At 29.1% G+C, this 1,059,830-nt stretch overlaps 46 protein-coding genes and 1 long non-coding RNA gene across 68 annotated transcripts; 29 read left to right on the top strand and 18 right to left on the bottom strand.

The window, feature by feature from the left end:
* Window positions 1-24,098: 24,098 nt before the first annotated feature.
* On the bottom strand, window positions 24,099-25,265 carry LOC123296422 (gastrula zinc finger protein XlCGF8.2DB-like). Its single transcript, XM_044877889.1, has one exon. The coding sequence runs from the start codon at window positions 25,175-25,177 to the stop codon at window positions 24,245-24,247; it is 933 nt and encodes a 310-aa protein (XP_044733824.1). The 5' UTR covers window positions 25,178-25,265; the 3' UTR covers window positions 24,099-24,244.
* Window positions 25,266-26,484: 1,219 nt separating this feature from the next.
* Window positions 26,485-29,080, top strand: LOC123295618 (26S proteasome non-ATPase regulatory subunit 10-like). The gene is made up of 5 exons (XM_044877029.1): window positions 26,485-26,663; window positions 26,721-26,966; window positions 27,030-27,202; window positions 28,628-28,777; window positions 28,842-29,080. Exons 1-5 carry the CDS (start codon window positions 26,559-26,561, stop codon window positions 28,894-28,896), a joined length of 729 nt encoding a protein of 242 aa, XP_044732964.1. The 5' UTR covers window positions 26,485-26,558; the 3' UTR covers window positions 28,897-29,080.
* A 2,109-nt stretch (window positions 29,081-31,189) lies between these two features.
* On the bottom strand, window positions 31,190-109,266 carry LOC123296549 (myosin heavy chain, non-muscle). 2 transcript variants are annotated; one of them, XM_044878066.1, is made up of 10 exons: window positions 108,607-109,266; window positions 57,379-57,535; window positions 49,532-49,653; window positions 42,822-42,842; window positions 41,568-41,570; window positions 40,420-40,512; window positions 40,021-40,183; window positions 36,406-39,711; window positions 34,391-35,915; window positions 31,190-31,641 (listed from the first exon to the last, which is right to left on the bottom strand). In XM_044878066.1, exons 1-10 carry the CDS (start codon window positions 108,961-108,963, stop codon window positions 31,506-31,508), a joined length of 5,883 nt encoding a protein of 1,960 aa, XP_044734001.1. In that variant the 5' UTR covers window positions 108,964-109,266; the 3' UTR covers window positions 31,190-31,505. The 2 variants fall into 2 exon arrangements, with proteins under 2 accessions (XP_044734001.1, XP_044734000.1); XM_044878065.1 differs by lacking the exon at window positions 41,568-41,570.
* A 1,823-nt stretch (window positions 109,267-111,089) lies between these two features.
* On the top strand, window positions 111,090-114,803 carry LOC123295259 (ribokinase-like). The gene is made up of 5 exons (XM_044876533.1): window positions 111,090-111,211; window positions 111,450-111,582; window positions 113,331-113,746; window positions 114,007-114,157; window positions 114,225-114,803. The coding sequence occupies exons 1-5, from the start codon at window positions 111,162-111,164 to the stop codon at window positions 114,396-114,398; spliced, it is 924 nt and encodes a 307-aa protein (XP_044732468.1). The 5' UTR covers window positions 111,090-111,161; the 3' UTR covers window positions 114,399-114,803.
* Window positions 114,804-119,335: 4,532 nt separating this feature from the next.
* Window positions 119,336-131,964, bottom strand: LOC123295125 (mitochondrial uncoupling protein 4-like). 2 transcript variants are annotated; one of them, XM_044876350.1, is made up of 6 exons: window positions 131,870-131,964; window positions 131,050-131,186; window positions 122,647-122,720; window positions 121,353-121,632; window positions 120,635-120,956; window positions 119,336-120,249 (listed from the first exon to the last, which is right to left on the bottom strand). In XM_044876350.1, exons 2-6 carry the CDS (start codon window positions 131,132-131,134, stop codon window positions 120,075-120,077), a joined length of 936 nt encoding a protein of 311 aa, XP_044732285.1. In that variant the 5' UTR covers window positions 131,135-131,186; window positions 131,870-131,964; the 3' UTR covers window positions 119,336-120,074. The 2 variants fall into 2 exon arrangements, with proteins under 2 accessions (XP_044732285.1, XP_044732287.1); XM_044876352.1 differs by lacking the exon at window positions 131,870-131,964 and adding an exon at window positions 131,476-131,521.
* A 341-nt stretch (window positions 131,965-132,305) lies between these two features.
* LOC123295407 (growth factor receptor-bound protein 2) lies at window positions 132,306-139,110 on the top strand. Its single transcript, XM_044876748.1, has 5 exons — window positions 132,306-132,693; window positions 134,325-134,422; window positions 135,365-135,484; window positions 135,569-135,734; window positions 138,808-139,110. Exons 1-5 carry the CDS (start codon window positions 132,616-132,618, stop codon window positions 138,979-138,981), a joined length of 636 nt encoding a protein of 211 aa, XP_044732683.1. The 5' UTR covers window positions 132,306-132,615; the 3' UTR covers window positions 138,982-139,110.
* A 9,569-nt stretch (window positions 139,111-148,679) lies between these two features.
* Window positions 148,680-160,815, top strand: LOC123294651 (tuberin). The gene is made up of 22 exons (XM_044875750.1): window positions 148,680-148,758; window positions 148,823-148,956; window positions 149,019-149,270; window positions 149,695-149,831; window positions 149,891-150,068; window positions 150,156-150,356; window positions 150,623-150,764; window positions 150,924-151,075; window positions 151,143-151,315; window positions 151,574-151,742; window positions 151,953-152,183; window positions 152,468-152,765; window positions 152,977-153,098; window positions 153,345-153,511; window positions 154,262-154,428; window positions 156,916-157,112; window positions 157,183-157,490; window positions 157,574-158,601; window positions 158,662-159,306; window positions 159,403-159,851; window positions 160,220-160,390; window positions 160,457-160,815. The coding sequence occupies exons 1-22, from the start codon at window positions 148,680-148,682 to the stop codon at window positions 160,685-160,687; spliced, it is 5,631 nt and encodes a 1,876-aa protein (XP_044731685.1). The 3' UTR covers window positions 160,688-160,815.
* A 1,135-nt stretch (window positions 160,816-161,950) lies between these two features.
* LOC123296893 (regulatory-associated protein of mTOR) lies at window positions 161,951-169,871 on the top strand. The gene is made up of 15 exons (XM_044878589.1): window positions 161,951-162,138; window positions 162,215-162,317; window positions 163,313-163,554; window positions 163,617-163,763; window positions 164,116-164,351; window positions 164,630-164,730; window positions 164,787-165,059; window positions 165,130-165,371; window positions 165,431-165,505; window positions 165,566-166,593; window positions 166,804-167,049; window positions 167,746-168,170; window positions 168,648-168,963; window positions 169,029-169,145; window positions 169,530-169,871. The coding sequence occupies exons 1-15, from the start codon at window positions 161,986-161,988 to the stop codon at window positions 169,723-169,725; spliced, it is 3,900 nt and encodes a 1,299-aa protein (XP_044734524.1). The 5' UTR covers window positions 161,951-161,985; the 3' UTR covers window positions 169,726-169,871.
* A 5,431-nt stretch (window positions 169,872-175,302) lies between these two features.
* LOC123294478 (ubiquitin carboxyl-terminal hydrolase) lies at window positions 175,303-178,485 on the bottom strand. The gene is made up of 2 exons (XM_044875524.1): window positions 178,384-178,485; window positions 175,303-176,356 (listed from the first exon to the last, which is right to left on the bottom strand). The coding sequence occupies exon 2, from the start codon at window positions 176,338-176,340 to the stop codon at window positions 175,663-175,665; it is 678 nt and encodes a 225-aa protein (XP_044731459.1). The 5' UTR covers window positions 176,341-176,356; window positions 178,384-178,485; the 3' UTR covers window positions 175,303-175,662.
* Window positions 177,766-178,311, bottom strand: LOC123295892 (EKC/KEOPS complex subunit TPRKB-like). The gene has a single exon (XM_044877353.1). It carries the CDS (start codon window positions 178,297-178,299, stop codon window positions 177,766-177,768), a length of 534 nt encoding a protein of 177 aa, XP_044733288.1. The 5' UTR covers window positions 178,300-178,311.
* Window positions 178,486-178,769: 284 nt separating the features above from the next.
* On the top strand, window positions 178,770-180,656 carry LOC123294970 (methylglutaconyl-CoA hydratase, mitochondrial). Its single transcript, XM_044876160.1, has 4 exons — window positions 178,770-179,071; window positions 179,634-179,805; window positions 180,132-180,295; window positions 180,354-180,656. The coding sequence occupies exons 1-4, from the start codon at window positions 178,816-178,818 to the stop codon at window positions 180,617-180,619; spliced, it is 858 nt and encodes a 285-aa protein (XP_044732095.1). The 5' UTR covers window positions 178,770-178,815; the 3' UTR covers window positions 180,620-180,656.
* A 1,268-nt stretch (window positions 180,657-181,924) lies between these two features.
* LOC123294971 (phosphomannomutase) lies at window positions 181,925-182,910 on the bottom strand. Its single transcript, XM_044876161.1, has one exon. It carries the CDS (start codon window positions 182,690-182,692, stop codon window positions 181,940-181,942), a length of 753 nt encoding a protein of 250 aa, XP_044732096.1. The 5' UTR covers window positions 182,693-182,910; the 3' UTR covers window positions 181,925-181,939.
* Window positions 182,740-185,786, top strand: LOC123295891 (N-sulphoglucosamine sulphohydrolase). The gene is made up of 9 exons (XM_044877352.1): window positions 182,740-182,749; window positions 182,817-182,846; window positions 183,200-183,329; window positions 183,441-183,577; window positions 183,648-183,798; window positions 184,117-184,355; window positions 184,714-185,007; window positions 185,112-185,284; window positions 185,484-185,786. The coding sequence occupies exons 1-9, from the start codon at window positions 182,740-182,742 to the stop codon at window positions 185,784-185,786; spliced, it is 1,467 nt and encodes a 488-aa protein (XP_044733287.1).
* Window positions 185,787-189,494: 3,708 nt separating this feature from the next.
* LOC123295054 (28S ribosomal protein S33, mitochondrial) lies at window positions 189,495-191,160 on the top strand. Its single transcript, XM_044876262.1, has 2 exons — window positions 189,495-189,645; window positions 190,804-191,160. The coding sequence occupies exons 1-2, from the start codon at window positions 189,638-189,640 to the stop codon at window positions 191,141-191,143; spliced, it is 348 nt and encodes a 115-aa protein (XP_044732197.1). The 5' UTR covers window positions 189,495-189,637; the 3' UTR covers window positions 191,144-191,160.
* Window positions 191,161-191,778: 618 nt separating this feature from the next.
* Window positions 191,779-193,960, bottom strand: LOC123295540 (protein canopy 4-like). The gene is made up of 3 exons (XM_044876924.1): window positions 193,764-193,960; window positions 193,347-193,693; window positions 191,779-192,221 (listed from the first exon to the last, which is right to left on the bottom strand). Exons 1-3 carry the CDS (start codon window positions 193,858-193,860, stop codon window positions 192,021-192,023), a joined length of 645 nt encoding a protein of 214 aa, XP_044732859.1. The 5' UTR covers window positions 193,861-193,960; the 3' UTR covers window positions 191,779-192,020.
* A 3,251-nt stretch (window positions 193,961-197,211) lies between these two features.
* On the top strand, window positions 197,212-202,031 carry LOC123295890 (sodium-independent sulfate anion transporter-like). Its single transcript, XM_044877351.1, has 11 exons — window positions 197,212-197,298; window positions 197,839-198,219; window positions 198,666-198,886; window positions 199,394-199,547; window positions 199,620-199,784; window positions 199,859-200,020; window positions 200,177-200,317; window positions 200,501-200,646; window positions 200,720-200,893; window positions 201,114-201,287; window positions 202,023-202,031. Coding segments are annotated over exons 1-11 (1,728 nt in total). The 5' UTR covers window positions 197,212-197,297.
* Window positions 201,777-206,268, bottom strand: LOC123294836 (lysophospholipid acyltransferase 7). Its single transcript, XM_044876009.1, has 7 exons — window positions 206,011-206,268; window positions 205,094-205,383; window positions 204,626-204,777; window positions 204,298-204,512; window positions 203,756-203,935; window positions 203,328-203,466; window positions 201,777-202,541 (listed from the first exon to the last, which is right to left on the bottom strand). The coding sequence occupies exons 1-7, from the start codon at window positions 206,220-206,222 to the stop codon at window positions 202,332-202,334; spliced, it is 1,398 nt and encodes a 465-aa protein (XP_044731944.1). The 5' UTR covers window positions 206,223-206,268; the 3' UTR covers window positions 201,777-202,331.
* A 1,943-nt stretch (window positions 206,269-208,211) lies between these two features.
* LOC123295889 (myrosinase 1-like) lies at window positions 208,212-212,120 on the top strand. Its single transcript, XM_044877350.1, has 7 exons — window positions 208,212-208,216; window positions 210,096-210,365; window positions 210,498-210,889; window positions 210,964-211,058; window positions 211,121-211,558; window positions 211,833-211,936; window positions 212,003-212,120. Exons 1-7 carry the CDS (start codon window positions 208,212-208,214, stop codon window positions 212,118-212,120), a joined length of 1,422 nt encoding a protein of 473 aa, XP_044733285.1.
* A 1,471-nt stretch (window positions 212,121-213,591) lies between these two features.
* Window positions 213,592-216,277, top strand: LOC123295024 (myrosinase 1-like). The gene is made up of 7 exons (XM_044876225.1): window positions 213,592-213,656; window positions 213,902-214,171; window positions 214,310-214,701; window positions 214,786-214,880; window positions 215,080-215,517; window positions 215,968-216,071; window positions 216,138-216,277. Exons 1-7 carry the CDS (start codon window positions 213,613-213,615, stop codon window positions 216,253-216,255), a joined length of 1,461 nt encoding a protein of 486 aa, XP_044732160.1. The 5' UTR covers window positions 213,592-213,612; the 3' UTR covers window positions 216,256-216,277.
* A 1,531-nt stretch (window positions 216,278-217,808) lies between these two features.
* Window positions 217,809-221,645, top strand: LOC123294980 (myrosinase 1-like). The gene is made up of 7 exons (XM_044876169.1): window positions 217,809-217,911; window positions 218,521-218,790; window positions 218,909-219,300; window positions 219,734-219,828; window positions 220,660-221,097; window positions 221,201-221,304; window positions 221,384-221,645. Exons 1-7 carry the CDS (start codon window positions 217,868-217,870, stop codon window positions 221,499-221,501), a joined length of 1,461 nt encoding a protein of 486 aa, XP_044732104.1. The 5' UTR covers window positions 217,809-217,867; the 3' UTR covers window positions 221,502-221,645.
* A 3,486-nt stretch (window positions 221,646-225,131) lies between these two features.
* On the top strand, window positions 225,132-227,271 carry LOC123295888 (protein canopy 4-like). The gene is made up of 4 exons (XM_044877349.1): window positions 225,132-225,281; window positions 225,361-225,564; window positions 226,227-226,294; window positions 227,008-227,271. Exons 1-4 carry the CDS (start codon window positions 225,194-225,196, stop codon window positions 227,269-227,271), a joined length of 624 nt encoding a protein of 207 aa, XP_044733284.1. The 5' UTR covers window positions 225,132-225,193.
* Window positions 227,272-237,280: 10,009 nt separating this feature from the next.
* On the bottom strand, window positions 237,281-237,595 carry LOC123295887 (acidic leucine-rich nuclear phosphoprotein 32 family member A-like). The gene has a single exon (XM_044877348.1). It carries the CDS (start codon window positions 237,593-237,595, stop codon window positions 237,281-237,283), a length of 315 nt encoding a protein of 104 aa, XP_044733283.1.
* A 9,036-nt stretch (window positions 237,596-246,631) lies between these two features.
* On the top strand, window positions 246,632-660,190 carry LOC123295783 (protein turtle). 8 transcript variants are annotated; one of them, XM_044877238.1, is made up of 10 exons: window positions 246,632-246,745; window positions 581,876-582,053; window positions 626,682-626,815; window positions 646,372-647,167; window positions 647,258-648,112; window positions 648,504-648,584; window positions 648,726-648,911; window positions 648,972-649,199; window positions 650,268-650,352; window positions 658,525-660,190. In XM_044877238.1, exons 2-10 carry the CDS (start codon window positions 581,927-581,929, stop codon window positions 659,969-659,971), a joined length of 3,939 nt encoding a protein of 1,312 aa, XP_044733173.1. In that variant the 5' UTR covers window positions 246,632-246,745; window positions 581,876-581,926; the 3' UTR covers window positions 659,972-660,190. The 8 variants fall into 8 exon arrangements, with proteins under 8 accessions (XP_044733173.1, XP_044733172.1, XP_044733171.1 ...); XM_044877237.1 differs by lacking the exon at window positions 246,632-246,745 and adding an exon at window positions 521,517-521,620 and having other exon boundaries at window positions 626,682-626,803; window positions 646,378-647,167; XM_044877236.1 differs by lacking the exon at window positions 246,632-246,745 and adding an exon at window positions 521,517-521,620 and having other exon boundaries at window positions 626,682-626,803.
* A 14,249-nt stretch (window positions 660,191-674,439) lies between these two features.
* LOC123295784 (protein borderless) lies at window positions 674,440-691,259 on the top strand. 2 transcript variants are annotated; one of them, XM_044877242.1, is made up of 6 exons: window positions 674,440-674,678; window positions 685,382-685,607; window positions 686,647-686,928; window positions 687,817-688,226; window positions 688,367-689,036; window positions 689,789-691,259. In XM_044877242.1, exons 1-6 carry the CDS (start codon window positions 674,445-674,447, stop codon window positions 690,037-690,039), a joined length of 2,073 nt encoding a protein of 690 aa, XP_044733177.1. In that variant the 5' UTR covers window positions 674,440-674,444; the 3' UTR covers window positions 690,040-691,259. The 2 variants fall into 2 exon arrangements, with proteins under 2 accessions (XP_044733177.1, XP_044733176.1); XM_044877241.1 differs by having other exon boundaries at window positions 685,382-685,623; window positions 686,642-686,928.
* A 35,717-nt stretch (window positions 691,260-726,976) lies between these two features.
* On the bottom strand, window positions 726,977-741,503 carry LOC123296774. Its single transcript, XR_006535196.1, has 3 exons — window positions 741,494-741,503; window positions 727,981-727,991; window positions 726,977-727,056 (listed from the first exon to the last, which is right to left on the bottom strand). It is a non-coding gene; the product is annotated as an uncharacterized LOC123296774 (long non-coding RNA).
* Window positions 741,504-744,542: 3,039 nt separating this feature from the next.
* On the top strand, window positions 744,543-752,315 carry LOC123294536 (ATP-binding cassette sub-family G member 4-like). 2 transcript variants are annotated; one of them, XM_044875595.1, is made up of 5 exons: window positions 744,543-745,272; window positions 748,129-748,392; window positions 750,133-750,707; window positions 750,840-751,552; window positions 751,971-752,315. In XM_044875595.1, the coding sequence occupies exons 1-5, from the start codon at window positions 744,914-744,916 to the stop codon at window positions 752,313-752,315; spliced, it is 2,256 nt and encodes a 751-aa protein (XP_044731530.1). In that variant the 5' UTR covers window positions 744,543-744,913. The 2 variants fall into 2 exon arrangements, with proteins under 2 accessions (XP_044731530.1, XP_044731531.1); XM_044875596.1 differs by lacking the exon at window positions 744,543-745,272 and adding an exon at window positions 747,882-748,057.
* Window positions 752,316-757,905: 5,590 nt separating this feature from the next.
* On the top strand, window positions 757,906-762,409 carry LOC123295079 (prion-like-(Q/N-rich) domain-bearing protein 25). Of its 2 annotated transcripts, none has more exons than XM_044876294.1 (13): window positions 757,906-758,023; window positions 758,457-758,600; window positions 758,748-759,035; window positions 759,104-759,253; window positions 759,499-759,621; window positions 759,994-760,119; window positions 760,240-760,392; window positions 760,610-760,759; window positions 760,826-760,942; window positions 761,333-761,455; window positions 761,690-761,851; window positions 762,143-762,277; window positions 762,342-762,409. In XM_044876294.1, the coding sequence occupies exons 1-13, from the start codon at window positions 757,969-757,971 to the stop codon at window positions 762,407-762,409; spliced, it is 1,794 nt and encodes a 597-aa protein (XP_044732229.1). In that variant the 5' UTR covers window positions 757,906-757,968. The 2 variants fall into 2 exon arrangements, with proteins under 2 accessions (XP_044732229.1, XP_044732228.1); XM_044876293.1 differs by having other exon boundaries at window positions 757,912-758,023; window positions 758,451-758,600.
* A 1,353-nt stretch (window positions 762,410-763,762) lies between these two features.
* LOC123295800 (piRNA biogenesis protein EXD1-like) lies at window positions 763,763-766,004 on the top strand. Its single transcript, XM_044877258.1, has 4 exons — window positions 763,763-764,265; window positions 765,025-765,162; window positions 765,223-765,366; window positions 765,663-766,004. Exons 1-4 carry the CDS (start codon window positions 763,837-763,839, stop codon window positions 765,879-765,881), a joined length of 930 nt encoding a protein of 309 aa, XP_044733193.1. The 5' UTR covers window positions 763,763-763,836; the 3' UTR covers window positions 765,882-766,004.
* A 1,452-nt stretch (window positions 766,005-767,456) lies between these two features.
* Window positions 767,457-778,787, bottom strand: LOC123295886 (trafficking protein particle complex subunit 11). Its single transcript, XM_044877347.1, has 14 exons — window positions 778,619-778,787; window positions 778,125-778,553; window positions 777,705-777,884; window positions 776,984-777,403; window positions 776,243-776,558; window positions 776,042-776,175; window positions 775,219-775,426; window positions 774,769-774,983; window positions 774,358-774,553; window positions 773,884-774,283; window positions 773,398-773,405; window positions 772,576-772,803; window positions 767,967-768,173; window positions 767,457-767,614 (listed from the first exon to the last, which is right to left on the bottom strand). Exons 2-14 carry the CDS (start codon window positions 778,526-778,528, stop codon window positions 767,579-767,581), a joined length of 2,952 nt encoding a protein of 983 aa, XP_044733282.1. The 5' UTR covers window positions 778,529-778,553; window positions 778,619-778,787; the 3' UTR covers window positions 767,457-767,578.
* Window positions 778,788-782,476: 3,689 nt separating this feature from the next.
* Window positions 782,477-787,024, top strand: LOC123295659 (tRNA pseudouridine(38/39) synthase; the record flags this gene model as incomplete). The annotated part of the gene is made up of 7 exons (XM_044877079.1): window positions 782,477-782,643; window positions 782,707-782,837; window positions 783,922-784,123; window positions 785,110-785,334; window positions 785,497-785,942; window positions 786,668-786,843; window positions 786,969-787,024. Coding segments are annotated over exons 1-7 (1,308 nt in total), but the record flags the coding sequence as incomplete, so codon positions are not given.
* Window positions 787,025-790,585: 3,561 nt separating this feature from the next.
* On the bottom strand, window positions 790,586-793,700 carry LOC123295517 (GTP-binding protein 1). Its single transcript, XM_044876897.1, has 3 exons — window positions 792,174-793,700; window positions 791,901-792,102; window positions 790,586-791,597 (listed from the first exon to the last, which is right to left on the bottom strand). The coding sequence occupies exons 1-3, from the start codon at window positions 793,458-793,460 to the stop codon at window positions 791,314-791,316; spliced, it is 1,773 nt and encodes a 590-aa protein (XP_044732832.1). The 5' UTR covers window positions 793,461-793,700; the 3' UTR covers window positions 790,586-791,313.
* A 1,498-nt stretch (window positions 793,701-795,198) lies between these two features.
* On the top strand, window positions 795,199-800,462 carry LOC123295158 (condensin complex subunit 2-like). 2 transcript variants are annotated; one of them, XM_044876391.1, is made up of 10 exons: window positions 795,199-795,457; window positions 795,526-795,672; window positions 796,378-796,850; window positions 797,149-797,340; window positions 797,667-798,013; window positions 798,439-798,655; window positions 799,182-799,353; window positions 799,737-799,886; window positions 800,011-800,127; window positions 800,250-800,462. In XM_044876391.1, the coding sequence occupies exons 1-10, from the start codon at window positions 795,320-795,322 to the stop codon at window positions 800,454-800,456; spliced, it is 2,160 nt and encodes a 719-aa protein (XP_044732326.1). In that variant the 5' UTR covers window positions 795,199-795,319; the 3' UTR covers window positions 800,457-800,462. The 2 variants fall into 2 exon arrangements, with proteins under 2 accessions (XP_044732326.1, XP_044732325.1); XM_044876390.1 differs by having other exon boundaries at window positions 795,201-795,457; window positions 800,011-800,136.
* Window positions 800,463-800,747: 285 nt separating this feature from the next.
* On the bottom strand, window positions 800,748-803,485 carry LOC123296395 (apolipoprotein D-like). Of its 2 annotated transcripts, none has more exons than XM_044877860.1 (3): window positions 803,097-803,152; window positions 801,490-801,835; window positions 800,748-801,159 (listed from the first exon to the last, which is right to left on the bottom strand). In XM_044877860.1, exons 2-3 carry the CDS (start codon window positions 801,791-801,793, stop codon window positions 801,026-801,028), a joined length of 438 nt encoding a protein of 145 aa, XP_044733795.1. In that variant the 5' UTR covers window positions 801,794-801,835; window positions 803,097-803,152; the 3' UTR covers window positions 800,748-801,025. The 2 variants fall into 2 exon arrangements, with proteins under 2 accessions (XP_044733795.1, XP_044733794.1); XM_044877859.1 differs by lacking the exon at window positions 803,097-803,152 and adding an exon at window positions 803,357-803,485 and having other exon boundaries at window positions 800,751-801,159.
* A 4,477-nt stretch (window positions 803,486-807,962) lies between these two features.
* Window positions 807,963-812,251, top strand: LOC123296393 (calcium release-activated calcium channel protein 1-like). Of its 3 annotated transcripts, XM_044877857.1 has the most exons (4): window positions 807,989-808,108; window positions 810,314-810,403; window positions 810,486-810,625; window positions 811,359-812,251. In XM_044877857.1, exons 3-4 carry the CDS (start codon window positions 810,497-810,499, stop codon window positions 812,100-812,102), a joined length of 873 nt encoding a protein of 290 aa, XP_044733792.1. In that variant the 5' UTR covers window positions 807,989-808,108; window positions 810,314-810,403; window positions 810,486-810,496; the 3' UTR covers window positions 812,103-812,251. The 3 variants fall into 3 exon arrangements, with proteins under 3 accessions (XP_044733791.1, XP_044733792.1, XP_044733793.1); XM_044877856.1 differs by lacking the exon at window positions 810,314-810,403 and having other exon boundaries at window positions 807,963-808,108; window positions 811,359-812,250; XM_044877858.1 differs by lacking the exons at window positions 807,989-808,108; window positions 810,314-810,403 and adding an exon at window positions 810,008-810,089.
* A 2,586-nt stretch (window positions 812,252-814,837) lies between these two features.
* On the bottom strand, window positions 814,838-816,716 carry LOC123295885 (MORN repeat-containing protein 3-like). The gene is made up of 4 exons (XM_044877345.1): window positions 816,572-816,716; window positions 816,152-816,481; window positions 815,753-815,940; window positions 814,838-814,903 (listed from the first exon to the last, which is right to left on the bottom strand). The coding sequence occupies exons 1-4, from the start codon at window positions 816,714-816,716 to the stop codon at window positions 814,838-814,840; spliced, it is 729 nt and encodes a 242-aa protein (XP_044733280.1).
* Window positions 816,717-818,000: 1,284 nt separating this feature from the next.
* On the top strand, window positions 818,001-821,960 carry LOC123296392 (zinc finger CCHC domain-containing protein 8 homolog). Its single transcript, XM_044877855.1, has 4 exons — window positions 818,001-819,136; window positions 820,340-820,615; window positions 821,344-821,702; window positions 821,796-821,960. Exons 1-3 carry the CDS (start codon window positions 818,066-818,068, stop codon window positions 821,692-821,694), a joined length of 1,698 nt encoding a protein of 565 aa, XP_044733790.1. The 5' UTR covers window positions 818,001-818,065; the 3' UTR covers window positions 821,695-821,702; window positions 821,796-821,960.
* Window positions 821,961-823,334: 1,374 nt separating this feature from the next.
* Window positions 823,335-825,468, bottom strand: LOC123296391 (mitochondrial intermediate peptidase; the record flags this gene model as incomplete). Its single annotated transcript, XM_044877854.1, has 1 exon — window positions 823,335-825,468. A coding segment is annotated over exon 1 (2,055 nt), but the record flags the coding sequence as incomplete, so codon positions are not given.
* A 106-nt stretch (window positions 825,469-825,574) lies between these two features.
* LOC123296396 (small integral membrane protein 14) lies at window positions 825,575-829,434 on the bottom strand. Its single transcript, XM_044877861.1, has 5 exons — window positions 829,293-829,434; window positions 828,087-828,195; window positions 827,898-827,943; window positions 827,596-827,768; window positions 825,575-825,706 (listed from the first exon to the last, which is right to left on the bottom strand). Exons 2-5 carry the CDS (start codon window positions 828,168-828,170, stop codon window positions 825,653-825,655), a joined length of 357 nt encoding a protein of 118 aa, XP_044733796.1. The 5' UTR covers window positions 828,171-828,195; window positions 829,293-829,434; the 3' UTR covers window positions 825,575-825,652.
* Window positions 829,435-831,978: 2,544 nt separating this feature from the next.
* Window positions 831,979-836,526, bottom strand: LOC123296390 (serine/arginine-rich splicing factor 7-like). The gene is made up of 4 exons (XM_044877853.1): window positions 836,423-836,526; window positions 836,161-836,360; window positions 835,614-835,815; window positions 831,979-832,281 (listed from the first exon to the last, which is right to left on the bottom strand). Exons 1-4 carry the CDS (start codon window positions 836,431-836,433, stop codon window positions 832,002-832,004), a joined length of 693 nt encoding a protein of 230 aa, XP_044733788.1. The 5' UTR covers window positions 836,434-836,526; the 3' UTR covers window positions 831,979-832,001.
* Window positions 836,527-838,182: 1,656 nt separating this feature from the next.
* Window positions 838,183-840,438, top strand: LOC123295623 (zinc finger BED domain-containing protein 4-like). The gene has a single exon (XM_044877036.1). The coding sequence runs from the start codon at window positions 838,232-838,234 to the stop codon at window positions 840,368-840,370; it is 2,139 nt and encodes a 712-aa protein (XP_044732971.1). The 5' UTR covers window positions 838,183-838,231; the 3' UTR covers window positions 840,371-840,438.
* A 1,312-nt stretch (window positions 840,439-841,750) lies between these two features.
* LOC123295238 (pre-mRNA-splicing factor ATP-dependent RNA helicase PRP16) lies at window positions 841,751-846,319 on the bottom strand. 4 transcript variants are annotated; one of them, XM_044876504.1, is made up of 5 exons: window positions 845,518-846,319; window positions 845,284-845,466; window positions 843,363-844,837; window positions 842,313-843,197; window positions 841,751-842,173 (listed from the first exon to the last, which is right to left on the bottom strand). In XM_044876504.1, exons 1-5 carry the CDS (start codon window positions 846,246-846,248, stop codon window positions 841,845-841,847), a joined length of 3,603 nt encoding a protein of 1,200 aa, XP_044732439.1. In that variant the 5' UTR covers window positions 846,249-846,319; the 3' UTR covers window positions 841,751-841,844. The 4 variants fall into 4 exon arrangements, with proteins under 4 accessions (XP_044732439.1, XP_044732440.1, XP_044732442.1 ...); XM_044876505.1 differs by having other exon boundaries at window positions 845,284-845,458; window positions 845,564-846,319; XM_044876507.1 differs by having other exon boundaries at window positions 845,578-846,319.
* A 2,691-nt stretch (window positions 846,320-849,010) lies between these two features.
* On the top strand, window positions 849,011-866,493 carry LOC123295283 (laccase-5-like). Of its 2 annotated transcripts, none has more exons than XM_044876565.1 (6): window positions 849,011-849,190; window positions 860,046-860,606; window positions 860,881-861,495; window positions 863,691-863,900; window positions 864,534-864,752; window positions 866,320-866,493. In XM_044876565.1, the coding sequence occupies exons 1-6, from the start codon at window positions 849,037-849,039 to the stop codon at window positions 866,469-866,471; spliced, it is 1,911 nt and encodes a 636-aa protein (XP_044732500.1). In that variant the 5' UTR covers window positions 849,011-849,036; the 3' UTR covers window positions 866,472-866,493. The 2 variants fall into 2 exon arrangements, with proteins under 2 accessions (XP_044732500.1, XP_044732502.1); XM_044876567.1 differs by lacking the exon at window positions 849,011-849,190 and adding an exon at window positions 849,564-849,704.
* Window positions 866,494-875,572: 9,079 nt separating this feature from the next.
* Window positions 875,573-884,918, top strand: LOC123294897 (sodium- and chloride-dependent GABA transporter 1-like). Its single transcript, XM_044876085.1, has 10 exons — window positions 875,573-875,942; window positions 880,555-880,818; window positions 881,442-881,586; window positions 881,709-881,841; window positions 881,901-882,139; window positions 882,670-882,886; window positions 883,184-883,336; window positions 883,897-884,100; window positions 884,551-884,718; window positions 884,790-884,918. The coding sequence occupies exons 1-10, from the start codon at window positions 875,684-875,686 to the stop codon at window positions 884,850-884,852; spliced, it is 1,845 nt and encodes a 614-aa protein (XP_044732020.1). The 5' UTR covers window positions 875,573-875,683; the 3' UTR covers window positions 884,853-884,918.
* A 3,767-nt stretch (window positions 884,919-888,685) lies between these two features.
* LOC123295656 (protein FAM151B) lies at window positions 888,686-891,875 on the top strand. 2 transcript variants are annotated; one of them, XM_044877075.1, is made up of 4 exons: window positions 888,686-888,853; window positions 890,890-891,012; window positions 891,082-891,326; window positions 891,393-891,875. In XM_044877075.1, the coding sequence occupies exons 1-4, from the start codon at window positions 888,775-888,777 to the stop codon at window positions 891,858-891,860; spliced, it is 915 nt and encodes a 304-aa protein (XP_044733010.1). In that variant the 5' UTR covers window positions 888,686-888,774; the 3' UTR covers window positions 891,861-891,875. The 2 variants fall into 2 exon arrangements, with proteins under 2 accessions (XP_044733010.1, XP_044733011.1); XM_044877076.1 differs by lacking the exon at window positions 888,686-888,853 and adding an exon at window positions 890,607-890,660.
* A 14,283-nt stretch (window positions 891,876-906,158) lies between these two features.
* Window positions 906,159-1,027,706, top strand: LOC123294839. The gene is made up of 6 exons (XM_044876012.1): window positions 906,159-906,691; window positions 977,505-977,718; window positions 990,228-990,457; window positions 1,026,496-1,026,674; window positions 1,027,162-1,027,287; window positions 1,027,493-1,027,706. The coding sequence occupies exons 1-6, from the start codon at window positions 906,230-906,232 to the stop codon at window positions 1,027,647-1,027,649; spliced, it is 1,368 nt and encodes a 455-aa protein (XP_044731947.1). The 5' UTR covers window positions 906,159-906,229; the 3' UTR covers window positions 1,027,650-1,027,706.
* A 6,525-nt stretch (window positions 1,027,707-1,034,231) lies between these two features.
* LOC123294887 (SH3 domain-binding protein 5 homolog) lies at window positions 1,034,232-1,048,284 on the top strand. The gene is made up of 5 exons (XM_044876073.1): window positions 1,034,232-1,034,494; window positions 1,034,588-1,034,650; window positions 1,034,799-1,034,976; window positions 1,036,775-1,036,893; window positions 1,046,466-1,048,284. The coding sequence occupies exons 1-5, from the start codon at window positions 1,034,441-1,034,443 to the stop codon at window positions 1,047,399-1,047,401; spliced, it is 1,350 nt and encodes a 449-aa protein (XP_044732008.1). The 5' UTR covers window positions 1,034,232-1,034,440; the 3' UTR covers window positions 1,047,402-1,048,284.
* A 4,229-nt stretch (window positions 1,048,285-1,052,513) lies between these two features.
* LOC123294701 (protein GPR107) lies at window positions 1,052,514-1,058,454 on the top strand. Its single transcript, XM_044875821.1, has 12 exons — window positions 1,052,514-1,052,655; window positions 1,052,727-1,052,837; window positions 1,052,901-1,053,046; window positions 1,054,343-1,054,482; window positions 1,054,550-1,054,644; window positions 1,055,025-1,055,126; window positions 1,055,220-1,055,365; window positions 1,055,831-1,055,980; window positions 1,056,045-1,056,162; window positions 1,056,298-1,056,570; window positions 1,056,644-1,056,804; window positions 1,057,179-1,058,454. Exons 1-12 carry the CDS (start codon window positions 1,052,578-1,052,580, stop codon window positions 1,057,315-1,057,317), a joined length of 1,659 nt encoding a protein of 552 aa, XP_044731756.1. The 5' UTR covers window positions 1,052,514-1,052,577; the 3' UTR covers window positions 1,057,318-1,058,454.
* The last annotated feature ends 1,376 nt before the right edge of the window (window positions 1,058,455-1,059,830 follow it).

The raw sequence follows: 1,059,830 nt of genomic DNA, 5'->3' as shown, positions 1-1,059,830 counted from the left end.
TACGTATAAGTTTTATTAGTCTCAGTCTCTATATTGGTCATGCAGTAAAAATTAGCAAATGTTACGGACCTGTTGACTCTTTCAAAAACAAAAAACAAATTTACCAAGTCCAAGACACATATACCAAAAAATAGAAACAGAAAACCGTAGTAACTATTCTTAGTTTTTCTATTGGAAGGATAAGCCACAAGACTTGAAACTCTCTCTTGGTATGACTAAAAATTGACTCAACTTTGTCTATTCTTTTTAATGAACAGAGTTTAGGCAGAAATTAACTGTACATTCCACGACTTAGCCTGAAAGGAACTGACAGTTTTTTGTGGTTCAGTTCGCACACGTACGCAGTCAAGTTCTGGTTCAGTTCGCACACGTACGCAGTCGACGCCCCTTAGTTTATTCCCGCTTCCTGATTCAAATGTTGTAAAAAACGTGAATACGTTTGTTTGAACAATCCTTGATTTTAGTAATGAAAAAATCGTTCCTTACAATGAATTTTTTTTTTTTTGCATAAGCCACGTAATCGATAACTCAATCAAAAGAAATTTTTTATGAGACAACTCGATATTATAATAATAATAATCAATATGGCGGTGACTGGGTACCGTGCGAGAGAAATTACCGAGAGTGAGAGAATGTCCTCACCCTACCCTTACCTGCGCAAGAACATACCTTGTTTAATTCTACCATGTTTTTTGGTAAGAGGTACAACAAAGTGCAACCGTAAAGACAGCCTTGTGCCAGTACTCAAACTACTAGGTATGGTATGTGAAATAATCCTAAAAACATTAGTTTTAATGTTTCTTAGGCTTTAAACTTAGGTTTTTAAGGCTATTTTGACTACTTACGTTTTTGCCATAGGTATAATTTTAGCTACTTTCAACATAAAAGAAGCGGTTGCAGATACAAAAGTACTAAAGATAAATGCCATGACCCTTTTATCTGTTCTAGAATGTACATTTTCAATGAAGATAATAGATTTAAAAATTTCATAATATATTAACAATACCCTGTTAATTTTTAATTAGAACAGAAATAAATTAATATTGACACCTGATAAATATTTAATATAAATAATGTGTGTTAAATATATAAAATTACTTTATAATTCTGATCTGAATAATAAAATCAATTTCACTTCCATGAGTTTAAACCATTTTAAACTGTCTACATCTCAAATATTCACAGTCAAATACCTATATTGAATATTATAAAAAAAAGTGAAAACAAACAATTGACTGAGTTAATTGTTAAATTACCATGCATAGTCAGTGTTGATTTCTTTATTACATTACACATACAAACATGTGACACATACGTAACTGATAATCAAGTATAGTACATTTTATAAAATTTCCGCTTAATTGGCACCCTCACGGGTAAACAGTGATGTTTACGAAAAAATGTTGTTCAATTTTTGATAAGGAACATTTTTTACATTTAAACTTTTGTTCTATCTCTAACGGTTTACAAGATAGGTCCTACGGACCCAAGACCCAATTGACCTATGATGCTCATTTACGAACTTGATCTAACTTTTTACGTCCTGAGTTCGCTGTAAAAATTTCAGGTCGATATCTTTTTTCGTTTTTGAGTTATCGTGTCCACAGACGGACGGACGGACAACCGGAAATGGACTAATTAGGTGATTTTATGAACACCTATGACAAAATTTTTTTCCTTGCATCATTATTTTTAAGCGTTACAAACTTGGGACTAAACTTAATATACTATGTATATTTCATATATACATGGTATAAAAAGTGATTTTTTCAATCACATACCTAATAAATCAAATTAATCTAGAAAACAGTCGGTATTACTCTTTATCGAAAATGTAATTGGCATTCCGAAAATATAATAGATACTTAAATTGAAGCTATGCAAAAGAAAAAAGTTTCCTACACTAGTTTCCCTGAATTATATTGTACTAAGTTACCAAGCAACATGGGAAGCCAGGTGCGGTTGGAATTGAGAAACAACCTATAATTCGTTTCGAGGCGTATTTAACCAACGAACTTAAAAAAAGGGATGTTATTAGTTTGACCGATATGTGTGTGTGTCTGTCTGTCTGTCTGTTTGTGGCATCGTAGCACCTAAACGGATGAACAGATATTTATTTTTTGGTTTCGTTTGAAAGGTAATTTAACGGGGAGTGTTCTTAGTTATGTTTCAAGTGAAAATTTAGGGTTCCGTACCCGAAAAAAATTGACGACGATCTTCAAAATACTTTAAGGAAAAGGCAATTTAATGGAGAGTGATTTTATATGTATATTATGCTCATGTGAAAACACAACCTTTTCGATAAATCGTAGAGGAATATTTGGTTGACTCGTAAAAGAACGAAATCTCTAGTATGCATATATCATTTAAAAAAACCGTGTGCCCACAGTCTACTATTAATGCATGTTATTAGTTATTTATTTAAGTCAAACATAATAAAATATATAAACAGCTTTATCTAATGATACACAGACAAATTTATTATTTTTTAAACTCAATACCTACTTAAAGTTTTATGAAACACAAAAATTATTTAAATCACTTTAAGTTGATTTATTCTAAATATCGTAAATGGTCATGAAAAAAAAAAGGTTTATACATAAAAAATTATCTATTAAATTAATGAATTATTAACGGATGAAAACACATGATGGAAGTATTATATGATTTATCATATGAATAAAATGCTTTTCTACCTCTATATGCACGTAAGAGATTTTTTACACCAGGAAGTTTAATTATGAGTTTTTCTTTACGTTTTAAGAATTAATGATTCTCACTATGTACGCCTGAAATGGATATCATCGAATTGGAATTATTATTATACCATGTATATGAAATATATCAAGGTATATTGAGTCCCAAGTTTGTAACGCTTGAAAATATTAATGCTACGAAAAAAATTTTGGTACAGGTGTTCATAAAATCACCTAATTAGTCCATTTCCGGTTGCCCGCCCGCCTGTCTGTCTGTTCATCTGTCATCACGATAATTAAAAAACGAAAAAAGTTGAAATTTTTACAGCGGGCTCAGGTCGTAAAAAGTGAGGTCAAGCTCGTAAATGAGCAACATAGGCCAATTGGATCTTGGATCCGTACGTCCCATCTTGTAAACCGTTAGAGATAGAACAAAAGTTTAAAAGTAAAAAATGTTCCTTATAAAAAAATAGACAATTTTTGATTTAAACATTTTTTCGTAAACATCACTATTTACCCACAAGGGCTTAAATTAGGTGCAAATTTTTTTGTATGCATTATTTGGGAATATCAGTTATATGTGTGTGGCTATCTAAGAGTGGATATCTTTCTTTATTTATATGAAAAAAACAAACGATTGGGTCATCAACACTGTCTATACATGGTATTTCAACAATTAACTCAGTCAATTGTTTGTTTTCACTTGATCGAGTTAAATAAAGTTAATTTTCTTGGACAATTTTTTATGTTATTTGATAATTTTAGTTATAAAATACAATTTATTAAAAGAATATTCCCATAAAAGACGTTTTCATCGGTAGATATCCTTTAGGGTGTTAAATTTTTAGAGTTGAGCTGTTAAATTTGCTTTTTTATGCCATGTAAATATGAAATAAATCAAGGTATTCAAAGTTTAGTCCCAAGTTTGTATGCACACGTTATACGCTATACTTCATACTTTAACTTATAACTTGGATACGTAATTAGTCGGATTACAAGATACTGTTTTTCAAAATGTTCCGATTTACAGGAGGTTTGTGACAGTACTCTATAGTCCAACAAATTCGATAATTCGACTCCGGTTTGCAAAACGTTTGTCGGATTACCGCGATTCCACGATATATAGAGGTTGTTAGGTGTTTAAACCAGATTTTTATATATTGTTTTCAAACATCCCCTATACCTTTATATATATGTATTGCTATATCCTTATTTCATCATTCATATCACATATATAAATAGTTCACAATTAATTAAAAAATGAATACACATAATAAAATAAATAATAATACAATATATAATATAAAGTAATTTTATTTAAAAGTAATTAAAATTTATATATGAATAAATAATAATTTTATAAAATAAAAAAAGGAAATAAGTGATCATTAATCATTGAGCTATTTTATATATATATATATTGTTAATAAATGAAAGATTACACACAGATATGCATGCATGAATTTTATTTATGTACAATTTATAATAATATTTTGTGTAGGTAGAGGTTGTTGTTGGTAGGTCGCTCGGTTTTCTGTACTAGCTGCTGCTGAACCTCAGTCCTCCAATATCATATAATATAGGGATTATATCTATCTACCTAGATGAAAAATACTTGTATAAATTCATAAACCATCATAAATATTATTTGTAATAGATTTTCTAATTTAGTGTATATTAAATGACATATTTTTCGATATTTATACATTGAATATTATTTATTGTACAGCGTGATCAATACTGCACGAAATTTCACGAAATTATTTTAGGTTCTCTAGCTCAAAATTAATAAACAAGTGAAATTTACAAAATTGAAAAAACCCCCCGACAAATGCGATTTATTCCTTGTAAATCGATTTTTGGAAACTTAGCTATATAAAATGTTCTCAATCGAGTCGGTTCGACCGTTTAGGGGTTACGATGGTACTGAGAAACACACAGGCGCACAGATAAACACTTTAAACTTATAACAGTCCTTCTTAAATCAATATCAAAGTGCTGGTCAAGGACATCAGATGAGATGAAAAGGATACTAAGAGAGCTATCATTTTTTGGGACAAATTTTACGAAATATTTTAATTGAAATTGAAATATTGGAGTTGACATTGTTCTTTTAAATTATTGTTTTGAATTACCTAATTATTTTACCATTTCACTTTTCAAAATGAATTGAGCCAGGTTTATTTGACCATTCATTTCCATAGTAATTATTTATATGTTAAAATTATATGTCATGCCTTTTCCAAAATAAATCGATTTTGAAGATCATCGCCAATTTTTTAGTTTTTTCAAGTACGGAATTCTAAGTTCACACTGGAAACAAAGCTAAAACTGTCCGTTAAATAACCTTTTAAACGAAACCAAAAAAAATTAAATCGGTTCATCCGTTTAGGCGCTAGTAACAGCGCTGCGGTCGATTTAACTGTCCCCTACATCTACTATGCTCCCTGCCAATACAGTTTGTCAATGTTTGTTTGTTCGGTAAAATTGAAAAATCTCCCATAGTTATATGAAGTATTAAACACTCACGGTGTTCACTTACACCAAGAACTAATAAAATTGGGATCTTACTCAAGCAGTGCTTATTAATAATTGACAAATTTTTCTCCAACAAGTAACAATATCCACTTATTGTTTAAAAACTTCTTAAACAACGCCTACATGATTCCGTGCTTATTTTTAACCTTTTGTAGCTCAGTAAAGAATTATTTTTGGGCATATGTTTAACTTTTAACGCACCCAAAATAGGGCCGTGCAGTTTTGAGACACTTCGTATTTATACCCACATTTAACTATAATGGAAATGGAAATGAACCTTAAAATAGAATAACTAAATATCAATATTTCTCAGTATTTTTAGCCAAAAAATATTATTTTCTTATTTGAAGTCTGCTATAAGCGCCCTATAACGAATACGAATAAAAGATTTGAGTTTTTGACGAATATTAAGTCAAATCCAAAATTGTACAACTTGGCATATTGAATTGTATAACTGGTAACGTTCCTGCAAAAACATTTATCTTTTCTCTCTTTGTGAGATATCGCATTTTCTCTCACTCCAATAGAAATATCTTATGTCAAAATTATTATTTAAGGTAGTACCAGCATGAAATCACTTTTCGACAGATTTGGCCGAATTTTTTTTCTCGGGTTTATAATAGCTTTATTTATGAATTCCTAAAATTTCATAATTTTTGACCGTTTAGATCGCGAGATATTTAAAGACAAAGTTCGCGATTTTGAGGTTCATGTCCCATTTAAAGCATGTAAAATGTCCGGTCTCTCCAACTATTTTTTATGATATTATTATATATTGAAGAAAAAGTAGAAAAAAATGTTTATACAATACAATTCTAAAAAAAAAATTTAGAAATTAATTTTCACTTTCGAGATATTAATTTTGACGTAAATTGATCGAAATTGGGACGTTGGCATAATTATTTCCCATTTTAAACGGTCAAAATTTCTGAAACTTTGGGAATTAATAGTAAGCATTATTAAATTCTTAAATTTAATTTTTCGTTAAATTCTGTCGAAAAAAAAATTGTACCATTGCTTTAACATAGAAACTGCAAATACCATGCTGGAACATCGTTAAGATCACCTTGGTCACCCTCCACAAATAATTCCACTTTATATGTAAAAAAACCTTTAATTATATAAATTTCAAAACCCGTTAACTCTAAACATTAATTTTTAGATAGATATATTATCCAAATTTGTTTTCATATTCATTGAGTGTATTCGCCATAAAGTTTTTTGCATCTTGTAAAGATTAATTTTACTGATATTCCTGTATATATATGTACGTACCCACGCATCCGTAGTAGATACATACATATATGTGTATATAATATATTATAAAATTTTCAATGTCACGCAAAAGCTGCGTAAAATCAGCGAAGTTCCTCTGAAGAATAATTAAAAATAAAATTATCATTTGTTAAGTAATTCTAAAAAATAGGTAATTAGTACAACTACCTTTAAATAAAATAACTTATTAATAAATTTGACATAATTATTTATTGAAATTTGATAAAAAATAGTATTAAATTTTCAATGTTAACTTTATTTCACAATTATCCACCGTTAATAACTCTTAACCTGATGTTAATTTTGTTTTTAATGAAAACATCTCGGTCTAGATTAAAAAGAGAAAGTAAAATGATACCTAGAGAAATTAAGGTTTCACCATGGAAACGTTCTTCCTTTGAAAACGCTTCAACATTCTCGTTATCAAACCTAACATTCTTAAGCCAAGAGCACCTGAGGTAACGAGGTAACAAATTTCATTCAAATAGGACAACAATTGGGACGTTAAATCCGCCTACCAGATAGAATGACTTACTTGACTTAATTCCTTTAATCCCTAGGGGGGAACAGGGCCGCAACAAAGGATCTCCAGCGAACACGATTGCTAGCCAGATTCTTGACTTCATTCCAGGTTTTGCCTTCCAGTTCTGCCTCTTTTTCTACGGTTCTTCGCCAGGTGATGCGAGGTCTTCTCGGTTTTCTCCTGCCTTGTGGATTCCAATCGAGTGTCTGGCGGCTGATGTCTTCAAGAGGTTTTCTTAGCGTATGGCCGATCCAGCCAAACTTCCTATGCTTGATGACGTCTGTTATGGGTGTTTGGTTTGTTTTCTTCCACAGGTCAACATTGTCTATCGTATTTGACCAAAAGATGTTTAGTATTTTTCTAAGACAGTTCTTAATGAATGTCTGTATTTTGCTAGACATGGTTTTAGTAACTCTCCATGTTTGGCAACCGTAGAATAGTACTGACTTTACATTTGTTTCAAAAATTCGAAAAAAAAAGTTTTGTCGTGAGCCTTAGGTCCTTACATGTCCAGATGTTTCTTAGTTGTACGAAGGCGCCTTTTGCTTTTTTAATTCTTTGAGCTACATCTACATTGGATCCCTCTTAGTTGTTAACGATGCTGCCGCAATATTGAAACTGGTCTACTTGTTCAATTTCTTCATTGTTAAGCATTATACTTGATGTTTGCCGTGAATTTATTCTGGACTTTAATGAAATTTTTGTTAATTTCCATCAAAAGTATTTACAAAACCATTTTCCTTGAAGCGGAAATTCTCAAATAGAAAAGGGTTATATTGCAAAGACTATAATGTAATATACAATAAATACATTCACTATTGTTATAGTAGAATGTTTTATTAACGCATATTATCGGTTTTTCATATTGTATACAACACATATACCTATATATCCCTTATATGATTATTATTATTATTATTATAAAACAAAAACATACTCTTCCTGTTTGTAAATAATAAAATTACAAAATATGAAATTTAAATGAAAATCATGCTTCATTTAATAAAATTTTCGTTAAATAAATAATTACTTATTAGGTATATTATATTCTATATATGTCGTACCTACATAAATTTATTTATGTGATAAATATACACTCTCATCTACCTGTAATCAAATATTTAATGTTTGGTTTGATTGTGATTAGGTAACATTATAGATATACGTGGTATTTACATTGTAGCGGGCTTAACGTAATCAAATTTGCGTAATGAAAAAATGAACTATCTTTACTCAAATACTTTTACGAATTTTTATTGTTAAGTTTTTTAACTACATACAAATACGATATAGTTCACAATAATTTTATTTTAATCTGACGGTATCGGACATTGTGCGCTGTTTATATAGTTACAATCAATTGTTACCGTACAGTCTAGCAAATTCTAGAACTGTCACGTATGTTCTATTGCATATATTTTACTTGTATATGTTTTCTATCTTTGTTTAAGTAATATAAAACGATTTTGTTTATTTCTTTTTAAATGTTATCTAGATTACATTTGTTTTTGAGATAGTACTGTATGTGTGTGAACCGTTGAATGAATATATCGTCGAGTTATTTATAACTGTTAACACCGCAACATTAATACAGGTTATATAGAAGCTAGTTACTTTTGTCCATAATGCATGAAATTACACGGGTTTACTTTTTTTATTTAAATAGATTCAGTATCACGTACTTAATGTAAATGCACAAAATCCTTATAAAAATAGGCGGGTGAAGTGCCTCCATTTTAAGGAAAACCGTTTGTGGCTATATTTCTATAACCGTGCACTTTAGACCAAAAATATTCAGAACCTTTAGTGTATATAATTAAAATACCTACCTTTTTTATAAGGATTTTTTTTTTTTTTTGTATCTCTAACCGTTTATGACTTATGACGATTTAATTTTTGACTATTTGACCGATAACTTTCTTATAATATTTGTTTTAACAAGAAAATGATAATAACTTAACTTTTATATCTACAAATTTCCTAAAACATTTATTTTTAACTTTTTTTTCTAAAATTAATATTTATGAAGTTATAGCACGTTTAATGTTGCAACCACCGGGTGCAAGATTAATAAAAAAGAAGTATACATAGTGTAATGATAAAAATTGAATAAATATATGAAAAATGTTAATGATAGTGACATAACTACCCCTTGAAATCTTTTTTAAGATTATTGATTAGTCGTTTTAAGTCAAAACAGTCTAATAAATTTTATGTTTATTATCTATCCTAGTACTAAAATAGATATTTAGCGTCATAGCGTTAAAAATTGTTAACACCATTCAGCTATTTTTATATAAATACTAGCGGACCCGACAGACGTTGTCCTGTACACACGTCCCGCTCACTCGTCCCGCTCACGTCCCGCTACACTCATCCCGCTAAACCCCAATTTAACTCCCATTTATTGAACCGGCCTGAGCTTCGACCTTTGGCCTGACCTTTGATAGTAGAGCTCGCTGCGCTCGCATATGGCTCTAATAAATGCCTATTGACAATACCTGAATACTATTAAAAATACATAGTACACATAGTAAGTTGTAAAATAATGTGATATGATTTATATGCGCTCCCACCATTTAATGAAATTTCATTTTTTTGGTACGGAGCCCTCAAAAACAGTTGTAGTGGACCGAATGGTAAATCTAAACCATTCTCCAATCCCCTTGAACTTACACAAAAAATTTCATCGAAATCGGTCCAGCCGTCTAGGAGGAGTTCAGTCACATACAGACACACACAAGAAATATATATATTAAGATTTGAAAACCGATATTAATTTACACTACGTTTTTCTAATTTAAGAATAGTATCTACATTTAATTATTATATCCATGGACCATGGTGTTGAAAAATAAAGCGATTTTATCAAACTCATCTTTAAAACAAACATACAATTAAAAAATTTTACTCCCTTGTACTAAGTGAAGAAAATATGGTAATCGTGACAAAATTTGATATCGAGTTGTTAACGAAAATATCAATATCGAAAATTTTCTAACAACGTTTTATTATTCGTCAAAACGAGATTGAATCTTCTTACGTAAGAAGGGGGAGGGGTTGGTTCGAGAAATATTATGTATGTATAAATTATCTTGAAGTGTCCGTATTCTAGAACGAAGGAATCTAGTAACCCCCTAAGAATATTTCAGTTTCTGCTCTTTGTATACTTTCGTACTTTCCTGATATATAGTTCAAAAATCATTAGTCGTTAAATGTTAAATTTCGAAATTATTTTTGACTTAATCTCAATACATTTTGACTGATTTAACTGCGTACTAGGCAGTCACGTGATGCTCGCATTCGATTTTTGTGTAATTAATGGTATCAATGTCTATTCGAAATTTATTATTATCTACATACATTTCGTAAAAATACAATCGAACGAGAGTTTTTTTTTTTATAGTTTTATTTTGCAAGCATAGATTTTTTCGATTCACCAAACTAAAATTGTTAAAAACAAAAAAAAATTTTGGTGACAATATAAAACATTGTTAAATTGAAAGCTTTCTAAAATACACAATGCATTTTCACGTATTTGTTAGGTGTGTACCAACCAATGGAACCGTCACACCACGCTCAAACAGACAAACACACACACATACACACATATTGTACAATATATAGTTAAAAAAGAAAACATTTATTTTTCGGGTAGGTGTTCCAAATTGAATCAAATCTTTATTTGTTTTCTGTAATAATTTATAATCTATGAAATTATGTATTTTTATTGCGAAATATGATCAATACAGGATGCTTTTATAACAAATGATCTTGAAAATAGACCTGGAAGTCAAATTTATTAACACTTACGATTGATCTATACAGGCCATGATATCTTAGGACCAAAGAACTTTCTTGTAGTCTAACATCTTTTTTTCGAATGAATTGAGAATGATTGATTTTTAGATAACATTTCTTCGAAAATTAATCGATTAAAAAATCTATTTATCAGGAACAACTTTCTAATTTAAAATGTTGTTCTATCTCATACTATTTATAGACTACAATTCCATAATTTTTCGGGTCAAATGACCCACCAAAAATCATGTTGAAAAAGATACTCCTATCCTGCAAAAGTAATTTTCAGCACCATGGTGTCAGTTTTGCGTGGTACAGGTGATAATATGAATGTCAGACCCCTTGGTTTCTTACCCCTGCCCCGGCAAATATGTGCAGCGTTGCTGGATTCATAAATATTCGAAGCGAATTACATAAATGCCGTACCGAAATAAATCCGGTAACTTCGGTACCGGAAGTTAACAAAAAATTTTTGTTCTCCCGTCTATTTTCGAAGCCCTACGTAATTTATTTCTATACGGCATTTATGTAATTCGCCTCGGATACTTTTGCAGAGTTAGTATCCAGCAACGCCGTACATACTTGCTGGTACAGGGGTGAGACACCAACGGATCTGACATCGTATTCTCACTTTTACCCACCTGTACCACGCAAAACTGACGTCATGGTGCTTAAACTTACTTATATATGAGCATCTTTTTCAACATGATTCCTATTCGGAGTTGATTATTAAATAAGATCAAATGCGATACCAGAATATGATATCCTCTTTCAATTTGAGTAATTTTTTAGCAAATTTTTACTGATGGTACAATTTAGGAAATTTTCGGTTCTCTCGATGAAAATGACGGACTATGTAGAGTGATTTTATATGTTTTCGAAATCAATGGTGACTATTTTCTGTACTATAACATTAAATAGCATCAGAATATTGTCTTTAATAATGCTAACATCGACAACGAACATAACATAAATGTCTGTAGGCAGCCTATATCTGCTAACAATGTAGCATAGCTAACGCTTGGTTAGACACTTATCATACCACACATTACATTATATACATAATGCCATGCCATCCATGCCACTTTACCACGTTCGAGTTCGTTCGTTTACCACAATCTACTACGGAAGCCTGAATGGCTCACTGTCAATTTATGAGAAAGTGGCGCTACACTAGTTAATTTTTTAAATGTGTACTACCCACAAGTATAAAACCAACTAGATCATTTTCAACAAATGCACTTGTGACTTATGGTATTATGGAAACAAACCTTTTTGAAGGTGTCAGTCGATGCTGACTATCCTTTAATTTGCCACTACCAAAACTGTCTGGAATTATTAATAATTGTATGTCCGGATTTAATAATATTAAATATGTTTTTAATTTGTCTTAGGTTGTTAGTTAAAAATTTTCATTAGTATTATTTAAAAAATATAATGCTTTAATAAGCCTTTTTCCTCAGTAGATTAAAAAAAGATGTAATAGGATCCGTGCAGTTGTTGAAAATGAACTAGCTGGTTTTATATTTGTGGGTGGTACACATTTAAAAAATAAGCTAGTTAAGCGCCACTTTCTCATAAATTGACAGTGAGGCATACAGGCTTCCGTACAGTTATATCTCACTGCTATATACATTGTTCGTTTACTTCTAGCTCATCGTAGTAGCTTTTTCCGACTCACCCAAATGTTACTACTATGCTGACTGACTTGACTTGTATTTTATTTTATAGTTTGAGTATGAAGCAATACTGATAATTTTGTGTACTTTTCTGTTAGTGCGTTTTTAACGTTACATATTTAGTTAACGTGACCATTTCTAAGTCGTTATTTATATTTTCAATTACACTAAATTTGTTTGTACAACTTGTTGAAAAATATTACTCAGAATAAAAATAAAAAATAAAATCGTAATTTTATAAGTAAATATCCGCATTCAATGTTTCCAAATTTTTCAATTTTTATCATATTCAGCTTTCTTTACATACTCTTTTTATTTGTCTTCCATTTTTATATGACAAATTGGAAAAAAAAATTGACTAGTTTTCTGTTCTTCTCTCAAAGTTGGAATGTATCTCAATGTCACAAAAAATGCTCGTTTTAAAACATTCTAAGTGTTACTATTATAACATAACATATGATGAGTACGCTTAGAATGTTTTAACTGTGGCACTTTTTTTGACAGTGAGTGTACGTGTATTCACGTACATGAAGTCAAAATGAGAACCTTGTGAAATATGAATTTGATTATTTTTACCGTAAAGCCATGTTCTGGGAAATCGCAAAAGAATACACTAGAACAGGGCTTCTTAAACTATGGGTCGCGACCCCATTTGGGGTCGCGTAGCAAAATTATGGGGTCGCGAGAGGTAAAAATACAATTTAACAGAAAATGTTTTTTAACTTGTAAAATTATTGTTATAAAGATAAAATAACAATTATCGTAGATAAATATATCATAAAATCTTCTAGTTCGGAAAGATTGTTTGTACCTGCATTTCTATTAAGAGTATTTTAATAACTTGAATAACATTTACTATGAATTATGAAATGTTATTGGAATTAATAAAAAATATAAATTTATTTTTGTCAATCTCTAAAAGCCGAAATAATACCGAGAAATAATTATCAACAAAATTTCTAGGTATTATTGCTGAAGAAACAGCTTTAACACATATTAAATCTCAATATCGTTCAGCGATAAAAAAATGTTGAAGAGGTCTTACGTCCAGCAGTTTCAAACATTCCACCAAGATTTGATTTGTTATGCAATAAATAACAGGCACATCCATCTCATTAAATTTTTAACTTATACTTTAATTTAATACTTACCACGCAACTACTTGAATATATTCGAGAGAATTAAGACGGTCAGAATCCACTTTTATTTTTGAAACTATAATAAATACAATTTTAGAATTTTTTTTGCATTTTTTAATTTTAGATTTTTGTATGTTTCAAAACGAATTCTAAACTTATATATTTTAATATGTATATGTATATTGTTACCTAATAAATAAATCATCAATTTTTCTTTTATATTTGTATGGGGTCGTCAAGAAACTCGCAATCATAAATGGGGTCGTGAATTACAAAAGTTTAAGAAGCCCTGCACTAGAAGAAAAGAATTGCTAAGATACGAGATTTTACGTTACAAATTACAATAAGCACTTATCTTGACTTATAATTAACAAAGGAAAATAAAACCTGTTATGTTTTAATTATAAGTAATATTATTTTAGATATTAGAAATAAGTATTCGATTTTTTCGTGTTATACAAAACCACCAATACCAAGACTAAAAATTTCTCATCTTTATGATTAGTCATGGTCTTACTTTTTTTTGAAATTTTTTTCGACCATTCTGACATTCTTTTAGTTACTAGAAAACTTTAAGATTAACGTTTTTTCGAATTTAGATGTGTATATCACAGTCAAAACTCTTAGCCGGTCAAAAGTTATTTCAACTGGAAAAAAAAAAACAGGCAAAAGTACTTTTGACTGCACAGGTTGGTCTATAGTAGTTTTACCTGAAAGGCATTGGTTAATAGTGCTTTTGACTGTAAATTTGCGATCAAAAGTGGTTTTGCAAATACTTCTGGTCAAAACTAGTTTTAATCCCTAGAGGGGAACCGTCATGAAAAGCCTGGTATTCAATAACTCTGATTAAAACAACTCGGTCATTACAAATCTGATAAAAACAACCTGATGCCAAAACAACCCCTATCAAATCAGCTCAGTACAGAAACTCGCATTTACCCTGACACTACATTCACTCACTGATCGGCGGACTGGTCATGATTTTCATGGGATCATGTTAGCAAGGGATCATGTATTTTCGAAAGTATTTTCTAGAATTTTTTTTTTTTCGAGAATGGACACCAAAGTTTTGTCCTAATTTGCGCTCTCACGGATAAACAGTGACGTTTACGAAAAAATGTTTCAAACAGAAGTTGTTAATTATTTTATAAGAAACATTTTTTACATTTAAACTTTTGTTCTATCTCAACGGCTTACAAGATGAGTCTTACAGTCCAAATTGACCTATGTTGCTAATTTACGAACTTAGTCTCACTTTTTACGTCCTAAGTACGCTATAAAAATTTCATCTTGATATCTCACTTCGTTTTTTAGTTACCGTGTATACATACAGACGGACGGACAACCAGAAATGGACTAATTAGGTGATTTTATGAACACCAATACCAAAAATTTAATCGTAGCATCAATATATTTAAGCGTTAAAAACTTGGGATTAAACTTAGTATACCTTGATATATATTACATATATACAGGGTATAAAAATTATCATTACAAATGATATATATTTTGTAAATGAAAAGGATCAGTTTTTAATTAAAAATTTAAATTGAAGTAACAAAAGTTTTTCGCAAGTTATCATTTTCATTATTATCATTATCTAAGTATAGTAATAGGTAGGTACTACATTGTTGTATTGTATTGCACGTACAATCGTATGAACAAAATAATACACATCACATATGTATGTGTCTTATTATATATAATCGTGGGCATGGAAAGATTCAAGCCAATAGTCTTTTAACCAGACACAAAATGGATCGTATTGCTTCAAAATTTTAAAGCCAATGGCGTACGGAACTGATCTGCTGAGGCATAAGGTCATGACAGATCTCAAAAAATTTTCATTACGATACATTTTAAGGTGATTGTAAACCTACAGTATTGTAAAAAAGTTTTGGTTTATTGCACGGTACATACATATAAACCAAATACATGCATTGTAGTCAAGTAATATGTTATTTTTCACTTTACAATACCAAGCAACTACAAAAATATATAAAATATTTTGTGCAAGGGCTACTTATAAATTTGATAATATAGATATCGATCTGCAATCATCAATACTCTAACTATAGTCGTCTCTGTTCATCAAATGATGGATCTTCGATGAACTAATAATTAAATTAAAATTTTGTTGTTATATCATCGACAACCTTATATTTTTTTGGTTTTATTATAAACTACAAGATTGTCTAAATATTTTAGATAGTTTTTTATCACAGTCTTTAGATTTTTTGATATAGAAATATCCAATTGACAAGAAACCTATATAATTCATCATTTTTTCAGCCAACTTGGAACTGAGATCAACATTTGTCAGGGGATAATTTTCAGTTGACTGTTTTTAAACTTTTGGCTAGTCAAATAACTATATGGCAAAATTATTTTATGGTTACGACATATATGTATATATTATATAAAATAATACAATAGCTTCCTTTAAATATGTGTATGTGTCGCGTCGTTCGGAGCTTTACTTCCGTTTGTTGAAGACATTCGTAACCCAAGGAGATAATAACATATCCGTAAAGATAAAGAGGCATCATCATCTGATTGTTCTCCATCTATATTACGATCTATATTTATACTATGTTACATATTATTATTTTGTAGTCGGATTCTTTATAAATAGCAATCACACTCATATAAATGATGTACTCTGAAAAAAAATTATAATAATGACAACCTCATCCCGAAGTTAGCCGTTTAAAATTGAGATAAAATAAAAATACTTTCAAACAATTGCCTAACGATTGGAACAAGTACAGCTAAATATTTGTATTTACAATATTATAGGATTGAATTTAAAATATGAATCCATTGATACAAAATCACTGAAGTTAAATAAACAAAAGCATTACTTCTATGAAACAGATTGATTTTAGTTTAAAGTCATGCATTTTATTCATAAAATTGTAATTGGTTGGAATATATAATAATATAAATAAAGCGAATCGATAAATTAAAAGAAAATTTCTTTACGTTTGCTTTAAATAGAGTATTTGGTTATGAAGATCGCATATCTATCAAGTCTAGTCCATATGTGATTGAGCCAAATACGTGAAGATTGTCATTACTAACTTACAGAAAGTTTGCAATAAACTTATTGATCAATTTTATAATATATACCATTTTTTGGTATATATGCAACAAGCATCAAATCAAATAGAATTTCTGAATGATGTTTAATACGAAAATTGATTTTTTTCTAAGATCATATCATATTTTAAGAATACTCCCCCATTTGTCGATGCTTTAACTTCGACGTTAGAATATTTTCAAGTCAAAATTTAGGAGAAACTTGTAAGCAAATTTTAAATAAAATTATATCAATGTATTTTGAGATAAAATTGTGGGTACACACATTTATGCGTACATATCCTGTGGTAAACTATCAACGTATCAAAATAGTAAATAACGGAATTTCATTAATTTTGCTAAATTTTTATTTTTATATGTACGTTAAATTTAGAAACTTTAATGAATCGCACATTTTTTTAATCAAACATGCCATTTTTAAGAAAACTTAAAATATAAGTTTCTGTGTTTCACGCGCACTCAAAATTGAAATTTCACACAATTCAATAAAATCATGTTTTGGTAGTATTTTTGTTAAATTTTGATTTTAATGTAAGAAAAATGAAAATCATTAAACAGTGTTTCTCTTTTAGCTCACCCAAATTATTTCTAGTTGAGTATTTTCCATTCGCATGAATCATTAGTTCAAATAATAGTAAAATGCATATGGCCAGAACCTTATATTTACTTCAACCTCCGTTTTTTTCAGTACTTAGATACTACTTTTGTAATATATAGGCCGTGAGGCCACAACAAAGGGAAATTATGATGATTTTTTTGTATGCCATTGGCAGGCTAAGAAGAGTTTAGGAAAAAAGAAAAATGAGCCTTTTCATGTTTCGATGATTGTTTGTCAGTCCTTTATGTTGAAAAAAAGTTCTTGGCAAAACAGTTCTTAGCTTTTATTTATTTTTTCCCAATGACTTTTTTAACATATACATAAGACAAACAAAACCGTCAATACAAGAAAATCGAAGAGACACGAGCGTTGATTAAACCCTAATTTTTCTTAATAACCAAACTTTCTTTTGTCAACCAAACAGATGGCAAAAGAGAATAACCAAACAAACAAAAATAATAGAAATTTCGCTTCATTATTAGCTCACGGTCTTATACACTTAGCATACATAAATATATTTGTAGACTAAAAATGTTATTGCGAAATAAAATGTTGGAACGGCAGACTTATACTACATATATGTACATTATACATATAGGAGACGTTATGGTTGGGTCGTATAAACGTGGGTATCGTTATATTATTGGGCGACTCTTTGATGAGTGCTACTGGTTCGAGTCAAATAAAAGTTGTCTCACTATCTACATCGCACACCGGGTGATTAGTTATAACACTCCACCCTTTTTTCTTTTTAAGGTGCGATTAATAATTATAGACGGTAAGAAATGTATGGCGTTTACTACAACGCTGGTATGGTACAGGGGCAGATACTATAGTATCTATATCAACATAAATAATATAACAGTGTTGAATTGGGCTATCCACCAGAAGTATTGTGATATCGTCAACCAATATGTGTGATGTGATATCGTCCGCAATAACTATTGCTGATGTTACTATTCCCTCAATGATCAAATCAGGACGGCGTTTACATCGATACTGACATAGTGATATCCACAAAAAATTTCTTATCGAAATATGAAATATACCTCTATATATCAAAGTATATTAATTTTAATCCCAAGTTTATAATGCTTAAAACTATTGATGCTACTAACAAAATTATGGATAGATTCATATAATAATTATTTAGTACAGTACAACTAAATCACTTACTTTTTACTAAAACCTAAATAATATAATTAGTAAGGAAATATTTATAAATAGGCAACTTGTATTACATTAATGTAATTGTTTGTCCAATAATGGATAAACTATTATACATGTATTACTTATACGTAGTACAGGTTGCCTATTTATTAATTTTTGTCAAATGAATAAATAATAAATTTTTGTTTGGTGTAAGTCAACTTGATAAATAGGCAACTTGTATTGCATTAATGTAAGTGTTTGTCCAATAATGGATAAACTATTATACATGAATTACTTATGCGTTGTAGGACTCACCCATCGTCTAAACCGTGAAAGATAGAACAAAAATATAATTTTTAAAAATAATGAAAATATGTCTCAAAAATGTGGCATCAATAGAAGATTACAACTACGAATAACTGATGCTTATTTAGATTTTTATGAGGTCGCAGTAAATGCTATTACAAATCGAGCGTGGGACTTAAAAAACAACAAAAAATATATAATGGTCTATTTAAAAATCCAAAGTTGGATGCTGTATCTACTAAGATGATGAACCAAAAAAAAACTTTATCACCTATTTTTTCAAAATTTCGCACTCAAAGGGAAATCGGGAGGCGGAACGTTTAAAAATGCACCCTGTACATGATTACAACTACTTATACATATATATGCATATACATACATAGTTTTAAATGGCAGTCACACTCCTTCGGGATATCACTATATAATTGCATTCGCAGTTTTATCAGTATTATTATCTTATGTCATACTTTTCAAGAAAAATATTTATATAAATATTTTCCTCTTATTGCACATATTTTCATATTTATTTGAATAATTTTTTGGTAATAAAATATACAATTTAGATAATAAGCAACCATCAACTTATAATAACATTAAATAATTTACATAATTTTCATTAAGGATATTAAAAATATATTTATTGTCCATAAATGAACTATTTTAAATGTAATGGTTTATAATTTAATATATTCGAGTGCTTATCAGAATGCTTTTTAAGGGCATTGGCGTATAAGTGTATTCCCTCTGAGCAACTTGACCGATTCAGTTCGCATTCATCCAATATATTTGTTTTGTCGATACGATATTTCATAGCTACGTCATTCAAAAAATACTTCTCGTCAAATTTTGCGCTTTAAAAGCCATTTCCCCCCCCCTCCTCCCGCCTTTTCCTTACGCTGCGTCACATTTTGGAACCATCTTTGCAAATAAAAGGTTTTTCATATAAAATGATAGAAATGTAGGTACATTTCGGAAACTCGAAAGTATAAAAGTCAATATCACGAAAAGGGAGGGAAAGGGGGTAGGGAAGGGTCACAAACTAATTTAAGGAGCTTCTTCTAAATGCAATTACGAACAAAATGAGCTGTGTTTAAAGTTTGTTTATCGTAAAGTGTTGTAAGTACATGAATTATTTTTGAAGAAATCATTCGGCAAAATGGGCGGCAAACTGCTAGTTATCAATAAAATCAAAAATAAAAAGCTTCTTGTAGACTTGACCACGTTTTTAAAAAAAAACAATGTAATACAAAATTTAATCAATTATATTAAATTTTTATAATTTCTGACTCAGTTTTATGATACAATCTTACTAAAAGCATATTTCGTAACATGTTATTTTACACCATTTCATAAAAGTTAATATTTTGTAACAAGCAATACACAATTTTATGACCATTGCAAAATAATGAAATTTATGAATTATAGAAGTAGAACGGAAAATAATAGATATTTTATTGTACGAAATGTAATAATAATGTCCATAAATATTAGTACTTCCATCACCATGATTAGTTTCTAATAAAATGTAGGCTGCATGGAAAATAGGTGAAAAAAGCACTATAAATAAAATGAAAATAGTATGGGAATAGTTCAATAAAATGAAGATTTAAACTACCATCGAAACGGAAGCCTGCATTTTTAAATATAAATTCGTTTTGACATAAATTTGAAGTATACATAGTTAAAAAATATTGAATTCTACTAAGGGGGTATAAAAACATTAAAAACTACCCCTCGCTAGAATCATTTTTTTGAAAATATCTCGAAAACATCCGAAAATATGGAAAAAATTTTAAATATAAAATGTGGATACCAAAATTTTCTATAAAATCATTTCAAATCTTTCATAAGATTTGACAGCCAGGGCCGGATTAACAAGTAGGCAGAATAGGCAGTTGCCTGGGGCCCCCGATTTTAGGGGGCCCCCGAAATCCCCGGGGCTTATCTGTCGATTCGACTCCTGATGTATCGCATGTTGATCAATTGTCTATTATTTTAAGATATGTTTCTCCGAACGATTTTCAACCAGTCGAAAGGCTTATAACTTTTCTTCAGTTGGAAGGTCATACTGGTGAAAGTCTAGCGAATCAAACTTTAAAGTTTCTTATTGAAGACTGTGGTTTAGATATTCAAAATTGTAGAGGACAATCATATGACAACGCATTAAACATGTCCGGAAAGTATAAAGGTGTGCAAGCAAGAATATTGAGTTTGAATGAGAATGCGATCTATGTTCCCTGTTCCGCGCATTCCCTTAATTTGGTTGGAGAGCATGCTGTGAAGTGCTGTTTTTATGCAGTAGATTTTTTCGCCATTATGCAGACATTATATAATTTTTTTTCCGCTTCCACCTATCGTTGGGGCGTATTAAAAAATAAAATAAACAATGAGAAAACTTTGAAGACATTGTCAACTACACGCTGGGAAGCACATTCGAATGCGACGAATGCAGTTTACGATTCATTTGATATCATATTAGAGGCTCTAGAAATCATTGCTGATGATGAATCACAAAATACTGATACTCGTTATGAGGCGACGTGTATCGCGAATAAAATGCAAAAATTCGAATTTGGTTTCATGTTGATTTTATGGAACTCTATTTTGACTGCTATGCGTTCAGTGAGTAAGTCATTGCAAAGTGAAAAAGCAGATTTGCAAACGTGTGCTTTTTTGTACGGATCGTTAGAAGAGAGTTTAGTTTCATTCCGTGAAAAGTTCAATGATTTCGAGGAAAAAACAAAACAATTATTACCTGGTGTAGGTTATACAGAAATCGTAAAACGTACTCGTCGTAGAAAAAAACAACCTAATGACGGAAATGCTCCAGAAGTAGAATTTTCGCCTCGCGATGATTTTAGGACAAAAGGTTTCCTCGAAATCATCGACAATCTTCACAGTGAAATCAAACGACGTGCAAAAGTGTATATGGAAGTTTCAGAGAGATTTGCATTTCTAATCAACTTTTCTCTAAGTGATGGAGACCTCCACGAAGCTATAAATAACTTAGTTCGTTTTTATTCTAGAGATTTGGAAGAATTTTTTATTGAAATGAAACAATTCCAAAGTTACGTGAACTCCAGATACACTGACGCACAAAAAACTCATAGTCATTTGTATAAGATTCTAATGGAAGATCAATTAGCCGATGTATTTCCTAACACAGAAATAGCTCTTCGGATTTTTTTAACATTAATGATCACAAATTGTTCTGCCGAACGATCCTTCTCGCAATTAAAAAGAATCAAAGCTGCTGAAAGAGCTACAACGCGACAAGAGCGACTCGAGATGTTAGGTATACTTTGCATTGAGTCAGATTTATTGAACAAAATCGATACTGATGATATAATTGATGAATTTGCCGAAAACAAATGTAGAAAACGACATGTTTAAAATGTAGATAGTAATTTTATTGATATTATTACATTGGGACCAGTGGCGGATTTACCAGCAGGCTGAGTAGGCTGGAGCCTAGGGCGGCAAATTTTAAGGGGCGGCAAATTTAGTTCATAAATTTTTTATTTCGATTGACAAAATTTAGAAAAAATTATAATACACACACAAAATAAGAATTTCAAAAATTATAGAGGAATTAAAATATTCAACAAAAACCGAAATATAGTCCTATATACAGTGCTAAATAATAAATATAGCGTGGCGATACCAACGAGAAATTCACGTCTCCTATTTAGTTCAAAAACAAGAGAAAAGTCACTTTTGATGTTTGCGAATTCAAAGTGTCGCAAAATAGTATTGTAATGCTTTTATAATTTGACTTGAATTATAATACTAATAAATAATTAAGAAAGGATATATTTATTGTGTTGTTTTGTAACTGTAAGTGTAATAATAAATATTTATCAACGTTCGCCAAATCTAGATTTTTTGTGTAAGCTTTATTCCTATTACATAAGTATTGTATAGTTTTAACACATACCTTAACTTACTTTAAAATTGGTACATGTTTGAGATATTTTTTGCATAAAATATTGTTTTTTGATAATTCTTTGCTGTAAAAATAATCAAGGATCTAACACGGTACCATAGTTCTCGATGATACTAACCATACGGGAAAAGTTGATGTAATGAGGATAATGGAGCACAAATCATAAAGTTGCAATTTTATTGATAGATAATTGATATGATTGTGAACTAAGATATCAAAATTTAGAGGCGGCAAAAATTGAATAGCCTACGGGCGGCAAATCTCTAAATCCGCCACTGATTGGGACAATAAAATTTTTATGAAAGATAAAAGTTTGTATTTTTTAATCGAAAAAAGAAGGGAACGGACGTGAAAAAAAAGGGCCCCCAAATTGATGGTTGCCTAGGGCCCCGTTGAGGGTTAATCCGGCCCTGTTGACAGCGAATTGTTCATTACCATAGAACTGAAAAACGTTATTTTTGGGACCTTTTTCGATTTTCCGAGGGGAAATATTTTCATATTTTATGTGGCGAAGTTATAAATTAGATTTGTTCATTGCAAACATTTCGGTTGATATCTACATTTTGATTTAAAAATCTTTTCCATATTTTCATATGTTTTCGAGATATTTTCAAAAAAGTAATTTTGGGGGTAGTTTTATTGGACTAGAAGGTCGTAAACATTGGTTATACTTTTGGCTTAATTTTTACTAAAATCTGATGAAATGTGTTTCTTCGGTATCAAATATCATTATTCACATTAAGTAAGGAAATATTTGTAAATAGGCAACTTGTATTACATAAATGTAAGTGTTTGTCCAATAATGGATAAACTATTATACATGTATAACTTATACGTAGTACAAGTTGCCTACTTATTAATTTTGGTCAAATTATTTATTTATTTTATTTAAGGTCGCTTTTAACGTCTAGGTCATTAACGACCGCAGAGATTTGGTCAAATTAATAAATAGTAAATTTTTATTTGTCTGTCTGTCCATCTCTTGAATAACTTTCCTTTTTTGAAAGAATTTGGAAAATCCAAGCACATTGTTACAAAAGTCTGAAGAAAGGCCAGTTTTAACGCTCCAGCCTCTTTTTTCTTCGGATGCGAAATTTTAATTAATTGTTACGGAGATTCTCAATTAAACTTCAAGATAGCGAACTAAAAAAAAAATAATTTTAAAAAGGGAAATAAAAAATCTTATTGACTTCTGATAAACTTCTTTATTAAAATAATCCGAACTTAAATTTATACATCAATTTCAACACTTAGGTACATTAAATAACCTTTTTTATTACAGAAAAGAGTTGCTAATTTCATTAGTTATCGTATTCGATCGCATTCGATGTCGGTATAAGATGTGCTCTTTTGAAACTAACATTTTTCGTTTAGACCATTTTCCTCGATTAAATTTATTTATCGATCTTTAAGTATATGTCAACTTAAAAAAAAAGGACACCCTGTAGTAATCTCGCAGCAGTATCTTGTACTATATACTATGTACTTTCTACAACGTATCTTTGCTATGAATTCTTAGTTTATGTGAAATTAATTCATATTTCCGTTTAAATGTTTTATCACAAAATCCACATGAAAAAGGTTTTTCATCAGTATGAACGAGTTTATGTTTAGTTAAATACTTTTTCAGATTAAAAGCTTTATGACAAACTTCACACGAGTGCGGTTTTCCGCCAGTATGAATCAGTTTATGTTCAATTAAGCTCCTTCGCTGAGTAAACGTTTTGTCACAGATATCACATGAATAAGGTTTTTCTCCAGTATGAGTTCGTTTATGTTCAATTAAACCGGTTTTATGATTGAATCTTTTATCACACTCATCACATGAAAAAGGTTTTTCTCCAGTGTGAGTTCGTTGGTGCACAATTAAAGTATATTGTTGAATAAATGTTTTATCACAAATATCACATGAAAACGGTTTTTCTCCAGTATGACTGAGTTTATGTTTAGCTAAACTCTGTTTCAGCGTAAATGGTTTATCACAAGTTTCACATGAAAAAGGCTTTTCTCCAGTGTGAATTCGTTTATGTCCAATTAAACTCCTTCGCTGTCTAAACTGTTTATCACAAACTTCACACGAAAAGGGTTTTTCTCCGGTATGAATTCGTTTATGTCGATTCAAATTCTTTTTCCAAGCAAAAGTTTTATGACCAACTTCACATGAAAACCGTTTGTCTCCGTTTTGAGAGTGCTGATCGCTTAAAACATTTTCATCTAATATTTCATCTTTAACTATTAATTCTGTATGCAGTTGTTCAAGTTTAATATTTTCATAAACACTGTCTTCTAGTATTTCTTCTTTAATTAGTTCTTGTTCTAGTTTCATTCCATCACTTTCTAGCTCTGTTTTTAGTTCTTCTTTAATGCGATATTCACTGATAAACAAGTGATTGCTCACGTCCTGAAAGGAACTATTTGCCATTTTCTTAACGTGTTGAATTCACAATTTCACAAATAAAGAATATACATTTGTCAAAAATTTATACTCCAGGTCGTGGTTATTTTTAACCTAATACAAGATTAAATTACAAGAATAACTTTTAATATGCTAGGTACCCTCCATACTATGCTTATAAGATAGGCCTCTGTATACGCAAGTAAGATCGTCCGCCATTTATATGCTTATGTCAGATAGACAAAATATGTTCTCAAATACTATTTTTAAGTAAAGGTAAATATTTTTAATTAATAATTTATTAATTATGCAAATTTTACACAAAAATGAATATAATTAATATTTTATGTCAATTTTTCAGAACTTTTGATACAATCACAGATTATAGATTATAAAATTAAAAATTATAATCTGTGGATACAATAAATAAATTATTAATTAATAAAACTTATCTTGTTAATACTATTTGAAAATATTTAGTATATTCTATTTTACAAAAGTAGGCCAGAAAAATAAAGGTTTTTCTGTTTAAAAATTCAAGTGAAGTTTTTTCTCCGGGATTATCTTTATTCGGATGCAAGAAATGGTCGCGAAAATGGGTTTTTTTCAAATATCTAGTAAACTATTAAGTTTATTGCAGTTTTTATCACAATTTTTGACTATACATTTGTCTTAGTAAAACAAATTTCCGACAATTTTTGTTTGAAACTTTTTTTCATAAGGTTAATGGTTTCCGATAAATCGTTTTTTTACATATATATGGCGTTAATTATCGCAACTCCGGAACTTTTGAGACTGCGAGTTGGTAGAGTCTTAAAGTAGATGCCGAAACCTTTCTTTTTTTAATTTATTCTTCTGCCTTTGAATAAATTTATGATATCGATATCGATATCTTTTTTCAATTATTTTGAGCGGCCTATTTTTAAAACAGGTCATTGGCTACGTAAATTTTTATAATATAGAGATAAGACGTAAGCAGGCGGGTTAATATTGATTTCACAAGTGAAATTTTTTATTATGATATCTTGCCGCAGTTTTTGAGCAATTAAATTATAGAGTATCAAATTGAAAAGTACATCTACAAATTTATAGATGTACAAATTTGTTTACTTCGCCAATTGTTTACATTTGACATGACTGAGAAATCATTTTCTGACTTCCTGTTCAAAATCGCTTTGGTAAAAGTTGTTTTTTAACAATAAATTATGAATAAAGTAAACATTTCGTTATTCTCCCACAGACATCACGAAATGAGTTACGAAAATTATTAGTCTATATTTAATATATGTTTATAATTGAAGCTTTACTGCGCAGAACCCACGATGACATTCAAAATTTCAAATTTTGTAAATTACAAAATTGACAGCCGTAGTAAATAAGAAAGAAGAAGATTAAATAATTTTTTGTAATGGCTTTTGAGAAAAGTATTTATGATTTAGCTTATAATGGTGACTTTCAATCGGTTATGTCAGCTTTGGATGAATCGCCAAAAGTTATTACCACTCCAGATAGTGTAAGTTTTTTAAAGTTTTTGTTAACCTCAAAGTAATGATTTTATTTTCTGCTGTAGAATGGAAGATTGTTAATTCATTGGTCTAGTTTGGGAGGACATGAAAATATTGTCAATTATTTGTTAGAACATAAATCGCCAGTAGATCCTTTAGATGATACCGAAATGACACCTTTAATTTTAGCAGCTTCCGCAGGTAAAGAAAACATCGTCCGAATTCTTATAGGAGCTGGAGCAGATATTAATCATCAAAACAACCAAGGGCATTCAGCCTTACAGTATGCTAGTTCTAAAGGATGGAAAGAAGTAAGGTTTCGTTCAAAATACTCAAAGATTTATATTTTTCTTACAAAATGAAATACTTTATAGATAACAGAAATGCTACTGAAAAATAATGGAAATGTAAATATTAGTGACGTTCGAGGAGCTACACCACTTCATCGAGCTGCTTCTAAAGGAAATACAAGCATTGTTAAACTGTTACTTGACCATCCTGGTGGTGTTAATGTGAACGCCAAAGATTGCTATGGAAACACACCTTTGTAAGTAGTGCCTTTCCAAGTTTTACCTTTTTTAACAGTTTGGTGTGGAACGCCTAACAAATCTTCAGTGCTCTACCAGTTACAGGAGAACTACTAATAAATCCGTTTAGCTAATTACTGTATATCAAACTTGCTCCGTTTTGGTGCAATACGGCATCATTTTAGATAAATTTAAACGAAATGGATATACTGACACTATCGGCGTTTAGCGTGCGTCTCAGGTTAAGATAATTTGGAGTAGTCAATTAGCGTGAACTGTCTAAGTTTATATAGTATCTAAGTTTTTTGAGAAAAAATTAACCGTTTTTCGCTGTGATTGCGTTCATTCACTGATCCAAGAATTGGTCATGTTTTTCATGGGATACACTTAGCTCAGGGCCGCGGATTCTTTGGTTATTCTGTGCACGCTTATCATCTACTCCAAAGTATGTTAATGTGAGACTCACGCTAAGCATACGATAGTGTTCATATAACCTTACCCAAATTTGAAAAAATTGGGGATATTGGTACTGTTTTACAGGAATAAAAATCCAGCTCAATAAGTGATAACAGGGGCGGATCTACTTAAGATCTTTTTGGCTTGCAATCCAGAGCCTCGTGGATACAAAAGACCTGCTTCCATTAAAAACAACAGACAATATTGTGGAAAAAATATCTGAAATTAAAAATTCATTAAATTCACAGTTAAAACAGTTATGCCATAGTCTTACAAGTCTTGCAATGAAATTTTTATCGTAATTTATGAAAAAAAACTTGTTGTTTTCACAAATTGCTTTACATACCATTTTTTTAACGTTGCCAATGACTGACTGTGAAAATGAGAGCTCTTTCTCCAGGATGTCGAATATAGAAAACAAATATACAATAAATGCCGAACTAACGATCATTTCTTTCCATAAATTGCGATTTAACAAGGGTGTTATAATTTGATGAGCAAATAATGGAATTTGCAGCAAAAATGTTTAAAGGTTGCTTTATAATTTATATATCATAATTGCACATAACTTGTCAATTTATTTTTCAAATAACTTCGTACAGTTTCAGTTTTTATATACAAGCACTAAGTCATGTTATATAAATAAAAAATTTGGTTATCCTATTTTTTGACAAAATGGCAATTAGTTGAGCATTTATCCGCCCCTGAATGTTAAGACCTTTTAAAAACACTTTGTATAATACAATAGGCTAGAGAGAAAGTAAATTTTAATGAGCTAAAAAGTAGAAAATACATTATTTTCTCATGACAACTAAATATAAAATGAGAATTTCAATTTCCTGAACATTTTGGTGTCAGATGGGAAATTTATTTTTTAGTTAACCAATTAAAATTTGCTTTTTAAATTCAGTTTTTTTAAAAAGCTTTCCTATAAAAAGTATTATTTAAATAAATAACTATTTTGTTACTAATATATTTTTAAATAATAGGCATTTAGCGTGTGAAGAAGAACGACTTGAAGATGCAAAAATGCTTATATCACATGGAGCAATACTTGATGTACAAAATAAAGAAAAAAAGACACCATTGGATTTGTGTAGTCCACAACTTGCAAGAGTTTTAAAGGAATTCGCTAATAAGTAACAAAATTTCTACACAATTAATTAATTGATTATTTTTTTTATTAATAAATAATTTTTTTAGTTTACGAACATATATCCCAAATCCTCCTTCTAATCCAAATATTGTCGAGCTATAGGTGCCTTAAAAAACCGCAATTTTAATAAAATGAAATGTGAATTTGTATTTCCCAATATGAATGCCCTTTGTCACCTAAAATCTTTAATTTATTAGTTATAATGCCATTACTTTGGATAATTTTGTACTGGTTGTTCTAATCATTAAATCGAATTATTAATAAATTTAAAGAAAATTAAAATAAACTATTAAACGTTCTTATTTATTTTTCTAGAAAAATTCGTACTCCAATTTAGATAGATCCTTATTTTATTTAAAAGGTATTTTCTCGATTTTATACCACCATTAAGTGGTACATAGTGCCATCTTTGAAATACAGCTGAAACTAATAAGATTTCATTAAATGGTATATAGTGCCATCTATGAAATACAGCTCAAACCAATAAGATTTCATTAAGTGGTATATAGTGCCATCTATGAAATACAGCTCAAACTACAAAGATTTCATTAAGTGGTATATAGTGCCATCTAGGAAATACAGCTCAAACTAATAAGATTTCATTAAGTGGTACATAGTGCCATCTATGAAACACAACTCAAACTAATAAGATTTCATTAAGTGGTATATGGTGCCATCTAGGAAATACAGCTCAAACTAATAATATTTCATACATGTTAGTTTGAGTTGTTATGCATAGATGGATTATACGCCACTTAATGAAATCTTATTAGTTTGAGCTGTATGTCATAGATGGCACCATATACCACTTCATGAAATCTTATTAGTTTGAGCTGTATTTCATAGATGGCGCTATATACCACTTAATGAAATCTTATTAGTTTGACGTGTTTTTCATAGATGGCACTATATACCACTTAATGAAATCTTATTAGTTTGAGCTGTGTTTTATAGATGGCACTATATAACACTTAATGAAATCTTATTAGTTTGAGTGAATATTCATGATGACATTACATACCACTAAAGTTGCAACTTTTTTTATCTCCTATTTCAATAAAACTCAGTATATAAGGTAATTTTCACCCAAAAAGTACAAAAATCGGATGCATTTGACGACTGATCGAATAGTTTTTGAGATATGGACTAAAATCTATCCAATATTGCGATATCTCATAAACTCTGCATCCAATCATACACTTTTATGAAATTTACTCAGCTTTTAAAAGCATGGATAAGAAAATAAAAAACAGAATTAAAAAAATAATACAAACAATAAGATTTTAATAAATTTTATTGAATCCTAATGCAAGTTATACAAATTGTTCTTAACCTTCCCCAGAAAAAAAATTGACAAAAAGAATATATAGATTTTTTTTAAATATATACAAATATTGGTACACTGATAAAAAAAAAAATATTTTATACAAAAAAAAGGTTTCTTACGAATACTACAAAATACATTACGAAAAAATCGCAGCAGAAAAAAAACGTTTTCTTTATATTTTTAAAAACAAAGTCTCATCTAATTCATTATTTTCTTACAAAAAGTAAGTTTTCATTTAAAACATAAATAATTTCGTAAAAACAATAATAATCCATAATTACGCGGAAAAACTCAGTAAAAATTACAGTGTCAAGCATGCTTTCTTTTATTTCTCAAAGAATATCTTCTAATTTTAATTATTATATTCTTTCTTTATTTACTTTTTTTTTTGGAATGTGGGGAAAATTCGAGAAAATGATAAAAAAACTTAAAATAATCAAAAAAATCTTATCATTTCCACAATACAAAAATGCTTAAATGCAGACGATAAATAATAAATCGTTATAAAAACACAAAAATGGTATAAATATGAAAAGAAAATTAATTTAAATAAAAAGAAAATTATTTAAATCAAAAAAATAATTGCTTGAAGCTTTTTTTCTCTCCTGTCTTCTTTTTCTTCGACATATAAAGCATACCCAGCATTTTTCTTTGAATTTTTTAATTTATATATCTAATATCTAATTTTAAAATATGAATTGTCGTATCAAAATATCTAAGATTACTGTTTTTCAGTAAAAAGAATTACCAAAATTGATTGAGTTTATAAAATATGTATTAAATGCACAAAATACATCTAAAATTGAAATAAGGCATCTTTTTGTATTAAAAATTATTATAAAATTTATTAAATTAAAATATAAGTTCATAATTATTGTTGATATTTCGTTTTTTTTTTAAACACCCTTCTTTATTAGTAATCTTTTTACCTATTTTTAGTTAGTATAAAATTATAGCCAAGGTTATCTTTTTATAATCACATTCGATATTAATGAAAACTACCCAAAAATGCTAAAAAAAATTATTTTAAAATAAAGCTTGTTGAATAAATTAAAATTCATCATTTCTAATAATTCATTAATATCGATTCTATTATTATAAAATTATGCTTTTGGCTTAATTGGTTTCCGTTAGCAAAATATATTAATATTATTATTATTATATGGCTAAGTACTATTTTTTTTAATTAAATAATACAAAATTGAGAAGCTAAATCCTCACATTCGTATAAATATTTTCAGCAAAAAATGTGAAGTATTTTCTATTTAATTTTTTGCTTTTTTTTTTTGCTAAAAAATACTCTTGTTTTTCTTTTTTTGTAGTATTTGTTTTAAAAGCGTTTCCTTTATGTACATTCATCAGTAAAATATTATATGAAGCACATTTAGTTGAGGCCATCTTCACCATCCATGGTATCATCTTGAGTTGTTGAATCATCCCCTGATCCGCCGCCACCACCACCAGAGGGGATTGAACTTCGAAGACGCGAAGAAGAAAGACCCATACTGGGACCTGTGCGTCTATATATATACAAATATTTATGGTTAATGTTTTATTTATTATCAAAATTTGTTTTTAAAAATGTTCTAATATAAAAAGTTGTTAGTAATGAACAAATTAATATGCTAATATAGAATATCCAAAAGTCATTGCACCAGTTTGATATAATGGATGCTTCTTTTTTATCTATGCCTGCTCAAGCCAACAGTCAGTCATATTGCCGCTGAGCGAGCAAAACACGACACCAACATTGATAAAAAAACATCCAATATATCAACCTTAAGTTATTTTATTTAAGTCATTAACTAAGTTCCATTTTTATTCAAACGAAGTTTTAAAATTCATTATTAAAAATACAACAAAATATAACGAAACGTAATCCAATGACTTTTGGAAATCCTATGCAATGCTGAATAGTAATATTTATATTTTTCGTTAAAAAGTTACATTAGTAAAATTCCCAAAAGCCTTGTTCACTCAGTTTGTATATTTTAGTACTAACAAGTTATTTATTACCAGACGTTATATTACCAGACTTTAAAAAATATTAAATATGAGTGAAAAAGACTAAAAGGCTTCATTTTAAGTTATTATCTAGTTTTTTGATACATTTTTTTATTGTTTTATTATAATAGTTTTAATACTTGTGTTAGGCATATCAAATTTTACTTAAAATAAAGATTTTTATTCAACACTGTACAATTTAAACAAAATAAAAGCAAATAAGCTTTAAAAATTTCCTAATCAAAATAAGCCAAACCTCATGCAAGTAAATTCTAAATTGATTTTTTTTAGTTACAAAATACATATTTGAAGGCGGACAAAAAACACGTACTTAAGAATAAATTATTATTAGACTGAAAGATGATTTTACTGGAAGATTTTTTTGTTTATGCTTCCGATAAAGAAAGATTTTTATTTATCTACGCTCGTAAGAAAAGAAGTACTTTTCATACTGAATATGCGTGGGAAAAATAGTTCATTACAGCCCTAGTTTGATTCTTTGCCCAAAGGCGAGAAGGGCTTCCATATTTTAGGGTACAATTGAGAATGAAATAATCGACATAGCCATGCACGGTTCCTCAAATTTTCCATTAATGATATTAGTAGTTTTTACATGTCTTTATCGGAGGCATCATAATTGAGAACACCGTCGAATAAGATATATCGCCATCTTTCAGTCCTTATTGATTGATAATTCAAAGCATACCACTAATTTAAATGAAGTTAACATATAGATATTAATAAATCGTCATTTCAAAAAGGTATGCAAAACAAATTCACCATTTACAATAATATTAGACAATTCATTAAATATTCCAATTAAAATTGAATACCCATACCCAGCTCAAACCTATTAATAAAAAGTTATTTTAATTTTCAATCAACACGCTAAAATTGTATAGTTATAGTATTTTCGTTTCTTTGCTTTCAATAATAGTAGGGGATCCCAAGAGGAGATTTTAGTAACTCGAGCGCGTCTGATAAACATATGAGGGATTTCTTGGACTTTCCTAAGTACCTTCACCAAATATTAGCTCTAAATATAGTGACGCACACGTAGAATAGACGATCAGATTGGTAAAATAATCGATAGGTGAATTAACTCGAGCGCGTCAGGTTAAGATATGGTGGGTTGTTAATTACATGCTAGAAAGTGTACATTTCAATAATGTGACGATTTAAGCATGGCGCAAGGAATTGGGAAGCAAAAAAAAAACGTTACTCGACCGCTGTCAATATTTTTTTATTTTGAAGGGAAAATTCAAGGAATACAAAAAACGTATAATATAACCTCAGATTAAAAGATTTCCGTTATCAGAGATACGTGGAAGTATTACAGTTTCAATATCTGACGCGCTCGAGTTACTCCATGGATCTATTTTTTTTTTAATTTTCTAAAGCCTGTAAGTACCCCGCCTATTGTATAGGATATACCCCCGCCTACTGTATAGGATATACCCCGCCTACTGTATAGGATATACCCCGCCTACTGTATAGGATCTTTTTTGTTAAAATCATCTACGCTACAAAATTCAATAGGGCTCGACAACGCTCGAGATACTACACATTTAGCATCGTAGGCTCCCCTTCCATAAACATTTCTACTACAAATCTTATAAAAGCTATTTGGTGATTTTACTACAACATAAATGATATTTTTAGTATAAAGCACATGCATTAAATAAGCTTTATTGTTATATGCAAGCCTATTTCAAGGAAAACTTCCCGAATTCGTAAACTTTTCAAAAAGGAATTAATGTTTTTTGTTAATTTTATTAATAAAAAGCAAAGTAAATTTTACTGATATTAACCGATCTAAAAAAAGGTTAAGTTCTCCGTTTTACTCTTAGATCCGAATGCGCGAAAATTTCGGTTCGAATTTCGCTGATGCACGCTCGCTCTTCATTTTAACCTTTTGCGATGTGTTAACTACTGTTAAAAGAAAGCTTGTTAAGAAAAACCCTAACGATGAGATATATTTTCTATAAAGCAAAGAATCGAATCTATTTAAAAAAAAACACACAAATTTCATTTATATATAATTTATAAGTATTACGTAAACTCTAAATAACCAACGACAACCTAAATTACCTACGTGTTTTGTCTAGATGACGACGAAGACTTCCTGTACGTATTAAAGCATGCAACAAAAAAAACAACACCACACACCATGTAAATAATAAAAGTGCACCACCCCAGTTATTAGTAAGTTATCAAAAATAATAAAAGTAATATAAAAAGATGTAAATATATTGAATTGTTTACCTCAATTTGCTTTTGAGATTATTGATTTCTCTAGACATAGATTCATGTGATTCAATCATTTCCTCGAATTCTCTTTGAACTTTTCGTTTGGCTGTTTTCTCTCTACTAATTTCATCCTCAGCCTCATCTAACTGTCTCTTTAATGTTTTCACTCGAGCATTCATCTTCTCAACTTGTTCTTTGTATTGATCAGCATGCCGTCTTTCATCTTCCACTTGTAACAATATTTCTTTTAATCGTTTATCTAATTTCCTAGTTGTCTTTTGTTGTGCGAATCGTTCTTTTGCTTCAACATCAAGTTGTTCTTCCAAATTACTTATTTTACTTTCTAATGCTGCAATTGTTGCTTTCGTACGTGTACGTTGTGCCGTTTCTAATTCTGCTAATTTAGCTTTTAATTCTTTATTTTGACGATCTAATAGTACCCGTGATGATTCCAATTTTTGTGTTTGAGAACGTTCTGCTGCTAAATCTGTGCTTAATTGATCAATTGTCAGTTGTGCTTTACGTGTTCTATCAAGTAATACTTCGTTATTGCTTTGTTCCTCTTCAATATCTTCTTCCAATGTTACAATTCGGGCTTCTAATCGGCGTTTTTCATCTATTAATAATGTTGTTTTACTAGTATTTGAATTGACTTCTTCTTGTAGTTCATCTCGTTCGCCTTCAGCAGCACGTCGATTTCTTTCTGATGCTGCAAGATCTTCTGTTACTTGTAATAATTCTGCTTCAAGTAATTTTAATCTACGTTCAGTTTCTTTACTAATTGCAGAGAGTTCATCACGACTTGCTCGCGCTTCTTCCGCATCTCTTTGAGCATCCTTACATTGAGCTTGTAAACGTTTCAATTGTTTTAGAGCATCTTCTTTTACTTTACTGTGCATTTCTAATTGAGCTTCCATTTCTTTTAAGTCGCCTTCTAATTTCTTACGTAAAGCCATCGCAGCAGTTCGTTGTTTACGTTCTTCATCGAGTTCTGATTCTAGATCGCGTAATTGTTTATTTAAACCACGTCGTTTTTCTTCAGCTTGCTCTTCTTTAGCTTGAATATCTCTCTCAAACTGTGCTCGTAATGCTTGCATATTCACTTCTAAGCGTAGTTTAGCATCTTCTGTTAATTGCAATTCATCTTCAAGCTCTTCATTCTGTGATCGTAATTCTGATAATTGACCTTCTAGTGCACGTTTAGTTTTTTCCAATTCATGAACATTTTTATCTGCTGTTCCTTGGCTATTGACTAAATCGTCTAGCTCACCTTGTAACTGTCTACGAACTCGTTCTAGTTCTTCAAGTTTTTCACTGGCTTCATCTAATTCACGTGTAAGTGACAATACTCTTGTTTCTTTTTCTCTAGCTTCTCTTTCTGCTGCGTCTCTTTCTTGAGCAATTTGTTCACTAACTGCTTTTTCTTCCGCTAAAACTTTATCGAATATTTTTTGTTTCTTTTCTAGTTCAACAAGTTTTGATCGTTGAACTTCCAGGTCAATGTTTGCATCTTCCAATTCAGCTTGAATCTTTTTCTTACCTAAAAACGAGTTAATGAGTTGATTATTATTATCAGGGTTATTTAATATTTGCTAACAAAAAATGCTACAGGGTGCATATTTATCGTGCCTGTTATAAAAAGATTAAAGCTTGGCGGGAACGAATTAAGGATATTTACTAGCCACTTTCGAAGTATGGGAAACCTGATATTGAATGTTTAAATTCAAAACAATGAGAGAAAGTTTTTATTTAGGTCTACAATAGCCTAAATTTCAGGTCGATTTTTAGATCAGATTTCAGTTCAAAGAAATTGGTCTAAGGGTCGCAATAAAGATTAACGATGAGCTTAGATTTTTTTCATGAAGAATGTTTCATTTAAAATTTAAAAGCTCAAAATGAGATGGACAAACTCATTTATGCAAAACTCATGCTTATTAAACTCAAAGAGTTAAAAATATTCACGTTTTGAATATATTTTATTTCGAGTGTTTGTATTTCCTTATTGATATTAAATTAAAATTTGTACTTACTTTTGTCTAATTTATCATTAGCAGCTTGTAATTCTTCAACTTGTCTCTGGAGAGCCTCTAAATCTTTTAATAATTTCTTTCTAATTTCTTCAAGAGCATTAACTTGTTCACTTTCTTCATCTGCACGCTTTTTAGCTTCAGCCAATTGCACAGTTAAAGCGGTTACTTGTTTTTCTAAATTACGCTTAGCTTCTTCTTCTTCCTCGATTTGTTCATGCAAAGCTTCTTTATCAGATTCTAACTGGCGTAAACGCGAACTTAAGGCTAATTTTTGTTGAGTTTCTTCTTCTAATGCCTGTTGCGCTTCAGCTAATTGTGCTTCAGCAGTTCCTTGAGTTTTTGATGCAGCTGCTGCTCGCAGTTCAGCTTTTTCAAGTTGTTGAGTTAATGATTCTGTTTCATTTTGTAATTTAACTAACCTTTCGGATAATTCGCTGCGTGATCTTTCAATTTCGGACAATTTTGCTTGTACTTCTGCCAATTGAGCTTCTGCTTGTTTACGACGCCGTTCACTTTCTTGTCTATTAGCACCTACACTTCGTAATTCAGTTGCTAAATCAGCATTCTCTGCTTCTAAGGTTTGTTTCGCCTTTTCTAAACCAACTTTAGCTTTACGCAGGGCTTCTAATTGCTCATTGACAGCAGCAAGCTCTTGTGTATGCTTATGCCGCATGTCTGCTAAGGTTACTTCATGCACTTGGGTTTCTTCTTCTAATGTTTTTTTCAAAGTTGCAAGTTCTTGTTCACGTTTGCTTCTTAATTCTTGTTGGGCGGCAGTTGTATCCAATGAATCTAGTAGTTCATTTTTAAGCGCTTCTAGTTCTTCATTTAAATCTCGTTTAAGTTTTTCAGCTTTACTACGAGCTGCCTTTTCTGCTTCCAAATCTTCTTGAAGTTCGGCTAGTTGCGATTCTAATTCACGAAGTGCTTTTTGAGCTTGAGATTTTGCAGCACCTTCTTCGTCTATTCGAACAAGTGCTTGAGTTAACTCTTCCTCACGTTTACCTAATGCCGTTTGCATTTCCTCAAGTTGTGCTCTACGTTCAGATAATTGTTCACGTAAATCGTTTACTTCTGTTTCTACTTTTCGCTTAGTACGGTCTGATTCTTGTCGTTGTTGGTGATCTTTACGAATTCGTTCTTCTAATTCAGCAATACTTGATTCATGTTTAGCCTTAAGTTTAGCAAGATGTTTTGCCTTTTCTTCTTCTTCTGCTAAAGTTTGTGATAAATCAGCAGCGCGTTCTTCTAATACTTTTTTCTCTTTGATCAATTTTTGGTTAGAATCTTCACTAAGAGCTAACTCTTCTTCAAGTTTCTTTAAACGTGCATCACATTGAACTTTTTCCAATTGAAGTTTTTGCCTAGCCGCTTCCTCCTCTTCCAATTGATCTTCTAAATCTTGGATGGTTGTTTGTAATTTTTTCTTATCACTCATTAATGCTGCGGCTCTTTCCTCTTCTTCTTCAACTCTTACCTCTAAATCATGAAGAATTTCTTCTAATTCTTGTTTCCTAGCAGCTAAACGTACTCTCATTTCCTCAGCTTCTGCACACAATTCAGTTTCGGCTTGTAATTGTTCAGAAAGTTGAATTTTTTCTTCCATTGCTTGTTGGTATTTCCGTTCATATTCTTGAGCTGTTTTTTCGTGAACTTCTAATTTTTCCTTTACATGTCGTAACTCATCTTCTTTTTGCATTAATTTTTCTTCATGTTTTGTTACTTGGAGCAAAGGTTTTACTTTAGTATATAATCGCCACCATTGCCAATTTCGTAATTTTAAGTACGCTGCACAATTTCTTTGAATAATACGAATAGCGTTTAATTGTTGGACACGTTTTTGATAATTTCTTCTAGCTAAAAATCCACGACAGAAAGCTTGGAAGTTAACAATCAAATCGGATATCTTGAAATCACGTTCTTCTTCCAAATGCGCCAATACTCCAGCTCGGAAGAATATTTTTGATTGACCAATTCTGTATAAATTAGAATCTAACTCTAAGGTTTCAATCATTTTTTGACAAGCCTTTTTACCATCCATAAAACCTTTTGATATTACATCTGGTGTTAATAGTTCGTATCGTTGACGGAATTCTTGGAAAGGTATTCGATTGGGGAAACCTTGACGACAAATACGAATACCTTCCAGTACACCATTACATCTTAATTGATCAAGAACTAAAGCAGCATCAATTTTTCCAGCACGTTTTTCATGATTAGGTATTATACAACGTACGAAATTTGGATTTGTATTACGCAATGTATCCATTAGATTCGCTAATTGACCTTTATATAATGCGGAAACAGTTCTGAACATACCCTTAGCTCTGCCTACAATTTCGGAATCTTTCCAAATATGTACGACAAATGGATCGGATGAGTTTTGTAACAATGATACAACATTTTCATTTAATGGATCCATATTTTTAACTAACCATTTTTCAGCAGAATAATCTACTTTACCAGCATAATGGATAATTGCAAAATCTGCATTTCCTCGAAAATCAGCTTTCATGAATTTAGGATGTACTGAATGGGCACAAAGTAATTTTTCTACAAATGTTTTATCGGTGGTTGTTGGCAATAGACATTCATCGTCTAATAAAGCCATAATTCCCATTGGTTTATCGATTAAATCGATTGTTGGTTGCAAATCTAGCCCGAAATCAATAAATTTCCATTCGATTCCTTCACGTTGATATTCTTCTTGTTCTAATATGAACATGGTATGATTAAATAGCTGTTGGAGTTTTTCATTAGTGTAATTGATACAAAGTTGTTCAAACGAATTCAATTCGAATATTTCAAAACCAGCAATATCCAAAATACCAATAAAACTGGCACCTTGACGTTTAGTTCTACCCAACGATCGATTTATTCTAGTTACGAGCCATCTAAACATACGTTCGTAACATGCTTTGGCAATGGCTTCAACAGCAAATTCAACTTGTTCTTTGGTTTGTGATTTTTTAACAAAATCACGACCAACTTTTATATTTGGTGTCAAGAATGCTGTTGTCATATGTGTCACAGACAATCCCAATAGATGTGCTATTTTTTGAGCTACAGTATTATCTGGTAAAATTGCTTGATCTGATTTTCTATCTTGTTTAAATTGCATCATACCAAATAACATTACAGCAGATACAATACGAAAGATGGCACTGAAATCTTCTTGTGTCATACCCATTATATTCATTGATTTTACAGTTGCTTGAAATTCGGCTTCATCGTCTACACCTGGTACTTGATGAGAATCCGGAGCCAAAAATGGATATGCCTTTAAATCTTCTAAGATGAATTCCTCTGTAATAAATGAATAGAAAAAATTAGTAAATATCCATAAGTTTAAAAAATAAAAATCAAACTTTAATGGAAGTCCTAACGAAAATGCTTTTCAAATAGACATTATCGAATTTTTAAATGAGAAAGTAATATATTACAAATAATTACTTCATTAAAAATACTTAATAGAATTTCGAAGTTAGAACTTTTTTTACTCGTGGTGCTGTCATCTTAACCTTAAAATTCCATAACTTTTAATTTAAAAATTCTTCAGACTATTATAATTTGATTTTCGGTGAAGCGTAAATTTATTATTAAAATATAACTTACTTCGTTGTTCGGGAGATGCGCCCGCTAATAGTTGATAGAAAATATGGAAGGTTCGTTCATTTCGTGCTTGTCGAATAGCACGTGACTTTTCAAGTAGATACGTTTCAATATTTGCTCCAGCAATATAACCAGAAGCATCGAAATTAATGCGAATAAATTTTCCCTAAAACAAATCGTTTTATTAAGATTAGAATGAAGAAATATTTTAAACTGCTCCAGTACATTATTGTTACGAGAAAATTAAAAAATTTTTCAAGTAATTTTCAAAAATCAGTTAAAGCCACAATATTTCAGCACTTTGAAAAATATCAATCAGTGCGCAAGGATAGTTTTTCATCATAAATGTGTTGAAGCTTAAATAGTTTTAAGGAGCAGTGTGAATAGAAGATTTATACTTACAAAACGAGATGAATTATCATTTTTAACAGTTTTAGCATTACCAAAAGCTTCAAGTATTGGATTTGCTTGAAGTAATTGTTGTTCTAATCCACCCTAAAAATTAAGAAAAAAATGTTAGTTAATGGCTAAAAAAAATTTGTTTATATTTGTACAAAATTATCAAACAAATTGCAGTTAATTTTCCTGTAGTAAAACGATTGATGTATTTCAATGAAATTAGGACATTGTGAAGAAGATGATTCACAACCAATTTTTCAAAACATTAAAACGTAGCATTCAAAAGCATTTTAAATGAATTCACACAAGCATTCTATAGAAACTCATTTTTTAAAAATTATCTAAACGATTGACATGATTTTGCGAAACTAAAAACAAACGAAATAAAAAACAATTCCTTTTTTCCTAAAATAATACTTACCGAGAATTGTCTGGTAGGGCTCTAAGCGATAGCGTGTAAACAAAATGAAGCCTAATGTTACTAATTTTATTGAAATGTGTACTATATTTTAAAATGAAATTATTTTGAGATCTAAGTACTGTTTTTAAGCGATTTTAGCGAAAGTTTCAGAAACCATTAAGAGGTTGTACCCAGTTGCGAGCACAATAAAGCACGTTTTTTTGGGAAGACCATTTATTTTACATAAATATAAAAAAGTATACATATAGGACATTTTTTTAATTTTAAGATCCCGTTGTCCGATTTCAAAATTTTGATATGGTACTGCTTCTGTAGTCGATTTCCTGTTTGATGGGGAACATGATGTTTTGAAATCAGGTTGGACCTAGTTTTCCGGGTTGTTATAATATTCAAATTAGATCTTAAAAGGAAATAGATATAATACTTAAAGTATAATACTCCATTTACCGAGTTTCAACAAAAATTTTTGCCCGATTTTCTCAATTTTTTTTAAAGAGGTACCCCTTAAAAAATTGCAAAAATTGCTCAGTATATAAGGTAATTTTGACCCAAAAAGAACAAAAATCGGGTGCATTTGTTGACTGGTCGAATAATTTTTGAGATACTGACTAAAATCGATCCAAATATTGCGTTATCTCAGAAACTCTGCATTCAATCATTAAAATAACCTGATTTTTATACTTTTTGGATCAAAATTAAATCGATTCACCTATATATTTGGTATATTAACAACCTGCTAATTAATTATATTGCATTTAATTATAATTTTATTGATAAGTAGATAATTAACAACTACTACTGAACTGAATTAGGCGAATAAAAAAGTATATGTTAAAATAATTATTAAGATATTATTTTAAAATAAAAAAACATACATAATTATTTTTAACATAAACATTGGAATAATTAATACGATTACACAACTTTTCTATTAATTAAACAAAACTAAAACTATTTCATTATTAAATATTTGCTTAAGTTTAATAAATATAAAAAAAATGAAACTAAACAGAAAACAAACAAAAAATGTTGTGTTTGCAAGTTTTAGCATTTTGAAATTTTAATGAAACGAAAAATTGAATAACACCACGATTAATACAGGAAACTGTTCTGAAATTTATATTTTTAAAAAGGACCAGGAAGCCACTGCAGAAAATAATAACGACGTGGTCAATTTAAATGCACGTTGAAAATTTAGTTAAAAGAATATTTTTCCGTTTTTTTTTTCATAAATTAACTTTTGGAAACGGTTGGAGAAAAATGACCATTTTTTCAAAGGATTGAGTTGTCGTCATCATCGAGAACGCTAGAACAACGTATATTCGAGTATGCTTGTTTTTTTTTTTTTTTTTTTTTTTTTCGAAGACACTAGACGGTGACTTCGTTACAGCGTGAGTTTTACCGGAGATTCAATATCAATCAAAATGAGTCTGTAAGTGATTGCGATACAATTTTATGTCAGCCGAATGGCCTTTCTTTGAACAGAAAGTTCAATAATGAAAAAAATCCAAGATTGAATCTCTAAAGGGAACAGGTTAATTTCGATTGATAGTGAATATCCGATTAATAGTGATGCATCCTGTAATTTTTTAACACCATTTTATAACCAAAGATAATTTGAAAATTCAAAAATTAAATCAAAAACTTTGGGACAGCCTTAGATCTCAATTTACTACAAAAACTGGCCCAGCTGATTTTTACTTTTTTATAAGATGTCACTATAATCAGAATGTCTATAATCAAGTTTTAGAAAATAACCGAAAAAACATCCAAATTTGACTACTAAATTATTACAATATGTTTGAGTAATTTTTTATGGGCTTAATAAATAAAATTTTTAGCGTGTACCTACTAATTACTTAAAATGTCTGATCAATTAAAATAATGATTGAAAAGTGTTTATCTTTTCAAAAACTTCTAAATTGATACCATTGACCTTATAAAGTAAATTAAGAAAATAAAAGTAATCTAAAAAAATACTTACGATTAATGCTGGATTTGGCGGCTACACATCACATGCAGAAAGAATATCAAAGTGTGCATATATAGATACAGAGCCACAACAATATAACAGATCATTCGTTAAATGAACCCAAATGGACCGCCACATAGAATAAATCGAAACAGAATAAAAATTTAAATCATTTACAATTATTCATTTAAAAAGATATAATGTATTACATATTTACAAAGTTCAAATTGTAGAATAGTACACTTTACACATGCTAATTTTTTATAACTCAAAAGCTTCAACTACGAAATAAGCAAAGAAATTTCTACTTATTTTCTAAGTAATCAACAAAAAAACCACTTTCTATAAAAATAAATAAGGGTAAAAGATGATTTCCATTTTTTCTAATTACTTAGTTTATTTTCACAATGGGGTATTATTTCAAATACAATATTCGGGAATAGTGATAGGGAAATGTATATAGCAGAAACAATCAACTTAACAGTGTTTGTATAAAATGTCTCAGGAATAACATGGAAAACGGCGGATGAATTAGAACAAAGGATTTTTTAATGTGTTGTATGATTTTCAAATGTCTAAATTTTCAAATGATATAAATTTAAAGTATTAGGAAAAGGTAAATATTTGTGGAAAATAGACTTTTTACCCCGACTACACAATAGGGCTTTGCATTTACAAAATGATTTTTTTTTTGTTTCGGACTGTTTTCAATCAAGTAAAGACATATCTTAAATCTTCTATCCTTGTCAAGAAGCGCTGTTTGATAAAGATAAAATATATTTAACTTTCTTAGGTTGAATAGTTTTTTGATAACTGTCCGAAACAAAAGCAAATCGATGAAAAGGTCTATGGCGAGGATTATGTGTTTGACCGATATGTATGTTCATCTGTTCTGACCTAGCTTCTAAACTACTTATCATAATTTGACAAATGAGGTATCGTTAGAAGCGTCTTGATCATCCGCTGGTTATAGGCTATGTACCGTCACATTAAATTTAATACGGCGCCCTCTAGGGAACATAAAGCTATGAAAGCTCTTTTCAAATATATATTGTGTAACATATTGTTGTTATACTTTCTCAAGAAATTATAACCCCAAATGGTTTAAATAACTAAAAGTTCGAAAACTAAAACCCCGACAATTACAGAATCGCGCTCTTAAAAGTATGAAAACAAGAAAATATTTTCTTCTGAAATTGTTATGATAAATCAAATCGTCATTCGGATCAGAGGTCAATACAATTATTGAGTTTTTAAAATAGTATAATCGAAGAATTGGCTTGGGATTTAGTAGACTAACAATAATAGGTATGTAAATTTTAACATACACTATCTAATCACACTTGATCTTGAAAAATAACAAAGTAAAAAACTGAATAAAATATGTTCTAAAAAAATTGTGACAATAAAAATTCTACTAAAAAATGTTAAATATTTACATAATGACATGCTGAGAAAAAAAAAACATTATAAAACAAATATATGAGGTAATGTCATGTACTTTTGTTGAATTTTTATAAAAATAATATTGCTTACATTTGAAATTCTTTTAATAGTCGTGTCATTTTAGCATTTCATAGACAATTTTTTTGTACCTCAACCTATCGGGAAAGTTTTTGTTTTTTTAAATGATCAGGAAGGTCCATATATCAAGATCTACACCTAACTTTTTCCGTTGGAAAATTTTGGTATTTGCTATGGGCCAAATGGGTCAAAAATTAAAATCCATTTCTGAGGTGATTTTTAAAAATTTTCAAACTTTGAAAATATGGGCCAGAAACTAATTATTCCGAAATCAGAATTTCGATATAATCCCCCCCCCCTCTTGGGGTAATTCACCTGTCTGGTCCAAAATTGCAATAATCTGTAAATTTTAGAAGCATACTTTTTGGTCAATTTTATTGAATATTTACAGAATATTGCAATTTTTGACCAGCGGGAAAAATTACTCCAAGAGAGGGGATTATATCGAAATTCTGACTCTGGAATAGTGATCAGTTACCTCGAAAACCTCCGAGTATACGTTTCTGGCCAATTTTGTTGCATATTTTCAAGGTTTTAAAATTTTCCAAAATCATCTCAGAAATGGATTATAACAATGGACTTATTTGGCCCATAGCAATGGTCAAACTTTCTAGCGGCAAAAAGTTTGATGCAGTTTTTGATATATGGACCTTTCTGAACATTTAAAAAAAAAACCGGCCCGATAGGTTGAGGTATATACAAATTCTTCATTTTAGGCTTTTTTTGATCTAAAATGATTCGTCTATAATACGTGACAATAAAAACACTAAATATAAAAATAATAAAATAAAAATCGTACAAATTATATTCATAAATCAAAATTTTAATTTTTGCTGGCAACAATCTATTTTGATTATTATTTTTGTAAAATTATATATCAGTTGTTCGATTAAATATTTACACATGAGTTCGCCAAAAATATTATTTTTTATTTAAAAACATTAAATGCTAATTTATTATGTCTATTGAAAGATTTAAACCAGAAATATGATTTGTTTTGTTCTCTTTTAACTAAAGAACAAAGCTTAAACAATAATATTGTGTAATGAAATGGAATGGATTCAGTTAATTATTTTTGAAACGATAAATATAAATCAGTTTCTTTAAAAATACAGTTGAACTTCGAAACTCGAATATTATAATTTCGCAAATTTAATTTTAGACTAAGGGTGCCCAAATCTATCACTTTTTTTTTGTTAGGCACAAAATTGGGCTTAGAGCAGCCCCAAACGCATTTTGATCAATATCTTCAGTTCTAGGTGATAAAATAAATCGGCCGGATACAAAAGTTCGACCGTAGCCTACTTTAATTACGTATAAAATTTGGCCAACCTAAAATAATTCTAACCTCACAAACTTACTACTTTTTCGAGGCCCAAATTTTTCAAAGATACCTCAAAAGTCAGGGTATTAGCCAAGACTGCAATGAATGATATTTTTAGGTTATATTGATCTAAATCTTCAAGACTTATTTTGATTTTTTTTCAATAACTGCATTTTTTGACTTAAACTTGACGATTTTCCGGGAAATGGTTGATTTAGAAGCCGAAATTTTTTCGAAATTCCATTATCAATACAAAAGCAATAGCTGCGATAAAAATGCGCCAAATTGGCACATCTTTTTTTTCCTCATTTTGGGCAGCAGAATGACTTAAAAATTCGTGATCAGCGCACAAAATAACCTCTTGGAAAAGTACTTTCAGATATTCGTAATCTTTTTCGAAATAGGCTCGATTTGGACTTGAAACCGGCCTGATGCTTGTGCGACATTTCATTTAGACTATTTTGATACTTTTTCTGGCAACCCCTTCGTAGAAGGACAACTCAGTTGCTTGATAGTACTCACACTGTATCTTTGCGTTCCATAAAGAAAAAAATTGCACGGAATAGATTAATTTTGTTAACTTGTCACATGAACATATTGGAATTTAAAAATACGATTATAGGGAAAAACTTATTCCATTTAAAGAGATTTGTCTCATTACGATAAACTTCTTCCATATTTATGAAATTTCCCACGGAAGATAGTTTATAAATAATATATATTTTGAATATTTGTCAACTAACTAAAAATAGGCAAACAGTTAATAATTACTTAATCTTAAATGCAAAATTAATGAAAAATAAAAAAAATATTCCATGTGCAATAAAAAGAATATTGTATTGAACTAAAAACCTATATTTTTAAATTTTACAAATAAGTCTAGTTGTTTGTGAGAAGTGGTCCATTATAAGTTAAACGAGCTGACCAGTAAAGTACATATTATAATATTGTTGCCAAGACCAAATACTATGTACTATACTTAAACTCTATGTCAAACAGGAGCGTAGCTGGGAGCTTGGAGGGAAGGGTTCTTTTTCGAAAACGTTTCGTTCAAGAGAATTCGACTTTCTGTTGGTAAAAGAACCGTAAAAATTTTTGTACCGACATAGTTTTTTTTATAGCTGTTCATTTTATTGGCGTTCTACTGTTTAACTGTTTTTGTGAGTATTCTTATGAATAACTCCAGATTTCGAATGTACTTATTCCGGTGAAATTAACCACTTGCCACCATCATTATTATTATATATTCTGATAAATTTTGAGATGGATTCTGGTTCGAGGGGTCCTTTAATCTATTCCGGTGAAAAACCACTTGCTTCCATTATTATTATACACTAACAGATCCGGCCACGCGTTGCTATGGCTAAGGTTCTGCTTATATTGCATTATAGTAAACTATTCAAGGGGAACAGTAGGAGTACATTAGTTATGAAGATATACCCCGATGCTTTTTTACATAGAAAGCTTATATGAAACGTTTGTATTTTTAATATAGTGCCATCTATTGAATACTTACTCAATCCAGTCAACAGATATCGCCATCTGTTAGAATCGTTTTGAGCTAACAGATAATTGTGACTGTCAAATAATTTGCAATAAAATAATATTACGCCTATAAATTGAGATGTAAGCTATCCTATCTTTCAAATTGGATCAAATTGCACACAATGTGCAAATCAAATTTAAAATCAGTTCAATAGTTTAGGAGTCCATCGCAGACAAACAACGTGACACGTAATTTGTATATATAAAGAAGATTATGATAGATTTTATGTTGTTGTTTGATTTGGAGAGGTCCTTAAATCATTACTATCTTTGATATGGCGGTAGCTACGCTCCTGATGTTAAGTAAACAAGATTGGTGCTTGTTATTAATATTATTACACCATAATATAATAAACACCAAATATGGTGATGACTATAAACGGATATCCAAGTCAAAGATAAATATGACGCCGTATATACTTTGAAAAATTACCTTTACATCCATCATATCCATATAAAACTGAATACTTCAACTTCAATCAAATAATATTCTTATTATATTTGAGTATAATTTTCAGATAATATTTTGACATAATTGGTGAAATTAGATCATAAATAATATGAAATGTTAATTAATGTTGTTTGGGTATTATTTATATAAAAACGTCATCATTTTTTGTTCTTGTACAATTAAAATTGTTATTAAAAATGTAATAAATTAATCAAGATATAAATTCATAAATTTTAACGGACTTTCTTTTTGGAAATTAAATGTCTGGCCTATCAACAAGTAATGAAATGAAATTATTGTATGTACAAAATTTCGATAGCTGTAAACGTGCATAAAATACAGGGTGTTCTTTTTGAGGCAAACATTAAAAATATTACTTAAGGGATTCCCAGCATGACTTGTCAAAAGATTGGCTATTTTTTTTCACAAGCTCAGAATAATAGCTGATGGATCCCATAGTTGCAACTTTGGACGTGTCGTTTTTCAATTTAATTTCTCGTTAAATTCTGTTGGAAAACATTTTGCCATAGTTTAAGCATGGGAACTGCAAATATCATGCTGGAAATAGTAGAGAGTGAGTTAGATTTATGGTCACTTATGATTTTCCCACTAACTAACTTTTTTGATAATGAACCAATTTCGATCTAACACGGCTCATTTTCTTTGTAATTAAGCTCTTTAAATTATTTTGTGACCCATCCCTACTCCCTTTTTTCAGAAATTTGACTTATATGCTCCCGAAACGTATTTAAAAAAATAAATAAGGATGAAAATACCATTCTGGAGGCTTTTGGGTTATTGAATTTGAATCTAACTATAAAATAAGAAAACGATGTTGATCTGGGGATTTGCGAGGTCGCTAAATCTAAATCAGGCTATAAAATGTGCAAATTTAAAATGGTGGCCGGAAAATTCAATTTTTTAGCTACTCGATTAAAACAAAGATATCAAGAAAACCTTTCATGGACGAATTCTAAAACAGCAAGGTTTTCGGATTAATTTAATAGAACGCTTTAATCTTATACGAGGTAAAATATGTATATACTACTAGCTGCGCCCCGCGGTGTTACTCGCGATTATAAGAGATTTTGAGAGTTTTTATCGTTACTATTTAAATTAATTAAGCCTTTGTGCTATTCTAGGCTATAATCTATCTCTGTGCCAAATTTCGTCCAGATACGTTCAACCGTTCTGACGTGATTGAGTAACAAACATCCATCTATCCATCCAAACTTGCACAATTATAATATCGTATATCAGATGCTCAATTATAATTTATGTACTATGTTACGGTATCCTGAATAAATTTACAAACAGAATTGAAAGTAATTGCAACTTTTCAAATAGACAACAAAAAACGTACAATTGATAGCAAACGTATTATTGGCAAGGCCTTTTGATTTGTAAAAAATACAATTCATCAATACGTTAAATTTATCATCAATCATTACCTAACAGAAAAATTAAAAATCTCAGCACAATAAACTCAAAAAAAAAATTTATAACGCCTACAGAAACATTTTTTTTTTGTAAACGGATAGATAGATCATTGAGTGAGGCGCCTAATACGGTTAAGACAAGTGTGTATGACAACCATTTATAGAACGTTACTGAATACAAAAATAATAGAGGCAAGTTATATCCATAATAGAAACATTTAATTAGAAAGTGGTTTTGAAATAAGTCTTTCTACAAGCAGCAGAATATTCTTTAAATAAAAAAATAAAAAATTTACCAAAAATAATATTCTTCGAAACACTTCATAAGAAAAGTCGTGCTTTTTGTTTCGAGTGGCATGCAATAAAATTTTACATGTATCAAAAGTGTACAACAGAAAAGAAATAAATTAAGAATAAGTTTTTTTTTTGGATTACTTACCGCTGCTGATCCTTTTGGTTTTGAGGCTGCTACGTATGCTAAATATTGAATGACTTTCTTTGTGTTTTCTGTTTTACCTGCACCAGATTCCCCTGTACAAAGTATTGATTGATCTTCTCGCTCTGAAACAAAAAATTACCTTATGTTAAAATACATTTTTAGGTCGGGGTACAATTTTTATATCCCAGACCTAGAAGGGTTCCGCACTGAGATAATTATGAATACCCTTAAAATATTTTGAAGTATTTTGAACGTTGATTACGAATTTCAAGACAGACTTGACAACAATTGATCAATATTTATTTTAATCAACCAAAAACTATTAAAGATATCAATATGCAGATTTTTTTTAAATGCTCACGCTCGAAGATAAAACTATTAATTTTTCGTTTCGTGTGCGTTAAAGGTTGAGATACACTTTTATTGTTACCTTTGTTTTAGTTCATTCATCATTTTAAGCTATATTCAGTGAAAATATTAGCAAAAAAAGTGTCCAAAATAATAGTTCTAAAACTGACCAGAATGGCGCTTGTGTAGCGATGTTTGATATAAACTTCTCTACTCTTCTCTAATAACTTGGTTATATTTTCATCTTACTCTTATTACTTTGTGTTTGATGTGAACTTCTCTATCCTTCTCTAATAACATGTTAAGATCTTTATCTTAATTTTATTACTTTCTTTTAAAACGTACACTTTTGCTATAGCAGCGTTACCAATTTTCTGTTTTTCGAGGATATTTTTATATACAGAGATGATTATCTTTATCTCTACCCTCCATACTCCATGCTCATAACTTTACAGGCTTGAAAATGTTTATCGAAACTCAATTATTTACAAAAATCCCAGAATGCGTTTAGCCAGCTATTTCGCTTATGCTCTCTTAAGTTTGAAATAGTGAAAATAGTGAATAGTCACTACAAAGTGATTTTTTATACTTCTCACTATTTCGTTTTTAGAGAGCTTCGAATAAATTAGCGAATAATCAGATTTAATGATTTGTCGCACATACTTTAATTCGCTTTGTGATCAATTAACACGTTTTGAACTTGAAATAAATCTATTTCTACAAAAAAATTTGTGGGAAATTGTGAAAAGGCACCAATGTGACAATTTTGCCGAGGACATAGGTATTTTTGAACAAACCAAAACATAATATTTTATCTGAAAATGCAAATAAAAATAATACTCTATTGGTAACATACAACACAAAATCAGTCATACAAAATAAATTTCAATTTAAAACATCAAATGAACAGCCAATACACAAACGATGTCCTTGAAAAATAATTTGAAGTGGATGATGATAAAATTTGTTTTAGTACTTGTTTGTATTTTAAAATATTTATAATTTCATTTAAAAAAAAACGTCTTTGCTATTTATTTATACGTTTGTGTCTTGCATTCAATTTTCACGCGTAGAAAAGATTCCGCTCTAATATTATGGGAATCGAATTTAGATCAAACGACCCTGTACTATCCTTACGGGATGTGGGAAATATTAGTTCTTGAAGAGTAGAAACAAAACTGACTATAAATCTCTAAGTTTGACAGAATTTTTCTAGATCTTTGTAGACTTGAAACTTTGTGAGTGGCTTCCTTTAGATGAGTCTATCAAACTTTTGTCTACGATTTGTTTAGAAAAGGCCGCGTTTTCAAATGAGCATGAAGACGTCCTATTTGAGTTATCGTTTTAAAAAACGCGGCAGGAAAATTGTTGAGCACTGTGGCCACTTGATAACATTAATCATTATTTAAAAATTCAGAAGTGAACCATGAACGTATTAAAAACAAAAATACTTAAGTAGGTACGGCTTGTTTGAGGTGGTATACAAGCTGATCGGAGGTAAAACTGAACGTATAAAATCATAGTAAATTAGAATTATATTGAAAACAATTAAAATTTGATATCGTGATATAAAATTAATTGAGTGATTAAAAATAAACACACAATTTAAAAATGTTAATATATTAGTATTTTCAAAATATTATTTTTGAATAATTTTAAAATAATATGTATTTGTATACATAAGGTAAAATGTTGTACCGTGGAAATACCAACTATACTAAGGCGAATTTTACTTACTAGAAAGCAAGCAATCGATTTAATGGTTGATCAATGTGCTTTTGTTTTCAAATAAAATAGAAATACAATTTTTAATGCAAAAAGTATTTTTGTGTGTGTTTAAAATAACATAACATAACCTACATCACAGCATATTGGTGGGTATTTTGTTATGCTATACTTTGATTTTAAATAAACTGTAAAATATTGAGGAGGTTAAGTTTGAAAAGACTGTAAGTAATATATTTAAGTTAAATATAATGCAGGTGCCGGAATTTTGTATTTAAAATTATTACGTCAAAATTTTATCAAATTCCTTTGTGCAGATCTCTTATGCAAGAGCTCTTTTACTCCGAGGTAATCCAAGGTATGACACTTTCCCATTTATAAACCTATGTATGTATATTATTAAGTTGTTTTAAATCTTGGTAGGTGCCAAAAATTTAAATACAATGGACATAATAAAATTTTAATTATTTTACATTTTCATAATCGTCATACTTACATCTTTTTCATCACCCAAAAGAAATGAAATATTTTTTTGGCGCCCAATAATGTAATGTATGTAGAATATAATAATTCATTCATTTTTAAATACCTGTCTGTTATTGACCTCTGATTCTTTTAGTGAAATCTATATTTATATCCGGCTCAAAGAGAATCATTACCAAAATAACAACATATGTGTGGAATTATGTTATTGATTTGCATTTTCTGAAAAGTATATTTTTTATGATTTTGTTTTTCTTTTTATGAAATACTAATGTTTTATCCGTTTTATGAAATTTTAACATTTTATCCAGTCGCGTACATTTATATAAGACCCAATTATAGTAAACTCAACCTAAATCCCTTTACTAAAATCTTCGTCCCGGAAATCTCTTTCCCAGGACTAATAGCTGAAAGAAGAGATCAATTTCGTGACCTCCCGATTGATATCGCTTTAAAAAAATATTAACGGAATATGATCCGAAAAGAATTTCATAACATTCGGTCGAGTCAGTGGAGTATTTTTTTAGTTTTTCCAGATCGATATTGCGCGAACAAAAATTTGATATCGACTTCGTTTCAGTGTCGATCGAAGCGTATTAATGGCAATATGACCCGAAAAGAATTTCATAACATTCGGTCGAATCGTTTCGAATCGGTGGAGTATTTTTTTTAGTTTTTCCAGATCGATATTGCACGAACAAAAATTTGATATCGACTTCGTTTAAGTATCGATCGAAACGTATTAATGGCAATATGATCCGATAAGAATTTCATAACTTTTAAGTCGTTTCGAGTCGGTCAAATTTAAGTTATTCTTATTCGGAAGTTATTCTTGTGGATCTCAAAGGTCGCACTAGACCCACCCCTCGGCTTGTTAAATTTATTTAATTTTAATTGATGCGTTAGGGTTGAGGCGGATTATCCATAAGTTAAACTAGGCACATGCTTACGGGCCCGAGGTTACAAAGGGGCGCGTGTGGAAGTTTTTAAACAAAAATATACTTATTGTATAAGTACTAGTTAAAATTTATAATATATGGTTGCTCGAGAGGCACCGACGGGGTGCTTGACTAGGATGCTTTCGACATTTAATTCGCTTCTGCGTTAAGGGTATTTTTAAACTTTGTATAACATGTAATGTTTGTCAACTTAATGATTGTCAACATTAGCACACAGTGTAATTTCCATACAGATAAAAAAGAGACAGATCGTTAAAATGGGGTTACAAATTTTTCTATTTTTTACGGTATAATAGCAAAGTCTAGACATTTGTCACCAACATTGTTACAAAAATGTTTGATCGTAAAAAATATACAGGAACCCTCTCTACTATGACATTAGAGTGTTCAAATAAGTAATAATTACAACAATTACTTAAAATGTAAAAATTTTTAAATATTCAACTTATAGAGATGGTAAACTAATTTAGTTTACATCACCTACACTGAGCTATTACATCGTTTTGTTAATTTAATCAATATTCCTAAAAATCTAGACGATGAAATAAAAAGCTTAAAATACCACTAAATAATTTGTATTACTAACTTTTCATAATGCAGACTTTATTTTAACTAACCGACAAAATATTTAAAATTTTTATTTCAGTTACGGATTCCTAACAATTCGAACAATCAATTTTATGTACTTGGCTGGAATTTATCTTTATGATGATAATATTTTTTACCAATTTTTGTAAAAATTACTTTCAAATAATATCATTATCTGTATTATGATATTTAAAGACAAAATGCACCTTTGTTTAATTTAGATTTTAAAAACTCAAATATTTTATTACTAATGATTCATAAATATTGGCAAGAACATGCGTAAGAACATTATGAATTATGATATCAAGTGTTAAATATTTGTTGGTAATTTTTAACAATAACTTTCAAAAATATTTAATTTTTTTCTAGACATATTAGTCATTGGGTTTTTTGATTTTACCTTTTATTGGAAAAAATACTTACAATGCATGTCAAAAAGTTAGAAAATGGTTAAAAGTGTAAAAATTTTAATCAAAAGGCTTTTAAATGGCGTATCTTAAATATGTAACGCTTCATGCCATACAAACCGAAATCGTAAATTAAAAGAAAAAATGTAATCGCATTCGCTGATAATTTTACTTCTCATGCGATTATTTTTATAATTTTATATGTTAGATAAGGTATTTCCTGCGTTTAATTTTTGTTTAATCATTTTGGATTGTTAATTATTTAAATTCAATTAGTAATTTGCAGCAAAAAAATTATAGGAACGCTATCTCTAACGGTTTACAAGATGGGTCCTACGGATCCAAAGCCCAATTGACCTATGTTGCTTATTTACGAACTCGACCTCACTTTTTATGTCCTAAGCAAGCTATAAAAAATCAGCTTGATATCTCTTTTCGTTTTTGAGTAATCGTGATGACAGACGGATAGACAGACGACAGACAGACAATCGGAAATGGACTAATTAGGCGATTTTATGAACACCTATACCAAAATTTTGTTCATAGTATTAATATTTTTAAGCGTTACAAACTTGGGACTAAACTTAGTACACCTTGATATATTTCATATACATGGTATAAAAATTGAATTAAACGCTTGCCTTTACAAAATAGAACAATCAAAATCTGTTAAATTGATTTGAAGTGAAATCCTTTACATTGTGTACTGTAGTCAAAGTCCTTTGTACATAATACTTTAAATAACTTTTGTTATATTAACACATGATACCACTGAACAAATGAGAATAAGACTGTACACTTCAATAGAAAACGCATATTACGTATTTTCATTTGAATAAATAGAAAGAAACGAAAAAATATTTACAGAAGTTGGGATACTATTCTGTTATTTTATCAATAAGTGGGAATTACATCGAAATTTTCCTAGCAAAACTGTTTCAAGGGTATTTATTAAATCACGTGTTTATTAATAAGTCGATATAATTTCTGCACTTTGTGACAAATTTAAAGATGATTCATTTTTGAAACACTTGAATAAATATTGTTATTGTTTATTTTGAAAAAGGCGTAAATATATCTTGACTAAAACTACTGCGCTTAACGACAAATGAGTATAAAGTAACACTTGAAATAGAATTTATAATTAATTGATAAATGTAATCATTTCCTGTACCGATAAAAAGTACCTATATTATGATGAACGATGAGCATCAATTACAATATTATATTTAATAAACATGCATATTAAATATCTTGATGGATTTAGTATAATTATATTATTATAATATTACTTATAACAAGGTTTTCCATTAAGAATGATAGATAGCACTTTAAACTTTGATTTAAGTAAACAACTTGTGTATGAGATATAATAAAAGATGTTCTCTTATGAAAAAAGTTGCAAAGTTTGATGGGGTTTTGACATGAGATTCGAGCTAGTTCTCAGAGTTGTTTTAATAGTCAAATTAAATCCTAATAAGAGATAGAATAACTCTTTAACTTAAAGAGTTAATCCTCACAAAAAAAAAAAATTTTTTATTTAAAACATTGTTCGAAAATCTTTAGCTTTCGGAGGAAATTTGATTTAAAATATATCCTTGTTGCAATTAATCGAAAGAAAATACGCTAACTTTGCAGCTAGAAAAACTTAGAATTAAAAAACTAGAATGCAGGTTTATATGGGTTTGGTGAAAATTAGTTGGAGTCAAGAGATAAAAGCCCATTTAAGTTATTGATAAAGAAAAATTCGACTTTAAATTTTTGTAAGCTCAGTCACAGACAACTAGTTGGAAATTATGATCATACCTTATGAAAATCTTAAAATAATTTTAAATTGATACATAATTACATTTTTTTTTATAACAATTTCAAACTTTATAGTCTTAATTATTATTTTTTGTGAACTGATATTCAATTATTGTGTTGATATTAAAAAACATTTTTAAACAAAACAATAATAGATACAGTTACTAAATAAAGTCTTAACTATACCGTGCAGTGGTTGGACTGCAAGCAATGCACATTTGTGTGTTCTACTTTAATTAATATCAAAATATTTTATCAATTAATTAAAAACAATTTTTGTTGTTGAAGTCAACATTGGAATGTTTAATTTTATGAACAAGCAATAATAAATATATTTACATTGACTGAAATTCATTTGTTGTAATTTTTTTTTATTGCTCAATCTTCGAACTGGAAATTATTATTCTAGCATGGATATTTATCTACCCATATCTAGACATGGATTTGGAAACGGGCAGTAATAATGGAAGAGCCATGCCAAAAGAAAATCGTTGAACAGTAGTTGTGTACACACACATACTGCGGTCAGTCAAGCAAACGATAGGACAGAGGTCAAATATACCAACTGTTTTTGTACCATCTAGGCATATACATGTCTGTAGTATGACTGAATACATCCGTTTAGTAATGCATCTAAGCGAGATGTATTATATACATGTATTTAACATTATTTGGGAGACGCTTGGAGAGTGGAAGTTTTTTAGATAATCTCGCTTAGATGCATTACTAAACGGATGTATTCAGTCATACTACAGACATGTATATGCCTAGATGGTACAAAAACAGTTGGTATATGCTATCGAAACGATTAAGTTTTACGTGGTACTAAAATGAATTTACTTAAGCTGAAAATTGTTATACATATTATATATTGCATATAAATAACAGTTATGATTGTCAGTCAGTTAGGTGTTGGAACAAGGCTGTTCAGTCAGCCCTTATTTATGAACAATAAATACACATCAGATTCATTTATGATTTCCTTGGTATTTAAATAAATTATTAAAGCTGAAAATTGTTATACAGCTTGTATTTTCTTTTGTCTAAAGTTAAAAAGTTAAATGTCTAAAGCTAAAACAAAATAATCTTGATATCTCATACTGTTTTGATTTTATTTCAAATTATAAATGTACAAATCCAACTTATATTTAAAAAAAACTTTCTTTAAATATTAACGAGATATTTTTATCGTTACCAGATAGATATCTACGCATCTCTTTATGTTCAATTTCATTGTTTACAATGAAAATTAATCGCTATCAAAACAATAACCGTTAAACATGTTGTTATTATTAAAAATTTTTGGCACAATAAAAATCAAAACAAAAATACTATCATAAAAAAAAAATAGTTTACATTTCAAATAAATAACGTATTCTTAAAGTCAATGGCTCGTTTCATACGTTCAACGTTGTTCATATGAAACATTTTCATGCTAAATTTAAAATTGAAATTAACGAAGATGTTTTTAAAACATAATTGATAATAATTTAAAGTATAAAATTAAAATTATGTTGGTATTGGTACCTACCTTGTAACATTGAACGATACGCTGTGTCTGTGATGGCAAATACATGTGGAGGTACTTCATGCCGTTTTATCCCCTTATATCTTTCCATTATCCTTTCTGTATAAATAGGTAACCTCTTATATGGATTTACTACCACACAAAACAGTCCAGAATATGTCTGAAAAAAAAAATTATAGGCGTTAGCTAAAAAGAAATTTTTAGTGATGTCGAGAAAAAAAATTAATAATTGTATTAGTAATGATTTACGACAATAATTAATGTATATGTGTTAGAGATTACTTTTCATACGTTAGCAAAAGCCATTCAGGCTAGTGTGATTATTATGGTTCACACCATCAAATTCTTAATTACTATTAAGACAGCTCTTCAAAGATATCGGGAAAAACTTTATAAATCTGATGACAATTTTCTAATTTGATGATTTCTATCTATGTAGTTTTGAAATTGAGCTGCCTTTTTTAATGAATTAAAGAATGAAATTCCTTGAAAGTTTCAAGGGATTTTGACCTTGAAAGTTTCAAGGGATTTTGACCTTGAAAGTTTCAAGGGATTTTGACCTTGAAAGTTTCTTTCATGTGCACTCCTACGAGCCCAACAACTGGCATTCAGGTTATTTTTTATGCGAAATTGTTGGGAGTGATAGATTAAAATGAGATACCCTGTATAACGGACATATTTTTGGTTATACCATTTTCATAGTTAAGAATCGAAATATTTTTGTTTTATCTTCCAAATTCTTGGATCTACAAAGGGGATGACTGCACTCTTTCCTGACATTATGATCATCGTAATTTTTACGATATACTGGCTCTTAGATCATATTGTTGTTCAAAATTCATCAAATATAAACTAAAATAATTTGAGTAGTAGTTGTTTTTGTATTTAGAAAATAATTTCGCAAATAGAAACTATTAATCAATTAGCAATGGCTGATTAAAGTCGTGTATGGTGTATGTAATAAGTAGGATAGTAATGCGGAAAAACATATTGCATTAACAAATAATTAATTAAAACATCTTCCATCCAATTAGAATATTCAACAAACTTAAAATAGCATTTGTAACTAGCATTCCATTTTAAATTATTTTTTACGAATATAAAATTTTCTTTTATAACATGTTATGAGAATGGTTATGTTATTTAGTGAATTTTTAATTAATAATTACTCTCCCAATTACTGGCGAGTGTTGGTCCTTAAAGCGCTAAGATTTGTTGAAAACTCATCGGATTTTCGAATGAAAAATATTTACTATGTATATATATGGTTTGAGTAGAATCGTTGGCGTTTCGAAGATCTCATATCAATTTCAAGCGCCTCTATTAGCAAAATTGTTGTGGCTATTACAGGACACTGGTTGAGCGGCAGGCATGCTGAACGCCTGGGCCTGGCAGTGTATCTCAACTCCTGCAGGAGCTGTCACAGTGGTGAGTAGGTGGAGACAATTATGTCTCATCTTCTCTGTCACTGCTCAGCTCTTGTCATGGGAAGATGGATTTACTTGAGCCAGCCTCTCTTTGACGATTTCTCCCACCTTAAGTCCGTCGACGTCAAAGCCCTCCTGCTGTTCTTGAAACAGTTCCAAATGGTTCATGGAGTAGTGGCCGGGAATGGGCCAACCCTTTTCGGTATCACAACGCATCCTATGGTCTAAGTGCGTTCCACCCAAGGATAGCCACTCTAACCTAACCTAACCTACAAGGTATATAGTTAACTTCTATTACTACACAAATAGAGATAAAAATTATCGTGTATATTTGAAGGGAAACCTTGAATAAATCAAGTCAAAGAATATTTACAACGAACAAATGTCATTTTTTGACAAAACATTTGATTTTGTTTTCAAAAATTACACAACATATACCAACAAATACATGTAAAATGTACACACGTTTTAAAAGATTAGATGAAGATATATTATTAAAACAGACATAAACATAAGAGAATAGAACAACTTTTATTTAAAATGAAACTTAAAATTATATTCTTCTTATAGTTGAAGCTGATACTCATAATATCAAGTAGGTATGATATTATTTGTTTGTTTGTTTTATTTGCTAATGCTTGTTGTAAGAAGTAATGTTCATTTCATGTTACTTTATTTGCATTCTAATTCTAATATGTTGGCGAGTTTACTCCTAAATATCAAATATACATGGTGGTCTTTCAAAAATCAATTCTTTAAACAAGTGAAAACAAACAATTGATTGAGTAAATTGTTGAAATACCATGTATAGACAGTGTTGATTACTCTGTCACATTACATATACATGCATGTCACACACATATAACTGATAAACCCATATAATATTGCGCTCACACGGCTAAACAGTGATGTTAACGAAAAAATGTTTCAAACAAAAGTTGTTTTTTTTTTTATAAGGAACATTTTTTACATTTAAACTTTTGTTCTATCTCTAGTGGTTTACAAGATGGGTCCTACGAACCCAAGACCCAGTTGATCTATGTTGCTCATTTACGAACTTGAACTCACTTTTTACGTCCTCAGCACGATATACAAATTTCAGCTTGATATCTTTTCGTTTTTGAGTAATCGTGATGACAGACGGACATACGATAGACGACAGACAGACAGACAACAGGAAATGGACTAATTAAGTGATTTTATGAACACCTATACGAAAATTTTGTTCATAGCATCAATATTTTTAAGCGTTACAAACTTGGGACTAAACTTAGTATACCTTGGTATATTTCATATACATGGTATGACAAACATAGAAGTAAAGAGAGAAATATTGAAACATTTTGGCAATGTGAAACTCTATCACCTTATTGGGCATGGGTCAACATCACTGTTGACCCGTGAGGGTAAGAAAATTATAGTTTTTATACAGGTATTGTATATATTTTAAATTTATACGTTACATATATTACGTATGTGTTCGTTTGTTTATAGCACATACTATATCTACTGAGGAAGTGACAAAAAAGATACTCTTATTACTTTGTGTGTAAGAATGGCAATCATTCTTTGCTTACATGACGTAAAAAAACAACAACTACGTAATCAACACTGCCTATACATGGTATTTCAAAAAGTTAGGGTTTAAAACATTTAAGCCCTTGAAATTGTGAACAAAATAGGACATAAGTGAGAGCAAGTGAAGGCTATAGCGCGGTAGTCTTTGTTTTGAATTTGTCCAGCGACGCGGGCGGATAACTGCCAGTATTATATAATTATATAATTTATTCAGAGGGTATGTGTGTTTTTTTGCGTCACAAAATCTGCACAGGTTTTACCATTCTAACTGATACAGCTATAACATATGATATAGTAATATCAGCAAATGGTAAAACATGTGCAGATTTTGTGGACGCAGTGTATATGTATTTATAGATTAAGTGTTTTTAAGTTATAGTGTATCATTTTTAGAGACCATTCTGTATACGAAATGTACTACAAAACATAATAAAAGTACTTTGACTATAAAGTGACTGACTATACCAATATAATAATATCATCCCGTAGGCAATGTTACTTCACTCAATATTATAACATATTTTATTTGTAACAAATAATACAAAATATAATCTTAATCTATCTTTGTGCACTCAAATATAATCATGAAAATAGAATCAAATCAAATTAGATGAACAAACAATACCAGTGCCATGTCATATTGCGAAACTTAATAATTTTGTTGTTGAAAATCATTATAAAAGACTTTAAACCAAGCAATGGATTTTTTTTACTTATGGAAATTTTCGGCTATAGCTATTTCCTTTTAATCTATCTAAGGTTGTGAATTGTGAGTATATAAAATTAATAATTAATGAGTGTCAAGTTGATAAGAACTCAATTGTGATTAGCTGAACCGAAAGTTGTCTTAATATAATTAATTAATTTTTCATTATATTATCAATTCTAATTTTTATGACTAATTGGTAATTTTAATAATATGTAATTATAATTACTTTTTAATACTTGATTTGGATAATTAAAACCTGAAAATCGCTTACAATTTTCAATTTTCATTTTGCATGTTTTGAAATGAATTTATACCACATATACTCTTGTATCTTTATAAGCGAGAAATTTGGTTTAGTGGAAAACCTATGTAAGTTGAAAAGAGATTGACACTACAGGGAAGACACGTTTTCAAAAAATGAAAATTTGCTATGATCAATCTTGAATATTCAACAAACAGTTTTTTTTTTATTTGATAATTTATTTATTTTTTTATGGAAGTGAGGAACAGATAGTATTTTTTTCAAATACATATTCATAATTTAATAACATATAAAAAAAATAGGACATATCGTATACGTTAAAAAGATTATCGTATAAAAATGTATGATAAACAGAATATGTAATAATTACAACGGAAACAACATATGCGATAAGGTACTGCACAAACTTGTATATGTTGAGACCGGATTTACATATATTAATTAATTATATTTATTTATTTGATTTTTAAATTAATTAATAAGATATAAATTTATAGAATTAAAATATATCTAACATGAAAAATACATTAAACAATAGTGTAGAGGGAAGGGTTAGTTTACTAAATTTTATACCACAAAAAAAATATAACCGCAAGTGAGTATATTGCATGAATAAACTTATTTTCCATTGTAATTAAATTTTGAACTTCAAAATATAATAGATAACAATTTACCTAAATTAATCAGATTCAATTTTTTCTTCAAAAGTTGTCTTGAGCTCTTCTATTAAAAATTTACTAGGAAATGTACGTCAAAGACAGACGCCAGAAGACTCGTGACAGAAAAACATCAATTTTTTACAGTCTATTATTATTCAATCTCTAATGAATTTGAAATTATTGTAACAAAAAAAAAGATTATATTTAAAAAGTATATTTAATTTAAAAAAATTTCTTTGAGAATTTTACTTATTTCTTCTAGGAAAACGGCGCACTTAACATCGTAAACAGAGGATGGTATATAACGAAGTATGGTATATCTCGAAAACGTTGTAAGTGTTCTGTATGTCCTTGCGGCCAGCGAAATATAGAAGGGTATCCTTTATCACGAAGTTCGGTAAATTTTTCCTTGTTTCCTCAAGCTTCAAATAGAACAGAAACATAAACGAATAACCAATGAAAAATCATTTTAACCGATCTGCAATATCATTTTACAACGCTCCACTATAGAGAATTTGTTAATGTAAGAACGCTGACGGCCAGAACATAATATGTGTACTATGTTTCAGTGTAATCAACAAGTTTTTTGGAGGGTGGACGTAAGGACCAAAAATGCATGTGAATAAAATTAAATTTCGATAATTAAATCGCTGAAAGCATACAAGCGTTAAAAATTTTCCAGTTCGATTAGTGTCTTTTCTAAGACACTAATGTGATCAATCAAACATAAAAATCCATTGCCAATAAATAAATGATAAACGTTTATTTCACGCTATTAAATGTTAAACTTACACACACACACACATAGCGATAGTCAGTCATACACATATAATGTGATGTTGGTTGTAGTATTATTATTGAAAAGGGAGAGTAAATAAACTAGACTGCAATATTATAACGTTTGGTGGTATTCAGCATAATATTATGGTAATACTATACTTAATATCACTATCACTTTTTATGTGTGTAATGAAATTTTATATTTGTTCCATTTAAAAAAAAAATTACACGTGAGCAGCAGAGCTATATCACTAAGCTCATATTTCTCCCTTATTAGATTAGATTTTGGTCATTTCATGTTTTCGAACATACGTTAATTCGAGCAATTCCACTGAAGCAACATGTAGCAGCATGCGGCATTGAAATATGCTCCACATAGTCTTTCAATAGAGATAGAAGGAACAAAAAGCGACAAAAAATTTGTCTCCTTGACGCATACAAGGAGACGCATTATAAGTCAATAACATTTGTACTTTGCCTCCATGAGATAATAAAATACAGTCTTATGATCGGGGCTGCTCATTATGCTTGTCAGGACTGTCTTTATGACATCAAAAGTGTGGAAGAAATATGCTCCGATTTTTTATCTCAGTTGCTTTGCAAACGAGCATCTTGCATTTTCAGATCGTTTCATTCAGTAAACGACCAAATTGTACCAGAGAATTTTTTTGCAATTGTATCATGTCCTTGTCTTCCTGGGTATGCCTGGGTATTTCATAAAATGCTCCTTATTTCTAATCCTGTTGACAATTTCAGCCCTTTATCTTGCAAAGCTTGAAGGTAATTCAAGAGTTGTCGATCTTTTTCAAGTTGGGTTAATGATACGCTAGATAAAGTTAGAGTCATCAGAATACCCGAAATCTCTAAATAGTATTGTAGGAGCTAGAAAACGCGTCTAAAACACCCACCAATGCCACCTCCTCCCATTGCCCTACGATACACTGAAAATATAGACATACTAAAAATGTATTAAATTGAAATTTTCATACTAATTAAATATATAAATGTCTTCATGAAAATAATGTATCGCAGACTCAATATATTTATCTATCATAATCCTTGATAGTCATCTTCATTTTCTAGTAGTTGATAGTAAAGAAAATTCTTATTGAATAATGCGAAAGCTAAAAATTATAATTATAGATTTGAATCGTCACAGTTTATTATTTTAGTTCAATACAATAATTCTACGTTTGCTTTGATACTGTTGCTCGTCAAATATAAATTATTACAGTAGAGTCTCGAATCAAAACCAGGGGTGTTTTTATTACTGAATTGGTTTTGATTATTGGGATTATATGGAAAAATTCATTCAAAATAAAATTAAGCATTGTAAAACGAGCATTGCAATGTATATGTTTGATAGACTATATGTACGGGTGGAAAAATATCCGGTTACTGAACGTTTCCGATTATCAAGACTCTACTGTGTTTGTAATAACAATAATGATATATTTAGCTTTTAACACTACTAAGTGAAAATTTCTAACATATATTTATTTTATTTATTTATGATTGCAAAAGTAATTCAACAACTATTATTTAAAATTAAAAAAAATAAAAATAGTTGGGAAATTAATTATATACTTTTTGAACTAAAAATGTTATTTTTGTATTCCACTGTATCCACTACAAAAACTGAAAACAAGTGGAAAGGATAGTCTTATATTATAAGCCTTCAATCTATTTTAGCCTATAAACAAAATAATCTTGGACAAAAAACTGTATAACAATTTTTAAGGTAAATGACAAAATGGAACCCTAATAGTTTTATTATGTTTCCTCATTTATCTGTACGATTCATAAGAAATATGGTTAAAATTGTGCGACTTTTTAAAATAATATATTATAGAAATAGATAATAAAATTGGAATTGTCCAACGAATTGAGTAGGTAACAGCTAGTCATATACATTTTTTTAAATTATACTTATGCACGACTTTATTTTAATTGAGTAACTGAACAAAGAATATTTTATTAAAATATAAATATTAAATATTTATAAATACCTAAATTTGATATAAATAATATTTTTTGTTTATTAACTCCGTTGCAAGCTAAACAAAATTTTGAATTAAATTGTATTAAGAATCTCTAAAATGAATAGTTAAATAAGTCTAGGAGCAAGCAAAGTATTTGATAGGCATTTTAGAACCGCTATGTGCCGGAAAAATTTCAACTACGTAGCAAGCTTGAGGACGGTATTCAAGTCATTTTGTCTCAAATTCAAGAAAGTAGAGTGGGCAGAGCAACGACAGACATCTCAGTATTTCGAGCGTCTGACAAAATTATTTTTAAACCCCGAACTAAAAAAAAAGGGGTGTTATAAGTTTGACCGCTATGTATGTATGTATGTATGTGTGTGTGTTTGTTTGTCTGCCTGTGGCATCGTAGCGCCTAATCGGATGAATCGATTTTAATTATTTTAATTTCATTTGAAAGGTAATTTAACGGAGAGTGTTCTTAGCTATGTTTGAAGTGCGAGCTTAGGTTTCAGCCGTTCTGAAAGGGTTATCAAATACTATGTTTGGCACTGGACCCGAAATTAAAACGAAATAAATATGTTAACATTGTTATTGAATTTGAAAAGAAGTTTGTTTATAAAATACTGACACTAAAAATGTATACATAACAATTATAATATAATATTGGCCCCATTATTAAATGAACAACACGTGGGTGAACAAGTGCTGCGCACCATTTCATAATCGCTAGATATGTTTATGTATAGCAAGCATAAACATTTAGCCATGACTATTATTGAAGGACACGTGTTGCATGCGTAATAATAAATATCCATGACAGTATCTATATGGTGTATTCATATTGCATTGTTAGGAGGCTTTGTTGTACTATTTTTATAATGCAATACGTGACCACACACATATGGTGTTGTGTTGAAGGACTTCAATCAAATCTATCAGCAGAAAAGATGATTGGTTACAGTTCGAATCATATTTATAATAATTGATTTGTATGTGAAAGAAAAAATCTAGTATTTATAGACGCGTATGACCTACTAATATTACTTAGTTCATAGATTAATTGAATCTTTATTCTTGATTTGAATCTTCTTTTAAATTTTTATATTTTCATTAATTTTATACATCATAAACAAGTGAAAACAAACAATTGACTGAGTAAATTGTTGAAATACCATGTATAGACAGTGATGATTACTCTGTCACATTATACATACATACATGTCACACATATATAACTGATATTCCCATATAATACATACATAAGAATTTACGCTCTCACGGGTTAACACAGTGATGCTTACAAAAAAAGTTTCAAACAAAAGCTGTTTATTTTTTAATAAGGAACATTTTTTACATTTAAATTTTTGTTCTATCTCTAACGGTTTACAACAGGATGGGTCCTACGGACCCAAGGCCTATTTGACCTATGTTGCTCATTTACGAACTTAACCTCACTTTTTACGTCCTCAGCACGCTATAAAAATTTCAGCTTGATATCTCTTTTCGTTTTTGAGTAATCGTGATGACAGACGGGCAAACAGACGACAGACAGACAGACTACAGACTACCGGAAATGGATTAATTAGGTGATTTTATGAGCACCTATACCAAAATTTTGTTCATAGTATAAATATTTTTAAGCGTTAAAAACCTGGGACTAAAGTTAGTATACTTTGGTAAATTTCAAATACATGGTATAACAATATTTTTAGACTACAGTCTTAAGAGTTTCTTATAAAAAAAATTTATTGAATGTTTTCTAGCTTACTTAGGGTCTTTTAAGAAGGTTTTAAGATTTCTACACACGACGTAGTTTGGATAGTGATGAGCAAAATCATCATGATGATTGTATCTTGGTATTAGTTTTGCATTACTAGCCTTAGTCTTGCAGATATGAGTCTTGGTCTTGATCAAATCGATTTTTGATTTTCCATCAACCATGTTTTAAACTTTTAATTGAGCCCTCAATCGAATTAATTTGATTTTATTTACATTTACTAAGATTTAGTGTTGTTATGAGTCTTAATCTTGCGCAAATAAGTCTTGATCTTGCAGAGTTGGGTCTTCGTCTTGATCTGAACTCATATAGATAGGGTCTTGATATTGGTCTTGTCGAAGTGAAATTATATTGAAACTAAATTTGCAAGACCATGAAAGCTTTCTACAGAACATGCGCCATGGTCGGGAAGACAGTACTTTCTGCTCGAGGATGAAGAAAAATAGATTTTTTTCCATACGAACAATAAGTAAATTACGCAGGGTTCGAGGATATATATCACTGGATATATATCATGATATATATCCGATATATATCACGTGAATTTTTATGATATATATCAATACAAAAATGATTTAAAAAAATTTATTTAGTAATTTTTGGCGTTTGTTACCGTATTTCTACTTCCCAAATTATGATGGCATTGGAGTAGAGTTAAAACCTACTAATACTAAGCTCAAATCGTGTCGTGTCAGAAAAAGTTCGTTACTAAAGAGTAAGTTTAAGTAAGATTCAGAATCGGAAGACGATCTAGCTTTATCTGCCTTGCAGTCAAACCGAGCACAATTATGAAACAACCTATTTTTTTTTTTATAATTAACAGTTTAATACGAATGACTGATGACTGATTTGATAATTAAAGGACTGATTATACTCTAGAGTTATTATTTGTAATGTTTATTGTTTTGTTGCCTAAGTGTAGGTATGACCATTGACTGATAATAATTTATAAAATTGATTTTTATTTATAAAAATTTTATTATTTATAATTGATTTTGCCTGATTTAGAAGAATTTTTTATGTTTTGGTTTCATTTGTCTGATTTGAAGTGCCTAAGTAAATAAAACCTTTAAAACATTTTAGTTTTTTTTTTAAATCAAACTTTTGATATATATCGGATATATATCGGATATATATCAAAAATATCCGATATTTTGATATTTATAATAAATATCGGATATTTTCGAACCCTGAAATTACGTAGATTGGGAGCATATAAATTAATCACTCTTTTTGTAAAATGTTATCTTCTGCGGTAGTAAATAGTTAAAGAACATTTAATTAAAACATAAATTTAAAAGCATGTTACCTACTAGTAATTAATTACATGCCTCAAAGAAACTAATATACTAAATGAAATAAAACTAAATAGTATTTATTCATATAAAACCGAATATTTTAATTACAAAAATAAATATAAAGAATTACATAATAATTCAAATAAAACAACATATTTGAAGCGGAAGAATAAATTGTTGGAAGAGACGTCTGCCTACAACCTTCAATAATGTTGTTCTTTGAATACACAGAACACATAACGCAGAGAGACTCTTCAGTGTTTTAATGCAAAACTGTATACTATACACATATTAACATAGTAGACAGGTGTTACAAACCCTTCGTATTGTAGCAGCCAGCATAAATTCTGAATAGTTGTTGTTATAGAAACGCAGTATATTCATTATTTCCTTTTCAATTCAATACGATTCAAATAAATTATTACAAATTGTTTCATTTTCTCTTTTAACGGTATACTTACTTTTTGTTTTAATAAAAAGTTACGGGATGTACCATAAACAAAAGATGTGACGTAAATATGAACTATACTTGTCGTTATCTTTTAGGAATTCCAGAAAAATTAAGCGAGAAGTTAAAAAAATTGATAAATATTTGTTTATTATAATATAATTATAGGACTCACTTTTTCCGGAAGTTTCCGCATTTTTAAACGAATTACATCTTAAACTATAGTATACAGAGTGTTTCAGGAGTAAACAGAAACACGCTACAGCTCAAAGACAGTGTGGGAAGAGGAGTAATACTAAGAAACTGCGAGAGTGAGACGCAACAGCATCAATATTACGCTGGAGTGTACGTATGTGAAAGTGTTGGAAGGCGAGGATTAAAAAATGGAGAGAACTTTTCGTCTTAGAATTTTATTTTCAACCTGTTGCAACGAGGGCGTCCGTTACTCTTGGGACACCCTGTATATACATTCTAGTTTTTGAGATATGAGGATTACAACATAATTTGTGTACTTATATTTAATAACACACAGTACTTATATTTTAAAAACAGGAAATTATGGATGCAGTCTAGTTAAAATAAAAATTATAACAGCATTGATAGGACCAACAATTATGGTCGTTTTAACCGATATTGGTTAAATATGGCCTCTGTTCTCGATACGTCGGCTTACAATTCCAATAAATATTGGTCGATGTAGTCGATATTTTGTTATAGCCGATGTTGGAATAGCAGATACACTCGAATATGTCTTTAGGAATTCGGTCGGTAACGTACTATTCCGTCGCTGCAATCGGTTTTTATTGTACATACAACTGTGAATTTATTCTTTATTCTAGCGAATTTAGTCCGCGGTCGGGTGCAACTTAATGAAAATTTTATCTTCTTACCTGTTTGATTAAATAAAATAGTGAAGTGTGGGAACAGCGACACATGGTTAATAGATTAGGGGGCCATATAAATTACATTATGCCAAATTTCTTGTGAATAGTACCCAATTACCTAGTATTGAATTACATTTGCAAATAAACAGAAGCTCTATAAAGTTTAAAATTAAATTTATTAAAATCCGTGGAATTAGTTGCATAATACCAATTAAAATTCGTGGAATTAAATTAATTGCATAATACTAATGTATTATGTTGGTGAAGGTTAGTCTGTCTCATTGTCAGACGAAAATTATTTATTACTAATGAATATGAAGCTTTAAAAATTTAACTGAATTCATTGAAATAGATTATTAACGTTAAATAAATAGCAATCACATTACATACATGTATAAAAGTTTGGTGTGGCCGTCAGACAACCTCAGACAAACAGACAAAATTACTTTCGTATTTATAATATAAGTAAGGATATATGATAATGGTATTAAATTAGATATTAATGCGGTTTGAATATGCTAGGTTTAGTTTTAAAAAAATTTTTTTAATCATTATACCACATTGATTGATAATTTAATCACAATTAATTCTAGGAAATTAAAATTGCTTAAGCAATACTACATATAATTAGCTATAATTAGTACTAATGTATTATTTATTTAATATAAATTTAGAAATAATATTAGACAAAATATTTATCGAAATTATTGAAATTAAAAGTCTAGTCTGAATATAATATCATCATATCGATTTATATGTAAGCATATGTACCATTAATTTCGTAGTAAATGGGACCATTTTAGCAGAAAAATGTATTGACGGAATAAATTCAAATATTTTGAATATTGAAAAGAGGCCATACTGGGGAGCCAATGGCGTGCTATCACTTTTATTTTGTAATAACCTTGGAGAACAGAAAAACTTGGAGAACTTAACCTTGGAGAACAGAATAACTGGCATTTGACCTGACCTTCGTCAGGTCAAATGCCTACTGTAAAACAACTGCAATGCCTACTGTAAATTTGTAAATATTTCGGTAAAGCGACATTAGGCAAACTTCAAAATGTAATTATAACGAATCGATGGATACTTAATATTTTATTTATGCATCACAAATATTACCCATCGCATAGTAATTTGAATATATACTATTCGAATTAGACAAATATTATTGATTATTATTATTGAATCTAAAAATATCCATAAAATAATTTGTAATAACAAATATACTGTTATAATATCTCACCATATTTTATTAAAGTTCAATAGTTCGATTCTAATAAATTTTATGATTTGTCAGCAGCATATATTACTGGGTTCAAGATGAGAAACGCAACAGCGCAACGAGGCGGTATACATCAATCAATAACAATGTCATAAATGTTTGATTTTATTTTCAATTATGTCATGTACTTAAATAACTTGTTATAGATATTTTTAGATAATAAAATCAAATAAAATAATCAATCGTTTTAATTCGAAGTACAAAATATGAAATTATAGTTCGTTTTTAAATTTCAAAAGTTTTGTTTTATGAATCCAAAGTACAAGAAAATATTGCAATCAAGGTGATTAAATGTTAGTGGACTTAAACTAAACTATTTTTTATAGTTTTGCAGAAAATTTTACGTCTTGAACATACTTTAAAGTTTTCAGCTCAATTAAGTCTGCTACTGAATCTTACGTTCTGGCCACCTGAGACCAAAAATATCACCTAGGCTTCGACACAAAATAGGCCGAAGTTTTAGCCAAAATCGGATGTTTCAAGCAAGCAAGAGGCCAACTTTTTTGGGGTACACACTTTGCGAAAACAGGAGATCGGTTCTTAATGGTATCAAAAACAAAAATTCAAAAAAAGTGCAGAAAAATTTGTCCCATAACGATTTTTTTTGGTGGGTTTTTTGATAAAGGCGGTTTGATTATTCTTTCTCTAAACGGTCTCTTGAGAAAATTTTCCAACTGTTTCGTCACCTCTCCTTTCATGTTATTGAAATTCTATTTAGTGATTAATTAAGTATTGTAGAACATCGTTATTAGTTTTAAAAACGGAAACAATTCTGATTTCCAAGGTATATAATCGAAAGTAATCAATGAATACTAATATAATATGTAAATATTTAATTATGAATAATTAAATAAATAATATTTTATTATTCAATAATCATCTGTATGGTTATGGTTATAATTATTATTAATAAATAACAGATTATTACTTTTACTAACTCATTATTCGAGATAATTTTATCATACTTAATGATTTTAATATCAAATAATAGTCAAATTTTCTTATATATGATATTTTTAATAGCTTTTGCTATATTAACACATTATAAACATAACATATGACGGTGAGACTGCAAATTTCAAATTTCACGCATATTAAGTATTTTTATTTAAACATATAGAAAGACGCGAAAAAATTAAACAAAAACCGGGAATCGGTTCTTTATATATCCGGTTTAGGAAGTACCCACTCCGTCACATTAATTATACGTTAGTGGCTCTTATATACAAACAGATTCACAATACTCATTTATAAATAATACAAAATTCTTTGTATTATGAAACCAAACGTTCATTTCTTTCAAATTTTTGTGGCTTCGGTGAAATTTGTTCGCTTTTTTTATTTGTTTAAATGAAAATGCGTAAAAGTGAGGTAAAGGTATCTTTCTTCTGTGGGTTTATTTTTGATTGAGAGTGGACGTATGAGATCAAATACACTTCGTTATGATACCATTGTCGTTACGATAAAAAAAATTGAGTAATCCCAGAAATGTCAACAAATTGATTTTTGATATTCTTGTTTACTTTGATACAAGAGAAAATTGACCGAAGGCAAATGCAAAAGTACTCGTTTTGATAATCTTCCCCACCTTCAAGATTTTTTATGTTGTTTATAAACGTTCAATACAATTAAACGAAATTTTTAAAAAATTTTTATAGGTTATGATTTCAAATATTGAAATGTAATTGATAATAAAAATTGATAGATAAATAAATAATAATGTCGCCAATTATCAATAAACATTTATGTTTATTTACAAGCTTTCAAGTACTTATTTCAAAAATATTAATGTTATTTGATTCGCATAGAAATATTTTATAATATTGATTGAATAATAACAGCATTAAACTCTCTTTTAATCGCGGGTAACACCGCGGAACGCAACTGTTATAAGTATTACTGATAATAAAATATCGGGCTAGCTGGAACACCAGTATATGCAATAGTCTAACCTGAGATTAACGTAGCTATTGTACTAAGGGAAAAATTATTGTACTTACAACTGAGTAAATAAACTCCATAGAAAAAATATTGACTTACCTAGAAAAAAGAAAAAATATAAATTAATTTTTACGCCAAAATGTATATTTTTTTTAGAAATATTTCAAATCAAGGGTTGTAATTTTCTTTACAGAAAATTTACTATTTTAGTGACTTTTGAAAAAAATGTTTTGAGTAAAAATTGCTAGTTTTGTTAAAGGTCTCAACCAAAAACGGATCTATTTTTAATTTTGTGAGTCAACTATTAACTAGAATATTAACAACAAAAATAAATAAAACAAAATAACAATTTTGACGCGCAATTATTAAATTACGCTACCGTGTAAATATATATAAATATAGAATATCATTTCTTCTAGTTAAATAAAATAGACCGTCTGTCAACAACGACAATGATTTATCAATTTTGGTCATCAGTTTAAACTAAACAAACAAACATTATAAAATTATTAGCACTATAATAATCGTGTCGTACAGGGTAATCCATTCTCATGCTAAATATTTAAATTTAAACTAACTCAACGTAACTGAAATTTTGTGAAAAATAAGTGTTATTAAACAGACAGCTTACAAACGACCTTGCAGTATCCTATGTAGGAAACGCAAGAAGGTTGACGCTGGAATTTACCCGACTTTGTCCAAGCCTTGGTCAAGGCTAATAAATCAATACTTGGTTTGCCGGAACTTGCCCAAGGTTTGGACATCATTGGATTGCCAGCCTTTGTCCAAACCTTGGTCATAGCTAATTTATTTATTTAAACGGACTTGGCAGTCCCATTACAATGAGATGAATCAAGATTGTTAATTTAGATTTATGTTATCTTGCTGTTACTTTCTCAATAGGGTCCATTCAGCATTGTAAGACATTTTACCAATGGCGAGCGTAATTATTCATTATTAAATGTTAAACCAAACAAATTGATTTCATGTATGGTATTGGGTGTCTCCTTACCAAAATCTATACTTTCGTGGTAATTTATGCAGGATAAAATAAAATTTGTAACCCTGTATATGGGATTATATGGATTTATATTTGAACATAATAAATAAAATACCATTAAAAATAAAAATTGAAATTTTAATTGAATTTAAATGACATACATAAATTATAAATATTGTTTTTATTTAAACTCATTATCAAATCATAAATAATCATTAATTGATTCAAATATTTTATTATCATAATAAAATTTTCATTAAAAATCAACTTTAATTTTTAAAGACTCGTATAATGAATGCCTTTTATTCTGTATAAAACTTTATCAGATTTGGTACTGGTCAAAACAAGTCGATGTAGCTGCACTTGCATTGGTACTAAGTTGCTTCCTTTGGGTAACTTGGTTACAAAATGACTGGGAAATAATAGGTGTAATCTGTGCAAGTTATAGTAATTACCTACAAGAAATGTTATTACGCAATAAATTAATTGTATCCTAGACACATTAATTTAATTTATATCAATATTAGGTTTACATTTACATTACTACATATTTGTTTGCACTCAGATTAATTTCTTTTAAATTATTTCATTAAAACTACTACAAATGTTAAGTAATTATGTTAAGAAAAGTAAAATCAGTGTGTAATTAAATAATTTCTACAATTATTTAGATTTTTTAATCATTATTATTATGATAATAGTAACTTACATATTGTTATTATTTTATTTTCAATTTATTTTTACTATTGGAAATAAAACACCAACTATTTGATGCGGGTCAATTAAAATATTATGTGAGGTTGTATATCATTGTTGATTTGGTAAAACATGTACAAAAAAAATTTATTATTTAACAAAACTATTGCAACATTGTGCTACAACACGGGAATAAATTTTATTAAATTTATATGACTTTTAACAATATAAAATAAAGTACGAAAACTAAAACCCCGACAATTACAGAATCACGCTCTTAAAAGTATGAAAACAAGAAAATATCTTCATCTGAAATTGTTATGATAAGTAAAATCGTCATTACAATCGGGGGACTTCCATTCGATCCTATAGTAAACTGTTTAATTTTAGAGGTCCTCGACTGTAATGACGATTTTATTTATCATAACTATTACAGATGAACATATTTTCTTGTTTTCATACCTTTAAGAGCGCGATTCTGTAAATGTCGGGGTTTTAGTTTTTAAACCATTTTGGAGTTATAATGTCGTGAGAAAGTGATACAATATAAATATATTTGAAAAGTTCCATCATAGTTTCATGTCTTTTAGAGAGTGCCGTATTCAATTTAATGTGAACAATTTAACGATACTTCATTTGTCAAATTATGATAAGTATTTTAGAAGCTCGGAGGGAACAGACGAAAATACATACATTTTAAACTATTTTGCGATTATAATTTCGTGATTAAGTATAACAAAATATATATTTTTGAAAAGTGACAATTACGCCCTTTAATTTGATACTAAACACGCTGTAATTAAATCGAAATTTGTTTTTCGATCATAACTTTATATCCTTTAGTGGGCGCTATGTTCAATTTAATGTGACGCCACATAGCTAGGTACGAAACGATGAACATACACACGTATCGGTCCAACTCATAACCCTCGCCATTGTATAGCCGGGGTAAAAAGAGATGAACAAAGCTTATTCCCAAATTTTCATTGAAATCGATGCGATAGGTCAAAAAGATTTAATCTTTTTTCTCATCGTTTATTGAAGTGCATACATTTAAGTAATAAAAATTCTTTATTGAAAAATTTATGGGGTTGGGATTTTGGTTTCACGATATGGAATGAAGTCAATTCATTAATATTTTTTTGTGGGCTGGATTCAGAAACATGAGAAAATAAAATCACTAAAACTTCATTATCTAGAGAACTAGTCGTCGAAATACATCAATATTTGACATACATATATCTTTTGATGGTTGATTTTAGTTTACATTCTAAGGATCATATGCATGCTATTAGAGGCTGCCTGTGTCAACCTTGAAAATTTTCGCCTGTTTCTTGTGTGGAAAATAGTGAAAACATTACAACAATATAAAAAACCAATCGAAGCAAAAGGCCTTTTATAGCAAGTTTGTACATAAAGATTAAAAAATACAGGCAGTGCTGCTGACAATAAAAGAAATAGCAGCACGTGAATGATAAAAGTGTGATGTTTTTAAAATAATAATTAATAAAAAATTAATACTCAATTAAGTAAAAATGCAACAATATTATTTTTACCTTCATCTATATAAAATAAAATAAAAACATAAGAATAATAAAACCTTGATACTAATAAATTAAAACATTTCATCCTCATTCTCAATACAATCAATTAATTTGAACTTTTTTTAGTGAAATATATTAAACAAGAATTGACGCTTAATATTGAACATCTGTAACAAGAAGGCATGCCATGCACAAATACAAATACAAATAGACACAAGCAAGCAAGATTTAAAAAAAAATGGTATTACTATTAACATTTGTTTAAAGAAATACATGACGTGCTTACAATATGGCTCACAAAAATATTGCATACAATAATATTGTTGGTAAACTATCAGAAACTTAAGGTAGTTGGGTCACGCAAGCAAAATGTTCAGAAGGTAATTAAAATCCTAATATACACGCTGGTAAAATTTAAAAACAATTTATCGCGCCTAACATGAGATAATTGCAATTAAAAATGACATAGCATAGGAAAAGCGTGTGATATGCAAGGATTGAATAATACTACGGATTTCAATAAAACTTTATAAATACATTTTTTTATTAACAAAGTTTCAAAAAATCACAAAAAATTCCTAGGTCACCAGACTTTTTATTATTATTTTATCGTTCAAAGTTGGCTGAAAAAATGATGAATCAAATAGGTTCATCCTTTTCAATTGGATATTTATATATTAAAAAATCTAGAGAGTGATAAAAACTATCTAAAATATTTTAAACAATCTTGTAGTTCATAATAATACCATAAAAATATAAGGTTGTCGATGATATAAAAACAAAATTTTAATTTAATTATGAGTTCATCGAAGATCCATCATTTGATGAACAGAGACGACTATAGTTAGATTATCGATGATTGAAGAGCGATATCTATATTATCAAATTTATAAGCAACACTTGCACACAATATATTATATATTTTTGTAGTTGTGTGGTAAAGTAAAGCCAAAAATAACTCATTACTTGACTACAAAGCATGCATGCAATTGGTTTATATGCGTGTACCGTGCAATAAACCAAAACTTTTTTACAATACTAGGTAGGTTTACAATCAACTTAAGAGTTTTAAGAGTATTTTTCATAAAATGTGAACCATTCAGTAAAGCTAAGATCAGTGATCTAATTATAATTATTATTGATATACTTGACATGGTTTGTTGATGCAAACCACAGAATAAATGAATATATCAATATAATCAATCTACAAATACAATCATAAAAATAGCTTGTGTATTCAATTTTCTTCAATACACACATATAAAAGTACAAAAGTACTATTGTATTGATCAATTCAATTATAAAATATCAGATTTACACAACACATACATGCAGTTTTTTCTATACTGAGATTTTTTTCTTAAATAAATATTCAATTTCTGATAATACGAGCAGGAAAACTTCAAATTGTAAAAAAATTTCTTCATGAAAGAACCAACAAATTTTAAAAACAGCATTGGAAAAATTTGTGAGCAAACCAGATTCGTGGCCAGATATTTAAAGAAAAAGTTTTGTTTTTATTTTATTCAAATACTAGAGTGATACCCACCCGCCTCGCTGGGTTTAAAAGAAAAGATTGAAGATTGCTCTCGCTTCTCCCCTTTCGAAGTAAAGGTAAGGATTGTTTTACACAAGTAAAATATATGTATGGTTTTCTATTTTTTTAAATGTATAATAGTCGTAATTATTCATTGAGTATATTAGAAAAGATGTCCGTGAAATATTTTATATCGACAATTTTTACAGAAATCTGTAATTTATGGTAACGTCAAATGACTACTTTTACAGAAATCTGTATTTTATGGTAATATCTAATTAAATTAATTTTTTTTTTTTATAAATATATCTTTATAAATTATATCTCATGTGTTATTCTGATATATCAGCTATATTGCTATACAGTTTCATTAAAAACCATTCGCTAGTTTTAGCGTGAAAGCGTAACAAATAAACAAACATGCTTACTTTCGAATTTATAATAGAGATTATACGAGGAATAAGTTAATTTTTATTTATACTCATTTTTTCCTTACATTGAAAAAGGTCAATGCTTTTGTGATAAATAAAATATTAAAGATTCCAAAAATCATTAAAAAAAATATTATTTACTAATTTTTATTATCAATAAAGGTGACAACAAAATTACCAATGAAAGCATACACGTATGGTACCCACACATCTATACTATACACATGAACACGACATCATATCATGTGTGGACACTGAACTGACTGTTGGTGCGATGGGATGACTCACTAAAAATATTATTGAATTTTTATACCAAAAAATATGATTCAATGCTCTTTAAGTTACTTTACAGCGCTTACTTTAGATTTTAATCGGGAAAATTCATGTTTAATCAGGAACTCAGAGCCTTTATTTTGATAACAAATATTATCTCAAATAAAACAGTATGTATAAGTTTTAAATGAATAGAAAATTAAAAATATTCCTGAAATTTAATGACGAAGTTATTTTTGAGAAATATCGATTTTTATTGTCCGTTCAATTTCATGTATAACCTTTTGTGCCACTTTTTAAACTTAATTAAGAACGAACGATCGCCAGGACAATTTTGGATAAAAGGCTTTATTTGTTTTTATATGAAGTAGTAGACTAGTAGACTAAGTCTTAATCAATTGTGAAAATTTTAGGCGGAGTTGCCCTATTATTTAAATAAATAAATGAGCATAAAAAGTCTCATAAATGTACGTCCTTAAAAAAAGTCTCCTTGTATCAAACAACATATAAATTGTATTTCCAAAATGTGTAAGATGGTTTGTTTTTCATTTTTATACTCATGCAAATATTTTAATTTTAAAGTAAATTTACTGATAAGAGACTAAGCGCGGTTCGTGTTTGAATTCAAAACAATAAACTTATTCAGCATTTAATAATTTATACCATAAAAATGACGTCACCTTTGAGCAGACATCCCAACATACAGTTAGGCAGCAGCTACTTTATAGATGACTAATAAATTTGAAAATATTTTTATCAACTTATTTCTAAGTACAGTACAGACTACAAAATAGTAGTACAAGATCCGGCTGCCACTTGTAAGTGTTAAAAATTTAAGTTTTATACTAGCAGTTACCCGCACGCGTCGCTGGACAATTTCAAAGCAAAGATTACCGCGTCACAGTCTTCTCTTCCTTTACCCTTACTTAATTTCCTTTTTGTTCGCCATTTAATGGGTTTTATTTTTTTGGTGCGGGACCCTAATTTTATCTTATATATTTAAACGAGCAATTCTTGTATATATATTTATATATATATATCAACGATCTTGGAAATGGCTCCAACGATTTTCATGAAAATGAGTATGCAGGGTTTTTTTGGGGCAAAAAGTCGATCTAGCAAGGTCATTTTTAAAAAATGTCGTTTTATCCGTCTTTTCATGAAAAACTGAAACCGGCAATGCAAATTATAACTCTTCCTGACATCTATTGGTGTATATCGTAGTTAATGAAATACAATGCAAATTATAACTCTTCCTGACATCTATTGGTGTATATCGTAGTTAATGAAATAAAATACATTACCGGGACATTCAAATTGGTATTTGTGTGGAGACATTTAAAACGGTCTTCTATTAGTGATAAAATTTGTGTCTTTTTAAGAATACCGAGCAAAGCTCGGTCATCCAGATATTATAAATAAAATACAGCCCATGTTACTTGCTGCCAATGTAGTATTCTATAGAAAACTGTCATCCCTTATTTAAAAGGGTAGAATTTCGGAATATCCTTTCTTATCGAGTGCCTAAGTTATACAAAGAACACCCTCCAAGTTTCAGGTCTCTACGATAAGCGGTTTAGGCTGTGCGCTGATTCGTCAGTCAGTAATTGTTTAAGAGAAAATTGTAAAAATATTTATTTTAAAATTATTTTTTACTATTTTACGTAAATGTCTTTTTTCCATTTTCAAAAAAGAATTTTTACCATTGTTTTTTGATATCCCCATTAATTAAAACTTTATATTTAAAATAAATGTCCCAACAATTGAAATGAAATACAAATAGAGAATGTTTGTTGTCGGTTGGTGTTAAGTCAGGTGAATATGAAAAGGATGTGTCAAAATCACTCAACCAAACTCCAATATTTTTTGACGAATCATTATTATTACAGTATTTCTTCTTCTTCAAATGCTACATATTTATTTATTTTTAAAAAACTTTCAATGGTCTAGTAAATAAATCATGACTAGAAAACGTAAACGATCATAATTCTCTGTTTTGACCTTTCAACTTTTGTATTGTACTTTTTTTCTTATATGTATTTTATCTTTATTTTATTTATCTTTATGCACATGAACTAAATTTTAAAATCCAGGTAACTTGAGATAATTTAAACAAAAATGGTCGTTATCACTTTTAACTCTAGGAAGGAAAACGAAATTACAAGGACTTTCAATCGTTATCCTAAATAAGTCGCGGCTTTAGCTTTATTAGTTGTCACCAACAATTTAATGATCATTATACGGAAGAATAAGACAATGAACACCAAATTGCGTGATAATAAATAAAACTAAACATATATATTTTTTTCTTCAAAAAAAAAAAAATGTATTTTATATGCGTCATCACGTTCTGGTAAATCTCCCGAACAACATACATACGGTATCGACGTGACTTGTTTCTAAAGAATTTTGTAACTGTTGTATATATTACACCGTCACATATGTGTATGTGTGAAAAAAAGATGATGCATACGTTAAAAAAAGAAAGTTTTATTCAAAATACATTGGTCTTTGTTAGATGTCTCTCTTATTACTTAATGACATTATAATCGGTTATGGAATGTTAATGGCAGTTAGTTCATTTATACTTCAAATAATTTTAAACTGTGTTCCGTAATTGTCGAAATCATTTTGGTGATATCCGATTAATTCAAGCTCTTTAACATTGAAGTATATTCACTCAAATATAAGATAGGACGCTTTAAAAGCACCGACTAAATATCTGAAACAAGCTACTTAAGAAAATGGCAGAACTCAACCCAACCCTATTGCTTTGATAATCCATAGAATGATAGATTAAATAGTGGATCAAATTTCTCAGAAACAGAATTATGTTAAGGAAAATGTATTTTCAAAACTTGATAAAAATTGACCGAGAATTAATTAAATTAATACAAATTTATTTATTTAATTTGATCATGTGATATTAATAAGATTTTAATGTTCTTAAATGTCTCGCACGCTACTCTTGAATACAGCCTCCCTAAAAATACTTGTAATTTAAGTACTTTGTCAGAGTGATTGAATGCGATGATGCATAGTTAAACTATGCATGGATATTATTTTTGATACGCTGCGATTGAAACAAAAATAAATAACTAGTATTTGCACTTAATTTTTGCATATATAACATTAAATTATTATTTATGTGCAGAAATGTTTATATGAATTCTATACAAGTTATTGTACTTGGCAATGAATGAAATCATTATCACCCAAAACATTTTTATTTTTAATGTCTTTTTTAAATTATACAGAGTATTCAAAAGTTGTGAGTCGTAGAAAAAAGTTAGTAGGGAGTAGAAAGCTAAGACTAAGAAAGAAATTGAAATTTTTATAATAATTTTTAAAATTAACAATTTTAATTAAGGAAGTCTTAAATCTTTTCGTCTTAGAATTCCATTCTCTATTTACTCCTTCTGTTATTCGCAATAATTTTTAGATATTCTGTATACAAAATAACAATGTTTCAAATTTATACACTTCAAAGGAATGATCCAAGTATATTATTTTTGCTTAAAATATATCAACTCAACTGATTCAACACAACCTCCAAATTTGACAGCTTCAGCAAGATTACCCATCTTTTAAAAATTCATTTTTTGTTAAAAACAAGTGCAAACAAACGATTGATTAAGTTAATTGTTAAAATACCCTGTATTGCAGAAAGTTTTCAATGCATTATTTTACATAAATTCTCCATTTAATGTTCTCCAAGGTAAAATAAGCATTTTAAGCATTTTTTATTACTAAGAGTTTATGAAAAATGATTATCAACAATTTAGAAAATCACGTTTTGTCGGGGGTGTATACACTAAGTAAGCTCGGAAAATTCCAACCGCTCTCAGATTCCAGTATTTACTTCATCTTTTTCATGACGTTGTTAACTCTTATACCATAAAAAACTCTATTTTAGGGTAATACGTCAAAACAAAGTTTTCAATCTATTGAATTCTATTAAAATTACTATTATTAAAAAATGTTTTTGTAATATGAAAAATTAAACATTGAAAAATTCGTTATTTAAGTAAAAAATTTATTATAAAGATGACTCATATTTATTTAAATATGCATAAAAAAATAAAAAATTATACACAAAACCTAGTGACTCATTTTATATTTAATGGTTTTTTATTAATTACATATGTTTATAATCATTTGTTTTTGGTTACGTTTTGTTTGTTTAAATCAACATTTTGTGCAGTCAAGAAATTAAAAGATTTTGCAAAGAATTAAAATATTGCAATAAATTAAAAGATTAAGAAAATTTTGCAGCTTAGGCCCTATTATTCATGTATTTAATTAAAAACATAGGAATAACAAGTGAAAACAAACAATTGACTGAGTTGATTGTTGAAATACCATGTATAGATAGTGTATACACATACATTTCGCATACATACATGTCACACATATATAACTGATATTTCCATACAATACATACTATAAAATTTGTAATACATACTATAAAATACGTCACAATATTTATAGCCCTAAGATTTCAATGGTTTTTTTATTAAATTTTCCATTTAAGAATGATTCACAAATGTTTATATATTTCGACGTATTTTTAATTATAAGATAATTTATTATAGGTAAAGCAGGTGCGCAAAGGAAGGGTTTTTGGGTAGTCAAAGCCCTCCCATTGAGAATCTCTCATAAATTTGAATTGACAATAAAGTCCTGTAAATGCACCCTTTTATGAAACATATTCCACTGACTAGTCAGATATCTATGCATATTTTGAGCTCGCTACATTCTTTGATTTTGTCTTTGAGTCGAATATGCACTTCAAACAGAAAACAAGGTCTGCGATAACAAGGCATAGAATTGTGAAAGCCAAGGTTCGCGTCATAATAGACTCAACGCTCAAATGTACAGACTGATTCAGTTGAAGATTATAAATCGATTTCTGAATGATCACAATATTTTCTCAAATTTCCTTATCTCTTTCTCAACAAATTGAAATATTTTGATGAATGTGGCATTTGGATTGACGAAGTTCAACTTTAGTGTTTTAATTGAGACCGCTCGCACAGAGCTCAAGATTCAAAATTTCCAGCACTAACTAACTATTACGGAATACTTTATAGAGTTGTAACTTTTAGTCTTTTAAAACGTTTGCAAAATTAAGTGTTGTTATTGTCCTTGAATTGCTTATATTGACAATCAGTCATTGTCATTAAATGTGTATATTTGTAATGTAAACAGAGTAAAGAACTGGTTATAATAATATTAAATATTATAACGATATCATAAATGATTATGAGTCATTTTTCATAAATACGTTAAGATATTTTTAATAACTAATCCTATATATTGTGAGTCTTTTAGAATTGAAACTCAGAGAAGCATCAGATACAACAAAATAAAAATTAGACTTATTAAGACTGAAGTTAATGTTAAGTAGAGAAAAAATAAAATTGTATAGTTTTTATTTTTCAAGACATGAATTTAGTATTTACTTAAAATATTAAACGAATACAAATTTGGCCCTCACAGTCACTCAAACTTTGTCAAGGTCATTTCATTATTTTATATTACAATACAAGAAATCAACATTCATAGCCACATGTCGCCTGTTTGTCTTCTATTATTTTATAATTTTTACAATAGCAGGGTATACTCTTGAATTTATTAAAAAACCTTATTAATATATTCAAATTTAGGTTAACAGGATACGTTTTATTGATAGCCTCTAAATCTTGATATATAAAAATTACGTGTCACGTTGTTTGTCCGCTATGAACTCCTAAACTACTGAATCGATTTTAAATTTGATTTGCACACCGTCTGCAATTTGATCCAACTTGGAAGGTAGGATAAGTATTCAATAGATGGCGATATGTTAAAAATACAAACATTTCATATAAGCTACAATTTAATAGCATATAGAAAATCAGTCATAGAGGTCGCCATGTTTTTTTACAAATGGCATCTATGTAAAAAAGCATTGGTGGTTTTCATGACTGATATACTCCCACGGTTCCTCTTGAATAGTTTACTACAATGTAATATAACACGAACCTTATCCACAGCAACGCGCAGCCGGGTCTGCTAGTAGTACTATAAAATATATAAAAATATTGTCCTTTTTCAAAAATATGTAAGTAAACATTCAAGCAAGTCCTAGTAAATAAAAAAATTTTAATATTATGCACGGTAATAGTACATGAGCTTGTAGTGAAATGAATGATAATGTTTGTGTAAAACTGTACCAGCGGAGGTTTCACGCACACAATACTCAGTGGGTGATCCTTTTAATTGCAGAAAAAAAATTTCGTCAATAATCGAAAGATAGTAAAAGGTGGTTATAATTTTGCAAAAATCGTGTGTTGAATAATCATATTAATTATGTATATTGTATACAGCGTGTCAACTTAAGTTGGCTCTATATGTAAAACTTTTTGATTAAAAGATTTATGAAAAAAGTTATTCTTTATAAAAATCTCTGTTTTCACTTTTAACATCGGTGTCTACAAATTGAAAAAGTTCGATAGGAATGTTAATGGTCGTTTAGAAATGTAGACCACTTAGGACAATTAATAAGGGAAACGTTTGAGGAAATCTCTCCCGAAATATGTAGGAATACATTTAAAGAACTTTGTTAAAGAACAGTTTACATGTAACTGTTAAGGAATGAATTGTTAACGAAAATGCTTTGATCGCTTTAGTTTTATAAAACCCATTATTTATTATCATAATTAACCAATCATCGTACTTCAAATGTTAATTTGCTTATTTCAAACATTTAATGAATTTTATGTAACAAAATAATGAATAAAAAACATTTTTCATACATTACATTACAAAAACAATTATTATTGTTGACGTAAATCAGTTAACAGTCAACAGTTATGTTCAATTCGTTTTTGCCTCAACAACTTTTTTATACCAAATTCTTAAAATACACTCCTACATATCTCGGAAGTGAACTGTTTTCTTGAAAATATAATTTAAAATTGAAGTTGTCAAAACATTGATATCAAACCTTTTCAATTTTTGATTGAATTTTTGAATGATTAATGAGAGTTTCTGAGATATCGCAATATTTGGATGGATTTTAGTCCGTATCTCAAAAACTATTCGACCAGTCAACAAATGCACCCGCTTTTTGTACTTTTTGGGTCAAAATTACCTTATATACTGAGTTTTATCGAAATTGGAGATTAAAAGTTTTTTCGATTTTTTGCAATTTTTTTTTAAGGGTACCCCTTTGAAAAAATCGAGAAAATCGGAAAAAAAAATTTTGTTTTGTAATTTGATGAAACTCAGTGGATTGGGTAATTTTGACACAAAAAGTATAAAAATCGGGTTAATTTAATGATTGGATGTAAACTTTCTGAGATATCGCAATATTTGGATCGATTTTAGCCCGTATCTCAAAAACTATTCGACCAGTCAACAAATGCACCCGATTTTTGTACTTATATACTGAGTTTTATCGAAATTGGAGATTAAAAATTTTTTCGATTTTTTGCAATTTTTTTTAAGGGGAAGGTTTTGAAAGGGAGGTAACACACATAAAAAAAAAACTACAGTCGAATTGATAACCTCCTCCTTTTTTGTTTGAAGTCGGTTAAAAAAGTTTTAATTATAAAGTCTTGATTATTATGAAACCAAATCATTATAATTAAACTATTCAACAATTAATTAATAAACATTTATTATTCATGAATTGTAATTATATGGATTTAAATATATAAATAAAATAATGTGAACAAATTGAATTAACACTTGGTATACAGTATAGTGTATACACTGACTATGATGAGCTAATAGAATATATAGAATTGATTTAAACATTGAAACCATAACATATTATTTAATTACTATGAATACCAAATATGGTTAAAAAAATCTTAAGTGGACACAAAATTACGCAATATATTCAATTAAAATACGTAAGAAATATGGTTATATAGTTGAAAATGTTGTTTTAAAAAAAAAAAAGTAATTTAAATATAAAATTTTATTTTATTGAAGAGAATAATATAAGTATTTGATTCAAGAACACACTAGTGATGTACCGAATATTCGCATATTTTATTGATTCGCAAAAAACGATTCGAATTTACTAATATGTCTGTACTTTGATCATATTTTTATACAACTTTTTAATCATAGTTGCAATAATGCAATTATCGCAAACTAACACCAAATCAAAACAAACTGAATTTTGCTTTTAATAGACTTATACGGTTTGGAGATATGGTTCGAAGTATATTCGAATATGTATAAAAAATCGTTATGTGCTCGATATTGGCTGAACTCCTTTTTTATCTAAGTTTTGATCTTTCTTCTACAGTTCTTGAACATTTAAGCGATATTTCTCACAATCTATTAAAGATAAAGCAAAACTTAAAACAGTTTTAAAGCTTCACAAAAAAATACCAACTCAAGTTAAAGAAAAACATCAAGGAACAAAAAATTCCATAGCACCAGTATCCTAAAGTGCACCATTTACGAAATATATCGTTTACAAGGAAGTTGGGTTGGGTTGGGTTAACCAAATATCCAGCCGAAATTGATTAATAACTCCAGTCCCTATGGTCCGATATAGTGGAAGTAGGTCAGTAAGTCCATTGTGTGAGTACCCCTCTCCAGAGATTAACATAATTGGAAATATGCCCATTTGACCTATGTTGCTCATTTACGAACTTAACCTCACTTTTTACGTCCTCAGCACGCTATAAAAATTTCAGCTTGATATCTCTTTTCGTTTTTGGGTAATCGTGATGACAGACGAACAGACGACAGTCAAACAACCGGAAATGGACTAATTAGGTGATTTTATAAATATCTATTCCAAAATTTTGTTCCTAGCATCAATATTCTTAAGCGTTACAAACTTGGGACTAAACTTAGTATACCTTGGTATATTTCATATACATGGTATAACACAAGACGTACAATCCGTAACTCTATTGGCCTATTAGGAGTATCATCGACTACTTTTTTTATGAAAAAAGAATGATTTCAACAAATGAGAAATAGTTGTTTTATACAGCCAATAAAATCGTAAACGATGTGGAAAAGAGATGGTTGTATAACAAATGTGCATTAGTGTGAAGTTGATAGAAGATTTATTGTCTATAAGAAATTATTAAAATTATACTAATTATAATCTTGAGTTAAAGTACACATAAAATTTTATAAGTTTGTGACAATAATAAAACACATCAACAACGCCATAAATAACAATTTAAAAATAACAACTTTAAACCACTAAATCGTTTGTAATTTTTAATTAAATTAATTCAGATTTTTTAAATTGTGCATTATTTTATTAAAAACCCACGCACGATTATTAATAATTCACAATTATGGATATAATATCAAATAAAATACATAAACAGGTTGCAAGGACAATGTTTTGTCTACTCATCAATTAGAAATACAGTAAAATCTCTTTCAACACGATATTATACTATGCATATATGTAATATGCAAGGTATACTAAGTTAAGTTGAGAAAATTTTGGTATAGTTGTTCATAAAATCACCTATATAGTCGATTATCGGTTGTACGTCCGTCCGTCCGTCTGTCTGTCAACTCGATAACTCAAAAACGAAAAAAGATATCAAGCTGAAATTTTTACAGCGTACTCAGGACGTAAAAAGTGAGGTCTACTTCGTAAATGAGCAACATAGGTTAATTGGGTCTAGGGTCCGTAGGATGCATCTTGTAAACCGTTAGAGATTGAACAAAAGTTTTAATGTAAAAAATATTCCTTATAAAAAAATAACCAACTTTTTTTGAAATATTTTATCGTAAACATCACTGTTTACCCGTGAGGGTGAAAATTAGGCGTAAATTGTATAGTATGTATTATATGGGAATATCAGTTATGTATGTGTGACATGTATGTATGTGTAATGTGACAGAGTAATCAACACTGTCTATACATGGTATTTCAACAATTAACTCAGTCAATTGTTCGTTTTCACTTGTTTTTTAATCATTTTTTCTTGACAATAATCATAATTGACATAAAATTTCAAATATGGATTCGTCTGTCAGTTTTAATACAGGTATGACTGTGTTATAAATTTACCTAAGCTTTATCTAATTAGAAATCTTATTGGATGACGTAATTAATTTTAAAAACCATTTATAATTATCGTAGAATAAAAGTGAATTAAAATACTTTTTAGACATGAAGTCAGAATTGTCAGTCAATTTAGTAATTTATTACAAATTTGTCATAGACTTACAAGTAGATTTATTAATATTTTAGCGAACACTTTAATGTTTTACGAGTATATTCCTTTTGTATAGATACAGGGTTCGCCAATTAAGGTGCAGGAAAGTAAACTTCAATTCAACTATAACACCTTTTTATTTTCTGATATCTATATAAAAGGGTGTATACAATCCAGTATCTGTACGGTATCCTTTTAGAAATCTCCGATTCCGATAAAACTCAGCATATAAGGTAATTTTGACCCAAAAAGTACAAAAATCGGGTGCATTTATTGACTGGTCTAATAGTTTTTGAGATACGGACTAAAATCGACCCAAATATAGCGATATCTCAGAAACTCTGCATCCAGCCATAAAATTAACCGGATTTTTATACTTTTTGGGTCAAAATTACCCCATCCACTGATTTTCATCAAATTCTATAGCAAAATTTTTTTCCCAATTTTCTCGATTTTTACAAAGGGGTACCCCTTCAAAAAATTGATTTTTTGTAATCTCCAATTTCGATAAAACTCAGTTTATAAGGTAATTTTGACCCAAAAAATACAAAAATCGGGTGCATTTGTTGACTGGTCTAATAGTTTTTGAGATACGGACTAAAATCGACCCAAATATTACGATATCTCAGAAACTCTGCATCCAATCATTAAATTATAATATATATATATAACGGAATATTCCAAACATATTACTATGCAAATATTGTTTACACTATCACACGAGACTAAATAAAACTGTACAGGTCAGGAAACTCCTAAATATGGTTACAATGTTTTAATATGCAATAATCTCAATTCGTGCAAAATAGCAAAAACACTGTATTTTATTATTTAAAATCATTTCAAGGTATATTTATTTTATTATAAACTTATATATGTATGAAGAAATATGTGTTAATAATATTTTTTAGTTTTAACTCTCAAGGAATTCATGTATTTAAAAAAAAAAGTCATATTCCATAAATGGAAACATTTAAATAAATAAGACAGTTAAAATCTTAAATCAGTCAGTCACATAAAAAATATTGAAAACAATATTATGTATTTTATATTAATATGAAATTATGTAATATTTTTTATGGTAACCATATGTTATTATCAAAAATGAACGATCGATAAAAATATTGAAAAGTAAAATTGATTAGTAATTTATTCGCACCGTGCGTGAGTTTTATTGGAGGCGTTTCCATAGTAACGATACACTACTTTAATTATAGAATTCTATGGATGCATATATAATTGTATGGATTGCATTTATGACTTACATTGAAAATTTAATATTATTCTCTCACAATTTTAAATAAATAATTATGATAATTTAAATTTGAAAAATAAAACATGTAAAGAACTGCAACAAAAACTAGCCAAATATTTGGAATAATAATAAATAATTATAACTAATTATTTATAATTTTAAAAGTGATATAAATATAATCAATTACTCAAAACCACACCTTTAAATCACTTTATCGAGGAAAAATTGTTATAAATGGAATCAGAATAATACATCAAGGTCTGTTTATTTTATAATAAATTTAAATATCAAAAGCTACATTATTTATTTACGAGTTGTAAGCGGTAACTTATGGTAAATTCATAGAAAAGTTACAATAAAAAGATAGACAACCCTGCCTCCATTACATCAGCTAAAAAGTATTTTAGAAAAAATGCATTAAATGTGACAATTTCTTTCAGGGAATTGTTATATAATTGTCTATTAAAAATTTTTCGCTGTTATATAATTGTCTATTAATAATTTACATTTGATAAATAATATTTGTGCAATTTGATTTCTTATTTTCATAACTCCTTTATCTCCAAAATTTTTCACTGGAAGCGCTGGCATCGATTTTATTGTCCCTACCATGACTACGCACACAACGAATAAGTTACATTTATTAGAGGTTATGTGGCTTACAAACAATTTTTTCTGTGTGATTCATGTAGATATTTTCTATTTAAATCCAAAATAGCAATAATATCCAATGGAATATACAAATTAGATTATATTTATTATTTGATTAATTATTATTTGTTTACTACGTTTATCATCGATCTTTATAAAACTATGAATTGTTTTACAAACTTATTCAAAGATAATTTTTAAATGTCCCAAACCGCCTTACGGTAGTGTATTGTATTAAGAAGAATCAAATATAATAATAAATATAGATGATTTAAATAAATTAATTGTGTAATAATATAATATGTGCTCATTAATTATTGAATATATTATAATTACTTATTTTAATTTTAGAAAATAAAAGTTATATGATCTTAACTAAAAAAGGAATTAAAAATTTATAATAATATTTATAAAGAATTCTTCCATTTTTGGTTTTTGAATTTGATTTGTAATAATTATTCAAAATACATTACTCAACTTAGATGTCATATTTTCAAAGAAATAATAACTGTCAATGTCTAATACTATTATTATTATTATTATACCATGATACAGTATGTCCAAGGATTCAGTTTAAAAATTTTTATTATGTGTTAAGTATGTTGAAATATGAATTTTCACGACTCCAATAACGACAATATAGCAAGGAAATAATATCATTGGTCTTGAATACGGATTCATTAAACGCGGAGATTTAGTATAAGAATGCACTGTTAAGATAGTTCATGCAACGTCTTCGTTAAACTCAATTACAGTACCGGTGCCGTGCTTAAAGAAATTTTGATTAACGTTTCCCGACGGACTTTAAACATTGGAATGGTTCCTTAATCGAACAAAGTCGGTAGAATGAATTGTTGATTGTTTGACTTTAGTGTGCAATCTAAGCCAACGCAAACCGGAAAACCCTAACAAAATTTTCCCTAACCACAATATACACTGTAGTACTAATATACACTGTGTTTAAAAAATAACGAGGCGATTCAAGAAGGTCAGTTTACCATTAAATGATCCAAGGAAGGTCCCACAAACATCAACTTTGAAATTTCAAATGGAAACCTTATCTTATTTTAAAAAATGGTTTGCCTGACAGAATATCCATCTGTTTCATTACTTTATAGGCATAATTGCAGTTAATTTCTATCGTAACTATTCGGCTGACTTTTTTTTTAAATTTTGAAGTTGACTTTCACGCTTGTATGCTCACTCAATAGACTATTTTAACCATTTCAACTTTTATTTGAAACATTTTTTTATGTTTCTCTGGAAAGTTCTTAGAAAGTCTCATTATCTTTGAAACACCCGATATAATCATCCTAACTAATATGTACTTTTCAAATGATGGGAATCAATATGAAAATCGATCGCTGTAGTAAGATGAGCAACTGAGAAAAATATAAGACTCTTGTTTGTTAAAAAGACAACTAAATGCTATCTGGTTAACCAAATAGTCGAACATTTACTGAATAATGTAAGTTTAAAGCATATCAGAAATTTTCTATATTCCTCACAAAAATGATATATGAGCTTAAAAGCAGCTCTGCCCGCGATTTCTGTGGAATTGAAAACTTGCATCTATTGAGTTTAAAATCCATTTCAAAATATCCTCGAATTAATCGGTCGCATTCTCTATGGTATACTAGTTCCCACGTAAAAAAAAACCAACATCTACCTAAATATCCAAAAATTTTAATAAATCACTTACTTCTGAATTCATGTTTTTGTATTTCCGCACAACAAGTTATAACTTATGCGTTGTATTAACGGTTTAAAAAAATTGATAAATTGAATAAACATGTTTTTGATTATTATTTCTGAAATATTGTATACAATAAACATAAAAAAAAAGCGTTGGCTGACTTGGCCAAATAATGTTTTGACCTTTTGTGTGAATGTATTGATATTTGTATGATGAAATTACAATTTATTGTGTTAATGATTTTTGAATGGCGTTGCCGTTGTGCTTGTGTTATGATTAATAAATAATAATTATTGATTTCTTATTTAATAAAATACTATATTATTATTTATTGTATCTGCAGAAACATATTTTATTTTAATTATTCTTGTGTATATGATTTTTAAATTTGTACCAAATGATGTTAACGACCTGTTTCTTTATATTATCAAATATTTGAATACAAAATTAAATTTAGTTAGTTTTAAATGATGTTATACGTCACAATAAAACTCAGTTTTATACTATTAAGAACGTTCCTCGAGAAGGGCTAAAAAATCACGTTTTCTTAGGATCATCTTTAAATCGTGTATATATGCATTCTCATTAATGTCCTTTTTAAGCTGATAAATTCAATCAACGCTGTCTATAGATGGTATTTAAACAATTAATCAATTGTTTGTTTTCCTTGTTAACTTGTAAAATATTTAAGTGTTTTTATAGGTATGTTTTATTATGTAACAAGGCTAATTTTCTTAAGGTATTTCTAAATTCTAGAAAATTCGACAGAAACCCATGGAACATTCCAGATTGTTCGAGAAAGTTTGATAAAATTCAATAAAAATCCATACAACATTCGAGAATATTCGAGAAAGTTCTAGAAAATTCGATAGAAATCCATAGAACATTCCAGAATGTTCGAGAAAATTCTAGAAAATTCGATAGAAATCCATGGAACATTCCAGAATTTTCGAGAAAAATCGAAAGACATTTGCGCCAGTAGCGCCATCTAGTGAAAATTTTACTATTGACAGTGGGGCCTATTGTACTATTAGAACTATTTTTTTAATCTATTTTCTATGAATTCCTAGATCATTTTTAATTCCACCCCCACCAAACTCCCTTATTCACAATGGGAGCCTAAGGGCTACCCAATGACATAATCCCCTACCGAAGGTCAATGGTTAGTTTTAGGGAAAATCGGTGACATACAAACAAACACTCTCTTTTTATATATATAGATTATAGAAGATTAACCAGTTAAATTTTTAGGGCCCTTCAGGAGAACTGAAAAAAAGATATTTTAAAGATAATTTTAACATTGATTCTTATGGGAAATCACAGATTTTATTTTATTTCACAAAACTGGACGTTCAAATTTTCAGTTCTCTGAAGGCCCCTAAAAATTTAACTGGTTAATTATGATATAATAATAGACAACTATGCAAAGTTTCATAAAATTCTGAATGCAAAGTCTATTACCGATAGTATACTACCTTAAGATTCATTTGGAAAACTATGCTGCATTTTTCCATAAAATACATTAAAAGTGTTCAAACCATTTGTGTTATTTCTTCTATTTGTAAATGATAAGTAACCTCGTGGTTTTAATTGGAACTACTGAAAAGCGGTCTACTTCTTGTTTTGATTAGTACGAGCCAGCTAGCATGTTGCAACTCCCAGTTATCAATAAATAATTTTGTCTAAATCTTTAGGCATCAATATTTCAAAAACTAAGGTATATATCGAAAAATTTTACTCTTAATTTTCGTTAAATTTTCCTAAGTTCTATCAGAATTCATCTTGGAAATTTGAAACGGAAGTCTCAAATAATGTCATTCTCAAGCAAGGTGATAATGTGAGTGCAACCAACTCTTATGATCTATACTCTATTTCACTTTCCAAAATTTTACCACAGAAAAGAAGGCTTTCTCGGAACCTGATGTTATATCTTGAACCATCCTGTATAACTTGCTCGAATTATCCTAGTTATTATTAATAATTGTCTACTTGAATTTCCGTTATATTTCAGCATAAATTCTATTTCCTTGAATATCTAAACATTTTTTAACCAACCACTTTTCATATTTGAAAGTCATATTTGAAAAATACATAGGTGGGTTTAAAGAATTTCAAATATTTTATATTCTATGGCAGAATAAATGAAAAACTGCGCACACTCTACCCGCTATGCATAATTTATATACACATTTTTTTATAGCATTCAAAATAAAAAAGAATAACGTATGTGTTTATATTATGAACAAATTAAAAGTGATGTCATATATTCCACACAGCAAGTTTATTGTTCGGCCATTGCGAGCTGAAGCATGTTGTTTGTTTATCTCTGAGAAGTCATCGTCTGTTTTTGATTTCAACTGTATATGGAAAGTTTAGATTTGTAAAAAAAATATACATTTAGTGTTAATTATAACACACAGGATGCGTTGAAATTTTATTTAGGTTTGTGGTTTGTTTGTATGTTGGTTGTTGGGTCGTTGTTCCTTTTTATTTAGAGGATACAATTTATTATTAACTGATTATGGAGAATTAATTACGTTAACATATAAAAATTAATTATTGGAAATGGATTTCGTCATTTGATCTGTTTATGTATGCGTGTGGTTTATGGACATGCGTCAGTGTTACATATTTAATTATGATATTAAAATAAATAAAGAAACGACATTTTAGGAATATGTTTTGGTGTTTATGTTTAAATCTTAACTAATATTCTTTAAGGTAGTACCAGCATGAAATCACTTTTCGACAGATTTGGCCGAATTTTTTTTCTCGGGTTTATAATAGCTTTATTTATGAATTCCTAAAATTTCATAATTTTTGACCGTTTAGATCGCGAGATATTTAAAGACAAAGTTCGCGATTTTGAGGGTCATGTCCCATTTAAAGCATGTAAAATGTCCGGTCTCTCCAACTATTTTTTATGATATTATTATATATTGAAGAAAAAGTAGAAAAAAATGTTTATACAATACAATTCTAAAAAAAAAATTTAGAAATTAATTTTCACTTTCGAGATATTAATTTTGACGTAAATTGATCGAAATTGGGACGTTGGCATAATTATTTCCCATTTTAAACGGTCAAAATTTCTGAAACTTTGGGAATTAATAGTAAGCATTATTAAATTCTTAAATTTAATTTTTCGTTAAATTCTGTCGAAAAAAAAATTGTACCATTGCTTTAACATAGAAACTGCAAATACCATGCTGGAAATACCTTAAGTCAAACATAATAAAATATATAAACAGCTTTATCTAATGATACACAGACAAATTTATTATTTTTTAAACACAATACCTACTTAAAGTTTTATGAAAAAAATTTTGACCGTTTAAAATGGGAAATAATTATGCCAACGTCCCAATTTCGATCAATTTACGTCAAAATTAATATCTCGAAAGTGAAAATTAATTTCTAAATTTTTTTTTTAGAATTGTATTGTATAAACATTTTTTTCTACTTTTTCTTCAATATATAATAATATCATAAAAAATAGTTGGAGAGACCGGACATTTTACATGCTTTAAATGGGACATGACCCTCAAAATCGCGAACTTTGTCTTTAAATATCTCGCGATCTAAACGGTCAAAAATTATGAAATTTTAGGAATTCATAAATAAAGCTATTATAAACCCGAGAAAAAAAATTCGGCCAAATCTGTCGAAAAGTGATTTCATGCTGGTACTACCTTAACATAAAAATGATTTATTTGTTTTTCTTACAGGTAGCTTTTTAAAATAAAAAGCGCTACTTGTTAAAAATATAACAAGTGAAAACAATTGATTGAATTAATTGTTGAAATACCCTGTACAATTATGATGGCAGCCTTTTGGTCGCCATTGTAGTTAAAAAAAACCAATACAATTATGATGGCAGCCTTTTGGTCGCCATTTACTTGGTTTTCGAAAATTTTCGAAGTATTTTCTATAATTTTTTTTCTTTTTTGAGAATGCTTCACAAGGCGAATAGTTGAAGCTACTTGAACATTTTCAAATCTCTATTTTTTATAGTTTTGGAGAAAATGGACATCTAAATTTAAGCTTAATTTGCACCCTCGCGGATAAACAGTGACGTTTATGGAAAAATGTTTCAAACAAAAGTTGTTTATTTTTTTATAAAGAACATTTTTTTACATTTAAACTTTTGTTCTATCTCTAACGGTTCAAAAGATGGGTCCTACGAGCCCAAGACCCAATTGACCTATGTAGCTCATTTACGAACTAAGTGTCACTTTTTATGTCCTGAGCACGCTATTAAAATTTCAACATGATATCTTTTTTCGTTTTTTAATTATCGTGTCCACAGACGGGCAGACAGATGGACAACCAAATATGGACTAACTAGATTATTTTATGAACACATACCAAAATTTTGTTCGTAGCCTCAATATTTTTTGGCGTTACAAACTTGGGACTAAACTTAGTATACCTTGATATATATTCCATATATACAGGGTATAAAAATAAAAATTAAACATATTAAAAACATAGGTAACTATCTCACCAAAAAACGAACTAAGTAAAAAAAACTTTTATTAGTTAATCTGTAAGTACGAAGCGAAGGGACACTCATTCACTCGCTGACTAAACCATAGAGATGATACCAAAGAACTGCAAAGTCGCCACCATACGATTGATCGCAGTAAAGAGATACCGATAAGTAGGCGCGTATAGCTGTAGCGAGACAGATAAAGTACGCGCGTATAGCTATTTTCGTCTCTTTCATACGCTTACAATTCCTGCCTCTTTCTACCTGTCTCACTGCGATCAAGAATCTACTTATTGCATTTCTTATGACTATATAGTTAGTTCTATGATTTTTTAACTAGAATATAGAATAGAGTTACAATTGTAACTCAAAGTCAAAAAAATAAAATAAAATAAAATTGTATAATAAATTGTAATTAAAAATTTAGTTGAAAATACAATCGATAATATAAATTTAAAATAGAAATGTGTGTCGCAATGACATTACACAAAAGATATTTACTAAATATCACATAAAGCTAGCATGTGTCACTGCGGGAGATGTTTGAAAGAGAGAAAGAGTTTAAATAACAAACCATGATAAATATGACTCCTCCTTAATATCAGATCTTAAATTGTATTTATTGATATTTTTGGTCCATCATTTTAGGAGATCAGAATTTCTGAAAAACTGAAACTTTTCTCTGTACGGTTTACAATAAATTAATTATTAAAAGCAGGCATTTATACATGGTGGTATATGAAGAAGTCGTAATAAATATTGGTTTTTTACTCATATAAGTAAGTGCTTTTAAAAATGTTACTACTTATTTACATAAAAACTTTTATCAAGTTTTAAGCTATACCATGCGTTTAACTTATATCTTGGCATAAGCATCTCACATGAGTATGACAGAGTACATGCGTTAAGCAATTCGTATAACAATGAGGTATTATAGGCGTTATACGTTTCTTGCAAGTGTTGTAGCTTCGGTTCTCTTTAAGGTAGTTCCTCCGCGACCGTCCAGTCAAAAAGTTTTGGACTAATACTATCATTCAGTGCATTATCTGTGCTATGACTATTATACATATACCATATATTATTTTCAAAAGACTGTAGTTACTCACAATTATATATTCTATACGTATACACACACATACTTTGATATCTATCTTTACCATTAGTTTTTATATGCTTTCCACAAAAATCATCGCTAAAACGAGTTATTTATTTAAGTTTTTTATCGAAACTATATGGTAAATAATTTTTATTTTTATTTATATATTTTCTAAATATAGTATTCTACATTATATTAGTTTTTCATAGAGATGGTGGACGTCATTCATTGGTAAATAAATATAATATTTGTAAATTTGTGTATTTTTATACACTTCTCCCATGTACACGTACAAATTGCGTCACTTTTAATTGCTAATATCTCATGTATGGCATGGTAAATCATCTTCTAATTTTAACAGCAAGTGTATTATGAATTAAATATTTTATATTCTGAGTTTTGAGAAATTCTTGGAATATCACTTTCGTGTAGGTACTACCTTAAACTGTACGATGGTTGTACTGCTGCTGTGTGCTGTGTACAACTAAACGGGTATCGAAGCTAAATTCAACTCACACCAAGAAAACATACATCTATAACACCTCTTTCTTGTACACATTGCTTAATGTATACATACTTACTCTCTCATACGAGTAGAATATGTACTATGCCAAGATGTAAATTAAACCAGTATAAACATAATAAAATTAAGAACTGTGCATAAAAAATTTTTGTTTGTAAAAACACTGTCTTTGATAGTTAATTTCACATAAAACGTATAAAGAATCGATATGAATTTTTCACAAAAGACGTATAAAAGGATGATTAATTTATAAATAAAATTTCGAATTTGTGGTAGGTATCATTTTCATTTTTACGATATCGAAATACCTTAAGGCGTAAAGACTTTTGGCGTTTTTATAGATTCGTTAATTATTTGTAATCACTTTGCTTGTTATAAAAACTTAAGAAGTTTTTCTAATATTAGTCGAGAAATTCTTAAAATTAAATGCAATTAATAACGAAACCTTAATTATTAACCTTGCGCCAGATCGAAAATCGCATAGGGCTTTTTGTCGTTTATAATTTCATGGGGAGTTCATAGTTTCTGATTGGTCCAATGATTTAAGAACACCTTGTACTATAACGAAATATAATACGTCACAGAAATGACAGACTATTTTATTTTAAGTGGGATAAAATAAAATTATTCCCATCAGATTAATGAAGTTTTTCAAGTACCTGTCTATATAATAAAATCGATACAAAGTTTTTTTATTTATTTATGCAGTTTACCATTATACAACGATCATGATGATGACGGACTCACAACAACTTGATACATACCACCAACTCCAAGAGTTGCTGGTTCGTTCATATTATGGAATGGAGTTTACGTGTAGAGCATAGTATACAGATACACATAACATTTGTAACAAATGTAGTTAGTCAGGTCTAGGCCGCCTGCATTCCCGTGTCTGTTTAATGGGTCGTAGCACTCGTCTCACAAACTGTCTACATTTACAGTATACATATATAGTACTGACGCTGGCAGATATTCTATGGATGCCTACTAAAAGCTACAGATATATAGGTCATTTCGTTTATTTTGTGAACATTAGAATCGATTTTTGATGGTTTTAAGTTCGTTCGGCAGATAAACACTAAAATTTTGCAAAAACAACTTTTGTGTGGTCGAGCCAAAACAGTTGTAAACACAATCTCTCTTACTAAAGTTACAAATTTCTTTAATGTAGCTTAATTGAATTTTACCGAATTCATGCCTGTCATAAATCTTCACAAGTTTTAATATTATTATCATTATTTCCAAAATGATTTTCTTGAACTGACCTAGTAGCCATATATCTCATTCCAAAATTTAAAAAAAATCACTTTGGCTTTTTAAGATTTAAGCTTTTTTTCTTACAAAATTTCTTTGATGAATTTGTTCTATTTTGTTCGGTAGTTGCTAAGCTACCAATTAGATTCTTGTTATTCTAAAATAATTTAGGGGCCCGATTGAATTTTAGAAACGACTCACTGCAAGAAGAAATAGTTTAGGAAACTTTCACCGAGCAAAGAACTGATTGACCAAAGTAGTTCGAAATAGGATGACTTATGTATCGAGTAAAAAACTCAATGTTCATAGAACCCCTGCCAGCGCCCGAACTAACAGCATACCTAAATAAAACCATCTTTTTGTACAATAAACCATTGCGTGCCAATCTAAATTATTCAATGTTTTAATAGATTACCTATATAATTTTTTTTATAATAATAATAATTCACTTGTTTAGACCGAAAAATTTAACATTTTATCATATCCGTGCGTTTGACAATGCGAAATTTACCAAACTTACTTCTTAAAAACTAGGAACAAACAAGCCGGTAAAAAGTTCATTGGACAGCATAAAAATAGTTATATCATGGAAAAATTCAAAAGTTAACAGTCATCAAACGTCTGTCCGCCTTCAAAATTAAAGCAATTACTTCTGCTTTGTCTTTTATATACTAAAAAAGTTGCAAATCTATGTCTTTTCTATAGAAGATAACATAGTTACCGGCGCAGAATGGCACAATTATTAAAAAAAAAAATGACTCAATTTCACACAGCTATGCTTCTATGAAAAACCATCTCAGGATAAATATTTAAAAGTTGTACTTATGCAATCAGCGCTTTGTTTTTTAAATAACGTACCCTCATGGAATCGTGAAAATAATATTATTTCCATCATGTATGTTATAGACTAAAGTGATACCCACCCGCTTCGCTGGGTTTAAAAGTAAAGATTGATAAAGATTGTTCTCACTTATCCCCTTTCTATAACATTCGAAGTAATGGTAAGTATTGTTTTACGCAGGTAAAATATATGTATAGTTTTCTATTTTTTTAAATGTTTAATAGTCGTAATTATTCATTGAGTATATCAGAAAAGATGGCCGTGAAATATTTACATATATACATGTATATAATACCTCTCGCTAAGATGCATTACTAAACGGATGTATTCTGTCATACTACAGATATGTATATGCCTAGATGGTACAAATACACATGGTATATATTTTTTTATTAATATATCTTTATAAATTATATCTCATGTGTTATTCTGAAGTATGAGCTATATTGCTGTACAATTTCATTAAAAACCATTCGCTAGTTTTAGCGTGAAAGCGTAACAAACAAACAAACAAAGATGCTTACTTTCGCATTTATAATATATAGAGTTCATTTGACTAACATTAACAGTCAGGTATGAAGGATTCGCGGAGGTAATTAAAATGATGAATCAGATAAGTTTATTGTAGAGTTTCGTCTCTCAGTATACACTAGATACGTCACCTTTCCTCTTTGTTTCAACAAAATGCACATTCTATTAACACGCACGTATATTCAATTATAAAATGACTAGATGCATACATTTATATACATGCTGCATTTTATATGAGTGGTAACATAATAATAGATGTTCTAAGAATTGTCTTTAATTAGCAAAAATTATATATATTGTGATTTGTTTTAATTATAAAAGGGGTGATTTTTTTTTTATATACGCTATAATTAACTATTGTCATGAAAGTCTTCAGATGCGTATTCAACCAGAGATAGTTAAATTGATAGAAATTTTAATAAACCAATTATGTAATCCTACTAATTTTGGGTCATACTTTTCAAAGTTTTGGTCAAATTTAACGTAACGTAAATATTTCTCGTATTAAGTCCAAAAGGACTTGTAAAAGAGAATAACTAGCATGAAAAATACCTTCCAAAATTAGCGGATTTAAGAAAAAATTGCATTCAAATTGAACAAAATTAGGCCAAGATATTTAAAAAAATGTTTTTTTGTACTGTATGACGTCATAAAATAAAAAAATTTGATTCTGCTCGACCATACCCAAATTTTATCCTATTTTAATACAAGAAATATGTAATCCCACTAATTTTGGATCATACTTTTCAATTTTTTAGTCAAATTTATCGAAACTGTAATATTTTGCAAATGTTCACTATCATAGTTTCCATATTTGGCCCAAGGACTAGTATACGCGAATAACTAACACGAGAAATGGAAAAATAGACCCAAAATTATTAAGTTTCAAATAAAATTTTATTCAAATCGATGAAAATTTGGCCGAGATATTATAAAAACTGATTTTTTGTACTCTATGACGACATTAAAATAACAAAAACTGATTTTGCCAACGTCATTTCTTCAAATATATATTTCGAAATAGAGGGAAAATTAAATTTGGAATTTTTCTGAATTTTAGCAAATTAAATAATTATGGTCAGCAGTGAAATTTTAACAATTTTATATTGTAATTTTTATTTCGTCGAAAAATAAACCCCGAATTTTTGTGAATTTAGATCCAAGCAAGAATGGGTTTTTTTTAATGACGTTTTTCAATTGTTATAACATATTTAATTAAATTATTTTATACTTATCTATTTCTTAATAATTCAGATTTTTATTTGAACTATTATGATATTTTTTTAAAGTATTAAATTCCATATTTGGCTGACGAATTATATTCATTTCTAATTTCTAAGAATTTTAAAATTCTAGGTACCATTATTTAATTTAAAAAATATATTAACATTCAAGCATACTCGGATTAACAATATCAGGTGATTAAATTGTTATCAGTTGGTTTAGTAATTCGAAAAGTCCTTTACACACATTTATGACAAAATTTAACATTCAGTCTGCCAGTTTAACTTAATCTGATAACTCCGACACTTCTCAAGGTCTGTTTTTAAGTAACTTGCAGATACTCGCCTGCTTTGCTGGGCAATTTCTCCTTTTTAAAACAAAGACTATCCTGTTATAGCCCTCACTTCATCCTTTCTTTTGTTCACAATTTTATGGATTTTAATTTTTCGGTAGGTAACTATAAGTTATTTGAAAATTTTCGCCCATGACACTGAAATTGTAACTTTCTATGGGTCCAATCATTAAATTAACTTGTTTTTTATGCCTTGGAACAAAGTTACCCCATAAACTGAGTTTCATCAATTCCAAAGCAAAATTTTTTTTCCGATTTTCTCGATTTTTTCAAAGGGGTACCCCTTAAAAAAATTGCAAAAAATCGAAAAATTTTTGCTATCTCCAATTTCGATAAAACTCAGTATATAAGGTAATTTTGACCCCAAAAGTGCAAAAATCGGGTGTATTTGTTGACTGGTCTAATAGTTTTTGAGATACGAACTAAAATCGATCCAAATATTGCGATATCTCAGAAACTCCGCAGCCAATCATTAAATTAACCTGATTTTTATACTTTTCGGACCAAAATTACCCCATCCGATTTTCATCAAATTCTATAACAAAAAATTTTTTCCGATTTTCTCGATTTTTTTAAAGGGGAACCCCTTAAAAAAATTGCAAAAAATCGAAAATTTTTTGCTATTTCCAATTTCCATAAAACTCAATATATAAGGTAATTTTGACCCAAAAAGTGCAAAAATCGGGTGCATTTGTTGACTAGTCGAATAGCTTTTGAGATACGGACTAAAATCGATCCAAAAATTGCCATATATCAGAAACTCTGCATCCAATCATTAAATTCACCTGATTTTTATACTTTTTGGATCAAAATTAATAAAGTTTCTCCAAAAATTATTTTTTACCACAATAATAAAATTTCTCCAAAATAACAATATATATTTGAAATATCAAAGTTTTCGGTTAGGAAATTAGAACATATTTACTGAATATGAGTGGCATTATATCAATAGTTATTATTAAATTTCTACGAAATTCTAAAATAGGTATGTATATCTTTTTAGATTAGATAACAAAGTCGATATATGGAATTGAATAACTTAATTTACAAAAGTCGCTTCTCATATTATGAATTCCAATAATGCAACCTTGCATTATTATTATTAATTAAATAATTATTATTATTTATAATGTATGTACTTGGAAATTATTCAAAATCTAAAAATTTAGGTATTATCTTTTCAGCTTCATAGACTTAAGATTCGATAAAATCCGTCATTGGGCGTAAATAATTTTCAAATGGAAAATTTTCCCAGAATCCCGTATAAAAATGTTCCTGAACGTAACAGTGCTAGCTGCCGGTGGGTAGCCCTAAGCCCTCCAGTTTTCGAAAAAAAAGTGCGTAAAATTTGAAAACACGCGATTTACGATTTTCGTCCCTCAAAAAGTGTATTAAAAACAGATTTTTAAGATGTATAAAATTATTATTTGTGGTGTAAAGCTTACTCAACAACATCCCGCAAAAATTTTGGTCTGATTGCATTTTAAGTGCTTGATTGTTAATTGTTAAGAGAGCGCACGAAAAACCACCCAAAACAAACGATTTTCTCTTCAATAGATGCTAGAAAGATGGGATTTTCTCCAATTGACTCGAAATAAAGATTTTATCATATAATTGTGGTTAAAATTAACAAAAAATGTTCTAAGACATTTGAATTTGTTTTCCAAAGCGATTTGGTCAATATTATTTATTTGTTTAGTTTAAACATTAAAAAATTAGTTAAAACAATACCCTACCGAGTAACCTACCGGAAACCTACACTCTTATGTTCAAAAGCATTTCTTAAACGGGTTCCTTCAAAAATTATCCATCCGAAAATTATTCATGCTCAATGGTGGATTTCTCCGGATCTACCTACCGAATGATCCAATGATCTGGTCAGCTTGTTGGCGATAATTTCTTGGCGTTGTTGTTTTAAAAAAATTGATTCAAAAACCAGTGCGTAATAGCTTTTTCGAAAACTTTGTACTTGTCTTAACTCCATCAGTAAGCACACTGCATTTTAATCCAAAAACTTGAAAACAAGTGTTGCAATTTTATTGTCCGCAATCTTATATATTTAAACGAGCAATTCTTGTATATATATATATATATATATATATATATATATATATATATATATATATATATATATATATATATATATCAACGATCTTGGAAATGGCTCCAACGATTTTCATGAAAATGAGTATGTAGGGGTTTTTTGGGGCGATAAGTCGATCTAGCTAGGTTTCATTTATCAGAAATGTCGTTTTATCCGTCTATTCATGAAAAATTCATCAGACATCTATTGGTGTATAACGTAGTTAATGAAATACAATGCAAATTATAACATAACAAAAAGGAGGCGTTTGAGTAGTCTAAAGTGAAAAATATGACTCTTGCTGACATCTATTGGCGAATAACCGAGCGAAGCTCGGTCATCCAGATATTATAAATTAAATAGAGATAATATTTGCAGTATCACAAGAAGGTTTGTCTATCTATCTCATATGGGCCACTATGTTTTGCTATGTTAGAAAACTTTATTAAGTTATATTGCTAAATTTTCCTGGCGCCAACTGTGTTTAGCATTTTGCTTGAAATGTTTTTGGAAAGATTTTATCAACAGACGAAAATGATGACCAGTCTATTAGATCTTAACTTCAAAAGGATTGAATGACACTGTATACTAGAATGAATAATAAATCTAAAAACCAACAGATAATAAATTATTCCCCCTCACATCATAAACAATTCAATAATCACATTATTATGTTATTATCTACCCCAGTAATTCGATAAGTACATCGATAAATTAAGATATATATATCTAACATCACATAAAAAAAACAATATAAGTATTCTCAAATAAATGTTTTTATAAATGCATAGTTTTAAAAATAGACTACATTGTGTTGTGTGATTATTCACACTTGTGAAACAAACGTACACTGTCACACGTATACCTTACCTACACAATGAAAATAGGTTAAAACTAAAATTTATAAATAGAAAAAATTCATTAAAGTGTTGTCAGGAATTCTGCAGCATAACACTTGAACTTGGCTTTGAATACAATAAATACACTCAAACGTAAATAGATATTAAAAATAAATTTACAAAAAAAAAATATATATAAATATACTCTCACTTTTTAAATCAACATGTTCTTCTTATTTGAATAGTAATTATCTAAATTTGTGCATGAAGTTGGTAATTAGAATCTTATTATACCCTGTATAAACAGGGTATTCAATTTTGATACCATGTATATGAAATATATACAAGGTATATTAAGTTTAGTCCCAAGTTTGTAACGCTTAAAAATATTGATGCTATGAACAAAATTTTGGTATAGGTGTTCATTAGTCCATTCCTAATTAGTCTATTCCCTGTTGTCTGTCTGTCTGTCTGTCCGTCTGTCATCACGATTACTCAAAAACGAAAAGAGATATCAAGCTGAAATTTTTATAGCTTGCTGAAGACGTAAAAAGTGAGGGCGAGTTCGTAAATGAGCAACATAGTTCAATTGGGTCTTGTAAACCGTTAGAGATAGAACAAAAGTTTAAATGTAAAAAATGTTCCTTATAAAAAAATAAACATCACTGCTTACCCATGAGAGCGCATATTATGCGCAAATTGTAGTATTATATGGGTATATCAGGTAAATGTGTGGTGACATGTATGTATGTGTAATGTGACAGAGTAATCAACACTGTCTATACATGGTATTTCAACAATTAACTCAATCAATCTCCTTTAGGATCCACAAGAAAAATATGTAGATAAATTAATAAAAATTATTATTTATTAGCTAGGCCGGTTTCATTGGCTTTGGTAATCCTCTTCAGTAGCATTAAGCCCTTAAAATTTTATTATAATATATATTTATATTTATATATTTATTTTATTTGATAATATAGATATTGCTCTTCAATCATCAACACTCTAACTATAGTCGTCTCTGTTCATCAAATGATGGATCTTCGATGAATTATCTATATCGATGAAGACAATCTATATGATTCATCATTTTTTCAGGCAACTTTAAAATAATAATAAAAAGCCCGGTAACTTAGGAAATTTTTGTGATTTTTTTAATCTTTGTTAATCAAAAAATGTATTTATAAAGTTTTATTGAAATCCCTAGTATTATTCAATCCTTGCATATCTTCTTAAATGTAAATCAAAAAAATGTAAACGTTTTTTTATTGTTATGATATAACTCAAACATGTGGTCATACTCCCCTCCCCTCTTCATCTATTCGTTATGAATAATTGATTTAAAGATCCTATTTAAAATAGACGTAAAATCTAAAGACAAAAGAATATGAATGTCAACCAAAAGCGGATATCAGTAATTTTAATATTGATTTATTTAAGGTGGAACTGAATTTAAAACTATATTTTTTTATTGTTTTATTTAATTAGCGAAGCATAATTTTTAAAATGTATAGTAAGTATAATCAATTTACAATGTATTTCAAGTCGTTGAACTCTTTTGAGATAAAAATTATCAAATCAAGTTCAACCTACTAGCATATCCACGGCCAGCCGTACTATTTTATTAATTTAAAACGACTGAAAATTCGAGCGATTGTTTTCAAGGTTACGTCTTACTTAATTTCACTTTCAAGAGAGCCAATAAAATTGCATGGTAAACTTGAAAGGGGAAAAGTTCATGGGAGACGATATTTAAATACGTACACTATTTGTGATAACAAAAGTGTAACTGTACATAATACTTATACATTGTATGTATACATGTACAAATTTTAATAATTTTACATATACAAATAATAAACCAAATCACATTGACTACATAATCTACAAAAACAGAAATTACCGACAGGTGGAGATTACGTATAGGCAGGATTACCGATTTTAAATTACAATAACAATTTGAGCTCGAAATTTTCTCATCCAAGTGAAACCTATGAATCACTTTCTCAGCCCACTTTGAGAATTAATTGTTTTTCAGCGCCTTTGAAGCGTGTTATATCAGTTCTAAGAAACAGTGGTCTCAGTTTAAAAAAGTTCCAGTCGAATTTAGACAATTTCCATAGGCTCTCCTTATGAGACCTAAATGAGAGTATACGTTCACATGGCCACGACCTACGATAGTAAATAGATTTTTAGCAATCAACGTTTGAAAATCGACAAGTGTCAAAATCTTCATTTTTCAAAATAAAATTTGATTAAAACTTACAAACTTAACAGATTTAATAGCCTTTATTTCGTCAAAAAGGTCGAAAACAAATGAAAAGCAGGAATATAACATGTGAAAATAAACAATTGACAGAGTTAATTGTTTAAATACCTTGCATAGACAGTATTAATCATAAATGTTTACATAATTTTTTATAAACTAGAAAAATTATAAAAACTAACCCATTTATGACAATCTTTCGGCCGCCATTTATTATAGTTTAAAAAAAAAATTTCCCGTTTTTCCAAAAGCCACCTACAAATTTTCATCTCTCATCATCATTTATAGTTTGGAAGAAAATGGACAGCAAAATTTTGCCCTAATTTGCGACCTCACGGAAAAACAATGACATTTACAAAAAAAAAAAATGTTTCAAACAAAAGTAGTTTTAAGGAAAATTTTAAACATTGTCTAACTTTTGTTGTATCCCTTACGGTTTGCAAATTGGGTCCTACGGATCCAAGATCTAATTGACCTATATAACTCATTTCTCACGAACACAAACTTTCTTTTTACGTCCTGCTGTAAAAATTTCAGATTGATATCTCTTTTCGTTTTTGAGTTATCCTAAGTGATTTTATGAACACCTATACCAAAATTTTCATCATCAATATTTCTAAGCGGGGCTGAAATTAATATTTCATATATACAGAGGGTATAAAAAGTAAAAACATGTGCGTAATAATTACATGCGTGATATGACCCACGTAATAATAAAAACAACCGGTATTTCGATCCATTATGTCAGTAATCATTAACTTTTAATTTAGTAAAACAACTTCAAACTAACTTCAATATTTATTTAACTCTGAACATTTAAATATTCTCGATTCGCAAGAATCTTCGATCTTAATTGTGGGAAAACTTAAACATAAATTTTTAAGTCAAAAATCTAATTTTTGGGAATCTTGAATGTCTTTTTTATAAATTATCTCATATTATTAACAGGTTTTTCCCAAAAATCATCTTCAAAAATATTAAAAGGTTATAGAAAAATGAAACATTTCTTATAAATGTTTTTATTTATTAGGATAATTATTACCACAGGCTTTCCAACTTCCAATACCTTAGTCTTATAATTTTCCGCAAGTGAAATGTTTCCACTTTTAAAAAAATGTTTGGAATATAAAATGACTTAAGAAAAAAAAAAACAAATAAAAGAAAAAATTTTGTTATAAAGAACTTTTCACTGAACTCACGCAACATCTAAAAATCTTTGTTAACTTACAACACCAGTACACAGGTTCTTTGACCTTAAAAAAATTAAGGATCAGTGTCTGTATGACATCAAGGTAGTGAAATCACATTTAAAAAATTCATTTGTATTTTGTTTTAAAAAAATTGGAAATCGCTAATAAAATTATTTACATAAAAAAAAAAACGTTAGGTAGGTAGGTACTTACGTATATAAGACCAGAATAATAACGATCCTTAAGGTTATGAAGTACTGATGCTTCATTTAAGCATGTTAATTCGGCCATATCCTCAACTTTGTCAAATTTTGGTGGATTCATTTTTTGTATATCATCTTTCGCAACAAATACCCGTTTACCGGTCTCAGCTATTTCCACTTCGACCTCATCCCCGCGTTCACCTTTGATACCAGCCGCCACGAAACCCTGTGTCTCATGTGGTACCCATACCAAACGTTTTTGTGTCCATTCAGCTTGGGTTGCTGGATCATTAAAATTATTCCTATCAACCGATAAATATTTTAATTCAGGATCATTACGATCTTTCAACTCATCCGTTGTCGCCATAGTAGTGTGTGCTATTGGGTGAATTGAGAAGTTGGAATTCTTTAAAAAAAGCACGTTCTTAAACTGAACACACAGTAAATGTAAAAAATTTTTTTAGTAACTATATTGTTTTATTTATTCTACACTTTGTTAAAATACACTTAAATCACATTAGGCACTTTTTTATTTAATAAAAGCATATAGAAATTTACAAAAAAAACATGAAAAAAATCGCGTTGGCCCGGCTTTGGTAGCCCGGTGGACTATTCTTTCTACTCTGACAGGTATTCTGTCTCTATAGATAGGTTGCGTTACAACCGTTGATGGCCGCACCCGACCAACTGAGTTATCGTCAAATTCATTACCTCATTGGTTCACTTCTTTGTACACAACATATATTAAGAGAAATAGTACTATTGCTTATACCAAACACACAACAGAGATACCTTATAACGTTCTTATACTGGCGGTTAGGTTTTAAATTCAAATTCTCTACATCAGTTTGTTAAATAAATATAATAATTTTATAATGATTAGAACTCTACTGCCAATTGAATTCATTTTATGATTAGTACAGATAAAAAATTTTATAACAATTTATGAACAAACCAACAGTCATTTTATTTTAAATATCATTATATTTTGGCGCCACTTTTTTTGCTCATAAAGAGTGAAAGTCTTTAGTCCTTACCGATGATTTCGTTTTAAAATTTAAAAATAAATTACAGCATTGATAAAAATTAAAAAAAAATTAAAAACATGATCAAAATAATCTAAATAAAACATATAAATTTTATGTTAGAATAGGATTAAACTAGTGTTAGTTAAGTATACATTTATATCAGTAACACTGGTGACACATATTGACCAAAATAAGAATTCATCAATATTAAGTATAACAAAAAACAAAATGTAGAATAATTTATCCTCTTTGTGTCTTTAAAAGGACTTAAATAATTCCAACTCTCTTACATTGTGATTCATTGATTAAAAAACATGACCCCAATTTTAATAACAAAAATTATTATTATTTTATTTTCACTTTCCCTTAATGAGTCATTTTTCATAATACAATTCCATTTATGGAATAAAACTAGATTTTTTTAATTTTGAAACCAGATGTTTAATTTTTTATTGAATTTCATGATTTTATGTAACTTATGTAAAATTTCGCATTGATTATATTAAATTCAGTTTATATAAAAAATTTTATTGAATGTAAAAATGAAGTTAATACCATTCATCATTTTGTAGCCTTGTTCCAATTTTTAACCCAAGTGCAATTCTTCTTCTTGTAAAATAATCAAACCGTGTACTTTTCGATACCGATAGTTCAAATTTACTTAATAATTCTGTAACTTTTCGATGACTTCTTTGACAGGATATTGAGGAGGGTGATATTTCTTCTGACATTGTTGAAATTATTAAAGGAATTTACGATTGTTGCTTGTTTTTATTTAATCATTTTTTTACTTGTTATTGTTTTATTTTTAGTTAAGTTTTTTATTCGTTTCATTTAAATTAAGTAATTGATAATTTATTTTATATACTGCGAATTTAAATTTGTTTTTAAAATCGGTTGACAAATAAAATTACAAACAATTTTTTGGTTTAGATCCTTGATTTGTCGAGTTTATTCATTGCCATAGAAATAGATAAGGGTTTAGCATAAAAAACAAAGATAGTCAAATGCATTAGACAGTAGCTTTTTCTTAAGAGTGAGATTTAAAGAAAAAGTTTCACATTTATTTTGAAGAAACTGATTCCTAATTTTACTGAAATACTACTTGTAAAATATAAATTAATAATTATATTTTGAAATAGAGATAATGATAGTACCATTTTAGATGGAAAATGACAAATGTGTGCCATTCCTGGTTTTTACCAATACCCTTTAGATAGTGAACATTCTTTTATTTTATTAAATGTCATTTTTGAAAATTTCAGAAAACTTTTTCGCAAATGATTGACAATTTAATAATTTTCTTAGATTTACACGTATACAAGAATTACTTGTGTAAAGCTTTCATTATGCACTTTTTTCCAGATTTTATCAATATTGAACTTAAAAGTTAACATGATAAGACTGTCCAATCAAATTTTTAGGTAGCAGTTAAAAAAATTTATAAAAATGTAATTAAATTTTTATCAAAGTTCAGTTAAAGTTCTGAATTCGAAACAAAAACATTAAATAAAGATTCTATTATTGGAATCCGACAATGTCTAGTCAAATTGTTGTACTCGGATCTTGTATGATCGATTTTGTAAGGTTTGTACGGTTAATTTTTCATAATTTTAAAAGATTACAGATAGTATTTTATAATATATTTATTAAACTTTAACCAGAAGACATTCTTAGTCGTAATTTATTCATTTTTTTATTATATACGATTAGTGGTGAACCCCTTTAAGTTATGCGATTAAAAGATGTAAATCCGTTAACAAAAATTTCTACACAACAGGATTTAATTTAATTAATTAAACTTAATATTTTTTTAATTACTTAGTTATTCTCCGCGATTACCTAAAAAAGGTGAAACGCTAAAAGGTACATCTTTCGTAACAAATCAAGGTGGAAAAGGGGCTAATCAATGTATGTCTGCAGCTAAATTAGGTGGAAATGTTGCGCTCATTGCTAGGGTAAGAATTATTGATCTTTTATTCTATAATTAATTAATTAAACTAAAAATTCCATACATAATCATTATAAATTAAACAAACAGAGTAAGAAGGAGATATATTTATAATAACTTTTCTTTGTCTATGATTTAACTATTTTACAATTAACATATCAACAAAATAGTTAAAAGTTGATAATTGGAACACATAAAACACAAAAATTAATTACGCTATCTTAAATATTTAAATATTTTTATTTAAGCTCGACCTTGAAAACTTACTTAATTTATCATTTTAATAACAGTAAATGCCTAAATTGATCTGCATTACATTAAAAAGGGTGAAACTTGTTGATAAATGTAATAAAATTTGTCTGTAGAGTTTTTTAGAAAAGAAAATCCACAAAAATATTTGGTAAAAAGTATTTAAAACGGATTCACAAAAAGTGAAAGTACTTAGGTATAGATCAGCATTATAATTGAATCGGATTGTTCATAGTAATGCACCGAACGAAACGCATTTAATCTATTGAGAAATTACAAAAATAAAGTAATTTTAGAAAAATTATTCTAGAACTCAAAGACTAATTTTAAATTCATTATCATTTTTGAGACTTCTAATAACTAAATAACCAATATTAGAGCATTGGTATTTTATTTAAAGTGTGTTTTTCAGGGGCATTTCATTAGAATTAAATCTTTTGATACTTAATCATTATTTTAATATTATCAACTGTTGGAATTTTGCTATCATATCACAAGTAATTTAAAGCTAGCTAATTATCATAAAAATTGCATTGTATTACTAAAAACATCTAATAATTTATTTCTCTGTAGCCTGTTTTTCTGTCACATGGCGATATGTTCCTTACTCCTTTATTAAATTCCAAAATAGACTCACGGTCTAAAAATGTACCGCTTCTCTTAAATTTGAGATTTAAATTTTCAAATTCGGCATATATACAAGTTAGTCACGAGTACCGCACTGCGGAATTATACGCACGGGTCGACTTAGTATATTTCAAATTGAATACTGAGTACTGGCATTCACAATTTTCTTCTCTAAAAATAATTTTTAAGCATAACAAGCCCAGTAGAGTCTCACAAATTCAATAATATTATAAACAGGGTATGTCAGATTACTGGAATTTTTGGGATTACTGGAGTTTTGTGTATTCCGAAAGGTTTGTATGTACAGTACATGCTAATTAAAATTTCTTATGGCGTACATAATAAAGATATTCCGTAGCCAAGTCGCTAAAAAATTTACTTTCATAGATTACTTTAAGGTAAATCTAAAACGCACTCGTGCGTAAGTCAGACTGGGACGCCAGTGATAAAAAAATAATTAATCATTTTTTATTGAATGTACTCTTACGCGTGTACGGAGTGATCAAAAAAATACGGGACTCTATTGTATTTCTTTTCTCTCTAATAAATGAGAAAAATAAATTATGCGAAAAGATATGAATCTGTGATTTAAAAAAATTAATTTTAATATTACTTAATAGATGAGTTGTATTATCAAATGTTTACTAAAAGTTATCATTGTTTACTTTATACTATGATAAACTTGGTAGTATTAACCGGTATTACTAAAAGAATAGATTCGTTTGCAATATTCATAATTTTTTCTTTAGATATTTTTAAACTATCCAATTAAAACTGAAAACATGCAAATTTAAGGTTTTGACGTTTGAGTTCATTGAAGGAATATTTATTATAAACTTTTATTTTATAATTTATATTTATACAAATTTTACATTACAGGTAGGCGACGACCATTTTGGCAAAGAATATATAGAAGTTCTTAAATCGTATTCTGTAGACGTGACACATACTCGACTTACACCGAATTATTCTTCAGGAATAGCTCAAATAATGGTTGATGAATCCGTAGGTGATAATTCAATAGTTATTGTACCTGGTGCAAACGATGCATTATCATTAGAAGATTTACATCAAGCGGAAGAATTACTTGCTAATGCCGGAATTTTAGTATGCCAACTTGAAACGCCATTAAATGTCACACTACAAGCTCTAAGACATTTTAAAGGAACCTCAATATTAAACGGTGCTCCAGCTATTCAAGATATTGACGTCGATTTTTTGAAGCTAGCTACAATATTTTGTGTTAATGAAACTGAAGCAGCTACAGTTACTGGATTAAACTGTGAAAATCTAGAGTAAGTTTATTTTCTTAGCCAAGTAAGGCAATTTGTTTTAATTTGATCTAAAAAAGTAAATTAATAATCGAGGAAATAAGGCATTTTACCCAGGAATCGACTCGCACCAGTATATAATACTTTATATTTATTATACTCCGACTAGTACTTTACTAGTAGCCGATTTTTGAGTGGCTGTAACCACAATCCTTTTTTCGGGCTGGATCCACACCTGTCGATATTTACATTATATTTAAACAACATTTTTATTTATTTTATAGTGAGGCTAAGATTGCTTTAAGAAAACTTCTAAGTATGGGTTGTAATACAGTAATTTTAACTCTTGGAGATAAAGGTGCAATCATTGGTTTTAAAGGTGACCAAAACATTACCCATGTTTCATGTGATAAAGTTACTCCAGTCGATACTACTGTATGTATACATCATATATTTAAATTATTTTCTTTAAATAAACATGTTTATTGTTGTCTATTTCTAGGGCGCTGGCGATTGTTTCATTGGTTCTCTAGCATTTTTAATGGCTAAATTTCCCGACTTAAATTTGGAAGATCATGTTAAAATTGCATGTGCTTTAGCTTCTTATTCAGTACAATTTATGGGTACCCATAAAGCTTTTCCAGATTCGAATATTTTAAGAAAATATTTACAATAAATTTGCGTAGCAAATATAAAATCTAATTTAAAACCTGTGTTTGGTAAACAACAATTCGGTAAAGAAATTTTATTTTACGCAGCCGAAAGCTGAATCACTTAATTAGAGAGATATGTCATTAATTTTCCATAGAGCATGAAATCTCGGTACTGCAATCGAGAATTTCAGTTTGCTGCCGAGCCTCCACGTTTCATGGAAAATTAACGGCTTAGCTCCTACACGCCCTGCAATCTGATCAAAGATTTTTGTATAGTAATATTTTAATACCCGCAAGCAGAGATTTTTATAAAGAATGACTTTTTATCGTATTAAAAAAAACAGTCTTTTGTTCTCTTGTTAACTTCGTCGGTGGTGCTTAGAATAATGTTTGCGAAGTATTCCTTTTTTACGAAGTAAATAGTTTTATTGATCTTATAATAAGAAAAATAAATAAATAAATATTTTGTATAAAATTTTTTTTACAACAACCTATTAGGAAAATATATATTGAAAATGAATGAAATGTATTACGCAATTTTAAAATAAATACGTTATTAAATCACGAAAGCGAAATTAATTTAAATAATTTTTAATAATATAGATGATGTTGACACAAGAATAAGAAAACTTCTGATAACTCGCATATGAGATGATTGAAATCATTTTTATGTCGTTACGTTTTCAAACAAGGAGTTGACAAAAAAAAATTGACTATTTATTCAAACTTAACAATTTTATTTAACATTTGTTAAAAATAAAATATTTATACATTACATAAACATTATTTCTCTGGAATAATTATATTATAGTTTTTTTTTTTTTTTTAAACAAATATAACAATATACATTTTATTACAAAAATTTTAAAGTAAACTTCCACAAAGTATTATTTGAAGCGGGGTAGTAGTAGTTAGCTAAGTGATCTCAGTGCCCAAAAAATTGAAAATAATTTTTTGGCCCTTAGATCATTTAGATAAGAGCGCTCATGAATGACAGTGATAGGCCGTGTCTAGTTTGCCGACTAATTACGATAATGAATCGTCATCATTTGCATGCTCTTATCGATAAGACTATAAATGATCCAAAATTTTTAAATTTTCAATATATTAATTGATAAATATACGTTAGGAAAAGTATATTCTTTCTAATTTTTCCAAAAACGCAATATTATCAGGATTTTCACGTTATCAGGATTTATTCTTTTTTGTTATACTATCCACGAAAGCTTTGTAACATAACTTAAAATTAACAGAATGAAATTTAGTTGTTGGGAGTTGAGATAAAGTAAGAACCGTAGGTAGAAAATAGAAGTAGTCCAGAAATTATAATCGTGTATAAAACATACGATATAGTCTTTGGTAAGGAATTAAAATATATTTTTGAGTTTTGTTCATGAAGGATGGCGGGTTTTGCATATATGTAACTTAATAAACGCTTACTCAACTGCGCTAACCTATTTTTTTCTTTTTATTTCGGCTTTTATTTATCAAAAAGCCGATTCTTTCATTTGCTTATTTTTGTAAGTTTGGCATTTTATATGTCTCTCTACAGCTATAATACTTTCATTAAATTTGTTAAAACTAAATAGTTTCACCGATGCGTTTCCCGGAACTAGTTCTAGAACTTTTGAGAGAAAGATTTCGAGCTCTGAATCGTTACATGTTCAATCCGAAATTTAGCCGGTAACTCCGGAAATTTAGTACGCAACTGTAATGATTTTATAATATGATTTTCAATGTCCGTTGTACCTTCATTTATTCGATAGACAGCGCAATAGGAGAATTTGAAAAGTACACAGCTAGCTCACAGACTTGAACAAGTTGGCACAAAATACACATTTCATACAATATTTTTCACATTATTAAATAAAATCTCATTTAAAAATAAAAGGAATTATTGTAAACCTTGTTTATTGTGTTGAAACTATACAATTTATTATCAATTAACAGATAATATGGTATTTAAAGCTATATTATGTATTGTCTTTAAATTATTACAAAGGTTAAGTTTTCTTGTCGCTTATTAAGGTAGTTGGACCCTAAAAACACATTTATTATGTACTATTTTAATCCCATTTTGTACTATTATATTCCCACAAAAAAATCAATTTGGCAGAAAAATGCTGTGTAGCAAAATTATTTTTTCTCTCGATATAGGGGAAGGTTCAAGGTTACTCTTATGTATAAATATAAGATATTGTTACTCGAAACTTGTACTAACTAGTGTGTATTAACTAAAAATTAATTGTAGGAAACAATAAAATACATTTTATTGTACTTTTGGGTTTTGAAACGAATAGTGATATACTTTTTTTTAATCGGATTCTTCCAGTTAATTAAATTTTTATACTCTGCCATTCTGAAATAAGTTTCCTGATGAGTGAGAACCGGCATATTTAGCGTTCGGGAAGTGGTAATAGCTAAACTATTACCACTGCGGACAATCTCATATCGACTATATTTTTTTGTCGATTTAATACGGCTCTAGATTTTCTGGAATCAGTCCAAACTTGAGATAGGCGGTATATCTTTGGTACTCTATTGCTGCCAAAGCCCTCCGCTTTAAACAAGGAAAATGCGTTGAGGACGCATTGCTGTCTAAAACACCTATGGAATTTTCAGCCTTTCTGAAATGAATCACTAAAACTACACTTGGTCGGAGACCTATTCAGATAAATAAAATAATTTTATGTTTTTATTACGTTCTATAAAAATAAACATAAAATGGAAAATATTTCATAAATAAAGATAAATTTTTTATTTGTCCCTATAAAAAACTATGCCGTGATATTGGTACGGTTTTGTTATCATCGACAGAAATTATATTGTTTGGCAAATTTACAAGTCTACCTTTTTAATTCTCAAAAAGAAGATTGTATAAATTCGGAATGCTGTTTTCAGTGTGGCTCAATTTTCTTAATTTAAAAATTTACATTTGTTTAATTTTATGTTTAAGTATTACCAAATTTATTTATTTGAATTTGTGTAGGTGGATTCATTAAAATATAATTTGTGTAAATTCTTTAGAGAATTTATAAGCTGCACTACGATTATTTTAACATTAACTCTGAGTTTCTTTAACTTTTATAATATACATTTAAGGGCCCTCAATACCTAAAAACAAATATTAAAAAGCGAGAACATTTTTGCTCCCTTAATTCGCCGAATTAATTAGTTCAAATAAAATAAAAATAATTGTTTAATTGGAAGCTTGTAACGTAATTTGAGTTCGATATTCGCATGAGAAAATTTTATAAATAGTTGTTAAACTCACGGGATTTTATGACAGCACTAAATTTTCTTGCAATTTGTTTTATTTTTTGATAATGCGATAATATATAAATTTATTTAAAATTTTAATTGTAATTTATGATATATTTCGTACAAATCTATATTACTGCTATCTTTTTTTTAATAAGAGAAACAAATATTTTATGTAAATTTTATTGGTGAATTGAGGAAGGAAAAATTTTTCGCTTTTGTCATTTGTCAAACCAATTGAGGAACCCTAAGAACATTTAATAAAAAAATAAAATTTTTTAAAACAACAATAATAAAAATTATATTAATCTATCTATTAATATAACATATTATATTAATTAACTAGTTAATCAATAAAATACATGTGCTTCAATTATTATTTACATCATATTAAATTATTTTTGAACGAGAAACACCTCATTTTTCTTCTATTAAGAATTTTGTCAATTTCAAAGTACCGCATTTTTTTTTAATTAAAAAGAAATTCATAGTACTACAGTCAAAGATGAAACAAATTAAGGAAAAAGAAATATAAAAACTAAATTCTTAATAAAATGAAACTTTTTCGATTATTTGACAAACACTCACATATACGTAATATAAGTTGCCTTTTTATTAATTTTTTTAAGTCAACTTTTACATGGACTGTTTCATTGAATTAACAATTTATTGTTTATTAACCAATAGAAATCTTTGCGCAACTAACTCATGGTTTACGATTATATTTTTCTTAACTAGCCGATTTTTGTAACATATTTTACTGTACGTTAAGAAAAAGATTCTTTTATTAAATACAAAGTTCGAATTGGTGATAGTTTCGTAAAATATTTGTGCTATTTTGTGTCTTGAATCAAACTTTCAATTCAAATTTCTTAAGCGTATCTCTTTACAATTTGATAAATTTAATCATTTTTAAAATCTAACAAATTCCTATAATTAAGTTACAGTAAACATTATTGTTGCATTATCTTTGCCGAAAAAATTGATTTAAATTATATTAACCTTTATAATTAGATCTTAAGGATAAGATTAATCGTAAATATTCGTGTCTCCAAGAAACTATATGTGAACCTTTGCAAGGATACTCAACTCAAATGAGAGAATCGGAAAAATTTGTGTATCGTGGACTGATCGCGAATATATTCTATTGGGAAAGTTGTTAATGACGTCAAACAGTCATAGCAGGCTTAAAATAAAATTTAAAAAAAATAAAAAACCAGCGGTGGTCTATGGAATGACTAGACCATTAAAAGAGTGTGCTATTTTTTATTGTACAGTTCGCTCATACTATGTTTACTGTAACTATGTACACTTTTCAATAATTTCGCTAAATACAATAATCAGTAACAACAATAATGTATACCCTGGTGGGAAAAATATTTAAAGAAAGAATAAGTCTTAAGAAACGCTGAAAGAGTCTTAGAAGGTCTTACAATCTCTGAAAAAGTATTAGAAACTCTGAATAACTCTGAATTTCTCAATGTTTTTGTACTAATCTAATTCAGAGTTATTCAAACTAGTCCAAAAACGTTGAGAAATCCAGAGTTATTCAGAGTTCTTAAGACTTTTTCAGAGTTTTCTAAGGTTTATTAAGACTTATTCTTTCTTCAAATATTTTTTCCATCAGGGTATTTCAACTAAAAATATAAAAATATATATCTAAATAACAATGTAACAATAAATATACATACCACCCCATCTTTGTGTATTACTAATACAAGTTCTACGTGATATCAATTTTTAAAACTAGATTTTCTCTACCTAGCTAAAAGCTATCAAATATTTACTTACAAAACACTCTAAATTTTTTAAACCTACATCGTTTACTTATATATAATTTATAAAATTATTTATTAATCATGTGGCACGTTTCAGTCATAACGACCATTTTCAAACCTGTCCAAAAGGTATTTTAAAATATAAATACTAAATAGACTTTACAATATGACTAGTTTGGACCATAAAATAGTCATCAATTTGACTTAGATAATTATAATAAATCTCCGATAAAGAGACATGTTTGTTTTAGTCACCGTTTAAAAATGAATTAACTGTGCTTTATTCAAGATATAATTCTTGTTATTGATTTCATTAGAAATCATATTCTGACTAAGACTTAAAAATGTGACTTAATGGAATTAGTAAATGAGCATATGCCACAAAGCAAAGCATTTGGATTACATATAAAAATATGTAATGAATATTTTGATTGGTCTTAAAAAAGTAGCATCACGATCAGTTGAATATTTGATAACTTTTAGTATTCTACTTTACAACTTACATTTAGAAGTTTGTATACAAACTTACAAATCATTTTTTTAAAATATAGGAACAATTAGCAAAGATACATTTATGATAGCTACACACTGACATGTGTTGATATTTCTTTGCAGATTGTTTATTTCTTCCAAAATTAAGTCTAATAAATAGTGGCAGTGTTAAAATTGTTCAGCACCAGATAATTTTCGAAGTCTTTCATAAGATAACCAAAATATAAGTGACCACGGTCCTAATCGTATCCACACGGGTAGAAATCCTTTATATAAGGAGAATACACTTTCATTTCTTATTGTCGTTTTAAGGCAGTCATATGTACTTTTGTAAATCAGTCCTCTGAAAAAAAAAATATACAAAATTTAATATAAAAATGAATTATTTTTATTATTATTCTTGTTTAAACAATGGACCTGAATATAATGGGACCAAAGTAATTTAAATAAATTTATTCTGGAATAAAAATAGAAACTTTTTGTTATATATACAGGGCTGTTCCAGGAGTAACAGACGCCCTTGTTGCATCAGGTAGAAAATAACTTACTACCCCTGCCCTACTGTCTTACAGTACAAGAAAAAACTTTTCTAAAACTCGTAAAAACCTTCAAGTCGTAAGTCGATTTTTTCACTATGATATTTTCAGAAATTTATGATCTATTGTCAAATATTTAAAGAAGTAAATTATTTTGAAACAAACGATGATAAAATATAAAAAATAAATTACCTTCCTTTTTCATCAGTGGGTTGATTCATAACACGAGATTTTATCACATCAGCAGGTGTTGCACATACAGCTCCAGCAAAACCAGCACATACACTTGATAAAAAGTGTACTACAACGTTATCTGGTAAACTTGTATGTTTTAATATTCTCTCTTTCGCCATATCATAAGTGGTTAAATCTCCTAAATTTACTAAAGCTGCTCTCCATACATTTGGCACTGCTCCTTTCCATAAGCCTCGAATTTTACCTTGTTTCCAAATAATAGCTAAAGCATCTGTGGCACCTTTAAATCGAGGCTGCTCTCCCATTAATTTTCGTTTACCTGAAATAAAAAAAAGATGAATCATACAAATGTTTTCTAGGCCATCTAATGTTTGTCAGTTATGAATCAGAATGAGGTTTTACTTGAATCTGGAAACTTAGATCGAATTCGAAGCCGGTATAAAGATATGTCCCTTTGAAACTAATATTTTTCGTTTGAAGCATTTTCCTCGATTAAATTTATTGATCGAGTTTCAGTGTATAAAAATCGACAAATATTATTTTTGCCCGGAGCGGCTAAATAGCTTCGAATGACACTCTGTATAGGTCAATCATTTAATAATACTCAGAGGAGGATTGGAAAATTTAGTGGAAGTTTATCAGTTAGTGGTTTTGGTGATTATTTCTCAGCCCTAAATTATCTTATCAAAACTAGAAGTTACCAACAATTATTTACCTTCCATCATCATTTGTACTTTAACAAGATCTGCGGGATTACCCAAAAATTGAGCCATAGCTCCCGACAACATTCCACAACATACTGATTTCCATAGTTTAAAGCTTCCATCAGCACTTTTACCAAACACTTTTTCTCTTAATTGTTCGTAAAATAACATTCTTGAGCCACTATAAATCATATGTCTCCATATTGCTGGTGTTATTCCTGACCATAATTTAAAAAAACCTTCTTCCTTTGCAATTCCAACACATGTTTTAACCATACCTCGATAAGGCATCTGCAAAATCCAAAAATTAATTAATTTTTTAGTGAACATTTGCTGAAATTGGACTTTGATAAAAATCTGAGCAGGACTCGAGAGATGGTCTAAATCGAGAAAGAATCTTTATGCTCAACTTCGTGAGTGGATTCTCTACGACTTTTTTCGATAGTGCTGCGTTTTCAAAAGAGCATGATAATACCTATTACTGCTATAGATACTGCTATTGGTCTGAAAAAACACACCAGGGAATTTGTCGGACATTATAACCATACTATGACACTATGACCGTTTCCATAGTGTCATAGTATCCCAAAAGGAATACAAATTATTTTTCATATGTTTGCGGTCGGAGGACGGACTTACATCTCTTCTTACAGAACTTTGTGTTTGTACCATGAGCTTTAAATCATAAATTGAAAAAGATTTGATTGTATCTATTATTAGTATTTCAATGTGAAATAAAATAAAGAACCATTGACCTATATTTAATTTTAATAAGAGGATTAAAACTTTTAAATGCTCCATCAACCTAAATAAAAAATACATTGCAATTCATTTAATTTTCTTTTCTTTAAAATTCTATTTTAAACTTTTCACTGTAGCATATGGCACAGAACAAAAAGTCAATATTATTGTGTACCAAGGTTAATTTCTATCTTTGTTAAATAGAAAATGCTTTCACTTTTACTGTATTCTGATACTTGGGATCAGTGGGGAGCATCTTTTAGACAGCTTGAATTTTAGGATTATCTAAAAGTCACATAGTGCTTGTTACTGTTAAGAGATAGAAAAGTTATTAGAAAGTTATCAAATATCTTTTAATCGAAGCGTATTCTCTTTATTTGTTTTATACATAAGAACGTCCATGAGAACTCTTCTTACTTCATCTATTTTAAATGCCTAACGGGATGATTTCCAGTATATCAGAAATACTGTTGACGTAATAATGTCAGGACATGCGCATGATACTATCGTGTAAGTGACTTTCTTCTCATGTAAAAAAATGATATTATTTTATTAACAACTTACAACTTTAGCAGATTTGGCAGCTATTTCACCTTGTATTTGTAATCTTGTTTTTGTAAGATCTAAAGGAAATGTAGCTGAAATATAAAGAAAGACTATTATAGTGATACTGGTTAATATTAAATGTAGGTATATTGGGAAAATTATTTCTGTCATTCGATAACCAGTATCTTTAAATAGAACTACTAAAACAAGCTTAAACTTGGTTTCAGTAGGGATTGAATTAATAGATGTATATTAAGAAATCAAGGTAATTTACAACAATACAGTTCAAATGTATGAACTGACTAATAAAAAATAGGACACTGATAAAGTAAGTTTGACCCAAATATTAAAAAAGTTGGAACCATTTGACTATTAGACGAATGGTTTCCGAGATATTGCATAAAATTTCTCTGTATTGGTTTTATCTCAGAAATTACACGTCCAATCGTCAAATGGACCCGATTTTTGTAATTTTTGGGTCAAAATTACATAATGTATTGAGTTTCATCAAATTCCGAAATACAAATTTTGATGTGATTTTTTCGATTTTTTCTAAGGGGTTCGCCTTAAGAAAATTGCGAAAAAATCGAAAACAAATTTTAGTATCCGATTTTGATGAAACTCTGTTTATAAGGTAATTTTGACCCAAATATTACAAAAATTGGATTCATTTGACTACTAGACGAATAGTTTCCGAGATAATGCAAAAAATTGCTCTAAAATTGGCTTTATCTCTGAAACTACACGTCCAATCGTCAAATGGATCCGATTTTTGTAATTTTTGGGTCTAAATTACCTTATGTATTGAGTTTTATCAAATTCCGAAATACAAAATTTGATGTGATTTTTTCGATTTTTTCTAAGGGGTACCCCTTAAGAAAATTGCGAAAAAATCGAAAAAAAATTTTAGTATCCGATCTTGATGAAACTCTGTTTATAAGGTAATTTTGACCCAAATATTACAAAAATAGGATCCGTTTGACTATTAGACGAATAGTTTCCGAGATATTGCCTAAAATTATTCTGAAGTTGGCTTTATCTCAGAAATTACACGTCCAATCGTCAAATGGACCCGATTTTTGTAATTTTTGGGTCGAAAATACCTTATGTATTGAGTTTCATCAAATTCCGAAACACAAATTTTGATGTGATTTTTTCGATTTTTTCTAAGGGGTAAAAAATTTTAGTTTTTTGGTAACATTTTCGTTTTGGTATCCAAACGCCTTAATATAGAGTATAACAATTAGAATTCCCTTTTTAAATATTTCTGATAAAATACCAATTAATTAGTAGAAGAAATCCTGTGCAGTATTTTAGTTGCAGGCCTGTGTATTTACCAGTGGAAAACAAAATATCTATCTACGCCACTGCGTTATTTACGGTATGAGCAAAATAAAGCACCTTATGACCTTTGGAAAAGTGATGTAGCATGTAGAAGTATTCAATGTCAGTTAAATAACGATTATCAATTATGGATTATTTTTATCATAGTAAATTAGTAAATATAATTCATTTCTTAATTAAATTTACGCTTAAGTCAATATTTACTTAATTTATAAAAATATGTGTAATATTATTATATCATAATACATATCTAGTCTACAAAGTCAACAAATATGTATCATCTAACACACCAATAAAGTTTTTTTTTTTGTGATAAAACAAAAAACAAACTTTGACCCTAGAATGATTATTGATAATAATGTAATTAAAGATTTAACAATATATCCAAGTAGATCTAAACGAATTCATAAGTGATTTTGATTCAAGAAAAGAACTTCCCAAACTTTTATAATAATTGGACCCGTTGTTTGTTGGTTTTCAAAATAAGATGCTGATAATTAATTTTGACCATTGTAATCCTTCTTTTTTTAGGGACGCCAGCAAGTATGTTGTCAAGGGGGGGGGGTCCTGGTCCCGGAATTATGCTCAAAAGTGATAGCTAGCGAAAAACTGACATCACAGTTGAAAAGAATGACCCAAAAAAATTTCAATCAGATCGGATCAAATTTGCCTATGTTATCAAAAAAATCGAATTTTTTAACTTGATGACGTCATCAGAATCCAAAAAGTTTAATTTTGCTCTATCACATCCAAATTTTATCCAATTTTGATAAACCAAGTATGTAATCCTACTAAATTTGGGTCATAAATTTCAAATTTGTGATTAAAATTACTCTAGCTCTAATGGGTTTTAAGAATGTGGAATCTTGGTCACGGAATTAGGCATATAAGTGATAGCTAGCGAAAAACTGACATCAAGTTGAAAAAAATGACCCAAAATGAGTGGGTTTCAAAAAAAATTCGAATAAGATCGGATCAAATTTGCCTGTGTTATCAAAAAAATCGAAATTTTACCAGATCATTTTTCTTTATTGACTCGGGTATTTCTCTACCATGTCAAATGTTCAATATTTCAATACAATTTAGTAAACTTTAATACTTTTTTGTTGAATCATAATTTTTCAGTGTGACAAAATGATAATCAAGGTTACATACAGGAAATAAAATAGGTTATTTCTCGATTACATAAAAACTAATTAATGTAAAAGTATGGTTTGCTAATGATTTTTAATATTTTTTTTGTACTATTCAAAAATAACTTCTTTGAATTTGTAAATGAATAACCTTGTAGTATTATGTTCTATTTTTACTAAATTCTTAACTTCCAGGTTGACTACACAAATCAATTAAATGCAATTTTCTTATTTTGTGGTCAATTCCAAGAAATATTTCATCTTCGGAAAAATAAAGTCAAATATTTACATAAAAAATTTAGGCTTTGTACTGTTTTGGATGCTAATTTTTATCTAAATAGACCTACTACAAAATTTGCTTAATCTCTTTTTTTATCGATAATCTAATCACAATTTACAATGAACAAATTTAAAAATACTTTGGCCAAAAATACAAAATATTGAATTTACGAAAATCAATCATGTGATAAAGGTCATCAGGCGATATAACTAGACTTCGTTGAGTTGGTTGAAAAGATTTTTGATTGAGTAAGAAAGAAATATAGTCCGGGCAATGGACAATTTAAATACAGGTAATTGGGAAGTCTGCTACTGTCCATAATGTACTAAATTACAGGAGTTATTTTTATTTTTAAGTAATTTCAGCAGCACGAACTTAATGTAAATTCACAAAATCCTTACAAATTTTGGAGGAGAGAAATTTCGCCATTTAGAGAAAAACCGTTTCGGCGTATATCTGCGTAATCGTATATTTTAGGCCAACAATGATAATAACCTTTATTGCAGATAATTAAATTTCCTATCATTTTTGTAGATTAATGTTTTTTGTATCACTTTCCGTTAACGACTTATATGACGATCGATTTCTGATCGATATACAGGGTGCTTTTTTAATTTGACATATGTGTGAAACTCGATAAAAAAAAAGTTTAATCGAAGAAAAAGCTTCAAACGAAAAATATTATTCGCAAATGATCCACAAAATCGAATCTTTGATAGTTTCAGACTAATCTGCTAACAATTAACATTTTTACGCGTTTTTTTTTATTGTAAAATGCAAATTGCGGAGCGGCAGAGTTTTAAATCATTCAAAATCGATTTTCCGTGACAAAAAAGCATAGAAAATGAGCTACATCTCAACTGCATCTTTTTGATTTTCAAAAATCCCTTACTAGCGCCTATACTATGAAATTAATAAAGAAAGTTCTTGAAACAATGAGAACCTTGACATTGTATTATAACAAAATAGTAATGTCATCATTTCGTAATAAACATTGAAAATAGATGCAAATAGTTAAATAGTTTACAGAATTACAGATGACTTTAAAATATGCCAAAATCTATTTATATTTGTGTTATATAATTATTTAAGGCATTATAACAATATAAAGATTTATATTATTATTTTTAATTAGACAGTTTTGAAGGTGACAAATGATCTATTGGCAGGGAGCATAGTAGGTGTAGGGGACAACCAAACCGACGCCAGCGCTTCAAATGGATTATTTTAGCGTTAAAAAAGGCAGTTATGTCCAATTTTCAATTAATAAAGTAATGTGTCGTTACTATGGTAACTAAACTCATGCATGGAGCAAATAATATTGGATTATTTTTGAAAATTATTTGAGAATTTATTTCTGAAACTGTTAAACAACAGCGATAAGGTATCGTTTTGACGGCAGTACACTTGATTTTCTAGGCGTCTAGCTTCAACAAAGGGGCGTTATTGCCCACATTGAGATAGACTGTGAGGCTTTAAGAAACTTAACTGCTGGGTTGCTTGACATTAATTTAAAAGCATTTCATTTTGTACATAAAGCAAATAAACCATATAAATTGTATATTTAATTTTTTAGCTTTCTTAATAAAAAAATAGTTTTATAAATAGCTTCGAACCATTCAAATTCCTACTTGGATATACAATTTTATTTTAAAATTGTATAGTGGCAATGAATAAAGAAGCAATTATTTTAATTATTAAACTTTCATTCATTAAACTCATTAATAAAATATAAGTATAACCAGTTAGAAATTGAGATTACAAAATATTTTAAAGCAATCGATTATAATTTTTTCAAATGTCATTATATCCGGTGTTACCTCATGTGGGGGATACCAAGATTTTAATTTAACACTTCTATCGACTGCAGATAATAATGAAAGATACTTTATTCAAGTAGAACAACTTAAGCCTGTTCATCTTTTTCAAAATATTTTAACGCCAGTAAAATTTTATATTACTTTGCTTTGAGCAAGGAAGTAAAAAATATAATGCTCAATGACCTCGAAAAATCTGGTTTTTTTCTCAATGTTTCGCTCTTTATTAACAATTGAATTTCCATAAATGTATGCTAAATTCTATTTCCCATTAACCTTATCACTTGTTGATCACTTGATTACTCAATTATACTTCATAATGTAAAACTAACTTAATAAAATGTTAATGTTCACAGGGCACGCTATATATAATATACAGAATGTACCACGCCCACGCCAGATATCATATTTTATAGAAGAAAATGTATCAAAAAGTACGATATTGCCAATTTTGATCAACCAAGTATGTTATCTTACTAAATTTGGGTCATACTTTTCAAATTTGTGATCAAAATTAACCTAGCTCTAATTGATTTCAAGAATGTAGAGTCCTGGTCCCGGAATTAAGCAAATAAGTGATAGCTAGCGAAAAATTGACATAACAGCTGAAAAGAATGACCCAAAATTAGTGGGTTTCAAAAAAAATTCCAATAAGATAGGATCAAATTTGCCTATGTTATCAAAAAAATTGAATTTTTTAACTTGATGACGTCATCAGAATCCAAAAAATTTAATTTTGCTCTATTGCATCCAAATTTTATCCAATTTTGATAAACCAAGTATGTAATCCTACTAAATTTGGGTCATATTTTTCAAATTTGTGATCAAAATTAACCTAGCTCTGATTGGTTTCAAGAATGTGTAGTCCTGGTCCCGGAATTAAGCAAATAAGTGATAGCTAGCGAAAAATTGACATCACAGCTGAAAAGAATGACCCAAAAGTAGTGGGTTTCAAAAAAAATTCCAATAAGATAGGATCAAATTTGCCTGTGTTATCAAAAAAATTGAATTTTTTAACTTTATGACGTCATCAGAATTCAAAAAATTTAATTTTGCTCTATCACATCGAAATTTTATCCAATTTTGATAAACCAAGTATGTAATCTTACTAAATTTGGGTCATACTTTTCAAATTTGTGATCAAAATTAACCTACCTCCAATAGGTTTCAAGAATGTGTAGTCCTGGTCCCGGAATTAAGCAAATAAGTGATAGCTAGCGAAAAATTGACATCACAGCTGAAAAGAATGACCCAAAAGTAGTGTGTTTCAAAAAAAATTCCAATAAGATAGGATCAAATTGGCCTGTGTTATCAAAAAAATCGATTTTTTTAACTTGATGACGTCATCAGAATCCAAAAAAATTTAATTTTGCTCTATCGCATCCAAATTTTATCCAATTTTGATAAACCAAGTATGTAATCCTACTAAATTTGGGTCATATTTTTCAAATTTGTGATCTAAATTATCCTAGCTCTGATTGGTTTCAAGAATGTGTAGTCCTGGTCCCGGAATTAAGCAGATATGTGATAGCTAGCGAAAAATTGACATCACAGCTGAAAAGAATGACCCAAAAGTAGTGGGTTTCAAAAAAAATTCCAATAAGATAGGATCAAATTTGCCTGTGTTATCAAAAAAATTGAATTTTTTAACTTTATGACGTCATCAGAATTCAAAAAATTTAATTTTGCTCTATCACATCGAAATTTTATCCAATTTTGATAAACCAAGTATATAATCCTAAAAAAATGATAGTTGGAGAACTATGTCAAATGAGATATCGATATCTCGGTGCCAAAAGTCGAGTGTAATTACACTAAAACGGGACAAACTGTATATAATATATGCATTTATATTTTTATTTTAGCAAACATAAACAAAACAATTTACAATTTCACTTAATTATTATCAATTATCACACAAAAATCATCATACAGAATTTAACTATTTAATGTTTATTATTTTCTAAATACATTGTTGCATGCAGACGTCTATATAGACATCACATGGTAATAAATATTTAGAAAAAAATTATATGTGAAATTAAAAATGTGAATATTAGAGCTACCGTATTCAATTACTTCAACAGTATGTCCTAGACGGAACATTCCAGGAAATTGTGAAGCCGACAAGCTTGTTAAAAATGACAGAAGGTTGTTAGAAAGTTGGAAAAACTGGTTTTCCGATTTTCCGGGGAATTCCGAAGTGGAAAATGAAGTTTTTCGAATTTTTCGACTTGTTTCGACTATTACAAGACAGACATGGTCTGAGTTTATATAGCCTCTAAAAGCAAAAGCGTTGCGTATATTATTAAGACACAGGTTAAGCGGCAGGCACGTTTATCGATTGGGCCTGCTAGTGCATCACGATTTCTGCAGGAGATCTCAGTGGGAAAGAGGAAGAAACTATATATCTTCTCTGTCACTATCCAGCTCTGCCATCTATGATGAGATGGACTCACTTGAGCCAGCTTTTCTTTCATGACCTCTGCAACTTGAAATTCGCCGACGTCAAAACACTCCTGTTGTTCTTAAACAGCTCAAAATGGTTCATGGAGTAATGGTCGGAAATTGACCAATCCTATATTTTCTGTATCTCAGGAAAGCCACTCCAACCTTATCTAACCATATCCCAGAAGACTTTAGTTAGCTATCCTCCCTATATTCAAATCTGTCCACTAAAATAAATCAGATTGGACCCTAACCAGCAAGGTCAGTTAAAGGTAAATTCGTTTTCGTTTTAGGTAAGAGATAGTACTGTCTGGTCACAGTAGACATTTCAATTAATATAATTTGCATGGAGCTGAAAATTGTTACAGATATTATGTACTCTATTACAAATAAAATCTGAAAAATTTTCATCGATCCTGCATCATGAAAATTTATTCAGGGTCAAACGTCGAAATTATCGAAAATTCTTATTTTTCTGAAAATCAAGAAAACCTAATTTTTGAATATTTATCTGAATTACATTCTGTTTTTGTAAATATTACTTAATTCATAAATTCCAACAATGTGTTATGGTTTGAGGTAAATTAGTAACGTAATATAAATACGTCAGCATTGAAACCACAAAATTCACGAAATTAAGATATTTTAATGAAAAAACAACAACTTTATTCTTCTATTGCTAGGGTATAAACACCAAGTTAATTATAAAAAATAATTTATTTGTATAAATAAGAAGGGGAAACTTATGATTTTCATTATACATTAATTATAACAAATTATAATTAATTAGATTGGTAAAACATTAATTATTTAATTTTTATCACAGTATAAGAAATATAGACCAAAATATGTACCATAAAAGATAGGAAATTTAATTATCTTCAATAATAGGCTAATCAAATTAAAAATTTTCGAAGAATTAATTTCCAACAAGATCGTTTTAATACGTTCAATTAGCCCTAAATGATGTAATCCGAGTTTTCCTAATCCCAGGAGGCGTGCATAACTTTTGGGAGCAAAATAATTGCGAAATTTGAAGAAGGTTTGCAGTTTTTTACAAATTACAAAAAAACTAGGCAATAAATAAATAAAAAAGTTTAAATAATTAAAGTTCTAGCTTGAAGTACCTAAATGGTTTTGGCTGTTATTGGTTGCTGAAATAAGTGATTTTCAATAGACCTTTTCATCGATTTGCTTTAGTTTCGGACAGATGTCAAAAAACTATTCAACCTAAGAAAATCTAATATATTTTATCTTTATCAAACAGCGCTTTTTGACTATGTTTCTATGGATATGAATGTAAAATAATAAATTTAAATTCAATATCTTGCTCTTTTCAGTAAAGAATATTTTTAAGTTTAATCAAGTAATAGCAGGTAGTTTGAATTTTTGTACTTACCAAACTCAGCTAGTGAAGCTGCAGCTACAGAAAAGGTGTAGGTGATAACACCATTATTTATATCCATTTTTACAAAGTGCGGCATTTTGGAAGAGCGGCCAAGAAAGTCCAAGTTATTTCAATATAAATATTGTCATCTAAAATGCCAAAGGAATATAAATATATTATTTATAAAATAATATTAAATAATACTTAAATATAATAATTAGCTTTAGGGTAAAATTTTGAAAAATATCGTTTAATCAAAATTGTATTCTAAAATTTAAAAAACTTGAAATAAAATTTCTTTTATTTTTACTAAATAGAAAGTTTTTTAAAATAAAAGAATATTAGAAAAACTAAAACGCTCCTAAGTATAACAATGATTTAAAAACGCACTATGCATGATTAATTTGAAAAAAAAAAATTAATTGTTAAGCTACTCACATGTAAGTTATAAGCTTTCACTAACTAAAAATTATTTCACTTTTAAGTACATATTCAAAATTCAATCATACGGAATTCCATAAACATTTTATGTAATTCCAAAGGTCAAAGTTTTTTTTGCTTTGTAACATACAAATTATTTACAAAACATATAAAACTTTTCAGCAGTTTCAAATTTACATTGCACAGCTGATTTTGACATGCATTGAAGATATTTGAAGGAAAAGATTGTAATTATACGTTTGAAAAACAAACAATAGGCAAGCTTAATTCTTTTCAAATGCAATTGAAAAGTTCTTAATTAATATTAATTGAAATACTATCAAAACCATGCAAAATCTGCTTTTATTCGATTCATTTATCAAAAAAAATTCCATTTGAAAGGAAAACTTACGTTTGTAATGTGTGCCCTCATTGTATACAAGTCGGTAAGGTTTGTTTTGTATGGGAACAACATTACAACTGCATGTGAAATGTGGAAAAACTACTGAGAAATTTTGTGTGTCATATTTCAACACATTTTTTTTAACTTTCTTTTGGTGGTACCGCTTATTATTCGAAAACTGTTTATTTCTCAAAAAGTAGTTCCACTGAAACTCAACAAAATAAATATTTTTATAAATTCATAATCCCCCAAAATGTTAATTTTATAAATATATAAAATAAACAGAATTCTTTAAAAGAATATTTAAGTAAATTAATAAATGTTTGAGCAATAAATATTTCATTCATTTCATTACAAATGTATTCACACGCGTCAACTTTTAATATGACGTTTCATTCTCGGATTGAACTCCATAGTGGGAGTGTTTTCTGAAGTAGAGTATTTTATTTTATATTTTAAGAGTTTTTATGCAATTATTTTTATTAAAATGTTATGTAATTGTATTTAAACGATTTAAGATTAATAAATCACATCTGTACCAAATATATTTTTTACTAAATAAGTGTGATTTGTTTTTCAAACCATTCATGGAAGGTTGTACATCACTGGCTTGAGATTCTTCTTCAGTGAATAATAATAGAGAAATTGAAGACAAAAGTGTATTGAGTGTGTTGTGTTGATTTTAGTTCGTTTTTTAAATATAGTTTCAAATTTTTAAGTGATATTTTATTGTGATTATTTTTAATTAGAAAATAATGGAAGCCATAGCGAAACACGATTTTAATGCTACAGCAGATGATGAACTTAGTTTTAGGAAATCACAAGTATTAAAAGTATGTATTCATGTTTCAAAATATTTCAAAAGTGATATGGTATCCTTGAATATGAGAAACAAGCAAAATTCATTTTGGTTTTTTTATCGAAATATTATAAAATTTACGTATATGGCATTGGTTTTCAAAATTTCGGTACACAAGGTCTTTTTAACATGAGTCATAGGGATTTACATACAATGTAATTCTTTTGAAAATGACCCATACAACAATTAAGTTTATTTATCTTGTAGACCTTGATAAATAGAATATCAGAATATAAACTGAAAAACAAAAACTTTGTAAACAATTTCAGAATATTATAATTTGAAGTTATCGAATACAGTAAATTTTTTTCCGAAAAATTTCGCCTAAATTCCAGTTTAGACCCAGTCCACAAGCTTGAGATTAACGATGCAAATAGGAATGAGATTAGCTAGATTTTAACCAGTTTCAAATCGATTTGATACGATTTTGTAATTTTTCTAGAAGTTTCATTCTGGTTGTAAAATAAGATTGGATTACAACAATGTTAACCTCTTTATTTTTAAATTTTATCAACATTTTTCAGCAGTAATGTAAATATCAATATGGATCATATTTTAATTATTATCGACGTATCAAAAACACAGAGCCGGTCTTAGCAAATTTTAAGGGCGCTGCGATACTTCATTGTGGCGCCCTGTTCCCCAACAAACAATGTCTCATTCGTAATAGAGGTCATTAGCGTCTTGATGTATATACAAAAATCAGCCCCTTTATTCACTATACTATACAGGTTGGGTCATTTTAAACTGTAATGACTAATAGCTCGTTTTGTAGTTAAACAATAAAAAAATAACTTAAACAAAAATTGTAGGGTTTGATAGGGGACATCATGTTCTGACATCAGATTCGACCTAGCTCTTCGGGTTCATTAAATTAGAAAGTTGATTCTCATAAAAAAGGAGACATTACGTTCTGACATCAGATTGGACCTAGTTCTTCGGGTTGCTCTAATAGCCAATTTAGATTCTTAATGGTAAGAGGTACACATTAAATTAGAAAGTCGATTCTCATAAAAAAAAACTAACAATTTTTGTTTAAAGGATTTTTTATGAGGATCAATTTTCTAATTCAAAGTGTTATTCTATCTCTTAAACGTTAGTAATGCATCACCTGGCTCAAATATATAATAAATGGCTCATCGGTTCCAAGCGATTCCAAGCAAAAACTCGATTTTTTTTTCCTAAAAAACTCTAACGAATGACAATTGGGTGAGGTAGAATGTGCTATAAATCCGTTTCATTACGCCCCTTACACAATGTGTAATCAGATATTTGGGCATCCCCACCGACCTTCTTCTATTCAAATTGGCTGAAAATTGGCCTGTCAGATTATTTACTAAGCAGATTAAAGTTATACAATCGATGGTATCATTTCAGCAATTTAAAGAGGATTCCTTTTGAAGTTACTTCCCAGTCCGCATATCACAAAATCATATATTTTATTGTGTATTGTACTCGTTTTGGAGTGCAAGAAAATTTTTACTCGAAAAAGCTTCAATAGCTTTAACTTAAAACATATTTCGTATGTTTCATTGCACTTATTAACACAAAAAATCCACTAATTTAATGGTTATTAAAATCAAAATTGTATTTTATACATTTCAGATATTGAATATGGAAGATGACATGAATTGGTACAGAGCAGAATTAGACGGAAAAGAAGGCCTAATACCCAGCAATTACATAGAAATGAAAAATCACGAGTAATTATATTTATTACTAAATTATAAAATAGTTCATAAGCAAAGATTTAATTTATTAATTAGTAATTATTACTAAACAACATTTGCTTCTACCCCTTACTAGTTACGGGAACAAGTTTGAATAACTCACTTCCGATCAAAGCTTAGTTGATAATATGTCCAGTCGATCTGCCATTGCCATGATAATTTACTAGCGAGAGGCTTCAAGTTTTACATTCCGGGACATACTTATGTTTGTAGAGGGGGTATCAGTGATCTAAAAACCCGGTATATGCATATTATAATTAAATTTTGCGTTTAAAAATTTTAACTCAATAATTTTATTTGCTTGAATTTTGCTGATAATATTTGCAAAAGAATATAGAATTAACGAGATATAAAGACGAAACAATTGTCTACTCTTTTTAGAGTGTTTTGAAATTATTATATTCTAATTTTGGATAAATATTTGTCAATATTATTTATCCATAATTAATAATATTGCTTATTGTAAAAGTACATTGACATTAACAAAAATATGTATTCCCCCTTGTATGGTTTAGGTGCTTCAGAAGCAGGTAAGTTGTCAAACTAGCTATGAGTATGTAAATAAGCTGAAAATTACTGTAAAATCTGGAAAAGTAGTGAAACAGCTGCAATTTTATAAATTCTTGTTTGTATGTGTTGCTTAGACCTCTGCATTACTACGAAAAATGAGAAAATTAGGGTAATTTTTCCACCGCCAAAGCATCCCGAATAGTAACATCGATAAAAACTAAAAAAATTGGAAATTTTATCCCGGAAATCTCTTTTGGAAATTTTAAGAGACGCTGATCTTGAATCCGTGATCAAAAAGCAACTTAAGATGACTGAAACCCCATTTAAACCACCCCTAGAAGACACAGAGATAAAAAATTTAAAATTTTTCAGAACAATGTCTAAACTCTTTATTTTTTATTTTAGTTGGTATTATGGACGAATAACAAGAGCAGATGCAGAAAAATTATTATTGAACAAACATGAAGGTGGATTTTTAATTCGAATAAGTGAATCCTCACCTGGTGATTTTTCGTTATCCGTCAAGTAATTATTAAATTAATTTTAAAATTATTATTATTTTGTAATAATAATTACAAAATTTATTGAATTGTTTAAATTTTATTTTAGATGTTCAGATGGTGTTCAACATTTCAAGGTTCTACGCGATGCTCAAGGGAAATTCTTTTTATGGGTGGTGAAATTTAATTCATTAAATGAACTTGTTGAATATCATCGTACAGCTTCAGTATCACGTTCACAAGATGTTAAATTACGAGATATGGTACCTGAAGAGGTAAAAACAAAAAAGAACAAAAACAAAACCAAGTAGAGAGGTAAAACAAAAACCAGCACATCTCAAATCACAACCCTCATAAATATATGAGGCGTGTTGCTAAGCATGAAAGTGTTGTCATGTATTAACAATAACGCATAGTGGATTTTAATTTTTAATTTTATCATCGTTGTTAGCCAACCATTTTACAAAATAGATTTATCTTTAACAAAATATTTATCTCTTAGATAATCCTGTGGTTCTTTACAAGTGATAGTTTAGTTAGTACAAGTATTAAAAAAACCACTGATTTTTATATGTGTATTTGTACCAAGCTGGCTGTATTAGCTTCATTGACTGTAATACTTCTTAAAAACAGTAATATTATTTAAAATTGAGTTTTTCTTCGAAGAAAGAGTATATCTATCTGTTAAAAAATGAAACGCTACTATATACTAGTAAAATATCTTTTTTAAAGAGGTATGCCATATCGTTTTTAGTCCGCTTTCCTTGCAACCTCATATCTTTTATAGTTTCGCCTGAAATAATCTTAAGTATCTGTCAAACCCTGTTACCTGTTACAAAATCATTCATTTTCAATTTAAAAACTCAATTTTATAATCAATTCTAAGTAAACTTCGCCTTGATTAACGGTAGCTGGAAATTATCTAAATAGCATTATATACAATATCCCCTAGGCAGTTTTTATTAGAAAATCACTGGTGACATCAAGCAGTCAAAAAGACAGTCACAGGCAGGCTTAAATTTTAAAAAGCGGCAGTGGTCTATGGAATAACTAGATCATTAAAAGAGTGGTCTATGAACGACAATTAAGGTAGTACCTACACGAAAGTGATATTCCAAGAATTTCTCAAAACTCAGAATATAAAATATTTAATTCATAATACACTTGCTGTTAAAATTAGAAGATGATTTACCATGCCATACATGAGATATTAGCAATTAAAAGTGACGCAATTTGTACGTGTACATGGGAGAAGTGTATAAAAATACACAAATTTACAAATATTATATTTATTTACCAATGAATGACGTCCACCATCTCTATGAAAAACTAATATAATGTAGAATACTATATTTAGAAAATATATAAATAAAAATAAAAATTATTTACCATATAGTTTCGATAAAAAACTTAAATAAATAACTCGTTTTAGCGATGATTTTTGTGGAAAAGATATGAAGACTAATGTTAAAGGCATATGTCATAGTGTGTGTGTTTATATGTATACTAGAAACAGTAGTGAGGAACTACAGTCTTGTGAAAATAATATATGGTATATGTATAATAGTCATAGCACAGTTAATGCACTGAATGATAGTATTAGTCCAAAACTTTTTGACTGGACGGTCGCGGAGGAACTACCTTAAGTTCATTCATTGTCGTTCTAAGAACGACATTACAGTTTTGTTCCAAATTACTATGATTATCTGTCTATTTATTCAACGACTGCTGAAACTGTTTAGGCCTGTTATCGTAGTTCTATTTTAACTCTCCGGTTGTCGCATTGCGAAATGATTTTCCTAGTAAAGCAATAACATTTAGTCGAAACAGAGAAAGTTATCACTTAAAATTGATTGAAGAAAGTTTATTAATTGTCCTTGTATACCTCCCCTCCATTTATGTTGACATCTAGTTTTTAATTAGTTTTCTTAGGAAAAAGGTCCATTGATTTTAAATACACGATTATTTACTAAACCTGTAAAACACATTACTTATATTCAAGGAAATATAAATATTTTTCCTTCCTACTAAATTTGTAAGTATCATTCATTTTTTTTATTCAGTTGAAAAGGTTAAATCGAAAATAGAAAAATTCACAAAATACAAACATATTAGTTTTTAATACAGAGTAATTAATTTAGCCAGTGAGATATGCTATTGCTTTTTTTATATAGTGCGATGTGCTATAATATATTACTGGTTTTTATTTTATCTCAATATTTTTATTTATTTTTAATAACCTCCCGCCAACATGCTTATTTACTAACTTTGATACTGTTGTACATGATATTAAATTATTTATTTATGAAAGATGTATCATAAGTCAAGCTGCATCCTTTTGGGAATGAATTTGAGAAGATTAAATTACTTGAAAATTATTCAGAAGTTTTACGATTAACGTGATAAGGCTTCGTTAATTATTGGTTTTAATTTTCTCGATTAATATTGAAAAAATTGTAATTTTTATAAGAAGCTCAGATGCGACCTAACTAATGATACATCCTGTATATAGATGTTCTGTTGACATATTCGAAAAAAGAGATAAATGATGACATTGAAAGAAATATTTCTTATACTCCTAATTATGTTGATGTCATTTATTAACAGAACATCTGTATAATATTTAACTCAATTAATAATCAATAGTTCAATTAAGTATATTATTATTTAATTTAAAATATAAAAACATGATGATGTTGTCCACTGGAGACCAAATACATTAGAAAAGTATTAGTTTATCGGCCAACGAAATTGTAAGTGTAAGGTGTGATCTACTTTTCGATATCGTTTTTCTGTTAAATTATCCACGCCTAATACAAAAACAAACTACTTGCGGAACATGGCTCTTTTAGGCGTAATCGAAAATTTAAAAACTTTCATTGAAATTTACTATAGCAAGAGTTTTATTTCTTATTATTTAAAAATTTCTTATTATTTCTTATTATTAAAAAAAAATTATTCTAATTATTTAAAGTATTATTCTCTTACCTTTTAGGATCTAAATTGGCTATTTTAGAAACCCGAAAAACTAGATCCAATCTGATATCAAAACATGATGTCCTCCATCAAACTCAGTAACTTTTGTTTATGTTAGTTTTTGATTGGTTAACCACAAAACGAGTTATTAGCCATAATATATTAAAATGACCCACTCTGAGATAGTTTGGAAATACCTTAAATATTTCGATAAATTATTCCATCGACTTTTGTTCGATAAAGCGCCCTACGAAGTTTTAAGTTTAGACAAATATTTATATGCTTCTCGGTGGACATTTTTATGTTTTTGAAACTAATTTTTTCTGTAATATCAATATAAATTAGAAATTTCTAACATATTATTATGTTTAGTGTTTGGTGCAAGCCCTCTACGATTTTACACCACAAGAACAGGGTGAATTGGAATTTCGACGCGGCGATGTGATTACAGTGACTGATCGATCAGATCAACATTGGTGGCATGGAGAAATTGGTCATCGACGTGGTTTATTTCCAGCTACATACGTAACTCCGTATCATTCGTAAGGATTTTATTTTGTCATACAGACAGAAAATTCTGGACGGTGCTCAGTTACTGATATCACATGCCTTTTCATTTTAAACAAATTTTGTGACTTTTATTATTGTTGTCCGTTTTAATTATTTTTAATTTTACTATTTTTAAAATAAAAAAAATTTATTTAATTAAAAAAAAATCATTTAATTTTTATTGGGCCAAAATTTTTATTATTAAAATGTCTTGAGTTAAATTAATGAAAAATTTTATTTCAATTTTTTTTTTTCTTGTTTAAAAAAAATTGTTCATCAAATATCGTTTTATTAAAAATGGTTTCTCCCTTCGGTAACCAAAAGAATTAAGTATAGATCTGATTGAAGGGATTTAGTAATATTTCGAACAATTAAACTTAAGATTATAAATAAAGTTGTATTTTTTATGCTTTTAAAATGTTTGTGCTTTTGTGTATTTGGTAATTTGAAAGCTTCATTGCTTAATTCATCAAGTTTGAGAGACGATCATTAATTATTGATCGTAAAAGGAAAAGTAACGATTTTTTTAAAATCATTTTGTAATAATATTTTTCTATTTTGAACATTTTGTTAATATCGAAAATGTGAAAATATGATATTAGTTCAAAAAGTATATTTAAAAAAAAAATGTAGTAGACAAAATATATGTAGCATTTTAGAATGTATATACATAAAACAATATTATTAATTATGTGATCGAAATTTTGAAACGACATAAATATGGAAAGTAGATTTAAATTTACGAAGGAGTAGGAAATATTTTGATAAATGCTGTAATCCTCAACAGAAATATAAAAAAAAAAAAAAAAAACAAAAACAAGTAAAAATTATATATCATTAAAATAATATTGTATATTATTAAAAATAGAATTTTCTAAAGTACAGATTTAGGAAAAAAAGTAGATGATAAAAGTATATATATTTTTAATATGAAAAGCTTCAAAATGGTAAACAAAATATGTCAAGACTTTTTTCATAAAAACATTATTAATCAAAAGTGTATCATTTAATTTGTTTTTAATTTAAAAATCAAATATACATAGTACATATTCTCCTCATATTCCTCTCATATCTTAAGTAAGAGACAAATATTTAAATAATATACTTATGTCACAAATTTAATTCGTTTGATAATGCCAGTTTAGATACATACTTATATCATCTGTATTCACAGACTTATATTAATTATAGATTGATAATATATTATAAATAATTACATCAGGCGTAGGCTGTACTTTGCAACCATTTACTATTTACGGATTGTAACCCATTGACATGGGTAGAGGATAGTCACAATGAACGGAAGCTTAATTGATCTTGTTGGTTTCTATGTTTAATATTAAGTCTGTGTCTACATCTTTTATTTTATCCACTTAAGTATTTAATGCATTTATAGTCTACAAAATAATAATTATTGATATTTTTTTTAAATAATCAATTTATAAAACGTAATGAACATTCAAAAAGATTCATTAAATCTTATTTTTAAACTTGGAACTCGTGTTCGATAAGCCTTCGCATTTTGCTATTCTAAATTCAAATAGCTAACTAAAGTCGAGTAAGATTTTGTTAGTTGTACAACATATAAAGAGAATAACCTAGTATTAAATATATCGGTATTTGATACACGGGGCAGTGCAACAGATCAAAATCGTGCGGAGAATTTCTCTAAGATTTAAGGGTTAACTCAATTTGGCTGACCTGTAGCTGAAGCTATAGCAAGCTTAAACTTCGAAATTTCGGTTTAAAAACATTTTTGTTTTATTTTTATATTAAACATAGTGTTCTTCAGAGTGTGTAAAACGTGGAACATTATTGAGTTAAGAGAGAGCATCGTTAATGGGGACCTAAAAACATTCAGGATATTTCACGTTCTTTTTAAATAAGAAAGTCGCAACTTTCAAGTGAACGTTCGGGCTATGTACTTGATCTACTTAAAACCGCCCTCATTGGACCTCACTTTGCGGCAGTTTCTACTATTCAATTTTAGTACATTCTTGTCGACCTGATCGTGAATCGGAAAGGGGAAGTTCGGAAAAATTTGTTGATACAATGAATGTAAATAGTTAATATTGTTGAAAGTAAGACGCTTACTGAATAATACTTACTCGTTAAGTAAATTTTTCTGGTGTTATAATTATTGAGTCAATTAAAATAAGAAAGAAATCATTTATAGCTTGAAAGAAATACAAAGAAATCATTGTATTTTTGACATGAATATAATTTTGGATAGGGTTGAGTAGTTACGCGAGACACACGGCATATAAGCTTTAATTATTGTGCCATCTTACGAATTTAGAAGGTGGATTTAATATTTGTAAAAATGTTTAGTCAACGAATCCTGAAAACCAATATATGCGATAAAAACATCGTAATCAATTAATTATTATTAAATGATAAAACGCGTAACGTAAAAAGAGAGAGAGAAATTCAGAACAATTGTTTAAGCCACCTACAATGAATTAAAAATACAGATTTATTTAATTGACTGTTGAATAATTTTGCAAGTTATCGAATAAAAAATTAATAAGAAAGTCTTTCATCCTGGGAATATTATTCTTCTTTTCTTCCTAGCAGGATGATTATGTTTAATGATAATTTTGTAGTACTGCCATGTAAAATATACGGATGTTACTGAATTTTCAGTCCCGATTTTTTTGTACGCGTTCCAAGTTGATTAAATTTAATTTAAAAAAAAAAAGAATAAAATCTAGTTAGATTCTGAACATGGATATATGAATTTTATTTTTCTGCAATACTAATAATTTATCATCGTCACTATTTTGTCAAGGAAGCTTCCAGTTGTTGGTATCAAAGACTAGACATCTTATGGCTCCCTTAATCTTGAAGGTGATTTAAAAGTAAAATCATGTTCATAATTGACAAGAAGTAGGAGCATCATTTAAATTAAGAAATTGAAAATTGAATAGATTCGGAACGAATTCAAGGTAACATTCTATTATGTAATCGAATAAATTCGCAAGAAATTCAAGGTAAAATTCCAACCTAATTACAACTTGATTTCTTCGAATTACAGATTAGTTTTTTTTTTTCAAGATTAAATTAATAATTTAAAATTTTCCTCAATGCCTTCGTTTGAACCTAAAAACATGGAAATCATTTCTTAATCGAATACTCTCCTGGCAAAGTATTGACTGTGATTATTATAGGTAGTATGAGACTGAAATGGCACCGAATAAGAGAGAGTGTAGATTTGAGTGCACATATTCGGTGTCATTTCAGTTTGAACGATCTATAAGTTCCAATTCGAACATTAAATTATTTATAATGATGTGATTCCATTAAAATTTTCTATTGATTAATACCATGAACAAAGTAAATTTGCAGTTCAAATTTTTACTTATATAATAAAACTTATATAAAATGATGGTCCACAATATAAGAATTATTCAAAATTTTGACCATTAATGTATCATTTACAACAACAAAATGTTTATATATAATCAAAGTATTCTAAATTCTACATAATTAAAAAACAAACATATTCTTATACCTTAATAGTAAGTATTTTTGCAATAATCAAACCTTATTACCTACATATTAAAATTAGTATGAAATTTCAATTAAAATTTTCGGATATAGTACAGTCATAGAAATAGTATATCGTGTAACAAGTGCGTTTATTTGTTAATTACACACGTAAGTGGAATTGGAATCACAAAAAAATAGTGCTTTTACTACTCAAATAAATAATAGGCCTTTCCATCGATTTGCCTTTGTTTCAGACAGTTGTCAAAAAACTATTCAACTAAAGAAAATTATATCTTTATCTTACACCGCTTTTTGGCAAAGATAGAACATAATGATATGTCTTTATTTGTTTGACATCTGTCCGAAACAAAAAAAGAATCATTTTTTAAACGAAAAGCCCCATTGGAAATACGCACGAGTTGCACATACACTATTTTTTTTTGTGAATGCGGATGAATACTTTAGATTTTCGGATATAGAACAGTCGCAGGCTTTCCCACACGAAAAAGAAAAAGTGTTTTTTTCCTCGAAAAATTCAGACATCACAAACAAACGCTTTTTTTAAATAATTTGTTTTTGTTGTACATGTTTATCATTTATTTAAAACTATCGGTTGACTAAAAAGTCAAGTCCGTAGTGTACGATGGGCACGTAGTGTACGATGGGCATGACAGTATACATGGAGTTAATAATTAATTAAAAATATACAATGACCATTATAAATGTACATAAAACTTAATTCTATTCTCATACAGTATTTTATAGCTATTCTTCATTTTAATTAAATATTTATTTTTTAAAAATAACGCACACATGTATTCAATTATTTTAATTTTTGGTCCTGGAGCCCGTTAATAAATTTTTTTAACATATTTGCGTATTTGAATATAAAAAAAGAGTATAAACGTTTCACCTCACCCTTACATCTTTAAAAAAAAAACGGTTTACAGAAAAGAAGTTAGAAGATTATTTTTTTATAATTTAAAACTGGCTTCAGCAATCGTTATACTACCATTAACAAAAGTACATGGTTAAGTTTAGAATCGATTTGTTCTCGGGCTCTCTGGTTATTTCATTTTTTTAAAACAATATTTACACTATTTTAACTTTTCATATTTAAATAACTACCTCTTTGAAAAATAAATTTTCAACAAATTCAATTAAAAAATGTATTTTTTTTTCTTGTATGTTTGTAATAAAAATCATAATTTTATTTTCAATTATTTTTTTTCATTTATTATGCGAATTTTTTGATTGATATTAATTTTATTTCTTGATACATTGATCATCATATTGGCTGTCTTCACCAAAAGTTATGACTGCTAATAAATTACTATAGTACGATTTTTTTGCCCGAGTAAGTGACACAAATTAATTTATTTTCAACAAAAAAGGATAAGAATTTAGAATTTGGATGTTTAGAGATATTATTTTTTTTATTTCACCCTTGATCTGTTATTATAAGGGCCCCCGTAGACTGCAGACTTTTTATCGGCCGATAGTTTGGTCGGCTTCTTAATCAGTATGGAGAGGAATGCATATGCGCACACTACAGCGATTCAGTATCGGCCGATAAAAAAGTTTGATGGGCTACCCGATTACATTCAAACAAATCTGTCGGCCAACTATCGGCCGACTGTTTAATCAGTGTTGGCGCATACACGCCTGCGCATACATGACGATTGTTTAGTCGGCCGATAGCTCAGTTCGCTCTGTGATTTGGCTCTTCCACAGGTATAGAAAGTCTTAAATTTGTATCCTCCTTCGCTATTGCTGGTCCAATTAGCTTGAAAAGTTCATTGAAGCTGGTAATGCTCATTCAATAATAGGCGGAAATTTTTTTCGGGTAATCAAGTAATTTGGAATGCATAGTGTAAAATTTTCCACTAACTAATCTATCACTGAGAATGGGATGCACCCGATACTCTCGGAATCTCTTGTTGATTTTCCTCCTCCGGAGTATGATGAGACCAATAATTTTCCTGGACAATATTTTCATTGTGCGACCGCTTCAACAGTCAGTTACAAACTAGTTCGAGAATAGTCGGCCGGCTGTTGAATAGTCTGCGCCCTGTTCACCAACCAAACTGTTTGGTTGGCTTGGTGTGCGCACTTTCAGCCCAACCCGACTAAACTATCGGCCGATAAAATGTCTGCAGTCTGCGGGGGCCCTAAAAAGATGAAATATTTCATGGCCTATTACATTTCCCAAATTGAAATCATTGGACCCAGCATCTCTTATTTATAACATGGTATAGTATGTTTGATAGGTAATTTAATTTTATTTCCGTTTGACTCGTCTGCAAACTTCATATCGTTTAAATATTTGATTTCATTTCAAGCGCTTTAATGTTACTCCAAGTGACAAATAAAAACTACGAAAAATCTACGCTAGATTTCGGGAGCGATCGCTAACATTAGAGTGTCCTCTGCAAGAGTGATTTTTCTCTGCCAGTATTAAAGCATATTTAATGTGCTAAACATCGCTCGCAAACGATACGAACAGTATGTTTAAGAAGTCGAACAATGACCTGTAAAATATTTCCTGTTCCTAATATGATAAACGAGTTAACTATTCTTAAAAATATTTGCATGGCTGTTAAATACACATAGAAATGTGTTCCCTTTGTTGCTCAATTAAATAAAGGAAATGTTAGTCCAGTGAATATGTTACTTTTGGTGAAATCAGTCAATTAGACATTATTTGTTTCTAAATATGACGTTATCAATAAAATATTGCACAGATAACCATTTAGAATTTGCCCAAAACAATTAATCGAAGCTAATTCACAAACTAAAAATAATTCAAAGCTACAAAGTACTTCGTAAGCTAAATCAGAGACGTGAAATAATTTATATATAGCAGTCCAATGCAGTCTTAAAGTCGATGCATGGTATTTCAAATGAGATACATATACTACATATAATCTGTCATAAAAAAACGCGCGTTATAGTATGCAAAACTAAAAGAAAAATTTGGATAGACATCTTTCAAAGACATTGATTGCGTAGAAAAATCAAGAAAATCATAAATTTTTGGTTATATTTTGCCATAATTTTATTTATGAAGACTTACGCAGTACAAGAAAGTGAGACAAGGAAAAGATATTCTAATATCAACGAAAAATGTAATTTAAAAAAAGACCCAAATTTTAACAAACCATACAAAAAACATTGAATATAGTTTTATTTTCTTGATTTGATTTGAATTTAATAGGCTTTGTAGTGCCTTCTTTTATGAAATGATGACGTACATAAATAAATTAAAAAGATAAAAAAATGAGAAAAAAATTCAGAAGTTTTTTATCTCTTAATTGTACAAAAAAAATATTTTAATATATATATCGATAAAAAATCGAATAAGGACGAAATTTGAATACAAAGAAGGAAAGGGAAAATTTATTGTCGAAGCTGATTGATTGGTTGTTGTTTTTCTGTATTAATTTTTAAGGAAAAAATACTTTATATATTATATATTTTTAATTATAATAATACTTATATAATAATCGTGTCTCCTTATATATAAAACCCTGTTCTATGATGTATTATATTTCTTTTTTACTAATAATAAATATAATAAATAAAATTTTCGATCATTTTTATACAGAAAAATCCTCACAATTATCCCAGGTGACCTAGTGATCCCAGTCAAATTAATTTTCTAAGTGTATTGTGCTTATTATCGCATCAATATAAAAGTCAATAGCAGATTTTCGCGAAAGGTTTTGGTTATATTGAGTTGGTAGAAATTTAGTAGGATTACATACTTGGTTTATCAAAATTGGATAAAATTTGGATGTGATAGACCAAAATTAAATTTTTTGGATTCTGATGACGTCATAAAGTTAAAAAATTCGATTTTTTTGATAACACAGGCAAATTTGATCCAATCTTATTGGAATTTTTGTTGAAACCCACTAATTTTGGGTCATTCTTTTCAGTTGTGATGTTTATTTTTCGTTAGCTATCACTTATGTGCTTAATTCCGGGGCCAGCATTCCACATTCTTGAAACCAATTAGAGCAGGGTTAATTTTGACCACAAATTTGAAAAGTATGACCCAAATTTAGTAGGATTACATACTTGGTTTATCAAAATTGAATAAAATTTCGATGAGATAGAGCAAAATTAAATTTTTTGGATTCTGATGACGTCATAAAGTTAAAAAATTCGATTTTTTTTATAACACAGGCAATTTGATCCAATCTTATTGGAATTTTTGTTGAAACCCACTAATTTTGGCTCATTCTTTTCAGCTGTGATGCCTATTTTTCGCTAGCTATCACTTATGTGCTAAATTCCAGGGACTAATTAAAGTAAAAATAATTTAATTTTTTTAAATTGTTTATTTCTTTGACCATTGCATTTATTTGCGCATATTATCGGTGTAAAAATGATAGCAGCACACAGACTTATATATTACTAATAAATAGACCGCTAATATTAGTTATATTTCTATAAAACTTAAAGTTTGTTTTAATCTTTTATTCAACCACATCTTTATTTTCTAATTTTGTAATAGCAATTAGTGATATAATTATGAGATTATAAATAGACAACATTATTTAAAATTGATCGGAAAATAAACTTAAAGTTCTCAACAGATCGGAAATCAAGTATTCGATTATATAAGTACCTACTTTATATTTATTTTCTGATCAAAATCAATTATTAATTGTGACACCTGATCGGCACGATGATTACCAATATTCTTATGTTTCTAAAGTGTATTCGTTTTGTATTACGCTCATAAAGTGCGCGTAGTTTTTATTTTGACGGTGACTCTTTGACTCTCACAAAGGGCGCTTAGAGGCTCGCTCAGGGCCGGATAAACCCTCAACGGGGCCCTAGGCAACCATCAATTTGGGGGCCCTTTTTTCACGTCCGTTCCCTTCTTTTTTCGATTAAAAAATACAAACTTATATCTTTCATAAAAATTTTATTTTCACAATCTAACAATATCAATAAAATTACTATCTACATTTTAAACATGTCGTTTTCTACATTTGTTTTCGGCAAATTCATCAATTATATCATCAATATCGATTTTGTTCAATAAATCTGACTCAGTGCAAAGTATACCTAACATCTCGAGTCGCTCTTGTCGCGTTGTAGCTCTTTCAGCAGCTTTGATTCTTTTTAATTGCGAGAAGGATCGATCGTTCGGCAGAACAATTTGTGATCATTAATGTTAAAAAATCCGAAGAGCTATTTCTATGTTAGGAAATACATCGGCTAATTGATCTTCCATTCAATGACTATGAGTTTTTTGTGCATCAGTGTATCTGGAATTCACGTAACTTTGGAATTGTTATCTTTCAATGAAAAATGCTTCCAAATCTCTAGAATAAAAAAAAACAAAGTTATTTATAGCTTCGTGGATGCCTCCATCACTAAGAAAAAAGTTGATGAGAAATGCAAATCTCTCTGAAACTTCCATAAACACTTTCGCACGTCGTTTGATTTCACTGTGAAGATTGTCGATGATTTCGAGGAAACCTTTTGTCCTAAAATCATCGCGAGGCAAAAATTCTACTTCTGGAGCATTTCCGTCATTAGGTTGTTTTTTTCTACGACGAGTACGTTTTACGATTTCTGTATAACCTACACCAGGTAATAATTGTTTTCTTGCCTTTTGAATGCGGTCAATTGAGTTTTATTTATTTGAGTAAAATTTTTTTTCAGTTCTGATTATATTTTTCTTTCACTCTCTAGAATTTTATGTTTGTAAGAAAATTTTAGAAGTCTTTTTCATTTTTCGGGGGCCTCTTAAATTCGGGGGCCCCAGGCAACTGCCTTTTCTGCCTACTTGTTAATCCGGCCCTGGGCTCGCTTAACTACCCGACATTATTTTCAGTGTCAAATTAAAAGCTAAAAGAATTACATAGGCTTTTCGGGATTGATATGTAGTATAACAGATAAGAAAATACCAAAAATTGTGCTCAGCTCATGTCAAAATCGTAAGCGTGAGCGCTCAAAACGAATACACATGAGTGGTTATAAGTCTGTGGTGGTAGTTGCTTTACCTTTTCTTAGGGTTTGTCTGTCACTTTTGTCTTTCTAAAAAATGAATAAATGAGTTTGACAGATCGAAGTAAAATAATTAATTTTCGTTATTTGTTACACGATTTGTTAGTAATTTAATAATATGAATATATTTTAGTAACGTTGTTCAATGTGTTTTTATTTAATTTAAAAAGAAAATGAGTTCGAGCAATAAAGAAAATAAAAGTTTTCAAGAAACCTTAAAACAATTTTTCAGGCTTATAAAAAGCAATCCAGGTATATAACTCGTATTTTGTATTTAAATTTAATAATTTATACCTAAATTGTTTTATTTTTTTAGGAGCCTTTAAAAGAAATGAATTAATTTTAACAGAAGATAGTATTAAAGACATCAGTCCCGGTACATCTTTACCTCAGAGAACGAAAGCGATTTATGAATTAAGTGAAAAATTAGTTAAAAATAAATTTGAAGAGGTAATTTGTTATTCAAACATTTTAATATAGTTTATAATTTAAAAAAATGATTAATATTACAGCTAGACATTTCAAAATTATATTCGTGTATCGAGGATTTATTAACTGATCAGCAAAATCGTGATAATCGTCATTTAGCGTATTCACTTTTATCATGTATTTGTCGACATCAAGCAGAACGTCTCGATATATTACGAGCACGGTTTTTTAAATTAATTCAAAACTCAGAATTTCCGGAAGATGTTGTTCCTCGTTTTGAATTATTAATAGCACTCACCAGTAATGGAAAAAATATTTTAAATTTTGAAGAAGAGGTAAGAATAAAATTTTTTAGAGTATAACGTATAGTTAGATATATTTTAGAATGGGAAATTATCACGGATATGGTAATTATAGGAGGGATGTAGTATAAGGTCCTACTTTAGACGAGGGGGGTGTATCACTCAGTAAAACATGTTTCCATGCTTACAAACGAATCAAAAACACTTAAAGAAGGCTTTGAGCATACCTTCAGCATACGCCTAGTTAACAGCCAATAGAAAGTAGGCACAATGATACCCTGCCTCTTCCCCCTGAGTGAGACTCATCCCACTCGGTTATACTCCATCCCTTTTAAAATATTCCTATATCCATGGAAGTTATACACTAATTATAGACATAACCCATCTTACTCTTTGATCAAATAGAAAATAAAAATGGGTGCAATACCTTATTCAGTACCCTGAATTATTCTTTCAGATTGGCCCATTTTTACTCCAGTGTATAACAGAAGTTACAGGTGCTGGCAAAACTTTAGAATATTTAACATTATTAGTAAATGTTATCAAATTTCATCCAGCTTATATCGATGAAGAAATTATAACAGGATTTGTAGCGTAAGTATTAAACCTTAATAAATACGGTAAAAGTTTTATTAATAATTCGTTTTTTTTAGGCATGTTACCACAATTTGTTGTAATTCAGCAAATCAACAAGCAATAGTTTTAGAATGCTTACAAGTATTGGATACTATAGTTTGTTACAGTATTCTACCAAATGAATCATTAGCTACTTTTATCGCAGCTTTATGTCGAACCGTGAATCATGAAGTGTATTGTCAAAGTAGTTGGAAGGTGTGTTATTCTTATTTACAAATTCACTACTCCAAAAGATAGGTCAGTAAGGAATTCGATGTAATACTGCACAATTTATTTTTTTAGATAATGCGAAATTTGTTAGGAACACATTTAGGACATGCTTCATTGCTTACAATGTGTCGTGTTCTTCAAGAGCCTGCCTTAGCAAATGATCCGGGATTATTACGTGGTGCGGTATTTCATGTAAACATGGGATTATGGGGACGTCATAGAATTACATCCTTACAGTGTTCACCAACTGCAGTACTGCCATCTTTTTTACAAGTAATGTATAAAAAATAATAGACCGTAAGAAGATGATGGGTTAAGGCGCCTCATTTTTTAGCTTTTGTGACAATTTTCTCTCTTTTAAAAGTGTTCTTCTAATCGAAAGTATGAATTCGATACTTTGAGACCAACAAAAAATATTTCTTATCAACACTGAATTACTTTTCCGGGGCAAAATTGAAAAAACATGACACCTAAAATTGCCACTCTCTTATAGACTACAATTATTAAGAAACAATGTTAATTATAATTTCTTTTTGCAGGCTTTAAAATGTAATCATCCTTTAGTAATGTATGAAGTAATGCTAAGTATTCAGATGTTAATCAACAAATTCGGATGTGAATTACAAGATCCGGTTTGGGATTGTATTCTTGACATCATTGAAGCTATCATACAATATATAGGTATATTTACAACTTTTAATTTGATGTTTTTTTACGTTTAATTTTAAAATTCCCGTTCTTATTAAATAATTTTGTTTAAAATACTACTCACTTCAACTTTCAGTTGAATCCGAAAATTCATGCGCTTATTGAATTTTAACAAAAATTTGTTATTTACAGAAACAAGTTCAAAATCAAATCCCAATTCACAAGTGGCTATTCATTTACATGAAACATTATGTAATATTGAACAATTAATGGAAATTGGTTCATATAAAGGTTCTATTAAACGAATCTTTGAATTAATTGAACGTTGTGCACCAATGCGTCCTGTTTGTATTCTAACTATAATTACTCAATAGTTACTGTCTAAGAATTAATTTCATAAAATTATTTTAGGAAGCATCTGTATTACGATTGATTACATATCTTGCCACCGCAATTGTGCCAACTAGACATTTATGGCTCAGTAAATTGAATCAATTGTTAGAACGTTATTTTAAACATGAAACTCGAACAAATGTTCGCCTTAAAGCATTAGATGTTTTGAGCAATGTTGTTAAACTTAACAGGTAATATGTTATTCAAATTAAGAAGAGAATTTCTGATCCTTCAGGACCCACAATAAAAATATTTAGCTAAATTTATAAAAATTCTTATTATTGAAGGCGATATATTTTAACAAAATGCAGATAAAAAAGTAATTGAAGAAAGCTCTGCCAGTCGTAAATTAATAATATTTTTTGAAAAATTTATGAATCTAAAAAACTAAACTTATTTTGTAATCTTCTACAACGAACTGAAATTTTAAAATTATTATTTAATTCTAGGACTATATATGAAGACGAATTGATGGAAAGAATTGTAGTTGTACATTTGCAAAACATAACAAGTGATACTGATGTAATAGTTCGCGAGGGTGCTGCAAATTTTTTGGCAAATTTATCCAAAGATTGTGAATCGAAACGTTGTTTAGAGCTACTCGATATACTGGATAAAGTAAGAAAATGTTCTTGTTTTTATTTTTTTAATTACAACAATTTATTGGGCTTTCATGGTCCATTTAAGCCGTGATATTTCTTTTGATTTAAATATCTTTGTTCATCTTAAAGGTGTTTTAAAATTATATCCCGTTCTTCAACTCTTTGCGTTTACCAATTAGCGACATGCATATGTTTCTTGCTTTTAAAATTAAATTTTCTAATATAGATTTTGAAACGTCCATTTGAAGTATATGGAGATTCTATGGTTCCTGCACCTGAAAGTGATTTAATAGACGTTAAAGCTGCAGTTGTTGGTTTAATAAATGCATTCGTTATTAAAATATATCGATTACCATTTTCTCATTGTCTTAAGATTTACGAAATATTAGTTAATCATTTACGAATGCATTACGCTAAGCCTCACGTATTCGAAAACACAAATTTTATTCGTTATAAGGTACGTATTCTAATCAAAGGTATAAAATTACTTTACAGAGATTACTTTTTAAAATGTTTGAATCAAATTTTACTTCAACGAGATTTTGTTAAAGCCTTACTTTTATTTTGATCATTATTGCCAGAACTTACCGTAAGGCCTGCTCCACACTCTCACAAAGTACCACGAAATCTCTGTAAAGTTAAAAAAAAGTCTTTAATGTTAAAAAATTAATCTCTGTAAAGAATAAATAAAAATTATAATTCATAAAAAATTTTATCTATTTTCTGTAAATATTTTTGAAGATTTTTGAAACATTTTTAAAAATTCGTGCAAATTCTGCATATCATATTGGATATCCTGAAAATTTTGGCACTGTTGTCATCACGAATCGTACTGGAATACGTTACAGTCCATATATTGTTGTTGATAATTCTCGAGTAAATACTTCAAATGCCGTTACAAATTCACCACCACCTGGTAGTCCAGCAAACTTGATAACTCAACAAAGTTTACCGCACAATACTGGATCAGTTTGTGTTACACATGTATCATTAAAAAGAGGATTTAAATGTTTCATTATGTGTCTGACACAAGATAAAGGTATTTTAATTTTAAGTTCTCTAACACACATTATTGGTTGATACATTCTTCATTTCTTGTATTTGAAATTTGAAATATTTGAAATAACCTGCCTTTGTAGCATAGTTTGAATGAAATGACGTTATTTATCAAATTTTTACGGCCCTTATTTGATGTTTGAATAGTTTAACATTTAGCTAAAATATATTTATTTATTTATATTTTATTGTAGATTGGGAAGTACTTCATCTAATTTTACAAGAATTGCCAAAAGTTATGCAAAATAAAACTTTAATTTTATCTCGGCAAGGTAATAATGATATCGATTTATTAGCAAATGCTTTATATGATATGGTAAGGAAATTTTATATTTTTTATATTTTTTTTCTAAAATAAATACGAAATTTCTCAAATGTCCGAAGATCTTCAATATTTCCAAAACTTATAATAACTACTTATATTAATAATATATATGTCGCTCTACCCCCCCCCCCCCGAAGGTTAAAAATAGATAAAAATAATCCTTGAAGCTGATTCTAGGTCTTGTCAATATTTGAGATAATCGATGCACAATTTAAATATGTTAAAATTTCTTCGTAGATTGCTGGCAAATCATTGGGGTTACCAGAAACTTTGAAAAACACACCATCAAAACTATCAAAACACGATTTTCATTCACATGTTTTACCAGTATTGGGGTGTTTAGCATCTTATCATGCTTATTTAGAGAGTAATATTCAAAAAAAGATTGTTTTGTCTCTTGTTAAGTATGTTGATAAGTTTTTTATTACTCTGTTTTTTTAATTTTCAGTGTACGTATATTTTCATTTTTTTAATGGGTAGATTCTAAATTATAGACAAGGTGAAATCGATCCTCTTAAATAACTCTTAGTGAGACAATAGAAAACTAAAAACGATTTGAGATCGATTTTTTTTTCGGACAAGACACAATGAGATGATGGGACCTTTTGCATTCGATTCAGGAAGTCAATTATAAAATTTGTGACTTATTTTGATTCTATACAAACCATGAAAATTTTTTTGATATATCCAAGTTGCATTATCGTATGTGCACTTTATGAAAAAAAAAATATATTACTGGGTAAATAATTAACGAAATCAGCTAAATTTGGTTACTCGAGTGTTTTTTGGTCCTAGATGCTCTTGGTGACATGTACAACCACTTAGTTGTATACTTCATCCCCAGTATTATATCCAAATTGATATAAAATACATCCAAAATAATTACGAATATGTTGTCTAAAGTACTCCTCGATATATTTGGGGATCAGGGTACACTGTTTGCACAACTCACCTCCAAGATTTTTTACAAAATTTGTATAATTATTGATTACTGCCATTGTTTTTCTTCTTCGTTCATTAATGAAATGAAAATTATCTAAAACGATACTTATTCAAATAATAAACTGCACTAAAATTAAATTAACAGAAATTAACACCATTAATAATAAATAAATATTACTTAATTAAATAATATAATTTTTTTTATTGTATAGATTTGGATTGCAATCAAGATGCTCACGTCAGTGTATAACAGCGTTAACTACATGTACGTTAGAAATGCGAGATGTTATGGTTAAACTTTTACCAGAAGTTTTACTTGATTTGTCAAAAATATCGGCCACCGTTCATATTGCTATACCAATATTAGAATTTTTATCTAGTAAGTATATCGACGCTTGGGGAAAAAAACGCGACACTTTTTCGTAAAAAAACACAATATACTTGCATGTAAATTTGTTTTTCTTGATTTTTTTAAGCTTTAGCTGGGCTCAATTTAAATTTAAAAAGTGAACTAGATTATGCGCTATTAAAATATCCTCTGAAACCGTAAGTGTTATCCTGGAAAAAGTTGAATGTTGTCCTTATTATGAATGGTAAAGCTAAGGTGAACCATCTTGTACGGGGGACAAATTATAAAAGTTTCAAGCGGTAAACAGCAAATTATAACTTAAAAATCCACCAAAATAGCGTTAGCGTAGCAAAAAGTGTTTGATGTGAACTTCTCTAACCTTCTCTAACAACATGCTTAAATCTTTATCTTAATCTTATTACTTTTAGCACTTCTTTTAAAACACATATACAATTACAATTTTTCTACAGAAAGCGCTATCCTTTTGCTGCTTTTCGATGGACACTTTATATACAGAGATGGTCCTCCTTATCCACTACCCTCTACAGTTCTGATGTACCGCGCGTGTCACTCTTTTAATGAACTCTTTAAAACAAGTGAAAATAAACAATTGACTGAATGAATTGTTAAAATATTCTGTATTTTTCCATAATTTCGAAGTATTTTCAAAAAGTATAACAGTTTTCTATAAAAAGGTGTCACAAGTCAGGAAAAACATTGAACTTTTCCATGCATCTTCAAGTTCAATTCTTTGCCTTTAAAATTAGCTCTGGTTGAGTCCAAAATAACCAAGGGCAACAAAAAAAATGCATGCAAATAATGGACATTTTTAACGAACAAAAAGTATCGCTTTTTTATGGTTTTTGAGTGTAAAATATGTCCAAAATTTATTGAATATATTAAATTCATCTACTTACAAACCGAGATGAGTAGTTTACAAATGCAATGCGCACTTTCAAAACTCATAAATCCAGAATTGCAAATTGAAGTTATTTAATAATACGTATTTTATTTTCAAACGACTATCAAGCCAACACCGCACAAGGTGAGTCATTTTAATCGATGGATCCCAATATCCTCTAAAATACGCTAGCTACAATAAAATTAATCAAACAAAAGATGTAGTGTGCAAAAGGGGACATCTTATGACCTTAATTTGCCCTCCAAATGTCTTAAAAATCAACTCATGATCAGTATTGGTATCAAATAGAAATTATTCTTTATATTCTTTGTCTTCTAAAATAACAAACAACTGTTTTTGAAAACTTAAAATTACAAAATCAGTCATTATAAAAAAAACTGACTTTTGTTGTTTTGTTGTGAAATTTTTCGAAAGTTGACTGGATCATATCGTACAAAATGAACACTAAAACTAGTGCAGATAAATTTTTCTATTTTCTTAGGTCAGTTGAAAAAATAATTTACTTTTTAAATTCAAAGTCCCCATAAAATGTCCCTTTCAAATCCAACAACTTTTGCCTGAATCATTTTAATGTATCTGGCGTATTTTAGGAGACATTTTTGTATCTGTCGATTATACATATAATACAGGTATACAGGGTGTTCTATACTTGACTGCAGATTTCTACATTTCCTAAATAAGCTTAGCAAAACGAACGAAAAAGCGTTTTACAAAATTTCGATCTGAGGCCTAATTGTTACTGGAAAAATAAAAAAATCCCTCCCATTCACAGAGCACTGAAATTCAGTAGACGTGGTAGGTGTGCATTAATACGAACAGGAATACCAAAAAAATTTTAAATGATTTAATTGTAAAGTGAAAACTGAAAACGTAAACAATTTGCTATCTTTATCGTCGCATTTAATTATGAAATAATCTGATTTTATTTTATTTATTTATATGTTATTGACAATTTTTACTATTTCTGAGAACACAAATACTATAAATAAAACACCTCCCTTCGATAGATTAATATTACGGACCCCCTCCCCCTTCGATAGAAACAGTCAAATGTCAAGTTTTTTAACCAAGCAAAGCTACCCTAGTTTTTTTGGGTTATTTCACGTAGGAAAAGCATCTTGTGATTTTTTCGTTAAGTTCACCGTTTTCAAGTTATTAGCAGTTTAACAGTTGGAAAAACACCAAATGATCATTTTTAAAAATTAAAAAGATCATTTTTAAAGTTGAAAAACAAAACAAGAAAATTAAATTTTTAAACTTATCAACATCCTAAAATTATGTTTGAAGATATTTTATGAAGTTCTGAAAAGTAATTCCCCCTTCCATAACACTCGAAATACTTTTTATTATGAATCCAAAATTTTAGTTTTTGCTTTTAAATTATAGGCTACGTGTTATTCTGATGATCTATATTATTGTAAAGCTTCATACAAATCCAATCAGTAGTTTTGTGTGAAAGCGTAACAAACAAACTAGCTCACTTTCCCACTTATAATATATAGGGAAAATTAAATAAAAATGTTTTCTTATTATTTATTTCCTTCTGTAATCTTTAATAAAGTATTTGTTTTATACTTATTGTATTAAATTTTTAGCTTTAACTCGACTGCCAGATATATTTTCGTCATTCGTTGGTGATCAATACATGTCAGTATTTGCAATTTCTTTACCATACACAAATCCGTTCAAATACAATCATTACACAGTATCGTTGGCTCATCACGTAATTGCAGTTTGGTTTCTAAAATGTCGATTACCGTTTCGACGAGATTTTGTTAAATTTATAACAACCGTAAGTTTAACTAAAAATTAATTTAGACCACCTACCCGAATGGATATTAAATTTTATATTATTTTTATAGGGATTAAAAACAAACGTAATAGTACCTTTTGAAGAAGGGCAATTGTTTAAGCCCGATTTAGTTTCAATGAATGAAGACTCTAGTAATCGCAAGCGCAGTTCAAGTTTGACAGAACAAGGATCACGTGGTCGAAGAGATCGCACTAGTGCCCCACCAGCACCGGTAACGAGACTTGATGCTAGAGCAGCACTTGATTTACGACCACCAATTGATGAGGCTTTAAACACTTTCCACACAGAATTGACTGAAACGTGTATTGACTTTATGGCACGGTATACTTTTTCACCATGTTCAGCATTACCTAAAAGGTGAGCTTGTTCTGCCTTCATTATTTCCCTGTAGAGGACGCAAAAAAAAAATTTGACTAACAAACTTTTGTAATTATTTTCAGATTGCCAACAGCAGATTTTCTATTATCTGGTGGCCAGTCAATGACGTGGCTGTTAGGTAACATGTTAATAACCGTAACCACGAGTGGTTGTTCAACAAAAGCTCTTAAAAATGGACTTTGTGACAAATGCTGGTCCATTTGTAAATCATTTTCAACAACTACACCAGATACGGAAAGATATGCAAAATCGAGTTTTAATCGCTCTACAAGTGGTGAAGATTCCCAAAGCAGTCGAATCACACGTCAAAGTTCCAGTGATATTCAAAAATCATCTCAAGAATCACCTGTTGATGAAAAACGAGAATTTATATCAACGAATACCCTTTCATCGATTCATAACACTGAAAATTTAGAACAACAATTACCAAATAAATTACATCAACTAATCAATGCAGATCAAACAAAGAGTACTGAAAAATTGATTTGTGCTTGTTGGTGTCAAGGATGGGCTGAAATATGTATTCGTAGGCCAACTGGTGATATTTCTTGGGTTATGAGAATTCAAAATCAAATTAGTAGCCAAAACTTACACAATGCAGAATTCCCATTAAGTGAATTATCAACATTATATTTACCATCATTAGATCGTCAACGAGAAGATCGTGAGACTCATAGAAGCTCATCGAATATAGAAATTGAAATTGAATCAAGTATTGAAAAAAGTGGCAATAGTATCAATAATATAAAAACAAACTCTGTGTCAGGCCCTATTAATATTCCCGGCTCTCCATTGAGACAATCACCTTCACGGCAAAATTCCCAAGAAAGTGTAGATGATGATTATGACGGTGATATATATGATGATAATTTAAAATCAAGAAATCCAGTTCGTCGATCAAATTCCAGTCCAGAAATGTCTGCAAGTTGGAAAAATCCATTTTTAACACAAGAAAAAATTGATAAAATGAATGTATTTAGTGGAGATAACGAAGGTACATCTGAAGTATCCCAAAAGAAGAATAAAAGTAATTATTGCAAAGATATGAGAGTATCTTGCGAAGCTATTCCGGAAGAAATGTCAGGTTTAGGTAAAATTATAATTATTGATTAAAATTAAATGTTTACTTACATTTTTCTGTACGTTTTAGGTACAACTCCTCCAACAAACGAAGCTATTGACACAACATCACAACACCATCTTCATAGTTACCATAGTTATCCTGGTACTGTTCCACAAGGAACTGACTCTGAAAATACTAAAGCCTCAGCAACGGTTCCATCATCACCAATTACATTAATTGGAACAGGACAAAATCAAAGCCAAGATTTATTTAAAAGTGTAATCAAATCAAATACTAAACCACACACAACTGAAAATGCAGACTCAAATGATAAAGCTACACATACGAGTAATAGACCTAAAAATCTTCCTGTTCTAAATCATCCATTAACAACTAAACCACCACAGTCTCCTACCCAAACATCTCCAAGATTACAAAGACATCTAGCAATTGATAATAGTCAACAAAAAAATATTAGCCCATTAATTCGTAGTAATACATTGGATAAACAATCAAAATTTGGTCATAGCACCGAAAATGTTAATAATGATTCTAGAAATGATTTGTCATCTATGCCAATTCGACGAGATCGTGGTCACACAATATCAGTTATGAGTCATGTACGCAAACCTAGAATACGGCGTACAAATTCTCCACGTACAAAAGAAGTTCCTAAATCAGGGATTAATCCTAGTTTTGTTTTTCTACAATTATATCACTCTGCTACTTTTGGTAAGTCTTTGAGCTGTAATTGAACCGCCAAGTCCGTTTAAATAAAATAAAATGATGAGCTATTTGTTATAAATCATAATAATTTTCAAAATTTAGGAATGAATGACAAACCATTATTAGTTGGACAAAGTCAAGCTGTACAACGAAGCCTTCAACTGTTAGATAAAATACCACCATATGAAATTCACAAAGTTGGTGTATTATATGTGGGACCAGGTCAATGTAATAATCAAGCAGCAATTTTACGTAATACATATGGATCATTACGTTATGTACAATTTTTACAAAAGCTGGGTACAATGATCCGATTACAAGATATAGATCCACAAGTATGGATTGGTGGTTTAGAACAAAATGGTAAAGATGGTAAATTTGCATATGTATGGCATGATGATGTCATGCATATGATGTTCCATGTGGCAACGTTAATGCCAAATCAAGATAATGATCCATCATGTAACGAGAAAATTAAACATATTGGTAATGATTTTGTTACTATTGTGTATAATGAAAGCGGTGATGATTACAACATGAACACCATAAAAGTGAGTACATTAATTAATAATCGGAATATACAAAAATTTACTTTTGCATTTGTATTATCCCAGGTTAAGAAAAACGATTTAAAGCAATTGAAAATTTCGTTTTCGAGATGTTTGAAAAGAATTAACTTTTAATCGTTTCGCATAGTTCAGTTATTAAAAACTATATATTACCGTTTAAAACAATTCACAAATTTCAAGCGTTCTATATCTATGAATTTCTAGTATCGCCGACGATTTAGATTTTCTTAACCTGGGATTAGAAATACTTTATAAATTATACATTCTATTCAAATCAAAATATTATAAGTATTTCGATTTTTCCAACGTTTTAATAATCCGAAATTTTATTTTTTTTTATTAATTTTCAGACCCACTTCAATTTTTCATGTATTGTAATCGAACCTTTAGATCATAATACAAATCGAGTTACAGTTAAGGCTCGTGAAGATTTAGCAGAGCATATTGGACACAGTGAACCAAAAATAATATCTGACCAAAATCTTTCAATTTTAACAAGACAATTGGCTTTACACGCTAATGTAAGTATGATTCATTAATATTATTTATTTCCATTTAACTATTTGTAATACTTAAATTTATTTTAGTTGGCATCTTTAATATCGAGTTCATTGAAATCATCGCATGGAAATGTAAATGTTTACGCCTCAAATTGGTTAGAACGTTTACGTCATATTAAACGATTACGTAGTAAAGTTTTGCAAGAATTAGTTGATGAGAAAAATTCAAATGGATCGGTGAATTCACCATCAGAGACAGAAACATCCACTAAACGGAATAATAAGCTTCATATGGATGATTTTACTGAATATACATAATGCTTTACACTTTCATTAACTGCCAATTATTATTATTATAAACTGTTTTTTAATCATTTAGATAATATATAATATTGTTTCATATATTATGTAAGACTGATGTTCTAATAAAAATTTTAAAAAATTTATTTGCGTAAATCACTCTTGATAAATGCCCAGTATTATTCCTTTAACCTTGTAAAATATGGTTTACAGCCGAAAATGGACTAATTAAGTGAGTTTATGAACACCTATGCCAAAATTTTGTTCGTAGCGTCAATATTTTTAAGCGTTATAAACTTGGGACTAAACTGAGTAAAGCTTGATATATTTCATATCCATGGTATAATGGTTCAAACATTGTTATTTCAACAATTAACTCGGTCAATTGTGTATTTCCAATAGGGAATATTCATGTATTTTTTTTAAAAATATTTTTAATTCATTGTTTATATCCTTATAACAAAGTAAAAAATATAAATACTGCTTAAATTTAAGCAGTATTTAAGTGTAAACAAATATTGAAAATACATTATAATTTTGAGATATTTAAACGGAGTTTTTTGGCGCTCTCTGTTGATGACGTATAAGTACGTGAACTGTCAATTTCTTGACAGTTCAATGTATAAATTACACTTTAAAAAAATGAATTTACAACACAGAATTTACACTCGTTATTATTAAGTTCTCTAATAAAAAGCCGTAGAATAGTATAATTTAATGAAATACCATTTACCATGTAAGTAATTAATATCATACAGTATGTCAACAAATTTGACAAGCCCGTACTATGATGTCACGTCCGTATAAAAATTTGAATTTCCGTTTTAGAAATTTTTAAATGCCCTCACTGAATTTGTACTTTTATTAATTAATATTAAGTAATTAAAAAGATATTAATTACTAAAATAATGGTTTAGTTGAAATGTCCAGTCATTAAAGTTACGAAAGAAAAATATTTGAAAGAAATTTAAATTTCATGAATATTCCCTATTGCTTCGACAATGACATACCACAGATCCATCTATGTGTACTAAAATTAATATTTTGGGTAAAGTAGAGATCTGTATTCAATTAATGTGAACACCACCAACGTGTATATAGCATTGCCTATAGATTGAAAAATGTATGCGATAAGTTCGGCTCCTATCTGTCGAAGTCGATAAGAATTGTTTTGCAGTGAAGTATGGTGTATAAATTTTTAGAAAATGTTCAGAATTTTTAATGAAGTGGATTATTTAGTTGAAATAAACAATATGAAATGATTTAATAAACATGATGTATATTTAAATATAAATATTTATATTGATAAGAAAAAAATGGTTGAAAATAAAGTTAATTGCGAATCGACAAATAAAAATGACACGGAACAATCTGACTGGGATTTACCCTTAGCCTTTTCAAAACCATATCATACGGAAAACATAGAGGGTATAAATTGTGTTGCACAAACATGGAGAATGAAAGAAAAGGTATTTTAAAACAATACAAAAACCAAAGCACACTGCGTAGTTGATTCATAACCTTGTATTTTACACAAATTTCCAGATGAAGACTGTGAGCGTAGCATTAGTTCTATGCTTGAATGTTGGTGTCGATCCACCAGATGTTGTCAAAACTCAACCAAGTGCTCGACTAGAATGTTGGATAGGTAACAAATTTCGATTTTATTTTTACAATTTTGATGTTTGAAACTAAGACATCTATGATTTTTACATTCAACTATTTGATATGATTTTAAACGAGATTTATCAAAAAATTTTCATTTTTTCTCAATTATAACAAAAGTTCTTATGTTTTTATTTATACTCTTAAAATTGTTTATTTTAATTATAATAGTATAATTTAAAAACTGTATCTAAGCATTTATTACACATGTCTGCGACTAAAAAACTGCATAGGATTTTTTTACATTTTCTTATAGATTTTGACCTCCCAAAAACAGGAAAACTATTCAAAACATTCTATCACATAGATTTTTATAGATATTAGTAACAACATAAACTAGTCTTTAAGAAGTATTTACAGGTATTTTATAATAATATTATATAAAACTAGTCTTAAAGTAGTATTATTGCACAATGAAAATAAATTAGCTTCGCTTCCAATGGGTTATTCTGTGCATATGAAAGAAAACTAACTATAACAATTGGTCATTATCCTGGAAAGAATCAAATATCAGGACCATCAATGGATGGTTTGTGGGGACTTCAAAATACTCACGATGCTTTTGGGTCAGCAGGCAGGCTATACTAAATACCCATGCTTCTTATACTTATGGGATAGTAGAGCCAGAAAAAAGCACTGGACTAAAAATGATTGGCCATTCCGAGAAACTTTAAAACCTGGGGAGAAAAATGGTATCAATACTACTTTGGTGTCGCCAGAAAAAGTTTTGTTTCCACCTCTCCATATCAAATTCTGGTTGATGAAACAATTTGTAAAATCTCCCAGCCAGTAGCCAAACGAGTAAAGTCGATTGCGCTTTAACTCACACGATTGAGCCGATTGACGTAAGAATCATCAAAATCGGCTCACGCGTTTGGTCTCTAATGTATCACAAAGGAATATACATACACACATACATACAAATATAGACTGATAAACACACAGAATTTAACTAATTATGGTATAATCCATTACCAGATCCATTATCAATGTCACCTGTAAAAGCTCTAGAAGCAGTTGGAAATAATTTACAAAAACAATATGAAAAATGGCAACCTCGTGCACGATACAAGCAATCCTTGGATCCAACAGTTGAAGAGGTGAAAAAATTATGTACTTCATTACGTAGAAATGCTAAAGAAGAAAGAGTTCTCTTTCATTATAACGGCCATGGTGTACCGAAACCTACGACAAATGGTGAAATCTGGGTGTTTAACAGGGTAATGACCGCTAGATGTATTTTAAATGATCATTTGTCTAACATGTTTTTCCCTTAATATAGACATATACGCAATATATTCCACTTTCGGTATATGATTTGCAAACTTGGATGGGTGCTCCATCGATTTATGTATACGACTGTTCTAATGCTGGAATTATTGTGGATTCTTTTAAACAATTTGCTGAGCAACATGAAAAAGAATATGAGGTAAAAATTTTATAAATCAGATTTGGGTCATTCAATATTGCAAAAAGCAGAGTTTTTATATATTAGTCCGATGTCTTCAGTATTTAAATTTCTCAGTTTTTTGTCTCGAGAAGTTGTCGCTTGCGCTACCGTGCTGGCAAATAAGGTTCGAAAATCATTTTTATAATCATGTAATCACCAGTGCACACTTTTCTGTTAGATTTCAGAAAAAGTTCTTCAATTTTTATTCCTCGGCATGGTAGTGCGATAGTGCAAGTGTCAATTCATCTCAATCAAAAACCGATTGCTTGATAAATATTAAGATAGAGAAATGTTGATTGGTCGAATTAATATATTTAATATTACCTTGAAGGTTAGTTCATCTGGTCGAGGTGCATCACCTGGTTCAACTCATACTGGCCCTTCATTTAAAAATTGTATACAGCTTGCTGCCTGTTCCGCTAATCAAACTTTACCTATGTCACCTGCAGTGCCTGCAGATTTATTCACTTCATGTTTAACCACGCCTATTAAAGTTGCACTTAGGTGGTATGTGATGCATGAAAATTCAAAGTTAGTCCCAAAAATTAATTTGGAATTGATTGATAAGTAAGTTTTGTCGTTCTTAAATTTCTTTAGAGATATACATGAACCGCATCCAAAGTCATTTATTTTAATTAAGTTAATACCATGTTTTTATGATTCCTTCCAAAACTTGAATACACGTTTCAAAAACAGATTTTTATTTTAGTCATTTTCAGAAATCTTTTAATGAATGCTTGGTGCTCAAAGAAATGCTTCTATGACTTTATGGCATATTCGATGCGGTTAATGTATACAACCGATTTTTTGTAAAAATCGTATAAATAAAAATTATTATTTTTTAGAATTCCAGGTCAATTAAATGACCGACGAACTATGTTAGGAGAATTAAATTGGATTTTCACTGCAATTACGGACACAATTGCGTGGAATACCCTACCTCGAGGTAAAGTAATGAAATAAAAATTTATATAGAGTGGACATGTATTTGTTTTTGTTTAGATTTATTTCAGAAGTTATTCCGGCAAGACTTGCTCGTTGCAAGTTTACTACGAAATTTTTTACTAGCGGAACGAGTTTTGCGTTCATATGACTGTGTACCAGTAAGCAGTCCTGCTCTACCTCCGACCCACCAGCATCCTTTATGGCAAGCGTGGGATTTAGCACTTGATTTAGCTTGTTGTCAGCTGCCAGCTGTTTTAAACGGAGAAGAATTTAAACATGCACCATTTTTTAAAGAACAATTAACAGCTTTTCAAGTTTGGCTTGACCTAGGTAATGAAAACTAGCAGACCAAAAGCTAATTTTAATAACAGTTTTTTACGATTTTAATAAATTGTTTCAGGAGGAGAAGAGAAATCACCACCAGAACAATTACCAATAGTTTTACAAGTTTTATTAAGTCAAGTTCATCGTATGCGTGCTTTAGAATTACTAGCCCGATTTTTAGATTTAGGACCATGGGCTGTAAATTTAGCATTATCCGTTGGCATTTTTCCATATGTTTTAAAGTTGTTACAATCTTCTGCTAAAGAACTTCGACCATTGCTTGTTTTTATCTGGGCTAAAATTTTAGCAGTTGATACAGTAAGTATAAAAGATATAATTTTAAATATTTTTTTAAATTAATTCGACGATGTTTTCAGTCTTGTCAAAGTGATTTAGTACGTGAAAATGGTCATAAATACTTTTTATCAGTGTTACAAGATCCGTCTACGAAGGTAACTATTAATGAACTAAAACTTTATCTACAAATTTTGTAAACTGATTTTTATTTTTAGTTTGAACATCGCACATTAGCCGCATTTAGTTTAGCATGTATTGTTTGGAATTATTCCGCTGGTCAACGGGCAACTTTACAAGACGGTTTAGTGAGTGTTTGCCTTGAACAGTTGAATGAACCAAGTTTATTTAATAACTCAAATTCTTGCTCACCTCGTTTTAAACAATGGTTAGCTTTATGTTTGGCTAGATTATGGGAAGGATACGAACAAGCTCGTTGGTGTGGTGTGCGTGATAGTGCACACGAAAAATTATATGCTTTATTAGATGATCCATCACCAGAAGTTCGTGCTGCTGCAGTTTATGCCTTAGGTACATTTATTAGTTCGGTTACAGAGCGATCTGAACATGCAAACACAATTGATCAACAAGTAGCTATGACATTACTTAATCGTTGTAAAGAAGATATGAGTTGGTTAGTACGACGTGAATTAGTTGCTGGAGCGTTACATTGGATGGTACGATTGTTTGAATCTGCATTTGTTAGTGTGGCAGCATTAGAAGAAGGAAAACGTGAATTGGCTGGATTTGAAATTGTTGGTGGCAATAACATTTCAAGTTTAAGTGGTGGTGGAATGCGACGAATTGGCTCCCGCGATAGATTACGCGTTTTGTCACCATCAAATCTTTTGGGAGCGGATCAAGTAGATTCGAATATCACAGAAAGATTGAAGCGAGTTGCAAGTAGTTCGTCAATTAGTAGTTTAGGTGGCGGCTCGGGAACTGGTGGCTCGACGTTAAACACACCTTTATCGTTAGCATATGGTAGTGTATACATGAAACTTTGGCATGGAATGCTATTCCTTGATAATGATCCACATCCACAAGTTGCACAAACATCATTGGTTATTACCAATTATGTCCGTAATCAAGTCAAAGAAACTGCTTCAAATAGAGATTTAAGTATAGATGGAAGATTAAATGCCAGCGTAAGTTTGCCACCAAGTCCGAATAGAGGAAGTTATTTAACGGGAAATTCTCCACCAACTATGCATTCTCCCAATGATTTACATCGCATTTCAAATAGGTAATTATAATTGAATCGGAAAATATTCCATATAACAATTTCAAAATGTCTGTTCGTCTGTTAAATATAATCGTTCGCTAACGAGTTTTGACTCGTTAGCGAACATCGATTGAGATAATAAAGAAAATTTAGGAAACAGGCCAATTACTCATGTTTTAATTTATTAGACTACTATTTAATTTTAAAAATTTCTGTTAATCCAAATTTTAGGGCCACTCAATTGGCGAATAGAGCCAGAAAAACAGTTCCAAATACAATAAGCGAAGAAGTAGCAGCTGTAAGTGATGAAAACGGGTCAATGGAACGTAGTAATGGATCCACAAATAAAGAACCATTGATTTCTACACAATACGTTGCGTGGGCTAGTAAATATTTTGCACAACCTGTTATTGAAACATCTGAAGAATCAGATCCAGAATCTCCTATATACCATGAACGAGAATGGAGATATCTTAGGTATAATCTTTAAAATTTATTATTTCACTCGTATTGAAGTTTTGAAATCCAATTCTCCCAAAGTTAGGTAAGGTTAGAATGGCTGTCTTGGAGTGAGACATACTTAGACCATAGGGTCCGTTGTGATACCGTTAATGGGTTGGCCTATCCCCGGCCACTACTCCATGAACCATTTGGAGCTGTTTAAGAACAGCAGGAGGGCTTTGACATCGACTGACTTTAGGTCGGAGAGGTCGTCAAAGAGAGGCTGGCTCAAGTAAGTTCACCGCCACATGACAAGAGCTGGGCAGTGACAGAGAAGATGAGACATTGTCTCCTCCTCGTCACCACTGTGACAGCTCCTGCAGTAGTCGTGGTACACTGCCAGACCTAAGCGTTCAGCATGCTTGCCGCCCAGCCAGTGTCCTCCCAAAAATAAAATAAAAGAACATTTAAAAACAAAAAAATTGAGGAATTATTAGATTAGAGTAAAGAAAAATTTTGGTAGACTCGCCAAAAAAAAAGTCACTCACAAAGTTTTAAGTGTGTTAAGTATTAATCATTTAACAAAAAGGGTGATGTCCCGCGATCTAATACTTTGTATTGAACTTTTACTACCGAACTCTTTCTCTTAATGATTTGAAAAAAAAAATTTCGTAATAAAATTGAGTATAAATTAAATAAATGTTGATACAACATTCATATTTTACAAAAAAGAAATGCCGCATTACGTAAAGAATCAAAAGAAGAACAAAAACGAGTAGCAACAGGAGCTGGTCGATTAGAATCGCAAGTTTTTACATCACGAAGTCCGCACGCCCCAACAACATTAAAATTTCATCCATATGATCAACAATTAGCTGTTGCAGGCAAAGATTGCTTTAGTATTTGGGATTGGGGTACTGGAGCAAAATTATGCTATTGTCAAAGTCGTGGTACACGATCACCGGTAACAAGAATTACGTCTTTGGAATTTTTAAATGGCCATGATGTTGCATTACTATTAGTAGCATCTGATGATGGAACTGTTAAACTTTGGCGGCCTTTGACTGTGGGATCAGCTTCTGTACATAGTCGAGAACCTGTTCTAGTCACCGCTTGGCAAGCGTTAACTGATCTTCAACCATCAACTCGATCAAATGGTAAATGATTTAATATTAATAAATATTCGTACTATCCCAGGAATCGACTCCGCGCCAGTAGATTTTTATGGGAGCTGGTGGAAAATGTTTGTCTGTGTATATTCCCCAAAATCATATTATGCGAACTTGTGATTTTTCTATTTACGTCCAGAAAGTGGGGCAGAAGTACCCTACTTCCGGACACCACATTATCTTTATTTAACATTTAACAAAACTATTTGATTTTATATTTTGAACGATTCAAAGCATTTTTTGACATTTTTTTCTTAACCTCACCCTTTTCGAGACATAAGCTTTAAAAAAAGCTAATTTTCTCCGAAAACTCGTTATTGACGATATGATATATATATTGTTGAGTACACTCAGACAACATTTTCCAATAGTTCCCATAAAAATTTACTGACTCGGAATCAATTCTTGGGTCAAATACTTTATTTCTTCGATTGGTAATTGAAATCGAATAATTACATTTTTTAGCATCTGTTGGAGTCGTAATGACATGGGAACAACAAACACAAAAAATTCTTGTAACCGGAGATGTTAGACTTATAAGAGTATGGGATGCTGAAACTGAACTTCGAGTTTGTGACATTCCAACGGGTGCTGATTGTAGCGCCACATGTATTGATAGTGATAATAGTAATTTAATCGTTGTGGGATGTGGAGATGGTTCTGTACGATTATTTGATCGGCGGTTATCTCCACAAGAAGCGCGTGTTATGACTTGGCGAGAACATACAGCTTGGGTCTTGGGAGTTTATTTACGTCATAATGAAAAATTAATTAGTGGAAGGTATATTTTTATTAATATAATAATTTTAATAAATATTTTTATTCTTAATCAAATTATTGTTATAGTTTGGGAGGTGATGTGAGAATATTCGATATTAGAAAAAACATGTCTTTAACTACATGCCAAACGACACAAGGAATGACTGCGATGTCTGTTCATAAAACAGCAGATACTTTCAGTTGGTAAGTTATATTTAAATATGGTGAGGCTGAATCACATGAGTGAAGTTTGACCTTATACCGTCTCTTGTACTGTATGTTCAAAGATCAACAATATAATTTAATTAATAACACAGGTCTGCAAAAAAAGTTTTTTTGTCAGCTGCATGAGATATTTTTACTAAAGACTAGTTTATGTTGTTACTTATATCTATGAAAACCTATGTGATAGAATATTTTGAATAGTTTTCCTGTTTTTGGGAGGTCAAAATCTATAAGAAAATGTAAACAAAATCCTCTGCAGTTTTTTAGTCGCAGACCTGTGTAATCACTCCTTAAATTTTACGACTTTTTAGAATGTCATGATAATAATTTAATAAATTTTAATAATAATTAAACCTTTTTTAGTGGTTCTGTGAATCAACATATTGGAGTATATCGATTAACTGGTGAAATAATGAACGTAATACGATTTCATGAAGGTTTCATGGGACCACGCATTGGACCAGTTAGTTGTTTAACGTATCATCCACATCGTGTCGCACTTGCTGCTGGATCAATGGATAGTTCTGTTAGTGTTTATTCAATTGAACCGAAGAGATGACATAGCGGGGCCCTCGGTCTATTGGCCGCGGCCGCTAATGTAGCTTATAATAGCCAGTCACATGCTTCCAGTAGTACTTGAACTATTCATATTGTAATTATATAGTGTATATAAATGTTTATAAATATTTGATCTTTTTATTCAAAGTTTTTGTTTAAAAAAAAGTTAAATTTATTTTTTTTCAGGGGTAGGGATCTGATGATTAAATCTTTCTTAACTTTAAATCTCTGAAATATAGTTTTCACGACGATGAGAACATACATTGCTCTAGCATGGATTGAATCGAAGTAGAATTATAACGTATTTGAATCGGTCATATGAACTCAAGATCGGAACCTATACTAACCTTGAACGATTTAATTGAAAGATGCCACTACTATATCTCTCTTTGAGTTAAACCTCAGAACGAATAGGCACTGTAGTTTACCTCAGGAGTTAAACAAGAGAAGTTTAAAAAAAGATTCTACTTGTTTTAAATTCATCTAGATTTTTTATAAATTATTATATATAACTTTTTACTAAAAGCTTTTTTTAAATTTACCAGAATTTTATAGAAAAAAATATTATAAAATATAATTAATTTTACAATAAATTTTTCAGTGTTATCTCCTTCATTTGAAGATTAGATTCTATGAAATCAATTGACCTTCAACTCAATAAGGACCCGCTTGTCTACTGATTTACTCAAGTAGAATTATGTTGGTAGTCTATACTGGACGAGACCGGCTTGCAGTATGATTTCAGGTAGGCGGCCAGTAAATTGAGGCATTACATGCAGGAGGAATAATAATAATTCCTATGAAGGATTCAATCCTCAAACGATTGAATCGTTCAAGAGTTCAAACATTTATAATTTCCTATCTTAAGTTTCTATGGATATCAATTTTGATCGTGAGTTATCCAAGAGTTAAATTAATTCGAAAATTCAATCCCTACCTCTGATTTTTATCAATACTTTTTTCATATTTTAGCATGAAAAGCATATGCACAGTGACAGAACACAAAATGTAAATAAATTTCATCTTAGATCAAACTGTAACTACATTATCCGAGACTAACCTAAAGCTTTTTAATATACTGTATCTGCACCTGTTCGTTCATAATTGACTGACGAGTAAATCAAAAACCACTATTCAATAATACAAAAATATCACACTTCAAATATCAATGCATTGTGGATATTTCTGACATACCCTTCTCCTTCATTTTAAAGGAAAAGAAAATAACAATAAACGGTTTAATATCAAAAATTATTACTGCGTTCGATACACGCCCGAAAAGAACCTGTACTCTGAACTTTTGGTTACAGCTCTGAAACTTTGCACACAGTTTCTTGTAACTATAAAGTAAAATTTCACCCAATGTATGTGAAGATATAAATATCTGCGCCGAATGTTCTTCTGTACATTTCCCAATATATATTTGATATAAAAACCTTCCAATCTTTTGTTATATTAAAATCTTAATTTCTTAATTATCGATGCAGAAAGTTTATAACGAAATATTCGATGAATATTATTAAATTAATAAACACGAAAGTTGTATGTTTAAAATAATTTTAAATTCAGTGTATAAAAGAAAGAATGAGCATGGAGGTACTGGATGGCAATTAATGATTGTAATGTTTTAATTGGAGTTTTTGAAATAAAATAATTAACTCTTTTTTTATTTAAAATTAATGTTTAAATAGCATTTTATTAATTGTTGCCATAAATTTAAGAAATTTTTTTAGGAAATTTTAGAATCCATTCTAATTACGGCGTTGATACGGCATTTTAGTAATTGCATTTCAGTTTATAAATTATTATATTTTCAATATTTGATATCCTATGCTCCAGTGCAAAGTGAATAAAAAAAAATGCATTAAATCCGACTAATGTAGAATTATCCTCTGTTAAAATTAAGGAAATAATTTCTAACTGAGAGACTCATTATTAAGAGAAGTTGGATTATTTTTATAACATTTTTTAATTTTTATAGAGAAAAGCGTTTGCTTTAGATTCTTTTGAATATTTTATGCATATTTTTTTTTAATAAAGGAGACCAAAAAAAAAGATATTTTTATTTTTCAATGAATTTATCGTTATTTACGATACAAGTGGGGTAAGAGTATTAACTTACGCATGCGAAACTTGCACAACGCGTGCGTAGCACGAGTAAAATTTAAACAACTGATGATGTTTAAATTTCTAACTTGTGATTTTGGAAAATTTAAGATGATTTCAGGCCAGAGCAATGGTTGAAATACGATTAGTGAAAGATTTTTCAATCATGATTCCACACAGTTCATCAGAATATCTGTGACTATTGTCTAAATTCTCGCATAGAAACAAAAATTCGCGTATCTGTGATTTCTTCAGCTATAAGATTATGGTTTTATATTTTTAAGTGAAGCTTTAATTAGTAAAAACTTATTTTAAAAGCATTTTTTACCATAAAATTATTAAGTATGATTCTTACCTCACTCACAGTAACGGTGCATTAGGGAAATAATTAAAAACGTAATTAATTCTCGAGAAATCAATCCCGTACTGAAAGGACATCAATTTTCAATTGTGTGAAATTATCATAAATTATCGATTACTTTAATGTAAAAAGTTAAGGTTTTTTTAAATAAAAAGGTCATATATTTATAAATTTACTCAAAATATAATAAGTGAAATTTGAAAATTGTAATCATTAAGATTTGCATTACACAAAATGAAATGATAATTTTTCACCCAAAAAAATGTATTAAAAAATTAATAAATTATGCAGGCTGTGTTCAGGTAGAAATGCGAAGTTCGTTGTAAATGTAATTGTTACTTTCATTTAACTCAATGTTACGATAAAATAAAAATATAAAATTATAGTAAAATTAGCTCGATCCGTGCAGAATTCCGCAGTAAGGTATCCGTGACTAAAAAAGGGCTAGAAAAATAACATATAAGTAATGAATATCAACACTTTTTATTTATAGACAATTTTATTATAGATATGATATACAAATTACATACTGAACAAAATAAATCTTAATATTATTTCTCTAGCCTATTTTTTCCTGAGCGGTACATTTTTAGACCGTGAGTCTATTTTTCGTCATTAGCCAGCTTGATAAGCTTTAAAATGATGGGTCCATAATGGAAATTGATAAAGGAATAAGAAAGATCTCGCGATGTGACAGAAATCAGGTTAGAGAAATAATTATACATAAAAGATAAGCAAGCGAAGTCATATATATATATTGTGTATAATCTAACTAAAAGAGTGCCTCTTTTAGACGTAATACTCCTTCAATGGTTGTTTTAAAACTAAACATTATTTAAGCCTTAACTTTTTTAAACAGGGAAAATAATTAATAACCTCTACCCAAAATATACCTTTCCAAAAGTCTCAATTTTATTTATGTATGTATCTATTAAGAAAAAAGTGTTGCATCTTTGATATTTGGCACAGTTTTTATTTGGTTTTTTTTTCTTTTCGGGAGGTAAAAAAAATCAGTTTTTTGCAAATTAAAAAATACTATGAAACCAATAAAAAAATTTAAATAAAAGGCTGAAGTCATTGTGCTCATTTTCGTTTTTTATTCTACTTTCTAGCTGCAAAATTGACCGAGATATGCCAGATATCATTACTATTTATACCTGAGTTAGAAATCTTAATCATTTTGTTTGAATATTTTTTGTCTCAAATTACATTATTGGTAGAAAATTATTTTTATATCAATACAAATACACATTAGGTCTTATTATATTTGCATTTGGCCTAAAAGTATAAAATTTATGACTTGTTATTGAATAAAAGTAATGGTATTTTGTTCCTTTTTCCCATTCATTTATTTTAATATAAGATTACAATTCAGTTAGAAAACGATCAAGTTTTGATAGTAGATACTAGCCTGCCTATCTGTCATTATTTTTCATTGAAAAATCTGTTTCATGGTTTATGTGTATCAAATAAAAGAAAGTACTCGTTTTATCACCTCACAGAGTATACAGGGTTTTTTCAACTTGGCGTGAAACTTGAAAAATAAGTTTAAGCGAGGAAAATGCTTCAGACGAAAAATGTTAATTTCAAAGGCGCACATTTTATACGGATATTGAATTCATTCTAAGTTTTCCAGTTTAGTTAAAAGCCCCCCCCTAATTAATAATTATCAAACATTAGACGAACACTTTAACAATATTCTTCTTTAAAATGTTCATCTATCTATTATCAAGTATGGAATAGAGTCTCAAAACCGGGGTTTTCATTGAGTCTAAAAACCGGGGTCAAGTTTAAAGTCTGCGAACCCGATTAGGTGCACATCTTACGCAGACTTTAAACTAAGAGCCAACATTTTTTGCTTGAAGCAATTTTATCGATAAAACTTATTATTCGAGTTTTCAAGTATATGTCAACTTAAAAAAGACAGCCTGTATATATCATTTTTTTTCTAAAAATTAATCATTAATATAAAACAAGGTTTAATAATAATTTTAATATATTTAAAATACTTTCCAAAACTCTACACCATTTTTTACAATATTTTAACGCAGGTCCAGGTTTATAACGAAATAAAATCATGAATAATTGGGAAAACGTATCTATAGACAAAAAAATAATCTGCTAAAATGAAAACTGAGTATATTTCCTAAAAATGTAATAATAAGTTGAAAAAGAAATTATATAAACAATTGTTACAAATATTTATATTTTGATCAAAAAATTTTAGAAATAAATGCTTATGCAAATTGTATACATAGTTTATAAAAAAAAAACGTAAAAAATCAAGTAGTTAGTTTATACTAGCGTACTTATTTTTAAAGATGAAATTTGAATAAATATAAATGCATAATACAAGTCGAAAGTTAAGTTTTTTTGCAATTTTTTCCCTTTTTGAAATTTCCCTTTGAAAAAATTGAGAAGAACACACAAACAAATTTGAAAACTATTAAGTGGTCTATAGTGCCATCTATGAATATCCACTCAAACTAACAATATTTCATTAAGAGGTCTACGGTGCCATCTATAATTATTCACTCAGACTAATAAACTTTCATCAAGTGGCATATAGTGCCATCTATGAATAACAACTCAAACTAACATGGGTAACACTTATTGAAATATTATTAGTTTAAGTGGATTTTCATAGATGGCACCATATACCAATTAATTAAATATTATTAGTTTGAGTGGATGTTCATAGATGACACTATATACCACTTAATAGTGTTATAAAATCGAGAAAATACCTTGTATAGAGTTTTATTGAAATTGGGGATTAAAAAATTGTTTCGATTTTTTTAATTATCGTTTATAATTTTTTAATTTCTTAATTAATATTAGTCAAATTGAAATTTTTATAATTAAGCTATTAATATTTACAGAGATATTTTAGAATTGTTGAACGCATGGAAATGATTTTTTACCACCAATCACCATAAAAAAAATTATTAAAATATCAATTTTCTTTGCAATTTCATTGGTTTATTGTTTCTAAATGTGGTACAAAGACAAGTACAAAAATTATGCATAGATTCATCAAATTATATATTCAATCAAACAGCATTGCATTGAATAAAAACTCTTTAAAGATCAGTCGCGAAAGAAATTAAAAAAAAAAATTTTGTTTTGGTTATGCATATCCTATATTAATTTATTGGAGGTATTATTCAATGCAATCCGTGAAAGCACATTTTAAACGACAAGTTTAAAAAGCGTCTAATTGTTACGTGCATTAAATTATAAGCACTCAAATTCGTTGTGCAAACATCGCCAATTTTAAAATTAATTCAAAAGTATAAATTAAATAAATTTTGCTTGTACAAATTAAACTTGAAAAAAAATTAAGAAGCTTAAAAATACAACAATTACATTAATTTCAAATGTATTTTAAAGCTACATGAATTAAAGAAAGCCTAATTGATTTGAAAAAGGCGAATCATAGAATTTTTAAGAATTTTCAAGTATCAGAGTTTAATCCTTGGCAGCTAAGGCAACAACAGTAAAGTGTACATCATTTGGATCTCGTTCGATATACTGTTTACACACTTTGGCCGCATCTTCAACAAATTTTTCTGGTGTTGTGGGCCCGTGATTAACAGGACCACTTCTACGTCCATCTAATTCATATAGATCTCCATCTACATGTACAAATGCAACAAAATGAAAGTTAATAGGCGTTGATGGTTCTGGGGCAGCAGTTTGCCCTTCTAATGCAATTTCAGCATGTGATTGAATGATCCCTTCTGCATTCTGTAATAATTCACCACGTTTAGATGCATCTAAGCCGTCAGCTTCGTCCAAAAATTTTTTTAATGGTCCATCGCCAATTTCTATTTTATCTCTATTATTGGCAATACTATGTATCAAGGCAATTGTTCCACATGCATTGTGAACGTACTGTTTTAAGTAGAGTACTTTTGGAGATATCTTTTGTTCGTCGGTTTTCTCTTCAGCATGACGTTGTTCAGATTGTTCGTTAACTGGATATAAAAGGATTAAGCCCAATGTTGGTCGTGGAATCCATTGCAAAGCCTCTTCTTCTAAACCAAAAACATCAACGATATTCCATTTTTCAGATACCCCCAAATTTTGGAGATATTTATTCATTACATCAGGATTTGATTCAAGTGGCAACCATGTTGCAGCCATCTTTTAAGTTTATATACTGTAATGAGAAGCTTTCGTTTAGATTTCAACAAGAAATAAGAATATCCAAACAAAATTAATAAAATAGAATACGTGTATCAAACGTTTTTTTCTTATTTTCAAATAATATGATTGGTTCAAAATGTTCTTTCAATGTGAGTATTTTGATCGTTTTGATACACGCAATGCGACATTAGAAACAAATATCAAGGATAAAAATTCGTTTGGATAACTTTCTAAATAATTAAAGTACAACAACAATGACGTCTAGAAAAATTATTAAATGAATCTAGAAATGTCTTACAAACTATTAATCCAAGGAAATGTACATTAACATTGAAAAATGTAAAATTCGTTAAAAAATATTCGATAAAAGATCCCCACAGTAAGCTGGCGATAAATCACAGTGTCTCATTAGCTCGATTTTGTTTAGAAGTGGTTAGAAAGTATTTCAATGTTGACCAAAATACGAAAAAATTTGAGAAAATGTGGAGTCTAATAATATGGAAAATTATTTTCAATGTTCACTAAATAAACTTTAAATAGTCTATGATAAACTTTCCAATGGCTTAATATCGGAATAGTAACATCCAATCATGATGGTTGTATGTGGCCAAAGGCATATAAAATCAAATGATCATATAAGTAAACATCTCCTCATAATTATGATTGGTAGGAACGCGGGTTGTATGGGAGTATTTATCCAAAACGACCGCACTGATATATGTCAGTGGTGGAGGAGACTGGTAACCACAACTATTCCAACTCTCATCTATGGTTCCAAGCTAAAACATCTCGGGAAACTGTATCGGTCTACAGGCAAAACTAGATGAGGGGGGCTGGAAAGGCCAGCCTGGGCAACCCGGATCCTGGACCTCTCAGCTTGGTTGGTAATCAGTGCGAGTTGCTGACCTAGGTTTGGTAACAAGACTCTCTTGCTAGCAGTCACACCCCCAGTCAGGCGGGGTATTGCACACACACACACAGGCAAGCTTGCAGGCCTTAAGGTGACAGCCCCACCAGCAAGATCGGGTAGCGGTGTGTTAATAGCTCGCCCTACCTTAAATTCCCAACCATTACTGAAACCTTATAAAAAGAGGCCCTATGTCCCCCTCGGGATCATACGACATAAATATAATATATAGGAACGCACAAATTATAATTGTTTCCTTAAAAGATCGCGAGCCTATGGTTTCGAAAAATGTACAGAATATCTCGAGTTCTCGACAAATTTTACTCGTACTTTTCGTCATACCTCACAAAGTTGTATTAGTATTCATCGTCAAAGAAAAAACCCCCAAAAATTGTAATTTGAAAGATGAATTGTAATTACAAAAACATTTCTAAAAACTTATTATTTTAACAAATTTGGATACTTAAGATTACCTAAATGAAAACTTCCCATTAACAGTACGAAAATATGAAGTTTCAACAAGAGACAAAATCTTTTGTAGCAATTCGACTCACAATAGAATCAATTAAACTACTAACTTTATTTTCATTGTCAGGAATTTTGTAAATTTTTTTAATATTACTTTCATCAGCAAATTTATTAGGAAACGAAGTAATTTGTTCACCTTGAATTTGATTCAAAATTTCAGAAACTATTTCATCATTTTTACCACTACAAAATATTACGACAATAATATTTGTGTCTTTATCATCAATTCCAAATCGTATTAAACTTTGGGTGATATTTTTTGATAAATTTAAATTAAACAATAGTTCTGTATAAATATTTTTGGTGGTCATATGACCGTATTTCTCAGAAACTAGAGTTTTGTTTGCAGCTACAATAATTTGCATTGAATCAAAAATTAAATTTGCCTTTAAAATACCACATTTTAAAGAGCCATTCAAAATTTTTTGCCGTATTTCATTAATGTTCGTGACATTGGTAAAAGTTGTCAGTACTAATTTTGTTGTTAAGTCGGGATCAAGTTCAAATTCTTGTAGTGTCATTTTAAAATAAATTTGAACAATCTAAATTATAAATTAAATATTGTAAGATTATGATTTAAAAAGTATAAATAAAGAAATATTTACCTCGAAATAAACTTGAATAAATATTGTAATTGAATACCGGTAAAATGACAGACAGGAATTTTAATTTAGATTTACAAGATGAGAAACTTTAAAATATTTAATACGGGAAATCATCTGAGTCATGTTTTTTATTAGCGCGAAATATAAATTTATATTCATTTAATCAGCTGTGTGTAATCAGAAGTGAGAAAAGATTATATTAATTAAATCTAAATAGATAAGTTTTTTTTTTTTAAATATGGTTATTCTTTGATTGTAATGAAAATATTAAGAAATTGTTATTAAATCCAAAGTTCAATTTGTAAAAAAGAGCAATTATTTATTTAAAACTTGCTTATCTTTATAAAACACAAAAACAACTATTAATTATACAAGTATTTTCAGTAGAAAGTAATTATTTATATAGTTAATAACATATTCGAAGGTTACAAAATGTTTAAACAATTTATACCGTTGCAAAAATCAATTCGAACATTTTCGAAACTTATTAATAATGATGTTCAATTAGAATATCGGAAAATTTTAGAAAATGAAGTTGCAATAATTGGTATTAATCGGCCAAAACAAAAAAATGCAATGAGTAAAAGTTTTGTAGAGGCTATGAATAATATTATTGATCAATTAAAATATAATAAAGATGTACGTGTTGCAATTGTTCGAAGTTTGGTACCGGGTATTTTTTGTGCAGGTAAATCTACAAGTCTACAATCTATACTTGGGTTGTTTTATTGAAGAACACAGTTTAGGTAATTTAAGTATTTCGATCTTTTAATACTGATTTAAAATAACTTATATTTAGCAAAACTACAAATTCGAATCGATTAAATTGTACCTACTATTAGACTCAAGCGAAAACACACTTTAAAGTTCAAAAAGTTGTCCTCGATAAAACAACTCAAGTATTGAGCATATAAAAACTTTACAGATAAAAGATATACCGTTAATTTTTCAACGGACTTTCAAAAGTACAAGAATCCCACATCATTGTGAATCGATAAAAATCATATTTCTTCATTGTATTTCATAGTAAAAGAAATTCTGTTTTTTTTTAATCTAGAACAAGTAACCTTATCCCACACAGGTAGGAGTCAAGGATTGGGACATTTTTTAATAATATCGAAGAAAAATTAAATTAAACTTCACCAATGTTCTATTTTTCAAAAGTTCCTTGACCTTGGTTGATACTTTCTTAAAAAGTTATTTCCATAGATCAATTAAAGTCCTGATTTTGCATGCTATGTTTATTAAAGGCGCTGATTTAAAAGAAAGAGCAACTATGACTGATAAGGAAGTTCAATCTTTTGTTTGTCAATTACGAGAAATGAATCAAGATATTGAAAGTTTACCAATGCCTGTTATTGCTGCGGTAGATGGACCTGCGTTGGGTGGTGGTATGGAATTAGCTTTAGCTTGTGACTTACGGTAAGGGTCGTTCAAGTATTACTTAAGCAAACTTTATATGATTTCCTACCCCCCTGTATCTAAGCAAAAATAAAAATAATAATTGCGAATATCCCCTTTCCTGCATATGATAAGACGTATAAGCATCAAAGAGTTTTGATCTGTACAAAACTTGGCGATTATTATTTTTTATGACATTATAAACTAAAATCGGCCCCTAAACAAATTATACGCTGTGTGCCAAAACTATCACTTTAGAAAAGCAGCACTTGTTTAATATTAGTCACCATGTATTTGAGTTAATTACAAGACACTTAAAAAAATTGAATCTGTAAAATTTATTGTAGAATTGTCGCAGATACTGCTAAATTAGGCTTGGTTGAAACAAAATTAGCAATAATACCTGGTTCTGGCGGAACTCAACGGTTACCACGACTTATTAATCCTGGGCTAGCTAAAGAACTTATATTTACCGGGCGTACTTTAAGTGGAATTGAAGCAGAAAAATATGGTAATTTCTTTGAAGTTTTAATACGGCTAAAATGTTTTAATAATTTTGCAAATTTTAGGAATTGTAAACCACCTGGTGAAACAAAACAGTACGTTAGATGCTGCATTCAATAAGGCTTTAAATATTGCTGAAGAAATCGCACCAAACGGACCAATAGGCGTACAAATGGCAAAAAAAGCAATTGATAAAGGTCTGCAAGTTGATTTAAGTACTGGTTTAGCAATTGAAGAAGCTTGTTATGCTCAAGTTATACCTACCAAAGATAGAACTGAAGGACTTCAGGCGTTTAAAGAAAAACGAAAACCTAATTATAAAGGAGAGTAACATTTTTAATTTTTTTGTATTATAAAATATGAATAAAATTTTCACCTAAAATACATAGTCTTTATTATTTTACATTCAATTTCCAACAAAATGTTCAGTTTTAATAATTTAAATCATATACATTTTCTAGGTGGCTACTGTTTTTTGCAAAATAAAATTCTCTGGTCAAATTATTGGTTTTGTAGTCAGGATCCTTAGTATTTCCCAAAAACTTTCGCACTACATCCTTGAACGATATACAAGCTTCTTTTTCCTTCTCAATCATACTTTCCTCAAAGAGGGTGTCAGTTAAAAGCCTTCTTATGTCGAGACCAGTGAAAACTCCCTCTTTCAACTTTTCTTCTGGCAGCTTCGGGAATTTTTTACATAGATATTTAAAAGTCACCATCCTTTTGCAGTGATTTTACAAATTGTTTCATCAACCCCAATTTGATATGGAGAGGTGGCAACAAAACTTTTTCTGGCGGCACCAAAGTAGTATTGATAACATTTTTCTCCCCAGGTTTTAAAGTTTCTCGGGGTGGCCAATCACTTTTAGTCCAGTGCTATTTTCTAGCTCTACTATCCCATAAGCATGAGAAGCATGGGTATTTAGTATAGCCTGCCTCCTGACCCAAAAGCATCGTGAGTATTTTGAAGTCCCCACAAACCATCCATTGATGGTCCTGATATTTGATTCTTTCCAGGGTAATGGCCAAATTGTTATAGTTATATTTCTTCCATATGCACAGAATAACCCATTGGAAGCGAAGCTAATTTACTTTTATTGTATAAATAATACTACTTAAAGACTAGTTTATGTTGTTACTAATATCTATGAAAACCTATGTGATAGAATGTTTTGAATAGTTTTCCTGTTTTTGGGAGGTCAAAATCTATAAGAAAATGTAAAAAAATCCTATGCAGTTTTTTAGTCGCAGACCTGTGTAATTTGTTGCCCAATATTAATAAAAATTGGACATTAGAAACATAGGCACCCCGGTTTATAAAATAAATTGTACTTTTAAATACTTTTTAAAATCTATACACATATATTTAAATTCTAGCTTAGATTAATTTTCATCAATGTTTGAAAAATGAAAAACTTCCCTAGTGGAAAAAATATTTGAAAAAAGAATAAGTCTTAATAAGTCTTAGAAAACTCTGAAAGTCTTAGAAACTTTAAAAAAGTATTAAGAACTCTGAATAACTCTGAATTAGACTAGCCCAAAAACGTTGAGAAATTCAAAGTTCCTAAGACTTTTTCAGAATTTATTCTTTCTTCAAATATTTTTTCCACCAGGGCTATGTATTTTTTATTAATTAATTAATTTATTATTATTAAAGTAAAAATAACTTTTCTAATTTTACTTTTGTATCATCTGGATTGATAACTTTATGTCCAATTACTCGACTATCATTGAATATTTCAAAATCATTTCCACCAAAGTCTGTTTTATCACCAAAAAAGTATATTTTATCAAATTTAGAATCACTAGTAACGTGTTTTAAACAATAAGTTTTATCCCATCCTATGGGAAATACATCAAAACTAATTTGTCCTCCAATACTATATTTCAAACCATAATCAGGAAATTCTTTTTGTAATGCATCAATCATCTTTTGACGAACTAAATGTTCACGGTCATAAATTTCAAAATCATTACGTTCTTGTCGACTACAAGAACGCCCTATTGGTGAAATATTCAACATTCCCGTTCGAAATTCAACGAAAGTACCTCGTTTACATGGTAGCCAAACATCTGATAAGTATTTTAAAACAAAATTAATAAATTTTTGTAACTTTTCTTCACCAAGAAATTTCTGTACACTTTGATTTTCAAGTTCAACACCATATTTATAAGCAATAACACCGTTTTCCGGGAAAACATAATCGTATTTATGGATTACATCGTCCCCATTCATTTGTTCAGCAATTTTATTAAAATCGGAACCACCAACAAGTCCAATATGAGCAAGTGGTTTCACTTTTTCGATCAGAAATTTTTCAAATTCTTTTTTTATAACGGATCTTGCTGCGGTTAATGTACCATCAACATCAAACAGAACCAATGTTTTATCTCTTGTTGCCATTATAACGAGAAATGTAACAGTTGTTGTTGATTGCTCCACTTGTTTTTATGAATTATTGTTTCTTCCAATATGATTTTATTTAAATTATGGTTTATATTGAATTTGTGTAATTTTTCTATTTCAATTAAAATAAAAAATGCACTTTTTATTCTCGGTAAGCACTGAATTTATCTTTAAATATATTTTTGATGATGTGTAATTTATTGTATGGTAATTATCCATTAGTTTATATTTTCTATGTAAATATTGATAAATATACCGGTGTGGTATCATAACATGCTTTTGATAACATATGATACAGTAGTCATTAAGGGGTAACGATATTTCTTGTTCATATGGGCGCGGCCATGTTTTTTTCCTATTGCTGACATCTGGCGTCGAGAAGAAAACATGTATATAAAACTACCTACATTTTGACATTTTTTTTTTTGTGTGGCAATTTAAAAAGTTCTAACAAAGACTGTAAAACTTTATAATTACTTTTAAACTACAAACATTTTATTTTAGCCGATGATGGAGGTTTTGAAATTGGAGCTTATTTAAATAAAATTTGTCAGACACCAAATCTTGACTTATTAGCAAAGAAAAGTTTGATTTTCAACAATGCATACACGTCTGTTAGTAGCTGTTCTCCTAGGTAAAATTTCTTTAAATGTTTCGCGTTCGATCGAAAATTTAAAGTCTCAAAGCTCGAATTGCTACTTGGTTCAATGAGAGTATTATGCTAACTAATATTTATTTATTTTAGTCGTTCAGCAATTTTAACTGGTCTCCCCAGTCATCAAAATGGAATGTATGGTTTACATCAAGGCATTCATCATTTTAATTCTTTTGACAATTTAAAAAGTTTACCAAGTATTTTAAAAACAAATGGAATTAGAACTGGTATAAATATATTCGTCATAATTATATGAGCACGAAGTTGATGACTATTTATAAGTTTAATTTATTCTAGGGATTATTGGTAAAAAACATGTTGGGCCGGATACACTTTATTCATTTGATTATTCACAAACTGAAGAAAATAATTCTATTCTTCAAGTTGGACGCAATATAACACACATTAAGCTACTAGTCCGTGAATTTTTATCGCAAGAAAAAGAGAAGTAATAATTTTATTGAATACATGCTTTAAATTACAAAAAATATGTATATCCACATATTTTGTTAACATTCAGTGACGAATTTGATGGTAATTCGGACTTAGGCCCATATCCAAGTGTCGCCTTTTTTGTACCAGACCATTCTTTCTCTAAAGCGAAACATGCATCGTATTGCAGGGTAGACCAACAAGTGCCTAAACCCTTTCTTTGTCACTGACTCTACAGTGTTCCGTCTACCATCCCCTATATCTTAGAGCCATTCGAGTAGGATGCCAGAAGTTGTGGGTTAAAAATGTTATAAGTTGCATATTTACATTTCAGACCCTTCTTTTTATATGTGGCTTTTCATGATCCACATCGTTGTGGTCATACACATCCTCAGTATGGACCATTTTGCGAAAAATTTGGAAATGGTGAACCAGGAATGGGACATATTCCTGATTGGATACCCGTCATTTATCAACCTGATGAAATTAATCTACCATACTTTATTCCCGATACTTTAGAAGCTAGAATTGATGTAGCTGCTCAATATACTACAATTTCTCGATTAGATCAAGGTAAATTTTATGAAAATGAATTATATTTATAAAAATGCCTTCGAGTTAAGGCCATAGTTAATGAAATAAAATTTTATATTAGTAAATTTTATAAAGAACATACAACAGACTTCTCGCTAAATATCGATATTTCGATTGCAATCATCGCCAGTAGCTAAATTTATTCGTCTAAATATAAACTATACTGATATGTATTTCGGAACACAATGTTATAAGTCGAACTTTGCGACTTTGGATATTTTTGATCCATAATCCGAAGATTTAAAAAATTACTCAATTTCATATAATTCTACGGGATGTCAGTATCTACAAACCAGAAATGCTTAATATAATTAATTTAAATAATGTTTACGAATAGGTATTGGATTAGTATTGAAAGAATTAAAAGCAGCTGGACATGAAGATGATACATTGATTGTATATACGTCCGATAATGGTATACCTTTTCCAAGTGGCCGTACAAATTTATATGATCCAGGTTTGGCTGAGCCGCTTCTTATTTCATCACCAGAACACACAGAACGAAGACATCAAGTAACATATTCTTTAACCAGTTTATTGGACATTATGCCAACGTTTTTAGATTGGTTTAACATTAAGTATCCAAAAAATGAATTAACAGGAAAAAGTTTACTCCCATTGTTAATTAAAGGTAATGTAATTTAGCAGGCACAGTCCAATTGGGAAATACTACGATTTTCCGTAAGGCAAAGTGGACATACAAAGATTTAATTGTTTGAATTAAATTTTTTTCAGAACCACCAAGTAATGCCAGCGACGTTGTATTTGCTAGTCAGACCCATCATGAAGTTACTATGTATTATCCAATGCGGGCGGTACGCACCAAAAGATATAAATTAATACACAATATAAACTATAAAATGCCATTCCCAATTGATCAAGATTTTTATTTATCACCAACATTTCAGGTATGTATTCATCTTTCGCCCGATTAATAGATAATATAGACTTTTGACAGGACGTAGTCGATGGAACTACCACTTTCATAACTTGATGACCTCCATACCTGTTATTTTTACCCATTTGTGGTACCACTCTTATGTATTATTCTTATTACGTAAGGATTAAATAATTCATAATTAATTTATCAAAAACATTTTTTTTAAGGATATTTTAAATCGAACACGTTCACATCAAGATATATATTGGTACAAGACATTAAATTCATATTATTATCGAGATGAATGGGAGTTGTACGATTTAAAATATGATCCGGAAGAACTAAATAATGTTGTTGGTAAGCAACAATATCAAGAAATATTGAAAGATTTAAAAATGAAATTATTAAATTGGCAAAAATTAACAAAGGATCCTTGGATATGTGCACCACATGGTGTTTTAGAACCAAGCAATAATGGTGATAGTTGTTTCAGTTTAGATAATTTAACAGAAAAAATTAAAAAACATTAAATTTTTGAATTTTAATAGACTTTAATTTGCATATATTCATATAAAAGCTATGTATAAATTCGTTTAGTGTTTGTAGATTTTCATATACATTAACTATCACAATATTTTAACAATTTGATGCTTTTGAAACAAACAAAAGTTGTAATTCTCAATAAATCAAAATATTTTACAATCAATTTAGTATTTATTTCAAGTGGAAGTGAATTAAAAAGTAAGAGGTACATTGAAATATGAAATAACTTATTTTAGAATTCGGGAAACATTTGTAACATATAAAAATAAAACCTTTGAAACATCAACATTTTTTATATGAGTCTAATTTTACATTATTTGAGGGTACGTTCCACTAATCATTCATAACGCTCAAAGTATTTCTGTCGGCATTATATCTGACAAATGACGTCAAGATTTTCGTTTACGCCAAGCTCATAACGACGATCAACGCTCAAAACGATCCACAATCCATTCCACTTAAGATTATGACTATAAAGCCCGCAAGCAAGTAGAACGGTAAACAGCGCTCGTGAGTTTGATTGTTGCGAGTGCTTAGTGGAACTCTCAATTAGAAGTATAAGGAATAAGAATGCCGCTAATTTATAGCATTGTGTAATTATGAAAGAGTAGTTTATTATTTGCCAAAAAAAATTTTTAATGAGAACCAAATTGTTTTAGTAAATTATTTCTAATAAATTTTAGAAATCAGATGAAAATTTAAAAATAATGTAAAATTTCATTGTTAGATTTCAGTTCGGATGGGGTACGCGTCTTAAACCTCATGACCTCGCTCAAAATTGTACTTGATATTAATCACATAAGGTAGAGAATCAGCTTACCAAAAAAAAATTTGGTAAAATTTAAATTTAAACTTAAGTAAGTCAAAACGAAAGGCCTAATGTAGAGTTTTCGCTTGATCCTTTTCAATCGAAGTGTAGGAGATGGTATAAGGTCGACCTTCACCCATCTGATAACCAGAGTAGACATATTTTTCATGAAATTTTTTATTGATTCATAAACAAGTTTCTAATAGCTTGTCAATAGGAAAGTCTATTGTCTATCGAAAAGTTTAGGATGTGAAAAAAGTTATTTAAAACAATTCAACAACAAATATTTTATGTGGCACAAAACATATTAATTTAAAATTTACAAGAAAACTTGATACATTTTGAAACAAAGTTCTCCTAATGTTTATTAGTTTTTATTTTTTGTATACTCATTAGTATAAACAATTAATTATTAAATTTTATTTTATAATTGGAAAAATATGTTAAATAAGTAATCTTTTATGAATAATTAATTTAAAGCTTTGAACGGTTGACACTTTTTCTAATTTAAAATATTTTAAATACAAATACATACTTATATCACTCATAAGTTGCAAAAAAATTTAATTAATGCTTTTATCGTTGGCATAACAAATTGGGGAGAATTAGACTCGCTTTCTTACTTTACAACAAAAGTATTTAATTAAACTGCTTTAAATCCTTTTGTAAAGAAATCAAATTTAATCGAGGAAATAAGGCATTTGTCCCAGAAATTTAGACATTTACGCCCATAAAGTGGGACAAAAATCTACGGGCGAGAAGTCCATTACTGAAGCTGTTTTTCGGTTTTATTTTCTCGATTAATTGTACACTAAAATAGTATGGATGTTCGTTTTCTTCAAAAAATGAAGATTTCAGATTGCACTGTTAAAGCCTTTAAAACCATATCAAAATTTAGGCCAAAGGAAATTAATAAATCTATTTCCCGGAACTTTGTGGTGACAACCCTAGTGCTTGTGTTAATAGTAATACATATTTCTTAGAATTTCTTTTCGGGCCAGATAAATGTTTTTAGTTCATAATTAAGATGTTTTACATAATGGGCGTGTTCAGAAAAACATAAAACTGAATAAGCTAAGTTAGAGATTCGAGACATCTAAATCATTACAATAGTTACAATTATTTACTTGACCAGCAAGCCTGTTTAGGACAAACGACGCTGTATTGGTAATCTAGTGCATCGTATCAACCACAACGCCGTAAGTAAGAACCAAAAGAAATGTCTAGTTTATATTTTTTGGAAAAATTGCGATCACTTTTATATTATTTAAACATAAACCTCAGACTGAGAAACGATAATCTAGTAGTTATAAACGTATATTAATGGACGGATCCATTTTAATGCGTGTGTTCTGAAATTCAATTCAATTTGCTGAAAGCATTTCTATGCTGGTTCGCGTGATCAATTGATTTCACAACACATCTAATGTTTACATAATTGTATAATTGTTAATTTTATAAGCCCATAATTAATATTACATATAAAGTTTACGTTATAAATATATATCAGCTTTTGTGATGACGATGTTTAATGTATTTACGATGACTATTTGAATACGTCTGTTGTATTTTTTCTCGTAGTTCATCCATTGAATTGTTCGTTCTATTTAGAACTGTATTTAAATGTGCAATAGTTTCCTCAACTTCGTTTACCTATAAAAATTACAACTCATTAAAACTATTTTAAAATTATACTTTTCAATAATGTTTCCCGATCTAGCTATTTTGATGCTCCGGGCAAAAATAATGTTTGTCGCTCTTCATACTAACACAATAAAGTCATGAGCTTATTATTACAAAGATGGGATGTTATAATTACAAATGATAATTTACAAAACCATATCACCTTATTTGTGTATCGAATTCAAAAACTGCAAGGGAATCTGTGAATTCTAATACCATAGTTTCGATACACACTCAAAGACCTTCAAGAAATTTAACATTATTACGAATAAAGTTTCAATAAATACCCGGGAGTTCCATTTGCGAACTGCAAGTTACTCCTGAAAGAGGATATCCTGAAAAAGGCCAATCTTAGATGGAGGGAAGAACGTACTTGTGGCACTACAAGACAGATATGGTCTGAGTACAATCGCAGGCGTTCCGAAGTTCTCATATCCATTCCAAGGGCCTCTGTTCGCAAAGTTGTTGCGGCTATCACAGGACACTGGCTGGGCGGCAAGCATGCTGAACGCTTAGGCCTGGCAGTGTATCACGACTACTGCATGAGCTGCCACAGTGGTGACGAGGAGAAGACAATGTCTCATTTTCTCTGTCACTGCCCAGCTCTTGTCATGAGGAGATGAACTTACTTAAACCAGCCTCTCTTTGACGACCTCTCCGACCTAAAGTCAGTCGACATCAAAGCCCTCCTGCTGTTCTTCAACAGCTCCAAATGGTTCATGGAGTAGTGGCCGGGGATAGGCCAACCCATTAACGGCATCACAACGGACCCTATGGTCTAAGTGTGTCTCACCCCAGGACAGCCACTCTAACCTAACGAATAAAGTTAAAGAGCGCCTGTTATAATGCGTGGCATTTCAAGATTACCAATTTGATTCGTACGTACAGGACTCGATCTAACTTCTATTTTCTATTTTTTCCGATCTATTTTTTAATAAATAATTAAACTTACATCTGTTGCATAGCTTACTAAACGGAAGTACTTTTGTCTCATTAAATAAATTTCATGTGCTCTGTGTACAAACCACAACAAAAACAACACACTACATGTGAACAATACACTTTTTACATTCAAAAATCTTTTGAGCAGCATAATATACGTAACAAAAGTTCTTCAAAACCATTTTACAACCAAATCTAAATCAAGATTCATAATAATTAATTAACAGTTAACTTTAAATTACCCGCTACTAAGTTTTACATTAGTGTTATCTATGGGAAGATTACGTAACTACAATTAATCAAAAGTAATAATTATTATAACCTAATAAATAAAAATTTAAATGTTTAACTTTTTGTAAAACGTAAATTATCAACGTAAATGTATATATTTAATTGAATTTTATAATGTCTGGGTATGATTATTTTAAATTTGAATTAATTTCCTTGACTTACTTACGTTTTATTATTAAATTTTGAAAAATTCACACAAGTATTTGAGATATGCATTCATGCAGTGATAACAAATTAATGCAGTTTTTTATTTTTTTTACTATTTCGTATATTCGAAATTAATTATCACATATATTTATGAAAAACTATAAAAGTTGCTAAATTTCACTGTTAATCGTAAATTTAATTAAGAAAAAGTTACATTTTCAAATAAAAACTATTTATAGTGCTTTCTCCTGGAAAGGGTTTTATTAGAAATATGCAATTTTTTAAAAGTTACATAATAACAAAAATAAAGTTTGTTGAGTAATTTTTGATGGTATTGCATATAAAATATAATATTAATTAAAGAAAATTGAAAAAAATACACTCGAACCAGGACACCAACCCGGATTTGAACTCCTGGTTCGAGTGTATTTTTTAACCGACTTCAAACAAAAAAAGAGGAGGTTATCAATTCGACTGTATTTTTTTTAATGTTTGTTACCCAGAACTTTTGACTGGGTTAACCGATTTTGATGATTCTTTATCTATTTGGAAGCTGATGCTTCCCGTGTGGTCTCACTTCATTTTAGTCCAGTTATGATAATACCATCCATAAGAAAACCATAAAAGTCTTAAATTTGCATTAAGTATGCACGACAAGAGGACGAATAACTCAATATCGCGCCAACCGATTTCCGTGATTCTTTTTTTAGTGACGAATTAGTTTGTGTACTTCTGATTCACTAAAAATCACAAAATAAAAAAACTTTCAAACAAAAAGAAAACTGTTCTGTCAGAGTTGTTTCCTTGGCTGACACCGACTCCAAAAATGACAATAATTTTAACTACATTATATTATCGTTATTTTTTACTTTTTAGTGAATATTAATTTGTTTTGGAAAAGTTTCTCTTTTGAAGTCGGTTTTGTTTTTGTTTATTTTTTTTTTCAATTCTCTTTAATTAAGATTACTAGACAAGATATTTGTCAATATTTAGTTTACGCCTGTATGTAGCATATTACATCAAAAATAATCGAATAGACCATGATTTAAATATCGTATGCATAATTATAAGTAAACAACAACAATAAGTAATATAATATTATTATTGTTTTATTAGAAACTTTTTTACTTTAGGATGTATAAATATGCTGATCTAATAAAAAATACAACAAATTATGCACGACGAATGAATCGATTGAGTAATCGAATATTCGGTGAAGTTGTTCGACCAACCAATGCAAAATCTATGAAAGTGGTTCAACTGTTTAGTGAAGAACCATTACATAAACGTCCAGATATTGTAGCTTATTATCCACGGCATGTTGAAACGCATGTATTGATAAGAAATCTTCGTGATTATGGACTATTTCGTGACGAACATCAAGATTTCAAAGAGGAAATGACACGATTGAGAGCTTTACGTGGTAAGGCACCGCCTAAGAAAGGGGAAGGAAAACGAGCGAAAAAGAAATAAACATTAATGTAAAATAAAAAAACCATTAAAACGTTTTTTATTTTGACTAGATATATTTATGTATTTGTGATTTTTGTTAATAAAATTATTGTTATTAATATTTCGAATGTTTTATTTAGATTTCTCCTTAAATGAATTAGGCTTAGGCATAAAAATAATGGACAATGAAGTCAATAGAGATTTGTAAGTTTTTTCTCTTGAATTCATTGGATGTATGTAGAAGTCTGTCTGAATAAATAAATCTATGCTTACGCCCGCAAAATTGGAACTCCCGGGTATTTATTGATGCTTGTATCCGGCAGCATTGTGCCATTTCTGGCAAGCACGTCGGCTTCACAATTTCCTGGAATGTCTCTGTGTTCCGGTACCCATATCAGGTTTACATTCATTTGTTCCGCCAACTCATTTAAGGACGTACGGCAGTTTTCGAGAACTAAGAAAGAGAAAAACGTTTCAGGCAAAATGTTTAAGTTCTCTAGGAGCTATTATAACTGAGACTTTGACTTTGACTCGGATACTCATTTCCAAGATTAATTTTATAATGAAATCCTTTTACGAAATAAAATCCATAGGTTTTGTTTGAAATTTTCTTTTGAAATCAACTTTAGGTTCTCATTGATTCAATAAAAAAAAAGTTATTTATAAAACAGTTTTATTAATAAAACTTCGGAATCATGTAATTACATAATTATGATAAAGTGATAATGCAATTTTTGAATTTATTTTACAGATTATGAGATCAAAGAAATGGTAGGAAAATTTTTTTTATTTTGTTTTTATAAATATATTAAAAAAAGTAACAATTATTTTTGTTGTGACTTTAAATGTAATCGAACTGTTTTAAAACTAAAATTATCAACCTAAATACAATTAATATTCACAGCTCAGTCTTTGCTGGAGTGTCTGTATCAATTTGCTTTGCTCCAGTGTCTCCTTTTAATTGTTCATTTAAACATTTTGTGTCTTGATTTTTTAACGCTCGTTCCTCACACAAATATTTTTTTAATAAAATATCACCTTGATGTTTGAAATACCATGTTTCGATATCATTTTCATGTTGTTCTAATAATGTTTCACACTATAAAACAAGCAAACAAAAATTAAGAAGTTGAAAGCCTACGTCGTTCTAGAATTGTACTTTTTATCCAGTTAAATTACACTTTGAAGGTGTAATCCCCATCAACCCCCCTTGTGCATAAAATTTTATTTAGGGGGGAAGTTTTCAAAAATAGGTTTTTCGCATTTTTCAGCAAAACGGTGAGTTTAACACCAAAAATCATTGTAGATCATTCAATTTGCTACAAAATATATCTCTGCACCTTTTTTCATAAGTGCTGCCATTTTCGTGATATAGCGATTCAAAGAATTGAAAAAATTATTTTATTTGTAATATGCACGTTTATATACATTTTTGAACCGTTATACGAGTAAAAAAATGAGCCCCTATATCTCATACATACAAATTTTAAAATTTTTAGAACATAAATCAACGTCAAGAACTCCGTCCCTATTTTTATTTAGTAGCATAGCCTGAGGAACATCTGTCTTCCATTCAATTGTCAGCGTGGTGATGCTCGTATGCCTGCCTCGTTTCAAAGGTCTCCTACTCAACAAAATAGTGTTAGTAGTAAGTATTGAAAGAGGTGGTGAATTTTCGGAGTACCTGAAAGATCAGATATCTGTAAAAATTCATGTGCAGTATCGAAAAAATTATACTGAAAAGAGTAGCATTGATGCTGTGAAAAGACAGCGCCAAGAAGAAGAAGCTGGTTCATCAAAAATAAGTCCTCTTATTTTTACTCGTACAACGGTTCAAAAATGTATTACGAAAAAAATTATTTATTCAATTCTTTGAACCGCTATATCACGAAAATGGCAATACTTATGAAAGAAGGTGTCGAAACACTTTTGGTAGAGAATCGGATTATCTATAATTTTTGTCTGGACTATTTTTGCTGTAAAACTCATAGTTTTGCTGAAAAACGCGAAAAGCCTATTTTTGCAAACTTCCCCCCTCAATAAAATTGTTTGCACAAGGGGGATTGATGGGAACTTTTCACAATTCATTTATAATAGTATTCTGAACATTCATACCAATTTTTACCTGTATGGGAATTTTCGTAACCTTACTTATATTTTATGGACTAATTTGACTGGATAATTATTGTACAGAAAACTATAATCATAACTTTTTTTTAAATACCTGTGATTTTAAATTTGTTACTTCAGCACTAGGTTTATCCCACAGATCATAAGGAATACCTAATTCAACTTTGACACCTTTATCAACAAGTCCATGTAATGTTTGAAATGTTTGACTCATTCCTTTTGCAAATCTCGTACTATCACTTCGTTCTTTATGAATGTTATATTCTAAAATTCGATCACAAACATTTTCTAATGATTCTAAAAGTCGTAATTCTGATTTTCTATATTCTTTTCGTTTCTTCGGTTTGACATCATCTACATGATATCCAATTTCTAGTACATCATGGGTTTTTCCCGTCTCATCTAAACGTGATTCTAATTCTATTGCTAATATTTTACAAACTACAACAAAAAATTCGAATTCAGTAATATTTATTTAAAAAATTTTAATATAACCTTAAAAATAACCAACCTTCACATTTGTTCGCATATTCTACTCCTTCAGGATTTTGATCACAGAAAATATAATTAATATTTAAAATAATTAAAAATATGTAGTAAATGTACATTTTGTAAATATTAATAATATATTTTGTGGCTAAAATATAAGCAATTAACTCAAGCAATTATGCATACTGTTTCTGGAATGATAGATTAAAAGCTAAAGATACATACAGAGAGGAAAAACTTATCAAAAATTAATTTTTAATCAACGTGTAAAAATTTAATTTGTTGTAGGGTCGCTTATTTAAAAAAAAAATGCTATAATATAATTGTACGAAATTAAAATCACTACAATTTATCATCTGATAAATTATTTAATTATATACTCTTTTGTTAAGAGTTAATAAATTCATATTCAAATTACACAGGTCTGCGACTAAAAAACTGCATAGGATTTTTTTACATTTTCTTATAGATTTTGAGCTCCCAAAAACAGGAAAACTATTCAAAACATTCTATCACATAGGTTTTTATAGATATTAGTAACAACATAAACTAGTCTTAAAGTAGTAATATTGCAAAATAAAAATAAATAAGCTTCGCTTCCAATGGGTTCTGTGCATATGGAAGAAAACTAACTATAACAATTTGGCCATTACCCTGGAAAGAATCAAATATCAGGACCATCAATAGATGGTTTGTGGGGACTTCAAAATACTCACGATGCTTTTTAGTCAGCAGGCAGACTATACTAAATACCCATGCTTCTTATGCTTATGGGATAGTAGAGCCAGAAAACAGCACTGGACTAGAAGTGATTAGCCACTTCGAGAAACTTTAAAACCTGGGAAAAAAATGTTATCAATACTACTTTGGTGCCGCCAGAAAAAGTTTTGTTGCCACCTCTCCATATCAAATTGGGATTGATGAAACAATCACTGCAAAAGGATGGAAACTGTTTTAAATATCTATGAACAAAATTCCCGAAGCTGTCAGAAGCAAAGTTGAAAGAGGGAGTTTCACTGGCCCCGACATAAGAAGGCTTTTAACTGACACCCTCTTTGTGGAAAGTATGATTGAGAAGGAAAAAGAAGCTTGGGTATCGTTCAAGGATGTAGTGCGAAAGTTTTTGGGAAATACTAAGGATCCTGACTAACAAACCATTGTTCAACTAGCAGCATACGAAGCTCAAGGCTGTAAGATAAGCCTGGAGGTCCATTTTACTTACAGTGAAGAATAGGTGGAGCGGTTTCACCAGGATGTCCTCGATATCGAGAGACGGTATCAAGGAAGATGGAATGCAACTATGCTCGCAGGCTACTGTATAATTTTTAATAAACGAGTGCTTTCACCAATTTTTTGTGTTTGAATTTGCAAAAAAATCTTACGTGATAGAAAAAAATGGCCATCACTTCTGAAATCAGCGCATTCTAAAACATATAATTTAATACTAAATCTCATGCAGCTGACAAAAAACTTTTTTTTTGTGCAGACCTGTGTCATTGAACATAATAGAGATTGCAGCCTAATTTAGTATAATAAAAAAATGCTGTACGTTTTACAAAGAAAATTCGCTAAGTTTACGCAGCAGCTTTCTGGTCAAGTGCTTTGTTTACGAAGGTTCTATGTGATAAACTTAATTATAGCACTTTGATATGAAAATTCCTGTTATTTAACAGAAAGTAATACAAAGGTAACTTATTTATGTTTTGTAGGAATGCCTTTTCCGTAGATATTGAAAAAGTTTATCGTATTTGTATGTTCGGCTAAATATTTATTTCCATTGCCTCATTGGAAATAATTGATATATAATAGCGTAACACGATCACAGCTACAGGTAACTTGTTACAAGATAACATCTTTAAACAATTAACTCAGTAACAGTTAATTGTTTAAATACTCGTATACTTCACTCGCGTATACTTCAAGTAATAAAGTAGTAGGTACTGTTTGAACATGTCTTACGATAATCAAAATCATGAATAATTTTTTTTTTTAAATCTACGAATTATGACGTGCTGGAAAATACCAAAAATAGATATATTTAATTGTACAAAAATCTTTCTAAAGAATTTGTTAAATTAAATAAATAGTTCATAATAATTTGAGACAAAATTTGTATATTTAATTTAAATACGGAATAAACCTTCTTAATAGTTTTCAAATATAATAAATTTTTTTAATCAAATATATGAAAGATATTAAACATAATAATATGATGATTAAAATTAATGTGGGAAATGGCCAGAATTTTTATTGTATATATAGCATGCATATAAAATTTTATTTTAAATTAAGGTATATGAATCAATAAAATCAAACTACAAAAATTATTTCTCCAGATTGTTATGATTAACACTCATGTGATATAGCGAATACCGGGTAAGTAAAATTAACGAGTATCAGCAAAACCAGCTGCTACTACCTACCTTACAACAAAATGGATTCAGATTCTATTACACCTAAACTATTGAAGCGATTTAAACGGAATTTAGAAATAATAATGAAGTTTATAGGCTCAAGGTTAACCCCGAACTGAAGGTGTATGTGATAATAATAATTATGTAATACACTATATCAATTAATTACTCTGCAATTTAGCAAAATAATTTGTTATGCAGGAGCTACGTAAAATAAGCGAATTCCTTCTTGAAAATAAATAAAAAGTCATTTACCAATGCCGAAAATTAATAATTATAACTCTTTTTAAATAAAAGAAGAAAAAGGAAAATTCTGATTTAAGCATTGACTAATATTTTGAAACTTAGAGAAAAATATAATGAAACAAATTTGAGTGGTTTGACTGATGATTGAATCGGACATACTATATAATTCTAACAAACATACATTTAAAGCAATGTGCATTAAAACCAAAGCTCTTATAACATTAGCTTTTACGAAAAATGATTTAAGCAATTTGACTATTATCACTGGAGAAATTCAAAAAATTGTGTTTCAATCCGATCCAACACTCTTTGTATACGCTCCTATTTTGATCGATAGCCTTTCTTGTATCAAAAACAGTATGATTGACGGGAATTAAAAAAAAATTTTGTGAATAATTGGTACAAAAGCAACAGCTCATTTTCCTTGAAGAGGAAATTCACTAACAAATGAAATTATAAATAAAATTTTAAATATAGATAATATAATTATTAAAATAGATAAGTGCTTTATACATTTACTCACTTATTAAGTTGAGTATGTAAACGGATTTCCCTTATACGACCAAAGTTTGTAACACATAAATATAATTTATTTATTTAATTCAAAATGTTCAATGATAAAACTGATAATGGTTTTATAAATAATAATGGTTTTTGTATATTCGAGTAAATTTTTTTATTTTGTGAATAAACAATGAACAAATTTATATTTATATAAAACCGTCAGCATTGAGTTTGAGATTATAAAGTATGTTCATTGTCCTGTAAATTTTTCAATTATATCTAGAAGTTCAACTGATAACTCTTTTGAAATTTATTATACTTTTTTTCTCTTAATGAATTCTAGTTTGTAGAATCTCAATTGATTGTGTGAATCTCTTATTTATTTATTTAAAAGTGAGTGTCTTTTTAAATTTTTTTATTTCATTTAAGGAGTAATACGATACTAAAGATGTAAATAGAAAATTTTTTAATACCTAATAATTTTTAGTAAAACAAACGGTATGAATATTAAACAATGTGATTTAGAAATAAATATCGTACTGCTTATAATTATACATGAAAGTAATACAAGTTGCTAGCTTTGAATTTATTAATATAGCGGATCCCTAAATTAAATTTTTTCCAAAAGTTGTCATGAGTAAAATACTTATTAATTATCAATATAAAAGATATTTATACATACTCACTTTGTTATAACTGAAAACGTTAAAATGGCGACGTATTTGTGTACGGGTGGGATTGCCTGTGTTAGTTTTTATGCATGCCCATGAAATGTGAATTTTTTTTATGTGGGCTATCATAGGGACCCGGGTTTTTTCCAAAAACTCTTTGTTTGAGAAATATTCTCTTGCGTCAAATATAATGTAAAACCATTTAACGAAATTAAATCAATATATTGATAAAGTATATATTGATATTTTGTATTTTTTATAGTGAACGACAAAAATAAATTGTGTAAACCATTCGCATGGTTTAAATCACATTTAGCAATTCTAAACTGGTTACCATATTATTCGAAAAATGATTTTTTGGCTGATACAATAGCTGGATTTACGTTAGGTTTAACAGTTCTACCACAAAGTATGGCTTACGCCGGTTTGGGTGGTTTAAAACCACAATTTGGTTTATATTCATCATTTATGGGATCCTTTATTTATGCATTTTTTGGAACAATAAAAGAAGTTTCTATTGGACCAACCAGTTTAATGGCAATTTTAGCTGTTGGATATACTAGAGATTTACCTGTTGAATTTATGATTCTACTTACATTCTTATGTGGATGTGTTCAATTTTTATGCGGCATATTTAAATTAAGTATGATATACATATACATATTTATTTTTACCCACACATTCATATAAATGTTACTTTCCATATATAAACATATATTTTAATCTACATTATCGATTAAAAATTCTGATAGCTTGTTAATTCACTAACAGATGCCGAAACTATAGTTCGCAATATGCCTTAAGTAATATGAAATTGGCAGCGATCACGTTCAACAATTATTGTAATTTGTATTAAGACAATTATTCATTATTTGAATAAACAAATTAATTTCTTACTAACAAAATACATTTTTTAAAAACTTTACTAGGTAACTAGACCTTGAAAATGAAAATTGTCATAAAATTTCCTTTTGTATGATTTTTTTTTTCATTTCCATGAAAGGAATCACACATTATTGCTTTTTCAATTTTTGTAAAATCTTTTATATAGGTGTAGTTAACTTAAATGAATTTGTATAATTTTTGCAGGTTTTTTGGTTGACTTTATATCATTACCAACTGTTTCGGGATTTCAGTCAGCAACGTCTGTTACAATCATTGTGTCACAACTAAAGTATATATTTGGTATAAAATTTAAGTCATCCAGTATTGCGAATGATTTGTATAATTTATATAATCAGTTTTCTGAATTAAAAGTAAACGATACAATTTTAGGAATTTTTTCTATAATTTTTTTGTTATCACTTAGAGTGAGTTTTATTTCTCATTACATTATTGTTTGGTATGAGTAAGAAAATTATTCAGACAAAATTTTCTTTAGAGTATAGTCATCGAAATATGCGAAAACGTTGAAATTCGATTGAATAAGTAGTATGTTTATCTTTACATTTTATCTCAATTCAAAGTTTTGATAAAGAATTTGCAAAAAAACACTTTTTACAATCTTCAAATCAGGTATCTCGGAAGCGTCCTGATTAAAAAATTACAACAGGAAGCGAACCCGTTTTAGGTAGTTCCAATTTTGACCACCAGATGGCAATATACAGGTATTTACCATTTATCCAATAACTGGGAGTTACAACCCTGCCAGCTGGCGATAATAATTCGTACTAATTAAAAAAGGGAGTATAACCGATAGAATAAATATAAAACATTTCCAACGGAATTCGAAATTTCGATTGCTGTTTTAATAAGTTTTTCCGATAGTTCTATCATTGTAATTATTCAGCTAATAATTTTTTTTAAATTATTATTAGAAGTTGGGCAATCTTAACATTAGTAAGGACAAACATAAACTAAAAAAAAGTTTGTGGCTAATATCAATTAGTCGAAATGCTTTGGTTGTTATAATATGTAGTCTATTAGCATTCTTCACTGAATCGAATGGGAAATTTTTATTTACAGTTACAGGTATTAAATTTTATGATTATAATATAATACGTTGATTTAAAAGGGCAAAGCAAACAATAATCGATCTTTTAGGAAATGTAACTCAAGGATTGCCAGCATTTACGGTTCCAAAATTTCACTTAAGTTATGAAAATCATGAATATTCATTTCTCGATATGTGCAAAAAATTGGATTTTGGTATTATAGTTGTTTCGCTTGTTGCAATATTAGGAAATGTGGCTATAGCAAAAGCATTTGGTATGATAAACTTTTAGTATTCAGTTTTAATGTTTCCAAAACTAATTTAATTAGTATTCATTATTGTAATTTAGCATCTGGAAAAATTGTGGATTCTAGTCAAGAAATGATTACTTTAGGAATGTGTAACATCTTTGGATCGTTTGTTCAATCAATGCCAACTTCTGGAGCGTTTACAAGATCTGCGGTTAGCAATGCAAGTGGCGTTAGAACTCCATTATCTGGCATATTTTCTGGTAAGGTTTCAAAATATACCAAAGTGTCATTTTTGTATTATTTTAAGTCTCATCTACAATGGATACAACCGCCGCTGTCTGACTGTTTTTATTAGTATATGGCTTGGGAAAATATGGCGAGAATATAAAGATTAATTTCACTTTTTTCTTTTTTAGGAACTTTAGTGGTATTAGCTTTAGTATATCTCACGCCATACTTCTTTTACATTACAAAGCCCACTTTGGCAGCAGTTTTAATAAGCGCCGTTATATTTATGATAGATTTTAATATTTTAAAACCCTTGTGGAAGACGAGCAGTAAGTAAATTGATATTAAAATTATTAATAATTTTTGTTTTTGTATTTATGTTAGGTATCTTACTACCTAACAATTTATTGAAAGGTCTTTATAATGTTCAACCGAGTATAGTAGTTTCATCTTATTTGAGATACGTAAACATAAACATAAGTTAATATTATAATTAAGATTTACTATTTCAGAACTAGATTTTTTTACGACAGTCATTACTTTTATTCTAAGTTTAATGTATGGTGTTGAAATTGGTTTACTCGTTGGAACTTTAATAAATATTGTAAATTTATTGCGATTATGGGCTCGTCCAAAAATTAATTATGATATTTATGAGGTATTAACAAAAGTATTCATTTATAATTTAATTCTATAGTAATTTATAATTTTAATTTAATATATTCTTATAGACTGATACTGGACGGAAATATATTAAAATTGTACCATCAATTGGATTGTTTTATCCAGCGGTTGATTATTTACAAACAGAAATTTCAAAAATTGCTTTACAAACAGATCATGAAGATTTAACAATTTTAATTGATTGTAGAAGTATTTTGTCAACAGATTATACAGCTGTTAAAGTAAATTATTTTTCAAATCCTGATGAATATGCAGGGCCGGTTTAACCATGTCGAGACCCTTAGGCAATGCAATACTCGCCGGAATGCGATTTTTTATTGTCTTTGTTATACTAATTAGTAGGGGTCCCTAGGCAGTTGCCTTCTCTGCCAAATAGTTAATGTGGCCCTGTGCATATGCTTGTAACAAAGAAGTTTATACTTATTTAATATTAAATTTTAGGGTATTCAAGCTATCATCAAAGATTTTGAAAATCGAAATCAGAAATTATTGTTTACAAATATAAATTCAACAGTCAAAGAAATTATTGAAAATTTGCACCAAGTGAAGAATTACGCAAGTACTGAATCGAAAATATACAATTTAATTGACGAGAATGAATTGATATCAGACGAAGTTTTGCCATTTATAACAGAAAATGAAATTAATATTAGAAATATGCAAAAAGATACAAATTTAAATATTCGAGTTATAGAAAACAACATGTCTATTGAGTCATTACATAAAATAAAAATAACAAAACCTTAACAGGAATATGCAGTATTATTTTTGAACTTTTCATTGATAATTTTTAAATATTAATAATAAGTTTTAAATATACCTACATACTTTTCATAATAAGCAAAACTTCTTATAAAGAATGACTTTTTTTCTTAAAATGCAAAATAAGAAAATTTACAAGTATAGTTACCTCTATCCGGGGATACACTGTATAATAGGCATGATTTAAAACTAAATTTTTTTAATATTCATCTATGAAAATAGCATTTATTCAACAAAATCATGTATAAAGACAAAAATTATTTATAAAATAAAGTTAAAAATTAATTTGTTCTGATAAAACTTTCGTAAATATAATTTGTATTTATTGAAATATTGGCATAGCCTTTTGGCAGATTTAAAAACAATTATCATTAATTAAAAAAAGGATGTCTCAAAATTAACGCAAGATTTGAATGTTGTCCACTTGATAGTTGGCAATTTAAGGTTTTTTTAAAATGGAAGACTCGACGAAAAAAGAACCCGTTTTAACTGTTAGATAAGATTTAAAAAGATTAAGCAGTCACACCTCGCAATTTTCGTATTCGTTATTCGTATTATTCGTTAAAAAATAAATTCTGAAAAATTCAGAGAGATTAGACAATGACAGCTCGCCCAAATCATGGGGTTTAGTATTATTGGATTCTTTTCTATGGAGTTATTTTGAAATCTGAGGTTTCTGACAACAAGTCTGCGACCAATCACTCTTTGAAGAATAGAATTTAAATCTGTATTATCACTATTTAGTAATATTCATGTAAAATGGCCAAGGAAAATTTCTTCATGCGTTAATTTTAGGATACCCATTATTTAAAATAAATGCTTAGTACCTTTTAATATTATGTAGTGCGTTTATTCTATATTTTCTCTTGAAATAGCTATTTATTTCAACTTCTAATTTTACGATGATTTGGTTTCCTTTTGCCGTTTTTGGGATTTAATGTACAGAACAATTAGGTATAATATTAATAGTAAAATTTCACCAGAATGATAAATTGAGTTGTAATATCTCATTACTCTTTGTACTGATAATAATTGAAAAGCAAATCCTAAATATGCAAAACCTTGCATTTTTGAAAAGTATAATATCCAATCCCAAATAACTGCTTTCTGCAATACACAAATTCTTTTATTAATTTCTGTTTTGTAAAAATAAGAATTGAAAGATTTAGTGTCGTATGTGCGGCGTATAATACCTCGATATTAAACAAATTAATCCGTCTTGTTTTTCAACGCGATAATTAGGAGAAAAATAGTGGTTTTTAAGAAAAAATGCTTTGAAACAAATCGGATAGGTGCGAAAAAGAAAAAGCATTTTGATAAAAAAACAAAAAATAGGGGGTTGTAGTGCTAAAAAAAACGACAAAAATGAGACTAGCTGATGTCAAATCCGTTCCTATTTACTTTCTTGGCTTATGGATGACTCGCAGAAAATCCGTTCTGGGCTCAAATTGTAGCTTTTAATGGTATCCTTTTGTAAACAAATTTTCGTCGCAAAATAATATAAAGTTTCCGCCCAATTTGAGAAATTACAAAAATAGGCGTTTCGAAAAAGCTGTGCACGATGGGTAATGAAGCATCTTACGACAATGTAAAAAAAAAATTTTCTTCGTTAAGAGTGGCCGTACAACCTTTGTATAGTTATTAATCTCGTAGATGCATGATGAAAAAAGTTTCGCAAGAAAATCAACAAAAGCACTAGAAAACTTGGTTAATTTTTCTTTAAAATGCCGTTATTAAAATGAAATTTTGATTTTTAGGGACATTAGACAAAAACCACAGCAAATTTTTATATCAATTGTCAAACAGCGGTTTAGTAAAAATTATAATGTAAAATGAAATAATCAAGTAACTTTTCTACTTTCTCGACAAAGATGTAAATTTTTAAATACTTACTCTTCCCGTCATGTCCTTACGCACAACTTTCATATAAGCATCTTCAACAATTAAATAAAATGGCACACCAGTAATACAAAAATAATATCCTATATAAACACCATGCCAAAGTGCTGATATAAAAGTGGTTGCAAACGTTCTAAAAGAAAACAAATTATGTTGTCAATAAATAATAATGTAATTTATTTAAAAATATTTATCACGTCCATAACGAAAAGTATATAAACAAATTGCATAACAGGGTAGTTGGGTTAGGCATATAATGTATGTTATCAGAGAAAATCGTTCCATATTTCTCGTTTGTTATCAGAGAAAATCGTTCCATCGTTCGATAACTTAGAGACTTAGTTTCAAATATCAGTTAAAGATTTGATTTTTGGAAATACTTGTTTTTTATTATTTTGAATATATAAAAAGTATAAACTAACCTGAGTTGTTTGCTGGGGAATCGTTTATAAATGTTTACAGCAAGCCAATATTGAATGCAGATATTCCAATGTTTCATACCTTCACGGAATGTTGTACAGAAGTCACTTCCATATGGATTAATATTGTAAATAGTTGTAAAATCATATTGATACTTTTTGGCTTCCTCTTTATTGTTCATCCTATAAAAACGAGTTTGACATGATATGAGTATTTTTACAGTTATGTTAAGCAGTTCCTTTTTCGAAAATTTAATACTAAAAAGCGTTTTAAATTTGTCACGTTCATAGGTTCAAAGGCAACTCATACATAAAGCTTACGAAGTAGAAATTGGCTTGAGACACCGAAAGAACGTCTTAAAATTAAATGTCATTAGAAACAGTAATGCTAAAGATCGAGTTCTCGAAAAATTTGCAAACTAAAAGTTCGTTTTTTCGAGATCTTTAACACCACGAGATAATATGCAATTTTTGGAACGTTTAAGAACGGCGACTGTGGATACAAATTTGTTAGTAAAAAAATAATAGATAATTTAAATTCATACAAATCTTTAAGTTTAGCGAATTCTTTAGTTGGTCCTTCACCAGGTTTTGTCTCCGTGAATGTAGGGTATGCTCCTAATCCTGCCATCGTACAAACACATTCTGACAATGTTAAACCAATGTAAATTCGCATTCTAAACCAACAAAATGTGGGAGTTATATACCACAAACGATACAGCCATGATCTGTTCTCATAAAACTCATCACCAAATGCATACTGAAAAATAATATTTCTCCTTCACTTTTGTGAATTTGTTATTTGATCATGCATTTATTTATTTTTTATTTGATTTGATTCATATAAGTTGATAGTTATTGGTTAAAATTTACCGAAATAGGCCAAATACTTGTGAGGAATAAAAACAAAACAGCATACAAAGGAACCCATTTTAATTTTTGTATGGTCGCTGAATTACAGTCTACAAATTTTGAAAATGGACTGTGCATTGAATCGTGAAATGTACTATACTTATAATACGGTCCTAAAATGTTATTAAATATTAATTATTATTAAATATTAATGGATATTGGGCAAAATCATGAATTCATCTATATTTGGACATCAAATATGTGGATCCCAGATGACGAAGTTATACTATTTTTAATTTCCAAACCAAAAAAAGAGTTGTTAAAAAATTGACCGCCATGTGTGTCTGCCTGTCTGTCTGTCTGTGACATCGAAGCTCGTATATAACACTTCTGTCGTTAAATAGAGCTCAATAAATATATTTTTTTCATTCAAAATGATTGTATTCATGATTCTGCATAATTATCATCATTCCATTTTGTAAAAATTACCTGTTAAAACACCAACATAATTGAAAGCGTAGTGCCAAATATCTACAAAAGTTGGTTGTTTTTGTAAATATTCGATTTTATCATCGCTTAATGTAACTTTTCCATCTTGTTTTGTATGTTTTGCGTTATAAGCCGTATTTAATTCGAATGCTAATCCTACTAGCTTTAATGTAAGCATCATTTGTACTAAATTAGTGTGTGCGGGTGGATATGGTATTCCAAAATAAATTGTTGTTCTGAAGAATAATAAATGTGCGAATGTGTATACGAAGCTGACAATATGACAGATCCTGAAAAAGATAATGCATTTTTAATTATAAACCCCGACATAAAATCAGGTCTGATTGATTTGTCTGTGTCATCGTAGCTTCAAAACTAATGTACCCATTTTGATTTTTTGCTTGTTTGAAATGTAATTTGAACGAGAGTGTTTTTAGCTATGTTTCAAAAGAATCTGCTCAGCCATTTGAAGATCATCACCTCTTCTCTAGTTGTTCGGGTGCGGAACTCTAAACTCGCACTTAAAACATAGCTAAGAATACTGACGATCAAATAACTTTTCAAACAAAACAAAAAAATCATAATCGGTTCACCCGTTTCGCTCGATACCACAGTTTGGGTGTTATAACACCTCTCTTTGTTAGGTGATGGTTAAAAATGGCATTCAAGAGATCTAAGACACAGATAAATGTGTTTCTGTATCAGTTTAAAGAAACCCAAATCGTTTGAGTAAACTAAACAACCTATTCCTAATGTTCCTAACTCCCTAATCTATTTACTACAACCGGTGAACAAATTTTTATTACATAAATCGATAGGTACGCTCAGATATAGAAATTTTTAATAATATGTTTTCTAGAACTCGAGAGAATTGATTTGGGTCCTTTAAACCGGCGCTTATTTTGTATTTATCGTACCGTTTAGAAATAAACAATATAATTAATGCATTTATAAAAACACATATTATTGGATGAAGTATATGGATTCCAGACACAAAGACAGCCATAATAAAACCCACACCAGTTCCTATCCATTTTTTTTGTTCTGGATTTTCGATATGTCTATAAAAATAACCAAATCCGATGGAAATAAACAACAATGATAAATACACAATATCATCCCATTCCATTTTAAAACTTTTACGTAAAAATAATAATACTAAATGCTATATCACAAAAAATATTGTAATGTTATTAAAAACATTTAGATTAAAGGTATTATAGATTAATTTAAAATTTAATAGTTGAACTCTTGAATAGGGGTCAAAGTTTAAATGTAAACATCTGATTACAATTGACAGTTCGTATTTAATGAGTGTTCTTATTCACATATACAAAATAATGGTAGCACTTATAAGTTGACGCCACTGGTAGCATATTTTCTAGCGGTTATTTGCAGAACTAGCTTATGATACGCAAATACAACAACGATTCTAATACAAATATGAATCTTTTCTATGAATGTTTTCTACTAATATGAAGTTTTTTCCAATTTTACTTACGTTTACTCACCGAAATTGAGCGTTGCCATATTGTAATCATATGGTATTAATATTATTTTGTTTTGGCGCGGTTTTTGTGTGTGTTTGAATTTCGTAATTTATCTTGGTCAATTTTGCAGAGGAAATTTTCGGACAAAAATATATATACCTTCCAAACTGTTACCTTTAACGGGAGAAAATTTCGATTTTTGCCCCAATTTCCTAGATCAATTTTTGTATTATATAAATACATATTTCGACTACCAAGAAGTCATTATCAGTATGAATTAGGTAATCGTTATTAGAGAAAAGTGCTATATAATGATCCCTCAGGTTAAAATGATCCCTCATTGTTTTAAGTGAACCACTAAAGCCATCTACTATATTTATCGATAGATTGCTTCAGCCTGATCAAGCAATTCAACTTTTGATATTTTTATTAAAAGTAGTTTTGACAATATTGTTTAAGTAATCCATTACAAGGACACTTAACATTTCATAAAAAATAACTTTCATTCGGTAAACAGAAGGTTGACCCTAATTCGGCTCTTGTACTAAAAGTAATAATTAATTAATTAAAAAAGCACATATAATACATATCTGTATTGTCGATAAAATATGTGTACGAAATTTGATTGAACATGTATTATGCTTAACTTATGTATGAAGTTTATTCTGTTTCGAACAAACTCGGCAACATCTAAATACACATCCATACCCATAATAATAGCTTAAATTTTTATTTTTATTTTTTTTAAATAAAGGGAGTTTATAATCGAATTTTCGGGCGGTAAACTTTTACATTGTACATTATTATACATGGGGTGTTAAATGTAATACATTTTAGGGAGGTTTTTTTTGTTGATTTGTTTGATACAAAGAGAAAAATTTACATAAAATGCGTCACGTCATGTCAACGTGTTCGATTAGTGGTTTTTTTTGAGATTTAAACAATTTGTTTGGTTTTATATTAGCCATTTAGTCCGCTAGTCGAGTCATTTGCATTATACCATTGTTTGATTTTGGTATTGTAAATTGGTTGATTTTACTATTAGTTATTTATTAGGGTTCGTAATTTTTTTGTTTGTTTAATATTTATATACGTTTAATTTATTTTATAATACTGTTCTAATTATTTTGTCATTTTCATTAATTTATTTTTATAATGCCTGTTTTTGATAAATAACCCAGCACAAAACCGGCGTTATATATTCTAAATAAAACTTACAGTTTGCTCAACAAACAATAATGACATTATTGTTGTGAAAAAGCAGACAATCACCATGATATCTCTACAAAAAATTTACAGTCATGAAATGTATATTGCCTATACGATTGTCAAATTTGGATAGTTTGTTTTTATTTTTCGCTGGTCCAATTTAAGTTTCATTTAGAATCACAAAACTTACCTTATAAAGAATTAACACGTCAATTGATAGTTCAATTAATCAAATTTCTAGTTTTTGGCTTTATAGTTTTCGGTAATAATTAGATTAGTTTTAGTATCTTCTGGCTTTTGGGAACATTGAAGTAGCAATCCTAGTCAAATCGAATTTTTTAAATATTGGATTTGCTTTTAAAGTAGATATGGATTGAGTTAATTTTACGATTAACTTGTTCCTCGTTCAAGGTTTGCTAATGGTGTAAGTATGGCTGCCAGATTTGACGGATTCCAGCTTGATTAGATAAGATAATTATTTAAAAATTAAATAAAGTGGTATTGATTATTGTATTAAATAATAATAAACATTTGTAATGATAAGAAGAAATAATAAATATCTATTTACCTATGTAGGTATAAAATACATAACATACTTGATAATTTAAAAAAAATAATTTATTTTTATCGATTTATCGCAAATCACTGTACGAATATTTACATGTATAACTAGCAGTTACTTGCTCGCTTTGCTGAAAAATTTCAACGTTAACAAAAACTACCACGTTATAAATTTGCATACCTTGTCCTCACGTACCCCCCCCTCCCTTCATAGCACTCGCAATATTGACAATGCCAACTTTAAAGCCAATCCATCAGTTGGACGGCCTTCTGGGTTGCTTCGACCTTTCTTATAGATACAATGGTTTAATAATATTTAAGTATTGTAAAAAAAATTTGGTTTATCGTTATATTTCCGGCCACCATTATCATAGCAAGATTATATAGATATAAGTTACTCTTTATAACATTAGTTATCTATCAGTGAAAGTCTCGTTCCAAAATCAATCCAGCCGTTCCGGAGATCAACTGGAACAAACAGACAGGCAGAAAAAAATTTTAAAAATCGTTTGGAATAAGTATCGTGTAAACATTTATATTGCACATACATCCTCTATATACAGGCATTATCGTAGTATACTTTATTTCCTACTTCCAGAATATATAAGGTACCTATATATCAAGGACCGGCAGCCTTTTTAAGCTATAGGTCAAAATCATACAAAATGTGAGTACTAAAGAGATTTTTAGGTCAAATTATTTTCCATTTTTTTTACTTTTTTAAGGGGTTTTATATTATATTGGATATCGGTCGAGGTAAAAGAAAAGAAAAGCCAGAATTTTGTCGGTTTCAGATTTGTACATTTTCAAAGATCGAATAATTATCGAAAATTAGGATTTGTCCCGTCTCTATTTTCTCGTCATTTACGGCATCACTACGGTTTGCAAACAGATCATGGCAAACAAATATCCTTGTTGTTACCTCTAAGAGGTGTTCATTTATAAGAAATTATTTTTAAATAAAAATGTCATGATTCAAAGTCTTAAATTAAAAGGAAATTTCATTGACAACTCATATCGCTTTTCTTTTATTTCAAATTAAAAATGTATAAGTTTAATTTGTTCACCTCATATTTAAAATGGATTGCACAATACCTCAATAACTTGTACATAGAGGTAATATGAATATATTAAATAAGAAAGTATAGTAAAAAGATAAAAAATTATTTGGACTTATTATAATGGAAGATTTGATTGGAATACTTTCATCAACGTTTTTCTTTAGTTTATCTTATCTTCCATCAATTGAATGAACACCTTTAATAAACTAAAAGATAGAAGAGAACAAAAATCAATAAAGTTAGCTAGTTTCTAGTAATAACAAATTAATGTACGATTAAAATTAGTAATTAGTAAAAATGTGGGAAAAAATTGTATTTTTATCATTATTCGGAATCTCACAGTAAGTTTTCACAAATCTTTCATTAAAAATTAAGGTACTGCTCAGTGGTAGGTACTGTTTAAGCATAGAGCTGAAAATTAAGGTACTGTTAAGGCATAGAGTTGAAAATAATATAAATATGAAATTTTAAAATAAAAAGTAAAAAAAATAATTGACTGAGTTAATTGTTGAACTACCATGTATAGACAGTGTTGATTACTTTATCAATTACACATACATACATGTCACACATAGCTAACTGATATTCCTATATAATACATACTATACAATTTGCGCCTAATTTGCGTAATGACTTCATTTTTTTATGTTTGAAAATAAGTTTTTCCTTAAAAATACACAGAGTATTTAGCGCCTATGTATTTCCGAAAGATTTCATATTTGGTGCTGCGACTGCTTCCTTTCAAATAGAAGGTGCATGGAATGAAAGTGGAAAATCTGAGAGTTGTTGGGATCATATAACTCATTTTACTGATAAGATTGATGATCATTCAAATGGTGACATAGCTTGTGATTCATACCATAAACTTGATGAAGACATTAAAGCTTTGAAGGAGCTAGGAGTTGATTCATATCGATTTTCAATATCTTGGCCACGAATACTGCCTGATGGGTAAGTTTTTTACCGAATATTAATGACTAATTTATTTAACATATTTAAAATACAGAATACCAGGGCTCGTTAACAAGTTCACGTTACAATATTCCCATGATGTAGTTTCGATTCCTTTTAATTTGTTTTTAGATTTTCAAACAATGTAAATCCAGATGGAATTCGATATTATAATGAATTGATTGATAAATTACTTGCAAATAATATAACTCCTTTGGTAACAATTTATCATTGGGATCATCCACAATCCTTACAATTATTGGGCGGTTGGACTAATCCAAGAATGGTTGAATATTTTGCTGATTACGCAAGAGTGGCTTTTGAACATTTTGGTGACCGTGTAAAACAATGGGCGACGTTCAATGAACCAGAAAAATTTTGCCGAGATACTATTTGGGGTGAAGGATTATCGTTAGGATCTGTTGCGTTAGATGCTGTGGCTCCATATTTATGTGCACATACAATATTAAGAGCGCATGCAAAAGCATATCATATCTACAAAAATGAATTTTCTAAACAAAATGGTAATTTTAATGATTTTAAAAATAGCCTATATACCTAAATGTTAAGAACATACAATCACGCTTTAAATTTTTAGGAAAGTTGGGAATTGTGTTGAATTTGACTTGGTATGAGCCGTTGACAAATACAACAAAAGATATTGATGCTTCAAATAGGAAGTTAGAGTTTGAGGTAAATACAACACTTTATAAACCTCGTAGTAATACTATACAGTCTTGCAAATTATTTTATAGTTTGGAATTTATGCCCATCCAATATTTACGAAAGACGGCGATTTCCCAAAAGTAGTTAAAGAACGTGTAGCAAATTTAAGTAAACTCCAATCTTTCACAAAATCACGTTTACCAGAATTCACAGAAGAAGACATAAACGAAATCCGTGATACTGCTGACTTTTTAGGGATCAATCATTATACTACAAGTTTAATAAGTGATGCGAGTGATGAAATTGATTTATTCACTCCATCGACTTTTAATGATATAGCAGTTAATTACACAATTGATCCAAGTTGGCCTGCAAGTGAAATATTTTGGTTATACGATGTTCCATGGGGATTATATAAAGCTTTAATGTATGTTAAAAATTACACAAATAATCATCCGGTTTATATCACAGAAAATGGATTTTGTGAGGAAGCTATTGATGATCAAGGAAGAGTTCACTATTATCAGGTAAATTAAGCTTTATAAGAATTAAATATTACAAACAAAGAGTCTCGAAGGGGCTCGTGTTGATACCCAATCGGAAACTTGATTGATTAATCTCTTTTAAGCCATTGTTTTGAAGAATTTCCAGGTGTAATCGTTAGTAAAATATGACCGCACGGTCCTACCGCATCCTAAATTTTAGGATGCTGACACATATTAGGAACTTTTGCTAGATTGAAAGTAATTTTAGTGTATGTTGTGTAACGTATAGATATGTTTTCAAATATTAACTTTTTAGGGCTACTTACAAAGTTTATCTAATGCTATTTCGGATGGGACAAACATTGTGGGCCATTATGCTTGGAGTTTATTAGACAATTTTGAATGGTATCGAGGCTACACGTAAGTAAAATTTGTACAAAAAGTTGAAAATTTTTATAATTATTTTTAATTTCTTGCTACTTTTAGAAAAAAATTTGGATTGTATTATGTTAATTTCACGGACCCATCCAGACCCAGAACAGCACGATCATCGGCTAAATGGTTGAAGAATTTCATCCATGACGTTAAATCTAACAATTTGTAGAAAAGTATTATAATTAGTTTGTAAATAAAAGTTGTAAATTATTAAAAAAATAGTATCAATTTGTTGCGGTTGTTAGAGTTTCCCAATAACAATTTACAATTACTTTTTTCCTAAAAGCCTTTTCCAAACTGAATCGATTTTGGAGATCATCACCAATTTTTAGTTTTTTCTGGTACGGAACCCTAAACTGGCACTTGAAACATGGCTAAGAACACTCTCCATTAAATAACCTTTCTAAGGTAACAAAAAATTAAAATCGGTGCATTCGCTTAGGCGCTACGATGCCACAGACAGACAGACAGACAGACACATATACATTGCGGTCAAACTTATGACACCCCTTTTTTTAGTTCGGGGGTTAAAAATGAATTAATTTGGCCATTTTAACCGTTTGAGTTTTGTTTTACTATCTTGAATTCTTGAGTAGGTAATGAGAGAACCAACCGTTTTGAAAGATTATATTTAATTAGATAATAATTAGATAAGTAGGTACATGTTTCGCTAAATAAACATACTTGAAAAATTATAAACAAATATTTTAAAAAAAATCGATTTATCGCAAATCAGTGTTTAGATATTTGAGAATCTAAGAGCCAAGAGTTCAATTTAAAAATGTATAAACCCAATGTGATCACTTCATAGTGCAAGAGACGGTATAACTATAAGGTCGAACTTCACCAGTCTGATAACCAGATGAGACATATTTTTTATGAAATTTTTTTGATTTATTAACACGCCTATCATAGTTTTTCAATACAAAAGTGTTCATGGCTATTTTTAATTAAATTAATTTCAATCAATTTTTTCCATGAACGGTTTTTTGTAGGCAAGGCTTATACCATTATTTTCGTAATTAAATTATCCTTCTTATGATACCAATTTCGATTGGTTAATAGATCGGTGAAGATCTGTTAACAGGTAAGCCCATATAGGTAAGTTACATCGATCTGTAAACCAATCGAATTTGGTATCAGAAGAAAGATGACATTTTTATTACGGAAATAATGGTATAGACTTGCCTGCATAACACCGTTATGAAAAAAAATTGATTAAAATTTACTTAATTATAAAAGACAGCCATGGACTTTTCGATAGAAAAACTATGATAGGCGTGTTTATAAATAATATTCGAAAAAATATGTCTCATCTGGTTATCAGATGAGTGAAGATCGACCTTATACCGTCTCTTACGCCATTATATTAGTTTGATTTGCATAATATCTAATAACTTGTACATAGACGTAATTTGAATATATTACATAAAGTATAATAGTATAGATATAAAATTGAATCACTTGAAATTAATTTTTATAAAAGAAGATTTGCTTGGAATTTTTTTTGATTAATGTTTTCCTTCAATTTATCTTATCTAACATCAATTGAATTAACTAAAAGATAGAAGACAAAAAAAATCAATAAATAAAGTTAGCTTTTTAATAGTAATAACAAATTAATTAACGTTACGATTAAAATTAGATAGTAATTAGTAAAGATGTGGGCAAAAATTATATTTGTGTCGATATTTGGAATCTCACAGTAAGTTTTTTTTGTCTTTTAATTTGAAATTAAGGTACATAAAGCGTGAGGTGCTCCGGTGCAACTGTCTTATATTTAATGAGGAATATTACAGCCTGAGCGCTATTTTGAAATAATCACGGGTCTTTCAGGACAAAATTAATTAAATTTTAGTACAAGAAAAGCACATGCCTTAAAAGTATTACTATTATGCTTTGAGCTCTTTTTTAAAAGTTTTAAAATAAGTTTTTCTTAAAAATGTACAGAGTACTCGGCGCCTATGTATTTCCAAAAGATTTCATATTTGGTGCTGCAACTGCTTCCTTTCAAATAGAAGGTGCATGGAATGAAAGTGGAAAATCTGAAAGTTGTTGGGATCATATAGCTCATTATACAAATGAAATTGATGATCATTCAAATGGTGATGTAGCTTGTGATTCATACCATAAACTTGATGAAGACATTAAAGTTTTGAAGGAGCTTGGAGTTGATTCATATCGATTTTCAATATCATGGCCACGAATACTGCCTGAAGGGTAAGTTTTTTTTTATAGTTTTTTATCCGAATATAAATGACGTTGGGCGAATTAACTTACAATGTTGAAAATACAATATTGTTATTTATTCTGTTTTTTTTTCGTTATACTGTTATTTTTATTTCAATTTGTTTTTAGATTTTCAAACAAAGTAAATCCAGATGGAATTCGATATTATAATGAATTGATTGATAAATTACTTGCAAATGATATAACTCCTTTGGTAACAATTTATCATTGGGATCATCCACAATCCTTACAATTATTGGGTGGCTGGACTAATCCCAGAATGGTTGAATATTTTGCTGACTATGCAAGAGTGGCATTTGAACATTTTGGTGACCGTGTAAAGCAATGGGCGACGTTTAATGAACCCCAACAATTTTGCCGAGAAAAGATTTGGGGCGAAGCACCATCTCTTGGATCTGTCGCTTTAGATGCTGTAGCTCCATATTTATGTGCACACACATTAATAAGAGCGCATGCAAAAGCGTACCATATCTACAAAAATGAATTTGCGAACCAAAAAGGTAATTTTAATGTAACATAACTAAATGTTAAGACGATATAACCACTGAAATTGGAAATTGAATGCTTGTGCTTTAAATTTTTAGGAAAGTTGGGAATAGTATTAAATTTACCTTGGACTGAGCCATTGACAAATACAACAAAAGATATTGTGGCTACAAACCGGGATTTAGAGTTTCAGGTAAATATTATATCAACACTTTATTAAACTATCTCGTGTTAATGCTACAGTCTGGAAGGGTCGAAGAATAACAACTTGATAAAAGGGGTTGAATTTAAAGAATTATCATCGAAAACCCTTTGCCCAACTGTAAAAAGTTCAATCTATGTTGTAAATTGCATAAAGAGGTAACAAATTAAATTTATAAATTATTTTACAGTTTGGAATTTATGCCCATCCGATATTTACGAAAGACGGCGATTTTCCAAAACTAGTTAAAGAACGTGTTGCAAACTTAAGTAAACTCCAATCTTTCAAAAAATCACGTTTACCAGAATTTACAGAAGAAGACGTAAAAGAAATTCGTGGTACTGCTGACTTTTTAGGGATCAATCATTATTCTACAAGTTTAACAAGTGATGCGAGTGATGAAATTGATCTATTCACTCCATCCATAAATAATGATAGAGCAGTTAAAAGCACAATTGATCCAAGTTGGCCTGCAAGTGAAATATTTTGGTTATACGATGTTCCATGGGGATTATATAAAGCTTTAATGTATGTTAAGAATTACACAAATAATCATCCCGTTTATATTACTGAAAATGGGTTTTGTGAGGAAGCTATTGATGATCAAGGGAGAGTTCACTATTATCAGGTAAACCAAACTTTATAAAAATTAAATATAACATGCTAAGAAGAATATCGAAAGGCTCCGTGCCGACAAGCTCAATCGGAAACTTGTGGGCTATTGAGCTGTACTATATTAATAAATTCATCATCCTCTTTTAAACCTTTGCTTTTCCAGCTTTAAACGAAGCTTATTATTCTTTAGATATTCGCAATTTGAAGCATTAGACCATTGTTCTTATCGTAATGAATGCAGTAGTTTTTTAGGTTGATCTTAACAGTACAGTTTCCTGTAATTAATTCTGGTGCAATTTATAGGTTCTTCTAATGATTCTTCGATATTGTACTGCGTAAAATATCTCCATACGGTTCCATTTTTGCAATAATGCATATTTTAGGAGTTTTTCTTAGATTCGAAGTATTTTTAGAGTATGTTGTGTAATATATAGTGATGTTTACAAATATTAAATTATTTTAGGGCTACTTACAAAGTTTATCTGATGCTATTTCGGACGGGGCTAATATTGTAGCCTATTATGCTTGGAGTTTATTGGATAATTTTGAATGGCATCGAGGATACACGTAAGTAAAATTCGTACAAAAAGTTGAAATTTTTTTTATTTATTTTTAATTTCTTGTTGCTTTTAGAAAAAGGTTTGGATTGTATCATGTAAATTTCACGGATCCATCCAGACCCAGAACAGCACGATCATCGGCTAAATGGTTGAAGAATTTCATCCATGACGTTAAATCTAACAATTTGTAGAAAAATATTATAAGTATGTAAATAAAAGTCAAAAATTTAAAAATAAAGAAGTTTTTATTAATATTTAAAGTCGCTAGGGTTAATTAATAACCATTTTTTCAGGAAATATGGGCTTAGCACGAAAAAACTGAATTTGCTTCGAATTAGTATCGATTAAAATTTTCTATTTTGAAGCATATATATTCAACCAATTAAGTTGAAAATTTGCATGCATATACAAATCGAATGACAATGTATTTTCAGGATAAACTATACCTGATTTTCCCATCGCTTCCCACTAAATTTGATATAATTAAATAAAACCACCATATTTGATATAAAAAATTAAATACATGCACAAAGTATAAAATAATTTTCATGATAATGAAAAATTCCATGTGAAAAGCAATATCCGTTAAATAGAATAATTATAAAATGCCCGGAGAGCATTTTATAATTATTCTATTTCCCCGGTATTTAATACAACAATATAATTTTTTATTAATTAACATAAAAGTTATTTTTGTTTTTTAGCCCACATGTTAATTAACGCCAGTTGAATTCTACATTTAAATCGCAAAACGCGATGTAAAGCTACTTTTTTGGTATGTTATTTTAACCCCTTAGGAAAGTGTGAAACTACGTTCTGTAAGTATAAAAAGAGGTTGTGCTACCTGCGATATAAAGCTAAAAAAGTAGCTTGACATCGCCTTCTAGCCATCATTTGCCCTTATTTTCTATCAAAATATCAGCTTTACGTCGCGTTTTGCGATTTTAGGTTGTTTTTGTAAGATTTTACGCGCGCATAAGTGTGTTTTTAGTTTTTAAAACTACATTTTTTAAATTAAAAATAAAGGAACACAATTTTTTATCCAGAAGTGGGTTTTCAATTTGGTAACGAGTATTTATACCTAATCGAAGTACCTATTCAAGACTAATTTGACCTTTTCTAACCGTTTGATTCTTATCATACTATTTTGAGTAATGAGACAGCCAATCATTTTAAAACAGGTGTTGGATTAGATAAGCCGAAATATGTAACTGCATAAATGTACTTGAAAAATAAGAAACAAATATTTTATTTTTATCGATTTATCACAAATCAGTGTAGAAATATTTATTATCTACCCGTTAATCCCCCGGGTTGGGGCAGGGATATACTACCAGAACAACTTTATATTTTTATCTTAGAACCGGTTTGTATAGATACTCGATTTTTGATAAAAATTTGTAATACTTAAAAATAAATATCTTATTGCAAACCTACAATGTTATAACACGTACCTGTAACGTATCTACAGTAAAACTTCTCAAGAACATTCATATTTAAGTCAGGAGGATTAAAGCAATTATTGTTTCTTTTCTATAAACCTTGAATTCTACCTTGCCTGTACTTTATAATAAATTATTAGCACAAATTATGTCTCAAATAAAATTATACAGACATTTTACTATAAACTCACTTCAACTTTTTATCTTATCTAATAAAATCAATTATTAATCATAACTTATTAATTACACCTCTAATTAATTAAAAGATAGAAGACTACAAAACCAATAAATAAAGTTAGCTTTTGATATTTCCTAATTACAAATTCATCAACGGTGCGATTAAAATTAGTTATTAGTGAAAATGTGGGAAAAAATTGTATTTTTATCATTATTCGGAATCTCACAGTAAGTTTTTATTTATAAAATTAATTTTTATTGCAATATTTTTTAAGCATTTTTCGGATGATGCTGATTTTTTTAATGGATGTAGACTGATATCTTGCCAGGAAAATGAGTTGCAGCTCTGACCTCTCATAACAATTGTTGAGATTTTCTCAAATAAACTTTAAAAACAAAATTCTAACCCATCTTCGACAATTTTCATTCACCCTTATCTAAAGATAAATGAATTTTTTTTTTTTTTTAAATTTTTTGCTAATTTTAATTTTTTGCTATTCTTTGAATTTGAAATGAATATTAAAAAAAGGTCCTGAATATTATGTGCATAGTACATTGTTTAATATTTTCCCGAGCCCATGTTTCGCCCTAAAATAAGTAGAATAGGTTAAGCTAGGTTATATTGGCTGTCCACGAGAGACACACTTATGCCATAGGGTTCATTGCGATAACATGTATATGTTTAACCACTTTTTCTAAAATTAGTTTCGAAAAGAATTATGAAATATGGATCTCGTTTTGTATTTTAAGATTCGATTTATTTTCGAAAAAAGATGAATCGTAATTTACTATTTTCTAAATTGTAGGTAAAACTAATTTTTTGTTTAAATTACGCAGAGTATTTGGTGGCTATGTATTTTCAAAAGACTTCGTATTCGGTGCTGCAACTGCTTCTTTTCAAATAGAAGGTGCATGGAATGAAAGTGGAAAATCTGAAGGTTGTTGGGATCATATAGCTCATTATACAAATGAAATTGATGATCATTCAAATGGTGACGTAGCTTGTGATTCATACCATAAAATTGATGAAGACATTAAAGTTTTAAAAGAGCTTGGAGTTGATTCATATCGATTTTCATTGTCTTGGCCGCGGATCCTACCTGAGGGGTAAGTTTCTTACAATTGTTTTGAAACCCTAAATATCTTCATTATATTTAGGGTTTTGGGCTTTTCTGTTAAAACAATTTCTTTTAATTATATGACTAATACAAAAATTTGCTTTCAGATTTTCAAACAAGGTAAATCCAGATGGAATTCGATATTATAATGAATTGATTGATAAATTACTTGCAAATAATATAACTCCTTTGGTAACAATTTATCATTGGGATCATCCACAATCCTTACAATTATTGGGTGGTTGGACTAATCCAAGAATGGTTGAATATTTTGCCGATTATGCAAGAGTGGCTTTTGAACATTTTGGTGATCGTGTAAAGCTTTGGGCAACACTCAATGAACCTAAACAATTTTGTAAAGAAATGATTTGGGGTGAAGGAAAATCTCTAGGATCTGTTGCTTTAGATGCTGTGGCTCCATATTTATGTGCACACACATTATTAAAAGCTCATGCAAAAGCATACCATGTCTATAAAAATGAATTTGCTAAACAAAATGGTAATTTTTTAAGATAATAACATATTTTTTTTTATAGAAGGTTTTTTCCATTAAATTCGAAATAAGAACGACAACGGTTACGAGGTACGGTGAAATTTTTAACTTTTACATACCTTTTTACTAAAAATGGAGTTCAAAAGCTATGGCGTCTTGGGCAGTTATGATCCGGCTAAGAAAGGAAAACTTCTTAGGGAGTAGCTTCTTCGATTATTAAATGCTAAAACGAGAATCTATCGAAATTTTGACTCATATGCATGCACTTGGGACCCGACTGTTAAATAATAATGGGCTATGATTGTTAAAGTCTCTATGTAAACTTCTGAACTTGTTTCTGTCCTTTCGAATTTTATTTAAAGCAGTCGGGATTTCTATTTTTTTGATTATTTACTTTTTTGTAACAAAAATAATGATGACAATATTTTAAAATTTTTAGGAAAGGTGGGACTTGTATTGGACATACCTTGGTCAGATCCTTTGACCAATACAACAAAAGATATTGAAGCAGCAAATCGCGATTTAGAGTTTATGGTAAATATTTGAACATTCTTTTCAAACGTGTAGTGTGAATGTCTTACAATTTAGCAAACCCGGTATTAACATAAAGTGGCTGCATAACAAAAGAAATTTTTTTTTGATCATATTTCCTCCGAAGATAGAGACGTATGTACGGAGAGCAGTGGGGGTGTGTTATAAATCCGTTTCTCGTTCCGTGACATGTTTTACTCGTACCTTTTGGGGGATGTCGACTTCGTAACATCTCCTCCCCTTTTTATGGGACGAAATATTATGGATTTCCCCGCCTTAGAGAATTTCGTACTTCCACACTTGGAGGTTGGAAACCTTTATGTAAGTTGACTTATTGTTCACGAAGTCTCTTTTGAGGGTCTTAGGGTACCAACTCCCTTATCCCCATTTATATTTTGAAAAATATCTGATTTTAGCAATTTTTAAGGCCTTGTGCATTTAAAAGCTGCCCTAAATTTAGCCAGAGGGTCGAAAATTTATCTAAAAATTGAATCTTTAAAAAGTTTATTTTGCTGGTGTCAATGCCTCGGCCCCCCTTCCAACTCTTTCGCATAAATATTTCATTTGTTCAAAAACATGAAAATACTAAAATAGTATTTCAAATGAGGGATCTAAAGAGGGGGAAATATGACCTTAATGATGATTAGCCCTCTTGCTTAATAAAAATTATGATTGATTGTCTATCTTGGTGTAAATTGTGTGACATCATCCATCATAAATTGATAGATCTAAATTGTTTTAACATTCAGAATGCGACTTAATTTTCGAAATTCTATGTTATTTTTCGAGTGTTAAAAGGTATATAACAATTTAATTGTTGAAATTATTTTACAGTTTGGAATATACGCTCATCCCATATTTGCGAAAGACGGTGACTTTCCAAAATTAGTAAAAGACCGTGTAGCAAATATGAGTAAACTCCAGTCTTTCAGACAATCACGTTTACCAGAATTTACAGAAGAAGAAATTAAAGAAATTCGAGGTACTGCAGACTTTTTAGGAATTAACCATTATTCTACAAATTATGTAAATGATGCGAGTGATGAAATTGATGTTCTGACTCCGTCGACGGATAATGATGTGGCAGTCAAGAAGACAGTTGATCCAAGTTGGCCTGCAAGTGATATTTTTTGGTTGTACGATGTTCCATGGGGTTTCTATAAAGCTTTAATGTACGTAAAGAATTATACAAATAATATACCAGTGTATATTACTGAAAATGGTTTTTGCGAGGAAGCTTTAGATGATCAAGGGAGAATTCACTATTTGAATGTAAGTTGAACCATAAAAATCAAACAATTTAATTACACTGCAAGTAATCTTGTTTAAAATAACGACGTTATTTTAACGCACTAAAATTACGAATTTAAATTAGGGTTACCTACAAAGTGTATCTGATGCCATTTCGGAGGGTGCCAATATTTTAGGTTATTATGCTTGGAGTTTATTAGACAATTTTGAATGGCATCGAGGCTACACGTAAGTAAAAAATTTATATAAGTTGATAAAATTTATCGCGTACATCATTTTTATTTGCATATTTCATTTTGGATTTTAGAAAAAGATTTGGAATGTTTCATATCAACTACACGGATCCATCCAGACCCAGAACAGCTCGATCATCTGTTAAGGTTTATAAGAATATTATTTATAATACCAAATTAAACAATTTATAGAAATATTTATTTTAATACTTAAGGACGTTTATTCACCAACCTGTTTTGCTATGTGCGTTTATAGGGAAACAGAATGTACCATATTGTACCAACGTTGCTTTTTTCACTTAAAATTTAACTTAAGATTAAACGAAATTAATTCGATAACAGTATTTTTTTTTCTTATATCATTCAAAATCATTTAAATTTTTATCCCTATCCTTATTCCTATCAATATATATTATAAATGTGAAAGTAAGGATGTTCGTTAATGAATAGTTCCAGTTCGTAAATGAATAATATAGGTCAATTGAGTCTTGGGTGCGTAGAACCAATTTAAACACCATCTAATTCATCCATCTTTTAAACAGTTAGAAGTAGAAGAAAAGTTTTAATGTAAAAACAGTTTTTTATAAAAAAATAAACAACTTTTGTTTGAAACATTTTTTCGTAAACATCACTGTTTACCTGTGAAAGCGCAAATTAGGTTAGAAACACAAACTGTTACACAAAGAAACTGACTTTCATAAATGGGTTTGAAGATAAAACGCAGGCAAAGCCAACGGCATCAAAATAATCAAATTTGAATAATTAGAACGCAAGATATGGGCCAAAACGTAAAAAAAGTCATTTTCCAAGATGGTGGTGAATGGGTTAATTTCCCGCATTCGCAAAATCAGAATTAATGTCTGCAAACAACCCAATATTGAATGAGTGAAAAAAAAATGGACTATCAAATTATTTGGATCACCCGGACCCTCTAAGATTAACGTAAGTCCACTGGACCAAAACAATAATACATAAATATTGACACCAAATCAATCTCATAGAGAATGATCTCTGCATATTTGGTCATAAAAAAGTGGAAACCGGAACACACATTGTATGTGAATCCGAAAGTCGAAAGACTCTCCAAAAAAGACTCTACTAGGGTGGAATCAGTAAAGTATCAGAAATATAGTAAAGTTTATTCAAACTGTAAGAATCTTGGAGCACCTTTGAAGTGAAGGATGTTTAAAAGATCAAACTCAGGTTTTTTGGTAAATCAAAAATAAATTAGCCGATTATCTGTTTGGGAGTTTTACACAGCCTGTGCTTTGATTTAATAATTTCCATATTCATCTTTTGTCTTTCAATATGTGGTTGCCTAATGAATAATCGTAGACGATAATAAGTTTCCGTTTATAATTTTTAAGCAATTATTTCTGTCCTTGATTCAGTCGCTTTAATGTTTACAAATATATATAGTTATTACAGTTATAAATACAGATGGCGCTAAAATAAGAGATAAAATGATATTAAAAAAACATTTACAATATATAATATAAAAACTACTTGTTAAACATAGAAACAAAATACGAGTTTACATAATAAAAACAAAATTTTATGTGAGTTTTTACGACTGTTACGTCGAGGAAAAAAATTGTAATTTTCATTCCATATAATTGTATTATATATATATTTTTTTAGCTTCATAGTTGTATTTTTCTTAAAGTATACAGTGTTTTGAAATTGGTGATGAAAGGGCTAACACTCGGAAATGAAATAAAATTAAAATAAAAGTTAACACTCGCTTATTTAGAATTTGTAAAATTTGACTCAAATTTAGTAGGATAACATACTTAGTTTATCAAAATTGGATAAAATTTGGATGCGATAGAGCAAAATTAAATTTTTTGGATTCTGATGACGTCATCAAGTTAAAAATTCGATTTTTTTGATAACACAGGCAAATTTGATCCGATCTTATTAGAATTTTTTTAAGCCCACTAATTTTGGGTCATTTTTTTCAGCTGTGATGTCAGTTTTTCGATAGCTATCATTTATATGGCTATTTCCGGGACCCTGACTCCACATTCTTGAAATATATTAGAGATATGTTAATTTTGATTACAAATTTGAAAAGTATGACCAAAATTTAGTAGGATTACATACTTGGTTTATCAAAATTGGATAAACTTTGGAAGTGATAGAGCAAAATTAAATTTTTTGGATACTGATGACGTCATCAGGTTAAAAAATTCGATTTTTTTGATAACACAGGCAAATTTGATCCGATCAAACTGAATTTTTTTTTAAAACCGGCTAATTTTGGGTCATTTTTTTCAGTGATGTCAGTTTTTCGCTAGCTATCACTTATCTGCTTAACTCCGAGACCAGGACCCCACATTTTTGAAATCAATTGGAGCTAGGTTAATTTTGATCACAAATTTGAAAAGTATGACCCAAATTTAGTAGGATTACATACTTGGTTTATCAAAATTGGATAAAATTTGAATGTAATAGAGCAAAATTAAAAAAGTTTTTGGTTTCTGATGACGTTTTAAAGTTAAAAAAATATCACAACACAATTACTTTATTTATTATCAACAAAATTTTTGGAGATTAATCAGTTCCAAATGCAAAATACCCCAGTATCATTTGGAAGAGTAATGAGTTCCTTAAAAATATGTTTTGCTCGCAAACGTAGAGAGAAATCAATACTTTAATTTGATACTCTCAAATTAAAAATGTTTATCAATTAAATATACAGATTCTTTAAGGTAAAAGACACAATTATGGTTATCTTCCCCAATTTTGACTTTAATATTATATTAAATACTATTAGTTTACGAATTTTCATCAAAATCCTTAGAGCCGATTCCGATATGAAAGGTTGTGGCTGGATGTAGCTCTTTTCAATCGAACTAGTATAAATCTCACTCTGTAGGTATAACTTACTACATTTTTTAAAGAAGTAAGCCAAGAATATGTGTATAAAACTGGTATAAAATATACCTATTGTATAATCTAAATAATGTCCTTGTGTACTGTTGTGAATAATTTTAAAATAAAAAAAGAAATTTAATAACTTATCGACCATGTTTACGTTATCTCAAACAAATTCCGTTTAACTTTTTTTTTAATCTGTTAAATGTAAAAAAGAGTCAGCTAATAAGAAACAACTTTTTCCAAGAGTTAATTTTCCTAAAAACGATTTCTTTTTCACAGAAAAATTAGAAAATAAATAAAATTTTTGTTCTCTCGCCCGTCTTACACATTAACATGGAGCTAAAATCATGCCTCGTATTATCGAAGAAGCGAAACATTTCAATGATATTGTCATCAAATTGAGCAACTCTATGAAATCAGCTCATGAGTAAAAAAAAAAATTTTAACCATATTTGTTAGACTCATTTGATTTTTCATTGAATGAAAAGACAAAAGATACCTACTTCATTTTACATTTTAATGTGCTGTACCGATTTGTTCCCCCAGTCAATCAATTTTGTACTTATAATTTCAAAGTTTTTCATGAAAATTTAGGATCTTTAATTTTTTGAAAGCCTGCACTTTTGCACAATTCAACGATATTTAAAAGACATATGACCCAAATTAAAATAAAATAATTATCTTATTGCTTTGTACAATTATCCTTAACAAAATTTGTGTTATCAAAAATTATTACATTAACCTTTTTTATATGTCTATGGTGTGCAATAAACAGAATTGTAAACAACATTTCCGTTAAATATTATATATCTATGTAAGCTAACATATGTTCTTTTTTCTATTGCTAGATAGAGTCTTTCTTAGCAACAAAATCCCATACTCATGTAAGTTAAGTCAATATAGAAGTAGGCCATGATAAACATAAAACATCGAGAGATTTTTTGACACTATAAATGGTCATATTTGTTCTTAATCGAAAATAACCAAAGTTAACGCCAAAAATGTACTTCAATAAAATATTTATGATATTTTTTATCTTAAGTTCAAGTTTTGGTAAAGCTCCGTATTACATTCCCTCATACTGTGAAGGTAAATAATTTGGCCAACAAATTTAAATATAAGTACTGCTGTATAGAATAAGCATTTAATTTTAAATCTGATTTGTTAGTGTGTAAATCATTGGTGGCGTTAATTGAACAACGTTTGCGTGAAACAGATCAACCGCATCATATGCTAGGACTTGGTTATTATACAGACAACTTAGTACCACGGAGGCAGCAACATTATATTACATCCGAATTACGACTGTTGGAAATATTGGAAGACGCTTGTTCAAAAATTTATGATATAAAATCAACAGCTGAGGCCTATAGTAAAATAAACTATCATTATTTTTGACAATCATTCGAGAGGCCCAACCACGGGACATTGAATAAAGTTGCATTGCTTTTGTATTTGCAAGTGGCGCCGAAGATTTTTTTCTCGAAACGAGGTGATGCACACTAAGATCTCTGCCGCATAAGTCTTAAGACATACGAAGAGTCCTTAACTCATTCTTTCAAATTGCCAATCTCTAAGCAACCGTCTGCACAGAATTTCAAGGCGCTATCTAAAAAAAAGGACGCATTCCGAGCTATTACAAGCTATTGGATAATTGTAAAGTATTTTAACGTTGCCAGTTAATGAAGTCCTTATATTATAACTTGGACCATAACTATATTCGTACTGTATGTTTGCTTGTAGAAAATATTATTAACCTAAAAGAATAGATAGTGACGGTATCATAACACTCTTAGCTTTTATTAAAATTGTATCATACCTATATTTCCAAACTATGTCAACAAATTTTTGATTTATCCAATCTTAATTGACCCGGCAACACTTGTTTCTTTTATTAATAAGGAAATTCTTAGCTTACCACCGTTCTTTGTTTCGCCGATTTTATTAATAAAATCATAAAATATTGCGAATACAAAAGCATGTCGAATATAAAATTAAAAATTTATTTTTAATGCATACAAATATATTTTTTAGATTCTAGAACACGACAAGTTGAAAAAAAGAAAGAATTCGATCTGAGTAAGAAAGATTTCACCCTTAGAGTATGCAATTTTATTTCTTTATTGTATTGTGTGTTTTAGGGTATTATCGTTAGTCAAAAATAAATCATGAAATTTGAAAAAAGTTAAAATTTATGTAAAAATATATTTAAATATTCTGATTTCGAGTCATAAAAGCACATTTTTCTTTTAAAATATTAAAATTAAAAATCGTCATTTTTAAACTGTATATCACGTGACCTGAAACGCGGGTAAGCCTTGCTGCGATGACATAGACCATCAGTTAGTTCAGTGTAGATAGCTGGGTATAATATATACATAGATAATAAGTATTTATGTACATATTATAATCAGATTTCTATGAATATATCTGTCAAACTTATTTGTGTTAAAATGTATAGTGATACCCATATTACGCCATCAAATTGAATGTCCGCGTTTTTGACAGTTTAAAAAAGGTTTAAAATTTAAGTTTTTGGCAAGAAAGCGTGTGTATTTTTCCGAAATAAATTTTTGGTGGCTTTTTATTAGCAAAATCAACATTTTGAAGTACTTTTTCAAAAATATTGGAATACCCTATTGTATAAAATCACCGAGGATTTTTGATAAGAGTGCGACTATAATCAAATAAAACATTGCCATTGGCTCAAATGCAAGTCAAACATTGAGATGATAAAGCAAAATACCATTTTATGTTAAAAACTAAAAATTTGATCATTATTAATTTAACTTGTAAAGTTTGTAATTGATTTTAGTGTGAAGCTTTAATAGAAAAACATGAAAAGGATATAGAAGCCTGGTATTTCAATTATCAAGACATACCAATGATCAAATATTTGTGTGAAGATCGTGCATTGCAACGAAGTAATCGTGAATGTTTAGAATATAAAGATGAAATATCGTATTACACTGAAAATAATAAAAACGCCTCAAATGAAAATTTGGGTGATTTAAATGTGGTTGAAATTCGTTCAGGCAAATACATGAAGGATGTTGATGTCAATAATGATGATACATGAATATCAACAATAATTGCTAAATTATTGTAAAATATCTAGGTGTTGTAAAAATATGTAATAATAAAAACAATAAAATTTATTCTGAATTATAAATTTAATAGCATAAATAAAACAAGTGCAAAAAAAGTATGCCAATAAAGTGAAATTCCATGGCTCCCACTCAAGAAAAGCTTGCGAGGATGCCATACCAAGAAGGTCTTAACAGATTAGCAGATAATCTGAAAAACCAACAATTAAAGGCATGGACCAGCTACGAGGGAGGGCGAATCGCCAAAAGCCTGTTGGGTGAAGGAAACTCGCTCGGTAACAGAGCCGAGGAGATCTTGAAACTAAACAGAGCTGATATAAGAGTCATCGTAGAGTTACTCACAGGGCATGATAACCTGAACAAGTTCTAACATCAGATTAGAAAAAGACAATCTCCCGCGTGTGATAGATGCGAAAAAAATTCAGAAGAAACATCGATCCACTTTCTCTGTTACTGCCCGGCGCTCATACAGCAACGAAGGAATTGGTTTGGTCCGGCCATAGTCGAACCAGAAGAAATTAGGAAACTCAGCGCTAGGCAGATCCTGGGTTTCAGTACATCAGTTGGTTATAATAGCCATTGAAGAGCATAGCGGGGATAAAGTACATGGGTCTATTTGGCTAGGTGCTCTGAACCATTGCTTCGAGGCCCGATGCTCGAGCATGGCCCGCTAACCTCCAACCCATACCCATACTCATACCCATATTTTTCCAAGTGAAATTCTTTGTCTATAAAGTGACCTATAAAAAGGTTCCAATTAAAATTGATAGAGTCTTCCTTAGCAGGATTGCCCAATTACTTAAGTTAATATTATCTTTGGCATGCCTGTACTTTATTCCTGGTACTTAAGCTTCTGTCTAATGCACCAATGGTTTAAAAACAAATAAGGAGCAAAAACATACCTCAAGACCTTGGCTTAGAATAGTCTGGTAAAGTAATTATTTGGCAAATCATATTTTCGACAGTTTTTCTAGGTAAATATTGTTTTATGAAAGCTGTTTTTTTACGTTTTAATGATATTTGACACCATAAAGGTTATTTTCTTCAGCTGGAAATTCTTCTAGCTAGAATTATCGACAACCGTGAATGTAGCTAGTAGAAAATCATAAACTACGAAATTTTAACAGCTACTAAATTCAAAGCAATTCTAACATATTGTGGATGCTTTGAGTAGTTAAGTATCAGTGGTACCTACTTAAATAACTCATTCAATTGATAAATTAATATCAATAGTAGATACTTAAGTTGAAATAGAAAGAAATTCACGTTTATAACAATTCTCATTTATTAGGCGACCTTGGTTTGATCCGACTTCAAATATTTCGCAACTTCCTCGATAAATTATTTGAATTATACTCGCATTTCGATTAGAGATAAGCCCAAATGCTTTTGGCTAATGATGGAAAAAGATACGTCGCAGAGATACGTTAATCATTGTTAATTTGGTGTATATATTACGAATATATCAGCGTCTGTTAATGTTGAGTTTATTAAATTCAATTCAATTCAATTCAAAAATTCGTTATTTTATTTTTATTTTTTTTAAGTTACAGAAGAATCTTCGAGCTAGAAGTGAAGAAAATGAGGGTAAAACCACTATATAGCACTTATATTCTTATACACTTAGGAATAAAAATAAAATTCATTTACACAATTTTATTCTTTTTGTAAAATGCAAAATCTTTATGATAAATGATAATAGTAATAAAAAACATATACTTTTACAGATAGTATTTGATGTTTATAATAAAATTAAACACTAAATCCAAACCTGTAGCCCACATTTCAACTGTCACATTATATAAGAGACTAAGAGAGTATGTAGATAGATTCGAGTAGGTGTAGTTTGGTAGGTAGGTAGGTAGATACTTTTTATTTCTTTTGTATAAAATATACATTTTATATCTGGAAGCATAATAGTGGTATCAAGCATGTTCGGCTTGGATGGATGGTGGTGATGTTAGAAACAGCGAAAATATAAAACATCATCTATCTTCTTTTGGTATAGTGAGTACTAACTTTAATACTAACCCACTAGAAATAGTAGAATCAGTTACATTATATGGATAGTGAATGCATAAATATCATAGATACCGAAAATATACCTACTCTTTTAACGCTTATAGAGAGCGGTAGATTAAGAGAAGACAAAATAGGCCAACGCGTGTAAAAAATATGACCTATATTCCGTCATATGATCTTTGAGAGGAACAAAAAAGTAATATTTAAATTGGATTTTTCTCCGGATATATAATAGAAAGAAGCATCATCACATTATATATCATTGAATTGGACCTTTCAATAAAAAGTTCCATATAATTTTTCGTCAGGTTAATATTTATCTTTCTAGTAAAATATAGAAAGGACTTAACGATTTAACGCGAAGTTCTTGTGTTTTTTTGTTGATGCGTTAGTATTCATTGGGTGCAATTGAATCGATCGCAGCGCTGTCATCTTATAAAATTACCATTAAATCATTCATTTCATTTAAAATATGGCTAATTTTCAATTGCTTACATGAAAATGATATAGTAAATGTCAAGTTAAAATTATTGAAAAATAACAATAAGGCTATGTCCTGATGTCGATTTCAATGTATTTTTCGTTAAAATGTGCGAGAATATATGAAAAGATCTGAAATCAAAATTAAAATCTATTAAAAAACAAAAAAGATATAAGCAATTAAATAATTTTTTCTATCTTGTTCTTGTAAAACAACTTTTGACATGTAGTCTCCTTTATGCTCGATAACGAACGTCTTTTGAAAAAATAAATAATTTTTGTGCAAAGGCCCATTATTTAAACATGTTGCATAAAATTTGTTACAAAATAGTATTAAATTTTCAATATAAACCATATATACAAACCATAGACTTATATGTCCATCCATAAAATTATATAAATAAAGCAGTGTATGGTTACCATGGAAACACTTGAAATAATACTCATGCACGGCGCGAATACCGGTCTTATGAAAATGTAACTACAACTTTTCTTGCTGTATATGTCTGTTTTTGTTTTTGATTTCTTTGATTCAATCATTTATAATTTTATAAGTCAATGATTGAAATAACTTTGGAATGAAAGGAAAAACTATATATATAGTTGCTAGTTGATATCATATAACTATGCAATTATACATACATCTATGAGTACTGTAGGAAAGCTGTAGTACCCTTAATCAAAATTGTCATTTAGTTTATAGCTCTTGTCTCCTGCTTATAGAGCTCTGTTATTTCTCAACACTATATATTTTTTGCCAATTTAAATATTTCACAGCTCTCGATAAATACATGTGAACCATGATTCAACATCGTGTGTAACTTAGATCATTCAAAGTATGAAGGTACATTTTCACTTCGCATATTTGAAACTTACGACGTCAAAATTTAACGTTATTTTTAAAAATGGAATACAACTTACTTACCAATTGGATTGTTGAATAAACAATAAATATCAATTTTTGTATTTTATCTCACTCAATTCTTTATCATAAATAATATATAACTTCGCCAAGAAAACTTTTTTTAATTTTGAAAAGCTATGTATAGTTAAATATAAATTAATTAAAGCCACATTGACAACTAGTCTTCAGACTACCTGTATTCTGATAAAATAGCATTTGAATTTAGGTACTACATCTTACCTTACTATACAAGAACAACTAGATGTTCTATTTACAGAAAATTGGATATTATTATTGTTGAGTGATATCACTTAAAACAGTCATAGAAAACATATTTTATATTCAGTCATTGTATGTTGTTGCAACCATACTGCAACTGTTGATAATTTGATATTCGTTATGCTTTATACTTTTGAATTGACCAAAACTCGAAAACTTGACTTTTGACCCGATTTTTTTAGGAAACCCGTTGCAGGGATATTTCATATTTGTTATAATTTGATCTCTATATATTATAAATGTGAAAGTAAGGATGTTTGTTTGTTTATTTGTTTGTTACACTAACACGCAAAGACTACCGAATGGATTTGAATGAAACTGTACAAAAATATAGCTCATACATTAGAATAACACATAGGCTATAATTTATAAAGATATATTTAAAAAAAAATTAAATTTAACCTGGAATTTTACTGCATAGTAAAATGAATAGTAAATATCAAACAATTCATGGCATTCTTTTCTCATGAATTATGAAATATGATTGTGGCTCAATTGGGAATTTCTAAAAGAGCTGTATCCGGGTATGAGAATATTCGTAGAGCAAATACTCGTTTGGCACGACCTTGATAGCTGCTTATCAATTTTCTGTTCTTCTTAAGATGAGTAATCGAAATGTACCTTGGGCTCTAGGTTTACATTTTTTGTTCTAATACATAATAATCTTCTTCTTTTTATAAATGTTTACAATGTTATTATTTCTATTTATTTTCGCCAGCCATATTTGTAAACAATAAAATATACATCATATAAATGTAAGATTTATGTTATACACGGTGGCTCAAATGTCACAGGGAATTAGAATTTAGAATCTATATAGTTTGAATTTGCTTTTACCTGATCGTAAACAACCTGAATTGCAAACTTAAGTATGTGTGAACTCGTATAGCCAACTTTATTTAAACATGTGAGACGAAAATAAAACTTCAAAGGTATCCGAAGCCAAGTATGTTAGGGAAAAATATTTGACAGTTAGGTAAAGACAAATTTAAATTCAATTAATTAAAGAGAATTGAAAAAAATACACTCAAACCAGGACTCGAACCCGGTCTTCTTGGATTCATGCTTGGGTTCGCGTCCTGGTTTGAGTGTATTTTTTTCAATTCTCTTTAATTAAGATTACTAGACAAGATATTTGTCAATATTTAGTTTACGCCTGTATGTAGCATATTACATCAAAAATAATCGAATAGACCATGATGTAAATATCGTATACAAAGTTATAAGTAAACAACAACAATAAGTAATAATCAATTCAATTAGTTTCTGTTTTCCCATGGGAGACATAGGGCCGTCACAAACGCCTTCCACCGTACACGGTTTTATGCCATCTGCTTGATTTCATCCAAGCTCTTGCCTTCTTCTTCGATTTCCTTGTTGATCGATCTTTTCCAGGTTGTATTCGGTATTCCTTTTCCTGTCTTCCTGAGGGTTCCACTCGAGAGCTGGGCGACTGATGGTGTAATTTGTCCTTCTTGGCGTATCGCCAATCCAACCAAACGTTTTTTTATTGATAGTCTCATTTACTGAATTTGGATTTTTTATTCTCAGTAATTCTTCATTAGTTATTCTGTAATGCCAATGAATATTCAAAATCCTTCGAAGACATTTGTTGATAAAAACTTGTAATTTACTTGTAAACTTGTTTTAAAAATTTTTGATTTAGTTTTTCTTCTTATTAGACTTGATCAACAAATAGGTGCAAGTTATGCAAATGCTCTTTTGATCTTTTTTCTTTGATTGCGACATCTCCGTCCGGTCCACCTGTCTTTGATACATTGCTTCCTAAATAAATTAATAAAGGAAAAAAAATTAAAATTAATTCCTTGTTAAAATAATAAAATTAATTCCTTGTGGACACTTACTTCATTACAAAACGAACCGCTTAAGCGCGCGCTTGCTTTTGGACCATTCTGTGCTCTAGACGTACTTCTTGGTTGTGTTGCTTGTTACTCACGGTGTGTAAATAAAACAACAAGAAACGAACGATTGACAACAACAATCTCAGTTGCATCCATCCGATGATACTTTAAAACAAATAGTAAATCTTCACTTACCGTTCAAGTTTCCTTCCTTTTAAAATAGGATCCCGTATATTAAATTATAAAAAAAAACTTAAATATTTACAGATTTATATAAAAGTATATACTTTTCGAACTTAAACATAGAGTTTAGAACTAAGTACAGCTATCGGTAAAATTGTATCGATTATTTCAAAAACCTTATAAGTTACACAATTTTAATTTTACAGAAATCAATAAAAACTTATTAGAGCTACGTTAATTTCGAATAGTATAGGTTAATTTGAAAAGTATTATCCAAATTTAGTAGGATTACATACTTGGTTTATCAAAATTGGGTAAAATTTGGATGAGATAGAGCAAAATTAAATTTTTTGGTTTCTGATGACGTCACAAAGTTAAAAAATTCGATTTTTTTGGTAACACAGGAAAATTTGATCCGATCTTATTGGAATTTTTTTTTAAACCCACTAATATGGGGTCATTCTTTTCAGCTGTGATGTCAATTTTTCGCTAGCTATCACTCATCTGCTTCATTCCGGGATCAAGACCTCACATTCTTGAAATCGATTAGAGCTAGGTTAATTTTGACCACAAATTTGTAAAGTATGGCCCAAATTTAGTAGGTTTACATACTTGGTTTATCAAAATTGGATTAAATTTGAATGAGATAGAGCAAAATTAAATTTTTTAGTTTTTGATGACGTCATCAAGTTAAAAAATTCGACTTTTTCGATCACAGAGGCAAATTTTATCCGATCTTATTGGAATTTTTTTTGAAACCCACTAATTTTGGGTCATTCTTTTCAGCTATGATGTCAATTTTTCGCTAGCTATCACTTATCTGCTTCATTCCGGGATCAAGACCTCACATTCTTGAAATCGATTAGAGCTAGGTTAATTTTGACCACAAATTTGTAAAGTATGGCCCAAATTTAGTAGGATTACCTCCTTGGTTTATCAAAATTGGATAAAATTTGGATGAGATAGAGCAAAATTAAATTTTTTGGATTTTGATGACGTCATCAAGTTAAAAAATTCGATTTTTTTGGTAACACAGCCAAATTTTATCCGATTTTATTGGAATTTTTTTTGAAACCCACTAATTTTGGATCATTCTTTGCCGCTGTGATCACTAATATGCTTAATTTTGGGACCACGATTCCACATTCTGAAAACCAATTATAGCTAGGTTAATTTTGACCAGAAATTTGAAAAGTATGACCCAAATTTAGTAGAATTACACACTTGATTTATCAAAATTGGTAAAATTTGGATGTGATAGAGCAAAATTAAATTTTTTGGATTCTGATGACGTCATAAAGTTAAATAGTTAGATATTTTTGATAAGACGGGCAAATTTGATCCGATGAACGATTAACACAATTAACTTTTTTTAAAGAACCTCATCAGTAACGACAACATAGTACATACAAAATATGTAAAAATTATGTAAAATTAGATTTATTTTTTAGATAAATTTTCTTTATGCATATATAAGTTATAAAAATCATAAATCTCATTCATGAGGAAATATAATATCAAAAATAAACTGTATAATAACAAATAGGTAAAAGAATATAAAAAGAATAAATAAAACAGAGCGAACGATGAAGAAGGATGAAGAAATTGACTATGTTGACATATCCTGGTGAACAAGATGTTGACAGCAGTAGTAGTGGTGTATGTGGTATACACTTCGTTTTGACAAACTATTTTCACTTGTCTCATTTTGCGACCAATGTCGATGATCATACACCAACTACTTCGAATTATATGTTTCTTTAAATGTCTTTCTATCCTTTCTCATTGATTTGTGTAATGTTTGCTTTAATGTCATATATAGAGTGTCCGTGCCTTAATGGGCATAGCTTAAAAGCGCATTCTTTGGACAATTTTATGCCAAAAGTGCCTTATATACTTTTATATAAAGCCCAATAATTAAGGAGTAATGTGTACTATCATATCTCCGAAGATAATAGTCAAGCAAGGAGTTTAATTAACTTAATAATAGTTGGTTAATTAAGTGAATAATTAATTATTCTGGTAAGCCATGAAATTTTTATGTTTATGTTTTTTATTTTTTAAGTTTAATTTTAAGATTAATTTAATGGCTATAATAGGGAAGCACAAGAAGGGATTTGTGTAGTAGCTCGAGCACGTCAGATTAACATATGAGGGGTTTCTTGGACCTTCTTTAGTATCTCCAAGAAACATTAGCCCTAAAAATGGGGGGCACGTGTAGGGCAGACGATCAGATTAATTAAAAAGAAATTGCTATAGATTAAGACAGATTAAGATATGATAGGTTAATTACATGCTAAAAAATATATGTTTCAATAAGCTGAAAAAAATTTGATCACGCTCAAGTTACTACGGGTAACTGCAAGCCTCTCATTTCTATGGGTATCGCTTAAATCATCAGATTATTGAAATGCACATTTTTTTAGCCATCCTTTATATTATCCGACAGGTTTGAATGAAATTATAATCAATAGACTAATTATTTGAAGCTACCTACAAATTTTCAACCTTCTATCTTATATAGTTTTGAAGAAAATGGAAAATTTATATTGTAGCCTAATTTTTGTCCTGACGCGACGGGTAAACAATGATGTTTACGAAAAAATGCTTCAAACATAATTTCTTTTTTTTAATAGAAACCTTTTTTATATTTAAACTTTTGTTCTATCTCTTACGTTTTACAATATGGGTCCTATGGACCAAGATCCAATTCACCTGATATTTCTAATTTATGAGCTCAAACAAAACTTTTACGTCCTAAGCGCTATACATATTTGAACAAAAAGCTAAACTTAAAATTAAAACGTTAAGAAAATTAATTTGACGATTATTAGGGTTTATGGGAAAGGAGCTTCGAAGTTGTATAGTCGGAAGAATAATGTTTCTTAAGAATTGGTTCAGTGGTCTAGGCGCATCTTAACCAATCGAAAGCATTTTTTCTTCCAAATTTGTTAATAATACACCAAAAAGTGTAAATAAAAATATTACATAATAATTTTGTACTATGGAATTTAAAAATATAATAATAAATAATATGAGAAGTTATAGTTTTGTGCAGCACACAAGAAACAAACAGAGCAAAACACACATATACATTATACACAGCACAACACAACACAACACAGCAGCATAGCATATAGCATATAGAAGGATAGGAATCACACACTTTACACACAAAAACACACTGCTATTAGTCTAAGATCCCGCTGCAAAAATCTGCATGTATCTGTTTTTTTGATAAAACTTAATTTTTATGAATGTTAAGTAATAGCAGAACAGATTACGGCAGGGTTGCCTATCAAAATTTGGCCGCAAATATTTTTAATTAAATTTTTTAAAATTGATTTCTGTTGATAAATTGCATGTACATGTTTTTTACGTAAATCCAATGTTATTTAAAAGCAAATGATGGGAGAAATACAAATAAAAAGGGTTGCCAGCTCTCAGTCGGCCGCAACCTGTGGGTTGCCAGGTGTGAACAGGTATATTACTGTTGATTATTTGCACTTACGTGTTTTTCACTTCAATTATATATGAAATTAAAGTTTATTTATTTCTCTATACGATAACACATGGTTGCCTGAAAAATAATGGCCGCAAGTAGGGGTTGCCATCATTTGAATTTATGTCTCCTATTACTGTTGATTATTTGCACTTACGTGTTTTTCACTTCAATTATATATGAAATTAAAGTTTATTTATTTCTCTATACGATAACACATGGTTGCCTGAAAAATAATGGCCGCAAGTAGGGGTTGCCATCATTTGAATTTATGTCTCCTACGCTGGAGGACTGCAAACAAGAGAGGCGGAATGCGCGTGTTACTTTGGGTTGTGAAGAGAAATATGATGAATCAGAGTTAAAATTTATTTTTATTCGAGTTTTATATCTGTGAAATAATGATTTTTGAGGAAATGAAATCCATACAGAAAACTGTATTAAGATAAACCCATGTTTCATTTTAATAATTAATCACTTTATTCTCATAGACTTTAGTCTCTTAAACGAATGAGTCTTTACTAAATATTGTTTTAAATATCAATAAGCTTGTCTAAATTATTATTTTTAAAAGTACAGTATTATATAATTAAATACGAACTTATAACTATTGGTCAATGAAGGTATTATATTAAGGTTTTTCTAATAATCGAGTTTGATAAATATTGTAGAATGAGGTGCTTTTATTAAAAAAATATATAATATTACTTTTACAACACAAAAATTGTTATGAAAAATTATATATATATATATCAATTTTCTTGCTCTTCGTCCTCTTCTTCGTCTTCTTTTTCATTTTCTTCTTTTTCATCATTATTATTATCATAACCATCTTCTTCTTCGTCTTCTGAGATTGAATCTATTTTATCTAAAAGGAAGTTTTCGTCAGAAGAATTACTCTCGAAGTCTTCGAAGTTATGATTTGGTTCTGATAAAATATCTTCAACTGTCATTGGGGTGGGGTCACCAATGAACCATGTTGGTTGTAAAGTATTTTCAATTAACTTCCAGCCGCAGTCTTCAGGATTCAAGTTTACACAACATGGATCCGTTGCGTTCGTCCACATTGAGTTGACAAAAATAGTCCTCAACATTTTTTGTTTTAATGACCGCCAGCAAGGTGGAATCATTTTTGAGTCAAAGGTCGTGACATTTTTTAAAAATTTTTCAGTACTTTTCGTTGCCGAATATTTTGTTTGAAATAATTGATATCTAGCGTCATTTACACTCGAGCATTTCTTGACACCGTATATGAGGGAAGTAAATTCTTGCACGATACTAATTTTTTCTTCATCAAATACGTCGGTTTCATTGGTGAGTGCTTGAAAAATTGTTTGAAAATTTTTATTTTTTGCAAATAATTTAAATGGTCTGACTTTGCCTTTGTTATAAAACGCAGCTGTGAAATCACAACCAGTAAAAGCATGGAATGCTGGTAGAGCACGACATAATTCTGAACCCAGTTTCAATGCTAATTGTGTACAATTTATGCAACTCTGATTAGTTGCATTTTTTTTAGTTGTTCCAGCCATCCAAATTTCTATATCAGGTACTTTGTGAATATTCCCCAACAAAATGATGAGCACATCAGTATCGTTAGCTTTGACTAAAATTTTTGAGTTTGGAGGCACTTTACTTATGTGAAACATTATTCTCGTGTCAGCCTCTTCATGTTGACAATTAAAATCAATTTCTTCTGTTTTTATTACACAGTTTCCATCTGATTTATAAGAGAAACACTGTTCTTCAACGGTTATGAAGACTTTTTTATTGAGTAATGTCGTTGCATTACAATCATTTTCCCAGTAAGTAGCTAAAAAATTAATGAGTGCCTCTTTGAAATAACGGTTTTTGAGGCTTTCGAGAAAATTATTGGGTCGAGGTTGAAGAGGGCCGTTGATAGTGTATGGAATGTTGATCGCTGATCGATTTTCCCGTTCGCAATCTTTTATCGAAGGCACTATATATTTGTCAAAAATAATATGTACTTCATGAGCACTTGTTGAGCAAAGTTTTATTAAAATAGACTCAGCTAATTTTCCAAACATCTGAGGCAAGGAAAATCCAATGAGATGTAAAAAGTAAAAACCATCAATCACTTCTATATCAATTGGTGGAGGATTAGTTAGCTTTATTTGTGATTTCAAGTGATCAGCTAATTTAGACTTCGTCGTTTTGAACATTTCACCAGAACATTGAAAAAGAGCTGGAGGTGCAGGTGCAAGAGGAAAGGTTAAACAATATTCAAGATCAACTTTTTTTTTTAATCCTATTGCTAATAGCCGTCCAAACACATCTCGTTCCATTTTCAGAAGAATGCGTTTGCTTCCGTCTCTACTTTTTTGAGTTTTTTTAACGCAGTCAGATGCAAAATTTAAAATGTTATTTCTACGAATGGATTTCACGAATCTCCCAGGTTCTTCAACACATTCTGATATAAATTCCATTTTTTGTTTCTTGCCAATTGATATAATGTTAAGAAGAAAGTCAGCCACAGGTTGAGATGCTGCTTTGCCAGTCGAAATGTTGAACAGCGAATTTTCATCTATATTTTTATTAAAGGGATTTATTGAGTTATTAAATACTGATATTATTTGGTTTAAATCGAGTTTATCTTTTTTAATTTGATGTTGTTGTAAACATTGGGACGTATCATCTTCGTGCAATAATCCTGTTTCTTTTTTGACTGCTGTTAAAATCTTAGTCCTCATACTGTGACTAAGAGCCCATTTTTGTCTAGCACTTATGGAATTCGTAAAGTGAGTAATACCAGTCAATGTATTACCAGCGTCAGCGTTGATAGTCTGTTCTAATGACAAATCTACAGGTGATCTTGCAAACTTTGCGGTTGTACGTCTGATACCAAAAGCTCCACGTCGAAAGTCAGAAAGAAGAGGTGATTGCTCGATTTTCAATTTCATTAAATTGTTTAAATATAAAGTCGAATATCTTGCGTAATTTGGTTGATTTAATGCGAAAAACAAATCACACATGTCGAAAATAGAATCCAAATATAGTTCATAATCACTAGAGCGGATACTTCTCGAAAATCTCAAGAACAAGTTGACAAATTGTGTATATTGAAAAAAATATTGAGCTGTTTTCCCGTGACCACCTGATAAAGTTATTAAGCAAAATTGTTTATAGCCATTAACTATTTTTTGTAAGGAATTCGGTAAAATCATTGGTTCGTTGTCATCAGGTGAAATATGGTTAGACGAATTGTTTATAAACTCTAATAAATCATCATCAAATGTATTTGGATCAAATTCTATTGGTAATAAGTTTTCATCTAGCGCGTCAGGTTCACTTTCACTTTGTGATGAATTTCCACGAGACACTTCAGCACTACCTTCTAGTTGTAATAAATACTGTTTGAAATGCAGTATCTGCAAAGCGGCAGAAATCAACGGATGAAGTCGTCTGCAACGATTAAAGTGTTTGCTGTCAATAAAATTGTTTGTTGAACCTACGCCAAGTACTTCTGCTTTAATTAAGATGTCAACCAATCCGCTAGAATCGATGTATTTTCCCAGAGCTCTGAAGAATGCAATTTGTGTGTGGAATGCACCCATATTTACGAAAATATTATCAAATTTAGGTCTTAATTTTTCTTGAATTTGCCAAGCGATTTTAGCTATTGCTAAATCATACGTGACAATAATATTTTGTTGTTTACAGTTATTGGCAATCTCACTTGTTATCTCCAGAGTTTTCTGAACAACAGAGTCCGACGTTGGAGACGCATTAATTGGAGACAAATATTCAATAGTCTGAATTTTACTATTGTCTGAAGACAGGTTGCAATTATAAGTCAACCACATTGGAGTTGAATTGAAACGTGATAATGAAATAATCCACATTAAGTCTTTATCAATTGCAATGTTTGTAGCATATTTACATTCACTAATAAACTGTTCAATGGCACTGGCGGAAATCAAAGTCATACCTTGTGCAGGTTGTTTGTAATATGGTCGAATCTCATTGACAACTCCTTGAAATCTTCTTCTTTTACGAGGACGTGATGAAGATTCGCTGCTATTTTCATCAACAATTGACGTACTTGATCTGTCCAGATTTTCATCATTATCGTTTTCCGTATCCGCACAGTTTTCATTCTCATCATCTGCAGTAAATTGATAGATAATTCCTACTGTGTCATGCAGGGTATCTTTACCAGAACTTGTATCGACAAAACGATCAAAATTGTCGAATGCAACATGTGTACTGCGTTCTTCAACAATGTCTATTCCATTTGGTATAATTTTGTTGTTTTCATGTGCTGTGTATGTCATTTCAGTTTCAATTTCTTCTACTAAGTTGTAGCCTATGCTATGGCCATATCTATTTAGTATAGAAACAACTCTTCGAGAACTGGTTAATGACTTCATAGCAAGACCAAGTGTCAGGTTTTTGGATGGTTTAATTGTTCCTTTTGATGCAATATAAATTATGTCACTACATAACGATTTAATTTTGATATAATCGTCTTCACAACTTTTCCGCCTTATATCTGGCCCCTGAATAAGATTACACATAAAGTCAAAAAGTTTTTCAGGGATCTCACATTCTCCCTTTATCACGTCATCGGCTGTCAATTTTTCAGGAAGTTTATTCACTGTAATGCTCTTGATGCAATTACGTAATTCATAAGCGGCATGCTCTAGTTTATTGACTTCTCTATTTTGGAGATGTGCAGCTTTGGTAGCCAATTCTGAAATATTAATGTCACGCATGTAAACAATTTTTTTCTGTTGTGGCCCAGAAGAGGTTTCGATAGTGATGGAGTCGCTAAAAACATTCATAATTTTATGCTCTAAGGCTTCTATTCGATAGTTTTTTAACTCTTCAATGGACATATGAACAGGTTTATACTCCATTAAAAGTGCTTTGTATGTAAAAAAAAGGTCAGCAAGATACATGACCTTCCTTTTTTCCACTATTTCAGTAGTGATTAAAACCGAAAGTGATTGAAATGCTTTTTTATACAAATTCCTACTATCATGCCACACAGTAGGTTCAGGCTGTTCAATAATTTGTCTTATTCTTTTTACTTGAAATGAGGTTAAACAAATTCCATGGTATGCTACTTGTTCTTTATAATGTTCCAGTATATCTAAAATTCGTGTGTCATTATTTATCATTGCAATTTTTTTTATTTCATCTATTGTCTGTTGTGATTTTGGAAATGAAACATAAACTCGTCGTCCGCCAACTTTTTTCTCCACTGTTTCACAAAACATACACAGCACTTTTTTAGTCGGCGTTAAATATTGAGAGCTTGCTAAAGTATTCGTTGACTCCATTGATTTCATCGAAGTGGAAGTTGAGGGCAACTCCTGAAATAAAATTGTTTATTATTTTAATTTAATATTTATACAATTATATTTATTGCTGGTAAAGTGTAAATTAGTTGATCAACTTATTTCATTTACTTCAACGTTAATAAAAATTAAATGGTTTTAATGATTTTTTTAAAGATTATCTAGCTCTATAGAGATGTTTCACTTTTTTGGCTAATTCTACTGAATTCTTTGATTACAATATTGTTTTGTGGGAAAGTTTCATCACCATAGTTACCTTGTCATATTTGACAGACTAATAAAATAGTTATTTTCAAATAGTGTCAATTATTATAAAATATTAATTATAAATATATAAAATTAAAAGATAGTTTTTGCATGTTGAGTGAAAGGTTGTGGAAAAATACAAAACGAGATTAGATTACCATACGATTCCTAAGGATTATGAGATTATGAGGTAAGTACAAAAATTATTAGCTTGAGAAGAAATCTTCTTGAAAGACTTAATTTTTCAGCGATTTAAGAAATGGACGATAGAGATTGGTTGAACGTACATTGAATATTTGAAACTATCGTGCCTGCGATTTACATTTCGCCGGAGAAATTAAATTCTAACCTTGTAGAGGAAAATTGCGAACTAATACAAAGGAAAATGCTTTTCCTAGCCTCCACTTAAGTAGTAAGTTAAAATCTTTATGTAATACATATATTTAATTTATTATTGTAAGTAGGTCTTATAGAGGATTCTCGAAAGCAATCACGATTTATAAAATTTTATGAAATATAAAATTTTATGCAAATGTAAAAAAGTTAAAGATTAGTTGTTTAATAAATTTATTTTATATTTTAAAAGCGTTTTTTTCTTTCAAATGTTTAATTATGTTTTGGTTTTACTGTTTTAAGCACATGATTTGGGAAAAACGCTAATTGATAGCATTTCAAATAAAAATGTGATACTCAAACATGTTCTAAAACAGTAAAACATAAAAAAGTAAAAATATCAATTGTGTTGAGAATTTGGCATTGAGTATTTTAAAAAAGGCGGTCAATTGATTGAAGCGCTGCCTCGTGAGTTGAGTGATAAATAATTATTATCTATGGTAGTACCTATGAATTGATGAATAGAAATGCAATGGGAAGCACAGCTGCTATCTGTACATATTTTTTGAATCAAAATTTTATGCGACATTTCAGGTTTAACTTAAAATATTGCAGCAATATTATAGAACTAAAAGAAATATTACCACTATCTGAAAAAGGAGCACCTAAATACCTATATCGTTTTATTGTAAATCATCACATACCTCCTTCAAAATTCCAGTCCTAAGATCATTGTATACCACCATTTCATCAACGTCCATTTGGATCAACATTTCATTTGGATTATTAACATTACTCGACTGCTCAGCAGCAAAAGTTGTGGCTGAATGTTCCTATAAATAATCCCATTGTAAATTACATGATATAAATGTAAATGAAAAAAAAGTATGATAAACATAAAGTTTTACTTACAGTTTGCGTTTGACAAAAATTAGAAAATTCTTCCTTATATTTTTGTTTTAAAACCGTAAACTTTTTATAACACTGTGAGTGATAACCATTTATTTTGTCTGTTTCACTTTTTAGGGTTAAATCACTGTATTTAAATTGTTTTTTTTGGCGGAATAATAGCATTAGTTTACACTTTTGTAATGAATCATCACTAAACTCAATGACATTGTCAGTACTGCCGCACAAAAAACACGTCTTCATTTTGAAAAACAATTATTAATTTGGCAAAAATATATCAACACAAAAATTGACAGAATAGAACTCTTCACTCGAAAAACGAAAGAAGTATATTAAAGAAAACGTCTACATAAATCCCATCTGCCATATGGCATCCTTGTTTACTACCCAAAGTGGCGCGCGCATTCTCTAGCTTGCAGTCCTCCAGCGTAGGAGACATAAATTCAAATGATGGCAACCCCTACTTGCGGCCATTATTTTTCAGGCAACCATGTGTTATCGTATAGAGAAATAAATAAACTTTAATTTCATATATAATTGAAGTGAAAAACACGTAAGTGCAAATAATCAACAGTAATAGGAGACATAAATTCAAATGATGGCAACCCCTACTTGCGGCCATTATTTTTCAGGCAACCATGTGTTATCGTATAGAGAAATAAATAAACTTTAATTTCATATATAATTGAAGTGAAAAACACGTAAGTGCAAATAATCAACAGTAATATACCTGTTCACACCTGGCAACCCACAGGTTGCGGCCGACTGAGAGCTGGCAACCCTTTTTATTTGTATTTCTCCCATCATTTGCTTTTAAATAACATTGGATTTACGTAAAAAACATGTACATGCAATTTATCAACAGAAATCAATTTTAAAAAATTTAATTAAAAATATTTGCGGCCAAATTTTGATAGGCAACCCTGCCGTAATCTGTTCTGCTATTACTTAACATTCATAAAAATTAAGTTTTATCAAAAAAACAGATACATGCAGATTTTTGCAGCGGGATCTTAGACTATATGCTATTATTATATAGAGATGTTCATCGATATATATGTTACAGGAAAAGTTTATTCTTAGTAAGAGTTCACACTACCTAGATAGAGTAGAATCCTACTACAAACATCAGTAAGACTTGATTCATAAAATAACTTATTAACAAAACGAAAACCGACTTTTTTTATTTTTAGTGAATCTGAAGTACACTAACTAATTTGTCTCTAAAAAAGAATCATCGAAATCGGTTGACGTGATATTAAGTTATTCGACCATTTGTCGCGCACATACTTAATGCAAACTTAAGACTTCTATGGTTTTCTCATGGATGCCATTGTCAGAACCGGACCAAATTGAAATGGGACTACAAGGGAAGCACCAGCTTTCAAATAGAAAAAGAATCATGAAAATCGTTTCACCCAGTAAGTTCTGAGGTAACAAACAAAAAACTGTCTCAAACTGTCGAATTGAGAAACTCCTTCTTTTTTGTTTGAAGTCGGTTAAAAATAGGTAAAAACACTTTTCCTAGGAAGAGTTAACTATGCCTGCTATGGATTAGTAAAAGTTGATTCCCTGGGAAGTTTAACAGAGACATATTTTGTGTTGTGATTGGATGTTTGTTTTATTTGAAATCTTGTTTGTTGAAAGTTGAAATGTTACTGAAAATGTAACATTTTGAGCAAAAATTACAGTTTAGCTAAAGTTTGGCATCCTACAAGTTATATATCCTCCTTTTAGACTATATAAAGAAAAAATCAAATCGTATGTCTTTGTTTTTTTCGTTATTCTGGAGCAGAATTGAGGCCTTATTAGGCGACACCCGTCCTTTACTCGTAACTTAATTTAGTTTATGCGTAATACAAACAGTACCCTGAGAATAGCGTGAGTCTCACGTTAAATTAATTTGCAGTAGAAAACTACCGTGAACAGAATATTACCTACGTTTTTTTTTAGGAAAAAGTGTCTTTTCCTTGCGATTGCGTTCATTGACTGATCCACAGGTTAGCCATACCTTTAATGGGGTCGAGTTATCGCAGATTTGAGGGTTTTTTGACTTTATAGTTCATCCTGTTAGTACGTTCATTCATTGATCCTCAGAAAATATGCAAAAAGCTCAAAAACTTAGATAATATTTTCTGTTCATGCTAATCATCTACTCGAATTTATGTTAACGTGAGACTGATGCTAAACACACGATAGTATCACCTTATCCTTTTTTTATTATATAGTAATTTTTATTACTTTTTTTAAACTTTTCCAGGTACACTTATTAATAAAGGTTTTGCCTTTCTTATTTGGTTTTATTAGTTGATAGACCTTTTCCTTGCAAAAAGAAATCTTCTGCTATCTCAAGACAGTAAGAGTATACTTAAGCCAGCTATAGTTAACTATGACTAGTTCATGATGATCAAATTTCAACACTTTTCGATTTGAATCAACTTTTACTGAAAAGATCAGTAACAGTCGACATTACTTAGGAAGAGTCAACTCTAACTGGAGGATCAACTTTTCCTGTAACATATACACCATACAGAGTTGGTGTACTCTGTGTAACACACCAAGGCACAGCACACAATACACACATACATATACTCTATAGCTATACACTAACTACAAACATAGCAAAGGCAGGCAACCATTTATACATAACAACCGTTGAAATAACAGCGAGAGTATTATACTAGGGGCCTGGTGGAGCAATCGACTACAAGCTACAACTACAAGCCCGGCATTCTGTCAAGAACCATTGGCATTGGCTGTAGTTGTGGTCTGTTCTGTATACAATATTATTATTATATTATTCTTCTTCTTAACGATATTAATAATTATATAAAAATCAAATCGAATAATAACGAGCGAGCGTTATCGAATTTCTTTTTTTTTATATTTTAAATGATATATACATTAATTGGTTATAATAATAAGAATAAAAAAACTGATTTTTAATTAATGTCAAAGCGATTGACTAATTAATTACCTTTTTAGTGTTTGAAAATTAAAAAACCATAAATATTATCAATATTTTTTTGTGTGTATTATTCAACTACGTCATTATTGTGACGTATAACCACAATTATTATTACAGTTCAATAACATTTCTTATTCAAGTGATTGAATTTACAAAAAAGTATTATTGTTGATTACTTTGCGTGTGTTTAAAAAAAAATTTCTGTTTTTATTTGTTTAATTTTATTTTTCTGTGATTTGTGAGTTATTGGTTTTTTTGTTGTTTTTTTTTTTTTGAAATTCTTTCAACTTCTATGTTTGTGTTTTGTTGGGTTTGAAATTTTGTTTTGTGTTTATTTTTTTTGGTTAATAATTTTTCTTTTTAATTGTTTATACAACGGTCACAACGTGTGGTGTGTTCTGCAATTACCAGGATATTTACTAGCACCTGTTTTAAAGGTAAGAATATTTTAGGTGAATTAAAATAAGATTTTATTCCGGAATAATTTGTGCAAGTCTGATTTTCAGTATAGGCCAAACTCTCAGATTTGATTCGACCCAGCCTCTGAAGGAGGCTTATTGACAACCTTTTTGTAAAAATGTTATAGACCATTTTGAATTTTGATTAAATATTTTTTACTTTTTGAATGTAAAAAAAGGTTTCTCGCATTTAATTGATTTTTTTGCAGCTTTGAAAGTAACCTATTAAGTGAAAAATTATGTTCAAAGGTTATATTATTATGTTCAAAGGTTATATTATATGGTGGAAGCGCAAGGAAAGGGAATTGGTGTAAATAAAATCTTTGGTTATCTGAGACAAAAACCCGGGGCAGTTCAAAATTAAATATTTAAATGATATTAATATGAAATATGTCAGAATAGTGAAGTGTTTTTAAGGGACTTCTAAAGCACTTACGGCGCTATATTATCAATTATAATTAAGAAGATATGGACAAGAACTAAGATAAAGTATTCAAAGATGAAGTATCCTTAATAAATTTCATATTTTATGAGCGGAAAATAAAATATGTAATATCATCTTATTTTAGTGCTCATCCCTTTGTAGTTATATTTATGGGTTTGCTAATTTAACAAGTGCTATTACAATTTCCTGACACTCCTCGGATAACTTCAAACTAAGTTATCCTTTTTATACCCTGTATATATGAAATAGTATATCCAAGTTTTTAACGCTTAGAAATATTGATGATAACAGCAAAATTTTGGTAAAGGTGTTCATAAAATCATCTAATTAGTCCATTTACGTTTGTCCGCCCGTCTGTCAGCACGATAACTCAAAAACGAAATGAGATATCGAGATGAAATTTTTGTAGTCTGCAGCGTAAAGAATGAGTTTGACTTCTAGGTGTACTGGGTCCATAGACGCAAAGGTTTTGTTCTAACTTGCGCCCTCACGGGTAAACAGTTATGTTTATAAAAAATGTTTCAAATAGAAGTTGTTTATTTTTTTTATAAGGACATTTAAACTTTTATTCTATCTCTAACCGTTTACAAGATGTGTCCTACGGACCCAAGACTCAATTGGCCTATGTTGGCACATTTTACGAACTAATCCTCACTTTTTTAGTCTTGCTAGGTTGATATCTCTTATGGTTTTTGAGCTATTGTATTGACAGACAACCGAAAATGAGCTAATTAGGTGATTTTATGAACATTTATACCAAAAATTTGTTGGTAGCATCAATATTTTTATAGGCGTTACATATTTGGGACTAAACTTATTATACCTATATGAAATTAAAAAAACGAATTTATTTAGGTATTACGAACATAACTCTGACTGACTGTGACTGCATAATGATTTTGTAAGTAAAAGTAAATTTCATTGGCACTGTACTACTACATAGGTCATCTTGTTTTGTTGTGTTCACTCCACATTGAATGTTATAAAATGTGCAGGTGTACCTACTTCTTAGATCTTGCTTGTAGTAAAAGTAAACTCAACTACTAATACTGAAATGTGTATTTCATTTAAAGGTACATTGACTACATTTAAGTTAATGATCGTTTTTTAATAAATAACAGTATTTATTTTCATTTCTTTTGGGTAACAAAAAAAAAATGAGTACCATAAATAACTATTTTATTTATTTATTCTAAGATTTTTACATTTTTAAAAATGTTATTTTTTTCTTCTCTGTATTATAATTTATGAAACATGAAAAACCCTTTTAGTTTTATTACCTTATTAGAGAGAGAGTTAGTTTTGTTCTATCATACAAGATTATAAAATATTTTGAGTTGAAAGAGCCTTATTATGTTTTTTTTTTTTGGGTTTAGACATTTTTATGGTTGATTTTGTAAATTATCAATGGTTTTTTTAAAAAAAAAATTGCTTTATTTTATTAGAAATAATGTTTAAAATATGAAAGAGATAACTCAAAAATGAAAAGAGACATCGAGCGGAAGTACTAAGTAAAAAATTTTGTATTTTTAGCAATAAGTGAAATTTACAAACTTTAAAAAACCTCCGACAAATGCGATTTATTCCTTGTAAAACGGTTTTTTGAAACTTAGCTATAGTGTTCTCAATCAAGTTAGTTCGACCATTTAGGGGTTACGATGTCACTGAGAAACTCACAAACGCACAGATAAACACTTTAAACTGGTAACACTCCTTCTTAAATTAATATCAAAGTGATGGTCAAGGACATCAGATGAGATGAAAAGGATATTTAGAGACATATCATTTTTTGGGACAAATTGAAATATTTGAGTTGACTTTGTTCTTTTGAATTATTGTTTTGAATTACCTAATTATTTTACTATTTCACTTTTCGAAATGAATTGAGTCAGGGTAATCTGACCATTCATTTCCATAGTTATTATTTATATGTTAAAATTATATGCGATGCCTTTTCCAAACTGAATCGATTTTGAAGATCATAGCCAATTTTTTAGTATTTTCGGGTACGGAAATCTAAGCTCGCACTTGAAACATAACTAAGAACACTTTCGGTTAAATTATCTTTTCAAATGAAACCAAAAAAATGAAAATCGGTTTATCCGTTTAGGCGCTATGATGCCGCAGACAGACAAACACACAGATACACACACATAGCGGTCAAACTTATTAACACCCCTTTTTTAGTTCGGGGGTTAAAAGTATACTCTTGTGATATTTTCTATAAATGCTTAATTTTCGAAAAAAAAATTCTATGATTTAAGAAAACTGTGATTTCCTAATATTCCACATACTAAATTTGAGAGTTGCAAATCTATATAGCATCTACTAAAACTTATATAAGTTTTTCTATAACTGATTTTCACCTGCATATATATGTCAATTTTCATGCTTTCTTTTGGAAGGAACTCTTCATTTAATTAACGTCCCGTCAGTGCTATGCTGTACCTTGTGCATGTTGAAAATTGAAGAATACAACCCCTTAAATATATCTTCTGCTGATTTTAGGATTACAGAACTGGGTTCAATACCTACTTGACATAACACAATTTAAAATTCAAGTGCACAAGTAAACATATTTAATCACCTTTAATGGTTAAGGTTGAGTGAACACACATTTTTACCCTTAAACTCTTAAATAATTTTTATAATAATATGTTAATTTGTGTTTTCAAACCTTTGAATACATAATTAATTGTATAGGTAATAATCTTATAGGTAAAGAGTCAGGTGTAATATTTGATGGTTATTTCAGAATGCTTAAAAATTCGAGTGGCTGTTATATTGATATTAATCATAAATCCATTAAAAGCTATGCATAAACAATGTGTGATAATATAATGTAGTTAAAATTATTGTTATTTTTGGAGTCGGTGTCAGCCAAGAAAACACTGTGACAGAACACTTTGCTCCATTAACTAGGCTGACATCGACTCCAAAAATAATAATAATTGTAACTACATTATATTATCGTTATTTTTTTTTACTTTTTAGTGCATATTAATTTGTTTTGGAATATTTTTTTTTGGAAGCTGGTGTTTTTTTGTTGATAGTTTTTATTTTGTGTTTTTTAGTGAATCTGAAGTACACTAACTAATTTGTCACCAAAAAAAGAATAATCGAAATCGGTTGGCGTGATATTGAGATATTCGTCCTCTTGTCGTACATACTTAATGCAAATTTAAGACTTTTATGGTTTTCTCATGGATGCCGTTGTCAGAATTGGATCAAAATGAAAAGGGGACCACACGGAAAGCACCAGCTTTCAAATAAAGAATAATCATAATCAGTTCACCCAGTCAAAAGTTCTGAGGTAACACACATAAAGAAAAATACAATCGAATTGATAACCTCCTCCTTTTTTCTTTGAAGTCGGTTAATAAAATATCCAAAAATCATTTGTTACAACGCTCGAAAGAACGAAATACCATTGTAATTATCAAAGTTTTGCATGATGGCGCCCTGATTTGCTATATCATTCTTAAGAAGTATTTATGAAACACAGCTGTTTAAATTTCTAGGTGCTCTTAAGGTAGTTGTCTTGCTATGGGCATATCGACAGAAAATTCTAAATTTGTGTATACTTATTAGAAATATAATAATAGATTACCCAAAAAAAATTGAAGTCGATTGACCGTCTCTAACTCGAGTTAAATACAATTAAAGTTCGAATAATTAACATGGAGAGCATAGGAAAGGTTGCGTTTTGTTTTGTTTTAATTCTAGAAAAAAAATAGATTTAAGATATTTTCAAAAAACTAACTGAACATTCATGAATTTGTGCATGGGAGTTTAAAAAAAAACCAAAACTATTGACCGCTTCATTCTTGAGATATAGTCACTCAAAGTTATTTAAATTTTGTTGTATAACAGAAACAATCATATTTAGACTATAAGTAGTGTAATAGAGATCTATTATATACAAAATTACAGATGTTTATTATCATGCTATTATCATACAGAATACGTGATAAATGGACAGTTGAGCTCAAAGCACGTTAAATTTAATACTTATTTGAGTGTGCTAAGCATATCTATACGTACATACCACTGCTGTATGATGTAGTACACTATTTTTACAATATGGTACAAAGACAAATACCTTAAATAACTGGCAAATAGCACGCCTGGCCCAAAACCTATTTTAATATTGTAGTAGCATAAAAATGCAGTAGCGTGTGGTTAGTTTTAAGGGTATGCAAGTAAAAAACTTCTCTTAAAGAATGAGATATATAAGACTGTGTAACAAACACATATTTAATATTCACCGATCTATATATTCAATTCAATTCATTTATTCATTCATTCATTCATGATTGTTGATTATTATATTTTAATTATTATTATTTACTTCCTGTGTACGTCAATTATCAATGAAAAGGAAATCATTTATTATTGTTAAAACATCAAAACGAAACTAGATTAGTAAAATATTCTTCTTTAATGTCTTATAACATTTTATGCATATAGGGTGAGGCAGTAGGCACGACATAAAGGTTACGGACTCTATTGAGGTGTAAAAATAAAATTAAGGTATTTTTCTTTGTACAATATTGTAAAAATAATGTACTACATCATACAGCAGTTTTATGTACGTATAGATATGCTTAGCACACTCAAATAAGTATTAATTTTTTTAACTCGACTGTCCATTTATCACGTATTCTGTATGATAAGATAGACATCTCTCTGGCACTACTTATACTCTAAATATAATTGTTTCTGCTATACAAAAAAATAAAATAACTTTGAGTGACTATATCTCAAGAATGAAGGTCAATAGTTTAGCTTTCGATATTTCGAAGATCTAGGCAGATATCGAAAAATTTTATTCTTATTTTTAGTCTACATTCATGAAGTTATTACAAAATTTACCGTCAAAGTTGAAAAGGTGCTTGTACTACCTTAAATTGTTGTCATTTGATAGATGTTTGCCATATGTCGCGCCATATTGTACACCTTAACCAATAATACTTGTACAACGGTATGTACTTAAGGTTTTCATAATAACGGATAGAAATAACACTATTCTTTATTTTTGAATTGAAACATTCCTACAAAATAATCTAGCTATATATTTTATTAAAATCTTGTTTTAATAATGATACCTCTTTAATTATTTTCTTAGTATGAATAGTAGTTTGCGTAAATAATTTCTAAGAAAAAAAAGCATGGTGAGTAAGACACTTAATGATTGGACTAATGATTTGCTGGCGTGTTTTAACGACCTGAAGTTTTATCACTTATTGATATGATATATGATCAATTAGATCTATGATAATCATATCAGATAGATATATTACTGTGGTTACACTAACAACCAAAGATCTCAGACCTCCAGATAATTTCCCCCTCTGAAATGTTTCTGATCTTAAATAATATACAAAATTAAGAATGGCTATTTTATGTATTTCTTTATCCGACTAAATCAATTATAAGGAATATATAGCGCCTATTGTTATGATATCGTTAAATTTTTCTTTCAGCCAATAATTCCTCGAAAGATAATGGCATAAAATTTTTTATCTAGGCTTTCGGAACCAATACAATAATTTCTTATCGGGAAATAAATAATAAATCTATATACAATTAATTTATTTGGTAAAAGTAAATTATAAAAATGTAGGAAGAATACAGGAAGAATTCTCTGAATGGTTATGTTCTTCTGACTCAAATGAAATAATGTTTGTCTTTTCACTTTCTGACTGAAAGCTTTTGTTTTCTTACTGAAAATCGAAAAAACAAATTAAAAAATTATCATATCGTTTCGTTTTGAGGCATTGTAAAAATTATGTGACTAAGTACCTGGAGAATATACATTTTCAAACATATCGGTCCCTCCTCGGTGGGAAAATTGGGAAACCTTTTTAACCCGTAGAATCGAATAGGGTATTATCGTTAGTCAAAAATAAATTATGAAATTTGAAAAAAGTTAAAATTTATTAAAAAATTTATTTAAATATTCTGATTTCGAGTTATAAAAGCACATTTTTCTTTTAAAATATTAAAATTAAAAATCGTAATTTTTAAACTGTACATTACGTGGCCTAAAGTCCTGCTGTGATGTCATAGCGGTATGAGTCATAGATCATCAGTTAGTTCAGTGTAGACAGTTGGGTATATTATATACATAGATAAGTATTTATATTTATTATAATCACATGTCTATGAATATATCTGTCAAACTTATTTGTGTTATTTCGTATAGTGATACCCATATTACGCCATCAAATTGGATGCCCTCGTTTTTGACAGTTTAAAAAAGGTTTAAAATTGAATTTAAGTTTTTGGCAAGAAAGCGTGTGTATTTTTCCGAAATAAATTTTTGGTGGCTTTTTATTGGTAAAATCAACATTTTGAAAAGTACTTTTTCAAATAGTGGAATACCCTATTGTTTTACCAAATTTTTATGGTAGATACCACCTTTCAAGAATACCTTGATAATGTGAAAAAAAAATTAGCTTTGGAAGTAGAAAATTCATTCTTGTTTTGTCCATTTTTTGTTCATTTTTTGGTGTCACCTCCCAAGAGAGGAAGTTAAAGAAAGTTATTGATGCGACCTCTTAAGGTTAATATTTACTATGGCTTTTTTTGGTATTGTATTTTACATGTTTTTGTAAGAACATTGGTGGAGTGGTCATTTTAAAAATGATATTATAATAATGATAACATATAAATTCTATTCTCAAACAAACAGAGCGTGACTGGCTGCTTGCTTGTTGGTGGTGCGCTTCTATTCTGTGTAATGGCTATCACGCTAAGAGCACACAACTGGATGGTGGTTGGCGGCTGGCTAGTGGCAGCCAAACAAATGTTATATACTTTACCAAATTACCTTATTTCTTTCGTTTCTATTTTTCATATAGTTTGTGCTTTTTAAAAAAAAAACATATACACAACAGAATCATATAAGTTACAGAAGAGTATCCAGTTTTATTTATCGTGCATTATAACGTGGTCGCGTGCTTTCTTAACTTTTTTGAAAATGAAGTTTTGCCCATGATACTCGCTGACATTGTTACTTTTTATTGGTCCAATCCACTGAGTTTCATCAAATTGCAACAAAAATTTTTTTTCGATTTTCTCGATTTTTTCAAAGGGGTAACTTTCTAAAGGTCCAATCATTAAATTAACCTTATTTTTATACTTTTTGGGTCAAAATTACCCCATCCACTGAGTTTCATCAAATTCCAAAACAAAAATTTTTTTTCGATTTTCTCGATTTTTTCAAAGGGACCCCTTAAAAAAATTGCAAAAAATCGAAAAAAAATTTTTATCTCCAATTTTGATAAAACTCAGTATATAAGGTAATTTTGACCCAAAAAGTACAAAAATCGGGTGCATTTGTTGACTGGTCCAATAGTTTTTGAGATGCGGAATAAAATCGATCCAAACATTGCAATATCTCAGAAACAATCTTATCTCACAAATCGAAAACAACCTTTGCAACTTGCAACCTTTTCGCAACTGAGAAACTAAGAAAAAATAAAAAAATCAATCAGACAAATTAATAGCTAATTTGAAGCAAGAATCTAAAAACCAAATTGTCCCCATTAAATCTGCCCTTGTGCTGTTGGCGACATTTTAATATTTGAACCATACAGTTTGTATATAAAATACACTAACAAGTCTTCTTTTTCTTATTTAACCATTTATAGACGAAACAAAAAGATAAAAAAAAAAACCATACTTTGTTATTTAATGCCCTTATTTATTATATTTTTACAATTTATATATATTTCAATATAATATGCAATATAAATTTATTGCCATTGTGATATGTGAAATGATGCCATAGTTGGTTGCTAGATATGAGCGCACTTACTTGTTTAGAATATTTTGTGCTTTCTTTTCAAAAGTAAAAATTTTTATTTTACTGATAAAAAAACTGATTGATTTATTCTTGTCTGAGTAAAATTGAAGAAATGACGCCCTCCTACATAAAATTAAACTATCTTCAATATACTTCCATCAAAGTAAATGAATGAAATTTTAGCATTTTTACTTGTAGGAGAAAAGTTTTCATATGCGTTGAAAAAAAGGGAGAAACCTTTGGAGTTTTGAGAATATATACGTCAGTTCAAAGTTGATGGACCGCAAAAATTCGATTTCTTTATATAGAGTTTTTCCAGTGTTTTGTTGACCGGGTTTTTAACTTTTCGAAAAAACTAAATGGATTTGAGGGAAACAATACTTCAGTTAAAAATTGCTATAATTAACTGAATTAATTACAATTGCATAAAAACAATACAATCCAAAGTTGCATAGCGCCAAAATTTGCAATCAATTTATACATACTGTTTTTTCAGGTTTCCGGGCTGATTTTCATCACTAGAGCGCGCAAAACAAATATAAGTACATACGCTTCGTATGCTATAAAAAATAAATTTCAAACACAAAAATTTGACGCTCAACAATGTTGGACTTATTTTTTCTCTAAAATGTATAGTAAATAGCGGAAAAACGTGATAATCATTGATTTTTCCAAAATCACCCTATTTTTGTCTGCGCATATACAAATTTTGATCCTATAAGTATCTCTTCCTATCTATATATCTATCTCTTCTATAAGATCTTATTAAGTCTTTTCAGAGTTTCACCTAACTTGATGGGAGTAATAAATGGTTCAAAATAATAAGATTAAAACACTGACAGGAAGGAAATATATATTAAATATATATCTGCATGTTTCTGTTTGTATTCAGTAATTCTTTGGAATACAAAACAGGCATATAAATCAATCTTCATCTTATGTTTGTTTGACTACTACTACTTCTGATAGCTTAATTTAGGCAATGGTGAAATATTCTATTGTGGTACATATACTCAAACGTTATTTCCATGCGCTTCCTCTAAAAATATAATTAAATAATAGTTCTTCCCTGATATATAAAAAAAACTACCAGCCCAACAAATAACCTTTCTAAAACCAATACCCTGCTGAAAAGAACAGCATTTTCATTTTAATGTGCAAACTTGAGATCTTCATCAATCTTTAAAAAAGTATACAAAAGGAATTCCGTTTCACGATGGGCTAATAGACCATCATTGAGAATTTGATAGTTTATTACCTCAGTAAAGTTTAGATTGCTTAAGTGAGAATTTGATTGGTTCCGCTTTATATCAGTAAATATTTTTGGGAATCTGTAATTCAATATTGCAGAAACCTTACATCTCAGACTGTTCGTTATTTTATATTATAGCATAATTTTAATTTTTAGGGGAAGGTGTAGTATCCAGAAAAAAGTTTACATTTATATTTAAAGTCAATGTTTACAATATCACAATTTAAATTGTTAGTTTATAGCATTCTTATTCCTCAACACTATGTATTTTTTATAGAATTTATTTATTTTATTTACTTCTTGGTCGCTGATGGTGTAATTTGGCCAGAGTTGTTTCAGTAATAGTTTCAATTTAAGAGAAAGCAGGTTATTAGCTTACCTCCTCCGATCTTGATGAGGCGGCTGCCTTCTAAGATCTCAGGCTACCAGTTTTTCTTCTGAGTGTTCTCCCGTAGCGTTTAGGTTCTCCATCTTAAACAAAACTGTGGAGTCTTCTGCTTCCTTTATCGTTGAAGCATTTGCTTTCTTTCTCTGTAGGAGCTATTGATCGTTTTTTTTCTGTAACTAACAATATATATGGTAACCTTTAGCGGGGTCCTAACAGGGTGCTATCTTTCAAAGCCAGATGGGTCTCTGGTTTTTAATGAGGTTGTTACTTCTACGGCTTCTCTTCTCTATCACTTGCACGATACTTGCTGGGCTTGCCACCAGCGTAGAACAACATACTCAACAGTAACCCAATATGTTGAGTATGCCTTATAAAGCAATATGTGAGCAATGGCGAGCTTATAAATTGACAGAAAAATTAAATATCTGTCCAATAAATGTTAATAGCTACCGAGAAACATAGAATGATTCAAGGTGCATTTGAATCTAGGCACCACATCTTACTCTTTTATAAAACGTTGATTTTCTTAAGACAATGTACTATATCCATTGAAACTTGTACCAGTGTAACATAACTATTATAAAGTACTGGTTTTTTTATTTTAAAATAAAACCTGATTTGTATAAAGTAAACATTAAGTTCAGTAATATACGCACACACAAACACATATAGACATCTGCAGTAATATACATTTATTTAAAAAAAGTGATTTAACTCCTCTGTAAGAATAATAATAAAAGTGAATTAATAAAATGCAGAAGTCATAAAACCAAATGTTGTTCATAAACTAGATTTTATAGTAAATACCAGTCCACTATTGTGATATAAAAATAGGGGAAATGATACACAAAATGCATTCATAATCAGATTATGTTTTCACTTTTTAATTAGTAATGACTTTGATGAGAGTTAATTAGTAACTCATAATGTTATGTAATTTATTAAAGTTATGCATATGAATTAGTCAGATGAATATGATCTAAGACATACAGCAGTAATATATATATATATATATATATATATATATATATATATATATATATATATATATATATATATATATATATATATATATATATATTACTGTTGTATTGACTTTTGCCCTTAACTGAGCACACAGTAGAATCTTAAATCATCCCGAAGTTTAGCGGTTTTGACTGCAAATCTTTTCGCTTCTGAATAAGCTGAAAAAAAAGAAAATTCTCTTTACCTTATTTGGATCTTTGGCCAAATTTCCGAAATAATTAACCAAATCAAGTAATAAAACATACATCAAAAAAACAAACAGACCACTTAAACAGAGAATATATATTACTATAGTGTGGAGGAGTGACCTAAACGCAAAAATATACAAACCTTTGTTGTCTTTATCCTCACATTTAATTATCTAATTATCTCACTTTTTTCACTATTTTTATTAAATTAGCCTTTCCTTTTAATATATCAGGAGCTGACGATATTTGAGTTTGGAAAAGCTTATAGATTAATATTCCGGATATTGTCAGAAACAGTATTGCTTTAATTTTTGTATATACGCTCCATGGAATCATTCAAATGTCCATTTTTTTAAATAAAACTACCTTAGGTTGTCTAGGATCATTGCTTTAATAAAGGCCCCTTGTGATTTTTTCGTAAAGTTCACGGTTTTCGAGATATTAACAGTTAAGTGTTGAGAAAACTCTAAAAAAAAGCTTTTTTGCAAGCTAAAAACCAAGGTAAAAATAAAATTTGTTTGCATACCAAAATTTTAAAATGATCTTTGAACATATTTTAAAATATTTTAATTATTTTAAATGATTTTTTGAACATAAGTTCTGATGAGTAATTTCAGAGTGTGTAACTCAAAAGCCTCAATTTTGAATTCTTCAAAATATGTTATAATTTTCATTAACAATGTGTAAAACGCATGTATAAATCAATTGAAATTCTTTATTTAAAATAGTGTTATAGAAAGGGGATAAGTGAGAGCAATCTTTATCAATTTTTACTTTTAAACCCAGCGAAGCGTATGGGTACCACGCTAATTCTATATAGTTCAAATATTAAGCTAGATTTCGGGATGATTAAACAATCTACTACGTAACTAGGTAAGGACAAAAAGTCAATAAAAAAGTAAATAATCAAGGATCATTCATAAAATTTTATTTCATTCTGATTAATAATAAAAAGCAAAAACAAGAGATCTTTAGAGTAATAATTATGCATTAATAATATAAAAAACAGAATGAAATATTTATGTGAGTATTATGTATATTACATATATGTTTGTTACATATGAATGTAGGTTATGTTATTTTAAAGGAAAATAATAAAAAAAAATATTATTACTGACGACAACATAATAAACATTTGAAATAAAAGTAAAATAAAAATGAACGAACTAGATAAAAAAAAAACAAATGAAAAAAGTAGAAAGAAAGGTCATGGGAATTTATTTTTACTTTACTTTGAATAAAGTAGAAACAAAAAAACAGATTATTATTATTATTATATTTATGCTACATCAAACATTATTTGAAAATTATTTTTCGGGAGATATTTCAGTTGTATTTCTTCTTTGTTTTTGTGTCTTATCTTTCTTTTAATTCTCGTGTGAAGTATTTCGATTTATTTTTATAGAAACGTTTGTGTATTGAGATCAATTTAATGGGTAGTTTTTTTTTTATAGCTAGCAATTATTATTGATTTTTAGTGTTTGTAATTCTTGCACTGTAATAATTAGGTAAAAGTTTTAATGGTCAAGACAAAGTATATATGATACAGAAATTTGTTTAGCTGTTCCTATCATAGCGATGAGTAACATATCTCTTTGGAGAATTATTACGATTTGGCAATTCCAGAACATAGATAACGCGAGGGATATTCTAGCCTGTAAGTGGATGCGAAATGATATATGAGAGAGAGCCAGTTAGTTCCTATGTGTCTTTGTCATAGTCATATGTAATAATCATATGATGCATACAGATTTTTGTGTGTTATGTAAACAATATTTAGCCAATGACAAATGACTATGACAAGGACACATAGGAACTAAGTGGTAGTCTTTTCCCTCATTCATCATATCGCAATTTTTGGGCCATGGCGTGCTCTTTGTATAATACTCTATGGGTAATTCATATTTAAAATACGTATAACAGTTATAGTCGAAATACGTAGTTATAAAAAGTTATTTGGGAAGTTGAAATTTTATTGTTTGTCCTATTGGATCTTTAAATTAAAATTTTGGCGTCATGATGGACACCAATATTGTCGCCCAAAAAGTTATTTCATGTTTACAACATTTGGTGGGCCTAGCAAACCATTTTATCGAATTTATTTGAATTATAATCAAACCGCAGTTTTTATCAGAGTTTTTAAAACCATAGGAACAAAAAAAAATAAATACTAGCTCGATCCGTGCGGAATTTGGCTCCCGTAGTTACCGTAACTCGTTACCGAAAATCTGCTTCTGATATGTTTTTTTATAATAGGGGTTTAACCTCCGTATTTGTGACTTACGCCTTATCACAGAGGCCACCCACACCATTATTTGTTAATCTTTATTTCTTCAATTACAATCTTATTTTACAATTACATTTTTGCTGTGGGTGGAGTCGGTTACTTCGTTCTTATCCAAGCGACGACAATGTGATCAATTCTGCACTCCCATTAATTATAAATTGTTCACACTGCCGCTGCCTGGATTCGAACCCGCAACCTAATTCTAAATATTCCTACGTCCTATGACGACGCCTTAGACCGCTCGGCCATTTAGACTTATTTATATGTAATATTTCCGTCCTTCTTCCAATATGATTTACGTCACTCAAGAAGTGAAAATTGAAGTGGGTGGATGACGAAGCTTCGCCTAAGGAGTGAAAAAAAAATTAATTGTTTTGACGTTTCATAAAACAGGGTGAAGGAGATACAATTTATGGACATCTGTCCAACTAAGGTTATCAGACTCTGATAGATATCTTTATCTCTCTAATCTAATAACTTTATCTATCTAATATCTTTGAAATAATGAAAAGTCTGAAGCAAATACACGATTTAATCGATAGCAAAGTTCGTTGATCACACTTCCTGTAACACGTACTGAGCTATAGTGCCTACATTCTAGTAATGAAATTAATATTACTCAAGTCGGACGCCTAAAGCAATAATAATCACTCAAATCAATTGAATAATAATACTATGAAATAAAAAATAAAATATATAACTTCTTATAGTCGATAATACAAGTGTGCAATATTTATATATTACATTATATTATTAAATGTAATAAAATCATTTATAAAAGTTAGGTTATGTATTTGGTTTCATTAAAAGTGAACTTGTATCACAACTTCACATCATAAAAACGATACTATACTAACACACACACACGTCATATAAAAACGCTTCCATATTATACGTATTTTACGTGAGAATGTATTGAATAAATAGAATTCATAATAAAAAAATCTTAAAGACCGGTTTTAAATACTCTCCTTGTGGTATGGTTATTACAAGAGAAGGTATTTTATATATATTTTCTTCGTTTCTTAGCGTTCATAAGTATCAGTTCACTTTATGTTTACTTCAATGTTAGGCTACACCGTTCGGTTCGTTGTGTTGTGTTTATTTTTTATTTTATGTCTATCAACTAACTCTTTTAACCTTACTTTTAAGTACTTTTGTAGATAGTATGAAATTTAGGTCATTTGAGCAAAAATACGGGAAATTTTTGGAAATGAACACTTTGGTTTTGTTATTATCGATTCGCGTCAGCAATATGCTATGAATATAGCTACAGATATAACACGGTAACCTAGGAAACTTAAATTTTTCAATTGAAAAAACGACATCTATGTAATAATAATTATAGCTTCTGATAACTGTTCATAGATTGGGTTTAATATGGAATTTAAAGAGACGATTAATTTTATGATAATAAAAAAATTCAACAAAAAAAAAACAACAAATGAAAACAAACATTTGAATGAGTTAATTGTTCAAATACCATGTACTGATATATCCATATAATACATACTATACAATTTGCGCCCTCATGGGTAAACAGTGATGTTTACGAAAAAATTTTTCAATCAAAAGTTGTTAATTTTTTTTATAAGGAGCATTTTTTACATTGAAACTTTTGTTGTACCTCCAACGGTTTGCAAAATGACCCAATTGACCTATTTGATCGTTTTTGAGTTATCGAGTTGACAGACGGACGGACAATCGAAAATGTACTAATTAGGTGATTTTATGAACACCAATACCAAAATTTTGTTGGTAGCATCAATATTTTTAAGCGTTACAAACTTGGGACTAAACTTAGTATACCTTGTATATTACATATATACATGGTATAAACATAGTTATTCCAAAGTTTTTAAGTTTTCATTTCCATCGAGAGTCCCAAGACTGCTTAGCTTTGTAATTTAAATTTTATCTTCAATATCCTTCAACGACCTTCTATAATTGCTCTATCTGATAATCAAAACCTTTAAACTTAAATAAAAAGAAAAGTCATTGAAGATAAATTAAAAAAATACGTGTGGATTCTGAATCAATTCAATGATTTCAGTTCATTGAGTTTCGTGAAATCTTAATATAAAGATTGATACTACTAAAAATCGGAAATGGTTTTAGAGTTAACCTTTATATGCCGGTTATAAAAATTCTATATTTCATGACTAATTTACCTAGTTTATGATTCATTGATTCATTTGCATTTTTACTAAAATTCGAAAAATTAAGGAACTGAATGAAATTCTTTGAAGCAGTTGAATAACTCCTAATACATTATTTATGTAAATAATTTCAAGGAATATATTTACTAATACATTTAGACATGTGAAATGGATTAAAATAAAATCATTATCGTTATTTTATTTTTTATTTATTTCATTTAATAATATAATAGAATATTAAATGAAAACTCATCGTGTAAGAAAATTAAATAAATTATATCAATTCTAAAAGATATTGATCGATATTTATATTAAAATAACATTAACAAAAAATAAACAAAAACGAATTACCAATTTTATTAAGCATTATCATTATCTAACAGGTATTTACATTTTTATACTCTGTATACATTAAATATTTATCAAGGTAAATTAAATTTAGTCAAGGTATATTAAGTTTGTAACGGTTAGAAATATTGATGATATGAACAAAATTTTGGTGTAGGTGTTCATAAAATCACCTAATTCGATCATTTCTATTTGTACGCCCGTCCATCTGTCCGTTCCTTATAAAAAATAAAAAATACTATACTGAAGGTACTGAAGTCGTGTGAGTGCGACCCCTGTAGTTCACATAACTAACTTCCAAGAGGGGGAAAAACATTAAGAGAAGGTCTTGTTAGTTTTCATAGATTATTCTTCGAACGTGTACTGCAGCTTATACTGGAAACATCATTATCTCCATAGATAAATGATGTCTTTTATCCACTTTTCAGATTCTGTTTATTCAGTTTTTTCCAGTTTTTTTATTACCATTAAAAAACGGCTCAAGTAATTCTGCCGTGCCGTAAGCCCAGTCACGTGTTAATGTAATAACTAGTTCCCGAGATAATCGAGGCGAAAGAATCCGAACGGACATACGAAAATACGCACATACGTACACACACACACACACAGAGACATCACATTGAAAATGTTTGATTCGGATATTGCGGCCTTGAAACCGCGGAAATATATAAAACTGGGTATTTTAAAAAATGGCCCCATTTACATTAACTTCCTCTGGGTAGTTAATAAATTTTACCTTGAAAAACTTTTTGTAAATATCATTGTTTTTCCATGAGGGCGCAAATTAGGGCCAGATTTAGGTGTCCATATTCTCCAAAACTTAAAAAGATAGAGAGTTGAAAGTTTGTAGGTAACCTAAACTAGCAAATGTTTTGTGAAAGGTTATCAAGAAAAAAAAAACAAAAATCTTTCGAAGGTATTTGAAAACCAAAGCAAATGGTTAACGAAAGGCTGTCATAAATGTGACTTTTTAAGTAATCAGCTCTGTGATAGATCCAGTTGTTCTCTCCACCTAGACACTGCGAATACAAGTGCGCTAAAATAGTTTCATTTATTTTTTTGCTTGAAAAATCAAAAATGAGTGTTTTTTAAAGCAATAAATCGAATTTGCTTATTTATGTAAAACGAATTTTTAACCTCTTGACGAATATATTCAAAATCCTTGATTCATTTTATAAAAATTCGATTGTAGATAAGTAAAAATAAAGTTTTTTTTATTCAGACAACCATGTAGGTATGTACGTTTTTGTGTTAAACAATATCTCCAATATAATTTATCTATGTATGTATATCTATCTTATTTTATATAACATATACACATGTTACAAATACATTATTTAATGTAACACGAAATGTGTTGAACATAATCAAATTTGATTATCGTCTTCAATCAATTGTTTAAACTTTAAATAAAACATTGTTACTTTTATACATTTAGTCATTCTATTATACATATGTATTATAATGGATATTAAGTAAACAAAACACATATCTTTGTATGCTACCATTCAAAAAAACTGCGACACTATGAACGTAATATTGGTAACTTGGCTCCGATTTTTGTGTCTTTTTGTCTTTATTATACATTAAAAAGAGGATATTGACAACACAATTTGGTCCCGTAGGAAAGCTTTGCTAATTGGACTATAATTAAAAAAAAAACAAAATCGTTTTGACAGTTGTAACCTTTCTGCCATTTGGTTACTTATAATGGCGTAATGTTAAATCATCTTAAAACACGAAAATAGAACAACTCTGTTATCTTAAGGATGTTCCAGCATGGTATTTGCAGTTTCTATGTTAAAGCAATGGTACAATTTTTTTTTCGACAGAATTTAACGAAAAATTAAATTTAAGAATTTAATAATGCTTACTATTAATTCCCAAAGTTTCAGAAATTTTGACCGTTTAAAATGGGAAATAATTATGCCAACGTCCCAATTTCGATCAATTTACGTCAAAATTAATATCTCGAAAGTGAAAATTAATTTCTAAATTTTTTTTTTAGAATTGTATTGTATAAACATTTTTTTCTACTTTTTCTTCAATATATAATAATATCATAAAAAATTGTTGGAGAGACCGGACATTTTACATGCTTTAAATGGGACATGACCCTCAAAATCGCGAACTTTGTCTTTAAATATCTCGCGATCTAAACGGTCAAAAATTATGAAATTTTAGGAATTCATAAATAAAGCTATTATAAACCCGAGAAAAAAAATTCGGCCAAATCTGTCGAAAAGTGATTTCATGCTGGTACTACCTTAAGGACGTTCATGCGTCAACGATATTAGTAGAGAAATTAAAAACAATATGATAAAGCGATAGTTTAAATGATTTTCATGATTTAAAACAGGAAAAATATCCTGTTATCGAATTAATTTCATTGAATTTTAAGTTTAAAAGTAAGGTTTAACATGAGACTAAATGGAAAATATAAATCGATATTTTTCAAAAATTATATCGATAACCATACTTGAAACTTTTACCAGTTAATTATTATTTAAACTTTTAATAGAATTTCAAAAAAATTTTCTATTTCCTACTAATTTAAAATTCTTTAAAATTTACATACTGTTTTCCTATGAACGCACATAGCAAAACAGGTTCACGCATGAACGTCCTTTAATTAGTTAATCGAGGTACGATTAATCATTTTCCTTTATAAGCAAACTTACCTTTATCAAACCTCCAAAAAAAATTCTGAAATTTCGCTTTAATTTGAGCTCACTTCATAACTTTTTGAAGAACTATTTAACATATTTACGTAACTTTTCATGTTTCTTCAGCCATTGCAACTTTAAAATAAAATTCTAAACGTGCAGTAATTTTCTAGTTTCAATGGCTATTTGAAAAAATTGTCAAAAATTCATAATTAAAGTAATGAATTTTCAAATTTAAATAAAATACAATTAAAATAAATTGAATTGTTATCACAAAATATTCCGAAAAGGTAGTAAATCAATTATTATATGATTATTATTTATTTGTAGATAAACTATTAGCTAATCACATTCAATAAATAATTAATAAATAAATTTTAAATAATAATAAATGCCGATGGCACAAACTGAACTTTGATATGGCAATTTGGTGTTTTTGTGATTATATCAAACAATAATCAATCAAATTGATTGTTATAGCGGTTGATCGTTTCTAAAAGTAGGAATACAATATTAAAGATATCAATATTAGAAGCCAACATAGAACTCGGCTTGTTGCGACTTTTTTTCCTATTGTATTATTATTATTCGTACTGAATACGAAAATTAACTTATTTTTTTCCAACTATCGGAGGACAGGTCCAGTTTTAGACTTTTTATGTTGGAAATAGAACAAAGGTTAAATGTAAAAAATGTTCTTTTTAAATTATAAACAACTTTTGTTTGAAACAATTTTTTTAATTTAAATTTTTGTTCTTTGACGGTTTACAAAATGGGTCCTATTGACCCAATACCCAATTGATCTATGTTGCTCATTTAAGAACTCGACCTCACGTTTTATGTCCTGACTCTATAAAAATTTTAGCTTGATATCTTTCACGTTTTTGAGCTACCGTGTTGATAGATAGACAGGTGGACTAAATTGGTGATTTTATGAACATCTATACCAAAATTTTGTTCATAGCGTCAATATTTTTAAGGGTTACAAAATTAGGACTAAACTTAGTATACCTTGATATATATTTCATATACATAGTATAGAAATATGTTGATAGTAAAAACTTATTCAGTATATATATATAATAACGTTCATCGAACAAATTAATGTTAATAGAACGGAATTTGATTAGAATTATGAAACGAAGCAAACATATCATGAAAATAAAATAAATGAAAGTACCATATAATGCCAATTATATTTCTATAACACAAATATTATATTATTTTATACAGAAACACAAATACCATCATACCACCAATATTCATTCAACAACTTCAAGATATTTACACTATTTTACAATAAGGTGATAACAAATGACATATTTAAAGTTTTGATAAAATTTATTACAAAAGCAGTGTAGTTAGTTAGTTCACTACACTACTGACTACACTATGGTTGGTAGCTACTACCTACAATATGTTCAAATATCTTTAGTTTAGTTGCTTTAGTGTATGAATTGGCTTTGTATGAATTTAAAACGAACGATAGATAGGTTCAGATAACTTTATATACAGAGTGTCTCTGAAAGGTTGAGGCGACGTTCTATCATGTATAGTGAGTCCAACTTAAAATAAGTCTATTTAGCTAGTAAAAAGTTGCTCCGTTTGGGAGCTGGCCGGTTAAGAATTCCATTTCTTTTTTTAACACGCTTTTATTAGCTTGGTATCGATCTATGTGGGTGATTTTCACCCAGTTCAAACCGTCGGTTTGAATTGAAACTTCACACACTTATCAAGGTCCGATTATAATACATGAATTTAATAAATTTATCCGATTATCCTGATCACGATCTTCAGGATTAATGATTTTTTCGTTACTATGAAAGTATCTTCGCTAAAAACTAAAACAAGCAAAAATAAATAATAAAAAAAACTATAAAAGAAACAAGCTTTTATAACTAGCTGAATTAAAAAGTAAAAAATAATTAAGTAAATTAAAAAAAAGAAAAAGAAAATAGAGTGAGAGTGAGTTATGAAAAAATCATTTTAGCGTAAAAAGTAATAAAGATATTTTACCAATATCTATAACTGATGAAATGACTTGATCGATTGACGTCACAGTTCTAAAAATAGATTTTTTATCGAGACAATTATTTTTTGGCTATATACGAGCTAACCTTGACTTTTCTCTTGACCCCCAGAGAATGTCACGTCCGAAGTCAGGCTAGAGACAACCTCAATACAATTCATCACCTCCTGTTTAGGCATCTTATTCTATTCGGTTATATTCACTGGATTAATATTGTTTTAAATAAAATACATAAGACAATATCGAGTATTTATAGTCAACTAGTACGACCCGTGAGGAATTCCGAAGTGCGGTACTCGTACCTAAAAGCAGACTAGATACATAATTCATATTCTTTTTTTAGCCTGTTTTCTCCTAAGCTGTGTATTTTTAGACTGTTTTTTGTCAGTAAACAGTTCGATAAGTTTGAAAATGAGAGGTAAATCAAGGAATTTAATAAATGAATAAGGAAGATCTGACAGAAAGAAACAGGCTTGAGAAATAATATATCAAACACTTTTATCTCATGTATTGATTCAAGCAAATAAATTCAATTCGAATTCACTTCGGAAACATATCGTCCATATCGGTTGGTATAAACAGCTAAATAATTCAAATCATTTTGTTCAGTTAGTCAGTCACAGTCATAGGAGTCAGTCGACACTCGACAATCATTCACTCACTCAAAACAGTCATACAGTACAGATTATAGATACAGGTAGGTAGAGGAATTTGAAATGTATACCAAACAACTGACTGAAGGTATTATTAAAGAGAGCTGAGTTGAGTTGAGTAGAGACAGATCTTTGTAAATAGTAAATGTTGTGTACAGACAATAGATGTTAAAATGCCCTTTTTGACCGATGATGCTGATATTCATATAACAACAGAGTTAGTCAACCATATAGCCACAAATAACAATTGATTATTATATTTGTAAAATGAATTATAATGAATGGTAAGTATATTTATAGAATTACATACGGAGAGAGTGGTTGTATTACTATTACTACATTGAGCAATCAAAAAATCAGGGAATTGCGAGGTATTAATTTGATAGATTACTCAATGAAGAGTGCACTGCCTAAGGCTATCATTTAGTAGGGAAAAAAGTAAATATGGAAGCGGTTTCTTAACGTAGAGACATGATTTCATATTACCCAGAAAGATGAGTTAGAAGAAACAATTAGCTGAGTTAATTATTGAAATACCATGTGTGGTACACAGTGTTGATGACGCAGTCGTTTGTTTTTTGACGACACGTAAGTAAAGAAAGATATTCACTTTTAGATATTCCCATCTAATACATACTATAAAATTTGCATCTAATTTGCGCCCTCGTGGGTAAACAGTGATGTTAAAAAGAAAATGTCTCAAACAAAAGTTGTTTATTTTTTTATAAGGAACATTTTTTATGTTTTAACTTTTTGTTCTATTTCTAATGGTTTACAAGATGGGTCCTACGGACTCAATACCCAATTATCCTATGTTGCTCATTTACGAACTTGACCTCACTTTTTACGTCTTGAGCACTGTAAAAATTTCAACTTGATATCTTGAGGTTTGACAGACAGGCAGACAAACGGGAATGGACTAATTAGGTGATTTTATGAACACCTATACCAAAGTTTTGTTCGTAGCATCAATATTTTTATGCGTTACCTTGGAACTAAACTTAGTATACCTTGATATATTTCATATACATGGTATAAAAAGAAGGAAGTCAGTGATGGGAACTGTTGACTATTAGAAAACTGAGGTTTTTTTAGATTTTTAATTAATTATAGTATGAATAATTAAAATTTCATACTAAGGGATAATTCTGATGTCGCATTGGTCATTTGAAAGTGAAATTAAAATTATTAAATGATGAAGAAGTTATAAGCAATCAAAGATTGCGCATGTTTTCGTGTGTTGAGGAAGTTCTTAATGATAAAAATAAAAACTGAACCATATTGTAGGCTTCACGTATCGACCGCATATTTAAACCATTGATAGACACATCAATAATAATTTTGGTACGATATTCTTGACATGCTTGTATTTCATATAAATATTATATAAATGTGTAGTTCTTTTGTTTTTATTTTGCTCTAACAACAAAAACAATTCGAAACAAAATATTAACATTAAGAGAAATATAGACGATACCATTTTTGTTTTTGTATTTTCGTGTTTTTTTGCTCCATTTATATTTTGATGAAAGTGTGTTTTGGGAATTTATACTACCTAGTACAATGTGTTCCAGTACCTGGATGACCGATTAAAAAGACATAATTTATCACTAATATAAGAACCGTTTAAAATGTTTCCATGCAAATGTCAATTTGAATGTCCCGGTAATGTACTTTATTTTGTTAACTACGGTATACACCAATAGATGTCAGGAAGAGTCATATTTTGCAGTGTATATTTCAGTTTTTCCTGAAAACACGGATAAAACGACGTTTTTTAAAAATGAAACCTAGCTAAATCGACTTTTCGCCCTTTAAAACCTCTGCATACTCATTTTCATGCAAATAATTGGAGCCATTTCTGAGATCAAAATCAATTCAGTTTGGAAAAAGGCATAACATATAATTTAAACATATAAATAATTACTATGGAATGAATGGTCAAATAAACATGGCTCAATTCATTCCGAAAAGTGAAATGGTAAAATAATTAGGTAATTCAATTATTCAAAAGAGCAAAGTTCAATATTTCCATTTCAATTGAAATATTTCCATAAATTTGTCCCAAAAAATGATAGCTTTCTAAGTATCATTTTCATCTCATCTTATGTCCTTGACCATCACTTTGATATTGATTTAAGAATATCGTAGCCCCCAACGGTCGAACCGACTTGATTGAGAACATTTTATAGCTAACATTCCAAAAATTTTGTAAATTTCACTTGTTTAAGTACTTTTTGAAATGCAATAATAAATAATCATTTAATCGTTGTTTCGTTTACATCCTGTACAATATATAATGATATATCTTTGCAATATAAATTATATTTCGATAATATTTTTAAAAATATGAATGTATTTATAACCTTTTTTTTTCTATTTTTGTCTTCTTGTATATAAAAACTATATATATTTACTTTTATAATATAGGTCAATACTGAAAATAGAATGCTTTTTATTATTATGTTTATTTATATAAAAATTATATAAATATAACAACTAGGAATAATATAATATAGAATAGTGTATGAAAGAGTGTTTTTTAAATAAACTTTTATAGAAAAAAGTGCGAAACTTTTTTTTTTGAGGATAGTAGAGCCATTTAAAAAAAAACAAAAACATTTTTATACCATGTATATATGTAATATACAGAATGTTTGATTTTCATCTAGGCATATAAATATCAACTATATGAAAGAATACATGCGTTAAGCAATGTATCTAAGTGAGAGGTATTATATACATTTGTTGAAGCTTCGATATGCGTTGAGATAGTTGTAAGACGCTTGGAGAGTGGGAGTTTTCTAGTTGAATAGATGAACTACAACAGATAAACCACGATACAAGTCACCTATAATATCTCTTACTTAGATACATTGCTTAACGCATGTACTCTGTCATACTCGTGATATTTATATGCCTAGATGTAAATTGAACATTCTGTATATCAAGGTATATTAACTTTAGTCCCAAGTTTGTAACGCTTAAGAATATTGATGCCGTCAACAAAATTTTGGTATAAATGTTCAAAAAATCACCTAGTTAGCCCATTTCCAGTTGTCTGTCTGTCGTCTGTCCGTCTGTCATCACGATAACTCAAAAACGAAAAAAGATATCAAGCTGAAATTTTTATAGCGTGCAAAGGACGTAAAAAGTGATGTTGAGTTCGTGAGCAAATGAGCAACATAGGTCATGGTCTTGGGCCTGTAGGACTCATCGGCGCAAATTGTATAGCATGTATTGTATGAGAATATCAATTATGTATGTGTATACGTATGTTTAAATTGACAGTAAAATATGGTATTTCAACAATTAACTCAATCAATTGTTTGTTTTCACTTATTTTACTTGGCTTTATTAGCTTGCTATGATACGGAATCTTTGAACGTGATTTTCATCCACCTCGAAAATTTAGATTGAATAAAAATGTGCACACTTATCAAGGATTGATGACAATACAATAAGTTTGTGTTGATCCTAGGGCTACAAAACTTATTAGAATGATTCCATGAAAAAGTGAAAAGTAAAAGCTTAGAATTGAACTTGAAAAACCTTGAAGCTGAATAATTTATTGTATCAGTCCAACATACCCTTTTGCAATTCAAAACTATTTACTGAAAGTTAAATAATTATTTATTTAATGATTATTTATTTATGATAATAACCAATTGATTCTTTAAAAATTTACATTATCGACGCACATTTTAAAATGAATTATATTATTATTTATATTATCATTATAATTAATAATATAATAATAATAAATTAATTTCTAAATAAGCTACAAACAATAACATTATTCATTGTCTCCTTTAAAAATATTTAATTACACAGTAGCTAAACAATATAATATATTTTAAACAATAATTAATTATAATTTATTTAAAATGTGGTAAAGTATATTTTAATAATAAATATATTTAACATGATAATTACAAAATTCAAATGACTTCCAGATACATAAATATCATCATCATTTTTAATGCATGTTTTAAAGTTTTTCATAGTTAAAAAATTTCGAGATCATACTGAAAGTATTACCAAAAATTTTTTAAATCAATACTGAGAATTTATTACATATTCTGTTTAAATTTCAAGATGATTCTCTGAACGGTTTATGAGAAATTGATTATTAAAAACAATTTTTATATAAATATAGAGGTAAACAAGTGAAAACATTGACTGAGTTAGTTGTTCAAATACCATGTATAGACAGTGTTGATTATTCTGTCACATTACACTTACATACACGTCACATATATATAATTGATATTCCCGTATAATACAAACTATACAATTGGCGCATAATTTGCGCCCTCACGGGTAAACAGCGATGTTTACGAAAAAATTTTTTAAAAAAAAGTTGTTTATTTTTTATAAGATACATTTTTTACATTTAAACTTTGATTCTATCTCTAACGGTTTACAAGATCCAATTGACCTATATTGCTCGTTTAAGAACTCGATCCCACTTTTATGTTCTAAGTACTTAAAAAATTTCAGCTTGATATCTCTTGTTGTTTTTGAGTTATCGCGATGACAGACGACAGACAAAGGACAGACAGATAAGCGGAAATGGACTAATTAGGTGATTTTTGAACACCTAAACCAAAATTTTGTTCCTAGTATCAATATTTTTAAGCGTTACAAACTTGGTACTAAACTTAGTATACCTTGGTATATTTCTTATACATGGTATAAAAATGTGTAAACATTGATGGCTATTTGAGTTTTGAAAAAAAGTGATTTAAAAAAAAATTAATGATATATTGTTTAGCGTATACAATTAAATGAATTTTAGTTATCGTATACAAAAAACTATGAATAATGATATTAAAAAGTTAATTGTTTGTTTCAGGTATGGTCTAAACACAACTGTTCAATCAGTTATCACAGAAAATTCATTCGCAAGTATGAGTACAGTTATGCCATATTTAGAAATGTCGTAAAGCAAGCTTATCAAAATCGAGCATCTACTGAATAAGTGTGCTCTAAACAATACAGTGTTTAATTTTTTACTCGACTGTTGTAAGGTATGTCTGTATTTATGTTTGTTTATAAATTTAATTATCTACTTCTATTTTTCCAAACGGCTTGGTGGATTTGTCATAAGTGGGTTTTTTGGTCAAGAAGCTTAAAAATTTTTGTTATTTTTTCATAAAATTGACATTTTAAAAATATAATATAAAATTGTAAAAAAAAACTTTCTATTGAAACAGCAGAAGCTCGCAATTCAAAGCGATAAATTCGAACTTCGTTATCAGAAAAACTGCTGTCTCTCCGAAAATAATTCGAATTTTGAAAAATTCGTTTAAGGACATATTCTTAAGGATTTAAACTTTAAAAATCAAATTTGTAGACCAAAATACTGGTTTATAAACCCAAGTGTTCGTTAAGGTAGTACTATCGGTAATAGACTTTGCATTCAGAATTTAATGAAACTTAAGCCAGTTAAATTTTTAGGGCCCTTAAAGCTTATTCACAAAACCTATAAAAATAGATATTTGCAAAAATTTTGCGGGCTGAAAGAAAACAGTAACCTAATTGGAGATTTTATTAAAAAAAATACATCTTTAATGATATCCAATAAATAAAACGACTAAAATCTAAACTCTTTTAAAAAAATACTTACCTAACTTAAAACAAAAATGATTGACTAAGAAAGTTATTTGAAAAATTCATCCTTGTCAAATTCACACACTCTGCACCACTCAAAATCAGACACACACACACTCAGAAATAGTATTAAATATCTAAAATATTTTCTAATATATTAATAAATGTGGTGTTATTTTTAACGACTAATTCATCATGCCAACGCCAACGCAAAATATTTGTTTTTAGTCATTTTGGAATTTATACTAAAATACATGAATGAAATGAATAGATGCTATTTATTCGCTCCGTGCGTGAGTTTCGTTTTCATGGTAACGATACACTACTTTAATTATAGAATTGTATGGATGCATGTATAATTGTATGGATTGCATTAAGACTTACATTTAAAATTTAATATTATTGTCTCACAAATTTAAATAAATAAATATGATAATTTACATTTGAAAAATAATATTTGTTCAATTTGATTTCTTATTTTCACAATTTTTAATGCATTAAGTTTAATTAATTCGTGTTTTTCAATAATTTTCATTTGACATTTCTATTACATTAACATGTAAAGAATTGCAAATTAGTCATAACAGCCCCCTTTAACTCCAAAATTTTTCACTGGAAGCGCTGGCATCGATTTTATTGTCCCTACCATGACTACGCACACAACGAATAAGAAAAATTACTAAATTATTTTGTACTATGTTTATAAAGAACATGCGTTATAATCCAGTAAGCTTGTCATCTGAAAGTACTGAGTAAATTGCGTCAAATCCAGAAGTTCTGATTTTTAAGGAGACTTGTTTCTGATATTGTTCCAATGAAAATATTCCAAGCTTGTAACCCCGAGCACCGAACGCAGCTTTGTAAAAAATCGACATAACCCTTGCCGATTCTAACCCTTATGGGCCAGTGTTTGAAGATTTTTTTTCAAGATGTTTTTAAATTAAACTAAATTTGCTACAAGATGATACTAGAATTGTTTCTGTGGACAGAATAGTTTCCGAGATATGGAGATAAATCCTTTCAAAGTTAATCTTTCAAATTTTTAATTTTTTGGGATATTCTGTCGGTCTGAATGAATTTTGACCTGATTCTTTGGATATTTTTTTCAAATTTACGAGGGTGTACGAAAAATTAGAGTCCAAATTCATTCAGAATGACAGAATAATGCAAAAAATTGCGAATTGAAAGGCTTTATCTCGGAAACTATTGAGTCTACAGAGACATTTCTAGTCTCATATTGCAGCAAATTTAGACTACTTTAAAACATCCTGAATAGGTATCATCAAAAACCAGTCCTTTAGGATTATAGTCGCGAAAATCTGAAAAAAGCCAAAATCGATTATTGACAAAGTTTTGTTTGGCGCCCGAGTCGATGATACAAAAAGGAACTATAAAATTATCTCAATTTGATGAAGTTATAGAGATCCGCAAAGCTTTAATAATTGATGATATTTCGGTATGAAAAGACACTTCCTCGATTTTAACCTACATATCAAACTATCTTGCGTAATTTTCTCAAGCCAGCAAGAGCTATTCCTTGTGTGCGTAGTCATGGTAGGGAAAGTAAAATCGATGCCATCGATTTTAGTGATTTTAGTGAAATTTTGGCGATAAAGGAGGCTGTTATGACTAATTTGCAGTTCATTACATGTTAATGTTATAGAAAATGTCAAATTAAAATTATTGAAAAACACTAATTATTTAAACTTAATGCATTAAATTGTGAAAATAAGAAATCAAATTGCATCAAATATTATTTTTCAAATGTAAATTATCATAATTATTTATTTAAATTTGTTAGACAATAATATTAAATTTTCAATGTAAGTCATAAATGCAATCCATACAATTATATATGCATCCATACAATTCTATAATTAAAGTAGAGTATCGTTACCATGGAAACGCCTCCAATAAAACTCACGCACGGTGCGAATACAAGGACACAAAACTTAGTGCGTAGGTCTATATTATCGGGGAAAATATGCAAATATATATTTTATTGTCAACCCATACAATGTAATCGAAATTTTTTAAAATATTCATGTAAACAATTTTTATGAATAAGGCCTTGACATGAAAATTTTATTAACACTATTTTACTTTAGTTAGTTACATACAAATAACATGTCGGTAGTGTATGTACCGTATGAGCATATACTCGATACAGTTTAAGTATCCCCCTTTCTCTTTGTCGAATGACGCATTATATAAAGGTACAGAATGTCTGACCTAGTTCTGTTTAATACCCTATAAATATATAAAAATAAAATTATATTCAACCCTTAGTTTGATGTTTAGAATTTTAGATATTTGTATGTTGATACTTTCTAGGATAATCTAGGAGCAATATAAAGAGGTCAGAGAATTAAAAGACATTTCTACGATGACAGCTTTAATCAATTAACCATCAGTTAACTGTCTAAAAATTTCTCCAAAAAAAAAGCGATCCTATCTTGTTAATAATATCTTTTATTAGCTCGGCATTATATGAATTTTTTAACTTATCAAAAATTAAAAAAATTTTTTTTTTTTTCAAGTCCTTCAGAAATTGTGAGAATTTCTTTTATCATGAGAGTAAATGTGTAAGCAACAAAATATTAACCTCGTTAATTTTCGGCCCTGTTCTTGTACTTTCGTTAGTTTAATAAGAGTCATACTTAGTAAATTAAAAGAACTTGTGATAGAAATATGCCGAAATAAGTTGAAAGGAATTTAATTATCTAGAAGATTTCTTTGCTATATTATTCTTACTCACAAAAATCATTCAATAATCATGCAATAAAACTATTTTTAATTAATTAGTGCACTAAAAATTATATTTATATATAATTATGTAGAGGTTATGATTTACAATTGCATGACGCATGTACATGAATGCGAGAGCAATTCTCTCATCACGTGACTTAAGATTCAAACATTGCAATTGGTTTTACTTAATTAGGTACATAAAAGAATCTCTGTAATATAGTTGAAGATCCCTGTTAAAAAATAAGTGAAAAAAAAACCTTAAATAACGTCACTTATGTTATGTAATAAAATATTCTAATTATAATTCTAATTATAGTTTATAATAATAGTTCATATACTAAGAAGAGCTACTACATAGTTATATTGCTATTGTTATTTAGCTACAGTACCTATACAGCTAGTGTACAAAAGTATTTCTAATAGAGAATAATATGACTTATATTTAGCAAAAATATAAATTCGAATCAATTGAATTATATATACTCTTTGGTTCGAAAACATTTAATCTTTTAAAAGTTGGCCTCGATAAAACTACTCAAATAGAAATTATTTAATCGCAGGTAATTATTATAAATACCATATAATTAACAACCATAATTTTGGCGATATATTACATCTGTGTAATATTTTATGTGTACAACGTGTCCAGTAAAAATGATCCAATTAAAATCGATTGATACTCTTCTTTTGCCGGCTTAATAATAACATGTAACATTGATTCTCTACTAGAAATACTTTCTAATACAACGTGTATAACTATATATACTGTGAATGAATGAATGATTAGTACCTACCGGTTCATTAGAGTTGGCTGTTGTTTTGTATATCAAAATATAAAACAATTTCCGGAAATCAAATAATTTATAATGTCAATCATTCTCTTCTATATAATTGTAATGATATTAAGTACTTATAGTTAGTTATACTTACCTAACTATACCTATCTACTGTCTATCTATATTTAAATACATGTAAATAGTTCATGACATACACAAAATTACTTGCTATAACCATGCTCGTTCAGACAATACAATCATATACTCACCTTGAACTTAAAAATGCCGTAAAGAAGACAAATATTTGGTTGTAGGTAGTTTATCATGATTTCAATGACTCAGTGTTGGGAAAATTTGGAAAATGGAAAATAAACATAAAAATAATTTTTTCTCAAATAAATTAAAAAGTTTAATTTAACTAAAACAAAGCAAATACAATGTTGCGAAAATCTAACATCCCAAATGAAAAGTTTGGCCCAAAATTAGTGGGTTTCAAAAAAAATCCCCATAAGATTATATCAAATTTGCCTATGTTATTAAAAAAGTCGATTTTTTTGAACTTAATGACGTCATCAAAATCCAAAAAAATTAATTTCGCTCGATCACATCTAAATTTTATACAATTTCAATAAAGCAAGTATGAAATCTTACTTGGGACATAATTTTCAAATTTGTGATCAAAATTAACCTAGCTGTAATAGGTTTGAAGAAGTCCCAAAAATTAGTGGGTTTACAGTGCATTAAAAAAAATCGATTTTATGACCTTAATGACGTCATCAAAATCCAAAAAAATTAAATTTCTCTCGATCACATTAAAATTTGATCCAATTTCGAATTTTATACTAAAATGACGTCACAATAAGCAAATAATAAAACTTTTAGTGTATAATATTTATATTATTTTAAGTGGTATAAATATGGACTGCGTTTCAAGTATATTAGGTTTTACTTGTAAATCATAACTAATTATTATCTTTATATTATTATTGTATATTGTTTTAGATATATTTGTGATACTGACATTTTATTTACTACTAAACCACCACCCAAACACAACAATAATAACATATTTTCTATGTATTATATTTATTTAAACCGATAACAATAATAATTTATATTCTTTAATGTTGAGTCGATTCGAAAAATACTGATTCTTTTGTGTATTGTATAGAGTATACATAGAAAGCGAAAATGGATTAATTTCTTTTATAGTGTTAATGATAAGTTCTGAAATTAGTTTACAACAAGTGAAAACAAACAATTGACTGAGTTAATTGTTGAAATACCATGCATAAATAGTGTTGATTACTCTATCACATTGCACAAATATACACAATTTGTTTGTATATGTAATTGACATATTATACAATTTACGCCTAATTTGCGCCCTCACGGGTAAACAGTGATGTTTACGAAAAAATGTTTAAACAAAAGTTGTTTATTTTTTGATAAGGAACATTTTTTACACTTAAACTTTTCATCTATCTCTAACGGTTTATAAGATGGGTTCTACGGACCCATAGGTCAAGATTCAATTGTTGCTCACTTACGAACTCGACCTCACTTTTTACGTCCTGAGTACTCTGTAAAAATTTCAGCTTGATATCTTTTTTCGTTTTTGAGTTATCGTGCCCATAGACTAACGGACGGACGGACAACCGGAAATGGACTAATTAGGTGATTTTATGAACACCAATACTAAAATTTTGTTCGTAGCATCAATATTTTTAAGCGTTACAAACTTGGGACTAAACTTAGTATATGTCACGACGAGGTCGACCCACTTGAGCCAGCCTTTCTTTGACGATCTCCGATATTCGTTGGCGTCAAGGCACTCCTGCAGTTCCTAAACTGCTTCAAATAGTTCATGGAGTATTGGCTGGGGACGGGCAAATCATTTTTCGGTATCCCAACGGACTCTATGGTCTAAGTGTGTCCCACTCCAGAAGCGCCTAATTCTAACCTAACCTAACCTTAGATTTGCCGTTCCGGAGAAAATTTCTATACCGTTTCATCTTATTTTTGTAGTCTTTTTTTGGCGCCGTTAACCATCCAATTAATAAATTAAAATAAAATATGAAATTCCTTGGTAAGATTCTTCTAGCTCTGGAAGCAAAAAATATCGAATGCTTACATTTTCACGACTGCTTGCATTCATTCGTCAAATCTTTATTTCCCTATTTGCTTCTGGAAGATAAGGCGACAGAGGCAGGGAACATAATTTTAAAGAGTACTTTTCGTTGAAACGATGTCTATATAATAATAATAACAATGTCTGGTAGTAAGTAGATTTTATAATTTGAACGCAATACCAACATTATAAAATATTATTAACCAATAGCTAGGTAGTATATTTCGATTTTATATCAAAAAGTTATTATGTAGGTAATCGTTTATAATGGTGACCTTTTCAACTTAATTACCTTTAGTTTTTGTTGACATTAAATATTTTAATATTGTTATAACTATTTATAATATACATTCAATAAAACTATAGGTTAAGATGTAGAATATAGACTCATGTACCTTGAATCATTTTGTAATTTCTCGGCAGATATTTTTATTTATTGACCATGTAAAATATTTTATCTGAATTCAGGTAGGTTGAAAACTGATTCCTAATGTGGGTAAAATTTCTCAAGTTTTATTTCCTAAGCACGCTATAAAAATTTCAGCTTGATCTCTTTTCGTTTTTGAGTTATCGTAGAGACAGACAGACAGACGGAAAGCCGTAACTGGACTAATTAGGTGATTTTATGAATACCAATACCAAAAATTTGTTTGTAGCTTTAATATTTTTATGCGTTATAAACCTTTGACTAAACTTAGTATACCTTGATATATTTCATATATATATGGTATAAATATGGGTTTCCATTAAAAAAAATGCAGTTGACCTTCATTTGTCTATGAAATTGTCAACTCCAAAATAGTACAAGAAACCTTGTAAAGTCGATCTTCACCCATCTGAAAATCAGATTTTTAAATACTCTTATCATAGTTTTTCTATCGAACAAGCCTATTAATTTATATAATTTATATATATCATAACTAATTAATTTTAATCAATTTTTCTCATGAACGGTTTTTTCAGGCAGGCCTAAACCGTTATTTTCGTTATGAAATTACCTTTCATCTGACGGTGTGGATCTGGTCATACAATATGAACATGTAAGTTAAAATAGGTAAACTACACCGATCTGTTAACCAATCGAAATTGATTTTAGAAGAAAGAAAAATTAATTACGAAAATATATTTTATGTTTGCAAAAAACCGTTTATGCAAAAAAGTAATTAAAATTTATAAAATTAAAAATAGCCATGAACAAAAACATTTCGATAGAAAAACAACTTTAGGAGTGTTAAAAAATCTATGCAATTTCATGAAAAGTGTATATTGACCAAAATTATACCAGTTATAAGAAATATGTTTTCCCCTAGAAATGATAAATATATAAGGTTGATTGATCTTCACACATCTGATTAGGCTTGCCTGAAAAAATTGATTAAAATTAATTTAATTTAAAATAGCCATGAACACTATTCGAGAAAAAAAACTATGATAGGATTGTTTAAAAATCAATAAAATATGTCTGATCTGGTTATCAGTTGGGTGAAAATCGATCTTATACCACTTCTTAGATAAATACGAAACATTTTAGAAAAAATGACCCCCAAAGAAGAAACATGTCTGACTTAATTAAAATCTATCACATTCTTTTAGAATTCTAGCTTGAAACGAAACGAACGCAGTGAAAGTGGGAAATAAAAAAAAAACCGATTACATTTTGCCTATAATTGAATATAATCATGACTGTATAAGTTTGAGTGGTTATTTGGTTGAAAATTACGAAAAGGTTTTTTTAAACCGCAATATGAACAATCAAAATCTATCATTAACTAATATCTTGGATGTGAGTCTCGTTAAATAATATTTGTACACTTAGTTTCAACACCAACCAAAGGCATGCATAGAAACTTAACAGAAGAAATGAACGTTCAACTAAGAAATACGTTAGATGTTGATCAACAACGCAAGTAAACAAACAAGACCTAGCAAACCACTTAAAGCCAAGAAGAAGACGAAGACAACGAAGGTATTGATGAAAAAAGTAAGAACATGTCGACCTTCAAAGCTAAAGATCGGAACTAAAGTTGGCTTCAGGGTATTAACGTATACTATTGTTGGTCATGGATTGTGAAGAGAGTGAATGTACTTTACTATAATACCATCCACAGCAAACATTGACTCCACATCAAGATCACTACTACTTCTACTTCTTAGTTGAAGAGATGTTTTTGATGTGGAAATATATAACCGACATTATACAGTGCATATAATAACATAGGATGGCCTCCAATTTTAACACTTCTTTTTCTATTTGTAGAAGTATACGACTAAATTCACCTGTTACCTTTTGAGTACAGCTTTGAAACTTTGCACATAGTTTCCAAGAAGTATGAAATGAGTGATTATATCCTGTATTAGAAAATAAAGCAATAATTTTTGAAAAGTGGGGATCCATCCTTAACGCCAGATTATTTCATTTAGGAGGGGTGCTATAACTTCGTAAATGGATGAACTGATTTATAATAATATAACAATTAGATTAGAGCTGTTGATTTTCAAACGGACAGGCAGATTTGATTGAAACATAGCTCACTAAGAACGCTTTCGGTCAAATAACCTTAAAAAAAATAAAAATTGGTTCATCCGTTAAAAAGCTACAACGCACAGAATGAATGACAGAAACGCAGAAGAAGGAAACGCACAGAAAAATGAATGAAACCTGATTTTTTATTAATGTTTTACATAACCATCTTGCTTGAAGCCATCTTGAACAATGTTCCTGTACCCAAGCTGTACCCAAAAGTGTTAAACACTACGGTAATCGGAAAAAATAAACCCGGGAAAAATAGACTGAAAATTTTATAAACTCGAAGTATTGTCCAGAAAAAATCATTGTTTTTTCAATGAAAGATTAGATTATAAACTATACCAAAGAATCTTACACAGACAATACAGAAAATGAATTATACATATAAATCAGTGAGTTATGGGTCGAATCTGCATTGAATTAGTCGATACCGTATTCAATTTGCACAATAAAGATGCCATGCTTTGCTCATATTGTGACACACTGTATTGTTTAAATAATATGTGGTGGGGATAAAGATGCTGGATTTAAATGTTTACTTTTATTCATGGACCAACAAGCATTATCGGTTATCTCTTTCCCTCCTTACCTGCGAGTAAAAGCAACGATAATACTATTTGTTCGATGTCTTCATAGTATATGTATTTACATATACAGTGTGTCTCATTTTGAGTAGCCACTCTAATATTTTGGGGCTGAAAAAATGATTAAAATATTTTTTATCGCAGTACGTACTACTCGAGAAACCGTATTAGATGATTTTTGTGTTTAAGAATTTTAAGAAAAACATTCTATGATTGGCATGAATCTTCTTCAATATTCAATTGTGGAAAGCAAATTTATTAAGAAAACCGGTTTTCCAGATAAGAATGGTTAAAGTTACAATTGAACTTCAAGCACTGCGATTATACACTTTACTCTATCAATTTGAAATTTGGACATGTTATTCATACTCTACCTACTATGGATACTTTTATTTCCAAAATATTGTTAATTTTCTCAATTTTCATGTTTCACATCCAGGTACAGTGGAATAAAAAAAAATTTCTATGGTCCCAGAGCAGGTAAAAATAGCTTCCTATTAAAATGATGAAAGAAAAATTGCGAAATTTTCTTTCGTTTGAGCATAGTTTCGTTTCAGAGTACTACAACTTTTCCAACTTCTTGAATCGTTATATCTCAAAAACGGCGGTTCTTGAAAAAAAGTATTGAGACATTTTTATCTTGTCTTATATGTTTACACGAGCAATTCTTGTATATATATATCAGCAATTTCGGAAATGGCTCCAACGATTTTCATGAAAATTACTCTACAGGTCTAGGAAAATCGATCTAGCTAGGTTTCATTTGTAGAAAACGTCGTTTTATCAGTGTTTTCAGGAAAAACGGAATCATTGACTGAAAATATGACTCTTCCTGACATCTATTAGAGCCAAAATAAAGTACAAATTGGTATTTGTGTGGAGACATTTTAAATGGTGCTTATATTAGTGATAAAATTTTTGCCTTATTAACTCAAAAAATACCGAGTAAAGCTCGGTCACCCAAGTACTATTTCATTATCTGATCTACAATTTTCGTCTGAACTTATTTTATGATAAAACTTATCATTTTGCCGAGTAAATTCTTTGCCAGGTATCGGATCGATGAGGACTATTTTGATTTCATGTATGATGGTGTTTTGAGCAATCCTACCAAGTATGAGCTGGGTGCCAATTTTCGTACCTTCAGATGCCTAATTTAACCGGGAAATAGATGGGTATGGGTATGGGTATGGAGGTTAGCGGGCCATCCTCGAGCATCGGGCTTCGAAGCAATGGTTCAGAGCACCTAGTCAAATAGACCCTTGTACTCTATCCTCGCTACGCTTTTCAGTGGCTATTATAACCAACTGATGTACTGAAACCCAGGATCTGCCTAGCGCTGAGTTTCCTAATTTCTTCTGGTTCGACTATGACCGGACCAAACCATTTCCTTCGCTGCTGTATGAGCGCCGGGCAGTAACAGAGAAAGTGGATCGATGTTTCTTCTGAATTTTCTCCGCATCTGTCGCACGGGGGAGATTGTCTATTTCCAATCTGATGTTGGAACTTGTTCAGGTTATCATGCCCTGTGAGTAACTCTGCGATGACTCTAATATCAGCTCTGTTTAGTTTCAAGATCTCCTCGGCTCTGTTACCGAGCGAGTTTCCTTCACCCAATTGGCTTTTGGCGATTCGCCCTCCCTCATAGCTGGTCCATGCCTTTAATTGTTGGTTTTTCAAATTATCTCCTAATCTGTTAAGACCATCTTGGTATAGCATCCTCGCAAGCTTTTCTTGAGTGGGAGCCATGGTGGTTCCCAGTTTGGCCAGTTTGTCTGCTCTCTCATTACCGTTCCAACCAGACTGTCCGGGGATCCAGGTAATATTGACTTTATTGTGCCTCGCCAGGTTGTTTAGACTGTTTCTAATAACCAGGTAATAGATAGTTTATAAAAGTATTACAACAAAATAGGAAGGGTTACACTAAAAGTGAAGCACTCTGTATGTATTTTTGTTGTATGATAAACGATGAATGTGTATTTGTACTGTAACCAACGGTCTCTCAGGAATTTCTGTACACATATCTATTTATTTATATTAAATTTATGTTTAAATTTTAATTTCAATATTATTGTTGTGACAATATACGTTTACTGTTATGTAATAATAATAATAATAATAATATGTATGTAAATAATTATATAATTTTATTGCGTGTGTTTCTTAGATTTTATTTTCTTAAGTATACATTTTATATTATTTAACATTTTATTTTAATAATATATTTTATATGTATAGAAAAATTATTGGTGTTCTATTTTAATTAATCACTTAAAAGCATTTTATGACCTGTTGTATACTTCAACAAACGCCTCTGTATATAATAAAACAAACAGTGGTTATAATCTTGAAAGGTCAGAACAAGAAGGTTTTTCTTAAGTGAATTATTATAAAATATACAGAATGTTCGATTTACATTTAGGCATATAAATATCACGAGTATGGCAGAGTACATGCCTTAAACAAAGCATCTAAGTAAGAGGTATTATAGGTGTTATATGAAATTGCAAAAGTGACTTGTATCATGGCTTATCTGTTGTAGTTCATCTATTCCATCTATTCCAGAAAAATTTTTTGTGTTCACAAATTTAAAAACTTTTTGAAGTAAAAACTTCTATAGAGTTTGGAGATTTTTGGTAGGGTAAAATCTTCCTCCGAATTTGATGAAATCCATCGAGTTTCATCAAATTCCAAAACAAAATTTTTTCCCGTTTTTCTCGATTTTTTCAAAGGGGTATTTTTTCAAAAATCGAAAAATTTTTGTCGCTTCCAATTTTGATAAAATTCAGTATATAAGGTAATTTTGCCCCAAAAATTGCAAAAATCGGGTTCATTTGATGACTGGTCGAATATTTTTTGAGATACGACCAAAAATCGATCCAAATATTGCGATATCTCAGAAACTCGGCATCCAATCATTAAATTAACCGGATTTTTATACTTTTTGGATCAAAATTACCCCTTCCACCGAGTTTCATCAAATTCCAAAACAATTTTTTTTTTATCGATTTTTTCACCCCTTAAAAAAATTGCAAAAAGTCGAAAAAATTTTTTGGTCTCCAATTTCGATAAAACTCCGTATATAAGATAATTTTGACCCAAAAAGTGCAAAAATCAGGTGCACATGATGATACTTTGCACTATAAAACATTTACTTACATCATAGTTTTTCTTCATCGATGTCCTGCTTTTGTTTGGTTGATGTTTGCAATTTTTTTTAGCCAATAAAAATACACATTAAATAGATTAAATTTTATATACTCCTCAAGTCTTGATAATTTACATATGAGCAGAGTATAACAGAGATGTGGTTTGTGAATGTAACAATAAATTGTAAACAAAATAAAAATGGAGAAGAGATAGAATAAATGGTCAAATGGTCAGATTGTATTGGATGATGAAAGGAAATCATATAAAAACATGATTTTTATACATATTTTTTTATTTGTAAGATTTCCTGTCAATTTAAATGTAATGTGGTTTTATGACAAAAACCAAAGTTAATTGTATTTTTATAATATATATTTTATATATAGTAAACTTGTATTCATGGGAAATGGATCTAGTTGTAATCACCAATAAATGCTACTGGATATCTCACAAAATTTTATTGCAACTACTTTTATGTTTTTTATCCTCAATAGAATTATTTTGTTACTTTGTTGCAATACATTAGGCAATCAAAATGTTAATTTACTTTAATTAGTTTGTAATTTGTGAAACCTGGTATGAGTACCGAGACACAGAGACATTCCCGGAAATTTTAAAGCCGGCGAGCTTGCTAGAGGTGGCAAAATGCTGCCGGACATAAGCATCAATAAATATCCGGGAGTTCCATTTGCAAACTGCAAATTGCTCTTCAAAGAGCATATCTTAAAAGAGGCAGCCAATTTTAGATGGAGGGATTAACGTACTTGTGGTACTACAAGATAGATATAGTACAATCGTAGGCGTTCCGAAGATCTTATATCCCTTCCAAAGGCCTTTATTAGCAAAGTAGTTGCGATTATAACAGGACACTGGTTGGGCGGCAGACATGCTGAACGCCTGGGCCTGGCAGTGTATCACGACTACTGCAGGAGTTGTCACAGTGGTGAGGACGAGGAGACAATGTCTCATCTTCTCTGTGACTGCCCACCTCTTGCCATGCGAAGATGGACTTACTTGAGCCAGCCTATGACGACCTCGACGACCTAAAGTCCGTCGGCCTCAAAGCACTCCTGCTGTTTTTAAACAATTCCAAATGGTTCATGGAGTAGTGGCCGGGGATAGGCCATCCCTTTTTCGTTATCACAACGGACCCTATAGTCTAAGTGTGTCCCACCCCAGGACAGCCACTCTTACCTAACCTAACCTAACCTTTAATAATAATAATTGTTGTTGTTATACATATTCGATTATGACGTTATCATGCTCATTTGAAAACGCATCACTTTCGACAAAAAGCCGTAGAGAGATAGTTGGTAGACTCCCCAAAAGGAAGCCACTCAAGAATTTTCAAATATGTATTGATCATTTATCAAAAAGGGTGTCCCGCTGTCTAACAATTCAGTAATGTAGAAAAGATAAGTAGAATAAGATCGTTTTACAAGTAATAGAACGTGATTGATTTACGTGTTGATTTCTATTGGTTTAGAAGATAAGACTCAATTCACCGATGTTGCTCGTTTACGAACTCAACTTCACTTTTTTTGTCCTGAGTACGTTATACAAATTTCAGCTTGATATCTCTTTTCGTTTTTGACTTATTGTGTTCGCAGACAGTCTGACAGACGAGCAGATAACCGGAAATGGAATAATTAGGTGATTTTATGAGCACCTATACAAAAATTTATTCGTAGTATCAATATTTTTAAGCTTTACAATCTTGGGTCTAAACTTAGTATACCTTGATATATATTTTATATATACAGGGTATAAAAACTGTTACTAGTCTGTAAATTTGGCACTTGATTGTTTTTGATCGAAAGGTGATTCCATATGTGACACTCACTACATTTGAATAATTGGAATTTTAAGGTTTTTTTAAAAAATATCATTTTGGTACTGAAAGATACTGAAATCTAAAAGTACTACCTACTGTGTTGGCATCATACTAAAGTATTTTTACCATTAAAACCAGTAATTTATTTCCATACATGGTACACTTTTTCATGGAATCATCCCGACGGATTTAATTCAACAAAAAACGCTATGTGACACCGATCGAAATGAATGTTTAATCCTGTAACAGGAAGGATTTCAAGTCTACTCCTATTTAAATGAAAATAAAAAAACAAATATTTCCAATAAATATTTTTCAATCTAAAAGTTTTACAAATATCAAATATTTATTTAAAACGCATATCAAATTTGACCCAATTATTTTATGATGTATGACATTTATATAATAATAGATAGGTATGTATGTGCACGAGTTTATGCTCCAGTAATAAATTTGCTTCAATACATTTTTATAAATATAATATTTGTCACAATGTTTTTTTTTTATTTTTCCATTTTGAAAACAAAAGAATATTAATAAATCAAAGAAATGTAAAAAATAAATATTTTAAAAAGAAAAACAACTGTCACTCAATTAACTATCTTTTGTCTTTTAATATAAAAACAGTGAGTTTCATTTGTTTATTTATAAATATTTTAAATTTTCATCTGTTTTAATATTTGTATTGCGTGTTGACTTGTTTTTATTCATAAAAATCAAATCATTAGTAGATATATTTTAAAATGTTAATGAAATTAATAACTGTTTTATGATAATAAATCAGTGTTTTGTGAAATAGTCAGTTGATTAACTTGAAATAATCTTCAAATGTCAGACTATATTTCCTTCTTTTTTTCGACCAATTATTAAAACATTCCAGATTTATTTACATTTTAAATGTTTCTGTGAACTTTAAGTCCGTATATCCATTGTTAGTACACTTAAAAAAATTGATTTTCTAATTAAAAGTAAAAATTTTCTTTAGTCAAGGATCTCAATATTTAATTCAAGAAAATAAATATTTGACACAAAAAATCAATCAAATCTCATTTCCTTGAAATAAGAACTAAATTGTAATGAAGTATTTCTGAACCTTTTATACTAAAGTAAACATTTTCTTCCGATATAATTTCGAAACAACCAAGGAATTGTTTATTTCGAAGGAGTAATTAGTGTTTTGATTCAATAAAATAATATAAACTTTAGCTTCAAATAGAAAATATTGTGACGAATATTTCTTTGATATATTTGAAATTTTTAACAGAATTATTAAAAAAAGTTACAAAGATTTCATCCAAGCATGGGTGCAAGCAAACAAAAACTATCGTTTCAATCGCCGAGTTGTGTTTTTTATGTCATGTTTAGTTCTTACCAAAGAGTTATAAGATAAGGGAGAAGATTGCGTATACAGGCTCGAATGATATCTGATATTTGTGTCCAAATATACTACTGTATTTACAACAGAGTCAGTACATGTTACTATTCGTTATGTATACTATACGTTAGAGTGGCGAAGTGGATTGCGTGCTGGGCCCATAACCCAGTGGGCTGTAGATCGAAACTGCGCTCTGTTAACAGTAATTTTTTAAAACAAAATTATGGAGATGAAGAGTGTTTTTAACTTGACACAATCATTAGAAGCGTTGAAAATCGTATACTCTTTCTTAATATTGTTAGTGATGCGAACCTTCTTTTCTGTCTTATACTCTTTGGTTCTTACCAAACCGGCATTTTGGCAACCTGACGTTTGCTAACTTGTTATTAGATTTATAATTACTAGATATTATTCAATAAAATATAAGTTAAAATACTAAAAATTACTTGTCTCAAAACGGGGGGTGTTTTCTACATTGATTCTTTAAATACGCTGATTTGACAGGTATCCACCACTCCTACTTGGATAACTCCTACTTGGGATTTCCTACTTGGGTATCCATCACTCCTACTTGGGATTTCCTACTTGGGTAACTGAATCTGTGGAGCAACTTCATTCGAGTAAACAGAAGTAGATTTAATTTTAGGTGGTTCCTCAAAAAGTGAATGTTTGATCACACTTGAGACTTCTGTTTTATTCATAAATTCTGTTAGAACTAGGGAAAATAATACGAAAATTAACAGTGAAATTTGTCGATAAATACCATAGTTTTTGAAATATTGATGCCTAAAAATTTAGAGAAACTCACTTATATAGAAGAAATAAATACACAAATTCTTGCAATTTCATCACTTTAAACGTATTTTATGGAAAAAACGCGTACTGCTTGCTGTAATTTTCTTGATAGGAAAATATTTTTCATGCTTTTAAGTCATTAATAATAGGTTTCCAAATTTTTTTTTAAGAAGACTAGTCTTTTAAACAGCTCAATGCAAACTTTAACCGCAGAAATTTATAAATTTGACACCAAAAAGGGGATATTAAAAATTAACCTTCTTATTAAGGGAATTAATGAGAATGCATATACACGATTTAAAGTTTTACCTAAGAAAAAGAGAATTTTCAATTCAATTTTTTTTAAAGAAATACTTGTAGTTGACTCGATACAATTTTTTTATTAAAATAATTTTATGCTGTCCTGTTTAAACGTCACATGAGAGATTTTTCTCGTTACAAAAAAATCTAATTTTATTTTAGTACTGTGCACCTGAATGTAGTAAAAAAAAAGTATATTTAATAACTTTTTGTAGGTAAGTAATAAAACCAATGAACATATTAGGTAAAAGGATGTAGAATTTTTAAATTTTTTTTTCACTTTTGATAATGTGCCAAAAACTATAAATTTCTACTAATAACTCTTTTATATATTTTAAGTAATAAAACAGGAAGTGATTAATTTTCAAATTTATAACAATTAATTCATCCGGTGATTTGGCGCCAAATATATTTATATTTATACACTAAATATATTGTAATAAATTTTGCAAAAAAAAAAAAAAATCTAATTTATTTTGTATTATACATTGCCTATAAAGTCACCACATATAATTACAAAAATATAGTAATAAAAATGTATTTTTTATGTGATAGTAGGTATATAAAATAATAGTAGTCTATGTTTTGGAATGAAATTCAAGCCTGCTTAACGTATTTTCTTTGACCTCACACAAATTATTTGTATGTTTATGGTTAGATGACCTATCATGAATGAAAGCAATAGTTTTTATATTTTATGGAAACATAAATTTATTTTTTAAATAAAATATAAATAAAAGTAGTTCGTAAAATATTGATGGAGGTTCAACTTCAACATTGGTTAACACTGATATTCAACACTTTCTATACAGAGTATTTCAACAGGAAACTCAATCGATTGTTTGTTTTCACTTGTTATAACATGTATATAGGTAATTTGCAAAGTATACTAAGTTTAGTCCCAAGTTTGTAACTTTAAAAATATTGATGTTACGAAAAAAATAGAATCACCTAATTAATCCATTTCCGGTTGTCTGTCCGTCTGTCCGTCTGTTTGTCAGCACGATAACTCAAAAAACGAAAAGAGATATCAAGATGAAATTTTTATAGCGTACCTAGGACGTAAAAAGCGAGGTCGAGCTCGTAAATGAGCAACATAGGTCAACTGGATCTTGGGTCCGTTGAACCAACCCATCTTGTAAACCGTTAGAGATAGAACAAAAGTTTAAACATAAAAAATGTTCCTTATAAAAAACAAAACAACTTTTGCTTGATACATGTTTTCCTAAACATCAATGTTTACCCGTGAGGGCGCAAATAAGACGTAAATTGTATAGTAGGTATTATATGGGAATATCAGTTATATTAGTTATGTATGTGTAATGTGAGTAAAGAACACTGTCTATGCATATTGCATGGTATTTCAACAATTTACTTAGTCAATTGTTTGTTTTCACTGGATTTTATCTATGTTTGGTGTAGTGCCTACTGTGACAAAAAGAATAATTTCGAATGAATTATCACTAATTAACTTCATTCGTTTCTATATTTTCTTCAATATTTTTTCAACGTTTTGCACAATAGTTAGAGTATCTATATCAAGGATTACTTAAGTATGATAATATTCAAATCAATAATTTTATTAATTATGGTAATATACAAGTTTGACAAGTTTCGTAATTACAAAAAAAAAAGTGCGTAAATATTTATTAAAAAGTATATAAAATATTCATTCCAAAAATAAATATTAAAAAAAAAAAGAGAATATATTTAAAATTCAATAACACATTTTAATTATAGTAATCAAAAATTAATCAGTTTACGTACGCATAGTTCTCAAGGATTTAAGATATTTTTGATTCAAAAGTAATTAGATAAGTTTTTTATATTAATCTTTTTATTCATATATGGTCTGTTATGAACACATACGGACATGATAGTGATATCAACCAGGCATGGGCGAGTTATTTTAAGTCAAAGTCATCATGGTTATAATTTTTTTGTGTGTCATATACTTATTTGTGTGTCTTTTTATCCAAGTCCGCATTGCTCATAGAGTTGGAAGCGAGACGAGTATACGACTCGTCTACCTATCTCAGTTTCTCTTATAGTAATGAGATAGGTAGAAAAAAATATTGTCTCTCGTATTATTGGTTGACACTGGTTAGGGTATCAATGTCTTACTCGTATTTTAGATACAGAAGTATGGGGGACTTCTCTAAGCCACGATTGCCCATGCCTGATACAGACAGTATATTACAGTAATATACAGATGGTCAAAGATAAGTCGAAATTTGAAAAGGCGATATGCTATTTCTTGAAGGATCGCGGCCATATTGGTTTGACGGGGTGAGTTTTTTTTTCTTTTTTGCAATAACTGCTACACTATTGATGTTAGCGAAAAAAGTGCCAAGAGCATTTTTGTAGAAAATTTTCTAAAATAATGGTCCAATACGTTTCGCATGTATAACAATACTTTTTGTCACTTTTTAAACTTAAAATTCAACGCAATAATTCGATAACAGTTTTTAAGGAGCTTCGTACGTGAGACCCTTAGATCACAGGCCAATTGATCTTCATATAGATCCAACCTTAAGGCCAATTTATCTTCATATAGATCCAACCTCGTAGGGTATTAAAAAAAAATTGATAATAATAAAGCATGAGGAATAATAAAAAAAAAATCACCGGCTTACTAAAAAGAACTCACAATTTAAAGCTAATTGTTCTCTCAAAGGTGGGCTTTTAAACTATGAAAACAAATACTTTTTTGTATTTTATATATTTAAAAAAAAAATTATAAAAATTGAAAGGGATGATTATATAATGCGTGACGTAATGTCAGTTAACAATAGATCATTGTGTGGGGTCAATTTAATTATTATACAATCCATTCACATAAAAAAAAAGAATGCCCTTAATCTTATTAATGACTTTTTAATTGTTTCATATAAATTTATATATTAAATCATATTTTGATTTTATATGATTAATAATATTATATTATATAACAATTATATATAATTGGTTGTGTATATTTACTGGATAAAGTGATAGACTATAAATTAATCACGCTATGTACCATAGATATAATCAAGAAATTTTAAAATGAAATATTAAATTTTTAACCCTCGAACTAAAAAAAAGGGGTGTTATCAGTTTGACCGCTAACTGTGCGTGTCTGTCTGTGGCATCATAACGCCTAAACAGATGAACCAATTTTGATGTTTTTAGTTTTGTTTGAAAGATAATTGTAATAAAGAGATAAAGATAATTTTTGCCTCCGATATCCATAATTCCAAAAATCTGATTTATGAGATTTGAGATATAATCCAAAATTGGATACTAAGAGACATTTAATCAAAAACTATACATCCAATCGATACATTAACTCGATTTTTCGACTTTTTGGATCACCTTACCTTATATATACAGTTTTATCGAAATCGAAAACAAAAATTTTTTCCCGATTTTTTCTATGGGGTGTTTCCAGTTGACCTATGTTGCACATTTACGAAGTCGACCTCACTCTATGAAAATTTCAGCTTTATAACAACGTCAAAACGAAACATGGTGAAACGAATGTACCTGTATCCCGACAAATTACACCTAGCACTGAAAGAACAACATTTTTCGGTTATTCGCACCGTGCGTGAGTTTTATAGGAGGCGTTTCCATGGTAACGATACACTACTTTAATTATAGAATTGTATGGATGAATATATAATTGTATGGATTGCATTTATGACTTACATTGAAAATTTAATATTATTGTCTCACAAATTTAAATAAATAATTATGATAATTAACATTTAAAAATAATATTTGTGCAATTTGATTTCTTATTTTCACAATTTTTAATGCATTAAGTTTAATTATTTAGCGTTTACAATAATTTTAATTTGACATTGTCTATAAGATTAACATGTAAAGAACTGCAAATTAGTCATAACAGCTTCCTTTATGGCCAAAATTTTTCACTGGAAACGTTGGCATCGATTTTATTGTCCCTACCATGAATACGCACACAACGAATAGTAATTGAAAGAAAGGTTTTTGATTATTAGGTATAAGCAATTAACTATGTATTATTCTTGTAAATTATCTACAAGTTGTTACACTAGCGTGTGACTAAACCATTGTAATATAAAATCATTATTTTCTTTCAAAAAATATAATAATTCTTTTGTTTGAATGTTTTAAAGCATAATCAACTTCTTCGTAATGACTTTTGGGGGATGAAAATTTGATAATAATGTAAAAGAAATTATTAACAAGATTGTTATTTATAGAATTTTTTAATTTTTTGTTGTATTTTTATCAAATTCTTTGAAGTTATTATTATGTACTTGTTTGAAAGATGAGGAGGCACTTTGTTTGTGTCTGCGGTTTTAAATTCCAAGTTTTAATGAAAAAAAAAAAAGAAATTCCTTTTATTATTATTGTTATTAACGGTTTTGTATTCATAGACTTAAGAGCCGATTCTACAAAATTGGTTAGTATTAAAATAATCATACAGTAATTGATCAAATTAACACTAGAAATATTTGATTCACGCGTCAAAGTACAATTCAAACATATGCGCATGTGGTTAAAATATTGTAGTTGCCATATTTGCATTCAACAAACATGATTATCTTGAAAAATATGAAGCCTATTCAGCTATAAAGTAATGTCTTGGGAATTTTCCAGTTATTTTAAATATTTGTTCCCGTGAGAACTACGGAATACAGAGTTATAAACATTCTTGGCTATAAAAGCAACGTCCTGTCAGAATTTCGAGTAAATATATCGACTACTTTTCTAGTTTTGAGGCCATTAACACACGAAAGCTAAATTATATATAAGACATACAATAGGTATAAAATATTATTATAAAGAATAAAATAGCTGCACAAAATGTTCTCAAGCGGTAACACGTTATAGAAATTTCAATTTGATATTTCTTTTCATTTTTGATTTATCGTATCGACGGGCGGGTGGACAGTCGGAAATTTATTTAGGTGATTTTATGAACACATACACCAAAATTTAGCTCGTATCATCAATATTTCAATGCCTTACAAACTTTGGATTAAAATTAGTATACCTTGACATATATTTTAAATTTTTACAGAAATCTTTAATTTATGGTTCAAAATGAATCAGATGGAGCAAATCTATTATCATCATTTTGAACCATAAATTAAAGAATTCTGAAAAAATTTATAGTAGTAAATGTCAAACAAATCATGGTCAACTATTCTGATATACTCAATATGACTATTTTACATTTAACAAAATTGAAAACTGTGCATATCAAGAGAGGGTGGAGGCTATAATGCGGTGGTTTTTACTTTAAGCCCAGTGAAGTGGGCGGGTATCAATCTAATGAAATATATACGAATATTGAATTTTATTAATTTGTATACTAAAAAAATTTACACATCTCTGTTATAAAAAAAATAATTAATATTAATATTAATATTTATCATCTGGAAAGTTGATGATATGAGCCATAAGGGAGCACAGGAGCACATTAACATGAAAAACTTTATTACAAATGTATACAAAGTTGCACTTGTTCTTTTTTTTGTAAACTGATCAACTGATGAGACATCAAGAAAAATCCATCCATACGGTTGAGGGTTTGTCTAAAATAACATAAAATTTCAACGGTAGCATTTATTGCTAATTTTTTAATAAATATTTATGCTTTACAAATGTAAATATTATAAAAACTGCCTTCCATTAAAGGAGTATATATTATCCCAGTAAATATTTAAACACTAGTTAAAAACTAAATAGTTTATCTACTATTATGAAAAAAGTTTTAATTTTCATTATTTGTAGTAAATTACATAAATTAATTATTTTTTAAAACTGACATACCGTTTTTCAATTTTTAAACTGTATAAACAAACTAAAATAATGTTTTCCCTTCTCAAAGTTAATTTTTTTTTTTATATTTTTGAAACTTTAGTTTTCTACAATTTTATGTTATAAATTATTTTTATTTCATAGAAAAATATTCACAATAGCTAGACCAAAAATATCCACAAAGAATTGAATATAACCAACCAATGCAGGAAATGCAAGTGTAATTTCCTTAATTATTTAAAATGATGAAATAAATATTTTTAAATTTAAATAATATAATAATAATAATGGGGTTTAACCTCCATTTCTTTGACATATACGCCTATAACATTATTTGTTAATCTTTATTTATTTAATTACAAACATATTTACAATTACATTTTGATGTGGGTGGAGTCGGTTACTTCGTTCTTATCCAAGGGACGACAATGTGATCAATTCTGCACTCCCATTAATTATAAATTGTTCACTCTGCCGCTGCCTGGATTCGAACCCGCAACCTAAGTCTAAATGGACAAACAGACAAAGACAAACGCCTTAGACCGCTCGGCCATTTAGGCTCTAATAAATTCGTAGTATTCTTTCAGAATAAGCAAGTTCTTGTAGTCGGTCCTAAAATTCAAATTGATGAAAAATGAAAATGATCAGGATAATGTATTAACGCCACTTTCGGTTTGAAACCTGTGTGTACACGGGGACAATATTTCGTTTACGATTTCTTGTGAATTGAAGGTCATGACGTTCTCGGATTTACACCAATCGCTACGTAATAACATCGAGATGTGCTGAAATGGTTACCAAAAAAGGCCCGTAGAAATTGGGACGTTGGGGAAGGAGAAAAATAAAACCTCAAAATTAACAGAATATTAAGAAGACCGAAATTTTAATAATTAGAAAAGTTGTAGAAAATCACTTAAATTATTACTATTATTATTTATTGATAATTTTTTCTTTCTTAAAACTAGTATTTACAGAAATATTAAGTGTAATTGATTGTAGGACTTTGGATGGCAAATTTGTCTCTCAAAAACCGAATTTTGATCTCAGTATTTTGCATAGAAATAAAATATTTCCAATCAACTATTTCCAATACAATAATTGGAAGAGTTTTCGGCAGTTATAGTAAGGTATTTTCATCAGCTGGTAAGTTCTTTTGATCCAGTAGATTTGTATTTTTCACCTGGAAAGTATTCCGATGTTAATGCAATTTTTACAGGTTATTTGGGAATACTCTAGGATGCCTATCCTATGTTTTCGACCTCAAGGACCCTGCGGTAACCAAAAACTTCAAAATTTTGAATGTTGATATTGATGTGCGATTTACATAATTAACATAGAAATGATTACTTGGCCAATATCTTCATTTTGCGGCTTCTTTTTTACATTTCGAGAAACTTTGTCTAACTTTGATCAGCTGTATCTCATTTTCAAGTTTTAGCAACGTTTAACAACTTTGTAATGAACTATTATATTGAACACAAAATGTTTGTGCATCATTGATTTCCCGTGGGTGATAGAGATAATGAAAGACAGAGAGATGAAAACTTGTAGGAAGTTGTGGAACAAGTGAGCTTTATGAAAATTTTTTGTAAAAAACATAAAAAAAATTTCTAGAAAATACTTGGCAATTGACGATATAAAGGTGATTTTTTCAACTTATCTTATTTATTAAAAATAATGCGAGCACTCATATTCAAGATATTGTCAATGCAAGGTATTTTAAGAATGAGCTCAGTTAATTGTTTGTCCACACAATATAATAATATGTTTCTACTAACTATCTATGACGTATTATTTACATATAATATGGTGACGACATAAAGGTAAATTATACATTTGTGTAAAATTAAATTTATCTACATGATGTATGTAGGTATGTAGGTATGTAGGTAGGTTGGTAGATAGGTATATATGAAATGAAATGAAATGTTTTAGCATAGAAGTATAATTTTTAAAATTTACAAAAATACTGTTTGTGTCATGTTCATGTACTTTTCAACATCATATCACAAAATGGTGGAATGGTGGACTAGTATGATGATGGCTGGCTAGATTTTTACATAGGTAGTATGCATATCGTTTGATATAGCGTACTAACTATGTAGAATTTTTTCCCCAAGAACAAAGTATGCCCAAATGATGGATCTCATTTATAAAAAATTTTTGTTTTGGTTCATTTTGATCCAAAAAGTATCAAAATCAGGCTAATTTAATGATTGGATGCAGAGTTTCTGAGATATCGCAATATTTGGATCGATTTTAGTCCGTATCTCAAAAACTATTCGACCAGTCAACAAATGCACCCGATTTTTGTACTTTTTGGGTTAAAATTACCTTATATACTGAGTTTTATCGAAATTGGAGATAATATTTTTTCTATTTGCAAGTTTTTTCAGGGGTTTTGAAATTTGATGAAACTCAGTGGATAGGATAATTTTGACCCAAAAAGTATAAAAATTAGGTTAATTGAATGATTGGACCTATAGAAATTTACAATGTATAAGTGAGGATAAGTGAGGGCTATAACGTGATAGTCTTTGTTTTAAAAAGGAGAAAGCAAAGCGGGCGGGTATCTGCTAGTATTATTATAAGTATTTTCAAAGATAATAAATAAATGATATCTAACTCTAAGATTTTTCGAAATAAAATTCGATTTTTGTCTTAATTTCTTTGATCAAATTTTGTATTATATAAATATGTATTCCGACTATCAAGTAGTCATCATCAGTTTGAATAAGCTCTAAAAAACACTAGTGCAGATGTCATCAAATAAGCAATGAATAACATACGCTATTTATAGTGAATTCATACTGACAATGACTACTTGCTGGTTGAAATACTTATTTATACAATACAAAAATTCATCTAAGAAATAGGGGCCAAAATCGAAATTTATTAAGAGTGTTATAGTCATGGTTCTTAATCTTCAGACTACAGAGCTTTTCGGACTACAAATATTAGAAGAGATATCGATCAATTAGTTAATAAGTAAATCGTCATAGTTGTATAAGTCATAAACGGTTAGTGATACAAAAAAAAAATTATTTTACAAAAAAGGTAGGAAATTTAATTATCAACAATAAAGGTTATTACCTTTTCTGGTCTAAAGTGCACAATTATAAAGATATAACCCAAAACGGTTTTCCTTAAAATGGAGTCACTTTCCCCGCCTATTTTTGTAAGGATTTTGTGCATTTACTTTCAGTACGTGATACTGAACCAATTTAAATAATAAAATAACTCCTGTAATTTAGTGCATTATGGACAAGAGTAATGAATTTCTATATTACCTGTAGTAACAGGATAAAACAAGTGAAAACAAACAACTTACTGAGTTAATTGTTGAAATACCATGCATAGTCAGTGTTGATTTCTTTATCACATAACACATACAAACATGTGACACATACATAACTGATATTCAAGTATAGTACATATTATAAAATTTCCGCCTAATTTGCGCCCTCACGGGTAAACAGTGATGTTTACGAAAAAATGTTTTAAACAAAAGTTGTTTAAATTTTGATAAGGAACATTTTTTATATTTAAACTTTTGTTCTATCTCTAACGGTTTACAAGATGGGTCCTACGGACCCAAGACCCAATTGACCTATGATGCTCATTTACGAACTTGACCTCACTTTTTACGACCTGAGTACGCTGTAAATATTTCAGCTCTATATCTTTTTTCGTTTTTGAGGTATCGTGTCCACAGACGGACGGACGGACAACCGGAAATGGATTAATTAGGTGATTTTATGAACATAAATGACAAAATTTTTTTCCTAGCATCATTATTTTTAAACAAGTTACAAACTTGGGACTAAACTTAATATACCATGTATATTTCATACATACATGGTATAATAAAATAACTCCTGTAATTTAGTGCATTAGGGACAAGAGTAATGAATTTCTATATTATCTGTAGTAATAGCATAAAATAAGTATAGACAATTATATTTAGATCCTAGTTGTATGATTTAAACCTACTTTCCTGTTGTTTTAGTAAAATATAATAGCAGATGACACAACATAACATAAACAGGAGCACTACTTATGTGACTCTTAAAACTCTGACTCTATGGATGTATGTATGTATGCTATGCATGTATCGTTCGTTCGTTCGTTGGTTTTGTCAAAACAACACAAAACAAGCTAGAAAAAAATGTCATTTACTTTGTGTTGTTCCATATTCGTCGTTTTTTTTTTATTCTGTTTTGTTTATGTCATCTTATTTTCATATATCATTTTACATTCAAAATGTGTTGGTTCGTTGCTTTAAAATAAGAAGAAAATATAATTTTTTTTTTTTTTTGAAAAAATTTTATAATTTATTTTGTTCTTCATGGAATATATCAGATATCTTGTGATTTTTCACCTTCGTGTTTGTAGATGATAGCACTGCATTTGATCTTAGAAAATAATTGTAATATGTTAACCTATATTTTGCTGTTTTTGTTTTCGAAATACATAGTAGTATAGGAGCTTGCAACGTTTTCGAGAGAGAATTTAAATATTGCCGATTTTATGATATTTTGTTCTTCTTGCTCTTTAGGATAGAGCTTGGGCCATCTGGCTGGCGGTAGTGGTTGCGTTTAGTACTGCGCAGCCTGAATGTACAGGTAATAATCCTAAAATGTACAGGTAATAATCCTTTTAAAAGTGTTTTAATATGTTTGTAATTTTAATATTATGTTATTTAAGTAAACAAAAACCTAAAATTAATTTGCCAGACGTTAATTCGGTTGCTAAACCTTGAATAAAAGCGAAAAAGTTGAAAAATATTGCAATGCCAATGACATAAGTATTATATATATCTTATGTGAAATGATAATCTTTATGGATGTTAAATGGCCATAATCGTTAAAGCGCAAGTATTGAAAAATAAAATTTTGGTGATTATTAGTTCCGAGCTCGAATCCAGCAGCAGTCAGCAATTTTTTTTTTTTTTATTATCTCTTCTATTGAATTTTTTTTTTAATTTTAGATTTTTGTATAGTTAAGTAACATAATATTAAAATTACAGACATACTAAAACACTTTTAAAAGGATTATTATCTGTACATTTTAGGATTATTACCTGTACATTTGGGCTGCGCAGTACTAAACGCAACCACTAACGCCAGCCAGATGGCCCAAGCTCTAACTGAAAGAGCAAGAAGAACAACATATCATAAAATCAGCAATAATAAAATTCTTGTTCTGCTGACGTTGCGAGCTCCAGTACCATAGTGTTTATGAACAGAATTTTGACTTTAATAATTTCTTAGGTTGTATAATGCTCCCTGCGTTTCTCTATAACATTTGTTTTTGTTTCAGTCGTGTGGAGTATACACTTTGCTTACCATGCAATAATTTGCAATGTGATATCAATTTGTACAGCTCCCCTTTTGTTCCCCCTAATTCAATTTTATGATCCATTAATCAAATAATAATTAAGTACCTGGATAACCAAGCTTTCTCGATATTTTTTGTTTGTTGGTAAATCGTATGTTGCTTAACAAAGCCATCGATTGAAACCTAGTATTGTAGTGTCGGTAAAGCAGCTAGTTGCTACCAATTAAAATTAATAATAGTATTACTACTCGCCAATAGATGTCAGGAAGAGTCATAACAGTTTTTCCTGAAAACACAGATAAAACGACATTTTCTAAAAATTAAACCTAGCTAGATCGATAATAAATTTCATGAAAATCGTTGGAGTCGTTTTCGAGATTCCAGATATTTATATATATATCTGGAATCTTATATATACTTATATCAGAATTGCTCGGTTTTTGGAAGGAAGTTACGTGGCTTGTGACGTTGGTATAAAGTTCATGGTAATCTGACTGGTAGAAATTGTCACGTAACAGTGTGAAATATGTGGTGTGAGCCATATCAAAGGCAACCACTATATGTTCACCTACTTGGCACTGATCAAATTCATTAGTGGTCCTACGATCGCACTCTTTTTTGTATAGCCTTCTTTATATGTGTAGCCTTAAAATTTTTTTTTTCAGATTCCAATAGAAGTAGCCATTTCGACTGTACTTAAACTATAGGCTGTACTAATCTATAGGCTTTGTATTTATTTGCACTTTGTATTTTTGTAAAAAATTATTTTATCTGAAATTAGATTTTTCTTTTGTTACAGGTAATTCATAGAATATTCATTCATTGTATTATGTTCAAAAGGTAATATAATTTTTCGAATTTTATAAAGTATTATAATACTTTTTACTGAAAATGAAGTAAAGTTGACTTAGTCCGGGTAATTTATATAAATCAAAACCCTAATAGCCCGCGGGACAGCGATTATTAAGACATACTTGATTACTAAATATTCATACAGTTACCTATGGATATGGTGTTGAAATTGCCGACAATCTGATTCTAAACACAAACGTATGTCTTTGTAAAGTTTTCAGAATTCTTTGATCACATAAACAGCGAAAATATAATACAAATTAGCAATTTGAATGTTGGAGGTGATGAGAAAACATGCTAACAGCAACTGACAATCGGATGAAGGTTGCATGAAGATATTCGAAAAAAGATTTTTTGATCCTAAGGCGTTATACATTTTTTGTATTACCTAGATTTATACATTTGACGTCAAAATAAATGTACCTATGCATGAATGTGTTAAATATTGTCGCGTGATTCTCCAATTGCGTTATCTTAGCTGAAACATATTTTTTATAATAAAATTGTATTCATAGCTGATATATACCTATTAAATTGTGAAAGATGATATTTTATCATGCGTAATGCTAACTGTATGAATGTTTGTTGGTTGAATGGTTGGTATGGTAAGTTTTGGGATTTTACTTTACCTTCACTACTGGATTTTGTATGAATAAAATATAAATTTACATATTATAATACATTTGAGAATATCAAATTTTAATCGTTGCTGACTGAGAACAAAATTTTACAAAAATAAATCATATTAATTATTGTAATATTATATTTTTTAACCTGAAAGCCTTTTTCTTAAAGATTTTAAAAGTCAAGACACGATTTTGAATAACAAATTAATTTATAGTGATATAAGTTTCTTATGTTTTAATTAATTTGAGAGCGTTTAGTTTTTCTTAACAGAACTACTTAGTTATAAAATTGTAACTACATTTTTGCCTAACAGTTTCAAAACTTCAAAACGTCGGATTTAATTGAAACTTCGCACACTTATCAAGGAATTTAATAAGTTTATATGATTAGATTAACAAAATTTTGATGGTGGAAGCGCATATAACATTCCATAATGATAATAATAATAAATAATTATTTTATTGCCTACGTTATAATTACGCTCATTTATTGTTTTTCTTAATCACTCCATTTTTTTTTGCGTAAACTACTATCTATTCTAATTGACGAACTGGAAACAGCCCATATCATAGTTCTTTTGAAAAAACAGTTCTGCTTGAGTCCTATTTTTGAATTTCGTTTAATTCTTGTAAGAAATGCTTATATTTTGCAATATCTTGCAAATCGTGCAAAATAAAAACGAAAACTAGCTTTTCTTTCTTTTTTGATGAGGTTTAGTTGCAGTTTTGTCCATAAAAACTGAAGAAATAATCTTATTGCAAATGAGTTAAAAAATTTTTTAAAATTTAAGTTTTATATGGGTGAAATTTCAAGTTAGAATATACGATTTCATCATAAGTTCGATCATTAATTACTGACTATCTTCTCGAAATACCATTCACCATTCAAATTGATATTCCGTATCATATTTCGAACTCCGTTCAAGAGCAGAATGAAATTGTATTGTAATATGTTTGCTCCTAGTTGTTCAAGGGATGGATCAGACGTCAATGTATGAGATAGATATATCCGTTTTATATCATGCACTAACAGAATTGTTTGCTATTGTGAATGCATTGTAGATTCCTAAATCAAAATAATTCTGGAAAAATTTAAAATATCCATTAAGCATAAATATGATTATAGTTTTGTTGATGTTTCTTTTTGATAGAACGTTAATTTTTATTTTGGTGAGTTCACAGACAGACGGACATACAAACAACCGGAAATGGTCTAATTAGATGATTTTATGGACACTTTTTGTTTGTATCATCGATATTTTTAAGCGTTACAAACTTGGGACTAAATTTAGCATGGCTAGGTTATGTTAGGTTTTATTGGCTGTCCACGAAGGACACACTTGGGCTATGGAGCCCATTGTGATGCCATATACGTGTTTTATCACCTTTTCGCTGATATTTTCATTTATCAGCTCCTCAATTTCAGACGCTGAGTGCGCCTCTTTCATGCATATACCATGCACTAAATCAGCCCATCACAACTATTAATTAAATTAATTTTACCAACCAACCAACTAAACCAAGAGCTAATAGGACGACTTTCAAGAAATAAGCAAAGTTTGAATCGTGCCTTGAAATTATGGAAATACAGTTTTACAATATTCATTCATGACAATTTAATTTTATAATGAGCTCACGGTCTTTGAAATGAAAATGAATATATGATGATAAAAGAGAAAATACATTTTGTTTACATTATCTGCTTGTGACAATATTTTTATTTACATAGTTTACAATATTTGTGTTACATATCTAGTGTGTTGTGTGTCTGTTCTCTGTATAAATATGTAAATGTTCGTTGGTTGGTATCTCTTGTGTAATAGTGTGTACCGTACCATGCACCATGGTACGAATTATACTCAAGAATCAACATGACAACTTGCTTTATATCCTTCGTCTATTGAAAATATTCTAGGAAAATTATTATATAATTTCCAAGAAGTTTTATAGTGATTGATTTGCCACTTTTATTATGTATAGCAAGGAGTATGTATTATCATCATACTCTAAATGCATTTTTATTAAATAAACATATTTCAATTTATTTTTCATTCGATAGAATATTTCAAAAGGGATCTTAGAAAAAAAAAGTTGATAGTAGATAATAATAATAGAATTTGAAATATTGTTATGATTCAATGTTAAGTTGAATTTTTTTTATTTAAAAAGCATGTAAGCTTGTAAGACGAATATTTTCTTCAAATGCCGTTCTCAGACTATTACATTAAATACTAGCGGTTAGACATCCGCTTCGCAGTAAAATTCCCAAACTCTAAAAAATTGTGATTACACTTACATTATAGTATAAAAGCTGAATTTTATATATGTTTCTTGGGGGCTATGAAAAGAAGTTACCCCAGCAGCCGGACAGTTTTCAAGGTTTTTTCATCTTGCCAGAGGCCTTGAGAGTCCGCCGTCGGTGCGAGCAGCACCTCAAGTACATTAAGACATAAAGCTCTATTTTTTTACATTTTCTTCAGAATAATATTTAAAATGACGTCATCCATTGCCGGACACTTAGTATAGTTTCAACCCCCTGCCGGACACCCCCAAACTCTAAAAAATTGTGATTACACTTACATTATAGTATAAAAGCTGAATTTTATATATGTTTCTTGGGGGGCTATGAAAAGAAGTTACCCCGGTAGCCGGACAGTTTTCAAGGTTTTTTCCATCTTGCCAGAGGCCTTGAGAGTCCGCCGTCGGTGCGAGCGCGAGGCAATATATATTCAGGCGGGTTTGAGTGAGATGGTGAGACAACGAAACGTTTTTAATATTGTCCAGAAATTCATCAAATTCATATGCAACATATACAATGTCGGTAGCATAATTGATGTTGATGCTGCGCGCCTTCAAATGTTCATTGATTCATATACGGTCTCTGATGTGGACGAAGCTTTTGATCGAAAAAAATTGCGGAATTTCGACGCCAGCAATCTACCACCATGTAAAAGCGAACTGTTACAACAATTTTTACGAGCAAATCATATATGTTGTATTTAGAACAATGCTCACCTAAAGAGTCCAACCATATATAAGCCAGAAAATAATGGTTGGGTACAAGAAAATAACCAATACCATTTCAAATGGTTTGAAGGGGATCAGCTACCAAATTATGTCAGTGATTCATTAGAAATTAAATTAGGTATGTAATTACTGTGTCAAATTATGTACATGATTTTATTATTATTCATAATTGTAAAATATGAATAACGATAACTCAAAAACGAAAAAAGATATCGAGTTGAAATTTTTACAGGGTACTCAGGACGTAAAAAGTGAGGTCAAGTTCGTAAATGAGCATCATAGGTCAATTGGGTCTTGGGTCCGTAGGACCCATCTTGTAAACCGTTAGAGATAGAACAAAAGTTTAAATGTAAAAAATGTTCCTTATCAAAAATTAAACAACTTTTGTTTGAAACATTTTTTCGTAAACATCACTGTTTACCCGTGAGGGCGCCAATTAGGCGGAAATTTTATAATATGTACTTTACTTGATTATCAGTTATGTATGTGTCACATGTTTGTATGTGTAATGTGATAAAGAAATCAACACTGACTATGCATGGTATTTCAACAATTAACTCAACCAATTGTTTGTTTTCACTTGTTTAGATTTGTTTTTTTATTAAACTCACCATCTCACACAAACCCGCCTGAATATATATTGCCTCGCGCTCGCACCGACGGCGGACTCTCAAGGCCTCTGGCAAGATGGAAAAAACCTTGAAAACTGTCCGGCTACCGGGGTAACTTCTTTTCATAGCCCCCCAAGAAACATATATAAAATTCAGCTTTTATACTATAATGTAAGTGTAATCACAATTTTTTAGAGTTTGGGGGTGTCCGGCAGGGGGTTGAAACTATACTAAGTGTCTGGCAATGGATGACGTCATTTTAAATATTATTCTGAAGAAAATGTAAAAAATTAGAGCTTTATATCTTAATGTACTTGAGGTGCTGCTCGCACCGACGGCGGACTCTCAAGGCCTCTGGCAAGATGAAAAAACCTTGAAAACTGTCCGGCTGCTGGGGTAACTTCTTTTCATAGCCCCCAAGAAACATATATAAAATTCAGCTTTTATACTATAATGTAAGTGTAATCACAATTTTTTAGAGTTTGGGGGTGTCCGGCAGGGGGTTGAAACTATACTAAGTGTCCGGCAATGGATGACGTCATTTTAAATATTATTCTGAAGAAAATGTAAAAAATTAGAGCTTTATATCTTAATGTACTTGAGGTGCTGCTCGCACCGACGGCGGACTCTCAAGGCCTCTGGCAAGATGAGAAATCCTTGAAAACTGTCCGGCTGCTGGGGTAACTTCTTTTCATAGCCCCCCAAGAAACATATATAAAATTCAGCTTTTATACTATAATGTAAGTGTAATCACAATTTTTTAGAGTTTGGGGGTGTCCGGTAGGGGGTTGAAACTATACTAAGTGTCCGGCAATGGATGACGTCATTTTAAATATTATTCTGAAGAAAATGTAAAAAAATAGAGCTTTATGTCTTAATGTACTTGAGGTGCTGTTTTTTACACCTTTGTTACCTGTTACCTGTCAAGGTAACCACTACCTAAACTACATAGTCGCTCATCGTTCTTACCTGTGTTGGTGACGTGCGCAGATAAACTTTAGGGTTTTATGAAATGATGTGCGTCTGGCCGAAGCGGGCTCTTGGACTATTAATATATTCCTTGTTCATTAAAATGTATCAAAAATTACCATTTTGGAAATCTCTAATAGGTTTCAAGAAGGTGGAGTCCTGGTCACGGAATAGAGCACATAAGTGATACCTAGCAAAAAACTGGCTCTGCAGCTGAAAATAATGGCTCAAAATTAGTGGGTTTCAAAAAAAATTCCAGTAAGATCAGATCAAATTTGCCTGTATTATCAAAAAATCGAATTTTTTAACTTTATGACGTCTTCAGAATCCAAAAAAATTAATTTTACTCTATCACATCGAAATTTTATCCATTTTTGATAAACCAAGTATGGAATTCTACTAAATTTGGGTCATAATTTTCAAATTTGTGCTCAAAATTAACCTAGCTCTAATACATTTAAGCGAAAGTTATTTAAAACAACAGGACTATTTGTTCAACGGAGATTTGTACAAATAGACGAAAAATATGACAAAACATGCATACAATTTTATTAGATTAGACAACGCATTCATTTCAGTTAACGATTACAATTTCACCAAATACAAACAATGGAATCATAAATACCAATATCTAAATTAGATTTATTTGAATAATTAATAAGATATATAAACACATATTTTATATTTTATAAAATAATATTGACAGACAGACAGATAGACAAGTATCTATAAACATTTTGATGAAAAATTAATATATTTAATGTTATTTATTATATTGCAGGGATAGATATTGTGCCTAGAATGCATCGTAACTTGAATCATTCTGTAGTTTCTCGGCAGATGTTACTATTTACTGGATAGTATTTGTAAGGCAATGAGGGTATTTTATAAAAAAACGCTGGTTGTTAATGTGGTTTTATTTTCAGTTAAACTAAAAATTAAATTTGTTTGCGAAAAAAGTACAATATTTTGCTTTCTACTGACTGTCAATTTACAAGCTGACCATGTTGTGTTATAGACCACTACGCAATTTACTCAATTTTAATTAGTTTGTATTATACATAAAAACTATTCGGAAAAATCTATCCTCCCTGTAAAAATAATTGCAAAAATCGAGAAATTTTTTTAATATCCAATTTCGATAAAACTCAGTATATAAGGTAATTTTGACCCAAAAAGTATAAAAATCGGGTGCATTTAATGACTGGTCAAATAGTTTTTGAGATACGGACTAAAATCGATCTAAAACATTACGAGATCTCTAATAATTTTTAAAATTGGCTAAGTAGTTAATTCAAAAATGACAATTTCTTTAGAAAATTTTAAAAATAATTCAAATTACTATTTTTAGTGGTGGCCTGTTCAATAGATTGCGAAAAAATTTGGGTTTAGCGGGAGGGATGGGATGGAGTTTAGCGAGATGGGTTTAGCGGGCAAGCTAAGCATAGTGTAGGTAATAATGAATTGGGGCCACGTTTCCACAAAATTAAAACGTCTGTCACGTCCGCTAGTATATTACAAGTTGAAGAAAGCGTAGGTACAATTAGTGGATATGATTCTAGGAACATTAGTAAATGATGAAATATACTTTATGCACAAATTGTTGTTTAGGTTAGGTTAGGTTGGGTTAGGTTAGGTTAGGTTATATTGGCTGTCTGCGAAGGGCACACTTAGGCTATAAAGCCTATTGTGATACCATTTATGTTTTTTACCACATTTCCGCTAATAATTTCATTTGACAGCTGCTCAATTTCAGAGGCTGAGTGTGCACTTCCTTCATGCATATACCAGCCCATCACAACTATTAATTAAATTAATTTTGTTGCGACGGCGGGAATCGAACACACTACCCTATGCATACCGCGGACGGAATTGGTTACGCCTTAACCCACTGAGCTAATAGGGCGACAAATTGTTGTTTAGTATTTTAATTTTCTGCAAAAATACATATTGAAGAATAACAGTGTTGTAAACAAAGACAATTACTATTCTGGCATTTTAAAAAATAGCTTTAAAAAACACATATATGAAAATTTTGATTCTAGGTACTATATTTCCCCTGCATATTTATTATTTTGTTTTATTTTACATGTTGGATTCGATATAAATGTAATCGAAAACCAATATTATACAATATAACATATACATATATACATGGAACATTCAATTTAATTAATAATAATAATATTTGAACGGATGTAGAACAAAATAGCTTTTATTAATACATTAAATGAAAAATAATATCATGTCCTGATAGGATCGTACTATATTATGTGTATTGTGTGTGTACCTATCTATGTACATTTAATATCTGACTACAGTACAACTGTAGAACGATTATCGAAAATAATGTTGCTGATTATCGATAATTAAAGTTATAGTGCCAAGATAATGGTCCGGAGATGCATGTAAAAAATACCAGCTAATAATATGGTTCTTTCTGATGTTTTGCACCAAGATTCGATCTTCAAATTACAAGTAGGGAAGGAATATAAACCTCCAAAATTGAAATTAACTTGGAGACGTGTTTTCGATATATCTGTATATATCGTGAAACGTGGATCGATAGTTGTAGTAACGGACCTGTATGTCACTTTACCCAAAATTTTGAACAATTTAACCTTCATGAAACTTGATTTTTTGGAAAACTTAAGATAAACGCCATATGGTTCAAAATATGGGTCCACAAGTCTCCTCAGAATTATTTCAATTACGTAGGTTTAAACTGCCTCTCCCAGGGATTTCCTGTCCCTGCGTGGACGAAAAATCAATAACCTTCGGTGAGACTATTGGACATTTTGCTCTAAATTTATTGGATAGTGAATATAACGTGAATAATTCACAAATTATGAAAGACTCGGGCCATAAAGTGGGTGTTTTTCGAAAATTTCGACTGCTATATGCAGTCCTGCAAACGGTAGGACTCAAAATTCATATTGAAAAACTATTGAACAAATATAAGAATTGTAAATTTAAGTACAACGATGATAGAAATGAAATGAAAATGGGTCCAGTTTAAAGTGGAAAACTGGTCTTGCTGTAAGCTTTTAAATATTTATTGAATACAAAAATAGATTTTGGTAATATTTATTTATTCTCATGTATCTACCATAAACTAGAATTTGAATATAAATATTGAAATGTACGTGAACTCATTTTAATAATAAATTGTTATAAAATAATTGCTAAAAATTGTGAACAATATATGACATGGAATTTGCATTTTGATACAAACTACAATTTTTAATCATATTAATTATATAGTAGATAGTTTGGTGGCCTTTTTTTTCAAAGAATAGATTTTATGCTTCAATTGTTCACATGTAATTAGTATAGTAAATGTTAACTAAAAATGAATAGCCACAAAAAAATCTTTAAAGAGAAGAAAGTAAGAGAAAATAAGTAAGAGAAAAGAGAAAGAAGGAAAGTAAGAGAAAATAGACTTATATGCCAATTCTTATAATTATATTATTAATGCGTCATTACCATGGAAACTCCTGAAAAAACCTCATGCACGGTGCGAATATCAACTTTTGTATACAAAATGATTGTTTCTCTTACGACTAGGAATGTTAAAATACAGTACTTAAAAACTTCCATCCTAAGAAATTATAGATAATTAATTCAAGTCTTTATCACTTTAAATCTTCTCCTCAAAAACTTCAATCGTGTAACTCAAAGTAGTTTCTATCACTATGTTCTTTTCCTTTGTATTTATTTTAAAATATTTGCCATATATATTTTACAATTTCTTATCAAATTTATTCTTTGGTTCATCATTATTATTGTTATTTGTTATTGATTTCTTTATTTGATGATTATAAAAACATGATTTTTTATTTGTAAAGTCACGAAAATATTTTCAAGGACATTTCGACAAAATATTTCAGATTTTATCTACATAATTTGAATAACATTCAATATTCATATAAGTACTGGGTGATTTTAAAGAATTTTCCATCTGTGTATTGCGAAAACCGAATTTAAAATAAAAGATTGAAAACACTTTTCGGTGAAAAGCCTTCATGATCAAACATGGATCAATTTTTATATGTTTTGCAGCAGACTCTTGTTATGGTTCAGGATTGATTTAACGCAATTGGGTTTTTTTTTTTTTTAAATTTTATTTTTTAATTCAACTTTTGTAACTGTCTTTCAATTTTCAATTATTTTATTGAATTTGATCACTGGTGGGCAAGGGTTACACTTTAGAGTAACTCAGCTGTGCAAGTAGAAGCAGATATTTTCAAGGAGTACCTTCCATCTCACTTCGGAGCATGTCTCTTTTGCTGAAAGTCACTCAGAGCACAATAAATTCTGTCCAGCAGTAATCAAGATCACTGAAAACACACCACTTATATTATAAAAAAGCAAAATATCTTTTTCTTCGTTTATCGATTAATGCTAGCTAGCATTTTATGCTCCCAACGAATATTTAACGATATTTTCTACAAAATAAAGGTAAAATAAAGTTCTGTAAAAAAATTAAAATTTCTTGACTACTAACACTAAAATGGGATTATTTGTCATATTTCTAAACATTTCTAAATAAGAGTTTTTAAATAAAATAGAAATATTTTTCATAAGAGCAAAGGTGTAGAAAATAAATTGTGTACAATTTATCAATGAGTAAAATAATTTACTTCTTGTGCATCAAAACTTTACTATGCTTTCTGAAGGTCATATTCATCATGGCTTGTTTTGATGGCAGGTATATATGACAGATTTAAAAATATCTAAAACTTCGTTTAAATATTTTAATAAATTAAAAAAGACAAAAAAAAAACCGAATAGCCACAAGCTGCAAACCGTCGTTTATTATTTCATTAAGTATTTTTAATTAATTAATGGTTTTTTTAGTAACAAAAAAACATTTCATTAAATTACTTAAATTAATCATTATTATTAGTATATATGGTAGGCATTACATAAAAAATCTAACACGTTATGTTTTAAATAAATGTAATTATTATTACTATTATTGTAATTATTATTTTAGTTAAAAGTATCATAATATTTAATGTGTTTTGTAATACCTGCGCCTGCATGCTAATTGATTTAATGCAATTTTAATGGATTTTTAAATTTATCTGTTGTAATAGACCGTAATATAGTGTAAGCTGCAGCTCTGGCTCTACGTTTTTTTTTAAATTGGTACAAAAATTTGATAGTGGTTCCCTCTCTCTCTGCAGAATTTGAGATATATTGTTAAAAAAAGCAAATAGAACAACGTGTGATATTTTTTGTGGGAAAATAAAAAATAAATTAACAGTCTTTAATATCTATTTGCTAATAATTTTAACTAGTGTCCCATAAAATTAAACACGTGCAACATAAAACCAGGAAAAACAACTGACAGTCATTTTATAAATCTTAAGGGTCCAGCATTTTTTCCTCTCTTATTGTAGGTATTACAGTTTTACACAGCATGCTTTCGTCTCTGCGAAATAACAAATTAGCTCATAAAAGTCCGTCTTAAAGACAGTTTTATATTCAATGTCTAGGAATGCGAAGCCAGATAAACGTTTTTGACTCATCGTTGAAAGCAGATTGGTTTTAATGGTATTCAGTTTTGCTGAAGCTTCATTTATAGCTTGCAGATGAAGTTTATTGATAAAGCTATACTAACATTAAGAAGCGATTCTTGAAAATTGGCAAGTTTTTGGCAAATATCAACTGCACTCAAGTCTTTTGAATATTTCCATCTTAGATCGGCTCCAATTATCTGCTGTCCCTTGAATTCAGCATGTGATAGGACTATAAATCAACTTAGAAAGCGTTGAAAAACCATATGGGCGTTTATAATCTGTTTTTCAAACACATTATGTTATAATTTTCAGGGTAAGTGATTTGCCACTCTCCTATCTAGATCCGAGACAGTAGGCTGTAATCTAGTGCCTCAATTTCTTACTTGTGTCTGTGACGTCGCTGAAATATACTTAAATGTCCAATGTAAATTTATCAAAAAAATTTTTGTTCAAATTTTATTGGATTTTAATGCTAAGAAAGACTCTATCTAGTGATAGAAAAAAGAACTATTATCAGAACGCCAAATATAGCACAGCACATTAAAATGTATAATAAAGCATATATCTCTTCTCTCTTTAATCATTGAAATAATCAGCTGATTGTAACGAGAATGGTTTATATTTTGATACTCGTGGTGCTGACATCTTAGCGTTAAAATCCAATAGTATGTATGGGAATATCAGTTATGAATGTGTGGCTATCTAAGACTGGATATCTTTCTTTACTTACATGACGTCAAAAGACAAACGATTGCTTCATTAGCACTGTTTATACATGGTATTTCAATAATTAACTCAGTCAATTGTTTGTTTTCACTTTTTTATTTTCAATTTAGAGAACTTTATTTTGCTTCCAAATGGATTCATAAACTGAATTGGAGTTCGGTTTATCTTCACCATAATTCACACAATTGCTCTGGTTTATTCTTTCGCATACATTTCAAATACTGAATTATAATTTTCTTTGTTATATTTTAAAATCTATATATTTAAGTCAAAATAAGTTTTTCAAATCTGTGGCTATTCATATTTTAACTATATGATTCATTTGATTAAAACAATTCATTCCATTTTCAAATTATGTAATTTAGTTTTTCAAGTTGATATGCGGCACAAACTTACACAGCATACGATGAAGTTATATAAAAAGGATCAAGTATATAACGCAAAAGTTGGAAAATTAAATTATGTACTTTAATAATAAAATACCATGTTTCTTTCACAACCAAAAATTATTTTTATATGAACTAAGAAAAAAAAAAACTTTTTAATTTGATTTCGGAATACATTTTATCATTAAAAGCATCCAGCTTGGTGTTAGAGATACAGTTTGCTTCAATTCAATAGGTGGAACCGTGTAGCTCTGTGGTTGCTACACCAAAGTATATCTGTCTAGATAAACCATATAATATGTAAAGTTATATGCCTTGTATTAAATTCGTAATAGACGTCGTATATTTTCATTATTTATAGTCTAAATTATTCTTACTTATTTTAAAAATCGAAAATTCTTCAATCACTCACTTCAGATGGTAACAACTAGCTGTTTTTTAGTTTTAACCAGCTAAAAAATAATAATTGAGGTTTAACCTCCGTTTTTATGACATACGCCTTATCACAGAGGCCACCCAAATCATTATATATTAATCTTTATGTATTAAATTTACATTCATATTTACATATTACATTTTTGATGTGGGTGGAATCGGTTACTTCGTTCTTATCCAAGGGACGACAATGTGATCAATTCTGCACTCCCATTAATTATACATTGCTCACACTGCCGGTGCCTGGATTCGAACCCGCAACCTAATGCTAAATTATCCGTATATTATCATTTAGACCGCTCGGCTATTTAGGCTCTTAACCAATTAAAAAGTCCCATAAGTAGTTTTCAATGCTGAAAAACCAAATTTGGAAGTGTTCTTTGTTTGAAAATTCCTAAAACATCTTTTATCAACCTTTAAAACCTAAAAAGTGATTATTTTAGATCATTCCTTCCAAATTTTTGTTTTCCTAAGATATCATTTTTTGAGAGAAAATAAAATTTGGCCAAAATATCAAAAAAATTGATTTTTCAAACTCTATGATGTCATCAAAATCGAAAAAATTAAACTTTGCTCTACCTCACGCAAATTTAATCTAATGTTGGTCAATCAAGTAAATAATCCCCCTGACTGTGGAACATTCTTTTCAATTATTTGGTTAAATTTAACGTCTCTTGAATAAAGTTGGCAAAGGCAATATCGTGGTATCCACATTTAATGTAAAAGCTAATATATGACCTAAAATTATTCATTCAAATACGTTAAAATTTTGCTAAAATATCCAAAAATATCCATTGTTTTTTGAGCTCTATGACGTCATAATAATGCTAAAAACTTAATTTTGCTCTGCTACACACAAATTTAATTCAATTGAACGTTTGAATCAAATGAAGTAAGTAATCGCACTAACTTTGGGCAATACTTTTCAAATATTTGGTCAAATTTACGGTATTTTCAATAAATTTCGAAAATGTGGTATCGTGTCTTCCACATTCAGTATCAGGGCTTATAAACCGAATAAATACCACAAAAAATGAAAAATATGACCTAAAATTAGAAGGTTCCAAAAAATCTATCAAAAACGCTAAAAATTTTCCAAAAAAATTGATTTTTTGAACCTTATGACATCATAAAAATAAAAATAAATTAATCCTATTAATTTTGGGTCATACTTTTCAAATATAAGTAAGCCTAAGAATTTCATAAAAAATTACACGATGTTTCTGTTTATCGTCCCTAGACTTCTTTAATTACACAAATGGAGTTATTGTAGATTTTTCTATGAAAATATGAAAACTAAAACTTGTGTTAGAAAAAAATATTTTTAATTACATTAAAATTATATTTTTAATTACATTATTAAATTGAAACACCCTATCACATTATACAGTTAAATGTAATGTATATACTGAGACTCCTATTCTTCAGTCTGACTCGTCTTAAAGTTAGTTCATCTTCGGAATGTAATGAGTACTTAGTTAATTATTCTTCTATTATAATGTATAATGTTAGTGAAAATATTTGTAGAAACAAATGGATTTGTATAGTTTTTATAATAAAATTGTATAAATTAATTATAGTTTTACACAAGCACTCGACACGTTTGTCTCTGTCTTATCCTTCTGTAGTTATATTCATGAACACTATTTCCTTAGGAAATTACAGAGTGGTGATATAAGTGGATATATAAAGTTATGCAAGTTTTTTTTTATGGTCAAAATTTGGGGAAATGTGTAGTTCCCCAAATTATTTGTACCTTGAATTATTATTAGTTTTTGGATATCACGCCAAAAATAAAAACATTATGGCAAATGAAGTGAAGTTTATAACGAAATAGTCTTTACATTTAAAATTGCAACTGCCAGCGAAGCAGGTGAGTAGAGTTTCTGAGATATCGCAATGTTTGAATCGATTTTAGTCCGTATCTCAAAAACTATTCGTTCAGTCAACAAAGGCATCCGATTTTTGTACTTTTTGGGTCGAAATTACCCTATATACTGAGTTTTATCGAAATTGGAGATAACAAAAATTTTTCGATTTTTTGCAATTTTTTTTAAGGGGTGTACCCCTTTGAAAAAATCGAGAAAAAAGCAACAAAAAATAATGTTTCGGAATTTGATGAAACTCGGTGGATGGGGGTAATTTTGATCCAAAAAGTATAAAAATCGGGTTAATTCAATGATTGGATAAAGATTTTCTGAGATATCGCAATACTTAGATCGATTTTAGTCCGTATCTTAAAAACTATTCGACCAGCCAACAAATGCACCCGACTTTTGTACTTTTTGGGTCAAAATTACCTTTTAAACTGAGTTTTATCGAAATTGGAGATAACAAAAATTTTTCGATTTTTTGTAATTTTTTAAAGAGACCCCTTTGAAAAAAATCTTGAAAAAAATTTTTGTTTTGGAATTTGATGAGTCTCAGTGGATGGGGTTTTATTTTGATTCAAAAAGTATAAAAATCAGGTTAATTTAATGATTGGACCTAATAGATAGTTACAATGTCAGCGAATGTCATAGGCAAAACTTCATTTTCAAAAAAGTTAGAATTAGATTTTCAAAAAAGTTACTTAAGCTCTGGGATTAATATTGTCTTACTTCCAAAAACGTTATATTTAACATTTGATGAACGACTTGTTAATGTTTAATATCCCTTCTTCAACAAAAACAATTTTTATAATTATTTGGCACATGTTTCTATTCACATTACATAACGTCTTGAATTATATCTAATACCATCTTGGGCTGTACAATGTAAGATATGTAAGTTGTATAAGTATTACCATATATACTTATACAAAGAAATATTGTGATGTAATAAATTTATGCCAGCAATGCAGAAAACTGTTATACATGTCTAAACTTCAGACATGATTCTTAACTTTTAAATCCACATATTTTGTTTTTTGAATGGAAAATATCACTGATTAAATAGCATTGTCAATGTTTACAAAAAAAAAAAAAAATATATATAAAGCTAAATTGATAAAAGCATTAAACAATTTTGCAAATTATATTTCACAATTCAATTTTAATTTCTTAAGTAACTATGCTCTCTTTAATCACAACTTTTTTTTTAGTGATAAATTAGTTAGTGTACTTCAGATTCACTAAAAATCACAAAATAAAAAAACTTTAAAACAAAAAGAAAACCGACTTCAAAAGAAAAAATTTTCCAAAACAAATTAATATGCACTAAAAAGTAAAAAAATAACGATAATATTTAAAATTGTTGTTAAATTTGGAGTCGGTGTCAGTCAAGCTAGTGTAGCAAACTGTTGTTGGGTTGGGTTGGGTTGGGTCAAAGTCGTTTCCTTGGCTGACACCGACTCCAAAAATAACAATAATTTTAAATACATTATATATTATCGTTATTTTTTTACTTTTTAATGCATATTAATTTGTTTTGGAAAATTATTTTTTTTGAAGTCGGTTTTTTTTTTGTTTTAAAGTTTTTTTATTTAAAGTGTAAATTATACATTGAACTGTCACCAATTGACAGCTCACATATTAATACGTCATCAACAGAGAGCGCTAAAAAGACTGCGTTTAAACATCTCAAAATTATTTTCTAATTAAAATATTTTTTTTACAACTTAATTACAGCATTTTTAAACAGTATTTATATTTTTTTACTTCCCTGCAATAGCCTTTACTGGTACTTGTCTTTGTTACAACTTCTACCCTTTTAACTTGCCCATTTTACAATTTACCCACTATTGATCAACCAAATAACGAAAAAAATAGTGAACTTTATAGAAAGCATGCAGATAGGTAGTAAATTTTAAAATACCTCAAACTTTGAGCCATGAATGTGTTATAAATTAGTTTTAATTGCGTGATAACAGTTAAGCACTCAATATATAAAATATATATTTATCTCATTGCAAACAACATACAAACATGTCATGTAAAGTGTAATAAAATTATGGGCAGATATCACAACAAACATGCCTATAACGTACAACGAACATCACTATCTATCTATGAAGCATATGTGTGTAGTATGTGGTACAAATAGAATTTGAAAAGAACACACAAAAACAATGATTTCAACTAATAAATTCATTAGTGAATGACGTAGATGATGGTGATGGGCATGGGGTTGGTACCTAGATACACACAGACACACATATATACAAGTATATGTATTCTATTGGTAAACCGTATATATTTAGTTAATAATGTTAGTGGGAACAACAACCATGATGTTCGGTGAAATGAGCAAACTGAGTTAGTTACGTATACTGGGTGTTATAAGAAATTTTAAATTCGTCATTATAATTTAAAATCAGACCAAGCCTAAACAAACAATTGACTCAGTTAATTGTTGAAATACCATGTATAGACAGTCTTGATTACACTGTCACTTTACACAAACATACATGTCACACATTCTCATAACTGATATTCCGATAGAATGAATACATACTATACGAAAAAATGTTTCAAACAAAAGTTGTTTATTTTTTTATGAGGAATATTTTTTATATTTAAACTTTTGTTCTATCTCTAACGGTTTACAAGATGGGTCCTACGGACTGAAGACCTATATTGCTCATTTACGAACTCTTTTTACGTTCTTAACACGCTGTAATTTCAGCTTGATATCTCTTTTCGATTTTAAAGTGTTGTTAGACGGACAGGCGGACTGACAGACAGATAACCAAAATTTTTTTCGTAGCATTAATATTTTTATGCGTAACAAACTTGGGACTAAACTTAGTATACCTTGATGTATATTACATATATGATTTCGCTAAAAAGGCGATTTTTTTTATATCATTTTATATCAAAGCTAACACGGAGCACTCAGACGAGTACAGTCGAGCTACAACACACACATTAGACTATTTGAAATACAACATTTACAGTGATATTGTAGTCATACGGACTAAGCTTCCCGATAAAAAAGCCGAAAATACGGTTTTTAAATTATCTTCATTGGGTCAAATATCTTAACTATTTTAAAACAAATGAACCAAAGAATCCAATATAATGACGATTGTATATATTGTAGTGATTTTAATTTCGATTTAAAGTTTATATCTTTGTAAAAAAAACTCGATTATTATAAACAAAAAATTTATCTATGGAAAAAATATTTTTATGTTGATATGCATTTTTTGGAATTTACACATTTCAAAAATTTGTACAAATTAATAATAATTGTGACATTGCATACCTGTAGCACATTGTATATAAAGATACGTTTTATATTATAGATAAAGTGGAACACTTTTAATGTTATAAATAAAACCAGCCACTAAATATATTATAATGTCTACTTATTGGATGTAATTTAGAATTAATATGGTTCCTAAATTAAATTATACAATAGAGAAGAATTTTGTAGTAGCATTGCAAGGAAACTCCTTTGAATTTTCACTATTTAGTTTTTAGTATATTTTTCATTTATAAATATCACCAGATTTTCAACGTTGAGTGTTTATTGTCGATGATTTGATCTGTATCCATTTGCTTGAAACCATTCAAAGTATTATTCAAGTTGCGTTGTATTTTATTTCTTGGAAAGTATGGTACTTTATTTATGGTTTATCATAATTGGATAAAATTTGGATGTGATAAAGCAAAAATAAATTTTTTTGGATCCTGATGACGTCATCTAGTTAAAAAATTCGATTTTTTTGATAACAGAGGTAAATTTGATGCGATCTTATTGGAATTTTTTTTGAAACCCACTAATTTTGGGTCATTCTTTTCAGCTGTAATGTCAGTTATTCGCTATCTTAACTTATGTGCTTAATTCCGGAACCAGGACTCCACATTCTTGACATTTATTAGGGCTATTTTAATTTTGATCATAAATTTAAAAAGTATGGCCCAAATTTAATAGGATTACATACTTGGCTTACCAAAATTGAATAAAATTTGGATGTGATAAAGCAAAATTAAATTTTTAGGATTCTGATGACGTCATCAAGTAAAAAAATTCGGTTTTTTTGATAGTACAATCAAATTTGATCCGATCTTATTGGAATTTTTTTTGAAACTCACTAATTTTGGGTCATTCTTTTCAGCTGTAATGCCAGTTATTCGCTATCTATAACTTATGTGCTTAATTCCGGAACCAGGACTCCACATTCTTGACATTTATTAGAGCTATTTTAATTTTGATCACAAATTTGAAAAGTATGGCCCAAATTTAATAGGATTACATACTTGGTTTATCAAAATTTGTATAAAATTTGGATGTGATACAGCAAAATTACATTTTTTGAATTCTGATGACATCGTAAAGTTAAAAAATTCCATTTTTTTTGATAACACAGAGAGAGACAGTAGTAGAGGGAAATACTGATCGATTTTGTACTGAAATTGTTGTGCTGACTTCATAGACCGTCAGATGATATATATTATGAGTAAGTACCTACACAAGGTATAAAGAACAGAAGCACATACATATTATTTTGTCATTATTCATATTTATACAAATCACATTATTATATCATTATTCATATCTTCTACATTCATTTTCTTATAACATTATTTTATGATTATTATCGTTGCTCTTCGATTGTTATTATTATTATTATTATTGTTATGATAGATTTTTTTACTCTTGAGTAATAATCCCATCTTTCAAACATCTGTGTACCTTTATGAAAAATGAACATTAATATTCGTTATACTACTAAATACTGGCGATTTATTATATCTATGGAGATAGATTTTCCAAATTTTTGTCGTATGATGGAGAGTTTGTATTCCTTTCGAGAAGGCGATTTCGAAATCGAAATCTATATGTGAAATCCGACCTAGATTTTGACAAATTTTATACGTTCGATTCTAAATTTTTTCGATATAGAGCCATAAATTATTTATTGCCAAAGCAATAAAATAAAGTAATTTTTATTATCTGTAATGATATTATTTAACGATAGCTCTATAGAAATACTTTTATGGAACCTTGTACATAACCATAATAAGGGACGACTCTTAGAAACTTTTATTAGAAACAAAGACAACAATAATATATTCTAGAAGCAAGCAACATAAACAGTTGCTCTTTGTTATGCCTATACTTAGAATTTTTGAATTTTTTAGTAATTTAGTTTTCTTTGTTGCAGGTATGAAGTCTCAAATGCACCATTTTCCCAGCAAATGTTTGTTCAACTCGGCAATAAGAAAAGGTTTTTCCATCAAAATCTCTTAAACTTCAATAAAAACATTTTTTTGAAGTTTAAGAGTTTTGTATTTTAATAGATATTCGATAAACTGTTTTTGAAGAAAAAAAAAAACATTGTTATAGCTTAGATTCTAGAACAAATACGTTCAAAAATGTGTAAAACTCAAAGTTTCGAGTTTTGTGTTTTTTGGTGCTTTTAAATTTGAGTTTTAACTTCCCAGATGAAGTTAATGTAATAATGCCGATTCTGACAATCTCCAATTTTACATATTTCCGCGATTTCAAGGCCGCAATATCCGAATCAAACCTTTACAATGTGATGTCTATGTGTGTATGTGCACATGTTCGTATGTTCATTGGCGTTATCTCGCGAACCAGTCATGATATTAACACCTTTAATGTTTTTTCTCTGGGAAGTTAGTCTTGTGGACTACAGGGGTCGCCCTGACACGAATTCAGTACCACACCGACTATGCACTGCCAATTTATTTTAATATTGATTAGGTGTTTAGAAAATACAGTTTAAGCGTAGGTACTCCAATAAGATTGGTTAGGTTTAAAGTCTAGTTAAAAAATTTAATCATTTAAATTATGCAAATTTACGGCATCAAATTTCTTACAGAACATGTTTTAATTAATACAATTTAAAAAAATTCTTTCTTTCTTTTTTTTAATTTGTAAACTAATATGTGATACCGAGGAACATAGCGACTAATTAATCTCTAGAGAAATTAGTATTAAACGAATGACATTTATAAACAAATTCAAAATAATACTCTCACTTTTTTAATTCAAGATCACACGAATTTTATGTGTTTAATTTATTTACATTTTGTTTTTTAATCGACGTTATTTTATTCACCTATTTTTAACTGAATAATTGTGAAAAGTACATCTCTAATAGGCCTAAACTGTAAAAGATTTATTAATGCAAAAATAAGGTCACTTATCTTGTCAAAAATGCTTCTATTCATTTTAAATTCACAGTTCACTTTTGTTTCCGGATAAATGATTTAATACACTAAATTGGCCGGAAAATGTGGTACTTCAGGTGCACTACCCTCGGCATTTCTATCATAACTGAGAAAATTAGGGTGGTTTTACCATCCACAAAGCACTCTAAATAGTAACAATGAAAATTAATTTAAAAAAAATCAAAACTTGACCTCAGAAATTGTCTCCCGAGAGTTTCCGACATCGTTGATCATTAATTCAAGGTAAAAAAAACTGAATATGGTTGCCACCCCTTGAAAGCTAGATGAAAGAATCTGGCCATTCTAGAAAGCCTAGAATGGCCAGAGATAAAAAATTTATTCAAATCAAAATTTAACTTCAGAAATTGTCTCTTGAAGAGTTTTTGAAATCGCTGTTCACGAATCCAGGGTCAAAAATAACTGAGGATGATTTCAACCCCTATTAAATCTTCCCCTAGAAGTGACAATGAAAAAAATTTAGAAACTTCTAAATTTCACCTTGGAAATTGTTTCTCGGTGGTTTTCGGGGCCGCTTATCGTACATTCAAGGTCAAAAAGCAGCTAAATCTGGTTGCTACCCCATTAAAACTAACCCTTAAAGTGATTAAAAATTTCACCTCGGAAATCGAGTTTCTTAGACGAATTTAGAAAATTACCATTATCACTTCTAAGGGTGGTTTTAATGGGGTTGCAATAATCGTCAGTTACTTTTTGACCTCAGTTTAACGACCCTTAAAATCTTTGAGATACAATATCCGAGGAGAAATTTTAAATTTTAAGTTTTTCTCTGTCATTTCTAGGGATGGTTTTAATGGGTATGGAACTACATTCTTTGTTTCTTTACCTCCAATTCAAGATCAGCGATTCCGAAAACCATCGAGAGAAAATTTCTGAGGTTAAATTCAGAATGGAGTTTCATTCATCCTCGTTGCTTTTAGACCCCGATTCGTGAGACGATATCTGAGGTTATTATTAGCAATGTACATTATTAAATCAGCTCGAATTTTATTTGAACTTTTTTTTAAAATTTAATGCATGGTTTTCTCCCTGCTTATACCTCCTGAGAGGGGGTAGGTTACCTAAATTTTGATAGAACTCAGCAGATCTTCATTTTTAGTGACAAGATAAAGTTAATTAACAAAGTTTCATTGTGGGACATATTTTACCTCCAAAAATGCTATTTTTCCTGTACTAATTGTTTTACCTATGTAAATCCGAGGTAATCTTCTATACATGCTTGTTATCATTAAAATGATATTGATAATAATGAATGAATGAAATGGAATAGAATTAAATGAAATATAATTAATTTTTTATAATTTCAATCAATTTATTGAATTCTTTATTTTTATTATTTAAAACAAAAAAATAAATATGATGATAATTAATATTATTTCATATTTGTTTTATTATCTATATTCGTTGCTAATATTGATAAAAGAAGGTATTGTATTTGTATTAAATCAATATAATATAAAGAAGTACCAACACTGAAAAGTGTAGTACCTGAAATCGAAACCTATATTTTAGTATTTTTTGTTTTGGAATTTGTTGAAACTCGATGGATGGGGTAATTTTGGTCCGAAAAGTATAAAAACCTGGTTAATTTAATGATTGGATGCAGAGTCTATGAGATATTGCAATATTTGAATTAATTTTAGTCCGTATCTCAAAAATTATTCGACCAGTCAACAAATGCGCTTATGATAATTATGATAAAACATAGTATATAGGGTAATTTTATCCCAGAAAATTTAAAAACCGAGTTCATTTAATGATTGGGTGAGTATTTTCTGAGATAAATGATATCTCGGATTGATTTTTGATGATTTCTCGAAAACTATTCGCCTAATCGTTAAATAAACCCGATTTTTGTGTTTTATGGGTCAAATTTACATTATAAACTGAGTTTTATCAAATTCTGAATCAAAAAAGTTTTCTCGATTTTTTGGAATTTTTTTAAGGGGTACCCCTTTGAAAAAATCGAGAAAATTTTTTTTTGCTTCGGAATTTAATAAAACATAGTTTATAGGATAATTTTGATCCAGAAATTTCAAAAATCGAGTTTATTTAACGATTGAGTGATTAGTTTTTGAGATAAATCATATTTCGGATTGAATTTTGATGATTTCTCGAAAACTATTCGCCTAATCGTTAAATAAACCCGATTTTTGTACTTTTTGGGTCAAAATTACCTTGTTTACTGAGTTTTATCGAAATTGGAGATACAAAAAAATTTTCGATTTGTTGAAATTTTTTTAAGGGGTACCCCTTTGAAAAAGTCGAGAAAATTGAAAAATTTTTATGCTTCGGATTTAGATAAAACAAAGTATTTAGGATAATTTTGACCCAGAAAATTCAAGAATCCAGTTCATTTAACGATTGAGTGACCCCTATGAAAAAAATCGAGAAAAACGCAATTTGATGACGGATTTTGATGAAACTCGATAGATGGGATAATTTTGATCCCAAAAGTATAAAAATCAGGTTAATTTAATGATTGGACCTTTATAGAAAGTTAGTTTACGCGTGTAAGGAGTATTAATATCCTTAAAGAAAATAAAAATAATCAATGGTACTACACATTACCGTAATATTAAATTCTGTGTATATTGTTATTAAAATTTATAATTTATCTTTATGCCACACACACATTTTTCTACAAGCAATTATTATTTATTTTTTAATTTTTATTAATATTTTTATCTATATCGTGTGTCAATTTATAATATGTAGGTAAAGGAAACAATGCCTTGGGAATTTACAAATAGGACCCGCATTTAACTTGCACCATTGATAAAATATCAAATGGTATTTGTATTTTACAAAAGATCATTCACAATTGGATTTCAATTAACAATCAAGTATTTAGTTGGCATTTCGATTTCATGTGTTGTTGATGATAAAAATACTCATATTCCTAGTATTTACTACAGGAAAAGTAGATTATCTTTCTGCATTGTTTAAAAACAAAAAAAACTTTTAACAAAAAGAAAACCGACTTCAAAAGAAAATTTTTCCCAAAACATATTAATAGCTAGCAAACAAAAATAACAAAATGGATTTGAATGAAACTTAACAACGATGTAGCTAATACATCAAAATAGCACATAGGCTATAATTTATAATCCCTAAAGCAAGTTTATTTGTTGGTTTGTTACGCTTTCACGCAAAAACTAGTTAATGGATTTTAATAAAACTTTACAATACATCAGAATAATACTTAGGCTACTTGCCTTATAACTAACTTTGATGATTTTGTTATAACTTCATGCATGTAGACGAAAAATAAGAATGCAATTTTTCGATATTTGCCTTTACAAAATTTTCAATTTTCCATATTTTGAACATTACTCCCAGATTGAACATTATAATGCATTGTTAAATATGCCTACTTTTGAAGTCATTTATTTATTAAAATAATCGGACAACCCTCTCAAAATTTTCAGAAATGATTTACACTAAGCTCAACTTTTTAACAAGCTTTTATTTTAAATTGCCCTGGTACTTGTACATCCTTAACACTTGTTTAATATTAAAAAACTGAGAAATTATGATGTGGTATTTTACTTAAATTTTGTCACAAGCTTTGCATGATTGATTCTATTTTAAAATTTTGTTTATCTTGACGTGTGAATAAACATATCAAAGAAAAATTTTTCAACCACTGTGTTATATTTTCAATGTATACAAAATTTGTAAAACAACAAAAATGATTAATACTCCATATATACATAAATTCGTTTTATAAAATTTTTGTTAAAACGATATTTTAACTGATTTGTGGATAATTTATTCTTAAACTAATTAAATAAACATAGACGAACATTTTAAATAATGATTAAATACTTAACGTGTATTTGAATGTATACACATAGAACCAACCATAGATATATAGTCGAGCTGGAATGATTTATGACTTTTATATTGTAATGTCTTCGTATTTAAAAGTCACTTGTGTATGTGTTCGTTGTTCGTTCGTTTTGTTACAACTAATATTATTATTTTTCGTTGTGTGTTCCAGGTGAAATGCGCCTATAATCAGGGACGTAACGAGAGTACAAAGCGCCGGTGGCAAATATTTAGGATGTGCCTTATATATATCGGGATCGGCTCTAATGATTTTGATGAAAATTCGTATACTGATAGTGTTAAGGATGTATGAGCATGAAAACAATGTTTGATTTAAAGGCTCAAAATTTGTTTGTAGGTAGTCTTTTACTCAAAGAATATGTGGTTAAAATTTCAGCTTAGGTAACCGTGCAAATTTTTAAGAAAAAAGTCATTAAAAATCGATATAAAATACATTGGCTCTTATGGAGGAATCTCAAAAAACGACATATTTTGGAAGTTTTTGATAATTTTCATTTGGAATGAATGAAAACAAATTTAAAAAAAACTTTTTAATAGAAAGTAAACATATTAGCAATGAATTAGAAAAGAAAAAAACTAAGTGTCACCGTCCATATAAGGGATGTAAGAGCAGGGTAGATTAAGGGTTGAAATTATTTTTATCTTATTTTCAACTTTGATGATGAATTTTGTCATAACTTCATGAATGTAGACGAAAAATAAGAATAAAAATTTTCGATAAGTGTCTTGGTTTTCGAAATATCGAAAGCTAAATAATTAAACAAAATTTTCAATTTTCGATATTTTGAAAATTAAGCCAGATATCGAAAAATTTTATTCTTACTTTTCGTCTTATATCGTCAAGTAATAATATAAATTTATCATCAAAATTGAAAATATCTATTTTTAAATTTGTGCCCCCACTACCATGCTCATACATCCTTAAATATAAGAGTAAAGACAAAATTGGGGAATAATCGTTTTACCTTAAAGAGTACATTTAATTGATAAACTTTTTTAATTTATCCAAATGAATCTCGGGTTTAAGCACAAAAGTGTTAGCTAGCGAAAAAGTGGCATCACAGCGAAAAAGAATGACCTAAAATTAGTGGGTTTCAAAAAAAATTCAAATAGGGTCGGATCAAATTTGCTTGTATTATCAAAAAAATCGAAATTTTTATCTTTAGGACGTCATCAAAATTCAAAATTAACTATTATTTTGTGATTAAAATTAACCTAGTTCTAATATATTTCAAGAATGTGGAGTCCTGGTCCTGGAATGAAGCACAAAAGTGATAGATAGCGAAAAACTGGCATCACAGCGCAAAAGAATGACCCAAAATTAGTGGGTTTCAAAAAAAATTTCATTAGGAATGGAACAAATTTGCCTGTGTTATCAAAAAAATCGAAATTGCTGACATATTTAATGTAACAGAATATTCTGCAACGAGAATAGAAGCTCTCAAAATTATTAAATTACAACATTACAAATAACGAAGTTACACGGTTGAGAATTTTTTAACGATTAATTCATATTTTTCCATTCGAATGAGTGAGTCAATTATCATTTATTGAACACGTTTCTCATAGTCAGTCGTAGACAATACTCGGTTGTTGATTGACAACTGTTAAATAGCTGTTAAACAGATTTTCATATCTTCATTTCTTATTTTTATTTAATAAAAGCCTTGCCAACCATTCAATGAAAAATTGTTATGTATATTTTTTTTACCGTATAGTAAGTAAGTACCTAGTGTATAAAATTTTATATATTTTAAAAAGCTTTATATTCTTGTTTAACTTACAATACGATGGATGTATAATTATAACTTACTTGTTGACTATATCATTGCATACATAGTCTGTTATAATTTTATAATAATGAGATATAGATAGTGACGTTCAAATAGATAATGGTATCAAGGAAACCAATATATTTCGATCTACGTCATATTTTCTGTAAAATGTTCTTTAAACGTAGTATCGAATATGCCGAATATGATTTGCTAATTCGGTTGTTTACACTAACAGCAAGTTAAAATTAAATTAATGCGCAAACGAATAATGGTACGTGTAAAAATATCTGTTTTACTGGTAATTATGTGGCAAGCTACCAGCAATAAAAATTTTTGCCATATAAACAATAATAATAATCTAATAGACAATAATAATAATAATCTAAGAGACAACAACAGATCTGGTAACGTATAAGCGTGGTGTCTATCAAGGCGACAGCCTTAGCCCGCTTTTATTCTGCATCTCCCTTATGCCCCTTTCCTTGCGCTTGCGAGAAGAAACTGGTTACCGTTGTGGCCCCCCGACAGATAGGAAGCATCAGGTAACTCATCTATTCTATATGGATGACCTGAAACTTTATGCTTCTTCTGAGAGCAGTCTATCTCAAGCTCTCAAAGCTGTCCATTAGTACACGAAGGCTATTGGCATGGAATTTGGTCTCGATAAATGTGCTGTCATTCATTGTAAGCGGGGTCGTGTCCCTGATTACGATGCAGACGTGCAGCTCACAGATGGAAGCATCGTGAAACATCTCGATGAAGAAGAGCTCTACACATATTTGGGTGTCGGTGAAAACCACATTCAGAATGTGTCTACTGTCAAGGAAGCTCTTCGCGGCAGGTATAGGCACCGTCTTCGACAAATCTGGCAATCAGAATTGTCTGGGATCCATAAGATCCGTGCTACTAATATGCTTGCAATACCCATCCTTCTCTATTCTTTTGGTTCCTTCAAATGGACAATAGTGGAGCTTAAGGAACTTGATAGAGGCACTCGCAAACTCATGAACGTCAATCGTAGTTTGCACCCACGTGCTTCTGTACTCCGTAATTACCTCCCACGCCAGCAAGGAGGTAGAAGTCTCTTCCACTCTCGAGACGAATCTTTCTCAAATTCCGGTCTGCAGGTCTCATCTTCGTCACCTTATCTCTTCTATGCAGAAGGCTGTCATTATAGGCACCCTTCGTACATTGAGATCGCATCAGACTGTCTTCAAGTAACAGCCCTTGAAGTTTCTTTTTATTTTTCTATTTTTTATTTCTTTTAGTAGGTTCCATATCGCTGCGGTGCAGGGATGGAGCCTGCTTGACCAGGACATTAGACAGACTTACGTACCACCGACTCGGAAAACAGACGGACCAACGGACTTCGTGTGGACTGACGGACGTACAGACTACACGGCCACAAGTCAGTGAACTTTCTTCAAAAGACGTAGCTGCCTTGTGAAGATATATGTCTCTCAAGGAGATGGGAGGCTCTGGGGTGTAAATCCTGTATCCTCTCTCCCTCCTTGGCAGGCATGAATTCGTTAATATCAAATTTAAAATAATAATCTAAGAGACAATAATAATAATCTAAGAGAATATATTGTGTGTAAGTACAAATAGGGAATATTCATGAAATTTAAATTTGCTTCAAAAAAACTTTAATGGCTGAATATTTGAAATAAAAAATTATTTTAGTAATTAATATCTTTTTTAATTACTTAGAGTTACTTAATAGAAGTTCAAATTCGTTGAGAGAAATTCAAATTTCTTAAATGGGCGTGCCGTCATAGTATGTGGTTTGTCAGACTTCTTGGCATTCTGTATGGTATTAATTTCTTATATTTTGAATAGTATTACATTGAGTTATATTATTCTACGGTTTTTTATTAGAAAACTTTGTAAATATGTGTAAATCTTGTGTTGTAAATTCATTTTTTTTAAGTGTAAATTGTACATTGAACTGTCACCAATTGACAGGTCCATGTATATATGAAATATACATAGTATATTAAGTTTAGTCCCAAGTTTGTAACGCTTAAAAATAATGATGCTAGTAAAAAAATTTTGTCATAGGTGTTCATAAAATCACCTAATTAGCCCATTTCCGGTTGTCCATCCGTCCGTCTGTGGACACGATAACTCAAAAACAAAAAAAGATATCGAGCTGAAATTTTTACAGCGTACTCAGGACGTAAAAAGTGAGGTCAAGTTCGTAAATGAGCATCATAGGTCAATTGGGTCTTGGGTCCGTAGGACCCATCTTGTAAACCGTTAGAGATAGAATAAAAGTTTAAATATAAAAAATGTTCCTTATCAAAAATTAAACAACTTTTGTTTGAAACATTTTTTCGTAAACATCACTGTTTACCCGTGAGGGCGCCAATTAGGCGGAAATTTTATAATATGTACTATACTTGATTATCAGTTATGTATGTGTCACATATTTGTATGTGTTATGTGATAAAGAAATCAACACTGACTATGCATGGTATTTCAACAATTAACTCAGTCAATTGTTTGTTTTCACTTGTAAATCTTTGACTTAATTACAGCATTTTTAACAAGTTTAGAGACAACAAGTTTAATTGATAAATATTTTTCATGACATAACTAAATTGAATGAAATAATCTATAGATGAGTTAGTCGAACCACACTGCTAGTAAGGTGGTTGTAGAATGTAGCTGTTACTTTAACTTTCTGAAGATATTATACTTTAGATATATGAATACACCACTATTTTATAACAAACTAAACTTTATTGATGATGGTGTATGTAAAGAATGGTCTATTGTATATAGAAAAGTATACGCTTATGTATATGTACATATATATATATAGTTATTCGCGTGAAAAGCAAAGAAGTACATGTAGCTGGTGTGCATTCATTCAATTGAAGTAATAGTAGCTCTAGCTAGTAGCTACTAGCTTGCTCTAGACTCAGAACAGAGCTACATTCAGTACAGTCAACGAACGTTCTAGCAGCCAGTCAGCCACCAACCAATCAACTCAACCATTACTACTATATTACTTACATACCTACCTAATACTACTTACTACACAGTCAAACCACCACTTTTTACAATTTATACCGACTCTTGTATAAGGTGTTTGTGCAAGATTGAGATAGCTTCTTATTAAGTTACCTTATTCATTAAAGCCTATTCCAAACTGAACCAATTTTATAGATAATCGCCAATTTTTTAGTTTTTTCAGGCACGGAACCCTAAACTCGCACTTGAAACATAGCTAAGAACACATCTCCGTTTAATTATCTTTTAAATTAAACAAGAAAATCAAAATCTTGCCGTCAGGTTAGGCGCTACGCTGCTACAGAGAGGCAGACAGACACACACACACACACACAGCTCGGTCAAACTTATAACATCCTTTTTTTTAGTTCGGGGGGTTAAAAAATAGGGAACAAAAGTTTAGAATGTCTCAGAACCCATGTTCATTTTTAACCGAGATGAACTTCTTTACTTACTCCCGTGTTTTTCTGTTCGGCGGAAATTGGAAACATGCACAGCGGTTAGAAAGTCTGCCTATTTTTCTCCTCTCTGTGTGGAATGTAAATACGTACAAAAGCAACTTTTAAGACCTCTATTTCATAACATAAGACATCATAAAATTGATCTACTCAGCAAAAAACTTTCTCAATTGGGCGAAAGTTCACGTTACTTAAATTATTGAGATGGAACAGCGTGTTCTAGGAAATGTGTAAATATTCAACTTTTTTATCCTATTCTGAGATTGAATCTTCGATTTCGCCTAAAATTTGTTGTAATTTTTAAGCGTAAAATTAGTTTTTAACCTCCGAATCGAAAAAGGGGTGTTATAAGTTTGGCCGCTATGTGTGTGTGTCTGTTTGTCTGTCTGTGGATCGTATCGACTATCCGAAAAATTTGTCAGGAGTTTTTTAAATTTTTGTAAATTTCACTTCTTATTAACTTTTGACGATTGTTATTTGAAGTATTTTGATCTTTAGTATGTTATTTTAATAATTCAAATCGAAGTTTAATTACTTTTAATGGGGTATGCTTTAATTTTTGATTAATGAGTGTTACATCACTGCCCAGCTAGGCTCATATTCTTTATTAAAATACATAATTAATTTAAAACTTCTTTAATAATCACTATTTACCTATAAATACATAACTTGTTCCCTGTTGTATAAGTTTATAAATAGGAAACTTGGTTGATTATTATATACAAAGATATTTCATCATTATTACTTATATAGCAAACAAACATAGCATACAGGATGCTTTTTTAAGCTCGAGTTTAAGTTTTATAGAGAAGAATAGTTTAAAAAAAATAATAAAAAAAACTTTTAACAAAAAGAAAACCGACTTCAAAAGAAAATCTTTTCCAAAGCAAATTAATATGCACTAAAAAGTAAACAAATAACGATAATATAATGTAGTTCAAATTATTGTTTTTTTTGGAGTAGGTGTCAGCCAAGGAACAGCTCTGATAGAACAGTTTGCTACATTAGCTTGGTTGACACCGACTCGAAAAAAAAAAACAATAATTTTAACTACATTATATTATCGTTATTTGTTTACTTTTTAGTGCATATTAATTTGCTTTGGAAAAGATTTTCTTTTGAAGTCGGTTTTCTTTTTGTTAAAATTTTTTTTAAATACAGTAGAACCTCGATAAGTTAAAGTCCAAGGGAACACAAAATATTTTAAGTTATAGAGGTTTTAAGTTATCAAGGGTCTATGTTAGGTAAAGGTTAATATAGAGGTATGTACATGTTTCTATGTACCCTAGTTAATATAGAGGTATGTACATGTTTCTATGTAGTTACTGAGGGCCTATACAGAGATTATTTATTTAAGTTATAGAGGTTGCGTATTTTAAGTCCTAGAGGTTTTGGGCCCTGATGGGAAGGGAACATAGTATTTTTTGAAGTAACAGAGGTTTTTTTGTTACCGAGGTTTAAGTTATCGAGGTTCTACTGTAGTTAAATGTGTTAATGTAGTTAATGTGTTATTCTGATATATCAGCTATATTGCTGTACATTTTCATTAAAAACCCTTGGCTAGTTTTAGCGTGAAAGCGTAACAAACATACAAACATGCTTACTTTCACATTTATAATATATAAAGATTTCGAGTTAAAAACACTCTGTATGCATGAATATATATGTCATGTATTACATAATATATACCATGTTAGTGGAAAACTCATGTCGCCTGATCGTCTGGAAAACTTATAAGTCAGTAATTGGTAAATGCATTCTATCTTTATCGGCTTTATATTGTTGTAGTTGTAGTCCTTATGTGTTATATATATAAATAAATATACATAAAGTAAGTAGGTAGGTAGGTAGGTAGGTAGGTAGGTACCGATAGCTACAAATATAGATACTTTTTACATCAATAACTTTATTATATGCGATGACGTCTTTTGTTTCATTCCTCTTTCAATACTCAATTTTTCTTTGTTACATATTGTCGTATATTTATTATTAAGATATTTTATAAGAATGTTCTTAGAAATAGAAAAAGGTTACGCTAGCTATAAAGCAAATAAATTTTCTCGGAAAAGATGAAAATTATATGATATCTAAGTTGGTTCCATTGTAAAAAATGTAACTTGAATTATTCGTAGTTTCTCGGCAGATATTCATATTTACTGAGCAGTATTTGTATTGAAATGAAAGAAAGTGTTTTATCAGAATGCATGTAGGCTGAAGACTGATTATCTAAGTGGTTATGTTTTGAATAAAAAAAATGCACAATCTGTCAATTGCATATTGTTTTAAAAACATTCAGTCAACATAACAACGTAATTATTACAGTTTAATTTTGAGGAGTTAAATTTTCAAAACCGCAAAATCCTCCTTTTTCCGCCTCCCCGACGGAAGCGGAAAGTGGCAACTTCGTTTTGTACAGTGGGTAAAATGATGACACTTTCTGCTCGGAGGTGAGAAAAATTATTTTTACTCCTAGTAGAATTTACTTAGATAACGGTAATTAATTCCTTATTGGCAGAAATTTGACAAAAATTAATCAAATTATTTCTAATATGAATCTTATAGAAATTTCTGATTTTCACCCAACAATTATTGTTTTGCTCATAAACGAATTCACCCATTGCCTTTTGACTCAGCAATAATCTTTTTTGACAAAAATTAAGCAAATATAACGATTATATTTTATAGCTGAAACTGAAAGCAAAATGATGAGAATCCGTTTATGAATTATAGTCAAATTTTCATTTTTTTCACTATAACCCAGGAGCTCAGGTTGAAAAGAAATTTCCCTGTTTTTTTTTTTGTCTGTCTTTTTAGGATTGATAAAGAAAGTTATTGACTAAAAAATACGTAATAAAAATGGAAGGAATTTTTACGGCACCGACAGCTTGAAAATAGTTTGCAATTATAAAAAACATAGCCATTTTGCGATCCTTTCGACAGTTGCAAACTTTCTACGATTAGTGCATACATTATGTTGTCAATAATCTTTTAATCTCGAAAATGGATAAACTTGATATTCTTTGAAACTTCAATTTTGATTATTATAAAAATTAAACAAGTGAAAAAAACAATTGACTGAGTTAATTGTTGAAATACCATGCATAGTTAGTGTTGATTTCTTTATCACATTACACATACACATATGTGACACATACATAACTGATAATCAAGTATAGTACATATTATAAAATTTCCGCCTAATTGGCGCCCTCACGGGAAAAAATGTTTCAAACAAAAGTTGTTTAATTTTTGATAAGGAACATTTTTTACGTTTAAACTTTTGTTCTATTTCTAACGGTTTACAAGATGGGTCCTACGCACCCAAGACCCAATTGACCTATGATGCTCATTTACGAACTTGACCTCACTTTTTACGTCCTGAGTACGCTGTAAAAATCAGCTCGATATCTTTTTTCGTTTTTGAGTTATCGTGTCCACAGACGGACGGGCGGACGGACGGACAACCGGAAATGGACTAATTAGGTGATTATGAACACCTATGACAAAATTTTTTTCCTAGCATCATTATTTGTAAGCGTTACAAACTTGGGACTAAACTTAATATACTATGTATATTTCATATATACATGGTATAAAAAGACTGCAATGAAATTTTTGTTCGTAATGGTCTCTAATAGTAGTGAAACAAACTACTTTATTTATTGCCTAAAATTTATTTACATTTTATTTAATAATAACAGTTGAATTCATTAAAATATTTATTCTATAATATATGAAATAAAAACAACAAATTACAGGGTATCTATAATACTACCTGTATGTGTCTTCCAGCTTACGTGATACACAAAAATTACAGCTTTAAATAGACATATGTTTAGTTATTTTATCACATTAAATTTAAAAAATACCTGTTTAATTTGATTGAATCGAGTTCTTTTAGAGGTACCATAATAATATGAAATTAGATTAGATACCTACCAAACAACATATGTGTGTTTAACTGCTACTAGTATCTGAAATAGCATATCCTTCCCATGCATCCATTTATCCATCCATACCTATTACCTACCCAAACATAGGTATACAGAATGATTCAGGAAAAGTTAATGTCATAAAGGCTAAATTTTTTTTGAGTATAATTCTTAGCAAAAATATTTTTGAAACTGTACAATAAGCTATTTACTTAGTGGTTCTGATCTTTGATAACTTTTGATTACTGTTTATAGATGGCGTTTCATATAAATTTTAAGAAACAAATAAAATGCTTTGTCCTGAATGACTGACCGCTGATCTTAGAGACCTGTAACTTAGAGAGTGTGTTCTTTGTATAATTTAGGCATCCCATAAGAAAGGATCTTCTACCCCTGACGGGGTAAAAAAGGGATGTGAATTTTGTATATGAAAAACCCATGTTAATATAATTTGACAAGTAAATATAGATCAACGTTTGCATGTTTGTCAGGTTACTATGGTTTCTTTTTACTTCATGTGGTTTATAATATATACAGAGAATTTTAATTATTCTTCTCACAAGCGGTATGTAAGGAATGTTTCTTTATAAATTGTAAGTCTGAAACGACGAAATATTTGAATCAATGATTATACAGCTGAATATTTACAGCTTAACCGGCAGAAAAAGTCGAGGACAAAACCATTGTAGAGGAATTTGAATTATTTTTAAAGATTTCTATAGGAAAAACAATATAATAGATTTTCTTACAAAATCAAATATCTTAGAAAGAAAATTTAATGCAGAACTATTAATAGAGTTACGTTTCAATGTTTCAAATTAACTTGGCACCTCTGGCCATGCCAAAAATTTGATTACAGATACACAGTTAAAAACGATTTCTGCACAAACAAATATCACATGATTTATAACGGTTTTGGTGGACCATCTTGTAACTTTTTTACCTATATGTATTTTTTTTTTATCTACAGAAAAAAATCTAAAATTAGCCATAGTCACGAATCAACTATAATACTAATCATTATCAAAGGTACCTAAGGAAATACAAAAATGATTATTGTAAAATTGTTTTTAGGGATTTGTTGTCTGTGTTGTTTGTTCCGTAACAAGTAGTGAGAGAACGGATACATGAACGTTTTGTGCAAATATTTTGCATGGGCGTTTACATTAGTTGAATTTAAAAAAAATAATATTACAATAAGTGGAATATGTATAAAAATTGAGAGCCTTAATTTGCAATACCCATCAAGCCAACCAACTGAGAGATTGGTTATTCATGTGCATTTGTTTATAATAAGTAAAATAAACTAAGCGCCTGAACGGATGAACCGATTTTAAAAAATTGGCGATGATCTTCAAAATCGATTCAGTTTGGAAAAGGCATGACATATAATTTTAACATATAAATAATTACTATGGAAATGAATGGTCAAATAAACATGGCTCAATTCATTTCGAAAAGTGAATTGGTAAAATAATTGGGTAATTCAAAAAAACAAAGTCAACTCAAATATTTCAATTTCAAATAAAATATTTCTAAAAATTTGTCCCAAAAAATGATAGCTCTCTAAGTATCCTTTTCATCTCATCTGATGTCCTTGACCATCACTTTGATATTGATTAAAGAAGGAGTGTTATAAACTTAAAGTGTTTATCTGTGCGTCCGTGTGTATCTCAGTGACATCGTAGCTCTTTTGTCGGGGGTTTCTTAAATTTTGTAAATTTCTCCATGCCATGGCGTTACAAAAGCTAGGTAATGATGTCACTACCGTTCGAAATAGTAGTTTTGAAAACCATATTTAATTTTAAAATTACATGAAAAATCAATTTTGTTGGTAGATATTATCTTTGGTTGACAGCCATTTTGAAGTATTGTCTACCCTTGAGAAACATGCTTAGACTTAAAGATCAATGATCAAGGCACCTTTTCGCTGATTACTTAACTTTTTGTATAATTTTGAGAGACTGATTACAATTTCTTCGTGCATATAGGTACTATCTTATCATAGCTATTTGTGCTAATTATTCTAGTGACAAATACACGGATTAAGCTTTAACAACTGAGCCAAATATTACATTAATATGATTTAATACTATAAAAACTATGAACTCTTGTCTGAGACTAAACAAAAGTGATCCATCAACTTTTCAATTCTACTATTTGTTAGAAATGTCAAGACACAAACACAGTCTGCAAATAAGATTGCAATGAAATGCAAACTGAATTATGTGGCTATTACGCCAACAGCCATTGCATCGTTAAATAAAAATCCCAATATGCGATAAAAAAAAATAATAAATATGATTCGATACCAAATGGTGTGGTTGATTTTATGTTCTGACAGACTTTGATATTCTTGTATATGTTAAAGGTAGACATGTTTCATACTAGAACATAACAACAAAAACGAGAAAAAAGGAAAAATACAGAAAAAAAAGAAAATACGAAAAAGAAATTGAAACACGCTCTCTGTAAATTTCTGAAAATTATATGTGTTTTAATATTATTTGAAGTAAGATGTACGTGTGGAACGAACGTCTATATACAGACTGATTTTTATTTCCTTTACATTGAAAGTAAATGTGCCTGTCCCTGTCACTTTTTGGCCTATCAGCTAACTAGTACCCTTTTGAAAAAATCGAGAAAATCGAAAAAAAATTTTTGCTTTGGAATTTAATGAAATGTAGTTTATACGGTAAGTTTGACCCAGAAAATTCAAAAATCGAGTTTATTTAACGATTGAGTGAGTAGTTTCTGAGATAAATGATATTTCGGATTGATTTTTGATGATTTCTCGAAAACTATTCGCCTAATCGTCAAATAAACCCGATTTTTGTGTTTTATGGGTCAAATTTACCTTATAAACTGAGTTTTATCAAATTCCGAATCAAAAAAGTTTTCTCGAATTCTTAGAATTTTTTTAAGGGGTACCCCTTTGAAAAAATCGAGAAAATCGAAAAATTTTTTTTGCTTCGGAATTTAATAAAACATAGTTTATAGGGTAATTATGACCCAGAAAATTCAAAAATCGAGTGAGAAATCGTTTAACGATTGGGTGAGTAGTTTCTGAGATAAAAGATAACTGGGATTCATTTTGGATGATTTCTCGAAAAATATTCGCCTAGTCGTTAAATAAACCCGATTTTTGTGTTTTATGGGTCAAATTTACCTTAGTAACTAAGTTTTATCAAATTCCGAAATAAAAGAGTTTTCTTGAATTTTTGGAATTTTTTAAAGGAAAATTGGGACCCTACAATTAATTAAATAATTTGGACGCTATAAATTTTTCGAGTACGGAACCCTAAATTCGAGCTTGAAACATATCTAAGTACACTTTTCATTCAATTACCTTTTTTTCTTGAACAGAATTTCAAAATGATCCGATTTGGAAGATCATGGGCTATTTTTTAGTTGTACACCCTTTATAAAACGTAAATTTTTCTAATATTAAGGTATAATATTATATCTCTATCTTTATATATTATAAATACGAAAGTAAGCATGTTTGTTTGTTTGTTACATTTTCACGCTAAAACTAGTGAATGGTTTTTAATAAAACTGTACAGCAATATAGCTGATATATCAGAATAACACTTGAGAATATAATTTATAAAAGATATATGAATGAAAAATTTAAAAATTAATTTAATTTGACATTACCATTAATTACAGATTTCTGTAAAAGTGGTCATTTGACATTACCATAAATCACAGATTTCTGTAAAAATAATCATTATAAAATATTTCACAGCCATCTTCTCTGATATACTCAATGAATACTTTCAATTATACATTTAAAAAAATACAAAACCATACATATATTTTACCTGTGTAAAACAATCCTTACCATTACTTCAAGTGTTATAGAAAGGGGACAAACGAGAGCAATCTTTATCAATCTTTAATTTTAAACCCAGCGAAGCGGGTGGGTATCACTCTAGTACATTATATGTATATCCATTCATACATATACGTGTTTAGATAATGAGTAGACTTTTGTATTTGTATGGTTTTTTTGTATTTTTAAATTGAACTAATTTATATTTACCGTTATAAAAGTATAAAAAATTTAAAAATAAAATATAGAAAGAGCTTCTAAAAGACGATGAAAAAAAAAAGAAAGAACCTAAATTAATATTTTGCTGAATGTTATTTTTAAATTTTTTACTTTGGAAATACAAATAATAAAACGTTTCTTATTACTAATACAAGATATGGTTATTACATTTTTGAAAAAAAAATTTTAAGTAAACAAATTTTAGTACCTATATTAAGCTTATTATTTTTAAAATGTATTCTTATATTACATATATACCTACATATAGGGTAAGATGTAGTGTCCATGTCGGTAGGTATGGCCATTGTATTGATCTGAGACTATGTTATTAGAATGCAAAAAGGCTGATGGTTGATTGTCAATATGGTTTTGTTTTCGAATAAACTAAAAATAAAATTTTTATGTGATGTACCTTGAATCTGGCAACATAATGTATGGACACGTGCTAACTTAGTTTTACAATAGTATTCTTGTGTTTTATGGGTTTTAGTAATAGATGTAATTGTAAGTGGCAAAAAGAAGTCTTATTCATTCCGATTAAAAATACCGGTTGAGGATGTTTCTGGACGCACAAGTATTGGATGCATGCAATAGAAACGTGTAGGATTTTTATTGATTTTATAAAGCTTTTTCGTAGTGAACTGTAACGACAAAAAAATTTGAAGAGAGCATCTTTATGTACAATATGTGAAAGTGATTGTAGGTTCATTAGGATGTGAGCCTAGGTTCACACGTTTTTATCGACAGTGCTTTAATATTTAAATTTAAAAATTACGTCATGTTGAGAATAAATAGTTCTATAAATAGAGACAAGGTACTCTAGGTACTACACCATACCCTACATATATTTTATATAAAATTTATGTACACTCATATTTAAACAAATTAAACCTAGGCACTTCAAAATATATTTTTTTTAAATCTTATTTTTTTTAGTTTTAATTGTGATAATTACAAAAACTGGTAGGTCTGTGCAAGTTGAAAATTTTTACAGTTTTGACTCATTATTTTAGTATTAAATTAAGTTGATATTTGAGGCTCTAAAATTTCATAAATCACGCCATAATCACAATTTCCATTTGCATACATTCGATTAGCAGAACACTTCTAAAATACTTTTTTAACGTAGGAAATTGACCATGTTTCCTTTGAAAATACAGCTTTTAAATAACTGCTTATCTTCTATGAAATTGCTTTTTTTTTGTAAACAAAGTAGAGGCAGCAAATTGAAAGCTTAGTTTTTTCTCATATTATTATACTTTTCAAGTGCCTCGGAATCAGAAGTGAGAATATAGGGCATTTTGATTTGACCTCACAACCAATCAGAAAACTAACAGGATTTATAAAAAAATATCGACATATAAATATATAGATTTTTTAGTTTACTGTCGGTAAAATCAAGTGAGAAATGAAAGCCTTTTTTATTAAATACATTTCGCCCGATTGTATGTTCGATGACATATATCCCAGTCTGGGTAGCTTTCTACCGTCTGTATTCTTACCTTCGTTGTATGACTAGGTTAGGTTATTCTGTATCTATAAAGCTTGGTTATTCTCAAGAACAAGTCCATGTACCATTTGAAACTGTTTCAAACGAGATACAATTAACTGCACAAGTTTTCCAATGTAATAGTTTACGCAAGAGACATATTTTTATTGGAATCTACAAAATTGTTGCTTAATATACGAAAAAGAAATTAAATTAAATATACCATGTGTGCTTGTACCATCTAGGCATATACATATCTGTAGTATGACAGAATACATCCGTTTAGTAATGCATCTAAGCGAGAGGTATTATAAACATGTATTGAACATTATTTGGAAGACGCTTGGAGAGTGGGAGTTTTTAGTTACAGATAACTAGTATGTATGCAACAAAACTCCCACTCTCTGCATGCATACAACAGAAGGTCTGTCGTATGGTATCTGTAGTCTTACAACATATGTATATAATACTTCTAGCTTAGATGCATTACTAAACTGATGCATTCTGTCATACTACAGATATGTATATGCCTAGATGGTACAAACACACATGGTATATTGAAATTCTATCAAATATGCATAAACTAGGGTAACGTAAAATTTTAATAGTGGAGATACTTTTTTCCGTCAGTCGGTATAAACTTATTGAAAGAGAGTGTATTTTAATTATTAACTATACCCATTAAATAAACAAAAAAGTTGGTATCCACTTTTATGAAAAATTATTACTTTGCTGTATATGTAATGCATCATCGTATTATGAATGACTGCTGTTATAATAGTTGCATCATTAAAGCGGGTGGATTAGCGAGTAAGCTTTAGAAGATGGAGGGATATTTAATACCTAATGGTTTATAGCGTTACATAATTATAATGCTTTATAGTTTTTTGTTTTTTATAAACTGTAAAAATTTTATTAGCCGTTTATTTTTCATACATGTTTTATTGAATGCTGTGAAAAGTTTTGGATTATTTTTAACATTTATTTTTATCTATATGACGAGCTTGTGTTCGAGGACGCAGTTGCTATAGTTCGAGAACGCAGTAAAATTAACTAACAGATCTAACGTGTTGTCGAGGAGATTTCAATTGTAGTCTCCTTTTATTGGAGTTACAAAATTTATTTTATGTGGGCTGTGAATTCCCTCAAGAATATGGGAGGTAGGGGTATTAAACAAGACCATCTCAAATAGTGGTCAAAGTAAAAAAGTGTCAAAAGCTGAAAGCATTAAATAACAGTTCTAGAATTGAATCTGCCTTTTCCTACTCCTTAACTTGGTTAGTACTCTATCCTACAACTTTGCTAATATTGCAGTGCAGTCCTAATTAAATGCCATAAAGCGAACACTTTTGGATATACTGAGATGGGCTTGCTTAACTCTACCAGCCGCAAACAAAAACTTACTGCTTTACTTCCTTTTAACAAAAAATTGCTCTATACCGTAAATATAACGTTAAACGACAAATATGAAAATTTAAACCCAAGTAAAAAATTCCAAACTTGACGATGAAAAAGTGGTTGAGCCACAATTGGGATACTTAACCTTGTTATTCCAGAAATTTTCCAAGCTTCAACCAAATCGAATGATTAAAGTCTCATTATTGCAGTAGATGTACAAGTCACGACCAACGCTGATAAATAAAGCCTTGGTTTAGCAGCGTTTTCCCAAACTTGGCCAAGGATGGTTTATCAAGTCGTAGTTTACAAGTTTTGAGTTGCGAAGTAGTAACGACTTGATGATTCTTATATCAAATTGATCTTATACAAGATCAATTAGATACCTGGTGATCATCTCGCATGTATTGATCAAGTTGGTTTTATTCCTGTCCATTCTTCATCATCTTATTTAGGCACAAAATCTTACATTTGGTTTCAATGTGAAAATGTAAGAACAAATCATACAAACTCTTGCCAAATCTAACCGAAGTTCAATAAATCAAGTCTTTGTTAGGTTAATGAACAAAGATTGTAGTTAGATCGTGTGACTCGAATTTTTAGCCATACTCTACGGATATAGTATAGAGTTTAGTAAAAAGTTTTTATGATCATCCTGTATAATCCAGCCTCTTTAATTTTCATATAAAAAGATGCTGTTTTACATATCGATGCTAATATTTTTATAAGTGACGAAGATGTATATATTTATTTAAAAAGTATTTTACTTGTGAAAAAATAATTCTTGAAAAAAATAATTAATATGTTTGCTGTCAAAAAAATTAGTAAAAGATTTTATCTGTACTCTGTTTTCATATAACACCGCATTAGTAACTCAAGATCCCTTGTATAAAATGCAAATAATATATAGTTACGAAAATAGATTTTGTTTTATAAATAACTGGAACACTTGTCATGAAAGTTAACATATGGTGTCTGTTGCTTGATTTCCATCACACCTGGTGACGCATATATATGAATAGGATAGGAAAGCAATTCCAACAAGTGAAATTTATAAAATTTTAAGAAAATCTCCTATTTAAACAACCCAATTATACTTGGATATTTTATAAAAACTGCTGGTTGCCATACCTCCCAATATATTGTATTAAAATTACTAGTAGAGAAATTACAATCTTTTAACCCTTTATAGGGCTAAAATAGCATGTTTGCGTACCTGCTTTATGAAATAACGACTGATATTTTTATGTTGATGTAGTAGCATAATTAATGTGGAGTTTACTATACGAATTTTAATCGTTATTTAAACGAATATTAGACTGTACTTTCGACCAAGAGATACAGGAAAATAGTATACAAAATACGACCAGAATGTTGGATACTCTGGCATGTGTGAACGTTTAAAACTGCCTAATATAGGAACTAAGGAAAAGGTACTTTAAAAGTTGAGTATTTCCATACATATGAAAGTCTGTTTTGCAAGAAAGAGACTAACAATAATCTTCGAATGCTGTTCGTTTTTTAATCAACCATAATTTAACTTTCAAAGTTTCTTATTGTAACAAGTCTACTTTTACATTTTTATATAATAATGTGACAAATTCGATATCAGTTATCTATCCAATTAAAAAATTTACATTTTTTCATATAATTTTCACCAAAAGCAATTAAATTTCGAAATTTGTGTGAAATAAATTGTTTAATATAACAAGAGTTCATTTTCAATCGAAAATTAAAAGAGAGATCCAATTAACTGAATAATATTACCACAGTATTTTATCCTGAATTAATTACATATATTTTCGATTTTAATTATTTAAAAAACAAAATTGTCCGTTAATTAAAAAAAATTTTACGGCGGTTTAATTAACAGTCTGTTAAATAATTTTAACAAACAATAAATAATATAAAATTAAAATAAAATAATTATAATAAATAATAATAATATTTAATTTTATATATCTATGTGAATAAATTATTTATTATGAGCTCGTTTTACAGGTGAACGAAATTAAATCTATTTGTAGTACAAATTGATTCTAATTATTTATGAATTTTCATTGAGTATCTCTATACGAGCTTTTTTATCTGCAATCATAATCAATAAATTTGAACTGATCAAAATATACTGATGTATAAATAATGATATATATATATTCGCTTCGAGTGTGACTGCAGCGCCACACAAAACATGAACTACGGGAGGCTGTCAGAGTATGTCTTTATATGTATGCCTATAGCAAGAGACAAAAATATAAATAAATATTATATGTAATAATAAAAAAAATTTACATAAAAATATGTGACAATTTTACAGTGATTGTGTCATTTTTTTCACTAGTTAAATGAACCAAAAACAAGTAAGTGTAATGCTAGAAAATAAAGAATGTAGTAAACAGTAGGTTAAGTTGCTTGAAATTTATGTCAAAGTCTAAAAATAATACTAAAATTTAAATTGAAAATTTAATATTATTGTTTCACAAATTTAAATAAATAATTATGATAATTTACATTTGAAAAATAATATTTGTTCAATTTAATTTCTTATTTTCACAATTTTTAATGCATTAAGTTTAATTAATTAGTGTTTTTCAATAATTTTAATTTGACATTTTCTATAAAATTAACATGTAAAGAATTGCAAATTAGTCATAACAGCCCCCTTTAACTCCAAAATTGTTCACTGGTAGCGCTGGCATCGATTTTATTGTCCCTACCATGACTACGCACATAACGAATATATATAATTTCAAAGACAACATATTTTTGACCCCGACAATTGCGAACTTTAAACTTATAACACTCCTTCTTTAATCAATATCAAAATGATGATCAAGGATATCATATGAAATGAAAAGTATACTTAGAGCGCTATCATATTTTGGGACAAATTTTTGGAAATATTTTAGTTGAAATTAAAATATGTGAGTTGATTTTATTCTTTTTTGAATTATTGTTTTGAATTACTTAATTATTTCACCATTTCACTTTTTGAAATGAATTGAAACATAATTATTTGACCATTCATTTCCATAGTAATTATTTTTATGTTAAAATTATATGTCATGCCTTGATTTTGAAGATCATTGCCAATTTTTTGTTTTTTTCGCCTTAAGCTCGCACTTGAAACATAGCTAAGAACTCTCTCCGATAAATTACCTTTCAAATGAAACCAAGATTAAAATCGGTTCACTGGGTGTGAAGTGAGTTTTATATATACATATAATATTATTTCACAAAATATTGATTTTGCATGAAAAATGATTCGGCTATATAAATTGACTAGCAACTTTTGTTGAGTTTATTCTGACGAACATATTAACTACGAGTTTTAATATTAAATAGGCTGCTTTTAAAAGAGACATGTTTTTTGGAATTTAAAAAAAAATCAAATATCGATTTATTTTAGCCATTACTTGAAATGAAAGGTTTGGTGAAAGGTTAAAATCATATTTCAAGTTGATAGAATTTTTTTAATCAAATCTCTCTAAAATTGTAGTGAACTGAACATACAAAAATAATCCTTGAAATGTATTCATGCCAAATTATATTTTATGAAAATATTTATTGTAGCGAATAATGCTATCCAATTTTTTTTAATACATGCATATTATTCATCACAGCGACGTGAATAAATAATTGCAGCTGTTAGTCTACTATCAACTGATAAAAAATAAATGATGAAAATAATGCTACTCCATGAATAAAAAATTATTTAATGATAATAATTTCAATCGCGTTACCTTAGCAGTGTGTAATAGACTAGTCTGTCTATATTTTTCGGGCATGGATACAGCAAACCAATACATGTAAAAAATGGAGATCTGTAGAATTCAATGCACTATTTTTTCACACTCTGACAGTAGGGGATCACATAGAAAGTTTCTGTAATTTTTGATCAGTTTCAACAAAAAAGTGGTCTTGTGATTTTTTTTCTATATGCAATCAAAATTCTTAAAAAATTGCAATAATTATTCGCTTTTTAATTTTGCAAGAATTTTCATCTATATATAAGTACTTTTATATATATAGTTTATGTGTCAGTAGCCTCTCTGCCGCCAAAAGAAATTCGCTTTGCTAACGCAGCTCCTGTGCTTCGCATTTCTTTTCGATAGGTTCGATACGCTTAAAGTATGATAAATAGGAATAAACAAAAAGATAAAATCGCATTTTCTTACTATTATCATTAAACCATTATTCTTCATAATACATTTCAAAGTAATATCTGTACTGTATTATAAGCGCAACGAACTCTCAGGCCGTTTCCGAAAAATTTGTCGGGGTTTTTTAAAATTTTGTAAATTTCACTTGTAAAATTGGAGTGGTCTATATTATGAGTGTTATCAAGGGGGGGGGGGTGAAAATAAGGGAGGCGTGTGCAATAATTCGATTCGAGCTGAAATAGGCCATCCAAGTGAGCAAATAGCGGCTAGTATACAAATAAAAGACATTGTGCAGAATACATATTTTAAAATTTAATTTCAAAATGTAGCATTTTAATAACATAATTTGTATTCTACTATCGTTTGTACAGAGCTATGTTTGTGTAGTTACGATATGTGTATCGTAGTAGGTTAGATACGTTTATGTGTAATAGCATCATGAACTGTGTGAATATGTAAACTATATTATACATATTTTTTAAAACTACCAATTTTAATTTTGACCATACTCAACAAAATTTTTATTTTATATACAAATATATACTTTTTACTACAAAAGTAACACATTTCTAATATACGGGACCGATGTTTTTTATTCGATTGCGACGTGTGTGGCATTATTATTTCAATTAAGTGGGCAGTTTTAATATTCAAATTAATGTTTGAGTATTGAATTTGCTTACAGAATTTGTGAATTATACGAAAACCCATGCTGTCCGCTTCAAAAGTGATTGGTTGTTTCTCTATTATTTCTAAGGATATTTTTCGACTCAAGATTTGCTCCAAATATGTATGGATAATCCGAATAAAGATGTTGATAACATGGATCTCTTTTAAGTATCGATATATCAAATTTCGTCCAAAAAAACTTTACCTATTACAATACATTTAAAACTTAGGATGGGAATACACGTCACGGTATACCTGTGCAGAAGATTTCTAATCCGTCGTGAAAAAATGACAAGCAAATATCAAAAAATGATTTGATCAAAACGCAGCTACATTTACAGATTTTTTGAAATTCTTTTTTGTTACCCAAACAGTACACAATTTTTAACTGAGCAACTCTTTTTCTCAGTAAAGGCGTAATCACTTTTATCCGTTTGACTTCTGACTGGGAGGTTGCGGGTTCGAATTCAGGCAGTGGCAGTCTGATCAATTATAATTAGTGGGGTAAATTGATCGCACTATCGTCGCTTGGATGAGAATGAAGTAATCAACTACACCCACATAATAAATTTAATTGTAAGTGTGCGAATATAGTTTAAATAAATAAAGATTTAAAATGATGATGTGAGTGGCCTCTGTTATAGACGTGTATGTCTAATGAACGAAGGTTCAACCCCATTATTATTATTCGAAAGTAAAATTCAAAGCGTGGAATTGTCGATATCTATCGGATTAGCTAATTTAAAGAATCGATGTAGAGACCATCCCACGATTTGAATTTTACACTAAAGTTAAAATTGAGTTTTTAAGTTTTAACTATAATTTAGTACAAGCTAAAATTTCTAATGCCTATATTTTTTCAAATCATCAAAGATCGAAGAGAATCTAAAATCGAATTTATTCATATTTAAATTAATATTTTTTAATTGATGGCAACAACACTTTATTTTAGTTTTTTCTTACTTAAGTTGGCATGAGTAGGTTTGGCAATCTCCAAGGGTTTGTTAAAATAAGCATACGGGCAAAATAGCATCATCGGAAGTAGAAGTAAAAATAATTTGTATATTTTATTAAAATTACGTTTTCCATAGAACTTGTAAAAAGAATCAATAAAGTTGTGAATTTTGTACTTTTCATTTTTTTATTTTTTATTAAATTTTCTAAGGTAGGTACTACTTGTATGTCCTACTTTATAAGTTACATTTTCCTGGATAGTGTATGCACAAATGTACAACAAATTCGTACAGGGGAAAATCATTTTCGTGTTTATTTTACGCTACATTTCATTTAAGTTATACGTACAGAACGTGACATAAATTTTTAAATTATTATGTTTTTCTTTAAAATTTGTGTATAAAAACTTTGAAAATTTAAAATAAATTACATTTTTAATATATTTTCGTCAACATATGTAACAGATGATTCATTTGGAGGTATCTTTACTTTTATCAAAACTTAAAAAAAAAGAAAGCAGAATTGAAAGTGTCGAAAGTAGGTAAAGAATTGAAAGTTTAAAAGATTAGTAAATTGTGTAAAGAAGATGTTTTAGATAAGAATCGTTTATCCTTTTGGATTATTCGTTTGTAATTTTAATTGTTGGAAGGAGTTAGAAAAATTGAACTAAAAAATTATAGTTTTGCGTTACAAATAGTTTACATTCGTATAGATTATGTAAACCATAATTGCTTTCAGAAATCGGATTAAAATACTAATCATTTAATTATTTTTTCTAGGTAAGTTCGCTGAACTTCATTCGAATCTATTGGGTAAGATTTTCACATAAAAAACTAATTAAATACCTATTAGCTCAGTTGGTTAAGGCGTAACCAATTCCGTCCGTGGTATGCTTAGGGTAGCGGGTTCGATTCCCACCATCACAACAAAATTAATTTAATTAATAGTTGTGATGGGCTGGTGTAGTAGTGCATGGTATATGCATGAAGAAGGTGCACTTAGTCTTTGAAATTGAGGAGCTGATAAATGAAATTATCAGCGGAATGGTGGTAAAACACATATATGGTATCACAATGGGCTCTATAGCCTAAGTGTGGCCTTCGTGGACAGCCAATGTAATTTAACCTAACCTAACCTACTATTTCGCGCCAAAACTCCTCTTTTTTTATTGTAACACCTGTCTAAGAACACTTGGGTTTATAAGACGAATATAAATATATCTTAACTGGCGGAATCCATTCAGCCGTTTTTAATAAACAAATTTATAAACATACATACGTCCATACATACAAAATACCCGATGAAATCATAACCATTCCTTGACAGTCGGGTCAAAATTGCCTTTCTAAAAATTGATTCAACCGTTCCAGCACTTTTTGGAAGCTCTGTATTCAAACAGTGTGACATTCATATCAGATTTTTTATAACGTACATTCACCTTGTTTTATTACATAACTTCGTCTTACCATATATTATTAAAGTGTGTTCATCTATTATGTAGTTTTTTGTAATAGTTGTACTTCCCAAAATAAAATATTTATAAAAAAAAAAGTGGTTGAAAATAATAAAACGATTCTCTATTTAAAGAAACTAGGTCAACTGCATATGTTTATCAAAAAAAAGGTGTGTAATTTGTTGCGTGGTTTTGATTTAAGGCTGTTGTCTTGCTATAGACATAGACATAGTATCAGTAAATTCTAAATTTTTTTATACTTATTGAGGATATAATACAATTACCTTGAAAATTTGAAGTCAACTGACTGTCTTTAGCTCGAGATAAACTTAATTATAACTTAATAACTATATAATACAGGTTATATTCGTTGTGTGCGTAGTCATGGTAGGGACAATAAAATCGATGCCAGCGCCTCGAGTGAAAAATTTTGGCGATAAAGGACACTGTTATGACTAATTTGCAGTTCTTTACATTTTAATCTTATAGACAATGTCAAATTAAAATTATTGTAAACGCTAAATAATTAAACTTAATGCATTAAAAATTGTGAAAATAAGAAATCAAATTGCATAAATATTATTTTTTAAATGTTAATTATCATAATTATTTATTTAAATTTGTGAAACAATAATATTAAATTTTCAATGTAAGCCATAACTGCAATCCATACAATTATATATGCATCAGAAATTACAGAAGTTGTTTTATTATTTAAATAGGTTCAGTATCACGTACTGAATGTAAATGAACAAAATCATTACAAAATTAGGCGGGCGAAATGCCTCCATTTAAAGGAAAACTGTTTTAGGCTATACCTCCATAACCGTGCACTTTTGACCAAAAATGGTAAACACCTTTATTGTAGATAATTAAATTACCTACCTTTTGGGAAGCTAATTTTGTATTACTAACCGTTTATGACTTATACGACTATGACCATTTACTTATTGACTATTTGACGGATATGTCTTCTAATATTTGTTTAAACAAGAAAATGATAATAACTTAACTTTTAAATCTACAAATTGCCTGAAACATTTACTTTAAGCATTTTTTTCTAAAATTAATATTTATGAAGTTGAAACGCGTTTAATGTTGCAACCACCGGGTGCAATATTAATAAAAAAGAAGTATTCATAGCAAAATGATAAAAATTGAAAAATATATGAATTTAAACCACAAAATGGTTTAAATAAAATAAAGTTCGAAAACTAAAACCCCGACAATTACGGAATCGCGCTCTTAAAAGTATGAAAACAAGAAAATATTATCATCTGAAATTGATATGTTGTAAAATCGTCATTACAGTCGGAGTCACCTAAGATTAAACAGTTTTCCAAAGGACCGAAAAGAAGTCCCCCGGCTGTGATGACGATTTCACTTATCATAACAATTTCTGATGAAAATATTTTCATGTTTTCATACTTTTAAGAGGGCGATTCTGTAATTATTGGGGTTTTAGTATTACTTTCAATTTCTCCAACGATTTTTCTGTTTTACCTGTTTATTAGTTCATTTACAGTCTACTTATACAAATAATGCATAATGAATTCGTAAAAAAATTAAATTCCCACATAAATTTCGTAATGAAACTAATTATTATTTAAAATAAATAAATAATACAAAATAAATAATATACCTACTTGCTAAACAAACCATTCACTATTCTAACGTAGACGCAGTCGTAAATATGTAGGTACGTTACACTTGTAGTAGGTATAGGTAAGTAGTTTAATAAGTGTTCATCATTATAAAACCAACCGTATAATAAATTGATCAAAGAGAAGTGAATATTTACGTTTTTTAGATTTTATCTACCTAAAAGTTTTCATTATTTAATCTCAAAAATTCACTATAGAGTATGAATGGTATACATCGTCAGAGTTTCGTAGTAAGATATCTATCTATTTTGAAATTATTATACAGTAGAGTCTCGATAACTTAAACCTCGGTAACATAAAAACCTCTGTTACTTCAAAAAATACTATGTTCCCTTCCCATCAGAGCCCAAAACCTCTATAACTTAAAATACGCAACCTCTATAACTTAAATAAATAATCTCGGTATAGGCCCTCAGTAACTACATAGAAACATGTACATACCTCTATATTAACTAGGGTACATAGAAACATGTACATACCTCTATATTAACCTTTACCTAACATAGACCCTTGATAACTTAAAACCTCTATAACTTAAAATATTTTGTGTTTCCCTTGGACTTTAACTTATCGAGGTTCTACTGTATATCCTAAAATATATATCAAGGTATACTAACTTTAGCCCCAAGTTTGTAACGCTTAGAAATATTGATGATACGATCAAAATTTTGGTGTGAGTGTTTATAAAATCACCTAATCGGACTGTTTCTGTTTGTCCGTCTACCTGCCTGTCTACATGATAACTCAAATGAGGTAGCCAGCAGAAATTTTTATAACGTGCTCAGAACGTAAAAAGTGAGTTTTGGTTTGTAAACCAGTAATTCTGGTCAATTGGATCTTGATTACATTCATGAAGTTATATCAAAATTCATCATCAAACTTGAAAATAAGATAAAAATAACTTCAACCCTTAATCTACCCTGCTCTTACATCCCTTATATGGACCATTGCTTATATGTTTACTTTATATTAAAAAGTTATTTTTTAATTTTTTTTCATTTATTCCAACTGAAAATTATCAAAAACTTTTAAAATATGTTGTTTTTTTGAGATTCATTCATAAGAGCCAATGTAGGTATTATACATCGATTTTCAATGACCTTTTTCTTAAAAATTTGCATGGATACCTAATCTGAAATTTTAACCACATATTGTTTGAGTAAAAGTTTGTCTATAAAAATATTTTGAGCTTTTTAATCAAACATTGTTGTCATGCCCATACAAATACTTTCTTGAAATTGTATCTCCACTAACTTGTAATCGAAATATCTGCTATGATATCCTAAAAAATGATAATGTATGTACTAAACAATATTATACAAAATTCTCTTTTATACAGTGAGTTAGTGAATGCTGGCTGTTTCATTATCTCTCCTTTGTTCTTCACCTCCACAGATATATCCTCCGTGAGATATCCAAACAACTTTTTATGTTATTTAATTCATTTTTATATTCGAGTAATAATAATCTTATCACTAAAGAAGACAACAATACACAAACCACTTAAAAATAACAAGAGAATATACTTTAAAACCATTGGAGACAATTTTCGAGAAATATAAAAACATAAGTATATATTTTACGTTTTCTTGACATTGTTTTATAAGTACTTCTTTGTTTTTTTGTTTAAAGAAATAATTTCTATAATAATTTGACACATTCTTCATTTTAAAATGGTAGTGACTAAAATTGTTTTTATTACACATCGATGTCATAATATTTTAGGTTGTTGGCTTAATATACGACAAAATTTAAAATTAAGTCCAATAAGATTAATTTCTGTTGAAATCGATACAAATATTGTGATATCTCAGAAATTTTGCACCCAATTATTAAATTAACCTGATTTCTATACTTTTTGGATAAAAATTACCCCATTCATCGAGTTTCATCAAATTTCAAAACAAAATTTTTTTTTTGCGTTTTGATTTTTTCAAATTACATTAATTGGGTTGGGTTGGATGCGCCCTTAAAAAAATTGCAAAAAATCGAAAAATTTTTTTTATTTCCAATTTCGATAAAACTTAGTATAGAAGGTAATTTTGACCCCAAAAAGTATAAGAGTCGGGTGCATTTACTGACTGGTCGAATAGTTTTGAGATACAGACTAAAATCGATACAAATATTGCGATATGTCAGAAACTGTGCATCCAATCATTAAATTAGCCTGATTTTTATACTTTTTGGATCCAAATTACCCCATCCACTGAGTTTCATCAAATCCCAAAAAAGTTTTTTCTTACGTTTTTCTCGATTTTTCCAAAGGGGTACCCCTTAAAAAAATTGCAACAAATCGAAATTTTTTTTATCTCCAATTTCGATAAAATTCAGTATATAAGATAATTTTGACCCAAAAAGTACAAAAATCGGGAGCGTTTGTTGACTCGTTCAATAGTTTTTGAGATACGGGCCAAAATTGATCCAAAGTGGCTGTCTTTTTTTGCTTACATGACGTAAAAAAACAAACGATGTCATAATCAACACTGTTAATACATGGTATTTCAACGATTAACTCAGTCAATTGTTTGTTTTGAATTGTTTAATGTAGGTTTTGTATAAATGATGTTTCATTAGAGTTGTTTATTGTAATACGCGGTATGTAAATAATTTCTTATGTTAATTTGAAATGTCATTACTGCAATATTAATATCAGCTATGTGAAAAAAAATGTTTTAAATGACTTGTAAATTCATTTATTCTCTTTAGTAATAATTATAGTAATTATTATGTTAATGCACTTTATATTGTGATCAAGTTGAAAAAATAACATATTTTTGTAAAAATTTAAGGTTTAGAAAGAGGTTGAACTCAAATGGCATGTACAAAAGAACAAAATTGCTTCAAAATAATGTAAATAGAGAGTGTAGTCCCGCTCCAGACATTATGAATATACATTTTTTAAGCCAGAAGAAGCCCCTACCATAGTTTCATTGTAATTTGACCAATGATTTGGGTACGCATACACCACAAACATACAAACAATACTGGGCTATGTAACAGTCTATGTTTAATTCAAGTCTATGAAGATAATCGTAATAATTGTACTACCTCATTTGCAAGTTAATTTCAGATTTCACGATATTGGATAGTCCGACTACCCACTTATTAAATTATGTAATGTAAGTTAATTGCAGAATGTTATCTAGATAAAATTAAATTTAATGTATATAAACAGGTTGGCTGATAAGTCCCCGGTCTGACACATAAATGGCGTCGCTAGTATTAAATGCATATTATTTTTATATAGTACCAACCTTCAAATGATTCGTGTCAAAATTTGACGTCTGTAAGTCAATTAGTTTGTGAGATAGAGCGTCTTTTGTGAAGCAACTTTTGTTATTGTGAAAAAAATGGAAAAAATGGAATTTCGTGTTTTGATAAAATACTGTTTTCTGAAGGGAAAAAATACAGAGTCCGGAAACTCATTATCAAGCCAAGTTTTTGCTTCCACTGTATTTTTTCCCTTCAGAAAACAGTATTTTATCAAAACACGAAATTCCTTTTTTTCCATTTTTTTCACAATAACAAAAGTTCATTCACAAAAGACGCTCTATCTCACAAACTAATTGACTTACAGACGTCAAATTTTGACACGAATCATTTGAAGGTTGGTACTATATAAAAATAATATGCATTTAATACTAGCGACGCCATTTATGTGTCAGACCGGGGACTTATCAGCCAACCTATTACAACTGACATAATGCGTGAAACTATAATAATACTTACATTAACCATTTGGCACTTCCCAGAGAATAAATTTAAAATAGATTCTGTATGCACATTATATAGGCCATAGTTACTACAAATAGGACGGTTCATAGTAAATATTAATTATTATTAGCTGTATATGACATTTTCATTTCGGAAATTAAAAAAAGCATATTATAATAGATATAGAATATAAAATATATATGTATATATATATATATATATATATATATATATATATATATATATATATATATATATATATATATATATATATATATATATATATATATATATATATAAATTTTTCCTTTTCTCTTGAAAGTCAAACTTTTAATTACGAATGTATATATAATTAAAAGCTTCTGTTATAAGCTTATCAACCGCACTAAGGATTACGAAAGGTTTTTTTAATAAAAAATAAATTAGTAGATCGAACAATCAAACATTACAATGAGTCGGACTCTTACACGCAGGGCTCCACATTATTGTACAATAAATAATAAAAAACTGTGTACTTTTTATACCATGCATATATGTAATATGCAAGGTATACTAAGTTTAGTCCCAAGTTTGTTACGCTTAAAAATATTGAAGCTACGAACAAAATTTTGGTATAGGTGTTCATAAAATCACCTAATTAGTCCATTTCCGTCTGTCCGTCCGTCCGTCCGTCTGTGGGCACGATAACTCAAAAACGAAAAAAGATATCAAGCTGAAATTTTTACAGCGTACTCAGGACGTAAAAAGTTAGGTCAAGTTCGTAAATAAGCAACATAGGTCAATTGGGTCTTGACCTATGGGTCCGTAGGACCCATCTTGTAAACCGTTAGAGATAGAACAAAAGTTTAAATGTAAAATATGTTCCTTATCAAAAAATAAATAACTTTTGTTTGAAATATTTTTTCGTAAACATCACTGTTTACCCGTGAGGGCGTAAATTGTATAGTATGTATTACATAAATTGTATATTTATGTGCAATGTGATATAGTAATCAACACTATTTATGCATGGTATTTCAATAATTAACTCAGTCAATTGTTTGTTTTCACTTGTTATTAAATACTTTTTGTAACAAAAAAAAAAAAGAAAAATGAATTCATCGGTTTTTTTATTGGTCAGTTTTAACACTCATGTGTCTGGTATAGAGGTTTTTTGGCAGGCGCTGTATTCAACTTAATTTAGTCTTCGAGATGAACATATCTTGTATATTTTTATCATTTTCATTACCGTTTATGACTTAAACACATAAACAATGACTCTCGTTAATAGGTCGGAAAATTGTTATTTCTCACCCAAAATAAAATAAGTTATTTTGTGAGTTGAGTGAGGTGCACTTTGTAAATGTATCATAAGAAATGTAATGTAGCATCATAACATTTTGTAACAACATTTGTTACATTCTGTCATATGAGTATGACCATTGTAGATATACAGTGTGTCCCCAGATAGAGGTAACTAAAGGTACTTAAGGTAAATTTTCCAATTTTGCATTTTAAGAAAAAGAGTCATTCTTTAAAAAAAAATTTTGCTTATTCTGAAAAGTATGTAGGAATATTTAAAACTTCTAAATAATGTACAGGGTAACCAAAAATTTGGTATCACTATTTTTTATTTTTTGGTGAACTATCCATCCTTTATATAAGTTGACAAAATTTTACTAAGAAAAGTGTTCAAGTTCAAGAAGACTTTTCCAACTTTAACAATTCTATTCTTAGTGAATGTTTATCCGAAAAAATAAATTTTCTTTTTAATTTTCTAACCTAATCCACAAAAAAATACACTCTCGAATAGTACATGTTCGTTGATTTATTATTATTTTCTTTGTTACGTTTTTTTGTAATTACAACTTTTGTTCAAATAAAAAATGATGCTAAAATTAAAGTACACGGATCTTCTTGATATTTTGTATAGAGTCATAATTGTTAATTGCGAGCAACTTTTCTGAATAACATTTTGTCAACGTATAAAAAGGTAGGGTAGTTAACCAAAAATTTAAATAGTGATTTCAATTTTTTGGCTACCCTGTACATTATTTAGAAGTTTTAAATATGCCTACATACTTTTCAGAAGAAAAATTTTTTGTGAAGATTGACTTTTTTTCTTAAAATGAAAAATAAGAAAATTTGCAAGTATAGTTACCTCTATCCGGGGACACTCTATAGAATATATATAGAGTCATGACAAACATATGGATGTGTGCACAGCTAGCTCACAGAGTTATAATAGTAGTTATAGTAGTTACATATATTGTATTTACAACACACTTCACATTAAACTATATTATATTGAAGATCGTGTTATATAACATTTTAAGTGCTATCAACTTCAAGTCCAAACATTATCTAGTACACTATAAATTATTTAGTTGGTCAAACTGTTTCATTGTTGTAAATATTTAATATTGTTGTGGTACCAGTTCTATCACTACCACTAAGTAATATGCATGTGTATGATACGACGTTAGGTACTTATATGTTCTGTTACATTTTATTTTCTACTCTTGATCTTGGTTGGTATTATAATTTCAAAGGAAATTTAATTAAGAGTATTTTATTTATAACAACTGACATTTCAAATCTAGTTTCGAACTTTCAAAATTGAAATTTATATGTGAAATTTATGTATTCAAAGAAAACAAGACAAGACGGTGTCAATGATTCATCAACGTTTATACAAACATTTTTTTTTCTTCCATTTTTCTCTTTCTCGAAAGCATGTTGATAGAATATAATTCATTACCCAAAAATAATTCAGATAGATATTTTTTGTTACCTGCCTAAACACTGCCTCATAATAAATCCCACGGTAGAGAGAATTATTGCGGTATGTTTTTTCGTAGATAAATGGCTATTTAATGCTTACTTGTAAGGAGATATGCAAAAATTGTATAATACGAGGGATTTCAATCAAACTTTATAAATACATTTTTTGATTAATAAAGTTTCCAAAAATCACAAAAAATTCCTAGGTTATCGGGCTTTTTATTATTTTATCGTTCAAAGTTGGTTGAAAAAATGATGAACCTATATAGGTTATCATTTTCAATTGGATATTTGTATATCAAAAAATCTAGAGAGTGTGATAAAAAACTATCTAAAATATTTAGACAATCTTGTAGTTTATATATAATGGATTTCCGTCAGATATCTTACCAATCAATACGAAATTCTGAAATCAGGGTCGTGCGAGAGGTTTTGAGGATTCAAATCTCTCCCATTGAGAATCTCTCAACATAAATTTGAATTCGCAATATAGACCATATATTCATGTAGTACTTCAAACAGAAAATTTAAAACTTACCGAGGTTATCGAATTGGCTGATGCTGCGTTGATTGAAAGAAGAGAAAACACTGAAGAAGAGTTCAGAAAAATTGTCAAAACCGTTAGCCATACTTGCGCTCAAATTTTTGAATTAGATTTCCGTGACATTCGGGGTTCTAGAAGTTTTGCAGTACATAAAATTTGAATTTTACCATGACAACATTTTTTAAAATAAAAAAAATCAATGTATTAAAAATAAAAACATCATAAAAAGAAATAAATATAATTTCCTTTGAAGCATCTAAATTATTACATAACATTTCTGTATGTTATTTAATTTTATATAAATATTTATATAGTACATAATATTATATAAATATGTATTTTCATTTTAACACCAGATGGAAATGACATACTTTGATACGCGTGCCAAGTTGATCACTTCCACGACAAATTCATTCATTTTTGTCAGTCATAAAATATTATTCTATATATTTCCTGTGTATAAATAATAATATATACATATAATATCTTCGTATACTGTTTCTTTACGAAATAATTATCTTGTATACTGTTTGCAGTCAAGATTTCACATTTGCATATTTTGTTACTTTTGGTAGGGAAAATTTACGTATATTTGATTTAGAAAGATTTGATTTAAGTATATTTGATTTAGTTTTTAGTGTTCTATGTCAACATCTTAACCAACTGTGCCAGAGAGCCTAAGTGGTCGAGCGGTCTAAGGCGATAGACTTTGATCGTTTGTCTACTTAGAATTAGGTTTGCGGGGTCGAATCCAGGCAGCGGCCGTGAAAACAATTATAATTAATGGGGGAGGTTGAATTGATCACATTGACGTCCCTTGGGTAAGAACGAAGTAACCGATTACACCCACATCGTAAGTGTAATTGTAAATATGGATGTAGTTAAATAAATAAAGATTAACAAATAATGAAGTGGGTGGCCTCTGTTTGCTGTCATTCCTTCATGGTTATGGTTATTAAATAGTACCTACAGAACAACAGGCCATCGTTTTTACTGGGTGCCGCACGACACATCTTGCTTCTCTTTTTAATTAATGTATTATTCGACATTTACTTTATAAAAGTAGAAGTTTTTAATATTTTAATTTATAAAAGTTAGAACAGCATGTTCAAATTCCAAATTTAAATAATTAATTTCATGAAAACTCTTTGTCAAATTTTTTTCTACTAATTGCGAAGACACTAACACATATTGCAAACTTTATTTGAAAAAACAAAACTTTGATTAAAATAAAAATTGTTAAACGAACACTTCACATACACTCATAACAAATAAAGGAACACATTCATTATAAATATACAATGTTTAAAAACACTTTAGCATTGCAGATTACCCGGAACAAAAATGCTTAAATATTATATGAATATAATACACATCTAGAAATACTTAAAAATGATAAATTATTATTATGTCTGTCGTTAATTATTTGCAAAAAGTTTATGATATAACTCACATTCGCTACTATTTCTGTTCAACACTGCAAGTGTTTTATTTATTTTTTTTTAAGTGCAGATAATTTTTAAGATGTTTTTATTTTACATAAACAGCATTTTAAAATATTCAGATATTAGTTTCGACAATAATCATTCCGTATTTTAGCAAGTAACTTAATACTCGAATAATAAATTTATGTTATATGAATTCTTCAATTACATGTCTCACATATTATGCGAAATAATAAATTATAGGTCGTTATTCATATAGAAATTTTACTTAGAAATTCTTGAGTAATGGGCAGTGTTTTAGTAAGTTTATTTAAAGCCCTAACTTTTATAATTTTTTATTTAAATCAATTTGGAAGTCGTCTAAAAATATGTCTGAAATTAAATACGATGCCGCCATGAAGAATGGTTTTACATAAATTTTAAAATATTGAATTAATAACGGAGACTTTTGGAGATTAATTTTCGGAGATTTTTTAAATTTTGTAAATTTCACTTGTTGTTAAACCTATTTTTAAATTAATTATACTTTCAGCTACATAGATGTCATAATCTCAAGAAAAAGGACAACAAGTTGAAAAATACTTTTTCGGTGGAAACTTGTTAATGTTACCATCGTGTCACCCCTTCAAGGTTTTTCCTTACATATTTATGGTTTGATCTTATATATTGGTCTTGAGGAAGAAAAGAATATTTAGAAAATAACATTAATGATCGATTGCTTAAAGCATAGGTCGCCAAAATTTTTTGTCTCATGGACCACTTATCATGATTTTCGGCTGTGTGGAATCCCTGGTAAGCTTATATTTCATTTTTGAAAATTCATCAACTTCAAATATGTATTGACTCATCTTCTAACCAACCGCAGTGAGATGTAAAAATAAAAAACCAACCCAGTTTGTCTATTTTTTGTGTCAGGAGATGAATAACTGTGCTGAAACCTTTTTCCAGTAGATACAAAGATGGTAAAGTAATATGGGATAAGCTATATCTTCAACAGGTATATCCTTTTGAAGTCAGAATAGTTGCCCCTTTCTAAAGTGTATCTTGACTAATCTTTATGCAATTACAAAACCTTATTACGCCATCTTCCTGGCAGTTTATCTGTGACAATTCGTCGTTGTGTTTTTAGATAAAAACTAAATAAAAAACCATTTTTTGTGTGAGATATTCCATTAATAAAAAGTGAAAATTTAAGTCGCAACCATCTTAAATGAGATCGACTGTTGTAGACCGCCACGCCGCTTACATTTATCTGATCCCAAATTCGTTTTTTTCGCTCACATGAACCCCTGGAGACAGTGGTGGATTTACACTAGGGTCAGTCGGGGCTAGTGCCCAGGGCGGCAAATTTTCTAGGGCGGCAAAATTTGGAATGTGAGAAAATATTTTCTATACAATATATAATTAACTAATTCTTTTAAATAAACATTTTATTTTTCAAGAAATATAATTTATGCATTATGTATCAAATCAAAATTTTGTATATTATAATATGGGAAATTTAAGTGAAAACTATTAAAATAGTTTAATTAATTTATTTCCATAAAGGTTTGCAAAAATAAAATTTGATATTTTTATTTTCTGGAATTGATAAATTAATATACTTTTTTTGAAGAATTAAAAATATTTTCAAATTATGTATGTCTTTTTGATAACAGAAACTTTAATTGATCAATGAATTTTCCTAAAATTGGAGAATTATCAAATAATACTAATTAATTTTAATTTAAAAGAACAGTAATAAATAATATGTAATACATAATAAATTTTCTGCAATTAATTAGTTATTCTAATTTTTTTTAAATAAGATATCAAAACTATTAAAATAAAATTTCAGTCATAGGGCGGCATTTTCTAAAGTGCCCCAGGGCGGCAGAAATTTAAATCCGGCCCTGCCTGGAGACCACTTTGAGAATCACTGGTATAAAGTATGATGTTTAGAAAAAATGAACGGAAGTGTTGACAACTTGTGAAAAAGCACGAAGCAATGTGGTTTTATATAGAGTAGAGTATATGCGTGGCGTGAGTGTGTTTTTGTTATGTGTGTGTATTTATATATGTTCTAATACAAATGTTGAGCGACATATCTTCACAGAATCATGAATCGTTAATACATTTCGTAATATTACTACAAACAGGAAGTTGTGTTTTTATATTGTATAAGGTTGGTTTTAACTTAGTGTGAAAACATCAATCTATTTTTTGTTCTTCACATATTTTGTAGTCTAAGGCCCAAAATGATTTCTGTGCTGACAGCTATCCACTCAATAGCATCTTCTCGTGCAAGCAAACATTTTTGAACAAAAGACGCCCTTATTGCATCAGATAGAAAATAAAGTTCTATGACTTAAAAGTCATCTTCTATTTTTTGATCCAATGTACGGATAATTAGCTGCGAAAGTGAGACCCGTGAGCTTCAAAGTAACGCTGACGTTACTTTGTATGCGTACGTATGCGTACGTGTGAAAGAGTGTGAATGTTGTGGAAGGCGCGGACGTAAGTGTATCGAATTAAAAAATGGAAGAGGATTTTTCGTCTTAGAATCTAAGGCCTCCTGTATATATTAGTTGTCCTCGAGGGCGAAAATTTTTGATAATAAGAAAATATAATTCAAGCGTATTGTATTGTATTATTTGCCATGATGAATTGTCAAGCAATACTGAAAATAAATACTGTATACTCTTCTTATTCTTGATTTTTTGTAAAAATTTCAATTCGGAAATAGATAAAACAGCCCTTTAAAAAATATACACAATTTATAAGCAAATTTTAAAAATAATATATTTTACTAAAAAGTGATATGTGTAACATCAGTCACTTGTGACTACTCTCCCATATACTCGTTGTGTTGCTTATATCTGCTAGCAAGAGAGTATTTACGTGATACAAGTAGATAACCGCGAAGCGATACGGTGTGTGTTATATTTATATGCTTTCTTGAAATTATATTTAGATTTTTGGCGAAGGATGATAAATTTATTTTTCAATTCTTTTTTTTTTTCTCTTGATATACATATAAGATGGGGTGATTAGATCATATAGCACAGCAGTGCGAATCGTAGATTAATTTAAAAAAAATGGAAAATCGAAAATTGAAAGTGTAATGTATGCTGTATATGTGAAATGTGTATGCTTTTGCTGTGACTATATATACAGGACGTAAAATAGCCCTTTTTCACACCCTTATATCTCAGAAACTACTTGAGCTATAATGTTGCGCTTTTCAACTTAAGTAGATATATACCCTGGGACGCCGTAAATCAAAGCTCACGTTCACGGCTCTCATCGTTTCCGAGCAATAACGCGTCAAAAAACGGCCACGCCCCGAAATTTTGTCACTGACTGATATAAATTCACAGCAAAACTGAGAAATGGTAGAAAGATGCGGTTTTCATTAAAATAAATTAGAGAAAAATCATACCCCAGAAAAAATATCAAAATTTTTAACGGGAAATGGGAAATTTCGCTAATTATAGGTGCATTTTTTCCCTATTTAAAAATACATGGGAAAATATGAACCAATCAGAAGGCTAGTTTTTTTTCCTATACAATTTGTATGGTAAAACTTAAATACGCTTAAAAATTTGTTATTTATATAATTTTAATTAAATATTGATTAAATTTGAATAAATATTATATAAATATTCAAAAATTAATTGTGTATTTCAATATTTCCAACTCAAAATATAAAAAAAATTAAATAAAATAATAAGACCCTATGAAATTCAAAGTACCATGTAGAAAACATATTAAAATTATTATGTTACATTAATTTGGAAAATTTTAATTTGCTTTTATAGCAAAAACTGTAAGAGATAGAACAAAAGTTTAAATGCAAAAACTGTTCCTTGCATAAAATTAAACAATTCTGTATGAAAAATTATGTTGTAAAGGTAATTGTTTTCCCGTGAGAAGCAAATAAAGTAAAAAATTAAATTGCAATTTTCGAAAAAACGGTAAGAGATAGAACAAAAGTTTTAATGTAAAAAATGTTCCTTACATAAAAATAAACAACTTTTGTTTGAAACATTTTTTCGAAAAAACAATCATTTTCCCTCGAGAAAGTAAATAACCACTCCTGTTTTTTTCGTTAATGCAAAATCCAACTATTTTTGTCCTTAAATTTAAAAAAAGTATAAATATAATTTCACAAGAAGTTTTAAACCATTTTGCTTGTATGTCTTGTAGTGTTCACTAGTAATAGTGTTCACTAGTAATTGTTGCAATGACAACGAATTTTATTTTCTTAAAAACAATGGTATTGTTATGTTCAACAATAAATAATCTTGAATTTTCTGACTTTGAATTTTTATGGTTGACTTGATCGAATTTTCTCGTTGCTTCCGCCATATTTTGTTAAATGGGGGGGGGGGGAATCTTATTACTCAATTTTAAAGCAGATATCTTCAACCGATTGAGTTGAAATTTTGTATACACGTTTAGATTTGATAACAAAACATGGTAAGGTTAGTGGCGTTATTATTTTTCCATCACTTCCACTATAATTGATTTATCTATAAATGATGCAGCTATACCGATTCTAAGGGACTTCTAAATTATAGAAAGATGCGATTTTGGACATTCGACAGAGAATTGCTTGAATTGAGGGTCAACCCATGCGCAGTACTATTACATGTAATCCTCGTGTGCGCACTAGCAATTTTTAAGGCCTACATGTGCGCAGTAACAAAATATAAATTCAGCGTATGCGCAGTTGCAAGATTCAGGATAAATGCATGCGCACAACTAAAATTATTGATTAATCTGTGCGTACTTCCCGGATATAATACCCAAATATGCGCACTAACAAAATATAAAGTCCCTGTATACGCAGTTGTAATATTCAGGATCAACCCATGCGCAGTACTATTACATCTAATCCACATGTGCGCACTAGCAATATATAAGGCCTACATATGCGCAGTAGCAAAATATTAACTAAGCTAATGCGCAGTTCTAAGATTCAGGTAAAATGCATGCGCAGAACTATAATTTGAGATTAATTTATGCGCATTTTCAATATTTAAGGACCAAATATGCCCATTTACAAAATATATGGTCCCTGTTTGCGCAGTTGTAATATTTAGAATCAACCCATGCGCAGTAATATTTCATGTAATCCACATGCGTGCACTAGCAATATATTAGGCCTACATACGCGCAGTAACAAAATATAAATTCAGCGTATGCGTAGTTGTAAGATTTAGGATAAATGCATGGGCCGAACTATAATTTGTGATTAATCTGTACGTACTTCCAATATATAAGACCCAAATATGCACACTTACAAAATTTAAGGTCAATGTGTGCGCAGTTGTTATATTCCAGATTATCCCATGCGCAGAACAATTATATGGGATCAAAGTGTGCGCAATACCAATATATAAGACCCAAATATGCGCACTTACAAAATATAAGGCCCCTGTATGAGCCGTTGTAATATTCAGGATCAATCCATGTGCAGAACTATTATATGAAATCAAGCTGTGCGTATTACCCATAAATAAGGCCTAAATATTTGCAGTTACATAATATCTGTCTGCCCGTCTGCACATAGCGTACTCAGGACGTAAAAAGTGAGGTCAAGTTTGTAAATGATCATTATACGTCAATTGATTCCTAGGTCTGTGGAACCCATCTTGTAAACCGTTAGAGACATAACAAAAATTTTAATGTAAAATATATTCCTTATAAAGAAATAACCAACTTTTGCATAAAACCTTTTTTCGAAAACATGACTGTTTACCCATGAGGACGCAAATTAGGCGTAAATTATATAGAATGTATTATATAATAATCAATATCAGTTATATGAAAATGAAATTTTCCTTATAATATTTGTAAATAACACAATTTTGATGACATCTTGTTCGGCATATTTCTTGACGTACGAGGCTCAGTATTCAACAGTTATTCAATGTATGCATAATGGTGAGTTAAAATTGTTACAAACACTTTCAACTTAAATACTATTGCCTGGCAAAAAGAAGTGATATCCCACCAAAAACATAAATGTGTAAAAAGGCGTAGATGAATTCCAATAAACTCAATTACGTCAGCCCAAAAAAGTTGTGAAATCCCGTAGAGAAAAAAATTCTTCGAAAAAAAATTATAAAAATGGCATAAATTTATTGCGTAACTTTTCCGTAAAGAAACATTAAAGTATTACATTAGCAACTTTTCGGTGACTTCATACCTACACGCACCTGTATAGGAGAACAAAAGATAATCGTTAACCCCCTACTATCTCCCTCCTCCCCTCTAATGTTATGACGTAATAATTTTTTCACAACTTTTATGAAACATCATAATTTAAATTTAAACAATCAAAGTATTCTTTAGATTAAAGTCAAGCACCTACTTAACAAAGGCCTAATTTTTTTTACTAAAGTAAGAAAATTATTGGTTTAAATTTCTTGTCAAGTTTCTCCTTAGTACGTATTTATTTAATATTTTACTTCGCAAGTTTTTTATTTTTAGATTCGTTTTTATATTCCGAAAACTTGCGAAGTAAAATATTAAATAAATACGTACTAAGGAGAAACTTGACAAGAAATTTAAACCAATAATTTTCTTACTTTAGTAAAAAAAATTAGGCCTTTGTTAAGTAGGTGCTTGACTTTAATCTAAAGAATACTTTGATTGTTTAAATTTAAATTATGATGTTTCATAAAAGTTGTGAAAAAATTATTACGTCATAACATTAGAGGGGAGGAGGGAGATAGTAGGGGGTTAACGATTATCTTTTGTTCTCCTATACAGGTGCGTGTAGGTATGAAGTCACCGAAAAGTTGCTAATGTAATACTTTAATGTTTCTTTACGGAAAAGTTACGCAATAAATTTATGCCATTTTTATAATTTTTTTTCGAAGAATTTTTTTCTCTACGGGATTTCACAACTTTTTTGGGCTGACGTAATTGAGTTTATTGGAATTCATCTACGCCTTTTTACACATTTATGTTTTTGGTGGGATTAATATTTAAACAAAATTTATAAAATATACAGCGTGTTAATGTATGGAAGGGTGGTCAGTAATATAATTTTTTTAATCGACTTCAAACAAAAAGGAGGAGATTATCAATTCGACTGTATTTTTTTATGTTTGTTACCTCAGAACTTTCGACTGGGTGAACCGATTTTGATAATCCTTTATCTATTTGAAAGCTAGTGCTTCCCGTGTGTATCCATTGGTATCCATGAGAAAATCATAAAAGTCTTAAATTTGCAATAAGTATGCACGACAAGAAGACGAATAACTCAATATCACACCAAACGATTTCGATGATACTTTTTTTAGTGATAAATTAGTTAGAGCACTTCAGGTTCACTAAAAATCACAAAGTAAAAAAAACTTTTAACAAAAATAAAACCGACTTCAAAAGAAAAACTTTATCAAAACAAATTAAAATGCACTAAAAAGAAAAAAATAACGATAATATAATGTAGTTAAAATTATTGTTATTTTTGCACGCGGTGTCAGCCAAGCTAATGTAGCAAACTGTTCTGTCAGAGTTGTTTCCTTTGCTGGTACCGACTCCAAAAATAACAATAATTTTCACTACATTATATTATCGTTATTTTTTACTTTTTTGATTTCTTAATCGTGATCCGATGTGTCCTGTTCGTGGAAGTCGAGGTGTATATTTTCGTTTGAAATAAAAAATTATTTTTAAATTTAATAAAGGTTAAAAGAAAGTTATTGAAAACAAATATTGATTCAATGATTTTTTGTCATTTTAAAATTAATAGACGGGCGCACTGTATAAATTATATATAAACATATTTTTGTGTGCTACATCTGGATAATGTATTTTGCAATCGTTGTTACTTAACTGACATGCTGTCGTTAATATTGTTAAAAAATATTTTACTCATTCTATAAATTGATAACTATACTATCCGTTATCCGCCGCTTCGCTAGATATTTGCGTTTAGGGTGCTAAATCAAATTAGTTGTTTGTTCTAAATGTATATTTTTGATACATACACGAAGAGAGAGCTATCGTTCTGGGGAATTCGACAACAATTTTGAAAGCTCTAATCTGGTGCTTGCTCGTATATTAAAATCTTCTGTTACACGTCTAAAAAGTACTAAATTTTACCTTAAAAATGCGAATTTTTTTTTCCATAAACGCTTATATGTCGAAAGCGGTGAGGCTTGTTGAAAATAGTCATTCAAGTCTAAAAATGCTTTAAAAATTTGGTTAATCAAAAAAACATATGGTGTCCGGCAAAAGGGCACTTCTGTCCCACTTCATGGGCGTAAATAAAAAAACTTGCTTTCCACCGGTTTTCATATTGGCGCATTGCCTATTTCGAGGCCATACTGTGTTTTTATACTATGTATATATGTAATATGCAAGGTATACTAAGTCTAGTCCCAAGTTTGTAACGCTTAAAAATATTGATGCTACGTACAAAATTTTGCTATAGGTGTTCATAGAATCACCTAATTAGTCCATTTCCGGTTGTCCGTCCGTTTGTGGACACGATAACTCAAAAACGAAAAAAGATATCGAGCTGAAATTTTACAGCGTACTCAAGATAAAAAGTGAGGTCGAGTTCGTAAATGAGCATCATAGGTCAATTGGGTCTTGGGTCCGTAGACCCATCTTGTAAACCGTTAGAGATAGAAAAAAAGTTTAAATATAAAAAATGTTTCTTATCAAAAAATAAACAACTTTTGTTTGAAACATTTTTTCGTAAACATCACTGTTTACCCGTGAGGGCGCAAATTAGGCGCAAATTGTATAGTATGTATTATATAGATTGTATATGTAAGTATGTGCAATGTGATAGAGTAATCAATACTATTTGTGCATGGTATTTCAACAATTAACTCAGTCAATTGCTTGTTTTTACTTGTTTAAATTAATTTAAAACAAATTTTGTACCTTTTGGTCAGTTATAAAAGTTTTCTTAATATAATTTTTATTTTATTCTTTTGCTGTTGCTGTTGATGGTTTGTTTACATCGATCAACCTGTAATAATTTTTTTTTTGCTTTTTCTATTGATAGTTTGTTTGCATCGATCATCCTGTAATATCCACCTACACCAAAAACGTATTAACCCCATTACTGTTTGTAATAAAATATATTATTTGATCTCATTTATATGTTTGTCGATAATATAGCCGCGACCTTTATATTTTGTGGACCGAATTACCTTGATATCTAACGAAAATATAAAAACTGACTGAATTTTGGTAATAAAAAATATTTTATTGGTATACGTAGATACCTTCCTCGTATCAATAGATACAAACGGAACACACAACATTCGGTGCCATCATAACCAACGAAACCGAACTAATGCTATAGAGGTTGCAGAGTTCAGGTTAGAGAGTATTCTAACCGATGTTATATTTGATATATATACAAAATGTCCCAATAACTCGATTGATATAGTTTAAGAACGTACTCTTTGGACAATTTTAAGTTGAAAGGGCCTAATGTAGTTTTTTCCAAAGCCCAAGTTAAGGAGATCAATGTTCACTATTAAGTTCAACCTTGTCTAAGTGGCCGAGCGGTCTAAGGCGTTTGCCTTTGACGGTTTGTCCATTTAGACTTAGGTTGAGGGTTCGAATCCAGGCAGCGGCAGTGTGAACAATTTATAATTAATGGGAGTGCAGAATTGATCACATTGTCGTTGCTTGTATAAGAACGAAGTAACCGACTCCACTCATATCAAAATGTAATTGTAAATATGTTTGTAATTAAATAAATAAAGATTAACAAATAATGATGTGAGTGGCCTCTGTTATAGGCGTATATGTCAGAGAAACGGAAGTTAAACCCCATTATTATTATTATTATTAAATTCAATCAATAAAGTAAGACATTGTTGACAAAACAAAAATAGAATTAAATTTTTTGTTCAAAAAGTTCCTCTGCTACCTTCTGTTCTTCTAGTAGGGAAAAATGTCCTATAATGACCCCCCTAAGAAAAAATGTTTTTATAGCCAAACTATTTTAGACATGTATAAACGTCGAAATATTTATGATTTTTTTATTCAAACGTTGCTATATTGCCAATTTCATTTGATTTGTTTAAACTTTTGCTCTATTCAATATTGCTCAAAAGGGATCGTTTTACTGGCCTTGTAAAAAAAAAGTGGGTAAAATGATTCCATTGTTTTTTTTTGTAAAACATTTCACATAAAATATTAGTTGTTCTTTTACATTACAACAACGATTAGCATGCAAAAATCACTGCTAAATTCATCAAGTCAACACATTCAAGATCCACCACTTGATAAGGGATCATTTTGCTTATTATAAATTTACACACAAAATAGGGATCCTTTTTACGAAACACAAAATAGCTTATACATGGTCATAAGCCTTTGTTGAACGATTAGTTTGATCTCGTGAAAGCAAGATATCGATAAATATACTAGATGGTTTTAACGATTCACTTAAATCAACGAGGGTTTATTTTACCCTGAAAGATCATTGTATAGCACTTTCCCCTAATAGAAGATTACAACAGAGATGGGCTAATATTATGGCTGCTGCGTCATTTATTAGACGAGGCAGATACTCTTCAGAAAGGTACGTCTTCAATTACTATAGAAGAGCATTAACATGTTGTGAGGCGGCGGGGGGACGTTTTGTACCATAATTATAATTATATTTGTCTGAGCAGTATAAAAAATTTTAATTCTCTTCGAGCTTGATTTGATTTTTTAAACAAACTTAATGTTCATTACGACCAAATATCCAACTCGAACTGTGAGAAAGTGAAAACTTTCGCTTCATATTTATAATCCATACCGCCATAGTCATACCACCATTTCCTTGATACTGATATTTATATTAAGTTGTATCCCATCAAAGTCGTTATGAATAAGTGTGTAAGCACTTATGTGTTATTTAAACAACAACTTTAAACTATTTATAGGTAACTGATATTTGTCTTTATTATAACGACAAACTCAAGTATCGATGACAAACTAAAGTATGTATTTCTTATATAATTACTTGTCCTTTGAATTTTAAAACTAGTGGTGAACGAAACAATACATTTACAACAAAACCTTTCCGGTTGTTGCTTTTTTTCAGGGGAATTTTATTTTTTTAATGAATGATATTAATTGATGAAAAAATGAAATAATTTATAGAAATTTATGATTACGGTTCTAATATTGCATGGCCATAAAGATCGTTCATTAGCCATTAGTGAGCTTTTAACTTGTTGTGTGTTTTTATTCATTTTCGATTGTCACCAACTGGATATTTAAACGTTAATCTAACATAGCCTCCGAATCTTCAAAACATTGATAAGCAACTCACACTCTCTGTGCATAAGGCAAATACAAATGTCGAGAGAAAACGCGACAAATTTCACGTCTCGGCCTTTTTGTGTTTTTGTATCGAGTTGTGTTCTACCAAAGTTGTAATGATCAAATTGTTTTGACCAGAGTTATTAAATTCTTTATTATTCAGGAAGGTTCCCCTCTAGTTATTAAACTTGTTTCCAAACCACTTTTAACCGCTAATTTACAGTCCAAACCATTTTTTTTTTTCAGTTAGAAGTACATTTGACTGGCTAAGAGTTTTGACTATGTCATATACCATGTGTGTTTGTACCATCTAGGCATATACATATCTGTAGTATGACAGAATACATCCGTTTAGTAATGCATCTAAGCGAGAGGTATTATATACATGTGTTGTAAGACTACAGATACGATACGACAGATCTTCTGTTGTATGCATGCAGAGAGTGGAAATTTTGTTGCATACAAATATTATTAATTAACTAAAAAACTTCCACTCTCCAAGCGTCTTCCTACTAATGTTCAATATATGTATATAATACCTCTCGCTTAGATGCATTAATAAACGGATGTATTCTGTCATACTACAGATATGTATATGCCTAGATGGTACAAACACACATGGTATATGTTTGTATTGATTTTATTAATACAATGGTAATAATTTATTGTTTCGTTTGATAAATATGTGATTAGGTTTTAAAAGATCGTCAACTCCATTTCTATTTAAGTACACATCTGACAAAATGAATGATGATAAAAAATGTTGAAGAACTTTATACTGGCGCAAAAATTTAAAATGTCTGGACTCAAAAACGATTAATTGTTTTTATTTGAGTTCAAATGAAACACCAAACGGGAGGAACTATATTATAAAAAATCACACATACAAAAAAATAAAAAATTAAATAAAACCAAAAATCAGTTGTGTCCTAGAAAAATATTTCAATACATAAAAAAATAAGAAGTAATAAAACTGTATACGACAATACGTTTTACGAATATTGATAGCACATATTATCCTATTTATATCCTGTAAAATATGACATGACTTTTAAGTTCAGTAATGTGAAATGTCATTATTCAAATTTATTTAAGGGATAAAATAAAGCAAATATGACATTAGAAAAATATGACATTTAAATGCAGACACCGACCGACCGAACCGCTACACCATCGTATCGCACCGTAGCTCGTGTAGCCGTTTATGCAGCGAACTCATTTACATACCTACTTTAATATTATTCTAAACTAAATGTACGTATACACAAGTTTTGCACTTAAAAAAAGAGAGCTCTAAATGTTTTAAATATACATACATTTTAATTTTTTCTACTTCAAATTAAAATTAATCAGATATTTATGCTGATCAACCAAAACAATTACGGACATCGTCTATGAGAACTGCTCAAACCGAGTTGGCCATGCTCATTTATAGGAGTTAGCACGGGCCTGCCTGGTTTTTTTGGTCTTTGCGTTAGCCCTGTGATTGCGTTCATTCACTGATCCATGGGGTAATCGTTTTTGTAATGGGTTTTTTTTGTGTAAGAAATTTTTAAAATTTTTTGAAATTTTTAAATTTAATTATTTGGAACGTAAATAAAACTATTTATTTATTTAATATTGCGAAATGGTTTATTACAAAGGTTGGATATTATAACTGATACAAAGGAAAAGTGACAAATAAAATTGAGAGTAATATATATAATATAAATACAATTTCGTTATATATTTTTAAAGGATTATTAGCTTTAATTGAAAATAATTGATGTAAAAGTAACCAAAAAAAAACTATTGTTGAAAGGTTGCGGTCGGAAGTACTTTTGACTAATTCTGTCAGTTAAAATTAGTTTTGGCCGATTAAGAATTTTAACTGTAACATATACACGTAGGTATTTATATCTAAATAATAATGTTTAATAAATTAAAGCATTATTAATTATAACCTTAATTTTCAATTTACAGATTATATAATTCTTATCCTTATTTATTTTTAATTTTTAAATATTAATTGTACATACAATATCGACTTAAATTCATAATTTTTAATTAATTTTCTCACAATGAAATACCAATACAACTTATACTAATACTTACATATTTTTAAATTAAAAATGACGTAAACAAAAAACAAAAAAAAAAATACAGTACTTTTATTATAATTACATTTATGTTTAATAAAAAATCGTGAGGAGCAGATCTTCATTATTGAGGTCACATTTTACCCTCATTTAATGTTCCCCCGTAAAATTAGATTTATTTCTTGTAAACTGATTTATAAAATCGAGTCGGTTCGAACGTTTAGGGGCTACGATGCCACTGAGAAACGCACAGACGAACAGATAAACACTTTATACTTATAACACTCCTTTTTAAATCTTTATCAAAGTGATGGTCAAGGACATCAGATGAGATGCAAAGGATACTTAGAAGGCTATCATTTTTCGGACAAATTTTTGGAAATATTTTAATTGAAAATGAAATATTTGAGTTGAGTTTGTTCTTTTGAATTATTGTTTTGAATTACCCAATTATTTTACCATTTTACTTTTCAAAATGAATTGAGTCAGGTTTATTTGACCATTTATTTCCATAGTAATTATTTATTTGTTAAAATTATATGTCATGCCTTTTCCAAACTGAATCGATTTTGAAGATCATCGCCAATTTTTTAGTTTTTTCGAGTACGGAACTCTAAGCTCGTACTTGAAACATAGCTAAGAACACTCCCCGTTAAATTGCCTTTCAAATGAAACAGACAGACACACACACAGACACACGCATATAGTGGTCAAACTTATAACTCCCCTTTTATTAGTTTGGGAGTTAAAAACGAATTTTATTCGATAAAGTATATAAGTCTATATTTTCGAGTGCATATGACTGAGAAATAACATTCTTTATTTTTGTTCTAGGTATGGAAATCATAACAAAAGTACTGCATACACAATCATGACTGCTTTTATTATTACGGAAATTGAAAAAAAAGAAGACCATTATACTTTGGTTGGTATTACTGTATTGTTTTTACTACCGGTACCTAAATACAATAAGACAACATACATTATATTTTAAACAAAACTATACACCTTAAAGTTCAAATCTGTTCTCGTTCTTGGTATATTGTGCCTTTTTACGATATATGAAATAAAAAAAAAAAAAAAAAATTGCTGGGTACCTATTATCTTTAGTTTATTTTAAATTAGCGTATTATTTTAAATACAATGTATATAACTTCTCTATACTAAATGTATATGTCTACAGCTTCTGCAATGCATCTATACTTATTTAAATTAGGACACAGGCTATTTGTCTTTATGGTATCAAAACATAATGCACATTTTGAGTGCATTGTCTTTAAAAATATTTATAAAACTAAAACCCTGACTCTCTAACAAAATCTAGCTCTTAAAGATATAAAAACAAGAAAATATTTTCATCTAAAAATTTTTTTTTAGAATGATCGTATGCTATTGAACTTTTAAACTGTATTGGTAATTAAAAGTAGCTCTATTCCAATAATGTATCAGTTTTAAAAGTAAGAAATAAATTTTAATTCTAATGAAACATACTCTTATCAGAAACACAGACCGGCTTTGTCCCCTCTTACTTTTCCTTCAATGTACCTGCTTTTAGAGATATGCGCAATTTTCAGGAATATATTCTTAGTGGAGTAAGTTATTCTTTAGTTGGTTAAGGCGTTACCAATTCCGTCCGCGATGTATCCACGGTAGCGGGTTCAGTTCCTGCCGTCGCAACAAAATTAATTTAATGAATAGTTGTGATGGGCTGGTGTAGTGCATGGTATATGCATGAAGGAGGTACACTTAGTCCCTGAAATTGAGGAGCTGATAAATAAAATTATCAGTGGAGGTGGTAAAATAAATATATGGTATTACAATGGGCTCTATAGCCTAAGTGTGTCCTTCGTGGACAGCAAATATAAATAACCTACTCTAACCTAACGTTATTCTTTACATCATAAATATTAATTTAAAAATGTTTCCCCTTATTCTGGAAAATTTATACATAAAATAGGGTTACATTTTCTACGAAAAACAAGGAAGAAAATGTACGTTTTTAAATAAACTCTTCAGAATAACACTCGATAACATTCTGAAAAATTTTATTTTAAAAAGTACCAGCCTGTATGTATTGATATGTATACTAATATTCTTACTTGTTCATCTATGAATATGATGGCTATACAGACAGTATAATGAATACGATGTCGTTTCAGCACTTATAAAGTTTCTAGCTGAAAGTGCATCACTTAAATCCGCCAAACTATTAGTTATACATTTTATAAAATTTCGTACAGTATGTTTTAATAAATTTTATAAGCCAATTTATATTTAATCAGATTAAATCGACCAATAAACCGTGTAGTGGGAGACTCTTAATCCTATTGGTGTCTTTTCAAGAAATAGCTTTCAAGGCTTTTGCCATTTGCCGAGAAGTCGGTGTAGCATTCTCATATTCTTACTGTGAACCTACTTACTATGCAATTCGACTGATTTTCTTTAAAGATGCTTCATTATTCTTAATAAAATTTCAAAAAATATATTTAATCTCAATGAAAAATAATGACAAATAATTCCTATGGCCCATCGATTGATATTAAAGAAACGCACAAATCAAAGTACTTTCTCCAATTTAACCAATTAAGATAAATAATACACTTTACACAGATGACTTCCTTTTACGACTTATATCAATCAAACCATGTTACCATTTTTCGTGCGTTTGGAAGGAGAAAGAGGTAAGGGGAATGTCGGCCAGCAGTATGCAACCTTTGTGAGATTATTAGGAAGCTTATTTTTTTGGTCATAATGGCTGCTCGGTCCTATAAGAGAAAATACTCCACATCGACTCAAAACCTTATTTACTACACGGCAGAAAGTTACGGGTCATGGATTTTTTTACGTGCCATATCCTAGAAGAAAGGTGATGACAATTTAAGGTTTTTTGTCGTAACGTTTAACACCTAGTATAAAAAGATTTATAATACATGAACGATGTTATAGTTAAACTGTTTATGGAAATTAGAGTTATTAATCTAAAAGTGATAAACTTGGACATGCAGTAAATATCTCATATAATATCCTTACATATCATAAAAGTCAACTTCTATCAGTTTGTCTGCTCATTTGTTTGCTTTGAATTGGAACACCAATTAAATGAATTTTTTTCAACATTATTCCTAAATAATAAGCCAAGTTTCTATGTGAAGTTTGTTACGATGGCTATCGTAACCAAACCCTTGAGTAAAAGGAACACTAGTGGTACTACAAGACCGATATCATCTGAGTATAAACGCAGGCGTTCAAGGGGGTCACTATTAGCAAAGATGTTGCGGATATTACACGGACACTGACTAGGTTGCAGGCACGCTAAACGCCTGGGCCTGACAGTGTATCATAAATATTGCAGCAGCCGCCATAGCGAGGGGGAGGAAGAAACGATGTCTCATAATCTGTTTCATATTAGTGAGGAAATCAACTCACTTGAGTCAGCCTTTCTTTGACGATCTCTCCGACCTGAAGTCCGTAGACGTCATAGCATTCCTATTCTTCCTAAATAGCTCCAAATGGTTCATGGAGTAGTAGCCGGGCATTAGCCAACCCTTTTTCGGTTTCACTACGGACCCTATGGTCTAAGTGTGGCCCACCCCAGGAATATCACTCTAACTGTACCAAACTTAATTAATCTTTAATCTTACAATCCGGCCAATATTGTACAGACCATTGATTTTAGAAATAGATTGAACTTGTCCAGTAGAGCAGTCGGAGAGCAGCTAGTATTTAATATATAGTAAATAGTCGACGTAAGACAAACATTTTCCTGTATAAGAGATAATAATATGCTGTTGGAAATTCTTGCTGTATCTAGCAAATATGTAAATTATAACACACATACATACATTTTATGTTTAGTTAGTACAAGTTAAGCTGAAATATACATAGAAGGAGAACGAACGCAAAGTATATGTTAAGAAGTGAACTTTCCTGCCAATGCCATCATCAGTAAGTAGTATAAAGAAGACATTATTATAAATGGTACATAAGTATAGTATAAAGTCTCTTTCCAATGATGAAACCTAACCTAATTTCTAAAACATATCATCATTATTCCTATAACAGAAGAACAAACATGAAAATTTTTACTATATAAAATAGCACTTTATTTTATTAATATTTATATAATGGAATGTATATAAAGTTAAAAGTTGAACTTAGTCGGAAATATTTGGATTAAAGTTTTATATCTATACTACTTATATCTGAATTGTACGGATAGTTTTTTATACATTGACTAAGAGGATTTTTAGAATTTAGTTTTATTCAGTGACCAGCTGCGTCCCGTTGTGTTACCCTCGATTAAAAGAGTTTTTAACCTTCAAACTAAAAAAAGGGTGTTATAAGTTTGATACCTCTGTATGTGTGTGTCTGTCTGTGGCATCGTAGCGCCTTCATTTGAAAGTTAATTTAACGGAAAGTGTTCTTAGTTATGTTTCAAGTGCAAGCTTAGAGTTTCGTACCCGAAAAAACAAAAAAATTGACGATGATCTTCGAAATCGATTCAGTTTGGAAAAGGCATGACATATAAATAATTACTGTGAAAATGAATGGTCAAATAAACCTGGCTCAATTCGTTTCGAAAAGTGAAATGGTCAAATAATTAGGTAATTCAAAACAATAATTCAAAAGAACAAACTTAACTTAACTCAAATATTTCTATTTCAATTAAAATATTTCTTAAAATTTGTGCCAAAAAAATGATAGCTCAACTTGTAACTCAACTGTTCATTTATCACGTATTCTGTATGATAATAACATGATAATAAACATCTGTAATTCTGTATATAATAGACATCTCTCTTACACTACTTATATTCTAAATATAATTGTTTCTGTTATACAACAAATTTAAATAACTTTGAGTGACTATATCTTAAGAATGAAGCTGTCAATAGTTTTGATTTCTTTTTTTTTAAACTCACATGCACAAATTCATAAATGTTCAGTAAGTTTTTTGAAAATATCTTAAATCTAGTTTTTTTCGAGAATTAAAAAAATTGTTAAAAACAAAACAAAACGCAACCTTTCCTATGCACCCATGTTAATTATCCGAGCTTTAATTGTATTTAACTCGAGTTAGAGACAGTCAATCGACTTCAAATTTTGTTGGTTAATGTATTATTAAATTTCTAATAAGTATACACACATTTAGAATTTTCTGTCGATATTCCCATAGTAAGACAACAACGTTAATATTTATAAACATTTTTCTTTATTTTTATGTATTCTAAATTTGTAATTATACCTCTACTGATTTAATACAGTGTATCCACTTATGCATCCCACTGTAAAGTATTTTTATTTTTAATTGAAAATATTAAAAGCTCGTGCATGTGCACAAAGCGGCGTGAACAGTGACTACGCTTATGAAGTATATATTTTTTAAATTTTATTTTTAACAAGAATAAAAGACTGTCAACTATAATGATTAATAAACCGCCATCATTGTTTAGAGTGGTGAATAATTAGTTAATCTAAATTAGCTAATGGATCAACAATTACGAATAACTGATTAATATGTTGTCATTAGTACTAATCTTGTGTACTAAATGTCAAATCAATTTGGTAATGGAAAATATACAAAATTGATAATATTATACCGGAGAGTACAATTTTATCAATTAGTAATTTTTAGTACGGAGAGTACAATATTATTAGTAATTTTTTGTTTAGAGAAGGCTGAGTATTAGTGGGAGGTTTTAGAAGCTATGGAAAAATTTTTGAAAATCGCTTTTTTATACCAATACGTGTGATTCCATTAATAAGTTTACCATAAATGGGAGAAAAAGCTAGCACTTTCTACCCGGAGGGGAGAGGCATAGTTTTCATACTGTCTGTTGAAACATATATATTTATTTGATTCTGGGTTCTAATATATACTGATACTAGATTTGCATCTACTAATCTATCATGGCTTATTCGTTGTGTGTGTAGTGATGGTAGGGACAATAAAATCGATGCCAGCGCTTCCAGTGATAAAGGAGGCTGTTATGACTAATTTGCAATTAGTTTTACATGTAAATGTTATAGTGAATGTCAAATTAAAATTATTGAAAAACACTAATTAATTAAACTTAATGCATTAAAAATTGTGAAAATAAGAAATTAAATTGCACAAATATTATTTTTCAAATGTAAATTATCATAATTATTTATTTAAATTTGTGAGACAATAATATTAAATTTTCAATGTAAGTCATAAATGCATACCATACAATTATATATGCATCCAGACAATTCTATAATTAAATTAGTGTATCGTTACCATGGAAACGCCTCTTATAAAACTCACGCACGGTGCGAATACCTCATTTTGTAGTGAACCAATCAAAAATAACTTTAAAGGAAAGAGAATTTGATGAGTGGGGAAGGGTTAGCATAATGGTAGCATAATCAGGCTGGACCTAGTACTTTGGGCTGCTTTAATAGTCAATTTAGATTCGAAAAGGTAAGAGATAGAATAACTCTTTAAATTAAAAAGTTATTCCTCATAAAAAACTAATATTTTTTCAAAAATCGTTAGCTTTTGGAAAAATGTGTCCTTATTCCTTTGTATCTACAGAAAACAAGCTGGCTACAGAATAGTGCTTGATCCAAAAGTTGGCTGCGTTCATCATTCACATTTTAGAATCGAAATTTACTATTAAAGAGCAACTCGAAGTGGTTCAAACTGAAATCAGAACATGATATCCCCTATCAAACTCTGCAATTTTTAATTGGTTTACTACAAAACAAACTATTAGCCATAATAGATTAAGACGCTCAACTCTGTATAAGATCTCTTGGTTTACAATGATTTTCTAATGGTGGATGACCTAAAGTCTCAGATATAATTAGAGACTTCAATATTTTACAAATTCTTTTTATTCGTGTGCTTGAATTGGTGACAGTAGAAGAACTATCAGCAGATCGGCTGATAGGATACAACAACCCATTTCATTTCGACAACCATACTACGTATGTATGTTTTGTATATCTGTACAGTTTAGTGGATTGTTTTCATCGTTGGCTTTTAGTGGAATTAAAATAGGGATTAATCTTTTTGAAAAGTGATTATTATTATGAACTGTATCTAATTGTTTTTGTTTAAGACCATTATTTTAAATAATATTATTTGTAATGAATGAAAATTTTCTCATGTATTTGGTAATCATTTGTGACATACATGATGTTTAAATATAGTTTTCATTTCAGACCCCTGTCCAATATTATTTAAAAATAAATTTTATGAGGTACAAAATAGTATTAAGGATGTTGTTTTGTTTTATTGGTAAAGTATGTACATTTAAAAGTATATATACATAACTAGCAGATACCCGCCTACTTTGCTGGAAAATTTCTCCATTTTGAAAACAAAGACTATCAAGTTATAGCACTTATTTATCTTCTCTTTTGTTCACAATTTTATTGGTTTTAATTTTTTGGTGGGGAACTCTAATTTTTTTGAAAATGAAGTTTTACCCATGATACTCGCTGATATTGTAACTTTCTATAGGTTCCATGATCAAATTAACCTGCGCAGGTTATTTTTATACTTTTTGGATCACATCCACAGAGTTTCATCAAATTCCAAAACAAAAATTTTTTCTCCGTTTTCCTCGATTTTTTCAAAGGGGTACCCCTTAAAAAAATTGCAAAAAATCGAAAAAAATTTGTTATCCCTAATTTCGATAAAACTCAGTATAGAAGGTAATATTGACCTAAAAAGTACAAAAATCGGGTGCATTTGTTGACTGGTCGAATAGTTTTTGAGATACGGGCTAAAATTGAACCAAATATTGCGATATCTCAGAAACTCTGTATCGAATCATTAAATTAACCTGATATTTATACTTTTTAGATCAAAATCACCCTATCCACCGATTTTCATCAAATTCCAAAACAAAATTATTGTGTGTGTTTTTCTCGGTTTTTTCACAGGGGTCGGAACCTTTTCATTTCGACGTTAGAACCTCTTCGTCGTTATAACCAGTTTTGACAGTATTTTCAAAGTTTCAAATAAATAGAATATGAGAAAGTTGATGAAACGTTAATCCTTTGATTTAAAAGTTAGGAAGTAACAAGCCAATAAAAGGGTGTTAAAAAGCGTAATATTATAAGTGGACCACCTATATATTTACTTACGTCATACACATGGATGATGACTGCTGCATGCATGCATGTACAAAATGCATCATTGCCTAAGAGATATGAGATTCTGTTTTATATATTATGTTTATACATCTATACAATACATATGAATGTATACAGAGTGGTCTAAGTTATAACAGCAGATTTTTTAGGAAATGATAGATACTTCTCAGTAGACGTATAGTCGAGAAAGCGTTATTTTCTAGATACAGGCCGTTGAAATTATAGAAAAAAGGGTAAAATTGATATTTCCAAAATAGCTGCTTGTAATAATTAAAAATTTGGCATGCAATACGCCAAGCATGAAGCTAATTTTTCTAAGCTGTCATTTTAGCAATATTCACAAAAATATCCTTTTTCTTTCAAAATTTCAAAATTTTTATCTAGAAAACCAAGCTCTACCGGCTACATATGTTTATAAATTGCTATTTTTTAACATTATCTGACACCAACCGAGTGCCAAACGGCTGTCTCAAGTTTGAACTGATATCATAATGGATAGGAATGATTTTTAATCGTCAGATATTCCTAAAGTACGTAAAAACATGTCATTCTTCAATCAATTTTCTGATGACACAAAACCGACACATTTAATGTTGTGGACTAGCTTAACAAAGGCAGACGATCTGACATTCTCTATATTTTTTTTTGAATATCTGTTGATTAAAATCGGTTTTACAATTTCGGAAATCAATTCAAAGTTGAGACAGTCGATACATCTCTGAGCCCACCGCTTTGAGAAGAATGCGGAATAGGCTTACACCCATGAAATTTTCAGCCTTCCTGAAACGACTCACTAAAACTACGCTTAGTTGCAAACCTATTTGGTGAAGCCATGTTGTTATACCTTGTACCATTCTGTATATGTGCATATATTTGTGGTGCGGCAATGACGTCATTTAGCTAATACTTTATGTTTTAGTAAAATATAATGGTATATGGGTGGCTAGGTTAGGTCTGGCTATATCTGCTGAACTCTATGTTTATATAGAACATAACAGTTCATTTGACCTAATTATAAGTATATATTTATTTATTATAAATTAAAATTGTGCACTGAAAATATACCTGAATAAGACAGTAAGTCTAGTGCCTATACTATTTAATTAGGTGGCGAAAAAGTTTGCAATCACCACCAGTACTGAAGAAAATTTTGTTTTTTCTAGCTTTTCTAAAAATAAAAAGTATATATTATAAATGTGAAAGTAAGGTTGTTTGTTCTTTTTTTTTTACTTAAACTTTACAATAATATAGCTCATACATTTGACTAACATTTAAAAAAATGAAATCTATCTTGAAATTTGTCTTGAGAGGAAAGATATAACGCGGTCGTCTTTATTTTTAAGCCCAGCGGAGCGGGTGGCTCAAGCTAGTTGTTCATACGTTCAGCTTTTTATTTAAAAAAAAAAGAAAAAAAACAAAGTCTTATCTTTTCCCAGATTTAAAGATACCAGGCTTTATCAATAACGATTCAACATTGCTGCTACATTTGGTAAACAATTTGAACTGACGTCATTTTCATGCTTATATGGTGTTTGCTCGTTTAGTAGTGAAAGCGATGAACTGAATAGTAGCTTCCACTGATCACAATGTATATTTTTATAGTTTAATATCATATACTTGAATATCCTCTGTTTAAAAATATTAATCATAATATCAACGGGATATGCTTTTAATATGGGATATATATGTGAGAATAGAGCTAGGTATGTCTTATCAACAATTAAATATTTTTCAGTTGATTTAATTGCAATTAGAGCTAATCAATCTTACAAACATATTTGTAATTAAATTAATTGCTAGATTTAATTGTAATTAACGTTTGAAATTGGTTGATTAATTGAAATAAAAAATTAATCGATTAATTATTAACCATACTATCTACATATCATCGCAAAATGGTATTTACTTACGATATAATATAATAATGGGATAATTTCTTTTTACGATAAATGTTGATATGAGATCGATCCAACCCTGTTATCCAAGCTTATTTCGATGCTTAACAATCTCCTGTTAAGCTTTTACGAATATTGGCCTGGTTCTTATTCCCTACACACGCTACTTGTTTAGATTGTTATCGCAAGCATCAGACGCCCGGTATTACGACATTTGATGAACTTAGACCCATACTTTCATAATATTTTGTAAACAATTGACAGTTAAGTCTTAGACCGTAGGACAGGCAGGGTGCTTTGTTATATGATTATTACATCTTGAAATTTCGTGATTAGCTTTCTTTTGGCGAGCCTCCCAAACTTCTCTCTTTTCGAAAGTGCTGCGTTTATAAATGAGCATGATAACGCCATATTTAAACTATCGGTTTGTCGGACACTAAGTCCACTTGATAACAATAATAATTATTAAATAATATTATATTTTGTCCGACAAAAATACTGCACCAATGAGCTTGTCTTACCTTGAACATGCCGTTATCAAGTGATTATAGTGTCCAATAAACTCCATGCTGCATTTTGATAGACCGATTGATTAAATATGTCGTTATCTTGCTCTTTTGAAAACGCAGCACTTTCGAAAAAAATCGTAAAAGAAATTTTGTAGACCATCCTAAAGGAAGCCTCTCACGAAGTTTCATGTATTTAATAATTATTGAACTAAAACATCCTTTCTGTCCTACGGTCTACATATGATCAATTTTTCAAAGGGTTTCATCTAGCCATATAGTAATAATATAATATAATCAAAGCAACACATATAAATAGGTGTACAAGATATAAAATTTAATTTATAAAACGTATCTGTAATGAAAATAATCACGCTTACGCGGCATCGTTGTATAGCCGTTTGTATCGTTAGAACGCTACGCTGTTGCCTAGCTAAAGCTTGCTATATAGTAGTATATGTTAAGTTTGCATACACATTCGTTAGTAATATTTAAATAATGTTAGCATAGTATATATATATGAGTGTAATATACCTACATATATACACTAATTAACCAGATATTACGTAAATTTTCTAATAACCATTAAAATTTCTCATCTAAAATACTATTACAAAAAAGCCTATTTTAAATTAAATTCTATACGTATTTCTCTTATACATGGTGTCTCAATTCGATATAGTTGCAGGTTTGTGAATTGCTTTATTATTAAAATAATTTGTATATACTATGCAATAGTTGACGGGACTTTAAGTATATTAAGCAATGTTGTCAGTTTAGGGAATATTTTTCATCGTCAACATATTGCCTGTAAAATCAGACTTGATTTGGGGATAACGTCAAAGATCTACATTTCATTTTTTTAACCCGTCGACACTCGTTTAAATCGCCCGGTAATATTTAGTCGCGTAATAACAGATTTTCTCACGCGTGAAAATCATAAACTCTACATAATTTTATATAAATTTATAACTTCCCACTACCGGAAGTTTTTTTACTATCTTAGGAGTTTTAGATATCTCGACGCGATTACTCAGTCATTCAGTCTACCAGTCAGCGTGAGGTATCTCGCTTACATATATTCAGATTGATTTTACCTAATATTTTGTAAAAAATGTGTTCTTCTAGTAATTCTCATTGTATTGATTGCAAAGTCAGCATCAAAAAAAGATATATTTTATTGTTTTTCAATTGGCAGTCCAGCAACGATACCACTGATCCACCAGGCAGTCAAAATTCATATTGAATTTTTAGGATAAAATTTTGAAGTTTTCATTTCAAAAATACTGCAGCATTGAAGGTATTGAGAATAAAATTAGGTTTTAACACGAATTAGTTGGTAACAAAATTTTTTTGTTTCATTAGAGAGATAGTTTTTTCGATAACATTTGTATATATCACAAACATTCTGTATATACGACAAGTGACGGATTTAAGTAATTTATCGCTAATATAATGTTAGTAATAAAACAGCAGTGCTTTCTAAAATAAATGATTACGTTATCATTTATGATCCACGTAATTAAAAATTTATTTTAAATCTGGGTTAAGGATATTTATATTAAATATCGTACATATCCCATCAAAAACATTTCATTCAAGAAATGTAATTTCGTGTCGAAACTCTTACGTTTGAAAAATTTATCAAGTAAATTTAAGACAAAATACTAACATACTGTTTAAATAACATATTGTTTAAATACTATGAATATACTGAAGATTGCCAAATTTATGAAGTTTCAAAGGAAAGTGATAATGTGCAGAATTCTGTTTAATTGAATGTATGCAAATTTTATTTTCTCATTTGTTCGTAACTAAATTACAGACACATTTTTATTTAAAAAATTTTTTGTTTCAGGTAATTTGGATATTTACTTATAGTACTAAAAGTTCGAAGCTACTTTTAAAGGTTTGTTTATAACAGGTGAACGTTTATAAAAAATACTTTTAAAGGACAAGCTTTTATTGTCCTTAAAAGTAGAAAATAAATATGTAAGAGTCACTCATACATAACTTTTTGTAAAAGTGAAAGTCAAATATGGTGAATGTCATAAGAAAATCAGGATGCCACTTACCTTACCATGAATTGTCATCAAAACTAAACGTGTATAAAAAATTTAAGCTCAATCGGCTGTGAATAACTGTTTCAAAATTGAGTTGCAAGATTCCATTCGAACAAATATAATTACATACATACATTGTAAGTTAAATAAAAGCTTTGAAAAAACCATGTTATCCGCAAAACTTACATCAGTTTTTTTCGCCTACGATCTTGAATCATTTTTAAGTTTAAGATCAGACTACTGCCATAGTTGCTTGTCGCATGTTTTTTTAGATAGAGTGCTCATGATCAGCCCAAGCCAACAGTTCAAGCGATTTGTTAAAAAATAGTTCTGTATTTAGCGGATAAATATCGAAACAAAAAATGGCATACTATTTGCGTTTTATTAACAATGGTATGCTAACTTCGAAAGCCTATTTTCAGAACTGTAAATGGTAGATTAAATCTATTAGTTTTGTTATTTAAACAGTAAATGATTGGTAGTAAATTATTTTATTTTCAGTTCGATGTATTTGTTATATGCTGATTCTAAAGGGGACCTCAAACAAAAAGTAAAACTGATTTTTTTTAAAAATTTAATTGCAAGAAATATATGGACAAAATCTATTAAAAATTTTTTATGCATTTTTTAATAGAATTTAGAGTGTACAAAATATTTTTTATTATTATTTTAATGCAACATTTAGCCGGAGGTATTTAAAAAATAGTTCCTTTTTTTTGTTACGGTACAGGATTTGTGTCCTCTTGATGAAAAAAAAAAAAAAAAAAAACAAAAAAAAACAAGTGGATTTTAAAAATATAGATTGTTGTGTATTAATGAATGGAAAATAGAAAAAAATGATCAAATGCCTGTGGAACTGAAAACGTTAGTTTTTACCGACAATTATCGTTTTTCAAGTTGTCAGGAAAAAAATTACAATTAAAATTCAATATGAATTCTCTATGCAATACTTACGAATAAACTGAGCCTTGATCAGGAAGAAGAGAGATCTTGTACCGACTTTTGAAAACATTTTTGAGAAATGCGAATATTCCAAATTCTGTTTTCTTAAAATTAGATAAACACGTATTCAAAAAAAAAAAAAAGTTGTGTTTTTGAAGTGAAAACTTTTAGGGCGTGGATCTGAAGGTGTGGCTTAAAAAAATTTTCTACGTATTGTGTGCAAGCAAGATTTTGACAGTTTGTTTACATTTAGTTTATAATAAAATGTTTTTATCTAAATGAAATTTTTAATTGATTCCGATCAAATCCAGGTCAGAAGAATTTTAGAAATGCTGAGAAAATTATTGAAGCTTAATTTTTATATAATGTAAATGTTCGAAAAATTGATAAACTTTGAAATGCTTTCTATTGGAAACTCTTGGGTGTACAGAGACAGTTCTGGTCTCATATTGTAGCAAATTTAGTCTACAAACTTCGAAATTTTTAAGTTTTTTCGATTTTTGACTAAGTTGCGTTCAGAGCTCGAGTAACAAACTTGGCGCAAACTACCCCATACAGACGACAAGGTTACTGTATTACTAAGTGATTATGATCTATGGTAATTTCTGATTACTGGTATATTGATACTATCCCCAGACCTCATTCCTGGCTATCTTTTTTTACCTCATAGTAAAAAAGTCTCCTTAATATTACAAATTAATAGCTATCGTACGCAATGCTTTATGAATAAATATTGATTTAATTACAATAGTTACAATACAATAAATACAATTCACCCGATAAATATAAAACAATACAATGTTTATAATTAAAGCAATTAATTGAATTGGTATCGAATTGTTATATATAGTGGTTTTCATGCATATACATATAACATTTAGTTAGGAGATAGATGTTTAATTATGTTAATACACTTATTGTCTAGGACTCTAATTCATCATTATACGTCCCTTTCACCCGTCAGAACTATGCTCACACTCGATTTAAATCATAAATAATTTGTTAACCCCCGAACATAAAAAAGGGGCGTTTTAAGTTTCACCTCTATGTGTGTGTGTATGCCTGTGTGTTTGTCTGTCTGTCTGTGGCACCGTAGTGCCTGAACGGATGAACCGATTTTAATATTTTTGGTTTCATATGAATGGTAAAGGCATCACATATAATTTTAACATATAAATAATTACTATGGAAATGAATGGTCAAATAAATCAGGCTCGAAAAGTGAAATGGTAAAATAATTAGGTAATTCAAAATAAACATTCAAAAGAACAATCTCAACTCAACTATTTCAATTTCAATTAAAATATTTCCAAAAATTTGTCCCAAAAAATGATAGCTCTAGAAGTATCCTTTTCATCTCATCTGATGTCCTTGACCATCACTTTGATAAAGATTTAAGAAGGAAGTGTTATAAGTATAAAGTGTTTATCTGTGCGTCTGTGTGTTTTTTAATGGCATCGTAGCCCCTAAACGGTCGAACTGGCTTGATTGAGAACATTTATAACCACCGTACTATTTTATATGTATAGAAGATAAAAAAAATAATCGTGAGCTTTAGTCTTACAAGCTCAGAGTGGAAGTTAAAACTATTTGTGTCTGTCTGTGTTATCGTACACAGATACTAGTACCATTTTTCTTTTAGCCATTATTGTTATTAACGGAATGCAATATCATTTTAATAGATTTTAGCCACAATTGTTATTGACGGATAGCAATCTTTGGCATATGTTCATATCTTTTGTTATTATAGATCAATTTATATCTTACATACAATCAACATTATAGGGATAATATAGGGATAGATTTGCATTGTCCTAACGATAATTATTATCTAATATTAGATTCTTCATTCTTGTATAGAATATGATACCTATTATATATGTAGATTTCATTTTCATATGTATATCTATATTATTAGACTAAATTACAATTGAAATTGATTTAATTGGATTGGTAAACTAAATGTGATCGGGGCAGCGTCATCAGATCATATAAATCATATTCAGAAGAATGATAAGTGATCTGAAGGCGTGGCTTAAAAAAATGGCTACGTATTGTGTGCAAGCAAGATTTTGACAGTTTGTTCAGATTTATTTTTTAATAAATTTTTGATTTGCCTAAATGAAATTTTTAATTGATTCCGATCAAATCCAGGTCAGAAGCTTGATTTTTATATAGGTAATATGGGAAAAAAATGAAAATATTGATGTTGTGAGTTTCTCAGCACTGGATCCAAAACTAGTTATGCATATGTATCCATAATTAGTACTTGTATAAACTTCAATGTATTTGTTATATACGCAGCACTAATGTTACACAATACGTCAGCTGTATAGCTACAGATATGCGGCCATGAGCTTGTCGGCGAGCGCACTGTATGTCGTTTACGCAAACCCATAATATTTTTCCCTACCAAAAAGTGCCCACAATCACTAAAGAAGTATTCACTTCAAAAAGGTGCGAATATTAATTAACAGAACCATTGTGTGTTCATCTTGTACCACAACTAAAATTTTACCTGTAGTATAATATTAATCCGATTAATTAACCTGCTTACATTTCATGTTTACTCAATAATATAATAATGAATAGATTAATACTGTTATTGTATTATACACATACGGTGGTAGCGACTAGTTTGATGTACATATTCTGCCTGCACAATTAATTATTAACTAGTATTTCATTATACTTTACAAATGTGGAGTCTCGTAGTTGAAGCTTATACTCAAGATTTAAAACTTCAGCTTACGATAATCTTTACGTTAACATCTAGTAAAACATAACGATACGTACAATGAATACATAAGAGATGAAAGGTAGTTATATCGCTCTACCTCGTAAAATTCAATTCAAAATAGGATAATAACTTACTTCAATACAAAATTACTTCGTTTGCGAGGTAGATAGAAAAAAAGAAATTTTAAGTTTCTTTTTTTCTAATGCAATTTTACTATAATTTAGTATGACGACACTGTTTTATCAGACATAAAGAATCCATAGGCAAATTATAATTTATACTAATTATTTTGCGTATCACGTGAGGGTCCTTTAAAATAAACTTACCAAATTTCTACACCAATTAAGTAATATTGTATATCAATTAAATTGAGTAAATGACCCCGCGATATTAGATAGGAAAATGGCTTTCTGTATAACTCTTTCTAACTCACCTTTAAATGTTCTTTGGATCATTTTGATCAAAACCTCTCAGGACCACAAAAATTTCTAACCAGTAGTAAAGTAATGAATATATTCTAGTTTTAATCATTCGTAGCTCGAAAACTACTCGTTAAAAACTTTTGTGGTGGTGAGAGATTATGATCAAAATAATCCTAAGATCATTTTAGGATGGGTTAGAACAAGTTTCAGAGAAGGCCATTTTCCTATCTAATATTGTATGGTCCTTTACATCCAGTACATTATACACTTTCTTAAGGTGGTAAGTCTCGATCCTTTTTGTTCGTTACTTTACGAACCTCACTCTCGCATTTCAGAGGATCAGGAACCTGAAACAAATCAAGATACGTTCAAGAGGATCAAATCTACCTAAGGATGAATTGAAATTCAACGGAAGTTTTATGTCAATGGTTTTTGTTGTTTGATAAAACAATATCGCCATAGTTAAGCAAGATGTAGAAATCTCGTTTTGAATTAATTAAGAACAAAAAAGATTTTAAAGTTTCAACCTTATCTAAATATGTTTATTTTGACGTTTTAGCTCTTTTATGTTTGCTACTTGGGCATAAGAAAAATTTGTATGAAAACCTCGTGTTAGATTTAAAAGTTAAATCGATAAAACTTAATTTTTCTGGAAAATAGAAGCGGAAAAATATTATTGTATTACGATGATTCAAAATTTGTTCATGATAATCTTATATAATACTTAAACAGCTTTTAATATGAGAGGAAGAAGTATCCACGAACATAAAAATCACTAAAAACATGAGCTTTTAATATTTTTAATCAATGACTCAGCAGATATTTTTATTCTTTTCGTTTAAAGAGGACATGTTTGCAATGAACATTTTAAATATTTCAAAAAAGTTTTATGCATCTAAAAAATATAAATGTGCAGAAGAAAAGTGAATGTCCACAATTAATAATTTTCCAACTTGTGCTTTTCAGGAATATAATTTTCCAAATTTATAGGTTTGCGATATAGATGTATAAACTTTATTTTATATCATAAAAGGTTTTACCGATACAGGTATAGGTAGGTACTTATTTTTCTCATACAACAATCATGATAAGTGCTAAAACGCCATCAATTTTCATCATAACAATAGCTATATTTTCTGGGTACGTTCTATTTACTATCCATACCGTCAACCTAAACTAAAACCTAAGGTTATAGTTGTTGTTTGTTAGTTTTCTATTTTGTACGAGGTACCTTTCAAGTAATATTCACATGAAAAGTTTAATATCCACATTTTACAGGATGTTTTAATAACTTTAAATATATCAATTTTAGATCAAATCTATCAAATATCACCGTTGAGAACCTCTCCAAAACAATAGTTTTGGAGAAAATGTACACCAGACATTTTTCCTAAGTTACGCCCTCACCGATAAACAGTGATGCTCACGTAAGAATGATTCTAATAAGAGTTATTAATTTTTTATTAGGAATAACGTTTAGATTTGAAGTTTTGTTACTTATTGTTGTTGTTTACATTTAATCATGCACACGATATTTACATCATGGTCTATTCGACTATATTTTGAAATAATATGTTACATAGAGGCGTAAACTAAATATTGACAAATGTCTTGTCTAGTAATCTTAATTAAAGAGAATTGAAAAAAATACACTCGAACCAGGACTCGAACCCGGACTCGAATAGCCTAATTGGTAGGGTGCTTGACATGAATCCAAGAAGTCCGGGTTCGAGTCCTGGTTCGAGTGTATTTTTTTTCAATTCTCTTTAATTTAATTGAAGTTTTGGTTTATCTCTGTTCCTTATAAAAAATTAAACAACTTTTGTTTGAAACATTTTTTCGTAAAAATCACTGTTTACCCGTGAGAGCACAAATTAGGCGCAACCTATATAGTATGTTTTATATGGGAATATCAGTTATGTCTGTGTGACATGTATGTATGTGTAATGTGACAGTGTAATGAACACAGTCTATACATGGTATTTAAACAATTAACTCAATCAATTGTTGTTTTTCACTTGTTTTACAACTAATTTTATTATTTTACTACCTATTACAAAAATTTGATTTTCGCTATTGTTAAAGAATAAACTCTCAATGTAGTAAAATAACGAAGCTCTAATTCGTTAGTGATATATCAAATCGAAAAACAGAGTAATATCAATTGCACGAATTTTGAAATTCTGTATTTTAAAATGAATTTTAGTTGAAACAAATTCGAGTGAAATTGATATTGTTGGAAATGAATTTGTCAAATGAATTTGGTAGAATTTAAATCATTTTGTATATGTAGGTAGGTAGATAGTTTAGGTATATGTTTAAATCATATTATATTATATACAGATAGGTAGGTACACAGAGAACTAATACTTTATATAACAATGTTACAACATAAATTTATAATAAATATAAAATAATAATGTTAAATTATGATAACATTGTTGGTAAACATGATAGGTATTACCTGGCACACAACACCATACTAGATAGGAACATAAATACATCATCATACATGTATCTACCTATCTACCTACCACACTATAGATATATTATACCGGGTGACCAGTTTTTAACGCTCTAGCCCCTTTTTTTTTAACTTCCCACTAGAGGAAGTTATTGTAATGGATCCGATTTTCTAAATCGTAATTTTCAACATAACTTTATGTTTCAACGTTAGGGTAATACATCAATTTGGAGAAGAAGTATTTGTATGTGTGTGTGTGTTTGTACGTACGTACGAACGCACGCTCGTGATAAAATGATAACGACTTCGTCGATCGGATGCATATTAAGATGCAATATGATAAAAAAAAATGTTGGTGTGGAATTTGATGAAACTCGGTGGATGAGGTAATTTTGATTCAAAAAGTATAAAAATCAGGTTAGTTTAATGATTTGACGCAGAGTTTTTGAGATATTGCAATAATTTGATTGATTTTAGTCCATATCACAAAAACTATTCGACCAGTCAACAAATGCACCCGATTTTTGTACTTTTTGTGCCAAAATATCCTTATATATCTACTGAGTTTTATCGAAATTGGAGATTAAAAAACTTTTTTGATTTTTTGCAATTTTTTTAAGGGGTATCCCTTCGTTCGCTACAAAAAAAGGTGGGGGTATTAAAATTTGATCACCCTGTTACTACCTACCAATATTTATATACCTACTACCTTTCCTTCAAATCTCTTCTTATTGGCTGGCTAGCTGTATCTACATTGCTTATGCATACAAATATTGTTTATTTATTTATTAGTATGCAAATGGAAATTAATAATTTTACAGCTTTAGTTTTATTTTGTAATTTTTCCTTTCATAAACAAATAAAAATATACAGAATGTTCGATTTATATCTAGGCATATAAGTATTAAGAGTATGACAGAATACATGCATTAACCAATGCATCTAAGTGAGAGATATTATATACATGTGTTGAAGCTTCGATATGCGTTGAGATAGTTGTAAGACACTTGAAGAGTGGGAGTTTTTTAGTTTAATAGATGAACTACAACAGATAATTCACGATACAAGTCACGTTTGCAATTTCATATAACACCTATAATATCTCTTATTTAGATGCTTTGTTTAACACATGTACTATGTCATACTCGCGATATTTATATGCCTAGATGTAAATTGAACATTCTGTATATGGGGTAATTTGTAGTATCCCAGATATAGTTACTTCGAATAACTTATAGTTTTTTGACTGATTTTTACTATCTATGTAAGTATCTTTATTTGTAAATCGACAATATAAGTCATTAAGGTGATTGTAACCCTACAGTATTGTAAAAAAGTTTTGGTTTATTTCACAGTGTATACATATAAACCAAATACATGCTTTGCAGTCAAGTAATGAGTTATTTTTAGCTTAACAATATCACACAACTACAAAAATATATAATATATTGTGTGCAACTAATGCTTATAAATTTACATATCGCTCTTCAATCATCAATACTCTAACTATAGCCGTCTCTGTTCATTAAATGATGGATCTGCGATGAACTCATAATTAAATTAAAATTTTGTTTTTCTTTCATTGGCAACCTTATATTTTTATGGTATAATTTTAAACTACAAGATTGTCTCAATATTTTAGATAGTTTTTAATCACTAGGCTTTTTCTGATTCAAGCTATTCTTTTTCTAAGCTATTCAAGGACTTGTTTCCGTAGACCAGTTTCCCATTTAATATAAAATTTGAAGAATAAAACAATTATGAAAGTTTAGTTCAAATCACAAGCATCTTATACGCATGTTTCGATCGAATATTGTAACTTTTTTCGAAGTCGGTTGAAAGATACCTATATTATAAATGCCATAGTTGTTAATTATTTGAACTTTAAGGAAAATGTATGGTAAATGAAATGAATATTTGAACAAAACGTTTAATTAATAAACAAAAACTAATTAATTATAATGAATATATGAACTGTTACGTTCACAGAGAATAACATTTACTAATAATAAGTTAATTAGTAAGTAAAATATATTTAATATGGAATGTATGATTGGTATAATTGTTATATACTCATTTCATAACCGAAACTAAAACTATATAAAGTATTTCAGCTTGGCATGCACCAATAACCGAAAAAAAATTATAATAGATAATTTCATAATTTAATTTTTCGGTGGAGAACTTTAAGTTTTTTGAAAATGAATTTTTGCCCATGATACTGACATTGTAACTTTCTATTGGTCCAATCACTAAAGTAATCTGATTTTTATACTTTTTGGATCAAAATTATCCTATCTACCGAGTTTCATCAAATTCCAAAAACTTTTTGATGACTGAAAGTTTCTTTGTTTAATAAACACGAAAAAGTAGGCATTTGAGAACAGTGGTGTTAAATTGGTAAGGAATCAGGGTTGTAGTGCTGTGTAACCCAACCCAACAACCCAAAAAAATCCAACAAACTTTACTGTTTCTGTAGAACCTTATAAGAGTATGTTTATAAAATAATAAAATGTCATGTTGACCTTTCGCTTTGCGAGTTCCTTTATTAAACTCAAAAAAGAATATGGATTGAATGTGCTTTCATCTATTCCTTCTTCTGTGGGTATGCCTATACTTGAATAACGAACGTATCAACGAAATGTTTAACATTCCCAAAATAGTTTTATAAACATATTCAATATGTTTATAATTAATTAATAAAATAATAATCAACAATTTATGTAACACTTAGTTATTGGTTGACTGACGATGACAATAATCAAATACTGTCACAGTAAATATTTGTTGATAACACCAGGACTTAATTTGTTTTGTGATAGTTCAAGATATACAGCCGTAATAGTAAAATAAAATTGGGAAATTAAAATTCAAAATTTAAAAAAAATTTCTCCTACAACTGATAGTAAAGCTACCGGATTTTTGATAAAGAATTCGATAAATTTTTCCAAGTGGCTAATTTTAAATAGAATTATTTTGTTGTAAACAATACAAAAAAGGCGTTTTCCGGTTCCGGAACGATCCGCGTGAACTTGTAACGGCGTTTTTATCTAGACATTATTTTCTTTGGTGACGTTTTCTTGAATATCTCTGCTTCTATTGATCGGATTGAGACGAATAAAAATACGGATTGTTTATTTAGAATTTCTACATTGACCTTGCTTTCTGTCTAACTTCACAACGCGCTACTATGGTAAACCTCATAATAAGTTAACTACACTTGCCTCAGTTAATTAAGCTAAAATCAAACACATAATTTTACGTTCTTTCATATATCTATAATCCAATTTTCAATTGGTTGCTAAAACTTTTTAGGTCAGTGCTAATTAAATTCTTTATTGCTTGTGCTATAATATTTTTGATAATGATGGATACAAATACACATGCTACAGTTATTTATGATAATTACATTAAACATTCCATAAACGTATGTACAAAGATAAAACAATTTTATAGTCCAATTACAGGATACAACAATTTTTTAGATTGGATTAAAGAAAGGGTGAAATTGAAGTAAATAGCGGAAAGTAGCTTATTCACTTTAAAAGCTTTCTTTAATTTGAATTTCGATCTTTGTGTATACAGGGTGCTTTTTTAAGTTATAAATTTAATCGAGGAAAATGCTTCAAATGAACAATTTAGTTCAATTAAAACTCATTGTGAATCATAACTGAAGAATGCTTTAAATTAGAAACTTGCTCTTTATAAATACGCAAACATTTTTTCGTTAACCCAATAGTTTAGACAGTACCTAATTTATAGCAAAAATATAGCTTTTTCTGCGGTTGTTCATTCAATTGCAACAAAAAAGGTCTTTAGAGAAAAATAAACCACTTTTACTGAATTTATTGAAAATTTTTTTTCGAAAAGTGAAGTATTTTTTCGAATTTTATTCATCTGATGGTATTTACATACAATTTTTAATTTATTAGAAACTTTATCTCAAAAAAATCTTTATTTGAATTAATTGAAAAAATAATTTTTATTAAATTAGTCAAAAAGCAAAAAAAAAATTCATTTTAAATAATGAAAGACAAATAAACGAACGGATAGCAACGCCTAAAACTGGATGTAATAAGTTAAGGGAAATAAAAATAGAAAAATCACTCATCAGAGAAAAAACAAAAACAAAATGTCGACGTTGAGTGAAAATGAAGGCGTGTTTACGTTTTAATACAGTGTGTCCCGGATAGAGGTAACTATACTTATAAATTTTCTTATTTTGCATTTTAAGAAAAAAAGTCATTCTTTATAAAAAATTTTCTTTGTTATGTTTTTTGTAATTACATCTTTTGTTCAAATAAAAAATTATGCTATCGTTAAAGTACACGGAACTTCTTGATATTTTGTTAAGAGTCATAATTGTTAATTGCGAGCTGTGAACTTTTCTGAATAAGATTTTATTAACTTATAAGTAGGAAGGGTAGTTTACCAAAAAGATAATAGGGATTTCAACTTTGGCTACCCTGTACATTATTTAGAAGTTTTAAATATTCCTACATACTTTTCAGAATAAGCAAATTTTTTTTATAAAGAATGACTTTTTTTCTTAAAATGAAAAATAAGAAAATTTACAAGTATAGTTACTTCTGTCCGGGGACACACAATATATTATATTGTATACGGTCAAAATGAAATTATCGTCAATAAAAGTTGAATGAAACGGTAAATAAAACAAATGTATTTTTATATACATTAACGTTTTATTTGTAGAAACAAATGTATATAATGTTTTGTCTAGAGGTATTTTATTTGTTTCAAAGTCATTTTCAGAATGGCAAATAAATTTTTTGTATTCTAGTTTGTCAACTGAAATGAATTATCTATCCATCACAAAGAGAACATTAACTGGCAAATAGGTTACAAAATGGGAAAAATATAGAGTGACATCAGAAGTCATGATGCGTTTGTCGAGCTTCTTAGACGTGTTACTACTTTATTCTAGCTTTCTAGTAGATATAAAAAATAAATTCAATTAATCCGTCAGCACTTGCGTTAATGGTTCGGTAATCTTTAGTCGCGGTTATGAGAGATTACTCACATGATTTTCTTTTGCACATGTGTCAAATATTTCCGGCGTTAACTATTCTTTAACTTTGTAAATCATAACCTCTACATATTTTTATATATTTATTTGAACGTTGTTTATTGAACGATGTTTGAGAGATTGAATAATAAAATGCATTTTAAATGATTTCACCATATTTCGCAGCAAAAATGTCCGCAGTTAATATTTATTTGCTTATATCTTTACAGCTCACAATCAGCTCACTGTTTATTGGTATTGAATCAATCAAACACACTCTAGGCGTTGTTTATGAGTTGAATGAATTTTCAAAGTATCGTTTTCGAAACCACACTTTGATACACAATCGCAAACGTCATCAAGCGAAAACAAAACGAATCCTGATAAATTATCATCATTGAAAAAAAATATTAAAGTATATTATAGAATTGGGTATTATTACTGATACGAAAATATCTCTGAAAAATAGAAGGCTTTTAAAACACAATTCACCAGTAAATACTTTATTATAATAATATGATTTTAAGGAAAAGAAAAACGTAAAAAGAACGAAGAAAAAAACCAAAAAAAGATCTCTGGTATCGACATATACATACATACTTATGGTATATTATATTTCGATATCAAATCGAATTCCAATAAAAACGTCAGTAACGATATACAACCTCAATTCATATATATTGTACACAGTAAAAATAGTTTATAGCGACGTTGCTTTATACGATTATTCTCTAAATCGGTATATGTATGGTGCATTACACATCCTGATTCATGTAAATTCAAAATTAACCTAGCTCTAATAGGTTTCCAGAATGTGGAAGCCTGGTCCCGGAATTAAGCACATAAGTGATAACTAGCGAAAAAATGGCATCACAGCTGAAATTAATTAAACAAAATTAGTAGATTTCAAAAAAAATTGATTTGTGTATTGCATGTGTTCATCAAAAAAATTGAATTTTTTAAATTTATGACGTCATCAGAATCCAAAAAATTTAATTATGCTCTATCATATCCAAATTTCATCCAATTTTGATAAACCAAGTATGTAATCCTACTAGTTTTGGGCCATACTTTTCAAATTTATAATCAAAGTTAACCAAGCTCTAATAGGTTTCATGAATGTGGAGCCCTGGTCCCGGAATTAAGCACAGAAGTGATAGCTAGCGAAAAATTGACATCACAGCTGAAAAGAATGACTCAAAATTAGTGGGTTTTAAAAAAATTCCCTTAAGATTGGATCAAATTTGCTTTTGTTATCAAAAAAATTTTATTTTGCTCTATCATATCAAAATATTTTCCAATTTTGATACACCAAGTATGTTATCCTTCTAAATTTGGGTCATACTTTTTAAATTTGTGTTCAAGATTAACCTAGCTCTTATTGGTTTCAAGAATGTGGAGTCCTGGTTCCGGAAGTAAGCACATAAATGATAGCTATACTTATTGTTATCGAGAATTAATGGTAAAGGAGTTTTACTGTATATTTAAGGTATAATATTTCGATATATATACCCAAAAAATATCACATATACGCTCAATAAAGAAACAGAAACATTGGTGATTTTCGTAGAATACATACTGTTATTTAGATTACATTCATACCCCATAATACATCTAAGTACCTTATACTTTCTTTCACAGCTATATACAAAAATATATCGTATTTATTTTTGAAAATATTGTTTTTGTATCAAAATACATCAAATCAATACCTGTCGAATACATTTGGTTTTCAAGAAACGTTTCCAACAAAAACTTCTTTGAATTTTTATTAGGAACAAGTGTATAGTTGAAAATATACCTCATTTAAAGTTATAATCCTCTTACTACTTTCGAAATAAATGTTCGTCGAAGAGGAAGTGCAATTGATATTTCGCTCATTTATTTTAACAACTAACATTACCGTTCCCTTAAAGTAACATAACCGTTCTAAGATAGATGCATTTCATTTCTACCTTAAGTTCAATTAAGAAAGAATTCTCCAAAACTCCGCAATCTTAATAGTTATTAACGATATTATTGGGATAACAGCGTTATTAACATGTGGGACAATCGCAAAATTACATATTATCACACGCATATCGTACAAAACTTTGTCTACGCCTCTAAAATGTGAAAATAAACGATGATCATTGTGTAAAATTTGTCTATATTGAGAAAAATAGAAAACTAAATAAGTTACTATAGTAACCTAGCCCGCACTAGGGCGGTAATCAACTGTTTTTCCAACGCAGATTGAGTGAGAAAAATACTTTTTTCTCACGGGCGTATAAAAAATATCCTTTCAATAATGTTGCTAGGCTCTCGAATGGGTAGATTTGTTTTAAATTAATTAAATTTAGAAATTATTTTTAAAAATAAAATAATAAAATTCAAATTTTAGTTTCAATTAAAATTCAAATACAATGACTACCAGATTTACAAGTGGTCTACGTACAAGTTGTATAATAACAAAACTTTTTGTACATATTTATTTGAGTGCAACATACATACCCTATTGTCCGTTTTCCAATATTATCAAAATCACAAACTACACAAAAAACACATATAGTAGTATAGCCCTCATCTTATTCTTTTTGAATAGTTTCTACATCTCTCACATACATAATCGTATAATATGATATATGCAGTTGAATGTCCGATTTACCAAGTGCGATATCACTTTACACAATAAAAATTGTAAGCTCAATACAAGTTTCAAGTAAGGATATTATATCGACTCCTAAATAAGATGTTGTTAACATAACATGTAGTTCAACGTCGTAAAATGTTCATATTTATTTCTAAAGATTTTCATAAACCAACTTCACTTTCCTATACGTTAAGTGAAAATTTAGTCCATCTACCCTGTATATATGAAATATATATCAAGGTATACTAAGTTTACTACGAATAAAATTTCGATATAGGCCTTCATAAAATCACCTTATTAATGCATTTCCGGTTTTCTGTCCGTTTGTTCGTTCGTGGTCACCATAACTCAAAAACGAAGGAAGATATATAGCAGAAATTTTTATAGCGTGCTAAGGACGTAAAAAGTGAGTTGGAGTTCGTAAATAAGCAACATAGGGCAATTGAGTCTTGGGTCCGTGGCACTCATATTGTTAGAAACGTTTTTTATACAACTTTATCCGTTGGGCTGCAAATTTTTATACAAAGGTTTAGTTATGAGCGCGAGTAAGATAGACACACAAATTGCCTAACGTCTGTGTTGTACAGAAAGATTAACCGTGTTATACGAATTTGATTGATACGGAAGCCTAAGAAACGGCTAACAACGTATGTTATACTAGCTTGAAATCCGCCCACTTTACTGGACTTAAAAGTTAAAACCACCGCTTTATAGTCTCCTCCTCTTTTGAACTCACTTATTCCCCTTCTATGGCACTCGAAGGAATTGTTTTACACAGATAAAATATTTGCATAATTTTCAATTTTTTTTAGGGTAAAATAGTCATAAATCATTGAGTATGCCAGAAAAGAAGGCCATGAATTGTTTGACATATACTATTATAAATATATCTTTATAAATTATAGCTCATGGGTTATTCTCATCTATGAGCTATATTGTTGGACAGTTTCATTCAAATCCATTCGCTTGTTTTGCGTGAAAGTGTAACAAACAAACAAACAAACATCCTTACTTTCACATTCATAATGTATAGGGATTATTCTATGCAAAGGGGGGTGTCGTTTTTGAATTTTCTTTTTCTAATTGATTAAAAATAATGCAAGCACTGATATTTAACTCTTTCTGTATAGAGTATTTTAACAATTAACTCAGTCAACTTGTTTGTTTTGTCTTCACTTGTTTCTTAATTTCAGAATTTGTTATTATTTAGAAAAATTCACTGAAATCAGTTAAACTTGTTAAATGATATATTCAACTAAATTTTGAAATAAAGAACGATTTGGTTACAAACAAAGAGAGCCAAAGAGTGCTTTTCAATAGGTTTTCTTTACATATCGTATGGATGGTTTTATTCTACACATTTCTCAAACAAGAAACGAACGAACCAAAGAATATAATACAATGAATGACTTTATTTACTCAATGTTCGTTCAAATATGTAATATTATGGGGTAGGTATAATATATAGATGTATAGATATGTACACCAAGTATATTTAGGCGATGAACCAATATTTTTTGGTGTATCCGACTCGCAACTCCAACTCTCCAAGTATAGTATTGTATGTTTTATAGTATACTAGAGTGATACCCACCCGCTTCGCTAAGTTTAAAAGTAAAGATTGATAAAGATTGCTCTCGCTTATCCCCTTTCTAATAACACTCAAAATAATTGGTAAGGATGGTTTTACACAGGCAAAATATATGTATGGTTTTCTATTTTTTTAAATTTATAATAGTCGTAATTATTCATTGAGTATATCAGCAAAGATGCCTGGGAAATATTTTATATTGACTATTTTTACAGAAATCTGTAATTTGGTAATGTCAAATGACTACTTTTATAGAAATCTGTAATTTATGGTAATCTCAACTTAAATTAATTTTTTATTTTTATTTTTTTTTTATTAATATATCTTTATAAATTATAGTTCATGTGTTATTATGATATATCAGCTATATTGCTGTACAGTTTCATTTAAAACCATTCGCTAGTTTAAGCGTGAAAGCGTAACAAACAAACAAACAAACAAACATGCTTACTTTCGCATTTATAATATATAGAGATGCGAATATATCGCTTTACATTTTATTTTATTTTATTTATTTATTTTTATTTTACTTTTTTTTATATCTCTTCTATACTAAATTTACTTTTACGCTTGAATAAAAAAAAAAAAAAAAAAAAAAAACTGTTGTTTGGTTAGAAAGAAGTTAGTAGGTACACAAGGAAGGGGTGATTCTGGTTGTTTTTTGTTGTAACATTCTTGGAAAGTCGTTTATATGATATCAGATATTTGGGATTTAATATTTTTCTTTAATATAGAAAAATGATTTTGTATGGTTTTGATAGTTTTGATCTTAGTTATTCGTAACGTATCAGAACCGAACTTTGCGCCACGGGTTTAAATGTTCATGATTTCGTTTTTTCATAATATGAATTTGGTATATTTAAAACCTATTTGACTAAAAATGGCGATGTTGTATATAGGGCGGTAACGAGGGTACATAGCACCGGTGGCAGATATTTAGGTTGCGCCTTATAGATATCGAGATGCCTCTAACGATTTGGATGAAAATTCGTATTCTGATAGTATTTCCAATAAGAGTAAAGGCAAAATGGGGAAGAGTCTCCATAATCATGTCATTTTACATTAAAGAGACATCCAAATATAACTTAGCTATAATAGATTTCCAGACTGTGGAGTCCCGGTCCCAAAATTCAGCATATAAGTGATAGCAGAGAAAATTTGCCTGTGTTATCAAAAAAATCTAACTTTTTAACTTTATGACGTCATCAAAATCCAAAAAAATTTAATTTTGCTCTATCACATATTTTATTCAATTTTGATAAACCAAGTATGAAATCCTACTAATTTGGGGTCACACTTTTCAAATTTGGGACCAAAATTAACCTAGCTCTTATAGGTTTCAAGAATGTGGACCCTTGGTACCGAAATTAAGCACGTAAGTGATAGCTACCGAAAAACTTACATCACAGTTGAAAAGAATGACCCAAAATTAGTAGGTTTGAAAAAAATTCCAATAAGATCGAATAAAATTTGTCTGTATTATTTTCCATTTTTTCCTTTTTTATATGCAAATGAATTGCAAGGAATAAAATATGAAAAAAATGGAGTAGGTATATTTATGAAAAATTGAATCGGTATGTATTTGAAATTTTACGAGATTGTTGATAATCTGTTTAATGGGATACCTGATACTGGGGAAATGCCGGCGGCTTGTACATGCAGCTCACATTTTTAAAGCAGGTCAAAAATAAATAAAATGAAAATAACTATTGAATATTTATAAGGAGTATTCGATATGTATTTATTTTATTTTTTTATTTAAAAAAAAAATATATTTACAAAACATTTAAATAAATCAATAATCAATTGTTGTGCTTTATAATACTAAAACAAAACACAAAACTACAAAACTTGAAACGAAAAACAAAAAATAACAACAGAACAATAAAACATACAAAACAAAACAATAAATAAAATATACATATCACAAAAGGACCTACATAAAGGAGCTACTATCTATACATAAAGACTGGAATATTTTCTTTGTCTGCAATTTTCTATCTCATACACTATTATATAAGAACTATGTCTAATAGGAAAACTAAGATATTTTTTTCATCATAACTGTATGTTATTGCAGCTATGGAGAATGTCAATTAAATATAATATAAAAAAACAAGTGAAAAGAAACAATTGACTGAGTTAATTGCTGAAATACCATGCATAGTCACTGTTGATTTCTTTATCACATTACACATACAAACATGTGACACATACATAACTGATAATCAAGTATATTACATATTATAAAATTTCCGCCTAATTGGCGCCCTCACAGGTAAACAGTGATGTTTACGAAAAAATGTTTCAAACAAAAGTTGTTTAATTTTTTATAAGGAACATTTTTTACATTTAAACTTTTGTTCTATCTCTAACGGTTTACAAGATGGGTCCTACTGACCCAAGACCCAATTGACCTATGATGCTCATTTACGAACTCGACCTCACTTTTTTCGTCTTGTCACCGCTGTAAAAATTTCAGCTCGATATCTTTTTTCGTTTTTGAGTTATCGTGTCCACAGACGGACGGACGGACGGACAACCGGAAATGGACTAATTAGGTGATTCTATGATCACCTATAGCAAAATTTTGTGCATGGCATCAATATTTTTAAGCGTTACAAACTTGTGACTAAACTTAGTATACCTTGCATATTACATATATGCATGGTATAAAAACATATATCAGGAATTGAACGTGGGTTTCTCGGATTCATTCCAAGCGGTCCTACAAACTCGACCATATATGTTGTACAGTTTTTTCAACATAAGGACGAACTGTTACTTCGTTTAATCATAGATTAATCAAATTTTTAAGCTTATTAGTATTTGTTTGTTTAGTCAATTATTGTAGACTGTAAATAAAACATCAGAGTCTTTCAATTTTTATGAAATTCTACGACGGTGGCATGAATATCTAAAAACAGGGAAGGGAATTCGAACAGATCCGAAAATTTCCAAAAAAATATGTGATTTCAAATACACGGGGTGGTAAAAATGTAATAAATACAACTCTTTTATTAAAAAGTCTGTACTAACACATCTTACTTCATCTTACTTCTTACTAGCCACAAATAGTTATCACATTGTGAACCCTCTGATAAAATTTCTCGGCTATTGAAATAACAAATCGGCTCATTCTTAAAATAATATGTACCTCATCTCGTTCTAAACGTTAACCCGAAAACATCATAGTTTTTAATAATTATACAACATCAAAGTTTTTGAATTGCAACATAATGTGATCATTTTCGGAAATAATGTGCTCAAAATAAAATTCCTAATTAGTCAAAGATGTTGATTTAGTTTAGTGATGTCATTGCACGGTACCACCATAGAGATTACATTTAAAACATTTTGCTAAAACAGGTGGGAAAACAACCTTTGAATGCTTCTAACGTTTTTTTATCAATTTTAATTTCATTTTTAAATTTTGTTTTGAAATCAAGTCTAGTTTTACATATTTATGGGTAATATGATGAATTCGACAACAGGCAACTATTGTATTGTCCGCAAGAAAAATTTTAATTCGTTTTCTATGACATTAATAAGTTAGTCAAACCATTTTCAAAAAACAAAGAAAAAAACTCTCTTTAACGAATGCTGAGAATTTTATCTAAACATAGAGAAGATATTCGCAAAAAAAACCGAGAAAAGTTACTTCAAAATGACATACTTAACATGAGATCTTATGTACCTAAACTTTCTTGTGCGAAATAACTTCTTTAAACGCTAATTTAGAGCTTGAAGGTCTGTTTTCATTGGATTTAATGAACTTCTTTACTGGGTTAATAAATATCACTTTACCTTTAAAAGATATAACAAAAAAAAAAAAAAACAACTTATAATAGAGTTAGTTGAAAACAATGAATACGTATTCATGTAAATTAGTATAAATGATTGGTGTTTAAATTATATTATTGTTGTTGTTTTCATCACCACGAATGTAGAAAAGTTGTAAAATTTGTATAGACAAACAACAATGTTTGAAAACAACAATTTTCAAACAATACTAATTGAAAAGTTTCATAGACTAAATATCTCTAATAGTATTATGTATGTAGACTAACATAATATACATACCTAGGTATATGCATTTACATACCTACCTATTGCGAATAAAATAATATGTAAAAATGTGAAAACAACCTAATTGAGTTATATGAATTTTTTAATGAATTTTTGTGGAATGTTTCATATACAAATTGGGCCATTTTAATATATAATGGCTAATACCTCGTTTTGTAATTAACGAATCCAAAAATACGAATCCGAATCCGATGTCGGATTACACGAATTCTGTCTCGTATTCCAAAAATCGTGTCATTTTTCACACGAAATTCCACTTTCTGACACAAAAACGGAAAACTAAGTATTTGTCGTCCAAACGCTTATCTGAGAGATAGTTTTGGTCGTTCATTATGAATCCGATGTCAGATTAATGTAGAGATTTTGCTTGCTGAATTCAATAGTGTATCAGTTTTTTAAGAAACAACTTTAAACCACGATGATGGTCTTCCCCCAAGAGGTAACATTAGCATCTCGCCATTTCAAATTTAAAGTTATCGTTAACCACCATAATCGCAACCAAACAGTCTAGCTTCCTCCCAAAAATGCTATTAAAAAAACTAGGATAAATAAATAAATGTAAATTTTGATTTTAGAAACTACAACTTCTCTTACCATTAGCTGGATATTCGTAAATATTTAGTGTATATCGTATATTCGTATATTCACCGATAAGCTTTCCCGTCGTATACTGCATACTTACTTTCCAATAATATAATCTTTGTTATTTTAACATCTCCATAATAATAACTATGGCTATAATACGAGCATTGTATACTCTTATGTGCAATAATGATAATATTCTTATGTTTTATAGGGTTTGTGACGCAGTTGTTAGTGGGTGTGTGGCGTGCATGCATTTGTATGTATCCATATCAACAATGTTGTCTATTGCAGTATTCTTAAACGAGACGAAAAACAAGTATCAAAACGAACAGTAACTGTCTAATAATATTAGAGATTTAGAAAAACTCTTTACTTTTTATACACTTAAGGAAAATAAACACCAATTGTTTCTCATCACATGTCTGTAAAAGAGAGCAAATTTAAATTTAAACGATTTCATTTTTCTTACTTAAATGATATAGAAATATTTTTTAATTTCAACAAAGATTCTCAATTTTCCTCTCATAAAAATAATAGTGTTGATAATAAACATTTATTTTATACAACTTTTATGTACTTTTTTCATCAGATTCCAAAATAAAAATTTTTTCCCATTTTTCTCGATTTATTCAAAGGGGGTACCCCTTAAAAAATAGCAAAAAAACGAATTTTTGTTTATCTTCAATTTTGATAACTCAGTATATAACGTAATTTTGACCCAAATGACTTTTCGAATAGATTTTGAGATACGGACTAGAATCCATACAAATATTGCGATATTTCAGAAACTCTGCATCCAATAAAAAAATAACGCCATCCACCGAGTTTCATCAAATTCAAAACAAAATTTTTTGCATATTTAAAAAATTCAAAATGTTGACTGATATAAAAGCTCGATGATGTCCATAAAGAAATATGACAAAAAATCAATTTTGTGTTGACTATATATAATAATAAATTACATAAATATATTTTAGAAATTTATATTTTCATACAAGCTCTACCTAAAGTACCTACCATTCAGGCAAATTACCATAGTAGTAGGTATCTGTCTATTTACCTACCTATCTACCTATCTACCTATCTACAATACAGCACGTATCTCAACTGTAGTCAGTACCAATCATATTAATACTTTAAACTGTACGATATACCATGTATACCTAGCGTTTTATTTTATGATACAAAGTGATTGCTTTCATTCAGAGGAAACAAAATTATAACTTTTATGAAATTTACAAAAATTATACAATTTTCAAAAGTGGAATTTCGACGTGATTTTTTCGCTGCCCTCTTACATTCTGTTTCTGTATTATCTCGGCAAACAGTCCAGCAATAATGCGACCAAATGTTCCAATGGCGTTGATACAGTTTTACCATGTTTGCGATATCCCGATGGAACTGCTCCTCATGTTCATCGCTAAAAGCCTCTCAATTATCCGGAAAGGAGTTCAAATGAGAATGTAAAAAGTTGATGTTGCAATCCAGTTTTTGGAATGATGATAACATATTTTCTATGCGTTCAGCATGCTGAACTCATAGAAAATGCTGAACTGTGCTGAACTCATGCTGAACTGTGACAACCATGGTTGTCACTCCTCTCATTTCCTAAGAAGATTTTTGCAACAAGGCGAAAATCATCCAAGGCTTGTTTTTGTATCTTCTAGAACCGATCTGAAGTTATCATCTTATCATCTTATGTGTATACCTTCCTTGGCTTTAGCGTCACTTAATCTTGGATATTTCTGGCGAAGATATTGAAAAGCAGCTTTATTTTTGTGCATTGTTTTTACGAAATTTTCCATCTTCTTTCATGTTCTTTCTATCACGACTATCCCATTCGCAAATAAGGCATCAAATTTCGTATAGCCTACTTGTAGTCAAAGCAGCTGAACTACGAGTTTTGAATTCCCGTAGGTATGCCATTGGTGTTCATCATACTTAATCCGCAACAGAAGGGTTTTATCTATTTTTATTTATGGCATCATCAAGTTCAGTGAGGTTAGAACCATTAAATTCGGAATATGTCAAGTATCGCAAAATCTTCAACTAATAAATCACTTTTACTTGTCAATTTGTATTCGGCATGGATAGTTAGTTAAGTAGAAATTTGTTAAAATTATTTCGAATAATTTTCCGTTGTAGACCAGTTTTTTTTCTGTTTTAATATTAAACATATTTTTTTATTTTTCCAAATCACATTCCGATTTTGGATTTCTTAAGTATGTCAAAAAATTACCAACAAGGAAGGCAAAGATTCAAACCCAACCTATGTGCGAATTAGTTCCCTATACTAACATTTATGTAGACTACACTACACTAATTAGAAAGGTGTTGATCTCGCGTCTAAAGCTCAACTTCGCCACGGTTTATTTAAATAATAATACATGGTATTTTCGCCGACAGACAGTATTGTAGGTAGGTATTTGTTGTTGGCTGTTATTGTTGTGTATTATAAATTATTTGTGTGTCTAATGACTTGTGATATACGGTATTTAATGGAATTTTAATGATGTTTCATATTATAATAATGATTTAATGCAAAACTTATTATCATCCTATTATTAATATATACAAACATACATATATATAAAATGAAAAAGAAAACGTCCAAAGATTATATTTCATTTTCGCGTTTACGCATAACTTTTTTTACTTTCTTCTTTTTGGTCCTTATTTTACATGAATTTTCTGAATTCACACATATCTTCGAACAGCAGTAGATAATGGTTGAAAAAATTAATAAAACATTACGATTAATAAATAACTTTATGTAAAATTATTACATAATTTTATATATAAATTATTACAACAAAATTAAATAAAGCATCATGGCAAAAAAGAAAAAATTGCATCTTTGATATTTGCAGTCTCAGTTCAATTGTGGATAGGTCAATTTAGAAGCTAGAAAGTGAAAAAAAAACGCAAATGTGCACATATACTCCAGCTAGAACTTTTATTTGAACTATTATTTTACTTAATGCATAGTTTTTTTTGTAATTTGTAAAAAAAATTGATTAAAACCCCCTACTACCCCCTAAAAATCGGGGTTAGATAAGCCCCTGAGAGGTCGACTTTTTACGAAGTTTTTACAACCTAATAAAAATATTGATGCTACGAACAAAAATTAGGTAAAGGTGTTTAAATGATCACCCAATCAGTCCATTTTCGGGTGTCAGTTTGTCCGCCTGTCTGTCGACACGATAACTCCAAAACGAAAAGAGATCAAGGTGAAATTTTTTCTAGCGTGCTTACGACGTAAAAAGTGAGTTCGAGTTCGTAAATGCGCAACATAGGTCAGTTGGGTCTTGGTTCCGTAGGATCCATCTTGTAAACCTTTGGAGATAGAACAATTACATGTAAAAACTTTTCCTTATAAAAATATAAACAACTTTTGTTTGAAACATCACTGTTTTCCCGTGAGGGCGCTGTATATACTGTAAGGATGTGTTTTATAGCAAATAATATATTCACTGAGGAAGTGAGAAGAAAAATACTCTTATTAATTTGTGTATAAGAGTGGTTATCTTTCTTTACTTATATGACGTAAAAAAACAATCGATTGTGTCTGTACATGGTATGTCAACAGTTAACGCAGTCAATGATTTGTTTTCACTTGATTATTTTTACTACAGTTTGAATTTTTGTTGATTTTCTAATTACGTTTTCTTTTTTGTTACAGGTGCGTTATTATATCTATCGCTGAAGGATTTATAAAAAACGAAATGTGAATTGAACTTGGGTGAAAGGTTAATTTCAATCAATAAGAACTATAACTCTTCAATATTCAAAATTTCCTGATAAGTCGTCGAATTTTTTAAAAGTATCTTTAATATCTTCTTTTTTTTATCTATTTACATTTTATCACGACCTATTTCTGTTGAGGCCTAAAAGGAGAAAGCCAAAGCTCTTTATGGAATAAAATGCTACACATGGTTAGACGATGCATTTATTTTATGCTACATTTAATTTCTGCCTTTAGCCAGTTTAAAAAAAAAATTTTCAATAATATTTTGTATGAATATCTTCCTAATGTACAATAAATATAGCATGTTGAAAGCCCCTCCAAATAGTTATAAACAATTTCGGTTGACTTCAAAACGTAATTTATATTTTTAGTTTTTTTTAACTAATATAAAAAAATTGTTTTTATAATACATTTTTGTTTAAAATATTGATATTCAGAAGGAATTAACTCTACAAGCTCGAATGAAACTCTGTAGTATATTTATATTTACAAAACTGTATATATAAATAAATAGTGTTTTGTATTTCCTTAGAAAGATGTCGCAGCGGAAATTAGTTTAATTTCAACTATGATAATATGAAAGTTTTCTTCACTATTACTATACTACTGCACATCATTTTAGAATACTCACAATATTTGAAAATAAAGTAAGTGACTATTAAAATGACAACGTTTTTATTTATAATATAAGTTTCTTGTTTAATCTAAGTAGAATGAGGTAATTACGCCCTATAGTTGCTTATAGTTCACATATACAGTGTGCCGCATTTAAGATGAAGACACCCTCGCACTTTCGTCATTAATAGGAATATCGATTTAAAAATACCCTACATTTTTAAAGATATTTAACCGAAACCTGAACCTTAAACTCAGCTTACTGCAAATAAATAAATAGCAAATAATTTTGTCTATTAAAAATTTAATAGAAAATGTTTCTTAGAATATTTTTGTATGCCCATATACCGATTGTCATGACAAAATTCGCATTTTTTTATTTTTCATTCATTCTCATTTAATTTTCTTTTTCATTTCGCATTATTTTGGTCTTCATTCCAAATTATTACAAGCTTATTTTTTAATGTTATAACTATATGGAATGTAAAAACTGGACAAATTGATAATTTGATAGTGTTATGTATTCAAATACATATTTTAAAATCCAAGGCACAAACGAAAGAGATATTTATAAAGAAGATTCCTACCAAATTTCAAAGTAATCGCTCAAGTTGAATTTGAGGTATCATGTCAAACACCTAGAAAATGTAGTTTCAAAAAAAAACTCGTTTTAAGTTTGAGAGACGATTCCGTACTTTCAATTAATAACCATTCAATTGAAATGGAAAACACAGTTTCTGAAAATTATCTTGTAGGTAAGCGAAAAAAAAAAAAGAAAAATACATAAAATTTCAATTATTGTATAAAAAAAAAACTGGCTTTATTTAATTTAAGTAATACTTTTAAATTTTAAATAAAACTTTTTTTTATGTGTATGTCAAAATATGAAAACAAAAAAAAAAAGTCATGAAAATTATCACACAAATGTCATTCACAATTTTTGTCATTTTGACATAATTTTACTAGGTTTCATAATCATAATCATATTTTATTATAATAAAATTAAATATTGAATGAACATAAATATCATAATTTGAATATAATTTGAATCTATTAAAAGCGATTTAAAATTGAACAAAAAAAAAAAAAGGAAATTATATTTAGTTTCTTACATACGTATTAGAGTTTATTATTAGATTATACATGAACAAATTTTACGTGAAATACCTGTGAAATATATTCTTATTCATTATATGAATAATATATTTTAAACAATATGCACATCTTCACTAATTTAAATATATTAATATTCTATCAGTTTAACTAATATAATGTACATACATAGATATAAATATGTTGTAAACGCTGTATACTGTGTTAAAATCCTGCGCTAAAATCAAAGACCGATTTTAAACAATTAAACAAGTAGTGTAGGCGTCTTTTTTGTTAACTTCCTAGAGGAAAAAATCTTCAGTTTTATATAGTTTTGCAGTTTCCAGGCCGCAATATCCGAATCAAAACTTTACAATGTTATGTCTGTGTGTGTGTGTGTGTTCACGTATGTACAAAACTCGATTTCTCCTCGATTATCACTCGAACCAGTTATGACATTAACACGTGACTGGTGTTATTCGACGCGTTATTGCGTATTTAAGATCTGAAAGAATTTTCAGCAGAATTAGTTCAGCCGTTTCTTAATGGTAATAAAATTACTGGAAAAAACTGAATAAACAAAATCTGAAAAGTGGGATAAAACACATCATTTATCTATGGAGATAATGATCGTTCTAGCATAAGCTGCAGTACATGTTCGAAGAATAATCTATGATGGCTTACATGATCTTTTTTATAATGTTTTTTCTCCCTCTGGGTAGTGAGTCGTCTGAACTACAGGAGTCGCACTCACACGACTTCAGTACCACACCGACTATGTACTGCCAATTTATTTATTTATATAAACAAATAAAAATAAACGCCAGTTAGTTAATTTTAAAAATTATAAATAAAAATAAATGTATGTACATGTAACAGTAATAAAACTAATTCCATTACAGCCCATTTTTCGCTTAAAAAGCTTATGTTCTTTCTCAGGCTCTAGACTATCTCTGTACCATGTTTCATGTAAATCGGTTTATTAGTTTAGGCGGTATTGAGTAACAGACAGACAGACAGACAGAATTAATTTCGCATTTATAATATTAATATAAGTAAGGACTAGAAACGATTATACTGTAACAATTTATTGAATTGATTATTAAAAATGACGAATTTATATAGAAAATAAATTGAGGTATAGGTTATGCACCAATAAGAATTCTTTCTATAAAAACTATAAAAGAAATTTTTTAAGAAATAGTAAAAAAAGTTGCTTATAACAACGACAGGTGCATTTATTAAACTAAATATTGAATATAATGACAAAGTAATATTTTTGACAAATAAATTTCGACGATTTATAACGTACAGAGCCGAATATCTGTACTTACGAAAGTACACGATCAGGCTCGAAAATTTCAGAGGGCAATAATTTTTAGCTTACAATTTTTAGTCTCGTGATAAGAGAAATTCTTACAATTTCTGAATTTCTGATAGGTTGAAAAAATGCGAAACGTGATTGCTAACGGGTAAACTAAATTCGGCCTTTGAAATCGTCAATATTATAATATATACATGATAACAATAATAATAATAATAAATTGAAATTTTGGGAGTAAATTAATTTTGTTAGATAATTTTGAAATATATATAAACATTATGACATCTATTTCAGTAATCAATGTCACTTCATGTTTTAAACTATGAAAATTGTATTTTAAAGCTGATATTACACAAAACATACATCACATACCAAACTATGTGAAGTCGAATAGTTTTTGGTTAGATGTTCGTTGGTTGGCTGCTTGGCTTACCATGTGAACACTAAACATGCAGGCAAACAAGCGTCAAATCTAATTATCTATGTATTATTATATAGGGATGTGTCAGAAACGTGTTCTGTTTTAAATTAAGAAAGATTTAATCAGTACACTTACTTTGGTTCATAAACTTTCAATCACTCTACTTATATTAGTTGGAAATCGGAATAATTTTTGCTAAAAGAGAGTAACGTAATCAGAAAATAATAAAAATTACATCGATCTTGAAATAATTCTAAATAGCTTTTTAATACATTTTAATATTCCACCCTTCGAAAAAAAATTTTATTTTGACAAAAATTCGAAATTTATAATTAAAAAAAAACTTGTTTTTGCTATTTAAAAAAGTTTTAAAATTGTCTGAAATCCAATTATTTGAAGTATTACTTTCAGTAAGTTTTTTGATTCCATTTTTTCGCTTAAATATCTTCACAATGGAAGATTTGAAGTAATTAAGTAATCGAATAGTGTAAATCATTTTATAAAAAAAAAGCGTTGAGTGCTAAATTTCAATTATTGTAAATAATTTATATACAGGTATTGGTAAAAGAAAAGTCATTATAATATGTTAAAAAGCATCCCACGCTTTTCTCTACGCTGTTTTCTACCTTTTAGTTCAGTTAATTACAAAAGCTTGTTTTAATAACTATTATTAATTATGTGTTTTTTAGTTTTAATTTATCAAAAATTCATCATAAATATGGTGGGAGCGCAAATAAATATATATATGATGATCAGGATAATTAAATAAACTTATCAAATTATTGTCATGTCATCGGTCCTTGATAAGTACGCCAAATTTTAATTAATTCGACGTTTTAAAGGGGATCAAAATTTCCAAAGTTTTCGTTACATACTAACATCGAGTTCAACCTGTTCTGACTTTTTTAAATTGATTTTACTCCAATCACATTCGGTTTTAGTATATAGGATAATTTATAATATATACATATATATATATATATATATATATTGAAGTATATAATTTATAATATATATATATATATATATATATATATATATATATATATATTGAAAGTGTGGAATATATATACATATATAAAGGGAAAGACATTTCGGCGAATTTCTTAGGAGGAATAAAAATGAGGTATTATGTTTTTCTTTAAGCAGGAACAATTTTTGTTTTTTGTTATCGAACTATATGTCTTTTGAAGGCGATTCTTGGTCTTTGTGGCACACGATTTTACGGTTTTAAAACTTTATGAATAGAATCCGTAACTAATTTATTGAACAAATTTCAAAAAACTAAATACTGAATTCTCTGTTTCCCTAAAATATTTTGTGAAACACCTTATATTACATTATAATTGGGTAAGTATAATAATGTAACTATGTAATAATATCATAGCCAAAAACTAAAATTATGACTGTGTTGTATATTATTTAACGCTATTTATTATGTAACTACAGAATTATTTATTAATTAAATTCAGTTTGTAATATGGTTTAGAAAACATTGTTCTGTTCTATCATATCATATGAAATATTCAAAAACAAGTCAAGAATATCGTATTAGTTATTTTATTATAAGACAGAATGTAACAATTGTCCTATAAAATTTGCATGTTTCGTCCTACGAATTTTGATAAAATTTAAGGACACACATAGTTTATTAGTTGGTTTAACACATAGGATATTTTTTATTCCTGAAAATGTTAGGATCCTGCGGGATAATCAACAAACGAATTGCGGAACGTATCCATTTGAAATTTGGTATTGATGAATAGAATATTTTGTTCAAGGTAATAAAGAATAACTTGAACTACTTTTATTTTAGAAAAATAGCTTTCGGCACCAAAAAATTAAAGCTTATGAAATTTGGAACTAAGTTTTGGATAAATGAGCACAAGGTTAGTGAAGGTTATGGTGTGGATAATCTTTGTTTTTAAATTAAAATTACCCTGTGAAACGGGTAGGTAACTAACTGTTAGTTATAATTATTTACTAAAACCATGGCTATAGTATAAAAATTTCTAAGACATGGCATCAAAAATATAATCTAAATCACTTAAGGGAACCACATACCTTTTATGCTGATGATAGAAATGAATAGGATGCATCGGCGAAAAATTGGTTAATAAGGCCTTCCAGCCACCATTTTATTCTACATAAACGTTTTTGATCTAGTTCATAAAATAAAATAAATACCAGATATTCAACACTGCCTATAAAGAACGATTCTAAAAACTAGAAAATAATTTTTTCGATGAGTCACTCGCACACGACTATTGTAAAAGCTGGAGGCGCTCAATTTAAAATATCAAGCAAGAATTGGAGCGCCTCAAATTTTTTAAAATACTCGGGTATGAGTGACACATATAACAAATTATTTTCTACTTTTTAGTACAATAAAAGCTTATCCCTTTAAAACTGTTTTTTATTACAAAATCTGGTAAAATATAGCTTTTATGACTTCCAATGCCTTGACATGTAAGTAATATGCTTTTTCTATTCACACTATTTTACACCTAAATCATAATTTTCTCAGAGTATAAGAAATATCCATAGCGAGTAGAGTCGTTTAAAGGTTTTGCATTTCATGAAATATACGCCACTCTCTATAATGACATACAATTCTCAAGTGTATCGATGGTGACATGTTTTGATATACATAAACCTAACCAACCGTAGAGTCAACCGATGGTCGGTGCTTAGTTAAGTTTGGTAGCTTCGTGAGTTCTGGTTGATAGTTTCCAACCCTACCACGTCTTTCACCTCATTCTTGGCTATGTGAATCGTTACTTATTGTGTCTGTACACACAATTTAGCATGGCTTTAGGAAGACACTTACTAGGGTATGCATAATAACATTTTCTTAACGTTCGGTGTGATTTTCTTATAACAATGTTAGTTGTCTCTCGTATTATATGGTCAAAATGACATCATAATTCAGTTGTTGTCTTTTATAGCAGAATATATGCAGAAGAGAGTATTGTACCTTGAATCAAAATTTAAACACCAAAATTTGTTAACCCCAAAACCAAAAATAGAGGTGTTATAAATTTTACCGCTATGTTTGCATGTCTGTTTGTCTGTCTGTCTGCGGCAATGTAGCACCTAAACGGATGAACCGATATGGAGAGTGTTTTTTGCTATATTTCAAGTGTCAATTTAGGGTTTCGTACCCAGAACAACTAAAACATAGGTGATTATCCTTCAAATCAATTCAGTTTGGAGAGGGCTCGAAGGAAAAAGGCAATTTTATGGAGAATGTTGGGGAGTGTAGGGTTCCATAGCCGATGAATTTGTCGGGGTTTTTTTAAATTTTCTAAATTTCATTTGAAGTTTTTTAACTCCATCGATAAACGTCTATAAACGAAATGACACTCTCAATAGAAAAGAATAGACTGATGACAGATAAAAATTTTCGAATAAAAATTAAGCAAAAAAATTGTTCTTTTTGCACACATAAATATAGTTTCTATTTTTCTTAAAAATAAAAGGACGGGAGTAGTTTTGCTGCCTCGTAGTTTAGAATATCTTTCATGAAACCGAAGCATATGTAGTGAACAATTTATAACACAAAAAAACTATTTGTTTTATTGATGTTTAAAAAACTTCATTACAATAATTGATTCACAAGAGCTTGCACTATTTTTGATTGTTAACTTGATTAAAATGAACTTATATATTGTACTGACTAAAAGCGTTGCCTGCTCTGCTTTATATAGTATGTTGCATCGAAAGAAAAGAGATGCTAGAAATATCTGGAATAAATAAAAAATGTAAATCGCTGATTTGAAAACAATCGAACATATATATAAAATGGATGAATATATGTTCTCGAATAAAGTAAAGCAGGCCGTTTATGTGTGTGACAGAAACAACCATAATATCGAGACAGAAAGTTCTTAGAGTATGGTTGACTAACCATAGCGAAAAAGTAATTAAGAAAGATATGAATACAAAGTGTATTCATAGTCGAAGGTTGTTGCTGTTACCACAGTTGTCCTACACATAATCCAAGGTACAACATTATAACTCGAAACAGAATAAGACGTCGTCTTATATCTAATGTTTATATAGAAATATGTATTTATATGATAATTTTACAAGACAAACATTTCCTTTACAAGACATTATATAAATCAGTGAGACAATTTAGTATTTTATCTACTGATATCCAACTATCTTATATGTCTAATTTATTATGTATAAAGAAATGCAATTGTTTTATATACTGAAATTTTTCAAAAATATTTTATTTTATGGCTAGCTTTAAATCACTGTGAGCTCTACCAGAAAAAAAAACGTAGTTGAATGAAACGAGCTCTACCAAAAAAGACACGGTCAAATTGAATGAAATCTTTTGCTGATTGCTTTCGCTAGCAATAAATACAATGAAATTATCTCTTCAACTTAAGTAGAACTGCAATATTCAGTCTAATAGTAGATTGTACAGGAAAATGAGCCAAGAATTCAAAACAAGATGCAATAAGAAGATTAGGTGATGCGAGACGCTGTAAGATAATGATGTTACAAATATGAATATAACAAATATGTATAGTACATGCTTAACAAACTACTTGAATTGATAAATGCATGGCCGTTTTTCCAGGAAAACGATAAAACTTGTATCCGTTGGGTGCGTGACCCCAGCGCCATCTAACGATACAACTTACGGTGGCTCTTTTGAGAAAATAAACATGTATTGGATGTCAAATAGCTATTGAAAAAATACAAAAAAACTTGAAAAAAATGTTTTTTCAATGTTAAATGTGATATATTACAAAGAGTGAATATTAAATTAAAAATTTTTCCGTGGGTCAGCTAAAAACAGTAAGTAAAATAAATACAACAACTAAAACAAGTCTCAATAAGTGAATTAGGTTAAGCAGCGTTAAAATCTGTCAAGATGTTTATTGTAAAATTAATATTGAATAAAAAATCATTATTAATATTAAAAAACAATCTAAAATAATATATAAAATCCTTGAAACGTGTTGGTTATTTGAGTTTCTTGGTCAGCAAACGTTCTATGAGTTAACAAATTTTTTTCACACTCCTTGTTAACAAATTTTTTATTATTTGTAATGATTTTTGACGTCGAAGATTCTAGAATATCTGTTTGTGTCTCAGCATCACATTTGTTACTGGTTACATTACGATTACAAATAAATGTTTTTGATGATACATTGGAGGTAAAATATATATTCGCTTCACAGGTTATAGTAATACTTACTTTTGCCTTTTAACAGCAGTTATCCATTTTTTTCGCTGATTTAATTTCCACTTGGCAACCGGAAACTTATAAAATTTACAATTACTATTTCTACTTTTTGCAATCGACTATACAACAACTTTGATGACCCATTTTATTTTATTTATTTAATTAAACTGACACATGTGTTATTTTTATGGTCATAGATAATAAAGAGCCACCCGTAGTTCTGTATTGTCCGCAGCGGGCGCTGACATCACTTTTGTGTCCCCCACTATACCTTACGCACCCAGCGGATATTTAAACATATTAATTTCATAATATTTTTGTATAACCAAGATAGCACCTAAAGTTCGAAAATAAAATAAACGATGCCATTGAGAAACACACAGACGCACAGATAAACACTTTAAACTTATAACACTCCTTCTTAAATCAATATCAAATTGATCAAGGACATCAGGTGAGATGAAAAGGATACTTAGAGAGCTATCATTTCTTGAAACAAATTTTCGAAAATATTTTAATTGAAATTGAAATATTTTAGTTGGCTTGTTATTATTGTTGTGTATTATTTTGAATTGCCCAATTATTTTACCATTTCACTTTTCGAAATGAATTAAGTCAGATTTATTTGACCATTCATTTCTATAGTAATTATTTATATGTTAAAACTATATATCATGCCTCTTCCAAACTGAATCGATTTTGAAGATTATCGCCAATTTTTTAGTTGTTTTTTCGGGTAAGGAACTCTAAGCTCGCATTGCCTTTCAAATGAAACCAAAAAAATTAAAATCGGTTCATCTGTTTAGGCGCCACGATGTCACAGACAGACACACACACAGGCATGCACACATAGCGGTCAAACTTATAACACCCTCTTTTTTTTTAGTTTGGGGGTTAAAAATGATAAATATATCCATAAATTACCAGCAATTAAGACAAATACAAACTTAAAATTAAAAATTTTTGAGTATTTTGAAGTGAAACTAAAATTAAACAACTAATAATAAGAATAAGAAAATTTAGAGTAATTGTTATTATTTTATATATATTTTAATTTAAATGGCTCTACTAAAAAACTTTTTGTGCAGAAAATGATGAAATAAAAGAAAAAAATTCATTTGAAAGGAAAGGTAGTAGAGTACTAACACTTAATACAATATTTTTTCATATTTGAATAACTTAAAAGTTACTTAAGACCATAAAATATAAGATAAAACAAAAGCGTTTAAGGAAAAGAATAGAAGCATAAAGTAAGTATTCAGAGACCGGGTAATCTTTTTTGTTTTAAGAATAAAATATATACGTACCTATATTTTTATGAAATTTTTTATTTTTATTTTTAAAGAATACTGTCTTGAATGCAAAATAATAGACATATATTTTGTGTATGGAAATAGTAAGGATTAAATGCATACCATCTATGTATAAGAAAGGAAGCTGACTGATCGATCAACGCACAACTGAAGCCGATGGGTCTAGAATCGAAAATAAGTGATGGCAAATGGAAGCCATCACTTATTTCTCCGAAAGCGGAAATAAGTGATGGCAAATGAAGTGAAGTTCATAACGAAATAGTGTTAATATTTAAAACTGCAATGTCCTAGTGAAACAGGTGGGTTTGTGGTGGGGTTGATCGATTTTGGTCCGTATCTCAAAAACTATTCGGCCAGTCAACAAATGCACCCGATTTTTGTACTTTTTGGGTCAAAATTACCTCATATACTGAGTTTTATCGAAATTGGAGATATAAAATCGAAAAATCTTCTTTGAAAAAATTGAAAAAAACGCAAAAAATAATTTTGAATCGGAATTTGATGAAACTCGGTGGATGGGGTAATTTTGAGCCAAAAAGTATAAAAATCAGGTTAATTTAACGATTGGTTGTAGAGTTTCTGAGATATCGCAATATTTGGATCGATTTTAGTCCGTATCTCAAAAACTATTCGAAAAATTTTTTAAAGGGGTACTACGTACTCCTTTGAAAAAATCGAGAAATCAGGAAAAAAATTTTTGTTTTGGAATTTGATGAAACTCAGTGGATGGGGTTATTTTGATCCAAAAAGTATAAAAATCAGGTTAATTTAATGATTGGACCTATAGAAAGTTACAATGACAGCGAGTGTCAAACTATTAGCCCTAATAGATTAAAATGGACCTTTCTGTACATGCATATGTATTTATGAAATGCCATTGCTTATACCAGACTGAAATATTTAAATGAAAAATGTTTTAAAAAATATTCCAAATTTGAAAACAAAATTATAACTTCTAACCTACAAATTACTGGGACAACAAGTCAGTTAGACATTTCATTAAATGTAAGAATTTGCCTTGTCTTAAACATTTAAAATATACTATTTATTGATATTGTGTTTCATCTTTCAAATAAGTATTTTTCAACAAAATATAAATTATTACTATTTATATATTTTTTTTTCTGTTTATATACATTTAGGTACGTAAACTTTTTTTTTGTTGATTCTTTAGAAATTCATTTTGTTATTTGTGTGTGTAACTGTCTATGGATAAGAAGCAACGAAAAAAAAAAAACGTTTCCATTAAAATAATTAAAAAACATGTTTTTTTTTTCTATATTACTAACAAAAGAATGAAAATACATTTTACTCATATACAATATAATATGTTGTAGTAGTAAGAGACTGACTACCAAACAAAATACTATCTAGTTGACAAAATATATAGAGAGTTTGTTCTTTATAGATATATTCGTACCAAAGTTAGGTTAGAGTGGCTGTCCTGATGTAGGACACACTAAGACCATGAGGTCCGTTGTGATACCGAAAAAAGGATGGCCTATACTCCATGACCCATTTGGAGCTGTTTATATATTCACCTACATTCCTCTCAAAAAAGGGATTTAAGCCTTTCCGTGAGTAGTCGTAGACCTTTCTGAAACATTTTTTTTTATTCATGAACTATTTAATTGCAATTTTTTGTACTAACACTTTTTCAGCGTTATCAAAAATTTCAGCCAATCAGCTGAACTTTCAGAAAAATGAGGTAACATTTCAGGATCTTGTAGGACAAAACCACTCTCAAATTTGATATAAGATGATGACGTATACATTATTTATCCAAAAAACAACTTTCTTAAGCTGCAAACTATCTAAAGCAAACGCTTGAAAAAGTTGAACGTCCTTTCCGAAGTTTTTCCAAACATTAAACTGTTAATAACTCAAAAACGATGTATCACTTAAAAACATGTTTCTAGGGAGGGATATATAAAAGTTGGACCACTAATTTGCCCTCTCAAGTCTATCTAGCGCCTACTCTAGAGCTATGGCATCAAAATAAGTGTTAATTATGGCTTCGAAAGAGGCGTATCAACTTTGAAAAAAGTGTAATAAATCCAATTGATTCATTATATTCACACTGCTGTCAAGGCCGTGCGCTTAAGTTCCCGATGGCAGCTCAAGAGGTGGAAATTTTTTTATTTATGAAAACCAAAAAAATTTCAGTTTTCGGTACGCCGCGCCGTGAGTAGTCGAGTTTTCGGTACGAAGTTGTTACAACCTAATAAACAAGTGTATAAAATTTCAAAGATGCAATACTTTTTATTTAAAGATATTTGGAGGGAATTAACCAATTTATATGACCAGAGCCCCGACCCATTTTCCATGGTATAAACTGTTTACAAAAAGAAATATATATCGTCTCTACTACAATGAAGGAATATCATACTCAATATTTAAAGAACTCTCTGTTAAAATAAACTGTAAAAAATGATGAAGATATATTATATCCAAAATACAGGATAATCTAAAAATATATTTATCTTTTTTTATACAAAATTAATTTTTTATCTACATAATATATTTTATTACTTACGTAATTTTTTTTCTTTTTAAATTTCTTAAAACGTGTGTAAGAATGTGTTTTTTGAATTAAATGTTAAATTTTTTTAATAAATAAAATTGCACTTTAGCTAATTATATTTAAAAAAATATATATTTTATATTTTATATCATTTTTATATGATTATTAAATAAAGAAATTTAGAAATATAATTTTGTAAAAATCATGAATAATACATAATTTGTTACGAAAGAACAAAGTTCCTACCGGGTGTACCACGGAACCTCTCGTCCGTTTTGTACTTTTTGTTAATTTTTCTGTTAGATATATCCAAACATTTTATAATAAATGTTATAATTAAACACAATTGGCTCCAAAGAGTAAAAGATATTTTTTTAACAAACTTATAGGCCCCGAACGATTTAACAAAATTGTTTTTTCCCTTAAATTAGGGAATACCTTACAGATGACATAGCTGTCAACCTATAGGTTGACATATCCATCCCACGGGAACCAGACATTGTACGGGGATAGAACGTAGCCTAAGTAGTGAAATAAACATTAGTACCATTTACATCATAGCAAATGATATACCTCACACAAAATAGTTTTCCCTATTTTATATCCTTAGATGTGAAACTTCGAATAATCACTTCTTAAATGACGCCTTCATTGAAAAATTAACTTTCCTTGAAAATATCGTGTTTATGTCTTTAACGGATTGGTTAATATTTTTAACGCCTTTTTCTTTTGGGAATGAACATTTAATTAGCCCTGCCCTTTTGATATATATTGCAGATCGACGCATCCATTGTTTTTAATAATGAAAGTCAAAAAGAAAATTTGAAAAATGATATCGGGCTTTACTCAGATTCGAACCCGAGACCTCCGGTATGGAAGTCTGATGCGGTAACACGCTGCCACCACAATTGTTGATAGTAATATCATAGTTACTATATTGAAGTCAGAATGTTTCAAACAAAATTGTTTAAATTAAGAATCTTAATGTCTTTTAGATCTCAAAAGATAGAAAGTGACTATACTTGACTACCAGCTAAAAAAATATTTTTAAAATTATTATCAATGACATTTCTTTTTATCTTGATATCATAAATAAAATTATGTAGTAGGTATATAGATTACATACTTCACATGTATGTTATATGCATACAAATGTTATTATATATAGCATAGCTAGATAAATGTAATAACTATACTACACTTAACAAAACATATGATATATCCTCATTATTATTTGTAATAAAAAGGATATATCAAACATATTTCATAGAAACGACACCACTACCAGATATATATAGGTTCAAATATGATTTTATACAGAATGATCTGTGATAATATACCCCAGTAAACGAGGCCTAAAATTCAATACTTTACGAGATATTGGCGATTGAAATTCGGAATATTTCAAAAAGTTTTTGAAAAAAGTAGATCATACACTTTTAAAAGTACTACAAAAAACATTGAAAATGAAAAAAAGTTTGAAGCCATTTGCACGAAAATTAACGGAGAAATAATGAAAAGAAACCTTCTCATGCCTTTTTTTGTTTTATTCAGCACAAAAACTGATCGGGAACTAAAATTAGTGCTTTTCACTTTACTTTATTTAGGTACTGACAACATGCTCAAAAAGTTTTAACAGTTTCGGATGTATAAATTTTAGAACAACAATAATAAATGAGAACTCTTTCAGTTATTTAACGTTAAATACACCGAATTTCAATCGCCAATAACTTGAAAATTTTAACTTTTGAAAAAGTACTTAATAGCGCTGTATGTATGTACGTAGATCACTAGATCTTTAAATAGATTATATTCAATCAAACTTGTAGGTGTAATTGTACTTGTGTCAAACGATGCTACTTCGGTAGTTGTCGTAATTTGTCGTGTTGGAAGCAGGCAGTGCCTTTCTATGAGGCTGTATGCGTGCGTATGTGTGGCATTTTATGCTTGTTTTATTGTATTCTTTTATATGTACTAAAGCCCCCACATAAGTACATTAGTGCACACATATCAATATTTTGACAGGAATAATTGTTGTCTTTGCCGAGGTGGCACTCAGCAGCACAATTTAAAATTGAACAAACGTTAGTATATTTTCAAAGAGCTGATTATTTTTCTGAATTATTTAGGGTAGGCATTGTCTATCTGTCTAAATGTAATGCACGGTACCAATAAAGCATTAAATATTTGTACACTCAATAATATAGAGCGAATATTAGGTTATCAATACAAATACTATCATCTACATCATAACATTTAATAGCTCTAGGTGACGGTTAAATCATGCGGTTATAGTATCTATCTATGATGTTTATCTAATAGTTATCTTCTAGTAATGAACAAGCTAATTGATATATTTATTTTACATAAAAAGAGTAATTATTCAAGATAGCGATACACCAAAAATCAATATTTTAAACAAATATAATTGTTCCAATTTAAAATGATAATAAATTACAGACAGAAAATGGTAATAAATTGAGACTCTTTCGGAAGAAATATTCTGAGTTCTCCTAGAAGACTATATTTCAGAATAAATCAGAGATGTTATGAAAATTTAGTTAGTTATTAATCAGTAAAATTTAAAACATTTCACATTTTCGAGAAATTTATTACTGTAGGTGTCACTTTTATCATTTTGAATACTTCTCTTAAGGAAAATAAAAACTTGCTAGGAAATTATTTAGAGTTTTTCTGACTTATTTATTAGCTCTGAAGAGCGAATATACTGGAGTAATTGTATATTCAATATATACATACACATTATGTCGACATTTCTCTTTTATGAATGACCATATATTTAATATAAAAATTATTAAGTACATTAAGGACCATAATTTCGAAAAATTCTAAAAGTTGGTTCTTTGAAAAATTATTTACAATATAAACTTTTTATTCTAAATACCCGATAATTATTCTATAGTCGGTGAGGAAACACCAGCGAAGCGAGATGTGCAATATGAACCAAATAAATAAAAACTTTCTTTTCATGTATTTATTTTACAAGAGTTTTCTTTGCTGTTTTTCTTAAAAATGGTTATTGAAAAAGTTTTTCTTCTGTTTCAGGTATAAAATCATATACAATTCTATTGAATATCATACTCATTTATTGTAGTAAGAAATTATTTTATTGAAATTACTAAAAACATTACATCATATTAAGGTATGTTTTAAAATATACTTACTTTATAAAATACATATATTTCGTAATTTTCTTAATTAAACAAAATGTCTCCCCTCATTCTTAAAAGTATTTCTAAAGAGCTTGGAGTTTTATTAAAAACCTTGTGTGTTTTTGAATTTATAGTACGTCGGCTTGAGAAATTTTCGGCGTTTTTCTTGTTGTGCTAACCGTATTGAAAAAGAAAATCTACTATCGAAATACCAGCGGGATGTGTTCAATGTAGACATTTCTGAAACATTTTTTTTATTCATGAAGCTGAACTTTCAGCCAATCAGTTGAACTTTCAGAAAAATGAGGTAACATTTCAGGATCTTGTAGGACAAGACCACTCTCAAATTTGATATAAGGTGATGACGTATACATTATTTATCCAAAAAACAACTTTCTAAAGCTGCAAACTATCTAAAGCAAACGCTAGAAAAAGTTGAGCGTGAATAGAAATGGAGGTCCGAATTGATTCAATTTTCTTGTTCAGAAAACTTATAGATTAATATTCCGAATGTTGCCAGAAACCCTAGTATATATTGAAAATGTTCTTTCTGAAGTTTTTCCAAACATTAAACTGTTAATAACTTAAAAACGATGTGTCACTTAAAAACCTTGACTTATTTAGTTCCAAAAATTGACATTTGACTGTTTCTAAGGAGGGATATACACAAGTTGGACCACTAGGGTTTCCGGTAACATCCGAGATATTAATCTATAAACTTTTCTGAACAAGAATCAACTAACAAAATGCGGTCCTCTATTTTTGCCCACTCAAGTCTATCTAGCGCTTACTCTAGAGTTATGGCATCGAAATAAGTGATAATTATGGCTTCGAAAGAGGCGTATCAAGTTGACCTTGAAAAAAGTGTAATAAATCCAATTGATTCATTATATTCACACTGCTGTCAAGGCCGTACGCTTAAGTTCCCGATGGGAGCTCAAGAAGTGAAAATTTTTTTATTTACGAAAACCAAAAAAATTTTACTGGCCGACGCACTAATAGGTACTATCCATATCGAATCCAAATGTTATTTATTTAATGAACGAAAGAAGAACGTGTTCTTCTTTACCTTATCTTGTTATATTTATTTATAATTTATTAAAGGTATTGATTTCCTTCGTATTTTCGATAACAGTTTTCAATATATAAGTTTTCTACTCAACGTTATTATTTGCTTATAGTAACAGTGTTTGAACGTGGGTGAATTATAATAAAAGAGGATAGGTGAATGTGTCACCACGGGTTTTATTGTAGATAATGTAAATTGGAGATAATGCAAATATTAAAGTTAATACTTTTGTGTATAAATTTTCATTGAATTTGTTACTGTAGAATTATTTATTATCGATAAAAATGATGCTTAGAAAAGTTTAAATGTTAAAAATTGATATAAAAGACAGTATTTATAAAAAAAAAAGGTTTTAAGAAAACGCTCTCGTACAAATTATTAACAAAATAAAATGAATAGATCAAATGATGAAGGTATCATTGGAGTCCATAGTTTTTATTTAAATTAAAAAATTTTTTATTTTAAAAAAAGTAACGTTGGAGTTTTCAGGTATCCTTGGAGAAGTCTGTATTTAAAAATCGAATAAAATTTTCAAAATTGCAGCATTAAACAATCATATGAGTTTAAGGATATTTTGTTTTGTTAGAGCGAAAAATATAGAAATTATTAATCGAGCGTCTCGTGGGATAAGTTTCCGTTCTTCAAATATTCGTTTAAGTCTTTTGTATATCAGTTTTTCAAACAGTCTTGATAATACTGGAAGAAGTGAAATTGGTCTGTATGAACTTGGTTGCCGCTATTTCAAGATAAAACAAGAAGATGCCTTATTAGTACCAAAACCTATATGTACGGGCGTCCTACAAAGGAGTTTTCTTGACTCACTTTTCTACATTTTGTATACCAGCAATTTAAATGAACACTACAGTCATTTTCATAGACCATACAGCGGGCAGTTGGAGAAAGTAATATTGAGTCAATCACCAAGTTAAATTTTGACAGTGAAAGTCAAAATGTTATTCAAAATAAAGCTCAAGACGGTACATATCGATTTCACTAACAAAAAGTTATCTCAAGATGTATTGGCACATGGGGAGGTGATCAAAACTGTCAATCCAAACCAAGCTTTAACTTTACAACTAAGTCCTTAAACCAGTCTGAACTTACGGAGCACAACTGTGAGGTTATACGGCTCAATCAAACCGAGAAATTATTCTAAGATTTCAAAACTATTTGCTAAAAACTGTTGTCAATGCACGCACCATGGACGTCTTTTTCAAAATGAACGTTTTCACATAGAAACTATTAAAGAATCTATGAAGTGGCAAGTCGTACGTCATCTTCACCAGCTAAGATCTCACTGCAACGAGGAAGCTGTCCGACTGCTTGACACAAGTGATATCACTTAGACTTTAAGACGTACTAAACCACTCGAGCCTGCTTGAAGCAATGCAATGCAGTGCTGGCAATATTATCATAAAAAATGGACAAAACTCTGTTATGTATCTAAGCTTTGAATTTGTGTCCTAATTTCGGTATAATACTGTTAATAAGTCATTACTTGGAGTATTATATCTTCTTTGACTTTGTCAGATCATTAAACAACTTGAAAGACGACCTTAGAGCCTTGAGTAGTTAAAAAATCACAAGATAAAACACGAACCAAAGTAAAGACCATCCTTTTTTACGTACCTACTGTAGACAATTTATTAATAAATGTATGTAAGCATAATTCTGCAAATCTGAAGGCATATATTATATAACAAGTTCAATATAGTTTTGACGCTACAATATAAACGACAATTTACCTAACGATTACAATTGACTAATGCTTAAACATTTACGTTAAATGTATATTTATGTGTCCATTATTTTGTATGTCAAAATAGTTGTTTGTTCAGATGACACGAAGATGAATGTATATAATAAAATGTATGCACACATATATTTTATATATGTTTACGTAAATTATTCGTTGTTTTTCCTAAATAAATAACGAGATTTTACCTGCGTTATTTAGATAGTCGATGTTTTTAATGATGTGGGTGAACTCAAATAATTTTTTTATGTTTTTTTATTATATTATTTACATAAATTAAGACAATATATGCATATCAATATGGAGTGATATGTTAAGAACACATGCTGCAAATACAATAATATAAAGTGTCAAGAAGTAAAGTGTAAAGTTTCAAAATTAATGCAAGAAGAAATTTTGATAGAAAGCACAGGTTTTTAATTAAAACTACTAAATTAAATATATATAATATAAATTTTTATTGATGCAGAAAATATACATGGGATAGCATATCTGATAAAATTTATAGCCTATCGATTAAAATTAATTTTGTAATCTTATTTTGATTTTGTAATGCTACTGAATAAATTGCAAGAAATCGAAAATTTTTTTGTATCTCCAACTTCAATATAACTCAGTTCATAAGGTAATTTTAACCCAAAAAGTACAAAATTGGGTGCATTTGTTGACTGGTCGAATAGTTTTTGAGATACGGACTAAAATCGATACAAATATAGCGATATCTCAGAAATTCTGCTTAACCAGATTTTTTTTATTTTTGGATCAAAATTACCCCATCAACCGAGTTTCATCGAATTCCGAAAACAAAATTTTTTTTGCGTTTTTCTCGATTTTTTCAAAGGGGTACCCCTTAAAAAAATTGCAAAAAATCGAACAATTGTTTTTTATCTCCAAATTTTAATAAAACACAGTGTATAAGGTAATTTTGACACAAAAAGTGCAAAAATCGGGAGCATTTGTTGATTGGCCGAATAGTTTTTGAGATACGGACTAAAATCGATACAAATATTGCGATATATCAGAAACTCTTCCCACCCGTTTCGCTGGGCAATTGCAATTTTCAATATAAACACTATTTCACTATAAACTTCACTTCATTTGCTATCACGTATTACTGCTTCCGTCCACAATTGCGATTTTTGAGCCCCTTAGGGGATGAACTTCCAAAAATGTCTTCTTAGTGCTCACTTACGTTACTTAAGGAACGTGAGTACAAAATTTCACCCTTCTAGATGGTTTCAGCTGTGCGTTGATCGATCAGTCAGCTTCCATTCTTATATACGAACCACAAAGTTAATATAAAAACAAGGAAAACTATCGCGATTATGTAAGACTAGGAGAATAAATACGGCACAGGGCATTAAAATGTGAAATGAAGTAGGTATCTTTTGTCTTTTCATTCAATGCAAAATCAGTCGAGTTTAACAGGAATGGTTTATATTTTTTTTTCTCTATAGTCTAAGATCCCAATTAGGATCGACCTTCACCAATCTGTTTACCGAATGAAAGTTATTTTTTATGAAATATAAAATGTTAACAAATATCCCTACAATGGGTTGCCTAAAAAAATGTGGTCAAGACTACTTTTAGTGAAAATATCAAGAGTAAAATTTTTTGAAATTTTTCACTGACTTACATATCTAACGAATATTGATCTACTCGAAAGTAAAAGTCATAAAGAATATGCAGCAGCTATGCTGTCTGCCTCTTTTCGTTCACTATTTTCGCATTTATACAAGTTGTGAATAGTAATTACGTTCATCTGTTAATTCATTGCCTCACATATATAAATAAAGATAATTTTATTGCAAATACGGTGCTATATGATTGTCCACAAAATATCAGTCAAAAAATAAAGTTTACAAGCTTTCCAAGTTTTGATATTTTTATTAAAAGTTGTCTGGACCATATTTTTTAGGGCAACCCACAACAGTGATATTTGTAAATATTTTACATTTCATAAAAAATAACTTTCATTCGGTAAACAGATGGATGAAGGTCGACCTTAATTCGGATCTTGTACTACTAGTGGCATTGACATTTAGCGTTATATTTTCATATTTGTTTCAAATATGTAGTATAATAGTAGGTAATTAATAATATATCACTGTATGGTGGTTGATCGGTGAACAAGTTTTAGTTTTGTTATAGATAAAACATTAGAAATAACATTTATAAAATAAAAAAGTAAACACATAAAATAATATACAATAGATTGTAGGAAATAAGAATAAAAGAAAAATGTGTAAGTATATATCTACCTGTATAATCTACAATGAAAAAGGAAAAACTGTGGAAGTTAAATGTTACATTTGTGTATTACTCTGGCTTTAGATTAGTGTATCTATCTGTGTGTTTATATGTGCGGTAGGTAGTCGATCTGAATGTAACTCTAATATCCTGTAAACACATACATACAAAGAATACTCATGCTCACAAATATAAAAGATAAAAATGTATAACTCAATCATGTTCTTTATTTGAATTTTATCGTTTTTATCTTATGCCCTACATATTATTTTCTAGGAAGATATTGTAAAAAATATTGTGTGTCCTACAGTAACTAACTTTTCTTAAACATCACTGTTTATCTGTGAGCGCGAAAATTAGTACATGATTTTGAAGTTCAAAACTATGAGATAGGGAGTAAAAATTTTCAGGTAGGTTTAAATAGTGCTCTTGTGAAACATTCTCGAAAAACGAAAAAAAATCTATTTCGATATTTTCTAGACGCCTTCAAAATAATCAAAAGTTTTTTATTTTATATAGGAAATAATTTTTATATTTAAACTTTTATTCTATCTTACGGCTTACAAGATGAGTTCTTGTTCATTTAATTGAATAAGCAAAAAATTCTAGATAATAATTTCAAAAATTTCCGAAAAGTATTGAAATCGATACAAATATTGCGATATCTTACAAACTCTGCATCCAATCATTAAATTAACCTGATTTTTATACTTTTTGGGTCAAAATTACCCTATCCACCGAGTTTCATCAAATTTGAAAAAAAATTTTTTTTTTGCATTTTTCTCGATTTTTTCGAAGGGGTACTCCTTAAAAAAATTGCAAAAAATCGAAAAAAAATTTTTATCTCCAATTTCGGTAAAACTTAGTATATAAGGTAATTTTGACCCAAAAAGTACAAAAATCGGGTGCATTTGACGACTGGTCGAATAGTTTTTGGGATACGGACTAAAATCGATCCAAATATTGCGATATCTCAGAAACTATGCATCCAATCATTAAATTAACCTGATTAAATAAAGATAATTTTATTGCAAATACGGTGCTATATGATTGTCCACAAAATATCAGTCAAAAAATAAAGTTTACAAGCTTTCCAAGTTTTGATATTTTTATTAAAAGTTGTCTGGACCATATTTTTTAGGGCAACCCACAACAGTGATATTTGTAAATATTTTACATTTCATAAAAAATAACTTTCATTCGGTAAACAGATGGATGAAGGTCGACCTTAATTCGGATCTTGTACTACTAGTGGCATTGATTACTGATTTTGGGTAAAAATTACCCCATCCACCGAGTTTCATCAAATTCCGAAACATAAAAGTTTTTATGTTTTGAAAAATTTTTGTTATCTCCAATTTCGGTAAAACTCAGTATATATGGTAATTTTCACCCAAAAGTACAAAAATCGGGTGCATTTTTTGACTGGTCGAATAGTTTTTGAGATACGGACTAAAATCGATACAAATATTGCGATATCTCGAAAACTATGCATCCAATCATTAAATTAACCTGATTTTTATAATTTTTGGGTCAAAATTACCCCATCTACCGAGTTTCATCAAATTCCGAAACATAAAACTTTTTTCCGATTTTCTCGATTTTTTCAAAGAGGTAGGTACCCCTTAAAAAAATCTCAAAAAATCGAAAATTTTTTGTTATCTCCAATTTCGGTAAAACTCAGTATATAAGGTAATTTTGACCCAAAAGGTACAAAAATCGGGTGCATAAGTTGACTAGTCTAATAGTTTTTGAGATACGAGCTGAAATCGATACAAATATTGCGATATCTCAGAAACTCTACCCACCTGTTTCGCTAGGACATTGCAGTTTTAAATATAAGCACTATTTCGTTATAAACTTCACTTCATTTTCCATCATTTATTTCTGCTTTCGTGCACAATTTCGTTGGCTTTAAAATCTTCCAAAAATCCCTTCTTAGTGCTCACTTCTAGACCCAGCAGTTTCAGCTGTGCGTTGATCAATCAGTAAGCTTCCATTCTTATATATATAGATTTGCACGACTTTATTTTTTGAATAAATTTTGCAGGACACACTGTGCATGTTGTAGACAGTACTAAGCCTTAAAAAATAGATCGTGCAAGGTAGGTAAAGCGAGAGGTAGGTGGTAGATGGATGAGTCTCATTGAATAAACTTAACCATGCAAATAAACATCACAGCAAATAAAGTGCACAATATTTTATATGTATGTTAAATATTATAGAATTCATGTTATATTGGATTTGAAAAATGGGATGGTGAACCATACATAATGCTTGCCATGTTCCATTTCATTTAATAATTTTTTTAAAGTGAGATAGATGATTATAGGCACAAAAGTATATCACGTGACATAGACGGCTTCATAAAAATATACGGTGATGAATTATTTTCGTCTTTATAATTTTGCATTTTTTTAGGCATTATTTCAATCGAGTGAGACGATATTATGCGATTTTTACGTTCTGATCTACCGGGAATATAAGAACAAAAGGTAAATAATCCAGAGTATATAATGGTAAGCTGAAATAAGCATTTTATAATAATATCGTTTTTTCGTTTGTCAGGTGGGATACGTGCGTCACAAAAATTGCTTATCGTTGCAAACATTACACAAAAGTTGGTATTTTTATATGAGAAACGTTTTGGTTATTTATTTCAAATTCCTATTCTTCCAATTGGAGCAAACCTGGAGTTTATGCGACCCAATACGTAAAGATTTAGATATTTTTACCTTTGAACAAATTTTTTTGTTCAAATGAAAGTACGAAATGTACGTTTTCCATTGAAGTGTACAGTTTCCCTCTCTCCGACTCGACTGTAATTTTGCCGTTTCTTTCTATTTTTCAAATCAAATAACGTAATTTGCTTTTTCCATTGAAATGTACAGTATCACTTTCGTATGTTAAGTAGTATAATGTGTTGAGATAGAAAAAGCTATTAAATCATAATAAAAACAAGTGAAAACAAATAATTGACTGAGTAAATTGTTGAAATATACTGTATAGACAATGTTTATTACGCAATCGCTTGTTTGTTTACGCCAGGTAAGCAAAGAAAGATAGTCACTCTTAGACACGCCGTAATAATAGTGTCTTTTTCTCACTTCCTCAGTGTACATCGTAATAAACAAACTCATACATATATACGAAACATGTATACTTGATACGATACAATAAACGTAATTTCAAAGTAGCTTCGAATAGCTTTCCCTATTATTATAGATTTACTGATAATACAGATTATATAGAAGCTAGTTACTCTTGTCTATAATGCACTAAATAACAGGAGTTATTTTTTATTTAAATAGGTCAGTTTCAGGTACTGAATGTAAATGCAAAAAATCCCTACAAAAGAGGTCGGGAAAGTGTATCTCCATAACCCAGAACTTAAGATCAAAAATGCTAATAACCTTTGTTGTAGATAATTAAATTACCTACCTTTTTTGTAAACTAATTTGTTTTTTGTATCACTAACCATTTATGACTTGTACGACTATGACGATTTTCTTATTGATTATTTGACCGATATCTCTACTAACATTTGTTTAAACAATAACATGCTGATAACTTAACTTTTAAATCTATAAATTTTTTAAAACCTTTACTTAAGTTCTATATAACTAAAAAATTAAGTTCTATGTAATAAAAAGAGGTACCCGTTCATTATTTCCGATTTTATTCCAGATGCTTTATATGTTTCTGAGGTACATTAACAGCCATCGACTAATGGTTTTTGGATATACTTTACAACTAAATGTAGAAACCTTTCTCCATCCATTGCAGTTATTTGATTGTATTTTAAAACTCGTGTATATATTAAATAACAGGCAGTTTTTCCTTTTCACTCGGCCTATTTATTGGAATAATATAATAAAAAAAGAAAACAAACATATAAAAAATATACATAATAATAGTAATAATAATAATAATAATAATAATATACATACGGAAATGGTATGCTAAATTATTTTTCTCTACCACAGAGAAAAGTTTTGTTGTTTTATAAAAAGGAATAAATAAACATACTTAAGAAGTTGTTGAAAAAGGTATGCTTCATATATCGGGTGTTTTATTTTAAACAAACCAGACATTATGCCTCTCAAGTTTAAATTTTCCATGTAAAATGAATGCCAACTTCATTTTTAACCCCCGAACTAAAAAAGGAGTGTTATCTCAGATTATAGTTTTTAAGTAAACAATTATAATCTGTGGATGTTATAAGTTTGACCGCTATGTGTGTTTGTCTGTCTGTGGCATCGTAGCGCCTGAACGAGTGAACTGATTTTAACTTTTTTGGTTTCATTTGAAAGGTAATTTAACAGAGAGTGTTCATAGCTGTGTGAGCTATGTGAGCTTCGAATGTGAGCTTCGATTTACGTATCCGAATAAATTAAAAAATTGGCGATGATCTTCAAAATCGATTTAGTTTGGAAAAGGCATGACAAATAATTTTAACATATAACTAATTACTATGGAAATGAATGGTCAAATAAACATGGATCAATTCATTTCGAAAGAAATGGTAAAATAATTAGGTAATTCAAAACAATAATTCAAAAGAACAAACTCAACTCAAATATTTCAATTTCAATTAAAATATTTCCAAAAATTTGTCCCAAAAATAGCTCTCTAAGTATCCTTTTCATCTCATCTGATGTCCTTGACCATCACTTTGATAATAATTTAAGGAGTGTTATATGTTTAAAGTGTTTATCTGTGCGCCTGTGTGTTTCTCAGTAGCATCGTAGTCCCTAAACAGTCGACCCACCTTGATTGAGAACATTTTATAGCTAAGTTTCCAAAAATCGGTTTACAAGGAATAAATCGTATGTGTCGAGAATTTTTTAATTTTTGTAAATTTCACTTGTAATTCTAAATAGAATCTTACGCGTGAGAATGCGCCAATAATAATTTTTGGAACATCCTATATGCAAAAACTTATATATAGATGGTAAATATAAAAGCAAAGCACTGAATGAAAATATTAAAGAGTTCAAAGCTTTAGGGAATTTAATATTAATTATTTATGATATTATAACCATCTAAAAAACAATAAACAAAACTATAGAACTTTCTTTCGCTTACTTGTGCTTGGCTTATGTATTTATTATACTATACCCATGTTTATGCTTGTGAAAATGTGCTTTAACGCTATAAATGACACTATTCTCGAAACTTTTTGCTTTTAACATTGGATTGAAAAAAAATAATAAAAATAAAAAAATCAAATATATATTTAATAAAAACAAAACGAATTATATGAATACGTTCACAGCTTAACACTCAATATGTGTTTTTTTATTTGTGTTTCTTTTTGTTTTTGTAGCTTTGTGCTTTGTTTACCTTATTTTATATTTAAAGTGAAGGAGAATATATTTTATTTGTTATTAAATTAAAATCTACAGCGTGGCTCAATTCGTCTTTACCCCACACATACCTTTAATGAATTAAAAGTAGAAAAACTATTATGATAAAATTGAATAATTAAATGTTTAAAATTAGTTCGAAGCAACTTAGTTCCTGTGAAGGCAGGGAAACACGATGAAAGATTGAAAAATTAAGCAAAGTAACTTATCAAGCACTATTATTAAATACGTATAGAAATTATCAAAGCAGGCTAGAAAAGTTATTGGAAGGAATTCAATGTGATCAATTAATAAGAGTAATGTCTAGATCAGAAACATTCGATCCGTTGTTCGACCTGAATTTCGGCCTATAATGATAATAATCTAAAATTTAATTATAAACTTTCTTAAAAATCTATTCTATTAATCATTTTGTACACATTATAATTCAGTATATGTAATATGCAGTTGATGTTACAGACACGTTAATTCAGTTTTAATAACGCCCAATGTTTATGCTAAACATACATACGTGCATAGTCTGCCGGTATGTACATACTGAAATTGATTGATATCGAATACATATTTATTTATGAATTTATTCGATAAATTCGCAATTATAGTAACATATTCTAAACATTTCTAAACATTGATTACTAACGTTTACATACCTAAACATAGATATTAGACCGTGAGCGAATCTTTTTGTCTGACATTTATGGATTGATAAAGATACGTTTGTGAGTAGAGAAAAAATAATCTTAAACCGTGGGTCTACCTACTGACACTGCGTATATGACCGTAGTTAAACACGCAGTATAATATTTAAAAAAAAAAAAAAACCTTGGATCTAGAGTTGAATTTATGGAAATTAAGTTTATGGATGATTTTATTTTTCGGCTGTATATGTTAAAAAGAAGGTTTTTGAAAAATACATAAAAAATCAATTTTGTCAAAAAAGTTGAAATTTCCAGCGCAATTGTAAACAACTAATTCATATGTCTACAGTTCGATAGTTTCAAACTTTCTGTCTTGTTTTCACGAATTGCGTTATCAATAACTTTCTTTTTAAAAGGACGATAAGTATATAGACGGTTCTTAATACATCGAAAAAAAGATAGAAGAAATTGCTTAGATGATTTTTTTTTATATCCATATATCGATTTTCATGTCAAAATTTAGTTTCGTCATAATTTTGGCCTACACTCAAAATTATTACAGGTTCATTGAAATATTTGAATGTATAACAATATTAAATTATCCATTTTTCCAGTTTTTACATTCCATAGCACACTAGTTATAAAAGTAAAATATAAACTTGTAATAATTTTGAGTAAAGACAATGGAAAAATTAAGAATGCGAATTTTGTCATAGAAATCGACCAACTCCGACACTAAAGATCAGACTTTAAAGGTAATAGTACAAGATCCGAATTAAGGTCGACCTTCACCCATCTGTTTACCGAATGAAAGTTATTTTTTATGAAATGTAAAAGATTTACAAATATCCCTGTTGTGGGTTGCCCTAAAAAATATGGTCCAGACAACTTTTAATAAAAATATCAAAACTTGGAAAGCTTGTAAACTTTATTTTTTGACTGATATTTTGTGGACAATCATATATCACCGTATTTGCAATAAAATTATCTTTATTTATATATGTGAGGCAATGAATTAACAGATGAACGTAATTACTATTCACAACTTGTATAAATGCGAAAATAGTGAACGAAAAGAGGCAGACAGCATAGCTGCTGCATATTCTTTATGGCTTTTACTTTCGAGTAGATCAATATTCGTTAGATATGTAAGTCAGTGAAAAATTTCAAAAAATTTTACTCTTGATATTTTCACTAAAAGTAGTCTTGACCACATTTTTTTAGGCAACCCATTGCCGGAATATTTGTTAACATTTTATATTTCATAAAAAATAACTTTCATTCGGTAAACAGATGGGTGAAGGTCGATCCTAATTGGGATCTTAGACTATAAGGTATCTTAAAAAATGCGACCTTCTAAAACTGTACAAAATTTTAAATCGATATTTCTTTAAAACACGAAATATGAGGGTGTCTTCATCTTAAATGCGACACACTGTACTTCATGCTATTTTTATATGGCAGTTATACTGGACTTTTTCAATAAATTCGCATGATTTTTCATTTAAAAAGATCCATTTCTTTATTCAAATGTGTATAATACTTTCAATTCTTCAGGATCAAATTCAACTTTCTTATTGACACCTATTTTTTCGCTTATCTTCGTAGTCTTTCGGTCAATATATAATGCATACAAAATTGCATTTAACGACCATAGATAGGATGAGGATATATTAATATATAAATATTTATAGGTGTAATATCGTGCATAATTAAAACCATCAAACAAAATTTATTATACTACATAGTATAGTATGTATAATGGTTCTAGTAATTATGTATGTTTATAAAAGTACTATAATTATAGAAATTTATCAATTATGATAGTATTGAAATTGCAGTAAGTAAAGTTGATTGATGTGTTTTAAAAAGGTTTTATGAATCGTTGCGTGTCATTAATCGATAATTTATGATATAGTTAAGCTTTTATGACGATAAACGTTTCAAATCAAGTGAAAATAAACAATTGACTGAATTAACTGTTGAAATACCATGTTTAAATATAAAATCGAATCGAACTTTATGACGTCATCAGAATCCAAAAAATTAATTTTGCTCTATCACATCCAAATTTTATCCAATTTTGATAAATCAAGGATGTAATCCTACTAAATTTGGGTCATACTTTTCAAATATGTGATTAAAATTAACCTAGCTTTAATAGGTTACAAGAATGTGGAGCCCTGGTACCGAAATTAAGCACATTAGTGATAGCTAGCGAAAAACATACATCATATTTGAAAAGAATGATCCAAATTTAGTGGGTTTCACAAAAAATTCCAGTAAGATCGGATCAAATTTGCCTGTGTTATAAAAAAAATCGAATTTTTTAACTTAATGACGTCATCAGAATACTAAAAATTTTATTTTGCTCTATGACATCCAAATTTTATCCAATTTTGATAAATCAAGTATGTAATCCTAATAAATTTGGGTCATAATTTTCAAATTTGCGATTAAAATTAACCTAGCTATAATAGGTTTCAGGAATGTGGAGCCCTGGTACCGAAATTAAGCGCATAAGCGATAGCTAGCGAAAAACTGACATCACAGCTAGAAAGAATGACCCAAAATTAGTGGGTTTCAAAAAAATTCTAATAAGATTGGATCAAATTTGCCTGTGTTATCAATAAAATCGTTTTTTTTAACTTTATGACGTCATCAAAATCTAAAAAATTTAATCTCTATCAGATAAAAATTTTTTCCAATTTTGATGGTCCAAGTATGTAATCCTACTAAATTTGGGTCATACTTTTCAAATATGTGATCAAAATTTATCTAGCTCTAGCAGGTTTCAAGAATGTGAAGCCCTGGTACCGAAATTAAGCACATAAGTGATAGCTAGAATTGATTATTATTTCTTATTTAATTATCCAATTTGTTTTATTCATAAAGATCATACTTTTTTACTACTTCAATTTTCCATCAGCTGAAAGTATCGTCGATAATTTTTGCTAAGTTTGTAGAATAAATTTCTTTAAATAACTGTCGGTATAATATATGCGAAACATTCATTTTATTTCACATTGTGAATAAATTTTCTATAATTTATTATAATTAATTAGTAATAATGTTATCGTCTTTAAACACAAGCAGATTTTACTTCATTTAAAATTGATGATACTTGTAGTAATTAATAGTAGACAACATAAATGGTAATATTCAATTGAATATTTACAGATTACTTACAATCATGTATTTATCCTATGTTATTTTCTATATTTGAATTACTATTTAATGTTCTCTTTTTAAAAGCTCAAAAATAAGTATATACCTAGGTTGTGCTTAAATTCTAATTCGGATATTCGGAATTGCTTTCTATAAATAAGGTATAAGTTTAATCAGCTTATTGGTTTTTGCTTCGAAAATTAAAAGGATTAATAAATCATAAACTGAACTTCTCTTGTTTTAAAACTTTACATTGGACAAAATATGCAATTTTTATGGAAAATGGGCACGCTAATCACGCTGTTGACCTCCAAAATTTTCGCAAAAGGTGGGATACTCTCAAAAATCTAGAGCCGGACCAAGGGTAGAGTAAGATTATTGAAATAATAGTTAATTTTTGGAAAAAAAAGGCGCCGAAAACGATCTCACTCTACCTTGATTACTACCTATAATGAAAACCTGATTATCTCTTCAGGTTAACTTTTTCAGGTTAACTTGTTTCCCCCGAACAAAAAGGCAGATTTCATCATAAAATGAACTTGAAGATTTTGGGCATGTTCATTCTGTATATATGTCAGCCTAATTTTAATTTCCGTCTAATTGTAAACTAATTAGTAAATTTGACTTAGAAAAAAAAAGAGCCAAAAACCTCCTAAGATCGTATTATTTCTACAGTCACCAACTAAACATAACGCAATGAGTTGATTTTTGTTATCAGGTCTTGAGTTAGCGCTTATTGGAATCCTTTTTTTGTAAAGAAATTACAATATTACGTTATATTACACATATTAAAATAAATCTATAAACCATTTAGATGAAAATTTGAATTTGTTTATATAGAGAGAATAATTTATACAATATCTGTATTTATGTAAATTGTTTTTAAAAATTAACATATACCTATTTTTTTGAAATATTTATTTCTATTGATTGTTTATTTAAATATATATTTTCATGTGAATTTTAAAACCTGCAGTTACATACATACAGTGCCCCCTTCCATTGTCCATAATCATCAACAATTCAAATCAAACAGACCAAAAGTCAAATGTAAATATTATATTTGTCTATAAATGTTATATTTGTTTATGTTTTGACATTATTTTTTCCACACTATCTGATATTTGTTTACCTTGCTTCAAGTTAAATTATGGCATTAAAATTTATATGCCCATTGGTACTTTTGAAGATTATTTCTACAATGAAATACATCGAATACTATTAAAATAGGTTTTTTTTATTATAGCAGTCTTAGTAAGCGATAAAGATTAAATTGGAATTTGTAACTAGAAACCCTTATACAGGGTTGTTCAGTGAGATGTTATTACTTATATATATTTGACTTTTGTCTTTATTTAACACAAAAGATCTGTGTCGTAAAGACAAAGACAGTAAATACATGTAAATGGTATTATATTACTGAACTCTTTATGTAATATTTTAGCTGAAAGGATACATTTTTAACGGAAATATTTTTATACATTTTTCTAGAATCTGCTCCAAGAATGTTCTTTATTTGCGCCACAATTGCATTATCTCGAATAATTCTAACAAAAAAGTTTATAATTTTTTTAATTATAACAAATAATTAGGTTACAAAACACTAAAAAACCACGCTTTATTAATATGGGGACTAAAAAATGAAAACTAATTATAGTGATAATGAAACATTTTATGTTAAAAAGAAGGATGCTTTATGAATGGAGCCCTTTTAGCTTTTCAATTTGTAAAATTTGACATTCAGACATCGAGAACACGGTAAAAAATGAGTTGTAAATTAACATAAAATAATACTTATGTATGAGTATGAGTATAGAGTTAGTTAAGATGGTATTACTTCTAACTATTTTTAATTAGCTTCATTTAAGTAAAAAATTTCGGTGAAACTGCAGAAAGTAAACTACAGATCACAAAAAAACTTGCTATAAAATTTTATGGACACTACGTAAATAAAATCAGGTTTTCATCGATATAAACAATGAAAATTTAATTAATTCCAAAAGTATGTGCTAATTTTTACATAATATAATATAATTTAATATAATGTAATATATATACTTCATTACAATACGTGTATTATTACACTAATTATTATTGTATAGAAATAATTAGTTGTTTTTGGTTTTGAAATAAATAGAATCCATAAATGTTTGCTAAATATTATGAACAATGAATTATTTGCAAATGAACAATGAATGCCATTTTAAGCAAAATAACTATAACAGTACCAAAACTATTTCTACTTGCATTTAACTATATAAATATTAATGGATATTTAATTCATATATTCATTTGGCTAGGTAAAATACATCAGGAGGTAAAGTTTCGAATATATCCCACAGCTAGTATAACTTTTTGTATACATTTTGCTTAAAACTTTGATGAATAATGAAGTTTCAATAATCTATAATCCATCGTACTTATTCTTTCTCTAGTCTGATTTCCTGGGTAAGCGAAATAGTCCTTATTCGTTTATGAAAATCCTTGATTTGCTCCTAATTTTCAAGCTTATCGTGCTAGCTGATGACGAAAAATAGATTAGCGATCTAAAAATGTATCGCTTAGAAAAAAAACAGACTCGAGAAATAATATTAAGATTAAATAATCTATAATCTATAATCTATAATCTATAATCTATAATCTATAATCTATAATCTATAATCTATAATCTATAATCTATAATCTATAATCTATAATCTATAATCTATAATCTATAATCTATAATCTATAATCTATAATCTATAATCTATAATCTATAATCTATAATCTATAATCTATAATCTATAATCTATAATCTATAATCTATAATCTATAATCTTAACAATATTAATGATTTTGCATGTAATTTTACATTTGAAAATGGTTTTTATAACTTCAAACGGCAGTGACGTCAACATATCGCTTTTGTAACGCCGCCGCAAGGAGCTTTTTTCACATCCTCAACGGCTGTAAATAAGTCAGGACCGTTTTATTTTTATACAAAATTATTTTTTATCAATACGAGTAATGAATAAAAAGAATGGAATTATTTATTTCCAAAAAAATTATTTAGACACACTTGAGATGAATTATTCTTTCATTTATATATAAATTTGTATCAAAAAATTAATGTTACTTCTCTATTATAATATTTAATTGTACTTAATATGTAGTCAGAATTATTCGTTTACGTCAATGGTATTTGAACAAGAAATTCATTAATCGTATTAGAATAATAACCCGATCATCTAAGTCAAAATAAGTAGTCAACCTCGAAATCTAACGGAATAAACTATATTTTTTATTTTTTTTTTTGACAGTAAAAACGTTGTCTCAAAAGCCACATTAGGTCATGTGTCCGCGTCCCTAAATATTCAAGGTCAAAACCCACGAAAACCATTTTTTTGAGAATATCTCATTTTCGTTGCCTTCAATCGCATTAACATTTATTATAAAAGTTGTACAGTATCAATTCCTTACATATTTTATCTGAAACTCTTTTTTAAACTTTGTATCGTTTTTGAAATAGTGGGCACCGAAGATGGAGTGCTCTCCTTAACGTATCTTAGTGCAGGGCCAATATTTATGTAAATATATAGTTTAAGTAAAGTTATATTGGCTGACACATTTAGGCTGTAGAGTCCATTATGAAACTTTATATGTGTTTTACCACCTCTTCCGCTGATAATTTCATTTATCAGCTCCTCAATTATTTTTTGAGGCTGAATGTAGAGGTTTTATCCTTCTTCTATAAAAAATGTAAATACGATTGAGGTCAAAGGAAAATATTATCAAAAAACTGCTTTTTGGGATCTTTGACCTTTGATTTTTTGTACTATCAAAATAAAGGTATGTACAGAACTCGCTTATTCCGTGTGATTTCCAGGTGAAAACCTAATATGATTGGAGTATAAGCGTATTAGAATAACACCATACACCTACATAAAGTAGAATAACCATGATCAGGATATCATAAGTATCATCATAATATTCATTCATCTGTTTGAATGTTGTTCAATTCCCATACGTGATAAACCAGCGTTTGTATAGTATAAGTACAGTGTGAGAAATCAGCTCGCTATCCACTGATGATACTAACGAATCAACAACGATACGAGGATATTATTCATATATGAGTGCATTGATGCATAACAGTTTAATGTTTATTCACTAATTTAGGTTAAAATTACAACAACAATTATTTCCTACTGATAGATTCCAAAATCAATTTGTTATACAGAGTGCTCTTTAATTGTCTACAGAACTTTCACTTCCTTTATAACCTGAGAATAAGTCCTTATTTACAATACTTAATAAATCCTTATTTACGAAATAATTAACCTACTCTTATATTAATAAATTAAAAAAGATATATTCATCATAATGAAATCCATCCAATAAAACAGAGAATGTGCTTTATCACAGTATGGAGGAGTGACCTAAATGCAAAATTACTACAAAAAACTCTATTTAGCTACTTTTATTATTATAAAAGCTAACCCATAAAATAAAGTTATATTACGTTTCTTTGTACATAAAGTTTTATACACAACTTATCGCGCGCATATCACATATCTTGAGCAAAATTGATCAAAACGGACCGTGGACTCATGGACAAACCACACTATGTATATTGTGTTGAAGTTGTAAGTTGATTCGATGTATAAGATTTTGTTTTAAGGTTTTTTTTTTTTTTTTTTTTTTTGTATTAATTTAGCATTAAAGTCACTCCTTCATACTATGATAAGACCATAGAATATTATATATAGAGAAAGCCAGAGATCTGCTGTTACCTAGGTTTGTTACTGCTTTCACATGAATCTTGCCTAGTTTACAGCCACTATCTTTCGTTTTCTTAATTTGTTCTATCCATTTTATCAAAGTCCATTTTATACAAGTTTCCGAAAGAAGTTACGGGTTAAGAAAAAATTTGAATGAGCGATAATAGGACTAAAAATTCCTAGAAAACAATAACAAAAAATATTTGGGAAAAATTACTCTTTTAGTTCAATCTTTTATTGTTATCAAAGAAATTAATCCGTGATAACCTAATCCTCAACTCTCTTAATAATGTCAACTATACCTTTTCAGATGATATTTTTTGCTAAGATCTGCAGATCTTCGATAACTTAGGCTAACTAACACGTTATCAAAGTTATTTTTCCTACGGATAATCCTTAGAATTTAGAACCCTTTAAAGATAAAAATATTTTCATAGCAAGTTATAAATTCATTATCATTAAAAAAATATATTTTCTTAATATAAATTTAAAAACATAAATATAAAACGGTAAAATATTTTGAATAAAAAAATAGCAGTAATAATAAGTAAAAACAGAGAGTTAACAAGTAAAAAACAGAGATATGTCTGCCATTAATTTTATTATAGTTATAATAAATATTTTTATTTACGAAAAATTTTTATGAGATAAAATATAATCCTTATAAATATATTCTTTTTGAAATGATAAAAAGAACAAAATTATCCATATTTATTCATATAAAGGCTGAATTTAATTTAAAAAAAAAATTATGAAATTATTTCTTAATATTAGGAAAGAAAAATTCAAGCTCAAAATGAAAACTTAACTAGCATGTTTAGTAGTAAGCTTACTCGAAAACAAAACCTAGACAGCTTTAAGTAGCACTGATTTCGTTATTTACAAGTGAACACAAACAATTGACTGAGTTAATTGTTGAAATACCATGTAAAGATAGAGTTGATTACGCAATCATTTGTTTTTTTACGTCATATCAGTAAAGAAAGATAGCCAAACATACAAACATACATACACACTGATATTCCCATATAATACAAACTATATAATTTGCTCCTAATTTGCGCGCTCACGGGTAAAAAGTAATGTTAACGAAAAAATGTTTCAAACAAAAGTTGTTTATCTTTTTATAAGGAATTTATACACTTCCTAGCGGACATAATAATGAACATTCAAACTACCGTAACTACCGAAAATATGCGAAATGAATAATTATTATATGCTGGTGGTATCTCGTGACAAAAAGATACCACCATTTCCGAAGAGCTTGAAAAAAAATATATTTTTAAAAACTGTCGATTGGTTGAAAAATATTATATGAAGATTGAAAACATTTCAACCCTATAAAATATTTGAAAAATAAAAAAATGTTTCATATCTAGCGTGAGCCAAATGCTCATAGCTCGAGTGCTGGCGTGTAAAGTGATATGATGAGTACTTACATATATATCATCAATTTTGAATATTGGTTATTCTTATTTTAATAATCATCAATTGGTAGATGTCATTTCATCGATAACTATACATTGAACGTTGATACAAACTGGTCTGGTAGAATATATCTCTTCTATCTTTGTGTTCATAATAATATTTCAGTTGATACCATTCAATCATTGTATCAAGAAGAACCACACAGCGATGTTACTTCATTGCCTCCTACACTTTAATTCTTTTCTTTTCTTCATTGATGATAATAATGGCGTGATTAAGATTGATGAGCTGTTATCAAGTTACAAAATGTCACAATACTCTATCGCACATGTCAATCGAACTTGATTGGTCAATTAGATAACAACTTATTTTCATTTTCTATCTTTCTTATTTTCACATTCTTTTATGGATGGCTGGATAGATATGGCTGCTTGCTTCTGTGCTCTTGCTACATACAAATTATTATTAGCTTTTTGTGCTGCTCTATTAGTTATAGATGGGTTCGAATTTTTTTTTTTTCACTTCTATCTTTCATTAGTATCGCAGTCAATTTTTTTTATTGGTTTTTATTTGTGTATCGACCTTATGCCTTTTTATTTCAGTTCGTTCCGTAGCAAAAATCAACATTTCTTCATCATAATTTTTTTTAAATAATAATTGATCTTCAACTTTGTTCGGTAAAATTACTTGAACAAAGTACAATCAAATTTTTTTTAAACTGTTATTAAGCATTACTTTTAAAAATTGTATTCTTTTTTATTAAATTTTGACAGTAAAAAAAAGAGAGTGTTCTTAGTTAGGCTCGAAGTGCGAGTTTATAATATCTTACCATAAAAAACAGGCAATTATCTTTAAAATCGGATAAGTTTGGAAAAGGCTTTTCATTTGCTAGCTTATCTGTATTCGAATAAAATACCTCAATTTCAATACAAATTGTTGTCCTTTAAATAGGAATAACTGACGCGAAATAAAGGAAGGTCCAAGTTACAATGATTCTAGAAATTTACAATTCTATAAAAGGTAAAATAAATCAATCTAATTTCTCATTATGATTCTCAAAGGAAATTAACTATTTGATATGACATGCCGGTGACATTGAATGAATGTTTTCATATCGCTGCTATTTTAAAGCTAACATGTTTATTCTTCGACAAACATTTATTATTATATTTAGTGGCAAATGAATTAAAATTAAAACCAAAATTCATCAATGCTGTTATTAGAAATTTGATTTTCAATTTTAAACGCGAGTAGAATTTAATCTGACACATGTAATTCTTTTTTGACTATTGATTGATTGATGCAACTGAACTAAGTGACTGTGGAAAAAATAAGTGGCCAGTGGCAAGATACAAGAATTTGAGTTCGCCCTATCTCGAAGAAAAAAAATTCATAAATCTCTTATTGTCATTTTAGATACCCTCTAATAATTTTTATATTTCAAACTTGCACCTTTTTATTATTAAGTGTTTGTTTCCCTACAGTATTGTAAAAAAGTTTTGGTTTATTCCACGGTACATACATATAAACCAAATACATGCTTTGTAGTTAAATAATATGTTTTTAGCTTTACGTGGTATTGCATCTATAAAAATATATAATATATTATGTGCAAGTGATGCTTATAAATTTGATAATATAGATATCTCTCTTCAATCATCAATACTCTAACTATAGTAGTCTCTGTTCATCAAATGATGGATCTTCGATGAGCTGATAATTATATTGAAATTTTGTTTTTATATCATTGGCAACCTTATATTTTAATGGCATTATTATTTATTATAAACTAAATGATTGTCTAAATATTTTAGATAGTTTTTTATCACACTCTCTAGATTTTTTTATATAGAAATATCCAATTAAAAAGATTATCTATTTGATTCATCATTTTTTTAGCCAACTTTGAATGATAAAATAATAATAAAAAGCTCAATCACCTAGCAATTTTTGTGATTTTTGGAAACTTTGTCAATCAAAAAATGTATTGATGAAGTTTTTTTGAAATCCCTAGTATTATTCAATCCTTGCATAACTCCTTTAGCCAGTAAGATTAAAATATAACACGTTATACTGTTTTTTCTCTAGCTTAAGCATCTTTCCCTTTTTTGTACCGCAAATAGTGTTCTTTTTGTTCTTCTGTTTTTACCTGATCTTTTTCAATTTAAATTGCCCATTATTCACAAAACCATCATACATAGCTAATTAGGTTACATAAAAAATATGAAAAAAATGGAACCAATGATAATGATAAACAAAAGCATGTGGTTTTTACAATATTACCACCATTTTAAACTAAGATAAAAACATCATTAAATATTTCACATAATTAAATAAGTAATACCAAAAAAAAAAAAAAATCGAAACTATATTTTAACAAAAATATGATGAATGTTGCGGATAAATGGTGTGTGCAGATTTAAGAAGAATAACGATGGGTTATACTTTAAGTAGGCCTTTTTGAGGTTTCTCTTACTAACACACATTTATTTCAGAACATATAATATTTATACACGTACGTCATATATATATATATAAGGTGGTATATAATACTAAATTGTGCGTAGTCCTGTAACTATTTCGAGGTGAACTTGTGCTTGCTTGTACGACATTAATGTATATGTATGTATATGCCTATGTGAGGTTGTCAGTCTTCTTTTCAGAGGAGTTGTTGTCGCCAGGGACCACCAGAATATCAGCTCACCACCATATAGACATCATCATCACAGTATTGTATATTTACCGACTGATTGTTTAAAACGAAATATTTCTACTTTATGTAACCTTTTAGATCAAGTACCATGAATGGCGACGTCAAACCTAACCGAAAGGTTAAATATGCAATTTTAGGTTCTTGAGATTGATGGAACGCTTTATTGAAATTTTCAGCCGAAATTACGTTATAAAATTTATAAACTAGTATCCAGTAAATTTGTCCCAGTCTAAAAATTTCCGGAATATTTCATTCTATTTTTCATGACACATCAGTGCAAGAGACGGTTAAGGTCGATCTTCAGCCATCCGATAACTAGATGAGACATATTTTTTAATTTAATGATATTTTGTTAATTTTTAAACATGCCTATCATAGTTTTTCCAACAAAAATCTTTCTTCTGATAATAATTTTGATTTGGTTCATACCTAAGTCAATATAGGTAAGAAAACACCGATCTGTTAGCCAATCGACATTGGTGTCAGAAGAAAGATCATTTAATTACGAAAATAATTCAATTAAAAATAGGCATATAAAACAAATTTAAATTTTAAATGGCCATGAACACTTTTCGATAGAAAAACTATGACAGGAATGATTAAAAGTAAAATTTCATAAAAAAATATGTCTCATCTGGTTGTCAGATGGGTTCAGATCAACCTTATACTGTCTCGTAGATCACAGAATAATTTTAAGAAACAAATGATGGAAAAAGGTTTTTTCTTAATTTGTGAGAATTTTAAAAAGTAAAGATTTTTTGAAAACTTCTCATTAAATTTTCGGATAGAATACATTGCCTCACAATTTTTAAGTGTTTGGAAGTTAAAAAATTTGTCCATGAAAAACCCAAAATAGAAATGGGTACAAATTATACAAGTTATTATTACGCATCCTGCATAAATTCCCTACTTAGAATCAGAAAGTAAAGCTCATGAGTGGCTAGTTCAATATCGTTAATATACGATTTTTTACTCGATTAACTGCATATTTAATAATACCTACCACTAAAGTTTAAAAATTTTTAGAACCTTCGAAAACTGCGCTTTTTCTTTGTAGCCCTTGATTCAAGATAACTTGATTAAATTACCTTTTGAAGAAAAAAAATCGTAATTGATCCATCCGTTTAGGAGCCACTATAGACAGTCACGAGGGTTAAATTCAACGTAAAAATACTGTGCCAAGCTATTCGTGTCTGAGATAAACGAAAGGCAAAATAGAAGTAGGCTTAAATGCTTTTCACAAATAAGACACTCTTTGAGTAAGAATAGTATGAACTCAGTATGATGAGAAAGCAAAAAGTAAACTTATCCACTTTCATTCGATAAAATCGCTAAAGATGGTAAATGTAGAAGAACCGAAAGATTTATCGACTTGCGTTATTCTGATCAACACAAAAGTTAAGAAGGATTACGACTTTCATACGTAATCCCGTGTTGTAGATGAGCTTGACATTCATCTATCAACTTGTTTATTCTCCTAGTAAGTAGAAGTATAAGCTTTCTAACACAGTAATGACAGTAGAAGTGGTGTGTTTAGGAGTTTGATTCTATACTGGCTCACCAACTGTATCGTTACTCGTTCGCGAGCATTCTGTGACTCTCTAACAAATATTATATACACATGTGTATGTATATATGTGTGTGTGATATCGATCGTCGGGTATATAAACGAACATAACCGAGTGTCGGGCCTCGCCCAATGTTTCCGACAATCTGCAAACCAGTACACACAATTTTCTTTCTCTGTTATTATTATTATTATTAAAATATATACACATAGCATAATGTGTATATCTATTAATAATACTATGAACGATATTTTGGTAATATGTATTTCTATATTATTTTGTGAAAATTGCAAGTTCCAAAAAAGTCATTTTAAGGAAAAAGTTGCCTATCCTGAATATCTGGATGAACTAAATATATAAAGAGTATACAATATTTATATATACATAAGAAGAGTTCGTTAAGATTTTTAAAAGGTCTCAAATCCTACTAAGGATTGAACAAACGTTAATCAGTTGAGGCTTTTGCTTTTTTTCGCTTTCCTAAACTTTCAAATATCAAAGTGATGGTCAAGGATATCAGATGATATGAAAAGGATATTTAGAGAGCTATCATTTTTTGGGACAAATTTTTGGAAATATTTTAATTGAAATTGAAATATTTGAATTGACTTTCTTTTTTTGAATTATTGTTTTGAATTACATTATTATTTTACCATTTCACTTTTCAAAATAAATTAAGCCAGGTTTATTTGATCATTCATTTCCATAGTAATTATTGATATGTTAAAATTATATGTCATTCCTTTCCCAAACTGAATCGATTTTGAGGATCATCGCAAATTTTTTAGTTTTATTGGGTTTGGAACCTTAAGAACGTACTTGAATAGCTAAGAACACTCTCCGCTAAATTACCTTTCAAATGAAACCAAAAATATTAAAATCTGTTCATGCGTTTAGGCGCTACGATCCGACAGACAGACACATAGCGGTCAAACACCCCCTTTTTTAGTTCGGGGGTTAAAAATAAATGACAATTTATTTATAATGCAACATAAATTTCTGATTAAAAATGAGATTTTTTTTAAGACAAATCATGAAAAACATCGAAGATAAGAACATAAGATAAAGATATTTTAAGTCTTGACAATTTTGACAACCAACTGCTATCAATCAATGTGTTAATTCAAGGTCAGGATTTTTTGAAGCTTATGTGATCTTAAAAAAGAATTAACACTTATTTTATTATGAATCATAGCTATTGCAAACTGGATTGCTCTGAATTTCAAGAATAAAGTTAAATAATAATGAATAAAATTTTTTCTAATTTTGGGTTTCTTTTTGTTTCAGGTTAGTCGTTGCATATCGTTGATGAAAGTGTGTACAAATATATATATAAGTTTTTGGTAAGTAATCTTTTCGAAAAAATATTTGGCAATAATAGTTAATTTTAGTTTACTCACATTTACCTACTCCACTAAAAAATTAACCTTACATATATACATGGTATAAAAAAAGAAAGTAAAATAAGCCAGGATATTCTTCAACTTATTTTTCTACGATGAAATACTTATTATTTCTATTGATGCGTATGTACATTCTCCGTACGCAAATATTCTTTAGATATAAAATGTACACAGAATACAAAGAACAAAAATAATCTTTTCTTTGTATAAAAAATTTTTTTGTAAAACAAAATAAAATGTTTCATTTAAAATTAATGAGATAATTCATTAAATACCTTTTTCATACAAATTATGTAGATTATATAATAGCTACCATATTTATGTGAATTGGTACTAAGTAGCCTGTACATCTAACAAACTTGTATATTAACGGGCGTTGTTGTGTTCGTTATGTGTTTGTAGACAGTATCGTATTTACAAGATAATAAATAAATTGTTTGGTGTCAGCTATGGGAAGTTGGAAACACTCTGAGTAATCTGATCATCTTAGTCAAAAAAGGTGTCAACCTAGGAATCTAACGGAATAAGCTGAATTTTTCTACCAACGTTTATTTTTAGTTTAGTTTAGTACAAATTTTGTCTCATATGGCCACGTGTGCGTGTCTTTAGATATTCAAGGTATAAGATCGCGATTTCAGTTTTTTGAATGAAGGACTAAAGAAGATCTAGCGTGGAGAGGAAATTATGCTTGAGAACTTTAAAGTTTTTTTAATGTTTCATAGTCTTATGTTTAGAATATCTGATAAAAAATAAAAAAGGAAATTTTTTAAAGAATTTAACAAAACTCCTTGTGGGAAATAGTTTAAAAGACGTTTGCAAGATGGTCTTAGTTGAGACCTACACGAAGAATGTACGATTTTACTCACCGCTTATGAGCTTAAGAGATAGTAGGGCTCCATAGCGGTCAAACTTGACAATCATTAAGACTATTGTTCAGAAAGCCGAGGAATACAACACATGTCAATTAATTGCGATTCCAAAAGGCTTCAGTATCCCGTAAGTATAGAAATCTTGGTTTTTTATGGTGCCGAAAAGGCACCGTGAACAAAAACTATCAAATTATCATTTTGCCCTTTTAATTTTAAGAATTACAATTGTTTATAGAAATTCTGGTGTGTTCCAGATGCCATTGTCTTAAATCATAAGCAGTAAAAATAACATTTTTTTTACGAAACACAAAATAACTTATACATCGCCATAAATCTTTGTTGGTCGATTAATTTGATCACGTGGAAGTCATTATCGATAAATATGCTAGAGATGGCCTTAACAGTTTACTTAAAACAGCGTGGGATCATTTTATTCTGAGGGATCATTATATATAGTACATTCCCCTACTATTTCAATTATTAACTCACTCAATTGTTTATTTGCAATAATTTTCTGAATATTTGATCCTCCTGAGCATGAAGCATATAGGCAGGAGAACGATCGCTATAGAAAATATTGTCCCCGAAATATGGATAAAATAAGTGAGGCGCTGCGATCAATACGTAGTATCAATAAAAGCGGGCTGTTGTGCGCTAATTTCAAATGATATATCAATTTGTACATTATGCTAACAACAACAGCTAACTTCACAGATACTACTTCTTGATGACAGCGCGGCTGGTGGCTTAAAAAGGAACTATAAATTCTACAAATTTTTAGGGACAGGTACGCTAATGCTTTAGTACATAGCGATCTTTCTCCTGTTCTATAACCTTCATGCTCCTGAGAGTGTTTTTACTCTTAAGAAATGTGTTTCCGCTAAAAATTCTGATTTACAAACTTTGTTTTTTTTTATCATTTAAAAAATAACCACGAGCAAACTAGATTGTTCAATTTCTTTGACATCATTTTTGAATGACTTTAAATGTTTCATTTTGAATGAAAAGTAAAAAGATGACTTTATATAGATGAAAAGAATAGTTTTCGTATAAAGAAGAAAGTACTTCGAATTTCCAATTTTGATTTAGAATGAAATAAATAACATGCATAAAAGATAAAATTAATACTATATCTACTTTGAAGAACAGATGCCAAAAGATATTATTAACAAACTTCTGATTACGTTACTGTATATGTTATTCTATAAAGTATTCTATTACTTATCCTGTTATGTTCCTAAATTTTGTTAATAGACATATACAGTCACCGAAATATAAATGTTTTCAATTACTAACTTTGATGGTATTAAAGTATTACTTACTTTAACGATACATACATATTATGTACCCTTTACATGCTATCTCTATTAAATATACATACGTACACTATTAATAGATGAACATTAGAGGTAGACCTGTAGAGGTAGCTACAGATTTGAAGTTGAAGAAATCTTTACTTGTTTAGGTAGAGTACTCTACACCAGGCATGGGCGAGTTAGTTTAAGTCGAAGTCGTCATTGCTATAACTTTATTGGGTGCCGTAAACTTTATTGTGTGTCTCTTTATCCAACTCCGCATTGCTCATAGACGAGGAAGCGAGCGGGTATACGACTCGTCTACCTATCTCAGTTTCTCTTATAGTAATGAAATAGGTAGAAAAAAATGTTGTTTCTCTGGCTTACTCGTATTTTTACTGGTTAGGTTGTCACTGTCTTACGTTCGTCACTGGTTAGGTTGTCACTGTCTTACTCGTATTTCAGATACAGTATGATGTCTTCTCTAAGCCACGTTTGCCCATGCCTGCTCTCTATACCCAAAGTCGATCTCTCTATGCTCGAAAGAAATCTCTCTACAAATGTAGCTCTTGAACAAATATAGCGATAGTGCATATGCATGTTAATTAAAGACATCACGTGCATGTGGTCTTTGAATCTAGGTAGATCAACTCGTTATAGTGCCTATGTATGTATGTACCTGTAAAAATATGTACTACATTTCAAAATGCCTTCGTTATTCTAACGCATATGCTTAAAAATTCTTCGTACATATTTTACGAGTGTAGAATATTCTTTGTTTAATATAAATCGAAACTACTAAATTATATTTAGACAAAAAAAGAGGGCTGACTGACAGATTGTAGCCTTTGAAAGTATAAACTGATTTCAATTAATATTTCTAATTAAAAAGAGTATTATCTTAATATATAGAACTTTGGAGAACTGATAATTAAGTTTACTAACACAGGTCTGTTACTAAAAAAGGGCATTTCATTTTTTAATCGCTTCTTAAAGATTTTTTACTAACTTATCCTGGATAACGTATTAACAAATTTCTATTGTAACAGGTTTTCATGTAAAACTTATTTAAAAATCGAAAATTCGATTAATTCAGAGGGATAATAGGAGATTTCGTCAGAAGAATCGTCTTCAATTAATCGAATTTTCAATTTTTGACTTTTTAAATTTTAGAAAAGCTGATGTTATAGAAGAAAATAGATATTATTTTTTGATTCAGCATTATAATTAATCTAATTTACCATAAATATAACATGCATCTAAAAAAAATTCTGTTTTTTGACGTAAGAATTAAACAGCAAGTTTAAATTGTAACTCAAGTGACAAATTTATAGAAAATTTAATTTTCGATGCCTGCAAAATGTTGAATTTCTAATAGAGGACAAAAATTCTGTTGTTCATGGTTTTTATGGCGATTTTCATAAATTCGACATCAGCAATTAAAATGAATAATAAAATTTTCGCTCCATCTTTCACTTTTACGCTCTACGTAACGACAAAAACATTTCCCTGTAGATTGATAGCTTTGTTTGTCGTTAAATGTATATAATATATAATTTCCTCCATAACTAAAGTGTAACACAAGAATTGAGAAGTATACATCGCCACTTTTCACTAGTTTTCTCTATACAAGATGCCATTTATGAAAGTTCCCAGCAAATTTTTTTAAAAACGGCGATTGGAGTATCAGCAAAAGATAAACACCTTTCTTCTCATTTGCGGAGATAATAAAAAATATGTTCCTAGTTTTATTTTTCACGTCAAACGATGACCAACTTTATTTTATTAAAAGAAACCACCAGATTATGATTTTTTGAAAAATTTGATTTAATTTTTTTTTCTAAACCTCAATTTTCGATATTTAATTTCCAAAGTAAAATCAGCTTTTGAGAATTTGTTGGTTTAAAAAATCTTTACTTGAAATTACTTAAAATCAGGTGTCAAAAATTAAGGCCTAGAAAAATAAATATTACATTTTAATTCTCTTAATATTGAGCCGATATGTGTGGTTCAGTTTTTTGATTTTTCATTTTCGAAATAAGGACGGAATCTTTATAAGAAATCAGCCTGTATCAGTATGACTATATACAACACAGTAACAGTAGTAGATACCTACTATACACTAGATAGATAAAATTTATGGGAGTAAATTCCTCTGATAACACAAAATGAAAAAGAAACACGCACCAAACATCGTGCTCGACTAACAAATTCGAAATAACTCGACTAACAACTATGGTGTAACAGTCGTATATGTACCTATACATAGAAATACATAATACTGAGTAAGGTTAGCTCTTTAGAGAAGAACTATGGCTATAGATGATAATTAATTAACACTTCATTAGTTACTTAATACACAACATTTTATTTAGTGCTGCAGCATATAATATGGGGGACAGTTGGCTAAATTTTATTACCATTTAAATCGTACTACTTTTTTATTTCCCACAAAAGAATTTATTTTTTTAACACTGGTAACATTGAACCATAGTGACGTCTCTCAAACTGCACACCATTTGAAAATCGCAAATACTGCAAAACTATGTATATTAATCAATCGAGTCGTTTCGACCGTTTAGGAGCTACGATGCCACTGAGAAACACACAAACGCACAGATAAACACTTTAAATTTATAACACTCTTTCTTAAATCAATATCAAAGTAATGGTCAAGGACATCAGATGAGATGAAAAGGATACTTAGAGGCTATTATTTTTTGGGACAAATTTTTGGAAATATTTTAATTGAAACTGAAATATTTGAGTTGATTTTGTTCTTTTGAATTATGGTTTTAAATTACCTAATTATTTTACCATTTCACTTTTCGAAATGAATTGAACCAGTTTTATTTGACCATTCATTTCCATAGTAATTAATTATATATCATGCCTTTTCCAAACTGACGTAGCTGAGAACACTCTCCGTTAAATTACCTTTCAACTGAAACCAAAAAAATTAACATCGGTTCATCCGTTCAGGTGCTACGATTCCACAGACAGACATACACACAGACACACACACACAGCGGCCAAACTTATAACATCCCTTTTTTTAGTTCGGGGTTTAAAAATAAACGATAACCTTTTACAACATCAGAATGAGATAGCATTAACTGGGTAACTAAATAATCCTGATGATACAATAACAGTATGCTTAAATTGTGCCCGTGGAAAATTGAATCCTTAGAAACAAAAAAATGGTAAGATATAATCGACTTTACCCTATCAACTGTCGAGATTTGGGATAAATACACACAGACTAAATACTTTTTTATTTTTTATCTGGCGTTAATTTTTTTTTATTTTATAAAATTGGGAAATATTAATTAGTATAAAAGCTGAAAGAACATATTTTAAGTCAATTGATATATTCTTTTAGAGATTTTGTTGTATATTCATTGTATACTGTATAATGAATCTCATAATCAAGATCTGTAGTATGGACACTATTTTTCCAAAATATTTAATAAGATCTAATTTAAAGTATTATTCTATCTCTTACCTTTTATGATCTTATTTGACAACTAAGGCAGAAATAGGTCCAATCTGACATCAGAACACGATGACATCATCAAACTCATTAATTTATTTTTTGATTGGATAACTACAAAACGAGTTATTAGCCATAAAAGATTAAAATGACCCATATTGTGAGAAATCAGAATGAAAAATATTAGTTTATGAGATTAAACATCAACAAGAATTCTTTGAAGTATTTTTCCTATTTGTAAAGAGTAAGCATATCATATATTACCTGGATCCCCGGACACTCTGGTTGGAACGGTAATGAGAGAGCAGACAAGCTGGCCAAACTGGGAACTATCATGGCTCCCACTCAAGAAAAGCTTGCGAGGTTGCCATACCAAGAAGGTCTTAGCAGATTAGAATATAATCTGAAAAACCAACAATTAAAGGCATGGACCAGCTACGAGGGAGGGCGAATCGACAAAAGCCTGTTGGGTGAAGGAAACTCGCTCGGTAACGGAGCCGAGGAGATCTTGAAACTAAACAGAGCTGATATTAGAGTCATCGTAGAGCAAGTTCCAACATCAGATTGGAAAAAGACAATCTCCCGCGTGTGACAGATGCGGAGAAAATTCAGAAGAAACATCGATCCACTTTCTCTGTTACTGCCCGGCGCTCATACAGCAGCGAAGGAAATGGTTTGGTCCGGCCATAGTCGAACCAGAAGAAATTAGGAAACTCAGCGCTAGGCAGATCCTGGGTTTCAGTACATCAGTTGGTTATAATAGCCACTGAAAAGCGTAGAGGGGATACAGTACAAGGGTCTATTTGGCTAGGTGCTCTGAACCATTGCTTCGAGGACCGATGCTCGAGCATGGCCCGCTAACCTCCATACTCATACTCATACTCATACTCAAAGAGTAAGCAAAATTAAAACATATTCGCATTCACTGTAATTTTGATAATATCATTCAATCTTCTATATCAACTACCTATTTTTTATAAAATTAATAATTTATTGTGAAACAATATACAAACTTTTATAATAAAAAACTGTAAAAGGTAGTTGTAGGTTTTATATATAGTACATAGAAAGGTAGATGCTATGAAAGATATCCATGTAAAAACTTTTACAAAGTATATTTTTATCTCGATAACTCTATGAATCGCTAGTAAATTACATTCTTAAGGGCTCTTCAAGTATCATCATTAAAGATTCTATCGGCATATACACATACATTCTTCGAAATTGTAATAAATGACTACTACTACGACTATTCGAGTATAGGTATGTTATGTTAAACATATAACGACATTTTAATCATGTACGTAAGATACCTTGTATGTACTTTATCGCTAATATCAACTTAGAATTTCTATCTATTAATGATGTAAACAAGCATATTAAGAATAATTTTTGGGAATACCAAGGATACATATAATCTTTAGTTAAAAAATATAGATTACTTTATAGGTTAGTAATTTAAAGGTTACTTTTTGATGTAGCGGTTATTATCGAAGGAAATGGAGCTATTGCTTTTGTACTGATTGTGCAACGAAATAGTCTTTATATTTAAAATTGTAATTGCCCAGAGAAGCGGGTGGGTAGAGTTCCTGAGATATCACAAAATTTTGTTTTGGAATTTGATGAAACTTGGTAGATGGGGTAATTTTGACCCAAAATGAAATATATAGAAATTAGGTTAATTTAATGACTGGATGCAGAGTTTCAGAGATATCGCGATTTAAGTCTGTATCTCAAAAACTATTCGATCAGTCATCAAATGCACCCGATTTTTGTACTTTTTGGGTCAAAATTACCTTTTAAACTGAGTTTTATCGAAATTGGCGATTAAAAAATTTTTTCCGATTTTTTGCAATTTTTTTAAAGGGTACCCCTTTGAAAACATCGAGAAAAACGCAAAAAATAATTTTGTTTTGGAATTTGATGTAACTCGGTGGAGGGGGTAATTTTGACCCAAAAAGTATAAAAATCTAATTAATTAAATGATTGGATTCAGAATTTCTGAGATATTGCAATTTTTGGATCGATTTTAGTCTGTATCTCAAAAAGTATTCGATCAGTCAACAAATGCACCCGATTTTTGTACTTCTTGGGTCAAAATTATCTTATATACTAAGTTTTATCGAAATTGGAGATAACAAAATTTTTCGATTTTTGCAATTTTTTAAGGGGGTTCCCCTTCGAAAAAATCGAGAAAAACGCAAAAAAAAAAATGTTTTGGAATTTGATGAAACTTGGTGGATGGGGTAATTTTGATCCAAAAAGCACAAAAATCAGATTAATTTGATGATTAGTAAGTGATGGCTATCACGTGATAGCCTTTGTTTTAAAAATTAGAAATAGCCCAGTAAGGCGGGCGGGTATCTGCTAGTAGTCGTATATATATACTTAAGCTGCGTAATTTGCTACTTAGCGCTTTTGTGCGTACAACGAGTAACAACTTCGATAAGAATGACAATCGAAGTTTTCTCATTTGGCCCATTCTTTTTTACTCACTCTGTATATTTACTATGAATATATATTTCATATATATATATTTCAACAATTGTATGTTTTTTGAAGTAAGATGATGCTAACTTTTCCAAATTATTTCAATATTTAAAGTAGAAAATCTTTTAAAAAGATATTAACTTTTTCTTTGTACATACAAATATATGCATACCTCTTGCTAGTAGGTATACATATAGTATTCTTCCTAAATTTATAATAATTATACAGGTAAAGTACCTGCACTTAGAAAATACATTTAACTCAAAGTCTCAAGTAGGATAAATTTATTTTACATCGTTTTATAATATATTTGGTATGATATGATATGTTTTATTTTATGTACTAGATGTTCCATCAAAATCTATAACTGTTTCTATAATACCAATAGAGTAATCCACTATTTTTGAAAAAGTACTTCAAAATGTTGATTTTGCTAATAAAAAGCCACAAAAAATTTATTTCGGAAAAATACACACGCTTTCTTGCCAAAAACTTAAATTAAATTTTAAACCTTTTTTAAACTGTCAAAAACGAGGGCATGCAATTTGATGAAGTAATATGGGTATCTCTATACGAAATAACACAAATTATTTTGACAGATATATTCATAGACATCTGATAATATAAATATAAATACTTATCTATGTATATATTATACCCAGCTGTCTACACTGAACTAATTGATGGTCTATGACTCATACTGCTATGATATCACAGCTGGGATACCCGCGTTTTAGGTCACGTGATATACAATTTAAAAATTACGATTTTTAATTTTAATATTTTAAAAGTGCTTTTATGACTCGAAATCAGAATATTTAAGTATCTTTTTACATAAATTTTAATTTTATGATTATGATTTTTGACTAACCATAATACCCTATTTAATTCGTAGGAAATAGCACACGGATTATAAACGATTTACTATGAATAAATTGGATGTTTCGTCATTTATTTATGACTTCCTCAGCAACTGCAAATTAAAACCAATACTAATTTTACAATGGTAAATTCATAAATTGTTATTAAGATATAAAATTAATTAAATTCTATACCTGATTATTATAATTCAATCGTCAAATTCATTGAAAATATGAAGATGGACTATGTTTATTGATGTCATTGCCATAAATATAAAAAAGAAAATATTAAAAAAACTTGAAAAATATTAAAAATATAAAAATGCAAACAGTCAAGTAAATAATTTTGTTTTTGTGAAATTATGACATGTCTTCTATATTGACATGTTTGTTCCATTATGTGATGACATTATGTTTGTTCCATTTGAGAATTAAATTTGAAATTAATTAAAAATTAAAGTTATTAATAATTAAATAAATAAATAATAAAATAAATAAGATAATGTGATAATGTCTGTGACATATTAATTATATTCGCCAAAGAAGTTAGTTAAGGTACGTATGATTTGGCAATTAATTATAAATCAAAAATTCACATTTTGCGACACACTGTATAAAGAAGCAGCTTATGTAAGCTCCGAAATTTAATCATTATTGCTTTGTAACATCGTACTATTTAAAATTAACAATTTATTTTGGTTATTCAATCAAATCAACAGCATAAAGTGAAATTTTTAATTATTTTAAACCCATTATTGGTACATATTCAGTTGATAGGATATCAACTAAAAAATATAATATAAAAACTTTCAGTTTACTGCATTAAAACTACAAAAGCAGCCTAATAGAATCATTATTCAAAAGTGTCAAAAAATATATAACATGTTTGTTTGTGTTAATGCATATAAAAGAATTTTCACACACAAAAAAAAAAATCAAAATAAAAACGCGAATCTATAACGACCAACCGATGTAACCACACACTCCACTCAAACCATCTCTCTCCATTGAATGAATAAATCTGTCAAAAGTTTGTATCCAACTATAATGTGTATAGTTTTTTTAACTTTGAGGTACAGGGTGTGTAGACAATATAACTATTATTTATTTTTACTTCTATTTTGCTGACGACCTTTTTTGTGTATTTGATATAACTCAAAGTACCGTACACATGATATTTAAATAGCTTTTGGTTTCTCAATACATTATACCACTTAACATAAGAGGCTCAAAAGGTTCAAATGGAGGTTAAATAAACAATTTTACAAAAGAGTAGTAAAATAATTATGAAAATAAAAACTATCATTCATGAAAAATTTACTTCCAAACTCTTTCACTAACTTGAGTAGTTAAGTAAAGAATACAAAATTCTTAGCTGTTTTCACATATTTATTTTGAATTCATCAAGTTTAACATTATAATTTTAAAATTGCCCTAAAAACTAACAGTGTAAAAAAAAAGTAAATGTCTCAAAGTAGTGTTGTGTAACAAATGTTAATTTGATCGTCCTTAATCCTGTGAAGATAGCCAAGATAATAATACAGCCACACAATAATCTCATGAAAAACGACCATGTCTAGGTATATCACTCTTTATTCTGTTTGAGAAATAAAGGAGACACCCTCTGTGTAATTTTTTGTTGTATAAATAACAGTTGGTATTACAGTTTTACCTCATAAGTTATTACTAACTCTGTATATAGCGCAAAGAGCTTTAAATCTACGCTAATACTATATACAACTATTAACTTTGGAATATAAAGTTATTCTTTTCACCACGTAAAAAGAAATTCCAAATTTTATGATATCCTTGCGGTTTGAGATATCTTCAATGTTAAGATTACACTTCAATTAATGAAGAAATTAGAAATTTTATAAGACGTTGAGTTCCACGAGGAGTTGAATCCATTGGATTGACATTCAATTCTTAAAACCAATAGGTTCATAGTGGTAAAACAAATAAAAATAATTTATTCATATTATAATTTTTATCGAAAGCATTCGTACTGATACGTAACCTATATAAGTATATTTTTTTGACTTCCCAGAGGAAGTTAGTGTAATGGGGCCGATTTTGAAAATCTCCAGTTTTACATATTTCCGCTGTTTCAAGGCCGCAATACCCGAATCAAATCTTTGCAATGTGATGTCTGTGTGTGTGTGTACGAATGTGCGTATGTGCGAATGCAAAGAAGAACCATTTTTATTGAGTCCCCCAAAAAATTGTTTCTCATTTTTCTCTAATTTGTAAGAAAATTTGTCGAAAAGAAATTACACCATCACTGATATGCGTGTATTTAATATTTTACTGAATCAGAAAGATTTTCATCTTGCTTCCAAAGTTCACACCCATCACGGCTTGTTATATTCTATACTCTCCTCACATTGTTCTTACTCATTCCAATTGATATTCCACCTTCCTGGTTAGTTACTACCCCTGGCTCTAGAATCTAGTTTGTAGCCGTCTGACTGGTTTTTGGTTGGGTTTAACGTGGATGGTGTTAGTAAACTTGAGTAATTATTTGAAAAATTTATGTAATTAATTATAGAATTTTTATTATACTTTTTGTATTTTCATTTGTTTTCTCATTATTATATTTTATTCAAGTTGTGAGATTTTTTTCAAAATAAATGTTCCATTTAACGATGTATTTTAAAATATAATTTTTTTTGTGTGTTTTTTACAAATATGATGTTATTTTTGTGTATAAATAATATACAATATGAAATGTGGAGCTTTTAATTTTAAAATCTATTACTTTAGATAGTATTCTGTCTGTATGTATAGTTAGTTTCTGAGAAACAATGAAAATTGTTTTTTTTAATTTATTTTTCTAGTCATTAGTCTTGATTATTTCATATTTCAAAACAAGTCACTGTAGTTACACGCTCCATGCATGAGTTTTATTTCATGCAGTTACCAAAGAAACGACACTTAATTCGCTTTTGCTTCTTTGTTTAATGTTGGAAAGGTGGTGAGGAAAGATGGAAAGGGATAAAACACATATATAGCCTAAGTGTGTCCTTCGTGGACAGCCAATATAACCTAACCTATCCATTACTGTTATCAAGTGGTCATAGTGTCCAACAAATTCCCTGCTTAGTTTTTTTCAGACCGATAGTTTAAATATGACAATCATGCTAGACTCGCCAAAAGGAAGCCCCTCATGAATTTTAACCGCGGACTATTATGGAAGAAATCAAAATAATCGATGTGAGACTCCCGAGTCCGAACGATTTTTCGAACTTAATGCTGATATAAATACTATTTTGGTTGTATTCTTCACAAGGCTTGAAAGGTTAAATAAATTTTCAATAAATTCAACAAAATTTCATTAGGAAGATCAATTATGAACAAATAAGAGGGTTTGTCTTCTGATCATTCGTACGTAAACGTCTTTTAATTTAAGAATAAAAGTATTGAAGATATTAATTTTGTTAATATTTTTTTTATAAACATCGGAAATATAACAAAAATGAGAAAAATTGAAAACAAATGAAATTTGTAAGTTAACAATGTTTTATTAAAAATTGTTATTCAAACAGGAAGGAAGTTTCTGCAATTTAATTATTTATACATGATTAATTTTTTATATTATAATTTTTTTTTTTTTTAAATAGTCTTAAATCGATTGTTATTAACTAAGTAGAAATCATTGATTTTGTGCAAATATTGATGAAAGTGCTGCCTTTATTGAAGGAAATCTTGTCAGCATAATTATTTATAGTGCTGATCAAGATACATTTAAAAGGTTTGAACCGCCGATTTCATTAGAGTATGAATAATAAATATCAATTTTTGCCCCTATTTACTAGATCAATTTTTGTATATATAAGATAATTACGTATTTCGAATACCAAGTAGTCATCATCAGTATGAATTTGCCATAAATAGCGTATGTTACTCATTGCTAATTTGGTGACACCTGACAATTGTAACGTCAGCTTTAATATGATCTATCACGTGATCCTCTTTGGCTTATTATATTCGAGTATTTTATCACCCTACAAATGCGATATATTGCTTGTGAACCGTTTTTGAAAACTTAAGCTATAAAATGTTCTCAATCAAGTCGGTTCGACCGTTTATTGGCTACAATGCCACTGAGAAACACGCAGACGCACAGATAAACACTTTAAACTTATAACACTCCTTCTTAAATCAATATCAAAGTGATGGTCAAGGACATCAGAAAAGGATAATTGGAGAGCTATCATTTTTTGGGACAAATTTTTGGAAATATTTTAATTGAAATTGAAATATTTGAATTGAGTTCTTTTGAATTATTGTTTTGAATTACCTAATTATTTTATCATTTCACTTTTCGAAATGAATTGAGCCAGGTTTATTTGACCATTCATTTTCATAGTAATTATTTATATGTTCAAATTATATGTCATGCCTTTTCCAAACTGAATAAATTTTGAAGATCATAGCCAATGTTTTAGTTTTTCGGGTACGGAAACCTTAGCTCGCATTTGAAACATAGCTGAGAACATTTTCCATTAAATTACCTTTCAAATGAAACCAAAAAAAATGAAAATCGGTTCATCTACAGACAGACACACGCGGACAAACATACATAGCGGTCAAAGTTATAACATCCCTTTTTTTAGTTCGGCGTTTAAAAAAGTAAACATGCTAAAAGCAAATTTAAAAAGTTATTCACATTATAAATATTAAACTATACTAAAATAATAATAGATGAACATGAATTATTATTATATGATGATATCCCATTGATATTCAGTGAGAAATTAATATATTTTAAAAGGTTATTAAAAAGTTTTGAACAATTTAAGTACATTATAAGTAGTAGTTGTCATTGTTATGATGCTCTCAGACAACTGAGACAACATACCACCAGATAGATAGCAAAAGTAGGCTACAGCTACAGTCAGTATTCATTCTACTCTTGTGTAAATTGACTATTTAAATAAATGTATATTTTCAATGACTTTGTATTAAAAACTATAATTAAATTTAACTATAACTATTTTCATCATATTATACATATTTTGTGTTATTTCAGTCGTCGTAATTATGACACCCTCAAATAATTGTTACATTCGTTAACATGGTGTCACAAAAATACTTACCTGTATACAAAACGATCGAGTGTTCGAAATTTTTTTTTAAACTTTTATCAACATTTAGAATTTTTTGGTCACATCTGTAAGCTTTTCTTTGTTTTTAATCAAATTATATCGAGAATTCAGAGGTTCTCAATTGGCCTTAATGTTTGTTACCTCAGATCTTTCGACTTGGTGAACCGATTTTGATGATTCTTTTTCTACTTGAAAGCTGGTGCTTCTCGGGTGGTCCCATTTTATCATAATGTAGCCCAAATTATTGATATTTTTGGAGTCGGTGTCAGCCAAGTTCATGTAGAAAACTGTTCACAGTTGTTTCCTTGGCTGACACCGACTTCAAAAATAGCAATAATTGTAACTACATTATATTATCGTGATAATTTGATTGACTTTTTAGTAGTCTCATTTTTTTTTCAGGGGATTGAACATCTATTTTGTGATACTCTGTTCGTTTATCCATATATGATGCGCTAAAGTATTTTAATTTTATTTTAAATTTGTTATATAATATTGTAATTTGTAATGTCATTTTGGATTTAAATTGTTTAAATAGACGTTATTATTGTTATTATAGTATGAGCTAGCCAACCATTATTTTTATTTCGAGATGGAAAACGGTTTAAAAAAGTAAAGATTTCTAAGTTTTATAAAATTTTTTCTAATCTAAAGGTTTTTCAATATTATTTTGAAAAGAATAAGTGTAGAGTTTTTTATTTAACTTTATGAAAATAGAGAGCTCGAAATTTTTTCTGTTTTATATTTTTAGAAATAAATAGGGACCAAACTTATTGCTGCTGAAAAGGTGTCATACATTCAATATGTGTTTCTCAAACAATTTCAAGGTTTTTAATACTACATAATAACCACATTTGAGTTGTTAAGATTTCCACTTTAAAGTCCCTCCACAGTTGATAAAAAAGAAAAATTATTAACAAAATAGGTTTTCGAAATCATAGTAAAAAATTCGAATTTGATCATGAAAGACTTGAGAAATTCATTTGACACTCGAAAAAGTAAAAAATTATTATTAAAAACAAATACATGACAAATATATTATTATCTCGGTGATTTTTCCAATGATTGTCTTGTTGGAAAAATGCATCCTTGTATTTTGTAAAAATAGCCATCCCGTGATTCGCTTACTATAGCTAGAATGCAGTGAAATATTAACTGTATTAAATAACAATGATCAACAATACTTCCTATTTCCGATAATCCATTTAAAATTAATGTGCATTTCATGAGATCCGGGAAATAACATGTAACTCTAAGGTATTAGAAATAGGTACGTCGTATTAACGAGTACATTTCAAAACAATATTCTAAAACTCTATGTTATATGAAACAAAACATTTTATTTGTAAAGTAAAAGTTGTATACATTGAGTGTCTCAGAATAAAAATTATTTTGTATTGTAAAAAGTCTTACTGTTTTTTCGAAATACTTTTACGTTACTATATCAAAATCTTAACCGATACTCCTCTATATAAAAATCACTGACATCTGTTGAGAAATCGATAGACAATATTTAATTAATACAAAATTTCGGTTAAATTATTTAATTTTTGATATTTGGAAAATTAAGTCACATATCGAAAAATCATATTCTTACTTTTCGTTTTAATTTATCAACGTATAACAAAATTCATAATCTGTTAAAAATTTGATACAAAATTTCAACTTTTAATCTACCTTGCTCATACTACCTTAATTTATCAAATAGGATTCCTCGTATAGTTTCAGGATAATATTATCTAATAAAATGGAACATTCTGTATGACAGTATGTTAGTTAGCTATATTAGTTAGTTATTATTATTTGGATTGATATTACCCAAGAGCTATTAAGTTACCTAAAATACAAAAGCTATTGATTATTATTATTGTTGACACATTTCAATTAATATTTCAAACATATTATAACAAACCAACTTTACAACTGTTACACTGTTACATTACATATACTAGGTGTCCGTTTTAAACAATCCGCATGATAATTTCTTTACCAAAGAGCTTTATGGAAAATTTTCCCTGCTAAAAGTTGTTCTATCTGGAGGGAAATATTCCACAGAAGCCGTAAATTTGGTATACAGGGTCGTTTCAAAATCAACTTGAATTAGTGATAGAGGAAAATATTAAATTAGATAGTTCAATATAAAATAGCAATAAAATTTTTTGTTGGAGACAGTATTTCGTATTCGTTCTAATAAATAAGGCTGAAATCTAAAAGAAAAACCAATCTATACTTATATGAAAGTGTCTATCAGGCGACACTTGGTAATAGTAGCAGATAGAACAAAACTTTAAATAAGATTTTTGTAGTTGATTGAATTTCATAGAAATCGAATAAAAAAATGCAGTTGATAAATATTGGCATTTAATTTGCGCCGAAATTATCATTCTGTCGAAAAAATGATTCCGACAAGAGTTGTTTATTATTTTGTAATAAACTAGCTGTGAACTACCCGCTTTGCTGGGCAACATCCCCACTTGCACCCCTCCCTCCACATTTCCTTGCGTGGGATAACAGTTTTGTAATGTACACGTCATGCTCTTTTATTTGATACCCCACTTAGGTATATTTGTAAATATTCGATAATTCCTTCCCACTTTCTCGCTACACCTTTCTACCCTCCGAAGGTTAAAAGTAGATAAAAACAATAGATCTTTGAAGCTGGTTGTATATCGGGTCAATATTTGAGCTTAATCGATGCACAACTTTTTTAGTTTTTGAAGCATATCCCTTTCAACCCCTATTTCAACCCCTTACTCTACTATAATTTGGATGTATTATACATAAAAACCTTCCTCTTGAATCACTCTATCTAATAAAAAAACCGCATCAAAATCCGTTGCGTAGTTTCAAAGATTTAAGCATACAAAGGGTTTTTGAAGCATACCCCTTTCAACCCCTATTTCAACCATTTACTCTACTATAATATGGATGTATTATACATAAAAACCTTCCTCTTGAATCACTCTATCTATTAAAAAAAACCGCATCAAAATCCGTTGCGTAGTTTTAAAGATTTAAGCATACATAGGGACATAGGGACATAGGGACAGAAAAAGCGACTTTGTTTTATAATATGTAGTGATAATCTCTTATTTTTAACTTTTCCTTCTCGGTTAAGAATCTCTTATCGGTTAGGATCTTAAGTTGATTTTTAAAAGTCTAGGTCAAATTTATAGCTTCATTAGAATTTTTTTCAGTTTGGTTGTTTAAAATGGAACACCCGGTAGAATACATATACCATTCCTATATAATATCCCTAAATAATAACCATAGAGTATAGACTCTCTCAAATAATAATATCATATTCATTTCAACGTTATTAGAACTAACTTCATGTGAATTATAAGGATATATAATTCTCTATCAATATCCTTTTACATTTCATTAATGAAATGTATCTATATACGTTGGGGAATGTTGTCAAGGTAGGCATTTTTAGACTAGGAATGATAAGTAATAGTTTAACGGCATAGAAAAAAAAATTATCCATTTTGTGAGAAAGCATGAAAATTTGTTGATAAGCCGATAACCTTGAATACCACATACGTGAGATTTAGAAGCTGTATTAAGTGTAAATCAGAGACGAATGATAAGACTTAACCGGTGAATTAAAGAAGTCAAACACTATAGGAAACTAAATCGGGTTGCTAGTAGTCAAAAAAGCCAAAAGCTCTGTCTTTGCGTAAAATATTTTAGTTTGTTTCAAATTGATTTAATACTAATTAGAAATTTTTCTGTTTCAGGTAAGCAATTTTCCATAATCCATAAAAATCGTAAGTAAGTTTCTTAACGATTTATGTTGAATTAATAAATCTTTAAAATCTTGAAATATTAATAAATTTGCCGTTTTGCATATTCGAAAACTAAAACCCCGACAATTACAGAATCGCGCTCTTTAGAGTATGAAAACAAGAAAATATTTTTATATAAAATTGTTATGATAAGTAAAATCGTCATTACAGTCGCGAAAACTCTTTTCGGTCCTCTGGAAAACTATTTAAACTTAGAGGTCCCCCGACTGTAATGACAATTTTACTTATCATAACAATTTCAGATGAAAATATTTTCTTGTTTTCATACTTTTAAGAGCGCGATTCTGTAATTGTCGGAGTTTTAGTTTTCGAACTTTATTTTATTTCTATTCTAGTAGAACTAAAATTCTAGTTAAAAATGTGAAAATTATCAGTTTTGCCCTCTCTGCCTCTGTCATATAGTAGTAAAACTTTGACATCTTAGTTTATATTTTTGATATATTCAATACAAAACAAAAGACAAAGGAAAGCCACGTTGATTGAATATTGAAGAAAATAATTGAAAAATTTATAAATACATATAATAATTAATATAATTGAAAAATTCTCGTTGAAAATAGATGTCTCGTAACTGATATATTTAAAAGAAAGATACTTTATTAATATTAAAATTTTAATTAAAAGAAAATGTATTTTAATTAATTAACAAAAAAACTTTGATTACTGAATGTTTATTCATTTTTTATTTTTCGTAGTCATTAAATATTTTACTGAAAATTTTTTTTATTAAAAACAAAATTATGAACTACGTAACAACGAAACAGTATATTAATAAATTTATAAATAAGTTCATATTGATGAAAACATTTCAATTAGAAAGAAACAAGTGAACTTTACAAAATTTAAAAAAACCCCCCGACAAATGTGATTTTTTCCTTGTAAACAGATTTTTGGTTCGATCGCTTAAGGGCTACGATGTCACTGAGAAACACACGGACGCACAGATAAACACTATAAACTTATAACACTCCTTTTTTAATCAATATCAAAGTGATGGTCAAGGATATCAGATGAGATGAAAAGGATACTTGGAGAGCTATCTTTTTTTGGGACATATTTTTGGAAATATTTTAATTGCAATTGTAATATTTGAATTAACTTTGTTCTTTTGAATTATTATTCTGAATTACCTAATTATTTTACCATTTTACTTTTCGAAATGAATGGAGCCAGGTTTATTTGACCATTCATTTTCATAGTAATTATTTTTATGTTCAAAATATATGTTATGCCTTTTCCGAATTGAATCAATTTTGAAGATCATCGCCAATTTTTTAGTTTTTTCGGGTACAAAACTCTGAGCTTGCACATGAAACATACCTAAGAACAATCTCCGTGAAATTATCTTTCAAATGAAACATCAAAAATTCAAATCTACAAATTACAATTACAATTTTCCGTTGACATTGTTTTATTTCTATGGCAATAAATGTTCATGTTATATTTTTTTTTTTTTATTTAACGCCCTCTAGTAAAACTAACCACCCGTATGTCTATGTATTTGACGTATATAAATGTCTATGAATGAATGTATATAATTTTTTTTTTTTCTTTTAAGAACAATAATTAATGAGCTTGAATTAATGAATCGACGTGTAACGTGTAACATTACCATTAGTTGCTTTGCTCGAATGATAGTCTTGTTAATTGCTAGAGGGTTATAGGTATATGTACGCCTGTATTCATACATATATGTATGGTGTATTGCATAAGCACAAAGAAAAACGAAACTTTCGATGTGTAGGTACTATTGCAGTGTCGCTTCTTGTGAATAGTGGAATAATATTCTACCTATGTAGATATTATTCATAGCGCTGTAACAACTTGTAACTTTTAAATATTAAGTTTTCCATTACATGTTTAAACTAAATTATCGTATTAATTATAGTCAGGCCAATTAATCAAAATACGGAAAAAAAATCAATTTTGGGAATTTTTTTTTTATTGCTATATGGTACCTAACTATAATTTCTATACTAAAAGTTTCGAACTACTTATAGTTCAGGGGCTCCACACCTGTGAATGGTTAAAAATGTTTTCTGTACATTGTTTATGGTTAAAAATGGTTAAAAATGACAAAATTAAAGAGGCCAATATTTTTTATAAAAAAGCTCATATTCCTTGTCCCTATTTACGCCACATCAAGACTCAATCTTTTTTGAAGTTGTATTTTAATTGGATATTATTTTCATTTGCATATAGTTATTGAAAACTCAAATCTTTCTTCTTTTCTTAAATGTTCTGAGACTTTTCCTTAAATGCTCTGAGATGTACTAAAAATTCAAATTATACTAAAACTGTTATATATTCAATTTGTAAAATAAAATTTTATTGTTATATAACATATTTTTTGTAAAAACATTCTGTATATCTTATTATTTGTCCTTTGACAGTGCCAGAGTATGTTGCATCACTTGTAACAAACTGTAAGTAGTGGCTAAAGTGGTTCTCTTCCATTATATATGTAAACCTGAAAATAATGTCTCAACAGCTTCCTTTTCAAATAAACGCTAAAAATTAATATCTAATTCAAATTATTAAGTCCTATTTGTGAACTTGTTTGTAGCCCATGTTAGTATTTATAAAATTTCTAAGGGCCTATAAATTTTCTTCATAGTTTGAAAACTATGTTTTCCTTTGAAGTAAATAAAAAATTTGAACGAAAAACTATTGCACCGTACAATCGCACTAATCTGGCAGAATCCTGCAAAGTAGCTCGATACGTCCAATAATCCGGTACCGGTTCTGGTATTTAACAGTGCTGAATTAGTGAGATTGCATTGTATATCTATGTAGTGTATTACACCTTTGTTGGTGTAAAATTTTAGTATTCTAGTTTTTTGGAAATAATGAATGACATTTTACCCGATTATCAATGAATGATTATGTTTTTTCGCGTGTATCGTTTAGTTAGAAAAACCTTAGTCTAATTAATTACAAAAATTGTTTTTTAAGTACATTTCCAAACTAAATAAAATAAACTTTTACCTGACTTGGTCGTTATTTTTACAAATGAATCGTATATAAGCCGTTTCGTCTAGTATATATCCAACTAAATACAACAGCTATGATATCGTATCCATTACTCACACTAATGGTGTTGGTGAATGCCAGCAGTATATTAATTTAAAAAGGATATTCGTATTTATAAATACTAATTGATGCTTACATGTTTAAAATGTAACTGTGTTAATTGGTTCATGTCGTTCTTGGGTAATCGTATATCGTTCGTACTATTATTTAGTCATATACTCATTCTGTGTTGTTCTAGTTCTTTAATTTTACCACTTACGAGTCATTCATACCGAAGAGGAAATATAAGATGTAAGCGCTTGGTTTTTAGTGAAACGTTATGTCACACACACCGCTATATCAGCATAGTTTTAAACAAAAGAATTGATGAAAGTGAACCAAAATTATTCTTCAGGAGTTTTCGATTTTACTGAACTAAATTATTCACTTTTAGTTCAATTGTTAGTTATTTTTATGGTTGTTCGTGGCATTAAACGAACAATTATTTCATTTTTGATATTGAAATACCTCATACCTTCGTCTGTTACAGTAATGCAGTTTTCGCAGTTGCTACCAATTAACACGCAAGCATGACTGCAAAGCAACTTTTTAGTAAGCAACTTGCAAGATATATGACATATGGAATGCACTTTGTTCCAATTTTTACATAAAAATTTATGTTAGTGTCCTTTTAAACCCTCAGGAAATATATTTACTACTTTTTTTTTTTGCAAATCCCACACTAAAATCATAATAAACGACTTAGAAAACTCTCGAGGAAGAATTTTTGTTCATTTGCCTTGTTTATTTTCGTTAAGAATAGCAAGTTTTCTGAAAAAATCAGCCATATTGACCTACCATCTTAAATTTTGAAAAGCACACCTTTGGCGCATATAGGTACTGATTGTCAATATTCTGAAATTCTCAATATCGACAAAAGTGAGTTATTTTCACCTAGAATCTTTATACCGGTTGTTTAAGAAGAAATGGCCAATCTTCGAAAAGATGATTCGCTTTTTTTTTTTAAATAATATAAGTCATGGTTTTCGAAATCGTGATCAAATACAATGATCAATACTATGGTTTAGAATATAACAAATTTAATGTATTTGCTACATACGTACATGTAAATGTATCCGTTCGATCCATGGCTTGACAAACTTCTTCATTAGGAGAAGTCTCAATCAGCATTTATTTAAAGTAGAAATTGACTTACTAGCACCAACTATCAATTTAGTTCGAAATTCCGATGAGATTCATGTAGAGAACGAATCAACCACTTAGTTAATCTACTATTGATGATATCGTTCTGGTAATATCAACATTTATTCGTATAATATATCCCTAATCACAGTTAAAATTTTCTATGATTTATTTTGGGATTGTAGAAAAAAATAAAAATTTAGAGGAAGAAACAAGAAATTCGATGGTTGTATGGACTAGGATAGTATATAGTTGATCAATGATTTGACTAGGATAGCTAGATATAGAATCTATAGATGGAGATAAAACGTTATTTTGTGGATTTTTTACGATTTTTCGGAGAAATTATATGCGGCTGAATTATAAATTAGATTTTTTTATTGCAAATATCTCGATTTCATTTGCGAATACGTCAAAAGTGATTACATATGATTTTTTTAGTAATTTTTTATATTAACATTTTTTATTTAAAACTTTTTTCCATATCCTCGTACGTTTTCGAGATATTTTCAATAAAGCTTAATGTTTTTCTATCCCCTTAATAAGAATTCAATATTTTTTAATTATTTCTACTTTAAATTTATTCCAAAAGGAACTTATATTTATAAATGCAGGCTTCCGTTTTGATGATTGTTTAAATATTCATTTTATTGGGCTACTAATGCTGAAAATAATGATAACTAATAAGTTTTTAATACCCTAAATGAATTAATAATAATTCATACAAATATAATTGATTGACTTTGGCTTACAAAGTTTTGATAATGATGATCAAAATAACTAAGTAATTACTATCATGACGGTTGATCATAGCACATGTAGGTAGATATAAATATCATTATACATTTCTATTATAATTAATATTGTATAGGTATTTCATTCAACTCTTATCAATAATGACTAAAACTAACTAAAATATCATATATTATAACTATTATTATTATTCATATTTTGATGTATTGTTTATAAATTACGTTTTATTGTCAACGTGCACTTTGCTGTTTTGAATAATATTGTAAAGTTATTTGTTTTGTTTGAATATCATGTGTATAATAAACAAGACAACCATATATCTATATGGGGTATGGCGTATTTCGACCAAACGTCTCTTGAAACAAAGTCATTTATAGTTTTGATATTTTCATTTTTTAGTCTGCTTATTTTATGCTTGATTGTCGTGAAATTTTTAATCACTTATATATTTCAGATATATAAAAAAAACTTTTAACAAAAAGAAAATCGGCTTCAAAAGAAAAACTTGATTATTTATTTAGAAAACTATTAAAACTTTATTTTTTCAGAAAACTTGCTATTTTGAAAAACTTTTCCAAAACAAATTAATATGCACTAAAAAGCAAAAAAATATATAATGTAGTTATAATTATTGTTATTTTTGGAGTCGGTGTCAATCAAGGAAACAACTCTGACAGAACAGCTTGCTACATTAACTTGGCTGACACCGACTGCAAAAATAAGAATAATTTTAACTACTATATATTATCTTTATTTTTTTACTTTTTAGTGCATTAAATTTGTTTTGGAAAAGTTTTTTTTTTGAAGTCGGTTTTCTTTTTGTTAAAAGTTTTTTTTTATTTTGTGATTTTCAGTGAATCTGAAGTACACTAACTAATTTGTCACTAAAAACAGAATCATCGAAATCTGTTGGCGTGATATTGAGTTCGTCCTCTTCCCTTTAATAATTTTATTATAGATGTCGTTGTTAGAACTTGACCAAAATGAAATGGGACCACACGGGAAACATCAGCTTTCAAATGAATGAGGAATCATCAAAATCGATTCTCCTAGTCGAAAGTTCTGAGGTAACACACATAAAAAAAAAATCGAATTGATAACCCTGCTTAAGTAGGTAAACTTTTTAAAAACCCTTACGGTGGTTAATTTATAATTTCGGGCTATTAAAGTTTTCGTTTTTAGCACGTCAAGTCCTAAATTGAAATGTTTTTAAAAGTATGCTTTACTATGTACAAGGCTAATTTTCGATTAATTTGGAAAACTAACATTCATTAATTAAAAGCATGGTAAATATTTTACTTTAAAGAAAATTATAACAAGCCGCACTTGTTTTTCCATAAAATACATTTAAAGTGATGAAATGATTGACATTTATGTATTATTTCTGCTGCATTGATTTTCCTATAAGTACTATAAGAATATGTCATTTTTCAGTAGAGAATTTTATCAAGTCCTCATTAATTCAACGCTAAGAATTCTGAATATTAATATCAAAATTTGGTTTCCATACATCAAGTCACATTTAGAGTTTTTCCACAGGCATTAAGACTGATATTTCTGGTTTCTTTAATTCCTCACTACGTATCACCCTCGAAAAAGTCCTTGTTGTGATAAAATGTGTATTAATTAAAGTGGAATCATCAACATAAATATTTTAAAATGTATAACATACACTGACACATATCTTGAATATTAGATATTATGTCCAAATTAGCAAACAAGAACATTGCTTGTGCTGGCTGTGTTGTTGTTTTAGTCGTCTCTTCATCTCAAATTAAAGCTCGATTTTGCTAGAGGGAAACATAATACACAGCGATGATAATGTGTTTGTATATGTACATTATATATATACAGGGTGTTCTGTTATTGACTGCAGATCGTCGGCCTACAGAATAAGCTCATAAAGACGGAGGAAAATGTCATTTACCCATTTTGAATTTGAGCCCTTGTTTGGGCGCTACAGGTATGGCAAAAATTCATAAATTTGTTCATTCACTGACTATGATTCGATAACCAGCAGCTAATGATAATCAGTAGATATTAATATATTTCATTCAATAATATTAAACTAAAGAAGGGATATGAACTGATTTCAATTGGATTATATCATTTTGAAAAAACATTTTAAAAAAGTATTTGATTGGTTTGGTCAAATCCTACTTTTTTTATTTTTATTATATTTTTCCAAAAAAACATTAGATTCTTAGTAAAAAAACAAATTAAACAAACAAAATTATTAAAACTTAAAATGCAATTGGTAAAAAAACAAATTACGTCAGCATAGGTGTTTTTTTTTTTTTTGTTTGTTTACGTTAAATTAAAACAACGCCTTTTATGAGGTAATTTGTTTTTTTACTAAGAATCTAATGTTTTCTTGGAAAAATATAATAAAAATAAAAAAAGTAGGATTTGACCAAACCAATCAAATACTTTTTTAAAATGTTTTTTCAAAATAATATAATCCAATTGAAATCAGCTTATATCCCTTCTTTAGTTGAATTGTATTAAATGAAATAAACTAATATCTACTGATTATCATTGGCTGCTGGTTATCGAATCATAGTCAGTGAATGAACAAATTTATCAATTTTTGCCATACCTGTAGCGCCCAAACTAGGGCTCAAATCCAAAATTGTTAAATGACATTTTCTTCGTCTTTATGAGCTTATTCTGTAGGCCGACGATCTGCAGTCAATAACAGAACACCCTGTATATATATATATATATATATATATATATATATATATATATATGTACTTACATAGATAGATGCATGTATGTGTACATAAGATGAAAATTAATGCCCTTTGACATTATGACAATGTAATATTATTTTGGTATTCTAGTTTGTGGTGACTGCATCTATTTGTGACATGTTACAATAAATAAATACATGATATTTTACAAATTGTACAAATTTGGATTTTGAAATTTTAATTAAAAATTTCTTTATTTCACTGTAGTATGAATTGATTGAATATGTTGAAAATTATTTGATTGATTATGTTCAAGAACTTTTGTTCGTTGGATTTTCTTGATATGTCAAGAGGCAGGTATTAGTATTTGGCAGTGAATTCAGAATGTTTGACTTTTTTCAAGATCAAGGCCGTGTATTCAATCAAAAACATCAAATCGTCCAAAAACATTACTTTAAAATTTTCCATTTTCTTTTAAAAAAACAACTTAATTTGATTTGGATTAAGTTTATATATTATTTTCATTATGAATTTTCAAAATTAAAAGCATATATTATTTTTATTTATGAATAAATTTGATAGTATTAAATTATTATGCCATTCATAAATTTGAGGGCACAATGTTTGAGGGCATAATATTTCCGATTAATAACGAATACAGGAAATAAATTATGATAATAAAAATAAACTGAAATCAATACTATACGGAAAATTATTACGGAATATTTTTTGGTGTACTTTGAAGACATCTTTCTATTTGTTGAAGAGTTGTGTTTTTTGACAGTTGTGACAACTGTATTACAAAACCTTACATACTGAGTTTTATCGAAAAAATTTTTGTTTTGGAATTTGTGGTAACTCGGTGGATGGGGTAATTTTGACCCAAAAAGTATAAAAATCAGATTAATTTAACGATTGGGTGTAGAGTTTCTGAGATATCGCAATATTTGAATCGATTTTAGTCCGTATCTCAAAAACTATTCGACCAGTCAACAAATGCACCCGATTTTTGTACTTTTTGGGTCAAAATTACCTTATATACTGAGTTTTATCGAAATTGGAGATACAAACAATTTTTCGATTTTTTGAAATTTTTTTTAGGGGTACGTACCCCTTTGAAAAAATCGAGAAAATCGGGAAAAAAATTTTCTTTTTGGAATTTGATGAAACTCAGTGGATGGGGTAATTTTGACCCAAAAAGTATAAAAATCAGGTTAATTTAATGATTGGATGCAGAGTTTCTGAGATATCGCGGTATTTGGATCGATTTAAAAGAAAAAAAACCAAAAATACTTAGGTTAAGATGATCAATTAAACATGAACTGCTAACATATAACTTAATAATAAAGTTTGAGTCAAAATTTGCTCTATGTCCCCATATTACCATACAGAATAATATTAAGTCGTATATAGTTAAACTTACCTACATACATATAATTGCTTTAATTAGACTGGCCATATATTTGCCCATATTACTCTACTGTAACATATTACATCGTAAATAGTTAAATTACCTTAAACAATACAAATTAATCATTTTAATAAGATACCGCCTCTGTAAGTTAGTACATATTATAAATAGGTACAGTACGTACATGTTACTTACATTATACTAGATAGTAGGTACTGTATCTGTATCTGTATCTGTATCATATACCTACGTACGATGATGTTGGTCGTGCTTGAATAATAATACCAAATATAATAACAGAACATAGGCGGTACATTTACAATCAATTCAATGTGATGTCCACACAACACAAATTGTTACAAATAATTGTATGCTATACATGCAACCAACTCACCATACTCTACATACATACACACCTCGGTCCCAGATAACTAGTCCTATTGTAGTCTATATTGTCTGGCCATAGAAATATAGTGCAAGGTGAATATAATGTAAAAAGTATTGTTTTCTCTCTACGTTTCCGAGCAGAACAAGGAACTCGTTACTCTTCTAAATGATACTGGGGTATTTTGCATATGGAACTGATTAACCTCCAAAATCGTAATTTTGTTGATAATAAATAAATAAAATAATACAAACAAAATTGGATTAAAATTGTAATATATTGCTGTTTATTAAAAAGTATCAAAAAGTACCATATTAGCAATTTTGATTGACCAAGTATGGAATCCTTCTAAATTTGGGTTATACTTTTCATATTTGTGACCAAAATTAACCTAGCTCTAATAGGTTTCCAGAATGTAGTATCCTGAACCCGGAATTAAGCCTATTAGTGATAACTAGCGAAAAACATACATCACAGCTGAAAAGAGTGACCCAAAATTAGTGGGTTTCAAAAAAAATTCTAATAAAATATGCTCAAATTTGTCTGTATTATCCAAAAACTCGAATTTTTTTAACTTTATGACGTCATCAGAATCCAAAAAATTTATATTTTTTTTTGATAAATAATTATGTAACCCTACGAGAGAGAGAATGTGTTATCCTGGTCTCGGAATTAAACACATAAGTGATAACTAGCAAAAAATTGGTATCACTGCTGAAAGGAATGGCCCAAAATCAGTCGGCTTCAAAAAAATTCCAATAAGATCGGATCAAATTTGCCTATGTTATCAAAAAAATCGAATTTTTTAACTGTATGACGTCATCAGAATCCAAAAATTTAATTCTTTTCTATCACATCCAAATTTTATCCAATTTTGATAAACCAAGTATGTAATCCTACTAAATTTGGGTCATACTTTTGGGTCAAATTTGTGATCAAAATTAACGTAGCTCTAATTGGTTTCAAGAATGTGGAGTCTTGGCTGCGGAATTCAGTACATAAATGAGAACTAGCGAAAAACAGACATCACAGCTGATAAAAATTGGTGGGTTTCAAAAAAAATTCCAATCAAATCGGATCAAATTTGCCTGTGTTATCAAAAAAAATCGGTATTTTTTAACTTTATGACTTTATGTAAATAATGAGTGCCTTGTACATGATTATTTACTAGTTTTTTGTTTTGCGTATTAAACAAACGTTTTGTTTTTCGCTTCTAATTCTTATGCGCCGGTGGCAGGTGCCTCCTTTGCCACGCCCTAGTTACGAAAAAATTTGATATCAATTCAATAAAAAGTTTTGATGAACATTACATATTTGTTTGGTTAATTAAAAATCAATAATATTTTAAAACTTATGTACAAATGAAGAATCAAATGCAATGAAAATGATTTTTTCCAATTATTTATTAAAATTAAAAATAACTGTATACTTCTTCTTGGAAAAGGTGCCTGTATAAATATAATCACTACATTATAAAAGGCTTGGACTATACAAATTCACTAACCGCACTCAATACCTCTCTCTAAAACTCTATTATCTCTCCCTTGAACCGAGTATGTTAGTTAGGTAGGTACTATCTCGAAACCATTCTAAATAGTGTTCTGAATAGAATACAACTAAACAGTTATAGTTCGATTTCTGTTGTATATGATATGTATTCGAATAGTAAATGTGTTGTAATATTATTATGCAAACCTATAAGATATATGAGCTAGTATTGTTATAGAAAATGTCTATTGAATCGCGTTTTTCCACGCTTTTATTGATACATTATATCAGATTAATATTATTTTAAAATTTTTTATTTAGTTACATTGATTAATAACGAATACATGAATCGTAAATGTGTTATCCATAATTCTATTTTTAATATTTGAATTGAATTAAAACAAATGTTATACACAATTTTTTTTATTAAACTTTCAACTCTTATGTTTGATTTTTTAACCCCCGAATTAAAAAAAAAGGATGTTATAAGATTATAAGTTTTACTGCAATGTGTTTGTGTCTGTGTGTTTGCCTGTCTGTGGCATCGTAGCGCCCGAACAGATAAAACGATTTTAATTCTTTTGGTTTCACTTGGAAGGTAATTTAACGGAGTGTGTTCAATTAAAATATTTCCAAAAACATGTCCCAAAAAATGATAGCTTTCTAAGTATCCTTTTCAAATAATCTGGTGTCCTTGATCATCACTTTGATAATGATTTAAGAAGGAGTGTTATAAGTTTAATGTGTTGATCTGTGTTATAGCTAAGTTTCCAAAAATCCGTTTACAAGGAATAAATTGCATTTGTCGGGGGTTTTTTAAATTTTGTAAATTTCACTTATTGCAGAACTTATATTTTGGCATACATCGTTCTTTAACATGACTAGGTTTCTCCAATCCAAGTCCAAGATTGAACAGCCAACCACAATATTGTTCATATTTATGGATTGCAATGTTTTTTATACCATGTATATATGAAATATTCCAAGGTATACTAAGTTTAGTTCCAAGTTTGTAACGCTTGAAAATATTGATGCTATGAACAAAATTTTGGTATAGGTGTTCATAAAATCACCTAATTAGTCCATTTTCGGTTGTCTGTCTGTCTGTCGTCTGTCGTCTGTCCGTCTGTCATCACGATTTCTTAAAAACGAAAAGAGATATCAAGTTGAAATATTTAAGGCGTGCTGGGGACGTAAAGAGTGAGGTCGACTTCGTAAATGAGCAACATAGGTCAATTGGGTCTGGTCTTGTAAACCGTTAGAGATAGAACAAAAGTTTAAATGTTAAAAATGTTCCTTATAAAAAATAAATAACTTTTGTTTGAAACATTTTTTCGAAAACATCACTCTTTAGCCGTGAGAGCGCATATTATACGCAAATTGAAGTATTATATGGGTATATCAGTTATCTGTGTGTAACATGTATATGTATGTGTAATGTGACGAGTAATCAATAATCAACACTGTCTATACAAGGTATTTCAACAATTAACTCAGTCAATTTTTTGTTTTCACTTGTCTTTATAAACATAAGTCTAGCATTGTATTGTATGAAATGAATATACTAAACTGCATCAATTCATAACAAGAACAAAGTTATATATTTACTATATATACATATATACACAATTTAAAGCTTTTAAACAACACAGTTGAAGCAAATATTTATTTATTTACGTAAAAGCATTAAGGAGGGTCCCTCACCAGTAATAGAAAAAAATAAATTAGTAGAAAATGATCCAAATTTTTAGTATGTTGTAGTTAACGATACATATTATTAAATCAAAAATAAATCTTATCGATCAATTTACAGAGTTTTTATTAATTACAAATACACTAAATGACATAATCATCCTCATATCATGCTATGTTATTTAGTGTATTTTTAATTAATTAATTACTCTCTTAATTGATCGATAAGATACCCAAATTTTTTTTTGATTTAATAATATGTATCGTTAACTACAGCAAACTAAAAATTTGGATCATTTTCTACTAATTTATTTTTTTCTATTACTGGTGAGGGAACTTCCTTAACTGACTAACATACATATAGAATTGTGTGGATGTGTTGGATATGATGTGTTCGTTCACTTGCTCAATACAAGTACACTAGCTCACTAGCAAAAGCAATGATTTGGTTTATAAGCTTCAATAATTTCTAACAATATACAATAAATCATGTCTATATAAATTTATACATATATATCATGTAATGTGTATGTATGGTATATACACATAGAAAAAGTCTAGGGATGTCTTTGAGTTTCGTGATTTTTCTAAGTCATTTTTATACCATGTATATATGAAATATACATAGTATATTAAGTTTAGTCCCAAGTTTGTAACGCTTAAAAATAATGGTGCTAGGAAAAAAATTTTGTCATAGGTGTTCATAGAATCACCTAATTAGTCCATTTCCGGTTGTCCGTCCGTCTGTGGACACGATAACTCAAAAACGAAAAAAGATATCGAGCTAAAATTTTTACAGCGTACTCAGGACGTAAAAAGTGAGGTCGAGTTCGTAAATGAGCATCATAGGTCAATTGGGTCTTGTATCTTGTAAACCGTTAGAGATATAACAAAAGTTTAAATGTAAAAAATGTTCCTTATCAAAAATTAAACAACTTTTGTTTGAAACATTTTTTCGTAAACATCACTGTTTACCCGTGAGGGCGTCAATTAGGCGGAAATTTTATGTGTACAAACTATACACTAAATGTCGGTCGGTAATGCAGAAACCTATAAAGTCATTTACATATGTACTATACTTGATTATCAGTTATGTATGTGAGACATGTTTGTATGTGTAATGTGATAAAGAGATCAACACTGACTATGCATGGTATTTCAACAATAACTCAGTCAATTGTTTGTTTTCACTTGTTTTGTTTAAGAGCTAGTTTTCAACGAAGTTTCTCATGATTTATACAGAAGGATTTAAAAAAAAAGCTTAATCAACATTTATCCCTGTTCATCCAGAAAAGATCACAATCCTTACAAACAAGCCTACTTTTAAAGTTAGGTACATTAAGCTGAAGGATTTTAGAACTGCTTTTACGTTTATATTGCTGTCATTTCTTTTGTAACAATGGATATTCATTTTGAGTTTAATCCAAAATTTGTCCAAATACATGGTTGAAAATTTTCTTAAATTTCAGCGAATCTGGATCTAATAGGTTTCAAGAAAGTGGAAAGTGGAAAATTCAAGTGGTCCTGGAATTAAGCACATAAGTGATAGCTAGCGAAAAACTGACATCGCAGCTAAAAAAATTGATCCATAAGTAGATTCAAAAAAAATTCAAATCAGATCGGATCGCCTGTGCTAGCAAAAAACTAATATCGCAGCTGAAAAGAATGACTCAAAATTAGTGGGTTTCAAAAATTTAAATGAGATCGGATTAAATTTGCCTGTGTCATCAAAAAAACTTTTTGTTTTACGTATAAAACATCCGTTAAGTTTTGTACTTCTATTTCTGTTGCGCCTGTGGCGGGTGACTCCTTTGCCACGCCCTAGTTACGAACCTGAGCGTCATCTATTATTGTAGGATCGGTAGCTGAGAATCGCTGGTCTAAATGAAAAGAAACGTTATTTTATTAAATGTGTAACATGCGATAAGAAACTTCGTTTTAAAAATTGTTGCTCTAAGCATGCTTAGGAGAATTAGCTTCCACTAAACAAACAGTTTAAAGTTTTGTTTAATAAAAGAAACATCTCCTAAATTTTTGTCATTTGTGTATAAATATATGTCTAGCATGCAGCTAGCTCTAGCTATGTGAATGTTTGAATGCATTAAAAGGACTCTTGTGTTAGATATAACAAAACCGCGGCTAATTTATCTATAGTTTTGTATATGTATTATATATGAATGTGTGTAGGCAACTATATATTTACGATAATGCATATACACATGATTGAATTGAGGTTGGTAAGCTTTAAATAGATTAAATGAGATCAAAATATCCCATTCCGACCAATTCAATTTTCAATTATGCAATTCAATTCTTCTTTGTTTATTGAATTTTCTTTGATAATCATTTATGTTTTGTTTTCTTGCATTTATCATTTAATTAAATAAATATTAGCATGCTATAGTACCATACTTGAAAAAATCGGGAAATATGACATAGGTACTAGGCTGAAAAACTCCATTTTGAAAAGAAACTTTGATGTTTTTATTACTGAAATGTAATCATAAACGTTGTTCTAGTAGAAGTAGTAAAGAGAAAATTGAAGCGTTACAAGTAGGCCTCCCTGGGCCATTTCAAATCCTTCCACTATCACACACTTGGGACGTTTTTTTCTAGCGTTTTTTTTGTTCATTGTTTAACCTAAACTGAATGACTTGGCAGAGCTCCATTTTAATTATTTTACTTCGAACTTCCCCAATTTTGTTCAGAAAAGGCTTGGAATTACCTCACTTTGGTGTTTTTCCTGGAAGAAAAAAGGCGTGAAATCTCCTACGTCCTTGCACTCTGTGCAGGATGTCGTCCTCTACTACGAAGTTTATGTGCATTCGATTTTTTTATAATGAGCAAGGTTGCAATCATTTGCTTAGCTTGCCTGCAATTTATTATAAATTTTTAGTACTTTTTTCAATTTTATTCATAATAATGTCAAATCAATCACTTCAATATTATACCTATTTGATCGATAGAGACCAGATATAAACTGAGGCTGTTAAGTTAGGTAATCGAGAAAATAGCGATGGAAAAAGAACCCCGGAAAAATAGACCGAAAATTATAGGTCTGGATTATTGTTGTATTTCAGGTTGGTGGAGTTGAGTTTTTCGAATATATAGAGGAGTTGGTTGAGTTCTGAAATTTTTAGCCCTTGCCTTCAAAAATTGGACACTATAGTTCGTACAAAACCAAGTGGCACCGAACAAGAGAGAGTATAGATATAAGTGCACATACATATACATCATACACTCTCTCTTGCTCGGTGCCACTTGGTTTTGTACGAACTATATTACAGAAATTTTTTCGATCTTATTTTTCGGTTTATTTTTTTCTAAATTCGTTTTTTCTAAAAGTTATTATACGCTGGTTGGGCTTATTCTTCTTGGCTTCCCCTTTCACCTGACCTCTAACTTTCTTTAAGTCCTTGTTGCATAAGTTTTTGAATTCAAAGGCCCAAAAAGCCCTGGGACCAACATTTGGTGGAGACCTCTTTGACTTTTTATCTAAAAGTAAACTAAAGTTGGACAACATATTTGAAACATTTCAAACGTTTATTCTTAGCGTTTTACTCATTTACAACCGTTTTGTAATATTATGTTAAACAAACTCAAATAAAGATTGATTTCTTGTTTGCAAAAGTTTTGAAATTACATGACAACACGGCCCTAGGGATCCGGTTCAGCTGTACCCGTTTTAGATCCGGCTGTGAATATTCGAATATTCTTTATCAAAAATCTTACCGCCATTAACAAAAAGCATTTATTTTTAGCAAAAGAAATTATTTATCCAAAACTTTTTTTGTAACAACCCAATTGTACTAAAAGGACAATTGAAAATGAGACAAAGCCTTTTTTTAATAATTTACATTTCTTAAAGTTAATTCCAATAATGGTGAATAAAACCTAATTTTACGTTCAATAAAAGCTCACGCTTCTTTCAAATTAATTTAATTATATCTTTAATTTTTTGGTACACATTAAAACTATTGAATTTCTATCAAACATAAAATGGAAAAAATCTGTGTATTTTATTATATAATCTAGGATAAAAAAATTTATTACAACAAAAAAAAAGGTAACATCCCTTGATAATTGTATAACTTTCTAATACCAAATGAATGAGAGAGGTGTACTTAATATCTTTAAATAAAAATTGTCCTTTTGTATTTCATGGAATTATTCCCTAGATATTTAGTACTGACTGTCAAATGAAAACTCGTAATATAGTTTTTTAAATGAAAATAGTGTACTATATAACAGACATTTATTGGAATATTAAGTTTTTGTTTAAAATAAAGTAAATTTCTTTTTACGATCAAGCGTAAATAACTACTCACAAAAACTGTTTCAAAATCCTATTTATACTTGAATTGTTGAAACGCATAAATACCTAAGTATTTTTATTCCATGCAAATATTTAATATGCAAGGTATACTAAGTTTAGTCCCAGGTTTGTAACGCTTAAAAATATTGATGCCATGCACAAAATTTTGCTATAGGTGTTCATAGAATCACCTAATTAGTCCATTTCCGGTTGTCCGTCCGTCCGTCCGACGGTCCGTCTGTGGGCACGATAACTCAAAAACGAAACAAAATATCGAGCTGAAATTTTTACAGCGTACTCAGGATGTAAAAAGTGAGGTCGAGATCGTAAATGAACATCATAGGTCAATTGGGTCTTGGGTCCGTAGGACCCATCTTGTAAACCGTTAGAGATAGAACAAAAGGTTAAATGTAAAAAATGTTCCTTATCAAAACATAAACAAATTTTGTATGAAACATTTTTTCGTAAACATCACTGTTTAGCCGTGAGAGCGCCAATTAGGCGGTAATTTTATAGTATGTACTATACTTGAATATCAGTTATGTATGTGTCACATGTATGTATGTGTTAATAAAGAAATCAACACTGACTATGCATGGTATTTCAGCAATTAAGTCATTCACTTGTTTCTTTTCACTTGTTTAATGTTAAAATATGCATTAACAAACTTATATTAAAAATTTTAATTGAATTTTCTTTGTGCTAACTTTGTGATTTATTAATATTTGTTTCTAAATTTTATCTCTGCCATCAATATTTTTACGCCAGTAAAATTAAAAGTTAAAAAAAAAAACATCTGAAGTCGCAAAACATGATGTAAAGCTGCTTTTTGGGTATGTTATTTAGACCCCTTTGTGGAGAGTGAAGGTTAGCTTAGGTTAAGTTAGGTAATATTGACTGTCCACGAAGGACACACTTATTCTATAGAGCCCATTGTGATACCATATGTGTTTTATCACCTTTTCTGCTGATGATTTCATTTATCAGCTACTCATTTATTTTCAGAGGCTGAGTGCACCTCTTTCATGCATATACTATGCACTACACCAGCCCATCAAAACCATTAATTGAATTAATTTTTAAATGAACGAACGGGGATGGTTACGCCTTAATCAATTGAGCTACTAGGGTTGACTCGGGGACTTCACTAAATTAAACCACCACCCGCGCAGACAACCAGATGACCACATTTAAAATTTTTATATCGATAATTTCACAATTCATCGAATGAATAAATGTGCTTAATTAAGCATAAATTATATTTGAAAAAAATTACTAAATTAAAAATTTGTAGTATTTATGAATAAAAATATAAAAAAATACAAGTAGCATAGTAGAATCAGCTTGGGAATATCTTATAAATATGAGAATAAAAGTATCATTAAGTAGACATCTAGCTGCGGAAGAAAATAACGTTTATTAACCTCTACCATAGGTACCTTGGTTAAGTGATGTTGCAGTGATTGAAAGTGTGAGATAAATTTAAAGCCACAGTCCAAGATACCAAGATAATAGGCAATAAGGTTCAAAAAAGAGTCGTAAGGTATTTATTGAACCAAAATAAATAAGCAAATATCATCTAGACTTTGTTTTGTTCATTTCAGACTTTTCGGGTCACCATAAACTCTACAGAGCTCCCAGTAGAGTTACGATGATGGCTTATAAATATTAATTCCATATTTATTTGTAGTGAAACCAATTTAAATAATTAGTATTACCAATAAATAGTAGCTAAATAGTTAATAATTTTGCAAACTATATATTCAATTGTAAATATGTTACAACCCACGATATATTCAACCATAAATTTTCAAATACTAGTTTGAGTATGTGTTTGAAAATACATTTATTTCTAACTACTTGATACCCGCACCCGCTTTGCTGGACAATTCTAACTTTTTCAAATATAATTTTTATTAAATTAATTTTTATAAATTTATTTAATGACTGGATTCAGAGTTTCTGAGATATCGCAATATTTGAATTGACTTTAGTCCGTATCACAAAAACAATTCGATCAGTCAACAAATGCACACGATTTTTGCACTTTTTGGGTCAAAATTAGAGTTTTATCGAAATTGGAGATAAAGAAAAATTTTCGATTTTTTGCAATTTTTTTTAAGGGTTTTTTTTTGTGTGTTAGAATTTGATGAAACTTGATGGATGGGGTAATTTTGATCCAAAAAGTATAAAAATCATGTTAGTTTAATGATTGAATGCAGAGTTTCTGATATATCGCAATATTTAAATCGATTTTAGTCCGTATCTCAAAAACTATTCGACCAGTCAACAAATGCATCCCATTTTAATACTATTTGGGTCAAATTTCCTTATATACTGAAAGAAAATAAAACAATCTTGATAGGTCTAGCCATTTTCAAGAAATGCGCGCACATAGTAAAAATTCTTTATGACTTTATAATAATGTATAGATATGGGCTCATAAAATTTAGTATTATTACTGTGTTTATGTACAAGACTTCCGAGGACATGCATACATAAAGTGATTTACTACTACTATAGAATAATGTTGTGTTGTGACCTTAGAATATTCAACTTAATTCTGTTATAAACGTGCACTAGTTTCTGGGAAAATTTGTGTTGTAGTCAAACATCGAAAGAACATCATCGATAAATTTTGTTACTAATATTGTTACTTTTTTTGTTTTAATGTATAAACACAAAAAATAAATCTATTTATAAATCTTTATCGTATGCTCGTTTAATATATGGAACAAAAACTTTCATATTTATTTTCCTATAATCATATTTCTTAAAAGATTTGTTGTCTTTCAAACTTTTTATTTGAATATAATAGTAATTATTATTTTTTGGAATTTATTGCTACCATTTATTAAATTTTCTATGTTCGTAATAATTATACCATGTATATGAAATATACCAAGGTATACTAAGTTTAGTCCCAAGTTTGTAACGCTAAAAAATATTAATACTATGAACAAAATTTTGGTATAGGTGTTCATAAAATCATCTAATTAGTCCATTTTTGGTTGTCTGTCTGCTTGTCTGTCGTCTGTCCGTCCGTCTGTCATCACGATTACTCAAAAATGAAAAAAGATATCAAGCTGAAATTTTATAGCGTGCTAGGGACGTAAAAAGTGAGGTCAAGTTTGTAAACGAGCAACATAGGTCAATTGAGTCTAGGGTCTGTAGAGATAAACCGTTAGAGATAGAACAAAAGTTTAAATGTAAACAATGTTCCTTATAAAAAAATAAACAACTTTTGTGCTAAACATTTTTTCGTAAACATCACTGTTTACCCATGAGGGCGCAAATTATGCGCAAATTGTATAGTATGTATTATATGGGAATATCAGTTATATATGTGTGACGTGTATGTATGTGTAATGTGATAATGTAATAAACACTGTCTATACATGGTATTTCAACAATTAATTCAGTCAATTGTTTGTTTTCACTCGTTTTTAACACAAATAGTTTTTTCGTAGAAATAAATAATCATTAATTATCTCATATCATATTTCAAAAGTAGCGTTAACCATTATCATTTATTTTAACATAACTAACGAATATAGGTCGCAGATGCTGCAATAAAGCTCAAACTTTTGATTCACAGTTCTCATTATTTTAGGTAATTTACAAACATAACAGCATTTGTAACTATAAATTTTGACTTTTAATAGGGCTTTTATGAACGAAGTTTTAATCTAAAAAAGTTGAGTGTCGTGAGATGCTACACAAAATTTGACTGAAGATTTAAAAGAAGTACTTACATAAGTAGTATGTATTATGCTCGACAATTACTCTTGGTTTGCACCGCTTGGCAGTAAAACAAGTGGCTTGCATCAAAATTAACTTTTCCCGATGGAATATCAGGCAGCTGCGATACTGAGCATATTTCCCAGCCGTCACCGGTTATTTTATTTCTCTAGACAGGTTTTCTGTCAAAACGCGTGTTCTTTCTTATTCATTAATCTATTTCCATGATTAATCCATCATTTTAAACCTTATCGTGGGTAACTCGCGGTCTAGCGAAAGCTACAACAAAAATCCGTATTTGTCGGAAGTATTTTAAACTTTGTTAATTTCAGTTGTATTGACGTTGTTGTGTTTATAGTTGGTACAAAGATTTGAAAAGGAATATAAATGTAAATTTTCTAAAATTACAAACGCCACTTTCATTCGTCGAAAGGTTTTAGATATGTAAAATTTCGTTCATTCAAAGACGTTCATTCAAAAGTTTATAAACATTTTTAAACCATTTCAAAGTCTCAAGTTACCAATACGAAATAATTATATGAACCTACAGGTATCAGTATCTATTTCTATATAACTACACAACACAGATAGGTATAGGTACCCTTTTTATTTACTCATTGGTGAGTAATAATCATTAATATTTATGCATTTGATGATTTGAACCTTTGATAAAGTTAAAAGTTTTGTGTTCTATGATGCTTGTGTTATAGTAATAAGTTGCTTGTTGCTCTATTAGCAGAGACAATAGAGATTCTGAGCTCAAAATTTACGTAAAGAAGATGAAAATTTGGTTTTATGTATTTTAGAGGATGTAAAATATTAATTTAAATCATCAGGAATTTAGCAAATGAGAAATTGGCATGAAATTAACATCAAGAAATCAGCTTTCCTCAGTCAAAAAGTGTACTTTTATTTTCATAGCTTTGTGAAAAATTATACTTCTGCCGTCTACTACAGCTCATTTGGATAACCTTTTTAAGAACTATAAAATAAGTCCATGAGCGTTTGCTTAGTAATATTCCATTTTTCCCTTCTTAATAAAATATAATCATCTTCTTCGCGTATCTCAAGATGAATATTTGGCTCTATTGTCTGTACTAAAAACTATTGTTATATTATTTTATATCGTTTTATGAGATAAGATACAGTTGATAATATTCTAAAACTTTGATTACTTAATCGAAATGAACGATTCAAGTTATAATATTTAATTATATTTGTTGTTAAATATTAAACATTTATGTTTTAGACATTTATTTCATTAGCTTGAAATATGCGGTAATAACTTAGATATTAAACTTTAACTTCATTCGTTTCTGATCACCACGTGGTGTTTGTAATCTAATTAAATCAGGAACAAATAAACTAAAAAATTTTGAATCATATACGTAATCCTTTTCAATTGGATATTTCTATATCAAAAAATCTAGAGAGTTTTAAAAAAAACTATCTAAAATATTTAGACAATCTTGTAGTTTTTAATAATAGCATAAAAATATAAGATTGGCGAAGATATAAAAACAAAATTTTAATTTAATAATGAGTTCATCGAAGATCCATCATTTGATGAACAGAGACGACTATAGTTAGAGTATTGATGATTGAAGAGCGCTGTCTATATTATCAAATTTATAAGCCTCACTTGAACACAATATATTATATATTTTTGTAATTGCGTGATACTGTAAAGCTAAAAATAACTCATTACTCGTTTACAAAACGTGTATTTAGTTTATATGTATGTATCGAGCAACAAACTAAAATTTTTGTACAATAGGGCATGCTATATCTGTTTATATTGCCACTATCCAAAAAAGACCACTTTTTGGTCTTGGCTAGAGATAGTTATTAGATATTTTTTACCCATTCCAAACAAACTTATACGATTTATTTATTTCATTTCAAATTATATATATGGGATATTTACAGACCAAATATAACAATTATATTCTATTAGTTTAGAGGTTTCAAAATAATGATGAAACTAACAATAATAACAATTATTTTGATAGAATGAAACCAATAATATTGTATCTGTATGCAACATCTACATTGTAAATGTAAACGGAAACAAATAACTAATGTTAGTTATTCAAACTATCACATGATGTGCAGTCATTTTAATGTGAAATGGAATTGTTTTAAGAAACTTAACTTTATTGAATTTATGTTCATGTTCAATGTTCATATGTGTGTATATGGTGTTTACATGTAGACAAACAGTTCAACATTAGTATATATAGGGGTTTGTTTAATTTATGTATGCATATCTATAGATATAATCAGTATATACAGGGTGTTCTGTTATTGACTGCAGATCGTTGGCCTACAGAATAAGCTGATAAAGACGAAGGGAAAAGTTATTTTGCAATTTTTGATCGGAGGCCTACTTTGAGAGATAATTTACCAAATAAATTAATATACTATTAATAAAAAGTAAATAGTTTTATCGGATTACAGTTCACTTAGATATTAGAGGCAATACCAGCCTATTACATGAACTAAGTGGGCTGTCTTATATTTACATACATAAAATAAAAATTCTCAATAAATATAAAATATTGTATGTGTGTATAAATAATAAACAGTTGGCTGATTGACGTAACAAAAACAATAATACTTTTATTATTTACTTTATTGTGTTTGTAGAATATTAGATAGCCCACTTAGTTTAAGTAATAGGCTGGTATTGCCTTTAATATCTAAGTGAACTGTGATTCGATAAAACTATTTACTTTGTATTAATATTATACTAGTTAATTATCTCTCAAAGTAGGCCTTAACTTATAACTTTTCCTTTCGTCTTTATGAGGTTATTATGTAGAACACCAATCTGCAATCAATAACAGAACACCCTGTATACCGGGTTGTCTGCAACTCGTACATCCCCTTTAAAATTTCCATAGTGGATCTGTGTACATATTTTCAACTTCCCCGTTTTAGTAAGTTATTCGAACTTGTTATCAATTTCCACAATACATTATCATATTTCGGGATTGACAAAATTACTATCCTTTTAATCTTTGAAAATATGTTTTACCTGTTTATATCTTGGTCTTAAATTAAACTGGGTACGTTCGTATAGGTACACCCAATATGTATGCACCTCGACTATACACATACTAAACATATATAGACGGAGATATACAGTAAACAATATTAACAAGTCTATTAATTTAATTACAAAATGTATAGATATGCATAAGACTGTTTAATTAAGGATATTGTGGTTTGATTTTCTGATAATTATTAATATTATCACCATATAATGTGAATATATGATTTATACACGGTGTGTCATATTTATGATTTTGACCTGTCAATTTAATATTTGTGCAGCTCATAGTCGTAAGATGTTCGAGTATATTTTAAGGATCTCAGCGCCGCGATAGTAAAAAACGAACTTTTCATCAGGTCATACAGTTGATTTTTCGATTTTTTGCAACTTTTTAAAGAAAAAATTTCTATGAAAAAATTGATAAAAACGCAAAAAAAAAATTTTCTTTTCAAATTTGATGAAACTCGGTGGATGGGGTAATTTTGATCCAAAAAGAATAAAAATCTGATTAATTTTATGATGGGATGCAGAGTTTCTGAGATATCGTAATTTTTGAATCGATTTTAGTCTGTATCTCAAAAAGTATTCGACTAGTCAACAAGTGCACCCGATTTTCGTACTTTTTGGGTCAAAATTACCTTATATACTGAGTTTTATCGAAATTGGAGATAAAAATAATTTTTCGATTTTTTGTAATTTTTTTAAGGGGTGCCCCTTTGAAAAAATCGGTAAAAACTCATCAAAAAAATTTTCTTTTGGAATTTGATGAAGCTCGGTGGATGGGGTAATTTTGATCCAAAAAGAATAAAAATCAGTTTAACTTCAGGTTACATTTTTTCAACATTTTGACCTTGTTTCCAAACTTAAAGATACTGTGTATTGTGTATTTTCAAATCTTATTAAACAATGTAGAAAAAATTTGAAATAAACATTTCGACAGCTTGGAATATGTTAATTTAAAAATTTTAATGTAACCGACCTTGTAAAAATTTAAAAGGTCGGTATAATAAAACTCATTTTTTTATTGTTGTAAACTAAAAGTAATGTGCTGCATTGCACAAAACTGAATAGACGGCAATTTCTGTATTCTACATAAATATTTGATTAATAAATTGTTTAATAGTGTAATAGATATCCCATATTCAGCATAAATAAGCATATTTATATCTGTCTATAGGTCTAGTATTACATAAAACTTAGCAAGTACCCAATATTATGTATAGAAAATTTATGTAATATTAAATGGTTAAAAAAAATTTGATCATGGAGGGTGTTTAAATTATCCGAAAAAAATGATATTACCAAAAAACTTGGATAATACGAAAACTTAGATATCGAAAAAATTAAATTTAGTCACAAAAATAGTACTTATTATTTGCTAATTTCACATTCTTAAGGATGTATGAGCATGACAACAATGTTTGATTTAAAGGCTCAAAATTGGTTTGTAGGTAGTCTTTTACTCAAAGAATATGTGGTTAAAATTTCAGCTTTGGTATCCGTGCAAATTTTTAAGAAAAAAGTCATTAAAAATCGATATAAAATACATTGGCTCTTATGGAGGAATCTCAAAAAGCGACATATTTTGGAAGTTTTTGATAATTTTCATTTGGAATGAATGAAAACAAATTTAAAAAAAAAAAACTTTTTAATAGAAAGTAAACATATTAGCAATGAATTAGAAAAGAAAAAAACTAAGTGTCACCGTCCATATAAGGGATGTAAGAGCAGGGTAGATTGAGGGTTGAAATTATTTTTATCTTATTTTCAACTTTGATGATGAATTTTGTTATAACTTCATGAATGTAGGCGAAAAATAAGAATAAAATTTTTCGATATGTGTCTTGGTTTTCGAAATATCGAAAGCTAAATAATTAAACAAAATTTTCAATTTTCGATATTTTGAAAATTAAGCCAGATATCGAAAAATTTTATTCTTACTTTTCGTCTTATATCGTCAAGTAATAATATAAATTTATCATCAAAATTGAAAATATCTATTTTTAAATTTGTGCCCCCACTACCATGCTCATACATCCTTAATATGCTAAAAATAATTCTAAACCTTAAAAATAAAAATTATCATCATTGTACGTATATTTAAAGACTAATTAAATATTTTAGGATATATGAGTAAAATTGAAAATATTATATTATTTGAAATGAAATATACTTCCATGTAAAGCTAGGCAAGTTGTACTAAGTTCATCAAAGAAATATCCATAATTTTTTCTGCTCAATATCTTTGATAATGTAAACTTTATCTTTTATCTTGAGATAAAATCAGTCATTAGTTCAGCACAATAATAACTGGTAGATTCAGTTTATAGGTGTTAATATTTATTTTTTTATTTTGTTGGATGCTGGTTTCCAATTCAAAGAAGGATAACAGATACAACAACACATAATATATTAGACGAACATATATTTACCAAATTATGTTGATAATATCGTAATGTAATGAGAAAAGATGCATAAACGGTTTAGTTTCAAATCACTAGTACTTTAACGGCGTATATATAGAAGTGTAATCTCTAAATACATATAGGGGAAACTGAGGATACTTTATCCCTATGGAAGATCACATACACCCAATTTATATAACTTCTATACATATTGTATGATTTTGAATAGAATGGTAGAATGGTATGATTTTTCTCATCTTTGAAAAGTACACATATCACATTCGATCGCTAATCTGAGGGCAGGCATTTTGATGATTGTTACTGAATAATCTATCAATATATGGGTAATTTGGAAGTGAAACGTCTTGTTAGAGGTAAAATATGGTTAGATATTATACAAAGAAGATTGGATAGGATAATAATAACAGACAAACTTTTTGTCATATTATTTCAAAGAAGATTGTTTAAGCGAAAAATTGAGGTAATAAATGCAGGTATAAACACAATGAATTGGCTCAGACTAGAATGAAAAAAAACTAGAAGATTCCAACAAAAATCGTCGAAACTAGGTCAAAATAGCTCTGAATTACCGTAGTTTCTCATGTTGGCTTCTACTGTTGTTCCCATTGGCTTATTACCCATACTATAAGTATCTACATTTTAAAAGTTTTATAACTGTTAAGTACTGTATCTCTACACATACTGTCTCACACATATACTAAGAATGAATACACATATGTACTAGGACGAATAGATACATACTCCCCTCCATTAAAAATGATCCTCGAAATATAATATTCTTCCAAATATCAGTTTGTTTTTCAAAACGGTAAGGCTGCTAATCCGGATGCTTCACCGGAATTGTCTTCAAACTTTAACAGCGTGTTAAAAAACGCAAAGATTTCTTAACTCTTAGCTCGCGTAACTCAACCACTGAAGGGAGTAAGGAATGAAAAACAAATGGGGATATGAAATATACCCAATCTCCCATATGTATATAGAGACTACCTTTCTTCAGAAGAGAGATGTTTAACGCTTTTATAAAAAGGATACTTTAATTGTACAAGGATACATACAAGTAACAAGTGTTAAAACAAATAAACTGCACCTATACACATCTAGCATAGTTTTGTGTTAGTACAACTGAATAATACTCTCTTTACTACATTTGATTTAGTCCGTGTGAATCTGTGGTTATGAACCACATATAGTAGTACAAAACACTATTTACCTACCTAACAATATTGAAAAGGACTGTACGGAACCAGGGCTCTTCTCACGTACGTACATCGTATCGTGTGTGTTAGTACATAACACATCTAGGCGTACACTAAACCAACCCTAATTCCACCAAAAAAGTTCCAATCTTTTAACTGGGATAGTGTTGAATTTGTGTTATATTATATAATTTGTACTTCTATAAGCAAGAGATTAAGATATTTAGTGTATATACAATTTATTTAAAGTGACACAGTTTCTGAATTGGTATACAGTACTGTGAAAATGTACTAAAGTTTTTATTTTGATTCAGAAAAATCATTTTTCTCTACATAAAAAAAATTCGCAGTACTCGCAAGAAAGCACCCCGTGGCGGCCTTTGACCTTGTGCTCCGGGTCACAGAAAAACTCATTACATGAAAAAGACAAAAAACCACATCTTTCTAGCTTGTCAAAAAGAAAAGTGGTAGTTTTGGGGATATTTTTCACATTATAAGGGAGTTGTGATGTCAAGAATGAAGTATTCTATTTCATCATGGTAAAAATTCCATCTTTCTAGCATGTGTAGAACTAAAAAAGTAATTTTGAGTGTTTTTTCCAATTAACGAGGGTTGCAATGAAAAAGTTTAAATATTTCCAGTTTTTCCGTAGATTTCAAGCAATTGCGAGTAGGTTTCAAGCTATTTTGTGCTACGTACTCGGTCTGAAAATTTCACATTAATGATGCTCTTATCCTACTTGTATAGTCAATAACTATTAAAGCATGCTTCTGTCTCTAAAGAGTAATGATCAAGAGGTGAATTTAAAAAAAAAAACCTTGCAATTCGAACTCAAATTTTTCAACAACTTATCGAACTATACAATTTTAGTAAAAATATTTTTTTATCGTTTTTAATTGTGTATATTTACTAACCCCACCTATATTTATTACATATATTGCTTTACATTGAGAACAAAACAAATAATTCAAAACATCTAAAATTCGCCCACAATACCGATAAATACTATTATAAAATCGAATCAAATATGTCATAAATACAAATTGACACACATATTTAATGAATGTTCTTAATGAAAGTGGGACTAATTTTGTGATACAATTTGTATTTTATATTCAAAACTTTATTGTATTTGTTCAAATACCTTGGGTCGTATATATTCTATTCTCATTGGTGAATATAATATCATAGTTCGTTGGTATGTCCATTTGTTTGTAGGTATGTATGTATGTATATGAGAAGGTTACCAAGTACGGTCATACTTTTTCGAGCAAGATAGAATTTGAGAAATCCAAACACTTTGCTGTATAGATCTGGGATAAAAATATGTCTTTTTCTAAAGGTACATCACATGTTTATTGGAAAGAGAATGGAATAGTAAAGAGCATTAAAAATATTAAAATTAACTTTTGGGTTGACTCTCATTGTTCAGACTGGCCCAATGCCCAATATTGTCTAAAAGTAAGTGTTTTAAACTTGGTATAACCCTCTTTTACGATCGAAATGAGTCAAATTCATGATAATACTGCACAATGCGGCGTTAAAATAAATTTAAAGAACGATACACCACTCTTTCATTTATTTTCTCTTATTTTAAGCAAATTTCAGGTGAATTAGGTTTTGTAGCATCCAAAACAAATGGGTCAGGCTTAAACTAAAAAAATTGGCCAATATAGACGACAATAATTGTTCATGTCTCATTGCTTCTGCCTAAAGAAAACACATTATGAAATTGAATTATTCGATTCGCATATTTTCAAACTCCACTGAACATTCACAACACTTAAATTGATAATTCCATGTTTCTGTTTCATTGATTGTAAAATATATTAATAATAATATATTTTAGTATAAAACAATAATTAGTATAAATTAATATAAATAAAAAGATTGACAGTCTTGGACTCTTGGAACTACGAACAGAAATGAAAACATAAATTTTGAAAAATTATATTATACATAACTAGCTTGATTCCCATCCGCTTCGCTGGACTTAAAAGTATAGACCACCACGTTATAGTCTTCACTTCCCTGGCTTTCACATTGCCTCGGGTTTTCACCCCTCAAGGGGTACAATTTCGGAAAACCTGTTGTTATCGAATGCCTACGTCATAAAAAAGCACACCCTCCAAGTTTCAGGTCTATACGATCAGTGGTTTAGATTGTGCGTTGATCCGTCAGTCAGTTATTCAGGACAAAGCATTTTATATGTAGTCAGTTATATGTCGTTGATCAGATGAAAACCAGTGTTTAACAAGGTGGTATACATGTCACTAACCAGGTGACGAATCTATTTGTTTTATCCCTACCAAAAGTCGCTCAACGTCGCTTAACTTAAGTTTTCACTCCAAAAAGAATGCTTTGCTTAAAAGCTTACTAAAAATTGCGTTGGATCCATCTGAACAAAGAACATGCCTAGGCAACTGTTACTCATATGGTGTTAGTGAGTGAGATGTGGAACTTAAGAGAAAGACTAACACAAAAGTTCAATAGAATAATGCAGATAAACTACTTCTCCTAGGTGTATAATGTATACATATACATATATTGTAAAGGATGTAGAACAGAACTGAATATTATTTCTATATGCTAAAACATTATCATTTTATAAAAGGATATTCACCTGATGGTTAATAGTATTTAATATCTATACAACAGCAACAGCAAACCTTTGTATGTCCTGTTATGTATTATTTTATGTACATAACTACATAACTACATAACTAGTACAAAATTCAGTCACCTGTAGATGAATCAATTATGATCCTTTAAATTATCTACTTATTCCATAAGGTATAATAAAGAAAGTTCTAAAATATTGAAGATTCCATTATTTATTGTATCTATATGTAACCAGTGTTGTAATCGTAAAATCATCAGAAAGTATCATCAGATAAATTGCGAAAAGCAGATGATATACTCTAGATATAAACCAGACATGGGCTTAAAAATTTTCCAACAATCAAAACAAATATCTTATTTCTTGATTTTCCAAGACAAATCTATCTCCTTACCAAATGCGAACAATGAGAACAAAAATGACAAAAATTACAAGCTAAGAAGAGTTAAAACTAAAATAAACTTTTTTTCAAATCAGTAGTTTTACATGAATTTGAGTTTAAAAATTGAAACGAATAATAGTTTTAAGAAAACACGCTTTTGTAACCAGTTGAACTAAAAAGTAGAAAATAAATTATATAAGCTCAAAAAAATGAGTGAGTAAGAAAATAATCATTTTATCGTAAAAAAGCGTGGGGTATACTAGATTTTAATTAATGTAGTTATTTTATTGTCAGGTATTGGGAAAAGCAAAGTCATTATAAGATCTTTAAAAACAATCCACGCTTTTTTACGATAAACTGATTTTTTCTTAATTACTCTTTTTTTGGAAATTTTTAATTTTTATTATCTCTCACAGGGGTTGCTTCGCCCAAAAAATGGTTGTTATATTTAGCAGTGTATAGTGTCGTTCGCCGCTATTCATAAATTGTAAGTTCTTTAAGAAAAGATTCGCCGTTTTTCTTATATTAATAAGATGTATTAATTTGAATCAACCATCGATTTATTTAAATCACTTTGTATAAGATGGAGTAGTATATAATAAATTTGTTTGAAGGGTAACTTGCTCTACTGTTCTGTAAAATAAAACAAAAATTATAGGTTATGACGATGCTGCTATTATTTGACCATTTTATGAGAATAATTACTATACACACATTTTCAAATATCCACAATATTTAAAACTAAATTAGGTTAAATTTTGAATAGGGTTTGCTTTTGTATATTTAAGGGTCAATTTTACACAAATGTCTTGTACTTATTCAAATATTTTATTCTGAAATTGTGTCATGGTTACCTACTTCCGATCCACGATAGAAAGGCTTCCATACAAATATGTGTGATTGTATTAAAACATAATTATTATTAACTAGCTTGATACCCACCCGCTTCACTGGGTTTAAAAGTAAAAACCACCGCTTTATAGCCTCCACTTCTCTTGATCTCACTTTTTTTTTCCAATTTTTTAAAGTGTAAAATAGTCATAATTCATTGAGTGTATCAAAAAAGTTGGCCATGAATTGTCTGACATTTACTTTTTTAAATTTTGCAGAAATATTTAATTTATATAGAGATGTTACCAAGTGGTCATTGTGTCCGATAAAGTCCCTGCTGCGTTTTTTCAGACCCATAGCTTAAATGTGCCGTTATCATGGTCATTTGAAAACTCAACACTTTCGAAAAAAGTCGTAGAGAGAAAGTTTCAAGTATGTATTGATTATTTAACAAAAAGGGTGGTGTCTCGCGGACTAATATTTCAGGTAAAATAAACTTTAAACAAAGTTTTAGCTGTTTTTATAAAAAATATTTTTTATATTTGAAACACTGTGAACGTGATTTACGCATCACATCAAAAATCAATAAAAAATATTATGTAGAATCCAGGTGGAGTAAATAATAGTTCTAATATCCTTATTACTTTTAGTGAAAACCTTCAAATTATCGAGGAAAAAAAATCAAATCCCTTGACTTAAACTTACTTAACAATTTTTTTTTCTACATTTTTTTCGTATAAACCTAGTTGTGTTCTACTGGTTATTTCAGATATATGATGAAACGTGCTCAAGTTTACTGATTCTCGAAAAGTATATGGAATTATATAGTATTTTATTCCTTTGTGTGTCATATTTTTGTCTCTTTTTCTCTCTTTTATATAATATTACACTTTGTTATATCCTTTTCATAACAATAATAGTAAATGTATAGATGATTCTAAATTTTGTCACTATTTGATATTAACAAGTGGAATTTACAAAATTTGATTTTTGGAAACTTAGCTGTAAAATATTCTCAATCAAGTCGTTTTGACCGTTTAGGGGCTACGATGCCACTGAGAAAAGCACAGATGCACAGATAAACACTTTAAACTTATAACACTCCTTCTTAAATCAATATTAAAGTGATGGTCAAGGACATCAGACGAGATGAAAAGGATACTTAGAGAGATATCATTTTTTGGGACAAATTTTTGGGAATATTTTAATTGAAATTAAAATATTTGAGTTGACTTTGTTCTATTGAATTATTGTTTTGAATTACTTAATTATTTTACCATTTCACTTTTCGAAATGAATGGAGCCAGGTTTATTTGACCATTCATTTCCATTGTAAATATTTATATGTTAAAATTATATGTCATGCCTTTTCCAAACTAAATCGATTTTGAAGATCATCGCCAAGTTTTTAGTTTTTTCGGATATTATCATTTTTCGTAATTTGTTTTATAATCATAAATACAATCTAGAATTGTAAACTCTTCCAAATTCGAAAACAGTGTTAGAACAAAACAAAACTCGTCGAGTTCGAACTGTATAAATACCATCTCATCATTCTGCTCCTAATATGTTTTTATTTGATAAACGATGTTAGTCAATTTAATAGAAAAGACTCTGGCGTAATCAAATAACACAGAAACTATATGAAAAGAATTACAATTATTTTTACTCGTCCCAAATCCGAGAGCAAGCGAGTAAGCCAAGTCAGTATCTCGTCATATGTATTTAGTGTTCGATAATAATATAGAAGGAATAGAAAAGAGAGCATTATACACATATATAGAAACCTTTACTTGTGGATTAAGAGCCAGACCAAAAAAAAAAATTCGTTGAATTTACTAAAGCTGAAAATTTGAGGATTGGTTATAGTAGTTTTCGTACACACACATACGAAACCGCTTGCGGTCAATCAAGCGAACGATAGAACAGGGATCAGATATTTGCTATCGAAACGGTGCAATTTTACGTGGTACCAAAAAAAATGTAGCTGAAAATTGTTATACAGATTGTATATTGCATATAAATAACAGTTATGTTTGTCAGTCAGTTAGGTATTAGAACAGGGCTGGTTTGTTTATTTACAATTAATACATCAGATTCATTTATGATTTCCCTGGTATTTAAATGAATTTATTAAAGCTGAAAATTGTTATACAGCTTGTATATTGCATATAAGTTACAGTTATGATAGTCAGTCAGTTATAGTTAAAAAAGGGCTGGTCAGTCAGCCCTTATTTTTGAACAATAAATATATAAGATTCAGTTATGATTTCCGTGGTATTTAAATGATCGATTGAAAGCTGATTTATATAAATAAATCATATCTATTTATTGTTCATAAATAAGGGCTGACTGACCAGCCCTGTTCTAACACCGAACTGACTGACAATCATATCTGTTATTTATATGCAATATACAATCTGTATAACAATTTTCAGTTTTAGTAAATTTATTTTGGTACCACGTAAAACTGAACCGTTTCTACAGCAAATATCTGATCTCTGTTCTATCGTTCGCTTGAATGACCACAGTATGTGTGTGTACAGAATTTCTATAACCATTCCTCAAATGATCAGCTTTAGTAAATTTCACGAATTTTTTTTCTGGCCTGGCTCTTCCATTATTATAATATGTTGTATAAGCTGATGCTGTGGGCTCTGTGAGATTCTGTCTGCGCTCGCTGTGTGAGTACATGGAGCTTAGTACTGTTAATATAAAAACAATTTTATAACATTAAATAAATCATTTTATTTATTAAAACATTTTTATGTTGGTTCGTGAAGCATATTTATCTATTACACATCATGTGCAAAAAAAAAAAAATTATTTTTGTTTCAAATATATTCATCATCCTTTTTATTCAGGAATGTTTTTCATTTTATCTTTATTTTATATAATATTATATTTTCACTTTTGTAATTTTTATTAAATAAGATAATTTTCCGCAATCATTTCAATTTTAATTAAAATTATAGTTTTATAATACCTACTAGAAAAACATAAATTATTGAAGTGTGTGATTAAATAATATGGCCCAGTTAGTAGGACACTTGACATAAATCCATGGGACCCCCGTTCGATTTCTAGTATACATGAATTTGTTTTGAATTCTTTTTAATTACAGATATAAATAGTTTTAATAAAAAGAACGAGAGGTGTCGTGAATCAGCCGGTAGGAACTATGCTCTTTTCGTATCTTCGTACATAAATATATTTTTCTAAAAAATTAAGATTTTAATTCAAACTAAACGTAATGTACGCACGAGTTGGGTTGACTACTAAATCAAAACTATGTCTTTTTTAGACTGATTATACAATTAATCTGTAATTCATACAGTAAAAACTCAAAATAAAATTAATACCTACCTTAAGTTTTCAGAAAAATAACTAACATTTATAATCTACTAAAGTACGAAAGGAGTATAGTTAATACCTGCCTGGTGTCCCACGGCACGTTACGTCCTTTTTTTTAATTTAATTTTCTGTGTCACAGACTATCAATATGTATTCATAGGAAAAAAAAATTATTGCATTGAAGTAAATGCGTTTATTTCTCTGACCTTACAACAAGTGAATATTTCTTGAGTTTTTATAAATATTTTGAGTTTTTGTCATTGCCACACTTGTTTATAACACTCCATAGAAATAACATACAACATATATGAGACAATATCAGAAAATAGGCTTTTCATTGTGATTTATTTAATACAATTATTATTTAACGAAAAGTAAAAAGTATTACATAAAGGTCTGTCTGTAATCATTAGTTTCATTGTTAATATGAGTCGGCTCTCTAAACTCAACTGATTGTAACAAATACAGGCTGGGTAAAAACAAACAGAAAGACATAATTTTGGTTAGTCAAAATCAGGTTTACAATTTGAAAAAGATGACGATAATTATTGTTCGGATTGAAAATAATTTATTTATAACCAATTTTTGAAAATTAAAAAAAACTAGAAGGTATTTCTTTTCTGAAAAACTTTTCAGTATAAAATTTTTGTTTAAGAAATCGAAAAGATAAAAGATTTTTAAATTCGGAAAAAATAGAATGCGAAGTTGAAGAAGAAATTTAAGACAAAAGCTGGATTAAGACAAACAGCCAAGATTACGGGTAAGCAATGGTAAGCAATGAAAAAAAAGAATCTTGGGGCAGTAACTATCTGATACATAATCTCTTTTAAAATTTTAGCCTTTATATAGAGGTTTTGTGACGTTCCAATAAGATTTAAAGACAATAAATTTAGAAATATCAAGTACTCGAGCTAACACTCATTAATTCCATTCGGTTTCGGAAATTAATTACTTTCAATACACTCGTTATATTTATCCGTATTGAATATACAGAGTGTTCCAGAAGGTCTTAATCACTCTTCAATGAAAAATACTAAAGATACGCTAGATACAGGAAATGTTTCAAACAAAAGCTAGTGAGCTTGATATGAAATATCTCAAAAAGACCTTGAATATGATTTAAACCGTAAATATTTTGCTTTATTTCGAGTTCGTATACATTCCTGTATCGTTTGACGAACTCATTGTTTAAGTATAAATGTAAACAAATTCTAAACTAAAAACAAAAATTTAACTCGAGTGCAAAATTGATAAGAAATGGAAGCCTACTTTTAATTGGAAATTTGTTTCTTATAAAATAACTGAAAATTTTTGTAGAATTATTTGTTTTCAATGTGAATAGAGTAACGGATACCCACTTGCTTCCAACTTGCCAACAAAAAAAATTTGAAAACAATATAATGGTTACATAGACATGCACCTTTTAATTTTTGACTTTTCAAGTTGGTGTATTTCAAATTTCATTCAGTAAGTTTTCACAAAAGACGATAAGCAATAAAATATTGTAGGAAACATCTTTTTATACTTAACTCAACTTTCAAGATATTTCTCATTAAAAGCTGGTATGTATTAACAATACTGGAACATACTGTAATTTGTGTATAGTTTTTTTCCTCCATTCATTTTTACAATTTATATTTTTTTACTGCAATTTAATATTTCTTCTAAAGCATTTTCACTGACTATAATCACAATAATGGTTTCTAAAAAAAATATATATAGCAATTGTATAGCCATAAAAAATAAAGTATTACTTTAGAAAAAAAGGAAGAATACTATTTTATTCTTAGCAAAGCATTTATAACATTATGGTCTAAAAGCCAGACTTTGGAAATAAGCAGTTAGATTCCAACCGACTGCTATTTTGATAGTTTTGATATCTGTATTCCGGAACTGGGATTCCACATTCTGGAAACCTATTAGAGAGAGCAAGGTTAATTTTGATCATAAATTTGAAAAGTATGGCCCAAATTTAATAGGATTACATACTTGATTTATCAAAATTGGATAAAATTTGGATGTGATAGAGCACATTTAAATTTTTTGAATTCTGATGACGTCATGAAGTTAAAAAATTTGATTTTTTTGATAACACGGGCAAATTTGATCCGATCTTCTTGGAATTTTTTTTGAAACTCACTAATTTTGGGACATTCTTTTCAGCTGTCTCTGTTTTTCGCTAGCTTTCACTTATGTGCATAATTCCGGTACCAGGACTCCACATTCTTGAAACCAATTACAGTTAGGTTAATTTTGATCAGAAATTTGAAAAGTATGACCCAAATTTAGTAGTATTACATACTTGGTTTATCGAAATTGGGTAAAATTTGCATGTGATAGACCAAAATTAAATTTTTTGGATTCTGATGACGTCATGAAGTTAAAAAATTTGAATTTTTTAATAATACAGGCAAATTTGATCCAATCTAATTGGAATTTTTTTTGAAATCCACTAATTTTGGATCATTCTTCTCACTTGTGATGTCAGTTTTTCATCTATCACTGTTGTGCTTCATTCCGGTATCAGAACATTCTTGAAACCCATTATAGTTAGGTTAATTTTGACCAATTTCAAAAGTGTGACCCAAAATTAGTAGGGTTACATACTTGGTTTATCAAAATTTCCAATATGGTACTTTTTGATACATTTGTTACATTACATTGTTATAGTTGTTACATAATACAATCTTGAATAATAATAAATTTCAAGTGGTTGCAAGATGGAAAATCTTAAGACAATATTTCCTATGTTTTGACCATTCCAAACAAAATTCAAGACTGGCTTTTTCATATGGTAAAGAATGATTACCAAGATCAATGCATCACGATCATCAAACGGCTTCCGATTAGAATATTTTTTGCGATAGTCTGGCTCTTACAATATTTTTACTTTTTAAATAATATTATACGATATATTATTCAGTTCGTTTTTTTTTTCACTTACAGTTTTTTACATTTTATAAGGACACACTTTATTTTACATTGAGTCTGTAGTGTAACTGTCAAATACACAAGATTAATAATTATTTCAAATGAAAATATGATGCTATTATATAATTAAAAATAAATAACCAATTTATTAAGTTGGTTCAAATAATTCTATAATCCAGTCTGTGATTTTAATTGGAACAAATATCAATGTTTTCTTAATTAATCCGCATGTTAAACAAAACGAATGACACATTTATATTTTTCCGGGTAGCATTTTCCCTTTAAACAATATTTATTAATAAATTTTAAATGTTCAATAAAAAAAACATTATCACTATCCCTATCCCTATATATTATAAATCTCAAAGTAAGCATGTTTGTTTGTTTGTTTGTTTGTCACTCTTCCATGCTAAAACTAGCGAATGGTTTTTAAAGAAATTTTACAACAATATAGCTGATATATCAGAATAACACATGAACTATAATTTATAAGGATATATATTTTTAGAAAATTTAAAATTTGACATCTAGCATTTTTTAAATTATTACAGAAGATCAGTTTATGGTTCAAAATGATGATAATTGATGGAGCAGATCTATGACCATCATTTTGAGCCATAAATTAAAGAATTCTGTAAAAATTGAAAATAGTAAATGTAAAAAAATCATGGCCAACTTTTCTTATATACTCAATGAATTATGACTATTTTACATTTAAAAACATTGAAAACTTTGCATATCAAGAGAAGGTGGATGCTATAAAGCGTTGGTTTTTACTTTTAAGCCCAGTGAAGCTTACAGTGGTCTCAGTGTATTTATAAAATTAACTTAGTCAATTGTTTGTATTCATTTGTTCATTTTCACTTGTTTATTTTGTTTCAGGTAATAACAATATCGTCAGCATATTTTATCATCCACAGTAAGTCATGTTTTTTTATTGTTGCACATGCTTGTCTTTCTCTATCTTTTATATTATAAATATCTACGATATCAGCACTCATTTTATATCTGTTTTATATCTTAAGGAGATATGGAAGGTTGAATAATACTAAGGATTTCAATAAAACTTTATAAATACATTTTTTGATTAACATAGTTTCCAAAACACACAAAAAATTCTTAGGTCATCGGGCTTTTTATTATTATTTTATCGTTCAAAGTTGGCTGAAAAAATGATTAATCATATAGGTTATCCTTTTCAACTGTATATTTCTATATTAAAAATTCTAGAAAGTGCGATAAAAAACTATCTAAAAGATTTAGACAATCTTGTAGTTTATAATAAAACCAAAAAAATATAAGGTTGTCGATGAAATAAAAACAACATTTTAATTTAATTATGAGTTCATCGAAGATCCATCATTTTATGAACAGAGACGACTATAGTTAGAGTATTGATGATTGAAGAGCGATATCTATATTATCAAATTTACAAGCCTCACTTGCATACAATCTATTATTTATTTTTGTAGTTGCGTGGTATTGTTAAGCTAAAAATTACACATTATTTGACTACAAAGCATGTATTTAGTTTATATGTATGTACCGTGCAATAAGCCAAATCTTTTTTACGATACTGTAGGGAAATAAACAGTCATAGCCGTAAAGTATAAAAACTTTTCCTACATTTGATTGGTCTAGAAAAGAAACAAGTTAAAACTAATAATTTTGCATTACTAAAAAAAGTTTTGAATTTCAAATGAGACTTCAAAACTCGAAACAAACAATCAATATTATAAAATATATATATCGGACTTTGATATTTCAATTTTTATAGCATCGTCGTTTAGTTTTTCGAACATATTAAATATTTAAAACCGTTTTTCAAATATTTGTAGAAAAGTTTTAGAATAATTGGTTTATATTTTCTCCGTTATCTACTTTGACTCCGTATTATACATGCTCGTATATAAAATTATATCAATCTGTTATATACTACTAGACTTAGATTCTAGATGTGTGTTTGGAGGCACGTTAGTATAACCAATAAGATTATAGTAAGATATATCCAATCCATGCTTGGTAGATTTCAATGTTTTATCCAAACTCTCTATCTATGAATATTTGAAAAGAATTGCAGTATCACATATCAAATATATAATAAAGACACAAAATATTCTTGTTATCAATTTATACACCGCTGTTTGATACCTTTCAAAATATTTTTCACGTATAGAGAACGTCAATGTAGTATTTTAGTGAGTATATGCAGTATTTTTATACCATGTATATATGAAATATACATAGTATATTAAGTTTAGTCCCAAGTTTGTAACGCTTAAAAATAATGATGCTAGGAAAAAAATTTTGTCATAAGTGTTCATAAAATCACCTAATTAGTCCATTTCCGGTTGTCCGTCCGTCCGTCCGTCCGTCTGTGGATACGATAACTCAAAAACGAAAAAAGATATCGAGCTGAAATTTTTACAGCGTAATCAGGGCGTAAAAAGTGAGGTCAAGTTCGTAAATGAGCATCATAGGTCAATTGGGTCTTGTAAACCGTTACAGATAGAACAAAAGTTTAAATATAAAAAATGTTAATTATCAAAAATTAAACAACTTTTGTTTGAAACATTTTTTCGTAAACATCACTGTTTACCCGTGAGGGCGCCAATTAGGCGGAAATTTTATAATATGTACTATACTTGAATATCAGTTATGTATGTGTCACATGTTTGTATGTGTAATGTGATAAAGAAATCAACACTGACTATGCATGGTATTTCAACAATTAACTCAGTCAATTGTTTGTTTTCACTTGTTTTTTGTTTAATATAACAACCGCATTGAATTAAATAAGTTAATAAAAGTTAATTAAATAAGAAAAATATATATGGCGGAATTTGTTAATTTAATAAAGCACACATATTATTAACTAGCAGATAATCGCCCTCTTTGCTGGGCAATTTTTCATTTTAAGAACAAAGACAATATCAAGTTATAGCTCTCATTTATCCATACCTTTTATTCGCAATTTTATGGATTTTAATTTTTCGGTGCGGAACTCTATGTTTTTTTGAAAATGAAGTTTTGCCCATGATACTCGCTGACATTGTAACTTTCTATAGATCAAATCATTAAATTAACCTTATTTTTATACTTTTTGGATCAAATTTTACCCCATCCAACGGGTTTCATCAAATTCCAAAATAAAATTTTTTTTGCGTTTTTCTCGATTTTTTCAAAGGGGTGTTCCCCTTAAAAAAAATTGCAAAAAATCGAAAAATTTTTGTTATCTAAAATTTCGATAAAACTCAGTATATAAGGTAATTTTGACCCAAAAAGTACAAAAATCGGGTGCATTTGTTGACTGGTCGGATAGTTTTTGAGATACGGACTAAAATCGATCCAAATATTGCGATATCTTCGAAATTCTGCATCTAATCATTAAATTAACCGGATTTTTATACTTTTTGGATCAAAATTACCCCATCCAACGGGTTTCATCAAATTCCAAAACAAATTTTTTTTTTGGGTTTTTCTCGATTTTTTCAAAGGGGTATCCCTTAAAAAAATGCAAAAAATCGAAAAATTTTTTAAATTTCCAATTTCGATAAAACTCAGTGTATAAGGTAATTTTGACCCAAAAAGTACAAAAATAGGTAGGATTGATGAATATCTGAAGAAATTTTTCCAAAATTCCACAATCAGTGCAAAAGCAATAGCTCCTCTTCCTTCGGCAATTCGCTAAAATTTAAATCAGTAATATTATAAAACTCATAATTGAATATCGAATTTAATAAATATTTATAGTATTCAGATCTACTATAGGACTACGTTATGTTAATTTAATGACACATGGTTCAATTTAGTATAAACGTAATCAAATTAATCCTTGCATTTAAACATAGGTTAAGTTAAATAATCTAAGCATCCACCTTAGCTGCCTACAGTTCTCCATGTCTACCTACCATCAATTTAGCTAATAAAGTGTAATGGCTATTAATTCGATTGATAATATATGTATAATAGCGTTATATTATTCATGTTATCTAAAGCAATGAATGCATTTATGGTCTAAGAGACGGTATAAGGTCGATCTTCACCCATCAAATAGCAATGAGACATATTTGTCATAAAATTTAATTGATTTTTAAACTCTCCTATCAAAGTTGTTTTTATCGAAGTGTTCATGACTATTTTTAACTAAATTCATTTTAATCAATTTTTTTCATGAACGGTTTTTTTCTGAAAATATTCTGATACCTTTTTCGATTGGATGACAGATCGGTGTTTTACTTATATTGGCTTACCTGTTCATATGATATGAACATATCTACATCGATTTTTTATAACCGTTCCCGAAAAAACTAAAAAAAAATCCGATAATCTTCAAAAGTGATTCAGTTTGGAAAGGCTTGACATATAAGTTTAATATATAAATAATTACTCTGGAATAATGAAAGGTCAAATAAACCTGGCTCAATTTATTTTGAAAAGTGAAATGGTAAAACAATTATTCAAAAGAACAAACTCAACTCAAATATTTCAATTTCAAATAAAATATTTCCAAAAATTTGTCCCAAAAAAAGATAGCTCTCCAAGTGAACTTTTCATCTCATCGGGTATCCTTGACCGTCACTTTGATATTGATTAAGAAAGGAGTGATATAAGTTTAAAGTGTTTATCTGTGCGTCCATGTGTTTCTCAGTGACATCGTAGCCCTTAAGCGATCGAACCGACTTAATTGAGAAGATTTTATAGCTAAGTTTCCAAAAATTTGTTTGCAAGGAATAAATCACATTTGTCTGGGGTTTTAAAAATTTTGTAAATTTCACTTGTTTCTAGTTCCACAAATGTCATATTCATTTAATATTTGACTAATATTTGTGTTTTTTATATAAATCAACTATTTATTGAAATTCTCTTGAATAACTTTTTTAAATTACATCGATTTGAAAATAAAATATCACGTGAAACTATAATTTCATAAAATATTGTATTCTTATACCTACAGAAGGCATCATTTGGATTGTGTTAAAGTTTTTTCGTACAGCTGATTCAGTTTTATAAATAGTTTTATTTCAGTTTTATGAAATTTGTGGAAAAATATAGTAAAAAAGTTTTTTCTATATTCTATATTAGATGAATATAAACTTACAGTAAAAGATCAGAACTAGATGGTGGAAATCTTATGAAAAACAAACATTCGAATAAATAAAAAAAAGTCAAATATAAAAAACAAAATTGAAACAAAAAAAGAAGAAATAAAAAAATCAGTCCACCTTCTGTATATAGAGTGATGTGCGAAAAAAGTTATAAACATAAAATAACAAATATTATATTTGTATTACTTTTATTTATTTTTAAGGAAAATTAATTGTTTTATATGTATTCGATCGATTCCTATTTGATCATCTTCAGAACATAAAGTTAAAATTAAAAATTTTGTTTATATACTGTTTGCTTATTATGTAATTACAAGTAATATAAACAAGTTAACAACTTGTTCAATATTTTGTTAAAAATACATATTATTTTACTTAAACTATTTTTATTGGCATTGAAGGTCAAGTGAATAAAAGTTATTTAATAAATTTATCTTTTGTTTTTCAAAAATTTGTAAATATATCAGGTATAATTTGTATAAATAGCTAATATAAGTAAATATTGTCTCAGATTAATTAAAATACATTTAATATGTAAGTCGTATGTGGAAAGGTAAAAAGATTAAAAGGTGAACTCCTACTAATGTTTTTAAAAATTACAATTAAAATTTGGGTCCCAGAAAATTAAACCGCTACGCAAACTACTGTTCGGGTTGCTTAAATTTCTTAAATCTCAATTCAAACGGAACCAATTTAATACGAGACCTCGGTACTATTAGCTCCCAATAAGGGTACTTTTTCGATCAAACTGATCATAAAAATACAATAATATTTTGAAAAAATTCAAAAGTTTGTACCTATTTTGCGCATTTTTGACATCTATTAGGTAGGATCGATGAATATTTCAAGAAACTTTTTCAAAATTCCATGATCAGTACAAAAACAAAAGCTCTATGTCCTTCGGAGTAAATTCGCTAATAAAATAATAATTTCTAATGAACCACCCAGTATTTACTACACACTACTTGAGAATGGAATCAATGACGACGGAAAGCTTTACTGCATACCTTTACTTGAACACACACAGTCATAGAAAACTATTTGTTATATATCCGTTGTAAATATCAAGACACTTCTTGAATGTCTTTCAAGATATATATAGGAGAATTGGATCGAAGTATTTCATTTGTAGCCATTGGGTAAAATCAACTAACAATTGTGTGACATCAACCAAACAACAAGGTTTGATGCTTTTTCAAACAAACTATAATCTTTTAAACTAACTACTTGTTTAAAAAAAAAACAAATACTATTTTATTTTATTTAGTTATATATTTTTTTAAGTTTCTATCGTATCGTACTGAAAGATTAAGTCCCAGGATACTGATGAAATGTAATTAAATTATTATATGCTTGTTTTAAACAAGACGAATTGCATCACACTTATGGTTAACAGTGGCCGTTTTTTTCTGATCGATATCGTGCGAACGAAAAATGGTATCTATTTCGTTGAGGTGTCGATCGAAGCGTCTTAACGGTAATATAACTCAAAATAGTTACTGACTGTAAAATTGTTCCTTAAAAAAACTGTTTCTTAAATGATGTAATTTTAAGAATTTTGCGGTGTTTCAATTGTTTTCTATTTTTTTGTAAAACGAAGGGAGGCAGGAGGAAATAAATTGTCAAAGTTGTCAATATGTTTTCAGAAAATCGTACAAATTAAACATTTTGATTTATTTCAGTAAATTAGTAAATGGTGGAAACGCAATTCATTTAATATTATAGCAATTCTTACTACTTGATACAAATTTATTTGCGCTCCCACCATATTTACTCAACTGATTTCTTTTAGACGAACAAAACAATACTTTTGATGAATTTCTTAAAATATTTCACAATAACCATTTGTGTACAGACTTCAAGCGGAGCTTTAAAGTAAATTTTCCGTGTTAAACCAAAAAAATTAATTTTCCTTTACCATTCCACCACACTTGATATATTTGTCTAAAGTTGGTAACTATTGTTTAATAATCTCAGAAAAAATTACGTATGCATTTCGTAGGAAAAACACATTCTTGGACCTCTATCGTGGCTGGCAGTGGTACTAGCCGAGTTGTCCGGCAGAATGGTTGTCCGGGAATGTATTGGTTTTCATACTAAATACACAACGTACTATTTTTGTTGTCACGGATGTATAATCGTTTCCTGTACTACATTTTTCAATTTAAACTTCATTCAGTGACTTTAGAGACGCTTTCTTAATATTAAGCAAAGCTTTTCAATTATTTTGTCTCACAAATCATGAGGCATATCTATAATGTATCTTCAATATTAGTTCTTCTGTCTTGCATTTTGACCAAGAGTTAGTTGATGACATAAAATCATACTTCATTTGATTAAAAAAATAATTCATCATTTTTTATTAATTTCCATTAACTAACAGATGCTTACAGTTTTATTCTTCTTCCAATTAATTTATTTCACAAAGTTGATTTTCCGTTTGTTTAAGAAAACTGTTTGTAATAACAAAGTCAGCTTTTCATTATACATTAACAGTAAAAACTTAGGAGGAAAGTTTTTATGTATTATTGAATTAATAATTATTTCAGTTGTAATAACGTCTTGTGTAATAAAAAATGTTTTCCTACCATTTTCATTTAAAATTAGAAAATATTGCTATGTATTATTTTTATTTTACTCTTGTACAGAGTGGTTAGTAAAAAACTCCATAGATTTTTATTGTAAAAATATATTTTTGGTACTTTTTATCGTTTTGTTATGTAAATTATATTTTTACATTAATTTTTCTCTTGAATGAGCTTCAGGTGTTATTCAGGTTAAAATGAGCCTCTAATAAATGACGTGAGTTACGGTAGACAATAAATTTTCTTCGAAAAATTCTTCCTGAAATTATTTCAATTTTGAAGGTAGATATCACCACCTCATTGGTATATTCAAAACAAATCTTGGCGAAAAACAAGCAGAATAAAAGATATTCTGGATCTACAGAATATCTAGTTGTGTTGAATAATAGTGTATGTTCTTATGCTGAACTAGTAAATAAATTAAATGAACAACTAGAAAGTAAAATGGCAAGCGCCAAGCTATCCTCAACAACAGTACTTATATTATGTAAAGACAGCATCACGATCAGCATCAGCAGAACACATATTTGAGAATTTTATTATATATTACAAATAAAGGAACAGCATGCTGTAAGAAAGTACCAATATTAGACATATGTGTGCAGAGAAAGTTGAAAATTCTGTTCAATTCGATAAACCTTTTCAATAAATTGTTTGATTTTCAAGTGAATTTCAATTTTGAATTGACTTTAATTTTCAAGAGTTATTTCCAAAAATAGGCGTATTGACTAATTTTCGGCATCGATTTTATTTTATTATGCACCCTCAAATAATAAGAAACGATTAATATTATTCAAAGAGGGTTTTCCTTTCGAAGGAGAAAGCGTTCCAAATAACTATAAAACGTGGATATTATTTTGCAAAGTCTGATAAGAAATAAGACACCTAACAAAATTTAAAACTTAATTAAGCTGTAGGTACATGGTTAGAACTCAATATATTATACTCCGGTTAAAAGAATAACTAGTTGTTAAGTTATAATAATTTTTAAAACATATACTGACACAGTAGTGTTTAGTTCTTTAGCGACTGACTATATGGCAAGGTTGGTGGAGAAGAAGTATGAGTGTATGTGTGTGTGTTCGTACGTACGTTTGTACGTATGTACTTTCGTACGTATGTCTGTAGACATTTTTTAATGACAACCTATGATTGGTTGTGATTAAATTATATGATTTAAGATATTTAAATATTACCATTAATCGTATTTACATAAATTGAATCTACGTTAATTTGTGAATATTGTCAATACCGCCATTTTCTAATTTTCATGCTTCGTGCGTATAAATAACGAGATTCGATAAATTTGACTTTCCTTTGCCGAGAGAAAAATTAACAAACATAATTGAAACTTTCAAGAAATCAGTACTGCCCGAAATGACGGAAAGTGACTTATAATAAAATATACTCAGAGTCTATATACAGTCAAACCTGGGTAATTGAGAACTGGATAAGTGCGAAAACTCTATAAGTGAGAGTAATAGCCAGGACCCGTCATTTTAAGTTCCCAAAACCTCTATTAGCGAGAAACAGAAATCTCTGTAAGAGAGAGTCGTTTTTCCCTCATGGACCTCCGTAAGTGAGACTGCTATTTATCTATACCTCTATAAGCGACAATCAAGCTTTATTTATTTATATTATTTAGGAGGAACTGTAGCTACAATAAGTCATATTACATTACATATTTACTACATTCGTACTTGCTGTGACTTGTTTTGCTACGTACCTCTATCAGAGAGAAACATTACCCATGTACCTGCATTAGCGAGAAACTCGGGTTAGTGAGAAACCTCTATAAGCGAGAATGAGGTTATCCAGGTTTGACTGTATACATGTGTAACAAATACAACAGATGCTGCTACGACTTTATTGTTAACTTTCACTATAGGTGTATAATATAATAACAACATGAAAATTCATTTCAGAACAGTATAACGAGATTTTCTTTTTCCTAAATTATATTAACAATTTTAACAGAAGAACGAATTGTTTTTAAATTGACTTAAAATAAGTTACAGTTATTTCTTGAACAAGAGCTTGTGAAAATTATATCTTCAAATATATATATATTTCATTTTCTTCGAAATCAAAGTATGAAAGTGTAAACCAATTCTATGCAAAAATCATTTATTTTGTACGTTCGTTGTTTTAAATCTTATTTTTTCAATAAATTTTCTTTTCCTTATTATAAAATGAATATTTTACAATTACATAGACATTTTTGCACGATATTACTACATAGTGTGTGCTACAGTTAAAGTTACATGATTGTGTTTTCAGAGACAAATGTCTTAATTTAAAACACAAGCGATGAAATATTTATTATAATTTCAATATCACATCACCGGAAGCTTAAATCAAAATTAAACTCATAAAAATAATATCAATTTCAGAGGTTATTGGGTTCATTATTTTTAAATATGATTTTGGAACCGTGGCTGGATTCAATAAAGCGTAATCAGGAAGTAGTTTTGACTTTTTAGGAGGGGTGTTTGAAGGTAAGATTACGGAAAATTTTGGTATCCAATAGTCTCATGAGTGTGATTTACCCACGTTAACTAGTGACTTCCTGCAGATGTTCCCAAAGAAGAGAATCCGAAGAAGTGTACGATGGTACTTTTGCATGTATTAGACGCCATATATTGGCGATTGATATTATTTTTGTGGGTTTAATTTCGATTGAAAGTACCTTTAGTTTATATCTTTATTAAAACAAATGCCCTGTAGTACATTTACAATTTTCCCACACACAAATTAAAGTAATAACCACGTGGAAAATATAATTTTAACTAAAACACCTGAAAATAAGGAAGGAACGATATAGGTTTGGTAAGGTTACATTCACAAACTTTCTGAATATACAAATAGCTACTTTCTGGTATATCTACGCACCAATAAATTACAGCCCTTGATTCGTGTCTACTACACGTGTATATCAGAACTAAAACGAAATTTTGTTACACTTTAAAAGATACGTTGTTCGCATTCCGATAGAAAGTTAATGTTTTCATTCCAAAAATCGTTATCAAAAATTATATTATATCCTTACAGCGTTTAAGAAGGTGACTGGCTGCAATATTTAAAAACGTGTTTGGGAAAGTTCTAAATGTACCACAGGGATATTGTTTTTATAAGAACAAAATTTAAATGGAAATCAAAGTCACAAAAATAATATCAATCGATATCCATCAAAATTGAAAATAATTATTTTTTTAAATTTGTGTCCCTACTGTTTTTATACATCCTTAATTAGTGGGACACAACGGTCTTTTTTGTTTTCAATAATTTAGTAGATAAGATTTAAACTTTAATTTAAATATTTTTTATTTAATTTCCATCGACTATTTATGGGGAAATCTATGAAAATATATAATCCATTTACCGTTTTACCATAAAACCAATCTTAATATGCCTACTTTTGAAGTCATTCTTTTATTTAACTCCCCCTGAAATTTTTGAATTGATTTAGACTTAATCCAACTTTATATAAAAAAAATCAATCCTTAAAGAGAGGACTAACAATTTAGAATTTCTCAGTAAACATAAAATTTAATTACCATGTTTAGTTAGCCAGCCCCCTAAATCGCGGCAACGACCTCTGGTGGGTTTTGACATTATGGAACTTGTCCTTCAATCTACTTACCGGCTTGAGGGTAGATTATTATCAAATAGCCTATACTTGATCTTTGGCAACTTCCTCCTGCCTCCTGCGTCCCTTCGTTTTACAAAAACTCTAATTTTAAGGACCTTTAAAATAACTAGGTACTCTTCAAATAACTAGCTAACACAGTTCGTAGTTTCAAAAATTTGAACAGCTATTTCCAAACCAATTATGCAAGGACCTTTAATGATGTTATTGGCTAGCCCTTTTATGGTCACATCCGCCACAGCTTGTTATATATTATTTTGTTTTTTTTAGGGTAGATGTTATTGTCACTTTAGGGCACTAATAAGGTTTTTATACAAAACTAAATAAAACACAACTTTGTAAAAAGTTATTTTCTTTTATTTAAAAAAAAAATGAAAAAGAAAACAAACACACAATAAGTTTATTTTCTTTACTGCAGGATAAGGACTCTCTTGCTGCAATGTTTTTCATGTGACAAATAGGCTATTAACACACCAAAGTGTCAAATTTAATTGTCCGAAAATGGTTATCTGCGTTCGACTAGTAAATTAGGCATACCAGGCTGATAATCAGCGCTTTGAAGCTACACGGAAAATTTTGCAGAGAGAGAGATATATATATTCCCACATTCGTGAAGAAAAATAACATATGAAAGTCGAGCACCACTCGCGTGTACAATTGAACAATGTGCTTAATTCCGAGAGCAAAAATTCACATTTTAGAAACCTATTAGAGTGAGGACTATCAAAGTTTAATAAAATTTGAATGTGGTAGAGCAAAATTATATTTTTTGGATTCTGATGACGTCATAAAGTAAAAAAATTCGATTTTTTTGGTAACACAGGCAAATTTGATCCGATCATATTGTAATTTTTTTTGAAACCCATTAACTTTGGGTCATTCTTTTCAGCTGCGATGTCAGTTTTTCCTTAGCTATCACTTAAGTGCTTAATTTCGACACTAGGACTGCACATTCTCGAAACCTATTAAAGATAGGTTAATTTTGATCACGAATTAGAAAATAATGACCCAAATTTAGTAGGATTATATACTTGGTTTATCAAAACTGTCAATAGGGTATGGAAAAATAACGTATGAAACACGTGTCTGAGCTCACTTATCCCGTTAGGTTCGTACATCTAGCACCATTCGCGTGTACAATTTCACAATGGTTCCTCTTGTTGTACAGTAAAAAACTATTTTTCTGGGTAAATAAATTACGTAACAAATATATTCCAATCTTTTTTTACACTAAAAATTTAATAGTCTCAAGGCTTTATATGGATATGTAATATAGTTAAAACGTGACTGAATATGAAAATTGTAATTTTTACTGTGATTTTCATTTTCCTTTTTGTTTTGCCTTAAATTAAATTCTGCAATTGTCTTCTTTGTCTTAATTATATTAGATTTTTGATTCTTATTCAGCAGAGTAAGCCACTGTTTGTGTTTCAAACGTGATAAGTTGTATGAATGGCATCATCTGAACATATTTTTGTCTCTTTGTGTAACACAATTTTAGTAAACATGTACGCTTTTAATAAAGTAGGTTGAATTTATTTAGAAATAAGACATTGGAATGTCCATATATGATTCTTATTAAAAAAACTTTCTTTAATAAACCCTAAGCTTAATGTTGAAGCTATATGACGAATTAAAGCATAAACTTTTATACCATAGACCGGTTAATTCGGGCATTTTTACAAAATTTGTATATACAGGATGGTTTTTTTTTAACTTTACTTGAAATCTGGAAAAATTCTCATTGAATCAAGTTTAAATAAGAAACACTTCTTCGCATTCTAAAAATTTTTGTGAAAACAACAGTTCTCGCATAAGGAATATCAATATCTATTATTTTTTGCTCAGATCCCAAAAAATATACATTAGAACTTACCGTTTTAATTTTAGCCGACCTTTGATCCCGCTTAATTAAATGTTTTCCCACATCTCAGATCGATGCATTTATCAATTCGAAAGCATTTACAAAAATTTAAAGAGGTAATTTTGACATTTGAAAAGATACATTACATTCCAAGTCAAGAAGCAAATATTATTAAACAACTTTACACGAAAAAAAAAAATTTTTATCTGTCTATCAATAATAATTAATACCTATTATTTTCTTTTTGTTTACAGGTAAAAGAAAATTTCAACAGCCACTGTAATTGTTTTCTTATTTGTAAGTAATTTAAAACGTTTCTTTTTACTATATTAAGTAAATACTTTGGAAAATTTATACTAATCTAATACTTCTCACTTCGAAACGACACTGAATATTCTAAAACATTTTCTAATTTTATACATTTTTCTAAATTATTTTCGATAACTAAACTCATCATTACCTCATCGGATTTCCCGAAGATGTAGTTTGAATTATCATACTACTTGCCAAAGGTTAAATTTGTTATCTCCATTAAAAATTTTAATTTATTTTGCAAAGAAAAAAATTATTTCCCGAATAGAAAATAATATTGTATTACATATATCAAGGGGGCAAAAGTAAGAATGTCTCATGAGATGATAAACATGAGATCTGAAACACTTGCACAGCAGTCAGAAAGTTGACACTTTCTGCACGGACGTGAGAAAATATTAATATATATTTCGCGGGTCAGAATATACAATAGATAGTAAAGTAGATTTACAAATATTGCTGCCATTAAGTAAAGGCACATCAGTATATGTCCAACTAAGCTTACCGAGTGGGTTCTTCAATGTTAAGGCTACTTTCATTAGTCTGTGGAACTGTCCGGCAAACCGGCAAACGAGTTCACCAGTAAATAGTGACCTTAAACTTAGTATTGATATATTTCATATATACATAGTATAAAAACTTGGGACTAAACTTGGTATACCTTGGTATGTTTCATATATACATGGTATAAAAACTTGAAGTAAAAGACAAATTGCAGAAGAAGACTTAAATTTTGTCTTTATAATTAATAAATACCGTAAATCTTCATTTAGTGGAAGGCTATCACTCAGCTGAACTGCAGTCGGATTTTTATTTTATAATATTTAAAAAAAAATTAGATAAATAAATTTTTTTTTAAATTTTTTTATCTATGAATATATCAAAGGTCTTGTAAATTGAATTATAAGTTCATTATTATTCAGTATTTTTAATTATTAGTTATTTATTTGTTATTGGCTAATTTATCGAATAGTTTTAATAGTATCTAATGAAGTTTTGCGTAATATTATGTTCCTGTGGTCTATTAAAAAGATTCAGGTGAGTTTAATTTTTTTCAATAAGAAAATTAAGGTTGTTTTGAGCAAAATTGGATTTACTGATTATTCACATAAAAAGGAAAGTCTAGCCAAAATTTGAATTAATTCCTGATTTTCGTGAATACCAGGTTTTCTAAATCTACCCTGCTCTTACATCCCTTAAATGGATGGAGACACTTGTTTTTTTCATTTCTATACCATTTCTAATATGTTTACTTTCTATTAAGAAGTTTTTTTTTTATATAAATTTGTTTTCATTCATTCCAAGTGAAAATTATCAAAAACTTTCAAAATATGTCGTTTTTTTAAGATTCCTCCATAACATCCATTGATTTTCAATGATATTTTCTTAAAAATTTGCATTTGCACATATTCTTAGAATAAAAGTCTACTTATTAAAATTTTGAGCCTTTTGTCATGCTCGAACATCCTTAATCTATTTGTATTTATGTCTCTTTTTTATTGAACGTTTATTTTATGTTTCATTAATATTTTCATGAAAATAATCTCAAATAAAATCCACTCATTGATTTTATAACATATACGGTTCACAACTAATGCTTTCTAGGAGTAAAGAAAAGAAACTACTGCTAATTCTGCTACATTGAAGAGACCTCTACGTACAGTTTGTAAAACCAATTGTGTTTATTACTACCACTACTACTACTATTACATTTTTTTTATAGTAACATTGATGTAAATATTTTATTGTAAGATAGTCATTTAAAGCATACGTTTTTATCGATTATATCGATTTTCTCTAAGGATTTATTGAATATTAAAAAGAATTATATTGAATCTAAATGCAGCTACAAAAGAATATACGGGGTATCTTGTGATTCGATGACAGAGCTTAAGAGAGTATTCTTTGGACAATTTTAATTCGAATGTGTCTAATATGCTTTTGTCCAAAACCCAATAGTTAAGGAGGTAACCAATTTAACCAATAAAGTAATGATACATTGTTGAGTACAGTAGTTATATTAGTTAACCATTTGTCTTCGGGCATTACTAGAGAGGCTATTTTCGACCATATTAAGAAAAGCCTTTTCATTTCAAAGTTCTTTCTGTACAGGACATTCTGCATTTGCTACTGGAAAATTACCTTTTTCTGCCAAATTACGATGCACATTTAAGAACACTTGTTTATTAGGAATTCGTCGATCAAGAAACTGATATTCCCCCACTGATGAACTTGAAATGTATCTAAGTGCACTATGTCTGAAATTACCTTTTTTCTTAGAGCCTTCTCCAAACTGAACCGATTTTTAGGATCATCCACTATTTTAAAGTTGTTCCAGGTACGGAACCCCAAGCTCGCACTTGAAATACAGCTTAGAACACTTTCCATTCAATTCCCTTTCCAAGGAAACAAAAATATCAAAATCTGTTCAGCCGTTCAGGCGCTATGAGGCCATAGACAGACATACATACAGATAGACAGACAGACAGACAGACACACATAGAGGTCAAACTTTTAACACCACTTTTTTGGGTCGGGGGTTAAAAATAGTGAATATCAATTTAACAATTTTAAATTAAAACTTAAAAATAAAAACACAAACATAATACAGTTTTGTGCTAAAAACAGAAAAAAGAAAATTTTTAATATTGTTTTTTTAAGTGGTAACACCTTTTCAGACAATTTTTTTTCTCCCGTTTAAGTTCCAACTTCTTTTTGGACAAAATATCTCTCATTTTTGTGGTAACATAAGCCAGTATAATAGAAACATAGGAGGCGTACAAATTTTGTGATTATTGCGTGAAAGGACTGGTGTATGAAAACTAAGCATCGTTCGATAAAATTGATCAAATTTAGCGTAAAAACACCAGTGATGAATTTTTTTTTATTATAAATCGAGACATTATATATTAACTGACTAAAATTGAACCGTTTCAATTTCCATAAAATCACATATAACGTATCATTATTTATCTATCACATCGGTCAATTACAGTTTACAACTAAATTTAAATCATTGTTTACAGTATTTTAATTCACAATAAAAACAGTGTGATATGTACAGTATACAATATGTATTTTTTTTTTGGCTCCATCAATTTTTACAATTATAATGAGATTTAACCTGAACAAGTAAAAACGTACAAAAAAAAAAGAGATAAAACTAATCTATGCAATTACCGTTTTTTAGTCATATTTCCCCCGAAAATATAAACTTATGCACAAACGTTCACACATAAAAATATTACATACAAGGAGTCGCTAAAATGTCTTTACAACGCTCTACCACATATATCTTAGCTCGAAATAAATCGATTTAGGTAAAGATGCCCTTTGAAAAGTTGCTCCGTTTTGGCGCTATACGCTCTTGAAGTTGAAATTTTGAAATCGTTTTTCTTCCATAACTTTCGAACGGATATCTTGATTATGATTAAATGAGTGTGGTGACATGGTTTTTCATACAAAACAACTCATTACTCAGTACAAACCACTCAAATTGATCTAGAGGATTGAAAATCGGTTTGTTAGTTGAGTCAGATGTGCTTTTTTGGAGGGCCCTAACTTCTTAACTTTCCTTTTTCCCTTTGTATGTCGAAATATGACGTTTTTTCACGATTTTTACAAGCTATAAACTTCACAGCTTCTGTTAAGGTGATTGTAAACCTACAGTATTGTAAAAATGTTTTGGTTTATTGCACGGTACATACATATAAACCAAATGTATGCTTGGTAGTCAAGTGATGAGTTATTTTTGGTTTTACAATACCACGCAACTTCACAAATATATAATATATTGTGTGTGTATATGTAAATATATAATATACAAGTAATGCTTATAATTTGATAATATAGATATCGCTTTTAAGTTTTAAGTTTTAAAAGTTTTTTATCACACTCAATATCCAATTGAGAAGGATAACCCATATGATTCATCAATTTTTCAGCCAACTTTGAACGATAAAATAATAATAAAAAGTCCTGTGACCTACGAATTTTTTGTGATTTTTGGAAACTTTATTAATCAAAAAATGTATTTATAAAGTTTTATTGAAATCCCTAGTATTTATTATTCAATCCATGCATATCTCCTTAATTGAGAAGTTTGATTAGAAGTGTGTGTCTTTGGGAGGAGTTATCGTCTTTCCTACCACGCCTTAATATGTAGATATTACATTTTTTTCAAAAACGGAAAAAGGAATACGAAATCCCATTTCAACAAAATGGGATCTACTAGGAAATATATAGTGAGCGGGTAATATGACTTTAATAGTGGAGCTTTGCAGCTCAGCAATTTTTTTTTTTTCATTCACACGTAGCTATAAAGGTATAGGTGCTCTATAATCTCATTTTATTTTTATATTATACGTATTTATTTTTTTCATTTTATCATTTTATAAATACATTTTTTATTTCGTTGGTGCTATCTATCTATTTACATGTTAATATTTGAATAGTGTTTCATGATATTTACATGTTAAAGGTATCATTCGAGATAGGATTTATATGAAATATTATTAACACGCTAAAACTGTATTTGATGCGATATCCGATCGATAATATTGTCGGAACTAATCTACCGAGGAACCATCACCACAATTCTTGTGAAGGTCATTTTCTGAATATTTTACGATCTATTTACTTTTATTTGATGATTTTTGTGTCATTGGACTTGTCTGCGCTTAATTTGAAACCCAGTTTTAAGTACACGCTATAATACAGGTTATATAGAAGCTAGTTACTCTTGTCCATAATGCACTAAATTGCAGGAGCTATTTTATTATTTAAATAGGTTCAGTATCACGTACTGAATGTAAATGCATAAATAGGTGGGAGTCTCCAAACAACCCTCCATTGAATGAATGAAGCATGTGTTTGTAGCATGTTCAAAAAATAAGTACTATTTGTACTAAAAAAAAAAAAAAATTTTTTTTCGTAATCGATGTATGTAACTTTTTCAGAATGACTATATAACCGAAAAATTAGATTTACAGCCTTTAAAACAGCCCTTAAAACAAATTTACGAAAACTCTAAAGATATTTTTCGTATTATTCTCATACTTTATCTATATACTGTGCGTGATATCGCACCTAAAATTGTATCGAAATACCTTTTAAACGTTAACATGCAAATGGATTTATCATTTGCATTTGAAGTGATAATGGTATAATGCATAAGGTTGGATTGGCAAATACAATTGTAGGTTCTAGGTTCCACCTGTAGGTGTAATCATCATCATATCATAATTCCAGCAATTTTATTTTATTTAGTTTTTCTTCAGTATTTAAATATCTATATTTATCTATACAGCGATGGGAATAAGTTTGGCAACCCTCAAATTACTTTTATAAATAAAAGTTCAAGATAAAGGGCCGGAATTTTTATACTGACATTAAACACTAGTCACTCAAAATAGCTTTTCAAAATAAAAATAAAATATTTCAAAAGGTCAAAATTATTATCAGGCGAGCGAAGCGATCCTCTACTAGGTTGAAATGTAACTTTTTGGTGGTAAACTTTACAAAAAAAATTTAGACATGAAATGAAATGTTGTAGTTCCATATTTATGTCTAGATGTGTTATCAATCATTATTTTTAGAAAAAATTATATAAATAATAAATAATAAAAAAACAACAGTTTTTTTTATTTATTACATGTATGTATACAATCTATATATATGCAGAGACAGTGGCACCATCTATGAGCTACATCTAATACTAATATATAATTTTCTAAAGTATTAAAAAACGTCATAATGAAAAATACAAAAAACGTGATAACAATACATAAACAATTAATTTTTGCAGTTCTACAGTAGAATAACTAAATAAATTAAGTGATATTATATTAATACAAGTAATGAAAAAATTTTAATTATAGTTATTATAACTTTAAAGTTATTAATTAATTGTTATTAAAGCAATAAAATGACACGATATCGTACGTTGACGGGTCGTACAGAGCGTGATCGTAATCGGTACCTAAAAATAGTTCTCTGGCAGCACTTAAAAATAAAAATAAATGCCAAAATTGAAAAAATAAAAATAAATCCCAAAATTCCTTGGATATACATTTCGCTAGGGAAAAAACTACTTGAAAACTACTTAGAGCTATGGTTTCTTGCACAAAAATTCTTAAAACAACATAAACTTTTTCCAAATCATCAAAAATTTAGAAAATTTTATTTATTTATTTTTTTGGTAAAAATTTCAACAAAAATAAATATTAGTTAATTATAAACAAAAAATAGTTTATATTAGTGGAAACTAATTGATTCGAAAAAGTACCTAAAATAATTTCCATGAATATCACTAAATTAAGCGTACATTTAATATGAATAGGTTTGTTGAATGTGTAACCTATATGACTATTGGCTACCATTTTTTTATTATTCAAATCAATGAAAAAATTATTATGAATAACTTATGCAGTTAAATTTGTTTCAAAGTTTATTGAACTGAAAAATGTTTAATACACATTCGATTATTTAAATTCCAATGAATTAAATACTTGTATCTAAAACGATATAATCTGCAATTTTTTTTTAGTACAAAAAAGGAAAATACTGTATCCTGTTATCAGATTCGATTCCTGTAATCGCAAAAAAAAATTATTTTCATTAATTGTTCTGATGAGCTGGTATAGTGCATGGTATTTGCATGAAAGTGGTGCAATCAGCCTCTTATAAATAATCGAGGAGCTGATAAATGAAAATATCAGCAGAGAGGTAGCAAAACACATATATAGTATCACAATGGACCATGGCCTAAGTGTCAATGAATAGCCATTATAACCTAATCTAAAGAACCTTCCCAAAAAATCACGATTTCTTAGAATCATCTTTGAATCGTGTATATGCATTCTTATTAAAGCCCTTCATAAGAAGGTAAATTTGTTCCCGGTGTTAAATTTCCAAATGTTAAAGTTTGCGTTTTTAAGGTATAAATCCTATATTGAAGGGTTATTTAAAGGTATGCTTTATTAGATATCAAAGCTAATTTTCGTAAAGTTAATTTAAAAACTAATTTTCATTAGTTAAAAACATGACAGATATTTTCCAATAAAGATAATTATAAGCGTCACTCGTTGGTCCATAAAATACCATTAAAGTGGTGAAAATTCTATAAGTGTTTTCTTTAAATTTTTAGGTATCAATATTTCAACTGTAGTTTATATCGAAAAATTTTACTATTAGTTTCCGTCTAATTTTGCCAAGTTCTCACAGAATCCACTCTGAATTAACTCCATAATAAAAAAGATGAGGTATTGAAATTATGAAGATATCTTCCTAATTAACCGGCTCAGAGGCTTAGCGAGTAAAGTCGTCTTTAAACGTTTGGCTTCTTTTTTCAATATATGCTGAGTCATGTCACCATAAAAGCATTGTGTGTATCTACATTTTTATCTCATACCTTATATTAACTAGTAAACAGACATTCATTGTTTAAATTGGTTTAACTGTAATTATATTTTCCATTTTCATCATAATGATGTATACCCATTTCATGAAAATTCAAATAGTAAACATGCATGTGTTCGGTGAATACAGGTATATTGTCAAAACATATACATTTTCCTATTACATTTACCTATATGTCAAATACAGGTAAAAAGTTGCTGACTGGAGGTCATATCAACATAGACTAGGTACCTACTACAAATCTATAATAGTACAATAAAAAACCATTGTACATAACGAGGTATTATACTGAAGTCATTATAAAAGTGAAAATGTAATTATTATGAATTCATAGAAAAATAGCTTATAATGTATAAAGTAATTCCGGGGAAAATGGTCAATCGTTTAAGTTTCCAGCATTTCGATGATGTGTCGCATTTAAGATGAAGACACCCTCATATTTTCGTTATTTATTGAAATACCGATTTGAAATTTTACAGGGTAATAGATCAAACTTTTAATAATACCGAAATCTGAACTTTGGATTGACAAATAGGGCGGAGTGTTTACTTTTTTCTTGTATCCTTACAAGGTAAGCTTGAGAGATGAGAACTTCTAGGCATGATTAGAAAATTGTATTAAGTTATCCGTACCCCATACAGTTTTTGAGTTACTGACTATGTATAGTAAAATACAAAAACTAATTATTAATAACAAATCATAATTATGATCAGTTCAATCATATTACACATGTATTTGAGGGGTATGTAAGGGCAATCATTATGTATGTGTCGTGTGGCGTTTAGAAATCATGATATAAGAGAGAGGTGTCTAGAAAGATGCGCTTTCAAATTAAGCCTATTGTTTAATTATTTTGTATTTTTATAATAAATTCGTTTCAGGAAAAAATTGGAAAGTATTTTCTATACATGTTTCGTCGTCATGAAGGGAAACGTCGTTTAGTCGTTTAGTCGTTGGGTGTATAAGTGAAACAGAAACATGGAATCATCATGACATGGTCTGTGAATGTATATTTTAAATATACAATTAAATTTTTAAATGACCAATTATGGTCAAAGTCGCATCGTTTGAACGTCAAAGTTGATCCGTCAATTGAAGCAAAACAATAAAACTATGAATTTTGATTAAAATGAGCGAAAAAAAGGTATATCTAACAACATACCTTGCAACAACATATACCTACTTCAATTTCGCAAATTTTCCTAAAAACGGAAGTTGTAACCTCAAGTATGGACAACCTTCACGATCTTCTCATACGATATAATGAACGAACTACTGTTATACTTCATCTAACAAAAATAATTACTAAAATATAGTAAGCAATTAGTTTCTAAACAACTATTACCTACAATATATCGTATCATATCGCTTAAGCTATTATTTATACGTCAAGTTTCTGATATTTTATCACGCATTTATCCACTTTTTACTAATTATATATGCTGTTTTGAAAACAATCATTTTGAAATGTTTTGTTTTTTTAAAGTGGGGATACGATTAGAATTGATTAATTTTATCAAATTATAACGAATGCGTTCTGATTCTATGCGTTTTTACTGGACATTTAAAAAATTAAGTACTTAAGCTCTACATACTGTTGGTACATGCTATTGAAGTATATCTTTTTATAGATAAAAGTATGCACGAGTATAACAATCAGAGCCATATTCTATACTTTTTGTTATTCATAAAAGTAGTTTTTTATTTTAAGAGTTTTACCTACTGGCGGTAAGCAACTGCCATCTTTAGCGATGTCATCTTAAAAAATTTACAACAGACCCTACGTTTTATTTCAAAAATGCCTACTTACATTTAAATGGTATAATTTTTTTTAAATTTTCAATATAAACCGTATATATATAAAACCGCTCGTTCTAGAACCATGAAAATTTGACACATGTCTCTTAAATGGCGTAAGTGTACAGTTAAAAGTAAGAATTTTTTGGAAATTCGTCCCGTAAGTGATTCAAATCAGGGAGGGTTGAAAATGTATATGAAACTTGGTCATTTTTAAAGTTGGAAATGTATAAAATGAAATATGAGCTCATGGTTAAAAACATAAATTTACTGTATCACTTTTTTATGAAAATGTATTCTTTTTGGGTAAAATAGGATTGGAAAGTTTATATGAAACATTTTCATTTTCTAATACTTGTATGTATTTAACTAGCGAAGTGGGTTGGTAACTAGCGAAGTGGGTGTATTTAACTAGTGGGGTGGGTGGAGTTACAAGCGAAGTGGGTGGGTAACTGCTAGTATCTCATATAATTTCGAAGAAAACCTCTCAAAATTGAATTAGGAAGTCTCGTGGCTTCCAGACCTTTTGTCCAAAACTATAAAAGATAGAATGTTGTAAATTTATTAGTAGCTTTGACGTATTCGTTAAAAAGCAGGCAGCATTATTTCATACAAAACCACATCTAAGAATAGTTAGAGTTCGCATTATTTAAATGACTGTCACTCGAAAAAGACTGATTTTCGTAACTATATTTATATAACCTTTTTTCCATTTTAATTTTTTAGATTCACAGATAATAAAATTTAAATATATGTTTTTACTAATAGTTGTTGCACTTGTTTTTCCACTTATTATTAAAGTGTTATTATTGTATTTACAGCTATTTGTAAGAAATTGTATTTGGAATATTAACAAATGTTATTTAAAATCCGCGAACGTATTTTGTCTCACATCATATCACATCGAACATTTTTCAAGTTTTGTTAAAAGTAAATATAAATATCAAAATAGAAAAACGTTTATAAAATATTAATTTTTTTTAAATAAAATAACATCAATATTTCATGTTATTGAATTGTGGGGTAACACCTTCATCTAGTATGTTTATGTTTTGGTTAAAAATAATGATTACAATACACCAAAATCATGCAATACTTTTATGTCAACATAAATAAAAATATCAGGAAAACGTAGTGGTTTTGAAAAACATTCATTCATCTATAATGGTTGTTTAACACCATTATATTCAGTATTAACCAACTTCAAATATCGAAAAACTTTACGTCTTTGATAGAACATAATATTTCGAACAAAATTCTATATGAGATTGATCAAAATCCGTGATAACGGTAAAAAATTATGGAAATTTAATAATACATAATTTATTTAAAATATTTCCGGACAATCGGAATCCGCGTCGACCAAACAAATCTTGTTCGTCTAAGTGTTAACTTTTATTTTTCATTAAAATATTAGAATCCGTAATCACGGAGCTTTCAGGATTGGTGGCTCCACGCCTATAATATTTGGTAGAGTAAAAACATATGGTTTCGAGCATAGATAAGGTACTTAGAAATAAGCAAATATTTTCCACGGAAAATATACTTTTCTATAGAAAAGTTTATATTTTACATACAACGTTTCTGTAACACTCAATGCCTATGTTTTTTAATTTAAAAACTATCTACTGTAGTGACATCCATTGTATTGAGTGATAATTTTTTGAAGCATATAAAGCACATATGATAGAACATGTTAGAAATGCGCGTCTATATTATAATTAGTTGTCTATGGTGTAAGGTTTGCTCTAGACATTTTACACAAAAACCTTACCTAACCATATTTTTTACTATAACCAAAAAATTTTAATTGGTTAAAAAAAAAATATATGTATTTAATATTTAGCCATACATAATACAAATTTAATATAAAAACTTGTTTTTATTAAACATTATGTGACTGAGGGAGAGAAACAAACACATATATATTATTAACATTACTATTTCATTTTTCTTTTTCATTCTTTCGCATGTATTTGTTATTATATTTATCTATGTCGCACTGCTGACAGAGCTTACAATAGCTCTTAAAATATATGCTCCGGCTATGCCATCCATACATACATATACATATGGTAGCTTTGGCTATTGCTGTATTGTGTATACCTATAAATGTCGGTGCTAGTTTGTGAATAAGGGGCATTAGGGCATACAGATCGATATCAACTCATACTCTATTGTAAATGACGTCATACAGACCCGCCCATGACGTCATAACTTGTCATACTTGTATGTATATACGAATAGTATTATATTGTGATATTCTATCTTTATCGAACACACACAGTCGCGTTGAGGAGTATTTCACTAGAATGTTTAAGTCGTTGGTTGTTGTTGAGTGTTTCTGTATGCGAATATCGAATGTTTACTGAAAAATGTTTTTAAATAAATACATTAGAGAGAAATCGTTAATTACGTGCTGACGCTGTTCATCAACGTATTTTATAATGTAATTTTAATTAAGTTAAAAATTTTTTTTTCATCTATATTAAAATTTTTTTATAAAAGAGAATAATTTTACGTTATGTCGTTTCCATTCAGAGTGGATGATGCATTCAATTTAAATGAGTTTATATGGATATTTGATTACTTAAGGTTGGTTGTTGCCTCCATACGATATTGTAAAAATGTTTTGGACTATATGCACGGTTATAGTATTCATGCCTTGTAGTCAAATAATTATGTAATTTTTAACTCTTAGGCACAACGGGACGTATTCTCATAATAAAATATTGTGTATCAAGTCTGTATAATATAGATATCTCTCTTCACTATCAATACACTAACTTTTGTCGTGTCTGTTCAATAATAAAATTGATTAACTATGAGTAATTATACATCAACTAGCAGATACACGTCCGCTTTGCTCGGCATTTTCTTTTGCGTTTTTTTTTTCGATTTTTTCAAAGGGCTTCAAGGGGTTCAACCCCTTAAAAAAATCGAAAAATTTTTTTTATCTCCAATTTCGATAAAACTCAGTATATAAGGTAATTTTGACCCAAAAAGTACAAAAATCGGGTGTATTTGTTGACTGGTCGAATAGTTTTTAAGATACGGACTAAAATCGATCCAAATATTGCGATATCTCAGAAACTCTGCATCCAATCATTAAATTAACCTGATTTTTATACTTTTTGGATCAAAATTACCCCATCTACCAAGTTTCATCAAATTCCAAGACAAAATTTTTTTTCCCGATTTTACGATTTTTTTCATTCCTTGAAAAAATTGCAAAAAAACGAAAAATTTATTTTATTTCCAATTTCGATAAATCTCAGTATATAAGGTAATTTTGACCCAAAAAGTACAAAAATCGGGTGTATTTTATGACTGGTCGAATAGTTTTTGAGATACGGACTGAAAACGATCCAAATATTGCGATATTTCTGAAACTCTGTATCCAATCATTAAATTAATGTGATTTTTATACCTTTTGATTTATTTATTTAACGATACCTCATTTGTCAAATTATGATAAGTAGTTTAGAAGCTAGGTCCGAACAGATGAACAATGAACATACATACATATGGGTAAAATACATAACCCTCGCAATTGTATAGTCGGGGTTTTTTGAAAATAATTTCTTTACCTTAAATAATACAAATTAAATTGTACAGTAAAACTTCGTTTCTAAAAAGCTAATGATTTTCATTATTAGAAGTTTGTAAAAGAAATTGTTGTATACATTCTACCTATATAACAATGACAAGTTGTTGTATAGAAATATTGTTTATATCCATCCACCATAGAGATAGATGGTAGAGGTGAGGTAGTCGTCTGTTCCCATTCTATTTATGAGACGCGATATGAGAGTAAACATGCCGATCTATATTTTCTTTGTTTGAAAAGTTATATCAAACATGTTTATAAATAATATAAATATAATACATGTATAGGTATTATATATCTATACACATGTTCTATTTATAATTTATAAATGTTTATAATTATTAGAGGTCGGATTATGTGAAGTTAAAAATCATGCGTTTTATTACCTTACGGTAAGATGTTGGATTAAGAGCCTAATTTAAAAAAAATTCAATTTACTAAAAAATGAATTTACTTAAGCTGATAGTTTGAGGATTGGTATAGTAGTTGTGTACACACGCATACTGCAGTCAGTTAAGCGACCGAAAGAACAGGGGTCAGATATATGCTATCGAAACGGTGCAGTTTAACGTACTAAACGGTACTAAAATGAATTTTCAAAAGCTGAAAATTGTTATACAGATCGTATATTGCATATAAATAACAGTTATGATTGTCAGCCACTTAGGTGCTAGAACAAGGCTGGTCAGTCAGCCTTTATTTATGAACAATAAAAAGACAAGATATTTATGATTTCCGTGGTATTTCAATTAATGTATTAAATTTAATCGAGGAAATTTCTTCAAACAAAAAATTTGAATTTCAAGCACTCATTTTATACTGGCATTGAATTAAATCTAAGTTTTCCGGTTCAATTAAGAGCTTCCTGTGATTCATAACTGGCAACATTAAAGGACCATTTTAAATTATAAAGTTGTTCTTTATAAAAACGAAAAAATTTTTTGTAACCTTCATTCAATTTGAACAAAAATGGACTTTATAGAAAAATAAACCACTTTGATTAAAAACATTTTTTTCAATTTTATATTTCGTAGAAGACGTACGAAAAATCAATTTTTGGGTAAAACTTTTCAATCCATTTTTGCCTAAACTGTACGGTTTGAGAAAAATGTTCGAACAAAAAATAATCAATAACAGCTTTTTTATTTAAAATGTTCATGAATATAACCAGGTATGTTATAGAGTGAGCTTTTCATTAAACCTGAAAATCTACCTTTTGCTTGAAGCGTTTTTACCTATAAAAGTTATTTTTCGAGTTTTAAGCATATGCCAACTTAAAAAAAAAACCTGTACAGAGTATAACTAGAAACATGTTCAACTTAGTTCAACTAAGTTTTTATCTAAATAAATTTTGAACTGTCATGTCAGATACAAATTTTGTTTACAAACAAGTTACGTTTGTTTAAAATATTTATTACTTTTAAATATAAACTTTAATTTTCAGTTGAAATTCCAAACAATTTATAGGAAAACTCACCATTTTCGAATGGAAAACATAAAAATTTGCATGTAATAATCCTTGGTCTAATAATAATAATATTTATAATTTATGTTATGATGTGGCATGGATGGCGTTAATATATTTCTAGGTTAAATTTATTATTTTTAATTATATTTATGCATAAAAATATATTTATAAATAATAATAATCAACAACAACATATCGTATATGATATTTAATAACATTTTATATTTTAAAATAATAATGTTTTAAAAATATTTTTGTATTGAATTCTATATTTATAATAAACACAATAAATACAAAACAATATTAATTAAATTTTAAATGTATGGGGGAAAGTTTAAATAATGTTTTTGTTTTTTTTTTTTTAAAAAGTGAAATCTTATTACTTACAAAATGTTCAACATATCCTAATCATTAACGTTTAATACCATGCATATATGTTATATGCAAGGTATACTAAGTTTAGTCCCAAGTTTGTAACGCTTAAAAATATTGATGGTACGCAGAAAATTTTGCTATAGGTTTTCATAGAATCACCTAATTAGTCCATTTCCGGTTGTCCGTCCGTCCGACTGTGGACACGATAACTCAAAAACGAAAAAAGATATCGGGCTGAAATTTATACAGCGTACTCAGGACGTAAAAAGTGAGGTCGAGTTCGTAAATGAGCATCATAGGTCAATTGGGTCTTGGGTCCGTAGGACCCATCTTGTAAACCGTTAGAGATAGAACAAAAGTTCCTTATGAAAAAATAAACAACTTTTGTTTGAAACATTTTTTCGTAAACATCACTGTTTACCCGTGAAGGCGCCAATTAGGCGGAAATCTTATAGTATGTACTATACTTGAATATCAGTTATGTATGTGTCACATGTATGATGTGTTATATGATAAAGAAATCAACACTGACTATGCATGGTATTTCAACAATTAACTCAGTCAATTGTTTGTTTTCACTTGTTTATGTGTTCAGTAACCACCTAATTTGTACTACAACGGAGTTAGGTTGATTCACATTATTTGAATCACTAACAACAGTTATGGATTGTAATGAAACTAGATCAGATAGCTTCAAAATAGCGCTATAGCTTTTTTAGAAGATCTATTACGGATCTTTTGTTTACTACAAGCGAGATAATATAGCAAAAAAAAAGAGGTTAAAATCTTAATTTACTATAATCAGAGCATTTTAAATTGGTACGATATATTCACAGTATAATCCAGATTTTCGTAAAGCAAGTAGAGCCACTAAACATCATCGATTAGACATCAACTTTTCAAGAACGTTGGACATTTGAAAATGAACTGAGGGGAATATTAATCACTTATATTATCCTAACGAAGAGTGTTCCCAAAAAATTGAGTGTATGAAATTATTTGAGACTTACATTTCAAATTTTGAGGATGGATTCTGTTAGTACTTAGAGAAAATCTTTTATAGAAGAAATACTTTTTTTCAAACAAATGACATTCATTTCATCGCTTTAAATGTATTTTAAGGGAAAACAAATGAAAACAAACAATTGACTGAGTTAATTGTTGAAATACCATGTATAGAAAGTGTTGATTATCTTGTAACACATACATACATGTCACACATTTACAACTGATATTCCCATATAATACATACTATACGATTTGCGCATATTTTTTCGCTTTCACAGGTAAACAATGACTTGTTTACAAAAAAATGTTTCGAACAAAAGTTGATTATTTTTTTATTAGGAAAATTTTTTACATTTAAACTTTTGTTCTATATCTAACGGTTTACAAAATGTAGCAAGACCTAATTGACCAATGTTGCTCATTTACGAACTCGACCTCACTTTTTACGCCCTAAGCACGCTATAAATTTCAGCTTGATATCTCTTTTCGTTTTTGAGTAATCATGATGACAGACGGATAGACGACAGACGACCGACGACGGTTGGGTTGGGTTGGTTTGGATTTGGGTTGGGTTGGGTTAAACAGACGACAGACAATCAGACAACCGGAAATGGATTAATTAGGTGATTTTTGGACCACCTATACCAAAATTTTGTTCCTAGCATCAATATTTTAAAACGTTTCAAACTTGGGATTAAACTTAGTATACCTTGGTATATTTCATATACATGGTATAACTAGTGCCGCTTGTTATAATTTCCGTAATAGGAAATATATTTCTTGCCTCTTACTAAAGAATATTAGTTTTCCTAATTAATCTTAAGAAAATTATCCTTGTTACATAATAAAGCATACCTTTTAAAACACTACAGCTCACTACTTTAACAGCTTAAATCTATAAATTTAACACCATAAGGCGTATCAAAAAATTTACCAGCTTTGAGAGGGTATTAATGAGAAAACGATTTAAAGATGATCCTAAGAAAACATGATTTTTTTGAAAATGTCCGTAATGTAAATTATATATCAGCAAAATTTTTTAATTGAAATTCCGTTAAAATACAAATAACTAATTGAAAATTAACGTGACAAAGGTAATTAATTGTTTGCAATCTGTAAAAGTATTTTGTATAAAAAAATAAAACAAAAAGGAAAAAAAACACAATTCAAGGAAGTTCATACACCTTCATCAATTAGTCTCTTAAAAAGAATACAAATACTAATAAATGAATTCCTGAGAAAATTATCAAACTCAACAAAAAAATAAATAAAATAAAATTTAAAAGAGATAGAAAACAATATAAATCAAATAGAAAAAATAGTGATAGATGGAAAACACCTGGTTGTGTTGATTTCCCGCGGGTAGGCACTATACTCGTCGTCAGTAGTCAGTAGTCTGAACAAATGATATATACGAACATTGAAAATAAAAGAAAAGCAAAAGAAAAAAAAAAAAAACGAATTGTTACACAAAGAAAAATGGACGAATAGAGAGAATGTAGGCAGGGTTTAAATTCAATTGGCGGTCTTTGATAATTTTTCAATAAAAAAAAAATATGTTCTTAATTTTAGGAAAGTATGCGGTGAGATCTTTATGTTTTTGAGAGTTGAAATTATTCAGTATTTGCCACGACATTTACACTGGGGCTTAAGCGCAATGCTAGTTTATCTACCTCTCAGCGCCGAATAATTGGCAAAAAAATCACTATAGACGAAAGGAAAATTTAACTTACTGATTTCCAATACAATTTAATTGTTTTTACTTACAAACACGATATAATTTGCTTAAGGTAGTACCAGCATGAAATCACTTTTCGACAGATTTGGCCGAATTTTTTTTCTCGGGTTTATAATAGCTTTATTTATGAATTCCTAAAATTTCATAATTTTTGACCGTTTAGATCGCGAGATATTTAAAGACAAAGTTCGCGATTTTGAGGGTCATGTCCCATTTAAATCATGTAAAATGTCCGGTCTCTCCAACTATTTTTTATGATATTATTATATATTGAAGAAAAAGTAGAAAAAAATGTTTATACAATACAATTCTAAAAAAAAAATTTAGAAATTAATTTTCACTTCCGAGATATTAATTTTGACGTAAATTGATCGAAATTGGGACGTTGGCATAATTATTTCCCATTTTAAACGGTCAAAATTTCTGAAACTTTGGGAATTAATAGTAAGCATTATTAAATTCTTAAATTTAATTTTTCGTTAAATTCTGTCGAAAAAAAAATTGTACCATTGCTTTAACATAGAAACTGCAAATACCATGCTGGAACTACGTTAATACACTATTAATTATCTTTAAATGCTTTTTAAAAGCTTTTATTTCAATTGGAATGTATTTTAAATCAGATATTTTCAACCATTTGAGCTAAAATTTTGTATACACATTAAGCTTGGATGACAATGCGTTTTTTTGATGAGCCGGACCTGATTTTCCCATCGCTTCCACCATATTTGATATACATACTGTCTCATAGCAATTCAATATTTATCAAAACTTTTCTCAGTGCTCAATTTTGTGTGATAACTGATATTTATAAATCTATAACTTGGTGTCTATAAGTAGAAAGTTATTTATCATATGCTGAAATTTGCAGAGAGTGTTGTGAAAGTCGCTTCTGGAAACGTCGGAAGGAGAAGAGCAGAAATTGTCAGATAGTTGGATTTGGCTTATGACTTTATGGTGAAATTTAAGAAAATTTATGGCTCTTTTCATCTATTTTTCTTCATCTACAAGTGGTTACAATTAGAGTTTGAATTAATCGAACTTATTAAAAATGAACAACAAAAGTTGTTCGTTGATGGTCTTTGCTTAAGTTCTTAAAACTCTTGGATCCCGATGTTCAACGATCTATTTCTTCATGTTTAGACAATTTTAAACCGGTAAAAAATAGCAGGTTATAAATTCGACTGCATTATTACAGCATTATTTTTTTGTGGAAACCTTGGAAAATTAAAAAAGGGAAAAACGTGACGTCATTCTTAATGAGAATGAAAAAAATTTTTTAATTTTTTATAAAGCAGATGCCTTCATCATAGCAGTGGGGTCAACTTTGTTTATTAAAATGGAACTATATTTTTTGTAGAAATTATTCTTAGTCGCAAAAAAATTGTTTCTAAGATCTCAATTTCCAACATCTGATTTAAAATATTTTCAGGTTAAAATGTTACCGCCAAGAAAATTTTTAACTAGCAAATTCTAAACAAATAAGGGATACTATTTCTTCTTGACTAAGGAGTACGAAAGTAAACTAACGCTTAATCATCAAAAAGTTAAAAAAAAAATTGCAAAAAATAGAACTGACTTCCACACAAAAGGTACAAAAATTAAAAACTAACTTTAGAGAAAAACACCAAAATTAAAAAGAAATTGTATTTCGAATTAGACATCAGGTCTATTCTTAACTAAAAATTGAGTCATTGGCTTCGACATCAAATCTTAATTATTGACAGGGAAATTTTGTTTTGACAAGTAGTGTTTTCTTTGTTTGATATTATAAGCTCATCTATTTAGTTTTTGCTTTCCAAAAAGCTCTGTTTATGAACCGGAATGCATAAAATTATATAAATCAAATTACAAAAACATTACAAACTGTTTAGTTTGGAAAATTTTATTTGATCTGAAAAAACAATCAAAAACAAACGTGCAAATGGTACGATTGATATAAATACCTCGAATTGAAGAAAAACTTGTGCCCTGTACTATTGTTGTTGGCACAAGGTTTTGTAGGAATCGAAGTGGATTTCCCATTATACAATGTACATCTCCCATGAGAATTGCAACTCCAAGTTACAACCATTTCCTTTAACCAAATGGTATACGTTTTGTATTTGTATGTACTGTAGATATGTAATATCCACGTTTCTGATACTCCATCCATATTCTTGTAAGAAGTATGAGATATATTTAAGTTTCTACCTTATAGGTAGATATTCTAGGTAGAATGTATATATAGTACAGTACCTAACCTACGTTTATTCATCTATCCATCGGATCCCAATATTTACTTAAACGATCACTGTGACTATCGTTGTATACAGCATGTTCGATTTATATCTAGGCATATAAATATCACGAGTATGACAGAATACATACGTTAAGCAATGCATCTAAGTGAGAGGTATTATATATATATATATATATATATATATATATATATATATATATATATATATGTTGAAGCTTCGATATGCTTTGAGATAGTTGTGAGACGCTTGGAGAGTGGGAGTTTCTTAGTTGAATAGATGAACTACAACAGAAAAGCCACGATACAAGTCAATTTTGCAATTTCATATAACATCTATATAATACCTCTTACATAGATGCATTGTTTAACGCGTGTTCTCTGTCATACTCGTGATATTTATATGCCTAGATGTAAATCGAACATTCTGTATATTGAGTTTATATGTGGGTGTGGGTGCATGTGTGTGTTTGTTTGTGTGTCTTACTTGATCATAATAATCATGTTTTGTTATTTGTTGTAAAATGTTTGTTGAGCTGACGTGGAGTTTCACTTTCATTATTATAATCTTAAATATTATTATTATCATTATTATAGTCTAGTTCATATGTGCGTTTTTTAAGAATTTCTGTCTCAAACCATGAGCTCATATCGATGAAACGGGTAATTTTGTTCCAAAAATTATAAAAATTAGGTTAATTTAATGATTGGATGCAGATTTTCTGAGATATCGCAATATTTGGATCGATTTTAGCCCGTATCTCAAAAACTATTTAAAACGAGTTTTATCGAAATCTGTTACTTTTTTTATATACTAAAAAATAAAACTTTTTTTCCAGAAGGAAGTGAATCTTCACGCGGGATAATAATTGGCAGAACTAACTTACTAAACAAAAATTAAATCGAATCATGTGTTCGAATCATGGTGATGAAATAATTATTAGAAACCTTAAAAATAATAACAAATTTTGTAAACAAGAAAGGTGTGCTTCGATTCTAATTACTTTTTTAACCGCGAATTTACTACCCGCATTGGTCAAGGATCCGGCTCGAAGGACCAATTTTGTTAGGAGTTTAACTGTTAGGCGATCCAAAATGCAATTCACGGTTAAAATTAATTGATAAAAAACTGACTCACCTGTTTGAACCCGGTTTTGCTGTGATGTCGTCGTTGCTAGTACGGTTGTTCATGAGCTCATTTTTAACCTCTAACAATTTCGACGTGTGGAGGTTTCACGTGGGTTTACACAACGAAAATAACAGATGAACCAGTTTACAAATTAACTCACACTTATTAATTTACAATTAAATTGACATTTATTTATTTCTTAAACCTTCGTTCACTACTTAATCGAACACGGTTTAAATTTTACAAATAACGGTTATAAACTAACTAGGCCGGTATCCGATCGAAGCGGATGCTAAACTATAACTACTTAAAAAATGAATGGGCGCGCGTCTACCCGTGTTTACAGTTGTTTACTTTTTGTTTACTAAGTTTTGCGCCTTGGCGCCAACATACCACCCACCAAAGCGCGAAGAGCTTTCACACTCAAAGAAGAGACTTTATAAGGCTAGGTAACAAAACTTACGACAAATCAGCACTTCTCAGTGTTCAATCAGTTTACGACGCATTTTCCACCCACCAGATAACAACAAATTTAGCAAGTAAAAACATAAAAGACGAAACAAAACAAAGATTATTAACTAAAGTAGACAATATTTGGCAACTAATGTGGCAAGCGAAGAAGCTTGTTAACTGGGCGAGTATAGATACCTCGAACAGTGCGAATAGTAGCAACTCTAGCTACTCCGTCACTACCTGGGTGCAGTTCAGTAATGACACCCATTGGCCAGGAAAGAGGGGTAGTGGAAAAATCTGATAAAAAAACTATCTCGCCTATTTCGACAGGTTTACAATCAGTCGACCATTTTACACGTTTATTTAGGGTTACTAAATATTCCTGAGACCAACGCTTCCAAAACGCTTGGGCCATTAATTGGACTTTACCCCATCTCAATTTAGGAGTACAGTTTTCAGGAATTGGCATTTCAGGGGTAGCTAATAACGGAGCTCCCGTAATAAAATGTCCAGGGGTCAGATAATCTGTACCATCAGGATCCTCACTTAAACGACAAAGAGGGCGACTATTTAAAACAGCCTCAATTCGAATAAACAAAGTAGAATATTCTTCAAATGTTAAGATGGTGTCTCCTATTATTCGCTTCAGTAAAGTTTTGGTTGATTTTACAACGGCTTCCCATAAACCGCCAAAGTTTGCTCCGTAAGCTGGGTTAAATTGCCAATTAATATGTTTAGAAGTACAGAATTCAACAATCCTATCCGAATTGCTATTTAGGAATGAATCTACTTCCTTCAAATGTCGAGCTGCTCCTACGAAGTTCCTTCCACAATCAGAGTAGATGGTATGAGGGGAACCCCGGCGTCCCACAAATCGGTCCAAAGCTGCCAGGAAACATCGGGTTGATAAGTCCGTTACACTTTCGAGATGGACTGCTTTGGTAGCCATACAGACAAACACACACAAATAGGATTTGGAAATGCGAGATTTCCTCAGTAAATTTTCTTTACACTGAAAGGGGCCGGCAAAATCTGTTCCGACTTGACTAAAAGGTCGACCTACACGAACTCTAGATGGTGGCAAGTCAGCCATTATAGGCTGATCAGGTTGCGCAGCTAGTTTATGGCATCTAAGGCATTTATGAATTTGCGAACGAACCAATGAACGGCAAGAAACAATCCAAAATTTTCGCAAAATTAAAGATTGAACCAATTGAGGGCCAGAATGCAGTGAAGTTTTATGATAGTAATCACAAATCAGGTAAGACAAATGACAATTTTTAGGAAGAATGAAAGGGTGTTTTGTATGACTCGGTAATAATGAATGGGTTAAACGACCACCCACCCGCAAACAACCCTCTTCATCTACAAAAGGCTTTAATTTAACAAGTTTTGAATTCTTTAAATTACCCTTTTCTAGTAATTTAAATTCAGGAGCGAAATAACATTGTTGAGTTTTCCGTACTAAGAGTACTAAGGAATTTTCCAATTCTTTGGTGCTTAAAGGACCAGAAAAATTAAGAGCGCGATCAAATTTCATACCTAAACGGGATTTTAAAATTGAAATGTAACGCAGGACAAAGGCAAACGTTCTCTGCAGTCGCATGAAAGAACTAAAATGGGTGATCATTTGTACTACGTAATTTTCATCTATATTAATAGCCAACGAAACTGGGCTCTTTTTCAGCTCAGGAATCTCCAGATTATCAAGAACTGGCAGCGGGGATGTATTTTCAAAAATATTTTTATCCTTTATAAAGGAAGGTCCCGTTAGCCATAAAGGGTGATTTAACAAACTGGACATTTTCAGACCTCTTGATGCACAATCAGCGGGGTTATCTTCAGATTTAACATGTCCCCAATCAGTAGGCGAAGTATCCCCTAATATATCCGAGACTCGGTTAGCTACATATGTATTTAATAAATAGGGAGGGGTTTTTAGCCAACATAATACGGTTTTCGAGTCCGTATATAATTTAATTCGATGGAGTTTTAAATTATTTAAACCCATTTCGGGCGATTTTAATAAACGTATTAATAAGTGTGCACCTGAAAGTTCAAGGCGATTTATACGAAAAGATTTTAAAGGGGCAACTTTAGTTTTTGAGGCAATCAACGAACTTTGTACTGATAACTCGGTTTTTACTACAAGGTAAAGACAAGCAGCGACACCCTTTTCACTGGCATCACAAAAACCTACTAACATTTTCTCACAATTAGCAGAGCCTATGAATCGGGGTATTTTGATTACAGAAACTTGCATAAGATCATTTGTAAAATGAATCCATTCTTCTGCAAGACTTCCTTCAAGCGGCGTGTCCCAGTCTAGTTGGGAAAGCCATAATTGTTGTAAAAACCATTTCATAAAGTGAACAACGGGAGATATGAAACCTAAAGGATCAAAAACCCGGGCCACATACGAAAGGATTGTTCGTTTTGTCACTATATCTTTAAATGGAGAAATTTTAAATTGAAAACAATCAGAGGTAGGATCCCAAATTAATCCTAATATTTTTATAATATTATCCTCGGTCGCAAAAGATAACGTTTGTTCTCTAAATTCAGTAGGAACAGCTTCCAAAACAGATTCATTGTTGCTGGACCACTTTCTAAGCTCGAAACATCCCGCAGTTAATAATTCAACTAACTCCTTTTGCAATAACTGGGCTTGTTCAATAGTGTCTGCTCCCCCCAGGATATCATCCATATACGTTTGGTTTTCTATAACCGGACTGGCCAGAGGAAATTTTTCCCCTTCATCTTTAACTAACTGTAATAATACTCTTTGGGCAAGGAAAGGGGCTGGTTTCAAACCATAAGTTACAGTATTCAATTCATATTCAAGAATTTCGCAATTCTCTTCAGGACTCCAAAATATATGCTGATAAATTCTATCAGCTTTATCTACCAGAATTTGGCGATACATCATTCTGATGTCGGCACATAGGGCATATTTATATAATCGAAATTGATTTATAAGATTAGGCAAGGCTTTCTGCAATTTCGGACCTCGCAGCAGGACGTCATTTAAGCTACGGTCAACAAGAGATCCCGGAGCAGATGCATTGAAAACAACTCGAACCTTCGTGCTGGAACTATCGACTTTAGTGACACAATGATGTGGCAGTAAGTAGTCACTAGGGCACTTAGCTGGGCTCATATGGGAAAGGCTTAAATAGTCCTGCAGGAACGAATTATAGGAAACTTTGAGTTCCTCATTTCGAGATAATTTTCTCTCTAAGGATAAATAAGATTTATAGGCAGCGGGACGATTTCTTAATCCATGATTCTTATCCATGAAGGGCAGGCTGACAGAATATCTCCCGGAGGCTTCTCTTTCATAAGTGTTACAAAAATGACTTTCAGCGGCTTCATCTTCCGGGTTTACCAGAATGGGCAAGGCAACTTCTTCTTGTTCCCAAAATTTTTTAAGAATGGACTCAAGACTAGGAGATAAGGCTAACAAAGAAGTTCTACTTCCAGTTACACTATCCGAGGCCACGGGCCCGGTTACAACGTATCCAAAAATGGTTTTAAGTAGGCTAGGCTCCCCTAAAATTACTGACGAGTCAGAATTAGGTTCCAACAAAAACGGATAAACATCAGACCCTAACAACATTTCAACCTTTTCAGGACGATAAAATTCTTCATCGGCTAGGCAAATGTTAGGAAATTTATTTTTCAACTCAGGCAATGGCACGCTAGGCAAGGATTGAACGATCGACGATAAAACGACAGGACACAACGATACAGTACGCTTGCTACGATTAGAAGCAATTACACAATTAACTTCACCACAAACCTTAGCACGTTCATTAGTAATTCCAACTATTTCACAAGAGGAGTAGAAAGGCTTTAAACCCAGTCTTTGGACTAACGATGAAGTAATGGCAGACACCTGAGAGCCACAATCCAGAACCGCTCTGGCAGGCTGAAACTGCCCACAAGTATCACGCACTAAAACGACAGCCGTACCTAATAACACTTGTTTAGGTTTCGCTTTTTTAGATACCTGACACGCAAATGAGTTGTTTTGCATGGCAACAGCTGACGTTTGAGGAGTCTGGGTTACTTCTGGCTTACTTTCCGTAGCCTCAGCTTTACTTTCGAACGTTTTACCTTCCGGATGTAATAAACTGTGATGTTTATTACTCCTACACTTGGAACAGGATTTAATTGATTTACAAAGTGTTCGTAAATGAGGGCCTAAACAATTAAAACACAAATGAGAACGGCGTACTAAATCATATTTTTTTTCTAACTCTAAAGCTTGAAATTTGCTGCAAGTAGATAGGGTATGGGATTGCTGACAACATGGACATCTCATTATTTTAGGCTGACTTTTAATGGAACCTTCAGACTTTGGGTCGGTTTTTTGAGCAAAAAACGACGTACTAGGCTTTCGACCACAATTAGAATCTTTGGCATCTGAATCAATCAACTCATTAGTCCGACACTGTTCGGTTATGAAATCAATTAAATTCTGATAACTAGGTATTGACGAAGAGGCGTGTTTATTTTCAAAAACTTTACGAGTTTTATTATCTAAATTGTGTAACGATAAATGTAAAAGCAAATAATCAAGTTGATCGTTTATGCCTAAAGCCTTAAATGCATTAACAGAACTAGTATGAGTTTTCAAAAACTTATGAAGGTTGGCAGAGTTTCCATTCGCAATTTTACCGAAATTTAAAATATTATCAATATACATTTGTGCTAACCTCCTTTTATTGTGATAACGATTCTTCAATGCAGTCAAAGCCAACAAATAATTTTCCTCTGACAAATGGTATTCAGAAATAACTGCTAAGGCGTCATCGGTTAACAAAGTTCTGAGATACTGAAATTTTTGAATTGCTGACAATAAATTATTATTGTGCACCAAAGATTCAAAAAGCGAGAAAAATGTAGGCCAATCTGCCATCTTATTTGAAAATCGTGGGATATTCAATTGAGGAAGTTGTATTTGCGTTACAATTGGCGAAGGTGCTTGCGCCACAGGTTCCTGTTGCCCTTTTAACAGCATATAAGCAGCTCTAGCTTCAAAAATCAGAGTATCAAACGATGTTTGCACATCATTGACTTTAATTTCACTTTTACGGTCCGTTAAAGAAGCATTAAATTCAATAATGTCCGCTTGAATGTCATCAAAACTTTTCTCATAAGTATCCAATTTTTGAAACCTGGGTAAAAATGATTGTACATTGGCAGAAGTAAGCGTTTTGGAATAATCATAAATTGATTGAACACTGGCGAATATTCTTTCTCTACGCGCCGTCAAGCTTCTAATCTCATCAGCTTCAACAAGTGGCATGGTTTTAAATATTAAATTCAAAAAACAATCTTGAAAAAAGTAAACAAATAGTAAACTTTAAATTTAATATTGACAGATATAAAGTAAATACGCTCGGTAGTAAACAAACTTTTATCAAAATAAACAAATCCTCAAAAATAAATTGTATTTAAATTTATTGTAAAATCAGTTTTATAATAATAAATTCTATTCATTAAATAAATTCATTGAAAAAACGAAAAATACTATAATAGTAAAAATATCAGCTGAGTAATCAAGATCACTAAAAATATTGAAAAAAACTAAGTTATTTCAATATTTAAGTTATTTTTCAATATTAGTTTTAATACTATATCTAAGTTATATAGTATTAAAACTAAACTATGACAAGATCAACTTTTTGAGTCGCACGCAAACCGACTTGACTCTCAGAAACTGGGCTTGGCGTATAGTATGCGCGCGCAGAACGTTGATCAGTACAAGCACAACTTTACAATTTCAATATGGCTGAAACTTTTATTTATTATTTTTAACACTAATTACTTTTTTAACCGCGAATTTACTACCCGCATTGGTCAAGGATCCAACTCGAAGGACCAATTTTGTTAGGAGTTTAACTGTTAGGCGATCCAAAATGCAATTCACGGTTAAAATTAATTGATAAAAAACTGACTCACCTGTTTGAACCCGGTTTTGCTGTGATGTCGTCGTTGCTAGTACGGTTGTTCATGAGCTCATTTTTAACCTCTAACAATTTCGACGTGTGGAGGTTTCACGTGGGTTTACGCAACGAAAATAACAGATGAACCAGTTTACAAATTAACTCACACTTATTAATTTACAATTAAATTGACATTTATTTATTTCTTAAACCTTCGTTCACTACTTAATCGAACACGGTTTAAATTTTACAAATAACGGTTATAAACTAACTAGGCCGGTATCCGATCGAAGCGGATGCTAAACTATAACTACTTAAAAAATGAATGGGCGCGCGTCTACCCGTGTTTACAGTTGTTTACTTTTTGTTTACTAAGTTTTGCGCCTTGGCGCCAACAATTCTTATTATTTCAAAGTTATTTTTGCTGATAATTTATAAACTATACCTACAATAAAAATATCGGAAATATCAATCCACTATATTTCTCGAACATCCCTTTTCAATATCTCTTCAGCTCTCTTTGTAATAATAATACACGTAACATGTAAAAAATAAAAACGCATGAAAAGAAAACTATTTATTGAATTTTTATTTATAGGTATAAAGCAATCAATCTATCTTCATTTCCTACTCATATTATTCAAAATTTCATATTTTTGACATGGTGCCTAACAAACAAAAAATATACCGAGCATATACGATGTACCTACTCCCATTACATATTACGTATATAAAAATATTGTAAGTTGAGCTTAAGTATATCCAAACAATAAACCTTTCTGATATTTTAATATATAATACAAATAATGACATTTATCAAATATAGAATAGGATTTCGAACCGCATTATATTTATACAAGGTATTCTATAAGTTATTGCCGATCTTTTGATTGCCTTAATAATCTCTTTACCAAATTTCGATCTGAAACCTAATTTCCAAGATAATTTACCAAATCAGTTAATTTACGTAAGGAATTTACGTTGATTTACGTGTAATTTACGGGGGGGTTTAATAAAAATCTCGAAAAGTGGGGTCGATAATTTGATAATTAAATGCAACGATAAATTGCATTTAATTATCATATCTCTCTCACTTTTTATTAAAACTCGTCCAATAATTACCATGGTAATCATAATTTCATACTTCAAAAACAAAAAATTTCAACTAAAATATTTTCGTCTTTTTATAAGGAACCGAAAGGCGTACAAAAACACAGGGCAAACTTTGAAATTGAAATTAAAATTGGTTAAAAAACGAAGAAGTTATAAGCAATCAAAGATTGCATTCAAAGGTTTTCCATCTCCTTTTAGCAAACAAAGTTTTTTAAGTAATCTCTATATCAGTACCCACGATTAACGTTACTAGTGGATATCTCCCTCTTTGTTTAATTAGGAATATTAAACGTAAATGTCTTGCATACTAGTAAAGATTTATAAAAACCAACTTGACTTTTCTGCACGTCCAGTGAGAATTCTTCACCTGAAGTGATTAAAAAAAAATTGGCCCGATCCCCTATTGTACCACATTTAAAAAAATATCGAATACATTAATAAATAGCCCAAGATTATTTTCATTCCTACTCTGTAGAATTCACAGGAAGCCTTATATATTTTCAACTATGTCATCGAAACGGTGAACCCAATGATTTAAAGTATGGTTAAGGCCAGGAAATATTTATCGTAGGTAGTAAAAGCATCAATTAATGCATCATTAAAACTGTCTATACATGGTATTTCAACTATTAACTCAGTCAATTGTTTGTTTTTACTTGTCTTTAAGATAAAGAATGTATTATTTTATTATTTTAAAAGAAAAATGAGCAAAGCGTAGACTTTGAAATAGGTATGCAAGTGCTGAATGCATATGAAATAATTTTATTAAAAAAAGAAGCATTGCAAAAATAAAATTATATTATTGGAACTTATCCGTATCCTGAAGGCTTATTTCAGTGTCATGGATATTTGAGTTAAAATATGAACAATTTTATAAATTCGTTCGTGATAACTAATATATAAAATAAATTCGTGATTTTTGTTTACAAATGAAGTTATCATCAATTCATGACAGAATAATATAATAATTAGAATACCAATCTGTAAATGATACCAAAATTAAAATATCAAAATTGATTTGTAGAAATTTATGATATTCTGACAACTAAAAATCAATATATTCAATATTAATTTTATAAAACATGTAATAATTATTTCTTTCTCTTTGAGATTTGTAAAAAAATTGATAGTTGCGAATAATATTTTCGAGCTATTGCGAATTCCAAATAGTTTTTCCCTTCTGATTCTGTTTCAAAATATAACTTCAAAATCCGTTTTTATGATTCCCTGCAAAAAGAAGTTACCGGTTAACTCAAGCGTGTACTATCAGTAAGAGTACTGTAAATAATTTGCTGCAGATATATTTTTACAAATGCCTATGAATTATTTTTTAATACATTCAAAAAACAAAATAGTAATCCACTCATTTTCAAACAAGGCTGTAATTTCCTGGTCTCCGTATATAGATTCACTTTAGTCTCCAATATGTGTGTGTATACTTTTTTTTTTCATTTTATATTCAACTAGCATCAAAATTGTTTTATTGTTCCCTAAGGAATGGCAAAATAGTTTTTATGTGCTGTTGAATTTTTGTATTTTAATTATTTTTGACAAAAATAGGATTGTTTCCTTTTGATATTTAGTAACCTTTTGTATAAAATAACAAATCCTAGTGGATTCATATTTAAACTTTTATTTCAAGTGCGGAAATTTCTCTTTGAATGTAGTCAAACTGCTGGGTCTATGAAAAATTTAAGATAAATTAGAAATGAATATTTCATCCATAAATAAAAACAACTGAAAAGCATTCTCGAAACTCCAAACTAAAATAAATTGTTCAATCCTTGATTAATAGATATAATAGTTCAACCAGGTTAATAGACCAGAAAATCCCAGAAAATCAAAACGCCACAAAAAATTTGGATTCAAGTATACGATATTTTCTTCCTGAAAACGTGTCACCTGAGAATGAATGACTCAGAGAATGAAATATTCTGTTGGCTTTACTAGTGCGCATCCAGCATTAGATGCAAGACTTCACCCCCTACCATAATACTGAAGTATATTTCATAAGCCCAGATGCCTCTCGAATCAGTATGTCACAGGATTCTATTTACGTGTTATCACTTAATAATTTCATTTGTATTGAACCGTATTGAAATATTTTTGTATGAATGCCTTTTTTTCTAAAATAAAAAAGATATATACGATTTTATCACATTTATGTTCGATACAAAATCTAATAATACATTTTTGTATGGAATATTACAAGTATGTGTATAAACACATTATTTTCTGTAAGATGTTATTGTTAAAAATTTATATTGTTTGGACATACAATATAATATCTTACTTATTTCTAGTACTGTACAGTAAAATTCGTCTTTTTTATATTGCCTATACTACAAAGATTGCCAACTTTCCGATTTAGGACCGCAGTTTCCGGTTTTGATCCAAATAGTTTAAAAATCAGGTTAATTTAATGATTGCATGCAGAGTTTCTGAGACATCGCAATGCTTGGATCGTTTTTAGTCCGTATCTCAAAAAGTATTCGACTAGTCAACAAATGCAGCCGATTTTTGTACTTTTTGGCTCGAAATTACTCTATATACTGAGTTTGATCTAAATTGGAGATACAAAAAAATTTTATGCAATTTTTTTTTTGAGGGATAGTTTTATTTTAAAAAAAAAATTGAACTTCTGAAATCAAATTTGGTACAGAATACGTATTCTAGCCAATACATCACTGCACCGATTTCTTGCTTTCAACTTTTGGCATAAACTACATTTCATATCAAATAATGCCTTACGTTTTAACAGTTGTATTGTATAAATATATTGTATACAATACCGAAAATGATCAATCTTAATTTATCTTTTTCATATAATTGAAAAATTGATGGAAAATGATAATAATTCATTTAATTTGAATAAAAAAAAAAGAAAAAATATTTTCATTTTATGTGAAATACTTTTTAATAGAAATTTTTTTCAAATATTTATTTTATCAATACACGATATTTGGTGGTATGTCATTTAAACTCAAAATAACAATATGAAAATCTCAATGAAAAATTTATAATTTATTTAATCTTGAAGGGAAAAGGTCTTGAGTACATTCAGTGTGTGACTATAAAATCGTAGGGGTTATATGTTTGACCGATATGTTTGAATCTTCATCTGTTCGGACATAGCATCTAAACAACTCATCATAATTTGACATACGAGATATCGCCAGAGGCGTATTGATCACCGGCTGGTTATATACTATGATGCTTCACATTAAATTGAATATAGCGCCCTCCAGAGACCATATAGTGATGATCGAAAAACAAATTTCGATCTAATTATAGCGTGTTTGGTATCAAAACAAAGATTAGCACTTTTCAAAAATATTTAAATGCTATTTCCATTTTAAATTAAATGATCATACTAAAAAAGATTATTTAAAAGTTATAAAGTAAACTTCAAAAAGTTCTTTAATTAATTAGTTCTTTAAAAAGATTTTATTTAATTAAGTGAATAATAAACTTTTTCATTGCGAACAAAAACAAAAAAAGCACATTTGGCCAAAAACAGTGGTTTTTATTATCTTTTATTATTATTAATATTTTGTAAAATAATAATGATCTTAAACAAATGAAAAGCAAGAATTCATACATTAAATAAAATCAATACTCAAGATAATAACTGACAATAGTGATTTTGAGCTGAAAGAAGATGAAAATTTGCTTATATCTAGTTTAAAGGAAGTAAAATAGTAATTAAAATGATCTTGTATCATGAATTTGAGTATAAATTTTGTAAATTAGCATCAAGAAATCAGTTTTTCAAATAAATCAAAAAGTGTGCTTTTCTAGCATCATAATTAATAGATGCAATGCTAATAATGCTAATAGATGCTAATAGATGCAATTATTATGTCAGTATACCATGTGTGTTTGTACTATCTAGGCATATACATATCTGTAGTATGACAGAATATATCCGTTTAGTAATGCATCTAAGCGAGAGGTTTTATATACATGTATTGTAAGACTACAGATACGGTACGACAGATCTTCTGTTGTATGCATGCAGAGAGTGGGAGTTTTGATGAACTTACTAGTTATCTGTAACTAAAAAACTCCCACTCTCCAAGTGTCTTCTAACTAATGTTCAATACATGTATATAATACCTCTCGCTTAGATGTATTATTAAACGGATGTATTCTGTCATACTACAGATATGTATATGTCTAGATGGTACAAACACACATGGTATACCTAATCTGTTATGTGCGTATAACTGAAAGCCCGCACATTAAATCGTCGAAAAACTCCTTTTCTGGTAATAGCTCAAGCTGTATAATAAAAGTGAATTATGGATAAATGCAATTATAAATAATAAAATAACTAAAACAAATTTATTTATATAACAAATGTCAAAATAAACTTTGTCCAGTCCTAATTATTTGATACAATAATATTTATTTTAAAATATTTAATTTATTATTGGCCACAATTATAAATAATAATAATTATAACTACACTTTATAACTTGTTGTAAAATTGTATATATGTTGAGTAATTACCATATTCAAGCAAAAGTGGATCATTTATTCAATTCTGTCTGTGGATACTATCAACGATGTTGGATATGGTAGTGCTACCTATCCATCTATGATAATGAAAACCAACAATTATAATCATTTTATATACGAAACTACTCAAAAACAACTTATTTTATCTGTTGCACACATTAACAACTCTGCATAAATAATAATATGCGATCATATAATATCAGAAAATGGGAAAAAAATTTATACAATGGGGAAAAATACGTTTCTGATATTCTTAAGTTCTGCATATTCTATACTATGAAGCCTTCACCACCATGGGCCCGAAGTAAAAGAAAAACGCAACTTTTTGTTTCAATGAGTTCTATAATCTTACAACTAAATTTTTTTTGAATATTTTAATTACCTAGAGATAAGTTCTTCAATAATAATTATATTCTTTATGAATCTTTTGTTTTACATAAAATTATAAATCCCAAATAATTTAATTTCTGCTTTTTTGTTGCAGGTAAAAAATCCATACAAACACATTTCCAAAATCGTAAGTAGTATTAACTTTCATTTTATACAACAAAGTTAAACAATTATACAATATTTTTAGTATATAATCAAATTATTTTGTCAAATTATGCTAATTTCACTTTGCAAATGGTGTTTCGTAAACAAAATTGAAGTAAAAAATCGAAGAAAGTTGTCTAAAATATGCTTTGCTTTTATTTGTTATCTTGATAAACAAAATTTTTTGAAATTCTGTAGCCGACCTCAGCAACCACGCAACAAGCCTGTAGTAGGACTTAAAATTCGTAACCAGCACCCCAAAACTTTCCGCGGAAAACAATTTTTTTATTGGTGAAATAACTAGGAATGTACACAGCTGTCTTTCGAACACTATTCGCGAATATAATGACTAAAGCAAGCGAAAATTAACAATTGACTAATCTCCAGCCGGCAGCCGGCTTGCTATTTGTTTAGTTTTCGAAAATTTCGACTTTTTTTTCGAGAATCTTTCACAAGACACATTAGTTGAAGCTATTTGCCAATTTTCAACGCCTTATCTTTTATAGTTTTGGAGAAAATGTACTAAAGTTTTGTTATAATTTACGCCCTCGTGGGTTAACAATTATGTTTATGAAAAAATAAAAACATCTCTTTTCGTTTGGGATTATCGTTTTTACAATCGGACAGTTAGACAAACGGAACTAACCTAACTAGGTAATTTTATGACCACCTATACAAAAAATTTGTTCACCTCATCAATATTTCTAAGCATTACAAACTTGGGACAAAAATTAGTATACCTTGATATATATTTGATATATACAGGGTATACAAAAATAAAAATAAATTTCTCTCAAAAATATCAACGATCAATAACATTATAATATATTTGTAATTCTTTATCGGTGTTCAACGACCCACTATTCAACAACAAACAAACATATATATCTTTTATGTACCTCTAGATACACATACCGTAATTTCATCTGGACCTGACAGTACGAATAAAATGGTGAATGGACACTAAAATGGTATGAGGTTTGTGGGGGATAAGCAAAGAGATATATAAAATCAAGAATATAGTTGTAGGGCTATACCTATGCATGAATGGTAAAGAAAAGAGTCGAATGAGAAATATGTATGGTGGGTAAAACTACTCTCTTTTCTGTATACTTTAAAAGACGACAACGAAAGAAGTAATTGCATTCTTGAAGTTCATGTACCGCACACTAACAACAATGCCCGTCAGCACAACAACTCGTTCGCTAAAGGTTTTCATCGTTCCTTGTATGTTTTTTATTAAGTTCCGCATCGCAAGTCATTATTGTGGCGCTAAAAATCGAAATAAAATTTATCTTTCAAATTATAGAATAATGAATCTCTGCGAGATTGATTCTTGTTGATTTGAAGTCAATTGGAACAGAAGTAAAATCAATAAATTAAAAAATGAAAAATTCGACGATTTATAACGAAATAGTCTGTATAATTAAAATTGACATTGCCCAGCGAAACGAGTGGGTATAGTTTCTGAGATATCGCAATATTTGGATCGGTTTTAGTCCGTATCTCAAAAACTAATCGACCAGCTATCAAATACACCCGATTTTTGTACTTTTTGGGTCAAAATTACCTTATATACTGAGTTTTATCGAAATTGGAGATAAAAAAATTTTTCCGATTTTTTGCAATTTTTTTAAGGGGTACCCCCTCTGAAAAAATCGAGAAAAACGGGAACAAATATGTTTTTCTAATTTGATGAAACTCGATGGATGGGGTATTTTTGATACAAAAAGTATAAAAATCAGGTTTCTTTAATGATTGGATGCAGAGTTTCTGAGATATCGCAATATTTGGATCGATTTTAGTCCGTATCTCAAAAACTATTCGACCAGTCAACAAATGCACCCGATTTTTGTACTTTTCGGGTCAAAATTACCTTATATACTGAGTTTTATCGTAATTGGAGATAAAAAAATGTTTTCGATTTTTTGCAATTTTTTTAAGGGGTACCCCAGAACGGTAATGGTCTGTGTTCTGACTATCACATCTCTCACAATTTTTACATGTTTTTTATTTTTACTGGTGTGTACGTACTATCTTTATATATGTTGTTATGCCCTCTTGTTTAACTGACCAAGAGTCCAAGTAAAGTTTAGGGGTAACTTTTCTCCCTGTACAATTGTATATTGTATTAAGGTGATTCTTATTTTATTTGTTTTATTTCCAATTTCTTTAGAGTAATCACAACCACTTCACTCCTTTCCTTTCTACTGGCTTTCTATAACATACAGTTATTGTTTTATAGTACTTTTATTTCATTGATTAACATATTTAGAAGATTGATTTTCAATATTTTAAAAAATACAGTTCGTTTCAATTGACAAATCAAGACCTCCAACTTGTTTTTCTGCAAAGTACCACTAATAAAAATAAACAACACATTTCTCCAGACATTCAAATTGCCCTAGAAAACGACCAAAACGAACTAAATAAACTTTTCAAATCGAAAATCTCTATTCTAACATTACACTTTTACTGACACTGCGTCATAACCTAGATGTTATAAACGCAATATAATTTTTTAAAAAATACAGTGGTGTCTCCATAATTGGAACACTCGATAATCGGAATCGAAATAAAAATCGTATAAAAATTTATATTTTATATCGCCGTGCCGCCGCCGGAGCCTAAAGCCTTTGAGTGTTTGTCTATTTAGACTTAGGTTGCGGGTTCGAATCCAGGCAGCGGCAGTGTGAACAATTTATAATTAATGGGAGTGCAGTTCTAAGAAACCGACTCCACCCACATCAAAATGTAATTGTAAATATGTTTGTAATTAAATAAATAAATATTAACAAATAATGATGTGGATGGCCTCTGTTATTGACGTATATGTCAGAGAAGCGGAGGTTAAACCCCATTATTATTTATATATATCGCTGTGCCAACGCAAGTGTATGTGAAATTCGAGGTGATTGAATTTTTGCTAATTTGTATTTCTCATGTACAAAATAACCATCTCAGCCATATTTGGGGAATGAAAATTTCGTAATTAATATCTTGTAATACGTGGGATACCGGAATGATGTCGCGCGGTATTTTGCCAATCAGCATATTATGAAATTTGGGTGAGCCGTCTACATAAAAAAATAGCAGGAAACTGGGTATGGCCAGCCAAGCCAAACTCAATATAACCTTGGGCAATGGCTGTTTTTACTTATGCTTTGGGGTTCTCATATAGTTTATATACTTTTCAATATAAATTTCAATTAACACAACAAAAGATCAATTAAATCACAATTGTTGCTAGGATTTTGTATAAAGTTTTGAAAAACATGACGTATTTTTGTCAAAAATGATCCAATGTTATCCAGAATGACTGTATTTGCCTATAGTATTGTAAAAATTAAACAATTGTTGTTAATTTTTCCCAAAATGTATAACTGATGAATATTATTATAGCGATTGTAATCTATATTATGGTAAATGTCAGATATAATCGAGTTGAATTGAATGTGAATTAAAATAAAATTTATTATATCATTTTATTAAGCTTTACACTAAACTGTGTAATAAATTAACACAAAATGTTTAAGTCGTAAATAAATTAACAAAGAAAAAAATAAAAGATTATTTAAAAGTTGTTCATGCTATGGTATTTTATCTCATATATGAATATTTCTTAATGTTTATATATATTTAAATAAAAAAGAGAACGAGAGGTGCCGTGGGACACCCGGTGCGAGCTACACTCCTTTTATAACTTGGTACATTTAAATATTGCGCTTACTTTTGAGTATTTTGAGTATTATTTTTTACAAAAGTGAGGTTCATTTGAACGTGGGAGGTTCTGCTTAGATTAGACTTTCACAGATTTAAAACAATACTCACTTTTTTATAAATTTTCTTATAAACAAAACATTTTCAAAATAATAATAATTCATGAGAATAGAAATAAGGTGAATGTCTCAATCAAAATTACTTGTTACATAAAAAACTGTCTTTTAATCAAGATATAAAAAATACGAAATTTTAATTTAAGGAAAATGTCATTATGCTTTCCTTTATAAACATTTTATTCTTAATATTATGATTAAATCTACATTATAGTGCAGTAATTGCGGCTTTTCATTTAATAAAATCACCTCTATCTACCTGTTCAACTACGTAGACGGAGGTTTCGGGTTCGAATCCAGGCGGTGACAGTCTTATGAATTATTAATAAGGGGGCGGTAAATTGATTATCGTCGCTTGGATAAGAACGAAGCTACCGACTCCACCCACATCATAAATTTAATTGTGTATATAATATTCGAATGTAGATAAAATAAATAAATATTAAAAATAATGATGTGGGTGGCCTCTGTTATAGACGTATATGTCTGACAAACGGAGGTTAAACCCTATTATTATTATTATTAATAAAATTTAATAAAATACAAACTGTGTCCAATGAAAGCTTGAAACATAACCATATATGTCAAACTTTTAAATAAAAAACTGCGTTTTTCTATCAAAATTACTTCGTAAATTTTGTAAAACTCTTTGTTTTTGAAAAAGCTCAATTTTCCTCTTTGTTTTGTAAATACTTTTATGTAGCGAATTTATTAGGAAGATATGTTCTTTATTGACTGTTAGTTGAGAATACTTTTCTATAGTGTACCATTCTATTTATCACACACATGTTTCGATAATTTTCAGCTTATTTAGTTATTATTATTTAGTTCAGGGATATCAAATAAAATTATTTGAAATGACTGTAGTAACATGGCCATGTAAGTAATATGTTTCTGCAAAAGGGTTTTCAATATTTGGGTTTATGTATAACTTAAATTTTATTTGAGTTTTAGTGTTTAAACAATACATTCTTATATTTAGGGGTTGGTTCTATTCAATTTTATATGTCACCCGTTCTTAGTATTGACCTTTTTCTGCAAATAGTTTTCGGAAAGGTTTTTTTTTATAGAATACATTGAAATTCAAGTACATAACGTTTTATAATATCTGAATACAATTTTACATTTTTTTTTTATTTTAAAATTTCACTTAATTTTTTTTGATAATTTCACTCAGTTGGAAATAATTTAAGTATCAACCATAAAAGCCTATATCATTGTATTTCCTTGGCACTTATGATTTCGATGCTACGATGGAAAATTTTGATTGACCGCCATTGTATCATTTTCAATAATTCTTTAAGGTAGTAATCTTTAAATTATAAATTTTTCGGTTGCGAAAAATCGTTTTAAAAATTTTCCTTCCGGCTAGTAAACTGTGTACCGACTATCGAATTACTTAAACCGTTATCTTTTAGGTAGTAGGATAGGGCGAGGCTAGTTACTTACGAAATTTCAACTCTTAAGCTAAAAATATATTTGATACATAAACCGATGGCTTACTTATTTAACCTGTAAGAAATGCCTTTAGTTCTTTTTTATTTCAGATCTAATGACGAAGGTTATAGTTGATTAATTTACTCGCTTTTCGAGGAAAGTAGAACAAGGGTATAGGACAGTGGTCGGCAAACCTGCGGCTCTTTAGTTCCACATGCAAATATTTAAAACAAAAACAAAAATTATAAATCGTTTTGAATCGATTAACGAGGATTAATCACCATTTTTATATCTCAGCCCGGTAATAATTGTTTTATAGGCCTTTCCCTCTCCACCAATTTATTTACAAAAATTGATTTTTGAAAACCTGTTATTTTTAGAGTTATTACACTGATCTCCTTCTAAGTCTCTGTCAAAGCCATCAGTTTCTCAACATTTGATGTACCTACCTAAACTAAATGAACCTCAAGCTTAAGAGGGTTTGTCTGGAATACTACTCCATTCTGAATCGTTAAATTTACTCTTAAATATAATGTACTAATCATTGGGAAATATATTGCGTTTGTATTTAATATACCAACATTTTAAAAACAGACTGAAATATGTCTCACTCAGTACATGGCGATGACACGTTCTTTCGTTTATGCTCAACAATTTAATTTTTAAAAAGCTATATTTTTTAGTAAATAAAACTTTTACTAAATTAAACACTTTATTTCTAGATTATCCTGTGAAGAAAAAAAAATTTACTTAAAGTGGGTATTTATTATTTAAATAACGAAAGAAAAGACGAAAATCATAATCTTTTGTCAAAAAACTTTTCTTTTTTTTTTATCCAAGTAGAAAATATTATACTTAGATGAAAATATATCTTCGTTCGGTTAATGCTTCTACACCCGCATTTCTCGTCCCTACACATCGCCGGTATGTCCCCTGTATACCTACCTATATATATATATGTTTGTCCTCTCGTCTTGAACTTTGTCACTTACTGTAAAGAATAAGAAATAGATTCATCAGTTACAAACATCATCATATTTCCTTCGTTCCGAATTTATGCTACTTCCAATATATTTATTGTGTAAAAAATTGTTCAATGTACAAGAAATTGGTATACTTATCCTAAAACTTAAATCGATACTGTGTTTTATTTGCAAGTGTTACTTTAATAGTAAAACGTAAGAAGTGTATTCCAACAGTTAATTTACATTAACTCACCAATTTGGAGACTCACAATGGAAAAAAAGTACGTGAAACGACTCTGAAGATAATGAAAACTAGGGTCCTATTATGACCTCCACCATGGCAACTTTTTATTTAATCGAAGAACAAGGTCTTCAAGGTCAATTACGTCTTTTGTGAAAAATTCATATCGATTCTCTAAGCGGTTTATGAGAAATTATCAAAGCCAGTGTTATTACCAAAAAAAATTTTTCATTTTTATGCTGTTCTTAATTTTAGTATGATTTTAAATATGAAGTTAAAAATCTGAGGAATTTTAACAGTTTTTTATGTAAATTGTAACATTTTTAAAAGGACTTATTGACTAAAAACTAGTCTTTATTACAACTTCTTCATATACCACCATGAACAGAGAAGCTACTTGAAATTTACACAGAGAGCGTATTAAATACGATTTCCACATGAAATCATTCTTATTATTTGATCAAATTCCATGATTTACCACCCCCCCCCCCATTTTCAAGGCACTAACGGTATTTCATTTTGTTCATTATGTAATTTGTATACCATATCTGTAATAAAATTGCCTACACATAAAAAGAAAGTTAATTTTTTTAAACTACTTATATATTATTTCTCTAGCGTGTTTTTTAGCCACAGGAATCTCACAGCGTAATTCCGCACTAGTGGGACCTTCAAATATAAAAAAGTGAATTTTCGATTGGCAAATATCTTTATATTTCTACGTATCTATATTGTATAAAATCAAAACATGTTCATACATTCTTAACTAAATTATATTTCCAGTAATAGATCAATTTTTCTGAATGTTTTAGGTATATGTCACAGTCAGTCAGAATTCAAGTTAGTTGTATTCCTTCATCAGTGTGGTTAGTTTACTTGGTTGTTTTGCTATGAGAGATATGACATTTCATTCATATTATTTACTTGCCTTTCTGCCCAAACTGTAAAGTCTTTCTCTCTCACACTCATACACACTGAAGCACACACGCATATACTACAGATCGGTGAAATTTCAATGAAAACTAATAGTAGCTATAGGTTAAAGTTTTCCAGATTTGACACTACTCTTCATCTCCGATGTATTATTACAAGGTGGAAGGAACTATTTAAACCGGGAGAGAGGACGAATGTATAGATTTGTATAAGAAAATCAAGGTAATTAGTGGAGGCTATCAAAATAAGGGAAACTAACTCGACCCATAATGCGGAATTCACAGTGTGGTACCCGCAGCTAAAAACAGGCTGGAGTAATTATATAAAAGTGATTAGTTTACTTTTTTTATTTATAGGCAATTTTTCTACAGAAATGATATACAAGTTATAAACTGAACAAAATTAAATCTAAATATTATTTCTTTAGGTAGTTTTTTCGAATGCGGTACATTTTTCGACCATTAGTCTATTTTTCGTAAGGGAAAGCAACTGAGCGACAAAAAAGTTGTAATCTTGGCATATTTATTAGAAATCTTGACTATATTTCTTAGCAGAGATATATATTTGTAAGCATTTTATAATTCATAAAGCATAGCTTTCAATAGCTAAAAGTCGACCTCAGTTCGTATCTAGGGCTATTTATACCATGTATATATGAAATATATCATAGTATATTAAGTTTAGTCTCAAGTTTGTAGCGTTTAGAAATATTGATACTACCAACAAAATTTTGGTATAGATGTTCATAAAATCACCTAATTAGTCCATTTCCGGTTGTCTGTCCGCCTGTCAAACAAAAACTAAAAGAGATATCAAGCTGAAATTTATAGCGTGCTTAGGACGTAAAAAGTGAGGTCGAGTTTATAAATGAGCAACATAGATCAATTAGGTCTTCAGTCCGTTGGATCTATCTTGTAAACCGTTAGTGATAGAACATAAGTTTACATATAAAAAATGTTCCTTATAAAAAAATTAACAAAATTTTGTTTGTTAAATTATTTTGTAAACATCACTCTTCATCCATGAGGGCGCAAATTTTATAGTATGTATTATTTGGGAATATCAGTTATGAATGTGTGGCTATCTAAGAGTGGATACCTTTTTTAACTTACGTGACGTCAAAAAACAAACGATTGCGTCATCAACACTGTGTATACATGGCATTTCATCAGTTATCTCAGTCAATTGTTTGTTTTCACTTGTATTTACTGTAAAATCAGTCTCATTTTATTCGCCTATAAAGTTCGTTCACTTTTAACATTATCCGTGTTTCTTTTCTATGAGTTTATGTGTGTAAGAATATCATAGTAGAAACTATAAAAGATTGTGTATCTTGATATGAAGCAAGCTGATCTTGCCAATACTGAAATTTATGTTATTTACATATACTTCTTCTTTTTTTTTTTTTTTTTTGATAAATTGAAAATATACCATATTCAAATAGTTTTTTATTGAACAAACTAACTAATATTGTGATACTTATTTTTCTATTTTTTATATCCAATTGATCGTGTAAACTTTCAATAGAATAAAATAAGTGATAGAATTATTTATTTCAGTGAAAAGTTGAACACAGTATTTCTAAAACGTATTTCACAATATCCATTTTTTTAAAGGTTATAAAGTACGATCATGATTTATTCATCAAATACAGAGTGTTTCAGATGTCCTTAGCCATCCTTTAGTAAGATCTTTCTAAGATAATTCATAAACAGAAATATATTTCAAGAAAAAGTTAGGCACCTCGGATTGTATTTGACCTCTAGGGTCATTTAAAGGTCTTTTTCTTTTCAGGTAACAGAAAAAAAAAATTTTAATTGGAAAGTTGTTCATTATAAAAAATCTAAAATTGTATGTTTGAAACATTCTTTTGTAAAATTGGACGGTAACTTCAGTTCAATGAAATGTCTTCTATCTACTTTGTATATAAATTCCTGAAAAGCTATTTGCTCTTAAGGTTGTTTAACAAGCTATTTGTTTCGAGCTACTTTTCTCAGCATTGAATGAATTAATGTTATAGTCGGGTCAAGTATGTAGATCAATCAAGTACGAGTCTGCTAAATGATAAAATTTGAAAATTAATAAACCAATTTTCCTAGTAACAAAGAGTTGTCTCTTTTATTTCGGAAACAATTTTTTTAAGTCCTATACAATACCGACTGTATATTTGTGTAATTATTACTAAATACAAGTGAAAATTGAAAGCAATTGACTGAGTTAATTGTTGAAATACCATGTATAAAAGAGTTGATTACTCTGTTACATATTCATACATACATGTCACACATATATTACTGATATTCCCATATAATACATACTATAAGATTTGCGCATAATTTGCGCTCTCACGGGTAAACAGTGATGTTTACGAAAAAATGTTACAGACAAAAGTTCTTTATTTTTTTTATAAGGAATATTTTTGTTCTATCTCTAACGGTTTACAAGATGGATCCTACGGACCCAATACCCAATTGACCTGAATGATGTTGCTCATTTACGAACTTGACTTCACTTTTTACAACCTATGCACGCTTTAAGATTTTAGCTTGATACCTTGTTTTTGAGTAATGAAAATGACAGACGGGCAGACGACAGACAGACAATCGGAAATGGACTAATTAATGAACATCCATACAAAAATTTTGTTCATAGCATATCAATATTTTTAAGCGTTACAAACTTGGGACTTAACTTAGTCTACATTGGTATATTTCATATACATGGTACAAATATACTTAGAAACAATTAAATTAATTTCAGATTCTAATAATTTGCTAAATCGATTATTTCTACCTCACGTAGCACTCACTATTCGATGTAACCACGAATATTACAATATTAACTTTTAAAAAAACATCTTCTTTTTTATGTTATATACATTTCGAATAAAAATGCCTTCTGATTGTACAGCTTTTTGCTTGAATGTTAAACAATATTCTTTGTAATAAGTAACAAAGAAAATTATTTTAATAAGAATATATTGTTTTAATTATCGTATCCTCTCAAACAGAACATAAAAGCAGAAAAAAAAGATACAAAATATAACGAAGCTATTATATATATTTACCTACCACGAACAAATATATTTATGAACGTAAACTATTCCTTACATACGGAATAGTCTTGTACCTTGGATCACAAATTACATTTATATCCTTGCAATCAATTTGATGTCTTTAGTTTCATATGGCATTGACGTTGGCGACGCGTAGTGGCCACAATCTGAAATAGAATAAGTAGGTCAGTTTTAAAACTGAACTGTCAATGAAAAACTGAAACTGAAAAACATGTATATAGAGATTTTTCATATGACATTTATGAACATTTTACAGGCCATTGATGTGAAGGCTTCAAAAAAACACAAGGCACCCTGAATAACACGATTTCAGCCCTTGTAGTGAACTGAATCAAAAAAATTTGAAAAATTCCGCAAAAATGAAGAAAAATTTATTTTTACTCCTTTTCTTACCTTTTCGGATTTTAAAAACTTAAAATTGGAATTTTTTAAATCTGAGGTTCGGATAGATTTATAAGAAAGATTCACATCAAATTTCAAAGCGATATCGATATCGAATCGAGTAGATATCTTGTCAACCACCGCCAAAAATGTATTTTCAAAAAAAATTTGAGAAACAATTTCGGCATAGAGCTCGGATAATAATATTACTTTAGATTAATCAGCGTTTCCAGATCCATACATTGGACCTTCTTCTATTTCATATGCAATGTCTTGCAAAGTTATTTCTGCTAACCAAGCTGTTTTACCCTCTTTTGAAACAGCAGAAGCTCACAGTATAGAGCGATACTGTCTTAATTTAAGTTTTAAGGCAAATTCTACCATTTTAAATGAAAACTTTGTATTACAATGTAGTAATACTAAGGAGTACACCCGGAATCCGTGCATTTTCTGTGACACTGAGATACTTTTGATCACCCTTGCCGATTTCACCTGTGGCAATACCTTGAACATGCAAGCTTTATAAATCACTTTCGGAAAAGGCATCATAGAGGATATGTGATTGTAAATTAACCTTATCAGTTTATCATATAAACTTTTTTCGAAACTCTCATTTGAGATATCAGTAACAGCTACAACTATTTATTTTATTCATCAAGAAACGGAAGGGTGGCCAAAGATATTATATTTTCGAGGTACAACACTTTACCTTATTTATATATGTATATCGGAGCTGGAAAAGATTTCGGCCGTTATATTTCGATCTTATGATCTTGAGGTAGTCAGCATCATATGATATGGTGGTCTATATATGTCGACATTCGAAGACATACATGTTTTTATATATATGTATACGGTGTTTTAGTGAAAATGAGAACAAAGGTGATTCCCAAAGTGATGCTTTAAATGATTGATGACCTAACGTTGTTGGGTGGATATAGATACAGAATCTTCGGTACGCTCACTCAGATTTATTTGTTTAATTGTCATCTATGAACAAAAAGCACAAAAAGCACAATAATTTGATTTAGTTTTATCAATAAACATTTTTATTTTTTTAAAGAGAAATATTCTCTGTAAACCATTGTCCAAACACAAACAATGGTTATTAAGTTATATTTTTAAAATCGTTTATTGGACAAAGCGATGGTGGAATTTCAGTATGTGTAAATAGCAACCCAAAATGGTTTTCCAATGAGGTGTTCTCTATACATTTAATTTAAAAACGACACTTAATAATATAAGCAAGTTAATTAAAAGTAGAAGTTCAATCAACAGCTTTCTGGAACGCCAGATGTTTCTTAAGCTATCGAAAATGAAACTTTGTAATGCTGTATTTGTATTGTATCCAGCATATCATAAATATCCATGTGATTTTTTATTTTCTTCCACAAAACAAATTACGTAAAAATGAGATATTTCGAAAACAGCTAAGTTCTGACAAAAATCTTTTCGACTGTAGTAAGACAATATTAAGAAACAAAATAGAGGATAGTCCTGATGTCGAATTGGCCATATAGCGCGTAAAAATGTAAAACTAGACTTGATATCATGGCAAAATTTGAAAGTGAAATTAAAATTGATTAAAAACCGAAGAAGTAATAAGCAATCAAAGATTGCATTCAAAGGTTGCCCATCTCCTTTTAGCGAAACAAAGTTTTATATGTAATCTTTATGATACCCATGTATGACGTCACTAGTGGATATCTTCCTCTTTGTTTAATTAAGAATTTTAAACAATCATATATTCCAAGATTTTTAACAAAAAGATTAAAAAAAAAAACCAACGGTGGAACCAACTTTATGGTGGAAGCGATGGGAACATTAGGGCGCTACCCTACCATACACTGTCATCCAAACTAAGCATGCATGCAATCGGAAACTAAGCGTGCGTGCAATTTCAGCTCAATCGGAAACCGGGAAGTGGATCAAATTTGACTTGCAAGATTTGATTACAGACAGATAACGGGACTGGTGCGCATGAGCCATTCATGGAATTTTTGCTCCAAAAATACATTCAGAATGTTTCAGCATGCTTTCATCTCGCATGTTTAAGTTTTCATACTCAATTAATTCAAAATTTTTATTATATCCTCGGAGATGAAAAGTGCATTTGTTATAGCTTTATTGAAGGTGGAGAAACTATTACTGAAGATGCTACCATGTTGTATCGTTTTTAATAAAGTAGAATTACTACAAACTAACAAGTCGTTTGGATTCCTGTTTTCCAACAATATCCATAAACTATAAAATCTTCTTGCAACGTAATAAAGCATGCATAAAGCTTAAACATTTATAATCATCCTGTAAATCCATTCATTTATGGTTTGGTGTAACTGTACTAAGTATATATGTAGTTCGTTTTTGTGCTTTACTCCTTGGGTCGTGTGTATTTTTTGTATTTTCGGTCGAGTTATATTACGGTACACACACCACACACCTATACATATAAAATAATACACATATATAGGGAATAAAACGGTAATGACCATAAATGAACAAGGATAGAGAGACATGTGAACAATATATATATAGTTTTATGACTATAATCGTAAGGGTATGAGTATATGATGAGGGTGCGCCGTCACGGCCTTCTCGATCAATATGAGGGCGCGCGGTGGCAACACGACATTGTTGTTAATGCGCATATGCAAACGGAGCCCCAAAGAGCAACCCCAAGTCGCGCCCTTCTAACTACGACACGAGCTGGCTGCTCATACCGTCTCCAAAGCCTTTACTAGGGCACAACAACCTAAAAGAAAGGATAATAAATATATATACATACATATTATAACCCTTTTTTTTATATTTTTATCGGTATTTAGTTTGATTCAAAAATAATATTTCAAGTGTTCATTTCAATCAAAATTATATAATATTTTTGTGAAATTATCTATGAAATTTATGCAACAATTTCATTGAAACTGGTGTTGTATTGGTTACATTATTTTGTTAGGACTTTTAACATCTTCTTCGACAACTGGTGGTGGAAGGTTCAATTTTTAATATCAAGAATACTTCGTTTCATTACTGCTCTATTAACATCGTTTCTCAGTGAATTTTATTAATAAATTAGTGACTTATTTCTAAAACAAAATAATTTTTGATAAATGGTGAACTAATTTGTGTTTTATTTTATATTAATGGAATCATAAAAAATAATAATTCATAAAACAAATCAAAAACAAGAAGTTTTTGATAAAATTTTTAAGTTAAATTTATTGGATTTGATAATTAAATATTTTATTCATAGTGATGTTTAATATATTAACGTAACATTCGACGGAGGATTTTTTTAAGGTTTGTCATGTTTTGAAAAAAATTTATATTTATTAAGTTTATTTTAAATTAAAAAAAGGAATGAATTTTGAAATCATTTTGTGCTAGTAATTAAATACTTGAATATTGATAATGCGGCTTATTTAAACAGAAAAATATGTAGTATTTAATATTATAGAAAAATAAATCAATATAGAAACCAAAAAAGAAAAGACTTCTTATTTAAAACAAAAACATATTTAATCTTAATTTAAATCTGTTTTTTATTAAGCCGAATTGTATTTTCGTACAAGAAGTTCATACAAAACCGCAAGCCTGGTTAAAACCGTGTGATAACTCATATTTTCCACACATTTGTCATTCTAGTTTTATTAAAGCACCTACTAGCTGACCCGGCGAACTTCGTACCGCCTAACAGTCGATTCTCTTTTTTACATAATTTCTTTCCCGGAGGAAGGGCTTTCCCGGAACCTCTCTACTAACACTTAAACTTTATGGTATGGTATTAAAGTTCAAATTGACTTTTAATTATTATTACGAATCTTCTGTATGGGAATATAGAGAAGTGTTGTTTTTAGACTTTTTCAGGCAATTTTTTAAATTTTTCTCTCCGTAAGAACCATCCTCGTACTTATAAGGAATATTATAAAAAAGAAAAAGCGAAATCGGTTCAGCTGCTCTCGCGATTTGCGGTTAGCAACACATTCAGCCATTCATTTTTTATACCTATTATAGATATTATTGACTTAAGGATATCGTTAAATGAAAGATACAGTTTGAAATTTTTTTAACTTTTCTTAACCGGCACTTATTCCATTAAAAAAAAGGTCATGCAGACTTTTCTGTTTGGTTAAAAATGATAGCTTCTATTTCATATGAATTCTTTCCGTAATATTTTCTAGAATCATTCTCAAAATTTCATTGTTTTGTTATTGGTTTCAAAGCTCATGTTCCTTTTTATAACAGTATCCTTAAATGGAGCTCTTAAATCCTGAATGCGAAATGTTTTTGAAATGCGGTTGCTCGAAATTGTCCGTAGAAGCAACTTTGGGGTGTTTGCAATACTCTTTGAGAGATTAGTTAAATTTCTCACGGTTAAAATACCATAAACATAAAAGCAGTTTATGGATTGGCTGGTTCAAAATTCTACCAGATACTTAGTTAAAAATTTGTTGGAATTCTAATCTGGATAGAACAAGGTAAAATCATTTATGGTATAACAAAAACCAAGTTAATCTTGAATCAATACTTCTATGAAGATTATGAAATTAATCGTTTTCATTTCGTTTGAGCTCACTCAATACGCCAGGTAGAAATACGGGATGCAAACAGCAAACTGAATTTTGCAATTACTATTTACATCACGTCTAGAATCTATACATTACTAGATTGTCCATAAATTAATATATGGAAAATATTTTGGAATATTTCATGAATACCTATTCTTTTATTCTTTCGAAAAACTCATGGAATTTATTTCAATTTTGTAATAATATAACAATTTTTTTGTATTTATTTGAAAGAAGTTATTAATATAAGTTTTTTATCAATATTTCCTCAAAAACGTTGAAAGTAACGACCAAAAACACTAAAGACCTATTTTTGAGTATATTAGTAAAGCAAACAAAAGTTGTTTATTTTTTATAAGGAACATTTTTTTGCATTTTAATTTTTGTTCTATCTCTAACGGTTTAACATAAGCAAAATTCAAAATTTTAATATTTCCGAAAACCATATAAATTTTTTAAGCATCCTATCTCAAAAAATATTAAACAAACGAAACTGTGGGCTAGATCAATGGTTCAAATTTAATATACTTTCAAAATAATAGTATCAGCTAATGTCAAAAGGCCGTAGTTTTAGAATAGAACTGCATAAACTGAACTAAAAAAACTAAAATTTTGCAGTTTTTCACGGTTAACGCAGGTAGGACAATTTTTTTTACATGTAAAACGTAATTTCACACTTCCCTGAGAGGTCCAAATAACATACCAAGAAGCAAGTAAGCAATATAATGAATACTATTACTGGTATTGGATTTTAACAACCGATAATTTGTGCGTTAACTTTTTCTACGAAGTAATAACCGTCACCCACTCCACGACGTTGGTCAGTACTCTTAGACTTAGCTTGATCCATCCTTGACCTACTCCATGTATGTCTTCGAACTTCGTGCTCAGAACTCACTCGATCGCCTATGATAGATTTCCTTGAACATCTTATATATAAATTATGAAAATTTTGACGTTATAGATGTATTACATGGTACAGAAAAGGTTTATCTTACAAGATATATTTTATTGACAAAGGCAGCAATCTGGTGGTCACCATTTTGTAATTAACTGAGCATCACTTTTGAAAGTAAGATTGAACCGATACAACGATACTCTACTATACTTTAACACTATATCTTAATAATTAAGTAATTTCCATAGAAAAAAACCGAAAAATGTGGACTGGTGTAAATACGTCACAACCAATAACACACCGATTTTTTTTTTCTAAACTATTTTTTATTAATAATTAATTTAAAAAATGGAATTATAAATTTTAAAAAAATATGCAGCTTTCCTATTTAAGGTTATCACCCATAGGGAACAATATGATACCTACAGTAGTATGGAATTTCTAAAATACTTTCGTCTCTCGGATTTATATCAGGATGAGATTAATTGAACAAAATTATACCTATCAGCATTTCAAAGAAGTGTAATGACGTCAAATTGAATGTTTATAAAAACACAATTTGTGTGTTTTTATTTTTATCTTGAAAAACATTTTGTGAGAAAATAATAAGAAAATGAAAAACAAAAGCATTATATATATCTAAAGATATAAACGAATTGAATAAAAAAAACAAGTGAAAACCAACAATTGACTGAGTCGATTGTTGAAATACCATGTATAGACAGTATTAATTAATCTATCACATGACACATAACATACATGTCACACATACATAACTGATATTCCCATATAATACATACTATAAAATTTACGCCTAATTTACGCCTTCACGGGTAAACAGTGATGTTTACGAAAAAATGTATCAAACAAAAGTTGTTTTGTTTTTTAAAGGAACATTTTTTACATTTAAACTTTTGTTCTATCTCTAACGGCTTACAAGATGGGTCCTACGGACCCAGAACACAATTGACTATGTTGCTCATTTACTGTGAACTCGACCTCACTTTTTACGTCGTGAGTACGCTATAAAAATTTCATCTTGATATCTCTTTTCGTTTTTGAGTTATCGTGTTGGAAGACAGACGGACAGACAACCGGAAATGGACTAATTAGAGGATTCTATGAACACCTATACCAAAATTATTTTCGTAGGATCAATATTTTTAAGCGTTACAAACTTGGGACTAAACTTAATATACTATGCATATTTCATATATACATGGTATAAAAATTGTATATAAATATGAACTATGAAGACATCTTGATCTTTTGTTTCATATTTTATATTGGAAAATGAAATAAAATTATTCATATATGAGTGCTCTTTATGATTTCATATATATTTTATGGATGCGTACTGATATAAGCGGTTGGCTTTATGGACGGATAGATAAATACATACACACATACCTTCAAACACGCACTCATACGCATGTTTTGTTTAATAAAAGTTATATAAAGACATGCTGTCGAAAAGTACACGTCAGGAAAATAAACAGAATGCTAGCGTGCTAGTTAAAAAACGAAACGAACAAATTATCCCATCAGAAAGAATCAAAGTTAGGAAAAATGTCTTTTCTTTACTTATAATTAAAAATTTTATTTACAAAATCTGTTTAAAACTGTATAGATTCCAAAAGCACATAAGCACAATATATTTCAAAAAATTGCTTGTTTTTTTTCCAAACAAAATTGATAAAAATTAATCGATTTTTTTATACTATTAATAAACTTAAACATTTCCTTTAATTATCTGAATATTATCGAATCGAAATTATATGAAACTACAGTATAAATAGACTGCACCAAGTCCAAGCTGCCTTTTTTGGTCCAAAGTCCAAAGAAGCTCTGGAAATCTCTAAAATTTTGTAAATGTACATTTACCTTGAATTTCCCTAAAAATTTTAAGACTTTTGCCAATTAACATTTGTACCTCTTGGGTGATAATGAGATGGTAAGATAATTTTCCATTCTGGTCAGAACAATTTTCCAAAATTTCATCCTACTTTCTAACTGTAAATTTATCGAATCGAATTGCAAAAAAATAGGGTAGATGTTAACAATCGAATTGTAAGAAAGAGGGTAGATGGTATCTGATATCGAATTTGCCACATTACCCATACAAATGTAAAAATAGACTTGATACCATAAAAACTTTGAAAATTAAATTAATTTTCTTTCTTACAAAACAGAGTTGTATCCATATCATCAAAACTATTGTTTGTGTATACTTGTTAGGGCACTCTCGCGAAAATCACGAAGTAGTCATTAAATAGATCAAACTGAGCAGTCATTTTGATAAATAAGCAGTTATATCGTTTGTACACGATGTTTAACATTTCACGTAAATAGCGGTCGCCATTTGGCTGGTATTATATATTACACTAAATGGCTGGACATGACAGTGTGTCACAACTATTGCAGTAGCTGTCAAAGTGTGGAGAAAGAGGAGACGATGTCTCATCTTCTCTGTCACTGCCCAGCTCTTGCCATGAGGAGATGAACTTATTTGAGCCAGCCTCTCTTTGACGACCTCTCTGAGCTAAATTCCATTGACGTCAAAGCACTTTTGCTGTTCTTAAGCAGCTCAAAATGGTTCTTGAAGTATTGGCCGGAGATGGGCGAACCCTTTTCGATGTCACAACGGACCCCATGGTCTAAGTGTATCCCACCACAGGACAGTCACTTTAACCTTAAAATGGCTGGAATAACTCTTTAAGGGTCCCCGCAGACTGCAGACTTTTTATCGGCCGATAGTTTAGTCGGGTTGGGCTGAAAGTGCGCACACCGAGCCAACTAAACAGTTTGGTTGGTGAACAGGGCGCACACTAGTCCAAGAGTCGGCCGACTATTCTCGAACTAGTTTGTAACTGACTGTTGAAGCGGTCGCACAATGAAAATATTGCCCAGGAAAATTATTGGTCTCATCATACTCCGGAGGAGAAAAATCAACAAAAGATTCCGAGAGTATCGGGTGCATCCCATTCTCAGTGATAGATTAGTTAGTGGAAAATTTTACACTATGCATTCCAAATTACTTGATTACCCGAAAAAAATTTCCGCCTATTATTGAATGAGCATTACTAGCTTCAATGAACTTTTCAAGCTAATTGGACCAGCAATAGCGAAGGAGGATACAAATTTAAGACTTTCTATACCTGTGGAAGAGCCAAATCACAGAGCGAACTGAGCTATCGGCCGACTAAACAATCGTCATGTATGCGGAGGCGTGTATGCGCCAATACTGATTAAACAGTCGGCCGATAGTTGGCCGACAGATTTGTTTGAATGTAATCGGGTAGCCCATCAAACTTTTTTGTCGGCCGATACTGAATCGCTGTAGTGTGCGCATATGCATTCCTCTCCATACTGATTAAGAAGCCGACCAAACTATCGGCCGATAAAAAGTCTGCAGTCTGCGGGGGCCCTTTAATGATACCTCATACACAGTTTGATTAATTTAAAATTATTGTTCCGGCATTCTCTATAAATGACTCTTTGCTGTAGAAAAAGAATTTAGAAGTATGACAAAATTTAATTTTTAAATGTTATCAAACTGGAAAGATAAGATGGCCATTCAAACAAAACACTATTGTCAAGAGACACTTTTTATAAAAATTTAATTTTAAATATTTTTTTGTGTAAGTATGTTATTTGCGTCCATGTTTTAAATTTTTATTAAGAATGTTGTCAAGTATGAATGAATTTAAACAATTCACGCTGTACTCACGTAAAACATACTCTAGATTATTGTATTTGTTACACAAATAAATATGTATGTATAGAAAAACTGAGCGTAAGTAGATTTCCCATAGGTGTTTTGTATATATAAATAATACTTATATGGTATCCCAAAGGACTGAAGACGCGATATTTCGGGATATTATACCAGTTATGTTTGCCTTCATAATAATATTCTACAATTGAAATATAACTTATGTATAAGGTCTTCATATACAGTGTCATTAAAAAAAAGAGGAAATACTAAACATTTTGACAAAAATATGGTTAAATAGTGTTATTTTACCGGAAATGAGTATAACTTTGGTATAAAAGCTCCCTCCTTACTTTGTGATATTTGAAGTTTATTATTAACAAGAGCTTATCACGAGCGCTTTTATCTGGGGCAAAATTGGCATATGGAGAGCTTCATTGTTCATTTTTATTAAACAATTCAATAAAAATACACAAAATGCATGGTAGCTGACTGATCGATCGATCAACGCACAGTACCCCTTTGAAAAAATCGAGAAATACGCAAAAAAAAATTTTGGAATTTAATGCAAACTCGGTGGATGGGGTAATTTAGATCCAAAAAGTATCCAAATCAGGATCATTTAATGATTGGTTGCAGAGTTTCTGAGATATCGCAATATTTTGATCGATTTTAGTCCGCATCTCAAAAACTATTAGACCAGTCAACAAATGCACCTGATATTTGTACTTTTTTGGTCAAAATTACCTTATATACTGAGTTTTATTAAAATTGGAGATAAAAAAAATGTCTCGATTTTTTGCAATTTTTTTAAGGGGTTTTCTCTTTGAAAAAATCGTGAAAATCGGGAAAAAAATTTTTGTTTTGGAATTTGATGAAACTCAGTGGATGGAATAATTTTTTGGAAACCTATAGAAAGTTACAATGTCAACGAGTCTCCTAGATAAAACTTCAAAAAGAGCCATTGCGCAGCAAGGCGGACGGGTATCTGCTAGTATAAATATAAATCGCTCATGAACAAAAGAAACATTATTATATTTTTTGTGGATTGTAAGACCAAAAATATTGAGGATTCCCTCATAACATATCTGAAGCATCGATATCATTTATTTCGCCTTTGATATTCGGTATCCAGGATTCGTTTTATTTACAAGGTGTCTATGTTTGAAACTCGAATAATAACTTTTCAGTTCTGTCAATGCCATCCATCACAAAACCATATAAGTCTTAAATTTGCATTAAGTATGTGCACGACAAATATATTTAGCCAAATTGAGAACCATCTCCTTTTTTTGAAGTCGGTTAAAAATCACACAGTCGGTTAACAATCATTAATTAAACTAGTAATGTCAGAAATTGTGAAAATAAGAGTCGAAATTGCACAAATAATATTTTTTAAATATAAATTAACATAATAACTTTATTAGAATATAATTTTAAATTTTCAATATACACTTACACATGCAATTCATAGAATTATATGTCCATCCATGCAATTATATTAATAAATTTGTGTATCGTTACCATGGAAAACGTCTGATATAAAACTCATGCACAGTCATAATAACTTATTCAAATTTGTTAGAAAATAATTTTAAATTTTCAATATGCACTTAAATAACAATTCATAGAATTATATGTCCATCCATGCAATTATATTAATAAAGTAGTGTATCGTTACCATTTAAAACACCTGATATAAGTCAAACTTTACCATATTTGCAATACCATATTTGTTATTCATAAAATTTTACTTTCCATCTAATTTTTGTGTAAAATAGTTTTTCATTAAATAGCATTTTTCGATGAAATTATTAAAATTAAAAATTGTTTTTAAATTTATTTTACAAAAAAAAAAAGGTTCCTGACTAGAATATATTGCAAAATGGTGATTGTTTATTAATTAATTGTCAGTAATATATCATCAATTGACAAAATAATTCAATTTTACATTGTTTTAAATGTGTTTCATAGTTTTTAACAGATGTTACTATAAAATTAGTTCGGAGTTTAAAAAAAAAATCATTAAAACTACACAAATTTCCACGATTGATTTATGTTAACAATTAAATAGGTGTACAACAATTGAAAATTTGTATGGGTATATCCCCCATGAAAAACACCAACATATTATGATACAATGGATACAAAAAATATAATTTCAAATCGGTGATTGATGAGTTACGCATTTATAAGAAATGCTGCTTTGATATTATTTTAAAAAAGCTATATATATTTTATTTTATTTTTATGTAAATATAAAATTAAAAATATTTATCTGATGTCTTGACTGCGTACTAAATATGAATTTAGGAATGGAGTGTCTGATTTGTGAACGCAAGGACTTAAAACAACAGTGATAGCTAACAAAAAACTGACCCAGTTGAAAAGAATGACCCAAAATTAGTGGGTTTAAAAAAAAATCCAATAAGATCGGATGTAATTTGCCTGTGTTATCAATAAAATCGAATTTTTTAACATCATGGCGTCATCATTATGTAAACCTACTAAATTTGGGCCATACTTTTTAAATTTGTGTTCAAAATTAATCTAGCTGTAACAGGTTTCAAGAATGTAGAGCCCTGGTACCGAAATTAAGCACATAAGTCATAGCTAGCAAAAAACTGATATCATAGTTGAAAAGAATGACCCAAAATTAATGATTTTCAAAAAAAATTACAATAAGATTGGATCAAATTTGCCTGTGTTATCAAAAAAACGAATTTTTTAACTTTATGACGTCATCAGAATCCAAAAAATTTAATTTTGCTCTATCACATCCAAATTTTATCCAATTTTGATAAACCAAGTATGTAATCCTACTAAATTTGGGCCATACATTTCAAATTTGTGTTCAAAATTATCCTAGATCTAACATGTTTCAAGAATGTTGAGCCTGGTATCGAAATTACGCACATAAGTGATAGCTAGCGAAAAACTGATATCATAGTTGAAATGACTGACCCAAAATTAGTGGGTTTCAAAAAAAATTCCAATAAGATCGGATCAAATTTGCCTGTGTTATCAAAAAAACGAATTTTTTAACTTTATGACGTCATCAGAATCCAAAAAATTTAATTTTGCTCTATCACATCCAAATTTTATCCAATTTTGATAAACCAAGTATGTAATCCTACTAAATTTGGGCCATACATTTCAAATTTGTGTTCAAAATTATCCTAGCTCTAACATGTTTCAAGAATGTTGAGCCTGGTATCGAAATTACGCACATAAGTGATAGCTAGCGAAAAACTGATATCATAGTTGAAATGACTGACCCAAAATTAGTGGGTTTCAAAAAAAATTCCAATAAGATCGGATCAAATTTGCCTGTGTTATCAAAAAAATCGAATTTTTAACTTTATGACGTCATCAGAATCCAAAAAATTTAATTTTGCTCTATCACATCTAAATTTTATCCAATTTTGATAAACCAAGTATGTTTTCCTACTAAATTTGGGCCATACTTTTCAAATTTGTGTTCAAAATTAACCTAGCTCTAACAGATTTCAAGAATATGGAGCCCTGGTACCAAAATTACGCACATAAGTGATAGCTAGCGAAAAACTGATATGATAGTTGAAAAGAATGACCCAAAATTAGTGGTTTTCAAAAAAAATTCCAATAAGATTGAATCAAATTTGCCTGTACTATCAAAAAAACGAATTTTTTAACTTTATGAAGTCATCAGAATCCAAAAAAATTAGTTTTGCTCTATCACATCCAAATTTAATCCAATTTTGATTTTTTGCTAGTGTGACTGAATGTATAAAAAACAGATTGAGAAAAGAATGGATAATGATGGCTATTTGATGGAATATACAGAAGTACAAAAATAATAGTTGATTTGCACAATTGATTTCAGCAAAGATATTTTTGTGTACAGATAGACTGAATATATGAGAGAGTGTAAAAAATGAAAAAATGAATAGAGATAGAAAATCTATAATGTATGTTCAATATATATTATAAATTGAATATTGTAGTATAATAATCATACACGTTAACAAGAACACGTTTAAAAATAAAAATCATATATATTTTTATAAATACAAAAAAAACAAAAAAAAACTGTATATATTTCTAACGTATTATTGACAGGCTCTTTTCTATGTATGTGCTACTTCTATGTCCTAGGTATATCATTTTACTCAGATCCGACCTAAATATGTATAGTGTGTACAAAGAAGCTTGGAATATACTTTCTGGAAGTTGATAGTTGATTGTGAATTTCAAGGTGCACGGGCAATTGTAGATATATTTAATTATTTTAGATAGAGCCTAAATGGCCGAGCGGTCTTAGCTTGCGGGTTCGAATCCAGGCAGCGGCAGTGTGAACAATTTATAATTAATGGAAGTGCAGAATTGATCACATTGTCGTCGCTTGGAAAACAACGAAGTAGCCGACTCTACCCACATCAAAAAGTAATTGTAAATATGTTTGTAATTAAATAAATAAAGATTAACAAATAATGATGTGGGTGGCCTCTGTTATAGGCGTATATGTCAGAGCAACGAGGTTAAACCTTATTATTATAATATTTATTTTAGTTTTTAGCTTGTACCTGATAAGTGGATGACTAAAAGTTTTATTACAGTTTAAAAGACCTTTCCAACAGAGGACAAAAAGCTCTATACAATGATGTACCTGTTCAAAAAATTTCATAAATAAGCTATAACCAGCTTTTACTTAGGGTTTCACTCGTGTTTTTATCCTTAAATAACTGACAAAGATCATTTCAAAGTTTTATAATTCTTGCAAGGCTTATTTACCACCGAGAGATACACTGAAAAAAAAGTCGTAATACCAATCGATATGAGGTTGTTTTAACCTTATCGCGAGATCAAATGAGGCGAACGGTACCACGAATGTGATATAACTACGTTCGGGGTTGAGTGGAGAAGTTGGCACAAATGCATTAGTTGTTTGTACCTGCTTATAGATTTATTTCAAAAAAAAATTTCTTCGAGTCGGATTTGAACCAGCGACATATGAATTACTAATGATTTTAGCGTCCTAAGTCTACATCTTAACCAACTGCCATCATCATAACCAAATCCTTTATTTAAAGCAAACGCAAAGAAATTTTATTTTAATTCATCGATTCGCTTTATTTACACGATATTCCAACTAAGTACAATTTTATTTACCATCAATAAAATGCATGACTTTAAACTAAAATCAATCTCTTTCTTCGAAACTGATTTTGTTTATTTAACTTCAGTGATTTTGTATCAATGAATTCATAATTTAAATTCAATTCCATTCTATTGTAAATACAAATATTTAACTGTACTTGTTCCAATCGATTGTTTGAACGTATTTTTACATTATTTCAATATGAAACGTCAAGCTTCGGGATGAGATTGCTATTATTTTAAGTTTTTTTTTCAGTGTAGGCCATCTACAAGAACAAAAATTTGTTTAATAACAAAATGAATATCACTAGTAATGATACACACGGTATTTATATATAGGTTTGTTATATCCCGTACAGATAAAATATCTTTCATATGTTCGAGTTCTATATAAGTAGTATAGAGAGCTGGTTAGCTTCTAGCTCATGAGACAGATACCATAATACATTATTTATATATTTCTATATAGAATCTACTAAATATAGTTATTTAATTTATTAAATTTTACACCAGAATTTATATATAATACTTGAAAATTTTATAGTTATAATCTTATTGTTGTATATTTTTATACTTTTTGTATAGGATAGAAAACTTTTCTAATGTTTTTTTTATTTCTTCACTTCTTTCTACAATATGTTTTCTGTCAAACTATTGTCTAGACTAACAGTTTTTAACTTTTAACAAATTTATGTAATATGAAGAAAATTTATTTTTCAACAATATTTCTATAGCCTTTGGCTTTAAGATATATATTGAAAAATACTATTTAAAATTACCAAACGAAAATATACTCATCAAAATCATTTAAGCTAAATTTAATCCAGAAGTGTAAATTTGGCTTGGAATGCAAATATCTTGGTCCAAAAAGTTCGAATGAAACTTTGTTATATTTCATTTTCAAAAAACCTTCGAGGAAATACAGCATAAAAATTTTCTCACAAAATCCAATATCAAAGAATGGATATTTGATACAGAATTACCAACAATACGGTTTTATAAAATATCTACTAAATTTTTTCTTTCCTCTGATGGACACTCATGTTCTTCCAATTCATGTTAAATAGAGTATTGTCAAATATACCCAATTAGTGGGGTATTCAATAAAAGAGCATGAAGAGTTGTATCGATGCTTGGGTAGGCGTGAAAATGGGGATGAATGATCGGATATTATAAATTATACGCAAGTTTCGTATCAAATAAAAGGTCATGATTTGTTCATTTAAAAATTGTAATTTATATGAAAATCAGATCCGCCGTTTAAAAGTTGTGAACTCTTTTTTCGGGGGTTAATCAAATTTTATAAAATTTACTATATACTTCTCATCTATTTTCATGCAAACCATAAAGTCTCAAAGTGAAGTGTGGCGGGTTACAGCTAGTAATAAAAAAATGATAATATTTTAATAGTGGAATATACCAGGTCATTCAATCAGTATGGTAATGCAATTTTTATGGTACAAAAATAATAATCTGATTAAGTAAATTGTAAGCCTGTATTCTACCAATGGCATCAACTATTTCATAATTCCCAGTCGTGGAATGAAAATAAATGAATATTTTACATAATTTTTATAAAAATAAATGAATTTTAAATTTTCATTGAATGAAAAAATGTTCTATGATACATTTTTAGTTCACATGATTGTCTTAGGACATTTTTATAATGCTTGTTCATGGTCGGTTTTATTTTCTAAACATATATACCTACATTCAAATAAAAACATATCTACCAACATTTTCAGTTAATATGTTACTAAAAAAGGGTGCTGTTAATTACTGAATATGTTGACAGTAAGAATTAATGGTTTTTGTTAAAACTAGTACCATTAGTACAAAACTAATAATTTATCCATCCTTTAGCTTTAGTTGAACATTTTCAAACAAGAAAACATAATGGTATTAATCAAATAATATGAATATGAATTATTAGAATGAATCATTTCATTTACATATTTTAAATAATATTAAATATTTATTTATATTCATATGCGCTTATACAGGTTGGCGGAATATTAAGATAAGCTTAATTGACGTAAGCTTTTAAGGTAGTACTATCGGTAATAGACTTTGCATTCAGAATTTATTGAAACTTGACATAGTTGTCCATTATTATATCCTAATTAACCAGTTAAATATTTAGGGGCCTTCAGAGAATTGAAAATCTGAACGTCCAGTTTATGTGAATTAAAATCTGTGATTTCCCATAAGGATCAATGTTAAAATATCTTTTTTTCAGTTCTCTGAAGGCCCCTAAAAATTTAAAAGTAAAAAGGTAAAAAGTAAAACTCGTAGGGCTTTGAAACTTGATCCCGTTAAAATTGAGTGTTACTGCATCCCAAAAAATGTACTTTTTTCGGGGTAAATTGGACCAAGGAGTTGTCCCATACAAAATCCTTTCTTATCAGATGCCTACGTCATACAGAACACACTCTCCATTTTCAGGTTTCTAAGATAAACGATTTAGGCTGTGCGTTGATCCGTCAGTGAATCATTCAGGACAAAGCATTTTATATGTATAGATTAATATATCTATTAAAACCAACTAATTTGAATCAAAACTATTAGCGCTACTGTTATAAAATTACAAATATTTAGAGAGCATGTTAATTGATTTTTGGATATATGATACTAACTAATTATGGTAGTATCTAAACCTTTATTGTGGTATACATACATAAATATTACATAAATGTTGATTTAACAATACATATTTATTACATTTGACTTGTTTATTTTACAGGTGACTGGTGTGCAATGCGAGGGCTATAGCAGAGACTATGGGAACAGAGGGATGGGCATGCGAGGGGACCAAGGGGCCAAGTTATGTCGCCAGGCAGTGACTCAAACCCTCGGCCTCGGCTTCCTCCACCTCTCGTGCTGCTGCGCGCTATTTCTACTTGTCATCATAGCTACACCAGGTATGTGTAAAACAATTTTATTTAGAATTGTTCAATTAATTTGTAACTATCATGTTTTTTTCTAAAGATTTTTTAATTCAATAAATTCGTGAATAATTTAAATCAGTTTTTGGTTAAGTTAATTTATATTTATAATGCCTGTTATTATTTTGAATAAAATTTCATATATAAAACGTATTCAATTCTCAGCTTCCCTGATTTTTTGATCTGCGGATATTTTACTTCCAATAATCCAAACTTCTTAAACTTACTTCGTACTTTATTTTGGCAAACAATGAGTTGTACTAAATTCCGCACTATAATTTAATGTAACTCAGATTTTTTCAAAGAGATAAACTTTCTATAGGTCCAATCATTAAATTAACCTGATTTTTATACTTTCTGGATCAAAATTACCCCATCCTTTGAGTTCATCAAATTCCAAAACATAAAATTTTTTTCCGATTTTCTCGATTTTTTCAAAAGTGTACCCCTTAAAAAATTGTAAAAAATCTAACAATTTTTTTTCTTCAATTTCGATAAAACTCAGTGTATGTAAGGTAATTTTGACCCAAAAAGTACAAAAATCGGGTGCATTTGTTGACTGGTCGAATGCTTTTTGAGATACGGACTAAAATCGATCAAAATATTGCCATATCTCAGAAACTCTGCACCCAATCATTAAAGTAACCTGATTTTTATAGTTTTTGGATCATAATTACCCCCATCCAACCAAAATTTTTTTCCCGATTTTCTCTATTTTTTCAAACGGGTACCCCTTAAAAAAATTTCAAAATATCGAAAAATTTTTTTATCTCCAATTTCGATAAAACTCAGTATATAAGGTAATTTTGACCCAAAAAATACAAAAATCGGGAATTGAATTGAATGAATGAAGCATTTTATATATCACTTTCCAAATCTTCAAATCCCTCTATATACACAAATTAAATCGATCTAATGCTCCGTTTTGATGTGAAAGAAGAAAAAATAAATAAACTGACATGGAGCAATCAATATGTGTATAGATAGAAATTGTATAAAGTGGCATTTCCATAATAACCACTTTGTATTCCAGATATTTCAATGCAACGAGAAGCATGTAATTAATATAATAAAATTGTAACATGATTTTAATCATTTTCCCTTCTATCAATCAGTTAGTTTTTCGAGTAGTTATTTTTTTTTATTAACCGATTATATATTTTTTAAGTAGGTTAATTGGATTGAAGTTTTAAAATATTATAGTTTGAAGTTCTCTTATCATGCAGTTTATTATTTATTAAATTAAACTTGTTGATAAAATTTTTATTATTAGTTTGCTTTTTTTTTATTTATTCAATATTTTTATATATTATTAAACTTTTATATAAAACTAGAGTGATACCCACCCGATTCGCTGGGTTTAAAAGTAAAGATTTATAAAGATTGCTCTCGTTTATCCCCTTTCTATAACACCCGAAATAATGGTAAGGATTGATTTACACGGGTAAAATATATGTATGGCTTTCTATTTTTTTAAATATATAATAGTCGTAATTATTCATTGAGCATATCAGAAAAAACGGCCATGAAATATTTTATGTCAAATGACTACTTTTACAGAAATCTGTAATTTATGGTAATGTCAAATTAAAATAATTTTTAACATTTTGTTTTATTAATATATCATGTGTTATTCTGAAGTATGAGCTATATTGCTATACAGTTTATTAAAAATCATTCACTAGTTTTAATGTGAAAACGTAACAAACAAACAAACAAACATGCTTACTTTCGCATTTGTAATATATAGAGATTGTATAATAATAATATTTTGTACAAATTGCAGAAGTTAATTTATTTTAAAATGTAGATTAGTTTTTCAAAATAATCTAGTCTTGAATAACTTTTTACTATACGCTAATAAACATAATATATTTTTTAGTTTGTTTTTACATATTATTTTTAATATTGTTTTTCCGTTGTTTTCGACAAATTACGAACGAATATGTATTATAATATTATAGTTTTCTATTTTTGCATTATTTGTCCCCAATTTAACTTATTCATGTCTTACTTAATACGTTAAATAATATTGTAATCGATACTCAGTTTTTGTTTGTTAGATTAAAATATAGTCTCTATTCCATAGATTCTAAAGTAACAAATACATTTTTCTTAACCTGGAGCACGTGAGCCTTACGAATTCTTATGGATGGTTCCTATTAAAGCATTTAAAGCATTTAAATTACCCTTCTTTTTGAAAGCCTATTGAAAAAAATTAAATTATTCATTAAAATAAGATATTTCTATATTTTTCGTAAAATTTTATATTGTGTTAGTAAAAATAAATAAATCTTTTAATCAAGTCTTAGATTTCTTTCAAATGGGAAACTGAATTTATACAAATTGAGTCTGTAGACATGAATTACAAGTAAAATTTACAAAATTTAAAAAACCCCCGGCAAATGCGATTTATTTCCTGTAAAACGACTTTTGGAAACTTAGCTATAAAATATTCTCAATCAAGTCAATTCGATCGTTTTGGGGCTACGATGTCACTGAGAAACACACAGACGCACAGATAAACACTTTAAATGTATAACACCCCTTCTTAAATCAATATCAAAGTGATGGTCAAGGACATCAAATAAGATGAAAAGGATACTTAGAGAGCTTTCATTTTTTGGGGGCAAAGTTTTGGAAATATTTTAATTGAAATTGAAATATTTGAGTAGACCTTGTTCTTTTGAATTATTGTTTTGAATTACCTATTCATTTTACCATTTCACTTTTCGGAACGATTTGAGCCAGGTGTGTTTGACAATTCCTTTCCATAGTAATTAATAATGTTAAAATTATATATAATAATTGCCAATATTTTAGTTTTTCAAGTACGGAACCCTAAGCTTGCACTTGAAACATAGCTAAGAACACTCTCCCTTAAATTACCTTTCAAAGGAAACCAAAAAAATTAAAATCGGTTCATCCGTTTAGGCGCTACTATGCCACAGACAGACACACACATAGCTGTCAAACTTTTTTAGTTCGGGGGTTAAAAATATTGAATATTTGGCCATTGACCATAGTTTTCAAATGGAATCAACTTTTCTCAGTAAATATTGTCGATAATGTAATGCATTTTGCGTTTTAGATCATGAAAAAATTTTTCCAGGAATAACTTTTTCCATAAATCACAGAATAACAAAGTGCCGACTTTTCCCTTTTTGCAAAAACCATATGAATCAGACTGCCATACATTTGAATCATTGTACAAATGTCAATTTTTATGTTTGCTTAAAAAGTTCCACGCGCGTGCCCCTTTGTAAGCTCGCGCCTGTAACCACATGCCTAATTTGCCTTATGAATAATCCATCTTTGCTTTTCAGTGTAGATTAACTATTGCCTTATAGAAGTTTCTAGTTAAAAATTCGAATAAATATGTTCGTAAAATATATTATTATTTAATTTTACCATTTATCGATTTTAAAAGTAACGTTTTTGATGCAAGAAATTAAAACGAAGAATACCAAGAATAAATATTTAAAAAAAAAAAAAAAAGAAAAGCAAACAAAAAAATTGACAAACATACACGTATTTTTAAAGAACATTCGAAAAGAAGTGTAATTTGTTTCAATAGTAATAAAACATTTTAATGGAACGTGAAGTTCTTTCTGACTACTTCTGGATACATTTCTTGCAGCACAGATTATACTCTATAGACGTAAAATAAAATAAGAAAAACATATATATACAAACAACAACTACCACTCGTTAAGTTATACTTCTTCGTTCGATTCGAATGTACGCTGAAGTTTGGTTGGTATGCTATTTTGTGTGTTCTATTCTCTGTAAAACTCGTCTACCTTCCCAACATATAACTAGATACAGATATAGAAACAGATACAGATACAGTATAGCAACAACACAACTAACTGTACTGTTTGCAGCTCTTACAAGTAGAATGCATTCATCCATTCGAATAACCATATTACAAAAGTTACCTCATCCATCGACCGACACAGTTCACCTTCTTATAATGCTATTTTGTGTACGTGTTTTCTAGAAACAGATATAACGAATAAATATATATTAGTGTAATTTATATATATATATATATCTTTTATACATGGTGTTTTACAATTACATACTTTTGGTTTAATAATATGCTTCAAGAATCACTTTATTTAAACATGTTGGAGTTAAAGTGATTTATTATCTGTTATTATTTATTGCCAGTTTTAATAAAATCAATAACATAATCCAGTAACCTGGTTGCCTGAAAGTACGACGAAGTTTGCATCAAATTCGGTAGTTCTGTTCTAGTTTCAATAATTATCATTTTTTCGAACTTCGCAATTTTTTGCAATATTCTGTCGTTTAGAATCAATTTTGACCGTGATTTTTCGCAACCCCTCGTAAATCTGAAAAAAGCAGAAATTTTCACGCTCTAGATCACAAACTTAGATTATTCATTGGGCCAACATCATAAATCCTAAAGAACACGTAGTTTTTGGTAGTATCTGTTCAGGACGTTTTTATAGTAGACTAAATTTGCTACAATATGAGACTAAATTCTTTCTATAGACTCCATAGTTTCGGGGATAAAGCCTTCCAAAGTTTAGCAACGTAGCTTTCTTACATCAGAGCTTGCGTCAAATTCGGTAGTTCTGATTTTTTGCGGGCTTGTTTATGATGTTTTCCCAATGAATAATCTGAGATAAAGCCTTTCAAAGCTTACCATTTTTTCAAACTGCGCAAGTTTTTGCTATATTTTGTCTTTCTGAATGAAATTTGGCCCTAATTCTTCGTAACCCGTCCTAAATCTCATTGCTAGCTATTTAAGGTGTGAAGCCGCAAGTAAAAACTAGTTATTTACAGTCTTAAGGCACAAATCCTACGTGTTGGTATAATATTTGTAGACTTCCGATCCTTTATTGATATCTTGGAAGTTTTGTACACTAGCGAACAGCGATACTGGGCTGTACATTACCACTCTGTATAAAAAATGAGAAAATTTAATTTTTTGCAAGATAAATTAGAAATATCTTCTATATTTAACATGTTTCACTAACATTTATAGGAAACTTCAATTAAATGGCAATACGTCTAACTTAAATTCGTATTAAGAGATGGTATTATACATCTCACTACTTATCAGTAACTAATATAGCAATATAATTGATGGGTAATTGATAGTTCATCATCGTTTCACTCGAAAATCAACTCCTTCAAATAACATCAATCACATATTTATCGTTGGAAATAGATATCTAATATACAATAAACTACAAAGTGAAAAGTAGTTCTTGACTAAATGTTATTGTCAATTATTTCTGAGTAAACCTTTTCTTCGCACTATAATTTTATGTAGAAAACTAGTTTGATATCCGCCCGCTTTGCTGAATTTTCACCCGGGTCGAGCTAGTCATTTTCTTAATATATTTTTCAAGATAAGCCAGGTTAATAGTTTCTTTTTAAACCTGAAGGTGGTGAACTCTCTGCATGCGTCCAATAGATAACATAAAGTATAAAATTTTAATATTGGAAACATGAATTAATTAAATTTCTTGGTATTTAATAAAATATAATATTTTTTAATTAAAACAACGTTATATTACATATTAGAATTTCCGTGTAATTAATGAAAAATATTTTATAGTAGCCCAAGAGCCACCAATCCTGAAAAATAAAAGTTAACACTAAACGAACAAGATTGGCTTGGTCGGTGAGGATTTGATTGGCAAGGAAAAATTTTAAATTAATTATGTATTTTAAAATTTCCTAACTTTTTTTCCGTCATCACGGATTTTGATCAATCTCAAATAGAATTTTGTGCGAAATATTATGTTTATCTTGAAAAAATCCGGCCGACCAATGATTTTTAGCCAGAAAGGACACGCATACCTATTTGAATGGTGTGATAGAGGGTTAAACATTTTTTTTTTGCCATTTCACGCGTTGTAATGTAACCTTCATAATTATCTTGGTATGCGTGCTTACAAACTGCCAAAAGTATCGCGCGTAACAGATTTTATTGTGTGGGTGAAGATTTTACTGTTATAAATTTACTTACTTTATGACATTTCTTTTAGAGTCTTTCTTCTACCTCCGGTCTCTTCCTTAGCTTTTCCGCTATTTATTTACAAATTAATATGGAAATGAGGAAATACAGGAATTTATTTAGGTTGGATACAAAGGTTGAAAAGAATCATTGGTCGGCCGGATTTTTTCATGATGAACATAATATTTCGCACAAAATTCTATATGATATTGAACAATTTAATAATACATAATTTATTTAAAATATATCTGGCCAATCAAATCCACGTTGACCAAGCACATCTTATTCGCCTAAGTGTTATTTTTTATTTAAAATATTAGAATCCGTGATCACGGAGCTTTCAGGATTGGTGGCTCCACGCCTATAGTATATATAGGTACACATAGGTATAAACATGTACATGTTTCGGAAATAATAGTTAAATATGAATTTATTTAAATTACTTTTACTAAGAAATAAATATATTTACATTTAAAAAGACCAACATTTAATTTTTTTTTTTTCATTCTAAGTGAAATTATATTTTCTTGTATTCGTGAAGAAAGCTTTTTGTTTTAAATACATAACTTTTGTAATTTAGGTCATTTCATATTACATATTAATATATATTTATAAACACTTAACATTTACCAGGTGTATAATTTTATATAGATTTATTTAGGTGATTTTTATATTTCATGCCAATGTTTTTGTACTTAATTGAAAAAATATGAAATACTAGCAGGTACCTTTCCGCTTTGCGGGGCAATGTCTCCTAGACCATAACGTTATAGCCCTCACTTATACTCCCTTTTCTTCAAAATTTTAATGGATTTTAATTTTTTCGGTGGGGAAGTTTTTTAAAAATTAAGTTTTGCCCATGATACTCGCTGACATTGTAACTTTATTTAGGTCCAGTCATTAAATTTACCTTGTTTTTATGCTTTTTGGATACAAATTACCACATCCACCGAGTTTCATCAAATTCCAAAAAAAAATTTCTTTCGTTTTTCTCAATTTTTAAAAATTTTTACCCCTTAAAAAAATTGCAAAAAATCGAAAAATTTATTTTTTCTCCAATTTCGATAAAACTCAGTATATAAGGTAATTTTGACCCAAAAAGTACAAAAATCGGGTGCATTTGTTGACTGGTCGAATTGTTTTTGAGATACGAACTAAAATCGATCCAAATATTGCGATATCTCAGAAATTCTGCATGCAATCATTAAAATAACCTGATTTTTATACTTTTTGGATCAAAATTACCCCATCATAATTAACTAAACCTGCGCAAGGTAGTGTATCACAAGACAAATATTTTTAACTAATTACTCATATAGTTTTTGTATTTTCAAATAATACAAGTAATTTTTTATCTTGTATTTTTGTTTTTTTGTTTTTTTTTATAGAAAATCGACTAAAAGTCACACTGAATATTAAAAAAAAAATTATAATATACGAAGATACAGTAGTAACATAGTTCTAGCCGGGTGTGCCACGACACCTCTCGCTTTAAGAATTAAAAAACTTGTTAAAAACACTGCCCTCAGCTCCTAATGTCATTAAATTTATCGCGAGTAAGAAACTAGAGTTTTCTATAGAGAATATGCAAAGAAAGTTAATCGAAAATGTTTTCACAACGGTTGAGCTCGTATATACTCTAGTAGAGTCTAGTAGAAAACTGGACTAAACATGTTCGTATTAAATTAAACTATTTTGTTCAAAGCTTTATTGTATGTTTTATTTAACTCAGCCTTGTACACAACACCAAACCATAATAGATTTGAAACCTTACTAACATATAATATTCCATTCACTGATTGTATGTACTACAACAAAAACACATTAGAAACAGTATAACAGCATTACCACCGCGTGACTAATATAAATATTTACATATTATATTATTATTATTATTTGTTTGTGAAAAATTTTTATTTTACCTTGGCCAACTTTTCAATGGAAAATTTTTATGTGAAAAATAGTAACGAGGCTAAAAACTTACAAGTCAATAGATATATATATATACAAGAATACATTTAATTGTGTCTTGTCACATAAAGGATGTCTAGCTGAGTTAGCTACCTATGGAAAACTTTTTATACCATGTATATGAAATATACATAGTATATTAAGTTTAGTCCCAAGTTTATAACGCTTAAAAATATTAATGCTACGAAAAAAATTTGGTTTAGGTGTTGATAGAATCACCTAATTAGTCCATTTCCGCATTTCTGTCTGTCTGTCGTCTGTCGTCTGTCGTTTGTCCGTCTGTCATCACGATTACTCAAAAACAAAAAGAGATATCAAGCTGAAATTTTTATAGTGTGCTTAAGACGTAAAAAGTGAGGTCGCGTTCGTAAATGAGCAACATAGGTCAAAATGTTTGAATGTAAAAAATGTTCCTTATAAAAAAATTAACAACTTTTGTATGAAACATTTTCTTGTAAACATCACTGTTTACCCACGAGGGTGAAAAAAAATTAGGTGAAAATTTTGTAGTATGTATTAATATGGGAAAATCAGTGATGTGTGTGTGGCTATTTAAGTGTGGAAATCTTTCTTTATTTACGTGACGTCAAAAAACAAACGATTGCGTCATCAAAACTGTCTATACATGGTATTACAACAATTAATTCAGTCAATTGTTTGTTTTCACTTGTTTATTATAAAGGTTTACGAAAAAATGTATTCAGTACCTATAAAAAGCCCTGCTTTCAAAAATAATAACATTCAGCTATTCATTTTTGACATCGAATATACAGGGTGTCAAATAATTAAGAAAATTCGATAGGAATGTTAATGGTCGTTTAGAAATGAAGACCTTTTTCGAACAGATAATAAGGGAAACGGTTCAAGAAATCAATCCCGAGATATGTAAGACTGTATTTAAACAATTTTGAGAAAGAACAATTGCATGTACGGAACACGAAGTTGGACACGTTGAGACAAAAACGAATTGAAAAACGTATGTTTATGGGGTCGAATTGACTGAAAACATAATTTTGAGGGGTTTTCTTTCCCGATTTTCTGGGAGGTTGTGATGTAGGTCACATGATTTTTCAAATAACTCTATTAATTTCACTTTATTATGAGGCGATTGGTGAAAATTCATCATTCCAGTATATACATAACTGAAAATTGTTATTATGTAGAGTTTTTTCGATTTTTGGGGGGTTGAAATGAAAAAGTTGAACTTTTCCTATTGTTTCCGTAAGTTTCCAGCAATTTCTCGTCGAATACCGAAATCCGCTGCTTATGGAGAAGTCCCTTAGAATATGTATAGATAAGTCGGTGATTGAGTCAGTCATCTTTAGTTGGGCTATATATTAAGCGCTGTAAAAACCTTAATCAATGAAATTTAAAAAATATATAATGAAAATTATTCCTTAAAAACCCCTGTACAAAAATGGCCTGATAACATTTTTTTTTATATGATCTGAAAAAAGTAGTTAATAACGATGAATAAAAAATTTTTTCTCAAATTTTCATCAATTTGCGTTTATAACTTTGTTATTTTTGGCTTTGACGACTAAAAGATAAACCACAACAACCATTTGTACCCCTTTTTTCAAGATGGTGGCTATGAAACAAGGATTAAAACCCTACAAACTTCGTTTAACTTTACACTAACCCTTCGTGGATATCAACAAAAAAAATTTCATCCTCTGACAAATACACGCTAAGCCCAAAAAAAATTAAACATTTCAATGGTCTGTGCCAGTCCATCACAAATATTGATTAAATCAATTTTTGTTGTGGTGAAAGGAATTGAGGGCGCAGATCACGTACGAAATTTATTACGCTTTAACCAACTGAGCCAGGTAGGTTGGAAATAGTAATATATCATTGCAAATATTAACAAACGAATGGTCAGATCATTATAGTCAAAAATTTTATCCATTAACGATCATATTTAAATTGTTAGTTAAAATTTTTTTTCAAGTGTGATTATTCTATTAATTTTGTAAATTTTGTTTAAAAAATTTAAATACATAAAAACCGCTACATTGTATGTTTAGCAGAGGTGAAATACTTGTTATACATTGACGTTTACAATGTTTGGACAAGGAAAGATTAATTACCATTCGTTACCAAACAATAGATTGGGTTAGTGTAGCTGTTATTCCATCAGTAAATGTGTATACCTACCTATCCCGATTAATATATAAAGGTATGTAATACCTATCTATATTCGGCTACCAAGCGGTAAGGTACATATCTAACTAAGTCTAGGAAGGACGTCAAGGTTCGACCAATTCTGGAAAAAAGGTATATTTTTCTTTAGAACGAAAAATAATTGTATAGAAAAAAATAATAATAAGCACTTAAGCACTTTTTTAACTTCCCGCTAAGAAAATAGGGAAGTTACTGTTTTCACCCCGTTTTGCCAAAATCGAGTTTTCATCAGATCTCGACGTTTTAAGGTGTCAGGAAGCTTCCCTGACTACTTACGCGAGGGTGTCTGTATGGCTGTATGTATGTATGAGTGTGTGTGTGTGTGTGTGTGTGTGTGTGTGCGTATGTAAACCTCTCATAACTTTTGAACGGCTTGTCCGATTTGATCGCGGTTGGTGCCATTCGAAAGGGCTTGACCAAACTTAGATTTTGAGGCCTATTTAGACCGATAGATTTCGAGAAATTTTTTTTTTAAGTGTTTTTTTTTTAATAACTTTTAAACGGCTGTATCGATCAATTCCAAAAACTAATCAGCTCTCAACATCAAAAAACCACGTCGATCACCACCAGTCCGGTCAAAATCGGTTGATTCGTTCGTGAGTTATCGTTGACGAAAGAAAACCCAAAAAAGCGTTTTTTCGGAATAACCTCCAAACTTTTTGTTCTATCAATTGAAACTTAAAGATTCTTCATGAAGCTTCAAAAACTGCGTCGAATATCACCAACCGCGTGAAAATCGGTTTATTCATTCTAAAGTTATCGCGATTTGAAAATTTAAAAAATAGTGTTTTATCAAACGTCGCGCGAATTTTTAACACGTTATGAGTCAATACTTAGCGGGAAGTTACAGGGATGACCTGCAGGGTCAACCGTTTTCCAAATTTTTTAAATTTGCCTGCTGTAGATTGACTCAGTCAGTGTAAATGTATGCGCTGATTATTAAAAACAATTTTTATATTACATATTCGGAATTACAATTAAAAAGAATGAAAAAGTCTCCTAATATTTCAAGAAAGTTTTCTCCAAGTATCAAGTTGCTAACTAGTTTGCGGTAAGGTTTATGGCTTTAACTTTATCTCACCAACCGTTCTTGTACAGCTGGAATCCATTAAATTTATGATGAACCGACTGGCGTAGTCAATCATTCCGAAATATATCGAATTTAGGCAGGTCTATCTAGACAACTTCTCTCTATATCTATAACCATCACCAATTTTAGTTGAAAAATGTCAATAGAGGGCCATAAACAACAAAACATCATACTGATATTTATTTTCATTAAATATTTTTCGACATTTTCGGTGAATTTATGTACGTTATACTAGTGAAAAGATAACTCAAATATAATAGACAAAAAAAAAAGTAACGAAAAGTTTTGTTGAATTTTGTAATAAAATTTTGTACATCAAGTCAGAATGAGAAAGATTTATGACCAATTGTGTCATTGTATGGAATTAAAACAAGCATTATAATAAAACTTTTGTTCTCTCTCTAACGGTTTACAAGATAGGTCCTACGAATCCAATACCCAATTGACTTTGTTGTTCATTTACGAATTCAACATTACTTTTTACGTCCTGAGTACATTATCATTCTCAATCCTAGCTTGATATCTCTTTTCGTTTTTGAGTTATCGTGTTGACGGGTAGACAGACAACCGTAAATGAACTAATTAGATGATTTTATGAACACCAATACTAATAATTTTTTGCGTTGCATCAATATTTTTAACCGTTACAAACTTGGGACTTAACTTAAAACCTTCATATATTTTATATAAACATAGTTTAAAAATAGTATTTATACAATTTCTAAAGCAACAAGTTTAATTGATTGTTATTTTCAACAAGTAAAATTTAACATTTACTATATCATTTACATGTAAACAATTGAAAATTACTCATAACAGCCTCTTTTATCGCCAAAATTATCCAGTGGAAGCGCTGTCGTCGATATTATTATCCCTACCGTGATTACGCACAGTCAAAATCGTGTTTTACGGATTATAAACAAGCTTTTTACATACCTAGCCGTCCTCATTGACCTTCGATACAGTACATAAGTCTATATCAGATATGGGCGAGTTGTTTTAAGTTGAAGTCACCATTATTATAACTTTATTGTGTGTCTCTTTATCCAAGTCCGTATTGTTCATAGAGGAGAAAGCGAAACAGTATACGACTCTTCTAGCTATCTCAGTTTCTCTAATAGTAATGAAATAGATAGAAAAAAAATGTTGTCTCTCTGTCTTACTCGTATTTTAGGTTGTCGCTGGTAATTGCCACTGTCTTACTCGGATTTTGAGATACTTCTGTAAGTCCTATTTGCCCATGCCTGGTCTATATCCTCGGAGAATAAAATATGACTAAAAATATAAGAAACATAAGCTTTTGGGTAAAACTGGATAAATAAAACAATTTAATATTTTCTATTTTATGATAAAATATATTTGAATAAACTGAACATTGATGTGTGAAAGTAAACATAAAACCATAAAAAGGTATTGTTCAAGCTCTCTCATACCATACACGTAAACACTAAATAATAAATAAAATATTTAACCTTTACCTATTAAATAATAATAATACAAAGGTATCTACGTACATAGTAGATACTTACTTACCTACTACCTACTACCTACTACCAACTAACTACATACCTGCTCCTAAGTATTTATAAATAATATGTATTTTATTTTATTATTAAGTTCATTTAATTACAAATATTTCAACATAAATTATATGTTACAAACATAAAACACACATAATATAATGGACAGGAAAAGTCCTTTTAACATAGGTTTGTTGTTATTATTTTTTTTGAACAAATATTCTTCACATTATTTTTATTATTTATTATGTAATAAAATAAATATTATGACAATTTTTTGTTGTCATTTATTTGTATTATTTTTATTTGAATTCATTACATTATTTATTTAAAGGTTCAATGTTAAAAATGAATAATTTATAAAGAAAAATAATGCCTTTGTTCTAAATTAGATGAAACCATCTATTATATCACACCCGGAGTTTGATTAAAAATAAATACAGGGGTCGATTCGGATAATCGAAAATTCGGACATAGACTGGTAATAATGAAAAACGAACTGTCACACATAGAATAAACTTTATTAAGTTTAACAAACACTGTTATACAATGTCTTGTCTCTAGCTTTCAACCATAACCATTGAAATATATCTGGACTCCAACGAGGATAAGCTTCTTCCAACCAACGGTTTTAATTTTTTGAATTTATATTCGAAAGCTTTGAATTAAAGTTCTAATTTTTACCATTTTTAGAAAAATGCTTTCTTTAAAAATGATATCAGTTTAATATGTATTCAAGTCGAATAAATTATTTCATTCCTATAGACTTTCCCACACTTATTTTCCAAAATTACATTAATTATATACCCTGTATATATTAAATACATATCAAGGTATAATAATTTTAGTCCCAAGTTTGTAAATATTGATAATACGAACAAAATTTTGGTATAGGTGTTCATAAAATCACTTAATTAGTCCATTTACGGTTTGATTACTCAAAAAAGAAAAGGGATATCAAGCTGAAATTATGAAATAGCGTGCTCAAGGAGTAAAAAGTGAGTTTGAATTGGTAAATAAGCAATAATATCTTTAAAAAAAATTTTTTTTTGAAACATTTTTAGGTAAAAATCATTGCTTACCCCTGAGGGAGCAAATTAGGAAAAAACTTTGTTGTCCATTTTCTCCAAAACTTTAAAAATTATGGAGTTGCAAATTTGCAAGTAGCTAGAGCTAGTGGTCTTGTGAAAGATTTTCAAAAAACGAAGGAAAGTTGTAGAAACTTCTTTCGAAAATTTTCGGAATTTCGGAAGCGAAGCAAGTATGTAACTGCTAGTATATAATAATTTGTTCGTTTCGTTGTGATTCATACCGAGCGATCTAAGGCGTTAGACTCTGACCGTTCGTCTATCTAGATTTAGGTTACGGGTTCAAATCCAGGCAGCGGCAGTGTGAACAATTATAATTAATTGAGCAAAACATTTCTATCGCTGTAATAACCGGCGTCTTGTTTATGTTATTTTAAAATGACATTTTTGACAACTTGCAGCTAATTTCACGCTTATTAAGTGTTATCATAGAAAAAGTACAAAAGTAATATCAATTTGGTAGAAATTGAGCGTCAATAATGCTTTTTGATTTTATCTCTATTTCTTAACAATTTAGGATTTGTTTAAGTCACCGATATTGATTACTTAAAATGTAAGTTTTACTAAAGAAGTTAAGAAAAATGCTTTTCGGAATTGTGAAACGAAAACATAGACTTTAAAACTTTTTTATTACTAAGTAGTAAACAAATTCAGTGAATATTTAAAGCAAAAAATCAATGTATGCGAAACACATTTATTTTTTCTCTCAATTTTTCAAATATAAATTAATTTATTTGGTAAAAGAATAAATAATAAAAACACAGCTAAAATAAATAAATAAATAAATAAATATATTTATATATACATACGCAATCCGCTAAAAACAAAATTCGAAAGCATCAGGAAGGAAGAATGGGTGGGAAAATTTGTGGTCGTTGTATGTTATATTCTGGTACACAATTTTATACAATACTAGCCTGATACCCACACGCTTCGCTAGGTTTAAAAGTAAAGATTGATAAAGATTGCTCTCGCTTATCCCCTTTCTATAACACTCGAAATAATGGTAAGGATTGTTTTACACAGGTAAAATATATATAAGGTTTTCTATTTTCTATTTTTTTAAATGTTTAATAGTCGTAACTATTCATTGAGTATATCAGAAAAGATGGCCGTGAAATATTTTAGATTGACTATTTTTACAGAAATCTGTAATTTATGGTAATGTCAAAATAAATTAATTTTTAATTTTTTTTTATAGATATATCTTTATAAGTTATATCTCATGTGTTATTCTGAAGTATGAGCTATATTGCTGTACAGTTTCATTAAAAACCATTCGCTAGTTTTAGCGTGAAAGCGTAACAAACAAACAAACAAGCAAACAAACATCCTTACTTTCGCATTTATAATATATAGAGATATACACGTATACTGTGTATGTGTGAAAAAACCATCCTACTTTCCTGTATTATGATTATCCCCATATATATACATATAACTCTTCCAGTACCAGTAACTCCATTCTCACTCCTGAACCATTTCATTATAAATGAAAAATGGGATGAATGGTTTAGTGTATTTTTGGTGTTACAAACGCTACATGCGTTTATATATATAACAAACAAGGATACGTGCATTTAATTGAATGTAAGATAGAATGAGATGGTAATATTATGTATTTACTTAAAATGTGTGGTTTTAAGTTTTTCAACGTCACCTTCTTGTATTTTCGTTTCGACACCGTTGCACAAACCGAAAATGACTAAATGTGAGTGGGGATGTTTTTAAACTTTCTGATAGTAAAATTTTATTTTCAGCTAGAAAATGAAAATAACACAATATGTGCGTACAATACATTTGGTTTGATCTTTAACTTCTGATAACTCACTTTTACAAGTCAAAAAACATAAAATTTTCAAATTGAGAAATTGTACAAATATTTTTGAATATTCTCAAAATTCATCGCAAGCTGAATCGATTAAAAAAGTGTATGTTTCCTAGGTGACCTTAAAGTAATAAAAAGGAAGTATTCTTATCCTGCAATGCATGCTGGGAAATGTGGCCATCGTTTGACATATTAACTGTCAACTGAAGTACTTTCACGCTAATTCCATAACTCCCATAATAATAATAAATATTTGTAATATATTTCTTAAAAATATATTTCTTATTATGGGAGTTGGTATGGAAGTACTTTAGTTGACAGTCAGTTAGTATGGCGGGGGCGCAGCCGCATGAATGATTAGCTTTATATATAACCTTAGGTGACCTAGGTGAAAATAGTCGCTTTTATGTTTTTTGTTGAGGTTTCAACCTACAAACCCAATTGTTTATTGAATCAGAAACTCATGGTATGGCTGTGTAAAGGTGAACTTCACCACGCCTTGTTTTTGATGCCTAGGTGTTTTCTTACACAACGTTGAATAAACAAGATTCGTATAAAAATGTTACAGAGCCCCGAGGGTATGGTGTTGCATTACCAAAATTGTATAACCTCAAACAAATTACCTTCTAGATTTTATGCACGTTTTATTTATTTTTTATAAAATATAATTAGAGTGGTATTTTTCTCTCTTAACACTCAAATTTATAATTACATTTTGTACTAAAAAATTATTATTTTAATGAGATGATTTTTTTATATTTGTAAATTAGTAATAATTTTAAATGTTGAATTTTTCTTTTAGAATTTTATTTAAATAAATATTTTCCATGTCGTATACTGTGAAAAATCTCCATACTTTTTTTAAATTTTTTTTTATTTTGTACTTAATATTTTACTAATTAAAAATAATTGACCTGCTAAATTCTCAGTAATCTCGAATCTACCTCCATCTCTTTTTTCTATATAAATCTGTTTTTTTAAGGATGTATGAGCACGGTAGTGGGGGTACAAATTAAAAAAATTGATGATAATTATATTTGGCGATATAAAACGAAAAGTAAGAATAAATTATTTCGATATCTAGCGTAATTTTCAAAATATCGAAAATTGAAAATTTTGTTTAATTATTCAGCTTTCAATATTTTGAAAACCAGCATATCCTTCAGCCTACCTACATTCAAATACTCTTAGCCGCTTGAAAGCGGTTTTCCACATTCGATTCGTTAGAGCGTCAGGAAGCGTTTGTTACCTAAATTGTTTATAAGAAATTAAAAGTATGCAATTTGCATAAATAATATGTATTTTATAACTGCATTTTAAATTATCCGTAAATATACTAAATTTACAATTCGGTTAATAGTGATAAAAATGATTCCAAACTTGTTACTCGAGGGTTTTGGGGTCGCTGAAAACGAATATTGCATCAGAATGGGTCTCTGAGATACATGTCACACAGAGTAAAGGGTAACTCCTACGTCTAGAGCTTTCGGGAAATTCGTTATATAATCGGTTCAAACTCGTTACTCTAGGTTACTACTAGGTTTATGGCGTCGCTGAACATGAATATTACACCTAGTACACCGAGCATCAGGTACCTCGAAGATCAATTCTGTCGCAATATGCGTGCTCACCCACCCCAAGGACCCCCGTGTACCGAGTTTGGAATGATTATATAACGAATTTTCCAAAAAATCCAGGAGATGATGAGGATTCTGTTAACCCTGGTTATCTGGCTACCGTTTGACCGTTTTTAGTATTTCCTTTCTGCGACTCTCTGATTTCTATACAAATCATGTCCAGTAATTTTAATATCTATCAAGAAACTACGAAAGGTACCAGGTACATATGTATGGCTCTAGGTACTAAATCTTACCCCTATAATGTAATAAGATCAAAACTTAAATTTTGTAAATTTAAACTTTGACACATGTTTATAACATATAGTTTTCATCTCTCCTTACAGTTACACTACACAGTTAAAAACAAGTTTTATACAAACGTAAATGTATGTTATACTACACTATACGCTTTACAAGTTGATTATGATTAATGTTGGGACACCAATATCAGTTAGTGGTTTTAATATTTCCAACAAAAACTTTTTGTTTGATGTAAAATTTATATTTATATTATGGAAAATATGTCATCTATAATATAATTATCGTAGATTTTTGTTTTTACACATTTATAATCGACAACATGAATTGTATCAACATCAACTACATTATATCCATAACCTCATGTTAGAAGGGCATATCTACCCAAACAAAACTTTCCACGTACACCAATTGAAGTTTTTTACGCTTGCTTAAGGATGTACGAACGCAAGCGAAATTTTGGATAAAAAGCTTGATTTATTTTTTATATGAAGTTGGACTAAGTCTAAATCAATTCTGAAAGTTTTAGGAGAGTAGGCGTACTAGACAAAAGTAGGCGTACTTAACATTTGAATCAATTCTGAAAATTTTAGGAGGAGTAAATGACTTCAAAAGTAGGCGTATTTAACATTGGCCTTATTGACAAATGGTAGATGGATAAATATATTAAAATTTTAAGTTTAATTTAAATTAAACTTAATTAATTATTAAAAACAGAAAAAATTGTTGTACCCGACTAATTAAGAATGTCTGAGTACGGTAGCAAATTAAAAAACTTTTGATGATGAATTGTGTTATAACTTGACAATATAAGACGAAAAATAATAATAAATTTTTCGATATCTGAAGTAATTTTCAAAATATTGTAAATTGAAAATTTTCTTTAATTAATCAGCTTTCGATATTTGGAAAACAAAGGCAGGTATCGAAAAATTTTATGCTTATTTTTCATCTACATTCATGAAGTTATAAAAAAATTCATCATCAAAGTTGAAAATAAGCTTCAAACTTGCCTTGACAATTAGATCTTTCGTGTCACTAAAATTTACTTGCCCAACTTAGAATATTGAAAAATCTTAACCATTTTTGTAATATTTATCTTATTTGAATTTTTTATGTTACAGGTAAATAATTTCCCGATTTCATTTGGAAAATCGTAAGTAAATTTATCGAGCATGTTAACTATGCAATTAATTTACAAGTATATTAATTTCTTATTAATTAAACATGTAATTTTGAAAATACAGAGGTATTATGATTGTTTGATGTGGTTCATGTATTTCAGTTTGAAATAAGTAAAAGAATACTTTGAATTTGTGATATTTGTCGCAACATTTTGCTGAAATAGTTTTTTCTTAACTTTCTATCTTTTTTAAGTATATTAAAAATCGTAATTTAGTACATTATATAATTCAATATGACTTGAACAAACTCAAAGCTGTTGTATATTTCTTGTATACAGTTGGATTTGTTGCAAACTTTTTATTATTGTTTAACTTAAAATTTTGTTATTTTTCTTAAAAAGTAATTTAATGTTTAATCATTTCCTTGTTATAATCAAATTTTGTGTAACTTTTATATTTTATGTGTTTGTTTTTCTTATTATTATTATTAAAAACTTCACGATAATGAAAGTTTTCATGAAAAATACTGTGTTACATAGTTTTATTATATATTTACTATACGGAAAAGAAACCGCACCAATGTTTATAGTTTTACACATTTTATACCCTGTATATATGATATATATATCAAGGTATACTAATTTTAGTCCCAAGTTTGTAACGGTTAGAAATATTGATTATATGAACAAAATTTTAGTATAGCTGTTATAAAATCACCTTAATAGTTTACCCGCTTGTCCGTCACCACGATAATTCAAAAACGAAAAGAAATATCTAGCTTAAATTTTTATAGCGTGCTCAGGACATAAAAAGTGAGTTTGAATTCGTCAATGGGCAACATAGATCCACTTGGTCTTTAGGCTGTGGGATAGTTTTGTAGACTGTTAGAGATAGAAACAAAAGTTTAAAAGTAAAAAATTTTCCTTATGAAAAAATAAACAACTTTGAAACATTTTTCGTAAACATCACTGTTTCCCAATAAGGGTGTAATTTAGAACAAAACTTTGGTATCTATTTTTTTCAAAACAATAAAAGGGGATTGGAAATGGCAGGCAGCCTTAGCTGGAGGTCTTATAAATGGCAGCCGAAAAGCCGCCATTATTATGTTGGTTTTGGCACTGATGCAAGCACTGACATTCAACACTTTCTATACAGGGTATTTCAACAGTTAACTCAGTCAATCGTTTGCATTCACTTTTATTAATTTTATCAAGTGGTTATAGTGTCTGACAAATTCAATGCAGCGTTTTTTCAGACCGATAGCTTAAATAAGACGTTATTATGCTCAATTGAAAACGCAACACTTTTGAAAAAAGTCGTACGTTCACGAAAATTGCAAGCATTTATTGATCATTTAACAAAAAGGTGCTATTCCGCGGAAATTTTTGGGAGATTTTTGCGAAAAGGATTTTCTAAAAGTTAAGGACACTTTCTACCTTTTTTCTTAAGTAAAGTATTCTACTTCTAATTTCACAATTAACTCTGAATTAATAGTCGAATTAATAGTCGAATAATCGTATAAAAATTATGACCCACAATTATCTATTATTTTATAAAATTGTTGATAAAATAAATGATCATTATTTTAATAGTTATAATGATGATGGGTTCCATTTTAAAACCAACAACATTATCTTATTATTATTATGATTATTATCATCAAGTTTCAAACAAACACTTTTATGTGTTAAAAGTGAATTAAAAACTTATTGTGTATAGATGAGATTACTTTTAAAATATTAATCATTCATAATATAATATTATAAAAGTTTTGTTATACCACGGCATCAGAGCAGAGCATACCATCACCATGGCACGGCATCCATTATTATATGCGTTATGCCTAGCTATAGGCTCTTCTTGCATGCCATACATACTCGACTCATTATTATTGTATACGTATAACATCTTAATATTTCCATAATATTATATTATTAATTAATTAATTTCTTAGTGGTTTATATAAACAAACAACGGATGGGCTTTTACAATAAAGCATTTTTATGCAACACAGGAAAATGTTATTAAATAAACAATGAAGAAATTTAGATAGTAACGCATTGGCGAGATTCATAGCTAGTTACTTTTGCAGTGTAAACTTCTATACTCGCATTAGACGATATGTAATATGCGTATAATAAATAAGTATCTGGATGACCGAGCTTCCCTGTTCGCAACCGAAATTCCCTGTATACTATATGTCATGAAAATCGTTGGAACCGTTTCCGAGATTAAAGCCCCCCCCCAAAACCCCCTGCATACTAATCGTGTAACAACGCCATCTACTGAAATCTATCTTTAATGTTTGAGTGTGGGTAAAGCAGTTAGTTGCTCCCAATTTAAAAAAAGTTTTACTACTCACCAATAGATGGCACTAAAAGTCACATTTTTAAGTTTGTTTCAGTTTTTCCGACATGTTCTTAACATGAAACCAATGTAGATCGATATCGATTTTCGCCACAAAAAACCGCTGCATGCTAATTTATATGAAAACCGTTAAGGCCGTTTCCGAGATTGCTGAAATTTATATGTATATATTAATATATATATATATATATATATATATATATATATATATATATATATATATATATATATATATATATATATATATATTCGCGACATCAACATGCTACGAATCTACAGACAAAACGACTTCCCCTATCTAGTTGAAAATAACAACCCAGGAACACATTATTATCTTAATGTAATCCAGTAGCACAAAATAGGTACAGCTTGAACAATACTTAACACCAAGAGAATTATATCGGACAGTATTATTAAGTAAAATTATAATAGGTATATATTTAACAGGCCTTATTTATGTATGCTTTTATCCTCAAAATATACACTCTAAGAAATACATACACAAAGATAAATTATTAATTTACTTCATGTGTAATTTGCATCTTGTCATAAAAATATGTTTTAATAATCCAGGAAAATCCCAACAGATTACGGTCCGTTTTTCAATTCTATTGCTTTTTAAATTAATTATATATACTTATTGTTTATTTTCAATTGAGACGAAGAAATTTTGTATAATAATAAAACAATAAAACTCAGTATATAAGGTTATTTTGACCCAAAGAGTACAAAAATCGAGTGCATTTGTTGACTGGTCGAATAGTTTTTGAGATACGGACTAAAATCGATACAAATATTGCGATATCTCAGAAACTCTGCATCCAATCATTAAATTAACCTGATTTTTATACTTTTTGGATCAAAATTACCCCATTCACCGAGTTTTATCAAATTCCCAAACCAAATTTTTTCTTGCGTTTTTTTCGATTTTTTAAAAGAGGTACCCCTTAAAAAATTGAAAAAAATCGAAAAATTTTTTTTATCCCCAATTTCGATAAAACTCAGTATTTAGGTAATTTTGACCTAAAAAGTACAAAAATCGGGTGCATTTGATGACTGGTCGAATAGTTTTTGAGATACGGACTAAAATCGATCTAAATATTGCGATATCTCAGAAACTCTGCATTGTAACTTATTAAAGATGAAATAGTTTTTAAAATCGGTTTAGTAGTTAATTCAAAAATTACGAATTATCATCCCCTTTTCACCACCAAAATTACAGAGTTTTATGTAAACTTTCACCTCCATTTGATCCTCTTCAAAGAATGAATTTCTATGAAAAAAGTAAAATAAACTTTTTTCTCAAACCATAAGCTCATAAGAATTTATTATACAAACGAATGGCTTGGTTTCGAGGTCCTAAATTTGTAACCGCATAACATACAGGAGTACGCATAACATATTAGCTTGTAAAAATTTCATGCTGGAATCGCACTATTGTTGTCTTAAACGAATTTTACTCTGTTCATTTCGATTTTGAAACCATTATATGAAACCATCCACTAATATCAAAACTGATTAATTATACATCAAATACAATGACCCTAATATGAGTATCCGTATCCATTTTATGGATGAACCAAACTAATTTACATTATTTCACCATCATAAACAGTGAAAACCAGGCCGATACTACTTTGTTGAAGTCTCTTGTGTATAAACTAACGATATTCAGCTGCTGGTTATACAAATATAGTTTCGAGGTAGAATGTAGAATGGTTCGTATACCTGTGTTAATAAACTGTATAATAACATTGACTTACATATTTATACAGATATCTATCCCAACAATATGGATTATATGGAAAATCTATTCAGATGGGTGTAAACCAGATCTAGCACCATACGTACATTTTATATGAGTTTTAAAGATAATGCCAATATATTATGTCATAAATTCTATACATTTTATCGCTAAATTTGTTATATATGACGCCAGTTCAGTTCTGCACTCAGTTCATCTACACTGTAAAAAATAATTTCTGGATTGAAGTTAACTTGTTTACTAAAACGTTCATGTTTTTTTCTAAAATTTTCTTGAAAAAAAAAGTACCTTTTGGAACCATGTTCCTTATCACACGTTATCGTTGCAACAAAAAGGGACACCAAGATCCGGCATGTACGTTACCTAGGAAATTAATATCTTTTAATGGATTCAGCTTGGCATGAATTTTGAGAAAAAGCAAAAATATTTTAAGAGGTTAAAGCTAACAGAGATAATTTAAAGTAAGTACAATGCAATTTTTATAATTTATAATTTTCAATTATTATAATTATTTTAATAAATATCATGATCAAACCAATCTTAATGTACGCACATATTGGGTTGACTACTTAATCAGATGTATATCTTGTTTAAACTAATATTACAATTAATTCATGCAGTAAAAACTAAATCTAGCTATTAAATTAAATTTTTGAAAAAATCAAACATGTCTTTGACTTCTAAAATTTAATACCTTTTTTCAGTAAGGATTTTTACACCAAGTCTACGGCTTCATGTTATCTAAGCCCTCGATACTTACAATAATTGTACGTACAACTTCCATACATGTTGTCAAATGACACCGACAAATGCAGTGAAACCAGATTAGTAAGTTTCTTGTATCGAGCTAAGTCGTAATAACACATTTTGTACCTCATTTTTACGCTTTTGACTTGAAGAATGACTGCGTGAATGACATATTGCATCTTGCTTTCCTGCAATTGCCTTCCTATCTCATGGTGCCTTCCTGCAATTGACAAGCACTTATAAGATGTGGTTAATTGTTGTATTTTTATAAAATCAGGTGCCTTAATTGTTATGACACATTTTGGTACATCGTCTCGCTTCTGCTTTGAAGGGGACAGACTAGTATAACACGTAGGTAACATACCAAATCTTACTATATTTTTTGACGAGATCTCTTCATGTTCCCTTTCAATGGACAGAACTGATACTTATCGTTTTCCGACGTTTGTTTCTCTCCTAAAATGTATTCATTTGTACACATCACATTTGATTCTCTCAAAAAATGAAAAACTAATTTTTCTACCTCTACGTCAGAAGCAAGAGAATAGGGCACCAATTTCGACCAAGGCTCGAAAGCAAATTACAAATCATGCTGTATAATATAGTAGTACAGAATAGTCCTTGTACACTCATAATAAAGGGATCGTCCTCTAAATATATGTATACACTGTTAGAGTATAGTAAAGTATTAAACTGAATTAATCTGCTTTTCAAAATGAACCTATAAATAGTAAAATATATGTACCATATCTAATTTAATAATAAAAGGTACCGAATATTAATACATAGTGACTCAAAAGTACCGGTAATTAAATAGCAGAGCATCACGTGAATTTGTGATGAAGGCACATCCGTTTTTCTATCACTGGTTTTCGTTATTTGTCCCGTACTGACAAATTTCCAATTATTCTGACCAGACGTTTTGGTAAGGTTCACAAAAGTATGCTATATATTTCTTCCAAAATTTCAACAGCCTCTGTCCAGAGATGAAAGCTTTCTCGGCTATAAGTTTATGCAAAAATTGTCATTTCTCTATTTTCCATTTAATGAAAACATATCCATTATATTTTCGACCATCCTGTATAAAATATGTGTAAATTTAAATTTTGATATTACATCATAATAAATTATTTTATTACTATAAAATGTTTTATTATTTACATAAAGCTTTCTCTACTGTATTTTACGCAAGCTTTTTATATCTCATTATAAATGCTACTGTGCGCTAGTACTATAGACTAAAGTCCTGGTACTAGTATTATTCCAAAGCTGCATAAAACATGTTGGTACTAGATAGACAGACTTACATCACACCGTTGTTGGAGTAGTTAATGCAATCCACTATAGTCCACATGCATGCATGCAGAATAGAATGGGTTGCATATATTTATAATACCTAACCATTCTTTTTTATACAACACAGTTAGTATGAAACTAAAGCGGTACGCGATTTATTTAAATAAGATTTTAGTTTTATGATTTTACAGGTTGAAACTTGTTGAAAAACATTAAACAGTTTTATTGAACATACAGAAAGTAAACACCAAATTTTAACTAATCGAAAAAAATTGAGAATAGAGTTCTAATTCGGATTCATAAACAGAATGCGAATTTAAGTCCGATATAGAATAAAACCCCTTGTGATGCATGATCGTTCTAACACTTTTTTAGGTTTTTTGCATTTGAAGTGAAATTCCTTGAAACTTTTCCAACCATTTTCTTAGATGTTTTAAGTTAATCGATAGAAGAACATTGGACACCATATATTAAAGAATATATTAAAATATTACGATGATAAATCTTTCACTGTTGGTTGCTTCTGTTTTGTCGTTGTTGTAAAATTTTTTATGATTTTATAATTACAATAAAAAATAAGATTTTATTTTATTTTTAAGAGAGTTTTAGGACCACTTACGTTCTACATAGACAGAATCAGCAAATACTAAAATAAAAACATCGTGTTTTTCTAGGAAATATAAAAGACTTGTAACTAAAATATTTAATCTGTATATTATTAGTTTATATACATTGTGTTTTAAAATTTCGCGGATATAATTTAAATTTACGTTCTCTAGCTCAAAATAAGCAGAGAAATTCATGCCCGAAAATTAGTTACTAGTTATGAGTTATTAGTTATTAACTTTTGCTGCGGAGCCCCCACTTTTTTGAAAATAAGATACAGCCCATGTTACTTGGTGATAATGTAGCATTCTATAGGTGAAAAAATATTTAAACTTTCATCCCCTATTTCAACTTTTTAGGGGATGAATTTCGAAAAATCCTTTCTTAAATGGCACCTGCAGTATGAAATCAATATCCTCTCCAAATGTCAAATCATTTATTAGGCTGGGCGTCGATATATCAGCCGCGACATTGCCAACCCTTCCCCTCCAGATTATCCCCCCCTCGGAATTTAAATTATATACAAAAAGAATCATTATGGAAAAAAAACCATCAAAATCGGAGCTGTTATTAAGGACTTCCAAAGGATGGCTATTTTATGTATTCCTTTATCCAACTAGTGGGTACGTTTTTAATTTTTTTTTCAAAATGGCCACAATTTTGTTATCATAGATTGCGATATTATTTGCTTTTATGGTAACTACTCCCAATCTACTAGTTTCTTTTGATTCACCGATTTTTTACTTTTAATTTTCATAAACATTCACCTATTTTGATTAAGTTCACAACATTATTATGTTGTTCTTTCCACTTACATCACAAAAAGATTTCTATTTATTTTTCTTTACAATGTAAATTAAAATTCATAAGTTTTTTACAAGATTTATTTTTTAAAATTGAAAAACTTACAATTTTCTCATACATACATATTACATTCAACACATAAATATACAGGATGTATATGCATCGAAAAAAATTAATTTTACCAAAAAAAGTTTCTTAGAAAATTTTGTAAGACTAAATAATTTTTAGTCAGAGGTCACTATGGAATTGTCTCTGGACTTACCAAGATATTTAAAACTCAACTGCTGTTCTAAACTTTTACCATAAAAGGGTGTGTGTGTCTGTGTGTTTTTCTGTCTGTAGCATTGTAGCTCCTAAATGGATGAACCAATTTTAATTTGTTTGGTTTCATTTGAAAGGTTATTTACCGGAGTGTGTTCTTAGGTATGTTTTTAATAATTAAATGAAAATGAATGGTCAAACCTGGCTCAATTCTTTTTGAAACGTGAAATAATAAAATAATTAGGTAATTTAAAACAATAATTCAAAAGAACAAACTCAACTCAAATATTTCAATTTCAATTAAATAATTTCCAAAAATTTGTCCCAAAAATTGATAGCTCTCTAAGTATCCTTTTCATCTCATTTGTTGTCCTTGACCATCACTTTGATATTGATTTAAGAAGGAGTGTTATAAGTTTAAAATACTTATCTGTGCGTTTGTGTGTTTCTCAGTGGCATCGTTAGCCCTAAACGGTCGAACCGACTTGATTGAGAACATTTTATAGCTAAGTTTCCAAAAATCGGCTAGAAGGAATATCTCACATTAGTCGGAGGTTTTTAAATTTTGTAAATTTCAATTGTTATTTAAGATTTTTTTTTTCTTACAACTCAAGACCAAATAAAATTTGACATCCTATATATACGTTAACCGTAACATACAACGATAAAACATAAATATATGTATATTAGTATCAAGTGTATCTTTTATTCTTTTTTATTTTACATTTATTATCACGGTACTCTTTCCTTATCTAATTTAAATAAAACTTTAATGTTAGGCAATTACATTTTGCATATAAAATGTATTTACTATGCGATAGCTAGAGCTTGTCTTTTGTGTTCTTTAGAATATTTTATAAATAAATAGAACCATAAATTCATTAACATTGCCCATTAAGGTATTTCTAAATCCGATATACACGTGTAAAATTGAAATATATATCAAACATTTCTTTAATTTCCAATTAATCACCCACTTGTACATATTTTGTAAAAAATTTGTTTTGGTTCTCTGTACAGTTTATGAGAAATTAACAATCGAAGTTGAATTTTTTTGTAAAAAACGTCGACTTTGATAGTAATTTTCTTATGAACCGCGGAGAGAATCGATAAGAATTTTTGAAAAAGATCTATAAACGGGTGACTAATTGTTAAATAGCACTGTCTAATAAATCAAGCATATGTTTTTGTACTTAAAATTGGATTCTTATTTAGTATAAGTAAAGAAACTAAGTAGCTAACTAGTTGTAAAGAAATTTTGACTCAAAAGAATATATTTTTATAAGTTATCATTCATAGGGAAGCTAAATATGAGATTGATCGCAAAATTCTGAATTATGGTGTCTACGGCATTAGGTTTGAATGTCGCTGCTTAATATGCTCTGAAAATGATTATATGACTTAAAGCAACTTTTTTCTCTATAGAAATTTTTGCAAATTGGACATTCTGTTTTACGGGATCCCTAAATTTTTTCAGCTTAAATATGACGGAAATCTATTTTTCTTTTGCTCTAATATGAATATTATTTCTAAATAACAAATACTCTTCAGAAATATTTTACTTTATCACCTAGAAATTTCTTAAAGTAGTTCGGCTGTCACGTGACTTGTGAACTAGGAAATTTGTATTACGTAAATGTAAGAAAGTGCTCTAAAAATATCGTAAACTAGACAATTTGTATGACGTAAATGTAAAAAAATCCTCTTAAAATATCGATAAAGCGTCACAAACCAAAGTTTATGTTTTCTTTTTGGAAAGCGCGGTAAGGTAATGTTTCTTTTTTCATAAATTTTCTTCATGATGAAAACTTTTTTGATGCTCATTCACCGATTAATTTTTTACAATTAGTGTTTTTCCATAAGGTACTATGTTAAAAGGCTCCAAAACTGTGTTTATTGTGATCAAAAAAGGTGGTGGGGTCATTTTGAGAAACTTGCACGAACCTGTGGAATTATTATCTTGGAAAATTTGCATAAACTTTCTTCATTAATAAAAAAAAAGTTTTTGTATGGTTCTTGAAAGAAACGCTCTTTTCATTTTTTGACATGAACGGTTCTACATTGAATATCTCATAATTGTTAAATAAATTGTCTCCAAAAGAATCGAGAAAATGTTGATAAATTTATGTTATGTAGAGGTTGTAAAAATATTAACATAAATACTGATAATATTACAGTAGTTTCATGAAAATACCATTCATTTTATCAGAAATACACTTTACGGATATTGCATATTAGACAATCCAGCCAGCAGATATTCTAGTAATAAAATTATTTATTTCATCTTGGTATAAATTTGACAGAAAATGTCTTCAGTTGATAGTCGAGATATACGTAGGTATATATTTATAGCTTATATAGCTGTATTGAAAATTTAATTTTGTATGTTTTTTAAATTTAAGTATACCAAGTATATATAAAACACTTATTTAGCTTCAAGCTAAAGACAGTAATAAAAAAAATTTAATCACTTTACTAGCGTAAGTATTACGTAACCATCAGTATAGCTTAATTTTTCTCTTAGGTATTTCTTTAAAAAAATTGTTATTTTTTTTTTTTAGAAAAAAAATGTAATCTTTAATTTATACTAGACTTTAAATTAAAATAGAATGTTTACAACTTATTATCTCATATGCGCCCCTCATAAAATTCTACTAATAATTGTAGACTGTTCGTGTTGTAGGTTAAAATTTTTTAATTATTTCTGATTATAATCTATTATTTTATCAGTTCAAATTTATTCGATATTTTCCAATAAATGATTCAAATATAAAATTTAAAACAATAAAAGTTATGCAATTTTTGATAATGATGACAAATTACTTCGGATATACATGTTTCAAAAGTCAGCTTAACATCGATTTCCGGTTGCAATTGTAAAGTTATTTCTAGAAAAATTTCTTTCTCACTTTTTTTCAAACTATTTGAAGCAATTTGAAATATAAAGACTATTTTAGTCCTTATCTCAAAAACTATTCGACCAGTCTACAAATGCACACGATTTTTTTACTTTTTGAATAAAACAAACCTTTTATATCTACTGAGGTTTATCAAAATTGAAGATAAACCAAATGTCTCGATTTTTTGCAATTTCTTTAAGGGGTTTAAAAAACCGAGAAAATCCGGGAAAAAATTTAATTTTGGAATTTGATGAAACTCAGTGGATGGGGTGATTTTGATCCAAAAAGTATGAAAATCAGGTTAATTTCATGATTGGATGCAGAGTTTCTGAGATATCGCAATATTTGGATCGATTTCAGACCGTATGTCAAAAACTATTCGATCAGTCAACAAATACGAGTTTTATTGAAATTGGAGATACCAAAAATTTTTCGATATTTTGCAATTTTTTTAAGGGGTACCCCTTCAAAAAAATTAAAAAAAATCAAAAATAATTTTTTTGCACCGGAATTTGGTAAAACTCAGTTTATATGGTAAATTTGACCTATAAAATTCAAAAATCGGGTTCATTCAAAGATTGGACGAATAGTTTTCGAGATAACGATAAAAAAATTTCCTAAATATCATTTTTCTCAAAAACTATTCGTCTAATCGTTAAATGCACCCGATTTTTGTACTTTTTGGGTCAAAATTACCTTATATACCGAGTTTTATCGAAATTGGAGATTAAAAAAATCTTCGTTTTTTTGCAATTTTTTTAAGGGGTACTACCCCTTTAAAACAATCGAGAAAATCGGAGGCAAAATTTTTGTTTTGGCATTTGATGAAACTCAGTGGATGGGGTAATTTTCTAATCCAAAAAGTATAAAAATCAGGTTAACGATTCACGAAATTTTAACCCCAAAATTGTTTAAATAAAATAGAGTTCAAAAACTGAAATCGCGACGATGAAAACAAGAAAATATTATCATCTAAAAATCCGTCATTACTGTCGGGGGACCATTCTCTGGAAAACTTTTTAATCTTGTAGTGGTCGGAATTTTAGTTTGGAACTATATTCTACTTTTGCCTTGTTTTTTTGTACAATCAAAAGGTTTGAAAATTTGCGCGCACACTTCCTTTTTTGCGCCATTACGCTGCATAGGTCGTTTTTGCGCCATTTTGTATAAAACTTTAAGATCAATTTTATAAAATGTATAATAGAACGGTGTAGTGAATGGCTCATGCAATACAATATATTTTCTATGTTATACGTTACTACGTTATATAATGTATAGTTATAAGTTTTGTAAAAGTTGAATTGTAATTTTTCAACTTCTGTATCAGTAATAAGTAGTAAGATGTGTTGTATTGTTATGTGTAACAAAACTTGAAAAGATACAACATTGATTGTCTTCTTACATACAATTTTGTCTTGTTATCGTTATTTTGTGTTGCTCTCTTGCTTGCTATCTTCTGGTTATATTACTATTATTATTATATGCTTCGCTGCTATATTGTTTACGAATTTTTATATATAATGATTTAAAAATATAAGTATACGCTACTGAGATTATGATACTGGTGAATATAATACCTACTATAATATTTTAAATAAAATACAAGACAATAAAATATATTACGCTCTATATACGTACCACAATATCTGCTTTGTGTTCCGTATCAAAATCTAATGTAAAAACCGTGCTTTTTTAGTTTTTCTACTATAACTACACAATTTAAGTCTTACGCAAACACTTTAGGTATTTCCAGACTACACCAGTCAAATTCTACATTAAAACGGCAAACCGCAATGTAAAGCTGCTTTTTTGGTATGTTATTTGGATCTCTTTGAGGAGTGTATGTTTTGTGAGTACGTTTCTTGCAAGCAAAAATAAGTTGTGCTTTAAATTTTCGGACTTTTTTCAGTTTTGCTTGCAACGTAGTTTCACAGCTTCCGGCCGCCATTGGTACCACTTTTCGAAAATTTTGAAAATTCTATGAATTTTCTAATTCTAGAAAGTTTTTGTTTGTTTTTTCATCATTTTTTCATAAAGATTACTAGTTGAAGGTATTTACAAATTTTCATCTCTTTATCTTTTATATTTGTGGAGAAAATGGACTCCAAAGTTTTGCCTTAATTTGTTCCCTCACGAGAAAACAATGATATTTACGAAAAATTATTTCAAAGAGCCTAAGTGGCCGATCGGTCTAAGGCATTAGTCTAAGACCGTTTGTCTACTTAGACTTAGGTTGCGGGTTCGAATCCAGGCAGCGGCAGTGTGAACAATTATGATTAAGGGGGCGTCCATAAATTACGTGAGATGATTAAGGGGGGAGGGGGTCGAGTCAAATATCATCTAATCTCACGTTGGGGAGAGGGGGGTATCGACAAATATCACGCAATTTTTTTTTCTGATTGAAACAAAAAAATATTATACTATTTTGTTGAATTTAATCCAAATTGTATGTACATGTTTAAAATTTAACCTTAAGCGTTAACGTAATATGATTACGATTATTCACTAATTCGTTCGGAAAAAAATTATTTTCAACACATTCTGAAAAATCTCACGTGAGATTGGGGGACGGGGGAGGGGGTTGACTAAAACCTCACGACATCTCACCAAGGGGAGAGGGAGGGACAGAAAATTTAAAAAAACACCTCACGTAATTTATGGACGCCCCCTAATGTAGGCGGTAGAATTCATCACATTGTCGTCGCTTAGATAAGAACGTAGTAACCGACTCCACCCACATCAAAATGTAATTGTAAATATGTTTGTAATTAAATAAATAAAGATTATGGGGGTGGCCTCAGTTATAAGCGTATATGTCAGAGAAACGGAGGTTAAACCCCATTATTATTATTTCCAAGAAAACTTTGTTTAATTTTTTATAAGGACCATTTCTTATGTTTAAACGTTTGTTCTATCTCTTATGGTTTAACATACGCAAAACTGAAAATTTTAGCATTTCTGAACGCTATGTAAATTTTTCAAGCATCATATCTCAAAAACTATTGGACATCCAGATCTGTGGGTGGGCTTAAATTTTTTCAAATTTAATATTCTTTCAATATGATAATAGCAGTTAATGACAAAAGCTCATAGTTTTTGAATTAAACTGCAAAAATTGAAAAAATTTTGCAGTTTTTCACGGATTACGCAGGTAATCCAAATAACTTACCAAAAAATAGCTTTATTTCACGATTGCATCGCAATCAATACAGTTTATGAAAGAAATGCATCTGCATGAGTATGTTATACCAGGGACGTGAATATTATGGCTCATCATTTCCACGGGTTCCGGAACTTTTTCCCTTCACTGTATAATATTTATTATATTCTATTCATCTTATCATGAACAACTTCTTTAGTTTACATTTCATTACTATTTCGTTTAAACATATAACGTTAAAAAATTATTATTTTTATATAAAATTCAATTTTTCGAATATATATATATTTTTTCTAAAGTACTCTCTCTAAATAAACTAAATTAAAATCCATGAAAATTCCATGACTAATATAAATGTTACATTATTATATTCGAACCCTAAATGATGTCACTAGAGAATATGTTGAACGAGATATATATTTTTTTTATATTTTCATTTTTATTCATTTAAAATGAGAACGAAGAATCGTATTATATAGATAATTGAATAATTAAATTAGTTAATAAAGAAATTTAATTAATTTTATTTCTGTTCACTTATTTTGCTATTATATTAGGTATCTTATTACTTTTATTTCTTATACTAGGTGTATGTTATATGCTAGTACTGTATTTATATGTATAATGTTAAAAAATTTATTAAAAATAACTTTTATACTTAATGAAGAATAAATTGTAGCATTATTAAAAGATTTTTATTTATTAAATCAAATAAGTATGTGGGTATTTATTGTAATATATATATATTTATTTTTAATATAAAAATTTAAAATAGAATGCATTCCAACCAACAACTATTTAAGTATTCAAGTAAAATACCAACATAGAAATGCCAACTACAATTTCAATATTTTAAACTTATTATTTTTATTCAAGAACAAGTGAAAACAAACAATTGACTAAGTTAATTGTTGAAATACCATGCATAGATTTCTTTATCACATTACACATACAAACATGTGACACATACATAACTGATAATCAAGTATAGAACATATTATAAAATTTCCGCCTAACTGGCGCCCTCACGGGTAAACAGTGATGTTTACGAACAAATGTTTCAAACAAAAGTATTTAGTTTTTGATAAGGAACATTTTTTACATTTAAACTTTTGTTCTATCTCTAACGGTTTACAAGATGGGTTCTACGGACCCAAGACAGAATTGACCTATTGTGCTCATTTACGAACTTGACCTCAATTTTTACGTCCTGAGTACGCTGTAAATGAGTAAAATGTAAATTTCATCTCAATATCTTTTTTCGTTTTTGAGTTATCGTGTCCACAGACGGACGGACGGACGGACAACCGGAAATGGACTAATTAGGTTATTTTATGAAGACCTATGACAAAATTTTTTTCCTAGCATCATTATTTTTAAGCGTTACAAACTTGGGACTAAACTTAATATACTATGTATATTTCATATATACATGGTATAAAAATGATAAATATGTAATACTAACTGAAACCGTGGCTAGTCTTGAGGAATAATATTTAAGTGACTTGCGGCTATCCGTTCGCTTTTCTGGACGATTTGTTTAGTCAAAATTTGAAGAAGATTGCACCAACGAATCACGTTGTCCACTACAAAATTTGCCCTCGTTTTTCACCAACTTAAGGTTTAAGATTTAATGTACATGAAATGGAAAATAATTCATGAAAATTTAAGACTTATTCATGAAATAACAGACCAATTAAACAGAAAATGTGTATTATCATAGTTTGGAAGAGTGATCTAAACGCAAAATTAAACAGAAAAAAAAACTGTATTTTTGGCAATTTATAGCATATAATTTGCTATCTTTATCGTTCGTCACATTTCATTACCTAATTATCTGACTTCCTTCCAATCTGCTAATTAAATAAATCCTTCCTTTTAATAAATCAAGAGCTGACCATATTTGAGTTTCGAAAATGTGAGAACCGCATTTTTTCAATTGATTCTTGTTAAGATAAACTCATAGATTAACATTAATGCTAGAAACTAAAATGCTCCAATTTTTGTATATACCCCCACCTTCCATAGAAAAAGTCAAATATCCATTTCTAGAAGGAAACCTACCCTAGGTTTTTTTCCTTAAATTAACCGTTTTCGAGATATAAACAGTTGAACGTTGGGAAAAGTTCCAAAAAGGCCTGAAGAAGAGCTGAAAAACGAAGCTAAAAATTAAGCTTATCAAAATCCTCAAATGATCATTGAACATATTTTATACAGTTCTGAAGAGTATTTACAGGTTATTTATTTCCGGAGCAGATTGTTTAATTTTAAAATACCGTAAATTCGTACGTTTGAGGTGGCTCTAAAAGGTAGTACACAATTATAAATATGAAATTGCTATGTAATTTTCAAACCGTCAAATCTCAAGAGTGGAGATTTTTAAATTTGTTCATATAAAATGAATTAAGTTAAATAGCTTTTAAAAACAAAGTGAGTAAGTGTGCCCCACCGTAGGACAGCCACTCTAACCTAAACTAACCTAACCTAATACAAAAAATCAATTCTTATAGTTACAACAAAACTATTAAATGAGCATACTTTGCGAAAATGATTCCAAAAAAATTTAATTTGTAAGTAATAAAACACAAAAATCAACCTCTCATAATAATAAAAAACATTCCAGAAGCATTCAGTCAATTCACAAACCATTGTCGGTAGTTTGTCTGTATATCAAATAAATGTAATCAAAATTATTTTACGATTCAAAAAAAAAAAAAAAAAAATGAAATATTCATTATTTATATTCACTTGATTTAACTTTGTTGTAATAAAAAAATTTTAATATTGTAAGAATACTTGATTAAATTTTTTTCATGCTTTAATTTAATTTTCTTTTCAGTGTTTTGTACATCTATACATCTCTCTATATCATACATAGAAACATGTATCAAAAAGCCACAACATTAAATATAACTTAAGGGTGGAAAATGCAAAAAGTATGGAAAAACAAAAAATCAAAAGAATTTGAAGTATGTTTTATTTTGTGTAGACATATCACTGTGTGATTGTTGATATGATGATTCAAATAAAAAAATAAAATCAGACATAAAAGAGTTTTTTTATGTGTACGAAAAAAATATATATAATTAAAAAAAATAAATATGTATATGGAAGAGTGTCGCACCTCGGATCATAATTTATAGTGTCTCGGTTTTGGATTCGGCCAGTTTCGGCATCAGTTTCGGTTTCAGCACAAAATCTGCCGAGCTTATGGTTACACCGAAATGTTCGTGAATTATGGCGCTTCGTTCGGCTAACCTTGAGTAAGTTCGTGTCTGCTGAATTCGCCGGCAAAGCAGATGTAATTTTGTTGTGACTTTGTGTGTTGTGTATACGTTCTTGGATTTGATCTTTATTAATTTTAACCACCCAAACATTGAAACAACTGCCTGTTATCGCTATGATTTAATTATGTATGATCTTGTTGTTGTGTTAACTGTCTGTATAATTGTAAAAAATTAGCCAAACTTCAGTAAACAATCAATTTTTAACATGTCTAAAAAAGTTTCGGTTTCGGCCGAAACTGAGACAGATACCGAAGATTCAGTTCGGTTTTGATTTCGGTAGAAATTCCAGTTTTGGGCGGACACTAATAATTTATATTAATATATCTTTTATGTGTTAAATTACAAAGAGTTTTATTTCGAGTATCGTGGTAATTATTTCTACTTCTTCGCCGTCATTTTATCTACAAACTATGCATTTTTTTTGGAAAAGTGGAAATTTAAACAGATATCTACAATTTCATATTTAAACTATACAATGATTTTTCGTTGACTGAACTGAGCAGAATTCGTATTGAATAAAACGTGTTCCAGTATACCGTTGTAATCTCCAGTAGCTTATCAGAGAACGTATGTAATTGAAACTTTGGAAACACTACCACCTCATAGACATCTTCATTGAGCTTCTAGTGTTAGGTTCAAATCTCTTTATTTCCTTAAATTTTTAATGACCTAAAAATTCAACAAATGTAAATGTCAAGTTGTAAATAAATAAACAAAACAGTAAAAGAAAATTTTTTGTTATGCACTAAACATTTTATTTCCGTTTTACTTGAAATCAAAAAGAATTGTTATAATCATTATCTCGGTTGCTTGCTTATAGTTTGTCTGCAAATATTTGGCAATATCGCCCTTGTTTGTAGGTGATCCCAGAGTCATTTTCACCAAGGTACTACACTTTAGTCTGCCTGTTAGATGATGGTTGGTTGGTATGTACGTGTTTAATATCAACGTGTTTATTTGTTTGTTATCAGTCACAGTGTTATGTTGTTTATATTTAAAGAAAAAGAGACAAAAAAGAAATTTTTTTTATTAAAAAGCGTACAAGATAGATAATATTCATTATTAAAAATGCCTTTATGCATATAATTTAAGCATATAAGCTAATTACATTACCAGACTTTTTTGGTAAATTTAATGTAGTTTTGTGACTGTTATTTGTATGAATTTTCAAGGTAAGGTTGTCCAAATACACATGTCTTCTTTATATTAGGAAAATATAGAGAAGCGATGTGTCAAATAGTATTCAGAAAAAGTTTTAAATCAAACATTATCATTCATTTTAAAAAAATATGGTGGAAGCGCAAGTAAGGACGTTTATCAATGCTAACATATGTATTATAAATATTTACTTGCGCTCCCACCATTACTGAAAAAATCTAATTTAAATACAAAATTTTATTAAAATGTGTTAACTTCGTTTATTAGTGTTCTATCTCGAGCTAGATTCTTCCAAGTAGTATACTTTTCATAACTGGACATTAAAGAAACCTCAATTTACAAGGGTGCATATTATTTGAATGTTCAATTTACTTGATATACTCGGGAGTTCTCAATAACAGCTCCGATTTTGATGACTTTTTATGTTTTTTTTTTTTTTTTGGATATCTCTTAAATCAGAAACAGAGAGGGGAAATAATCTGGAGGGAGTTCAGTTTAAATCATTTTTTATGTAAGTTGGAAATTTCGAGATAATTTTTATTTTATATGTCATTTAAGAAAGGATTTTTCAAAATGCATACCCTAAAAGGATGAAATAAGAGATGAAAGTTTGTATGAAAATATATACAAACTGTCATTTTTGAGTTCAATAAATAACCGATTTTAAAAATTCTATATTATCAGCAAGTAACATGGGTTTTATAGTTTTTTCAAACAAAAATTAGAGTTCCTCACCAAAAGTAAAAATCTATTAAATAGTGAAACCTTTTTTAGAAATTCTTTCATCTATAGAATGCTACACATTATTAGCAAGTGATTGCCATATTTTATTTTCAAAAAATTTGGGGCTCACACTAAAAGTTAAAATCCAATAATTAGTGAACAAAAGCGAAGGAAAGGGTATTAAAATCTATAACGTAGATGACTGCTTGTTATTTATATTTTAAAACAATATTTTTTGCCACAAAGATGTATTTTTACTTAATAACAATAAAAATGGATTTTAACTAATGGTTTGTTAAGTGTTGAACTAAAAATGACACTTCGTATATATTTTCATACAAACTTTCATCGCCTATTTCTCTCTTTTAGAGGTATAAATTTTGAAAAATTCTTTCTTAAATGCCTACAGTATAAAATGAAAATTACCTCGAAATTCCAAACTTCTATCATTAGCGATTTAGGCTGGACGTTGATATATTAGTCGTGATATACAAAGAAAAACATTAAAAAAATACTATCATCAAAATCGAAGCTGTTTTAGAAGACTTCCTAAGAATGGCTATTTTATGAATTTCTTTATGCGACTAATAAGTTTCATTTTAATTGGACGACCCATACTCGCAAAGAATGGTCAGACAACCTTAACACACCTAAACATTCAAGTATAGTTGAAAGTGTGAACATAATTTTGAGTTGTTCTTTATATAATCAACATACATTATGAATGCATACATATGTGTGTGTCTATAATATAAAATATAATGAATATAAACCCTAGTTTTGAACATACAACACAGACACAATGAAGATTCTTTATGGCAAACATTCATGTATGTGCATATTTAATGTTAATTCTCTATCATACTTTGTGTAACATTAATAAATAATTATAACTATACTGAAGACTGAAAACTGAAAACTGAAGAGTGCATAAACCTTCTAACTATCGTATCGCATCCTTTATTATTCATATACTTTCGTACACTTGTACCTACAGTTTTGAATTAGTGCTTAAAGCTAAAAATGTTTCGTTAAATTTTTCATATTATTTTTCTAATTTCACTGAGTTGAAGCATTTCAGAAATATATTTGTTACTGTGCATTATTTTCTATGCTTAGAAATAATTTTAAAACACTTAAGGTATTTCCAGCATGGCATTTGCAGTTCCTGTGCTAAATTTATGATAAAACCCACTTTTCGACAAAATTCGATTGTAAACCTACAGTATTGTAAAAAAAGTTTTGATTTATTGCACATATAAATCAAATACATGCTATTAAGTGAAGTAATGAGTTATTTTTGGATTTACAATACCACGAAACTACAAAAATATATAATATGTTGTGTGCAAGTGATGCTTATAAATTAAATAATATAGATATCGCTCTTTAATCATGAATACTCTTACTATAGTCGGCTCTGTTCATCAAATGAAGCATCTTCGATCAACTCATAATTAAATTAAAATTTTGTTTTTATTTCATCGTCAACCTTATATTTTTATGGTATTATTATAAACTACAAAATTGTCTAAATATTTTAGATAGTTTTTTATCAAACTCTTTCAATTTTTTGATTTGGAAATATTCAATTGAGAAGGATAATCCATAATTCATAATTTTTCAGCCAACTTTGAATGAAAAAATAATAATAAAAAGCCCGATGACCTAGGAATTTTTTGTGATTTTTGGAAACTTCGTTAATAAAAAAATATATATATCAAAATCAAATGTACATAATAAATTTTCTTCAAGATAGCCTCTAATTCATAAAGGCATCTTATCAAGGGGGGTCGTTTCGTTGGAATTAATTATAAGATGTTTTAGATGTCTAGCTAAATATTTAGATGCCACCTATCGATTTGGTTTTTTCCAAATTTTTACTCGAATTTTCTGAACCGTTTTTTTCTACTTCTATATTAGGCCAAGTAATAGGTTTTTTTTTATTTCTACATCACTTTGTATGGCGAAAAATAATAATATTAAAATAAAAATATTTTTTGTGAAAAGAGAAAAAAATCTGCTATCGTCACACAAATTCATTACAAAAGAATTTTATATTAAAAGATATATTTTTTTATGTCACGTTTAGAGCCGTTTATAAATGCCTAAGCTTTTTCAATTCCATATAAGCAACCAACCAATGTGTTATGTATGTGTGGTTGTTGTTTGATAGTCAATAATGTATTTTTTATATTGATTATATTGCGTTAAATCCCAATTCATTTACACTTTTTCTATATTTCATGTGGAACCAGTGAAATATTCTGCTTTTACTTAGCAGTTATTTTTCCATCTTTCATTTTTTTTTTCTATTTATGTTTTATATTTATATTCTGTTGATCTTTTCAAACATGTATATGTATAAATATTTGACGCTATATGTGTGATGTCAATGTCATATGTCACAAAATAATCTTCAAAATGAAATATACTTTTAATAAATAAGTAACTTTATATTAAAAAATAATGTATAGTATTTGTTTCTGTACGAAAAGTCTGTCATTTTAAATTTGAAAAAAAAGTCAAAATATTATCTATCAAATGATCTTGATGTAAAGTTTAAAGGAAGGCCCTTAGATATATTAAACTATTAAAATTGTTTTGATCAATTTTTGACAATTCGGCATGTAAATTTTTTGTTGTTTTTCATGTTTTGGCAATTATTTGATTTTGTACCTAGTACTAGAAATATGCCGGTTCTGATCTCTATAGACACTCTGACTAAATACTATAAAAGGGACCTGAAGTTAGTTTTTGATTGGGAATAGATTTAGGTTGATGAAAGTTTTTTCGATAGTAAGAATTATCGAAGTATTTCTATTTATTGTATAGATATTCATATTGGCGACACCGCAGGTCGTTGCATGTCTCTATATTTGTAACAGAAGCGAATTAATCCTGCTTTCGCTACAAATTATCCATTTTGTTTTCAATTTTCTATTAATTAAATATAATAATAATATATTCGTTCAATTTGCTAATCGATATATTGGTTTGATAATCGACTTCTATGAATATTGTTAGCTAATTATCTTAGAAAATACAGCAAACGCAAATATTTGTATTTCCCTTCTAAATAACACAAAGTAACACAAAATAGGCTGAATTGAAGTAAAAAGAACATTATTACTTGTTTATTAGCGTTCCATATTTTGTGCAAATTTTATGTTTAATTAAAGGTTTTAGCGTATTATGCCATTTTACTTTTTGCTTGAATCTAGAAAATTTTCTAGAAATACTTAGGTAAGTATACTTAAGTAGAAGGACTGGCTCGGCAGTGCTGATACTCGAGGACTTGAAATATATTACTTCTATGTATTTTTTTGCATTTTGAAAAACCGATTTTAACTTTCACAAAACCATATTTTGAACAAACGCCATTCAACAAACAATCGAATTGTTTGTAATTCAATTTAATGATTCGAATCGAATTGTACTTTTTTCCATCGTTTCAGTCACAAAAACAAAAGCGAACACACAAACACAGATAAAAAAAACAAATAATAGTCTGTTTTTATTGTATTCGCATACATCACAACATAAAAAAAGTGATTAGATGATATGTGACCTCGTTTGTTATAACAACAGCACATGTTTTAATCATTAAACCATAATTTTTCATATTTATGTGTGTTCGATGTCTCTGCCAACGAATTGTTCAAGATTAGAAAATAAAATAGGTTAAATATTTTTTTCTATCCATATGTGAAAACTATTGTTTTTTTTGTTCTACATATTTTCAGATTTTTTGATAATTATTATTGTACAATATACTTTCGAAATTAAAAAAAAAGTGAAAAATTAACTTTACTGGCTCGTTATCGATTTAATCTTTAACAGTGTGTAAATACTAGATGTATGCACTTAAATAAAGACTTGCATGCAGTGTGATATATAAAAATATCTATAATACGCTACAGTATTACTTATTGACGACAAATTGCAAGAAACGTGGAGAGTTTTTCCTGTTGCAAGCGATTTAAATGTATTTCTTCTTCTGGGAAATTGAGGCATTGATTTAGTACTACTAGCAAAATAGGACCAAAACTAAATTTTCCCGAAATTTTGCTGAAATTTTCACTAAATATATACATGATGGTTTCGTTCTATTGGTTATTTGGATAAAATAGTGATTTTGTTTCTTAAGGGATCTTGTGATTACCTAGAGATTTTCTTAAAATTGATTTTTTATTTATTTATTACATAAATAGGTACAGTTAAACCTTTAGACCACTACCCTAAAATTTCAGAAAAAAATATGTTTTTGAGTAAGTCGTGTAAGTAAGCTCTTTCGTAAGAGTGTTTTTCACAACCACATCTCCTCACTCTACTGTAGACTTTAGTGTAAGTTTCTTCATATCTAAAATTTCTTCATATCTAAGATTGCTGTAAAATGTTAAAACTTTAGACACTCTTGGTAAAGATATTTCCTTGAAAAAACTAATTGGAATGAAAAATACTAGTTATTTTTAATTAAATATATTTTAAGGGATCTCTCATAACCTGTATTCTTGAATGCAAAGATAATTTTATTTTAAAACACGTTGTATTTCCACGATTTTCAAAAAAAAAAAATAAATAAATAAATGAAAATGCAAAAAAGGTATGCTCAACAAATCATGCAATTTATTTTATGTCACGATATAATAATATTCTAGGAAATAAAAATGTATCTTGATATATTCACGTTCTTCAAGCTTATAAGAAATTTAATATTCATTTTTTTATAGTTGCCACTCGTTATGGTATATTTTTAACCGACTTCAAACAAAAATGGAGGAGGTTATCAATTCGACTGTATTTTTTTTTCTGTGTGTTACCTCATAACTTTCGACTTGGTGAACCGATTAGTATGATTCTTTATCTATTTTAAAACTGGTCCAGTTCTGACAACGACATCCATGAGAAAACCATAAAAGACTTAAATTTGCATTAAGTATGCACGACAAGAGGACGCATAACTCAATATCACGGCAATTGATTTCGATGATTCTTTTGTTAGTGACAAATTAGTTAGTGTACTTCTGATTTACTAAAAATCACAAAATAAAAAATCTTTTAAAAAAAAGAAAATCGACTTCAAAAGAAAAACTTTTTCAAAACAAATTAATATGCACTAAAAAGTAAAAAAATAACGATAGTATAATGTAGTTAAAATCATTGTTATTTTTGGAGTCGGTGTCAGATAAGCTAATGTAGCAAACTGTCCTGTCAGAGTTGTTTCCATGGCTGATACCGACTCCAAAAATAACAATAATTTTAACTACATTATATTATCGTTATTTTTTTACTTTTAAGTGCATATTAATTTGTTTTGGAAAAGTTTTCCCTTTGAAATCTGTTTTCTTTTTGTTAAAATTTTTTTTTTATTATAGTTGCCACTCGTTATGGTATATTTTATACATTTCATCTTGCATATTTTCTGTATTTGTTATTCTAGAATGGTTCATTTTAGTTAAAATGTACAATTATTATTTACACAAGAGAGAAATTTTTATAAATTTAAAAAAATCCCCAACGTAAACTAGGAAACCTTTAAAATGAGATATTCGTTCAACCACTCTTTTTCTCCATATATTACAAATTAATATACAACAGACTAAAAACGCTGTTAACTATTGAACGAACGAACCAACTTTCCTGCCATTCCACTTTTAAAAATATACCTTGTGCAGCTAAGATTGCTACAAATATATTGTACTACAGCCATCGATTTAAAAGCGTCTCTGATAACATACAAGCCCTGTATTAATCAAATTCATAATTTTGTCGATCTTAAAGAAGAGCTAGGCTTTATGAGTTTTCAAAATAGACTATAATTTTGAAAAAAGTTCACAACTTTTGAAAATTTTTAAATAATTCTTATTGTTTTATTTTCCCTTATGATCGATACTTAAATATTATCTTTGAAGTGAAATTATATCATCCGCCGATCCCAGATAGGAAATTTTGGAATAAATACACAAGATTCTACTAGACAATCTTGCCAAATGCTACTTCAATTAATATATCTTTGGTTAACATGAAATAATAAAATAAAAATGGACCAACAATCTGAAAAAAGATCACTTCTAGTGAAAACCTTTAACACTTCTCGCTTTTATATCGAAATACACATTAAATTCATTGGTTTCAGGATAAATTAAACTTCCTGAAAAACCTTGGAAACTTTTTTAAACTACCTCTACTCACTTAATTTTAACTTTGCTTTAAAAATTAAAATTAAAATCTCATTTCATATAAAATTAAAGTTGTAATTTTAAATTTTTTATAATTTTAACCCCCGACCAAAAAGGCGGGTGTTATAAACTAAACGTGTCTGTGCGTATCGTAGCTGCTAGACGGATGAATTAATTTTGAATTTTTTTTTTGGCAGATAATTTGATCGAGAGTGTTTAAAGGTATGTTTCAAGTGCGAGCTTAGGGCTTCGTACCCGAAACAACTACCAAAGAGGCAATTACAAATGATCTATAAATGACTTAGTCGACTTTCTTTAAACGTATCTAAAAACATTCTCGGTCTAATTTCCTTTCAAATAACGAAAAAATCAAAATTGGTTCATCCTTTTAAAAGTTACGATTCCACAGATGAATCCATCAGATCTGATTTTGTGTCGGGAGTTTATTTAAATATACATTTAACTTGTTATTAAAAACAATCAAAAGTTTGTGTTTTACAGAACTTGCATGCACTCCAAAGATGGTCATAATTAACTTTTTTATTGTAATAGACTAAAGACAACTGATGAATATAGAATTTTCATAGAACTACAAATCAAGCTATACTATTGTCAGTGAAAATAAATTGAATCATAATAATTGTTTGTTTTTCTTGTTTCAGGTATTTGTTTCCAAGATGCAGTACACATCACAGCAATACTCGGTGAGTCAGTGGTGTTCAACTGCCACGTGGAGTTCCCGGGAGAACATCCCGTCCCATATGTGTTGCAGTGGGAGAAGAAGGTAGGCGAAACGGTACGATATCGCAATTTCTTCTGCTCTCTTAACTACATGGTCGTCTCTCTTGCGTAATAAATACGGTGCAAATCAAATCAAACGATGATTGGTGTGTTTTGAACAGAAAACCATACACTAACTATCGTTTCGAGTATATCCGTTAACGTATTTAATAAAAACCGTAACGTATTACAATTCTTTACTTACATATAAGTATATTAACTTTGGAATTATAAGTTCGCATCTTACGTTTTTTATTTTTAACTTTTTTTTATTTTTTTTTTTTATTAAACGTATCCCTGATATGAATTTGATTCATGATTTGATTGATGTTACAATACTTAAAGTTTATGTTAATTATATTTAGTTAATACACCTTTACCAAAGGACCACAGTTGGCCATTAATAAATTCATTTTCTTTCAGAAAATTTGATCAATCCATTGAAATAATAAGTAATTAGTATGATTACCAAAAAAAATTTCAATTACACTGAATTTAAATTCAGCCAATCATATTCTATATTCTGTGTGGATATCTATCAACACAGCCAAAAAATGGATGATTACGACTTGAATCACATATACCAAATCATTGGTGGTATTCCATGAATAAATTCCAGCCTGGTGAATTCTAAAAATTTTCGCAAATGACTTTGCAATTTTTTTAATAGGTTTCTTTTGTTGTAAAAAGTACAGGAAAGGAGTATTTCGATTTCGGGACGATTTTCCTTTGTGGCGTTTTCTTGAATTTCTCTGCTTTTATTCATCGGATTGAGAAGAATGAAAAAAAAATTGTTTGTTAAAAATTTCTGCATCGACCTTGCCTGCTATCGAAGCCTGAATTCAGCAAAATATCCTTAAAATATCAAGAAAACCGCTGTAACCTTTTCAACTTTTTCTGATCAATAAAAGCAGAGATATTCAAAAGCGTCACCAAAGAAAACAATGTAGAGATAAAAACCACGTTCGTATCCAGTAAACTCCTTTTCTGTAATTTTCCAACAAAAGAAACCTATTTAAAAAAAATTATCTATTTGCAAAAATTTTTCGAATTCATTATCAAAATACGCTAGATTTATCCAACTATAACATGAATGACGATCAGATTAAATTTTGACCCTTAAAAAAAACATTTTTTCTTTTCGAAGTAAATCGAAACGACTGTTTAAAGGAATCGCAAAAACTGTTATATGTGACGCATAAATCATGGTCAAACTTTAAAGAGTATTTATTCTAATTTAAAAGTGAACACTTAAAATTATTTTTTCCAAGAATTTTGTATTTTCAAATTGTTTACAATTTATTCTTGTCCAACTTTGTTGTAGATACTTATTTTAATGTCATAATAACCAATTTTTCCCTTTATTTCAATATCTTTCCTGCCATTAATATAAACTTTTAGTATTTTAAAAACATCAATTTTAGAGTGTCTATCGTATTTACAAAACTATTTGTACAGTATATATCAAAAATTATGGTACAGATTAATACATTTTACTATAATTTTTGTTGCATCTACTAAGTAAATAAAATTAATTTGCCTTATTTTTATTTTTTATTTAAAATTAAATTAACTGACTAGAAAATATTTAATGTATGGCGTGCCTGCGTAAAAAAAAAAAGAGTTTCGGCGTGAAATAAACGTGCAAACCACAATCACGTTCGATTTCTCTTAATTTATCCTTTATCGTAGAAAATATAATTTTTTTTTTTAATGTTACCAAGCGACTTGATGATAAAACCGAACTCAAGCTTTTTATTTAACGACCAAATTTTTAATATGATTTTTTATCGGTTCAATCAAAGAGAGAGCAGCAGATTACAGTAGAGAAAGAAACACATAATATTAGGATTATACACTCAAATTTTTCACTACTAACCAAGTAGAATCTCACTAATTGATTTAGAAAGATTCTACTCAATAAAATATAATTTTTCAGATGAATGCAATTTGAAAAATTAAAGTGTTTCTTTATTCACGAAAGTTGTTCACATGTCTGGAATATTTCACATTATAGTCTCAACTAACCAAAACCTCGGACCTCGCACAAATTAGATGTCATCTGCATTTCAAATTTTGGAAAATGATAGTTTAAGTCTTTCTAAAGAAAAGTTCCCATAGTCACAAGTCATGAAAATGACAGGACTTCATCTTGTGGCTAATTTAAAGTTGGAAAATGTACTCATTTGTATAATATATGCCTATGTGTGGATAGGCAAATACATATACAGATATGTATAACTGCATGCATACGTATGTTTTTTAATTCTTGTTTGAAGCAGTGTTAAATGTTCCGTGGATCAATAATATGAAGTGTTAAGATCAATATTTTCAGCTACATATATACGTATATAATGATTTTGTACAATTAAATTACAATAACTTTTTTATAAAAATGAGTACATTTTCCAACTTTAATTTAGCGATAACTTGAAATCCTGTCATTTTCATGACTTGTGACCATGGGAACTTTTATTCAGAATAACTCAAACTATCATTTCCCAAAATTTGAAAAAGTTTGACCGAATTGCAGATGACATCTAATTTGTGCGAGGTCCTTTCTATTTTTTTTAAAAGCACAAAGTACTTTTAACAAAAATGACAGCTCTTCTCTATCCTATTTTTTTGATTACAAAATAAATTATAACAAATAATTAGTTAGTTTTTTTTACACTTCAAATATCAATAAAAATGATACATCATTTTTCTCAACTTTTTTGGACTTTAAGAGCATACTATTATTTTGTTTTTTGTTTACCAACATAAAATACAATTTTTTTTTTTTTTCAATGTAAAAATTGTCATCATGTCTTACATATTTCACCTTGTGCTGCTATTTATTGTGTTACAATATGTGTTTTGAGTATAGATATAGATGTTTTTAAATGTTACCACTTTGTTTGATGTCTTCTTGCTAAAAATGTGTTTTAATTCAATTATTATTATATTATTCTATAAGTACTCAAATAATTTATTTGCACAACGCTATATATTTAAAATTGCAATTGCCCAGCGAAGCGGGTGGGTAACTGCTATCTATACATATAAAAGATTAATATGAAACTATATCATTTTTGAGACAAAATTTTATTTTACTTTTTTCATAAAAATTCATTCTTTAAAAGAGTCCAATTTGGGATGAAAGTTAATATGAAACTAATATGTAATTTTGGAGGTGAAAAGGAGATGATAGTTTATATGAAAATTCGTCATTTTTGAATTAATTACTTAACCGATTTTAAAAATTATTTCACCTATAATAAGTTACATTCCAGAGTTTCTGAGATATCGCAATATTTGGAACAATTTTATTCCGTATCTCAAAAACTATTCGACCAGTCATCAAATGCACCCGATTTTTATACTTTTTGGTCAAAATTACCTTAAATACTGAGTTTTATCGAAAATGGAGATCAAAAAAAATTTTTCGATATTTTACAATTGTTTTTACAATTGGGTTGGGTTAGGTTGAAAAAATCGAGAAAATCGAAAAAAAATTTGCTTTTGGAATTTGATGAAACTCGGTGGATGGGGTAATTTTGATCCCAAAAGTATAAAAATCCGGTTAATTTAATGATTGGATGCAGAGTTTCTGAGAAAAATATTTTATTATAAGAATCATTTTTTTTGGTCCCTACAATCGATTCGACGTGTTTTTAGTACTTCGAAAAATTTACTGGAAGTGTTTATTGTTACATTTTGAATAACAAATGTATTCTCTTATAAAATAATAAAATGACACTTCTTAATGTAAAACACTATATTATTCTGGAATTCGTTAGTATTATTTATTTTGCATAAAATGTAGCGTCTCTCAAAATAATTGAAATAACACGTATTTTTTTTTCCCAATAGACTTAAATATTCTGTGTTACTGATATAAATATAATTAAATTTAACTAATAACTTACAGAATCGAATTGTTTCCAAGCATAAATATTTAATTATCTGCTTCATTTAATACGAACAGTAATGCTAATATTATTTATTATTCAATCGAAGAATTTTACACAATAATTCGGTGTGTTATTCTAAATCATTCTCTCTCTCTTCCTCTCTTCCTCTGTGCTTGGTGTTTACCTGTTTTTAAATTATTTATATAAAAAATTTATTATATTAACAGAGAGAGAAAGTAATGAAGTCAATTAAATTGATTTGAACCTTTTTTGTTTCAAGTATACATTTTGAAGAAAATTGAACCGTATACAATTAATATAAACTTTTATTTTCTCTTTTGAATAATTTTATCAAAACATAGTTATATTCGAAGCAAAAGCATATTTTATTTGTATAATTACTATCGTACCGAATTGAATGTCAAATGTCACACTCAATATATAATATCTGGATGACCGAGCTTGTTTCGGTAATTTTTGAGTTATAAAGACACAATTTTTATCGAAAATAAAAGATCCGTTTCAAATGTCTCCACGCAAATACCAATTTGAATGTCCCGGTAATGTAATTTATATCGTTAATTACGATTAACACCACTAGATGTCAGGAATAGTCCTATCTCTTGGGTCGCTGAACACGAATATCGCGTTAGAATAATCTTTGAGGTACCTGGTGCCCAGGATAAACGGTATCCTCGTCGTCTCTTGGAGTGTTCGGGAAATTCGTTATATATTCGATCCAAAATCGTTATTCTGGGGTTTTGGGGTCGCTGAATATGAATCGGGTGTTAAAAGCTTGGAGCTTCTATCTGCTCGAAATATATCTGTGGATCCCAAGTAGCTTAGTTTCTCAAAGCGTAACAAATCCCTTGCGAGATTTTTTCATTAATTATTCATTAAATACTACTTAAATAATCATTGAATACCTTATATTTATAATTATTGACCCTGCACTAAGTTGTACGCTGTACGTACCCTGTGCGTATAGTTGAGTGCTTCTATCTTCTGTGCTTTGTATTTCTAATACGATCCAACGTATAAAAAAAAAGTTTCAGTCAAAATTTTTAGAGAATTTTATCTTCTACAACTGTTAAACTAAATGTTTGAGAGCAAAGGAAACAAGATATTATCAAAAAACTGATTTTTGCCACCTTGGCAACTTTTGAGACAACATTTGTACTATCAAAATAAAACTTTGCATAAAAATTCAGCGTATTCCGCTAAATTCCAAGGTGAAACCCTTAGATTATTAGAGCACAATCTTTAAAATAAAGTGAAAAATTGATACAATTTATTTCTAATGCAATATTTCTTAAGAAAAAACTAACCTAGCATTAAATTCTTAACCTCAACCAATACGACAAGAAATATTACGTTCCTTTATATTAATAATTTTCTTTTTCTAATATCATTTATATTAATACAGAAATTTCTCATTAAGTATTGTAATAAAGAATATACCAAGATGAATGATGATATATTTTATACTAATATTTAATATACTACAATTAATTAAATTGAATTAAAACACATTTATTTATTTTTTTTTATAAAATCATAAATAAATTATTATTATTATTATTATTATTATTGTTTATTATTATAGATCTGGTTAAACATCTATGTTATATGATTATATTTATAAAACTTATTACTTGTTATAGTTATGTGCAATTTTAGTCTATATTAAAATGTAATGTAATGTAGTACCTACATAGATAGCTACCTACCTACCTACCTACCTACCTACCTATTCTATCTAAAACCTATCTAGATTATTATTATTATTATTATTCGAAGTATAAATTAGAAACATCATACTTAAAAACTTTCTATTGTTTATAAACCTCATTCACCTCAACCACCCATCGCCATTTTATTATATAATACATCTATATTACCTATGTTATTAATTAACTACATTATTTATTCTCATTTTATTTAATAACATTCCTGTATCTGTCTTCTCTCTCTTTCTTGTTGTCTTTTATATATTTGTATCTTTGTGCGTTTTATTGCCTATATATAGAGTGTTCCATTTTAATCTCGCCAGCTAGAGGACTCCGCACGATTAGATTGTCAAAGGGCTTCCCGAGAAACATTTTTCAAACCATTCCCAAAAATTCTGATCATACGGATCGTTCTGATAAAAAGTTCTCACGCCCATGAGAGATCGAAGCTATGCTTATATTATAGTTATAGTATATGACTACCGTCTTAATAATGATAGGTCGTACAACACACTAACTAACAAGACAACACAACATAATACAACTATACACAAACATTACAAACAATGTATTACCCTGTTCAGCGCCGTCTTTATAACTCGGAGGCCCTGGGAGTCCCCGTATAGTGGAGTATACTTAAGCAAAATAATATGATTACGTACAGCATATATGAAAAAGTTTTTTTCTTGTTGTATTATATTTGAACACAGACAATCGTTTATTAATTCTTATTAAATAAAAATTTTGTGCGATTTCTTATTAATAAAAGTATTGACATTGGTTTGACCTTCAATCGGTGGGGGCCCCGCTGGTCTTGTCCTAAATTTGGCAATGTCAACTGTGATAGTGTTACACAAACAAACATACCACACACGATAGGCATATACTATAAGTAAAATAAATGCGTAGCTTTGATTGCTCGTAGCTTTAAAACTACTCGTTAAAAAATGTTGTCGCCGTGAAAGCTTTTGATCAGAACGATCCGAAGAATATTTTGGAACTGGTTTGAAAAAGTTTCACACAAAGCTGTTTTCCTATCTAATCGTTCGGGATACTTTTTGTTCATCAAAGTAATTTTGGAAAAATAATTCGAGTAGAAATTATTCTATTTTGAGAAGGATGTCTTTCGTACATGTTAAATTTGATATTTTCACGATCGTTAAAATTCAATTCTTGTTCGCAAAAGCTAAGAAATAGAGGAAATGTTTATATTTGAACGCAAAAACAAGTATAGAGAAATTTTTTCATTCGATTTATAATACGTTTACTAAAAAACGTTCCCATCAAAATTTGTTTATTTTGGAGCATGAATATTTAGATCCTAAAATTGAAAATCAAAATCAAGGTTTTTTGTAAGACGTGCTCCTTCAAGAAGAACAATTTTTACTTAGTCGTTTCTTTTGAAAATGCTTTGTTAATTCTAGTTGGATAGTTAAAAATGGGCAACCCTATATGTATTGTGCTTAGTCTTTCGTAATATTACTTACATATATATATCATGCCAGGTGCTTTGTTAGAAATATAGCTTTAAAATTTAATAAGATAAATATTAAATGTTATAGGTAATGTTATTTATATACAGGGGATTTTTTTTAAGTTTCTAGCTAATTTTTTCGAGAATGGATTGAATTATTACAAAACAGTAATTTTTGTGATGTTCGTACTGTCGGGAGGAATGAAAAAAATGTGTCCTGTTTTATAATCTCGTCTTCCACTCATTTTATCCTCGTCTCATTCTGTTCCTCGTGTCTCTCGTGTAGCATCATTAGTACTGACAAAGACATACAATTTGGCAATGTTTCATATTAAAAAAATATCTTGATTACATTGAAAATTCATTTGATTTATTACTATTCATAATTTCTCAATTTCCAGTATGCACTATGTAAAAAAAATCTAAAGCATCCTAACTATATATATGTTTGTAAATGTATAATTACTCTGAATGTAGCTAATTCTGATAATATGATAATAGTTTTGATTCTACTATATTCACTACAAATAATACCCATTATACAATTCGCTAGTACAAAATGTTTCAGTTCTATATATAAATATTATGTAATTTTTATGGTGTTTGTTATTAACTTCCCAGAGGAAGTGAATGTAATGGGGCCGATTTTGAAAATCTCCATTTTTACATATTTTCGCTGTTTCAAGGCCGCAATATCCGAATCAAACTTTTTCAATGTGATGCCTGTGTGTGTGTGTGTACGTATGTGCATATGTCCGTTCGGATCTTTTCGCCACGATTATCTCGCGAACCAGTTATGACATTAACACGTGACTTATTCGACGCGTAATCGCATATTGAAGAACTGAAAGAGTTTTCAGCAGAATTAATTAAGCTGTTTTTTAGTGGTAATAAAAAAACTGGTAAAAACTGAATAAACAGAATCTAAAAAGTGAATAAAACACATCATTTATCTATGGAGATAATGATCGTTTCAGCATAAGCTTCATTACATGTTTGAAGAATAATCTATGAAGGCTACGAAGACCTTTTTTAATGTTTTTCCCCCTCTGGGAAATTAGTCGTGTGGACTACAGGGGTCGCACTCACACGACTTCAGTACCACACCGACCATGTACTACCAATTTATTTGCAATGAAAATATGGCTACCCACTTCAATTTCAATTTCACTTGTATTCGTCTTGATAAGATGTTATAAAGGCTAATTACTTTTGAAAAAATTTTATTCATTCTTATTGGCAAAAATAAAACAAATTTGCCATTTTTTAGTTACGTAGAAAAACGTGGATTTCAATATTAAATATTATCATCTCCTCAGTGGGGAAGTGGTTTTGAATCAAATAACGCTAAAGAAGTATCTATTTAAAACGCATTTTCGATGTTTTTCGCATTTTACATCGAAAATGTTAAAATGTATAGCTCATTATATATTACCATGATATCCTTGAGGTCTACGATGTGTAATGAATTTTCATTTTTTTAGTTTTGTTTAAAAGGTAATTTAATAGAGAGTGTTCTTAGGTATGTTTCAAGTGCAAATTTAGGATTCCGAGCATAAAAAAAAATAAAAATTGGCGATGATCTTCCAAATCGGCTTAGTTTGGAAAAGGTTTTATGGAAAGAGACAATTTAATGTACATAATATTTATAAAACTGATACAATTTGTACCAAAAATTCATTTGTTTATAATAATTTACACTTGTATATACATTAGTAACACACAAATGTTTAATATTGTGAATGTTATATGCCTACTACAATAGTTAACGAGAATAATAGTAGATAGTACCCACTACTATACCATGTGTGTTTGTATCATCTAGGCATATACATATCTGTAGTATGACAGAATACATCCGTTTAGTAATGCATCTAAGCGAGAGGTATTATATAAATGTGTTGTAAGACTACAGATACGATACGACAGATCTTCTGTTGTATGCATGCAGAGAGTGGGAGTTTTGATGAACTTACTAATTATCTGTAACTAAAAAAACTCCCACTCTCCAAGCGTCTTCCAACTAATGTTCAATACATTTATATAATACCTCTCGCTTAAATGCATTACAAAACGAATGTATTCTGTCATACTACAGATATGTATATGCCTAGATGGTACAAACACACATGGTATATTGTATAAATATACTTGCTATATTATATATAAGTACTACAGAATAGTTTTATTATGTCGTTTAACTTTAATACCATATTATATTAAATTATAGTTTAGTTTAAAAGTACCACAATTACTGACTGGTTTGGTTATGCATTGACTAGATTGTTAGTTTTGGCTCTGGTTCTCTGGCGCTCTCTAGTTAGAAGCTCCATCTATTAGATATTGATATTTGGTATTAGTTTCTTATAAAGTTATTATTATTATTATTATTATTACATTATATTTGTATTTACACAATAATATCTAATAATAATCTAAGTATAAATATTATAACACAATGAGTTTACAAGATGTTACAATAGATAGCAAAAAAAAAATAACCGAACAAATACTTGTTAATAACATTATTACAAAACTGTTGCAATATAACACTATATCGTTATCGAAAAGTTATATACTATGCATGTGTATCCTCTGGGGTTTCTATCACAGCAAAGTTAATTAGTCAAGTTGAGGTTATTGTCGAAGCTAGTTGTTTGTTAATTAACCTGGCCAAAAATTCAACAGAAAATTTAATTGCTGATCTCTTATCGAATACCTACCTCAAGATACATTTAAAAAGGATAAAATTAGTCTTTTTCAAATACTATTACAATATTTGTTTTAATAACAAGCTTCCAAAAAAGGCAAACATATGCGAAAGATATATAAAATTAAATCAGTAATTTTCAAATAATTTCTATATTTTCAAAAAAATCTATATTTTTACCTCGACTATATAATCGAGGGTTATGTGTTTAACCGATATGCATGTATGTTCATCTGTTCGGACCTAGCTTCTAGACATCTTATCAAAATTTGACAAATGAACTATCGTTAGAAGTGTCTTGATTATCTGCTGGTTATAGGGGCTATATACCATCACATTAAATTGAATACGGCGTCTTCTAGAAGATATACAGCTATGATAGCACTTTTCAAATATAATATATGTTGCTATACTTTCTTACGAAATTATAACCCCAAAATGGTTTAAATAGAATAAAGTTCGAAAGCTAAAACCCCGACAATTACAAAATTGCGCTCTTAAAAGTATGAAAACAAGAAAATATTTTCATATAAAATTTTGATGATAAGTAAAATCGTCATTACAGTCGCGGGACCTCTAAGATTAAACAGTTTTCCACAGGACCAGAAAGTGGTCCCCCGACTGTAATGACTATTTTACTTATCATAACAATTTCAGATGAAAATATTTTCATGTTTTCATACTTTTAAGAGCGCGATTCTGTAATTGTCGGGGTTTTAGTTTTCGAACTTTATTTTATATAAAATATAAAATTTATAACGGTATATTTTATAAGCCATCCGTTTTAATTTGATTAAAACAACTACTGACTTTTTCTTTTGAACCCATGAACCATGTTTCTTGCTGCGATACACAGCGTGTTTATTTATTAAATATATTTCAAAACGCTCTCTTTATTTGTATTCAATAATAATTTACTACATCTCCGAATATTACACAAATAACACTAGTATGCCAAGTCAGATTTCACAAAGTTTATCTCAAAATATATTTTCTCACTTTCATTAAAGTATAAAAAGCTCAACAAATATACTTAGCGAAGATGCTTTTCTAAACAAATTTAACGATAATCTTCAAGTATAAAATAATTTTGTCAGGTTACACAAAGATAGAAATAGTTCGTCGACATATACATAGATGACGATGATAATATAAAACATTCTCTCATAGATTAAAGACATATTATTATTCATCACTATATTCAAAACCCTTCAAAACATACTATTTAATAATAATATTCAATTCTGCAGAAAATAGTATCGTCACACGATATTAACCAAATATGATTTTAGAGAAACTTAATAAATTTAAATGAAAATTTTAAGTATAAAGATCAAAGGTGGTTACGATTATATTATATATTATATTACACTTTAATCAGACTAATGCTATCCGTATTGATAAAATTAATAATAATATTAAATTTAGTCAAAGTCAAAGTACAGAGTAATATACCTAAATGTTTTTAATTTATTTTAAGATTATAAACTAACAAGGGAGCCTTGTAAATTAATTTCGACATGGTACTGAATACTTCAAGGGGTCGTAAACTATAGAAAACCCTACACTTGTCTCTTACATACATTCACTACTCTGAGCGCCCTGAAACAGCTTCAAAATATATTTAGATTTACATGGACTTGATGAGACTATATCAGCCTAGTTATACTTTGCTTCCCATACTTGGAAACCAATATAAAACACCATAATGCAATTGTAAAGTTTTATGCGCACAATGTATAAATGATACATTCGAGGTACATCAGGTTGTTAGATTCAAGGTACATCAATTTGCGTGTTCAAAACTATCCCTCCTCAAAACTTTAATTTGATTTTTATTCACAAACAAACAATGATTTACGTTCTGTGCTTTTGATAAAACAATATACAATGGTCCGCTTGTAAATAGACAACAGTGTACAACATTGACAATCAGTCTTCAGCCTACTATCATTCTCATAAAATACACTCATTTCAATGCAAATTCTGTCTAGGAAATAGCAATGTTTGTCGAGAAACTACTGCAAACACCTTACTTAATCTGAATTGGATTATTGTTTTAAATTTATTGAAAATTAAATATTTAATTTCGAATTGTTAACAATATCTTTTTTTTTTCATATTACGTGTCATATTCAAACAATGTGACATGTCAAAAATTCTTAAAATTTTATAAGTTTTTATTAATAAATATATGTACATCAATATAATAATTAAAAACTGAACAAATCTTATGCATGTTTTTACTTGATGAAAATTAATGATTTCAATAACGATTCTGACAATTTTTACAATGTCTTAATTGATATTTCATTTTATCAGAAACACAACGTTCGTTAATTTCTTAGAAATAAAATATATGTATCTGTAGTGTATTAGGCAGGTAACAAGAGGTATAATTTCCGTAACGATAATTTATATTTTTCTGTAATAAAGTTAACGAGATTGATATGGTAGATAAGTAAACAACAGCTTACTAACTTCAGGTATATAGAAACATTTGTTGTATCACTTTAGACTGTGGTAGGCGAGACATTATATTTTTTAAATAATATTATGAATATATTTTAATATCTTCACACCTTTATTCGTTATAAAACTATCGTATAGATAAGGTCGGTTTTGATGTTCTTAAAGTCAACGTCAAGATCAGAGAAAGATCCTACTTTCTCCTAATCCTAATCTTAATGTCATATTTTTAAAATTTATGATTTAATTTAAAATACGATTTCGGATTTTAGAATTGCACTCAGCATGTAATTTTGACCCAAGTAATTCAAAAATCGGTTTCATTTGGCAATTGACCTAGTAGTTTCTGAGAAAAACGAGTTTTGAATCATTTTTTGACGTTATCTCGATAAATACTAGTTCAAATATTAAATGAACCCGATTTTCGAATTTTTTGGGTCAAAGTTACCTTATAACATGAGTTTTATCCAAATCGAACACGGAAATTTTTTTTCGATTTTTTTAAGGGATATGAAAAAAATCGAAAATTTACAAAGAAAATTTTTGTTTCGGAATTTGATAAAACTCAGTTTTTAAGGTAATTTTGGTCCCAAAAATTCAAAAATATGGTTCATTTGGCGATTGAGATAGTAGTTTCTGAGAAAAACGATATCTCGAATCGATTTTTGACGTTATCTCAAGAACTGTCTGTCCAAATGTTAAATAAACCCGATTTTTGAATTTTTTGGGTCAAAATTACCTTATAACATGAGTTTTATTCAAATCGAAAATGGAAATTTTTTTTCGATTTTTTGCAATTTTTTTAAGGGATACCCATTTGAAAAAAATCGTAAATTTACAAAAAAAATTTTTGTTTCGGAATTTGATAAAACTCAGTTTTTAAGGTAATTTTGGTACCAAAAATTCAAAAATATGGTTCATTTGGCGATTGAGATAGTAGTTTCTGAGAAAAACGATATCTCGAATCGATTTTTGACGTTATCTTGAGAACTATCCGTTCACGTTAAATGAACCCGATTTTGGAATTTTTTGGGTTATAGTTACCTTATAACATGAGCTTTATCCAAATTGAACACGGAAATTTTTTTAGTTGGCTTTTTTTTACAATTTTATAGTTGGCTTTTACTGTAAAAAAAAACATCGTTAATGTAAATATGCAAATATTGTTTACATGAGTGAGACCCTTACAAAGTTAATAATAATATATGATAAAACAATTTAAAAACATTAATCAATGTCAAAAAATTATGTTCTCTGAACAACGTTGTTATATTGTTCCGAACACAACCTGGGAGTTGGGGTGGATTTATATCCAGGTATTATTCATATGCGCATAAAATTTTTAATATTGGGAGAGATTAAGTTTCTTTTCGACAAGATAATTTGATTAGAGCTGCACCAATAACAATATACGTTATTATTTCTGAAAAATATTTCTAATCACTGTTAGAACCAATGAAAATCTATAAGAGTACGAAAAAGCCAAACTCAATACCAAAAATAAAGATACTTCAATTAAATAGAAAAAAATTACGTCTGTATAGTCTTTATATTACTTAATTTCAACAGCGAATGTTTTTCGAAAACGGATTCGAATTTTTGGGTTTAAAATCCATCAATTAACTCTCTCTTAGTACGCCTTTGACAATAAATTAAGAAAATATTTAAGTTTGCTGCCTTTTTAATAGAAAAGAATAGCGCTTTAAAATCATTTTTATGATATTAAAATTGTACATTCATTTTAATAAAATTCACTGAGCCTTGTATGAAAAATTTTAGTTTTATTAACGACATCTATGACTACTAAACGAAAATATCATCAGAGTTATAATCCAATACAACCACGTAGTGTCATCTACGAATACTTAATGAAGCTAAACGGTATGACAATGTATCTCCTATTTTACTCCCTTCAAGTTTTTATTTCTTTACTGCGATTCATTAAAAATTAGGTCAGCGGTTTAAAACGTAACAGACAGACAGACAGGCAGAGTTACTTTCGCATTTATAATATTAGGTAGAATTTCTACATATGTGAAAGTGTTTCATATAGATATGAAGAAACATCTCGATATACTCTACATATAAAATTATACCGATCGTAAATATATTCTCTATAACATTCAGCTTCTTTGCTTTTCGTTTTATTTCATGCAAATTTGCTGTACTCAACTATATAGTATGAATATTATCATAATCTTATGTGTGAATTATTTTTAATAAAATATCTCTACGAAAGCATATTCAAACGTTAACGTTTTTATGATTATATCATTCGTTTCGTAATAAAATGAATATAAAGAATGATACGTGATAACGAAACAGTCGAAGAAAATATTGCTGGTTCAAATATTTCTCTGGTTTTTTTACTACTCCTTCATGTATAGGATTTTTATTTTAAAGAAGTTTATCGAATTATACAGAAAATTTTTAAATAATAAATAAGTTGTACGACCGCCAAGGCAATTTAAGACTTAGGATTAAAATTATTTGTATCTTATTTTCAAATTTTATTTCAAAAAATAAGAATAAAATTTTTCGATATCTACCTTGGTTTTCGAAATAACGAAAGCTAAATAATTTTTGTATAGGAGAAATTGAGATAGGTAAAAGAGTATACCCGTCCCGCTTCCTCCTTTATGAGCAATGCGGACTTGTATAAAGAGACAAACAATAAAGTTTATGGCACACAATAAAGTTATAGCAATGGTGACTTCGACTTAAAATAACTCGCCCATGCCTGCTCTAAATAGCTTCATAGAAATAATAATAAAATATAAAAAATTTAAATATAAACAGTAAACGTACTGTCTCCATCGACATCTTGGATTTAGTAGAATTATTTATATAAAGCTTAAACTGCGTTCTTGGCGAAAATTAATATTCAATACTGTTAAAATATTTACAAATTCATTTAAATTGAAGAAAATTAGCTGAAGGAAAATATCTAATATAAAGTGTTTCTGTTATCTATAGAAATGCGATCGCAGATATTTACATATATTATACATACATATAAAGATATCTATCTATAAAGCAATCTCTTCTCTACTCTTTAGTTAAAATATTAATTAATTAAATTGAGAGTTTATTACTTTTACTTAGTGTGTGTTTGTTAAACCATACGATCATCTCTATCTCTATATATTATAAATGCGAAAGTAAGCATGTTTGTTTGTTTGTTACGGTTTCACGCTAAAACTAGTGAATGTTTTTTTAATGAAACTGTACAGTAATATAGCTAATACTTTAGAATAACACATGAGATATAATTTATAAAGATATATTAATTTAAAAAAAAAAAAAAAATTTAAATAAATTTAACTTCTGTAAAAGTAGTCATTTGACATTACCATAAACTACAAATTTCTGTAAAAATAGTCAATATAAAATATTTCACGGCCATCTTTTCTGATATACTCAATGAATAGTTACGACTATTATACATTTAAAAAAAGTAGAAAACCATACATATATTTTACCTGTTAAAACAGTCCTTACCATTATTTCGAGTGTTATAGAAAGGCATAAGCGAGAGCAATCTTTACTTTAAAACTCAGCGAAGCGAGTGGGTATCAGTCTCGTACGTATATATTTTTCGTTATTTTAACTCTAAAATTTTATAAAACATATTAGAAGAGTAAATACAATTTAACTTTAATTACATAAAATGTTATTCATGTGTTGTTCTTAACTGTAAAACATATGCTTTAATTCCCTGCTCATTTAAACGTGTGTGTATTTATTCGAGTCGAAAACTTTCATAATTTTTAATTGAATAATATTAAGACGAATAAGTCAATTAAGACTACGATGGGAAAAACCTTCTTTATAATTATAAAATATACAGATGAATTTTCTTCAAATATTTAATAGTAAATAAAAGTATTTATTTTTACTCTAGACATAATTTAGCTTGAACACAATAGCGTTCAGACAAACACACAGACACACACACATAGCGTTCAAACTTATAACACCCCTTTTTTTAGTTCCGGGGTTAAAAACAGATTTTCGTTAAATATAGTAATTTAGATTACTTTTTTCACGAAATTTGATTTCATTAAAAAACTACATTAAATCTCGTAAAACGAAAATATTACTGCTGGTATGGCTAAGGACTTCTGGGACATACGGTATAATCAATTTTCGAATGAAGTAATTCATAGAAAATTCTTTTGTTCATGGAGTTTTAGGTTTAAACTGATTGAACATGCAATATTATGTATATAATGAACAAGTTTGTTTGTACTTGTACTAAGATCTATGAATATAGCTACTAAATAGTGTTTACTGATAGTATTATCACTATATATAATCACGATCTCTACCTTTTACAAAACTAGGTACTTCCCCCCACCTTACATTATCAAGAATTTTTCATTTTTGATCATATTATTCCATTATTATTTCGATCGTAAAAATTGAGAAGGTAATATTGAGAATAAAAATCAAAAAGTATTGCAATACATAGAATTAAAAATTTTTCAACCAACCTAATTAATAATAAATAATAATAAAAATTGGGTTTAACTTCCGTCTCTCAGACCACGTCTATAACAGAGGCCACCCACGAGTGGGTGGAGTCAATTAATTCGTTTTTATCCAAGTGACGGCAGTTTGATCAATTTACCGCCCCATTAACTGTCTTTGTTCACACCGCCGCTGCCTGTATTCGAACCCGTAACCTCCCAGCCAGTAGTCAAAAAATTTAACATGGCTTAGCCCGCTCGGCTACTGAGATGGTTAAACTGAGACGACTTAATTACCTACCATTAAAACTTGGCAAAAATTTATAAAATACAGACAGCTTACCACAAAATGAGTACAATTTTTGCCATTTCCATTGATTTTCCATTAATAATAACAGGTTTTCGATAGAACTAGGCACCGATGACTTCTCAGTTTATCGTTTAAACTTAATCGACAATCAATGAGCTATTGACAAAATGAATGCATTCCCTGAAATGTATTTATAACTCGGCAATCCCATTTGGTTTACATTTTAGTACAAAAAAGTACAAAAGCTCTAATAAAGTCAATGTCTTTTCCTTCTATTAGTTTTTCGATAAATGAGATATCAGTAATCATGACATTCTTTCCATCTAAGCAATTGTGTCACTTAATCAGTCAGTTTTGTGCGGAATTTTATACTGCCTTCATACAGTATTAAGTATGAAAGCTTTATTTTTCAAATTCTGTAAATGACATTTTAATAAATTAGAATATATTATTACAATATTTTAAACATAAATAATCGTTATATAAGTATCTTTTTTTCTTTAATAAAAGATCGGTAATAAATATAATATCCAAAACTTTTTTATTCCAGTACCATCTTTTGTTAAAAAAATAACGCGAAAAAAATTTTGTATACCCTAAGTATCATCATCATGTATATAATTTTATATTTTAAGAAAAAGAATAACAAAGCAAAAACTTATAGTTTTTAAACATTTTCTAAAGAAAAGGCAACTTACCAAACTTAAAGCAAGTTATTAAAAAAGTATATAATTTGTTCATATTGTTATCGAAAAGTTTTCTAGAATCAAGAACAACTAAGTACTACTACTATATATACATTCGCGAACATATATTATCATCATTAGGTTAAAAAGAACATTTCATGACGAAAAAAAGCCAAGCTCCCATACCAGTAACAAATCAGTCCTAATAAACTTAAAAACAAAAGACAGCAACATCTGTTAATAAGATGATAAACTCATGCACCAATGAATTTTTGCTATTTGCTGAAAATAGATGAATTGATGTAAAAACACATCTTTGAATTGCAAACTATTTATGACAGGCATAGGCAAATGGGACGTAGTCCCTCTGACTTCTTACCTAAAATACGAGTAAGACAGAGAGACAATATTTTTTTCTACCTATCTCATTACTATTAGAAAAACGGAAATAGGCAGAAGAGTCGTATACCCATCTTGCTTCCACCTCTATGAGCAATGAGGACTTTGATAAAGAGACACACAATAAAGTTTATGACACACAATAAAGTTATAAAAATGGTGACTTCGACTTAAAATAACTCTCCCATGCCTGATTTATGATACATAATCATAAACTTATGGTATATTTTAGGATGCCAAAAATTAATTTGCCAGTCAAAAAATATTAATGATGGCAAAAAAACATTACTCTGCCAGCACTACCGTATCTGTCAATAACCTTTACTATCATTTTACAGTGATTATCTGTGTTTATCAAGTGTTTTCAGGCGTACATGGACGTACTGTTATGGGAGCTTGGATTAAAACACTTTATTACAAAATTATTTAATTATTGCACTTTTTTCCATTTTATTCTTTCTTTCGTTTCTATACTAATAAATTTTATAAGTATTCTAGTATTTATCTTTTTGTTTGTTTGCCTTGTTAATTTTCCAAAGAAATGAAGTCATGAAGAATTAAAAAAAGACATACGTTTATACCTGAGTAATAATCATTTTTTAGTTGAAGTTTTTTTTAAACAAAACAAAATAAGTGGTATTATTTTTACTTCATGACTTCAAATTTTTTAAAGTCTTCTTAGTGAACTTGTAGACAAAAGTAGAATTAATTTAATATTTCACTAAGCGCACGATTGCATGTTATATAATTTATTCGAAAAGAAATACTTGTAATGTATAGAGCCTGTGTTAAACATTTGCAATGAAATTTGGTATTTCTACACACAAAATAATATATTTCATTCTAATCGGTCAATCAATAGAAGCCTAAAACTAGGAAACTATAGTTCATTTTACAAAATGTACAGGGGTGTGTTCAGGTAGAATATTTTCAATGAGTATATGGGTATATTGTTTAACTTTCCGAGTTTTTCATTTTGAAGAGTTGCCGTTTTCGCCATCATGTCGAATTATCACTTTTTTGTGATTTTTTTCATAACAGAGCAAGTAGATACTTTTAACTAAGTTATTATTCAGATTTTGCCTGGAATTTACTTCGGTTTTCACTATTTTCAGTACATTAAGTGCATTGAAGAAAATGGCAGACCTGACAGCAACTTCTCAAGACTCAAAAATTTAGAGTTACTAATATTATTAATCGAAGATATCCTACCAAAATAAAGTTCTGTACCTTTTGTAAAGTAAAACCAGCTATTGATTAGCCTAAATAACACAAATACAAAATAATACAATCAAATTCACGACAAAAACAACAATCCATAATGATATCCTAGTGAGGGTGTATGATTGTGTGTGTAGAAATACTAAATACCCAACTAATAAAATTTTCCATCGATATCTGTGATGTATCATGTGATTATTTCAAGGGGCAGGAGATACCCATATACATCTGGTACGACAGTTACCCAACCCACAGCGGAGAAGGATATGAAGGGAGAGTGTCACGAGTATCACAAGATTCACCGTTTGGTGCTGCATCACTTAACTTGACCAACATTCGTGAGTCCGATCAAGGCTGGTATGAATGTAAAGTTGTATTCCTCAATCGTTCACCAAACCCAAACAAAAATGGTACCTGGTTCCACTTGGATGTTCATGCGCCACCTCGATTTAGTGTCACGCCTGAAGACATCATATACGTTAACCTCGGCGATGCAATTATCCTTAATTGCCAAGCTGAGGGTACACCTACACCAGAAATACTCTGGTATAAGGATGCAAATCCTGTAGAACCATCAGCAACAATTGGTATATTTAATGATGGTACCGAATTACGTATATCAAATATACGGCATGAAGATACGTGCGATTACACGTGTATTGCACGTAATGGCGAGGGTCAAGTATCGCATACGGCACGAGTTATAATTGCTGGTGCTGCTGTAATTATGGTACCACCAACAAATCAAACCAAATTAGAAGGTGAAAAAGTTCAGTTCACGTGTGAAGCAAAAGCTCAACCTGGTAATGTGACGGTAAAATGGTTCCGTGAGGGAGCACCAGTACGTGAAGTTGCTGCTTTAGAAACTAGAGTATCAATACGTCGTGATGGCTCACTTATTGTGAATCCAGTGAGTGCTGATGATTCTGGACAATATTTGTGTGAGGTAACAAATGGTATTGGTGAGCCACAATCAGCTTCTGCCTACTTAAATGTAGAATGTAAGAAATATTTTTGTTTACCAAAATTTTATACCACAATCATTTGGGGTTTTCACCTCTCATAATAAATATTATGAATTTATGTTCCAGATCCCGCAAAAGTTACATTTACACCAACAATACAATATTTACCATTTCGTTTAGCAGGTGTTGTACAGTGTTACATAAAGGCAAACCCTCCCCTACAATATGTTACGTGGACCAAAGATAAACGATTGTTAGAGCCTTATCAAACAAAAGACATTGTTATTATGAATAATGGTTCATTGTTATTTACACGTGTCAATCAAAATCATCAAGGACGTTACACGTGTACGCCATACAATGCTCAAGGTACACAAGGTTCATCGGGGCCAATGGAAGTGTTGGTCCGTAAACCACCAATATTTACATTAGAACCAGAATCAATGTATCAACGAAAAGTCGGTGCAACTGTCGAATTACATTGTGATGCTCAAGAGGCAGAAGGTACTCAAAAACCAAATATACAATGGCAGAGGAGAGACGGTGCACCACTACCAAAAAATCGAATACGTGTTGCGGGTGGTAATATTACAATAGAGAATTTACGTAGAACCGATTTTGGCTTTTATCAATGTGTAGCAACAAACGAAGTAGCGACAATTGTATCTACAACCCAATTAGTTGTAGAAGGTACACAACCCCATGCACCATACAACGTATCTGGTACTGCAACACAATTTGGTGTTACTTTATCATGGATGCCTGGCTATAGTGGTGGTCCAGATTATAAACAAGATTATACGATATGGTATCGTGAAGCTGGAGTATCAGAGTGGTCGACAATTCCCGTTACTCCATCCGGTAGCACATCGGTTACAATAAATCGTTTATCGCCTGGTACCACTTACGAATTTCAGGTGATCGGAAAGAATGCGTTAGGTGATGGAATGCTTAGTAAAGTAATCACCATTCGTACATTAGGTATGTATTTTTATTATTGTGTCATTTTCATATTCAATACTTCCAATATTTAAATATTCTTGAAAGCTTTCTCTCTAAAAAACTAATTTAAAATTTCCATAACCTGATCTCTTAACAATGGCAGACGTAGGAGAACCGCAACAAATATCAATAACGCCAACTCCGTCGGATAAAATATTTCAACCAGCACCTCCTGGTTCGGGTAAGCCCAGGATTATAAATGCAATTAACAAGCGTATAAGTTATTTTTTGTTGCTTTTATCCATTTTTCCCCACTGAACAGAAAAGAACGCATGGTTTATTTCACATTAATTTTATTTTCGGATGAAATATCCAAAATAAATGCATGTACAAATTTTAAGTTTTTTTTGATTTATTTATTTATTTCCAGACGTTTTTGATTTAAGCATTTTTATTTTTCCAACTGATTCTTCAGGAGCCACTTTAATTCCACCAGTTCTTAGACCCAAAGGTATTTTAATGTCTTGCTGTTTTTCGCTAAACCGCTTTCTTGTTTTATTTTGGGCTTGCTTAGTTGCTATTTATTTTTTGTAGTTTGTATTACATGCTTCAAATACGTTTAGATCTTCCTAATATTTTGTTCTCTATTTAGGTCCAAAACCAGGTCCACCACGTAATTTAACAGTAACCGAAATTAGTAATGGCTTTTTAATAACATGGCAACAGCCTTTAGAAAGAGCTCATCTTACTCAATACTATACAATTAAGTACCGTACTGATGGCCAATGGAAAACATTAAACAAAGGCCAAATTCGTCCAGAAGAAACTTCGTATTTAGGTTTGTATAATCAATTTTATTTCCGAAGCGATCAAATATTCAATTTGACTTTTAATTTAGTAAAAAATTTGGTTGGTGGTCGAACATATTATTTCCGAGTATTAGCAAATTCTGTAACCAGTTACGAATCCAGTGATATGGTAAAATTTGCGGTGCCTGCACGAGTGAAACATAAGGCTATCACTGCCGGCGTAGTTGGTGGCATTTTATTCTTCATCGTCGCTATTATATTATCAGTTTGTGCTGTTAAAATTTGCAATAAGCGAAAAAGACGAAAACAAGAAAAAGGTAAGTCTTATTAAAACTGTTAAATAGCACAGGGTGTTCTAAAAGATCTCTGAAAACGTTCTTTTGCATACAAGATATTATAAGCTAGTTCCATTTGCCTTCGACACGAAATTATTTTGAATTTTTTTTTAAATTCTAAATTTAAGAAGTGTATACCTACTTATGCTAAATTTTGGGGACCAATTTTAAAATTATAGCTAATATCAATCAACGGGAGTCTAACTCGAAAACTACCCTGTAAAAATTTTTGTGATCATAAAAGCTTTCGAAGAACATTTTCCTGGTGGAATAGGTACTACAAATATAATATATGTGAAGCTTTGGTCACCCGTAGCTTGAAAACTACTCGTCAAAAAGTTGGGTGGCCATGAGAGGTTTAATCAGAACGATCTGAAGTACATTTTATACAAAGAGCTACTCGAAAACTACTCGTTAAAAATTTTTATGGCTGTCAGATCTTTGTAAATAGAATAGTACCACAGAATATTTTATAGTGGGTTAGGAAAAGTTTCACAGAAAGCTATTTTTCTATTGTATATTGGCGGGTCCTGTTTAGATTTGAGCTGTTGAAGTTTGCGTTTTTATCATGTAAATCCTATATTGAAGTGTTTTTAAAGGTATGCTTTCTTATGTAACTAGCCTAATTTTCTTAACGTAAATTTTTTAAGGAAAACTGATATTCATTAGTTAAAAGCATGGCAAGGATTTTCCTATAAAGAAAATTATAACAATCAGCATTAGTTTTTCAATAAAATACATTTAATTTTAAAGTGATGAAATGAACGGCATTTGTGTTTTATTTCTTCTATAAGTGATTTTCTCTAAATCTTTCGGCTTCAATATTTCAAAAACAGTGTCGGCCTACCCTATTTTACCAAAATTGCATACTTTGTTTTTAATTTATTCCAATATACAATACTTTAAAGCCGTATAGCGCTCAAATGAAGCAACATGTAAATTTAGCAAAATTTGAGTTTTTTGAATAAATGTAGTAAAGATCTTTTAGAAAGAACACCTTATATATTTATACAAACTTTTTCTAGAACTTTATTTAAAATAATATTTCAGCTTATAATATGGTAGCCTGTCGTATAACAGACACGAGAAACGGTTCGAATACACCTGCAGCAGAAAGTCAAGTGCCTTTGAAGAAGTAAGTACCAACTTCATGAATTACTTCTCTTTTTTATTACATTTTATGCTCTAAATAAATAATTATATATATAATATTTTCTTTTATATAACTATAAAAATATATATATCAGCTAAATTTCTATCTACAAATTAAATTTAAAAAAAAAATTAATTAAATACTTTTTAAAGCACAAAACGAGCAAGAATGAGTCCCTTTAAAAAGTGTCTATTATTGCCCTGTAGGACAGTTGAGTGCGAGTCCTATCGAGATTACGAGAGCGTGTTTATAATTCCTGGAACAAGCGTTCACATGAACCGTAAGAGTCTCACACCATAGTGAAAATAAAAATATAAATATATAATACCCGTAGTAAATAAACACGGGATACTGTGATTTTTTTTGATATTTTTTTTGGATGAACAAAAAACATTAATTATTTTAAATTACTGTAAACGTTTTTCAAATATTTTTATTTTTTTTCGTTATATGTAAAGGGTGTACCATACAAATAATGTTATGTAATTTAGAATAATATGAAATTTTTTGCACAAATTTGTAGCATATAAAATAAAATAATAAAATTTATATGCCATGCACATAAAAAAACATATCCCTGTAAATACAGGAACGCCTTTTTTCTTACGAAATTTTATTCAAATTTTGGCATTATGTAATAAACAGTACGTTTCCAAATTTTCCGTTTTTATATCGCAAATACATTTGATACATTTTACTCTTGAAGGGTAAACTCCAATGCATTTACGAACTGACTTAAAAGTTTATGGCACTTGATTTATTTAATCATTCATTCGCTAAGGGATTGTTTTGATACCTTAAATCTGATTTTGCGTATTGGCGAAATTAATCCTTTTGCCGCTATTTTGGACAATAGCTTTTTTGATCCATATCTTGCGTTGTATTTATTAAAATTTGATTATTTTGGTGTCGTTGGACTTGTTTGCATTGTATCTTCAAACCCATTTATGTCAAAGTACACACTCTGATTGATAGAAAAAAGTTATTCATGGTCAAATTCAAAAAATTTTTCATGAGTTTCTTTTTGGAACGGTTTGTGTTTCTAACTGTGATGTTTACGAAAAAATGTTTCAAACAAAAGTTGTTGTTTTTTATATTTAAACTTTTGTTCTACCTCTAACGGTTTAAAAGATGGCTCTACTGATCCAAGATCCAATTGGCCTATGTTGCTCATTTACGAACTTAACCTCACTTTTTAAACACGCTATTTTAATGAATATAATTCAAATTTTAATGAATAGAACGCAAGAAATGGGCCCAGAAAGGATTACTTTTGCGATTACACATTTAAGGTGTCCAAATACCAGATTTAAGGTTTCCAAACTACCCCCTATTGAATGAATGCATAAAAAATCTAGTATCGCAATTTTCTAAGTCACGTTTCTTGGATTTTCGTAAACTAATCGTTATATTCTTCGTTATTATAAAACTAGTTAAATAGTATACCAAAAGCAGGGGATATGTTATGGTAAATTTACGTGAAAATTTATAACAATTTATGAAATAATTATGTATCAAAAGTGTAAATTTTGATTTTTAAACATCAATTTGACAGTTCTCAATTTAGGTACAACTTGACAAAATGAAATTGGACGACGGCGTTTTTTGCGAGGACTTAAATATTTTAAATTTACTTTTTATAATCTATTTTTCATATGGCAAATATTTTACATACTATTATATGTCTGCTATTTTACATACTTGTGAAAAGTAGCAATAACAAGCAAGCAAGCAGACATACAATAGTATCTTTCTTATACACAATATATATGTACTCTCTCACTCTCGCTGATGTACCTACTATGGAAAATGATTTTAAAAAGCACAAAATTGACATAGCACAGAGGTTTAGACATTAGCATGCAAATGTTCTTAAAAGAGAGAACTGTCTTTCAACATCTACAAAAAATATTATCTAAATAAATAAGGGTGATAATTATTATTATCAATTTTGAAATCAATCACTTCGAGCACTTTACACCACCCACGCAAAATATTTAATAGTCCAAGAGCCGAGTCAGTGTAGTATAATCGATCCATTTTAAAACACATATGTAAACGATGGAAGAAAAACCAAAGAATCAGTTGATGTTAACTTGCCTTGCGAAAATACGCCCGTAAACTTGGGAAAAATCGTTAAAGTGTGCTTAAAAGAGACACTTTTTCTGTTATACGCAACTCGGACTTGCCTATGTGCGTTGGATAGAATTTTTATTGTACTTGAATTTTTATTACCAACTACCGACTGCTGCATCGTAGAGCATGTGCGATCCAAGGTTATTACAATAATTATCAAAGGTTATTAGGGCCTGCGTCCTTTTTTGTCCTGATTTCGACTGGGCAAGATAGCAAATCTTTCAAGTACAATAAAAAATCTATCCAACGCACATATTCAAACCCGAGTTGCGTATTACCGAAAAAGTGTCTCTTTTAAGGGCACTTGAACGCTTTTTTCCGAATTTACAGGCGAATTTTCGCAAGGCAAGGTCGGATATACTCCCCTAAATTTATGGTCGGCTCTCAATCTATAAAGGGTAAAGCGTTCAAAATGATTGAAAGAAATTAAATACCTATATCTTACACCCCAAAAATATTTGGAAGCACCAAATGAGAATTACTCTTTTACTGTTATGTTCATAGGTGCATCTTACATGAGCAATGCAGGCATTCCATCTCAACGTAACAGTTCTTAAAAATGTATGTAAAAAGCATCAATTTGTATAGCATTTTATCAATATTGTAATGTGTTAATATTCAGGAGTTCAACTTCCAAATGTGTATGTACTTTACAATCTCCTGTATCTCAAACAAATTTTTTATACATTTCGAAAATTTTTGCCCATAAATTTTAATCACATTTTCAACAAGTTTCACTAATTATTTCATAGAAAAAAGGTGTAAATCAATTCAAACAACGCCCACATCTGTATAAAATTGAAAAAAAATTACACAGCAATAATACTTACGAAATAAATTAATAATATAAAATTAATATATATAAATAAAATATAATTAAAATTAAGAGAAAATTATTAATTTTATTCCTCAAATTTATTTGCTTCATCAAAACGCATAAAAGTGGATTAATAAGCTCGGATGGATATCTATATTCAATATAAAAAATTATTGATTTTTTTAATAAAAGAGTAATTTATTGATTTTATCTGCCCAAACTCATTTATCCACTGCTTTTAAATGTAGGGAAAAATTAATACAAAAAAAAATCAAATTTAAGGTTCCAAAAAAAAAAGAAAGTAGTTAAAACATTCTTATTGTGTAATTATTATTATTATTCTTTATTTAATAAAAAAAATAAATATATCTTTATTATGTGTATTTTATTTCTAAAACAAAATACCTCTTTTTATTGTGTTTTTATATGGACATGTTGAGCTTTAATTTATTATTAATCCGAACGCCATTCATTTAGCTTTAGTTTGTTAAATAAAAGATGGTTTCATTATATTTTTAAATGAATATGATGAATGATAAATTTCAAAAACTCTTACACACTACACGCTTAAGTATTGTCGGCAGGGCCGGATTAACCATATCGGGACCCCAAGAAAATGAAATTTGCGGATCTCCCCTTCAGCCGTTTGAAAATCATCAATTTTTTTTTCAAGTTGATGAAGGAATGTTAGTTAAATAAAACGCGGGTGTTTTTATCAGTAGCTTGAAAGGGGGGGGGTGGCTTAAAATGGGAGTATGCAACTAATTAATGTTGGAAACATTTTTCAAAATGCCGAAAGCTACAAAATGAAGTCAATCGATTTAGTAGAAAAAAGTTTACTGCTTGCTTTTGGATTTAAAAAAGTATATGGGAAAATCGTAGTAGATTTATAATTACGGTGCATCCAAAAATAACCGAGGTTTTTCCAAGAACCTAAGTTAAATGAATGGCGTACAGATTAATTTAACTGATCTCTTTATATGGATAAACCTAACACCACGAACCCATATAGCAAGGACGTGAAACTCGAGTGGAGAGGGTAGCAAGAAAAAAGGCTCCTATCTTTGCTCGGTCGTTACGTACTTTGTAATTTCAATTGTTTCAATTGTGTAAAGCAGCCTGACGCGCAGTACAAATTACGCAACGACGGATGACTAGACCCCGCCCAGATAGGCGACGTAAATTCAGTCACTGGCGCTTATAGTTCGGAACAGGAGTTTCACAACCTTGTTATTTGGGTTCGTGCCTAACACAAATTCTTTATTTCAATTATACACATCACTCGTCCAGTTATAGAGATCAGTGATTGACATACTGCACAAAATCAGATTCACTAAACACCCACTTTACATGAATTAGGTTAACTTCTTCAATATTTAAAGCTTATTGAGACATTTACCTATAGTTAACTTAAAATGGAGCCACTATAATCATAGTTTGGACTCTCAATTATATGAAAAAAAAAATTCTGACTAAGTTTGGCACCAGTCACAACCAAATAACTAGAAACTATGATTACAGTGTCATAGATAGGTAAATGCAAAGTGATTATTTAGAAAAAGATTTAAATTTAGTTAAAGACATTTAAATTTTATATTTTTGTGAGGCTACCCAGGCTTAATTGTTTTCAAACTATATTTAAAGCTTACTTAATTTCAGTTTTTACATAATTTAAGTCGATGAACTACAGGAAATTTATTGGTAGGTGTTAATTTAAATACAAATACTCGCGTATTACGCGATACATGACACTATTTAACACGCTTCTATGAATTTAGACACATCTATTTCTTATTTGTATTCATTATAAAGTATTTTTTGTTAAATCATAGAATTTTTGGGGAATAATTTTTCATTTAAAGCACGCTATACACGAAACATTTTGAGTGAACATTTTTTAACATCAAATCGAATATTCAGATAATTGCACAAAAAATATGACGTATATAGCACGCTTTATTATAAAACCAAAATTTAAACAGAGTGTGTAATTATATGTAAACACTTTTATTTATCATTCCATTAAAGATAGATTGCATTTTGATTGTCATCCTGCAAGATACATAAATAAATTGCCAAGTTATTTAAAAAGACCTTTGTATGCTATCGCCATATTTGCGTCTTTTGAGAAAAGAAATATTCGTTGAGTGTAGAACAAAGCTAGCGTCAAAAGAAGCAAATTTACTATATTTTTCACTTTTCCCTAATAAAAAGTCCGATTCAATTCCGATTCAAATTTCGAATTGATTCTGATTGAATTTCGATTCAATCCAATATGAAATTTCTTTTGGAAATTTCTGACTAATTCTGTTGGATTGAATCGGAATTAATTATAAATTTTTTCCAATTAAATCCGATACATTTCAATTAAATTTCGATTCAAAATTTTAATTGGTTTCAATTAGAATGAATCGGAATGAATTGGAAATTTTCCCAATTGAATCCTATTCATTCTGATTGGTTGAATTGGAAATTTCCAATTTATTAATCGGACTTTTTTATCAGAGTTAATAACTACAATAAATATATAAACTTTTCCAATCTACCAAATATAATGGCTAACTTGTGAATTTAAGAATATTCCTACGAGGTGGCGCTTATTTTGGTTCTACAATAAGCGAATATTGCAGTTATAACGTTTTGTTTTAGTGGATGATTTTCCACTATTCCTTCAAAGTAAAATATGAAATAATATAATCTATTTAGTTATGTATCTTAATCATTTCATTGTTTTTGTTTGTTTATTTGTATTTTTTTTTAATTACTCATCACTAATTTGTATGATACACTCTGTGATTAACAACATCCAAAACACTTATTTTGCTTTTTTTTTTTAATTTATGAATATTGTTACAAAATCAAAAAAAAAAACTATAAAAGGAGATATCAACAATAATAATCATAATATCCCGAGACTAAAAAATACAATGTTTGTGTGATTGCTTTGACTAATTAATTGTACGTAACAAACCCTTTATTATAATTTTGTTTCCTTGGAATGGCTTCAGAGTTTTCTAGAAATAACTCTGAATAAATTTGTAGAATTGCAGTAGAATTTTAGCTGCTCAATATATCTACTATATTATTTAAATAAATAACACTTAACGATCAACTATATTTGAAATCCGGAAATATTTTCATGATAATTGGAAAAATCTTTCCGTCGAATAGGGTTTTTGCAAAAAAATTATATTAAGGTACATTACGATCTGCAGTCTCGCCATCTGTGAGTGAATTTAACAAGTTATCAGAAATCCTAGTCGGTAATATAGATAAAAAGAAATGTTAGTTGGATTATATTTAACAATTATTTTAAATAATATGGTGGATAATAATTATAAATAAAATTAGGGTTTAAAATCAATAATAAATTATAAAAAATATAACAAAATTGAAAAATAACAAACCCTAACATATATTACAAAATGTTGCTAAATGGTACCTTATATGTGTGATATGTTTACTGTTCCCTTTAATGCTCACTTGGATCCCAACAACAACCAGGAGGAAAAAAGGTGAAGAGTTCGGGAGCCACTGTTGAAACTCCTGATAACCCTCACGCCACTACCAATATCCGCACTCTCACATGTATTAGTCCATTATAAAATTCAAGTGTATTTTTTTTTCTGGATTGTGTTTTTGTGTGACGTTTTTCTGTTTGTTTGTTTGCCTTATATTTTTTTTAGCTAATATTTTGTAAATAAGAATTGCACTGTCACTGTAAATTTCGCATTCATTCATTTCGAAGTAATCAAGAAATACATCAATTTAAAATAATTATATATTTTTTAAATAAGTCAATGTTAACAATCCTGTCAATGTGACCCGGGAAAAACTGTTTTATATATCGGGATGTCTCCGATGATTTCTTTTGAAAAAAAAGAACTAGATGTACACTTGTTCGTCTGTGTAGATCTACTTACATCACAATTGATGTACAGTAGTCTGTAGTTCATCTGTGTACATCAGAGTACATCAACGTACATAATCGTACATCAGTGCTGGTCTACATTTATATCCACAGATGTAGTATAGTAGGAAATCGATTATTATTTCTGGACCGTATCGATTTGTTCTGGCACATTAACAGGATCAATTTTTGAATTATCGCAATATTTTATCAATCATTGCTTGTCTCCTTCGAAACAAAATGGAAAATTTTGATGAAAACTCTTGCACTCAACATTTTGAATCAAACCTACCCTTTAATTTTGCATGATGATTTCCGTGACATCTGGGTTGAAGAAGTTAAATTTTGACGTAAACGCTTTGCCGGGTAAGACGTCGAAAATTCACTCGAAGCACTCGATATTTTACTTCACATTCTCACAATTTTACCTGTAACAATTTCAACTTCGTGTCGTTCGTAAAACATGCCATAGATCGACGATAATGTCTGATGAATGACCAACCAGTTTGGAAAACTTTTAGCATGATGAACCAAAGTCTAAACCACTCCTGCGATGATTCCTGTTCATTGACCTGTTTTTAAATGTTTCATTTGAATTGTTTGTGAACAAATTATCGAAAATTTCTTGAATGTTTCGAATGAAGGCGTTCAGTTTTTGTTTTCTATTAATCTTTCTTATTTTAATGCATGAATGTCATTAATTGTTTTATGTCATACGATTGTGTTTTCGTCAGGCATGTTTTAGGCACTTTTTGTTTGTTAGAATTTGCAAATAGTTCACATTTTCGTTTTCTATAAAAATTTTATCAAACAAATCGATTATTAAAACAAAAAGTTTTAATTTTATTGTTTTTTTCCATTCTTAAAACACAGTATTTTTTTCATTGCAAAGGGTTTTTTTTTACATCATGGTTTTTAAATCACTCAAATTATATTTAGTATTGGCAAAAACACTGCACTTATTTTTTCATTTGATTGATTTATCTTCTATTCGATTATAATTTGAATTTTGATTTTTAATTTGTTTTTTGACAGCACTTTGAATCATTTACGCCACAGTACTCCTTGCTGATAGTTTTTATGGATAACGAGGTATTATCTATATATACTGGTATATAAATATACCAGTAATATTTTCTGGAACTCATGAAGGAAAACACAGCATTTTAAGAATTTTCTCAAATAATCAATATTTCTTTAAAAACTAGAAACCAATAAAATCTATCACAAGTATGTACTGTGGACCTGATACATTATATAATCACATATACTTACATATTTTTTTGCTTAGACTTAGACAAAGCAGAATACCAAGTGTAACGCTCCTTGGTCTGATACTGAATTGGATATGGCCACGTGATCGATGTAGAAGCGCAACAGCAAGTGTAAGTGGATCCATTGATCATTGGGCTGGTCCAGAGTTTATTCATACGGATTTACCAAGTGCAAGTTTAGGACGCATTCATCGTGCCCCAGATGGACGTTTTATATTAGTGGATTCAGCACTTGCATCTCGAGCCAATAGTATTTCTAATTCTAGCAGCAGTGATGATGGTGGATTTCTTCCACGTCGTGGAAATCATCGTTTTCGTGCATCTTGGCGTCGACCTCTAGTGGGTTATCCAAGTCAATTAAGTTTACGATCTGAAGGTTCCGGGCAAAGTGCGAGAGGTGGCCTATCTGCATTTTTAGGTGTACTAGGAAATCTTGCACAGCAACCAAGATTTCACAATCATCCCGCTGCACTTATACCTGCAATTTATTCACCAACAGCACATAATTTTCCAGTCACACCACGTTTTCAATCTAGTTCACCAGCCACGCCTAATGCATTGTTGCCATCACCATGGTCGCCTGTATATTTTAGTGATTTAAGTTCAGTACGTCATCCAAGTTCAGCAGAGCGTTCATTTCCAACACCTCCTGGTTACATGCAATTACGTAATGTACATCAACGTTATTCGCAAGAATTGCCATCGTTACGTGCTATTCATGAAGAGACGCGAAGTAATCAAGGTTTTATACCGGTTCATCATCCATTAGCAACAAGTCCTGTACAACGTCGTGTTATTAGAGTACCACCACCGTATCCAATATTACCAACCATACGTCCAAGAGCACGTTTGTTTCCAAGACATGCACGAATCACACGTAGCGCACCTGAATTGGCTTCACCTGATCAACACACATCATTCCAAGAAGCTTCACCAGAGAGTCGTTCAAGTTCAAGTGGATTTGGTAGTAAAAATACATCATCCCAACAGAATCAAAGCTCACGTTCTGGTAGTAGCGTAGAATGGCGTCTACCACCGTACCGTCCACCGCCACCGCCGCCATCAACTACAACAATACCAATACAAACTCAACAACAATTGCCACCACCTCCTCCGCCGCCAATCGTTGGTCAATGGTTGGAATTCACATCACGTTTACATGACAATTCACCAATGAGCTCAGATCCTGTTGTCCATAAAGCTGTGGACGTTGGAAGTGTTGATGGACATTATGAATTTGATCCAGCTACCCCAACACCTACACCTTCCACACCCACCGGACCACGTGATGATTTACGTAGTGATTCAGAAACATTAACGTCACGTAAAGCATTTGGTCAATTACGTAGCACCAGATATGATAATATTGAAGCCCGTGTACAAGCAATGAAAGAAGAATTCCATGAATTTCGTAAACGACAAGCGAAACGTCGTCGTAGTCAAGAATTAGAGAGTGCTTGTTAATAAATTTGTGTGTGCGCTCGAGAATTAAACTTAATATATGCAGTTAAATACAAAACTTTAATTTATAAAAAAACGATTTTTATTTTGTTTTTTTCTAAAGTGCGCGTGCGTGAATTCAATGTTTTTAGTATTTAGAATTATTTACATAAAAATAATATATTTAAAATTTAAACGAAACATGTTCTAAATTTCTTATAATTAATTATAAAGAGAACCAAATACCCCAAAGAACTTTTTAATTAACAAAAAAAAAAAATTAAGCAAATTAGTTTGTAAAATTAATTAATTATAAATCACACTTAATAATAATTTATTTATTAAATCGATCGGATTAAATTATTATATTTAACGATTAATAATAAAAAAATCTATAAACAATATTTCGATAAAAAAATTTATTACCATATGAGAAGAGCATATCGTTTTTTTCTTAATGAACGAAATTATATAATATTAACTTTGGAAAATCATTGACTAGTGAAAATTCAAGTGAAAATAAATAATAGCTCAATCATACAAAACGTCAATAAGTAAACATTCTTATATACAAAAATTAAAACGTTTATCAATATTTTTTAACAAAAAAAATAACTCAATTATGGTTAAAATAATAATAAATTATGTATTTCAAAAAGAACACGAAATAAAATGTAAGCAGATATTGATTTAAAAAATTTAAAAAAATACAAAAAAACCAAAAAAAAAAAATACTTAGGCAACATTTGAAGATAAAAATTACTCTTTGTACCAAATTTTATGATTCACTTCTATTTTACTAGTTTGAAAGTTTGATATTAAGTCAGTCAAGAAATTATTGAGATAAAAAACCCATTTTTGTTGTTTTGGTTACTTATTTTGAAATTAAAAATAATTAGAGTTTTTGAATATTTATAGTAAAGAAGTCCTAAATTTCTTCGGAAAAATTACATTAAATTATTGTGAAATTATCTTTTACAAGTACATTCTACGCTGTTGCTACGCTGCTGATTCGATCTAATATATAGACCTTTTTATCGATTTGCTTTTGTTTCGGACAGTTGTCAAAAAACTATTCAACCTAAGAAAGTTAAATGCAGGAGCTGTCACAGTGCTGACGAGGAAGAGACAATGTCTCATCTTCTCTGTCATTACCCAGCTCTTGTCATGAGGGGATGGACTTACTTGAACCAGCCTCTCTTTGACGACTTCTTCGACCTAAAGTCAGTCGACGTCAAAGCCCTCCTGCTGTTCTTAAAAAGCTTCAAATGGCTCATAGAGTAGTGGACGGGGATGTGGCAATCCATGTACGGTATCACAACGGACCCTATGGTCTAAGTGTGTCTCACCGCAGGACAGCCACTCTAACATAACCCTAACCTAACCTTAGAAAATTAAATATATTTATCTTTTTCAAGCAGCGGTTTTTGACAAGGATAGAAGATATAAGCTATGTCTTTACTTGATTGAAAACAGTCCGAAACAAAAAAGAATCATTTTGTAAATGAAAAGCCCTATTTACAACTATTTAAGTTTTGAAATCAAAAACCGTTCGAGGCAATTTTTTATATTGAATACTTTATAACTAAGTTTGAGTCGGATTTGTCGTACATCTTAAACGAGTTTTAGCTCAGATTCCAAACGCCAGACAAAGTCTTTTTTTAAACTAAATAGCTCCCCTTCCCAAATATCTATCAAACTTTTTTTTGGCACAGTGGAAATTGTGGACAATGTCATTTCGAGATCGACCCTAAAGATTGAATTTTAAAATATATATAAAAAGCGAAAAATTTGAGTAATAATCGTTTTGTGAGTTGAAAGGGGGGAATAAGATTTAGGACTGAAAAATCAAAACCCCATAAAATTAACCCCAAATATTGAAAATAATATTTTTAATTTCAAAGTGACATGTAACCTCTTAAAAATTTCTATACAATTAATTTAAAACCACTTTCTAAACTGAAAAAAAAAAAATTATGATTTGTAAACGACTGAAAATTTTTAATAAATTCTTCCAATGTTTGCCTGTAATAATTCTAACGCTTTAGCACTGAGTGTCAAAATATTATTAGCAGTATGTGAAAATTTGTTTCACATACGCAACACTCAGTGACTATATTTTAAACACACGAGAGGCTGTTGCGATATTAAATTAATATTAGATGTTCTAGAAATATGAATTAAAATTAATACTCTGTATTATATATTATATAATTAAATTAATAATATTAATTTCTTATGTAAATTTTAAAGACGCACCTAAAATGAAAATAACTTAATAACCACCCACTTGTTTTGGGTGGAAAATGGCGTTTATTTATTAAAAAGAGGATATTCAATAAATTTTTTTTTAAATAAAAAAATTTATTGATATAAATCTTCAAGTCTGATTCGTATCTTTAGAAAATAAAAAGCCAATGAATTTTTTACGTTGGTTTCACAATTATAATGGTATTTTTTAAAACTTTGGTATAATTTTTTTAAATAATTTTCAAGTACAAAAACATTGTAATTTTATAATATATTTAATTGATTAATATTATCTGTTGTAATTTGAATTAACAAAAAAAAAAAAAAAACGTTTGCAATTCTATAGTGATATTAGTTTTGTAAAATTCACGTCCTAAGTACAATTTAAATTTGTTTATTTTTTAAGAAAAAAAAATGAAAATAAAAAATAGGTCTATTACTTATTATTATTATTGTATTAAAATATTCTAATGAAAAAAAATATATAAGAAAAAAGTATTGAAAAAAAAATTTCCAAAAGTATTTTTATTAGGCAAATGTATTCATAAAAATATATATTTAGAAAATGAAAAAATTTTTATTTAACATGTGAAAACACATGAAGTAAAATTTTTAAATTTTGTTAAAATAGAAAATTTTTAAATTTTTATATTTTTTGAAAAAAATTCTCATTTTTTGTAAATAACATTATTATTTAATGAATATATTCTTAAATACTGTGCTTAAAATTGTTCAACATTGTTAATTCAGTTCAGCAAAGTTTTTTATTTATTTTTTTTTAAACAATGCAAATATTGTACAGAACATGTCATAAAGACATAGGGAAAATGAAAGGTTGGGGCTCTCATGACTATTTTTTAATACATTTGTCAATGTTTTCTACTGAATTAAACCTTTGATCCATCAGTTCTAATCCATAAAATCTTACGAGTATAAGTATTACTTATTTCCACCCAAAAAGCTGGAACTTTGAAAATGATATTCTAAGTTTGGGAGTGTTAATTTGAATTTTGAATTGCTAATATCCGTGTAAAAATCGGCAGTTCCAGCTAAACAGTTTTTCTCGTAGATTTAAACTTAATAAACCAAAGTTAGTATATTTGTCAATAAATAATTAATGTATTTGTATCGTTAAAATTGTCCAAAAAGTTTTACTTTTATGAAGTTAATAAAATTTGAATACATAACGTTTTCAATACATCCCCACCCTAGAAAAATTTCCTATTAATCAAATTTTCTTTCTATTCAGGTTTCATTCAATTTCCCTATCGGTTTAATTTGGTTTTCCTAATCTGTGTTCTTTGACTGTACTAGTAATTGAAATCCATTCAAACCATTTTTTGAATCGTAATGAATGGGGAATTTTTACTTAATTCCAATTGAAGACTACAGGCATAAAAAATATCCGTTGTAAATAAAAATTGTCATTGCCAACCACGCTTAACATTAGGGAAAAAGTTGATACAAAAAAAGCTATTATTGAAATGATTTTTTTGTTTTTTTATTTTTAATTATTTATTGAATAATTTTAAGCATTGTATTTTTGAATGAAAATTATATTTAAAAAATTTGCAATTACAATACCTAATATTAAACTTAAAACACGAAAATAATACAAAGCACACTTAAAAGTTTTGGCTTTGAAAACTAAAAAAAAAATAAACTTAAAAACACCCACCTCTACTTTTATGAAACAAAAAAAACATAACTTGCCATGATGAATGATTAAAAATAATCTTGCCTATATATTTCAAATTTTTTTCTAGTTTAAATATATATTTATTGCTATTAATTATTATTATTGATAAAGGCTGAATTGATCTCTTTAATAAAAATATAATTGATTCGAATTAATTACAAAAAGTAAATAAATATAATTTAATTGGTTTTTTATATTAATTACTTTGAAAAGAATAATTATAAAAATTATTACAAAATTATCTAATCTATCATCATACAAACAGCGAAGGATTTACAATTTTATTTTTTTACATGAAAATTACTTTGAAGGAATTTTTTCATTCGACGAATACGAATATGTTTTCATTCGAGGAATACGAACATGGAGATATCAAGAGAAAAATAATAAAACCGTTTTGCGCTTTCATTTCTTCAATAGCTACCGGGAAGAAATTTCCAAAAAGTCATGTAGATTGGAAGAAACTTATCAGGATTCGAAATACAAGTTGCATAACAGAAAAAATATGTACATGTAAAGATAGTGCGGATACTTCACAAGTAAACCGGAAAAAATTGGTTCGAAATAAATAACTGAAGTATCTTTCTAAGGTAACTATTTTTTAACCTGTTTAAAATCAAAAAGTAATTGGTGTCATTAACGCGATCTCGACGTAATTTTCATGTATTTAAGAAAAGACCTACCCTGTATACATGAGAAAAATTAATTTGTAAAAGCAACGTTTATATACAAATTGCAAGATAGGATTTTTTACGAAATAATTAGTCTCTTAAAGTGTTGTTTTCCGTACGAACAAAATGCATACAATTCACAATTTTCGTTGGGTGGAAAACCGTACACAAAGATGGAACTAATTCATTCGAAAAAGAAGAAAATATAACTCAAGCGGATTGTCAACTCACACGTTGCATCAGAGGCAAGTCTTAAGTTTCATTTTTTATGAATGTATATGCAACATATGCTTAAGGATATGTATAAAAGGTTGCCTATATACATAGTAAAGATATTTGGAATTGTGAAGTTGAATCAAGCAGATTTTAATCGATTAAATCAAACGTTGCTTGAAAATTAATTTTGTTATTAATTAACCCTTCAGACTGGTCGCCTTTCTTACCACAACCATTACTCTTGCCATGAAAGAAAATCTCACGCTATTGCGCAACCGCCAAGAGCGAAATTTAAAATTGATTAATAATATCACTTATAAAATATAATAATAATTAGTTATCACATTTTATTTATCTTCTGAGATAGCCGAAGTTTAACGAAGCCATCCGAATTGCATTTTTGTGTAATCGACTTCACTGAAGTGATGAGAAAAACTCTCATAGCTGTTAATACTGTCATTCCATTTGACGTTTTAAAACTAGCGTGAGAGAATCTCTCGACGCATCCGTTCTGAAGGGTTAACTTCGTAAAAAATATGTAGCATTTAAAATAAGACAAAACACAACGAAAATTAAATCATGAATTGTAACTCACATACACACATGTCAGTCGTATCATCATTTTTCTCTTTATAAAAAAATAAGTTCCTATGTTAATTTGAGCTCGATGAAATATCAAAATAATTTTGTAATAATTATTAATTTTTAAAACAATTTGCTGCCACACAACGTTTTTAATAACTAAAATAAGTATAAAAAAAAATGTATTTGTTAAATTATTATTATGAAGTTTTAAGTTTTTGAATGATGAATACTTTTTTTGTTAACATGATAAAAAAAAAATATTTAAAAAAACAAATTGATACGTGAATATATGAAAATGAAAAAAAAAAACTTACCTTTTTACAGCATACAATTAATGTAATATTTATATATATTTTCCGCACACACATAAAAATGAAGTCTAAAAAAAATCATTAGTAGAGCTAGAGATCTAATTTTTAGTTATTAAGTGTTGAAAAACTAGAATTGAGTCGTTACTGTGTAACTCTGACTTTACATAACAAAAAAAAAATAAAATAAAATAAAAAATAATTAAAAAAATTATTGAAAATGAAAATACAGCTGTAAAAAAAAAATTATCACTCATGATGAAAAAATATATACAAATAAAATAAAGAATAAATTTTTTGCTGTTTATTTTACATATCCTCAAGAAATTATATTTTCAATTAACCCGTCAGCACTCGCGTCAATCGTCCGGTAATCTTTAGTCGCGTGATGAGAGATTTCCTCTCGCGTTCTGCACATGGATCCAATTTTTCTCGGGTTAAATATTCTTTAGCTTTGTTAATCATTACCTCTACATAATTATACCATGTATATATGTAATATATATCAAGGTATACTAAGTTTGGTCCCAAGTTTGTAACGCTTAAAACTATTGATGCTACGAACAAAATTTTGGCTCGTCTGGTTTGGTTGTCCGTCTGTCATTCGTCTGTCTGTCCGTCTGTCATCACGATAACTCAAATACGAAAGGAGATATCGAGTTGAAATTTTTAAAGCGTGCTTAGGACGTAAAAAATGAGGTCGATTTTGTAAATGAGAAACATAGGTCAATTGGATCTTCAAATGAGCAACATAGGTCAATTGGAAGTTGTTTTTTGAAAATCTATAGAAGTACGTAAAATATAAACGTTTAAAATTCCTAATTAGACAAAGAGAAAGACATAGCTTTGTGACGTCATTGTTCGATTTCACCATAGGGATACATATAAAACTTTGTTTTGCTAAAAGGAGATGGGCAACAATCTTTGAATGCTTATAACTGCATCGATTTTGAATCAATTTTAATTTTACTTTCAAATTTTGTCATGGTATCAAGTCCAGTTTTACATTTTTATACGTAATATGGAAAATTCGAGATCAGTCAACTACCATATTAGACCTTCCCACCCTCCTCAAATCTCTTTTTGCTTTATGAATGCCTCTACATATATGTACCAAAAAATTTTCCCCAGGACTAAGACTTTCAACTTCAATACCATCGATCGATGCAAAACTATTAAAAGCAGTCAGAGCTAACCTAACCTATCAATAATTTAGAATAGAAAAATATAACAACATATAATTTATGCATTTTATTAGATACATAATGCATTTAATTTACGGTCACTAACCTTTGATTAAATAATTAATAAAATACAATTAGACTAATATTTTTAATACAAATTGACTTAGCATATTTATAAAATACCTAACCTACACGATCAACATAACCTTATAATTTATATAAGGCGTAAATAATAAATGATCAAATATGTATTCCATTTTTTAATACATCATCCGTGTTCTTTAGTAAATAATAAGAATGGGAACCATCATAGTTTATAAAACACATTTTTGGCCAATTGTTCATTCAAATATATGTATTAATTCTATCTAAAAAATTAACGCCTACATTTAATTGACATTTTGATATGAATATTGTTGTTAATTGACACTGACAAATAACTTGTCTATTATATAATCTAAAATGAAGAAAACAAAATATGTAAGTACGTATTGCATCTTTGAATACGTCCTTCATAAACAGACTACCTTATTAAATAATAACTCCATCATATACCTATTTCATTTTATTAACACATTTATATTCGTTTACGAAAATGTCTTTGGACGAATAGATTACATCCCGTTTTAGAATTGACCTAGTTTTAACTTTATTGGGTTAAATTTTCTTCCATTAGCATCGATATCGTAGTTTGGAAAAGATAAGGCATTCAACTTATGGGATATTGGATTTTCGTCGAATTAGCTGAAATCGCCATATGCTGTAATCCTTGCTCCACTAAAGAAAACTTTCCATATTCGCAAGAATCGATTGTTAATAGTTTTTGAAATATGGATGGATTAAATTTCAAAAATGCACCTATTTCCCATAATATTTGCCTGAATAGAAATTCCTTGAAGGGGTACAAGAAAATAACAATCTTCGCCCTATAATTGGGATGATGGCTAAATTTTATTTATCACTTTAGCTGAAGAATTCTTACTGCATGGACACACATGTGAGGTTGGTTTTTGAAAATGTTTAGAAGTATAAAAAATATCAATATTTAAAACTCCTTTTTCTAATTAAACAAAGAGGAAAATACTTTAAAAGTGACCTCATTGTTTAGTATCGCAATATAGATTACATATAAAACTGTTTTGCAAGAAAGAGACGGGCAACAATCTTTGAATGCTTATAACTTCTTTTAATCAATTTTAATTTAACTTTTCATATTTTGTTATGGTATAAAGTCTACTTTTACATTTTTATGAGCAAGGTGGCAAATTCAATATCGTTTATCTAGCCAAACTTCTAGTGAAAAAGAATGATGGATGAAAATAGCGAAGAAGTACGTAAGTTGAAATTAATCCCGTAACTTTTGCCCTTAGACAAAACTTATGTCAGACAAACCCCCCCCCCGAAAGACTATGTTCGGACTTTGATCTCTTCCTTTCTGGACAACTACTAACTAACAAACTCAATGAGGACCCTAGGAACTTTATTTTTGTTGTTGAAACCGATGACTATACCATATAGCCGCCACTGATTATTTTTTTATTACCAGCTTTAACAAGGCGCCTACATTTTTTTTTTCTGATTTCTGAATTCCAGGATGTTACAAATATTTGATAGTAATCTTAATTAAGATTTGACTAGGAAGTAATCTGTTTTGATTTATAAAAACTTCATCGGTTTATTTTACAGAACCTTCACCTTTTTGAAAAAAATAATTACTAAAAATGGGTTTAATAATTTAATTTGATAAATTCGCATGCCCTTTCCTAATTTTCAAGAAAAGCCTTAACCTTTTTCAAAATTTGGACTGAAGTATTTTAAGTTTCATTCAAAGAAGCTGAAACTCGGGCGCTTGGAAAACTATATCCCATTATCATACTGTTTGTCTTCCAATAAGTAGCAAGTAAGTGCTGAATTTCTCAACTAGTCCGATTACTCTTTAAGTGGATATGATAGTGTATATAAGGACTTAGCGAACAATTAATCTGGCACGAATATGACAATCCAAGCTCAGCGTACTTTTCAGAGATATAGAAGATCCAACATCAATGAAGATGCACACGAAGATTCTATGTTTCTTTAAGAAGGCTGGTAAGAAACTTATCGATGAATACAAGGCTGACATCCATTACGTGTTCCGGAGGAATAGACATCGGGCTATAAGTGGTGAGTACCTTTTGAGTATTTTAAGATACGACCTCACTTAAATTAAAACAAAAGCAACCAAGCTCCTTAAAAAAATTGCAAAAATTCGAAAAATTTTTTTTATCACCATTTTCGATAAAACTCAGTATGTAAGGTAATTTTGACCCAAAAAGTACAAAAATCGGGTACATTTGTTGACAGATTGAATAGGTTTTGAGATACGGACTAAAATCGATCCAAATATTGTGATATCTCAAAAACTCTGCATCCAATCATTAAATTAGCCTGATTTTTATACTTTTTGGATCAAAATTACCCTATCCACTGAGATTCATCAAATTCCAAAACAAAATTTTTTTTCCCGATTTCCTCGATTTTTTCAAAGGGTACCCCTTAAAAAAATTACAAAAAATCGAAAAATTCTTTTTATCTCCAATTTCGATAAAACTCAGTATATAAGGTAATTTTGACCCAAAAAGTACAAAAATCGGGTGCATTTGTTGACAGGTAGAATAGTTTTTGAGATACGGACTAAAATCAATTCAAATATTGCGATATCTCAGAAACTCTGCATTCTGCGACCCTGCAAGATAGGATCAAAATTATATAATAATATTTATTAAAACTACATACCTACAAATGCAGTTAATGACTAGAAAGCTTGATCGTGCAAAGTGAAATTGTATTTCTAATATCATTTTACTCGAAAAGAACTCGAACTTTGTAAATAAAGAAAAAAAAGATTGCAAAAAAATTACACAAACTAATTTATATTTTATATATAATAATAAAAAGTTTAAGAAACTTGATTAGTATATTAAAATACTTTTAAATGCATCCTGTCATAATTCTAGATAATGTTTAGGCCTAGATTTTCAATTTGCATTTTATATTCCTTATGCAGAAATAGAGTTTTGTATAATAAACTCTAGATATTATAATAATGATGAGTAAAAATTATTTAAACTGCGCCCACATGCAACACAACTATAACAAACAAACATTATTATTCATTTAAATTATTCATTTTATATTTATTTATATATTGTTATATTATTTGATTATCTACTATACTTGTCTAATTCTAATGAATACACTGTTCTATATATATGGTTATTTCACTCATACATATTTGATATAAATAAAATTGATTATTGTTCCTGCTAACTGATTGCGTTTATACTTTCAATGATTCAAATTAAAAACTGTTTGGTCCAAAATCTCTAAGCAAATAGAGTAACAAGTGAAATTTACAAAATTATAAAAAACCACGACAAATTTTTCGGGTACGGAACCCTAAACTCGCATTTGAAAAATATTTAAGAACACTCTCCATTAAATTACCTTTTTCCTTAGAGACTTCTTCAAATTGAATCCATTGTGAGGATTTGGATCATTTGAGTCATCACATATGTGCTTCATTTCGGTACCAGGGGTCCATATTCTTGAACCCTATTAGAGATAGGTTAATTTTGATCACAAATTTGAAAAGCATGACCCAAATTTAGTAGGATCACATACTTGGTTTATCAAAATTGGATCAACTTTGGATGTGATAGAGCAAAATTAAATTTTTTGGATTCTGATGACGTCATAAAGTTAAAAAATTCAATTTTTTTGTCAACACATGCAAATTTAATCCGATCTTATTGGAATTTTTTTTGAAACCCACTAATTTTGGCCCATTCTTTTCAACTGTGATGTCTGTTTTTCGCTAGCTATCACTTATGTGCTTAATTTCGATACCAGGGCTCCATATTCTTGAAACCTATTAGAGTTAGGTTAATTTTGATCACAAATTTGAAAAGTATGACGAAAATTTAGTAGGATTACATACTTGGTTTATCAAAATTAGATAAAATTTGAATGTGATAGAGCAAAATTAAATTTTTTGGATTCTGATGACGTCATAAAGTTAAAAAATTCAATTTTTTTGTCAACACATGCAAATTTAATCCGATCTTATTGGAATTTTTTTTTGAAACTCACTAATTTTGGGTCATTCTTTTCAACTGTGAAGTCTGTTTTTCCCTAGCTATCTTTCCCGTGCTTAATTCCCAGAATTTGTTACTCTATCATTTGAATAAATTAAAAAAGTTTATCAATTAAATGTACTCTTTATGGTAAAATGACACGATTATAGCGACTCCCCAATTTTGCCTTTACTATTATGTACTATCATTATACGAATTTTCATCAAAATAGTTAGAGTGGATCTCGATATATATAAGGCGCAATCTAAATACTTGCTACCGGCGCTTTGTACCTTCGTTACAGCCCTATATAAAAGGGCATATTTTATCTGCAAGAAGTATAAATTTCTTACTGTATTCTTAGTGGTAGTTTTTTCTAAACCATACAGTATAAAACTCATTAATGTAGTTTAATATTCTGTACATTAAAATTGTATAGCATACCTACCATATATACCATTATGTTATACCAATAATAATATACTGATTACTGTTTACTTGTTAAAAAATTTAAAAATATAATTATATTAAATTTAATTAGAAATAATTTGAACAATAAATGAATCATCAAATTTCAATAATACCATTTAATTTCAATCCAAAAAATGTTTATCCGGTGCTGATATCAATCTGCAGCAATGACACACCTTAACCATAATACTCTGTCTAATCTAATTTATATTGACTTATTTTAGTAAAATCTTCTTTATAGGACTAACCTGCTGTATAGAGCTAATAAATTCTAGAGAAAAAATTCGTGAACCCATAGCGAGATGAGATTTTAGTGATTCTTTTCGCCTACCACTTGGATAAGTTTGATAATTAAAAAATAGTCTGTTTTGTCAAGGTCACGTTCCATGTTTTTATAACGAAACCAATGTCCATTTTTTACAATATCTTTAATAGCTTTTGCTATATTAACACATTATACCACATACCATTCGAGATCGAGACTGTACACTTCAATGGATTAATGCACATTAATTGTCTTAAGGGTCTATTAAATATACTATCGATCGACACACGCAATACTATCGATTAATATAAAATTGAGAGACTACAATGAAAGATGTTTCTTACCATCTCTAGCTGGATTTTAAGCGGACCTTATACCTAGAAGGTGTAATTAATTACATAGCTTGGATATGTTTAAAAAATAAGTATACATTTAATTAAAAAAAGTTGTTTGACACTTTTGTCACAACTTTGTTCAACATAGACAAAATTTATATAAAAATTTTTAAACTGTGCAAAATGAAAATCAGCTTGTGCAGAGCTTTAACAGGCACATTTTTATTAGACATTTAAGCTAAAAAAAAAGAAATATTGATACTTTTAAAGTTATTTATAAAATTTGAAATTAACAATAATTGTCTGTTTTATTTGCCTACAATAATTGTAACATTTTTTTAAAATCATTGTTAATTGTGCGAACAACGCCATAAATCAAACAATTATACTAAGTACATTGTTATTATTTATGATGTCGTCGCGTTGTAGGTGTTTAACAAAAAAATATATTTTTAATACACTGCACGGAGAGGATTAAATATTTTCCATGGACTGTTTAGAGTTAGACCAGGCATGGACCTATTATATTTGTATCTTTTGCATACACTACGCTCTCGGAGCAAGTAGGAAAGAATAGTGCTATTTAGTGTATTATAAGACTATCCGTTTCTACTTACACTGAGTGTAAAAAGTGTATGTAGAAAGAGCATATTGTAAAGAGGTAATATCTTGAATTAGAAGTGATGATCATAGTATTCACTACTGTGCATAATACAAAGTCCCTTTAATAAACGCTCAAATTCTACTGTATTATAACTGTGTATACCCGATCACTGGTACTTTATTGAAACGCCTCTCATCCGTTCTAAATATCCCTGCCTAATATACAATATTACTGGGCACGGGATAGTCAGGCTATTTTCTTTGCATTTTACTATTAAGACATCTGAGTAGACCCCTTGTAAGAAAAGAAAGTTTTATTTAATAATGGTAAGAATAACCTCTAGAAAGCATTGATTTAAATATAGACAAATTTAGCAAGAAGTTTTCTTATTAACTAGTGAAAACAAACAATTGACTGAGTTAATTGTTGAAATACAATGTATAGACAGTGTTGATTACGGAATCGTTTGTTTTTTCACGTCATGTAAGTAAAGTGATATAGCCAGCCATACATACATGTCACACACACATGACTGATATTCTTATATAATATATATTATACAATGTTCGAACATCATTTGCGCCTACACGGACAAACAGTGATGTTTTCGAAAAATATTTTCAGACAGAAGTTGTTTATTTTTTATAAGGAATATTTCTTAAATTTAAACTTTTGTTCTATCTCTAACGGTTTACAAGACCCAATTGAACTATGTTGCTTATTTACGAACTCTATCTCACTTTTTAAGTCCTGAGCACGCTGTAAAAATTTCAGCTTGATATCTCTTTTCGTTTTTGAGTTATCGTATTGACAGACGGACAGACAACCGAACGAAAATGGACTAATTTAGTGATTTGATGAACACCTATACCAAAATTTTGCTATATGATGAACATGGATGAACACCTATACAAAAATCAATTTTTTTAAGCGTTACAAACTTGGGACTAAGTAAACCTTGATATATTTCATAATAATAATAAGAGCCAATCATACTAAAATTGGACAAAGACCTCCTCCAGAATACACCACTCTTTTCTATTGAGAGCCTTCCTTGACCAGCAATCTCCCGCAAACGATACCAACTCGTCCCTCCATCGTTTGATAGGACGGCCTTTCCATCGGGTAAGATTATACGGTATCTATATACAGTAGAACGCAGTGTCCATCTGCAGTCTCTAATTCGGGAAATGTGTCCCGCCCATCTCCTCTTAAGAATTTTTTCACTGACTACGACATTCTTAGCTTTAGTTTTCCGTCTAATTTCGTGGCAACTTATTTTATCGGCTCTACCCATACCCAGAATTGAATGCTCCATGCTTTTTTGACACGTAAGCAGCTTTTTGTAATCTTTGTTTGCATAGACGCTTGTTTGGGAGCCATACGTTTTCATTTTCCATTAACGTATGGATATATTTCATATACAAGGTATCATTCATGGCATCATATGTAGTAATACAATGATTGATTTAACAAGTGCTCAAAACATTTTGATCATACAATAAATGTTATATATATATTATTAGGATAAAAGAATGAAGTAGGTACGTATTATTTTATATGATAAGTTTGAATGAATGAACAGATCATTTAATAATAATATACACTTCATATTCTTGATATAATCTGTTTGACTTTTCCACGCAGTTAGCTCAACTGAAATTGTTTGTTTTCTGAAATGTGATACGAAATGTCGTTATAAAAAAATTTTCTTAAAACCTTATTGTTACCAAACTTGTTTGGATTGTAAAATTATTGACTTGAACTTAATCACAATAATAAAAAACAATAACAATGTTTAAATTAATAAATAATTCAAAGTGTTTTTCAAGAAATAGTGTTTTCTTAGTGTTTCTTTTCGTAATACATACAGTTCATTTTAATAGTTATTTTGTAAATGGATTATTAGAAGAAGAAAAACAACCGACATTTTTAACGGCTGGTGTTGGTGATCATATTGCATTTAATTGTGAATTGGATTTTCCGCATGAAATTGAAATACCATATTCATTGCATTGGTATAAACATGTAAGATATTATTTTAAGTTTTTTGTTAAAAATAACCGTGCCTTTGCTTATAAAATAATCAAATAGATCAGAGATTGAGCTTAAAGAAGTACTTACACTATTTTCGACAAGTTTAAGTAGTAAGATAAATGGTCCATATATGGGGTGTTTACATGTTTCCATATAGGGGGGATGTTTAAAATAGATACAAATATTTCCACCGTGAAAATTGGTTTGCCGTACAAAATGATTCTGTTCGAGTTTGTATCTAATTCTATGATAAAAATTGACTTTGAATCTGATTTCGTGAAAAATTTTCTCTGCGTATAAAGTATAAAAATCATATTAATTTAATTCTGAGATATCGCAATATTTGGATCGATTTTAGTCCGTATCTCCAAAACTATTCGACCAGTCAACAAATGCACCCGATTTTTGTATTTTTTGGGTCAAAATTACCTTATATACTGAGTTTTATCGAAATTGGAGATTTAAAAAAATTTTCGATTTTTTGCAATTTTTTTAAGGGGTACCCCTTTGAAAAAAATGGAGAAAATCGGGAAACAAATTTTTGTTTCGGAATTTGATGAAAGTCAGTGAATGGGGTAATTTTGATCCAAAAAGTATAAAAATCATGTTAATTTAATGATTGGATGCAGAGTTTCTGATATATCGCAATATTTGGATCGATTTTAGTCCGTATCTCAAATACTATTCGCCCACCCAACAAATGCACCTGATTTTTGTATTTTTTGGGTTAAAATTACCTTATTATATACTGAATTTTATCGAAATTGGATATTAAAAAAGATTAAAATCCATAAGATTGTGAATCCATAAGAAAGGGAGCATAAGTGAGGGCTAGAACGTGATAGTCTTTGCTTTAAAAAGGAGAAATGGCCCGGAAAAGCGGGCGGGTATCTGCTAGTTACTTATAATTAAACAATGTAAATAAATAATTATTAGAAGTCGTATGGAAATCTTAAATAATGCAAATAATCATATACAATGATGTTTTACTATTTTTTATCGCTCTGCAAGTAATTAATATCAATTAAATGATATTAGATATCAGAGAAACGTGGCTATAAAATAATAGAGAAGTGGATAATTTTTACCTCAACACAGACAACATCTCAATGTTAAATATTAAAATATTTTTATACATTAACAATATTTATACTATTAGTCATAAAATTTCTGCATTCAGTGAGATAAAAAAAAAACAAGAGGTGTCGTGGGACACCCGGGTGGAACTATGTTCCTATCGTATCTTACTTTATATTATGTCTATTATGTTTAACTTTTTTTAATAACTCACAATTCATTTTTTTGAATGAAGAACATAAACTTTAGACAAAAAATAAATAAATTGACAGATTGTAAATTATTTTCAAAATATTCTCAAAATTCATGGCAAGCTGAATCGATTAAAAAAGTTTTAGTTTCCTAGGTCACACATCGTCGGATTTTGGGGTCGTTTTAAATTGTAGCACATTTTTTGGTTTTATTTCCCAACCAGCCAAAAAATTATAACTTGCGATAAGGAACATAGTTCCAAAAAGAAACCTCTCTCGGCCATTTTATCCCGCCGTTCAAACTATTGTCATTTCGACTTTCATTTTTGATCAGCTTCAAATCGACATGGAACCTATTCCATTATGTCCACCATTTGGCCATGAAAGCCAGCAGCCCAAAAATGACCCTGCTTGAAATTTTTAAGTGAAACCCTAAACTTGTCCTGGATTTGAACTTTCTAATTTGACGTGAAATTGAGATGACTTGATTATTTAGGGTTATTTGTAATCATCCAGTTCAAATTTAGACCTAAATTAAATCATATAATATCTTTCTTCTTTTCGGAAATGTGAAAAAAAGAGTGAAAACAAAAACTTGCAGATTAATTTTTCTACCCTGTATATACTGAGCTGTGTATTATTTAGCTGAATTATTTAATAAGATTGGTAATTCACAGAACTTGAAGCTGAAATTGTTATAGATTTATAGACATTATAAAACTTTTTTAATACAATAATTCTAATATAAATTTTGCCATTAGCAGGCAGGTCAACCACAACTTCCTGTAAATCATTTATTTATCGAAACTGTTTACAATTATTAAAGAATGATTTTAATTAAAGCAGGAAAGAATTTTACTAAATATCTTACCGAGATTTCCTATTTTTATACCATGCATATATGTAATATGCAAAGTATACTAAGTCTAGTCCCAAATTTGTAACGCTTAAAAATATTGATGCTATCAAAAAAATTTTTGTATAGGTGTTCATAAAATCATCTAATTAGTCCATTTCCGGTTGTCCGTCCGTCCGTCTGTCTGTGGGCACGATAACTCAAAAACGAAAAAAGATATCAAGCTGAAATTTTTACAGTGTACTCAGGACGTAAAAAGTGAGATCGAGTTCGTAAATGAGCAACATAGGTCAATTGGGTCTTGACCTATTCAAAACATCTTGTAAACCGTTAGAAATAGAACAAAAGTTTAAATATAAGAAATGTTCCTTATCAAAAAATAAACAACTTTTGTTTGAAACATTTTTTCGTAAACATCACTGTTTGCCCGTGAGGGCGCAATTAGACGTAAATTGTATAGTATGTATTATATAAATTGTATATGTATGTGCAATGTGATAGAGTAATCAACACTATTTATGCATGGTATTTCAACAATTAACTCAGTCAATTTTTTGTTTTCACTTGTTTATTATAAAACTAAGCTAAATAGAAGCAGTAAATTCGCTCCAGAAGTTGTACTTATGTATACGTTTGGCACATAGATAAATTTTGTTTTCATTGATGTAATAATTGATTAATTGATTTTAATTATTAAATTATTTAATTAAAATAGATCAATAATTTGATGACAAGGCTATCTATTGGATTGGTATTTTTTTGTGCGTTTTTTTATCCTTGAAAACAAATTTTGTTTTTCTTGAGAAATAGAATTATCTAAAGAAACTTGTATCCTATATGTTTATTGGTTAAATATAAAACATTCATATATTCGGCATATGCCGAATATTTCCTAAACATTGGTTGGTTTCAAAGGAGGAACCTGATCTCTTATAAATGGGATTGCTTAGTATTCGGAGTCCGTTGATTTCAACTACAAATGTTTTGTGATTTTCGACTGATGAATGTGTGTATCGTAGAATTTCAACAAATACCATAATTTTTCAGGGCTCAATTCCATTCAAAACAATATATATCGGTCGGAAAACACGGTTTAAACTTATGGTGGAAGCGCAATGAAAAAATGTATATAAAATTAAAAGCCTTGGTAAATTAAATTGATTTTTAGTAGGCATGTTAACGACAGTTGAATAAAAAAGATTAAGTAAGCTAATTTTATCGAAAATGTGTCTTAAATCACCTGTATGCAAGTATTGTATCGTATGTCACATAATTAATCTATTTAGTCTTGGAATGAACATGTGAACTGTGAAAGTCGACTTTTCAAATGGCAAAAACTAGATTTCAAATGGAAAACCCTTATTTTAATCCCCGGCTATAACTAAGAGAGGTGTTATAAGTTTAACGTGTCTATACCTATATCTGTGTACCTGTGTATCCGTTTTTCAGTCTGTGACATCGTAGCTTCTAAACGAGTAAACTGATTTTGATTTTGTTAAAACATAGCTAAGAATACTCTCGATCAAATAACCTGTCAAAAATTTTAGTTAGAATCGGTTCCTCCCTTTAGGAGCTACAATGCATCAAACGAATCGATCAGACCTGATTTTGTGTCGGGGTTTGTTTTTTAATTTAAGTTATTATATTTAAAATTACGGATTACTTTAATACAATCTTGTATATACGTTTAAAGTCATTCTAAAAATAGTAAATGTTACAAAATTTAAACGATATAATATTATTTATATGACATAACTTAAATTATCTTAATCGAATAATTTCAATTATATTAATAATCAAATATTATTTGATTATTTATTATTATATAAGTGATTTAATCAATTAATGAAATATTTTATTTGTTGCGTGACATCTGTAAATAACAAAACAAATGTCTGAATGTTAAGATATTAAATATTAATTTATTGAAAGTTGCAATTAATATTGCATGTTTATTTTTCTTAAAGCGTATTGTATGGACCGATATCTCAACGACAAAATTTTACCTTATTTTATCTTGTTGTTAGTTAAATTTTCTAGTAACTACACCTAAATTTGTAAAGGTTAAAGATTAAATTTAGGGTAAGAACCGTCTTTGTAGGCCCTACAGTTTCCAAAATACAGTTCCAAATTTACTATTTTTTTCGTACTCGGATTTTTTTACTCTTTTACTCAGAATTTTATAAACCTGTGGAAATTTCGATTCTTTCTACAGAAATTAAAGTAGAAAAGAAGAAAACTATGTATTTAGAAAAGTAGAAAACTATGTGTTTTCTTTTAATTATCGACAATGTTGCCGACTATGACCGATGTCAAAACTTGGATATTCGTTAAGTTAACTTCATAAATAGTCCAACAAAAAAGAGAGCTACCGGATCTGAATGGGTTTTATGATTATGAACCATTAAATGAGGCACTGATAATGTAATACAAAGAACATGGCTAATGAGAGATTAGAAAATAGGAGTTGCTTTGTCTTTAAGTTTAGTTTGGGTACAAAAAATTGTCATTTGAATGTTTCTGTAGAGGAGGAGAGATATACAAAAATTGGACCAATAGGGTTTCTGGAAACATCCGGAATATTAATCTTTTCTGGACAAGAATCAATTGACAGAATGCGGTCCTCAATTTTTACACACACAAAACTCTATTTAGCGCTTGCTCTATCTCTTTTTCAACTATATTTTTATCTGGTATTGAAGTATAATTTTATCCATGGACTTCCAGTCCCATAGCTTTTCATGACAAAGATGACAAATATAGTGTGGAATGTTCATAATATTTATTTTTACTTAGTTTAATAATTTGATTGACATTTTGACCCTGATACCAATTCTACGTTCAGGAAGTGTCAATTGTAGTCAACAAATGATCACGTATATAGGTACAGATATGTTTATATACACACCACATACAAACATAATCTATATTGTATACAAATTTACATTTAGTTGATGTGATTGTTGAAAATATTTACAACAATCACATGATTATTTATATTTATGTGATGCATCACCTACTGTTTTTAATGTTTTATTTCAATTATATTCATTTTTACTTGTTATATAGTCGTCCAATATGTAGTATAGGGCTGTCAATATTAAAAAAGCTTAATTGGCGGACTATATATACAGGAAGGTGGTCTATAATCATCCCTCTAAGAAAAAATGTGATTTATAGCCAAACTATTTGACATATGTTCAACGTCGAAATATTTCTATTTACAGGATTTCATGTTATAGCTAAATTAAAGTTGGCAAATGTACTTATTTGTATAATATATGCTCATGTGTATATAGGCAAATACATATACATATATGTATAACAACATGCATAAGGGTTTTCAATATAAGGGTGTTGTTTTTTAATTGTTTTTTTTGAAGAATATGTTACGAAATTCAAAGAAGAAGCAGTGTTAATTGTTTAGTGGATCAATAATTTGAATTGTTGAGATCAATATTTTCAGCTACATATATACGGACATGATGATTTTGGACAATTAAATTACAATAATTTTTTATATAAATGAGTACATTTTCCAATTTTATATTAGCGATAACTTGAAATCCTGTCATTTTCATGACTTGTGACCATGGGAACTTTTCTTAAGAATGACTTAAAGAATCTTTCCTCAAAATTTAAAAAAAGTCTGACCGAAATGCAGATTACATATAATTTGTGCTAGGTCTTTTACTGGTATTTACAGGTTTTTCTTTTTATCCGGTATCTAATATAATATAAGTTTACGGTATTATATTTATATATGAATGTCCTATATTTTTATATTACTTATATTATTTTTTTAAGTACAATTGTGCTCTTGTTATAGAGTTGGTTGGTGCCGTCGTCTATAAACAAATAAATACATGTAATTATCATATAAATAAAACTTACATAGCTACTTATTAAATGTACAAATCATTCTTTAGGGAAATGAACACTTAAATAATAAATGTTTTAGAAAAAGAATAAAATATACTGTAACATACTAAATTGTATCATCTCATATCGTTGTTTGGGAGGGTGTTGTACCATGAATCAAAATTCATGATACAACACCCTCCCTAACCAAAGAATGTTTAAAATTTCAGTAGATAACAGTCTTATTTTTTTACTTCTTGATGGACAAAATTAAAACTTTTATAATATTACATGCCGCTACTCATCTACTTTTCTAAGTTTAAACTGTCTTAACACCTTAGTGTCTAAAATAGCTTTTTAAGAGACTATTCATATGTATTTATCTTGGGTATACATTTAACATACCTAATCCAGTCAAGAACGTCACCAAAGGGTGAGAACAGTTAGAACAGCTGGTTCCCGTTTAGAGATTCGAAAAGGGGAATTAAATGTTCTTCTTATGTAGTATAGGAGCTAAAATAGGCACCGAAGTTCGCCTACTCTGCTCTACGACTTTCTTTATGGCCGAAATCAAAAATGATATAACACTGATTGTCGCACGGAAAACATTGCGAAAGATTTATTGTATTGTATTTATCTCGCATTAGTAAATAACGCAAAAATTCTTCACTCTGCCTTTTTAGCAATCTCTGAAAGTGTTTTTTTCTTATAATTAACTTCCCAGAGGAAGATAATGTAATGGGGCTGATTTTGAAAATCTTCAGTTTTACATATTTCCGCGGTTTCAAGGCCGCAATATCCGAATCAAACCTTTTCAATGTGATGTCTGTGTGTGTGTGTGTGTATGTATGTGCATATGTTGGTTCGGATTCTTTCGCCTCGATTATCTGGTGAACCAGTTATGACATTAACATGTGACGGGGCTTATTCGACGCGTAATCGCGTAGAACTGAAAGAGTTTTCAGCAAAATTAGCTGAGCCGTTTCAACTGAATAAACAGAATCTGAAAAAAGGATAAAAAACATCATTTATCTATGGTGATAATGATCGTTCCAGCATAAGTTGCTGTACATGTTCGAAGAATAATCTATGAAGGCTAACAAGACCTTTTTTTTTAATGTTTTTCCACCTCTGGGAAGTTAGTCATGTGGACTACAGGGGTCGCACTCACACGACTTCAGTCCTCCTTTATCCTGTTCCTATCCTGTATCTTATGGCCTGCCTACCTCTGGCTCATTAGTTGGTGACGCCATTGTCTCTCTTTGAACACTCAATATAGACACGTGTCAATGTGAGTTCCATTCCGTAAACATAGATAAATAAATTGTATTCAAATTTATGTGTTCTAAGTTCTGTAATGTAGAGCAACAAGACAAATTAATTTATAAAAAAATGATATTAATAATAATCGTTTTAGTCTTGCATGATATTTAAATCAACATAATAATAAAAACATCATACAAATAAAATCATTTCAAATGAAATCACCATTATTATTTAATAATCATTTATAAGATTATGTTTTTAATATCATATAGCACAAACTTCTTTTATATACAACTTTAATATTTAGACAAGAGCATTTGAATGAAAGTTTATCGCACTCTTGCACAATCTTAAACTGGGGTGTGAATATCAGACTCAATAATACAAAAGTCAAAAATGCATTCCATATTATTTACAACGAACAAGTGAAAACAAACAATTGACTGAGTTAATTGTTGAAATACCATGTATAGACTGTGTTGATTACTCTGTCACTTTACACATACATTCATGTCACACATATATAACTGATATTCCCATATAATACATACTATACAATTTGCGCTCTCACGGGTAAACAGTGATGTTTACAAAAAAATGTTTCAAATTTTGTTTTTTTTTATAAGGAACATTTTTTACATTTAAACTTTTGTTCTATCTCTAACGGTTTACAAGATGGGTCCTACGGACCTAAGACACAATTGACCTACGTTGCTCATTTACGAACTTGACCTCACTTTTTACGTCTTAAGCACGCTATAAAAATTTCAGCTTGATATCTCTTTTCGTTTTTGAGTAATCGTGATGACAGACGGACAGAAGACAGACGACAGACAGACAAACAGACAACCGGAAATGGACTAATTAAGTGATTTTATGAACACCTATACCAAAATTTTGTTCATAGCATCAATATTTTTAAGCGTTACAAACTTGGGACTAAACTTAGTATACCTTGGTATATTTCATATACATGGTATAAAAATAACGAGTACCGCGTTATAACCTCTGCTTCCTTTACCCTCACTTAACTCCCCTTTTGTTCACAATTAAATGGGTTTTTTGATGTCCTAATTAATTTGAAAATAAAATACAGCCCATGTAACTTGCTGATAATGTGGCATTCTATAGATGGAATCATTTTTAAAATAGGTTTAGTAGTCATGTAGTGGACTAAAAAATGACGGATTTTTTTAAAAGCGTTCATCCCCTATTTGACCGTTTTAGGGGATGAATTTCGAAAAATCCTCTTTAAATGATATCAATAATATAAAATCAATATCCTCTCAAATCAATTCCAAACTTCTATCATTAGTGGTTTAGGTGATGGACGTTGATTTGTCAGTCGGGACATTCTCTTTTAAACTTTTATACATGGGTAGATTATTTGTAGCTTGTACACGTTCAAACTAGTACAAAAAAATTGACACAAATCGTCTGTATCTTCAAAGGAATGTTTGTTCATAATATTGAGAAATTAAAATAAAAAATTATTTTAGAAAAAGTGATCTTTTCTTTTACTGTGACTGATAAATTTTCTAATTAATCAGTAAGTAGTCATTAAATGACATATTTTATTATCTTTTATTTTTTAGTATGTAAAGAAAATCACCACATATCTTCAAGAATTTTCTCAAAACAAAAATGGTTCATGCTATGAAGCCACATATGAAATTATACTAATACGCACAATTTTATTTAAATTATTAAATAATGAGTCTCAGAAAGTTCTTAATATTGGTATGATTATAAAGCTTTAAACTTTAGAAATATTGATAATAGTTTTTTATGAAAATGGTAACATTTTTAAAAGCCCACGTTGAATAAAAAGCTACATTTATTACGACTTCTCCATATACCACCATGTAAAGGAGCTGTTTTGAAATACTCATTAATTGATACACAAAATTTCATGTTTTTGTTTAGTATCGAATTTTTGTAAAATCCATTGAATTGAAACAAATAAATTATTATTATTAATATTAATGTTAAAAAATAATCACAATTTATATAATTAATGATAGGTAAAAATAAATAATTAAAAAAAGTTCTTGGTTCTCTTAATTGTATATCCGAAGGGCTCAAAAGTCAATCGAATTAAAATGATGACCTCATTTTTTTCTTTACTCTCATTGAATCATTTAAACAATTAGTATATCAAATAAATACTGCATTGGGAGAGTATATATAGTAAAATATATCCGAAGTGAAATAATCATTTCACATGTGTTTAGTTATAATTCGGGTATGCTTAGCCTTAGACAATCGCCTACATACCTTTTTTAAAAATAGAAACATAAGTATTATTTATTAGTTATAGGAATAAAAAATAATTAACTAATTATCACCTAATAAACTAATAAAGTTTTGAGTGATTTATGTTCAAACTATTATTCACACAACCAACCATGTGTAATTATGTTTCAAGGGCTTTGTAAAAGATTTTAATGGAAATTACTGAAATTACAAGATGAGTTTTTGCGATGTGCCAGCAAGGCAACAAATTGAAACTTGCAAAATCGGAAATTAAGGAGATATGCAAGGATTGAATAATATCTCATCGAGCTTTTATTATTTTATCATTATTATTTTATCGTTCAAAGTTGGGTGAAAAAAATGATGAATCTTATAGGTCCTTTTCAATTGAATATTTCTCTATCAAAAAATCTAGAGAGTGTGATAAAAACTATCTTAAATATTTAGAGAAACTTGCAGTTTATAATAATACCATAAAAATATAAGGTTGTTGATGATATAAAAACAAAATGTTAATTTAATTATGAGTTCATCGAAGAGTTAAGGCTAGAGTTTCTGGGATATCGTAATATTTGGATCGATTTTAGTCCGTATCTCAGAAACTATTCGACCAGTCAACAAATGCACCCGATTTTTGTACTTTTTGGGTCAAAATTACCTTATATACTAAGTTTTATCGAAATTGGAGATAAAAAATATTTATCGACTTTTTGCAATTTTTTTAAGGGGTATTATCCCTTTGAAAAAATCGAGAAAAACGAAAAAAAAATTTTGTTTCGGAAATTGATGAAACTCGGTGGATGGGGTAATTTTGATCCAAAAAGTATAAAAATCAGGTTAATTTAATGATTGGATGCAGAGTTTCTGAGATATCGCAATATTTGGATCGATTTTAGTCCGTATCTCAGAAACTATTCGACAAAGTCAACAAATGCATTTTTGTACTTTTTGGGTCAAAATTACCTTATATACTAAGTTTTATCGAAGTTAGAGATAAAAAAAAATCGATGTATAATACTACTATAGATATTTGGTTGCAAGCAAAGGCACGACTGTATGAATCCAAACCTTTTACAGGTATTACGACTGTATGAATCCAATCATTTTACAGTTATTACGAATACTAACCTAATAAATTACACATAACAACATCCTTTTAATAGATTAAATCTGTTGTAAAATTTTAGAACCAAGAAATATTCTCTGTGTACGAAGGAACGAAAAATGTTTTGGAAGAGTATCAAGGACGTATACAATTATTAAATTCTGGAAAAAATGGTTTTGGCAAAGGTTCTATCAATGTCACTAATATACGAGAAACAGATTCTGGATGGTATGAATGCCGTGTTATGTTTCCAAATCGATCGCCTGTATCCAGAAACAATGGAACATGGTTTTATTTAACTGTTGATGGTAGGTTTATTGTAACTTAGTTCCAAATTATTCAAGTTTTACACTTTAGCGAAGATAGAGGCTCATAAATAAAAACAGTAAAGTCAAAGAAGTAACAGATTAAGGAAAATGAAATAAACTGCTCACTTTTTGCTAAAACCTGGTGGAATGTGCCAAAAATCATTCGCAAGAAACGGATAGTGCAAATGTTTCTAATTGTTTATAAACAATAAATTAATAATTTAATAAAACGGTCCATTTAAAAGTTGACTTATAAAATTAATAAATACACAACTTGTATTACGTAAATGTTAGATTGTGTTTTTCCATAGCCGAGTATTTGTTAAATAAATGAAAAACTGTTATACATGTTTAACAAATACGTCATACAAGTTGCCTACCTATTAATTTTATTAGCCAACTTTTACATGCATCGATTCATTTAATTAACAATTAATTGTTTACTAACAAATAAAAAACCTTGCGTCCTTAATTCATAATTTACGAATGATATTTGACACCTACGAAAGATGGATGCAGGCAAGCTTATACCATTATTTTCGTAATTAAATAATTTTTATTCTGATACCAATTTCGATGGGTTAATCGATCGATGTATAGTTACTTTTATTGGCTTACCTGGTCATACGGCATGAACAGATCAAAACCGATCTTTTAATCAATCAAGAAAGATCATTTAATTGCGAAAATAATGGTATAAACTTGCCTGCAAAAACCGTTTATGGAAAAAATTAAAGTTAATGTAATTAAAAATTTATTATAATTTCCTGGAATTTAGCCTCAAGATATTATCCTATTAGTAACACTGCTTAGGGATTCTCTTGCTTGGTAATTTTAAGAGTTTGGTCCGCCAACAGACATAGTATTATGACTATTTTACCCTGTGAACGTAAAAAGAAAATGAAGTCGAAATTTTTCTACGGCCTTTTCTATACAAAATAATTCGCTGACTTTTTTGCTCATTGATGAAGACTGATAACAATTCATTCTATAAGGTAATCCAATCATGTTTTGTAATATTTTTAACCATTGATTTCAGGAGCAAATCTTTTAGCAATACCACCAATGAACATTACAATACTTGAAGGTGAAGAAGCATATTTTCCATGTATAACAAAAAATATGGATACAAAAGTTTCTTGGTTTAAAGATGGTGTACCTTTAAATGAATATTTAGATTTGAGTCATCGTTCTTGGCAATCAGATAATGGTTCCTTAATTATAAACCCAACAGCTATGGGTGATTTAGGTGAATATCGATGTGAAGCAATTAATGAAAATGGTGAATCACAAAGTGCAAGAGCGTATTTAAATGTTCAATGTAAGTTCTTTCATCTAATTTACTACAAAAGTTTACTTAGATATTGAAAAGTGATCACAAGTTTTTAGTTGATCAATAAAGAATTGTTTAATTAATTAATTGCTTATTAAATTTAATTATTGGATAATTAAAGATACTCGTAGATTATTTATTTAATTTGTTTTTTCATGAAATTTATTTTTTGTCTCATTCATTCATTGTGCTAAAATCTCATTCTGAGTGGTTACATTGTAACACAAAAACCATTACATCTTGACATCTGTCTTACCTCTGAGAAAAATCCAACATGGGGCTAAATAAATTTTATTTTTGATGCTATGGAAGGAGGCGACGTTTATTTTTGTTTCACCTTTGAACTTTTTTTCTTTGGGCTACATTAAAGATAAAGTCTCCGCTAATGCTCTAGCAAATATTCAAGCACTCTAAAGACAATATTAAAGCTGTTATTCGCAAGATACAACTGCGATTATGAAAAAATGTGGTGAAATATTTCATCAAAAGAAAGACCATATGCAAGAAGTTCCGCGGCGGAAATTTGGCAGGCATTCTGTTTCATTATTTGCCTCAGAGTTTTTACTTTGGATTAAAATTAAATTGTCGCAACTTTTCACAAAAATATGGCGTTTCTTGAATGACTCTATACAACTGTAAAATTTACTTTCTTTGGTCTAAATGAAGTTTCTTATATTTTCTGGGGCCATTCATAAATTGAGCGAAAAATCAAAAAGGGATCTTAAAGCGCACCCGAATGCGGTACAATTATTAATGTTTTAATGTTTGAGAAAACTCAAAAACGTCCGTTTTCAAGGCGAAAACGACCAATAATAATTGAAAATTATAATTTTTAGGTATTATAGATAATAATTAAAAGTTGATAATTATTTTTAGACAAAGCAAAAGTTGTGTATGCACCACGTGAAGTATTTTTCGCATATGGTCGTCCAGCATTATTGGACTGTCACTATCATGCAAATCCACCATTGACAAATTTACGATGGATGAAAGATGGCTATTTATTTGATCCATACAATGTACAGGGTGTATTTTATCGACGTAATGGCAGTTTATATTTTAGTCGTGTAGATGAATCACATAATGGGCAATATGCATGTACGCCATACAATGATTTAGGTACGGCCGGACCATCACCTAATATTAATGTTGTTGTACGAAGACCACCAGTATTTACAGTAAAACCACATAATTTATATTTGAAAAAATTGGGTGAAACTGTTGATATGCATTGTGATGCAATCGATGGAGATGGCGTTCATAAACCTATTATTAAATGGTCAAGGGTAAGCATTATCATTCTTTAACAGTTACCCAGCGAAGCAGTTGGCTCATAACTAGTATCTTCTTGGAAAGTTTTTTATCGGTGTTCAAGCTGAATGCCGAAAAAATAATACATGTTATTTTAATGATTTTCATTTTGTAGAAAGATTTAGCACCACTTCCAGCTGGTCGACATATTATTCAAGGTGGTAACATAAGTATAGAAAAAATTCAAGTTGACGATCGTGGTTTATATGAATGTACAGCAACAAATGAAGCTGCAACAATAACCGTTGAAACGGAATTAATGGTTGAAAACATTGCACCAAGAGCTCCATACAATCTAACAGCAAATAGTACTCAAAATTCTGTAATAATCCGTTGGGTACCTGGATATATTCGACCCTATTTAGAATATAGTATATGGTATCGACCTACAGATACACAAGAATGGCGTACAATGCGAATATTATCAAGTAAAACAACCGAGGGTATTATTACGAATTTAACACCGAATCGTGAATATGAATTTATGGTGTTAAGTCAAGATAAACATGGTGATGGTATGTTTAGTAAAGCATTACGTATATTTACTAAAAAGGAAAATGGTGATTTCCCTGATTATGCGGAAAGTCGTAGTACAATTGGAGCGTTTCAACAAATTGGTGCACCGGTAAATTTATCAGTGAAATTAACAACAGAAGGATATTTAGTTACATGGGATCCACCAAATTTTGGACGAGAAATTTTAAAAACATATATGTTACAATGGACAAAAGGACCAAACGAAATATTAGTTGGAACTACAGAAACCAAAGAAAACTATTACATAGGTAATTACCTAAATGTAATACAAACTACAATCGGGTCGTGACTAAACAGACTAGAGAAATAATACAATATCAATAGTAATTTACTTTTTTTAATTTATAGGCAATTTTATTACAGTTATGACATACAAATTACATAAAGTGCGAAATTAAATCTTCATATTAATTCTCTAACCCCGTCACGCCGATGACACTAAACCTTGTCTCGTTAATCAAATCGATATTACCTACCAACCATATCTGCAACTGCAATGTCTCACTGTCTTCTGAGGAAGATCTTAACGTTGTCTGTTTATTCATTTTCAATTTCTATGTTTATTATGGCAAAGCAGAAAATGAAATATTTAGATTTTGATCTATCGGAAAAATTACCCATAAGGCAAATTAAACACGAGCCTACATTGTAATAAATTATTGATAAAAAAAATAAATTCAAATAAAAAACAGGAACTTTCCGTTCATAGTTTAATTCAATGACAAAACGTTTGGGAATGCAAATGTACTGATTATAACAAAATAATGTTTAACTATTTTAGCTATTTTTTCTATAATTATTGCACATTTGAAGTCATAAAACATGCACCCATTTTGTTATGCCACTAAAAACTAAAACCCAACTGTGTCTAGATGAGGTTGCCTTTTAGTCTGTGATAGTTTTTACCCACCACGAAATGATAGGAACCGGGCCATCTTTGGTCACACTACTATAGGGTGTACTTAACTTATATTAATGAATAAATTTTTATTTTTTTTAGTACAAAATTTAGACGAAGATGAAACATATTACTTTCAAGTATTAGCTGTTTCAACAAATGAATATGAAGCAAGAAGTTCAAAATATGTGTTAACCATACCAGCTTACAAAAAAATTAAAGCAATATCAATTGGTATTATAATTGCAATAGCAATATTGGGCTCAGCATTTGCTGGTTTATTTTATGCACGTAAAAAATGGTGTTTAGAATATATTTCTGGATCAGATTCTAGAAAACCTATGACTAGTTAAGAAAACATTGGAAAGAATTTTATGTGAGTATTTTTCAGTCTAGACGAAGCGAATATATATTTCATTCGAAAAGAAAAAGATGACAATCACATTTGACGACATTAAAAGCGAAAAAAAAAAATCAAATCGTTATCACCAGTAGAGAAATTACGACTTTCGCTGATTAAGTCTCACATATTACAACATGTTAGTATGGTCCATTTTATTTTAACCCTAAAATACTTACTTAAATAGGATAGTTGAATGTTTTCAAGTTATTCATTGCCAAATTATATGCAAAGTTGCTTTTTTCTGCATCTAACAACCTTCTTTACCCAAAAATCATATCAATAAAATTCTATTTGATAGTTTATGGACTTTTAGGTCCAAGAATAACGAAAGTATCAAATATTCTGTATAAAAAACTTATTAATACGATGTCATAAAAAACAACACTTGTAGGAAAACATTAGAAATTCTCAAAATAACATTTTAGATTGTTTACAAAGTTACAGTTTTCAAATAGTTTTTAAATAATTTGCATATCTTGGTCAATTTTGGAGTTTAAGACCCCCCTTCCTCCTGATTAGTCGATTTTTCGGTACGAAATTGTTACAATCAAATAAACAACCGTACTAGATATTAAAAATGCAACACTTTTTTCCTTATTACAATGATTTTTTAAATAGTTTTATTTATTGTACTATTTTACTCGCCATAAAACTTTTTAACACTTGGATAATGAATCCTTTTAGTTTTAACAACCTCTTTTATGGCTTATTTTGTTTACCTGATTGATCATAAATGTTTATAATTCACTATCCTATTTAAAATCTAACATAATTTCAAAAATTATTAACAAAAATTAACTATTTACTCAAAAGCCTCATATGACTTCCATATGATTATGATTTTTATATGAAAAAATTGAACTTAATTTTGAAAAGTATTTTGGGGTAAAATTTTTTGTAATAAACATATTATTTAGTACCTATTCTTGTAAATATCATGTTTTAGTTGTTAATTAGCAGAGATTAAAATATTTTTATTTAAATACCGTTATTATTAATTATTAAAATTGTTTTCATTTTATAAAGTTGGCTATATATGTTTTGGTACGCCGAGGCTGTGCCTAGGCATGAATACTAATCTATGCAAGTATACCATCACGTGTATAACTAATTTAATACCTAAGATTTTTATTTGAAACTAAATTCAGAATAAAGTTTTTATAAAATTCATTTTATTTGTTTTATTTTACGATCTATCACTAATGTGGTTAATTCCGGGACCAGGATTCCACTTTCTGGAAACCTATTAGAGCCAGGTTAATTTTGATCACAAATTTGAAAAGAATGACCCAAATTTAAGTAAGATTACATACTTGGTTTATCAAAATTGGATATAATTTGGATGTGATAAAGCAAAATAAAATTTTTTGGATTCTGATGACGTCATAAAGTTTAAAAATTCCATTTTTTTTTTATAACACAGGCAAATTTGATCCGATCTTATTGGAATTTTTTTTGAAACCCACTAACTTTGGGTCATTTTTTTCAGCTGTGATGTCAATTTTTCGCTAGCTATTACTTTTATGCTTCATTCCAGGACCCGGACTCCATATTCTTGAAACCTATTAGCGCTAGATTAATTTTGATCTCAAATTTGAAATGTATGACTCCAATTTAGTTGGTTTACATACTTGGTTTATCAAAATTTTATAAAATTTGAATTTGATAGAGCAAAATTAAATCTTATGGATTCTGATGACGTCATAAAGAGTTAATTTGAGTTAGAATTAACATTTGAAGAAATTTTTCCAAAATGCCACCATCAGTACAAAAGAATAGACCCTTCGGTAATTCGCTAAAAGATGATATGATATGATAATACCTTCAAATAGTAAATTTTGTGAAAGATTTTTAAAAAAATGAAAAAATACTTCGATAATTTTCGAAAACAAGGCGGTCGGAAATCCTCATAAATGTGTTGGCTTTTGTACTTTTCTAATTTCTTACAGGGTGTTTCAACAATTAACTTAGTCAATTGTTCATTTTCACTTGATCATGATAAAATAAACTATTTATTGAACAAAAGGAACAAAAAGATGATAAGTATTAAATAAAAATAGTTAAATCCAACTAATCCAAAACTATTGTTTCAATTCTTAAATGGATACAATGTATTCAATCAATGACATATAGTTTTTATTTTCACAATAGAAAAATTTAGAAATGATAACATACTTGAAACAAATGATTTATTTACAAAAAAAAAACAAAAACTCTTAATCACGTAATATAGTGAACAAGAGAACAAAGTTCAATGTGATAGTATAAAGGAAATAGTTTTATTTACATTCATACACTGACAGGTAGCGAAAAAGGAAAAATTGTCATTCCTTTGTAACAATCTTTGACATACATTGGCTTTAATAAAGTTGCCATAGGTCTATAATAGAAATGTCGGATTCAATTCAAATTCTTCCACCCAGAACCATACTTGGTTTACCAAAATTGGATAAAATTTGGATGTGATAGAGGAAAATTAAATTATTTGGATTTTGATGACGTCATAAAGTTAAAAAATTCGATTTTTTTGATAACACAAGTAAATTTGATTCGAAACCCAATAATTTTGAGTCATTTTTTTTCAGCTATGATGTTGGTAATATCGATATTACCTACGATTTATAATCTTGGTTCTAGAACTATTTACTAAACTATCCTGATGTTTCGTATGCAATGAAATACGTTTAGTGTTTTCTTCCAGAAATATATGGTAGGTATTTCAGTTGTTCCACTTTCTGGACTTATCAGTATATTGAAAAATAATTGTGTTGAAAAATGATTAATGCTCGCATTATAGTCAATATTAATGACGATAATATTTTATTAACTACCTATTAGTTTTAATATGTTTTTAATATTCTAAAATAAAATATTGTATACATTTTTAACTTCTGTATAAAATTGAATGTTACAATATACTCCATTAAGAATTATAATATAGGAGTCCAATGGTTAAATAAAAAAAATGTTAGTCCCTTTTTATCAATATTGGCGTAAACTTCTCTCTTTTCGTTTTTGATCTATCGTGTTTACGGACAGACGGGCAGATGTACTGACTGAAATTAGTTCGATTAGACTAATTAGGTGGTTTTATCAACACCTATACGAAAATTTGGTTCGTATCATCAATATTTTTTCTTTAAGTCCCAAAAGTATGAAAACCCCTGTAGACCTCGCAGAGTTAGCTGAAAGAAAAGGAGTGTCTGGATTACCCCTCTTGCCTTTTCTATGAAATAAGATCATTGACCTTAGAATAACCTTGAAGGTCATGGTCAAAGTCATATTTGGGCGTAAAATATTTTGCTCTTTCCAAATCCACAATAAAAATTATTGGGAGTTCCCATGTGAACTCCCAATATTTTTTCGCTGTAGTTTTGAGGTTATGTTCAAGGTCACCATTGAATTTCCCGTCAAAATATACGTCAAATATGGTATTTTTCATTTTTTCCCCGCTGACTCCAGGACTTGAGATTGATGAAATTTCCACTACTTTCCAGGATGTGATTTCCAGGACTTTTGGCACACCATACTTTTCCTATACAAGCCGTATGAAAACCAATTCTGCATACCTAAGTATAGTTTGTATGCGGAGGTTTTTATAAAGTTTTTAATAAAAATAAAATCTTTTTTTTTTGTGTATTATTTGCGTAATCGTTCACATAATTATTGTTTTAATTGTGAAGTAATTTGTATAATTATTATTTATATTAAACATATCTATATTATTTTATTTCAATGATCAAGGACTTTTCATGAATAGAGCTTATAGTGTTTCAATCATAGTTTATTATAAAAAACGTGGCATTATCTTCTTTATTAAATTTTGAACAAAATTTATGCTAATTATAATTTGAATTATAATCAGATTAAAATTAATAAAAACTTTTCAGAATCCACTATATGGACAGCTTGCAGACCTGTATCATTACGTAGGTAGAAAGGCAGGGTCAAGGACTGGTTAGGCAGTGACAACTAGTGATGAGACATATAGTATTGTATTTTGTACATACGCGAATGCGAATGCTATTGCAAATGTTCATCTCAAATATTCGCGAATATTAATATGCATAATAGAATATTCATGAAATTTGGTTCAACTATTTTTTTTCCGTCACTTTATTGGCTGGATATTTGAACTAAACCATTATTTTAGTAATTTATATATTTTTAATTATTTAACATTAATTTATAGAAGTACAAATTCAGTGAGAGAAATTCAAATTTTAAAACAGAAGTGACGTCATAGTATGTGGCTTGTCAGACTTGTTAACATACTGTATGGTATTAATTACTAATATTTTGTATGGTATTAGCATGGATATATACTACTAATTACTTCATACGTGGGTATTACACCTGTAGTAAACAGTACATTGAACTGTCACCAATTGACAGCACACATTTTAATACGTCATCAACAGAGAGAGTCAAAAGTACTGCGTTTAAACATCTCAAAATTATTCTCTATTTTAAATGTTACATATATTTGAAGATATATTGCCTAAAATTCATTTTTCGGGGTAGTAATAACCTCTCTCAAACCCTCTGCAATTGTTGCAATTGCGTGACACTACCATGGCAATACTTCTTAAAAGTATCATTGGAGTGCCAAAAGTACAAACAACCCTTACAGAAAATTTTCATTTTTTCTGTAATTTCTCTAGTACAAAATTGTTCTATGCATGGACGACTCGACACGACTTATATTTCACACTTGAATTCCCTTAATGGATTTAAGAAGTTGTGTACTTAGCTATGTTAATTATGTTTATAAAAATTGATAAAAATATTAATAACTTGTATAAAAATTTGGCAACATTGTTGTATAAAATTTAGGTAAGTGGTTTTAAATTTTAGATTATAATCAATCTAGTTAAGATTAGATACACGGAACGAAATAGGTTCTTGTTGCTAGCCTAGATTAGTGTAATAAGAGCACGTGCTATTCAAATGAATTAAAAAATTTGTAAATTTTAATGATTACATCGATATATCGCTAATTCAGGGTAATCCCCTGGTTTTTATACCCTGTATATATGAAATATATATCTAAGTATACTAAATTTAGCCCAAGTTTGTAACACTTAGAAATATTTATAATACTTTGGTATAGATGTTCATAAAATCACTCAATTAGTCCATTTCCGGTTGCTTATGCGTCTGCCCGGCTGCTCGTCCGATATCACGATAAGGGATGTCCGGAAATAGGGTACTTCCGTCCCACTCTATGGACGTAAATCGAAAAACCACAAAGTCACATGTATATGACTTTATTGAGTACACTCAGGCAAATATTTTCCACCGACTCCCATAAAAATCAACTGATAAGGAGTCAATTCCTTGGTTAGTCTGTTTTTTCGGTTTGATTTCCTCGATTAATAAATAATCTCTACATAAATAAAATATTTTTGTTATACTAATTTTTCATTCCTTTTATTTTTTATTTGATTATTATTATTTCTTCTTTTTGCAGTATTATTTTGCAAAATGGAAAAAAAAAATATTTAACTCTTTAATTAATTATAGTTTTGTAAAAACAATAATAAAAATATAATATGAATTTTATAATTAATTTACATAAAATTATAATTAACATAATTAAAACACATTCAAACAAGTAATAATCTTTTGTTTGAAATTTTAAAAATAAATATAAAAACATAGACATCTTTGTGAAAATAATAATACCTATCTATTGTTCTTATAAAAACTTATTATTACTTATTATTGTTATTTAAAAAAAAATGTTCATCGCTATCTCTTCTTTCTATATTTAGATTTATTACCTTAATTTAATTAAATACCAATAAAAATATGCATAAAGTTTGTTATTGTTATAAACAGGATATGCATAAATACTTTAAAAGTTTTCTCTATAATTGAAAAAGTATACTTATTTTTACTTGACATGTTTTTTTAAAGTTTCTTAAGATAGCACAAAGTTCAAAACTCCAATGAATCCAAACAACGAAACAACAAAGTTCATTTATATTTAGTACAAAAAAGAAAAATGAGTAATATTTTTTTTGAAAACAATTATTTTAAAATTCCCGAACAATGGATAAAATAATTGTATGACGCATGCTTCGTTTTTAGGTACAAGTGTACTCATAAAATATACATATATGAAATCTGTCATTACTCATTTTCCCATTACATGGCCCATTATCCATCTTTGTCTCTACCATAATGTATTTGAAAATCATTTCAAAGAATATACTAAAATCTATTGCCATTCTTTATTGTTTCATGGTTTAAATATATGTTTGATGGTGTTTGAAACGTACATTCACTTATTGAAAACTGGCTTCATACAATCTGTAAAGTCATTCGAAATAAATGTATATATTTTTCACTCTTTTTAACTCTTTTCACAGAGTTCAAAGGATTTAACTTATTATCATTATTGGTTTTATCTTCTTTGTCTAAATTGACAAGTAAAACAGAGACATATGATAAAAGAAATGGTTACTTTTGTTTTAATGAAAACAAAGATGAACATATATGGTTTTATGCAATATGTATGATGGTTTCTTCTTCTATAATCTCACGAATATATGTCAAAATATGGTAAAATTGCGCAAGAAACTTATGAACAGAATAACGAAAAAGGGATATTTACATATATCTAACTCTCTCTAACAACCTTTATTACCATTGATGTGTTATAATGGTGGATCTCTTATGAGTCGATGTATATGTGGTCTTGTCAGGTCGATAATACTCTGTACAAAATCATGAGTACAACTGTACTCGAAAAATTGTACATACAGTTATTAAATAATAATACTGAAAAGTCTATATACAGTGAAATCATATGATTATAAAATGATATAAACAAATTATTAATATTAATAAGAATAAAAAAATGATTTTATAAACATACTCTGTGCGAAACTTAAAAGCAAAGTGTCTTTGTGTGTTGTTGATATATTAGAATACCGACAATCATAACCAAATGAACAGTATTCGGTATGATGTGTGAAGTGAGTGATTAATATTAATATAAGTACCATAATCGAAAATATTAAGTGATTAGAAGTCAAATAATTAATATAATTATTAATAAAAAATCATGATTAATTGTGAATTATTTAATCTTAATTCCATCAAACTACATTTGTTCAATTCAAAGTTTGTAACAATAAGTGAATTTTAATAGAATATGTAGCGGTTTTTGTATCAAAAAAATGGGATTCATTGTTGGAGTATTTTCATCTATACTGAATTAAAAAAATTTATTTTAAAATAAAATATTTTTAAAAATATCTGTGATAGTTTTAAATATAACGTTTTAACGTATATTTTTTTTATTTTTTATTTAATTTATTCATTTGGATTTTACAATTGTTTGTTTAGGTAAGTAAAATTAAAATCTTTATACAAAATTCACCTGATTTTTAAGTGAATTTGATGAATTGATTTGATTGAATTTGATGTTTGCTTTGTTTGGGGGAATGTATTTTTATTGAGTCTATTATACTTGTGATTATTAAAATATTTACAAAACTACCCTTAAAAGTTAAAATGGAATCTGCCTTTGCCTATTTATTTAAACAAGTTTGTGTTTTTGTTGTATTGTTGAGTTAAAATCATTTTGAAATTATCTTTGAACAATGTATAAACTAAACAAATTTAAATTCGAATATTTATTCGATATTTCTACCTAACCTCGAATGTAATGTCGGGGGTATACAACAATCGATTGTTCTGTCAAATAATTAAAATTATGTTTCAGTTGTTATACTTTTGAATTTAGTGAAATATCTATTTTAATTTGTTTTTATTGAAACTGTAAAATTAAGTGAAAATTGTGGAAAAATGTGAAATTATATTAAAAAGATGTGACAAATACAAATTTTTTATTTATTCATAAATTTTTTTAAGAGGTTGTTTCACTTTGTGAAATCATATTTCAATTTCTTGTTAATATTTTGGATGCCAACTTAAATTGTGGGTGTTTACTACTTTTTAATCGACTTCAAACAAAAACAGAGGAGGTTATAAATTCGACTGTATTTTTGTTTTATGTTTGTTACCTCTGAACTTTTGACTGGGTGAACCGATTTTGATGATTCTTTATCTGTTTGAAAGCTGGTACTTCCCGTGTGGTCCCATTTCTAGTTCTGATAACGACATCCATGAGAAAACCATAAAAGTGTTAAATTTGCATTAAGTATTCATGACAAGAGGACGAATAACTCAGTGTCAAGCCAACCGATTTCGATGATTCTTTTTTTATTAACAAATTAGTTAGTGTATTCACTAAAAATCGGTTTTCTTTTTGTCAAAAGTTTTTTTTTTGATAAAATTATAGGTGAGTTAAATAAAATTTTTTTAAAAACACGTTTCAAATACTTGGAATAATTAGTTAATGATATTAATTTTCTAATCAAATTAGTATCAAGGTAAACCAATAATACCTAGACGAAACTAGGGCGCTCAAAATAGATAATGTGGGTTCTGATATTATCATCAGATGAAAATTTTACGCTTGGATGAAATTCACGGTGTTTGACTTTCATTTGTAAGTTTATATATAAATTTTGTAGGGGGGTTAGATTTCTTTAAGAGATTCTAAAAATTGTATAAAATGCAAAAGTATAAGGATTTTTAAATTATTGAAACTTTTTGAGAAATTACCTTTCCTTTAATAATCGTTTACCCAAATTGATGTTATTTATTTTATTTTCAAGTTATTTTTACAATAACCCTCTGTTATGTTTTTGATAACTTTTTGCAATTTTAATCGACTCAAAATCATCGAATTTTGGATGAAAATTTTTTTCGAATATTGGAAGGGCCTAAAACAGTTAAAGAGCTAATTTTGGGCCCTGGCATCTATTTTATTTCGGTTAGGCAGATTAATTGATGCAATTTTGTAGTTATTTTTGGAAAATCTTTTTTAGAAACGCATATTGCTGTTAAACTTTTATCAAAAACAAATGACGTCGATATAAGGTCATATAAACAAAAATTTGACGTTAAAGCTGTCATTTGCGTCAATATGTTCAATTGTTTTTATTTGAATGTTTGTAAAATAAATTATTAAAAAAAAACAAAAACCCGACTGCTTTAAATCAAATATGAAAAGAAAGGAATAAGTCCAGTAGTTTACATAGAGGTCTAGCCGGGGATTTACTACTGGACTTGTTTCTTTGTTTTCAGATTTTAATTAACGCAGTCGGGTTTTTAATTGTTTATTTTATTCTAGACTTTTTAATGTACCGGCTCTAAAAAATCCTCTAATTATACTATATTTAAAAAAAATGAACTCACGGTCTAATAATGCACCGAAGATTAAGATTAATTTTGTTCATTATGTAATTTGTATATCATAGTTGTAATAAAATTGCCTATAAATTAAGAGAAAGTAAATTACTCGCTTATATGAAATTTTTCTGGCCTGTTTTAAGCCACGATTACTGCACTGAGAAATTTCGCGCGGATGGAGCTAGATTTTGACTTAACCATGTAGAAATTGGCTATATAGATATAATATTTTTTGTCTCAAAAAGGTGTAAATTTGTTAAAATCCCAATTAATTGATTTAATTAATAACTGTATTTCAAAAATTCTTTAATTTTTGTCTTTATTTCGCATTAACGATCTTCAATACCAGAATGATAAATAGAAATAGTTATTGATAAATAGAAAATCAATAACTTCAAAAAGAATGAAAGAATTTAAATATGTAAATATTTATCTGAATTTGATTTAAATAATATAAACACAATGAACTTTTATGAATCAATTTAAATGTTGATAGTAAATTTTATTCTCATGTTTAAACGCCCCCGTATTTATTTAGTGCATCATCTGAATATTTTAAAATATTTGTCGTTGCTTTTTGTTTATTATTTGAAATCTTTTTTAAACACTGTAGATTTTTTTTTCTACTACTAATATTTACGCAGCGACAAAAATTTTATCTATGTATCATGACATCGAAATGAAATACTTTATATAATATTTTTATTGAGGTTTGAGAATTTTATCTTCTTAAAATAGGAGTAATAATAGCAACAAGAGTGGTACCCTAAAATAGGTCCCTAGAACCTGTACATAAAGCAAGCAAAACTTTTCCAAGTAGAAAAAATTAGGTTGCAGGATTCTGCCAAGATCGGAGGCATTGCCGAAAGTCCACAGCTTCTCTGTCGGGATTCATTTTAAGAGTGATTAAAATGGGTTCCTAGAAGCTGGACTTAAACCAAGCAAAACTTCTCCGAGTAGAAAAAATTAAGCTGCAGGATTCTGACAAGCTTGGAGGCATTACTGAAAGTCCACAACTTCTCTGCTGGGATTCCTTCCAGACTGATGGATCGAAAGTTTGAGACTCAAACGTTGCAAGTGTAACTAACATACTTAGAAGTTTCACCGTCCTTCATGCAAGCCCTATAAGTTGGATCGCCTGAGATCTCAAATTATGTTAGTAACTCTTGTTATGCATAACTAAAACAGTCGCATGTCGTGCACAAAATGTCAGTAACCAAGGTGAGTTTGTCGTAACAATTCTTTGATTCTGTAAATTACGGAACCTCTTGTTACAGCAATTGTGCATGGCCAGGTAAAAGGGACGTTAAGAACAAGCCCTTTCGTGTCAGCGAGTCTATTGCCCCGTTCTCTTCTTGTGGCTCAGTAATCACATTAATCTAATTGTGCTGTTCCTTGTCAAGCGATTCAATTCCTCGCAGATTTCTTAGACAATCCTTTCTCTGATTCTATAGTCTCAAGGGCCTGATGTGCGACCTAACTGCCTGAGAAAATGCTAATAAGTTGCATCATTGTAATTTTTCGTGTTAAAAATTTGGACACGTCTCAGCAGAGCAAAGATTTCTGTTTACTCAACAATACCGTTACTTTATTGGTTAAATTTAATAGTGCACATAATTCCTTTGGATTTTGGAAAAAGTATATTTTTCGACTTTAAATTGTCCGTAGAACACGCTCTTAAGATATACGCATCGAGACATTGGATACCCTGTATATACATAGTTAATGATTCTGATGATCATGAGAATAATCAAAAGTATTTAAAATTTAATTTATAATGTAATTACAGCTTCCACAGTTAGATAATCTAACCTCTAACTTACAGCTTTTCATACTCCATCCGTGGAGTTTTACAATAAAAAGATTACAAGAACTAATGGAAATGAATAAAATTTGATGATTGTTGTTTAACATGAAATTATGTAATTTTGATATATTTATTAAAATATATTCATAAATAATGTTTTGTTAAAATATTTTACATTTTGCACGATATAGGTATTGAATAAATAATTCTCTTTTTATAATCTTTATCATAAAATATAAGTCACAGTATATGATTGTTTATTATGAATAAATCAGAAACGGAATTCCGTAAAAAAAAAAAAAAAATTCCATTAGAATTCTCTATTATTTACACAATGTGTTTGTGAAGTAGTGTGATTGAAGTCGTAAAGAAGAACTGTATCACTCAAAATGTTCGTCAAAACGATTCGATTTCTCCGAGATATTGTTTATATCGAGGCGATTTCAGATGATTCCTCAAAAGGTATACGTTCAATCGTCGAATGGATTCGATTTTTGAAATTTTTTTATCAAATATACCTATCTCATAAAATAAGTTTTATAAAATTTCTAAGAAATAATAAATGTTCGATTTTTTCAAAGGGCCCTTGAAAAAAATTGCAAAAAATCGAGAAAAATGTTGGGTTTCTGATTTCGATAAAACTCCATATATAAGATTATTTTGACCCCAAAAAATCAAAATTGTGGTGTATTAAACGATTTGGCAAATGATTTCCGAGATATCGCTTATGTTGAGGCGATTTTAGGTGATTCCTCAAAAGCTATACGTCCAATCTTCGAATGGAAAAGGAAAAAAATAGTCTACTTTTTCAACGGGGTAATATGTTAGGTTAGAGTGGCTGTCCTGGGGTGGGACACACTTAGACCATAGGGTCCGTTGTGATACCGTAAATGGGTTGGCTCATTCCCGGCCACTACTCCATGAACTATTTGGAGCTGTTTAAGAACAGCAGGAGGGCTTTGACGTCGACTGACTTTAGGTCGGAGAGGTCGTCAAAGAGAGGCTGGCTCAAATAAGTCCATCTCCTCATGACAAGAGCTGGGCAGTGACAGAGAAGATGAGACATTGTCTCCTCCTCGTCACCACTGTGGCAGCTCCTGCAGTAGTGGTGATACACTGCCAGGCCTAGGCGTTCAGCATGCTTGCCGCCCAGCCAGTGTCCTGTGATAGCCGCAACAACTTTGCGAACAGAGGCCGTTGGAAGTGATATGAGAACATCGGAACGCCTGCGATTGTACTCAGACCATATCTGTCTTGTAGTAAAACAAGTACGTTCTTCTCTCCATCGGGGTAATACGACCGTTTGATGTTCTGCGAACTCTTTGTACATACATGGTATGGAAACGATACACATCCGGTACTCTATAACGTAAAGTTCGTTGATTATCAAATATTTGTAGAATTATTAGCTATAACATATGCTTTTCCTTTGATTCAGATATTTTGTTTATGGTGACTACACTTACTGTTCTTTATTTAGGTCATGAGGTAAATAATATGAAATCGTGTGCTCTTCAATTTTAGTTCGTTATATCAAATAGTATATGCCACGAAAGTATTAAATAATGGATTATTCTTCTTCTCTTGTGGTTTTCTCCAAATTTTGGATTACATCCAAAATTTCGAAAAGTGTTTCTTCATGTTACTCTTATAGGATCACTATTCGGATAATTGTTAGTACGCTTTCTTATACAGTTACAGTTTTTTGGAGGCGTGGATAGATGTAATTCTGGTTCCCGACAGTAACTCGTAATCTACGAAGATGTATTTATATGCCTTAATATAGATTTTTTATTTGCTGTAAACATATATTAAAAAGGATAAAAAAAAGTTGACGAAATGTACCGAAAATTGAGTCAGGCATTAGCCAATAGTGTCCATCCGGCTCCACGACAACGCTCGCATCCCCCCCCACGTTTCACAAATCACCGCCCGAAAATTAAATGAATTGAACGTCAAGCCGACTACCTTCTCCAAAAACGACCTATATCGACGTCATTGTCTCCCGAGCACCCAATTTTTATGTCGACTTGTGTTACTTTGGCAAAAAAGTGCAATGATTTAAATGGCGCTTATTTCGATTAAATTGAATAAGTTTTCACTGAGATATCATTACACTTTAAAGTACACTCATAAAAACGTACAAAACTTTCCAATATTGTTTTGGTTCTTCAAACGGATTTAAAAAAGCACAGCTTTTTACTTCCATAGGATGAATAAAAATGCTTTGGAGAAAATAGGCTACGACCTTCAAAATGGTTACGGGCTTAATACTTCATTTTTTCGATAGACTCAATCTCCCATAAATTGTCTTAGTTATACGGTCGTGTGTTTATATAAAACACATAAATAACATAAAAATAAGAATATATTTACTTAACCTTAGAATATTCGAAACAAAATAAATAAACAAATAGGCTCTGTGGAATTGGCATATTTCGATTTTATATGAAGATTGTAAGTTTCATTGAAATTAGCAAAAATATAATAAATGATTTTATTGATAATATCGACAATTCAATTGAAGAAGTCGTTGCAAAAATATATAAAAATTTATCAAGATTTTCATGAAAATTAAATATATTTTTTTACTACAGAATGTCCGAATAAATACTGGAAATAGGTAATGTGGGATTCATTGAAATTAAAAACAGAAGCTCATAAAAACTTATCTTTATGATATTTACAATGTACTTGATTGTAAATGATTTTGTATCTATTGTAACTCTTCAAACAGATTTCATGTAGTGTTCATATTCGAAAGCTTTGTCTAATGATTATTTGACGTAAGTTCAGTCGATTATATGTAAGTCACCAATTTATTCCTAATTATCGAAGTATTTTTCATAGAAACGGAATAGTAGTACATTAAAAAATCCTTTTAAGTGTATACTTAAGGTGATTGTAAAACTTTTGGTTTATTGCACGGTACATACATATAAACCAAATACATGCTTTGTAGTCAAGTAATGAGTTATTTTTAGCTTTACAATACCACGCAACTATAAAAATATATAATATATTGTGTGCCAGTGCTGCTTATAAATTTGATAAAATAGATATCGCTCTTTAATCATCAATACTCTTACTATAGTCGTCTCTGTTCATCAAATGATGGATCTTCGATGAACTCATAATTAAATTAAAATTTTGTTTTTATATCATCGACAACCTTATATTTTTATGGTATTATTATAAATTATTAAACTACGAGATTGTCTAAATATTTTAGATAGTTTTTTTTTATCACACTCTCTAAATTTTACTTATATAGGAATCAATTTCATTCGAAGAGTTGTTATATCTAAAATACATTTGTTTTCCCGAACACTCATTACATGTATATATATATGCATTCTACGTATAAAGACAATAAATGCATATTATAAATTTTGGAAGATTGCCTAAACATGCGATACAAACTACACAATATGCGCTTAAATGTGTATGGAAAAGTATGCCAAGTTAAATAAAATATTGCCGAACTTTTACAAAAAATTATTTGTAAAAGTAAGTACATTGTTGATATATTAAAAAACAAGGTGTGATAAAATCTTTATTAATGGTACAGGCAGGTTCATTGTTGGGCCGTGAGCTATTTTGTTATTTCATAAGGATTGCTGAGTAATAATTCATCGTAAGACATAATTATTCGATAGGCCACTGCGGAGTGAATAGTAAATATGTGTTTGGATAACAATTACACTTTTGTGGTAAATTTTTGTACAACCTTGAAAGTCAAGGTCAAAGTCAAAATAAATGTCAACATATAATAGATAAACCTGAAAGATTAATTAGAATAAATAAATAACGTTGAGAGTAGCCAATAATTTCCATATAGAACAAATATCAACGAATTGTTATTTGTCGTTATTGTAAATTTTGTTAATGAAGAATTAACGAATTCACTAGTTGCTTATAATAAAGACATGTTTAATTGATAAACATTACAATACAATGTCGTTTTCATAACAATAATATTTATGTTTCTTTTTCTTATCAACATGAATTACATTTTATTATTGTTAGGCTTCATACATACCAACATGCATTGTAGAGCATTTATTTATAATTCAAATTGTTGTTAACGATATCTATTATCAATATATAGTATAAAACAAAGCCGCTTCCCGCTGTCTGAACCTATGCCCGTTTAGATCTTTAAAACTACGCAATGGATTTTGATGCGATTTTTTTTTTAAATAGAGTGATTCAAGAGGAATGTTTTTATGTATAATGCATTAATAATATAGTAAAGAAACACTTATATAATTTTAGAGGTTAAATGAAATTGTGAACAAAAAGGAGGATAAGTGACGGCATATGAAGTGAAGGCTATAACACAATAATTGAAGGATATTGAAGTTGCCCAGCAAAGTGGATAGTTCACAGCTAGTTATTCAATAAAAACCTTGTTTTTCAAGTAAATGAATTTTTTTAAAACCACGTTTAATTACAAAACTAATTCTGATTTTATTTCTCTGAAATCTTTCTTAAGTGTCTCAAAATACGTGTATACAAACAGCGCCGAAATGCATAAAAGTCGTGTACGAAATCCTACTTAAACTACGGAACTTTGGGACTTTCTACTGAACTCGCACTTGACCGTTTTTTATTATTTGTTGTTATAGCGGCAATATTTGTATTATTGATTGTTATGTAATAATTCTGATAATAAAATGGCAGCAACTATTGTAGTATATGGAATACAGCCCGCTCACAGAGAGTCAGCGGGTAGTAGTAGTAATAGGTTTCCTGTTGATTACCCTTCGGGTACAGAACCCTAAAAAGACATAATATTTCTTAACACCCAAATGGCTTAATGCTATCCTTTTATTTTTTTATTGAAAACATTCAATTAACCTACATTTTTTTTCTAAATAAAAGCACGTACTGGTTTTAATGGACTGAAGTGAATATCAATCAAATGTATTCTTCCGCGAACATTTTAAGCATAAAACATTCGATGTACTAGTGTGTATGGGCCATTTATTTGTATGACTCAGTAAGCACAAATAACATATATACAATATTATATTATCAATAATTCAAGAATTTTTTGTTTTCTTTTATCATTCTTACAAGTAGGATTTCCTACTGAATACAATTGCTTTTCTTGAATTTCGTTCAGACGACCTTGAATTTCATTTCAGATGAACTAATCGCTCTCTGTACCTGAAGAGCCGCCGAGCATAAACGAAAAAACTATTACGTCTATTTGCAGTCTAAAAATATCAATAAATTCTAAATTATTTTACTTAGATTTTTTTTTTCAATACAGACATATAAAATATGATTGGCTTTGTACAAAAGTGTATATTTATATTCAATATGTTGTAAACACGATTTTAGTGTGGAACAGAAAGGTCGTTCAACTTCAACATGGCAGAGACAGTCATGGTCTACCAAATTAGTTACGATAAACAATAAAGAAGACCCATATTACAATATATGAATCATACATATATTTTTTGATATTAATTGTATCTATTTGTTTTATCAATCCTAAAAAACAATATTATGTTTAATTAAAAGTAATTGTTACATTTTTACAGAAAAACAGTAAATATTTTTCAAAGTGAGACAAGTCCACTATTTGTCAGGCGAGCGAAGCGCGCATCTACTACATTAAAATGTAACTTTTTGATGGTAAACTTAACAAATAAAATACAAAAGATTTAAACATGAAATGAAATGTTGTAGTTCCATATTTATGTCTAGATGTGTTATCAATAATTATTTTTAGAAAAAATTATATAAATAATAAATAATAAAAAACAACAGTATTTTTATTTATTACATGTATGTATACAATCTATATATATGCAGAGACAGTGGCACCATCTGTGAGCTACATCTAATACTAATATATAATTGGCTACATTTAATATTAATTTTAATTGAGTGGCCATCTGTAGATTCTTTCAAGTTTAAAAAAAAGTCATAATGAAAAATACAAAAAACGTGATAACATAACATAAACAAATTTTTGTAGTTCTACAGTAGAATAACTTAAAAAATTAGGTGATATTAATACAAGTAATGAAAAATTTTTAATTATAGTAATTATAATTTTAAAGTTATTTATTAATTAATTGTAATTTTGAAAATAAAATGCCACGACGTCGTACGTTGGCAGGTCGTAAAGAGCGTGATCGTAATCGATCATTAATGCGTGATCATCGGAAACGACGAAAACAAGATCAAAAAGAATTATATCTTTATCGAGATGATATTAATTTTAAAATGTATGCAGAAAATTTTGAGATTGCTCAAAAGAATTTTAATTTTGAAGTTTGTAATGTATGTCATCGTCATTGGTTTGATTTACATATTAATAAAGATGGGCTTTGTTGTATTTCTCATAAATTTAAAATAAAAAATGAATTGAATATTTTCACAGCGGATAATAACATCCTGGTTTAAAACCTAATGTTTTAAAGAAAACGTTTAATGAGGAACAATTAAATAAAAAATATTTGTCAATAATTGAAGTATAATTTTATTTTAGAAATATCTATTTTATATGATACCATTCGCGAACCATTACAAAGTTATACTTTTAGCTAGTTTACAATTAGTTGTCAAATTTATATAAAACTTGTTTTCCATACATGAATTGTGTAGATATAGTTTAATCATTTAGCATACCGGTTACTTATTTGAAATTTGGTAGTAACGGTTAAAGAATCTTTTTATAGGATAAAAAGAACACTTTTGTATAAGTAAGTACCTACGTCAGTTGTGTCTTAACATGTTGAGCGGTCAAACGCCTAGAGATGTTTCTAAAAAGTCTGTTCATCTGTTGACCTTGTAAACAGAACATAACCTTCAATTGTAATGTCGTTACAACCTAATAACGTCGATAGACGTCTTTAAAAATACAATATACAAATAATTTTATCAAATTATATTTTGGTTAATGTATTTTGTGTGGTGTTTTGCATGTGATTGTCACAACTACATGAGCAGGTAAATAAAATAAAAAGTTTATACCTGCTAATAGGTTTATTTAAGAAAAATTAGATTTTTCGAATGGGATTTAAATGTTTAAAAATGATCAATAAGTTTATTTCAAACTTTCTGTGAGTTATTAACAACAATCTTCATGTAGTTGGCTCAATCACATATCGACTAGACATGATGGATATGCGATCATAATAACTAAATCCTCTATTTAAAGCAAACGCAAAGAATTTTTGTTTTAATTCATCGATTACCTTTATTTAAACGATTATATATTCCAATTAAGTACAACTTTATTTTCCATCAATAAAATGCATGACTTTAAACTAAAATCAATCTCTTTCATAGAAGTAATGATTTTGTTTATTTAACTTCAGTGATTTTGTATCAATGAATTCATATTTTAAATTCAATCTCATTCTATTGTAAATTCAAATATTAAGCTGTACTTGTTCCAATCGGTAGGCAATTGTTTAAAAATATTTTTACTTTATTTCAATATAAAACGGCAAACTTCGAGATGAGGTTGTTATACCATGTATATATGAAACATACATAGTATATTAAGTTTAGTCCCAAGTTTGTAACGCTTAAAAATAATGATGCTAGGAAAAAAATTTTGTCATAGGTGTTCATAAAATCACCTAATTAGTCCATTTCCGGTTGTCCGTCCGTCTGTGGACACGATAACTCAATAACTCAAGTTCGTAAATGAGCATCATAGGTCAATTGGGTCTTGGGTCCGTAGGACCCATCTTGTAAACCGTTAGAGATAGAACAAAAGTTTAAACGTAACAAATGTTCCTTATCAAAAATTAAACAACTTTTGTTTGAAACATTTTTTCGTAAATATCACTGTTTACCCGTGAGGGCGCCAATTAGGCGGAAATTTTATAATATGTACTATACTTGATTATCAGTTATGTATGTGTCACATGTTTGTATGTGTAATGTGATAAAGAAATCAACACTGAATATGCATAGTATTTCAACAATTAACTCAATCAATTGTTTGTTTTCACTTGTTATTATTTTAATTTTTTTTCAGTCTATACCTATAAGATTTGACGTTTTGTAAAATATATTCGAGCTATAATGTAGATGGACTTCTTAATAGAATATGCACGTTTGAACAAGTTATTGCTAAAACTGTAGCAAACCTTTATGAGAAATATGTATTAGAAGATGATTAATATTTTACTTACATGCTATGTTAATTGCCTAAATTTAATATTAAATGATATATTTATAAAACAAGGATGTTGAATGAGGGTTTGTTGACTCTTCTATAATGGAAAATGATTAAATAAATGATTCCCAAGTAGGCTAGATATTCCTCATGACGATAGTAAAATATTGTTATAGGATCTAAGGTTAATGCTACAAAACATTTATTGGCTTTAAATTTATGTGTATGATTAAAATAATATATAACAATTTGATTTTAAATTTATTTTAGATCGGCAGCTAGTTTTATCAATTTATATAGTATACGGTTGTATTCAGTCAACCTTGATCCAAAAAGTACAAAAATCGGGTGCATTTTGTTGACTGGTCGAATAGTTATTGAGATACGGTCTAAAATCGATCAAAATATTGCGATATCAAAGAAACTCTGCATCCAATCATTAAATTAACCAGATTTTGATACTTTTTGGATCAAAATTACCCCATCCACCGAGTTTCATCAATTTCGAAACAAAATTTTTTTTTTAGTTTTTCTCGATTTTTTTGAAGGGGCCCCCCCTTAAAAAAATTGCAAAAAATCGAAAAATTTTTGGTATCTCCAATTGCGATAAAACTCAGTATATAAGGTAATTTTGACCCAAAAAGTACAAAAAGCGGGTGCATTTAACGATTAGACGAATAGTTTTTGAGAAAAATGATATTTAGGAAATTTTTTTGTCGTTATCTCGAAAACTATTCGCCCAATCTTTAAACGAATTTTGAATTTTTTGGGTCAAACTTACCCTATAAACTGAGTTTTACCAAATTCGGGTGCAAAAAAATTTTTTTGATTTTTTCGATTTTATTGAACCCAAAAAGTACAAAAATCGGGTGTGTTAGTTGACTGGTCGAATAGTTTTTGAGTCATAATTAGTCAGTAGTAATCTGTAATTATTTTATTTATAATAATAAAATTTTCACACCCGCTACTACACTGAACGTTAATGTACGATTAGCTACTGGTCTTTTATTTCATAAAGTAAATTAAATAATTTTCAATAAGCAAAATTAACAATTTATATGTATTATATGACAGACAAAATTACTCATAATTATTGAATGTGATTAATAATCCCTGCAACGGGTATTACAAAATGAATCTTCTTTGAAATTGAAATTGAAGTGTTATTGAAACAAATAAAAAGATGCCTCACTTAATTTAAGACTTTTTTAAAAGTAAAAGCAAAAAACATGCTTGCATAAAACGATTCTTAGAAAATTATCGGTTTTGGGAAATTTTGTTTGTAATAATTTCTAACGTAGATTGATTGTTGTTCCAGGTATTTGTATCTATTTAGATGTAGATATTGTACCTAGATACATTTTGCAGTATCTAAGAACTAATGTATAGGACCCATCTTGTAAACCGTTAGTGACAGAACAAAAGATTAAATGTAAAAAATGTTCCTCATAAAAATATAGGACCCAATTGATCTGTGTTGCTCATTTACGAACTCGACCTCACTTTTTACGTTCTTAGCACGCTATAAAAATTTCAGCTTGATATCATTTTTCGTTTTTGAGTAATCGTGATGACAGACGGACAGACAAACGACCGGAAATGGACTAATTATTTGATTTTATGAACACCTATACCAAAATTTTGTTCATAGCATCAATATTTTTAAGCGTTACAAACTTGGGACTAAACTTAGTTTACCTTGGTATATTTCATATACATGGTATAAAAACAGTTACTGAATTCAGTTTTTTAAACTAAATAAGAATTTCCATTTGTTAAAATCAGATTCAGTAAAATCAAATACATTATGAGAATCTTGATTGCGTAACAAATATTGAAGGATGTCGTGTTTTGTAACCATAAGTAATGATTACATGAGTATTTGTGATGTAATATATATATTTTCCTTATTGATTGATTAAAATTTATTTTTAGAATTAGGTATTTTACTGATTTGCAACATGATTACAATTTAGACAGTAACGATAAAAAAACTAAAAAGTGTACAAATAGAAGAAATCGTATTGAGGGGCGGAAAAAAAAGTAAGTCCACACATGACAATTATTTAGTGTTGACGTGTAGGAAGGTAAACATTGATATCATAAATTGTGATTCTTATAAAATTGCATTAGTAAATTAAAATTTTATTTTGCATGCTCTACTAATATACCATGTGTGTTTGTACCATCTAGGCATATACATATCTGTAGTATGGCAGAATACATCCGTTTAGTAATGCATCTAAGCGAGAGGTATTATATAACCTAGTAAGACTACAGATACGATACGACAGATCTTCTGTTGTATGCATGCAGAGAGTGGGATTGATAAACTTACTAGTTATCTGTAACTAAAAAACTCCCACTCTCCAAGCGTCTTCCAACTAATGTTCAATACATGTATATATTACCTCTCGCTTAGATGCATTACTAAACGAATGTATTCTGTCATACTACAGATATGTATATGCCTAGATGGTACAAACACACATGGTATATAAAGTAATAATAATGTTTTCAATTACCTATGTATGTTGAAACTAAAATTATTTTTATCTTTTAATATTTTAACTACTTTATTACTTAATAATCCACCGATACACTTTAAATACCTACTGCCGTTCTGAATATGGTCTTTATGACCATATAACTTCCTAATTAAGGAATTCTTGTATACTTATTCGAGAAATTTATTGTTTCCTTTTTATGTATAAGAATATATTGATTGAACAATTTTTAAAAAAAATAAATAAATTATTGTTCCATTATTTTCTTAATCTTGACTAAGGTCAGGATCATACAATTAGATTATAAAATAGTTTGACTAGGAAATTATAAATTCTGGCAAGGCTGAAGATCTTGGTCGGCATAAACCCAGTGGCCTCGGGCTTGCTCTTTGTCCTACTGCTGTCAATCTTCGAAGACAAGCTTCGAGAAATGCGTAATCTTGCTAATTCTACCATATCTTTTTTTACTTTTCTTTTGTAATTTTATCGATAAAATCCTTTAGCGGTCTCTTTCAGTTACAAGCTTTGCTAGCTACCTTAGCTCCACGTTTCTCCTCACATCTGAATGGCTGGGAACTCTCCGTAAAGGGACTTTCATGTCACCAATCTAGGGTAAGTGTCCCCTACATCTTATCGCTCATTGATTGCGTCGCCTTATGTGATACGCTTATTGTAGCCTGGCTGTTTCAGTAATCATGCCCGGGTAGTCTGTTACTATTATTTTTGAGCCTGATTAAATTATTTATTGCACAAATTTTCGTTCGTAGAAGATAACAACCATTCTCCAGTTAAAGGACTCTTAAATGTTCACAAACTCTGAGTAGATACCCAACTTGCTCCTGCCGAGATATCATAGGCATTGACATAAAATAATGTCTCTTGAGTCAATTTCTCAATCCTCCATAGGTACATTGACAGTTCAGTACAAATTATGTTACTTCAAAAGAAAATTTCAAGTAAGATTGCGTCGGGATAAAAACGAAATAATGAATTTATATATTCTCGAAAATGGTTAATCCCTTAAACTTGACCTCCAATAAATTATATTTATAAAATAGGTATGTTATTCACCACATACCACACACAGCTGTTCGTGTTGCAAAATTTACTTTTAGATATCGTGTTTTACGATTAATTTCGTGTAAATACTATATATTTTATATATAAAAATATAATATTTATATGTTATTCGAATAATCAACACTAAATTAAGACAAAAAACATAAATGACACGAAACATTATTTTATACAAAACATTTACAAAAATATAATATATAGAGTATTTTAAGGATTTTAGAGTACGGTACGTTCAAAAAGTATTAAGCGAAAGCTTCAAATCTTCTACTTTTAAGTTTTTATCATACTTACCTGCCAAAATATGTTTAAAGTCTTAACAAAATGAAAAAATCTTATTTTGGTTCAGGGTTCGAAAATATCCGATATTTATTATAAATATCAAAATATCGGATATTTTTGATATATATCCGATACATATCAAAATTTTGATTTAAAAAAAAAACTAAAATGTTTTAAAGGTTTTATTTACTTAGGCACTTCAAATCAGACAAATGAAACCAAAACATAAAATATTCTTCTAGATCAGGCAAAATCAATTAAAAATAACAAAATTTTTATTAATAAAAATCAATTTTAAAACAAAAAACAATTTTATAAATTGTTATCAGTCAATGGTCATACCTACACTTAGACAACAAAACAATAAACATTACAAATAATAACTCTAGAGTATAATCAGTCTTTTAATTATCAAATTAGTCATCAGTCATTCGTTATAAACTGTTAATTATCAAATAAAAAAAAATGTCGTTTCATAATTGTGCTTGGTTTGACTACAAGGAAGATAAAGCTAGATCATCTTCCTATTCTGAATCTTACTTAAACCTACTCTTTAGTAACGAACTTTTTCTAGACACGACACGATTTGAGCTTAGTATTTGTACGTTTTAACTCTACTCCAAAGCCATCAAAATTTGGGAAGTAGAAATACGGTAACAAACGCCAAAAATTACTAAATAATATTAAATTTTTTAAAATAATTTTTTTATTGATATATATCATAAAAATTCACGTGATATATATCGGATATATATCATGATATATATCCATTGATATATATCCTCGAGCCCTGCTTTGGTTATTTGCAAAAATTGAATGCTCTTGTGTTCCCCAGACTAAAAAAAACAGAAATTGTAACAGTGCCCAGAAATCTGATTTTGCTCTAATTTGTTAGGTACAAATTACTATACTACAGCATTTCCATTTTCGACTGAACTAATCAATAATTGATACGAAATCTAAACACGACGTAGGTATTTTTCACTGAATTGTTCCTACTACCAATTCATACAAGGATACCGTGTTCGTTGATCCTTAACACGATAATTGAATATTATGTTTCTTGGTATATTTTAGCTTACATGTATATGTATTTGAAATTATTTATTTAAGAAAAAAAGTTGGAATTAAAAGTAAGCTTTATAACATGAAATGATTTATTTTTGAACCTTTTTTTTAAATTATATTTTCAAGGTTATGTTATATTAAACAGCAAATAGCACGTACATGAATCTGTATTCAAGCCTATTATAAGAGCATGAATCCAAGCTTGGAAATTACGACTGACTCAATATTGAATTAGTACTGAATGATAATATCAATCTGGAACTTGAGTGTCAAATAATGGCCTGTGCTTGGAAATTAAGGCTGAATCAGCTTTGAATTAACATAGATTTTAATCTAGTTTCTTTCAAGCTTGGGTGTCAGTTATGGATTAATCGTTGGCCGCATTTTTTATGATATCATGCCTAGGTACCTTTTCGAATTTTTTAGTCAAGTTTTTAGCCACACAGAGGAGTACCTTACGGGTCGGGCTAGTCGTTTTATATTGTATTTTACATCCTTGATCTATACTATGTGTGTTTACTTATTTTTAACCGACTTAAAACAAAACAGGAGGAGGTTATCAATTCGACTGTATTTTTTTTTTTTATGTTTGTTACCTCAGAACTGACTGGGTGAACCGATTTTCATAATTCTTTATCTATTTGAAAGCTAGTGCTTCCCGTGTGGTCCCATTTCATTTTGGTTCAGTTCTGTAAACGGTATCCATGAGAAAATCATAAAAGTATTAAATTTGCATTAAGTATGCACGACAAGAGGATGAATAACTCAATATCACGCCGACCGATTTCGATGATTCTTTTTTAGTGAAAAATTAATTAGTGCACTTCAGGTTCACTAAAAATCACAAAATAAAAAAAATTTTAACAAAAAGAAAACCGACTTCAAAAGAAAAACTTCTCCGAAACAAATTAATATACACTAAAAAGTAAAAAATAACGATAATATAATGTAGTTAAAATTATTATTATTTTTGGAGTCGGTGTCAGCCAAGCTAATGTAGCAAACTGTTCTGTCAGAGTTGGTTCCTTGACTGACACCGACTCCAAGTGCATTTTAATTTGTTTTGGAAAATATTTTCTTTTGTAGTCGGTTTTCTTTTTGTTAAAAGTTTTTTTTTATTCAGTTTAATGTTAAGCGTTTCTAACTTTGGACTAAAATTAATATAACTTGATATATTTCATATATACATGGTATAAAAAAATTAAATGAAATAATAGGAAAGTTGCGACTATATAATTATTATAAATGAAATAATTCTAAATTTTACAAATTCTTTAATAAAATACATCCTTTTATTATTTATTTGATTAAATAATATATTTTCTTCTATTAATCAAATTGCTTTATAATATTTTATTAACATTATAAATGACTTGAACTTAACAATTACTTCCTAATTCATCAAATGCATTCATTACACATTATTATTACATGTGTGGCAGTTTACTAATAAGTGAAACTATTTATTATTATAAATATCTATCTAGAGTTTAAAAGTTGTAAAAGTAATCATATTTTTCCATTTTTTGTTTATTAGAAAGCTAAATCATTTCACTTAGAATGTAATTATTTTAATGGTATTTTTTTTAAATTTAAATATCTGCATTAGCTGTTCATTGCGGTGAATTCTTTTGATGTCTGATAATGCTTTAAAAATGCATATAAATAATATATCGTTATGAAACGATTCGATAAAAGGCTAAAGGCTCAGTATGTAAGATATCCAATAAGATCGGATCAAAATTGCCTGTGTTATTAAAAAAATCGAATTTTTGAACTTGATGGCGTCATCAAAATTCAAAATATTTAATTTTACTCTATTACATCGAAATTTTATACAATTTTGATAAACCAAGTATGTAATCCTACTAAATTTGGGTCATACTTTTCAAATTTATGATTAAAAATTAACATAGCTCTATTAGATTTCAAGAATGTGGAGGCCTGGTCCCGGAACTAAGCACATAAGTGATAACTAGCGAAAAACTGACATCACAGCTGAAAAGAATGACCCAAAATTAGTGGGTTTCAAATAAAATTCCAATAAGATCCGATCAAATTTGCTTGTGTTACCAAAAAATTCGAATTTATATACCGAAATTATATATTTTTTAACGGTTGGGTTGGGTTGGGTTTATGACGTCATCAAAATCCAAAAAATTTAATTTTGCTCTATCACATCCAAATTTTATCCAATTTTGATAAACCAAGTATGTAATTCTACTAAATTTGGGCCATATTTTTATGGCCCATATTCAAAAATTATGATCAAAATTAACCTAACTCTGATGCATTTAACGATTGGACGAATAGTTTTTGAGAAAAATGATATTTAGGAAATTTTTTTGTCGTTATCTCGAAAACTATTCGTCCAATCTTTGAATGAACCCGATTTTTGAATTTTTTAGGTCAAATTTACTATATAAACTGAGTTTTACCAAATTCCGGTGTAAAAATATTTTTTTTATTTTTTCGATTTTTTTGAAGGGGTACCCCTTAATAAAATTGCAAAAAATCGAAAAATTTTGGGTATCTCCAATTTCGATAAAACTCAGTTTATAAGGTAATTTTGACCCAAAAAGTACAAAAATCGGGTGCATTTATTGACTGGTCGAATAGTTTTTAAGATACGGACTAAAATATATCCAAATATTGCGATATCTCAGAAACTCTGCATCCAATCTTTAAATTAATCTGATTTTTATATCAAAATATATTTTATAGTCAGTCATTGGGCTTTTAATTTTTTTTAACTTTTCTGCGTTTTTTATAATTTAATCATATCAGAGTCAAATAGCACATTATCTTGATACTTGAAAGCTCTCGTTTCAATAGTTTCAATAAAAATTAACCACTTAAAAAGAATTTTATAGCTAAATTAATAGTGTTATCAAAACAAACAAACACAACTGAGAATAATATTATAACAAGAGGGTATTAAATAAATTAAACTTGTACTTTAAAATATCATATTATCATCGAATAGAAGATGTTAATGTTAATGTTAATGGTGTTTGATATAATAATATTATTATGTCCATCATACTTACACCATTATTATCATCTGCATACTGTCATTATTAGAAGTCGTTATAGAAGGGGAGAGTGTGGTACTAGGTATCAAAATCTACATTTATGTATTCTTTGAAACTATTTTTTAGGATTCCGTTATCAAATATGAAAAAGGAAACCCTTTCAAATTCGCCATGTCCGTCTAAATTACACAAGTCAAATTTACAAAATTTTAAAAATCCCCTACAAATTATTTATTCCTTTTAAACTGATATTTGGAAAATTACCTATAAAATGTTCTCAATCAAGTTGGTTCGACCGTTTAGGGGCTACAATGCCACTGAGAAATATACAGACGCACAGATAAACACTTTAAACTTATAACACTCCTTCTTAAGGACGTTCATGCGTGTACCTGTTTTGCTATGTGCGTTCATAGGGAAACAGTATGTAAATTTTAAAGAATTGTAAATTAGTAGAAAATAGAAATTTTTTTTGAAATTCTATTAAAAGTTTAAATAATAGTTAACTGGTAAAAGTTTCAAGTATGGTTATCGATATAATTTTTGAAAAATATCGATTTATATTTTCCATTTAGTCTCATGTTAAACCTTACTTTTAGTCACTTTTTAAACTTAAAATTTAATGAAATTAATTCGATAACAGGATATTTTTCCTGTTTTAAATCATAGAAAATCATTTAAAAAACTATCGCTTTATCATATTGTTTTTAATTTCTCTACTAATATCGTTGATGCATGAACGTCCTTAAATAAATATCAAAGTGATGGTCAAGGACATCAGATGAGATGAAAAGGATACTGAGAGAGCTATCATTTTTTGGGAAAATTGAAATATTTGAGTTGACTTTGTTATTTTGAATTATTTTTTTAGGTTTTTCGGGTACGGAAACCTAAGCTCGCTCGTGAATCATAGCCAAGAATACTCTCACTTAAATTACCTTGCAAATGAAACCAACAAAAATTAAAATCAGACACACACATACATAGCCGTCAAACTTATAGCACTCTTTTTTTTTAGTTAGAAATTTTCGCTGATGTATTCAATTCTACTTTCAGTATTTTACAAACTTATAGTATACTTAATTATTATTATTATTATTATAAATATGTTTGCAATTACAAAATGTCAAAACATTATTATTTTATTAAATTATTATATTGTCTGGTTGTGGAGTATCGTCAGGACCGGACTTAGGCTTCCACCAACACAGAGTTGACTGAAAAACATTTGATTAGTTTGACGATAAGGATGCATTGTTTGTTGACTTCTAGTTGAGACAAAGCTTGACGATATTTAGTTGATTAATTTGATGCTAAGGGGAACGCTGCGCAACAGTGGGAACCTCACGAAATAGGAGGTTTGAGACAATTTTTCAACTTTCTAAGTTCACTAAATTTCTTAATTCGTACCTGGTTCTCACCAAATTTTGGCAATAGAGCCCATGAAACTTTTAAATCCGGCTCTGAGTATCGTGGTGAACCAATTATATTTTTGTTGTGCCATGTCATAATAAATATATAAGATAGATAATACTGGTATTGATTCTCTGTAAGTATAGAGATATCACACGAGTGGCAGTTACTCATCCTTGAAGTGATGTATTTGTTTGTGATCAATAGCGTTCTAATTTTTTATTTCATGTTACTTTGTTTACTTGGAAAGGTGAAGAAGAAAATATGGGACAGATATTCGAATACAAATTTATAATCTTTCTTTCTCAATTTTGAGTTACACAGTGAGTTTTGTGAATGAGCAAAATTGGTTTTCTAGCCAAACATGTAAAAAATGTTTTTGAGAGTTCATAATGTTGACTCCACAGTCTAATTTACTCAAACAATTATGACAAATCGATAATGTTAAATTACCTACTTTTAATTTTGGTAAAAAGTTTAAAAGTTTAAATTGTGTTATATAGGCAATTTTTAGTTAGGTTAGGTTAGGTTTGGTTATATTAGCTGTCCACGAAGGACACACTAAGGCTATAGAGCCCATTGTGATACCATATATGTGTTTTACCACCTTTCGGCTGAAAATTTCATTTATCAGCTCCTCAATTTCAGAGGCTGAGTGCACCTCGTTCATTTTGTTACGGCGGCGGGAATCGAACCCGCTACCCTAAGCATACCGCGAGCGGAATTGGTTACGCCTTAACCAACTGAGTTAATAGGGCGAATTTTTAGTTGAAAATTAGACAATATAACAAAAGTTTCAAACAAAATTTAAATTATTTTAAAAAAGACCAATATTCAAACCACATTGGCATTCAGTCTTCAGCATACCTGATAAAATACTCTCAAGTTAATACAAATGCTGTCCAGTAAATTATCAATGTCCAGTAACCACACAATGGTTCATGGTACATTTGAGTCTAGGTACCAAATCTTACCCCATAGTTAAATAATATCACATTTCATTTATCACATCTACTCACCCACTCACCAAGTTCAAAATGAAAATTTAATACACCTACGAAAAACTTGCAGCTATAACGAAGAACTTGTAATAATAACAAAGTACCTGTGTATCTCGGGAGATTATTTAAATATTTTTTACATAGTTCTAAGTGTAGGTGTCTATAATGAAAATTTGCATACGTCTTGAATTTTAAAGTTTATTATTCTATTTTATATGCGGTTATACAAATTTTAAAATAGTATGTATTTTAAGGACTTATTAAAGCGACGACAGTGTAATCAATTCTACCTCCCCGTTAATTATAATTGTTTACACAACATTAAAATAATTTATTATTTATTATGGTGGAAGTGCAGTGAAGAATAGTTTTTGTAATAAATAGATACGTTCTATACACTGACCTGCGCTTCTACTCTTATGTCTATACACAACTGAACACAGTTGCATCTAAATTCCGTCGCCCTCAATTGAAAAACCGGATAGCAAACGAAACATCGGAGTAAGATTGTTGGAGTAAGATACCCAAACACGTTTTGGCTTTAAAGATGGGTATGGGGTATGGGTATGGAAGTTAGCGGGCCATGCTCGAGGATCGCGCCTCGAAGCAATGGTTCAGAGCACCTAGCCAAGTAGACGCTTGTACTGTATCCCCGCTACGCTTTTCAGTGGCTATTATAACCAACTGATGTACTGAAACCCAGGATTTGATTAGCGCTGAGTTTCCTAATTTCTTCTGGTTCGACTATAGCCGGACCAAACCATTTCCTTCGCTGCTGTATGAGCGCCGGGGAGTAACAGAGAAAGTGGATCGATGTTTCTTCTGAATTTTCTTCGCATCTATCACACGCGGGAGATTGTCTTTTTCTAATCTGATGTTGGAACTTGTTCAGGTTATCATGCCCTGTGAGTAACTCTACGATGACTCTTATATCAGCTCTGTTTAGTTTCAAGATCTCCTCGGCTCTGTTACCGAGCGAGTTTCCTTCACCCAACAGGCTTTTGGCGATTCGCCCTCCCTCGTAGCTGGTCCATGCCTTTAATTGTTGGTTTTTGAGATTATCTCCTAATCTGTTAAGACCTTCTTGGTATGGCATCCTCGCAAGCTTTTCTTGAGTGGGAGCCATGGTGGTTCCCAGTTTGGCTAGCTTGTCTGCTCTCTCATTACCGTTCCAACCAGAGTGTCTTCAAAGATATAATAACTCGTTTTTTGTCGGCACGGTCGTTAAAAATTAGTTAAAAAATATACTTTTATTCATACTAATTGAGCCATAAATTTGTGTTTTATCTTCGTTATAATACTAATACTCAAGGTATTCAAATGTGGTAAATATTCTTGACTAGTTAAGTATAATATATTAATCTACATAAATATTGTGGTATTTTATAATGTTGGATAGCCTGACTACTACTCTTAGTCTATTCACTGGAGGCTCAATAATATATTTTACTAGTTAGACCCATATGTGCCAAGTATGTACATTTTTGCTTAACATAGAAGATTTAGAAAGACAACAATACAATATTCGCATAGCTGACAGAGAAACACAATACCAGGGAACTAGAATCCTCTATTGCCTTTGGCAACTTTTGGCAAAGGCATTTTTCTATAGCTGGTGTGCTTTGTTTCGATTAAATGCAATAATGACATATTTTTCCAAAAGTTAAGGATTTTCAAAAAAATATTCTAAATAACAGATGTTAGTTTTTTTTAGGTGGATCTATCTTCTAATTTAAAGTGTTATTCTATCTCTTACCTTTTCGGATCTAAATTGACTATTAAAGCAACCCAAAGAACTAGGTCCAATCTGATGTCTGAACATGATGACCCTCATAAAACAGCGTAATTTTTGTATTATTATTTTGTTATTTTTTGATTTGTTAACTACGAAACGATTCTGTATACTTGATACTTTTTGAACTAAGTGTGCAACTTGAAACCTTTAATTAAAAAGTTTTGACTCTTCATTTTTTTTTTTTTTTTGCACCAGGTTGTCGAAAAACATCAAACATATTCTTACTCAACGCTAAAAAAACTTTCAGTAAACTCTACGTTTTTCATCTCACCATTTCTTCTTAAATAATTATCCCCAGCGAATGGACTAACACGATATTTTTACAAAACATTTTTGGATATAATTGTAAAACCGTAACCGTTGGATATGCAAAACTGACCACAAAATAAATTATCCTATTAAAAGGATAAACTTAACTGTAAACAAAATATACCTATGTATAGCTTATACCTATATTTGTTAAAATTAGTTGATTCACTTCACTTCCCACAGGAATTTGATATATGTTGTTATACTGGAGTAAATCTAAGCAAAAAAAAAGGCTGTTATATGGATTAAAAGTTCGAGCAGCGAAACTTTGGGGTTTTTCTTTTCACATCAAAATAAGTATTTTTTGAAATTTTTTACTTTCGCGGAGTGGTGCAACATGTTTAAAAAACAAAATGGCGTCATTTTACGGGTAAGCCACTTATTATAAAATCGAAAGATAATAAAAAATGCTACAATTTAAAAAAAAATTTAACCTCGTAGGAAAAATGGCATAAAATGGCAGCCATTTTAAACAATTTACTAAATTGGAAATTTTGGCCGAACTATGAAACGGATTTCGCTAAAATTTTAACCGAAAGTTGTAAGTAATGAAACCTACTATTGATATTAGTTTCATTAAAATCAATCAAATATTTTTCAAGTTACAGTCAAATGAACTGTTTTACCATATGTATGTATACATATATATATATAACTGGGAGGGGAATGGACGAAACCCCCCCAAAAAAATATGAGGAGTAGTTATTAACATTGACTACAAACCTACCAAATTTGGATATCCACCGATGTCCCCTTTTGCGAATATAAAATAAAAATGATAAAATTTCTGAAAAAAATTCCATTTTTGACGCCATTTTGTTTTTTAAACATGTTGCACCACTCCGCGAAAGTAAAAAATTTCAAAAAATACTTATTTTGATGTGAAAAGAAAAACCCCAAAGTTTCACTGCTCGAACTTTTAATCCATACACAAGGCGTAATTTCACTCTACTATTATATTTTTCAAAAATACTTGATCATGAAATTTCATTTGTATTTATTTAATTAAATTTGAACATTTTAAAACAAGTATTTAGCAATATTTTCGTTTAATTTAATTTAACAAACCATATTCTGTTTATACATTTGAAAAAAAGATTTTATATTAACCTATTTATTTTAAAATTACATACTGAAAAATAAAAATAGGGTTTGATACTGTGGCCGCAACAAGTGACCTTGACGCTCTTGGGTATTTCTTTTGTAATTTTAAATACAATGGTAATACATTCCAGATTTATTTTTTCGAAGCTCATAAAAACACGCTCTAAAATTCGTAAATCATAAATTAATGTAGTCAATACTTTATTTTTTTTAAAAAAATGATAAAAGCTGTTTTCGAGACATATAGAGAAGTTTATCTTTTTTAACTCCGACCGATGAACCGATTTTAATTTTTTGGTATCATTTGAAAGATAATTTCAGGGAGAGTGTTCTTAGCTATGTTTGAAGTGTAAGTTTAGGGTTCCGTACCCGTAAAAACTAAAAAATTTGCGATTATGGCATATAATTTTAACATATAAATAATAATTACTATGGAAATGAATGGTCGAATAAACTTTTATAAGCGGGTGAGTTTCTGAGATAACGCAATATTTGGATCGATTTTAGCCCGTATCTCAAAAACTATTCGACCAGTCAACAAATGCCCGATTTTTGTACTTTTTTGGTCAAAATTACCTTATATACTGAGTTTTGTCGAAATTGGAAATAAAAAAAATTACCCCTTACGTATCCCTTTGAAAAAATCGGGAAAAAATTTTTGTTTTGGAATTTGATGAAAATCGGTGGATGGGGTAATTTTGATCCAAAAAGTATAAAAATCAGGTTAATTTAATTATTGGATGCAGAGTATCTAAGATATCGCAATATTTGGATCGATTTTTGGATACTTCGATCGCAATATTCGAACGTTTTCAATTCGATTTGTTAGAAACATTCTTAAATTGTGCGCTTCTAATAAATTTTCAATTCTTACACTTAAGTTAAAGTGTTTTATTAAGTACGTTGAAAAGTTTGTATAAATAGAATTTGAAATATTTCAAACAATTGATTTTCAATTGTTTCATGTAATGAACACTAGGTGTGAGAGTGTACACAAAGGCCGTGGTAATAAAAAAAAACTTGCAGATAATAAAACATATCTTTGTTTTCTCATTACATTGTATTTTATCAGAGAAAGGAAATATTTTAACTTCCTACTTTCATTTTCATTTTAATTTAAAAATACATTTTTTATTTTTATTTTTTAGTATAGGTAATATTCATTTAATAAATAATTGCATTTTAAATTTTAATACTCTTAATAATTACACAAACGTGACTAATCTATGTCTAAACAGTCTATCAATTCTCTCAATTTAAATCAAATTGGAGTGAACAGCACCGCCTCTATATTCAGACCTCATAGAATACTGTATTTTTAACCGACTTCAAACAAAAACGGAGGAGGTTATCAATTCGACTGTATTTTTTTTTTTACGTTTGTTACCTCAGTACTTTTGACTGGGTGAACCGATTTTGATGATTCTTTAACTGTCTGAAAGCTGATGCTTTCCGTTTGGTCCCATTTCATTTTTTGGTCCAGTTCTGACAACGGCGTCCATGAGAAAACCATAAAAGTATTAAATTTGCATTAAGTATGCACGACAAGAGGACGAATAACTCAATATCACTTCGATGATTCTTTTTTTTAGTGACAAATTAGTTAGTGTACTTCAGATTCACTAAAAATCACAAAATAAAAAAAACTTTTAACAAAAAGAAAACCAACTTCAAAAGAAAAACTTTTCGAAAATAAATTAAAATGCACTAAAAAGTAAAAAAATAACGATAATATAATGTAGTTAAAATTATTGTTATTTTTGGAGCCGGTGTCAGCCAAGGAAACAACTCTGGCAGAACAGTTTGCTACATTAGCTTGACTGACACCGACTCCAAAAATAACAATAATTTTAACTACATTATATTATCGTTATTTTTTTACTTTTTAGTGCATTTTAATATAGTTTGGAAAAGTTTTTCTTTTGAAGTCGGTTTTCTTTTTGTTAAAAGTTTTTTTTTATTTTGTGTTTATCTGCCTTTTTACTCCGACTATACAATGGCGAGGGTTATGTGTTTGAATGATATGTATGTATGTTCATCTGTTCGGACCTAACTTCTAAACTACTTATCATAAATAATTTGACAAATGAGGTATTGTTAGAAGCGTCTTGATATAAAGCGTTAGAAGCGTCTTGAGCGCTCGCTGGTTATAGGCTATGTTCCGTCACATTAAATTGAATATGGCGCTCTTTAAAGGACATAAAGTTATGATAGCACTTTTTAAATATATATATATATGTTGTTATACTTTCTCACGAAATTATAACCCCAAAATGGTTTAAATAAAATAAAATTCGAAAACGAAAACCCCGACAATTACAGAATCGCGCTCTTAAAAGTATGAAAACAAGAAAATATTTTCATCTAAAATTGTCATTTCAGTCGGGAGACCTCTAAAATTAAACAGTTTTCCACAGGATCGAAATGAGGTCCTCCGACTGAAATGACGATTTTACTTATCATAACAATTTCAGATGAAATATTTTCTTGTTTTCATACTTTTAAGAGGTATTATGTTAGGGAAATCCGCTTGGTCGTTGTTGAGTATGAAAAAATAATTTAATAAATAAATTTAACTGGAACATCAGATATATAATTTATTTTAAATATTTTAAATTTTCCATATTGATATCGTAAAATCTTGACAATAACAAGACTATTCAAGGAAATTAGATTAAACAATGAATATTTCGTTCATATGAATAAGATATCGAAAACTCTGTTGGGATCGTATATAAAATGAATGTTACTTACTATCAATAACACAAACAGTGATAGTTGCATATGGAACGTGAATATAATATTGATACTTAAATTTCATGTACTATGTTCACTTGAAACACTAGAATAGTGGTTTTCTGGGTCATAAAGATAATATCCGAAAAACACAACTATATAAAAAATATTTTTTTTTAACTCAATTCTGTTCTTTTATATATATATATATATTATACAACTAAAACAGTTATGAAAATAAAACAAGTGCAAACAAACAATTGACTGAATTAATTGTTGAAATACCATGTAAAGACAGTGTTGATCACGTAATCGTTTGTTTTTTTACGTCATATAAGTAAAGAAATGGTAGCCAAACATATACTCACTGTCAAAAAAAATGCCACAGTTAAAACATCTAAGCGTACTCATCATATGTTATGTTATAATAGTAACACTTAGAATGTTTTAAAACGAGCATTTTTTTTTTGACATTGAGATACCTACATACACACTTCACTGATATTCCCATATAATACAAACTATATAATTTGCGCCTAATTTTCGCTCTCACGGGTAAACAGTTTTGTTTACGAAAAAATGTTTCAAATAAAAGTTGTTTATTTTTATATAAGGAACATTTTTTTGTCTTTATGGGCAGAGATAAAATGATCAAGTTTTTAAGTTTTATAATATATTAATAATTTTATTTTTTGTTTTAGGTAAGTTCGCTGAAATTTCATTCGAAATTCGACTGGTAAGATTAACCTTGATTAAATTTCGCTATAAGTAATTAGGCTGGTCTAAATCTAATATTTGGAAGTTATCTCCTAATAAGGAACAAATACTCAGGGCCGGATTAACAAGTAGGCAGAATAGGCAGTTGCCTGGGGCCCCCTATTTTAGGGGGCCCCCAAAAAATGAAAAAGCCTTCTAAAATTTTCTTACAAACATAAAATTCTAGAGAGTGAAAGGAAATATAATCAGAACTGAAAATAAATTTTACTCAAATAAATAAAACTCAATTGGCCGCATTCAAAAGGCGACGACCGACGAACTAGACAAAGTTCCTAAAAAGGACATTTCCGACTACTTTGACAAAACTTATAGTCATTTGTATAAGATTCTAATGGAAGATCAATTAGCCGATGTATTTCCTAACACAGAAATAGCTCTTCGGATTTTTTTAACATTAATGATCACAAATTGTTCTGTCGAACGATCCTTCTCGCAATTAAAAAAAAAATCAAAGCTGCTGAAAGAGCTACAACGCGACAAGAGCGATTCGAGATGTTAGGTATACTTTGCATTGAGTCAGATTAAGTTTGTATTTTTTAATCGAAAAAAGAAGGGAACGGACGTGAAAAAAGGGCCCCCAAGTTGATGGTTGCCTAGGGCCCCGTTGAGGATTAATCCGGCCCTGCAAATACTCTATTACTGTCATATACGGGAATTACCAGGGGTATACAATTCGAGTCCGATTATAAAGATTTTTTGAAGTGAAAACTTCTTTAGGCAGTTACTTTATTAACTAGTCCCGTCTCTAGATTCCAACAACACAATAAAGTCTCGTCACATTTATTTACCCTCAGTTCATTGACAGCTGGACTATAATCATAATGAACATTTTATATTATACATCTCTATTATATTATAAATGCAAAAGTAAGCATGTTTGTTTGTTTGTTACGCTATCAGGAATATTTTTTAATGAAACTGTACAGCAATATAGCTCATACTTCAGAATAACACATGAGCTATAATTTATAAAGATATATTAAGAAAAAAAAAATTTTTAATTAATTTAATTTGACATTATCATAAATTACAGATTTCTGTAAAAGTATTCATTTGACATTACCATAAATTACAGATTTCTGTAAAAATAGTCAATATAAAATATTTCACGGCCATCTTCTCTGATATACTCAATGAATAATAACGACTATTATACATTTAAAAAAATAGAAAACCATACACATATTTTACCTGTGTTAAACAATCCTTACCATTATTTCGAGTGTTATAGAAAGGGGATAAAAGAGAGCAATCTTTATCAACCTTTACTTCCAAACCCAGCGAAGCGGGTGGATATCACTCTAGTTTGTTTATATAAAAATAATAATTATTTTTGTTTTGTCAGCAATAACATTTTGTCTGGATGTTATTATTTGTTATTCATCCGTTTTCCATGTCATCATAGTAAATGTACTTATAGTAGAGAAATAGATGTGTTTATTAATGTTGCAAGATATTTCTATGTAAAATGTGATAGTACCGTAAAAAACGTCATCATGTTTAGAGCTTATGTATGGTTTTTTTATTTTGTACTATTTTAATTTATGTGACCTACTTCCTTATTTTCTTTTAAAGATAATATAATATGAACATAAAATCGCCGCATTGTTTTGAAAATTGCACAGTTTTCAATTCCATAATTACGAAGAATGGTGGTATGAAATTTGATTTACTCTTGAGAGAAACTAGGATAAAAAAATACTTTATTAAATAATAATGAATAAAGTACAAACTTTTATCGCAATAAATCTGGTTAAAATGGGAGGTACTTAAATTTGTTTTGTTTACTTTAATGACTGTTGGTACTATTATGAAAAAATGAAAGAATGTGATAAAACCAATGAGAATAATCCTTTCATTGATTTTACATTGACCTACAGTATTGTAAAAATGTTTTGGTTTATTGCACGGTACATACATATAAACCAAATATATACTTTGTAGTCAAGTAATTAGTTATTTTTGACTTTACAATACCACGAAACTACGAAAATATATAATATACTGTGTGCAAGTGATGCTTATAAATTTGATAATATAGATATCGCTCTTCAATCATCAATACTCTAACTATAGTCGTCTCTGTTCATCAAATGATGGTTCTTCGATGAACTCATATTTAATTAAAATTTTGTTCTTATATCATCGGCAACTTTATATTTTTATGGTATTATTATAAACTACAAGATTATCTAATTATTTTAGATATTTTTTTATCAGACTCTCTAGATTTTTTGATATAGAAATATTCAATTGAAAAGGATAACCTATACGATTCATCATTTTTTCAACCGCTTACAAATATGTCCATATCTCGGGAACGAAAAATAATGTAGCGATGAAATTCACATCAAATTAGAGGGGAAAATAGGACTTTATAACGACCACAAGTTTCCATAAAAAAGACATGACACTTGCCGTGAGTGAAGACAAACATTGAACTATTTTTCATTTTACAAATAGTCCTTAATTTCTGATTGTCAAGACTTAAAGAAATATCTAATTATTATTTGAAAGTATAATTAATTTGCTCTAAAAATTTATATTTATAAAAAACTGGTCGATACTTTTCTGTTTAAATATATTATTTATAATTTCAAGGTTGGCAATAGGTATATATCTCACACACAAACTTATTTATGATCATATTGACCAAAGTTGATTTCTCGATTTGTACTTGCCTAAGAATTTCATAAATTCTAGATTTCATAAGGGCTGGAATGGTTTAATTTGCTTTTGAATTATAACCTGAAAATTCATTGCATTTGTCTTTATCGACTTATTTCATTTTTTATGGTTATTGGTTATTGGTTGCAGTTAAATACTCTACCAACCAAAAAATTAATTTGCAGTGTTACACTTTGCGGAATGCCTTCCTAAAAATTGTATTTTATAATAAATAGACGTCATTTTTGGCGGCTGCCAAAGGTCGAGAAACGCCAAGGTCTCCTGATTCGAATGACAAACTGGAAATTTTTCTGCATAAAAACAAAAGGTAATTCTGATATTAGTTTTCAATCGATTCGATTGATTGAACATTGCGCACAAATAGCTTAAGGTAGCTTTGATGAAGTATTTTATAAAAAGTAAAATAAAATCTGACCTTAGGAATTATAATAACTATTACAATGTAATATTAAATATAAATATTACATTAAAAAACTTGTTTATGTTAGAAAATAATATTTAATAACAAAAAATGTATGTAATTATATTTGTTGAGTTCATAATTATTAAAGATGTAAAGAATAAAGTACAATGAAGATATTTAATAAGATATTAAATAGGTAAAATTAATAATCCTTTTTTTTAATTTATCCTAAAAATTATTTATTTGTGATAATTTTTTCGAGACCACAGCATTTATGGCAAATTTACCCTTTTTTTACGACCATTATTTCTATATTTGACCAAATGGAACTCATTATAACCATAAGCTAGAGCTCAAATATTATTAGTTAAGTTAAGTCACTCTTGAAAGATGTGACAGCGAACCTGAATCGTGTTACAATAAAATAATATTCGAAATCTATTTAACTATTCACCAAATACCCACCTAAATAATTTTCGTCGTACCCTATGGTACCTTGAACTAAATAAAATGAACAGTTTATTCAAAAATATACAATTTTTACAAGCATCACGTTCTTTATTTATAAGTAAACGACAGAACAATTAATTTAATTTTAAATTAGCTTTCTTTCGTTTGCCAATTACTTTAATTTTGTTTTTGTAATTGGACGCAGGTACTATATACCACACATAAGGTGATGCTAAAATATTCACCTTAACGAAAGATGCTTTCATTTGTACAAGTGGCAGTCACATACAGGTTGTTTTTTAAGTATCTACTCTTATATTTCGAAAACGAATGACAAAAATTTGGGTGTATGTGTTCATAAAATCCATTTCCGGTTGTTCGCCCGTCTGTCTGAATGGTCTGTCCATCTGACAACACGATAACTCAAAAAAACGAAACGAGATATCAAGCTAATATTTTTATAGCGTGTTCCGGACGTAAAAAGTGAGGTCAAGTTCGTAATTGACCAACATAGGTCATTTGACTCTTTGGTCCGTAGAGCCTAACTTGTAAACCGTTAGAGATAGAAGGGTAGTTTAAATGTAAAAAATGTTCCTTATAAAAAAAATAAACAACTTTTGTTTGAAACATTTTTTCGTAAAGATCACTGTTTGCCTGTAAGGACGCAAATTATATTGTGTGTTATGTATGTATGTATGGCTATCTTTCTTTACTTACATGACGTACAAAAACAAACGATTGCATATAATCAACACTGTCTATACATGGTATTTCAACAATTAACTCAGTCAATTGTTTGTTTTCACCTGTTTATATGAATATTAAATCTAACATTTTTCTAAAGATTGAGTAATCTTCTCGGAATAGATATTTATCATGTAATTTTTTAAAGATTTGTTTATTTGATTATTATATAATAGACCGGTAGCTAACAATACTTAAAATTGTCTTATAAAAAAATATCTACCCTTGATAATTAATAATCTTGATTACCAATTCCCTGCCTGTAACTGATAAAAGATGTAAGAAAATTTGTATTAAATTATTATTATCTATAAAAATAACTTTTTTTCGACACATTTCCTCTATAAACTTAACTTAAGAATGTAAAATATATTGATTGTGAATTTGAATCCGGCAGAACTTACAGAATTTACGAAAAACATGGTTGAATAAAAGTTATTGTTATTTTAAAGAAAATATTGTTCCATCAATAGAACTGATCAGACCAGTTAAAAAAATGAGCCATTTTTAGCCATTTGCGACCAGTATGGGAATTGATTATAGCCAGCCATGATAGGAATTGAAAGTTAGTGCCATCCAGGATGTAAATTGGAAATTAATTCAATAATTAAAGAATAGTAAAAGGCCAAGGTTAGTTAATTTTAATTGTTTTTAGCTACCATCCTATAATATACAGAAATTCTTTCACCATCAATAATTTTATTTAAATATTTCTACGTACTATTATACTTCGAAAACCTTGTAAAAAACTGACGTCAATTGAAAATGATTTACATTTTTTTTCGCAAAACACCTTTATTTATAATACTTATAGGTACACCTATAGTTTTGACGTGATGAAATGCTTGATATAGTAATTATTATTTGTTGATGATAGGTATGTAGATTCAATTTGAATGTAAACTTACCCCTTGACCTGAAATCGTATAATATACCTACTTTCTGCCATTTTATTATCATACCTTTTATAGATAAAAGTAGTTTTAATGAAGATTACCAACCGCACAATTAAATTCCATTAACATTATAGTAAAAGTATGCTTTTTAATCCCCGAAAATATGGAATTATGCACTGTAACGCAGGACAACGGAAAAAGTGGAGGGTAATAGATCCGTTTCATGACTCCTAGAATTACAACCGTACTATTTATATCGTTTTGGGACTCAAAATTATGTATGTAGGGTTATGCAAGGGTATATAGGAGGAATTTACGTTATTACAACCCTATAGAACCCTAAACTGGCACTTGAAACATATATAAGAACACTCACCATTAAATTATATTTTCCCTTAAAGCATTTTGAATATAGTCGTCATTTTTTTGTTTTTTTCGGGTACGGAATCCTAAACTCGCACTTGAAACATAGCCAAGAACAATCTTCCTTGAATTACCTTTCAAACGAAACTAAAAAAATTAAAATCGGTTCATTCGTCTAGGCGCTACGATGCCACAGACACACACACATAGCGGTCAAACTTATAACACCGTTTTTTTAGCTCGGGGGTTAAAAACAGGTATCATTTAAACAATTTGGAGATGTTTCCCAAAATTGATGTGTTAGTTGATCTAGTGTTAAAGATTTTTATTTTGGGGGTATCAACTTTCCAACCCTCCTTTAACCTTTTTAATGTCGGTATTAACACTATAAAAAATCTACTGAAAAACTTCATGTTCCAGATTTATATTTCAATACAAAGCATGTAACTATACGAATAGATAATTAAATTCCGATGTAATCGATTCATTCGCTTCACAGAATTCCCGCAGAAAAATTGTAAGCTAAATTATATTTATAATTCATAAAAAAATTAATTTAATTAATGGTTGATGTGCTGGTGTAGTGGCATGATATATGCATGAAGGAGGTGCACTCAGCTTCTCGATTTAATTGAGGGTCTGATAAACGACATTATCAGCGGAAAAAGTAGGAAAACACAAATATGGCATCACAATGGTTTTTATGGCCTAAGTGTGTGTCTCGTGGACAGCCAATATAACTTAACCTAACCCAACCTACATTTCATAAAAAATAACTTCCATTCGTAAACAGATGGGTGAAGGTCGACCCTAATTCGGCTCTTATACTATAGGGATACGTAGGTACATGGTCCGTGTAAGAAGGTTGTGTGTCACAACACCTGATGTAATGTCTGAAGTGAACATATAAATCAATCAATCAAAATAATGGAAAACTTATAAAATACATATTTATGTAAATTTTATAATTGGTGTACAAATTGAACTGGTTTTCTCATAGTAACCGAAGTATAGTATGTTAAGGATGTATGAGCATGACAACAATGTTTGATTTAAAGGCTCAAAATTTGTTTGTAGGTAGTCTTTTACTCAAAGAATATGTGGTTAAAATTTCAGCTTAGGTATCCGTGCAAATTTTTAAGAAAAAATTCATTAAAAATCGATATAAAATACATTGGCTCTTATGGAGGAATCTCAAAAAACGACATATTTTGGAAGTTTTTGATAATTTTCATTTGGAATGAATGAAAACCAATTAAAAAAAAACTTTTTAATAGAAAGTAAACATATTAGCAATGAATTAGAAAAGAAAAAAACTAAGTGTGACCGTCCATATAAGGGATGTAAGAGCAGGGTAGATTAAGGGTTGAAATTATTTTTATCTTATTTTCAACTTTGATGATGAATTTTGTTATAACTTCATGAATGTAGACGAAAAATAAGAATAAAATTTTTCGATATGTGTCTTGGTTTTCGAAATAACGAAAGCTAAATAATTAAACAAAATTTTCAATTTTCGATGTTTTCAAAATTAAGCCAGATATCGAAAAATTTTATTCTTACTTTTCGTCTTATATCGTCAAGTAATAATATAAATTTATCATCAAAATTGAAAATATCTATTTTTAAATTTGTGCCCCCACTACCATGCTCATACATCCTTAAGCTAAAATTTCGTTCTTTATAAATTTTAATGAACTGATTGACTGATGATAACCAACATAATGAGGTCGTCTTTACAATATTATTTTCCCGAAGCGAACCTTGTGAACTTCAAAGTGTGTTTTCGAGCCTAATAGTACAATTTAATTGATTCGAATTTATAGTTTTGCTAAATATAAGTTATTTTAAAGCAGTTTTAAGAAATCGAACCAATTAAATTAAACTGTGTGCTTAAAAACGTATTTTGCTTTTTTTCAAGGGTAGCCTCGGTAAAATAACTCAAGTATAGATATCACAAAAATCATATTTTAAGACTATTTAAATTTTGCTTTAAAAGTAAATTTTATAAATCTGTAAAGACTTATAAATCTGTAATGCGTTATTTTGAAAATACTGTAAAACAAAATCCCATTAAAGAATTCAGTTTTTTTTTACAGTGTTTTCAAAATCACACATTTCTCTACTTCACTTTATATGTGTTATATAGAAAACTTAGAATCTAAAAAGTTAAATGAGATTTGGCACTTTTGTGAAACAAAAACCCATCAGTTCGTTTTACAGTTGTTTCAAAATCGCACACTTTTCTTCCCCTTAAACATACAAAGTACAATTTAAATAACACATTCTCACGTTGAATATTTATAATGGAATGAACGAAATAAAAGTTTTGATGATTTCTGCGTATAAAATGTCCTTCACAATCAATCATGAGTATTTTTAGAGCTTAAATATAAATCAAGCGTTCCACACACTACAATGTGCGTGCGTGTGTCTTTAATAAAATAAAATAGTTTCCATTTATTTTGAAATATAAAAAGAATTTTCATAAAATGTTCATATAATGATGAACGAACAATAATAAATCATTAAAAACTCATAATTCATATAAAATTAAAAAGCAAAAAATTTATTCTTTTTGATTGCATATTTAGGCTATACATAAAAATTTTATATCACTATTCACATTTTCTTTCCTACGATGATGTTGAGTTGAAGGAACGTGACAAAGATAATGGAATATTTTTTATTGTATTAACAAAAATAAAGTGAAGAAAAATGGTTTTTCATATGTTTGACGATGGTGCGTGTTTCTAGCTTTAATTCTATTTATAAATGACTAAAAGCATTGAAGATTTGTGACGTTAGCACATTCAAATGCGATTTTCCCGTAAATATTTAATGGTTTTTTTGTCCGACCCATATTTGTAAATCTATGAATATAAAATAAATAATGAAAAAACAAATTTAAAAAACCCGGCTGTGTTAAATAGAGAGAATTATAAAAACAAGCCCCGTAGTTTTCATAGCGACATTAACAGTCGGAACCATTAAAATCTAGACCGATTCAAATCTTCCATATTTTTTAATTTTTTTAAATTATTTCTGATACCGCACTTAACATAGTATTTATTATTCCCAATTATATTACAATCTATAACTGCTACCTTCTTTCGTAGTCGGGTAAAAACATATAACATATATATATTTTTGTAATCCGCTTTTAAGGTAGTACTATCGGTAATAGACTTTGCATTCAGAATTTAATGAAACTTGAGATAGTTATCCATTTTTATATCATAATTAACCAGTTAAATTTTTAGGGGCCTACAGAGAACTGAAAAAAAGATATTTTAACATTGATCCTTTTGGGAAATCACAGATTTTATTGTATTTCACAAAACTGGACGTTCAGATTTTCAGTTCTTTGAAGGCTCCTAAAAATTTAACCGGTTAATTATGATATAATAATGGACAACTATGCCAAGTTTCATTAAATTGTGAATGCTATTACCGATAGTACTACCATAATTTCTTTTATTTAGAGACCCTATACTCGATAAATTTAGTTGTTTTTTTTTTAATAACATATTTATATTTCGCGATGAAAATCCGCTGTTCTGCTTTTGTTTTTCAAACGCCTATCTGAGGGCTGAGGGTTTTCAAGACGAATATAACGTTACCTTAACTGTTGAAATCCATCCAGAAGAATGGAAGATACCTACTGTGTGCCAAGTTTAATAATACTTTATTACACTTTTAATTTATTGTGGATTTTATAGCTTTCACCATTGCTAAATCGAAAAACAAACAATATTCGATATAGCTAGATAAAAAACATATAAGTGCTACAGACTTAGTTTTATCTCATTCCAAATTTTGTACTGCTCAGAGTACTAGCAAACAAAAAAATCGTTTGTTTAAACTTTGGTATGCAATATCCCTCAAAAGTTTCAATTTTGTCAAAAAACTTTCTGAGAATTTTTGGCTTTCACAAAGATAACAATTTTAAGATTAATCAGACCTAAAATATTGTAGCACCACATTAAAAAGTGATAAACATGGATTTGCGTATACTTGGATGATTCCTCTTCAAGCTCAGTCAGCGCATGAACTATAAAACATCTTTCCATCGTAATTAAAATCTAAATTTTCTTCATACATTTTTAATTCATATTTTCTTGAAATATATAGAGCTATTATCCACTTATACGGAAGACGAAATTGTTAAAATTATTTATTAACCTGCTTAATACTAAAATCTAAATATGCATTTGGGGGTAAAATTTCACTTGACGTTAATAAAACAGTTTTAGATATTGTATATGTGAAAATGAAGATCAAACAACAACGAAAACTCTAATTTTCTCTTGTTTTTTTATTCGATATTCAACTTTAAATTTGGTTCCCAAGTATATGCAGGATATTTAAACTATTAATTCCATAGTTGATATTTTCACTTATTTATATTTGCAAAAGCCAAATATTACCATTGCTGAATAAGAAGCAATTTCGGAAACGGCTCGAAGAATTTTCTTGAAAATTTGTATGCAAGGTTTTTTTGGGGCGAAAAATCGATCTAGCTTTATTTTTAGAAAACGTCGTTTTAACCGTGTTTTCCGGAAAAACTGAAATATAGACTGCAAAGTGTGACTCTTCCTGACATCTATTGGCGACGAAATAAAGTACATTACCGGGACATTCAAATTGATATTTGTGTGGGGATATTTTAAATGGTTCTTATATTAGTTTTATACTCCATTATTATGTTAGTGATAATATTTGCGCCTTTTTAACTCAAAAAATATCTAGTAAAGGTCGGTCATCCAGGTACTGGAGAATAATTCACGAATTCTAGTTAATTGCTGATGTATTTCTTCTTCAATGATATTTACATTTAAGGTAGTGTCAGATTTGATTATTTAATATCCTCGGTTCTGCCTAAGTGGCGACTGAAAGGCATTTCAATGGTGACTTAAATGAGGGAAAGTTTGAAAATGATCTGCGTGGGTAATTTCATCGTAAAAATTTTCTAACCCTTAATCTTACTTGACTATTCTTCTTAAAAAACTTCTTCGAAGGCAAAACTTCTATCGTTTTTCAATACTTAGTTCTATCATGAAATTCATTGAGTAAATATAACAGCCCCGACAAAATTGTGATTGTTTCAAAAAATGGAAAACTAATTTTTCGATATGTTACGCACACAGAAAGTTTTTCTCATACTATTCCAATTTAATATAAATTTCTGGTTTCTTCGAGGTAGAATTGAGAAAATGGAGTACATACCTACCTTGATCTGTCTTCAATTCACGGCTAATGCAAAACTAGAATATCATCATTATTAGTTAGCTACAAATTGATTTTGTAAAAATAATAAAAATAGAATATTTATGTATACAGCCCAGACATACTTACTTTCGAATAGGAAACTTGTTTTATATATCAAGTGACAAAACAAAAACCTTATAAAGTTTAATTTATGATGTCTACGTGTACCTCGTACATATGTTTAGTATTTATTATGGATTTAAACAAGAAAAGTGAATCCTTACAAAAGAAAATTTAAAACCATCAAATATGTATATGGGATTTTTTTAGAATATCATTATAGTTTTTTTTGTACCTAAAGAAACTGTTGTAATAGTTATACTTTTTGGTCGTTCTCAAAATTCGAAGTTTTACGTAAAATTAAATTTCTGGGGAGAGAGATTTCTATTTATTCGTTAAACATTTTGAATACTGCTTCCGTATTCCGTAATACTGTAACCGGAGGCGACTGGGCTAGCCACTACTCCACCTTTGACATGAGCCTAAATGGGCGAGCGGTCTAAGGCGTTTGCCTTTGACTGTTTGTCCATTTAGACTTAGGTTGCGGGTTCGAGTCCAGGCAGCGGCAGTGTGAACAATTTATAAATAATGGGAGTGCAGAATTGATCACATTGTCGTCGCTTGGATAAAAACGAAGTAACCGACTTAATATGTTTGTAATTAAAATAAATTAAGATTAACAAATAATGATGTGGGTGGCCTCTGTTATAGGCGTATATGTCAGAGAAACGGAGATTAAACTCCATGATTATTATTATTAAAATAAATATTTGTCAAGAAGGTTAATATTAGTGCGAAGTTAAACTAAATTTTAAGACGAAACCATCAATTTTGGATCTACTAGAGACTAATGAACAGGTTTTTGAATCCCCATGAAAAACCCTTTTATTAGTTCTACAATAGGCAGCTTTATTGACTCCAGGATTCATGACATTTAATGTATAACAAAGGACAAAACAACTAATTACACGACGTTGTTTTTGATCCAAGCCTCTCAACTGCTGTAGCGTAACAGCAAATATAAACATAAATTAGCATAAAACTTGATTCAAAACCTCAGCCAGCTAAGCATTGATTTATTAGTCTTGGCAAAAATTTGCAAACCGTGGTTCGATTTATCCACCTAAGTCGCTAAGCCTTGGCAAAAATTGGTAAACCAAGGTTGCTACCTTTAGTCGCTGAACTGGCAGTTGAACTGGCAAGTCAATGCTTTTCAAACCTTGGTCAAGCAAAGATTTGATTTGTTAGCTTTGGTCATGATTTGAGGCGTATACTTCCTGCCAGGGCCAGCCGGACCGGAGCCCCTGGGAAAAAAAAATTTTCTTATTTTTGTTATATTTTTGCAAAATGATTGTCAATCTACTTTCTGCAATGTAGAAATGACACTACTTTATCGATGATGGTGACGAATTGCATTGATGAGAGATCATTCTTCGAGGTATGAATGTTCATGATTCTAAAACGATTGTAATGAGCAAAACGTTTAAAATGTATCATCCATGTTGTCTATAATGATTGCCCCAGGACTTTCGAATTCTAAATCAGGCCCTATTTGCTGTCTTAAAGATAACAATATCTTACAAGCAATTTTCGTTTTTACATTGTCAACAAAGTACTACTCTTTACCTTATTATAATAATAAACTTTCGTGAAAGCGTCTGTAGCATTTTTTTAACAATCGTACGTAAGAAATGTTGACAGTTTTACTTTTTTCCATTTAAATTTATCACAAGTCATTCGTAAATTCACACAAGGTTACAGTGCATTACACTTACGAAAATCTTAGAAAAACGAATACACATTTTCATATTATAGGTATTATTATATTTCACTAGATTCTTGCGAAAAAGACACAAAACTTTTTTACTAGAATTTCTTTTTGTATAGAATTTTATATTCTTCATCTTGCTTTTCTATTTTTTTTTTGTACGAAAGGTATAAAATTATTGCAAATGTGAGAGATATTTGGAGATGACCAATAATTTTTTCATAAATAACATACTTTCAGCTTCTTATATATTTTTCTTTGTTGAAATAACTGTTTTCAATTCTATTATCAAGGACTTAATAAATACGAAACTCTCTCGAAACTTCGTGAATGGCTTCATTTCAGTCTCCTTTTCACCTACTCAATATATTTGTAGGCCATTACATTTTTTATTCATAAAATAGCTCAACTTTAAAACATAAAGTCGTTAAACTGACATTCATCATAAAATTTGTAGGCCAAAAAAGCAAGTGTTTTCCACATTGAAAAGGCCCCAATTTCCAAAGTTTTCGTAAATGTAAACGTTATAGGTTAAACTGAAATGAAGCCACCACTCACGAAGTTTCGTAAAAGTGTTATTTACGAAGCCATACTCCTCTCTACTGTAGACTTTAAAGTAAACCATGAAAATTAAATATAAAGAAGTCAGTTAAAAACTATTATAAATTTTCTTTTTCTTCTCTGCAATTTTTATAAAAATCATTTTATAAATATCCCTAAGGTTTCAAGAAAAGGCATTTAATACTTCTGATAGGAAGTAGCTATTTTCATCAGGAAAATCATAATGATTTTATATCTACGTTTCGGGTTCAACAATGGTTTAATAATCCAACGTAGGTTTTGGGTTTGTTTCCAATAATTTCAAAAAATATAGGCTGGTTTTATATTTAATATTCAAGTATATTAAAAGATTCTCTGATTTCCAAAAAGTATAATTTGTGGCACTACACCTAAACAGAAAGCTGTAGCACAGTCAAATTTCTCATATTAAAACATAAGTTAATCTTGGGTATTATGTCTAGCATTTTCTTTTCTGTCACATCGCGAGATCTTTTCTATTTCTTTATCAATTTCCATTATTTTAAAGCTTATCGTGCTGGTTAATGACGAAAAACCGACTCATTTAAGATGCACAGCTTAGGAAAAAACAGGAAAAAAATAATATTAATATCTATTTAATTTTGTTCAATATGTAATTTGTATATCGTATCTGTAATAACGTTGCCTATAAATAAAAATAAAGTGAAATATTGTTAATATTTATCAATTATATATTATGCATTTTAGCTTGCGATGTCTTTTTAATACTTACATTCTGATGTATTACCAACACTCTTAACAGGAAAGGAGCTTTTCATTTCATTTTCATCTGAAAAATATTTCATAATAAGAGTAGTTTATATGTTTATTGAAATTGTGTACAATTCATGTCTCTATGTGAAAGCATAAAACTTCAGATCAACACAGAAAGTTATTAATCTGTTCTTTATTGGACACATTCTTTACGCCTTATTTTAAAGAATAATCTCAAGGAAGTACTATTAGAAAAGCTGCTTTGTAGTTTTTCTGCTTAAAAGTAATCAATAATATCTTATGAGGACTATATTTTTCTGCACTGATACATACTTATAAGTAGTAGGTGCACACTCTCTTCTCATATTACTACTTGCATACAAGCTAATTATTTTGAGTACAAGAAATCAATAGCTTTGTGTATCATGGTAGAAAAGACAATAAAGTATGTACTATGTATAAGTCTACCCACAGGCATTGTGTCGTATATAGCTGCTATATAGCTAATTATTCTCTATACATTCATATCTAATTTTGATAAGGTCATATCAAAACCGTATTGCCAAGGGACGAAAAGCATGAAAACAAGAATTTATATAATAACTAGCAGTCAAACCCGGCGTTGCTCGGGTTAAAATACATCACATGTTTAATGGCATAAATCATATTTAAGGATCCATTTTTTAACGTAAATAGTATAGATTTCTATAATAAAACCGGAGAGAAGGGTTTTATTCTTTTCTATTAGCTTCTATTGTCCTTTTTCTTGTTAGAAAATCGTTTAATTTTGTAAAATTTATATCCAGGCAGAATATTTTAATATAAATAACTTACTTTTAATAATAAAACCCTTGAAAAGCACTAAACTTGGTTGAAATTAAAAGATTTAAATTTCGGAAGAAGGCCCAGAAAGTTCGTGTCCGGTTCTGGCTTGATAGTTCTACTGGTCGCCAAGAGATGGCGCTAACAGCTCTCGACGGTCAACTTAAAGCTAATCATGATTATAGCTGTCGGTTTAACCAAACTTTCTAGATCATTTCTAGAACTTTTTAGAAAACATAAATTAAATTTTCAATATTCACACGATTCAAATATTGCAATAAAATAATTTTGACAAAATAGATTTGTCGCATATATAAATATAGGATTTAATGAATGGTAACTACAATGGTAAATAATAATTTGAATAGACTATTAAAAATTAATATAATAATAAAAAAATAAAATAAAATAAAATGAGCCGTCTGATTAAATATACAGAGTGGTCCAAGATGTAACAACAGGATTCCATTGAATGGTAGATAATGTTAAAACGATGACAAATTATCAAAACACTTATACCTCACACAACACCTCAAGCATGGAGCATGGTTTTCGTAATTTATCACCATGGGCCTTAAATCATGAAGGGCTAGAGCTCGTATTGACAAATTTCAAATTTCTAAGCAATATTCACAAAAATATCCGTTTCTTTGTATCCAAAAAGGGTGTTTTCTTTTGTGTATTGAGAAATTGTCACTATTTATCGTAGCATTTGATGAAGTCCTGCTCTTATAACTTGCAACACCCTGTAGGCGGTGCAGTTGACGGTACGGTACACACACCTAACTAGAGGTCGGATCTGATTATTTATTACATTACTAAAATAATTGATACATGTTCCTTATCTTCCGTGAGGGCGCAAATTAGAACAAAATTTTGGCGTCCATTTTCTCCAAAACTATTAAAGATAGAGTTGGCAATTTGCAGGGAGCTTCAACTAGTGGCCTTGTGAAAGATTCTCGAAAACGAAAAAAAAATACTAGAAAATATTTGAAGTTTCCGAATACCAAAACAAATTATCATTGTGTTGGTTTTTTAAACTGTTCTAATTTATTAAAAATAATGCAAGCACTGGCATTCAATACTTTCTATACAAGGTATTTCAACAATTAACTCAGTCAATTGTTTGTTTTCACTTGTAAAGCGGTTATTCGAACACCATACATTTTTTACCTTTTTATTGGTCAAATATTTAAATCGAATTGACAAAACGCAGTATGGTCCAAGTATGCAGTTTTGGCTACATCCGGTCCTGTAATGCCATATTTCATGTTTTGATTCATACAGTTCTAATCAATTATAACGACATGGAAGGGGCCAACAAATTTCGTTGTTATAACCGACAGTCGTTATAAGCGACGTGTAAATTTTTATATTAAAATAAGAGTATGTTTTTTCATATCAGTCATTCTTGCTGACTAATTTCAATGACGATTAATCGCTATTATCGATATATATAAGTTAATAAATTACAAAATAAAGTTAGCAAGACTCAAAATAAAGCTTATAGAGTTCAAAATATTAATACGAAATTGTTTTGTTTAACTATAAAAGTACATGTTATAAAAGTGTGTATGTAGATGTGTCGAATCGGTCAATAACTTCAATGAATATTGGTCACTATAACCGATTTCTCGTTCTAGCCAATACATTCATGTATTTATATAGGAATTCAACCGGTACCTTTCATTTTCGTCTTTAAATCCGATCTCTGCATAAAATTTTATACATAACCCCTACACATGATAATATATGGTTGTTAATAATAAAGTTTTAAATTGTTAACTAGATAAATAATTACAATATAATAAAGATGCCATTTTCTTTTTTAGATTACTAAATTACAGTTTAAATATAATATAAACTAACTAGGTACAAATAGTTACTAAACTATTATAGTAAGTACATGTATATAATCATATATCATATCATCATACCATAATTTTATTCTATTCGTTAAATATTTAATATGATGTATAAACATACAAACTTGTATAATATAAATATTTTATTATTTTGGTATTATTGTCTTAAAATTATATCCAGCCAAACTAAACTTAATGCAGTATATTTTTATTTAAATCGGTAGAGAAATAAAAATAATTAAAAACATTTTATAACTAACTAAAACAATAAATACATAATCTTACAAAATATAATGGATTGGAAGAAATAGTTTATCGGTTGGGAGGTTGATAATTGGTGGTCAGGCAAGATTTTTGTTTCTCTATTCTTGGCTGAGAAATTCGGCGCTTTTATTTACGATATTACGGGATAAGAGCATTGTTAACGTACGCATGCGAAATTCGTGCTACACATTCGTTGTGCAATGGCAGAAATACGTAACTAATGTGTGTTATTACACATAAATCGTACAAAACTTTATTTACGCTTCTAAAATGTGAAAATAAACGATAATTATAATTTAAAATTTACCATGACTTATTGAGAAAAATAGAATATTAAAAAAAGTTACTACAGTGACTTTTTATTAGGTTAGATTTTGACAGTAATTTTGGTAATTTGATTGGTTGAAAATGAATGTGGTAATGAAAAACTGAGTGTTCATTACCACACTGAGTGCGATAATGAATCATTGTTCGCAGGCAAAATGAGTGTGAAAAGTAGTTCTATGTCACAGGCGTAAATTTTTTTAGCTAATAATTTTTAAAATTTTTGTGGGCTTTTAAACTTTTTACCATTTCCACTCTCCGTACAAAGCGGCAAGGGATGGTTACAATTTTTGAACAATAGATTCCAAAACTAGAAAGTTCAAGTTTTCTAATGAACATGGTAAGATTTTAGATAACGCCCTTTTTTATAAAATGGCGACTAGATGAAAAAACGCCCAAAATATGGAAAAATTCTTTTGCATGTTTTAAAAACGAAAATCAAGGGAATTATAAAAGTTTTTACAAAACAATATACCAGGGCTTAAAAGAAAGTAGTTTAAGTTTTCGAACGATATGAAAAAGTGTCAATTTTGCTTGAAAAGCAAATATTTTGGTCTATAAAGCTCATACGGGAATTTTTTTATAGCTTATTTTCAACCCTTCTAAACTTTATATAAAATTCAGGGAAAAATGTTCTCACCCTTTCAACCCTTCATGCAAAACGGTAAGGGTTGATAAAAAATTTTTGACCAATAGATGCCAAAATTAGAAAGTACAAGTTTTCAAATGAGCTTGAAGTTCCGAATTCGATGATTTTTCGCTCGGAGATACAGCTGCTTGAAATTTAGGTCTAATTTTATGTAAAAATTGTATTCCCTTAGTAAATTGGCGTAGCGTAATTTACGATGCATTAAAAATAAGATAATATAAAATAAATAAGATAATATAAATTTGTTTGGCATTGTCATACTTCGAAAATTTTCAATTTTCAAATCTAATAAATCTTTTTTCTTTCTTTCAGATTTTTACTTAATAAGAAGAAGTATAACAACAAGAAAATAATTTTACAAGTATTAAATCCGCCCCTGTCTGTTCCGATAATAATTATAGCAATGAACAACAGCATCTGATAAACACAGAACGCTGACCAATTAAAACAAACGCAATCATTTATTTAGTTAAATAAATATCATCACTCATCAATCGAAACATCTGCAAAAAATTACTAGTAATATAATTACAAACAGTTAGGGAATTAGCCAATATGTTAAGAATATCATTGCTTTGACCACAATTTAATTGGACCAAAATTCAACAAACAAACAAAAACGATAATTACGTCATATCATACAGTATTTTATTATTTGGTGCTAAAATATTTTAAAAAAATTTCCAAAATGAGTAGTGACACTTTCGGTTTGTTGCCACAAAATAATCGTGTGCCAATAATTATCGATGACATTGGTGCATGCGGTAATAAAGGATGTACAGGAGGTTCTTCATCATCGTCATCTCAACAACAAACAACAGTAACCGTACCTGTATCAACGACCACAATGCCAAGTAGTATGGGCACAGCAAGTATTTCGGGTACCACTTGTGTTGCATATACAACGGTTAGTGGAACTGGAGGTCTTGGAAGTGGTGAATGTACACCACCGTCATCTGCAGGGCCATTGACCGCTAAAGTCCGTTCATCACCGCCACCTTTACTGCCACTTGCTGCTGAACCACTTAATAATGGAATGATCCTAGGGTACGTATCCATAACATTATGTATTATTTAATATATGCCCTTGTTCAACAAATATTTAACCGACCAAAACATGAAAGTAACGTTTCTAGTTTAGCACTATTTACAGAGCCGGATTTAGGCTTAAGTCTATGAAGACTACGCAACATTTGAGGAGTGCCCTAAATTAAAAAAGTTACTATTTTTTAAAAAGCGCCAGAACCCACAAATGAATTTAAAAATGAACTTCCACAAAGTAAAGCTCTAAGAAATTAATTAAGTTTTTCGTCAACTGTGATGTGAAGTTGAATTTTGCTATTTTTTCAACAAAAAAGGTGCCATCTCGGCTGGTGCCTATTGCAGCATCGAACTTAAAGCCGACACTGACTATTTAAAAGGTTAAATAGTCAGTGTCGGCTTTAATCAACATTTTCCCTATAAAATCTCATCATTTATAAAAGACATCGAACATTAAACGCTTGATTTGACTTTTACTTAAAATTTCTCTTTTCTTCTTGAAACCATATTCAAACCATATTCTTCCTGATCAAAAGTTCAAATGAGGAGACCCCTGTAAAATTATTCATTTTGGTATTGACAAGAACCTGCTCAAACCATTCATTTAAAGGTTAGCATTAAAAAGGCCAAATATTAGTTTTGCGTAATTTTCACGAAAATCGAGATAGTTTTTTATTAAAGGATAATTTTAATTAGAGGACAGAATTCAATGCAAAAGAGTATGGTGTATTTCGATCAGATCAATTTTTTCGAATTCGAATGTATATGTCGATATAATAATAATAATAATATCTGCGAGTACTGCGAGTTATAAGTTGTCCTAGATTCTATTGTTTTATGTACGATGTTTGTTTGTCCATTGGACGTGTATTGTTACCTTGTTATTGTTAAACGCAAACTATCAATTTACTGAAAAAATTTTTGTTATTATTACGTAGTTATCAAATGGTATCAATTATATTATATTATTGATTATTTATTGGTTTTTAGACCTTGCAATTGAACTTAACAGTATATTGAAGTATGTTATTTTTGTAGAAATACTTCATGGTAGGTTAGTGAAGTAAGCTAGTCTATGCCGAAAAATGAAACTGTGACATTTATAATTTGAAATCTAGGCACTCTTCGAAATAATTTATTCAATAAATTCAATAAAAGTGGTTTGTTTTTCTATAGAGACCATTTTTGTTCAAATTGAATGAACAAACGCACAAAAAGCTAGATTTTTGCTATCAATTACTGTCAAAACTAGTCGGTTTTCAAAAAAATGTTTGAAACAAGAAATGTTTGCGTATTTATAACAACTTTCTTAATTAAAGCGTTCGTCTAATGTTTGTCAGTTATGAATCAGAGTAAGGCTGTAATGAAACCTGAAAATTTAGTTCAAATTCGATGTTGGTATAAGATGTGTGCCTTGAAACTAACATTTTTCGTTTGTAGCATTTTCCTCGATTTTTGTTCATCGAGTTTCAAGCATATGCCAACTAAAAAAAAAAACCCTGTATAGTTTACAAGATTATATACAACATTTCCGTGAAATATTGTATATCTTTGCGATCTAACACCTATAGTTCTTTCTTCTCTCGCTAGATAGAGTCTTTTTTATACCATGCATATATGAAATATACATAGTATATTAAGTTTAGTCCCAAGTTTGTAACGCTTAAAAATATTGATGCTAGGAAAAAAATTTTGTCATAGGTGTTCATAGAATCACCTAATTAGTCCATTTCCGGCTGTCCGTCCGTCTGTGGACACGATAACTCAAAAACGAAAAAAGATATAGAGCTGAAATTTTTACAGCGTACTCAGGACGTAAAAAGTGAGGTCAAGTTCGTAAATGAGCATCATAGGTCAATTGGGTCTTGTGTCCGTAGGATCCATCTTATAAACCTTTAGAGATAGAACAAAAGTTTAAATGTAAAAAATGTTCTTTATCAAAAATTAAACAACTTTTGTTTGAAACATTTTTTCGTAAACATCACTGTTTACCCGTGAGGGCGCCAATTAGGCGGAAATTTTATGATATGTGTACAAACTATACTCTAAATGTCGGTCGGTAATGCAGAAACCTATAAAGTCATTTACATATGTACTATACTTTATTAGTTATGTATGTGTCACATGTTTGTATGTGTAATGTGATAAAGAAATCAACACTGACTATGCATGGTATTTCAACAATTAACTCAGTCAATTGTTTGTTTTCACTTGTTATCATTAAAATCAAATAGAAGAATATTAATTATTATAATTACAATCAGAACATGAAGTGTCGAAATAAGCAATTGGAAATTTTATGCAATCGTATTTTGACGCAATGCCAATAAATTCATTTTTAAGAAGAAAATTCATATAAAAACAAAATTCTAATAATAATCACTGACCATTCATAACTAAATAAATAAATTCATATATATTTTTGCGGGGTTTAAATATATTCAAAATAAAAATGGCTATTTCCTGCATGAATTACATCATTAATAAAAATTAACTCAAATTTATCAATCATAAAATATTATAATTTGTTAATCTAAATCAACACACACAAAAGGTTTTAAATTGTCACAAACGAACTATCTAGTTGTTCATCTGTTGAAACTATTCATACCAGTGATTGATTGTTGGCTGAAGTGATTTAATTTTAAATGCTCTATAGTCTAGTGAATAGCTAGTAGTCTAGCTTAGCTTTTCTGGAGCTTTTGTATGAAGTTTTGTTTAAATTTTACAATAACAACAGAATGAAATTCAAACCGGATGTATCACATGATTCGGCTGCTTTAATGTTTCAGTATGAATCCATTTAAGTTATTTGAAAATTAGAAAATTGTTTTAAAACATTTTTATTTTTTTGTTTTACAGAGCGTCGCCGTCTACTCCATCATCAATTAAAAATGGTGCTGCCAAAATTCATATACAAGAAGGAAAAAAACCCATACATTCACTGTCACATCTTCCAAAACGGCCTCCAGTAGATATTCAATTTATAAATTTAAATTATTCAGTTAATCATAAAACAATATTAAAAAGTGTTAGTGGGAAATTTCGTTCTGGTGAATTAACAGCAATTATGGGGCCATCAGGTGCTGGGAAAAGTACTGTTATGAATATTCTTGCCGGTTATAAGTAAGTTGTTTTTTTAACCAATTTTTGATTAAAGAAATGATTTAAGTTTTTAATATTGGTACTGGAAAATGTGATAAGCAAGTTTTTGAAATAAATACCACGATACTCGAAATAAAATTGTATATTAAGAAATTTTATTTAAAAGTACAATTAAAAAACATACAATAGACTTACCTTTCGCTAAATTACGATATTTCGATTACAATGAAGTTTATTTATATAACACATTACAAACATTCTTTACTTTTAATATTCGTACAACAGACTTCGTATACTTTAACTTTGTAAAGAATGTTTGTAATGTGTTATATAAATAAATTTAGCTACTGACGATGGTTGCGTTGCAATCGAAATATCGATATTTAGCGAAATGTTAGTCTATTGTATGTTTTTGAATTATATTTTTTAAATAAAATTTCTGAATATACAATTTTATATGCATCTTTATACAGCGTGTCTACTTAAGTTGACTCCATATGAAAACTTTTTTATTATAAGGTTTGCGAAAATATTATTATTAGTCTCAGTTCGTTTTTGCCTCAACGTATCCACCTTCGCGTTCAAAATTCATTAAATACACTCCTACATTTCTTTAACTACTTAACTGGAGCGATTTCTTTAACTGTTTCCCTTCTTATCTGTTCCAAATGGTCTACATTTCTAAACGACCATTAAAATTCATATCGAACTTTTTCAATTTGTGGCCAACCCTATTTATTCGATTTCATCAGAGAATAGCTGAATGTTAATATTTTCGAAAAGAAAGATTTTTATAAAGAATATCTTCGTTATAATAAAAATGTTTCCCATAAGGAGCCAACTTATGTAGACACGCGACATAAGAATATTAAGAAGTGTCCGATGACAATCTAACAAGCCAAATTCCTCATAGAACCCCACCATCAGTGAAAATTATTAATTAATCGGATAATTTATTCGAGAATTATCGCGACAAAATTTTTATTATTTTTCTGTTACTAACATGAGTTGACTTTTTAGTAACATTGATGGTCAAGGTCATCGTTAAATGTCCCCCATGAATTTAACAACTTTCACACAGGTCATTTATTATTGAATTAAAATGAGACTTTCATATGCTTTAATGTATAAAGTATAATAAGTTGAATATTGTTTGATTTATGGATAAATTTTGTAAATTGGGATAAGAAAAACCAAATTTTGTTAAAGGCATCGTGTAAGGTTCCAAATACACGTGACCTAATTTGACGCTCAAACTCAGCGTCAAACGTCAGCATAAAAATACACATTAATTGTGAAACTATAACGCATTTGATCAACTTTTGAACTTTAACCTTTAAAGAGTTCCAGTAATCATTACTTTACAATTCAATATTATATTTTTTATCAGTCAGAACGCCCTGAGTTTTATTAAATTTTTTTCGATTAGAATTAAATTGCAAAATCCATAGACCAATAAAATAATCTAAAAAATTGTACAAAGAAAATTGTTGAAATGTTAAGTGAAAATTTGCAAAACTTAAAAAAAGAAACTCTCCAAACAGAACCGATTTTCTTGAAATATAGCCAAGAACACTCTCCATTAAATTACCTTGCAAAATAAAAAATCGTTTTATCCGTTAAGGATCTACGATGCCACAATCTGACAGACACACACGCACACACAAATCGGTCAAACTTATAACATACTTATTTTTGGTTCGGGGGTTAATAATAATAATTGCTTCTTCTTTATTCAAATTTATATTTTTTTCATTTCAGAACCAAAAATTTAAGTGGGACTGTATTAATAAATGGAAAACCTCGTAATTTACGATTTTTTCGAAAAATGTCGTGTTATATAATGCAAGATGACTGTCTATTACCACAATTGACTGTAAAAGAAACCATGTATATATCAGCAAATTTAAAATTGGGACGGGATGTATCTACAGCGGGAAAAAAATTAGTGGTAGATGAAATTATTGAATCATTAGGTTTAACTAATGTGCGTAATACGAAAGCATGTCGTTTGTCTGGTGGACAACGTAAACGTTTAGCAATTGGATTAGAATTAGTGAATAATCCACCAGTGATGTTTTTTGATGAACCAACTAGTGGTTTGGACAGTTTATCGTGTTTACAATGTATATCATTGCTCAAGTCATTAGCACGCGGTGGTCGAACAATTATATGTACAATCCATCAACCATCATCTAGAATATTTGAAATATTTGACCATTTATATACATTAGTGGAAGGTGAATGTATGTATCGTGGTAGTGTATCTGCATTGGTTCCATTCCTGAATTCCGTCGGCTTAGAGTGTCCAAGTTATCATAATCCTGCAGATTTTGGTAAGTATCCAAATTTTATTCTAAATACTTTTTAAACTCATAATTAGCTCATTCTTAGTTTAATTTTAATTTATAGTAATATTTACTTTTCTTTGAAAAAATCATTCTGAATATAATTTTATTTACTTATAGTGATTGAAATTGCAAGTGGAGATTATGGCCATGAATGGATACCAAAATTGGTGGATGTAATGAATACAGAAAAGGCAGAGAATCTCAGTAGAGATATAGATATATATGGTACTAAAGATGATAAGAAAGAAAGTAATTCCGTTGCAACAGCATCAATAACAATTGATGCAACCACCTCGTTAATTTATTCGGGTGAAAAGCAATCAAAAAAAGGTTTCCCCGTTTCAACGTTTTGGCAATTTTGGATATTATTAAAACGTACATTCATATCAACAGCGCGTGATAAAACATTGACATTGTTACGATTATTAGCACATTTATTAGTTGGTATTATAATTGGTGTCATTTATTACGGCATTGGAAATGATGCTGAGAAAACGTTTAGTAATATTGGTTGTTTATTTTTTTTAATTATGTTCACAATGTTCTCTTCAATGATGCCAACAATATTAACATTCCCTTTAGAAATGGGTGTATTCGTACGTGAATATTTAAATTATTGGTATTCAGCGAAAGCATATTACATGGCGAAAACGGTCGCTGATATACCTTTTCAAACTGTGTTCTCAACGATATATGTTGTGATGGTGTATTTTATGTCAGGCCAACCATATGACGCAAAGCGTTTCTTTATGGTTTGCAATATTAATGTTTTAACATCACTTGTTGCCCAAAGTATGGGTTTATTATGTGGAGCTGCGTTAGATATTGAGGTAAGTGTGCAATTTCCTACCCTATTTACGAAAATTTTACAATATACAGATCAACAAGAATCAAAAGTAGTGAAAATTCATCACATATATGATGGAAATTTTTCGATGGCGGTCTAATATCGCTAGACTTTTTCCTGTCGACCTGAGTCCAAGATAAAATTTACGCCACAGTAGAAATTCTCAAGGAACATTTTCGGGCTGCTACTCGTAAAATACAGCAGCCGATGTACGACAGGGAAATGAAGCATTTCTTCCAAAGAATGGAAATTTGTAACCGTAGCTGTGGCTGCCATGAATGTGAAATAGAGTTTTCCGTGAACACGAAGATTTTCTACTTGAAATTAAACTAAACTCCAAACACTGCTTTTTAAATCAAATAAAAACCCATCATAAAATAATATTTTTTTTATATTTACAGAGTGCAACATTTATCGGACCAGTATCATCAATACCAATGATATTATTTGCTGGATTCTTTGTCAATTTTAGTATTCTAAGTAAATGGATCGCGTGGGTACCTTATGCTAGTTACCTACGTTATGGTTTTGAAGGAACAATGATTGCAATTTATGGTGAAGATCGACCAATGTTACAATGTAACGAAGTATACTGTCCATTTCGATCACCAAAGAAAATATTGGAAGAGCGTAATATGGAAAATGCTGAATATTGGATAGACTGGTTAGCTTTATTAGGATTTTTCTTCGCATTAAGAATAATTGTATATTTTATGCTCAAACTAAAAATGCGTTCACTACGATGAAGCAAAAAAACATAATTAAAACAAGTTATTAAAAATATAAAAAAACAAGTGTTTTTCATATTGAAATGAAAAAATATCAAAAAAACTATGTGCCACGCTTTTCTTTATAAAATTGCACAGGGCATATTTTTAGTTATTTATTATTTAATTCACTAATGTTACTCCAGTGAATGAATAATTAAAATAAGTTTTTCAATAAATCAAGCATTTTAATCATGAACGAATTATTAAATTAAGAAAACAAAACATTTTTACACTTTAAATTAATAAATTTAGCTCAAAAATCGATTTTGTCAAAAACTTAGTTTTTATATTTTCCATACATATACTCTGTGTCATTAAAATCGCACCAAATAAAACATTCTAAGTGTTATAATAACACTTAAAATGTTTTAACTGGTGTAATTTTAACGATATAAAATATGTCACAGTCAACTAGCTTAATTAGCCTTTTACTAATGTTCAACTAGCGGCCTGAATAATATTCAACCGTAGCGTCTAATACAACATTTAATGAACTAACTGATTGATGCTTAGTCCCATGAAGTATGTAGAACAGGAGAAAGATCGCTATGTACTAAAGCATTAGCGTACCTGTCCCTAAAAATTTGTAGAATTTATAGTTCATTTTTCAGCCACCAGTCGCGCTGTCAACAAGAAGTAGTATCTGTGAAGTTAGCTGTTGTTGTTAGCATAATGTACAAATTGATATATCATTTGAAATTAGCGCACAACAGCCCGCTTTTATTGATACTACATATTGATCGCAGCGCCTCACTTATTTTATACATATTTTGGGGACAATATTTTCTATAGCGATCGTTCTCCTGTTCTACATACTTCATGCTTAGTCCATTCGATCATTTGCCAAAAAAAAAGGATTGATTGAATGGTTGAATATGATTCAGGCCGCTAATTAAATAGCGCGTTTTAGTAAAAAGGTTAAAAAGGTTGGAAAAATGTTAATTGAACGCATAATTAAGCTAATTGGCCGCGACATACATATACTTTTTATTGTACCTGCTTTTTGATATTTTCATTTTTATAATTATTCCTAAATTTTTTTTAATCAACTTAATTTTTTATGTCTGTTTGCTACATATGCGAGAAAAGGCAGTAATATAACGTATACAAATTTTATATAAACAGTCGGCAATTAGGTTTCAGTCAACTCAAGTTCGTCTTTGTATCTGTTATATACTGATCCTGATATGTAAACAAATTCCTCAGACCTCCGAGTGAAAAAGGTTTGCTTATAAAGATTCAACTTAGTATGACTGATAATAACGGATAGTACTGCGAAATGTAATGCTTCTAAGTAAAAATTAAGAAATGCATTTAAGGAAAAGGTTGACACAGGGTTATTCCAAATCGATAGGATTTTGATGTGTTCCTACTACCAACATTTTGTGGTATGATACAATACTGAAAGCATTTTCAACATATCTCCAGTGCTTTCTTTAGTATATTTATCACCTCTTCTAAATTTTTCTAAAAAATCAATATATTCGAGGAAAAATTTTTTTTAAATTCATCTAAAATAAAAAAATCCGTTATATTCCAAAAATTGAGCTAATTTATTAATTTATGGTAAAGTAAGAATATGCGTTACTTCAGTTTATAACATTTAAATTAGTCTGCAATATTATAATTGCAGGTAATTATATTTTGTATGCTGTTTCAGCGATATTTTGATTCTAAAAAATAAAAAATTAAATAAAACACAGAAAAAAAAATTATTAAAAAAAAAAGTCAATATAGTATGATTAAAAAAATATTGCATGTTAAATAATATCATTTATTTTTTCATGTGACGTTTCATCACAATCCATGCGCGGTGCTTAATTTCAAAACAATGCTAAAAAAATAGTTCTAAAACAAATATTTATATATAAATTGGAAAAAAAACATAAATTTTTCTAAAAGAGACTGATGGTTACTTTATGGATAATTATTATTATTCAGGTTTTCTTCTTAAATGTATGATTGGATACTAAAAATCAGTCGATAAACATTTAATTGTAAAACGAATTATATTTATTTTCAAATAATATACTCATTTTATTTTTGTTTTTTATAAGAATGTGGAAGAATGGTGAAGATTTTTTATATTTATTTTTAAACGATGTCAAACAACGATAATAAATTCATAATTTGTCTCTTCAGAATAAATTAGGGTAGGATTTTAATATAAGTCAAAATAAACTTAGAGATACTGACTCAAAATTCCCAGTTATTTGTTACACTTTAAAAGGTTTAATTACATGATTATTGAAAGTAATATGGCGCTGGTTGTCGAACGATCTGTTAAACTTCGTTTTTTATTTCTTGATAATCGATTTAAAGAAAATTTTGGGTAAACGAAATGCCATTCTTATCCATTTGAGCTTATCCCTATACTACTTCAATCCAAAATTAAAATCCCGATTACTAAAAAATCACTCTCTAAAAAGTATGAAACATGAAAATATTCTCATCTGAAATTGTTATTAATCTCGAGGGACCTATAAGGTAAAAAAGTTTTCCACAGAACGGTCCCCTGACTGTAAAGACGATTTTACTTATCATAACAATTTCAGATGATAATATTTTCTTGTTTCATGCTTTTTAGAGTTTGATTTTTGAAGAGCTTGTTATTTTATTTAAATTTTTTTGGGGTTTTCTATCTAGTACTTTGATTTGCATAGAGTTCCGAATACGGGGAGGGTTATGTGTTTAATAGGTATGTATGTCTGTTAAACACATAACCCTCTCCGTATTCGGGTTAAAAACAAAATTAACTGGTATGGCGAGAATCGAGCGATATGAATAAGCTCAATTTGGAAGTATTGCATTTCGCTTTGCAGCAATTTTGATAAATTGACTACCGGAAAATAAAAGAAAGTTTGCGTAATTTGGCCCATTATGATTCGCAAATAACAAATGACTGTGAGTTTTGTAGCAGTATCTCCAAGTTTAAAAATAAACTCATAATTTCTCTTAATACTAACAATATAATTACATCACGTAATTTTAAAATATAAATCAGCTCTTAGTTTTGTTCCAAATTAGATCAGGGCTAGGATTATACACAAAAATAAAAATAGATTGAGAACTACTTACGGTTTACTAATATTAACAGCCCTGAATTTATTCTTTAAATTAATACTTGTTTTTAGTTTGTTACTTTTTTTACTTAAATATAATGCGTATTTAAATAAAAATAATAAATTTTTTATTTAAATATTATCAAACGCTTACTTAGGGGATGAAAAACAAATTATGATCAATGTATTTATATTTTAAATGAAGCGTACATTAATATTGTTCACAGTATTCAATAAAAATTACGCTTTCGTTCGTGTATAATGAAAACTTTTTTATGTGTTCAAAAAAACGAATAATTCCCGTATTGTAAAAAAAGTAAAATGTTCATTGCCAATGTAATTTTTTATTGTATACTCTTAACTAATATACAGCTCAACTCAATTTAATAGGAGGTTTAGGTTTAGATAAAGTTGTAAAAAAACAGTTCAATAACTTTATTATTATACAAAAGTTTAAAGGCATATGTCTTGGAAAATTTATTGCAGCTTTTTAAAGTTATTCATATCAGCTAAAAATATTTTCGAATAATATTTACATTTCTCAAAAACAAAATAAATTATTATGCTCGATGTCTATTCACTAAAGCGTCTTCAACAAAACAGTTTAGTCAAATCTGAAAATCTAATACTTTCGTCCATTCAAATACTCTAAATATTAGGAATATCTTCACAGTCTGCTCTGTCTCTGAGGTAAGTGATTTTAGAATGACTGAAAATCTGAAACCATTATTTTTCTGAATGTGGACTGACTTTTTTAGAATATTAAAACCGATTCTAACCTTTCTGGAATCAGTTCAAACTTGAAACAGGCGCTACATTTTTTGCACTTAATCAAAGCACTTATGATTGAGGCGCAGCGCGCGCTGGTTAACACCTATGCAATTTTTAGCTTTTCTGAAATTACTGACTAAAACTACGATTGGCCGCAGACCAATTACATTTAACGTATTTCTTGGATGCAGAACAGAAAAGTTGGCAATATTATTACGCAAGTGATAAATTTGAAATTAACTAGTAAGCATTTTTAAAATATTGACTGTATGTCTGTCTGTCTGTAAGCTTATGATAATATCGACAAGGACTAATCCGCTGTTATTGGGACTTTCCCAGAAAGATTGGGTATTAAATACAACTTAGGCTTATTTTCGAACAAAGTTTTTGAGGGAGAGGGGTAGAGGAATAAATTAAACAGTATAGACAACTGGTTATAATATATTGGATAGAAAAATATATCCAATGTACAATTTTATTTTTTTTCTAAAATAAAACAAATTATAAGAGTCTATGAAATCTTTACGGTATATTCGGGTATAACAATTTATATCGTCCAATTTCCATTGGTTTTGAAAAATGTAAATTGTTTCAATTTTAAAACATTCTATTTTATACGCATTTCTCTTATTTATAATATGTTTGGTTTGGGCTGTAATCATTAAAACAAAATATAACAAAACAAAAGGTTTAAACGAAATATATATGTTCAATAACAATAATTTAAAAAAAAAATAGGCTATAACTAGAAAAAAAATCACAGACTTTTTTGATATTAAAGACTAAAAAAAATTTAAAAATGTCGTCGTACTAAAATACTTAAAATAAAGTGTATAATAAATTATATAGTTAAACAAAATACATATTTAATTCATAAGAGCAAATGTAAGAAGAGCATATTATTAATTTTTATTGAATCAGAGTAATAATCAAATTCAGTTATCAAATTTATTATTAAATTTGCTTAAAATTTAATGATATATTTGATAATGAATATGGAATTACTGTATTAGAGAGTCCTTAAAATTTCATTCAAATGGCTATTGTTAATATAGCGTGTGTTATTAGTTATAAATTATAAATAACAGTGATTTTAGATATGTGCAAGTTTCTATTTTGAATGTTTTTTATATTTAATATGTAATATTATTATAATTATTATTATTAATTCATTTTAAATGATATATTTCAAAAATCATAAAAAAATATATAAATATATATAAATAAATATAATACATATACAAATAATATAACGCATTTTTTTTATTATTTTCTGATATATACTCGGTATTAGTTTTTCCAAAGAATACAGATGTACACATGTTGGTCCCCAGATAATCAGGGGGTTCGGACGTTATATACAAACTTTAATATAACAATATTTTTTTACTAATAAATATTGATAATTGGTAAGTAACTTGATAGTCTAATTTAGAACTATTGAAAACGGGTCTTTCTCCTGTTTTAATTAGTACGAATTCGCCAGTTGGCGGGTGGCAACTCCCAGTTATCAATTCTTATATGTAAAGTTGTACATGATAGTACATAGAGGCTGTGATAGCATATAGAGGCTGTATGGCATTTCCACACCGGAATTTCTTCTTTTTTGTTCATTAAACAATAAATATAAAATTTTCATTTAATAATCCATTGATAAGATTATTACCAATTAATCACTGATAAAAAATAATAATACCTATATGTTGACGCATAGCTACTACCGTGTTTCTATTCGTAAATTTCATTACAATAATTAACTCGGTCTCCATAAATGTATATAAAATTTTTACCCAACCATGACTATAAACTGTATTAATTATTATATTTTTATTGCCATCATTTCTCTTAAGTGTAAGTAAAAATTAAAAATCCTTTCTTATCAATTTTTCTTTTAAAATTGCTTCTATTAAATTTTTTTTCAATCGTAAATGTATATTGTTAAAATTTGTGTTAAATTTGTATGCCTTTTTAATTTTTTAATTACAAAAATAGTGGAAAATACTTAATAAATTAAACTTTACATTCATCGACTGACTCATCACGAGATCTTTAAAACTATACACTCGCGATTGACTTGAAATTTAGCATAGTTACTAATTTCGCGATGTAAACGCACTCTTATATTAGAAGGGTTTTTTAAGGAAACCGATTAAAAAAAGATAGGTAAGGGCAAGGAAGTGAAGGCTATATATATAGCACGGTAGTTTTTAAAGTTAAAATGGTTCACCAATGCGGGCGGTTAACTGCTAGTTATAAATATTACCGATATGTATTTAAGTTGTAGATATTAACTCAGTACAAGTTCCTCAAATTCCATGTTCATCAAATGCAAATTGTTCGGATATTGCAGGAAGTAAATGTGTAAAGAATTTTTGTGATTGTGAAGATGATCAAATTGTGAACTCGGATTTTACCGAATGCGTAACAAGTAAGTAAAACTTTTGTTCTATTCAAATTAAAACATCCAAATAAATTAATTTGGATACCTAGTAAATGGGAATTTTGGCAGGTATTGGAAAACTATTTATGCTTGTCTTTTTTTAATTATCTGATCATTTTCTCGAAACAATTTTAGTATCAACCGGATATTATTCAGACTGCAGTGATTCATTACAGTGCAGTTATTGGATGCTAACGGGATCCGAATGTCATGTATCCGAAAAGAAATGTAAGTGCAAAACCGGTTATCATTACCGTGATGGCCGATGTTACAAATCTTTTGGACTATCACAACCGTGCACACGCAATGAAGATTGTTACGATGGTTACGACATTGAAGCGTTGCAATGTAAGAAAGATGTTTGCGTTTGTAGTGACAATTACTTCAGTCGAATGGATTTAGATTGCCGGCGTATATCTCAAAGTAATTTTTTTTAATTTTCAATTTTATCTTTTAATTAATCTATTGATAATTTTGTTTGGTGTTCATAGAAATTGGTGATCCTTGTATTATTGATATAGAGTGTCAATTTAAAAATGCAATATGTGCGAAAAATCGTACTTGCCAACTTGCTGGTGAAGATGATGATTCTACTTATCCTCAACCTGAAAAACCTCCAGAAGTAAATGTACCAAATCCCGGTAAGTTAAGCTTAGAGTTATAATAATTCTTGCGATATCATGACACAATTTGAGGTGAGGTCTCTAAAATAACTGGTAACCTTGCCTTACAAGGATACTTTACTTTGATAACTAAGAGCATAAACTTTTTTGTTCTCATTTGGGCTAAACTAAACGAAAAAAGAGGTTTGGTCTCCACACGAAATGTTTCAACCAATATTTTCTAATTGTTTTCCTTCTGTAAAATTATTTTATTTTTGCTTCAGTATTGGGTTCCGATTGCAAAGAAGATTCTGATTGTAAATCTGTGGATAATTCTTATTGCTTAGGTAAATGTAGATGTCAACGAAATTATCGAATGGATATTAAACATGATCGCTGTGTTCCAGGTACATAACATATAATTACAATAGTTTTTATTATTAAGATCCGAATTAAATATATACAGAGTGTTTCTTTTAAGTTGACATATCCTTGAAACTCGGAAAATAATTTTTTCGAAAAAAATGTTCCAATAAAAGTGGTATGTTTTTCTATATAGACCATTTTTTTTTTTAATTGAATGAAGGTTTCTTTGCAAAAAGCTAAATTTTTGCTTTCTGTCTAAACTATTCGGTTTAAAAAAAAAAAGATTTAGAATATTTGGATACGAAACCCTAGATCCATCAATCCTGAGAGCAATTCCGGCAGAGAGGCTGCCGGCGAAATTTACTTTTACCTAGTTTTTAAAGTAAAAATTTTTTTCGTATATCTATTTTTAGAATTAAATGTAAACACAAAGCAGAAAGAGGATTGTTTGTACATTCGAAACGCTGAATATAGAGATGAAAAATGTTTATGTCCTGTTGGCTTTGCGTATGCAAACAATATGGCAGAATGTATAAAAGGTAAGCAATTTTTAGTAATCAAGTAGAATTGTGTGGGTCCCCACACAATTATATTCCAAAAATACCAACAGTTTTTTTTATAATTTTCTGTTCATTTTTTAAAATTACTATATTATTTAGCAACTCGAATAATAGAAACTCATAGTTGTACGACTGATGTAAACTGTCACACATTTGGACCAGCTGCAATTTGCAATACAGAAAAGAAAACTTGTGAGTGTGGAAACAATTCTTGGTATAGTGATGAGTCTATGATTTGCAGAATACCAAAAGGTAAAAATATTTTCATTTGAAAATAATTCAATAATAATAATATACTATTTAATTTATTTACTCAGTTTATAAGACAAATTTGACCCAAAAAATTCAAAAATCAGATTGGGCGAGTAGTTTCTGAGAAAAACAATATTTCGGATTGATTTTGATTAACTAGTATTTATTAGAAAACAATCAAAATTCCGACTGTTTTATGAATCTCATTTAATTTCAGGAATTGGTGAAAGTTGTTTTAACGACGATGATTGCAAAATAGATCCAGAAATTAGTGACATATCCCCAAAATGCACTGATAAAAAATGTCAGTGTCCTGATAATACATATCCGGCTGCTGACAATACAATTTGTCAAGCTAAAGACGTTGGTAAATACAATATAATACTTAAAAATATTGATGTTTATATAATAATAATATTTTGAATGTTCATAGAATTGAATTCGAAATGCACAAAAAATTCTGATTGTAAAACTGCTTATTCAGAATGTCTAGATAATGTTTGTAAATGTGATAAAAATCATTATGAAAATGGAGACAAATGTAGTGCAGGTAAAGTTGAAGAATCGAATTATGTTTCGTGGCTTCTATTTTTTGAGAGTTCGATATAAATATCTCTATTAATAAAGCTGTACACACGCAAAAAAAATTTCTTTAATTCTTTAAGCAGTCTAAGAAGCTGATGAATCTCTAACGATTAAAATAAGCAAAGCTAATAATATATAATTCTATACAACACACTTCAATTTTCGAAGAGGCTAAGTTACCATCCTAGTCTTCCACTTTTGCATTCTCCAAAAACCTATTTCCACCTCCGTAATCGTTAGGGACTCGTCTGCATTATAAATAGAAGTTATAACAAAAATTTCATGAACATAATTATTTTAATATTTTTCAAATCGAGTTTTGACTGTGGTAAAACACACATAATTCAAATTGTAGGGATTGGAAGTAAATGTTCAAAAGATGATAATTGTGAAGTACTGCATTCACATTGTAATGACACCGATAAGACTTGCCATTGTGAGGAAAACTACGTTAATTCAAATCATTTGTGCTATGAGGGTAAGTTTAATATTATAAGCATTTTTCCGTACTTAGCGTGTTTTCTTTCGATTAAACACAATAACTACTTTATGAAAGGGATCTCTTATAATCATGAGAAACTTTATGAAAGGGATCTCGTATAATCATTTGCAAACCTTCTAAGAATTTTCAACTTGAACTGAATTTGATATTTTAACAGTGGGATAAAATTTTACACATATAACTAAAATTTGTGCTTTTTTTTGTATTTAGTTAAAACAATTAACGAAACCTGTGAATTAGATATACAGTGTGAAGAAAATCTTAATTATATGTATAGTGTTTGCGAAAAGAATAGTGCTGACGATAAGAATGGCAAATGTAATTGCAAAGATGGTTTCCATTATAGAAATGGCAAATGTTGGCCAATAAAATGTAAGTATTTATCTCTATATACCTAAATAGGTAATGCAAAGGTAATGTTTTCAACTAGGAAATCTTTGTTCTGTTTTCAATGGATATTTTGCTTGCAAGTCCTAGATTCCAAGAAATTTTAATCAATGATCTGTATCTGTGTTGTTCTATTGCTTCTAAACTAAATAATATTGAAATCTAATTTTTCGTTTTCAAAATAAGTGTCTTTCTCCACATATTTGATCGTTTTCAAACTTGTAGACATACAATTTATACTTTAATAAAAAATAATCATTAAAAATTCTTACGCAGACTTAGGTGAAATATGTATTCGTGATGGAGAATGTTATATTGAATCAGATCCGCCTACAGTCGAATGTCGCAATGGTGAATGTTCATGTATCGTTGGATTACAAAATGATATTACAAATTTAAGATGTGAACGAGGTAACTATCTCTTTGTATTAATAAATTTTCTTCATTTTTTCAAATCAAATTTTAATTATTTTAGATGGTGCTTTCAATTTACCGGTGCCATATATTACTCTAATTTTCATTTTTTTATTTAGCACCATGTAATATGATTTTTTATGAAAACATTTGTTTTTGTTGCTAAAAGTAAATAAAAATCGTTATATATTTTAAATTTTGTATTAGTTTTTAAATTTTCTATCCTATTCTTGTCTTTTAGGACAAAGTTATAAATTAATTAATTATTTACTAAAGGTAAGTATTAAGTTAATTATATAGTTATTAATAACTCAGGTGGCTGTGTGGGTATGGTATATGCCTTTGATACTAAGGTTCGCTGGTTCGTATGCTGGTGGGTGGGTAACATTTTTACTTTTAAATTAAATGAATTTTTTCTGATGTTAAAATTTTCCCACTCTTTTTATAATTTAAATTATCTATATAACCCGCCCTCCTGCTATAAATAACGCCAGTTATACATATGTCATAAATCACTATTCTATCAGGGGGCGGGAATTTAAATAATCATAAATATATTATTTCACTCATTAAAATCATGTTCTCCTATTACAAAATATAAAAAATATGTACAAAAAAGGCTTGGTAAATAAAATTTTTATCTTTTTAATAGGAGAACATGTCATATAGTTTATCTCACTCATATTCTCCTATTAAAAAATATTAAAATTAGTATTTATAAATTCAAAATCGCTCGATAAGACTAAAATTTGAAATTTTGTAACAGGAGAACATGTTATAAATATATTATCCCATTTTTTTTAATAACATATTCGCCTATTACAAAATATTAAAAAAATACCTATTTTGCTTGCTTTTTTGTTGTATATGCTAAAATTTATTCTTGTTAATTGAAATTTTATAAGATTTTGTAATAGGAGAACATGTGATTTCACAAAAAAAAATTAATTATGTTATTCCCACTTTACTTATGTCATAAATCACTCTTCTGTCAGAGGGTGGGAATTAAAATAAAATAAAATATACCCCTCTCTCTTACTTATTTGTTGCTTTTGGTTCTCATAACAATTTTCTAAAAAAAAAGACACTATCTCGACATATTAACTTATTTAATTAAAAATTAAACGGGACAATGCTAGTTTCGAACCAAGGTCCTCTGAGGCGTTTAAGCTAGCCACTATTCGACCTTTGACATATTATAATTATCAATAATGTAATATATAAACCTTTTACTCACCTTTTTTTCAATAAACTTATATAAATGAATGATTGGAGTAATATTTTGTTAAAAATATAGGTTCTGTTTGATATTCCTGAAATCGATGTAAAGGATAAAAGATAAAGGTAGGTATAATATTGAATAATAATAATATTAAACCAGCAGAGCGGAGCGTAAGAAATATTTTGAGCGTTGCAAACGTTAGTAGAACGCACCCATAATCAGTTTGAATTTTGAACGCACCCGTTTGGAGAAGAAGCAAATGTCAAACAAAATGTAAACAAAACACGCACCACGTTAGATTCATGCTTGCTAAACGTAATTACACTTTACAAAAATGATTGATTATGAAAAAGGTGATATAGTCATTATAGAATTAAAAGCGGGAGAGATTTATGATGGAATTTTGATTTCAAAATCTGCCGAACGAATATCAATTTGTAGCACGGTCGAATATCCATCTGGCAAATTATTTGAAAATATTTGTAATTTTTCTATAAAAGAAATAAATACAAGTAGAATATTATCTGATAAAAAAGATAATGGCAATAATAAAGTGGTAAATAAAATTAATTTAAACATACAAGAATATAAACATTTGACAAATCTTATTAATTCGTTTAAATTAATTAAACAAATGGATGTTCGGTTTTATGATGCAGTACAAGAAATAGAAACAGCAGAAAGTATTGGCATTGATGCTAAAGGATGTCAAATTGGTCGTTTTTATAAAATCTCATATCTGATAATAAGTGTCTGGAATCAAGTATGACAAATTTTCTTTTTTATTATACAATACACATACATACTATACAATTTACGCATAATTTGCCCCACCACGGGTAAACAGTGATGTTTACGAAAAAATGTTTCAAACAAAAGTTGTTTATTTTTTAATAAGGAACATTTTTTATATTTAAATTTTTGTTCTATCTCTAACGGTTTACAAGATGGGTTCTACGGACCCAAAACCCAATTGACCTATGTTGCTAACTAATTTTATCTTGATATCTCTTTTTGTTTTTGAGTTATCGTGTTGGCAGACAGACGGACAGACAACCGGAAATGGACTAATTAGGCTAAAAACAGCGATCGTGGTTAGAGTTACAACACCACAAAAGGCGATTCAAAATAAAAAGAACCTAGTATACATAACAGGAAATTGAGCTATCAGGAAGGCCATTTTTTGTGTTTTTTCAAACGTTAAACGGTTTAAAAACGGTTAACATTATCAAAAATGGCAAGAACCATTTAATGCCTAACTAAAATATATTTGTGCATTAAGAATTTAAAAAAAAATCTTTAATGCAGCCTTGTAATCGAGGAAATAAAATCAAAAAAACAATTCGACCTAGGAATCGACTTGATTCGTACTTTTTTTTTCAAACTCTTACATATTGAAGTTTGTTTCCATGAAAATCTACTGGGAGGAGTCGATTCCTGGCTCAAATGCCTTGATTTCCTCGATTATTGGACATCGATCGAATAAATTTAAAAATTATTTACTGTTTTATTTATTATTTAGGTTTTCGTTTTTGATATGGTAAATTTAGATCAAATGGCATTTAATTCAGGGCTGCAATTAATTTTTGAAAACGAATTTATTTTAAAAGTTTGTCATAATTCTCAAAAATTGAACGATTGTTTATTACATAATTACGGTGTAAGTATTCAAAACAAATTTACTAGGAAATACTTTATTATTTAAATCGTTAATGTTTAGGTAAAAATGAAAAATGTTTTTGATGTATTACTAGCCGATTTCACATTACAAGAAAGGCATAAAGAAAAAGACCCAAGGCATAGATCTATTGAAGATTTGATAATAGAGTATTTAAATTTGCCCTCATGTTTTGTGGATAAAATCGTAAGTAGAAACTAAGCTTTTAAGGACTCTAGTTAAAGTTACAAACTTATAGCCTTCTCCAAACTGAATCAATTTAAAGATCATCGCCTCTAGTTTTAATTTTTTATGGATACGGAACCCTAAATTTGCACTTAAAACTTAGATAAGATCAATCAAAATCGGTCGCTTAAATGCAAATTTACCGAAAATGCAAATATTGTTTATTGTCGCGCCTAATTTTGCGATGGCCCAATATCTTTTGAAAAACCCTGGTATTTATTTTTCTAATTTTTAACTTTTGTAATATTAATTTTCAGACAGATGAAGAGTGGACTAAAAGACCGCTGCCAATTACCTACCAAGAGATGATTGCAACTCGATGTAGTTTTCTATTATTTTTAAAAAATATTTTACAGAAAAAGATGAATGAATCATTGAACAAAATAACAGATATGTTTTATTGTATGGCAACGGATACATTGAATCCTACTGTAGAAGAAACAATTTTACCAAAAAGATTATTGCAAATGTTATAATGACGTGCTGGGGAGTGGGTAACTTTTTTACTTTTAAATTAAATGAATTTTTTCTGATGTTAAAATTTTCCCACTCTTTTTATAATTTAAATTATCTATATAACCCGCCCTCTTGCTATAAATGACGCCCGTTATACATATGTCATAAATCATTATTCTTTCAGGGGGTGGGAATTTAAATAATCATAAATATATCTCACTCTTTAAAATCATATTCTCCTATTACAAAATATTAAAAATATGTACAAAAATGGCTTGGTAAAAAAAGTTTGAAACTTTTTAATAGGAGAACATGTCATATAGTTTATCTCACTCATATTCTCCTATTACAAAATATTAAAATTAGTACAGTAGAATCTCGATAACTTAAACCTCGGTAACATAAAAACCTCTGTTACTTCAAAAAATACTATGTTCCCTTCCCATCAGAGCCCAAAACCTCTATAACTTAAAATACGCAACCTCTATAGCTTAAATAAATAATCTCTGTATAGGTCCTCAGTAACTACATAGAAACATGTACATACCTCTATATTAACTAGGGTACATAGAAACATGTACATACCTCTATATTAACCTTTACCTAACATAGACACTTGATAACTTAAAACCTCTATAACTTAAAATATTTTGTGTTTCCCTTGGACTTTAACTTATCGAGATTCTACTGTATTTATAAATTAAAAATCGGTCGTTAAGACTAAAATTTGAAATTTTGTAACAGGAGAACATGTTATATATTTTATCCCATTTTTTTAAATAACATATTCGCCTATTACCAAATATTAAAAAATACCTAATTTGCTTGCTTTTTTTTTTGTTGTACATGCTAAAATTTATTCTTGTTAAATGAAATTTTATAAGATTTTGTAATAGGAGAATATGTTATTTCACAAAAAAAATTAATTATGTTAGTCCCACTTTACTTATGTCATAAATCACTCTTCTGTCAGGGGTTGGGAATTAAATCCCCTGACAGGAGAGTGATTTATGACATAAGTAGGAAAGTGGGACTAACATAATAAAATAACATAAAATATACCTCTCGCTCTCTTACTTATTTGTCGCTTTTGGTTCTCATAACAATTACCTTAAAAAAAGACATTATCTCGACATAATAACTTATTTAATTAAAAATTAATCGGGAATATGCTAGATTTCGAACCGTGGTACTTTGTAATCGGACGCGACTGAGATAGCCACTACGCTATGTTTGACTTATTAAACGTTTCTATAATGTAATATACATACCTTTTACTTACTTTTTTTCAATAAAGTTGTTTTCTTAAACTTAGTATTTATTTTTATTTTACTGACCTCAATAGGGAAAGTAAGAGTGCATGCACAGAGATCATTATTCACAGACTTGAGTTTATAAATTAGACCTTTCATATGCCATCTATGATTATAGTGATTCTCATTTTGGATTTATAAAGACACGGATTAAAAGTAATACCCCGCATCTGTTCATGCACTTTTAGTAAAAAAAAAAATAATGAAAAAAATAAAAACTTATGACAATATTGCAAATACATTTATTTCTATAATATTTTCACTTAAATCCTAATAAATATATTAATTTCTTTTTACGATAACAAATGTTTAACAGCACATTTTATCCGGAACTTATTTAGTATTTTTTATTTCGATATACTCCTACTCATATTAGTAATACAACATTAATGAAATATAAATTTTTAGCACTCGGCTTTCGAGTTTCCACGAATTTGAGGCTGAAATAAAATAAGCAGATTAATAATTATTATCGGTCATCAATCCAAACATTCATAAATGATAAGAAATAAAGGAAAACTAATTTGGAAATTTTGTCCTTATAAACTAGCCAACAATTTTTTACATCAAAGTGTTTTGCAAAACAAATACATTATAATTCCTACACATACTAAACACAATATTACTAAATGGTGTTTTTTGTGTAATTTCTACACCTTTACCATACATATTAGGGGAGCCTAACACTGGATTAACATATAAGAGAGTTCCTTGGTCCTTTTTAAGTACCTCCAATAAATATAAGCCCTTAATATAGGGTAACGTAAACATTTAATATTGATGAATACTTACCAATATGTATATTTCACTTTGTAAATGGCGTGATATCATATCATCCAAATGGCTTTGTGTTATGACTGGATTCGGTATTTGTACATCATTTTGTTGATCTGATATTAACATTAAACGTAATTTTGGTAACATAACTTTTCCCGATACTAACGGATATAATGTATATTTAAATACATATTCATTAAACGGAAGTATTGATATCTGCTTCTATAACATAAATCATAATAAAATTAATTATTATTCTAAATTCAAAATTACACTAGCTAAAATTAAAATTAATTGCCGTATTCATAAATGGTTCCGTTCTAATGTTATGGTAGAAAAGTATTTAGCTAAGCCATTTGTAGTAGAGCATTGTGAAGACTCTCAGGGACACCCTGTATATTATATATAGTTGAGCAAGGTTGAGCTCGAAAAACAGAACTCTAGTTTTTTCGTTAGTTAAAAATATTAATTAGTCTTTTGAAATCTACTTAAGACTGAAGTTGATCAAATAGACCAGCCACAATCTATAGATAGCATACTTTTAATAGGCCTTTTCAACGATTTGATTTTGTTGCGAACAGTTGTCAAAAAACTATTCAACTAAAGAAAATCTTATATATTTTACCTTTGTCAAACGGCGCTTTTTGATATGTCTTTAAATGATTGACATCTGTCCAAAATATAGAATATTATACATAGAGAATGCGAGAGATCTGCTAGCCTGCAAGTGGATGCGATATGCGAAGCGAGAGAGAAGACTGCCAGTAAGTTTACCTGTGTCATTGTCTAATACATATACTTATACTTAATAATACATATAAGTATATATGTACATATGATTATGACAAGGACACAGAAGAACTATCTGACACAGTCTTCTCTCTCATTCATCATATCGCAAGTTTTAGGCCATGGCGTTCTCTTGTTTAATATTCTATGGTCCAAAATAAAAAAGAATCTTTTTTTTTTAAATGAAAAGCTTTATTGTGACTGGCCCATGTGTTAATATTGTTGAAATAGGTAAAATATTTCAGTTCTACCAACTGTACTTAAAAAAAAATTATTCTTTGAAACTTGTGGTTTTTAAAGCAGAATTAATTCATTATTTATTTTAAATTTTAATTAAACAAACAAACAAAAATTGTATCTATTTCATTGTAAAATAAAATGAGATATTCGTAATTTTATCTTTACAATGCAAAGATAAAATTATAAATTTCTAAAATTAAAATATTTATGTTGGCAATATAACAAAATCTCAACTTAAACACTTGAATGTTAACTGCAAGCAAGCAGATACTAACATACAATTTTTGATTTTTTAATCAAAATTTACATCTATTTATAACGATTGTGACAGAAATAAATTTATAAAACATTCAAATAATATTATTTTTACATTGCTTTCAAAAATAACGGTAAGAATTTTTATTTTTTTGTAAAATTTTAAAAAATATTTTGAAAGTATACACCAAAAACAATTGAATAGTGTCATTCTTCTTCATAGGGTATTATCGTTAGTCAAAAATAAATAATGAAATTTGAAAATGTTAACATTTATGTAAAAATATACTTAAATATTCTGATTTCGAGTCATAAAAGCACATTTTTCTTTTAAAATTTTGAAATTAAAAATCGTAATTTTTAAACTGTATATCACGTGACCTAAAATGCGGATAAATCCTACTGTGATGTCATAGCGATATGAGTCATAGACCATCAGTTAGTTCAGTGTAGACAGCTGGGTATAATATATACATAGATAATAAGTATTTATATTTATTATAATCAGATGTCTATGAATATATCTGTCAAAGTTATTTGTGTTATTTCGTATAGTGATACCCATATTACGTCATCAAATTGGATGCCCGCGTTTTTGACAGTTTAAAAAAGGTTTAAAATTTAATTTAAGTTTTTGGCAAGAAAGCGTGTGTATTTTTCCGAAATATATTTTTGGTGGCTTTTTATTAACAAAATCAACATTTTGAAGTACTTTTTCAAAAATAGTGGAATACCCTATTGTTACTCTAAAGTAAAAAAAATTACATAACTTTGTACTTAAAAAAAATAATTCTTTTTCTAGTACAATTTTGAAGAGTGGTATTTAAAAATGGAAATCACTTCAGTTGAATTAATAACAACGAGATTATATTTGAAAAATTGGTTAAAGCAATCATTATTAAACAAATCGAAAAATTCGATAATATTTTCAAATAAAAATATTTATCAACATTACATGCCAAACATTTTATATTATAGTGAACTATTAAATTTAGATTTATATAAAATATGTTTAACAATTGAAATATTTGATCAATATTTAATATTATTAATTGAATATGTAAATGAAAATATTCATCATACAAATATAAATTTTAATAAAATTATTCGAAAGATTAATCATATAACAATTATTACAATTATTATGATTGCAACAAAACTTGAAGGTAATAAAAATATAACAAAATTAATTACCGTCGAAGATGAAATGATTAATAAGAAGAATACTCAAGAATGGGACGATATTAAATCAATGATTTCATCAAATATCATTCAACAGAAAGAAATTGAATTATTTAAATTATTTAAATTTAATTTACCTATTATATCACGTTATCATGATATTGAAATAATAACAACATTATGTTTAAATAAATTAAATTTAATTAATGATGAGAATAATAATTATTTTATATTGATTGAAACAATTATGAAACAATTCTTATTGAATTGGAATCTCATTTCAAATGATTTTGTTAATGTTATTCGTATCAATAAAGATATTAAAAATATTGAATCACATTTAAATAATCGATTATTTATTGCAAGTGGAATTGTTTTAACAATGTTTTATAAATATAATTTAATTGACAATTATTTATTATTTATTAAATTATGTAATTATATTGGTCATATAATTACAGCAAATTCAATGTGTATTCAAATATTTGTACATATTATTGTATGTCGTATTTAATCAAAATTTTTAAAACAAGTCATTATTAATCCGCAGGACAGCATCCTTTTTGTTAGATAACTAATACATACTTCAAACTTTGAGAGTGGCTTCCTTTTGGCGAATCTAGCAAACTTTCTCTCTAGCATTTTTTCGATAGTATATTCCGAGAAATTCCCTGCTGCGTTTTTCAAACCAAAAGCTCAAATATGTCGTTATCATGCTCATTTGAAAACGCAGCACTTTCAAAAAAAGTCGTAGAGAGAAAGTTTGGTAGTCTAGCCAAAAAGGGTGCTGTCCCGCGGACTATGTGCTCCAGTTTTAGTTTAATCCTAATATTGACCAGAAATTAGTTATATAGTAATTAGTTCAGAAACTGATTAGCATTTTCGTAGCCATCTGAATTATTTGGCGGCCTGATATACAGCTAGCTCATTTGAAAGCAAATACTTTCAACTTTTTGAAAATGTAACTCCAAAGTTATTACCATTCCCTACCGCTTTGCGTAGAAAGAAATGTACATTTTTAAGTTTTTTATTATTTAGTATAAAAAGTGTTATTTTTTATTTGCAAAGGAATTGCAAATTGAATAATATTTCTTTTTTGTAATCTTGAAGTTAAAGAGAATTGTTATTTTGTTTTTAGATTAATATAATTTTATTTCATTTAAACATTAATGAGTTGTACTTGTTTCTTTTAGACCGTACTGTCGGTTTGTTATTTAGTAGTAGACATTTTTATGTATATTTTAATATTCAAATAAATATATTAATAATTGAGTAAATGGTTCAATTTTTTTTTAATTCCTATTTAGTTAATACTATTCTGATTATAGATAATATATTCTGATTATAGATAATGGGGTAGATTTCAGAGAAAACAAACAATTGATTGAGTTAATTGTTGAAATACCTGTCACATAACACATACATACATGTCACACATATAATACATACTATACTATTTGCGCCTAATTTGTGCTCTCACGGGTAAACAGTGACGTTTACGATGTTTCAAACAAACGTTGTTTATTTTTTTATAAGGAACATTTTTTATACATAAACTCCATCACTAACGGTTTAAAAGATGAGTTCTATGGATCCAAAGTCCTATGTTGCTCATTTACGAACTTAGTCTCACATTTTACGTTCTAAGCACGCTATAAATATTTCTGCTTGATACCTCTTTTCGTTTTTGTGTTATCGTGTCCATAGACAGACGGATAGACAACCGGAAATGGACTAATTAGGTGATTTTATGAACAAATATAACAAAATTTTGTTCGTAACATCAATATTTTTAAGCGTTACAAACTTGAGATTATACTTAGTATACCTTGATAAATAATGCATATATACAGGGTATGATAATGCAATCACTGGCATTCAAAACTTTTTATACGACGTATTTCAATAATTAAAACAATCAATAGGGAATATTCATGAAATTTAAATTTGGTTCAAATATTTTTCTTCCGTAACTTTAAAGACTGGACATTTTACACTTAAATACAGCATTTTTAAGCAGTATTTATATTTTTTACTTTGTTATAACGGTGTAAACAATGAATTAAAAATATAAAAAAAAATATATGAATATTCCCTATTAACTCAGTCAATTGTTTGTTTTCATTTGTTTTAAATAGAAATGTATAACTAGACTCACCTGTTTGTAACCAGAAAACATAAATTGTATACATGCATCAGTGGTATCCATATGAATATCCAATTGTATAAACTGTTGAGTATTATTATACAACGAATACGTAATATACATTGGTTTTAAAACAATACCATATGGTGGTACATCTAAATGTAATTGAATACCTAATTCTTTCAACACAATATATCCATCATTATTACTTGTATTATTATTATTCAGCGTTATTCTAAACTTAGTTGTATTTGTAATCGTTTTATTATTATTACTATTATTTTGTTGTACACGTCTCCATTTAATTATATAACTTCCAATATCATTTAATTCTGTTGAATTTTTTATATTCATTAAATATAAATCACAATATTCACCATTATTTTCATTTAATTGTATTTCATTTTTATTGATTTGTTTATTTTGTATTTGATCAATAATTGTTATATTTGAATTTGATGGTTGTTGTTGTATTGATAATTGTTCAATAATTAATGGAAATGGTGAAATATTTGTAAGAATTGGTGTTAAATAAAAATTATCATTGATATATAATTGATATGATGTTTCAAATAAATTTGTATAATATTTACAAATAAAATCAAATGCTTTTACTGATTTTATATTAATATTTTTTTCAATTAATGATGGACATATTACGATTGATGAATCATTATTATAGATTTTTATATTGTAATTGATTTTTATTGATAGTATAATATCAGTTTGATCATCACAATTTAAATATAATTCGATTTTTTCCTTCTCATTTTGTTTTATTTCTTTATATTCATATTTTGTTTGTAATTTTTTTATATCGTTATAGTTATTACATAATATACCTAAAAATAAACAATTTGTTAAATTAGGACCGAATTTAGAATTCTGAGGCTCTGGGGTCAACATTTGGTACAGGCCCTTTTAATTTGGTAGAGAACTTTTTAGGAATAAGTAAACTTAAAGTGTACAACATTCATGATGCATTTCAAACGTTTACTCTTAATGTTTTATATCTCCTTTACAATTATTTTGGAATAATATCGTTAAACTTCATACCACGAAGTATTCACTTTCCAAAATATGAAATATCATATTCGACAAGCGTTCTTGATTCATTGATGTTCGCAATTTTTAATTGAATTCAGTTTCGATAAATATCTCCACTACATTCGTCAACATCATCGATAAACATATGTATAGTGCCATTTCTCCATTGTAGAAAGTAGATTGGACAAAATTATTCGATACATAAATATCATCAAATATTCGCAAAAGTGATAAAATTTAGTAATTATTATTTAAAATAGATGATATACTTACACTTATTAGATGGTGGTAAATCCGATTTATATTGTATCTCTAAATTAACATCAACAATATCATATTTTTCATCGATAAATTCATCTTGATGTTGTAGATGATTACGATCATTTGATAAATAAATATTAATTGAATACCATTCACCAATCAATATTGGTGGTTGATGATCAATAATTAAATTTAAGTATGATTTATTTGAATATGATATAAAACATTGAGTAGATGCTTTAATATTATAAAACTCATGTGATTTTGTTTTTAATTGATTATTTTTATAATTAAATGATTCGAATTCTGTATGTGTATTATCTGCTGAATATATTTCATTATTTGTACCGGAATATATTAATTTTGCTTCTCTATTACCATTACCACCTAAATATAAGTTTACTCCACTTATCTAAAAAGAAAAAACCATGATATACAAAATAGGGAATATCTATATATCTATTGAGTGAAATAATTAAATTTTACCTGTATTTCTTTACCAGCATCCAACATACTTGGTTTGAATTCAAATATATATAATTTTGTTTCGTTTGGTTCAAAATTTAATGCATCTACATTTTCTTGCTGCGATGGTTTTGATTCAAATAATTCAATATTATAATTTGGACTATTTATTATGATTGATATTTTTGAAAATGCTATGTTAATTGAAGTACGGCATCTATAAAAAAACAAAGGAAATCATAATCATATCATAATAATAAATTATTCATTCAAATAACATTTCATGAATTTTAATGCTAGCCTGAACGAACGAATGAATTTTAACGTGGACGCGGGGTTGGACAGAATTTAAATATCTTAATGAATAAATAAAAAATTCTCCGCTAAAGACAATTTAGATGTGCGTTTAGTTTTCGTACAATAAATACATACCTACAATAAACTTCTACATGAACAATTTCGTTGACTGAGTATGTATTTTTCGTAAATCTTGCTTTTACTTGCATACAAACACTTAATTTATTCATTTCTACATTAATTACTGTTGGTTCGACTTTGGCATGTACTGGTTTCCATATATCAATTATTTGATTATCAGTTAATGATAATGGCATTTCTTCATTGATATTTGTTGATATTGTTTGTTTCTATTACCAATCAATACAAATATATTAGTGAACTTCAAATAACGATAAACAATGACTTATTTAAAGTGCAGGATGTGCGGCAAAATTTTGCTCGTAACATTAATATTTTTAAGCGTTACAAACTTGGGACTAAACTTAGTATACCTTGATATATTTCATATATACATGGTATAAAAATAAAAAATGGGGTGCTAACGCTAAAAAAACTAATGGTAAAATATAATTAAATACTTACACTTAAAACATTCAATAAATATTTGTAACATAATAACTTATATTGTTCGTCCACAGATATACTCGTTGATAATATCTCAATTGAATAAGTAATAAAATCTTCAATGTTTCCAGTATACAAAGCACATTCTATTGTCCTTTTTAATAAATTTGTTAATATTGTAAACCATTTTTCTGAACGGTAATCTCGTAACATATGTGTTATTAACCTAACCGAGAAAACAGACAAAAACTGAAGTTAATATCCGTTTACGAAAGTGGTATACGCTACTCTTTGTAGAATAATTCAGAATAAAGGTGAAATTCCATCACAATGTGCGGAAGGACAAGGAAAACTAAAACGTGTACGTTTATCATAATATCTTGAACTTGAACAGTGTTTACTAACATAGGCCAAGCAACTTCGTAACAAAAACGTACCGCTAAGTAGACCGATGATTAAAGAAAAGGCACAATATTTCGCGCGAGGGCTCGGTATTTATAATTTTTGTAGCAGCAATGGATGGTTGGAAAATTTTAAAAAAAGATACGTTATAGTTTTCAAAGCAATTTGTTGAAGAAATGTTGTTATTAATGGAATCGTCTGCAAATGAGACAGATATTTATCTATACCTGGATAAATAAATCTCACTTAACCAGATTTCACTAGATATAGTCTTAATTTTTATTATTTGGTAGAGGTATATTTGAAAATAATATCTGCCAGTCTTAGGAAAATTTTTGGTTTGTATATACTCTCTGCGATTAGTAATTGGTATATGGTAACTTTTCATCTTCGTACACTATTTCCTAGAAAATAATGCTATAAAAAATGAAAAACTTACGTGAGCGCTTTACCATAATCTTTTATTAAACAATATTCATCAGCCATTTGTACAACAACAGCTGTACGCATACGTGGACATTTATTTGCTTTAAAGTGAAATATTGCTGAGCCATATAAATTTATAATTATATTCTAAAATAAAAATATACAACATTTATAAATTATTTAGTACTTATAAATACCAGGATAATGAACTTACTGAATGATTGATGGTATTAATTTCTTGTAATTGTAACTGTTGAATATGTTCTTGTTCAATTAATGGATCTATTGGTTGTTCACCAGGCCTATTACACCAAGTTCTTTGACCATAAAATTCATTTATGGTTGGAGAATTGGCTGAATTTGTTGTTGGACTTGCTGTTACATTTAAATTTTTAGAAATTTTAAACACTTCTTGTTGACGTAATTTTGCGTAATGTGCAGCTTGTTGATAATAAAAACCAGGATGTTGTGTTTGAACAACAGGAAATAAATGTATGACTTCGTAAAATAAATCACCAAATGTACTAAATCTACATAATAATTTTTTACATTTAATCAAACTATTATCATTTAATTTATCAGATGTTTAATTTTATAAGTTGTCATTTCGTAACATTATCGCCAAATATTTAGGAGTACAAATAATTGAAATATATAGTACTAAAATAAGCGCCACCTTGTAAAACGTGCAACTAAATTTAAATGACTTGGCTAGGCAAGTAGTTAAACATTATCGATTCAAGTCATTTGAATAGCTGAATATCGTTCCGCTCGCTAGTTTAACGGTGCCGTTTAGTAAGAAGACAGTTAATTGAACGTCTAATTAAGCTAGTTGACTGCGACGTAATCATTTAAACTACTTTAGGACACTATAATCGAATAGAAAGGAGTTAAAAAGGAGAATTTATGAAATGATAACTATAAAAAAAGGAATAATTAAAAAAATAAACTTAACTGTTTCGATAACCACGCATAATGTTCAAATTGTAATTGTTTAAAACCAAATGAACGTGATTTATAATAATCAATATGCGCTTTAAATTGTGATATTGAATCACGTGGTAAACGTAACGTAAATAATATACGACATAATTTATAATTAATATAACCAGCAATCGTTTTAATTTCATATGCATTCGTATCAACAATACGTATCTCTTGTAAATGATTATATGCATACGTATAATGTTTATGTGAGGTATGATAATCTTGTTTTAATTCTGATAAGAAACCCATTTTGAATTCATATCGTACGTATAATGATTGATGCATTGTTTTATTTAAATGTTCACGATGTGTTTTTATATTTTTTGTTAATTGTTGATAATATGTTTGAGCTAAATCATAAAATGCATTTTCTAATCGTGATATATATCTACAAATAAATAACAATCATTTAAGAAAAGTATAATGCAAAGGATGACACCAGGGGCGAATAAATAAAACAGATTTTTGTTTATAAAAAAGGTGGCACTTTGATGCCTGCCTATGGGCAGCAAATTCGTAAATCCGCCCCTGGATGACACATAGAATAAATTGTACAACAATTTTATTTATATTTATACTTTTGACAACAATTAAGTTTGACAAGATATTGAGACGGATTTGAAACTTTATTTCAGATACTTATAGTGCTTATGCATTTGATAATATTTAAATTTTTCACATTTTCTTACCCAATTAAATGGTTGTCATGTGGCAGGAGTATAAATAAATGTTCTGAGCTTATTTCACAAGTTGAACATAATATGGCAGCACGATCAGTAGCTATTAAATCATCTGTAGCTGGTACTTGTGGCGCTATTTGTTGTATTAAGACCACAACTATACGAATATTTCGACCATTTACGGCAGCTCTGTAATAAATTAATATACAATGAAACTTCAGTTAGTTTTATAAAAAAAGGTGGGGATTATTAATACATTCACATTTCTCGGCTTGTTTCCATATAAAACTATGTTATTTTATCATTTCTCCGTGTGATGGCGTTACTAAAGCGATATGTTGACGTCACTGGCAACGTCAACTTCTCTATTGTTTTAAGACAAAGCTTTAAAAAAAGTTGATATATAGTAAAGAGAAAATACAAGATTACCTCATCGATTGTACTCTAGATGAACATTCAATTAACTTTTCATTCCAATTAACATCATTCCAATCCATATCGTAAAAGATAACAATTACAGCTGGTATTTGATTTAAATGTTTATTCATCCAGTTACGTTTGATAATACCTTTTGGTATATACCATTCATATGTATTACGTTTTGGTTTTACTACAGGAAATACATGAGCATTACTTAATAATTTATATTGAACGGGAACACGTTGCATTTTATCATTTGTACGAAAATCACACCATATTGTCTTATGTATTGCATTATTTACTGTATCCAAGCCGCTAAATCCAATTAATGCTTGCGGTTTTGTTAGTAATTCTGGTGGAAAATCTACATTTGGATCTATTAATAATTGTTGTGCACTCGCACTTGATTGCATTTTAGATACTGTGAATTTATTTTATCTGGAAAAGTGTTTAAATTTATTAAATCATTTTGAGTTTATTTCAAGAATCAATCTTGGTCATACCTGGTTATAATAATAAAATCCATACGATTCAATAATTAATATCGAATTCCTCTTTTAGCTTTATGTTAAATTTTATTTTTATTCTTAACAGAAAATTTCGAACACAGAGGAGCTATACGTGCTAGGGACGTGATTGCGGTATCTTTTTTATAGTTTATTACTAGAAAAATCTAAATCGATCCAAAATATTTTTAAATGAATAATACAATTTAATATTTAAATCAATTGACGCGTGATTGACTTTGACAGAATTCAAACCACGGGCTGTCAAATTGTCAAAAGTCAAACCATAGAGGTATTATATGTGTATAGATGGACAAGTATAGGACATGTTACGATACGCATTAATTGCATAATGCAACATTCCGTTACTGGAGAGTGATACTTCGTTTTATGTGAAAGTACCTCAAATTTCCTTTACTTTTGATTTTATATTACGCTTAGTTTTGGTTCCGAGCAGAGTATCAATAAATACCAATGTAACGAAGTAAATACGTTCTTAGCGCCCAATATATATTAGTATGGAGTTGAGATTTAACCATAGACATTATAGAACATAATGTCTATGGACCTAACGATAGGAAAGATCATACCAAAGATATTGTAATAGTTATACTATTATTTTATGTATGAATCATACATTAACTTATTTAGACGGTTTAATAGGTAGGCAAGGCCATTATTAAGGCAAATATAACAATTTAAAACTAACTGTAAGCTTAAGTTCATTTTGAGCTTGAATTTTATTATTTGGTATATACAAGGTGGCACTAGGTGGTTACACATACTTGAGTGTTACACCAAAGACTATAGGATAGACAAGAAGCAGAAGTATAATTATAAGTGACATCTGGAGTCTGAGGCGATCAACTATTAAGTTTGTAGGCCTTTGCGGGTATGACTATTAAGTTTAACTACTTTGCGGGGGTGACTATTAACTATTAAGTTTGAAAGCCTGACTCGGTAGAGGCGCTGAAACTCGTATACTACGATTTTACATTATAGTCCTGGAGCTGACCGTAAGAACGCGAGCCGATCAGCGGTACGCATAAAATATATTTTCCCTACTACTACTAACCATAGTCAATAGGATGGGGCTTTAGTGCCTCAACGCAGTGGGCACATATAACATGGGTGCTTTCTTGAAAGTAAAATTTTTGTTGACGAACTGTACCAACTTTGTCCTGCTTGGTAATTACTTTAAAATCTTCTATTCATTGAATAGAACAAAATAATATTTAAGTGCCTCGACGCAACCGGTGATAACACGGTGGCACGGATTTTTCAATGAATTTTCCCGTGTGCACGAACTATACCCATTCCGATCCGCTTAAAACTTTAACCAAATGAAAATTTAAACAATTTTATATACAAAAAAAAATAAGTGCCTCATTAGTTGCGGTTCTATATGCCTGGCAGGACGCCTAACATTTCGCGAGCTCCTATGCTACTATGTAGATAACTCTTCCGTCCGTCCGTCCGTCTGTGGTCACGATTACTCAAAAACGAAAAGAGATATCAAGCTGAAATTTTTACAGCGTGCTTAGGACGTAAAAAGTGAGGTCAAGTTCGTAAATGAGCAACATGGGTCAATTGGGTCATGGGTCCGTAGTACCCATCTTGTAAACCGTTAGAGATAGAATGAAAGTTTAAATGTAAAAAATGTTCCTTACAAAAAAATAAACAACTTTTGTTTGAAACATTTTTTTGTAAACATCACTGTTTACCCACGAGGGCGTTAATTAGGTACAAATTTTATAGTATGTATGTATTAATATAGGAATATCAAAGTGAATATCTTTTGTTATTTACATGACGTCAAAAAAAATCAATTTATGTCAACGTCTCTCACAGATTATTTTATTAAGAACATAAAAAAATTTGATTCTTCCCAGCTTCCACCATGTTGGAAGTCATTAAAGCAAAAAATATTGAGAACAATTTATGTCACCTCGATGTGGCAGAATGCTACAGTAGCGAACTGTCTTATTTGTTCACCAGAAGAATGTGGATGGATCAAAAATGAAAATAGAATTGAACCACTTTGGTTCGAAGGTGCTCCAACGCCTCTTCTTGTTGAAGATATTGTTGCTGTCGAACTTGATGAAAATGTAGATAATGATAATGATATTAATATAGATAATAATGATGAGTATGATCGTGAAGATTATGATCAGCATAATGATGATGACGAAAATATTGATGATAATGATAATGATCGAGAATCATTGGCCTTAGAAAAGGCGAAAAATTTCTGTTATTAATTAAATGCTACATTTTTTCAATCACAACTATTTTCGCCTTTTCTAAGGCCAATGATTCTCGATCACAATTATCGTAGAGATTTATGGGGAAAGATGAATAAATACTTCAATAATCTATTACTTGTCATTTAAGCATTTCTTACTTGATTTAACACAATGTACACAGGCTAATCTTAATTTATATTAATAGAAAAAGGTATAATCTTATTAGCAATATACTTAAATTAATTCATAAAAAACCTATTTACCTAATAAAATACGAGTTACAAAAATATATTTTTAAACATTATCATTCTTATTGTGATCATCGTCATCATCACTATCATCATTATCATTATCATCAATATTTTCGTCATCATCATTATGCTGATCATAATCTTCACGATCATACTCATCATTATTATCTATATTAATATCATTATCATTATCTACATTTTCATCAAGTTCGACAGCAACAATATCTTCAACAAGAAGAGGCGTTGGAGCACCTTCGAACCAAAGTGGTTCAATTCTATTTTCATTTTTGATCCATCCACATTCTTCTGGTGAACAAATAAGACAGTTCGCTACTGTAGCATTCTGCCACATCGAGGTGACATAAATTGTTCTCAATATTTTTTGCTTTAATGACTTCCAACATGGTGGAAGCTGGGAAGAATCAAATTTTTTTATGTTCTTAATAAAATAATCTGTGAGAGACGTTGACATAAATTGATTTTTTTTGACGTCATGTAAATAACAAAAGATATTCACTTTGATATTCCTATATTAATACATACATACTATAAAATTTGTACCTAATTAACGCCCTCGTGGGTAAACAGTGATGTTTACAAAAAAATGTTTCAAACAAAAGTTGTTTATTTTTTTGTAAGGAACATTTTTTACATTTAAACTTTCATTCTATCTCTAACGGTTTACAAGATGGGTACTACGGACCCATGACCCAATTGACCCATGTTGCTCATTTACGAACTTGACCTCACTTTTTACGTCCTAAGCACGCTGTAAAAATTTCAGCTTGATATCTCTTTTCGTTTTTGAGTAATCGTGACCACAGACGGACGGACGGACGGAAGAGTTATCTACATAGTAGCATAGGAGCTCGCGAAATGTTAGGCGTCCTGCCAGGCATATAGAACCGCAACTAATGAGGCACTTATTTTTTTTTGTATATAAAATTGTTTAAATTTTCATTTGGTTAAAGTTTTAAGCGGATCGGAATGGGTATAGTTCGTGCACACGGGAAAATTCATTGAAAAATCCGTGCCACCGTGTTATCACCGGTTGCGTCGAGGCACTTAAATATTATTTTGTTCTATTCAATGAATAGAAGATTTTAAAGTAATTACCAAGCAGGACAAAGTTGGTACAGTTCGTCAACAAAAATTTTACTTTCAAGAAAGCACCCATGTTATATGTGCCCACTGCGTTGAGGCACTAAAGCCCCATCCTATTGACTATGGTTAGTAGTAGTAGGGAAAATATATTTTATGCGTACCGCTGATCGGCTCGCGTTCTTACGGTCAGCTCCGGGACTATTAGCTCATATGGGCTGCTTCTCCTCTACCCTATGCTCTTTGTGTTACACATCTATAGTGAAATGACTTGAGTGTCATGAAGCACTCGCCACATATTTCTTTTTGAATTTATTTGATTTTTACACGTGTTTCATAATTAGACAATAATATGGAAAAGCTAGATTTAAAAAGAAAAAAATTACCTATTACACGCGATGAGTTAGAAAAATTAAGCAAAAATGTAAGCGATAAAATTAATCTATTTTAATTTTAAATTGATGTAATTTGTAACATTTCGTTTTAGGAATTAATTGATAAAATAATTCAAATAAATGCACACAATACTCAATTAATAAATATTATCAATAAAAATTCTACAAACGGTCAAAATGAATCATTTTTCAAAAAAGGTCAAAAGCCTTTTGATTTTTCTAAGTAAGATTTTCAATTTTTCGTTGATGTTTAATTATTTGCATGATGAAACTTCAATATTTCCAAAAACATTACCTGTTCAAAAGCTTGCGTACAAATTAAAGGTTTTATTCGGTTTTTATATGCAACAAAAACATTTTAACGCTAAAACATCAGCAATACGAGTTAACAAAAAAATGTAAGCAAAACGTGGGGTTCGCTATAGACCTTTTCATCGTTTGGCTTTTGTTTCGGACAGTTGTCAAAAAACTATTCTATCTAAGAAAGTTAAATATATTTTATCTTTTTCAAGCAGCGCTTTTTGACAAGGATAGAAGATATAAGATATGTCTTTACTTGATTGAAAACAGTCATCAAGAATCATTTTGTAAATGAAAAGCCCTATTAGTCCATTCTGAATGGACTTATAATGGTGGATGCAACTAGATTGGCCATTTAAGGATCGAACAATTATTTTACTCGACGGTACATTCGATTGGTCGTTGAAGGACCGTTTATTGTAACCTATATCTGCTCACTCAATGATCCATTCGTCTCATTCTGTTGACCCGTACAAGGTGGTTACGTTGCGAACTGGGTATTTATTAGACTCAGTTGATTTTTTCATTGAATGAAAAGACAAAAGATGTTTCATATTTGTACTTACATATGTTACCATATGTAAGTACAGATAATTGATGTTACAATAACTCTGGTACACACACTTTGAAATTTTAAGTTTTTAAACTTGCTTTCGTTTAAGCTTTTTACTTTCTCACCATACTTTTAGAATTTATGAAAGCTTAAGTCGGGATTTAAAGATTTGCACATTGGTACACCACATCGATATTTAAATGGCATAATGACCCAATTTAAAATAAAATCAACCATCTCAATATTTTATATAATTCTTTAGACAAATTTGTTGCCAAAAATTATTACATTAACCTATTTTATATATGTGTATATAGTATGCAATATACGACATTGTAAACAACATTTCCGTTAAATATTATCTAGTTAACATATATAGTTTGTTTTTTTTCTACCGCTAGATAGAGTTTAAATTTTAGACCAATCTTTATAAACATGATAAAAACTTTTTTAGAGCACATTATAGACATATATTATTAAAATTATATTACCTAGGATGGGATTATAAAGGGTTTGCATGCCAAGAAGATAGTACGGAAACAATTGAACATTATTTATTTGATGCCTTAATTAAAACATGTTTAATCAAAGATCGTAATTCATCAAATTATCATCGTTGTGGACGGACAGATAAAGGTGTTAGTGCGTTTTGTCAAGTAAGTTTAAATCATAGATAATAGAGTTAGATTTTGTTTTAATAATGATGCTTTAGTTCCGAAATCGGAATGCCAATAGGGCTTTTCATTATAAAATTGCGATTGACTTTTGTTTCGTACACAATGATTGATAACCAATATGATAAAATGAATAACAAATATATTCTATCATAGTCTAACTTATTACTGCATGCACGAAAAAACGAAGTCTGCGCTTGCGCTTAAGACATGATTAAAACCCCTATTGGCATGATATGATGTCACCAATCTACATCTATACATCCTCTGTCTTCAATCCACATTTATGTAGTAAATAATGATATCATATATCTTTCCAGTTGGCCTGACCGTTTTGTATATAATAGTCTAAGAGACGGTATAAGGTCGACCTTCATCCATCTGATAAGCAGTTGAGACCATTTTATATTTAATACATTCCTATATTGCTAGCGCCCGTAAGTGGAAGTATTAGACCGTAAGCGAGGCAGCAAATGGTTGTTTCTATCTCTGCCGCAAAATTCGACTCGTTGAGCGCAAGCATCGCAACGTCATACTCATATATTCGCGAAGAGAAGAATTTGATCCCGTTCATTGGATAGATTTATTTTGGGGATGCGTTTTTAATTAAGACTACGTGCTTTTCTTTTAAAGTCGATGGTTTTTATTGAATCCTGTGATGTAAAAGATAAAACTTATCATCTAGTCCAGATACCTTGTTTCGAGGTACCTTACTATATCCGGTATATTACTTGCCTACACAGCATTATGGAATTCAATGGTATGACCTCCTTAAAGTTTAGATTAGGCAACTTCTTTTTCACTCATTCGAACTAGGGTCGTTAATGACGGAGTTATTGGTAGATAGGTAGATTGGAAGATTCTTTGTTGGAAAATGCTAAATAACAAAGTTGATTAAACTTTAAAACAAAATATCTTTATATTAATAATAAAAAGTTAAAAATATATTTTTTTTAAATGTGTTTTAGGTAATATCCATAAATGTTCGAAGTAAATTTGATAAGAATGAACAAAACAACGAGGAATCATTAAAAGATGAAATCGAATATTGTAAATTATTGAATAAAGTATTACCAAAACAAATACAATGTATTGCTTGGTGTCCATTACAAAATGAAGAGTTTAGTGCAAGATTTGATTGTGAATCTAGAACATATAAATATTTTTTTCCAAAATCACAATTAAATATTGAAGTATGTATATAATTATTTTATAGAGCCAGTCAATTTAATAAATACGCAATTTAATTTAACAGATAATTGAAAAGTGAAAGGATAATTTACTTTTTTTGAAATCCGTCAATAACTGTTAGATATTACTAAACTAACATAGCAAAATAAACATATTATTTTCAGGCAATGCAAAAAGCTTGTAAGTTCTTCATAGGGACACATGATTTTCGTAATTTTTGTAAATTGGATGTTGCAAATGGTGTAACAGAGTACATAAGAAATGTCATCGATATTTCTATTGACGAATCAAATGAGAATAATAAAAATAGTACATATAATATGTATGTATTAAAAATAACGGGTAAAGCATTTGTATGGCATCAAATACGTTGTATAATGTCTATACTATTATTGATTGGAGAAGAAAAAGAACAACCAGAAGTGATAAAAGATTTATTAAATGTTGATTATGTTCCAAAGAAACCACAATATGTATTAGCATCAGATTTACCATTAAATTTATACAATTGTCAATACAATATTGATGAAAATCAATGGATTTATAAAAGTGATGCATTGAAACATTCCATTTGTTGTTTGCAACAAAGTTGGTGTGAAAACGCTGTTAAGTAAGTTTAGTTGATTATAATTTACTAGATCGATCCGTTTGGAATTACGCAGTACGGTACCCGTAGCTAAAAACAGGATAGAGAAATAATAATTAACTGAATGCGCAAAGGTAACACGCCAGAGAACGAATGAACGTGAGGCCTATATTAATCGATAGCTTGAACCTTGCAGTTTTTAGACGATATAAACCTTTTCTCTTAAACGGATTGTGTGTTTTATAAAAGTATAATTTCATTCAAAAATTCAGGGCACGTTTTATTGCCTACCTGCGCCAACGTACCACACTTGGGGAAGAAGAACAAAAATTTTATTGGAAATATTTTGTAAAGCACACGATCTACAAAAAAAAAATGCTCTATATCGCTTGAAACTATAAAAATTGCAAACTAGATTGATACGCACCAAGTTTCTCTCAGAGATGTCCCATTGACATGGGTTGGCGATAAAATTTGATTGAAGATTAAATATTACGCTTAGGTCCCAAGGTTGAGATTTAATCAAACTCAATTATTTATCAGTAACTTTCAAATAATAAAAATCTAGTATGGCATACGCAATTCGATTGACACAATATTTATGGTAGTAGCTGTCGGTCTAAAAGACTACATAGTTAAACATCTCTCTGATACGATTGTTCCGAAGTTAACAACTAGTATTTTCTATTTGTTTCCATTTTTTTTCTCGTTATTTGTAAAATTAAAATTGACTTCAAGATTATTTTTAGAGCATCCATGGTTCAAACAATGATAAATGATTTAGTAGAACAATATAATAATTATTGTAAAGCAACAGATACTGAGACAGATAGTAACGAATCTCTTTATAAACAGCATGAATTATTATTAGCTAAAGAAAGTCAATCCAAAATATATCAGCCTTTGCTTCAAAGAAAAACATGTGGTAAGTATGTTGTACAGAAAACATATTATTTTATTGGCAACTCAATATTGCAAGCCCTAATTTACGATAGAACTTGATGTGTAGTAAAATGGAAATATATGTAATGGTATTCTTTTACATTTTAGAAAGTTTGGAAAATCGTATAACACATTTTAACAAAAAACGAAAAACATATAATTTATCTTCAGAAAAATAACGAATTTTTAGACGAATTTAATTAATAAGTGTTCATTTATATTTAATAAAGTAAGTGTACATAAAATGTTTAAATTAAATTTATTTTTTATTTTGATCAATAGTTGTTTAATTTTTTGTATTTTAAGATCCCGCCATGTGTACATCAGATATATTTGGTAGCATTTCAACCACCAAATATATCTGATATATTCGCGACTGCAAGAATATACAAGTGGCACTGCAAACATTAATCTCCATGGTCATTTAATTAGTATGTTCTAAAATAATGTTTACATCCTCCTCGCCAAATCATATTTAAATCTGTAGATGTCAGCTCAGTATTTTGGAGTCGCGAATAGATTGTGTTGCAATTTTATTGTCCTCAAGATACAGTCTAAATTATTATTGTATACTAGGCGTTATACTTGCGAGTTATAATACTAGGCGTTATACAACAACAAAAACAACAATAGGCGCTACAGCCCGACGTGGGCCTTGACCTCCTCCACAATGCGCCTCCAGACGTTGCGGTCCTGGGTCTTAGTTCCCCATCCAGTGACTCGCATTGTCCTCAAATCATCCAGCACCTGGTTCATCCATCTGAGCCTTGGCCTTCCTCTCTTCCTAGTAGCATAGATCTTGGCGTTAAGTATATTTTTCGGCATCCTGGCGTCTTCCATTCTCTGGACGTGCCCAAACCAACGCAGTCTTTTGGAATTGATGAACTTAACAATATCTTCACCGTCACAATGAAGAGACTCCTTTAAATATCACATTTTCAATCTGAAGGTCTTGGACTTTCCTCCGATCGGGTGAGGCTGACATATACATGTAAACAGTTTTCTTTTCGTTAACTAGGCGTTATACTAGCGACCAATATTCATTGGAGTTATATATTTTTAAAAAGTCAACACTATTCCATTGAGCTTACTTTTACAAAGATGGTTTTATGTGTTAGATACTAAATAAATATTTGAAAGTGAATACTTTATAAAATATTTTATTGAGGACCAAATATAATTTTAAAACAATCACAAAAACATATAATAGACACTATAGATTCTCAAATATAATTAATATAGAAAATTATTAAATAAATTTTATGTTATCTAAAAATAAAAATATAATTTAAATTAAATAAAAAGGTATGATGATTTAAATATTGATTGATAAATGAGTAAAACTTTTTTAACAAAATTATATTTTCAATATTTAAATTCACTATTGCTGTTCTGTTATGTAGTTAATAATTTTTAAAATTTTAATTTTGTTATAAAATTTTCCATGTGGTAATATTTAAAAAATAAAATTACGTTGCTCAATTTGTATTCAAAATAGAATATTATTTATACACTTTTAAAAAATACTATATTCACTAAAACCTTATGAATGGAAAATAAAATGTTCATTAGTCCAATCATTTTAGGGTTTCACCTGGGAATCAATTTTGATTCTATAAATATTTCAAAAGTTGCGTGTCAGCGTCCATAGATATTCAAGATCAATGGTTGCAAAATTTTCAGTTTGGTAAACCTTTCTTATTGGAGATGTTATTTGTCTTTTAAAAATTGCTGTAGCCATCGGAGTGGTATTTTGCTTTAGCCGTAATCGAGTCATGCTCGAAGGATACTCGATATTCTACTTTCGATTTATCATTTCATTCTTCTACTCTTTGTAGCGAATTTTATACTGGACAATATTTATAATTAATGTAAATACGATTAAAGGCAAAGGAAACGAGATATTATCAAAAAAACTGTTTTTATGTGACTCTTGAGATAATATTTGTACTATCAAAATAAAGGTTTGTACAAATATTTAGCTTATTCCGTTAGATACCGAGGTGAATCCCTTTTTTTATACTAATTTGAGTGGATTACTTGTAGGAATTTATTATTTTATAAAAAAAATACCTCAAACGATAAAACAATTCTAAAGTCTGACTTTTTGATTAAAATAATTACTTTTAATTTTGCTAAAAAATTTGCGATTAATTGTGTAACTTGGATATTTAAAAAAAAAATACCGGTTTTTCAATCGTTATTTTAAACATTCCCAATGTTTGCTTCTGTTAATTGAGGGAATCACGATTAAAGTAATCTAAGCCTAAAAAATTAAACCAAATTCTGTTGGTTTGCCATGAAACTAACATCCACCATAATAAAGCGAATGCGAACACACAAGATCCTAGTGCAAAGAAATGAGTGTAAGAAAAAGAGGTTCGTATAAAAACAACCTTTATTTTAAACGTATACAAAAGTTTTTCAGCTAAACTTCTCAAAAATTTATTTATTTTTTTCAAAGGTAATACTTGCTACGAACCCCTCAATTTCAGCCAGGTTCATTCACAAATGGCTTGAAATATCAGTTTTTTTTTTACCCACGAACCAAAAAGAGGGTGTTATCGGTTTAGTTTTTTAAATTTTACTCGTCATTGAAAGGGTTTACTTTTTTATTGTTTTATCATTGAATGGAATTATTAAAAAACTGAGTTGATTTTACAGTGTTTTATAATATTCATTTTTTATGTGTAGATTTGCATATATATCGCATCGAAATTTTCGAAAAGAAATGTATGTCCTTTGAAATACAAAATTACAAATTTTGAGGGAAATTTTTGCTGTTGTAGTATTTACAATGCTTTACTTATGGTTATTATACCCCGTACGTTCTTTTCATGCGAAAGTGTTCGGTGTATACGGAATATGTGAATTACACGGTTAAAAATTTAAGCTTCGTTTTTATTAGAAATTTGTGCTTTTTTTTAAATAAAATACAGTTTTAATAAAATTTGTAGTAATTAAAGCCAACGAACAATATTTAATTCTCAAGTGATGAAAAGTGTCATTTTTTGCCAAGGATTCATTAATGCCATACATTATATGAATTTAATTATATAGTTTAAAGTTAAAGGATGAGATACATAAAATTTAACAATTTTAAATTCAGATTATGAAAACATTTAACTTAAATGAATGGAATATGAAAAACATTACAAATGACTTACACAAGTTACTATTATATTTACGATTTTAATGAAAATACGGGAGAAAAAAAAATTTTCTTTAGTTTTTTGAATCGTAAAAATGTAAACTTTGAGGGGGTATGGGTGGATTTAATTTTATATAAGAAAACTTTTTTATTATATTTATTGGACATCAATAAGATGGTGACAATGAGAACAGTGTTGAGAAGTTTGGTGTATGATGGTCACCGCAAAGGATTATTTAGTCGCTCAATAGATTTATACATTATAGAAGGACATCACTGTTTTATCCAAAATATAATAATAAATTAAAAATGTAATCAAAATAATTGAAGGAAAGTCGATGTTTTATTGTTAACACAGCCATTTTAAAGCTAAGAAAAATGGTTTAAAATTAATTGAACCATATTATTACTAGTTAAGTTTCATATATATTTATGACAGTTACGAAATCAATATAGGTTAATAATTTATTTTATTAAAATTTCCACTTCGTACTATTTATTTGCATCTATTTATATAGATTTTTATGATTTATTTTCGATACGAAAAGAGCAATAATTGCCCAAATTTAATAAATCTCATCCTATGAGTAAAAACCAATATTATGTGCATGTAGAAAACACAATAAAATTTAGAATAAAAGGCCTGTAACATGATTTCTTCATTTATGTAAAAATATTGCCTATATTTTTAAATAATTGTACTATTTATTATAAAAATATATGCTATATTATTACATGAATGATGAATTCATTTTGTTAAAAATCATGATAATGATATAATTAAAAAACATAGAACTTATAATAAATTCGGTTTTGCATGCAACGAATAAGACAATTTACAAGCTAAAAATTATTTTTTTTTTAAAGAATCATGCACAAAACCAGGTAATATCAGTAAAATTCTTTAATTTTCAATATTTATAACTTCTAAATATTAATAACTTTCCCAGAGTGATTATTTTTACTCATGTTTACTTAGGAGTAAAAAAAATTGTAACATATTAAAAAAAACTAGCCAATTTGGCTGAAATTTTGTGTAAATTTGTTTGATGGGAGAATCTAAGTTTTCCATCGGAAAAAAGATTTTCTATGTTTGGAGTTACTGTGGATCAATGTCATTGCATGAGACAACATACAATTGACAAATCTAATTGGTATTGTCAAAATATACTATTTTAGCCGTCGGCCTATTATTGAAAAGAAGCTGTCAAAAACGAACTATTTTCCTTATAAAGTTTATCCTTCAAAATTTGTAATAAAATTATATTGGACACTATATTGCTGCGTTTTTATGAAAAGTAATTATTTAGTAGGCGTGGTTGTAACGGCATTTGCTGTATTCGAAGTAACTCGTTGCTGTTGCTTATAAGATTGCATTTTGTTCATCTTTGAAGATGATGATCGATTATGATTAGGATGATTTCCACCACCAGTGGTAACTGTTGTACCCGTATTACTTATGTGTGGTATTAATTTGATAACATTACCAACAGCTTTTGTTCTACCTTCACGGAATACCATACGTTGTCCAGCACGTATGTATTCTGGATGTTTTATAAAACGAAAATGAACTAATGCTTTATCACCTGCAAATAACATTATGATTTTAAATAGGCAACAGTGTATTCATATCATGGATATAGGAATATTTTAAAAGGAACGGAGTATAACCGAGTGGGGTGAGTCTCACTCAGGGGGAAGTAGGACTTTATACTACATCCTTACTATAATTACTAGATCCGTGATTCATATGGTATGGAATTCACATACAATATGTCCAGATTGAATTTATCAAAAGGACAACTTATAAATGATTACGATTCCTTTTACTATAAATCCAATTTACTGTAAAATAGGCAGAGAACTGTTAAAATGAAAGTGATAATTACCTGTTCTTAGACAATCCTGAGACATTGATAAAATGCTTGCAGTTTGTCGGATACTTCCACAATGTACCATTGCTTGATAACGCGAACTGATTGTAGTAGGATGATGTAACACAAGTACTTCACCTTCAAACTCCCAACAAGCTTGTGGATTTATAATTGGATTCACCATTACCATACCTTTTCGGATTTGTGATCGCTTAATCTATTATCAAATAAAATATAAGCAAATTATAAAGCATTTTAGAAGCGCTAATTCGTTAAATATTAAATTACCTTCTTTAAAGCAAAACTAGCAGTTTGTCCAGCACGTACTTGTCTCACGGACATTCGTTTACGATGTATAGATCGCACTGCAATTGGTTGAAAATGTCCTAATGGATCTGGTCCCAATAATAGAGAATCATTTAACTTGATAACACCACGCAATACTGTACCACTAACAACGGTACCAACTCCAGGTACCGAATAAGTATCATCTATTTGAAATTCACTTGGCTCTTCATCCAATGTATGTGGCATACGTGTTGTTAGCAAGTTTAAAAACATCTTTAGCATATCCAAATTTTCACCAGTTACATTAGATACTTGAAATATTGGACACAGACGTTCGGATACAAAATTTGTTGCAGATAATACAACATCATCGGGTGTTTTAACCATTACAGGAACTTTACGACATCCAGGTGATTTTAATATTTTTACTAATAATTTTAAATTCTCTTGCAATACATTTGGTGGACACATATCAATTTTTGTAATTACAACAAATACTGGAACGGATAACGCTAATGCTAAGCCTAGATGTTCCTTTGTCATACCAACAATTCCTGCATTAGCTCCAACCATCAACATACCAAAATCAGGGGCATGACCAGTCATCCCAAAGACTGTCGTTTTTAAATATCGTTCATGCCCAGCTAAATCTATAAAGGTAATTACTTTGGAACTTTTCTCACATATTTTGACCCAATCTAAAGTGCCATGTTCAGGTTTATTAACAACATTTCCGGTACTATCAAATCCTAGAATATCATTCCCTACGGAACTGGTACGTCCGGATTCCATTTCATGTTTGTGTCGAAACAGTCGTTGACGAGCATGGCCACGTCCATTATCTAATTCCCCATGTGTTAAAACACCTAGTAAGGTTGATTTTCCAGCATCTACATTACCAACAACAGCTACACGTATTTCTAAGAAATCTGTATTATCCGTTGTCCATCGTGAACGAATTAAATGTTGACCAGTGCACTTGTCACCAGTTTTATCAACTTTACGTTCACGTAATTGTACACAATCTGCATCTAATTGTGTTGCAATTGATTGTAATGTTGCACGCGCTGCTGCATATTCATCCGATGTTAAACCATCTTCGTTTCCATTTTCCCCGACACCTACTTCAATTATTGTTTCACCTCGACCATCGGCTAACAGATTCTTAATATGTTCAACTAATAGATCGTATTGTTCAGATGTTGGACTCACTAACACATATTTATCACGAATATTTGAATTTTTTGTGGAGGTTGTAGCAGCCTCCCTTTCACCACTAGCATTCATTTTTTTGATTTGAGTAAAAAAATTCTTCTTTGCTAATCTTATGTAATTTTACACAATAATTATATGTTGAATGTCCAATAAGTATGGTTAGATAACATCACTATCAATAAAATTGTATAGAACACCTGTATGTTTTTAATAACAATAACATAACAAGTTATGTTTTGATAAATAATCAGCACGTATTTATGTAAACTTATTTCCTTCTTGTAACCTGTAACGTAACGTGTTCAATAATTTTAGTGACTTGTTAAACGTCAACGCTTTGTATACCAACATAATACAACTAATACCAACATAAAGTCCTATTTATATACTTCAATATTGCACAATAATCTCATTGGTTTACATGAGCTAACGTAATTCAACATAAAGTCCTATTTATATACTTCAATATTGCACAATAATCACGCTGGTTTACATGGGCTAACGCAAAGATATTGTAATAGTATTTATCAAAGACGATTGGTAGGCATCAATCATGTACAGACTTATTAAATATAGACTGCTAATGCTGTTTTAAATCTATAGTGGGGGGGTGCAAAGCATCCAAAACACATTTTGTTTTGCGTTCAAAACACGTTGACCATCGTATAGATAATTTAATAAGTACATTCGAATTAAAATTTTGTTAATTGTATAAATAATAAATTCATACATATTTTTAGATGTAAAACATTATATCTTCTCGTACGCTAGATTTAGGGTGAGCTGGATGCATACTTAGCGGTTTCTACCGTGTGAAAGCGGATCGGGAACTTTACGATTTAAAAAAAATAAAACATAGTATAAACACATCTTTTTAATGAAAACGCTTTGTTGGTAATTACTTGACCATCAAATAAGAGGAGAACGGTGCGTTTTAATAGATTCCTAAAATATAACTAAAAGCATTTCTTTTTTATTTTAATCATATGGAGTTGTCCTCGTGGAGATATTTTAATATTCCACACGTATATGATGATGATGATGAGAGTATCATGTCTGTTTTTCACAGACGTTGATCAGCATGTTCCTCCAATTTATTCTGTCTCTAGGCATGTGCACAATTTCACTAGAATTTAAGTTTTTTAGTTCTAAACTATCAAAATAGCTTAAACGTTGTCTTCCCTTTGCTTTTTTTCGTTCAAACTTTCCCGTCAAACATATAATCTCGAAGCCATTCTTTCTGATTATGTGACCTAAGAATGATAATTGCCTACGAAGAACATTGTTAAAAAGTTCCTTTTTAACTTTCGCTTTTTTTAACACTTTTTCATTTGTCACATAATCATTCCATTTTGTTTTAAAACTTATTCTCCAACACCAAACTTCAAAAGATTCAATAGATTTTTTTAAGTTTTTGTTAATAGTCGAGCTTTTACAACCATACGTATATAGGCAGTCTAATATACAGAAGTGCAAGTCTGTGATTAATTGAATAATTATAGCATGGCGCTGTTATCAATTCAAATTTGAAATAATATTATAACCTGTTTGTATAACAATTTTTTTAATTAATTTATTAACATTAATTGTACTTGATAGTATTTTTTTTAAATGTTTATTAAACAAATGAATTATAAAAATTTTTAGTTGAATCGTTTTTATTTCATTTTAAGTGTGAATACCAAAATACTAATTGTGTACAATTTTTGAAAAACGACGCTACACCTGCTGAATGTTAAAATTTTCGAGATAACACTTGAATTGAAAAACGTTTTAATATAAAATGGATAATATTTATGATGAATGTCTAATAATAATGAGTTTATTAATTAATAAAAATATGAAACTTAACAGTTAAACAATAGAAAATTTCAAAAATCCGCTAAATTATTTTAACCATTTAACATTTTACAATTTTTAATAATCTCACCATGGATACAACACCAAATGTACCAAGTAGAAAACGTAAAACTATGCCAGGAAGTTCTTTAGAAAGTCCAATAGGACGTATAAATCCTATGAGAATGTCATCCATTGGTCTTGTAACATCAACTCCAGTCGTGTTCCAAGTAAGATTTAATACATATGGGCGGCAGTAAACGTTTAACCATTTGATGTTTGTTAATATTTCTTTTAGACAAACGACGATGAAGCTGAGCGAAGAAATTGGAAACATTTATCTACATTGCAACAAGAACCGGAAAGCGCTAAAAGAACGGAATCAATTCCATTAAATACATTAGAAGAGTTTTTAGGAAATTGGGTTCGGATGTCTGTCGAAAATGTATGCTTTTTTTTTTTATAATTGAAACATAAACAAATTAATAGAACCCCCTTTTTAATTTATTTTACCTTTAAGAGCTGCCGTTGGCGCTACGTTTTTTGAAAATATAGATCGAAAACTGGTTTATGACTATATTATTTAATGGCGAGAGGGTTGATGACATTGCTATCTACTTGCAAAATACATAGCTTTGTCTGTCTAGATGCTAATGTCAAATAGTTTTAAGATAATAGAAATATTCGGAAATAACCCTCTCGGCCAGGGAAAATAATACATAGGGTGTTCGTCCTCATGCGAACAAAAATTTGTAATTTTCCAGGAGTCTATCGAAGAATACCCTATTATGTAATATGTCGAATCAAAAGGCTTTTCTATTTGTTATTCTATATAAAATATAATCGAGGTATTAAAATCGAAAAATGACAAAATGCTCGGAATTTAAAAGTACACCTTTGATTTTTATGGGACCGAGCGCGAACGCTTCGCATGTGAGTAGAATTATTCTATTACGAACTCGTAAGCGCACTTATATGTGTAAATTTAAAGACCACACTTTCTGACAAAATTGACTTTTTTCTACACCCTCATACGAACAGTTTGCATCCGATCCCGTAAAAATCGGATGGTTACTTTTAAATTATGGCCTCAAAAGTCTTATTTCCTCAACTAAAATCAATGGATATAAATTTATAATTATATTTTCAGAAAATCAATGCCAAGAATGTATGGAAAATTCACATTATTGATTATTTAAGAATATTAGTGGATAAAAACACAGAAAATCCATTACAATTAGCTACAGCTTCATTGACTGCCAGTGCTAAAGTATACAGTTTACGAGTGGATGATGTATATACGGAAGTTATTCGATTGGCTGGTAGTTTAGGACATCGAGGTAATCAAAATAATGAACATGATGTGGATGAAGATGGTGCTGGACACCAAGCGGAAGGAAACGATATGGAGGCTTCCCAAAGTGTTCGAATAAAAAGAAAGAAAAAAGGAAAAAGTAAAACTACAACAAATCCCGGAGCACTCGTTGGTGATATTGATTTGTTAGACACAGCTCATCCAATCTTTGCTGAATTAAATACACGTAGTGGAGATATTATTGGTACTGATAATATGTTTCAAGTTTTTGTCCCACTCAATAGTCTGACAAGTGAATATGACATCAGGTAAAACTATTTAAAAAATTTAGAAGAAAATGATGTAGACCTTAGAAGGGAAGAAAATTTACAAAGTTATGCCACGCGATTTTACGTTAAATTCTTGCCTAGAGGTTATATGAAAGTAAAAATATGCTTTTTGCCGAGTAAAAACTGGGAAAATTGGGTAATTATAAGCCAACCCTGTAGTCTGATTTATTTTTGGGCAAATAGAGATTGTAAAGAGAATTCGCGGCATGTAATTTTAAATAAATTCCCTTTAGCGCCGACACTATTAATTTTTTTTAACCATTTTATTTGCTTTTAGAATAAATGAAAAGTTTTTCGATTGTGAAATCGTAAAAAGAACAGATCCCGCTGCAATGGAACTTGACGAAGATACAAAAAAGCTCATTTTACCAATAACCTTGCAATCACCGAATATAATTATTAATACTTTAAAAATATGTTCAACATTTTCAGAATTTTCTCTTACAAATTGGTCCCTAGATGAAGAAGAGTGAGTACCATTTATTCAAATTTTTTTTATAAATTTAATGTCATTAAGAATGAAAACATATTACCCGTGAAATGAGTATACGAGGCTTTCAAAAAGTATCGGAACCCCCTTCGATCTCAGAAATTAAAGAAAAATGACTAAGAAAAAAATTGTTTGTGATTTAATGAACACCTGTATCAAAGTTTTGTTCGTATCATCAATATTTTTAAGCGTTGCAAACTTGGGACTAAACTTAGTATACCTTGATATATTTCATAAATACATGACCCTGTACATAAATTTTACCCTGTATCAAATTTTTGATATAAGCCATGTTTATTTTTTAGGGCATTGAATTCCCAACAAAATCAAACTATTATTCCATCAACAGCTGACCAAATTAATTTAGCGTTTGATATAAACGCTGAACCGCAATCTATTATGGATGTAACTATGGAAGATGCAGGCAATCCAGGAAATTATAACAGTGATGAAGAAGTTGTTCAAGAAGCTAATATTGAACCAAATTTCCCGACAGCTCTAGCTGGTTGTAAGCCACAAATTGAAAATATTGTCGATATGAGACCATCACATCCAAATCATACAAGAAATTTAGAATATTCTTATAATTCAATTGTTAGTGGTATATGGGCGGGACCTGCTCACTGGAAAATTAAATCTATTGTACATAGGAGTAAGTGTAAAGATTTTATTTCTTTATTTTATAGATGTTGTACCCAACTGGCTTAATTAGCCGTTCTTTTAACATTCTAGCCCATTTACTAAACAGCCCCGTCCAATTAGCGGCCTGAATGATATTAAACTTTTCAATCAAACAGCTAGGCAAATGATTTGGATCGATAGTTTAACTACTTGCCTAGTCTAGTCATTTAAATTCAGTTCCAATTTCTGCCTCCTAGTGCTGAAACCTACACACTATTAGTATGGCGTTGGCAAGCAACATTATTGTTGATGTTTCTCGCAGTTTGATTGCGTTTTCGCAAAAAAAGTTACAGTGGGAGAGTGTAGTGTCAAAAAGTTAGAACTAACTAAATATGGTACTATATTTTTTGTATCTAAAAACTGGATACTCAGGAATTAAAATTGTATTATATATAGCTCAACCAAGAATGACGATGCAACGTAGTGCCACCGTTGCAGAAGCTAATACAAAAAAAAAGACATCAAAACAAAAGATTTTTGAAGTGCCATTTGAGGAAGTACCTGAAGAAGAAGAAGAAGAAGATGAAGAAGAATCAACAATGATAAAACCATTTTTAAAATGTAGTGAAAATAAATTGAAAATGACAACAATATATACTTGGGATAAAAACAAGTAAGTTTTCCGGATCAAAGAAATTAATCGAGAAACTGGATTGAATAGTACATTTTCCCATTATTATGTGATTAATTTTGTTTTCAATCCGAGTTGATTTGCTTAACTTAATCTCTCTTTTTGAGGTGTTATGTCACGTCGTTTGAAATTTTACCTCTTCCATGTTTCATCTAGTACACATACCTGTTTTAAATTTATTCTAACATTTTAAGTAATATTTTCTCTGAAAATATAGGCTTATGCACTATATCTAAGGTCAGCGGGTAGGAGAGAGGGAGTGTCTTAAATCTGTTACATGACGCCCACTACAAATGATCTTTTCAAACATCTTTTTTCGACTTAGTACACTCTCTTAGCTATGTCTCAGAAAATCTGAGGGGGCGAGGGCTTTTAAACTTTGTAAATTTTACTTGTTCCTAATTAAAACTAGCATACCTGTTATAACTTACCTTCAACAGTTTCTGGGTTAATTTTGAGAAAAAGGACACTTCATGTTCTTACAATAACAAATAACATAATATTTTAGGAATGAATTGCCAATAGATTTACACATCACTTGTGCAGATACGCTAAAATTATTTTTGAATAAAACATGGTCATTGGTACGTCAAGAACGACCAGCAAGTACCTTATCAATAGAAAATAATCAATATGATTATAATAATTTAAATGACAGTGCATTTTGCAATCCGCCAGACGTAAGTTTTTCAAATTTTGTAATAATGACAATTGATATTTCTCGCTTGTACCGCCGAGATTAATTGGAGGAATATTTGAGGAGCGTCACCATCATCTCGAAAATTTACACAAGGAGCGGAAGGAAATCGAAAGGCATAAATTCTGGAAGTGGCAAAGGGGTTGAAATGATACAAAGACTCTTTTAATCTATTTCAGAGGTTCTCAAACTTATTTCGTCTACTGTCCACTTCGAGAATCAATCATTTTGCAACGCCCTCCAAGGGTGTTATATCAGTCTTATCCAATACAATTTAGTCTTACCGCTTCCCTTTGGGCGTCTACAGAAAATATGCCACCATATCTCAAGTTATGTCATTTTATAATTGTAAATTCGTTTTTTTAGCCTGAACTTCTTGACAAATCCAATGATATTGAACATGAGTACAGTGATCATGAAGTTGATCATGGCGATAATATGTTTACTGGTGTAGAACATGGTGAAGAAGTAGATATGATGCTTACTGGTGATAATTTACTTCCTGCGCCAAGAATTGTAAGTTTTAAAAATTTGTTTTAATCTTGTAATTAAGTTTTTCCAAATTTCCCTTCAACAATATTACCTTTGAGTGTATTGTACTATTATTGTTGTCAATTTTTTTAATATTTTTGTTTTTTAGATACCAAAACTGTTTGTACCATATTCAACACGGGCAAAAAAAGTGAACATGAAAGCAATTAAGCAAGCTATGTGGGATATAATTACAAAGAGTACCGATGAGGAGAATGACGAAAATGTAAACAATGTAATATGCCTTTAATCATGAATGAGTATTTAACCAATTGTTGATTATTGAAATGAAGGTTAAATACTCAATGCTGAATACAAATAAAAAATAATCTTTGAATTCTTTTTCAGTTAAATACAGAAGCTAATAAAAAGGACGCAACTGAAACCAAATTTTCAACAATTATTGAAAAATTGCCGGGATTATTACCACGTGATCAAGCTGCAAATATTAGTATAGCATTATCATTTTTTGGTTTATTACATTTAGCTAATGAAAATTCATTAAAATTAACTGGGAATGATGAATTGACGGACGTTGATATTAATAAGGGGTGAGCGTATTTTGAGCTTAATTAATTTTAAAATAAATATGATTATATATATATTTGTTATGTAATTTTGTATAAAATCGTACTTTTATAAGATTTGTTATATCAACAAAATTTAATGATTAATAAGAAATTGATGAATAAAAAAGTTAAAAAGTCTTAATTATTTTTACTTTATCATTTACATAATGTAGCAATCATGCAAAAAAAAGTTTCTGGTTTTCTTCAATATTTCGTGTTTTAAGATCCCCCTAAAAATTTTTTGTTTTAAAAGTATGTTAGGTTAGACTAGAGTGACTGTCTTTGGGGATGGAGAGGATCCCCGGCTACTCCAGTCGTCAAAGAAAGGCTGATTTCTAATCCGATTTGTAAATATCGACCTGTAAACTAATAAAGTAGAACCAATGTTCTACGAAACTGTCCAGGCTTCTTTACTTACTGATTGGCATAAAATCGAGGATTATTTTGTTTATAATTTTTAATATCTTCCTGGCTTACTATCCTGTTGGCTATTAATCTGTGCATGTTACTAAATAATTTTGTGTTGACTTTTTAAATATTATTTATTAAAATAACTTATGTAGGACAATCTTTATTTTTAGATAATACCAAACGATCTGAATCGATATTAAAACCAGCTAAAACACTATATATTTCAGCTCTTTTATTTGCATTTATTTCTCTTGTTCGACCCAATATCCACACCAAATCTAAAAATAGGCAAAAAAGTTTGTGATTTTTTTATTAGACATATTCCATTTGTAGAACATCTCGTTAGCCATTCTAATATATGAAGTAAGAACAGTTTTTATGGACGTTCTTATGTACAAGACAAAGAAAAACTCTTCAGACAATTTATTGTGTGTGATGCGCGCAATCATTTCATTTGATTTAGGTGGGAGTGGCATCTCACTATTTTATCACATTGGTTATAAATCATTTAGTCCGAAATAAAAGTGAATCGTGATTTTAAAATAAAAAGCCCTATTAATGTGAATCGTTTTTTTGGATTATATATTGTTTTATATAAAAATACTGACCAGAATGTGCAATTTTTAAATTAGAACACGTCCATAATATTGCATAATTATTATAATCAGTATGCAATATTTGATATGTGCCAGCGCCAGGCATTAGACGTGCAATTGTTGTTGGTAATCGTGTTGATTGTATTTGATACTTTAATATGGTTGGATCTTTTTTGGATTGTATTGCTACACCTTTACTTGGCGATGATGGCTCACCAGTTATACGATTTACTAAATTTGTTTCAACATCTAATTTTGTGTCATCTTTATGATTCATACTTATGTCTAACGTTGTACATGATGATGTTAATTCCATTAAATAAAATGAACGTTCTATTTCATACCATTTACCAACAAACTATAAAGAAAAAAAAATTTTTTTGATAATTATTCAACAAAACTAGTTTTATCGTATGAGCTCATACGATGAGCCCTCCTCTTGTAAATATTTCCAATGGCTCAATGTCTAAATAATTCAAATTATGTTAAAAAATTTGCACATCGTACATAACATTATTTGGCTAAGTTAGAGCTATTTGCCCGGATAGCGAATAAAGCTATAGATCGAATTCCAAAGTGACGTAGAGATTTTTTGATTCATATGGCTCTTCTTTGAATCAGTTGATTCAAATTGACTGGTATGACCGCCTTCTGGGCATTGACGTAGCATATTTAATTTAAGTCAATTAAGAAATGGAAAAATTTACTTTATTTTAGCAGTAGCACTTATTGTAGACGCTGAGTGGGTTTCGTGTGCATTTACTGGTCCTACCAAAAGAGGAGTGTATTTCGACGTATTTTGACCCGCTGAATCCGAATTTTCAATTTGCTCATCGCTCAGAGCATGGGGAAAATTGTTATAAACAAATTAATTGTTTATACGGCCATAGCTCCTAAAGTTCCTAGTTGTTTATTTATCATTACCATGTCTTTAATTGAAGATGAGGTTAGGGAATTAATTTTAGTATGTATATCTCGAGATATCAACTTTCGATATTAATAAACTTTTATGTCCTTCATTTTTAAAATTTGACTCTGGACATAACTCAATATTTTTTGGAACCCTAATTTGACGCTCAAAGCTAGCGTCAAGCGTCATCAGGTTAAATCTTAATGCAAATAATTTATCTAAGTAATAAGTTCTTATATCACGAACTTTTTCTTTAAAAAACTTAAAGTTAATAGAAAAGTGATAGCATCGACATGTCGTGGATCAAATTAATCATGACTTCTTAATCTCGACCACAACCTTTGGTGTCAACTTACACTTTTTCTATTAAGTTTCATAGTTAAAAATAAAAAAGAAACTGCATCCGAATTGCCTACTAGACAAATAAATTCAAAGTAAATTTATATAAATTGTATTTAAGTATCTTCAAAACTTATCATGAATTATGTTACTGAACCCTAAATTAAAGTATGTCTAGATTGAATTAGGACAGGTACCGGACACAAGAACACCTAGCTAGTATGTTTTTGCGTATTATTTTGATTTCTAAAGTTAGTTGGACATGAGTTTGGCTAATCTGAGTCAAATATCGGATACAACGGGCCATTACATTGTTTTTGGCAAATCATATTTTAACAAAAAAACATTTAAATAAATTTTGTTCACGTACTAATAAGACTTGAAGACTTTAGAACTAAGAATAAAACAATAAAAAGTAACAAAATTATATATGAATTTTCACTGTCATAATTAAATATGCAAGTTATCAATCAAATGCCCCCTGCTTTGATCTTAAACCGTGACACTGTCTAGTCTAGTCTAGTTTTTTTTCATACGTATATTTCATTAAATTTTTTAGTCTAGTTTTTTTTTTTTTACATATGAAAATTCAATAAAAATATATATTGGAAAATATAAGGTTTTACTGACCCTTGTAATATTAAAATCTTTCATCGTTTGATACTTTGGACAGTTTCCAATTCCAGTAGCAAATCCATAATTTAAAAAAATAAATATTAAAGTTAAAATTACAATAAAATGATAATATTTTAAAAAACTTTTATTTACACTCGTATTATACATTGCGTTTATTTATTTATATTTATTAATAAGTTAATTAATTATTGTAAACAATGTTCATATTGTTAAATTACATATTTAATAATCAAAAAAGACTGTTGTATATTTGTTTGTTACAAACAAATTGTCAAAAGCCAGTAATAATATGTAAATATATAAATATTTTATTTAACATTTTTAATAAATATTAAATACGACGTATTGCTTTTCAATATTTCCACACTATAGGATGTGTCCAATATGGTATATTTTACTTATTTCACACTTAGGTAACCAGCCAAATTAAATAATAGAACCCAAATAGCCAAGAGAAAATGAAAGCATCTTATAAATATCACATTATTCTAATCGCAAAATCCCCAGAGCATTCCACGTCGAGTTTCAAAATATGTGAACAACACACCTATTGAGAGTAAAAAAAAAAAAAATTATAAAAGATAATAAATGAGATTTCTAAGATATTTCGAATTAAATTTCGATTTTGCCGCAAATTCATAGATCAAACGTTGTATCGAATGGAAGTTATTGGATTTATTTCTGTATGGCATTTATGTAATTCGCTTCGAATACCTATATGTAGTATCCACCAACGCTGTATATATTTGCTGGTGCAAGGGAGAGATAACAAGGGATACCAAGATAACCTAACACCACCCTCCTTACAGGACCTACAAGTGAGATAATCAGAGATCCCCATGTTATGAAGGTGGTATAGGTAGTTCAATCGACTTCTAGCTATGGTTATATAGTTGAGTTTATCGCATGACTTGGGCAAAGTCCCGGTAATCAAGATCTACTTGTCATAGTCAACCCTTAATTCGATAAATTACGGCACATCTTAACAAAACAATAAAAATCGACACTCATTAACTATTCATTGAATTCAAAATCCCACAATTAAAAAGCAACAGGTATACCACGAAGTTAGAAGAGAAACTTGGACCGAAAACTAATCTCATTAAGGATTTTGATAAAATGATATATTTTGAGACAAACTATCCACTTCAAATCAGGTCAAATATTGACCTATGACTTGGCATCGATTTAGGAAAATTAAGAAAAGTCATTGAAATAACTTTTATACTTTATAGTATTAGAATATATTATTTTTAATACATCCTACTTATTTCTAATACATCTTTCAAAGATGTTAACACTAGCGGCTTTAGAGGTGGGACGCCTGGTTTTCCAGGGTGCCGCGCCTGCTAGCTCAATTTAGCCACTTATTAATATAATAAATGAACGTAATTCTTACCTTACAAACAGAAATTATTTTTCTATTACTATAGCTCTTCAAGTTAGAAATATTATTATCCTTGGTAGAATTATAGAAATTGTTCCTATATATATTATTCCCTTGGTAGAATTAGACAATTAAGAACTTATCAATATTTTTTATAGACACTCTATATTATTATTTAAATATAAAACTTTCTACCGCAAACACTAAAACATAAACAATTTCTTCGAATTAATATTGTTTATTATGTATGCTATTCAAAATAATGCAAACATTGTTTTAAATACTTTATATAAATACATTTTATATCGATATCAATAATTTATACACAAATCGTAAATTCGTAGTAGTTTAATTAAAATATTCTTTAAATAAATATAAAATACCTTTTAAAGGCTTTATAGTAGCAATTAAGTACTACGAACTCCAGCAGTCAACAATAAGTCTGTCTGGTAGTTGATTCATTAGAAATAAGTAAATAAAATCATTTTGGAACATTTTTTGATCTAAGCGATATGAAAATTGTTTATAATTGGAAAAAAAAATAAAAAAGGTTTATTTATTTTATGTATAATTCACGAAGTATAGATACAAGGAGTCCGAACGCAATGTTGAATGAATGGTCTCAATTTAGGGGACAGATAGGTACTTACGTCCTGAATTCAGTGGCAGAAAAGAAAACTATGATCGGGGTTTATTATTATGTATATGAAACACCTTCCCATTTCTTTTTATTACGTCCTGAATTCTTACGTAGCCCAGTGACAGAAAAGAGAACTACGATCTGGGTTTATTTAACCTCTCAACTCCGTGTCTGCGCACAATGAGTCAGACTGGATTGAGGATTTGAAATTCGAATCCATAAAGTAAAGACAAGTGTCTACAGGTTCGAGGTTACAAAGGAGCACACGCGTGAAGTTTTTAAACAAACATAAAATTAATTGTGTAAGTATGCAACAAATTACAGTCAGTTGATATTGACATTTGTACAGTTATTGAAATGTACGACAGTCTAATTCATATAAATTCTGCAGGAAGGGACAATTTTAATAAAAAGAAACAGCAAGCCTTGGAACTTTCAATAGTCAAAGAATAAGAAAAGGACCCAGAAAGTTACTAACAATTAACGAGGTACTCTAGTAACTTAGAAATAAGAGAAATACTGAATGGATCCATCTACGTTTTTCGGAGAACTACCCCAAACAACCAAAGAAAGTTTACAACCAAATTTTTGAAACTGCCTAAGGGCGCAAAATTTATTAATCCTCCTCTGACTATGCACATATAGTTTACCATACATTTCCGCCAAAATGATGAGTTTATTCATTTTCATATGAGTCAAGAACACCAATAAAAAAGTGAATGAGATAGATAATTGTTCATATGACACTCTGTATACAATGTTGTTTGTGTATTTTATCAGCCGATTTATATTGTAAAATTATAAAGTCCAATACAATTGAATTTTAAAAGGATATGAATCAGCAAAATGCGAGAATAATTATTTAAAAATAATATAATTACATTTTAATATAATTATTGTGTTTTTAGTCTTTACCAAAGTTAGTACCAAATACGCATAGATTTCAAATTTTTAATTAGAATTAATCTTTTAATTCTTTTATAAATTTAAACAGGCAATTTGAATCATATCTTTCAATTATTTTCATTATTATTTAATAAAAATTTGCTCTTGAATGAGAAAAAAATTTATATCTAAGAAAATTCAAATCGTATGTTTTTAAAAATAATAAAAAAATCATGAAGAATTGTTATCTTATATATTTTCATTTAATAAAATTTACGAATACAAATATTAGTGACATTTTTTATTTTTATTTCAATTTCTTGCAATTGTTGAAAATTGTGGTCCCAAAAATTGTCCCATTATCTACAGTGCATTAATTTTCAAACGCAAAAAAATTTTGTTTTGGAATTTGATGATACTCGGTGGATGGGTTAATTTTGATCCAAAAAGTATAAAAATCTTGGTAATTTTATGATTCGATGCAGAGTTTCTGAGATTTCCCAATTATTCGATCGATTTTAGTCCGTATCTCAAAAACTATTCGATCAGTCAAAAAATGCACCCGATTTTTGTACTTTTTGGGTCAAAATTACCTTATAAACTGAATTTTATCGAAATTGGAGATTAAAAAAATGTTTCGATTTTTTGCAATTTTTTTAAGGGGTACCCCTTTGAAAAAATCGAGAAAATCGGGAAAAAAAATTTTGTTTTGGAATTTGATGAAACTTAGTGGACGGGGTAATTTTGATCCAAAAAGTATAAAAATCAGGTTAATTTATTGATTGGATGCAAGGTTTCTGAAATATCGCAATATTTGGATCGATTTTAGTCCGTATCTCAAAAAATATTGAACCAGTCAACAAATGCACCTGATTTTTGTACTTTTTGGGTCAAAATTACCTTATAAACTGAGTTTTATCGAAATTGGAGATTAAAAAAATGTTTCGATTTTTTGCAATTTTTTAAGGGGTACCCCTTTGAAAAAATCGAGAAAATCGGAAAAAAAATTTTGTATTGGAATTTGATGAAACTTAGTGGATGGGGTAATTTTGATCCAAAAAGTATAAAAATCAGGTTAATTTAATGATTTTACCTATTGATAACTGGGAGTTGCAACTCGCCAACTGGCAAAAGTAATACGTACTGATTAAAATCAGAAGAAGACCCGAATTCAGTAGTTAAAATTTGGACTACCAGATGGATATACTTGTACTTACAATTTTTTAAGACCAATAAAGATATTCAAATCAGATAAATTCCGCCAACTGGCGATAAAAATTTGTACTATTAAAAAGGAAGTAGACCGCTTTTTGAGTAGTTCCAATTTGTACCACCTGATACTTAACATTTATCAGCGAGTAATGGTAAGTGAGTATCATGGGCAAAACTTAAAACAAAAAATTAAAATCCATAAAATTGTGAACAAAAGGGAGGATAAGTGAGGGCTATAGCGTGATTGAATTGCCCAGCAGAGCGGGCGGTTATTTGCTAGTAATACTATAGATTTCCAAGTACAAATTGTTTCAACAGTAAGCGTTTATCATTTACATATTTTGTTTGTACCATCTATGTACAGTAGCGTATGTCTATAGTGTTTTAAGCATTTTGCATTACTTTAAGTCAATTCGTATTGCCAACTGATTAATATAAATAAATTATAAATTGACAAGTAAATAAAAACACTACAAATAAGCACTGAAATTTTAATTGACATTTAATTACAATATAGAAAAAAATAAATGAATTTACGTAATTTTTGGTTATAATTAATTAATTATTTACTTATGTTATGGTTAAGCAATAATTAAGAATGGTTAGCGGAATAAATAAAAAGGTTCGTTATAAAAAATTTTATATTAAATATAATTCTAAGATATATATAAATATATACTAAAAAAATATATATACTAAATATAATTCCAAGATATATATTTTATAACTAGATAAGGTTATTTTACACGTCCTTACAAAAATTTTTTTAACAAGCTTTAACCAATCGGCTAGAATGTTAACATATGATTTTCATATTGTGTAAAAAACAATGTTAATAAATGATTTAATTATTTAATTTTAACTCTAATATTTATACTCTTTCATGTAATATGTGAATTTGCTGCTTCTTAACAATATTTTGGCACTGCATAATATGCCAAAACGTTCAAGTTAAGAAATAAATTTACCGTAAAATTTTAGGGTGAGGTTTCGGGCACTATCGTGTGTCTAACATGAGTCTCACGTTAAAATAATTTGGAATAAATGATTAGTGTGAACAGATTATTATCTAAGTTTTTCGAGCTTTTTTCAGATTTTCTGAGAATTCAGTGAACGAACACAATTACAGAGTTAAGAAAAAAGCCAAAAAAATCCCGCAAACCCAAAAGCATGGCCAACCGGTTGTAGATTTGAAGTAACAAATTACGTACTTATCCATTTTTAACTGTTAACCCTGTGATTGCATGGGGTTGAGCTAGCAATGGTCTGCAGGTTTTTCGGCTTTTTGGCTAAGATTGTGATTACGTTCATTGACTAATCCTCAGAAAAGATCACCTGAAAACAGTTCAAAAAACTTAGATAAGATTTTTACACGCTAATTATCTCCAAATTATGTTAATCGAGACTCACGCCAAACCATAGAGATACTACCATAGAAGTAAAGTTGCCACCCAAACGATTAATCGCAGTAGAGAGAGACCAGATAAGATAGGCGTGTATAGCTAGCTGTCTTCATTTCTCTAATAAATGCTATAATCATAATAGTATGTATATACATAACATTCGTAGTCCCACGCCAGCTTTAACCATAATAGTATAAACAAAACATGTATTGTTTGCGCGCTTAATTGTAATTGCAATTATTATTGGCTGCGAGAATTACTAGTAGAGAGTATACTTTACCTAGCTACAGTTAACTTGACTAGTATGTATATGTTTCTCAAATTTCAAAACTTCTTCCGTATTAATAAACTTATACTGTAAAGACTAGTAACGGTCGACTTTACCTAGAAAGAATCAACTCTTACTTTTAACCAAATTTAATTACGCCATTCACTGGCAAGCCCACTCGCCGAGCAAGTTGATCGAGTCCACACATTGGCGAACGGGCTCGGTGAACCTGGACGTCTGATTAATTTGTATAAATTAGCCAGTTTCCACAACTATGAATTGACTATCAACAGTGTTCGTATATCTAACGAACTGACTTAGATTACGACGTAATTAGTCTATCACTACAGTTAGTTCGAGTTGGTTTGTTGTTTATTCAAAAACTCCTAATTTTTGAACGTTTAATTTTTTAATGTCTGATGGAATTTGGAAATTCAAATACAAAAAAATAGCCGATTTTTGAATAACAATAATAGTTTATTTTATACCTATAAGAATGAATTTTTGTTGACGTCGAGTTGAGACAAAGTTATTGAAATAAATACCACGATATCATCTATTTTTATTTCGAGTATCGTGGTATTTAATTTAATAATTAGTTTATACCTCTTCTGTCTAATATTCAAATTATGCTACTAACATTTTTACTTCCGGTTATATTTCCATAGGTGATAATCACATGCGTACTAAATAATATATACACAATGTTGATTACATATGAAGATTTAAATGAATATTTGTACAAATGTGTCTGATAAATTTTGAGATCATAATATTAATTTATATAAATTGATGAATTTAATTTATAAAGTTGATTAGGTCATTTATTTTTCAATAGTTAATCAAATAAACAGTTTTTTTTACTTACTGCTTAGCTTGAAGCACCAACAAATATCTAAATTTTAACTTCAATTGTGTGTTGTTTTTATAAAGTTTGTATTTGTTGTTTCCAAAAATTTTAAAGCATTAACCAAAATAACATTGAAAAACTAATCTGTCTATGTTGCATAACATTATTGTGTTGCACTTATTACTTTTATAATTGTTTAAATATCCCGCTATTTTTTTTCGAAAACACATATGTTTTTTGTGATTTAAAGAAAATTTGTAAAATTTTATAAAAGTAACTTATTGTTAATCGAATTGACTGTTTTAGATTTGGAATTATTTGTATGACTCAAAAGGTCAACAAAAGTAAGGCCATTCTAAACAAGTTTAAAGTCAGTAAATTTTTCAATGTTATCAGGTTTTTATTTAAATTTTATATGAATATCGAACTATACATAATTGAAACTGCTTTTTTTTTCTTTTTTTTTTTTAAATATTAGGATCAATTTAAATGTCTGTTTGGTCAACAAGTACGGCAGGTATAGGAGATTCAGGTGCATTTTTCAATCCGTTAAGGCGCAATCAAAGTAGTGGAGGAAATTGTTCATGGTATAATCAATCGTTACTGTTAAATAATAGAGTAAGCATTATATATATTTTTGCAAGACTTTTTAGTATATAAAATGACTAAGAAGAATTTTTTGATCCTACTTAGAAAAAATTCTCGCGTTCGAAAATGTTTATATTTTTCTATACACAAACACACTTACATTATCGAACTAAGATTTCCGATAACTGCGCATAATTCACTCACAAAGGGCGAGACTATAGTTCGCAATATATCTTAAGTACAAAGCTCGAAAAAAAAAAAAAGGATAAGAAAAGATATACGGTTTTAATTTTTGTTGCTTTAAAGCGATACAGCGAATGTAGCATCGAATGTAGGTAACATGTACATTAGCGAAAAAGTTTGTGGAACCAACCTTATATCCATTCGGTACACATGTTCATTATAGTGATTTAATCCCATACCCACCCTCAATGGTTGTAAACCGTCCATTCACAGCATTTTCATAACATATTTGAAATATATCCCTTGTAGGTAAACAACTTTTAGCTCTGTATGGGTTAATCTGCGGAGACTATTGACTAAAATCGGCTTTGGGTTCTCATTGATATATGTACCTAATTCGCTTTATCATTAAGTCCAAAGTTATCAAAAAATATTCGTTACCATCCGGACTATAAAAATCAAGTATTTCAATCAATCAAAATTCTTTTTGAAAACCATTATATTTTTCATTCCAAACTTTGTAATCCTTTAAAAAAGTAAGAAAAATGATTATAATAGTAGTACATTGTTCTCTATCTAGCAATATAAATTCTCATCAGTAAGAATGTCACAAATGGATGATGGAGGCGGTGGAAATGGTGGAGGCGGTGGTGAAGGTTTACATACACCTTCATATTTATCATGGCGTAAATTACAATTAAGTCGTGCCAAATTAAAAGCATCAAGTAAAACATCTGCACTATTATCAGGTTTTGCAATGGTTGCAATGGTTGAAGTACAATTAAATAGCGATACAAAAGTACCACAAGAAGTGTTAGTTGCATTCGCTATCTGTACAACGTTACTCGTTGCTGTACATATGTTAGCATTAATGATATCAACATGTATTTTACCAAATATTGATGCTATCTGTAATTTACATTCGATATCGTTGGTACACGAATCACCACATGAACGTTTACATTGGTATATTGAGACAGCATGGGCATTCTCAACATTATTAGGTCTATTATTATTTTTATGTGAAATTGCAATTTTATGTTGGGTCAAATTTTATGATTTCTCGAAAACAGCTGCATGGTCTGCATCAATTGTTTTGATACCAGTATTAGTTATATTTTTAGCGTTTGCAATACATTTTTATCGATCGTTAGTTGAACATAAATATGAGACGACAATTAGTGGTATACGTGAATTAGAGTTAATTAAGGAACAAATTGAACGTGGTGGTGATGACTTGTTGTTATCACAAAATAATGGATCCACTAGACCTGGTACTGGTTATAATGAAATTAATCAATTGATTAATACACATGTTGTCTAGTGTTACGCATGTTTTTTATTTTCGATTTTAAACCTAATAGTGCAGTTCAATAAACTCCCAAGGATGTTATCTGACTTTTAATTCTAATTATTCCAAGTTTATTTGTAGATATTTACTTATTTTAAACACTTTTATTTGATCGTAATTAATGTACTTAAAATTAAATTTTTAAATTATTTCATAAATTTTTATCTTAATCTTTCTGTTTTCAAACAAAACAATTATCATGTTTAATTGGCTAATCAATTTAATCAAGTTAAACTAAACAACTAAAATTATTTTTAATAAATTCATACCTACTTATCTACCTATACAGTTTGGCAATCATCTCGTTAGCCATTTATAATATATGAAGTATGACGTTCTTATGCATAAAACAAAGAAAACACAGCTGTGTTATATATCAATCGCATAGCAAGGCAGGTTTGGTGTGTCTATTGACAGCGATCATACCACATATGAGAGAAAGCATGATCGCTGTCAATAGATACCCCAAATCAGACTGGCTATGTGATTGCTATACAACACTGGTGTGTTGTTTTCTACTCTTCTTACTTCATATATTATAAATGGCTAACAAGATGGTTGCCAAACTTTAGATTAGTTCTGTAAGTCGATATAGTACCCCTTATTTTATTTATTTAAAATTCGTTAATTGAGCGCTTTTCTTTACAATTTTTTTTCCACCAATGAAAATTTAAGAGGATTCTTAAAAAAAATTATAAAGTTTCTCCCCAATCAAAGAATGTTTATTTGTACATAACAGCCTTAAATAAAAATGATGTTCTACACACCATCAAAATTTGGAACAAATAAAAACAGACATACATAATATTCTACTCCAGCTCAAGTGGTTAATAATTTTTTTACTTCTCGAAAAGCTTTTGGTGACTTTTTTTATATTTATTGTACCTGTAGAAATTAACCATTATATAATTGGACTGTCTAGTCCTACCACTTTTCTAGCCACATTAACTTACTATTGTATCATATTTTATAGTTTTTGTTTTTTCTTCGTTATTTTACCGTATAAATTTATTATTATGCACTTACATTAGTTCAATTACAAGCATCCTTAAGACGATTTTTTTAAATTTTAATAGAATTATGTAAAATTTTAGTTTGCTTATTTATCTACCTCTTTTTACAGTTTATTTCAATCACTTATTTTAGCTCTTTGTCTATTTATCTGAACTATTTTATGTTATAAAGACGTCGTATGTTTCAAAATTTTGTTTCTGATTTAAATAAAATCTAAAAATTAGGTTCAGTTTAATCAGTTTAATCAGTGCAATATCAAATATTTAAATAGTAATAATTAAAATGAATGCTTATTTTCATACAACATAAAAATGGTTGATTGATGTTTTAAGATATATCATATATCCGAACTCAAATTTCGAATAAATTAGATCGCTAACACAATCTTCGTGAATTCTGATCAACGACAAAATTTCAATTATTTGTCTACTATCTTTAAAAAAAAAAAAAAGCATGGAACTAATTCGAGAAAATAATTATCTATATTTTATTAGAATTAACATTCGTACTTATCAGGATGTACACAAATAACTTGAAACGTCAAAAAATTTTATTAAATAAATAAATATTGATTTTTCACTATGTTTTCCGTAAACATTCATCGTGTCGCTTGAAAAAGATTGTTTTTCGATGTCACTTGCCAGATAACGAATTAAATAATGAAAACAATTTTTCTTCTCTCCGGGCGGAAAGTGTTAACTTTCGTCCCGTTGTGCTAAACACACCACGGAAGCAAACAAAGAATGTCTCAGATCCCATGCTTGTGATCCTCGGCTAATGAACATGACATCTGAGACATTCTTTACTTTTTCTCCCTAGATGTGTAATATCCTTCGTATCAGTGTTGGATTGAAGGTGTGATAAGTCGTAGTACCTATCAAATTTATATATGTATTCTCTATCTCTATATCATTAAAATCACACCATTTAAAACATTCTAAGTGTTATTAGTATAACATTGCATGTGATGAGTAAACTTAGAAGGTTTTAAACTGATACGATTTTGATGATATATAGAGTATACTTATTTCCAATAAAATGATCAGTGTTTCGTTACAATTCGATCGTTAAGACTTTCATATTGATTAATAATAATGTGATGCCTTACTAAAAAAAAATTTTAAAAGACAATAAATAAAGTAAATGTAAATAATAGGTATATGTTTCACATGATTTTATTTGAAGGAATCTCACTTACTATTAAATAAATAAAGAATTTATATTATTTATAAAATTTATATCAAAATATATTGTAAATACTTAAAATATTAGTTTAGTAGTATATTTGTATATCTATATCAAATAAAATACATTATTTATATAAACGTTTTTAATACATTTTTGTTTATGCATATGCTCAAAGCATATATACCCGACTTAGTTTAGAAAGGAAAAATTTGGGAACTTCAAAGTGTGTTTTCGAGCCCTGTGAACTTTTGGCCGTTGTCAAGAAAAAAAGTCAAGAAACATGAAATTTTACATAGCTTTTGGGGGGATGATTTTTCGTAGAAATACAGTTGTTTGAAATTGTAAAATCTTTTGTTTTTTTTAATTTTCCTTTAATACTTTTGAGTAGTATATAAATGTCACAGTAAATATTACAAAAAAAATAATAAAATGATGCATGAGTTAGAGTAAAAATCATTTACTAGTAGTTAAATAATTTTTTTAAATTTTTATACATTTATGTTACATTATTTATGTTTTTGATGCTCTTCCATTGATTTTTTGATGATATCTTCTGGATCAACTAATTTAACCTAAACAATGTTGATGAATATTATAATCAGAAAACAAGTTAATAAATCCGATAAGCTAAAATTTATGACCATTAAAGCCAATTTATTAGCTTGTAACTATTCGTTGTGTGCGTAGTCATGGTAGGGATAATAAAATCGATGCCAGCGCTTTAAGTGAAAAATTTTGGAGATAAAGTGGGCTGTTATGACTAATTTGCAATTATTTACATGTTAATGATATAGAAACTGTCAAATTAAAATGATTGAAAAACACTAATTAATTAAACTTAATGCATTAAAAATTGTGAAAATAAGAAATCAAATTGTACAAATATTATTTTTCAAATGTTAATTATCGTAATTATTTATTTAAATTTGTGAAACAAGAATATTAAATTTTAAATGTAAGTTTTCAATGCAATCCACACAATTATATATGCATCCATTAATTCTATAATTAAAGTAGTGTATCGTTGTCATGGAAACGAAATTCACGCTCGGAGCGAATACGTAGTTACAAATTCCCAGGTAACCAGATTTCTTGGAATCTTTTTTTGGAAAACTAAACATAAACAGTCGTCTATTTTTGTTTTTCTATTTCTTCTATTGCCTGTATTGATAATCACCCGATTTTCACTCACAGAATCAAGTTATTTTGTTTTGATATTTTTTTTTTTTTTTTTAAAGGAGTGTATCAAACCCACTCTCAAGATCTAGTTTATGTATATCGGTGCATTTTTGTCCAGGAGATACTTAAGTTTGAGAGTTAAAAATGTCTTTCCGAATCTCTCAAGAAAGTGGACAATTTAAATAATGGAAATAATAATAGGATATATACCAATTTATCTTTAAACTTATTTTTTTAATTACCGGTGGTATTGGGTATTCCGTTGGATTTAAAGCTGACTGTCTAAATGGAATTATAATTATGGTACTGACTTTACACATATCATCTATCCATAACCCTTCTTGTAATTGACCAACATTTAAATGATAAAATCGACCCTTCCCATGTTTCAAACCTGCTTTAAATTCCCCTTCGTACCTGTTGCCATTGGCTGTAAAAATAATTTTTATTTATCTATCACGTATACTGTGAGTTTTTTTTATCTTGATAGTACATAAGAGATAGCTAGCTATAAACTGATATCACAGCTGAAAAGAATGACCCAAAATTAATGGGTTTCAAAAAAAATCCCAATAATATCGGATCAAATGTGCCTATGTTATCATAGGCTCCGCTTCCACAATATATATAAGAAAACATACTTTGAACAAACATTCCAAAGCCATTATATAAATCATTCTCCCAATCCCCATCGTAATATGAACAATCTGCATACCACATTCTACCATAACCGCTACGTTTCCCTTTTACAAAATTTCCAATATACATAGAACTAGTCCCATCATCATTGTAATAATATTTAGTACCATTACCATGAAACTTATTATTTTTCCATTCACCCACATAATATAATTGATGTGATATTTTATCTTTGGCCAATTTCGCATAAGTGCCATAACCCTCGCGAATATGATTATTAAAATCACCTTCATATACTTTTGTACCATGATTTGTAATCAAACGCCCTTTTCCTTCAAGTTTCAATAAAGTCAGAAAATAGTAATATGGGCAATGGAATCATAAGATTTAGTATAAAAATTTTAATTAAGTTTTAATTTTACCTTGATAAACATTATTGGCCCATTCACCAACATATACATCTCGAGAAACTGTATAAACCGTATTTTGTAATCCCGTTTTTTTGGTAGCAGCATATGCAGATACCCACCACACTTTGGGTTTCTTATGATTGTGTAAAAATGGCATTTTTCATTAATTCAATAAATAACATTGTTAAATTATTAAAGTAAATATGAGAGAGTTTGATACAAAAAAATTTTTTAAATTGTTCGTATGTAAGGTGATATGTCGTAGTACAAAATACTATTTTCCGCTGATCAGACCTAAAAAGCAAGTTGAAATATAACATCATTAGGCAATGAAAATTTATCTCTTATTGGAAAATCGATCGAATAGTTGCTGTGCGTAGTTACGTACAGCAACGTAGTTTCAAAAACATTTAATTCTGTTGCGCGATCGCAACGATTTTTTGCAACGGACTCTTTCTCTATATTCTGATGCATACATTATAATACGGTGCAGTTTCATCAAAATTTATTCAGTAGTTTTTCGCGAAAGCATAACAAACAAAATAGTCGCAAAATATGGATAAAATTAAAAATATCTTTATTTATTTTATATTAATTGGAAATGGAATATACTGTCATCTAAATCTATCCATGTTGTACTAATAATAGGGAATATTCATGAAATTTAAATTTGGTTCAAATATTTTTCTTCCGTAACTTTAATGGCTGGACATTTCAACTAAACCATTATAAGGGCATTTAAAAATTTCTAAAATGGAAATTCAAACTTTTATACGGACGTGACATCATAGTACGGGCTTGTCAAATTTGTTGATATACTGTATGATATTAATTACTTACATTTTATATGATATTTGATTAAATTATACTATTCTACGGCTTTTTATTAGAAAACTTAATAATAACGAGTGTAAATTCTGTGTTGTAAATTCATTTTTTTAAAGTGTAAATTATACATTGAACTGTCAAATTTGACAGATCACGTACTTATACGTCATCAACAGAGAGCGCCAAAAAAACTGCGTTTAAATATCTCAAAATTATAATGTATTAAGTGTAAATATTTTGTTACACTTAAATACAACATTTATAAGCAGTATTTATATTTTTTACTTTGTTATAACGGTGTAAACAATGAATTAAAAATATAAAAAAAATACATAAATATTCCCTATTTGTCCAATTTCGTTGATAGTCTAAACACCTCTTTACACTGCACGGATCGCCATTTTGCTTAGTGGTTACATCTGCTGAACGCAACCATTGTAAATAAGATTATTTAAATAAAAAAACATGTACCCAATTTTCCAAAAAGTGAAGCCGTCACTTATTTGTATAAGTTGTCAAATTATATTTGTATAAAGAAATTTATTAGTACACAAGCAAGTGCAACATAACGGATTTTAAATTAGCTATAATTATTACTATTTTATTTTCAAACAAAACCCTAAATATTAAAGGGTAAATTAATTGTTTAAATTTTTCTAACCTTATATACATTGAATAATGTCATCAAATGGATTAAAACGAACCAGATGGTCGTCAAATGATAATAATTCTACATTAAATTCATTTACAAATGATTCAAATGACGATGATTCGAATGATGAACCACCAACTAAAATACAAATAAAAACAAATGATCTCACTAATTATTTACCAACAAGTAATAAATACATCAATGATTTATTACAACAAATTGATGAATTAAAGCAAAAAGTACATGATTTAGAAGAGCAACAAAATAAAATCGAAGATAAAACACCATTATTAACAATTAAATATCAAAATGAAAGTGTTGCTGATAAATATAATAAACAAATTGTGCCATTTTTAAAAGAAACATTTCAAGATAGTGATATTAGTTGTCAATTGACTTCGATTAAAGTATTTGAAAAAAAGATACCGGATAATAATGAAGTAGAAGTGATAGAAATTAATGACGAATCACAAAATGTTGATGAAATAATATTATCTGATAATTGTACTGATGAAAGTCCAGTTGTTGTTGATGATATGATATGTTTAGATACAACACCAAATGTTTTAACTGATAATACTGATGATGTTCAATATAATGTATTATCAGCGCCAAAAAATCAAAAAAATAACATAAGTAATTTTAGTTGTTTTAATTGTGGTGATCAGGATGGCGTTAAACATAATTTAAAAGATTGTCCACTCCCTAAAAATTGGGAGCGAATAAATGCAGCACGGAAAAAATTTAAAGATGTTCAAACACATAATCAACGTTATCATGTTGCTGATAATGATGATAGTCGATTTGCTGCGTTTAAACCAGGTGGTGAATTATCTAGAGAATTACGACATGCATTAGGTTTAAAATCGAAAGAAATACCGTTACATATTTATAAAATGAGAATGTTAGGTTATCCGCCTGGATGGTATCAAGAGTTAGTTACGCATAATGATACGTTATCAATGTTTACTGATAATCAAAACGAGAGTACAATTGATAATAATGGCACAATTGATACATCAAATATTATTGTCAAGGATTCCATGATTATTGAATATCCAGGATTTAACGTTCCATTAAAGAAGGATATGAAAGATGTAAGTATTTTTATTTTACAATACTAATAAAATCGTGATAACTAACAAAATTAACTTCTTAAATACTCGGTATACATTTCAGTTGAATTCATGTTTAAATTCCTTATAGATATTAAGATCAATTTATATGTGCTTAGATTTAGATACATATTTGACGCACAGATTATAATTTATTACATAAATAGATAGGCAACTGTACATGAAATGTTGTCAACAAAAAGCCCCCTGGAGTAAGGCACTTACAGTGAACTATTAAAAAAAAAAGGCGGGAATTAGGTTCTATTCGAAATATTTCTATTCAGTTTATCATTTTTTTTTTTTAAATTTTTTGTATTTATTTGTCTTCTAATTAATTAAAGTGGAGTTTTTTTTAAATAAAACAACAAATATTAATAAAATAATAATTTATTGCAATATTTGAAACAAAATAGCATTTATTTTAATATGACCATTATTAATAACAATTAATTATTAGTTTGATGTAAGTTAAATGCAATGTAATCACAATTAAACACTACCTAAATGTAATCAACACGAATAAGGTAGTTCCTCCGCGACCGTCCAGTCAAAAAGTTTTGGACTAATACTATCATTCAGTGCATTAACTGTGCTATGACTATTATACATATACCATATATTATTTTCACAAGACTGTAGTTCCTCACTACTGTTTCTAGTATACATATAAACACACACACTATGACATATGCCTTTAACATTAGTCTTCATATCTTTTCCACAAAAATCATCGCTAAAACGAGTTATTTATTTAAGTTTTTTATCGAAACTATATGGTAAATAATTTTTATTTTTATTTATATATTTTCTAAATATAGTATTCTACATTATATTAGTTTTTCATAGAGATGGTGGACGTCATTCATTGGTAAATAAATATAATATTTGTAAATTTGTGTATTTTTATACACTTCTCCCATGTACACGTACAAATTGCGTCACTTTTAATTGCTAATATCTCATGTATGGCATGGTAAATCATCTTCTAATTTTAACAGCAAGTGTATTATGAATTAAATATTTTATATTCTGAGTTTTGAGAAATTCTTGGAATATCACTTTCGTGTAGGTACTACCTTAACAAGACCTAAGGGCTAAAATAAACTCAGTACATACCATAAAAAATTATCCAAATTATACCCAGATTTTAAGATAAGTTTAATAATATATTAATATAATTTTAAGGAATATTGGAAATATAAAGTGCCACCGATTCAAGAATGTCACTTGAAACAAAACTTTATATTATACTTAAATCAATGCAGGAATTCATCATCAGTTAATACTAATAAAGACAGCATTATTATTGATACAAACAAAGACAATATTATTGATATTTCAACAGATAATACCGACGATGATGATAATGATGATGATAGACTCAGTGTTGAAATGGAAATTATACCAAATAGTGATGAACCATTACCTGTTCCAATAGACATTACTGATACCAATAGCCAGGTATATATCTTTGTAAATAAATTATTTTGTTTATCGTCACTTAATCTCAGGATACTATTAATGTATAATAATGGATTATTTTGGAAAAAACGCACTAAATAGTAGGGATATTATATTCCAATCCAAGGAAAGAGATGATAACTTTCTTTAAGGTCACCATTTATTCACCCTTCAAGCTGGTCGTCTTTCGTACCAAAATCATTACTTTTGTGATGAAAGAAAATCTTACGGTATTACGCAAACGCCAACAGCGAAATTTCAAATTTTGTTTACAATATGTTTTTAGGTTACATACGTGTGAAAATACATTAATTAATATGAAAGAATGGTATATTAAATTTACTTCGCTTTTTAATGTTCTAGATACATAATGTCACTTATAAAATAGCCCAAAGTATAACGAATCCGAGTTAAATTCTTTTCTTAACCTACTTTACTTAAGAGATGAGAAAAATTTTCACAGCTATCAACATTTTTTTTGCTTTATGTTTTGCAAATAACATGTATGGAGGTTTCATCGTCCTCCATATAGGCCCTACAAGCGTAAATCTTCATAGATCTCTATGTTATGAAGGTGATAGTTTAATTGACAGTGTCCCCTTCAAGAGCTGCTCACCCTTTTTCCAGTGTGCTTTAGTGTCCTTTTTTTTAGTGCGTTTGTTCTTAAAATCAGCACGTATAAATGTATTATCCATTTTAATTAATTTTTCTTTACATAAATAAATCAGGATGAATTACCATCTACAAATAAAATTAATGACAATAATCAAAATGATAATGAAAATGGAGATAGTAATCAAGAAAGTAGTGACGCTTTTGATAATAATGATAATAATACATCATCATCAACGTTCTCAAATAATGATAACAAATCAACACCAACACTTGCTCGTACACCACTCTTATCAAAAGTATCAACATACAGAACATTACCAGAAATGGATAAATTTAGTAAAGATATGGGACCATTAATTATGTTTGAAAATTTATCTGATTCTGTTGGTACATATAATAAAATGAAAGGTTTATTAAGTAAAGTTAGGACGACTTTAAAAAATATACACCCGTATCCATCGTAGTAGCATAGGTTTGTATTTATTTGATTGTTAAAGTCCATCGATAGAGATAAAAAATTGATACATGTAGTAAAAAATTAATGCTTTTTAAATTTTTGTTTTAGTACATTCATCTGACTACTTTAATTATTTACAACGCCTTAGTATCATTGTTTAAGTACAAGTACATTAAATTATGGAAATCGTTCTGCATGTTCTGAAGATGTAATTTTACAAATCATTGTTTATAATTTGATTGTATATTGAATTGTTTATAATGTTGACGTATGTACCAAATTGGAATCATTAAAAAAAAATATATTGACGTATGAAATTATATTTCAAAATTAAATAAATTTTATATAATTTAAATCAATATAAATACAGTGCAACCTTAATATAACGAACCTCAATATAACGAATTCCTCGATTTAACGAATTTTTCGCAATCCCCTTGAATTGTCCATAAGAGTCAATATAAAATATACCTCTACATTACGAATATTTTTTGCGAACAGCCTCTATATAACGAATTTTCAACTACATAAAAAATTTAAATACCTCTATATAACGAAATTCGTCAATTCAAAACCTTTATATAACGTATAAAGTCTCACCAATATATGACAGTTAGTATACTCCATAGTATGTAATTCATGTCGCGAGAGGTTCCCACACTTTTTTCCTCTTTATAACGAATTTTAGACCAACTTAACCTCAATATAACAAACCTCAGTTTAACGAATTACTTGATATAACGAATATTTACTGATTCCCTTCAGATTCGTTATATCGAGGTTGCACTGTATATTTATTTCAAAAGTATATAAAATTTTTAAATTGCATTTCTTTATATATTAATAACAACATAAACTTGTCTTTAAGTAGTATTATTGCACAATAAAAATAAATTAGCTTCGCTTCCAATGGGGTATTCTGTGCATATGGAAGAAAACTAACTTTAACAATTTGGCCATTATCCTGGAAAGAATCAAATATCAGGACCATTAACGGATGGTTTGTGGGGATTTCAAAATTCTCACGATGCTTTTGGGTCAGCAAGCAGGCTATACTAAATACCCATGCTTCTTATGCTTATGGGATAGTAGAGCCAGAAGACAGCACTGGACTAAAACTGATTGGCCACCCCGAGAAACTTTAAAACCTGGGGATAAAAATGTTATCAATACTACTTTGGTGCCGCCAGAAAAAGTTTTGTTGCCACCTCTCCATATCAAATTGGGGTTGATGAAACAATTTGTAAAATCACTACAAAAGGATGGAGACTGTTTTAAATATCTATATACAAAATTCCCGAAGCTGTCAGAAGCAAAGTTGAAAGAGGGAGTTTTCATATCTTATGCAGCTGACAAAAAATTTTTACTTTGCAGACCTGTGTTATTTCCCATTTATGAAACGTTTCTGATTGTAAATAATATACAAGAAGAATCATTAGAAAAAAAAAAAAAATCGGAGCTGTTATTGAGGACTCCTTAAGAATGACTATTTTATGCATTCCTTTATCGGACTATTTGTACAAATATTATTGACCCCTTTTTTGACTAAGATGACTGGATTAATGATTATTATGATTATGTTAATAAATAAAAACATATTTTGTAAACAGTTTGTTTTATTTAATTAAATTTTTTATATAAATAATGATGTTTGTCTTGTTTTAAATCAATTTCATTTATTAAAGCCATTGCCAAATTACTTGGTGTACACTCTTTCTTAAGTAAATCATTTACTAGATTTCTTGGTGGTTTACCACCACCATGAGCTAAACATTCTCTACGATAACGTTCCCCATTCGTTCGACTAAATGGATCCATTTCAAAATATTGTTGCCAGATCCATGAAGCAACTGCTCTAGATATTAAATATGAATAATATTTAGCACCATAACCAACTAAATGACTAAAACGTAATTGCCATGCGGTATTCTCCACATATGGTAATGTATAATATTCTTTTTGTGTTTCAGCTAATGTTGCCGTTGTACTATTTGGTATATGTTCTTTACAATTATGATAACGATGATCTAACGCCGAATAAAATAATTGCATTTCAGTTTCACTAGCAATAAATAAATTACGTGATAAACATAATCGTTCTAACATTTCGTCCGATATTTGTTCGTTCGTTTGAAAGTGTCGTGCAAATTTTGATAATACACGTGAATCATTTGCGAAATATTCCATTAAAATTGATGGGACTTCCGCAAAATCAGTTGAACAACGTGTACCAGTTATATGTTGATATTTTGTCCGAGCTAACATTGAATGCATAGCATGACCCATTTCATGGAATAAATTATCAACTAAATTTGGTGTTAATAATGTTGGAGATGACCATCGTGGCATTGGTAAATTTAACATAACCACAACAATTGGTAATTGATATCCATTTGCTAATTGTTTTCCACCTTGAATCGTATAATGACAATCTTGATTTGGTTTTAATTCCCTCTCATAAAAATCACAGTAAATGTAACCTAAAACACCTTCATTTTCATGTACAACGGATAATTTATACACATCATTCGACCATAATTCACCAGGTTCCGTTTCCTCGTTACGTAATTGTATCCCATACAATGATTGCATCAGCATATTTAAACCTTCCATGCAATTTCCTAATGAAAAATATGGTGCATACTCGTAATGATCAATTCGTAGTAAATCTTTTTTTAATTTATTATTTAAATATGGTACATCCCAACAATTAATTTTCGATAAATTCGATGATTTTTGCATTAATTGAAAATCATAAAGTGAACGTGATTTAATATTATCATTTAAAATTGATAAAAATTCTTGAATAAATTTTGGTGTTTCAACAATACTTGCTTTAACAGCACGATCACAATATGTTTGAAAACCGCATGTTTGTGCTAATTTTAATCGTGAATCTAATAATGAATCTAATAAATATTCTTGTTCCTTATCAGGTTGTAAATATAATTTATAACCGTATTCTCGTATTAACGGATTATTTGAATCCGCACATAAACCAGTTATTTGATCATTGATTAATAAATCTTTCGGTATGTTTGGTATATTATTTGATATAAACCGTGGTTGTACGGTATTATTAACAAATTTTTGACCAATTTGTAATATATAATTATTTAATTGTACAACATAGTTACGTAATTGATCGTCAGTTAAATGAATACCACTCTGTTCAAAATCAAATAAAAATAAATCAATAACATGTTTATCGATACTATTTTCTTGTGGAACATTACGTTGTTCCAATAAAACATTATATAAATTACGATTTGTATTTAATTGTTCAACAATTTCACTGATTTTAATACATGCATATTCAGCGGCATTTGTATATTTAAAATTTGGATGTGCTAAACGTATAAATTCAGCTAAATCAGCAACTTTACATAATGTATCAGACATATCATCGAATATTTCAACCATTTTACGTTTACGATCGTGATTTAATGCTTCTGTAATTAATTGTTGTGTTTTGATTTGACATTGTTCTTCTAATATATAAAATCCATCGGGTGATTTTAATGTTGACCAACCAAATAAACCAGTTGATTGATCTGGTGATAATAGTAATTGATTAATATTAACTTTGTGACGTGTTGGTCGTTGATTAAATGTTAATGACAACGATGTATTCTTATTTGATGTTAATGTTGAATATTTTTTAACCAGATGTTTGATGGTGAAACGATTTAAACGTAACATTTTGTTTGTTTGTTGTGTTTTTGTAAAATTTATGTTGGAATGTAATAATAATAAATAATTGTCATTATTTAAAATATTATTCTAAATTATATTTGAATTCATTTAACTAGGTAGTAGGTTTTTTTAATTTATATTTTTTTTATAAACAATTTTAAAATTTGTGATTAGTTTTTTTTTTTTTATATATAAATACAGTTTTATATATTTGTAATTTAATAGATATTTATTTATTTATATTATTTATTTGATCCCACCCATAATAATCAAAATGTACTTGATGGTGGCGGAGGAGGTGGTGATGATGGTCCGTTTGGATCCTAAAAATATTAAATTAATACAATTTTTAATAACAATTTCGAGTAAAGTAAATTTTGTACTTAAAGACGGTCCCAAAAAATTACACTTTATTAGGACTAGCTTTTTTTAGATTTGAGCTGTTAAAGTTTGCGTTTTTAACATGTAATGTTAATTGCGGCTATCACAGGACATTGGCTGGGCGGCAGGCATGCTGAACGCTTAGGCCTGGCAGTGTATCACGATTACTGTAGGGGCTGTCCCAGTGGTGACGAGGAGGAGACAATGTCTCATCTTCTCTGTCACTGCCCAGCTCTTGTCATGAGGAGGTGGACTTACTTGAGCCAGCCTCTCTTTGACGACCTCTCCGACCTAAAGTCAGTCGACGTCAAAGCCCTCCTGCTGTTCTTAAACAGCTCTAAATGGTTCATGGAGTAGTGGGCGAGGATGGGCCAACCCATTAACGGTATCACAACGGACCCTATAGTCTAAGTGTGTCTCACCCCAGGACAGCCACTCTAACCTAACCTGACATGTAAATCCTATATTGAAGTGTTTTTGAAGGTATGATTTATTATGTAATAAGGTCAGTTTTCTTAAAATTAATGTGGAAAACTAATATTCATTAGTTAAAAACATGAAAAATATTTCTCTATAAAGAAAATTATAAAGACGGTTTTTCTATAAAATACATTTAAAGTGATGAAAAGAATGGAAAATGTGTCTTATTTCTTCTATAAGTGAATTTCTCTAAATGTTTAGACATCAACATTTCAAAAACTACGGTGCATATTATAAAATTTTACTCTTTATTTTCGTTTAATTTTCCCAAGTTCTAATAGAATGCACCCTCAAAATTTGAAAAGTAAGTCTCAAATATTTAAACACTTAAAAAAAAAAAACACAGAATAATTGAGACATTAAGATGAAATTCTAAATGAGATATTAGGATGAAATCGCCGGCTTCTTTGATTATTTGTCATATCATCTTAATTTAAATAACATCTAATGAACATACATGGGTAGTCAATGATTTAGTCGCACTTTTACAAAATATTAAAGAAAATTTGGTTGTATAACTAATACTTGATTAAGTCAATTTTAATAATAATGTAGGTAAATAAAAACTTTTTAATTTATTACGTATTCAATTAATATAATTTAAAAAAAGACGCATTAATATAATTAATTAATTACAATATGCCACATCATACCTTGGATAAGAATTAAAAAAATTACTTTTGAATTTTATAAAATTGTTTTAAAAATATTTTATCAGCTTGGCATATATTTGACATATAACCACAATACAACGTAATGTTATGTTACTAAATAAATATATCTAGTGATTTTTTGTTTGTATATTTTAGATATTGGCTATGCTGCAATAAGTTTAAAATATACCATAGAGATAATATTATATCTATGAAATATACCAACTGTGTACTGAAAAATTAGTACATTTAAGGGTGTTGGCTCCGTAAAATATTGTAAAATTTAAGGGTGTTGGCTCCGTAAAATATTGTAAAAAATATAAAAAACATGTTTTGGACTATATGCACGGTAATAATATACATGCATTGAAGTAAAAAAATGTGTTATTTTTAACCTTAATAAATGTTTTGTATTATCCTAATAAAGTCTCTGTTAAAAAAGATTTCTTTCTTCAACTACCAATACTAGAACTTGATCAACTTTGAGTAATTACACGGTCATAATAATGAAACGGTCAATAATTAAGAGTTTATTATTTTTTTAACTCAGAACAAAAACTTCAATGTTTAGTTAGTTTTTTTTGAAAGAAATTGTTGCTGATTTGACTAAATGTTATGGATAACAAACAAACTACCTTAATATAAATGCAAATTTAAAATTAATAGTGAATTATAATTTGTATAAAAAGGAAACTTACCGGTCCAAATTCAGAATTGGGATTTGAAGGTTTTTTTATATGATCAGTATTGGAATTGGTTATTGATCGTGGTCGTAATAAATACAATGCAAGAGCGAAAACAATCATTAAACTTATCATCAATAAGTTGGCGTCTGCATTGTTATTATTTAATTGTTGTTGCTGAGATGTAGCTGCAAATTTTAATTATCAAATCAAGATAAAATGTTTAAGGCAATTAGTAGCTGTACAATAATTAGTTTTTTTAAATTGGAAAGAGATTTTTGGCTCACTCCGTATAATAGTTAATTATTTATACTTACGATTGAAACATTCTGTGTCCGTGCAAAGAGATTGAGATTGCCGCAGCTACAATCATGAATCAGTTATAAATAAAATTATATACGATCATGTAATCAGTTTTGTACCACAAATGATTATTTCAAAGTAGGTCACATTCGTATCTGAACATTAATCTCTTGTGGTACGAATTATATAGGAATCAAACTTACTAAAGACAATAAACGTCTCATTGCCATTTCATGGCCCCAAACGCATTCACATAAATCCATAGCGGATCCATCATCGTCCGACATAATTATGACAATATTATTTAGTTATCTACAATCAATTATTTTGTACAGTTAATATTATTTATGTTAAATAAAGGTACATAGTTTCGAAAAACAACCCTTTCAGATGTATCCCGAACTCTGTGTAGAAATTACATTAATCCAAGAATAAGCATTACTAACCGTAAAATAATTTACTACAGACTTAAAATTTAGATAAATCGCTAAGTGTAATTGCGGGGACTCACAGCATTGAAATGACTGTGAATTTTTCGACTGGTCATTAATAAGTTATAGCTGGGACAGTGGTAAAATATCAGTCGATAAACAGTTGCACAAGGAAAAGCTTGGAGGGCCTGAACCGAAAGATGAATCGATTTATAAAAGTCTCTATATTGGCCTAATATCGAATATTCGATAAGTTGCTACATCGAAAAATCTTCCAACAGTGTATCATATATGTATCTCACTTAGATGCATTGCTTAACGCATGTATTCTGTCATACTCGTGATATTTATATGCCTAGATGTAAATCGAACATTCTGTATATAACATATAGATAGAGGATCCCATGTATTGAAATTGATCTGAATTTGAAGTTGTAAAAAACCACGATTTTCGAATTATTTAATAAAAACCGCAACGGTTAGCAATTAACCGCTTGGTACAAATTCGATCTATGTAGAACATTTTTATAATCCTAAGTGCTTTATCTATATTTTAAGTCAATAAATAAATCATTTTAAATGCGATTTAATTTTCTTGGATCATAGGCCCATTGATTATCAATTCGATCGAGTTAAATCATGGGCAAAAATTATATTTATCAAACAGAAATTTTGTCAATTGATCAATCTTTGTGTTAAATTTTTGTTAAAAATGTTATTACTTTCATACGTATGCAAAAAAAAAAAGAGATACTTGTTATCAGGGTCATTCAGATAATCACTAGAATTATTTATAAATACAAATCGATTGACGAGATTATTTCTAGTACTTACATAATTTTATAATAATTTTTGAATTTAAATACCAAAAATATATTATAAAATTGTCCTGATCCCAAAGAAGAAAAGTCAAAATTTGTTTGTAAACTTATTAAACAATATGGTTCTGAACTAAATAATTGATAGTAGAATACTTACAACTTAAATAAAATTAACTAATATACTAAGTTTTAAATTAAGTTTGCTTGCATCAATACTGAATGCAATCAATTATTGTTTATATTACGTGTTATTATTATTTTTAAAATAATTTTTTATATACAAATATATAACTTTAATGTTGACGTTTACATTTGACAATATTTTTATGTATTTGTTTTGGTATTTGGTATGTGTGTACAGTTTAAAATGGAATATAAATAGGGAGCGTTCTACATATCATGGGAATGAAATCATTGTTTAAAAACCTATTTGCGGAAGAGAAATTCAACTAATTTAAAATTTATGTTTTAAATGAGGTGACCTTTTAGAAACGAAAACTTTACTGAAGTTACAAATTATTATCAGGAAAAAATTTCAACATTCAAGTGTTAACAAGTTCTGCTTTGTACGTCTAAGTGATTAGGCCGATCTATTTTTTGTTAATCGCAAATTTTTCTTGGTTTTCTTTGAGTCTCGATTTTATTTATCCGACTAACTCGACACGCGAGAATTAAATGAAAACTTTCACAAAATACTGCACAGTAAAAATGAATAATACTTTTAAAAAGAATGCAGTTAGTATACCTGCCAATAGGGAATATTCATGTATTTTTTTATATTTTTAATTCATTATTTACACCGTTATAACAAAGTAAAAAATATAAATACTGCTTAAAAATGCTGTATTTAAGAGTAAAAAAATATTTAAAATACATTATAATTTTGAGATATTTAAACACAGTTTTCTGGCACTCTCTGTTGATGACGTATAAGCACGTGATCTGTCAATTGGTGACAGTTCAATGTATAATTTACACTTTAAAAAAATGAATTGACAACACAGAATTTACACTCGTTATTATTAAGTTTTCTAATAAAAAGCAGTAGAATAGTATAATTTAATGAAATACCATATAAAATATAAATAATTAATATCATACAGTATGTCAATAAATTTGACAAGCCCGTATTTTATTGTCACGTCCGTATAAAAAAATGAATTTCTGTTTTAGAAATTTTTAAATGCCCTCACTGAATTTGTATACTTTTATTAATTAATTTTAAGTAATTAAAAAGATATTATATTATAGGAATAGAAATGATACTTTCTTATATATATATATAAGAAAGTATCATTTCTATTCCTAACATTGAATCACGAAGGTTCGATAAATTTAACTAACCTTCGTGTATTGAATAATTAATATTTAAGCTATATACTAAACGAGTGCTAAATCCAAATTATATATTTTGTTTTGGGTTTCCATTCTAGAGCTAAAAAGTGACTTTAGATTCATGAACGAGCAAAATCATTTCATTTTAGCTGTAGGCTTCAAAATAATTTGTTAATTTAGAAATATGCAGTAAAAAAAATATTAATAAAAATTCATGAACGCAACTTTGATTTAAATAAATTATAATTTTTTATTTTAACAGTAAAAATGGTAGGGTATATGAAATGATGGTCACAGCTTTTGTTTGGATCCACGTGGACTATTGCTAATAGCTAGCTGAAAACTACTGTGACCAACTAAAAATTCCCACATAACTACCTACATATACATACATCTAGCTGTCTTGTGTTGCAACAATAAATTTTTCATTGAAAATTATACTTCAAATTCGAGTAAGGCGAAATTTAACTTGTTGTATTTTAAATTGTTTATACATATATTAAGTGGAATTCGATTAATAGGTAGGCGACATGTAATTCTAAGGTCCTACTTATATGTCTCTCAACTTTAAGTAAGCAAGGCAAAGAGCAATAATTATCAAAAAATTTAATTTGCGAAACTTGTTCGCGAGTAGGTATTAATGCTTTTAGAACTTTACAAAATCGCTTTCTTGCTTTATATAAGGGTCGAAAAATGTAGAGAATTTGTTTATAAGAAAGAAATTATAATCATTAAAAACAATTAATTTAATATGAGTTGATTTAAATATAGTTTATTTTTATATTTGAAGAAAAGATTTACATAATAGGAATGAACAAAACTAAAAGAAAAAAAGAAGATAATTGAAAATAATATAATAAATAAAATACTTTGATTAGTAGGTACTTAATAATTGCCAAATATGTTAATTGATACAATAGAGAAGTTGCATTAATTTCTTTGCCACAAATTCATATTATACAAATGAAACAATAATTCATCTAAAGTATATTTAAGTAATTTTTTTTATTAATTATAATAAACAAGTGAAATTTACAAAATTTAAAAAATCCCCGACAAATTTTCGGGTACGGAATCCTAAACTTGCACTTGAAACATATCTGAGGACACTCTCCATTAAATTACCTTTTTGCTTAGAGCCTTCTCCAAACTAAACCGATTTTGAGGATCATCGCCTATTTTTTTGCTGAACTTAAAAAGTCTTACTCTATTTATCTTTTTAAATAAAATTTATAGGGCTACGGATGAAGGATAGGGCCTGAGATGAAAATAAATATGTCCAAAAGACAATAGCGTGTAAAAGAAGCACTTTAAAAAATTTTTACTTTCATTCACTTGAAAAAATTTCTCAAATTTCTCGCTCTGAAACTTGGATTTTGTGCAACTTTTTACAGAGAAAGTGATTAACAATTTCTGAAAATTCAATTTTTCTTTATCTTAGTCTGGTAATATTAACTAAGATGCATTAAAAGTCAAATAAAAGTAAAATAAATAATTTGAATTTTAATTGACATGAGCTTTTGTACAATTTTCAATTTTTTGGAGAAGTAACTCCATTTTCTGTGCGTGACCTCGATTTTGATCGTGAATGCGACCTAGATTTTGATCTTAATTTATCATTATTTCGACTGTTTGAACGACTTCGATGATGACGCCCTCCACCCTCCGAACCAGAACGTGGAGATTTTGATTTAGACTTATCTCTTCTGCCCCGTGAACGGGATCTGGAGCGATCGGATTCACTTCGTGAATGACTGCGACGATCTTTTGAACGTGATCTAGATCGATCTCGGCTACTACGACTGTTAGATCTAAACAAAAAATCATTAAAATATTATTATTTATGACAATGATTTGTCTATTTTTAATTTATTATTAAATTAGTTATACATAAGAAATGGGTGAGTCGTATTTATTTTCTTTGATAATTTCTAAAATTAAAATAAGATCCCATATAATAGGATTCACTCATTTCTAACCCATTTTAAAATTAGTCTTAATTTTTTAGCAACAAAAAAAAAATATAGCAGAAAGATTTAAAATATGCGTTTAATTTTTTTCCATGAAAACTACAACTATTATCAGGTTTAATATTTTTTATTTTGTTGTATTTTTTCTTGAAAGTTAAAAAAAAAAATTATGAAAAGTTTAAGTCTAATGGGCTAATTTTGAGCCGCATATTTTAAATCTGTTTGTACGTAGGATACGACTATTTTGCTTTATTACATGTTTTATTTTCGTGAAAACTGTCAATTGTATAAAATAAATACTCGGTCTTAGCAAGTTTCTTAAGTTTTTTTCATGAATCTGAAATGGAAATGAAGAATTTACCAAAATAAATGACAACCAAAAAAGGAAAAGTAAGGAATTTACCAAAAAGACAACTATAGTAACGAAATAAACATATATGTAATATATTTATATATTTATATAGCCAGCGTTCCATTGTTTATACACCTTTTTCACCGATTCGCTTTTATTTCGGACAATTGTCAAATACCATAGAAGTAAAGATAACAAATATTTCCCCTCTTTGTCAAACAGCACTGCCCGAATCAAAAAAGAATCATTTCTTAAAATGAAAAGGTCTATTGTCATTCACAATGAGCACGACCTTCATGATGTGACAACGCATGCGCAGAATAAACTGTGCGAGAGAGAAACGATCATCTGCACTTTAATTATTTCATTAAACCTCTTTCTCTGCTGGCTATATAGTTGTATACAGAGTGGGGCATTTTAATCTAAAATGGCTAATATCTCGTTTTGTAGTTAATAAATCAAATCATGTTCTGACATCAGGTACGTCCAATTTGATGCCTAGTTCTTCGGGTTTTTTTAATAGTCTAAACGAGTCACAGCCATAATAGATTAAAATTATGGAACTAAAATAAAATTGGCCCACCCTGTATTAAATTTATGGAACTAAAATAAAATTGATTTGATCAATTCCTTTTTTTCTGATTTTTGATTGGAAAAACATTCAAGAATACCAAAGAAAATGTGTTTCTTTTACCGAGTTCAAATCTTTTTATTTATTTAGGACCTACGAATAATTATCACGGAAAAACTTATTACTTTAATTTTAATTCAAATCTGTGGTTATATTCTGGAAACAACTAAAATTGTTGGAAATATTCATTACGCTTTCAGCATTTATGCAGATAATTCAATATGGATACATTCAATTTGAGAACAGCATCATGTTTTTAAGAGCCAAATAACAGGATTAAAATCACAAAATTTTCTTTAATCTTAGTAATTAGAAGTATCTAATACTGAATTATAAATAAAATCACAATTACTTTAGTTAGACGCTTATGGCAATGGTCTTAGTAAAATATAATTAAGAAATACCCCTTGGCAGCACATACTAATTAAGTCCCAAACTTACTTACAGTTTACAGATTCTTTCTACGAGTTATCTTGTAGTTGGCTGTTCCATTTCTGAGCATAATGTGTGTAAAGGTATAATAAGGGACATTATAACTCCACTCATACCTCAATAGCAGCGAGTGGCAACTTGTTCCATAAAATGTTTTTGGATCTAATGAATATGATTACCAAGAGACGTCGCTTTAATCATGTTTTGTAAAATCAATGCCGCGAGTCTTATTACTAAATAATTGTAGTATTCGAATGTCGAGGAGTAAGCCTCCAATCTCCAAACGAACTTATACAAAATGTTAAATCTTAAATTTGATAATGTTTTCAAATTGAACTTAAAACTTTTCAAAGTGATACATACATTCAAACAAACGAATGAATGATTTAATTTGTTAATAAAAAATTAAAAAATATATTATTTTCAAATTACTATAAATCTTACTGCATTTTGTGTTTTGTTTTGCAAATGACACACTATTAGTAGAATTGACAGTAGAACTGACGTGAAGACGACGAAATACTACGGTCTAGAGGTACAAGGAGAAGTAGCTAGCAGTCTCTCTTTAACACGTCGTCGGAAGTACGCAAGTAGTAGAGTAGTCGTAGGAGAGGAGGCCATATTGAACTTGAAAGTCATCGTCGTAGAGTACACAGTAAATCGTCTGCGAAGAGTCTACGTAGACCATCTGATTATACATACCATACATGTGAATTTCTTTCTTTAGTTGTTGGAACTCACATTTGTGTGTGTCAGTGATTGAATGCGTGCGTTTCACACATCAAGACGACGAGTGGAATGTGTGATCTATGAGAATTGATTACCTTTTGAATCTGATCGGCGCTCTCTCATCTCAAAAAATACCTATAAAACGATGCTTTGTAGCAAAATCAATGTGAACACGTCATGATTTTTTAAATTACGTTTTTAGTATCTTTCAAGATTATTTTAACACCGCTCTTGTTGTATATTTTTGAAAGAAGTAGGCAAATATTTATTTTTAAATAATTTCATTAAAATGTAAATCTCAAAAATCAGAGATATAAGTTTTATGTTATATTATTTTCTTGGAATTCATTGGAGTTAAACGGTAATTAAAAGTAAAAATTATCGAGTTATCGAGGTATAAAATGAAAATTTATTAAATTTACCGTAGCTTTTAATAAGTGATCGATTTATGGGGGAAAATAAGTAGTTTTTAATAAAATTGGCAGTTATTGGCTGAAAATATTTTTCCGAATGCTATTGAACAAAAAAAGGCGACCACTTACTACCATCATTTCACGATATCAAAACTAATAAATTTATCAAGCCTTGGTAGATAATTTACAGATCATCGTATCAGCCACAAACATTTGGCATTTTATTATTCCAATAATAAAAACAACCGAACTTGACACGGCCGATGACTTATTATGGTAAATAAATTAACAAATTTTCATGCTCGGGATTCGATCACAAAATCAGAATCCTAGTTAAAAAATTATTTAAATCATTGATCGCAAATTTAAATTTTATAATAAATGTTTTGCCCAGTTCTTTAGTATTTTAAGGGCAAATTTTATTTTAAAAAAATGGAGTTATTTAACCTCTAGGTAAAAAATAACTATTTGTTAACAAGAAATAAAATTATAAATACGATTCAAAAATTGCCCTTATAAAGTGGTAGGAGATTTCATCAGTTGTAAATGTAAAACATCTGTTTTTAGTAGAATTTGAAGTGGAAGCAAATGGATTACATCATTCAACATAACTTACCTTCGACGACCGCTTCCACCTTTACGATGTCGAGTACAATCTCTTGCATAATGTCCACGATCTCCACATTCATAGCATCTATCATCTGGATGAAATGGTCGACCACGTGATCTTGGTGGAGGACCACGGTAACGACCTCCACCACCACTTTTTCCATTAGACATTTCAACTCGTGCTCTTCTACCGCAAACGGTTCGACCATCTAGGGAATCATATAATTTTATAATAATTACGAATTTTTCTTTATCAATTGATTTGTAAGTTCGATAACGATATCTGTGGTAAAGATATCTCCGTGATACCGCGATTAAACGATAAAAATTTGCAAAAATACAAAAAAAAAAAATGAAGTGTATCAATTTGCAATTTTTCACTTGTTTTGTGTAATGTAAGAGTAACAAAGACACAACTATAATTTCCACATTCATTTGCGGGAAACGCAAACGCGTCAACATCAATATTTTTATAATTATTATCAGTTTCCACCGCCAAATCACGGCGACACGGATGTTGTTATTCTCATGATTGTGCTAAAATGATACAAAACCTAATCCCCTAACAGCATCTTCTGCGTCTCTAGGATCTTCAAATTCAACAAATGCAAATCCTGGTGGATTTCTAGCAACCCAAACATTACGCAAGGGACCGTAATAACTAAATGCATCTTCTAATTCTTGTTTTGAAGCATTACTTCCTAAATCTCCAACATACAATTTACAATCGGTAGCATAACGAGACATTTTACGTCTAAAATAAAATAAATATTATTTAAAATTATATAAATGTGTAAAATTTAGTTTTATTTTTACCTCAAACTCATGGTGAATGTAATTTGACTTTCAAAACTTAAAAATGCTTAAGCAACTATTATATCTATTAAGTAGATATATCTTGTGACTAAAACTTCAAGACATTTGCTTTTTAAATAATTATTTTCATTTATTTCTTAAAAGATCATTCATTATTTTACAATTTTTTATGGTTTTTAGTACTTTGTGTAGTCAAAACTATTAAAACCACCAAAACTCAAAAGAGACAATAATCAATAGTATTGCACATGAGCATTAAAAATAAAATAACGACCTCTAACGAATTTTACCGAAATAAATATAAAAATATAGAGTTAAAATTTAAAATCAGTTTTTGCCGATTTTTTAAAAACAAGTTTTGATTGGAACTTTTCCATAAACTATATATTTGCCAATGAATCCAAGTATCCAACTAAATCGGTAAAGAAAAAATTCTTATTTAATAATGGTTACGTACTAATGGTTAACGTACTTTTAGCAACTTTTAGCGAAACTATTATAGTTTTATCGATAATGAAATTTCACGACTGACTTGAGAATTTCGTGTTAAGAAATGAAATTCGAAACTAAGAATAGATTGAGCGCAATGACAAAGTCAAAACAGACTTCAGACAGTCACAACAAAAATAATTCAGACAAAAATTATAGATAATCTGATTCTCTACAAAAAGTGTCTCTACACCTTTTTTTCGTGATATAGCGGTTCAAAGAATTGAACAAATTATTTTTTTCGTAATACATTTTTGAACCGTTATACGAGTAAAGATATGAGGACTTAGTTTTGATGAACCAGCTTCTTCTTCTTGGCGCTGTCTTTTCACAGCATCAATGCTACTTTTTCGAGTATAATTTTTTCGACACTGCACATGAGTTTTTACAGATGTCTGGTCTTTCAGGTACTCCGAAAATTCACCACCCCTTTCAATACTTAAAACTAACCGTATTTTGTGAAGTATTTGACCTTTGAAACGAGGTAGGTTGAATGAAACACAGATGTTACTCAGTCCATGCTACTAAATACAAATAGGGACGGAGTTCTTGACGTTGATTCAAATTCTAAAAATTTTTAAATTTGTATGTATAAGATATAGGGACTCATATTTTTACTCGTATAGCGGTTCAAAAATGTATATAAACGAATAAAATAATTTTTTCAATTCTTTGAACCGCTATATCACCAAAATGGCAGCACTTATGAAAAAAGGTTCAGAGACACATTTTGTAGCAAATTGAATGATCTACAATTTTTGTCTAAACTATTTTTGCTGGTAAACTCATCGTTTTGCTGAAAAACGCGAAAAACCTATTTTTGCAAACTTCCCCCCTCAATAAAATTTTTTGCACAAGGAGGATTGATGGGGACTTTTCACAATTCATTTATAATAGTATTCTGAACATTCATACCAATTTTTACCTTTATGGGAATTTTTGTAACCTTCAAAGTGTAATTTGACTGGATAACAATGCAATACAAAGTATTAGTAAGCCAAGTATTTTTATCTATGATTCATTCTTTTGATTCGTTTGACAAATACAATCAGTTGTGTGTCTATGGTTTTAAATCATATTCATATTCATTTAACATGGTTAATGAATTTGATTCAAAGTACTTATAAAAAAAGATTCAGATTCAGATACATTTTCGGGCGGTTTTCTTTTAAAATTCAAATTGGAATATTTATTACAAACGTTCCATTATATTGTATTTGATCCAATTTAATATTAGTGATTATAATGTTTATTGAATGGTTACTTTAAGCTTTGATTGTTATTTTTTATTTTAAAATCGTTAAATATTGAACAACTAAAATGAGTTCTGTAAAGAAAAAAAGCACAATTTGGAATCTTTTTACTGTTATATCAGAAACAAAAGTAAAATGTGATATATGTGGTAACGAACTTTCAACAAAGAACAAAGCAACCACTAACTTACTCAGACATGTTAAAAATAAACACAATATCGTTAAAGTACAAAAAAGTGTTCCCGCAGTAAGTGTGTGCAAAAAAGAGGAAAATGAAGAAGACTTAGATGAATCAGATAACGTAAATACGTTCTATGCTTACGATAATTATATACCAGAAACATCGCAAATAGAATCAACGCCAGAAGTATCGATGAAAATGAAAAGAAGCGCAGCATGGAAACGTTTTACTCTTTTAAGTGATTCACGAGCAAGATGTAATCAATGTGGCAAAGAAATTTCCATAAAGAATAAATCAACCACAAACTTAATTAGGCATTATAAGAAAAAACACTTGAGTATACAAATCGAAAAAACATTTTCAATGAATGAGGATAATATCGCCACAAATGAAGAAAATTCATTTGATGAAGATCCTTTAGATATTAAACCATCCATTTCCCAAGATTCACCACCACCGCAAAAGAAGTTGAAACCTATTAAAATAAGTTTAATTCGAAACAAAGCGATTGATATGCAGTTATTAAAGATGATTGTTAAAAATTATCATCCTTTTGATATGATTGAAAATGTAGAATTTCGAAAACTGATATCATTGTTGAATCCTCAATATACAATTCCCGACCGTAAAGCTTTGAATACGTTATTAACAGAGTTACATTTGAAAATTTCAAACCAAATTCATGAAGAATTGAGAGCAACAAGTAATTCTGGTGTAACAATTACAACGGATAGTTGGACATCTATAAACAACGATCATTTCCAAGCTATTACCGTACATTTTTTGGATGAAAATTTTACGCTAAAAAGTTATTTATTAGATTGTTTTAGATATAACGAAGAGCACAGCATTGATGATATATCCGGTGAAATAAAACGTATTTCTAGTGAATGGAACATAAATGAAAAGATTTCAGCAGTGGTTACTGATAATACAAAAAATATATCTGCTGCGGTGGAAATGTGCGGATGGAATCATATTCCATGTTTTGGTCATTCACTTAATGCAATAGTTCAATCGGCACTTTTAGAAATAAAGACCTTACATTCAAAGATTAAACTTATTGTAGAACATTTCAATAGTAATACACAAGCTGCGGAAAATCTAGAAAGTATTCAAAAACAAATGGGAGTTCCAATTCAATTGAAAGTTGTTAATGATGTGAAAATGTATTGGATTTCCACTTATGAAATGTTTACCAGAATTTTAAGCATTAAAGAATCCATTATTTCCATTTTAACGGACACCCATCTAACAGAAATTGATTGGTTTTTACTAGAAAACGTTTGTGAAGTATTAAAATTCTTCGAGAAAATAACTGTAGAAATAAGCGCGGAAAAATCAGTTACAATATCAAAGTTGATTTTTTTATGTGATTTATTACTTAGAAAGTGTTATGAATTCAAAAATGAAAATATTCTAAATGAAACAGTCGAATCTCATGAGTATTTAAAGTTTATAAACAAAATCATCGAACAAGTAGAAACAAAATTGAATTATATAGGAGAAAGTATGATAATAGCGGAAGCAACACTTTTAGATCCACGATTTAAGAACTTTGGATTTCATGATGATAATCATTTCGAAAAAGCTAGACAATCTGTTTTGAATTATATGACTTCTTTGGAAGAAAGAATCGGTTCAAAAGATAGTTTGTTTCATCATGTGAATGTAAAAACAGAAAGTGATAGTTTATGGAATCAATTCGACATACAAACTAAGCAAGTAATCCAAAATAGGAATCCACGAGATGACGCCGTTCTTGAATTAGATAAATATTTACAAGAGCCGCTTCTTCCAAGAAGTGAAAATCCATTAATTTGGTGGCAGCAACGAAAAAATATTTATCCAAAACTTATAACATTAGTTAAAAATCGACTTTGTGTTATTCCAACATCTTTACCACATGAACGTATCTTTTCGAAAAATAGTGGGATACTACATGAAAACCGAAATAGACTTAGTGGTTCAAAAATCTCCAAAATATTATTCTTAAACGCAAATTTAGATTTTTTAATAAACTAATCTTAAAATACAAATTAAAAATTCTTATGGATTCACTCTGTATGTTAAACAATTCTTTGTTTTAAGAAGATCCCGTGAATCGAACAAACCGTAAACTCTAAACAATTTTTAAGTTAATGAATGTAAAAATAATATAATTTTTTGTAAATTTAATGATAAACGTGTTATCTACCTATGTTAATTAATTTTAGATAAAATATGAAAATATTTGTAGTGTTACTCACCGACAAAAACGAATTATTTAATAATAAATAAAAGAAAAGTTGTTAATTGTTTTCTTATCCCCCTGATTCATGGTGCCAATTTCTTTATTATAAAACAAATTTTCGACGTAGGATAGGGATTCATGAATGGTAAGATTTTATGGCTGCTGAAAACGGCAGAATCTGACTCCATTCCTGAGGTGGACTACTGAAATTATAAAATAACAATAGCAGATTAATGGAAGGTAAACTTTTCACAATAATAATTTTCATATTTGATTTCTCTTACGTTTGAAGTCTGCTGGGATAGTAACAATTTGACAACCTTCGATTAAGTATGAATAGTTCCGAATCTGTTTATTATAATAACGTCAGCAGGGTTGCCAGATTGGACGTTTTTCCACAAATTGGGCGATTTTAGAATGTCTCTTGCGCCTAAATTTCTATTAGGCGATTTTCCACAATTTGCTTTCCTTCACGGCACACTTAAAGGAATTGGACTTTTTATGTCCAATTTATTTGGATGCTGTTTACACCATAGAATATTATACATAGAGAACGCGAAGAATTTGCTAGTCTGTAAGTGAATGCGATATGATGAATGAGAGAGAAGACTGTCAGTGTCGAGTTCCTCTGTGTCCTTGTCATAAACATATGTACATATATACTTACTAGCAGATACCCGCCCGCTTTGCTACGAAATTTCTCATTTTTAAACAGAGACTATCACGTTATAGCCCTCACTTATCCTCCCTTTCGTTTACAATTTTATGGATTTTAATTTTTTTGAAAATGAAGTTTTGCCCATAATCCGCGCTGACTTTGTAACTTTCTATAGGTCCAATCATTAAATTAACCTGATTTTTATACTTTTTGGTTTGGAAAATTACCCCATCCACTGAGTTTCATCAAATTCCAAAACAAAATTTTTTTTCCGATTTTCTCGATATTTTTAAAGGGGTACCGTACCCATTAAAAAATTGCAAAAAATCTCAAAATTTTTTTAATCTCCAATTTCGATAAAACTCAAAAATCAGGTGCATTTGCAGACTGGTCGAATAGTTTTTGAGATACGAACTAAAATCGATCCAAATATTGCGATATCTCAGAAACTCTCTCTTTTCAGTGTGTTTGTTTGGTAAATAATGATTAAATGATAACACTACATCAATTTTTTTAAATAAAATATATATTAAAATGAATAATTACAAAATTCTTATTCACATTAAATTCTAACTCTTACGAAAAATACAACATATTTAAAATAACTTTTATAAACCAAATCTTGCTGGTGTACGTCGTGGAGTTGTTCCAGGTGTTAAAATCTCTTGTCCCTTACTCAAAGCAGCTTCTTTCCGCTCTTCTTCTTCTTTACGCGCTTTGATTGCTTTTTGTGCGTCTTCCATTTGTGATTCCATTTCTTGTAAATGTTCAGCAGCTTGTTTACGTTTGGCGAGTCCAGAACGTCCGGTTTCTTTCACAGAGAAAAACATAGGACCCAATTCAGCTAACCAATGACCATCCACGGATGTTACACATTGCATGTATTCACGTGCTGTCATTACTAGTTCATGATACACCACATAATCTGGGGTATTACCTAAAATTAAAAGAAATGCGTTAAGGCATGGCGAGTCAAAGATAGAGAGTGATATTATTTGGACCTTTTGGTAATTTCTCTGTTTTATTACCTCGATTATAAACTAAACACTAAAGAATGAGAAAGTTGGTAAACTCACCTAAACCAAATAACGCAGAAGTTGGATGTAAATGACATGGCATTCCAGTACGCAAATTAACGTATTCACCAATTCCTTTCAATCGAGCTGCTTGATGGAAATATGCTGAACAGATACATTTTCTAACAATATCCCATTCAGTACCGCAAGAAGTGACTTCCATTTTTTGTTGAACAAGTATATCTTTCAATTGTTGGCGAACTTCACGAACTTTTCGCATTGCTTTTATATGTATAAAATGTTCATTACACCAATTCGCTGAATAACTATTCATTTTCCATTGATTATAAACATTTAAATAAGTTAAATGATCACTTTCAGGTACTTGAAATTTTTCACGAACACCATCAGCCTCTTCTTCACGCCCTTTGGGGCGATAAAATATCGATGGGACCGATAACATTGAGACAATAATTAATATTTCATTTGTACAACCCATTTGATTGCTAACAATTAACATTTGACATTGAGGTGGATCCAATGGGAACTCAGCCATTTGTTTACCTAATGGCGTTAATTCTCCGGTGTTATCTAATGCACCTAAGATCCATAATTGATACAATGAATTTAAAATATTATCTTGTGGTGGAGGATCCATGAAATGAAATTGTAAAAGATGGCGTACACCTAAAGATTTTAATAATAGGACAGTATTTGCTAGATTTGTTCGTTGAATTTCTGGTACCGTTGCAGCTAATAATTCGTCTTGATATTGTCGTCGAGTGTACAAACGATATGCAATACCAGGACCGGTTCGCCCTGCTCTACCACTTCGTTGGCCTGCATTTGCTTGACTTATAGGGTAAATTTGTAAGGCATCCATACCAATTCGTGGATTGTAAACTTTCAGTTTACAATATCCCGAGTCGATCACAAATATAATACCTGCGACAATAAAAACACAGGTTATAGAAAAAAATTATCAAAGGTTAAATACAAAATTACATCTGCGAAGTCGAATATAAACATGAAATATTATCGACCTAATTTTTAAGAAAACACATTTTTTTTGGCACTATATTAAAAAAAAAAAAAAAATATTTGACTTACCATCAACTGTTAAGGAAGTTTCTGCAATATTTGTAGCAACCACACATTTCCGTGAACCTTCTGGTGACCTTTGGAATATTTTCGCTTGTAAATCGGATGGCAATTGAGAATAAATTGGTAAAATTGTTAATTGTGGAGCAGTGTCGATTTCTGATAAACGTTCCGCTAAAACTTCACAAGTAACTTCAATATCTTCCTGACCCGGCATAAATATCAACATATCACCTGATAATGGTTGTAAATGAATCTGTATTGCTTGTTTAACAGCTGCATCGACATAATCTTCAACAGGATTTTTACTATACATAACCTCTACAGGGAATGTACGACCAGGAATAGTAAAAGTTGGAACATTACCAAAAAACATTGAAAATTTACTAGAATCCATGGTAGCTGATGTTACAATTAATTTTAAATCATGCCTTCGGGCAACAACTTCACGTAACAATCCAAATAGTACGTCAGTATTTAAAGACCGTTCGTGAGCTTCGTCCATAATAATTGCTGAATAATGATCCAAATCAGGCTCTCGTAAGGATTCTCGTAATAAAATACCATCAGTCATGTATTTAATAACAGTTTTTTCAGAAGTACAATCCTCAAAACGAATTGCGTAACCTACTTCATCACCTAAACGTGTATGCATTTCATCACTAACACGTTTCGCGACCGACATAGCAGCGACCCGACGCGGTTGCGTACATCCAATCATTCCATATTTCGTATAACCATCTTCATGTAAGTACTGTGTTAATTGTGTTGTTTTCCCGCTTCCAGTTTCACCTACAATTATGACTACAGAATTCTCCCGTATAACATTTAACAATTCTTGACGTACTGCGAACGCTGGTAAATATCGACGTTGTTGTTCAAAAGACTTTTTCTTTGCAAAATCACTTGCAACTGCAACGTCTCCACGCATATGATCTGCAAACTTATGATCCGCTTTATAATCAGCTGTATCCTCTTCTACATTCATTTTGGCGTCAGGTTCATCTTCTTTCTTTTTAATACCCATTATATTTCCGATCGTTGTACCGCCTAGCTCCCAATGTTTCTTTTGCGCTTTCCTACGTTCTTTTTGCTCACGATAGGCACGAACTAAAGCTGAACCTTTACGTGATACTAATGCCATATCTGATGTTGGATCTTTGACTGGAATTACAGGTTCTGGTTGTTTTGTAAATACTATTCGACCATCAAGAAATGGTGGAACAATATTATGTACAAGCAAATGGACACGATCTACACTCTCTTCATCGAAATCTTCGTTTACATCAACTGTGTGTACAACTCCAGACGTTAACATTCGATTTCTTTCCCATAATTCATTATCCTTGTTAATTTGTCTCTGTTGTGCTGATATTCGTTTCTTTTTACGTTGTTCTAGTTGTTCTTCTTTTTTCTTTGTGTATTCTTCGCTAATTGTAGAAAATGGGTTATTTTCTTCATCGTAACCTTCATCGATGTTATACCTGTTACAATAAATAATGTTAATTTTCCACATTGAAGTGAAAATTTTGAGTTTACACCCAAATAGAAAATTCATATGACTAATAAGCACATCTGGTTTAATAGACCAAGAGATAGTCACGTATTTGAACCGATGATTTTCGCGCTTCAACTTGTATAACAGACTATTTTGATGTATGAATGATATCTGGATTAGTGTCACAATTAGTGAAAAAATTATGGATTATTTATTTAAAAAACGAATAAAACTTTTTTAGCTGCTATCATGTTATCGAAAACGTTTTGGTTTGACTGCCGTTTTGACGAAATAAAGAATTAGTAAATATTAAGAGTTAGAGTTGGAAGATATTAGATTTAGATCACCGTTCAAGACATTTTAGAAATTAGCCACAGTTCCATGAGGAATCAAGAATTAAAGAATAGGAAACTAGAAAAAAAAATGTTATACCATTCTCGATCTAAACGTTGTTGCTCTTCTTCCCATAATTCTTTGTCTTCATCCGATTTCCATTTTACATTTTCATTGCCAACTGATGGTGTAGCACCCGTTTTTTTACGATCTTTTGCCCAAACATTATAGCGATGAACAGGTGTAGGTCGTGGTGTATCGTCAACAATTTTTCCTTTACGACTTGAAGATTTGTAAGATTTTGGTTCTTTTTTAATTGATGTTTTGTAAGACCTATGTGATCTTTCTGATCTCTCAGATTTTGGTTCGCTTTTACCACGCGCTCTTTCTGACCAATCATCAGAATTTTTGTAAACGGATGGAGTAGGAAAATCCCACGATGATCGAGATCTATGATAATCTCCCACATCGTCTTCGTCCCAAGTTGATTTAGAGACTGTTTCTTTCACATTTAAATTCGGTGTTTGTGGTTCATCCTTAAAACGAGGTGTTCTCGATTCACTACGATTCGAATCACCACCATTTCGTTCATAATATCGATCACGTTCTCTGTATCGATCGTGATGTCGATTTCGTTCGTATTCATCTCGACGTTTTTCACGTTTATCTTTTGTACTTGCATAAACACCTTTTTCACGATTTTTGGCTAAACGATCTAGCAGACGATCTTTAGCTTCTTTACTTATTCCACCCGTGTAGGTTGGAGTTTCATTGTATGTTAAACGATAATTCCGTTTCGATTTCTTTTCTGATTCTTGTAATTTTTCATCACCGGAGCTATCAGACGAAGATGATGAATCATCATCATCTTTGTTTGAAAATGATATTTTTCTAGCATTTTCTAATTCACGTTCTTTACGACGTTGAGCAGCTAGTTTATCTAAGCCCAATAATGATGGTTGTGGTACCTTAAATGTTGGTTGTTTCTTCTTAATAATTAAACCACCTTTTTGGTTACTTATACCCTCTAATCTATGAACACTTTCATCTTCATCAGGATTCATTATCCTGTCTTCAATTTAATTATTATAAATAATAATTTAATTTATACTATTTTGACATGTTTAACATAAACATAACCTTGCTAGGAAAATATAAAAATGAAATGATCTGTCATACAAACCGATTAGTTTTGTTGGTTAACCTGTATTTTTCAAATAAAATAGCGGCAAAGTTAATTCTCCTCGATTCAAAATTTGGATTTTAAGATACATTTCTTTCCAATACACCATTCTTTGTTTATATTTCTGTATAACAAAGGCCATAATATGATATGATATTATACTTATAGTACAACCACTTTGGGGTTTCACCTTCGAAAAAATGAAAACAATTGGGAAACTTTATGGAAGAAATACTGCTTCATAAGTAGAATCAGATAAAAGTTTCCATCTGGAATGGATTATGTAGTGTATTATATGAGAATATAAGTTATGTGTGTCTGATACAACAGTCGTGTTATATATACACCAATGTGACTATCTAAGAGCGACTATCGTTCTTTACTTACATGACATAAAATAAACACACGAAATCAACACTGTCTATACATGATATTTCAACAATTAACTCAGTCAATTATTTGTTTTCACTTATTTTTTTATTTTTTTTCATTCATTCCAAGTAAAAATTATCAAAAACTTCTCTATGAGAGCAATGTATCTATATTGATGGATATCTAAGCTGAAATTTAAACACATATTCTTTGAGTAAAAGTCTACCTATACAAAAATGTTGAGCCTTTAAATCAAACATTGTTATCATGCTCATACATCCCTAATTATTTGAATAACATTTACCTGTGTACCGGAATGAGCCCTCCATCTGAAACGGGAAAATCGGATCCCTAGATTGCGCTTGATATTTGGAAGAATGGCTCTGAGTTAATAGAGATAGGAAGCTACATTTACTCTTAGATAATAATTTTCAATAGAAAAAGTAATGACTAAATTATTAGATAAAAATATATAATATCAATATAATATAATAATAATAAAAATGACATAGGTTTTTGTCTAAAAACTGATTTCTCGTAATTTTAATAGCCATATGATACAAATAGTCTAAAATAAAATAATATTTTGTATGATGTCTAGTTCCGCAATTTTCACCTGAATCATTAATAAATCTATTTATAATTTGTTTACAATAGAATTAAATCTGAAGTAAATAAATAATACAGATTATTACATATTTTTGTTAAAAATTATTCCAAATTAAAAAAATTATTACTTTCACTTTTTAAAAAAAAGTTAAATAATAACATTTGTAGTTAATAACTTGGATGGCCGGCCACTAATCAGTGTCGTATGAAGATATATGTTGTATGCAGTAAACTTATTCAACAGGTGTATATGTCGGGAGAATTTTTTTCTGTTTTTAGCTACGGTTACCGTCCTGCGGAATTCTACACATGTCGACTAATATTATCAAAAAAGGATATTTTATAATAATTATAAAGCTAAGATTTTAAACTGGAATAACATATTTAGAAGATTTAACGTTAACAGTAGTTATTTGTTTTTATTTTAAATGTTTAAATCATTAGTGCTACCAGTGTCGATATTTTCAAAATTTCAAAAAATTTGCAAAATTCAGTATCAATTTGTAAACGTAACTCAAAAAGCCTAAAATATTACATATATTTATCAAAAACATGATTGATTTCATGCTAAACTAAAAAAACTACTAAAAACTAAATAGAAATTTGCTTATGTCTTTCATGTCTATTATACAGCCGTAAATAACTAGTTACGCCTTCTGGGATATTAATTTATTCATTGAACTAGCCCTAGGGTATGTAAAAGATGTTATACAAAAATCGGCTAATAAAGAAAAATGAAAGAAACCACTCGTATTGTTCTAAAACCTCGTGGAATGTGTTTCTTAGGTGTCATATATCATTAGTAACACATGAGTTAGTGGCGCAAATTTTTCTATTTGGTAATAAACAATAAGTTTTCGTTTAAATTTAAAACTATCAATGTTAAAGTTCACTTAAAAAATTAGTCATTAGGCAACCTGTACGACGTAAATGTTAAGTGTTACATGTATAACGTATATGTAATTCAAGTTGCCTATTTATTAATTTTGTAAGTCAACTTTAACATTAACCGTTCCATTGAATTAATGTTTATTATTAATGATATTTGACACCTACAAAACACATTCCTTGAGATTTTAGCAAAATGCGAGCGGTTTATTTCATTTTCCTTTATTTGTAACACCTTTAATTGTACAGCTATTGGTCCAAAAGTTATTGATTACAAAAACATAGTTCGATATAGATAGATAAGTACATATACAAATGTGAATACATAAATCCGCCACTGATTTTTAATGAAAAATTTTTTTGTATAAACATGTATACAAAATACAGGTATCAATAAATTAATTCGTATAAGGTATACGACTATATACTTTATACACTTGAACTGAGTCTGAGTGTTGCTTTATACACAAAAACGTTCTCTTTCCATTGTTAATAATAAAAAAAATTCATCCATTCCATGATTGAGATTGAGAATAAGTTGATGTTAACTACAAAAACAAAAAAACATATACAACTTTTAATAACGAGTTAAAAGTCTTTGATATGTGAGAGTTAACTTGTTTCCACATATGAGAGAGATATCTTATAACATTATCATATGTATCTTTAGTTTTGTTTACAACAAATTCAAATCGTCTATCAAAAATGTGAAAACAATTAAATAATTATATTCATAAAAAAAGTGTTTGTTGCAAATAAATATTTTAATTTTTTTTTAAAAATAATTTTAACTGCCATCCATGTCTTCCAGTGCTAGTAGCCAAAGTAATTTTTTGTGCAAGTTATATTATAAAATGCTAACAATGAATATACAAGTTATACTTTTACGTAGTGCTGTTATTTCTGGAATGATTGCGGTTGTTTTAACTATTTTATATTTCACGCCAATACCAGGTAAATATTTCTTTTTAATAAGTGGTGACGGGTTTAGTAAACTTGATGATTTAATTTTTGGGGGACTATGATTCGACGGAAATAGGAAGTCCGTATCTATAAAAGTTTGATGTAGACCCTGTATCCGCGGCTAAAACAACAAACAACAAATTCCGTAGAAAACACCACTTTTCCGTAGAAAAGTGGTGAAAAAAATTAAAAGTTCTTAAATTAATATTAGGAGAACATGTATTAAAAATAGTAATTATATGCCTAGAGTAGGGGAGCATCTGTAAAAACTAACATGTTTGCCTAATATTATAAAACAATCTAGCTTATTCGACTGAAGTAGCGAGTAAAACGTAAGGTAAAATTATATTTCAAAATTCAGCATGTATTCGAAAGTGAATGTTTTTTGACTATTGTTTGGTGTTGAAATTGAAGGCAATAGCAGTTTGAACATCTTTATTTTTCGGAATCACTATCATTTCAATATACCTATAGCTGACGCAAACGATTTTATAAGCATTATTAGGTATTTAAATAAAAAAGACAATGTAGGCAATATCGACTTAAACAAGTTCTTGTATCAAGGTCCATTCGACAAGGTTAAATGTCATTTTTTAATTGTTTTAAATATACTTAAATTTGCTAAATTGAATTTTATATAAATGTTTATATATTTGTATGTTTTTGTATGTTGCACTATGAGCTTTGCTTCATTTGAAGAAAAAATTACATAAATGCCGTACAAAAATAAATCACGTAGGGTTTCGGAAATTGAAATTCGAAGACTTATGCAGAGTTAGTATTCAGCAACGTCGTACACAATTGCTGGTGCAGGAGTGTGCCCATAGACAACTACCAAGGGATGGGTCCATAGATAACTAATATAAATATTTATCATCTATGGGTGTGCCATTCAATTCTCATCTTTTCTCGCCTGTATCGCGCAAAACTTACTTTTACATATAGGAGCATCTTTTTCTACATAATTCCTGATGGGTCGTTTTACTAGAATAATTTAAGCATGGGGTTGTAGTCTGTAACCTTTCCGCTGGCGCTGGTCCCTGGTGGATTCCTTACAATTAACTTTAAATTCTTTTGTATTTGGAATCGTTTTTTCAGTTCTAGAACCCTTTAGATATGACAAGTTTATAAAATTTGTATTACCAGGGAATGTAAGTAATTATTTTACTCATGGAAATTTTTTGCTAAAATTTAATTTAGAAAATTTTTGTCGTTTTGTCGTTAAGTGGGCCTTACATCAGGGTTTCAATACTTATTCTGTTTGTGGAGGTGTCGCATGCATATCAGATTTTAAAATTACATGGTTATGAAAATTTTAGTATGTAAAATTTAAAAATAATAATTAATAAAACCACAAAATTTTTTAATTAGTATCATTAATTATGTAAGCAGAAATAGTTACATACGAGATATGGGTACTTAACAATAATTTACACTTAGGTGGTTTTGAAAATGAAAGCTAAATTACAGTGATGTTACTTATGATTTTTTGTAACCATATATCCTCTAAAAATTCTTCTTTTTTTTGTGTTAAAAATAATAAGAATGGTTAAATATTATCAAAATCAATCGTAAATTCGACACTATCGTTAAAAACAAGCGTAAATCGACACGATACTGGGTTTATCGGATAGCTAACTTTATACGATTTTGCGTTCAATAAAATCTGAAAAGAAAGAAACAAGTCCAGTAGTTTACATAACGACTTTAACAGTCGGGACTCATTAAAATCTAGATCGACCCAAATCTTCCCAATAATGGGCCCCGAATGTTAAAGTCCGCTATGTAAACTACTCGACTTATTTGTTTCTTTTCAGATTTTAAGAATAATCAATAATAATTAATAGGTAAATCAAAATAAACTATAGCTAACAATATTCATTAATGTAGCTAATATCTATAGCTCCGTATACTTAGCAGATAAAATTGTTATTTTTCACTCAAACTATTTCCATTCATTTGGGAATCGTTTGGGAGGATTTGGGAATATAATTTTAGAATTTGGGAATTATTAGTTTTCCTGTAATTAATGATTCTTTTTTCAGCGTATAGTTAGCAGGTAGGAAATTAAATCCACTTAATTTTTATGTTATTCGAAAGGAAATCATTTGGGAATTACGATAAACACGGTTTCAGAGTTTGGGAATGTATAATTAATTAATTACACCTATTTTTTAGTTAATTGATAGGTTATGTTAATTAACCGTACATTAATTGTTATATAGCAGTATGGCGCCAATATTCAAATATTACTGAATAATTTATTTTATAATTTATGTAAATGTTAAGTTTTATTTTGCCTTAAAACTGTTCTTATTCAATTGGAAATCGTTTGGGAAGATTTAGGAATATAATTTTATTTAGGACTGATTAGTTTTCATTTAATTAATTAGTTCTTCAAAGCGTATACTTAGAAGGTAAAAAATTAAATTTTCACCATTTTTACGTTATTTGATAATAATTTACATGGAGACTAATCTAATTAATTTGGGAATCACATTAAACACGGTTTCATCATTTGGGACACTAAAATTATTTAATTAATTACATTTATTTTTTAGTTGATTTTTTGTGGTTATATTAATGGCGGCAATATTCAAATGTTACTTCATTGACAATAATTTTGTTTTTTTAATTTATATAAATGTTAAGTTTTATTTTCCCTTAAAACTATTCTTATTCAATTGGGAATCGTTTGGGAAGATTTAGGAATATATTTTTATTATTTAGGACTGATTAGTTTTCATGTAATTAATTAGTTTTTCAAAGCGTATACTTAGAAGGTAAAAAATTAAATTTTCGCCATTTTTACTTTATTTGATAAGAGTTTACATGGAGACTAATCTAATTAATTTGGGAATCACATTAAACACGGTTTCATCATTTGGGACACTAAAATTAATTAATTAATCACATTTATTTTTTAGTTGGTTTTTTATGGTTATATGAATGGCGGCAATATTCAAATGTTACTTCATTGACAATAATTTTGTTTTTTTAATTTATGCAAATGTTAAGTTTTATTTTTCATTAAAACTATTCTTATTCAATTGGGAATCGTTTGGGAAGATTTAGGAATATAATTTTATTATTTAGGACTGATTAGTTTTCATGTAATTAATTAGTTTTTCAAAGCGTATACTTAGAAGGTAAAAAATTAAATTTTCACCATTTTTACGTTATTTGATAATAATTTACATGGAGACTAATCTAATTAATTTGGGAATCATATTAATCACGGTTTCATCATTTGGGAAAGTATAATTAATTTATTAATTACATTTATTTTTTAGTTGATTTTTTTGTGGTTATATTAATGGCGGCAATATTCAAATGTTACTTCATTGACAATAATTTTGTATTTTTAATTTATGTAAATGTTAAGCTTTATTTTTCATTAAAACTATTCTTATTCAATTGGGAATCGTTTGGGAAGATTTAGGAATATAATTTTATTATTTAGGACTGATTAGTTTTCATGTAATTAATTAGTTTTTCAAAGCGTATACTTAGAAGGTAAAAAATTAAATTTTCACCATTTTTACGTTATTTGATAATAATTTACATGGAGACTAATCTTATTTATTTGGGAATTACATCAAACACGGTTTCATCATTTGGGACACTAAAATTATTTAATTAATTACATTTATTTTTTAGTTGATTTTTTATGGTTATATGAATGGCGGCAATATTCAAATGTTACTTCATTTACAATAATTTTTTTTTTTAATTTATGTAAATGTTTATTTGACATTAAAACTATTTTTATTTAATCGGGAAATTTTCGAAGATCAGGAATCGTTTGTGAAGGTTTGTTCGAAGTGTTTTGGGAGTGATTAATGTCAAAATATTCAGATTTTGGAATTTTATTATTTGGGACTGATTAATGTCAAAATATTCAATTTGTATCATTTTTTATGTAGGTGCAGATTAATGCTTTTTGCGAAACTACTTTCAAATTTTTCTATTGAAATAAATTCTTATTTTCATTAAAGATTAATAATTCGTTCAATAAAATAAGTGTTAATTAGGAAGTGTGAAGTGTGGATAGAAAGGGAAATTATTGATAGTCTAATTGTTTATTCTAATAAAGATAAATAAATTGATCATGAAATAAAAACTGCATTTGTATTGATAAAATTGTAAATAAAATATTTATTCTCTTATAGTAGGTACAGGTACAAGCTAGCGTAGGAGGTACTATATAATTTCACAAATTTGGTTGAGTTGGTTTGAGCATTTTATAGAGTTTTTAACTTGATATATACGTAAAACTCGAAAAATTCAGTCTGATCCATAACTTGCAAACATTAGCCGAGCACTTTTTTTTTTTTTTTTGTAAATAACCGAATAGTTAAGACAGAGTTTTAATTTTTTTGCGTGTTTCTTCATTCCAATTTGAACAAAAAATGGTTTTTATGGAAAAAGAAACCACTTTCATTGGATTTATTGGAAAATATTTTTCGAAGAGTGTCTTGATGTCGTAGAAACAATTATAATTATTTTGGGTAAAACTTTTCAGTCCGTTTTTTCGTTAATTATACTGTTTTCGGCAAATGTTTCGAACAAGTCCTAAATAATAAAATTATATTCCTAAATCTTCCCAAACGATTCCCAACTGAATAAGAATAGTTTTAATGAAAAATAAAGCTTAACATTTACATAAATTAAAAATACAAAATTATTGTCAATGAAGTAACATTTGAATATTGCCGCCATTAATATAACCACAAAAAATCAACTAAAAAATAAATGTAATTAATAAATTAATTATACTTTCCCAAATGATGAAACCGTGATTAATATGATTCCCAAATTAATTAGATTAGTGTCCATCTAAATTATTATGAAATAACGTAAAAATGGTGAAAATTTAATTTTTTACCTTCTAAGTATACGCTTTGAAAAACTAATTAATTACATGAAAACTAATCAGTCCTAAATAATAAAATTATATTCCTAAATCTTCCCAAACGATTCCCAATTGAATAAGAATAGTTTTAATGAAAAATAAAACTTAACATTTGCATAAATTAAAAAAACAAAATTATTGTCAATGAAGTAACATTTGAATATTGCCGCCATTCATATAACCATAAAAAACCAACTAAAAAATAAATGTGATTAATTAAATAATTTTAGTGTCCCAAATGATGAAACCGTGTTTAATGTGATTCCCAAATTAATTAGATTAGTCTCCATGTAAACTCTTATCAAATAAAGTAAAAATGGCGAAAATTTAATTTTTTACCTTCTAAGTATACGCTTTGAAAAACTAATTAATTACATGAAAACTAATCAGTCCTAAATAATAAAAATATATTCCTAAATCTTCCCAAACGATTCCCAATTGAATAAGAATAGTTTTAAGGGAAAATAAAACTTAACATTTATATAAATTAAAAAAACAAAATTATTGTAAATGAAGTAACATTTGAATATTACCGCCATTAATATAACCACAAAAAATCAACTAAAAAATAAATGTAATTAATTAAATAATTTTAGTGTCCCAAATGATGAAACCGTGTTTAATGTGATTCCCAAATTAATTAGATTAGTCTCCATGTAAATTATTATCAAATAACGTAAAAATGGTGAAAATTTAATTTTTTACCTTCTAAGTATACGCTTTGAAGAACTAATTAATTAAATGAAAACTAATCAGTCCTAAATAAAATTATATTCCTAAATCTTCCCAAACGATTTCCAATTGAATAAGAACAGTTTTAAGGCAAAATAAAACTTAACATTTACATAAATTATAAAATAAATTATTCAGTAATATTTGAATATTGGCGCCATACTGCTATATAACAATTAATGTACGGTTAATTAACATAACCTATCAATTAACTAAAAAATAGGTGTAATTAATTAATTATACATTCCCAAACTCTGAAACCGTGTTTATCGTAATTCCCAAATGATTTCCTTTCGAATAACATAAAAATTAAGTGGATTTAATTTCCTACCTGCTAACTATACGCTGAAAAAAGAATCATTAATTACAGGAAAACTAATAATTCCCAAATTCTAAAATTATATTCCCAAATCCTCCCAAACGATTCCCAAATGAATGGAAATAGTTTGAGTGAAAAATAACAATTTTATCTGCTAAGTATACGGAGCTAATATCTATATATATTCTGTTTTACAGATTGTTAGGAAGTTTGCAAATAGTAAGAGGTCAATTTATTTACATTAATTTAGTTTGGTTTTACACTGGCGCTTAAAATATCGCACTTATTCTTGTAAATGCAAATAAATCTTAAATTGATTGGTAAAACATATAATTTGATTTATTATTAATTAAATTATGATTTTTCTACAAAATCATGATTTTTTGTCTTCTTCCGTGCTTGATCACCTACATTTAAAAGCATTTCAGACTGTTGTGCCTTTTTGGGGAGTTGGAATGTTTTTCTAAATTAAACCGTTTTAGAAATATCACTCCCGAAATTAAAATAAAAAGGTTGGAACACCTAGGGATATATTTATCAAACCTCGGAGTTCTGAAAATGCATGATCATTTCTCTCCTACCTCTTTTTTGGAGATTGCAAAACACTCTCAATTTTAGGTTAATTTAGGATATTATAAATCGATTATACGGACCCCCAAGCATAGGAAATGATTTGAAACTACCCTTCATGGCCGTAGAATTCTTGTTAACGACTGGAGTATCAGGAATTATTAAAAAAAAAAGTTGTAAAAGTAAAAGACTAATAATAAATTTTTTTTATTAATTATCGAAAATGAATTATAATAGAAAGTAGATATCTAAGGAGTAAAAATCTAACTACACACACACATACAATCATATGATTTTTTAAATAATTTAATAAATAAAATAAATAAACAATACTAATGTTGTGAAGCTTAGATCGAGTACTTATATGATAGTAAAAATGACAATTAACAATAAAAATAATAACTTTTTATAAATTGATTACTTTCTAAACTAATCAATATAAAAACATAGATATACTTTTTACTTACACCATCACTTTTATTATTACTGTTAATTAATTACTCTCACCCATTTATATATGTTTTCGATTTTGTTTTCCGAAAGTTCCATCAACGTCTGGAAAAAAAGAAAACGTTGTTCAAAAAGGTTCAATTTTTTGCAATTTGTAATTGTATAGTTTCGGAAAATTTATATCAGTAATAGCAATTTCGGTAAAGAAAAAATTATACCGATGTTGACAGATCTGAGCACCTAATTTTATCACTTCTGGCTTGCAAGGGACTAAAATTTAGAACCCTATAGTTAAATCTAGGGTCTGAATTTCTCTGATTTTGTAAAAAAATATGACAATTCCCCTCGTTTTAGAAGTTTCTGTCAATCGAAAGTGGAGACTGTAAAAATATTGGCATTAGACCTTCGAATGACCAAGTAAGATTAAGGACCTGAAAAATGGAAAATGATATTTCTCCGATCTAAGTATATTTTTATGCGATCTGTTTGATCTGTAATTATTTTATATTTTAAAAGCTTGCCATCAAATTCTTTGTACAACATTACAAAATTTTCTCTAAATATCGTCACAAAGTGATGGAATGACAGCGTATTTTAGCGATTTTTATAGCTATTCTTTATAAAATAATTAAATATTATTCATTTGACTTCGTTCGCTTATATGTAAATATTTTATTTGTATTTGTTAATGACATACTTATAAATAATGCTGAATCTGTATTATTTATAATACTTGCTGAGTTTATTATTTTAATTTATCTAATTCCGTGTATTGTGAGTTCAGCTATTATTGTTAATGTTCCCTATAATTGTATTCTTATCAAATCAAAAATTTTCAATGCTATAAATATTAAGGCGAGAAATTTAAGCCCCCCTCAAAATTTGAGGTTTTACGTTTCATAGCACGTAGAATTCGAATGCGTAAAAAGAGTTTTTCTAGAGTTTTTTCCAAAAGTATAAAAATTGAAAATTAATAATTTGTTACTAAAGCCCATCTGATAATATTAAGAAGGAGAAAGGGTTAAATATATATGTCGCTAAATAGTCGCTAATTAACTGTAAAACAAGTAATTTTGTTGTTCTTATATATATTTTCTAAAATACATTATTTTCTGCTAATTTCATATGAACGTTGTCGCCCTCGAAATATTAAACTTCTATCATTAGTGATTTAGGCTCCCCTTCAGATTATTTCCCTCCTATGAAAAGTTTCTGATTTTAAATAACATAAAGAAAGAAAGATTGGCTATTCCTAGATTGGCTATTTTATATGTATTCATTTGATGCGACTAAATGGAGCCAACCTAATAATGGAACATTTTAAAAAAGTAATTAGAAGTTAGAAAGTAATTAATTTACAAAAATATATACTTATATCTAATTAATTACGCTTGATATTTAATATGATAGTATTGTATATATAAAGATGTGAACCTCATAGGTATATTTTAGTCGTCAATTAATTCACATAGGTGTACACACAGTTTAATCGTAAAATTTCACTTAAATATTTGTTTTGCATGAGAGTGAACAATTATTATTATTATGTCTAAAGCCAAATAAAAAATTAACTAAAATAAAAATCTTTTAAGATACCTACCTACATTCTCTTGAAGATGAATGTAATGGATGAATGGTAGGTAGTGTATAACATATAAGTATTCTACATGATTGATGCATTTCATTTAAAAGAAAGTTAGTTTTTGTGCATTTTCCTTTCTTAAGTTCATTCCTTTTTTTGCAAAATACTAATCATTTTTGTCATGCGAGTATAAACCTTCAAAATTAAGTGAATTTTAGCAGAAATAATTAAAGTTAAATTTATTAGATATTAATTTTCTCGATTTGTGGGAGCTCTGTTTTCGTAAAAGCGATATTACGCCCATATGCGGCTATAGCAATTATTTTTGGATTCCAAACTTCGAATAATGTGAGAAATGAAATCGATACACTTTGCTAAGGTAGATCAAGATCGAAAACCATTATTGTGCTGGATGCTTGCCACTGACAGGACCGTTGCTTCCCGAATACTCTCGGTATCATTTCATTGTGAATGTATATGCATTGTCAAATCTATTTGGGAACCATCGGTGGTGCTAGCTGATAAAAATGCTGTTAGATATAAATTTTTTTGATCATAACTTGAAAAGTCGACTTCATTTTGAAACCGGATTGTTTAGTGGGTCCTTAGGCAAAAATCCACCACTCTCCTGTTAAACGCGCAGGTATCAAGTGTAAATAACTTTTGGATCCATCTGCCTATTCAGATAGATACTCGACATATCCGGGCACCTTAATTTAGTTATACAAATCATTAGTAACCTATTGTATTTGTTAAACGATACCAACAATTCATCAAAAGAAAGAGAGTTATGATTAAGAAGAGATTATGGTCTCGTAAAGTACATAGCTGGGCAGACTTTGACTTTTTTGTGGGCTGAGTGACTTTTAGCAAAAGAGGTATGTTCCGAAGTCAGATACTCCTTGAGATTATCTGATTCTACCTACAGAGTTGAGTTATTCTAAAGAGTAACCGTTGCCCATCAGTGCCGTAAACCTTTCTCAACCCAAATTAAAACACAAAATTTTCATAACAAGTTCAATTTCTGGTTTTAATTTTTAGGTTCTAAGTAATAAAAAAATATTTACAGCCTTTTTAAAAATCGTCGCCAGAAGTGAAAGGGTTAATAAAATATAAATTTCACACATATTTAAATGAGGTTATTTCATTAAGAATTCGATTATATGTTAATTTAAATGATTTAAATAAAAAACTTTAAAAAATCGAATTATTTATAAGCACAGACATCGCGGAATTATATCATTATGATAATTACTTTTATTAAATAAAGATGTTTTATTACCATCAGTTTCATCAAACTATCAAACACGATACAATTCAAAAATCCAATGATTGTTTCACGAATTTTTCGATTTTTGACTATTTTTAGTGTTTTATTTCCGCGACAAGTTAGTGACCTTGATGGTTGAACACGTCTTAAAATATTCATAAGATGTCATTATTATGAAATACAATAACAGATCTATGAATTTAACGCCACTATTCTACAATTATTTTATATCTGTGTTCAGATAATACTGATAAATTTAAAAAATTGTACTCTAACACAATAAAAAATGTAATATCTTTAGGCAATTTTAAAAATACGTATAAGTTATGTTTGTTCTGTAACCAAAATTTCACTTTCATATGGTTTTGGTAACTAAATATTACTTACTGATTATATATAAAAAGTGAAATCATAACTTGATCGTAATTATTATTATTACAAAAAGATTTTTTTGAATAATATTTGCATTTCACTTTATTTCAAATAGGTAATGAATTTTATTTATCGAATCCAGTCCATCTAACTTATAGACTTATAAGATTATATGTCTATGATCTAACTATCTTATATGTCTATGATCTAACTATTCAGTATTCATAGAATAATTATAAAAAGGATGTAGGAGCAGGGTAGCATCTTAAAAATTAAGAATTGATTTTTTTATAATATGTAGTTGAAATACATATAAATCAATTGTCAAAGTTACAAGGACAGCCACCGGGGTCTTTAATTAATTATTGTTAAAGTTCGAGTTTTAATCCATTGCTCTTATGGAGAAATCTCTCATTTACCAAAATTCTCTCATTTCTCATTTACCAAAATTTCTTTTTTGCCTCCATTTGGGCCAAAAACTGGGTACACCCATGGAAGGCATTGTGATTGAGTCTACATTAAAATTTAGAACTTTTATCACCCATTTAATACTAATCTATTGACGTAGATGTTAAAAAGCGACCATAAATAAAATTTAAAAAAAATACTACCTAATCTATATTTTTTTTGTTTCAGATCAGTATTTTTTAAGTTGTGAACGCCCTTGTCATGATCTAGATTGGCCAATGATATGTCGAGTAAAATTCGATATAGAATTTTATCAGACGCTATCATCCGAGGAACAATGCTTATCATGTCCGAGTAACGCCACAACAGATTGTTTAGACAATGATCAATGTATTACAACAAATGGTGCAGTTCGACCAATCATTACCGCAAATCGAAAATTACCTGGTCCTGCTATACACGTGTGTCAAAATGATCTACTGGTCATTGATGTGACGAATAAATTACCTGGCCAAAGTATATCAATTCATTGGCGTGGTCAAACCCAAGTAGAAACACCATTTATGGATGGCGTAACAATGATATCACAGTGTCCGTTAACAAGTTACACAAGATTTCAATATAAATTTCGAGCAAATGTTGCTGGCACACATTTTTGGGAAGCATACTCAAAAATGAATGCCATGAATGGTTTATTTGGTGCATTGATTGTACGTCAACCAGAAAATCTTACACCACATAGAAAATTGTACGATATCGACTCCAACGAGCACGTCTTAATGATTTCTGGTTAGTACAATAAAGCTAAATATCTAAAAGAAAAAAGCGTTGTACCTTTGAAATTTTCCACAATTGTTTGTTTGCTTGTAAAAACTTCGTACCAAAAAATTGGCCTTTCAGGGGGAAAAAAAACCCCAACTACTTCTCAAAAAAGGAGACTAGCCCCCCCCCTCCCTGAGAGGCTGATTTTTCGGTACAACCCAATAAACAACAGTGAAAAATTTCAAAGATGTAAGGCTTTTTCTTTATTACCATGATTTTTTATTTAATTTTGTTCTGCCAGGTTGGAATAATCAATTTTTAATACAAAACTTCTATCAAAAAGTGGATGAAATCGATTCATTATTAATAAATGGAAAAACAAAAACAGAAATTCAAGTAGAATCAAATAAACGATATCGTTTTCGAATTGCGTACGTGACCAGCTCAATTTTATGCCCAATACAATTAACAATCAATAAACACATTTTAAAAGTAATTGCATTAGATGGACATCCAACGACTCCTACAGATGTAGCAAGTGTGATTTTAAATCGTGGCGAACGTTTGGATTTTGTGTTAACTACAAATCAATTAAGTGATAAATATTTATTAAATGTGGAAACAGTGAATTGTGATATGGCTAGTGATCCAGTGAATGCATCAGTGATAATTAATTATATTAATAATGAAAAATTTACCGATATTGATTTTAAAACCAATTATATCGAGCAAAGTAACATTGCATTTAATAATCAAATATTAACAATGGATAATTATTGTGAAAATGTGAATGAAAATATTTGTGTTGATACAATACATTCGTTACAATCATTGCCAAGTGATTTGCAGGTATTAAATGTGTCGCAAAAATTGTTTTTGGGTTTTGGTGTCACTTCCATGAATAGTGGAATTCTAGGTAATTATGATGTTAATAGTTAGACAATTTCTATTTAACTTAACAGGAAACGGTAGGAATTTTCGACCGATTGAAAACTGAAGCAACCAAACTAATGTTAATTTATATTCCCCCTCTCACCGCTATACAGAGTGGACCATTGTAATCTAGAATGGCTAATAGCTCGTTTTATAGTTAATCAACCAAAAAATAATTTAAAGACTAGTTGCAGAGTTTGATGGGGAGCATTATGTTTAGACATCAGATTGGACCTAGTTCTCCAGGTTGCTTTAATGGTCCATTTAGATCCTAAAATGTAAGAGATAGAATAACACTTTCAATTAGAAGAAAATTGATCCTCATAAAAAAACTAACATTTTTTATCTAAAACATTTTTTCGAAAATCGTTAGCTTTCGGAGGAAATGTGACTTAAAGAAAATACGCTAGCTACAGAAAATGTTTTATTCAAAAGTTTTCTAGGACAGCAAAGAAAAAGGTCATTCGTCTGTGTTAATAATTTGTAAGCCCTGGAAAGTTTTCAAGATCATTTGAACTTGATATTAAAAAAAAAAAAACTTGAATTTCATGTTTGAATTTCAAAGTCATGGCCACAGGCGAATGTACTCTTTTGCTCTTGACATTTTTTGGCTAAAGCATTTTTCTATAGCTATGCCATATTTTTAAGTCGCATTTCCTCCGAAAGCTAACAAATTTCGAAAAAAATATTTAAAATAAAAAAAGTTAGTTTTTTTATGAGAACCAACTTCCTAATTTAAAGTGATATTCTATCTCTTACCTTTTAGGATCTAAAAATTGATTACTGAAGCAACTAGGTACAATCTGATACCAGAACCAGATGTCCCTTTTCAAACTCGGCACTTTTGTTCAAGTAATTTCTTGATTGGTAAACTACAAAATACTCAACAGGGATCATGTTGAAAAAAATGCTCCTATATGTAAAAGTAAGTTTAAGCCCTACATCAACAAATATCCCTCACCCCGGCATCAGCAAATATGTACGACTTTGCTGGGTATTAATTCTGCATAAGTATTCGAAGCGAATTACATAAAGGTCGTACGGAAATAAATCACGTAGAGCTTCGGAAATTGACGATAAAATTCCCTTTTTTAAATCTAGAAATTTCCTATTTAATTTTTGTGCATTGGATGTCAATTTTTATTTTATTAGCAAAAAATTTTTTCGGTTAACTTAGCCATAAACAAAAAACACTATGTTTCTTGGCTTGTTTCGCTATAACAACGCTTTTTTTTTCTGATAGCAATTTTGTCATCCGTTTCGTAGATTAATTGGATTATATAGAAGCATCTTTTTCAATATTCTGGTGGGTCATTTCATTCGAAAAGTTTTAGCATGGACTCGCAGTCTATAGTAATGACTGTTGTTTTAAAATTTTAAATCCATCATTAATTTGAAATGATTCAGCTAAATATATTTAGTTTAAAAAGTAATAATAATTTATGTGTAGCAAACCCAAACAGGTGGGTGATTAAACATTGAATTGTTTATAAAATCATTGTCATTTATAATAATTTTATTGAATATTGTAATAACTTCAAGAGTAAGAGTAATATAAAAATTATTTAATGATTTCAATTGTTTGAATTCATAAAACCGTTCACATAATAATGTGAATGTTAATGTGAATTGTTAGTAGGTATTTTTATAATTTGGAACATAATTAAAATTACAAATGAAAAAAATTTCATGCGCTTTTCGAAATGAAATATTTACGATAAATGTGTAGGTAGAATGTGATGTGGGGGTGTAGTGCAATAAAATTTTTAAACGCTCTCTTAAACAAGATTTTGCCAGAAGGAAACGTTTTCGTGTATTCTGTTATCAATCTATATTAGTCCAATAAAATTAAGATTTAAACTACCACCAAAACGGAAGCCTGCGGCGTAGCCCCTTAATAAAATTGCAAAAAATCGAAAAATTTTGTTTATCTCCAATTTTGATAAAACTCGATGTATAAGGTAACTTTGACCCAAAAAGTACAAAAATCGGGTGCATTTGATGACTGGGCGAATAGTTTTTAAGATACGGACCAAAATCGATCCAAATATTGGATCAAGTTGGACAAATATATCTCAGAATAATATCTCTATCATTATTTTGTAAACTAGTGTATTCATTAATATTTAAAGAAGTGTTAATTTAATAATATTTAACTTTTTAATATTTGTTTTCCAGGAGGACGAATTGGATTAATGCACATTAACAATATTAGTTTTACATTCCCATCATCTCCGCTGGTACTACAAAATGCTTATCCCGATTCGATGTCAAAATGTACTCAATCAAATTTACCATCACAGTGTTTGGGTTTAAATTATTGTGAATGCACTCATATTGAACAAATACCTTTAGGCAGTACAGTTGAACTGATAATTATTGATCATGGTAAAGAACTTTTAGTTATTTTAAAGCTTTCATTCAATTAAGGTAGTACCTACACGAAAGTGATATTCCAAGAATTTCTCAAAACTCAGAATATAAAATATTTAATTCATAATACACTTGCTGTTAAAATTAGAAGATGATTTACCATGCCATACATGAGATATTAGCAATTAAAAGTGACGCAATTTGTACGTGTACATGGGAGAAGTGTATAAAAATACACAAATTTACAAATATTATATTTATTTACCAATGAATGACGTCCACCATCTCTATGAAAAACTAATATAATGTAGAATACTATATTTAGAAAATATATAAATAAAAATAAAAATTATTTACCATATAGTTTCGATAAAAAACTTAAATAAATAACTCGTTTTAGCGATGATTTTTGTGGAAAAGATATGAAGACTAATGTTAAAGGCATATGTCATAGTGTGTGTGCTTATATGTATACTAGAAACAGTAGTGAGGAACTACAGTCTTGTGAAAATAATATATGGTATATGTATAATAGTCATAGCACAGTTAATGCACTGAATGATAGTATTAGTCCAAAACTTTTTGACTGGACGGTCGCGGAGGAACTACCTTAAGTTTATTTTCACTTGTTATTTTAAACATTTTCAGCTGGAGACCTTGATCGACATATTTATCATATGCATGGGTACAGTTTTTGGGTAGTTGGTGCTAGACAATTTAGTACAATGGTTAGTCTCGAGGAAATTAAAGAACTAGACCATCGAGGAATGCTATTTACTCGCAATTTAATTAATCCATCCAGGAAGGATACAATTACGATACCTAAATATGGTGTAGTGGCATTAAGATTTAAAGCTGACAGTCCAGGTAATAATTTTAATTATTTTTAAATCGTACTAATTATTAGAATCATTGTCCGTTATAAAATTATTATCAGGAGTCCGTTATAAAATTAGGTATTCAGGATAACATCTTTTACAAATGACAGAACACGCTCAAACCAAGAAAAATAGAGGTTGGCTCAATTTTTATGGAATGTGTTTGTATTTTATTTTTATTGATACCATTTATGCAAAATCTTTACAAATTAGTAATAGAAGTTGCATATATAGAAAGAATGTTTGTTCAATAATAGCAAAAATTGATTGTCTATGTTGAAATTATTGAAAGTTAAAGTGTTTATCATTAGCATTCATTTAATGATGTGAAAAAATTTAATCGGCTTGCAATTACAGTCGAATTTTTTATTAAAAAACATTTTTTTTAAAACTTCGTGTTTTGCCAAAAAATAAACTCATAAATTACGAAAAAAATTTACATAAAATATTTTTATAATGTTATTTTTTTATTGTGATTGAAATATATATTACGAAAATATGAGGTGTAAAATCCAATCCAATTAAATAAACAGCTTGGTTTATCTTTAAATATACGGCTTCAATTATTTAAAATTATTTAGGCTTGGATAACATTATAAAATATACCTCTAATTTTTTCATATTTCTAATATTCCCTATATTGAATAGTTTTTCTTAAAATTCGTGTATTTCTCGGTTACTATATACTCATTAATTTATATAAAGCCATAAAGTTAAAAATTTCGTTTTTTTTGATAACACATGCAAATTTGATCCGATCTTATTGGAATTTTTTTTGAAACTCACTAATTTTGGGTCATTGTTTTCAGCTGTGATGTCAATTTTTCGCTATTTATCACTTATATGCTGAATTCCAGGACGAGGAATCCACATTCTTGAAACCTATTAGAGCTAGGTTAATTTTGATCAGAAATTTGAAAAATATGACCCAAATTTAGTAGAATTACATACTTGGTTTATCAAAATTGGCCAAAACTTGGATGTGATAGAGCAAAATTAAATTTTTTGGATTCTGATGACGTCATAAAGTTAAAAAATTCGATATTTTTGATAACACAGGCAAATTAGATCCGATCTTATTGGAATTTTTTTTGAAACCCACTAATTTTGGGTCATTGTTTTCAGTTGTGATGTCAATTTTTCGCTAGCTATGACTCATGAGCTTAATTCTGGGACGAGGACTCCACATTCTTGAAACTCATTAGAGCTAGGTTAATTTTGATCAGAAATTTGGAAAGTATGACCCAAATTTAGTAGGATTACGTACTTGGTTTATCAAAATTGAATAAAATTTGAATATGATAGAGCAAAATTAATTTTTTGGATTCCGAAAGCCCCCTTAGTGATGATCAGAGCCTGCACGCATTTGAAAGATTTAAAAACAAAACAATAATTGTTGAATGGACTACAATTTTATCTGTTTAAGTCAAATAGCGCTCCAAATTATAGAGTGACAGGAAACCCTTTTATTATCTACCCCATATCCTTTAGAGACGAGAAATTTAAAACGATTATGTAATAGTTATCCCCAATTTAATTATGAACTTTTTGTACAGGTTATTGGATATTACGTGAAGAACATAATATGGATTGGACTCGTGGTGCTGATGTGATTTTACAAGTTGGAAATCAAGTTGAATTTGTACGAACTCCCTCTGATTTTCCAAGATGTGGTGATTTTATTGGACCCGAATTTTTTCTTGCCTAAAATAATTGATGTTATTTCATAGTCCAAGTATTATTAAATTGTTATTATTTTATTGATTGTTATTTGTTATTTTTTGTAAATAAATTATATATTGTTTGTATGTTTACTTTTTTTTTAACGATAGCATGTATCAATTTCCTGTTTTCTATTCTATTCGCTCAAGATAAAGAAATATATTAGATAAGATCTCATATTATGATGACTGCTTAATCTTTAAAATCGAAATAAATTAATGCAGGTCCGTGTGCAGGCATCATCCAGGGGGAGGGATTCAAACTTGTCCATAATGTTAGAGTATAAAATCAATAAAAACAAGAAAATCTTTTTTCGAGTAAGAGAACATTTATTGTGTCATTTTCAGGACTATATTGTTAGTTCAATTTCATGTAGAGAGATTCCCAATGGAGGAAGTTTGGTGATTCTCATTTGCGATTCTCAATGGGCCGAGATTTTGTTGCTCAAGATAAGACGTTTGGTAAAATTGTTTGTTTTTTCTACTCTTAGAGTCCTAGCTACGTGACGTTCTTTCTTTGTTATGATAGGTACTTTGATATTATATGTTTATATTGTATTTGTATAATAAACTTATTAAAATTAGAAATTACTCAATCGTTAAAATTTATATTAAATGAAACAATTATTATTGTTTTCATGACATAAACTGAAGCCAATTGAAAAATCAACCGTACAATACTAATATATAGAAGTGAGTTGTCTAGGTAAATTAAATTTTGTTATATTCCAAGACGAGACTAATTGTTCTATTTATTACGCGTTAAGATCCGATGACATTTTAGAGGAGTTTTACCTTATTTGTGTCCATTTCAATATTAATGGGTCGTATCGTAAAAAATTTCATTTATCGTTACAAACAAATGAAGCTCAATATCTCTCAATGCCTTATAAAAATAAAATTAAAATTTTTGAAGTTTCGGGATTTTTTTTCCTTGCTGAAAAACTATACTGGGTTTTTAAAAAAGAAAGTAGTATGAAAAGGAACGTCCATTAACTACATGTCCGGTCAAGAGGCAAAATTCGAGTTTAAATCTATAGAATTGAAAAGATCTCGCACAAATTAGATGTAATCTGCATTTCGACCAAACCTTTTCAAATTTTGAGAAATGATTTAAGTCATTCTAAACAAAAATTCCCATGGTCAAAAGTCATGAAAATGACAGGATTTCGTGTTATAGCTAAATTAAAGTTGGAAAATGTACTTATTTGTATAATATATGCCTATGTGTGTATAGGCAAATACATATACAGATATGTATAATTACATGCATACGTGTGTTTTTTAATGTAAGGCTGTTGTTTTATAATCCTTGTTTTTGTTAAGGAATATGTTACGAAATTCAAAGAAGAAGCAATGTTAAATGTTCAGTGGATCAATAACATGAATTTTTAAGATCAATATTTTCAGCTACATATATACGTACATGATTTTTGACAATTAAATTACAATAATTTTGTTTCTATAAATGAGTACATTTTCCAATTTTAATTTAGCGATAACTTGAAATCCTGTCATTTTCATGACTTGTGACCATGGGAACTTTTATTCAGAATGGCTAAAACTGTCATTCTCCAAACGTTGAAAAAATTTGACCGAAATACAGATTACATATAATTTGTGGAAGGTCTTTTGTTTTGTTTATATTTATTTTTCCTAAATATTGTATTTAAGTAATGAAAAGAACACCAGTTTACTTTCTAACTGAATTAACATTAGTCAGAAGATGCCTTCTTATTAAGAAGGTTCTTGACATCGGACATTGGACAACATTATATATAAAATGTGATTTAAAAAAAACCACCAATTCCTTGAATAGATTGATTCAAGTTTAAAGCAGATTTGACTTAATATAAACAAAAGACAAAACCAACTTATTGATTATATTAAATCTAATTGAACTTTTAATTAAAATGTTTCGATCTTAATAAATTAATAATAAGTATTTACTAAAAATATTATTTTTTTTAAATTTCAATAATTGTTTAACAATTTATATTAATTATGGTTAATTATGTAATATCAGACTATTCATATTAATTCTATTTCTATCTTGAAGAAAAACTGAAAGTAATTAAATTATTTTAATTAATGTTATTATAGATAGCATTCATTAAATATATACGGTTATTACGTCGTTTGCGAAAGAACAGTTATTTTTTAATTATGTTATAATCTATAATCGCCCTTAGAGGTATCTAATATTTTACTAGCTAAATACACAAGAAAAATCGCCACGATTAACTACTGCCTCTTGTGTGGCAGCAAAAATTGCGTAATTGAAAATTTTATTAAACACCTAAAATTTTAAGCTATTTAAAACTTATAATAACATATTTGCCGCTTCCTTAAAACACTGTAACCCAGGGCCGGATTTAAATTTCTGTCGCCCTGGGGCACTGAAGAAAATGCCGCCCTATGACTGAAATTTTATTTTAATAGTTTTGATATCTTATTTTTTAAGAATTAGAATAACTAATTAATTGCAGAAAAAAGAACCGCTTCATAACGAGCTGACCATCTGGTTCCAGATAAAGTTTTTAACGCAATTCTTTTTTCAGTATGAGACTGTAAGACTTCTCAGCGATGCGTCGATGCAGTAAAAAAATTGTATAAAGTTTGTACTGTATGAAAGAATGACGCAGCTTCTGGGGCGCATTCTACTGCGTGAACTCCAACTAAATTCATAGAATGAGCAGCACAAGGAGCATGTTCTGCAAGATATAATTTCATGAATTCTTGCCTGTAAGCCCGAATAAATCCCTGATACATTATTCGCGTTATCATATGACTGACTTCGACAATCTGAGAGATCAAGATAAAAAAACTGAAGAACAGATAATACAGCAACTAGTAAATCTTCAGCTTTATGTCTAGAGTTCTCAATAAACATGAGACAAATTTTTTAATTATTCAAAAAAAAACTATATTAATTTATCAATTCCAGAAAAAAAAGTATCAAATTTTATTTGTTCAAACCTTTATGGAAATAAATTAATTTTATTTCAATAGTTTTCACTTAAATTTAATATATTATAATATACAAAATTTTAATTTGATACATAATGCATAAATTATATTTCTTGAAAGATAAAATGTTTATTTAAAAGAATTAGTTAATTACATATTGTATAGAAAATGTTTTCTCACTTTCAAAATTTTGCCGCCCTAGAAAATTTGCCGCCCTGGGCACTAGCCCCGACTGCCCCTAGTGTAAATCCAGCACTGCTGTCACCCCTACGTCATGGCGTTGTTGGTGTAGGCGATAGCCCGCCTTGGAATATATGCATGGTCATAAAATGTTTTGATATTTCAAGTATTCCATGCAAGAACTGACTTTTAAAAATTTTTGAGGAAGTAGTTCCACCATAGTAGTACTTATGCTCACACAAACTTCTGATACTCTAGGGATAATAAGCTTTGGTAACTTATATCTGCGTCAAATGTTTTTTTTTTCTTACTTAAAACTTGTCTACTAGTTTTTTCTCGTGAAACTTTTTTTATACGCGATATTGCGCAAGGTCCGAATAGTACAGAGGTTCTGAAACTTATTTTGCCTACCGTCCATTTTGAGAATCAATTATTTTCCAACGACTCCAAAGCGTGTTATATCATAGTCTTAGCCTTTTACATTTATCCTATAAAAATTTACCCAACTGCGCTTCTGTAGGCCTCTAGCGCCTACAAGTGGGCGTTAGCGTCCACTTTGAGAAATACTGAAATATTATCATTACTATTTAATTCGTATTGTAGTTTATTCATAATAATATTATAGTAGCTGTTTTTATTTACTGAAATTCTATTCCAATTGTATGATTGCAAAATTTTTTGTATATAAGAATGGACTTGATTGTGAAAAAAATTCTTTAAAAGTAGGGTACTATATAGTAAAAACCTATTTTTTATTAATCAACAAAAAATAAAAAATTAAATATACAAAATTTAATAAGCTAATTAAAAATTCAATATATATTTTGCTTAAAAACGAATTTTTTTTGCTTCAGTATAATAATATCTATTATTTATTTAGTGATTGTAAAAAGTAGGTATTTCGTTCAATAACGAGGTAAAAATTATAGCGAAAAAAAAACTAATTAAACCCATAACATTAAAATGACTCTCTTTTAGTCCATTACCTAACTTCCATATAATCCATAGATTGGTAATTCTGGCACATTCGTTTTAATAAAAAAAAATTAATCACTCATTTTTTCATGTGATTATAATTCAAATGTTCTAATTAATTATATTAAAATAGTAATCAACAATCATTGGCCATAATTAGGAAAATCACAAACGTCTAATTTATTAGCTTCAATGATTCCACTTGAAAAAATTTTACGAAAGATTGATCAGATTTTAGGACTACACTTATTATATATAAATATTTAATTTAACTTTTATAATTTGTCGAATATATTTTTTTTTATTATCAATTAAATAAAATTAATATGGCTTCATTATTTTGCAAACGATTTTCACTGCAAAGTTTTTTAACACTACTGGGAAAATATTTTTGCCGTGCGACAACCTATTGCTTAAAGTTCTACGATATAGGCTAAAATTGGGTTTTAGCAAGCGTTGGGAAGATTGATGAATATGTAATTAAAAATTGATCAAATGTATGAATGAATTGTCAAATACTACATAGTCAACTTTCTTAATAGTCATAGACCACTGTTGTTTTTTTTTCGATTCAAACGGTGTTAAAAGTTATCAACGCAACACCGGAGATCAAGTGGATTATTTCTTTAATAATTTTTCAACCTCTAAGCTTCTTTGTACAGTTGACTCTTATCAATATGTTTGATAAGAGGAAGATAATGTTCTAAGAACTAATTTAATATTAAAGGTAAATACTTAAATAATTGTAATGGAAGTAATATTAAAATAAATTATTAGGATTTTTTTATAAATTTTTAAACGATTATTAATAACAGTTATTTAACTTTAAAAAAAAAATATCTAAACGTAATTTTTATTGATAATAATTAGTTTAATTATCTGGAGAAAGTTTTTTTAACAAAAACACTTGTGAATTTTTATAAATAATTTCATGAAATATATTTTTTTTGCAATGATAAAGGTTCTATTTATACCCGACTATCAAGGAGTGGTTTTGTTTTTCGCCAGTATCATGTTTGGCTCAATGTATTTCGACAGTTTAGGTATAGTTATATTCGTCTTAAAAACACAAGTGTCCCCGACTTTTAAAATCGCTATATAAACTACTGGATTTTTTTCTTTCTTTTCAGAGTATCTTTAACGCAGTCGGGTTTTTTTTTAAATTATTGTCAAGAGGATATTATTATCTTGAGGCATGATGACGTAATTTTTAAGATTTGGCATTTTCTTGCCGGTTTCGTCTCATAATTCAACAAATATGAACAAGTATTAATTTTTCACTGTTGGTATATAAGTGGCATTGATATCTTTGATTATTTTGGCGTCTTCCGGCATTATTACGACGCTCCCTCTTTTATGTAAAGTAGTTTGGTCAGCAAATAAGTGACGATTAAATCAAAACATAATTTTTTGCAAATCAATATATTTTTTGGCGACCACGGCAATTGATTTTATTCGATTCGCGATTTTATAGGCTCTAAGAAATAAAGAACTTGAAACTGAAGAACTAAAAACAAGGTCTTTATTGATAGGTTTTTATTACTGCGGGCGTTAATTTTTAAAACTCTCTACGAGCACAAAATGTCTTAAATCACCTCTGTTGTGACCTGTTTGTAAACGAAAATGAACTCCTGGATTTCTGTAAGCTCAACTCTATATAGAATTCCCATTATGTTATACATAAAACAGAAAATCATCTTTCTTTATGTATGTTTACCTTAAATAAGTAAAGTAATTTTAAAATAGAATGAAAATAAACAATTGACTGAGCTAATTGCTTAAATACCTTGTATAGAAAATATTCTAGAAGATATTAAAAAGCCATCGTAGTTATGGCATCCTTATGGCCACAATTTATTTGGTTTTTAAAAATTTTCGACATTTTGAAAACTGAATAATTATTTCTATGTCTTTTTATAATTTGTTTCCGTTTTAAACTCCCTATCTTTTATAGTTATAAGAGCAAATGGACCCAAAGTTTTAGTCTAATTTGCACCCTCACGGGTAAGCAGTGATGTCTACAAAAAATGTTTCGAACAAAAGTTGCCTATTTTTGTATATATATATTTCATAAGGATCATTTTTTACATTTAAACTTTTGTTTTATCTCTAACGGTTTAAAAGATGGACTATAATTAGGTGATTTTATGAACACCGATACCAAAATTTTGCTCGTGTCATCAATATTTCTAAGCGTTACAAATTTGGGACTAAAATTAGTATACCTTGATATATATTTCATGTATACAGGGTATAATAATCGTATAAGTAATGGTTTTATAGTAAGTTCAATAATGTAGGCTTGACATCATATCTATCTACCGTTAGTGTTGATACCTTGACAGTGAAAACTTACTATCTATTCTTTTAAATAGAAAGGCTATTTCTGTAATATGCCAACCTTATGAAAATCTCAAGGTCATTTTAATGATGTAAACTATAACTAATAATAAAATATATCGCATTTTTTTCTCAATTTATTCAATGTTTTGAGCCAATTTTTAATTTTAGCATTCATCACTATACATTTTGAAATAGGATTCACGTGAATATCATGCATGCTTCATAACAGATTCAACAAATATTTGTAATTAAAGTATCCATTATAATTTGTACCGTTAACTACAAGGCCAAAACTACAATAGGGCAAGATGGGCAGTGCCCCGAGCCCCTTTCAAGATTTGAAAGGTGTTCCACTTTCTTCTATCATATTGGACATGACTCAATATGCTAGAAAAGTTGATCAGTTAAGTTTTCCGTTATGTACATATTGTCTACAATGGTTGATTTAGTCATAGGTAAAGTATCCACTCCTGTGAGATACTTACCCCCCCCCCTCTCCGACTCCAGAAGAGCAACTTTTACTTGAAGGATTTTTTTCATAAACTCTTCGTTGAAGAAACTTTCTAGCTGGATTGTTCAAAAACTTTTACCCTATTTAACCCTTAAAAAGGGATTCCAAAACAAAGTAGTATATACTCAACTCCAGGGGTTCAGGTATCACCTTACAGTATTTCATCAAAATCGTTCCTCCCGTTTAGTAGTGAAGTTCAAGCAGACATAGTTTCATTTTTTAGGAAGCATAGTAGGTGTAGGGGACAGCTAAATCAACCGCAGCGCTCTTATCTTATAAAAGTAAGAAATCATGCGCTTTACTTAAAATATCCCTAATTTTCAATTGTTTACACGTATTAAATATTCAATGTAAAACAAAGATACAATCTATACAAATGTATTAATAAAGCAGTGTCTCGTTACTTAATAACTCCTTGAAATAAAATTCATGCACGGAGCGAATAGCATTATTAATGAAATCAAAAATAAAATTTCGTGAAAATTATCACTGATTATTTAAGTTTTATTTAATAGGTAATTAATTATTTGCATACATAATATTTATGTTCATAGTACCTACGAAATACCTAATAACAAATACATAAATTTGCAAACGTTAGTGATTTATTTTTGTTAATTGAACTTGTCTCGTAAAATATACCTATTTCCAAGTTGATGTAATGCAAAATGTGTGAATATATATTTTCTTTTTAATTAAATTTATTGCATCAGAAAAACTATAATCATATACCTACTACCTACATAAACTCGAATACAATAATCTATTTTTATTTTATTAATACTTGTGTTTACTTCCGTTACACGTATGTAGTCTTATAGACTAAAGATTCGTTTATTCAAGTGTTTAATTTCTTCTTATTTAGGATTATTTACGATTCAGTTTCTAATTTAAAAAATACATGATTCTTTAAGTATACACAAAAGCATATTTTGTATTATATCATTGTTTTATATAAACATAAAACAATTAATTGTTACTTAACAGTTATTGTTAGAATATGAATAACAATATATAACCATTGAAAATTTTAATCCTTCGTTCTTAAATGGAAACCACAGGCTGAAAAATCGTGACCAGATAACTAAAAAAAAAATAATGCCGACATGAAACAAATTATATTTACAAAATTTAAAAAACCCCCGACAAATACGATTTTTTCCTTGTAGCTCGCATCAAACTGAACCGATAATCTTGTATATAGTAAAGATCACTCTTGATTAAATTACCTTTAAAAAAAAATCAAAATGTCGAGGATTAATAAAAATTGGGACAGAAGAAACATTTTTAGTATAAAACTAAATGAGAGTGTTTAAAAAAAGATACTTTCAAATCATATCAGGCAGGATCATTATTTCAGGAGATACAAAACAAATCAAAAGTGTCAATTATGTTCGGTGAAGGACGCGATCAAAAAAGCTCGTTCGGGAGCATATTGAATTTTTTTGCAGAAGTTCCATAAAATTGAAAGGATAATCTTTCTAACACCTTTAAGGCTCGGAATAAAGCAGAAGGGGTCGAATAAAGTTTTAGACTTTATGTTTTTAATACAAGACGATATAACGACTCGTTTTTCTTAAAATATTTGCTTGTTCAATTCATTACCCCTAAGGATATCGCCAAGTAAAAAGAGGGAGACGTAATTAATGCAAATGCTAGTAATTTATTGTCAGACAACTATGAATTTGATCTGTCCAGTATCCTCCCCTCTGGACAAATCGCTGGTGATGCCTTAACATTATCTTCACCAATGGATATTGCCTTAGCTGTGGTCTAAGCACATGGCGATGCCTATTCAAAATCGGGGAGATCTCCGTGACGTACCCTGTATAAAGTGTACTTTTGAATACTTTACCAGAATGACGTAACAATCAGATTTAATAATATACATATAATTACATATAATATAAATAGTAAAATGAGTTGAAACAGAAATAAAAGATTGTTACAGTTTAGTTTGTCAGTATAGGCAGTCACTTTCATACAATTGTTCGAACAGTTATCAATGTATAAGCAACACACATTGTTACAATTTAGATCAAATAACAATCAATATTTTTTGAATTCAATACGAAATTATAAAATGTATATTGAAATTTAGCGATTAGTTTAAAACATTTGTACAAAAAACAAACATACAAATTCGAATTAACCAAAAATACCTCAAACAAAACCTTTTTTTTTTGTGCGAATATTTATTACAACGTGCGAGTGACAACAATGTATCAAGACGAAGAAAATGTATCAGTTTTCTTAAATTCATCAGCAAATATGGTCAATCCAGATGATCTAATGGATTGTGATATAAAGAAATCAAAGAAAATTATGCATCAACGTGCTGGTGATATTGAAGAGGATGCATGTGATATACGTGGAGGATGGTCGAATAAATTAGATTTTTTATTCTCTTGTATTAGTTTATCGGTGGGATTAGGAAATGTTTGGCGTTTTCCATATTTATGTTATAAAAATGGAGGTGGTAAGTAATATTTTGTTTTTCCAAATTTTTAACGTAACGCATGATAACATGATGACGGATGGACAGGTAGAAATGGACTAATTAGGTGATTTTATGAACATCAAAATGTACCAAAGTTTCTAAGCGCCCGTCATGATTTCTTCAGAAACTATCTTCCGGATTTCGTTGATTTTTTTTTTTAAATTTGCATACTTGGAATCAACCTCTTTCTTTCATTTATTAAAAGCATAGCTAAGACCTTTATATTTTTGTGCAACGTATTCGATTTTTTTGCTAAATATGTTTTTATAAAAACTTCTTTGATTGGAAAAATTTATTGCTAGATTTATATTTTCCAATAACAACATTTTTGTTCGTTTTATATCCTGTACATACGAAATATATATCATGGTATATAAGTTTTAGTTCCAAGTTTGTAACGCTTAGAAATATTTATGATACGAACGCCATCACGATAACTCAAAAACGAAAATAGATACCAAGCTAAAAATACTTATAGCGTGCTCATAATGTAGAAAGTGGGTAAATGACTAACATAGGTCAACTGGGTCTTGGGTCCGCAGGACCAATCTTGTAAACCGTTAGCACTAGGCAGAGCTCTATCTTAATGGTTATTGAAATTATTCTGGCACTACAAGAATTCATAAAATGCATATTTTTATTATTCTCCTTGATAGATAATCGGCATTATCATTATAAAGCACGGACTAATGCCATTTTTATCTTTTGTCCAAAAATATACCATAAAAATTTACTGTTGCCATCTGATCTTTTTTCGATTTTTGGCAATTTGCGTTCAGCGCTCGAGGTCACAAACTTGGATTATTCATTAGATCAACATCATAAACAAGTCTGCAAAGAATCACAACTACCGAATTTGCTGCAGACTGTAATGTATAAAGTTACTGTAATATTTGAAATGTTTATGAATTGCTTTGTAAATTGCACAAAATAAAAAAGTCTCAATTATAGTCTTTATCAGTAAATGAAGGTCATTTCTAAGTAAGCAATTTAAAAAGAGAGTGCAATTTGTATAATATTCTCAAATTACATAAATTAACTCAAATTCATATCTAATTATATTAAAACCACGTAATAGTGAAGAATTACATAAAAAATACCTAACTTCGGAATTTAATTCCAGTGGTGGGATTAGGATAATTATTTTCCTAATGTTTTCGATGAAATTGTGAACAAATGGAGGATAAGTGACGGCATATGAAATGAAGCTTAACACAGTAATCTTTGTAATTAAAATTGAAGTTGCTCAGCAAATCGGGTAGTTCAAAGCTAGTAGAATATGAACTCTTTGAGTGGAACACGTGAATAAGTCATACTGAAATGTTCGTCCTCCGTCGAACGGTCGAAGCAATTAAATTATATTACTTTTATCACAAATCTTGAGTTAAACTTAGTGCCTCGCTAGCTAACGCCAAGATAAGATAGACACTGATTAATGGCTAATGCAAACAAGAAAGAAATGTGAAGATATGAATGGGACAAACAGTTATAGTTTTTTTTTTTTTTTGTAAAATTTGCTTTTTTTGAAATCCAATCGCCGTATTATCATACAAAGTCTATATAGAAACTAAGACTATAATTATTTGATAATTAGTGTTTTTAAAATGTTACAAATAAATATAAAATAAACTGACTTTCACAGAATACAAAATGATTTATAAAAACTATTTATGGATTGATTTGTTTTATTGACTTTGTATCTACCAATTAAATGTCTTTAATATTTTCATGTGATTTGGCAAATGTATTAAAAATTTCGCAAGAAATATATAATTCTATATATTTTTATTTGAAGTTTAAAATATTTATTGTTTATTATTACAATGTTTAAAATTATACAGGCGGCATATTTATATTAATTATAATGTTGAATGGATTGAAATTAATTATTAAAAAATCAAGAATGAACATAGCACGTCACTTTATTTCTATATGCAAACTTTATAGTTAACAAGCCAGGCCAATTGCGTGGGATTTTAGCCCTGTAAGATATATTAGTATTAAAAACAAAATTGCTAAGAAAGACAGATCATTTGGATGGGATTTTTTACCTGCCAGAAAATCCCATCAAAATGACCTGTTTTTTTTAGGATATTTATTTTTAATACTAACTAATACCCTATAAAAATTTCAACTTACCTCAAACATATTTTTTGGATTTATTTGCAAAATAATTTGGAAGCATCTTTAAGGGCTAAAATCCCTCACAAATGGCCTGGCTTGTTTACTTTTTTCATTTTCAATATTGTTTACTTTAAAAAAATTTCAACTTGCCTCAAAGATATTTTTTACAACAAAAAATTGTATATGTTTGATAATGGAGTTCTAAAGATACCGCTATCTTCCAGCCAGGTCTGCATTTTTGTATTAGGATATTATGGGAGAGGTATTTGACAAATTTTCATAATAAATTCCGAAACACTAATCGAAAAACGTCTACCAGCTCTCGGACTATATGATTCTATTACAGTATTAGTAACAACTTTTTTGTTAACTTCGAGTATATATTTTCAAACAATAAATTAACTGCAATTGTTCCTAATTTACAATTTATTAAAAAATATTGAACTTTGAATTATTTCTTTATTTCTTATATAAATATTTTGATTGCACTATTATAATATTTATTTACACGCATGTTTTAACTGAGAGACAATAATTATTTGTATCCGACGAACGGAGGATATACCTATGCATGTGTTTCACATTTCTATGATTGGTTCTTTGGTTGTTTCAGATCAAAATTCACGAACTGATTTTAACAACTTTGCTATTGTTAAAATCGTGATGATAGTCCAGGGAGAGAGGTTGAATAGTTGCTGTTGTAAAATTATCAAACTCTATTAACCATCAACCCCTTGTTCGAGATAAAAATTATCTTTTCCCATCCTTACATGATATATACTTACATTCGAAAAAAGCCTTTTCTTGAGATGCCAATAATATATAGTTTTATGAACGGTTTGTACCGACTTTAGCTAAAAAATGCAAAAAAGGCAATGTTTTCATTTTCGCTGTTCAACTCTGAGACCCAAAGACCTCAACAAAGGAGATACCATTAGAAGCATGGCAATGGCCCGTATTCTATTTCTACCTTTCTAGCAGTGCTGGATTTACACTAGGGTCAGTCGGGGCTAGCGCCCAGGGCGGCAAATTTTCTAGGGCGACAAAATTTGGAAAGTGAGAAAACATTTTCTATAAAATATATAAATAACTAATTCTTTTAAATAAACATTTGATCTTTCAAGAAATATAATTGCATTATGTATCAAATTAAAATTTTGTATATTATAATATATTAAATTTAAGTGAAAACTATTAAAATAAAATTAATTTATTTCCATAAAGGTTTAAAAAAATAAAATTTGATATTTTTTTTTCTGGAATTGATAAATATAGTTTTTTTTATTAAAAAGAAGAAGAATTAAAAAATTTTTTTTTCTCATGTTTATTGAGAACTCTGGACATAAAGCTGAAGATTTGCTAGTTGCTATATTATCTGTTCTTGAGTTTTTTGATCTTGATCTCTCAGTTTGTCAAAGTCAGTTATATGATAACGCGAATAATGTATCAGGGATTTATTCGGGCTTACAGGCAATAATTCATGAAATTATATCTTGCAGAACATGCTCCTTGTGCTCCTCATTCTATGAATTTAGTTAGAGTTCACGCAGTAGAATACGCCCCAGAAGCTGCTTCATTCTTCCATACAGTACAAACTTTATACAACTTTTTTACTGCATCGACGCATCGCTGGGAAGTCTTACAGTTTCATACTGAAAAAAGAATTGCGTTAAACTCTTTATCTGCAACCAGATAGTCAGCTCGTTATGAAGCGGTTCTTTTTTCTCCAATTAATTAGTTATTCTAATTCTTAAAAAATAAGATATCAAAACTATTAAAATAAAATTTCAGTCATAGGGCGGCATTTTCTTCAGTGCCCCAGGGCGGCAGAAATTTAAATCCGGCCCTGCTTTCTAGTATAACTTATTGTTTTGTTCCCTGAACTTTTGACCAAATCAAAGTTCTTGAGGCCAATGGTAGAAGATCTACTAGAAACAAAATACAGTAGAATCTCGATAACTTAAACCTCGGTAACATAAAAACCTCTGTTACTTCAAAAAATACTATGTTCTCTTCCCATCAGAGCCCAAAACCTCTATAACTTAAAAGACGCAACCTCTATAACTTAAATAAATAATCTCTGTATAGGCCCTCAGTAACTACATAGAAACATGTACATACCTCTATATTAACTGGGGTACATAGAAACATGTACATACCTCTATATTAACCTTTACCTAACATAGACACTTGATAACTTAAAACCTCTATACTTGGACTTTAACTTATCGAGATTCTACTGTAAAAAGAAATTTCCCACTGAAAATAAAACTAGGTAAAAAACAAAAAATTTAGATTTTTTTAGAGAAGAAGATTGTCTACTTGGTGGAAAATTAGTATATTTTACCTCAAATTAAGAATCACTTTTCCCTGCAATATTTGGAGGGCGGAAGTGATATAAGCTATAATTAGTTTTTTTATATGTAATTATCTGATAATAATATCTATTTAAATTTTTCGATTGCAGGTGCATTTTTGATCATTTATGGAATAGCAATGATATTTTGCGGTATTCCAATCTTTTATCAAGAAGTTGCAATTGGACAATATGTTGGTGAAGGTGGTATGTCATTGACGGGTCAATTGTGCCCTTTGGCATTGGGTGTCGGCTATGCTACAATGACATTAGTATTTTTGTTAAATATTTATTATTGTGTTATTATTGCATGGACATTATTTTACTTGATCAGCACTTTTTCTCGAATACCTGAATTACCATGGGGTTCATGCAGTAAGTTATTTTTAAATATTATTCATTTTTGAATTTATAAATATATCATTCACTGTCTGGGATTTCGAAGTATGTTTCTATTTTAGTTTATTCGCGTTTACATATTTATTTGTACAGGTACCTTATTACATACAAACGATAATTTCTCGCGAACAAAGTGCTTAGTGGTACAGTCGTAATGAATAGTATAGGAGATTCTCCCGAACGATTTTCATGAAAATTAGTATGCAGGGGTTTTTTGGGGCGATAAATCTATCTAGCTTGGTTTCATTTTTAGAAAATGTCATTTTATCCGTGTTTTCAGGAAACATTGAAAAATGTGACTCTTATTGCCATCTATTAGCGAGTAGTAATATTACTTTACCGATTGCTTTACCGACACTGAACCATTAAAGATGGGTTTCCGTAGATGGCGTTTTACACAATAAGTACGCAGGGGCTTTTGGGGCAAAAATCTAGGCAAGTTTTAATTTTAAGAAAACGTCGTTTTCTCCTGGAAAGTTTAATCTCAAAACGGCTACAACGATTTTCATGACATTTAGTATGCAGGGGATAAAATAAGTAACGAGCAAAGCTCGGTTATCCATTCACTATAATATTAATTAAGAAAAGTTGAATTTCAGATAATGAGTGGAATACCGAACTCTGTTATGTGCCTGATTATAGTCGCAATGAAACTGATATACCAGAAATACTAAATTTTACATCAACGAGGAATCTGACTATTCAAGTGACTCTCACTACATCACCAGTTTCAGAATTTTGGGAGTGAGTATTTCATGGACAATGCCCTTAGGATGTTTGACGTCCGATCGCTATAACAGTCGTGGCGTGAAACATCCTAAGTTGCATTAAAATAAATTTACGAATTGTGTCTGAATGATAATTAGTCGTAAAGTTTTAGGAATTTCGGAAGGTTTAAATGATTTAGGCAGTATTAAATTGGATCTCTTATTATATTTGTTCCTTGGCTGGATCTTAGTTTATTTTATAATTCGACGAGGTCTCCATCAAAGTGGAAAGGTAAGCAATTATTTTGTACTAATTTTATATTTAATATTTTAATCTCAATAATTTTTTAGATTATATGGTTTACAGCATTATTTCCATATGTGATATTAATAACATTATTTATACGCTCTCTAATGTTGGATGGTGCATTTGAAGGACTTAAAGCATATTTTACACCACGATGGGAAACACTTTTACAAGCTGGACCTTGGTTAGATGGAGCAACCCAAATATTCTTTGCATATAGTAGTGGAACCGGTGCATTGCAAGCTTTAGGATCGTACAATAATTTCCACCACAATTCTTACAAGTAATTAATAAATTTTAAAAAATTACTCTGTAGAAAAAGTTCAAGGTTATCAGTTTCACTGTTCTTTAATAGACACGTGTTAGAATTTTTGAAGTTCTTACATATGCTGGCTCCATTACAAAAATTTAAATATAAACTATATGCCTGTATAGCCTTGGCTCCGCGTCACAGAAAATACCATTCCATAAATTGTAATGCCAGCAAACAAATCCCATCTATCTATCATGAATGTTAGTTACAAGGGTAGCTTGGAGGGGAGGGGTCACGATGTACATAATGAAATTTTTCGAAGTATTCTGTCAATTTGAAATCCCATATTTCTAGCACGTATATAACAGAAAAATCTAATTTTGGGGGGTGTTTATCCGATTTACTGGGTGGGCTGCAATAAAAAAGTCGAGGTTTCCCGTAGGTTTCATGTCTAGAAGAGCCTTAGAATTTGTATTGATGGGCCAGGAGCTTCACTTGTGGCTATATATTATATAAAAATTGTAATAATTATAAGAATATAATTGTAATTTTTCTTTTAGAGATGCCATAATTACCACAAGTGTAAACACCTTAACAAGTCTATTAGCTGGTGGATTAACATTTACAATTTTGGGTCATTTAGCATTTTTACAAAATACAAGTGTTGAAAATGTTGTAACCAGTGGTCCAGGCTTAGTGTTTTTAACTTATCCTGCTGTTATGGAAACATTACCAGAAAGTTTCTTGTGGGCAGCAATATTTTTTATTATGTTTGCAGTACGTTTACTTTTCGGGTATAACACATCAAAAATTATCCAAATATTTGCAATTTGGTAATTAATTTGAATGTTTATATTCAGTTAATTTAATTCAATTTTTATTTAAATTAAATCGGTTGTGAAACAGGATAGAAATACTAAATATTTTATTTCCTGTGTCCTGTTTATTGTGGGTGGAATTTCAAACGTTTATATTCATTGTTTATTCAGAATATTGCGATAATTTTTGAGCTAACCTATGTTAAAAATCTTACTATAAATTAAGGCAATTTTAAATTAATATTTTTTTTTGTAGATATTGGGTATAGACAGTTTATTTTGTTTGGTTGAATCGGTAATTACTGGTATGGTTGATATGTGGCCAAAAATTTTACGTCCAAAAAGAACTCTATTTACAATTGGAATTTGTACAGTCATGTTTTTATTGGGCATACCAATGACAACACATGTACGTATTCGGAGTATTTTATGAATTTATAGATAGATAAAATAGCCTGCAAATTATTTCTCAACGTTTCGTTTATATAAGCAACTTTTTTTTGAGTTACTCTAATGTCGAACTATCATAAAACAATATTATAATTGTTAATATCAAAGAGTTAGGTTTTATCCTACCACTATCTACCACCCTAATAGGAAATGCCAAGCTTGGCGATAGATTCGATGAAAGGCAACACAGCCTTGTTATGCCAGTTCTTGCCCAAGCCTTTGCCAAGGCTAATAAATGAAATCTTGGTTTACCAGTTATTGTCCAAGCCTCGACAATGTCTTACAAGTCAAGCTAAATTTGATTAAGTTTTTTGTTAACTCATATTTATTATTTTTATATCATACCACAAAATTTTGATACAGGTGTTCATATAACCGCCTAATTAGTCCATTTTCGGTTGTCCGTCGGTCCGTCTGTCTGTCGATACGATAACTCAAAAACGAAAAGAGAACCATATTAGATATTGTGATCAGACTACAGTAAAAATAATAAAATACTAAATTATTTATTTTTTCCAGGGTGGAATTTATATTTTTCAACTGATGGATTACTATTCAGCAAGTGGTATTTCTCTGTTATGGATATGTTTCTTTGAAAGTATATCAATTTCATGGATATTTGGCGTTGACAATTTTTCACAATGTATTAGTGAAATGACTGGCAAACGGCCTGGATTATTTTTACGTTTGTGCTGGAAATATTTTGCTCCATTTGTTATGGTTGTAAGTAAATACAGAGAAATATTCTTAATTTTTCTAACAAATATAACACAGTATTTAATTCTTGAGTCGAACTTTATAATGGATACCCTTATCTGTAACATTTCTAATCCAAGTTTTAAGTGATACTCAAATTCGATCTTTAGATGATATTCCAATACGATCTCTTAGCCGCAATAATTAGTATCCTGGCTTTTAATCATACAAAGCTCCCTGATTTAGTCCATAAAATCTGAACACGTGAACCACAATAAGAAAGCGTCGTTCAACTAGCGAGCTAAACGATGTTTAGCCATTCAATTGAACAGCTAGGTAAATGAAATGAATCGATAACGTTTTATTACTTGCCTAGTCTAGTTATTTAAATTTAGTACCCATCTGCCACCTGACCCTGAGACCTACACACTGTCAATTTCTACGATTATAAAACTTGTCTCTAAAACTATTTTACAGGTGATTTTTATTTGCGAAGTTGTTGAATTCAGTCCATTGAAATATGGTGATTATGAATACCCATGGTGGGGAACATTAACTGGTTTACTATTAAGTGCTGCATCAATGATTTGGATTCCTGGTTATGCTATTTATTATTTATTAACGAGACCAGGCACTTTAAAAGAGGTAAAATTCAATAGAATTAATTTGAATTTAACGATTAAAAGTATTTTAATATTGAATTTTATCTGTTACAGAATGCAATTGCAGGTTTAACACCAAATGTAGTTCGTAGATTTATTTCTCAAGAATGTGATTAATGCATGTAATAGTGTAATAATAATATATGCATAGTTTATTTACCTTTGCCATAAAAAGTATTACTACGATGTATAATTTTATTTCTAAATGTTTATGAATTTGTATTTAATTCATGAAAATATAATTTTTTTTAATTGAAATTTGTGTTTTGATTTTTGTATAAACAGTCGTTGTTCACCTACTACAGCGGTCGGGGAACCGGGGTAAACTACCCCAAATGGGGTAAAAATGGCGGTAAAAATGAAAATTTTGTGAGTAAAAAGTATATAAATTGAATAAATGATGTTTAAATTAAATTTTTTGTTATTGTTTTCTTTTCAAAATTATCATGGGAGGCTATAATATGAAAGATGCTAAAAAGAGGCGAATTGCTCTTCGCCATGAGGTAATATCAACTTACACAAAAATATTTTGGGGCATGATTAAAAAAGTTCCCAGACCGCTGACCTACTACAAGTACCTTTTATTTTCTGCGATAAAATGTAAATACAAAATAAATAGATATACAAAACTATATACAATAGAAAAATCGATGATTTTTTTCTTTACTTCTTTTTGGCTCACTCCTCTGGCTTTCTATCTCTTACCGTTTAGGATCTAAATTGGCTATTAAAGAAACCCGAAGAACTAGGTCCAATCTGATGATAGAACATGATGTCCTCCATCAAACTTTGCAACTTTTGTCAAGTTAATTTTTGATTGGTTAACTACAAAACGGTATACATTTAGGTGTATAGATTAAAATGGACCACTCTGTATATATCAGAGTTTACCATTTAACTTGAGACTGAGTTACTTAAAGAAAATGAAATTTAAAAAATATTTCATACAAAAGTTGTAGGGTTAAAACTTGTTACTGAGAAATCGTCACGAAATTGACTAGAATTTACAAGGCCATTTAAAAATTTAAGTGTTCTTCGTTACAAACATAACAACTTTTGTTCCAAAATTCGATTTCGAAAAACGATTACATTGTTAAACCAAAAATCTTTGTGTTATTATTAGAGTAGTAACAACCGAGCGAACTAATAATTTTGACGCAGTATGTTTCGAAAGTTCTTAATGAAAAATATCTTGAGAATTATATAAGATACAAAAAAAAAAAAAGATCCAATAAGTGGGCTAGGAACATAAGAACCAATAATAATGGTTAAGTTTCTTATAAAAATAATTGAATAACTGATGAACGAATAGGATTACAAACACTTATAATAAAAGAATTTAAATTCAAAACGAATGACGTTCATTATTAAATAATAATTCACTGAACGTGTAACTGCAATATGTATAACTTTATTGTTATTAAAATTGCCTATAAGACAATAAATAAGAAACCATATCATATTCTTTATTTTAAAACGTGTCACGTTTCTTGAGTGATGATAAAAATATTAAAATATTTATACTGATAATAAAAACGTGTTAAATATCAAAATCAAATTAGTACAAAATTTAAAAAAAATATACAATCAATAAATAATAAAAAAGTGTCTGCTTTTTTTTTGGATTTTATTTGTCTTTTCAATGCAATAATGGAAAATACGAAGTGAGTTTTCATACATTATCATCATGAACTTTGGTTTACAAATAATGAATAAATCAGAATTATTTTGTAATTTCCGGCTTGATTTAGTACCGAGGTTGATTAGTCTATAAAAATCCAATTAATGATTCAATTCGCCGATGCATATTTTAACATAGAGATATTATTTTTAAGCAAAGCTACAAATCACAACTTATTCCTCTTGATTTTAAGAGTATTATTCTACAATTATATGGATTATATGGATCTTTTTCGAAGACAGCAGTCACCGCAGAATTTTATTGTATTTGTAAAGACGTAGCAAACAAAAGTGGGGTTCGCGAAAATAAACATTCATGATGAAGTTGATTAGGATAGGGGCAGGGGCGAAAGTAGAGCTGCAAAGGCCCCGAGGCAAAATCAAATTTGGGAGCCGCGTAGAAAAATCACTAGCTATCATTCGATAAATAATTGTTTATCACATCGTACTAATTTGTAGAAACTGCAGTCATGACATGCTAGTAATGTTTTACAAGCGCTTACAAAATATTTCTTAACATAAAAACGTAAGAACTACTATTTTTTTATCTATGGTAAAAACTTATAACTGAAACCTCTTTTTCCTAGATTTTACGGTACAGCAAGTTCATTTATTAATTTATTGCGTACCCCCTATTGGAGTTTCGGCCCTGGAAGAGCAGCTAATTTTTTATAACATTGTTTTAATTACGCAAGAGATTTAAATTGACCGTGTTAAAAATAATCTCGAGTTTATTATTGTTTTTATTGATGATTGCTGATATACGTAATTCAGGACGATTATTATTATTCTGATTTGATAACAAGATTTTTTTATTATCAAATGGATCCATCCTGCAAATTATCATTATTTCTGCTCATCTACACGCCAAGGTTAAATAATAAATCACCATCAATATTTCTAAGCATTACAAACTTGGGACTTAAATTTGTATACCTTCATTAAATATATTTCATATATACAGGGTATAAAAAAGTTGCAAAACCAATGTGGTTTTTGGCTGTTTTTGATGTGTATCGTCAAATTGATTTCATGAGGTCACTGTTGTTTAAAATTTATACATTTCCTCGGTATATTTGGCGTGATAATATACTACCTTGAATTTTGTGTTATATTTATTACTGTCTATTCGTTTTGTGCGTAGTCATGGTAGGGACAATAAAATCGATGCCAGCGCTACCAGTGAAAAATTTTGGCGATAAAGGAGGCTGTTATGACTAATTTGCAATTCTTTACATATTAATGTTATAGAAAATGTCAAATTAAAATTATTGAAAAACACTAATTGATTAAACATGCATTAAAAATTGTGAAAATAAGAAATCAAATTGCACAAATATTATTTTTCAAATGTAAATTATTATCATAATTATTTATTTAAATTTGTGAGACAATAATATTAAATTTACAATGTAAGTCATAAATGCAATCCATACAATTATATATGCATCCATAAAATTCTATAATTAAAGTAGTGTATCGTTATCATGGAAACGCCTCCCATAAAACTCACGCACGGTGCGAATATATAGGAACCTAAAATTCAAACTTTTTGAAAATATATATTGCTAGCTAATATATGCTAGTTAGTATAAAATTTTATGAATGTGCCCTCGCATTGAATGCATTATGATAACAAGTGAAAACAAATAATTAACTGAGTTAATTGTTGAAATACCATGTATAGACAGTGTTGATTACTCTATCATATTACACATACATACATGTCACACATATATAACTGATATTCTCATATAATACATACTACCTATACAATTTGCGCTCTTACGGGTAAACAGTGATGTTTACGAAAAAATATTTCAAACAAAAGTTGTTTATTTTTTTTATAAATAACATTTTATACACTTAAACTTTTGTTCTATCTCTAACGGTTTACAAGATAGGTCCTACGTACCCAAGACCCAATTGACCTATGTTACTCATTTACGAACTTGACTTCACTTTTAACGTGAGAGAATGAGAGATATCAGCTTGATATCTCTTTTCGTTTTTGAGTTATTGTGATGACAGGCAGAGAACCGACAGATAGACACACAGACAATCGGACAGACAAAATTTTGTTCATAGTATCAATATGTCTAAGCGTTACAAACTTGGGACTAAACTTAGTATACCTTGGTATATTTCATATATGCATGGTATAATTATTATAGATAGGTAGATAAATTGTATTAAATAATTGAAACATTTATTACAATCAACTCTACTAGAGATATATTTATATTTACTATTTACTTGTGTCGGGCTCGCACTTGGAACTCGTGTGAAATATTTTCTTTAAATAACTATCGTATTTGTAATTTTCATTGTATAAAACTTAACTTATAAAGAAAAGAAAATGATAAACAGAAAAAATAATTTGTTTAGTAATATTTTGAAATTGTTCATAATTTGTGTTTTTGTATTTGTACTTATTGGTAAATATCTTTTTATCATTTCACAAAACGAAATTTGTTTATTTAATAAGCTTCCATGCACCAACTGCAACAATAAGTTAATAACTTAAAGCGGTTGATTATTGTGACAAGTAAAATTTGTGGAAAGCCATTAGTTAAATTTTGTTGATAAATGTACGTAGACTTGATTTATTTTATGTTGGACCTTATAAACAAAGAGAGTAAATAACATTATATATGTATGTATGTATGTATTATTTATTCTCTTTGTTTGTACGGTCCAAAATAAAATAAACCAACTCTACCATAGAATAAGTTAACGTGATTGAAAAAATATAATTATTATACCTAGAAAAATAGCGACGCTTTAAAAACTAAACAAAGACAGGCAACAAAATTGCCATGAATGCAATCCCCATTCTCATTGTAAATGGATGATTAAATTTGTAATCTATAATTGATTGCATCCTTTCATTGGAGTCCGTAATCAATAATCCATAAATGAAATTTGTAATCAGTAATAAATCACCGAAATATCTAAATATCTCTTGTTTTTAGAAATGGTGAAGTAATATTGAAATTTGTATTTCCTTAAGAAAATTTTGATTTTCCTAGTCTGTTTAAAAACTACCTATTCAAACTGTCGCAGTCACAAGGAATCAGAATGCATGCCTTATCCATAAATGTTTCAGTTCTGAAGAACTTCAATTATCTTCTAACATCAAAAATTGTGTTCAATTCAAATATTCAACACTTTCAGTTTTATTACGAGAGTTATAAAAGCCCATTGTCCCTTAAGTGATGAAAACCTTCTGAAAATAAGGAAAACATCCCTAAAAGTAGGTACCTTTCTTATATTTTCTATACATGCAAGAAGTAATTGTTCGAAGGAAAAGAATCGACATAAAAGAAGAAATAGAAACAATCTAATATTCTAATCGCAACATACCGAAAATGTATATTCAACGTCATCCAAGTTCTACATTAAAAGTAGCTAGTAAAAGAAAAGGGGAATCTTTCAAAGTGGGTGGGTGATAAGTGGGTAGGGCGGATGCATATGAACATAACAGATTATAGGAATGATCGATCATTGATATACGCCTATTAAGTTAAACTTTTGATAAGTTTTGTTCTGGTACCTACCATGATCATAAAAATGGGCTTAACAAAATACTTCAGCAAAGCACAAATTAGGTAGAAAGCGGTTAATTTCTGAAACCCATAAAAAAACATGAGGGTGTAAATCCCTTATGTCCCTTCCTTCTCAATAGGTACTATGCCTCACGAGATGTGAAGTTAATGCCAAAGAACAAACTTAAATCGATGCGATTTTTATTGTTTAAGGTGGATAAGAGGTCAACAAACAAATCAAGTGGCGATATTTGTTTAATTTTTTATTGTTTGACGAGGCATGTAACGACTAGTCTAAAATAAAGAACACGCCACTAGTAACTCTCAATTAAATTATTTATTATTTAAACTTCATCTGGTATTAACTAGCTATTTGACAAGGTTTAAAATATTTATTATTTATATATCAACCCACCATAAACGTAATTATAAGTCTGATAATTTATTCATTAATCTTCAAATTGATTCAAAAAAGCAATTCCCTCTGCTCTTATGATGATAGCCATCCAATTCTTTAAGTAATCAATAGATGGCGGGATGGCCTAATATATTTATTAATATAAAGTGAAGTATGAAACATGATGATAAACTTTTTTGTAACCAAATAAGACATACAATAATTTATTTCATCTAAATTTTAATAAAGTTTAAGAAATATTTATGTTTCATCAGCTGTGATTAATCAATTTTTGTGCATGTTCGTATAGATATATTTTTTTCGTTATAAGCCCTTTTACCGATTTTTAGTTAAGTAGTTCTGACACAAATTTATGTTTGAGATTTGAAAATCAATTATTAATTTCTTATAATTATTATTTAATTGCAAATTTCTTAGACTTTTATGAATTATAAACATATGCATTATAAAAAAAATTGGATAGGTTAAGTGAGTTAAAGGATTTTAATTGATATTAAGTTTGTTGCAGATTCTACAATGACGGAAAATGAAAAACAAAATACTTACATAGAACCAGAAGCAAACTTAACGAAGATTTTGTGGGCCCATGCTGTAAATGACAAGAAGAAATTATCAGATGCTTTATCTAGTAGTATGATCTCAAATCTCAAACCGAATGGAATATAATTACTATAGTTATGTTTTTTTTTTTTTTTTGCAGATGATGTTGATATGTTAGAGGCCGATGTTGTTTTGGGTGTGTTGATTGATAATCCAATATCAAAACCCTTTCCTATAATGGGTCATCCACCCAATTTTATATCGGATTTGTCATTAGAAAAATTTTTGCTGACAGTTTTTGAATTTAATCAAAATCAAAATGTTACCAAAGGCATTAAACTTGACTTCAAATCCATTGATGTATTTGAACAATCTTTAGAAATAATCAACAAGCTTTATGATAAAGTTAGCCTAGTTGTAAACCAAATGAAACATTCAGTTAGATGTTAATAAGCATATTTTGTTTCATAGATGGAGTATCCTGTATGGATCAATGCAGATATTCTAAGCGGTCCAATTGAAAGTAAAGTGAAGCCAGTTGATCCAGATCGATTCTTGTCTGGAGCAAAACAATTTACCCGAAGCATTTTATCGATTGGATGGACAACAAAATATGGTCCAGATAATAGTAATGGAACATATAGTGAATCAAATATTAAAGAAATGATTAATGTAATTAATGATAATAATGTTACTCAAAGTATTACATTTCCAGTACGAGCAGGCTTAGCAGCACAAAGTTTTAAAGAAATATTGAAATTGATTGAAAAAATTAATGGTTCCACATTAACCATTTGGTCAAGTGAAAATGATCCCGTTAATGTTGAAGATTTAAGAAAATTAATATTTGCGGTTGGTCTTGATCGAACGTATGTCGATGTTCCTGAGGATCTTAGGAAAGAATTGCATTTAGATCAGCCACCCACGAGTTTAAGTTGAAAATGTTTATTTTTGTAATAATAATTATATTTAATTTATAATAAATTTTTATTTTTTTTGGCTAAAAAATTTATCCTTAAAAAACTGTTTTGCCAACACCCATTAATTGCTCGCAACACCCGCTTGTAGGCCAACTAAATATAAAATCCAGAGTTTCCATTTCTAGTGACGTATCCAATCCTCCCCTTACTAATAACTATCTCCCCTTCCCCTTACTAATGCTATCATATCGTTCTTTTTCGAAATTCTTATTACATTTCCCTTCTGTGCCGGATTTATTTGGAACGTTGTACTTTTCGACTGTGGCTTGGAGAAGGGATCTTCATTTTCCCAAATTTTCTGTCTTTGAGTTATCCAAATAAACATTATTTATACGCCGACGCATCTAAGACCGCCACCGGTGTCTTGCAAATTTAAATATAATAACAAATTTTCTATTTTTTCTGCTGTACTATTAATGTACTTCAATACCATACAGCTGGTGCAATAATAGTATCATACTCGAAAAGCCTCATAAACACTCAGCACATGTAATGTCAGTAATTACTGTGAACGCTACTATAATTGATAAATTAAATTTTCACAAAGTAGTAAATAATTATTTATATTTTTTTGAGTTGGGTCTTTATAATTATTATTTATTATATCCAAAAAGTGTAGTTTTGCACACGTTTTAACATTTCAAAGGAATCTTTTAACAGAAATTTATTCAAAATCATGCTCAAATAAAATATCCATACAATTAATAATAAATAAAATTAGTTTTTATGTTTTAACCTAAATATATTTCGTTTTGATTATTGTAAGCTGACTGATGTTGAGCTTTGATTATTTTTGTACACTGTATATATGAAATATATGTCAAATTATACTAATTTTAGTCCATTTCTTTTTACCTGTCTGTTCATCCGTCCGCTATTCCGTTTTATATTTGCAGAAGTAGCTTCAACTAGTGGTCTCATTAAAGATTATCATACTATATTGAAGCCATTCAGTTTTTGGATTTCCATAAAATTAAATTTGAAAATTCTTTCACTCATTAGGGATATAGAGAAGCTGTTTTATGTGTTCCTGTGTTACTTAATTTACTACATCTATTACATTATTATAGAAATTATAATTGGTGTTTGAGGCACGCACCGTGATGTTTTGGAAGTTTGCGTTGCGTATTTTCTTAAAAATAAAGACAAAATAATATTATTTTTAGTATTCGGTACCCAATTAAATCAATTTACAATCAATTATTGTTTTATGATAGTTCCCTCTATACTCTAAAGTGACACCTACTAATTTAATGAATTTGATAGGTTTGTTAATTCATAAATCTTTCTATTTTTCCCATAGCCACAACTTCCGAATCAGGCCTCAGATCGAAATATGGTAAAGAGCTTTTCCATTTGTCTTGATATTACAGGGGCGTAGGAGCCGTATGGGCAGGGTGGGCAGCTGCCCACCCAGGAATTTCCCTGGGTGGGCCATGCCCCTTTGTTGAAGAGATTAAAAATTTTATTGCTCTATTAAAATTTCGTGTAGGATAATTTTAAGGGCAAAACAATAGTTTTTCACTAACAATTGACCTTTCTGCCCACCCAGCAAAAAAAAAATTTCGAACCTGCCCACCCAGCAAAAATTTCGTTCCTACGCCCCTGCTTGATAAGCTTAATTTACTAGTACCATTTTCTGCTATCAATAACAGAACACCCTGTATAGACATAAAGTAGTAGTAGTACCTATGTGTATAAAAATAAACACAATTGAACTGAACGGAAATAAGTAGAATTCAATAATATCAGATGAATATATCATTTATTTGAAAGCAACACATAAAAATAAACAGATGAGAGAATGTTAAATCACACAAATGGGATGGGGAGTCTGGAAGGCTATTATGTGGATATTTTATGATAAACAGTCTAATAATCTGTATGTAATGTATGTAACACACGCGTACGCACGGTTCATTCATACATTTAAGGGTGTTTTTAGATTATTTTGTTATTATCAGTATATATACAGGCTGTTTGTTAATTCAATGCATACCTTTAACATGATTTGTAAATAATTTTTACCATATAAACCGGTGGTAGAAAAATAAAACGCGTTATAACGTCATAAATATTAATTTTAGAAAAAAAAGTATAAAGTATAAGTTTTAGGAAATTTTGTAGATTTAAAACTTAAGTTATTATCATTTTCTTGTTTAAAGAAATATTAGAAGATTTATCGGTTAAATAGTTAAAAAGTAAATCGTCATAGTCGTATAAGTCATAAACGATTACCATGGAGATATAGCCTAAAACGGTTTTCCTTAAAATGGAGACACTTCCCCCGCCTATTTTTGTAAGGATTTTGTGCATTTACATTAAGTACGTGAAAAAACTCCTGTATAATCAAGAAATGAATTATCTGTAGTCAGAGGTATGTGGCATTGAATGAGATATTAAACTCCTAAAAAAAAAAAAATTGAAATTGAAACATCCTGTATGCGTGTCTGATATACACAAAAGATTTTTAGGAAATAAAATGTAAATAATTGTAAACCAAAAATATTTAGTGTAATATGACACTCTGGCCGATGCGATGTATATGTTTTTATAGATGTTTATTGTTTATAACAAAACAAGATAGGTCACACATGTAAAGGCGGAGGATTAAACATTAACATGCATTAGATATAGATTATAGATATAAGGGTCTTGTCTATTTAATAAAATTTTTTACTCGAATATCAAAATAAGGTTGAAAGCGCGAGTGATGAAAAAACAAATGCACTTTTAAACACTTCCACCATATTTTTATTCCATGCATATATGTAACTTTCAAGGTGTAGGTACTAAGTTTAGTCCCAAGTTTGTAACGCTTAAAAATATTGATGCTACGAACAAAATTTTTTTATAGGTGTTCATAAAATCACCTAATTAGTCCATTTCCGATTGTCCGTCCGTCTGTCAACACGATAACTCAAAAACGAAAAAAGATATCAAACTGAAATTTTTACAGCGTACCCAGGTAAAAAGTGAGGTCGAGTTCGTAAATGCAGTGGCGGATTAAGTATTTTGCCGCCCTAGGCCCTGTCATTAGCCGCCCTTTTAAAAAGATGAAATTTTATTTTTTTGAATCCGTTTATATTATTTAGATATAATAAGCAGCGCTCTTGTTTTCTGTAAATATATTATATATGTAACGTTCTCACTGTGTTACCCAAACTCAATGTGAGTGCAATACTTTATCAGTATTGCACTCACAAATAAAAAAGTTAATCAGAAAATAAATTCCATTCTATTTCATAGAAATTTATTTGTAAATTTATATAAAAAAAATTCGAATAGATCCTTAAAATGTATTGTCGTTACATTATATTAGATTTAAAATTTTGACATTCTGAAAAATTTTCCGCCCCTCAAATTGTCCCGCCCTAGGCCCGGGCTTCACGGGCCTAGGCGGTAATCCATCACTGCGTAAATGAGCAACATAGGTCAAATGAGCAACAATAGGTCACCCAAGACCCATCTTGTAAACCTTTAAAGATAGAACAAAAGTTTAAAGGTAAAAAATATTCCGTGTAAAAAAAAAACCAACTTTTGCTTGAAACATTTTTTCGTAAACATCACTGTTTACCCGTGAGGGCGCCAATAGGGCATAAATTGTATAGTATGTATCATATGTGTGACATGTATGTATGTATAATGTGATAGAGTAATCAACACTGTCTATGCATGGTATTTCAACAATTAACTCAGTCAATTGTTTGTTTTCACTGGTTTGATCTTGTTTATGACCATAATCTTTGTCTAGAAATTATCAGTATATAAAAATCACAAAGATCTGAGAGACAATAACCGTGTTATAGTATAATTTATTATTTGTTGTAACTCTAAGCTTCAATGTGCACGCAAACGTGTAAATAAATAACTTCAAAATTATTTCCACGTTAATAATTTAATGTGCTTGTAAAGAGAAAAATAAAATTTTTATAATTCAGAATGAACTAATCAGAATAATGTTTTTAGTAATATTACTTTAAAACTTCTGCTATACTTATGACTTTCGCTGTTTTTTAATCAATTTCTGGAGAAAAAAGGTTGAAATCTGATCACTTTCATGTGTAATTTTTCGGATTAGGTAATCTATTTTTAGTTCAAAATCTGGACTACAGGGGCTCTGTGGTAGTATTTTATAGTCCGACAAATTCCATAATCCAACATGACCCTGCAAATGTTTGTTGAGTTACCGCGATTCCACTTTAGTGCAATCCAAAATTAGTGCAAAAAAATACTCATACTATCGCTGCTCAGTTGATCGATAACGCCTATAAGTTATTATAAACGTTCAGTAGTAGTTTTGAAAATTATGATTAAGTTAGCGTGCCAATGTTAACAGAATTATTGTAAATGTAATAAAATATAAATAATAAACATATGTTTTTTAAAGCACGATTACGATTATTATTATTAGTGATCGATAATCAACTACTACTGTTGCAGTTTATTTCAACTTAATATAAACCAGTCAATGGTCAATTCCAATTTGCCAAATAACATGTTAGGCTACATACCTTTATTACTCACGACTTGGCTTGTAATAATCTTCAGGCACAATAAAGATCATCATAAAGAACATTGTATTTCCAGTCTTTCTCATTTTGTTTACCTACTGGTTACTGTCCATTCTGTATTGTCACTCCTAAAGATGTGCTGTCGAGATAAAAAATTTTGACGCATCTATAGATAGCAAATTGACATATATGTTAAATGAATGACATACAGCCACAAAATTTTATTACTTTCTGATCAAAAGCTTTCACGGCCACAAAATTATGTAACGGGTAGTTTTCGAACTACGGGCTATATAACTATAATGTATGTTTAGCTTTAATCGCTCGTAGTTCGAAAACAACCCGTTAAAATATTTTGCGGCGGTGAGAGCTTTTGATAAGAACGATCCAAAGGGCATTTTGGGGGTGATTTGAAAAAGCTTCACAAAAAGTCATTTTCTTAGTCATATATGTACTATAAATATAATATGTGTGTAACTTTGATCGCCCGTAGATCGAAAACTACTCGTTAAAAAGTTTTGTGGCCGTGAGAGTTTTTGATCAGAACGATTTGAAGAACATTTTGGGGGCGGTCTGAAAAATTGAAAGAAACATATGCTAGCATTTAGTTACTGCCACTAAATAAAGCTATATAAATAAAATTCACTGGAAGACATGACTTTTATTTTATACTTGCGTTCGCATAAAAAAATCCTTATTATTATCTGAGAATGATTTAAGGTTAATTAGGCTCCAGGAACTACATCTTACCCTACCTGTCTATTAATTAATATGATAGTCGCTTAACAAGGGTTTAAAAATCATCCATGAAAACTCTAGGTAAATAAAGGCATATATAAATTAACACAACTAGCAACATTTTAAATGGTATACTTGGAAACCCATTTATGAACAGGTTAATCTTGAAAAGGCTTTCCAATTAACAATATGATGCAATGAAATAAGTATTTAAAATGCATTTGATCGTCATTATAAACGATAGTCAAATATGATTAATTATTTTTTAAATAATAAAAATTTAATATTTTATAATCTGTATATAAAAATCAAGCACCCATCGTACATATACATACTATCTGCTGTCTAACAAAGTAAATACACCAATTACCTACAGAACACTAACTCAATCTCAAATTTTTCGCCGACAGGAATGGATCTTTCGGCATTTGATACAGGAAAATATCTAGAAATTTGTGCAAAAAAAGAATTTTCGCATAACCAAAACTGTATTAGAGCGCGTTATAAAAATAATTAGCGAGGTATTTATTTTATATTTTTGAATTTAAATTGATTGTATTACGGCTGTGTAGACCTACGCTTGGAATTTTTCTTTTAATGATGAGAAATAATTTTAATGACGAAGTTATATGAGAAGAACTGTCCAAATTAACTATGATTGGTTTTTCGTTGTTAAAATTTGGCAACACAAATTGTGTAAATTTCAAATCTTGCGTTACTATTTTAACTGGATAAATCTTTTGCTTTACCATTTTGCTCATGGAAAAGACTAAACCATTTTATGACACTGAACCTTTAATTGAACGGAAAATTATAAAAGTATAGATTATATTAAAAAGTCTATGGTGTTACATGACCTCAATAATAGTGAGTTTTTAATTTATTTAGGCTTGACGAACTTTTACTAAATAAATATGAAAATTTTATAATATTTAATAAATAATAAAAATAAATTAAAAAATCATTTATCAAAATAAAATAAAAAACTAACGGTATCATCATAAAAATATACAAAATATTTTCAAAAATTATTTAATATAATAGAATTTAGAAAATATATTACAACAATTGACAGTGATGTGTTAATGTCTTTTAAAGGTAAACGAAAAACGTAGTACGAAAGTCATACGACATCCATAGCTTAGAATCCGTGAAAAAATTCAAAACCATTACTTGGCATTACAAAAGGTCGAGTTTTTGTGCAGAGGAAGTTTGTAGCTTTATATAAAGTGGACCATTTTAATCTATTATGACTTATAGCTCGTTTTGTAGTTAACCAATCAACAAATAACTTAAATAGCTCGCTTTAACCTGCCCACTAGCCCAATCCCCGCTTAGCTATTATTCCAGTACCCAATCCCCTCTTAGCCAACCCGCTAAACGCTAACCTTACTCCATTTTCTAGGACAATTAGATCGATGTCACATTTTCTCTCCTTAGGGGTTGAATTGCAAAATATCCTTTCTTACTAAATACAGTGTGTATAAGAAATCTGTTCGCTGAAAATTTTGAACTTTAGACATTTATCATTTTAACCATTCTTCCCATTTTTCTTACATTGATAAAATATACTATGCAAAAATTTCCGATTTTCGATTCATAACGAATCATTCCTAACTTACTGCTTGTGAGAAGAATAATTACAATTCTCTTTTGTAAATATTATAAACCCCACGAAGTTAAGAAAACCTTAGTAACATTGACATTTTAGCAAATATTGATACATATTTATCCATAAAATTATTTACATGAGGCTTCCATATACAAACTATCCTTCCCGTTTTCACTACCTTAGAGTGGGGGAAGGAGGGTGACAAATACCTTTCAACCTATTCTCATACCTACCGCTTCGGTTTCTCAAGCCGTTTCGGAGCATTTTAAACACAAACACCATGACATGAGATTTTTTATATACTATATTTCTCTAACCTGTTTTCCAACCATTTGAGCTTATTCCTCTTAGTATATATATAGATCAGTACTACAGGCAGAGAAGGGCCTTGGCTTTTGCGAAGACATGTTTTCATCTGCTTCTGTTCTCGACTTCTCGTTTCTAGTTGCCAATCCCCAGTTCTCTCAAATCTTTTTCCAGTGACTTTATCCAGCTGGTTCTGGGTCAACCTTTCTTTCTTTTTCCGGTATTTTCTCTTACCAGTACTTGTCTTGCCGCTCTATCTAAGGGGAATCGAAATCTATGACCCAACCATTTCAATCTCTGCAATCTTATCACGTTTGTTATGCAGGGCTCTTTATTTAGTTCGTATAGTTCTTGGTTTGATCTTAATACTTTTCTCTCCTATATGTTCAATGTTTGTTTTTGAGTTATGGAAGCTGAACCAAAAAGAAAAACAGTTCCTCTTAGTATAATCATAATAATAATAAGCCTTGATCCCAGTAAATGGACAACGGCCTCTACTTTCACAAATGTGAATTTAATCACAATAAGGGCAGAATGCCTAATGCGTTTCTCCACGCTTATCTGTCAGTAGCAATTCTCGACCATGTATTTCCACCGTTGTTTCTAAACTCATCCGACCATCTCTTACGTTGTCTACCACAATTTTTACTATGTATGTTACTCTTAGTAGCTCTTGATAAATATAATGAATGGAAGTGATCAATTACATGAATATTATGGAAGTAAATGGATGTGACCAGGGAACAAAATACAAAATGTAAAAATATATTATTCATAATTCATGAATTTAGTGAATGAAAGAAACACTACTCATGTTTTTACAACAATAATGATTACGTGTAAAAAATAAATGTTAGTGGGTTCTTTTCAGTGACTGATAAAGAATGGAGAATGCGAGGATTTATCACTAGACAGAAGAGAGTTTATTATTTGCTCAGCATCATCACCAACGAACGACTAACTACAACCAGCTATACAAAGAAAGACAAGTCTTTCTCAGATGATTATTATTTAAGATGATGATATGATGTTGTTTATGTGATCGTCGTCGCATTCATATTGCAGCACACCGTGTACTGTTGTTCTTGTGGTTATATTATAAGAGCGCGCGCGATATTATTATATATTGTAGAGTTGCAACAACGTTTTTCTGATTTCTGAAGCCAATATTATTATTAGTTTTTAGTATACGATCAACACTCACCAACTAAAGAACAACAGCTTACTACCAACGCATAGTCAATAAATCCACGTGCGTATCTATGATTTTTATTACGTGGTGTGAACAAATTATAATTCATGCGAGAAATCGATTTTAGTGTGGTACAATTTTTATTGTAAATTTGTTTAGTGAAAAAATTTCGGAATCTTTTTACGTGATTTTTTTTTTTAAAGAGTGCCCTTATTTTATCGTGAGTGGTTTGACGTGTAGTTTGTAAGTGTCATATTTTTGTGTTGTGATTATCGTGTGTTTTTCTGGAATATTTTCTATTAAAGGTGAAATTTTTATTTAAGCTCGTTAACTAGTTTTACGTGAATTTTTTTTGCTTTAATTTTAATATTAATAAAGATAATAGTAATCTCTGGAAAGGGATATTAAATAATTGGGATTCATGATTACAATCTTTAATCAAATACAAGAACATTTTTCGAAATTATTTAACACATTTTTTTCTTAAAGATTAATTTTTAGAATACGGCAGAAAGGACAATTTCCATGGAATTGATAGAAAGGGAATAATTTATGTCAAATAGAAAAGTTTATGACAGTTATAATAAAGTTAGTGACCGAGTAATTCCTATTTTTTGCATATCCTTCATAAATTATCAGAAAATAAATTGCCTAAAATTTATTTTATTTGTTTTTGCAATTGATCGATCTGATTACCTCAAAGTGAAAGAAATCGCAGTCTCAGAGTTCGAAAGTTAAAAAATTTTGACCGTGGGCCAAGTGATAAATAAACAAACATAAATATATCAATTTAAATGTTTTTATCGATAGCGGTTAATGAATTACTTAGATCTGAATGTGATTAATTACAAAATATGATTATAACGTTATCAACAGCTTTGGCAAACAAATACATTAAAGCATTTTAGTTTGTTAATGTATAAATTACTGGAAAAAAATTGTAATAATTTTTCCATGTATGCTAAAACTCTCAAAAAATTTTACAACCTAAATCCGATTTCTTGTTGATGTACCTGAATGACCATCCAATAAATATTGATCCGGAAATACTTAGTCGTGAGATGGCCTTCAAATGTGAGCCAAAAAATCATTTTTTGATATACATATACGTCTAGAACAGACATGGTTCATTAACACATGGGAAAAATCATGTGCATCAAAGTGCACAAACAGAAATTCCAGTCAAATATGGGATTAAGTATATTGAATTTTCACGAATATACATTTATGACTTATTCGCCTACGTTTCATTTCTATTGAAACTTGTCTTTCTTAAAATTTATTAGTTCGACATTGAAAAATGATTTTAAGTCATTTCTTAACTTTTCTTCTGACGGCATACGTCTGGCAATATTATCTGAAAAATTTAAAATTTCCCAAATGGTTTTGACTCTTCTTTTTTGCATAATAAATTAAAATATTAAAATTTAAATTTGCATAACAATTCATAAAAGTTATTTTTATATATTAATGACATTTATAACCAATGAAATAGCGTTTGTATTACTAATTAAAAACTATCATTAGTTTTTTATGATCTTGCTAATATATTTTTAAAGGCTAGCATGAGAAATTTTTTATCATTAGTCATACATTGATTAGAGATGAAATTTAAGTAGTTGAGAGATTGCAAGGGGATTTCTTAGAATTTTTATGTAATGTGATGAAAAAAGATTTCCATTAAACAACTCTAATGAGAACAGACATTGTAGGGTTATATTACTTTTTTTTACGCTGAATACGTTTTAAATATTAAAGCAGAGCCACTGGTCTTAGGTTATAGTCCTACGCAGTGTTGCCAACTTTCAACTCTAAGGCCCACTAAACAGGCGATAGAAAACCACTAAAAAACAATTAGAGAGCAATAATATTGCCAGAAATGATATTAAAATATTAAATTATTTTCCCACTAAAGGCAGAAAAATAGTAAAAAAAAACCACTAGTTTTAGTGGTAAAACTACTAAGTTGACAACACTGGTCCTACGTTCTGGACAGGACGTAGGACTACCACTTTCTATATAATGCACTTTCTGTATAATGTAAAAAATATTTTTGAGATAAAATACTTGCATTTTAAAATCAATTATGCAATTTTTTAATAAAAAAACAACTGACTTCAATAAACTGAAAAGCTAAAACTATTGATAATTCCTGTAGGAAAGAAACGACCGTTCCCTAAGAATTACCACTTTAAAATTATAACACTCCTTCTTAAATCAATATCAAAGTGATGGTCAAGGACATCGGATGAAATGAAAAGGATACTTAGAGAGATATCATTTTTTGGGACAAATTTTTGGAAATATTTTAATTGAAATTGAAATATTTGAGTTGAGTTTATTCTTTTGAATTATTGTTTTGAATTAACTAATTATTTTACCATTTCACTTTTCAAAATGAATTGAGCCAGATTTATTTGACCATTCATTTCCATATGTGTTAAAATTATACGTCATGCTTTTTCCAAACTGAATCGATTTTGAAGATCATTGCCAATTTTTTAATTTTTTCCAGTACGGAACTCTAAGCTCGCACTTGAAACATAGCTAAGAACACTCTCCGTTAAATTACCTTTCAAAAGAAACCAAATAAATACTTTACGATGCCACAGACAGACAAACACAGACACACACACAAAGCGGTTAAACTACACCCCGTTTTTTACTTCGGGGGCTAAAAATAATTGAATAATAACTAAAATTTTAAAAATTTAACTGTAAAAGAGGTGTTAGCTCAGAATGCACTGGTAACAGTATACAGAAAAAAATACACATTCTGGTGATGTGGAAACCTCCTCTTACTTTTGCCGGTTAAAAAATTTGTTTCATGAAATGAATGTGTAATTAAGTAAAGTAATGACTAGTAAGTGAGTGTATTTAGTTTAATGAAATAAATCTCTTTGAGTTCATTTAAAATTAAGAACATTTAAATAATAAAAATAGCATTTAAGTTATATGAGCAAAGAAAGATAAGATAATTTTTAATTTATTGCTAAATGAAAAGTTCTCAATTAACTATTATTAAAAAAATCAAACAAATTAAATTGAAAATAAGTACATAAGATTATTCAATCATAATAATATAATATTATGAATCAGTGATTCTAAAAAACCACTTAGATTTGGGAGGCGTATAATACAATTTAATAAACTTATACATTTGCCTTTTGGGAATATACAAAAAAAATTAGTCTTTCTATATACATCGTTAAATCGAAAAATATATATTAAATTCATGAATGAATTATGAGGAAGTGATCTGTATGATTTGTACCAATGTTTTTAAATAAATTGTGTAGGTACTGTTTTAGGATATATCTCTTGATATTTTTCAGTCAATGAGTTGGAAAAACTCATTTTCAAAATTAAAGTCCGTTTCTAGGTCTTACAAAACCGTATACTTCTGCTACCACAATAAAATCGACACGTTAAGAAGAAAAATCATTAAGCTGGTTTTTCGATCCCCATATCCACGGATCCCAGTATTCCATACTTAGAATCACTATAAAAGGGGTTTTCACCACTTTCGAGACTTGAACCTTTTTAAAATTTATTATTTTTAGTATAAACTATAAAATTTATTATTTTCAATAATAATTGGGGATTTTTCAAATTTATAATGATGTACAGGAGGTTTCGTATATTCATGAGAGGAGTAAAAATTTGTCTACTATAATTGTCTACTAGCTTCCTTCCATTCACTCAAAGGAAGAAAATCTCCCTTCATTGCTCTTGTTTCGATGTGAAAGAAAGAAAACAATCTTTAATAATAAATCCATCTCTAATTTTTTGGCAGGTTTTGGAATATAATTTATGTATACATGTTAAGGAACCAGTTTTCAAAAAATTATTCAAGAAAACGGGTCAATCAACTTGCCATAGTCATAACAAAAACGGTCTATCACACACATGCATTCATAAAAACCAAAACTCAAAATGAAAAAAAAAAACAAAACTAAAACTCAGTAGCCAAGCAGTTCATAAAACTTCATATATTTTAACTACATTTTTTGTGGCGTGAAATACATAAATTTTTATTTTCAAATTAAATTAAAACTACTTGTTATAATATGAATAGGATCGCGTGCCTCTTCAACTGTTTAATTATCCAAATGAACATTTAATTATGTATTAATAATATTCTAATATGCTTATATTATCCACCACAAATTTTAACGAATTTACAATACTTATACTACAGAATATGTCTACTTTATTTGTTTTACAAAGTAAGGCAAAACTAAGGGTAACAATAGCTTAAAATTTTGTTTTCAGTTCTTTTTATTTAGAAAGATACTGTTTTAATTTTAAATTTTATGATGCACATTGAAAACAAAATCTTTTAAGAAGATATGCAAGGATTGAATAATACTAGGGATTTCAATAAAACTTTATAAATACATTTTATGATTAACAAAGTTTACAAAAATCACAACAAATTTCAAGTTCATCGAGCTTTTTATTATTATTTTATCGTTCAAAGTTGGCTGAAAAAATTATGAATCATATAGATTATCCTTTTCAATTGGATATTTCTATACCAAAAAATCTAGAGAATGTTATAAAAAACTATTTAAAATATTTAGACAATCTTGTAGTTTATAATTACCATAAAAATATAAGGTTGTCGATGATATAAAACCAAAATTTTAATTTAAGTATGAGTTCATCAATGATCCATCATTGGATGAACAGAGACGACTATAGTTAGAGTATTGATGATTGAAAAGCGATATCTATATTATCAAATTTATAAGCATCACTTGCACACAATATATTATATATTTTTGTAGTTGCGTGGTATTGTAAAGCCAAAAATAATTGATTTCTTAACTACAAAGCATGTATTTGGTTTATATCAATGTACCGTGTAATAAACGAAAACTTCAAAGATTTTAGTCAAGTAGAACTTGAGATATCATGTCAACCACCTTCAAAAATGTAGTTTCAAGAAAAACGCGTTTTAAGTTTGGTAGAAAACTCTGACAGAGTAACTTTGATAATAATATTATCAACTTTCGATTAAACGGAGTTCTCAGATCTATACAGATCCATACATTAGGCCTTCCACTATACTTCATATGCAATGTCTTGCAAAGTTATTATTAGGATTTCTACTAACCGAGTTGTTTTGCCTTCTTTTGAAGCAGCAGGAGCTCGCTGTACAGAGGGATCAATTCAAACTTCCTTACCCGAAAATCCGCAGTACCGCTAAAAATAATTCGAATTATGAAAAATCCGTTAAGGGGCATATTTTTGAGGTTCTAACCTTTAAAAATATACAAAAAATCAATTTCTTCAAATTTCTAGACCAGAATACTGCCTTAACCAAAAAAAAGAAGGTTTTAAAGTTTATGGTTCAAAACACATCGTTCATTATTGCTATTTAAACACTCTGTATTTCTGCTAGAATAGCAACGAAAGGCACATAGTAATCTAATTATATATCTTTGTTTAAGGTACCCACAAAGCAACAAAACAAAATCAGCGAAGATTCCAAGACACAAAACGCAATCAACCTTGAGAAAACATATCTATTATTAAATCTTCAACACTGTTTTTAAATCAAGGCCACACTATATCATTCATTACATAGTTTATTAATAGATTTTTCATCTCTCAAAAGTCAACAACATTGATTTAAACAAAAAAAAATATACAAAAAATTTTTAATCAAACTGGAACAAAAATTGTGCAATTCAGTGTGAATAAAGCAGTGAAATGTGAAGTGAAGTGACAAAACTATGAAACAAAAACGTATCTATTTTATGTCCAAATCAAAATTAAAAATATGAAACGATGTAAATTAGGGCATAGAATATGAAATGATTTAAACAATTTTCTTACAAAAATCTTTATAGACATTTAGATAAAACAAAATGCATTTGGAATTTTATTTCATTTTAATAATTTGTACAAAATTTTGTACAAGTACATCACAATTCTATCGATCACATAAATATCATATGACATCACGTTTAGATGACGATAGTTATGAAATCAAAAGTTCAACACTATCGACACCACTTGTAATAACGACAATAAATGCTTTAAAAAATCATAAATTTCGACATTCAAATCGATACTCAAAATTCGATAATTTAATACATCGTATGAAGAATTTTGATTTAACGCGAACGACAACAACAACGACAGTTCCTACGCCTGTTATAACGACGGAACGTAGTAGGAATTTATTTTCAAATTATCATCATTGGGGTAATAAGTATGCTGCAGTGAATAAAAATAGTGGTGGTAAAAAATCATTTGATAGTTATGATGGTAAAAAGTTTAATAATAAAAAACATAAATATTTAAGTTCGAAGAGTTCTATGACAGCGTTAGGTGGTGCTAGTTTTGATGAGTATGATGATAACATTGATGATGATTCTGAAATGGAAAGTGAACCTAATGAATATGATATAATGGTAAGCATTTAATAATTGATATTTTGTTTGTTTATGTTATAAGTATGGATATAAAATTATTATGTTTTTAAGGATGTATGAGCATGACAACAATGTTTGATTTAAAGGCTCAAAATTTGTTTGTAGGTAGTCTTTTACTCAAAGAATATGTGGTTAAAATTTCAGCTTAGGTAACCGTGCATATTTTTAAGAAAAAAGTCATTAAAAATCGATATAAAATACATTGGCTCTCATAAAGGAATCTCAAAAAACGACATATTTTGGAAGTTTTTGATAATTTTCATTTGGAATGAATGAAAACAAATTAAAAAAAAACTTTTTAATAGAAAGTAACATATTAGCAATGAATTAGAAAAGAAAAAAACTAAGAGTCACCGTCCATATAAGGGATGTAAGAGCAGGGTAGATTAAGGGTTGAAATTATTTTTATCTTATTTTCAACTTTGATTGAAAAATTGTATTCTTACTTTTCGTCTTATATCGTCAAGTAATAATATAAATTTATCATCAAAATTGAAAAATATCTATTTTTAAATTTGTGCCCCCACTACCATGCTCAAACATCCTTAAAATTTTTTGAAGCCATATGACCGAGAAAACAGACAATGAAAATTATTAAAATTCAAATTGGCGAAAACGATCCGGAAACACACGATGTTACACGAAGGTTAGTTTGACGTCATTTAAAGTTGATAATAGTGATATATTAATACAACTGTTGACACCATTTCATTGTCATTGCTTGTCGAATTGACATCACAGATCACGTGTGCGGTGGGGCAAAAATAAATCGTTTTAAAATATTTCTATTATTGTGACTTTTTAACAATTTTGTTCATAGTGTTTTTATTGTTAAAAATGCGTAATTTTTGAGTTACAGGCTCTACTCGACATAAATTTCCATAAAAAATTATCAAAAAGCATTTCTGTTTTTCATGAAAAAGGTCTATAGTAAGTTTGTTTGTACAAATAGTGTTGAAAAAGAGGGCTTGCTGATGAGATATGAATATATATGAGCTGAGATATAAACTGCATTATAATTAATATCAGTGTCTCATAATCAATTATTCGTTCAATCGAATACTCATTCTAACGCAGTAAAAGAAGTAATACAAATTGTTTTTGTTTTCTTCAAAAGAGCGGGGAGGGGAACAAACTATAAATTTTGCCTGGAAATTGGAGATCAGCGGCCCAGAAGCCTCCTTATACGTCATTAAAAGTTTGAATTTGTAAAAAAAGATCTTTTCATTTTGAGAATCTTTCAGACCCCCCGAATGAGCAGGAGGGGGGTCGATGGTGTTATATTAATAAAAACATCTTCGGGCTACTTTAGTATTTTAATCTATTTTGACTTAAAATATTTTAAAAGATATTTATTCCTTGTGAAAACCTTCCCTCTTGTGAAAATAAAATAAAAATGATAAAATTTTTTGCTAAAAAGATACTCTTTCCTAAGAAGGCACTCTGTCGTTTTTCTTTCCTAAGAGGGCACTCTACCAACCTAGTATTTTCTTACAATAAACTACAAAAAGATCTAGGAAATGCCTGTGTGAGACTCAATTAACTCTGTTGTTATTAGTAATTTAACTTGATCGGCCTTAGATATTTGTGCATTGAAATTTAAATAGTTAATGCGCTAAATACCGTTATCATATTGAACCTACAATAATAAAAATGGTAATAATTAATTGTTAATATTCAACTAATAACTGCTAAATAAAAATTAATATTCGTCTCCATGCTATTCCTATACATAGGTACACATGCATAATATATCAATAATTAATTGTCAATACATACGTTTGATTTATTGTACGTTTATTGATTATCTTTTTATTTTATTGCATTACATTTACAATCAACTAACTTATCAATCAATATCTACGATAGAACGGATTGTAGTGACGTGACTAACTTTGGAATTTTATATATTAATTCCTTAGTCTGTTATTTTTTTGTTAATGCTCGCGATCTTCCTAATTACTTTATCAAATTCGGTGATTTACTTGTCATTTTATATCTTATCGTGCTGGTTAACGAAGTAACAAAAAAATTTAATTTTGTTCTATCACATCCAAATTTTATACAATTTTGTTAAACCAAGTATGTAATCCTACTTAATTTGGGTCATATTTTTCAAATTTGTGATCAAAATTAACTTAGCTCTAATAATTTTCGATTATGTGGAGTCCTGGTTTCGGAATTAAGAACAAAAGTGATAGCTACCGAAAAAGTGACATCACAGCTGAAAAGAATGACCCAAAATTAGTGGGTTTCAAAAAAAATTCCAATTAGATCGGATCAAATTTGCCTGTGTTATCAAAAAAATCAAAATTTTGAACTTTATGACGTCATCAAAATCAAAAAAATTTAATTTTGCTCTATCACATCCAAATTTTATCCAATTTTGATAAACCAAGTATGTAATCCTACTAAATTTGGATCATACTTTTCAAATTTGTGATCAAAATTAACCTAGCTCTAATAGATTTTGCGAATGTGGAGTCCTAGCCCCGAAATTAAGCACAAAAGTGAAAGCTACCGAAAAACTGACATTACAGCTGAAAAGAATGACCCAAAATTAGTGGGTTTCAAAAAAAATTCCAATAAAATCGGATCAAATTTGCCTGTGCTATCAAAAAAATCAAATTTTTTAACTTTATGACGTCATCAGAATTCAAAAAAATTAATTTCGGTCTATCATATCCAAATTTTATCCAATTTTAATAAACCAAGTATGTAATCCTACTAAATTTGGATCATACTTTTCAAATTTGTGATCAAAATTAGTTGGTTTTAAACAAAATCTAATAAGATCGGATTAAATTTGCCTATGTTTTCAAAAAAATCGAATTTTACATCTGACTGGTTGCGCAGACTGTTTCAAAATTCATTCATATGACGAACATACCATATGAATTCTCTTCACCATGAGTTGACAGCTTTTTATAGTAGATAGCGAATGAGGTCTTGTAGGTATAACACCAATATGTTATTCGCTCCGTGCGTGAGTTTCGTTTCCATGACAACGATACACTACTTTAATTATAGAATTGTATGGTTGCATATATAATTGTATGGATTGCATTGAAAACTTACATTTAAAATTTAATATTCTTGTTTCACAAATTTAAATAAATAATTATGATAATTTACATTTGAAAAATAATATTTGTACAATTTGATTTCTTATTTTCACAATTTTTAATGCATTAAGTTTAATTAATTAGTGTTTTTTAATCATTTTAATTTGACAGTTTCTATATCATTAACATGTAAAGAATTGCAAATTAGTCATAACAGCCCCCTTTATCTCCAAAATTTTTCACTTAAAGCGCTGGCATCGATTTTATTATCCCTACCATGACTACGCACAAAACGAATACATAATATAAAATAAAAGATTAATATTAATAAATTACCTTATAAATTGTCATGTACCTATTTGTATAAACTTAAAACTTTTATATAAACTTGTCATCTACAGTTATCAAGTTGTAAAATACAATGTTATTATTATATACATTTTAAAATGACCTGAATGGCATTCAGCAGAATTTTCTGCGTTTTTATTACACAGTTTAACCAAACTAAAAATATTAATAACAATAATAATTAACAATTGAAATCTAAAACATTTTTAGAAATCCCCAACTTATTTGTCGAGTACGGAACCCTAAACTCGCTCTTGAAACATATCTAAAAACACTTTCCATTAAATTGCCTTTTTCCTTAGAGTCTTCATGACCTAGTTTTAAGTTGTCCCGGGTACGGAATCCTAAATTTAAAAATATTTTGCTAATAAAATTTGCTATACTAATATGTACTTCTGTTAACTAAAAAATGTTTTATTTATTTTTTATATAGGTTAGAATTTAAAAGACAATAAAAGAAAATTTATTGGTAGGAAAACTAATTTATAATTGACTTTAAATTAACATACTCAACATTTGGAACTAATTGATTTGATTCCAATCACATATAAATATAAATACAAATGAAATTTTACGAGCAACTACAAAAATAAAGTTTGATGTTTTTCATTCAAAATCTATTTGAGCCAATATAAATGGAACTTATTCCTCCTTATAAACATCAATAAATAATTATGATATACAAGCGTGCCAGGGCAATGTTGGATAAAAGGCTTGGTTTTTTTTTTTTTAAATATGAAGTTGGACTAAGTTTAAATCAATTCTGAAAATTTTAATGTAACTGAAGTTTCAACTAGTTATTAACTGAAAATTATAAAAAAAAAATGTAGGCCGCCGTCCACCGATTTTATCAAAAAATGATTCTTTATAATGTACTGAATAAAAAAGTATTAGGCCATTTTTGAATTCAAAGGGCTAAACACCCCCCCAGGGCACTTTGAAAATTTTTTACATATACATTGTTGAACCTTATTTTTATCCGCTGTCCATAAATAATGCCAAAAAAGGATTCCTTATAACGTCCTGAAGAATTAACTAGCGAGGCATTTTTCTATTTAGAGGGCCCATCACCCCCGTGGTTCGCTTTGAAATTTTATTTTTTTTAACTTAAAAATTTTTAATTAAAATTTCGAATATGATGTAATACTATTTTAATATTACTAATAATTAGTAATAACTACTAATAAATAGTTATAACGCTTAACCGTAGAGTGGGCGCGCTATGAGCATTTTGCCGCCCGCGCTAAAAAACCTTTAATATTTTTTAAAATAACTAGCCGTTAGACTTGCGCTTCATAGTAGCTGCCCCCACTCTCGTTAGCAACGTTTGTCGAGAATCTGGACGCCGTCAGTGCGCGGGGGACCGCTGGAGAAGAAGGTTTCTACCATCAGGTGTCGCCCACTCACGTATTAAAAAGTATTATGTAGCATAAGAGAAAAAAAGTCAATAAAAATATTAAGTTTTCTAAAGTCTTTTGTAAACCAAAGTTTATAGAACAAAGTTGAATAAATATGTTGATTAAATATTACTAACTGTTTATTTATTTAAATCCTAAAAGAAAAAATATTAAATTGCTATATTACTAGTCAAAATGGTCAAAGAAAATGAGGCGGCAAAATGCTCCCCACGCGCCTACTGACGTTACGCAAAAAGACGCGCCCACTCTAGGGTTAAAATATTTTTTAAGCGTTATAACTATTTATTAGTAGTTATTACTAATTATTAGTAATATTAAAATAGTATTACATCATATTCGAAATTTTAATTAAAAATTTTTAAGTTAAAAAAAATAAAATTTCAAAGCGAACCACGGGGGTGATGCGCCCTCTAAATCGAAAAATGCCTCGCTAGTTAATTCTTCAGGACGTTATAAGGAATCCTTTTTTGGCATTACTTATGGACAGCGGATAAAAATAAGGTTCAACAATGTATATGTAAAAAATTTTCAAAGTGCCCTGGGGGGGGGGGTTTCTCCCCTTGAATTCAAAAATGACCTAATACTTTTTTATTCAGTACATTATAAAGAATCATTTTTTGAAAAAATCGGTGGACGGCGGCGACCATTATTCCAGTTATGTATATGTAAAAAAATTTCAAAGTGCCCTGGGGGGGGTGTTTAGCCCTTTGAATTGGAAAATGACCTATTACTTTTTTATTCAGTACATTATAAAGAATCATTTTTTGAAAAAATCGGTGGACGGCGGCGACCATTATTCAGTTATGTATATGTAAAAAATTTTCAAAGTGCCCTGGGGGGGTGTTTAGCCCTTTGAATTCAAAAATGGCCTAATACTTTTTTATTCAGTACATTATAAAGAATCATTTTTTGATAAAATCGGTGGACGGCGGCAGTGAATAAGGGTCAGTTATGTATATGTAAAAAATTTTCAAAGTGCCCTGAGAGGGTGTTTAGCCCTTTGAATTCAAAAATGACCTAATACTTTTTTATTCAGTACATTATAAAGAATCATTTTTTGAAAAAATCGGTGGACGGCGGCAGTGAATAAGGGTCAGTTATGTATATGTAAAAAATTTTCAAAGTGCCCTGAGAGGGTGTTTAGCCCTTTGAATTCAAAAATGACCTGATACTTTTTTATTCAGTACATTATAAAGAATCATTTTTTGAAAAAATCGGTGGACGGCGGCAGTGAATAAGGGTCAGTTATGTATATGTAAAAAATTTTCAAAGTGCCCTGAGAGGGTGTTTAGCCCTTTCAATTGGAAAATGACCTAATACTTTTTTATTCAGTACATTATAAAGAATCATGTTTTGAAAAAATCGGTGGACGGCGGCGACCATTATTCAGTTATGTATATGTAAAAAATTTTCAAAGTGCCCTGGGGGGGTGTTTAGCCCTTTGAATTCAAAAATGGCCTAATACTTTTTTATTCAGTACATTATAAAGAATCATTTTTTGATAAAATCGGTGGACGGCGGCCTACATTTTTTTTTTATAATTTTCAGTTAATAACTAGTTGAAACTTCAGTTACATAAATTTTAGGGGGAGTTGCCCGATTATTTTAAGAAATAAATGACTTTAAAAGTAGGGATATTTAACATTAGTCTTATGGGAAAACGGTAGATGGATGATTTGTTTTCATAGATTTCTCCAAAACTACTCCCCCCCCCCATGAATTGCAGGAATGGAAAACATATTACCATATGCAATTATTCCTAAATGGCCATATGCAATTATTCCTAAGAGCCTAAATGGCCGAGCGGTCTAAGGGGTTTGTCTTTGTCTGTTTGTCCATTTAGACTTAGGTTGCGGGTTCGAATCCAGGCAGCGGCATTGTGAACAATTTATAATTAATGGGAGTGCAGAATTGATCACATTGTCGTCGCTTGGATAAGAACGAAGTAACCGACTCCACCCACATCAAAATGTAATTGTAAATATGTTTGTAATTAAATAAATAAAGATTAACAAATAATGATGTGGGTGGCCTCTGTTATAGGCGTATATGTCAGAGAAACGGAGGTTAAACCCCATTATTATTATTATTATTATTATATGCAATTATTCGACGAAGGATTAGTAATCTAGAAATTTGGTTAAAAAATGATCAGTAAAATCAGTATATTTTAAGCCATAAGAATTGCATTAGTTATAAATATGACACGATATTAAAATTCCTTTACTATTTAAACATAATTTAATATTTTAATAATTCCAAAAAGCTATTAAATAATTTTTTATTACAAAAATGTAATTTAGTGGTTCTCTTATCGCTACGCTAAAAGGTTATCACTAAAAATTTTTTTGGCAGTATTAATAAAATTACTTACAAATAATAAACATAACATAAATAGATGTAAATTTATCAATTAATAAGAAATTTTTTTAATAATCATTTTTTAATAAATTTGTTTGTTTCTTCTTCTGAAATAACCCAAAAAAATAAATAAAAGAACTACGCGAATAAGGTTTCTTATTTATTTTTTATGGATTTTAATCGATTCGGTGGGGAACTTTTTTGAAAATGAAGTTTTGCCTATGATACTCGCAGACATTGTAACTTTCTATAGGTCCAATCATTAAATTAACCTGATTTTTATACTTTTTGGATCAAAATTACCCCATGCACTGATTTTCAACAAATTCCATAACAAAATTTTTTTTCCGATTTTCTCGATTTTTTCAAAGGGGTACGTACCCTTTAAAAAAATTCCAAAAAATCGAAAAATTTAATTTGTCTCCAATTTCGATAAAACTCAGTATATAAGGTAATTATGACCCAAAAATTACAAAAATCGGGGTCATTTGTTGACTGGTCGAATAGTTTTTAAGATACGGACCAAAATCGATCCAAATTTCGCGATATCTCAAAAATTCTGCATCATTAAACCAACCAGATTTTTATACTTTTTGGATCAAAATTACCCCATCCACCAAATTTCATCAAATTCCCAAACAAAATATTTTTTTGTGTTTTTTTTGATTTTTTCAAAGGGGTACCCCTTAAAAAAATTCCAAAAAATCGAAAAATTTAATTTGTCTCCAATTTCGATAAAACTCAGTATATAAGGTAATTATGACCCAAAAATTACAAAAATCAATCAACAATTCAGTTCTTGATTGGTCGAATAGTTTTTAAGATACGGATCAAAATCGATCCAAATACCGCGATATCTCTGAATATGCAGTTCCCTTATACAACATTCGCATTCCCTTTAGAGGCCCTTACGGGATAAATTGCCCAAAAATCCCTTTTTAATGCTCACTTACGTTACTTTTGGAGCGTGTATACAAAATTTCAGGCTTCTAAACCCAGCAATTTCAGCTGTGCGTTGATCGATCAGTCATCTTCCATTCTTATATACATATATAGATTGTAAATAATTACCTACTTTGTAAAATAATTTCAATTTCCACAGTTTAGTTTGCTTTGAGATAAATACAAAAATGCCTTTGTGAAGACATATTTGAATGAGATTAAAATCTCAAAAAAAAACAAAAATAATAATAATAATAGTAATAATACACCTCTAAATCATATCACACACAAATAATCTAAAATACGTCATTTTAGCACGTTTTTTTTCTATCGACAATGAAAAAGAGAAATGTTTAAAAAGCTTATAATAAAATATTATTTAATCGTTCTTTTAAAATCTCGTGTGTGCAATTTCAACTATGTGCAATTTATTGTACAGTTTGTGTGTGGTTTTATATCATATAATCCATTGTCTACATACCTATTGCATTTTTTTTAATAAAAAATAAGATTCTTCATTCGTAGAGCTAAACAATAACAATAGCAAAAAAAAAACAGCAACAAACTCACAGTAGTTTGAAACGTGTATGATTACATTGATTTCAAGATTAACACAAAAATAAAAAATATATTATAAAAACAAGTGAAAACAAACAATTGACTGAGTTAATTGTTGAAATACCATGCATAGTCAGTGTTGATTTCTTTATCACATTACACATACAAACATGTGACACATACATAACTGATAATCAAGTATAGTACATATGATCTCACGGGTAAACAGTGATGTTTATGAAAAAATGTTTCAAACAAAAGTTGTTTAATTTTTGATAAGGAACATTTAAACTTTTGTTCTCTCTCTAACGGTTTACAAGATGGGTCCTACGGACCCAAGACCCAATTGACCTATGATGCTCATTTACGAACTTGACCTCACTTTTTACGTCCTGAGTACGCTGTAAAAATTTCAGCTCGATATCTTTTTTCGTTTTTGAGTTATCGTGTCCACAGACGGACGGACGGACAACCGGAAATGGACTAATTAGGTGATTTTATGAACACCTATGACATAATTTTTTTCCTAGCATCATTATTTTTAAGCGTTACAAACTTGGGACTAAACTTAATATACTATGTATATTTCATATATACATGCTATAATATTGTAGGTAGTACTCCTTACTCTTCTTGTGCGTATCGGAAATAATGTGTACCTGTACAGAGTGTAAACGGATCTAGCTGACAAGCGGAAAATTGTCCTTCAAATTTTTTTCTAAATTCGCTTAAATACGTTTTTTTTGGATCATCTTTAAATCGTAAAGTTTTTTAGGATGATAAAGATATGTTGTTAAAATTTCAGCTCAGGTATTCATGAAGATTTTAAGGAAATAATTATTGAAAATCGATATAAAATACATTGCTTTTATGAAGAAATCTCAAAAAACGACATATGTTAACGATGTTTTTGATAATTTTCACTTGGAAAGAATGAAAACAAAAATTTTTTTTAATAGTAATCATATAAGCAGTGGCATAGAAAAGAAAACAAGTGAAAAACAAAACAATTGACTGAATTAATTGTTGAAATACCATGTATAGACAGTGTTGATTACTCTATCACATGACACATATACCTATGAATGTCACACATACATAACTGATAATCTCATATTAATACATACTATAAAATTTTCATTTAATGTGTGCCCTCGTGAGTAGATAGTGATGTTTACAGAGAAATGATTCAAACAAAAGTTGTTTGTTTTTTTATAAGAAACATTTCTTATATTTAAACTTTTGTTCTATCTCTAACGGTTTACAAGATGGGTCATACGGACCCAACTGTCCTATGTTGCTTATTTATGACCTCTACCTTACTTTTTACGTCCTGAGTGCGCTGTAAAAATGCTTGATATCTTTTTTCGTTTTTGAGTTACTGTGTTGACAGACGGACGGACGGAAAACCGAAAATGGACTAATTAGATGATTCTATGAACACGTATACCAAAATTTTTTTGTAGCATCAATATTTTTTTGCGTTACAAACTTGGTACTAAACTTAATATACTTTGGTATATTTCCTATATACATGGTATAAAAACCAAGTGTCTCCACATGACATGAAAAAAATTTCATGTCGTTATATTTCGAAGTAATTGTGAATGAAAATTATCGGAATAGAATAGAAATGTTTTTTTGAAGGAATTCTAACAATTGATGTGAGTCTTACATTATAGTACCGGACCATTTTTCGGGCTTAAAACCAGCCTCACAACATAAAAAGATAATTATTATTGAAAATTTTTACAATTACATTTATACAATATTTTATAGTTATTTGGAAATAAATTATCGATTTAATGTGTCAACACAGCTGCTATATAAAATAAAATTTTGCTAAAAATCAAAAAAGAATATTTATCCACACATAATTTTTAGGTTAATTACATGTAATTTAATGCTACATTGAATACATCTGCGTTATTTTTCGAACATAAAAGATTTATATTAAATTCACAATCTCCTACATATGTCGCTTTGCTTTTATTATTATTATTCTTTTCACAATACTTACTTTACTAATAAAATTCATGTTATCAACAACAACAAAATATCTATGATTTATTGTAAATTTAATGAGTTTTTGCCAATTTATGACAAAATGATTGTGATCGAATATGGGGATTACATATATTATTGAACCCTTCTTTATGAGTCGTACATACCAAATCAACATAATGTATAACAAGCTATAGTATATATACAGTTTGACAACCATCTCGTTAGCCATTTAAAATATATGAAGTTAGAAGAGTTTTTATGCATAAGTTCTTATGTATAAGACAAAGAAAGAGTCTTCAGACAATGTATGGTGTGTGTGAAGAGACACTTTGACGAAGACGACTGACAGACCTAAGTTGGATGTCGTCACGAATACACACGAACAACTGATAAATGATATTGCATCACACACAATATATTTTCTGAAGACTCACTCTGCTTATACATAAGAACGTCCATAAAAACTCTTCTTACTTCATATATTTTAAATGGCTAACGAGATGGTTGCCAAATTGTATACGCCCCTTTTCGGCCAGTTACAAACGAAAGAGGTGGCAAAAAAATTCAGCTTTAGGGAAAATATACATGCTTATAGAAAATCATAAAGCGAATCTCCATAAAAAATTCCCATTAAAAGCAAAATATCCCCCAACGTCAAATGTAGCGTTAAATGAAAATAAATTTAGCACAAATTCTTCACAAACTACTCGTTAAAAAGTTTTGTGGCCGTGATTTCTTGTTCAGAACGATCTGATGAACATTTTAGGGGTGGTCTTAAAAATTTTCACAGAAAGCCATTTCCCTAGACACATACTAAAACTATAATATATTCGTCTAGCTGTAATCGCCCGTAGATCGAAAACTACTCGTTAAAAATTTTTGTGGCCATGAGAGCTTTTGATCAGAATGATCCAAAGAATATTTTAGGGCTGCCATTTTCTTCTCTAATATTGCGGGGTCCTTTATTATTTCTTACAATGGAAATTTTATTTCCCTTTCAATTCACAGCCGAATAGAAAATTCAACAAATACAGAACCCCAGGTAGATATAGTCTAATATCATGAGTTTTTCAACTTTTTCAACCAATTTGGGATCAAATATGATGTAACGATACCAAAATGTCCGGATGAACCTTCTGGTTAATAGGTATTTTCATCATTCCATCTATAGTTCACTCACTATTAATAATAATCATATTTGTCTAATATCTATTTTATTACATTTTATAAAAAAAGTTTCAAACAAAGGTTGTTTCAAACAAAAGTTAAGTTATTTGTTTCTGATAAAAGACTAAGAATGAATGTAATAGACAAATAGACTATAATATATTTACAGCAGTTTACTTACAATTGAGTAACTGTACAATTTTGTAGAGGCAGTTCAAACAATTGCGTTAATTATTGTCAATAACTTCTTAACTGCATAATAAAAAGTTTCAAATAAATTATTATTTATTATATTGATCATAAAAATATTTTCATAAAGTAAAAAGTTGTTTATTTGCATTGGAAAACAATGATATATACGAAAAAATGTTTCAAACATAAGTTGTTTAGTTTTTTAATAAGGAACATATTTGTTAATATTTGAACTTTTGTTCTATGTCCTATTGTTTAAAAGATTTCTTTTTTACTCCCTGAGCACACTATAAAAATTACAGCGCTATATCTCTTTTCATTTTCGAGACATCATTATGATGATAGAACAGAGACAAATGGGCAAATTATGTGATTTTAGAGCACTCCTTAAAAAAATTGCTAATGTCAAATTTTGACAAAACTCAGTATATAAGGTAATTTTTACCCAAAAAGTACCAAAATCGGGTGCATTTGTTGACTAGTCGAATAGTTTTTGAGATACGGACTAAAATCGATCTAAATATTGCGATATCTCAGAAACTCTGCATCCAATCATTAAATTAACCTGACTTTTATACTTTTTGGATCAAAATTATCCCATGCACAGAGTTTCATCAAATTCCAAATCGAAATTTTTTTTGGCGTTTTTATCGAAATTTTCAAAGTACCCCTTAAAAAAATTGCAATAAATTGAACAAATTTTTGTATCTCCAATTTCGAAAAAACTTCCTATATAAGGTAATTTTGACCCAAGAAGTAGATCTACCTCAATACAAAAGCTGTTAAGGTATGAAGTACGTTAAAGAGCGTAAAAAACGATTGTCAAAATGTCAATATTCTATCTTCTTAAAAAGTGCCAAAGGAATTTCTAAACTAAAAAATTATAAGAATGTGTTGTCAATGAAATGTGTGTAAAAAAAAAAAATTTTCCACAATCATTCGCGCCAGATTTGTTTATTTATTTATTTATTCAATTGATTCCTATACTGTTTATTTATTCATTGTGAATGAAATATAAAAGAAATAATATAGGACATTTGTAAAATATAACCGACTAAAGATGCCAAGTTTACATAGCCTAAATAATTCATAAATGTTGTCTTTGTTTATAGAATCGAATTGCATAAGTTTTATAATAATATAGGAATTTATTTCAACTTTACATCCAGATTTTCAAAATTATTGTTAATTTACAGAAAATCAAATAATTGATACCTTGATTTTGACCAGGAATATCATTTTCTGGTTCAAATCGTAACCAACTATTCTATTTTCTAAATAGGACCATTTTTTTCTCAGGTTCACATTTTCTTGGAAATGTTATCTATTTTTCCAACAATATGGAGATTAGCCCAAAGTCAGATAGACCCGATTCGACCGAATGTTATTAAAGTCTTTTCGGTTCATTTTGTCGTTAATACTCTCCAATCGACATCTCAACGAAGTCAATATCATTTTTTGTTCACGCGATATCGACGACGAATATCACACACATACTCTTCTCAAAATTGGTGTTAAAGCCTTGTCCTAATAATGCAACGTAAAGATATGTTGAAAATATCGATTTCGAAAATCGGATCCATTTAATTGATCTTATATTCCCAATCAAAACAAGTAACCTTACTTCTTTTGACATCTGTCCTGTATTATTCAAGGATAATTACACGCACCTATAAAAATACCCCGAAGTGATAGAAAATTAAAATATATCTAATTAATAGTTTCAAATCAATATGTGAAAAAACCTGCTAATCGTAAATCACCAAGAATTGTTTAATTATAAAAATATAAAATAAGAAAATTTATTAGCATGCGAAAGAAAATAATTTATTCATAAGAGTATATAAATAAGTTTTAATTATAAAATAAAAACATTCATTTTCCGTTAAAAAGGTTTTAATGAATATATTCAATAAACTATTAATATTTAAATTTATTTATTCAAGTGTTTTCAATACAAATATTATTATTATTCTTATTGCTATTATTATGATATTATATTTATTATATTTGCAGGTGGACAATAATTATTTATTTATTTATTATAATATACTTCCTTTTTTAGGGTTCCTTAGCAAAAATTCATTAATGGAATCCTTAAATTTCGTCATCGAAATCTGTATCTTTGTTTACGCTTACTTAAAAAAAAAAAAACAAAATGGGTTTAAAAAAACTATAAAGTTTTCTGAAAATAATTCAAAATGATGAAAAATTTATGTACCTATTATTAAATTTATATTTACGCTTGCAATTTATTTTCTAATTTTTATTTCATTGAAATAAACTCTTATCTTTAAAAAGTTTATTTTACTTTTTATTGCAAATATGATTATGCAAATAAAATGCTTTTTAACGATTTTAAAGGGCTTTAAAACTTGAACGTTTTCGAAACCATTAGTCTAAATTATGAAAATAATTTTAAAAGAATATTGCACGAAAATGTAGGTTATGGGGCTGTAGTATATTAAGAATTAAATAAATTCGCCAATGATCATTAATTAACAGTAATTTTCTCGAATAATTAACGGTAACGGTTTACGTTAAGTTATTATTTAATTAAAATTTAATGAATATAAAAAATTTTAAAACCTACCTTTTAAATTTATAAATAAACTAGCGGCCCCGACGGACGTTGTCCCGTAAAAACGTAACTCCAATTCATGAATACCTATACTACGTTTAGCCTGTCCGCTAAACCCATCCCGCTAAACCCCAATTTAACTCCTATTTATTGGAGTGGCCTGACCTTCGACCTTTGGCCTGACCTTTGATAGTAGAGCTCGCTGCGCTCGCATATGGCTCTAATAAATGCCTATTGACAATACCTGAATACTATTAAAAATACATAGTACACATAGTATACATAATGTGATATGATTTATATGCGCTCCCACCATTTAATGAAATTTCATTTTTTTGGTACGGAGCCCTTAAAAACAGTTGTAGTGGACCGAATGGTAAATCTAAACCATTCTCCAATCCCCTTGAACTCACACAAAAAATTTCATCGAAATCGGTCCAGCCGTCTAGGAGGAGTTCAGTCACATACACACGCACACAAGAAATATATATATTAAGATGTTAACAATAATGCCATGTAATTGGATAAACAGTATAACCAGAAGCTTATAGGTTAAGTGGTATTCACAGGTGTATGATTTTTCGCCAGGCATTCTTTTTTTGAAGGATGTATATTTTGTAAAAACGATTTATACAAACCATGATTTCAATATCAGGTTTTTTTTTTCGGTTTCATGGTTACTTTTTTGTGCATTATTTGAAATCGGTTATTTTTATTTGCAAAAACATAGAACCTTGTCCTTTTTTGAAGTCGGTTAAAATGGAAGCAATTACTTAAGAATCTCGAATTCAATGATTAAGTGGTAAGATGCCTTGTAAGGCATATAAGTGTTCATTGATTAAAAGTGTAAGGGCGCAGGTTATTATTAAACGAATTACGGTGAAATAAGTCGGGCTTTTTGATTATTCATTTGATTATGTTTATAAAACTGTTGGAAGACATTTAAAAAATTGTATTTTACTAATACAATCATGTTTTCATATTTATTTGAAAAAATTTATTTCAATAATTATACTTCCTGATTTGTATCTAGTAAATAACTCATTGAAAACCTACAACATTTGTATACCCACCACAACACATGGGTGGCACCATGACACATATAATTTGTAAGAGATAGATATGGACAATATACTTTTAATATACTAGTACTCACAAAAGAAATAACAACTTAACCAAAATTGGTTTTAAGCCTGAGCGAACATTGTTTAAGAATGGGTCAAGCTTGCAATCCAGAATTGGTACAGTTTCGAAATATGGTCAAATAATAACACCGTATCAATGTCTACTCAAAGGTTTGACCCAAACTTGGATGTTAGTTCTTTGGTTAGGTAGGAGGATCTACTTAGGTAGGTGGATTCTAATGTTCTGGTTTAACCTGCGGTTTCAGAAATTGAACCAACCCTGGACTCCGGTCTTCACCCAACTGCCAAACGAAGGTTTCGGCAATTAAATCTTGTTACTTTCACTTGTTTATTATAATATATTCGAAAGCTGCGTGGTATTCCTATAGATTCCAGTAAATTTGATTTTGCTCAGTTACGTCACTGTTAGTAATTAAATGGTGTAAAATGCAGCATTTTCTAAAGACCCAATTAAAATTGAAAAACACCTACAATCAACGCCTTGTTAAATAACACATTCAAGTTTTTTAAAATCATAGACATATAATATCAAAGACTGTTTATAGTCAATAGAAATGTTGCAGACAATAATCAAGCCCTTTAAGCGTATCGAGTTCCTGAAAGATCTCATAAATGCTCAATTAAGCATAGTGCAGGTCAATATTTAGCTGATTTAGCAAACTTACTGGACAAACTTAAAACTACGATTAATATCAATTCATTGGCGTAGAATATACGGATGGTAATCTTGGTAAAAGTCGAAAGTCTTTTCAAAGATGTACTCATAGTTAAAGTAGTAAAAATCGAAAAATTTCAAAATCCGGACCCGATTACAAGACATTAAAGTTGAAAATATCAGATTTGCTTATTTTCAATTGCATATTAAATCCAAAGCGGAAAACCTTGGTAGATTTTTTTTCACATTAAATATCTTATTTCGGAGTTTGTCAGTCAAGTAGCGCGAAAAAAGTATGCTGTCAGAGTTACCTCTTAGTAAAAGAAAGGTACCGCCATAGCCAGAACGAATGTAACAGTGATAGTATTCTCTTTATCTTTAGTTTATTGACAGACTGCGAAACGCTTTGGCATTAATATACTATCTTTGGAATCAATATCTCATCACAATAACTTTATTTAATCGGAAAGCTACTAGCCTGGCCTTGAAAACCTTATTATGATTATGTCTCTAAAAAAAAAGAAATTTATTAGTTGTCCATTTAATATTACAAGTCTATGATTTAAAAAAATAAACAAAGAATCAACCGAAGATCAATCATTTTTCTAAAACAACATTCATTATTAATAACATATGCTCTCTTTTTAAGTGGTGTAAACTATTTGTTTTAATAATTTGTTTAAATCAGGATATACAACAAAAAATTTAAGTATCTTTTTATGAAATAACTAGTTTCTCCTCTTGTTATCGTTGATAACATCTTAATTCTTTTTGTACATAAATAGGTGCTGCATACACACACAATAACTAGGTATATAGCTTGAATAATCTAAATTATTATTTATTACTAAACTCTTGATATAATAAATTAATATTTCATACAGGGAGGTCTTTATCTTAATAATTTATGTTTTCACAAAATATAAAAATATATCTTCATTTGCTGTTACTGAAAGTAAGTTTATTTGGAAAAATCATATTCAAATTAAGGTGCAAGGTGCTTATACTATCCTCTATTTTAAAAAGGATCGCAATACTTTAACTATAGTCGTTTCTGTTCAACAATAAAATTTACTAACTTTGCGTTACTATATCTCAATAATGAAACGGTCAATATTTTGGGTGTTCTCTTTTTAACTACTATATAGCACAAAGTCTTCAATAGCAGCTCCGATTTGGATGATTTTTTATACCATGTATATATGAAATATACATAGTATATTAAGTTTAGTCCAAAGTTTGTAACGCTTAAAAATAATGATGCTAGGAAAAAAATTTTGTCATAGGTGTTCATAAAATCACCTAATTAGTCCATTTCCGGTTGTCCGTCCGTCCGTCCGTCCGTCTGTGGACACGATAACTCAAAAACGAAAAAAGATATTGAGCTGAAATTTTTACAGCGTACTCAGGACGTAAAAAGTGAGGTCAAGTTCGTAAATGAGCATCATAGGTCAATTGGGCCTTGGGTCCGTAGGATCCATCTTGTAAACCGTTTATAGAACAAAAGTTTAAATGTAAAAAATGTTCCTTATCAAAAATTAAACAACTTTTGTTTGAAACATTTTTTCGTAAACATCACTGTTTACCCGTGAGGGCGCTAATTAGGCGGAAATTTTATAATATGTACTATACTTGATTATCAGTTATGTATGTGTCACATGTTTGTATGTGTTATGTGATAAAGAAATCAACACTGACTATACATGGTATTTCAACAATTAACTCAGTCAATTGTTTGGTTTCACTTGTTTTTCTTCAAATTATTATTTTTTTTATTTTATTTAAAATCAGAAATCTTTCAGTGGGTAGAAATAATCAAAAGGGTCCTAAAAGGCAATGTCTCGAATAAGAAGTTCGAAATTTTGAGAGAATATTGATTTTATACTGTACGTGCCATTTAGGAAAGGATTTTTCGAAATTTATTCCTTAAAGGAGTGAAATAGTGGATGGAAGTCACAGTTTGAGTGCACGAAAGTTTGATTGAATACGCATAGCATAATAATTAAGTATGATAAAGTTTTCAAATCATTTCGAATACACTCTGTAAATCATTAGTAAAACTTGTGAACTTTAAAAACGTATTATAGACATGTTTGTTTACATGCAGATAGTAATCTGAACATCGAAAAATACATAATTACTTCATAAAATAGATAAATATCAGTTAGGTATTATTTATTTATTTTAATAAAGACTTTAAAAAAATACTTGAGGTGATTAAATACAAAATTTAAATATTATGTAATAATAATATTATTTATTTATAATTTTATGCGGAAAATTCGTAAGGTATTGAATTACGCTCCATATTAATGGCATGCATAGATTATTAGCTAACATATATAGCTGGGGACGCATAACATCGCGAAACACATCCCTGGGGGAACAAATAAAATTTCCAAAATTTAAAAAAAACCCGACAAATTTTTCGGGTACGGAACCCTACACTCGCAGTTGAAACATAGCTAAGAACACTCTCCGTTAAATAAGTTTTTAAACGAAACCAAAAAAATTAAAATCGGTTCATCCATTTAGGTGCTACGATGCCACATACAGACAGACAGACAGACACACATACATAGCGGTCAAACTTATAATACTCCTTTTTTTTAGTTTGGGGGTTAAAAATTTGTTGAAAACAAAAATGTGACAATATGTGAAAAACGTCGGCTCGCAAATCTTCAATTTGTCAAAAATCTATCAAAAAAGTTGTGATTATTCATGCTAACATAGCAAAACTCTTTTTCCAAGGAATCTTTTTTCAGGGAATTTGGATTCCTAACGGTAGCAAAAAAAACTAAAAAAAAAAAATTGCAAAATAACAAATCTAAAAACAAGTCAATCAAACTGAAATGATTTTTCCAATTAATTTGTACGACCTCTTTGGAATTAGATCGTAAAATTAAATGAACAGAAAACTAATTTGTAGTCTATTAAAACTATCAATATGTCAATAAATTTGTTTTAATTAACGATAACTTCACTTTTCTGATTATAAAAATATTCAGAGTATATTTTTCAAAGAGGTAATCTTAAAAAAGTAAGTAATTAACCTGTGGATAATCTTTTGTCGGTTAAATTCAACAATTTTGTAGTTGATTTAAAAGCAGGTAATTTCATATAAATTATTACCTGTTTTAAATTAACTCAATATCTTTAAAACATAGTTTCCATGTAAGAATTGAACAAATTTTGATAAAATTTGACAAGCTCTAAAGAGTATAAGAAAGAAATTGGTCCACGTAAAAATTCTGTAGAATGATGTTTAGGTAAAAATAATCTTCACCAAATTATTTAAGGTATGTCGAGTGTGGTATTTGCAGTTCCTAAGCAAATACCATAAAATTTAACGAGAAATTTAATGTAAGAGCTTATTAATACTTTTTATTAAATCAAACAGTTTCAGAAGTTTCGATCGTTTCAAACACGAGGTAATAATGCCTACGTTCCCAATTTTTTCCAATTTACTTCAAAATTAATATCCCGAAAACAAAACAACGTGGTGCTATTTTTTTTCCTTTGAACTTTTCTACTTTTTTATCAATTCTGAAAAAATAACTTTGAGGGCAGTCTATTTTAGATGTTTTGAATGGAGAAATCGCGAACTTTGCAGCTGATTACCTCGCGATCTAAACGACCAAAGCTAATCTTCAGGTTCTCACAGCTAACATTATTCTGTGTCTGTGAAAAAAATAGACCAAGTCTGTCGACCAGTACATTCATGCTGGAAATACCTTAAGGTGAAACAGCTCGATTTTTATTTTTAAAATCATCTAATGGATCTAAATCATCTATCTAAAATCTTTCGATTCGTTCTTGTAATTTAAATTTATATTTTAGATTTAATTAATCTTTCTAAAGAATGTTGGTAATACATTACATGAATTTTAGATAGAAACTGACGATAATTGCAATCCAAATATCGATATTTAGCAAAATGTAAGTCTATTGTATATTTTTTAATATATTGTGTTTAAATCAAACATTTATTTTATATAAAATTTTTTAATATACAATTTTATTTCGAGTATCGTGGTATTTATATTCAGCTTCAGTATATCCTTAAATGTCTATATCAATTAATTAAATATTAACTAATCTAAACAATTATCATAATTATTTAATTAATAAATAAACAATTACCAACTCAAAAAAGATTAAATTATTTTGTTTTGTCTACAAGTTTTGTCCATTGCCATGCATGCAGACACAAATCACAGAGAGACAATACCATTGTAACATTTTAATTCTAATATTGAATCTGTCTATTTCTTTTTAATAATTATGTCTGTTTGTAATTAATTTTTATGGTTAATATTATTTATTATGTTTAGATTTGTTGCGTAATCATTTTTTAAAAAGATTTTTGTATGTACTATACATACACAGTTCATGGAATTTAATTTAAAATCAATTATGGAATTGAATGCAACAACACATGGGTTACATTGAGCTGAAATTCATAGAAAAAAAAATTGAATTCATAATTAATACTATGGATATTAAACGGACATTAAACTTTGGACATTATTTTATCAAAATAAAAAATAATGCAATATAGATTTGTCAATATAAATATTCCATTCACTCTTGGAAAATTACATAATGCGTTTTCTATGCTGTGCTGTGCATGAGCTGTGACATTAAACTCGAGTTGAGAAATACTTATTTATTTCCATGAGTTTTTATACCATGTATATATGAAATAAACATATTATATTAAGTTTAGTCCCAAGTTTGTAACGCTTTCAAAATATTGATGCTACGAAAAAAATTTTGGTAAAAGCTTTCATAGAATCACCTAATTAGTCCATTTCCGATTGTCTGTCCGTCTGTCTGTCAACACGATAACTGCAAAACGAAAAGAGGTATCAAGATGAATATTGATTTGGCCTAAATTACCCTTCAGTATTCAAATTACCCGTAAAACGAGTAATTATCCGGGAATTGGAAGCCGGGTCTCTACAATTGAATCTCGCACCATCTTTAAGCCTTACTAAAACCACTCCTGTTTGAGATGTTTATAAATAAAAAGTATTTAATTTATTTTAAAATTAACTTATGTATTTTATTTAATACCTATATCTCAAATTAAAATCATTATTATAATTTTAGTTAAATGACTTTCAAGAACTCTTTTAATTATCTACCCATTTATTTAAATATGATCTAAAAGTTATTTATTATTATCGAATCTCTTTGAAATTAAAACCATTGTTTCACTACTTAATCTAACACCTATATCGTATTAGCCGTATTATACTAAATCGTTGTATATTACCAAGCGTTGATCGAATAAACAAATAGAAAGATTCTGTAAAAAGTACTTGAGCTCCCTAAACAGCCATCAAACTAACTCAGTTTTCTCAAATTTATTGTATTTTACACGCATTTATCGGCTTGGTTTATCGGATTTTAACTAAAATAAAACAAAGTATTTACTTCGCGCATGTGGTAGTCATTTGCCTCGGCCGTATTTCCAAATAATATGGTTTTACAAAATAGTAATAAATCCGCAGATAATTTTTTTTTCCATCTATTTATTGTATCAATTGTATATGTTTAAAAATAAAACTAGATCATAATTTCCGCTGCATTACGTAATTAATACTTTTTTTTCAATATTATTTTACATAATTTTTGTGTTATACGTCGTAAAAAATATATCGTTCAGCTTAAAAATATCTTTTTTTGTGGTAGTAACAACAAACGAATTAAAAAAAACTTGATCTTCACAGTACAAACATATACTGTTATGGCTAATAAAGAATATATTAATTATATTTATAAAACAAGTGAAATTTATAAAATTTAAGAAACCCCCGACAAATTTGATTTATTTTCTGTAAACCGATTTTTGGAAACTTTGCTATAAAATGTTCTCAATCAAGTCGATTCAACCGTTTAGAGGCTACGGTGCCATTGAGAAAAACACAGACGCACAGATAAACACTTTAAACTTATAACACTCCTTCTTAAATCAATATCAAAGTGATGGTTAAGGACATCAGATGAGATGAAAAGGAATTCTAAGCTCGCACTTGAAACAAGCTAAGAACACTCTCCGTTAAATTAACTTTCAAATGAAACCAAAAAATATTTAAATCGGTTCATCCGTTTAGGCGCTACGATGCCACAGACAGACACACACACATAGCGGTCAAACTTATAACACCCCTTTGTTTTAGTTCGGGGGTTAACAAGTATTTGCACTTAAGTTTTTAAATAAATTTCGATTTTTGCCCCAATTCCTAGATCAGTTTTTTGTATTTTTAAAATACGTATTTTCGACTACCAAGTAGTCATCATCAGTAAGAATTAGCTAGTGATTGTTACTCTTTGCTAATTTGGTGGCGGACTGCACACTGTTACATTCGTGTTTTTACAATTTATACTGTTCACAGTATCTGTCAAATTGTAGTGTCAGTGGCGCTAGCCAATCAACTGCCATCAGTTGACTAGTCTGGCCAATGAGCATGATACTAGTGCGCAGGCCCATTCGAGTATTTTTTTGACGTTTAAAATAATAAATTACAAATCTAACCTAAATTAAAAAACTATAAATAAATCATAAAAATAAATAATCCTTTATTTTTATAACGTATTGACAATTTTTAGAAATTCAACCTTGATTTTGCAATTTTTATTAAATCCGAATTTGGAATAGGTCCTTTGTCCAAGTTCATTGCTTCATTACCCATCTTTTGAATGAAGATGCTTTCATAAGCGTCTAATTCGCAAGGATTGGGTACTGATTTTAAGAGCTTAAGGTTTGATTTGTCGATTTTGTGGTCGTTTTCGATAACGTGAGCGGCTACACATGATTTTTCAATTCTTCCATATTTTAAATGGCCCATATGTTCCTTGAATCTTGTGATAATTTGTCTTCTACTTTGACCTACATACTTCTTCGAACAATTTTGACATCCAATGCAATATATTCCCGATTGTTGTTCCATGTTGATTTTATCTTTGGGATTTCCAAGTAATTGTTTTAATTTTGTTCGACTAATGGGTGCTATTTTTAGGTTATGTTCTCCAAGTTCTTTTGTTAATTTGTTGACGTATGGTTGAAAATATGTAAGTTTGCACCATTTCTTTTTGTGCAAACTTTTGTGGTGCAAACTTACATATTTTCAACCATACGTCAACAAATTAACAAAAGAACTTGGAGAACATAACCTAAAAATAGCACCCATTAGTCGAACAAAATTAAAACAATTACTTGGAAATCCCAAAGATAAAATCAACATGGAACAACAATCGGGAATATATTGCATTGGATGTCAAAATTGTTCGAAGAAGTATGTAGGTCAAAGTAGAAGACAAATTATCACAAGATTCAAGGAACATATGGGCCATTTAAAATATGGAAGAATTGAAAAATCATGTGTAGCCGCTCACGTTATCGAAAACGACCACAAAATCGACAAATCAAACCTTAAGCTCTTAAAATCAGTACCCAATCCTTGCGAATTAGACGCTTATGAAAGCATCTTCATTCAAAAGATGGGTAATGAAGCAATGAACTTGGACAAAGGACCTATTCCAAATTCGGATTTAATAAAAATTGCAAAATCAAGGTTGAATTTCTAAAAATTGTCAATACGTTATAAAAATAAAGGATTATTTATTTTTATGATTTATTTATAGTTTTTTAATTTAGGTTAGATTTGTAATTTATTATTTTAAACGTCAAAAAAATACTCGAATGGGCCTGCGCACTAGTATCATGCTCATTGGCCAGACTAGTCAACTGATGGCAGTTGATTGGCTAGCGCCACTGACACTACAATTTGACAGATACTGTGAACAGTATAAATTGTAAAAACACGAATGTAACAGTGTGCAGTCCGCCACCAAATTAGCAAAGAGTAACAATCACTAGCTAATTCTTACTGATGATGACTACTTGGTAGTCGAAAATACGTATTTTAAAAATACAAAAAACTGATCTAGGAATTGGGGCAAAAATCGAAATTTATTTCGACATATCCTAGAGTTCTCATTTATTATCTTCGATAATATTTATACTTAAGTTTTTGGCTTATTAGAATTAAGAACTATTCGAAAGAATTCTTTCCTTAGAATTTTTTATACACAAAAATATGACCAATTAATTCCAGTTGATTTTATCCTTGTGGACTTGTGTGGTTAATCAAATCGTTTTTGTGGAAGTAGTTTGACATCTGCTTTGTTATTTCACTTGCTCTAATTTGGTATCAAGAGAACATGATAACTATAAACTTATGTTTCACTAAACTGAGTGTCTGGAGAAACTATTTTCGTAACTACACCTTTTATCTACTATGGGTGAATTTTGAAAACCCTGTTTTTTTTAACTTCCCAGAGGAAGTGAATGTAATGAGGTCGATTGTGAAAATCTCCAGTTTTTTCATGTTTCCGTGGTTTCAAGGCCGCAATATCCGAATCAAACCTTTTCAATGTGATGTCTGTGTACGTATTGGCGTATGTTCGTTCGGATTCTTTCGCTTCGATTATCTTCAATTTTAATGGTACTAAAAAACTGGATAAACAGAATCTGAAAAGTGGATAAATCACATCATTTATCTATGGAGATAATGGTCGTTCCAGCATTAGGTACAGTAAATGTTCGAAGAATAATCTATGAAGGCTAACAAGACCTTGTTTTTAATGTTTTTTCTCCTCTGGGAAGTTGGTCTTGTGGACTAAAGGGATTGCACTCACACGACTTCAGTACCACACCGACTATGTATTGCCAATTTATTACATTCATTTTTGCATCGTATTTTTGTTTTTACTTAAATTACACAAATAATGACTACCAAATGCTTGTGCAAACATTTTATCAAGTATTAAATATTGTTACGGAATGTTGAAAAGAAATGTATAACTCGTTTTTTTTATTTTTAAAAACACCATTGCCATCAACACATATGTTTGGAAATTATGCGTGTAATAAGTATATAGTTTTTTGTTTTGATAAATGGGATTTATTCGTTTTTTTATTTCTGGAACAAAATGTTACGCGAATGTTACACGATATTTTTAGTGTGTATTTATTTGTTATTTATTTTTTTAACTATTCAATTGCAGATGGCTTACGTGTCAACAATTAACACAAGAATGTAATAACATTAAAAAAAACATGATGTTCGTATACAAAATTTGACGAAAATAAAATGGATAAAATTATTATTAATTTGTTGAACAATTTTTGTGCTTAATAGACCGCTCAAATTAGATTAAATATCGCTGAATTTCTGAATTAAAAAAAAAAAAGGCAGCAATGCTCTACTTATATCAAGTTAATGTTTTTTACTTGTAAAATAAAAATTTTCATATGCACAATAAAAGGTGATTTCGTAAAAATGAAAAATTTTTCTTATCTTCTTCAATGTTTTCAAATTTTCTGGAAAATCATGCATTTAAAAAAAAAAATGGGTACACATTTGAATTAAGAGCTGAGAAACCAAGACTTGATTTCTTATCATTAGTCAATGTTTGGGCAAAGGTCGACAAACCAAGGTTCGATTTATTAAACTTGACTAAGGAAATCATTCCTTTTCAATTGGATATATCTATATCAAAAAATCTAGAAAGTGTGATAAAAAACTATCTAAAATATTTAGACAATCTTGTAGTTTATAATAATACCATAAAAATATAAGGTTGTCGATGATATAAAAACAAAATTTTAATTTAGGAATGAGTTCATCGAAGATCCATCATTTGATGAACAAAGACAACTATGGTTAGAGTATTCATGATTGAAGAACGATATCTTTATTATCAAATTTATAAGCAGTACTTGCACACAATATATTATATATTTTTGTAGTTGCGTGATATTGTAAAGCTAAAAATAAGTCATTACTTGACTGCAAAGCATGTATTTGGTTTATATGCATGTACCGTGCTAGAACCGAAACTTTTTTACAATACCATATAGGTTTACAATCACCTTAATTGAATGAAAAATTAAATGTAAAATATTACACAACCATGTTTCCCGATTAAAGTTTATACAAAGTATACGGAGGACTTGTGTACCAATCTTTACTTTAGTATAGATAGATATATATTCGAATCAATAAAGTAATTAAACAGTTCCGGTTGAACTCATTAACTTGTCAATCAACATACCTGCTAGCTGTTTAATATAGTTTACTGCATATAGCAGTGTGTTACACTCACTCACTCACTAATGATGATCGATCGATCAATATCAATTATATTTATTGATCAATAAACATTTAATTTATTTTTAATTATTTTTTATTTATCTATAATTTTAATCATGGTTATTATAAACACAGATAGGCAATCTTATTATTAGTTTATCAACAACAAGTTTAAAAATTTTGATTTAATAAAAATGTAAAAACATCTCTTTGAGAATAAATCTTTGTAATGAGTGTCGAGCGAACCCGACACAAAACTTTTTGGATAAGAACGACGACAAAAGTGGTAAGTTCTGGATAAACGGAGATTATAAGGTAAAAATAAGTGACTATGTATTTCGTGAGTAAAAAAAATCGGAAAAGATGCGAGTAAGTTTTTTGTAAACGATAACTTATAAACGGGAAAAAGACGTAGGGTAGATTCACGACTACTAAAAAAAATGGTCGACTGACAATTTAACAATCAGAATTTTCAACAATTTTGGGATTACATTACTTTTCGTTCGGTTTTTGACATAGGGAAAAATTTTTAAAGCCTAGAATATTTATTATAACTGAAAAATATCTTTTTGAAATATTAAAAAGACCAAGTATTTTCACTTACTTGTTGGAGATTATCTTATGCTTTCATATACTTGATAGGTAATTGACAAAATTAGCATTTTTCCAATTTTAGCATTAGTTTTCGTTTGACTTTGAGTTAGTTGTTTACAATTTGGAAACATTCATCGATACTTACAGATCAATAGCTAAAAATCGTATATTTGGAATCCGTATCTTATAGAAATTTTCAGTGGAAAACTCTATATTACTATGTATATGGAGGTAAAATAGCGATAATATTAATAACAGTAATAATATCTTATACCTCTATAATTGAATTTTCAAGGATCATTACCAAAATCAGTGACATTTTCAAATTTATTGTCCAAGTCTAATTAAAATATCATTTTATTATTTCATTTGAATAACCTTTAAAAAATAATACTGCCCTAATAACCTATAATGCTTTATAAATGCTTTTTAACTATGTTAAATAAATAATAATGAAAATGCAAAGTTTAATTGCACAAATTAAAAAAGTTTTTGGATTAAATCCTCCTAGTCCTTTTTCTACCAAATTTATATTGGACATCATAAGAATTCTGATGAACCAACGTGATCAATTATTCCAGCACGTACTTTCTTTCCCTTCCTTAATCCAAATTTTGAAGGCGGAAATTGGCTTATTATTTTACTTTCATCAAACTTAAAAAATGCGTTATGCGAAATCCGTTTTTTACGTATATTACGGAATGTGGAATTAATATGTTAAATTAATTTCATGGTTAGTTAGGATATCTCGAAAAACACAATTTTCAAATTATTTATTTCCTTAAAAACTAAGGATTTGGGAAAAAACTTGACTAAGAACGGAGATGTCAAAAATAACTTGAAGAAAAGAAGAAAATCGTTTTTGAAGTTTTAATATTGAAATAATACAAGTGTTATGAAAGTCCGCCGATAGTTCAAGGCCCACTTTCAGTTCTTTTTTTCATATTTTTCCGATCGAATTTTTCTCTAAGTAATTTTGCCACTGAATTGTGGAAATTCACACACAGAAAAACATCATTAGAAAATAGTTTTTGTTCAGCGGATGTTTAAACTGCAGTTCGAGGTTATGCTAGCTTACTTTTTTTATACAGGTATAAAATGATAAATTAATTTTTATATCTGTTAAATGATGTTTGACCAAGGCAGTATGTTTCTCTCATCCTTGACTCTAAATATCCCTTATTTCTGTTTTATTTAGTAAACATTATAATTCAATTATTTACTTTAAAATACAAATTTGTTAATCTTTTAAAACGAGCATTAACTTCACAAACTTACTAAGTTAATCTTTATTAAAAAATAAATAAATAACTTGTCTTAAAAGGTCCTAAGTAATATGTAAACAATTTGTTTTAATCTTTACAAGATTAGTTAATCTTTATTCAGATTTAATATTTCAAATGTTTTTGTTAATATCTTAAGGTAGCTATCTCAGTAGTCCACTCAAAAATTATTGGCTTATTACCCATGAGGATTATTTTTAATGGAGGAGAGTATATGTGTATTCATTCCTATTGTATGTGTGAGACAGTATTGTAAAGATACAGTAAAATTAAAAAAAAAAAACAACTTGGTTTATAACCTTAGTTATAAAGATACGTATATCATGGATAATTATAGTCAATAATTTTTGACTAGACTGCTGGGATAGAATTACCTTAAGGGTTATATGGCTAAACTATGTTAATCTGGAGCATATCTGAAATTAGACAATGCCATCATATCTGTTTTCATATCTGAATTTCATCCAACTGCTTAACCAATTTTTATCGATTTCCTATGTATTTTACTAGCAAAAAACGTGAAGGAAGCTTTTAGATCTAAAGAATACATAAAAAACTAAGGAAATTAAGCTAAGAATCTTTGCTTAGATATTACTTTTATACATTTTATATAGATTAAGGTATATTATTTTAAGGGATTAAGGTTTTTGATTATTGCAACGGTACCCCAGAATACATGACCTTTAAGTGTAATAAAATATTTTGAAGTCTTAAATACTGACAGCTATTTCTCACATGCGTAAAATTACACAAGAGTCAATTTGATATGTTTAAGTATCATAAAAGTAAATTATTTATACTTTTATAGTATAGGACAAATAAATTTTCCAAAAAATCTTTTCAAATGTTTCTAATTAAAGGAGGAGGAAAAAACGATGTCTCATCTTTTCTCTCACTGCCCAGTTCTTGCCATTAGGAGGTGGACTCACTTGAGGCATCCTTCTTTGATGATCTCTCCGACCTAAAGTCCGTTGACGTTAAAGCACTCCTCCTGTTCCCAAACAGCTCCACATGTTTCATGGAGTGGTGCCTGGGGATGGGCGAACCCTCTTTCGATATCACAACGGACCCTAGGGTCTAAGTGTGCCCCTTCTCAGGACAGCCACTCTAACCTAATCTAACCTAACTTTTAAGCATATATTTTAGTTGGTGTATACTACAATATAATTTTTAACTTTTATTATTAATCTAACAAAAAATTTGGCTAAAATTAATCTTATTTTTTTTAAATATACTGGTTTTATTATTTATTGTATAATAAAATAAAATTGATTTTTTATGAGATGATAATTAAACAGGAGATTAGGTTTAGAAATTTTTATAATCGAGTGAAAAATTAATGGTGTGAAATATAAGTACTTTCTTGTTGCTAATGTGATATGTAACTAATAAAAAAACAAATGAAATTCAGGCAGAACAACACCTTGTTTAGAGAGAACAAAGAAAATAGGACATTAAAATCTAGGTATACACCAAATCTAGAAGCTAAGGCTAGTGGTTCTATTTAGATCCCAAGGCCACATAAATACTCTATCTTTATTTAAAATATACATACATTTTTTCTAGACTTGTTCAAACTAGAACTTCCGAGAGTTTTAGGGTACTCTTGTCGGAGCTATGGAGTCTTCTACAGGTATGGCTAGAACTGCAAAGATCTCTAATCACTACCAAACAACGGCAAGTTGACGATATTAAAACACTACCAGAGAAACTGATTAAAACTATTAAAGATTATATAAATCTTCAACATCTCTATATATTATAAATGCGAAAGTAAGCATGTTTGTTTGTTTGTTTGTTACGCTTTCAAGCTAAAACTAGCGAATTGTTTTTAATAAAACTGTACAGCAATATAGCTCATACTTCAGAATAACACATGAGATATAATTTATAAAGATATATTAATAAAAAAATAATTTAATTTGACATTACCATAAATTACAGATTTCTGTAAAAGTAGTCATTTGACATTACCATAAATTACAGATTTCTGTAAAAAGTCAATATAAAATATTTCACGGCCATCTTTTCTGATATACTCAATGAATAATTACGACTATTATACATTTAAAAAAATATAAAAACCATACATATATTATACGTATGTAAAACAATCCTTACCATTATTTCGAGTGTTAAAGAAAGGGGATAAGCGAGAGCAATCTTTATCAATCTTTACTTTGAAACCCAGCGAAGCGGGTGGGTATCACTCTAGTTTTTAATATTATTGACTCATATGATATGCTGTAATCACTAATTTAAATATTGGACGTAAAGAAATGAAATGAATGTGTTGCATACTACAGATACAGGTACATTGTTTATCTATTGCGTAACAATATAAATCTTTCACAGCTGGATATTACATATATTGATAATAAAATTGTTGTTCTTAACCTCTTTTGCATTGTCAAAATGACATTTCTCTTTCTATTGCAATGTGGTGCTTCAGGCAACAGTGAATTTAAATGACCTGCCGTAAATTATCCATTCAATTGTCATATGATAACCGTTCAAGTTTATATTATGTGTCTGTATAGGAAGTAAAAATATTTATTATAAATCTGAAACGCTTTATCAACGTATAATCAAGGTATGTCATCCAAAATTTGTTATAGCGAAAGTTAGTAGATTAGTTTAACTCGAAAAACAATCGGGTGCATTTGTTGACTGGTGGAATAGTTTTTGAGATACGGGCTAAAATCGATCAAAATATTGCGATATCTCAGAAACTCTGCATCCAATCATTAAATTTACCGGATTTTTATACTTTTTGGACCAAAATTACCCTATCCATCGAGTTTCATCAAATTCCAAAACAAATTATTTTTTTCCGATTTTCTCGATTTTTTTCAAAGGGGTACCCCTTAAAAAAATTGCAAAAAATCGAAAATTTTTTTAATCTCCAATTTCGATAAAACTCAGTATATAAGGTAATTTTGACCCAAAAATTACAAAAACCGGGTGCATTTGTTGACTGGTCGAATAGTTTTTGAGATACGAACTAAAATCGATCAAAATATTGCGATATCTCAGAAACTCTGCTTTAATCTCTGCTCTAAATTTAATTGAAATATTGATGGGTGACAACCTGTATGACTACAAATTATTCAAAAGATTTTGATTTCTAAAAATTATAATTAATTTGTTACATTTTTTATATTATTATTTATTTGTAAATAAAAATATTATGTAATAATTCCTAATGTTATTGTAAAAAATTATGGTGCACAGTAGCGATTGAGGGCCACACACATTGATGTGATATTACAATATAATGAAATTAATAAAAAAAACTGTTACATTCTATTCAATAAAGTTAGTACCTAATTCCCAATTTAATTTTCATTGTATAAATAACTGTCTTTTATCAAATTAATCCAACTGCAGCGTAACCTTCAATAAAACGTATGAAATATTTATACTAACACTATGATACATAGCGGACCAATCACATTGAACTTAAATTTGTAAAAACAATTCTTAATTGACGCATTGTTTTAAATGAAAAACTAACATTTTTAACCGACTTCAAACAAAAGGGGAGGAGGTTATCAATTCGACTCTATTTTTTTTTTTATGTTTGTTACCTCAGAACTTTCGACTGGGTGAACTGATTTCGATGATTCTTTTTTTAGTGATAAATTAGTTAGTGCACTTTAAGTTCACTAAAAATCACAAAATAAAAAAAACTTTTAACAAAAAGAAAAACCGACTTCAAAAGAAAAACTTTTCCAAAACAAATTAAAATGCACTAAAAAGTAAAAAATAACGATAATATAATGTAGTTAAAATTATTGTTATTTTTGGAGGCGGTGTCAGCCAAAAAAACAACTGACAGAACAGTTTGCAATATTAGCTTGGCTGACACCGACTCCAAAAATAACAATAATTTACTACATTATATTATCGTTATTTTTTTTCTTTTGAAGTCGGTTTTCTTTTTGTTAAAAGTTTTTTTTTTTTATAATTTTAAAATCTTAATAGTTCTGTTCCAAATAGACAGAAAGAAACTATTTTTGATCAAATTTTATCAATTTTTTTGATACAATACTAAAATTACTGATTACTGAAAACATATATAGATGAAAGTTATTTTGATGCTGTTTTTTTTTTTTTGTATTAATATCATAAGGGCGCTAAAGTAAAATCATTCGTTGAGGAAGGTAATTTTTCCAGAACACTTCCTCATTTATCCACTGATCTCTCAGATTTCAAATGGGGCTAATTTTACATGAGCAATGATTATCATGACAAAATATTGGTCACAATATTTCTAACAACTTTTGCTCTTAACTTTTTCCAAAACTATGCAAATTAACAAGTGAAATTTACAAAATTAAAAAAACCCTCCGACAAATTTTTCGGGTACGGAACCTTATACTCCCCAAACTGAACCGATTTTGAGGATCATGGCCTACTTTTTAGTTGTTCCGGGGATGGACTTTTAACTCACATTTGAAATATAGCTAAGAACACTCTCATGAAAATAATCTGTCAAAAGAAAAAAAAAAAAAAATTCAAAATCGGTTCATCCGTTTAAGCGCTACAATACCATAGACAGACATACAGACATACACACACACACACACATAGCGCTCAAACTTATAACACCCTTTGTTTTGGCTCGAGGATTAAAATTTTGAGTTTCAAAAATGACAGTTTGAGGAGGGAATGAACTGATGGTTAAGGCGAAATCCAAAAAAAATTGTATACTTTTTAAGCACACAAGTTTCGAACAATAGTTATTAGTTAAGGTTCCTAACAATTTTTATCTTAATCATCTTTACCATGAATTCGATACTGACGAATAGAATTTACTTCACTTTTAACTAAAATTCTATATTGGCAACAACCGTTTTGTAATTCGGGGGAGAAATCGAAGTGTTTTATCGAAGTTTTCGAAGTTTTTTCCCATACCAATCATTAAAAGTTACCTTTAATTTAAAGCTTTTTTTTTTAATGATTTTACTATACTAAGCTAGGAGTGATAGAAAGATTTCTAGTTAACATGAGTAACTGTTTATGAGAATAATAGTTTTAAATGTTGGTAAATTAAAATAGAACTGGCTGTAACTATGGTACAAGTAATATATATTTTAATGTGTCATTAATTTTACTATTCCGTAATATTAAAATTGCTAGAAAGTATTTTATAATAAGTACTTTGTTTTAAGAGGCGTGAATAAACAAAGTTAAGTTTTGTTGAACCAATTCTGTACACATATACGTTTTCTACTAACAATAAGTGTAATACATTTATCATAAAACATCCGATATAATTCATAATAGTTGTTGCATGCTTATATTTGCATTCATTATTGCACTGTAATTAACGCAATATTTTGGCATTAACTCAAACATTGACTTATAAACGCTTTTTGGTGTGGTGTCTGAACTGTGACTCATATTACATCATGTTCTATTCACAGAAATGTAGGTTTCTGACTCTTTTTATTTTAATTTTTGTGTTGTTAACAGAGAGTATATCTCAAATTTATTTTTGATTTAAATTTTATTCATTTTTAATTGTCGAAACTTAATAAAACTGAAAACACTATCGATTCCGTAATATTTTAAATTCCTTTAAATTTATGCCAGTGTTTACGATTCATTAAATTGGTATAATCCTCCTTATGTGATTTTTGGGAACGTTCTTAAACAAATCATTCACTTCAACAAAAGTAGGGAATTTCTGCCAATCTTCATCCTTTCATGAAACTTTTTTAACCGGTTTATTGAAAAAATTTATAGCATTAATTATATTTATAACTTCTGGAATTTAATTAGGAAACCTAGTTTTTCATAAATACAGACGTGGTAACAAAGACTTGCAGATGTCTGCCTGCAATCTCGTACATTTAATAGTTAAGACTAATAATAGATCACACACTACCAGTTGATAGTAAAATAACGTTGAACGGTGATATGTGTGAACTGAATTTGTATAAAAAATATACAAAAAAATGTTTTTTATTTATATTTAAAAATATTTCGAATATGTTTTAGTTTAAAGGAAGAGTTGGCTATTACCAGAGCCATTAGAATGCCTTTTGTAAGTTTTATTCCTTCGTTCTCAGGAAGTATTCAGAGAATAACGGAGAAAATTAATTTTTTTACTCATTTTACGAAAATAGCTCTTATACTAGAGACTATTATTCGCAAAGAAACAAATAGTATGCTCAAATCGTTCGGGTTCACTTTACTCTCGTAAGCAGTTGACAACTTCTAACTCCTTGTATTATATATTAGAACAAATGGATATGGATCATCCTAGTAGGTTTAGGTACCTAGGAATACTTTTGATTTTAACATTAAGTACTTTTATCGTCTACAATTTTAATTAACAAATTATTTTTTTGTTCCAGGTATGTATTATCTTTGAAAATCAATGGTCTTTTTTAAACATTCAATAAAGGTTTGTGAAAAAGATTTTATTATTACCTCTTTATACGTAAACAATAATTTATTATAACTTGTACCGTAAAAATACTCCTTTTTTAATTTTATCTTGAAAATATTATATGTTGCAAAGCATTCTCCTCGAGGAAAACGTCCCAAAAATTGATTATTTAAGTGTCATTTAAACACAAAATTACAAATGGTCTAAAGTTTGTATACCAGTATATTAGTGATAGTTTTTAAGTATTAGCTACAAATCAGTGTTTTGAAACTTCTTCACTTAAGTATTCTTCTAGTATATTTCTTTACATCCGTTATCGTTGTAAGCCAATCGGCATCCCGCTAAATTAACTTTTTTCAATTTGTTTCCATGGAAATTATGTTATAATATAGAGAAAGCAGTTGAGAAACAAACCATTTATCATTCTGCATGCTATTTTATCATTTCTCCGTGCGATGGCGTTGCTAAAAAGATGTGTTGACGTCACTGGCGTTTCATTCGAAACGGCGAAACATTTTCCATTTTTCCATTTTAGAAAACTCAAAATTTAAAAATTACAGTTTTTTTTTTGTTATTTAAATAAGAAGAATTGAATATAAAATGTATAAATCATTTGTAGATGATAATATGGATGAGATATAATATGTTTTGGGAACGTCACCACAATGGTCTAGTATTCTACACATGTAATCGAATCGAATTTTTTTGTTTTAAATTTTTTAAATAAACAAGTTAATTTGATGGAATTGTTGTTTGATTTGAAGTTGATATACAGTTTCATTTCACGACGATATCAATCGTCGCGGAATTTATAGAAATTAAATGTCAAGAGAACGTGGCTGAACGTGTGGAATGCATTATTTTGTTGATCGGCGGTCTATAATACATCATGTTTGAAAGATTTAGATTTATTTTTTTTTTTTAAGTTTAGTGTGTGATTAAATAATTTGACATCAATAATAAAACATCAATAAATTTTTGTTCAAAGTGAAATGATTGTTGCATTGCAAAAATTTTTAAAAAACTGTTTATTATCAACAATTTAAAGCATTTAGAACACATCTGTAGTTGGAAAGACGTTTGTCAATTATAGTCCATCACATGGAGGCAAAAAATGCACTGGCTTGTTTTTATCAGCAACTATGTTAAACCGAGACAAGATGGTAAGGCGAAAAAATTTGTATCTAATTCAGTCGCTACTAGCTAAATCCAAACAATTCATTCGCTTACATTTTCCATGAAAAGTCATTTGCAATAAAATAATTGACTTTGATTTATTTCAAAAACGCAGCATCCACAGTGTTAGCAAAACATTTTTTGGATTAATTGGGTCGTTAAAATAATCATTTGGCAGTTGTTGAGAAAAGACACTCGGATTAACTGCAACCCATTTCCTTGACAAGCCGCAAGCTCGTTAGAAAATTTGTCGGAGTTGTCCAATCATTGAGTAATCGGTCGACGAACCCATCTGGCCAACTCGTCAGTCTTACGTATTGTATAAAAAAGTATTATAAAAACTGTCTATCATACGATTGTCAGTCAGCATAGTTATATTTAAAACATAACGCAGTTTAGATAGTCAATTACATAGATATTGAAAAATTGTAATTAAAACTATATTTAATATGCAATTGACATATCAGTCAGCTCTGACAAATCTTTATCTACCGCATAAATAAATAAATCCGGCTAATCATTCACACGTGTTGCGGTCCTTGAAAACGTCACCACTCCTTTCACTTCATGGTTTGAATATGGTTGGTTCATGAGCGAAAAAAAATTGGTAAATTTTGGCCGCAATGTGATGTACTAATAGGTCACAATGAATGTGAGTGACATACTTTGTAAAGTTCTACTTGAACATAACAATCAGTAGTTAATTTGTCAATAAATTGTTTCTATTTAAGCAGTTTTTGTTTAAACGAAAGAAAACTAAAGTAAACATTATTAAAATCCTAGAAAATTATCGAATTTTTAAAAAAATAATCGTTTAATAATACAACCCATTGTAAAGTCAAATTGTCTAAGAGTTTGATTTGACAAAAGGGTTACAAGTGTTTACAAAATTTAAAAAAACCCCGACTAATGCGATTTATTCCTTGTAAACCGATTTTTTGGAAACTTAGCTATAAAATGTTGTCAATCAAGTCGGTTCGACCGTTTAGGGGCTACGATGCCTCTGAGAAACACACAGACGCACAGATAAATACTTTAAACTTATAACACTTCTTCTTAAATCAATATCAAAGTGATGGTCAAGGACATCAGATGAAATGAAAAGGTTACTTAGAGAGCTATTATTTTTTGGGACAAATTTTTGGAAATGCTATTTTGGGTTCGTTCGTTCGCTGTCTAAGATCAGATGAATCGATTCATAAACAATTTCGGCAACACATAAAGTGATATAATCTGAATTGTGAATACTTAACAACAAAAAAAAACATTATATATAAATATGACAATGATGCAAATATTATTCTTTTGTGATAGGATAAAAGTATTTTGTGATGATAAATGATTTTAAAGTTAATTAATCGTAACCGTCAAATAAATACATGAATGTTTTCAAGAGTAAGAAGATAAAATTGTGGAATCTTATGTTTGTTTGTTAAACAGTAGTCGCAGTGTGTAGCTGTATCAGTAATGCCAGCTGGACATTATCACTATCATTTCTTAGGAATGAAACTACATAATAATAAAGTATACCTAGTGTTCAGCTTACATCTAGGCATACGCCTATTACGAATATGACACAATACATGCGTTAAGCAATGCATCTAAGAAAGAGGTGCTGTAGGCCTGTGTTGAAGCTTTGATACGCGTTGAGTTAGTTGTAAAACGCTTGGAGTTGTAAGACATACTTTGTAATTTCATATAACATCTATAATACCTCTTACTTAGATGCATTGCTTAACGCGTGTACTCTGTCATACGTAATTCTGCGTTACTAGGAGCCAATTTTATCCTACTTAGCATCAATTTTTAAGGCTACTTAAGGGTTTGTAAATGCCTTACTTCACGAAATACAGATTTCAGGTGAAGTTATAGCTCCTCACGTGATTTTACGTAACTCAGAGTCGATTTAAATTTTTGCGATTCATAAATAATTTCCCGAAAATTTTTAGCCAACTTGCTGGTTTTACTTGCTACAAAATACTGATTGCCTCATGTCTTAGCTTCATGACTTCATGAAGTCTTCTGAGCTTTATATAACGTTTCATTTAGTCATGTTGCAACGGGTCTTCCCTTTGTTTCGATATTCTGTAATTAACAACCAAACTTACTGTAAACGTAAGGTATATTATATCGTATTTTTACATAAAGAAAAATAAACCAATTAAACATTTGTAAAAATACATTTTTGTTGTAGTCAAGTCAGACAAAAGGCATTCCATTCTTTTCTTTTTCAAAAACAAGCATGTCTACCAAGCTAGCAGCGAAAAGTTAATCAAATGAGCGTAAATGTATAATCTCTTTTTAATTTGACATTTTTTGCTCACTTTCAAAATGCTTCTTGAACCACTTTTAAAAAAGAAATTAAAAAAAGTACGCCTATTTAAAAATTTTCAAATGAAAATTGTTCTTACAATATTTTGAGAACTTAATATAACTTTTAGGGCAATTTTGGGTATAGACATTTCCAGCTATGTTTTAAGAAAAATTAGAATATATATTCGAGTTGTATTTGTGGTTTAATAATCTTTGTTAACTTGGTTGATCCAAAATAAAAAAAACGCATCAATTAATTAATTATTTCATTGTAGTGTGTTGCAATGCGCGTGCGCGTTTTAATTTACATTTGCTTTTGATTTTTGAAACTTAAACATATGATAAACATTTGTTTTGTAAATGTATTTATTTATTATTTTTTAATATATATTATTATAAAATCCCCAGCTGTTCAATTTTGAAATTTTTCAAATTTCTTTAGAATCGAAAATTGAAAATTGTCTTTAAAGTAAAATCGATATAGGTCATTAAGCGAAACGCAAGGCTATGTATAGTCTGAACATTTTTGTGACACAGAGTATACGGACTATATTAAAAAGGCCATTAGTTATGAAGGGGTTTTAATTTTCGGTTGATTTTAGATCGATATCTTAATAATGGTTAGTAGCTTTGAAACTAACATTTTCGGATCGATTTTAGTTCGTATCTCAAAAACTATTCCACCAGTCGATAAATGAACCCGATTTTTGTACTTTTTGAGTCAAAATTACCTTATATACTGAGTTTTATCGAAATTGGAGATTACAAAAATTTTTCGATTTTTTCCGATTTTTTAAGGGTACCCCTTTGAAAAAATCGAGATAAACGCAAAAATCAATTTTGTTTCGGAATTTGATGAAACTCGGTAGATGGGGTAATTTTGATCCAAAAAGTATACAAATCCGGTTAATTCAATGATCGAATGTAGAGTTCCTGAGATATCGCAATATTTTGATCGATTTTAGTCCGTTCCTCAAAAATTATTCGATCAGTCATCAAATGCACCCGATTTTTGTACTTTTTGGGTCAAAATTACCTTATATACTATGTGAAATCGAAATTGAAGATCTTAATTGATATAGATAGGGTTTTGGCATTGAAGACCGAGACTAATTTTGCTCATCACTATTCACAAACCATCAACGGTGAATTATAAATAAATACATTATGCATTATAATATAAATAATATGCAAGCGTTAAGTAACATCTTGATAACAGCAGTAATCAAAATATTTATTTGAAATAAACTCAAGTGTTAAATAATAATTATAAATTTACCTTCCATTCAACAATTTACTATTTTATTATTTATTTAATAAACATTTTAATATTATTTAAAAATATTTAACTTAAATAAATAAATTATTAATAATATAAACTTCATATAATATATATTTATGAAATAATAATTTGTAATTATTATTATTTATTATTATAATAAAACCATACCTTTACTAGATAGATATTTATTATTGTCTAGGAGGCACCTATTGTCAAATGGAAATGTAAAAGACATTCACAGGTTAAAGGGTTCAATTGAATGCAGCCTTGGTGTTTATGACTAAACCTTGGTATTTATGACTGAGCTGAACTATTTTATAATTAAAAAGTAGAAAGGTTTTAAGCTTTTAAGGGCGTACCTACGAGCAGAGTAGGCATATTTCAGTAAAGGGCTTGATTTTTTTGATATGTGGTTAGATTTAGATACATTTAAATATCATCAGTAGGTATATACGATCGGTGTTAAAGTAATTTCCGGCAAAATTACTAATTTTTAAATTATATCTTCAATTTTGATGATGAATAATTAATACTGTGTCCAAAAAATAAGGTGACATTTGAATTTAAACTGCGCGCGTTTTTTGAATATTATGAATTCCTTCCGCCCGGCCAAACAGTCAATAAGGAATATTCTTTGAACGTTATGCGTCATTTTCGTATTGCTATCCGCCTAAAAAAGCTGGAATTGTGGAAAGACACGCCTACAAAGGTCGGAATTGTGGAAAGACAATTCATGGTTTTTACACCACGATAATGCACCATCCCATACTGCACTCATAATTCGTCAAAAACACAACTCATAACGTTCCGCAACCACCGTATTCACCTGATCTGGCGCCGTGCGACTTCTGACTGTTTAGCAAGCTCAAAAGACCGCTCCGGGGATACCGTTTTGATACGATAGAGGATATTCAAGCCGCAGCCGGAACTGAAGGCAATCCCGGAAAGTGACTGCAATCAGTGTTTCGAAGATTGGAAAATTCGTTGGCATAAGTGGATTGCATCGGGAGGGGATTACTTTGAAGGGGATGAAATTGATTTGGAAGAATAAATAAAGAATTTTCAAAATAAATACACTGTCACCTTATTTTTTGGGCACAGTATAACTTCACGAAATTAAAGAAAAAGAATAAAATTTTTCGTTAACTGGCTTAGTAAATTAATTTGAAATTTTTCGATAGCATGTTAAAGTTTTCGAAATATTAAAGATTCAAAATTTTGGTTAAGCTATTCAGTCTTCAATATTTTGAAAATTACGCTGGTTATCGAAAAATTTTCTTTTAAATTCATAAAGCTATTATAAAATGTATCAATTTTATACACAAATTTCAATCCTTTTAAGAAATTTTAATTAGTAATAATTTTATATGCGAAATAATTACTACTTTGCGCGGTATTTGGGTTAAGAAACAATGTTAGTAATAGTAATTGTTTCTCAAACATATTTCTTATTAACATACCTCTTTATTAATTATTTCGTCTTGGTATCGAAAAAATTTTATAGCCTCAATGAAATTTGCTCTATATGGTTGTGTAGTTTTAATAATTATCCTTTGAGTTTTGTACTATTTCTCTACTTTTTCGATTTTATCGCCTAGACTAACATAAAAATCGATTGTATAAGAAGAATCAATTAATTTCATATGTGATTGCACACACGTTTGAAGATTATTTGTTCAAATATTATGATAGCGTCTGTGAGAGCTGTAAAGTTTGATGTACCTATACGTTAAAAATAACAATAATTATAAATAAATAAATAATAATAATAATGAATATGAAGAAATAACTTTTTGTTTGTTTAATAAATCTTAATATTTTGCAAACACAAATATTTTATTGTTATGTGATTGATTTAATCGGTTAATGAAAATGTTTATTGATGTCTTTGTACGTAATATATTATAGAGTTGCTGTTTCCGGTGTTCAATACAAAAAAATGGGCATTTTTTGCATTGTAATATCTGATAATCAACTAATAGTTATAATAATAGGTACATCGCATTATGTATTTGAAACTTAAAGACATAAACTGGATCTACTAAAACCAATAACCAATTACCACACCAATGACAAAAGATTTACTATTTATTTGTTAAGTATGATTTATAGAATAATATATGTGGTCATTTTCGCAAAAAAAAACTATTATTTTTAGTTTAAACGTAAACATAACCACATAAACAACCATTCTTCAGCCTACCTGCATTATGATATACCATCATTTCAATACATATTATCGTCGAATCAAATTAGTAATATGTATATAATATATTTACTCGACTGCCAAGGAGTGGTTATGTTTTATGTGCGTATATTGTATGAAAAAAGAAAATCGGAAAAAAAATTTCGTTTTGGAATTTGATGAAACTCGGTGAGTGCTCGGTGAGTGGATGGGGTAATTTTGATCCAAAAAGTATAAAAATCATATTAATTTAATGATTGGATGCAGAGTTCATGAGATATCGAAATATTTGGCTCGATTTTAGTTCGGATCTCAAAAACTATTCGACCAGTCAACAAATGCATCCGATTTTTGCACATCAATCTCTGATTCAAGATTGAGTGTTCCATTTGGTCGGTCACATGGCGACATCTTCCTTATTCGTTTATCAAATTCCATCATTTACCCCTTATTTTAAAGCTTACGTAATGGCAAATGGCAAAAACCAGGCTAGAGAATCAGGCTTTTGATCATTATGTAATTTGTATAACATCTCTGTGATATAAAATTGCCTAAAAATAAAAATATATAAATAATTCGTTATATATTAGTTCTCTGGCATGTTTTTAGCCACGGGTACACCTCTGCGGGTCGAGATAGTGTTTATTAACTTTTAGATGGTTAGCGGAAAGCGACCATCGGAATTTCAAGAAAATACAGTAGAATCTCGATAAGTTAAAGTCCAAGGGAAACAAAAAATATTTTAAGTTATAGAGGTTTTTAGTTATCAAGGGTCTATGTTATTGAATGCATCAGAAGGATGGGTTCAATAAAATACTGAAAATAAAATACATATGTAATCATATTTATTCACATTACTTACATTACATAAAAATAAAACAACAACTAAAGGTTTAGTCTACTTATAAAAATCTGTGATTTTCTTTTGTTTTAAAAAATTCACTGTTTCTAAATCGATTTGATTTTCAATGACAAATAGAGAGGAGAATACATTATCTTCTATGTTGCTACACTGCTCTATAAATGATCGTACAGTTGTTTTGACACTCTTTCAAAATGACTCATTCACACAATTTTATGTTATAGAGGTTGTGGAAACATTTCTTTTAGTTACTGAGGGCCTAACAGAAATTATTTATTTAAGTTATAGAGGTTGCGTATTTTAAGCTATAGAGGTTTTGGGCTCTGATGGGAAGGGAACGTAGTATTTTTTGAAGTAACTAAGGTTTTTATGTTACCGAGGTTTAACTTATCGAGATTCTACTGTAATACAATGGCAAATGTGTGGGTTTTTAAGAAATCAAAAATTGTAGAAGAAAGTTGTTTATTTGTTTGACTAAAAAATCATTTATTATTTTCAAAGACTTGTTACGTGTGTTTATAAAAATTTTTGAATGAATTTATTAGGAAATGATACATACAATTTTTTGACATATATATCATAAATTTAATTTGTATCTAAGCATTTAAAAAAAAGGTTTTAGATATTTTACGAATCATATACCGTTATTTTATTATTATTATTATTATTTATTTTGGTGAAAAATTCTCACCAAATCGCATTTCAATTCTTTGATTAATTAACTATTTATTTAAAATTTTATTTTCTAATTCTATTATTAAAAAACTAAATGCTGCATTATACCTTGTCACGTTGAATATCGTCTATGAATAAGGGGCTCCACAAGCCAGTAGGCCAGAAAAAAGAAAAATAAATTTATAGCTGTGAAATGTATAATATTAAAATTTTAAAAATAAGGAAATCAAATTCAACGGTTTCGGAAAGGCGAAAAGTGATTCGAATTCCCGCATGCTCAAGAAATCCTATTTTTTCTCTTATAATTAATAATCGGTCAATAAATCTCAGGCATTTAGTCCCTCTTGTTGTCCATCCTGTGTTTTGGTGACGCCCTTACTATGAATGTAAATCTTAGAAACTTCTCATAAATTTTAGTGTGTCAAAGGTGGACGTGGCGAAATAAATAAATCCAACAAACTTAGATACATGCATTAATAATTTTAAAATATTGAGTTTACTAAAAATATATATTAAGCCATTAAAAAGTTTATAAATAATAAATAATAATTAAAGATTTTATCGATTATCTTCCATTATACAAAGTGTCGTCACTTTTTTGAACGCAAGTATTATAAACGCACAGGTGTCACGTTGAAACTATAGTAAAGAAGAATTTAGGGATGTTCAACCTAAATATTTCCGTCGAAATATCGAAAATGTCATTATTTATTCATCAATTAAAGGCACGTTTTTCCTTCTTTTAATTTATTAGCTTTATGTATTTTTTGGCAGACTGCAAAAGACTGTGAATTGACTCCCACCAAAATTTTCTGAATTTTATATACCAAGGTCATTCAAGAAAACGGTATAACAGAAGTCAGATATATACTTTCAAAATGTTTGGCACAGCCAAATATCACAAAATCATATAGATTACCGGGGAGCCAATTCCCAAGATTTGTACGTCATTTCTTATGGAGCTTATCAAATGTTTTAATCAAATTTGGCAACAAATTCTAACGATGTTTTTTACATTCCTAGTATTTCATTTACTTCTTTTTTAACATTTCCACAGAAATCTAAAATACGGTATCCAAGAATACTTTACAAGACAATAATTATTTTGTCAGAAAGTTATTAATCGAGCCTATATTGGCTGAATTCACTATGGACTTATAAAAGTATGACCCAAACGTAAACCGTTTTAATTATACTCTTTCCAAAGTGTATAATAAAACTCTTGAAGAGACACCCTATGCTTACGAGAATGAATAATACTTTTTAATAAAATAATTTGTTACTAATAAAAACAATTTTAGCCTACAGTTACTAAATATATAAATAAATAAAATTATAAACATATTTATTTTTAACTAAATTATTTTTAAACTTAATAATTATTAAGATAAATATTCAATGATATGATATTATACACATATACACTGATAAAGAGAATCTCCAAAATATTAAAGGTGGAATATTGTATGCAGTATTAAGAAGGTTTTTGCAAAATCACATCCAAGGAATATTTTTAGATTAAACATTTTTGAGTACATTTGAATTAAAACAAAGGATGATTGCTCATGCCGATGTATTAATCGGATAGTTTATTATTAATTTTTGCATACAATCTGGTTTATCAAATTATCTTGGTTTTAAGTTTATGAAAAATTCATTATTAAGCTAGGTAGTATGCTCGAAGAGCTGAGCGTTTCATGCGGTTTGCTCAGTTTGCTTGACTCCATCAACAGATCATGCTTTTCGACATATCGGTAAAAACCCAACCTAAAATAGAAATGTGTCCACCCCACCGCCACGTGCCATTTGAGTCTCTAATGAGCCAGATAAGATCTTCTGTTGGATTGCCATCGATACGACGTTTCTCTACGCGCTTCAAACACGACCACGTGGTTTTTCTGACTTTTCCACTACAGGGCACATCAACCGAACAAAAATTTGCGCCACCCTTATTTGATTATGTACAGAGTATTCTATAATTGACTGTAGACCTCCTCACATAAGCTGAAAAAAGAAAGAAAAAGCTCTTTTAGATCTGATGCCTAATTTGCGTTTTGAAAGTCCGTTTTGATGGTCCGAATGGCATCAACAGGGATCTAGCTAACACGGCAGTCCGCGGGCATATCTAAGTATTGCTGCTCTTCTTCGTCTTTTTGGGACGTCAGACTGAGGATGGGATATTGCGTATAAATGTCACCTTAAATATTTTTATAACTCTGTGTACATAGTGTTTTAATAAGTCCCTAATATTTGTTTATAAAAACCAATCGTATTAATTTTCAAAATTGATAAAAATCAATAATAAAATAATTGTATGCATATAAAAACCAATGTTTAATGCGTAAAAGAACCGTTATATTAATTTATGTTGAATACAAAAAATCGTGCAGTTTTTTGATAATCTGTAATTATTTATAGCATCATTTTATTTTTCGAAGGTCAGTTTTCTTGTGAGTCATCGTTTGATTATTCAGTTATTTGTAAATGTGTATATGCATTTTAGGTAATTAGTGAAATTTTTTGTTTAAAATTAGAAAATAGTCAAATTTATCCGGAAATAAAATAAAATTATTAATAGTTTAACAGAGTTTAAAAGACAAGCTTGTATTAGTGGTCATAGAAACATTGAAACAGATTCGAGAACAAGCACAATCTTTACAAGGAATTTTCCATAATTAATATTTTATCTACGTCCGTGAGATAAGAAGTACTTTTCTCACTTAGTATGCGAAGAAAAATAGTTCATTACCATCCCCAAATTCGTTACCTCATTCCAAATTACTGTCAAAATTTAAACTAACAACAAGTTACTATAATACATTTTTGAATTATATCTTTCTCAATCAAGTCATGACAAGTTTTAAATAATAATTATGGTTTGTTTTCACATTTTAGGGGCGTAGATAAAGTTTTGTTTGATACGTCTGATAACGCATTATTAACGCACTTCTGTGATTGTCCAACTTCTGTTACGCATTCGTTTTGTGTACATTTCGCAGACATACCTTAATGATACTGTTATCCCACGAGTATCGTAAATAACTATTAACTTTCAGAGTGAGTACTTACAATACCATGAGTTTCTTACTGGAATGTGTCAAGAAAAGTGATTTTTGGAACTATGAATGCATTGAATTTACGTACAATAATAGTACCATGCAATATAGATTTGACTGCTGTCATAGAATACTATTTTTGAAAGTATTATTAACGTTCAATAAGAATTTGTTAGATGGAGTTTCAAAGTAGGCGGTATGTCGACAAAATACTAATTTCTCCAATGCATATAAAATATTTAGTTTTTTATGGAAAGTTAATGTTTTCACCCCAAAAATTGAAATGGAAATTTTTTAACAAATATTACAAATCGAGATTTGTTTTGAAAAAATCGAGAAAATCGGAAAAAAATATTTTGTTTTGGAATTTGATGAAACTCGGTGGATGGGGTAATTTTGACCCAAAAAGTATAAAAATTCGGTTAATTTAATGATTGGATGCAGAGTTTCTGAGATATCGCAATATTTGAATCGATTTTAGTCCGTATCTCAAAAACTATTCGACCAGTCATCAAATGTGTATGATTTTTGCGCTTTTTAGGTCAAAATTACCTTATATACTGAGTTTTGTCAAAATTGGAGGTAAAAAAAATTTTTCGATTTTTTGCAATTTTTTTAAGGGCCCCTTTGAAAAAATCGAGAAAATCGTAAAAAATATTTTGTTTTGGAATTTGATGAAACTCGGTAGATGGGGTAATTTTGACCCAAAAAGTATAAAAATCCGGTTAATTTAATGATTGGATGCAGAGTTTCTGAGATATCGCAATATTGGGATCGATGTTAGTCCATATCTCAAAAACTATTCGACCAGTCATCAAATGTGTACGATTTTTGAACTTTTTAGGTCAAAATTATCTTATATACTGAGTTTTGTCAAAATTGGAGGTAAAAAAATTTTTCGATTTTTTGCAATTTTTTTAAGGGGTACATCCCTTTAAAAAAATCGAGAAAAACTCAAATTCTTAATCTTTTCCTTCATTTCTTTTCTATTATTACCTTGAGTTGATTTTCAAACAATTCTGCAAGTTAAGGTCAAATTTAAGGACTTATCCCCTTTCCCGAAATATCCCCTTTCTAATAAAACTTTTTTTACTTGGTTCCAATAAAACATTTTTTACTTGTCTACGCATTGCATAATTTTTAGTAAAGACTTTTACTAAAAAAAAAATCAATATAACAATAATATATAAATGATTACAATAATTTACTCAATCGAAACTAGAATTAGATTGAACTGATCCCTAAGGGCCATATCCATCACGGCTTCTTTTAAAATTTATTGTATTCTTCATGTCATAGCCGTACAGTGTAGGTAAATACTCTCAAAGTAGCATTCACAAGTATTTTAAGTTATAATAAATACTTAAACTGCGTGAACACCTTAAAGCCATATCTCATATCATTCATATTATTCTCATTGATAAACACTCAACTTTTGAGGTGTAAATATTATTTATTTAAAAATATGTATTTAGTTTTAAAAATTAATTATATATGTCAAATGAAAAACACCTACTTTTATGTTCATATTATATTGTACTTTATAATTATTAATTATAATTAATGCCTTTTTAAAATGGTTTTTTAAGTGATTGAATTTACTTATATTAATAGTTTTAATATTATTACTTATTACTGTGTAATGGTGTTACTTTTTACACGTATTAAAAAGGTTTCCAACCTATAATATTAATATTAGTCATAGACAGATGTTATTAAATTGGTTTCACATAAATTTTACGATGAAAGGCAGTTTTTATGTCGTAACAAGCTGTTCATGTTGATATGACAACCTTTATGGCCCACACATATTATTATTTGTTTTAGAAAAGTTTTTCTTTTGAAGTCGGTTTTCTTTTTGTTAAAAATTTTTTTAGTTTGTGATTTTTAATGAATTTGAAGTACACTAACTAATTTGTCACTAAAAAAAGAATCATCGAAATCGATTGACGTGATATTATTGTGTTATTCGTCCTCTTGTCGTGCATACTTAATTGCAAATTTAAGACTTTTATGGTTTTCTCATGGATTCCGTTGTTAGAACTGGTCCAAAATGAAATGGGTCCATACGAAAAGCACCACCTTTCAATATTTTGATCATCAAAATCGGTTCACTCAGTCGAAAGGTCTGAGGAAACACACATTAAAAAAAAGAAAAAAGAATTGATAACCTCCTCCTTTTTTATTTGAAGTCGGTTAAAAATGTGATCCATCATTTTGCACGACTGTACGTACATATTTCCTTTGAAACTTTATCATGGAAGCAATAATATACTCAGATAATATAGAGTGGAAAATGTTGATTGAAAATGTTGTTTTGTATAATATAAAATATATTTATAATGATGACCGTTTGTTGATTAACGACTCTTATGAATTTGTAATGTTTTATGCTAACGCATTAAAATGTGTACATTGTACACTTAGTGTTCATATTTAAAATGCATTGACCAATTATTATTTTCAAGAGAAATAATACATATAAAGATACCGAAAAGCTATAAATCAAATTATATGTTTGAGAAATTTTATATATGTTGAAAACAATTCATACCATCTGCATTATTCATTACGAGTATGCTTTGCTTTTATAATATTTACACATTTTTTTCTACTTTTAAACAGAAACACGTGTCACGAAATCAAAACGCTACACTTAAATTTTTCTAAAAAACATAAAATTTAATTAAATTTGTCATTGATTTTTCAATGATTATTGTGTTATTTAGATGTAGTAAGTGTTGCCAGGTCCGTTTTATTGAAACCCACTAATTTTGGGTCAATCTTTTCAGCTGTGATGTCAATTATTCGCTAGCTATCACCAATGTGCTTAATTCAAAGACTAGGACTCCAGATTCTTGAAACCTATTTGAACTAAGTCAACTTTGATCACAAATTTGAAAAATATGACCCAAATTTAGTAAGATTACATACTTGGTTTATCAAAATTGGATAAAATTTGGATGTGATAGAGCAAAATTAAATTTTTTGGTTTCTGATGACGTCATAAAGTTGAAAAATTTAATTTTTTGGGTAACACAGGCAAATTTTATCCGATCTTATTGGAATTGTTTTTGAAACCCACTAATTTTGGATCATTCTTTTTAGCTGTGATATCAATTTTTCGCTAACTGTCATTTATGTGCTTAATTCCGCGACCAGAAATCCACATTCTTGTAACCTATTAGAGCTAGGTTAATTTTGATCACAAATTTGAAAAATATGATCCAATTTTATTAGAATTACATGCTTAGTTGATAGATTTTGGATAAAATTTGGATGTGATCGAGTGGATATTTTTGATTGTCGTATTTTCCAATTGTGGAGACTCTACTGTATTACTACTTTATAAAATAAATCAATGAACCGTAAAGGTTGTTGGAGCAGAACATTTAGTATTTTATAGCGGCCTTCATTTTTCACATTAATTTTTTGAAAAATGTATGATATTATAAAATTACTGAAACATTTATACCTCTATACACAAACACACTAAAACAAAGTATAGGAAACAACAGTATTACAACCAACCTTTATAAACTCTGAGGTATAGAGTAATGAAAAGGTATATTCAAAGGCACAGTTTAGAAAAGTTACCAAGAGTCTTTAAATCCTCTTTTTCTATAAACACATCCTCTATCTTTAAAGTCGTGTATTAAATATCAAAAACGATTTTCATAAATTTCGTTAAAATCCATTTTACTTCTTTAAGTAGTAAAATTAATGCTATTGCAGAAATTTTAATCTTGAAATTATTATTTTTTTTTTGGAGAAATATTAACCAAATTTTGCTGAAGAGAAACAGTAAGATAATTTTGTCACAAATGTAAGATTCACATTAGTTCAATGACACAAAAATGATATTGATTAAAATGTGAATAATTGTTTGTATTAATTAATTTAATGTCGTTAAGATTTATTTAAAAGTATATCTTCTACAGTAGTCAGGGGCGTATAGTTCAAAATTTTATTTCTGTATTAAATACGTTTCATTATTTCGATTCTATTTAGCTCATGAATGAAACACTTCATTTTAAACTGATTTTTAGTAAGTATTCAAATTGACTTATTAAAAACTACTATTACTGATCGTAATTTTACACCAACATTTGAGAAGTTGCAAACCTTTTCCTGATTTGTAGAACTTATTAAGTCGATCGGTTTTCCTTTCTTCTGCGTATCTGTGTAAGTAGCAGTATCGATCAAATTGTTTTTTACCATTTAGGTAAATTTGATTTTTATCCAATTAAATGGTAAAAAAATTCGATTTTTTTACCATTTTGGTTTAGCATCGTGTTTCCAAATCTTCTAACTATAAAACTAATTTTACATATTATTTAGAATTATCATATGCCTTAGCGAATCGTTAAAATAACGATCCCTCCATCTCCCAGTCTATAAAATAACGCAGTCTATCATAAACTATTTAATTAGCAATCATATAAATTGTTGAACAAAAAATTATATACACAAGTGTTTCACTTTTATTTTCAATAAATATCAACAAAGATTTGCAAAAAATGACGATTTATTTATGTTAATTTATAGGTCATTATATTTATCTATTAATTATTAATAAAGAAATAATGATTTACAAAGTGATACAGTTCTATCGATATTCCATGTCGATTTGATTTAATAAACAATCGATTTTTATTAAAATTTTTCGTCATCAGTCGAAGAGCTAAATGTATTAAAGTCTCTTTTATAACATTAATTTTGTTTCTTTGTACAAGGAGTTTGAAGGGAATTATTTCAGAAAGGATTCAGACATTTTCGGTAAAATGTAAAACCGATATTAATTTATGCCTTAAGTATGCCTAATTTAAGCACACAAAACTTTTTGAAATATTCGTTAGTCAAATTATAATTTAAGGACGCTCATTTACCACCCTGCTTTACTTTCTGCGTTCGTAGGGAAATATTAAGTAAATTTTAAATAATTTTAAATGAATAGAAAATTGAAAATAATTGTGAAATTCTGATAATTTATGTAACAATTATTAACTAGTAAAAATTTCAAGTATAGTTATCAATCTTATTTCTCAGAAATATCGATTTATATTTTTCATTTAGTACGCATAACCTTCCTTTTTGTCACTTTTTAAACTTAAAATTCAACGAAATTAATTCGATGACAGTATATTTTTTCTTTTTATTTCTCAACTAAGAAGTCTCATAAATGTACGTCCTTAAAACACCAGTTTTCAAAAACTTTCCGACTATTTATTTTGCGTTTGTCATCGATGATATCAATGAAACAAGAATTGTTTGTCTTCTGGTAACAAAAGAAATACATTTTATCTGAGTGATTTTGTACATTAATTACTTATAATAAATAAATTTTTTTTAAATAATAATTAATATGTAAATTTATTATTCATTCCGTTTATGCGTAAATCATTTTATATATTTTAATAAATGATTAATTAATTAATTATTTATGATCTATTTTTTGTGAGTAAAAAACAATTATCAGTCTAATTACTGTAATAGTCATCAAAATTTTGAATGTAGTACTTTAAAGAGACTGGGTAGATCATACTTTAAGGGCAAAGAATGTAAATTGACAATTTCTTAAATATATCGATAATGGATTATAATCGGTCCTAAGTTAACTAGACCTAAACTTTGCTTGTCGTATTGTTCCATTGCTAATCATATTTACAATCATTGTGGGAAAAATGAATGCTTGTAATGGGTTCGATTTTCGAAATCAAAATTTTCAACATATCTTTACGTTTCATGGTCTGGATCAGGCATTAACACTAATTTGGAGAAGAAGTATGTGCGTGTGTGTGTGTGTACCTACGTACGATCGTGGTAATTTTTTTCGTCATCAAAAGTGATATCAACTTCGTTTAGGTATTGATCGAAGATTAACGGCAATATGTTTCAAAAAGAATTTCATAACATTCGGTCTAGTGGGGCGAGTTTTTTAAAAAATTTGTCCTCATGGATAGATATCGTGCGAAAAAAAATGATATCGACATCTTTGAGGTGTATATTAAAGTGTAGTAATGGTAATATGATCCGAAAAGCTAATATTTTTTTATGTATGGACCTCAAGGGTCGTGTCAGTTCCTACCAACAGCTTGTTTATATTTTAACCGTTCGATATAATAATCTCTTCATTAGCATCAATGATGAGTAGGTATAAGAGATTATTTTATCAAATCTTTCAAATAAAGAATATTTGGTTATTTTTGTTAACCGCGGGTGTTTTTGTTTAAAACACAAAAATGACGCCACATTCAAAAGTAAATCGTTAAGGGAACACCTTTTTTTAAGGTAGAAAACTAGTAAATTTTGTATATCTAAAAATAAACATTGACTTTTATTTTCATTAAAAAAGTAATTACAACAATATTACTACTTTTAACAAAAACTAATGACCTAGATAATTTTTTTTTAAACTATACATTAAAAGAGTTATAATTTAGAAAAAGGTTGTTCGTATTCGTATGTTATTATGGTACAATACATATATAATTTATGAATTCAGAAGTACCTAAATCTTAACTAATATCTTGGATACTATTTTCAGACATATCCGATTTCCACGGTCGATAAAATAAATTTAAAAAATATTTATCTTCGGAAAAATGTTGCTCGCAACAGTTGAGTTTCATTTCATAGAAGAAGTATTCATTTTTAATTTTTATACCATGTATATATAAAATATATCAGGATATACTAAGTTTAGTCTGTTTGAACTTTTATGTTTCGATTGAGTCTTATTGTATTATTTCAGAATTTAATCGTTTATCGGTATATATATTATTTATATCAAATGATAATCGAAGTCTGTCAACCAAACTGTGAAAGTTAGTAGGTATGGTATGGTATGGTATGTAGGTTCGGGCCATGCTCTAGCATCGCGCCTCGAAGCAATGGTTCAGAGCACCTAGCTAAATAGACCCTTGTACTCTAACTAAAGTTAGTAGGTACTTTTACTTAAAATGCGAAAGAAAAATTTAATCAGGTATAATAAAATAGCACTCTAAAAAATTCTCGTTATCGATCTATCGTTATCTCTTTACATATAAAAAGTCTTGTAATGATTCCTGGTCTTGCGCAAATAAGTCTTGGTCTTGCGAAACTGGGTTTGGGTCATAATTTTAATTAATATAGAAAAGGTCTTCTTTTTGTTCTTCTCAAAGTGAGACCTTGAAAAATTTGCAAGACCAAGATCAAAAATGCAAGGCCGAGACTTATTTTGCTCATCACTAAATGATTTGGTATTTCTGATTATGGAAAAGTTAAGTTTGAAAGTTGGTTTCAGAGAGGAGAGATTATTCACCGCTAGTTATTCTTATTTTGTAGAATTTTCAACTAGTTTTAGAGCGAGCGAGCGTATAAAAATTAGTAATAATTAAGTTATAAATTATAGTAATTACACAACGAGTAAAAAATGAATTAAATTAATATACTAATTGATATGTAGAAAAATCAATTAAGGGCGTTCTGTTTTTTTTTTTTTTATTTTATAAAAAAAAATACTAAGCATGCTGTCATGCATTAAATTAAAATGTTAAACACCATATTTAGTTATCAAATTTAATAAATGCATAATATACATCATGTTATTTATTTAAAAGTTATCTATCGGAGTAAATTAGTATTTGTGAGATAAAAGTCAAATTTGCTAACTAATTGTACACAGAAACTAATGGTAATCGGTGATGATCACAGCCGATTTTTTTGCTGATATTATTATGTCTTCAAGAACAAAACACACATGTAAGAATGCTAAAGATATTTTTAATTTATTTTGAAAGTGAAAGTATATAAGCAAATTTATGTTTTTGGGAAAAAAAGAAAGAAATAATAGAATATTGAAATATTGATGTCTAAAGATTTAGAAAAAATTACTTATATTTATTTCATCACTTTAAATGTATTTCATGGAAAAACCAGTGCTACTTGTTATAATTTTCTTTATAGGAAAATATTTTTCATGCTTTTCAATAATGAATAGTAATTTTCCAAATTTTTCTTAAGAAAGTTACCCTTTTAACAGTTCAACGCAAACTTTAACAACCCAGTTCTATAAACTTAACACGTAAGGGACATTAAAAGTTTATATGAGAATGCATATAAACGAATTAAACATTTGCCCAACACGAACACGAGATGTATTTGGTCTATTCCGAGGAACGTTCTTAATTAACAGTCGAACAATCAATTAATATATTAACAGAATCTGAATAATTTAATTTATCCTATCCAAGTACATAGGAATCAACCTTCATACAGAACGAATAAAAATCAAAATACTTAATTTATATTCATAAAAAAGTTTCATGACTCATTTACATATTTCAAAAAAAAGGGCAATTAATTTTGATTATATGTTTTATGTTTTTGAAGAGTACAATTATTAAACTTTGTATAATATTTTATTATTAATGTTTATTGATATATGATGCAGTATCTAATGAATTTCCGGGAACATTCTAAATTTATCAATCATTCTATACATAAATGATTGATTGGAACAATAAATTTGCTTAAAAGTTTTTAAGTTATATGTGAAAATTCTTTCACAAAAATGTTTCGGCGACTTAAGAAAGGTTTAAATGAAAATTGAGTTATAAATTTTAAAATATAATTACATATATAATTTATATATTTGAACAATTATATAAACTAAAGTCAATTGATATTTATTTAGTTTAAATTAACGATTAAATTAAAGTATTTAATTTAAAATATTGTATAAATATTATTTTATGCGTACATTTTAATGATTATTACTTCATGTTTATACAAATAAAAACATTAATATCCGATTAACTTGCGTTAAAAAATTATATTTTTTAACTTTCACTTGATCTTTCATATAGATGATACATTAAATAAGATATGTAAGTAGAGTAAAGTGTTGTATCTTGGTGGAAATGTACTTACCTTGAATCACTCGTTTCATTAAAGATATTTATGGTAATAAGGGACACCAATACCAATATTAAATGTATTTTTTTGAATGTTTTTTCTTTGAATTTTACAAACACATGCACAAGTTCTAGCTTTTCTTAATTACTTTATTTATTTGTTGAACTTATAAATAATGTGTAGAAATTATTTTGTACTTTTTAATTCAACTAGTTACAAATGCGTGTTTTTTTAGTTTTTAAACTATTATTTGTATTTTAATGGCAAATTTTAATTTAATAGATAGTTAGGCTAGATTAGAGTGACTCTCCTGGGGTGGAACACACTAAGTCTATAGGATCCGTTGTGATACCGTGAAAGAGTTGGCCCATCCCCGGCCACTACTCCATGAATCATTTGGATCTGTTTAAGAACAACAGGGTTGCTTTGACGTCGACAGACTTTAGGTCGGAGAGGTCGTCAAAGAGAGGTTGGCTCAAGAAAGTCCATCTCTTCATGGCAAGAGTTGACCAGTGACAGAGAAGATGAGACATTGTCTCCTCCTCCTCACCATTGTGACATCTCCTGCAGTAGACTCTCCTGCAGTGTGACAGACGTTCAGCATGCCTGCCATCCAACCAGTGTTTAGTAATAACCGCAGCAACTTACAGAGACCCTTGGAAACGCTAACAGAGGCCCTTGGAAGAGATATAAGATATTCGGAATGCTTACGGGAGTACTCTGAGCATATATGTCTTGTAGTACCACAAGTACGCTCCCCACTTTATCTAAGATTGGCCATTTTTAAGATATTCTCTTTAAGGAACAGCTTACAGTTCGCGAACGGAACTTCTTGATGCCTATTGATGCTTGTGTCCGACAGCAATGTGCCATTTCTAGCAAGCTCATCGGCTTCACAATTTCCTGGAATGTCTCTGTGTCTCGGCCCAGCATTGCATTCATTTGTTCCGCCAGTTCATTCAAAGAACGTACTTAAGGGCTACTTGGCTGTCGGTGAACTTGAGTTGTAATGTCAAGCTAAAACATATATGATTGCAAAATATGATCCAAGGTACACAACTCTCCCATATGATATACCTAGTTATGATAAAAATCTTAATGTTCAATGTAATAAGTAATATCTCTAAGCATTAATTAAAACTTGTGTTATGCATATACATAAATATCTTTTACAAGATTTATTATTTGTTCAAAGTTATCATCATATCCATGTTTCTATGTATCTATTCTGTATCTATTTATATATAAAAGGATGGTATTTTTTTTGCCAATCCTATTAATTGAAGAAATATTATCATAAAATTTTAATATGAATTGTGTGGTTTGAATAAGTTATCTTAAAACAATTATAAAATTTTCAATGATCACGATTTGTTAAGTATATTTTTACTAGTTTGTTTAAATTTTATTGATTTATTTAACTACAGATTGTATACAAGAAAAGTTTTTAAATTTAAGTGCAAAACATATTTATTTACTTCCTACACAAAAAAAATAATGTTGGTATTTATTGATTATTAAATATTGTATTACACATTTAGGGAGCAAAAGTTAAGATTGTCTCAGATCTCGAATATCACAATGAACATGAGATCTGAGACATTCTTTATTTGCTCCCGTGTTGACACTTTCCGGCCAGAGGGAAGAAAAAATAAATTTTTAGCTTCTACATTTCACAAAGCTACTTGGATTTTGCTTTTGTTGATATGTAAAGATTGTATGAACTGAAATGGATACTGTACAGCGAGTGTAAAAATTGCGAATTCTACAAGACAGCCATGTTAAAGGCTTGAACGATTAATAGTTCTCTCTTAATTGTTACGAACAAAGAGGGAGGTCTTTTATTTCAAGTACTTTTGCAATTTACCTTCCTATTTGACTTATTATACCCTGTCTATATGAATTTGTATATCAAGGTATATGAATTTTAGTCCCAACTTTGTAACGCCTAGAAATATTGATGATATGAATACAATTTTGATAAAGGTGTTCATAAAATCACCTAATTAGTCTATTTCCGTCTGTCTATCTGTCAGCACGAATGCTCAAAATCGGAAAGATATATCGAGTTGAAATTTTTATAGCATTTTAGGTCTTGCGTCAAGTAGGACCTATCTTGTAAGCCGTTAAAAATAGAACAACAGTTTTAGTATAAAAATGTTCCTTATTTAATGCTCTTTTATGATGAAGGGGTCTTTTCAGTTGCTTAGACAAGAAATCGACTTCTTCTATCTCCTACTTCCATCTTTGCTTGATCTCGAACTGGAAATCTTAATAGTTCTTATAGTGCCACAAACTTTAGACAAAATTGAATAATCTTTAGGAAAATTTATTGAATCAAACTGTATACAAACGTTTTGCAATAAATGAGAAGAAATAATGAAGATTTTGAAAATATATCATATTTATAAATAATGATTTAAGATACTCAAAGATAAGAATACTTAACTATTAATACATAAGCATTGATACATACCTACTTGAATATCTTTTTTTTTTAAGGTGAATTGACTGTTAACCTATAATAAATATTTTACTATTACGAAAATTTAAATACCAATTCAACTGCAAAGAAAATATCAAAAATAAAATAATTAGACATAAATAATTTATCTATGAATTATTATCTTGATAATTAATAAATAATTGACTACTATATCTACCTATCATTAAAATATATCGTAAGAGTTTAACTTAGATGACCCCAAATTTTGTGCCTAACTTATAACTTTATTGATATTTAAAATAGTTAACATTATTTACTGTCGAAGAATAACAGATGGTCGAAGAAATCTAATTCTAGTACATAGATAAAAAAAAAACATGATTTTTCTGATGTGACGCAGCATTGTGTTAAATCTATGTTTTATCGATGGAATGGATAAGAAAACTTCAACGTAATCAATATTAAATCGCCTCTAGTGTATATCATATTTACAGATTTTTCATTAAAATCTGTAAATATGGAATTAAGTAACAATTGAAATGTAATAATTTTTTAACACACTTTTATTAGCTTCATACGTTTGTTAATATGTAACGGAAGCTTTGAACATTTTGACCCTCTTCAAAACTTCGGATTAACTCGAAATTTGGCAAACTTATTAAAGAACGAAGACGATAAAATAATTCAATAAGTTTATTTCATTATCCTGTTCTGGATTGTATTTACGATTTCCATATCTGAAAATATATACATTTAATTGCGCTCCCACCATATTTAAACTGAATTTTTGATTAATCCTTATGTGCTTTTCACTTGCAACGGAATTCTAAGCTCGCACTTGAAACATAGCTAAGAACATTCTCCATTAAATTACCATTTTCCTTCAAGCCTTCTCCAAACTGAACTGATTCTGAAGATCATCGCCTCTTTTTTAGAAATTTCAAGTACGGAAACCTTAACTTGAAATAGCTAAAAACACTATCCAATAAATGCCTTTCAAAGAAAACAAGAAAAATAAAAATTGGTTCATCCGTTTAGGAGCTACGATGCCATAGACAGACAGACAGACACACACATACGCATGGAGGCTAACCGACCATGCAATATCTTTACTTAATTAAATTATTGAGATATCATTAATGCCAGCTGATATAATTACAACCAAGTATAAAGGGAAACAGAAATAATTGTTGTGTATTCACAGATTAATATGTAATATAATATTAATAATATAGAAGTCATATTTCAAGATGATTAAAATAAAACTTTTATGTAAACAATACAAAAAGTAATTTGTCTAAATATTTAATGAATATGAATAAGTTTTAAAATGAATGTGACTAATTTTATACAAATAATAATAAAAAAACACTAAAAATACATGTCTATTTTTTATCAAATTACATATTATATATTATGTTATATGTTATAAATACACTACAGAAGCACACTAGGAAATGACACAAATTTTAAAATATGAAATGTCAAAATTATCTAATTGTGTTATATTTTGAATCATCAGATCATAACTTAAAAATAGATTCTTGTTTTCAACAGTCTTTTTACTTTACTGTTCAACACAAACGTGTTTATTCGTTAAAAGAGATGCATTTTATCAAAAAATATGATATATTTGTTTAAATGTTTTGATTTATTATCATCATTACTACTATTGCAATTCACCTGTTTCATGTATATCATCTGTGCACAAGTTTAAGAGTTTCCGTAATTTATTTCTAAGATATGTTTTTTTAAGATATGATATGACTTCTCTATATAATTTGTCATATTTGATCAAAAATATTGAAAGCACTTTTTGAGCGACCTGGCATACGTTGCACTCCGCGCACTTACAACTCCGTCAAGTCAATTTTTTACCGTTTTTCTATTGCTTAACGATTTTGGCTAGAAACTAGAAACATTGAGCTTTCGGAATATATATATATATATATATATATATATATATATATATATACCTATTTTGATTATCAAAGTACATTCTAAACTTTTTGAGCGACCTGGCATACGTTGTACTCAGGGCACAATTGTAACTCCGTCAATTTTTTACCGATTTTCGATTGCTTAACAGTTTTGACTAGAAACTAGAAACATTGAGCTTTCGGAATATATATACATACAATAATTACTTTCTTATTATCAGTTATTATCAAAGTACTTTCAATCTCGCGTAAAAACTGAGTTACTGGTTATCAAAATCGAGTGAAAATGTTCAAGTTACAACGCTTTTCGTTCATTGTTCAAGTTACAAGTTTCAACGATCAAATGTCGTGCCATGTCATTTTTCCGATTTTCCACGGGGTAACGTTGTGAAAAATGAAACTTTTCTGTTAATTTGACTTGATTTTATATATATTGATTACAATTGTTTAAGTGCGCGGAGTACACGAAAAGCGGTTTTTCCACAATTTGGGGGTTGGTCGACAATTTTGAAACACATTTTCATGGTGTACTCATCGAAACCTACAAGGTACACTGGGTCTTTTGAAAAAAGTAAAATCACTGTTATTATCAATACATTTTGTTTTCAATAGATATAAATGTTATTTTTGGAATTAAGGGAACTTAAATCGTAAAGATTTAGGTAGAATCATAGTTTTTTATATTTCTAAAAAGAATAATGCTACCAGAAACATCTAGAATGAACTATATCCAATTTATTTCTTATTTTTTATATTTACATTTAAATAAATAATTAACAAAACAAATAACATTTTTAAATGCTTATTTAAAAACACAATTAAATTAAATATTTATTTATAACAAAAATAAGAATGTCCTGTTTATACAAACTCAAATATATTCTTTGAATGTACTACTGAAATTGAATAAGTTTTTTTGTTAATTGGGTACATTTTGTCTAAAGATAAAATACGTTAATCTCTTTATTAAAGATTGTATAATTTCAGACTTGTTACTATTTTCATAACTAACATAGCTTATCTGATATCATTTTTACCCCTGTATAGTTATGGTATTCTTAGGGATCTATATTTTATCTAAAGATTTTATTTTATCTAAAGATTATTCGGTGCTCTGTTGAAATTTTATTATTAAGTTCAGCGTCATTCCAGCCCAGAAAAAAAAAACAAGTAAATCAGTTTAGATACAAAAAAAGTATGAAATCTAATATTTTAATTATGCTACTAATAAATAGGAATAACTAAAAAAAAATTCAAGTAGATAATAATATATGCAAGCTTATTTATTTATTAGTTTTTTATTAATTACGTTCAATAATTATGGATATAAACTCGTGTGATTAAAAGAAATTAAATATGCATTTAAATATTATTTCTAAATAATACGTGACTAATTTACACTCTGTTTTCCATTTTGATTATGAACAGAGTTGTATTTCTACAATTTATTTACTAAAATTAAGTCAAAGGTGGTAAAAGTATTACCTTGGCAGAGGCAGGCATACAGTTTTTTGCAGTATATTCAGAGTTTCATTTTGAACAATTTTGATCTAAAATACATCCTAAATGCAGAAAGGCCATCTAGAATTGCAATAATACTACGTGCGAACAAATCGCTCTTTGACTGTATCCGCAGAAGCTTACAAATAGATTGTATGTGCCAGGTTCACACTAGAATTCAATGTAAATTTCTCTACAAGACGTCCCTGTTGAATACAATATATACGTGCAGATGTTATGTATATTGTGGTTTTGTTTTGACTCCATATATGTCATACCAGAATAAATTTAATTAGGATTTATTTCTTATTAATATGTTGAATAATTAGTATAATAGTATAAATGCACACCACACTCTAAAATTGAAAGCCACATACATTAATTTATTATATATGTTTCCTATATGGTATCTTAATCTCTTTTTGAAACTTTTGCTTATATATCTCCCCTTTCATTTTTTGTATCGCTATCGCTAGTCCTGTTTTGTGGTGTCACAATATTTATTATACAAATGTTTGTTTTTATTCTAATTAAGATGCACATTTTTTAAAATCAGTAAATTTGCATATTAAAAAATGGCACACGATATTTAACTTTTTCTTATATAAGAAAGTTTCTCAATATTATAATGCCTGGCATATATTATCTATAGTACAAATTGCTTAACTTAGTGCAACCAAGGCCTCACGTGATATGCGATTTATGGAGTATGTTATCGACTCGGTCTGTTCATATTTAAGTTCGAAAGAAAAAGTAACATTAAGAGCAGTAAAGTTACTACCAAATATAGTCGCCTGATTGATTTCAACATCGCACGCCTTAACAAATTTGGCTACTAGCCGGTTAAGAAGATTTATAGAAAGGTGCAACAGCCAAAATTCATTTTATATGAAACTATATAACTAGACCATGTTTAAAAATTCTGGCAAATTTATCCTTTTTGTTGCGTTGTGTATCTATTATTATCGAGTCACTAATTTGTTTAACGTTAGCAAATATAAGGGCGATTTTTACGTCATTATCATCATGGTCAGCAAGATGATATTACGAACAAATATAAAACTTTTACACTGTCAAAATAAACTGAGACAAGCTGGAGATGCTACGAGGTTAAAACTCTGTAGTCCGCTGATTTAGGAAGTAAATAGGTATTATATTTTTTTACATTAGTTTAACCTAGCTCTCCCCTGTAATAGTTTGTAATTCAGATGTGAACCAGGCATTCTCTTATAGAATATTATACACAGAATATAATAGTATATGTATATGATATGATATAGTATAATAATATTTTATTATGTGTAAAAATCAAACCAGTTTTTAGTCCTAACATTATTATTATTATTACATATTTATATCGAGATGATAATAATAACGATTCTCTAGTCACTATAGTGTCTGTGTTTTTAATAATCATAATCATAATAGTCCTAAATACAGAATGTTTCATAAGTTCTAAAAATACAGTATGTCGTATAAGTCTCAATAATGAGAGATCCTACCATATAGACGAGGGATCAAAAATTCTCTATAGGGCGCATTTCGAATAAATGTTAATCAAAGAGCACATAGTGTAGCTTAGTCTCATACTATTGACGTTTCAAAAGTACTAAAATTATTAAAAACTAAAATCAATATCGCAGGTAAACTAAGAAATGATACAGTAAATTGGGGCAAAAATTGAAACTTATTCAATCATATCGTTATCGAAAATTTTAGATAAATTCGAAAATTGTGGCTAATCTTCATGGTCACTCATGTCCCAATGGATAAAATAAAAAACAAGCTTATAATTTCCCATTCAAAAACATATCTGTCTGATCTTTTAATATCTGTCTAATACTTATGGAGCTGATATTTCAAAAACAAAAATTTTTGATACAATAACGACAATCCGGTGAAATAAAATTTGGAATTTTAATGGCACACTCCGTATAGATATAAAATTCACTCGTACGAGTCGAAAAAAAAAAATCTGTACTGGCATTAGTTTTGATAGTAAATGTTGTGTCTATTCTATCACGTTTTTAGAATAAATATTTTTTTGAGTATGTATTGGGGAGATTGTACTACCAAAGATTAAAATTGATATTTGTTTGTTTGTTTTTAATATCTATATTAATAATAATCGTGTCTTAACTGATAGAATAAATTTTCCAACAGGCTGTGTATATAATAAAAACGTGTGATACATGGTACAAAATCATAATGTTCCATGGATCATACCCCAATCATCCCCATCAATTGTATCTGATGAATCTGTTCAACATGTAACCGTTGCAGTTCACTAAAAGGAACATGGATTAATCATTATCTCGGTTGCTTTCTTCCTAGTGGCTAAATTTTGGCTTCATGTTATCTTATAGAATAACTAGAATCTGTAAAGTAATTCGATGCGAAATACGGGGTACTACATCCTACCCTATTATAAATATTGTATAACAGCATCTGTGTATTGTTTAAAATAAACATGTGAATAATATCATTAATATTTCAGGCGATCTACTATAAAAGTCAAAATTTAGGAAGAAGTTTTTTAATGGTTAAGTTTCGTTCTTGAGATTATTGATGCTTTAAAATAGGAAAATTTAAAGATCCTTGTCTGATTCTAGATACTTTAATTATGCTTTAGTTTGGTATAACAAAATTTCCAAAGAGAATTTTTTTTTAAATAACTCTTCTATTTATTTAATAATCAGAGGCACATTACGATTGATGATCCAAAAATTAAAACCAACGAAATTGTGCATGAAAGCAGAAATAAGTGATGGTAAATGAAGTGAAGTTTATAAAGAAGTAGTCTTTATATTTAAAATTTCCCAGCGAAGCGGGTGGGTAGAGTTTCTGAGATATCGTAATATTTGGATCAATTTTAATCCGTATCTCAAAAACTATTCGACCAGTCAACAAATGCACCCGATTTTTGTACTTTTTGGGTCAAAATTACCTTATATACTGAGTTTTATCAAAATTGGAGATAAAAGAAATTTTTCGATTTTCGCAATTTTTTTAAGGTACCCCTTTGAAAAAATCGAGAAAAACGAAAAAAATATTTTGTTTTGAAATTTGATGAAACTCGGTGGATGGGGTAATTTTGATCCAAAAAGTATAAAAATCCGGTTAATATAATGATTGGATGCAGAGTTTCTGAGATATCGCAATATTTTGAACGATTTTAATCCGTATCTCAAAAACTATTCGACCAGTCAACAAATGCACCCGATTTTTGTACTTTTTGGGTCAAAATTACCTTATATACTGAGTTTTATCAAAATTATAGATTAAAAAAATTTTTCCCTTTGAAAAAATCAGAGAAATTCAACCGTCCGTTCGAATCAAAAATTTTAAAACATTTTGTTTATAAAAAATCTATTGGCATTTAATTATTATTCATAAATAGATTTAAACATAAATTGAGGAATATTTTTAAAAATATGTTGGTAGTAAATGTTACAGGGTGGTCTTTTAAATAAGACAATATGTATTTATATAGATAGATGTAATAGAGATATAAATTACATCTACAATATACATTGAAAAAAAAATACAAACAATAAATTTTTACGATTAAAATAAAATATAAATATTAGATATTACATTCAAGAAACCTATATACAAAGATTACATAAAAAATTAAAGCGTTAGTTTATTGGATTTATGGAAAGTTTATGGAAAGATTTATATTAATGTAGGAAAAGGAATAAGCAAAAAATTTAAGAAATAATTCTTAAAGAAAAATAAATATTTCGAACAGTGATGTGAAAAAAATTTATATTCTTCATAATTTAATTTGTTTACATTGGGTGCGTTTGGCAGAAAAAAGCGCTTGAGAGCGCTTACTAGCGCTGAAAAACAAACTGTACAGTTTTCGGCCAGGACATGTTTGCTAACTTCAGTTGCGCTGACACAATCCGCCATTTTAATATATTATTCATTATTCGTAATTTTTTAATATGTATAATTTACAAACATATATTTAAATTAGGTTAGGTTCCCCGGTTAAAGCTAACTTAGCGTCCTAGAGGAATATAGCTATTTACTATTTGACAGCGCTTACCGGTTAACAATCGCCATTTTGCTTACAAGCGCTCCCTAGCGCTTTTTTCTGCTAAACGCACCCATTTCTTTAATGCTAATACAAACCTTTATATAATGACGCAGTCTATTAGTTTTTAAGAAGGTAGGTGTTGATAGTTATCGAGATAAATACATTTCGATATATAAATATTATCGAAGATAATAAATGAGAACTCTAGGATATGTCGAAAGAAATTTCGATTGATTCACAGGTGTGCAGTCCGCCACCAAATTAGCAAAGAGTAACATTCACTAGCTAATTCTTACTGATGATGACTACTTGGTAGTCGAAAATACGTATTTTAAAAATACAAAAAACTGATCTAGGAATTGGGGCAAAAATCGAAATTTACATTTCGATATAATTCATAATTTCTTGATATGTCAATTATGCATAACAAATTTAAACAAAAACTAATTATTATAGTCATTACTCAATGTACGTTAAAATTTCTGCTTAGATTAGTTGTTTAAACAGTTCTACGGCCTAAAAGCGGAGAGGTGCGTGCTTCAAATTCCCAATTGGCGTGCATGTTTCTTCTTCTGGTAATAAAGCAATATTAAATTTAATTATCCTTATGTTTAATTTGAAAGTTTCAGGAAATACATCACGCACGGTATGAATAATTAATCATTACACATGTAAAAGTGTCCAATTTACTTTCTATCTAAAATATACATATTTAAAATATGTAATAATATTTTTATGATCTATGTAAGATGACTTAAACATACTAACATTATATTTTAAGTAAACTTTTATAAAAGTGATTTTGAATCATTATTTATTATCATAAGCTATAGACTTAGTTGGGGGTACTAACTATTTACACTTATTTAAAATAAAATTTAATATTTTATCTGTATATTCATTACGTTTTCAATATCATGTACATATGCCATATACGGTTATTCGATTTTTGAGTGGAAAAAATACTTTAAAGAACCTGAAAACGATTGGATTGTTAACTTATGATAATAAGATTGAAATTCGCTAAAAAGAACTTATTATACCATGTATATATGAAATATACATAGTATATTAAGTTTAGTCCCAAGTTTGTAACGCTTAAAAATAATGATGCTAGGAAAAAAATTTTGTCATAGGTGTTCATAAAATCACCTAATTAGTCCATTTCCGGTTGTCCGTCCGTCCGTCCGACCGTCCGTCTGTGGACACGATAACTCAAAAACGAAAAAAGATATCGAGTTGAAATTTTTACAGCGTACTCAGGACGTAAAAAGTGAGGTCAAGTTCGTAAATGAGCATCATAGGTCAATTGGGTCTTGGGTCCGTAGGACCCATCTTGTAAACCGTTAGAGATAGAACAAAAGTTTAAATATAAAAAATGTTCCTTATCAAAAATTAAACAACTTTTGTTTGAAACATTTTTTCGTTAACATCACTGTTTACCCGTGAGGGTAAAAGTATGTGACACATACGTGTTATGTATGTGTCACATGTTTGTATGTGTTATGTGATAAAGAAATCAACACTGACTATGCATGGTATTTCAACAATTAACTCAGTCAATTGTTTGTTTTCACTTGTTTAATATAGTATCAATGTTTCATTAATATTGAGATGTTTAAACGCAGATCTTTTGGCATTCTCTGTCGATGACGTATTAATATGTGATCTGTTTTATTTGGTAACAGTTCAATTTACTGTTTACTACAAATGTAATATCCACGTATGAAGTAATTATAGTATACATCCATGGTAATACCATACAAAATATAAGTAATTAATACCATTCAGTATGCCAACAAGTCTGACAAGCCACAAAATATGACTGCACGTTCGTTTTATATAAAATTAGAATTTCCGTTTTAGAAATTTGAATTTCTCTCACTGAATTTGTACTTTTAGTAAATAATTTTAATTCAAATGTCAGCCAATAAAGTTACAGAAAAAAATATTTGAACCAAATTTAAATTTCATGAGTATTCCCTTAATGGATTCCATGAGTATTGACTTAAAATTAAAAAGTACAAAGAATTATTTTGCATTTGTGAAGTGAACGAATATTCACCTACATGCACGAATAATTTTTGGTGTAATCGTTTACAAATCCTACAAAGAATAAAAAGTATTAATTATTATACTTAAAATCGATTGCAAGCAATATTTCAAATGATAAATGTGAATGTCCCACACAATAAAATAAATATAATATGTATTAAAGATTTGTATAATTAATGATTGACTGGTTCAGTAATACTCATAATGCGGTTTTCGGTTTTTGTTAGATGATTGATAAATTGATATATTTGTTATACCTACTAATATACAATATATTGTAACGTTAAATCTCAAAACTAGGCCATTAATAATAATGCATACATATGTTTATTTAATTTATGATTCTAGTTTTCGTGTTATTAATCTCCGGCATTATATTCAAAAGGACAAACACACTGGGCCAATAAAAGGTATCAAATGTAGGCTGGAGACACACTGAAGTAAACGAACGAATTATGTTAACCAATCGAAATTGGTATCAGAAAAAAGATACTTATGAAAATAACGGTAAAGGCTTGCCTGCAAAAAAAACGTTATGATAAAAAATTGTTTAAGAAGATATGCAAGAATTGAATAATACTAGGGATTTCAATAAAACTTCACAAATACATTTTTTGATTGACAAAGTTTCCAAAACTCACAAAAAATTCCTAGGCCATCGGACTTTTTATTATTATTTTATCGTTCAAAGTTGGCTGACAAAATGATGAATCATATAAGTTATCCTTGTCAATTGGATATTTCTATATCAAAAAATCTACAGAGTGTAATAAAAAACTAGCTAAAATATGTAGACATTATTGTAGCTTTTAATAATACCATAAAAATATAAGGTTGTCGATGATAGAAAAACAAAATTTTAATTTAATTATCGAGTTCATCGAAGATCCATCATTTGATGAACACAGACGACTATAGTTAGAGTATTGATGATTAAAGAGCGATATCTATATTATCAAATTTATAAACAAACTTCCACACCATATATTATATATTTTTGTAGTTACGTGGTATTGTAAAGCTAAAAATAACTCATTACTTGACTGCAAAGCTTGTATTTGGTTTATATGTATGTACCGTGCAATCAAACAAAACTTTTTTTACAATATTGTAGATAATTCGATAAGCATATAGGGAATTTCAATTGATAATGGTGTTTTTACGTTAGCTTTTCAATTTTACCCAGGTGTATGGTATAGATTGTACAAAGTTTGTAGATATACAGAAAGTCTTAATAGTGTATTATTAATGATATTATGTACTAGGGTCTTGGAAGAAATTTTCATAGATAGCGCAACGAATTGTTGTTGAATACGATCTAGGTTATTGAAATTATTCGAAATCCCGTTAATATAGCTTATTTATGTTAGTCGTTTTTTATCTGGATTCAAAATATAGCATTTATTATTAATTTTCAATAAAATTATAAATGCGTATAAATTTATGATTTGTGTGACAATATTTTACACTATGTTTAATACGTAAAACCACACAGCTTGTATTATGTACACAATAGCTGTGTAATTTATTTCATATTCAAAATATAAAAAAATTTTAATCTATAAATAATATATAATGAAAGGTAGTCAAGTGTGATTTCAACTGTGTGCGTATATATTTGTTCAGTATGTACTGAGAAATTTAAATATAGGTTATGAAAACGTCTAGTGGGGAATCTTATGACCACTTCGAATTCGACCTTGATTTTCAGAGTCAAAAGTTTAAGTCATATTCGTAAATGACAAGAGAGGAAAGTTTTGTATTAGAAATTATTCTTTATAAAATAATAAACAACAACTTTTGTTTGAAACAATTTTTTTAAAAGATTTCGATGGACATCGAATGCAAAATTCTCTCTGAACTTGATACTGAATTTATACTAAATTTAGATCGACAAAATGTATTAAAGATCCTGAAAGTCTAGGTCAAATTCTATGTGTTAGTAAAGAGTCAAAATTGTGATTGTTATAAATTTCAAATTCATGCGTGAATAAATGAAAATAAATTTTCGTTGCTGAATCCTAAATAAATAAAAGAACAGAATAGACATGATTGTAAGATGATAGTGTATATTCGACGGGCGTTATTAATTCTCAATACGTTTCAGTTAGACACGTATTATTTCAATAGACTTACATAATATTACCAACAAGCAACTATAATCTATTTTAAAAAGAAATTCATTGATTTATTTATCATTTAGTCTCATTATATGGTCGTTTATTATATTAATTGAAAATATAAATATTGAAAACGGTGATTTCTATTTATTACTAATATTTACAACTCTTTCATTATATGATCATCATTTGTCATCTACAAAGAATGAAATATCATGAACATATAGTTTTATTGGAAGGATTTGATACCTTTAATTATTAAGAAAAAAACACAGTAGATTCAGTAACGACTGGAAAACCTCGGTCTCTTGCTCAGTACTTGCGTAACTTCAATCTCATATACAGTTCTGGATGTAGTCTTGCTCATTATACTGTAACTGGGAAACATTATACGGGTATAGACTATAGAAAATGTATCATCTATGAAAGTAATAACAATCTAGATACATGCTACGAATAATTACAAACAGAATAATAAAAAAATTTAATGATTGATGGATCAGTGACTTGGATTAGCTATAAATAAAAAGGGCATTAAATTCATTTATACCACACGTGTTATAAACAAGTAACAAAACCACAAGTCACTAAATCTGCCACAGATTTGATGTTTGTTCGTTGGTGAATAACACACTCCAACAACTCATCTAATGGTGATTCTTGTAACCCTAATAAAAATTATTGTTTCTATGTTACTTAACGTTAAAAAATATAATAAAATCGTAAATAACTTCGTGCTATTGAAAAGTATTTAATAAACATAAATACATAATAAACAATAATACATAAATAAACTAAAGTATTTAATGGAAGAGCCAAGCCAAATAAAATTCGTTGAATTTACTTTTGATGGGTTATAGTAGTTGTGCACAGACACATACGTCAGTCAAGCGAATGACAGATACAGCTTGTATATTGCATATAGATAACAGTTATGATAGTCAGTCAGTTAAATGTTAGAACAGAGCTGGTCAGTCAGCCCTTATTTATAAATAATAAATAGATAAGATTCATTTATGATTTCAATACAACAGCAGCAGACAAGCTGTATATCAATTTTCAGCTTAAATACTACGGAAATCATAAATGAATCTTATTTTTTTATTGTACATAAGTAACGGATAACTGACCAGCCCTGTTCTACCTACTGTAACACCTAGCTGACTGACAATCATAGCTATTATTTATATGCAATATACAATCCGTATAACAATTTTCAACGATAATATTTAATCAATTTGTTTTTGGCCTGGCTCTTAAGCCAACTGGTTCTTTACGTTATAAGTTTATTTTAACATATATAATGGAAATTTTTTTTTTTTTAATTAAAAATCAATTAATTTTTTTTCAGGATTCTTACGACGATGATTATGATGACGATGATGAAGATTCGGATAATGATGACAAAGACACTCCCGAATTTAATTGGCAGGCAGAGGATTCAAATCGTGATAATGCCAATAGTTTCCATAGTTCGTATACATTAGAAAAATGGGATCGTTATGGTACCGCTCAAAAAGTTGCACAAACAAGAGACAATCATTTTAAAAAAGGTGGCAGTTACAGTAAGTATTCGAAAATTAAATTACTTTTTTGAAACTCTAAGTCCACTTTTATTTCAAACTCTAAATCCATTTCTGCTGGTTAAAACTTTAATGCATTTCTCAGCGGAAAATTTTATTAAAGACCTAGTTTTTTTTTGGTTTACCATGGCGCCTATACATAACACTTTGTGTATGTGCTACTATAAATAAAATATTTATAATTATATGATAATCATGATATAATTAATTAATATTTATTTTAATGTAAGGATTATGTTAATTTGATTGTAACTAATTATACAAAATTATTATATATTTACATAATTAAAACTGAATATTATTGATTTAAGTGCCTATCTATCATAAAAAATATACATATACAGTGTGGTCAATTAAGTCTGCACCATATGAAAATCTTTTTATACCATGTATATGAAATATATCAAGCTATACTAAGTTTAGTCCCAAGTTTGTAACGCTTAAAAATATTGATACTATGAACAAAATTTTGGTATAGATGTTCATAAATTCACCTAATTAGTCCATTTCCGGTTTTCTGTCTGTCATCACGATTACTTAAAAAATAAAAAGGATATCAAGTAGAAATTTTAATGGCGTACTAAGGGCGTGAAATGTGAGGTCGAATTCGTAAATGAGCACCAAAGATCAATTAGGTCTTGGGTCCGTAGGACCCATCTTGTTAACCGTTAGAGATAGAACAAAAGTTCTTTAAAAAATGTTCCTTACAACAAAATAAACAACTTTTGTTTAAAATAGTTTTTCGTAAACATCACTGTTTATCTTTGCGTTTTAGACCATGCAGAACATTTTATCAGGAAAGAATATTTTTTCAAAAAATAAATAATGCAAAAGTTTTCCATATGCAGTCGATTTAATTGGACAAACTGTATATATTTAAGCATTCCGTAGTAGACAAGTGAACATGTTAATTGATATGTACAGTTTAGTTAGTTATATTAATTAACATGTTTATCACTGACAGTTCTAGTTGGTTCCATAAATCTTAAGTTTTTGAATATGCTTGATTTATTAACTTTCTGATCGGAAGTTGTTATTTTCGTCCCAAAAACCAACATATTTATAAAATTTTGAGTTTATGTGTATATACTTATGGATCACACACAACGAAATTTGGTCGGGGCCACTTTTTTATCGTGGGCGTTGGTAAACAAATTAAAAGATTAATTACATATTTACACATACGACGACAAGAGGTTGTGGGTTCGAATCCATGCAAGTATAAAAAAATAATTGCATTTTACTTATTGTACATATATTAAGGGTGACTGATCAGCTCTGTTCTCACATTTAACTAGCTGACTGTCATAACTGTTATTTACATGCAATATAAAATCTGTATAACAATTTTCAGCGTTTGATAGCATTATCTGACCCCTGTTCTACCGTTCGCTTGACTGAACGCAGAATGTGTGTGTACACAACTACTATAACCATTCCTTTGAATTTTTTTTTTTTTTTTTGATCTGACTCTTAATCCAATATTTATGATTTTAATGTTCTAAAATAATAAATTTAAATCGGTCTATTTGTAAATAGACATATTAATCAAACAAGATAGATATTGGTCTAGCCTCCAGAAGCCATATCCTTATGATTCAGCACTAGAAGAGAACGACTCCTGTGGTTAGTATTGGATCGAGTTTTAACGGAGTAACCATAATAGTAACTATAATATCCTGAAAGTTTCATTTTTAAATAATAAAATTAATAATGGGGTTTAACTTCCGTTTCTCTGACATATACGCCTATAACAGAGGCCACCCACATCATTATTTGTTAATCTTTATTTATTTAATTACAAACATATTTACAATTACATTTTGATATGCACTCCCAATAATTATAAATTGTTCACACTGCCACTGCCTGGATTCGAACCCGCAACCTAAGTCTAAATCGACAAACAGTCAGAGGCAAACGCCTTAGACCGCTTGGCCATTTAAGCTCTTTTAAATAATAAATCAGCTCTATTTTTCATATATTACCTATTCTCAGTCCATAATTAGGATCTTATTATAAAATAATCTAAAATTGATTCACCAGTATGAGATAATAGAAATGCAATTTACCAAACTGAACCAAAAGTCAGCTAAATCTCGCTACCAAACGATTGTACCTATACAATTAACTTATTTGTATCGGAAACATGTAAATAATACATCTCGATAGTATACATACCCTCAATTCCAATCCAGTTCTGTAATAAATGGCTTATTGAAATTTATAATTATTAATAATTTAAAAAAAATTCAATATTTATGTTGTATAATCAAGGATTATTAATAACATTTTTTTTAATAATATTTCTTGGCAATAAAAAATTGAAAGTTGTTTTGACATATACACAATAACTAAATTATCGCTTCTCCATGAAGAAGAATGTCTTTATTATAAATTCCATGGTATAAAAGGGGCGGACAGTTAAAATGGAACCCAATAAATTACCTGATGACTGCAGTAAAAAAATATTTCATTTTCTCGATATTATTAATTAATATTTATAACTTTGTTAAGCTTATTTTTTATTTACCTATTCGTTGGGTGCGAAGTCATGCTAGAGATCAGGGATGTTGCGAACATTCGCATCTGCATCCGCAAATGCGGAACATCCGCATTGATTTGGACATCTGCATCTGCTTCCGCATCCGCATTAATCAATGCGAATGTTCATGCGGATGCGAATATTATACAAGTAGCGACAAGAAAGAAATTGGGCGGGGCCGATGATTGACGCGTGCCGGTCGCACGTGACAATAACCAATGGGAGCAAGTACTATGAGTCATACTATGAGTCACTCATACCCTACTATTTGGAAAAGCTTGAAGCTTTTAATGTCAAGAACGAATCGAAAAATAATTAGGCATGTGGAGTAGATGAGGCGTTCTGATACATTTTTGATCAATTGGTTATTGTCTTACCGTACTAAAAAAAGAATAAATGTGAATGAAAATCCTTTAAACTGGTGGAGTGTACATCGAGGGGAATTTAAGGTATTATCGCCGATAGTACGAAGATTTTTATCTGCTCCACCGGGCAGTGTTCCTAGCGAACAACTATTTAGTAGCGCGGGATTAATTTAAGAACCTCTGCGTAACAGACTTGAATCAGAAAAGGCGGCAATACTACTCTTCATCAAGTATAATGCTCCTATTTTTAAATTCAATTACTGATATAAAAAACAGTAGGTGAAGTTTAAAAAATTTGTTACATTATACATTACTTATATTTAACATAAAAATAAGTACTTAAGGTAGTACCAGCATGAAATCACTTTTCGACAGATTTGGCCGAATTTTTTTTCTCGGGTTTATAATAGCTTTATTTATGAATTCCTAAAATTTCATAATTTTTGACCGTTTAGATCGCGAGATATTTAAAGACAAAGTTCGCGATTTTGAGGGTCATGTCCCATTTAAAGCATGTAAAATGTCCGGTCTCTCCAACTATTTTTTATGATATTATTATATATTGAAGAAAAAGTAGAAAAAAATGTTTATACAATACAATTCTAAAAAAAAAATTTAGAAATTAATTTTCACTTTCGAGATATTAATTTTGACGTAAATTGATCGAAATTGGGACGTTGGCATAATTATTTCCCATTTTAAACGGTCAAAATTTCTGAAACTTTGGGAATTAATAGTAAGCATTATTAAATTCTTTAATTTAATTTTTCGTTAAATTCTGTCGAAAAAAAAATTGTACCATTGCTTTAACATAGAAACTGCAAATACCATGCTGGAACATCGTTAATTATGTTTGATTACAATAAAAATTACGTTGTCATTGTTTTAATTCTTCATTAATAGACTTTATTTACATAATATCTTATACATCCGCATCCGCATCTGCATCTGCGGATGTGAGCCTGCTAAACTCCGCATCCGCGGATGTGAAAATATCGGCATCTGCAACATCCCTGCTAGAGATAATCAAACCGATGCCAGTGCACCCAGTGGATAACTTTGGCATTTAGGACCATACATCAAGTAGAAACATACTGAGAATAACCAAGTTAGTTGCAACCGTACTTTTTATTAAATTAAATCATTAAATATAAATTGAGACTCGACAATCTTTGGTGGCCTTTAATGGTGATATGTTAATTATATAAAAAACACAACTACTGCATTAAATGTAATATCATGAAAAGAGAAGGAAATCTTTAATTCAATTATTAGTGCCTTATGAAAATAATTAAGGCCATCGTTATACAATAAAATACAAGAACTAATTTCACACACAAAAAACAATAATGATAAAATGTAAAATGACTGCAAAAAATAATTAGCTAGAAGCAAAAAAATTTCTTTTATAAAATAATAATAGTAATTTAAAATAATATAATAATAGTAATTTAATTTTAAAAACAAATCATCTTTTTTGTGTAAACATTAATGAAAGAGTATGAATCTGTTCAGTTGAGAGTATCTCTTTTAGGGTGAGTTCAGACTACATTATTTCTACTTATTATTTTGAAAGTCACTATCTTTTTTTGAGTAGATACATGTATCTCTTACGCCCCTAGGGAAACGAATTTAAAGAACCAGCCAGCTACGAACACGTGACGATATTGACGGTAGTAAGAAAAATGAAATGCTTCAAGAGGCAGAGCTCCTGTGCTGAACAACTGATTACAAGGAGGAGGTGAAGGTATACATACCCATCAGGATGACTGGCAAAATAACTCAGTAATAGAATAATAGGAAATATCAGTATTCGACGAAGCCTCTGTAACCTCAACAAGAGCGGACGTATGTACCTCTTCAGAGATACTCGCAATTCAAGAGTCGTTTACACTGGCAAATATTTTCCGAAGATAACTGTAACCAGTTTTCTTCAGTTGAAAATATACGAAAAAATATAGACAACCAGGCTTACAACAAGCAACGGTTACAGGCTACTCAAAAAAATAATAATTTACTCAGGTAGAAGCTGTAAGAAGTAAGCTCATTACATCAAAGGTGGCAAAATGAAAGATAATGATGACTTATCAAGAAGTAATTGTCAAGATAGGCGATGGCAAAGTCCGTTTTCACTTGATTCCCAACCACATAGATGAGATAGGGAAACATAGAAACTGACAGAAGTGCAAAAGATAGAGCTAGAAAGGACCGGATGGAGCAGAAAGTGCCAGCACTCGCATTATTAGAATTTTGCTTCAAGCCTGAGCAAAATTCGAATAATGCGAGTACTGGCAGACTTAGATAAAATTATATACCAAATTCTTGAAGTCTGTACATATGAACCCAGCTTTATAGGAACAGTTTGTCTACCTGCTGATAATCGTGCATATAATGTAATATTAGCAATCAAAATCATTCCTTTAGTCAAATTTTAATCTATACATGTCACTAGCCGAACTATTAACATAAATATTTCTACAAACGATAACTTCCGTCGATCTGTGACTCATACGATGTGAATCAGAGTTAAATCATCTGTTGTATCTTCACGTGTGTTCGATACTTTTGTCGGCAAAAAAAAGTATAAATTTTATCTTTTTTTGTGTTAGTTTTTTATCCGAGACTACACAATACTATACCGAGAAACTACGAGGGATTTCGTCTCCGGTGGATTCCTAATTTTGTATCCCTAGTCTTGTTTTATTTTATAACCGTGAACAATATTTATTCTGGAACATGTACAAATTATGAATACAAAGTACTAGTTTTAGTGAGTGAACATAAAAAATGGATTTTTAAATCAAAGAATGAATTGTTTTTGAAAATACTTATAGATAAATTAAAATTCTAAATTAAGATTTGGGTCAGTAAAATAGTCTTGCAGTTCATCAAATCGTCATGTCTTGATAAAATTATAACATAGAGCCAATTTAATGTTATTGAAATCATTGCTTAAAATAGAAGTGCGTTTATCATGCGTTTTAATACATTATATTTTTTGTACTCTTATGAAGCTAATCTTTGTTTTTTTATATGTCATTTTATTAAAACTAATTTTTTGCAATTATGAAATAATTTTATGGTTCGCAAAAATTTCAACACTAGATAAATTTTTATATCTAAGTTTTATTTTATTTATCAAAACAGAAGTATTCCTAAAATATATTAAATTTAAAGATATTGGAGAAATGAAAAATTATTCTTGATATCATTTCTCGAAACAAAATTAATTATACTGCTTATGGGCATTAAAATAATATAGTAAAGAAAGATTATGATAGAATGGGTTATTCATTCTGGAATATTTTTGTTCGTGTAAACAAAAGTAATCAAAAGCTCAACTAATTTATTTTGCAAATTTTTTGTTTTGGTATACTTGAATAAAACAATGTTCAAGTTATAACAGCAGGACTCTGTAACTTCATCAAATGATAAATAACGTTAAAAGCATGTCAATTTCTCAATAAAATAAGCTAGGAATGTGTTTTTAGGTATAAAATGGCTATATTAATACAGATTTATCCAGGATTTAACAGCAAAACTTTTCAAATGGTAATGGTAGAATGGTAGATATGTGTACTTAATCAGGATTGCTCACGACTAGATGAGCTTAAGAACATATTCTCTGACCAATTATCAAGTCGAAAGTGCCTGATATACTTTTGTATTTATAATATTATTATAAAACAAAGTCACTTCAATCCGTCCGTCTGTCCCTAATCCCTATGTATGCTTAGATCTTTAAAACTACGCAACGGATTTTGATGCGATTTTTCCTAATAGATACGAGTAATTAAAAAGGAACGTTTTTATGTATAAAAGATGTTTAATGCAGTAGAGTAAGGGGTTGAAATAGGGGTTGGAAGGGATGTGCTTCAAAAACTTAAAAAGTTGTACATCGATTAAGTTCAAATTTCGGCAAGATTTATAACAAGCTTCAAGGGTTCTTTTTATCTATTTTTAACCTTAGGGGAGATGAAAAGTGGAGCGAGAAAGTGGGGATAAATAATCGAATATTTTCAAATTTACCCAAGTGGGGTATCAAATAAAAGAGCATGACGTGTACAACACAAAACTGTAACCCCTACCCGAGGGGATATGGGAGCAAGGGGTGAAAGTGGGAATGGTGCCCAGCGGGTAGTTCACAGTTAGTTTCTAAGTAAACTAAATTTGGAAATCGTAACTTGATGTATTTATTAATTTTTTGACGGGCTGCATGAAACTTTCCGAAAACCGCAAGTTTCCGAATCCTATGGTTTATTTATTGTACATATATTAAGGGTGACTGATCAGCTCTGTTCTCACATTTAACTAGCTGACTGTCATAACTGTTATTTACATGTAATATAAAATTTGTATAGCAATTTTCAGCGTTTGATAGCATTATCTGACCTCTGTTATACCGTTCGCTTGACTGAACGCAGCATGTGTGTGTACACAACTACTATAACCATTCCACAAATGATCAGCTTTGGTAAATTCAGAGAATTTTTTTTTGGTCTGAATCCTATGGTTATACAATTGAGAAAGTAGGTATATAACATTGGAGTAATAATAGACGGCGGGGTCTGTGAAATTAGTGCTATTACCAGGATGCCACCATATAGTTTATATTATTTCGATATCTAAAATTAACTGTATTGTCTAGAAAACGAAGTTTTTAACATTAACTGTACAAAACCCTTATTCTTAGTAAATAATTTTTTATTGACAAAGGAATAAAATAAAAAATTAATTTTCATAAAAATTAGTGATATTATTATTATTATGGTCGTTATAATAAAACTGTGTGACTAAGAATTTCATTTATGGTTTTTTGGTGGTAAAACAAGTGTGGTCATTTTATGTTTTATATGATTTGAAAAAGAGACCACCCATGTTAATTAATATGTTTGTGGTTTCTCGTTCATCACTGTTTAGTTATTTACTTTTGGTTTTATGCCAGATAAATAATGCATATGCACTAACAAATAACTCACTAAACTGAATATATAACAAATGAAAACAAACAATTGACTGAGTTAATTGTTAAAAAACCATGTATAGACAATGTTGAATACTCTGTCACATTACACATACATACATGTCACACATATATAACTGGTATTCCCAAATAAAACATACTATACAATTCGCGAATAATTTGTGCTCTCTCGGGTAAACAGTAATGTTTACGAAAAAATGTTTCAAATAAAAGTTTGTTATTTTTTGTAAGGAATATTTTTTACATTAAACTTTTGTTCTATCTCTAACGGATTACAAGATGGGTCCTACGGAACCAAGACCCAATTGGTTTACGTCCTATCAAATTTTACGTCCTATCACGCTATAAAAATTTCAGCTTGATATCTCTTTCGTTTTTGAGTAATCGTGATGACAGACGGACAGGCAGGCGACAAACAGACAGACAGACAACCGGAAATGGACTAATTAGGTGATTTTATGAACACCTATACCAAAATTTTGTTCATAGTATCAATAATTTTAAGCGTTCCATACTTGAGACTAAACTTAGTATACCGTGGTATATTTCATAAACATGGTATAATTATTATATTTTAATAGTCAATAATTTTTTGTGATCTATTATTTGAATTATTTAAACAGTTCAGCTCGTGACATTCAACTTTTTTTGATTTTATTACTTACAACGATAAGCAATTTATTGTGTGTTATAAGAGTTTTTTAGAATTTAATAGTTCCTTCAATCGAATTTCTTAATATATAATAAATGTCATAATTCAATGAAATCCTTAAAATAAATTTTACTCTAACTGTAATAATAGATAAAGGAGATCATAAAATTGAAAATATTCATTTATTTATCAATATATATAAGAATGAAAGCTGGCTGATTAATCAACGCACAGAGTTTCTGAGATATCGCAATATTTGGAACGATTTTGGTCCGTATCTCAAAAACTATTCCACCAGTCAACAAACACACCCGATTTTTGTACTTTTTGGGTCAAAATTACCTTATATAGTGAGTTTTATCGAAATTGGAGATATCAAATATTTTTCGATTTTTTGCAATTTTTTTAAGGGGTACCCCCTTTGAAAAAATCGAGAAAAATGAAAAAAAAAAATTGTTTGGGAATTTGATAAAACTTGGTGGATGGGGTAATTTTGATCCAAAAAGTATAAAAATCCAGTTATTTTAATGATTGGATGCCGAGTTTCTGAGATATCGCAATATTTGGATCGATTTTGGTCCGTATCTCAAAAACTATTCCGCCAGTCAACAAATGCACCCGATTTTTGTACTTTTTGGGTCAAAATCACGTTATATATTGAGTTTTATCGAAATAGGACACAAAAGAAATTTTTGCAATTTTTTTAAAGGGTATATTTTGCAATTGTATACCTACATTTTGATAATAATTCATTTGTAAATCTTATAACTATAAATATAACGTGAAACATACGTATTATATATTTACGTATAAAATATTCGAAAACTTCCTGGTAATAAATAACTCTAAAAACATCGATAATTATAACTTATAAAATTTTTAATTTAATTAAAGATTATATTTCATTTATAACAAAATTGATAAAATTCCGAACGGCTCCTTGCATCTTATAAATAAGCTTAAATTTTTAAAAGCATTGATATGATAAGGATAGGAAACTAAAATGACTATTACTCATATCTATCATTGAATAGCTATTTTCAATAAAAAATTGTTAAAAATTTATAAAATTAGATTAAACCCTAAACAACTTTTTCAATTTTTAAGTAGATCTACCAACTTGGAGTATCTTTTTCAAGTCTAGTACCTCGCAAAGAAGGTTAGGTTAGGTTAGGTTAGAGTGGCTGTTTTGGGGTGTGACACACTTAGATCATAGAGTCCGTTGTGATACCGAAAAAGGATTGGCACATCCCTGGCCACTACTCCATGAACCATTTGGAGCTGTTTAAGAACAGCAGGAGTGCTTTGACGTCGACGGACTTCAGGTCGGAGAGATCGTCTGAAAAGCTGGCTCAAGTGAGTTCACCTCCTCAAGGTAAGAACTGGGCAGTGGCAGAGAAGATGAGACATCGTTACCTCAATAATCAGGTCCAGGCGTTCAGCGTGTCTGCCACGTAGCCAGTGTAGAAGCCGTAACTATTTTGCTAATAATTGCCCTTGAAACTGATATAAGATCTTCGGAACACCTACAATTGTACTCAGATCATATCTGTCTTGTAGTACTACAAGTAGGTTCCTTCCTCCATCTAAGATTGACGCTTTTTAAGGTATCCTCTTTGAGGAGCAACTTGCAGTTCGCAAGTATGGAAATATATTCATACTTGTGTCCGACAGAACATATTCCCATAGCAATGATATTGAAAATTTAAATAAAAATTTTTTTCTTTAAATATCCCAATAATAAAACATACTTTTTTTATTTAATATACATCAATCAATTTTAAGAAAAAAAAAAAACTAAAGATTAATTAAGTTCATTTGAATTAATGTTTATACAAAACTATCAAATTAAAATTAAGAAACAAAGATTACTTTGTTATTAATTCGGCATCTACTTTGATGTGTATGTGTGTTTTTTTCTAATAATGTACATCATGTTAATCTCTTAATTTATTCAAAAATATTAAGCATATTCATGTTTTATTTGGCAAGCAACACATTGTTACATCCGCTAACTTAATCCTCTCTACAAAATTAGTTTTAGTACCAGTTAGACTTCTTCAGTTCGTCCGCTATGGATGGATTTAACTGTCCAAATATATAACGTACAAATTTAGAGCTAGATTTAAGACTAAACAGTAAGAAGTTGGTAACCTGTTTATTCAAATATCTAAAACTTTAGAGCGTGGACAGGAAAAAACAGGATAGAGATAATAATGAAAGATATGACCCGGAAAAATTTTCTTAATTAATAGTTTTAGGGTATTTTTTTTAAGGATAAAAAAATTATAATTATAGTCAATGATCGCTACCAATGTCAATGATCTGTATCTCGTTTTAGTAGACGCTCTAATATCAATACTAAATTTTAAATGTCAATTTCTCTATCTTCAATATTCTAAGATTCAAATGAGTGGGGAGGGGCTAACTTGTTGAAAATATTCTTATAAAAATGACATTCTTTATTAAATTCAGTCAAATAATTAAAAAATTTATTTTTGACATCACTTCAAATACATTTTTAGAAAGAAAATGCATTTATCTAACTACCACGTACTTACTCTATTCACAGGGCTGTAACGAGGGTACATAACGCCGGTAACTAGCGAAAACTAACATCGCAGGGGAAAATAATGACCCAAAGTTAGTCGAATTAAAAAAAATTCCAATATAATCGGATCAAACTTGCCTGTGTTACCGAAAATTAAATTTTTTAACTTTATGACGTAATCAGAATCCAAAAAATTTAATTTTGCTCTATCACATCCAAATTTTGTCCAATCTTGATAAACCAAGCATGTAATCCTACTAAATTTGGGTCATACTTTTCAAATTTGTAATCAAAATTAACCTAGGTCTAATGAGCTTCAAGAATTTGGAGTCCTGGTCCCGGAATTTGGCACATAAGCGATAGCTAGCGAAAAACTAACATTGAAGCTGAAAAGAATGACCCAAAATTAGTCGGTTTCAAAAAAATTTCCAATAAGATTGGATCAAATTTGCCTGTGTTATCAAAAAAATCGAATTTTTTAACTCTGTGACGTCATCAGAATCCAAAAAATTTAATTTTGCGCTATTACATCCAAATTTTGTCCAATTTTGATAAACCAAGCATGTAATCCTACTAAATTTGGGTCATACTTTTTAAATTTGTAATCAAAATTAACCTAGCTCTAATAGGTTTCAAGAATGTGGAGTCCTGGTACCGAAATTAAATACATAAATGATAGCTAGCGAAAAATAGACATCAAAGTTGAAAAGAATGACCCAAAATTAGTGGGTTTCAAAAAAGATCGGAGCAAATTGGCTTGTGCTATCAAGAAAATCGAATTTTTTAACTTTATGACATCATCAGAATCCAAAAAATTTAATTTTGCTCTATCACATCCAAATTTTATCCAATTTTGATAAACCAAATATATAATCCATAGTAATGACACACTACTTATTAATATAATTGTATGGATGGATATATAAATCTATGTCAGATTATTTCTTAACCAGTCTAGACTGATTATTTCTTAACCAGCGTAAAACCACTGATTATTTTTGATTGTTTTTTTATTCGACACAATTTTTATAATATAAGTTATGAATACGTTTCGTTAACACCAATTTATCGAAAAATTGAAACAGATTTGGACTAAGCGATCACAAACTTTTCAGTATTATAATATCACTTCCTTCAAAACGATACCTTGTGAATGGACTATATACTCCTGTTAACAGTTATTAAAATTATTTTGCATTTTGAGAGGAACTTTGTTATTTCCATAAAAACTACAAAAGTCAAGGAACCAAATTGAACTCATAATGGTTCATGTTTTTACAAAAAAATCTTTTTGGTGTTATGTGTTGTTTATGAAAATAAAATTTGATTGTCTATTGTATTTGGTTTTGTTTGGTATTTTTATTGTCATGAATTTTATTTTTTTTATTTTACAGTACAATTGCGGAATGAAGCCGATATGCATTTATTACGTATGAATAATGAAGGTGCATGTAAAATACCCCGACCACGTGTTATTTCAGTACAAACAATACATCCAGATTCATCTCGAACGTATTTACCATCTTGTACAATATTACATCGATGTGCAGATGATACCGGATGTTGTGTTGGTCATGGGACATGTACTGCCAAAAAAGAAGAAATTGTTAAGTTATACTTCCATGTAAGTACCAAAAAAAAACTTTATTTTATATAAATTTTCATATTTTAATATTTTATTCATAGCGAAATATTTACGACGATTTCTTTATTTCATTATGATTTTGTTGTGTAGAATTCTTTAGCGATATTTAAACGCAGTTCTTTTGGCGCTCTCTGTTGATGGCGTATTAATATGTGACCTGTCAATTGGTGACAGTTCAATGTATAATTTACACTTTAAAAAAATGAATTTACAACACAGAATTTAAACACGTTATTATTAAGTTTTCTAATGAATAGTCGTAGAATAATATAACTCAATGTAATACCATACAAAATATAAGTTAATTAATAACATACAGTATGTCAACAAATCTGACAAGCCATATACTATGATGTCATGTTCGTTTGAGAAATTTGAATTTCCGTTTTAGAAATTTGTATTTCTTTCACTGGATTTGTACTTTTATTAATTAATTTTAAGTAATTAAAAAGATATTAATTACTAAAATAATGGTTTAATTGAAATGTCCAGCCAATAAAGTTACGGAAACAAAATATTTGAACCAAATTTAAATTTCATGAATATTGCAATTAAATCGAAATATGCAATGTTTGTATTGAATTGGGTAAATCAGAATCAATAAAAATAATTTTATCATTACAGTTATAAAAAAAAAAACTAAAAATAAAAATATATAGTGTTAAATGTAAAAGGTGAATGTACGCTTTAAAAACGGATGCAATTATTTTCATTCAAAAAGTTTTTAAACATATTTTATTGAAACACTTTTAAGTAGATACTGCTGAAAGATTTTTTCATATTGTTTTATTGATTGATCATTAAGTTTGTTAGGAGGGCCATTGCACTTACTATATTCTTATTCTCCTCCACTATTATAATTTAATGTATTTTTGTAAATATTTTCGAAAACTTTTACGAATTTAATGCTGAACCATAAAAGATATTCTAATTATACACATGTTTAATTTATTACACTCTTAATATTAATAAAGTATTGAAAATATCTCAAAAATTTTATTCCAATAAGTAATAGACAAGTTATCCATATTTTCAACAATTCTTAAAAAGTTAACAGTGAGATTTGTGGACTCTTGGGGGCTTGTTCTATATTCGCCAAAGAGTCTCAAGTATATTTGCAGGATAAAATTTCGTTTGTTAGGTTTATTAGCCAGCATTAGTAGAGAAAGCCGTAATTTGGAGAGCGATATCTTGAAAACGGCTTATTTTAACGGCCTAAAACCCCTGCCAAAAACTGCACCAGTATATTTATTACAAAAATTTACCAAAAGTTTATCCGATATACCAATTCTTCTTCTATTTTTCCCATAGCCACATTTTCCGAATTAGGCCTCAAATCGAAATTTGATAAAGATATTTTTCATTTGTCTTGATAAGCTTAATTTACTGGTATAATTTTCTGCTATCAATAATATAACACCCTTTATACATGAAGCACCTCAAGGTTTTACGAATAGTCATCTATGAGTGACTCCTATGAAATTATTTTTTATTTTCTAGTACAACAAAAGCGTTCTTTAAAAAATATTTTTTATTTAAACTTTTTTAATAACAGCGCTATTGTCTTACATACAGCAGTTTAAGAAGTAATCATTTAAAAGCCTGTAAAATTGATGAGTGTGATCTTCTAGATCTAAATTTAAAATATGCTAAATTTAAAAAATTTTTAATGAGTTTTAGTTTGTAATTATCAGAGTTCGATGGATAAATTCATTTTCAATAAAAACTTCATTATTTTTAATTATTTTTACTAAAATTGATCGCAGATATTGCTGCTTATTTTCCATTTGCAATCTCGCCTATATCATTATTGCTTTCGTATAGAAATAGATATGAAAACCTACAACCATAAAACATAAAAAGTTATTTCATTATTATTTTATTTATAAAATAAAACATCGTTGCCAATAGGTATAGGTTTTTATAAGCAGAATGATTTTTATGCAATTAACAAGTAAAATACATGTTAACTAAGTCGACAAGCTGTCTGTCTGTTTAAAGATCTACTATCATATCAAACCACAACCTAAGTGAAGTTGAAATATAAAATATATGACCTCTATATATTCAATTCAATACCCGATATATTCAGAGATTTTTCACTGAATTCCATAGACACTTCCAGTAAATTTTTCAGGGACCAGATAATGATACCTATAATAAAATATTTACATTGAAAAATATTTTGCAATAAATATACTCGATTAAAAAAATTGTGACATTAAAACATTTCAGAATCGTATACCAGAGAGTTTATACAACTAGAGAACGCCAGGACCCAAAACTATTCTTCCAGCTCACGTCTTTTTACAGAAAAACAAAATATACTAATTAGATTTTCTCACAGAACCTGTTATAGAATAATAATGCTTTATATCTCTTAATAAAACTTTTTAATATGTACACAGGAGTTTTGTGGAGTTTCAAATATCAAATTTTTATAAAATGTATATTATTCACTCACCATAGACTTCAATTAATTTCCTTTTCGAAACTATTAAATAATATTGATTCAAAACAAGAATAATAATTTTTCTCATGTCCTTTTTCATTAAAGTAGAGTCTTTTTAATAGAAAGACTCTGCGTTGGTTAATAATTATAGACAACAGATATCATCGTTGGTTTGGATATAAGATTTACGTGCACTACCTGAGTTATTTCTTTCGAAAAGTCTGGTATTAATTTCAATTTCTTGCTTTCTTGCTACGTGCTTTTAATTTATAATAATAAATGGGTGTTATTCCCTTATTTTACTGGGGATAGACTTGTAGAGTGTTGAATATTAGCTTTTTTAGCGTTTAGCTTAAATTTTTCCTATATCGGTATACTTCTCTAGATTAAAATTTGTAAAGTATGAGCTTTTCCAATGCTATACTACCTTAACTATTGATTAGGTGTCATTCAAAATCAATCACGATTAATAATTATACAAATACATAATAATAATGATGTAATATTTAAATAATGTTTATTTTATTCGTAAAAGGTGCAATTTTTATTATTTTAATGTTATAATAATTGTGTTTTCAAGTAAATATCTAAACATATGTATGATTTTGTAATATCCTATCTGTTAAGAAAAGTTCATTATTTTTTTTATATAAATACAATAAATAAATAGTAATTATTTGAATAACCTACGTATTCGAATAAGATTCGTGGACGCAAGTTATATATACCTACATAAGTATAATTAAGTAATATACCTTGGTGTATTATTATCTTTATCTCTTATTATGCATAGATGTGTGAAGTCGATATTTCATATACTAAGTCAATCATGTTGTGTATACGATACAGGTAGGACCACTAGACATGAAACCTATGCGTAAATATTTGTGTAAGAATAATATTTCTAACTTTAAAAGCATAAAGAACAGTAAAAGATGTTACAAAAATCGGCTAATAAAGGAAATTGAAAGAAACCGATCGCATTTTGCTAAAAATCTCATGAAATGTGTTTCTTAGGTGTCAAATATTATAACTAACGCATGAATTATTGGCGCAAATGTTTCTATTTGTTAATAAACAATAAATTGTTAATTCAATGGAACGATCAATGTTGAAGTTCACTTAAAAAATTAGTAATTAGGCAACTTGTATGACGTATATGTCAAGTATTTGTCAAATAATCGAAAACTATTATACATGTATAACGTATACGGAATTCAAGTTGCCTATTTATTAATTTTGTTAGCTAAATTTAACATTAACCGTTCCATTGAATTAACAATTTTTTATTTCTGAACTAATAATAAAAACATAACGCCACTTACTCATGCGTTTCTAATGATATTTGACACCTAAGAAACACATTCCATGAGATTTTACCACAATTCGAGTGATTTCTGTCATTTTACTTTATTTGTAACATCTTTAAAGATATAAAGTTTCATGTTATATAACTTTTAGCGGATAATCTTATATATTTAAACGAGCAATTCTTGTATATATATATATATATATATCAACGATCTTGGAAATGGCTCCAACGATTTTCATGAAAATGAGTATGTAGGGGTTTTTTGGGGCGATAAGTCGATCTAACAAGGTTTCATTTTAAAAAAACGTCGTTTTATTCGTTTTTCATGAAAAACTGAAACATACATCGCAAAATATGACTCTTCCTAACATCTTTTGGTGTATATCGTAGTTAATGAAATACAATGCAAATTATAACTCTTCCTGACATCTATTGGTGTATATCGTAGTTAATGAAATAAAATACATTACCGGGACATTCAAATTGGTATTTGTGTGGAGACATTTAAAACGGTCTTCTATTAGTGATAAAATTTGTGTCTTTTTAAGAATACCGAGCAAAGCTCGGTCATCCAGATATTAAAACTTTATACATACAACTGTGATTTATGTATTTTGTTTGTATAAATTTTTATTAATTTGTTTTGTCTTTTCGGACCTAAATTTTCATCTATAATCACTCCTTGACAGTCGGGTATAAACAGACCTCGAATTTGAGGCCTTAAATGAAAATCGCATAGTTGAAGATGGATTTAAGAGATATTACTCAAAAATCTAGAGAGAATAGTGGATTTAAAAAAAAAAAGAAAAAAAAAATTGGTTTGAAACATTATTTCCATAATTTCTGCTAAATATTCAGTTTTTGAACAGGGGTATTCGAACAATTAACTGGAAGTTATTTTTTTCATTTTTTGTTTTCATACTTAAAGAAAATTACAATATTCAATCGCATGGTTAGATTTTAATCAAATTCTTTTGAGTTTGAAATAGAAGATAAATAAAATATAATAGTTTGATTTCATTCTATTGAACATTTATTTCGGCAATTCCCAATTTAACAAAAAGATTTGGTTATGTAATATTGATTTAATAGTAATATTCAAAGTTATTTTTTTAGAAATATTAGTTATAAAATATAATAATTTCATCTAAAAGTTGTCACGTAGGAGGTAACAAATATTTTTATACCTTTTGTTTTATATGGTTATTATTTACTATATATACGAAGTATTATACAATAAAATATATGTAATTATTGAAATTTAAATAAAAATTATATTTTACAATTTATAGTTATTATTTATGAGAAATATATGTCTTTGTGATTTGATATCTACTTATTATGTATTGGGAAACACAAGCATTCAAACTATAGAAAAACTAAATGTGTTTATAAATATTTATATCATGAAAATAGTTTTGATTTTTTTTGGTGTTTTGTTGAACTTATCCATACAATAAAAATTGAACTTATCGAAACCTGAGAGTATATTATAGGTGGTAAATTATTTTTAAATATGACATTATAAATCGTTCCGAAAACATTACATATCAGGTTTATTGTCGAATAGATATGAGGGAATTAATTTAAAACTACTATTTAAGTTTTTGAAGTGAAAACTTCTTTAGCGGCGTTGTACACTTTTTTTTGTAATGGGTAAAAAATGTTAAACTCGCGACAGGACACGTGTCCTGATCGAAAATTCGTAAGATCTTGTCACAGTCAGTACACAGGTTCGCATCCGATCACCGAAGTTAAGCAATATTGAGCACAGTCAGTACTTGGATGGGTGACCGCTTGGGAACACTGTGTGCGGTTGCCTTTTTATTAAAAATATATTTTTTTATTCATTTATTCTCATGACGCATCTGCATTGCTTCAAAAAAAAAATTGGAAAAAACTTTTATGAATTGCCAATGATTTTGAGTGGAGATTTCAACATAAACTTTGCAGACGATAAAAATCAACTATTAATTGAATTTTTAAATAATGAATTTGGTTTAACTATGTCAAATGATCGCAATGTTAGCACAACGAAATACAAAACTGCTATTGATGCGGTCTTTATTAGACATTTAAATAGGTTCGAATCAAAACTGTTCGTTTTACTTCAGCTATCATAAACCGATCGTATCAGTTTTAGAGATTGGCGATGATGGTTCTGGTAGTAATGATGGGGAAAAAGTCGTCGAAATTATGGATGTAAGTTGATTTTTCTAAGAGATAAACTTTTTAATGTAATATAAAATGTCATGTTTGTGTACGATAGCCCAATAAATAAATATTGTATTCTACCACATAAATGAGAGTACTTTTATACTGATAATTAAAGCAATTCGTGCAAAATTATTCCCTAACCATTCCAAAATATCAAAAATGCACAACGTTAATATTCAAGTTTTCACTTCTGCCGGCACTCCCAGAGTGCAACCCGTCGTTTTTTTTTTTTCTGAACTGGAAATATATGTCGATTTTTGTAGTTTTTATTACTTTAAACGGTTGATTAAGATTCAGAGATTTATTAATATCTACTATCTCCCATCCTGGTGTAATAAAAGAAAATTAATTTGAAAATTAATGTTGGTTATTTTCAGAACTATTCTTCTGGTTTTAATTGTTTCTACTAAAATAAGCCTGTACATTTTGTAAATTAGCAGTTAATAGTGTAAAAATTGCTTTTTCTATCTATAAATTACTTGATTAAAGACATTTGTACTACTTTCTATAAACATTAATCAATGGAAATAGAAAAGTAGTTTGAATTGATTACGAACAACTGCAGTCATTAGTAGATATTGGGTATATTACAAATATTATACCTCGAGGTATTTTACTAAACACGGGGTGTGTAGTAGAGGTCCTTGACAACCTGGATAACCAGGAAATGTCATTGTTTTTTTTTTCTTATAGTTTTTTATATTGATCTAATAGCATTTTTTTGAAGTATCAAAAAGAAATTTATTTTATTCGATAGTGTATCTGTTACTGCAAATTAATAATTTATCAACTGTAAATAGACTTTCTATATCCTCGAAATGTGCCGAACTAAATAAACGGAATTATTGTCCTTAAACTTTACTTTGTCCTTAAATTTTATTTCCAAGAAAAAATATCATTTTCATTAGTTTATCACATTACAGGATGGATCAATATTTAAAATTAAAAGTTTGTGAATAGGCGCGCTATAAAATTTATAAAATAGTTCATGTTATAAAAGCTATAGTAAATTTTTCTGTATTTAAATTAATAATAATTAAATTTGATGTCGTCATATGGTTAACATATACATGAATTAAATAATGTATATCATCCATATTAAAGTTAAATAGTTAAATTAATAATTATGTTTAAATATTTTATTATTTTATTATTATTTATTAGTCAATATAATTAATTGTATCTTAATTAATTGTATTATTATATAAAAATATTTAAATGATATTCATATTTGATTGATTTCAGTTAATCTATCATTTATTAAATATAATATTATATACATATGTTTTAACAAGTGTTCCAAATAATACTTCTACTTTCATTAAAAAATCAATTACTATAATATTGTTTTATTACGCATAAAATTATGTTAAAATTAACGTAGAACACTATTTTGATGAATATTTTAAATTATGATAGATAGCCATGAATTGTTTTACATTTGATGTAAACAAATCAGTTTACAAACTGATGATCATAAATGGAGCAGTAAAATGTCAGAATAAATTTAATGTTTTTCAGTTTCTTTTTAAATATATTTTTATAAATTAAAGCTCATGTGTTATTCTGATATACGAGCTATATGGTTGTATAGTTTCATTCATATCCATTCGCTAGTTTTTGCATGAAAGCGTAACAAACAAACAAAAAAACATCCTTACTTTCAAATTTATAATACATAGGGAATGCCTTGATGCCCGTACTACGTTAAGTGGACTAGGTGAAATATGTTTTATGAGTTCACACACATTAATTTTAGTTGGACTTGAACAGAACATAATATATCTAAATAAAATTAAGTCAAGAATCAAGATTGATGAATAATAATAACCTAGCGATTATTTCAATACAATGAAGTTAATAATAAAGCCTTAAATACCTTCTACATCTCTCTCTCTCTGTCTCTATGATTGTTACGTGTGTTTACAATGTTGAATGTATGATTGTATTCAAAAGCTTGTATGCATATTCTTATTCTTATTATACATTTTTATTTTTATTTATTTACTTTCAAAGGACAATGCACTTTTATATCAAAACGATTGTGTTTCAATTCTTAACAGGGCGTCCACATCGTGTATTTATTTTCTCTATAATTTATAAACACCTCTCTTGTCGCATGCTCGTCAAAAATACGAATATAATATTAGTAATATTAATGAAGGCTTTAGGAAAGCCAAATTGTCTTTGAGTCTCTTAAGGAGATATGCAAGGATTGTATAATTCTAGGACTTTCAATAAAACTTTATAAATACATTTTTTGATTAACAACAAAGTTTCCAAAAATCACAAAAAAATTCCTAGGTCGTCAGGATTTTTATTATTCTTTTATCGTTCAAAGTTGGCTGAAAAATTGGATATTTCTATATCAAAAAATCTAGAGAGTGTGATAAAAAAAACTATCTAAAATATTTAGATAATCTTGCTGTTTATAATAATACCAATAAAAATATAAGGTTTTCGATGATATAAAAACAAAATTTTAATTTAATTATGTATTCATCAAAGATCCATCATTTGATGAACAGAGACGAATATAGTTAAAGTATTGATGATCGAAGAGAGATATCTATATTATCAAATTTATAAGCAGCACTTGTGCACAATATAATATATATTTTTTTATTTGCGTGGTATTATAAAGCTAAAAATAAGTCATTACTTGACTACAAAGCATGTATTTGGTTTATATATATGTACAGCGAATATAATCCAAAACTTTTTTACAATACTGTAGGCAAACAAACACCTTTTAGCATAGAAGCTTCACAAGAGCTTTTTTATCAAAATTATTAACAAAGTTATATAATTCAGTTAAAAAATTGCAATTTTCGAAGTGTTGGGTGAATTTTTATTAGAAAAACAAAATCCTTTTATTTTATCCTTGTGGCGATAACAAAAATTATTTCGGGGAAAAAAAACAACGCGGAATTTTCAATAAAAACTATCGTTCATGTTTACAGTGGCCTACCAAAGATTAATATCACATCTTCGCAATCGGAACTAAAAATTCCAAAAAAGTAGTACACCTTGTTTGATCGAGATAGTGCATCGAATAATGAGACGGTACATAAATTTTTTTTAAAATGAATTCACCACACACATATAACTCTTTTTTTAAATCAAAGCAGGAAATTTCAAGTTTTAGAGGTATCTGATTGTTTTAATTTTATATGTTGTTTTCATAAATTCAGTTTAAAATCGAGATCAAAGACAAAAAACTCACGTCTTACATTTTAAATTACAAAATAACAACAGTTGAATTGTGTTCTCCACGGATTTCTTGTAAAATTATTCCAAAATGACATATTTATAATTATGAACAGTGGCGTATTAGTATTTAATTTTTTTTTAAAACAATTTTTTACTATTTATACTTGTGTAAGCGTATACAGTAGAAATGTTAAATATAAATTACATTCTTTTTGGGTGGTGTTTCCAAGGCACGTGGCTCCAAATCATGATATAATTGATTTGGCCAACTCTACCTAGAAGGCAATAATAAAAATACCATAAATGGTTTAATATAACCAACGGTTAACATTATCTCAAAATTTCTGAAGCAAAATAAATTTCTAAGGCAATTTAAATTTTACAAATAATTAAAATATACGACACTGACTATAAAATAAAAATAGATTGTAGATCTATTTAATACGGAACTAATAAAATACTTAAATAGACACCATCTTTTAATTTAAATGGTCCAGGATGCTACTTTTCTATTATACAAGTGACATCAATATATCATTTAAGTTAACCATAGGAGACTTCCATCTGATCAAACAAATTTATATATAAAACAACTGGATTGCTTTTGTATAGGCTGTCCATGACTCGATGGCCTAAAAAAGTACCTTATATAAATTATTTTTTCCAAAACCCAATAGTTAATTATGTGCACTATTACGCCCAAAGATATTAGTAACAAGTGAAAACAAACAATTGACAGAGTTAATTGTTGAAATACCATGTATAATCAGTGTTGATTTCTTTATCACATAACACATACAAACATATGACACATACATAACTGATAATCAAGTATAGTACATATTATAAAATTTCCGCCTAATTGGCGACCTCACGGGTAAACAGTGATGTTTACGAAAAAATGTTTCAAACAAAAGCTGTTTATTTTTTGATAAGGAACATTTTTATATTTTTTACAAGATGAGACCCAATTGACCTATGATGCTCATTTACGAACTTTTTACGTCCTGAGTACGCTGTAAAAATTTCGATATATTTTTTCGTTTTTGAGTTATCGTGTCCACAGACGGACGGACGGACGGACAACGCGATTAATGGACTAATTAGGTGATTTTATGAACACCTATGACAAAATTTTTTTCCTAGCATCATTATTTTTAAGCGTTACAAACTTTGGACTAAACTTAATATACTATGTATACTTCATATATACATGGTATAAAAAGTCAAGTTAATAGTAAATTAATCTGTAAATGTATCGCAAGAGCGTCAGTATGGGGATATCAGCGGCGATTTTCTAAGCGATTAATTCCTAATAAACAAGTATTCCTAAATGTACACTTTGTAGAAAAAGGTAATTTTCCTAAAGCTAATGCAGAACGTCCCGTACAGTAAGAACTATTCGACGAAGAAGCTGTTCTTAATATGTTTGAAAATTGACCCTCCAGTAGTGTAAGAAGGAAGAATTTTTATTAATAAAACATTAAACTACTTTAATAAACAGTTATTTTACTTTGTTTAACTCAATTGTGTCCATCGAGTCACGGGACACTCTGTATTTAGTCAAAGTCCAAAATACTTTTAAATTGAAATTGACTTCTAAGGTGTTCCAGCATGCGTTTACTTAATTTTGTCTACTTTCATTATTGTCATAAAATTTACGAACTTGAAATAATTCCAATAAAAAAAAGATGTGGCAAATATGCAATTAGAAACCATACCAATAACTTTCATTTATATTCATTGGAAGATCCTATAACTCCAACTATTTTCCAAACGCCTTTTAGTGTTTTCAAATTTCTTGAAAAACAACATTTCAACATTCCACTCATTTTGCATGAGTTATGCGAATCAAATCAGCCAAATTACTGTCAACTACTACTATCCCCCATTTCAATACCTCCACTGATATAGCAGAATAGTTCCTGATATTATTCGTATATAGGGTGACCCAAAAGTAACGGGCGTCTTTGTTAACACAGGTATAAAATAAAATTCTAAGACGAAAAGTCCTCTTCCATTTTTTTAATCCGATGCACGGATAATTTGCTATTAATTGAAATAGACCGCCTAAAAGAAGCGCAATAAAATGGACCGTGAATGGGAAGGAATTGGCTGGTGTATGTGCATCGGATCAAAAAATGGAAGAGGACTTTTCATCTTAGAATTTTATTTGCTACCTGATGCAACAAGGGCGTCCATTACTTTCGAAACATTCTGTATATTAATAGATACGTGAGCATCGAAAATTATCCTTTCTTGAATTTCGAAATGCAAATAGTCATGGATTTATAAAATGAGAGTTAAATGAGCACACTAATAGACATGATTCCCTCAAACAAAGCAATATTTGAGAATTTTAAAAAATAAGATACAAATTCACAAAATCCGATAACATTAAATGTAACTTAAAGAAAATAATTATATTTATGTAATCTTTTTTTAAGAAAACTAAATTGTTTATTTAATAATTCATTAAATTTGGCACTCAATATTATAAATATTGTATGTTTATTATGTCTTAATTTAATGTAAAGCACTTTGGGATTATTAGCGATATAAATAATTTGCCAACGGTAATTTATTATTCAATGTATAATATAACGAACGTATGCGATGATTCAATCAATATGCATGCAATGCAACATAACATATGCATTATAGCATCATATTCATTTTTAATATGTCCGATCTACGATCTACCACAAGATGTATTTTGTAGTAGCATCTTTTTTTTGTGTTTTTTTTAACAAATGCAAACATTTTACAAATGCAAACAATTATAACACACTAGCAGATACCCGCCCGACAAATACTACTTCTTTATAGCCCTCACTTATCCTCTCTTTTGTTCACAATCTTATAGATTTTAAGTTTTTGATGGGGAACTCATAACTTTTTGAAAATGAACTTTTGTAACTTTTTATAGATCCAATCATTAAATTAACCGGATTTTTATACTTTTTGAACCAAAAATTACCCCATTCACTGAGTTTCATCAAATTCCAAAACAAAATTTTTTTTCTCATTTTTCCCGATTTTTTCAAAGGGTACCCCTTAGAAAAATTGCAAAAAATCGATAAATTTTTGTAAGCTCCAATTTCGATAAAACTCAGTATATAAGGTTATTTTGACCCAAAAAGTACAAAAATCAGGTGCATTTGTTGACTGGGCGAATAGTTTTTGAGATACGGACTAAAATCGATCCAAATACTGCATAAAGGAAATTGGGCCAAAATCAAAATTTAATTCGAAATTTCCTAGAATTCTCATTTTTTCAATCCTTTAAAAAAATTTCAAAAAATCGAAAAATTTTTGTAAGCTCCAATTCGATAAAACTCAGTATATTAGGTTATTTGGACCCAAAAAGTACAAAAATCGGGTGCATTTGTTGACTAGTCGAATAATTTTTGAGATACGGACTAAAATCGATCCAAATACTGCATAAAGGAAATTGGGCCAAAATCAAAATTTAATTCGAAATTTCCTAGAATTCTCATTTAATATTTTTAATAATATTTAAATAGGAAGTATGATGAAAATTAATTTTTGAATTATAAAATTATATTCCTTATTTAAAGATGATATTGAACCAAAAACAAGATAATGATAAGTTAATGAACAAAATTAATAAGCAATGATGAAAATGTTTCATGGTAAGCTTTTGTTTGTATTGCTCCAGTTAAGATTTTTTATTTGAATAAATCATGATAATGTCTTAATGGATAAATAAAATTTATGTACCCTATTCATAAAAGTTGCTGAAACATATTATTTAAATTGAATTAAGTCATAAATTATATAGAATATCTATTGTTATTATGTATTTTGATATAATTTATTACTAGGAAGTGAGAAATTTGTTACTTACAAAACTATAAATACCATCTCCACCTTTTTATTTCATTCAGGTACGGATCCAGAATTTTACAAATTTAACTAATTATATGGAGGATAGGTTAGAGTAGCTGTACTGGGGTGGGACACACTTAGACGGACCATAGGGTTTCGGTTGTGATACCGAATAACGGTTGGTCCATCCTCGGCCACTACTCCATGAACCCTTTGAAGCTGTTTAAGAACAGCAGGAGAGCTTGGACGTCGAAGCACTCCAGGTCGGAGAGGTCGTCAAAGAGAGGCTGGCTCAAGTAAGTCCATCTCCTCATGACAAGAGCTGGGCAGTGACAGAGAAGATGAGACATTGTCTCCTCCTCCTCACCACTGTGACAGCTCCTACAGTAGTCGTGATACCCTGCCAGGCCCAGGCATTCAGCATGCCTGTCGCCCAACCAGTGTCCTGTAATAGCCGCAACAACTTTGTGAACAGTAGCCCTTGGAATTGATATAAGATCTTCGGAACGCCTGCGATTGTACTCAGACCATATATGTCTTGTAGTATCATAAGTACGTTCCTCCCTTCGTCTAAGATTGGCTCTTTTTAAGATATCCTCTTTGAGGAGCAATTTGCAGTTCACAAATGGAACTCCTGGATATTTATTGATGCTGATGTCCGACAGCATTGTGCCATTCCTGGCAAGCTCGTCGGGTTCGAAATTTCCTGGAATGTCCCAGTGTCCCGGTATCCGACTCTAAAAATACAAAATGTACATTGAAAGTTTTTATCAAAGAAATTATGATTTTTTTCTTTTTTGCAATATTGACAATTTTATTTATAATATATTATATAATAATTCGATAGATAATATTTTTTGCAATGTCAACAGAATATATGTATATAAATTGAAACGTATTTTATAAACTGTTAAAAGCATTTAGCAATTAGTTTGAATTATCATTTAAATTATATTTTATAAATATTATATTATCAGCTCTTATAAAGTTGACTGTTTTTAATAAAGTTGTATATTATTAGTTCTTTTATAAAATCAAATAGTTAATTTTCAAATACATATATTATGATTATACATGCATATATAGTCAGACACAGGTGGTCTGTAAAAAAGTTGTTTATAAAAATTTTTTTGTGTGTGTTTATAATCTATGATCAGTCTAAGAATCATAAATTTTGGTGAGCGTAAATAATATTTTAGAGAAGTGTTTCCGTAATTATAAGACGTAATTATAAGACTACTCCTGAAATTGTATCTGTAACTTAATATCATGAATCTATAGGTTAGGTTAGGTTAGAGTGGCTGTTCTGGGATGGGACACACTTAGACTAGGGTCCGTTGTGATATCGAAAAAGGGTTGGCCCATTCCCGGGCACTACTCCATGAATCATTTGGAGCTGTTTAAGGTAAGCAGGAGAGCTTTGACGTCGACGGACTCCAGGTCGCAGACGTCGTCAAATAGAGGCTGATTCAAGTAAGTCCATCTCCTCATGACAAGAGCTGGGCAGAGACAGTTAAGATGAGATATTGTTTCCTCCTCCTCGCCACTGTGACAGCTCCTGCAGCAGTCTTAATACACTGCCAGGCCTGGATACACTACCAGGACCATGAATCTTTAACATGATAGTGTTTTATTTAATTCAGGAATTTCTAAGGGGATGATGAGATAGTGTGCTTTAAGGAAGAAACGGGCAGCCTCTACTGATACAATCTCATTTTCTTAATGATTATGAAATTTTATGAATCCATACCATGTTAAAAACTGAATAAGCCTAACACATAAAATTTCAAGTTCAATTTTAATAAAGTTTGCCGTTCAAATCATGCGATCATAAAAACCGTCAATGAATCGTTTTAAATCTATAACATGCATGTTCCTATTTGTGCATTAGATATTGTAGTCCACGTTAAAATATATGTATTTTAACTACATAGATTTCCATACACACAAAAGAAGAACATTACCTATTATTTAAAAAAATTTAGTTTGAACAGCCTCATAACATCTATACAAAATATTCTCTATTCTACTATGTGAATATTTATTAAAATTAAAATGAGTATTTCTGTGGGCTGTATTATGCATTTTGTTAAAATATACCCCCTTCAGAACCCACAGACAAAAAAATTAAATGAAATTGAAATAAGCAAAATTATAAAACCAAAGAACTGAGGGGCAGAAATATATGAGGCCAAAGAAAGTAAAGGTGATAACGCGTTAATGTTTGTTTTTAAAGTGATGATGTTGCCCAGTGTAAAGTCGGGTAACTATTATCTAATATAATGTTATCTTTATGGTTTATACCAGGCATTGGCGAGTTATTTTAAGTCTAAGTCACCATTGTTATAACTTTATTGTGTGTCTCTTTATCCAAGTTCGCATTATTCATCTCGAGGAGGAAGCGAGACGAGTATACGATTCTTCTATCTATCTCAGTTTTTCTAATAGTAATGAGATAAGTAGACAAAAAATGTTGTCTCTCTGTCTTACTCGTATTTTTGGTTGTCACTGGTTAGGTTGTAGCTATCTTACTCGTATTTCAAATAAGGAGTCCGAGGGACTTCTTTAAGTCACGTTTGCCCATGCCTGGTTTATACATATAGAGGTATAAAATTGTGTGAGAATGAGACAAGTACCTTATATTATCCATAACATGACCACAGACCACAATACTTTCTTAAATTACGTCATTTTAAATATATGTCGTCTAATAAATATATTTTTATTATTTCTCAAAAATGTTATTTGAATTATTCCGTTGCGTTGTTCGTCATGTATCAAGAATATATATTTTATAAATTATATTACACAGTACCTACATGCATACATAGCAACCACACCTTTCTTCCCATTCTCAATAATACAATTTTATGCATTGTATAGCATTGAAGCCTAGCTTAAAGACGTTCCCAAAAACTACTTACATTAAGAGACTTTCATTTCCCATTTTGATGGTAGATTCTCTTAGAACTTAGAAACATTAGACGAAAAATAAGATAAAATAAGATAAGATTTTTCGATATCTATCTACAATAGTTTTTGAAATATTGATGCCTAAAAATTTAGGGACAATCACTTATAGAAGAAATAACACAAAAATGCCATTCATCACTTTAAATGTTTATAAGAAAATATTTGTCATGCTTTTAACTAATGAATATTAGTTTTTTAAATTAAGTTTTCTTCCCAGAGAATTTACTGAAGCTTAGCGAGTGATGTATGAGTACAAAAACAAAATAATTATTATTCTGTATTTTATTAGAAGCTTTTTTATTTAATTTGCAATGTATGCATGCATGTATGTATGTTAGTTCAGGTGGAATCTTGAAACTCAATTTTGAAGCAGTTATCGTCAAGCGATTGAGCTGAAATTTTGTTTACACGTTTAGTTTGATTAAATCGCTTTCACTATATTTGATATGAACACCTTTTTAGTCTCAAATTAAAAATTTTAATCAAAAATACCTTTAAAAGGACAAGGTTTTATTGTACTAAAAAGTAGAAAATAATTTTGTACAAGTGACTCGTACATTACTTTGCCCAAATTTTTAAAAATGTCTTAAAACTTCAGTAAAAAACTTTTCTAATAAACATGCAAGTCTCTCTTCCGTAACCTTTCACAGTTGAGTTTCTCCCCATTTATATTATAAGTTCATGACAATCTGGGCTTCAATGAACCAACATGGAACATATTGTATACACACAATTTTGATCGAATATTTTGATAAAATAAAATTTCATGAATATGATAATTTTATGGAATCTTATTTCATAAAAATTCAATTCTAAAAAATATAATGTTTATATGGGTTCGTTGATTCACATAAAACGTCAGGTTTATAATGAACCAACTCACTTTTAACTCTTTAATCTTACACGCAGCTTATACTCTACTATTTTGAAATTTCCTCATTTTTCCAGCTTTAGTATGTGAAAATACTTTCCCGAATTAAGACTTAAAGAATGGCTTTCGAATTGAATTTTAAAAATTTCAATGAAATCACATACAAAATGTAAAGAGTATAATTATCAATAAATACTATCAATACCTTAAGATGATGATGAAAAACAAATTAAAATATTTTGCATGGTTTATCATCATTTTGTAGTCACTTTGAATTGTAGTTTATTTTATTGAATTCATTGCATATGCAAATATACTAACGATAGCAAATAACTTTGGGCATACAGTTCAAACAAAGGGAAACGAGATTTGTTTTGATCGAAATCAAACTCAGAATAGAAATAAAACACAGTAAAAAAAATAATACTTACATACATAAATAAAATTTATTTATAAAACGTGATTCTAAACTTAGAGTGTAGGAGTTTTAACTTACTAGAGTATTGTCTTCTTTTGTAAATATAAAAGAATAACTGACTGGCTGGCATATCAACGGACAACCCCAACTCCTGGTGCCAGAATCTTGAGAAGTAGACTGTAGAAAGATAATTTTGAAAATTTAACTCTCAAGAGGGTGAAAAAAAGAAATGAAAGTTGGTATGACAATCCGTTCTTTTTTAATCCATTATGGTTTAATTTGATATTGGGATGGCTTATTGAACATCATTGAATAATAAGGAATAACTATTTATCAATATTTCTTATACAAATTTAAAGATGTCTATCGAAAAGTGATATTATGCTGGGATTTTATGGAGTGTGATATCATACTGGAAGTGCCTAAATAAGTGTCAAAATTGTTTTAAATATTTTAAACAATATGCAATTTATAATTTCATTGCATTGATTCTTTATTATTTAAATCTAATATAACGACAAAACAATAGATAATAAATTTTAACAAACAATTGATAATGGTGTTACATATTCATTTTGCGTAAAATTCTATGCAAAATTATTGTCAAAATACAAACTAATAGTTTGAGCCATAAATTAAGAACCTATAAACACAATAGGAACACAAATACATGAATAGTTGACCGGCATACATTTCACCAGAACGTGATTAATAGTTTTATACATTTGTTAGCTGCGACCCTTCTACTTTGCTGTACAATTACAACTGGATAAGAGTTTTCTAATACTAAGAACGAAAATGAATCGGCTGGCAAACTAATTTCGTCCTGACATTTTTGTACATTCTAGTTGCGAAATTTAGTTGATTATCAAGAATAGTTTTTCAAATTCACGAATTGTGATAGACTAAAAAGTATACAATTTGTAAGTGTACCTTCTTCAGTTATTTACCAAGGCTTGATTTATTATCTTTGGCTGAAGCTGGGGAAAGGGTTTGCAAATCCTGCAGGCCTGGCAAGTCAATACTAACCCAATCACTATTCTACCGTCATTTGACATTTCCATAGCAAAAAACGATCTCATAGTCCCATAAAATATTAAGGTCGTTAAACAAAAAGACTAATTTTCGATTCCTATAAATGTTTGGAAAATTTATCAAGACAAAATTAAAACAGATATCAGTTGAATATTACAAGCTTGTTAAAGAAACGAAACCTGTACAAGAAAATTTTTTAACGATTCGTAGATAATTTAACTACTGTGAAAATGAAAAGTCTCAACTAACAAATACATATTTTAAGTACGTTCAGTTTAAGCGAAAAAAATTGAATTAACATACAAGGCCTTCATAACTTATACAAAAAACCTTCGTAATAAAATTATTTTATATTCTTCATTTTGAATGATGAATTAAAGGTGAAATATCATATTTGCGATCATACGGTTTCTAAAATGCATAAATATATTCTTTAGAATTACTCATGCACTGTGTATTATATCAGAGTAATAAAATACAGAGTGGGCTGAAAAAAGCGAAGAAATTTAACCCATTGTAGAGATTCTTAATATGAAAAAACGGCACCTTTATAGAATCCACTCTGATGTTTGTATATTTGGCATAGACAATTTACTCTAAATCTAGTAGACGAACAGGGTTGAAATTTCTTTCATTTACAGGGCTAAGTCAAACGAAGTATATACAAATAAAGAAGACAGAACTTGATATTTTTTTAATGCATAGCATGAACTAAATCTGTGCTTGTGTAGTTATTTAAAAGCTTGGAAGAAAAGGCTAAGGAAGTTGGTCTCTTAGATTTAGAAAGTTGCTCTTTTTAAAGTAACTCTCAAATTTTATTGGAAACATTTTTTCGAATAATAATAATAAAATCTAAAGAATATATTTATGCATTTTCGTTCTTTATGCCACCATGTATATAACTGAAGAAGAAAGGTAAATATGCAAAGGTATAAGGCAGCAGCATTGAATGAAAAGATGTATCTGTATTTTCCCTCAACCGTAGATATGCAAGGTATAAAAAAAAAGTTGTTTATAATGTCTTAATAAGTTGACTCAATAATTAACCGTAGATAATTGAATGTACATAAATAATTTAGACGTTATGTTACAATTAAAGACCTCACATTGAGTGTATTTAATTTATAATTAGTATAAAAAAAGATAATATTATATATATAAAATAATTGTAAATTTCAAGTAAATGTTCAAAGTAATATTGTTAAGTAACAAATAATTACTTATTGCATACAAGTTATATTTACTTTCTTCTCTACGATACATTTTATTCACCACAAAAGGATAAATAAGAAATAATAAGTCCTTCGCCAGGATATAGTTAATTTAGTAATTTTTCATAAAAATAATCAAGAATCTTTCACCAGATATTACAGAAATGTATGAGAACTATTCTAACCTTCATAATAATTATTATTCTAATACATTGTACTGTAACTATTAAAATGAATGATAAGTAATATTATGATTTGATGGTAATTTAGACATTTATTTCATTGATGAAATGTTTATTAATGGGATTTTGTTCATAACGTATGGCTTTTACATTTAAGAATGTGAATATTTTAGCTTCGTTTGTGCTTCAAGATTTGTGTACTTCAAACTCTTCAAAGTCATACAAACTAGAATCATAAGACTGTATTTCCACAATAGTATGTGGACTAGGGAATGGAAAAACGTGATAATACATTTCCATAGTGATTAATTTTAATTTCAGTTACACAAAAAATCAATTATGTTACATGGAATATCCTTCGATTTTCCCACTTTTTTTATTTATGTTTCTTTGAATGATTGATATATTGAAGAAATGATATGAAAATAGACATTTTATTATTAATTATAACTATGAAAAATATATTTTAAAATATGTATAATTAAATTATGAAATACTTATGAGTATCTTTTTTATTTTATCGGTAAACTACGGTTAAAAGATGTTTTCCAATTTTTATGTCAAAGCCATCTATGAACAGTAATCAAAAGTTGACAAAGATCAGAATCAGAAGATATTTAAGTTGATGGGTTCCGATCTGACGACCTTGTGCATGAGGAACGAGCACCCTAACCTGAAACCATGACCTTTTTGAGAATAATGTTAATATTTCAAGATAAATAAAAATTGACGATCGAATATCTTTTATTGTCCAGCTTCTATCCGCCAAACGCGCGATAGTTCCAGAAATTAAACCTATAATTAATCATTTAAATTACAATATTTTAATTACTTTAAAATCCTTATTACGAAGAAGTCGAAAAATTAATATTAATTATAGTTTTACACCTGTTAAAAGGCTGTAAAGATCTTTTAGACACTACCTCTAAAGTCTAACTGAATTGAGTTTTTGGTCAAATAAAAACAGACCTTATAATATTATGACCAATGCAATGTTTAACAATGCTTGCTACGTCAACAAACTCATCTATTATATTAAAACTATCAAAAAAATAATTTATAATTGGAAAACATTTTATATAAAAATGAATTCATAAATATTCATCTACAAAATATTGTCATATATTTCATTTATACAGATATAAAAATGTCCACTTCTCACTTATAATGACATCCATCTGCCTATGAATTTATCCAACAACAAAAATTAAATTATAAATTCATATTATGTATACTTGTCAAGTATAAATATTATTTAAAAATTAAAAATTCCTTAAAGAAGACAACTTCGTAGATTACTCAACTAGTATAGAAGTACTTTTTTATGAATTGTGACGAGTATTCGGGAATATAACTAATAGTACAGTTAAAGATGTTACAAATAAAGGAAAATGAAAGAAACCGTTCGGATTTTGCTAAAACTTCATGGAATGTGTTTCTTTGGTGCCAATATATTATTAGTAAGGCATGAGTTAGTGGTGAAAATGTTTCTATTTCTTAATAAACAATAAATTGTAAATTCAATGAAACGGTTAATATTAAAATTGACTTGCAAAATTAATAAATAGGCAACTTGAATTACGTATACGTTATACGTGTATAATAGTTTTCGATTATTTGACAAACAACATTTACGTCATACAAGTTGCCTATTTTTTAAGTGAACTTTAACATTGATCGTTTTATTGAATAAACAATTTATTGTTTATTAACAAATAGAAACATTTGCACCACTAATTCCATACCCCGTGAAATATTCTATAAATATGTAAACGCGCATTATTGATTAATGTTTTATAAATTCAGATAATATGACGTAATGTAAGTAATAAAATAATATACATTGTATGCAGGTGTTAAAATTGCAATATAGCCAATAAAAAGGATGCACCTACATAGGTACAAATAAGTACAAATTAATTGTTAAAACTTGTACCATCCTAAAATAACAATTATTACGTAAGTTTTGATTGTACTTCTCTAGTTTTTATTGTACTAAAATATCTAGTTTTAGAGAAATTCGCATATTCATCAGTTTTTGTGCTGAATAAAACATAAAAAAAGGTACTTAATGCAGGATACGCAAAATCCACGAGATTTCAATCCCTCATACTAAGATTCTTTTATTTTATTACTACTTCAAGACAATATTTGGCACGTATTTTTTGGTTCGAGATGAACCAGGTTGAATTGTGTTATAGTCTAAGATTCCGCTGCAAAATCAGTACATTCATAACGTGTTTAATCAAACTCTTATTTTAACGTATGTTTATGAATATGGGGATACCCTTGTAACAGAGTACCGATTAATAAATGTCCCAAAATATACTTTTAACTAAAATAAAAAGGAAATGATCAAACACTTTATTCTTCTTGATGTGTTTGATAAAATACTATTGTTATATCGCGGCTCCATTTCTCGGATTCATTTCATTTTAACCAAGCTATTCAAATAATCTGCATTAATTTCCTTTTTATCCAAACTGTTCCATTTTATTTGATCGATGGTGTTAACAAGTAGTATCATTAAATAAAAATGTAGGTATATTACTGCATATTAATATTAATGAAGTATATTAAACTGTCATAATAATTTTTTTCCCTTGAACTGTATATCAAAAATCTTTATTGAAATAAAATATGTTTTTATTGACTATACTAAAAAAATAAATACATAGTAATAACTATGTGATAAATAACAGTAAATAGCTAATTAATTTTCTTAAAAGTTAATCCAAAATTCTATTAAGTTGGTAAAAACTAAAAACTAGCCCAAAAACTCTTTAAAGAAAAGATTATTCTAATGATTAACTTGCCAAACTCTAAAAAATGGATTGAAAAATCGGTTAAAACTTGAATAATGTTTTATGATTCAATAATTTTTAATTCTGTTGACTAAACTTGACGATGCTCAACCTAGAATCAACTATAATCAAAAATAAAAGACCAGCATTGGGAAAGAGTCTGATTATTAAAGTCCTTGCTCAAATAGGGTGACAAAGCCTCTACCAAACTAATGAACCAAGCCATGATTTGTCAGTGTAAAAGTATCGAAAATGTTCATCAACCCTTTTCCTACTTGTTGTCAGTGCAGGATTAAGCCCATCGGGGGCCCTAGGCCAATAAAATTTTGGGGCCCCCCTTTTTTGAATAATTGTAAAATTAATCGTTATTTGTGTATTCATAGCATTCGTACAGCCTATTCATATCATTCCAAGGTTATAAACGAAATAAAATGAACAAAATATTGAATCATAAACTTTATAATAAGCCTCATTTCGAAATTTGAAAAAAAAAATAACTTGAAATTGAAAATTTTTGTTCAAAAATAATCATGTCAGATTTTCGTGAGGGCCCCTTCCCGCCGGGGGCCCTAGGCCATGGCCTAGTCCGGCCTAATGGGTAATCCAGCACTGCTTGTTGTAAAGAGCTCGATGCAAGTAAAAACTTAACATGATATCAGAAACATGGCTATAAAAAGCGTGACGAGAGGTTGAAATGATTATTTTTAAGTACATCCAGAGTGAATTTCGAATAGCCAGGCTCGAATGAAATCAGGATTGACATGCTTAGACGAAAACCAGATACCTATGCTTAGGCCTATGCGATCTTGTAATGGTGTGACTTTAAGACTGAGCTAGTATTTGTTTTCGAAACTTCTCCGAATTCTCAACAATCTCCTTCCAGGCATGAAACAATTTTGGCTAGGTTTTTACTTGCTATATGGTTTCCCACTCTGTATATATTCAATAATAACCTTACCACTAGATGTCAAATGTTTTCATGACAATAGTTTGTAATCAAAATATCAAAATATTTGGATATCAAAATTCTCAGTAAATTAAAAAAATTGTAAAGTAAAAAAAAAATGGATAAATACTTTTAAAAAATAGAATAAATTTTCAAATTATGTTTTTTTATGTTAATAATTCGAGGAGCCAAAATTGCAGTTAAATACATTATTATGTCTCCGCAAACTTCAATTTCTAGAATTGCTTCATTACAATCCATAGTTCGATTTATTCAACATAGATATATTCATCATAGGTAAATTACTGGACTTGTTTCTAAAAAATTCGAATACTAAAAAACGAAATTTTATATACGTATTAAAATAAATTTTTAATTTGAAGTTATCGTTCATTTGAAAAACATGGTCGAGTTCCACGAAAACCAGAAACAATACCTTATGGAGTTATTGGTGTATTGGTATTAATAATACCGAGTGTTATTCTTGGTTCATACATAGGTAATAAATACGCCGCTTATTATCCAGAAAAATCAGATGGTACTAACGAAATTCAAAAAAATGAACGACTTTGTGAGAAGAAAGAATTGGCCCTTCATACTGAAGAACTAAGTAGAGAAATGAGAATTGAAAATGACTACATTATACCAGAGTAAATGAAAATATTATTACTTAGAAATACCATAGAAATATTGCTCTTACACTCTTGCCTCGAATTACTGATGTACAAAATTAAAGAATAATTAATACATTAATAGGTAGGTACTTTCATATTGCTAAACTTGTTGGCTGAAGGTCGATATGCATAAATTTATAAAAGAATTATAAATCAACCTACCACCCGCCATAATGTGTTTGTTTTTTAAACTTCTCTAATTTATTAAAAATAATTAAAGCCCTTCTATTCAACATTAAGGGCTTTACAAGGGTATTTCAACAAATTAAGTTAGCCAAATGTATATTTTCACTTGTTTAATTATAGATTGATATATTTAAAATATGCCAATCTATAATTATTGAAATATTCTGAGTTGATGTATTTTTCTACATCATCTTTACCGTAAATTCGAAAGTAATTATTAAAATAATTTTATAGAAAAATTTGTTATCTTACGTAGGCCATTATTACAGCAAAAGCAAAAGCGCACAAAAAAAGTGAAAGAAGTATATTTTGAATTGGTTGGGAGTGATGAATTTCCATGTTTTATTAAAAGATCAACAACAAAATGAAATTTTCAAGTCGAAGTATGCTGATGAACACAATAAAGCATCATTCCTCAATCCTACCCGGCTTCTAAAATTCCCTTTTTATTGTTTTATCAAACATAAAGTTTTAACGAAAAGTTTTCGGAGCAGGATGTTCAAGTCGATGAGTAAAGTAAGAAAAATGAAGTCTTTAATATCAGTCATTATGTCATCTTCGAATTAAGATACCTATATTCCTACAAATATTCTTAATAATTTTGAATAAATTAATTTGATTTTTTCAAATCATAAAAATTTCATAAAAGTGTAGGTGTTTGTGATCTGAGAAATCTAGTAAAAATTAACACAAGACCATGTTGTTCACACTTAAAAGGTGTGCTTTATTTATACAAATAAATTTCTCTTATTATTTGTAATAATTATTTAATATTGTTTATAATTATTATTATTTAAATTATGATATGACAGATTTGCAAATATTGATTTTATAATCGTGAATAGAAAATATTCTATAAATTATTGTATGTAGTTGCGCTCAGGTGGCTACCTCTAATTTTCTGAATTACCATTTAAGGTAAATATTATTTTTGATCAGGAAATTTCGAAGATGTCCAATTTTAGATCTAGAGTTACAAAAGTATTTTAACAATAATAACAATTAAATTTGAGAATGAACAAAATTGGGTCATTCTTTTCAACTGTGATAATAGTTTCTCGCTAATTATCACTTGTGTGCTGAATTTCGAAACCAGGAATCCACATTCTGGAAACCTATTAGAGCTAGGTTAATTTAGATTACAAATTTGAAAAGTATGACCCAAATTTAGTAGGATTACATACTTGATTCCCCAAAATTGGATAAAATTTGGATGTGATTGAGCAAAATTAAATTTTAAGGATTCTGATGACGTCATAAAGTTAAAAAATTTGATTTTTTGATAACACAGGCAAGTTTGATCCGATCTTATTGGAATTTTTTTTGAAACCCACTAGTTTTGGGTCATTCTTTTCAGCTATGTTGTCAATTTTTCGCCAGCTATCATATATATGTTTAATTTCGAGACCAGGACTCCAAATTCTTGAAACTCATTAGGTTAATTTTTATTACAAATTTGAAAAGTATGACCCAAATTTAGTAGGATTACATACTTGGTTTATCAAAATTGGATGCAATTTGGATGTGATAGATCAAAATTAAATTTTTGGATTCTGATGACGTCATAAAGTTAAAAAATTGTAAGTAAAATGTGAGAATTTGTTCGCCATTTAAGAAGGAGATCTGTAAACGAATTCATGTTTTTTTAAATTCTAATTTACTCAAATATCTTCTATCTACATTCACCTAGTGTTCGAAGAATTGAAGAATAGGGCGAACTATGTAAACATAAGTTTGAAAGAAAGTTAAACATTTTCTCTTCACTCTACTGCATTGATTGATTATTATTATTTTACCATGACACACATAAAACAATTTAATAAAACTATATAATAATCGAAGTATTTGTTTTTTTAATTATTCTTCAAACGATTCAATTTAAAAAACGATTAGAATTAACCAGCATGATTTTATTTTCATTAACAATCAACGAATCAAACTACAGTGTGATCAAATCTCTTTAGATTATAATATTCTGTGCACAATTAAATCCCCGTTTTTCGAGAGTAAAACTTAAACAAACAAAGAGGAGTGATGGGCATGTTTAACGCCCTTTGTTTCAGGTCTAGGTAGTATAAAATAGTCTTATAATACATTAGAGAGCATAAAAATAAACGCAGGTCTTATCTACGAGAGATAGGACGTATTTGAGCACCCTGTACAATTTAAGTACATTTATTTTCTGTTTAATCGTTTTTATTGATAAAATCAAAAGATTGTCTTCCAATCAAAGATAAAAACAGCTCATCTTTGTGATATAATAAGAAAGTTTTAAATGAATTGAATAAATAACAACACAGGTGGATACCAATTTGTCTGTGTATGTAATATTAAACATAAAAAATTGATTTAATGAGACTTGAATTGGCGTTGCAGTTCAGGTCTTAAAATTTCTTGCTTTATTAATCGTAGACATGCAATATAAATGGTTTATGACTATTATGAAATTTATAACGCTTACGAATATTTCCTAATTTCATATACAGAGTGTAATCAATGGCTGCAGTATAACTTTCAGAAATGCAAACAATATTAACAGTTTTCGAGAATTCATTTCCAGTAGGGTAACACAAAAAATTAAAGGCATGATAAAACTGTTTATCGATTTGGGAATGCTAGAAAATTGATAAAATTTTCAAAATAACCAAAAAAGAGTTATATGATGTTGCTTTGTGTAACTGGTCATTATAACCGATATGTTGGCTTATAGTTCCAATGAATATTGGTCGCTATAGCCGATATATCGTTATAATCGGTATTTGATCGGAGTTTTTTATTTTCTTCGATATAATCGATGTCATAATCACGATTGGATTTACACAAAGAAACCATATCCTTTTTTGATAAACCAAGAAATCCTTTTTGACCTTTTATTTTTAACCTTTAGACAAAAAATCTAAAAAATATCCCTCAACAGGGAAGTAGACATGACTACCATTTATGCTCTTTTTAATTTCTATTATCAATAAATTTTCATTTCAATTATTTATAATGTGACATTTATCTATAATTTATTTATTTTTAAATATATTTTTATTATTATTAAATATTTATATTAGAAATAATATTTTTATATTGATTAACCTTTATAGAGCACAACCCGTATTTACTTTTTATCAATTCAATTAAAAAAATTAATTTATTGAATTAATGTTAAATAAGTTAACTTATTATTATGTCCCATCCTTTATTTATTTCGTTAACAAAATTATTGCTTGTTAAATAGATTTAAACTATAAGCAACTGAATAAAATACAGTAAATACAGTTTTAGTCCGTGAATTTTCCTTCCGTCTTTAATGGTTTAAATAGAAAAAATACTTGGGAAATGTATCTGGATAAGCTAGACTAAAACTCGCTCTAAATCCAACAAACCGTTAGAATTAAAGCAATATTATAAATATAAAAAATGTTTCTCATAAAAAAATCAACAACTACCGAAAATGTATTCGATAACCCAATAGATTTGGAACAAATCAAACTGTGTACAAGGTTTTTGTTATCGTGATATATATATTTATAAAATTCTTATTACGGATAAAAAGACGTACTCTCAAGTAAGATTCATGATGTTTTGATAAAATCTAGAAAAAATAACTAGTATTTGTAATAATAGAATTTATTAAAAATAGAAAAAGTAAATATCAGATTCGTAGTTTGATATCTCTACATCAAATATATTTGGATATATTTTCATTATTTCTTAAATGCTTTGAAATAATAATCCTAGCTAATACTAACTAATATTATAAATCTGAAAGTAACTCTGTCTGTCTGTTAGCTGTTACGCAATCACGCCTAAACTACTAACTCGATTTAAATGAAATTTGGTACAGAGATAGTCTAAAACCTGAGAAAGGACACAGGTTGCTTTATAATGCGAAAAAAGACTGTAAGGGGTTGAAATAGGGCATGCCAGTTTTTATGGAAAATATGTAATTTTTAAAGCTTGAAACTTATTTTTTAGAATTTTGATTAGGTATAAAAAATACGACTTTTAAAGTTTGTGAAAATTTTACCCTAAAAGGGGTAAAAATCGGGAATGAATATACCAATACACAGTATATTCAGTTCCAAGTGCCACTCTAAAGACCAAACGTGGAGTCGATTTTGATAATTTTTGCGTCCATTAATTTGCCTTAATCTTGCGAGGTTCACTGGAGATCGTTAGACCGGCTCAAAACTTCCCAATAATGGGTCCCTACTGTTTAAGTCGTTATGTAATCTATTGGACTTTTTTTCTTTTCAGTTTTTATCTAATGCATTCGGGTTTTTAGATATTTTAAATTTATTTTTTTATTTACGTTGCCATTGTTTATATTGTGAGTGTTATGGAGGGGGTGAACAAGTGAGATAAGGGCTATGACGTGGTAGTTTTTGTTTTAAAATTTGAAATTGTCTTGCTTCTTAATATAAATTGAAAACACTCGTTCGTTTTTTCAAATGAGTCATGGATAATCCATTATTTTAATAACAAGGTAAGCATAATATATTTGTTGTAAAACGAATTGTATAGTTTGAATACAAATTGTTCAAAACGACCAAGACATTTAACCGTTTATTCTAATATTTTAATATAATGTTTTGAGTCATATAAAAACTTTATTTTTTCTTTCAATAAATGTATCTAGATAGAATATTCACAGGAGTAGCGGTTTAAATTATGGATACTAGGGAATAATGAATTCACTAGCTTAAAGATCAGTTATTGTAGTATAGTTTTGTATTGTTTCGCTCGGATATTAAAATGTTTAAACAATTCTAAATCTAATTAATTACTATCCTACGACTTCTTTATCTTTGGTTGTAGATTTTGGTAGCTAGCAAATCATTAAATAGGTCTTTGAAAATCCTAACTAAAAATTAAAAATTAAATTTAAAAAAATCAATACTAGCTGCGTTAAATAAAAACTAAAAAGAAAAAACTCAGTCCAGTATTTTACATTTTCAAAAATTACGAATTTCAGAAAAAAAATTAAAATATTTGAACTTTTCCGAATATATTTTATTTTCTATAAAATTAATTTTAAATATTTTTGGTTGTAGTACTTCATTCCATTCAATACTTGAATAGTCTGAAATAAACAACTGAAATAACAAATACCAAACATTTTATTGAAGTGAAAAGAATACGATTTCAAGTTCATTGGTGTTATATTTTTAAAATTAAATAAATTAAATAAAACAAAATAGTAATTTAAAACTTCTTTTATATATAGTTTTATTTATATAGTAAATAGTATCATAGACTAATATAGCACTAATTACGGACCAAGCTTTTTTTGGACCAGAAACCCAGCCCTATTGAGGACAAGGTCAAGCTTCAGAAGTATGTTACAAATGCAAGTTCGGTGTCTATTCCAAAATAGGTCTTCAAAAATAGTTCTTTATTTTATCATGACATTATAGAAAAACAAATTAAAAAAGGAACTTTTAAATGAACAAGAGTAGAGAATAGGGAATATTCATGACATTTTTTTCGCATTTCTTTTCAAAATACCGTAAAAGAAATGACAAAAAATGAAATTCAAATTAAAATCGGTCAAAAAATACGGATGATATATAAGTACTGCTAATTAGAAAGATATTTGACAGAGAGATCGGACACAGTATTTCACGTCATATACTATGTTAGAACTCATAGCGGTCCTGGAGCTTTGATCGCCTGTAGCTCGAAAACTACTCGTTAAAAATTTTTGTAGTTGTGAGACCTTTTGATCAGAATCATCCAAAGAAAGTTTTAGGGTGGGTTAGAAAAGTTTCGCTTAAAGCCATTTTTCTATCTAATCTTGCGGGGTCCTTTCTTATGATTTATAGAAGTTTTGGAATCAGCAGTGGAGAAAAAAGGGAAAAAAACGTAATATTTACTAATGTTATCAAGTGGTCATTTTAATCAAGTGGCCAATGTTATCAAGTGGTTTTCGACAAATTACTAACTCTATTTTTTTAGACTGATAGCTTAAATAACCCGTTATCAATGTTATCATGCATAGAGCGAAAGTTTGGTAGACTCGCCAAAAAGAAGTCACTCACAAAGTTTCAGATAATACTGCCGAAGCTTATTTTGAAATACGTTTAATAAAAAGTATTAAATTTCCTAAATGAATGTTCTGATCTTAACACACAACATTTCCAAGAAGTTGAAGAAAAATTGTAGAATAAATTAGTTCGAAGTCTATTAATAGCTAGTAAATCTATTAAATTCACAATCACAACACACATATGTTTATATAAAATAGCATTTAAAAAAATTTATAAAAATAGAGCATATAGATCGGCCATATGTAATAATTATATGGTCGGTGATGTGTTGGACGAGCGATGCAATGGTATGCGCCAAATTAAAATAATCCAGACAATTCTTTTTTAAATACATTCAGACATATATTTGTTTCAATTATAAATTTAGGAGGAATATATTGATATAGACAATTAATTATATTATAAAAAGGAAACTATAAATTCACTTATTCAATTGGTTTTAATGTAAATTTAATGCACTTGAAGTAAGTTCAATGTCATTTAGCATTAGCAACATAGTATTTTATTTGTGATAACAAGAGTAATTTCTATACGTTTACATACAGTGTGATCATTTCAAAAGTACCCACCTTTAAGTAGATTTTAAACCTACGGTATTAATATTATATCAACCAAATACATGCTTTGTAGTCAAGTAATGAGTTATTTTTAACTTAACAATACCACGCAATTACAAAAATATATAATATATTGTGTGCAAATCATGCTTATAAATTTGATAATATAGATATCGCTCTTCAATCATCATTACTCTAACTATAGTTGTCTCTGTTCATCAAATGATGAATCTTCGATGAACTCATAATTAAATTAAAATTTTGTTTTTATATCTTCGGCAACCTTATATTTTTATGGTATTTTAGATAGTTTTTTATCACACTCTCTAGATTTTTCGATATAGAAATATCCAATTGAAAAGGATAACCTATATGATTCATAATTTTTTCAGTCAACTTTGAACGATAAAATAATAATAAAAAGGCTGATGATCTAGGAATTTTTTGTGATTTTTGGAAACTTTGTTAATCAAAAAATGTATTTATAAAGTTTTATTGAAATCCCTTGTATTATTGAGAGATGAAACCTAAAATTATCAAAATTTTAACAAAAACAATTATCAGATCAGATCATGAGGTATTAAGGGTGGAAACTTTTGAAATTATCACACTATATATAAAATCATGAGTATATTTCAAGTTGAAAGAAATATGTTAGAAATATAAACAAAACATATGTCTAATGGGTACGTTTCTACATATACTGATGTACCGCGTGTTCAAAGCTTACAAGCGTCATTATAGTTTCGAAAATTAGCACTCTCTGTAATAAAAATCTATCAATAAAGTCCTTTTTTTAACCCCCGAACTAAAAAAGGGTGTTATAAGTTTGACCGCTATGTGAGTGTGTCTATCACAGACGAAAGGCACTTTCTATACAGGGTATTTCAACAATTAAATCGATCAATTGTTTATTTTTACTTGCTTTTATTATATTCTCAAGGCTAATACAACCTGTCTTTCTCAAAAAATATTTTCGAAGAGGTAATTATTTCCAAAATTCCTTCACATCGAACGACTCAAAAACATATTCCACTTCACTTTGGTTTCTTTAATTAATTTACAAATTGGATCTGTGACAAAAAATTTTGGTAAATTCAAAAATTTTTTTAAATCAATTTTTCACGTATTTTACGCATTGTATATCAAGCTTATGAACTGAGTACTGTTAGTATAATCTCTCAAGGTGATCAATCTCAAGCATGTAGTGTTTTCAATTATCCATTTACTAACTAAAAAGAACTTACAAATATCAACTATCCATCACCATAAAAGTTGCTGTTAAACAGGATAATATTCGAATGAAACGATGAAATTGTTATTTGGGACACTCTATGCACATACCTCTTTCAATCCGGAATTTATTACTGTTTATTTTTCAAAAAATTCCTTTTTCTAAACGATTTTATAAAAGTTTGTACTTACAGAAGTCACGTTTTAAATATTTTATGAAGAACTATTCAGTATCAAAAATAAGGTTTGTCTCTCAAGTAAGTTTTCACATTTCTAAATACTTAAGCTGCCTCTCTTACGGGCTATCGCTAGCTCACTTTTACTTGTGGTAATTGGGATGATGGCGAAATTTTTTTGAACACAGGTGAAGAATTCTGCTTGCACGGGCAGAAAAGTGAAAAGTGATGTCCTTGTTGAGTATCGTCATAGAGATTACATATAAAACTCTGTTTTGCAAGAAAGAGACAGGCAACAATCTTTGAATGCTTATAACTTCTTCGCTTTTTAATCAATTGAAATTTCACTTTCAAATTTTGTTATGGTATCAAGTCTACTTTAACAATTTTATCGGTAATATGGCAAATTTGATATCAGTCATCGACCCCGTTATGAAATTGAAATGTAGACTGACTAAAACAAACTATTTTGCGTGCCAATTGTATGACTCCTTTGGTTGGTGCATTCTTCTCGTCGGGTGTTTGACGGTTCCGACTACTTGCAGTATTATTTCATGTTGAAGCGAAGTACTAGGCACTTAATATTTGATGCTACACATTATGGCTAATTCATGAGAATTTATATTAAAGGCAAATTCATGAAAAATGACTTTCTATCACGGACGAAAATACTAATGTTCTAGCTTTTACGATATTAGCCTGCTGTTCAAACCTCAGAAAAATCTGACTATTTCATTAAACGTCAAAAAAACATTTATAAGTCAATAATTAACCCCTTTTGGATAACATAAAGTAAAAGTGACTTAAGCTATGTAAATAACATCAAATTAAATAATAATAATACATAAATACTTTTAAACATTGATTGATTGCGTGAATGCATGTAGTATTATCGATAAACTAGCTCGTCCCGTAAGGAATCACGCAATATGATATCCGTGGCTAAAACAGACTAGATTAAAAATATATAAGTAATTTACTTTTTTGATATTTATAGGCAATTTTATTACAGATATAGTATGTAAATGGTATAATGAACAAAATTATTTCTGAACATTTTTTCTCTAGCTTGTTTTTTCTTAAGCGGTACATTTTAAGACCTGAGTCTAGTTTTTGCCATTATAAAGCACGATAAGCTTTAAAATGAGAGGTAAATCATGGAATTTGATAAAGAAATAAGAAAGATACGGCGTTCCCAGGAAAAAACAGGTTAGAGAAAGAATGTAAAAGATGAAATAGAATTATTTTATTTTCATTTTTATTATGTCTTATGTCTTAATCAAAGCGTTTCATTTCATTCAGGGAAGAAAATAATAAATCGAATCCAATTACAATCATTTCAAACAAGAGTGACAGTCATGCAAACTTAAGTTATTTGTTTGTATTATAAATTGGCAATTATCTAATATCCATGCATGTTATTACAATTAACGCTACGAATATTAATGTATCAACGGAAGAGGAGTATGTTTGCGGTAGCACTTTAATAAAGATTAACATTACAAGCAAGTACTTAAATGTACAGATTTCTAAATTTAAACGGCATATTTAGTTTGCTTCGAAACTAATTTCTAGATGTTCCCAATCTCTTTCAAGTTTGAATCGATTTTAGTCCGTATCTGAAAAACTATTCGATCAGTCATCAAATGCACCCGATATTTGGACTTTTTGGGTCAAAATTACCTTATATACTAAGTTATATCGAAATTAGAGATTTGAAAAAATTTTCGATCTTTTGCAATTTTTTTAAGGGGTACTCCTTTGAAAACATCGAGAAAATCGGATAAAAAAAGGTTTGTTAATGATGAAAAAGCCCTATCTAGCAACTTTTTTGGGAATTTTGGCCGGATTTTTGGCCTTTGTCCGCCCTGTATACTGTTGGATAATTCAAACTCATAACGTATTTGGTAATGGTCAAATGAGACAATTTTTTGAAGCTAATAGCGTGGAATTTGATTAAATGGACAGAAAATTCCATGTGTTGTCGTTTCCATTTGAACGGCTTATTTCAGAACAAGCGATCATTAAGACAGATCAGACCATCATAGGAACCCTAGGAACTCCTGCATTCTTACTTTGTTAGTTGAATATTGTTCTTCCTTGCTTTGTACGTATTCCAATTGCAACAAAAACATTAAAAGGTCAACATTTACAAATAATGAAACGTACTAAAACAAACGAATCGTATCGCATTTGCATAAATGCATTTAACATCTCATTGATGTGATATGATAATTCTCTGTAGTACCTAAAGAAATAATATACTGTCTTTTAAAAGCTAACTAATTTATGACATGCTGTGCAACACTCTTTTAATTGTTTGAAGAACAAAAGAACACTAATTGTCATATTTATTGTAAATGCATTCGATGCAGAGAAAAATCTTCTTCACTTCGCCTTTTGCCTCATAATTATTGTATAATTTGTTAAAGAAGAGACCTGTATGTCTCTGACAGTAATTTATAATCAGTTTTTGAAATCACAATAAAAGGTTATGACTTTTTTTTAATGGTTTTGTAAAAGCATAAATATTTAATAAACGGCGAAGTAGTTGATTTAATGCTTTCAGCTCCAAATGATTCTGGGCACACATTTGGACTCTTGGTGATACATTAGATTGGAAAATTTGCCTAATTTTGAAATTAAAATTATCTTAACAAATCTGTTAGGTACTTGCAAGCTCAGCCCGACGAAACAACTGTTGTACATGGGAATACAGTAAACTCTTCACTCATTGTCTTGTATTTCCTTTTGACTTAACGAGATCGGTTAAAATCAATCTAGCGTCCGTAAATGATAAGACATGTACACCTCAAATAAGATAGTTGTGCCAAAAACTATTAGCGATTTTTGTGGGCACAGGACGCTATCCTGTAGTAAACCAGATTGAATAAGAAATAACTCAAGATAACTCCTCTTGAACTTTGACCTTAGAGGTGGAAGTGGTTGTTGCGGTTGATTGCAACGTTTTGTAGCTTTCCAAAGTGAGTAAGTAATCTACCGCTTCTGGTGGTCTATGAATATGACGTGCCCTATATAACAGTTTAAAATATTAATGTTAAGTTTAAAAATTCTATAACCGCCTTTATAAGTTCTTCTTGAACAAATAGACATTATCATAAAACAAGAAAAATCATAAGTTTATAACTGTTCTTAAAAAGTGATACCTATAATTTTGAATTGTAATAATCATTTGCATACCATATCATAGTTATTGCATTTGCATTGGATGGCGGTACGTCGGTTCCTGAAGGCATTATAGGTCATAGCAGACAATCAAGGCGGTCTTCAACGCATATTTATTCTGTCATATTGTATTTCAAAATACTCCACCCATACTGTGAATGTGATATGATGTGTTTGTAAATACCTATTTATAATCTTTATATAAAATTTTATATCAAATTCTTTGTGATAAATCAAAAGACGAGTTTTTAAATCATATTTGTATAATAAATATGTTTTATAAGACTCATAACTGATGGTGATATTGTCATTGGCGTAGAATGCTAGGGCTAAGGAACTAATGGATCTCTCTAATTTACTATCTTAGTCTCCTAGAAAAGTTTGGACGGTATAACTTTCTTCATTGAAACTTCCTCATAATCATCCTCCTCAAATTTTAAAACATTTGATATAACGAATTTTAATTTGTATGTTACAGATCATTGATTTTACGGGAAACAAAACCATTGAATTATTAAAATTTGACAACCATACGGAATGTGAATGTAAATCACCAAAGTATGATTCAATGGAAGCATCGGATGCTGAAGGAATTTCACGACGCGATATACCAGAGGATTATGAAGATGATACCGATCCTCTACAATTATTACAAAAGTAAGTAAATTATTAAAAAAGTATGAGAGAAAACATCAAGTTCACATTCGTCAGGTGATTTTTTTTCTAGTTATTTGGTTGCATAGCTGGGGAGAGAGTTGCATAGCTAGTTTCTTGTGTGAAATGACCCAAGAAACCCTAAAGAACTAGATACGTTGAAAAAAGCATATTTTACAATTGTAATAAAACCTACTAGCTCGACCAGAGCGAAATTCATTAGTGCGATACCCGTGGCTTAAAGCAAACTAGAGAAATAATATATGAGTGATAGATATCCACAGTAATTTACTTTATTTGTATTTATTGGCAATTTTTTTTACAGATATGGTATGCAAATTGCCTACTGAACAAAATTAAATCTTAATATGATTTCTCTAGCCTGCTTTTTTCTGTGGAACATTTTTAGACCGAAATTTTCGTCTTCTCTAACGAATCCTCACAGATTGAATGTTTAAGGTTCTAATTTTTTTTAAATTATATGTTTCAGGTGTAAATGTCCATCAGATTACACTGCAGAAATAAATAACAACGTTAATTGTCAATGTGTATGTAAATCGGATAAATGTAATCAAAGAAATGTGGGCAAAGAGCATTTTAGTTATAAGGATCGAACGTAAGTATTACATGAGGTATTTGGGGAAAGTTAGAGCTTGGGTTTTGGGCTGACTTTCATAAATAACCAAAAAATAATAATCGTCATAATCAAGGCCCTCAATATGTCTCTCTTATGCTCTCCAACAAGCACTACAACTTTTTTTTTTAAATCCTCAAAGATTTCTTTGAGAAAAATAAACTAATAAAAATTTATTTGTTCGCAGGTGTATACAATTACAAGAATGTGAACGACCATTTTGTTTACATGGCCCATATAAATCTGCATTTGGTTTATGTCCGAAAAAAGAAGACAAAATAAGACTGTACAGTGATATAAATAATCGTACAACTCATTCACATAGGAAGCGTAATAAATATTAATTAATAGGAAATAAATAATTGTATTCATTGTAACTAAATAAATAAACCCAACATGAACCCCACCACAAATAATTTATGTAGAAATAGTTTATCAAAAGTTTACTTTAATGACAGCTTTTACTTTGCAGGACATGAATAAAGCGTTTGCTTTAATATTCCAAAGTTAATTTTTTGAAAAGGGCTTCCCCATCGATTATACTTAAAACTAATAAAATTGAATTAAAATTGTAATTATTATTAATATATTCGTTGTTCATTAAATGGTACCAAAAAGTACCATATTGGCAATTTTGATAAACCAGCTATGTAATCCTACTAAATTAGGGTCATACTTTTCAAATTTATGATCAAAATTAACCTAGCTCTAAAGATTTTCAAGAATTTGTTGTTCTGGTCCCGGAATTAACCATATAAGTGATAGCTAGCAAAAAACTGACATCACAGCTGAAAAGAATGACCCAAAATTAGTGGGTTTCAAAAAAAAATTCCAATAAGATTGGATCAAATTTGTCTGTGATATCAAAAATATCGAATTTTTTAACTTTATGACGTCATCAAAATCCAAAAATATTTTATTTTGCTCTATCACATCCAAATTTTATCCAATTTTGATAAACCAAGTATGTAATCCTACTTAATTTGGGTCATACTTTTCAAATTTATGATCAAAATTAACCTAGCTCTAAAGATTTTCAAGAATTTGGAGTTCTGGTCCCGGAATTAACCATATAAGTGATAGCTAGCAAAAAACTGACATCACAGCTGAAAAGAATGACCCAAAATTAGTGGGTTTCAAAAAAAAATTCCAATAAGATTGGATCAAATTTGTCTGTGATATCAAAAATATCGAATTTTTTAACTTTATGACGTCATCAAAATCCAAAAATATTTTATTTTGCTCTATCACATCCAAATTTTATCCAATTTTGATAAACCAAGTATGTAATCCTACTTAATTTGGGTCATACTTTTCAAATTTATGATCAAAATTAACCTAGCTCTAAAGATTTTCAAGAATTTGGAGTTCTAGTCCCGGAATTAACCATATAAGTGATAGCTAGCAAAAAACTGACATCACAGCTGAAAAGAATGACCCAAAATTAGTGGGTTTCAAAAAAAAATTCCAATAAGATTGGATCAAATTTGTCTGTGATATCAAAAATATCGAATTTTTTAACTTTATGACGTCATCAAAATCCAAAAATATTTTATTTTGCTTTATCACATCCAAATTTTATCCAATTTTGATAAACCAAGTATGTAATCCTACTTAATTTGGGTCATACTTTTCAAATTTATGATCAAAATTAACCTAGCTCTAATGAGTTTCAAGAATTTGGAGCCCTGGTCCCGGAATTAAGCATACATGTGATAGCTAGCGAAAAACTGACATCACAGCTGAAAAGAATGGCCCAAAATTAGTGGGTTTCAAAAAAAAATTCCAATAAGATTGGATCAAATTTGTCTGTGATATCAAAAATATCGAATTTTTTAACTTTATGACGTCATCAAAATCCAAAAATATTTTATTTTGCTCTATCACATCCAAATTTTATCCAATTTTGATAAACCAAGTATGTGATCCTACTTAATTTGGGTCATACTTTTCAAATTTATGATCAAAATTAACCTAGCTCTAAAGATTTTCAAGAATTTGGAGTTCTGGTCCCGGAATTAACCATATAAGTGATAGCTAGCAAAAAACTGACATCACAGCTGAAAAGAATGACCCAAAATTAGTGGGTTTCAAAAAAAAATTCCAATAAGATTGGATCAAATTTGTCTGTGATATCAAAAATATCGAATTTTTTAACTTTATGACGTCATCAAAATCCAAAAATATTTTATTTTGCTTTATCACATCCAAATTTTATCCAATTTTGATAAACCAAGTATGTAATCCTACTTAATTTGGGTCATACTTTTCAAATTTATGATCAAAATTAACCTAGCTCTAAAGATTTTCAAGAATTTGGAGTTCTAGTCCCGGAATTAACCATATAAGTGATAGCTAGCAAAAAACTGACATCACAGCTGAAAAGAATGACCCAAAATTAGTGGGTTTCAAAAAAAAATTCCAATAAGATTGGATCAAATTTGTCTGTGATATCAAAAATATCGAATTTTTTAACTTTATGACGTCATCAAAATCCAAAAATATTTTATTTTGCTTTATCACATCCAAATTTTATCCAATTTTGATAAACCAAGTATGTAATCCTACTTAATTTGGGTCATACTTTTCAAATTTATGATCAAAATTAACCTAGCTCTAATGAGTTTCAAGAATTTGGAGCCCTGGTCCCGGAATTAAGCATACATGTGATAGCTAGCGAAAAACTGACATCACAGCTGAAAAGAATGACCCAAAATTAGTGGGTTTCAAAAAAAAATTCCAATAAGATTGGATCAAATTTGTCTGTGATATCAAAAATATCGAATTTTTTAACTTTATGACGTCATCAAAATCCAAAAATATTTTATTTTGCTCTATCACATCCAAATTTTATCCAATTTTGATAAACCAAGTATGTAATCCTACTTAATTTGGGTCATACTTTTCAAATTTATGATCAAAATTAACCTAGCTCTAAAGATTTTCAAGAATTTGGAGTTCTGGTCCCGGAATTAACCATATAAGTGATAGCTAGCAAAAAACTGACATCACAGCTAAAAAGAATGACCCAAAATTAGTGGGTTTCAAAAAAAAATTCCAATAAGATTGGATCAAATTTGTCTGTGATATCAAAAATATCGAATTTTTTAACTTTATGACGTCATCAAAATCCAAAAATATTTTATTTTGCTTTATCACATCCAAATTTTATCCAATTTTGATAAACCAAGTATGTAATCCTACTTAATTTGGGTCATACTTTTCAAATTTATGATCAAAATTAACCTAGCTCTAATGAGTTTCAAGAATTTGGAGCCCTGGTCCCGGAATTAAGCATACATGTGATAGCTAGCGAAAAACTGACATCACAGCTGAAAAGAATGACCCAAAATTAGTGGGTTTCAAAAAAAAATTCCAATAAGATTGGATCAAATTTGTCTGTGATATCAAAAATATCGAATTTTTTAACTTTATGACGTCATCAAAATCCAAAAATATTTTATTTTGCTCTATCACATCCAAATTTTATCCAATTTTGATAAACCAAGTATGTAATCCTACTTAATTTGGGTCATACTTTTCAAATTTGTGATCAAAATTAACCTAGCTCTAAAGATTTTCAAGAATTTGGAGTTCTGGTCCCGGAATTAACCATATAAGTGATAGCTAGCAAAAAACTGACATCACAGCTGAAAAAAATGACCAAAAATTAGTGGGTTTCAAAAAAAATTCCAATAAGATTGGATGAAATTTGCCTGTGTTATCAAAAAATTCAAATTTTTTAACTTTATGACGTCATCAAAATCCAAAAAATTTAATTTTGCTCTATCACATCCAAATTTTATTCAATTTTCATAATCCAAGTATGTAATCCTACTTAATTTGGGTCATATTTTTCAAATTTGTGATCAAAAATAACCTAGCTCTAAAAATTTTCAAGAATTTGGAGTTCTGGTCCCGGAATTAAGCACATAAATGATAGCTAGCGAAAAACAGACATCACAGCTGATAAAAATGACCCAAAATTAGAGGGTTTCGAAAAAAATTCTTGTTTTACATAATTCTTTACTAACTTTTTGTTTTACGTATAAAACATACGCCCCTTTGCGCCCCCTATTTCTTAAATTTAAAGCGTAAATTTAATTATGTAACTTAAACTTTCTATTAAACACTCAGTATAACTAGAAAATAATAATATTGTTTAAAAAACAAAATAATGACTAGTCTTATTTTTTAATATTTTTATGTAAATTATTATTTAAAATTTCTACAACCTTATGTAAAAGGATTGTTGAATTTTAAATCGATCAAGCTTTTACAGTCGTCTAAAATTTGTAAATTACTTTTAGATTTTAGTTAAATGTTCATATGTTTCGATTCTCGTTATTATTCATAAATTAAAGGAGCGTCCAAATTGCCGACCTGCCAATAAACATAATAGTATGAACGCATCCTAAAATTTGATTAAAATAATATTTTAATGGATTTTTAATTATTTATTTAATTAATTTTAGACAAAATATTTTTATAGTTAACCAAAAAATATGATTTTTGTGCAAGCACGTAAAATATTTTACCACATTTGTTCATGAAATATGGCTTTTCGTATTTGTAGAAGAGACCACTCGACACTAAACTCGTAGAGAAAGAACTTAAAATCGGAATTAAATCAAACAAATCATAGGGCATATATTGAGTTGTCTCAAAGAACTCTTTATAGTAAAAGTTAAGAAGTACTTGAGGTAATTCATATAGAACAATAAATTTGGTCTTCTCGGGTTAGGAGACAATGGTCTTGGTTACCCAATGCTCCGCTCTTTTTAAAATTTGGCCTAACCTAGAATTTTTTTACCAGCTATATTATTTCCTCGAGAATGCCTTCTACAATATATAATATCAATTTCTTCTTCGATGTAATATGTTCTATGAAATTTATGATTTATAATATAAATTTTATGTTAATTTATTTAGATTAGATTACAAAAAGTTTCCTAGGCAAATTGAGACAAAAGTATATCGAATTAATCGCACGAATATTGTAGCAATTTCTGTGTATACTCCCCCCCCCCTTTTATTTCAAAGTATTTTCTTATAATGATTGTCACAATTTGCCTGATTGTATACTAAGAAAATGATGAGGTCACGAAAAAAAAATAGTTGCGGTATAAACAATTTTCTTCAATACGTTAATTTACTGATTTACTAGAAGTTTTATAACTTTTCGGGATAATATTTCAAGAGACATATAAACCGCTACTTTGCTTGAAATATTAACCTGATAATTATTGTACACTTGTAAAAAAAATAAGAGAGAAATATGTGTCAACGAGAGAACTTAATAACTTACTCAGCAAGAACGGATTAATCTTAAGTCAATTGTGCGGCAACTGCCCGCAGTCCTTAAAAGTATGTTTTTTTTACCCACCAACAATTTTGGTGAGTGATAAGTACACTGAAGACCTAAATAAAATTGAGTAAAGACACGACAGATATTATCGGAAATTCATACACGAAATAATCTAACGAAGTTGTACAAGTTCGTTCTTGAATGGGGTCCTTGGTTTTCAAGGTCACTGTGAAATGAACACTGATAAAAGATCGTAACAACAAGAAATTAAAAAGAAGAGATGAGTTCCAAGACTTGCATTACTTAAGGTCCCTCAGATGATTTAATCCACCCTAGTTAAATAGAGATATTCCGGTGTGAAATATTACAATTTTTTTTTTTGTGATATCAAGTTTTCTTAATTAATTAAACCCACAAAATAGTAATTAAATTAAATGATAAATCTTTTTATTTGTAATCTGATTACAAAGCCAAACTACTTAAGTCAATTTATTATTTGTTTTTAACCATTAATTTGTAGTGTTTATTATTTTTTTTAAAGTAATTTTATTTTGTAATTATAAATTTATTAAAAATGTAATTAATAATTTTTGTAAATGATTATCGTCAATATGTAAATGTTATAATTTTTATAATATAGGAATATTTTAAATTGAAATTTATTTTTACACCCTATATAGGTACCTATATGAAATATATATCAAGGTATACTAATTTTAGTCCCAAGTTTGTAACGCTTAGAAATATTGATAATACAAACAAAATTTTGGTAAAGGTGTTCATAAAATCTCCTAAGTAGTCCATTTCTGTTTGCCAATCCGTCTGTCATCACGATAAATAAGAACAACCACAAGCTATAAACAACAATTGGAAAAAGTCATGAAAGCCTCCTCAACGCCAAAATTTGTCAACATGAGAATGAGCATGAAATCTGAGACATCATTTACCTACTTTTGCTCTCCAGGTATGTAATATACTATCAACATTTTCTTTTACATTTTACTGTATATTTATCTGTGTTACTACGTACAGGGGCGGATTTATGCGTAGGGTATCAGTAAATGTCCCGGTTGGAACTGGAAGAAGCTGGTGAAAATTTGCGTGCACACTATTCTGATGATCTCGAAATTCGTAAATCCGCCCCTGTTTACGTATCAAATTAAACGCGGAAAGAAAATTAAATTTACATTCGAATTGTACAGCCATCTCTTAGAAGAATATTGAACTTACAAAACTCTCAAGTCTCAACCATCAATAGCTACAATACTACTGGCTGTCAATTAGAAGCTGAACTTCTTAAAGAAAGTCCGATTGCGATAAAGAAAATTCGGAAAATCCCACGAAAGGGGAAACATACCAACTGAAATGACAGCGATTAAGAAAGTCAGATAAATCCGATAATGGGAGTTCACCAGGTTAGAAATAATCTTTTACATAAATAAGTAGATGTCACTAAAAAATGTTCATTAGTACAAAAAACTGATATCAGATACTGCTTGGATCAAACAAACCTAGCCTTTCTGTTTTATCTACATACAAATAGAAATGAAAAAACTAAAAAAAGGTTACAAATTATCCCCAAGTAAAATTCGATGACAGTAAATAAGAATCATGACAGTGTTAAACATGGCAGACTGAAGTTGTGAATAAAGTTTTTTATTAGTAATTAAGCTTAGTTTAAATAAAAATTATATAGTTTAAATATAAATTTAATCAAATCAAATCAAATTATGTTCGATCTTTTAGTGTTAAGTGATACTTCGTCGTTGTGAAGTGATCACAGTGTTACGTTAATAATTAAGTGTTGTGTTTATTTTTCTTGTGATTATGGAAAGTTCGAATGATGATAACAGCGATACCGAATTGGATCCACGAATTCAAGTACGATAAATTTTCTTTGTTTAAGTGATACTTACTTTGATCAACATATTAGTCACGATTCGTCATATTAAAAGAGTGTTGTTTATTTTACAGATTGAATTAGAAAAATTAAATACTGCAACAGATGAAATTAATCGATTAGAAATTGAATTAGATGTAAGTTCATCCAAAAAAATTTAACCTGTATAAATAAGTTCATTAAACACATTTAATGTATGTATCTGTCTCTTTTTTTTTGTGTTCAATGAACTTGGTTTTTTTTTTTAATAACACACAGGTGTCTAAACGAAAGTTTATTTTTTAGGAGGCAAATACAACATTTCGAATGTTATTAAACGAATCGACAAGACGGTTAAAATTATTATCAAAAAAATTAGGTGGATGTATTGAACGTGCAAGACCTTATTACGATGCGTTAGAAATTGCAAAGCTTGCTCAAATTGAATGTCAAAGAGCCGCTGTAGCATTTCAAAGAGCTAATGGTGAGTGTATAATCTGTCTATCAATATAATTATTATAATTTGTACCTACGTTACTTATTTTTGGGGCAATTCTACGTTATAAGATCGTATTATTTTATGTTTATATTAAAGCATCTATCCCAATACGGTAATCAACAAATTTTAACTTACCCGCTAATTAGTGGATAACTTGATCAAAATGACATTCAATGTACTCTAGGAGCCAGATCGTTTTTTCTAGCGAAAATCAATAGGGAATATTCATGAAATTTAAATTTGGTTTAAATATTTTTCATCCGTAACTTTATTGGCTGGACATTTCAACTAAACCATTATTTTAGTAATTAATATATTTTTAATCACTTAAAATTAATTAATAAAATTACAAATTCAGTGAGGGCATTTAAAAATTTCTAAAACGGAAATTCAAATTTTAATACGGTCGTGACATCAAAGTACGGGCTTGTTAAATTTGTTGACATACTGTGTGATATCAATTACTTACATTTTATATGGTATTTCATTAAATTATACTATTTACAGCTTTTTATTAGAAAACTTAATAATAACAAGTGTAAATTCTGTGTTGTAAATTCATTTTTTTAAAGTGTAAATTATACATTGAACTGTCAAAATTTGACAGATCACGTACTTATACGTCATCAACAGAGAGCGCCAAAAAACTGCGTTTAAATATCTCAAAATTATAATGTATTTTAAATATTTTTTTTACACTTAAATACAGCATTTTTAAGCAGTATTTATATTTTTTACTTTGTTATAACGGTGTAAACAATGAATTAAAAATATATAAAAAATATATGAATATTCCCTATTGCACGTTAAATGGCAAAAATTACTTTTTTGATCTGATTGAAGTGTGTTTAGAAATTTTAGTCCATAATACACTAAAAATGTATTGAGTGTCTCGGTTAGTTCAGTTTAATTTTCAAAACAAATAAGTTTTAGAAAAGAAATAGAATTAGCTTTTGAAGATATAAGCATGTGTTTAACATCTGGCTATATTTATAAAAATTAATCACGTTTTCTTAGAATGATCTTTAAATCATGTTATATACATTCTCATGCTCTCTGTAAGCAGGTAAATTTTTAATACCCCATACGGTGTTAAACTTTTCGATTTGAGCTGTTAAATTTTATGTTTTTAACATGTAAACATTGAAGATATATTAAATTTCATACATTTTATGATATTTTTTGTTAATTCTCGCAAAAACTAAAAACAGAAATGTTTTGTAAAGGGGTATAGTTATTTATAAGCCTTTAATAAATACTGTGGTAGTTTTTTTTGTGAAGTTGCCATTTCTCGGTCTCGAGCTATGAATCTTAAATTAGTGTATTTACAATAGTGAGTTTTCAATCGGATATTACAATAGAGAAAATATCATAGAGCAGTATAGGCATAGGAAACGCAATAAGAGAATTCTTGAATAGCAGTTGAAATTGTAGGCGTATAAGAGAGGAGAAGGCAGCTATTCACACCTGCTCTATCTGCCTTTATCTGTAAGCTATAAGTGCCTACTTTATCTGGTCTCTCTGTACGGCGATCAATCGTTTGAGACTTTGCAGTAGTATGGTATTATCTCTGTGAATATTTCCAATGTAACATGACAAATCGATTCCCAAATAAAATTGTAGTCACACCTCCCTTCATACCATAAAGAAATACGGAATAGGAGATTTTTGTTAAGAAAGGCTAAAATGTCGTGAGTTTAGATCATTTAAAATTAAATAGAATATAATAAGAAATAAATTGATGCAAACAATATTTGATAAAATGCAATTTTTAAATGTTTAGAAATTCATGCTGCAGCGAAAGAAACCGTGGCATTAGCTGAACAAAGATTTATGAGTAATCAACATGAATGGCAGTTTGATAATGCATGGCAAGAAATGTTAAATCATGCAACAATTAAGGTTAGTTATTTACTATATTATTTGTTGTTATATAATTTAATTTATTTTATTATTGCTATTTTTATTAAATGTTTATTACTTTTCTTATTAAAATGTCAATTATTTTAATAATTATTATGAAATTCATTTGTTAACTTGTGGTTTTACACGTTTTATATTTCATCAAATTAAATATAATCAATTTTTTACTTTTCTTGTCTTAATTTAAGAATCGACTTTGAGACTCTGTATGTATAAAATATACATGAATGAAGGCAAATCACGAATGAAACTTTTTTAATTAGGTCGAATTAGTCGAAGAAATTTACACATATTTATACTTTCTCAAAAACTATACATTTTTAAGAAAAGCCACAGTTGATTTTTGTCTTTGCACGGATCCCAGCTGTGTTTTTCTCAATTTAATCATGTCAAAAAGAAGTCTCGTGTATGGACTATTCGGCGCTCTTTGCCGAATAGTCCCCGGCTATGAAGTGGGCGGATATTCGGCTTTGCCGATTAGTCGCATATTGATCAATTGGTTCATATAAATTTTACAATCCCTGATTGTCGAGAAAATAATAATAATACCATCACCAGATACAATTCATGCATCAGACTGACTATAGGGTGTTCAGAAATTAACAATAAACAATTATTTAATTAAGAGAGATATTATCAAATATTGCGTCAAATATTTCGGGCGTTAAATATTCTTTACCTTTGTAAATCATAACCTCTACATAAATTTATGTTTTAATGCATTAGCTATTGTCAATTTCGAGCAACTTTTCTTAGTAAAATTTTGTCAACTTATAAAAAGGATGGGTAGTTTACAAAAAAAAAATAGTGACCTATTAATATTTTTGAGCAAAACGATAATATTTGCTTTTTTAATGTACCATCCTGTATTTGCAAAAACATACTAATATATTTTTATTGCAAAAATTGTACTATTTACAGCTGTGTTTGTATTACAATAGTTTTAATTGATACTTTATGTCAACTAATTATTACTCTGCTGTATGATTATAAAAGTCATCAACAAATTTATTTTAAAATAAATCATGTTACAAAGAATTCAATTGTTCTCATAATAAAATGATCTGTTTGAAGTTAATTTCATCATTTTATGTAAATTTCTTGTATTAATGATATATAAATTAAAAAGTCATGGACATTACAATTCAAATTCAAAAATAATTGTTCATAAGAAAGATATTGATAGAAGTATTATTTAAGTCGGCTCTATTTTTTGTAAAAAAGTTTTTGTATATGCGTAAATTGCTTTCCAATAAAAAATTTTGATGTGGGAGTTGATCTTAAAAATAAACTGATATTTAGAGATGGTACGGAATGTGTAATCAAATATTTATTATACATAAAATATTATGTTAGATATGATGTGAATTAAAGTGCCTTGAAATAGTTTTCATATGAACAACAATAAATTATACATATATTTTATTGAACAATAATTTTATTATTTACAACTTTATTAAACTAATTGAAGCCCGTTGAAAAATTAAATATACGATCACACTTTTTAAAAACTAAAACTTCATGGGTTTTATTCCGCCTTTTTTCCCAAAATATTTATCGTTAATTTTCGTTCAAATCGCTTGATCATTTTTCATTTTTAAGGGTTTTTATAGTTTATATTTGGAGTCCTAAATCAATTCATAACCTCATTGTATAGCCTAAATTAACTCCAGATGGATAGGACCGAAAACTGTCCGACAAACACCTGCCTGGAACCTGTTATATGAACATTCTGTAGGTATGTTAAACGTATAATTGTGGCGTGATATATTATCCTACCCCCCTCATACCACCAATTGTAATATATTGAACGTTGTTGAAATAAAATTGGATTGGTTTTCCTTGTAAATGTATTACTTTTCTAAGGAAATATTTTTCTTGTCGATTATATAAATGTTTAATTTATGATTCATACACAAACATTTATTACGTAAGTGAAAATGAAAATTAAATGACCAATACCCTTCAACTCACCTGTTATTGAGTTATAGGTAATATACAAGGTGTACCATTTTAATCTATCAAGGTTAGTATCTCGTTTTGTAGTAAGCCAATCAAAAACTAAGTTAAATCAAAGTTGGAGATAGAATAACATTTTAAATTAGAAAATTGATTATCGTACAAAAGCTAACTTTCTTTTTTTAAGGTAGTTCCAGCATGAAATCACTTTTCGACAGATTTGGCCGAATTTTTTTTCTCGGGTTTATAATAGCTTTATTTATGAATTCCTAAAATTTCATAATTTTTGGCCGTTTAGATCGCGAGATATTTAAAGACAAAGTTCGCGATTTTGAGGGTCATGTCCCATTTAAAGCATGTAAAATGTCCGGTCTCTCCAACTATTTTTTATGATATTATTATATATTGAAGAAAAAGTAGAAAAAAATGTTTATACAATAAAATTCTAAAAAAAAAATTTAGAAATTAATTTTGACGTAAATTGATCGAAATTGGGACGTTGGCATAATTATTTCCCATTTTAAACGGTCAAAATTTCTGAAACTTTGGGAATTAATAGTAAGCATTATTAAATTCTTAAATTTAATTTTTCGTTAAATTATGTCGAAAAAAATTTTAACCATAGCTTTAGCATAGGAACTGCAGATACCATGCTGGAAATACCTTAATTAAAACATTTTTTCGAAAATGATTAGCTCTCGGAGGAAATGCAACTTAAAAATATTTCATCATTGCATTTAATCGAAATAAAATACGATAGCTTTAGAAAAATGTTTTAGACCAATTTTCAGGGACAATAAAGGTCATTCGCATGAGTGAACTGTTGGGTCTAGGTAAATTTTCAAGATCAGTGACCTTGAATCTAGAATTGCAGATCAAAGTAATGGACACAGGTGAATGTCTTCTATTGCCAACGTTGACAATTTTTGATTAAATCATTTATCTATAGCTAGAGTGTTTCCTTTGATTAAATGAAATAATGGCATATTTTTCCGAAAGCTAACGATTTCGAAAGTTTTTTCGAAAGAATCAACTTCCTAATTTAAAGTGTTATTCTATCTCTTAACTTTGAGGATCTAAATTGATTATTAATTCTGATGTAAGAACATGATGGCCCCCATTAAACTCCATATCTTTTGTTGAAGTTATTTTTTGTTTAGTTTACTACAAAACGAGTTTTTAACGATAATCGATTAAAATGGTTCACCCTGTATATACCTAATGTATTATATATACAGAAAATTATTTTCATTTCTGGAAAAATTAAAATGGGAAGTAAAAACGCACGAAGGTGGGGTTAATAGTACTAAAAAAGCCAACCGACGAAATAACGAATGTAAATTATTATAAAAATGTGATTTACGATAAAAATATGGTGTACAATGAATCACATTTGTATACCTTTATATGGAATATATTAGAGTATATTATGTCCGTGTGTCTGTCATTACAATAACTCAAAAACGTAAAGAGATATCGAATGTGTTTAAGCTCGTAAATAAGCAAAATAGATCCTTTAAGTCTTGGGCCCGTAGGATCCATCTTGTAAATCATAATAGATTGAACAAAAGTTTAAATGTAAATACTATACAGTGTGTTCATTTCAAAAGTATCCTCCCTTAGTAACTCTTGACTTGATGTGATTATTGTTTTGAATGATAGGCTTCTATCCATCTTTTTTTGTTCAAAAATCCGAATAGAAGCTAAAACATTAATATATCATCGCGTAATTTCCCAGACGATGAAATCTCAAGTCTTGTAAATCAACTTTGAATATTCATTAACCAAGATAATTACTCTGTTTATGTTAAGAAAACATATATGATTAATTTATTGTTAAAACAACTTTGTTTATTTTACATATTAAATTACAAGAAATATTCATATTTTCTCACATATTTATAAATTACAAGTTATTATGTATGTACGGAAAATTTCTTACAATTTTAAATATTACTTACAATTTTATTTAATTAAACTAGGAAGCCATACATTAACATTTAAAATGTAAAGTGTATCTAAGATCACTTGCACTGCCTCAAGCGAAGAAAAACATTTTTTTATACATTTTAATTACTTAGTAAACTTACGTTTACCCTTTAAGGCAGGCATGGGCAAACGTAACTTAGAGAAATCCCTCAGATTTCTGTAAATAAAATACGAGTAAGACAGAGAGACAACATTTTTTTTTCTACCTATCTCATTACTATTAGAGAAACTGAGATAGGTAGAAGAGTCGTATACCCGTCTCGCTTCCTCCCCTATGATGAATGCGGACTTGGATAAAGAGACACAGAATAAAGTTTATGACACACAATAAACTTATAACAATGGTGACTTCGACTTAAAATAACTCGCACATGCTTCCTTTAAGGACATTTCTTTTTTCTTAGAATCATCTTTTAAACTTGTATTGTATATGCATTTTAATTAATGTCCTTTATAAACAGGTAAATTTTTTAATACCTCTTACGATCTAAAATAGATTTAAGAAGGAAAAATTAGTTTAATTCAAATTATTCCCCATATTACGCTATTACTCAAGGCTTAATATTGCGAAGGGATTGATCGCATATTAGGGGGTGAGTTATTTATTGATTTCGAAATGTTAATTTTAATTTTGCTAAGAAATCTGAAAATGTCATAACATTTTTATTTTATTTTCGAGGGTAAAAATAATACTTTCAGACAGAAAATTAATAATCAAATGAATAATGAATTATATTTTTGTAACAGTACAAAATATAACTTGGAAATTGCAATTACAGGTTTGTATATTTGTTCAAGGTAAAACATTAAAAGTCATTTTAACAAGTAAAGAGACAAAATTTTATTTAAAGAAGATTACAAACATTTTTTTTTCTATTTAACTACAAAACAGCAGCACACCTATACAAAAAATTAGATTGTTTTTATGAAAACTTTCACAAAAGTTATTCTATTATATCTAACAATATGAAATAATCATGTGACTTTCGTATTCATCTAAAAACAAATATCTAAATAAATAAATAATCGACAGCCTTATCGATTTTAGTCTGAGGTTTGAGACATGCTTAAAAACATGAAAAGAAATATCAACCATCTGACTATTGGTGACCAAGGACGATTCGCTTCGTATAAGATGTATTCATTTTAAACTTGCTAAAAATCTTTATTAGGTCCAAAGTTATTATGTTTTTTAATTTACTACAATCTACCTTAAACTTTGAACTACAACCTCGACAACTGGCGATAATAATTCGTACTAATTATAACAGAAAGTGGGTTCATTCTTAGTAGTTCCAATCCATTCTACCAGATGACAATACTTGTATTTACCCCTTTAAAAAGCCAATACAAATATTCAAATTCTCTATCAAATAAAACTCGCGGACAGTCATAAAAATTCGTACTAATTAAATCAGGAAATGGACCCGTTTTCAGTTTAAACTGGGAGTTACAACCTCGCCAACTGGCGATAATAATTCGTACTAATTAAAACAGAAAGTGGGTTCGTTCTTAGTAGTTCCAATCCAGGCTACCAGATGGCAATGTACTTACCACTTTTAAAAGCCAATACAAATATACAAATTCTATCAAATAAAAGTCGCGGACAGTCGTAAAAATTCGTACTAATTAAATCAGGAAATGGACCCGTTTTCAGTAGTTCCAATTTAGACTACCAGATTACTTTACCGTTTATCAATACTATTAAAGTTTTTAGTTTTCATTCATCAAGCATACACTTACACGGAAGTAAACATAAACAATTGTGTATTGTGATGATGAAAATAAAATTTTTAATAAAATTCATTACTTATTATAATTTATCATTGTATAGTCAATAGTATATGTATACACTTTGGTTGGTATTAAGGGCATTAGTCAATATTCCAATTTTCTATTGTTTTTTGAATTCATTATGCTTTTATAATGTAAATTTAACCTTTACAAAAGGGCATCGTATCGCATCATCTTATTTATTAATCTTTTTTTTAATTGTAATTTATTTTAAATATTAGTTTAATTTATTCTCTATTTTATTTAATATTCGTTTGATAGCAGTTTGTCTGTTTTGATACCGTTGAAGCAGTTGTCCATTCACGCACTGCTTCTAGGCCTATTTATTTCTTTGGAACATTCACAGCCCGTTAATAACCGCGACAGTAAAGCTGTAATTATTTTTTTTCTCACTCTATGGCATGCTTTAATCTTTTTTGGTTAAAAATACTGAGAAAACCCTTGAAGAAAAAATCATTTTCTTCACTCTTAAGACGTAGGTAATTTTTATCTAGGAAAAAGTTTCCCATGATCTGAGTTTTTCAGTCTAGATTCTTGTATCGCATTATTAGAACATGAACTATTTAATAAAATACCTATATTATTAATAAATAATACCGACGATTACTTAATGCATTTTATATTTGAAGCAACACATGAAGATTCATGCTTGGCCAATTTTGTTCGTATTTACAACGCAAATTCAGGTTGTAGACCTTGGCGTATATCAATTTATTATATAACTTTATTCTCATGGCACAGCAATTTAAAAGAACAAATGTCTATTATACTACAACATTATTTTGATAAATAGTAAGTAATGGATGATTTTCGGAAGAGTTGATTAATTTCGTAATTCGTAATTTTACTGTATTGACAAAAAGGGGTTTAATCCAGTCTATAAAGGGGGAAATTTAACTGAAAACATAATTTTCATATAACAAAAGGAACTTTTTTTACTCCTCCTTGATTGATTATTGATTACTTTAAAAAGAAGCACTGTCGTAATAGCAAATTTTCTATCTTCAACTGTAAATGTGACATGCGGTTAAGAAATCAAGATAATGAAGAAATGTACACAGTCGCTACATCATCTGCTAACTTAGAGACAGAAAAACAGTCGGTATTACTATAGATCGAAGGCTCTATGGCTTCTCAAGTATACATTTCTTCATATCAAACAGTGATTTAAAGAAATTTATAACCAAATATTTGAATTAAATGAATCATAAAAATTAATGCGAACATAGAAAAATTTATACCGCAAAACATGTAATTATTTTTGGAGATTTGTATAATTTTTAAGAAGACAGTAGAATGAAGTTGATGTCATAGTTAAAAATAAAATGTGATTACATAATTATATCCAATAATGAATATTTCCTTGTGTCGTGACTTAATATTATTTTTTATGATGCATTTGTTTAAGTATTGGATTTGAGATCATGTTTTGCATACTATAAGTAAACACTGTGTTAGTGCTAGTTAGTTGCTTCTCCGCATCATTATGCATAAATAAAATGGTTATACATTTTTTTCACTTGCCTCTAAATTTTTACCAAAAATATTTTGACAGATTCCGATCCATAAAATAATGATTGCTGTGGACTTATTCGCTAGATCAATTTAACACCACTTTTTGGAGTTGCCAAAACCTCTTTCATTTTATTACCCCGACGGCGACGAGGGTTATTTGTTTGGTCGGCTCAAACAGCCCAGATTTTGAAACACTAAAAAAACAATTATAAGGATAAAAAAACATATGAAATGAGCGAAATCTGTACCTTCAAAAGCTTCAGAACTTTTCCCAGAGCCCCAATTTGGTAAAAGTAAAAATTAAATTAGAAAATACGCAAAATGTTTATCACTTCAACAAATCCGCGTCAAAATTTATGTATCGCGTATCTAACAATAAAACAATGATCTACTTAACCTTGAATCATTAGTAAAATTTGAATAGAAATATGAATAGAAATATGTTTTGAGATATAATAAGAGATATCAAGTCTTATACTTGAACGGTTAAAACATAAATTATCTTAAATTACCAAAACTCCTTGTATCAATTCTTTAAAAAGCAGGTAAAGTGAATCCGATTTTTCACTTCATTAGGGGATCACGATCTTAGCTTCAAGTTCTTTAATACATCGATAATTGTAAGAACTTGTATTACCATAATTATTTTTTGGTAAATTTCCAAAAAAACTTCGTTTTCCCCTCCGATTTTATGGCTATTCATTCCGAAGACATTTTTTCCCCAGAAACACAATCGAAAAATATCCATCCTAGAAAAAAATTGATAAAAACCAAAATTGTAGAAAATTTAATTTCAAATAATCTTGATAATAATCATTTTTCGTGTAAAATTGAAAATAATCGAGTTATTCAATAAACAAAAATTCACCCCCAAATTCAAGATGACAGATAACAGGATTGAAATCCGAAAACCGAAATGTTGATGGCCAGTGAACCCCCAACGATTTCTGAAGGAAAAAATCTGTTAGGAATTTATCCTGTGTCAGCCCTTCTTTTGATCTAATTCAGCTGTTGTAAAAGGAAAATAAAAACTAATTGTAATTTGTAAAAGTAAAGTTTCTTAAAAATTTTAAGAATTTAGTATCGCATGTACAGTGATATTAAAAATAAAACTGTCTAAAAATTATTAATTTTTTTGCAAGTATAATGAACTCATGAATATCATTTTCTCATTGTTAGCTGGCAAACCAATAATTAATTTAAAATAATTGTAATCTTCTAATTGCTATTGTTTTGTTGTTGATTCGACCTTAAAAGTATTAAAATAATATTCTGGAACATAATAAAAGTCATAGTGATTTAAGAAAACAATAATGAATGAAGAATAATTTGTATGATATTAAATCACTCAAATTATTTAATCAAATATAATTGATATGTCTGTAACCGTAGTTTTTAATTTAAAATATTTTATTAATGTTGTCGTGTCTCGATAGGGAATTTTTATGATAATTTCTTTATCATTTCTTAACAAAATATGAAAATACCGTAAAAGAGATAACAAAAAGTAAAAGTAAAATCGGCCAAGGAATAATACGGATAACATAATCATTTAGTGCAGTCATATTCGGAATGAGAGATAATAAGGTGTAAACTTGTATACACCTTCATTTTGATGTTCTAAAAGCTGTCTCAAAAGTCTCATAAAATCTCGTGTCTGCGCCGTAAGTTATTCCAGGTCAAAGAAGAAAAAAAGATATTTGACATCATACACTAAATTTGGCATAAGAATCCATGTTAGAGTCTGTTTTGATAGAAAGAGATACCAACAAATCTTTGGTAGCTTTTATTTTGGTTGTTTTTCGAAAAATAATTTTTCTTTGCTATTTATTACATGGATGGAATTATTTGAAATTTTGTGTTTCGTTAACCATAATAATTAACCATATAATATTGGTGCAAAATGTCGTGTCAATTCTGACGGTAATCGTCATTCTACATCATGCTACACTATAAAAAAACTCGTTATCGGATTTAATTATCCCGCCGGTATTTTTTCAGACATGAAGCACATAATATTTGCACAATGTACTATAAACAAAAGCGTGATATCACTTCCTGTTAACGCATGGTTAAAAACTTTTCCTAAACTTAAAAATTAAATGCTTTTCATTCTTCAACACAACGTCACGAAAAATGTTCCTTATCAAAAAAATTTCAGTTGCCAATCTAGATGGCAGTCCAACCTTGGGAACATTCCCCTATTTTTTATCAAAATGTTATATTTTCGAGACAACTTCTCGTAGATTCCATTTTTTTGGGAAATAATTATTTATATAAATATATTGTTTCAGGTAATGGACGCTGAAAACCAAAAGGCTGAAAGCGGACGTGAACATCAAAGACGTGCTACATTATTTAATGCCGCCGAACAAAAAGTACAAGAGCTCGAAGAAAAATTACATCGTAATATAATAAAATCACGGCCATATTTCGAAGAAAAAGTATTATGTTACGAACAATTGAAAACACAAAAAGATCGCATTGAACAATTACAAAAAGCTGTGACTAAAGTTAAATACGATTATGCGCAATCCTTAAAACAATTAGAAGCTATTTCTGAAGAGATCCATAAAAAACGTAATGGTGGTAAATTGAAGCAAAGTAATCGGGAAGAAGACGATGATCAATTACCACCAAGTGGCCCTAGAGAGCCAGGTGTTGGCGCTGAATTAAACACACCAATCGAGGAAGAATATACACCGTCACAAATCGTAACGGCATCTAATACTAGTACAAAATTACAACTACCTGATTTCGATTTGGAATTAGAACGATGCGAAGTGCACAGTTGTTCGAGTGTCACAACCAGTTCAGCTGTTTCAGAACAAGATGAAACTGAAACACGAGAAGAAGAAGATTTAGATGAATTACGACAACGTGTACGAGAATTAGCTGTACGTCCTGTTGATGGTGGAGGTGAAGGGCGTAGTGCTACTGATGACGCATCTTGGGAATCTGAATTAAATGCGACTGTCGATAAATTAGATCATATGATGTTAATGAAAGAGTGTGCTCAAGAATTAAATAATCAATATAAATTACAAGATAATTCTATTACTCCAAGTTCAAAAAGTACTGTAAGTTTGCAAAATTCACCGTTATCCAACAAAAAAGAGTTAAATGATTGTAAAACACATAGTGAAATTATTATTGATCCTAATAAATTAAGTGAGATTACCGAAATTTCTACTACTACTACTACTACTACTACTAATGATGTTAATTGAAAATAATATTTTAAAAAATAGATTCATTTTTATCTTTTACCTTGAAACATGAAAATTTTTTCCATTATAGAACAAATTAAAACTGAGTACACCTTATTACAATATACGTATATTAATTAATTAAGCAGTTCTAAAACATTCATTAAAAAAAGGCGTAGTAAGATTTCTCAGTTACATATCAGTAAATTATTTATAAAAATAAACATTTAAGAATATCTTAAAGAAAGTTCTATAAGTTTCATAATAAGAATAATTAATAATTAGCTAGGTATGCTTCAATAAAAATGCAACATTGTCTACACTTGCATTTTTATTGCGCGAGTATACATCAAAGTGTTCTTTGAAACCACACTACCCTAAAAATATCGTAAATATTTCAAAAGTCTATAAAACTAAATATTGTTACGAACAATCGCACTATATGTTGAACCATAAATCGTTGTTTTTATGAGGTGCCATTTTCTCTATATACTTTGCAATTGTAGCTGCGATATACAAACTATCCTGCCAAAAAGTAGCGTGAGTTTATTTAGTAATACTCATAATTTTGCGTTCAATCATCAATTTTCCGGCATAACCTTTAATCCATTAAAAACATTCAAGTTTATTTGAAATGCTCGATCATCTTTAAAAAATCTTCATGAAAGAGTGATTTTAGATTTGGATACATTACACGAGGCAATTAATTAGACGAGGCCCAACCTTCATAGTTTTTTAAGGCTTATTTTGTGTATCTGCAATTCTTATATTCAAAGCGAAGCGTTAGAACAAGTACAAATAAAATTTAAAAGTAATACTGGATAGGGGTATAAAGAACAAGTACAAAAACGTATCAAAAAAATCTGTTCATGTTTCAAGCTAGAACATTATAACGAAATTTTTCGTTGACTAAATCAAAATCTAAAAAAAAGTTAACTGTAGATATTAGAAATGAATTTATATCTTAAAATTTTTAAATATTAATTGTATTAATCCAATAATGTTAAACAAAAAAAAAAAACCTTTTTTTTTTATCTCAGCGTTTATCAGAAAAAAATGTTTTTGTATTCAAATAAAAATCAATCAAATTTAAACATTATTAATATCTGATAAAAATCTATAAATAAATATTTAAAAGATATAGGTTTATTAAAATTGGATTTTATAATAATGTAAATTCAATAATAATCATTTTTTATTCAAGTGAAAAAATATCACGGATACAGTGAAAGTAGAAGGAATCAAGTCTAAATTGATAATGTTCAGGAATGTGAAAGGTGTCTACGGTAGCGAAAATAATAAAAGAGTGCCTATACGAATAAATTATTCTACAAGCATACAGGCACCTTGTAAATGAGGGTCATGTGGACCCAAATAATATACTGCGACTGATACAATTTGTTAAGAACCCCATCCTGTCTTAATCTGGCATTACTTGCATGGGGGTTTATCTGCAAGATGAAAAAACTGGCAAATGGTCTATGAGACAAAAAAGCCAGTGGTTTGAAACCACTGTGCTAGACTGATAAATATTTTTCGTCACGTTTTCTCATAATTTCAACTGATCCGGACTATCTGACCTAAATGACGTGGCTAAATGACGATTTTTTTAATTTTTAGACTAAATCTGTAAAATTACTTTAAAAATCTTTGTAGAAAATTGTTAGATGATATTCTTCGCAAATTTTGATATCTTCTCCTACCACATTATCCGTAAATAAAACCTTGCACTCAAATAAATGAATATAGGACACAATAATTCTACTTATGATTATTATTGGTTATTTCTGAAAAAAATTTGTCGATACAGTTGTTTACTAGAAGAGTGTGTCCGGTAAATTGCTAAAAATGAACGGATCCTTGAATATATGTAAATTTTTTCTTTGTCTGAAAATGGAAATTTCTGTATTTAATATGATCTCACAATTAGTGGATAAATTAAAGGCAAATTAAAAGTTCAAATCAATTTTTTAAACATTGGGCATGTGTAGCAGAAATTTTAACGCGTATGGTACAACATTTTTTTACTGAGCGCGTTAATTGTTTCGGCTAAACAGGTCCATTGAATTTAAATGTCACAAATATTTATTTTAAAACAAAGACAAAAATATTATTTATTATATTTTAATTGCTATAATAACACAGGTATTATAACAGTTAGGTAGATTTAATATATTGTTCAAAGTTATCTAAAATTTCTGTTTTTAAAGGGTTACTAAAGTTTCATGAAACTAAGTGTGGAATGTTTTTCATTTTTTTAATATAATAATTACATGAATCTTTAGTTTCGAATCGTTTAAATTCTCCATAATTTAATTGTTAACAAAGATTTGTTAATCAGTAAATTTGATCATATAAAATTCTCCTTCTAATCTGTGATTATAATACGGATTTTTTTTTCAATTTGTATACTCGGTTAAAATTTGTAAAATTCTATTAATATATTTTCAGATAATGATGTGCTTATCGAATAAAAAAATAAATAATAAAAATAATTTCATTTTCAATATATAATCTAGGACACAGATGTGTAAAAATTTGTGCTCGAATTAATATTGCAAGTATTTGTTTTTTCAGTGGAAAATCCTGTTGTAATAGCAAATTAGTATATATTCACTCCAACAGCAATATAATTTAGGTATTATTAGGAAATTTGGTCCAATCAATAATTGATAATTATATATTTTATCAAAATTTAAAGGTTGTGAAAGATAGGCACGTCGTACATGGAAAAGAAATATATATTGATTGATATCGAAAATAAAAAAGACTGCACCTACCATGATTTAAAATTATATTTAAAAACAAAAAATATATTTAATAAAAATAACCAAGTAGTTAAAAAAAATTTATTAACGTTCTATATTAATTCGAAACGGGAAAATTGTTAAAAAAATATTATTGTAATTGTCCAACAATAATAATTATAAATATATACATAAGTTTTTATTGTACATAGAAGATGGTGTCATTTGAAATAAGAATATTCAAAAGTGATAATTTGAGCCAACTTTTGTTTATCAAATACAGAACCTCAGACTATGGAAAGGTTGGGTTCGGTTAATTTTTTTATGTTACAGCTCTTATATAATAATGCTATTATGGACTGAAGACGGCGGTGAACTTTTGCAAAACTCAGGACGCATCTACCTCTACATTCCGATGTGAATTGAGCGAGGCTAAACCATGTAGCCGGTCTTCAGACATTGTCGATCTAAAATATGTTTTGAGATAACGTATAGAAAAGAAAAAAGAAGCGTTCACATTCGTAGCTGTTGTTACAGGTAAAACTGTCAGAAATCACTCTTGAAATATTCTCTATTTTCAAATAAGACTCCATAAATAAAAATATAAACATAATAAATTATGAGATTGGTAATTTTAGTATTTGAAAAAAACGAGAGTTAAAGAAAAAATTATTGTTATTTATATCGTCTAGTTTAATGTTCGTGATTACATTTTGTGCATTTTAGTTTTGAATGATTATTACATAAAATTAAACTTGATATAAATAAATATATTGATATTTAGATTATTCAATAATTATTGAACGAATCTTTGAACATTAAACTGCATATTATACTAACAACATTACATCTTAAATATTATTTAAAAAAATTATTGTTACCTGTTTAATAATATTATTTTATTAGTTTGTATTTTTAAATAAACACGCTATTTTTTTAAATAACATCATTTTCATTATCATTGTATTTTTTATTTTTGAATATTACAAGAAATAGATAAGAAAATTTCTACTGAATTGAAACATTTTTCGGACTCGATAAAAGAAAGACATCTTAATGGAAAATAATGGTTTTTGTACAAATTTTGGAAAATGTTTAGCTATTGAAAAGTAGAATAAAAATATCAATGGCCATAAAGCTCAAAATTCATAGTTTTCGAGACATTTCGTTTAATCCATAGTTTGATGTTTAAGAATTTAACGACACACATCGAACAAAGGTAAGTTATTTTGTTGAAATTGAATCGCAAAAAAATATCAAATAAACATCTAAGGGACCATTCATCAAATACGTAAGCATAATATTGACGATTTTTTAACCACCCCCCTCCCCCACGTACATAAGATTTTTCGAACCCCACTCTCCCATCTTACGCAAGATTCAATCTCGTCTTGCCGAATAATAAAACGTTGTTAGAAAAGAATCAGTGACACTAAAACTCACAGCTTGACGTAAATTAAAGATCATCTTGATGCTATTTTTCTAAGCCGAGATATTCAATTTTTTTGAGATATTCAATAAAGTTGTTTTACTAGATAGGTCCAACGGACCAGAGGCCCAATTGATTTATGTTGCTCATTTACGAACTCGACCTCACTTTTTACGTCTTGAGTACGCTGTAAAAATTTCATCCAGATATCTTTTTTCGTTTTTGAGTTATCGTGTTGCCAGACAGATGGAAGGACGGACAGACAACCGGAAATGGACTAATTAAGTGATTGAATGAACACCTATACCAACACCTAAAGAGATTCTACAAAAATTTTCCATGAGCAAATTAAGCATGCTCAATGACAAATTTTGCCGGGACTAAGTTTTCACCATAGAATATTATACATAGAGAACGCGAGGGATCTGCTAGCCTGTAAGTGGATGCGATATGATGAATGAGAGAGAAGACTGTCAGTGAGTTTCTCTGTGTCCTTGTCATAATCATATATACATATATACTTATTATATATATTAGTAAGTATAAGTATAGGTATTAGACAAAGACACAGGGGAACTTACTGGCAGTATTCTCCCTCGCTTCGCATATCGCATCCACTTACAGGCTAGCGTTCTCTATCTTCATATCTCAATGGTTGCCACTTCTCTATCTCATAGGCCTTTTCATCATGTCATAAGCGCAAGTGTAGAGTTTATTTTTTCGTACTGACAGCAATAAGTAGGACTAAGATAGAAGATATTTGTTATTCATTTTATCACATTGGTTATAAATCATTTAGTACGAAACAAATGTGAACCGTGATTTTAAAATGAAAAGCCCTATTGTTCTTCTCTATAGAATTAAATTTTAATGTTGGTAATATTTATAAAACTAATTTAGGGATTTTTGGTTGGTAATAATTGGTAATAACTAAATCACTACAATATTATTTTGACACTTGTATAGTTAAACCAAAATGACATATTTTACTTAATAAGCTGGTCAAGAAAATATTAGAAAAATGTTATACAAATTTTTATACTTATTATTTTTGATATTCCCTGTTTGCTTCGGAAGAATACATAAATTAGAAATAAGGGTAAGAAAAAATCAATATAATATATTATAAAATCATATATATTTACAAATGGGAGAATTTATGAATTTTAGAATGATGTTCGCCGATATATTGCGCTGAGTACATTTGGATTTTACAAAGGTGGTTATTTAGATGTTAAATTGAAAAATTTCCGTGTTAAACCAGAAGATGAAACATCGAAGGTAAGTCTAGTTTAATTATACACAATTCCAAAAGATTTTCTAATGTGTTCGAATTGTTTTTAGTTTGGATTCTCATTAGATCGGACTATGAATGATGCCATGAATCCATATTTGGATAGTCATCAAGAAAATTGCTTGCTACAAAATTTCCCATCAAATGGACATGATTCATCAGTTGTGTATTTCACATTAAATTTTAAAAGTTTGAAGTGAGTTATGAATGAGTTATAATATCATTACGCTTGGTTTTATTACGCGAACGAACTGTATAAAAGAAGCGCTTTTTCATATGATCTATGAGTTCATCAATAATTCCGTTCTTAGTTCCCCATTTATTTTATATAAACTTAATTTAGTTATAATTTAGCACATTAACGACTTTAAAATAAGACTTCTGTATATAAAATTTTGAAATATTTATAGTTTTTATTTAAAAAACAAATTTAATACTAATTATCTCTAGGTGGATTTTCGGACATTGTTGAGGGTCTAGCAAGAGTCTCACGTTAAGATAATTTGGAGTAGTTCATTAACGTGAATAGAAGACTAACTTTGAGCTTTTCTCAGATTTTCTGAGGGTCAGCCCCATCCCATTAAAGTCATTATCAATCCATTTAGCTGTGAACGAACGTAATCACAGGGAAAAACTATTAATTATTTTCTCGTTTTACCTGACGTTCTAGGTTTTATTTAATAAAGGTCGCTAAATCTAAATTATTTAATAAAGGTCGCTAAATATCTACTCCAAATTATTTTAACGTGAGACTCACGCTAGACACACGATAGTGCCTGAATTGCCTTTTCGAAAATTTTATGATTTTGACTCAATTTACAAAGGAACAACGAAGTTATTAGTTCAGTCATTAGTTCACCACAAATGACTGAACTAATTTGACCGCTCCTAAAAGTGAACTGTTATGCCCAAGACTAAAAATCATTTCTCCAGTTAATGATACCATATGTGTAATACTCCTCTACAAGGTCAGTTCCTATAAGTAGAAGGTTTTCTATCTTCCAAGTGATTAAGTTTGTACTGCGCATCTGCTTTTGTTATTTTAGAACATTGTCAATTTTGACAAGCATGCGCATCGTGGTCATCGTCTCTTGGAGGTAAGGAGGGCAGAGATAAGGAGATTTATCTCTGTATATAAAAAGTGCTCAGCATCTTGGCGCTGCTGTAGCAAAATTGTAAGTTTTAAAAGAAATTAATAAGAGTAAGATAAAGATCTTAACAAGTTGTTAGAGAAACACAGAAAAGTTCACTTCAAACACCTTTTGCTACACAAGCACTATTATGGTCAATTTTAATACTGTTATTTTTTTCTTCTGTTCATTCTGTTCCATGTTAACTGACCATATAGGAGTATTACATACTTAACTGATACAATATACACTTAGACAATTCAATTCTTATTAAATTAGCTTTTTCGTAACTTTTTTGTTAGCCAGAGAATGATGTAATAAATATTAAAATTAGTTTACTAATGTTGTTGTATTTTTTACAGATTAGATTTAAATTGTAGTGAGCAATTAAGACAGAAATTGCACATTTATAAAGATAAAAATCAGATTAGACGTTTAAAAAGACATTCCTTAACAGAAATGAGTGATTCATCACTTTTTCTACAAAAGAGAGAAACACAAGGTTTGTTTACTTGAACCACATATTTTTTGAATTTTTATTAACGATAAAATTTTTTTCCTATAACTAGGTCTCCAAGATGATACGTTTGATCAATCCGCAAATCAAATATTCCGATTGCAAAAAATTGAAGGGAAAGATGGATATAATTATTACAACACAAATGTAAGGAATATAATTTAAAATACTATACAGACTGTCTCTAAAACGTCTATACAACGATAATAAACCAAGTATATTTCAAATTAAAATGATTCTTTTAATAGCTTTTTCTATCTCAATGCACTATAAATATGACAGTGAGACTGTAATTTTCTGTGCGGCGAATAGTTTGTCCGATGAGACCTCACTAACCTGGATTTAACTTACTCTAACCCCCTTTTTGACAACCAAAAAATACCGAATGAAACTTTTCAATGGACTAAAAAATGACCATCAAATAATGTGGTAGCCTGTAGGATTTCAATTTATTTGGATTACATGGCTACGGTTGTAGCTACACTATACTACTAAAATGTAAATTAATAATTGATTGTTGTTTTCAGTTTGTAATGTGGGTTGCAAGTGAAGCTGAAGAAGGACTTTATAACTTATACTTCCATAGTTGCCCCAATTATGAAAAAAAGACAGTTGCTTTGAATTTTGATGTAAGGATATTACTTTTAGATTTGATATTTTTTTGTTAATATTATTCTACGCCATAAAACTGAGTTAAAAATTGTCGAAACTTCTTTTTTTAGATGGAAATTGAAGAACAAAATTATTGGGATTCACATAAAAATTATTTATCAGCTGGAGAAATGCCACTTCCTGCTTTATATTTTATGATGTCTTTGTTATTCTTTTTATCTGGTTGTTTTTGGGTGTTTATTCTACATAAGAGCAGGTAACTAACTATAACCACATTTGCAGATTCAAAAAAAAATAATTTTCGATGATACAAGAACAAATTTTCAACAAAAAAAATTCGATTCAAATGTCACATTCCCCGAAAAGTTTCTTCATAAATTTGAATTATGGATTTTTCATTTTCATGGGAATCATGGGTTTTAGACTTCCATTACCCGATTTTTTCGAGATTTTGGATTATCTATCATTCAGTATTAATTTTGAGTATAAAATATTGGTTTTTGGGACATACTTAAAATTATTCATTTTGTATAGAAGAAAAATTCATGGTTTAAGGATCTTTTAAAGAAATTTTTTGATTTCAAAATAAAGATATTCACAAAAATCTAACTTAATTCAGATTTTTTTTGAAGATTCTTTTGATTCACAAAAATCTAACTTAATTCAGATTTTTTTGAAATCAAAATATCTTTTCTTTAATACTAAAATTTTTATTTCGTAGCCATCCGGTTTTCAAAATACACTATTTAATGGCAGTTCTTGTTTATCTGAAGTCATTATCATTACTATTTCATGGAATCAATTATCATTTTATTGAAACAAAAGGTGAACATGTTGCTGCATGGGCGATTTTATATTATGTAGCTCATTTGTAAGTAAATTGATATATAATTCGTTAATAAATTTGTTTTACGAATTTTATTCAATATTTTTAGATTAAAAGGAGCCGTATTATTTATTACAATTGTTTTAATTGGAACTGGCTGGACTTTCATTAAACATATTTTGGCTGATAAAGACAAGAAATTATTTATGATTGTTATCCCTTTACAGGTTTCTATATTTTATTCAATTAATTATAAAAAGAAATTATTGCACAGTCAAGGAATATGCAGGGTGTTTTTTTTTTTAAATTGACATATACTTGAAACTCGATTAATAAATTTAATTATAATATTTAATAATTAGGTTTTGGCTAATGTTGCTGACATAATAATTGCTGAAAGTGAAGAAGGTGATATGGAACATAAAACATGGCTGAACATATTTGTTTTAGTTGATTTAATGTGTTGTGGTGCCATATTGTTCCCTGTGGTATGGTCTATAAGGCATTTACAGGAAGCATCGCAAACCGATGGGAAAGCTGCAATCAATCTAAGAAAATTGAAACTTTTCCGACATTTTTACATCATGATTGTATGCTATATTTATTTTACACGAATTATCGTCTATCTGTTAAGGGTAAACACAATTTATTTATTTTAAATTTAAAAAAAAAAAATAACTGAAATTGATTTATACTTTGATTTTTCAGATAACAGTACCATTCCAATATGAATGGTTGGATGAAATGTTCAAAGAAATGGCAACTTATGTATTTTTTGTTTTAACGGGTTATAAATTCAGACCAGCTTCAGCCAATCCATACTTTATGTTGAGTTTTGATGATGATGATGACGAGGAAATCGATATTGTGTAAGTGTACATCAAATACAAATAGTGTAGACCGATTCTAGTCCAAGAAGGATCTTAACTACATGCGCCAAGCATAGCAAATTCCAAGAAGACTTAACCGTTTAGCCGATCTAATATATGTTTTGAGACGACGCAAGGTTGAAAAGGAGCTTTCATATGTTGCTGTTGTCATAGAAAAAACTCGATATTTGCATCTTTATTGCAAATATCGAGTCTCGAGGGTTTTGTTCCCCAAAACCCCTTCTTTGCGCACAGACTCGCATATGGCTCCGAATAGATCCATTTTCGACCACTGTAGATGTTTTTATCTCTAGATACTTGTAAAACTTTAATTTATTTTCATTATTAATAATAAATTTATTTTAATTGAACAGGATAACAGAAGCAGATGATAAAGAAGGATTTACAAAATTAGTTCCAAGAAATATCCACAAGTCAGCGATTTTAGAAAGTACCGATGAAGAAAAAGATAATTTAATTAATAAACGTGAAAGTAGTCACGAATATGATTGAATTAATTAATATATTTATTGAATTCCAAGGATTATAATTAGATATGTATTATAAATAAATAATTAGCGTTTTTTGCATCCATTGTAAATGCGTACACGTATGCGTTAATCATATTCCATTTGTATGGTCTTATTTTAATCAATTTTTGTTGCTCTACATATGTTTTTTTTTTTCCGTGTAATCGATTTGATTACGTCACACGTATAAAATTAATATGTTCTAACAAATGTTTACAAATTTCATGTTTTTTTTTTAAGTTTCATAATCTGTAAAAGTAAATTCTTGTTTTAAAATTTTAATCATAATAACTTTTGTATTTTATAAGGGAAAAAAAGGCAAAACAATTGGGATCTGACAAAATAACGGGGACAAAATAACTTATTTATATTAGTTTGATCTTGTTTTAAATTTTTGTACATTTTGTTAGGAAAGTTGTAAATATTTTATACTTTATAAATTATCTTTAGATCTCTACGTTCCGATACGAATATTGTAAATTTTTTAAAGAAAAAAAAATACAGTTGAATTGAGAACCTCCTCCTTTTTTTGTTTGAAGCCGGTTAAAAATAGCACCAAATCACAGCAGTAAAAATTAAGTTTATTTTCCCATTTATTATCAGAAAATCGTCTATAAAAAAAAAAGATTGGTCCGTGATTGAAAGCACTGGAATTGATTTACATTTAAACAAAGGTTATACACGTGTTTCAAAACATTGTTTTGAAGAAAAAAAAATCGTTTAAAATCAATTTTTCGAAAATTCTAGAGTATAATGTTATGTTAAAATAAAACGACCACAAGACTAAAGTTACATCAATTATTCTCATTATATAAAACAGTTCATTTTTGGCCGTCATACGTTAATCATTAATTTTCCAGATCCCAATTTGACTGTAAAATTAAAAATGTAATCAATTCATGTACAATTAAGTTTATTTATCTGGGAAGTTTTTGGATTAAACCTAGCGAATTCACATCAATGGTTGTAGTAAATATTATGAGTATACAAAGAGATTCGTTCTATTTCCTGTTTCTTGAATTGATGACTTAAAAACTGTTAAAAGACTGCCATATTGTGATTTCAATTTAATTTATAAGTTTACATCAGTTTGAAATGTCATTTGCTCATAATTAGTATCTACTTTATCATTTTAGAATTTTCAATATTAATTATAAATAAAAATATTTGTTCAATTATATCTACTTTTTATTATAATTCAATATTATACCTACCTTTATCTTTTATCCTTTACATCGATTTCAGGAATATCAAACAGAAGCTATATTTTAACAAAATATTACTACAATTATTCATTTATATAAGTAAGTTTTTGAAAAAAAAGGTGAGTAAAAGGTTTATATATTACATTATTGATATTCATAATATATCAAAGCTGGAATAGTGACTAGCTTAGTCGACTCCGGTTACAGAGGACCTTGGTTCGAAATTAGGATTATCCTGTTTAGTTTTTAATTCATTTAAGTTATTATGATGAGATAATGTCATTTTTTTAGATAATTGTTATGAGAACCGAAAGCGACAAATAAGTAAGAGAGAAGGGTATATTTTATATTATTTTAATTCCCACCCTCTGACAGAAGAGTGATTTATGACATAAGTAAAGTGGGAATAACATAATTTTTTTTTTGGTGATATGTCATGTTCTCCTATTACAAAATCTTATAAAATTTCATTTAACAAGAACAAATTTTAGCATGTGTAAAAAAACAAGCAAATTAGGTATTTTTTAATATTTTGTAATAGGCGAATATGTTATAAAAAAAAATGGGATAAAATATATAACATGTTCTCCTGTTACAAAATTTCAAATTTTAGTCTTAACGAGCGATTTTTTAATTTTATAAATACAAATTTTAATACATATTTGGTAATAGGAGAATATGAGTGAGATTAATCATATGACATGTTCTCCTATTAAAAAGTTACAACATTTAGCATAACCAAGCCATTTTTTGTACATATTTTAATATTTGGTAATAGGAGAATATGACTGAGATAGACTATATGACATATTCTCCTATTAAAAAGTTTCAAATTTTAGCATAAAGCATAATTTTAGCTCCGCGATCTTAGCACCTCATGTGCGGAATTTCGATTGACCAATTATACCATCTGAAAGGTCAGAAATTGGTCATAAAAGGTCAGTTGGTCTCATTAATTGGTCAGCATCAGAAAATTTTTTATTAAAGATTGAAAAAACTCCACCTATGCGCGATCGGGAAGCATTCGCTGATAATTGGTCAGCTAATATAAATCAGTCAGTTTAATTTTATATTCAAAAAATAATATAATTTCGAAAAAATTTTCAATTTTTTCAACATTTGTACTAGGAGAACATAAGTGGGAATTAGTAGTTCCTGATAAGGAGAAAGGTGAGTAAGTGTTTTCACCCCGAAAGTCTAAAATTTTATTTTGGCAGAAAGTTATTGGTCTCCCCACTAGAGGTCACACTCACCAAACACGGGTGTGCAGACCACTAACTTTCTGACTTAC

Source organism: Chrysoperla carnea, chromosome 3 (assembly GCF_905475395.1).
Source record: "Chrysoperla carnea chromosome 3, inChrCarn1.1, whole genome shotgun sequence".
NCBI lineage: Eukaryota > Metazoa > Arthropoda > Insecta > Neuroptera > Chrysopidae > Chrysoperla > Chrysoperla carnea.
The sequence above is the reverse complement of the archived record's forward strand: the minus strand, read 5'-3'. Positions and strand labels throughout refer to the sequence as shown.

Coding starts and splice junctions, on each gene's coding strand:
- LOC123296396 (XM_044877861.1), bottom strand. CDS start 828,170: ATGTCGGACGATGATGGATCCGCTATGGATTTATGTGAATGCGTTTGG. Junction 827,769..827,897: donor GGACACAGAATGTTTCAATC/GTAAGTATAAAT, acceptor TAAAATTTGCAG/CTACATCTCAGCAACAACAA. Junction 825,707..827,595: donor CCAATTCTGAATTTGGACCG/GTAAGTTTCCTT, acceptor TAATATTTTTAG/GATCCAAACGGACCATCATC.
- LOC123295656 (XM_044877075.1), top strand. CDS start 888,775: ATGATAAACAGAAAAAATAATTTGTTTAGTAATATTTTGAAATTGTTC. Junction 888,854..890,889: donor TTTTGTATTTGTACTTATTG/GTAAATATCTTT, acceptor AGTTTGTTGCAG/ATTCTACAATGACGGAAAAT. Junction 891,013..891,081: donor ATCAGATGCTTTATCTAGTA/GTATGATCTCAA, acceptor TTTTTTTTGCAG/ATGATGTTGATATGTTAGAG.
- LOC123295407 (XM_044876748.1), top strand. CDS start 132,616: ATGGAAGCCATAGCGAAACACGATTTTAATGCTACAGCAGATGATGAA. Junction 135,485..135,568: donor GATTTTTCGTTATCCGTCAA/GTAATTATTAAA, acceptor ATTTTATTTTAG/ATGTTCAGATGGTGTTCAAC. Junction 135,735..138,807: donor GAGATATGGTACCTGAAGAG/GTAAAAACAAAA, acceptor TATTATGTTTAG/TGTTTGGTGCAAGCCCTCTA.
- LOC123295886 (XM_044877347.1), bottom strand. CDS start 778,528: ATGCAATCAAGTGCGAGTGCACAACAATTATTAATAGATCCAAATGTA. Junction 777,404..777,704: donor CATGACAACCATTTAATTGG/GTAAGAAAATGT, acceptor ATTTATTTGTAG/ATATATATCACGATTAGAAA. Junction 774,554..774,768: donor CATGTAGAAGTTTATTGTAG/GTATGTATTTAT, acceptor GTTTTTTTATAG/ATGCCGTACTTCAATTAACA.
- LOC123295158 (XM_044876390.1), top strand. CDS start 795,320: ATGGATACAACACCAAATGTACCAAGTAGAAAACGTAAAACTATGCCA. Junction 798,656..799,181: donor TATACTTGGGATAAAAACAA/GTAAGTTTTCCG, acceptor ATAATATTTTAG/GAATGAATTGCCAATAGATT. Junction 799,354..799,736: donor CATTTTGCAATCCGCCAGAC/GTAAGTTTTTCA, acceptor TCGTTTTTTTAG/CCTGAACTTCTTGACAAATC.
- LOC123295784 (XM_044877241.1), top strand. CDS start 674,445: ATGTTTAAATTAATAAATAATTCAAAGTGTTTTTCAAGAAATAGTGTT. Junction 685,624..686,641: donor GATGGTAGGTTTATTGTAAC/TTAGTTCCAAAT, acceptor TTAACCATTGAT/TTCAGGAGCAAATCTTTTAG. Junction 686,929..687,816: donor AGCGTATTTAAATGTTCAAT/GTAAGTTCTTTC, acceptor AATTATTTTTAG/ACAAAGCAAAAGTTGTGTAT.
- LOC123296893 (XM_044878589.1), top strand. CDS start 161,986: ATGGTTGAAAATAAAGTTAATTGCGAATCGACAAATAAAAATGACACG. Junction 162,318..163,312: donor TCGACTAGAATGTTGGATAG/GTAACAAATTTC, acceptor ATCCATTACCAG/ATCCATTATCAATGTCACCT. Junction 163,555..163,616: donor AAATCTGGGTGTTTAACAGG/GTAATGACCGCT, acceptor CCCTTAATATAG/ACATATACGCAATATATTCC.
- LOC123294651 (XM_044875750.1), top strand. CDS start 148,680: ATGAGTTCGAGCAATAAAGAAAATAAAAGTTTTCAAGAAACCTTAAAA. Junction 148,957..149,018: donor TTAAAAATAAATTTGAAGAG/GTAATTTGTTAT, acceptor TTAATATTACAG/CTAGACATTTCAAAATTATA. Junction 151,076..151,142: donor GTTGTGCACCAATGCGTCCT/GTTTGTATTCTA, acceptor AAATTATTTTAG/GAAGCATCTGTATTACGATT.
- LOC123296395 (XM_044877859.1), bottom strand. CDS start 803,380: ATGAAAGATTTTAATATTACAAGG. Junction 801,836..803,356: donor AAGATTTTAATATTACAAGG/GTCAGTAAAACC, acceptor TTTTCTTTATAG/TTTGTTGGTAAATGGTATGA. Junction 801,160..801,489: donor TTTAAAAATTGCACATTCTG/GTCAGTATTTTT, acceptor GCCTATTTTTAG/ATTTGGTGTGGATATTGGGT.
- LOC123295783 (XM_044877233.1), top strand. CDS start 521,591: ATGTTCCTGTGGTCTATTAAAAAGATTCAG. Junction 648,113..648,503: donor AATCACCATTCGTACATTAG/GTATGTATTTTT, acceptor ATTTATTTCCAG/ACGTTTTTGATTTAAGCATT. Junction 650,353..658,524: donor AGTCAAGTGCCTTTGAAGAA/GTAAGTACCAAC, acceptor TTTTTTGCTTAG/ACTTAGACAAAGCAGAATAC.
- LOC123296549 (XM_044878066.1), bottom strand. CDS start 108,963: ATGGCGACAACGGATGAGTTGAAAGATCGTAATGATCCTGAATTAAAA. Junction 57,536..108,606: donor ATTATTCTGGTCTTATATAC/GTAAGTACCTAC, acceptor TTTTTTTTTCAG/ACATATTCTGGACTGTTTTG. Junction 40,184..40,419: donor ATGATAATTCATCTCGTTTT/GTAAGTATAAAT, acceptor GATTTGTTTTAG/GGAAAATTTATTCGCATTAA.
- LOC123296392 (XM_044877855.1), top strand. CDS start 818,066: ATGTCATCAAATGGATTAAAACGAACCAGATGGTCGTCAAATGATAAT. Junction 819,137..820,339: donor TAAAGAAGGATATGAAAGAT/GTAAGTATTTTT, acceptor TATAATTTTAAG/GAATATTGGAAATATAAAGT. Junction 820,616..821,343: donor TTACTGATACCAATAGCCAG/GTATATATCTTT, acceptor TAAATAAATCAG/GATGAATTACCATCTACAAA.
- LOC123295890 (XM_044877351.1), top strand. Junction 198,220..198,665: donor ATGCGGCATATTTAAATTAA/GTATGATATACA, acceptor TAATTTTTGCAG/GTTTTTTGGTTGACTTTATA. Junction 200,021..200,176: donor ATTATCTGGCATATTTTCTG/GTAAGGTTTCAA, acceptor TTTCTTTTTTAG/GAACTTTAGTGGTATTAGCT.
- LOC123295024 (XM_044876225.1), top strand. CDS start 213,613: ATGTGGGCAAAAATTATATTTGTGTCGATATTTGGAATCTCACA. Junction 214,172..214,309: donor CCACGAATACTGCCTGAAGG/GTAAGTTTTTTT, acceptor ATTTGTTTTTAG/ATTTTCAAACAAAGTAAATC. Junction 214,881..215,079: donor ACCGGGATTTAGAGTTTCAG/GTAAATATTATA, acceptor ATTATTTTACAG/TTTGGAATTTATGCCCATCC.
- LOC123294980 (XM_044876169.1), top strand. CDS start 217,868: ATGTGGGAAAAAATTGTATTTTTATCATTATTCGGAATCTCACA. Junction 218,791..218,908: donor CCGCGGATCCTACCTGAGGG/GTAAGTTTCTTA, acceptor ATTTGCTTTCAG/ATTTTCAAACAAGGTAAATC. Junction 219,301..219,733: donor TGAATTTGCTAAACAAAATG/GTAATTTTTTAA, acceptor TAAAATTTTTAG/GAAAGGTGGGACTTGTATTG.
- LOC123296390 (XM_044877853.1), bottom strand. Junction 835,816..836,160: donor AGATGCTGTTAGGGGATTAG/GTTTTGTATCAT, acceptor ATGATTCCCTAG/ATGGTCGAACCGTTTGCGGT. Junction 832,282..835,613: donor GGTGGAAGCGGTCGTCGAAG/GTAAGTTATGTT, acceptor TTTTTTGTTTAG/ATCTAACAGTCGTAGTAGCC.
- LOC123295889 (XM_044877350.1), top strand. Junction 211,559..211,832: donor GAAGAGTTCACTATTATCAG/GTAAATTAAGCT, acceptor TTAACTTTTTAG/GGCTACTTACAAAGTTTATC. Junction 211,937..212,002: donor GAATGGTATCGAGGCTACAC/GTAAGTAAAATT, acceptor TGCTACTTTTAG/AAAAAAATTTGGATTGTATT.
- LOC123295623 (XM_044877036.1), top strand. CDS start 838,232: ATGAGTTCTGTAAAGAAAAAAAGCACAATTTGGAATCTTTTTACTGTT.
- LOC123295892 (XM_044877353.1), bottom strand. CDS start 178,299: ATGACACTACAAGAATTTGAACTTGATCCCGACTTAACAACAAAATTA.
- LOC123295891 (XM_044877352.1), top strand. Junction 183,330..183,440: donor GTTAGTAGCTGTTCTCCTAG/GTAAAATTTCTT, acceptor TATTTATTTTAG/TCGTTCAGCAATTTTAACTG. Junction 183,799..184,116: donor TTATCGCAAGAAAAAGAGAA/GTAATAATTTTA, acceptor TTTACATTTCAG/ACCCTTCTTTTTATATGTGG.
- LOC123295283 (XM_044876565.1), top strand. CDS start 849,037: ATGTCTTCCAGTGCTAGTAGCCAAAGTAATTTTTTGTGCAAGTTATAT. Junction 860,607..860,880: donor GCACGTCTTAATGATTTCTG/GTTAGTACAATA, acceptor TTGTTCTGCCAG/GTTGGAATAATCAATTTTTA. Junction 863,901..864,533: donor ACTGATAATTATTGATCATG/GTAAAGAACTTT, acceptor AAACATTTTCAG/CTGGAGACCTTGATCGACAT.
- LOC123295238 (XM_044876503.1), bottom strand. CDS start 846,248: ATGAATCCTGATGAAGATGAAAGTGTTCATAGATTAGAGGGTATAAGT. Junction 843,198..843,362: donor AACTTCCTTAACAGTTGATG/GTAAGTCAAATA, acceptor TTATTGTCGCAG/GTATTATATTTGTGATCGAC. Junction 842,174..842,312: donor TTCTGCGTTATTTGGTTTAG/GTGAGTTTACCA, acceptor TTTTAATTTTAG/GTAATACCCCAGATTATGTG.
- LOC123294971 (XM_044876161.1), bottom strand. CDS start 182,692: ATGGCAACAAGAGATAAAACATTGGTTCTGTTTGATGTTGATGGTACA.
- LOC123296422 (XM_044877889.1), bottom strand. CDS start 25,177: ATGGCAAATAGTTCCTTTCAGGACGTGAGCAATCACTTGTTTATCAGT.
- LOC123295618 (XM_044877029.1), top strand. CDS start 26,559: ATGGCTTTTGAGAAAAGTATTTATGATTTAGCTTATAATGGTGACTTT. Junction 27,203..28,627: donor TGCTATGGAAACACACCTTT/GTAAGTAGTGCC, acceptor TTTAAATAATAG/GCATTTAGCGTGTGAAGAAG. Junction 28,778..28,841: donor TTAAAGGAATTCGCTAATAA/GTAACAAAATTT, acceptor TAATTTTTTTAG/TTTACGAACATATATCCCAA.
- LOC123295800 (XM_044877258.1), top strand. CDS start 763,837: ATGATTGATTATGAAAAAGGTGATATAGTCATTATAGAATTAAAAGCG. Junction 765,163..765,222: donor GTTTATTACATAATTACGGT/GTAAGTATTCAA, acceptor GTTAATGTTTAG/GTAAAAATGAAAAATGTTTT. Junction 765,367..765,662: donor CATGTTTTGTGGATAAAATC/GTAAGTAGAAAC, acceptor ATTAATTTTCAG/ACAGATGAAGAGTGGACTAA.
- LOC123294836 (XM_044876009.1), bottom strand. CDS start 206,222: ATGGAATGGGATGATATTGTGTATTTATCATTGTTGTTTATTTCCATC. Junction 204,513..204,625: donor CAAGTATTTGGCCTATTTCG/GTAAATTTTAAC, acceptor ATTATTTTTCAG/TATGCATTTGGTGATGAGTT. Junction 202,542..203,327: donor GTAAGGACATGACGGGAAGA/GTAAGTATTTAA, acceptor TGTGTATTGCAG/AAAGCAGTTATTTGGGATTG.
- LOC123294701 (XM_044875821.1), top strand. CDS start 1,052,578: ATGTTATACAAATTTTTATACTTATTATTTTTGATATTCCCTGTTTGC. Junction 1,053,047..1,054,342: donor TTAAATTTTAAAAGTTTGAA/GTGAGTTATGAA, acceptor TATTTTTTACAG/ATTAGATTTAAATTGTAGTG. Junction 1,055,366..1,055,830: donor TTTATTCTACATAAGAGCAG/GTAACTAACTAT, acceptor TTTATTTCGTAG/CCATCCGGTTTTCAAAATAC.
- LOC123294897 (XM_044876085.1), top strand. CDS start 875,684: ATGTATCAAGACGAAGAAAATGTATCAGTTTTCTTAAATTCATCAGCA. Junction 882,140..882,669: donor TTCCACCACAATTCTTACAA/GTAATTAATAAA, acceptor TTTTTCTTTTAG/AGATGCCATAATTACCACAA. Junction 882,887..883,183: donor TATTTTTTATTATGTTTGCA/GTACGTTTACTT, acceptor TTTTTTTTGTAG/ATATTGGGTATAGACAGTTT.
- LOC123295079 (XM_044876293.1), top strand. CDS start 757,969: ATGACTATAAACTGTATTAATTATTATATTTTTATTGCCATCATTTCT. Junction 759,036..759,103: donor TTGCCGGCGTATATCTCAAA/GTAATTTTTTTT, acceptor TGGTGTTCATAG/AAATTGGTGATCCTTGTATT. Junction 761,852..762,142: donor CAAATGTTGGCCAATAAAAT/GTAAGTATTTAT, acceptor ATTCTTACGCAG/ACTTAGGTGAAATATGTATT.
- LOC123294887 (XM_044876073.1), top strand. CDS start 1,034,441: ATGGAAAGTTCGAATGATGATAACAGCGATACCGAATTGGATCCACGA. Junction 1,034,495..1,034,587: donor AATTGGATCCACGAATTCAA/GTACGATAAATT, acceptor TTTATTTTACAG/ATTGAATTAGAAAAATTAAA. Junction 1,036,894..1,046,465: donor TAAATCATGCAACAATTAAG/GTTAGTTATTTA, acceptor ATATTGTTTCAG/GTAATGGACGCTGAAAACCA.
- LOC123295125 (XM_044876350.1), bottom strand. CDS start 131,134: ATGCCGCACTTTGTAAAAATGGATATAAATAATGGTGTTATCACCTAC. Junction 122,721..131,049: donor AGCTTCACTAGCTGAGTTTG/GTAAGTACAAAA, acceptor TTTATATTTCAG/CTACATTTCCTTTAGATCTT. Junction 120,250..120,634: donor CCCACTGATGAAAAAGGAAG/GTAATTTATTTT, acceptor TTTTTTTTTCAG/AGGACTGATTTACAAAAGTA.
- LOC123294478 (XM_044875524.1), bottom strand. CDS start 176,340: ATGGCTGCAACATGGTTGCCACTTGAATCAAATCCTGATGTAATGAAT.
- LOC123295887 (XM_044877348.1), bottom strand. CDS start 237,595: ATGTGGACGAACGCAACGGATCCATGTTGTGTAAACTTGAATCCTGAA.
- LOC123294970 (XM_044876160.1), top strand. CDS start 178,816: ATGTTTAAACAATTTATACCGTTGCAAAAATCAATTCGAACATTTTCG. Junction 179,806..180,131: donor GCTTTAGCTTGTGACTTACG/GTAAGGGTCGTT, acceptor AATTTATTGTAG/AATTGTCGCAGATACTGCTA. Junction 180,296..180,353: donor AATTGAAGCAGAAAAATATG/GTAATTTCTTTG, acceptor TGCAAATTTTAG/GAATTGTAAACCACCTGGTG.
- LOC123295885 (XM_044877345.1), bottom strand. CDS start 816,716: ATGCCATTTTTACACAATCATAAGAAACCCAAAGTGTGGTGGGTATCT. Junction 816,482..816,571: donor GGCCAATAATGTTTATCAAG/GTAAAATTAAAA, acceptor TGAAACTTGAAG/GAAAAGGGCGTTTGATTACA. Junction 814,904..815,752: donor CGGAATACCCAATACCACCG/GTAATTAAAAAA, acceptor AACATTGTTTAG/GTTAAATTAGTTGATCCAGA.
- LOC123295517 (XM_044876897.1), bottom strand. CDS start 793,460: ATGAATGCTAGTGGTGAAAGGGAGGCTGCTACAACCTCCACAAAAAAT. Junction 792,103..792,173: donor CTAGTTTTGCTTTAAAGAAG/GTAATTTAATAT, acceptor ATTTGATAATAG/ATTAAGCGATCACAAATCCG. Junction 791,598..791,900: donor TCAGGATTGTCTAAGAACAG/GTAATTATCACT, acceptor TGTTATTTGCAG/GTGATAAAGCATTAGTTCAT.
- LOC123294839 (XM_044876012.1), top strand. CDS start 906,230: ATGACATCACGTTTAGATGACGATAGTTATGAAATCAAAAGTTCAACA. Junction 977,719..990,227: donor TAAAAAAGGTGGCAGTTACA/GTAAGTATTCGA, acceptor TTTATTTTACAG/TACAATTGCGGAATGAAGCC. Junction 1,027,288..1,027,492: donor TTTAGTTATAAGGATCGAAC/GTAAGTATTACA, acceptor ATTTGTTCGCAG/GTGTATACAATTACAAGAAT.
- LOC123295259 (XM_044876533.1), top strand. CDS start 111,162: ATGTCTAGTCAAATTGTTGTACTCGGATCTTGTATGATCGATTTTGTA. Junction 111,583..113,330: donor ATGTTGCGCTCATTGCTAGG/GTAAGAATTATT, acceptor TTTACATTACAG/GTAGGCGACGACCATTTTGG. Junction 114,158..114,224: donor TTACTCCAGTCGATACTACT/GTATGTATACAT, acceptor GTCTATTTCTAG/GGCGCTGGCGATTGTTTCAT.
- LOC123294536 (XM_044875595.1), top strand. CDS start 744,914: ATGAGTAGTGACACTTTCGGTTTGTTGCCACAAAATAATCGTGTGCCA. Junction 745,273..748,128: donor AATAATGGAATGATCCTAGG/GTACGTATCCAT, acceptor TTTGTTTTACAG/AGCGTCGCCGTCTACTCCAT. Junction 748,393..750,132: donor AATATTCTTGCCGGTTATAA/GTAAGTTGTTTT, acceptor TTTTCATTTCAG/AACCAAAAATTTAAGTGGGA.
- LOC123295888 (XM_044877349.1), top strand. CDS start 225,194: ATGTACTTCAATAAAATATTTATGATATTTTTTATCTTAAGTTCAAGT. Junction 225,565..226,226: donor ATCAACAGCTGAGGCCTATA/GTAAAATAAACT, acceptor TATATTTTTTAG/ATTCTAGAACACGACAAGTT. Junction 226,295..227,007: donor AGAAAGATTTCACCCTTAGA/GTATGCAATTTT, acceptor AATTGATTTTAG/TGTGAAGCTTTAATAGAAAA.
- LOC123296393 (XM_044877857.1), top strand. CDS start 810,497: ATGTCTGTTTGGTCAACAAGTACGGCAGGTATAGGAGATTCAGGTGCA. Junction 810,626..811,358: donor CGTTACTGTTAAATAATAGA/GTAAGCATTATA, acceptor TTCTCTATCTAG/CAATATAAATTCTCATCAGT.
- LOC123295540 (XM_044876924.1), bottom strand. CDS start 193,860: ATGTACATTTACTACATATTTTTAATTATTTTAAATATTAATTATATT. Junction 193,694..193,763: donor ATATGCGAACAAATGTGAAG/GTTGGTTATTTT, acceptor TTTTTGTTGTAG/TTTGTAAAATATTAGCAATA. Junction 192,222..193,346: donor TAACAAATTTAAAATCACAG/GTATTTAAAAAA, acceptor CTTGTTTTATAG/TGTGAAACATTATTAGAACA.